General features: G+C 39.8%; 20 protein-coding genes across 45 annotated transcripts; 10 read left to right on the top strand and 10 right to left on the bottom strand.

Annotated features, from left to right (window-relative positions):
• Positions 1-40,775: 40,775 nt before the first annotated feature.
• Positions 40,776-244,511, top strand: GNAL (G protein subunit alpha L). 2 transcript variants are annotated; one of them, XM_069853805.1, is made up of 12 exons: positions 40,776-41,211; positions 116,445-116,517; positions 117,370-117,424; positions 117,611-117,730; positions 179,378-179,475; positions 225,698-225,752; positions 228,474-228,547; positions 229,443-229,501; positions 229,741-229,861; positions 231,145-231,275; positions 233,633-233,700; positions 239,308-244,511. In XM_069853805.1, the coding sequence occupies exons 1-12, from the start codon at positions 40,791-40,793 to the stop codon at positions 239,452-239,454; spliced, it is 1,422 nt and encodes a 473-aa protein (XP_069709906.1). In that variant the 5' UTR covers positions 40,776-40,790; the 3' UTR covers positions 239,455-244,511. The 2 variants fall into 2 exon arrangements, with proteins under 2 accessions (XP_069709906.1, XP_069709907.1); XM_069853806.1 differs by lacking the exon at positions 40,776-41,211 and adding an exon at positions 115,901-116,121.
• MPPE1 (metallophosphoesterase 1) lies at positions 242,608-251,745 on the bottom strand. Its single transcript, XM_069853814.1, has 9 exons — positions 251,381-251,745; positions 250,430-250,538; positions 250,012-250,115; positions 249,158-249,238; positions 246,946-247,054; positions 245,962-246,033; positions 245,728-245,850; positions 244,513-244,653; positions 242,608-243,077 (listed from the first exon to the last, which is right to left on the bottom strand). The coding sequence occupies exons 1-9, from the start codon at positions 251,653-251,655 to the stop codon at positions 242,895-242,897; spliced, it is 1,197 nt and encodes a 398-aa protein (XP_069709915.1). The 5' UTR covers positions 251,656-251,745; the 3' UTR covers positions 242,608-242,894.
• A 6,687-nt stretch (positions 251,746-258,432) lies between these two features.
• Positions 258,433-266,104, bottom strand: LOC138719011 (cancer-associated gene 1 protein-like). 3 transcript variants are annotated; one of them, XM_069853832.1, is made up of 7 exons: positions 265,976-266,104; positions 264,338-264,477; positions 263,659-263,733; positions 262,631-262,721; positions 261,974-262,160; positions 260,975-261,072; positions 258,440-258,753 (listed from the first exon to the last, which is right to left on the bottom strand). In XM_069853832.1, the coding sequence occupies exons 1-7, from the start codon at positions 266,006-266,008 to the stop codon at positions 258,625-258,627; spliced, it is 753 nt and encodes a 250-aa protein (XP_069709933.1). In that variant the 5' UTR covers positions 266,009-266,104; the 3' UTR covers positions 258,440-258,624. The 3 variants fall into 3 exon arrangements, with proteins under 3 accessions (XP_069709934.1, XP_069709933.1, XP_069709935.1); XM_069853833.1 differs by lacking the exon at positions 263,659-263,733 and having other exon boundaries at positions 258,433-258,753; XM_069853834.1 differs by lacking the exon at positions 260,975-261,072 and having other exon boundaries at positions 258,618-258,753.
• Positions 266,105-279,474: 13,370 nt separating this feature from the next.
• Positions 279,475-299,698, top strand: IMPA2 (inositol monophosphatase 2). Its single transcript, XM_069853755.1, has 8 exons — positions 279,475-279,637; positions 285,680-285,813; positions 290,260-290,364; positions 291,746-291,791; positions 294,102-294,210; positions 297,701-297,809; positions 298,112-298,263; positions 299,116-299,698. Exons 1-8 carry the CDS (start codon positions 279,524-279,526, stop codon positions 299,229-299,231), a joined length of 885 nt encoding a protein of 294 aa, XP_069709856.1. The 5' UTR covers positions 279,475-279,523; the 3' UTR covers positions 299,232-299,698.
• A 20,198-nt stretch (positions 299,699-319,896) lies between these two features.
• Positions 319,897-877,603, top strand: CIDEA (cell death inducing DFFA like effector a). Of its 3 annotated transcripts, none has more exons than XR_011337173.1 (6): positions 319,897-319,983; positions 323,465-323,621; positions 323,794-323,940; positions 325,902-326,086; positions 329,902-333,539; positions 877,588-877,603. XR_011337173.1 is itself a non-coding variant. In XM_069853835.1 (5 exons), the coding sequence occupies exons 1-5, from the start codon at positions 319,946-319,948 to the stop codon at positions 330,032-330,034; spliced, it is 660 nt and encodes a 219-aa protein (XP_069709936.1). In that variant the 5' UTR covers positions 319,897-319,945; the 3' UTR covers positions 330,035-335,502. The 3 variants fall into 3 exon arrangements, 1 of the variants encoding a protein (XP_069709936.1); XR_011337172.1 differs by lacking the exon at positions 877,588-877,603 and adding an exon at positions 335,161-335,502 and having other exon boundaries at positions 329,902-335,094; XM_069853835.1 differs by lacking the exon at positions 877,588-877,603 and having other exon boundaries at positions 329,902-335,502.
• TUBB6 (tubulin beta 6 class V) lies at positions 348,685-358,145 on the top strand. Its single transcript, XM_069853807.1, has 4 exons — positions 348,685-348,822; positions 350,252-350,360; positions 351,476-351,586; positions 356,289-358,145. Exons 1-4 carry the CDS (start codon positions 348,766-348,768, stop codon positions 357,350-357,352), a joined length of 1,341 nt encoding a protein of 446 aa, XP_069709908.1. The 5' UTR covers positions 348,685-348,765; the 3' UTR covers positions 357,353-358,145.
• AFG3L2 (AFG3 like matrix AAA peptidase subunit 2) lies at positions 363,251-389,378 on the bottom strand. 2 transcript variants are annotated; one of them, XM_069853778.1, is made up of 17 exons: positions 389,235-389,378; positions 384,190-384,289; positions 383,644-383,712; positions 382,386-382,501; positions 381,315-381,467; positions 378,977-379,051; positions 377,699-377,823; positions 375,738-376,011; positions 375,031-375,168; positions 371,332-371,485; positions 370,626-370,733; positions 370,313-370,438; positions 369,073-369,183; positions 368,375-368,490; positions 367,223-367,423; positions 365,385-365,579; positions 363,251-364,244 (listed from the first exon to the last, which is right to left on the bottom strand). In XM_069853778.1, exons 1-17 carry the CDS (start codon positions 389,355-389,357, stop codon positions 364,002-364,004), a joined length of 2,427 nt encoding a protein of 808 aa, XP_069709879.1. In that variant the 5' UTR covers positions 389,358-389,378; the 3' UTR covers positions 363,251-364,001. The 2 variants fall into 2 exon arrangements, with proteins under 2 accessions (XP_069709879.1, XP_069709881.1); XM_069853780.1 differs by having other exon boundaries at positions 377,699-377,820.
• Positions 389,947-399,267, top strand: PRELID3A (PRELI domain containing 3A). Of its 2 annotated transcripts, XM_069853839.1 has the most exons (7): positions 389,947-390,034; positions 392,208-392,376; positions 392,770-392,859; positions 393,658-393,728; positions 393,823-393,925; positions 395,673-395,761; positions 398,498-399,267. In XM_069853839.1, the coding sequence occupies exons 1-6, from the start codon at positions 390,003-390,005 to the stop codon at positions 395,724-395,726; spliced, it is 519 nt and encodes a 172-aa protein (XP_069709940.1). In that variant the 5' UTR covers positions 389,947-390,002; the 3' UTR covers positions 395,727-395,761; positions 398,498-399,267. The 2 variants fall into 2 exon arrangements, with proteins under 2 accessions (XP_069709940.1, XP_069709938.1); XM_069853837.1 differs by lacking the exon at positions 395,673-395,761 and having other exon boundaries at positions 389,948-390,034.
• SPIRE1 (spire type actin nucleation factor 1) lies at positions 405,231-538,182 on the bottom strand. Of its 2 annotated transcripts, XM_069853781.1 has the most exons (18): positions 537,873-538,182; positions 523,185-523,219; positions 478,698-478,934; positions 456,391-456,516; positions 445,719-445,802; positions 444,493-444,657; positions 437,803-437,889; positions 437,289-437,418; positions 433,306-433,347; positions 426,125-426,288; positions 421,234-421,321; positions 420,254-420,396; positions 417,486-417,659; positions 414,010-414,147; positions 412,474-412,544; positions 411,405-411,432; positions 411,180-411,316; positions 405,231-410,024 (listed from the first exon to the last, which is right to left on the bottom strand). In XM_069853781.1, exons 1-18 carry the CDS (start codon positions 538,180-538,182, stop codon positions 409,772-409,774), a joined length of 2,412 nt encoding a protein of 803 aa, XP_069709882.1. In that variant the 3' UTR covers positions 405,231-409,771. The 2 variants fall into 2 exon arrangements, with proteins under 2 accessions (XP_069709882.1, XP_069709883.1); XM_069853782.1 differs by lacking the exons at positions 417,486-417,659; positions 433,306-433,347.
• On the bottom strand, positions 541,288-559,240 carry CEP76 (centrosomal protein 76). 3 transcript variants are annotated; one of them, XM_069853795.1, is made up of 12 exons: positions 559,168-559,240; positions 556,766-556,921; positions 556,358-556,439; positions 555,745-555,969; positions 554,497-554,682; positions 552,600-552,697; positions 551,839-551,967; positions 549,885-550,076; positions 549,038-549,204; positions 546,904-547,237; positions 545,508-545,725; positions 541,288-541,624 (listed from the first exon to the last, which is right to left on the bottom strand). In XM_069853795.1, the coding sequence occupies exons 1-12, from the start codon at positions 559,228-559,230 to the stop codon at positions 541,486-541,488; spliced, it is 1,989 nt and encodes a 662-aa protein (XP_069709896.1). In that variant the 5' UTR covers positions 559,231-559,240; the 3' UTR covers positions 541,288-541,485. The 3 variants fall into 3 exon arrangements, with proteins under 3 accessions (XP_069709896.1, XP_069709897.1, XP_069709898.1); XM_069853796.1 differs by having other exon boundaries at positions 551,866-551,967; XM_069853797.1 differs by lacking the exon at positions 541,288-541,624 and having other exon boundaries at positions 545,549-545,670.
• On the top strand, positions 561,345-570,772 carry PSMG2 (proteasome assembly chaperone 2). 2 transcript variants are annotated; one of them, XM_069853831.1, is made up of 8 exons: positions 561,345-561,449; positions 563,959-564,130; positions 564,904-564,962; positions 565,925-566,043; positions 567,713-567,886; positions 569,872-569,992; positions 570,418-570,528; positions 570,618-570,772. In XM_069853831.1, the coding sequence occupies exons 1-7, from the start codon at positions 561,381-561,383 to the stop codon at positions 570,508-570,510; spliced, it is 807 nt and encodes a 268-aa protein (XP_069709932.1). In that variant the 5' UTR covers positions 561,345-561,380; the 3' UTR covers positions 570,511-570,528; positions 570,618-570,772. The 2 variants fall into 2 exon arrangements, with proteins under 2 accessions (XP_069709932.1, XP_069709931.1); XM_069853830.1 differs by having other exon boundaries at positions 570,418-570,772.
• PTPN2 (protein tyrosine phosphatase non-receptor type 2) lies at positions 575,901-609,790 on the bottom strand. Of its 2 annotated transcripts, XM_069853813.1 has the most exons (10): positions 609,597-609,790; positions 605,675-605,765; positions 597,904-598,004; positions 597,176-597,274; positions 595,883-596,020; positions 587,844-588,053; positions 586,336-586,494; positions 582,985-583,175; positions 580,784-580,885; positions 575,901-576,264 (listed from the first exon to the last, which is right to left on the bottom strand). In XM_069853813.1, exons 1-10 carry the CDS (start codon positions 609,663-609,665, stop codon positions 576,243-576,245), a joined length of 1,182 nt encoding a protein of 393 aa, XP_069709914.1. In that variant the 5' UTR covers positions 609,666-609,790; the 3' UTR covers positions 575,901-576,242. The 2 variants fall into 2 exon arrangements, with proteins under 2 accessions (XP_069709914.1, XP_069709913.1); XM_069853812.1 differs by lacking the exon at positions 575,901-576,264 and having other exon boundaries at positions 576,902-580,885.
• Positions 632,875-646,127, top strand: SEH1L (SEH1 like nucleoporin). 2 transcript variants are annotated; one of them, XM_069853809.1, is made up of 9 exons: positions 632,875-633,037; positions 635,308-635,358; positions 636,362-636,508; positions 637,792-638,003; positions 639,297-639,395; positions 640,456-640,596; positions 640,892-641,049; positions 641,710-641,860; positions 645,365-646,127. In XM_069853809.1, exons 1-9 carry the CDS (start codon positions 632,927-632,929, stop codon positions 645,552-645,554), a joined length of 1,260 nt encoding a protein of 419 aa, XP_069709910.1. In that variant the 5' UTR covers positions 632,875-632,926; the 3' UTR covers positions 645,555-646,127. The 2 variants fall into 2 exon arrangements, with proteins under 2 accessions (XP_069709910.1, XP_069709911.1); XM_069853810.1 differs by having other exon boundaries at positions 643,717-645,503.
• LRRC14B (leucine rich repeat containing 14B) lies at positions 646,262-653,430 on the bottom strand. 3 transcript variants are annotated; one of them, XR_011337171.1, is made up of 3 exons: positions 652,474-653,430; positions 646,853-650,780; positions 646,262-646,322 (listed from the first exon to the last, which is right to left on the bottom strand). XR_011337171.1 is itself a non-coding variant. In XM_069853803.1 (3 exons), the coding sequence occupies exons 1-3, from the start codon at positions 653,030-653,032 to the stop codon at positions 650,135-650,137; spliced, it is 1,080 nt and encodes a 359-aa protein (XP_069709904.1). In that variant the 5' UTR covers positions 653,033-653,099; the 3' UTR covers positions 646,796-650,134. The 3 variants fall into 3 exon arrangements, 2 of the variants coding, with proteins under 2 accessions (XP_069709904.1, XP_069709903.1); XM_069853803.1 differs by lacking the exon at positions 646,262-646,322 and having other exon boundaries at positions 646,796-650,780; positions 652,474-652,864; positions 652,990-653,099; XM_069853802.1 differs by lacking the exon at positions 646,262-646,322 and having other exon boundaries at positions 646,807-650,780.
• Positions 686,778-740,649, bottom strand: SLC9A3 (solute carrier family 9 member A3). The gene is made up of 16 exons (XM_069853777.1): positions 740,355-740,649; positions 715,785-716,087; positions 710,808-710,968; positions 708,749-708,827; positions 706,540-706,717; positions 705,467-705,687; positions 703,258-703,460; positions 701,319-701,408; positions 699,374-699,444; positions 695,483-695,612; positions 692,152-692,267; positions 691,440-691,569; positions 690,723-690,899; positions 690,103-690,178; positions 688,330-688,443; positions 686,778-687,025 (listed from the first exon to the last, which is right to left on the bottom strand). Exons 1-16 carry the CDS (start codon positions 740,548-740,550, stop codon positions 686,778-686,780), a joined length of 2,493 nt encoding a protein of 830 aa, XP_069709878.1. The 5' UTR covers positions 740,551-740,649.
• On the bottom strand, positions 815,013-874,040 carry TPPP (tubulin polymerization promoting protein). Its single transcript, XM_069853836.1, has 4 exons — positions 873,938-874,040; positions 857,807-858,121; positions 825,557-825,710; positions 815,013-815,570 (listed from the first exon to the last, which is right to left on the bottom strand). The coding sequence occupies exons 2-4, from the start codon at positions 858,115-858,117 to the stop codon at positions 815,376-815,378; spliced, it is 660 nt and encodes a 219-aa protein (XP_069709937.1). The 5' UTR covers positions 858,118-858,121; positions 873,938-874,040; the 3' UTR covers positions 815,013-815,375.
• A 40,240-nt stretch (positions 877,604-917,843) lies between the features above and the next one.
• On the bottom strand, positions 917,844-942,460 carry BRD9 (bromodomain containing 9). Of its 11 annotated transcripts, none has more exons than XM_069853783.1 (18): positions 942,316-942,460; positions 941,667-941,887; positions 939,848-939,980; positions 937,459-937,519; positions 936,418-936,562; positions 934,426-934,536; positions 933,478-933,653; positions 931,692-931,820; positions 930,685-930,817; positions 928,787-928,862; positions 927,039-927,134; positions 925,710-925,842; positions 924,891-925,002; positions 923,860-923,898; positions 923,335-923,406; positions 921,383-921,485; positions 919,529-919,696; positions 917,844-918,796 (listed from the first exon to the last, which is right to left on the bottom strand). In XM_069853783.1, the coding sequence occupies exons 1-18, from the start codon at positions 942,386-942,388 to the stop codon at positions 918,696-918,698; spliced, it is 2,082 nt and encodes a 693-aa protein (XP_069709884.1). In that variant the 5' UTR covers positions 942,389-942,460; the 3' UTR covers positions 917,844-918,695. The 11 variants fall into 11 exon arrangements, with proteins under 11 accessions (XP_069709884.1, XP_069709886.1, XP_069709887.1 ...); XM_069853785.1 differs by having other exon boundaries at positions 933,478-933,593; XM_069853786.1 differs by having other exon boundaries at positions 933,478-933,590.
• Positions 942,461-943,113: 653 nt separating this feature from the next.
• Positions 943,114-956,218, top strand: TRIP13 (thyroid hormone receptor interactor 13). The gene is made up of 13 exons (XM_069853808.1): positions 943,114-943,216; positions 944,764-944,929; positions 945,241-945,370; positions 946,587-946,642; positions 948,122-948,212; positions 949,704-949,776; positions 951,369-951,432; positions 951,684-951,770; positions 952,142-952,248; positions 953,257-953,410; positions 953,595-953,707; positions 954,898-954,967; positions 955,536-956,218. Exons 1-13 carry the CDS (start codon positions 943,125-943,127, stop codon positions 955,629-955,631), a joined length of 1,299 nt encoding a protein of 432 aa, XP_069709909.1. The 5' UTR covers positions 943,114-943,124; the 3' UTR covers positions 955,632-956,218.
• Positions 956,219-980,797: 24,579 nt separating this feature from the next.
• COL15A1 (collagen type XV alpha 1 chain) lies at positions 980,798-1,100,171 on the top strand. Its single transcript, XM_069853840.1, has 36 exons — positions 980,798-981,074; positions 981,197-981,279; positions 1,020,824-1,021,371; positions 1,022,719-1,022,793; positions 1,023,229-1,023,324; positions 1,028,520-1,028,628; positions 1,029,923-1,030,041; positions 1,037,834-1,037,900; positions 1,040,478-1,040,584; positions 1,044,441-1,044,503; positions 1,045,881-1,045,916; positions 1,046,684-1,046,836; positions 1,051,154-1,051,222; positions 1,055,082-1,055,126; positions 1,060,612-1,060,647; positions 1,060,737-1,060,820; positions 1,067,950-1,068,015; positions 1,070,220-1,070,282; positions 1,071,354-1,071,431; positions 1,071,546-1,071,581; positions 1,074,760-1,074,813; positions 1,074,894-1,074,953; positions 1,078,364-1,078,432; positions 1,078,781-1,078,822; positions 1,080,185-1,080,230; positions 1,084,302-1,084,391; positions 1,086,488-1,086,537; positions 1,088,283-1,088,393; positions 1,089,694-1,089,838; positions 1,092,526-1,092,590; positions 1,094,313-1,094,441; positions 1,094,610-1,094,669; positions 1,096,033-1,096,092; positions 1,096,948-1,097,133; positions 1,098,394-1,098,509; positions 1,098,839-1,100,171. Exons 1-36 carry the CDS (start codon positions 981,064-981,066, stop codon positions 1,099,053-1,099,055), a joined length of 3,444 nt encoding a protein of 1,147 aa, XP_069709941.1. The 5' UTR covers positions 980,798-981,063; the 3' UTR covers positions 1,099,056-1,100,171.
• Positions 1,100,172-1,118,023: 17,852 nt separating this feature from the next.
• On the top strand, positions 1,118,024-1,151,363 carry TGFBR1 (transforming growth factor beta receptor 1). Its single transcript, XM_069853804.1, has 9 exons — positions 1,118,024-1,118,125; positions 1,124,217-1,124,468; positions 1,124,862-1,125,104; positions 1,130,352-1,130,582; positions 1,136,854-1,137,021; positions 1,137,723-1,137,879; positions 1,143,885-1,144,009; positions 1,144,588-1,144,718; positions 1,147,024-1,151,363. The coding sequence occupies exons 1-9, from the start codon at positions 1,118,056-1,118,058 to the stop codon at positions 1,147,147-1,147,149; spliced, it is 1,503 nt and encodes a 500-aa protein (XP_069709905.1). The 5' UTR covers positions 1,118,024-1,118,055; the 3' UTR covers positions 1,147,150-1,151,363.
• The last annotated feature ends 2,070 nt before the right edge of the window (positions 1,151,364-1,153,433 follow it).

Raw genomic sequence — 1,153,433 nt, 5'->3', positions numbered from 1 at the left:
GATTTTCCACTACTCCAAATCTGCTAATCTGTTGTGTTTCTCAAAATTCTGTAGAAAGTTCAGGCTTTGTATTTTTATTTTCTATTCTACTTAGCAATATTCCTGACCTCAGTCTGAAGAAAAGGATGCTTACTCAATATTTGAATATTTTAGTAAATAATATCCATCTCTACTGTTGCTTGAAAAAAACATTTCTCAGCCCCAGTTTTCAAAAGTCAATGAAACCTGACTGAACATTTTGTGTATGTAAATCTGTAATAATTTTAAGATCAAAACCAGCCACAATATTTTAGAAGCATTTAAAAGGATAAGTATTAAATTGTATTTTGCCAGTAGGCAACTCTGCCATATACCCAATTTTTTTTCCAAGTAAGGATCCAAATATTTTGTAAGCTCCTACCCATAGTCACCTGTGTTTTCTGGTGGTGTGGTTTTATGATCTTTGCACACCATCATTAATAAGTGAAAAATAAACAATAGATGTCAAAAGCAGATAATAATGATTGCTTCATTTTAAATTGTAGACATTTGAGAAGTATTTGGTCTTAGCTGATAACAAACCACATCAAGCATGAAAGAACAGGCTCAGGGAATGTATCTCTCCAACACTGAAAGTTAGTCTTAACTTTTGTCACATTATGGAAGTCAGCAGTTTCCAAATTTCAGAGGGCAGGGGAACTACACTAATGCTTATAATTTCTAGCATACTTTTGCTATAGCCATATTTAATTGACCATCTTATTAACTAGACTTTTCAATATGATTCTCTGGGTCATAAAACTGTCCAAATGCATTATCAAGGCCAATGAAGCATTCTCATTTACCTTACAGTACCAGTGTGTGCCTGTTTCCTCAGTGGCCTCCTGAATCACCGTTTGAACACATCCCAAGACCTGCAGCACTGGCCATTGTACAAAGTGCTACTGCCTGTGGTGGTTTACATGGGTAAGGTCAACAGAGTAGGGCTGAGACTATCAGAGTCAGTGACTTCTCATTTTCCTGATGCACTCCGGAAATATAAACAGAAGATGCAAAACATCTGCATTCAGAAGTAAGAGTCCAGTTAAAGAATTTCATGGTGGCTGCTGCCAAAGACAATTGTCCTAAATAGATGTTTGGCCTCAGTTTTTTCTTGAAAACAGAGAAATTCAGCCCATTGCAAGAAAAGAAGAAAGAAGTCAACCTGGGCAAGAGGATTAACAGGATAATAATACTCCTATCTGCTGCTAGAATGAGTTTATGAATATTTAAGTGATAACACAGAATGTCAAAGGTAGTAGAAGACTGAGGAAAATTTCCAGATAGCTATGGTATTTAATATGTAGTGCAGGAAATTGCAACTCTTTCAGGTTTTTTTTATGGAGGTGTAAACATTTCTGCAGCTCTCATTTGGTTTGTTTTTCTGAATAAGATCAATTACCTATAGTCTTCAGTAAACAGAAAACCTATTACAAAACATAATGCTGGGTCAGCATTTTCTTGGCACTAGCAAGGCAAAGGATCAATGACAACAAGGCATGTTGGGGAAAGGTATTTTCAAAAGAAGAAAAACCCCTGGATCATGTTACAGAGCCATCCTGGAGCACTCAAAAGTATCCTTTTAGGCTAAAACTAAGTAGAAATACGCACTCCTGTTGCTAAAGGAAGGGCAGACTGCAGGATATAGAATTAGTTTAGTCAAGCCAGATCTTTTCCATGCTTTGTTTGCCACCACAGACCGAGTCATCAGCTCTTAGCCAGAGGGTTAGTTGCATCACTAGATACTTTTTCTGATCCTCGTATTATCCCTCTTAATTAGGGTACATCTCTGAGCTCAGAGACCTGGATATCTGAGCGAGTTCCTAACCAATTTTGGACAAAATGCATCAGGACTTTGGCTTCTGATTATTGATAGCTGAGCAACAACCACTTAGAATAAATAGTCAGGGACACACAATGTTTACCCAAGTAATTCAGGCATCTTCCACATGCATTTAGAGTTCAGTGAGTTGTTAGTTGTTGCAGCAAGACAGGAAATGAGAGAGTGGCCTTGAGAAAGGAAACATTTGGATATATTTTCTCAGAAAGAAGCCATATGCTGGGTTTGTTTGGCCATTTCCAGATAAAGTGGGTTGTCATGTTCTTATTCCATTCAGATACAATCATTATAGTGGATCTTACATAACACAATGGCTTATTTGGATACAGGACCATATGAAGTATAAAGTTACTATTCTTGAAAAATGCCCTTTACCCTCCCGTCTCAGTCTTCTATATGAAACAGTAGTGCTCTGTTTCTGAGTTGGCTTCAAACCACTATTGTGTTTCTCAATTATAAAATATTTTTTACAGCCTAATTGGGAGCAGTTTAATTCTCAGACTCTTAACTCCTTACTACACCAGTTTAGAGTCCAATTGACTGTAACGATTCAGAAAGAGTCTCTTTTGGAGCCTTTACAATATGTCATGTAAATTGGTGTTCAGGGACTTTAAAAAAAATCTTTATGTTATATATAACTGGAATATCATTCACACGGTAAGAGTTTCATGCACATTATGACATAATGGACTGTAGTCACTCAGAAGGAGCAGTCATAGTTTGTAGCCTCAAGGCCAATGAAATTTTTACCCTGGAAAATGGTCCATAGCCTTGTGCAGAAGCCCAATATCATATTACCAGAGGAACTTCACGATCTGAGATGCTCATTACTTGTTCACTTACCTAATTCTGTCCCCTATGCATTTATCAGTGTTTATGAGTGGCCCACTTAATCTTGTTATAATTATTAAATCATACTTATTCTTCATCTCCCTTTGAAGGCTGAACAATTACTGTCTTCGACATAGCACATATCTCTACATATTCTAAAAGCCCCCTGTTAAAGCCAGGCAATTTGTTTTTCTATTAGTTCTAAACAAAAATGATCAGAAATGAGGAGCTTTTCCTATAAATGAAATGACTAAACATTTTTATCTGTGGCTCTCCAGTAGCATAGCATGAGCTATAACTGGAAGAAAACTGTAAGAGTTTGTTTGGATTTTTTAAAACAATTTCTTAAACAATTTATTCATTATCCCCTGTACTTTCACACTTGGATGGTTTATACAAGATGTGCTATAGTTAGAATAACTTCTGCTGCATGGGCGAAACTTGTTCTGCAGAAATAATCAATACAGATAGCCTTTCTCTTGAAGGGATTATAGGACAAAAATAAAAATGGTGCCTGCAGAGTTCAGGCATTTGAACTGAATTAATCAAGACACCAAGAGGGACCAGTGGCAGGATTTGGTGGGATTCTGCTGCTCTGAGGTGGCAGGACTGGACTTCTAGGTTCCAACTCTGCCATTGCTAATCAACTGCAAGGTTACAGTGAAAAAACACCTTCATCTCTCACTCCTCTAGTTCTCCACATCCACCATCTGTGTTATCTCATTAGTCTTTTTATTCTGTGGAGCAGGGACTGTTAATATGCATTCACAGCTCCAGGTCTCTCCAGATGCTTCCAGCAGAACTTATAATATAAACCATCAATAATAAAATCAGAACATTTTGCTGGGAAATTGTCTTGGCATTTCTAGTCCTATAAAAAAAAAGAAATCTTTATAGAACGTGCCAAAAATGTGTGTCTTGAATACCTCTCAGAAATACAAAGGCGATCTTATATATGTTCTGTTGTAAGAATTTGAACACAACCCCTCTCTCTGACATGTTGATAGTAAGTCTATCAGCTACTGACTTCTCTAAGAGCAGATTTAGGTCCTATATTTCTTTTATAGTTAAAATGCTAACATCACAAGATGCTGCATGTAATTATTACAGTCATATGAGGATTCCCTGGTTCCAAGGAGGGAGGAATTGCCTGGCAGAATTTGCATATCATTTAAGATGGCAACTTTTCTTCTATCAGCTTAAAAATGTAAATAGTTTTATAAAGATCCGAAACACAAACATGCAAGCATACAAGTAAGCTTGGATGTCCTTTTGGTTTCATCTGCAGGTAAACTACATTTACATGCTGTGAGACAGACAGTGTGCAGTCATTTTCTAAAGAAAACAAGGACATGAATGTGCAGTGGTATATAGAAGCCAAGGAACTTTATGAACAATTCTGTGGCAGACTTTCCAGCCTGGCAGATTCCCTTAATGGCAGGCCAATGACACAGCGAAACCTAAAACACCTGATGAATTCTTGAAAAACTTTGTTCACACAGCATTTTCTGATTCTTCTATCCTACACACCAAAACAAGAAAAGAGGAATCAAGCAGGTGACATGACATCCACTTGCATTTAGCTTAAGGGTTCTAGAAGACATGGCATCAGTGCTGCAGGAACAATCATTCTGGTTCTAGTGTTGAAGTAGTTATAACTCCCGGTATTGTAGTCTCCTTCAATGGTATTGCAGACAGTCAGTCAAGACACATAAAGACCTGATGATGTTCTTGATCATCCTCAGCAACCTTCAGTTCAATGTGGTCACACTGAAAGAGGACACCTATATTCTTGTGGGGGCTACATTACATCAGATACGTAGCAGCTATGTTTGTTTGCTATTCTTACAGAAGACACCACATCAAAACTTACCACTTGAATTAAAAACTGGAACCAGAAAGTTAATGCAAAGCACACTCTGATCTCCTTCTGCTCCAGCAGGCGCCATTGGAGGAGCATGCAAAATATGCAGATTGATGCAATAATGAACCGATGAGTTGTACCAAAGAAGCACAATCTGATTTCTGTGGGAAAAGCATTTTCAGAAAGCCCAAAAGGGCTACCACGCACAGCAAAGGAAACATTTGAGAAATAAAGAAATACTGTTTAAGGAATTCTTTCAGAATAGACAGTCTTGAAATGAAAGTAGCTTGTTTTACAACAGAAAGGGCAGAACTCAAGAGTATATCTCTAGGTAAAATGTTAAAACTAACCTCCTACTTCATGAAAGGTAGCTTTTTCTCACAAGTTTGTGACTACCTCCTGTATGGACAATTACCTTAAAGTGTATCATATTGATCTGCAATATACTTTGGAAATGTCAATATATACTTAGTCTTGCTGCCTACAGCACATGAGGAAGTAAAATGAAAATCAGTCTCGGCTTAATGACATGTAACCATCCTGAATGAATAATGTATATATGGTCAATCCTCAATACTCAGGAGACCATCAGCCTAACTTTAATGTTTGAGATAAGCAACTATATGTTTTAGATTTATCACTTGGGTCCTAATGCTCTTGCCAAAGGACATTAATATTTAAATATTGAAAATTATCCTAGCAGCAGAAAAATGGGCAGATTTACAGTTAGGGAGGTTATCTTTGTTTAGCCTTATCACATATATGGTATTCTGGAGATTTTAGGAAAACTGCTACTCTTTTCACCTGATTCTATGGTATGGAAGACATTGGACTTCCTCTCTTTAGCCAATAAATACATGCTAAATCCAATAGTAGCTGTGATACAATCGAGGGTTCTCTATAACCCCCCCACTGAGGTCTGGTATATGTATATAACAATTGCTTTGACATGAACATGATTTTTTTAAAGTCACAAGACTTCAAAACACAGAAAAGGGGAATAATCAAAATCAAGCAATAAGGAGATGAAAAGCTGTTATAAAACATCTACTATCAAATAAGCAAAGTTTTTTATTATTCTTGAGTCATCCTGGAAACAGTTAAAAACATAACATAGCTCCTATAGATTGGATTTGTCTCAGTCTTTACTTGCTGATTAGTTAATGTGCTACTAGCTGACATATTTGGGAAGTGAATTCCCATGCTACTGTGAGAACAGGTACAGAATGAGCAGCACTGCAGTATTTATCTCCAGGTTGCCTGGCAGGCATTGATTCAGCTCTGTTCAAGCGACACTGCCACTGATGGTAAGACTGTTCAAATTGCAAATCTATTTTACATTTGGCCATACATTAATATTCTGAGTAGAGACACTGGTCTTCTTTGCTCCATTGCTCTCCAAAGACAGTACAGATATTGATTTCACATTTATAGTACTAGTGAAAATAGCTCTGAGGTATTTCTTCAGATTTGAACTTTATGATAGAATATTGTGCTCCACTACACCGTAAAGTAAAAAAAGATCTTTTTTTTATTTTGGGTTCCCAGTGTGTTGAGTATAGTTAATACATAATATACTTTCTGATAGATGACTACTCTGTTCATTAGAAGCTTAATGTAAAGAAATACTGAGCAAGAACAAAAATTTCTGATCATCTTTGGCTGCTGGCTCTTACAAATCAAGGCCTCAGAAAGTTTATAGATGGATTATTTTCTCATGAGCTCAGTAAAAAAATAAATTCAACATTAAAAGATGGCAGACTCACTTTCCCTACTGTTTTCCCAAAGGTAGTCTGAAAGGACCCATGAGAAACAAACCTCACAGCAGATACTGTTTAACAGCAGCAAGGAGAGCATCACTCCAGGCAATTGGATAATATCCCTTGAAATTTCTGAGAGATGATTAAGGTCCATGTTTATCCAAGTAACAACTGTGAAACTATACAGTAGTAAAATAGTATTCAAATTACATTAAAAATAATCATAGAATGGTTTGGATTGGAAGGGACCTTAAAGATCATCTAGTTCCAACCCACTGCTATGGACAGGCTCACCTTCCACTAGATCAAGTTACTCAAAGCCTCATCCAGCCTGGCTTTGAACACCTCAAGGGATAAGGCATCCACAACTTCTCTGGGCAACTCACCACTCTCACAGTAAAAAATTTCTTCCTGATATCTAACCTAAATCTCCCCTGTTTCAGCCTAAAGCCGTTCCCCCTCATCCTATCACTACACTCCCTGATAAGTGTCCCTCTCCAGCTTTCCTGGAGGCCTCCTCTAAGTATTAGAAAGCTGCTATAAGGCCTCTACAGAGCCTTCTTTTCTCTAGGCTACAGCCCTTCCAGCCTGTCCTCATACGGGAGGTGCTCCAGCCCTCAGATCATCTTTGTGACCCTCCTCTGGACTCACTCTGGCAGATCTGTGTTCTTTCTGTACCGAGGACTCAGGACTGGACACAATACTCTGGGTGAGGTGTCCCAATAGCAGAGTACAGGGGGAGAACCATCTCCCTCAGCCTGCTGGTCATGCTTCTTTTCACAGAATCATAGAATCACCAGATTGGAAAAGACCCACCGGATCATCGAGTCCAACCATAAACATAAAAGCACTGCCCCCTTTGTCTACCAGTATATCTACTCAAGCATAAAGCTGCACCACAGAAGTATGATGATAACAAGAACCCAATGTAGATGGCCAAATGGATCACAGAATCATTTAGGTCGGAAAAGACCTCCAGGATGATCAATTCCAAACATAAACCCAACACTGCCAAGAAATACAGGCAACAAAACCAGTGGTGGTGACCTTAAACTGTTCTTGGTTTTGTGTATTGTTTTCAGACACAGGAAGAGGATTTAGTAACATACATATTGGTACCCAGTGCTATTTAGCCACCCAAGCAGAGATGACATATGGGGCTGATGAGATATCTATAGACATCTGAAGCATCTCAGGTGGCACCACACGTCTACATTTAGAGAGCAGAATCCCATCCAATGCTTCAGAAACCAACCTAGAGCTGTTAAAAAACCTGGACTGCCTAGGACAGAGCAAAATTCCCTTGCAAACAGTGGAAGGGTCACTGCCTCCAACCATCTGGTTGCTGCTTTATGCAAGGGGAGAGAAACAGCAATATTATCAGCTGATAACAAGGTGACATTGCACAGATTTCTCTCTAATTCTACAGAGAGGGCAAATATCTATTATTTCTTTGAAATGGAACAGGCCTTCTCTTTCTGCTTATGTATGTAAAGGCAATGGGGCCAGCTACCTGCAGTAGGATTTGATACAGTCCAAGATGCAATTGGCTTTCTGGACGGCAGGCACACATTGCCAGCTCATGTTGAGCTTCTCATCCACAAACACTCCCAAGTCCTCATCCTCAGGACTACTCTCAAGCCATTCTCCTCAGTCTGTATTTGTGCTTAGGATTGCCCCAACCCAGATGCAGGACTTTGCACTTAACCTTGTTGAACTTCATGAAGTTCTCATGGGCCCATCTCTCAAGCCTGTTACGCTCCCACTGCATGATATTCCTTGCCTCCAGCATGCCAATTGGATCAGACAGTTTGATGTTATTGGCAGACTTGCTGGGGGTGTAGTCAATCCCACTGTCCATATCCTTGATGAAGATGTTAAAAAACACTGGTCCAACTACAGACCCCCAAGGGACACTTGTCACTGGTCTCCACCCAGACAATGAGTGCATCTGTCCAGGCAATTCCTTATCCATCACGTGGTTCACCCGTCAAATCTATGTCTCTCCATTTTAGAGATAAGGATGTTGTACAGAACAGTGTCAAATGTTTTGCAGAAGACAAGGTAGATGAATGACATCAGTCGCTCTTCCTTTGTCCATTTGTCCCCTATCCATTTGTCACTTATCCATTTCCCCTGCCCAAGATAAGACCACAGAGTCATTGCAATCTATTCCAACACCAATTGTCCCTGAAAAACTTCTCTGTGAATTTAATTTAAATTCCTTTGGAAGCACTCTAATGCCATTATTTGTTGTCCACACAGGTACTAATAACAATATCTTTCTTTCTGCTTTATAGATACTTTTTATGTACTGGGAGACTTTTTTTGTATCTTTCCTTGATCTTTTCTAGACTGTACAAACCCGTAGCCTTTAAACTTTCCTCTTAGACTTAAGTCTGTTTCAGTAGTGTTGATCTTTCCTGTTGGTATTCTTTTTCCAGTAAGGTCATATATCTCTGAAGAGCAGTAACTAAAACTGGATTTGTTGTAGGGCTGGGTTTGCCATCACAGAGAAGGGCAGACATTCTATTTCATATATTTATTTATACAAGGCTTTTGTTTCTGTTATGATTTTGCTGTTTTCAAAACAGTATGGTGTTGCTGACTCTCATTCATAGAATAAACCACTGAAACTTTCAGATCCTTTACTGAAAAACCGTTCCTCAAACAATCTCTTTTCAAATGAATTGAAGAGTCCTATTTAACTGATGATGCATTTGTAGTATACGATCTATCAACACTGAATCAATGAAAACTGAGATTCTCTCATATTGTAAGCTTCCTAGAATAAGTGATGGAAAGAAAAATTTGTACATTTCTCTGAACACTTGTGCATGATTAGCACTTTTGGATCCCTTATAGCTCAATCTGTCCTTGTTATTTCTAAAACTAAAAAGTAGCAACAATACAAGAGATTAGCAAAGTTACAATATTTCGCCAAAAAGCTGCCATCTTCAGTCTCTCAGAATCTTAAAAGCATTGTTAAACAGGGATAATTTCTAATCAATGAAATTAATTCGGGGGGGAAGAACAACACTAAAATCTTTTTCATGGAATATTGACATTTACCTTTTAAATACTTGTTGACGCTACATATTCTTAGACAAGAGGTTAAAAACAGTACAATAAAATCTAAGCTTAGCATTCTTCAAATTCAATAAATTCCCTATTGAAAGGCTGTTTCTTAAATAAGTTTCTGAAACTTATTTTGTAATAGAAATTTCAGATCTTTTAAGGCTCTCGCTTCCAAGTTTTTGCATACGGTTTGGGATATTTTCATAAAACAATGTTCTCTTACTCTGTATTCCTGTAGTCTTAATTCTTGTATTGTCTAAATTATGCAGAGATAAATAGAGTCATCCAGAGCTAATTTTTGGAAAAATATTTTCGATTAAATTTACCACATTGTGTTTTGGTTTATTCCATGTATAATTTCTGCAGCAAGACTTCCACAGGGAGTTATAGGAAAAATATATTACTGATGCAGCCATTATTTATTGCTTACACTCTATGTTTAACTTTCCTTTATTCTTACTTTTTACAAATAGCAAAATGAATACTGTTAACCATTGTTGTGGTTTGCCTGTCTTCAGTGTAGAGCCCATGCCGATATGCTAAGAACTTTATTTATATAAAATAGTAAGACTCATACCCCTAAATAGGCTTTAAGCCAAACATTTCAAGCATTTAGAAATTTTTGAAGCAAAACTAATCTCACTGCTATAAAACACACCCTTTACTCCATGTAAATCACACTAGCCCAAGAGATAATAACTTTCTTCATTGCTCAAAGCCCGGAAGAGGGAGGAAAAGGAATTAGCCAGGTTTATTGATGACTAAAGAAAGAAGTTTTAGAGAAAGCTTCCACTCACACTTACTCTTATTTTTAGACTTCCAAGGATAAAAATGACTCTTTTCACACAGCCCAGATCTCAATACTACAGTTAAACAAGCCTAGTTATATAGTAAAGGAACTTTTAAATAGGTTAGCTATGTTCCTAACTTTGTGAAGTCTCCTGGGTGTTCTTTTTCAAGTCTCAGGAACATAATGGTTGTGTTAATGATGCTTTCATGTAGCTTGGCTGTATTTCACTTTATTAAAGTTATATCATCCAGTTGAGGCTCAGTTCACTCTAAATCCCAAACCCAAAGCTCTACAATCAATTAAAAAAATATATATTCAGAATGAATGGGATCCAAATTACATAGTTTCTCAAAGCCAATATGTATGTAAAATGAACCTTCTCATAACCCATGCAGGGATAAGTCAAACTCAAAATTTCATTATAAAGAAAATACTTTTTTACCCTGTATGGATCAACTATTTGAGGAAATATTCCCTCTGTTCTACAGAAGGAACACTGCTGTTTCTGTGCAAAACACGAATGATTTCACCTAGGATAGTACAAGATTAGGCCAAAGAGGGAAAGACTTTATGAACCTTCAAGTCCAATACAGAACCATTTAAGTAGCTCCAAATCACAAAAGAGCAAACTGCAAAGGCAGGACCTGAAATGAGACAAAATAATTTGAGGACTTAATCCTGTTCAAGTCCAAATCAATGGAAAAACACCTTAGATGTCCTTTTTTTAATTTCCTATGAGAAGTTGTTTGTGCTGCTTATGTCTTATGAAACCCTGCTTTGTGTTTAAGTTGGCCAGTAACCAGGCTTTCGTTTTGGTGTCCCTCTGGTTGGAGACTCTGTTCCTGTTTGAGCTCCACATCATCTTCACCTCATTTTTAACAGAACCAGAGGTCTTTCTGTCTTCTCATGTGTGTTTTAAATAGTTACCATTGACTTATAGTTAGAACTTACTGGCCTTTGTTTCCTTAAAGTGCATGAGAGATGTAGAGTCTACATAAATTTTGCAGGGGTAGGTGTGGAACAAGTAAAGGAAAATTTTAACATGGAAACAGGTAAGTAGACAGGTAATATTACCAGTGAAAAACAGTCTTACCTGAAACAAAGTTATTCAATGAAAAAAATAAAATGAAAGAAAATCTGCAAAAGAAGGAGTCAACAAATTTGTAAATTAGTAAATTAGACATGAGTTTGTAATGTAATGAGGTAACAGAAAATCAGTTCAGCTGGCACTATATAAAGACTCCTCGTGATCTACACATTTACTCCTTGTCCCTCTCTCTCACTCTGGCAGATAATTTTCCGATTTAAATGGCTCTTAACTAGAAAAACAGCAAAATATTGGATGGAATTAGAGACATTCTGAAAAGGTGGTGGGATAGAATTGGTTAACATTAAAAAAAAACTAGAAAAAATCAGCTCGATTCACTAAACAAGAACAAGGAAAAGAAAAAAGATAGAATTAGATTACTTAAGCATAAATTACTAAGATGAAAAAAAGAATAACTGTCTTTAAGGAGAATAATTATAATTTATTCTGTGAGGTATAAGTAAGAATATTTGGAAATAAGGATGGAAGAAAGCTGGGGACAATGTTATTGTCAAGATACCCAAAGGCATAAAACAGTCTCCCAAAAGCAACACTGGCGTTCTGTCCCCTGAACTGCTGAATTTATCCTGGACAAAGCAATCAAAATTAAGAGAGCCTTGTAGTATCAGTGGGAAAGTAACTATAGAGGAGAGGGTTGAGACATCAACTTCTTATCCTGTCTGAGTAGCCCCAGCATGGGAAGACTGTAGGCCAGGAAAACCACATATAAGGTAGCAGAAGGCAGCACAGGTCAAAGAGAAGAGCTTTTGGAGGCATATCTAACAGGTTCCCTGCCTGATACTCTGCAAGACTGAAGCACCCATTACTAGACCAAGAACAGCAGGTAGACTGTCCCTTGTATTCTGGCCATGCACATTGTTCTCATTGGCCTAAACTGAAACTAAAATTACTATGGAACATCTTTTTCAGTAAGATTTCGAAAACACTGTGCTGCGGAGCGTATCAATGGTTAAGTAGTACCCTGCAGCTAACACTTACAGAAGTACAGCATCATTTATTTAACTTATTATTTAGTTAGATTTTTTTAAAGATTTCTGTATTTGTATACTTATCAGGTACATGCTTCTTGGAAGTTTTAAATGAAGCCCTTTTAGCTAATGGGCTTTTACATAACTTTCAATGTTCGAGTCTATATGCAGCATGTCTCCTTTTACCACAGAACTGCTGTATTTCCACGTGGCAGCCTCCATCTTCTTGACTATGCCTAGACTGCTGCTGGTTACCTCCCAAACACAAAATAAAATACTAGCTTGCACCAAGTATCCTTCCTAAAATTATATACATTATTTTTTTAAGTCACTATAACTGAACTGACTATTCAAATAGCAATCTAATATTCAGTATGAAACATTAGCAGCAAAAGCAGTGTTACATAAGCTATCAAAGTGATTTAGGTAGAGATGCTTTGTTCATCTTTTTCCATCTCCATATGCTCGCAAGTTAATGGAGAAGTTATGTGCACCATATCCTCTGGTTCAATATATCTTCCAAGTAGTTTTAATTGTGTGGGTGCCAGTCCTTGAAAGCAATTTGAAAATTTACTCCATTCCAATCTACTTTATTCCATTATATTTTAAGTACATATATGTTTCTCATGTATGAATGGTCTTATTGCACAGGTTAGGTATCAAAGACTATCACATTAATGATTAGGTCAAGCATTATTACTAGCAAGTACTTCTGTCTTTTTCTAATTGGTTTTAACTGATGAATGACAAGTCTGCTCAAAGAACTTTTATATTTTATTGTTATGATTTTTACTCAACTCTGCTGTCTTTGCAAGTGTCATTGACTATTAACAATATATATATATTATATATATATATATGTCTCTATACAGAAAGCTGTAAAGGGCAGCTAGTAATCCAATTTAAAATATTTTCTTTTCCTTTACCAGGAAGAGATGTAATCATCCAAATAATTGTATTTATATTGCCTCTAAATCTGCTATTTACGAAATAATTTTATGCTAAGGGACTTTCAGTGGGATTTCATCCATTTTAAAAGAGGCTGAATTAATTCATAGATCTGGCTTGAGTTTAGTAGTAAAAGAAACTAAGAGAATTCAGTTACAGAGTACATATCCAATTCACTGGAGAAAGTGACTGAAGGCAGAAGGAAAAATTCCAGCTCTATCTGACATTTGATGCTATTCGATTTTTGAAAATTGAAAGGAAAAGCCAGGTTGCAGTGATGCATATTTTTATGCTGTATAAATATAATTGTTCTGCAATAAAATTCTGTGGTGAATTATTTGGCTTGTTCGTGAATTCAACACCATGTTGTAAAGCTGCATTTAACAGCCTCACACCACTTTACACCACACAAGGTTCTCTCACCAATAGTAAAAAGGAATTTTTACATATTAAAAAATGACACAAGATGGGTGAAGAACAGCTTTAACTAGATAGCAAACCCAAACAATCATACGCCTTTTTAAAAAAAATAAAATCCATCCATACTTCCGTGGTATGAACCTGTCTCAGAAAGCTTCCTGACAAATAATTGAAACACACCGGAACACAAAAATATTAATAAAAAAGTTTTATTAAGGACCTGCTTGACCTGTACAACAGGCAGCTTCACAAGTAATCTTTTGCTTCTCCCTGTTAAGTTTCCATTTTTGCAGGCTATATATCTTATGATAGTGCTACAAACTATCATCCTCATAACAATCATGAATCATGTCAAGAAGGAATGCAACTATTCAAGTAAAGGCGAAAAATGAGGAAAAAAAAGGATAGATGATATTATTTCAACTGCAGGCCTGCTAGTGGGACATAAGGAGAGACAAGCAATAAAAATATGAGGGAAAAGGGAAATTAAGAAAAGAGTGAACAGCAACTGTAAAATTAGTGTGCCAACTGAACTTGGTAAGGCAGAGAAAATTTGATTCAGCATGGAGAGCTACTAAAAAATAGAAATGGTAAGAGTTAATAGCACTTGGGATGCATTTGAAACTAATTTTAGGGGAAAAGTAATGAACTGTGCTGAAAGCAAAAAATATTAATATGGGAGGACATTAAAAATGGCCGTCTTAAGCTGGCTATTTCATATTTGCGGTAATCATTCTGGCCCACAAGTATAAAATATTTATTTAAATTCACTCATAAGAAAGTTAAGATTTTGTGCAAACATAAGGCAGGACTGCAAAAAATGATAGAAAAATGATAGAAAAATACAGGTTTGAGAAAATAAGCTGTGGAAACCCAACAAAAGGTAGTACATTGTGACAACCATTTGTGTTATGGAATAAGATCCCATCACCTGGAAAAAGCTCAGTAACGGAAGATCCACTGGGTCCACTCAGTATCCAACCTCAGGATAGCTGTCAGAATACAGAAAGGCTCATCAGGAAAATTAGGGATTGCAGTTTACCAGGAAACAACTACAAAAAGAGTCTAGTTTACTTATTCCAAGAAAACAAAGACTGACATAAAAAGACAAAGGTGGTAGGAAAGATGTTAAATACAAAAGAGAAGGTATTCTGATAAATCACAATTTTGTCCAGGAAAAAGCGGATAATAAAACACCCATGAAAATATTTAAAATGAAGACTAGTATGTTCTTTTCATGAAAATACAGTAATTACTTCCTTAGAAATCTTCTGCTAGAGGAAATGAGGAAAAGCGAAAAAAAACCCCAAATTCTGTTACATCACCATCAGTCCCTGCCCTGATAATGTTCACACGTTTACCAGGAAAGGTCAGTGTTAGCATATCAATTCCTATAATTCTATTGCAGTTCCTAGGCTGAGATTTCATTACACCTAACTTTAAATCTCTGTAGCATAAATGTTTCCTTCTCAGCTAGTTGTCTAATTTCATCATCAATGGAGAGAAATATGAAAGTCTAGAACAAGATTTATCTGGTCAGTTTGAGTGTAAGATGATTGTCCTCCTCAAAACTATTATTCCTTTCTCTTGACTGCAGGGAGTTGAGGCAAGTAAATCAGGTGTTACCTAGAGCATAGAAGGATCTACGGACTGAAATGCGAGGACTTTCTGTCTTTCTCTGTATCTCACCATTCTCAGAATGCCTAAATTCAGGAAAGCTAAAGAGACAAAAGTACCTCCTTGTATGGAGCCCATTTTCCTCTTTATTAATGTATCCACTTTCACAGCTGGGAAAGAGCACATATTATTGTCATTTTGCCCATTAAGACAATATTGAACTTGGAAGTATGTTGCACCATTTCTGTGTCAGGGTGTAAGAGAAAGCTGTGAACAACTGACTGAAAGCTGATTTCCACAAATCTCAAAGCGTGTTTTTACTTGCTGCATTTCCGGAAATACTCTTTGTCACTAGAGCTAAGACTCTATCATGACCTTATCGCTAACTTTAAGGAAGCCTGAAACAAAACCTTTCCATACCAGAAACTGCTTTATCCATGATCAACTGATTTAATTTAACAGAATTCAGGACAAAACCAGCATAGTATGTTCAATATGCAAGGCACTGTTGGGAAGTGGCACTTGTTCACTACCTAAGTGAGAAAAATATTATTTTAAATATACATAGACTTTTTAGCTTGGGAGTTTTTATTTCTTGGGATTGTTCTAGGGGTTAGAATTCCCATATGGAAAATCCATTTAACCCTAAAGATTTTCCTAGGAAACATGAACTCCCAAATGCATATGTGAAGATTCCAAAAGCACATATGCAAATGTTAGCCTAAAAAGTCAAAGTAGAAGAACTAATGTGGTTGAAACTTCCTCTTCAATTAGTTTGAGACAATCCCAATAGGCTGCAGAAGATTCCACAGGCAGTGTTAAAGCAATCAGGGTTAAAGCAAACCCAGAAACTATTTAGTTTGACTGTATTTCCTAGCCAACTTAATGGTTTGGTGTCTAGTGGATATGGGTTTTTGACATGCAAGCAGAGCACTTGTGTTTGCTGAGCCAGTTTGTCAACCTCCTGTATCACATGGGTGAATTCCAGTTGGGACTGCATACTTCAGCATTGCCAATACCCACTTCTCTAGTGGCAGCGATGGATTTAATTATAATAAGTTCAAAAAGACCGGAAAGACCATGATGCATTTGAAACCATTTCAACACAGTGATGCAAAACACTGTCCCATCAGGTAGAGAGAGAGAGAAGAAATGCTCACACAACAGAGCTGCGTAGTTATGCACGCGTGCGTGCTCCAAGAACTGAACTAAGTCAATTTGCCAAAATAAAGGGTTACCGTCCTTCCTCAGGAACAACTTGGGATTTTTTAGTGCACATATATGCTTTTTGGTGATATAACTATCTTTCATTACATCTTTTACTACACTAGAGAGCCTTGATCTGGTCAATGACCCTTGGTACAATTGCCATATAAATGCCAAATAAATCCTCACATTCTGTACACTTCACAAGTAGCGTATCAGTTAGTGGCAAGGAAAGAGGAAGTCAAATTCAAAACCTGCCTGTGGGACAGCCTTTTGAATTTCTGCATGAAAAGCTACCAACATACAGCTTCACACGTGCCTTGGCAGTAAATAAATGGTCTCCTTTGGTACTTTTCAAACTGTGAGTTAATCTGAAGCTTATTTGAAGACAGTTGCAGCTCAGGAAGTGCAGAAAGAGATAAAAAGGGCTGATGATGGAATTACACCCTAAAATGCAATTTGAAGGAAAGGACCTTCTTCCTTCTCTCAGCTGCTGAGAAGGAGCTTTGTTTAGAACAAGACCACATAAACCATGATGGCTTTGCAGACATCCAGAGCTCCCAAAAAGGGAAGCAAGACTGGAAGTACAAATCCGTCAGAAAAAAATATATTCTGCATATCCTCTTCTCATGTTTCATATTACAGTTTTCAAGGTTATTATATGTCCTCATTAATGCACACACACATGTGAATGCAATGTTCCAGCCATTTGCTAAGCAGGCTTGTGTTCTACACCACCTCACATGCTATACCTATGACACTTGTAGCAGAGCTCCAGCCATAAGCACAGCACATGACACGACAAGGAAGTTCGTGTTCTTTTCTTATTCTAAAACAAATAACTAGGGTAGATTTCTTTTAATCAGCATATCATATCTTAGGTTTTGCTAACTGCAAAATATTTTGAGCATTAAACAGAAAGTAACAAGAGAGTCATGGTGATTTTCAGTGTAGCTTCTGCAGGGGAATTTCCTGGATAATTTTCTTGGATGGAACCTTAGAAATTTTATCTAGGAGTTTCTTAATGTTTTCTGCATTTGTCAAGGACTTCCTTACATGTCATAGCCTAATCGGATCAGTAGGTAAACCCAGTAACTCCTACCTGTTATCATATATTCTGACATGACTAAGGTTATATTGCACAGACTTCATAAATGCAATTTGTTCAGGAAACCTCAGAGTTACAACATAACTGCACACCACACACTCTCTCTGAAGCACTGGACTTACTGTACTCATACCGCCTGAGCAAGAACACTAAGTCTAAACTGTCACTGGAGCAGTAGATTTACTACACATCTGCAGGCCACCTGTGCTTTGCATGTACAACAACGTACAAAGAAATAATGTAAAGCTTATTTCTAAGCCCTTTAACCCAGGGTTGTGCTAATGTGGCCCACAAAATCTTGCTTGGCAAATGTTGTTTTCAACAGGTTGAGAAAGGAGGGGAAGCTTTAGATGATACTACACGTTCTCCTGAGTATAGTGTGATGTGTTGACAGAGAGCAAGAAAGAGATAGGGCCTCATTAATGTTCCTTGAATGGAATGCTTTTGTTTTTCATGAAAACTCACAATGTCAGAGAGTGTTACACAGATGAAGTTACAGAGCAAGGAAAATACAAGACTTACAAGATTTTGAAGACAAGTTCATAAGCATAGGATACCTATGCTTAAGAATTAACTTGCTCACAGCAGTTACGTCCTATCCATGAAAACAGAGATACCAGGTGTTACCTACCCTGTTCTGTCTGACTCCTCCCCACAGCTCATGGGACAAGTGTGCCTTGTGTTGCCGCTAAGAGTGAGGAGACCAGCGCATCTTCCTCCCTTTGTCAATGAGGAATGCTGCTTCCAAAAATTGAGGCTGCTGAGGTCCAAAACATGCCTTGGCTAACCCAATCACAAATCTGATACGTTTACCCATCTCAGATACCTACTATGGTGCCATCTTCTCTATTAGAGCACCTATCAACTTTATCCCTATTTCCTTTTGGCACAGTATGACAGTCCCAGGAGTTATACAACTAGTTTTATGCACTACTGCCTGGGGAGACCATACCAACCATCAACTGAACCCTCAAATCAGCTTCTATTTGTACACTGGCACATGTTAAAAGAACATTCCTTGACAGGCAGGCACAGCAGACCTTAATATTAATTCTAAATCTTCTTGCTAAAGGTAATTCCTGTATAAAAATATGCAAATTAATGGCATAAGTTTAGAAAATATTTTTATTGCTGTCTTATGTTTCTTAAAAAATCATGTCAATTATTTAGCCTTTAAAATTTAAAATCAATTCTTAAAATTCTTCTTAATTTAATGTCTTTCATCTTTTTGTTCTTTGCTAAGCATTAGGGCCATGAAGCAATTTTCCCATGAATGTTTTAAGCAAAAATAGTACCATTTAAAAAGTAAAATTTCAGCTTTACTATTTTGCTAATTAATTTCAGTTGAGGAATCAAGTCCTTTTAGAAGAGAGTATGTATATACTGCCAAAAAGTAGTTCAGGAGTTCATTAGCAGATATGTGCAGGTGTAGACCATACAATGGCTAAAATAACATTTTTAAAAGGCAACGTAAAGTGCTTTTTTATTAGACTTTCTGAGGCTTACCCAGCTTCTGAAAGTTCAAGTTTAAGGGACTGAGGAAGTGGTCTAGTCATTTTTTTGGGAAGATTACAAAAACAACTATGGCTAAATTCCTAGGGACTGTAACATGTAAAAAGCTAGACTAGACAATGCCTTCTGAGCTCACAGTTGCTGTTTATTTATTTGAAAGTCAAACCACCACTGCATCAACAAGAAAATTCTGTACATTTTTCAGTGTTTATGAGAATGACAAGTGGAAATAGAAAACAGGATTAAATGCATTACTTCCCAAGAGGCTTCTATGGAAAACTGAGAAAAGTCTTCAAAGTGTGGGCAAAATTCCTACTTCTACTGCATTATAAATTCCCACTCTACATCTATACTGTACTTGCTCTAGTAGCTGCCAGGAGGGCTCTAAAAAGTGGCAGTCCCAAAACCTTATTCCTAAGTGCTTATTTTCCCTGCTGCCAGCCTTGTTCAATCTGCTCATGGAGGGTCTTTTTTTCCTTTCCTGGAGACAACACTACGGTCCTTCAAGAAATGGTGCTGGGTTGCCTGTCTGCCTGATGTCAGTCTCCTAGCACTGTCAGACATCAGCACAAAGCCATGCAAGAAAACAGCTCACCAGGAAACCTAGAGCCCATCCAGACTGCAAGTAATCAAGCCAGAGCAAAGGACGTCTTTTTTTTTTTTACTGGAGTCTTTTCCCCTAAATGAAAACTAGCTGGATTGCTAGGAGATAGCCCAGCAGCTACTCAGTACAAACAGTCTGCAGATTAGTTTTTTTATAAATTCTGTCCTCAGTCTTAAATACACTATCAAAAGACACTGCAGACTTGACCTTACCCTATTACACACATCTTTTTTAAATGTTCCTTCCATTCAAAGAACATGTGGACACAATTTGCAAATTGTTTGAAAACTAGAAAACCCTGAGAGGCTTATGGTGTAGGTGGTATTTTATTTCCAGATATTACTGTAACTTATTTCAGGCATAACCTTAAACTTAACAGCTGTCATGTTAAAATAGAATTGTTTTAGCTCCAAGAGACAAAGACGTATTATTTGCACGAAAACTGCAAGTTACCTTGACAGTGCTGTTGAAAATAATAAAAAGAGGTAGAGTCCTGAAGCCTCTTCTCAAGCAAAATTTCCACTGGATTCCCTTACGTGTTGTGGTACAGTAATTTTATAATATATAAAAATAATTACTTGTTCTCAGTTTTCTTGAACATTATTTATTCAATTGCATTTTTAATATTAATTGAATTTTCTAGTTTTGATTTTGATCAGTTCCATATCACCCACAAACTATAATTTAGTAATTTCTGATATGACACATTTGAGGAGCTAGAATTAAATACAAAAAAAAAAACCCCAAAATTAAAACTAGAATTAAACACAATTTCATCAAAAGTATTTCAGTAATGGTACAAAAGAGAGCTGAGACTGGGCATTTACCCGTCACTGAAATGTGAATAAAACTGAGCTAGAACAGATCTTTTACAAACATTTCTACAAGGCTCTTTTAGAAACCACAATTTAATAAAACAAAACAGAAAAATATTTTCCAATTCGAACTACCTGGAACTTATTCTGCAGGAAGTAGGGTATAATTATTCAAATACATATTTGACCAGTTTACAGAGTTAACACCCAGTGCCATGAAAAGAGCCAAGGAATTGCTCATCAGTTCTGAGACCTTGGTTTTAATACATCTTCTGACACACAGCACCTCCCACAGCAGCATGCTGATCAGTGCAGAGCTGTGGCTGACTCAAAGGGGAAAGAGCCACCTTGCCACATATACCCTCCAAAAGAGCTGAGGTGACAGCTCCTTCTTTTCAAGGGAAAGAAGCAGGCAGCAACCTCTAGGATCTCACAGTGGTTTTTCTTCATCTTGGTATATTCTCATTTCTTTTTATAGTAATATCACCAAAAAAAAGAAGCTTCAAAATATATCAGGCTAACGTTCAGGTTTTCTGCTCACAGTAAATGACAAAAATCACAGCTGGTTCATTTTTCATCCTCATAATATTATACCACATAAAGGTCTCAACAGGATACCATGTTGAGAGAATGTCCAGATCTCACTGCCAACATCCCAGCTTCACAATAAAAAAAAAAATCAATCAAATAAGATCAGTTTTCCGTATCCCATGATTCCGTTCATTCCTTTCTCTTATCTTGCTTCCCTACAAGACCTTTCCGACACTGACCATTCTGTGCTCCCCCCTCCCAGGATTCCTTTCCACCAACCTCCTCCACCACCCCTACAGGCCTCTGAGGGTTCCTCTTGGAATTATTTCCCTTCGTATTCCTTATGCTCATGCACTGCCTCACTGAATTTTCACATCTCCTCTTTCAAAAGAACAACTTTCTAGCAAGTTTAATATTGGGCTTGTACCAAGAGATAGAGGAAGGCAGACTACTTCTCCCTCTTTTTCGTTTTCTTTGCCTTATGTGGGTCACTAGCACAGAGCAGGCAGCTGTAAAACTGGTCGAAGGACCGCTGAGGTTTAAAAATAATTTAATAAATAAGACTTGTTTGACCAATGAAACTTTAAGAAAACCAAAGAATTTTATTTTAAAACAGTATTCAGTGTTCCCAGTGATACAAAATGACTACCAATCTCTCTATTTTCAGAAAGCATATATGAATATATCAAATTAATCCAGAATTATATAACTGAATAAATCTTTTTCATTACATGTAGATGGTATCATAGTTTTATTGCAGAAAATAATTCCATTAACAGCTCAATCTGTGGTAGTCATCATTTTTATAGCAGTGAATTTTTTTACACATTATTCAGAATATTGTCAGACTAAAAATTCTCAAAGCTGAAGTATAAGGGTTTACTTCTATTTTAAAAATCATAATACATCATAAAACTTAATTCTACTCACTGATCAAGCTTTGTTTTAATGACATGCACCTCTTCAGAACAGCATCCTTAGATTAAGACAATAATAATTAAGTAATAAGAAAAGTGGAAAATAGTTTTTTCGATTAATTTCAGTAGATTTTGGCTAGCCCTGCCTCTTTTTGTGATTCTTGTAGTGAAGAGCAAGTATAACAAACACTGTTTTTTCTCTGCTATTTAGGGGTTTTTTTATCTGTATATATTATTATGTTTAATTTATTTTTATATTTTTACTTTCTCAGCTATTTTCTGTCAGCTTGATAGCATTATGTTCATCTGAGATCTGAGTCCATCCAAGTCATGGAAACGAAGATGTTTCTTGAGACTAGTGTGGCAGTGTTTTAACATAGTCAAATACAGTGAGTTTATGTAATGGTTCTAGTGAGCTGGTCCAAATTTCTGCTAGACATGCATAACAGCTGGGGTGGGGGTGGACGGTAAAAAAATTAAGGTGGGGGGTTTTTTTGGAATGCTAGCGATGCAGGGAGGAAAGGTTCGTATCACATTGAATCTTGAATTGAAACAGAAACTCTAAATTGTCACACAAAAAAAGTGTGATCCAAGAGCTGCTGTAAAGCTTAAAAATCTATTCGTAGGTCACTTGATATTTCTAATATAATTGTGAATTTTATAAAAGCAATGCCATTTTTAAAGAAAAAGAAATTCCCTGGGTTGGAATCAGGATCAAAAATTCATTATATACCATCTGATAGCCTCACAACATCAGGAAGGTAAACTGATGAAAAGTCACCCCTCCTGTGAAAAAGCTCTACGAGACAGCAATTCTTTGCTCTCTATGAATTCAGTGTTGCTTCTAGCGTTAGGTACGTCCTTTAGTTAGGCTGACAGGCAATAGAAAAATTCTCTTTCTAAGGCAAACGGTGCCCCCTTCTGCTATAAAGGGGTCAAGACATGTAACTTTCCAACTCGGAAGTTTCTTGGGGTGTTGGCTTATCAACACGGCAAGGTAAACAACAATCTTTTTTTTCTTACTGTGTTGCTAAGAGGTACTTGGAGTAATCTTCAGTAATTTCCCCGCTTTCTTTTAATTTCCCACTCAGAAAATTTGAAACAAAATTTTCTTCTTATAAACATGTACTCCCTTTCCTGATCAGAAATATTCTCTGTTTTAAGGATGAAATTGTACAAATAATGTATAATAATACATATATAATATACTTATATAATAACATACATATATAATATACATATATAATAATAATAACCTCCCTACCTGTCTCTAAAGTCCACTAGCAAATTACCTATTTAAAGATACTGGAGAAACAACAACGGGAAGCCACATAAGTATTATGTTAAAATTAAAAATATATATATATTCATGAAGCTTTTTGAAATATCACGGCAGTAACAGAAAGGGCTGGCTGTTTTGGAAGTGATATTTTAATACTGCATAATGATAGCTAAAGTTATCCATTTCTATTTTACAATAGAAATCTTCACATCTTGCATCTTTTGGTGTATCACATAAAAAAACACACTAGTCTCAAAGTCCACAATATCAAGTGTCATTCCACAGAAGATTGTGTATAAATATTTTAAAATAATCAAAAAAGATATTGCTGGAGTCTGAATTGTAGTATTAGTGGTGGTAGTGGTAATGGTGGTTGTAGAAGAAGTAGTAGTAGTAGTAGTAGTAGTAGTAGTAACTACTAGTATATATCAGTCAACCTGACCACATTTTTTCACTTTCTTCCTATAAATGCTGGAAAAAAAATTCACAAATTTCCTAAGAAAGGGACTTGGTCTCTTTTAACAATGGAAATAAAAAAGAAAAAAACTAAGGTTCCTCTAGATAAACTACACTGCTGAGGCAAGTAGAAGAGAGAAGATCAATGAATGAAAACCATTGGCTTTCTTCTAGGAAGTTGATGTAGTCATAAGCTGAATGTTGTTTTGTTATATTTAATAAAACTTGATCACCATACCTGTGGGGCTTTTAATTTAGCTAGCAACAGGAGGCTTCTTTAGTTCTGATCTCAATTGCTTTAATCCTTCTGTATCTCTGATAACTGCAGTAGGTGTAGTTACTGATATATTTTCATTTGTATAAGTAGGAAAACTAGGAGCAAAATGTTTTGCACCGGGAAGATCAGCCCAAATCCAGATACAGAATTATATAACATTTTATATTCAGAATACATGGGAGAAATGTGAATGTTTACAGCACCTCTAAAATCTGAACCATTCTCATATGCACTCAACATATAATGTAAAGTTGACTTGTATTCACTTTCATAATTAAAAAATCTCGTAACTCACCTAGAGTCCAACAGCAAATACTTTTCCGAAATCCACAAAGGAAAGGGTTAAATGTGCTTTTACATCATGCTACTGATACCTTCTTTCCTTTCCCTTGTCCATATTTGGGGCACTTTCAAAGATATGTAACGCTCACAGTATATTAGTATTAAAGATTTGGATGGATAAAGTTGATCCAGTGAATAAATACATGATGACTTTTATTTGGTAGTACAGTTTAATGACATCAAATTTATTTGAGAATGAAATGAAGCTTAACTTAAAATGGCTAAACAAAAAAAAACCAGTATCAGCTAATCACCTAATTCTAAATGTGGTTCTAAATTTTGTACGTGTATCTTGTAGACTGCATAGTCAGCCAGGGTAAATATTACTTTGCTAAGTCTCACTCATATAGCTTGCTTCTGCATAACTGCTATTTTTTAACATACTGTATCAGAGAGTGACAGAATGGCAATATACAGAAGATGAACATACACCACCTGAACACAGCATAGAGCACTGAATTAACAAAGCACAAGGGTTTTAAGCTCTATTCTTAGACCTAGGCATAGGTCAAAGTATCATTTACGTTACTTGTAAATAGCTATGTTGCTGAAACTACAAAGCACCATGTAAAATACGTCATCTTGAAACAGAAGCAGATCAAAATGCTGCACATGATACAATCAATGAGTTGTAAAGAATAAATGCCATGTGACAAATGGAAATTGATTCTTTCAGTCAATTAAGAAGCAACTGGGACAGTGATGTGCACACTTAACCCTGTTCTTTCATTGCAGCAACAGTGATTATTAAGATAAAGTACTATGATATGGCATATTACGTTACAATATGCTCCCTAGGTTTTGTCCTCTGACAACACTAAGTGGTGCACCATATAACCTCACGAGCTGAGGTGGACAGATCTGCACCAGTAAGCTGACAATTCAAAAAAGATGAGATAATCGATACTGGAAGGAAGCCAGGATAGAGAAATGTCCAGCACTGCGTCACCTGTATGACTGCTGGGGCAGAGCACAGAGCCCACGCCTCACAGTCAGCCGCTTAGGGTGTACAAACAGCACCTCCTGCAACAATTTAGTTTTTCTCTCTCACACAAAGCTCCCATTCTGGGTGGGATAGGGAGAGGAGGAAGCAAGACTAAAACAAGCCCCAGCAGAATTCCGGCAGCTCTTTTTTGCATAGGATCACACCCCCACACTTGGGATCCCTGCTGCTGCTCCAGGAAGACTGCAGGGTGCCTGCAGCTCTGTCAGGCAAAGTGCCAAAGCATAACAAGGAGTCATTTTTTTTTAATTTCCTCTCTAAAATAAAAATAAGCATTTTTTCTGGTACTAGCTTTCAGCAACACGTCAGCGTATACAAGGTTTGAAATCCTGCAGCTGTCCTGCTCTGCTCTCTTTGGCAGTGTATGTTAGCATGCCTTATCCTTGAATATCTGCTTGAATATGAGGAAATAAAATCCTGGATTAATGTTTTTTTCTTGCACACCATAACAACAACAAGAAATATAATGTGGTGTGAAGATGGATTAAATATTTGATTTGTTTTTATATTTAAACCAGTATTATTTCAGTTAATATGAATATATTGAATGTCAGCACTCACACTAGCTATCATTAATAATTATATTGGATCTTATTTTATATTTTAATGTATAATTTTATGATTAATAAGTTTAATTAAATCCATATTAGTTTTACTTCTTTGTGAAAGTAATAGTTTTTTTACATTTTATGGGATTTTAAGTTAAATTTTTCAAAAATGTTCATACATTAATGTCATTGTAAATACTGTATCCTGACAATGTCTAAATAGCTGAGCTAAGTTTGCTGTATACCACAAAAAAAGGCAAAAGAGGGCATTATTCATCTTTCCATTTTGCTATGTGCAAGGAATAATCAAGAATTGGGCCCAACATCTTCATAGTGTCCATAGATGCCATACACAGACATTTTTACCACAAACACACTGTATATAAAATAATATTTGTCCTTAATGGGTTTTCCACCTTTAGTTGAAATTGCCCCCAGATGCCTTGAACAAATAACAAGCTACTATTATTTCCCCTGAGGCTGATCAAAGACAGCCCAGAGAACACAGAGTATGTTTCCTGTGTCTTTTTGGAGCACAGGAATAGCCAAAAGCAATCCCACAGGTGTTACGGCTCCACTTCAAAGCTGAGGTTTCTAGTCAATCCCGCAGCGGTTGACACCCTGGAGGTTGCTGCCTGTGACCTGGCACACTCACACCCATGGCATGCTAGCACAATGAATGTGCAGAAAAAAAGACTTGGTCCTGAGAAGCAGTCAAGGGCTAAAAAGCTGCCTCACTGACCCAGGAACAGGGAGTAATGTGTTATAGCTCCCTGTGGAACACTTGTCCTCCATAACAGAAAAAGTTAGCTGCAAGGAGACCAGAAGAGGAAACCATCTTGGGTCCCCTACCTCAGCTGCTGTTGGTGGTAGAGTTTCATTTATCAGAGGTTCCATCCACAAAATTACACTTTGTGTCTAAGGAGGTATGGAAAATATTTGGGTTTTTTTTTAACAAGGTTCTCTCATCTCTCACAAGTTTAGTGTGTTTAGGTGTGCTACCCAAGGTTCCCCCAGCAATATCATCCAGTGTCACCAATACAACTGACCCACAGGGCTTAAGAAGAGACACCCCTTTCCCTGTGGAAGCCTTTAAATACAAAGTAAATGGTGCAGTTCACAAAGGTTTAAAAAAGCAAGTCTTGACAGAAATGACTGGTAACAACTGCACATCCACCTATCGCTGTCAGCTTTCTCTCCTGTAAGATCAGCTAATACTGGATGGTTCTGCCTGGTCGTTGGACCCTGTCTATCATGTACCCTCAACATCACTAGGTGGCCTTCGTGAAAAGAAATCCAGCACTAGGTGCCCCTTCTTTATTTTATGGTCCGGACCAACCCTTCCTCAATTATTCTGGTTCAGCTTACTCCTTATTACTACATTTCACCTAACCCATCGATTCAGCTTTTACTCTGAAGATGCTAAAGTTCATTTGGCCTTGTTTAAGAGTGACATTTACCAAACAGGCAGTTAGTATTATTTCCACACTTGGACAAATCTGGTACAAATTATTAAGTTCTCAGGAGGCATGATGATTGTAGTCAAACAGAAATATTCACACTTTGTTGTGAACTTCCTTTATAGACTATTTGCTGCATTTTATATAAACATGCATGAAAGGATACAGTATGACAATGCTGCTTTACACTTACATATGAACGGGATTAACATGTATTGGATTTCTGACAATAAGCAGTCACTGTAGAGTGACAGTGGGTTCTGGATGAACTGACCTCTTCCCCCTTATTTTAGAGATATTGTAATAGATCCCAAGAAACTGTTTTGCCTTTGCTTACAACTCAGTAGTGTTTCAGAAGCATCAAATGCAGAATCTCCCACGTGCTTTAAATGTGCTTGTCAAGATGAGGCTCTTGCTGAGAAATTAAGCAACCCATTAATTCACCTAAATAAACTAAATTCTAACTAACACAATTAAGAAGTGCAATATGGGATATTTATACAGTGCACAAGGGCATATTTTTGGAAAAGGCTGCGTATTTATGTTGTGCAGCATGCTACATAAGATATGCAATCAAAATGATAGAAAGGTGTGAACATGAAGGGATATTTTGTAGATGTTTTTGAAAATATCTCACAGATGGCACTTTCACTCTGTAATGTAAATTTTTGTGCATCAAATCAAATAAGGGAGAAAGACAAGGATAAAATGGTAGTTTTGAAGCAAAGGGATTCATTGCCTCAGACAGGATAATCTCCAAATAAGAACAAGTTCTGTCTCAGGATTTCAACAAGGAACATTGCACCCTTCAAAAGAAATTATTTCCCTTGCCACTCATAGCTTGAACTGGCTGGCATTGCTCTGGACTCAGTCACCATCTCAGTGCAGGAAACTGTGCGTGTATAGTCCTATCTCCTTCATTTTACAAAGGCTTTTCTCTAAGTTGGCATTATTCAGCAGAAGAAATCACTACTAACAGTATAGAAAGTGGTTACTGCCAGTTAGGATGATGCAATTTGAGACATATTTTTTTTTAAAAAAAAATCGCATATGAAATAAGTGTGATGGAAGATTCTGGCTTTGACAATCACGATTCAAATTACGTCCAATAAGCTTTACAATAGCCCGGTACAAAGCATTTTAAAGAAAAAGATTTTTTTAAGTACTGATTTTGAGCTCTCTCCTAATTCTCACCATGGAAACATATACAATATATGTATGACAGCACTGTAAGTTTCTGGTGAGTGATGTAACTTGAGACCTACACAGCCGACACTAGTTTTATGCTTCCAAATCCATCACATCTGTTCCAGCCTCCAAAACCACAGTACCTACACAACCTTCCAAGACACTTTTGCTTTCCAAATGCTATTTTCTTCCTTTGGCCCTGTGTTTTGGAGTGGACAACTGGAGCTGGATAGTCAGCTGGAGCCAGGAATCATCTGGATTCTGATAGTGTCCTCCTTCATTCAGTATGCAAAATACAACGGAGCAGCATTTCTTGATAATTAGCTTTTCTGCACTGATCTCAGATTCCTTAATGGCACAGTTATTTACAAGACAAAGTAAAGGGATAACCGGATAACAAGAAATGGACCAAGGGGGCATAGAGCTTCCCACTGCAGGGGAGGATTGGGTTCCTGGCCACCTGAGGAACCTGAACATATAGAAGTCTATGGGACCTGACGAGATGTATCCCAAAGTCCCGAGGGCATTGGCTGATGTGGTGGCCAAGCCACTCTCCATGATATTTGAAAATTCCTGGCAGTCAGAAGTCCCTGATGACTGGAAGAAGGGCAACATTGTGCCCATTTTCAGAAAGGGTAGAAAAGACGACTCTGGGAACCACAGACCTGTCAGCCTCACCTCTGTGCCTGGGAAGATCATGGACAGATTCTCCTAGAAACTATGCTAAAACACATGGAGGACAGGGAGGTGATTAATGGCAGCCAGCATGGCTTCACCAAGGACAAGTCCTGCCTGACCAACCTACTGGCTTTCTATGATGGGGTAACCTCAGCAGTCAACACAGGAAAAGCAATGGATGTGATCCATCTGAACTTCTGTAAAACCTTTGACACAGTCCCCCACAACATCCTTCTCTCTAAATTGGAGAGGCATGGATTTGATAGGTAGACTGTTCAGTGGATAAGGAATTGGTTGGAAGGTCACATTCAGAGAGTAGTGATCAACAGCTTGATGTCCAGATGGAGATCTGTGACAAGTGGTGTCCCTCAGGGGTCCGTCCTGGGGCCAGTGCTGTTTAACATACAATCATAGAATCATAGAATAACCAGGTTGGAAGAGACCCACCGGATCATCGAGTCCAACCATTCCTATCAAACACTAAACCATAGCCCTCAGCACCTCATCCACCCGTGCCTTAAACACCTCCAGGGAAGGTGATTCAACCACCTCCCTGGGCAGCCTGTTCTAGCGCCCAATGACCCTTTCTGTGAAGAATTTTTTCCTAATGTAACATCTTCATCAATGATAGAGAGAGCAAGAACAAGTGCACCGTCAGCAAGTTTGCATATTACACCAAGCTGAGTGGTGCAGTTGTCACACCAGGAGGATGGGATGTCATAGAGACAGACCTGGGCAAGCTGGAGAAGTGGACCTGTGTGAACCTCATGAAGTTCAGTAATGCCAAGCGTAAGGTCCTACACCTGGGTCTGGGCAATCTGCAGTTTCAATACAGGATGAGGGATGATGTGATTGAGAGCAGCCCTGCAGAAAAGGACTTGGAGGTGCTCATTCATGAGAAGCTTGACACAACCCAGCAATGTGCACTCATAGCCCAGAAGGCCATCTGTATCCTGGGCAGCATCAAAAGAACAGTGGCCAGCAAGTCAGAGGAGGTGATTCTGCCCCTCTATTCCTCTCTTGTGAGATCCCACCTGAAGTATTGTGTCCAGTTCTGGAATCCTCAATATAAGAAGGATACAGAACTGCTGGAATGGATCCAGAGAAGGGCCATGAAGATGATCAGAGGGCTGGAGTATCTCTGCTATGAGGACAGGCTGAGAGAGTTGTTCAGCCTGGAGAAGAGAGGGCTCCAAGAAGACCTTATTGCAGCTTTCTGGTGCCTGAAAGGGATTTACAAGAAAGCAGGGGAGGGACTTTTTACAAGAGCATGTAGTGAAAGGACAAGGGGGAAATGGCTTTAAATTGGAGGGGGGAAGATTTAGATATTAGGAGGGGATTCTTCGTGATAAGGGTAGTAAGACACTGGAAGATGTTGCCCAGGGAAGTTGTAGCTACCCCCTCCCTGGAAGTGTTGGGGCTTTGAGCAGCCTGGTCTGGTGGGAGGTGTCCCTGCCCATTGCAGCGGGGTGTGGAACTAGATGATCTTTAAGGTCCCTTTCAACCCAAACCATTCTATGATTCTATGATTCCATTATTCAATGAAGCCTGGTGGAATTATATTGGACAAAAAGTAGTAAAAGAGTAGGCCTGCCTTTCATAAAAAAAGGAGGAAAAACAGAGTGTTCCCGTGCTATTGAGTCTCTCTTCCAGATATGGAACCTTACAGAAATAGTATCAGCTGCTCTCTTCCCACAAGCATCACAAGACTCCCAAAACCATAGGGAAAGAAGGCAAAAGAGCTCTGACTACCTCCTCTAGAGGCCAGCTGGTTTTCCCAGAAGGCAGGAGAGAGAGGAACTAGAGCACTTTTCCCACATAAGCACTCCTAAAACTCTTGATGCCTTAAGTTTTCAGTTCCAAAAGAGATCAAAATTGTTGACTACAAGGATCAGGGATTGCACAACGTCTCCACCTACAAAAAGAAGTCTACCACAAATAGGAGACCCTGTTCCAGGATCTCATCTGGCCCCTACATGGTGGCACTACAGGCACTATAAAACTTGTTTGAACTTCAGATGTCAACTTGATGCTCAAGTACAGCCATGAGGAAATATCAAACAAGCTTGGCCAAAGCATGCTATCTACTCAAGTATCTGGGCAGCTTCATAAAGAGTTCCTAGAGGCAGAGAAGCCCAAGCACCCACCTCTGCCTATAGAATCCAGGTAGGACATGGTGGGTGCTTTGTTCCTTAATTGTGTTTTTAAAAGCCTGATTTTACTCTTCCTAAAGAGAAAAACAAAGTTAACAGTAATCAAAACTCAAAAACAATAAAGAAAATGGATGAGACACACAGAGAGAGGGAATACATTCCACTTGCAGTGATATATGCTATTCCTTCACTAACATCACAGAAAGTTATTAAGCATTATCAGGAGAAACTAATCATAGGCTAACGAACCTCCTAGAGTTTCTGATACCTCTATTTGTTTCCTTTTTATTGCCTTTATGGCTATCATGTTTCCAATTAAACCTGTCTAATACACCTTCCACCGCTAGCTTTGCCACCCACCACTATTAAAGAAGAGGTCTGTGATAGCACAATGTGGCTACAAGAGCCAAAATACAAAAAATAAAACCGTGACTTTGGCCCATACAAGCCAAGTACCAAGCTTTACACCCACCTTTTCCTCTCTGTACACCCTGGTTTCAGGACCTTCCTAGCCTGATAACCTGCTTAAGGTAGAACAAGTGAACAGCACTGACACTTAGGCACTCTTCATTAAGAACCAAAACATGTACATTTAAGAGAAGAATAACCAAATTCCACATTTGCATTTATATAATATTAAAGTATTCATTAAGCCCATTTAGGCAAGAATACAGGTATAGCTTTTTGCAATGTCTAGTGTAAGATCCAACCTAACTAATGCTCAATTAAATGTCTCAAGTTGGACCTGAAGTTGCTCATAACAGCCACTGGAGGGAAACGAATATACAGAAAGCACAAGTCCACTGCTGTACAGTCAGAAAGCTGTCACTGCAGTGCTTTCTAATATACTGTAAGTGAAATGATATAGAAATTACTGATACTATTAGTTAATACAGAGTGAAACTGAGGTATATAAGCCATCTTTTAAGGTATAAATACATATTTTTTAAATCATGTATTGACAGCATTTCTTATTAATCGGGATTTAAATGCTCCTCTGAAAGTGCTTGTGTGTAATTGGAGTTGGGTCATTTTCTTTGTGTTTTCTAAATATAAAGTCCCTTTGTATACTCTTAAGAATAATGTTCTGTGCATATTTTACAGCATCTCTACTACTAGCACATAAAAAATAAATATTATCTAACAGACACACAAGTTTGTGTTAATGAACTTAACCATAAGAAGGCATCCATTCAAGGGAAACCATGTTATTCAGGGACTGCAGTATTTCTGTGTTGCAGAATTATTTAATAATAAGCATGAAAATGTAATAAAAAATAAAAAACTTATCTTCAATAAAAAACCTACCAAACCTATCCATATCTCCATCACCTGGGCAGAACTTCTTTAAAATAAGAAAGATTAAAAGCTTCACTCTAGCTTGTTGTAAAGCAGCTACTAACAACTGTCACTTAAAGGATTTAATTTGTGAAAGCTAGTCTGTAAGGTTGAAAACTTCTCCATCATGAGAATCTGTAGGACTCTAATGCTGTAGGAATCTAATGCTGAAACTAGGCAATGCCAGGGAAGGTATGTTGTCCTGAGGAACAGCCAGGCATGCACAGAGAATTAACAAGACAATATGACTTATTATAGCCTATTTTTAGTAGTACTTTAACTTCAAACATATTTGTGTTCTTGAAAGCTGCCTGGTATTTCTATTCAAAGAAACAAATGAAGGGGTGAATAGCAGAAGATGAGGAAAGCAGATGATCCTCTCTGTTTACAAAATGAAGGGAAAGCTTCTTCAATGATATACATGGGCCAATTCAACTAAATTAGTAATGGGAATCCAGAAAACAGGACTAAGAAATTATCATAATACTTACAAAAATTTCTCCAGGGCTTCCACCATTGAATGAATTTCTCAGTAAAAAGAAATAATGAGTAATTTTTCTAGCTATAAAAATCCACAAGCATTTATCTCATCTTTTCTTAAAACTCCTTCCATATTTTTATCCTAAGAGAAACATCATTTCAATGTATTTTTATAAATGCTGCTCTTCATTTAATATTCTTTCCTGCTCTCTCTCCTTGATTCCTACAACAAGTACTGATTAATTATTTCCTATTTTCATTGGTTTCCTGGTGTAAGCTGTTTCAGTCCTGTTAAGTGGTTAGTCTCGTAAGGAACTGTCAATCCTAGTTTAGACTAATTTCATTTTTTGATTGAAGATTCTGATTTTAACAATTTTTTCAGTTTTCACATTGCAGAAAGGAGTTATTTAATTAACAAAATTTAATTGTCTACTCCTGCTTGTATTGTTGTGTCCTGTTTTTCTTAAGACTGCAAAATGCATATTTTGAACTACGATACCCAGAGTTCCCTTCCAAACAAGACTCTTCTATGATTCTGTTATTCAATACATTGTTTAGGTTGATTCTCATTTGAAATAGAAAGAATAACTTGTTTAGTATTAAAATGAAAGTTAAATGGTATGATGATCTCCACCGGCTCATCTCAGCTTTCTGTTCTCCTGCTTTACTTTCATTTTTGCACAGAAGCACAAACCTAAAAAGATCTTCTAAAATAAAATATGTTTTTCCAATTATTCAGAAGGTTCCAGATGTCTCTATAGCTAGCTGAAACTTATTTTACAGCTCTGCTGGCTGTTCACATACAAAGCAGAGAGCGCCCCAAACAAACAGCTTAGTCTGGAGAAGTTGTTTGTGTGAAGTAGAAGACTGCATCATGATGAATATTTATATGGCAATGAATTGAGGTTGCACAGATGAAGCACACTTCCCTGACTTAAAAGAAATGCGTTATGTGATAGATACATACATTATTCACACACAAAATAGGATCAGAATCTTTTAATAGAAGTATTCCTGAAGCCACATCCTTTCCCTCTGCCTGGATCGGGTCTGTAACAAGTAGGACCGTTCCTCATAAATAAAACTATGAGGGCTTTCTGCTCTGTAATTCAGATTAAGCAAGTTACAGCTTTTAAACTGTCACAATTTGGTCAGATTCGATCAGATTTTCTCAGAGCAAAACCCATATTCATAACACAAAAAATATCAAACTCCTTGATTTAAACATGGCTCAATAGACTTTTAAAAGAAATCTTTATGAAGATATTTAAAAGAGATCACTAGGATATTTCTAAGTTTATTATCCAAGTTACTTAAGAGGTAGCAACAAACTAAAGTCTACAGAGAAATCAACACTACCGTCTCTGACAATAGCACATTATGTTATCTGATAACACCGCCAAGCATGCCAAACCCCCAATTTGCTTTGCCTCTACCCTTCCCTGCTTTATACAGTACCACAGAAAATTACCTTATCCCATAATTTGCATTTTAAATCTCTTTCTAACTGTTTTCTTTCTGCATTCATTCAGAACCTAGTTTTCAAGCATGCTGACCTACTTCATCTTATTTTGGTATTGCAGTAATCTCCCTTAAGCTTGTCTACTCCGACATTGCTCAAAAGGTCTTCTACACACTGGTATCACTTCTCTTAAAGCAAAAAGATCTATCACAACTAATGCAAGAATGATAACCTAGTAGTCTTCTGAAACTCAACAAGATGTTTTTACATTGCAGGAGTGTGTTTCTCATGAAACTGTGAAAATGGCTGAGAAATTTTGGAAGTTAAAAGAAAAAAAACCATTCAGATCAAAACAGACCTCATCAGGTGAAATTCAGACCAAATCCCATTTTGTACAGTTTTAAGCAAAAAAAAAAAAAAAAATAGTCTATTAATGGGATGTACAAGGCAACTTTAATACAGGTAGCACAGAAAGCCTTACTTTTAATAAGCCCAAATCCTTTATTCTTTGATCTTCAGTAACAAACTAAAATCTTGCTTTAAGAGATACTAAATTGCTTACAGAATTTATATGAAAGACGCTCTTCAAAAAGAAGTCGTAAATTATTTTACTGCTATCATGCTCAGATATGACAAGGCGCAATAAATACCATGGTGATAAGTGAGAGATGGTTTGGCAAAATTAGATTTGGAAAACTGTTTCCCTACAACTATAACATTTGTAGCTGAAATCCAGTACAAGCCTCATTTTGGTTCCACTTTAAGAATCTTCAAGCAACCAGTAAAAGTGGCATATAAAATCTGTGGTGAAGGTTGGAGTTGTTCTGTGGAAACAGAGGCATCATATTTATTGTGTTGGTGTGTGTGTTACAGAAAAAGAATATAAATTATTTTTACATGACTGTCCAAGAAATGCATATATTTCACTCCTTTTTAAGAAATTGTAAAGATGCTTCTTCAGAGGAATAATATTTACAGATTTACTTACTAGAATTGCATTACTCCTTGAAGTAAGCAGAGACATCTTGTGGGCATACCTAGCTGCTGCATATGACTGGAAACCACCTCTAATTACTTATTTCTTAGGTGGAACTATACATTGAAAGCAAGAAACAAAGAACAGTTTGAAGTATTTTACTTCAAGTTCAGATCTACCTACATATATATATTCATTAACTGTCCCCAAAATTCAAAAAAGACATGGACAGACTGGAGAGGGTTCAAAGGAGGGCCACAGGGATGACCAAAAGACTGGAGAACCTGGCTCATGAGGTCAAAGAAGTTAGGTCTATTCTCCCTGGATAAAGCTCAGGAGGGACCTTCTCTCTCCCTGGAGAAGAGAAGGCTCAAGAGGGACCTCATCACAGTACACCTGTAGTTAAAAAGGTGGCTACAAAGAGGACAGAGGAGAGCCAAAAGGAGCCACATGGAGAAAACAAGGGGCCACAAGTGCAAGTTGCACCAGGAGAGGTTTCATCTCGGTATAAGAAAGACATTTTTTAGTGTGTTGTAATTTGAGGTAAATTAGAGTCAGTTCTGTGACTAAATGAGTTGCTGTAAGTAACTTCATTTCTCGAAAACTAACTGCATGTTTTTGAGACAGTGTTCTTCTCTAAAGTGATAACACAGGGCACTGGTACGCAAAAAAGCCAATGCTCATATCCAAGACCATCCTCAAGCTGGCCAAAAAGGAGCCACACCTGCGAGGAAGGGTGAATAGGGCAGGTGACCCTAAACTGACCAACAAACTATTCCATCCTATATTTGTCATACTTGATACAAAATTAAAAGATCATGAGGATTTGGCGCTCTGCTGCAATGGCTGATGTCATAGAATCATAGAATAACCTGGTTGGAAGAGACCCACCGGATCATCGAGTCCAACCATTCCTATCGAACACTAAACCATGCCCCTTAGCACCTCATCCACCCGTCCCTTAAACACCCCCAGTGAAGGTGACTCAACCACCTCCTTGGGCAGCCTGTGCCAGTGCCCAATGACCCTTTCTGTGAAGAATTTTTTCCTAATGTCCAGCCTAAACCTCCCCTGGCAGAGCTTGAGGCCATTCCCTCTTGTCCTGTCCCCTGTCACTTGGGAGAAGAGGCCAGCACCCTCCCCTCTACAACCTCCTTTCAGGTAGTTGTAGAGAGCAATGAGGTCTCCCCTCAGCCTCCTCTTCTCCAGGCTAAACAACCCCAGCTCTCTCAGCCGTTCCTCGTAAGACCTGCTCTCCAGCCCCTTCACCAGCTTCATTGCTCTTCTCTGGACTCGTTCCAGAGCCTCAACATCCTTCTTGTGGTGAGGGGCCCAGAACTGAACACAGTATTCGAGGAGCGGTCTCACCAGTGCCGAGTACAGAGGGAGAATAACCTCCCTGGACCTGCTGGTCCCGCCGTTGGTGAGGACATTGTCTGTCTGGTTGGTCCTGATCCTGGATCTGTGCATTCCTGAATGCAATTCCTCAGTCCAGCTCTCTCCTGGCTGTGGACCCATCCCCTTGTTCTGCTCTGCAGCATTTGTGGTTACGTATAGTCATCAAGGGGTGGGCTGGGGGTGCGATCTCATATATTTGTGTCTATTTTATTACTTTCTGATTATTTTCATTGTTATGATTATCATTAGCATTTCATTAAAGCTGAGTGTTAGTTTCCAACCCGTAAGTCTTTGTCCTTTCATTTTCCTCTCCTCTTTTCCGGGAGAGGAGGCAGGGGAGAAGGGATAGTGTGTGGAGGTTGGAGGCTCAACAGCATGGTTTTGACTGCCAAATTTGGCCAGGTGGGGCTAAACCATGACACAGTGAGAGCAATCATTCACTAGAACAGCCTCCCCAGTGATGTGATAATCCCCATCACTGGAGATTTTCAACATATGACTGAAAAAGGTGCTAGGTAATCTCATCTAGGCTACCTTTCCCACAAAAAGTTGGAGCATATGACCTTTTGAGGGATCCCTTTGGGGGTCCCTTCCCCATAGAACAATTCTAGGCTTTTCTATGATTCTATGCTTCTAATTTCAGTTAGCATAATGAGAATCGGAGGTAATTAGTACTGCTGAAAAACTACGCCAGTCATTAAGCTCTGATTTAGATGACTAACCTTAGAAAACATAGAACATTATTCCATTAAACACTCTCCAAAAAGTATTCAGATCAGAAAAATGTGTCATACTGACTTTCCCACTATAAATTCTTGAAAATCCCAGTCCACAGTAATCTGGATGTAGCTATGATCACTGTACCCTTGGGGAAAGAGAGAAGACAGGTTGCTTATTTTATTAGAAGTTATAAGAAAAAAATGTAAGACTACTGGTTCCTCAAGAAGCAATTTGCTCTTGAAGTGGACCAAACATACTTTGACATTTCCTTAGGTAGAGTATCTTTATCAGTGTTTGGCTGTGTGTCTTGTTTTTCATGGATGCTACCTATCCGTAGTGGTTATTACATTGGCTGTTATTTTAAAATTGTTTATAAATCATGTTATTTTTCACTGCATACTCTGCCAGGTCTCTTCTGTAACCTGAATATATCACTCATCTTCCTTATTTACTCACTGAACATATACTGTACATACCTAGGAGCACTTTATTAGGAGGAATTTTACCTAATCTGAACTAATTTGGCCAGATTATGGCATTTACTTTATCTGTAAAGCAGCTCATGATTCTGCAAATGCTGTTATACACACCGACCTCTGAGAATCACCTTTACAAAACTAAGTGTACATTGACATCTGGGCCCCAAAAATTATTTCCCAAGCATACAGCCTCTAATCCCAGGACCCCAGCCATTCAGTCCAGATTGAACATTTATATTCTACTTATTAGAATTCCTACTCCACTTCCAGTTGAAAGCTGGAATCTTTCACTCACAACCTAAGAAATGGTATATCCTTACGTTCCATAACTTCCAGACAAGACACAGCAGTGCTGTAATAGTGGTGAAACATCCTCTGATGTGATGTAACTGTTTATATGTATTGCAAGAAAGATTGCAACCAGGACACTAGATGTATTAAAATTACAGTAGAAGCAACAGCTATTTCTCAGAGCAGAGGCATCTGTCCAAATAGTTGGTAAGCATATTGAAGGGTGTAAAAGAACAACCTCTACAGTGTGCTGGATCCTGCTAATATTTTCACTGGCAAAATTTTGTTTGTGTGGTGCAATCACAAACAGTCGATGCTTTCAGTTAAGAGGCATCTATTTATTTTATACTCGGAGTTTTCTTTCAAGTGAATGTTAACACACAACTCACTCCTTGGAAAAAAAACATATTTTAGAGGACATTCACTAAATTGTTCGACATAAGTAGATCTGTCACCAAAACAATTCTGTTTCCCATATCATAGAATCATAGAATGGATCGCCTTAGAAGGGACCTTAAAGGACATCCAGTCCCACCCCCCTGCCATAGGCAGGGACAACTCCCACTAGATCAGGTTGCTCGTATCCAGGAGCTAAAAACTGTAGCAAATTTGGTCTAATTAATTTATCATAAAGAAGTATAGGAATTGTACCTCCTTTCACTCTTTCATTCAGCAGCAGATCAATAGTGGCCTCTATTAATGTAACACTGGTCACTGGAAAAAATTAGGAGACAAAAATAATGGCCAGGACCCCAGCTACTGATAGAATCATAGAATAGTATGGGTTGGAAGGGACCTTAAAGTTCATGAAGGTCATTACAGAATCCAAAGAGATTCTGCATTAATAATGAGGTTCATGAACACAGTCAATGTTAATGATGTAAGAGACTCTAAATTATGCTAAGCTCTATGACAATCATAATAGTGAACATAGACTCATAGAATCATTGAATGATTTAGGTTGGAAGGGACCTTAAAGATCACCCACTTCCAACCACGCTGCCATGGGCAGGGACCCCTTCCACTAGACCAGGCTGCTCAAAGCCTCATCTAACCTGACCTTGAACCCTCCAGGGATGGAGCATCCACAGCTTCTCTGGGGGGAAGCCTGTTCTTTGTTTCAAGATTTAGAGACACAGCGTCTCACCCAGTAGCTACCTGCCTATCCCCCCCAAATTTCCATTTTTATGACATATTAGAAAAACCGCAGAAATTTTGAAGAACATCGTGATGAATGAAACAGAGGGAGAGCCCAGTTGAGACACCTTTGGAGCAACCTGTATTTGTCCAGAACTCCTGGTGAGGAGGGCTGCTGCTATTTCAGAACCAGACGGCTTCAAGCACCAGCTTTTCCTCCTGGGCCCACCTCAGTGCACTGCTGGAGTGGTACTGTTGCCAACCTCGACTGCGAGAGCAAGCAAACCCCAACATCACCTATTATTATTTTCTCCTACCGTCGCGCCCAAAGCCTTCCTCCCACAGCACCGTTAGTCAGCACGTGGGCGAGAAGCCGTACGTGTGCGTACAAGGGCCGAAACCCGTGGTGTAAGCTGCGAGGATGGTGGGGGGCTGCTGGCACCCTCGGTGTTCCCCCTACTGCGAGGGGACCTCGGCTTCTCCCCAGTGAGGGAGAGAGGATGTCCATCAGGGGGTCAGGTCTTGGCTGCCCATCAGGAGCCATCCCCCAGAAAAAGGGGGGACAGCAGCTCCTAGGGCTCAGGGGCGGCTCGGTGGCGTTGGCAGGAGGAAGGAAACAAGGTGTAGGCAGCGAGGGGCTCCAGGGCTGCCGGCCGCACCCTCGGGGGTGGCTTCTCCCCGGGGATGCTTAGCGGGGGAGAGGATGTCCATCGGCAGGTTGGGTCTCGGCTGCCCGCCAGGAGGCATCCCCTGCAGGGCTGGGGAGGGGGGAGCAGCGGCGGGAGGCAGGAAAGGCGGCGGGCGGAGAGGGTTCCCCCGGCTGCGGGCGGGGCGGCTCCCCGGGCCGGGCGCCCCTCGCCCCTCACCCCCCGGCGGCGCAGGCAGCGGCGGCCGCGGGTGGAAAGGGGCGGCGAAGGCGGGTGTGCGCCTGTGTGGCGGCGCGCCCCCGCCCTTCCCCCGCCGCGGCCGGCGCTGCGCGGTGGGCCGGCGCCGGGGTATTTACGGGATAAGGTGGACCCGGCGGCGGCGGCGATCGGCGTTGAGAAAGCCACCGCGCGCCCCGGGGAAGCATAGACGCGAGATGGCCCGGCGGGGCCGAACGGGGCTCCGCGGCGCCCCCTCCCCGCCCGCGGGGAAGCGCTGAGGCTCCCGACCCCGCCGCGCCAGCGAGCCCGGTGCCCCGAGCCATGGGGCTGTGCTACAGCCTGCGCCCGCGGCTCTTCGGCGACGGCGCCGCCTCGGAGCCCGAAGCGCCGGCGGAGCCTCCCGCCGCCCCGCCGCCCCTCGGAGCCCCGCTCCGTCCCGCGGGCAAGCCCGGCGCCGAGGCGGACGGGCCGGCGCCGCCGCCGCCGCCGCTGCTGCAGAACGGCGGCGGGAACGGGGCGGCCCCCGAGCGGCAGCCGCTGCCCAGGGCCAGCGGCGCGGGGAAGGCGGCGGCGCGGCAGCAGGCGCAGCACCCGCCGCCCGCGCCGCAGAGACCCTGGGAGAAGCTGCGCCTGGAGGAGCGCGAGGCGGAGAAGGAGGCGCGGAAAGTCAGCAAGAGCATCGACCGGGCGCTGAAGGAGCAGAAGCGCGAGTACAAGCAGACGCACCGCCTGCTGCTGCTGGGTACGTGCCGGGGGGTGCGCGTGTGCGTGGAACCGCGGGTGCTCGCGCGTGTGCACACGTGCGTGGGTGGGTGTGTGCGCGCGTGCACGCGCGGGGGGGGGTGCGTGTGCGTGGCTGGATGTGCGCGCGTGTGTACATGTGCGCGGGTGCGTGTGCGTGGATGGGCGTGCGCGTGTCCACGTCTGTGTGCACGGACGTGCGTGTCCGTGTGCGTGGATGCGTGTGCATGGCGGGCCGCGTGTGTCCGCGTGCGGGGACGCGCGTGTGCCGGTGGGGGCTGTGTCGGGGCGGGCAGGTGCCCCGCGGGGCTCCCGGCAGCGGCCTCTCGCTGGCTTCCCCGCTTTTCCTTGGGCGCCCTCCATCCCTCCTTTGTCTCCCCGCTGCTACTCTCCCCCCTTCCCCTCCCCCGGGCTCTTTCCATCTCGGGGCTCTCCCCTTCCCCCCTCCCCAGACAGGTTCCCACCTTCTTTTTCCCTTCCTCCTCCCCCTTTCTCGTGGCCCTGGCGCTGGGTTTGTGATGGAGAAGGCGAGCGGCTCCCCGCGGGCGGGGTGTCCCCGGGGAGATGCTGCATCCATCGCCCCGCCGGGGCTGCCACCTCGGCCAGGAGCTGTCTTAGCAGAAACGTTAAACAAACAAACAAAAAAATAACCAAAAACCAACCCACATGCAGTAGAGAGGCGGAAAAATGGCCACGCGTGCGTGAGATGTGTAGTCTGTAGGTGATCCTCCTCTGCTGTGTGTAACCGGGGATGCTTAATGAGGAGCAAGGAGTGTGGGCTTGTGGCTCCGAATAGCAATAGGCTCCTTATTTAAAGAAGCAGGGAGTGGTGTGAGCGGAAAGGAGCAGGTGTAGGTGTGTATGTGCCTCACAGACATTGCCTCTGCTACAAGATGTGTTCTTCAGCTCGTGGCTCTCCGTTTTTGGTTTTTTTTTTTTGTAGGGATGACTTGTCAGCTTTTGTCCCCGCTCCTCGGAGGTGCTGCGTGCCGTCTGCTGGTGCCACTGCTCTTTCTAAGCATTAGTTAATAGTCCTCTCCGGAGGGTTTGTACCAGCTGATGCATTTACAGTATGAAAACCACAGAGGTATCTAATACAAGCATCTCATTTCCTGCAGGAAACAGAACAGTCATGCTGCAGGGCTTTGTTTTACGGTCTGAGGAGAGGGCTTATTTGGCCTCTTAGCTGCGGTTGTAAAATCTCAGTTTTTCTGTTAGTATGGAAATACTGATTTCCTTTTGCCTTGGCTTGCTTTGTATGTCTTCGTGAAGTTGGCGTGGTATGGAGTTTTGGTGGTTATCTATGTGCGTTCGAGATTTTGGGTAGTCTTACATCCTTCTTTATATAGCCATGTTTCCGTGTTATTGGAGGGAGTCCTTCATTCCTGTTGGTGGGTGAGGGGAAAACGCAAAATACAGCAGTGCACAAAAGGATAAGCAATGTTTGCCAGAACTCTAGTGCTCCGATTCTAAAAAAAACCCCAAATAATGCACTTTATTATTTCCCATAAAATACCAGCCTGTAGGATACCAGTACAGTCAGTAAAAGGAAAGAGGAGGAAGATGTAATTCCTCCTATATGGAACTGATAATATTCTTTGTAAAATGTTTTTTTCTGATACTTGTATTGTTAAGGTATTTAACTCTTTAAATTTGAAATATTATATTTTAAAAGCATTTTTTAAAAAGGTTTTTCTTCCTCTTAACCTCTAAAAGTGTGTTGTGCCCAGTATGGCCACAAGAAGTCAAAGTCGTGGCCTTCCTCTAGAGAGTAATGTAGTTTCTTGAACAAAAGGATTCTATCAAATTGATATTGTGTGTAGTCTGTAGCATGGGTGGTTGTCATAGTAAACACCTGTTCAGAAACAGTGTGACCAGCAGGTCCAGGGAGGTTATTCTCCCTCTGTACTCGGCACTGGTGAGACTGCACCTTGAATACTGTGTTCAGTTCTGGGCCCCTCACTACAAGAAGGATGTTGAGGCCCTGGAGCAAGTGCAGAGAAGAGCAACAAAGCTGGTGAAGGGGCTGGAGAACAGGCCTTATGAGGAACGGCTGAGAGAGCTGGGGTTGTTTAGCCTGGAGAAGAGGAGGCTGAGGGGAGACCTCATTGCTCTCTACAACTACCTGAAAGGACGTTGTAGAGGGGAGGGTGCTGGCCTCTTCTCCCAAGTGACAGGGGACAGGACAAGAGGGAATGGCCTCAAGCTCTGCCAGGGGAGGTTAAGGCTGGACATTAGGAAAAAAATTCTTCACGGAAAGGGTTATTGGGCACTGGCACAGGCTGCCCAGGGAGGTGGTTGATTCACCTTCCCTGGAGGTGTTTTAAGGCACGGGTGGACGAGGTGCTAAGGGGCATGGTTTAGTGTTTGATAGGAATGATTTGACTCGATGATCTGGTGGGTCTCTTCCAACCTGGTTATTCTATGATTCTGTGATGCAATTTGAAAAATAAACCATCTCCGATCCTTGGCACCGTGAAAGAAACTCAACACTGCTAAGACTCTGTGTTGAATTCTGTATAAAATCTGTGTCATAATCAGAAAACACTCCCTTGATCGCTGTATCACAGGGAGGAAACGCTGGATTATTGTTTCAGCCATGGCAGATCAGGGCCTGACATAAATGTTTGATTTGGATGTAGCGAGACCTGCAGGTGCTTTGTGCTTTGTGTTGCTGTTTGCAAAGAATTGGAAATGCTGCTCTAGAGAAGAGAAAAAGATTTAGAATGGGGGAGGGTTTATTTGTCAGACAGAATAAAGCAAAATTGCATTGCACAAGGTAATGGCTTTCAGTTTTGCACAGAGGAATAGACCTGGAATATATACAAAGGGGTTTTTTTAGAGTAAAGAATATTCTCAGCCTGACATTTTATAGCATTTCTGGTGGTAAATAATTAGATCCTTGTCCCTAAGGTCTTCCTGGCAAAGTGAACCTAAAAAGCCTACCTTTGCTAGAAAGAGGAGGGATATTTTTGTAGATCAACATGGAGGAAATGCAGAGCAGAGGGGAAATGGTGAATGCAGTGGCAGCACAGCACCATCACAGAATAAACAAAGTTGAGCAACAGCTTGGTCTGGGCTTTGTTTGTTTCTTTATTTCAAATATGAGTTTGTAAATAATAGGTTTGTTTTGGTTTGTCCTTGTCTGTCTTGTATGTGAACTGGGGCGGGTTCAGAGAATATTATCAAAATTTTAGAGGAAAATGCAGTGTTTGTTCTAAGGAGCTACCACTAGATATTGAAAGGCTATACAAATAAATGTGCTAAGAATGCTAATAATCTCATAAGAGTCTCTAAATAAGTAGTATATTAGAAGAGAAGCTTCTGTAAGTGTTTGAAAATGACCTAAAAGCACTCTAATTCTCCTTTTATTATGTCAAATTAAAACAATCAGCTTTGTGGTGAGCTGTGCATGTAAGTTACCTAAAGCCATTGAGACTTCATAGTGTTTTTTAGTGTATGCTGATAAATGGCTCCCTAAGAAGAACATGTTCTTGCCTGTCACAGCTTCCCTCTAACTAATGTCTCATGCTGCACATGATGTTTTGATGCTCCCTTCTAACCTGCATTCTGAAACACTTAATGTGTTTTGTCATAACCAATAGTTGTGAAAAGGGAGCTGTGCAGTAAGTCCTCTAGATCAGCTGTCTGCATGTGTCTCCCACATAAACAGGTATATCTGTATCAGGTGGCTCTAACTGTGATGTAAGGACTTTACTAGGGCACTGGAAAAACAGCAAATAGGCTTTGGGTTGGTTTTTGTTTTTCTTCTGCAAGAACATGAACCCACATAAAATGGAAACTTGCTTCCCACTGCAGCTGGCTGTTTCTTGTTTAACATCAGCTTTAGAAAGAGGAGAAGGGGCTGGAAATGTTGAATTTATTGTTGTGCACTGTGTTATTTGCATTTTCTTGTTTATTTCCTTTTATTTTTGTAAGTGAAAAATGTTAATTTTTTGCAGAATTCTTAGGATGCTTTTGCTAACACCGAGATGTGGATTTTTTTTTTAAGCATACGTATTTATTGCACAGGTTTGCAGGACTTGGCCAGTCTTGTAACTTTGGTGTCTGCCTTGTTTTCTGTTTGGTCGTTTTTTTCCCAGGGAACTGCAGACACTCTTTTCTACAAGAGTGTTTTAGCTGCTGATTTCCTAGAAACACTACAAACATTACAAATCATCTTATAGAAGCAATTTAAGTTTTCATTTCCAGACTTTCAGTCTCATATTTTAAACTGTTTTGTGAGTAAGTGGGATGAGGGGGGGGGATTGGGTTTAAACAAACCATTGTGGAATAATTAAGGCTTATGTACTGTTGAAGTAAGGTGGAGATAGAAATAATACTTTTTTCCTAGATAGCTGTTGTCTTCCAGTCTTCTCTGGCTCCTGTTTGTTTGTGTTTGGGTTTTTTTTTCCATTTCCCTGACTTCTGGTTGCTGTCCTAACTTTGGATGACTTTCTCAAGCAGAACTTATTCTTCTGCATTTCCCTGTTAAACTGAAACTGAAAGTGCTGGCAGTAAAAGCTTTTCTGTTCAACAGAAATTGAAAGTGATGATCTGGGGCTTGAGGGTGAGAAAATGAAAATAGTAATTTTCTTCATTTAAACTGTAAACTGCTTATGTGATATTTAAGTATTGACTTGGTAGCAAAATGTAGACATGTTTGATACTTACATACAGAAGTGTGTAAAACATGCAAAGAAACATAGCTTCCCTGAGTTCATGGAAATCAAACACCAAGATGCCTTATCAAGTTTGGGGAGTTCTTAAGCAGTAGATCCCTGAGAACTTAGAGGTGTATAGTGGCAGTAATGCTCTGGTTTTGTTTTTTTAACTAGACATGTATTGACTGTTGTCAGAATTAAAGTGTGTTGCAAGAGAGATTTCTGTTCTGGCAGTGGCTTTTAGACTAAAATTACAGTTTGTTATTTACATATGCTGCATCATGAATCACTTGTCATCCCCAAAACAATTTTAAGTTCTAATAAATCTTACTTTAAAGATTACTTTAATTTTAACTTATGCTTATTGATAAACACCTGAATTTAGTTTAGCTTAATATGCTTATACTTCACCTGTGCCTTCATGAGGCTGTGTGCTTGTGGTATTTTTCATTTACCACCAGAGATGATGCCCTCTCTCGGTCTGTAACTGAGCTGAGTGCCACCACTAGTGTTCCAGGAGGTTGCACCCTCTCATTGCATCCTGTGTATGCCTGTCTTTACAAAAAAAAAAAAAACCACCAAACCACAAACCAACTTGTTGGTACGCACTGGTAGATTTAGGATCCCTACAGCGAGGTAGTTTTGACACAGAAATAATGGATATGTATTTGGTAGGAGCAGATATTTTCAAAATTTGAAATAACGGGCTGCAAATACTGACCAATGTATTAAAGTAAATGGGTTTTATAATCCTTAATCCGTTGCATCATTCACGTGTCTTTCCAAGTGCTCTTCTGCCTTTGTTTTAACTTCTGGCATCACGTTGAAGTGCGTGCGCACTCCTTGCAGGTTAAGAAGTCTGCAGGCAGAAGTCATCAGGATGTGTTAGAATTAGTTCTTAACTTTGGAGTTTTTTTAAGTGTACTGAAAGTGATTCCTGGTTTACAACACTCGGCTTTTCTCTATTCTGTAGGTTAGCAAATAATTGCATTTAGCCCATGTTTAGCTGTTTTATCTGATTTCTGTTCTTTGATTAATTTTGCTTATTTTTTAATAAATTAATATTTAAGAAAAACACTTTTTCCATGTTACATGTAGCATTGCTGGGAGGCTGTAACTGCTGTGCAGGGATGGGTTCTGCAGCTGTTACTTGTGCAATATGAACTTTAAGTTATTAGGCAAGTTTTATGTATCAGTGTGTTTTCCACAAATGCTTATTGTAAAAGTGTCTTAAATAAGCAAGTTACGCTAATATCTTCCTCATCATTTGAAGCTTCCATTACTATTGAAACTTCTCTACTGTTGTTAAAGAATATGTACAACTTCTGGATTTGCACATTTGTTTTACCTCTCTCCATGCCTTCTTCCCCCACAATTTAGAAGAAATGCAAATAGTAGTTATATTGTGGGTTATTTTTTTTTTCCCATTTTAGCATCTTTGATGCAGTGAAACTATGCAAATTTGGGGAAATATTTACTGTTGGGTTTTTCTTCCCTGCTACGATCCTGGCTTTTTTTGAGTTTACTTTTCCAGTCAGGTGCAGTTTGATGTTAGAAAGCTGAATTACTTGGAAAGATTCTTCCTTTTCTTTTTAATCCAACAGCCCGACTGATCTGTGGGGGAAGCCTGGCCCTGCCTCTGCTTACCAAGTTTAACTTATTACTTTCACTACATGATGTGGAAATGATTCTTCACAAACTTCTGAATAATAGAGAAACAAAGTCATAGAATCATAGAATGGTTTGGATTGGAAAGGACCTTAAAGATATCTAGTTCCACCCCCCCATGCCATTGGCAGGTTCGCTTTCCACTAGACCAGGTTGCTCAAAGCGTTCATTCAGCCCGTCTTTAAACACCTCCAGTGATGGGGCATCCACAGCTTCTCTGGGCAACCTGTTCCAGTGCCTCACTACCCTCACAGGAAAAAATTTCTTCCTAATGCCTAACCTAAATGGCCCCTCTTTCAGCTTAAAATGGTGCAAGTAAAATAATAGAGCTATCCCTTACTCTCCAGTAGAAGGGATTTGAACTTCTGAGTTACGATTTTGTATTGAGGAAACCTTGACCATAGTTTTTGGTGTTTTCTTAAATTGTGTGGTTTGGATCTTCTGTAATGTCTGGAGGCTCTCCTTAAGGCAGATGCTTGATGGGCTGTTCAGATCAGTAAAACAAAGCATGGAGCAGACAGTGAGCCCGTTGGCTGGTGCCACAGTCCAAAAGAAATCTAAAACTGTCTTTCACTGAAGATGCGGATCTGTTTTTAGATATGGAAAATGTATGTCAGTAGTTATTACTTACTATGTTCTTAATAAAAAGCAACTTTTTGTCAGTGGTTAAGATCATCCAGTTATGGTTAAGATTTACAGCCTTGTGTGGTTGTTCAGCCCTGTGAGATATTTCATGGACTTGATGATCCTGGAGGTCTTTTCCAACCTAGTGATTCTGTGTTTCTGTATGATTTGTTGTGCTGCAGTCATCAACACCTTTCACTTCATGGGCAGGAGCTCTGTCTTACTGTGCTGTTACTTACAACTATCTGACACAACTGTGTTAGTTTTTGTTGGGGTTTTTTTAATGTTTTGGATGTTGTCTTTTGACTGATAATGTCATATATCAATAAAACTGAGTGTTTTGTCAGTTTGCTTTTCAAATACCCTGGAGTGCAGGGTCTGAAAGAAATGCAGCCTCATACCTGGCCTGTGCATGCTGTATTTATGCGTTTTCCAAAAGTGGATGAGCATGTTAAGTATACTGACTAGCAGTATTTCATATTATCACTGTAGCACTGTATGGCTGTATGTGAAATTCCTGTCTCATGATTTGTCTGAACATGAATACTGAATAAATTTTAAGGACTTAAAGCCTCACTGGGTAAGCTGTGTGAAGAAGGAAGGATATGCTATTTGGGTCTAGAATAGATGGAAACCATGTAAGAAAATAGTGTTTTTTCTTTCTCTGTGTTTACATGCAAAGGATAAAAAAAATCTAAGAAGAAAACCTGCCAACTAATGTCTGTAGCACAAGGGAGAACATCAATCACCTGTAGTAGATGATCTTAACTGATAAGTTCTCTTTGAAGTCAAACTTTATTGCTTCCTCAAACTGGTATTTTACATTTGTTTGTTTTAAACTTATGTTTGAAGAATTGTAAATTGCACTCATATTTCAAATAATGTTAGATTTCAAGAATAATAAATTATTCTTTCATAAAATACCATTACTGGAGTAAGTAAAATCCAGGTTGTATTTTAAATTCTATAATGTTGTCTTTATTTTACCCAAGAAATTGCATCATGTGGGAACAACATGGCAGTTATAAAGCTGTTTAAAAGTGGAATGCTTTTTTTCTGAAATACTTAAAATAAACAAAAAGAAAAATACTTGAGAAGTCTTTCACTTTTTCTATGATAGGCAATACAGTTTTGACAGGTGAAAAACATCTGTAATAAAATCCTGACAGTAAATTGACTCCTCAGTCTCTCTGGTTATTTGTTTCCAATCCCTCTTTATAATTATTTGAAAATAAGTACTTTTTGATACATGTAATATACTCTATTAGATTTGTCTTATGTGGATTAAAATGGCTAAAAGAATTCTTTTTAAATCATAAAGAACAGGCCCTATGTTAAACTGTTAAGTGTGGATGATCATGGATCCTTATTCTTCTGTACAAATGTAATTTATATTAAGCAACTTTTATTGAAAACTCTTGTGAATGTTGCTGAAGACAGTACCAACTCTGTTATGCTACAGTTCTCTTAGTTATGGCGACTTAGTCATTCTGGATTTGGAAGCAAATGCAGGATGTGCTGCATGGTGTTAGGCAGTGCATTTTTAGTAATCATCTTTATTTTCTTGAATGCCTCACAGTGGAGGGCTAAGATACAACAGAAACAAGTTGTTGTGGTTTTTTTTCTTGAGTGAGAGCACTCATTCATGTTTCACATGCTTGAATACATTTCATGTTGATGGAAGAACAGTTTTCTATTCCAAATGATACTTGCTCAGAACATGTGTCTGTGTGTACACACATGCAACCACTGAAGTTCTTGTAAAACATAGATCTCCATGAGGAGTCTAGATGAGTTAAACCAGCTTCCAAGAATGTGTGGTTGGATTGTATCTCTGTGTATCTCAAAGGCTTAAACCAGGGAAAATCTAATTGATTCTGTAACAAGGCTGGGGTTTTTTTTATCCCATGAGTCACTGGATGTTTGAATTACAGAACAGACTTATGGGGTTATCTTCTATCTGTTCTGAGCCTTCTATACTTGTCAAATACATGCTCTAGGAGAGATGAACAAAATATTAAGAGCTTCTAATGTGTACCAGCCTTTGCAAAGTCACTTTTTTTTAATATGAACTATAGACCTAAGATGCAGAAGAATATAATAATTGTATCAAGGACATGCAGAAATGAAATGCAAGTTCTTAAAAGTGCAAAGACATGATTAAAGAGGACTGGGTTTTTTTTTTAGTTAAACAAAGTCTTTTCTCCTTTCTAAACGACAAAACACTGTGGAAGCTATTTATGTCTCATAACATATCTCTCTTCCCTCAATCATTTAATCAGCCAATATGAAAAACTGAACAAAAAAAAATCCTTGATGTGCACAAGATAAGTTTTCTGCTTCAGCATGTATAAACAAGCAGGAAAACTGCATTAAGGTTCAGGTATAATTTAAGATGACTTTCAGATCCTTTTATTCATTGGGTCTACTGACTAGTGAGTATGACAATGCAGAATGGTAGGTGTTCAAACTGCTTTACTTCTGTTCCTTGAAAAGATTTCTGTGAAGGAAAACAGACAGGAACTGCAGGACAATAGTTCTGGTTCAGATTGAATAGTTGATCATCCTTTGATTTAACGTTTTGAAAGAAAAAGAGAAATCTCAAATTCTTTCGTGTGTTTTCTCACTTTTTTTTTAGGAGGGGAGAAGCATAAAAACCAGCTAACCAACAACCCACCTTTCTTTCATGTAAATTCTGATGGCTTTGTTTTGTTTGACATAACTGAACTTCAAGTTCATATTGACCTGGATTGTCCCTTTAGATGAAATAGTACTGGGCGGGGAACACAAGCTTTTGGTACTTGGAGAAAGACCAGATAACAAACTGCGTTTAAGTAACTGCTATGCATTCTTCCTTTCAGTAAATACATTTTTCTTCTTACTTTGAAGACTGTTTTGAACAGTCTTACACTTTCTGTGACTCTTCAGTGCTCTGAAGGATTTAATTTCCCTTAATGGAGGACTGATAGCAATAGATCTGCGCTTGTTGTAGTGCTTCCTGATATATTTCTTTCAGATCAGGAGCTGAAACAATACCTCTGATGTGCTCATGACTTCCCAGGTGCAAAGGCTGTTGTTCCAAATTCCATTCTTATTCTCTCTGGGTTTTTTATTCTATTCAATGTGACATCTGGATTAATGAGTTTGTTCAACAGTGTCCTTTGATCTTCATTATGTTCAAAAAATACTGTTGGGGGTAGCGGTGGTTGGGGTTTTGGTTCTTTTTTTAATGGGGAAACTACAGTAATATATAAGGAGGCAACATATTTACTCCTTCTGCCTCTTAACTCTATATATAGAGGTGAGGATGTTGTCTCAGCAGAGAGGAGGTAAAAGAACAGAAATGCCTACAGTAGGGTCTGGCTTGTGGTATGCAGAACTTGGTTCTGTCAGTGGGTTCTGGCTCCAGGTGTATGTCAGTTATGTCTTTGAACTACCAGAGGTGGAAGGAAAACTGTTTTATGGAAAAGCTGAAAGGGAGAGAATAGGCTCTTGGTTCTTTAGGTTGCTCATAATTCAATGTAGAAAGGATTACCTGAAGACTAATGTATTACAAAAACCCTTTGACGATAGTCCTCACCTAGTTAAAAAGGATTCATAGATACGTGATCTATCTGCCGGGGACTGAATAACACTTTCCAGCATATCAGGAAAAGTTAAGGTGGTGCAAGTAAAAGGTCAGACAGCCTTTCAGATGGCTGTGTTACAGAAGGGTTTGGGGAGTGGGCAGAGGTGAGATTGGACTGTTTTTTGTGCAGCTTAATCCTATGCCCTATATTATTGCTAGTGCTCTTGTTCCGGATGTTTCAGGAAAAAGAAACAGGGACTCTGATGCTCTGAAGGAGAGTGGGCGACGTTTCATGCTCAGTCTGCCGCCTAATACAGTGCTTAAGAACAAGTGTGTGTTATTACCTGGATCTGCTTTTGGGGGAAACCATTCACCTTAACACCACAACTTCTCAGGTTTTTTGTGTGTTGCTTGTATGAGCAATGGCAGAGCCTGCCAAGCTTCTCCAGCACCTGGTGTTCTAGTACATGGAGACTGGGTGCAGGGCGAAACAAATACAGAATAGTCTCAAGCTTTAACAGTATAACATCAGTACGTCCTACTATGTTGACCGCCACTGAAATGCAGCCTTTTCTTCATGACAGTATTTCTTGAAGATAAAGATGGCTGAAAGTGTATGGGAGCAAAAGTTTTCTTTTGGCTTTTTTTTCTGTTTTTTTTTTCTCTTTTTTTCCCCCCTCCTTTGACTTCCTCTTTGAAAGTGAGTTGAAAGTTTCCCTGTAATACCTCACTTCCTTTACAGGTCAAATAAGCTTATTTAAAAGTAAGAATTTCAGCCATTGTTTGTGAGGTTGTGTGTTGTGTCCCGTCCCCCCCCCCCGCCATGTATTCTGTATTCTGGTAACTCTAAGAGTAACTACAAACTTACTTGAACTGGCTGTTTACATAGAATCATAGAATAACCAGGTTAGAAGAGACGATATGCAAAGAAATGCTGAATTAATATCTATTAGTCCTCTGTCAGAAAAAAACAATTTCAAGATAACTACTGAGTACCAAATAAATATACCGAATCTTTTGAATTCAATCCTTTATCCTCTAAAACCATTCTCTCTAAAATTAGGCTGATAATGACTTTAGTAGTGGTAGATGCTTCATTGGCATGAGGTAAGCAACCAGACAATGGAGCGGATTTAAGGAATTTATGAATAAATAGACTCAAACTTCAGAAATGACCACTAAGATTTTTTTCATTCAACTATCTATGTAACCAAGAAATCATTTTATTTCACAGTAGTCTCTGTACTGTAAATTAATAATTGCTTGAATTTCAACGTGAAGATTACTTTAGTGATCTTCATATAAAGTGTCTTCTACTTGGTTGGAATTCATACTACCCTTGCTTTCTCCAGCTTGCTTGTAGCCGTAGCTTGCATAGTTATTTCATTCTGTGAAAGAAAACAGGGACAGAAAATATTCCTTGAAAGCTAAGTATGGTCTTCACTTGATGGTTTTGTCAGAACTGTTTTTCTAATACCTCAGAAGTAGGCAATGCCCCCCTTCTAGTGGTGGTTTTGTTTTTATTTATTTTCTGGAGGAAGCGTTGTTTTTATTATATTGCTTGTTTAATCAGACAAAACAGAATTACAGGAAACTTCCTGTAAGATATTCTCTTGTAAATGTTAAGAAAAGAACTGGTTAGATCACCTTGTGAAGGAAAAGGGCAAGAATCTCTGTTTAAAGAATTACTTGTGTTGACACACACACACATATCCAAGCCTTTCTGAAACTGGCCTATAAAAATCTTTGTCCTCTGCTTCTGCTGCTTCTAGGGATATGACCTTGCAGTGGCTTATTGAAGAGTATTATTCGACTGCACTGTGTTTATCGTAGAGTCTCTGTTCTCCAGCGTTATTACCTGTTTGCGCTTCTGTCTTTTGATAAGCTAGCATTATTTACAGTAGTATCTTTAATCAGTGACTAAAAAGTTTACTGGTCCTGTGAGGGTCTTACTATCAATGCTGCAACTAATTGATAAGTCACAGTTAGTTCTTGAAATCTATTAGCTGATTCCTGATTTGTTTAAAATGTGTTGTATTGATCACTTGCTGAATAACCTAAGTTGTGCATGTTCTACTTATTTATAATATCAAATGTCTTAGATTGACATAATAACTGTGTTTGTTGCCAATATCGCTCAAATATTTATTTTTAAATAAGCAAATAACTTATTACTGATTCATTTACCTCAGTGGAACATGATTATTCTCAAGCTGTGTGTAATCTAAATAATGGGATCTCATACCTGAAAAACTTTAGTTTCTAAGGCCCTCAGGTTATTTCGTAGAGTAACAGTAAATGTGATTGACATTCTTTAGGCCATTGTCTGTGGTACATTGCAGGATATGCCTGGATCCTTCCTGTAAGGAATTCTCCTGTAAATGTTATTTAAAGAACTATTTAGATCAACTCATGAAGAAAAAGGGCAAGAATCTCTGTTTGAAGAATTAGTTATGTTGACACACAGAGTGTTACTTGCCATTACTGTTTTAAGGGAAAGAGCATAACCTGACATTTCTGGATGAATATTTTCATTAAACTATGAGACTGGATATCCACGTCTTGGTCTAGCATGGTCTGAAAGAGCATGGCGCTATTATAATTTCTAGCAAAACAATTAAATTTATCAACCTGAGGAGATATTTTGGAAACAGCAGTGTTTTGCTTGGCCTGCTCTATCTCTAGAGCATAGTCTGGTTTTAGGGTGGTTCAATCTGTCCACCTCCCTCTCCTTTTCTTAAAAAAGAGACAAGCTTATTTAAATCGATACTTTCAGCAAGCTGAAAATGCTTTGTCAAGATGAAATATTAAGTCAATTGAATATTTACTGCTACTACAGAACAGAGCAGGAGGAAAAAAAATCTCATTACGTTGGTTTTTGTTTCCTCCTTTTGTTTGTTACTGGCTGTGATCTAAATGTGTCTTCTGTGCTTGGTTAGATCTTGCAGGCAGTTACTTGGACCATTTATGAACACTGTCTTTCAAATCAGCTGACTCCTGTTACTTTCTGCCTTTTCTTACTGTGGCTGGGAAATTACTGATCGTTCAGGTTTTGAAATCATCTTTACAACAAAAGAGTCCAACTCAGAATTGCAAAGCTCTTAAATCCAAGCACTTAGTAAATCCGGTGGGTCTCTTCCAACCTGGTTATTCTGTGATTCTGTGATTTTAGTTCTGCTTTTTGGAGGTTTTTTTTTTTTGTAGCAGTTAGGAAAAGTAATTAGTATCTATTACAAAAATTGCTCATTGTCAGAATTGTATGGGATACATTCTCAAAATAAACTCTTATTCTAGCCCTTTACAAACATAAAGGTGGAGTTCTTACCTTCATAATCCTCTTCTTTATTAATAGGTATTTCAGTGAAGGATAGAGTCCCTGAATACATTGGGGTAGTCTCATTCTTTAACTCATCCTAAATACACACTAACATCTATCTCGCTTTATAAAATACTTGACTGAGTCCATCGTCCTGTTATCATAGGCAGTCTTTTTTTTTTTTTTTTTTCCTTCTCAGGTGTATACATTTTTTCAGCTCACAGAATGGCTTGAAAAGCTTTCTTAACTCCCATCCATGTTGACAACGTATTTAACATTTTGAAGGATAGCCCTCTGTGGGTGTTCTGGTTACTGCTCTAGCTTGAGCCAGGTCTTCTAGCATTTTAATTAACTTGCCACACAGGGAGCTTTCCTGTGCATGAAATGTGCATTTTCTTTAAAAAGAACTTCCAAAATAGATTGGGAGTGTACACTGTGGAGGAGAAAAAATTTTTAAGTATAGAAGTGGTTGTGTTACTGATTCTGCTGTACTATGAGAAGATCTGAAGTTGTAAGTCAGTGTAATGTGCAAGTATGTAAAACACATACTTACATTGAAAATACAGCCTTGCTGTATCTGCAAGAAAGCCAGGTGTGAACTTAACTGCAGTGTCATCGATCTGGAATTTACTGTTGGAGTTGGAAGAGGAAGCTGAGACCCAGAGTCATGACAGAAAATTATTTTTGTGAAGGTCATCTTTGAATGTCTCATTTTTCAGCTTGAATATGGTATATGTATCAGAAACACTTCAAAAGTACTGAGTGGTTTTGTCTTCATCACCTTCAACTCGAGTCAAATGGTAAGCATTGAAGAAGACTTAAACACACGTGTTTTGTGTGGCATGCTCTGAATATATCAGAACATACGTTATTTTTGTTTTAGTGTTATTTTTGTCACTTTAACTGGTTCAGTCCTTTGGTACTTATTTAAGGGGTGGTGATAATTTGTTTAAAATGATGACTTTTTTTCTTTTTTTGAGGGAGCTTTTACTCAGAGACTTAAAACTGAAAATGCAGGCACTTGTTGGAAGACGACTATGGCAGCTCACTTGCCATCCATCAAGTTCCTGGAGCACATAGAGGACTCCTTCCCCATGCAAATTTTAGATGTAAAAACCAGGAATGAGGCACTGCTGTATCTGCTAATTAGAAACTTAGAAGCTCAGTATAAGTGAACAGTGTGCTGCTGCAGTTAAGAAAGCTGACAGGATGCAGGTTACATCAACAGGGGCGTAACCAGCAAAGATAAAGAAGTCCTTATCCCAGTCTACTTGGCACTTGTCAAGCCACACCAGGAACATTGTGTTCATCTTTGGTCCCCAGTATGCAAAAAAAAATGTGGGCAGACTGTGCCTCTTCTCTGGACCCTCTCCAAAGATGATCAAAGGACTGAGACTGTTTGTACCATCTTTGTAGTTTTGTGAATTGCAGGTAAACTTGAAAATAAAACTTTATTTTTGTGTTAATTTTATTTTAAAGGCAGCTTGGATTTTTTTTTTAACATGGGATGGAACTGGTGATTTATTTCAAGATCAGCTCATGAAAGATCATCTTGTCATCTAACTTCTATACAAGGCAGACAGTGATCTGGCATTTTCATATTTCATAATAGCAACCATTCTTTTCAAGTTCCTGCTGAAGTACCTGTTCATCTTCCTGGTGGTTCCTTGCTGAAGAGTTGCAACCTTCATATGGCTTAGTGGATGTTCTTTACCAGTTTTCACCTCCTGCCTATCAATGAATGGGTGTATCACAAAGTCAGCTTTTGTTTATTTTTTAGGCCCACATATTTCCAGTCATGTTCTGCCAGATGGAAGTTAAAACTTTTCTATAAGACATTCTCTCCAGTAGCGATAGGGTGTGTTTCCTTTTGGAAGTCAAAGTGATCTCAAAGAGCACTTTGAGGGAGCGAGATACACTGAATTGGCACTCATGTATCAAAACATGTTACAGCAGGTACAGTGGACAGAACATTGTGGTTTTCTATCAGAAAGACAGATGCAATATTCATAGATCATATATGTAAAGGCACGAGTCTAGGACCTTACATTTGATGGTATCTCACTGTGCAGTTCTTGCACATGGATTGTTAACTCCTTTAAATGTTTCTTGAGCTGTTCTGTGACATTGTACAAGGAAGATTGCTCTCTCGCATCAATAACTCAAATCATGGATAAACCTGTTGCTACAAAAACAGTAATTGTGAAGACCACTGTGAATAGATGTATTCTACAATTACTGCATTCAGGCTTTTTGACTCACCAGCGGTAAGTGGTCAACAATAGGCATGGAAATAGCAGCTCTGAAGATATCTGTCGCAGTTTATTGAAGCTTGGGTTTTATTTGTCTTCTGTTTTCTACCCTACCCCCTTCCAGCTTATACTGTATTTGGGACAAGATGTATAGTCTTCTCTGTTGATCGTGAAATGTTATTAGATGCTTGGGTAGTAGACAGTAGCCGTGCAATTCAATTATTCCTTCTTGTCTCAGTTTCCCAGCTTGTCCATTTTTTAGCAGCGCCTCTACTCTGGTCAAAGACATATTGAAGTAATTTGGAGATTCAAAACTAGTTCATGTACCCTTTATATTTTCTAAAAATGTTGTTCCTGGAGCCATATGACAAGGGGAGGAAGATTGATGACTCCTTAACTGAGTAAATCCTTTCCACCTTTTGGTGGAAATTATTCAAAAAGTGGTAGTATCCGAAGTTATTGAAGTCTATAACTACCTTACCCTATATTTTGTAAAGCAATAAGTCTGTCTAATCTTGTTTTCTTAGACGAGATCAGTGTTAGTTCAAGGTGCATCTGATTCCTCTTCCGCGAGCTGTTCACTTTCATCCCTTGAGCCTTACTTCAACTTTTGAGTTGCTGTATGCATCAGAAATATAGGTGAGACCACCACCTTTATTCATGTAGAAAAATAGTTGATCAAGGGAACAAACCCTGCTGCCAGTTAGAGGCTGAGCTTTGCTTTGTATAGTTTGATCTGAACCCTGTACCATCACAAGCCATGGAATTCACTGAAGGAATTATCCATTCTTTAGAGATGAACAGATTCCCATCTGTTAAACTGTATTTTGCAGTAAATCTCTTGGCCAACATGTGTTAGATGTGGTGCTAAAAAAATCACATCTATCCTTTTCAAGACACATGATTTCATTTTCATGATGCTCTATGCCTGACAGAAAAGGAGGAAGGACAGAGGTTAGGTGGTTTCTGATGTAAATGGCATATGGATTCAGTGGGTTTTCTCCTATTAATTGTTCAAGCTATGAAATAATCCTGTCAGTGTTCAATGGGTACACACTTTTCTGGGTGTGGAGCTTGACTACTACAGTTTTGTGTATATCGACTTAGCAACACTATGAATAATGTTGTTACACAGACTTAGTCTTCTACCAAAAAAATGTTGAAAGGCTTTACTTTTCCAGGGTAGAAAACACTATAACTGAATAAATTGAGAAATTCTCTCCATCCTGATAATCCATAAAATTACCAGAGCACTGTACTTCTGATTTTAAAAACTAGAATGGGATTCTCCTGTTTTGCTTTGAGAGAAGTGACTAGTTGACTACTTGATACTTTTTTGATTGTAAATTTGTAAATAGGTTTGTTTATCAAAACAGCAAGTATTGTGGTTTAATGTGTGGTGTTAATGAAGTGGTGATACTGTTCAGGTACTGGACCATAAATTGGCATGGTTGTATGATTTATGGGAATCACCAAGATGATTAGAAGAAGGCCTTCATTTTCACTTAAAGTTGGATGCATAAGTAGCGTGTAAATACGGCAGGAGCAATGGGACCTGTGTAGAATGTCATCTGTAGATTCTCAGCTTAGACCATCTCAGCTGAGAGATTTCCTGCTTGTCACTTGACTTCTCCCTGGTTTTATCACTTCAAGGCTTTCAGAGGGAACTAGGAACTCAAATGGAATAACAAACTAACTTTAACTAGACTAACTACAGAAATGTTTGCAATTGAGTATTATTCACCATGTGTTCTTCTTGATGAATTAATATGTTCATTGCATTGTATCTTGAATCCTCGTGGTGGCAGCAAATACTAAGAGAAAAGAAGCTTTTCTAGTGCAGACTACCTGTATTTTAATTGCCTTTAGAAAATAAGATATTTGTATTTATATTTTTAGCTTTTGTATCCAGGGGGCCAGCTTGAAACCAGAAAGTCAGCTTGAGCTGCAAAATATCCTCATCTGAGATTTCAGTTTTTATGAACTGCTGGGAGCCATTTAGTTCAAAGAAAGATTTCTTCTTTTCCCCACTCTAATCACCAACAGGTGAAGGTAGCATTTGTGAAGATCCTCAACTATTTAGTAAACTTACATGACACAGTTAGAGTTTCAGGTTACTCTTTGCAATGTTGCCCAAAAGCTATTTTAGAGTTGTGGGGTTTTTGTTAACCACAGCAGAGTTACCAGACTGTTGTTTGAGCTGGCACTACCATAGACATTTGTTTGTTGTGTCTGTTTTCAGTGTTTCATTGGCATGATGTGAAGATCTTCTTACATATCAATGTTATTAAAGCTTAAGCCAGTCAGGGGCAGGTAACCAGGGAAGAGTATAGGGACTCTGCCTGGTTGTGTAGGGATGGGATCAGGAAGGCCAAGGCACAGGTGGAGCTGAACTTGGCAAGGGAAGCAAATAATAGTAAGAAGAGCTTCTATAGGCATGTCAACTAGAAAAGGAAGGTTAAAGAAATTGTACCCTGACCGATGAACGTAAATGGTGGCCTTGTATCAACAGACGAGCAGAAGGCTGAGACACTCGGCGACTTCTTTGCCTCAACTGCTCTCTTCACCCCTCTCGGGTCAATGGACAACAAGATGTGGGGGGAGGGGTAGCCCCTCCCACTGTAGGGGAAGATCAGGTTTGTGACCACCTGAGGTATCTTAACATATGTAAGTCTATGGGACCTGATGAGATACATCCCAAAGTCCTGAGGGAATTGGCTGACATGGTGGCCAAACCACTCTCCATAGTATTTGAAAAGTACTGGCAGTCAGAAGTTCCTGGTGACTGGAAGAAGGGCAACATTGTGCACGTTTTAAGAAAGGGTAGAAAAGACGACCCTGTGAACTGCGGGCCTGTCAGCTTCACCTCTGTACCTGGGAAGGTCATGGAACAGATCCTTCTAGAAATTATGCTAAAACATATGGAGGACAGGGATGTGGTTTGATACAGCCAGCATGGCTTCACCAAGGGCAAGTCCTCCTGACCAGTCTATTGGCTTTCTGTGATGGGGTAATCATATCAGTGGACACAAGAAAAGCAACGGATGTAATCCATCTGGACTTCTGTAGGCCTGTGACACAGTCCCCCACAACATCCTTCTCTCTAAATTGGAGAGGCATGGATTTGAGAGGTAGACTGTTCAGTGGATAAGGAATTGGTTAGAAGGTTGCATTCAGAGAGTAGTGATCAACTGCTTGATGTCCAGAAGGAGGTCGGTGACAAGTGGTGTCCCTCAGGGGTCCATACTGGGACCAGTGCTGTTTAATATTTTCATCAATTATATAGACAAGATCAAGTGCACCTTCAGCAAGTTTCCAGGTGACACTAAGCAGCTAGGTGGTGCAGTTGTCACACCAGAAGGACGGGATGTCGTCCAGATGGACCTGGGCAAGCTGGAGAAGTGGGCCTGTGTCAATATAGGATGGTGAACAACATGATTGACAGCAGTCCTGTGGAGAAGGACTTGGGGGTACTTATTGATGAGAAGTTCATCATGAATCAGAAGTGTGTGCTCACAGCCCAGAATGCCAACTGTATCCTGGGCTGCATCGGAAGAAACATGGCCAGCAGGTTAGAGGAGGCTCTTGTGAGATCCCCTCTGAAGCATTGTGTCGAGTTTTGGAATCCCCAACAGAAAAAGGATATTCAACTGTTGGAATTAGTCCAGAGGAGGTAACCGAAGATGATCAGAGGGCTGGAGCACCTCTGCTCTGAGAACAGGCTTGAGAGAGTTGGGGTTGTTCAGCCTGGAGAAGAGACCTTATAGTGACCTTCCAGTACCTGAAGGGGGCCTACAAAAAAGCTGGGGAGGGACTTCTTATAAGGGTATGTAGTGATAGGATGAGAGGTTCTGGCTTTAAATTGGAAGGGGTAAGATTTAGGAAGACATTAGATATAAATTCTTCATGATGAGAGTGGTGAGGCACTGGCACAGGTTGCCCAGGGAAGTTGTGGATGCTCCATCCCTGCAGGTGTTTAAGGCCAGGTTGGATGAGGCCTCGGGCAGCCTGGTCTGGTGGGAGGTGTCCCTGCCCATGGCAGCGGGGTTGGAACTAGATAATCTTTAAGGTCTCCTCTAACCCAAACCATTCTATGTCATTTATAAAATACAGAGAATAAGGTGGCAAAGCAAACAGCAGTTCATATGAAAAACAAGTAAATATAGTCTATGCACATTGTGCTGGGACTGCTTCTGATATGTGAGCTTGATCTCCTTAAAACTAGTTCAGATGTCTTTTAGGTAAGGATGAAAATAGAGCCTGCCTCTGCACTTTATTCCAGTTAGAAAGCTCAAGAGGTAGAAAATGAGTGAGAGACATTTATATGAGGGTATTTCCCATGTCTCAAGAGTGGCTAAAAGGCCAACTTAATGGCTTGACCTTCCTAAGCTGCTTTGGATAAAATGCATTTGAAGAGTAATGAAAACTGAAGGGATAAACTGTTGTGCCTGTAGACATCTGGTCATTTGCGTTTGAGTTTTTACTGTAGTTGTTTGAAGTATTTTTTCATATAAATTTGAGAGGTAAGTTAGAAAACTCTGCAGAACTAGTTATAGGACCAAAGTAAATTGTTGCTGTATAAGAACTGAGGGTTTTTTTTTTTACTTTTCGTTCTGTAGAGAGTATTAAAATACTACTAGGAAAAAGATGTATGTGTTCTCCGTATTAATACTGGACTTACAAAGGACATATATCAAGCCCAATTCAACTAAACCAAAGAACATTCTAATAATAGGAGCTTGGGCTGATGCATGCAGCTTTTCATTGCAATCATGCAGGACCTAAACCAGCAATTCTGCAGAAAATCACAGTGCTAGATCTTACAGCTACAGTATCATTCAGCAGTTGGCAGATCTTGTTTCCTTTTTCATAATCCTTATTTTGCCTTTTTGCCACCGTCTTGTCCAATTAAATTTTGAAGCTTGATAAGCCTTGTTTTATATTGTTAACTGTGGTAGATTTATGAGCTTCCATTCCCCATATCACTACTTGTATTGTAAGTGTTAATGATGGGATTGCCCTTTCTTGTAAATATATAAATATAGTACAACCTACTGGCCTTTGCTGCTGAAAAAGCACTATTTGATGTGCTATTGTTATGGAACAGAATATATATAAAGTCCTCTTTCCTTCTTTGTGACTGAGGTGGGTATTCTTTTCCTTTGTTCACCCTGTTAATTACACAGTGTAAAGCAAACTTGTGGGAAGAGAACTTATATTAAATGGATTAGTATCGTTGGAAGTGGGCAAACTGTTGTGTCCATAAGTTTTTTGTGTATTTTATGGTCAGAACATCCCTTTTATTCTAAAACCTAATATATTGCAGACGCTGAACCATCTTCTAAGGAATGCAAGAGCGTGGCTGTTTTTTTCTGCATGATCAGGAAAGGGGAAATTGTTTGATTGTTTGGGATTTTAATTTTTCCTTTGCGTATGTTGTTTGTTTTGCGGAAAGTTTTGAGAAGGTAGGGTTGTCCTACCTGCAGGGCAACCTAAGTTTGCGTTCAAGAACAGATCTGGTAACAGAAGATGCCCTATGCAAAGACTGTCTGATGTGCAGTGTCCTAGACTGAAAATTCAGAGGGAAAACGGATAAGATGCAGGAATGCAGAAAAGTAATTAGTTCTTGAATTTCAGGAGAATTGAGTTCTCCATGAAGCACCTTGGTACATACACTGTAATGTGTTTCTTCTTGTGAAGAAGAGACTACTGGTTTGTAGTTGGGGGAGAAAGGGAAGGTGTACGCTTGTGAGTATTGTGCATTCATTAAAACTAGGCCAGCACCAGCATTTATCAAATAGTGGGGCTTTCAATGCATGGTTCTTGGTGTTGTATGCAAAACTGAAAGGTGCAGAAAATAAGGTGTGATTGTTGCAGTCATTTATAGGTACTTGTCTCTGTATAGTTTTCGGAAACTATATGGTTTCTGCAGACAGCTGGTGGGCAATAGCACTCCAGTCTTTTATACCAAATTACCATTTGGTATAAAATACATTACATTTAGTTATGTTGACTAGCTTACATCAAAATGTGACTTTATTGCCCTTTGATACTTCTCTATTTAAGCCTGTGCAGCATACGTAACTGCTGGTTGATGGATGACACTAATTCACAGTATTTATTACACTGATCCTGTAAGAAATAATTCCCAAGTTCAGTAGGTGTATACTGCACAAAGAGTAACTGCTCGAGAAATGAGCCGATTGCTTCATCTGTTACATATTTTACATTTAAAACATTGTGGTTTTCAAACCACAATGTTTTAGTGGTATTGGCAACACTCAAAGGCCAATATTGCTTATGGGTGGAGTCAAAAAGATTCTGTACAAAATGTTGGCGACTGAGGCTGGCAAGATTTACTTTCCAGACTTAGTAAGCAAATCTGTATTAATTGGCATACAGTATTGTCTTCCATCACTTACGCAGAATATGTTATCGAAAAGTTAAGGGCAAATCTGGTGATTCCTTGCTCTGTTACTATACAGTAAAGCAAATATGGACACTTTTTACATTATGGAATCTAGCTGTGTCCAAAAAATAAGTATTTGATTCTGTTATCCCGTTCTATAACGTGTTACTGTGGGAGGGTATCTGTTGAACTACTTTCTGCTGTTCAGCTACTGAGAGTTTTGTGGAAGATTCTTTTAAACTAAATCTTAATGCAGTGTGTTCTTCACTAAGTAGAAAATGCTTATATATATCACCATTTGACAGCATTTATAGTCTGTCTAAAGATTTGTATTACTTAGGCTAGTCCTTTGGAGAGAATGAGTTTATGAGTAAGTAAACAAAGGCTTTAGGTCTATTTTGAAATCTTTTTGCAAACACAGTCTTTTGTGTCTTTAAGATTGTTTGAAGCATAATTTAACACCTGAGTGCAAGAAATGAAAATATTTTTATTAGCTGGGAGTGGTCTCAATTCAGAATTGGAGTTAGTTTTTGTGGTGTGATACTGATAAATTCTGTTTGCATATATATGAAAGATACATATATGTACTTGTATTGGATATACTAAATAAATTACTGTTTAACAATGTAACCGAATCCTTGAAAGGCCATCTATCTGCATCATTTATGAAGGACAAAAACATGCAGAGTAATATTAAGAAATCTGTTTTAGGTTATCTGTGTCACAGTGACTGAGCTCACGTCCTTTACCCTTCCTTTTTGTTAATCATTCCCTCGTGAGCTCCAGTCATCCATTTGGTTACAGGAGGGATTGGTCATTTCTCCTTGAGTTTAAAAGCTGGATCTATAAATTGCGGTTCTTTTAACATCTATCTTGCATCCAGATTTTTGAAACTTTATTCATTGTGGAAGGAAGATGATTACTAAGCCCTGACTGAAGAGTCTTTTAAAGGCATAGCATTGTCTGTTAAAAAATAAAAAAAATCTTGGGGAATGTATTTTTAAAACTATGAACATATGTACAAGTCTACATGTCTCTTTTCTGGCTTGGAGAGGTCACAACAGCTTCCCTATACAGCCCTCTTCTTCTGTGTCAGTCTTTTAGGTTTTTTTGACAATTAACGTGCATCGTTGTGTTTTCTTTTTTATGTTATTTCAGTCTTCCTGCAGAGGAGCTGCTCAACTCCAGACTGTGCTTTCTAGTTCTTTCAGAACAGTACCTTTTGCAAATGCATGTTGCACTTTGCTGGAGGTAGAGCAGGGGTTTAATGAACTCTGTGGCTTCTTTAGCACTCCTTTACCTGTGTTTGAATAGTTTTATTTAGTAAGCCATTTGGGTGGTCTCATGAACAGACTACAGCATCAGAGCATAAGAGTCTGTAAGCTAGATCAGTAGAACCAGCCCCACAGGATGATTTCAGTAATCCATTTAAATGTACAGAGGTTTCACCTTTCAGGGGATTATATGCACTGTTCCTATAAATCTTGTGGTTTGGTGTTTTCCAGTTATGACAGTATTTCAGCAGTCTGGTAGTATTTCTCATTAATGTTGAGTCATATATTTTAATGATAGCTATTTGTTTAGCATTTCCTAGGATTCTGCACTTTCTAAAAGTGAGGTAGGGGAGCTATTATAATTTTTAATTTGATTATTATAAACCTCAGATAAGTTTGTTAGATAAACTGTACGTGTTACGAGAGTGCTATGTGTTTATTATGTAATCATGAAGCTCCTATTAGTACTTGCTATAGAAAGATATTTTTAAGGAGATGCTATCTGTAAAATGTACATTCAAATAAATATATGAAAAGCAGTGGAGGTGGGATTTGGCAAAATGTGAAACTCGATGAAGAAATGGTACCATTTTAATTTTTCTAGGTAAATTTTTTCATGAAGTGCCTCACTTTTTTTTCCCTCTTCTTTGACACCTCCACTCTCTTCCCCTCTCCCCAACATTATAACACATGCATTTCAACTTTTTTTGGATCCTTATAATTTGTGAACACTTGCACAATTCACACTTCCCACACTTGTCAATCTTCAGTAAAAACGCCTTCATAAGGTAGGTATTATACAATTTAAAACATAAAATCCCCTTTACAATCATTTGTTATAGCTGTCTTCAGCTTTATAGGGGCGGCAGCAGTGAAATATTTCACACTTACTGATTTCTCATTCTGGGGCTGTAGCAGTAACAGAATCCCTAAGACCAGATTTAGCGTGGATGGCTGGGACTGGGGGAGGTGGAGAAGAGGAAGCTGTCCAAGAAGCGCCTGGGGTTGTAGGAGACAGCAGCGTTTCTTTGCTTGGTTGATAAGGTGCTTCTGGTTTTGGTCTTGGAAGGACCCAGAATTCCCAGTGTATAAAACGATGCTAGAGGAGACTGTGAACTGAGAGCAACATAGGTAATATTAAAACCAGGAAAAACGCCAGTCTTGCCTTTTTCGCAGGGTCTTGCCAAGTATGTGCTTTGTTCCTATTTCTTCACGTAATTAGAAGGAGGTGAACCATGTCTGGAAAATTCTCTTATGCCTAAAAATGATTTTTAGAAACTTCTGGTTGGCAAACCTTGAATTCCCTGTAGTCAACAGAAAACATCTTCACTGGTGTTGGTTAAGTGAGCTTTTCTTCCTGCTACAGCCTGGGCCTTTTCTTGTGCTCACTAGAAATGTGACGCTCAATCTAATGATGTGACTAAGTGAGCTAGTCAGATGAAATCCTGCTTATTTAGGACCTTTGGGAGAATAATACGTGCTGCAGCCTGTTTGTGAACATGCAAAAGATGTGGTTCATAATGCTTTTCTTCATCAAAATCCATGCCAGTGAATGCAGGTGGTGTTACCCAATTTCTTCCCCCTGTCATACACAGCTGAGCAGGGTGTGTTTTCAGTAGGGGTAGCATTTTTAATGAGCACTGGGAATTCAGACTGTAGATCAGTTTTCCGTTTCAGACTTAATGACAGTTTAATGCATTTTCCTGAAATCTTAGTGGTGTCTTACCATAGCTGTAGGGTGGTTTGGGTTTTGGGGTTTTTTTTTGGGTTTTTTGTTGTTTTTTTTTAATACACCCCTTTCTTTTAAATATAATCCCATACCATCTTACCTCTCTTTCTCCACTAATACAGCCCACCTCAGGGATGTGAAAAGGGATTTCCTGAACCAGGATTCATTTGTCTCTGTAGGATCATCTTGCATTCACTACTGCAAGAGAACTGACGTGATGAATGTTAGTGAGCTTAAAGGCTGCAGAAGCAGGTCCATTTTATGATAGCTTAAATATTGGAAGAATGCCCTGAAATCATATTAAGTTCTGAAGTGCCCAGCACCAGAGATGTAGAACTGAAGGCTTAAGGATTGCAGCAGCCTTGGAGGAAGTAGTATGTATGGGTAGGTGTTAAGAGGATTTGTAAAAGGTCACAGGAGACCTGAGGTAGCCCACTAAACTGCAGTGAATGAGGACTGCTGAGAACCCCCTCATGAAACTAGTGCCTTAGACAGCTTGTTCAACTGCTCTACCTTCTCCTCAAAGTTCCTGAGGAGGCTCAAGGTGGGCTGTTACCAGCAAAGTTATTCCAGTGCTTTGGTAATTAATAACTCTTGGCTGTGTATTAAGTGCCTGTGGGAGAAAAAACAACAACAACAAAACCCAAACTCCACAAACAAAAAAAAAGCTGGCACTAAGTCATCTGTATCAGCATTTCATAAATGTTTTTTATGAGGTGTTTCACTGTCAGGAGGGCTGGGCATTGAAACTGCGTGAAAGAAAGGCACTGGCTGGAGACCATCTGTTGCTTGTGCTAAGCCATGTACCAGCTAGAAAACTAGCTAATGTTGCACTACACAGCATATAACACAGTTTGGAAGTACTGGTCTGTAATTAAACTTTAATGGTTTACTGAAACAAAGACTTTTTGGCCACTCAAGTATATTTCCATTCTGCTGTGAATGAGTATTATAACTTTTAATGAATTGCTGTGCATTTTCAGAATATGTGAAACTGGAGTCATGTCCTTCCATGAATTACATGAGAAAAATGTTATTGACACTGTTACTGAATTCAGGTTTTGCGAATAAGTCTAGGAATCATGACCAGTTAGCGGCATAGTGGTAAACCTTCTGTTAATGAGGGACGCTTCTTGTGTACTAATCTTTTGCCATATTTTGAAAAGGTGCCTGAAAATCTCTCTTGGAAATACAATCAATATTAAAAAGGAGGGGTTTGGTTTTTGGGAAGCACCACGTGTTTGGAGGGTGCTGTTTAAATATGTGTCAAGTACTATTTTTTTGTCAGTTTTTGAATGTAATCCTTTTTTATAGGAAAGAACATTGTTTGGTATACCTTTCTACTGTGGCAGGTCCATTTTCATACTCTTACAGGGTGTCGCTGGAAAAATAAGAATTTATTTGAAGAACAAATAATTTCAAGCTTTGTGGTCATATTTTGAATGGAAGAAATTGCCAGTAGTCCTCCAACTTAGTAGCTGGGGTTAATGTGTGTTTTCTAATGTGACAGATTTATTTTCATCAGAGCCAAAGTTCTTTCTTGCTTAGACTGTGAATTCCATAAGGGAATAGTAAGGAGTTAAGAAGGAAACATGATGAAATGTTGGTCTTTGCATCCAAAAGAGGATTTAAGTCATGAACTCCTGAACTTGTGATCCTCAATTACTTATCCTGAGTGCGGGAAATCTGTTCTACTTTAATGTTTTTATTAATGTGACTTGGAATGAACTCAAGCATTCTTTTCTCTTAAAATGTGTTTAAAGAAAATAAGTTAAAATTAAAAAATGTGAGACCTTTTAATTTTTAATCTGCTTTTTTTTAATGTATTCTGTTTCTAACAAGAAAAAAAAAGAGTTCTTGGAGCGAATTGGCTGTTGTTTTACAGGGTACTATGAACCTTGACAGCAGTATACTGAGAGCTGATGGCCAAGTATATTGGATTGTTAACTAATGAATAAAATATTTAAGTCACCTGTTATACGTGCTTCTCTTTAGAGCAGCTTGAAGGCTCAGTATAAGGCTTAGCCAGTAGTTGCATTTACCCATCGTTTCAAACCCTCCAAACACTTCACTGTTTTTTAACAGATTTCCTACAAAACGTAGGTTTTCAATTTACTTTACTTCTAATGTATTTTCTCTTTTAGGACAAAACGTGGAAAAATAGGACTCGTGTTTTATGTTCCTGAATGTATTTCTGCTAACTATTTTTGAACAACAAGGCTGTTTTCATAAGCTCTGCCAAGTTTGCCTTTATTATTTGAAACATGGGAAGTTTCTGTGAAATACAGAGGTGGAGCCTAGGAAAAGCAGGGCAGATATATTCATACAGCTGCAAATTGGTCCACACTTTAGAGAACTCATTTTTAGGTCTCAGGGTTCAGTGCTTCTTTAGTAAAATGTTAACTTGCATGAGAATTGATGAAGGCAAATGGAAATGAGTGCCAGAGCAATATACTTCAGTATCATTGCAAGTTAACTCCTGACCTAGGAATGCACCCATTTTTAAAGACTTGTTTTTCAAACGATAAATCAAGCTGTTGTAAAAGCCAAATATATTTTTGGTGTGCCATAGCTCAAGGTCTGCTTTAAGTTAAGGTTACTTAACTTGTCATTCCAAGTGCTTGTGTAATGTTTCATTAAATGTTTTAGAATTCACAAAGCATCTCACAGAGCAGCGGAAATCTCTGTAGGAAGATAAGTGAAGAGAGAAGGGGAAATGGCATTGCTGCATCCTGGGATCTGACCTGATTGGCAGTTTCATGCTATTGATTAGGTTGCCGTTAGGGTTTGCAAGGCAGACTGTTGGATTTGTTCTGTGGACTGGGAATCTCAAGGTTTTGTATCTAAGATATCAAAGAGCTCTTGAGTTTGGATTCTTTGTTTCATAATATTAATGCAGTAGATTTGCATGTATTTTAGCAAATATCACTGGTCTGAAAGCTATTTTTGTCAAATGTTGGAAATGTGTTTTAACAATTCCCAAAGATTGCTTTAGAAGAAGTTTATATAGGCTGTCATAACTCACATGTCAGTTAGCAGCTTAACATCCGTGAAGTCTTTCTTAATCATTTTTGCATGAAGAACTTAACTTTCATGAATAGAATTAAGTAAAATTGTTCTCATCTGAAAAGTCAGATGAACATAAGCATGAGAAACACCTCCCTGAGCAGCAGCACATCTCTACCAAAAGAATGCTAGTATGCTGCTGTGAACACTCAGGGCATTGATAAGCTCTTCAAAACTCATTTTCACATTCGTAAATTGAAGTTAATGACACTTTCTCACTTATTTTAAGGCAGAAACCAAATGTTAGGTCATTCATAACTCTTAATGTTCTATGTACAGAATGTGTGCTCGCTTGAAATACATAAAGCCTGTTCTTTGTGTCTTCCTCTGTAACATCGCTTTGTTTATATATTGGAATAAGCAGCCTATGGCCTGCCAGGTCTACTGGTGAATCCACTCTTGACTGCTCCTTGAATGGGGAGCTCCTTACAAGCTCTCAATATTGCTCCAGTTCTGGCAGTCTGTCCCTCAGGTATCGTCTTTTGTGGAGGATTGTTGGCATGAGCCAAGGATGACTTAGCTCTTCTCTGACATTACACACCACTGTTTTCACATGTTTTTCACAGGTGAAAGGTGATGAACATATGCAGTAATCCTGGTTTCACAGTGGAGTTCTGAGGCGTCTTAGGGTACTCACCATGTGTATGCATTTCACAAATACCATTAAATGGTTGTATGTAACACCTAATTGAGATGGACACCTGGGAACGGAATCTCTCAGCCTTTAAAAAATTCTGTTCTTTAATTATCGACTGTTTGTTGTTTGCCTGGGATAGGGTGGGTTGTTTTTTTTGGAGGGGGTGGGGGGATATATGTATTTATCTACCTTAAGGCACTTAAGACTTGTTTCCACGCTTTCTGGTAAGCACTTTGAATTTTATGTTACACTTCATGTACTAAGCACATGGTACCAGCATATTAGGGATGTGGGTGCCAAGTCCAGCACCTGGAAAACAAACAAACAAAAAAACATGGTGATATTAATGCTTGGTTTAAACTCCTTGACTAAATTCAAAAAGAAATCCTGTGAAATTAGAAGAGAGAATTTTTTATGTTCTGTTTTGTTTTTAAGAAATGCTCAATTGCTTTAACAACTTTTGCAGTTCATGAACTCGTTCACTATGGCTTTGTAAGAGAGGAGTCAAGAGTCCTAGAAATATGTATCCCTTACAGTACTTGTTTGTTCTCAGAGGAAGTCAGGTTTATGTATTAGCATAAGGAAGAATTCCTTCTGGGAAAAACAGTGCGTTGTTGTTTAATTGAAGGTTGCATCATGAAACAGATTCATGAGCGATGATGGTATGGAGGGAATTAAAGTCACACAGGTATCCTTAGTTCAGAAGACTGCTTAGCTTCTGCATATTGCTAGCTGTTATGTGTGGCCTGCTGGATGTTTTCTTCTTGATGATGGTTCCATGTTTGTTTTTAAAATAAGCTTGTGGGACATACCAGATTATTTTACATCAGCTTGATGTGAGCCATCAGCAAGGTTCTGGATCTACTGTGTATCCTGTGCACACTTGAACATTCGCACTGATGTTAGAGGTAGCATGTTATCCTCCCTCACAGGTCAGCACTTGGGGGTTCTGTGAAGATACTTTGTGTTAATTTTAGAGGGGAGCCAAATTGCAGCAATCTGGGCATCTGCTAAGGTAGATGGCAATGAGCATAGGCACTTCCACATGATTACTCCATTGTCACATCTTCCTCTGCTCCTTTTCCAGTTTAACCATGCTTCTGTCTTATTTCTCTTCCATCCTGATTTTCAGTGCAGTCATGTGAGTGTGACTGAAATGCATTCAGTTTCCACTCCTCTAACCACTTCCAGGAGTTTTTGGGAATGCCACAAATTAGTTCATTTTCACAGGACCTCTCTGAGATGACATTCAATACTCATCAAAATACTCCTCTGTCTCAGGTCCATAGTTTGTCAGATATAATTCTCTTCACTTTTTCCTTAGTCTCAATCTCCTTTCAGAACTAGTATATCTTTTTCTGTGACCAGGTTCTCAGGTGGCAGACATCACACCTAGCTAGTCTGTCCTCCACAGTTACCAGTTCTAAGTTCCCTCTACGCTCTTCAACTAGTCTGAAGTCCCAGTAACTTCTCTTTTAGCAGCCCCTGCTCCTATTCTGCATTTTGGTGGTGCTGCTTCTAACTCCACGATGCTTGAACCTTACACAGGAGACAGTGGGAGGATATCTTGCTCTAGACTTTCCTGGTCCAGATCAACGGCAACTGCAGTTTAGGGAGTAAATAACGTTTTGTAGATTGAAGTATTCCATCAGGGGGAAGCAAGCATGTACCAAGCAGGTGCAGCATTTTTCTCCTCCTTGACTTTACTTCAGAAAAAAAAGGCCTGAAAAACGGGCTGATATAGGCAGATTTTCACCCCATGCGTGTCTTTGTCTCAGCCCACAGATTTCCCTTTTCTTTCTTGATTCTTCTCTCAATCCTCCCAGGGTGGATTATCAAGTTTAGCCCTTACATGATGCTGATGTCATAATTCACTTGCTGAGCACTAAAGATTTTTCTTACAAATTACATGTTTGATAATCCATTCCATGTTTTGACATACTTAGTGCGTTCCTGTTCAGGTTCCTTCATGGATAACAGTTTAATACGGTGATTTGCAGGTGCAGTCTCCAGATCTTGACTCAAAGCATATGGATGCACAGACTTGGTTATCTGATGTTTGTGAGCTTTTTGTTTGTGTCATGGTTTAACCCCAGCTAGCAACTCAGCACCACACAGCTTCTCATTCAATCTCTACCCCATGGGATGGGGCAGAGAATTGAAAGGGTAAAGGTGAGAAAACTCATGGGTTGGGATAGAGACAGTTTAACAGGTAAAGCAAAATCCACACATGGAAGCAAAGCAAAATAAGAACTTAATTCACTACTTTCCAGCAGCAGGCAGGTGCTCAGCCATCTCAAGGAAAGCAGGGCTCTATAATTTTTACTTTTGAAGACAAACAGCGTCACTCTGAATATCATCCCTTTCTTCTTCCCCTAGCTTTATATGCCAAGCATGATGTCATATGGTATGAAACATCCTTTAGGGCAGCTGTCCCAGCTATGTCCCCTACCAAGCTTCTTGTGCAGCCCCAGCTTGCTCACTGGTGGGGTGGTCTGAAATGCAGAAAAGGCCTTCACTCTACGTAAGCATTGCTCAGCAGTAACCAAAACATCCATGTATTCTCAGCACTGATTTCAGTACAAATCCAAAACATAGCCCCATATTAGCTACTATGAAGAAAATGAACTCTATCCCAGCTAAACCCAGCAGAGGGTTTTTTCTAAGATGTCATCAAAATGTATTAAACCAGGTAAAGCAACATGTTTTCCTCTTTGTATGCATAAATTACCTGTTTTGGCTGAATTTTCCAGCAAGTTCAGTCTGACGTGACTTCACAGCTAATGTTTGGCAAAGTCACATGCAGTAGAAAGCAGGGTCTTAAAATGGAAGTTGCCTGACAATCTTATTAATAGGCAAACTTGAAAGCCCTGGTGATGATCCATCTAGAGACCTTTTTTTCTTTGAGGTGCCCAGGTGTTTTCTGCCTCAAAGGCTGGATTTTACTCTAAATCAAAATGATTCCAAAACACAAGAAAGCTATAAGGAACTGTCGCAAAACAGCTACTGCACCTTTGACTCTGAATGTGAACTTGATGCCTGTGTCCCTCAGAGTTAAAGGCTGCAAGTAAAATAATCCAGGTTTGCACTATTAACAACTTGACAAAAAGGCATTTGGATTTACTGTAAATTCAGTACCTATTAATGCACTTGTAGAGAAAGCTGAAGTTTAAGGAATATCCCCTCTCTCCTCTGGAGTGCACAATGCCATCTTACAGTTGACTGTAAAAGGAAGAGTCTTGTGGAAATATTGCCAGCCACTTTTTAGTTGTGGAAGTCTTCAGTTTGGTAAACACTCACTTCCTCCTATGAACTAATAATTTCGTAGTTAACTAAAGATAATAATTTAAACTGCTGTTTACTGTTGTAAACATTTTGGTAACAGGTGGGCTACTGACCAATGAATAGCACAACCACTTCAGTACTACCTAGATCATCCAAATGCTGTGTAAACGATGGTTTGACCTCTTGACATAGTGGCTCTTAATATCTGACTTTGATGTTAGAGAAATTGTAAGTGGGCAGGTTACAAGTAAATGCAGGATTGAAGCTGAAGGCTTCTTATCCACTTGAACAGTGCTGATTGGAATGGCCTTCCAGTTCGCTCTGAGCTTGAATTACTTTTACATTATCAAGGTTGGACAAAACACTTTAAGATGTATTAGGAAACTTCTATGAGAAAAATAACAAGACTGCGTTATGGATCTTTATCTGTGTTGACATATCCAATGAGTTTTGAAAGGCAACAAGTCTGACCATTTATCTACTTTACACTCTTTATATTTATCTGATATTAATTCAGTCTTCGTATTCCAGACTGGAGCGGATTGGGGGAACTTCTCTTTCTTTTTTAATAATTACACTCAGTGCATAATTGGAGTTCATAATTTTGTCTTTTAAGGAAGTATTCATGATTATGCAGAAGGTTTGGTTAGAGACAAAATATAACTGTCTATTATGCTGCTGTTTGCAGTTTATTGCCTTTCTCTAGGTGCCCAGCTGGTGTGTGCTGTGTGGAAGTTCATTAACACATTTCCTGCCATTGCAGGAGCCTCAGCCAGTGGCGATGCCCTTGACCTTGCTGTTCTTCCTGGAACAATTTAGTTGTGACTTTTGCTCTTTTCTAACATGCTCACATAGATCAGCATGCCACGTTTATGGCCTGTGGAGCAGAGTGTACTCTGGACTCTACTGAACTAATTGCCTATTGAATGATTGTCTGTGATTGCATGAGCTGGTTACTTCCTTCGTATCTTGCAGTCCTCTGCTCCTTGAGACAGCGTGAGCTTCTGTCTAACCTTTCAGCTTGAATTGTCCCTGCTGATCTTTTTATCTGGATTTTTGTTTTCTTTTGTGGATGTGCCTTTTTCTTCCTCTTCTTTCTGCTGCTTTTTTTCACCCGTTGTGCGTCCATGTCTTGAAAATTTACTTATTCAGAACGTTTTTGGTATGCTACTGGTTCATGCCAGTGCAAAATAAAAAAAAACAAAACAGAACCAGCACCTGATAAGAATCTGAACTTTCAATGTTGTTCTAATGTTTTAACTGAAATGGCAATAGTCCACAACATTTAAGCACAAGCAAGATGTAAATTGTCTTCTTTAACTGAGCAGTGATTTCTGTTGTGGATTGACTTGTTTCACAGAACTGCACTCAGGAGCCAATCTATAGCTGCTGCTTGAAACTTCTTAGGAACTCAGAGTTATTCCCTCTTTCTTCACATTCCTTGAAAACCTTTTTTTCTCTCCAACCAGTGATGCAGAGCACTGAAATTTTATTCAGAGGACTGAAGTCCAGAAACAGCTTAAGGTTCCAGCTTAGACATAGCATGAGACTTCTATAGCAGGGCCAGATCTTCAGATTGTGAGTATCAGAAATGGTTAGGTAGATGTGTTGTGGCTTTAAGTATTTTATGCAGAAGACTATGCATACTTGCCTTCCAACCTTTTGCCTTCAGCCATATATTAACAGGCTTTATTTATATAGCATGCTTAGAAAGCACATATTCTAAATTGCTGTCGAAGGTCCTAGCAAATTTCTAAAAAGTGGAAGCCATTAGACCTCTAGATCCACATATATGTAGTCCTCTAAATCTTAGATGCTGTGAAACAATAAATGGGTGTTCTTACTGCAAATGAATCAGTGCTGCCTTTGCATAATGCTAATACATTACTCAGAAGCATAACCTTATTCGTAGTTTTGTGGTTTTTTGCTCTTCCCTACAATGTCACCTGCTTTCAAAATGAATACTGATTCCAGGTTTAAAAAGTAATGTAATATGAACTCTACTTTCTAGTAAGGTGTAATGTATGAATTTATACAAGATAATCTAGCACTCCAGTTTTGGACTGAAATAAATTTAAAACTAAAGTGAAATCCAGAATAGGCTATATCTTTGAAACTTATTTCAGTTCAGACTGTGTTTACAGTGTTAATATCTGTCTTGAAGAGACTAGCAGACTTTGAAAGGCTTCTGTCCTTGCTTGCTGTAATTCATTTGGAAGATCATGTGGCTTTAGAGGAGATTTTTTTGTTGTTGTTCTTTTAATTTGTGCAAAAACACTAAACATGATTTTGTCTGTTTTTAAAGGAAGCTGTAATTATGTCCAAAATAACATAGTGAGGAAATATTGAGTATGTATAATAGGTTTTCAATATATTCAACATATGGTACAAAGGGAGCCTGGAAAGATTTATATAAGGACATACTAAATTAGTACGGGAACGTGCTAAAATCCTTAAAATGGATAATACTAAAAGTCCTTTCTAGTTATTTTTTCCAAACCACAATGAGTAACTTGGTGAAAAATATATTTAGCTTGAACCAAGCTCTGAAGTAAAATAAGGATGCCAGAACTCTAGAGAATGAGCTCTTAGACAAGCTTAGTAAGTGTAGGCTTCTTATTCACCATGTAACTCATCTGTTCTTACAACCCTTTAAAATTAAAATCCATAGAGTTAAAAAAATCAGAAGTATCGATGCATGCATGGCAAAATATGCAACTGTAATGTTTGGATTGTTAGAAAACAGCTGTTTGTCTGCTTTTCTGTCCAAAAAGTTACTTTCCAATGCAACAAATTTATTCTAAAAGGTAATAAATATTGCAAGTCAGTTTTAAATATTTCACAGTTTTTATTTTTAAATATAAGATTATCATAATGCCAAATATTTAAAAGCTAAGGAATCACTAATGAAAACTAGGAAGAAAGAATTTAAACTATGTTAGAGTAAGAAATCTTTGGTTTAGTTTATAAGATACTTCGCATTTGCAAGGTTAAATGAGTTTGAACTCTTTTACGACTCAATATTAAGAGGCAGGGTGATGTCATTAATTATTTTGCTACAGCATCACAATCTATGAGACTTGAGGAGCTCTTTTATTATTGTACACAAACAGTCTTCAAAATGTACTTATGTTTAGTTGTGGAGGTATTTGATAATCAGAAAATTATAGTAAACTTTCTAGAAAAGTAAGAACTTAAATATTCGATACAGATAAATATTCAGTACATATTTCCACTGAAATATGTGGAGGACTGTTGAACTGAATAGTTCAGCAAGACAAGAAACGGAAATTAGTAAAAGATTGCATAGATGTCCATCTCCAGAAAAACTACTTTAAATGTATTAAATTAACAGAACTAATTGTACCTAATTAGCAATACAATCATAAATAAAAGGTATTCACAATGCCTGAATTTAGGCTCTTTAAGTATGATATTACTATCTCCACCATAAAATAACAGCTTGTAGGAAGCAGTCAGAGTAGGTGCCTCAGAGCAGTCAGTTTTCAGCAGTATAAGTTTAGTTTTTCTGTGTCACTCTTCCCCCCATGCATTGTCCCTGGAGAAACTTGACTTTTGCCTGCTAAGAGAAGGAATGTGGGGAGAGTTGCCACATACGCTGGGTTCCAGCACTGTCCTACCAACTGGTCTGAAATTCAGACCTTTCCTCAGCCAAACTAGGTGTACAATTTCATTTTCTATTACTGTAATCAATACATATGTGGTCATTTTTCTTACATTGTGTTCCCAGACCTGTTTTAAGCAGTGCACTCTGTGTTGCAACACAAGCAAGATCACCCTCAATACTGTTGGCTCCAAAAAAAAAGAAAAGCTCTTAAGGAAATTCTTCTCTCGGTAATGCCCTTGCGTGAAGCATTCTGATGTTGGGATTTTTTTTTTCTTATCTGTTTTTTCCCATTGTAGATCCTTTGCACAGATGGCTTCAGTTTCATGCAGTGTGCAGCAACAGCTTCCATTGCGTTCTATAAACTAATAATTTTGTGTTTATATTTTGTAGAGTGCTTACTGTGCTACTTTTACCTGTATGAGGCCTCATGTTTCCTTTATCAAGAAAATTTTGCTCAGATCTGAGGCTTAAATTATCCAGATTAGTTTTTGCATTAATATTATTGATATACATTTTTTTTAATTTATTTCACTTGGTGAATCTTTAAGAATATCAGTCATTTGTGTTAGTGCCTGGAAGTTTCAAGTCAGAATTGGAGCTGTATCTTAACTTACATTATAGTAGTGTGCCCAACAAAAAAAAAATGATGGCTGTACCTGTTCTATTAATGCATCTCAAAGAAAGACACAAAACCATATTACGAAGCATATGCCTACTGTAGTAAATCCTTTAAATGTTTACTTATGTGTGTGGTGGGAGAGGTTTATTCATATTAAGCAGAGGGTTGAATACTGTTTGGGATATTCCACAAAATAAAAAAAAAAAGGCAGCGTTAGGATTTTAAGTTTAAACTGTACCTTTATGTTTTCTAAACTTATTTTATTAAAAACACTTTGGTATAGTATGGAATGGATTTGCCATCTCTTCCTTAGAGGTTTACCCAATATGGCTTACAGTAATAATGCACTTTATGTAGCTCTCCTCTAAAATAAAAAATATATTTATGAATCGGGAAAGTATCCTGTCTTCAAACATGCTGTAACTTTTTCAAATAGCTAAAAATAGATTTTGGCAGCTGGTGATCCTCTGAGGGGATCTGAATCACTCCAGGGATAATGTGAATCCCTGTTTGCGGTAGCAGGCGTTTCATCTGTCCTCTGTGTGTGTTCTGGAACTGGATGGTCAGGTGGCAATTGCTTTCTCTGCGATTGAAGGCTTTGCTGTGCAATTATGTTAGCATGCCTGATATTGCTGTCTTTCTCTAACTCCTCCTCGTGGAGAAATTATGCCTCTGGGCTAAAGGATGTATGAGGAATTTCCAGACTGAGTTTGCTTTGCTGCTGCTGCTGTCAGCAGCAATAACGATGCGTTCGTGCCTGGCTTTGACAATGTTTTCAAGCATAAAGCAGGCTCTAAGCTTCCCTTAAGGACTTCCAAACTTTTGGAAGCTTGTTCAAGCTGTTGCACAGTACCTCTAATGACACTGCCATAAACTGAAAAATCCCAGTCATTTCTGTGCCTGGGTGTATATCAACCGTGCAGTACAGCTGCAGTCAGAGCAGCAGAGGAGGAAAGGCCATGTGCATTTATTTTTGTCTAGGAAATCCCAGACTAAGATGGTAGCTGTGCATGCTCATGCAACCTCTCTCTTCCAAAGTAGAATCTGATACTCCTTAGGATCCTGTTCATCTCTCTGATCCAGGGTGCCCATTTCAGCATCCTAAACCCCATGCTTTCCTGCCTTTAACTTCTCCAAGTTTAAGCTCTAGCGCACACTCTGTCGCACACGCCCATCTAATCTTGTGCTCTCTACCTTCCTACTGTAGGTCCTGCTCTTTCTGAAGCAAAACACAGTCCTGCACTCCTCCTTCTTTCCCACTCCCCTGCCTACCATGTGCCCACTATGCTGTCCTGCAAACAGGGCCCCCAGCACAATTCCTGTGCTCGCCTGCAGCTCAGCCCCATGCCCTATAGCAGCGCCTATACCCCATGGCAGCTTCCTACCATCTGTGGAAATGCAGATCCCAGGTGGGCTTCTTAGTTCTGGCCAGGTGGCAGTGGCCACCCGCGGGCATCAGGGCAGGCAGTTCTGATTGGCCACACAACCACCGTACCTCTCGGCTCTGGTAAAAGGCCAAGCACGGGAGGTGTAGCTCAGGCTCGGTGCCCGTACTGCTGCTGCAGGGTGGATAGTGCAGCGCAGGGCATCTCCAAAGAGCCGTATCATGCACTGGGTTGATGAGATCTTATCATGACAAATTTGAATATTTGGCACTAGATGAAAAGGGACTACATTAAAGTAATGTTATTTCACCTGCTAAATTGTTTAAGTTGTGGAGAACTGTGTTTATTTGTCTTTTTCTTAGTAGAAAGTGAGGAAAGAACAGTGTCTTTGCTGTATGCACTACATCAGCTTTCTTTATACTTGCTGTTCTCATTTCCCTGTCTTTTATGACAAATATTTGGCAAATATGCATCACAAGACATCTCCGTGTCACCATGTCTTGCTCACCTGTATTTTGCCATGAAGTGATCCAGGTACTCTCAAGGAAACAGACTTAAAGAAACACATTAAAAATCCACATTTGAAATAAATCATGAAAGCCAGGTGCCAGATGTTTGCCTGGAATTAGATTAATTTTGGTGAGTGGGGAGGCCCTTATCAGGTTGGTCAGTTGAGATTGTCTTGTCTGCTCTGTGACAAGAAGCAGATGTGTTCTTCATCTTTAAAGAAAGCCAAAAAGAGAAGAGCTCTCAAACGCTTTCTGCCAACAGAATAAAATTAAATTAAGCGAACAATAGAATAATATTTTTACATGGTAAAATTATTCTCAGCGTATTCTGCAGTCTGTCACCTTCTCTGAGGAGCGGCAAACAGTATTTTTTGCCTTTCCTTCCACCACTGCCCTGTATTTTCTTTCCTCATCCCCCAAATAACAATCATGCCTCTTAAAGTTTCCAGTCCATTAGCTTCAAATGAAGAGAAGACAGTGAATGAATTTTCTGAAGATAATCTTAGGAGGAGAAATGTGCCGTGATTGAAAACCTTCAAAAAATACTCTGTCCTCAGAGTGAAAAATCCATGAGAAAAGTTTTATGTGAAGGCTGTAATATCAGAGATATTTTAAATATAATTTCTTAAATGAGAGATTTATTTTTCACAAAAGAAAATTATTCTCAAAAGTGTTCTAAAGCTCTAAGGAGCTCAGATCAAGTATTCACTTACTCAAGTCTGAAAACAGCTCTAAAATAGAGTTCAAACTCTGTATTTAAATTTAAAAATGCTAAATCAGGTAACTTCTTTTTATAGAAGATGCGAACCTCCACTTCACCTGTAGCTTAAGTTAAGCTTTGCCCTTTTTATTGCAGCGAGAGCTGCAAATGTGGTAATATGCTAATATATTAAGCCAAACCTAAAAATATTGAAAACAGAAGGTAGTTTGGCATGCCTTATACTTTACGTGGCTTGTTATATTTATTAACTATATATATAGTTTCTAAATTAGTAGAAAAATGTGGAAAATAAAGCTTAAGCAGACCTAAATTCCCTGGAGATGAAATTCCAAGGAGAGAAAGATACTCTTCAAATCTCTGTCCATAAAAATAAATCTCTGTTAAACATAGACACGTGAGTTGTGGTTTACTCATATTTCTATTCTTTCAAGTTTTGTGAGAGTCTTTGAATGTGGATTTTCCATGTTGGCACATAAGCTAGCAAAACTGATGGTCTTGTATGTTTAGGCTTGGTTTCTCCTTGCCTGGGAAGTGGAGGAGTTATAATTAGCTATTACTATTAAAATGAAATATGATTTCAGGCTATATCAACTGTGTGACTGTCTTCCTGCTATGTTGCATAAGGGACCGAAACGTAGGCAGGAGTCAGAACCTGCTGCTGTGGAGGTTGCCAGATGTTTGTCTTTTGACAGATTTTAAACAATTACAAAATTTCTACCATATCTTCAGAGCACAGCTTCCTTCCCTGCCCCCTCAGCCAGCTTTCCCTCCCTCCGCCCCTTCCCTTGGCTTTGCTTGTAGCTGTGAGTGCTCGCTGTTGCTGCAAATCAGGCACCAGTTTCTGCTGACAATGTGCATTTATTTATGTTGAAGGCGTTTTGCAATATTAGATCTACAAATGGAAGCCAGTGAAGGGTGGCAATCATGAGATGATAGGGTTTTCTGTTCTAGGTGAAGTGAAGAGGGTGGTTAGCAGGACAGTAGCATTAAATTTCCAGAGGGCAGACTTTGAACTCTTCAGAAGGCTGGTTGGCAAAGTCTCATGGGAGACAGTACTCAAGGGCAAGGGAGCCCACGAGGGCTGGGAGCTCTTCAAAAAGGAAATCCTAGCAGCTCAGGAGAAAGCCATCCCCATGTTCTGGAAAAAAAGCCAGCAGGGGAAAAATACAGCTTGGTTGAACAGAGAGAGCTTGAGTGATATCAAGAAGAAGAGAAATGTTTATGGGCTCTGGAAGAGGGGACAGGCCTCTTGGGTGGACTAGAGGAGGGAAGTGAGATTGTGTAGAGAAAAAATCAGAAGGGCTAAGGCTCAGCTAGAAATCAGGTTGGCAAAGTCTGTGAAAGATAACAAAAAATCTTTCTACAAATATATAAATAATAAAAGGAGGACTAGGGAGACCATACAGTCCCTATTGGACGCAGAAGGAACAACAGTGACAGGGGATGAGGAAAAGGCTGAGGTACTTAATGCCTTCTTTGCCTCAGTCTTTAATTGTAAAGAAAGTTGTTCCGTCTGTGTACAAACCCAGGAGCTAGAGGAGCAAAATGAGGCTCCCATGATCCAAGAGGAGGTGGTCAGAGCCTTGCTAGCCGGAGTAGACACCCACAAGTCTATGGGGCTGGATGGGATTCATCCAAAGGTATTGAAGGAGCTGGCGGATGTGCTGGCCAAACCCCTTTCCATCATCTTCCAACAGTCCTGGAAGGCTGGGGAAGTTCCACTGGACTGGAGGCTGGCTGATGTTGTGCCCATGTGCAAGAAGGGTCGCAGGGAGGACCCAGGAAACTACAGGCCTGTCAGTCTGACCTCAGTGCCAGGGAAAGTCATGGAGCAGGTGATCTTGAGTGCTGTCATGAAGCACATGCAAGAGAACCAGGTGATCAGGCCCAGTCAACAAGGGTTCGCGAAAGGCAGGTCTTGCCAAACTAACCTGATCACCTTCTATGACAAAGTGACTCGGCTGCTGGATGAGGGAAAGGCTGTGGATGTGGTCTTCCTGGACTTCAGTAAAGCCTTTGTCAGAGTTTCTCACAGCGTTCTGCTTCGGAAACTGTCAGCCTCTGGCCTGGACAGGCGCACACTCTCCTGGGTGGAAAACTGGTTGGATGGCCGGGCCCAGAGAGTGGTGGGAAATGGTGTTAACTCCAGCTGGAGGCCAGTGACAAGTGGGGTTCCCCAGGGCTCAGTGCTGGGTCCAGCCCTGTTCGATGTCTTTATCAATGACCTGGATGAAGGCATTGAGTGCACCCTTAGCAAGTTTGCAGACAACACTAAACTGGGAGGAAGTGTGGATCTGCTGGAGGGTAGGGAGGCTCTGCAAAGGGATCTGAACAGGCTGGACCGCTGGGCTGAGACCAATGGCATGAGGTTTAACAAGGCCAAGTGCTGGGTCCTGCACTTCAGGCTCAACAACCCTGTGCAGTGCTACAGACTAGGAGAAGTCTGGCTGGAGAGCTGCCTGGAGGAGAGGGACCTGGGGGTGTTGGTCGACAGCTCACTGAACATGAGCCAGCAGTGTGCCCAGGTGGCCAAGAAGGCCAATGGCATCTTGGCTTGGATCAGAAACGGCGTGACCAGCAGGTCCAGGGAGGTTATTCTCCCCCTGTACTCGGCACTGGTGAGACTGCTCCTCGAATACTGTGTTCATTTCTGGGCCCCTCACCACAAGAAGGATGTTGAGGCTCTGGAGCGAGTCCAGAGAAGAGCAACGAAGCTGGTGAAGGGGCTGGAGAACAGGCCTTATGAGGAACGGCTGAGAGAGCTGGGGTTGTTTAGCCTGGAGAAGAGGAGGCTGAGGGGAGACCTCATTGCCCTCTATAACTACCTGAAAGGAGGTTGTAGAGAGGAGGGTGCTGGCCTCTTCTGCCAAGTGACAGGGGACAGGACAAGAGGGAATGGCCTCAAGCTCCGCCAGGGGAGATTTAGGCTGGACTTTAGAAAAAAAATTCTTCACAGAAAGGGTCATTGGGCACTGGAACAGGCTGCCCAAGGAGGTGGTTGAGTCACCTTCTCTGGAGGTGTTTTAAGGCACGGGTGGACGAGGTGCTGAGGGGCATCATTTAGTGTTTGATAGGAATGGTTGGACTCGATAATCTGGTGGGTTTCTTCCAACCTGGTTATTCTGTGGTTCTATGATTTTAAAAGAACTTAACTACATCTTTTGAGAGAGTGGGAGAAATAATTTGTACATTGAATATGAGTGAAAAGGTTGTGTAACAATTTAATACAAAGTTCAGAGGTCTTGATGATGAGTTGATCTGTAGCACTTTGAATCCTATGAGATGTGAGTCAAGTTCAGCTATGTTTTTTTCAGAAATTTGCAAAACAATTTCAAATCGCTGTAGTTCTGGTGATACACAACCCAAAAAAAAGTGAAGATCAAAAGATGTAAGTGCATGACCTTACCTGAGGTTTTATATGCATTTACATTTTTTATGAATGAAATGTTTTAGGGTTTAATTAGAGCTAATATCCAGGGAAGAGGTTCTACTATTTAGCGTTACAGAGCCAGGAGGTGCTTGTATAGTACAAGACTTAATGATTACTGATTTTGTTAACAAATTTACAGTATTTTAGTAGTACAGCATTGTGTTTATATGCTGTCTTTAAATTAAAAACCAACCAAACAGGTATTCAACCAGCCTCTTTTATCTAAGCGTCACTGTTTCTTAAATCAGACCTCCATCAATTGGCAAATTTCTAATGGGATGTAGAGATGAGGATAGACTCTGTTTCTCCAGAACAGTGTTCAAATGTTTGAAATAAGAGAAGCTGTTAGATCTATTCACGGCCTTCCTCTTGTCCACCTGTTTGTTCATATTAATTGACAAGAAACTTGTGTTGTACCCTTTTCCTTGCTGCTATCATTGTATTGTATGGATACACTTTAGTCCAGATTTTGTGAAGATGAAGCAGAATTTGGAGAAAATGGTCTTTAACTTTGCCGTGAATCATACTGAAAGCAGGTGGCTTGATCACTGAAAGAAGTTAGATGACTTATGGAAAAGTTGATACACCAGTCTTCAGTTACAGGCTGAGGTCTTCCTGTCTACACAAAGGACCAAAATAAGATTGTTCTGGCATCTTTTTTGTTTTTATAATCCTTATTGTCAGTGCTCAGTTTAGCAGAGTCTGTACTTGTTATTTCAGTATAGTTTTTGTAATTAATCATCTGTGATGACCAAGACGTTTTTTGCCTTGGGAAAACAAATTAATACATTTCCTGAGAAAAATGGAAGAGTATTCACAAACTGCAAGTTACTGTTCTATATCAGACCTTCTAGGTGCACAGTTGTTCATCAGTTTAATTGTTCTGGTTTTGTCAGCCATGAATTGTAGAGATTTTCAGAAGCTCAGCTTTTGCAAAAGACCTGAAAGCGCCTTGTGGGAAGTAGTGGTGACTCCTACTTCATACTGTCTGCCTTAGACTATTTTGTTACTATACTAGCAACTTTGACTGTCAAATAAATTAGATTATTTCAGTACATTGCCCTCCGATTAAAACTTTGTATTTCTCCTATGGTACTTTTTACTTTCAACTAAGATTTCTTGTTTGTTTGTTTTTTATTGTGAGTTCTTGATCTAGTGTTTATATGCATCTTCTTTAGAAGATACTTCTATGTCTTCTAGGATCTGTTTTCAAACAAGCTTTGAAGCATGTATGAGGAATACCCCTGTGAGTTTTACCTATATGGTTTCATAATAGGTCTCCCAAAAGTTAGCGTTGAAACAAATTAGTCATTATCTACACTATCTGAAAAACTTCCTACCTGACAACATTCACTACTACCAAAACCCTGAAATTTCAACATAGGAAATCCTTTGGCTTTTAAGTTAGGCTTACTTGCAGCTGAAAACTGTCTGTGTCTTTTCTATGACCAAATACTGTACCTTGAGATCTCCTGAGAAACTCTTTCCTAGACCCTGACTCTTATTGATTGTGTACTTGTGCAACAGAAAATAGTCTTCTCAAATATGCTTCTGAAAAGCTCTCGATATACTGAGATGGCAGTGGAAGCTAATCCTTGGTATGGCAAAGCTTCTTTCATCTTCTTAACAACTATTTTGCTGCAACTATCTGTTGCCACGCAGTTGGTATTTCACTTCAAGAACATCGGTGTGTTCACTGAGAGCAGTGCTTCCTTAGGCAGAGAAACTATAAAACAAACTTAAAACTTAAAAACTATTTTCAGTTTTCCTCTCAAGTGTTGACTTTTGACAGTTATGGTACAAAAGCATAAAACCAGAACAGGTAAAGGCAGGGTATTTGGGGATCTTAAATGGGTACATATTTCTGAAGGTATATTAAAATGCTGTACTAACTACACCCATTATTTGGGGGTTTTATGTTTTGCCTTTCTCTTGGAAGCTAACCAAAGAGGTTGAGGATTTCAGGATCTATAAAAAGTCTTTTCCAATTAATTTTTAATAATTATGTTTGCTAGAGTGTAACTATTTTTTACAAGTTTTTTACCTTATTAAAATAATCAACTGTGATCACTTGAGCAAACATTCAAAGAAATGTTATATTAAATAAATTAGTAATATTTAAGTATTATTCTACTTCCTTTAAGTGAGGGCTTTTCACACTTTTAATGTTGTTAAATTAGTACACATGTGCATAGTTCCTTAGTGACTACCTAATACATTTTTGTGTTGCTTTTAATGTAAATTTTTCATTCTTTAAGATTCTTAATGCATATTTGGAGCCTTTCCACTGCAGATTCAAAGTTTTGTGTTAAATCCTCTCACTTAGATGCACTATACTGATGCCCATGGGACTCAGTTTTAGCTCATAGACCACTGAGTTATTTGGTGACTGTGGCTTTAGAAAGGCAATGCTACATGTATATGGCATAGTACCAATATCTGTGCACAGATGAGAAAGTCTTAGTTTAACAGTTCCTCTAATTTTGGTGTATAGAAAGGTTAGAATAACATACACGTTAGGATTATTATTAATCCAGAGACTGTAAACGTGGTCTCTTAGTAACCTGCCAGTAGTAGGGAAGAAGCTCAGATTGGAGCCACTTCAAAAATACGCTGGTTGCCTGAGTTGAACTCCTGTTGACATTTAAATAGGGTGTCATGTTCCACAACAGATGAGAAACAATGCTTGGCAAGAAGACCATTTCAAGAAGTGTACAGGAAAATGGTTCTACTTTCTCTTTTCCCAGTGGTGGAAGAGCTATTTTGGTGCTGGAAACTGTTCCTGTGTGAAGCATATGGGAAAAAAATAACAAAAGTACACTGAACTTGGAGAAGGAAAAAAAGGTATTTTATGAGGGGTAGCACAAAGCAACCTGAGGAACAGACTTTTACCTGGGGAAACCAGAACCTGACCAGATGGCAAGAAATAGCTTTAGAGAAGACGAGTAGCTAAAATCTTAAAAAGACTGGACTTTAGGAAAGAACTCATTTGGAGGAAGTAGGAACATTAAAAGTACTAGCTGGACTAACCATTGCTTCTGCAGGCTTGCTGGTGGTATTCCACAGCCAAGTCATCGGCAATAGTAGAAATAGCAGGAGTTAATCGTTAACTGGTTTGCCGTTTTCTGATTTTAACACACTGCTGCCAGAGCAATGAAGTATATTATGGATAATATAACAATGCAAGTAGTTGTAATATCTTTGCTGCTAGCCCAGATATAAATATAGCCATTGTATTACCTGCATGTGGGACACAGTACTTTAAAACTGTATAATTAGCCTATCACATTAAGTAATAGCTTGAGATGCAAGCTGCTGCTTTGCTGAGATTACCTTAGACGCTTGGTCAAGAAAGATTGATAATTTAAAACTTAATTTTCAAAACATATTATTTTCTCCTTGTTTTCTGAATAGATGAATAGTAAGGGTAAAGTCTTGGGCACATTGTGGTCATTAAAAGCTTTTCTATGAGTTGAGGTATAGATCAAATTTAAGCATAAGATAAATCTCAGCGAGCTAAGGGAAAGGTAGAGTATGGAGTCCATTTTCTAACTTCTTTTGACAGGAATGCTTATTCTGCTTGCTCTCACAGCTCTTCCTATGATACAAGAGAGCAGGATCGTTAGTCAGAAAAAGCTTCCTGAGAGTTATGAGAGATGAGTAAGAATTTGGTCTTCAGTGATTCAAGAATTGCTTTTCACTGGTAAAATCTATTATATAATTGTTCGTTCCGTTATGTTTTAAATGTATACAATTTCATGCCAAGGAGGGCAGGAAACCGATGTTGGGATGATAAGTCCAACCGTGATAGGATGTCTGTTGGAACAATGGCAGTGTTTACTGGGTAAGGAGGATTTCTTTTAGGAGGAATCAGTTTGATCTTGTCACAGAGTTAGGAGTATTCTAGCTACCTGAGTTCTGCTTAGTAATCGTACTGGGCTATTTTTAACAAGACTTCATAAACTTTGCCAGGAGCGGGTAGAGGATAAACCAGCAAGGCATCCAAGAGCAGGACTGTAGGTAAGGCAGTACATACGCTCTCAAAGTTGTTGAGTTATGAAAACATAACTTCTAGTTGGTCTGTAGCAAGGTGGACCTTTTTCATACTGGTGCTTTTAAAGACTGCCTGATAGGAGATTATTTCCACCATCAATGAGTATTTTTTTTCTAGTACAGCTCTAGCTTTGAGTGTTACTTAAAATGTTAATGAGCATGTTGATTTAATTTTGAATTCTTATCTTTCATTTTCTTAAGCAGTTTCTAACCTCTAAAGAAAAATTCCTCTTCAGAATGTATTTTTTGTGTTTTCTCAGCCCTGAATAAGGGGTAATGTTAGGATAAAAAGAGGGAGATCATGCAAAACAAGTTCAGCAACTTGAAATCTCTGTGTTGTGAGGATTTGCTTGGTTTGTTTTGAAAGCCAGTCCAATCAAATTAAAAGCAGACAAAACTAAATTTGGTTCAAAGTTGGCCCACCTCACATTTCAGCAGGAGCTGTGAAAGCCAAGTTTAAATTGGGACAGGAAGGGAGGGAATGTGGTCAATAGCCTTAAAGTTGAGCATTTTAAATAGGAAATCTGTTTATGCCTCCAATAGCACTTGCTGTTCTGATTTGTTTAGAACAAGCTAAAACAATTCAGAACTGTGGAGTTGCTTGAGGCTTTTCTGGCTTGGATTGAGCTAAACTTTGTCAGAAATTTAAGCTCATCTCCAAGCTTTGGCTCATCCAGTTAAGTAGTAAAAGTGATTCTGATCTTGACTTAAAACACAATCTTGCCATTACTTTCTTTGCATTTTCCTTGTATTCTGACATTGAGCAAAGCATTCATATTTCCTAGTTTTACAAATCCATTATATAACTTATTCTGTATGCTTTTCTAAGAGAAGTTTTGATGTTATCATAAATATTAAAATACTGTTTTAAGGCAAAATTAATGAGTATAACATTGGATCACAAAAAGTATGAGTCCCGGGAAGTTTTTTTGAGGGAAATACATTTAAATGGCTCACTGTTGAAATATAACCAGGTTAGGTTGGCTTACTTCTGATAGGAGCAATAGAAGAATACGTGCTTTCTCAGAGGCGTGAAGACTTAAGAAGAGTATAATTGCTAGTTGAAGTTTTTGTCTGGGATGAGCACCCTCTCCCTCCCAAAATCTGCATGGAATTCTCTATAGCAAAGTCTTCACATCACTTATTCCCTTTCTTATCACTCTGAAGCTTAAACTGTTTCTTCCTTCGTTCTTATTTCTCTCCCTTCACTGCCTCCCCACCTCCAAAATGCCAAGGTTTTCAATAGGTCAGATCTCATAGCATTCTGCTGAAGCCTTGAATCGCTAGTGACTTAAAGCATCATCTTTGCTGATTCACTAATGCTCCTAGCTGGATAGTTTATTGATTTATATAATACGCTGTATTTATACATGTACAATTTATATAATCTGTGCAATACGTTGTACTTATGTCATTCATGCAAATAGTAGGAACAGGAATTGTATTCTAATTACTGCATTTAAAAATTCAGGGGCTGCTGATGTGGAAGAAAATAACCACATCCTTTTTTCAGAGAGCAAAATTCTAAATCTGCAACAAACAAATTTGGCAGAAAGAATTACATGCATATGCAATTGGAATTGATAGGGTCCTTAATTTAGTTCATAACAAGTTGTCATTCATGCATTTACTAAATGTGGTGCTTGCAATCTAAACCAGATCTTGCATCTTTGGGGTCAGTTTGCAAATTACTGGTTAAAATTTTTTAGACAAATCTCAAGACTTGACATCTCTTTCAAATCTGGCAGCTGTAATGAGAAGTGCCACATGTTAGCAGGCATAGCCCTGGGTTTGCAGTCCAGATGTGGTGCATTCAGAGGATTTGTGATGATAGTTCATGGTCTTCCAGAGTAGGGAGTTCTATAAAGTTCAGTAAGGAACATGTGAGAGACATACACATGGCATCTTTGCACGTGCTAGCAGCAGTCTGGATGTCTTTGTGGGAGTACAGGGAATATACTGCAGCCACCCTCCAGCTCCACTGAATGGTGGGGCAAACAATTGGAGTAAGCTAGCAGAGCTGGAATTGTAATGTAATGCAGAAGATCGTGCATGTGTTATGAAAAAGATGTGATTTCATAAGTCTCTGTCAGCAGTGAAGGGGAGGTGATCGTGGTTTGTAGGCTTAATGAGACATTAGTGAAAAGTGTATTGTTAGTGGCATAAGAGTGAAGAAACTGTGCAGGAATTTTGTTGTACAGGGAAGAACACAGTACATATTTGACAGATTTAAATTTGTAGTCCCCTAGTACCGGGACTCTTGTGCCAGGATTGTTTTGAGATTTCTCGTAGATCATGAAACACACATCGATCAGGGAAAAGGTTACAAATCACATAAAAGGTCAGGGCTTTTCTAAAGAATAGCTGAATCCTTTAAACGCCCTCTCCCCACCTCAGCCACCAGCTCTCCTTCCTTTCTTGGTTTTACCAGTAATGAAGAGTATGACATGCACATTTGGGGAGCAGGATGGTGGTTTTAAAGAAACTTAAAGAGAAGCATTACTCTGATCATGCATTCAAGGTAAGGGAATGTGGAGCTGACAAGCATTCCTCCCACTAATTTCCTTCTTCTGTCAAATACCTGTATTATTTTCTTTGTCATCTGGATTCTCTGCATTTAGATCAGGATCTTTTTCTTTCTTCTCCTTTCCTTACCCCAGCAGCACTAAATTTTACTGCTGCGGAGCATCACCCTTTTATTCCCATCATCTTTCACCATACCTTCAATCCCCTTTTCTTACTAGCTCTTTTCTTCATTGTTTAATTTTCTCAGCCCTGCAAGCATTTGTTCATGTATGCAGTTGGTTTTCTTTCCAAAAGTAGTTTGACTCTTCAGGATTCTGTTATACTGTGCTAACAGTTCTTCAAAATAAAAAAAAAAAAGTCTGCAAAATGCCAATTGTACCATTTTTCTTACTGTTTTAAAAATTTCCACCAGTTATTTTGTGCAAACTGATATTGATTGAGCAGAATTCAGATACAGTGCTTAGCCTGTCACTTGCATCCGCTCTGGTGAAGCGAAAACTGAGACGCTAGAAATTCATTTGGACATATAGTTTTTGCAGATGCACTGTCTCGTGAGTATAAAGCTTGTGTCTGGGCCAACATTTAGACTCTAAACCTTGTTTTCGTTCAGCTTTTTGACTGTACAGTGAATGCCATATGCTAAGTATGGGGGAAGGTGTTGAGACAGAGAACATTTTCACGTCTGAGCCATGGTTTGATCTGTCACCTTCATCCTCCAGAAGAATAGCAACATTTAGAAGAGTTAAATTTGGGGAGGGTTAAGAAAAAGTTATCTGTATTTTAGAATTACAGATGCATTTAATTACAGATGTTTAAGTTAGGAACGTTAATGTAACCAGCTTCCTCCCCGTGCCCCAGTTCCCAATGAATGTGCCAAACTTTGGGGCAGTACAGAAAAACTCATATTTCTTTTTTTGTTTGTTTTCTGATGTGTTGGAAAAGTAGTCTCTTACATAGAAAGGCATTATGTGTTTAAATATCAAAGTAGAAGTTTGACTTTGTGGAGATACCGAGAAGGTGGGTTTTCATTTTAGGGAGTTGGCAGCTGCTAAGTGTGTAAACAAAATTTCTTAGTTCTAGGCAAGAACAATCTCTGAAATTTCTTTTTGTGTAATAGAGTTAGTGATGATTTGTTCTTTCTAGTCAAGCAATTCACCTAAAAACCTTACAGCTCATAAAAATCTGTCGTAACCATAGACGGCCTCAGGAGTGACTTGCTTGGGTGAGCTAGTCTGCTCCTCTGGAATAAGCAAGCATTCATCTCGGCAGCGTGATTTCTGGAAAGGGATAGTGTCTCACTCATCTTCTAAAATTCTTTGCATGTGTTTAGAGAGTACTGGAGCAAAGATAATCAGCAGGCAAATTATTCTTGTTTAAAAGACCTTTCACAAGTTTTGTCAAGGGTAAATTAAGGAACCAAAATGGTCTTGGGGAGAGTGGCAGAGTATTCTCAGGATATTAATGTTTTGTCTGCTTTTTCTAGTTTAACTGTGGATTTATGAGAAAGTTTTATCTCTTTATATATCTGACAGTGGGCAAAGAACATATTTTGGCTACTCAGATTGAGAAGAGGCTGAGGAACTTGGCAAGAGACCAAGCTAGGGGAATGAGCTGGAAGATTTCTGCATGTGTGTCATCAGAGAGCCTGTAATTTTGGCACAGTTACAGAAAATAGGGATTCTTTTTGGCTTTTCAGACTTGTACTAGTATAGTTGCATTAAAAAAAAGAAGACAGTTGTTTTTTTTTTTTAGTTTTCAAAAGCAGTTCAAGTACTTGTAATCACATTTTAAGCTCTCCTCACAAGAGCTGTTTGTTTTTTATAGCTGATCATGAGTTTGCTTTGAGCAGATCTCAGACTTGTCTATGCTGATCTTCATTTGAACAATTTTAATTTTTGTATGTTTGGCAAGTAGCATTTCATCTATTGTCTCACAATATCTTCACACTGCTGCTTATCCTAGTTCAACATCTCACTTGTTGTGCTTTTTCTCTGATAAATGTAATTCTGAGATCTGACCAGGTATGTGTTCCTTCAGTCTCTGTTCCCCTTGTTGCATTGCATTAAACCTCCCTCCATCTTACTGTTACTTCTGTTATATATATCTCTCATCTACCAAAGCTTCTTTGGAGTCAAACTTTTGCTTCAAATAATTAAATAGTTTTATTAAGAGATGCCTTCATACTTGTGCTATTGAGTAACACGTGAGCTAGAGCTGAAACAAGAATCGGTAAATACACAAGAGATGCCTCTTAAAATGTCAGTAGTTTAAAATTCAATACGTACACATCCATAGGTTTACAGAGAAAACTTGGAGCCTTCCTTTGATGTCAGTACTAAAGATTCTAGGCATGGTATTTGTAGAGACTTTTTTGAGAGAAGGGTTCAAAGACTATAAATGGAGAAAGAGTAGCAAAGGGGTGGTGGGAATTATTCTCTTTAAGATGTATGTATGTGGCTGCAGTGGTGACACAGTAAGGGTAATGGGGACACTTAGCAGTTGTGAATGTACTTTTAGGTAGTGAACTACGATTTTCCAGAAGTTTAAAGATATTGAGATTAAGTGGGTGACGTCTGTGTTCATGGAAATCATTGTCTTAAGGTCAGGTACCTGGTTTTATTCTCAGCAGAACATCAGCCAGCATCACTGTTTTATCTAGGTGACCATGCTAAACTATAACTATTAATAACTAAATGTTCAACATCAAGCGTCTGAAGGAAATTGCTGAGTTCTTCCTCAGAGTGTCATCTCCTGCCTGCACTATGAAAGCCTTCTTAGTTGAAAATAGTTTGAGTGTGTAAATATAGCTCCAAGATGACCAGTTACAGTCCTCACACTGTACAGTGTTCCATTCTTCAAACTTATAGCACATTTGGCATCCACCTTACACTAAAGGTGGTGCCTAAATCCCCAAAAACTAAGCAATTGTTTATGATTTTTCCCTTTCATCTGGGCAGAGAGCTTAGGGAGCAACTGTTGTTGGAAGCCAGCCTTTTTTTTTGGCATTTGAGAACCCACAACGGACAGCAGTAGTTGCTTATTGGCACCTTAGAGCAATGTGTGCTGCTCTCCAGTTCTTCACATGGCATCCAGATTTACTGTTACAACTGAAGAAGTTGCTTTTAAATGGGGGAAATTATACAAGAAAACAAAAATGTTACGTGCAGCTTGAGGTCCTGTTTTTTTTAATGTGATCTACAGCTTGGAAGACCCTTTCTTGTGTTCTGCAGAAACCACACTTCTGTGAATGGTGATGCCCGTCTTACAGACGGAGCAGGCCACATGTCCGCAACTGCCTACAGAGAGTCTCGTGTATTACAATCCCTCCTCATCAAATGACCAGGCACGTGTCTCCTCTGGCCAAAATTCAGACTCCTGAATCTTGTACTGGATATGCTTTTGGTACTGCAAAGGAAATGTATGTAACAGCTTGCTGTCCTGTCGCCAAAGGGTGCCAAACATATGGTGGGGGAACGTTTCGGAGCCCATAATGCACGTGGCAGTAGAGTCACGCTGGAGGAAGAAGGGAGAGAACTGCACAGAGGGGGCAACTGGAACAGGGCCTCCTTGGGAGAACTTCAAGGGAGCTTGCAGGGTGGCTTTCAAGGCCTTCTGATGTCTTGAACCTAGCTTTTAGAGGAGACGCTGCTTTTCTGTGCTTTACCTATGATTCAGCAACCATATTTGTCTTAATTAGTATAGCTTCACTGAAGCCTTTATTTTTAGGACTGCTTTAGAGGTGCCTAGTCTGAAGCCCCCTGTTAATTTTTATCAGAAGTAGTACTTTGAAAGATTGATTGATAACGTTCTGTTTTACAGACATGTAGCATAATTGTTTATGCCATTTTGGCAGCAGCTTAATGTGCGCTTATTTGGGGGTTTTTTTGTCTCTCTCTTGCTGCAGCTCTGGGGCTTGAAACATTGAAGAATGATACAGCTAGTGATCTGCAATAAAATTCAGGTCTTTCCTTCCTTGGAGAAATGAATTATAAATGTCCTTGTTGCCAAGCAATTGATAACTATATAAGTGGGAGAACCTCTCAGTGATATACCTTAATAGCAGAATTAATGATGTTTGAACTTAAGTCTGTTTGTTGAGACTTCATTAGCTTTTCAGCTGAAAAGGCGAGTGAGGGAAAATAAACTCCAAACACAAGTTGTGCACTGGGGCACACCAGGAGACCAGCAGCCAGCTAAGCCCCCTGTAGCACTGCTTTCTCACTATTAAACTGCTGTTGTTTCTTTCATGAGTTACATATAGTGTGGGTTCCTTTCACCTTTTAGTTTGTCTCGCCTAGATATTTTTATTGTTTTAAAATCTACATGTGTGTGTTTACATGCCCAAAAAGTGTATATGTGCATATATGTTTGTACACCATTTTTTTTCAGATTTCTGTAATGTGTTCTCATGACTGAAGATCAAGCACATGAGCTACTTTTACATGGTGATGAGTCCTTAGACAATTCCTGTTTAAGGGTTGTTTTTTGGTTTTTATTTTAATTTCAAACTGTTTTCTTCCTAAATACTGAAAGGTGACTTGACTTGGAAGTATGATAAACATTTCGCTGTGTTGATGAAGGGTAGTCCCTATATTAAACAATCTCCTGCAGCAAAACTTTTTGGTTTTGTAGAACAAGAGGATCTTAATATAATCATTAGGGTGGAATCTCACTCTGTGTGTTACAGTTCTGGATTTTATTTGCAGAAGAGCCCTCTTTTAATGAGAGTAAATTCCTAGTGCTAAGAGCCAAAAATCATGTTTTACTGTTTATTTTTTACTATTTGGCATGTCCTCAGATGATTTGTTTGTTGTGCTGGATCATCACGGGGTCTGTTAGATCATCTAATTGAAAAAAAGGGAGTTTATTGTCCTGGAACATCTCCAGAGGTTCTTTGTTCCACAGCCAAGTCCCTCCTATGCTCTAGCTCCGAGGTCATCTCTATAAGTCACATTTATTATGTTTAATTTGTTTCCCTGTTACACACTTGGAATCTAAAAATTTTTAATTAAATATGTGGCATAAGGTGTATTTTAAAAGTAACAATGTAAATATATCTTTAAGGTTGGTCACCTGGCCTTCAGCCTTAGGTTGAAGGTTACTCATTCTGTGTTTCAGCATTGTTTATGATAATTATGTCTGCTTCTAAGATATAGATTAGGTACTGAATGATAGGGGAAGTTTTTTACTTGGTATGTATTTCTGTTTGTGAAAAAAAACCCAGTATGCTTTGCTTTTTATGTTTTCACATCTGATTTTTCAGGAATAGTAGATATCTGACAACACGCTCTGTCTAATAACATTAGGCTTGCACAATACACATTTGTTTCTGTTCAGAATTTCCGAAGTTTTACAGCAGCTTTAATCAAGTTTTTCTTGAGAAGTATATTTGGGGATAGGATACATCTGTTTTTCTTTCATTCAAGATCACTCTATGATTCAAAGCCTAACCTGCCTCTTAAAAAGTGCGCTGAGGAATAGAGTTGCTTGTTAGGATTTTATGTACTGATCTATGAACGTCATTTTTTCAGGAAACAGAAGTCTTAACTTACTTGCCTCTTTTGACTGAGAGAGATTTGTATGCCCCATAAATCAGGAAGAGGAGTTTCAAAGGGCTAGTTCCTGTCTTTAGGTAATTACATATTCAATGCAATCTTCTGAAATATGTATCATCTGTGTCAAAAAGGAAACCAGACTGCTGCTGGCAGCTCTTATCTGGTCAGCATGAAAATTGGGAGGGAGGGGATTTTAAAGTTTATATTGTTCCTTCATGATGGTTATGAGTTATCATACAACTGTGTGAAATCATCCATGTGATTTCTGGCAAAACTGATGCTGCTGGCATTGAATGTCACAGTGGATGGCAAGTATTGAAGAGGCCCCAAGTACAAAAGTAGGGAGAGTAAAACTGTTTTTTTTTAAAAAATAAATTTGTCAAATAAGGCATCTATAAGAATTAGAGAATATAATCTTTCATAGGATGGTAGCTTAGTCCTGACAATTAGACTTGGAAAGCAAGTAAAGGAGATCAGGGCACAGAAAGAAAAGGGAGGTGGTATTGCTTAATGCAGTTACTTCCTATTCTAAAGATAGCTATCTAGATAAAAATGTCAGTGGTATTATGGAGTAATTGTGGACCAGGATGTATTCAGTTTGCTCCAGCTGCTTGACCTTGCCTAGCTGTTGACTGAAATAAAACAAGCCATGTTGTGATCGGTGCTTTCTCTGGGCTGCTGTTCAAAGTTAATGTGAACACCCATCGGTGTCTCTATACATTTTGTGGGCTATGATGCTGACCCCTGCATGCTGCAGATTTTTTAAGCTGAATGCAAAGCTGTTCTGTGTGCCCAGCTCTGCAGTGCCTTTCAGAACATATGTATGGTCACACTGGAATAATTCATATTTGGGCTCTACATCCCATCAGGAGCTACGGATTAAAACATGAGTGCAGCTGCTGTTGCAGCAAGCAGCCTAGTGAGGGTACCGCTTCTCCTTGCAGGTCATCTAATCACTGGGCCGTTGTTTTACAGTTCAACCAGTCTCGCTAAACTTATGCCAACTTTGAGTAGCTTGAATCCAGGTTTTCTGGCATTTTTATGTAGAAAACACAGATCCTTCTCTTTATGCCACTCCCTTTTCCCCAAAAAAGAGAATATCAAGGAGTGAGGTCCATCTTGCCCACTGAAACTGCATGACAAAACTCACGGTAATTGCAGGTGGATTCCAATAACTCAAACATATTAACAGATTCTGTGAACTTAGCATCTTAATGTTTGATAGAGTTTCCTTGCATGTTACCATAGGTCTGAGTACTCTTTAAAGGTGTGCCAGTCTTCTTGCTTGCAGGACTTTTGAGGACGTGTAATCTGCTCTATAAGTGGGTCAGCATGCGGACAACTTTTTCAGTACAGTAAGTTGGGCAAGTTGGCATCCACAGTGAGGAGCACCTCAGAAAGTAGCTGGGAGAATAAAAATAGCTAAAATGCAAAGCAAAATAGGAGTAGAGCTACATAATGGTAGCTTGGTTCTTGGCATAAGAAAATATATTTGGTCATGGAGATTGCAAAAAACACGTGCCCAAAGACTGAAAGTGGAAACTATGTCATGCATAGTCAGTTAAGAAACCTGTGCTGGAAAAATAAATAAGTCCATTGCATGAATTTTCAGAGAATTAAAATTCTGTTTCCATTATGACGAACAAGAATTTATGTGGAAGTCATATGAGAGAAACACCTAGGTGAAGTCATCCCTGGGGGTGTTCACAGCTAGGCTGGATGGGGCCTTGGGCAGCCTGGTGTAGTGGGGCATGTCCCTGCCCATGGCAGGAGGATTGAAACTGGATGATCTTTAATGTCCCTTCCAGCCCAAACTATTCTGTGATTCTAAGTCTCTGGATTGAGTTGGTGCCAGAGATCTGAAGAAAGAGTGTGGACTATGGACACTTGTGGCATTTTGTCAATACATTTTGTCAATGAATCTTAGCATGTGACTTCTGGATTTCAAACATAATGCCACCTGTAAGGAGTTGCTCAAAAGTGACTACAATTCAGGTTTTGGTGCTTACAAAGTTCTTCAAAACTCTTGAATATATTTTTAGAAAGAATACTTAAAAAAGCTTTATCTGAAAGTGCCCTGCTGTAGGCAGGTATCTGAATGCCCCATTGACTGCAATTTTCTAATTTGTCCTCTGCAACTAATTACCGTATTTTTAGTGGTTCCATCCTTACTTTAAATTGAAACCTGACTGAAAATACCCAGTGGTTAGTGATCATCTACAAATATTTTAGTTGTCTGTTTTCCAGCATTTCAGATACTAGTGTGAATGCCTTTCAGGCCCCTTTGTAAGTTAATTGCAGCACCCTACGATGATCTTTTGAAAATATCAAGCTAATCTTTATCTGAAATTGTTTGACTTGGGCATATACATTAGCTCGTTCACTTTGTTGAAGTGCCTACAAATTTTTAATATCCTCTGTCTTGGATTTTGAGGAAAGATTCAATTTAGGGATTAATTTAGGGAAAAAACGTCTTGACTACGAACAAGCAAACTTTATAGGCCTTGGATCCTAAGGCGTTTTCTGGTACATTCGTCAAGCTTCATAAAAACTCATCCAATGAAGGTGAACACTCTGTCAGCATTAGAGTGGTGGTAAATCTGTGATAAATTTGATGGATCAGTTCTCTCTCTTACTTTAAATGAAGTCTCTCGAACATTGCAAGGCTCCAGGCTCCCAGAAGAGATGGTAACCAGTACCTGGCTGCTGCTGTTTTGAAAACACTCTTTTCCATCTACAGCACGTCCCTGAGTTGCCCTCCTAGAAAGCAGGGCTGTCACTTTGGTCTGGATGAGTCATCCTGCTGTACCACCAGTGCCCAGGGCAGTAACAAGAGGTTTTCCTTCCAGATCAGCCTGAAGAGGTGTGTTCAGTTTAACTTTCTGATGAAATAATTTTAAAAGCTCTGTTTTCATCTAATCTTTTAATTTCTTAATTAAATTCAAAAGGCAATTATTATAAATATGGGCCTCTGAGAACCTCATGAGGTTCAACAGGGCCAAGTGCAAGGTCCTACACCTGGTTCAGGGCAATCCCTGATTTCAATACAGGATTGGGGATGATGTGATTGAGAGCTGCCCTGCAGAGAAGGACTTGGGGGTGCGGGTCAATGACAAGCTCAACATGAGCTAGCAATATGTGCTCACAGCCCAGAAAGCCGACTGTATCCTGGGCTGCATCAAAAGAAGCGTGGCCAACAGGGAGAGGGAGGTGATTCTGCCCCTCTATTTCTCCCTTGTGAGACCTCATCTGGAGTTGTGTGTCCAATTCTGGAATCCTCAACATAAGAAGGATGTGGAGCTGTTGGAACCGGTCCAGAGGAGGGCTACAAACATGATCAGAGGGCTGGAGCACCTTCCCTATGAGGACAGGCTGAGAGAGTTGGGCTTGTTCAGCCTGAAGAAGGGAAGGCTATGAGGTGATCTTATAGCGACCTCCCAGTACCTGAAAGGAGCCTACAAGAAAGCAGGAGAGGGAATATTCATAAATGCTTGTGGTGATAGGACAAGGGGGAACAGGTATAAATTGGAGAAGGGCAGATTTAGACTGGACATTCGGAAGAATCTCTTTACCATGAGAGTGATGAGACACTGGCACATGTTGCCAAGGGAAGCTGTGGCTGCCCCATCCCTGGAGGTGTTCAAGGCCAGGTTGGATGGGGCCTTGGGTGACCTGATCTAGTGGGATGTCCCTGCCCATGGCAGGAGGACTGGAACTAGATGATCTTTAAGGTCCCTTCCAACCCTAACTACTCTATGATTTCTGAACTCTTATACAATGTACCACCAATGCAGAGGAGAAACATGCTCTCGCACATGGGATAGGTGCACAAACAAAGGAAGGGTTTATTATTGGTGTTTTCTTTTGGGAAAGGAGGAGGTGAAAGGGTTGACAGAAAGAAAGAATAATACTAAAAGTGTAGGAAACAGCTCTAGGAGGTAAATTCATACCAAAAGACAGAAGGTTCTTGTGTGTATAAGTGTTGTCAGAAACAAACCAACGACACATCTGTTGCCTTAGACTTTTACTTACATAATTCTACATACGTGGCGAAAGGGGAGGTTGTGATCTGTGGCTTCCTTTTCACACAGAATCACAGAATAACCAGGTTGGAAGAGACCCACCGGATCATCGAGTCCAACCGTTCCTATCAAACACTAAACCATATCCCTCAGCACCTCATCCACCCGTGCCTTAAAACACCTCCAGGGAAGGTGAATCAACCACCTCCCTGGGCAACCTGTTCCAGTGCCCAATGACCCTTTCTGTAAAGAATTTTTTCCTAACATCTAGCCTAAACCTCCCCTGGCGGAGCTTGAGGCCATTCCCTCTTGTCCTGTCCCCTGTCACTTGGAAGAAGAGGCCAGCACCCTCCTCTCTACAACCTCCTTTCAGGTAGTTAGAGAGAGCAATGAGGTCACCCCTCAGCCTCCTCTTCTCCAGGCTAAACAACCCCAGCTCTCTTAGCCGCTCCTCATAAGGCCTGTTCTCCAGCCCCTTCACCAGCTTTGTTGCTCTTCTCTGGACTCGTTCCAGAGCCTCAACATCCTTCTTGTAGTGAGGGGCCCAGAACTGAACACAGTATCCGAGGAACGGTCTCACCAGTGCTGAGTACAGAGGGAGGATAACCTCCCTGGACCTGCTGGTCATGCCGTTTCTGATTTCGTTTTTGTTTTAAGGGAAAGTCAGGCTTACCTGAATGTGGTGACAGGTAAATGCTAATTTTCATATGTGTTGGCATCAGTGCACATAAAGCATTTTATTCAAATTGTACTAACTTGCTGTTGTGGTAGAATCTGGGAGCAAGGAATTATGTCAGACTCAAAAAGGTCAAGGTGCCAGCTTTTGAATAAAAACAATGTGTTGTCATGATCCCTGTATTGAAGAGATACAGGGTAGTTTACAGTTTAAGAGTTTTCCTTCTAGTGGCTCCCTATGCCTTTGGGAAACATCGCTGAAGCGGAGGTTGTTCTGTGGAATTTGGGAATGTGAGTTGTTTGCCTGTGTGGAATTTCTCATTGCCAGAGGTCGTTAGATGACTTATTGATGAAGTTGAACAGCTCTGTATTGAAAGAGCTATTCCTTTTTAAGTGAAGAAGAATGTTAAAACATATTATCTCCTTTTCCTGTTAAAAAAGAGGATTCATTAATAGAACCACTACAAGTAGTTGATCATGAGCAGAGGTGCTAAATGGCATGCCAAAAGCTCTTCTCATAGAGAAACTTGCTGGTCACCAGCTCTGTGACTTTTTTTTTCCAGTTTATTAACACATCACTGAGAATACATTAATTCTGGCGTGTTGCCGTGCAGTGCAGTTGCTCAGCTGTGTTTCCTGCTAGTAATCTTTATTTCCATTTATAGTCTGTGAAGAGAAATAGGCATTTCAAGGGAGGAATTTATTAGATAACAATATAATAATTTTTGTAATTCTTAAATTTTAAACATCTGTTTTAGAATGAGATACATTGCACCCCCTATTTGATTTATTATATTACCTCGACATCTGGTGAGAAGCTCAGCTGTAGAAATCAGCATTTAGCCAGATGAGTTGCATTATAAGATTTGGTTCTTTTCACTGCAGTTGGTTAAAATTGTTATTGATGAGTTTTGCATAATTCATAAGGCTTTAACCCTTAGTTGATGTAACATCTTGTCTTTTCTGTGCACAGTTATAGCAGATTTTCTGTGTGGCCCATATCAGTGATTTTTCCTCTTACCATTGATATATTAACCCCCGAAATGTTCAAGTGAGCAGATTCCAAGCATAGCTTGGAATATATAATAATAATATTTAAATCTGGTGTTGGGGTTTTCAAGTGCCAAGTTAAAAATAAATTAATTAAAAAACACGATAGTGTACATTTGGAATAGAGCAAGCTTTAAAAATTTATGTTATTTTGGTATTTTATATAAGTAACGTAGCATGGATTTGATTAGCTTATAAGTAATCCAAATACTTCCAGAGTATTGGTTAGTGTAAAGAATGACTTTTTAAGTTTTCAATAACAAAAAATTGGAACAGTCATCTTCTAAGGTTAGTTCTTAAAATCTGATACTGTAATTCAAAATTAAAAAAAAAAAAAAGAAAGGTCCCTTACTTTCCAGGAATGTAATAGGTGTATTTTTGTGTCTCTAAATACTTTAAATTTGTGAAGTGCAGCCTATCCCAGTGTACTCAAAAAAGACACAGAAAAGAGGGATTACTATACATACAATAAGTTCATGACATCAACATGCTGTAAATATAAACTCCAAGGTGATGTAGTGTAAGTTGTGTACTAACACTAATTCAGATTTCCATAGGCAATTGAAATTACTAACAGTCCACAGGAAGGGAAACACAGGATTTGGCACTATTAGAAGTGTTTTGCTACAGCATCGTTTTTTTTCTGATTAACTTTGGCTGTGTGCTCTCTACAAGGAGATAGCCAGCAGCTCACATTATAAATCACATAACATTTTGGAGACAGCATATGGAAAGTAACCAAGTTAAACTCGAAACTTTACGCACTTAATGGAGTGATATCTTTTTCTGCTTTCTACTTATTTTCTTACAGAGCATACAGAGAAATAACCTGGCTGTTCAGAAAGTTGTAAATAGCAGAGAAGGTAACTTGGGCTGGGGAAGCAGTATGGTAAAGGCATGAAGGGAGCCTGTGGAGATTCACAGATTAGCAGGGAGGCTATTGTTTACTGACACAATAGAAGGAACAGGCTCCAAAAGGTGTGTGGAAGCCTGCCATCTCTTTTCCCTCTGCTGGACCGGACTTACAGGGCAGAAGGAGCAGCCTGCTGTGATGAGGTGGCAGTGTGAGGAAAAGGGACCTCTTCATCCCTCAGTCCCCTCTCCCTGCTTAGGTGGTTGTGGTGTTGTGAGCTGGACCATTCTGGGTATTGCTGTTTTCTACAGTCAGGGCTCTTACGGCGTCTCAAAACCCTGATTTTTCTCTGTCTTATTTACCCATGGCTTGTTGTGTCTCAAAACACAATTATAAAGTTAGATGAAACACTTGGGGTTGTACTATCAAATACTTCTCTCTTGTCAAGGGAACTCTTTCTTCCACTTCTCTGGAAAGCAAAGGTATGCCTTTGATTTCTGTCAGGGATATCAGTGGCCCTGACCTGTGGTTCTGGATGAACCATTGTCCCCTTTGGCCCTCGCAGCATGCTTGCTGTGGTAGAAAGCTGCAGCTGTTGCGGCCCACGATGGCAAGACAAGCCACAGACAGCTTCACCTAGTCACAGGGTACCTGGTCTAATCAATCCCACTCCTCCTTGTCTGCTTCTCTGAAAGCTGCGCTTTCTTACCATCTTCATTGTTCTTCTCTATACCTCAGCCAGCTTGTGATCCTTTCTTCTGAATGGAGGTGACCAGTGTTGGTCAGGTTGTTCATGAATTCCTAGGAGTATAATGTTAACACCTTCTTCCATATGAGGAATATTTACTATGTATTTGGCCTCCATTGCGGGAGGGTGGAGAGTGTTTACCTTTTGTTTTGCTTTGTTTTGTTCTTGTGGTGTGTTGCTGTGAGGGCTCATGATCATTCTGAGGTGAAATATATCAAGAAATTAAGCTTTGAGTGGAGGACTCTGATGATCAACACATGCAGAGGAACTGCATTTGAGATGCAAATTTGAGGATTTGCTATCTTTTTCATTATTTGCTTTTGCAGCCTCAATAAAACTATTTTAAAATTAAGGACATAGAATAAGCATCTGTCACATATGTGCCTTTTACAGATGTAATTCTTGAATCTTTCAGTATGTACAGCTGTCCATTTCCAAACACACTATAAATTGTTGACTGCAGAATTTGAATGGTACAGAGAGGTTTAAACTTTGCTTAATGTAAGTCATTTAAATGTTTGGACAGAGAATCCTTGTGAGTATTCTTCCAAGCTCTGTTCTTGTATAGAATGTTATGCTGTTTTGTATTTCTGGTAAATGTTTTGCAGGGATAACCTATTAATATCTGGTTTTCCCTGCATAAGCAGACAGCATCCTAAGTTGTCTAAAGGTTAAGAACAGATTTGTCAATGAAAATTTATAGTGGTTATTTTTATTTAAATAATTTTTGCAGTTAGTGTCTGTGTAAAAGAACTATGTAAAAGAATACAATAGTCATAATATATCTACTGATCCTTTAGTGGCAGATTATGATCATATCTTTATTAGTGGTAGTAATTGTGGTGACAGTGTTGCTGACAGGTTAAGCCATTTCTTACGACAATAGCTTTTGTGCTGTTGGATCAAGATCAGAAATGCAGTTCCTGAAGATTTGCATATTATGAAGAATAGGCTGCAAAGACATGGAAGCATAATCTTGTGATTGTGCTTAGTGATGTGGGTGGCAGATTGCTATAGCTGATTCTGAACAGGAAGAGGTTGCATATGGATAGGTTTAAAGGGCTTTAAATGTTTTCATATTGCTAGGAAAATACATTGGCTAGGTGAGTGGTGCAGTAAGTTGTTAAATACTCAAAGCAGCTATAAGCTTTTTTAAACCCTCTCAGTGTTTTAAAATGTATAGTGCAGTGTCTGAACAACTGCATTAGCTGAGATTGCGGGGCTAGGCTACTTTTGCATGTGTTCTATTGCTGACCTCAAACACTATTAGGATAATTCTGCACAGCATTGCACTACATTATTTGGACATTGGCTAAGATTTAAAATTTCAAGAAGGTTACAAGGCACTAAGCTAGAATGGCTTTTCTGCCCTCTTCCCCCCCCACCAAACCCACACCCATATGTACCTGTAATAATGCAGATTGATATGGAAACACTACACTGTTGTTGATCTAGCTGAAACTTTAAAAACAGAGAAAATGTTGCCATATTTTATAAGGTTTTCTCACATTGGTCATTTTTATTCTAAAACTAGACTTCTTTCCCCCTGAAGTATGTGAGAAAATACAGATTCCTCAGTAACATATTTATTATTTTTGAGTGACTTGTTCCAAAATATCTGCAAGTTCTCTGGACTTTCAACCTTTTCCCCCTTGTCCTTCGTGCATGCACCAATATTTTTATCACATTTCATCCCAAGTTAAATGATCCTGTGAGATTTCATCCATACTCTTGATCCTTAGGATAAATTAAACAAATATTTGCTCCAAAGAGTTTAAACCATGTTGCACAAATAGCCCAGTGTATACTGGAAAAAAACTTTTGCTTTCTAGTAAAAATAGGATGAGTAAAGTCTTAAGGGTTTGAATCTCATTAACTCATTATATAAAGGTTCCATCAGAATACCACTGTAATTTTGAGAGTAGAACAAATTAATAAGAGAACAGAAGAAAAAGAGAATAAAGTAGCTTTCCCAGGAAATGGTCACACTATGTTTACAATTATTCTTCTTCTCTCCCACTTAGGTATGTGGACAGAATAGTCATCTATGTAAGTAATCTATCTGTTTAGTCTTCATATTTCGTATTTTATCTGTCCAGAGAAATAAATAAGTTAATGTCATGAAAGCATAGAAGTTTAATTGCAACATAAACCTCGATTTGGAAAGGACCGCTTGGGTCAACAAGTCATGTCTCTTCATTTACGAGCAAACATGATAGCTATTTAATCAAAAAGATCACCTGCTTTGTACACATATGCCACAAAAGTACCTACAGGAAATTTAAGATCTATACCACGAAAGACACTGCTGAAAGTGACTCACCAAGTATTTGTTACAAACAGATGTATAGGTTAAGAAAAGGTAGATAGATGAGGAGATAAACACTGTGTGGTTGGTTGTTCAGTAAGTTTTGGTATTTTATCTGGATTTGCTAGTCCAGGCTCATACAGTCAAGTCAGTGCTGTATTTCTGCAATAAATACTATTGATAAAAATCAGAGTGTAAAAATGTGTAAGGCTACACTCATCTTGGAAGTGTTGACACCAAGCTGAGTGGTGCAGTTGCCACACTGGAAGGACAGGATGTCATCCAGAGGGACCTGGACAGCCTGGAGAAGTGGGCCTGTGAAAACCACATGAGGTTCGACAAAGCCAAGTGCAAGGTCCTACAACTGGGTCAAGGCAATCCCTGATTTCAATACAGGATGGGGGATGATGTGATTGAGAGCTGCCCTGCAGAGAAGGACTTGGGGGTGCTGGTCAATGACAAGCTTAACACAAGCTGGCAACGTGCGCTCACAGCACAGAAGGCCAACTGTATCTTGGGCTGCATCAAAAGAAGCGTGGCCAACAGGGAGAGGGAGGTGATTCTGCCCCTCTATTCCTCTCTTGTGAGACCTCATCTGGAGTATTGTGTCTAGTTCAGAAATCCTTAACGTAAGAAGGATATGGAGCTGTTGGAATAAGTCCAGAAGAGGTCTACAAAGATGATCAGAGGGCTGGCGTCCTCTCTGACGACAGGCTGAGAGAGTTGTTAAGCCTGGAGAAGAGAAGGTTCCGAGGAGACCTTATAGCAACCTTCCAGTACCTGAAAGGGGCTACAGGAAAGCCTGGGAGGGACTGTTTACAAGGGCACGTAGTGATAGGACTAGGGGCAATGGCTTTAAACTGGAGAAGGGCAGATTTAGGCGAGACATAAGGAGGAATTTCTTCACTATAAGAATGGTGAGACACAGGTTGCTCAGGGAAGCTGTGGATGTCCCATCCCTGGAGGTGTTCAAGGCCAGGTTGGATGGGGCCTTGGGCAGCCTGGTCTGTTGGGAGGTGTCACTGCCCATGGCAGGGGGGACTGGAACTAGATGATCTTTAAGGTCTCTTCCAACCCAAACTATTCTATGATTCTATGATTCTGTTATTTCCTGAAGCCAATTTTTGCTGATTGTTCTTGTGTATAGTAACGTGTTGGGATTTTTAAACAGGTTTAGGAAGTGGACTTACTTGGTATGATCTTAGAGGTGATTCTAGGAATTGAGATTGTATTAATATGCACTCAGTAACTGCAGTTACAGAATTCCTTGATTTCTGTTAAGGTAGTGGTATATGCAAGGATTGTGTTTATTTGTAAAAATTTTCCATCAAAGGACACTGCTGACCATTGCTGCAGGCAGTCAGAAGAACTGGTGCTTAATTTTGAATTCACATCCCAATAGCTTAAATTTATTGTGACTTTTTTTTTTTTCCCAAATCAGGCATTTGCTGGGATTACCAGGAAAAAAAACTGAAGCGTATCTCTACGTTTATATCAAGATAGAGGGGTGATACGCACACAATTCCCGAATCAGATAATTTCTTGGTGAATGCCGAGATAGTCTAGCTCAGCAGAATGTTGACTAGTGAATAGGGGTGGAGGCAGGCATGCTGTGACTGTAAGTGTTTTGCTGAGGCGTGTGTCTCCAGTTGAAGGTGAGGTTAAGGCACACTTTACATATGTTCAGTGTCTCACAAGAATTTTATTTTTCCCCAGTTTTTCACTCCTTTCCAAATAGGGAGGTTGTGAGAGTTGATCTGAGCATTTACTATTAAATGCAAAATTCTACATGACATACCAAATCTTTTATAAACTGAAGATAAATTATTTGGCTTCACTGTTACAGCTGTGCAAGATGTTGGTCAGCATGTTGTAGAGAATCCAGGACATCTCCTACATAGGTTTTTTCGCTGTGTATTTTAAAGTAGCAACTCCAGCTATAATTCTAGCTGACTTCCTTATTTATTGATGAATTCCTTTTGAAATTAAGGTGATATTAGCATGTTTTTCCTGGCTTTATTTAAATTTATTTAATTTTGAGGTCTCTCCTAAGCAACTGATAAGAATTCATTTTCCATTGCCTTAAAAATGTGAATGCATTACTTTGTTTATTCAAGTGGGAGGGGGGGCTTGGGGAGGTGTCCCTGGAGTCACCACCCAAGTGAAACTCCCCTCAGTTGGGATACTGTGATAAAAGTGTCTCCTGCTTTGCTAACAATGTGACATATCCCATAACAGAGGCTCCCAAATTCATCAAACAAGAGTTTGTCCTTTTGCTTCTTGCAAAAGCATCCATTTCATTTAGTTTAACAGTGTTATTTTATTGTAATATGTAAGAACATTTAAACCACACAAAGTTACTTAGTCTTTTAAATATTATTAGGCCATCACTGGATTTACATTAGTTTCAATCAGCAACTTCTGCCTCTGGCAGATGGATGCATGCGTAGTGCTGCCATGTGAATCTCTCTTCATAGAAAGTGATTTCTACTCCGAAAAGACAAGTAATGAACAGGTGAAATATCCTACCAGTAAGGATCTAAGTGGAAATCTGAGCTGATGGGCATGGCCAGAGGAGAAATTCCCCTTTCCCTCTTCTTCCTTGCAGGACACTTATGAGGAATAACTAGCTTGGATAAAGAATAACTATCTTGAATGAAAGAGGATTGTCCTCTTTCTTTAACATGATCATACTGTAAATCTGCTTTTCACCTGATGCTTTTCTGTGCAGGCTTCCTAGGAGGATCTGGCTCCTTCTTGGAGCTAATCCTCCCATTTGCAACAGCCTTTTCAAGGCAAAAGGCTATCGTCCTCGTTTCTGTGGGCTGCTGCCTGCAGTTTTTGTCTGAAAAACCTTTCTTTCTCTTCAGAACCTATTACATTTATTCCAAAGCCTTCTACCACATCACTTCATCTGCTTTATCCCTTTCATTGCTGGCAGTTGCGATTTGTGGGACAGGACCAGGTGAGGTTTAAGTTGCCTTGTCAGGTGAGTTACATGGTGACAACTGCCAAGTACAGGCGTATGGCATGGGAATGGGGACAGCAAACTGGGTCAGGGAACTGGAGAGCTACTCAGAGCATTGCTGTGCCCCTCAGCATTGCCTGACCTTCTCCTACATCAAGTGAGTTTGTCCTTAACCCACAGACTTGAAGTTGATTTGGGCTCAGGTCCCCAGTCACCATGGAAATGTCTTCATGACTTTTCCTCATGTCTCTCCCATCCTGCTTCTTAAAACCAAAGACCTCCTTTGGAAATTCTTTTAATGATTTTTTCAAGGTTACGGGTATAGACACAAAAGTATAAAGGTTAGGGTTTTTTAGCATAGCATTTACTTCTCTGCAAAGCATGTGCTGTATATTATCTAGACTCTTAGTCAGTATTTTTAATACTGACTGATTTACAATTCTTTTGGTTCCTGGTTCATGTATCTTACAAAAATCCAAATGTAGCATTCCAGGAAGTGTGTACTTTTGTGTTAATATTTGACATCTGCAGGGAGGCAAACTTACCAAGAATTTATTATCAGAGAGAAATAATTATTTTTCTTGAATACCTATGCAAATACCTATTTATTTTTCTCTTTTCAAACCACTGTTTGATGATGAGGTGGAGTGAAAAACACGGGTACTAGGGAACTGCATATGCTGATGTGCAGCAATGGGCTGCATGAAAGGGAGATCTCAGTGAGGAGAATCAGCTCAGGTCTCCAGTGCCACCCACTGAGTGCAGTGCCCATACTCAAGGATGGTGACACCAAAGAGTTCAGAAACTCCTGTGAAAGCTGAGGCAGCACAAATGGCAAGCAGGAAGAGTTTCTTTTCCAGTTGCTTAGCTCCCCCCTAAGGTTTTGTTTACATCTATCTTTCCATTTGCCGTTTTTCTGAGAAGCAGAACCAAAGCTACAATAGAGGCTATGTAAAGGAAAGGTGGTTTGCAAAGAGTGTGCAGGGTTTCTGTGGAGAAACTATCTACACCTCTACCTAATGTTTGCAAGAAAAAGCTCTGCATCAATCCTGCTCTGGATTAGAGAGGTAAGAAACAACCTGATGTCTTGAGCTGCATTTGTACGAGCTTGCTGTTAATTCTCACTGGGGTTTTGTCCCTCTTTAGCCCAAACAGAATGGGAAGAAGCAAGACTGTGACTTTGTGGCAGGGGTCGCCATCCAGTATGGCTGTTTCCCTGAAATCATCTTCAGCTTGGCTGTCAATTCCCTTCCGTGCAGGAATACAAATATAGCCTCACGAAAGCAACTTGAGCTCCCCAGCATTCAGCCTGAGGCTCACAAACAATGCGACCTGATGTGGAAACTCACAAAAGAAAGGAGGACATAAAAGTATTTCTGGGTTGTGCTGCAGTGCCAGGTTTCACAACTGGCCAATATCAAGTTTGACAATGAAGCAGAAAACTAATATTAGTTTTGCATGCACATACACACTCAATGTGTAATGATATTTTTATATATGTGCATATATAAGTATATGTGTGTATACATACATTGCCTGATTTGATGGGACAGAAGCAATGTGAAATACCTCGTTTTCAGGAGGGCAAGGAGCTTGAAGAGGCGAGGCTGCCATGTTGGTTCCCTGGGAAGAACAGGAAGAATCTCCTTTTCCTTGCCTGGGATATTGTTTTATTCATATGTGCAATTTATACTGGAAGCTGGTATGGTAAAGCAGCATTGCTGCAACCTTTTATAGTGGCAGGTATTTGGAATATGCTCACAGTTTGGGTTTATTCATGTGTAGAGGAGACATATATTCATGTGATAGCTGTGATTCCTCTCTGGAAAAAAATGTCTGTGTCCAAAAGGAGTGAAAACTTCTTTTGTCTTTATTATTGCTTCTAGAATTTTCTAATTTCAAATGTGTTGGTGTAAGTGCTGTACTTAGGAAAAAGAAAAGGAGGGATTGGGAATATAATTACAGCTAAAAGTTCTTGCTGGGCACAGGTTGTTTGCGCGTGTCATTCTTGAACTGTGTGATCTTCTCTCAAGAGGAAGAGACCCAAAAGGGTCATGATGTCTTTTGAGGAGGAGAGAGGAAATAAGAATCACTTACCCTCTTTTGGAGAAAGGTAAAAGCAGGATATACCAGGATCCTGTCAAATCCTATCTATTGACACTGGTCCTTTTTGAAGCTGGGAATAAATCTGCACCAGAATTCCCAGCATTAGTATATGCAGGAAGAAAACTGCTAAGGAGAGGAAGGGAAGAAACAAGGGAGATTTAGCTCCTAGGACCAACTGACACTAGCCAGATTTGGAACCTATGTCCCAAACTGAGATAAAGTGGTCATGAGATGGTAGAATTTTCAGTTCTAGGTGAGGTGAGGAAGGAGATTAGCAGAACAGTCACCTTAAACTTCCAGAGGGCAGACTTTGGACTGTTCAAAAGATTGGTTGACAAGGTTCCATGGGACAAAGTCCTTAAGGGCAAGGGAGCCCACAAGGGCTGGGTGCTCTTCAGAAAGGAAATCCTAGCAGCTCAGGTGCAAGCCATCCCCATGTTCCGGAAAAGGAGCTGTTGGGGAAAAAAAAAATCTTGGTTGAGCAGGGAGATCTTGAGGGACATCAAAAAGAAGAAGAATGTCTATGAACTTTGGAAGAAGGAACAGGCTTCTTGGGTGGACTACAGGGAGGAAATGAGATTGTGCAGAATAAAATCAGGAGGGCTAAAGCCCAGCTAGAGCTCAGACTGGCCAAGTCAGCGAAAGATAACAAAAAATCTTTCTGTAAATACATTAACAATAAAAGGAGGACCAGGGAGAATATTCAGTCCCTATTGGATGCAAAGGGAACAACTGTGACAAAGGATGGGGACAAGGCTGAGGTACTTAAAGCCTCAGTCTTTAATAGTAAGGAAAGTTGTTCCCTCTGTGTATATACCCAGGAGCTAGAGGAGCAGAACAAAACTCCCACAATCCAAGAGGAGGCAGGTAGAGACTTGCTTGCCCAGCTAGACACACAGAAGTCTATGGGGCCATATCCATCAAAGAATGTTGAGGGAGCTGGTGGATGTGCTTGCCAAACCCCTTTCCATCATCTTCCAACAGTCCTGGAAGACTGGGGAAGTTCCACTGGACTGGAGGCTGGCTGATGTTGTGTCCATCTACAAGAAGGGTCGCAGGGAGGACCCAGGGAACTACAGGCCTGTCAGTCTGACCTCAGTGCCAGGGAAAGTCATGGAACAGGTGATCTTGAGTGCCATCATGAAGCGCATGCAAGAGAACTGGGTGATCAGGCCCAGTCAACATGGGTTCACAAAAGGCAGGTCCTGCCAAACTAACTTGATCACCTTCTATGACAAAGTGACTTGCCTACTGGACAAGGGAAAGGCTGTGGATGGTTCTTCCTGGACTTCAGAAAAGCCTTTGTCAGAGTTTCTCACAGCATTCTGCTTTGGAAACTGTCAGCCTCTGGCCTGGAGAGGTGCACACTCTCCTGGGTGGAAAACTGGTTGGATGGCCGGGCCCAGAGAGTGATGGTAAAAGGTGTTAACTCCAGCTGGAGGCCAGTGACAAGTAGTGTTCCCCAGGGCTCAGTGCCCTGTTCAATGTCTTTATCAATGACCTGGATGAAGGCATTGAGTGCACCCTTAGCAAGTTTGCAGATGACACTAAGCTGGGTGGAAGCGTGGATCTGCTGGAAGGTAGGGAGGCTCTGCAAAGGGATCTGAACAGGCTGGACCGCTGGGCTGAGACCAATGGCATGAGGTTTAACAAGGCCACATGCTGGGTCGTGCACAACAACCCTGTGCAGTGCTACAGACTAGGAGAAGTCTGTCTAGAAAGCTGCCTGGAGGAGATGGACCTGGGGGTGTTGGTTGACAGCTGCCTGAACATGAGCCAGCAGTGTGCCCAGGTGGCCAAGAAGGCCAATGGCATCTTGGCTTGGATCAGAAACGGCGTGACCAGCAGGTGCAGGGAGGTTATTCTCCCCCTGTACTCGGCACTGGTGAGACTGCTCCTCGAATCCTGTGTTCATTTCTGGGCCCCTCACCACAAGAAGGATGTTGAGGCTCTGGAGCGAGTCCAGAGAAGAGCAACGAAGCTGGTGAAGGGGCTGGAGAACAGGCCTTATGAGGAACGCCTGAGAGAGCTCGGGTTGTTTAACCTAGAGAAGAGAAGGCTGGGAGGAGACCTTACTGCTCTCTCTAACTACCTGAAAGGAGGTTGTAGAGAGGAGGCCTCTTCTGCCAAGTGACAGGGGTCAGTAGGAGAGGGAATGGCCTCAAGCTCCACCAGGGGAGATTAGGCTGGACATCAGAAAAAAAAAAATTTCACAGAAAGGGTCATTGGGCACTGGAACAGGCTGCCCAGGGAGGTGGCAGGGTTGCCTTCTATGGAGTTATTTAAAAGACGGGTGGATGAGGTGCTGAGGGATATGGTCTAGTGTTTGATAGGAATGGTTGGACTCAATGATCCTGTGGGTCTTTTCCAACTTAGTGAAACTGTGATTTACATAGGAAATAAATATGGATGCACATATCTTGTAGATCATAAATTATGGCTTCCAGCACTGAAGAACTATGAGTATCCAAACCCAGTAAGGGATTTCTAGTCAAATCTGTTCAGTTTTGAGCCCTCGTAGCAGCAGAGAGCAAATGTAGTCACTCTTCATGAAAGCCATTTATCCCGTGCCTTACAGCCTTCAGAAGCAACAGTCACCCATAAATTGTACTTCCAAACCTACCTGTGTCTCAGGAGGGTTTCCCCCCTCCAGACAGGAGAATATAAATAGGAAAAAAGAAGTCAGGCCTAAAAAATGCAGTTCAGTAACACTTAAAAATGCATGTTTCAGCCTGGGAGATGTGTCAATTTTTAATCTGTGGTGTATCAGTCCCTTCTGTCCCCCACCACCTTTGTGAGGAGGAGTCTAGATCAAGCAGTACCACTGAAACATGTAACTGGCACTTGAGTTCAGTCGTGTCTTCTGATGACTCCATGTGTCCAGCCACAGGTGGAGCAGTACCTATCTATCTTCTGAATCCTGCCCTTTTCATCACCGTATAGTGTGCACTCAAAAGTAGATAGTACCAGTCTCTTCCATCCAGCGATTCTCATCTGAGTTAGGGAGCATTAGAAAAAAAAAAATTAATCCTTCTGCTTGGAAATATAGTTTCTTTTTGCCAGATGCATATCAAGACTTTTTAGAGAAAAATTATATTTTGTTTGAGTGAAGCTGATGGCAATCTGTGTTTGATTTTAGTCAGAACCAGGATTTCACATGCATACGTAGCTATCAAAATACTACTTTTTCACTAATCTATCTTAGAAAGTCTAGGGAATAATAATATTTGGAGATAAAGGATGAAAATATTTTGGGACTTAAGAGGCATCATGTTCATCCTTTTTTGGGTGCTCTTGTGCCTCAGTGCATAGAGGATCAAGTTTGAGTAGTGTGGGTGGTTTCTATGCAGTGGAAGTTTAGGAAGAGCTAAATGCTCTACTGCTGCTGTTGCCTTTGTGCAGAGGTGCTGGTTTGCAAGGCAAGAGGAGATTTGAAGCAAGTAAGAATTTTGGTAATGTTGTCTGGTCCAATTTCGTTTCCGGACCAAAAATGGAGGTTAATCAGGCGACACACAAACTTATGGTTTCTTGTGTTTGTTGTGGTGGTGGGATTAGCGTGTATGTTACCATGTTTGGATTAAACAATGCTGTTGGCTATTGGGATAGCTTCATTTTCTCATTCAGTTTACAGCTACCTGAAAGGAGGTTGTAGTGAGGCGAGTGTAGGCATCTTCTCCCAAGTAACAAGTGGTGGAATGAGAGGAAATGGCTTCAAGTTGTGCTACTGGAGTTTTAGAATGGACATTTAGACTGGATACCTAATGCGTTGTCATGCATCAGAGCAGGTGGAGTCACCGTCCCTGAAGGTATTTAAAACATGTGTAGATGTGGTGCCTAGGGACATGGTTTAGTGGTGGACTTGGCACTGTTAGGGTTATGGTTGGACTTCATGATCTTAAAAGTCTTTCCAGCCTAAATGTGATACAGTTTGGAATATTCAAAGGAAAAAAAACCTGCCTCTGTGCCACTGTGATAACTTGTGGGAAGGGACACCGTGTTCGTTAGGTGATAATTAGGTGCTGGCTTCTTCTTCCAGGTGACAGGCGATAAGACAAGGGGGAATGGCCTCAAGCTGCGCTAGAGGAGGTTCAGACGGGATACCAGGAAAAAAATTTTCACAGAAAGGGTCATTGGGCACTGGCACAGGCTGCCCAGGGAGGTGGTTGAGTCACCATCCCTGGAGGTGTTTAAAAGGCAGGTAGACAAGGTGCTCAGGGACATAGCTTAGTGGCAGATAGGAATGGTTGGACTCAATGATCAAAAAGGTCTTTTCCAACTTAGTGATTCTGTGATTCTATTAGTGCATAGTGTTTGTGCATACGTATGCATTTTACATAGGTGTGCATACATTTGCCCATCTCACGGCACGCGCCATGCCCTCTCCACAGACCATTTCGCACCCTGGTGACACTGGCACGCTCCGTGCTCATCTCCCCGTGTCCTGTCAGAATGGCAACCATCACCTGTGGGATTTCAGACCCAAAACCTTGTTGGGATAGCTGCAGCGCCGCAGGATCCAGGTAGATTGGTCCAGCTTTTACCTTTCTCCTGTGGCTTCCCCGAGTGTGGGGCTGGCAGCTGCGCTGTTGCCTGTTCTCACAGAAAGAGGCAGTGCTGAGTTAGGAAGACAAAAATAGACCTTTACAGAGAAATATAGGGATTGTGTGAGCAGTGGGGAAGGGAGAGAGGCGAGCGGCCAGCTGCTGCTTTCCAACAGGAGCCCTTTTTTTTGTGGGTTTTTTTTGGTTTTTTCTTGGTTTTTTTTTCTCCCTCTCATTGCATGTTAGGCATTTTTGCACAGATTTCTCCCCCCTTACCCCTTCCCTGCCAGGGCACAGTTCCCACCGCCGCCGCCTGCCCTTCACATCTCTTCTGGGGAGCAACCAAACCAACTCCACGGTGATCGGAAAAGCAGCTCGAAACCATTTTATGTGAGCAAAGCTGGGGTGGGGTGGGGTGGGGGGGGAAAGAAGAAGAGAGGAGAAACCGTCTGCAGGGACGCACGGATATAAAGACTTCGTCTTCTGCCTCCCCCACCCCCATCCATCCCCCTCTCCCCCCCCCACTTTGTAAATACTAAATCTTGTAAAGCGAGGATCTGACATCCATCCTAAAGCAGCGGCGATGGGGTGTTTGGGCAACAGCAAAACGGAGGATCAGCGTATCGATGAGAAAGCACAGCGAGAAGCCAACAAAAAAATAGAGAAGCAGTTGCAGAAAGAGAGGCTGGCTTATAAAGCGACACATCGCTTGCTTCTGCTGGGTAAGGAGGAAAAAACCCACCAAAATAGAAGGGGGCAGAGGTGTGGGGGAATGGGAAGAGGAGGGCGAGGAGAATCGGGGGCATTGCCCCAGCCCGTCCGGAGAGGAGAGATGGTTTATGCGCCTTATAGGTCTGTAAAAAATGCAGGCTTGTTGTATTGAGCAATAATGCGAGGCGTCCGCAGCTCTGAGCGCCTGAGCCACATGGATGTGTGCATACAGAAACGCTGCCGGAGGTGGGAGATGCTGTCGAGTCCGAAAAAGCTACCCCAGACCGCCAGCCTGAACCATGTGTCACCATGTTCTCCCTTCTTTCTCTTTTAGGGGCTGGTGAGTCAGGAAAAAGCACTATTGTGAAACAAATGCGAATCCTACATGTCAATGGATTTAATTCAGAGTAAGAATGATTGATGCTTTGTGACTTATTTTTTGGTAAATGTTGGAAACAGGTTAACACACCATAGGCAAGGAGATTTCTCCTCTCATCCCCTGTGTTTTGGTGGCCTGACACTGTGTTTTGGGGGAGGAGGGAAAGGAAGGGGAGCGAGATAAGGAAACTACTGCTATTGTATATTTGCATTTTCTCTTTCTGGCCCCTTTACTGTATTTTACACTGTTGCTACTGCAGCGCTTGACAGGCCCCTGTGTAGCAACAACATGGCGACTACTTTTTACATAGAAGCAAATAACTAAATATTGTATCTGTCTGTAATATAAAAATACATGTCAAGTCATAATCAGGCTGACAGTGGCTGCTGTTTTTCCGGTATTAGGGTTAGTGTAAAACTGAAACTGATTTTGCATGTTTGTTAGAAATCAGTCTGTTTTCTGAGGCTGCATCATTTTCTCTCCGAAGAACTTTTTTCCAGAAATTATTATTAATCCATAGCGTTAGTTTTAGATATCTGTTGGCCTTCAGCTACGGATTGTTAATTTTGAAATTTAAAGCATGTTTACAGCATGCTGTAGAAATGAAAGAATGACTTCCAGTTTCATCAGGGGAGGCTTTGCAGATGTGGCTATGATTGATTTAAAAAAAAAAGTATCAGGGATAAATATGCATTGCTGTTCATACTGTGTGAGAAAATGTATAAGGGGGGAAAATATATTTGTTTTGCTGTTCTTTTCAGTTAGCATTTTGTATCTGAAGAGCAGATAAACAAGCGATCAGTGAAAAAAGATTACATGCAATTGACTGAACTGCTTTGGAAGAAAAAATCAAAGTGTTAATATTTCTGTTTTAATGCAGAGAAAAGAAACAGAAAATACTGGATATTCGGAAAAATGTTAAAGATGCGATTGTGGTAAGAACACACTTTATACTGTTCTTAAATGCTTGGGCATACTGGAAATGATGAGGATTGTGCTCTCCAAGATTGTGCTGAGAGAAATCCCATTTTGCTGATCAGATTGGATTATCTTCTATTGATCCTATATCCTAGACTTATCCAGATTAATGTGTTTGGTTTTTTTGTTTTATCCAATTCTAGACTATAGTTTCAGCTATGAGCACTTTAATACCCCCAGTTCCATTGGCCAACCCAGAAAACCAATTCCGAATGGACTACATCAAGAGTATAGCTCCTCTTTCTGACTTTGACTATACACAGGTAAGAATAGAGACCACTGATTTATTCTGCTTCAAGGGGGAACGCGTGGCTTCTCTTTGATGTATGAAATGTTGGTTTTTTACTTTTTGGAAGATGGTCATGGGAAGAGCCTATGCTAGTATTAGCACTTTCTTACAAGGCTGAGGCGGTTGCTCCTGGTTTAGTGGTGCAAGGTTTTGCTGTTACTGATTTATTTGCTGCTGTTTGTAAATGCTGCGTCTGCATTTAGTTCTTCTCTTCAGAATTTCTGCTATAATTATATGTATTGACACTTCATATAGGACTTTGTTGAAAGCTGGTTTCCTATGTGGAACTAAATGCAGGATGTCAGTCTGAGGGGTTACAATCAACCTGCTGAGAAGAATATAAAAGGATAGAGTGGCCCCAGTGGTGTTTTCCATACTTAGTGCACTTCAGCGTGGAAACTTGCGTAAACAGTGGTCAGGTAAAGGTGGTTTGCTTCCTTATGTGTTCATTGTAGTTGGCATGAGCAGTGGTTTACTTATATGTAAATGTTGCCATCTTTTGATACGTAATCATTAGAAAATTAAAGGGTTTTCTTTATAGAGGCTACTCTTTGCAGACAAATGAGAGATATTATGTGGATTAACTTGCATAGGCATCTTCTGTTTGATTATTTTTATTTTTTATGTTATTTATAGAAAAAAGCATAAAATGTTTTATATTTTATGCATTATATGAAAGCAAGTACATGGACATTCTGAATATTATAAGGAATTTTACTTTTAATTTGACTTAAAAATCATACCGAGGACAATTTGTTATGGATGCAGTGAGGACTAAAAAAATCTTCATTCACTGGCTAAATGACTGCAGGTTGTTCGTGCTATCAATATTACCAAAGAAGCCATTTACAGTGGAGTATCTTTAGGTTATTATAGCTTCAGGGTGGAAGAGGGAGAAGAGGAAGAGTTGTTTCTTCATTATATGACTCATATTCTCTGGTGTGTGGTTTTGCCTCTGGTAAACCTACCACTTTCAAGGTTCAAGTTAAAGAAAAAATATCAGACATCTTGTACAGTTAGAATTTAACAGAGAATGCAGATGTTAAGAAAACAACTGCAAGGTACACCCACATGTGGCATAATTGCTCAATTGGTTGATGTAAGTTAGTGAAAATTGGAAAGTCATTTTAGAAACAGAATGTGAGTTTGACATGAAATATTTGTCTTATGCAGGTATTATGCAGTTCTGAGGCATTTGTAGCTCTTGTTATCTTTTCGTTTGAGTTTGACTCTCATTTGGTTGGGTACATTAAATGGTGGCATATCTCCTTTGCAGTTCTCTATAGTACATCTGATTTTCTGAGTTTCTAAACTAAAAGAAAACTAAAGCGGACTTTCCATAGGGCTAGGTATTTGTTTATTTATTTGTTTTTTATTGTTTACAAAAATTCTTCTTTTTCACAAAAACTGATCTATCTGGTTAAATTTGACTCACTTAGTATTTTATAGGGAAACTTTCTTCTTGGAGGGGAAGAAAATAGGGCCTTGTGAACTGTGAAACAAGTAAAAATAAATTTGAAATCCCAATTTGAAGTCCATTTTGGTTTAAAAATAACAAGATGCTTTCATTTAATTAAGATTTCTGCTAATACCATCATAGTATTTGAAATAGTGTCAAATGATAGTCCTAATTTTTTAAAAAAGGTTATAACCTTTAAAAAAAGAAGAAACATCTACTGCTGGTTTAGAAGGTAATATATTTTATGTGTTGATTTCATCTATTTTCTCCTGTTCTCTTCTCTGCTCAGTTCATAGGTTTACTATTATTAAAATACATCATCTGGCTAGATACTTTTATTTTATTTTATTTTATTTTTTAAAAATTTTGTTGGTTTAGTGTTTTGTTTGTCTCCAGGATGATGCGTGAGCAAGAGAGAATGAAAAAAGAAATATGCTGTTGTGCTTTAGGGCTTGACTCTGAGTTTAACTCAATGATAACTTCAAGAAAAATTAACATTTCCAGCTGAAATAACTTTTGACCCACTTAGTAGTTGTGGATAAGGACAAATATAAAACCAAATACTTGGATAGTAATGAGTTACACATCCTTTACTAAGCATTACTGATTCTCAGATTAATAGCTGATGTGATGTATGGAATAGGGCTGGAGAAACCAATACAGAATTTAGTGGCAGGCCTTCAGGACTTCCAGTTCTACCATTCTTACTTATAAACAGCTGTAAAGGAAAAAAAGCTGACTTTGGCCACACTTAGGTGTTGCTTCTGGGGTAAATTCTGGCACATTCTAAAATGTGAGAAGGGATAGCTTTCTGCCTTTGAATAAGGGAAGAGGTAATTTTAGAATTTTTTACAATAATGGGAATGGAAACTAGCTATTAAAGACATAGCCCTTAGTGTTGCAATATGATTTACAGATGTATTATGCTTTGGATGATGTAAGCCATGTGTTGTGAAAATCCATGTATTTTAGTTGAAGGTGCATTTCAAATACATTGCATGCAAAATGTGGGAAAATGACTGTGCTGTATCATGAGCCATTAAAGACAGATCACTGATGAAATGCTAAACTTCACTGATGGCACAATGTGGCCAACACTCATGAGACACTAATTTAAATATATTTGTGACATATTGGATATGCTTGGATATGCATTCTTAAATTGCATACAAATTAACTAATATACATTTAATTGTGAAAACAGTCCTTTAAAATAAGTGGATTTGAAAATGCTGATTTCCTGTGAGTGAAATCATACTCTAATTGCAATTTATGACTGAAATTCCAAGAACTTGAGTAAAGATGGGATTCACATTTAGGCTCAGATATGTAGTTTGGGTTTTTCTTTGGCTGCTTTTTTGATTACATAGCCCTCTACAAAATGTAAGCAGACCATCTTTCTTAGCGATACAGATTTAAAACAAATGGTTTTCTCTTTGTAGCCTTTCAACATTCCTTTAGGGGTCTGTGGAGTGCCCCCCCAGTGGCTTTACTTGCTCTTAAAAAATTATTCTTTAATTTGGTTTAGTTATGCTACCTAGTTGCCTAGTTGATATAAAACAACATCAAAGGTTTCTTGGTTTCTTTTATAATTTTTATGTTGTCTTTAATTAATTTTGCTATTAGAAGACTGTACAATTTTAAAAAATATTTATTGGGTGACTGATGCAGTCTAATTCAATAAATCATAAGATTTAAGTCTAGACTTTTTACAAAGTTAATAAATGTGAATAAAACAAGCATCCACTGTGGTTTCTGTCTTGGAGTTGTGAAAGGAATCAAAATAAATTTTCATCTGATGAGTAGTTCAGGCATTATCTTAGCTCCATATTCCATGGCGGAATCAGCAGAAGGGCTTTAAAAACTGAAATGGAAGCACACATGCTGTATCGGAAAGGATTTTTATTATTTTTGGCAAAGTGTTGATTGATATTTGCTAAAGTTAACAGGAATTGACCTGTGCCATTTTTAATCCTTTATTGATGGGGATTTATTTTGTCCTTTGTGAATAAGAGTGAACATATTAAGGGCATATTATGCTGGTAGCTGTGGGAAAACATGGTGTATTATGTAAGCATGTCTTTACTCAAGTTCAGTTGTCTTTATTAAAGTATTTGAATTTTGTGGGCACTACAGAGCTGCTTGGTGCATCATACGTTTACCCTTTGTCTTCCTTAAAAATGTAGTCATATTAAGTATTTTTCATAATTTGTGTCTTGAATCAATCTCATCTGATTGGTTATGTGTAGGTAAATAAAAGCTAGTCAGTTAGCTACCACCAAACTATATAGCCAAGCGTTTGGCTGTTCAAACCACTTACCAGTGCATGGGAATCATCAGCTCAACTGAGAACATGTAAACACTTAACTCAGGTTTTGGGGAACAGGGAGAGTTTTCAAAAGGTTCATTTTCTTTGCTAAGAATGTTTTGAAGACACAAACTGTTCTATTGAACATTCATCAAACTGTGGATTGGCAAATGTAGACCCTTGTGCACATTTTAGAATGTGAGTTTTTAAAAAAATTAAGTTATGTTATGAATAAGGAAAACTCTCTAAATTAGGTCTTAAAAGTGAAATGGGAATGTTGGCATTGACAGGGAAACTGCTTTAGATTAATCTAGTCTGTGGTTTGCTCCACATTTTCAGATATTGCAGTTTGAGTTTGATTTGATGACTTTAGTTTTCCTCCATATTTTCTTCTTAAAAATCAGGACTTTGTATTCATAATGGAAAGGCACAAGAAAGAAAGAAAAATATTTTTGATCAGAATTTGAAGTTTGTAAAATTACCTTAGGCATTTCAAATATATTAAACCCAGTATTCAAATTTGAACTCGTGTTGATGCCTGGTGATGGTTGATTTTCATGATGCGTGTCTCAATGCTAGAAGTAACTGGAAATCTCGCTCAACTGAAGTGTATAGGAGGGCTGTAGAAAATCTTTATCCTGAATAAAGTCTTAAATAAAAGATTAAAAGTATGATAAATATGGTTCATCCATGGTTAAGCTTGCTTGGGTTGTGCAGTTAATGCTGTGACTTTAATATCCTATTTGACCTCAATGTGTTTTAAGTTTCACTGTGATATGGACTTGATGTAGCCCAAAGGAGCTACAAAATAGCATCTTATTACATTTTTCAATTTTCAACTAACTTGTAGTATTTCCATGTTTCTCAGGAGTGTGAAAATATACTGTGTTTTTAAGAAAATACCATAATAGAAGAGAAAATACGGTGAATATTGCTACTCTAGTGGCTTCACTTGATTTTTCTTTACATGTGGATTTTTACTTCAGGGCGTCATTAACCATTTTGGGTAGAATGAATAGTCATTATAATTACTTGTGATTGTGATAGTTAATGTGACTACAGTGTCAAGTCAAAATTAGTTTTTAAAAAATAATTAGACTTTTAAAAATTAAGTAGTTTGCCTTTTTCTGTGGTCTGAGATGCACACTGGTAGTTCTTAATTTGTTCATATTTCACAAATGCAGAAGGGGTCTGAAAGGCAGGATAGTGATTAAATTGTATAGGTCCAACTACATTACTGCTATGCTGAATTAAAACCATCTGAAAAACTAATGAAAAAGACTGGTAGAAGTGGACAGCTAAAAATGCTGCAAATATTAATGTGGCTGTGGGCAACTCTTCAGTAGTCACACAAAGGCTAAAATTGTCAAGAGGAATGGTATTGATAAGTGGTGTGTATTGGGGAGAAGTAGCAATTAGGTAACAGATGAAATTTCTTTGTTGTGATAGCGCTTCTTTTTATGTTGTACAGTAACTATTAATTAACAGCAGATACTGAAGTTGATATCTTTTTGTGTTAAGAACAGATTCTGCTGATGCCCAGCAATACCTTTGCTTCCACATGAAATACCTGTTTTCATACAGATGTAGCGTGTGTCTGGTTTTCATTAAATTGGCATACTGATTCCCTCATATTCTGATTAGTCACTGTTAAAGCAGAAAATTATAAACATTTCATGCGTGAGATCAAGAATGTACTTCAATATTACGTGTTACTTTGTTCTTACTCTTATTTTCTGTAAGCATTGTTTGCTGTTGATGAATCAGTCAATCCAGTAGAGCTTTCACAAATAATCAGTTGTTATGCTAAATGTGTAGTTTCAAAAATGCAAAACTAAAACTGGGATCATGCTACAAGCAAGTATAGGGCAATTCTGGGGAGAAAAGGAAAAGAGACACATAAAGACAAAAAAAACCCAAGCCACTGAAATTGATAATACATACTGTAACTGTAAAAGTATAAAATTCTACCATTATTTTCTTTAATTCCTTTATTTTAACTCTTTAATAAATACTCTGATTTTACTGAAAACGCAACTGGGGCTTAAAATCAAAGTTGTTTTGTGTAAAGTACAACTTTTCTGCAAGGCTCAGGATTTCTTGCTTAAAATAAATGGTTTATGTTTGGGAGGTGCTTGCTTTGGGATGAAGGAATTCCTTATGTTCAAGTATAAAAATAAAGTAAGTTTTTTGCTTTAGTAAAACACTATTCCATGTAATAAAATTGTAACAGCATATTTCTTCCTTGCCTTGTTCCAAACTCACTGAACCACAACCATTAACAGTTTAGACCGATAAGTAAATAATTAAATTTGTGTCCCAGGAAAGGAGCTCGGGGATCTACTTAGGCCCCCAACAATTAACAGTAGAAGTACACAAACTGGGAGCCATAGGAAGTCCTGTGCATAATCACAAATTATCCACAGTTAACACATACAACATATATTCAGAAACAGGTATTAAATTTTATGTTTATTTCTAGAGCTTCCTATCTCAGTATTTATAAGAACAGATTCAACTCTGAAATATACAGAAAAAGTTCACCTTTCTGGCATGTATTTGCCTTTTTTAGAATGTATTTTTGTGTAGCTTACAATGTGAAATAATTTTAATCTGAAAAGACAACTAATTGAGAAAGTGTTGCGAACAGTGCTGCTTGTGAATCTGCTGTAGTGTTACATTCAATATTATGTCGTCATCGTAACACCAAATTGAATGTTTGCTATCTTATATTGTGAATCTGATTTCTCAGATAGTGGAGTGGTATTCACACACCACAGACCTCAACTGTGAAACTAGAAAGATATTATTTATCTTCCTATATATTTATTACTGTTAACTAAAACTTAAATTGCTTCCATAGTCTCCAAAATTGTTGACATTTACTGATGTTACTTCAAGTTTTGTACCTCTGAATACAAATTATTTGGAGGTTTTCTGAAAGTCAATCCAGCATCCAGTCAAATAGTATAAATTAATAATAATGTGTCATATTCTGTCCTTTTTTGCTACAATTGTAGCTGAAAACTTTGTATACTTCTGTTGCACTTAGCAAGGATAAAAATATTTTTACATCTATATTTGGAAGACTAACAACTTGAGTTATCATTTTAAGTAGGAGTGATTGATTTTCGTCATGGAACCAGCGATGTATTACAGGATCATTTGTATGAGCTTTAGTGTGTTTTTTCATCAGATATTTTTCATTGTGTACCCTAATTTTAAATTAAGGAAGGGGGAAAGCAGTAGGTTAAAGCCTGTACTATCATTATCTTTGTACCAGCCACAGGTCTGTGAAGCACACTGATATATTTTAAACTGTGGTTGCTTTGCGGAGCTGCTATTCTGTATTTCTTCGCAACTCGTGGCTGCTGCTGAGTGATCTTCCAAAAGCGGTTCTGCTGTGTGCGGGTGGCAGCAGTCCTTCTCCGTCCCAGGCAGTAAGATTCAGAAAAACAGCTGAAGGGAATAGTATTGGTCACTGGGTTGATGCCTGATGAAAGTGTAAAAGCCTGGCTAGAATACCAAACTGATCCTGATTCCCAGTCTTCCTTCAAGGAAGAAATGGAAAGACATTCTAGAAATTTTTAGCACTTAGACTGAGCTGCAGGGAAATCTCTAGAAGATTTAATTACAAACTAGTATCCAATGTATCAAGACTTAACCTACACTTAAAAACATTTCTAAGACCTTCACTTGTTTGTTCCCTGATGTGTATATCAAACTGAATTATAATAAAAGTAAATGTAAATATATGCAAAGGGTAACCACACTTTTACTGAAGACACGCTGTCCAATTAGTCCAAGGATGATGATGTTTCAGACTTTTGCAACTGACAGTTTTCAGAAGAAGTGTATTTAATGAATTGTCATTATTCATAAACTACATTAAAACAATTTTTCCATCACAGCCAGAGAAAAGGTAAACATAGTACAGTATGTTTCACAATTGTCCTCATTATCAATTAATAATTTTAATCTCTTAAGCCAAAGATAGCAGATTGATGTACTGCTGTTGCCATTTTTGAGCACTCTGTAAAAGTAATGTGTTTACTACTCAGAGGAAATCTTTTTTTTACTTCACTGGCCATAATAAAAAAGTGCAGATCAGGGACGAATCACTGTATGCATGCATATTGTCACTGAAGCCAGGGGAGACCTATGGAACAGAGGATGTCATCTACTCAAACAATAACAGTTATTTAGAATTTCAAAGAAGTTGGTATTCATATGCCTAACAGCCAAGAGCCACGTCTCCTTTCTTCAGCATCTGATGAGATTTTAACTTCAATTTCTGAAACAGTATCGAGGGTTGCTAGCTTAGACCTTTACTGATATTTTCTGATCACCTCCATACCTATGTTTCTGCTTACAGTGGATTATTGGTTTTAATGTCTATGTAGTCAGCATCAAGGGATGGGTATTTTGTTTACAGAAGGCAGCAACCTGAGCTGAGGAATATAGAACAAGCTAAACTGTGAACAGAAGTCTGTATGTATACCTTGCATAAAATGAAGTAAGTTGACATCCAGAAAAAGTTATGAGCAATTTTTTTCCCTTGAGTATCTAAGAAGCTCTTTACGATAAATGTAAATAGGACTTTAAAGCAGATGAAAGGCAAGAGCAATATACATTTGCTAAACTGCTAAAAGTTTCCATAAAATGTTTATGGTTTTGTTTTGCCACCTATTTAATTCAGTGTGTTTCTATGTAGTTAAAGAGGTTTGAGTGTTCTAGTCAAGTTCTAGGACTTTCTCTTTAAAAGGAGCCAGAAGGAGAATGTAATTTGTACAACATGATTTTAGGTTTATATTGTCTTTTACTTTGGAAACTCTTGCAATAATTTCTTGGAACAAAGCTACCTCTGCTTGTAGGCCCACCAGCTGTCACTTGAAGCATGCAGAGTATGGTTTCTTGGTTTAAATGAGTAGATGAATTTTGGTTGGTTTAAAGTGCACTCCTGTAATTAATCCACTAGTATTTGTTTTAAAAACCTATGCTGGATGTTTTGAAAGGATATTTATCCTTAGGCAAGAAGAATATTGGAATTTTTCTCTGTTATGTCGACGTTAGAGATTAACTTTGCCTTTTAAATCTTTTAAAAGTAAACATTTTCTGACCCTTCTGCCAATTCTTCCCATTTGAGTTTTCTTATTGCTGTCAGTAGGACTTAAGCGTATTTTAATGCAAGTAATTGTCCCCCTGTTTTGAACTGCAAAATTGTTTAGCAAGATAAAACAGGCTAACGATATGCAAGCCCTCTTAGCTCTGTTAATTTGGTGAACACTTTTTGATCACGTCCACCCTCACTTCCATAGGATGTTAAGTGACAGAGCTGTGCAGATCATTCTTTTCTTAACATACACCCACATACTTTCTTTCACAGGAGCTAAATAATATCAAATTTAAGAACTGTCAGGTAGGAAAACAAGAAAAGGCAAAGAACAGTGAAGTAAAATAGGGGAAAGTGTATCCTCACTTCCCTCTGTACAGGCAGTTAACTACCTCATGCCTGCAGGCCTGCAGCTGATGGGAATAGAAGCTCGACCTGAACCTGGGTGTCAGTCAGCTCCAGAGTGCCTTTGTGAATGGCCAGTTGCCTTGAGGAGTTCACAACTACAGGGAAAAAGAAAAGATAGGGGAGAAATGCAAATGAAAAAGTCTATGCAACAAATACACAGTCACTTCTGATTTGTTATTGGGTAGAGGAAGAAGTCTGGTATCTCCACTTGCTGCTGAAACCATGTCATTAATTACTAGATTCCTAGCAGATACTGCAGAAGAGCAAGGCTTCATGGAAGGATCTGTAGCCTTAAATGCTGATGTGAGAATATTCTTTCTGGCAGGCAGGTATCCTCTAACTTTAGCTTCTCCTTCCTTCTCAGGATATTGGTGTTGCCTCTTCCTTTTGAGAAGAGCAGACTTACTTATTTAGAATAACATACTTTTAAAAGAACAGTAGAGCATTTATTTTTCCACACCCAAAATTACCATTTCTAATTGTTGTCATTAACTGCAGAATTTCTGTCTAGATTTTAACAACAGCAAACTAGACTTGCTAACTAATTAATGGCAGTGTGGACCGAAAAGAGTAATCAGTGAGGGAATACATAAGTCAGGAATCATAATTTAAAAACAATTGTATGGATTAAAAATTATGTCAGTAGGGGAAGACGGCTCTCGAAGTTTCTGAGAGCCAGCCATTTAAACTACAGAGGATTTTCACTGTATTTTGAAGAAGCATGGGATTACATTTGGTCCTTGGCCTTCATTTCTACAGAGCAGGTTTTGATTCTTCTCACTAATGAATGAAACCCTGCAGGAAGTATAATGTTTCATAAATACAGAATTTGTCCTAAACAGCTATTCTCTAGGGTCTAATATTGCAATGGCTTAAATGTATAGATATATGTGGACCTAAATGCATTGCTAATATTCTTGCATGAACAGCATTCATGCAGCTGAGCTTCCGGTTATGCAGTGATATTAATATCAAAATCTCAAATCCTTTCAATTGAAAACAAAACAAGGGGATCATTTATCCCTGTTAAATTTATATTTGGGAGGTCATTGAGCACTTTTATGGATTTTCTTGGGGGTGGGAAAAGTTGTGTAGGTTAGAGATTGGCACAAATCTTGAAATAAGCAAAATCTTTTTCGGATAAGTGACAGTTCTCTGGATGCTATTAAGCTGTGAACAGTAGGTCTTTTCAATAATCACTGTGATTCATTTTCATATTGTGATTTTTTTTTAATAATAATATCTTTAAAAGACTTGCTGAACAGTAGGCTGCACCAGCATAACTTTCTGTGCAGAAGGAAAGGTTTCATGCAGAGTCTTAGATAATTTACTTCAAATTGATTTGCGCAGCTCAATAAAACCATAAGAAAACTGTACCAGCTTGTATCATGGGTTCGTTTAGCTCCGAATCTGATCTCTGACCATGGCTGAAAGTGCAGCTGGACATAGTAACGTTTCCCACATTGATCGTCCTAGTCTCTGAGATTTATGGCAGAGGTATTTTTTGACTGGGAGTGATAATTCTGTATTTAATAATTTCAGTGGATTTTTTTTCCCAGGAATTCTTTGTATTTTATCAGGAAGTACCATTTGATTGATTTTTTCCTTTTTATTTTCTTCTTCTCCCCCCACCCCCCCCATTTTTTTTCCAAGCCTGCTACCTACTGATCTTCCCTGGTTTGTCTGTTAGAAATATTTGGGTTTTCCCACATTGCCCTCCTCATTACATATCATATCCTTCAAAATAGTTACCTTAAAGAGTCTATTTAATTTGTACTCTCACGGGACTTGTTCCATAGCTTTACTCATTCTTGTTACACTTCCGTATATCTTCCAGTCTTACTAGACCCTGTTTGTTTTGAGAGACCAGAACTGCACATAGGATTCAAGGTGTAGGCACATTGTAGATTTATACAGTAGCATTTTGCTTTCTTGCTCATTCTCTAGGTTTTTTTCTAATAATTCCTAACTTTCTTTGCTTTTTCCAGGACTCTGAGTTGATCATTTTATAGAATTATAGTAGATTATTTTATATAATCTATTTGGACGCAAATGCAGGTAAAAGGAATATGCATGAAGCAGCCTAATCTAGTGGAAGCTGCCCTCGGTGGAGGTTTGGCAATGGATGATCTTTAAGGTCCTTTCTAATCCAGATTGTTCTCTGACTCTGTGATTCTTTGAAGGTCTCTGTACCAACATTAGTAGAGCCCAAAGGGTACTATTAATGATAATTACTCTTCTCTGATGTTTTCAGTTCTGTCATACATTTTGACTAGTTTGTTAAAAAAATCCATTGCATTCTATTTTTTATTCTTTCATGTGTAATGACATGTCTTCTCATTTGCTATGCTGCCATGTATCCCTCATAAAAAAGCATTTTTAAAATTATCTACCATGACTAATATTTTCTTCTGTGCAGAAGCAGAACACATTTTATTTTTGTTCTTAAAATGGAAAAGAAATTGGTCTTCAGCCTGATTTTGGAAAGTCAGTGTTTACAGTACCACGAAAGATATTTGTGCTTTCAAATCTACTTGTTTTTCCTTAATAGTTTGCTACAGTTCATCTGGTTTATCCAAAAAAGAATACCATTGTTTGGAACCCTTCTCATTAGAGAAATAAAACATTTAAAAATACCACTTTTTTTTTTCCCTGCAGTTCCAAATGCTGTGTGTCACTGAGAGAAAATGTTTTGAACTTTTTGATCTCCCTTGGGGAAATGCTGCAAGTAGCAGAATTTTGTTATTTTTATGTCAGTTTAGGTCTTACATGATTCAGCACTTGTGGTTTGTGGGAAAAAGAGTTGTAGATTACGATTAAAGGAGCAAAAATAGTAAGGAGTGGCTACTTGAGGAGGCATCTTTTTACTGTTAAGAGATTTTCTGGATTGACTTTTCTTCATTTTTAAACCTCTGCCACTTTTCCTCATATTTTCTGTATCAGTTGTGACTAGTACACACTTCAATTCTGTTTCACTTTTTGGCTTTTTAACAGTACAAAGCATTAAGAACAAGTTGATACAGGATCTTGGTAATAGTAAATCTATACATTTAAGTCTGTCAAACTTGATTGTATCCAACAAGCCAACTAGTTACCCTTTTTGGCAGCCTCTCGGGAATAAACAGAAACCCTCTAGGGAAGGGAATGGAAGAGCATACAGGATGCAAAAAAACTGCTTATAGTGCAGGAAAAATTCTTTGTTCTAGTACTGGACCACAGACAATGAGTTAACTCATTCTGGGATACATTCATAAGGCTGCTGTACAAAAAGACATGAAGTGATTATGCCATTCTCTTTGGCACTGGTGAGTCCTCAGCTGGGGTATTGTGTCTAGTTTGGGGAACAGAACACAAATGGGGTCCAGAGGAGAGCATCGAGAGTAAGAGGAGATGAAGAAAAATAGGTATATTTACTCTTGAAAACATTCCAAGCTGAAGGGGAAAGGGAGCTGAATACAATTTTTAGTATTTAAAAATCTGTAATTACATACTCTTTTGCCTGACTTTTCAGAGGGAGGAAATGAACTTGAGGAGAAAATGCCTCTCTTCTGTGTTGTATGGTGGGCCACATGTTTGGGATATTCTGCAACAGTGAATTTAAGGATCGCAATCTTGCAAACACACTGGGTTATAACTGCCCAGTTTCAGGTACTTAAGGCAGTATTTTCAGTGTCATGGATCACCTCATGTTCAAGTAAAAAACTTCTGAAAATCTGGAAGACTTCGCAAGATATGAGGGCCTGTCAGTTGGTCTTTCACATTTGCCACAAAGGTCCTACGGGCATGTTGGTTGAAAGCCCCAGAACTTCTTTTCCAGAACTGAAGCTTCTGTAATCATGTCTTGAATTAATGTAAAGACTTCATTACTTATCCACACTTGTTATAGCCTTAGTGTGTACATGGATGTGTTAATTTCTCTTAAACAGTGCATGTTCTTAAAGGGTGCTCTTCAGATAACGTATCAGACAGAAATATAGAGTATGCAAAACTGCCTTGTGCTTCCACGTATTGATTGTTTTAAGTCAAAATCCTAGCAAGATGCACGTGATTATGTTCTTCTGGTGGAGAATTATCCACGTCTCCTAATGAGACAAGAGCTAACATTTTCTTTCCGAAAAGTAGAAAAAAAAAGGCTGGGGGAAATATAAGTCTCTTCCTGTTTTTGTACAAGGTTCTAATCCAGTCAAGAGCTAGAACATCTGATGGCTAACAGAGGGGTGAAAAATCCAGATCATAGGATTGTTAGTTGTAGGCCCTCAAGCACGTGGAAATGGAAAGAGGATTTGGAGAATAAAACTAGCTTATCTCAAATTTGTGGCATTAAAGTTCTCCAAGTGTAGGTTGGCAGGTGAGTAGCTTTGAAGTATTGGTGGCATCTCCCAGCTATCACAGTAAGGAGGTACATGTGAGAGTCCCATAGCAAGTGCCATCACTTGGCACCCTGCATGCCTGTGGGAGACGTGTTGTGCCTTGGTCTTCCTAAGACGGGCTTAAGAGGAAAGTTATGGCAAAGCTGCTTATTTTGCTAGTGAGAGGTTTAAAGAACTATGGACACAGATCTGAGGAAATCAGGTTTCATTAGTTCCCTTGCTCATGATAGCAAATTCTATAGAAAGGAGAAGCAACTCCCTTTTCATTTTCTCATTAACAATAGTACATACTTTCCTGATGGAGTGGATTTGAGGGGAAGTAATGCTGAAATGTATCTTGCAATGTTTTTAATTTAAAGGATGATCATATTGAAAGGTATATCTTCCTATTTTTTGGTTCTGTACTCATTAGGAACAGCACACTTGTTATATTATAAGTACAGCCAAATGTTATGCTAATACCATTCCTGATCCATGTGAAAATACCTAAATTTTAGGGATTTGAATCCTGGGGGGAATACAGAGCTAAAAAGTATGCAGTAAATCCAAGTTTTCATTTCCTTTTCCCCTTTCCAAAGTGGAAACAACAGAAATTTATTTGCAAATAGTAAAGTTAGGTGGTTATTTTTTTGTAAAAACATATTGCTTTGTATGCTTCCAGACACTAAGAGGGAAATTTAAAACAAAATATTTGTTAATCAGTTTTTGAAGGGCTGCTCTGTGGAATTTGAGGATGTAATCAGGAGAAAGTCCTGACTTTTGACAGTCAGCTTGACTCTTAGGGGAGTTCCAGGCATTTGCTTCTATCAGGAGAGCTCATTTGGTCAGAGCACTCTTTATTTGCTGTACTTGCAGACTGACCAAGTTGGGTCAGTGCATGCTATTTCTGGGCAGACTTTTCCAGTGTTGTTAACGGTGGGTTCTCACTGAGACCTGATGAGTGGGTTTCAAAACTGGAGGGCATTTTCCTGACCGACTGACATTGTAATTAATTTACTTTTTTGAGATGCTTATGTGCATGTGATACCTTTTTTTCTTCCAATATCAATTATTTTTCTCCACAGGCTTTATATTTTAAGCAAGTCATCAGTCTTTGAATTGCATTGCTACTGAGAATGCAAACTGTCTAGTTTCATGTGCATTTGTTCCAGCAGCCCTGCCAGGCTAAGCCTTTTCCTCCACCCCTTCCCCATCACTATCCACTCTGCTTTCCCATTTTTATTCCTGCGCTATGCCTTCATCTGTGTCCTGGTAAAACTGTTTGGGCTGACCAAATGAGGTAGAGGGGTTATTTTTAGTGCAGGTCATTTTTGTGGTTTTAACTGAGGGTGGGTAACACAAAATGGGGAAGAATAAAGCAGAGATAGGAACACAAAATGGGGAAGAATAAAGCAGAGATAGGAACAAGCGGTAGGACATAATGGGAAGGTGATGGCTATCTAAACAAGCAGACTTACTTCCTCCACCTCTATACCTAGAGTCACAGATTGTGGCCAAATCAAAAGCCACTGGAAAGAAGAACACAGTGTGTTGGTTTTTCATCTTCGTCTGATGTGAAGTCTTAACATTGCTTGGAGAGGTTAGGTGGTATAAGAACAGGTCTGTCTTTCTCACCCTTGCTCTTTTGGATAAGTAAACACAGCTACATTCACTGCTGTTATTTCTAAACTTAACTTTGTGGACTGGAGCTTTAAGGCTTAGTCTGATGTGTTTCAAAAGCAATCGACTCACATGAACTCCAGTATACAAAAGACTTCGTAGCTGTTTGAGTCTCATGTAACAAGAACTCTTCTGTCTTGGCTTTGTTACGTAACTGCAAGCCACTTCCACTCTATTACTATATTATCTGTACTGAAAATACGAGAGGTGGGTATGCAAAAATCCCATGAGAGGTCATTTGGCCACAAAAAACATGTCAGGGGAGGGTACACATAAATATATATGTTTAACTTCTGTTTATGTGTTCCCATTGTATTGGATGAGCCGGCATAATAGTGTTCCTGTGGACGCAAAGTAAGAATAGGGCATTGTTCCAGTGAATGCCATGTCACTGACAGTATATAGAATTGAAGCTATTTTGTAAAGTTTGGAAGGCCCTTGGGGGGAGGTGGGACAAGTCCACAAAACAGAAGTCAGCTGAGGGCTTACTGTAGAAACCCTGTTTGGCTTAAGTACTTGAGAAGAGGTCTTGGAATACTGTTTGGGGATGAGTGCGCTAGAAAGACCTCTGGAGTAACCCTGCAGAAGCCTTCTTAATTTAAGGTTTAAGAAGCCATTTCCAGAAGGGATTGCTTTCCAACACATCCAAATCTGCACTGTGCTGATTCATTTTTAAATAGATTAACTAAAAAGAAAAAATTAATCATAGCTGTTGTTCAGGTGAAAGTTTTTCCTTATGTGCCAGTAAGATTTCCCTGTTAGCTATTAATTAATTTTTCCAGTTGCGCCATAACAAGTGTGACAGAATACATCGCCTTTCTTGCCAGAACATGTGATGGGTTTCTTTCAGTAAGCTTGTAGAGGCTTCTACAAAAAGAGAATAATCGACCTATTTCTACCAGCCTGTCCTTGTATAAGCTGTTACCTGATCATATGAGAAAGCCTATGGCTGACTAGAGGTAAAATTGTTCTCAGTAGGAGTTCTAAAAACAGAGCCATTTTGTATATACTCAGCATTGAAACTCCTGAAATTTCACAAGCTATAAGGTGCTATCAGAGAGGCACACTTGAGTCTAATGTATATGTTTAAAAAGCCTGAGGGTCGAGTCAGAATTTAGCTAAGCTAAGTGCTGTTTAGGAGATGGATTGAGAGCAAATATGATATGCTCTGATGTTTTGTCTTCATAAAGTCCAGTGAAGCTTTTCAGTTGAACTTTTCAACTCCTGCTAAAAAATGTTAAAATACGACCTCGAGTACCTGCGCCTGTATTAGCTCAAGCATAAAATGATTTCATATCTTTTCTGATGGAGGTAAAAAGGGGAGGAAGAAATTAAAACTCCTTCTTGCATTTCAACCTGGATTTATGTAACATGAAAAAATGGAAAGAGAATACATCCATCTTCACAAAAATACAGATACAGTCTTAGCTGCGTACTTGAATAATGACTACTGTATGGAGGCAAGCTGAACACTTCTCTGCGTCTGGCAGTATTTGTAATTTGTTTTGAATGGTATTACTGCCATTTGTTACTGTAGTTTTCAGGTTCACTTCTCTATCTGAATGCTTTGTTATCACAAGGAAAATGTCCCAGTGATGTTTCCTGAGCATGTAAAGACACACAACGAAAGGAAGTTTCTTTATTTTATTACGTGAAGTAAAATATTGGCATGAGCATAATCGTCACCAGGTTTGTTAAAAAAAATAAGCATCATTAGACTAGAATAAAATTACTCTCCCTCTATGTCTAAACAGAAATTATGTAAAATATAAGTATACAAAAAATGTGTTCAAAATTGGTACAACGATACAACAATAGGAGCCAATATTGTTACTTTATTCTTCAAAATAAGTACTCAAAAAAAGAATTCACATTTAACTCAACAACAAATATTTATTTTAAGCATGTTTTGTTATGATTTTTATTTTTAAGATCAAAATAAGTTTCCAAGAAGGTTTGCAAAGTGATAGAGGGAGAAGGTGATCTAAAGCCAACCAACTTGGAATTAATGTTTGCAGCCATTGAACTGAAAATGAACAGTAAGTGAGAGAGGAAAATAAATAACTGCTTTGGCTTCCTATTCATATGAATGGATGTCAAAAAATATGTCAAGAACAAACAGAATAAAACTTAGAGCTGTACCATTAGGAACAATTTTAAGTGTTTTTTAAATGTAGACATTTTTAAAGGTACAGCATTGGTCTGTTAGAGAGTTTGTCTGCCTTTTAACTTGTGACTCTTCGCTTCATGAGCAGGGAATGTTCAAGGCATGTAATACAACTGTTTTGCATCAACTGCAAAAAAAACCCTGAGAGTATTTGTATGGGACTTAATGGATTTGCTCTGATTTACCAAGATCTTTATACCTTGTGTGTATGTGTAAAGTGTTGAACATAAAAATGGTATCAGTACAGAAAAAGTATAGTTACACCTGAGTATTGAACCTGTTGTTGAGGTGTTGTTTACTATAGTGCTTATGTTACTTACAGGGTCATTTATTGTCTGAAGGAAGAAGTAAAAAATTTCAGTATTGATATCTGTTAACCACAGGAATTATGTAGGATACACACAGTCAGCACTGCATACTTAAATAATTAATCAGAATATTTCCTTTTTTATTAGTGCTTTCCATGGTGTCAGCAAGACTTTCCTTCTCTGCTTTCTCAGCTCTCCATAGGCATCTCTCCTCCTGTCTAGGGACGTCTGCTGTGGGATGGTCGAGGTGAAGGAAAGAGGACACTGAAGAAGGTGCCCCAATATCTCCCTTGGTTTCCCTTTCTTTCCTTCCAGTCCTTGACTTGTCCTTTCCTTTCCTGGTGGGACCTGGGCAGGAGACTCCCCTAGAGGTGTCTTCTCAGCAGAAAGGCTCTTGGATATGGCTTGGCTGTTTCTGCTTCACGTCACCTGAGGAGACGTCACGAGAGGCCAAGTTATATTTTTACCTGACACAAGCTCTCTGACGTGAAGAATGAACTTTTGCCCTGCACGTGTGTGGTGCTGTCCTGTTGAATTGTTTTCTGTCTAAAGTACATATTTCTCAGTGTGGAACATTTTTTACCTAATCAAAAAACACTGAATAAATACACTTGGATAAAAGGAAGCATGTCGATAATACAAACTGTATGTCAGGTGGTATGCTTAACATCTGTATTTTAAAGCTGACTGTACAAAGAAAGAACAATAACTACTGATACTTTTGAAAATCCTTCTACACAGATTACATGGAGACAAATATCTTAGAGAACACATTCACTAAAAAGTAGATTTTTGTTAATTCTTTAAACCCTTTAAATGTAGCTTTAAACTTGTATGCACAATCTGGCAAGGTTTTTAGTGGTTTCCTTTAGGGTTGAGATTTAATTAAAGGTCAGTGTCACACACATTTCCACAACACATAGTAAAACCCTGGAATGAAATGAGCCTCACTTGAACATTTGATTAGACAAGATAATGTATTTCCCCCTGGAGTAGTTTGTTATTCAAAACAAGCTCTTTAGGGAAGGAAGTTCACATCAGTTGGTAACTGTTCCTGTGGATACCAAAGAACTTTGCACAGTACACACTACAGTAAATTGCACTGCAGCTCATTTAGGAGCTGGAAGCATGGCCATGGCCATGTAAAAGTATCAAAATGTATTTAAAAAAACCATAATAGCAAGCAAACAGCAGGCAGTGATACTAGAAAAAGAATAACAACCAAATTTACAGAGCCAGTCATCCTTTTAGTTAGCCAAGAAATTGCACTTTTCTAATAGGTGAAGTTTGAAATGCTGTTTTATACCTTGTGTGTGAAAAAGAAAACGCCAAAAGAAGTTTGCTATGAAATGATGCCTTTAAATGTAATATTGGAGCTGAATAACTTCTAGCGTTAGCTTTCTTGTATATACGGTTGTAGACTTCAATATTATTAGCTATTCTGTTCTGTGGATTAGGCATCTTTTCTTTTTTTCTATCATTGCCCTGTTCTCACTCCTTTCTTCTTCGCTCATCACGTATCTTGAAAATTTCAGTGACTGATACCAAGCGGTAGCAAGTCATGTTCGTTAGGATTCAACTAAGTTTCAACCTCTGACTATTTCTGATTATCTGTATGAAATGACTTTTGAGGGTAAGTTGGAGATGAATGTTGTATTTTGGACTCTTGAAACAAACACTCTCTAAACCAATAACTTGCTTTCATGGAATTGGACCATACCTTAAAGTTAATAAATGTTTGCTGCCATGGAAATAATTTTAAAGCATTTTACAGTATAATAGTAAGTCTGGTATATCTCTGTTGGGTACTTTGGTGTAGAAATCCAATTTAAATCTAGTTTTGACTTTGCCTTGAACTTCCATGTTGTTTATGTCTTTGATTACAGAAGTCTCTGTTAAATAGTCCAAAGGGCTATTGTGTTCTGGGCTTGTTGAAGCTGCTAACAAAGCTGTGGTTTGTGCCTTAGATTTGTTATATGGAATTATTATGATGATGATCATCATAAATTTTTTTGCATTTAGAGGAAAGGTTCTGCAAGTCGTACATAGTAGATATAATATCATTTTAATATATAATATTAAACAGTAAATATATCAGTATATGAATATCAATACAAATGAGCTAACATATCATTTTATTTCCACCCTTGGAACCCAGTACTAGTATTTGAATTACAGTTTGAGTCAATAGATAATCCCCAACTGGAAGAAGAGGTATATTTTGGCAGTTGGCACTGATCTTATGCATGATTCAGGAAATAACACAATCTTGTTTCCTCCATTCCCTCTCCTACTTTTCATACCTGAAGAAGAAATGGAGTATGCGCCTGGTGTAATGTGCTTTTAGATCTTCACCAGGAGCTGTAAGTGTTGTTCTCAGTCTTGTAAATTGTAGTTTGTTGCCTAAGTAATGGAGCTAATGCATTCTGGTTGCCTGTGGATGTATTGTAGATGCCCAGCCTACTTCTCCTGTGACAATGCATAGCCTGTTTCTCCTTCAGGTCTCCTATTGCTTGATTTTCCTCAGAGTAGTCCCCGTCCCCTTGCAGCTGGGTCAGAGGCAGTGTATGTCAGGGCATCTTTTGTGAGCTAGTTCTGATTAGTTGATGAGACCATGCATATCGGTCACCAGCTAAGCCAGCAAAACCAGGTAACTAGTTGAGATCAGGGTGAAACTTCCCTTTGATAAGGAGGTATTGAATGTCCTTCCTTCAGCCAATGACAGTCTTGTTAGACTTTGAGTCCTCCTTGAGTCCTCTGACTTTTTGTGGCATTTGGTTGGAACTAGACAATGTGTTGCATAGTTTGGTAGGAGGCATGGTTGGTTGTCAGACAAATGATATGATAAGCTTAAGTGTCCTTTCCTTAGGAAACTTAGCTAATCAGACAGCATATGTTGCCGGAGGGCTTAAACAGTTAAATAAGTCAGGCTACAACTGAAAATTAAATGTAATATTTATATTTTATGCTTATGGTCGGATTTTAGTGCTTTGCTCTTTTCAAAAATTTGTAAGATGTTTGTACTGACTAGTTTACTGTCATTTCAGTCCTTCCATGGATTTGTATAGACTTTTCTGCCAGCCTGCTTCAGTGAAGCTTAACACACCTTGATTTCTGTCCTTCTGATTGTGTACAGTGTGCAATGCATCTGCAACCAATTTTCAGAAATGTATGCAAATTCAATTTTTACATGGCAAATCTGAGGGGGAATAGTTTAGAACTACAAAAAATAGTTCTATTTTTTTAGCCCAGGAAGATAATTTTCTAGACCATAGTGTGAAAAAGGTAATTTTATATCCTGTACCTTATCCAGAGATCCTGTCTTAAAGCTGCTGTATCTTCAACATAAAGAGTGTGATTTACTGGAGAAGAGCATATGGTTTTGGGCTGGAGTTGTAGCATCACTAGTGCCAGTGAAATTCAGAGTGACTGCCTTTGTTCTAAGGTCTCATCAATATAGTAAACCACCTTTAGAATACAGTCACTAAACAAAAGAATAACTTTTAGAATGGAAAAAATACAGCTTTCTTAGCTAGTTTGAAAAATGTTTCAATTACTACATTTTAAATGGATATTCCTTTTAAGCATACATTAAAAACTGAAAGGATATAGAAAATGTAACAACTTGCATTACATTTCCAGGTTTATGACTTTAACTACGTATCATAAAGTCCACAATAAGTTGGTTCTTGAAATGTACCTCCACATAAAATGTTTAGTTGGAGCGTGTGCTGCTAGTTAGAAATGTTTGCTGTCCCTTTTTCTGTGATTCGTAAAATGAATGTAACAGGGAAAGAGGGTAGCTGTTGTGGAAAGTAGTTACTACAAAATATGGAAAACATGAGGTCTAACAGTATGTTAAAGCAAAAATAACCTTCAATAGCTGTTCTAAATTAGGCAGAGCTTAATAGCTAAACAGACATGCTTCAAGGTATTATTTGAAAAATTTTTCAGCTGAGGTGTAGTTCATCCGTTCATGTCTTTTAGTTGGAAGGCTGGCTCTTCCAAAGCCAGTGACAAAACTGTCAGTGACTTTACTGGTGTCAAGAGCCAATCAATATACCCTTAATATACCCGAGCTCCATTTTCATCCAAGAAAAGATACACTGTCATAGAACAGTTCATAGTATGAATTCATCGTCATCTTCAGCTGGCCAAAATTATTGTGGGTAGAATCGAATAGAGGGTTGCATAGCCATCAGTTTCCCACTGTCCTATTAAAAGTAGGGGAAAGTTACTGTTGCTGGAGGGGAATTTACCAAAAAAGAATTCCTGACAGTAGGAGCACTTTAAAACTTCATCCTGTGTAGAACTGACAGTTTGAACTTTTAGTATATTGAATAGTGTTTAAAAAACTTTTTTTGGTGCCTGAATTTCTACATTCGTCACTTTCTTTTTCATTTTGTAGTATTAGATCATTCTTTTGCGTGTGAAAGTAAATAGCTGTTTTACAAATAGAAGTGTAATGTGATATCGCTGAGGTTCAGTGAATTACAACAGAGCTCTGCTTTTCCTTACTGCAGATAAGACACGAGCAATGTAGTGCTTTTCTGATTACTGAACACTTAATGAATTTTGAGATGAGATTGTTCAGTTCATAGCCAGATGGTTTGAAGGTATGCTTTCTTCAAACATGGCAGCTCCTCATTAAAAGCTGCAAGTATAATTTCACTTTTCATAGCATCCTCTTAAGTTTCGTACAGGCAAACCTTCTAAAAATGCTCAGAGTAGCTAGAAAAATGAAAAGTTTTATTAAAAATATGGGAAGATCTGAAGAGAACAGCTAAGAGTCTTTGTTTATCGAGTACTGTTACTAACAACCAAAATGCCATGAATATTTGGAGTGGTTTAGTTTCTCAAGGCAAACACTGAAATTTCAGCTGAACTAAGAGGTGGGAAATGTGCTTTTTTATATTTTTGAGGCTTTTTATACAAAATACATTAGGATAAACAGATTTTAAAATGTGAAATTTAGAAGTCCTTCAGAAAAAAAGATAGAAGCAAGCAGGTGGCTTAAAAAAATTTAGTTGTCTATACTAATATCTTAATGATGTTCCTTCTAGCTCATATGGTCTTTTTTTTTCAGTCCACTGAGTGAATAATAAAAGACTTATCCCCTTCCTGTTCCCCTGTCAGAAGGGTTGGTTAAACTGTGAAGGTGACTAAATAGTTTGTAAGTATATCGTGCCATACTTTATTAACCTATGCTTAAGACTTCAGGGATTCAAATCATTGTGAAATATGTAGTATTAGGCAGGCTCAAGCAGTAGTATGATTGCAGTACGAGTAAATAGATTCCATTTTGTGAATTCATATAATTCTCCCACTGAAATGCTTTCCAAACAGTATTCCTTATTTTTATTTTGGAACTCTAATGCTGACTTTCCAGGACTCAGTTTAGTTGCTACAGTCACTGACTATTCCACTTCCTAAGAAACATGGATGTCGACAGAAGCCTTTTTCCAATCTGCACATTGTCTGGAAAATCTTACATACTACATAAAAGTTAATCTACCTACCTGAAGATTCACCTTCTTCCTGAAATATCTTGGATCTCTTCCAGTATCAGCAAAGAAAGGTTGTAGTTTGGAACTATCATATACAGGAGCGTTATTAAAAAAAATAAATGGGTGTTTAAATTTAAACCTCATTGTTACGTGTTTAGTTATTGACCCATGTATCTGTAAAACGAAGTGCATTTCTTCCTTCTGCTCTCTATTCCTCTCCGTCCCCACCAAGGGAGGTCTGGTCCTCCTGCTACTTTTCTTCCTCTTTCCTGCATCCCCATTAAAAATAGAGCTCCTTCACTTTATTGTCATTTTCCTGAGCAGTCCAGCCCCAGTGTGCTGGTCACAAGATTCACTTTCCACTCTTGCCAGCATCCCTACAGATTTCTTTGTCCTAGATAGCACTTCACCAATGAGAGACCAGATGACTTAAGGAGATTAGACAAGGGTGACCAGTTCTGAGAGAAGAACGTGGGATGTGCCTGGGCTCTCTTTGTGTGGGAATCCTCCTGGTAGGCAGAAACTCTCTTCTTCCACCATGTTATCACCTATGTGAGATTCCAAAAAATTTCTTTTAAGCAGAGATAGTCGGTTTTTGCTTCCAGCAAGTTTTCTTTTTGACTTGTATTTGGGATCCAGATAAGTGGTAGCTTTTAGTCATCTGAATGTTTTCTCAAAGAAGAGTAGGTGAGATTTTTTTTCTTGCTCCTCCTGAGGGGTGATTTTGCATTATCTCTATGGTAAATTCTCAATGGAGTTTGGTGAAAAGAAAACAAATATAGCAATGTGTCTAAGAAAGCCCACGTACAAGGACTGCTGTCAGTTAGAAAGTCCTATGGGCTTCTGAACAGGGTAGATTGGTTGTAAAGGAAATCACACCCCATGGGTATTGATCTGGTTACTCCATTGCCCCTATACCCTACAAAGGATTAGTTTAAAGATTCAGCAAGATGGTAACAAGTTCAGAACTTGGGAGTATTTTATATTATCCTTATCCTTTTGTCAGCTCAGTTATGGTAGTGAGCATCAGGCTGGGGGCGGGCAGGGAATATCTATAGATCTGACTGAAAATCATACTCCCACGATTAACTGTGAAGTGATTGCTGATATCCTAAAATAGTAATAAAGGATGATTCTTATTGAAGTATCTCAGTATTCCCTGGAGACAACAGTAGGGTTTTTTCTAGTTTGTATATGGGGAAACTGAGCCACCAGAGGTCACATAGAATAGTTGGCAAAGCCAGAAATAGAGCTGAGGCTTTTCCACTTCCAGCTTCTTGTCACTGGATACCACCAGATGGTCTCCAGATTATTCAGTAAATAAGCCTCTGCATCCTCCATAAATATTCCGCCAAAGCCAACTGGCTGTGTCTCACGCTTGCTAGTTCCCAGTCTGTGAGAGTGGCTGACTTGGCAGGTAATGCTGTAGCTGGCCCCATTGAGTAATCCTCTGTTCTACAGGTTCACTAGTTTTACCAGGCAGAACAATCTCTTCTCTACCACTGTTTTTGGCAATTCTTCTCTGCCTCCTAAAGAACATATCTCTCTGTCCCCCTCTCTCTGTGTGTGTGTAGAACTCTTCTGTGTATGCTTGAGGCAAACAATGTGATTTAAAGAGTAAAACCCTCTTCTGATAACTGCCTGCAGATGTCTGAAAAGTGTCTAGAGAAATATTTTATCTGCTTTTAAAATCTGGATGACTTAATTGTTACTGTCTGAATGCCTTGAAATTTAGAGGGTAGAAATATATGTATACGTGTACTTGTGGCTGTGTGGCTCTGTGTGTAGCATAAATACCAGATGGGAGAGGAGAATCATGACTACAAAACAAACTGTTTTCGAGTCTTTCTTAATTCACTTCTTCACTTCCTTGTTCATGGGCCTTTTGCTTCTAGCTATTCTGGTGAGAGTTTTCATGGTTCTTCAGCGTTTTGCCTATATTGTGATATGTGCCTCATATGAAGTTTCTAAACTAGCCATATGAAGTGTCTAAAGTAACCCTTATGTGTCCAGTATTCTTCTGGTGGGAAGCTTAATAGCATAAATCTAAATGCTGGCCAAGGGCAGCTTTCCTAAATTCACAGTGGTACCATAGTTGTACTGCCAGTATTTTGCAGAAACTTGGCTGCTTCCAAACTAGGTAGTTAACTACAGGGGCGGAATTCACTGCAGAAGCTGCAGGGTGGATGAACCAGATAACTAGAATGGATGTTTGACTGGTGTTCTCCAAAACTGGAGGAAGCAGTTGGTCAGCTGGAGTCAAGACTGCCTTTCACAAGGACCTTGGCATGTTCTCCAATGCTAGGCTGCCAAAACCGTCAAAGACTTCAACAAAGAGAAGTGCTGCGCCCAGCAGTTGGGACAAAACAACCTTGAGCATTTGTATGGAGAGAGGACCAGCTGGCCAAGTAGCATCTCCACCAAAAATTATCTTGGGTGTCCAGTGGACGCATTAAACATGAGTCAACAGTGTCTTGTGCATACTGGGTTGTGTTAGAGCGTTAGCCAGTCAGGAAAAGGGATTGTTCCTCTCTGCACAGCACTCAAGAGACTGTGTCTAGGGGGTGTGTCCAGTTCTGCACCGATCCAGAAATGTCAAGAAACTTGAAGTTCAAGTCCAGTGGTTCCTCCACTAACAAGATGGGGGGGGGGGGGGGGGAGGTGAAGCACATGGCATGTGAGAAGAAGCTGAAGAAAATGTTCTTGTTTAGCACAAAAACAATGGGTTATTTAGTAATAGTCATCTCCCATCTGAGGGAGGTGGGGGGGGAGTAATAGAAACAGATGGACTCATCTCAGAGGTGCGTAGTGATGAGACCAGAGGCAACAACCACGACAAGGCAAGGTCAGATTAGACATGATGAAACATTAATTCACAGTGATCAGGCATGAGCAGGTTACCCCGAAAAGCATCCTACTCCTTAGAGACTTTAACAACTCAGGTAGACAAGGAACTGAGAGTCTTGCTGTGAATACAATGTGAGCCCTGCTTTGAGCAGGAGATTCAACTGAATGACCCAGAGATCTCTTCCAACATAAATTTCTCTGTTGTTCTGTAGCTGTACTTTGCATGCCAGAGACCTGTCTCCGTGCAGGGTGGCAGGCTTTGATGCACCTGTAACCAGTGAGGTTGATCAACGTCTTTCTTGTGAAGAGAATACTGCTATAGGTAATGCATATTACAGAACCAAGAATTCTAAAGCAATAAGCAGCCTGCCTGTATTTTTTGTCCTCATCTAACCTTACAGTTTTATGCAGCTTGAACAACTCGTAGATGAAGTTTGTACTCTTGGTTTCTAAGTTTTCTTGGACTTGGCAACAGAGAAAGATCACCTTGTGAAACACCATTCATGCTATATAGATTGAACCATCAATAAAAAGCATCTAGATTAGCAGCTGAAGAAAGTTTGTAACTCGGCTGTGTGGACCTGGGCTATAAGGTCCTGTGAAGAAGTGGCATGGGTGGTGATGGTGTAAGATGGTATCAGAAAGCCAAGGTATTAATTGGAGTCAGAGTTGCTCCTCTGTTTCAGGTAGCCTAGTTGAAACAATTTTCCACTGCAAGCGCTTTTCCTCTACCCTTCCCAATATTGTGTGATTGTTGTCCACAGTCCTTCACAATCTGATGACAGCTCACCAAGAAGGAAGATGAACACTATTACGGGGATAGAACAATACATAAATTACATGTCACAGAAATTACAGGGGCTTCTTCAAAGGACAGTGAGTTTAAAGAGGTAGCATATAGAGGTAGGAGACAGAATTGGGAAATACAGCGTTAAACTGCTTGGACAATTTCCTTGTTGGCAGGATCTTTCCTGTGACCTGTCACTTCTGCTGCAGCTTTTCTAAGAATTCTCAATCTTCTCTGTTGGTTGGTGTCATCCATGGCCACTGGTTTTGTTTGTCTGTGTTTGAAGAAAGGAGCTCCACAACTCTGCTGTGAGTTCCCCCATCTCCACAGACTTTAACTGAAAACGGGAAGATAGGGCAATTTGTCTGTCTTTGTCAGCTTCAAAGTTCATTTGGTTTAGAAATAAGTCATGAGATGGAGGTCAGCTGCCTTTTCATGCAAATCAATGTCATGGTTTCAACTCAGTAATTTTGATACTGTGGAAATCGTTGCTCAGTTGTTGCAGTATGTTCTCAAGTTTCTGCCTGACCTCTGGATGCTCCAAAAAGTATATGAATGCAGAAAGGGGGGAGGAGAAGAGAAAGAAATGTTTATTGTAATCTCAACTAGGACTTTCAGTTAGTACCAGTGTTGATTGTGCAATTCTAAAATTTAAGTTTTAAAAGTCCTCAGTAATTGAGTCCATTTAAAATGTGAGGACAGTAAGGAATTTTAGGAAACCACGTCACTTGATTATTGCAGTATATTTCTTTGTAGGTGCAGAGTTGTATCACTGTGCTTTATGATTATTTTATGTACTAAACCCATAGGAACCACAAGTAAGGATTTTCTACCACTACTACAAAAACTGACTTTGGAATCTGCCAAACATGTTGGCATTGGAAAACATAGGCTCAAGGGAAAAGGGATAATGTGTTTGTGGAATGTTGTCAAGGTTGGTAGCGTTAAAATTAGACATTTTGATGCATGATACACACACTCACCTGAGAAACTGTATTGTCTCCCTGGTCTTTTGGTTGCTTTCTAGTGCGAGAATTGAAGTGTGATTTAAGAGTTATTTTGGACTTTTGGAGAAGATGATAATTCTACATGAGGGGAAAAAAATACAATTCTTATCCACTTCGAAGAATGTGGCAGAGGAAAGTGTTTACACAGGCTTATGTCACGCTCAGCTGTACACTAAAACAGCTGCTTGCTCTAATTTAAGACTAAGAACATTGACAGTGTCCACTGAAAACACTGGACCTATTGTGTTAGCAGTGCAGATAACCAGTAGCTGGCATCTAGGCTAGTGCTTTCTTTCTTTCTTTTTCTTTTTTTTCTTCTTTTTTTTTTTCTGCTTCTCTCAATGATCTTAGTTGTAGAGCTTTTTGAAAGCAATTTCCATTTTCATGCTTTCAGACAGATATGCACGTCTGCCGTGTTTGCCTTACTTTTGACTGTTCCCAAACTTTTTTGAACCCGAAGCTGTAAAAGAAGATGAGGCGGTAACCTCATTGGTTTCTTCCTACAACATCTAAAGAGGGGAAGAAAAAAAAAAAAAAAGATTCCAAATTATAACCTTCAGCTTCAAGTATCTAAGTATCCTTTGCTTTAAACACAGATTTTTTTTTGTTTTACTGAATCGCCAGTTAAAGTTAGTGTGAAGTTTTATTTCTAGAGAAAAGTTGGGAGCATAGTTGCAGGTATTTTCTTCAGCTACTGAAATCCTGTGCCTTCTTTTAAGAGGTCAAGAGTTATGCACCTTTTTGTGTCTTGTTCTGTTTGGCAGCTGAAGCCTTTACAAAATGCTGTCTTGAAGGGGAACCCTTCTTTGAAAATGCTGAGTTCACAGAACTTTTGAGTGAAGGGTGCAAAGCTCAAAGCGTTGTTTATGAATGAGGTTTTGTCAGTAAGGTCTCCTGAATCTGCTTCTTCACATAGATCTGTCACATTCATTAGTGGGCATTTGTTTCTTTTCCCTGAAGGTAGCAGTGGTAATACAAAGTTCTACACACAGTATCTTCTTTATTATTGATCTCTAAAAGGCTATCTGTCTGAGAGGATCCTTGCATACTGCATGTGAAAACAAAAGTCGAAGGGATTCCATTGACCAGACTTCAGCAAACAAGACTGCTCCATCCAAAACTTTTAACTTATCATGAGAAACTGGATTCTCATCAGACTGAAAAGCAAACCAATTTTCACATCTTTCTGTAACATTTTAAAAAATAATATTTTTTTTAACCCTCTGAGAAGTACTTTCCTTTCCTTCTGTGGGAAGGCAGCAGTGGCATGCTTCCAAATGTTGTCCAAACTGAAAGGACCAGACAACCCAAACAAGAAGTCCCACTTCCCTCATCCCTTGGAAAGGACCTCCCCTGCTTTGTGGGTCAGTGGAAAAGAACTCAACTGGAGTCAGTTTGGATCTCCAGATTTTGCCAGCCAAGGTGATCCCAGCTTCTCATTCCAACACAAAAATCACGTTTTTATTTCTGGGGAAACTCAGATAATGAAGAAAACCAATATTTTCCACTCTGGCACATGCAGAAAAGGTAAAAGAAAAACAGATAAATGACACCAAATATACTAGCATACTGGTTTTCAGTTCTCTCACAGTGTGCAGCTTTAGTTAGAGTGTGTGACTGTTCAGAGATAGAATTGAAGGACTGTAATTTAAACTGTTATTGTAGAGAAGTCTATGGGCAGGACATTGACAGGAAGATTTTTTATTGACTGTATTTGGTCATAAGCTGTCAAATCTTTAAGCCATTGTAGCATATTAAGTGTCATTTTCAAAGAGATGCAAAATCCCTGTAGCACAAGAAGCTTATCTGATGTTCTTATTTTTGCATACTGAGCTTATTGCATGAGATGCCCTCCAAGTGTACTGAGGTTTTCTGACTCCTCTAAGTTTTTTGTAATACGAGTGGTGGTTTGGGTTTTTTTATCTGTTTGGCAATGCTTTTTTCCCTGTTACTTTATTTTCCAGAAGCAGAGGTAGGTGAAAGAAGTTCCTGTTACGGAGATGATTTGTACTGCAAATGCAAACAAAATCTTTAGAAAAAATTAAGACTATAAAGTTAACAGATCCTGAAGAATATATTAATAGTTCCAAGAAAGGCCTAAAGTTACATATATTTCTACATCTTGTTCTCAAAAGTGTATTGGAAATAACAAAAGCAGAAACACTCGAACAGGCAGCCTTCAGTTCAATACCTGACTGTGAACAGTCTAATAACTACTAACTGCCCTATTTGGAAGCCTCTCAATAATTTCTCAGAGACCAGGAATACTCAGAGGTTGTATGGAGTGGATATTATTGTCCCATTTCCATTCTCTCTTTCTCCCAGTGTTACTTCCTCCAGCCCTGTCATACGTACCATGTTACAATCAAATGTTCATTTTGTTGTGGAAGCATTTTTTTCCTGGAGCCATAAAAGAAGAGCAGTGGGAATTTGAGGAAAAGTGTGGGGTTTATTCTTTTCCACATTTTTTTTTACCTCAAAAAAAGAAAACAGAAACAAAGGACTTAAATAGAATAGAAATAAAGGAACTCTTGCCTGGAAGGACATACGTTTCTCCTGAGTTGATGTGCAGAAATTGTTTTTCAGAGGCGATTTATTTCTAATCAGCTTGGTTTATTTAAAGAGGTGAAAACTGGGATCAAAGACCCCAAACTGAGAACAAAGATAATGGATAAGATGATCGTGATTCAGATTTAAGGAAGTAGTTTCTTAAATTGTCAAGTTTTTGAGCAGAATCAAACAAGGCTGTACTGTTTAGAGGGAGAAAAAAAACAGCCTAAGTAGTACGTGGTCTAGCTGCTGGTGGTTTTGCAAGAAATTAAGCTATCAGCAAAAGCCTATAAGAAATTACTAAAAACATTAAAGAAAAACATACATGTAAGGAGGAGTAGTTAGCAGTACTTCACCCTGCAGCATAGGGTCTCACTGCAGAACTGCTGCAGTCAGAGTGAACACTGGTGCACAAGTTAAAGATATTAGCTGCCTCAAACTAAAGGGCTGGAATGCAAATTCTACGAGTTTATCTTAGTATGGTCAGGATGCCTCCTGCTAGAAGCAGTAGTCTGAACTAGATGAAGAAGGAATGTAATATTTTTTTTTAGTGCTCTAGGAGAGGAAGTTCTATGCTAAAATCAAAAGTGTTGGACAATAATATTATCTAGAGACTCTAATCAGTGGAAGGAGAGGTGCCCATGAAGGCAGAGAATCAGTTCCCAGCTTTTTTGAAGGCATAGGAAAACTGTCAGCAGAATCTAAAATAAAATTCTCAAAAAAATTCCCATTGCTCTTGGGTCATATGTGCACCTCATGAGACTCTCTTACCTAGACAAAACTTAAAAGAACTGGTGATCACCTACAACTAAACATAATAGAGAAAATTTTAAAAATCTAAACCCATTATTATTTTGGCAACTGTGAAAAAGAAAAGGAATTTCTTGCCTGTGCCCGGATCATAAGGAAATATATATAAGGATCAGAGGCAACGCTTACAGAAAACTTGGAATTTTTCTGTTTGTTTACTTTTGTGTGGTTGTACTTTATTTTATGTTTACAGGACCTTTGTGTTTCAAGTCCAGAAACAGTAATCAGACTATCAGTATGAACTGTTGGGAAAAGAAACATCACCTCTAATATATGCATTTAAAAAAATCATATCCTTCCACATAGGAAATAAATGCAAGTTAAAATGTGTTCATGAGCATTTAAAGAAAAGTGGTTTTAGTGGTTTATTATGTTTATCCTTTTGATAAGCTTCCATTCACTAAGAGGAGTAAACATAGATTTTTTTTTAACTTTTTACAGACACTGAAAAATGAATATTTGTAGTGATATAAAGATACATGCAGTAAAAAAATTTGCAGCTACATGGCAGTACATTTGTACACAATAGCGCCAGAAAAAACAGGATTGTCCTATGAAGTTTCCCCTTATTTCTGTGAAATGATTACCAAGTGTATAGAAAAAAAAAAAAACAGCAACAAAACAGGAGATGTTTCCAACTTTAAATTTCAATGCTTCAGAATGGAGCAGGTCAGACAGGAGCCAGTGGATCAGAATGGATCAGACAGCATACAGAGAAAGTGCAAAGCAGACTCTTGCAGAGACCAAAACCTGTAAAATGCTCAGGGATCCTCCAGACAAAGGAGACCAGCTGGTTCTTTAAGGAAGAGGCCCTTCCAGGTTTGAACCATTTGCTGTTACTCACTGGTGCTGGCATCCGGACAGAGTATCCCTCCCTCATACATTCCTTTCTCACTAGATATATAATTATTCCTTTACATGTTGTCGCAGTTTTAAGCTCCTGACTCAGATTTCTTAAATACCATCTAAGACAACTGTGTATTCCCTTCTCAGAAACAAGGCTCAAGGATCGCCTAGAAGGAGAGACAGTTGCTCTCCACTCTGACCTCTTTTTCCCTGTGGCTTGCTGCTCTATGCTCAAGGAGACAAGAGATCCTCTTCAAGAGGAGGTTTTCTAATGATCTCTTGTGATACAAATTTCTGTTAATAAAAAATTACATCTTTTGGCACTTAGCATCTCTCCCACTAGCACCATGGAGAAAGTTGGCTCCTTCCTTGGGTCCAGAATGACACAATTGGTCCCCAGCTGCGTCAGTAAGAGTTGCTTCATTCATGCCTACTGCCACGACGTTTTCAGGCTTCGTGAAACTTGAGAACAAACTGTTAGCAAGTCAAACTTTACCTCATCTCTGCTATTATGTAATCTGGACTGTTGCAGGCACCCCCACTATAGCGATATATGATGAAAGTGGGTAAGGAGGAGTGTCCCCCATTCAGCTGTGCAAGCAGATGGTGCTGTGTTGGAAACTGCGTACTCAGCAAGAGATCTAATCGATAATCTACGTGTTGTGGACCAACCCTGCAGGGATGCAACATGCTCCTCATATGTAGTCATAAAATATGCGTACCAGTAATAGGCACAATGTTCGTGTATGTTCTTTGCAACCGTGGAAGGTGTGAGTTCTCTCAGTTGTTACTCAGGCTGGGGGGGGCAGTTCATATTGTTCTTTGAAATTCACAACAGAACAGGGGCAGAGTCTTTTGTATGCCTTATATTGCTTTTCCTTTTATCCATCAGAGGGCAAGGGAAAGAAAATAATTCAAAGAAATAGTAATTACATGAACATAACCAAAACAAGAATTTCCTGACACACTTCAGTTATACTAGGGAATTAACCAAATTTAATTGCTGGATAATCTGATTTGAAAAAAAAAATAAATCGTTACATCCTAGCACCCTTTCCTTTCCGGATTTTTCTGGCAGATACATAACAATATATATTGCGTGCATATATCATATATCTATTTGTCAAGCTTGAACTGTAGCCTTCAAAACTGTGCACCTAGGGCATGTCACAGACCCATTAGTGGTTGAGGGAGGTGCAGAGGTCATCTGGTCCAGCCTCCCTGCTTAAGCAGGGCCACCCGTAGCCAGTTTCCCAGAAGCATTTTCTGGCAGCCTCTGAATATCTCCAAGGACGGAGACTCCACAGCCTCCCTGGACTACCTGTTCCCATGCTTGGTCACCCTCACAGTAAAAAAGTGTTTCCTGATGTTCAGAGGGAAACTCTTGTGTTTCAGGCTTGTCACTGGGCACTACAGACGAGAGCCTGGCTCTGTCCTCTTTGCATCTTCCCTTTACTCATAGGAGAGAAGCTCCAGCCCCTTCATTATCTTTGCAGCCCTTTGTTGGCCTCTCCTAAGTATGTTTGTGTGTCTCCCATAATGGGAAGCCCAGAACTGGACTTGGCACTCCAGCTGAGTGATCACCTCCCTCAACCTGCTGGTAACACTCCTAATGCTGCCCATGATACATGTGGCCTCAGCTGCAAGGGCACATTGCTGACTGGTGTCATTGCGTGTATTCATTTAGAAACCTGTTGCTTTTTACTCTAAGCTTGCTTCTAAGTAAAATAATCTGTCTTGAGTGGGTTTTTTGACATTTGGAAGATGAAGTTTTGCACACTTTTCAAGATTATTAGTCTATTTTTGAGGCATCATTTCAAATTTTTCACCATTTGTCTATGTAGTTTTTTTGATCACTAAAATAGCATATGAAGTCTTTTTCAAGATACGAAACTGAACATTACATACCATTGCTTTAAAGACAGTTAAAAGGTGTTCCCTACATAGAAAAAGGAAATATTTACTTCCCTCTTTCAAGTGATACTTTCTAGACTTATAGTCTGTTCCTGAACAGGAAAGAGTAACTGGACTTGCTGAGTTTTCTTACAAAATTTTTCTTGAATTAAGTATTCATTCATATAAGAAGAGTTTTGAATACTTTGAAAGACCATTTCTAGTTGTTCTGGATTAATGCTAACATTTGGGAAAATGGGAATTTGCTTGCTTATGATTATTTTCATTGATGTTTGTTCTTTTTGTAAAGGTAGGATTGTTAGTGATATGGAACAAATTTTATCTACATAGATTCACTATGGCAGAAGCTGTGACAACATTAGGAAGTTTACATTTATTTTGAAAGACACAGTCACATGGAAAAGAACAGCAAGTATAAAACTGCATCCGTTTTTTTAATTTATATTCATTTCTCTTGTCTTCTTTAGGTTCTTATTAAGAAAATCTCTGACTATGGGTTCACAGTGTCTGTGACATTTACATGATAAAGGGGGTACAGTTGTGGCAAAAGATATTCTAGTCAAGTCTACAAACAGGAATTGGGCACGACTTAGTTGGAGTCATGAATTCTAGGAGTGTGCAGTCGTCTCTGTGGGTTGTGCAGAGGTTTTGTTAGAATTTCTCATTAGGAGGTCTGTGATCATTTGATGGAGCCCATTTCATGGGTATGAGTCTGATTCTGCTTCTTCCAGCTTCCAGATTTGAGAGTTTCACCACTCGTCTGTGTAGCATGAGGCAAACAGTGTCACTGTATGTAGAAGTTGACTAGCCAGTTTTGTCATGTATAACTTCAGAAGTGGCATGTTGTGCATGATTTGAGAGGGGGGTGCTTCACTGATTTTTCCTTCAAGTAAAGGTAGACTTCTTAGAAATTGTTATATAAGAGTCAAGGGTGTTACGCAGGTTTTCATTTTGGTTTGCATACATCTGTAACGGATTATTATTATGGTGCCAAATAAGAATAAGTCTTCAGCATTCTTTTTGATTTTGGAAGTCTGCTTTGGTGGTTTGTATAGGTACAGTAATTTTTACTGATAATTTAATGTTCCAGCAACAACTTAAATCTTAAATTTTTTCTATTTTCTTAAAAATGCTGATTTAATTTAATTAAGTAGAGGAAAAATTTGTGTTCTTTCTCATTAAAACGGAAGCTGTTCTCAATTCTCTATGTTTTCATTCTGTTGGCCGTAACAGCAATGACAGATGCAAAGCACAGGTATGGTATAATCAGCTATGAAGCTATTTCAGCAGTTATGCCACAGGATAATTGTTGCGAGGAGAACAGCCGTAGTCAAGACCACACCCAATGTGAGTTTAGATCTTGCTCCGTTTATTGCGAACCCGCCACCAACTTTTATACACCGCGTTACAGTCTACGCGTAAAGTGCTTATTGGTCTGTGTCCACTACTCACACACTGATTGGTCAGCAGTTACTACATGCTACATGCCTATTGGTAGTGATTGCCAAGCATGCTCTGTTCTTGTTCCGCCTTGCGTTCAGCTGTACTTACTACATTACCCACCTTGCCTTGCTACAAACCAACTTCCTCTAAATGTCAAGGTTATTCTGAGATTGAGGCACTGCCAAAATATCAAACCTTAAAGAGCCAGTGTCCTGATGCCCTTTCCTTCTTAACCAATCCTCTACAGATAATTACACCACGACAGTTTGCAAAAGAAAGGATGTATTTGAGCATAAACTTTTGCAAGTTTAACTTCCCTGAGAGGTGGAAGACTTAAGAAAGCCATGTTGCTTGTTTAGAAGATCCCTTCTCCCCAGAAATCCATGGTGTACTGTGGCTGAATTGTTCTGTGTGATTATTTGAAACTTATACGTGTTGTATTCATGTTGATTAAGGGAATCTGTGTTAAGGAATCTAAAGAAAACATTGTAGGATTATCAGTTACAATAATTACTGTCTTCAGTCTGTTGACTGTAGTTATATCAGTGAGAACACTACCATACGTGTACTTTTTTTTGTACTGCATCTGTCAGAACGGATGAGGAATTGGATGGGAAGCAGTTTTTAGTAATACTCTTCAGTCTTTCTGAAATAAATCAGGTCATGTGCGTGTGTATGTGTATGTATGTGTGTGTGAGAAAAACTACTGGGCTTTTCCATGGTGCTTGTCTTAATAACTTTTTGGTCTTTTCTTAATGAAAGCTGGTACCTTCTGTGTGGGTACTGAGTGTTTCTTTTAGACCTAATTGTCACTTAGACTTAGGTGTGACACTTGTACTTTGCAGGCAATGCATACTGCAACAATACTTCATAAAAAGCGGTATATGTTGCTGCAGATGAAGAAGGAGGCTTGAAACCTGAATGTGATTTTACTGCAATGGGCTCTTTTAGTAGTAAGGAAACCTTTGAAAGAAAATGTGGATCTCTGTGTACTTATGTTTGCTTTCAAAAATTCAAACATTGAAGGAACATTGTGCCATCTTGAGAGGGCAGTCGTGTGGGAAAGTGCAAGACTGTTTTCCATGTGCCATGATACATTATTAGATTTTTTTTTCTATTAACTGAACTATAATAAAAAATATTTGTATTTAGAGGGGTTTTTTTCCACTAAAAGTCTGATGGACAGATGTTATTTTTGTAATAGTGTGTTCCATATTTCTGAATAGTCTGATTTAATATATAATTTTTGAAGAAAATAAAAATTATGTAATGACAAATATTTTGGAGATGTAAGCTACACTTAGCTACTGTAAACTGGTTTAGTTAAAAAAGATTGCTGCAGCTGAAAGAATCGGTTCCTATGGTAACACTGGAATGCACGTGGTATTCAGTTACAAATTACCAGGGCCTGTGTTTATCCATGTCCATCTTCGTAGTACCACACTAATGAAAAAATAATACAGTAGTGACTTACTGTGCTGTTCACTTAAAGCACCGACCAAGTTTCAGGTAATTACTATGTATTCAACATAGATGAGACTGTAGTGTAATGTTATATCTGTGTGCCAGTCATCACTAAGTTTGAAGTGATGCTTTGAAATGACCACATCTTTTTCTGTTTGAATTAGTCCTGGCACAAGTGGTACGTTTGGTAAGCTGTGAGTATGGGGGAGGGTCATGTTTGGAAGTGTCCATTCTTGCATGCCAGCAACAGTGGCAATGCATTGCCCCTCCTGCCTAGGCAAAAAAAGGGAGCTTTCAGTGAGATCTTCAAAGCTGCAGAAGGATGAATGCCTTAATAAAATCTCAGGGCATCTTCTGACAGCTTATGAATGGCATTCCTAAGCCCACCAAAATTTACATCAGGTTTTAATCTCAAATATTTGTACAGGCCTTTGAGAATGGTCGGAAAATACTGCTGACCATATCCAGAATAAACATCTTATAATGTAAAGTAACAAAACTACGAATAAGTGGTTCTTTTGTGTATCTTGTTTTACACCAACAATAACAAGAAATATATATGTATTTTTTAATGATGCATTCTAATAATTTAAGACCTTTACAGTTTATCCTTACTGAAAAGTTACAGTATGAAAGAGAACAGTTTGGTCATTTTAAATAGGTTTTGATTGTTTACTGCAGTGGGCTGTCTTCTTCTGTGAGGTTGTGTTTTGCAGCCATTACTGATGTCATTTAAGTTGTAATACTCACCATTTGTAATACTCACCAAATACATCAACACCTTAAGAATATGCATTCTTGAAATGACGGTTTATTTATCAATAGTATTTCAAAGTTCTTAATGACTTACTGATTTAAATCCTAGATGCCTTTGGAGGGGAGGAGGGCATGCTCTAGCAGTCAAGAAACACACAGCCAATTGTTCAGTCAGAACTACAAAACTGATAAATATAATCTCCACGGTTATTACAAATACAGCTCCTCATTAATTTTTCAGTGCAGCAGTCTTCCATCTGGAAATGCTGATTCATTGAAACCATAAGTTTTTAAGAATCCTAACAAAACTGGCTAAGTGCACGGCCAGGGAGAGGTTCCAAGCCAGGGGGTCAGATCATTCATTTGGGAAATTCAGATTTCTGCTCTGTGTAGTGCTCAGTTAGAGGGTGAACTGAGATCTCACTTTTCCCAGAGGACTGGCAGGACCACCACCTTGCTGGATTTGCAGGAATTCTCTTTCTCTGTTTTGAGTAGTAAGTATAGGCTTAACTCTGATGCACGTTGAGATAAAACATACATACTGTTTTTTTAAGCACTTATCTTAAAATAATTTTTTTCTGCTGGCAAGAGAGCACACACAGCAGCAGTTTAACGTGTTGTGTCATTTTACTGTCCAAACAGAAAATGAATGGTGCCCTATAAGGAAAAATCCTCTAAATCCCTTAAAAACAGACAATCCCCACTCCCTTTAGCTAATGTTGCTAAAATGCCTGTTTCCTCAGCACAAAAAGCAATAACCAGGAAATAACAAGATATTGTGCTCTTCATCCCTTTCACTTGCTAGAAAACACTTTCACCTTCAGCTAGTTTCCTCCTAGAATCACAGCCGACACACCAGGGCCTTTGGGTTGGAAAGGGTGGGGTCTTGGCTTCTGTGCTGGATGGCTGGATGTTGATGTGTTTTGCTGATTCTTAATCATTTACATGTTGCATACTTCCATACGTGAGTCCATAGTCACAAGTATTACTGTATTCAGTCTCGTAAAAACTTGTAAAGGGTAGGGGGAAAAAAACTGACTGTTCTGGGCTTGTTTCTTACAGAGAAGTTTGAGAATTAAAGTAGGAAAAGAGTATCTGTGCAGTGATGTGGAGTAATTATGATCTATTTCTCAGGATGAGGGTATGAGTGGTGGATCTAGGGTATGCTAAGAGAGGATAATATGAACAAATATGAGCATTCCTGTTTCTGAATCTTCAGAAAAACTTAGCCCTGACTAAAACTATCCTGTAAATAAGGTCTCAAGTAAGCCTTGTGTGTGAAGCTGAATAAAAATAAAAAAGTTATGTTCCATATAAAGAATAGTTTCAAAATTCCTTGACCGTAGAAAATATTCATTCTTATAAACGGAATATCTCTTAGGAATTTTGTTGAAATAAATAAATTCCTAAATAGAGGATTCGTGTCCTTATTTGACATTAGTCCCAACTCTTCTTCAATCCTTTTGGGCAAAGCCAGAATCAGGTTATAAAAGTCAACCTTCTGTTTATCTCTGCAGTTTAATCATTTGCAGATTATGATTCTTACTGATAGCATTCATAATAATCTACTTGTGTAAGCATGTGTACATTCCACTGAATGTATTTTTCCAGTTCTCTGTGTGGTTCATTTAGGATGATTATGAATTGCAGAAATAAGTCATGGGTTGAGTAGTCTGTGAAAGTTTTACAAAATGTTTGCCTTGTTTTTATGCAAGCATATATATAGAAATCAAGATATTGTTTACATTCTTCTCATGTAGTGATGCTGCTAAATTGAGAAAAATGTAGGGTTTAACTGTATCTGCAGCTGAATTTTGATATATTTTGTATTAAAACAGTGCTGACTTCTGAAGTGGCAGGTCAAAAGGAGAAAAATAATTTGATAGTAAATAACTGTAGATTTTTTTAATTAGTATTTTAAACGTGCCGTTAAATTTGGCAGGAGGAACAAAACATAATAGATATGTTTGGGCTTTTAGGAATAGCAACACAGACTATTTTGTAAAGTCATTCTCTGTTATATCTAGTATTATAAAATCAAGAATTGTTTTTTGATTTGACTAATAATAATACAGGTTGGAAAGCAAATACAAGACTATTCCAGAACCAGTGAAGGAAGACTTCAAGTGACTCTCACCAAAAGTTACATATCGCTTGTAAGCTTGGGGTTTTTTCTTTAGCAATGCATTTTTATCTTCTCTTAATTTTTAAGACATACAGCATGCATGGGTTAGGAAGAGAAATGTTAACTTTCAGCAGAAAAAACACCTGAATCCTGATAATAGCCATTCAAGTGTATTGCTAGACTTTAATAAAAAATCTCTGCAGCAGGTTGTCAAAAGATTTTTCTCTCTTTTCTTGCTTTATTGATTAATTGGAAATAAGGAAAGAAGGATTACCCTGAATGGTTTCAGTGAAATTGGATGTTACAGTCCATTTAGTCAAAGTCTAAACATGCCTTAAAGCCCAGTCAGCAAACTGGAGGTACCTTATAATCTGTGAGCTAAACTGAAGTAAAGCTTACTCTAGAAGCTCATTGTGTAAATTTATTTCTACTTTAGCTATTGCAAATTTGCTTCCTTCCTTATCAGCAAGCGAGTTGTGACACACTCTACGAGGCTAATTGGACGTTCATGAAATTGCAGAGGAAGAAGAAAACAAGTTTTCAGTGAATGCATTCACTCCAACATAATCTGAGAAGTTTTCGCATCTCTCACTGTTCTTGTTTTCTCCTTGACACTTTGCGTTGTTAAAATCTGAAGATAAACCATCAAACCAAACTTGGACATTTCTCCTCCCTCCCCAGTTTAAATAAGTAATCCAAATATGTTCCTTTAATTATTCCTTTTCTATCATTTCATGAAATATACATCAAAACGCATTACCTTGGGGTTTGATATTGGGCTCTCAATGCCCTACAGCCATTTCAACCTATTTACAAGCCTAGTTTTATACCAGGTTTTGTTATTTGATTATTTGTCACACTGTTCTTTAAACTGTTTGCTACAGACTTTGAGTTGTGCACACTGATGTGGCTCCTGCATTAAAGTTCTTTATTGATTGAGAGGTCTTTAGGATTTCGGAAATTGAATGAAGAAAGGAAAGATTTTTGAATGTCAGAAAAAATAACTAAAAATCACTCTTCTATGTAGTACTTTGTTGCAAAAACTGTAGAAGTCACAAGACAGCACAAGTCAGAGCATTTTTATTATTGATAGAGGGTCAGCTATGATGGTTGTTAATTCTTATCAAGTGAACAAATTAGCTATTAAAGATGACCTTTTCTCCTTCGTGTTTCAAAGTTTCCTCTTAAGAATGCTTAATTTCCTATTAGGAATATTCTTTTTTTCTCCTCCTTGGATTATTTGGAGTGCTGTATTTCTCTCCAACCTCTTTCCCTTCTCCCTTTCCTACCAGATGTACAGTGGAATACATTATAATTTTTAAAAAAAGATAACAAAACAACTCCCAACTCTTCCTCAAGTTAGAGGAAGCTGCTTTTTAATAGTACATCAGGTAAAATCATGTTGAAAACTATGTCTTGCTTGTAAAGGAGACGTAGTTCCCCACATGGGAAGACCTTCAGAGGTTTTCTGCAGCTTGACTGGATGGGCAGAGTCTTTTGCTCAGGAATGTACTCTACATCTGCTCCTAGATCCTCACTATCATTGTGTATCACAGCCTTCCCATGCAAATCTGCAGGACTTCTTGCCCTGAACTGCAGCACTATGTCAGAGCCCACCTGGCGTTCCACAACATAGAATCATAGAATAACCAGGTTGGAAGAGACCCACTGGATCATCGAGTCCAACCAACATGTGGTAGCACAGTCGATTAACCCATTATAGATTTGCTTGTGTCTCTGGATGGAGAGCACATTAGTCAGCTCTTTGTCTCTCCTTGGTCCGTCTGCCTTTGGGCATCAGACAGATTGTATCAGCATCCGTAGTTCCAAGATAAGCTTGTAAAGCTACAGATGTTAATACTAGTTACTAGTATGAACTCACTTGCTAGCTGGTACAAAAGTTTCATTAAATAACTACTCATAGGCTAGATCTCATTCATGTCACAGGAGCTCTAGCAGTGTGAGAGAAATTAAATGTTCTGGACATTGAAATACATCAGTGATTTAAAACTTAAGTGCTGCTTCATTGTGGAACCTCAGCGTTGAAGTATTCCTGAGGAACATTTCAAAAACTTCTTCTTCTCTAAAGAGAGAGAATGTTGCATCTGATATAAATTGTAGTACAATCATGTTCTCCAGGCATGTTCTCAAAGAGGGCACGTGTAGATCTGAGAAGATTTTTCTCCAAAAAGTGGAGGGAGAAGAAAGAATCAGAGCTATTCAAAAACAGTCATTATAATGAGCACATTCCCATCTCAGGTTCTTCTCTCTTCTGGAGGATTCACTCAGCCAAAGTCAGATGCTTGTAAGATTCTTGCTTCTCCTTCTGCTCTCCTTGTAGGTGGCTTCTTCTCCAGAGAAGCTTCCTCCTTCCCCCACAATCTCTGCCTTATTTACTGTTTCTCTTTTTCTCTTTGTCAGGCATGCTACCCTTTTCCTCAAGTAGTGAGGAAGAAGCTTCTCTTCACAGCTTCTACCCCTTTTGTCAGGCAAAATCCCTGGTGTTAAGCAATCTTTCACTCCCTAGGATGTTTCGGTAAGAAGAAGTGATCTGTCCTTGGCAACAGCTATTTATTTTGGTCCTAGTCTCCACAGTCAAAGTGTTATCATTCTCTTTCATTAGGTTGTTGCCCATAGTTTCAGTGGTTTGTGGAATCTGGCTCAAATATATAAAGTTTAATATTAAAAATATTTTACAAACAGAACTTGTTTTCCCAAATCATCTCCAAAACCCATTATTGCTACATTTGAAACTTGCTTAGGTAGTTTGTTAGGGTTATTGCATGGAAATTTGCAGGCAAACTCACATGTGATATGTATTTTGTATTTTTTAATAATTTATATGACTATAATAGCTTTTTTAAATTTGTATGCTAGTCGTCTTGAGATAAATTCAAATGTTGAGATCCAGTAATACAGTTTGAAGACGTAACTATGGTTTGGTGATGTTCTAAGGATAGCTTTAGTATGTTCTATTCAGAATTAATTTTATTATTTCTTTTGGGCTCTCAATTACGTTACTAATTTTTCTATTCCTCGACATATATCTCTGTCTTCCAAATACCCTTGCATCTGCTTGAGAATCTTCTCGTACCCATCTGGAGAGCATGTAGCTGTGGTGGGTCACCATGTCAGTGTGAAGGTCTCTCCATATTGAAAAGCCAAACCATTTGTGTTTTGCTTGATTTGGTTTAGTGTTTGGGAAGGGGTTTTGTATTGGTTTTGAGTGGTTGTTTAGGTTTAGAGACATGCGTTTTGGAAGTAGTGTTCAGGGATTAGTTAGTCAGTGACAAGGGATGTGGCAGAAATATTCTCAGTTTATATTATACTGTTCTTGAGTTGTAAAAAATAGTATAAAATCCAGCAGTAGAGTTAAGCTGCTAATGCTGAATACACTAGGAGAGACTTGTGTAATTTCTGTCTAGAGTGTTAGCCAGTTGTTAATCCAAATCACCTCCATAAACAGGTATTTCCAGTAGTCTACTGAACTTCTGGCAACATAGTTGGCTTGTTACAGTCTGTTATGTATTTTAAATACTGAAATGGATTTGGTGTTCCAAAAAAGCATTTAAAAAAAAAATCCTGATAATGGTATAGCAAATGCATAGATTGCATGGTTCAAACCATTCAGAAAATGAAAAAGTAAGATGAAGCACTGGAACCGATTGCCCTGAAAGAACACTTAATAGTTCTCAGCTAACTGATAAAATAGTTAATAAAATGGATATCAGTGCATTGATTTTCCCTCTTTTTATCATTTCTGCAATGATCCAGATAACACTAAGACTGCTTATTTCTTTAAAATAATTTGTAAACAAAAGCTTCAAAGACAGTGAAAATAAAACTCCTGAAGAAAAGGTAAAAGCAAGCTATACAGCAAGGAATTAGACTGTATGCTGGCAAAGATACGTTGGGACTCCACTATATGCTTGCCCTGGCTCTCTGAGTGACTTTTAAAAGATATGTAATCCCAGATAAACTTAACGCTTGAAAAGTCAGTGTGATGATTTAGTATAGAGCTATGACATGCTTCAGTTTCAACTGAAATTTGTGACCTGTGCTCAAGAGTAATTTTGGAAGTTTGCACGAGTTTTTCACACTGTTTGTACTGTAAAAGCAATGGAAAGCAGTTATTTTCCATGGAATATCAGTCTAGGACTTATTATTTAAATAACTTACTACAAATAGTTTGGGGTTTTTTCATACCTCCTAAGAAATCCAAGTCATTTTGTAAAGCCGAAGAGAATAGCATCAACTGTACTATTATTTAGTGCTATGTTTGATTTATCTCTGTTAAAGGTTTCATCTGTAAATAAAGCAAAGTGTATTCTGCTTATATGCATCACATTGTGTTTTCATTGGACTTGTCAGTGCCAAGACCAAGCTTGAGCACTCCAGCCCTGCGGTGTCCCCATCTCCTACTTTTCACACCGGCCACAGCTGGTCTTCCACCCGAAGACTGAGGCAGGTGGCAAGGGTGTCTGTGGGGACCGCTGCTTCTCCTGGGGCAGTGGCCTTTGGAATCCAAGGGAGAGGCGTATGAGTGTAGAGGGAAGGCAAGCATTTCTGGGGAGGTGCTCCATCAGGTGGGCAGATGCCTCCCGGTAAAGCCAGGAGTGGCCTCTGTCATCCCCTGACTTGGGCATCCCAAACATTTCGCGTGACAGCATGGGAGGCCTGGGTTTGGCAAGAGGTGCCCGTTTTATTTTACAGGGCATTATGGAAAAATCAGTTCATCCACAAATAAAGTCTTCTAAGACTTCTAAGATGTGCTGACTCTAAATATTCTAGCTGTGGAAAAGTAGATTGGATATTGATATGCTAAGGCGTGCTAATCACAGGTGTGCTAATTTTAAAAATATGCTGTATTTCTGTTCAATTTTTATTAAGTCTGTTGAGTTGCAAAATAAGAAAGATGAGGGTAATATTTTCAGATTTCAGTGCTTTGTTTTATCTGTTTACTTAATGATTTAATAAGAGGACTTGAAGATGGATGTGAATACATCTGTGTTTTATGACATATAATCTAATGATATGGTCGTACAGCAGCTGTTTTCTGTGAGGTATGTTAGATAATCTGTACATTTTCTAACTTAGTTCCTGGAAATTTTATCTTTCACTTTCCTAAGAACATAATGAGCAGATATTGTTACAGTTGCTACATGGGAATACAGTGTGATATAGCAGTAAATTACATTTGGGAGTTGCTAATGTGGCCATAAATCTGCAAACAGAAAAGTTCCAAGCCAAGGGTTTGACTCTGCATTTTAGACTGTACCAGATTTATACTGCACTGAAGGAGAGTAATTTTATATATACAGAAAGATGTTTTAATTGCTTTTTAAGTTGCCATTGGAATTTATTGATTTAAATTAGTGATCAAATACATAAAGTTCAATAACATTTAAAAATTTATGTTTGCAAAGAGATATATTTTTGAGGACTAAATTTAACAAGGACTAATTTTTTTATATATATGCATATAGAAAACCAATATATGAATACAAAATAAATATTCCAAGATATAAGACTGAGGAGAGAGCATGATAGATGTTACCATTTCACTGAAAAGCTTGAAAGCCATTTTGGTTTAGTCACAAGAAGCACAATATATGAAAATGTAACACCAGTTGAATTTCTTACAAGGCTTTTCTCCACTTAGATCTCTTATGTTAAATTCGTATATGCTTGCCACTGTACCCGTGTTGATGGATCAAGGTAGCACAGCTATGTGTTTCTGCCACAGGAGTTTTTCCACCATAATCGTGCTTTCTTTTTGAATGATGCAGTTAAGCTGTCGGAACCTTGCTCCTATCAAATGTTTGTGTTCATGCTAGGTTTTTGCTTTTACAGTGCTGCTGTTTCACAGGTGTATATCTCTCACACACCAATCAGGTGTAATTATTCTGGCAAGACTTTGTGGTATGCAACTCATCTCTGCTTCCAAACAAAAAAAAAAGAAGTATACAGCTTTGCTGTAAAAGTTCTTGCTCTAATACAGACAACCTTCATTCTTGTGGCTGTTACCTAACAAAGATATATATTTGATTTCAAAGATTGAATTTATTTAATGATATTCCATCATGCCATTGTAGCCTTTTTCTCTATCAGCAGAATGGAACTTTTCTGTTGTTTACAGACTTTTTAGGAACTTAGTGCAGTTTTCCTTTTAGATATGTTTAGTTCATGCAGCTTAAATGAGGCTGCTTGACACTTAACATTTTTTATCAACTATATTAAGTCGATCGAGTTAGATGTCTAATCTTTGGCAACTGTTTTAGAAAGAGTCTTTATGATTTATATAATTGAAATATGGGAAATACAAAAATATTTGTTCTGGCTGCCTGTTGCTTACCAAAAAACCTAAAATGTTTCTTGAATCCTGCTAGCTAGTTTACTTCAGAAGAAGCAGATACATTTACCTTGTTTATCTTGTTGCTTGCTTCTCAAGGGAAAACTGCATTTAAGTATTCTCTTGATGATATATCTTGGAGTTTACCAGCTCGTACCATTAGAGAGATATCTAGTAATGAACCAGACAGTAATTGTGCGTTAAGGGACTGTCAGCACTGACTTGTAATTTATGAGAGTATGATAAACAGATACGATCATAGATAAATTCTTCACAATAGACAACTGTGTTTATCTACACTATTTTAAGGTTTCCTTGCACACCTACATTTTATCTTTTTATATTCTGGATCCTATAGCTATTGTTGATCAGCTGCAGCAGTATGATTGCCCTCCTGTTAGAAAAAGATATCGATTGATGTCCATGGCAGTCACCATCAACAGAAGTTTTAAGTCTGCTGTTGTGCTGAAATGCTGGTTTAAGAAGCCGGATTTTTCACTAAGTTTTTAATAATTGTTCAGGGCAGACCAGAAGTCTGTTCAGGCTGTATCGAGAGGACCATTCTTCTAGCCTTTGCACCAAGAGCAAATAACGGTACTTAATCAGGCCCATTTTGAAGGTATTGGCCTGCAGGGCTCAACAGAGTACTACACTGTTCTGAAAATAAGTTGTAATAACTGTCTGTCTTTGAGAAGAAATTGGGCAGTTCCCCCAGGTTCCTTCTGGTAGCTGTATTATCCTTGATACAGAACTAGAATTTAGGCTGCAGCCTACCTAGAAACTAAGTCAGTGCTTGAAAAGCTTATCTGTGATGTCTGAAGGTGCTGATGACTATTGGAGCCTTGCATAAGAGTTACAGTTTAAGTAATAATAAAAGCATCAGAAGTTTCAAATTAACATCAGGGTCCCGTTGCGCCAGGTGCCTGAGGATGCAAAAGCAAAATGTTCTCTACTGTTGCTGAGATTTGCTGCGGGTCTGTGGCTCCTTGCGCTCAGTGCTGAGCCATTTTGGGTGGAAGTGGTCCGTCACTGAAGGACAGGGCTAAATAGTAGACTGTGTGAGTAAAGATTAAGAAACTAGAAACTGTGCTAGTACTATGCAGTGAAGATCCAATTAATTAAAATACTTCCCTATTCTTTATCCAATTTCAAGATAGATTCCAAGAAGCTGATGAATGAGTTAGAGAATTAACTTATATTTTTATAATGATTTCTGAGCAACAAAACTAATAGTTTATGTAGGGGATGTGGGTGTCCTTTAGTTTTGAATAGAGAAATCACAAAACTCCGTATGTGGATCATTATTCTCACGTGAAAGTCACTCTACTCTTTATCCGTATTTTATTATAGTTTCTTGTAAAGAAACCTGTGTAAAAAATTAGCACTCTAACAAAACGATAATAGGCAAAAGGCTTTAGTTTCTAGTTTATGTGCAGCATAAATACAGTTTCAAAGTGTGATCCTGTAGAAAGCAAATACTGAAAGCAAAGGTTTTAAGTGAATTTTCTCATATTACAAACAGAATCTGTCATGAAGTTATCTCTATTGATAGCTTGAACATGTATATCAAATATTTGTTTAATTAAATCATATTGCATTAAAAATAAAACTTGAACTATAAAAAAGCTACAACTTGAAAACAGAAACAACTGTATATGAGGGAGGCATTTATGTTTAACCAAATGTGTCATACATCCAGCCTGACTGATGGAATTACTGGTTGGAGTTTTGAGTTCGCCAAGTCAATACCTGTTTTTGTTTTCTTTTTCTTGGAAATTAAAAAGCTTTGCCTTTTTCTACTTAAAAATTTATTGTTTGCTTTAAATGTAAATATTCTCCAGATATATGAACTATTTCACAGTGTTAAGGTTTGGGCTTAGTACAAGTAAAGAATTTCTCTTTTCAAATTTATATACATTTTCTGCTTTAACTGCATAAATCTTTGATGGAAATAAAACTCTTTTCCCTCACTAGTGGAATACATTTCAACTTGGAAAATGCTATAGATCAATAAACAATGGATCAGTGGGCATGTAGAGAGGAAGAGAAGTTTGGGGTGTATTTATTTGTTTCATTAACTAAAAGTAACTACTTGTGATTTTACTACCTTCAGTTCTTAAAAGTTTATGGTAGCTTAAAAGTTGTACAATGCACCTCCTCCTAGCATCCTTCAGGGAGATATTTAAAGAGTCAGGAATAGTCTTTATGCTTTTGCAGCCCAGCCATATCTTCTCTTTCAGTTGTTCATAGGAAGGAAGAGATCTGAAAAAAACTATCTGTTGAATTGAGTTTACCTAGAAATTTAGAGTGATTGCTGCTGTTATTGCTGAAGTTATTTCTCTGTTTCTTCCTAGAGTAGGTTGCTTGGGTTTTGTAAGAGAAGGGAAAAGAAGTCCTTGTCTGAATTGTCTTTGCATTGTTTCAAAGCCTTGCTGTCAACTTGCACATATCTATCTGAGGTTTTCTCTACAAATCCAATCAAATTAAGTTAGTTCGCACTTTTCTTCTGTGGTATATTGTCCAATAGTTCATTTTTATTCTTGTACAACCAGCCGTCATGCGTGGAGGTTGCTGGTGGCCTTGTGATGGCTCTTGACAGTCCCTATGATATGCGTAATATCCGAAGGAACCTGGGACAGACCATGCAAGGAGACTCCTTGGGGACTTGCATGGTGGTCTCACCTTAGTTGCTGCAGATTGCAGGGGGTCTAATATCAATGACTTCAAACTCACTGATTCTGCGTTTTACTTCAGTAGGCAATACTTCAGTTGGGGGCGGTTTGGTTTTAATTAGTCCAAATAAACGTGTTTCCTACCATTTCTGAGACAAGCATCAATCATTTATTTCTGCTTAAGGAGCTCTGGCAATATTTGCCTTTTAAACTGAGGGAGTTACGTGTTTTTATTATTTTACTCAAGTCAGTTATTTTATCTCGTGTCCCTGCTTCAACATGATGTATTGAGATTCATTAATAGTTCTTTGGCAGTCACACGACACTAATCATCTGTTTACAATATTGATCAACAGCTTTCATGTTAGAATGCATTTGAAGTGAGGAATACTCCTGCAACAAATAGTAAAAAAAAACTGGGAAGAAAGGAAAGAAGCTAGTTTAAGCTATGTAGTTTAGTTTCTCAAGTACCCTGGCAACATCTGCATCCCAGTCAGGTGGAGCCCCTTAACCACTTCCAGCTCTGAAATTCCGTCAGAATTTCCCATCCACAAGTTGGTCACTGTCTCTGGTTGTCTTTATTCTTAAAGACAAAGATTTCTACTCCTACAGATACAGATTTCTGTTGACTTATAGATTGTTTCAGAGTTGCAAGGATATTTGTGGGCTAATAAAAAATACTTAGGTTCTGATGCCTTGGCAGTTTTGTTTATGTACATTCTTTCTGTATTATACATAGTAGGATGTTATCTCAGTTTTTCAAAATTACATACTTTGCAGAATGGAAATTAAGAACTAAACACTAGGAATTAAAATCTTACTTTTATGAAGTCCCCAGCTAAATTTCTTCTGAATTAGTCTGAAAAGGTAGATTCCTGGGGCTCAACAGCACTAATTTCACTGGGGCTGGCACTAGGACAATGTTTAAATTATGTAAAATATGGCCAAGATTTACTATGTTACTTTTCAGAGCTTTATTAAGACACACTAGTCTTACTAAATAATAAGATGCAGTAGTACTGCATCTATAAAAGTTGTGCACACGTGCCTTCAAACAATGGGGTTCCTTTAAAGGCTATTACTTTCAAATAGTCAAAATTAATAGTTTCTATGGTTGTATCCATAGTGTTTTCCCGGAGTGGCCCTTAAGGACAACAGCCTTCAGAAAAGATGAATTAAGTTTTTCCATTGGGCTTCTTATTCATATATTTATATCTATGGTTGTGGTTGTTAATTTCCAAGAATTTCTTTGCTGAAATTCAGTTTAGGTCATTCACAGAGATATGATAAAGGCTTGTGTTTCCTTTTCCTATTATTATAAATATTTCAGAATGAATGAGTTACAGTGTTGAAGTTAGTCCAGTTTTTGCAGACAGAGGAGGACACAGCAAAGTGTCAGAGAAGAGAGATAAAGTTAAAGAATTTAGATAAAACTTATGCAGAGGAGTAGGAGTCCGAATAGATCTGGCAGCAGCAGGCTGACTTTTCCATTACTTTACGATTTAATTATGAGTTGCTTAAGTTGTGGATCCTGCCTGCTAGTCACATGATGTTGCCAGTATGTATTTCCGAATCAAATCTATAAAAGGAAATGAGAGTTCTCAGTCCTTGCAAACCACTTGTCTGGTAGGAAATCACTTACAAATAATAAAGTGTGTACTAGAGCATGAAATAGTTCCTTGATGTATGACCTTCAAAACGCCTTTAAGGAAAACAGTTGGAGCTGTAAGCAGTAGAAACTTCATACTGGAAGAATTGCAAGCTGCTTGCTTGTGTTTTTTCAGCTCACCCGAGGGTTGTCTCCACTAGGAAGCTGTAGGGGTTCCCTATGGGGAGGGGCAGGACAGCTGCCTGGGGTCAGGGGAGAGCCATGTCCTTCAGCTTTGTACTCCACCAATCTGACTCTGGTGAGTGATGAAAACCAAGGCAGAATTGTAAGAAGGGCTGAGAGCACTGCAGGAGTAACTTGCATAGAGGATTGAGTTCTCGTCATCAAAAGGTGACAAAATGCACATTTAGCTTTATATCTTCAAAGCAGCAGGCAAGAATTAACTGCATGCTTTTCACGGCTCAGTGAAATAATAATCCACTAGAGGATCTCTGCTTTTTTGTACTGATTTATGCATTGCTCATTGTGGCATGGAAAAGACAACTGCCTTACTATACAGCTAATAAAAAATATGATCTGATACAATAGTGCTCAAGATTTAAAACAATAGGGGATTGAGATCCAACCCTGCCATGTTATCACATGTAAGTTATTATTATTGGCTTGTGTTTTGTAAAAAAAAAACTCTTGTAAATATTTCCTGCTGTGAAATGCCTGAAGTTTACCAAGTTACAATACATGTCTTATAGCAATACTTCTCACTTCCATAACAGCCCCTTTGCTGGGGATTGCAGAGTGGTTTGTACATAGCCACTGACTGGATGTTACATTAATTTATAAGAAAATGGAGTATGGTGTTTGTTGCATTTTATTGCACAGAGGCCCAGCAGTTAAATGATTGTAGAACAGCAGCAGTAAAAAAACTGTTTTCTCTACTCTGAATGGACTCTGCTTGGTCTAATCTTGCCTAACGAGATTCAAATATTAACATACAGAATCTGTACACTTTTGCAGTGCTGTTATTGTTTTGAATAAACAAACAACCAGCAAGCAAACATGTCCCAGCAGGGGTGACACCCAGATTATGTCTTTTTCAGTTCCTTTTCCTGTTTGAAAGCTCAGTGCTGTACGGAGGCAGCAGAGCCTTGATCACAGGGATAAACCACCTGCTGCCAAATTTTGAAAAGTCACAACGTATTTCCATTCTTCCATTTGGCCAGTACCATGAAGTTTTGTATGTTGTTAAGTACCTGCAGATATAGCTCATGGTTTGTCATTATCTGCTATCCACAAAAAATTCTCCTTGAGGGGATTATATAACAACACTTAACTTCTAGTTTGGCAAGTGCTGCAGAAATGCAAAGGGCAGCAGTGTTGCAGGATTGTGTAACACACCTGTAATTACTTTCACAAATAATTTCAGAGGGGTTTTTTTTAAATGAAGATTGGTTTGTGCATTTAGGGAGAGGTCCTAGCATAGGCGTAACTGAAATGCCTTCAAGGAAAAGAACGTGTGTAAGCTTTGCATACTCAGCACGACACAGTTTTTAGGCACTACAGAGACTTGACTATTTTGCTTAAATTATTTCTCCTACTTCCCTTGCAGAGACCTTGATGGCCCTTGCAAAACACTAGGCAGGCACCAGTGTTCAAGGATTTGTGATGGCAGATTGGAATTTGAAATGCACAACTAGAATGGAAACTGAAAGATTGAATCAAACATTTTTGTTTTAAGTATGGCAAAAAAAAAGCTTATAGTCAAGCTCAGGAAAAAGGGCCAGTATTGAAGAAGTAGCAAAGGAAAAACATGGAACTGGTTTTTGACTTATGATGCAATTTTACCTTCAAAGCTCATCTTATCCACAGTATTGCAGAAGTATAAAATTATGGTTTTATTTTTCTTTTTACTAGTATGATCTAAAGAACTTTCTGACCTTTTTTTAGTGTTTGGCACGCCAGAGTTTAAGAACTATGTTAACCTGTTTCTCAGACTTTGTAGACAATTTCTGTGGTTTACTAAAGTGAACCTATTGATTTCTACAAAACAAAATGGCAGATGGAACATGTTTCTTGCAGGCAGAAATAGAACTGCTAAAGCAATCAGATTGATACCTTAAGTGCACACACTTCTTGGAAATATAGTGCAGAATAAGGGCTTAAAAGGAAAGTAACAAAAATAGTTCAAGAAAGGGACATAGAATGTGCTGTGCTGGTTACACTTCTGGGTTTTGAACATTGTCAACAAGCTCCACAAGGGCTGTATCCGATTGTATGAGGTTCAATAAGGCTGTGTCGGGTCCTGCACTTGGGCCACAACAGCCCTATGCGATGCTACAGGCTTGGGGTGAGTGGCTGGAAAGCTGCCCAGCAGAAAAGGACCCATGGGTGCTGGTCAACAGACAGCTGAACATGAACCAGCAGTGTGCCAAGAAGGCCAATAGGATCCTGACTTGTATCAAAAATAGTGTAAAACCTTGAATGCTATGTTCAGTTTTGGGTCCCTCACTACAAGAAGGGCATTGAGGTGCTAGAATATGCCCAGAGAAGGGCAACAAAGCTGATGAAGGGGCTAGAGAACAAGTCTTATGAGGAGCAGATAATGAAATGGGTGGTTTAGTCTGGAGAAAAGGAGACTGAGGGGAGACCTTATCACTGCCCACAACTACCTGAAAGGAGGTTCTAGCAAGGTGGGTGTTGATCTCTTCTCCTAAGTAAAAAGTGATAGGACAAGAGAAAATGGCCTGAAGTTGTACCGGGGAGGTTTAGACTAGATCTGAAGGGGTTCTTAGGCACTGGAACAGGCTGCCTAGGAAAGTAGTGGATTTACCATCCCTGAAGGTAATTAAAAGATGTGTAAATGTGGTGCTTAGAGACGCGGTTTAGTAGTGGACTTGGCAGTGTTAGATTTACAGTTGGACTTTTCCAGCCTAAACAATTCTGATTCATACGTTTTGTCTAGGTGGGGTAGCATGTGGCAGCTATATGAAAATGGTGCTTTTGTACCCTTCTAAATGCTGTTTGTTTCACCAGCTTCTTCCTTACTCTTCCCAGTTGGATAAGATTCTCCTAGGAGTTATTAATCTAATTTTGCTTTCTTGAAACATAAGATGTCCCAACACAAGTGTGTTTTGTAAAGCTGATATTTACCATCCTCTCGTGTTCACTTCTATTGGTTACAGTTAATGCAGACTGATACTGCTTCAAGGCTGTTGCCTCCAGCCTAAAAAAGGCAAAACGAGTCTAGTGAACAAGGAGAGAACTTAGATCTGGATGTGTTACAATGTGTTATTCTGTAACTCCCTCTGATAGATCTAAAGTTAGGTTTTGGAGGAGGGTTAGAGGCCGAACTGCTGCTTTGCCTCTAAGAATGAGTCACTGACTAGCAAAGTAATTGCATTGATTGTTGCACACCCACAAATTACAACAGAAAATACCTTGCAAGGGACAGAGGTTCTGCTTTTCCTAAAGGTTTCTGTATGATTAATCTACTCTTAATGGTGCTTTAGAAACATCTGAACACTTCTGTTAAGTATGGTCCATGCATCCCAGTTAACCGCTCTTACACAGTTTCAGTGTTTCTCCTGGTTTAGCACCCACTGCTTGTGTTCTAATGAAGGTTTTGACACCACTGCAGTTGGAAAAATTCAAGTCATGTATTCTGCTTTAGTTTTTGAATTATAACTCTGTTTGCCTGTCTTTGTTGTGGGCATTAAGAGTTTCAGTAGCTGCGTTTTGTATACCTACAGCAAAACAGCTCCCTTGATAGGCAGAACATTTCATAAAGGATTAAGAAGTGGAGCTGGCTGAGCCACAGGGGACATTTTTTCTCTCATAAACAAGAGGCTGATTATCAAGGGACTGCGCTTGTTTGTGGAGGAGGTAACTAAGCAGGCTTCCTTATCTCTTGGATGTCTTACCTGGTACCACAGTTTCTGCATTAAGTCCATTTAAAAATTTTTGTTCTATACCTTATAGTTGCCCTCAGTAGATGTTTGGGGATAACGAGTATTTTTAATAGTAAATGAGTTGCTACACTTGCCATAAGCAAACTAGTAATAACTGGAAGCACTGGGGCCAATTGTCACTTACTGTCCATTCTGTGATCTTTGTAACATAGGTTTACAGCCACCTCGATTAAACACTGGGTTAAAATCAAACTTTAAAGTCGGGCTCTCAAAATTAAGATTGCTTATGTTGCACCTCTATATACAAGATTATGCAAATAACTTTTTTTTATGCAAATAGTCTTTTTTTTTCTATAAGGTCCCGAGTCTTGCATTGCAGAGAAAAGCGCAGGCAATGGAAAATAAGTACTATACAAAAATTTGCAGTAAAAAGTTGTTCGTTTTACTTAACTCCCTATAGCCTACCTGACTTATTGCATAGCGCAGAAGTATTTTTTTTATTCTCATCATTCACCCTGAAGCCCCATGTGTAGCTCCCTAAAGTTTATTCACTCAGTAAGTTTGTATTATCACTTTTATTATACGTTATTTATAGTATTGCTATACATTCTTAAAACAAGAAGTGGATGATTTATTCTTCACTGCATACTAAAAAGTCTTAGCTGTTGGATTATATTATGTTGAAGTGCCATGTATATCTAATAGATAATCATATGTGAATTAAAGGCTTTGAGAGATTAAGGAACTACTATGTGTAGCAGTTTGGAGGTTCAGAGATGCTTGTGTAGGGTAAGCATGAAGTTAGACTGTAGGAATACCCAGTGTACTGTGATCGATCAGTAGCCTCCACAGGGAGAAGTGGTTTTCTTCCTTTGACCAGATTTGTAGCTCTCTAATGATTATATTGGTCTTTATGTTTAGAAATACAGAGATTTTTCTTTCTTGGTTTTTTTTTTTCCCCTTCACTCTTAGCGGTTATGATGTAGAGAAAGTTAAATTTTAAGCAGAATCCAGTCACAGCAGCAGCATTGGGAAAGTTTGTCTCCGATTGCAACCTCATAAGTCTTGAATTAATGAGAAAATTAATATCAAGACAAAACCAGAACCTAATGGATACAGGAGTGGGACTCTTACATTTCAGTTGCCCTAGTCTTAATCTGAGTATCTGAGAACTGTTAGCAAAAAGAGGCTGTAAGGGCTTGCAGGAGAGTCCTGGAACCACAAAAGTAGATTTTGCTTTATACTGTTAAATTCAAGGTTTACTTGGCTGAAATATAAACTTTCTGTAATTGACATTCTTCCGTTACTTTACATGGCTTATGCTACAAAACCTAACAGAATACCAATAACACTAATCGCATTTGTGGCATCTGTTGCAGCCAGTGTGGCGACAGCTCCCCTCATTATCCCCAGCCACCACAAACCTTTCTGGAGCATAAGGAAGCTCAGCTGAGCTTCCCTTCATCCAGTCTGATGTCCCTCTGGTCATCCCCCTGGGCATGGCATGGAGAAGGGTTTCCCCACAGCTTTCTGGGAAGTGGAGAAAGTGCTACATTAGGGTTCTTTCTCCTGGTCATCTCTCCCAGACCATGTTGCTGCCCATCCTCCCCTGTAACAGCACAGCATCCTGCTGCTTGCTGTTGCTGCCACACTCAATGTTTTGGGATGCAGGATGATGGATCAGTTTCAGCTTTGACCTCAGCTGTGGTACACAGAAAAGGATGCTTAAAAGGATACTCTTTGGATTGCGGAGTCAAACATATCACATATAGAAAACCCTGAAGGTAATTTGCGTATGCAACCTTAATTTGACTCCTCTAGGTGTTATCGTTATGGTATTGCAGTGCCTATACCAATCAGTTGTTACTCTTTCATTACATAAAACTTTTCCATAGTTGAGTGGAAGGGAACCTGGGACTGCCTATAAACTCCCTGCCCTGTACCCTCTGTGTACACCCCACTCAGCAGGGAGGCACGAACCTCTCTTCCCGTATGAGTTCTGTGCATCATTTTGCACTGCACTCATCATTGGGAGTTTAAGAGGTGCTAGGGTGGAAAATTTTACTGCATTGGGTGGTTTATGTTTTAATTGGTTAAGTACATGAGAGAAGTAGTTGTAATTGAAATTCAGAATAGAAGTAACAACTTCATTTTGCACCCACAGTGGCACAACTATGAAAACATGTAACATTTGCTACCTTAAGTGTTTGTCAGGCTACTAAAACAGGTCTAATCTGTGTTTTAGATGAGAAATTGTCTTACAATTGTCTTACAAGTCCTGAGGCTTAGGAGAAGAAGAGCATGAATTTTGGCTTAAGGGAGATCAATCCTGATTCACATTGATGTAAACAGCTGTTTTGCAGATTTACAATATATTGACAAAAGAGTTATGTGGAATAGAAAATACAGTGGAGTCTTCCACGTCCCAGTTTCTGGGAGACTGAAAGGTGACATCAAGATAGCTATTAAATGTATGCTCCATCTGAAAGGAAGACAGAAAGGAATCTTAATAGAATAAAAATTGCGTTCCTGACCTAACATGAACTTTTGTGGTTTGTAAAGCAATTAGATGAAAAGTTTGGTTTCCAAAATGCATTACAGATCTGTTCATGAAGATGTGTCATTGTTTAATCATTACTAGTATTTATTCCCAATTTAAGCAAGGTGAAAAATGAAACAAGTCCATTTTTTAGCTACTTGAAAATGTTTTGTAGGAGTTAAAAGGGGTAGAAGGTTTCTAAGGAAACCTACCAGTAAATAAGTTTAGTTCCAAAATAAGGAAAATTAGATTTCAAGAGCATGATGTAACTTCTAGTAGGACAAAGTTGATAAACTCTACTTTGAAACTGAGCTGTAGTGCATCTGCATTTGTTATCTGCATTGGTTTCTTGGAATGTTTTGTATAGGAATATATTCCCTCTTTTTTTTCAACTTAAAAATGTTACCTTAGAATAGGTGAGTAAGAATATTTCTACAAGAACTTTTTAAAATGTGGTAAAAATGCAGTGCTGTTTGCATCAATTATATCAGCTCAGGGTCCTTCTGCATCTTAGCTTATTTCAGTCTGAAAAAAAGAGGAATCATAAGCTGATTTGTGAATAATTTGTAGATGATGCTCGAATATTTATGTATAACAAAAGTTATCTGCTAGTGGAAAGGAAGCTCTTAAATGTGGGTCTGGATTTTGGGTTGTCTCAGGAAGAGAGGAAAATTTATAGATAATTTTATGTTAGTAGATATTGCAGATATGTGTTGCACCTTCATTTTGATCCCATCAAAATTTTGATATGGTATGGTCTGATGATCTCTCAAAATTCATAGGTAACCAGTGTAAATTAATGTGTGTAAAGTAAAAAGTGCCTGTAGTTTGTGACACCTTAACTTGTGAGACCTAAGACATCATTATTTACTTTTCTAATGCTCTAATTAAAATACTACATTAAAAAAAAATATTTTATTTTATGTATATTAAAAGGTACGAGTGTTCGTATGCCTCTGCCCCAAAGGAAGAGCTGGATGGAACAGCTTTGTTTTGTTTGGTTTTCATAGACATGACATGCTGTGGGGGATTTTCTGTTTGCAGGGTACATTATTTCTGATTCTCTTCAGTGTACTTAATACTTCTAGTAGATTTTGATGATTTGGATCCAGTAAAGGTCAGCCGCACGTGCTTGCAAACCCAGTACATCAGATGCCCCTAGTGATTTTCCATGCCCCTGTTTTCTTCTGTCCCGTTCGAGGTTTCTGAAAGGACCTGGCTCATCATTTTTAAGAACTTCCTAATAGCCACTTTCCAAAAGTCAGATCCTTAACAAAATCTTTGTTTGGCCATCTCAGAACATAAGTTGCTAAAGTCACAACTTACTCTTAAAACCTAATTTGTGTTGTACTGACCTAAGACAATGTTTTGTTTGTAGTTTTCCTCCACCCAGAAACATTAACTGAAAAGTTTTAGTCCGTCTTCCTTTATCAGCTGTAGCAAATCTAAATTCTCTGTCCTTTGAATTACAAGACAGGCATTGCCAAATGTGGTTGCAGCCCCAAGGAAATTGCAGCCTCAAGAGCAGGTGCTGCAGGGCAGGCTTAGCCAGAAGTCTGAACCTTCATTAGCTCATCAGTGCCTGCTTGCCAAAGATGTGACCATGGCAAAAGGAAGAGGTGTTAGGCATTGGGGTCTATAGGAATGAGTTACAGGGATTGGGGATCAGGGAGTCATCGCTAGAAGGCCAGTCAGGCAAAGAGTCTTGGTTGTAGGGGCTGAAGCTAACATGGTGACCTATATCTGCGTGTTGTCCTGTGATGGAGGGTAGGTTGAGATCCAGACATGTTTTACGTGTGTGAGCAGGATCCTCCTGCATGCTTGGCTCTGTACATGGGAGCCTTCAGCAGTTGAGGAGAAAAAGTACTGAAGAACACAGACCAGGTGAGAAAGGGGTTAAAAACAAGTGTGAAAAGTTGGATTATGGAATTTGGTGTCTTGAAATCAAGCAGGATTTTTCTGGAAGGTTTTAGTCACCTGGGAAAGAAGGATCGGGTAGGTGTGTAGGAGGCAATTTGCAGGCAAGTGTACTCCTCTGCAGCAGATTGGTACGTTTTAATGAGGTAAGTATATTTGCTTCGTTTTATAGGATTTGCTTTGTACTAGAAGTCTGGAAGGTGTTTTAAATAGACTGCTTTGAGCTATAATGGTCAGGTGGAAATATTTAAGCATGTATTGTGGAAACCTTGTATTTACAGCGTATTTGTAGGGTCTCAGAAGCTGAGCTGATAAGATTACCATTTTTACAGAAGAGATTTTTAAGAGTAAATAAAGCTCATACAGAAGATGTAAAAACAGAAGTGAAGTCACAAAGTGCTGTAGCTATTCAATTTTATTTATTTACTTATTTATTTAAATCTGCAGCAGTCTCTCAATCCATCCTACCCCACAGAAAAGGATGCTTTCATGCTGACATTCTTCTCTCCCTCTACCCTTCCCATAGGCTGGTGGCATTGAATGGGGCCACGTTTCAGATTCAGTTTCCCCTCAGAAATGAAAAGCTCAGAGGGACTTTCCAGGCAGGTGAAAACTCCTGTCTGCTGATGGTGAGGAGGGGAGGGTGGGCATGCTGTGCGCAGCACCTGTGCCTGCAGCAGTGAGCACCTGTGAGAGGGAGAGCTGAGGTTGTGCACTGCTATACATGCACGCATCGAACGGGATGGGAGAGCCGAGTTCTTTTGCCGTGGGACCATGCCTTTGTTGGACAAAGATGCTAGGAAGTGAGATGTGTTCAGCTGATGCCTTAAATATGAATCAAGCGTAAGCTCCAAGTTTGAGGAATGTTCCATTTTTTTCCTAGTATATATCATTTTGACTTCTTCCAGTTCATTCTTTTACTTGTAGTCATACTCTGTTGCATGTGTCTGCTTTCTCCTTCTACTTACTTAGTTTGATATGTTGTCCTTTCTTGAGCTTGTTTTTGCTCTCCTTCTGCTGTGGGAAGAGAGAGTTTATAATAGCTGTAACATGACTTCAAAAGGTGGATCTGCAGTGTTTTAAACAATCATTACGTAAGTCTTTAAAATAACAAAGGCAAAATAAGCATGTCTTCACAACAGTGAAAGAGTAAATTCCAAGGGCAGGATAAGCATCTGTCAGTCTCTAGTGTTGCTTCCTCTATTCTTCCATGACTTTCACACCTGCTTTAACTTTGCCTTCTCTCTGAAGTTTTAAAACCTTATTAAAGAATGGGGTTTTATATATATATACATTGAGCAAACATAGTTGAAAGAAAAAAGCATTTCTGGGGTTATTCAAGACCTCTGTAGCTATATTCAAAGCTTAACTAAATAATTTTCAGCACTAATTTGTTCTGAAAATCTTGTCTTGTGTTTTGCCTCTCCCTGAAAACTGTAACCAGCAGCTCACAGGCAGTTGCTGAGGAGCAAGTGGCACCTTCTGGGGCACCTCACAGGGCCATCATGCGAGGCTGGGAAACCCATAGGGTGTTAAAGTGAACTCACTGGGCTGCCAAACTCTTCCACTATAAACGTTGCCTTTTGTGAGAAGCTTTTAATCCTGTAAAGTTATCAGAGGAACTGGCAAACAATTTAAGAAATTTTAGAAACAATTTAAGAATTCAGATATTTGCACAATGTTTGGACAGGATTATGAACTGAATAGTGGTATTACAGCCAGTTTACACAGAGCCAAATTGAGCTGTGGAAAAGCCATTTTTAAGGTTTCACAAACTTATGACTGACCAAGTACTCTGGTGATTGAGTAGGTGTTATGAGATTGCAAAAAACTTCTATGTTTGAGTTGTGGCACTACTTTAACAATTTGTTTTGAGGGAGGAAAGACTCATTCACATAGTAAAAGATAGATCTATTTGTCTAACCATTTTTAGTTTAATTTTAGAAAGCTTTAAGTGGAAAAACTCATTTACAGTTTGGTTTACTAGTGATGATATAACATAAAATGGACTCCCAGCTTCAAAACAAACTGGAGCATGTTAGGGCCCTGCAGCAGGGGCTGGAGGAGCAGGGGATCCAGTGGGCAGGGTCGGACCTACTGCTCTGCATGCGTGTTTTGTACAATGGTCTTTTGGCTTCACCATCACCATGATTCCTCTTTGATGTAATTCTGAAACAAGCTTGTTGGCAGATATTTCTGGATTGTGGTGCTCGGGACAGCAGCTAGGAAAAGCACGTTGTGCCAGGCAGCAGCTTGGAGGAAGTGATGTTGAGCAAAAGCTTTTGAGGCTCTTGCAATCAAATAGTGTTGCATGAGAAAATACCAAGCAGTGGAAATTTGTGGTTTTCAGGAAAAATTACACAATCTTTTTAAAATTACAGTCTGGTTCTTCCTCTGGGAAGCCAGTGCTTATACGCTGAGGATCTTTTTGCATCACTTTTATGCCTTTTCCATGACAGAAGCATAAATCCAGTTAAAAATTAAGTCTGCTTCCTTCTAGGTAACATTTGTACTTACAGTAAATTTTATATATGGACTGGTATGAATTTTGAAGGTAGTGTTCATTACATATCAGGTACTGGAAGCTAGGCAGCCGTATATACAGTATGTTTTACCATAAATTTGCTAATAAGTGTTTCTTGCTTTTCTTCTTTAAAGCCAGTTAATCATTCTGGAAAAGTATAAAGCCTGAAGGCTGGGGGGAGGGAGCAACACGTGCGGACTGGGGATTGGAAAGATTGAGAAATGTTCTTTTATTTATTGCATTTCCAATTTTCAGGAATTCTTCGAACATGCGAAAAAGCTCTGGGATGACGAAGGGGTAAAGGCATGCTTTGAGAGGTCGAATGAATATCAACTCATTGACTGTGCACAGTAGTAAGTATTTGGTTTTATGGAATTAATAGCCAAGAATGTAATCATTTATAACAAGTTATTAACAAATTAGAAAGCGTATTTTTATTAGCCAGATCTGGGGAGTTTTGCAATGCAGTGGTTAACATTTCAATTCTCTTTAGAGGCTGAGCATGTATAGTGAGGATAATTTATGGTTTTATCATAGTTTGCCATTACTGTACAACTAAATATTTAACAGCTAATAAAGAGGAGCATGAAAAAATCAAATTACATAATTTTAAGTATCTTTTTTCCATTTGAAATAGATCTGTGTAAAATCATTTCAATTGAAACTATTATGTTTAAAAAATATAAGAGCGAATCTAATGAAAATGCTTTGTTTTAAATTATGAGGCCTAGGCAGCACCAAAATTGCTGTGTTTTCACAGTCCATTAAAGCTTTTGAGTTTTTTACCTAACTGGATGCATACTGTATTGCTAATATATTTGGAGGAGGGGAGAATTGGAGAATTGCAAACAGTATTGAGTTAAATATAGTGGTACATGTGATATTCTCTCCTTCATCTACATCAAGTGAAGTGATACGTGTGTGCATAACACAGTCGTAATCCTTAAACAGGTACATCTGACTGGAAATGTTCTGAAAAGAGATGTGTAGTGCATTGCAAAGTTGCAAATCATAAATACATAGTACATGATGAAAACAGATTAATCAGGAAATAGTCCATTAACATGCCAGAGCTACAAAACTCAGCTGTCCTCGGTAATAACTCAGCTCTGAATTAGACTTTGACCAAAAATATACGTTTCATGTGAGCTGCTGTTGCGAAAATGTATACTCTTACTGTTGCTATGTGATTGAGGGTTTTCAGAGAACACACTCTAGTGTGTTATGATTTGTCTAATTTGCAGTATGGTCGGCAGCCATGCCACAAGCTGGCTGTAGCACTCAGTATTTTGTTTTTCTGTCCTTTCTGCTCACGGTGCTAAGGCTGAAGCAGAGGAAGCAGGCCCTGTCGCTAAAGGACTTGTTGCGCTTCTGCCACAATGGGGAATTTCAGTGCTGCAGGTCATAGTTTCTTTGCCCTTTTTCCAGACTGCTTTTGGGAAAGAGAAGGATCCGGTAATGATTCATCAGCACATGGAAGCAAGGGAAAATTACATATGTGTAGGAAGGAATTTGTTTGACCTCTGTAGACTGAGTTTACCAAAACTTGGGCATTTGCTCACAGTCCAGAGTGGCTAGAAATGAAAGCAGTGGCTGTACACACAAAAAAAAAAAATTGGAAGTTGTCCTAAATTGTGATCTGTCGGTTCCCCTCTGCCCACCACCACCACTGTGGTACAGATCTGAGCTGTGCTTGATGCAAAGTCCAGACTGCTTATGATATTGATCAATACACTCAATTCAGACATCAGACGAAGAAAGAAGAATAATGACATGTATGTAAAATAAATTAATGTAAAACTTACTTTACTGATCAGTAAATGTTGGTGTGACTCCAGGTCCTGCTTCGGAAAATCATGCTGAAAGGACCAGGCAAAAAAAAGAAGACGCTAAATTGATGGAACTGTGCTTTCCCTTTAAAAAATAATACATAATTTCAGGCTTTGAAAAGGAGAATAATATTAAGTCCCGTATTATGCCCAAGCCAAAAACACAAATGGGGAAAAAAAATGAAGTCCACTGTCCTGATACATAAAACTAAATCCTTCTACTTTTTTTCCTAAAAGCTTAAAGGAAGATTATTGTTTCTTTTCCTGTGTATCTTACCTTCTCATCTTCTAACTGACTTGCTTTTTCTTTATTCTGAGATTATTTATTATTATAGTAGTAAACAGAACTCTTGCATAATTCTTCACCTTCAAAGCACTTTATAAAATTGTATTTGATACTTCGATATCCCTTGAGTGTTATCTGTGCTTTTCTTTTTGTGATCTACCTGAAAATATAACAGCTTAAGTGACTTATGCATGTTTACAAGCCTTCAATCTTAGACCAGAGGCTTGAAAATCAGGAATAGCTATGTCATAGGTCTGATCAAACAGTCTTTTTCCAACAGATATTAGTGATTTTAAATGGTGAAGCATAATCTTAACAGAAAGAAGACCCTAAAAATACACTCAACTTCTATCTGCCTCTCCATCATTCCTTGAAAATTAAAATGGTAGCAACAGAGTCAATGCAAGGGAGATCAAAAAGTTGCTGTGTCTTTGCTGTATGCACGTATTTATATATTGCACAACAATGGTAGTAGCTTTACCCAGAAGAGCATTTCTGTGCCAGCATTTCGTGGACCTAATTCAGAGTAGTGGGGTCAGGTCTGCTGGGTAACTGACAGACCATGTGAGACTAGATTAGAAATAAAATTCTGATATGCATGAATGTTTTCTTACATGCACATTGGAAATACTAACTGTGAGGTTGCTGTCTTTCTGGCTTAGCAGGAGCGGATGGCATTTCTCTCAGAACCTACGCGTGGTCATCTTTAATTGGTAAAGGAAAAGAAGAGTGTAATGCTGATACATGTGCTTACTGTGGAATTCTGAAACATCTGCAGTGTTTTCATTACACTAGCTTTGGGAGGAAGCACCCTACGCCATCAGTTAAATCCTAATCTTTTACTTAATGGCAAAGGAAGAACATTTTCAGTAGGTCACCATTAATTTCTCTGCTGCTTAAAAAAAGAAAACAAAGCAAAACCAAAACAAAATCCAAACGTGTTAAAATAACCCTGGACTACAAATTCCACGGCTGATTTAAAATATTGAAAAGCATTATTAGCAAATTATAAAGTTAGCAGCCCAACTTGCAGTCTGTGAAGTGAGTTACAAACACAGTGTATTTTGGAATAGTTTAATTTGGCTGCAGTACAGAGCTTCTGTATTTTTAAAACCTAACCTAATTTTCTGTATTACTGTGGGAGAAATATTTGGCTTGAAAAAGAGGTTGTAAAAAGACACAAAGGTGAATGTTTGGCTTACTTTAGGCCTGAAAGTTCCCTTTCCTTGATCTTTAATGCCCTTTTAAATTACCAGGGTACTGTTCCTTCATGGAAATGAAAATGAGGGCCTGCTTGTCAGACCATTTTTATATTCTTACATGACTTTCCGTCTATCCACAGTTCTTCTAAGTGTCATGTTAGTACATGATGTGATATTTGTAATAAATATGAACCTGTGACCAAGCCAGAGGTCAGACTACCTTCTACTTTTTTTCCTAAAAGCTTAAAGGAAGATTATTGTTTCTTTTCCTATGTATCTTACCTTCTTATCTTCTAACTTGCTTTTTCTTTATTCTGAGATTATTTATTATTACAGTAGTAAACAGAACTCTTGTGGTCTGGCAGTGGTAAATGTATCATAAGCAAATGTGAATTGTTCTTTACCACTAACTACAAAGATATTTCTTTAACTCTTCAAGGGGAAAGTATTGCATGGCTGTCAACCTTATGTTTTCCTTAATGACTTTCATATATTTCTTTGAGATTAGCATAAATATATTGTCTTCTGATCTAATATTTCTTTCAAATTTAATTTCAAATTTAATTTCGAAACACTGTTTTTAATTTGAAAAGTTGGTTGGATTTAGTTATGTCCCAATTTGGCTTATCTAACATGTTGGGTTTATGATAATAAATCTCACACCTTACTTTGATTAGCTTTAACTTACTTTGAACTACTGTGATTATGTCTATATTCACATACTTCATATTCAGCAATTTCTAAGTCTATAAGGGACTTCGAGATTGTGATTTAATGCTGTCTTGGCATTGAACTGTCTAGTGTACAAGTAATAGAACAAAATAAGTTCATTAAAAATTTCTTGGAATTCTAGGACAGTTTTCTAAAAGGAAAATGCTTTCTTATAAGATGAATGCAACTCCATTTTTTAATATTTCAGATTCTACGTACTAGTTATTGAATATCCAGATTTTATTGTATCCATGGAAGGCAACTGCAAAGCAAAATTCTGTGAATGTAGAACAGATCAAAACAAATAAAGATTCAGGCACGATGGCCATTTGAAAAGAAACCCAGAAAAATGGCTGATGAGTTGATTAGGTGGCTTTATAAAGTCCGTAAATCTATGTAAATCAACTTATTTGGCATTGAAGAGATATAAAATTTCCTTTTAACTGGTGGCTTACCACGAGGTAGAGTTACAGGCTGTAAACCCCTGTTTGGTTTTACATATGCAAGTGGGTTGACTTCACCCTCGTACTGGTGAAATGGTTTCTGCAGCCTTTCTTCGCTGCAAGCCGTACCATGTGCTAATTGGTGGCTTCTCAAGCAATCCCAGAAAAGCCACTGGAGTGACTTTTTCTTTGGAAATCTAACATACATGCCCACAGACAGCAATGAAGTTGAAAACCTTCACAGAATTATCAGTCATCATTAGGGCATATTGGCCACCCCCACTCTGGTGATGTTCATCCGTTGTTTTGGTAAATTAATAGTTGAGTTATCTTAGCTTTAATTACTCAAATGTCAGTTGTTCAGTTGACTGGGTAAAATTAATTGCAGTGATACAAGATGTGGAGATACTGAGGGAAAGGTGATCATTTAGAGCCAAAAAGTAGACAAGCAGAACTGGGCGCTTTTGAAAGGGGAGGAAAAAAATACCAAACCAGAATATCTGATGCCCTTTTTAGGTCACAAACTGTTTGCTCAAGGCATTGTTGTAAAAAAATTAGAACTACTTTTAGGCTCTTTGCAGGGAGCTAGAGTTGAATTTTGTCCCATTGCATTCACGTGAAATAACAGTGAGTGCTTGCATGGGTGGTCCTCGCTGGAAGGGTTGAACTTCCATTCAGTGAGTTCCTTGGCATAGGAAGTAAACCAAGGATTTAAGGGAGCCCTGCCTTCCACCAATACTTTATCCCAGTTTGTCTGTCGATGTTTTTTCCCTGATAAAATACACCACTTTTTAAGTGTGAAGGCCTAAACTGGTCTCTATGCAAACATTTGAGCTAATAAAACTTGATTATGCAGGTTCTCAGGAAAGCAAACACAAGGGATGTGAGCTTGGCCAAAGAAAATTGATTTTATATTTGAGCTAATATACACGGAAAAGAACACACCTGAAGTTGTTTTTCTTTGCAGGTATTCTGTCTTGGAGAGGGTTTAAGCCAGCTTCTGAGTTATCTATGTTGGTATTAGGTGTAGTAATTAAAAAAAAAAAAAAAAAGTTATTTGTGTTGTTGTCCACAGATTCAACTCCTAGTGTGAGTAAACAGATAATTTTTTTCTCAACAGCAACACTTCTTGAAGCCAAGCATATTTCTGACTTTCCCAGTGCTCTCGTACATGTAAATTCCCTTTGACAGTCTGAGGTCAAAAAAACTACTGTGGCATTATCTACTTTTGTGTAGTGTAGAACTTCAGTCCAGTGTTTTGGTATGTACATAGGCTACATGCATGATTGTAAATAAATACGAGCATTAGTGCAATTTGTATACTTTTACTTAGCGTGGCTTCAGGATTTGTTACTTAATACTGCGTCTTCTAGGGATTTTCCTAGAAGACAGCTGTAACATGCTCCAAATTGGATTCTGCTAAAGCTCTCACAGAGACAGGTCACACACGGGCTGCATCAAGGCAATGGCAGCTAAGTCTTTCCTGCCGTGCCCTCCCAACACTGGTTGTCAGTGAACCCAAGCCACCTGCAGCACTGCTGTTGTTCTCAGTATTAACCTTTTCAGTGCCAAAGCCTTTATTCTTTCCTAATTCTATCTCCTTTGAAAGTGCCGTAGTAATAAGCCCTGGTGTCTCAATACAATGATATCAAGCAGATATGTAATTCTCAGAATGTATGAGACTTCGGCTTTCTTAGCTTTGGTAGCGTAATAACAGAATTGTTATTTTTTCCTTTTTATCATTAGAGAGTAGGAAGGTGTTCTTTCTGTCATCTTAGCATTTTTGTGTGGTTTATAATTTCCACCACATTTAGGATTAAATCTAGGAATTATGCCTTGCTTTGTGTACTTGGTAAGGAGGTCTCCATCAGCATACACTGTTCGTCTCTAATTTCAGAACATTGGAACATAAAGAAAAATAATCTCTTGGACACCCTTGAGACCTGAGTTGAAATTTTGATGAAAAATTCTACAAACTACTGACTGTTTTGCAAAAACTATCACTGATAATTGGTTGTATCAATTAGTGACTGACTACTGCAGCCCAGCAAACATTTTTTATGTATCCCACATAATATGTCTTAGTCAAAGGTGATGTATGGAATTGGTGCCTTCAGTTGGATGTGTGTGCACTTGACCCTGTTCCAGGTTTCTTCACAGTAACTGCTCTATAGGGGTAATTCAGATAGTAAAGGTCACTGAAAGTCACCTGAATAACAGAGACCCTCCAAAGCTGGGTGCCTGGAGCCCCATAGCACCCCTGCTCTCTGTCACTGGAGGAAACAAGAACAGTTTCATCATTTATGTTCTCCAAGGAAGATGACTGGCAAGAGGCCTAAAGAATCTGACCTGATGTGCTCACATGTAGCTTGACAAAACTGCAACAGAGTAAGAATAAGAGACTTTTAAAGTTTATGTAGATGTATTATCTGTGAAATCGTTAGTCCAGCAATAGTCTGTATTGAAACTGACAATTAACAAAGATCAATATTCAGAGTATCTGCACCACTTAGGGAAAAATATTCACGAACTGTCAGTCTTTTGTTTAGTCCCTGGAGGAGCAGTGTGGTATCTGTGTGTTGTGGCATCATTTGAGACAAAATCCAAAATTATTTCCTTTACATCTGTTGGCTTTGTCAAACCACCTGGGAGTGCTGCAGTGTATGACACACTGCCATCCCTCTGTTTGGAAAGATTTTGATGTCCTGTTGCTCTGAAACACACTGCATGCATGCTAACAATCCCAGTGCCAGTCTTGATTCATTTTAGGACCATTATGCCCATGTGGAGAAAACAGAAACAGAGAGGGAAGACAAACAAGTGACTTTGTACAGGCATCCACCTTGGAGCATGACAAGTGCTCTGCAAAGGGATCTGAACAGGCTGGACCGCTGGGCTGAGTCCAACGGCATGAGGTTTAAGAAGGCCAAGTGCCGGGTCCTGCACTTGGGGCACAACAACCCTGTGCAGTGCTACAGACTAGGAGAAGTCTGTCTAGAAAGCTGCCTGGAGGAGAGGGACCTGGGCGTGTTGGTTGACAGTGACTGAACATGAGCCAGCAGTGTGCCCAGGTGGCCAAGAAGGCCAATGGCATCTTGGCTTGTATCAGAAACGGTGTGACCAGCAGGTCCAGGGAGGTTATTCTCCCTCTGTACTCCGCACTGGTGAGACCACTCCTTGAATACTGTGTTCAGTTCTGGGCCCCTCACCATAAGAAGGATGTTGAGGCTCTGGAGCGAGTCCAGAGAAGAGCAACAAAGCTGGTGAGGGGGCTGGAGAACAGGTCTTATGAGGAACGGCTGAGAGAGCTGAGGTTGTTTATCCTGGAGAAGAGGAGGCTGAGGGGAGACCTCATTGCTCTCTCTAACTACCTGAAAGGAGGTTGTAGAGAGGAAGGTGCTGGCCTCTTCTCCCAAGTGACAGGGGACAGGACAAGAGGGAATGGCCTCAAGCTCTGCCAGGGGAGGTTTAGGCTGGACATTAGGAAAAAATTCTTCACAGAAAGGGTCATTGGGCACTGGAACAGGCTGCCCAGGGAGGTGGTTGATTCACCTTCCCTGGAGGTGTTTAAGGGACGGGTGGATGAGGTGCTAAGGGCTATGGTTTAGTGTTTGATAGGAATGGTTGGACTGGATAATCCGGTGGGTCTCTTCCAACCTGGTTATTCTATGATTCTAAGTGCCAGTCCAGCCTCAGATTTGCGTACTGTCCAGAGTCCAGCCTCTGTTCACTGCATACTTTGAAGACACCTTGGTATAATATTTCTTTGTGTGTGCCTGAGAAAGTAAGGTGACTCATTGAAAAGGAAGGAGGCCTGTGAAATAGAGCTGCTGAAATCTTGCTTTTGTTGTGGAAAGGAAGGGAGCAGAGCGAGAGTGGGAATGAGTAGCTCTAGGAGTAGGGAGGAGGAAAGAATTTGTCTTGCATACGGATCAAAGAGTCATGGTCTATACATTTTTTGAGTCTTTTACACGCAGTATGACTGTGGATTCAGATTCATGTTTGAAACATGCTTTTTATTGGCAGACCTGAGCCAGCAAGTGTGAAACCACTCAGAATCATCCTTCATCTTTGCTATTTGTCTTAAATAAAATTTCTTTCATCATTGTGAATGGTGAAGTAAATATGGATGTACGTATGATAAAATAATGTAAACATACTGATTATAAGTTAGAGAGGATTTTTAACAAGAGTGATTCTCTTTACGCTTGCTAATGGCTTACTAAATAGAGGACAAATACTTTTTACTTAGAAGAATGAGGAAGGTATTAATTATGATCGTTTCATTCCTCATGTAACTAAATTTTTGATGGTGATATGGGAGAACTATAATATGATTTTGTTCTGTTTCAGTTCATACATAAACAACTCACTGTGATGATGAAGTTTCTCCATTTTTCTTTTTAAGATCTCTCATGCAGTATCACTTTCAAGCGTTAAAAATTCATTCAGTAAGTTAGAAGCAAATTTTGTTTGATTAATTATTAATAAGAACAGATCTTTTCCATTTACTCAATTTAAACTATAAATGTTACCAAACAGTAAGTTATTTCATTATACACAAAAAAAAAATTAAGAGAGAGAGATTATAATTATAGAGTAATTACTTTAGCCTTACTGGTGAGTTTTCTAAACAGAGGTGTTTGCCAGATAGGGTAAAAGTCATTCTGCAGTATGTAACTCTTAAATTTTTCACTGTTTACTAACTAGGAGACCAGACTCTTGAGAGGCAGAATTGTGGTTTCTTAAAATATGCAGTGGGAATTTTCTAAGAGAACATTTTCATCTGTCGCTGTGATTTTTTTGTTGTTGTTGTTGTTCCCCTTTTTGCCCTTACTTATGAAAAAAAATCATTAGACAACCAAATCTGTCTTAATTTTGGTAATCAAAATGTGACCGTGATGTTACAGAACTAATAGCTGGAATTACAGAAGTATTGAAGAAGAAGCAGCTGTAGAAACCCCCAGAATGCCTTTGTAGTCCCAGTTTGGAGGAAGTGGCAGTACGAAAATACTGTTCACAGGTACCCAGTATGGCATATGGGCATACACCCACTGCTTTTAGCCACTTCAGTTCACAAATGCTTCCCATGCCTAGAGAAGAGAATAATATTTCTCAGAAAAAAATAAGAGAGAAAATAGTCTATAAGCACAGCACCCTCAGTCTTTTAAAACTTAATATGGCCAATATTTCTTCCTATTAACTAGTTATCACTGGAGAAGCCTCTAGGCAGTCCTAGGTGGGCTGCTCAAACATAAAATTAAACCACATGTTTTCCCCCCAAACTTTGGTAGGCGTGGCGGTCTGTTTCCTGCATTTTTATAATAAGCAAAGAGGTTGAAAATAAAAGGCAGAAAAACATAAAGTATCCCTTAACAACAGTTTAAGGTAATAATAAAGTCTAAAGGCCAAGCAAAGTCTGAAGACCAGGGAAAGTTATAACAAATGCATGAAAGTACACTTTGACTCTTTTTAAGATGTTTTATTGAAAATGTCTCATTTCTTTTGAAAAATATAGCAAGGCTGACTTTATTCTATTGAGGAAAGAGTTCTTTCCTTTCTAGTCAACAACATTTTTCAGTTTTTCCTGGATGCCTGATGAATGGTTTTCTTAATGTTTTTTCCTGTCTGTTTGCACATGTGGTGTTATAGTAGGTGCAGGACATGTTAGTGTAACACAGCAACTCAGCCCCATTTGGAAATATGATCCATTAAGTGAATTAGAGGATGGCTAATAGATCTGTCAGCTGAGCATGCCTGCATTTAGTTTTCTGTTCTAGTATCCTGTATTTAATTTGGAGACATGTTTTTCCATATCCCTTCTGCAGAGGTAAACTGCAGTCTTTCTGAGGCTTTTGCAATGCTATTTACAATACACAATTAAAGGGCTTTTTGAGCCTAAGCAAAAGTCTGCTGAAGGATTATAGAATCATAGAATCATTAAGGTTGGAAAAGACCTTTAAGATAATCAGATACAACCGTCAGCCCAACACCACCATGCCTACTAAACCATGTCCCCAGGTGCCATGTTTACATGCTTTTGAACGTCTCCAGGGATGGAGACTCTACTACTTCCCTGGACAGCCTGTTCCAGTGCTTGACCACACTTTCAGAAGTTTTTTCTAATATCCCATCTGAACATCCCCTGGTGCAAGTTGAGGCCATTTTCTCTCATCCTATCACTTGTTACCTGGCAGAAGAGACCAACACCTGCCTCAAAACGACCTCCTTTCAGGTAGTCACAAGAGAGCAATAAGATCTCCCCTCAGCCTCCTCTTCTTTGGGCTGAACAACTCCACTTCCCTCAGCCACTCCTCATAAGACTTGTTCTCCAGACCAGTCACCAGCTTTGTTGCCCTCCTCTGGACACACTCCAGGACACTCAACATCACTCGTGGGATATGTGCTCTTAAAGTGTTAATATCCTTTAAAACAAAGAAAGAGCATTCTGTCACATTTTAAAAGAGGAAAAGCTGCGTCTGTTATATATCACAGCAGTGAAGATAGAAGTGAAATAGGTGCTGATAGAGCGTTGAATCAGTGAACTGAATCAGTGGGACAGTGTGACTGGTGAAAACGGGCAGAATCTGGGATGCTGAGCCAGTGGAAGGAAAGGCTTCTCTGTAGGACTGGACTTCATTGAGGGACATTTGGTTTGAATTTTGTGTATTACAAATAATATGAGGTCTTTAAAAAATATATGACCGGAGAGTAACACAATCAGTAAGCAGATTTAAAATTTGTATCAAAAGGTCTATCTAGAGAACAAATAACTGGCAATAAAGAGATCTTTAAAACCCTGTGTATTCCCTAATACCAAGTCAGAGTAAAACTAAGTATCACTTACAGTAATCCTGCTGATACAGCTTAAATCCTGAAGTCTTGATTGTGAATTATTGCTCAGTGTCAACATCTCATAACATCTTCAAAAGAAGTAAAGCTATAGATGTTGGTTATCTAGAATCTGCATGCAGGATTTATGAGTAGATTTTAGAAGGAAGTTGTAGGTCACTCTGTCAGTTCTGGTGTTATTTATATGCTTTTCTTGGTTTAAGACTCTTCCAGTGTATGCGTGGGAGAAAGAAGAAACTATGACCAAAGCCAGCTTCGTTATATTGCAGGGGATGTTAAGAGTCACTTATATTTACCCCAGCTTTTGTTGGTTGATACAGATTTAATTCAGTCTGTTCATTTACAGTTCATTGTTGAGTGTGCGCATGTTCTTGGGGGAGGAGATTAGTTGGTTAAAGAATACATCAGCCTGTTAATAAGCCTATCATTATGTAACACAAATGTATTATACACTTTTTTCTGTGGGCTTGTTTTTACTATGCTCTAGAGAAAAGTATTGCCTTAAACCTAACCTACTGTGAAACATTTGTTTACATAATATATTTCATATAATGCAACTGTATAATAACTGTAATGACTTTTATGTTTGATGCTTACAGAAGAAATAAGAGCACTTTAAAAATTAATGGCAGGCTGCATGGGATACTGTCAAATTATTTACACTTGAGGTTCAAATTTCCTTAGATGCCACATGCATTTTTTCACTTAGAGATGGTCAGCCTTTTTTTTGTCAAGTAGACAGTTTCACACCACAGAGTAATGAAGGGCTAAAAATTATATTTCTTCTTCCTGAAGGAACTACTCAGTGGCCAGACTTTGCATACATGGGCTCCTATGCACTAATACATGTACACAGCCTTGTTTATGTTAGGATCTACAAGAAGCCATGGTTTGGGTGGCAATATTTTTTCTAAATCAGTTCTGTGTCAACAGATTTCAAAAAGGAAAGGTGGTGGAATGTAGAAGTTAAGAAAATAAAATACAGTTTATTCTGTGTTGGAAAAACAAAGGCTAAGCCTCTGTGCTTGAGAAAGAAATTTTACACCTCAGACTAAATCAAAATAGAGTCATGGTATTTGTCAGATTGCTTGTAATTCCAATTGTAAGGTAAGTCAGACTGGGAGACTAAGCAGTGTAAGGGTGTCTCTTTACTTTTCATAATTAAGTTAAAGCTAATTTTATTCATTTTAATACAAGACAACAGTGATGCTGCCAGAATTTTTTAAAAGTTTATTTGACTTTAGAGAAACTGTTTCAGTTGTGTCTGTTGTAAAAGTATTCTTTCTTATTTAATTAGAAGTGTTTGTTATAATGGTGGGGGTTTACACACAGTTTAATTTGAGCCTAAATTAAGCAGTGGAAAAGAAAATATGTGTAAAATATATCAGTAGACTTCCTGTTAATGGATACACCAAGTAACTGTCTTCCAGAATAAAATTTGTGGAAGTTAACTTGTTCTAGAATTGGTTCAAAAATGAGATCTTTTCCATATTTTACTACACCACTGACAATTCCTCTATTTCTAATCAAAAAAGAGAGATGATCTGAAGCAGTTAACTGCTAGTGCAGGAAAAGGTGAATCTTGAAATCAGTTGTATGGGTTTTTTTAGAATAGCTTTCAGCTTCAGTTTCCTCTCATGAACATTGTGGGGAAGTTGGGACTATGTTTTTGTTTTTCAGATTCTTTGTCACAGCAAAGAAATTGGGCTGAATATCCAAATAACGTTTCAGTAAATTTGTCCATTCAATGCCTGCTGATGCATCTCTTGACTCCCTGCCCTCGCCTCCTTGACAGTTTTTAACTCTGTAAAAGAAGGCTTCCATACCTTTCTTCTGGCTAGAAGAATGTGTTTGGGGTTGGGCAGATCTGCATTTTCGATGTTTGCATCCTGGAACTCCAGTGGTATAGGTTTTGGATAATTATTGATAATTAAGTGTCTTTCCAACCATATTGTGAAGAAGTTTAATGATCAGCATGGGTGTAATTTCTGGGCCTCCACTTACTACTGGCACAACTACATCAGACCTGAATTTACACTACTATAGCATAGTTTGGTAAGAGCAGTGGAGTGTTAAAAAGGAATATTGCCATGAGGGTTTGTTCTATTTAGGGAACGTGGAAGGAAGTTCTGCTGATAAAGGAGCTTCTTTATCCAGAATGACTTCTATCTTCATTGAGTTTGTTGGCCTATTATCTTATACTGTCAGGGTCTTAGAAGCTTTTTCAGCAAGTTTGCTGTGTACTAGATTTTCTCCTTGAACGTACTGGAGTCTGCTTTGAGCTTTTCTTTACAGAGACAGGTGCCAATGAATGAACATTTTGCTACATTCTGCAGAACTGGCAAGCCCTAGTGTGAGGTAATCACAGTAAGCTATAGTTCATAACATCAGTATTGTTGCTATTGTTTTAAAAAAGGAAATAAAGAGGTCAGATGTAGTCACTAGTTTTCACCCAGTTTCATTTTCTGTTGTGAAGAACTACAAGTCTTTCTGGTTTGGTTTATTTATTTGCTTTAACTTATATTATGCTGTTATGTTATGCACTGGTTACTTCTATTGTGCACCTCTTTCCTCTGTAGCTTGTAGACACCTGATGTTTGAAGGGTCTCGAATCAAGGCAAGAGGTTTTTCAGAGGGAGTGCAAAGTGCACATCACTTCCTGTCAGTACCAGCCAACACAGGCAAAAGTTTAGGGTTTTGGCCTGATAATACTTCAGAAGTAATAATTAACAAATTACATTATGTAAAGCTGGCAAGGATGAGATCTCTGTTAAAGCATATTCATAGAAATGGGTTAACTTGTTTTTAAATACAAGTTCTATACCTCTGGCAGGGAACATATAGTATACAACATGTTGAGAGAATGATTATATGATGATTAAAACTGATTTTAGGAATGCTCTTACGTAAGTTGTAAACAGGTTATTTAGAGGATAATAAAAATAAGGCTTGTAGGATGGCGAAGACAATAAATCAATGTTCAGAAACATGAATACATACACGGCGACATTCCAAGCAATTAGTAAGCATGGCTAAAAGGCAGTTACAGTAAAGCAGATTAATATCATTCTTGTGACGTTATCATGTATCTAAAGGAGGAGACCACAAAATCTGAAGCATAGAAAGAAATACTTTTAAAAACAAAGAAAACAATTTCAGCAAAAAATAATCTTCTATAGACATTCTGTGAATTTCTTTAGGAAAGAATTGAAAGGCATTTCCAAAATACTTCCATCTTCTGAACCCTTCAGCCTGTGTCTGAGTGATTTCTTCATTTTGTCTAGCCTTCTTGTTCCAGAAGACGAGTATCTTCTGCATGAGTACTATAGTAGCACAATACACTTCTTTCTGGAGGAAAAATAGAAAAGGCTTTTCAAGTGAAAAGTCCCAATTTTCATTCTGCCTTTACCAAAATAGATTATATTTGGGTTTTTTTTCTGTGGATCTTGGAGCACTGGAGAGGGTGTGGAGTGTTACCTGGAGTAACAGGTGTGTTACTGTCCTCTTTGCCTGAAAATAGTGGATAAGCCCACTTTAAAACGAAAGATGGGCAAGAACAGTGCTATAATCAGTGTTCCGTGCATTTTGAAATGATTCTGCTTTCTGCTAGGAGTCGGTCATAAACCTGGTAGGGAAATAATGGCGTATGGAAAATCTTGCCAGGGTTGTGGGCGTTTACAAACCCTTACAATATCCCTATGAGAATTCAATACAGTGCACTGGCACTGTCAACTTTCATTGCAAATTGTTTCCACAAGACAGTTCACAGCATAGTGGCAGAGAAGACCCCATGGTCTTTACATACAGTACCACCTCACTTATAAAGGTATGCACACTTATAAGGAAATGGGGATTTCTTTCAGAACCGTTGTTTTCATTTTTTACTAAACCCATTCTTGCATCATGATTCTCAAGAGAAACTAATCCATCAGAACCTCCCACTAAAGTATGTGGGAAATTCCCAAATGTTGCACAGTGTGCATAAACATTGCAACTATTGCTGAACCAAATGTTACATTTTATATACATATCTGTTTTCATATAGTTTAAAAGTAGGTAGGTAACATATCTCCTTAGATGATTACAATCTTGCAGAAATAAAGTAACAAGTAGAACTTGGTTTCTAGAAACAAACTTCCTAGAACTATAATAATTTTAAATATCTAAGTGTGAAATACTCTTCGTCTTTAAAACCTATCTTTCAATCGAAAGGGGCATTTCTTCTCCAATTATATGACCCTAGCTGAAATTCTTAAATTCTGAAGTGCCCAGTTGGATGAAGCACTTCAGCTCATTTCTGAGGAATGTGAGGACTCCTTACTTATTTCTCTCTTGCTAAGAGATGGAATAATCAAATCCTAATTGTTTCTGAAAGTGAAAGGAGAAGAGGGCATTGAAATTAATCTTCTGTTTGTTATGCACTGGAGTACAATAAGGAGTGTGAAGGAAAAAAATATATGGAATTGCATTAACCTTCAGCACATTTAATAACAGTAGCAGCAGTAAAAATGCTTCCCATCAAGAAAGATTTTCAGTAACAGGGAATGTGAGAGCAGACTGTGCTGCAGGACAGGGGCAACTGGCTGTGTAGAAGAGGAGTTTCCCTTTGTTGGCAGCTGTTTCATTGTCTTTTTTGTTCCATGATGAGGCTCCAGGTTTTGCATGCTTTCCCTGGAGCTACTCACATGTTTAAACTCAAGACCTTCCTCAAAGCATCCCTCCTGGGTTAAATGTAATACAGTTGCAGGTATGCATTCAGAGCTGTGACTCACTCATCTGCATATCTTTTCTGGTGCACTGAGCTAGAATTGACCTATCAGTTACAATTTTCTGCATTGAAAATTCCATAGTTTTTTTGTATATACCATTGTGTGAGCAACAATGCATGTGTTACATGTGTGCAGGTAATACAGAATGTTTCTCCCTAGAGTCATAGCTTCCAGATCTGCTACCAATTTGAGAAGCTAAGGTGACTCTGAAAATAAGCTGCTTTCCTTCCTACCCCCTGCCTAGCTGCTGTGCTAAATGGGGCTCTGCCTCTTAGTACCTCATCTCAGCTTCCAGTCCCCTATATCACTTCTCCTATACCATTCCCTCCCTGAAGCACTAAATACTCATATCTCCTCTAAATACTCATAAATATTTCACAGGTTATTTGGGGGTGATAGCTTTCAGAGGAGTATGCTGAGATGTGATATAAAGCCAAATGTTCAGCATCGTACTGCAGTCAGATAATGCTGCAGACTTTGAACATCAGTGTACAATGGTTCAGTATCATGTATATTCCTAGAATATCACAAGCAGCAGTGTTCCTCCATTTTAAAAACAAAAATCCTTCCAGATCACTGCATGACTCTGTTCTCGTGCAAGATTGAATTAGAAGTAAATTGTCTTTGGTTTCGTAGAATGACTGTGCTCGTGTTGCATTGTGTTCTGTTCACAGAACTCAAGGCTGATTTTTGTTCTGGTGGTATAAGTTGTCTGATTATGGTAAGATAAAACAGTATGGAAGCTATTTTTTCACTAATCTTGTTTGATTGTTGTTTTTAGAGCAGGCTTCTTACTAAGCCCATTTAGTGAAAAATATGCAGGTCTGGGGATCTTTTGGATATTCTGTTTGTAATATTCTCTTCTATTTGATGAATGTGACTAAATTGAAAGCATTCCTCCTCTCCCATCCCTCTACCCCCACCTCCTGAACCTCCGCTTGCTCTCTCTTTTGGAAGTCATGGCATGTTGCTTTGTACTTTCCTTGTTGGTAGTTTGAGATACAGTTAGATGCCTTTCTAAGGATCGGTCTGAAACTGTGCGGTACAACACACAGTAATGTGAATGGCCTGTTGTCAGCACTGCTTAAAGAAGCTGTGACAAAGCACCAGTGGAGATGGAGTGGGGGAACTGGTTTACAGCTCGGAAAACTACAATGGCAGTTGTATTGGGAAATCAATGTTCTCTTGGTGTGTTGGGTTTTTTTTGTTGTTGTTGCTCAAATGTCAGTGTTTCTCAATAGCTTGCTAATATGAATAGGAGTTGGAATTCTCAATGTCCAAATCACAGAACATGTGCTTTTGTTTGAATTCTCCTCAATTTGTGAGCTGCTCACAGCAGGCTATAATCATGTGTCGTGCTGATTTTTTGTATTTGTTATGGATTATTTCAGTTTCTTATAACTTTTGTCTTCCTTATTTACATGGGGGAAGCAAAAGGGCAATCTAGATCCGGAAAAAGAGCTTAAAGATGTGGATTTACTTGAGAATGCATTACCTGGTTTTGCCTTGGGGCACTTTGTCCATGTCTTTCAGTGTACCTATCTGTGGGGAAAAAAAAAATGGTAGTGCCTTCCTTAACACCTTGTAAAAGCTGTTACTGCATTTGATATTAAAGGTTATTGTAGAGGAGTCACAGGCTTTTTTAGTACAATGCAGTCATAGGAATTGGTTTGTCTTTCTGATTGCTGGGAAGTAATTGTTAGTGCTGTTCTTTGCCAAAGATATCATTATTCTGACTACAAACTATCAGTACAGCTTCATTACTTCCTGGAAAGTGTTTGGTGTGGTACAGATACAGGTCTGATCCTTCTCAGTTCTCTTTGTACAGCACATCAAATGAACTCTGCTCCATTTTATTACAGCTTTATATAAAACCAAATTATAAGTTTGTAAAAACTGGGATATGAATACTAGTAATCAGATTTAGTGAAAGTAAAATTAATTAAGCCAAAATATTTTAGTACTACTTTATAATTTAAATTTTTTTTAAATACTATTGCGAAAATAATTACATTAGAATGAAGGACACAAGTTAAGCAACATAACTAGTTTGCCTGATCTGTGATGCACAGGTTGTTGCAAGATACCCTGAACATGAGAAGAAAGATTAGAAAATGATTGAGGAACATTCTTCCCTAAGCACCTCAACTCTTTATCCATGATGGGAAAATACACCATGTTGGAAAACAGCCAACAGTTTTGTCTTTAATGTGCGTAAGGACCACTGTGTAAACTGTGACAATTCAGACGTCATTAAGTACCATTATTCCTATCTATACTAACAGTAAACCTGCATTCGGTAGTCAATGTGTTTTTACTGTGAGCCAACTGTAGACAAAATCTGAATTGTTCATTGTGAAATATGTACACCAAAGAGCTTTTAAATGTGGTTAAGTATATGACTAATGTTAATGCTTGCAGGTCTGTTGGGGACAATGTAGATATTTCTGTAGACATTTTCCAGTAACAACTTTGAGGGTTGTTTGCTTTAGACTATGTAAAATAAACATTATACAGCCAGTCAAAGTTTTGCTCCTCTTCATGTAAAGAGCATCTTCCATGGAGCATGCTTGAGAGGAGCCAAGCTGGATGCTAAGAAAGCATCCAGGTGTGCTTAATTCAGCAAAGAACATTGTCTTCAAAAGGTTATACAATAGCTAGTTCTCTCTGCATTTCAGAAGCATCAGTGATGGTCGTGGACCAGTGAAACCACCGTATCTCTTAAAAGAGTTCATTCCGGGGCTGTTTGCTATGAATTTCCAGTGATGCAGCAGCCTAGGGAGAAAGTGACCATTCAGGGTTCTGAATTGTTAGATGCAACAATCTGTCCCTAAAATGGATAATAGTGTATAATCTGTGGTTATTGTATTTAGAACAAATACAGGAAAAGCCTCTCTTCTTGTAATAAATACAGTGCAGGTAGGCACTGTTTGAATGCAGTGTCCGTCTGTAGGAATGACTGCTGAGATCATATATGCTATTTGGTTTCCTGCTGATTAAATTATATTACCATTTCATCTGCCATCTGTCCATTTTAGGCATTCTAAGCAATCGACCCGGATGGACTGTACCTTACAGAAAGGCTTGGCTTTTTCTCTAAGGTTTTATTGAAAGAAGAGCATGAAAAGAGTCACAGCCTTAATCAGTATGGCTGCATTGAAACAAGGGCTCTGCCTAAGAGAGTTTTCCAGAAAGGCTCATTCTAGTACAGACAAGGCCTTGGGAGAAACATATTCAGTAGTCTCCCCTACCCACAAGCTGTGGTGGGGACTTGTGTTCTTAGCAGTGGAGCAGACCCCTTGCAATCTCTCTTCATGCAGCCATTGCAGCCACTCTGGCTGTTAGCCCAGTCTGCTGCAGATGGTGCAGCAAAATCTCCTTGCAGTTAGAGGAGAAAAGAGAACTTTCAGAAAGAAAGGCAAATTTCTCAAGAATTCAAAAGCCTATCATTAAGGCACCAATTATTTTCTTTGTTTTGTACTTCAGAAATAGCCTTTAAGCTGGCTCAGTTTCTGTACTTTCTTTTTCAGGTCCATTGCTTGAGCTGACCTTTTAAAAATCTCTTTTGATTTTTATAGGGGAATCCATAATGGTGTAAGAACACAAAGAGCATAGGAGTGCACTGCTGTATAATATTTCATCATCTTTATGTATTTTCTTCCAGTTACTTTGGCTGATAGTTGAAAACTGCTAGAAAAGGATCCATGTATTTTATTTGTGATGTGATAGAACTGGGAAGGAAAGGAATAAATAATGATAACAAGTCTTAACATAAACTTGTTTTCCCTGGTGAAGCTTATACTGTTTTCTCTGTCACACTGAGTAGTCCCAGTGTAAATCATGTCTGTATTTAAGGTTTACGTTTGAGCAGTTCCCAGAGTTGTCACCAGATTTTTAACCGTCCTTGCTATTTTTACTGTGGATTTTCCAGCTGATATTAGGAGGCACTGCCCATGTACTGGCTGATCTCTGCGTGTGTGGAAGCTAATCCTCCCAAACATTTCTAGAAACACAGAAGTAACTATACCAGAATAAATTCTGAGGGCTAAAAGGTATAGCCCAAATGGTAATATATTTAAGTTATGCAGTAGCTCTATATGAGGAATACTGGTTGCACGTTGCCCAGAGTTGCACCAGCCAGCATTGGTATAATTCAAAAATATGCCTTGTCGTATTTTTACTCTTACAGTATGGTACACTACACTATGCATGTAGCTTTGACTTGATTTTACTTTACTGATTACGAGATGTGAAGTTGGGAAGGAACTTCAAATATTACTATACCTCATGCAGAAAGGAAAGCCAACAGGTCTGCATGGTGCATCTGCTTTTGTAGTCTGTTTCTTGGCCACGTTTCAAGATGAAAGTCTTAGGCACTGCCAGACATTTTAGTTCTAAGGAGTGGTCCCTGATCCCCTGGCAGAACTGGGCCTTCTCACTCAATCCCAAAGTTGCAGTAAAAACTGGCATTTTATAGGTTGGGGAAACTTCAGATTACTTAAGAAACTCCTTCCCCACCCACACTGCTGCAGGAGATTAGATGACCCATAGCAGGTCTTTAAAATGGTGTGTGTAGGTAGGATGTTGGTCTTTTCTCCCAAGTAACAAGCAATAGGACAAAAGGAAATGGCTTCAAGTTGCACCAGGGGAGGTTCAAATTCTATATTAGGAAAAAAGTTTTCACCTAAAGAGTTGTCAGGCATTGGAACAGGCTGCCTAGGGAAATGGCTGAGTCACCATCCCTGGAAGTATTTGAAAGACTTGCAGATGTGGTGCTTAGGGAAATGGTTTAGTGGTGGTTTTGGCAGGGTGGGGTTAACAGGTAGACTGAATGACCTTAAAGGTCTTTCCCAACCTAAATGATTCTGTTCTTCTTTGAGATAAACTGAGCCATAGGAATGCAGCTGATAAAGCCTTTTTGTGGCCTCAAAGGAGGGAGGTGTTTGAATATATCTCTGTATTCCTTTGCTTCATCAACCCCAACTCTGCAGCAGATGACCGTATGGCCACAGGGCATTTTGTAGCTACAAGATGAATCTCACAGCAAGCAATTTCCTTCCATCAGTTTAGGACATCTGCATAATTTTTTTTTTTCCTTAAAAAACTCAATTGAAAATTTGTCTTTATGAAAAATACTGCTTCATGTGGCAGCTGGGAGGCTTTGCTTTGCTTTTTCTTAATGTAGGGCAGCCAAAAGCCATTTGTGGCTCTAAGTTGTAATATTTGAGAAAGTACAAATCAAGTCATATTGAATATAAAATACCAGAATTGTCTTTTTCTTCTGGACTTCGCAATAAATGTGTAACTTCTGGATGATGCCTCCTTCCTGACCTGAGATGGTGATGGGTGAGAAGTAACAGCCGCCCCCCTAAGGAGTTATGAAAAATACTGGCATGTGCTGTTAAACCACTTAGAAATGTAAGGCAAGACAATGAATGGGATTAGAGAAATGTGGAAATTTGTAGAACTGGTGGCAGCGGTTGACCACTTATATCCAGCAGTGGATCTTGTTCACCGGGGAAGTTGGAGGAAAGCTAGCTGTTACTACAACTTTGTTTGCTCTAAAGGAACAGGGAGCTTCAGACAGCAGTAGTGGATATTTTGATGTATATTTTTAGTGCAGCTAAGATAATGTTTCTATGAGTGTAGCTTATGTTTAAACTCTCATTTGGAGTTCTTGGTTTGTTTCATTTTCTTTGAGGGGGTTTAACCAGCACTTCCCAAGCATTCTTTCTGTCCTTACCCCAGCTTTTCTAGCTGCTGTTCTGGAGCAGCATGCTTTTGTTTTAAGATATTTGTAAACTTTTTTTAAATGCAGGGTTCTAATTGACTAGAAACATACTGTGTTCAATAATTGCTTATCAGTGTGAAGCTGGGTCTGTTTGCTTTCATGCTTTTATTTTCACAGCCTTTATTTTCACAACCTCCTGCTTTTATTTTCATTCAGCAATAAGACAACAGATGCAATTCACATTGCTTTAAATATTTCTCACCTGTTCAGGAGAAGTATACATTAGAGATTGTCTGATGTTTTTTTTATAGAATCATAGAATAACCGGGTTGGAAGAGACCCACTGGATCATCGAGTCCAATCATTCCTATCAAACACTAAACCATGCCCCTCAGCACCTCGTCCACCCATGCCTTAAACACCTCCAGGGAAGGTGACTCAACCACCTCTCTGGGCAGCCTAAGGATCTTTCATGACGTTGCACATATATTTTCTACCATGAGATGTTTAGATAATGCACCTGGCAACTTCCATCCTAATTATCATCTGGAATTAACTTTGCAAGCCTGAGAAATCTCATTTAGTTTGTTTGCACCTTGTTTGAAGGTGCACGTAAAAGCTGTGACCTATCCTGTGTAGCTATGGGTAGGTAGGAAAATGGGTTTGAAATGCTTCCTGTATTGCCAACCATTTTACTCTTCAGAAGCTGGGGAGGAAAAAGGCAATAAATAATGTAATCTGGCCATATTTAAAATGTTGACATGGTTATCCTGCACATGGTGTTAAAAACTGAGATGTCCTAAAAGAACTAAGAATGCCTTTAGAGGCTGGTATTTACAGCCGTTTTCTTTCCCTTTATCACAGTCACGGCATACTAGCTGGGAATCTGAATAAGTAGTCAGCTGAATATACACATGGCTAGGTTATCTCGTTTTTAGCTGCCTGCTTTGTTTATCAAGCACTTATGTAACATTCCAAATTATATTAAAGCACGGCTGAGCTTTGTGTTCACATGCTGTTATCCTAGCGCTGATAGGAGAGATGAACAGAGCAGGGTGTGAGATGTTTAAAGGGATGGTTGCCTCTGCTCCCTTTCCTCTCCTGAGATTAAGACTCTACTCCCCATCTCACTTTTGCTTTCTAGCAATTACAGTGCAAAGCTGCAGGACTTTATGCTTCACACTTACATCAGCAGCGTTAAGGCTGCAAAGGCAATGAGTGCCAGACTGTAAACATTGATTTGAATGCCATCAAACTGATTGGGGGTTAGGATTTTCAATACATGTTTATCATTAAAAAAGTAAACAGAATTTCATGTTTACATGCCCCCGAAACAAAAAGAGGTTTTTAAAGCTCTAGGTTGACCTCCTTGAAAATAAAAGAATTGAACAGTTAGGGTAGAAAGGAAAGTGACATTCCTGCAAGCATTAAATCATACTGTTTCTTTGCCTTCTTCCTCTCCCTCTCCATCACACACAGTTGCATACAAAACGTCTGCTGCAGAGCTGCTATTTTTCATTCTTCTCGTAGACTATACCTTCTATCTGAGTGTATATGCATACAGTGGGGGTTTGTTTGTCCTTTTTTTTCCCCGATGGCGAGATGTAAAAAAAAAAAGATTTACCTAAAAGGTGTATTGAGGTTAATAATTGTCTGTTCAATTAAAGACCTGTTAGCGGTAACACAACACAGCATTTTTTGCGTAAATAGGTTGATACAGATTCACTGTGACCATTCCTTAGTCATGTAACCCATAAGCAGCTAGCTGTAGCCAGCTTGAACTAGTTTCAGGATTTTGTTGGAGTTTTTTGGTCAATAAATCATAACCTCTCTTGAGACTTATGAAAATTCCTTCTTAGCCATGGTAGTTGCTAAGTAATGTCCCTACTTGGATAACGTTTAGATACCAATCCTTAAATTGATATCTTGCAAACAGACTGCTAAATATATGCAGGGAGCCTTTCTGGACAAAGCCAGCCAGTTTATTTGCCGGTTTTCACAAGATTAAAGCCTTGAAATCTCTCTGCTTAAGCTGCTGATTGCCATCTGAAGTTTCCTTAACTTAGAAGTTCTTATCTGAAATAAAATCTGAATCCAAATTTCTTTATCGTATTCATGACTCTCACTAAAAAAATTTAAAGAGAAACAGGTCTTCGTTTTCAGTTCTGGAAATTTTAGGCATTACTTCAGTGTTTCTGCCTTCACAGATTTAAGCTGTTAAAACAATTGTGCATTAAAACAGATACCAGACTTACGCCATCCCTGTTTCCAATTCAGTTTTCACTTGAAGCATGTTCCACTGCAGCTGGTGCCACTCCTTGACATGGTGCTACTAATGAATATCTGAAAAAATCCACTTTAGAAAATTAAAACCTCTTCTTTTGTAGAAAGAAAAATAACCACTTACCTTAATTTGCTTTGGCATTTGAATTTTAACATGCATTTTGATTTTTTCAGAGAAAGAAATATGTTGAATTTGTGTAGAGGTATACATACAAAATACTGTGTCACACAGAGGCAGATTTTGTGGCAGAGTTTGTAAAATCAGCATTTCTTGAGGAAAGTACTTATCTGGTGACTTCTATGTCACAGCAGAGACTATATAGAACATCTGAAAGCTATTTTAGCAGGCTTGTAATTTTATTGTTGTTTCTAAAATAACTAAGAAAATCCTCACAGTGCTTTCCTTAAACAAGTATGGCCACTGGTAGCCCTTTATAAATTTCTATTCTATATTCTAGACGTTTGTACATAGTGTAGGCTAACTGTTCTATGTTTTCAGTTCATTTACTATTAAACCACCTTAAAAACAGATGAAATGTATTAAGGAACATCATCTTCCTCCCTCACCACATTGACTGCCGGCTTAAATTTTAGATTTTCAGTGATGCATTTCAAGAGGCCAAGTGAGATTTACAGCACAAGCTGCAAAATCGTACGTCGCTCACCCACTAACAGGGGCCTTCTTTTCTGTGAGTTTCCATAAATTAGACGTGGAGCCAAAGCAAGCGGAAGCTATTTTTAGTGCAGCAGCAGCAGCACTGCAGAACAGAAGCTGGCGGAGCATCACGTGTGTCAGGCTGAATCAAAGGGAGTATCCCAGCAATGTGCTGTAAACAAAACAAGGGCGCTGTCAAAAAATAAGCTTCAGGTACCTAAAAAACCCGAATCATAGCCTCATGCAAGAAGTAAATGCACTGACCAACTGTGTTTCTTAGGAGATTTTCCTATTTTGCAAACACCAGAGTGTAATAAGAATTCTGCATTTCCTAGTGTCCCATTGTCTCGCTTGATGCAGTCCTTACTGTTGGGCATTTTATTTAGACCTATTATTTTTTTGTCTATATCTTTTATCAGGTGTAATTGTTGTCCAGTGATACCTAAGCATGGCAAAAGCAGGTGCAGCTGCCTGCAGAGCTACTGCATTGAGGATGACCTTGCTGTGAAAACACTGCTTTACAGCATGTGCAAGGTTGCTTTTCAGCAAGCAGAAGAGCAATATGATCTAATACTTTACTCTTACACAAGAGCTGGATTGAGATATTCAATTGTGAGTTTGAATTAAAAATTAGTATTTTTATTATTATGTTTTGTGGATTTTTTTTTCATAATATGTATCTGTGCTCAGAAACATTAACTTGAGTAAATACTGAACCTTTCAAAGATAAAGTTTTACTTACATTTGCTTTGATTTCCACGTGTCTGCATGGTTTTGAAGGCACAAATATATTTTAACTCAGTAATTTCAGGACTGTCTGTTACTTCAAATCACTTCATGAAAGCTTAGTCAGTCAAAAGCATCAGTTTGTGTTACTCAAGCAGGTGAGACACAACCTTGATGAAGGTTAAAAAAGGTGTCAATATTTTCATTTCAGTTGAGAGTTAAAAAAACAAGAACTGCTTCCCTTCTTCCTGAAAACCATCTGTTCAGGTGATGCATCCTCTGTCGGTCCTGCAGATGTATGCAGTTTAATGAACATTAGGGTTTGAATGTGTTTGGGTTTCTTCTTTCAGGACCCTGAGGAAGGGGAGAATGTTTGCTCTTCTCACAGTAAATCCAAATAGTTGTGACTTGGGAAAAAGGATGTCAGGCTAAGAAAGCTGAATAATATGATTTCCCTGCAATAGCAGCCTATGCAAAAAAGGGTTAGATGATATTAATACACAATGGGCACATAAAGACAAATGCAAACATCAATGCCAGTTGTGTCAGCACTGGCACAAAGGGACTCTTGAGTGCAGTGAGTCCCTCTAGTTAGCTCACCGCAGCTCCTCACCAGGTTTGTCCCCCAGCACAGAGGAAGAGTTGTGGAAGCCAGCACTTGGGTTTGGAAAGGACAATGATATGGGCGAGCACTTGGGAGTGTCAAACATGGTATGAGTCCTGCAGAGGTGCGGGGAAGGACGCTGTTTCTTCCTGAAATTGCAGTTTTAGACTTGAGTGTCAAAGAGGAGCTGTAACGTGGTCTGACCCACTGGCTGTACATTTTTGTTTAGCCAATATATTCTAGGCAAGTTGCAGCCAGGAAGGAAAAAAACATAGAATATGATGTTGGGAGTAGGAAAAGCAGAAGCAGTAAATTGTTGAAGATTGTTACTTGCACATCTTAATTCATTCAGCAATGTTAAAGATGTGAACTCTCACCTGTGTTTGTAAACTATTCAAACATTAGCTTTCCTTTTTTTCAGGTAAGCTTTTTGATAGTTTTTTTTTTTAGAATGTGTGTGTTCAATATTCTCCTAGTAAAAGATGGCAAAAATATTTAATATGGTTATATAGAAATTTTCACTTCATATAGGAAGAAATGAACAACACCTCTTTCTGTTGGAAAGAAATGTTTTCAAATGACTGTACCCAAATCAAGGGATTGTCCAGCTGAACTCAGAACCTGCAGTTGCTGCTTGAGTTGAGACTCTTGTTGTCCTGTTCTGCTTTACTGTAAGATATAAGAAGATTTGGCCAATAATATCTCTCAATAAGTATTTGAATGTCAGCTACTTGCTTCTCTTCTACACCCCTGCACAGGTAACACCACCACCTTATTCCAGTACCCATCATCTTTCCTGTCTCAAATACCATGGGGAAAAAAATGCCTTTAAAATGCAAACTGCAACACTTTCGCATATCTGGTTTTGGTAGGATGGCTCCTACCAGCATCTGTTGTAACTTCAGAAAATAAATAAGCTGAAAACATTTTGATTTGAAGTAACTACAAATCACCGGAAAGGACTTTGTCTTCAGCTAGATATTTTATGGTGGTTTTAGGCCTCAGAAATACAGAACTTGAAGAGCAAGAGCTAATCATGACTTTGTCGGTGCTGGTGAGCAATGGTCAGTTTTCTCTAACAGATAACTTGCTGTTTATTTTCAGCAAATCTGCTGCACTTAATGAGAAGTTAGTAATCACCTACATGTTTGTGGCTAAACTAAGTAGCCTTTGCAGTGCTGACACTGCTTACGAAGGACTGGGGAGCTGCGTATGTGTTACAACTGCCACGTTTCCTGTTCCAGCCCTGGAAGGAAACCAAAGCAGGCAGCAAGGGTGGGGAAGCTCCTGCTCACTGAACGCCGCGTCAGCCTTTCAAACACACACCTCAGTGTAATCATAATATGCAAAATAAATAAAACTATGTGCCTGCAAGGTATCGTGAAGCCTATCTGTACGTCACATCCAGGTCACAAATTACGTCTTCTACAGCTCAGCTCACAACACAGTTTTACTGAATGAAGCATTTAGGAAATAATTGTGTTGAGCTCCTAGTGATGCAAAAAAAATTGCAAGTTAAAAAGTGTAGTAGTAAATGTGAATGTGCTCTCCACAGAGAAACTTGGAACAGATGCTTCTTTACTGGGATATCATGAAGTCTAATCTTTCAGCAGGTCAGTTATGACATGGATGTAAATAAAACAATCTATAAAAAGCTTTCTTATTAACATATGGCAGTATAATTGAAAAGGAAGAAGATTTCTTGAAAATTATGCTGGGTTAACATATGACAGCTTAAATTAACTTTGGCTTATAGGACTGTCCTAATAATGTAGTAAATTAAATACAAGTAGATCAGAGCTTGCATTCTTATATATAGTTCCAGAAGCTTTTCAAGGACATTGTATTTGTAATCAGCTCAGAATAGCTGTAATTTTCTTGTTCCACAATTTCTTGTAAAGAAGCTGCTATACATGACTCTCAACTTTTCTTGATATATGTACTTCAGAAGTTTTCCCTGGATTTCTTCTTTCTGCCAACTCCTTTTCAGGCTCTTTGAAACTTTTGACGCAGGCTCCAGGTGTGATTGCCATCCATCCTGACATACCCAGTCTCACGTTATCCTAACCAGCCTGAGCACCTGAGTAGGAAGAAAAAGCTTAAATACAGCCAGGTTTCTAAAAGACTGGGCTCAGGCACTGAAATCTTGAGATAGCAGATGCACTGCTATCCATAATTGAGCTGGCTAATTTAAATTTCAGTAGATGTCTGCAGTAGTACTCTGTATGCCTGTGGATCACCAGGAAGATACTGTCTCAGTTACACTTTTCTCTTATCCATAGCTACATACCTATCCTGTGAGTGTTTTCTTTTTTTCTGAAACCTGAGTTTCGTAAGTTCTAGTTCAGCATCTCTTCTTCCTTATCCAAACTATCCTTTATTTGATATTTGTCTCTTTCTTCATTTCTAGCTGCCCGATACATCTTGCAGCATTATTCTCAACTCTTATAATTTGAAATACTGGACTCTAGTAATATCTTCTGTTTCTTAGCACAGATGTGATGTATTTAGTAACTTACACACACCTGGCTGAAATCTAAAGGTAAACTGCAAAGTGTGCTTGATTTCATTCTAGGGAAGAAGGTGAGGTTGCTGCATTGATATCACTGGCAGTTTAATCATCTCATTGCTGTGTATTTACTTAATTCCTCAGCATCTAAAACGTGGCTAGACCCCTGTTCCAGAACCAGATGCAGAGCAAAAAGAAGTCTTCCCCTATGGGATTAAATGTCAAATAAACTTTGTCACAGATACCCAACAGGAAGCAGAGAGATGCTTATTTTGTGTGTTATTTATTGAGTAAAGTGTACAGAGGTTTTCTGCTAGTATAAATTGCCTTTTCTTTGTTTGTTTCTCCTTTGCATTGTCTCAGAAATATCTAGTCTGTTATTTCAGTAGCTTTAAGTCGTATCAGCTGGTTTTCTTTTAATAGATACTGTGATGTTCATCGTTACATACCACGCACTAGAAGAATTGTGTACTCTGTATACAATGTCGTAACCAACATGCAGAAGTGGAGCCAAGGAGGTGATATTATCTGGATTATCATCAACATCAGTACAAACTGTAGCTCATTTGTATCCACGATTTCTAAGCAAAGCCTTTGCTGTCAGAAAAGTATAATGCAAAGGGTACCCTCCCGCAGCATCGTCATGCTTGTGTCATACAGCAAAACTGTTTTGCTGACGCAAGAGCTTCCTCCTTAGAGTATGGTTAGGTCTGCCTCCTGGTTTTAACCCATCAGTGATAGAGTAATTAGAACTTGCATCAAGCAACTGCATGTCTCTGGTGGATATAACAACTTATTGAAATAGAGATAAATATATATAGGTACCTACAGTGGTGTTTAGATTGTCTGAGTGGCACCTTGGCACTGGTAAGCAGCACTATGTTAATGTTTGGCAGTGACCAATTCATCTCTTTTCCTTCCAGAAGCATTTCTTATGTTCACTTTCTACTTCTTGTTAAAAGTGAAAGTCAGCTCTTTTTGCACAGATTCAGTAAACAGGGTTTTATGTCAAAAAGCAAGACAACAAGGAGGGAAAAAAACCAGCACTTTGCCTCAGTGTGCATCTTGCTGGTAGCATTGCCCATGACTGCAACGTGGCAGGAGGTCTTTTAGGATCCTTGAATCCAACTTAATATTCCTCTGCTTAAGGTTTCCGAAGAGGATCTTGCCCCATCACTTCTAATAAATTGCATCCTGAAATACGCGCCTCTCTCAGTCAGCATTTCAAGATGGCAAAAATTTATTGAGGAACAAAATTCAATCTATAAACAAGTAGAGGAATCCTGGCAATTACTAGAGAAATATCAGAATTGGTTAAAAATTGCTACTGTACCATTGTAATCTAGATGTATTTGGGTTCTAAGAAGTTATACAGCAACATCAGGAAAACAGTACTTGGGCTAATGGTGAGAGCTGGGGGCCTTTTTTGAAGGGATTGTGAGAGAAGGCATGAAGACAGAGCAATAGCATTTTAGAATAAGACTGTGTACTGTAACGACCTATTTATAACATGCAGAGAGAGAGTGCAGGTACTTGTGTTTAGTGTAATTATGCTTATGCAATCAGCTTTTTTAGGAAGATATCCATTTGACTGGTTTATTTTTGGAAATGTACTCCAGGGTGCTAAAATGTGTATCTATATATCTGTCTTTATATAATTTTTGGCTTTGGTTCTAAATCTGTTTTTTGTATCTGTCAGGAGATACCCTTCTACCTATAAACACTGTGAGGCTGATTAACGACTGATGGCAGACAAACCTACAAATATCAAGCTTTTGGCATCATAAATGAAAATGCCTTGCTTGGGGTGGGGGGAGGGGGAGCAGGGGAGAGAGATTCATTTCCTGTTTCATTTTGACAAGAGAAAACCCACAGCCTAACCAGATGGAATTTCTTTGTGCTATAAATAAGCAAACCTTTCCTTCTTTCATGGCTTCAATTTCTATATATTTCTACCTAAACTGCTCCTTCTACAATTCTCCTCATAGTGCTGGGTTGAGAGGTAGTCCTTCAGAAGCTCAGTAGATGATGTAAATAACTGAACGAAGCTCTTTAACAGTGATACAGGTGTGTATGCATGTAACTCCAAACATGCTGAGACAGTCGTGATCACCTGAATGTATATTTTGGGGAAAGTCAGAACAAAGAACATCTTGCCACCTTAAGGGTGGTTTGGTGCTAATCTAGGTAAATGGTTCTATTAACAATTGTAGAGAAAGAGTAGAGTAATTACATACAGCCAAAAAATGGTTAGTTTGGGGTTTATGTGAAATGCATTTTATTTCCTTCAAAATGTACCATCTGTATTTGATGTCATATCATAATTAATTTTCTCAGATGGGTATTGTTTTACAATATATTTTTTATTTATTCCTATTAATCCATTGGTTTCTCATTATATCTTGCATTCCATTCCTTACCTTAACAGTTGTAGGTTATGTTTTATTTTATAACATTGGTCACTTTAGTAGAATTTATGATACCATGATGCACTAGCTCCTTTGTAAAACTTTACTTACAATCCCTCATGGTATTGAATTGTATTTTCAGTGTTGTGTGGGCACGTCCTTGAGATTCAATGTCTGTATAGTATCTATGCTAAATTTTAATCATAGTCAGCATATTTCCATACTTCTAATGATAATCAGTATAGTTGTGCTTGAAGCAGTAAATACAGAGAAGTCTAGTTGGGTCACTGATGCTGTTCTGCTGTGTTGTACCTCCATGCATCTCTCTCTTCTGTCATGTTTAAATACTTGATAGAAACAAATTTTATCTTAAAAAACATTTTTAAAAAAATATAGGTGGAGTTTGGATGTAAAGGAGTGAGTTCCTATAGATTAATTAACTTCCCTGGTCCCTTATTCTCCTGAGATACTTAAGCAAGATGTGGGTGTTGTATTCCTTGGCAGAACGGAAAACATTTTAAGGTGCACTGCTGAAGAAAATCAATTATTTTGGAAAAGAAACTCTGCTTGAATAATTGAAGATACCTTATAGCGCTAGTATGGTCATTCTACTCAGAGGATAAGTTAGCATTAATGACAGAAAATTACGACCTGGGCATAGCATTAGTTTTCCCAGTTGTTTGCACAAATCGCTGTGCAGTTCTTGCTTGGTAAAGCAGTGTGTGACTTGGGGTCCCCTCAGTTCACAGGTGAGCCCCTGGGAGGGTATCAAACAGGTAGAAGGCAGTTCTCAGAGAGTGAGCTAGGTTGTGGTTTTGTTCCGGTGTCTTGGTAGGATTATGTAAATTCATCTATGTTGTATTGAGGAGAAGTATTTAAAGTATGCCATGCTAGAAGGTAAAGCTGAAGTCTGACTTGTTCTGGTGGCTTGGTGGAGGTTGCAGAAAAGCCTGTCAGTGCTGATGTATCTCTGTATGCTGATGGTCCCTGTAGTTCACATGCTGGCAAAACTGCTATTGCGTAAAGTGCTACTTACGACATTTATTATATCCTCTGTTAAGTGTGCTACTTAGAAGATAAGAGAGAGCTAACTTTCTGTACCTAAAGATGCTGGATTTTAGAAAAATCTCATTACAGGTTATTCTTAAATAGCAAAATAATTACAGTTATGGAGAACAACATGAGTGTGATCATTCTCCAGAATAAAAAGCCGCTTCTGTACCTGCAACATGCCATATAGTGTCACATGGGTTTGGACCGTAGGTCTGTCTACAGTGCTTGGAGTTAGGCTGCAGTGAGCAGACAGCAGGGTCTCCATTTGCTTTAAGGAGAGGACCTTCACTCAGGCTCTAGGCATCCAAAGTAGTGCACACATTACTGATCTTCTAAGCATATGAGCAGTCCCACTGAATTCCAGAGTCTTGTTGTATTCAATAGGATTACTTACATCCTTAAAACCGTGCTTGTGGGTGAGTCTCGGTAGAATCAAAGCTTTTCTTGTACTGAATTTCTTAGGCCCTGTATGTCTGATGTATTTAATCATTCTGACAAAAGAAATAGATAGTGCAGGAAAGTAAAAAGCTGCCTCGTAGTCAGAATATCCTGCCATTTGTGTTTATTTTATCTTCATTTGTTCCACAATTATTGAAATTCTCTCTGACCTGTACCTCCTATGAGAAAAAGACTCACCTTGAAAATGGTGTCAGTTTCGAAGAACAGCTCAGCAGCTTTTCAATGCACTTTTATTATGCTTCAGATTTTTTTGTCATCATTTCTCTCCTACTGGTGCAGGCTGTCAGCCTACATAATGACCGTGTCTTGTCTGGAAAGGCAGAGGTAGTCTGGGACATCTGCAGGGTGTCATGGTAGAGCCCATTGTATGGTTTCTCAGAGCTGAAATGGGAAGAAACATATGCAAAAGGCATAAAAACCAGTTGGAAACATCCCCGTTTCCTCACTTCTGTTATTTGGCTTTTGTCCACATAATGTTTTGACTCCAAATCTGTTCAGAGTTATGTTGCAGTGCTTGAGCAGAGCAGCCTTAGATCCGACATATAACCAGTAAACTAATATACATGTCTTAAAGATGTGTGGTTGTTTATTGCTTATGCTTCTTGATTTGTTTTCCATCTATTGTCGGGTTTTCAAGGCTTTGGGCCGAAGTTGTTGAAGAAATATGTAATAAAATACTGAAATACAAAAAACACAGTCAGAAGTGGTTCCTTTAAGTGTGAGTATAATTTTTTTTCTTTTTAAATATGAGTAGCACTGACAACCTCTCAAAACAGCATCTTGTGAAATGGGGAAAGTATCAGCACCTGCCTAATTAAAAGCATGTCTTTTGCTTTCAAAATGTCGTCACAGTTATGTTGTAAAGGTGTAATTTTTTATTTACTTAAAATTTCTGTCAATGCACCCCTCCACAAGTTGAAGTAATTTTTTTCCTGAAGAAGTCTGAACTTTGTGTGCTTTAAAGTCTAATGTATTGATAGTTACAAGACAGGCATTTGTTAAGGGCAAGAGATCAGTTTTCACGGTGCTGGTGCTAGGACTGGATTATTTGTAATCTAATTAAGAAGGTTACTAACAATTTGAGGGGATTATGAGATTAACAATTATCTGTGTGTTTATTTGATTAAAATAAATGCCTGCAGATTTGGCTGCTGTACCTGCACTCTGGTATTTGGGATCAGAAATCTCATTTAATTGGAAGTGGAAAACCAAACAACTACAAAACTTTGTGGTTTCGTTCTGTTTCTGTGATTACTTCAGTAAAATATCTGGTACCTAATTAATCTTTGCTCTGTTTGCACTGAGCTACAATGCACCTTATTATTAAAAGCCATCTGGGGGGAAAGCTTTTCAGGGTCTTTGGGGGGAGGGAGGAATGTTTTTTAGGCTACCATGCCATTAATTTAAAAATTCATTTTTGAGTTACTGGGCAGAGGTGGTAATTCTGTAGGATACTGCTTAACACGGGGCTGGGGCTTTGTCTGTAACTTTGTAGTTTGGGTGTGGTATCGCTTAGTGAAACTTCCCAGATTTATTGCTTGAAAAATATCCAATTCTGTGTGATTGAGAGTTTCAACTCATTATGGAGCTAAGTTCCCAGAGTCTAAAGCGAAAGGTCTTCCTTATTCTCCATACCCTACCTTAGATCCTCTTGGTTCTACCTCCTGAGTGAACTTACTCTCCCAGGCAATATTATGAAGAGTTTTTATACTAGAATTCGGTTTCATATGGACTTTACTGGGGGAAAAATATCAAATCCTTAGAGGTTGTCACAAAAGCAGTTCTTCGCCTGAGGAGAGGTGCCAGGCGTGCTCCTTCTCCAAGCCTTTCCCAGCATCTGAGCTGCAATGTCATGCATATGCAAGCTGATGGGAAAAAAATAATTTGATAAGGAATTTGTTGTTCTAGGGCCCCTCAAGTTTGAGGGAGGAAAGAAACAGCATAAGGATAAAAATGCAACTAATTTTCTCCCTTAAAATACAAAACCTGTACCTGCACTCAGAGCCTGACCGCAGGATGACCTGCCAGTGTTGGCTATACATCATTACATAAACGTGTTGGTGATGGATCCCTATTTAGAGAATGAGTGATTCCTGCTTTTCATTTCCACAGGTTACGTGCAAGTTGGGAATGGTATTTTTAATCTTCTCTTTAAAAGAAAAGAGACAAAAGACAACATTTTGAAATCTGACCTGACAAGTGGCTTTGGGTTTCTGACATTTATGCCTTATTTGTATATTCCTTTTCAGCCTTCTCCAGCTGCTATTGCATAAATCTTCCATGTGTTTTCCACTAACTGCATGGGTGGAGAAGACAGATTGGAAAGTTCAGCTTCCTTCTCAGTGCCTGTTTTTAGGAGCTCTAGAAGTTGTCCAGGATTTAAAATGGTCCTCGGTGAATTTTTTTGATAATCTTTTAGCAGGCTTCTGCCCTTCCTTGCAGATGCGTACATGGTACAAAGCAGCAGCTCCTACAAAGCAGTGCAGTGACCTTTCAGGTGTAAAGGCCAAAGTTGTTCTCACAGTAGGACCATCATACCCTAAGTGGTGGTGACATTGGCCAGCATCCTGCAAGGAGCTGCAACTGCCAGGCTTCCAGGTGGCTCCACACCGGCCCTGAGGCTGGCACAGGCTCTGCTGCTGTATTGCAGCACCAGCGCAGCATACCCAGTGCTGCTCAGCCCCCTCCTTCCCTCGCTTTCTGGCATCTGGCTTTAGGTGGTGTGCTGGTACTGGCGGTGAGCATTTCAGCACAGAGCCCATGGTACCAAATTCTCTTTTATACAAACCAAGACACCTTTACTCCAGCCCCCTGGAATGACAACCCCCTACACTGGGTACAGCATAGAGAGATAAAATACAGAAGCGTAATGTAATCTTCAAAGTAACTTGAACAGGATATAGTCAGGTTGTTGCTTAATTATTTTCCTCATTCCTCAAACCCAGCCCATTATATTGTTGGTTTAACAGTGCGAATGCACTGTACACTGAAAGTTGGTGGGAAGGGAAAGAAAGGTACAGAGAGTGCAGAGTTAGGAATGCTTTTCACAAAATGCCCTATTAATAGTAAACAGTGTTAACATGACTTACTGTCAAACGTACAGGTAGCAGGGTTGTAGGGCTAGTTTGGAACGTGAAGTTTTATAATCCCTGTTTAAACAGCTTGTAAGTATTAAATGGAATTAGGCCAATTATTAGCTACTTGGACATGGTCACTGTATCCTTCATTCCATTTTTGTAGTAACAATTCATTTCACTTCAGCTTCATGCCTTCCTCCAGCTACCGAAGGTAATCACTCAGCTGAGCCATAGCTGTTATGACCAATTGCTTTACTACATTCAGTGGTTAAATACATTCTATTCTAAAATGGGCTCAGTAATGGTGATTTAATGAAAACATTTCTGCAGCATCAGTTGTAAAAGTACAGGAATTTTCTTATGAGTCTAATGGTTATGTTTAGCATTTGTGTCTGCACTGCTAAAACTCTGCTTATTTCACCTGGTAATTTCTAAGGCAGCTGATCATATACAGATGTTTACCTGATATTGTTTTTCATGTAGAGCTCCAAAGTGTGTTGTGCATGGGAACAAGAAGGATAACCTGGGAATATGAAGGATGACCTGCTTGCTCTAGCTTACAAGTAGGGAAGCCCTAATAAATTCTAGTGTGTGGCATGAACAAGATTGGGAAAAGCAGACTTTGTGTCCATCCCATTGAAGGTGAAAGGTTGCAGTGTGTCTTCACTCTGCTAAAGGGAAGGCAACAAGTCTACCTCTGAATATGGTGAAGTGATTCTGCTGGGTGTTTGGGGGTAAAATGCTCTGGAACCACTGGAAGGATGTCAGTCTTCATCATCCTTTTGTCCTTTAACTCCTGAGCCATTAATTTTTGCCCTGTTGTGTAAGTTTTCTTGCCTTGAACATTAACAAGGTAGTATCCCAGTAACTGAGAATGTGATGGTGAACATCACCATGAATGTGATGTTGCACCCTGCACATCAAAGGGCTGCTCATAGAGTTTGTGCCCAGCATGTCCTTCAGACAAGGTAAAGGTATGGGAGTGCAGCATTAGAGTTGGGGCAAGGATTAAGGAGTGCAGAAGAGAAATTATCTACCACCACACCTCATAAACTACAATAAGGAAAGAGAAATTTCACCAAGTGCTCTGCAAGGTCTGCATTAACACTTCCTCTGTTCCTGCTGTGTAGGAAGCTGGTCGTCTTCCTGACTTATCTGGAGAGCAAATTTTTCAGTTTTCTTAGTTTACACTGATAACATACTTCACGTCTTACATGCAACCCTGGAAGGCTTCATCTCTGATAGGCTGCATGTTAGGAGTCCTCATATTCCTTCAAACAGTAGATATCTATAGGAACTCAGACCCTGTCTGTGTCTTGGAGCCTCAAAGACATCCCTATCAGAGTTGGTCCTGTACTCCAAATGTTAAGGCTTGGAAGTAGTGCAAGTACTCCTGTTTAACCCCAGCACTCATCAGGACTCGAGCCATGGCAGTTCTCTAGGTCATTTCAACACCTGACAAACACGTGGTAGGTGAAAACAATCCAATACACTCTCATTTTGCTCAGGTTTTTAACACACTGATCCTTTCATTTCCATGTCACAAAAAAATGCATAGATCTGAAAACAGCAATAAACATGCATGTGTGCTTTTCCTGGCCAGGAGCATTCACAGTCCTGAAGAGTTCACTTCTTCTCCTCTGGGTTTTCAGGGGGCTATACTAGCATCTTCTTTTTGAATCGTCTAGTTTGACTTTTAGATGTGAAATCTACATTCTCTTGCACTGAGCTTGGACAGGTGTCACAGGCAAACGCAAACTTCTCGTGACTTCCTTTTAAGTCTGTGGTTTGCTGCCTTTGCTTCTCCTGTTCGGGTATTTTCTGCTTTCTCTTTTATCAACCTCTACAGAAAACTCCAGTCAAACTGGTTTTTCCTTTCTGGCAATAATCACCATAAAAGACTTACTGTTCCAAACCACTTCCACCAGAGCAAGTCATCTTTTATTTTGAACTACCAGTGCTTTTTCTAACCTGGATTTGGCATTCTTCAAGGCTCACAGCACTTGGTGCAATCATTTTTGAAAACAGAACCATCAACCAGAATGTGTAAGTTGCACTGAAGTATCTTCTCCATGCCACAGGAAGTTAAACTTGCAAGTAAGGGGAAGTTGTATTTGCAGCATCCAGTGAAAATACATTTTGTTAACTTTTGACATCCTCTGCCAACCTTGTGGTATATAACTAGTGCTTGTAAACCTGAATGCATTTTACAGCTCCAGACGTGATCAAGACTTATTCCCACTTTTCTGAACATAAAAGTCCAAATTCTTTTTGAAGAATTCATGTGAAGAGGTGGAGGTGAGATTTCCTATGCACTTTAGTTACTGAGACATAAAACCAAGGTTTTGATCTATCATTCTGTCTAAAGGTGCATTCTCCAGGTTCTGATGGGATGGTTGCATTCTGCCGATGTGTGTCATCTGATGTTTCAGGTATTCTCTGCTTCCTCTAGCACCATTCTGTGTAGTTGCTGGAAGATTTTAAACAGTTATTTCATTCACACAGTGGATAAAGAGACCCTGGTCTGCCATATATCAGCTCACAAAGCCGTCAGGATCCAGATCTCTCTGGATAACGCAATATGAGCTTTCTGGTTTTAGGTCCTCTATTCAAAACTGCACTTAGACTTGCAGAATGTGCTCCATGTAGCCTTTATATTGCGGAACTCAATCTCCATCTACAGAAATGCTCCATGGATATATCAGTATTGATATAATGGTTATTTTCCTAGGACTATGCTCTCACAAGGAAGAAGAAAAGTTCACTGAAGTCAGTGGGTTCAAGCAGGTGTGAATGTGGTCAGAAGGAGGGGATGCATGTGCCAGTGAGATTTTATCAGTGCTTCTTAGTGTGTATTTTGAAGCAGCTCGGCCACTTGCAGCCCCAGGAATAAAACTTCTGATCACATGCAATTGAAAAATATTGTCCCTTTTAAAATAAATAATCTTTCCTTTTCTTTCTCACTTTGCCAGTCTTGTTCCCTCTTTTCTGAGACCCCACGTAGCAGAAGTTGCAGATGATGAGTCTCATTTCTGCTGGAGCCTGTTAACCTTTCTGTGTGAATGACAGTTTTCCAGATTTAAGTCTTAGTGTTTATGTTGAGACGAGGGTTAATGATGATCCCCATAGGCCTCTTGCTCGGAAAGCAAAAACATGTGCTAAGCCAAAAAAGTGGTTAGTTTGCTAAATTTAGAAAGAAGAAATGCATTTCCCAAAATTCACACTGCTTCTTAACAAATTTAGGGAACCAGTGGGGGCAAACAGTTATGGAACTCATACTATTTTTTTGTTCAGTTGATGTATTTTCAATTAAAAAAATAAAACGAGATTGCTGTTATTGAGTGGAAAGTGAGTACTGCTTATATATCTGAAAGATTTAATGCAGCTGATTTTTTTTGTGCATTTGTTTAGGTTAATAGCTGAACATGTGCCAAAGCCTGTGAAGCTTAGAGATGTTCTGTGGTACGTACTAAGAAAAGAGAACTTAGCAGTGGAGAAAGTGGGGTTAAGATGGATTCCTGCTCGGAAGCTTTCTTAACTGAGCCCACAGACTGGGAAAGCTCTTCCACAGATTTTAGCCATCTTTCTTTATCCTTGCCAAACGTGCTTCTGATTGCGGCCAGCTGTCTGGAAAGGGTAACCTGGTGGATGGTATACGAGCCCTCGGTTGCAACCATTCTCATCTGTCTTTTCTTTTAATGTCTTGGCCAAAGTCACCATCTGTAAATAGGGTTTAAATTAGAGTTTTCCTGCTCCTTGGAGAGCGTAGTTTGCTGGTGCCAGTAAAGTGTTTGGCGATGGCTTTGCTCTTGATGACTTTGTGATGGCCGGGGTCACGGCTGGTAGCAGTGACACAGAACAGTGAGACACTTCATGCCACCAGCAGTCAGTATGGACAACGCAGCAGCAAAGTGCCACTGCTTACGCCTCCATGGGGAATTGCAAGCAAGGGCCCCAGACCCTTCCCGGTCTCTTTACCCCTCTCCCTCCAAAGCAAGCTCAGAGCGGCTGGCGCTGCCATGGGGAAACATGGCACAGCTTCACCCAGAGCCGTGCAGCACCAGTCGCTCCTCCACGGTCCCCAGGTCGCCCGTGCTCCCCGTGTCTTCTTCTTGGGTGACAGCCCCCAGCTGCCTCCAACCCCCGGCCCTCAGACTTCACCGCCCTGCAAACGAGCCGGCTGGTTTCGGGCATGACTGTACTTTGCTCTCCTTCTTGGCCTCCCGTTTAACCATTTCATCTCCTGCCTGCAGCGGTTTCCTTGCGGTTTCTGTGGGCAGATCCCACCCTTTTTTTTTTTTTTTTTCTTGGTATCTGGGAGCCAAGCGCAGCCGAGGCCCGCGGGGAGGCCGCAGATCTCCCTTCGACCCGGGTGTCACCTGCTCGGGCTTCGCCCTGGCGGGCGGAGCGCGCCCCCTGCCGGCGGCGAGCGGCCGCCTCCCGCCCCGCCCCGCGCGGGACCGGGAAGGGGGGGAAGGATGAGGGAGGTAGTTCTGCCCCTCTGTTCCCCTCTTGTGAGACCCCACCTGGAGTGCGGTGTCCAATTCTGGAATCCTCAGCATAAGAAGGACATGGAGCTGGCGGAACGGGTTCAGAAGAGGGCTGCAAAGATGATCAGAGGGCTGGAGCGCCTTCCATACGAGGACAGGCTGAGAGAGTTGGGGCTGTTCAGCCTAGAGAAGAAAAGGCTCCAAGAAGACCTTACAGCGACCTGCCCATACCTGAAGGGGCTGCAGGAAAGCTGGGGAGGGACTGTTCATAAAAGGTTGCGGTGATAGGATTTGGAGTAGTGGGTTATAAACTGGAGAGGAGAAGATTTAGACTAGACATGAGGAGAAATTTCTTCACCGTGAGAGTGGTGAGGCCCTGGCACAGGTTGCCCAGGGAAACTGTGGCTGCCCCATCCCTGGAGGTGTCCAAGGCCAGGTTGGATGGAGCCTTGGGCAGCCTGGTCTGGTGGGAGGTGTGCCTGCCCATGGCAGGGGGTTGGAACTAGATGAACTTTAAGGTCCCTTACAACCCAAACTATTCTATGATCTCTAAGATCCTCCAGTCCAACCATCAGCCAGGCACCACCACACCTGCTAAACCATGTCCCCATGTACCACATCTGCACTTCAAGTGCCTCCAGGGATGGTGATGCCACCACTTCCCTGGGAAGTCCTGAGGAACCAGTACTCTTCACAAGTGCCCAAAATGCCTGGCAGTGGCTATCAATCAACACAAATCTTAGAAGGAGCAGCTGAAGGAATTGGGGTTGTTTAGCCTGGAGGAGAGGAGGCTGGTGAGAGACCTTGTTGCTGTCTCCAACTACCTGAAAGGAGGTTGTAATGAGGTGGGGGCTGGTCTCTTCTGCCAAGTGACAGACGATAGGACAAGGGGGAATGGCTTCAGGCTGCGCCAGGGGAGGTTCAGATTGAACATCAGGAAAAAGTTTTTCACCAAAAGGATTATCAGGCTCTGGCAGAGGCTGCCCAGGCAGGGGTTGAGTCACCATCCCTAGAGGTATTTAAAAGGCAAGTAGACAAGGTACTTAAGAACATGGTTTAGTGGCAGATAGGTACAGTTGGACTCGATCTCGGAGGTCTTTTCCAACCTGGTGATTCTATGATTCTAACCCTTTAGAAATAAATACAGTGTTTTGGTAGCATCTTCAGTGTTTGCATTTTCTCTATTACAGCCTGTGCACCAATTAATGGGTCATTCAAAATGGGAGACCAGCAGATGTGAGACGGGGCTGATCCAAAGCAGGTTTTGGTCCCACTCTGCCTCCTCCTGCCCTCTCTGATGTGCATGTTCCTCATAGGAAGGGACTGCAGAGTTGTGTGGAGGGAGAGAAGACAAAAACTCCACTACCACATGGAAGCTGTGCTTAAAATGTAGTGACTGTTTAAATTTTACAAGAAAGTCCTTAGCTGTTACGTTTTACCAATGTCTTCTAAGGGTTTTCTGCTGGTATTTTCAGCAAATGAATTGGGAAAATTAATCCTTTAGGGGTTAGAATATTACTGGGGCTGGTTTTGCGACGTCTTTCACAGTTACCAGGAAATACATCAGAATAATATGAGGTTGCTTGAAGGCCATCCCTGGATCCTAAAGTATTCTTGAAACCAGAAATGTGTATTTTCCTGTTTCAAATATTGCAGGAAGAATTAATAGGACTCTAATCCCATAGATGATAAAAAAAGATATTTTACAGAAAGAAAGCTCAAATCTTGATGTTGCACTCAATAACTGCAGGAGAAAAAATAAGAGGTATTTTTTCCATTTCTGCTCCCTGGAGACCTGGGGTGAGTGTTTTCACTTGTGACTTACTGCGATCCTGTGAGGGTGGAATTCAAAGGCTCAGTTGTGGATGATTTCATATGGTGAAATCTTATGGTGCTTCTGCTGGTTTTTGAGCCTGCTGTAGAGCTCGCAAAGCTCTACAATGGTCCATCAGAAATGTAAAGGTTTGCTGACTGACAACTTGAGGATAAAGTTGAGATTCTTCACTCTGAGAACTTAAAGCTACAGCCATAAAGATTTGCCATGCTACCTTTTTCTTTCCAAGAGGCAAGCATTTTGACATGGGTTTGATTTCTTGTTTTCCACAGCAACTTTTTGATACAAGGTCTTTGAACTGTTGGGTTGAGAAAAAAAAATGGTTGAAGTAGGGGAAGATTTATTAAAATGTAGAGTTAATTGTATTGAGCTGCAGTTTGACACTTCATCTTTGGAGGTCAAAGTACACTTTCAAATATAGCATGGGGTTTGTGTCGTTCTCAAGACATGACTTTTCTTTTAATTGTGATTTTGGTTTTGGGGTCAGAATGTCTATACAGAGCCGTTTATTGATTTACCCAGTGAGAAGGGGATTTTCGTGTATGATTGCCTCCTCTTTATTTGTTCACTTATGAATCCTTTTTTCAGAAATTCTGATATAGCTGCTGCTGCTCAAATTGCCATGGTTTTTAAAGAGAATACTCCTTATTGATAGTTCCCACATGCGCTGGCAGGCACATCTAAAACCTGTACTTTTGTGTTCACTGCTTGCATAATATAAATTTTAGAGATTGCTTGTCAAACTAAGTGTCAGCTGAGTTTCCTAGGAAACTTACTGAAGATATTTATAAAACTACAGATCAGATTAATAATAGATATAATAATGTCAGTAGCTCGTGATTGGTTTTTTTAACTTTATCAGTCCATTTTTTCTTTGCTTTAATTTGTTGGCAAACCAAAGCACTGCATTTCCAAACAGAGCAGTGAAGACTTTCCTTCCAATATCTTGCCTAATTTATTTTAGGAAAAAAATAGTAGTTTGTGCTGTTCCATGTAAGGAAACGTAAAACACCTTACTGCATTATTAAGGGGAACCTAAATGTCTTACTAATTACCGGACCAAATCCTTTATAAACAAAACTGCGACTGTGAAGTAGAAATATAAATATTATATGTTACAGTTTTATTCACAGTTGTGGTTTTTGCGCGAGTTTAAAGTTCATTGCACACGCATGCAAAATAGTCACTGCTGAATTAGCATAAATCCTGAGTATGGGTTTCTATAGAAGCTGCATAAATAGAAAACCTGTCAATGTTGTAAAAAGGCATCATTCTGTGAAAATAATTTTATCCCTGAGCTGAAAAAAAAACAGGATCTAAAAAGAGAGAACAAGTGACGCTGGTGTCCGTTTTTGTTATTTATCTGCTACTGTGTTTTCCTCACACTGTTTCTTTGAGGGGAGACATAAGCATTGCCACAGCTCGGAGGTATCTTCACACTTAAAGCACCTTAAATTGAAATTTTAGTCATGTAAATTTAAAATTTCCTGCTGTATGTATGTAAAACAATGTATATTATGACAGAACATAATTATTAGAGGCATATAGAAATTAACATTCTTTCGAAAGCAATTTAGAAAAGTGATTTCAGTTTTTCCCATTTTAATACAGTAATGAGAGTGAAGTTCACATATTTAATAATGAGGTAATACCAACTCCTTCTCTCATCTGGAATCCATTACTTGTACCTGCTGTGTACATTTGTCTGACAGAACTATTTTTTGCTACTGTGCTAATTAGCCAGGTATGGATTTTATATGAAAGATAGTCAAGAACTGAGTTTTTACTTTAAAAGTAAGAATATAGCTTTTTGTGGTTTAGTGTCTAGAAATCTCAGTGCTCTTTTAATGAAGTTGCAAAAGTAATCTTAGGAAGCCTGTCCATCACACACTGAAAATGTTAGTTTTCTGTAAAGCTACGAAATTTAGTCAAATCTTAATAGTCGTTGCATGTTTATTTATTGGATGTTAATGATATTGCAGCTTGATACAGTGGGGTGGCAGGTAAAACCTTGTAAATAATGGCATTTATTTTAATATAGGTTGCATGTGGCCAGCAACCCCACAAGCACAAAATATTATGGCTGCTATGTCAAGTGGTATTTTTTAAGCGCCTGATATTTGTCAGAGCTCACTCTCGGTTAATTGCAGTTTCACAGTTTAGGGTATTTGAAAAGAATACTTCTACTGGGAGGAGGCTGTTGGCTTCCAAATGGAAGACTACTTGGACTGATATATAGGACACCTAATTAGGAAACCTACCTGATTCCAAACCCTGCCGTAGATTATTAGTAGTGTAACTCGCGTTGCTCATTTCTCTGTTCCTTACTATAATTTATCGGCCTGGAAAATGCAAATGCTAACAAATAACCTTACGGAAGTGCTTGTTGTATTGGTGAAAGAGCTGTAAATTGGTGCTAAATACCATGTTTAATCATAAATTCTGCTGACATGACCTTGGTATTAGGGAATCAACTCCAGAAGTAATGCTTCCACAAGAAAAACACCGATCCACACTGCTCTGTGAGGTTTGTGATGGAGTTGTATTTGTGCACAAATACTCAATTCTGCCCACACTCTCAACCACAGCCCTTTCTGTGTCAGCTGTAAATGAGGAGCCTTTTCTGCCCTGACTTCTGTTGCATTTATTGATTCTGAGCTGTGCAAGCAGTTGCAATGCCCACAGCAATTTAGTAGCTTTCCCTCAGCGTCCTGCACATTTTCTGCAGGCGTTAGCCTGGTGGGAATGCCACCTTACTGCGCTTAGAGACCAGGATTTACCCCTCTGCTAACATTTTACCCTGATGAAAATTGGCTGTTTCTGGCTTCACTGGATGAAACTGTTTAGAAACTGGAAAGAAAACTTTGAAGTGGAGTTGGAAATACAGGAGTGCTGCACAAACAGCTGCATTAAGGAAAATTACTCTGTGTTTAGGAAGTGGTTCCACATGGAGGCATTTTTTATTTGGACTGGTTTTGCCTTCTGTTTTCATCTTGTGTGCTGCAAGCGTGAGGTGAGAGTTGTGTTAATGATAGGTGCACCAGTTAAAAATACATTGCTCTACTCCAGTGTCTGCATTCGCTGCAGAGGTGATGTCATTAAACTTTGCTTAATCAATATTCTCAAGGTGATGAAAACTATCTGACCCCAAGTTTCAGTCAGAATACAGCTGCTTTCTCATGGTGACTATAGCTTACTGTAAAGACTTACTTCTAGATCTTTATATAGGTTTATGGTGGGTTTTGGCAGAGGAGGAGGAGTTGTAAAAAGATGGTTTTTTCTTTAGTTTATTTAGAATGGTTTTGTTATCAGGCATCCATCATGTTGAACTAAACGGTGATTTTTTTTTAAACAATATGCTTTGCCATCACACCTTGATCATCCAGAAAGAATAACGGGATATTCTAAGTGTACATACTGCATTTTGTTTCCCCGTTATAACAATGGAGATTCAAAAAGGAAAAATAGTATAAATAAATATATATAGTGTGTTTTCTTTTCCTTTCAGTTCATATCCGTGGGAAAATGCTATGAGAATTACAAACAGGCATTTAGGGGTATATTTTTTCAACTGGTCAGTGTGTGTGACCCCTGTGTTAACAGTAGGTCATGTTGCAAGTCAAGAGTTCACTGTTTTTTTTATCTTTCCCACTGCAAAGTAGGTAGATTCCATATGCACACCCAAGTAAATCTGAGAAAAAATTGCCAGGTGGTAAATCTCAATAATGTAGCAAGATGACTCAACCAGTGGGATATTCACTGCCAAATACCAAATAACAATGAAGAAATTCAAGAAAGGCATACAGGCAGTCCAGGGGAAAATGAGCTAGCTGGGCACACACAAAATCTAAGAAATAGGTGAAAGTGAGAGAGGACCATCTGCCTATTTTAGCTATACATATAAAATCCCCTTTTTATGCCCTTAATACTGCCATTGTAACATGTTCTGGGAAAGAATTAAAGCTTGAAAAGATCTTGTAAATAATTGGAGGATGTGGTCCACCCCTTTTTTCCTGATTCCTTTTTCTCTTGCCCTTCCCTGCAGTTGTTTTTGTTTCACCTTACGCATCTCACTGAGTTTTAGTGACATAAAGAGTCAGATTGGTTAACTTCTGCCTCGTGTCAGTTCTGCTTTCCACTTCTTATGCTTTAGTTGCAGTGTTGGAGGGCAGCATGTCAATCCAAAGCTATTTGTATATATTAAGCATTTCTGCTAACATTACTGAGACATAATTAACATAACATTATGCTAGATTGGCATAATACTGCAAGAAGGCAACCCTTCACCCTATTTTCTTTTTTAAACCCCAAAATCTTTTTTAAATCTAAACAACTGCATAATGTTATGACGCATAGTTAGTCTTGGGATTTTTTAGTAGACTTCACAAAATTATAACATTAACTGCATTTGGACCGCTTGTGGATATTGCATAACGGGAAGTGTAGAAGCGCTGTATTGAAACAAAGTCTGGGTAAAAAGTTAATTGCTTGGAAAATGTAACCTCAGTCAATGCAAGTAAATAATCTGGCTCATACCTTTACCATTGGACTTGTGTTTTACTTTGCAGCCAGAGTCTAAACCAGAAAAGGTAGTAAAGAGTATTATACTAGACAGTATTTTACATGTCTAAGTGCATGTTTATTTTTCTTCTAGCTTTTTAGAAAGAATTGACAGTGTCAGCATGGATGACTACACACCCACAGATCAGGTTAGTATAACTAATGGGGTAGAGTCTGAACCAAGATGCCCGTTTGTATGAATTCTTTATGTATTTTATTTCAGTCTCAACAGCAGCTGAAGTAGGGCATGCCACATAATACCAAAATACAGTAACAAGTAACAGTTGTTAAAGAAGAGGAAGCTTTTTGGTGCTACAAGCTTGTCTTTTACTGTTATTGTACGTGGATAGGTGATTTCTGTAAAACATCCGTTATTTCTTCTTGCTTTCCATTCTGTGTCCCACAAGCAAAGTGAAGAAAACAGGAAACGTAAAAGCCTATGGTTTCCACCACCAACCTTCGCTGCACAGAAGCAGTGTTTTATTTCAGTGGTGGAGGTGGTGGAAACCCAGAGGGAGGCTTTCCATGTCCATCAGGCAGGTTCCTTCAGAGGCAGAAGCCTGCAGTGGGTCCAGTGTCCGAATGCTGGGGGGAACTCCAGCAGCAGACTTCATGGACCTCTCTCCAAACAGGCATCCAAGCACCTTCTTTCCAGCCTGTGCCCATCTCCTGTGGGCAGGATAGTTTCTAGTTAAGCCTTATTTGCAGGACAGTACACTTTTTTCCCAGGTGTCATGATACATCTTGATAGTGCTGTAATGACAAATTCATTCAGGAAAGTTAAGACTGAAGAGGTGCAGCTTTGAAGTAAGAGAGGGCTTCACTGTGGTGCATGGCTTCAGCTGTCTTCCCTGAATTCAGGCACTGTGGTTATCTCCTCGGCAAACTTATTCTGAGGTTGTTGTTTTTAGGTGCTGCCACTGTCATATTGTCCTAGCAAAGACTGTAAGCCACATCATAAACTGCAAAACCAGGTGGCAGAAGAGAATCCCTGCACTGGATAATGCAGTCTAACCACATAAAGTGTATAACAAGTGGATGCCCTTAAAAAAATATAATTGCCAAATCACATTCAGGAAGTGAAATTCAGAGAAATGAAGTGTCTTGCCAGAGATTACACAAGGAAGTATGCAAGGTAGAGTCCATTTCTTCAGACTCTCTTCAGGTCTATAACCACAAGCCATTACTCTGACCGGATCCTGAAATAAAAGGCAGTAAAAAGTAGTATGTATTGAAATGTAAGGCAAAACTTGTATGGTTGACCCAATATTGGATCAATTATTAAAGCCCTGAAGACATTTCAGACTAAAGTAGTAGCACTGGGATTTACTCCATCTAAACCCCATGGTCTGATTTTAGCATCGATACCACTCAGCTGGAGAGAGAATTCAATGAAGCAAAACCTCATTTTTGCTTTCATTATTTATATTAGTTTTGGCTTGTTTGTTCCCGGGAGGCCTTTCTCTACCTGGAGCACTCATTCATCATCTAGAATTTTTTTCTGGTATTTCCTTTGGGAAGAAATGGCCTGTGTCTCCAAAAATCAGAAGAGGCCTTTAGTATTTGGCATGCAGAAAACTTCATCTCTGAAGGAGGGATTCTCTTTTGCTTTTGACTTTTCATTCTGTTATACAGTATCAGTTGTCCTGCTGAATTAGCTGGTAAAAAAACCCACTACTTTCCTTTTTCCCTTACTTTCTTTAATTTTTTTTGTACCATCTTATAATAATGGCTGAGTCCAATAAGAAGTAAATATCAGCAAGTGACGGGAAATGACAGTAACATATAAAATAACTTAAATAAGTGGCTTTCAGCTGAGTTCACACGGCTGTCAAAACAGCCCAGGTTTCCCAGCTGCCAGAATACTTGAAGCACTAGATGTCAGGGCAGGAGGAAAAGGCAAGCTGCGCTTGGACTCTGCGCTGCTGACTGCCTCCTTCCCTCCCCACTTTCACAACTGCTGAGTGGCAAGGAGAACTGGGCTAGACTGAGCAACCCTTCCCTTTCCATAGGAAAGGAATACTCCCCAGGCAGGTGTCTACACTGAGAACAGGCTGCTCAGGGGAATTCATCCCCGTGAGGCAGCCAGCAGCTTTATCCAGCCTTTCATTTTGTTCCGTACCCACTACCTGAGCAGCAGTGCTGGATAGTCAAGGTTAAAAATGCTGGTGGAGATGATGATGGCACACAGTGAGCTAGTTGCCTGAGGTAGGCATCATAAATTGCTTTTGCCTACTTCTTTTGAGAATCTAGGTATTCATTATTTTTTTTTATTATTATTAAAAAAATGTTACTTAAGTTTTAAAGTATTACTAGTTTGAAAAATAAGAAAGAAATGCCAGATTTACATACAACCTAAATTCTGTTCCCCTCTGCTCTGTAATAGAGCTTTAATTACTTTGTCACAAGCTATTATTTCGATAGGATTCCTGTCTCGTTCAGTACAAAGAGGGCAGAATTAAGGTTGCCTGGGCAACTGTGAATCTGGAGGTTTCTAACATTCTAATACTTGACTTTACAACATGAATAGCATATTTTTCTTAGCTTTATGTAACTCAGAATCCTTTATCCACATCCCATATAAATTATATGACCATGAATAACAGGTTTCAGTGGGCAGTAAGGAGAACGTACATAGAATCTCCTGCTTTCTGAGTGCACACAAGCCAAATACAGAGATGATATTTGTGTATATCCACTGTGTCAGTATGGATAAGTACAGGTTTACCAAAAAGTCTGATTGAGCTTCTAATTAAATGGAACATTTAAGACATTTGTGGAAAATAATATTCCATGCTTTTAAAAACAAAATGAGGTTAGAAAAACAAACAAACAAACTTGCTAATCAGCTTCTGTGTTCTCATTTCCAGGATCTATTAAGATGCAGAGTGTTGACATCAGGGATTTTTGAAACAAGATTTCAAGTAGATAAAGTAAATTTCCAGTAAGTCTATTAGTAATAATTTATGATTTTCTTACTAATTTTTAACAGCTTAGTTCAAATATCTGTGGTCGTATATACTTGGTATAATAGCGTTTAGGATGTGGGGTTGTTTGGGTTTTTGGCTCTGTTTCCATAGGTCCTGGTAAAATTTACTTTGTAAAAAGATCTGATATTATCGGGTATATTAGTGCTGCTGGATTATGGGGTTGTCTGTGGCTGTTTTTACCAACTAGCTCATTGATACAGCACTGTAAAGTCATGAAAAAATACTTTCAGGAGTATGAACTCACAGAAGTTGGTGGGAATCCTACCCTGACTCAGATTCCATAAAGTGGGACAAGGAGGGTTAAATGTCTCCCTTCTTCCAGAGGACTGCGAGCTCTGAGTATCAAGTCTTACACCATGTCTCTGTTAGAACACCCCACACTGGGCTGCCTCCAGTTCTTGCCCAGAACGATGGCAGTGCTGACTGGGCAGAGCTGCCCCCTCGTCCTCCACCTTACAGAGATGTGATCTCCCCACCTTCAAAACATACTGAAGCCTCTCCTTTTTTTATAGTACAGTAGGTCCAACCTTATATGCCACATGCACTTCTGTGGGTTGGAATGGCCAACACTTGCCTTGGAAGAGTGTCTTTCTCATTTTATGGGTTGAGTAGCCTTCTCCTGGCAGAGCAAGGCAAGTGGAACTGTGCAGCTCTGTAACATGCAGCTCAGCATCAGCGGATCTCTTGACATGCAGAACACCATCAGCAGATCTCTCTTCCCTAAAGGCGTTATTTTACTGCCGCAGTCCTTGCAACTGTCAGATTTTTAAACTGAAACCTCATGCTGCATGCTTCATGTGACTTTCCTAGTGCACATAAGTGATATAACATCCTATGGCTTTTTAACAGCATGTTTGATGTAGGTGGCCAGAGAGATGAGAGAAGAAAATGGATCCAATGCTTTAATGGTAAGTAAAAATAGTCCATGCTTTTATTTTAAACTCTTTCTCTGCGATGTGAACAGTGTAGTATTCATGTACACACAGTGTGTGTCACTAATACAGGAGTCCAATGTTGCAGATAATTCTTCAGGTATTTTTGGCAGTTAGGGGAATAATGCCAGTATTACCCTGAGGAGTATGTGCTGGATTAACAGACCCATTCTTTTTTCTCTCCTTTCTTTCTTTTTTTTGTGTGCTCTGCCCAGATGTCACGGCTATAATCTTCGTTGTGGCTTGCAGCAGCTACAACATGGTAATAAGGGAAGACAATAACACAAACAGACTACGGGAATCCCTGGACCTTTTCAAAAGTATCTGGAATAATAGGTAAAACATACTTCTTTTCCCACCCACGCTTCCCAATTTAACTGTAGTTCAACTCCTTACAAATAGAACTCCCTGTACCATACGCTCAGATTGTTTATTCAGAAAATGGGTTCGATCGGGTCCTGGGGTGCCCCTGCAGCGCATACCCCTCCCCAACAGGGCCTGTGGTGCAGGGACAGTGCACACGGGATTTCACCACTGTTGCCAAAATGACGCAGAGCATGGGGACAACTTGGAAACAAGAAGCTCCCTGTGCCAGCTACCACGAGGGAAGCAGGGGAGACCCTTTCCTGGCGTCACTGTGCTGCTTGGCCGAGGCTGAGAGCATCTTCCAAATTACATTTTGTCTCCTTCTCAAATGCAGCAGCAGGCACAGCTTAGCTGTTGGCGTTGCATTCGATTCACCGGCTGGTGCTGTGCTCACTACCCATGTGGGCAGCTGCTCTCATAAGACCCATCTCTGAGAGCACACAGTTTCTCTGCCTTGCAGGATGATATTTTAGATCTAACTGTAACTGCTATTAAATTGCCATTCTGCCACAGTGCATGTAAATTGTAGATGTGTAACCAAACAGCAGTGCGAGTATATTCCTAATAGAGAATAAGTAAAAGCAACGTGCAAAACAAGGTAGTGAAAAGTTTCCCACACATACCTATCAGGATGCTCTGTACTGAGAGGTGATTGAAGGTAGAGTGAGGAAAAGTGTTAAGTGCAAGTGCCAGAGGCATGTTGTCACACTTAGCTTGGTACTAATTGAAGAAGAAGAGAGATTATTTATTTTGATTCATCAGATGTCAAACAAGCCACCTTAAAAGACAGGACATCTGTGTGGATCAACTACCAGTTGAGGCAGGGCAGCCTGAGGGAAGGCAGCTTTCCAAGCCTTTTCTTCTTTCTTCTGCAAAGCCAAACAAAGTACATGGTAATGTCTGGTTTTGGACTGTGGTACTTTAAGGAAATGTCATCGTTTTCCCAACTTGATATCAAAAGGAAAATTTAGAAAACAGTATCTGAAGACTGCTCCCTTCAGCAATGTCTACTGCAGTATATATACACATATATATATCAGTGTATTTACAGATCCTATAAATAGACCTACCAGCGCAGGTGCAACCCAATTGAAACAGTAATTCAGGTCATCTTTTTTTTCTGTTTAAGCATGTTCCACACTACTTCACTCTCTGTCCATGCAGGGATAGCCAGTAAATTTTCTGTTGAAGTGATACGATTTCCTTGATTAACTTGTCAGAGATAACACAAACGTTTGCTTTGATTTTGACAGGTGGTTACGGACCATTTCTATCATTTTGTTCTTGAATAAACAGGACATGCTGGCTGAAAAAGTCTTGGCAGGGAAATCAAAAATCGAAGATTACTTTCCTGAATATGCGCATTATACTGTACCTGAGGATGGTAAGGCTTTGCACCACACAGGGATTGGACCTGCTGGCATATCCCAGGCTGTAATACCTTTCTCTACCTCTGTTTGTCTCTCATGCACACACAAATTCACAAGCACGCACTATTCCTGAATGTGAACTATTGGTCAGGTAAGGAGTGTGACAGCTAAGAGGGGCCCCAGCACAGGCAGGGTCTGAAGAGACCCTGGCTGCTGCAGGACAGTGGGGCACCGCAGGGGGCTGGCTCCAGAGCACCTGCCTTCTCCTGTTTTGGAGCAACCCACAGTCCCAGGAAAGCAAAGCTGCTGGGCATGTCTCTCCCCTGCCAGATGCTCCTGCCTGGATCTTCCATGGTGCTAAACTTTGTTAGGGAGTTGTTAGAATTATTTTGCAGCCATTCTACATCCTCTGGACTCTAAGATGCTGCTGATCATGCTGCTGCTCTACGTTTACCCCTGACACTATAGATGAGAGTAAAAAATATGTTTCCATATTCTGATAAATTCTGTCCTTTACCACATTATATTTATAAGCATCTGATTTGTTATCTTAGATGAGGAGAAATCACACAAAGATAAATGAATAGGTTATCTCTTCGCTGTATGTTTTTTTACACTTACAGTAAATGTAGTTGTTGCATGGCCTAGATAGAAATGACTTCAGCTGCTGGTAAACAGTTGGTACTGACCAATGAGTCTTCCACTTAGGTGTCAGTCTCACCAAAGCTGCTCTATCACTCCCCTTCTCAGCTGAAAGGGGGAGAGAAACATAACTGAAGGCTTGTGGGCTGAGGTAAGGGCAGGGAGAGATTATTCAGAAATTACCAGAATGGGCAAAGCAGGCTTGGCTTGGGGAATTAAATTTAATTGATTGCCAGTCAAATCGGAGTAAGGTAATGACAAAATAGAAACAAATCTTAAAATGCTTCCCACCCACCTGCCCCTCCTTCCTAGGATCAACTTCATTCCTGATTTCCTCCACGTCCTCCACACAGGGAGGCGGGGGGATAGAGTTTGCAGTCAGTTCATCACATATTGTCTCTCTTCCCCTGGTCTGGCATAGGGTCTCTCCAGCAGGAGACAGTTCTGCATGAACTTCTCCAGCATGGGTCCACCACAGGGTCAAAGCCTCCTTCAGTCTCATCCACCTGCTCTGGCTTAGGTCTTCCATGGGCTGCAGCTGGATATCTGCTCCACCATGGACCTCCATGGACTGCAGGGGGACAGCTTGCCTCACCATGGTCCTCACCAGAAGTTGCAGGGGAATCTCTGCTCCAGCACCTGGAGCTCCTCCTGCGCCTTGTTCTTCCCTGACGTTAGTATCAGCAGAGGGCTTTTTTCTCGCGTATTCTCACTCCTCCCTCTGGCTGCAGTTGCACAGGTTCTTTTTCCCCTTCTTAACTATATTATCCCAGAGGCGCTACCAGCATCATTGATGGGCTGCACCTTGGCCAGTAGTGGAGCTGTCTTGGAGCCAGTTGGCATTGGCTCTGTCAGACATCGGGGAAGCTTCCAGCAGTTTCTCAAAAAAGCCACGTGCATTCCTTCCCCTGCTACCAAACCCTTGCCACAACAACCAAATACAGGCTCCTTGAGGGATAGTATTCTGCTGACTTGGGGCCTGGAAATAAAATACATATCATAGGATAGTTTGGATTGGAAGGGACCTTAAAGATCATCCAGTTCCAACCCCCTCTGCCATGGGCAGGGACACCTCCCACCAGACCAGGCTGCCCAAGGCCCCGTCCAACCTGGCCTTGAACACCTGTAGGGATGGGGCAGCCACAACTTCCCTGGGCAACCTGTGCCAGGGTCTCACTACTCTCATGGTGAAGAAATTCTACCTTACGTGTAGTCTAAATCTGCCCCTCTCCAGTTTATACCCATTGCATATTAAAAGATCTTTTGATGCTATTGTTTTTTTCAATGGTTAATGTTCGACTAACCATTTTGAAACCTCAATTCCTCCCTGCAAAAGCTGTATTCAAGAAATGCTGTTCTGCTGCAGAGACTGAACAGCTCAACTGCTTTTACTAGTCATATTTTCTGATCAAAGTTAAACCTAGCTCCCAATTATTTTGTATCTGTATGAGCAAACTTGTGGATGTGAGTAAGCCTCTTTATGATATAACCAATGACATTGTTGCAAAGATTTCAGCAATTTTCAGGTTCCTAAAATACATGAGAAGCATAGTCAGGTTTTAGAGTACCCTTCCATTTTAGAATTACCTATCGGGAATCTCCTGTGGGTATTTAACATTTTAATTTCTGTACTGAAGGCCTACTTCCTGCTTATTAAATCTTTTATTAGGAAAAGTAGATGATTGTTTGTTTTTCTTGTTTCTAATGTAATTTATTTTTAATTGAACAGCAACACCAGATGCAGGAGAAGACCCCAAAGTCACAAGAGCCAAGTTCTTCATCCGGGATGAGTTTTTAGTGAGTAATTTTGATCTTATGTGTGATTCTATCATAGGAAATACTGGCAGATGGTGTAGTTTATTTAGGGAAATCTGATGGGGTTTTGCAGAAAGCTAGAAGGAGAGGAAAATGTCTGGCAATTCTCTAATTTTTTCAGCTGCCCATCTTACAGTACCTTCCCCAGTGCTTGCACATTTTTATGCTCATTTTACATGAAGTCACGTGCCCTGCAAAGTGTCGCACAGCAATTTAAGTGCTAGTGCTGAAAACAGTCATGCACCTGCTTGCTTGATTCCAGGTGTGGTATGGGTGCTGGCAGCGCTCACTTTCTGCAGAAGGGGACAAGGCTAAGCACTATTTCCATGGCCAGTTAATGAGGTTTATTGAGGTTGTCTTTACCTGTAAGACATTGTTGTAAGAGGTTGTTGTCTTGAATGTTTATTTTATGTTTCAGTCCAGTCCTCGGTTAAAGAAATAGGCTTGCAAGAGGGAATGAACAAAAAATCAGATTTTATCCTTAAATAAGGTTTCTGTAGTACCAGTTAGGAGGTTTGCCTCATCCTAAGAGTGGTGTCACAGCCTAACTGAGCAATTATAGGAAAATTTCCTTGTCTGGTCACAGCTATTCTTGCAATTAAGGTTTTCTCCAAAGCTCAAGTTGAAGAGGTTTTGCAGATAAAAGAAGTTGTCGGGCACCTGGTCACAGCGTAGCGCTGCTGTCAGAAACAGGGAGCGTAATGCAGTATCACCTGCAACTTCACTCATATCGAGTCATTTCTACAGTGCAGAGCAGTAACGAGACCAGAATCAAAGCTCATTCGTCTTACCCCACTGGTAGAAACTGTATAGGGGTTTTTGAGAGAACAAATTTAATGGTTAGAATTAAGGAGTTTAAAGTCATTGTACATTTACAAGTATTGCTAGGATTTACAGCTGTTGATGCAACACGAGAGAAAGAAGCAATTAACTGTGTTCACACTTCGGGGATTTCAATTCACTACCTTAACCTTCTGGATTCCATGGAAAGATGTCAGCTTGTGCAGTGTAAACAAAAGAGTTACCAGAAAAAAACAACCCACTTCCAGCCAAATCTCTCTTGTGATAATGCTGAAATGCTGTGAAACGAGTGACAGTATCTGGTAGGGAAGGGTCCAAGAGAACCAGGTTATGGGAAACCAGGGTGAAACTCACCACCTTTGTCTATTTTCATTTGAAAAAAACCGCATCGAGGGTGAAGTCCTTAGCAGTGACTCGCTGGCGTTGCACAAAGAGCTTGCCTACAAAGTGGGTAGGCATTGTGACCACATGAAAAAACACAGGGGCTGGGGGCAGCAGAAGCATTTCAGCCAGCGCCAGCACTCACTGGCTACCTGGCAGGCCCTGGGGCTCGGGTGTGGGGCCAGAGTGGAGCCAGGACAGCTTTCCCTCTCCTTTGCCAGCACCACCACAGGCCTGGCAGAGAGCATCACCCCCATAAGCAATGCTCATGTGTCTCTCTCCTGTGTCTGTGCTTGGTTTCTCAGTGCAAAAAGTGGACGAACGTAGTCATTTGCTTTAAACTCTTGGGCTGTTTGAAATGGAAGTCTTGCAAGCGAGGTGTTCCTGCTCCCATAAATGGTCTGAACAGCTTGTGTGTGTCCCAAGTAACAGAGGCCGTGTGAGGAGCGAAGGGGACATAGGTTGAGTACAAAACAGCAACTTCCAGTTCTGTAGGATCAGGCATAAGAGGCTGAGGTTTCAGAGAGGGAGGACAAAGGAGACAGGGTAAACAAGCTCAGCATACAGGCTGGGGAAGGGTCTGATGTCCTTAGCCAGAGGCAAAAAAAAAGGTGTGTATTTTCTACTTAGGGCCTTCTTGGCTCTGCTTCATACATTTCTTTCCAAGTCTCTTCACTTCCGACCTTTTCCTTGTCCTACTCTGCTAACTTTTCAGACACAATTCGGAGAAATCTCTGGTTTTATTTATACATAAGCTTTATCGCAGTGTTTATCACAGTGGCATGTCTGCATGAGGCGTGGATACGTGTGAAAATCACCGTGGCACTGCGTCCCTTAAAACTCTGCCTGGCTGTGGGTTCTGACACTGGCAAATGTAAAGAATGTAATTAAACAAATTTTAGAAGGAAGTTGACTATAAACACATTTCCAGCAGTTATTGCTGTACAGTATTGTACGAATATTAAGAAGGCAAAATACATTGGCTCCTGATTCCAGAACTGGTGCGGGGGACCTGTGGCCTCTGGGAGCTTTGGCAGCAGGCCCAGCTGCTGAGCACTGATGGTTTTTAATGGGAGGATCAGTAGGCAAAGGCTGGCAGGATGTATCCTGTCAGAAATTCTCCTTCCTTTGGCACATCCTTTCTCCTCCAGAGCTCTTCAGAGAGGCAGCATGCTCGTGAGCTCCTTGTTCAGGCTACTCCCCAGGCCTATGTTGGTGTTTTGTACACAGGGCGCTCTGGCTGCTGATGTTTTGTTATAATACATCCCCAGCATACAGGTAGCCCATTAAAAAAAGTGGCACAGCTCTTCTGGTTTGTGCTGGTTTTTAAAAAAATCTGAATCTAGGAGATGAAGGAGCTGCTGTTGAAACACATAGACCAGACTCCCTCAAATCATACGTTTGGCTCCTTGCTGAAGACTGTCATCCTGACCACCACAATATTAAACTGGTATTAAATACTCCTGCTTTTGGTATAGCAAAGTAAATGTTCTTTCATTGCTGTCCCAGGGAATATTTTTTTCCCCCTCTGAACTGCTGTTAAGTGACATACTGCTTATTCAAAATGAGTTTTGAATAGGGGTGAAAATATTGCATTGATCTTAAAATGAGAGAACTACAGAGCTGCAGGGGGACCAAAAAAAGACCCTAACATTTTGAAAATACATCCTTTGACACACCTTACATGTAATCGGGTCTTACCAGAATATTGTGGACAGCTTACTACCATAGACAGCGGAATCAGTGCATGACAGACACTTAGTGAAAGACCACTTGTTTTACCAAAACGCAAGAAAAACGTTGAATGTTGTGTCAATAGGGTGGTGTGCTCCCTAATCCGCACAACTGGGAGGCACTGAAAGCATACGTACATTGTCCCTCACTGGTGGTGTATAACATGTAGAAAGAGGACATCAGAGTGGAAGTCTGATCCCCCTCTTGGATCCTTACAATACGTAATTGCTGTGTGCAGACCAGCCAGAGACATTAATAACCTTGTTACAGCATCCTGAGGTCATGCTGCGTGAAAGAAACGCAGTGGAAGGGATGAGGGCAGGAGGGTGGCAATCGCAACTGGAGGCTGCACACAGAGACAGAGGTCTCAGAGCAGAAGAGCCACAGATCCCTGCAACAGGCCAAGTCTGAACTCTCCTGAGGCTTGCGAGTTAAGAATGAAAAAGCAATGCAGTAGATGGAAGGCAGACTGGACCATCTGTTGGGGGACAATATTGTTTTGAAGTCCAGTTAAACAAAAAAGTTTAGTTACTGATCTCTCCTTGCTGCATTCAAGTGGTGGTTGTATACCACTGTCATCTAGAAAGATCTGATGGGGAAAAAAACATGTAAAGCAGCTATTTTATCAAAAATGGAAACACTGTTTTGTTTTACTATTTTAAAATTAGTATTGACTTGAATGTCCATGCCCACTGCTGTCCTTTCCATCTTGGATTCAGTTTCCCCCAGACAGTGCAAAGTAACAAAATTCTTCCCAAACCCTTCTGGAAGATATTACAAGCAGACAAATGCAAGCTAGATTTTAATTGAGTTTCAGCATTTTGCCACCACTGTAGTAATTTATGAAACTTTTTTCTTCTTGTTTCTTTATTGTTTAGCATATTTTGTACTTCAAATATGGCCTCAAAAACTTACCTATCAATTGAATACGTTATCGAATCACTATTTTTCATGAGGGGTGAGCCTTGAACTAGATATTGACTGTAGCTTAGTAAGAGGAAAATAATTTTTAGTATACCTATGGAACACCCTCTGTTTAATTAGTGTTGAATAGCTAATGTTACTAAAGTTACCTGCAAGAATCTGCAGTTTCTTGTTGGTGCAGTTATGTAAATCATTGTTTTTAAATGTCTATAGTTTTGCATAGCTGTAGTTGCAGTTACTTAAAAGGTCAATCCTACATGTAAAATAGATCACTGTAATAAAAATATATAACGTAGCCAGAGAGAGAGAGATAGAGAAAACTAATTTTCATTTTTTTAGACAGTATAATTTGTAATACAATGCGGAAAAGGTTTCTAAAAACTATTATCCCAAGAACTGACCTTCTGCTTTCATGACATTCCATATATATTCTTCAGGATAATGATCAAAATGGTTTTATATTTACCAGTCCTATAGTAATAAAGAACAAAATTAAGATTTTTTTTTTAATATTTTTTTAGATCCTGGGGAATTTTAACCCGATTACTGCAGGTGAAGTGATGCTGGAGCTTAAGCTGGCAACCTAAAAAGCTGTGCCGTAGCCTTGCAAAATTAGAATTCTGTGTGATCCAATGTTTACTGGATTTGTGCCTGTTTTATTACTCTATGGGAACCCAGCCACTCTGTTGAGAATTCCACCATGTTCTGGTCTCAGTAATGATACCAAGTCTCCAGTCAGGTTGATGGGTGCTCTAAGTAAAGGCAACAGCTGGGGCCTTCAGCTTCAAGAAGCAGTAGCAGTAGGGGTGCTGCTTTCTGCCACTGCTGGCTTCACAGCTGGGAGGTTTTTGGTTTTGCATTGTTGATTTAAAACAAGACTTCAAAAATTTGCAACATGATGGCACCAAAAAAAGATTAAATAATTCCTGGGAAAGCCGCCTGGCAGACTGCAGTGCTGTCAGCAAGATACATTTGCTGCACAGTGGTGTGCAAAATGATAATAGGTAGCATCAGGGGCTCTGGTGCTCAAAGGGCTATTTTACTGACCCTATAATAGTACCCATAACTTTTTTTGTACTCTTCATTTAAAATTTGTGATTCATGTAGGATCAGACCACAGACCTTCCTTCTTTATATTTATTTTAAAGGAAGCATGTAGAATCATCATAGAATCATAGAATAGGTTGGGTTGGAAACGACTTTAAAGATCATCCAGTTCCAACCTCCCCTGCCATGGGCAGGGACACTTCCCACCAGACCAGGCTGCTCAAGGCTCATCCAATCTGGCCTTGAACACCTCTAGGGATGGGGCAGCCACAGCTTCCCTGGGTAACCTGTGCCACTGCCTCACCACTCTCATGGTGAAGAAATTCCTCCTTATGTCTAGTCTAAATCTGCCCCTTGTCCTGTCACTACAAGCCTTTGTAAACTCTCTCCCCAGCTTTCCTGTAGCCCCTGCAGGTATTGGAAGGTCTCTGTAAGATCTCCTTGGAGCCTTCGCTTCTGCATGCTGAACCCCAACTCTCTCAGCATGTTCTCGTATGGGAGGTGCTCTACCCCTCTGATCATCTTCGTAGCCCTCCTCTGGACCTCTTCCAACAGCTCCATATCCTTGTTATGTTGAGGATTCCAGATAATTTCCCAGGTTTCTTGGTACTCCGTGAGTCTGTAGACCATTGAGATGTGAAACTTCCGATGGCACAGTGCCTGACCCTTTTTTTCTCCCCCTCCCCGTCACTTTTTCCACAGAGGATAAGTACAGCGAGTGGAGACGGCAGGCATTATTGCTACCCACACTTCACATGTGCAGTGGACACAGAAAATATCCGCAGAGTGTTCAACGACTGTCGAGACATCATTCAAAGGATGCATCTCCGCCAGTATGAACTCTTGTGAGGGGGATCACCGTGGAACCTGTGGTTTTAAATTCTTCGCTCCTTACTCTTTCTCTTGATACTACCCCACACAGGGTGGAAGAATATACTCTAGAAATGTCAGTCTCTTCACTTTGTTTACTTTAATTATTTAACCTTAAAGCTGATTTGAAGCAAGTTTGGGTTGTTTTTTCCTTCATGCTTTTTGGGACTAGTTTTGTGCTTTATTTTGACATGCCACTTCTTTGTCATTCCACTAAGCCCTTTGGCTACCTCTGTTCCCTTAGGTTTTGTGTTTTTTAACTGAACGTGGCCTGTTAAATTTTTTCCAGCAGGTTAACGTCAGCTCAAACTGGTATGTCAGCAGGATGACACTAAAGTCATACCTATCCCTCTGTGTGGGTTTCCTTTTTAACATGACATTGAAGAGTACTTGATGGGTGAAAAAAAAAAAAAAGATTAATGCACTTTGTATCAGGTTATTAAATACTGTTGAGGAAGTAGACACACAATGTAGCAGCACCACGATATTTATTACTCTGTCACAGTTTTTAGCATTTCGGAGTTGCAGGTCAACTGAAAAAGTGACCTCCTCTTTTAAGCCGTAACTGGCACAGGAAGTAGAGTAGATAATGAGAGGAACAGTGAAGACAAAGCAATTTTTCTGGGGTATTGGAGCCAAGAGTCTCTGCACACCTCAGGCATTTGAATTACAGCTACTTTTTGGCCTGTTGCATCTGGGCAGAAAATTTACCACCCTCACTTACGTTGTTTGTGCTGTCCACAAATGATCCTTTTAGTTCAGATCATTCTTGGACAACAGTCCTCTCCCTATATATATTTTTTTGTTTTACTGCTGGTTTATTATATTGTACAGACTGTAAAATGTAATATTATTTTGTACAACTTTATTGAAGAAAAATACTTGTAGAAGATCTTTGTGCCTTGATTATGGCTGTACCTGTAAAATGAGCTAAGATGTAAGTATGTTTTTGATTGCGCTGTACAGCTTGATGTCAACCTTACCTGCAGCAGTGACTGGAGGTAAGAACTTTATCTGTAGAGGTTAGGGGTTTTTTTCTGGTTTATATAAAAATGCTCTTTAGTATAAAATTATAAATTATGCAAATTAACCACTTACCTTTCCAAGTAAGGTATTACAGTCACCGGATGTTGCAGCGAACATGCCTTTCTCTTTTGAAGTCTCAGCTTTAAAATATTGGAATTCATTCAAGTGTCCAAATTGCAACCTGGTGTTGTTTTAATGGGAAACAAGGAGTTTCTTCTTTTTTTTTTTTTTCCTTTATATTTAGAAAATATGTTTGGTAATTCTTTGGTCATTCATAGAACTTCACAATTGCACAGACCGATTGTGAATGTGTAAAGCACCATTATATAGAGCTCTTCAATCTTTGTACCAACAGCGGCTTTCATTGTGCAAGTAAATGGCAAGAAAGAAGGAAAAAAAAAAAAAAAAGGTGTATAAACCCTTGTGTCTGGCCTAAGAGAATTACAAGATGACATTTTTATTTCTCTTTTAATAAAGAGACACATTAGAAAATTGTTTTATTTTAAATATTGTAGAATCAAAATGTGTGAATATTTCTCAAACTTGAATAATTTATGCAAATGACATTCTCAAAACAAGTTGTGGTACAGTACAATATATAAAAAAAAAGCAAGAATTGCTGTAGCAATAAGGCATGTCCTTTTTAGTAACTATAACACTGCTTTATATTTTATACATAGGTGTTTTATGTCTGTGACTATATACTTTTCCTGTGTCCAAGATAACCTGTACAAATGTCTAAAATTACAGTTGCAATAACAGAAACCTAGAGAAGTGTTAGACTACATTACTTTGTAGAGTGTTTTATCACACTTTGGACCATTTCCCCCACTTCATTTTAAAATTTAGGGAAAGATTAAGAAGAGCTAACACATTCCCCCCTGCAATGGCATATAAATCAGCAGGTTTGATTAACTTTTTACTGTGAACCTCATTATTATTCATAAACCCCAGCCAGTCATCTTTTTAAATTCAGACTACAGACAAACTAAGAACTTGTTTCTATTTGATGATAACAGTCCCACTTTAGATGCTCTAATATAACCATTTCCCCTTCCTAGGAATGCGTATGCTTTTTTATTTGTACATCCAATTCAGTGGTCAGATTATTATTTCCCAGAAAGTGAACGGCTGGGTGGAATAGGTTAATAATAAACTAAATTCCCCGAGGATTCTTTCACTTCCCATGCCAAAGAAATAGAGTGAATAGCAAAAGATCCATCTTTTCTTCAGTCCAGGAGTTTATGTTGGAGCTTCCAGCCTCTGCAGGAATGTCAGCAGGAAAACTGTTCCTGGTGTGAAATCTGTTTTTTTCTGGGGCAGGTGGGGAGAACCAGTAGGTTTGTCCCATCTTCCCTCACAGACAGCACAGGAAGGCACCGAGCTCAGACTTCACGTTCTCCCTGCTGCCATCGAGGCAGGGGCCTGTGTTTCAGCTCTGTGGTCACCTCCCCACGGAGGAGCTGGTGCCCTTCAGAATGTGACTGTACAGTAAAGTTAAAAGAACTCGGCAGCCCTACAGGAATCTAAAATAATGCCCATCCCTATCCCTGTCTGTCCGTAGACTGAGGGCCAAGGCATAGGATAATGTTACTGCAGCTGTATTTGACCTTCCTTCTTGCAGAAGATCAGCAACTGGAGGGCCCTTCACCGTGCAGATCTCTGGGGTGCAGTAGGGCCCTCATTTTTTTAAGCTCATCATAGCACATCTTTTTAGAAATAACAGCTTGAGGTGTCGCCCTAATTTATTTTTCTTTAAGCAGGTTTCAAGTGTGTATCAGCAAACTGGATCCACAGCTTCTCCCCGTTGTTGTCTGGTAGACGATAACCACAAATTGTAGTCAGCTAACACCTTAACGTGTCAGGAACTGGAAGATTTCTTGTCCCAAACCAGAGTCCCTTACATACGACATGCTAAAAAGGTTATGGAAATCCACATCTCTCAGTGCCGACGTATCTAGTTTCTGCCTGACCCTCACAAACCGAAGTATGACAGTAGAAGGGTCACGCAGCAATAAAACAGAGAAACGTTTCCAGTTTGCAGGACTGAGCCTCTGACAGGGTAAGACACTAGTGCAGATAAGTGATGAGGCTATAGGATTTGCATAATGTACAATTACACTTTTAATATACATATTTGATACAAAAATTATAGCAGGAAAAGGACTCATTTGATTGTAGAATACAGTATTTTTGTACAGCATGAAACGTTCATTTCAGTTAATTATCCTGTAGTAGTCATATCAGCTGTATAGGACTTCTATGGTATGTGTAAATGCAACCTGCCTTCAGACTAGCAATCAAATTAGGTCATTTGCTGGCATGAATATAGTCTGATGTTTGACTGTTCTCAGCTTTGGTATTTCAGTGACTGAATGCAGATGTCTGGCTCTTCATACTGCTTTATGCTTACTGATTAAACGCTGAGCAAAATAAAATGGTGGAGTGAGAAGCTGAAAATGAGCTAGTATCAGGATTACAAGCAGAGCACCTGCTGCACAGTATATAGTAAAGACTCTGCTCTCGTACGGAAGGAAGCATTTTTGGAGGGAGAAGTCAGTTGGTGTTATGCTGCCCTGGAAAAGAAACAAAGACTGTCACTTTGCTGTTACAGTGGGTTCTGCATCAGGAGCAAACACCACGACTGTCAGATCTCCAATTTCTAAATTCTGTGTTGGGTGACAAGGTTTGGGGCCAGTTTCCTAGTACCAGTGCCTTCTCCAGGGGGCTGAAGAGCTCGTACCTTGTGGTGCTGGGCACTAACTGGAATACTCACTGGGCCAACATTAGCCCAGAGGCCAATCTTTCATGTATTCCATCTAGCATAGAGAGCTGGGCTCCTCATCTGATCTGCCTTCAAGACAAGCCTAACTTTAGCTACTGTAAAATCCATCTGGAAGGAGCCTTCACAGGCTAAAGTTAGGTTTTGTGAATGTGCCCCTTCCTCCCCGCCAAGTCCTCCTTCTACCCAGTACATGCTGCAAAAAAACCCACATTCGCTAATCCAAATTCTAAACACAGACTTCAACAACAAAGAATATCATTAGGTTTTGGCTTGACTTTGCAGTTGAAATTGAAGTTTACAACAGACCGAGGCTGAGTTAATACAGTAGAGAAGATGATGCAACTTTAATTAGTCAATCTCTTGTTTTGCAGTGAAGATGCACTGTGTGGCATGTGCAGAGAGTATGTGTAGTTTGAAGGCAGCTACTCTCAGGAATACAGAATAAACAGAGCTACTTTCAACACCAACTGTTTGCTTTAAATGAATTAAAAAGTTTGGGGTTATCTGTGTATTGAGCAGCCTAAACTCAACAGCAGTAAAAATACATCCAAGATTCTCCCCCACCCCAAGTCTCAAACTACTCTGTAAACAGATTGTAGGCTTTGCTTCTTACTCCAAGCTTCTAAGAGTTCTGTTTTATTTTGGAACCGGGGAACAAAGTGATTTACCTCCAAGGATATTCTGAGCACTGGAACTGCCTGCGAGAGCATAACCAACACACTGTATAAAATGTGAAGTTGAAAGGAGGAGGGAGGCTATTGGCCTGGGACAAATGTTTTCACCGCGTGAAGCGGTCAGTGCACTAAGTTTGAAAACCGTGATCGCAACACAAGAGTTTGAGGTGGACACGGTCTTGTTTTCATAGCTGGTAAATCAACCAAGCCAAACGAGTCTTTCTACTGTTCAGTGCACAATACTGATTATTTTTACAAGTCAATAGTTTACAACGCACCCTCTTTATAAGAAAACATTAGATGCTTGTACCCAGATACTAATTAGATCTCGAACAGCATTGCTTTGTACCGCACAGAACACGTGGCTCCCACAGATGTACTTTATAAAGCGGATGCAGTGTACTGAGTGGGCTGGGTGGGTAGGCACTTTTTTTATTATTTTTTTTTGTTTTTACAGGTAGAATCAGTTTTAAAATAGAGCTGACTGCCATGTTGATTTATTTATGAAAGTTATCTGACAAAAATAAAAAAAAAACCACAATTAAAACTTACCATGATGAAACTAGGGTTGTTTCTATTCCTCCAACTGAATGACGGGACACTGATCTCTGGGATTTTCCCTGCATGCAGCACTTCACAAGCACTGTGTGTGTGCCCACTGAGAACCAAACGGGGATGAAACCACCATAACAGCTAGAAGGCAAAACGGTAAAGCACAAAATTTAAGTCAAACTAGAAAGAAATAGAGCTTTTTTTTTCCCCTTCTGACACAATGAAATTACGGGAATTCAAATATTCTCACAAAGTGTTCTGTCTAAACTTCTGTTTTCCAGTAAGACATGTTGATATTGCAAAACTAATTGTACCTATTTGGCCCTCATCTCAAAAACTGGGACTTTTGACCATACAGATGATGGAAACAAAAAAAAAGGCAATAGCATGCTGATGCCATCACAAATACACGAACCTTCATTTTAGTAAAGTAATACTGTTTTCTTGTCTGAGAGATAATGTCGTCCTGCCAATCTTGAGTGAAGACATTTATGCAGAAGGAAATAAATGCTGCCCATTGGATTTTCTGGGAATGGGATTCCCCATAAGATTATCTGCCTTCTCCCAGGTGACAGGTGATAGGATGAGAGGGAACGGCCTCAAGTTGCGCCAGGGCTGGTTCAACTTGGACATCAGGAAAAATTTCTTCACCAAAAGGTTTCTCAAGCACTGGCAGAGTCTGCCCAGGGAGGTGGTGGAGTCACCTTTGCTGGAGGTGTTTAAAAGACGGGTAGATGAAGTACTTAGGGATATGATTTAGTAGTGGAAGATACGTTTGGACTCGATGATCTCGAAGGTCCTTTCCAACCTAGTGATTCTATGATTTTGCTGTTGTTACTAATTTAGGAGAAGCTGTGCTTTCAAGGTCTTGAAAAATAGTGGCTTTTAACTAGGTTTGTCAAAAATCTACACCGTACACAAAGTGCGAAATGCAAAATGGGAGGTAACAGCCCTGCAGCAGACATACAGGCTGCTGGGATTTACAGCCTGTACCTGGGAAGCCCAGCAGAATTGAGGCCGTGATCACAATGATCCTCAGGGAAGCAGCTTTAACAAGAGGCCTCTCAAAGGCCTCATTAAAGCAGGAGCAGCTGGGCTCTGTTTGGCTCAGTTAACATCGTTTCAAAAAATTTTTAATCCATATATATAATCTACACTCTTGTGTCCCCACCCAGACACCCACCCACCAGTACTTGGATTCCTAATACATCAAACCTTTTGTGATGCTTCCTGAGACAGTACATCATAGTTTTCTTGAAATGGGATATTCTTCTCCTCTGGAGGGGCAGCATCTTCTCCACTGCATTCAGCATCGCTTTTCCGATAGAGAGGGTAATGCTGGGAGACATTCAAAGCAAGGACCAGCTGATGACAATCCAGCCTTTCTGGAACAGTAATAAATACACTAAAAACATGTCAACATCTTGCCTCACCCCACCTCCAACACACCTGTAAAAGGATGGGTTCTGAAGCTGGAACCTTTTCCACGTCACTGCATCTTCTGTCAGAATGATTCGGTTTCTGTGAATAAAAATGAATCCATACATATTGTCTTCACCTGTGAGAGCCACGGAGGTGGGGAAGGGAAATAAACAGTAGCTGGGATTTGAGGGGGTTGGGGGCTTTTGTGGTTTGTATTTTGAGACAAGCAGCGTCAGCTCAGAGTGCTCACTTTAAATACCCTCTGCTGTACAAACACTTTAGAGCCTTTACTTTGGGTGGAAGGGGAAATGCATTAATTCCTCGTTCTGTATATGCTGTAAATATGGCCGCGTTCTTTCTGAGTGCAGAAATCAACAGCAGATTTTTGCTGCACAAACAAGGCAGAAAAGATTTAAGGCAGCCCAAGAGAGACAGCAGTTAGAGTCTGGTAATTTTTCCGCTGGGAGCCAGTTTCCTGATTGACTGCCAGGTCTGTAAATCACGCTGCCTCCCTGCATTCTATGGAAAAGGGCAGAGGAATGAAATACAAGCAGCAATTGGGTTTTATGAAAAAAATACTACAATTAAAACATTACCAGGCTATCAAGACAGTGCTCCAGTAGAATCAGAAAACAAAAAGAATAGGGTAGCCCAAACGATATAAACCAGAACAACCTGCATAAATATAAGTGTAGGGATTGTTACATATCTTAAGTCAGAGGGAGGGTTACAGGACTTCTGCCAGTCCCTGGAACAGGGGAAATGACACCCTCTGTTTGCTGGCAGCACTGACAAGGAAGTGAACACTGTTAACACAGCGCAACAGTCAAGTGAAAATGATAAGAGGCAAATGAGGAGAAAAAAGATTTGCTAACAAGTTGCAATATGAATTGGAAGCAGATTTTTTTTCAGGAGACTCTTACATTCTATCCTGACTAGCGCTGCAGTATCAGGGTTCCCATTGCAGCAGCTGAGCTGCTGGGTATAATCAGATCCTTACTAAACTCTTACCTGCTGGGAGCAATTCAGTTTGTGAGAAAGCGCCACAAGCTTTGCCTCTGCGGTTCGGCAGACGGCACAGCCATCGCCCTCCATGGCTACGCTGTTCACCAGGACAAAGCTGGAAAATACCGGGGAGGGGGCAAAGAGAAGGGAAGTGGGGAGGACAGGAAAGCATTTGCTGGTCATGCACGTGTGTGGGATAAACCTTTTTTTATAAAATAAAAGCATTCTGAAGTTGGACACAGCAAAACAGAACAGCTTCTGAAATCACATGCTATTATATAAATCCTCTTGAGTATCCATCCTGTAGCCATTTCTCCTCCTGGCAGGCTGCTTTATGATCAATTGCTAATTAATTCTACACTTCATGTTTACACTACAAAATTTTTTTTATATTGGAATGGATACTTTATGCTAGTGAGGTCTTTGAGACCCAGTAAGCTGAATTCTGAAGGAAAGGAGAACTTGCTTCTCTCCCCACACACATTTTAGATATCAGAGACATCATTTTAGACATTCTGTTTCTTGAGAACACCTGAAAAGCAGGTGCAATTGACTGGCTACCCTGAATAAACTGAGTTTTGTACTTTGTGGTCTCTCACAGAGAAAACAGGATTTTATTTGTTACAGAAAAAGATTTCCCTGTAGATTTCAAATCAACTTCAAACTTCGCCACAATGTTCATACCTGTTTAGTCACTCATTCAGGACTAAAGGAAAAGATATATCCTCTGTTCAGTTCAGTATTTTACAGGCGTAAATCATAGAATCATAGAATCACCAGGTTGGAAGAGACCCACCGGATCATCAAGTCCAACCGTGCCAAATGCCTCCACTTAAGAGATATTTTGTCATGTTTTGCCTAGTAATTCCTTTTTATCAATTTAAGCTGCTTTCATACCGTAGTTTTGTTATAAAATAGTTTATCCAGGAGCCTTTCATTAATAATGCAACTAGTTTCTGTTAATGAATATGATATTAGATATGTAATCTGTTCTGCTGTGCTGTTGTATTGACATAAGGAAGACATGGAGATATTCCTTAATTATTTTTTAAACCAGCTGAAACACCCATTTTGACATGACAAGAGGGAATGGCCTCAAGCTCCGCCAGGGGAGGTTCAGGCTTGACATCAGGAAAAAAATTTTCACAGAAAGGGTCACTGGGCACTGGAACAGGCTGCCCAGGGAGGTGGTTGAGTCACCATCCCTGGAGGTGTTTAAAGGACGGGTGGATGAGGTGCTGAGGGGCATGGTTTAGTGATTGATGGGAATGGTTGGACTTGAAGATCCGGTGGGTCCTTTCCAACCTAGTGATTCTGTGACCCTGTAGAGGCCCCCGCATCTGCATGGTAAACATTAGCGATATTCAGCAATATCGCAGATATTCCTATAAAAGAGATGGCATTTCTAGACCCATCCAGGATATTTTTCAGTGTTTGCTTAATTAAAGGAATTGGTGTAAACTTGTAAGTTTTGAATCTTACACTTGTGTGAGTGATTGTGACCTGATGGCACACATGAGAAAGGCCGAGTGGCAATGGGTCTTCCCTTCGTATGTCTGAGGCTTAAGGATAAATGTCCCAAACCCACTATTGCTTTCCCTTATTACATCCCTGCATGACGTCTAAATCTAACTACCAAAAGGGCCCAATGCAGACAACTGCAGCCAGACATGCAGCTATGAGAACGAGCTCTGTAACAAGGTTTACTCTAAGCCAGCTTGTGCATTACTCCACCCTGTGGAAGAACTGTGGACAAGCAACTGCTGTGTCCCCAAATTCCTCAAAGGAGACTTAAGTTCTGCAGACTGAAGGAGTTATTAAGATTAATGAAACTCCTAATTTGTAAGCACAGAGGGGGGTTGTTTGTGTTTCTTTACTGAATCCTATTCTTCTGTTACGTTTACAGCCATGGGTCATTACCAGCTGCAAGGAAGTAAAAAGCCAAACCAGAGAATACGATGCTGACTCCACAGTACTTTTCCATTTAAAAGGAAATTGTTACAATTTACATAGCTTGAAGTACAGCCTCTGCTCCATATTAAAATACAAGTTTGCACAAAGTGTTTTGTGTTGAACTTATCATAGGCTATCTAAGTTAAGCACTCCCATGCTATTTCATCAGAAATTCCACTTCCAGTTCTCTGTTTTCACCACTTGGGTCCTGCTCACTCAGTAACCAATACTCTTAAACATTAAAAAAAAAATTACATATACTCACTTTACTCCTTTTCGAGTTATCAGCTTTCCTGAAGTGAAGTTGAAAACCTTTTCAAATCGCTTCACCTTGTAAGTAGTCATTCTGTGTCAAAAAAACCCCACAACTGAAGTAAGAAATTGGCATTGTAAATCTCGTGACAGTTGCTTTACAGTTTGTAGACCATTCAGGCAGCTTCCTGCTCCGTTAGCTACATCACAGATTCATTCAGCAGACTCACAGGGATGCTCTAACACCCCTGTCCCAGTCACACCAGTGTAAGCACAGCAGCCCTCCAGGAGTACAGCAGAGCGAGGGCACTTACTTACTTCCTGTGCTGAGATAACAGGAAAGGGAATATGCTCAGATATAAAAACTTTTCAGACAATGAGGCCAAACACAAAGAAAAGCAGCTTCAAGGCTTCTCTGCCAATGCAGAATGATCAGCTCTGAACAGCTTCACATACGCTTAGAGAAGCATAAAAGTAGAATCATAGAATGACTAGGTTGGAAAGGACCCACCGGATCATCGAGTCCAACCATTCTTATCAATCACTAAACCATGTCCCTCAGCACCTCATCCACCCGTCTTTCAAACACCTCCAGGGAAGGTGACTCAAACACCTCCCTGGGCAGCCTGTGCCAGTGCCCAAAAGTAGCCTGAAACCTGTTTTAAAACTTATATCTAGGGTGCATTTCACACAGATGGGTAACTTTTTAAGGTCTTGCTTGAAATCACAATCCCTTCTAATTCGGTTATGATCAAAAACTTTCCGTATAACCACACAAGGATACATCAAGATATAAAGCCAGTTACTGCATGCCCGCTGACGTTTCATTCTCAACATGTGTGTTCTCCATTCTCCAACAAGACTTACTCATAATGAAATCCAATGTCATGGTTCCCAACAATAACCACTAGCTCAGTAGAAACTGGATACTTAAACATTTTGCGGAATCTCCTGACATCATCTGCCCATGCCTGCATGAGAAAACAAATAGAGAATTTAATGCTGTTGGACATTGTCAAAGGGGACACTGGTATGTAATACAGAAGCACACACTGATTACACTTTATAAGTTTTAAGTGAAGGGCAAATGCGTTAATCTAGTACCGAAACTGAAGGAGAATCACAACATTTCAACTCATACCTAAAAAACATTAGAAACTTCTACCAGTAGGACAACTGTAGTAATATTAAACAAAGCCTTGCATACCTAGTCTGCATTCTCCTGTCATCCATTTCCTTCAAGAAATCCTCATTTTTTGAAAAAAGAGAGCTGTTGATGTCATACCTGAGGTGAGCTCCATTTTCCTTCATCAAAGACATCTCCCAGAATAAAAACGATATCTGGCTGCAACAACCACAAGGCAGTTTGGAAAGATCTCTCCATCTGCCATTCCCTGAAAGGAAAATACAGACCCAGGCATCACTGCCTGACTTCTGGGTCCTCAACTTTGAATGCACAAGCACAGTTTGGAAGGAATAAGCAGATGGTTTCTTTATACTGGAAATGCTACTATGAAATTGAAATTAAATACTTAGAAATCAGGTTTATGTACAGCAGGTGTGTCCTACCTGGTGGGTAATTCCACCACAATATAATCAGGACCAACTCACGCAAGAGGTAATACCAGCTTGTTTATTTTTCATTACAGTTCCATGAAGTGGCAATTAATTAAAAGAGTGAATTATTGCAAATGTTTGACTATTCCATTGTTTCTGCAACAGAAGTTTATAATGTTCATATCATGGTAGAATTAGTACTTTCTTTCAGCATACTGCTTTTTCTTCTTTTGGACTAAAAGAAACATGCGTTTGTAGGTATAGAATTCAATCATCTTTGGTTTTAAATGTGATTTTGCCTCTGATCCTACAAACTTCTATCAGTTTTCTTATTTCTGCGATTAAAGATACCAACTATTGGGACATTCAAGTTTCCTGGCTCACTTTTAAGGCATTCTATAAATAGTTACATACTGGAAATGTCTGTCTGAGCCATCGAAAATGCTCCGGCAGCTACAGCCACGCGCTACCTGGACATTTGAGACTGCGCTGCCTCAGTAGGTCCCATTCATTAACCTTTCAACACTAGTTTATCACCCAGCGCAGAGCCAGATACACAAGCCAGAGGCAGCACGCACGCTTATTATAAGTACCACAACATTGGTTTTAAACATCCATCCCATTAGCTACTACTGAAAACTCTAAAGCCAGGACAGAGTCTAAGAAAAAAATTTGTTACCTTCTTAGCCTATCCAGCCAATGTCCTTTGATTTCACCAAGAAGGTGAGTATCAGCTAAAACGATGGCCTTCAGGACTGAAGCTGAAGTCTCTTTTTCACCCACGTGAGCTCCACCTTTCACTTCTGGCCATTGACATTGAAAAATTACCACATAATAAATTAAAAATTCACAAAATATTAGTACTGAGCTGACAAAGCACACAAGTTTCAGCAGGAAACAGAGCCGCCTCTTCAAAATAAGATTCTTCACAGTGGTCGAGCTAGAATTTAGCATTGCAGTACCAGCATAAGACTCTTTTCCAATGGCTCAGTTCTCCTCTCCCACGTGAAAGTAATAAGGGCTAGTCAAAGGATCACGTTGGGATTCTTATCAGTATAAATCCCTGTGGAGAAAACACAAAATAAAATATTGATTAAGCCAACATTCCCTGGGAAAACCTACCATGTAAGGCCTACGCTGTCACCTTCTTGTTCACCCTGAAAGATACGGAAGCACATAATTGACCTAAAAAGCAAAGTTGGTCTCCTCCAGGTCCACAGCCACCCACTCCTGCCAAGACCAAGGCAACCACTTTAAAGCCAGGAAGGATGTTGGTGCAGGATGTTTATTTCAAAACCAGAGAGAAAACACTGTGAGGAAGGCTCAAAGGTAAGTAAAGGCAGAGCTTAGCCTGAACAGCAGCAAAACCAAAAATCCATTAGGATCCATATCATCCCAGCCACTCCAATGCCACCTGCAAGCACTTTCTGGCACAAGTCACAAAACCCCAGATCAATGCAATTATCACCTCTAATACGGCTCACTGTAATAATCTCCAAGAGCTGAAAGCAATTTACTACCCCAGAACAAGTTTACTGAAGCTTTCCAAGAACAGATACCTGACTTCTCACCTGACACCATTTGATTTCTAAAAAGGGGGAAACACGAAACATCTAAGCCTCAGAAACAGAAACTGCAACAGCTGGAAAGTGTGAAAAAGAGCCTATGTTGATAAGCTTATCGTATGTACTGATTTTTTTCCACCTTGGATAGCTCAGAACCCAGACAGGGAGCTTAACCCTTTAGAAACTACAGTGTTATTTTCTGCCATTGGAAAGGCTGATCCAAAACAAGTGTCTTGCCTCTGATAAACCACAATCGTAAGAGGACTCATTGATCCAGAACTGTTCTGCGTTTAGTTCTGGAGTCCTCAGCACAGGAAGGACATGGATCACTTGGAGCAAGTCCAGAGGAGGCCACAAAAATAATCAGAGGGCTGGAGCACCTCCCATATAAGGACAGGCTCAAAGAGTTGGGATTGTTCAACCTAGAGAAGAAAAGGCTCTGTGAAGACCTTAAAGGAGCCTTCCAGTACTTAAAGGGGGCCTAGAGGAAAGCTGGGGAGGGGCTCTTTACCAAGAAGTGCAGTAGTAGGAAAGAATGGAGGTTTAGCTTAGCTACTAGGAAGAAATTTTTTACTCTGAGGGTGATAAGGTTGCCCAGAAGCTGTGGCTGCCCCATCCCTGGAGGTGTTCAAGGCCAGGTTGGATGAGGCTTTGAGCAACCGGGTCTAGTGAAGGGTGTCCCTGGCAGAGGGCTAGGAACTGCACAATCTTTAAGGTCCCTCCTGACCCAAACCATTCTATGATTCTATGATTGCTGCACGTTTTCACGGGCATTTAACAGAAATTCCCAGTGTAAGGATGAAATACCCACACTTTCACAGTTCTGTTTACTCTACAGTCCTTGGCAGTAACGCTTTTCCTGTGTAAGCGCCCACAAGAAACAAATACCCCACCTTACATTCAAGTAAAATCATTCAGGTTCCATGCACAGCCTCTCAGGGTTTCAGTCTGAAAGACTCACTTTTTCAAGGTAAACAGTGGCAGCAAAAGGGACTCCAGGAGAGCTATAAAGATGTTACTTCACATGCTCATGAACAAACTTCTAGGGAAGCCCACAAAGAAGAGTCTTGTCCCTCACCCAAGAATAGGGTCACAATTTTGTTTTCTACAACAGAAAAACTCTAACACAGGACTATTGCCCAGGATGTTGGTAATTAGAGAACACAATACTCAGACAGGGATTATCAGTCAACATTCATTTGAATTGACTAAATCTGACTAGAACAGTGGATACTTGGTACCTTTGAATATTTAGACCCTAAATATTAGGAACACTAGGAAAAAATCACAGAACCACACAAGACTGGTGGATCTTTCCTAAAAATCCCGGTCTCAGTCAGATGCAGAACACAGAACAAAACTTCACCTGCTGTACTATGCTACACCCTAGCCCATTTGATGGATGTCTCATAGAAGTAAAAAATTGACACGTGACCATTATCTTATTTTTTCAACCAAAACCACTATTTGATAATCGCCACTTCTTTCCAAAGAGGAGCTTCCCATGTCACCACTATAAAGTACTTATCCAAGACAAAGAACCATTAGCCTGCATCATGTAACATCACGTAATATGCATTATTTAATGTTACCATGACTAACACTTAACGGCATGCAAATCAGTTCTATCTAAACTTAATTTAGCAGAAGAAAGCCACTGACCAGACATCACGATTTCACAATACAGGGGAACTACACATAAAGGCTGATAAACTTGTTTAATATTAATCCCATGTGCACTTTAGCTAGCAATAAAAACCTACAAGATCTTGTTTGCACGTCTCACAATAACGCAAGATTAAAGTGGAAATGTCTGTTCAACAGCTGCAGCAATAAGGACAAAAGACAGGGAAATTCTTAACTAAGTCCACAAATTTCTATGGCCTCATCCTGCACAAAATGCATCTACCCCAGAAGTTGGAAGTAGACTTTGGTAGTTGTAGATAATCTCCTCTTCAAAAAAAAAAGCAAAAATTCAAAAATTAATTTGAACAGAAAATGCCAGCAAGTTGCATTACACATCAAAAAAAGGTACTATAAACCCAAAAAGCCCCATGACTCTTCTTATTCACATCCTATCCAAAGCTCAAAACAAACAAAACCTGTCATTTTGTCATAAACATGTGTACATTCTCTAGAAGCTTTTCATTACATTATTTTTCACACATTAAATGTCTTTGGAATCTGTCCAAACAGCTACAGAGCTGCTGAAAAAAAGCCGGTGTTATGGATCAATGGAAAAAAAAATAATAAAAATCAGATCTTCAGAAGCAAAATGATCCCACCAAATGCAAAACAAAAATCCAAAACTGTCAATTAGTAGAAATAAAAAATATCTTCAAGATAAAACTGCCATCTTCAGAAGGCAGAAGTGGCAACTGACAAAAACAAAACCACAGAGCCGGTCATTTCTACACACAGTCCCTGTCCCAGCATTTCTGCTACTAGCTGTTACTATTCTGGGAGTTGTGCTGCAGATTTAGAAGATGTCAGAGGTACCTTACACCTGCAGTTTTCCTGCTAGTGAACGAAAAAAGAAAACAAGAAAACGGGGAGAGGAAGGAAAAATTAAATCAGAGAAAGTCCATGATGCAGAATGAGCTGAAAGACAACTCCCACTACCGGCTGCCAGAGCCAGAAATCCCTGCCTACCTCACTCTGCCACCCACTAGCCCATGGCTGCTCACATCCCAGCGGATTTGTTTCCTCAGCACTGTGGCTGCACATCTCTGCACACAAAACTAAAAGCAGTTTGACCAGAAACCAGGCACGCGTGGTAGGAAGCCCAACCTCACATACAGGTACCTAAGGGCTGCAGACCCACATCCTCTCACACAAGATGGCAAGGTCAAAAATCACACTGTCAGGCTGCACGCACACTGCAAGATGGAGCTGCAGTTCCACAAGACATTTCTGGTACTCTGCCTGGCACAGCTGATCATTAAGATTAGACTAGAACCTCATTTCTTAGTAGAGTTTGAGGATCTCAGCTGTGAGAAAAGATCGAAAGATTTCTCACTGTTGTTTATTGTTCTATGTAGATGGGAGTGGCTTGATGCAAGACTGGATTTTAAAAGTTTTAAAAGCTCATCATAAAAGGGACATCAATATTTTGAGCACATTAATTATTTTCAATTATTTGGGCAGGGAATATGCTCTGTAATGGAAAACTGATCTTCAGTAGCTGACAAACAGCAAAACTCTACTAGTGACAATTTTGTATTTAGTCAACATATATATTCTTTAGGGAGGGGAGAAACAGCCTTGAATTTTTCCTCATCCACATAGAATCATAGAATAACCAGGTTGGAAGAGACCCACCGGATCATCGAGTCCAACCATTCCTATCAAACACTAAACCATGCCCCTTAGCACCTTGTCCACCCGTGCCTTAAACACCTCCAGGGAAGGTGACTCAACCACCTCCCTGGGCAGCCTGTTCCAGGGCCCAATGACCCTTTCTGTGAAGAATTTTTTCCTAATGTCCAGCCTAAACCTCCCCTGGCGGAGCTTGAGGCCATTCCCTCTTGTCCTGTCCCCCATCACTTGGGAGAAGAGGCCAGCACCTTCCTCTCTACAACCTCCTTTCAGGTAGTTAGAGAGAGCAATGAGGTCTCCCCTCAGCCTCCTCTTCTCCAGGCTAAACAACCCCAGCTCTCTCAGCCGCTCCTCATAAGACCTGTTCTCCAGCCCCTTCACCAGCTTTGTTGCTCTTCTCTAGACTCGCTCCAGAGCCTCAACATCCTTCTTGTGGTGAGGGGCCCAGAACTGAACACAGGATTCGAGGAGTGGTCTCACCAGTGCCGAGTACAGTGGGAGAATAACCTCCCTGGACCTGCTGGACACACCGTTTCTGATACAAGCCAAGATGCCATTGGCCTTCTTGGCCACCTGGGCACACGGCTGGCTCATGTTCAGGCAGCTGTCAACCAACACCCCCAGGTCCCTCTCCTCCAGGCAGCTTTCTAGACAGACTTCTCCTAGTCTGTAGCACTGCACAGGGTTGTTGTGCCCCAAGAGCAGGACCCGGCCTTTGGCCTTGCTAAACCTCATGCCGTTGGACTCAGCCCAGCAGTCCAGCCCGTTCAGATCCCTTTGCAGAGCCTCCCTACCTTCCAGCAGATCAACACTTCCACCCAGCTTAGTGTCATCCGCAAACTTGCTAAGGGTGCACTCAATGCCTTCATCCAGGTCATTGATAAAGACACTGAACAGGGCTGGACCCAGCACTGAGCCCTGGGGAACCCCACTTGTCACTGGCCTCCAGCTGGATTTCATACCATTTACCACCACTCTCTGGGCCCGGCCATCCAACCAGTTTTCCACCCAGGAGAGTGTGCGCCTGTCCAGGCCAGAGGCTGACGGCTTCTCAAGCAGAGAGAACCACATGTTCTGAGAACCATTCTGCACAACATTTAAACATCAGTCTGTTGATGTGGACAATTACAGATTCATTTAATAATGTCATCACAGTTTAAACATACTAGAAGTATAATTTTATACCACAAATCTGTTGGGGGGAAAAAGTGCTCAAGTGACCAGCTCTCAAAGAAAGAAGTTTGACACTTTCCTTCTCCGGCATTAACATTCATTTTGCTTACAATCAGATGTTAGATACATTTTTATACTTAAAATACTTTCATCATACATGCTGTTCTTCCTATTTTAATCCACCAAGTTTACTGGCAACACAAACTTGCATCCCTTTTTTCTTCTTCCATCTCTGCTCAGAACATTTAAGGGGACCTACAAGAAAGCTGGGGAGGGGCTCTTTGTCAGGGAGTGCAGCGATAGGACGAGCAGTAATGGTTTTAAGCTGAAAGGTGGGAGATTTAGATGAGATATTAGGAAGAAAATGATTTTCCTGTGAGGGTGGTGAGGCACTGGAACAGCCTGCCCAGAGAAGCTGTGGCTGCCCCATCCCTGGAGGTGTTCGAGGGCAGGTTGGATGAGGCTTTGAGCAACTTGATCCAGCGGCAGGTGTCCCTGCGCACGGCAGGGGGGTTGGAACTGGCTGATCTTTAAGGTCCCTTCCAACTCAAATCATTCTACGTTTCTATGATTATCCAGCTTCAAATTACAAGTGAACCAAGAATAAAAAAGAAAGAGATACAATGGTCTATAGCCAGACCAGGAAGCAAGTACTTCTGGAGCTTTACCTTCTCTCTTACTTGGTGACTGTAACTCTAAACACCTCATATGCTTTGTGGTCAATTTATTTATCAGTTAACAACTACATAAAACTGTCCTAACATATAAATTGGGATATGAGTCTCCAATCCTACTCCTAGTCCTCTCCCTAATGAGTGTGCAAGTATTTTTTATTAAGCTAAAGAAGTTCTGTTCGATTATTACCAAGCTTAGTATTTCTAACTTTGTGATAAAGTTTTCACTCAATTCTCCCACTCAGTTCTCCATGGGACTCTCCGTGTCCCAAGGATACAGACTTACAGCTTTTAGACAAATACATTTCTATAACCTAACACACTAAACTTTTGTGAAATGCATTTACAAACAAGTTCAGGTTCAAATCTCACCAGGTTTTCCTTCTGCAAGGGAAACTTACAACTGGGAGTGGTCTCTTCTCTTTCCAAGGTCTCTCTGAGAAAATGTAAGATTTCTACCTTATGAACTGGGACTCTGCACCCATTTCCTTCCAGCACTTCAAACACCATAGCTCTTCAAACATCTCATTCTTCAATCAAATAAGTTTCTGATGAATACTTGTTTTGGTATTGCAAGCCAACTCCCTGACCAGTCTTTCTGAATGAGCTCTTTCCAAACCTAAAGCCTAAATCCTTCCTTTATCCCCAAATGTTAACTTGAGTTTTAATTACTGTGATTCAAAAAAAACCTCCAAGCAGGGATTTAGCATTTTTCTTTTAAGAAATCCCTTTGTAATAATTTAATAATAGAATTAATTGCTGTCTGCACTGGCACATCCTTAGGGCTGAAATTTATGAATACTGACAAATCTACAGATCAACTTTTGAGTTTATATAGTTTACAGACAAGGATAAACTGGAAAATTCTTCAAATTAAACTACAAAGTTTTTATCATATTCCCATAAACTCCCACAATCACTTCTACAAGGAACGTACTTTACAAGCATGAAAGAGAGGTTTTGCAACTCAGTTGAAGTTATACAGGCCACAGTTTATTTAAAAAACCACAAAAACAAAAATCAAAGGCACAAGATACATAAACATTTCAGAGCAGCTTGTCATATTGAATCATACTACTGAATCCATAGTATTATCAAAAAGTACTACTTAAGTCATGGTAGGTTTAAATATTGCAGCCAGTATAAAAAAAAAAATATGTGGGAAATCTGCTTGCCATTAAATTAGTCAGTAGTTACAAATGTACCGTAAAAGGAAGTCCATACATTACACTTATTTGTTTCAAGCACTTTTCATACTGGTTATTCAGCTTCACAGATTCCTGTACCGCATGCTTTAGATCTTCTATCTCCTCAAAAAAATCCTAGAAAAAGACAAAAATATTCACCTTCAAGTTCCTCTCAAAGATATTCTCAATAAAAGCCAGCCGGCATTTCAGTTGCTCCCAAGTTCAAAGACATTTTCTATATTTTTATTAATATATGGCTGAGTTATGCAAACACAGCTCTGGTGAGATACAGCAACTAACTTTAACGACTCTAACCTTACATAACAATTTAAAACTTTGCCCTGAAAAGGCAACGCGAGCAGAATTCATGTTAGAGCCTGACGTACAGACTAGTAATAGGCAAGACAAATTAAGAGAAGGAAGAAATACTGATTTATCAAAAGACTACTAAATGACAACCCAAAATTACAAGGGTGTACATACTGTCAAGCTCATCATGCAATAATACAGCTCTACGTGCTGAGGTCAGCCAGCAGCAGATAACATACCGCTAACTCCGAAGATCTTAAAGTTGCAAGATTATAAAAAAGGGACAACAAGCAAGGAGAGGAATGAGGAGAGTTAACCAAGGAGGATGATGCTAGCATTAGAACAAGAAAATACTAAAGAGTTTAAGATGGAAAAACAGATACCATATTTAGACCTAGAAAGACAGAAAATATTTTTAGACCTTAACTGCTTTGTAAACTGCTAGTATCACTTTAGAACTGTAAGTGCAACTACTTTTTGTTAATGATTGTCCTATTTCAGACTAAGATCTGTTATTTATACCTAGACTATGTTAAAAACTTTGATTTTCATATTCAAAAGGATAAGACTTATTACACATTAAACTTGACAGAGCTTAAAAAAAGATAACACTATCCAACAGGTTCAACTAGCTCAGATAAAAGCAATTTATGACAAATGAGGGAATGAAAAATAACAATATGTAAGGCTACACAGAACAAAAAGAGACAATCCAATAAGAAGCCATAAAAAACCAAGTCCTGTTGAACTCATTTAACGTCAGCCTATGTGGTTTCACCTTCTGAGATTGATTGTAATTATGCTAACCCAGTAAGTATAACTAAACAAGTAGTTCTTGCTATAGCTAATTCAACTAGGAGACAAGTTCAGTTTCATAGAAATAAACTTAATTTATTAAAAATATCAAAGGTCTATAGCTTAAATCTTTCATTCAGCTTGTGCAACTCAAGTCTGTTGAGCAGTTCTGATCCTTTGTAAATCACAAGTTGTTGGAAAATACAACAATAGCAAGCAAAGTGTAATCCCAAGACTTCATTTCACCAACCTTGGAAACTCCTGTCTACTAGAGTAACACCATACCTACTTACATCCATCTACATTTTACATCTTCTCCTGACTATTCTGTTGACTTTTTTTGTTGAACGAGCAGCTATATCCATCTTAAATAGCACACTGACTTAAAACTACCTAAAAAAGGGTTATTGATAAAGAGCCATAACTTTAGATTTATGTATTTCTCTTCTGAAAGATGAAGCTTTCAGCCACAAATTGTCCCTAACTCCTAAATATGGGGATCTAGAACACTAGGATACTATTTAGCTTGTGAGAGAGGAAAGCAAGGCAAGAAAACAGATTCTCAAAAAAAAAAAAAAAAAAAAAACGCCTTAGGCCAGTACATTAGACCAAGTGCTCTATAGCTACACAAGATCTCTTCACCTTTTCACACGATTTCAACAATTACCAAATCTTCACACTTTCTCTTTCTACATTTGTACAGACAATCCATCACAAAGCCTTCAAACTCCTCCTTTTTGCCCTCCCAAAGGCCCAAGTGCCGTTACAGGCATAACTTTGATGTGTTTAAGTTCAAGAGAAAACAGTTCTCCTCTCACTGACATTATGAAGCAACAGAAGTGATCATTCAAACAGATATTTTATTATCTCTGCAAATGTCTGTTGGAAGGAATTAAGACTATTGTCAGCCATTACATTTTTAATGTCATAATGACAAATAATCTCTACCAAAGGAAAACAAACTGTCCAAACACATTAAAAAAATCCACAAGAAAATCCAGCTCTTTAAAACAAACAAACAAAAAAAAAAAACTGCATTATGCCTCTTCCTTAGCCAAGAAGTATTGTAGGAAATCAATGTCTCAGAGTCATTCATTTCCATTTCTTTCTCAGAATGTCATAGATTGATTTTTTTTTTTTTACATTTTTTTGCTTGATAATAGCTTATGTTCAGCCTAAAGATAAGTTTCAGTACAGGCAGAAAAGTTTTTCAAAAATCACCTATTCTTCAACTTGTCCTAAATTAAATTACCTTGTCTAATCCAGCTAATTCACATTTTAGTGCTCTCCTTTCTGTAGACAACTTTACATTTTTTTTCTTCAGCTTTTTCATCTCCTTCAGCAATAGCTCTATATTCAAATAAAAAATATATATATACTTCAACCATTACAGTCAACCTCCCCCCTCACACAAATCACGTTACAGCTAAAGAGCTGCCCACATTTTGTGATATCAAAAAATCATGTTTCATTTTTTTAAAGTACCTTTTTCACAAAGTGACTTATTCTTAAGAACCAGCCCAGGACACTCATAGGTACTACGAAAGATGACAGGATCTGTCAATTGGACAATCTGAATCTGCTGGATTCTTCAAACGTGGGATTATTTTACTTTACCATCCAGAAAACCTACATCTGATACCTTCATCGCATTTTTCTGACTTAGAAGAGGGTCATCAGCCTTGCTGACAGCACATTTCCTGAAAATAATGCCAATGCTATATGATCCCCTCTTTTTATGCTTTGAAGTGGAATGGGATTGAACCTTAAATTGTGGATTTACTTATGTGAGGAAAAACATGCTCAAATCAGTATTGTCTGGGTTTGTCTCACATTTTAAGCCCAAAAACCAGGTTCTTTTTGTATATCAGTGTCTGAAAACTAAAGAACCGAGCATCAAACATTATCACTAAGAGATCTGCATACATACAGCTTACTGGAATGAATAAATAGTACTAAACACAGCCACGCACTCCCACCCATAACTGCCCCAACATACCAATTTCAGAAAATAAGAAGAGCAGCAAATACTTATTTGTATCACCCAAAAATGAAAGGCAGCATCCACAGATAGGACATTGATTATGAGATACCATTTTTAAACAACAGGTTTTCAAAAATGAAAATTATTTTAGATACTGCTGGTTGAAATAGAAGAAATAACCTGGAGTGTGTCTTTGGATCAGAAACGAAATGCATCCTCTGTGACTGAGCACACTGGAAAGAACACCAGAATTAACCATATCTTTACCTAAATATTCACTGCAACAGGATTCCTTCTTTTTAGACATTTCCGTGTGAGATGTTACTTCTCCCACTGGAGTTCGACTTCTTTTTCCAGAAACAGCACTAGTTTTCCAAGAAACCTTTTTACATTCCAATTGCTCAATTCTTTGCCTCTGCTCTTGAAGATTTTTCTCTAGCTCACAAACTTTAATCTGTCAAGAAACTAATTTTTTTTTTAAAATGTACAGAACAAACACAGTTCAAGTGAATACAACTGGAAACATATCCTGAACGCAAACCTAGAACTTTCAATTCCTGACTTAAAACCACATTCATCCAAAGTGTCTGAAAGGAGTAAAAAACCACAGCAAGTGAAGTTTTGCATACATCAGGAGTGTTCTAAAAAAGTCTGTTACTGAGCACACGCTCACAAGGTAGTATAAGCGCACATGTGCAAAGACAGTATATCTTTCCACACAATAAAGTACACTTAGAAGTTGACAATGTGAGTTCACTTTCAAAGGGAACTACTGACTATTTCCCATTCTCCCAATGGAGAGGCGGCGGGGGAGGGAGAGAGGAAAAAGTATATAAAGAAAAACATATACAAATATAAGAATTACTTTTCAGTCTGCCTAACAGCTATGGTTATTTGACACCATCTCCTAGAAATTCTACTTACAGTGAGATTTTTAATTGTTTCACTTTGCTCCTGGTTTGTTTTGATTTCTTTAACATAACGTTTGTGTAGATCATTATACATCTCAAGTAGTCTAAAACAGAAGAAATGCATAAATTGCAATAAAATAAGAGAGCCAACAAAATATGTGCATCCTTTACGATAAAAGTATTACATACACTCCACAGAAATCACTTGGGCTGTAGCCGTGCTGTAAGAGACTACAAGTCTCTACAGAAATACCTAAGGTGGGCATGGAGGATGTGTGACCAGCAACACAGAAGGAGAAAGCATCAGAAAAAAAACCAGCAAAGTGAGAATTAAAAGAGCGGCCTGTATCAACATCAAAGAATCCTTTTCACTCACCCAGACTGTATTTCTGTAGAGACCAGGACCCTCTTGTTTTGCTGAACCCACACCGCCACTCCCTGATTAAATCTCAGTACAAACAACTCCATGATGGAGGAGAAGACCTATACACTAGCAAGAGGAGGGTGGCAACAAGTTTGCAGTGTCACATGTATCACCTTCTCCTTGTTAGGACAACAGGAATAGCAAAAGACCTCTCCTAAAGGATACAAAGAGGTTTGTCCAGAAGCTACTTCCTTGCCACCAATTAGGAACCCACAATGAGGACTCAGCAGGCAGCATCCCCAGATCTCCATGTTGCACACAAGCAACCCTGGCCAGATCCCTTGGACATGCACATCTCATTCCTTCTGAGTGTGCAAGCGTGAGGATATGAGCAAATGAAGTCTATGACAAAAACCAGCATGAGTGGGTAAAATCAATGTAAAATAAACATACTTGGGATATTATCTTTCCCTTTGATATTATCATAGAATGTTTTTTAAGTTTAATCTAAGATTTAGTATTTCCTTTAAAAAAGCATATAAAGTTATTTTCCATTGTCTCAAAGGCTGAAAGCAGCTTCTCTAACAAAAATTCAACTGACTTAACCAAAAACAACACATTCTGCCCTACAAAGAACAATGTTTAATTCTGTCAAGAACCAGTTTCCAAGAACTCACCTGCCACTGTCACCCTCTAGATCCTTGCTGCATCCACCCTTATGCCATAAGTGGGTTTCTGTTTGAACTTGAACACTTAATTGAAACAAAGACAACAGCTTAATAAAACTAGATTTTGCTATTTTAATTGGATCAAACATAGCAACTCAAAAGGGTTATATTACTTTTCAGATTGATTTGACAATGGAGGTTTCCACGTGGTATCACAAACACACCAAAATTTAAACTTGACAACTTTTGCAAGCAGGCATTCAAAACCTAGTGAGACGCTCTTTAAAACAGCGGCACAATAATTTTTCATGTCCTAAGTAAGGTCACAGCTTCCAAATTTTCTAAGCTGTGTTGATGTAATTCAACTATTTTACTACTGTTTCTTGACAAAACAGCCTAAACCTCTACACTGCTAGACAGAGACCACACATTGGCTAAACAGGAGTATAACTTATTTTGATTAAAACTGTTTCTTTCACTACAACAATGAATTTTGTCCAAGTCGCCCCAGACTTCCTTTGCTCTTTTATGTGTTTTCAGCATTCTCCATCCCCAGCATCTTGTTTACAGGCAGCCCCTCAAAATATGCAGAACAGATAAGGCCTTGTTTAAGGCCTGAAGAATAACAAGGTACAAGTCCTAAAACATTGCACTTCTAACATAAAAAGAAATGCTTGACAATTCTTACTCTCTGCTCATGACATAGTCACGCATTAACTGCTGCAGATGCAGTTTCTGTTGGATTTGACCCAGATTCTTTTCTAGATCCTTATTTTTTATGTGTAGCTTTTTCAGCTTCTTGATTAATTGCTCATTTTCATCACTGAGCTGAAAAGAAAGAGAATTAAAAAAACAGAAAATCAAGCAACTTTTTCAGATCAAGTATTAATTGAGTTGATAACATTTCAAATTAGGGACATTAAAGATCACCCAGTTCCATGGGCAGGGACACCTGCCACTAGATCAGGCTGTTCAAGGCTCCATCCAACCTGGCCTTGAACACCTCCAGGGATGGGGCAGCCACAACTTCTCTTGGGCAGGCTGATTCTTGTGCCTCACCACCCTCACAGGAAACAACTTCTTCTTAACATCTAATCTAAATCTCTCTTCTTTTAGCTTAAAACCATTAGCCCTCATCCTATCACTGCACTCCCTGATAAACAGTCCCTCCCCATCTTTCTTGTAGCCCCCTTTAAGGACTGGAAGGCCCCTACGAGGTCTCCCAGGAGCCTTCTCTTCTCTAAGGCAGAATAACCCAACTCTCTCAGCCTGCCCCTGTATGGGAGAGCAGAGTAAAAGGGGAGAACATACTAAAAGCTTCTAATGTAACTTCAAAATTCACCAGTAAATTACAAGGCAAACAGGTACTTAAAAAAAAAAGATAAATAACAAAGGGACAAAACACAGAAGTTTCCAGTTATATTTCTAAGCTCTAAACATCAGCTCAGCTCATATTTATTTTTGTTTTAACATCACCGAGGCCAAAAGGCTAAACTACAGCCACATCAGCACAATATATTATGTGCACATTTGCTGAACCTCACCCAGCAGTCTCACCCTGATACTGATAACGCTGGCAAATAACCACGCTAAGACTCATTTTTGAGTTTTAGAAAGCAAACATCCTTTTCATGCAGGCCTGGACAGCGTGAGGGAGTGATTGCCATCCGTCATGTGCAGCCAGACAAGAGCTGGGACAGGATGCATTTCCCCACTTACGGGCGTGTGCCTAAGTTTTCCCAGAAATCTTACGCATATTCCATTACTTTCCAAGGACTGATTTTAATGTTATTATGAGCTTCACAATAGTCAAATCTCTTCCCAATCTGGACCTTCGGCTCCAGCTCAGCCTGACCTTGCCCTGGAGATAGGGAAAGGCTGCGGACAGAGGTGATCCCAGCAGAGACATCTCAGCACGGGGCACACTGAGCACAGGACAGTGCCATCTCCCAGGAATGAACAATGTCTGGGAAAACACTGTCTGAAGGAAACCATGCTCTCAAGAGAGACATTCTGTCTAGCCTTCAAAAAAATACAATTACTTAGATGAAACTTAACTCCACTTTAGTTTAAATGAAAACTATTCCACTTTTTGTAGTAGTGACTTCTTGTCACTTCACCTGCGACCCAAACACAACCAAACCCACCGCCCTAACCCGCAGGGCATTAAGCAAAACTGATGCCGTTTGAGCGATACTAGGCCAAGAGAAGGAAGACGAGTAACGAAAAAACCGTGAGCTATGAAGTCAAAGGCGAACCCGGGAGCCCGAGTGCAGTCGGGGCGGGAGGCGGCCCCGAGAGCCGGCACCGCCAAGGTCCCACTCACTTGGAGACACCTATGGACGGCGGGCAGAGCCATGAGCGCCAGGAGCCCCGGCCCCGCTCACAGCGCCGCAGGCCCGGCCCGTTTCGAACGCGGCCGCCACGGGGGCTAAAGGCGCGAGGGCCACGCGGCGAGGACCCAGCCTGGCTGCCCCACGCGCTGCCTGTCCGCAGCACCCGGCCCCCCCACGCAGGCGCCGAGGGAATGCGGTGAGAGGCCCTCGCCAGGCTGCCCCACGCACTGCCTGTCCGCAGCGCCCAGCCTCCGCGCAGGCGCCGAGAGATACGGTGCGAGGCGCCCACCGGGCTGCCCCACGCGCTGCCTGTCCGCAGCGCCCGGCCCCGACTCAGGCGCCGAGGGAGTGCGGAGCGAGGCCCCCGGCAGGCTGCCCCACGCGCTGCCTGTCCAAAATTTCCTGCATCGTTGGTTCCAGTGGAAGCTCTTTTCCAGCGAAAACTCGTCTATAATTTCATTATCCACGCTGTGCTTTGTAATTAAGTTCTTAGCAGAATACAGATAAAGCTCCTGACCTGTCATCTTCGTACTGTTGTGCTAAATCCTGTTGCCTTTCATTCCTGTCCCTTCTGATGCAAACACAATTCTTTCATTTTACCTGGTTATATTTCAATCTGATCAGTATGAAAACATAAACATACAAATTCTAATTAAGTACAGAGTAGAATTAAAATAGTTCCTTTATTTTTCCTCCTAGTTTCATGCCATGCAAAGACTCAATTGGAAATGGAGTTAATTAAAAAGTGAAGTGTTACGTTCCATTTACCATGGCTACACTGGTGTATTATTTGTACAAAATGTGACAATAGAGGTAGTTCATAGGTACTGAAACAACGTTAATCACTAACTTATTTTGGAAATACAGTCATTAGCCAAGTTACTCTTAATAGTCTCATGACTGCAAAAGCTGTTAAATACCCTGCTGCCTGGGTTTTCAGACAGCACAGCTGGAGAAAGAAATGGTTTTACAGACTTTGCTCATAACTTCACTTTTGCCTACACTTCCAGGCTTCCAGTGCTCCTTGAGGCAGCGTCTCTCTCCCAGATTGTGCCAGGACATGACAGCAGGACTCTGTGACAGCTGTGGGGCCTCTTGAACCAGCTGTGCTGTGCCTGTGAGCCTCAGCCCCGACTCAGCTCCTCTCCTTAACATCGCCATCAGTTTTATTCACGGTTTTATTTCCTGCAACTCACAGAAATGGATTGCACGTGTGAAAATTAATTGATAAGTTTTGCTGCAGTTGGTTTGTATGTTTAATTATCTCGTCTTATAAGATTTAGCTGGTTTAGGTCACAAGATAATCTGAAGAGAATCTCAAGACATGGCTGGATAATCTAAAAAAGAATGAACATTCTTTGAGGATTTAAACAGTTCTTTGTCTAAAACTGGTATATCTATCCACTGCTTTTGTAAGATGTTATGCCTTTTTTAAAAGGGCATCCAATTCAGAGCTGAATTGTAAAATAAAAATATTATTGCCTTTGCTTTGAAGACTTTGTCCTTTTCAATATTTTACCAGTGAATTAAGGTTTCTCACACACAGGATCAAGAATGCTGCTGGTTGCAGATCTGCATGGACGTGTTTGTACACCAATGCACACCAAGTTGTGTATCTCTATAAAAGCAGATTCTGCATCTTCCACTCCATCACAACAGAAGCCAAAGCACTGGCTGCTCAAGGGACATCCACCAAGAGAAGAGACAGCAGTGTGCCTGGTATTGCTCCTACCCAGCAGGTAGGAGGGTGGAGGGCGTTGCAGGCGGCATTGCACCCTCATGATAGACTGGACCTTACAGGTAACATGCCAGCAGAAGGCACTCGGCAGCCACAAGAAGATAATCCACCACAGCAAGGCTGACCCAAAGCAGTGATTACTGCCTGCTGGTCTCTGTAGCCTTTGTTATTGGCAGTTCAAAACCTTTCCTGTTTCTCTCTCATTCTGTCAGTCTCAAATGTAATTAATCTTCTGTTCTCTGCAGCTCCTCTCTTTGTATAACATGTTGCCATCTCTTTCCTTTGGTGTAAAGTGTTGCCAGATCCCTCCCCTCCCCCCCCCCCCCCCCCCCTTCTTGACAGGGTCGCACACCTGAATGCAGAGCCTGGTAATTTTTGCAAGGAATCACTCCTGCCTGCGAAGAGAGCAGGGAGATGACAGCAGCTCAGTACTGCCTAAGTGTGGGTCTACAACTTACCTAACACATGATACAAGTCACTCTGGTACCATTAGGCTGTGAGTAGGAACTGTAACTGTAATCAGATTAAGGGAGGTGGCGAACACCTCTCGCTCTAGGGCACAACCTCAGCATCTTTCCTCCTCTACTGTCAACTCAGATCAGACCCGCACCCATCTGGCCAACTCCTTGCGCTTCGCCCAGGTGTCAGTGCAAGGTAAAAGCCACTGCGCTGAGCTGAATATACATGAGGTCCACACTGTGAGGCTGTTAACAACCCGAGACTGCTTGGGAAGGAATAGTCCATGCTGTTAACTGCTGCCAGAAATCCTCTCTGTGAAGATTTCTCTACTGGTTCCATAATTGTAGAAGCAGCTGCACAGTACTGCTGATTCTCGGGGCTCCTGACAAATCCCGTTGTGCCTAAATAGCCTGGCAACAAAATTGCTACTTTAATCAGCAACTAACATTGAATAAATTAGCAACTGACAGTTCACAGTGTGAAAACCCAGAAGTCACTTCTCCATACAGCTGAATGTAACTGGCTACAGTAGCAGTGAAAATAAATAAGATTAAATTGTGAGGTATAAACCATCCAGCAACGAAATGATGCTACAGAAAAGGGGAAATCCCACTTTCAGATGGAGTAGCAATATCCTGAGATGCAATTACTCAGTTCTATTGTTTTATCCAGCACAAACAAGATCTCAGGTGAGGTCCAAAGGAGTCTAGAAAACCATATAAAAAGGACACAAAGAAGAAAATACAGCCTATTGGGAAGGAGTGAAGTAGCTGTGCTTGTTTAATCCAGAAAACTGAGACTGACAAGAATCATGTTAACTGACTTTATATTTGGTTATTGTAAAGGACGGTAATCATTGTTTCCTGTGTCTTCTAGAGGAGGATGAGCAGAAATAAAGTTACTTTCCAAAAGAGATTATTTCAGTAGGAGGACAGGAAAAATCTTCTTAATACCAAAGAATTAAAATACACATAGTCCTCCCTCACCAGAGATTTCAAGAAATGGATGAGAGAATGATCAGGCATGACTTTGGATATAGGTGTACACACAGCATACTGACATACAGCAAGGAGATGAAAAGATCATTTAGAAGTGTCATTTAGGCCAGCCTTCAATGATTCTATGTTATTAATTTAGCAGAGAACATACTCTGATATATGAGGTCCAACACAAAAAAAAACCCCAAAACCAGACTAACCCTATCATCCAGGAACCAAAAGTGGGAGAAGAGAACAAGACATGCTTATAAAATATTCTGATCTGTCACAGTGAGACAAGGCGCAGCTCAATAACTCCACTCAGTACAAGTGGAGGCATGTTCGAATATAGATGTTTTCTTGCCATCAGTTGAAAAATGTTGGTGTGCAAGAGTAACTGGCGAGTGAATATCAAGAAAACATACCAGCCCACAACACTTTGTCTGTGAAGAAGTTTTTAACTAAGAACAATACCACTGTGCTTGAGCACTTGCTCTGTTCACTAGTCCTGGCTCCCTGTGATTTCTGCCTTTTGCTCAAAGACCAAGTCAGTGCTCAAAAGAACCCTTTTTTTTCCAACAGAAGATGTGAAAGCAAAAGTAATGAAGACCCTCAACTGCCTTTCAGAAAATAATCTCTGGAATTGCTTTGAATGTTGCCAGCATCGTGTGTCAACCCAGGAGGGAACCATTTGAAGGTGATCACAGTAGATTTTCTTAATTTGTTAAATAAAAAGAGTTAGAAGCACAATCTTTTTTTTTTTGTGTTTGACCTAGTAATAGTAATTCTTGCAAAACTTTGTAAAATGACTAGTTCAGAAATAATTTTCCAAGTGACAAAGGGAAACTGTAGTACAAGACAGTGCGGTGAAGAAAGACCTGCACAGCAGAATCCAGCGTTCCCTATATAGGAATGTCTCACTGTAGACAGTACAAGTAGGATAACCACTTCTTTTTCCTCAATATTGGGAATACCAGGAGTAGGTATAGTTCCTTAATACCATAAAAGGCAGGGACAGCTGCTTGAATATCAAGGAGTAGTATTTTATAAAGACTGTGTAAGGCTTGCTAGGACTTACATTCCTATGGTATGCAGTTGTTTGAGTTTGTTTGGTTTGGTTTTTTTAAATACTATGGGTGGAACAGTAAAACAAAAGGAGGAGGAAGCACAGATGGATTAATTCAGGGCTTCTGCAGAATCTGCATGCACGGGAAGGGCAGTGCTGGGCAGCACTCAGAGAACAAACTAGACAAGTCAGAAGCACCAGAGAAAAGAAGCCCACAATGTGTCTTGGGTCATTCTTATGTGTGAAATCTGCAGACCCTGTTTCACTAGCTCTTCAACAAACACAACTAGTTTTGGGCACTCTGCTACTTTCCTGCTCACCCAGGAGTTGACAGCGATGCAGCAACTAGGCAGAGGTTTTAAGACCCTAATATTTTCAAAACTTGAAAATTGTTACCAGTAGAACATCTTCACTATTCTACAGGCTGAAAAAGGACACACAAAATAGCTGGGAAATGAGCCAAAAGAGCTAAATGGGAAGCAGGAATTCCCAATTTCTGACCTAGAAACTGAGCCATGCAGCCTGCTCTGTCCTGCTTTTCCATGGCTGGCACAGGAACTGAAGACGGATGCAGGAAGCAGAAAACAGCCAGGTTCCTCAACTATGCAGCCAGACCTGCAAGGAGTTAGTGTAAGATTCAGATTTTGTCAAACAAGTGCTGATCCAAATGATACAAAAATCCCTACTTCTATATTTAAACTCTTAGAAAAAGCTGCAGCCGAAGCTCTTATAAGTTTTATCATGCACATTATGACTGAACATTCTCAAAAGCAGTCATTGATTTTGAGTGGCCTGACTTCAAAATGAGCATCCGTTCTTCCAAGTGAAAGATATTCAATAGATCTGCAAAGATGGCCCAAGGCTGGGTAGCACTGGACAGCAGGTTTGCAGGCATCCAGGAAACAAAATATAATGTTAGTTTGTATGTATACATAAACCACGGTTTATACAAGTGATGAAAGAATTATGCATACTTGATTAGGAAATATTTTCCAGAGATACTAATGATATATGATTTTTAAAAAACTACTTTGTGGCAATAAGTGTGTGAATTGCCACTAGGATATTTACTCTCCACTCTGAACAATTACAGCAGAAACATTTCTGTATGCTACGGAACAAATGGTTCAACAAACAGCAGATTTGTTGAACATATTCTTTAGTTTTCCTTGCATTTTTGTTTCTAACTCAGCTTGGTATGAACAGAGACACATTTGATGCTGGCACACATGAACGAAAATGTCATTGATTTCAGCAGAGCTGAGCATGCTACTTACTGCCAAGCAGCAGGAATGTGACCCATGGCTCTTCTTTTCATCTACATGTGCACCAAAGTCATTGATTTGTCAGAAAACACATAAGCATGGGATTATTTGATGCAACCCTACAGTAACTCCAAGCATAGACTTTTTTCCACACAGATTAAAGGCCAGTGTGTGTCCTTTCAACCCTCAGAGACCTGCTATCCTTGTGAGAATTTCCAGGAATTAAAATTCTCCTGCGAAAATTCACATGCCTTTGTAAAAACACATAAAAATTTCACCTGTCCCATATTATCTCTCTTCTATTGCATTCGGCAGCTGTGTCAGCAACAAATCCTGAGGTCCTTTCAGGGCAGAAGATGGCAAAGCTCATGCAGCCTTTCTGCCCATTATATTCTTTGGCACAGTCAGTGCTGCCAATCTCAGAGGCAAACACCAGTTGAAGTATCATGGAATCTCAAACAAAATGGCCAACACGAGAAAAAGGCCCTTTCTCCATCTTCTTTGGAGCTTGGATCAGGAAGTAATAATCCTGTTTGTGTTCAGGAGCCTTCTCTGAAACACAAAGCAGTGATTTGGCTTTCCCAAGCCTTGGCACAACCACAGAGGACAGATAAATGCAAAAATTCGGAATTCAGTTCAAAACATGAGCAATTCCTGCATATTAAGATAAAAAAGCACCAAGACCTGATTGGATTTAAGATGACTGTTTGCAGAATCAGAAACAAGAAATCTTTTCTCATAGTATATAAGAATAAAACCGTTTAGTCAGTAATATTTATTAAACAAAATTAGGCTACAGGCATCCCTGCCACAGCACACTGACAGAAGTTCTGTATGACCTTCAGTGACAGAAACATCAGGATATAATACCAGTATGTTTTCGAGGTGGCGGTGTGTATTATTTTTAGTATTTTCAGCAGATAACATTAAAACAATACTGGCATGCATGTGGCAGAGACAGTCTGCCGCTTCTCCCTTCAAGGCCAGGGAAAAAGGCCTTTATCACATATTATTCTACACTCACAGATACAGCCTAGGAAAAAGAGTAACAGCTTGTGATTGTATTACCTTGCCCACAGAACTTCCTCCAGAGAAGAACAACATCACTCCATGGAGAATGAAGGGTACTTGCACTCCAGGAAAGCTCTCACAGCCATACCTCCTGGAAGGGAAAATTTCCAAGGGATGACAGAGGCAGTCTGAAAACTCTAGAAAACAGTGAAGGACACTATTTTAGCAGTAGACCTGACTGTCACACAAAGCCAAACATCCCAATTTCCATGTTAACCAGCCCTCATGGTAGAGGGAGACTCCTGCACTGGACGTTTGAGAATATCTTTTGGTTCGCTTGTGGGAGGAGAGAAAATGCAGATGGGGTCCAAGCAGGGTTCCCTGGACTTTCTGGACGTAGAGAAGAAAGGTGGTCAGAACATGACTCTGCATGACAGAAAGGGAACACAAGAAAGGAACATCTAATACACCACTCATAGTGGTGCATTAATCAAGCATTATGTCATTAATGAGTCGTCAGTGAGTGTTACAAAAAATGGTGCTAGTATTAGGAATTCTGTCTCTGATGAAGCAAAAGTGGGATCAGCTCAACTCTTCTAGGGAGTCTTGCAACAAGACAGAGCCTCTCCTTTCAATTTACCTTCCCTTCTTGTACACTCAAAAGGCAAACCAAAAATCTGGGCCAAATATCCTCTTTTATCAGCTATAAAAGCTCTTACTGCAACACTACAATCACACTAAACAACTATGATATTTTAATAGTTTGCACAAAGAAAAAGCTTGTCATCTGGGTTACCTCTTAAAAGCAGACCTAAGGGGATTAAACGCACAGACTTCAAACTGATGGATCAAAGAAATTTTATTGAGTTAGCTGTTTCTTTATACACCCTTTTTAGTTACATAACTGGGTGCCCACGAGGGTATCTACAGTATATTATCGGCTAAAGGTAGCTGTCCATAAAGCTGTTACTAACATATTAATGGCATGCTAAGAAACCAAGTTACGCTAAAATTAACTATGTTGATAGTTCTCTTCTGTTGTTTTTCTTTCAGTTGGTACTTGTTCCCACCGAACTAGCTCTTGTATTCCTTTCAGCTGGCCTTTGTTTATCAGAACAAGGCCTCTGTTTCAAGGCCTTGTTAGAATTGCTCGGTATCAATCAGTCGCACAGCACCCAGGCCTTCTTCTCTGTAAAATGTCTCCACACAGACCCAAACTCCATTCTTCATGGGATACTGATAAAAGCCCCAGGGGAAAGGGCTGGAGACAGTAAACAACAATTTTATATGACTAACCCAATATAATCCTATGCTGTGTAAAAAGACCATCTGCATGGATTCCCACTGAAGTGCCTTAATAACAGCACAGTGAGCCTCTGGCTGTCATGCCAAGGAAATGCTCTTTCACACTCAGGCTAATAATTCCAAACGATTACTTCCTTTTTCTTCCTCGTCTCCCTCTGTTTTTATTAAAGCTGTTAGCCACTTTCTGTCCCATTTAATCCCCTATTAAAAGATCATCCATCAAGCCCATGAAGCGACAAGGATATGCACTGGAAGACATCTATGGATTCCATGTTGATGGCCAGCTGGCTACAGAGAGGTCCCCCTCCATGTGCAAAAACTACAACCAATTTTATTGCAGCATGCATTTACTGCTGAAGAAGAGAATGGCAAGCTGTCAGCTGAGGTGTAACTAAACCGTCTTCAGCTGCAGCAACTTCCCCTCTGAGTGACCCTGCTTTTTGCACAGTGAACTGAGCAGACCACAACGGGGATCTCGAGGTGACACACAGAGCAGCCGTGCTGATGAACACAGCACAGCGGTTTAGGATGGGAAGTGAAGGCGACTGCAACCTTCATCTAAGCCACACCTATGTCAATAAGAGCTTCACAGCCTGGGGGAGAAGGAAACCCACGATTACATTCTGTTTTCTGATGTGAGGGAACAGGTTCTCCCTTCCTCTGAGCATTTGTTGTCTTAAGGAAGGAAGTCCAACCTTTAAGTGAATCTGGTTGGAGCTCAGGAGGATTCAAATAGATGGGACACTCAAGAAACACTAGTATTTCAGGTTCATCCAGGACAGGCCTATTCCAAGCGGATGAGACTAAACACATGGCGTGTGTGTAGGTTACGAAAGGCATGTGAGAGGAACCGGCTAGTGTTTAGGGTTATGAAAGATCAGCGGTTATGAAAGACCTCAGCAGTTATGAAAGATGAGCCAAGAGCTGATCCAGCAAGGCTGAGAGCAGCTTCAACCTCCTCAGAGGTGAACAGGCATTCAAAATCAGCCCGGCACTCCTGGAAGGAAGCTCACACTGCCTGGCACATCCAGACTAAGGAATGACAAAACTTCAGAACAGTAATAAAAAAACAGACATCACAACCGAGAATAATAACAATTAGAAATATTGCCATCTGTGTATAGGCCTTACAGGCAGCTGTATTTTCTTGCTAAGTATTTTGAATGGTCTTAAAATACTTGCTGCAACCACTGAGTTTCTAAGAAGTATTATTTCCTGGCTTTTGATTTCTGTTTTAAATCTTTTACCTGCATGAGCCATAGAGCTTGAACGAATCTGTTAAAAAAAAGGGTACATCAAGATGTATTTTAGCCTCTCAATTTCAGTCTTTGGTGACCATTTTGCTAATATTCTGCCATCAGGACAAAGAGAAGATTGGAGAAATTTTACTGAACCAGATGGAGTAGCTTATTTTCCAAATGACACTCAAACATCACTTAGAGAGACAACTTACTCCTGTTTCAAAAAATATTGAGAGCATTTTCCCCCCTATATAACACCATTTCCCTGTGTCAGTGATTTTCTACAGTTACCTTCAGTAAGGATATTTCTGCATTCAGCCTACTATGCTACCAATCATGCTGCCCTGTTTTTAAAACATGAGTTAAGCAGACCTTTCAAATGCCCCTGTGGCAGCCTAATCACAACAAACCTCTGGGCTATGTAGCAGACCCAAGACACGTGGGAGGAAACCATCTGCTCTGCCTTAGAATAATACCTAACCAGTTTCATTAGAAGGTATAAGCTGCTTTACTGTTGGCCAATTCAGTAACTAAAACTTCCTCTTTCAAGGAAAAATGGAGAAAACACTTTTATGCTGGTCTGAGATGCCTCCTAGAATGCGGAGCCATGGTTAGCTGTAGATTTTCTTATTTCTCAAAGTTAAAGCTGTTTTTACTTCTCACCAGTAAATGTAGATGCATCTCGACAGTAAATACATTTACTCATCTGCCCCAGCACAGAAACTCTGCAGAGAAGGTTCAGAAGCCACCCCAGGCTATGCTGAGCACAGCATCAATAAAAAGCACAAATTTCTAAAACCTGGAGGTTACTAAGATTAGGGAAGAATCTGGAGCAATTCTGTTCCATGCTGTTCCAAATTATATTACATGTTTGCAGTCTTATTGCACTTAAATGAAACTAATTTTATATGAGGACAAAGCAGATACGAGGTTGGAGGACCTAATGCCTTGGAAGCAGAATAATCAGTCAGCAGAAGGTTTGACTAATGTTTGTTGAGGATTTCTTCCAGCAAAATGTCATAATTTCATACTTTAAACAAACTTAATAACTTAATTAACATATTAGTTAATTCATCTTCTCAGGGTTTGTTAGTGCTTTTCCTGATTTAAAACAGGGACTAAAATTTTTTTGCTAAGTAGACCAATGGCATTTCTGTCTCTGTGGTATCCCCTGCCACAGTGCAGCTTAGAAATTTCAAGAATGAAGCTGAATTCTTGTGCTACAATCCGTGGAGTTTTGCCATTTATCTTAGAAGGAAAGGGTCCAAGACTTTTATTTTAAGAAGTGTCTATTATTTATGTGAACTATGTATGGCAGGAGTGTTATGTCCCTCTGATCCCAAAGTCAATCGTGTCCTACAAGATAAATAAAGAAAATAGATCTAGACTTAGGGTCTGTTAGGGCAATTAAACTTAGCCTAGTCCATAGAAAACAACAATTTTTTACTGTAAGGGTGGTGAGGCATTGGAACATGTTGCCCAGAGAAGTTGTGGATGGCCCATCCCTGGAGGTATTCAAGGCCAGGCTGGTTGAGGCTTTGAGGGAGCTGATCTAGTGGAAGGAAGGGTTGGAAACAGATGACCTTTAAGATCCCTTTCAACCCAAATCATTCTATGATTCTATGAATTTTGTGTTCACATCAGGAACAGCAAGTGGTGGTGTTATGAAATTTTCTTAATGCAAATACGGTCACCACTAAAGCATTTCTGTTCTGTTCCTAAAAAGTCACTGAAAACAAAACCTTCAACCACAGAGCAGGTGCTGAAAGACACTAACACATTTCATAGACTCGATGTGTTTAACACCTTTTTCAAAAAGCTCATGGACTCATTCTCTGGAGTCTCTCTTGTACAATTCAGCACCAAGTGTGCATCAGAACAAGTCCCTTGGAAAAGCATCACTTTGGCAGGTAAAGAGCATGTTCCCAACACTCACTTTGTCATTGGAAGAATTATAGACTGGGTGTGGTGTTGCATAATCACGTACTCTTCGCAGGCTGCCCTTTTCCTACAAGGTGGGTCTAGAATTGCACTGTTGTCTGCTACCTCTCCCCTACTCTGCTGGCTCAAATGCCTGCTAATTGGCTCATATAGTTTCTGGAACAGTGGGTTCTTAGTTCTTTTCCTCTCATCCTTGACAAATCCAAAATGACATACAAAGGCAAGTGAAAAATCTAAAGGGCAATGTTTTTGCTACCACACACTTTGATTCCCAAGTACTAACAAGCTGCTGAAATTAATGATCTATTGAACTGCCTCTCTGCTGCCAGGCCACTTTATCCACACTTTTCCCCATCATCCTTTCCCCATCATCCAGCTTTTTTCTCAAAGCCACAGAATCATAGAAGGTTCTGAGTTGTAAGGGACCCACAGGGATTATTGGGTCCTTCCACAGGACAACCCCAATGTTCACCCCATGTGTCTAAGGGTCTTGTTCAAAAGCTTATTGAACATTGTCAGGTTTGGCATCATTACTGCTTCCCTGGGGAGCCTGTTCCAGTGCTCCGCCACCCATCTAGGTGAAGAACCTTTACCTAATATACAACTTAAACCTCCCCTGGCACATCCTTCTGCTGTTCCCTTGGGTCCTATCATTGTTTGCCAGAGAGAAGAGATCAGTGCCTGTTCCTCCTCCTTCCCTTGTGACGAAGCAGTGAACTGCAATAGGGCCTCCCCTCAGCCTCCTCCAGGCTGAACAGACCAAGTGACTTTAGCCACTCCTCATATGACTTCCTCTCTAAACCCTTCACCAACTTTGTGGCCTCCTCTGGACATTCTCCAGCAGCTTTATTTCCTTTCTATATTGTGGCACCCAAGACAGCACACAGTACTCGAGCTGGGGCCACAGCATTGCAGAACAGAGGGGGATGATCACCTCCCTCGATCGGCTAACAATGCTCTGCTTGAGGCACACCCCAAGACACAGTTGGCCCTCTTGGCTGCCAGGACACATGTTCATGCTGGCTCATGTGCAACTTGTTGCCAACTAGAACCCCCAGATCCCTTTTTGCAGGGCTGCTCTCCAGCCTCTCCCTTCCCAGTCTCTATGTATATCCAGGGTTGTCACGTGCCCAGTGCAAACTCCAGCACTTGCCATTGTTAACCTCCACGCAGTTGGCAATTGCCCAGCTCTCCAAACTGTCCAGATCCCTCTGCAGGGCCAGGATGGTCAACAGGTACCCCTAGTTCTGTGTCATCCGCAAACTTTGTTATTAAACCTTCAAGTCCTGCATCCAGGTCATTTATGAAGATGCTAAAGCCCCACTTACGCTGGTGGCATCCCACACACACTCCGTGGGATCGCCCTTCACTCAGGATGCACAGACAGGCCCCTTGCTGACCAGCCACTCCCACTCAGGAATCAGAATCATAACACCATAGAATTGCTTGGTTGAAGAGACATTTGAGATCATTAAATCCAACTGGCCTTGATTCTGCTGGGCTTCCCAGGTACAGGCTGTAAATCCTGGCAGTCTTTAAGTCTGCTGCAGTGCTGTTACCTCCCCTTTTGCATTTTGTACTTTATGTATGGTGTTTTAACAGAGTTAAAAGCCACTGTTTTCCAACACCTGGAAAGCACAGCTTCTCCTGAATTAGTAACAACAGTAAATATATAGAATCACTAGGTTGGAAAGGACCTTTGAGATCATCAAGTCCAACCACACCTTCCAATACTAAACCATGGAATCATAGAATAGTTTGGGTTGGAAGAGACCTTAAAGATCATTCAATTCCAACGCCCCTGCCATGGGCAGGGTCATGTCCCACTAGATCAGGTTGCTCAAAGCCCCATCCAACCTGGCCTTGAACACCTCCAGGGATGGAGCAGCCACAGCTTCCTTGGGCAACGGTGCCAGTGCCTCATGGAGAAAAAATTCTCCCTTATGTCTAGTCTAAATCTGCCCCTCTCAGTTTATACTCATTACCCCTAGTCCTATCACTACAAGCCTTTGTGAACAGTCCCTCCCCAGCTTTCCTGTAGCCCCTTCAGGTACTGGAAGGTCGCTATAAAGTCTCCTCAGAGCCTTCTCTTCTCCAGGCTGAACAACCCCATCTCTCAGCCTGCCCTCGTGCGGGAGGCGCTCCAGCGCTCTGATCACCCTTGTAGCCCTCCTCTGGACCCGTTCCAACAGCCCCATGTCCTTCTTATGCTGAGGATAAACCGTACCCGTAAGTATTTCATCTACACGTCTTTTAAACACCTCCAGGGGCGGTGACTCCACCACATCCCAGGGCAGCTTGAGAACCCTTTCCGTCAAGGGATTGTCCCTGATGTCCCAGCTCCCCCGCCGGCACAGGTCTCCCTGTCCCCGCGGGCTCCGATGGCCCCGGCGGGCGGGGCCAAGGCCGCGGCCCTGGGGGCGGTGCCCCCGCCTCACCCCGCCCCGCGCTCCTCTCCGCTCCGGGCCACCCTCGCCCCGCCGCACCGGCCCTGCTCGCCCTCCGCACCCCGCCTCTCCCCAGCGATCCGCCCCGATGAAGCCGTGCGAGGAGGAGGAGGAGGGGGGAGCGGGGGCGGCGGCGGGCGGCGGGGACCCCTGGAAGGAGTGCGCGGAGGTGGCGGCGCAGCTGGCGCGGCGCGCCGGGCAGGTGGGAGCCCCGGGCGGGGCGGGCTGTGACAGGGACGGGAACGGGGGAAAACGGGGGGAAAATGCGCCGGGAGGTTCCAGGAAAGGCCGCGTGGGCACGGGGGTGGAGGGAGGAGGAGGAGGAGGGCGCCCAGAGGGCTCGGCACCCGCGCAGCCCCCATCAGCATCCGCGCAACCGGGCTCGGCATCCGCGCAGCTCGGCTCGGCACCCGCGCAACCGGGCTCCGTGTCGGCGGCGCGGGTCTTCCCGTGGTGGCTGCATCCCGCGTAAGGATGGGGATGTGCCGCAGGGGGAATCATATTTATTTCGTGGCTAGGAGTATTTTTATTTCATTTTTTAAAAAGTGAAAAAAAAGGTGGGGAGGTTTGTGTGAGTGGAGGTGCTTTAGTAACTTTTTCAGTTATACACCCAGCGTTTATTTTGCCACTGTGATGTTTGGAGCGTGCTGTGATGCTAAGGTTTATGTACTAGTGAGGGTTTGTGCCTATCCATAACGTTGTGTATTTACACATTACAGTACCAGCATTTGGTTTTGAGCAGTTTGTACAGAGAATAATAGTCATGTAAGAGAGGTTTTGTTTTCCTGTTATATACACCAGTGTCTACAGAGTGGCTGAAATTCACTTGGTAGGGATAAATCAGCAGTGGCTCTGTGAAGATCTGCAGTAGCTCATTTGAGACCCGTGTTTCGACACAGCAGGAGGTTAGTCATCTCAGGACACATCCTGGCCCCACTGTGAGCACAGCAGCAAAACTTCCACTGACTTTTAACCGCTAAGAAGTGGGATCAGCAGATTGTTCAGATGAGAAATGAGGTAAAACACAAACCTCAGCAGCATGGATTTCTCTTCTGCTTACATTCTGCTGTATTTTGAAACGTGTTTTGTGCCTGTACACCATGGTTTAAGGAGCCCCCTTTTCTGTCTTGAGTCCAGGACATGTAACTTTTCCATAGTTCATGTTATTAAACATATTTTCTCCCTAGAAGACAGACAGAAGTCAACTGAGTGCCAGAGGAGAGAAGACTTGTTTTAGTAATATAGAGAGTAAATGGATAATCCAAATCGAGATTATAGGTCATGCACCCAAAGACTGTCCAAATGGGAGCTTCTCCAGGATGCTCGTGGTTTCATAAGACACTCCCATGACTTGCTTGAACATCCACACCTTATTTCTCTAAGTACCAGTTTGTGAAGAGAGCTGTAACCATCTCCAGCCATTTCAATTGCCCAGAATACCACAGTTGAGCACCTTTTTGTGGAAGAAATAAGCATTCCAAAGTATTAACCCTTGCATCTTGTCATTTGCCATTGCTACCTTGCAACTGCCAGGAAATGGCTGATTCCTTGGCAAGCCAAATTTAAACCAGTCAAGGATGTAATTTAAGTAGGTCTTTGGAACGGGCATGTTTTTTATTAACTTTGTAATGTTAAGAAATATTTTTAGTTAAGAAAATCTTCAGAGAACCTTGTGGAAGAAGAGGTGCAAGTAGAGTTGTGTCTTTTATTTGTCAGTCCACTTTCAGCTACTTCCCAAAAGAAGCTAGAGATAAGGACACCAAATGCAGTGTGACATAGGTTTGATAGAATGGAATTTTTGTTGAAAATTGACTGATAAAATTGAGTTTTATTTTGGTCACCAAAACCATTTAATTCCACTGGTCAAGTGTATCTTTTTTGTTTGCCTTGCTTCCCATCCCTCAGACCTCTCCACTTTCACCTCCATCCCCTGAAATCCGCTTGCACTTTCTGTCTCCCCACTTCTGAGTCCTGCCTCCAACCCTGCATGGAATTTGTCAATTCAGCCTTTTTTTTTAAGCCTTTCATTTCTTAGGCCCATGGCATGTTAGGAAGGCTTGTAATTGTTAGAGAGTGTCTACAGGCATCTTTGCACAGAGGCAACCTGAAGAAAAGCATGCAAGTCAAGATTTTGAATTTCTAGGAGAAGTTAACCAGTAATGCAGTTTCCTGGTCTCCCCTTTTGGCTTACATAACTCTTCGGTTTATACCGTATCGTGTTTCATGAGGAAAAATAAAACGTATCTTCTTTCCAACAGATAGGCCTCCATGGTCTGGAATAGTTTCTTCTGAACTTAAAAGGCTGATAAAGAAAAGATTGCTTGAATGTGTGTCAAAAGTGATGTTGCTAGTGTAACTTCCATTCTCAGGTTAAAAACATTGCCTTTCTTGCCAGCCCTGTTACTTAGTTCCATTATTTTTACAAAATACCACAGGTTCTCATTTAATATATATGGCTATTTCGTAATGAGAGTGGCCTTGGTCTTGTAGTATCTGACATTAACCTGTGTTCAAATTATGTCTAATTTGCTTTGCAAGGCCACATATAAGTGTACTTTTTCAGACCTCTTTTCTGGGTTTTTTTCTGTGCATAAACTCCATTTGTCGTGTTCATGAAAGTACACCCGTTGGCTTAATATGACTTTTTGCTAAAGAAAAGCAGGCACAACTAGTTTCTGCATCCTTGATGCTATTGACAGGACTAAGTAATAGTTGCAGAGTTCTCTGCAATTGCAGTTGGAGAACTTCACCAAAATGGGTAGATGTTCATCAAGGTGAAAACAGGTAAAAAAATGAGACTAGAAGCTGGCATGTTGATGTCCACACAAATTACTTTTTTCTCTCTCTGTATTCCCGCCCCCCCCCCCAATAATTTTATAGGGCATAAGAGACCCAGCAAAATCCCACTAAAAAAAGGCAGAATTTCCACTGATATTCTAAAAATCCAAGGTTCCTCCCCACCCTGTGTTTACTCTTGGAGGATATTGTTAAGCTATTTTCTATGGAACATGGGCAGATTTTTTTTGCAAACCAGGCTGATATTTCATAAATTATTTGCAGATAGTTGTGCGCTGTATCTAGATATTTGATTTTATCAGTGAGCAAATAATTCAGGACGATATTGCAAGCAAGTAGATCCATCTTGAAGCTCGCAAAAGCGTGTGTACAAGCAGTATAGTGAGTTGAAATATCTAACAGGAGCACCTCACTGTAGTTGGCTCTTCTGGCAGGTATTGGGGGAGAAGGCATCTTGGCCCTCTGTCTTCTCCATTGTCCTTGGTATGAAGTAATTTCACAAAGGTGTTAGGAAAGGGAGAGTCCAGGACCGTGACTGTACTGAGCCCTTGTGGCTCCATTTCCCCTACTCTGTGGCAAGTGAAGAAGGGAGCAGGGACAACAAGGGTCTTGCTCTGTGATGTGGTCTCCATGGATGTACCAGTGTAAATGCCCCTCGCTTTGCATATGCATCCAAAAATTCCCAAGTAGTGTATTGGATAAGTTGTAGTCAATTCTTGTTAGAGAAGGGGTAGTATGGACTTAAAGGAGTAAAGTGACTCTGCTCTAAACAGCCATGCTCTCAAAAATCAGCTGCTTAGAAATTGCTGTAGAATCTATGGATGGCCTCTAACACAGTGGTAAAGCCAAATAAAATACATTTACACCCAAAATACAGCACCTTGGTTGCCGGTTTCATTGTACACTAGTGATAAGGAACAATGAGCTGTTTTCACTTTATAACCTGTATTTCCATTGGTCTTCCACTTACCTGCTGCCTGTTACCTAGCGAGAGACTTTTGTGGAGCTCCACAGGCAGCTGGGAAGACCAGGCAGTTGCAGTAGCTATCTACAAACCCTGTTGTAAAGCCTGTGGAAGAGGAGGAGCTGAGGGGTGATCTCAAAGTACTGTGAGGCACAAGGCTCTAACCAGCCCTTCATAAGAAGCAGAGAATTAGCAGGGCCTGTCCATCCCACAGCATCTCCTGGTGCTGCAGGTTTGCTAGTACAGATGTGGTTCCCATTTGTGGTGACCTCAGGATGGCATCGTGACTTCTCTCCTGCTTTCCTCTTGACACATTGGCTGCACAAGAGGTGGGGAGAAGCAGTCCATCATGGCACCAGGGAACGTGTTTCATGGTGCCTTGGCATGGGCCTGCGGAGGAGGAGATGGGTGAGAAGGCCATCAGCCACCACTTCGTTTCAGAGTTGCACCCTTGGTTATTCCCACCTCCAGAGTGACTGGAGCCTCAGGCTGGCACGTGCAGGTCAACAGAGAAACAGACAGGGTTAAAAATAGTCATGAAGACTGGAGAAAGGGTCAGAAATGAAAAATACCAAATGAAGTGCTGAGAGGTGCAAAGAACTGTACTCAAAAAGGAGAACTGAAGTGGTGGAGCATGTAATGAAAAGAACTATTTACAGAGCACATCCATAGGAGAGAGCTTTCGCCTCCGCTCCTCTTTCTGCAGCAAGGATCAGGTGTGACCTCGCTCCCCTGCTAAGCAATGGCACATACTGGCTTAAATGGCTGCAAAAATCTCCTCAATCCGCTATGTATTAAAACTGGATAGGAGTCAAGAACTTGGCACTGCTGAAGAGAAATTAAGATCTTCTCTACTGAAAGGAGTGTACTCCTCATCTATTTCACTATGTGAAGTTCTGAGGCCAGTTCTAAGTAGGGCATTTACTTACGTATAGGCAATATAAAAAGTAAATAAGAGCAATTAAAATAAAAGATGTCAACATAGCAGGGTTTTTTAGAACACACAGCTGAGATAGGTGGAGTGTTTTGGATTTTGCTTTGGACTGAAGAGGAGACCAAGGCCCTTCCTGGAACTGCACCTTTATGCTTCTGTGGTAAAACCATTAAGAAAACCATGCAGGGTGTTGAGGGGAGAAAAAGGTCAAGTGTGGTTAATATTTTGATACACAATAATGAACTTTAGCAAGATCTCAAACCCAAAAGTATTCGCCTGCCTTCACGAGCTCAGTAAACAGGTATAACTAATGTTTTACAGCTCATGAAACAGAAACATGAATCCAGATACCTTTTTCACTAAGGCAACAGCCAGCAATATCCACTTCTTTCAGAACTGTCAGCACACCCTTCAAACATAGGATTTCATACTATGAAAACCGAGAGCTGAGACTGAAAGTTAGGAGTTGCTGGTTCCCTTTCCCATGCATAATACAACAGAACTGTTTTTTTTGATCATCAGACATTACTCAATGACTTTTAAATACTTTGATCTGATCTGTGGAAAGTTGGTTAAACAATTGAAACATATGAATTTTAGAAGGAACTTGGAATACTGGTTGTGTTGGTGCTCATTTTAGTTAATATAACTCCATTCAAATAAGTAGGGCTTAATTTTTGCTTTGTTTTGATTTTCCTAATTTCAAATAGTTTATCATGTTCACTGGTTAAAAACCAAGTCAGTGCCTTTTGCATCCTGCCCCCTTATTTTTCTTTTGGATGAAGAAGTGGAAAAAACGAAAGAAAATGGGAAAATTGGAAAAAAAGCTTTTGTGGACTGTTTTGCCATATGTGCATTTGTGCTTGATGTGGTTTAGTTCAGAGTTCATAACAGTAAGACCCATGAAAAGGAGATAAAGACTTTTCCAGAAGAGAATCCAGGGTCAGATCACTGGTTCTGTATCTGGGGAAAAGTCTGAATTTTTGTTTTTGTTATATATATAGCAATTCTTTGGGAACTAGTGGGTGGTCAGCACTTGAAGTTCCAAAAACCTGTATACACAAGAAAAAAAATAAACTTTCTGTGTCTTTGTTGGCAAAAAGACAAGAAGCCAATGGGGTTTGCCTTATTGCATGTTTTTTAAAGTAAAGGGCAGTGGAATATTGGCCCTGTAAATTTTAAAAAAGGAAAAGGTGTTCCCATGAAAAATTCCTGAGCCTTGAGGTTCTTTCTTGTCTTATGTGCATTTTTTGTGATTTCCTAAATCATTATGACCACCATCATTCTTTTATTCCATTAGTTGCATCCCACTCATCTGTTGTTTTCTGAACTGTCAAGAGAGGTTCTTGCAGTGTGATTCAAAATGTTGTGTTCCCAAAGACTACTCATTATCTCAGAAGGATTTTTAGTCAGAGGAATTAGAACAGGCTCTGGTGGAATTAGGCCTACAGTTGGTTTTCGGGATTAGCTATACTTTTTCAGTAAATATATTATTTCAGTGTACACAGGATGAATGGTCAACAAATCTGATTTGTGAACTTCTGTTTCAGATTATTAGGAAAGCTCTAACAGAGGAAAAACAAGTATCTACAAAGACATCTGCAGCAGATCTCGTGACAGAAACAGATCATTTTGTGGAAAATTTAATTATTTCTGTTCTGAAAGAGAAGTTTCCCTCCCACAGGTGAGTGCCTATAGAAAGAAACGATCAATGACCTTTCTTCCTTTAAGAGCTGTGTATCTGACTGGCATTTAAAAGGGAATTTAAAAGTCTCTGTATCTCACTTACACATTGACCTGTTGCTTTTGGACCCTTTCATAGGATTCCTTTTTTCAAAAAAGTACCACTTGCTTGTACTTAGTACTTTATATTTTCTAATAGAGTTCTTTGTGTATGTATTTAATGATAATGTTTCCCCTGTAGGGAATGTATGACGGTTTCATGGTTTTCAGAATGCTGATCTGTTTTCTATTCTATAAGAATTTACAAGGATATCCGTTAAAATATTGCTGAAATTAATGATAGGAAAGGCCCCATTCTGCAGAGCTTTATTTTGCCATCACATGTAAGTGTTTGCCAGATCAGGAAATGTATCTTATTTAATCACATTTACCTTGTGTGGTATAGAATCCTAAAATCAGTGAGTATAAGAGTTGTTTATAACCATCATTATTTGATGTGTCTGCGTAAACAGGATATAAATTACTACATGAGGTGTCAACCTAAGGTTTTAAAAATAGATCAGATTATTAAATGTTCTTGAATTGTTATGGTCGATTTGAAAATAGCAACTCCTCGCACATGCACAGATTACTTGTATTAGTAGGCTGGGTTTGGTTTGATGCAGATTCTGCAATCGATTTCCACATTTGGCTTCAGTCCACAAGGATAAAATTCATCTTCCTGCAGAGCCTGTGTATCCCTTAAATACTGTATGACTTCCTTCAAACTGTGTGCATCGCTGATGGAGATAAGCCTCGCACTCTAGTGCTGTACAGAAATCAACACAGACGAAAATCTGGAGAGCTCAGCTACTAATCTGATTGTTGGTGATGCTGCTGGAAAAAAAAACACAAAAACACCACCATCATAAGAAGGAGTAGAAAGAACATTATATACTAAATATGGCTTTCTAAATACGTATTGAAGCAGTACTGTACAGCATAATGTGTGGTTCTTGGATGCAGTTTTCAAGACAGTGCCAGGCTTTATAAGCCTGTTATTTGTGTAATGGTCCTTCTACTATTGCTGACTGTGGTCTCTTCTCATCTCCACTCTTAGGCTGTTTTTTCCCTTGAGCACTGGCAGAGAACATAACATACACATTTCACATGAGATGAGAATTTTCAGACACACTCAGATTACTTAGAATGGGAACAAAAGTTATAAGGTCAACATAGGCCTAATAACTGAAAAAAACCTGTCTTTATTAAGTCTGTACAGTTAACTTCTGAGTTCATAAGCAAGTGAAGGAATTGGCATTTCTTCAAGATGGTTATTGTTTGCTGATATTGGTTATTGGTTTTGGTTGGAGTTTGTTCAGACAATGAATGTGTTTAGATTACACAAAAGATTAGATTTAACTAGACTAGGTTAAAACTCTTGCAATGAGGAGTCCACTCTAGCAATCGAGGTGTAAGACGAAGTGCAATGAAAACATTAAAAGATCACTTAAATTGTTTTCAGTCTTTCCACTAATCTGACTGTTTGAAAGCACCAATGAAGATTCCTGTTATTTCTCTTTTTCTTATATTATCTTGATTTTTATGTTCTCTGAATTGAAAAAAATGTATCCTAGGAATTAGGAAAAGTAAAAGAATCATTAGATTCATCATTAGCATCTATGCCATTTGCAGTATTGCACTGATAAGTCTTGAGATGTTGGTAATTTACTTGGAATTGAAGAGAAATATCAGGAAAACCTGCTGTAAATGTAATTCCGTTCCATGTCTGTGTCATCTTCTCCCTGTTGGCTAAGTGATATGCATTATCCTTATTTGTGCTTCGCCCGAGTCTGCATCTTTGCTCACTCTCTTTAGCACTCTGACATGGTCCAAGTGGGTCTTTTTAGAAGGATACTATTCCGGATAGATCTTTGAAGCATGGGTAGGCGCAGCCAAAACATCAGGGTCTACTGGTTGAAAAAGGCTATCGTATTATTTACCTGTGTGTTACTGTTATGGAAGTTCTCATGTTTGGTGTTAAGTGTATCCTTAATCCTACAGACATTAAAACCAGGACACAGCCACTGTGTAGGGTGATATCCGACTCTGGCTTCCCAGCTTTCTGCCCTCAGACCCCCATAAGGGAATAGGTGAGGGATAGCCCTCAGTCGAACCTCTTGCCCTTGACTGGGTATCACTCCTGCTGCAGTTTATGCTGTGCTACAGTTTCCCTGCTGTTCCAGCAATGAATTTCAGAGTGCCTTTGTGGTACGAACAGATGTCCACTTACACTGGGCTGAAATTACTGGACTCATTTTCAGTGGGAGAAAACTTTAATCCTGATTTGAAGAAAGGTCAAGAGAGCTGACAAGCTGACATATTAAATTAACTACTGCAATAACATGGCTGCCCCTCCCATTTTTCAAGCTGCTCTTAAATTTTGGTCTCCAATACTTCAGCCTGAATGTTTTGCACAGGTTGCATGTTTTTGCAAGACAGAGAGCTGTAGAGCAACACGTCTGATGTTGGCCTTGAGGGACTGTCACATTACGCAGTATTGTATAACAGCAAGGTGCTTCTTTTAACATGTTAGCCCAAATTTTATAAAATGTGCACTTAATTTATCCTACAGCCATTTTGGAAAAATTGGTTTTGGACATCAAGACTTTATCAATGGCACTGCTGTGCCCCAGCTTCACATTAGCATTTCTGTATTTGAGGCCTGCAGCATTACACCCCGCTGCAAGGAAAATGTGAAGGACAGACTTAGAATACTTAAGGCCATAGAACCTTACACAGAAATACTTTTGTCTTTAAAGAGGTTCCCGTTTTACTTTTCTTTGACTGGTAAGACAACAGCTACAGTTCAGGCTCAGGCTGGGGGAACTGGCAAAGGGTTGAAGCAGGAGCGTAATTTATGGGTGAAGACAGACGATCTGACACAAGGTGCTTCATCTGCAAGACAATGAGCTTCCTCTGCAGTTAGCAGCACAGTGAAGGGTTTGGTTTGGTTTAGGTGCTAATTACAAGATCCATAAAAGCAGAAGTCAAATGGTACTGCGCCAAGGAGAGAAAATAACGGGAATATTTAGAGCAAGGATTCTGCTAAGTGCTATGCTTGACTGAGGATGTCAAACACTTGTTCAAGTCTTTCTCGCTTCTCAGTTCCATGCTAACACTTTGTCCTTCAGCTGGTATCTTTAATGGAGATGAAAATAGTAACAAGCACTTCCTACTTCGCTCTTTGTATGAACTGGGGGCCCATAACTGCCATCAAAATAGTCCCTTCCTACTGAGGGAAAGGCAAAGCAGGCATTTGGAAAATTCAAGATGTGTACTCCTATGCTACCTGCAGTACATTTTGAGGCCATGGTTGTGAGTGTTAGTGGCATCATGCAGTGCATGTTGAGGACACAAAAGCCCATAGCTGCTACTCTAGTCCTGTTTCTGCAAGAGACGTTTTCTCTTTATTTAATCCATTTTTTCCTCTTTGTGTCCTCAAGAGAAGTTCTTTCACCTTCAGGCATTTGCAGGAACTCTGATTACCATTACCAGTTGTTTAAATGTGAAACCAGAAGCAAGATTCAGCACTAGCAGTCTGATAGAACATCTCTTGCACATACAGGACTTTATTCAAATATGTGAGAGGAGCACCTGCACAACACCTACAAAAGCGGACCCTGAGCACTTTATGGAAGGGCAGGGATAATTAAGGTCAGCAGGAAATGTCCCAGAACTGAATGTTCATTTCCCAGGGAAAAAAGAAAAAAAACAAAACCAACTATTATCTATAAAGAGAAACTGGGGCAGCGCAACAGAACAGAAGATGAGCTCAGATATCTGTGTGTGCCTTATGCATCCAAACAACGAACAAAAAAATTAATTTGTTGATTTTCTCTGGGTCGTGGGAAAAATAAAGTTGAGCTTTGTAAACCCTTTAATTTCTTGACTCAGACCACTGTAAAAAAATCAAGTAGAAGTGAGACTGGATTTTCTAAGAGTGCATTATTTCCTGCTGACTGAATTTGACTGCAAAAGAGAAGCAGCTACAGTTTGCAGTTTATATTGCTTACTGCAAGAGACAAGCCTAACCCATAAAATTACATTCTGCATAAAAAAGACATTTTTAGAGTTCCAGGGATGCCAGTTCAGATCCATTTCTGCATTCATTTTCTTGACTTTCTTAATGGTGTATTGGGAAAGTAGACATAAATTAAGTTCTTTTCTGCCACATAATGTAGTATGCTATACATTTGAGAACTCTTCTTCAAAGTTTGAATGAAAGTTACGCATTCTCAAATGAAAAAAGACTGTGTGTTTATATTTACATATATACAAAATTTTTATTTATTTATATATAGATAGATTAAGTATCTCTTCAAAAGCAGGGAATGAAGTTTGACTTTCCAAGTCACATATATAAATCAGTTTTCTGGGACATTTGTTTTATTCCATGCCAATGCAGGTTTATTGCAGAAGAGTCCACTGCTGCTGGTTCAAAATGTGTCCTCACTGACAGTCCAACCTGGATTATTGACCCTGTTGATGGAACGTGCAACTTTGTGCACAGGTAAGTGAATAGTGAAGTGGGAAATACATAAAAAAGCAAAATGTGACTTATTGGATGTAGATAAAAAAGCAAAATGTAGTTTCTCACAAATCTTCCCTTCCTCTTAAAGGTATTTTACTGTAGTAGATTTGTTCCTTCGACTCATAAGTAGGAGTCATCCATTTATCTTTTTGTACCTCACGTAGTGTATCTGAGGGAGTGTGTGTGTGTGTTGGAGAGCGCTGTATACTATTACCTAAAGGTAAGCTAAAGTTTCTGCTGATTGCTTAATGACCCAAAGCTCTTGGCTCACAGTTCATTTATATATAACTGCTCATTAACGTGCAGAGACTTGAGCTGAACTGGAGGAACAAGGCTGTGCTAGGGTGACACTTGGCCTAACGCCTAGTGTGGTTATTACATGTTCCTTTTAGTAGTGGCATATTCTCTCTTTCAAATACAAACACTTCATTTTTCCTGGGAAGTACAACTGCATATATGTGGAGTAGAATGGAAAAGTGAGTTGTCCATGCATACAGTTTTTAAGCATCTCTAATACTGCTATACAAAAAGAAAGCTAGAGATCACTACTGAAAAAATACTGAAGTTTATAAATCATCATTTGAGTGCTAGGAGTTGTAATGATGTTCGTAATACTTCTGCTTAAAATCCTTAAAATATGTTTTGCCGTATAGTTAGTAATCTAACATAACTGCAGTTCTCATTAAAAAACACCCTAACCTTTTGGTACAATTAGATAGAATCAAGGGGAGGTGAGGATTCTCATGTGCTGTTTTTTCATGCAATTAAGTTAAATTTTATCTTTCTAGCACTGTTTTTTGAACTTTTGCTTTACAGACCTTTTTAAAATACTTTTTAAGAAATTAATTTATTTCACTGTTTAAAATGCAATAATTACACTATAGTCAAAAGGACTGAAGTAAATACATGATCATAATTTTGACAAAAGAGAGGAACAGGTTTCTCGTGTTGATGTCAGCAGCGAGGTATCTTTGTTGAACTTAATTGCTATCTCAGATCCTGGAACTTGAACAAAATGTGCTCTTAAAAGTGATGACTTTTCATAACGACATTAACGATTTTATACTGGATAATTCAATTGCACTAAAGCAAAAAGAACACCAAGATCTACACTAGTTCAGTATAAAAATCGTGATATCTTCATGTGCTTTTTTTTGTCTTCTCCAATATTAAATGACATTTTTAAAGCCACTTAGAAAATTGAAAAAGTGGATAAAGGAGAGAGAGTACAAAGTCAAGAGCATTTTGACACAAGTAAAATCATGGAGCTCCATGCGGAGTTTTCTTGCCTAAGGGAGTTGTATAAGGAGTAAGTTGAGAGATTTTTCATCAACGTTAATTAATTTCTTATTTTTCACAGATTTCCAACAGTGGCAGTGAGCATTGGATTTGCTGTTAACAAAGAGGTATGAAGCATGTTCTTTAAGATGGCTACCTAAGATCTGGTTAGAAGCCTCAAAACCGCATGGGAGTTTTAAATAAAATAAAATTTAAAAAAAACCACCTGCCACTACTGAGGTCTTTCCACGCTTTTTGAATGCAGTTGATCGTACTCTACTAGTATAAAATCATAGTCCTGCAAAACTTACTTATGCAAATTGGTAATTGAAAGATAATTCTTACAAATTATTATAAATATTGTAGACTTATGTGAGGGGAAAAAAAGAGGACTTGTGTAAGCAAGGTTTTGTAAGACAAAACCATAGTGAGTTAAATATAACGCTGCCTATTCATAAGTAAAGCATATCACCTAGTGTTCTTAAGTTATTGTTGTTATTATTGCTTCTTTCCTGCTAGCAGTATCTGTGAAAGTTAACTGCTGCTGTGAGGCAATTCAGAACTGATTTCTATGAAGACTGCAAAAATTGTGGGCCTAGTTAATTTAATCTGCCTTTGTGGTTGTCTTAAAATAGTCAGGTAACTAAATTTCCCGTATGAGAGCTTGACCATAAAGGTGGAAGAAGTATCTTGCCTTCGCATGTGCCATTTTGAGTTTTCTAGCTATACTCATTCATGCTACTGCCTTTTCTGTTGCTGGTTTACAGCTCAGTGCATACAGAAGAAACAGCTATTCAAATTGCCAAGGAATGTGCCTCTCTCAGCCTAATCCTGTGATCTTAAATATATGTATAGCTGTAAGTGGAGCCAGCAAGAATTCTGTGCAATAACATCGTTTTGAGATGTGCTAGTGGCTCTTACTGATTTAAACAGAATAATGTTGTATGCTTCTCTAGTTAGACTTTTAAAACATCAAAACAACAAGAGAAACCTTCCATGTTTTCCTGAAGTTTATTCATTACCAATGGCCCTTTTGAATACTACATATTATTACCAGACAGCTTTCTCTAATATTTATGTTTTCTACATCATCATGATTTTGATGCTGCATATTTTGGGTTATGTAAACTAAACAAAGCTGAAACAAAAATAAAGAACTATGTTAAATCTCACTCAGTAAACAAATGGGAAAAAGCAGAAAAAAGTAGTTAGCTGAAAGGGAGCCAAAGTACACACAGGGGAACTGGCCTGAATGTAAGCCTTGAACAGGACTGAAGAAATTCCTGCAGATGTCTTCAGGGAAGGGGTCTATTAATAGTGTGTCCCTCAAAAAAAAACCCCTTGGTCTAGATGGGACCTCAGGGTAGGGAGCAAGGACAATCTATTCTCTTTGAATTGTCTCTGATGAGCACTGATGATTATTCACATTGAATGGAGGAGGGCAGCAGGAAAAGATTTGGAGTCTACAACATCTGAGGTGTTTTCTTGACCTTGTTACCAACTTCTTCTGTGGCTGTGGGCAAGTTACTTAATTTCTGTGTTATCTGTCCACTCCTAAATAAAGTATTGCTAATAGTACTTACCAAGGGGTCATTTTAGGAGCTGATCATTGAAGTTTGTAAATGGATTTACAGTCTTTTTGTCAAACCTATTGAAGTAATGGAAATATTAAATACCCTCTTCTCATCAGTAAATAGATACTCCCACAAAAATTCCAGTGTTGCTTATTCTCAGGCTTTCATTGAGGGTCATAATATTTGGTGTTTCTCTTGAAACACCTTTTATTGGAGTTGTGTGACTTTATGAGATTCTCACTTTTATGCGTGAACAGAAGAATTTTGCAGAGAAACATTTGAACAAGTGACTGGAGTGTACTGCTTTCATTGAAAAGGTGGGAAAATTAAATGCATCATGAAAGGTGAAATGCATATAAAAACATCCACTGTTAATAAACAGTGTGCCATGACTTCTGACTTTGGATTCCTGACTGATCATATCTGTGTTTTTGGGGTTGCAAATCTTCAGGGTCCAGCCGAAGTCAATGGGGCTACTTCTAGGTGTAACTGCTCACCAGTGGAAGTAAAGCATTCAGAATCTGGCCTTAGAGGACTTTCGTGTTTTGAATAAAAACACACAATTGAATTTGAAATCAGCTTAGCGTTTTACCCATTCCAATGTGAACACAAACAAGCAGCAAGTAAGAGTTTAGAAGATCACAGACAGATTGCATTAGCTTCTCTTTATAAACTGAATTTTATATGATCTATATTTCACTATCACAGTAATAGTAGAATTATTCCAGTTTATTAGCATCAATATAATCTTTGATTACATGTACCAATTAAGATATTGCTGATCTTTCTGCCATTAGTAGTTGTTTATATTTATGATGAGTAATTTGAGTTGCATTCATTTCTTTCCTTTTCAAAATCTTAAAGCTTGAATTTGGTGTAATTTACCACTGCACTGAAGAACGGTTATACACTGGTAGAAGAGGTCAAGGGGCATTTTGTAATGACAAAAGGCTTCAGGTATCAAAAGAGACAGGTTGGTCTAGATTTTGTTAGAACTCTAAAAGGAATATGTTAATTTTGTTTCAGAGTTGTTGCAAATCATCATTAGGATAATGAATGTCATTATCCTGATGGAAAGTATTTCACCTGCATGATAATTTTGTTGTTATGTGTTTGGTTTTTTTCTTAAAAATCACAACTTTCCTCATTTTGTTTTTTAAGTATACATCTGAATATGAACTATTTAAATAATCATAAATTATTTTGCTTCATAACCATTGTTTAAAATAAGGAAGAATGAGTAGATTCACCAGTTTCATTCTGCTATACACTGGCATAACTTTTTATGAGCAAGATGCAATGGGATTGGTGAATCAAATTCAGAGTACCATAGTGGCGTTATTCACTTATTTTCCAATAAACTTGTACGTTATAAAGTGTTTTGTGTCTGTAGGCGTACATGCTAACAGTAAAGTAAACTAAAGGATGCATGCTTCATTAGGGGTTCTTTAACAGCTTGCTTTTGTGTGTGAGGTATGTTTCAACATAGAAATAGCTAGCAACACTTAGTCAACAATGTAATGGAATTCTTTTGTGCATAAACCAAGTCATAGATCTGTCTGTTTTCCTAATAGATAACGATAATCAGATGTGTGTAGAGAAGTTTTCATTTAATCAATCAAAATACAGAGGAGAACATAACACTCAGTTGTAGACAAAAGCAGACATGTGCCAAAAATGTACGTCATTGTACACAGGAGATGGTATAAATTTCACCCCAAAAGAGTTTTAATAAACTTGAAACACAGTAAATGCAAGCAATATAACACACATATTTTGTTTTAGTGTCCCGGGCAGCCCCTGCATCAAAACTTCCCTGAAGTTTGGGAACTTTGGCTATTTACCTAAATGAATATTGAGCTGAGGTCTTGCAAGTTGGAATGGTAGAGCAGCGACCCCTGAGATTTTAATTCTTGATTTTGCCTTACAGTTTTGTCAGTGCATGAATATCTCATATTCCACAAATGCCCTTGCTGGTGAGGACTCTTAGTTAAAACTAAGGGTGCTCCCAGTTGGCTGGCTGAGCCACTCTTGAAATGGCCTTGCTCGCTTTTTCAGTCAGAGAGTTCTAGCTTCCAGTTGAGAAAGGAATGATTTTGGCACATGCCACTTTTGTCCTCCTTTGTCTGGACATCCACCCTATGTGGGTATCTAGAACATAGCAAGAAAGTGAACCTTCTGCCCTTCCAAATGCTTTGAAATTATCCTTTGTTTTGAAAGATATCATTTGGTGGTGGGCAGTTTCCCCAGTGAAGATGGATCTTCTTTAGTCTCACTTCTATTGATGTTTTAAGTTTATAAAATCACAGTTGTTCTTTCCCTGCAAGGACTGCGGCTTCAGTGAAATAAATCAACCCTGGAACAGAGAACGTGTTTCCCCGTACCCACGACTGGAAGTCAAGTAGCCTTCACCAATGCATGATGTGTTGGAGATCTAGGCTGTCATGTAACTTCATGCCTTCTGTTTTCAGGAAATGTGACTGTTGTATAACATTGAGCTACACTATATATTCGTTGTTCAGATTTAATCACTTGAAATCACAGTCAGGGTAAACGCTGTTCTTTGTCAATGCCAAATTTTGTAGAGGTCTGGTACGGGAGTCTAAGCAGTCAGATTACACTTAAATGAAGGATCCATCATTCCTTTGATCTTGAGTGATACTTTATTCTCATGCTTAGATTCAGGTCAGGCCTTATATGTGCTAATACTGTAAGTGTTTTTTTAATCTTCTGTGGTCAACAGGATTGGTCTTTACCTGATAAATCTATCCACACCACTGTTACATCTCTTCTACAAAGGCTCCTTTATTTTTCTGACCTCTATCTGAGCAAGGAGTAGTCAGTAAATTTTCTCTCGTACCGTGAATTCCTGAAATCCAATTGAGTCTTGTGATCAGTCAGCTCCTTCTCCTAAGCAGAGACCTCCCTCTTCCTTGCCTCTTCCTAGTCTCTCCATCCAATTTCTACCTGTAGCCTTGATGAAAAAGGAAGAGATCCATTTATGCATTAGGAATATATTTAATAACTCAAAGGAACAGCTGTCTTAGTCATGACCTAGCTACGACTGGTGTGGTGTGAACGGCTGGTGCATTTCAGCAATGAAGCGTGCATTAAACATTCCGCAATTATAAATTTGGTCTGTTATGCAAAAGGATCTAAGGCAGATGGCTTTCACCATCCAGAGTTTTCAGTTGTGGCTAAACAATGAATACCCTGCAGCGTGCCTGGATTGGTGTTTCTGTATTTTAATGCAGTAATGTTCCTACAGTTAAGCTTTGTGATACCAGTAACTTTTAATCTAATTACGTACCTGTTTCTCACCAACCAGTTACCGCATTGCTTGAATCCACGACGTTCCTCTGCAGTACTGAATTCATCAGTAGCCTGCTTAATTAAATGATGTCTCACTCCAGCCTAATTTGCTTTTGAAAATGTCATTGCTACTTCTGTTAAGAATTTTCAGCTTATGCAATTAGCTGTAATAACCAGGTAGACATTCCCTATCAGAATGAATGCCAAGCCTTTAACACAGAGTAGAAGGTAACACCTGACACTTGGGCACAGACTCGCTAGTAAGTAATCAACTACTAAATTTCTGAATTTTGTAATATTTTTAATGCCTCTGTGTTCAGTTGGCACAGCAGAAGCAGGGACACTTGGCATTTGATCAACCACCTCCACATACACTTGTAATACACTAGCAATATTCAGATCTCATGTGAGGACTACTTGAACACCTTGCAAGTCACTGTGAGTCTCTCATCTGACTGTACACAAGGCTGATATCCTCATCTGCTGTAGATCAGAATTGCCTTTGCTGAAGACAATACAGATATAATGTTTGTATATTATAATTAATTAAGATTCTGCTTCAGTTTGTGATAAGAAAGACAGGGGTTTTTACAGTCATAAAGTGTCTTCAGTCTTTGAAATATCAGAATGAAAGGGAGCTATTACTGGGTGATTGGTGATTTAGGTAGAAACTTTTCTTTTACTGTATTCCCTAATGTTTAAAATTTGTTAAAAAGTTAGATTAAAGTTCCCTATTCAAGAACCATCCTGTTTTCAAACATGGTTAGATTAGCATCATTAGTAGTTATTAGGTCTGGATTGTTTTTAGTTGACTGCTAATGTTAGTGAATTTGCCAAAAACTGACTGGTCAATGAAATAAAACAATGTATGGCAAGTGAGGGAATATAAGAATGCAGTCTTGGTTTTAATTTTCCTGGTTTTTTGGGTTTTTTTAAAGTGTGTTTAGATGAGACCATTTGATATGAGTAATCTAGTCTGGCTGGAATTTTTATACAAAGTTGTCACTTATCCTATGAAAGAGTTTGGGGTAAAAAAAAGGACATGAAAATTGTTTTTCTGTGAAAAGTCCATTAGTGTTTGATTTAAAAACAAATTTCCAGAACCTACTAGGAAACTGTTGAATTAATAGAAAAAACTACCTACATTACAGATATCTCGAAGGCCTTAATTTTAACAGAAATTGGTCCAAAACGTGACCCTGCAACTCTGAAGTTGTTCCTTGGTAATATTGAGAGATTGCTCAAGGCCCAAGCGCACGGGTAAGATATTTTACAGTATACATCTTGAATTTGTGTCCAGAAGTCTTTAAAAAACAAAACCCAAACAAGTATGTTGCATGTTCCCTGGAGGTGTTCAAGGCCAAGTTGAACGGCGCCTTGGGCAGCCTGGTCTGATGGGAGGTGTCCATGCCCATGGCAGGGGGGTTGGAACTGGATGATCTTTAAGGTCCCTTTCAAGCCAAAACATTCTATGATTCTATGTTTTGCCATCTCAACATGTAAGTTGAAATCCAAGGCATTTTCTGCTTTATGTTACCATGTCCCCTTCTTGCGGGTTTTAGGGTCCGTGTCATTGGGAGCTCGACCCTGGCTCTATGCCACTTGGCATCCGGTGCGGCAGATGCCTACTACCAGTTTGGGTTACACTGCTGGGACTTGGCAGCGGCAACTATCATTATCAGAGAGGCAGGCGGCACTGTGATAGACACTTCAGGTGAGTAAGATATTCTTATTTTCACTGATAAAGATGTCCCCCCCAGAGATGGGGGGACTGAGTGGCTATTTCAGGGCAACTTGTGTTACCTCAGTACAATCCTCCTGCGGCTCAATCTCTTATTTTGTAAAAAAGTCTGCACTCTCCTCTAGACTCAGGCAGGTTATTCATAACATGCTGATGTAATTCCAGCCTGGGGTTTCTTCATGTCAATGTTCATCTGAGTCAAACTGCATTTCCATGACTTTGAGTAATTCCTTTAAAGCATCAGACTTTGAAGAACTAGCCCAGGAGATTGGTAGATACACTCAGACTCCAGACAGGTTTTGGCAGAGACAGCCTTGCAAGAAGGTACGTGTCTGAACGTATATGACTAGGAGCTACTCAGAGGGAGTACAGGACAGCACGGTCTCTGGATTATTATTTTATTCACTTATATGGTACACATCTCAGAGTAATGGTTTACTGGTGACCAGTATATGGATACTGTAGAAAGATGTGGTGGCTTGAGAAGAGGGGTATGCTGCTCCAATTAATTTCTGTTCTATCCCTTCCTGTTGCTAAAAGAAGGGAATATTGTATGCATTGTTCGATACTGAACAAATCTAGACCTTTTGTGCTTCTGCTGCATGTTTTGACGGTGTGTCTAGGATTTTCTGAAATCATTTTTTGCCAGACATTTCCAGATGGTTGTTGCTGGATTAGGTTGTCCTTCCTACCACAAAAAGAGCTGCATATGAAGTTGTTTTGGTGTTTCTGAACCTATCTAATTTACAGCATTGTTTATATTTAAAAATACATCACCTTTTTTACATCACGTAAGACAGTTCTCATTAATCCTCTTGTCCTCAGGGGGACCTCTGGATCTTATGTCCTGCCGAGTGATTGCTGCGGGCACCAGGGAGATGGCTATGTTCATAGCTCAGGAAATAGAAACTATTCACTACCAACGGGATGATGAAAATTAAATACTTAAAACATGGAGTCTGCCCTTCTGAGCTATGTAACTTTGGCAAGATGAGTGGCTTAAAGGGTACGTGATTACAGCAGGATGCTTTCTCTGGAGGTTTTCTGTGTCAACTATTTTTTATAAATTTATTATAATGTGGGAAGGCATAGGGAGATTTTTAAACCTCTAAGAATCGTGTTTCCTTTTTAATATGTATCTCTTTCACCAGTATCTTTTTATAAGATAGAATATTTTACTGGTAGTAAATTAGTCTCAAATTAAGTCGTAATTTCATATCTGTGGGGCTGATATTTAGTCTTTTGTAACATGCAGCTAAAAATGGAACTTTATTTTTACAGATGCAGATCTCAGGTAAATGAGCTTTAGGACTGTAGTAAGTACAAGTAGTTAAGACGTGTGCCTATGATACCCTTGTTCTATGATACTTAAGAATGCAATAAAAATGACATTATTGTTTCCTAACTAAGTCATAGCTATATATCCGTATATATGTATATGTACATATGTCTTTCTCTGTGTGTATATATACACCTACAAATGTATATGCATGTATACACACAACGCCATATGTGTATGTGTTTATATATATATATATGGGTATTCTGGATGTTTACAGCAATTTAGAGAATGCATAGAAGAAAGCTAATATTGGAAGTTATTTTCAGGTAAAGATTATAGGCTACTTACATGATTTTGGTGGAGGCTATACAAATGGCAAAGAAGAGAGCTGATCATGGAAAATGTTTAATGATTTTACAAACTGTTCAGCTAGTTCTTGCTTTCCTTCATCCCTCTGCATGGGGATAAATCATACTGTCCTCCAGGCCTCTAAGATATTCAAACCTGGGAACACTTACTCCCATAGAGAAATTATACTTAAAACCAGGAATATTCAACTCCACTGAGTTATACACAGTATTAACTATGATACATGGTAGGACACCAGCGGAATAGAGCATAGTGTCACGGAGCTGTTGGTTTTTGAGAAACTTCGAGCAGAACAGCAGGATTTGCCCCTTACAGGCAAGTTATTTAAAATATGCACAGAAGATACACTTGCAAAAAATTATAAATCATATGCCCCTCTCGCACAAAGTTGTAATTGCACTTTTTTATCAGAGAAGCCTGTAAATTCAGTTACATACATTTCCTAAATACACAGTTGTTCTCTATCCTTGTATCTAGCATTGGTTTTAATACCACCAAGGTGATCACCTCTATCTAGATTATTTTTAAATCATGAGCACAGGGAAAATACAAGCATGTCCAGAAAAGTAGTTGAGATTAAATAGCTTCTATTTTTTGTTTAAAAAATTGTGTTAAAAGGTATCTCTTTTTTGCAAGGGTGCAAATTAAATAAGAGAATGAACCTAAAAAAAAAAAGTTGGTTAAAAATCTTAAGCTGTCTTTATACACTGCATGTGTAGACTTTGTGAACAAGTTCAGGTATTTATTATATCTGCTTAGAACATACAAACTGAAAAATACTTTTTAAAAATAACTTTACTTGTGTTACTTGCAATGAAAAATGTTTTTCACCAAATAGAACATAAAATTTTATGTGATTTCTTGATGCTTTCTACCACAAGAAATACAAAGTGTTGACTGTGTAAAGAATGTCTAAGTCTGACTAAGCATTTGAGAACTGATGGTTCTTACCAGAAGACAAATACTGTCCATCACAGTGATGAACATTTTGTCACTGCTCCCTTTTAACTCCCCCTCACTCTGTACCCTTCTGTTCAGAAATGGAGATTGTAAGCCCTCCGGGACAGGAACTGTCGTTCTTTGGCTCTGGGTTTGCACAGTGCTGATAGGATGCGATTTTGGTCCAAAACAAGGCACTGAGGTGCTATAATAATACAAATAATAAATACTAATAGGCTCACTTGTCTGTTATTCACCCTCTCCCCACTTTCTGAGCACAGTGGAGATCCAAGTGACAGATGCAGAGCTTGGTGGCACCGCTCTGATCCCAGGGTGCTTAGCCTTGGCAGCTGTGGGAGCAGCCAGGGCTTTACTCAGACTTCATGCCCGTAAGCCCCGTAAGGAAGCTTATGCTGGCAGGGGGTCAAGTGTGGTGGAAGTTCAGCCCCACTTCATCCACTCCCCCTCCTTGCCCTGTTCCCCCCAAATTGCTCTGGGAGGGAACAGTGTATGCGAAGCTGCCGCATGGCTCCAGCAACGTTTCCCAGCAGCTCAGCTTGCTCATACAAAGAAAGTCTCTGACCCAGTTAGGTCTGGTGTGCTCTGGCATCCCAGAGCTCGGCAAAGCAGGGAAATCTATGCATCGACTTCAATGGCACACCCCAGCAATTTGCAAAGCTGCGAGCCAGGCGTGGTGGGAAGGGAGAAGTGCAGAAACCCATCACAAGTTCTCATCTGTGCCTGGGACGCAGTTTTGGTTTTTATTTGGAATGTAGTTCAAATGTGCTAAACTGGCAGTGTGCGTGTGGAGCAGCAATCCTGCCTCCCCCACCTCCTCTGCTGCCCATGTGCCAGTACAAACATTACTGAACCCTTCCAGTGGACCAGATGAGTGAAGTGATCTGCCTGTAAAGTACCCCAGTAAACAAAAAAGGGATTATTGTACAGTCAGATCATTTTCCCAAGCCTTTTCAGCCCCTGGCCACCACGAGCAGCTGGTTTCAGGAACCAAAGGGGGTGCAGCTCTGCTAACAGATAGTGCCATATCGTATCAGTTCAAAGTTTTCATCAAAGTGCAGCCATAAAACTATTTGACTGAAATAAATTGTACCAGAGTTTGTCCTCCCTTCATTTATTTCTTGCTAGCCAGATGAAACTTCACTCGGCATGCATGTCCAGCAGCTCTCCGTGTGAGTGCAGGCATTCATAACGCAGTTAGTGCAGCACATTAGCCAGAAACTTAAATCCCCAAAAATGTTAAACATGTGGACTCTTCCTTACCAGCTGTTGTAAAACACTGCAAATGTTTTCTGCTACATACATTACAGAGTACATAAGTGCATCTGTAATTAGGCATTCAAGATGGATGAAGATTTTCTCCATAAAGGCTGGGCGAAGATGCCTGTACTCTGGAAAATGAGTAATTCCTCTGTAAGCAAACAGTGCTCAGCTTTCTGGAGCTATCCCTGTTTGTGTCTGCATCCTTCACTGGCTCAATGATGGAGAACATTATGTATCTCCAGGCTTGCTGGCCTGGTCTCAGATGGTGCTTACTAGTAGAATAAAAAGTGGAAATAGCTGTAAACTCCAGGAAAATGGTTGGTGGATGATTCCTTTGCAGTGTGTCTTGTTGAGCGTGTCAGATTTTACAGAACAGGTACAGACGTGTTTCATACGTGCTGAAGGACTGATACTTTCCTTATGATTACACTAGCTAATCTCGTAGTATTAAAGAAGTATTGGAGCACATGCCTCAGGGCCTGCAGACAGGATTCACCATATTTCATCCAGAATTTGGTTCCTGATGGCAATGGGTTCAATTAAAGCAATAAAAATACCACTTAGCATCAGCCATTCTGTTATCAGTACTAGGGCTGTTCTCTCAGCAAGGCTGGATCTATTCAGTGGATGCACAGGAGGTGTGCAAAGGGATCTTTGAATAATTAAATAAGACTTAAACCACTGTGTCAAATTAACACAGACTGCACCTTTTTTTCCTGGTAACTTCCTGGAGTTACCAAGAATGCTTACATTATATTTTTCTTTATACCAGTAGGGAAACTGTACACAAAAATGTGCTCATCTTCAGAACTGCATCAACAAGACTGAAAACGTAAGGAAGTCAGAATTTTGGTTCCTACAGCAGTTTCCATTTTAGTGTGTTACAGTTAAGTCTTTCATAAAACATCTCCCTAATACTAAGGAATGTGACAAATCATTCACCAACAGCAGTAAAAGGAATTTCCATTTTCTTTTAATCCATGCACCAGACATGATAATAGCGCTATAGGATACTGTGTTTTACATGCATGCTGTGTTCAAGTAGCAGAAGAACTACTTCTATTCAAAAGCAGAATAACTGTTGACACTAACTCTGGATTTCTGTAGGGCTTGCGCCTGAAATTCTGATTTTAAAATGCATTACAATAGTGATTTTGTACTTTACAGCTTGTTACATCTATACAGTGAATTTTAGAGTAAAATAAATGGGAGGATGAAGTGTGCCCTATCTTATCACAGTATGGGAAGATATGTATTTCACAATGCAGAGAAGAATTCTGTATCTTGGCATACTAGATGTTACTATTTTAGTTACAGAAAAATCATGTGCTATTTCTCCTGTATACTGCTATGAAATCCATGTATGTAGTGTACTGCCATGCAGCCTGGTAACAAGACAAACAGATCCACCTCATACAGATGGTATGAGAATTAATTAATGCTCAAAAAGCTCTTAAATTGCAGTCACTTTCATACAATAACTGAAATCTATTCAATCACACTGAATACATCAGTGCATACCCTAAAATACAGTATTTATACATTCATTCTCTGCAGCCTTTTATGCACACTACCACTGTGTGCTCCATTAATATCACAACCTAATACACTATGCTTTCTTCAGTTAGCTGCCGACTTTCAGTTTTACTAAAAGCTGTTATTATTTTAGTGAATACTCAGGATTTATATACCATAGCCATTAAAACTATTGCTTCCCAATTCACTGGAGAAAATGGATTAAAAACTGAGGTCTGAGTGTTTCTGATAACATTTACTGGGATGAATTGGGTAAATCAGTGGAGTTGCACCTGTTCGCAGGAGAAAAAAAATAGCCAAAAACCTTGTGTCACTGTCAGAACTTTCTATCTGATGACAATGAGGGAAAGCCTCCTCCAGCTCAGCGGTGCCTGGTTTGCAGTGTGGAACGTTAATTAGCTGCTGGGAGGAAACCATGGCAGTTAAGAGTCAAAAATCACTGCTAATGAATATGTGCCAATACTATTTGGAAAAAATATAATATTATTCATGTAATTCCACACAGTTTTATATTTCAGCGTTAATTGAATGGTGGAAAAATAATATTTTATTTATGTAGACATGCATATAATAGATGAAAATTCATATCAAAATTGGCTTTTCTGTATGCAAAGGCTCACAAAAATCATCTTAAAACTTCTGAGTGTTTGTATCTCCAGCCACCTGTCACAATGAAATTCAAACTGTTAATCAGTGGAAAGAAGAACATTTATTCAGACATGTTTGCTAAGGTAAAAAGACTCACAGACACATTCATTGCACAGGAAGATTATGTTAGGTATTAAAGAGGTCAGTAGGGAAGGGATAAACTTTATCACATTAAGCTGGAAACCTCTTTAAGTGTGAAAGGTCTATGTTCTTTAACAGTGCTTTTCTTCCAGCCATAAATATGCAATGGTGGTATTTGTATTCAAGGTTATTTGAAAAGGCAGAACTATATATGAAAGTGCACTGTTGCTTTATCAGTGACACAGCAGTCCTTCAAAATACTATGACACTAATGGTTACTTCCAAGACTGTTAATTGGATATATTCATGGTGGAAAAACTGGTTTATTTTATTTTGAAATTAATTCAAGCATTATTAGCCAGGCTGTCAGACAACACAGAACTACAATCAGAATTCCATGACTTTTGTTTGTGCATTGCAATAAGCAACATATTGTTCTCTGGAGAAACACAGATGTTCTCTCTTGTCAAGCATTGTTTAATGTTGGTCTTTTTGAGCAGTATGACCAGGTGATGCCAGTGAACCCAGCTTAAGAAAATGGGGGCCAGAGCCTCTAGTGGCACAAGGAGACACAACTTTGGTGATGATGTGAAGCTCCAGGCGCAGTGTGACTATCACTGTAATTCAGGAAATCTATCAATTGTCTATGTACTGAAATAACTGACATACATCAGGTGACATGCAGTCAGGATTCCGGGAGACAACCTTGGTGATTTTGAAGTGTTGTTTCAGGTGCCCAGCATGCCTCGAGGTCATGCTTAACCTTTCAAACAACAAATATTTTAATGATTCTTTTATTGTAAAGTATAGTCATTATTATACCTACATGTAGAATTTAGAAATTTAATGCTGGTTCTCTCCTGACTTGCACATCACTACTGTTGTAAAAAGTGAAAGGGATGAAACATGCTACCTTAATAGAATATTAGTATTTTGTGTTCACTTTTCAGATGTAGTAATAAATATACAATATACAAGGGCTCACCATTTTTAATAGTGTATTCCCAAAATTCAGGAGAAAAATCACTTATGTTTTACTGGAGTTTTTTTCAGATGCACTGCACCCCTGCACTATTTCATCTAGACATAAAACAGCAGTGGGAGGAGGAATTAGTCTTACAGATGCAACCTGACTTCAAAAGAGATTAAGGCCAGTTATTTACACCAGCATACCCCCAACTGACTTGCTGGTCTGTAGTAAATCTGAGCGTACATCTGGAAAAAACAAGAAGACACTAAAGTCATTATAATTCACATAGAACTTACAATAGTTCATGTAGACTTCTGTCATCTGTAGTTTTGCCTAAGACATCCTTTGGTAATTATATTGGAAGCTAAGAATAATTACCTTTAGATGTTTTATAAAGTCAAGAGATCAAGAAAGACCCTACTAATTCCTCACGTAAGCATGAGAAATTTCAGTGAATGCTCTCCAAGCACTGGTATCAGCTGAATTTAAGCTCATCTCCATCATACAGAGATTTCATTGTGAAAATGTATTTTTAAAATGCAGAACTGTCCATGATGTATTCTTGTGCATATTCTTTTGCATTGTTATTTGTTCTTTGGAAACTAGCAGTGGTTTTGTACTGTACCATATAAAAGTGTAGTTTTAAAGAATTTCTCATTGAAGAATGAAGAAATCAATGGTCACAGAAATCAACTGACCAGTATGCAAGCTACAAAAACTCTCAAATACAGGGAACTTGTCATTTTTAGGTACAAACATATATCATCAATATAACAACAGCAACAATAATAATGATAATAATAATCAAAAAAGACAGAAAGTCTGTGTTGTTCTATCTGTAAATAACTTTGAAGTTGTACACACCTCTTGATTTAAGCAAGTTCTGTGAGCGTGTGAACTTTAATCAAGCTACCTCTGTTCTTAGTTCTCTAGTTCCTGAAGATGAGACTGAGAAGTAGTAAACCCACTCAGGAGGCTGTATAGTTGAACTTCACACACGAAAAGGATCCTCAGATGAAATATTTACAAAATTACTTATAGAAGAGTAGAATAGAAGAGTAGAATTTCATTAAAATCTGTGAATGCAGGCATGTGAGTTGGACTCTATGATCCTCCTGGGCCTCTTCCAACCGAGGTCATTCTATGATTCTGTGAATTCTATATAGTTCCTTTCTTCTCCCCACTGACAGAAGCACAAAATCCACATGATTTTTTTTTTTTTAGAAAGTTCAGTGAAGGGAAATGCCAAGTCCTACATCTGGGGAGGAACAGCCCCATGCACCAGTACTGTATACTCCAGGAGCTGCCAGAATGGAAAGCAGCTTGGCTTTGGTGAACAAGTAGTTGAACATAGGCCAGCAATGTGCACTTGTCACAAAGAAGCATTATGGTGTCCTGAGCTGCACTGGGAGCAGGTTGAAAGAGGTGATCCTTCCCCTTTGCTCAGCCCTGGTGAGGCCACAGCTGGAGTGCTGTGTCCAGTTTCTGGGCTCTGCAGTACAAGGTAGAGAGGTAGGCGTACTATGGAGTAAGTCCAGTAAAAAGCCACTAAGATGATTTAGGGCTTGGATCAACTTCTGTAGGAGGAGAGGCTAAAAGAGCTGTGATTGTTTAGCCTTGAGCAAAGAAGGCTCAGGAGGACCTTATCAAAGTACATAAACACTTGGTGGGAGGGAGTAGAGAACATGCAGTTAGGCTCTTCTCATCAGTGTCCAGTAATAGAATAAGAGGCGATATGCAGAAATTGAACCACAAGAATTTTGTTCAAATGTAAGAAAAAGTTTGTTTGCTTTTTCTTTGAAGGGTGACTGAGGACTAGCACAGGTTGCTCTGAGAGGCTATGGAGTCTTCATCCTTGGAGATATTCAAAAGCCCACTGGACACAGCCCTGAGCACCCTGCTCTAGTTGATTCTGCTTTGAGCAGATGGACTGGACTAGGCGATCCCCAGAGGTGCCTTCCAACCTCAGCAATTCTGCAATTCTGTGATCTCTTCTCAGCAGCTGTTACAGGACCTTTTGACACCATCATCTCCAAGACACAAAGAAAAAAGAAAATAAGCACCATCAGCTTACAGATATCAGCAGTAAACAACAGTACTCTGGGATGCCTGGAGATCTAAACTGATAGTCATAATTTGAAAGCTTAAAAAGAGCAAACTGAACAACATGCGCTACGTAGCACCAGTCTGTAAGCAAAAGACTGGAAAACACTTCTTTGCAATTCAGTGGGACAGTACTGTGATGAGCGATAGTTCTGGAGAAGAGGAGGCTGAGGGGAGACCTCATTGCTCTCTACAACTATCTGAAAGGACGTTGTGGAGAGGAGGGAGCTGGGCTCTTCTCCCAAGTGACAGGGGACAGGACAAGAGGGAATGGACTCAAGCTCGGCCGGGGAGGTTTAGGCTGGACATTAGGAAAAAAATTTTCATGGAAAGGGTCATTGGGCACTGGAACAGGCTGCCCAGGGAGGTGGTTGAGTCACCTTCCATGAAGGTGTCTAAGGGACGGGTGGACGAGGTGCTAAGGGGCATGGTTTAGTGATTCACAGGAGTGGTTGGACTCGATGATCCTGTGGGTCTTTTCCGACTTGGTGATTCTATGATTCTCTGCCACTGCAAGGCTGTACCAAAAAGCAAGGTAAACAGGGAACCTCAGAAACCTGATGTACTTCTTTGCTCCCTCGAAGTCTTACTTTAGGTTTACATTAGATAAACAAATACCTTGAGTGAAGTAGAATACTAAAAACGAACAAAACCCCCCCATCCCCAAATAAACTGAAAATAAAGATTCAGTTACAGACAAATAATTCACTGCCAAACAGAATGTCACAGAACAGGATTGGTATGACTAGAAGATACATCAGAACTGAATTTCAGAAGAGGATGAGATTTTTTTCTGATGCTCATTAAACATCTTCAGTAGAAGTACTCTAAGTACATTTACTTCAACATACATGCTGAACTATGGAGTTGGCCAGGAATATTTAGCTGTGGCTAACATATTGTTCCTTTTTTTGCCCCCTCATTAAATACTGTACTCTCTCTACAGCCCAGTCATCCAGTATAAGCCAATTTTCTCTCAAATCTAACTCAAATTCAGTATTCTCATATGCCTATAAATGCTTTTAAATGTATATTTGCACAGGATCCTCTCATCTGTTTATGAAAGACAACTGCTTTCCACCATTAAAATAACTGAAATATTGGGAAAGAACACTGCTGTCATTTATCCAGTATGTGTTATATTGTTTATCTAATTAAATTGTAATTTTCTTTGGATAAGACATGAGGAGAGCAGTATGCAAATTTAGTTTCCAAAGAAAGACTGAAAAAAGCCAAACTGAGAAACAACAGTCACACACAGAGCTCAGGCTGCAGGGGATCCCTGAGTCAACCTTTACATTCGATAGCTGCACAGCATCCTGGGCTAGATCATGCACGTTGTTTTGATAGCTACACAAATAACTTGAAACAAGGACATATTGTTCTATATTCATGAAGCTGTTGCTGCAGCTGGATTAGCTTCAGACTCCACCTTTCTGCAGCCTTGCCAGAGAGACACTGCAGCAACCCTCAGCCTGATACTGTGAAGCACTGAGGAGCCAATCCTACTCCCACGGAAGGACATGACAAAATCCCATTTACTGCAGTAAAATAGATAAGATTTTTCCAGTGCTTCCATTAACACTGTTGTCACTCAGTGACACCATACCTTAAAAAACCTCCTTTATGTAAGTGGTAGGGATTTTTAAAAGAAAACAAAAAAATCAAACCCTCAAACAGAAATAAAATACTTGATGCATTTTCCTGAAAATCTGGTTGCATATCTAGCAGAGCTGACATGGCTACTCTTAAATGACTAGACATTTCCTCTAGCAGCATTGCCATAGTTCCCTTTAAAGAAGAGATTTAAATGTACTTATCTTTCCCCTGACAAATATCTTTCCTACTGACAAATTATAGGTCTTTATTATCTTCCTGTTGGCTTAAAAAATAGAATAGATTGCTTGAAACAGTTCCAATTCTGTGTGTACATCAAGAACTGAGCTCAATCTTAACACAGAGCCACCTGCTGACAGCCAAGTATATTCATTTTAAAACAAAATCAGAACTGGTTGGCATTCGAATCATATATTGATAATCAGAAGATAAAGGATAGAAAATATGCAACTGAATTTTAACAAACAGAACCTTTTATTCCTACCCATATTGAATTTGGACTGCTGTCTCTGTTTTCTAAAAACAACAGTTCTTGGCATTTTTTTCTGGCTCTTTATCTGTATCAAAGAGCTTTGAGGGACAGAAGTTAAAAAACAGATAATCAAAACCAAACTTAACTATGCAGTAATCCTGTTGCATCTTTAAATATTTGTAAACCAACACAGATACTATATGTGTATGTACATGGAGCGTGTCCAAAAATGGCAGTGAAGCTGGTAATGGGTCTGGAGTACAAGTCTGATGAGAAGAAGCTGAGGGAACTGAAGCTGTTTAGCTTGGAGAAAAGGAGGCTGGGAGGAGATCTTACTCTCTTTACAACTACCCAAAAAGAGGTTGTAGTGAGGTGGGTGCTGGTCTTTTCTCCCAAATAACAAGCAATAGGATGAGTGGAAATGGCCTCAAGTTGCACCAGGGGAATGTTTAGATTTGATATTAGAAAAAATTTCTTTACCACTACAGTGGTCAAGCATTGGAACAGTCTGCCCAGGGAAGTGGTGGAGTCACCATGCCTGAAGGTGTTCAAAAAATCTATGGACATGGCAGTTTGTGACATGGTTTAGTAGCCATCGTGGTGTTGGGCTGGTGGTTGGACTGGATGATCTTAGAGGTCTTTTCCAAACTTAATGATTCTATGTAATATTTGAGTGAGGTTCCTTTTGACAGTTCAGTCTGGAAGATCTAAACTGGCCTGTTTTCAGACTGGTTGTTCAGTCCGCTTTGCCTCATGCACCTGGGGACATTTCAGGTGACATCATCTGTGCTTGCCTGAGGGGCTATGACAAAATGCCTGCATTCAATCCCATTTTAAACAAACCAACCAACCAACCAGTGGTGGTGTATTAGGTGGCAGATATATGTGACAACTTAAGGCCACGTGAAAGCAGAATATTGTCTGCAATTCCTGACATCTGTGCTTATTTGTTTCTGCTCAGAGTTGTATGAAGTGAAGTGGGTGCATACACAAGATACTTAGGTATCTTCTTATTTCCTTCTTTGGAGTTGTACAGAAGCAGTCTAAGAAAATCTTATGTGCTTATTGATCTAGTAACATTTAATCCCTTTCTGGTCTTGTTTTCTTGAAATGTCAAAGGTGTGATGAGTAGACAGCTGCTGGCTGGGGCTGTCCATGGCTGTCTTGCCATCCTGCGCCACTTGACAATGCATGGCTTGTGGAGCTGTAACTTGCCCTAACTTGAGTCCTGCCCATACAGAAAACCACCCTTTCCTAGACGCTAACTTGTCTAGGCTGGCTTGCCCATAGAGTGCAGTCCCACACTGAGACGAGTCTCTGCACCCACACACTTAAAGGCACCTCTGGCTGTGCTGCCAGCTGGATGCATACTGGCCATGCTGGGCTTCCCCAATCCATTGTGGCCAGCCAGCCTGGGCAAACAACAGACTTGCTCGGCACCTCTGGTGATGCTGATGTGCTGCAATACAGCAGAGCAGTGCTTTAGAACATCACTCTATGGCTCTCCTGGAGTTCCGTGAGAGGAATTAATTTACCTGCATGCGCCTTTCTGGTTGATGCTTGCATATCCTCTGTCAAGGAACACATAGGCACTCACATACTTAATGTTTTTGCACTTCTAAGAGTATTGTGTGTTAGGACAGAGAGACTAAACATGAGTCTAAGACAGAAGGGATTAATCCTAAGTGATTATGGATCTACATGTACCCACCATAAGAAGCAAAATGGACATTTGACACCTATAGGCAGGAGACGGCGTCACAGAAGGGAATATGCTATGTAGAAAAGCCAGTCAGATAGGAGTATAGTTAATATGCGGAAACAGGGTAAGGTGCTTCAGTTAGATTTGTGGAAATAACATGAAATACAACCAATCTCTACAAGGTTGTCCCAGAACCAGCAACAAGGTTTAGACCAAAATGACAAATTGGCCTAAGAAAGCGTGCCTCAAAGTGGAAGCAAGCAGGCAGTGTCTGGCAGATCTCAGCAGGGATGGCCAAAGCCTTTACAAGACACCTGAAGCCAAGAGCCTCTGAGAATCCACTCTAAGCAGACCAAAACTCACAGATCTGCGTTCAGCCCAAATGCAGCTTCCTCATCAGGAATGAGGATGACGCAGGGCATGCAGCTCAGAAGGTAAGCAGAACACACATTTCAGCGAGATCCTGCATCCCTCCACTTTCCCTAAAAATTGAACTTCATTGGCAAAAGACTTGTAGAGTTAAAAAGGACTGACCTTTTACCTTGGATATGCTTACAGCAGTATGTTGTGTGTATCAAAGCACAGCTTGTTCTCTCCCCCGGTAGTCCCCAAGAGTGACTAGATCAGCATTCCAGCATTGGTTTCTTGTTTCTTTAAAAACAAACCAAAGAAAAACCAACTGAAAGTATTAAAAAATTATGACTAAGCCAAAGTTTAGCTGAGAATTTCTTGAGACAGAGGCCTTGCTGAGTGACCATCAAAATCAATAGGAATCTTTCCACTTACTTAAAGGGCTTTGACTGAGCCTTAAGTGAAGGGGGCAGGAGGGAAAAATCTGTGCTGATTACTCGCTAACAAAGAAGTGTTTGAAATAATCTGCTGCCATCTGTCTTTGTTTTGCTAACCCACAGCTGGGCCTGAACTGAAAATCTATCAGATGAACAGAGCATTAATTGTCACAAGAATGACCCTTTTGCTTTTCTCACCTTCCATAAAAATTACTCCAATTGACCACGTGGGAGATTTCCTTGCATAATTACAACAAACCACCATGAAATTAAGAGGCTACAGCTGCTACATACATATGGACGTATGTCATGCAAGTTATGAAAATAAGTAGATTTCTTCAGCCTCAAAGAGCTGCTATAAGGTTTCTCTTGTATTCAGAGGAGCTTAGGGGTAGAAAGGAGTTTAATTCTCTTTTAATAATAGTTTAATTGTTGCACAGCTTTCTTCAACTATACGGACGTGGAGCTGATCATAGGGATCTAATGTCATCACCGGCAGTGTTATATGGGCGTCTGTCTACCTAGGAAAGAAAAAGTAGTAACACTATAGAGATAAGAAAAGCTATGGAGGACCAGATTATTGGATCCATTCTAATGGGGGGGCAAATCCTCTTTTTAGAGTAAACACCTGTAAGCAAGAGTACAGAAGCTTAGCAACAATCTGATAAATCAGTATTCAAACAGCGTTGCAGAGGCAAGGAGGGGACAGAGCTGACCACTTGTTTAGAGGACGTGAAGTCTGTTTCTATAGGAAGAAGCAGTGTCTGCTACACAGTATGTGAGTTCAGTGACTCAGAGCCAATGGAACTTCTATCTGCACAAAACCACTTCAGCCATTTGCTCTCACTGCAAGTATATAGTAGTTTATTGGGCTCCCAACCTAGTGAAATAACTGGAAATATAAATTCTCTAGCAACTCTTACCCAGGCAATGATACCACACAGAAAATTTACAGTTCTTTCCATTTCAGGGATGGTTACTTGAGCTGTAATTTTATGTTATTCCCTCCACCAGCTGATTGAGAGTGCTTAATTTTTTTCCATCAGAGAGCACTATCCTTTACCTAGGATGAAAATCTCCTTTTAAGTGAATGTGTTTTCCTCAGACCATCACTATTTGTGATCAACCTAGGATGATCTGTAAGAAATAGGTCGTTGGATACCTGGGAATTAATTTGGGTTTAGTCCTACAAAAAACTGGGCACATACAATTGAGGCCAACAGAATGTTTCAGGGTACCTTCCTAAAGCATTCAGAAGATTTTACTGTCTCTAACTCCAAAAAAATCACTTGATAATTTCAGATTTGCAGAGGACCCAAGCAGTAGTTATAAGTTTCTCTGCATACTACACTTTACGGACAAAATGAAGGTTTGGTATACTTTACAGGAGTTCAGTGGCATTTCAGAAGAGATTAATTTGTATGACATGCATGTCCAAAGGTGACAAAACAATGATAAAAGTATTTAACCTTTATGATGTATGTGAAAGAATCTCTTGTTCTCTGCTGCATGAATGTAGATAGAACCATGTTTTTGAACATCATGAGACACAGTAGAATGACAGATACACAGACTGATGTCTGCTCTTTGGGTCCAAAGTTACCCTGCAATAAAACATTATGGGAACAGAGTCAATCTCAATCGCTCATAACAGGAGCATGGGTGAATATGGCAGTGGTTATTCCAGCTCTGGGTGTGTTTAAGAGCTCTCTTATCATGGTAGTAACATGGTCCTAGTATCTGTCAGAAAGAAAAACAGAAGTGTGACTGTGACATAAGGTTGGCAGCCCCGTATCCTCCTCAACATTTTCCACTCACTTCATTTCAGAAACTAAGCAAGACTGGGCCAGGTGCTACTTAGATGGCAGACCACTAGGAAAAAATGGTCGTTTGGAACAAAGTGATTAATAGCATGGTATCTCAAGCATCATCCAGACTTATTTACCAATGCTCACCTACTGCAGGCTCACCATAAATGAAAGGATATAGTAACTTTGTGCTCTGAAGTGTCATGATCCACACTACTTGGGTTCATCAGGCATATTACCCAACGGTTAGAGCCCAAACCAGTGAAGCCAAAGCAGAGGAGCGGGACAGGCTAGGAAACAGATACATGGGATGGAGCTGGTTGGAGAGGCACAAACAGAAATCCGAGGTCCTGAGGTGGGAGGACAAGGACTTTGGAGATGAGGTGACTAGGGGCTGGAAGCTGCAGTTGAGCAGTGGTGGAAAGTGAGTGGTGAATAGTGAGGTTCAGTCATTCAGCTCTGGGAACTATCAATCTTACAGCATAAACTCATTCCCCTCCTTCTGCAGCCCGACCCACCTAAAGGCAGCCTGAGGGGAAAACCATGGGTGTTGGGGTGCACCACACACCAACCCAATGACTAACAACTTCTATGCCTAAGGGATTATAAAAGACAGTTACACACACACAAAAATAATCCTAGTGTAAAAAAAAAAAAAAAGACCTGTTAGAGTCTGAAAACTGACTGTGGATATTTTGCAGGGATGGGTACAGAGGCATGCCAGCTTTGGTCAGAAGGCATTTGGCTCCTAAGACAGGCTTGGACTCCAAACTAGGTCTGGCAGCCACTTGACGTGGAGAGCTCCTGCCACTTAACAAGAGCCTTTTTATCCAGAGAGCCAAAGTACCTGAGCAGAATCTAAAAGCAGTAAGTCATAGCAATATTTTTCTCAGTCTGCGTTGACCTGTGGTCCCTAAAAATTTCATTGTGGAGCTGCTTTGGAAATTTCACATGCATCTAGATTACTGTGTAGCATCTATGAATCTAGTTACTGTTTGTTAATCCCTTAAAAATGACTGATAGAGCTCAGCAGTTAACCTATCACAGACTAAAACTGATTCAAATCAGAGCCTTGTCAAATCTCATACAGTTGACTTCAGTCCATCCATATCCCTCTGGAAAGCCTTACTGCCCTCAAGCAGATCAACGCTCCCACCCAACTTGCTACTGCCTGCAAACTTCCTGAGGGTGCACTCGATTTCTTCATCAAGATCATTGATACAGATATTAAACAGAACTGGCCCTAACACTGAGTCCCAGGGAACACCACTTTTAACGCCTCTTAACGCACATTTAAATAGTTATGAAAGAAAAAGTAATATTTCTTTCTGAATAATATTTTCTTTTCTTCCTGTAGAAAGCACCCCCAATCAATAATAAACTGTAAAGATGTTAGAAACAAACAAAAAAAACCAGTGATTTAGTTTTATTTGGAGCTTATAAGTTTTTAAAGTTGTGACTTTTGAAATGTAAAATAAAATACTTTAGCTAAACAAATATTAATTTTCCATTTCTCCAAGAATGACTTTAATGGGTAACATTTCTGCTTTTCATTACTGCTGTCACAATGTAGCTCTCAGTAAGTCAGCTTTGGTCTAAACACTGCCCACAAATATCTGCAATTCATTCATATAGTATTGCAAAGTAGGTAAATGAGGGCAAAGCTTGACCTTCTGATTTTAATATCCTTTCTAACTATAAAATATTTACATTTAAATGTGTGTTCAAAGAATTTCATGCCACTGAAATACTCTTGGCAGGGTACTTTTTCCCATGTATACAGCATGTGCCCATCCATCAACACTGTCTTGATCCTATAGTTAAAATAATTGAAAACCAGAGAACAAAATAAAACAAAATACCCACCCCTGAAATCTCAAAATAAAGAACATTTTTCTGGGCTAGATGGTTCACTGCACTGAAGGGTTAGTCTTTTGTCCAAACAGGGCTTTCAACATCAGAATCTTTGCCAGCCACAGAAACATTTCCAGCCAATTACAGAGGATTTTAATTAGTAGCAAAAAACGTTCCCAGTTCCTTCTACATCGTCTTGTAGAGCTGCGAGATCACCTTTAGGAGGAGCCTCAATCCCTGCTGTGTAGCTAGAAAACACCCCCTGGCTTCTGCAAAGCTGCTGGGCATTACAAAATACTGTTTCATTAACAAAGATTCTTCTGTGATATATGCTTGTCTAACTTGCTCTTAAAAACTTTCAGTGATCGTGCCGTAGTGGTTCACGCAAATATTAAGAACAACCAAATCTTTAATATGAACAGTGTGACAGAAATAATACAAAATCAGAGGCAGTGGAGATAGAAATCTGCTGAATAGTAAAGGCAGTTTAGAAGCAAATATCATTATTTTAAGAACACAGTGTAGGAAGTTGGGTGTCTATGGAAGAGATAAGAAATAATCAAATCTACTTAGAGGTAGTCACGAGAGTGGTTTTAGCAGAAATCTGGATCAGACTTAGCCCAAAATAGGAAAAGGCAGAAAGGCTGAGCAGAAACTTAGTTTCTGCAAATCCAAGGCAATCCTTGTAAACTTTTACCTTTGTTGCTAATGCTGCTGTAAATACATCTGTTCCTTTCTTGCACTCCTCTCTTAGGTCAAGGGAGACAAAGCACAGAAACACTTCGTTCTCCATTAATCTCACTCATGTAGTTTGCCAGAGCTTTGAGAAATAGAAGCAATGTCCAAATGGATCCTCGGTGTTATGATGTGTCATTTGTGCAATTTGAAAACTGGCCCAAGAAATGTCTGTGTCTAATTGATTTCACATCTTCGGTAGGTAACTGATCTCAGCACCTAACAGTCACCTTAGAGTTGAAATGTTCCTTAATGGACAACTTAATTTTCCTTTCCTACAGATTAGGTCCCTGTAGGCATAAAGAAATTAATTCCATTCCTGTTTGTGGAGTTCTCTAAAATCTTTGAAGCCTGTGATTCACCTTCTCCATCCAATCTTCCTGTTTCCCAAACTACACAACCCATACACTCTGTTTTCGGATCTCTGATCATTCCTGCTTTCCTCTGAGTTTGTTCCAACTTGTCAGCTTTTTTTCTTTGAAGTGCAGTAAGGAAAACCTGGCCTGATACTGTGTACTCACCAATGTGAAGCTGCATGCAAAACTGCTTCAAGTCCATTCTCCTCCCTGTTAAACATGCCACGTGCAGACCTTTTTTCATAGCAATATGACCCCTCTGAGGAGTGACTTAAGAAAACTTGTTTAACTTGAATTGCAGTGGACAATTAACAGGTGTGGAGTCAGTCACTGCACCTTAGCAAAGGGACAATAAGACAGTAATTTGGTAAGAGGGATTAACACAGTTGCTTATTTAACTCCACCTCTAGTGTTCACTCCCTTCAACACCACCGACGTACTTTGTCCCCTGCATGATGAATGTTTTCAATGATGACTGAAGCAAAACCTTGCCAAGTATTCTGGTGTCTTCACCTCAACCTACTGTTTGTTTTCCCTCCCTATAGAAGGGTGGCACAATTCTGCCTAATACAGCTAGTGTCTTTACACTGAATGTTATCTTGTCGCATCTGTTTTTAAAGAAATGTCATGTTTTTGCCCTGGCCTGCCAGATTTGGCTCATGCCATTATTTCATACTCTTCCTCAGTAGGTTCTTCACATCTCATCTGTATGCTGCCTTACTGATGTATAAAGACACTCCTTTACTAAGGTACCCAGCTCCACATCTGTGATTTTTACCAACCAATGGCTTTATCGCTGCTTGCTCAGAAAAAAAAAGGAGTATTAGTGCAGCTTGTGAAACTATAGGTAATACCTTCCTCTACTTACAGATCAGAACAGACTTGAAAAGGACATGGTTTTGCTCTGAAGTCAACAGCTGCATTTGTGTTAGTTATGATAACTGCCATGCAAGAAGAAGCCACTGGAGAAGCATGTCCTTGCAAAACCCAGTCCCTGCCTTAGAGCTGCAGCAGGAATGTCACCTTGGGGGGCTGCTTGGCGGTGGCTGCACTGGTTGGAAGTCTATGCAAAGACCTCTGGGAGAAGGAGGAAAGCTAAACTTCTGCAAGACCAAAATTTCCACCTCCTCTAGACATCTGTGCCTCACCATGTTCAGAAAAATCCTTGAAGTTACTGCACTTTCCATATGGTTTCTAAAGGGCACTGTCCCCTCTCTTCCTTAGGCAGAGGTAGGAAGAGACAGACCATTTGACCAAACGTCGTCTCCTTCTCCCATATGTTCTCCCTCCACAGCAGGAAAAGCTGCAGTATATACACAAGTTTTTTGACACTTGGTAAGAATTCCTTACAAATTAGACACTTTGCATAAATAACTTCAGCTGTGGCCCACAATCAACCACAAGAAACAAAACCAGGATGAAACAGTTGCTCAGAAAAGTATTTACTGTTCCCCATTTACCACTCTCTATGATGTACTGTCAGGGACAAATTGCAAAATTGTAACAAAACTGTGTCATAGAAAACAGGAAAAGAAAGGGTTAATGCATGAGAGGGGGTCCCCCCACACCTGTAAGCCCTAAGTAGCTGAGGAGGAAGAGATAAAAATCTGGGCTCAAGATCCTAATAGGAAGCTTGTTTGTCTAACCTTTGCTCTGAGGAAGGGAGCTATTCAAGAACCTGCCATCCGAGAAAAAAGTTTGCCCTGGACTAAAAGGTAGGTTGGTTTGTAATAGCTGCTAAGGGCCTCAAAGCCAAGGATTTAAGAAATCTCAGTGAGGAGCCTAGGAAATAAAGAAATGCTATGAGTGACTCTTCCTGCCCTAAACAGGCTAGTATAGGAAAAACAATCCAGGTGACTGGGTAGCTACCTATTCCTGACCCTGGGGGTGACCTGGGTGCTGGTGGGAATGGCCTCAGTGACAGGGTTTCCTGGCGCAGTTGCTGGCCTTAGGTCACCAGGCTCTTGCCCGAGAGCCAGGTTCTGAGGCTCCTGGCTCTGCTTTCTCTGTACAATAATAATTGGGAAGTTCTGAGAAACAGAACCTGGCTTCAGAGCCAAAAAAAAAATCTGTGTTTGTGCCCACAGGCATACATAAAAAGGAAGATCTGTCTTTGTACCTGCTTCATAAACAGAAGATGCTGCTACCCTGTCTGTAGGAATAACACTAAATACCTCCACTGGAGCTACTGTATACGTTAATCTAAGCTGTAAGCTTATTCACAGGCTCTAAAATCAGAAGCTGAGACACTTAATCTGTTGATTTACTCTAATGCTGAGAGGCTTCAAATGAGATTGGCTTCTGCTGTTGCTATATTAGCTGTAACTAGCTAATACGTACTGTGTCACTTGGACACATGCTGAATAAAATCCTTGTTGCTACTTTTCCAGGTAAAACAGAGTCATAGAACAGCTTGAGTTGGAAGGGTCCTTAGAGACCATCCAGTTCCAACCCTCCTGCCATGGGCATGGACATCCTGCTAGACCAGGCTGCCCAAGGCCCCATCCAACCTGGCCTTGAACGCTTCCAGGGATGGGGCAGCCACAGCTTCCCTGGGCAACCTGTGCTGGTGCCTCATGGTGAAGAAATTCCTCCTTATGTCTAGTCTAAATCTGCCCCTCTCCAGCTTACACCCATTGCCCCTCATTCTGTCACCACAGGTCTTTGTGAACAGTCCCTCCCCAGCTTTCCTGCAGCCCCTTCAGGTACTGGAATCACAGAATCACAAGGTTGGAAAGAACCCACTGGAAGGTCGCTATAAGATCTCCCTGGCGCCTTCTCTTCTCCAGGCTGAACAACCCAAACTCTCTCAGCCTGTCCTTGTACGGGAGGTGCTCCAGCCCCCTGATCACCCTTGCAGCCCTTCTCTGGACCCGCTCCAACAGCCCCATGTCCCTCCTTTATGCTGAGGATCCCAGAACTGGGCACAGTACTCCAGGTGAGGTCTCACAAAAGGGGAACAGCGCGGGACGATCCCCTCCCCCTCCCTGCTGGCCTCGCTCCCTTGGGCGCAGCCCAGCACCCGGTAGGTTTTCGGCGTTGACCCCGGGCGGGGCGGGGCCTCCTCCCGCCCCACTTAAGGCGGCGGCGCGGCGGGACGGGGCGGGCGGCGCGATGGAGGCGGCGCGGGGCTGCGTGGGCTCGCTGGCACGGTGAGGGGGAGCGGGGCAAGAGTGAAGGATTCAATCTTTTTTTGGGGAGCGAGCGGGCGTGCTGCTGCTGCTGCCGCCGCCGCCTTTCCAGCCGCGGCCGGAGTCCCGGTGGAAGCGCAAGTAGGAGCTCTTGGCCGTTTTTAAGCCCTTTCCGAGCTTCTGCCACCCCGTGACCGCGGGGACCCTCGATAGAGAATGGCAGAACGCTGGAAAGGGACCAAGTGACAGGGGACGGGACAAGGGGGAATGGCCTCAAGCTCCGCCAGGGGTGGTTCAGGCTGGACATCAGGAAAAAGCTTTTCACGGAAAGGGTCATTGGGCACTGGCACAGGCTGCCCAGGGAGGTGGTTGAGTCACCCTCCCTGAGGTGTTTAAAAGACGGGTGGACGAGGTGCTGAGGGGCATGGTTTAGTGATTGATGGGGATGGTTGGACTCTCTTATCCTGTGGCTCTTTTCCAACTTAGTGATTCTGTGATTTAGTTCAACCTTCCTTCAGGACTTGTAGTAAAGGTGTAGTTAGGACCCACTTCTACTAGGTATCACCGTGACCACAGCCCCTGGCTTCTGTTTGCGTTTCAGGTGTGCTAACAACATCTTTCAAACTGTAGCTCTGTATGCTGCTCAAATGCATCTAGTCCTAGCAGAGGTTCCGATATCTCTTGTTTTGGCAGGGAAACCAAGTCTGTGGTGTGACTGAACCCTAGGGCTCCTGACTGATTTCTGACCTCTTGGCTTTTCTCTTACTGCTGTGGTCTGTGAACTCTAACCTAAAAGCCGAACTGTGTCATATTCTGAAGCCACTCGTGTTGTGCAACTTTGATTTTCCTGAGTGAGGCTGGAGACCATTGCACCACATTGTTAGACAAACATATGAGGCACATTGCAAACAAAGATAGAGTGAAATATGTGCACAGGGCTCAGGGTGGGCTTTTAATCCCCAGATGACCCTCAGAATTAATTCATCTGTCCCGCCAGCCTTGGTGCTCTACTGCATGCTTGGGGCAGTATCGGGGAGTCTGTCTCAGGCAGGCTGTAGTTACACAGAACAAACTGGATAAGATGCTAAGAGTTTGAAAATACTTGCTCTTTCAATTATATTTTTGTTTTCCACTGACATAGGATCTTTTTGACTTTGAAGAATAATTAAACAGCAGTGGAGTTGTTTGTGTTAACGAATTGCTCAACTTTCTAATGAAGCTGACTGTACCTTAGTATGTTCTTTCCTATCATTTGTTTGTTTCTCAGCTTAGCTTGATAAGCTTTTGATAGGAGATTATTTTTGGTAACTCCAATCTAGTAGAGGAGTTCCCTGCATCAAGAATCAGTTTGTCTGGTTTCTGAGGACACCTGCAGCAAAAGGGGTTTCACTAGGAGATGTGAATGCAGACTGACCTGTTTGAGTCTGTGGCCTTTGTGTCCAGGGAAACAAAGAAAAGCCAAGCTTTCAATAATAGGCTCAGAAATGGAAGGGCTCACACTGTTATCTGGTTTTTTAAATCACGCTGGCTTTTGTTACATAGTATTTATCATTAACTGAAACCTCAGCCTGCACTTCTGCACTGGGGCCCAGGTGCACTGCTTCATTAGCAGGCTTAGTTTAAAGATAACACTGACTGGCTTTATTGAAATGTGGGTAAAATGGCGTCAATGTTAAATAACCCTCAACACCTACGTTCCGATCAAGTGGCTGATGGAGATACAAGTCCTGATTTATTAATCTGGATTGCTTTTTTTCTCTAACTTGTTACATCTGATGGGACTAGGCAGCAGTCTGTGGTGGTTGATCCCGAATCTTGATGAAACTTCTCCTCAGAGCTGCAAAATTTGGCTTGTGTAGTTTACTGTGCTAATGCCCAAGGGTGAGCCTTGTTAGCTGGAGTCCTGTCCGTGAGCTGTGTCCATAACACTTTGTTCTGTTTAAAGATATGTGTTTTGGCATTTTTCCTCGTGCTTTGTCTTTTGTGAATGAAACTGCATTCAAATAATGGGAAGGCTGGACTGGTATTTTCTGTCCTCAGCAGGGTGGAATCTTGGTGGTACTGTCATATGTGCTACTCAAGTAATTACTTTACATGCTAGTTTTCAAATGAGAGGGAAAGGGGTATAACTAGCTCTGAAAGTTTCTTGAATCCTGAGTGTTGTGCGGTTTAACATCAGAGTGACCTGTAAAGTGGAGTCACCAGCCCTTGCGTAGATGAGCAAGCTTCATATCTGAGGAAATTACTCCGATGATTCAGAATGGGAGCTGCCCATGGACCAGCAGGGTGATTGGGAGAGTATTAGTCAGTGAAGAGATTAAACACATACCCCCTGTCCCAGTACAGTTCCCTTCTGTGGTGCTTCAGTGCTACTCTGTCACCGTCTCCTCCTCCCTGATCTTGACCTTTCTCCAGGAGAAAAGTGCTTAATAGCTCTTTAATTTGAAACACTGCCTGTCTCCTGAAAACCACGCTGACTTCTCATGCTCACCAGCTTTGTTACAGGAAAGAGATTTCCACCAGCCATGTGTATATATATGTAAACTGTTGAAACCTAGGGTACTAGCATTTAGACATTGTTAATAAGAAGGTATTGGCTTGAGCTAGAATAAAACTATTGAATAACTCCTGCCTTTAAAAACATAAAAATTCCAATAATACTGAGGAGTTTTTAGGAAGGTAAACTTTGATGTACAGAAGGAAGTCAATAGCCCATAGTGCTGTAGAAGAGTTATTCAGAATGAGAGCAGGAAATAAATTAATTCATGAACTGTCTGGTCAGTCACAAAAATTACTTTGTACATTCCAAAAATATGCTTAAAGACCAGATAAGAGGTTTGGAAAAGTTAGTTATTTTTTTCTAGTCAGTGTGGACTTGCACAAAAGGTGGGACTAAGTCATTATTGATTGAGTGGCTGTATAGTATTTCATCATTTTTCTAGGAAATCCTGTATTAACACTTTGGCTACAGAATGAGACTGCCAGTTCACTCCCTCCTGCTTTATGAAGGTGTCTGAAGATAGATTTTTTTCCTACATAAAGCTGACCTTTTACACCTGTGTAGGAGAACAAAACATTGATGTATCCCTTTCCCACCCCCACGCAATTCAGTATTAGGGAGCAAAAATGTATTGTATGTTATCTTGAGTGTTTAACTTGCAGGTAAGGAGAAAAATCAAGTGGCTGAACACAAATAAGAACTGCTGCCTTTCTAATTCAGTCTTAAAACCTGTTAGCCTCACTGTAACTGTGACCTTAACATGAGCTGGGCTAGGCCACATCTGCTTGAAATGTTTTTCATTTTAGAAGTGTTTTCAAATGTTACTGGCATGAGAAGGTTCAGAGACAACATATCTGTATTTAGTTTTGAAAGCAAGCTCCATGAGTCTAATGTGACCTGTGAATTAATTGTATAGTGTACTTAAGTCACTGAACTTGACAGTCATCTTTCTCACAGTACTTGAGTATTTTTATAAATGCACTGAACTTTTATTTGTCTTAGGTCTTTGGTATCCATGGGAGCGTCTGTGGGAGCAGTAACAAAACAGACCCTGTTCCCACCTCTCATGCCTGCAGGGCGACCTTTCCGTGTGTCGAATGCTTCCCGAAGCAGCCGGAAAGGAATTGTTGCAAGCAGTCTGCAGGAGCTCATCAACAAGGTATAGCAAGCATTATCACTCTGGCAGAAACTTAGTGAAGTACAGTATCCTAGAAAGGCAACCCGCAGACTCTTGTTCTTCTGTTGGGGAAGTTTAGAAGAATGTCAGATAAGAAAGCCTTAATATTATATTATGGACCTTTTGAATGTTAAAATATACTGTGCTTTTGCAGACTTTAGATGCCTTCCTTATATCTGCCGGAATAGTTACTCTGGTTTTGGAGGAAGATGGTACGGTTGTGGACACAGAAGAATTCTTCAATTCCCTGGATGATAATACACACTTCATGGTCCTTGAAAAAGGACAGAAATGGACACAAGTAAGTGTTGACTGTCTTTCTTGCTTGAACAGAAGTGAATTGAAGAATGTCTAACTGCTAAAATTCTTGGAAGGAGGAGAAGAAAAACTCTTCCTAAAGAAGGCAAGGTATCTGCTCCTGTTGAACCTTCCTGGATGTTATATATTTTTTTTTGTCCCTTTCTTAGGCATAGAACTGCTGGCAATGATCTGCCAAGAACTGAAATGAAACATTCAACTGAAGAGAATTCTAGGGGAAATCCTCTGCTTATGGAGAGCCTCAGAAATAACTTTAATCTTGAGCCTTTTTGTAAAATCAAAGGTTATTAGGACATTGGCTGCATGAAGTTAAAAATAGAAAGTCTTTAAAAGTTAGCTTGGGGGGGGGGTGGGGGTGGCAACTGCCAGAGTTAAGTGACCTAAAACAAATTTTGCCTTGTGAATTTTCTAACCTTCACGCAGTGCCTTGAGTGAAGGTTAGAAAAAATGTCTCTTTCATCAGCTGAATGTTGTCATCAAAACCTACATGTTAGACTACATGCTTCAAGATATTTTAATAACTATTAAGATCAGATAGCTTTAGCCTTCTAATGATATAAAATCACTTGGTTGTTGCTAGAAAGCTAGCATCTGAATTCTTCTACCAGGTGCAGAGCTTGATGAGAAGCTGTAAGCAGGCCTACCGTTTTTCCATTTATACACTGATGGCTCAGTCGTGTGCCCCCATTTTCTCAGTCTCCTGTTGCAATGTGGGCAGTTTGTATGTGATTTCTCCCCAAGGCGTCTCACTGGCTTATCAACCTGCTTCATCTGGGCCATGAGCTCCAAGAGTAGAAGAGAAGTTGCAGCCAGGATATGATTCTGTCTTGCTCTTTTTTTGCTCTGCCCTATGTCCTGTCTGGCATGGCTGCAGAACAAGTTGGAATGCTGCCTGTCTTCAGAGCATGCTGAACAACAGCAGGACTGGTGCAGCTTCATAAATCATCTGGAGTGTAGCACAAGCTCTGTCACACTTTATCCAAAAATTCTGGGTGCTGAGTTGGAGGGGCAGGCAGGAATATTCTATTAAGCATACCAGCTACTTGTATATGTCCAGAACTTCTGTTGATAAGGGGACCTGTTGCTGTAGCTCAGATATTATCAGAGTAAAACAGGCATCAAATTGCTGGCTAATGATGCACCGAAATGTTTAACTTAGTCTGGATTATCATGGCACTGTCTGAGTGCTGGGGTGACAAGTACAAAAAGAACCAGTCTTACACAACTTTATTGCCTCGTTTAGCATGCACAAAAAACTTGGCAAGTGCTAAGTCATTCACCTTGAGCAGAATGTGCTGAGCAGAGTATCCCGTGTTTCCACTAGATGTCTCCATTTTCTCTATTTTCCTTTTAAACCCTAGGCCTAATCAGTAGTGGTTTCCTCTCCATGTTATTCCTTTAGTAGGAAGAGTGAAGTGCTATCAGCCAGGATTTGAAATGAGGACCTAATTTTTCACTGTTGTCATCTTTGCTGCTATTTCTGAGTTCTTATCAGTATTGTGTTCCTACCTAATGTCATCCTGGTAATTTGGTGACCTATTTCACTGTGTACTAACTGCCCTGCCTCACCTAGCAGCTGGAACATACCTGGATAATTAAATGGCAGGAACATTGTCTAGTGGCATTACCTGTGGCTTCAGTATACCCTGAGAAGAAGCTATATTATAGGAAGGAAATATTTAGGAGATGCTGTATCACTCAAGAACTTCGGTGTGTGTCTGGAATAGCTTCAGAAGCCTGGTCAGGACTTGAACAAAATTACTTAAGTTACAGACTTGCTTTTCTTTGTGCTTATGCTTTTAATTCTAGTTTAGAATTGTTTGAGAACTAGCCCAAAGGCTGGAATAATCAAGCTGCTTCTAAAGAGCTGCACTGTTAGCGATTATCTTGCTGTAGGTTCCTGGCTTACAGTATGAACTGTCTCTCTCCCTCTTTTTAAACTAGACAAGAAATGGAGTTGCCACTGTGAGACAAAAGAAGAAAAAAATGGGAGTAGCCAACATCACATTTGATCTGTATAAGCTGAACCCGAAGGATTTTATTGGCTGCTTAAACATCAAGGCGACCTTCTACGAGATCTACTCAGTTTCATATGACATCAAATGTATGGGAGCAAAAAGCATATTGCGGTAAGTATAGTCCCACTACTGATCAGGCAGTACTGGTTTTGTGAAGCGCATGCGTTTATAAACCCGGTATTTTTATTAATTCTGACCTGCTGGCCAGTATGCTGACTTTTCCTTTGTAAGGTGGATAGCTGACTTCTGTAAAGACTTATTATAGCTTTTTCTTTTATGGTGGAATCTTAAATTTTCCCCAAAGCAAAATCATATCTGCTTATATTTGCTGCAAGACTGTAGGTACATTCTCTTTGTTTTTCTGAGAAAATTGCCCCAGACTTTTCACTTGTTTAAAGAACACAGGAGGCTGGGAAAGAAGCTTTGGAATGTTTGAAAGGGCAATTTCAAGGGGATGAAATGAGAGAAGTTTGAGATCTAATGACAGAGGTCTTAACCTTGTTCAGACTTTGCAATATCTGGTTGCCAAATTTGCCACCTGAGCTACATGGAGGCAGTGGAAGAGATACGACAATGTATGCTGTCCTAGTGTAAATTTGTAATCTGTAAGACTCTGATGTCACTTTTTAAGTCAGCTGGTCTCTAAGGAAAGTAATGGAGCCTAACAAGGACTGCTGTCTCCTGCAGTGTGGTTTGTGAGTTTGGTAGAACTGGCATTTGGGAGATGCTGTCTTATGTAGGGGCAAAATGATACCTGTCCTGTCTGCTGCTTTTAACTGTGTTTGAATGTCTGTGCCTTGTCAAAATAAACTGTGTCCTCACCTGGTTGAAGAAAACTTCTCCCAAGTTCAGACACCTTCGCAGAGGTGCCATACTTTGACAGCTGTTTAAGCCGCAGCCCTGAACATCTCTACCTCACCTTCCAAATTCTTATAGAGCCACAATGGTGTAATGTTGCTGAATTCTGTTTCTTGAGGACCAGATCTGCTCTGTACAGAAAAGATGTATATGCTGTAAATGAGGTTTTCACTTCCCCTGAGCAATATGTAGTTCTTAGCTTAAGGTCTTCAAATAGCCCCTCCTGTCATGATGCAAGTATTAAGTGTTGTAATGCTAATCTTGTTCCTTGTCTTTGTCTGAGTGACCTCTCCCACTCCACTTAAGTGGTCTTGCTTAATCTTTCAGGCTACAGCTGGTGTGACTGTAGGCGAGACTCATCTTTGGTCCTGGTTGCAGTGATTATCCAGCTATATGCTATGCCCACCAGTAGTGCTGGCTTCATTAGGGTTTCCTCAGAGCAAAAGTTTAGCCTTGGACAGCTGCACTCCTCCAGTTCCTATGTTTATCAAGTCTCTTAAGCCAGAACAAACTCTAATTGCTGGCTATTTGCTATGGAGATGAGTATTAACAGTGGAACTTGAAATGCTAAGGAGAGCTTGAAGTGACAGTTCTGCCTCCCTGCCAGCAACACAGGGCAGCTGGTGAGAAAAGTGCTGCTGGCCAACAGCTGAAGTAGCTGTGGAGTGCTTCTAGGAGCAGTGTTATGTTAGAGTTGAGCTGTAAGCCAAGTGCCAGAGTCAGGGTGGGTAGATAGCCCCCTAGCAAAGAACAGGGTGACTGAAGAGAAGACCTTAGGTACTTGAGTACAATGGTAAGTTGGCCTGTTGCAACTTGCTGTTGAAACTGGAGACAGGTAATGTTAGGTTTTTGTAGTCTCTCTGTCAATGAGTTCCAAATTGGTAAGTGTCCTTTCCCCAAGTCCACCTGTGGAGTCTGAAGGGAAAGGACTTTAAAATGCTGCAGTTGTTCATTGTTGGGAGGGGCTCGAAGCTTGCCAGATCTGATTAGTGAATTTCCCGTATATAGTGTTCAACTGAAGGATCGAATGTCCAGTTCAACAAATAACTTGCTCTGTGGCCTAAGTGACAACTGCTCTCATGTGCAAGTGACACACTGCAGCTGCTCAAAAGCTTGATACCAGGTGCAGCTTCCTTTAAAACTGTAAAGCTCCTTGGACTGTACTGTCTGGTGGAGGGAAGGACATACTGAAATGGCATGTGTGAGAAGCATGAATAACGTTATAGTGTTTTTTAAAGGCTTCCCAGGCTCCATGTACAGGATATTCTACTCTTTTGAAGCATTGGATTTTGACTGTATTGCGGGGGTGGGGGGGACAAGAATTTGTAGGAAGAAGTCTTTGCTTCTGGTAAAGCTCAAAGGAGAAGTGAGTAGTAGCAGAGGGTTCACAGCTGCATGTTTTCTCAGTCAGGAATTGAGAAAATCTTCCTCCCTTTCTGCAGAAGAGGAAAGCTGTTTTGGCTTCTGCATCTTCAGAAACTGATCTGTTCCCATGTTGGGAATGATTCCAGTTCTTGTTTACCACTTCCACAATGCCTCAGCTCCATGCTTGTGAGGGTTTACTTAATTTTTGAGGATGAGACTCTTAGTACTGACGTCCCTGTTTCTTGGAGAGTGGAAGGAAGATGCAGATATAATTAAGATGGATAAATGACCTTTCAAATATGGTGATCTCTCTTCCCCTGCAGTCCTGTGGTGATCCATAGCTTATGATGTAGACCTCTGATACTTACCTGATTTTAGCTTATTGATATATACTGATTCTCGCACAGTATTATGTATTTGAATGCTGATACTTATTAAATCTTTAAAAAAAATAAAATAGCTGTGAACTGAGAATTCTTAAGGGTCACAGCTTAGACAGCATTGATTTTCCTGGCTTCACTTGTTTTGCTGTTGGGCATAAACTGTAATGTTGATGGCTCAGCTTCAGATCTAATCAAGTTTGATTTGTATCTTGGAGATACATGCAGTGTAGTGAAAGGCGTAAAGGTGAGATGCAAAGTATAGGATTCATGCTGTAGGAATGCTGCTGGATGTTAAAGGATTTTCACCAGACAGTGGGTAACTCTAGGCTTGCTTTATTCACAACTGAGTTAGGTCATAAACTCAGAGAGTGGCAAAGACCCCCACAAAACCGTCATATATTTATTTTTAACATAGCATTATAAAATAGATACTTTCTCTGAAAAGTTCTTGTTGTTTTTCCCTGTGCTCCTAGTTCCTTATTCTTCATTAACCCAAAAGTTGATAATTCGTTTCCATTGTCTTGTTTTGGTTCTCCCTCAGAAATGATGCTTCAACAGGTCACGTTCTTTCTCCTGTCATAAGTCACTTATCTGCTCTCTTGAGGTGCATCTATTCACCTTTAAATTTCAAAGAAAAACCTCAAGCTGTTCCATAACTTATACCTATATCTAGTCTATGCCTATACTCAAAAGTAGGTGACCTTTTAATTGTCAGTTATCATCAAATCTAATACCTGTGTTCTAAGTCTATTTCTAACACAAGTTGTTGATTCAGCTGGACTGGGTTTTGAACCAGCCATGGAAGGAGCTATACCTGGGACTATTGAGCAGTATTCTTGTTGTCATAAAAATTAATTTTCAAGACCTGTTCTTATTGTATTCTTAATACAATAACTTTATGTACCATAATCAACTATTAATATGTAAGTCCTAGATGGATATTTTTATCACATCTCCTCATTTCCCTTAACTTTGCCTGGGAGCCCAGTGTTATCTTCAGTAGTGCTCTAGTAGTTTGAGAGATGACTTCATAGAAGTAATTGTAGCTGTCTAACAGGATGACAGCCAACTTCAGATGCATTTTCTGGTTCTGCCAACATGTCAGTAGCTTTCTGTTAATCAATGGCCACAGAAGTACTTTTTCTGAAGAAGGTACAAAAATGTCCAGCTTCTCAGGGGTGAGAAGGAATGAGAGCGTTCTTTAAACACATCTACCTAACTCTTTCTAAAGGTGGTGTGGGTGAAGAGAAAGGGATAATATCCTAATGGTAATTTTTTTTTTGAAGCAAATTACTTTTCTCCATGTGGTTTTTCTTCTAGGAAGGTGCTTCAGCTAATGTCCCATGCAGCACAAATAACTGGACAGTTTCTTCTCTGTACTGGAACATATATGTTGCAATTGCTGGGTGAATATGATGATGATGCCACGTGTACAAGACCAAAGCGGGAGTAATGAGCACAGCTGCACTTCTGATATCGGATCCTTTTGCTTAAAGACATTGTCTTGCCCGGTTTTGATTGTAAGGGTGTTACACTAGGGGGAAGTCCACTGATGTGAACAAACATTTTTCTCCATTTGGGAATGCTTGTATGCCTTATTCATTAAGTATTTGGTGTTCACAGGCTTTTAACATGGCAAGAGGATGGGAGCTTAATGTCCAAGAATTGGGCAAAAAGAGAGGGAGCACGTTCTTGCCCCAGCAACTCAAAATGGAGAATAAGTATACTTGTAAACTTCCATGCTTTGTAACCAGTGGAATATTTCTTGCACCCATCAGAACATTGTTTATTTGGGCTTTTTTCATGGCTATCTATTTGCTTTCTAAACAGACTGGGCTGTGGGGCAGGGTGGAGGAGAAGTCTGTGGCTTTTGGGACTTAATCCTTAACAGTGCTGCTATTAGTGTCCAACTGGCATTGAGGTACAAAAGGGTGATGTGTACTTATTTATTCCTGCTAACAATGAAATTACACAATTAAACTGATTCCTGGTTCAGTGACTGACAACTACACATGAAGTCTAATTGGAGAAAATCCAACTACTAAGCAAAAGCTTAAAATTTAGCCTTACTTCTGTTAACAAGCAAAAATATTTCATTAGAACTCTATTTTTCTTGAAATCTGCAGAAAATTCAGGTTAATATAGCTTATACCAGTTGAAGAACCTGATGTATTTCTCTAATGGGTTTGATATCCAGTTCTGCCTGAAGTATGGAATAATTTGCTATAGTTTCATGAAAAGAGCTTGCAAGCAAAACCATCACTTCTGTAGGTTTTACTGTTTGGCTTCAAGATGACACTACGTCCCAGGTTGTACTACAGGACCATCTAAGATGATGGATTTTGATGCCCTTGTGGTCAGGGGAGACGAGCAGGACACTATCTAGTCTTACATAACAGACACATGCTCTAAACTGGATGTTTGTGGGTTTATAGTCTCCAAAGATGAACTGTATTAAAGGACAGAGATGTTAATCCTTAAGTACATTTGTCCATAATGTCTCCTGCAGTTCAGTGAACTGCTAGTATGACCTTCCAGCAAATTTTTCCTCAACTGTAGAAAACTGGAAAACAAGCAGGCTTCTTGTGTTAAAATAGAAACCCCCTTTGAAGGGAAAAAAACCAGTTTTGGTTGTTCATAGGTGTGGCTTTTGAGGCTTTCATTTGCTCACTTATGAAGAATTTTAGTAAGTTGTTATATTGAGCTTAAGACTGAAAGCTGTTAATGAGAGAGCACATACAGGTAAATGTCTGACCTGATGGCAGGTGCCACCTAGGAAGAGAAGCTCTGGTGACAGAGTGAACAAGTGGGGCAGGGAAAGAAAGCAGTGTGAATGAATGTGAGAAGACCAATGTGGACCCCTCTGTACCACTGCCGAGAAAGAAATCCAGCAGTTATGTGCATCAACTGCACATTCTGCTTAAAGATGAGCAGGTGACTGAAAATACCAGACATCATGGTTGGTGAGATCTATTCAGATCAGTCAGCTGGGTCTGTTCACTTCAAAAGTCACTAATATGTGAAAATATTGTTCTCTTTCATATGTAAACTTCACCTTCATGTGTTTATTTTTGCTTTCTCTTTTGGGATGTGATTTAGCTAGATGGAGCTGTATCTTTCAAATCCCTCTTGTGATGAAAAGCAGTGTAAATCCATGATTTAAAGGGACTAACACAAGTTCAGTAGATCTCTACCTGTCTCTTCAGTAATGATATTACCAATAAGTAGGTAACTACCTTGTGTTTTTGCTGATTTCTATTGTTTCCCATGTACTTCTGAGTGTTTGCTGAGGGAGTGGGGAGGTCATGCTGCTCCAGACAAGGGGAGGATGGGTTCTTTCCTAATTTCTCACAAAGAATGGCTGTAGCTTGCAGCACTGTCAGGTTTCCTTCAGAAGACAACAATAAGCTATCGTGAGAGTAATGGGAAAGATTAAGTATAAAACTTCCATTTTAATATAATCTGTGTTGTTCTTGACACCCTGTCCCACAAATGATTGTTGCCATAACTGTTGGCCAAAGCCTTTCTACCCCATCAAGAAGGAATTGCATTTAACTGATACAGTGCAAGGACTTTGTAGTTATTTCAAATTTTAAGGACCATATATTCTATTAAAACCAGCATGCTTCTTGAAAGGAAACTGTGTACTGCTCTTAAGAATATTTATGTTGCTAATGGTGGGGAGCACCAACATGATAAAACCAAAACAACTTGTGTGGTTCAATATTGTTTTGTGCAAGTTGCCTCTTCAACATCTGTAATACAAAAGCATTTGCAAGTCTGAACTATGCAGGTGTCAAATTCCAGCCTTCTATAGCCGAAGGCAGTTGTTACAGAAGTAATACTCCATAGCTTTCAATGGTATTATGTAAGAACCTGAAGTAATCTAAAACACTAACTTGGGATGAGTTTTGCAATGCTTAAAACTTGAGCTGCTGAAGGTCATATGAGCTGTGAAGTCACCATTTCAGAGCATCTCCCTCTAATTCAAATTGTGAACAGCTGAGCAAAGTAACTCAGCTTTGATATTTTCTCAAAATGGGGGAAGCTTCTTTGAAGTTGTAAATGCCTGAAATTGTTTTATTGCTTTTGAACTTTGGAATCTGGGTTTTGCCATGGGTTTAGCATTTGGGAGAGGATATTTGCTACTGCACTGACTTTGTTCCAGAGAAAGTTTTGGCTTTGGGTCAAGCTGGAGGAGTTTTTCATTCTCTGAGTTGGAACCAATTTGATTTTACTGTGTGGTACACAGTAAAAAAAATCCTCAGCAGTATCTTTCTTTCATAAAACTGCATACAAGTCATGTACAATATCTAGCAAGAGATGAAAAAAAATAAAAGCACAGACTCTTAACTGTAGGTATGTAGAGAAGAACCAACCTAGTAGCTTTTCCACTTGACATTTTTAGCTTTAATTTTTTTTTTCTATAAGCTCAATCAGCAGTTATTGTTTCAGCCAAGGCTGGTAGCAGGGACGTGTTGAAGGTGTGAAACATGTTTACTGCCTCCTTACTTGCTCTGGCCCTTTTTGCCTGTTGCTGTGCATCAGTTACTAACAATGCACCAAGTCATGCTCTCTAGTTACCAAAAAAGGAATTTTCACTGAAGTATTCAATCTTGTTGACTCAGACACTGTTCATGTTCTGCAAGCAAAACAAAATTGCTTTCCATGACTAGAGTGAAGAATCTAGTTGGTTTTTTGTGTGTGTGAGATTTACTGTTAGTTCATTTCCTTCCTTTCATAAACCCCCGAAGTTGCTGCTTTCTTGCACCTTCATATTCTTTCAGGAGAAAGAGCATTATAAGCTCTTCTATCCAGGGGGAGAGGAAAAGGCAGGGTCTGAATTCCTTAGACCACTTGGAATGTACTCTAGGAAACATCCTGAATGCCTTTCCTACAGAGAAGGGAAAGGTAAAGAAAGAAAAATAGGATTTTGAGCTGGATGTTTTTTCAGTACAGTGAGTAGAGAAGGTAGGTGTTCACAATTTAGGAAATGAGTGTTCATGATACAGGAAATGTTGGTAATTATGAATGTTAACAGTGGAGATAAGTACATGTGATCACTTGTAACTGACTAGAACTCTAAATTTCAGCACGCTTCTTCCTTGAGATAGCACTTGAACTAAAGGCACAAGCTTCTTTAATTAAAACAAATGTTTAAAACCAAAGTACACATTTGTACTTGATGCCTCAAGTTTTACTGGAGATAGTAATGTGATTAACTTACCACTTAAGTTATATATTAGTATCCTTGTGGGGTTTAGTTTATCACTGCTTTCTCTACCTTACCTTGTCATATATATATATATATAGTTAAGATAGTTATAAACATGAGGATTGCTATTTTGCTAAAAGAAAAGATAGTATTTTGCCACTTCATGGTTTAGAAGCTTAGTTTAACTTGCTATGAGCATTTGAGATGGGTGAGAAATTGTCAATGATGGCAGTATTTTCTGATGTGTAGTGCCAATTTTAAGGAACACTGTCTATGAATAAATAAAATGATAGCTTTGGATGTTATCTCTATTAATTTCCAGAAAAAACTTATTCCTGAAATAATCATGAATTTTAATTTGTCTGTTGTCTGGTACAGACAATTTCCAAATGCTTGACTGTGGCAGTGAAGTAACTGGATACTAGTATGTGGCTCTTAACCCCTTACTGCTGACTCACTTTCTGGTCTCAGAGAAACTGCCAACTGTGTTTTCTTTCATACAAAAGGAATGCCTTCCTCTAACTTATACTAAAGCTAAAAAATATGGCAAGCTACTAAGTCCAGGAGATAAAAGGCTTCAGAGATCTGTTTTTCACTAAGTGTAAGCATGGATGACCTGTTTTTATAATGCCTCATGAAAACTCCCTGCAGATGTTTACCTACAGGTGCAGTAGCACAAATTTGATTGCAGGGAAATACAAAATTTGTCTAATTTAGAGTTAACTTAGTCTTCAGGAGGAGGAGCATGTGCAGGGGATAAGTCTAGTGCACTTCTGTTTAAGTACATCATCTACTTGGCTTAAGGGACAATTTTGCAGAGCTTGTCTATTGAGCAGTTCTGATCTTGTGGGAGAACTAGGCTCTGAATTTTTTGCTGCCAAAAAGTGCAGAATAGTACTATGGTGGTTAGTGGTGGAAGGGTGCTGTGGGACTCGCCTCTTTACTTAAAGATCAGTGGCTGCCTCTGCTTTTAGCTGGCTCAAAAATGAATCTGCACTAAAGCTGAGCTCTTCAGCCACTTTGGTGCTTCTGTGAAAACATAGTTAAGAAAGGGTGCAAAAAAAAAAAAAGGCTGTACAGCAGCTGTAAGAGAGGACTGAGAAAAATGTGGGAGGAAACAGTCTTACAGACACCAAGGTCAGAAAATGGAGGAGGAGGTGCTTCAGATGCTCAAGCAGAGCTTCCCCTGCAGCTTGTGGTGATGAACAGTAAAAGAAGGTTTCCACCTGCAACCTCTGGAGGACCATGCTGGAGCAGCTAATCCCACTGCAACCTGTGCAGGACCTCATGCCACAGTAGTTGGATATACCTTGAAGGAAGCTGCAGGCCATGGAGAGCTCATGCATAACCAGGTTCCTGACAAGAGAAGAGCCCATGAAAGAGCAGATTTTCTGGCAGAAACTGTGGCCCATGGGGAGCCCACACTGGAGCATTCTGTTCCTGAAGGACTGTAATCCGTGGGAAGGGCCTGTGCTGGAGCAGAGGAAAAGTGTGAGAAAGAAGGAGCAGTTGAGAGGAACTGTTGTGGATTGCCCATAGCCCTCCTTACCCTGTTTTGCTTAGGGACAGGGAGAGGAGATAGAAGAGTGGAGAAGGAAAGACTGAAGCTGAGCTTGGGAAGTAGGGGAGGGGGAGGTGGTTTTAGTTCTTTGTTTTTCAGTATCTTTATCTAAGTTTAATCAAGAATAAAAATAAACCTACTGTGAGCTGAGTTTTTCTTTTTTTTTTTTTTCCTGTGACAGTAATTCATGAGTGATCTGTCTTTATTTCTCCCCCTGCCCTATTAAGGAGATGGAAGAAGCCAAGTTTAGCCCACCATGAGCACAAAACATTAAAAGTAAGAATAAGCAAACCCCATGCTGCCTCTGTTATAGGTTGCCAGTAAAACTGGGAAAAAATCTTCTGGAAATTTTTGAGTAGTTTTTCACAGCTCTCTTTGCAGAGACAAAAATCCATTATACACAGGGTGGGTTAATATTTTTAGTTGTCATGGTATGGACTATTTAATACCATCAATCTCAAGCATGGTTTTTTTTTCTTAAGGTTACCTGTCACTCTGAATCATTCCTAGTAGGCCCTGCTCCTAATGTATCCTTAGTTAGGAGTATTTATTAATAAACATTAATTATCACTTGAAAGAGAATATTGAAGTAGTACTGTTAGCTGTTTTATAAAACAGTTAATGAAAAGTAACATTAGAAATAATGGCATGTCTTAATAGACTCCAGAACCAGAAAAAAAGCATTCTATGCAGTTCCTGCATTAAAAAAAAATGATTTCTTATCAGTTTTCCAGAAACTTAGATCCCCAGAAAGCAACTATATTTAAGAAAAGAGTAGCTTAATGATGTGAGTAGTTAGTCTATTATAGACCCAGAGAAATCTCAGACATCTAAGAAGTCCTTTAAAGTCTTAAAATTAGGTATAATTATTTCTGACACGTTTTGTAATTATACGGTGAAGTCCATCATCCTTTATGTTAAAAGCACTTCTAATTACAAAGCATCTTCCCTTACATACGTAGGTGGTCTGGTTTGCTGCTGCTCATTATTAAGTAGCATTTCAAATGCTCTTCCCCATCTCAAAAATCAGGAAAAAATAAGAAAGAAACCAATATAGATGATCTCATTTAAGTATAAGAACCACAGAATAATTTAGGTTGGAAAAGACAGTTAAGATTATCAAGTCCAACCATTAAGCTAGCACTGCCAAGTCCACCACTACACCACCTCCTCAAGTGCTACATCTACTTGTCCTTTAAATACCTCCAGGGACGGTGAGTCCACAACTTCCCTGGGCAGTCTGTTCCAATGTTTGAATCTTTCCTAATGTCTGTTGTAAACCTCCCATGGCACAACTTGAGGCCATTCTTTCTTCCCCTTGCCACTGTTATTTGGACATGTTCAGGCTGGACATCAGAAAAAAAAATTTCACGGAAAGGGTCATTGGGCACTGGAACAGGCTGCCCAGGGAGGTGGTTGAGTCATCTTCCCTGGAGGTCTTTAAAAGACGGGTGGATGAGGTGCTGAGGGGGATGGTTTAGTGGTTGGTAGGAATGGTTGGACTCAATGATCCTGTGGGTCTTTTCCAACCTAGTGATTCTGTAAGAAGACACCAACACCCACCTCACCACAACTTCATTTCAGGCAGTCATAGAAAGCAATAAGGGCTTCCCTCAGCCTCCTTTTCTCTAGACTAAACAACATCAGTCCCCTCAGCTGCTTCTCTTAACACCTGTTCTCCAGGCCCTTCACCATCTTTGTTGCCCTTCTTTGGATGTGCTCCAGCACCTCAATGTCTTTCTTGTAGTGGGGAGCCCAAAACAAGAAGGACTATTGGTTTGTTATTGAACTAGACAAACAGTAGTTTCTGTTTTAATGCAAATGGCATTATCTCAGCAATTCCTGTATGAAATGCCCTTACTTTAGGTGCCGTCCCAGCTGCAGATTTCCTGCTTTCTTGCCCACTTAGGTAGGTTGCCTAGAAAAGCTGACTAGAACAGTTGCAGAATATTGTTCTGTTCTGCACTTAACTCTCTGAGTAATCATGGTTGCCAAATAAAAGTCACTGTCTTCCAGAATAACTGATGCATTTTCAAAACCAATTGATTATTCAACAATAAATCCTTTTTACCTGAAATCAAAAATTACTAAACTGTTGCTGCAACTAGATAGCTATTTCAGTTTCCAAGAAAAAACATTTCATCTTCAGATGGGATAATCAAGCTGGTTTTCCTCATCATTATAAGCATAATCTACGAACTACAATAAGGCCAGAATTTCATCTGGATAAGAATGTATGGACATGAATAGAATTTCACTTCTCTGACCACTAAATTCAGTAAACAATTCTCTCAACGCCTCCTAATCTTATCTGGCCCTGACATGGTACTGTATTTAGTTTTCACAGGAGATTTGATCAGTGAAAACAAAGCAGTTTTTGTCAGTAGCAACATCAGCAATTACTAAAGGCAGTAGCATTCTAATGGATAAAAGTCACTTTTAGTTTCCATGACTTCTACCTCTCCAACAGGAGATTTTGGTGGGCTTGAGTATAGGGGACTGGGATGGTTTTTGGTATCTGAATTTTTTTTATGGTGTTTGGTTTTTTTTTCCCCAGAAAATTCCAGTTGCTGATAGAGAAACTCTGGTTTTCACTTGGAAGCTCCCAGCATTTCTTGCACTGCTCTCATTTACCTTCACCTAAATCTTTTTTTGTGTCTGATGCCATTTCCTAGATGTCACCAACTTCAAGCACTCAATTCCTTCTGCTATTTTTCTGTGCCTTGCTCTGACGATCCCTTTACACACATGACCTGACATGCTGTTCATCTTGTAGCTTTCCATCACCTCTTCCAGGTTCCCTTCAGCCGCATTCCAGCAAAAGCAATACTTAATGTCTGAAGAAAACTGGGGGAGAGCAATTTAATAAGCAAATGTAAACTTCTAAAAAAGACGTGCAGCTGTATTTCTCTGTCTGTGGCTCATAGTAAGTCTTTTTGCACAGAAATGGTTGGCCTCCGTGTTTCTGTAGCATTTTTAGCATAACTGCCCTGCATACTAACCAAGCTGCTGCCATGCGATAACAAGCTTTTGCCTGCTTACAGCTGCACCTTATTCCTAACAGATCGTACAGGCAACACATTCTATAAACCTCCTATTGAATACAGAGACGGGGCACAACAATGAAATACTTTTACACAACAGAGATGTATCTTTGCAAATCTTTTATGCATGGACAACAACTGCATCCCCACACCCTTCCCTCAAAGCAATGGTATTCAATTGTGCAGTCAACATACGCTGTAATCCTCTATCGTCCTGCATTCTGATACTACGCTGTTTGAAAAACAGACTGTGAAACAGTTTATTCACCACGGGCGGGCAGTGGGTTGAGTCCTGGATGTGGGCCAAACTGACCTCTTACATTCTTAGCATTCATAAGCCTTTAAATCATGAATATGGTAATGCTGCTAATACACCGTGGGCCAAGCCAACACGCATACACCCTCAGTCTCACTGCTGCAGAATAGTTTTCTAAAAGAAAAGTGATCAGTTTTCTGTGTTTCAATGTTGTCTTCCCTTCCTAATTCCCAACCAGTAGTGCTTGTAGCACCCTGCTCAGAGAAGGATGCTTCAACTGCTTTTGTGCATTCAGTAGTGACCACATTCCTTTAGTGGTTGTACCCACCCACCCTTGACAGTGCTGTGGACTGTGCTGTTAAAAATAAGCCAGGCTTTGTCCACTCATAGCTTCTGCTGTGCTGTTTGCCCTGGGCCTGATGGACTTGCGAGGTATAGTACTTTTCTCCTTACAAATGTAACCTGAGCGAATCACTTGCGAAGCAGGCTAGAAGCTGACTTGGTTTGGACATGTGTGACAAATGAGTGGGATCTACGCTGGCGAAAGGAGGGTGGCAGCCAGGAGCCACTCACCACCTGAGAAAAAGTGTAAAAAAGAAAACTGTGACTCATCTGTGAAACCCAAGACCTGACCAGAGCCAGTTATAATTTATTCTAGCTGCAAATCTACTCTTACATAGTAAGTGTTTCTCACAGCGGGATGAATCACTTTTACTTGGAAAGCTACACATTTCATCTCAAATATACGCTTTGCTTAGTAAGTGTTAAATAACAGGCAGCCTAGACAAGACTGCAAACCTTTGTTTCTTGTCTTTTGTTGCTGAAGCAGAAGAGCACCTGCATCTTATCCCGTCCAGCTCAGTCTCCTTAAAATTCTTGAGTAAAATACCTTACAACAGAGAACAGTACAGCAGCATGTGAGGGGGGAAAGGACTGGTGTAGTTTGTATTAGACAAACTAACTTTTCATTGCTTTGTGCTCTGAAAAAAACAGAAAAAGCAATACATCTCTCAAAGTCTAGATCCTATCCATTGATTGTACTTGGAACTGATCAGCTTAATTCTAAATGATCTGGGGAAAAAAGTATGAACTGGTGAATATTTTTGTCTGTATAAAAATCTCCAAAGTAGTCAAAACTGCTACTAGTTGGACTGATTTTCATAAGAATTTCATACTGATTTGAATGAAACAATACCTGATTAAATGTAATATCCATAACTGCATAACATAGAGAATACCAGATCTAAGCCTGCAGTGAAGGTATGTAATTTAGCTGTCACCACACTCTCAAAAGACATCTTGGAGGTAGTGTGGATAGTTGAATGAAAAAAAAGCTCAGCAGAAATCAAGAGGGCAAACACAATGTCAAAACTTATTAGAAAATAAACACCAGAGCTGGAAGCATCATATACCACTGCATAAAACAGTGGCTATAATTTGAATACAGAATCACCCAGAATCACAGAATCATTAGGTTGGAAAAGACCCACAGGATCATTGAGTCCAACCATTCCCATCAGTCACTAAACCATGCCCCTCAGCACCTCATCCACACATCTTTTAAACATCTCCAGGGAAGGTGATTCAACCACCTCCCTGGGCAGCCTGTGCCAGTGTCCGATGACCCTTTCCGTGAAAAACAAGCCTGAACCTCCCCTGGTGGTGCTTGAGGCCAGCTCCCTCCTCTCCACAACCTCCTTTCAGGTAGTTGTAGAGAGCAATAAGGTCTCCCCTCAGCCTCCTCTTCTCCAGGCTAAACAGTACTGTTGATCCCATTTCATAGAGGCTTCAGGAGAGCTAAGAGACATAGAGAAGGGTGATAAGCAAGGAAATCACAGGAGTGGAATGACCCCCTCAATCACAGGAAGATTAATTAAGCTAACACTTTCAGCTTAGCAAGTGTTGGACAGACAGGGAAAGAAAGAACAAAACAAATACTAAAACCATCTTATACACACATATAATGTTCATTAGGAAACGTTAATTACTAATAGAATAGAAGAATTACAGGGCACCAAATTAAGGCATCAGCTTTACAAAAGAAAGAAGCATGTCTTCACAAAATGGAATCCAGCTGTGTGTGGCAGGTAATGCCACAGTAGACTTTGGAGGCTGAAAGTGAACGGATTAAAAAAGCAGTTACATACTTAATGGATGCTTCAAAAGGGCTATTAAATGTGATGGTCTCAATACAGTATTTGGTTCAAAAGATCCTTATCACTGACTGCCAGGATGTAGAAGGGTATTTGAAAGGAAGATTTACCATACTGTTTGCCTATCACCCACCACTGGCTACTGTCAAATACATAATTCTAGATTAGATGGATCTTCCCTCCAATCAAGACCAGCTGCTGCAACTGTACTCATCTAATCAGAATATGTTTTCCTCCTGATAATCTTTAGCATGACTTTGGTTAAAAGACCATTTTGTTCCCATTCTGACATCTCCCACACTCACTAGGATTTACAGATAAGCTCTGCATTGTCTTGGCATCTACTCAGAGCTCACTCAACTCCAATAGCAAGTCAGCAATATCTCAGGTTCATTGTCCTCTTACAGCTGTACCACTCACTCACTGTGTGATACAGATAATGGAGAGCACACATTCTAGTGAAAATTTGGTTTCACTCTATCCTTCAAACAACGCAGTTCTGCAAAATCTCCGATACACAGAGAGGCTGGAGAATTGAATGCAGATGAATTCCTGAATTAATTTTTTATTCCCATACTCTTGGTCGAAGCTGTAAGAAAACACTAACCTGAATATTGTACTGACTTTGTCAAACACACAGTGCGGTCCATATTCTGGCTCTGTTTGTTTAAGTAACTAAGTGACCTATTAAAGTGGAAGTTAAAAACAGCCACACCAAGCACACATTCCACCTGACATAACAGGCAGGTACATGCCTCCCTCTTCTCCAGCTGCTACAGCTGCTGCATACAAATCACTACAACCAACTCTGCAACAAGTCCTGGATGCATTATTTTAGTGCTGAGGCTAAGCACAGGGAGAAAAAAGGGCTGAAACAAAATACTCATTTCCAAAGGACAAAAAATGTGTTACAAATGAAAAGACTATAAGTGATGGAAAGTGCAAAGGTGACTGAACTCTAACATGTTGATATTCAGGGTTGGAGTTATAGTGGTTTTCCATTTATCTTGACAAACAGTGAGAAAATCGTGTGAAAAATGCAGGTTGTTTTGACAAGATAGTGGAATTTCTCCAGTGTTGCTTCACGCTGTCTCAGACATTTAAACCGTAAACATATTTACCCCGATCTGATGCAGTGACCTCTGCTTTAACATTACAAGGTACAGACCACATCTTGCGGGCTAAAACACAAATGCATTACCTCCATTGACAGCTACAGTTATAAAGCAGACAGGGGAGCAGCATTTAAACAACCCCCCAAGTACTATGTTTGAGCATAGGTGTCAATTCATAGAATCATAGAATCACCAGGTTGGAAAAGACCTCTTGGATCATAGAGTCCAAACATTCCTATCAAACACTAAACCATATCTCCGAGCACCTCATCTACCTGTCTTTTAAATACTTCCAGGGATGGTGACTCAACCACCTCCCTGGACAGCCTGTTCCAGTGCTCAGTGACCCTTTCCGTGAAAAATTTTTTCCTGATGTCCAGCCTGAACCTCCCCTGGCAGAGCTTGAGGCCATTCCCTCTTGTCCTGTCCCCTGTCACTTGGGAGAAGAGGCCAGCACCCTCCGCTCCACAACCTCCTTTTAGGTAGTTGTAGAGAGCAATGAGGTCTCCCCTCAGCCCCCTCTCCTCCAGGCTAAACAACCCCAGCTCTCTCAGCCGCTCCTCATAAGACTTGTTCTCCAGCCCCTTCACCAGCTTTGTTGCTCTTCTCCGGACTCGCTCCAGAGCCTCAACATCCTTCTTGTGGTGAGGGGCCCAGAAATGAACACACTATTCAGGGAGCGGTCTCACCAGTGCCGAGTACAGAGGGAGAATAACCTCCCTGGACCTGCTGGTTTCTGATACAAGCCAAGATGCCATTGGCCTTCTTGGCCACCTGGGCACACTGCTGGCTCATGTTCAGTCGGCTGTCAACCAACACCCCCAGGTCCCTCTCCTCCAGGCAGCTCTCCAGCCAGACTTCTCCTAGTCTGTAGCACTGCATAGGGTTGTTGTGCCCCAAGTGCAGGATCCGGCATTTGGCCTTGTTAAACCTCATGCCATTGGACTCAGCCCAGAGGTCCAGCCTGTGACAACACAGCTTCCACAGCAACAAGCTTAATGGAGGGGAGCAAAGCAAGCAACTTTTTGAGGTCCATATGAAATGCAGTAGCTTTTCTTGGCAAACCACGTATGCTACAAGGCATCTGTGATAAATATGTATGCTGGTGTTAGCTTTACTAGACTGTATGCTTCTGCATAGATGTCTCACTGCTTTGCTTTGCCGTTTGACTTGTTTGACCATGCTGTTGGGTTCTTGGGCTTTTTCTAGACTCTTCTGGAGCTGCAATATCACTGGAACTCACATGCCTCTATTGGATTTTGTAAAACAGCAGGTTGATTAATTGAAACAGTGGTGGTAGAGATAGATGGACGCACGCTTGCAGAGATCATGACTGCCCATGCCTTCTTTCATAAGGAAAAAAAACCCCAAAACATTACAAGACATTTTTTCCCTTTTTTTTTGAACTTATGTGATAAATTTTCAGACTAAAGAAGAGAGAAAGGAACAACATTCACCCTGGGATTTTCCTCCTAAAGGTGACTATAGTGTTAGTGGCATATACTAGCCTGCTACAAGCTGTCAGATTGAATCCACCATGTGGATTGTATTTTTTGCTTTGGCAGTTAATGTATGTGCTAACAAGCTTTATAACACTGGATGGACCTTTGTTGAGAATAGTAGCTATCAAGTTAACTGTTCTGCTATGACATGAATTTCTCTCTAGTCCTTAAAAACTCCAGTAAATAGAAATAGTCCTAGCAACAACCCTGGTATAAACACAAATGTGTTTCCTGAAAAGCAGGAAGCAGCTCAACAATCATATCATATGACCAGCTAAATACAGAAGAATTTTGCTGGGGTTTTTCCAGGGCATTAAAGCAAATTTCCATGTGACTCTGTGGGAGACGACTATTGCCTGGGCTATTACTGGAAAATCCTTCTACTCTGTAGCAGGGGCATCTTATACATTTAGTCCTGCCTTGTGAAATTCATTATCTTGTAGGTATCCATTTCTATTTTAGCCTTTGCAAGAGGAAGGAGTACGTGAGAAAGGCTGAAGTCAAGAACACTGGAGGCTCTGCAACCCCATGCGGCCCCACTAGTTTGTAGTGACCCTGAATGAATACAGGTTTTTTGAGGAAGACAATCTCCCACAGGAGCAACATGATTATTTCATCTGCTGTTGCTCTCCGATACCACTGCTAAGACTGATGGCCAAGATCCTTGTTAGTGTGTAACAGCAATAAAGAACCACATGGACTATGCGCATCATACTGGAGCACCAAAGAGCTCTCCAGTGGAAATGAACTGTTCCAGGATTTTAACAGCTAGAAATCTCAAACCAATCCAGACTTGACCAGTCAGATACTCCTTAATCCACACCCCGTCTGTCATAAAGGGTCATGCTACTCTCTAAAATGCAAGCACCGACCTCTTTTACTATTTAATATTTTGCTTCCACATCTGGGAGCAAGATACTTTGAGAATGTTAAGTCATGTAAACTGATGGTTCAAAGGGCTGTCTGGAGCATAAATTTGCAAAACTGGGCAAGTAGTTTGTAGCTGTCATGACATTTTACTAGTTTTTCAGGCTGAATATATTATTTAAGGTTTTGTTGGTTTGGATTGATTTTTGTTGGTTTTTTTTTCAACAACAGAAGTGGAGTTAAAATTGCTAAAGGAAGGAAAAAAGGAAAAACAATAAAAGGAGTAAATCTGCAAGTAAAATCTTAAGAAAGCTTTCTTCCTATTTTGTGCACAGAGAAAAAAAGCATCCTCTAAATATTAAATTAGGCTATGAAGTGCATGGGAAGAAAAAAAGACCATGAGTAAAAAGGTTAAAAGTCAATATATATTACAGATATCCAAGAGAGAGTCTACACAGCCAAATACAACAAGTAAAAATCCATTGTACAATATTTAGAGTGTATTCCTATGTTAATCTATGTATAGAATGAATCTTATGAATCAGCCAGATGAAGCACCTAGAGGGAAATCTTTATAATAGACGTTCAGGTACCTTAAATTTCGAAGAGGTGTATACTGGGGTTTCAAAATACATCCAGAAGTGATTTACAGCAGTTAACTACATAGTGGGATTTTGAAACAGTTAAGTGCCTTTAAAATCCTGGACCAAACCTAGGAAAACTTAAAGAGAATGTGTAGTCTTTGGTAGACACAGGTTGTAATGGTACCTCCACCTCCTGTTTCAGCTGAACTACTAAGTAAACACAAGAGTGGATGAAAAGGATTTGAAAGTACATTTACATTCAATGACCAACTAACGAGTATTGCTTCTTTTCAGATTACTAGAAATAAACCACGGAGAAGCTGCAGGCTGAGTCAGGTCTGACCGAATATTAGAACATATTTACATAGTTATAAAAATTGTACAAGGGAGATGTGAATCTGCTGGTTAAGCTATTGCTCACCTTCATCACGCACACAGTTCTACAGTTTTACATGTAAGTCAGTGGGTTACTTTGTACGTGTGGGAAACTGGGTGAAGTTTTGGCCTCTAAATGGTGTTTGGCTAACTGCTGCTCCCAGGACAGCAGACAAACCTTTTGAAGATGGACATAGGCTGGTACAACTTACACGGTTTTTCAAGAAGCATGCGGACTAAAGGCTCTACTACAATATGCTCTCATTGGTTCTTTTACACCCTCCCTGGCCTATGTCCATTTTTTTCTTATTATTTTTATTCTAAAAATACAATTTGATTCAGATGATCAAATGAATCTGCTGAATGAAACTGCTGGGTTAGGCGATTCAAGGCTTACCTCCACAAACACAAAAGAGCATAGAGGAGCAGTAGAAGGTGAGGGAACCCCAACAATATAGCCAGAGAAAACCAGACTCTGCCCCAGTTCCTCCCAGAGAGGGATCAGCCCATGGGTTAGGTGTGACACTCATCACCATCAGTCAGTCAGAGAGGCTTCATGGATCACTGTACAGAGAGGGAATTCTGCTTGCAGGGGTACGGTACTCTTTAGGACACAGAGGGGTCAAGCATCTTTGGGGCTGAGCATCTTGTCAAGCATTGGAACAGGCTGCCCAAAGAAGTGATTTAGTCACCATCCCCAAAGGCATTTAAAAGATGTGTAGACGTGTCGCTTAGGGAGATGGTTTAGTGGTGGACTTGGCAGTGTGGGGTTTACAGTTGAACTTGATCTTAAAGGTCTTTTCCATCCTAAACAATTCTGTGATTGTACCGGATGACTTATGAGATGTTTAGAGAAGGAATCAGAGGTGAAGAAAAGTGGAGATAAAGGCGGTTTGGTGCAGAAAAATAAAAGGATAAGGTACTAAAGTAGCTTGATTGGGTGTAAACAGGTTGCTGGTCAGTCTGCTTGTTTGGCTATGCCTTGCACCTGATCAGCTCAGTCTGGCTTGTCTTGTTAAACTGCATTTTATTTATTCTCCTATTTGCATGGTGAGAGGAGGTCTATATTTTGTGTGTGTGTGTGTGTGTGCATGGTGGTCTGAATGCCAGCAATTAGCATGTGGGCCACAAGCCATAGGGGCCTGTGTGTCTGTGATGGAGCAACTGGAGAGACCAGAGTGCATGAATATTATGTGGATCTGTATGTCAGTGTGTGGTCACTAGTAAACACCAAGCCAGGCTAGCTGTAGAGTAGGGTAAGAAGCCTGGGAGTCAAGTTTTGGAGCAGCCATAAGTCCAGGTAAGATAGCAGAGACCAGAGGATCTCTGAGGGATCTAGAGGGACCAGGGTGTTTAAGCCAGCTACCTGGGGAGACTGTGGTGGGGTCTGGTGACCAGTTACTGGTAATGTCACAACCTTGGACTAGCTACCAGACTAGCTTTTTGTTTGCATGCTTGTGCCTTTCCATGAGGCAACTGGGGTTGCAGAGGCCAGATACTGAATAGGCTGAATATCTTAAAACCAACTACAGGAAGAGGGACCCATGGTTTGTGTGTGTGTGTCTCTAGGTCTGAATACCAGCAACTAAAGTGGAGCTGTGGGCCTCTGGGAATAACATTTCCAGGTGCCAGCAACTCAGAAGACTTTGGATTCAGGGGTGAATTATGAAATAGGATGAGTGCTTAAGACTGGCTACTGCAGGGTTTCGTATTATGTAGATGTGTACAAATATAGATTTATTTTCCATTAATGGGCTTCTGTCCTGATCAGCCAAAGAGGGGAACAGGATGAGGACATTAGTGCTGTTTGTGTTTGTGTGAGTGCTGGGGTTTTTGCCTGTGTCAATTAGAATGGCCAGACACGTCTGTATGCATATGGGGGAGTGGGGTGGATGCATGTGTGTGTGTATTAGGAACACACATCTGGCCTTTCCACTAGCTGAACCTGGGAACTAACTCAATTTTAAAATGTGGCATACCAGCAGAAATGATGGCAAGTTGATGGCAAGTATGAGCCACACAACAGTACATGGGAGGATGCAGGGAAAGCCAGGGCTGGAAGGAACGTTCTATGACATAGTGATTCAAGCAAAGTCCAAGACAACCTCACTAAGCAGACTACTACACAAAACCCTTGCTCGTGGATCTCTTCCAAAAACATAGATTGCACACAGAAGGACCTTTATTTGAGTCCTTCGGCAGAGAAAAAGGCCCACAATATCGAATCCTGTGCTGATGACTGCTTGCACAGCAAACACACTGATCCTCCAGCTGCTTCATGGGTGTCAGAAAGACATTCGACTCAGCCTAGCATGGTGAGCACAGGATGCTCAGAGGTAATTTGCAAGAAGCTGCTAGCCCTGCTGGAAAACATTCATTAAAAGGCAAGGCTGGAGCCCAGCGCACACAGTCTAGCTGGCATTGGTCATGTCAAAGCAACACAAGGCTGGGCAAGAAGGTGGTGACTTCCCAGCCTACGTACAGAGTTTGGGCTATTTGGGGGTTATTTATTGATTGATGGGGGTTGTCTTAACTGTCTTCAAGCTGGAGAGGACACACAAGATTATTCTTGGCCGGGTCACCTTTGATCAAGCAGATTATGAAGTTCTCTAACTCTGGCCCCAGGGCTGCTTGCGCACAATGGCGGGGACATAAAGATGTGCACAGACAGAGGAATGCCTCCCACTAGGGCTGCGTATCAGAATATATCACAAAAGAAATGGCATCCCACAAAGAGTCACACTGGCATTAGAACAGGCAGCCAAGCTAGGCAGCTTTTCTCTGCCTGGGAAACCATGAAGAAGCTCCATAAAGGAATCATAAAGGAGGTAAGATAAAGCAGTTGTGGGAACTTGTTTCCTCTCTAGAGGAGAAAGAAAATCTTCCTTTTCATTAAAAAAAAACCCAAGCCATTCAAACTATGTCTACCCCAGACGATGCTCTGGATTACAGATACACGAGCTGTCAGGGAAGTTGCTCCACGGAGACTGCCTGAAGGTGCAAGTTTCATGCAGCCGCCTGTCACCTGCTGGCAAGACCGCTCTGGAAAAGAGCGATGGAAAGACGGTGTCAGTTGGGAAGGCACGGAGAAAGCTCACCCATGGCTTTTGGGGCCGACAGGGCAGCGGGACAGGGAGCGAAAGGAGAAGGCGAGGATGCCCGCTGGCAGGTCCTTGGAGGGTGGAGGAACCGACGCTCGCAAACACGGTTTGGGTGAGGAGCACGGCGGCGCCGGGAGCCTCCTCTGGGGCTGAGGAGCCCCTCGGGACCCTCCTTGTCACAAGCGGGTGGCATCGCCACCCACCCCTGGACCCGGCGGGGCGAGGCTGGGAGCTGCGGGGAGGCTGGTGTTTGCGGGGAGGCGGTGACCATAAGCTGCGCGGGAAGGGGGAAAAGGGGAGGAAGAGGGAGAGGGGGGGAGGGAGGGAGGCTGCGGAGCCCATAAAAGCACCGCCCGCTCGGCCGGCGCCGCGCATTGCCTGGCGGGGCGCTGGCTGGGGGGAAGCGTCGTCATGAGGGAGATCGTGCACATCCAGGCGGGACAGTGTGGGAACCAGATCGGGACCAAGGTGAGCCTGAGGGGAGACGGGGCTGCCGCTGCCTGCTCGCGGCTTTGCGGAGCCCCATAGCTCTTGCGGGGGGCTGGAGTGTGTGTGTGTCCCCCGCCTCCTCCCCAGCCGTCCGAGAGGCGCCGGGAGCGCTCGCTGCGCATCTCCCTCTCCCCGTGACCATAAAAGGCTTTGGGAAGCTCCAAAACCAAACAGGACTTTTCGAGTTTGGTTTGGTTTGGGTTTGTTATTTTTTTTAAAATTTTTTTTTAAATGAGTTCCAAGGGCTGCAGCCCCTCTGCTGTGAGGACAGGCTGGAGGAGTTGGGGTGCTCAGCCTGGAGAAGAGAAAGCTCCGGGGAGACTTTATTGCAGCCTTCCAGCACCTGAAGGTCATACAAGAAGTGGTCGCTATTGCAAAAAGCGGAATATTTTGATTAAAATTAAAGTAGAGTTAAGCTTCATCGAATTACATTCCTCTGGTAGCATGTTCTTTTTCAAACAGCGTTTCCCCAGACGCTGATTATTCTTTGGAGGCGGTAACGCCCTGTGCTCGGTGTGTCCCGCACTGGGGTGTCTCTGCTGGGATCCCCTCTGTCTGCAGCCTCCCCCATCCCCAGGGCAAGGCCAGGCTGAGCTGGAGCCGAAGCTCCCCATCAGCGACAGATTTGACTGTTGCGAAGTTCATTATAACATCAGAATCAGTCCTTGGGAAGTAACGGAAAGTGCATTAGATCTCTGGGGAAATGCATGCGTGTGCCTGTAAGTGGGAAGCACATCCCGCCCCAGCTCCCGTCTGGCTGCATATGGGGGATGACGATTGCTGCCTGACCCCGAGAGAGGATGCTTGCTTCAAAAACTCCAAAATGAGTCTCCGAGAGTTTATTTGTTGGCATTTTCGGTATCAAAGGGAGACAGGAAAGGCGGGAAGATGCTTTTTACTGTAGTGATAAGACGCGGGGGTGGCGGCTTTAAATTGAAGGGGGGAATATTTGTATTAGGCACTAGGAAGAATTTCTTCACGCTGAGGGTGCTGAGGCCCTGGCACAGGTTGCCCAGGGAAGCTGTGGCTGCCCCATCCCTGGAGGTGTCCAAGGCCAGGTTAGATGGGGCTTTGAAGAGCCTCGTCTGGTGGGAGGTGTCCCTGCCCATGGCAGGGGGGTTGGAACTGGATGATCTTTGAGGTCCCTTCCACCCCAACCCATTCTATGATTAGTTTTATGATTAAACCGCACGGACCGCGGCTGAAAAAGTAGGGAAGAGCGGCAGAAGTACAAGCAGCCCCCTCCAAACATATTCAAACGTAACAAAAACATGAAATGCCCGGCGGGGCGGGTGCGGGCGCGCCAGGAATCCGGCAGCTGCGGGCGGGCCGGGCTCCTCCCCGCCGGCCCCGCGATGCTCCGCGGGGGAGTTCCCAATCCACCGCTTCTTTTTTTTCCTCCCTTTAGTTTTGGGAAGTGATAAGCGATGAGCACGGCATTGACCCGGCCGGAGGCTATGTGGGTGACTCAGCGCTGCAGCTGGAGAGGATCAATGTCTACTACAATGAATCATCCTGTAAGTGTGGGATGGGGAGGGGTGCGAGAGAGGTGGGGGTTGGCTCTGCGGGTTCTTTCTGGGCACAGAAATCTGGGAGAGCCAGTTTGTGAGGTTGGTGAAGTCCTTATTGCATCATGCTGCTCAAGTGCCCCTCGGCTGGTCCCAGCTCTCCCCACGATACACAGAAAATACCCGCTTTCTTATCAGTTGATAACTGGGTGTTACCTCCCCAGGCAGAGGGAAATGGCACGAGGGGCTGTCCTTAGGTTCTGGAGGTTTGTTTATTATTTAGCACTGTGCTAGGCGTTTGCTCTTCTAATGTGTGAGTATTTCATCAGATGTGTCTTACCGGTTTCCCCAAATTAAACTGTTGGTTATATGAGCCTGCATCTGTGTCAATCTGTCTCCGATTTTGTGAGTGGGAGGGTTGGGGTGCAGGTAATGGAGAACTTAACAGTGATTCATTAGTAAGATGCCAGAGGTAACCAAATGCTTTAGGTCACTCCCATGTTAGAAGGTGTTAACAGTGAAAAATGAGGATAGTGAGCCCTTTGGTCTATTGACGTGAACCTGCAAATGCAAATGTTTCATTTTTGTCCAGTTCATGTTAATTCATGTTATTTACCTGAGTTTTCTTAAACAACTTCAACTGCATAGATTCTTTATTTTGTGCTCGTGATAGATGTGCTAATATACTGCTGTTTGCCACTTACACCAGGTAGCTCTGGTAAATCCTTCAAGCATAAAAGCTTGTGAGATGTGTTAGGATCACTTGAATATAAACCCTTCATTCACCCCAGAAAAGATTATCTACTTTCTTTCTTGTATGTCAACTATTTTCACTAATCAGAATCATCCTTCCCTTCTATCTGTTGATTAAAAAAAGAGCTTATAAAATGTCCTACCATCTGTAGGACCCAAAAGATGTCATGTTTGTTATTCAAGCAGAATCAATTTGTTCCTGTGGTGATGGTTTTTTTTCACCACCGTGACTTCTTGTGTAGGAAATATTTGTATAGGTACAATCTATATTAGTCTAATATGATGTGAGACGTAATGTATTTGTATATTGAGAGCTGTAACTATCTTAGCTTATTTCAGAACATTAAGGCCATGCTTGCTTTTTATTGTAGCCCAGAAATTCGTACCAAGAGCAGTCTTAGTGGACTTGGAGCCGGGAACCATGGATAGTGTCCGATCTGGTCCTTTTGGTCAGCTCTTTCGGCCTGATAATTTCATCTTTGGTATGTGGATGTCACTTTCTAAAACCCAGAACTATCCAACAAGTGTTTGATTACCAAGTGAATGGTCAAAAAGCATTAAAACACTCTATTCCACAATGATAGTATTGAGAAAACCTAACAGCTTAACAGTACAATTCCAATTATCTGTAAGTCTGCTAAAATCCTGTTAGCTGAAAAAGTTATTCTTCTGTAGTCATTCCTTCAGTTAGCAAGGTGCTGGAGGTTTTCTGTGGCATTTAGATAAAGTACACTTGCTTTCCCTATATATGAACTCCAGAGAAATGCTGAGAAAGCTTCTTTACAACAAAATGCGTGGAAATTCTTCAAAAAATGGAGGAGAGGGAAACTTCAACCACAAACCAACAAGACTACTGTTCAGCTCACATTAAGTGCTTGAGGATGAAATTGTTTATAGGCTGCATAATTCAACTTTTTCAGTAGGTCCTTACATTATATTAAACAGTGGAGGAAGACCAACTGTGATATAGAAAACACTCACATATATGCAGTTACTGGGCTATTTTCCGACATAATGAAGAGCAGCCCAAGATCATGTAGGGAGTTTCTGATTTTGCAGTGTCCTTGAAGAGAGTTGTTTGGGCTTTTCCTCTTTTACTTCGGACTTTTGTAGTACTTTGCATCTAAGCTTAGGAACGCACATTACCAGGATTCAATTTTATAGCATCTATATGAAGTACGGAAGCATTTTCAGTCTGTTTGCACTAAAGGAGAAACAGCCTGTGAAAGTTAATTGAAAACTGCAAGTCTGAAAGCTGCCATGAGGACTCTTGTCTTTTTGGTTTCCAAGTCTGCACTAGCCACAAAACACATTTCCTCCCGACAAGGCAAACTTAAGTTGCAACTTAGTTTGGTATATTGTGTTAGCATAAGGAAGGAACAATGCCAAGGACAGACAGAAAAGATAAACATTATTTGGGTGGTATAAAACAAACTTAAGTCTGGGTTGTTGCTGTTGAGATGCAGAGTAAGAAGAGGCACTTTAAGCCTTTAACTGACTGAAAACTTTTAATGCTGTCCTCATTGCTCTCCTGTACACTCCATGGTAGAGACATTGAAGGTCTTTTTCAAAAGAATTTTACGTTACAGTATGGGGAGAAAAGCTAGAGATAGGCAGCTTTACAAAGTATATTTCTGTATTCCAGTTACTTCTTTCACTTCCTTTCTCCTGTGTGGACCACACAAGCCCTCTGGAAGTGTGTTAGCCTGACCTATGGAAATGCCTGAGCTGGAGCTTTACAATTTGGCATACCACCAGTAAAACCAGAGCAAAATCAATTCAGAGTGTCTTCAACAATAGTCCTGTTCACTCTACTCCCTTCCTGCCAAGATAACAATGAACCAATAGCATGTGATCAACTTGGATCTGACAGAGGCCCCTGCCAGCATCAGGCACTGTCGTCCTAACCTGCTGAATAATGCAGAATGGCTGCCTGACTGCTGAAGTAATCTTCTGTGTCAAAAGCCAACAAAGCATTTTGTTTTCTCTTTTAAAAATCTGGCCTGGGCCCACAGAGGATTTTGTGGCAGAAGCTGGCAGTTCTGTACTTGCTGTACTGCAGGTCATTAGGGCTCATTTGGATGGAGATGTTTTCTGCCTCTAATTGTATGTACCTTCATGTGCCCCCATCTTCATAGCACGAAGCCACGAACCATCAATCAGGATTTCATTCAGGTGTATTGAGTATGCGATCATACACTCCAGATACAGGAATTTTAGTTCAGACTGGCAGGAGATTGAGATGAACACAAAAATAATCCTTGTGTTGCTTGTGTTGACAGAGTAGTGATCTAAAAGTTAGAGAAATGCAAGTAGAAAGATTTTGCAGTGAAAGATCTCCTGGCCTTCTAACAAGCATATGACTGCCCACCAGGAACTGCTGTGAACTCTGACGTGTCTCCTCTTGTTAGCCAGTTTTTCTTTGAACATTTTGTCATTGTTTCCTTGTGTACACCCTTACTAGCTTTGTGCTGTAGGATACCACCCCAATTGAAGTTTCCTGAACTGGTAGAGGCAATCCCACAATGGCTGTTAGCCCGTCAAAGGAGCTACCCTTCCTTCTCTAAATCATACTGTGTTCTGCAGCAAGGCTGTTCATACTGGGCTTCTAAGCATTAGTGTGCAGCTACTGATTTCTCTGCCCAGGTTTTGTCTTCTATTTCACGCAGTGAAGAGAGGAAAGGGGGTGAAAGAAGATTGCAGGAAATAGTTCCATCTTTAGGGATTAAAAAATAAATTTACCATTAAACAAATATCTTCTGTAGGTGTGTAGCTTAATCTGAACATGTGTGATAACCCTATAGTGTGCTGGAGAAAAGAAATAGTGGGAGATGGATCTGGAGGTACCAAGAGTGCAGATATGTTGTGGGATTGCTTTGTGAAGACTTCCTCTAGATCTTAGTAAATGCATAGTGAGAAAAGGCAGAAGTGGGCTGCATGCAATGCAGAACTTCCAGGATTGGCGTAAGATTTTTGCAGACACAGGCTTATTTTCCAACTGAAGATTTAGTCCTCATGGAATTACATCATTTTATGTGCTTCTCTAGGATTTTCAGAGGTCTGGTAGGTATTTGATAAGCGGAGGGCATGCAGCAGGACTTCACAAGGTCATGATCAAGTCTTCTGGGGGTGTGGCAGCTGATACAGAGCCATGGTATCTCCAGGCCTATTACTGCCACGTGTAAGAAATCTGGAGCTTCTAGGGCTTGTTGTATGTGTTCTTTGTGGTGGTGGTCTTACAGTTCTATAGATCCAGTGGGTCTGGAGGTATCAAATTCCCAGACATATACACACGGACAGCAGGAAATTTGAAGTGAAAATTCCAAAGACCCTAGGAGAGGTGGCTGAGTGCCAGTGCGGTGTTGCCAGGGGAGAGCAGCCCATAGTTGTGGGCTGGAGGGAATCTGTCCATGCTGATGTAGGCAGCCGCTGCTACAGTTACACTCAGCAGCTTAAATACAAAGGTGGTATTAGTGCAATAGAGACGGGCAGCATCTCGGGGTTTGTGTGATTCAAGTGAAGAGTGAGGGAGTGTAGCACGCTGGAGGGCCTGAAGGAGGACAGGTCCACCTCTGTATTAGGCATTTTTCTGCTGAACTTAGACTGCAAACTAAGCAAAAGCAACTAAAATCAGTCTCTACTCATTCTCCCCCCAAAAAACGTTTTCCACGTTTGTGGGAGTAATCTCAATTCTCCTCTTCCCTAGTTCTTTGTTCCCATTCTTCATTCTCTCCTGTTCTCTCCTTATCCCACTGCCCTCTGGAGAAGCACTATATGGTGTTTACCACAAGGGGAAAGCTGTAACTTAGAATTTGGTTTTGTTAGGGTCTTTCTGAATTCTGGAGTGATGTTTGCTTGTTAGTGTGCAGCCTGGTGTGCTGCCCTGTCTGTCATAGGGGATCTGCTCAAGCAGACCACAGGCGTTTACAAGCACATTTAATTCTGGAAGGATATTACTTTGTGCTTTGCCCAGCTGGACAGGAAGTGCAGAGCTCCCTAGGTTTAAAGAGAGAAGAATAGAGCAACATATAGAACAATGCATTAAGTAACCAAATACATCATGAGGAAACCAAGCATTTAAGCAGTGAAAATTGAGTGCATCATATTTAAACAATATTCCAGCAAGCAGTTTCCCTGATTCATATGTTTGGCACCAGCACAGCGCACTGTGAATTGAAATGAGACATGGTAATAGGAAGGAAGGGGAAGGTCTTGGAGCACAATGCAGAAGCTGACAGCCCCATACCAAAATTCTGAATCTATCGCTCTCTCTGAACACCACTTATGAGAGTACCACTGAGTTCAGCACTGCTACATATGTAGTAGTCACTGTGAGGCATGGGTGTGTTAAAATCAGCCCCCCATTGAAACCTCCTTGTTATCCAAGTAGTAACAAAATAGTGACATAGCAAAGAATCCAGACTGTCCATCTTAATAAATTGAGTGGCTCATAAAAGGAAAATGGAAGCCATGGAGAGAAAACAAGGGGTTCATCAGTAATCCATTTTTATAAGCTGCTTTGCTGATCCTGAAGAACAGTGAGTTAGTAAGGAAACCAGTCAAAGCTAAAAGGTGCTTAATAATTCCCGCATTTTTGAAATAACATTCTTGAAGCCTCTGTTAATCAGTGTTTTCATTTAGGTTAGGTAACTATCAATTAAAAACTGTAGATCTTGATATAAGAACTTAAATAGGACTTTGAAGCTGAGACTTATCCTTGAATGATGATGATGCCTCTGTCTCATGGGAGCAGTCCAAGAACCTTTCATTTAGAAATGTGTGTCTGTGATTTAGCTCTTTGTATACGTCACGCTCCTTATAAACAGAGTATTTGAATATTAAACAGTCATCTTGTGTTTATGGAATAAGCAGGATTGGGAGTGTGAAAGCTTTCAAAACAAGGAGCAACTCCAGGCCATTTGTGGTAAGTTAAATACCAAAAGACAAAAAAACCACCCAATGGCATAAATGAAAACTACCAGGGATTTGAGGTGAGAGGAGGCTATGTGAAACGTTTACCCAGACACTTCTGGAGGTATTTGTAGGTAAAACTGAAAAGCACAGGTATCCAACCCAACAGATTGATAGCAGCTTTTGTTGCCGATGTGACTCCATTTGGCATGCAAATACCAAACCTTACTAATAATTTTGTGTATTTTCTTTCCCCATTGTATGTTATTTTAGGACAAACTGGTGCAGGAAACAACTGGGCTAAAGGACACTATACAGAAGGGGCAGAGTTGGTTGACTCCGTACTTGATGTAGTAAGAAAAGAGTGTGAACACTGCGATTGCTTGCAAGGATTTCAGCTCACTCATTCCCTAGGAGGAGGGACAGGGTCTGGCATGGGAACCCTACTCATCAGCAAGATACGAGAGGAGTATCCTGACAGGATAATGAATACCTTTAGTGTCATGCCCTCTCCAAAGGTTTCTGATACAGTGGTGGAGCCTTATAATGCTACACTCTCGGTCCACCAGCTGGTTGAAAATACAGATGAAACCTACTGCATTGACAATGAAGCTTTGTATGACATTTGCTTCCGCACCCTGAAGCTCACCACTCCGACATATGGTGATTTAAACCACTTGGTTTCAGCTACAATGAGTGGGGTAACTACGTCCCTACGATTTCCAGGCCAGTTAAATGCTGACCTCAGGAAGCTGGCAGTAAACATGGTTCCTTTCCCACGCCTTCACTTTTTCATGCCAGGCTTCGCTCCTTTGACAGCCCGAGGCAGCCAACAATACCGAGCACTCACTGTTCCAGAGCTCACCCAGCAGATGTTTGATGCCAAAAATATGATGGCAGCCTGTGACCCAAGGCACGGGCGATATTTGACAGTGGCTACTGTCTTCCGTGGTCCCATGTCCATGAAGGAGGTCGATGAGCAGATGTTGGCCATCCAGAACAAGAACAGCAGTTACTTTGTGGAGTGGATCCCAAACAACGTCAAGGTGGCAGTGTGTGACATACCGCCTCGTGGCCTCAAGATGGCTTCCACATTCATTGGCAACAGTACTGCTATTCAAGAGCTCTTCAAAAGGATCTCGGAGCAGTTCTCGGCCATGTTCAGGAGAAAGGCCTTCCTCCACTGGTTCACAGGAGAAGGAATGGATGAAATGGAGTTCACAGAAGCGGAAAGCAACATGAATGATCTTGTTTCAGAGTATCAGCAGTACCAAGAAGCAACAGCAAATGATGGGGAGGAAGCGTTTGAAGATGATGAAGAAGAAATCAACGAATAAATAAATTAGGTGCACTATTTTGTGGGCCAAATTCTCAGATTAGGCTTATAAATCTTTATTTAGGCTTAAAAAAGCAAAAGAGCGTGAGCCTCAGGTGTTACAGGTGCTTTTCAGAGTCCATTGAGGTCGCTGAGAACCAAGGACATTCAGCATTTCTGGAAATCAAGCCATTTCTAATCATGAGACAAAAAGAAGGCATTCAGTTAAGTCTTTGGCCCAAGAGTCTGAACACAGAGCTTGCTCGTTTGGGATCTTTTTTTTTTTTTCCCCCCACAATTTGTCATCCCTAAAGATGTACAAGAGAAGACTTAGAATAAGCATGAAAATCTACAAAACAGAGCTGCACTGTTTTCATCCAACTATGAGCAAGAAAATCACGTGGCTTTGAAGTATTCATTCTCTACTGGGGGTACAACACTGAACTGCCATGAAAAAAATTTATTCATAATTAAAAGAAGGAAAAGGTTTTAGCTATGCTACACAGTAACTACTATCAGTGATATTTGATCCTCGTCCTCTAAAAACAAAATAAAAAAAGGATTAATATCTTCTCAAGCAAAAACGTTTTGGGTAGTCAATGCTACATAAATATCAGTGAGCTGCAGGCCAGGGGCTGAATTTATGCTCTGTGACTTCATCCCTTGCTGCTGAATAATCACAGGTTATATAGAATCAGAATAGTTCAGGTTGGAAGGGACCTTAAAGACCATCTAGTTCCAACCCCCCTGCCATGGGCAGGGACACCTCCCACCAGACCAAACTGCCCAAGGCCCCATCCAACCTGGCCTTGAACACCTCCAGGGATGGGGCAGCCACAGCTTCCCTGGGCAACCTGTGCCAGTGCCTCACCACTCTCATTGTGAAGAAATTCTTCCTTATGTCTAGGAAAATATGAAGTCTTATCAATTTGTGATGTGTTCTTTAAGGAACCTTGGGGTTTAAAGTGGTACCCCAATATCTTGCTGGTCTTCTGTCTTTCTGGTTATCACCAGTTATTGATCCTATTTCTGACTCCATTCCACCGAGCCCATAAGGCTGAAATTCTGATACTTCTTGGAACATGGTGGAGGGGGGACATAGGCTTTGTGTCAATATATCTCATTACATAGGTATACAAGTTCAACACACCTATAAGTGCTAGGAATGTCTTGTTAACAGGTTGAAATCACTGGACAAATTAAGGTTAGAGTACAAATAAAAGTAATTATGCACAATTTTCAAAAGAGTTGGGGAAATAGAAGGATGACCAACCATTTATTTTCTTACACTAAGGCTGAAACAGAAAGCTGTCTTACCCATCTGACTTGCCACCTCAACACAGTGACTGTTGGACATTAGCTCTTTGTGCATGCTTTATGTTTCTGCCCATATCAACTAAACAGCTCTTCTTCATTAGAGAGTTTCTACCAGAGAACGCTCTGTCTACATGGAGTCTCTTATTTAAGTCAGTTTCTAGGCAACAGAACAAGCAAACAAAGGAGAAATCATCCGGAAATCCAAACTTTAAATGTTTCTGAACTTTTGCTCTTTGTTTTTCTCACTTTCAGAAGCACTTTTTAAGCAAAAGTGTTGCTCAATACTTAAAAAAGACACATTACAAACATCATCTATTTCCCAAAGATCCATTGTTTCGAAGAACATGATACATTTGTTGGTTTGGGGAATGAGACAGTAGCTTATGAAGTATATGAATCTGGCAACTGTTAATCACATCACAAGCTGAAGCTGTCTGCTCAGTTTTATTCCACATAGAAACAGAACTAAACTAGTTAGAACCAAGTACAAGTTTTCCATATGAAGTGACTTGATGGGTTAAGACAAATAGTTGTTAGAACATATCAACCAAATGGCTTTGGCATCGGTGTGTAGGCAGCGCTTGGGAGGGCCTGGCGCATCATCTTAAGGGTCACGGAGGAGTCAGCAGATTGACGGGGACCACATTCCTTGCAATGGTTAGCGATGCCGCGATTTATGAATGGTGATAGAGCACCTTTAAATATACTTCTTAGAAATGTTGCGATATGTTATAGCTATGCATTTAGCATGGCGTGACACTAAGCTAAACCAAAAGATGCATTAAAGAGAAATTAACATTTTGTGCAATACAAAGGAAAAATCCATGGTTGTCACGGTTTAGCCCCAGCTCAGCCAATTTCAGCTCCCAATTTGCTCCCTTCCCCACCAGGGAAAGGGAAAAAAGGACATGAGAGGAAAAAGAACTGTGAGCTGGAAGCTAAAACTACAGCTTTAAGGAAATAATAAAGAGAATAATAAAATATATACAAATATGTGAAATTGTGCTCCCACCCCTCGATGACTGTACATCACCACAAATGCTGCAGAGCAGACACCAAGGAAAGGGTCCAAGGTTAGTAGGGAGCTGGGCTCAGGAATGCATCGATCCAGGATCAGGGGCACAGACAGACAAGGTCCTCACTTGACATCAGCCATCACAGAAGAGAGCGAGACCCTCATGTTCTCTGTTTTATACAGAGGGTGATGAGTTTGGGATGGAATGCTCTTCTTTGTTCATTTTTGGTCACCTGTCCTGACTGCCCCTCCCTGTAGATGAGACCTTTCTTCATCTTTGATTTATGACACTCCAGTAGCTCAACAATGGGCTTGGTTACTGCAGGAATAAGTATAAGCAACGGCCTTTCTGCATACTGGTGCCTTGTTTTATCACTTCTAGAGAGAGATACGGAAAAACATGCAGTTAACATTCAGAAAATAGTTACTTAGGCAAGGCTGAGCTGAAGTTAGAAAAGTGATTCTACTTTAGCTCAAACCAGGACAATAGTGAATAAAGCCATTAAACTTAGACGTTTAGTTGATGCTTTGTAAATAGAAGGCTATCAGCTCAAGAAGGAGGAGAATGTGTTGCAGGCTCCGAGCCTGCCATCATGCAGCTGTGGCACACTTTTCAATTAAAGCACTAGCATAGCTTCTGAATTAGAACAAACGGTCTTCCAGCTTGTGGAAGTGCATTGTGTTATAATACAGAATTCATGACCATCTCTCAGCCATAAATTCTGATATCACTATAAAAAAGTAGCTAATAGTTTAAAAATGCCCAGAATCTTGGAGTTCCTAAATAATTATTTCCTTGGTGAACCGGCTTGTTCTTTGTTGTTTTTCATACACTGACTCAAAATCCAGAATATTGACTCTGAACCTGTGGAATCCAAACCTGACAACGTTTGCTTTGATCCTGCTTTGACTCACAGCCATTCTTTCACATGTGTCTACTTGCAACTGTTTGATGTGAATTTCTTAATATGTGGAGGTGGTGGAAGCAAACTAATGTCCGCTTTGGAAAAGAAAGGAGATGGCTCTTTCATCTGATCTTAGAAGGAAAAAAAAAACAACCCCAAAAAAAAACCCCAAAACCAAAAAAAAAAAAAAAGCCAAAAAACCAAAATGAACCTGGGAACCTGTAGTGGGAAGATTGCCAGAGGACCAGCTTGCATGGGAACAGTAAGCAAGTTATGGGAAGCACAAATGCTTCCTGTTCCTCTTCAGGCAAGCAAGTCTAATCTCTTCCTTTCTTGACGTAAAACTGGAAGTTGTTTTAGTAACACACTTGGTGAACAATTCCTTCAGTTGCACTTCCTTTCATCATCCTTCTTTTTCCTCGGAAACTTCTCTTCTGAAATCTGCCTGCCGAATCCTACTTAGCTCTGCTCCCCTTCTTTTCACGTTCCTCACCTATGTGTTTTTTATTTTCCAACCTAGTGTCTTGCACCCTTTTTTTCTGTGCCTAACCCACTTTTATTTTCTCTCCTTTTTACTGCTCTGCTCCTGGCCAAATATTTAGAAGCAGGCTGCCAGGACAAGCCAGACCTATGAAGAGCTAGAAGTGCAGCTCCCAGTACAGCTCAGACAAAAACACCTCTGGCAAGACGAGGATGAGGGGAAAAGATGGCAATCTTGACCACTGACACCACTTGAAAACAGGGAGCAGGGAGGGTGTGCCATGGGAAGCAGGAGTGGGATCAGGGCAGAAACAGGAGTTGAACCTGATGGGTCAGCTGCTTTGCAAAATTGCTCTGCCCAAAGCCAGCAAGGAATCGGGGCAGACCCTTAAGTGTACAGACATGACAGTCCCTGCACAGGCTGCCTTAACCAAGTCACTGTAGACCCTTGATTTCTCTGCAGCCTGAGATTACTTCTTTTCTTCTCTTGCATTTGCACCTTAGGAGAAGGTGGCCACCTCCTGGGAAAAGGGTCAGGCTGGGAAGGAGGGTCTGAACCTGCTCCTTCTTCCAGCATTAGGAGGAGCAGGGAAGTCAGCAGCTCCCCCAGTGCTGTGCAAGCCCCTTCTAGTTGAAGCAGCACCGCTCAACAGGTTTGCAACAAAAATTCATCTGGCCTCATTGGCAGCCACAGCACAGACTAAACTTGATTTTCTTGATTTACGTTAAACCAGGTGAAGTCTGACTTTTATGAGTAGGAGGAAGATAACAGTCCTCTTTACCCAGCCTGCTTCTTGAAATGGCCTTTTTTCCCCCTCCATCTTTTTTGATTCCAAAATCCCAACACAGTCAAATTCTGCCACTTTTAGCACAAAATATTAAGACTTCCTGAGGTTACACTAGACAAAGCAAATTAGTGCTCTAAAATAGGGGCAAAAGGACCTGCCTCTCCTTAAATTATCACACACTTACTAATTGCATGCCACAACCAAACAAGTGAAATTAAAAATTAGACAGCCCAAACAGGGGGTAAGAGAAAATATTTCCTGGAGAATAGATAGATCTTTGACAGTCCAGTACTGCCATGGTGAAGTTAGAGTTGGGGTATTTTTGGGGGGGGTTGGGGGGTGGGGTGGTTGGCTGAGATTTGTGGCCTTTGTTTTTTTTTCAAGGAATGAGAAGAGGCAGAATTCTGGCCTTTACAACATGAAGCATATTTGGTGCTCAGCACTGGCTACAAATTGCCTGTGCCAAACAAGGCATTAATACAGAATAAATGTAACAGCCACTGATTTACCATGTGTGCAAGATTTAAATTCTTTTTTTTTCTATGAAACAAGTTTATTTTAGCAATAAATCATTCTAAACTTTGATTCCAATAATAAAGGAGCTGAAGTCTGGTTTTATTCAGGCTACTTCCCTGTGTATCACTCATGATACAATAACAAATCCAATAAATACCACTTCTGTGTGTCCCTAACAATTAAAAATGCCCCATAAATTCACTCTAAATTGCTGTATTTGCTCTGATTCCCTTGTTCCTCTTCACTGTAAAGCCACACAACATCAGAGATGGCAACAACTTAATCACAAAGGAAAAAAAAATAATCCCAAAAGAATAATTTCCATAAACAGTTTACTTCAAGCAACTCAACCAAAGAGCTTGTGTCTGATCTTTCAGAGCTAACTTTTTCCTTTGTCATCCTGCTGCTTTCCGGTATGTCATAAAACTTACAGATGGAATTAATCACTAATGATTCCTTTAAGCTGCCCTCTCTCAGTTAGAAGTCTTAAAGGATGTGTTGTCCAGCAGAGAAACTTGGTTCATTCTCCTTCCCCACTTAACCACCACTCCAACCCCCGAAAACATTTCCCTATTTTCTTCTGGGATAGTCAGTTAAATTAACAGCTGAATTCTCCAACTAATAAACCCTTAGTATGCAGCAGGCAACCAGAAGCAGATCACTCATTATACTAAGACAACTGTATTCAACTAAGCAGAGAGGTAAATAAAATAGCTTCAGGCTAAGCAAACCATTATGAAACTGTCAATCTGATTTAGCACCTTTGGATTGGTTACTGGTGTTTGTATTTGTGAGTACGATCTTGCTACCTTAATTTAACCAAACTTTAAACTTAAGAGGAAGTTTTGCATTAGTCTGAATCCTATACCAAGAAACCAACAAAAAAAAAAAAGACAAGCTTTGTTCAGAAAAGTACTGATTTTATTGACTCAAACTGTATTTACACAACACATTCGTAAGTTCAATATCTTACAGAACTCTGTAAAAAACTGACAAATAGAACTGCAGGAGCCAAATGGGACTTTCAGACTTAAAGACACTGAACCATGAGTAGCTTTTAAGATGTTTAAGTGGGTGTCCAGTTCCACTGCCAAATTACATGGCAGTTCCCTGTAGACAAACACTCTAAAATCAAAATGAAAGGGGGAGGGGAAAAGGGTCAGATGAAAGAGCAGATAGTTTTGCAAAGCTAGGGCTTTGTAAGACCAGACTTTGGGCTGAGCATTCAACATTGCATTTTGGATGATTCTTTTTTTTTGGAAACAGGTCGCATACAGGTATACTTCAGAAGAATAATCAAAACACTAATTTTTGTAAGCTTACGTACATAAAAAAAAAGGAAAGAGACCAGTGCCACAAAGTTTGTGCGTGAATCTGAACTCTTTCAAATTTTGAGAGGCTCAGTTCTGGCATTCCACTGCAGCTCAAATCCAATGTGTGTTTCTTCAGTTGACAAATGGAAGTTGATCATCTTTTACCAGGGAACTGATGGTATCACATATGTAAATTGGGAACATCATGAGAGGTCACTCTTCCACCCATCCCTAATACAGTTTGGTTGAATAAATATTTGTTTGTTTTGAAGTACAAACTAGGTGAGAGCTTGTTTCTCTTCCAGAGTGCAAGTCAACATCACCACACACTTGACAGTTAAAATGGCAGCCCTCCTGTGATCTGCCGAGCAGCCTGTTCATCTGTTGTTTCCTCTTTCTCTTTTTCACGCTCTTTGTTCCAGTCTTTAAGGCCTTCTGGTAATGAAGTATCCTCATCCAAACTTCCTGTCCCTTCAACAAATTCTTCATAAGTAGACTTTTCTGCAAATGGTCTTGGGCCAAGCAAGTCTACCATATCACTTTTATCAAGCACTTCCTTCTCCAGTAGTCGTAGGGCAACCTGGAACAGCAGTAAGTCACATCTATCACATTTATCACATATAAAATAAGTAAGTCACAAAAAAAAAAAGCAAGTCACATTCATCACATATAAAATACCTAAGTTGACTCTTTTCTTTGGAAGAGTTTAAGGTAGTTTGGGACCAAATTCAGCACTGATTAGTTTTGATAGAAAAATCAGGTATCTCAGAGTTCACTTAATGAATGATTTTTCTCCCCTGTGAGCATCTAGGTAACAAAACCACCATTTTCTAATTGCACTTTTACAGTCTGGCAAAGTGCCCTCCCTATGGGCCACTATTGCTGCTGTTGTTCAGAGCAGCAATCTTTTGCTCCTGAAGTAAGACATTAAGCTATAGATGAAGACAAGCGTTCCCTTCCTATCAGACCAGATGGTTCAACTGGGTTGCTGTTATGTTACAAGTTAACAAGCACCATAAAATGCTTGTACAATACTGTACAAATGTAGTTTGTTATATTGAGTCAGCGAGTACATTGTTGAGCACAAACCATACAAAGTGATCTTTTTTTGGGATGGTCACCTACTACATCACCATTCACTGAATCCACACAAATTGTCTTCTTGTCAGCAAACCTCTCAGATGCCTATGCTGGAAGATTATCCTTTTACTGTATCAGGCTTTCTGTCCTTGAGGAAGAGAATACGCACAAGGGGAATCTGAGCTGCAGTGAGGCAGAGCACAAGCAGTGAGGAGCCAGGAAAGGAAAATGGTAGAAAGATGATTTTTATTTAATGTTCAAAAGGAATTCAGTGAAAGGAAGTTATACATTACTTCTCTTAAAGAGATTTTTAGCCTCATGAATTGGAATTTTAGTATGACACGTTTGGGTTTAAATTTCATGCTTGTCTAGTACGTCTACTAAAGCCTTTTTTTGTAGACAGACTCTTCCCTCCAACTCTGCAAATAAATATTGACCACATAAGGGGGGAGGGATGTTAAATCACATGAAAACCTCAGAGGTGTTCCAACACAAATGGAGATTTCTATTTGCTTAAGTCTTGTGACACACACTCAAGATTACATTGAACAGTTTTTGAGCAAACTTCCTTATATATAGTCACTATTTTTCATCTATTCAGTTCAATTCAGAGTCCAGTTAAAAATATTACAACGCTCACCTTCTCCACTTCTGCTTTCTTCTCAGTCAGAAGACTTAATGTCCTTTCATAAGCAATGTTAATAAGTGACCGTACTTCCTCATCTATCAATCTGGCAGTTGCCTCACTGTAAGGTTTCTCTAACACCATGTCACCTTGACGAGGGAGGTCGAAGGAAATCTGCCCTACTTTTTCATTCATGCCAAACTGAACAATCTGAAGAAAAAAGGAAAAAAATTGAAAAAAAAAATTCTAACCAAAGAGAGAATAAGATTTTAGGCTATGTTGATGCCAAATTTGGTAAACAAAACAGAAAGGAGGAAGTAATTTCTCTCTGATCTAATCTTTTCCTTTAAAAACAACTGTCCTCTGAAAACTCAAGTCTACCTAAGCTAAACTACCACAGTTGATTTTCACTTATTCCATTTTAATTATTAAAGTCAAACACCCAAATACCACCATTTAAAGGTGGTTACTCATGATGTACATAACGCTTTGCTGTTTAATATTACAGAAAAAAAACACTTCAGCCTTCCTTATGTACTAAACCTCTTTTCCATTACCAGAAATAGCAGCACTTTTCCAATTCAAAATGCTTCTAAAGTATAGCATAACCCACTCACCCACACAGATAAGCTAGCTTAAGGATTAAAGTAGAGGGTCTTGAAGATTTTGTTGTATCATACATAAAAATCATATTCTACGCTTCATCCCAAGACACTTTTCCTACGAAGTAGAAAGCGATTCTTATCTTGCTTTACTCATTACTGAACAATTACTCCTCTTTTTGCCCAATATAGGTGTTTTAAGTTGCATTTTACTCCAGCACAGGCAGAAATAAGTTCAGGCTGCTACTGATGTATTCACTTCATGACCACTATCAATTTGATTGTTACTGAAGTGGCATTTCTCTACTTGGCCTTGCAAAACAAGTATAGGCAAGACAAAGAATATTCAGAATTCAAAAAGATCTCAGCATTAAAAACAAGAATCTTAACCTGCTTCCTTGTGAAATGTTTGGTACTTTATTTAAGCCCATAGTTCTCTCTGGAGACAATGTCTGGTAAATGTGAACAGAGGTCTATACTTAAATATTTTTTCATTTGAAATTGAACAAGAGTCACTGAAGGTCCCAAAAAATTAACATTAACAGCATTTCATTACACATTTACTTCCAGAACACACCATAGACTAGTGAGTGGGTTGTGGGGTAACTGGTGTGCAGGGGAAGAGAAGTGTACTCTAAAATGTCTCTTTTTTTCACCTTGTGAGTGTCTTATAAAATGACAGCTTTTGTGCTGATGCAGGAAATGGAATAAAGCACCTGTGTGCAGTACATGGCTATGCTCAGGTGAGTCATTACATCGATAAGACTTTAAATTACTCATCTTCTTTAGTTAATAAGGTACAAATAAAAACTAATTTCAGTAGCATTAACTGACAGCAAATACTGCTTAAATACAAAGTTTTCTGGATTTAGTTACACATGTGAATCCAAACTGGGTCTTCAAACCGGGCAGTTGTAAAAGTAGGATCAGATTATCAAATCTGAGCACTGAATTCCATTGTAAAAACATACAGTTTCCACACGTATTAGAATCCAACTGCAGCATGTATGTTCCTGCAGGCAGATGTAAGATAGTAATCTAAGCCGAATGCCTGGACCCCTGTAGTAAGACTACAATAAAATACAGAAGTCATCAGCATGTCTATACAGCAGCAGCAGAATGTTTAGTCATATAGTACTTTCTGAAACTAGATTTTTGAGGGAGACCCCCACTCAAATGGCATCCTTTCAAAATATTGGTGCTAGGCGGTAGATACGGAAAACTGTAAGAAACCCCACGCCCTGCACATACCTGAGCATATGCACTCTGGGTCACCTTCTTCAAGTCATCCTGGGCACCAGTTGTAATTCTTCCAAAGAAGATCTGCTCAGACACACGCCCTCCCAGAGTCATGCACATTCTGTCAAGTAGTTGCTCTTTGGTATAAAGATACTGTTCTTTGGGTAAATACTGAGCGTAACCCAGTCCTTTACCACGTGGGATAATAGATACCTACAATCAAAATTACCAGAATGCTAGAACGGAATAGTGTGAAAAAAACCAAAGTATTCTTTGGCTTGACTTAATTTTTAACACAACAACCTATACCATACTCACTCTCAAAGTTTAATTCAGACATTATTTCTGTTTACAGCTTTGCCTTCATTGTAATTTATCCTCAAAAGCCCTAGCTAGCTCTAAACTGCGATGACAGCTACTAGAATATCTGGAAAAGAAAGGTAAGACCTCTGTAATGTCTTTTCTGAAGATTGTATGGTATTTTTAGAATATTTCAGTGAAAATCTACAATTCTTTTGGAGTTATGTATTGGGCTTTAAATATTCTGTAACAGACATAGCATTTCTAAATCTTTAGTGTTCCGAGTAGTTGGAGGAGTTTCCATATTTACTTCCGTCCTTCCATTCAGCACTAAATTGTACAAGATGAATTTTAAGCTTCAAAGTCAGATAAGGTTAAGGACATAGCCAAGCAAAAGTAAGAAAGTTAAGGCAAGTTTGAGAGATGGGGTGCTTCTTCCTTTGACTTGCCAAGCTGTACACCCAAAAAGCAACTTAAAACTAAAATCAGCCTCTAAATGATCATTTTTATAAACACCTGCATAACCTGGTAAGATTAACTTAAACCCTTGATCTGTACCAAAAGCCTCAGAGAAAAAGCAGCTATCAAGACAGGCAGACTCATGGGAAGATTAGGTCCCTTTCACTTTCCAAGGACATTTATACTACAAACTCAGTGCAGCTAAGTCAGGAACAGTTAAGAAAACTACTATAAATGAACCAAAAATGTACTCTAAAATTTACATGCTTACACTGTCTTTTGCAAGATTGCATATTTTAACATCCTCTCAACATTGTGGGGGGAACAACACAGAGAGGATGTACGAAGATAAAAAGATGCTGTCCATGCTACTATTCAATTACTAGTCAAATCAGTTTCCTTTACCTTTAAGAGTGGGTCAGCATGTTCCAAAAACCATCCTGCAACTGCATGCCCTGCCTCATGATATGCTACTGTCTTTTTCTCCTCCGGCTGCAGTACTTGAGTTTTCTTTTCCAAACCTTTATAAAATAAATTTGATTAATGGTTTCAGACATACATTTCTCCACTGAAAGTCCCAATCTCCTTTAGAAAGATGGTGAGCAATACTTAGATGGCTGGTAAACATTCTATGGAAAGAGTTTCTAGAAAAAAAAAATCCAAACCCCAAGCTGCAATTTTTAGAAATATGCATCTTCCAGGTTTTACTGTAACCTTGGCATTTCTAGTTTCAAAGTATACTGTAACCTTTTTACTGCAACCTTGGATTTTCTAGTTTCAAACTATAAATTCTTAAGAAGATTCAGATGTTTAAATAAAACATTTGCGATTTAAAAATCAAATTGCTTCCTACCTAAGCTATTCCAGGCTAAGAGCAGTTAGAAGTATTGCTAAATCCAAACAGATATCCAGAAGAAATTCTCCCTACTCTTTTCTCCATTAGACATTAACAATACAGACAGGATCTCAAGTGTGTTGAGAGGAAAAAATATACAACCTTGAAGAACAGGAGAAAGATCCAAAGCATGGCTTTCTATATGTAAGAAAAGGAAGTCACCTGTCACATTACAATTTTTTACAAACAACTGACGCAATTCACCTACCTCCAATAACTCTTTCAATTGCTTGCTCAAAATGCTTTTGATTTATAGCATCCGAGAGATGCCTTGCAGCAATTAAAGCAGCTTCATTACAAACATTAGCAATATCAGCACCTACAAGCAGAGAAGGCAGAGATTACTGATAATTTTCAACAACTTTCTCTCAGTCTAGCATAAAGACAACCTTATCTAGAATTAATCTCTACAGATTCTCACCGAGCTTGAAAATTAAAGGTAATGCTCTCTGAAATAGTTAATTACATACAGCATAATTCTTTAAGGGATATTGAAGTACACGTATTACAGTTGTAGGCATTAGGATTTTTCTCTCAGGTAGACAGCTACCAAATGGAACTTACTACCCAATGAAGTATTTGTTTAATAAATCCTACCTTCTATAGGTTTTCTGTCTGCAACAGACTTTACTTAAGACCAATATAAATTTAGCAGAATCAGTTTCCTACATATGGGTCCAGTATAGCTCTGACCTTGATGTATCTCTAGAGGATATCCTTCAATGTTACTGGCTTCAAGCCATCCACTTCTTGTTAAGAAGAAATGGATGATTATTTGCAGTAATGCTACTGAGATAATTTAGCTTAAACATCACCACTGCAATTGCCAGAAACGTTGACAATCAGACCTCAGAAAAACAGTTTTATACAGACCACAAAAACAGTCAAGAATTCAGCTACCAGTCAACACAAATTTTAAATTGATTAAATTACAGGCCAGTAATGAAAGTTCTCACATCCATTCCTTATTGAACACCAAGTCACAATGCATTTTCCAGGGAGAAGTTTTTACACCCAGAAACAGAAAGACCATACAGAATGTGCACACAAAGTCCACAAAACCCAGGTCTTCTCCAGCAGCACTCAATGAATCCAACAAATGTATTAAAAGGAAGAACACACATGAATTGTAGCAATGAGAACTTTCTGCATTGCTCCTGCTGAAAATAAGTGTAATTTGGGATGTCGTCCTGATTGAGGCAGACAAAACTTAGAACTCTCAGACATCAGCCTGATCTAGTGGGAGGTGTCCCTGCCCGTGGCAGGGGGGTTGGAATTAGATGATCTTTAAGGTTGCTTCCAACTCAAACCATTTTATGATTCTATGAAAGAGAATTTCATGCTGTACCGGCAAATAAAAAGATCAGGTACAAGAAAACCAGTAGTAGGGAAATAAAATATCTACAGCTTATATAGTAAATGCAGAAGTGGCATTAGGAGGCACTTACCAGAAAAACCAGGCGTTAGAGATGCGAGTTTTCTTGCCAGGTTATCTTTATTTAAGATGGTGTCTAATTTCAGAGGTCTAAGGTGAACTTTGAAAATAGATGCTCTTCCTTTTATATCTGGGGGTCCTTTAAGATTAAAAAAAGTATGCCTTCACTTTTCACATAGGTATTCTATCAAATATATTAACGTATATATATTCTAATATATATTTTAGTTGAATGCATGCAAAGCAGTTAGATATATGAAGAGCTGCAGTGATCTCAGGGCTACTCTACAAACACAAAAATATACAGTGCTGCAAGTAAAACTTACCAATGTAAATCTGTCTGTCAAAGCGTCCTGGTCTCATTAGAGCAGGGTCTAAAATATCTGGCCTGTTAGTACCTGCCAGAATTACTACATTTGTGGTTGTATTAAATCCTGTTGAAGACATATAATAAAGAGAAATATGTGTAAGCATAATTTCCAAGAAAAAAATAGAACAGAAATAAAAAGACTGTCCACTTTACAGGACCGCATCACAAATGATAGTTCAAACAAATGACCTTAAAGCTGAAAATACTTCTGTTTATTAGAGCATTGTCCAGCTTTTCACAACAAGCAAAAAAATGGCCTTGGGCCTGCTTTGTGAAGTAATATATCAAATCCTACTTTATCTTCAAAACGCAATAATAGATTAACTGCTCAGGAAACTGCAGAATCAGCATGGCAAGCTGTTTGGGTTTTTTTTTTCCCCCCAAACAGACAGACTGGTCTCATACAAAGAATTGGTTTTGTCCTATTCAACTACGACAAAGGGTTATCAAATGCAGAATGACACTTCTTTTTTTTCTGAACAAATTTTAGCAAAACAGGCTGCAGCAAAATGAGTCACCATCTTCACCTTAGGAAGCAAGGAAACAAATTAAATTCATATTTAAGCTACAACCCAAATCCTGGTTAGCAGGTCTGAACAAGCATATTAATTCTTTCCCTTATCCTTATTATCATAATGTAATATTAGATGTTAAATATTTACCATCCATCTCTACTAGAAGCTGATTGAGTGTGTTCTCTTGTTCGCTTTGTCCTCCAAAGTTGCCCCTTCCTCTCTTCCTTCCTACTGCATCTATTTCATCAATGAAGAGAATGCATGGGGCATTTTTACGAGCAAGAGCAAATAAGTCTCTAACCTGAATAGGAGAACAGAATATGTATCAGCATGGCTTGTAATTGTTCAGAACTGGGAGGTGGGTCTGAGGGGAAGGAGTACATTAGTAACAGTAGCACTACAATTGAGTATGCTTATTAACAAGTTTTCCAAAGCCTCCAGCCAGCTCCCAGGGCAATGGCAAGTTACGTTGTAGCGGCCGCTCAGCAAGAATCACTCATGTCCAGGCCCAGTGACTGACAAATCCATTCTCAATGCAGAATTTAAGAACATTAAACAACTTAAAACCTTAAGAAACAACCACTTTTCCTTAGTAACAGATATATCTTCAGATAAAAGACTCCAAACCTCAGAGATTTAAAGCAGGATTTCCCTTTTAAGCTCTTCTATAACGCAATTATTTATTACAAGCAGAACTGGAAGGTCAATGGGCCTACTACCACACAGTAGTTCTTAATACCAAGAAAAGTTTTCCTGCAGCTAGAACAGGGTGATGTAGCTCCTACACTGAACTTGAGGCTTACTTACAAGTGCCTATCATTGTACTCTAATAATACGCTGTTACAAATACTGACTCTTGGCCACCCTACCTACCCATTACATGGGCTAGGAAAACTGAATTCACCTCCAAATATTTATTCAGAAAGTAAATTAACTGCTAGAAGTCTGGAAAAATGGCCAAGACATGAGCAAATAGCTGAATTTCTTTTTTTTTTTCAGACTTTCAGATTTAAAACCGATACTACCTATCAAATTCTACTGCAGTAGTAAAAACACAATGTGATTGACTTTCAGATGCAACATTACAATCTTCCTCTGCTTGCAAACATATTTGAAGGACCTCATTAAAAACAGTTCAGTAAGTTATCAGATCTACAACTGAGGAATCGAACTGGAGCAAACATGAAATGAAAAATTAGGGAAGAATTTTGCCCCAAGCGGGAATTACATACAGCTCAAAGCTTTACTACTTTGTCATGCGAGAGATGCAATTAAAGAAGGCTTCTCTGATGACAAACAATGTACAGCAGATGTGAAGAGATACACATCTTGGACAGCAAGCTCTATCACAGAAAGTCATTCTGATGCATAAACAGAATTTGAAAAAGGTGCAATGAATAAAGCATGAAGGAACGTGATAACGAAAAACTGTCAGATGCTCAAGCTGAACTATCTTTTGGTTGGAAAGAGAGATATTCAGAAATATACAACTATTTTTCAGACCAAATGGAACTAAAAATTATCATAATGCATATACACTAAAAAAATCCCAAATGAACCAAGGCTGCATAAGCAGCTTAAATTCTAGCACACCCTAATTTACAAATAATTGATTTAGCATCATTAATACCTGTCCTATTTAATAAATTCACAGGAAGTGAAACTAAAACACTATTTTATGTGGTTTTCTACAGACATCAGAAATTATCAACTGATTTTAAACCTTGATTCACAGCCAAAGCAGCAACTGTCATGTCAACAGATTTCACTCAGCAGTACAAGCTGATAATCATCTGCTTAGACCAGAAGCCAAAGCTTAAGTCACTTTGCTTTAAGGCATTTCAGGTATGTATTGACAACTAAAACCAATGTAGTTTCCAAATACCAGTACTATTTCAGGATATCATTATATTTCAGGATACTTTCCCAGAGGATACGGATCAGTTTCTTCTCTTGCTGTACTCAGAGAAGTTGTTCTACACAGCATGCTTCCTTTTGCAGGTTGCACTCACCTTGCATCCATAATCAATATCTCCATACACTCTGACTTACAAGCAGTCACTTTTTTCAGCCACCATCCTTGTTTTTTTCACCCTGTTATCCATTTCTGCATCTCCTCTCCTCCCCTCAGCACCACCTTTTGCCAATTCTCTTAGACATTTCCAGTCTTTCTTGGCATTTTCATTGAGGCCTCCATTCCCAACTAGCTTCTGCTTTTAACTTTCTGAACAGCTCCCGTTATTTTCAGTTCCAAGCTCTGTGCCTACCTCCACATGTCACCCACTCCCCTTCCCTTTTCCAAAGGCCCAAAACTACATGGCTTCACTTATCTTTTCCCACCTATGTTACTGGGAGGAGTCCAGCAAAAGACCATGAAGAGAGACATAAGCTTGCAAGAGGCACATGCATGCACAGCTGTGAGAAACTAAGGACCAGATCTTGGAGAGTTTATCTGCTAAGCTCTCACATGACTAGATATAAGAATACAGCAGTTTTTCAGGGCTTTACAGGACTTAGTCAAAATGAGTCTTCCTGTGAGTTTTCACAGGACATAAGTCTGCATGTATCTGGTAAGAGCCGTTCCCTGTTGAATTCCAAATTCAAATCAAGACCCTAAAGCATTTCCATTTCATCATAGCAGAATCACTCTTAAAACATCATTAAAAACCACGGTACACTTCCTTAGGTCTGTTCACAGACTCAACAGCAAGCAAATCTTAGTCTTCCAAAAGTGTGTAACTTTGCAGGACACTTTTTAAGGGAAGATGGTTGGAGTTAGGTGAAGGTATGACCTGTTGAAAATGCAGTATAAATTTTGGACATTACGAGGAACCTTATTCTTTTGTATTACCCACCGTGTTTGTAAAATATTATGATTAACTTGTTTACAAAATATTTGTCAGCAAATTTAAATATCCCTCCTTCATAGGCAAGAGAAGATAAGACTTAAAACAAAATGTTTGTAATGTAGCTGTAATAATAAAATAGTTAAAGAAAAATGGATATACTGGAACAGAGCTAATTCCCTTCACTTAATACGTTTTTAATGAGCTATTTTAACGCAAAAGAGCAAAAAAAGTGTTAGATAGATATATATCCTTATGTACACCACTTGATCTCCAGAAATAAATTATTAGCTCCATGACCCTCAGGCTCCTATTTCAAGGAGAAGTTCTTTTGTGTGTCCCAGACAACTATTTATATCTAAAAGTGCAACACCACAAAGACAATAAAGAGAGAGATAAATAAAATATGGGAGACATTCCCATAGCAGGGGAAACAAGCTACATATTTCTGACACAGCTAGTAAATTTACATCAGAGCAGAGCTTGGATAGTTCAGTTCAGTTTTCTTACGGTCCTGCAAAGAGGTAAACCCTTAAGGTCCCGAGGGCCTGCAACCAGATAATGAACTGCACCGGTTCCTTTTATGAAAGGTACATATATGATTCTTGGGTTTAGACAAGCACCTGGCATCACTTAACGATAGGATGAGAGGAAATAGTCTCAAGTTTCACCAGGAGAGGTTCAGATTAGATATCAGGAAAAATGACTTCACTGAGAGAGTTATCAGGCACTGGAACAGGCTGCCCAGGGATGTGATTGAGTTGCTATCCTTGGAGGTGTTTAAAAGATGGGTAGATAAGATGCTCAGGGATATGGTCTAGTAGTGGACAGGTACGGTTGGACTCAAGGATCTCAAAAGTCTTTTCCAACCATGATTCACTTGTAAGTAATCTGCAGATACGAAAGAACGTCAGCTATAATCAGACCGTTTGCCTCCCAAACTTGACAACACCCTTACAATAACCAATACCAAAACAAAAGAGGCAGGCCAAGGACTTACTCGAGCTGGACCCACGCCAACAAACATCTCTAAGAATTCTGAGCCATTGACGGTGATAAATGGTACATTAGCTTCTCCAGCTGTAGCTTTAGCTAGAAGTGTTTTCCCAGTACCTGGAGGACCTGTCAGAATTGCCCCCTGCAAGAGAAACAGGTATTTTTTTCCTCATGAAGGAAACATAACATAAGCCTATGAAATATCTTACTTAGAAGATCTACATGTCATGATGTTGAGCCCACTGGCTCTCCCACCACAGTCAAAAACGTGCAGGGAAACAAACTGAAGATTCATCTTGTTTAAACCAGCAAAAGAAAAAAAAAAGAGTTAGCTACAACATCACCACGCTGACTTTTCCTGATTTACAGAAACAGTGTTTCCTTTGACTGATAACGAAAAAAAAGGTATATCATCAGATGGGCTCCCATGACAGCACAATCAAACAACACTTTAATAGCTATATACAACACTGATGGCACAGACGCACGCTGTGTACCATTTCTGACCTATGTGAACAGATGAAGTATTCTACAAGGCAAATCTTCCAGCACCACAATTATACGGTTGCCGCTTAATGCCTACTCTTTTTTCTGACTGAGAAAAAAGAAGCTGGATAGCATTGAACATGCTAACATTCCTAGCCCAACTTAGAATACTGAGGACTACCAAAAGAATAAAATACTTTATTTGCCAAGTCATCATTGCCTTACCTTTGGAATTTTTGCTCCCAGATCCTCATATTGTTTGGGATTTTTCAGGAAGTTTACAAACTCCATTATCTCCAATTTGGCCTCCTCACAGCCAGCTACATCTTTGAATTTAACATCTATTTCATCCTTAAGGACTTTGGCTGTGGTTTCACCCACACTGAAGAGTCCCCCCATTCCACGTCCTGCTCGACCTAAGCCTGCAGGACCTCTTCTTAATGTGTACAGTAAGGAACCAATAATCAGGATTGTAGGCAGCAAACTCAGGAGGAACGATCTGTGAAGAAAAAAAAAACAAAAAACAAACAAAAAAATATTCTGAATTACAGGGGTCAAACAGGTCAAAAAGTGTCTTAAAGGAAGAATTGAATTTAAATTTTCACTGTCCATCCTCCTTCCATCATAACTCTGGGAAAATGTAAATTAATAATCTTAGAGGCTAACACGTTTCTACACTTGATGTTTAAGAAGTGACAGTTTTGGAGTTAGTTTTCTTATATTTTCCTTGTTTTTAAACCAAACACATCAAGTGATAATAAGTTTTACAGAGGGAAACTGCATTACCTAGTAAAGAGAAGTAGCTCATTTTCTATGCCCTTCAAAGGTAAATTCAAAGGACCAGCTCATGCAAATAATTAAATTATAAAAATAAGCACGGTATTGCTTTTTTTCAGCATTTTGTTTTTGCTGACTGTTGACAGAACTTCTTGTGAGCTGTTCCTTCAAGGTCTTGCCACAGAAAAATCAGTGCAGTGCTCAAGATACTGCAGTAGTGAGGACTGTGTTAGTGTTAAGATTTTTGCCCTGTACAGAGGTATGCTAGAAAGCTAGAGGGCAGGCAGTGGAAGATAATGGGCAATGAGTAATCAAAAACAAAAAATCCAAACCAGAAAAAACAAAGCAAAAACCTATAGCCATAGGGAAGCAAAACTAAGACATCAAAACAAGAAGGAAATGGAGAAAGACCTAAGGCAATAAGAGCAAGATTATATTTTGGAAAGAAATTCTGCCTGAAACTGTAGCATATACCAATATCCCAGTCTGTTGTGAAAATCCTCAGGCTGACAAGCAGCCTCTTCACATAAGCACCACATTGCCCCATCCACTCCTTTTTTCCAGGTTTGTTTAAATAAAGGCTGAATAGATTTATTTATGGACCACCTATAAGAGCATGTCCCATTAGACAGAAACAAAGAACTGAGGGAGAGAGAGTTTGTAGAAGGACAGGGAACAGAAAGCCTCTATTTGAAGTCGCAGGATGGTCCAGAGTTAAGGCTACTGTTTTTCCTGTTATCATCAAGACAAAAAGTCAGCAGCAGCAGCTTGGTAAAACATATTGCAGAAATAAACAAAACTTTCCCCTTCACTCCCAAAACCTGAAACACACACCACAGTATCAAGAATGAAAACACAAGAGAAGCAGCAAATGAGCCTTTTTGTGTTAGTGATACAAGTGACTACACCTCAAGTTGATTTCCTGCTGGTACAAAACCTATTTCACAGGCACCAGCAGGAATCATTTTCAAACTGCAGACTTGGATCAAAAAGAAATCAGTTCTTGGGATGAAAGCTTATACAACTCTAAGCCATTCAGAAAACCACATCTAGACTCTTCTAAAGCCCAGGCCAATAAAACTCAGGTACATAAGACTAATATAAAGATTACAAATCTACTATTGGAGCCATTATTCCCCACTGTGGAGGCAACAATGACATAAATCCAATGACAGTACAATTCTTCTTAACCAATTTTAAGATTAAAAGCATGATGCATATTCCAGCTCCTGCCAACAGGCAGGACAGTGAGTTTTATTGGTGTTTCACATTCAAAAATAAAGCCAAGATTATAGTTCGTCTGATAATACTGCCACATGAAGCATAAAGGTGCATGACTTACAGCTTTGCTTTTCTGCTGTAAAGATAAGCATTTTTACAAAGAGACTTTCATTAAAGCAACCTCTTACCCATCACTCTCTGTTGAATAGACTACAGGCAATCTGTTCTCCGCTTCTATTCCCAGATCTTGCTGCACAGTTTCAAGATTCCGTTCAAAAGTGTCCACACTACCAATATTAAACCAGACGTACTGCTGTAAAAAACAAGCAGAGATCACCACAAAATGCCCTGTCTTATTTCAGCTCCACTACAAGCCAGCTTCTAACACATACACAAGCAGTTCTCAGAACAGATTCAGTCCAAAGTATAGTTTTAAAGTTGCCTTGTAAAGTGTGCAACTGAAGTAAAATGCACCTAAAAAAAAAATCTTAAGGCCTACTGGCCTGAATATACTGTATCTCTTATTGCTTCTACAGAAACCATACACCCAGTAGTTTTGGAATACTTTAAATAGACTGAAATCCTGGCATTTTCTACATGAATAAGTGGAAGAAGATTTTTAGGAGGGATCTATGCAGTCAGAGTAATACAGGACACTGAACCAGCAACACAGCAGCCATACAACTTACTGTTTCATCTGAAGGCCTCAACTTTTCTGGTTAACAAAGGCAATTCTATACTTCTGGAGTCCATATGCCATATGTTACTTTCAATTTGTGTTGATTTATATTTTAAAAAAAACCTCCCCTTTTGCCCCGTGACTTGCTCCCACTTACGCTAATACCGAAGAAAAGAAAACAACACAGCAGTCCTAAGTATTAACTGATTGGGAAACTAAGGCAACTGGTGATATGTGGGCTAAAGAGTAGGTGTATAAATAACTCGCAGTGAAACCCACTGATGAAGTAATTGCTGCAGATTTCACTTTACCCTGGAGAGACTTGCAGACCTTCTTTCAAAAAATCAGTTAAAAAAACTACCACCCAGGAAGAGGTAACCTGACAAAGCTGCTCATATGTTTTTCAAATAACTGGCTAAAAGGAGTCAGGAACAAAAAAAGATCCAAAAGTATGTATGATTAAGTCTGGGATTTTCTTGAGCAGATGGAAATCAGAAATAGAGAAGCTTCAGGAACTTCTCAACACCTCCTGTTTGCATTTTTTGTATTAAGAGCATGGTGCTGGAAAGGAACTATCTGCCATAGCTTTAAGAGATCTGTGGCAAAACAACTGATAGAGTAAAGTGAAAAAACACGCAATGTAGGATCAAGTACCAGTAAGGCAGAAAACATGTTTTACATTAAGAGGTTATTAATGCTCCAGACTAAGTTTTCTGCGTCAGACTTTACCTAACAAGATTGCTTTGCTGTTTCTAACAACTCATGTACATGTATTAAAAGCGTTTACCCATTCATGAGGAGACTTTCCTGAAACAAAGATCACTCTAACAAAGCGCTTGTTCACCACTTCAAGTCTGTCCACCTGTAGGGAGAAAGAATAAAACTTGCGTTAAGTGTGTAGTGTCACTGAACTTCCATCACAGCTAAGAGCTGCACATTCCAAATATGAACACATTATTTTTTCCAGTAAGGAGAATAAAATTCACATTGTAGATCAGGATGGTTCCACAATCTACAGTTTGCCATTAGGAATGGCATGAAGAATCATGTATATAATCAGTAAGCAAGGAATACAGGCACATTAAAATTTAGATTGAAAGGATGACCTCATGCCCTATTTCAAGGAAAAAAAAACAATCCATACCTTAGCTCAAATCACAAGTACAGTGAAACAATTAAACAAGACTTAACTGTTTCAATGGTCATACGCCCAAGGCAATAGATGTCAACGCCAAACTCTTGTAGTGGCTTCCAAAACAAACCAAACTGAACAGAATGAGGGAAAACATAACCTTCCTCTTGCAAACGTTTTCCCTCATATAAAAGGCTTCCTGTGCTACCATATTAAACACAACAATGTCAATTAGATACAGAAGAATTCACTTGAGGTAACATACCATATAAACTAAAATAAAGAACTGAGCTGCAGGCTGACAGACATATACTATTAAGCAATGGTTTTTTTTTTGGACAAAAGCCTCAACAGTCTTTTAATCATAGAACCATAGAATAACCAGGTTGGAAGAGACCCATCAGATCATCGAGTCCAACCATTCCTATCAAATTTGACAGGATCTCTTCAAAAGGTAACTGAAGTTTCTTTCCATTTTTTCTTCCTCTTTCCATAAAAGAACTGGTTTAAGCATCTTTGAAGAATTTAAAGCTAGCAAAGGTTCCACAAGTTGGGCCTGAACTATACACAGGCTACTACAGTGTCTCCCTGAACTCAGTACATGTGGCCATTTCTGGCAGAATTGAAGCAAAACATAAGCTAAGAAGCCACTCTATATCTAGCCTGACTTCACGCAAAACCCCCTCTATATCTAGCCTGACTTCACACAAAACCCCCTAAACATCTTTGTTTTTAAAAGGGTGTAACATTGGTTGTGCTGATGTCTTCCTCCCATTAACTGGCCACCACTATAGCAATAAACAGCAATTTATAACTATATATTTAGCTTATCTGAATACACAGACTATATCTTACAAAGGCCCAAGAGACCTGGTTTTGTGCAACAACTCATTTTCACAGTGCTTTTCTGCAAGAAGGGTTCAGGCTTCGTTCACAGCTATACTAATCTTTTTACTGAGCTACTGTCTTACTGCTTCATGACAAATATAATCAGTAAGTTTCTCACAAGATGTACACATAACTGTCAAAAGCAGCACTGTAAGACACAGTCTAGGCAGAAGGGAAGAAGCGCACAAAGCAGCTCTGCATAGATCAGTAAGACAAAGAAAGGTAATAAACAACCTGTTTAGCACTTTTCCAAAGTCTTGGAGGGGTAGGAAGCATGCTGTTAACATAAAACCCCCGGTCTGAAACCTAGAGGAGGAAGCAAGCCAATGTTTTCCTAACCTGCAGGCAAAGCTACAAACAAGGAGGTAACAGAGCCAAGAACTACTGTCTCCAGAGATAGAAAAGGCCTGTGTAAGACACTCGATCCCCTGAACTTCAGGGCATAACCAACCTATTACTCCAAGTGTGGAAACCTGCCAACTTCGACAGAGAGACAGGACACTGATGATAAAAACTGATTGCCCCAGTAGTGCTCCAGGGAGGAAGGAGAGGAGAGAAGAGAAAAAGAGAGGAGGCTATTTTACAACAGAGTTAGCCGATTTACTGTCCTTGGAATGGATTCTCCCATTCCCTACCCTCACCTTTCTGCTTGCACTGCTGCTAAGGCACGAAACAAGCAGGAGACTTTTTTTTCAGGGGGGTGGGCTTGTCCAAATGTTTAAGGTTAAAAGCAAATTTCTTCCAAGGGCTGTCTGCGTGTCTGCTTAACCCATTTGGCCAGCTTACCTGTACAAGACCATACGCTGAGAGGCTGTGGTTAACCTGCCTCTTCAAGCTAGCATCAACACGAGCTACTCAACCAAAAAGTTCTGTCCTGAGCTGCCCATTCCCTCTCCATGCTTGAACTGACACTAAAATTCATATGGCCATCCAGAACATCAGCTCAAGAAGCTGATCAAGATGAAAGCTGATCCCCTTGTCCCTCACAAGTTACTCCTGAGCCAGTTCTCAACCCAGAGATACAGGAATACAGGCATGAGCAGGGAAGCAGAAATGAACACCTTCAACACAATGATTTTCCATTTTCATTCCCCTCACTACTCACCACTCCTTTAGAAAGGTAGTTATTGACAAAGTCTTTCCAAGTGATTTCTCTTCCAGGGACTCTGAAGAAAAAGTAATATACAACCATCGTCCAGAAAAAGGAACTTCCCACTACATACATCCGAAATTCCCTGACATCCCATGGAATGTCACCCTAGGATATGGAGAAAAAAGGATTTTAGAATCTGCAATAAAATAAGAACATAACAAGGACGTTCTAGTACTGATTTGTGGCTTCTATTCCCTGCCCTCAAGGTTACCACAGAGAATATCGGACAAAGCTGTATTTTGCTGTATGAACACACTTCAGCAGCTTCTCAGGAATCACCACATCAGTAGAAAATCTTTTAAGTGTTTTACAAATGGTAATTAAACATCTTTAATCTATGAATTACTTATATTAAAAAAAAGGTTTTCCATTTCTTATATGACCCTTTTCCTCTCCACTCTACAAGAATTCTTCCTGTCTTCCAGGACTACACCCAAGATCTACAAAAATGAAGGAGGAAAAAAAAACCCAAACACAAACTCAGGAATGGGGAAAGAATCATGCCTGCCAAGTAAAATCAGAAAAATATTCTTTATACTCTTGTAAATGCCAGATGCTATCATCTTTGTGCCACAGCTAATGACAATAAATACAAATTTCAAAAGGAGAAACGTAAGTATGTATTCCATTAAGGTCAGGACTGCCAACTGTAAACTACATTTCTTAAACGTTGTGCGGCCATCAAGTTTTACAAACTGGCAGTCTGAAACAAAACATGAAGCTTTTAAAGGCCTGAGGGTCCATTATGAGAATACTGACCACTAGCAACCATACTCCTATAGCTTAAAACTCCATAAGAGTTCCTGAACCAGGGTTAGATAGCTCTGAAGTTATCTACAAACAGTTATTTATGAAAGGCGCTGAGCGGAGAGCCACCTAGAGCCAGTTACTATCAAACACTTAGGCACAGGAGGCCTACGGAAGATTCAGGCCACCAGTATATGGCCCTAAAAAGCAAAACACAAGGTTATTTCACGGGGACAAGGCAGTTAGTGCCATAAAGAAATGTTAAAGTTTTATTACCTTCTGTAATCTGGTCCACCAGTTAGTTTCTTCCTTCTTGCCACCTTTCTTCCCACCACTGCCACCTCCTCCGCTACTAGTCCCACTAGGTTGTCGGGCGGTAGCTTGCTTTGCTTCTAAAAAAAATAAAACATAACAAAAAAATACATCTTTACATCTTATACTAATCTCCACTATTTTTACTAGTTTTAAAGTTAGAGTTGTTCTGAGAAATGAACCAGTTATGCTACAGTAATTAGAGGATGTGAGAAACTGCATTTTCTATACAAAACCAGATACCTAGGCCATTAACTAGCAGACAGACATCAATCTCTCATAGCTATCTCCTTCTCCTGTAATTCACCCCTCTGGTTATATTATGATCCTCTTAAAGCACAGTATCACAGGCTGGCATCCTTTCTTAATATTCCAGAAACAAGCACAGCACAGTAATGGGCAACTACATCCTTCCACACAGCCAATTTATAAGGTGCCTGCACAGCATAGCATGTCAACATATTCAAAAAGGCAAAACAGCACAACACTAACACACACTCTTTACAACCCCAGTTATTTCAAGAGCTTGGTAGTTTAGGCATCTAGTCACGACACTAGATTTTACCATTCAAGGCCTAGTGGAAGGAAAACTGCTATTCCTATTACCTTGTACCTATTACCTCGTATGAGACTCAGCAAGTCGCTGTCTCTCCTGTATAATGCATATTCTATGGACAACAAGTCTGATACGATGGAGTGGCTATTATTGCTAATTTAGAGATTCACTCCCCTCCTTGTAAAGAGAGGGCTCTTTTCAGCACTGTCACTATGCCGTTCTCTTCCAAGCAGCAGGCTACATGGTTAGTCCTGACTGAACAGCTGGTTCTGGATCCTCACCCAGAATGACAATTCTGCTTATTCCATACAGAAAAATGGGTATTTTAGCTGGTTCTAGGAAAAGCTAAGAAAAATATACAGAAAGAATCTCTGAATACACGACGAATGACAACTAATGGGAAACAGTAATACAAGAATTAAGGACAGATTTCTGACAGAAGTGTAAGAGAAAATAAATGCTATTCCAGAAGATATACATAATATGAAGGCAAAATAGCATTTAATAAAAGCACATCGTTTCACACTTCTAAACTAATCTGGTGCAGAAACATCTTTCCTGATCAATAAACAAAAAAACGCAACAAAACCCAAACTCACAATGTTACGCTAAAATCTAGTGAACACAGATTCCACAACTTAACTGAAATCAAGCAGGTTTTTGTACCTTTTGTTTCTCCAGCTGCATCCTTAGTTCCATTGGCTTTCTTCCCATTGGGAAAATATTTTTCAAATCCTATTAAGAAAGAGTTAAAGAGCTCGTAAGTGTGTTTTAGTTTACAATTCTGTTATCACACTTCAGGAGTCACAAGCAGAACGTATACAACAGCAAAGCAGTTAGCGATACACAGATTGGAAAACTGGTTTTGTTCTTGTCTTTTTGCTGAAAAGCTCTACTAGGTTCCCATAAATAAATCAGCTACTGTTGACCAGAAGATATTAAAGATATTAATTAACCTAAAGCTATCTTTTAAACAAGAGACAGACAAGTTTAGTTCAACAGAAAATTGTACTGCACTGCATGAAGCTGAGCAAACCACAGTCATTCTTTAATTGCTCCTTAAAATCCCATGAATCAATGTTCCATCTCAAGATTAACGGGTAGTTAGCACAAGAACTCACTTCCCCAGACAGTAAACCTAAACAGCACACAAGTGCAGTTCTCAGCAAGGAATACAGTCTGCTTCACTTCACAGATCAAAGTTATACTCACCTTTGGGAGGTTGAGAGAAAAGCCTTCTGCAAGCAGCAATTACACTTGCCAGAACAGTACTTCTGTCAGTAGTAACTCCAGTGCTAACTTCTTCACGGAGCTGAAAGATAAAAAAATAACTGTATACGAACAAGAAGGTGTCATAAAAATCATTCTAGTAGTCTTGAATTGCAACAAGTCAGATATTACTTTACAAAAGGAACTTTACCACAGACTTCACATAACTGCTCTGGAGCAGAGTGCATGGTAACAATGGAAAAGGGAAAGTCAGTCAAATGAGTAATGTCTACAGCAATGAATTTTTTATTCTATTTGTTAAGAGCAGTTTCATCTTACATACAAATACAGCATTCTTTATTAAAAGAGAAAAATCAAGCATGAAACGCTACAAACTATGAACATTAATGCTGATCCTATGTGAAACATTTTGTAATGCCAGATGAATGACACTGAAATGCAACATTTAGCGTGACTGTACAAGTATGACCCACACAGCACTGAATTATGTTTTGTTAAAGCACTGCAACTTCTCCCAAATAGCTAAGAACCTGTAACTTCTAAATATGAAAGCCCTGCTTAAATCCAAAAGAACGGAATACGGCAGACAATGCTTACATCCAGCTAAGAAACCAACACAGAAAAGGAACACCCATTCAAAAAGCAGACCTACACCCTTATGCAGGTAAGTAATCAGTTATAACACAACAAACCCAAGGCTATCACACCTTGTTCTAAAACTGTTTAGTGTTATTTGCAGTTTAAGCACAATAAAGGAAATACAAGTAATTTAAATGACTAACTCTTAAGAATTGATGGCATCATAACGGAATACTTAAAAAACACAGTACTGCAATTTTATTAGAGAGAAATCAAATCCCCTTTCGTCAAGAAGGACATCTTTTAGACAAAATCCCCTTCCTAAGCTTCTAAGGGGAAAAAAAAAATGTATTAATATCAAGATTTCCCCACCGGTTGACTTTCTTTCTACGTCTATTCCCTTCTGCCCCATAGAGGTGCTCAGTCTCCCATTCTTTTTGATTAAATTCATAGAATGCCAAGTTGGAAGGGACCTCAAGGATCCAACTTTTGAAGTGATACATAGTTTAAATGACGTGGTCCAGCACCTGTCAAGCTGAGCCTTAAAAGTGTCCAGCGTAGATAACAAGCTAAGAGTACCCTAGAAATACTGACACATCACTAACTGAATCCTAACTCTCCTGAAGTCTTCTGTCCAGGAGCTTCCCCCTCCACCCCTTATTAAATGATGAAATACATTAAGCCTATTTCAAACAGCCATCTACTTCCACCTGCTGGAACCACAAGGAATACCAAAATGTCTACAGCTTTTACTGTAGGCTGAGCTGAGAATTCTTACGCTCGTCTATCCAGCTGATATTTTGTGCCACTGTATGTCTTTGAATAAAGTCTGATACTGAAAATCCAAGAGGATATCTTACTGATCATGAAAAGCATGTACAGTGCAGAGTCCAGAGAACAACTAATCTAGAGAATAGCTACTAGGTCCAATACACTATGACTTCCAACAGATCTGTGCTCCTAGAAGAAGCCTTAGGACAAGCAGGATGCATCTGTGTGGGCAGTGAAACAAGAGCTTGCCACAGATCAACCCATTTGTAGTCCATATGCAAACAGGTAGCAAACGTGGCAGCAAGATGAAACTCAAAGACATGTCCAGCAACAGTAGCTCCTCTTCTATTGTCATTGGTCTCCTACATCACCAAAAAAATCTGAGTTATTTATCCAGCAAGCCCAGATTACTTCTTACTTGCAAAGAGGCAGGAATATTCAGAAACCTTTACTCTGACTAAAATAAAGCCACTGCTCGTATTTAAAAGAAATGTTTAAGTAAGCTAAATCCAACTGCCTGGCTCAGCGAGTCCAGCATGGGTTTATTACAGAATTAAGTTATAGTTTAATCAGGTTGGGGAAGGGGTGGGGAGAGAGAGAGAGAAGGAAGGGAGAGCAGACAGAACTTTGGGGCAGACCTGAATCCAGTTTGTTGCTGGATTGCTTCTACAGATCCTAAATTCCATGAATAAATCCACAGTCACCTGTCAAGTTAATATGAAGAGCTGAGTATTTTAAAGTTGTTTTGTGAGAAAAGGGAGCAACTGACTGCATGGCACATTCAGTAAATCACCTGACCGAGTCTGGGAACCTTGCTTTTAAACTACCGACAGATCTAGGCGAGTCAATCCAATGAAACCTGCAGTTTCCTTTCATCACAGCATTTTGCAAACACAGAAGATGTTGGAACCGCACTACACTGGTAACAACTGCTTGGGTTTGGTTTGCTTTTTTTTTTGACTCTGTAAATCACCAGCATGAAAACTGATCACATGGATCACGACACAGGACCTGTCCCTGGGCTGGCTGGCAACAGAAATGCCACAGCAAGCTTAGCTGATATAAGCACAGCTACTGCCGAAGCAGAGGGAAAGCAAACAAAGCACATTTGGACTGGATGCTCAAATACTACAGTGGCTGTTTTGGGCTATGTACCGTGAAGCCAAGTTTCTCTCAGTCAGAGATGGAAGAACTGTCAGAGTGCATAAAGCAAAAAAACCCTTATCTAAAGTTCTTTTTCCCACGCAAACCTTGTGACACCTTCCCAAAAAGAAAAAAAAAATCCAAAAGTCAAGACTATTTTTGAAAATAGAAGTTTAAGTTAAGCAAATTTAAAGTATGCAAGTCTTTCACAAATGCAATGAAAATGTTACTACACCAGAGTATAACAAAAACCTATGAACTGTAATACCAAAGAAATGCCTTCTCCACAATTCCAACATTAAATAAAATAGATAATTTTAAATAAGCAGAACTACCGACTTTACAAAAACATTGTAGCCATAATCTATTCTTTTAAAACTGAGGATAACAAAGCGAGAACAGAAAAATCCAGTTATGTAAGCAAAAGATCAAGAATCTATTAATTCAAGGAACTTACAAATTTACAGTTTAATCCATCACCAACTTCCAAATCAAAGTGAAGCCAAAAGTCTTAATTATTTATCAGTCATTAAAATATTAATTATGAGTATGTTAGAAAGAGAATAGAAAGCTGGTAAAGAAATCCAACTTCATGCAGGCTGCTTATTTTGATTTGCTAAAAGCCATTAATTTTTTTTTTAATTAAAAAAATTAAAATTCATTGTTTTGCTACTTATACACATGTCCAGATACTAGAGTGAAGACAAAGCTATCTTCATAGCTTCTGCTCTATTCCAAATAAGAACTCATTAAATTTTATTGACAGAAACAAGGATTAGCTTCCTGACAGATCAGCAGTACCTGCTGACAATATCTTATTTATTGTTCTAATTAATAAATTCAATATTAAAGCCAAACACATATTAATACTTAGGACTTAGTTACTAACATTCTTATGTACATTCATCGCACGATTATCACTATCCCAGTGATAATCTTCAAAACATAACGGTACAATTGTTCTCCACTATATGCTACAGAAAAATGAAGCAACCTGCCCAAGATGCCACTGAAAAATGCAGGACTTAAGGATCTCCCTTTTCCCAAACAGCAGACTAGGTTTGTCATTCCTCTGATACGGCAGGGTTGACAACAAGAGTAACACACAGAATAGCTGACAGTCTAAACCACTTCACTAAGAACAAACACGATTCACCAGTTAATGCTACAGCAGCAGGCTTCAATCCATACCATTATTGCACTGTGCCATCCCAGAATGCAAACAACCAACCACTTGCCTTCTCTTTTGAAGCATATAGCACTCACTGACAACCGAAGACCCCCCAAAACACACCGCTCGGCCCACAGCACAGATGCTGTGTGCAGAAAGTCACGAACCCACCTAGTGTGAACTGTGACTCTGAAACAGCAATGGAATTACCACAGAATCATAGAAGGGTTTGGGTCAGAAAGGACCTCAATGATCACCCAGCTCCAAACCCCCTGCCATGGACAGGGACACTTCCTGCTAGATCAGGGTGCACTAGGCCCCATCCAACCTGGCTTTGAACACCTCCAGGGATGGGGCACCTTCGACTTCTCTGGACAACTTGTGCCAGTGCCTCACCACCCTCACAGAAAAAAAGGTTTTCCTAATATCTAGTCTAAATTTTCTCTCTCCCCTTAAAACCATTACCCCTCATCCTATCACTGCACTCCCTTATAAAAAGCTCCTCCCCGGCTTTCCTGTAGCCCCCTTCAAGTACTGGAAGGCTGCTATAAGGTGCTCCCAGAGCCTTCTCTTCTCTAAGCTAAACAAGTGCAACTCTCTCAGCCTGTCATAATATGGGAGGTGCTCCAGCCCTCAGATCACCATCGTGTCCTCCTATGGACTTGTGTGAACAGATCCATGTCCTTCATGTGCTGAGGACTCCAGAACTGAAAGCAGTACTGCAGGTGAAGTCTTACAAGAGTTAAGGAGGCGGGGGGGGTGTGTGTGTGGAATCACCTCCCTCAACCTGCTGGTCACACTGCTTTTGATGCAGTCGAGGATACAGCTGGCTTTCTGGGCTGCAGGAACACACTGCTGGCTCACGTTGACCTTCACATCCACCAGCACCCCTAAGTCTCTCTCCTTCCGACCTGTTCTTAACCCATTCATTGCTCAGCCTATATTTCCGCTTGGGAATAACCCGACCCAGGCACAGGACATTGCACTTAATGAGGTTGACACAGGCCCACCCCTCAAGCCAGTCCAAGTCCCTGTGGATGCCATCCCGTCCCTCCAGCACCTCGACCGCATCACAAGCTAGCTTAGATGCAAGACATCACTGGAAAACCCACTGTGAGCCCGGCCACAGGGGCGAGGGACAGTGACAGCTCCCGGGTGCCACCTCATCCTCCGGGAAAGGCCGGAGAAGGCCTCCCGCAGCGCCTGAGGGTGTTCCCACGGGGCCCGGCTGCCCGCACCGCACCAGGGCGAGCACCGAGCAGGCAGGGGCCGCCCCGCCGGGAAGGCCGCGGGGCGCAGTGAGGAGCCCTCAGCCCCAGGGAGCCCCGCGGTCGCGGCTGCCGGCCCGCGCGCCGCCCCTCACCTGCGCCAGGCAAGGCCTGACCCGCAGCGGGCCCCTCCCGCACAGCAGCTGCTGCAGCAGCACCCCGGGCAGCCCCCGGCGCCGACCGCTCCCCCGCGCCAGCAGCAGGTACCGGTGCGCCATGGCCCCGCCGCCCGCCTCGGCCCCGCCCCCGGCGCCGCCGTCTGACGTCATCGCGCGCCCGAGCGCACTTCCGCTGCGGCCGGAGGAACCCGCCAAGCCCCGACCGCCCCTGAGGCCACGCCCACCGCGCAGAGGCCACGCCCCCGAGTGTCCGAACCCTCCCGAACGCACCTCCCACTCTCCCGGAAGCACCGCCCACGCAGTGGAGACCGTGCCCCCCGGCCCCTCCCGAAGGGTCCGACGAGCCCTCCCGAGGCCCCGCCCACTGCAGGGGCCCCGCCCCTTCCGGGTCCCCTCTCAATGAATCCACGCCCACCCCACTCCCGGAACCGCCGTCCGTCCAATGGGAGCCGCGCCCCTCGTGGGAGTGCACGCCCCCTTCCGCCCCGCCCATCCCGGGCCGCGCCGACTCTCAATGAAGCCCCGCCCACCCCTCCGGAGGCCCCGCGCTCCTGCGGCGCGAATGAGGCTGAGGGCGGGGAGCTCCGCTGAGCGGCGCTGGGCTGGTGACGCGACCGAGTGACGCAGAGCCGGCGGGCCGAGCTCCGCCCCCTTCGCCCGCTGGGTCTGCTCGCCGGCCGGCGTGTGGCTGTCAGCCTCCCTCCTCCCCGGCCCTGAGGAGAGAGAGAGAGAGAGAGGGCGGCCATGAAGATTTGGAGCTCCGAGCATGTCTTCGGGTAAGGGATCGAGCGGCAGGGGCGGGAGGAGCTGTGGGGAGGCATTGGGAGGGAGCAGAGGGTTTGGGGGAGCGAGGGGGAGCGGGGAGGGATTGGGGTGAAGCAGAGGGATTTCGGTGACCAGGGAGGGATTGGGGGGCTGGAGGGAGAAGGAGGGATTGGGGGCAGCAGAGAGGGTTTGGGGGGCTGAGGGGAACGGGGAGGGATTGAGGGGAACAGGGAGGGTTTAGGGGGCTGAGGGGAACGGGGAGGGATTGGAGGGGAGCATGAAGGATTGGGGAAAGCAGGGAGGGATTAGGGGGGCTGTGGGGAACAAGAGGGATTGGGGGGAGCAGGGAGGGATTGGAGGCATTAAAGGGCGGCGCCGCTCCGGGCGGGTTCGGGTTCGCCCGTGGCAAGCGGGGCCGAGCCGGGGTGAGGCGGAACGAGGGAGCGCGGAGGGAGCGGCTCCCTCCTTATCGGGGCTGCGATGGTACCGGCCTCTGGCGGCGGCAAACCCCATCGGGGGGTGGGGGTGCGTTCAGTGCTTCCCCCCTCCCTGCGCATCCCTCACCGCTTCCAGCTTCACCCCTTTCACCGACTCTCCTGCCGCTTGCGAGGACGGGGCGGTGGCAGAGCTGGTCCGACAGCCCGGCTACTTGATAATGATGCGGGCAGTAAAGCAAAAATAACTTCTATGCTATCCGAAAAAAAACCCAAACTACTGATGCACTTCATGATGTGTTCCAAGAGGTGTGGACAGAGTATCCCAACTTAGCTGCCAGGTACTCTTAGAGATGCCTAACCAGCAGCCGTTAAGTGGCAGCTGAGTAAGTTTTCATGCTGTCAGTCCTTTTCTGCATTAAACATACTTTGAATGTGATGTGGTTATCCAATTCCACTTTTGTGTAACTGAGGAGCAGTAGGAAAAGTATCAACAGGTATGGAACAAGCTGTACCAGGGAGCTGGTGTGAAGGTCACGGCAGTTCCAGTGCAGCTCTTAAAATGCCACCGATGACTGCTCTGCTACAGGTCTCTTAAAAATCTCAAAACCTGAAGAATAGCAGGGGTGATAGTTCTTAAAAAGATTTACAAAATATCGCAGATGTGTGGTTTTAAACTTAATTAATTGCATTAACTCTGAATTCATGATGTTGACATGGTGGGTAGTGGGTGTTCAGCTTTAACATCAGTCTGGTATAAAGAAACTGTAGCTTCTGATATGAAGGCAGAGGCTAGTAAAGGCTTTTTGTGTATGTGACAGCTTCTGAGTTTGAGATGAGTATCTGTCACCTGGGAAACATAAAATCAATTTTTATTTGGCATTTTCTCATCAAGATCTGTATTGGAACACCCCCATCTTCTGGTGCAATGTGTGCAGGTGTAGATAGTTCAGCTTAGGGGTTAATAAAATATTGTTGTGCCTTATCAGATCTCTGACTCTTAAAATCCCTCAAGGGCACTTCACAGAAATTTGACATTTCCAATTTGTGTGTCTTCTGCTGATTATGATGTGTAGTCACTGAATATAACAAGGAATGGTCATCCAGCTCTGCTTCTGATATAAGAATTGAAGGCTTTATTTTTCACCAATAAAGCTGAAAGGTGGCTTAAGTTAAATATAAATAGTTGAATTTTTAAAGGTACCTTTAAAGGTTATAAACCTTTCATTCCAGCTCAGTTAGTCTGAATATAGAAATCATTGCTTAGCGACAAAATTTCTGTATTGGATCGAGTCCGTGATTTCTTCTTGAGTTTATTTGGTGTGCTTGGAATTACAGAAGAGTTTATGTTACAGTGGACTGCTGGAGGTCATCGGGTCCAACCTCCTTCTCAAAGAAGGGTAACTTCCTTGTAGACAGCTACCCCGTCATTGTGAGAGTTTTGCACAGCTAATTGGAATGTCACTTGTAGCAAGCAATTTGTGACTGTTACCCCTTGCCCTCATTTCTGTTAGTCTTGGGTTAGTATTTCCTTCTTCCCTCTGGAGAAAGGATTTTTAAATTTTTTTTTTCCTGTTTGTGTATTGATGTTTTCTTACTGCCTTTCCAAGCGTCGCTGAATTCTGGAGGGACTTGTGGGAGCTATGAAGTTGTGCAGCACTTGCTGTGTTGCAAGCTGGATCTAGGATTTAGTGTTGTCTGAATACTTGCAATTAAATACAAAGTTACAAATATCATCTCCTTCTTACAGACACCCCTGGGATACAGTGATCAAAGCTGCTATGAGGAAGTACCCCAATCCAATGAATCCGTGTGTGGTAGGAGTAGACGTCCTTGACAGAAGCCTTGATAACCAGGGGAGGTTGCATAGTCACCGTCTTCTCAGCACGGAGTGGGGACTTCCGGGTATTGTAAAGGCGGTACGCTTTTGTTGTCTCAATGCTTTATTAAGGGTGGGATGCATTTTTAGGTTGTTGTCTGAATTGGAGCTGAACTGAAAGTAAAAGCTTACTTTATTGGAAATATCATATACGAATGTCACATAAGCTGTAATTAGCATCCTTAGTAGCGAGAATATGTTGTAGGCTGTATGCATCTGGTGCGTGTATGTCTATACATGCCTTCTAGACTGGCCTGCGTCATGCTATGTGATTGACACAACATACCAGAATGCAGTCTTGCCAGCAATCACAGTGTTCTGGTATCCATTAATTACTTTGTATTTATTTGGATCACTAAGAGCTTGACATCCCTGCATTTCAGTGTGTGTGAAATTTTAGTACTAAATTTTTAACTTATTTATTCACTTTCAGATTTTAGGAACGAGTAGAACTCTGACTTACATTGAGGAACATTCTGTGGTAGATCCAGTGGAAAAAAAGATGGAGCTTTGCTCAACTAATGTGAGTGGTAGCTTAAGAAGTTTCTGGTAATTAGTTCTGGAGATCAGATGTTTTGCTCATAACATTTAGATTAGAAATGTATTTGTATCTTTCATCAGGAGGCAGAAACTTCTGTGTCTTAGTTGGCTTTTTTTGTTCCCCCTCCTTCTTCCCACAAATAGGAAACTTTAAATACTTTGGGATCAAACATTTGTGATTGTCTTTAATGTGAGATTTTTTCTTGGAATGCATGTGAAATAGTTTGACTTTTAGATGGATAACTTGTTCTATGTCACGCTACCATTTACAACAAAAGTTTTAATTTGAAATGCCTTTTTTCTCAAACTGTAAAAGAAATATTATGCTATATTTTGGTATCATGGGAACTTGTAAATGTCAGATTTGGAGTTGTCTATAGGAGAGCCTTGTTTCTGTACAAGAGACATGATGTTTCCTGAGTATTAATTTTCTGTAACTCCAAGTAATGTTATGGTGGTCTTGGTCTTGAAGAGCCTCTCTGAACTGCATGCCATGAATCAGATAAGACTCAAGAGTTGGAGAAAATGTGTCGAAAGCTGTTTGTGCTTTGTACTGTGAACAGGAGCTAGGATTGGTATAATTAGACCTAAGATAGGAGAAGATGCATCACCCTTTTATAGGGCTTTTTATTGACTGCGTTCTGGGTTTTATATTCCATGTACACTGTTTTGTCTCTGACATTAAATGGAGTGCTCTGCTACTGAGTAGTGCTGTTGATAACAGAAAAGTGACAGGTGGGAAGCGAGGATTTCAGTTCTTTTTTTTTTTTTTTTCCTCAAGATTACTCTCACAAACTTGGTGTCTGTTGATGAGAGACTTGTTTACACGCCTCATCCTGAAAACCCTGAAAAGTAAGTAAAAATATCTATGTGTTTCTTTGCTTATAGGAGGTGTTACGTTAATCCAATGCAGCGTCATTATTAACTTTTCTTTATTCTCTTACAGAACTGTGCTAACTCAAGAAGCAATTATTACTGTTAAAGGCATAAGCTTGAGCAGTTATCTGGAAAGCTTAATGGCAAACACAATATCTTCTAATGCCAGAAAGGTACATCCTTATTCTGTTTGCTCCCTCTCTGTCCCCACCCCTACCCTTCTTTTTGTTGAAAGGGTAACTGTGACTCATGTGTGCTGAATACTATATTTAATTTCTCAAAACTTTGAGCACAGACTTTCAACTGATATTGTTGTAGGCCCTCAGCAAGGAGAATTTAAGTTCCCAAAGTATGAAAACAGTTTACTACTACTAAATCTGTTTTCCAACTGGAACTGCACATCAGAACAAACCTAATTCTGTCTATGGTACAATTACACAGAGCATATGCGTATTAGCAGGTTTTGTTTGTTTTCCCAGAGCACCTTTTAAAACACTAACCTCCTGTTTCCAGGAGTCAGTGCTAGTAGTGAAAATAATTTCCTTTCCAGCTTTGTAATCTGGATTTACTTAGCAGTTAGTGCTAGCATATTTTCTATACTGCTTTGTCAGTTGTTCCAGTTCCTATCCATTACTGAATAGTCGTCTTGCCTTTGGCTAGAAGTAAGGTAGTGTAAGCAGAGGCATATTCTTTGAAGAGATGAAACTGTGCTGGCTTTTGAAGGTAACACTACACCCACTCCTCTGTCTTGCACTTGTTTTTTCTGCTTGGCTTACAGCCATGGAGTTGCACTTCAGTGCAGGTAGAGCTATGGGAGTGCTTATTGTCGGGCACTTTGTCCTGTCCTTCTTCAGGGAAAGGAGGAAAGAAATTATGTTGCTGGAGAGCCATCGGCATTGCTGCCTATGGCTGCCTAATGGCTAGGCAGTGCACCTGAAATTTGAGTTTGTGCTCTGCATTGCTGGAGAGGTTGAGCACAGTGGGAATCTGGTCCAGGTAACTCCTACTATGCCGGAGCGCATGTGCTTGGTCCTTGTGAGAGATGTTGTTTGACTGAGAAAGTGTAAGCCAACTTGGTAGGAGATACTGACCAACTGGATCAGAGAGGAGAAAGCCTCCTTTTCCTCCCTTCTGTATGCTTCTCAAAAAATGAGAGGAAAACAGGTTAAAGTCAAGGGATGGGGAAGGAGCGATGGTATTCCTAGACACTGAAGAGTAACTTTAACTAGCTGAGTGCTCTCTGTGTTCTGTAAGTCTCAAATGAAATATATTTCAGGTAAACTGCAGTTCTGTTCTGATCCAGTTTCCATTTAACAATCCAAGTCCTGACAAAGCTCCAGACTTGTAGGTAGAAGACACTAGCTAGTTGGAATGGCCGGATCAACTAGACACAGTTGAAAGTGCTTGCTGAATTCCTCTCATGGCACCTCCCAAATTCGCATGTCTCTGTTGCACTCGGAGGAAGAGTGTAAATGTTTCTTGATACTTATTCAGGTGTTGCCTGTGTGACAGCTCAGTTTCTTTTAGAGAATGCTCTGCCATTTTCAAGGAATGCACTGGATCACAAGCTCTTGCAAATCCAAAAGACCTTCTTGTCCTTTGTGTTTCACTGAAGAGTCTCTTTAGAGATGTTGAATTTGGCGGGAACCAGTACTTGCTGCTACCACCCTTTCTTTGCTACCCAGTAACCTACTCTGCTTTTACTAGCTCTTCTTGCATGCTGTGCTATGCTCATGTTTTTAGCACCCCTCTTAAACTTCATTAAAGTTGCTGAAAAAATGTGTTGTTGTTCTGAAGAAACAGGAAGTAAGTATTGAGATTTTGTTCTGAGGCAGAGGTGGCAGCTGGTTCATTATTATTTTTGATTATGATCAAAAAATCATTTGCCATATGATGTAAATATTTTCTGTGTTACTCCAGGGGTGGGATGCTATTGAGTGGATAATTCAAAATTCTGAAAGCGCTCTAAGCTAGCAGTTCTCCACATCTACCGTTTGTACTAACTAGTGGTAATGCCAGCATTATTCTTGGTACAGCATTTCAGCTTTCTAGCAAATAAGTGCATGGATTGTTGTCGTGTGAATTTCATAAGTTAACCTGCATGTATGTTTTGTATACGTTGCATACAGGAATGGCAAGCATGTTCATGACACTGCAGTTGTAGGGAGTGACAGTAGGTCAGATCTCCACTGAATCAGTTAACCTGTGTTTAGCCACTGGACAACCAACCTCCTGCAGCCGTGTCTTATGCCACACAATACTGCTTATGGAAAGTGGAATGATGGCTGCAGATGACTAGGCATGGGAATAAATCCCTCCACCAAGTGTTTGATCTGGTCCTGGCTTTGGTGATTTCAGTATGTAAAACTGAAGAAATTAATAAATTGGTTAGTGACTGTAATTGGCATTATAAAAATGAAACAGAATTGTACTCTTAGGATATAAAATTGAATTCTTGAAACAGATTGCCTAACAAGGATAATCTTTTGTGTAGTGAAATTGTATTTGCTTTTCTTATGCCAAAGGAATATTGCTGCTCTTTTGTGAACTTCTGTGGAAATGTGTACAAAGCTTGAAGCTGTCAGAATGCTGGACTGTTTGTGCTTCTCATTGGTCTTGTAGTTATATTCATTTAGGTAGTGACATATCCCTACAATGATGTGACTATGAAAAAATCTGACTTCAAGGCTGAGAGAACCGAATGTACTTGCCTTGGTGATACCTCTGTGCAGTCTGTTTTCCTCCCACTAGTCAGCGTAGCCTGGCTGTGTCATTCCTGTATTGGCTTATGCTTTAACTAACAAGATTCCTTAAAAAAAAGGAAAATCGATTATGCTGCTTCTCCTACTTCAGAAAGTAGGGTTTTTTTTACACTGCTTACATTGAGATCAGTGTATGCCATATGTGTTTGCTTTTAAGTTCTCATTCCACTAAGCTTTTACGGCTGTCTTTCTGGAAAATATAAGCTACAAAGGCTCAGCATTTATCAGTCACTTAAGCATTTGGTCTGCCAAACACATCATGCTGGCTAAAATATGCAATAAAAACTAATGTAATATGCATGCTTGGTTATGAATGTGCTTGCTTAATAACTTACTATGAAATTTACTGAATACTATGAAACTTTATAGATCAATCCTCTGTCAGATTTTTTTTTTTCTGGTAACTGGGTAATTCTGCAGTACTTGGAGCCTTTGCATCTTAAGATTTGTAACTTAAATTTCTTGTGTGGAGTATTGCTGAAATCTTCCTTGCCGATATCACAAGTCTATTCTTAGCTGCAAGATACAGCGTATGCAGCTCTAAGAACATGTGCAGGCCTGTGTAGTCTCAAAATCTTAAGGAAATATCTTGGTTCTCCAGTTGAATGTTGTGGATTTTTTCTTACTTTATCTTAATTTATCAGCAGATGTATTGACTAAAAAGCTGCGACCTGGCTGTTTCATAGTCAAGCCTGTAAAGAATCTCAGTATTTTTCTACTGAGTATTTTCTACAACAAAGATGTTTGGCTTTCTGACAAGTCTTCTTTGTGCAATTTGACAAATACGGCTTGTAAGCTATTGCTGTCCTACTCAGTTCTCTGGCCTTGCGTCACCTAAGAGAGGACACTTTAACCCGACTTTTAAATATCCATTTGTGTCCTTACTGAAAGGTGATTCCGCCTCCCTCCCTGCACTTTGTTCCTTGCCAATCACTCCACTCACTAATTCACTGCTAGTTACAACTTGTTGCTACTCAGTAGCCTGCTCCGGTCTGGGTGTTTTTATCCATGCTTTGCTGGTGTTCCCAGGCCTTGCATAGGAGGTAGAGACGGTGGAAGTTATCAGCTGCTGAAACATATCCAATTTGCTGCTCAGATGGCAGGAACTCAGAAGGTTAAATCGTATACTTTTTTTCAGCAACCAATACTTCAGTTGGGAAATTTAAATAATATTTTCTTGATTATTGTTGGTCTTTTTAAGGGCATATCTTGAACTAAGTTAACTTAATTATACTAGTTCTTGAGGTAATTCTGGATAGGGTTGAATCCCCCTTTCTGAACTCTGGCTTAAAGTTGGACACTTTGTTGTAGATGATCTTTCTCAGATTAAAGACACCTGCCAGGGTAGACATAACAGTTAGTGTTCGTTCCATGAGTCCCTGTAATACAAAAAACCTGAAGAGAAACAGTCAGATCTCCACTGAACTTACCGAGAGTCCTGTGATAAATACGCTCTTATTCATAGTGAAACTTTATTTCTTGTAATAGGTTACACTTTGCAGCCTGGAACTGGGCTTTTAATATTATTCTAGAGTAAAATTTCTGGCCTCAAAAAAAATTTGAGAGTGATTGGGTTGCAGCTGCTACAGGGTCTTTCCTAAGGTAAAAGGGTTTTGACATGCTTATTTTACTGGATTTCCCAGCTCTCACTGAAGCCCTGGCTGCCAATGCCAGAAGCACTCCCATTCTGAGAACTGAATGGACGAACTTGACTGCTGAATTAGGTTTTTTGCTCAGGTGCCCTACTGGGAGTTTACACCAATACTGCATTTTCTTCTCACTTATGGATTAAGCAAATGCCTTTGTCATGAAGTTTTCATAATAAGATGCTAAGAAATTATCAATATAATCTTGTATCAAACTATGCAGGGCATGAAAACAAATTTTAAAATTAGTCTCATGTCTGACAGAGGAAAAGCTATAGAAACATGAGTGGTGGTGATGCATCTGTTTTGATACTAAATTCCAGTATTTTCCTGGCAGGGACGGGATGCCCTGGAATGGGTGATCAGCAAACTAAACACAGAATTGGAGGAGCTAAATTCAACACGTGAGGGCATGAAACCAGCCATGGCAGCAGCGTCAACAGAAAAATAAAACAAAAAATGCCAAGTAACTGACAGAAAACTTCTATTCTGCAGACTGCTTTGTCGATCTCCCTTCCACGGCTGAGCTGCAGAGGTTTTATGTATTTATAAGAATATTGGATCAGCGGAAAAGTAATCTCATCCATCATGTCCACAGCAGCTCCTGTTGCCTACTGAAGATTAAATTGAACTCCTGCAGATGCTCTTTTCATTGAAACGATTTATTTTTAACACTGGAAACAAAGCATTTAGCACATTTCAAACTGCCTAAATGTGCCTTTTATAGCAAAGATAGAGAGTACCTTATATTTGTACCATCTCGGTCTTTCATGCTCAAACTTGGAAAGAATGCATGTGTAGTATTAAGGGTTCTCCATGTGAGCTCTGTGAAGGGCTGATAGGGTTCTCCGTGTGAGCTCTGTGAAGGGCTGATAGGAACCAGAGCACTGAATTTTGTCTATTTTGCGATCTGATTGTGTCTTATGAGCATTTGAAGGGAACTACATGAGTCAGAACATGATACTGTAGCATCAGATGTCTAGAGCATCATCTGGAAAAGCTAGAACATGCGTGGTACTAACTTTTCTTACGTTGTTTAAATGTGCTGCTTGAACATAACACATGGATACTTTACCTCTTAGATGTTTGTATCCAAATGAAGATAAGGTTCCTGTTGATGTTGAAGATAAGGTTCCTGTTGATTTTAATAGTCTAAAACATTTTTTGGTGAGGAGAAGGGTGTAATTTATTTTCATATTTATTAACTTGCCCTAGTTCCTCCTCTTCCTATGAGGAGAGGATTAGTAATTCCTGGAAGGTGCTGGAAAATACTTCTCTTATTTATCTCTAAGAAGGGTACTTCTAGGCTACTTGAATGAAGAGATTGTGCTGTTCCACTGGTCCTTGCTCTTCACATCTTGTCTTAACTGAGGGAGAGACTGATGCAATAACCAGAGGAGCTGAAAAGAGAAGTCAGCAGGAAATTTGAAGTCCAAAGGGTAAGGTTTCATGAATGTGTACTTTTCATCCCCTGAATGGAGAAAAGAAGAGTACAAGGAAAACACGTGAACTCTCCTTTTTGAATGGTTTCTACTAACTGCTGAATACCAGTGTAACCAAATTTTTTCAGTACTTTTCTGTGTTGGTACAAGCTGGTTTCAGTATAATTTTAAGTAACATCTCATTATCTGAGAAAATACTCCGCTAGCTGCAGAGATTGTTTCCTATAAAGCGTGCATAAATATGTATTGGTAACAGTCCTAACCTTGTTTGTTGTTCACAGAATTTTCATATCTGCTCTAGGTGTAGTAAATGTTTCTTGGACAACCTCTGTTAGGGTATTTTAATTTTTCTTTTGTGCGCACGCAAAGGGATATGAATGTTGCAAGGATGTTTACTCGTTCAGAGGGCAAGCATGAGTTTAGGAGGCTGCTAAAGAGCATGAGTAACTTATAAAGAACTAGAAGAGTAAAATGTTGGTCACTGTTTTGATCTGGTGATTTTAAAGTGTCTGTAGCTTAAGGGAAGTTTCATCATCCGTATTCTGGTTAGTCTGAAAGTGAACATTAATTTGGCTGTAACTGTAGTCTTGGTGAATTATGATTCTAATGAATGAACTTAATTTAAATATATATATCTTTTAGTTGAAAGCGATCAAAATAGTAGCTAATATTTACATTGCTCTTTTTACATGGACCTAAATCCTTTCTTATTTTGGAGCAGAAACTTGGAGCTTAAAGGCTGGTAGCAGCTCATTTCTGGAAGACATGCTGGATAGCTTTGGTGCAGGTCAGTTGTTGTACTTCTCAGAGGAGTCATACCAATTCCTGGATAAAGAATGCAGGGGTTCAAGCTCCTGGTGACATTCTGCTAGGAAGGGGAGTGCAGCTATGGCCGAGCTCTGCAATCAAAAGGAAAAGATGAGTAAATGTATGTGCATGTGGAAACCTGTACTACAGCATTTCCATACATGCCTGCTGGAGATGATGAAAACATAACTGTCGAGGGGGTGTGGAAAAAGTCTTTGGAGAGATTCATGTATTGCTTCGGTTTGGAAGGAGAGTTGTCTAAAGCTGCTTCTTGCATCAGATTTTAAATAATTGCTTTGTGTTTTCTTAAAGCCTGCCTTGTGCATAGCACCTTCCAGCAGTAGCTGGAGTCCCAGATAAGTCACCACAGGCTCCTGTATTTTGTCTAGGGCTGAACTACTTTGCCACACCTTAGGGTGAGTGCCAGTTACGTGTCAGTTTTCTGGATTACTTCCTTTGCCCTTTGTTTCTTCCTTCCAGAAACAAATCCTCATCTGCTTGTGTTGCAGCATTTCCTTTCTTTTTCATTCCCCGTTCATCTCCACGTTCGTGCTGCTAGTTGGCTAGGTGCTTGGTTTTCCAGTCTGTCTGCTGCTCCACTTGCAATGATTCAAGGGTTTGTGCTCAGTTCTCTTCTGCTTTTTTCTAGGCTAAACAGTAGTGGGGAAGCTCTGGGTAGGAAAAAGACTAATTTCTTCCAGAGACCAGTTCCATCACCCAGCTGCTGCTTTCTGCTTCTGCTTCTTACCTTGTCTTTGGCTTAGGGGACACTCCTGCACGATCAGGCTTATTCATCTTCCAGTGGTTACTCATATTGCCACTGCGTATGAAGGCCTGTGCAGGCAGTGGTCACACTGAGACAAGGTGGGCTCCAGTGCTTAGCAGATATAGTGATTCTTCATTTCCTGTAAGCGTTCCTGAACACTTTCACTCTTCTGCTTTTTTTGCTCATCCAATTTGCAGACAGGGCTTCCCCTTCCTTAGCTCTATGCGATCTGATGGGATCTGTAGCTGTATGTGCAGCCCTGCACTGCGTAAGTTTTTGAAGCACTCCATTTCCCACTCCAGGTCTATTGCCATTATAGTCTGAGTTGACCATTGAAGCAAAAGAAGCCCAACCTTTGGAACTGCCTACCTTACACCTTCCTTAGGGAACTTCCACATCTTTTCTTTCCTAACTGGAAATGGCTAAAAATATTTTTGACATCAGTTTTAAGTTGTGCATTAACTGAGGTGGCTGTCAAGGACAGAAAGCCACACGTGGGCAAATGCAAGGCTGCTTGTGGAAGCTGGGCAGGTGTAGCATTTTGGCTTGGTGCAGAAACAGCCAGGTTCATAGAAGGAAAAGGGTTTATAAAGCAGAAATCATGTTAAATCAACACTCATTACCTTGAAGGATCTTGAAGTGCTGGGGACTGAGCAGAAGAAAACTCCACACTTGTAGTCATGCTAATTCCTGGGTTGCAAGTGCCGTTTTCAATAAGAATTCTGCACTTCGAGAGTTGAAAGTAGATTTAAAGTAGAGTGTTGGTGGGGAGGAGGTTGTTCACTGCTGTTCAGGCCACTGAAGCTTGCAGTCCAGTATTTCTTGGTCATTGGGTTGCAATTCAAGGGAAAGGGAGTGGAGTGAGGGACGTGTGTGGAGGGAGGTGGTTTGGTTTTAAGAATTTAGTGCCAGTGGATCCAGGTTGATTAGAAGTGTGGCTGCGCACCCTGCCCAGTAACTCCAGCTGCATTGCACACACCTGCTGTGGAAGGATGAAGCTGGGGATGCTGTTTGCTGATGGCAGGGGCAGCAGTGAGGGATGACGGTAGCATGGTTCCCAGAGCATGGCAAGCTGGGCACGTTAGCTCTTCACCCCAAAGGATTTTAAGATGTTGAAAATGCCAAACAATGTAAACTCCGGTTTCTGGTTGATTTCTGTATTTTGTGTGAGCACAGACAGGCTCATGTAGCAGCAAAAGGCATTGACTTAGAAACTGTGTAATCAAACGGTCTTGTGTGTCATTGGTTTTGTGTAAATGGTCTTCCCCCTCACTCCCTGTTTTGTTTTCCTGATTTTCTTTCGTGCCAGTGCGACTCCTCTCTGCTTCCCCATACTGATTACTGCTTTCCCCTCCAATCAGGGCAGCAGGCATGATGGGGGAAGGCTCATATTTGTTGGGAAAACAGACAAGCCTAGTCCAAGTTGCAGTATTCTTGAAACACTTGCTCAATGCAAGTAAAGGCACCGAACTACAGCTCTTGGATGTATCGGGAGGTGATGCAGAGCATGTATTGGGCATTGCTGTATGTGACGATGTAATAAAGTAGCAGAGTAAGATGACCAGCAACATTCCTCCGTGTGGCACTTTGCTCCACCTGAAGGTTTATGTGGTGGGTAACACCTTTCCTGTTCTTCCATCTTCCTAGACTGTAAGCCGTGAAGGGCAGGACTTTGTGTCTATGTACACTATGGTGCTATCTTAAATAAATGACATCCTCAGTTTAAAAAAAAACACTTCTGGGCGTAACTGCTGTGATATAAAACAGGCTGTTGGTTTCCAGAGAAGGCTGCAGAAAAATTATTTGTGTTAGTCTGTGCTTGGTAAGCAGCAGCACCAAGGGCCGGACTCCCTGGAGCTCACTGTGAGCCACATACCATACTGGTCAAAAGCTCTGCTGGGCTTCTCGGTGCCTGAACCGGTAACTCCATTTGGGTCTAGCGCTGCTTCGTTTTGGAATAAACCAGAAGAGAGTAATCTAATATGATTATCCTTGACTTGTAAACAAGACCCGATTTAGCTAGTAAACTGTCTTTTCGTTGCCCTAACCTGCTTGTGACTGGCCAGAATGGTGCGGGTTATGAGTCACGGCTCTGGGAAGCAGGTCCTACTTTTGCTATGAGCTGGTTCAATGAAAGGGCATTTTTGTTAAGCACAGCTCCTCTCCTCTCCATTTTTTTTGCAGCTCAGGTGACTGAGGCATGGTTCTCCTCGTTGAAAGCTACCTACACGTGAAATCATCACTCAGGGCTCCTAGTTTAGGGCCCTGATGGTACAATGCTTCCCCATTTACTCAGCTATAATTTTGTTTCTAACAAACCTACTTAAAATCTGCAGCGACTAAGGTTCAGGGCCCTCACTGACCAAACGTGCGTGGAACGTGCCCTTTCCACCCGTGCTGCCTAAGAAACGGTGCCTGCCATCTCTACAGGGAGCTGAAGAAAGCAAGAGCGAGGCAATGTCATTTTAAAGAACTTTTTATTAGTAACGCATGAACAAGAAATTGCCATTCAGAACCACATAACATGGAAACAAAGCAGAGGATAATTGTATTGCCTTTCTCTGTTTAGAGCTGATGCCCTGGGTGTACCTGAAGCTGCACAGATGGAATGTGCGCAGTGACAGCACAGAAGCAGAAGTTCAAAGGGGAAGAGTTTGTGCTTTGGTCCAAAAAGTGCATCTTCTTTTTTCCCTTTGTTAAGGAGGGGGGATCCAGCTTTAACAGACACATACACTCTTCCTATCTTCGGTTTGCTTTCTAATTCAGGGCTAATGAAACCACCAGCTCTTCCAATAGAAACGAGCCCATCTCTAACTGTGTAAGCCAAAGCTGGGCCTTGGCTTCTGTCTGCCCTGTAAGCTGCACTGTGAGAATGTAGCCTCTTTCTCTATATATATGTCGGCTTAGCTGGTGCTTATTTCCACCACACTGGAAGTCAACCTCCTGCAGAAGTTGCATCAACTCCTGCCTGTGTCTATTAATTGTAGATTTAGAGACCCCAAAAGCCAACTGAACAGTCCCACACCGCAGTGTTTGGCCTACAGCCTTGCCCTGGCTCCCCCTGTTAAGCACTGACCTAACTCTGCTTAGAGAACTGGAGGAAGGACCCACAGCTTAATGGAAATGCTACAACTGCATGGGAGGTGCCAGGAATGTATTTTTTCATACTGGGCACTCACCTTTTTGCACTTGCAGGTGTTTTTTAATCAAATGGGCTAATAATCAAGCAGGTCTTTTCCAGCTGTACAAGTAGTCTGGCACGCTGAAGACTACCTGCTTAAAAATGCTTTTCTTTATTAGCTACAACAGGGCTTATTCCAAATGGCTTCCTCTAGAACTGTCCTACAAAACCCATCTCAATGCCCTTTGCCAGCCGTGGTGGCTTCCATCCTTTTTTGAAGACACAGAGCCCAGGCTACCTGTATCCCTTGACGCTTGGTTCAGCCTGGCATCAGCACCGCAACAGCTGTGCACCCAGAGGAGAAACTGAGAATTTACTGCCTCGCAGAGTGGTGAAAATAAACAAGCAAAGCTGTCACCACATAAGATTCCCTGTGTCTGTCTGAGAACTATTTGACTCCATCTCCTGCTAAGCCCTATGAGATTCCTTGAGTGTGACTGACCACAGCAAACTTCATTCACAAATCTTTGCTTGTCCAAGTGTTGTATAGTTGCAGCAATCTGGAATTCGGTGCACCTGGAGGTGATGTGAATTGCTTTCAAGTTCCGATTGCAGACGAGGACGCTGGGGCACAGGAAGGCTCACAGCTTGTGCCGGGTCAACTGAGCAACATGAGCAGCTCTGGGATTTTTCAGCGTCACGCTGAGAACTCAAAGAGCCACGGGCTCCCTGGGCTCAGGGCTGCCGGAGCCTGTGTCCTGCTCAGCACCCACCCCGCGAGGCGGCAGCTGGCACCAGCTCTCCCAGTGGAAGGGGCTGTGGTGCTCGACTCAATCAAGCCGCTGTGAGGACAACACTCGTGAACTTAAGCTTCTGTGTCAGGAAACTGGTTCTGTGTCTCTGTGTATCACATCAGACCGAGCTAATGCCCCTCTCCAGTGGTTCTCCCGCCAGCAAATTCTGGTGAACAGTCACTTCCAGGACCCCAAAAAAATAAAACTCAATAGTAAAAATCAGACAGAAACAACAAAACAGATTTTTATAGCTGGAATCAATAGTCATAAACATTTTGAGATTGACTTTAAGATACAGATATACAAAAGAAGAAGAAATAAACCAGAACAGCTCCAAGTTATCAACATGGAAATACTATAAAAGTTTATGGTAGCAGTAACATAATCCATATTCTGTAGCACCGGAGCATACAGTCACAGCACCTTTCCCTCTGCCTGTGTGGTGTCACTGTTGCACAGATGAGACTGAGCTCCTAAGAGAGACATTCCTAAAGGATGTGCTGGAGCTGCTGGATGAGGTAAAGCATGAAGAGAGCAGCCAGGAGTCTAAAGTTGGAGCTTTTAAATTAGTTTTAACCTATACAGCGTGCAGCCAGTAACTTGGAACGTGGAAGCCAATGCTGAACATTCCTGTGGGAGAAGGGGGAGCTTGAAAGAGAAGAGAGAACAACATCATAGTTGTGATAAAGATGTTCTCTCAATTCCTGGTTTAAAAATGAAAAACAATCAGTCAAAAAATTCTCTCCAACAGGTTGCCTGCATTTCTCTCCCAAAGGTGAGGGATGGAGATTTCCCAAAGCCTGTAGTGCATGCAGGACGAGCTCCTCGGCTGCAGACCAGCAGAGCTGGAAGTAGCAGCATGTTGGCAACAGAGGGAGTTGGCTGGGCATGATCACTACGTGCTTATTGCATCACTGGGGTTACACAAGCAGTTTTATTGCTGTTCTAAGAGTACTTCAACCCTCCACGCAGCCCGGCCAGTGTTCAGCTGTTATTCAATCACTTCCATTAAAAATTCTTTGCCAAAAGAAACGCCTGACTGATCTTGCAAAACTATAAAACCATGGAAAAGAAAAGGAGAGAGAAAACCTCTACATCTGCTTCCACGTGAATGATTAACACAGATAAGGGCTGTAATGGAAAGGCATTTTTATTTTTGCCAGGTAACACCCCTCCCTGTGTAAAGGAAGTAACAAAGGGAAGAACCCCCAAAGCGCTATTGTCACAATGAACACTTGAAAGGTTTGAGAGCAAAGCCTGCTCGCTTCCTCCACCGCCACCATGAGGCAGAGCTGGCTTGAAATTCTCTACAACCGGGTTCACATACAAAACAACAAGACAAGTGGCATTTTTAACTCCTTGGGTCTCCTATGATTTATTTGAGCAGACCTTGGGCATATTAATAACGCTCAAAATAATTAAAATGTTTTAAAAATTCACAGACAGGAGCTCACCATGCCAATCCCACCTTCTTTCCAGCAGGGATTCACTCTAAAATGCCTATGGAGTGCAAACTGCATTAGGGGGCTGAAAGCATTAAATCTAATAAAGATAACAGCCAACACACATATAAATAAGACTAATTTCCTTCTTAAAATATCACGGGAAAGGCAATTCCCACTGCATGACTGATGGGAGACTTCCTAAATATTAATAAATATATTACACGTATTTACAAGCTTCTGATTTTATCCTCGTATGCTGATGGGAAGTTCAGCCCATAAGTAGGACATGCTGGGCAGCCACGGGGTACGCAGGCAAATCACTGCATGGGATTTGGGATGCTAGCGCAAGCAGCGAGATGGAAAGCTAAAAATAGCCCTCTCTGCAGAGATCCAAGCAACAGACAGAGCTCCTCCAGGCTCTGCGTGACAAACCAACCCGCTGATTTTGCGGAATGAAATGCCAGGATAATGCAGAGCAACTGTGGCAGAGAGGACGCGATGGAAAGGGGGAGGCAGCCTTCTGCATCATGTTTTCTGGTGCTTGCCATGTGTGTGTCAGTGACCCAGAGAGCTTTTTCCAGGGAAAAAGGGAGGTATCCAAGCCCTGCCCCACAGCAGCTCTGCACAAGCAACATGAAGCAGTTTGTACAACCACTGCATTGTTGTTTGGTGTTGGTGCCCTGCACAGCACAGCCTGGCCGGAGCCAAAAGCTGCTGCTGGACATCCCAGGAGGACACTTGATCCCGAGGCTCTGCTGCTTGCCCAGATCCCCCCAGACACTGCTGAGGTGGATGGGGAGTACAGCTTGCGGATGGTGCAGGTGTGCCGTGAGGGACTCATTTCCTTTTGCACACTCAGGATTTACTTAGTCCTTGATTCTGCCTGCTCCGCAGTGTCCTACATCCCTCTGAAGGGGAAAAAAAAACCAAGTGCTGCATAACCTGCACCTCAGTGGCTTGAGGATGCTGGGAAAGAGGACTGCAAGCAGAGGATCAGAGCGATTGTAACATGGGGCTGGGGTGTTTCCAAGGGAAAATGGTAAGAACAACAACAGGGGAGATGCCAAGTGAGATTTCCTGCTTTTCTTTCTGTCTAGCTTTCCTGATGTGCTGTGCAGCAAACACACAGCCTGGCTTTGGCACAGAAATGAGAAAAAGTGCTGATGTGACTGAGATCAGGTGACCTTCCCAGCAACAGCAGAGCTTTCACATCAGGCTGTCTGTGCTGCTTACCCCCTGCAATCCTACAGCCTTATCACATGCCAGTCTCCAGGTGCAAGACATTTTTCCAGAGGTACTCCAAGGAGAGGGCCATGACAGCTGACCTCGCACAGGACAGCAAAGAGGGAGCCTTGAGCCTGGCTTTTCCTGTTCATTTGTATTGGTTTAAAAACAATTAAAACCTTCAATAGGCCCTGCATACGTAAAAATTCTCATTTTCCAAGGGCTTGTTTAAAGAAAAATAAGGATGGATGAGTCCCTGGGAAGTTTTAAGGAGACTTTCACAATGTGCTTTTCAAATCAACTTAAAAGATATGATATGAGGGGCTGCTTCAAAGGCTGAAACTTAACATGGAAATCCACTTTTGAAGGGGAGAAGGGCAGCAGGAGGCAGCCTGCACTGAGACTGGAGCCCAGCTACTGCATGGGAGCCAACAGCTCCTGGAGCTCCCTGGCCTCCGCACTGGGGCTAGCAGGGCAGTCTGCCTCCTCTTGGGCTTTTCAACGCATGAGATTTAAGTGGGAGAATCTGTTTTGATTAATACACCTTTAAAATCACGCTATAGAAATCCAGTCCCAGCTACTTTGTAGCAGTTCTGAGGTATCTCTCATTAATCCGAAGTATAGAAATGTTAATAAATAGATCTGAACGTCTCTGCTATGTCACTCTATAATACACTGCTATATAGATATTAAATATGCCTCAGGGTATTAAAAAATCTATGAAAAAGTTACAGTATTTGATTTTCAAGTATTAATAACTTGGCTATATTAGCTTGGTTTTAAATACCAAAATGATCTGGCCCTAAATTATTGACTAAGTTCTGCTAATGCCTGAATTTAAAAAAAAGGATTTTGAATACAAAAAAAAAGTGCAAAAAAAAAAAGCATGAGATGTCAGTTAACGTTGTAACATTGTCGGGAAGTCTAAACGACCAGTCTAGCACTCTTTCATAGGCAAATTTAAAAAAGAGAAAGAATGAAAAAAGTTCAAAGAAAAGAAAAGAGAGAGATTGCTCCCAATCTGAGACAGCCCTGTCCCAAATTTCAGCAGAACATGATTTTTTACAGCCAAGTTATAAACCCCAGAAAAAATGGGGTTATCAGCAGATATGCTGTCAGACACACCTATAGCAGTATTTGTGTGCTCCGTTATAATACAAATCTACACCTTACCCACCGCTTTCTCTGAGTAACCACGAGAACGATTTTACAGGTATTCCATTAAAATGAGAAGCCTCCCTTATTTCCCATCCTCCCCATAAACTGTACAACTCTGCCTACCACTAAAAGCCACTGCTACCAGTAGTCATCATCATACATTCAAGATAGGAAGTAAACTACTAAAACCTGCTCACTTAGAAATACACTAAGGCTTAAAAAGTACAGCAGCTCAGGGGAATGGCCAACCACGTGGGCAAATGGCTTCGTCGCATATTTTGCCCTAGGACGCAAACACTGTAGAGTCCTGTGCTGAACCCTGATCTCAGAGCAACCAAAACAGTTCCAAGAAAGACGGTTTTGACCACGGTCATTCACACTCGGTGGCTGGTGTGCGATATGACCCTTTGCTGATTAAAGTAGGACGTGAGCATTACTAGGGTGGGAACGCCAATGTGACTTACTGTTTGCTACTCTGCTAACACTGACCCTTTGTTAGATTTGGTTCTCCATTAAACATCTGTTTTCAGCTCACCTCCTGAAAAAATGATTCAAAGCATGGTTAAAAAAAGACTGAAAGCAAGAAAAGGCTTTCTAGTTTCAACACACGCATACAAAAGAGGCAACGATTTCAAACTATTGATATTCTTCCAGTGCAAGCAGCTGACCCGTTGCGTATCATTCTGCACAGCATTCTGCGTCTCTGCGAACTGTTGGAGTAGGAAATCCTGTGACCTAATGCAAATTCAAGCCAGTCAAGTGAAACGAAGCAACAGAATGGTAATCCAGTTTCAGTGACCTTGCTCATGGACGATGACCTCATGAAGACAAAAGCAAAGAAAAAGGCACAAGGCTCAGATCTCATTGATAGTCCTTTCAGAGGGGCAGTATTCAGAGGTTCCCGGCGACGACATGTAGAAGGACTGTGTTTTCCTTTTTAACCTGGCTCGCTTGTTGGCCAGAGATAGGCTGCGCCGGCTTGAATTGATGATTTCTGAAATAAACTTCTTGCAGTCCACGCACACCTCCATTGTGCTCCAGTCCTCCATTAACTCTTTGGGAAACTCTTCATGTGACTTGTCCACAGATTTGGACCTTGAAGTCAACCTGAAAGGCAAAAGAATGGGGCCTGTCACATTATTTAGCAGCACGGCAGTGGTCCCCAAGGGAGAATTTCAGAAAACAGCACATCAGAATGGTCTACATTCAAATCTTCCTTTCTCTTGTCCCAAAAATGACACCAGGAGACCTGGAGAGGGCAGTCTGGCAAGATTGCAGGGTCACAAACTGAGGGCATGTGTACCATTTACCTTCACAGAAACAACCTTACTGATAACTACAAAGAGATGATGTATTTGGCTACACAGCATTCTAGCACTAGTGATTTATGCAGGGTGCTTACACTGTCGATGACCTCCAAAAGGAGCATTTCTTTCATTTTTAATTTCTTGGATTGGCTTTGACAACTATCTGCACATAAGATATCAAAACAATAGATAACTTGATAACATCAAATAGTGAAAACTAGAATTAGAAAAACTAGAAAAGAAAAGATAAATCTGTGTAAGACATTCCTGAATTCCCATTTAGTGAGTGATTCTAGCCTGCGGGTTTTATCTCTGTAGGGTCTATTCACACCAGAAAAAGACAAGGCAGGGATATTTTTGCAGAGGTGCTACAGAAATACAGCTGTCCCAGAGTCATATTATTTTTCATCTGTAAAGTGAAAAAGCTTTAAGACACGCTGTTACTTTTGCTGTTTCTGTAAATCAAAGCAACGAGCAGAAGAAACATGGATTTTCAGGCTGCAGAACAGTTACTACGAGCACTAGCTGGGGAGAGACTATTCACAAAGGCTTGTAGTGACTGGGTGAGGGGCAATGGGTACAAACTGGAGAGGGGCAGATTTAGACTAGACAGAAGGAAGAATTTCTTCACCATGGGAGTGCTGACGTGCTGGCACAGCTTGCCTGGGGAAGCTGTGGCTGCCCCATCCCTGGAGATGTTCAAGGCCAGGTCGGACGGGGCCTTGGGCAGCCTGGACTGGTGGGAGCTGTCCCTGCCCATGGCAGGGGGGTTGGAACTGGATGATCTTTAAGGTCCGTTCCAACCCAAACTATTCAATGGTTCTGTGGTTCTATGATTACAAATATTGGCAACTACAAAACAGATAGACAGCATCTTCTTAAAGATTGATTACTCAGTACAAAACAGCTAGGAAGCATTTCCAATGGACACAGGTGAACTAGGGTTTTTTCTCACCTGGACATGCTCCGCAGCGATCGGTGGTGACTGGTAGAGGGTTTCTCTGGTCTCATAAAGCTTTCTCCTCTTTGCAAGGTTGAAGGTCCCAGTGAGAAGATGGGGAGAGTAGAATATGGCTTTGATGGCAACCGCATCTATTGCGAATAGCAGAAGGAACATGCAGTATCATTACAAAGATTACAGCTTTTTAGCAAGGCTCTAACCCCAAGTTCACTTACTTACTTTTTTGCAACACTGTGAGCATACAGGCCTGTGTGAGAAAGCAAGAGCATCAATCACTCCATGAGGAAAAATTACATTTATATGAAGAATAAGAGATAAGTGTTCTTAGGAGTTTGAATCCTCCCCCATCGTCCCCTCAAACAAAGATTTTTATTTTTAAAGCTTCTTCAATGTAACAATTTCAATCAGAACATGGAGACAAAAGAAAGGAGAAATGCTAAATAAGAACCAGTAGTTAAAAGGGGCTACAAGAAAGCCGGGGAGGGACTGATTACAAAGGTTTCTAATGTTATGACTAGGGGCAATGGCTATAAACTGAGAGGGGCAGATTTAGACTAGATATAAGGAGGAATTTCTTCACTATGAGAGCAGTGAGGCACTGGCACAGGTTGCCTGGCGAAGCTGTGGCTGCCCCATCCCTGGAGGTGTTCAGGGCTAGGCTGGATGGGACGTTGGGAGGTGTCCCTGCCCATGGCAGTGGCGTTCAAACTGGATGATCTTTAAGGTCCCTTCCAACCCAAGCTATTCTATGATTCTATAACTACAGCTAAATTTAAAAAATAGAAACCCAAAAGGAATAGCTGTTTTTCCTCTGAAGAAGCCTCCTTTGGTAAGTCAGTCACTGATTCCACAGATCTCCAGATTTATTGTCTCACTGTTCAACTTAAAATTTTTCATTTTGCATCCAAATTATCCCTTTTCCCCCCTCTCCCACCAATACTCCACAAATAGTAAAAAAGGTAAATTGCCTTGAAATGTTTTCCCCAACAACAGAGATTACGGAACTGCTGACTGGGGAGTCTGAATAAATTCCATCTCACTACCTCATGAGCATGAAGGAACAAATGAGCGTTTCTCTCATTTTTAGCCAAGAGTTTCAGTCCAAGGAAGCAAATTTGTCATTTAGGAAGGGACTGGTTTTATATAATTTTTTTTTTCAACATTGACTGTTACAGAAATAAGAACAATCAACATTACACAGGGAAAACACTAAGGGGTTCCTAATGTATATATCACCATTTATCCCTCTGAAACAGTATTCATTTATTAACAGATATGAAATACTTACCTCTTGCAGAACTGACAAGTGTAAGACCAGGTAAAGAAAGAAAATCTTCTTGTTCGACAGCAAAAGCAGAGCTAAAAGAAGAACAGAGGAGTCCACAATGTTAGGCAAAGTCCTGCACAATAATGACTTCATCTATCAGTTGCTGTCAGTGGGATCACAGCTGCAGTTCTGGGGTCCAGGTGATACTGAAAAGAATGGTCTAGAATCATACCTTCATAGATCTAAAAATACTCCTTTAATTTTCTACTTAAATTAAATACTTTCCAACTAATTATTAAATCATGTTTACTCTTCCATCACTAATGTTTATATAATTACTACAAAAAAAGCGAAGTGAAAGTAAGAGTAGCAGCAGTGAGGAAGGGTAATTGTTATGACTGAAGAGCACAAGACTAAGTGGGCCTAAGTTCAGTCACAAATACATTTAGTCTGGAAACTGTTTCTAACTATTCAGGTCAGGCTCCGTGACACAAAGTTTTTGCCTGTGATAACATTTGATAATTTTCTTCCGATCCTACGTTCCTGAAAACTAGAGGAGATGCAGGGAATAGCTATTACAGCAATCATAATTGAGGAAAACCTGCTTTATAGTTGGATAATAAACCCTACCCATTCAGTTTATTCAAAGGAAGTAAGGATCACAGCTGAAGAACATTTCTAGGGAGGAAAGGCACTGAGCAATGAAAAGTTTTAAACTCTAACAAAAGATGACTATAAACTGGACGGCTATAAACTGGAGAGGGGCAGATTTAGACTAGACATAAGGAGAAATTTCTTCATGATGAGAGTGTTGAGGCTCTGGCACAGGTTGGCCAGGGAAGCTGTAGCTGCCCCATCCCTGGAGGTGTCCAAGGCCAGGCTGGACGGGGCCTTGGGCAGCCTGATCTAGTGGGAGGTGTCCCTGCCTATGGCAAGAGGGTTGGAACTGGATGATCTTTAAGGTCCTTTCCAACCCAAACTATTCTATGGTTCTATGATTCCAAAGACTCAGGTGAGGCTAAATAAATTTGGTTAGAAATAAAAGTGAACAATTTTAATAGTGGGGTAAACTAATTAAAGCATCAACTTATGCTGATATGTGACAGAAGCTCATTGCTAAGCTTCATATATTATTTATATGATATTATATGTAAGGTACATAAATCTATCTTTGCTTGATACCAATAATTCATATAAAAAACCTGTTTTGATTTTGTATTGCTGTTACTTTATTTTCTGGAATAGAACAATTGCAGAAGGCATGGAGACACTCTAGAAAGAAATCACTTTAGTCAATGAAGTTTAAAACATACACAGACAGATGTGCTGCGGTAACTGCAAATGCTACTGCATTTTTGTAGACAATCTAAACATCTAAGGTATTTCCATGAAAAGTTTTCATGTTTCTGCACAAAATTCAAGCCAGACGGCCCATAGGGGAATTCTGGTGGGTATTCCTTCTTTTATTCCAATACTCCGCAAGAAACAAATGTGTAAATGGGAGGCTTGTGCAATCAGCCTCCCTCAATAGGCTTCGCAGCCTCCCTCCAGCCCTACCTTTCCTTTCTTGAGAGCAGTGTAGACATCTTTATATTGCTGGTACTTTTCCAGCTCTGCCTTCACCAGCACCTGACGGATGTGCATGACCTCCTCCACCGTCAGAGCTAGACATTCCACCGGATAACAGAACTCCTCCTGAAAGCCAAAAAATCTGTATTATTTCAAAGCCAAATGGTTTCTTCCAGACTTCAACCTAGACAACCGGCCACCTGGTTAGTTACTCCAGAAACAGAGGGTTTCTCCCTTCGAACTGGAATAGTGCTGGCTCATCCATGGGCATCACATGAGTTTCAAATTGTCAGAGACTGCCCAAGTGTGACCTAAATGGTCTGATGTTCAGTCTTCACAACAAAGACAGTTTTCTTCATTTTTTTCTCCTCAAACCGCTTGACCCCTTCTCTTTTATTATAAGGCTTTGTTTCAAACCAATCAACATTTGGGTTTGCAATTTGAAAATGTAATTTGGCTGATGGCGTTACTATTACATGTATTGTTTGAAGACACACATTTTCTGAGACTTTGTGGTGCCCAGAGTGGCCAAGGGAAGTTGTTAGTAGCCCGTTCTAGCAGAAATTTTTATTCAGTGGTACCACATCTTGGTGCTTACATGATCAGAATCCCACCAAGACCACAAAAAGTTATGGCAGTTCAGGCACAGAAGTAGTCCTTTCTGGCCCAGGGAATTAACAGCAGCAATTTAAGCTTTATAAAATAATCTTCAAATACAAAGCAGGAGAACTGGTTGTCCAGTGTTGCATTATTAATGATAGAGACTCCAATAGAGACTAACAACAAAACTTCCCACTTAAAAAATCTTGTGTCTGTTCTGTATTACAGCATTTAGCAGAATATTGAGTAGAGAACTCCTGAATTTGGTACCAGAGAATAAAAAGCACCAACCCAATTTGTAATCCAGCCCGGTAGTTGATTATACATTTCCAACAGAAAGACAGAAACCTCTGTGGGAACTTGCATCGCTTTATGCTTAGCGAACCTTTTCAGTCAGCCCAGGGGGGCTACTGTGCAGTAATGACAATGACATGTAATGCTCTCTGAATAAATGAAGGAAATTGCTCCTGCAAATACAAAGACATGGCTGACAGTTTGGAGATCTCGTTTACAAATGGAAGTGATGAATCGGATTAGTAGCAAAATGCTCTGTTTCCATGTTCTCAGAGGTCTGTTCTGTCTTTCCATTAGATTAAAAAGAAAATCTTTCCACATTGCAGACCTGGCAAACATTAGCATTTAGGAACCACCACATTTTTAAAAACTGTTGTCTTACCTATCTAGAAAGGGAACACAAAGAAACTTCACTCTGTTTAAGGTACCCCACAAAAGACTAGAGTTGAGTTAACTTTGTTAGATTTGCCAGCTAAACCTTTGGGGTATAGAATCACTGGTTTTCTGGAGAGAAAAAACTACATCAAAAGCAACTGCAATTTGTTCTGAGGTGTAAAACTGCACAGCCCAAACAAAATAATTTCTGTTCCTTATGCGCAACTTTACAGCTAACCAGCAGCTCTCAGCCCTTCATTCTGGGTTCTTCCCATAGCAACTGCTTCACTATGGAGAAGGCACGGCTGAAGGCTGCGGCGAGACAGGAGAGGAAGAGGGTGGGAAAGCGGGATGCGCACAATGCCAGCAAAAAAACTCCTCAATTCTGCATCGTGGGAGACTGAGCGAAACTGTCCAAGGTGAATGAGGCTGACTGAATGCTTGTAATCAATCAGAGCTTTAAGTCCTTTAGAAATATATTTCTTACTTGAAGCTCCTCCTTCCCCCTCACGAATGCCCATTCCTTTAATTTACAGAACGATGACGTCAGGGAATATTGCTCCTTTGAAGAAAGTCTGCGGATCTGCTATAGGTGCTGAGCAGGTACTAGGGGAATAGTGTGGGCCTGTTGTACCAATCGAAAATGATTACCACTAAAGCAAATAGAAACAGCTAGCAGGCAACAGGGGAAACATAGAAAATGTTCACATGTTTAAATGCTAATGTTTTAATTCCAGAGGTTACACAAGGACAACAAAATGTTAATGCAACATTAAATGAAAGATAAATATTATGCCAATTTCAGAAAACTGCTTGATTTTTTCCTTTTCAGAACAGAAATAAGTATGCGAGAAAATCTTTTGTTTCAACACTAGCTCTAAGACATTGAAATTAATTAAAATTACGCTAAGCTCTGACTAAACTTCATTAAGGAATGATGCTTCGGAGTTATTGCTCAAACTCCGAACAATAATCTGCACCTAAGTTAGGCAGCTCTAAGTGAGAGCACTTCAGCTCTCTGCAACACTTGCATACAACAGAAGCATACAACTAAAGGCAAAATGTAGTTTGAATCGTTTTGACTTTCTGGGATTGTACTAAATACTTATTTTAACAATAAAGACAAATCAGTATTCTTATTTTTAAAAAGGGGGGAATCTTACTTAAAAATACTGTTTTGAACTGAAGTTTCCATGATCCTCGTAAGAACTGGCTTAACACTTTGACTGTGCAATCTTATTACATACACTGTAATAGCTTAAGGTGTGTATGTGCAACTCTCTTTAACTCAGCAAAAGCATGCAGTAAGAATTACATATCCATAATGTGAAATAAAGCGCTTTGTAGGTCATTCTCAGCATACACATGCCTAATAGATCCTTATGACTAATACAATTCTACCATAATATACTCCTTGTAAAACTTCTCATTAAAGGATATCACTAGGTATTCAAACGAGCTGTCCTAGTAAACTGCAATATGAATATGTGCCAGATTGGTCTCTAATTCTGCAATTCACAATTCATCAAGCACTCTGAACTCCAGTTGCTTTTGCAGACTGAAAGTTTCTAAGTCAGTTGGATGGTTAAGCTATAAACTCTCCTGCAACAGGTTTCACACTTTCGCTTACTGGTTGGGACAAGAAAAAGTAGGAAAAAAAATAAGTTATTCATATTCAATTCTATATAGGGGTAAATTAATTAGTTTTTCTTTTCAGTCGATTTGCCTTCCCTGGTACACAGCTACTGGTTATTCTGCAAGCTCTGATATGTAAGTGTGCTGAGGACTAAACCCATATGTAGGTTTTCAAGTAAAACAGATTGCAAATGCCCTTCCATTCTACATAGCGTATCGTGGTAGAAACATAAAACCTTATTGTTTTCAACACAGTCCAAGGATTACAATAGTTTTGCTGGATTTTTGCTGCAGGATCTTCATATGCTGTAACATTTAAGGTCTGTCCCCTTGATCATCTTGTGATGTTGCATTTTTAGTTTGCTGTCCTTTCAGAACTGATTTATTTTCCCCATGAGGTGATTGAAGACACACAAATATCCTACACACATTGAAATCAAAGTCAATCAGGTGCCACGTCCCAGCCTAAGCTTTAATTCTTGCCGTAGCTTAGGAAGTGCTCCCCTAGGAGGGAACATGCTGGTGCAGGTGATTTCCAAAGCCAGCAAAAAGAGGCAAACCTTTGCGGGTTTCCACCTGCTGGAAAAAGCTCTCTCACAGAGATAGTACATAGCCCCTGCCACCCCACACATGGCCGCTTCAACGGGATGAGAGCTGAGCAGAGAAGCTGTTTGCATAGTTGAAAAAAGTGGTCTGAAAGTCATCCTTGGAAATAAACTGGTTATCCTAGGAACCTGAACAATAGATAGGAAGCAGAGAAGCGAATGCTGTGTATAAATGAAACCATTAGCTTTGGTCCTCTGGGTCATGAAAAAAAAAAATAGTAATATTAATAATAATAATTTAAAAAAGCAAACAGACTACAAAGGCATCCATATGTACATCTCAGAACACTGGCTTCATCTCACTGATTAAGCACCAAGTGAGCTCACTACAGAACGCACACCACCAGGGCCGACCCCCCGCAAATCACTGAGCTGCCCTGCCTTTCCACGTAGTACTGTTCTTGTGACATATCAAAAGGACTATCCTTGGCATTTTCCCAAATTTGTTTCCCCTCCCCACCTACTTAGCTCTAACTCTGATAAGATGCCAGTTCACAAAACTGTCGTTAGTATGCAAGGCAGACCAGTTGCTTGCTAATCCTGCTAAGAGACTGCAGTAAACCCCTGCCTGTTTTCACTGGCATAGAGGGCTTTTTATTGACGACGTCTCTTTCACCTTGGAAGGAAACTGCGGTCACAGGAGCAGGTGATAAGAAATGAAACTCCATCAGTCCTGGAGGAAGGGATGAAGAAGTGTGAAGTCAAATAAAAAGTAAATAATACTCTGCACTTATTGAAGCGTTCGCTCCAGGAACAGCAATGTTACATATGCAGCATCTGGCACAGCCACAGAAAGAAGCTGGCATCTCTCCAGGGAAGGAAAGATTTGCAGTAAGGCAAAGCGTGGAACTGGGCCAGTGCCAGCATATCAAAACCTATTTACCAAAACTAAGAACAGAAGTACTGTGCAAGTTGCCTGTCACACCCTAGAGGGCACTACTGCCAAATTAAAGAATTAGCTCTCCAGGCATCAAATAAAATAGGTTCTTATTAACAGAACATCATTTTACTACTGATTTCCCTTCTTCCTCACTTCATAGCCAAAACCAAGCTAGGTGACAGTGCTCTGAAGATTAAAAACCAAACAAAAAACCGTCCAAAGCCCCCAAGCATGCAAGAAAATAGTAAAACCTTTCCCATGTGTTCCCACACTAGCCTGACTTACCTAACATCTTTTTCTCCCCTTTCCTTTAGTAATTTTATGGGGGAGTGGAATAATTGAGTTAGTTTTTCTACAATGGTTTTAGTTTATACATATCTCTCCAGGCATAGGTCAGTGAACAGACTAACAGAAGGAAAATACGTATGCGGTCAAAAGGTCCTGTTAAGAAATTCATTGACCTATTTAAAATTTTTAAGTTGTATGATACCCTCATATACACGATATGAGATCAGTTTTCTGATGCAACATATTTAGATACACTAAAACTGGGATGGACCAAATGCTGCAGTATAACATATAATGCTTTCTCCTTCCCCGCCTCCCATCAATGTGCCTGAATGACCTTGGGCCTATCAAAAAATAAAGCTTGTGCTTCCACGTATACCGACCGCAGAAGACAATGACAGGACAGTCCATTTTATATGACAGTGTCTTCAAATGCATGCTGAAGGAACCCTCCAGTTTTCTTTTGGTTTAGTATGCTCTGCTCCAAGTGCACTTTGGCAGAAGCAGTTTACTTGTGCAGTGCATTTATCAACATGCTACTACCTGACCTTCGCCTTGAACGAGAAACTACATTCTCTTTGGAAGGATGTAATAAAGAAAATTCAGCACACCCTCTGAAAAGAATAGGAGGAAGCACTTTATGTGAATATTTGGAGATTATTTTCTAATCTAATACTTTTGGGTCCTGGCCTCCATCTCTTGGGTCAACAAAAACACTCTTCAAAGCCCATTAATATCACTACACTGCAAGACGTGGTGAGTGAATATTCCCTTCCTTTCAAAACTAGGATGTATTTATTGATTTCTCTTTTCCCCAGCACTTCATGGAGCACACTTTGAAACCCTGCTGGTAGGAAAAGAGACAAGGAATATACCCTGCATGAAATTACAAAGCATTAATCAGTATGTCAGAATAAAGGAACCAGGATTTCATACCTTTGCTGTTCATGCTCCGCTCGAAAACAGCTCTCAATTAAAGCTAATTGACCAAATGTACTGTGCTTTCTTTTCAAGCAGTAATACAGGTTTTTGCCTTAGTAACTTCAACAAAGCAACACAGGCAAACTTGGATTTGAATTACTGAAAGAGCTTTCACATGTATAAACATTACTACACGTGTTCTTAAGGTGGGAAGAAAATAAACCACTCCATTCATTCAGCCATTAACCAAAATACTTCCAACAAGTAAAAAAATTCCCCTAAGCCCCCAAATAGATGCACTGCTTTGGAATTGTCTCTGTTCAAATGGAAAATCAGTAAGGTGAAGTTCGTCTGTTTTGGTAACGTTCTGAAATAAAATCACGGCAAGTGGCTTTACTCAGAGTCCTAATCAAAGTGCAAATATTTTCTGAGGCACCTGTACCTGGGATTTGGGATAAATGTGTTAGAGAGACAAAGTTCAGATCTTGATTTCAAAACATCTTTAGTAGCCAAGGGCTGTTTCTGAATTGAGTTTTCTTTGAGTCAAATTCTAATCACACTGAAGCCAAGTTTTAATTTTCATTATACTCTTAGCATGCCTCTTTTTCTCTCTCCTACCACTCACTCCACTTACAAGTGATCTGGAGCTCTGTTTTGAAGGTGGTAGGAACTGTCTCACATTGGTTGGTGTTTCCTTTTCAATGGAGTGTCTTCTCTGAGGTGGCTGCCGTCTCTCAGGTTGTGGTGTAGATGATATGGGCAAGAACTTTGGAGGCACTAAAGATTCAACCGGTATAAAAACAATTATTTCTTCCAAGACAGATAACATTGCTCAGTACTTACACCATCCACTGATTTGCTAGAATTCCCATTACTGGTGGATGAAGTTATATATCCATACTCAGAGCATCTTTGAGACAGGTATCACATTCATCACGTTTTCCAGATTGACAGAATAGGAATACTCATAAAACTAGCAAATACATGCATGCTACTGCCCAGTTACCATTGTATGTAAATTTGGTGTTTCAGAGTATTGGTTCATTCTACTTATTTCACCATCCTGCACAGAAAATACATACCCAGATTACATGTTTCATTACAAAATCATTCCAGTGAAACACTTTGAAACAAATGGAAAATACTGTAAAGTCTACAATAACTGTAGCCCTCTTCCCAATAAGTACTTATGAGAAATACGGGTGATTGCTATGGGTCTTTCAAACAAGTACTTTCACTGCCATGGGGACTGAGATGCGAGAAACATTTTAATTGGTCTTAGGTTAGAATGTGTTTCTGCAGCAACAATCCTTTTGTGATGAGCACAGCTAAACTATACCCCATTCACTTCTAACTTCCTCTACAGTTCCACATCAAATTAAAGAATGAAACCACCTTCTGTTTCACAGAGATATCCACATACAGTGTAGGTGAATGCCTTCCAATTGTGAATCGCATTTGACATATTCAGCGGGTTCTGGGGTTCAGCTTTAGAGACTTATTGCATTAACAACATTCAGCTTCAACCTTCCATAAAAATCTTGGACAAAGATCATAGAACAGAACACAACAGAAGTGTTTAAAAGCAGCCACTGGACTCTTATCAAAACTCACTCTTTCTGCTGCTGCCTTCTTGAGAGGGGTCTTCCACTTGTGAGGGGGAGATGCTGCTGCTACTCGTCGATTTGTTCACAGATTCCTCCTATGTGGCAAGAGGAAAAGAAACAGAGTCCCTCAGGGGTTGTTTTTCCTTCTCTTATTACTTCTTAGTGCAGAGAAATCACAAGTTGTCAAAGGTATTTTGCACCATTCAATCACTCAAAGCCCTAGAAGAAGTCCTGAGAAAAAAATGACTACGTAGCATTGACTAAATGGGATTTTCAACACTCGATTTTTTTAGAAAGTGGAATAAATGGTACATGGCTGGAATTTAATGTATTTAACTATTGCATGAAAGAACACAGCCAGAAGAGAAGTGCCTGAATTTTCCTCAGTGTACTCAAGGACATCTAAGGATTTGCAGCTACAGTAGACACATTAATTCAATAATAACTCAATTGTTATTGAGTTAAGTCAATAATTAACTCATAACTCAACTTTACATCTCACACTAGCAAGGATTCAGCACTTGGATTTTTCTGGTCTCCAAAGGAAGAAGAGCCACTCATACAAGTGACTCGGGTAAACAGAAAGTAATCTCATCTCCACTGCACTGTTCTCTAATCCTTAATCTTGGCGCATTTTTCCTTTCTTCTGCATTGAAAAGAAATCTCATTCATTGTAGAAGTATGTTTCATCACAACAGCCATGAGCAATTCCTGCAAGACAAATGGAAATGAAACAGGCTTTGACTAACACTTTTCAGCTATCTAAGCATTATGCCATCCAAATTATTAAATCCTCTGCTTCCACCTAAAACCTCTGTCTTCAGCCACCAAATACCAGAAAGATACAGATCATCACAGGAGCATCCCAAAGGGACAGACTTGAAGGACTGAATGTGAATGCTGTTCAGCTCTAATGTGAATGCTTTTAACCAAGGAGACTTAAATGATTTAAGCTGTCAAGACTTACCGATCAAACAAATGATCTGCTCCAAAATCCAGTAAGCAGCTGAGCTTCTCTCTCACAAATATCCTTAGTTACATGAATCGCAAGCAGGAAAACCTCCACTGGCTGAAAGATTGCCTTCTTTGGTAACAGCAAGTCGGAAAAGAAAAGCTGGCAGGATCACCTCGATGAGCACCATGCATCACAGGACAGGGGCTTTTACAAATTCCCATCAGGTGATCTGTACTGTGCGCTTAGCCCAAGGGTATGAGTTGTATTTGAGGACACTGTATGTATACTGTTCTCACGTATATGGCACAACACAGTATTCCACAAAGGGACTCAGCTCAGAATCCAAACCAATAGATTCACTTTAAGATATCAAGTGTGACCCTACAGAATAGTTGTGATGGGAAGCTTGCAGGGATTTTTAGGCAGTGCGTTTAGCTGTATCAGCAGGTTTACTTCCAAAAACCGGTACAGTTTCACCACAGAGCTAGCTCAGATAGCTTTGCACATCAGAAGTCAAATTCTTCTGAGTGGAAGTTTACTTTCTCATTGCCATAGAAAAGAACAAACTAAGAAGAAGAACTAAGCAGGCTGTCAATTAAGACAACACGTGACTGTGGTGCCGTGCTGCTCATTTTTATGAATTAAGAGCAGCCAGGGTTTCAGTAAGAGCTTTTCGAGGAGCAGAGGGGTAACAGCTGTCTCTGGAACACAGTCCCAAGCAATCCTTGCTCTCGAGAAGTCTCTTGTACTGTGGGACCCACCAAGTCCTAACCAAAACTTATAAGTGCTCCAGTTGTTGGCATCTTATGCTGTAGAGTTTTACAAAAGACTGAATCATGATTCAAGCAACAGTCTGTGCATTGAGTTTATTTACATGCTTTTCTAGGTTTGTTTTTTATTTTCTCCTTTTTCTTCCATGCTTCCTGTGTCTAAAACACAGGCACAGGGAGAAAAGAGACAAAACAAGTTGGATAACTGAAAATATCAAAAGCCTATATATTTTTTTTTAACATAAACCTGTAAAACAGGGATTAAAGAAACCTTTCACATGTCCATCTAATTTTGCAAATTGCCACTCTTCAATGGAAAGAAATAGCCATTGGCCAATCCTCACTCCACTTCTGAACTCAAGATGGGCACATGTCTTAGTCAGATGTTGCAAAACTAGGTAACATACAGCTGTCTCATCTTGCTCCCATTTTTGTGAAACAGTTCTAGTTACTTTGTCAGTAATGGATGAACACTGGCTATCCTAGTGGCCTAGGAGTCATGAAAAAAAATGGTGAAAGAAATAGAAAAAAACCCCAGAGGAGTAAAGTTTTTTTTTTCTTATTCTAAAGAATGAGAGAATGAACTTTCTGGGCCAATGGCTAAGTATAAAACATAGGAAGTATAAACAACCAAACCAGGGAGAATGGAAGCCAGAAGTATGTTAGATTTGATTTATCATCCTACTTAGTCAACAGTGGTTTGTCATTTCAAATTATTTACGTGCACAAACACATGCACAGAAAATGCTGTTACTGCCCTAAGACTTGGCAAACATGGAAGACTTCTTTGATAATGAAATCTTGTTTAGGAAGTACTGATGATCCATCACATGAATTTCTCCATATCAGTACAGTCAATGTTGACGTACAGTAGACTATCTGACGTTTTACATTTAAGGTTGGACAAACCCAACATCCAGGGCTGCGCACTTCTCCACAGGGGGCAAAACAATTAGAATTTTTCATGTACTGAGAAAGCCACAGCTTTAAAGACATTACCGTAAAACATCTGAGTATGTTACTGACATGATTATTGTCTGGAAAGCTGTAGCTTCATTAGGAAGATACCATTTTTATAACTGTATTAGTAATCGCTATTAAATTGTTACTTCTCTTAGCCACACAAACCAAAATGGCACTTCCTGCTCCCCTTCTGAAACTGTGATTCTAGTGGTGATGCAGAAAAAAGCAAGGACAGAAAGCACGAACAGTTAGTACACTATTCATCCTTCCCAGCAAATGGGCATAGAGCTGTATAAGATCTTCTCTCTGGCTGGCAACACTGAGTGTTGGGGCATAGTCTGCATCAGAGTGAAGAACGAAGGGAATGCAGGGGGAGTGGGAAATGCATCTGCATCATAGCTCATTTGGGGGTCCAAAGCTCAGCAATGCAGGTATTTACAGCCTATAATTTACTCCCAGTGAGTAACTCTAAATAGGTTAAGCCCAATTCAAGTAGGAGGCAAAGAGATGGACGAGTCATCTATAGGCAATCAGGACAACACATGCACTCTTCAGTGTGTTAAAGTAAAAGTCAGGAAAGAAGACATTTTGATGGAGTAATCTTCGCTTTTTTCAAATATTCTATGTTCCATGCCCTTTGCCAGCTCTGAAAATTTCACCCAAACTCCCTTCGGTTTGTTTATTTACACTACTTCTGTGCTCTTCCTGAGCCCAAACCAGTATTCTGCTGACCATCTTAATCGCCTTAATTGCTTCACCAGCTACTTTGGCTGACTCAAACCAGTACAGCACCTGTTCTTTGTGATGGGGTTGATTTCTTTTCCATTTGTCTTTTGCTGAATGTTCCAGAGCTTATACTATCTGACTTTGCTTGCCTACACAGTACTCCCTAGTCAATAGTCAGTCAGACATCTTATTTCCCCCCTCTGTAAGAATCACTTCACACTTCCCTTTACAGAATCTTCTTTAGTGACTTCTGTTCATCTTTCTGTGTGAGCTATCAGGACTATCAGGCTACATTAGCTTCAGGATGCACAGAGCTACAAGTTGGGAAGCTGTAAATTTGAGGCCCAACTCCCATTGACAGGTCTTAATATTACCGCATCCTGCCCTGCTTCATTCATATTAACAAACCCTCATATAGCCTCTACTGTAATTTTAAAGACTGCTGAGAGATTTCAGAATGCACATCTCTTGTGCTTTCAGAACAGATGCATCAAATTATGCACCCACACAAGTCACCCATAGGATAACCCCTAATACAAAGAGGGCCAGCCTTTCACAAATCAAGAAAATACACAAAGAGATAAATTTATCACCACATATGCTTCTTCCCAGCCTCCTATATTTCAGCTTAGGTGCCTTTGTAAGCACCCTGTCAAGAAACCCCTCCTTCCTCATTTACTAGAGAGAAAGACAGTCAGGGAAGACTGTCTTCCCCAGGCTAAAATTCGCCTCTGTGAATAAACCCTGCCCGCATATGCTTTCCAGACAGCTTAACTTTCAAAAAGGTCCAAACTCAATTAATAATACTTACTGATCCAGAAGACAAAACTCATTCTTGAGGATGTAACGTTGGTATTTCTTGATGATCACGTATAATGCAGCTTTTAAGCTAGAGAGCTTTTTGAAGCTTTTCTACTTTTTATAATATTTAAATCTTTAGCTCTCCCTTTGAGAGAGGATGGATTCAAAGCTGTTTCTTCATCTAAATGTTATTTGCTTGTCCCTGCCTGTGAAATATTTGCTTGCTCTTACTTCCCAAGCCTATATAGCAAATTAATACTGACATTTGCACCAAACTGCAACCCCTCTGGCACAGCTGATGCTCTTTACTTAACAGCTGGTACCATGAGGCTGGCCTCACATCTGAGTCCTTTAGTGATACCTCCTGCATAGGTGCCAGAAGGGTGCAACACATTTGCCTGCAATCCCAAAAGCATAATTACTACATATACACTGTGGACAGATACCAGGCATTTAGAAAAATAAGTAAATAGTGTGTTTAAGGCCAAAATTAGCATTAAAACTTTTAAAAGAATATTCTAACTTCTGAGGTCTGATCTAATATTTTTGAAGTTCCATAAGTTGACAAAGCAGTCATGGAAAATTCAGATGATAATTTGCAAAGTCACTTCTTGGCTGATCAGTTCAGCAAATTAAGGAACAAGACTCAATTCAAGAAGCAAATTGTGTACCAATTTTTTTACCTCTGAATCTGAGCTGTCAAGTTCAGCCAGCGTGGGAGCTTTAAGGAGTCTCTTGCGTTGTACTGTCACTTGTGTGGCTCCGTTCTGCTTTCCTTGTGGTGCCGGGCCACCGTTCACCACAGAGGCATCCACTAATTTCCTTGCAGTCTCTGGCGTAGATACATCTAGCAAAAGAAACAGAAAAATTGGTGTTTGGACCTTATTTTTATTTTGCCTTCTCTAATCTTACAGTCAAGGCAATACACACGAAAGGAAAAAAAATATTGTGAGAATTATGTGTGCAATTACTTTACTTTAGCGATACACTGGTCAGAGAGGTACAGGCAATGGCTTGTGGTACAGAAGCAATATGAAAGAGTGAAAGCAGTGGAAAAAGCAGCAGTGTGCAATACTAAAACCCAACCTCGGACTTTTTAAAAAACATCTTCTGTTAAACCCCCAAAAATTCTCCCTTCAACTTACAATCTGTAATAAACTATATAACAAGAATCAGGAAGATGCACAACCGTATCTGGACAAGTGAGTTTCTAGTAAATCTAAAGACAACACCACACAGAAACTAGGAGGCTTAGCATACAGCAAACCTCATTTTTCCTGTAAGGACAGAATCACACTGCATTCTGCAGTATACAGAAAAGGAATGAAAATGAGTATTCATGAACTCGGATTCATCAAAAATATGCATAATTCTTAGGCTTGCAAGGTCATTTGTATTAAAAATATGTCTGCGATGTCAAATCTTCATGTAACTTCAGAAACATGAGCCTCCAACTCTATTTTCATCTATGTGAGTTTTACAAGGATGTAACTCCACTAAGTTACTCAGGATTTCTGCCAGTGTGCAAGGAAGATGCATCCCTGATAACGTAAGCATTGGGTCTGCTGTGCTTAACCTAGCTTAGCTTAGACATTAAGATAATGACCTAGGCTTTGACAATTTAAGAGAGCTTAAGAGTTTTTTCTGATAAATCAGTTTTATCCCTGTATAACTACACAGCGCAGTATTCCAATCTGGAGAAAATTATGTCAGAGGGAGAAGGAAGAGAAGCTTTTAATCTCCCATTTGCATGCATGCCTAAGCATCTGGTCTTTCTACAAATGTGTTTTTCTACCCATGTAATCATAGGGCTCGTTCTTTAGTCTTGTAATAACAAAGTACCTCAGGGTATTTTAAAGGCTAGCGTAATGACAAGTTATTATTCTCATTTTTATACATGGTGAAAAGAGGCACAGAAGGTCAAATGACTCATACCTTAGGTTACTGGAAGGAGTACGAGAAATTGTATCACGCAGATATTCCCAGTGCCAACCATGCAAGTACTCACACATCATTTGGAGTTACTTATATAGTAGCCCTGGTACAAACAGACAGGGTCACTGCTGTTACAACACTATTTGCATTGATAAAAGCCATTCTTGCACTAGGTAAGTTAAATCTGCAGTCTAGACAAAGCCTCAATTGCAGCAGGAGGTCTGTTTTACAACATTCAGAGTAGGTATTGAAAAGGAATAAGACAAATAATTTAAATCAATATACATTTTAAAGAATTAATCAGGTTATTGTTAAATGCTGGAAACCAAGCTAAAAAGGACAGGAAATGCATTATACTTCCTCTATAAACCATACCTTCAACTGGGAGTATAAGAGAAGGGGATTATTTGGCCTATTAAAGTCACAGTGACATTCCAAGCCTATGAATCTGTGTGCTACAGTGTCATTACTGCCTTCAGTTCCTCCCTACAAAGAGTTGCAATCAAAGACTTAGACTCTTTAACCCTCAGCTCCTATCTTCAAAGGCTTTGCTAATGGGTGTCCTGACTACCATTATGGCTTATGGGGTTTCTTCCCTCCCAGATTTCTGCAAATACATCACAGGCATCCTTCACACCAAATGCATTCCTGCTCTAACAGCAGCTCAACACAAACCCACAACGAGACAGCAGGGAAACAAAATCTGAACTGCCTCACCTCCCTGCCGCCAATACTACTTCTTGAGGCCTCATAATTAGCTGGCATGCAGTTTAATAAGAAATTCAGGGTTTCCCAAATGAGCAAGAGAAAAACCTTTCATTTGTCTTTTGATTGCACAGGGTGGTTCCTAAACAGACTGTTCAATGAAGCAGCCTCAGAACCACCAACACAACAGCCAAAGGTTGTGTCCCTTCTCCCAAAAACTTCCTGGGTAGCAACTCCCCTGCCTCATGGCAGGGAGGGTGAAGAATGAGTGAAATACTGTTGGATTCACGATGGGAAGGCCACCAGCACTGCCCTCCTTCTAAAAAAATAAAACACGCAATAGGTCTGGGGAACAGAAAGAGGAGGGAACATCCAACAAACATCCCCTAGCACTAGATGATGGTGATGGAATGTATCTCCAAGGTACATCATAAATTGTTTTCTTTTTTGGATTTTGGTTTTGGGGTTTTTTTTGAGGTATTTTTGTTTTGTTTCAGGGGTTTTTTGTTGGTTTTGTCTGGTTTGGGGTTTGTTTTTTTTCTAATAAGGCCTGATTTCTTTAGGCACTAGAAATGAGAATTTCTGACCCATTTTGGAGATAAATTATGTAGCCAATCACTATTAACAAAGCCTAAACCAGTTGTTATTTAAATTCACACATGTATGAATTGTTCATACATATTGCTGAGTTGTTCATATGTTGGGTTATACGTCTTTTTGAAATACCAGAGAACTTTTAGGTAAATTGAGAAGACAATCCAACAGAGCAGTTGTTTTGAATGGCTCTTCAGTAGAAAATGTCATTTATCAGAATTCTTTCTTCTAAAGAAAAAAAACAACCAGTGAATGTTTTTTATGACTTGCAAGCATTAAAGAACATTTTTTTAAAAGTAAAATTAGAAACCCATCTAATTTATAAAATCCATTTTATCATTAGTGCTCAAGTTCAGTTTATCATTCCTGCACTACAGTACTGTATATGTAAATGGATTACCATAATTTAAGGAAAGGATCATGAAATTCTACCATCTTAGCAGATTTCAACAAAAACAACTTGTTCCAAATTTAAAGATAGAATTTGTTAGCAGATGCAGACCAAAAAAAATATTACTTTGCTTAATCTACTTCAGTGATGTACTCAGGCAACAGAAACATTACAATGTGGCAAATAATCATATGTCTTCACAAACAAGATAAAATTAATTAGGATAAACAGGTCAGGAATAACCAACAGACCAATGTTTATAATGATGAATATAACAGTAGAAACTCATTGACAGTTCCTTGAAAGAAAAACCTTCTTTTTTTTTAAATGGATAGTAGTTTCACAACCTCTAGTGTCATAGAACATCAAAATGTTTTGAAGATGATTCAAATGATATTAAAAAAAGGGTTGTGTGTGTAACAGCCTGAGGTTAAGATTTTATTAGAGAGTTAAACACACTGGGAGAGTGTAATTTCTCTTTGTTTTCAGGCAGCAAGTACAATGAACAGCACCTGTAAACTGGATGAATGTTTGGTTTCTTCTGAGTCTCTTCTAAGTTATCATTACAACCGGCAAATGAAAGAAGAGAAGGTCTTGATTTGATTACTTTATCTTTGTGTTGGCCTTCCCTGATTAGTCTTAAGAACGGAGAGACCAAAAAAAACTACCCTAGGATAATACGAAATGTGCCTTTATTTACATCTAAGATTATGTCTCTTAAGAAACAAGGAATTAAGCAGGCCACAGATTACATGCAAACCACAGCAGTTGTAACTACATACTGTCTGCCTTCCAACCAGCTCTTCTTAGCAAATAAAACCAGAAACCTGAATTTTGTTCCATGCAACAAATGTAATCAACTCTACCATTTTTACAGAGTTTAAAAAATGGCTAAAATCAATTTGCAGAATCAACACAGGTTTACCTTTTGCTAGCAATGATGACAATATACTGGAAAAGATTATATAACAAATAATGGTAACAGAGACATGCTGGTTCCTTTTAATAGACTTCAACTCTGAAGTCAAATCCAAGGACTAATAAATCAGTATACCAAACTGCCAGTCTTTGCAAGTGTATGCATCACATTTGTTATTGTCTTATCTAAATTAAGAGATTACCAGCATCTGGTGGAGTTTCTACCTCACACTGGTATGAAGCTCAGATCATGTAAAGCCAACTGTGATACACATCACTTCACAGGGCTGGGAACAACAGGAATAATCCCAGTGAAGTCTGGGTTTAAGAGCTTCAGTTTCCTTTTTAATTCTCTCTCTGCCCCCCACCCCCAGTGTACAAACTGTTTCTGAATTAACAACTTCAAAGCAGCCATGCACACAACTCGGAGGTAAGAACTTGAGTGTTGAGAGTGGGAACAACTGGTCTTTTGAGCCGCATGCAGCGCAGTGTACAGAAGTGAAGCCACTTTTAAACTATTTTTCTGTTAGAGGAAGTGGGCAATGACTGCCCTGGTCCCTAATCGATATCTGAGCACCTCTCAGATTACTCTCATCACAGCTGGCTACTGCTCGCTCCTTCTATTCTACCAGTAAGGAACAGCAGGGTACAAGGAATTCCCTCCTCTCTTCTTCAGGATGACAACAGCAGGGAGATGCTGGAGCTGGGCAGTGTGACATACGAACTACACTGGCTTGGCGCCAGCAAGAGTCTTCTCAGAATTGGTCTGCATCATCCTAGTCATTGACAGCAAGCATAATAAAAGCCCACACCAGTTCTTTAACACTTAGTAGGAAACACTTCTGGTTCTCAGTTGTTTTGTGGGTTTTTTTACGTTCATCTTTTTTTTTTATTATATTTTTCAGCAATTCCATCAAGCAGAGAGCAATGAAAGCAGTGAAAAAGCAAGTATGTGGAAACAGCGATTGCAGAATGAAAGCACAGTATAGCTTCCCCACCTCCAAAATAATGAAAAAAGCAAAGATAGCAACAACATTCAAAACTAGTGCTTATCTGCTTACTATTGACATCCTAACCCATCTAATTCATTTGTAACTTCTCATCTGGTGTCTCACATTTACCTAGCTGGAATGTTTTAATCATCCTGAATTTAGTTCTAAAGGCAATTATCAGATCACTCAGTCATGCCATATGATACTATTTGCTGACAAGCACAACTTGAAAAAACAAATCAATCACATGTGGAAGATGGACAAAGAAAACAGGAAGAGTTCTTCAGTGGTCAGTCAAAAAGAACAAATCCAAGTACAGTACAGATTGCTACGAGGCTTCTTTAAAATAAAAACATTATGGTAACGAGTTAATGGAATATGAAGGCAGATTTAAAAGAATATTATTTGGATTTAAACAAATGAGGATGTCTCAGGATTCTCAGAAATAAAAGGCAAAAGAAGAAGCAAACAGACACATGCAGAAGGACATCTGAAGATTTCCCTTTTGGTGGTCACTGGCACATTCAGTTTTATAGTTTTAAAACTGAAGGAACTTTTGGCATATCTGAAAGTAGCAACACTTTTTGAAAATGGAAGTTTCCCTGTTTATGCTGTTATCTGACCCCTTTCAGTGGAACAAAACACGATACCAAGTACAGACATAATTTTAATCCCAACAGGCAGCTGTAGTAGCTGTACAATAAGCCATCAGTATAAGGTTTCACAAAAGGGCTGCAGCTGGATTAACAGCTTGTCACCGACTCTGACAGAGCGAGTTTGTTCCTTCCTCCCATCCACCTATGCTCATCACCTGCCCTCAGCCAGCTCTCTGATCATCTGATAAGATAGTAAGTGGATTTAAATCATTAGAAGAGCAGAAAACCAACCTGTTAAAAAATCAAAAAGTATTTTTTCCTGGGTTACATGAGTTTAACCAGGTCATCTTGTGAATAAATCAGCAGGACTGGCACAGAGGAGGAGGAGGAATCACATGCTTAAAGGGGAGCTTGCAGAGGAGAGGGAGAAGGGAGAGACCCTCCTCACCTCTTGACAAGCTGTTTATTTGGCTCACCCAGAACATGAAGTCATGTTTACAGATAGGTCACTTGTGAACTTCATTCTCACATTACAGAACTGCTGTATTTTTTTATATTATGAATATTAAAAAAAAAATCTATATGGTATTTCTAGCTCACAGCATGCTAGCATTTCAGTCAGATTATGCCTTTGTATGGAGTAAATAACCACATGAGGTTAAAGGATGCATGGAGAAAGAAAGGATGAAAATGCTGTAAAATTCCTAGATGAGATGCTTCTATGGGCAACTGGAAAGAAAGGGGGAGGGTACAGCTGCTGTTGCTTCTTCACAAAATGAGAGCATAGATTTACTTGGAGACTGTTTTTCTTGGAAGTCATCTAGGGGAAATTACAGAAGAGCCAGCACAAGAGCTCTCTTCAGCAGACAAACCTTTGAGGCCAAATGTAGAGTATTTCCAACCTCTATGATGGAGTCTTTGGGTCTGAGCACCTGGAAAGTTATTGCACAATGAGGAAGGAATGAATTAATTTTCTCGCTAGGAGGCACAAACTCTCTCTGTCTCTGAATCAGAACATGTTCATACACTTACTGCACATCCTAACTAATGGCCATCCAAGCAGAACCTTTAAATTTCATATTAAATAGTTGATAAAGGATCAGCTATCAAATCCTCTTTATCAGCTCTTACCAGCAAACCTTACCAAACCTTGGCTAACCAGCGAAGGATGGTTCAGCCTTTTTTGAGTGAAGGTCTTTGATTTCACAACTCACAAAGCACTACTGTAAAGACACTCAGTAGAACGGACAGTTCCTTTCTAGATTAGTATTCGTGCATATATTTCATTAAATCTAGAAAGGTAGACAAGTTCAAAACTAGTTTTTGGATCCTTGTGAGAAATGAAGTACTGTGAAATATGGTCTAGTCAAAAAGTGACAGTAAAGACATAAAGGTCAAATTAATAAGCAAGAAAATCCGACCTGAAGATGACACTATATTCTGCAATCCTTTTTAGAGGTTGGAATTGCTCTTGGCCACCTTATTTTGGTTATTTAGTTAAACAGAAATCCAACAACAATTTCAGGTGAAATATAATTGTTTCTTATACCCAGGCATCCTTCTGTGGCAGGAAATGTAGGTATTAATATGTAATTTATCTTTTTTTTTTTTTCACTGACCATATCTTGGAAGAATCCCTTCAAGTTTCTTTCATAAATGGGACTTGAACAAACAGATGGAACAAATTACACAATAAGCACAATAATCACGTCAGGTGTTGTTGCACCTTTTACCTGACAAGTCAAAACTGTAAGACATGCTAAGTGGCCGCATTGCTGTAAAAAAAGAAACAAAAACAACAAAAAGAAAATGATTCAGCTGTTAGAAAAGCAAAGGGGTAATGCAAACTGAAGAGTAACTCTACTTGAGACATTTTGGATTCTGTTGCCTAAATCCAAAATGTGTCAGACACATTACTGCTTCACTGCAGTAAAGCCCAAAGTCTGAAAATTACAGTAGCATAAATGGGACTTGGAAACAGAGCAATTTTAACTATATTTGTATAGAATGAGATTTTTCAAATTCAATAAATTAAATATCAAAATAAGAGGTGAATATCTTAAAAACTGAATATTTTCAGTTAAAAATAAAGAGGAGGGGGAATGGAAAAGAGAGAGGAGAGAAAGAGAGGGAATGAGTTGAAAAAAATTTAAAAGTACAAAGTCACATTTCACACAAGTTTCAGTGACCTGAAATAAAGATATTTCTAATTTTTTTAAGCATAATCTCCAATGATTATAATTAAACTAATAAAGAGAGACACTCAAGCTAAGCTTGAGCAGTAGTTTCCTTGAAGAAGACAGAAAAAAAGGCCAAACATGGTGTGATTTGTGCTGATTCTTATTCTTTTTAAAAACCTTAGCCTTTAAAATGTAGCCATAATAGTATCAGCTTCTTTCTGGGCCTCTAATCATTTTATTTCTAGATCAGAAACTGCTCAGATGTTCTTAATTTCTGGAAAGATCAGTCTACGTTTCCTATTAAATAGTGTAATTCAGGGAGTAGACATTCAAAATATTTCTCAACTGAAAATAAAATTTCAAAGCAGTAACTCAAATAAGCAGGCCGAGCCCAGCAACGAGAATGTACAGGAGCACATCAAAACTGACATCAGCTTATCTGTCTTACTCTACACGTGATAAACATGCAGGTTGGTATGGAAGGGCCTGTCAGCCATACACACCATTGTGTTAAAAGATGTTTAAGAAAAAGTTGTGCTGGGACATGTTTTGCTCATGAGACTAAATCTATGTGGTGATTGCAGTAGGTAGCCTACTCAGAACCAGTCTTGGATGTCAGGTTATTTTTCCTGTAGTTCATAAATTAGACATCATCAACCACAGATAAAAGCTACAGAAATAGTATCTAAATCCCTGTCCAAACTTAGAATAAAGGCTAATAGACTTTAAAGCATAACAGTGTCTATCACTTAATGCCTAGCCCTAACTGAGGGTTGATAAAACATGAAATAAAATTTTCTCTAAGCTTCAGTAGCTCTACACTTGAGTCACAAATCCATGCTTTCAATTAAAAGGACATGTACCTCAAGGCTGTGTTTGTTTTGATAGCTTACTCTGATGACTTTATAAGGTCATTTGAAAGCTCACTCCAATTCCTGTACTTAAACCTCTCCCTGTGCGAGGGCTGCTACCAAGACTGAAGTACCATTTCCAAAGAAATTTCAGATTGAGAGCAGCCAGCCACAGGCTGGCTTTTCTTAGTGGTAGCTCAGGCTAGAGAAGATCTTACCTGTATGCATGTGTTGTGCAGAGCAGAGAGGGATACAGCCTGTGGCTGCTGGGAAACACATGCCATAGGTCCACCCATATCACACAGGAGGAACTGTAAGAGTACAGCCCCCCTTGCCCCAAAAGTCAAGTGTAGTTGTGCTCTTGACTGCTACAAACTGAAACAAGGAATAACTCTGGGACACATGCAATGTACCTTATAATTGCAAATACTTCATTTAAATGCTATTTTTTTTACTTTTTAATAGCAACAAATATTTCTGCCCAGATGGTGCAAGTGTCCTACATGGTCTTTCTAATTAGATTTATAATCCTTAAACCTCATTACCTTACACTAAATTACATTCAGTGGTCATCTAGACTATGTGGCAGAGCTATTTAATGCGATACTGAATGTCACTAACATTGCTCCATTCCCAAATCTGCACAAAGACATTTTATTCTAAAAGGAACTTATGGCATAACAATCATTTTAATGCGAGAAAGAACAAAACCTTATATTTCAATATAAGAAAAAATTATTTTCAAGGCCTTTGCTCTTTTTTCTTCTTCATGCCAGCAGCAAAGAAACACTTGAGAAATAAAACTTGCATGTATCCCCTTTTATGCCTCCAGTAACATGGCATTTAATCCAAACAATTCACTGGACTGAAGAGGAATTACCAAAACTCAAAAATTTCATTGTTTAACAAAAAGGAAGCAAGATCGCTGCAAGATAGGTATTCCTCACTGGAGGTCATGCCCTGAAATCAGCTCAGGAAATTATAACTAGTAGTATTCCAAAATTTAACATTGCTTTTGAAGTCGTTTACTAAGTAGGTTTTATGTCATTTGCATAAGTTAGAAATTGTGAAGATCTTTTTGATCAAATTTGCTGCCACTAAGAGGACAAGAAAGTTCTCAGATGGACAACATCTAAAATACTGAAATTGAATGTCTGAAAGAAAAGTAAGGAATTGTTCCACATTTTTACAAGCTTCCTACATTTGGAAAATGTCTAGGCTTATATGAGGAGCGGCTAAGAGAGCTGGGGTTGTTTAGCCTGGAGAAGAGGAGGCTGAGGGGTGACCTCATTGCTCTCTACAACTACCTGAAAGGACGTTGTAGAGAGGAGGGTGCTGGCCTCTTCTCCCAAGTGACAGGGGACAGGACAAGAGGGAATGGCCTCAAGCTCCACCAGGGGAGGTTTAGGCTGGACGTTAGGAAAAAATTCTTTACAGAAAGGGTCATTGGGCACTGGAACAGGCTGCCCAGGGAGGTGGTTGAGTCACCTTCCCTGGAGGTGTTTAAGGCACGGGTGGACGAGGTGCTGAGGGATATGGTTTAGTGTTTGATAGGAACGGTTGGACTCGATGATCCGGTGGGTCTCTTCCAATCTGGTTATTCTGTGATTCTGTGATTAGGAACATTAGCTGATGCAGCAAGTATAAACTGGCTCCAAAGCAGAAGCTGGAAGGCCCAAAGAAAGGATATTCAAAATGCCGTGTTTTCAAAAACGCACCCAAGCATTCACCAAACTCTACCAAGCACCTCAAAAACAATGCAACAAAGCAAGACTGATGAAATTGTTTTTCTCCAGAGACAATGGGTTGTCACAACATACTTGAATCTGGACCAGTGCCTTTAAGAACAGGTGGCAAGCACAAATATTTTGCAAAGAGCAGTGACAGAAAGTATGTACATGGATTATTTCACGCTTTTTCAGTCATAAAATGCCACTTTTGCTCTTCAAAACTCCAGCTAACTCAGTTTTTGTGATACAGTTAAACATTATACTCTCAAAGAAACGTATGTCACAATGTAGGACTGTATTTGTCAAGCCTTTGTCGTCCGAACCATTGAACTAATGCAAATTGGTCATAGATGGCAAGTATAGTATTTGTATAATTTCATAGTAGGCTGTTGGATATACACCGCAGAAACAAAATGCTTTGAATTATTTGCCTACTGAAAACACATACAAATATATGTTGCATAACTTAGAAAATGAAGCAAAGATTTAGATTCAGCAAACAAAATAAAAGCAGATTTTAAATGAAAATAGGGAAACTGATGATGCTAACAACAAGAAACAAAGAGAATAAAATTAATTAAAAACAGACATGTAAAGAATCCTTGCAGATACGTAAGGAATATTGCACTGGGGAGAAGCAATACTGATTCCAGTCTGAGCAAATCTAACATTAACTGTCATGTGCAATAACCAATATAATGCCATTAAATTTATCTACTACTTATATTAAAAACATGAAGGGTAACAAGCTGAACCATCCAATATCTCATTTTTTTGAAATAACTCAGCACAAAGACTGCACAGCCCTAGCAAAATCTGTAGGCTCTTTCTTCTTCTGAGGGGATGAGAACAATTTTATCTTCAGTGACTTCTGTGTGGACATCGCTAACATTGCTGTGCCTTGTGTGGGAAGTTTTCGGTGGGTGCTGCAGGTAAAAACTAGCAATTTGCTTACCCAGCCTGCTACGCCTTATCTCATCAGGTGAGACTGGACGTAACTTCCTCTCTGCCTTGATTTCCTCCAGTATCCTTTCATGAAGGCTGCGGGGCCGCGGTGGGGTTGGTTTCAGTTTTCTTGCTGAGGCCTTGGGATATAACAATAATCAGATTTACATAAAACTGTACTTCCTTGAAAGTAGATGTCACACTTCTTTAGAAATAAATGTAGAATGATGTGATATGATTTTACATGCAATCAATTGCTAAACTCACATAAATCAGAAAAAGGATTGTATTTTTCCCAATTCGTTATGATTTCCCAGAGATAAAGGGCTGCCGGTAATAACAGCTATTAATTGGTAGGGGCCAGATACTACACACCGTTATTTAAGAGATCATATTCTATATACACAAGACAGTATCTTTGAAAGCCTATGTCAGAATATGTAGTATTTACCATATTCTCTGGACACAAACATGTTTTAAAAAGCCACATTTTTGTTAGGAATGAAGCCTAGCAGATTACATACAGGATTTAATGGAGGTCGCGATCGGATGAAATCAAGGATTATTTCATGGGCACTCTTTTTTAATCGAGGTGGAATGTCACCGTTGACCTGGAAAGGAGAAAGTTAAATACATATTTCTGTGGTTTGCATTGATATTCATATATATGATGAGATCAACTGAAAAGCCATCACGAGAAATAGTCACCAGTTCACTGTATGTGCAGGATATAAAAGAAGGCAATGGAAGTTTTCCTACTATCTGAAAAATTTATCAATTTTAAGGTGGGAATAAGTGTATAGATTTACTTAAAAAATCTACCTGTCAGGTTCAGCCTTCAAGCAGCACAGTGCGCGGGCACACTGTCAGGGATGAGAGAGAATCTTATGCCATACATTATATCATAGAATGGTTTGGGTTGGAGGGGACCTCAAAGATCACCCAGTTCCAACCCCCCTGCCATGGGCAGGGACACCTCCCACTGGATCAGGTTGCTCACAGCCTCATCCAACCTGGCCTGAACATCCCAGGGATGGGGCATCCACAAACACCCTGGGCAATGTGTTCCAGTGCCTCACCACCCTCACAGGAAAAAATTCTTCCTAATATCTAATCTAAATCATCCACCTTTCAGCCTCAAACCATTGCCCCTCATCGTATCACTACAGTTCCTGATAAAGAGCCCCTTCTACATAGTAGTTGGCTATCAGCCTTGTCCCCTAGTTTCACAGAAATTCCTGTGGCGCTGTATTTCTTAGAACAGGTGTCCCAAATTTCAGCACTTTCATTTTCTTTTATAAGGGTCAGTTTGCTCATCTTTCTTTGTGAGACTCTATTTGTATAAGCTCTGTAGCTAGAAAATGTATGTAAAGACTGGTTTGTGAAATCACACGCACTTTTGCTAATCAGAAGGAATATTGCAGTCAGAAAAATGGGTTTAAATGCCCATAAGGTCACCTGAATATGATCCCTAACTGAACTTCAGTAATGCCATACAGCTTCCGTATAACCTCTGCTCCCTCAGACATGCCTTGCCATGCTGAGGCAGACTGACAGACTCTCAGAAAAGATTCATCCCCTCCCTGATAAGGAAATGGATGCAGAGTCCCTCCTGGGGTACATTTCACTGCTTTCCCAGTAACTCTTTCTGTAGGTGTCCTACCCCAGACATGGTTTAAATTCTACCTGTTCCTCATCCACTTCCTTAGCTTCCTTAGAGTGAATTTCATTCACTTGGTACAGAATTCCAAGCTGCTAACTCTGCAACATGCATCACTTTCCTAAAAGTAGTGTAGAAAATTAAAATTGAAAAGGTTTACATTAAACGGTGACTTGACATTTTATGATGCGGAGAATATTATTTTAAGTGGTGTGATTGATTCCTTCTGTTTAAAGACTGAGTGATTTTTTGAGGCCAGCAGGCTTTGCGGGATTATTAATGAATTGAGAATTCTCTCTTCCCTGGGTTACTGTTCATCAGATGTCAAAGCTGATAGCTGAAGCTGAGAGTTATTACCACCACAACAGCCATTTTGTAAACTGATAATTTCTGTTCCAGCCTTGGGGAACAACCCCCTGCATGACAACAGGAAATAAATAATACATGGCTTGAAGCCTTTCACCTCAGGGCACTCTATACCCTGACTTAATGCCACCAGGGTATAATTAGTATGAGTATTCCCTCCTATTTGACTGGAAAAGGAGAAATGTACGATTTGCTTAAGTGATTTTCCACAGGATACATGGGCAAAGCAAGTGGATGTTTCACAGCCAACAAGCCAAGAGCAGGAGGGCCAGTGGCAGAACGTACCATTCTCATACTTGGCCCCCAAACAAGATGCTGATATGACAGACACTGAAAGGGAGGCTTTTATCCACTCTGTCCATACTAGATTTATTTCTTTACTCAAACTACCTCTCTCTGTAATGAGCAATTTCATGTGCATCTTTTACTTTTAATTCACCACAATTCATGGCTCTTGACTAAAGTCTAAATCAGAGGTATTTCGCACAAATCCAGCCACATGCAGGGGAAAAAAAAATCACCAACAAAATTATCCTTTTTTTTTTTTTTCACATACCAGATGGGCACCAACTGCAAACTAGTATTTAAATAAATACCTCAAAACACTGTAAAACTACCCTAAGTCTTCATGTATGTGAAACGGCTTTTGTACAGCAGTGTGCATTAAATCTGGCAGTGTAGGGAAAGCATAACTGATGATTATAAAAATCAACCAGAAATACAGAGATCTAAACAGCTAAAGCACAAGGAATACAGAGATCTAAACAGCTAAAGCACAAGGAAATTACCATGTAATCATCTACTCACTCATACCCTGCCACCAACACATTTTCATATATAAATACGGATTTGCAGCTAAAAAGTAACTGCAAATGGCACTTCATAACCTCTGACTGAAGTCTCAGCTTTAAAAATGGTGATCCCAAACAAGATGTACATTGCATGTGACTTTCACAAAAAGCACATCACTTATCGACATTCAATTATCTCAGCCATTTATTTATCTCACTATGAAGCATGACAGCATTAAGTAGGGGAGTGGTATCTCTAAATAACAGGCAACATGAAAATATTGTTTGGTACTATCTATAAATTTTAATTTAAAACGAAATTGCATGGACAGTGAAACAGACAGTGGGCACACACTACAACACTTTCAGAACAGCTCATGGTAAGGCTCTGCTGTTAAAGTATTATAAGTAGATATATATTTGCCATCTTTCATTATGCCATCAGTGTAGTGCTTTTGTTAACATAATTGTTACATGGTGTGTATTTGACACCACACAGCAAGCTCAAGTAGCAGTGTCCAAGAATGAAGTGCTTTGGTACTCCAACTTCATAAGCCACTGTATTCACATTGCTGTTCCTGCACATGTATTTTAGATACATAAGCCTATGATACTACATGATAACCACAGTACTTATGCAGAACCACTCCTTCTTTGACCACCCCTAAAGCACAATTAGGAACTGTAAAGCTCACTGCTCTACCTAGTGTGACCCTAAACTTCTGCAGAAACATGACAGAGGCAGAAAAGCTTAAAGCAGTTGAATAAAAAAGAAGTTGAATAAAAAAGAAAAGCTTAAAGCAGTTGAATACCACTCAGTAAAACCAAGACAGACCTGTGCATGAAAGAACAGCAGGTTCTACACTGCTTAGCTGGAAAATCTGGTCAAAATACTTTTCCCTATGTCCAGCTTGAAACGTCTGAAATCTCTTTATGAAAATACTGTCCATGCACAGCTGTTCTTGCAATTAATCATAGAATCGTTTGGTTGGAAAAGACCTTCAAGATCATCAGTCTAACTATACCTGTCCACTACTAAACCGTATCCCTGAGCACCTCATATACCTGTCTTTTAAACGCCTACAGGGATGGTGACTCAACCACTTCCCTGGGCAGTGCCTGAGAACCCTTTCAGTGAAGAAATTTTTCCTGATACCTAATTTGAACCTCCTCTGGCGCAGCTTGAGGCCATTTCCTCTCGTCTTATCACTTGTTACTTTGAAGAAGAGACAAACACCCACCTTTCAGATAGTTGTAATGTAAGTATGGTAGATGCTAAATAACGTAAAGAAATAAATAATCTTTTGTTAAAAATACCCAAACAACCACGCCACAGGATTCTCAGATTATACATTCAAATTATTGGATACTTTGGCTAATAAAGGCTTCAGCCTATATGACTGAATCCCCTTTTTGCAACATGGTCATGCTAACCCCACTGCATCACATGTATTTGTGAAGAGTTGGAAGATGAAGACAAGAGCACTGTAACCTACGAAGAATTTAACTGTTAGGCAATGTAATGCTGAGGTGGATACTACATAAAAGGTATCTGACAGTAATGAATTGAGTATGTAACACTAGAGTTATCAGCTACTGTTCAATAAGCACTGCTCAAGAAATACAGCAAATGATGCATGTCTTAGAGGGAGGCAGGTGGGCAGGAAAGAGAGCTAACTGTGAATCAATATGGAGTTGAAAGCTGTAGCTTAACACATAAGCATAATAAAGGAAAATTAAGTCCGTAAGAATAATAGCATTCTCAAACGTTCACAATTTTTTACTCTTTGAGAGAGAGTGATCCATAGGAGAAAAATGCTATGAAATCTCTCTCCGGACAGGCATGCAAAGATTATAAAATGCAAGGATGAAAGTTTTCTTGCTCCCAAAACAACCACAAAAGCAAAGACTCTTGCATTGGAGGGACAGAGAGATGACAAATTCGAAATTATTTTCATATGTACTGAAATAGAAATGTCAATGTGAGTGAAACTAATTAAATGAGTTATTTACAAAAAGCCCAGAATTTCACATTTTACATCTTCAAAACATTTTGAATATTTGCAGTATGGCAGAAGACATGTGAGAACAGACAGCTCTGGTTATTGGCATCTGTTAACTCCACAATTTTGACAGTCTGAAGCACCAAAATAGTTCCTAAGTAATGCACCTAATAGGAGCATCTGTTCCTTTCCTAATTTCTACTCAGAGAATTGAGCAGTCAGGGACAGATCAAGCTACCCTCTTAAATGCATCATTATATTAATAAAAAGAACTGTAAAGACTTCATGTGTTGCATCTCATTTACTTAAAAAAAACTACTTAACCTCTTGTTATCCTGAGTAGCATATGCATTTTCACAAGCTACCAAGTCTGCCTATAAATTTAAAGCAAAAATGTTTTTTAATAAAAGTTTTGCCAAACATTGGTTTTGACAGGCATAAAGAAACATAATCCAAATTCAGATTTAGGATTCTTGTCCTTTTCTCCTCAAGAACCACAACAGTTTTCTCTGATGGGAATACATATAATCAGGTCTGACTGATGACGGTCAGCTAAAAGATGCTGGATTTATGCAATCTAACCAAACTTGTAATTCTGCGTGAATCCTTCAGACTCCACACATTGCACTCTTTTTATTGTGAATGCTATGCACAGTCTTGAAGCAGATCCTGCAGCAGAATCCAAATTACTAAATTTAAGGTTTCTAACAAAAAAGAAGCTGTTTTTCTAACAAAACGTCATAAGTAGCTGCCACACAAAGCCAGCAATTGCATCAAAGACATCACTACATGTGCTGTGCCTGTATATAATCCCAATTCATGTTTACACCCATAGGCCACTTCGGACAATCTACCTAGCAGACAAGATGGCAGGACAAAAATAGATGCTTGTAGGGATTTCGTATACAATGATAGTCTGGATGAGCAGAGAAGCAGCTGTACCTCCAAAACCTACTATATAATGAAGAAAATCTCTTCTGAAGAGACAGGAGTTTGCTCAGCAAAAGATTAATTAAAAGCTATTCTGACAAAAGAGAATCAGATGACCCAGGGGTTCCGGTTCAAACAAAACTACTATCCCGACTGCATACAGTAATCAAGGTCCTGAGGGGATTGTTCCCTTTTACAGCAGGTAGCAAGAACACTTAGCACAGTTCTCTGCATTGTTAGTGGAAAGACAGATAACAACATTACTTGGGTATGTATTTTACCCTATTGATTTAACATTCAAGCGACATCTGCTGCAGAAAATAAGTACAATCTGATAGTCTAAATCCAGATCTTGATTAGGAAAAGACTTTCAGCTCATATATAAAAGGCATTTATATTTGTAACAGAACTCATTTATTTATTCCCCATGTAGTTGTTCCAAATTTGTCCTCCTTTATTCTTTTTGTCTATTGAGCTCTAATAGAATAAACAACGCATTTTCTGTCTCTCTCATCTCCTTCCCACCCCCATCTCTGATTTTTTCTGGTGGAATCACTGCTTTCTCACTAACAAATATTGTGTGAGATTTTATCAGGAAAGCAAATGCATTTGAACACTGAATATTCTAAGACGGTGCTTCCACTGTAACTAAAAACAGGCAAAGAAGGACATCAAGACGCTGAAGCGTGTCCAGAAAAGGGCAACAAAGCTCGTGAAGGGTCTGAGGAATTATAAGGAGCGGCTGAGGAGCTGGGGTTGTTTAGACTGGAAAAAAGGAGACTGAGGAGACCTTATCACTCTCTCTGACTACCTGAAAGGAGGTTGTAGTGAGGTGGGTGTTGGTCTCTTCTCTGTGGTAGCTAGTGACAGGACAAGGGGAAATGGCCTCAAGATGCTCCAAGGGATATCTAGTTTGGATATTATGAGGAATTTCTTTACTGAAATGGTTGTCAAGCAGATGTCGTACTTGAGGACACAGTCTAATGGTGGACTTAGCATGGATGGATTGATGGTTGGACTTGATGATCTTAAAGGTCTCTTCCAACCAAAACCATTCTATGATTCTACAATTCCGTAAGTAAGTGCAAGGTATAAATATCGCCACTGACCAAACAGATATCTCTGAGAAAGGGGATTAAAATGTCCTACTGGGGATAAAGAGCCCTTTAGATCAGCTGCTCACTCATCAGGAGGAACATTTTAATATTCCACACATTATAAATGAAAATGAAATAAAGAACAGGGAGACATCAGTAACTATCAAATGGATTCTGATAAGGAATGCCTCAAGTTAATCTTACACGCACCTTTAGGCAGGAAACAAAAAAAAACAACCCATAACTATTACTATCTACATAAAATCTTAATTGCATGGCTATAAAAAAAAATAAAAGGAAAAAGAGAAGATAAAACAGGAAAAGAACAATCGAGATTTTACAAGTTCTAGTGATTGTCTTGACTTACCATGACCTTCCTTAAGGTATAGCGTTTGGATCTAATATCATCCATCAGCATTTCGTAGGGTGTGAGTTGATATTCTATGGGGAGTGGGTTGTACTGACGCTCTTGAACTTTTTTAAGTTTAACACCGTTTCGTAAATCTCTCATCACTTGTACCCAAAACCGAGCCTGAACACAAAAGAGAAATCTTATTTGATACCTTGCCCTTGAATACTGCTCAGATTAAATCAAAGTTGTTCATTCTTCTTTCAGGACATCACTAAATAAGTAGAGCTATACTATTTTTTTTTTAACACATCAACCAAAACCCATTTTATTTTATAAGCCTACTTTTAGCCCTCATAAATGTAACAGAACTGTGTTGCAACTCAGCAGGACTGCAAAGTCTCACCTCAAATGATGTGCATCTCTAAAATAATACCGAAAAAGGATTTGAAGTTGTTATATCATACATCTATAGTTCAGCTTCAAGCATCCTGCAAGCACATCAGGAAATTTTCTAGACTTATAGCTGGTACTTATGTGAATTAAAACATTGATTGAATCCAAAACTTTGTTACCCTTAGGACCAGAACTTTCTTGGAAAATTTCTCAGCAGTTGTTCTTAAAATAAAAATATTGGAATAGATTCCAAATCTTAAGTTTATCCTCTCAGTATTCAACTTGTTTTTGCTCTACCTGCAAGACTACCACACACTAATACCTCCCTCTCATTTTCTAGGCAATGAGGGAGGAAGAACAGGTGGTGGATAGAAGACTAAGAGATTGAAATCAAGTACTTTTAAGAACCTCGTAATACTCCTCTATGAGCTGGCACGAATAGCAACTAGGGAATAAAACAAGCTACTTTCTGTTAAAAGTTTCTCCTGTAACATTTTTCTTTCACCATTAGAGATACTCAGCTGGTAGCTCTGCCAAGTGCTTGGCTGCACCTCTGAAGGGCAGTCAGCACGATACTTGTCAAAACATCCAGTCTTTTTAAATTCAAAAGCTTCTCCATGAAAACAGTCTAAAGAAAAACTGTAACGCTTGGATACTTGTATTGTTTCCTGTGTCTGTAAAGGAAGGTTGAGATTCTATTTGGTTCTAACTTGTCATGAATTACTATTAATTCGTATATTAAAAAAATACACCAATTTTAACATAAACCAAACAACTTTAGGTAAGCATCATAAAGAAATACAAATTACTAGTAATTATGCTGAATCACTATTCAATTATTGTCTTACCCAGTCAGCATTTTTTAAGTCATCAAGATCTGTGCTGGATTCATCACTTGCCTCTTTGTCCATCTCTTGAATCTTCTTCAGGTTCTGCCAACAAAAAGGAGTGAATAAATCAATGGTGGCATTACTCTTGAATCAAACTGAAGCTTAATCTTTGACACCTTTTGAATTATATTGTTTGAGTATTCTGCAGACTTTAGCAATAATACTGTAAAATACTGATACTACTTGAATGTATTTCTCTCAATTGAAAAGGGGACCTTAAATGCTGGGGGGAAAAAAAAAGAACAACCTTAAGTTTTGAGTCTGAAAGTACTTCAGAAAATAGTATGCCCCAGGAAACACTATACATAGAAATTATAATATTCCTAAAATTGGGCTATCGACAGAAAAAACCCAATCACCTAGCAGGTCTGCTAAGCTACAACACAGAAACATTACTGACTTGGTAAGGATCTGATTCATCCCAAATTTACTGCTATTTATTGAATTCAAGACAGCTCACTTTTGTAGAAGATAAAATTCCCAGAAAGTTATTTGTGAAGAGAAATAAACTGTGAAAAATCCTTTAAACTGAATAGTGACAGACTTGCATAGATATGGAAATTAAGCAGTCTGTATAACATGGTTATGGATTCTGAAATCTGAGTAATAAAATCATGTGAGGGAGATAAACAGATATTTCAAAGGTAAAAAATTATATTTATGAACAAGATCAGATCATGCAAATATGGAAAAGATTGTCTGCAAGAGGGAAAAAAAAAGAGCTTTCATACTAACAAGAATATAAAGAAATATCAAAAGTTAGAAATGATAGAAGAATAGGTAAATGCAAGTGAAAGATTTAAAAGGCTGTGGCTTTACAGACTTTATCTTATACACATAAACAACTGCATATTCAAAATGCTTTTTTTTGTTTACTTCTACACCAAAATATTCTGGAATTAGCAGTACAAACAAATTATCAATACTCCATCCCACTTTTACAGTGTTTTCCAGAAAATCTTTACCAATCTTTAATCTACTCTGTTTCCTAGGTACTCAGTAATGTACACAAAACGGACAGTTAAATCCTCTCCTCACTACTTGTTTCTTTCATAAGACTAAAGCAACAGGTCAGAGGTCTGATGGATGTATTTATTTATCAAAATTCTTTTTCTCACTTCTACACACTAAAGAGCTTCCTTCAGGGGAACTGAAGAATCATCAATCTCAGTTTAGCTTTTGAGCTACCCAGAAAACTTAAAAATCTGGGTATTCTGTAAAAATCTTTTTTCCTAGCAGTAGTTTCAAAACTGACAACAGTTCAGTGGAAGAAATGGAAGCACTGAAGACTGCTTAACTTGCACATCTAACAGAGTGCAAGCATCTACCAAACCTGGTTACAGAGATTTTACGTGTAAGAAAGCCACCATGAGGTTTTGGAAAGAAAGCAGACAGGTTATTTATTGTCTTAAGTCACACACATACTTTCATATCAAAGAAGAAATAATATCATTGCCTTATAAAAACAAAATACATAATTTACAGGAAGACTCTAAAAAAACCATAAATACAGAAGCAAATATATCATGGGACAATGTGGGAATGTTTTAGCATGGCTTAGAGTATCACCACAGGATATTCAATTAGGAAAGAATGTCTTTATAGACACTTGTGTTGGTCATGTCAGCAGTCAATCTGACACTTAGAGGCAATCACCCTTTTCCAAGGGAAAAAAGGAAAAATGGAAAGAACGAGTAAGTATTTTGCTGTCCAGGGCTCTCCCTTTTCTGTGTTACACAGCAGCAGTAATAATTTCAAATACAATATCTGTGAACTGTAAATTACTTGCTTTCTTGAAAATTGCTAACATTTATTGATAAAAAGTAAAATATAAAATTATTCTGATACTTTCTCCTTTTCCTCTTTATAATCAAAAAGCTAACTTCAGTAAATGAGCTCACAGCTGTCAGATTCGCTCTTCCTGGAGATTCGCTCTTCTTACTGGAAGGTACACATTAATTTTTTAAAAATTAACATGTTCCAGCTGCTTAACCTTTACTTCAACAAAAACTGTGGCAATTACCCGTCTCACCAATATCACACAGTTTGCTGGGCTAGTTTATGCCCAAAGGCAGATGCCTTTGACTGACATAAATATTCCACTAAGCTAAAAAGATTACAACCTATTTTTCTTAGCAGCACAAAGTGTGAGGAGAAAAAAAAACCCACACCAAACCCTAAACAGCTGAAAGACCTTCCAAATTAGGCAACCATCTAATTAGTTTCTCTGGAACATAGCTAGGAGGGGAGCTCCTACCCAAAAAAGCACAGGTATAAGTGATGTCAGCTACCACACACTGGAGAATTGCGAGAGCAAAATCTGCCAGCCAAGAGATGAATCTCTCAAACTGCAGTTTTATGATACAAATGAGCTGATACAAACACAGGCTACTGCCAAAGCTGGACTCCTACTACTGCCTGTCCCGCTGCTGAGTGCTCCAGCTGCTGCCCTCATACTGGCATGCACGCCCACTTTGTAAGAGTGGTTCATTCCCCTCCCTGGTTGGATCCTCAGATCCCTAAGTGTGGATCACCATGTAGTCAGTGAAGAACATTAGAAAGGAAAGTTATTTCCATCACTACAGAAGTTAGAAAGCTTGGGAGGATTGGGGAGAAAAAGAAACAGCGGTGCTCTAAGCTTGCAGCCAGCGCTCAGGAAGGTTTTTTTAACTCTTCTGCACCTGTCAGGTGCTGCTTAGGAAGGAATAAATTCACCTGACAAATGATTATGTTTAAACCTCTAGACTAAATGAACTATTATTTCACTAAAGCACCCCCAGCCAGCATCAGTGGGCTTCAGCATCTGTTTAGATCATAAATTATGGAAACCAACACATTTACAATACAAGAGACCATTTGTCACAACTTAACTGTGACCCAAAACCTACGAGTAACCTCAGCTGCTGCAGCCACTAGTATTCCTCTTGGGACAATGATTAAGAAGAGGTATTACAGTACAACATGGCTTAAATGGGTTTCCATTTCAGAAAGCAAAAACATCTTAAAAGGGTTTTTCTCAATGATTCTGAAACCTCAGGCCCATACCACAGACCTGATTCACCTCTTACAGCCTGGGCATTCATTCAGGAAATAATGCGTAGGATATGAGTGTTTCAACAGCCTTGATTTTTTTAAAACCATTACAGCATTTGGCCATTTTGGTTTTTTAAAATACAGTCGGTGACAAAAGCTAGTAATAAAATTATCAAATGCCTTCAAATGTCTCTCTGAGCTATTAAAAGCAGGCAGTTGATTTGTTACTGCTGCGTGTCCCACATTTCAGATGCACTCTCCTGCGCTTAGTGACAGATGGGAATTTATATAAGACACTTGTCAGCACAGCGTCAAAGAACTGCTTTGACAAAATGCTCTTGAAAAGGCAACGTTTTAATGAAGATGGTATTCTCAAGCATCCGGATCTGGACTTGGTCTTTTACCAATTGCAGAATGTGATCCACTGCAGTTCCCAGTTGATATTCTTAATTAGGAATCATTCGTTCCCTGATGTAACTAATTCTTATGCTGCTATCTGCGAAACTAATAAAATATTCTTGCACCTCTAGGCTCAATTTAAAAATATATAACCTGCACACAGAGGAAAAACTGTTTTTATATATTCAGTTATCCAACTTGGGTTTAAATTGCATGGGCTTGGCCAGCAGCATTACACTAGTTCTTTGAAAAGACCCAAACTCCATTCAACATGAGCCAGCAGTGTGCCCAGGTGGCCAAGAAGGCCAATGGCATCTTGGCTTGTATCAGAAACCAGCAGGTCCAGGGAGGTTATTCTCCCTCTGTACTCTGCACTGGTGAGACCGCTCCTTGAATACTGTGTTCAGTTCTGGGCCCCTCACCACAAGAAGGATGTTGAGGCTCTGGAGCGAGTCCAGAGAAGAGCAACAAAGCTGGTGAAGGGGCTGGAGAATGGCTGAGAGAGCTGGGGTTGTTTAGCCTGGAGAAGAGGAGGCTGAGGGGTGACCTCATTGCTCTCTACAACGACCTGAAAGGAGGTTGCAGAGAGGAGGGTGATGGCCTCTTCTCCCATGTGACAGGGGACAGGACAAGAGGGAATGGCCTCAAGCTCTGCCAGGGGAGATTTAGGCTGGACATTAGGAAAAAATTTTCACAGAAAGGGTCATTGGGCACTGGCAGAGGCTACCCAGAGAGGTGGTTGATTCACCTTCCCTGGAGGTGTTTAAGGCACGGGTGGACGAGGTGCTAAGGGGCATGGTTTAGTTTTTGATAGGAATGGTTGGACTCGATGATCCAGTGGGTCTCTTCCGACCTGGTTATTCTATGATTCTATGATTCTAATTCAAATGTGGGAACAAGATTGTTGTGACCCAAATAAGGGAAACAAGGGTGTTGTAACAAGGACCAGTTAAATCAGTCCCTGAAAACCACTTGAGTGGATATCAGACAAATTTCTTCATATATAGTGGTATGGGTTGATGCACTTTGCTCTGCTCTGCGAAGGTCAATAGACACCATGCTGCTCAACACAGCTGTGTAAGAGGCAAAAAACCCCAAACCAAGTGTATGTAGCACTTACTGAGTGACAGTGCCTGCATCGCTTAATTAAAAAGAAAAAAAACCCAAAACACAAGAATTAACCAGCAGTCTTTTCCCTTATTAAACCTCCTAAATTGAGGAATCAAACAAATCACAATGGGGAGCAAGTCTGATGACAACACAGTTACAAAAGCGGAGCCACTGGAAGCCTGGAAGTGTAGGCAAAAGTGAAGTTATGAGCAAAGTTTGTGAATCAATTTCTTTCTCCAGCTGTGCTTTCTGAAAATCCAAGCAGCAGGGTACTTAACAGCTTTTACAGTCACGAGACTATTAAGAGCAACTTGGTTAATGACCATATTTCCAAAATAAGTTAGTCATTAACATTGTTTAGGTACCTATTAACTACCTCTGTTATCACTGTACAAATAATACATCAGTATAGCCATGTTAAATGGAAAGTAACACTTGATTTTTTACTTAACTCAATTTCCAATTGAGTCTTTGCATGGCATGAAATTAGGAGAAAAAAAATAAGGAACTATTTTATTTCCACTTGTGCATTTAATTAGAATTTGTATGTTTATGTTCTCATACTGATCAGATTGAAATATAACCAGGCAGGCTGGAAGAATGATGTATTTGCATCAGAAAGGACAAGAATGAAAGGCGACATGATTTAGCACAATAGTACGAAGATGACAGGTCTGTATTCTGCTAAAAACTTAATTACAAGGCATAGTGTGGATAATGAAATTATAGACGAGTTTTTGATGGAAATGGATTTTCACTACAATCAAAGATGTAGGCAATTATAAAAATATACTAAGTCTTAACTAGCTTGGAAGGAATATTAATCATGATCCTTCAAGGTGTACATCAATCTCCACAAATTTTTGGAATGTGAGTCAAACCTACTGCAGCAGATTAAAACACATCTGCCCCGCTGGACACTTATACTGCCAGCATCACCCAGTGTCTTTTAGCACCAGCCATCCCAGTTGTGGAGTTCATCACCCACAGCCCATCCACGAATGCTTAGCTCTGCTACAGGCTGGCATCACCATTCTTCTGGTACCACTCACAGAACCACAAAGGGATTGAGGCTGGAAGGGAGCTCTGGAGGTCACCTGGTCCAGCCTTCCCTGCTCAAACAGGGCCACCAGGGCCAGTTGCCCAGTACTATGTCCAGGCAGCTTCTGAATATCCCCAAGAATGGAGACTCCATAACCTCTCTGGATAAGTTGTGCCAGTGCCAGTGCTTGGTCACCCTCACAGTAAAATAATGTTAACCGATGTTCAGCAGGAACCTCCTGTGTTTCAGTTTGTGCCCACTGCCTCTGGTCCTGTCACTGAGCAGCAAAAAAAAGAGCCTGGCTCCAACCTGCTTGCATCCTCCCTTTAGGTATTTATAGACACTGATAAGATACTCTTGATCCTTCTCTTCTGCAGGCTAAACAGACCCAGCTCCCTCAGCCTCTCCTCATATGTGAGATGCTCCAGTCCCTTCATCATCTTCGTGGCCCTTCATCAGACTGTCCATGTCTCTCTTGTACTGGGGAGCCCAGGACAGGACACATCATTCCAGCTGTGGCCTCACCAATGCTGAGCAGAGGGGAAAGATCACCTCCCTCAACCTGCAGGCAGTATTTCTTCCAGTGCAGCCCAGGATACTGTAAGGCTTCTTTGCAACAAGGGCACATTGCTGGCTCACTCAGCCATTAAGTGCATGTGGAGCATTAACTCCAGTAGAAGGCAAAGCTGGGCAGTAACAGGGAGCTGAAGGAGGACTAAAGCAGGTTCACAACTGGGTGGATTCCCAGTCTCATTGAAAGCAGCTCTTTCTGCTTTCCTATGCTTGCATAGCCTCTCCCTGTGCCTCTCGGTCATACTTTACACAGTTTCTGAGCAATGTGTGTGATCTTTTCAGATACTCCACAGCAGGAACATTTGCTTTATCTCAGGGACGTCGCTTATTTGTGCCTACAATTCCTTCTATGGCTAACTGACAGCAAAGGTGATCTCAATGACTTTTGGATGATCCTGAAAAACATGAATTTTCTCTGTTACGTGAGGTTCATTTTTAGCAGATACTCCAACTGCCTTCCCCTTCAACATACCTGCATGCATTTCCTTCACCATGTTGACCATTTTTCCACACACAGAATAAAAAAAAAAAAAAGCAAAACAAAGAGAAATTGCTGCCTTTTTGTGGTATTTTCCTATTGCAACTTTAAAAGCTCACTGCTTTAGATGAGAAACAAGCTGTACTGCATTTGTCATCAGCTGTAAATGCTTAAACAGCAGGATGCAGAGTTAGGAGGCCTTGACCCATCAAAAGACCACTTCTGGATGGCAGCAGATCACACGTAGGGTGGATCTGCAGCAAGGGCACCTTTCGCAGAGCATGAACAACATGTAGATGCTACCACCTCCCCCCAAACTTGCTAGAAAAACTTTATTTTGCAAAAAGATGCAAATCAATTTCAACTCTGCTTTTGGAGCCGTTACTGCTATTCCACAGAAATATGTACTTTTACTACTGTTACTCTATTTAATTTTTTTTTACTATTGCAACAGTAGTACTGCACCTTTTTCAACTCTGGCTTGAGTTCTGTTCTGTGTATCCTCTACATCAAACATTTGATTCTCTTTAAGAATGGAAGTACCATCTCCCTGCCTGCGAGTTAGTTTTACTGCTGACCTTTCATACACAGGGAATCAGACTGGAAATAAAAACCACAGGGCATCAAGCATATGACAAAGCACCTATAACATTTAATTTGACATCCATTGAGATGACCTGAACAGCTCACTCATTGCTTCATCATTTCTGATTAATGCACTCATCCAAACATATGTCAGTAAAACCTCTTCTGAAACTACGCTCCATTTATTATATGACAGTGATGTCCACATGATAGACTGGGCAACACATGACTACTGAGTATATGTACTAGTAACAAAGCATATTACAATCCTATAGGCACATCCTTCCTGCCTCCTGACCTGTTTCTCACAAAATCCTCTAACTTTAGAAATTCTGACAAGTTTTTATACTGCCAAACTGAAAACAGCCTCACAGCAATATATTTTCTGCCTCACAGAAATATTTATTTCCCTTCTAAACCTATCCTGGGCTGTAGTATAAGTCAGATTTTGTGCGCTCCTAGCAAGTGAATTTCTGCAGATAAAAATTATCCCTCTTCCACTACAGTGAAGTTTGCAGTTTAAGTGAGAAAAAAAAAATTAACATACATGGGGTATATTTCATATGCCCAGATGTATTCCAGTGGACCTAGATGGAATCCAAGAAATTTCAAAATAATTTTCATTCACAGAAAAATTATTTTAAGGAATTTTAGAGTATTTTCCACATTTTAGTGTTTTTTATTTTATTTTGATCTCATATTCACAACTGTGTCTAGGTCTGAGGGATTCTAAAGAAAGATCTCCAAATAAAACTGTCAATTTTTGAAATAAACTAGCAGTAATACCTGACATTTTCAAGGTCATAAATACAAATTACATAGAGCAAGGTTTTTTTAAATTGTACCTGATGATATGTTTTCTTTCCCCAGTTACCTGCCAATGCAATCACCACAAATTCATGGCAACAAAATGACCTTACTGAAGTATTAAGTGTTTCTCTCCTTCATACCCAATATTCATATGACAATAATAAAAGGAAAAGAAAAATAGATGTATTGACTTGAATTATATCTAACTGTATTCATCATGAGTTAAGATTCTTCTACGTATCTGCAAGAGAGAAGAGCATACAAACAATATCACAGCTTTTACTGGCACAAACCTACTGTGATCATATGATTCCTGCCTGCCTCAAGTATAAACTATAGAGGTCATTTTAAAATGGTGTAACAGGATTTTCAGCATTCCACCTTGTATTTTTTTCAAAAGTATTTTCTTCTTTGCACACTACTATTCTCAATATTAAATACATTCCTATTTATAGCTGGATAAATGCAATAATAATAATAAACCCAAATTATTCAGATTCCAGAAACTGCTTGTAAGATAATTTCTTGTATGCATATTGAGGGACTGACCCAGATTAAAATGAAATCAAAAGATCAAAATTCTGGCCTCAGGTGCAGCAATCAAATCTTACTGCGTTTCAGTAGGGCCAAAATTCCATCTACAAGGATTACTTCCTTTGACCTACATGCGCTTTGAATCAACCCCTAATAGCCTTTGAGAGGCGAATGGTTTCTTTCATTTGGGATTAACTCACAGTATGCTCTATGGTGTGATCAGATATTGTTGGGTTTTCCATCCAATTACAAGGTGATTAAATAATTTGCAAATTCAGAACACTCCCTGCTTTTTTAATAAGTTAAAAAAATATATTGTTAAGACTTAATTTTAAATGGTTATAAACCACAATGTTTTCACTTGTCATTGACAACAGAGATGCCATATTACTGCTTACTGTGGCCAAAATGTTCAAGAACTACTGGAAACCAAAATGCCTTTCTGAGCAGAAAGATCTCCAAAGGGTCTTACCTTTGAGCTTCAACATGGACTTTACAATAGCTATTAGTTGAGTTGTTTCTAGCATCCAGTGGTCAGAACATTAAGGAGCAGTCAAAAGCCGAAATGTGAAATTAATAATGTCACGATTCAGGAGTCAAATTTATCACAGAGACACTGTATCCTGTCTGCATCAGGGGCACTGGAGGCAGATGAACGGTAACGCAGGCATTTCAGAAAACAAGTGGCTCTTTAGCCATGCTGACACTGTCAAAATTATCTGTGTATGACACTGTTTCAGTTTAAAAATTGCTTTCAGTTTGAGGAGAACTAGAGGAAAAGCAGAGGTGAAACTTGACTCTGTGCAACAGAAAAACCTCTCTGAAGGATCTACCCCTTGGACAGATGGATCTCAACAAGGAAGGAAAAATAGCATCAGTCCCCTATGCCTCTGACTGGTCCACCACTAGCATGAGGATAAAAAGGCTCTCTTATGCTGCTCTGAGGCCCATATTACCCTTTAATGAGCCAATTTGGCTCATTAACCTGACAAGGAATGACTCTTTTGTTTTTGTTTTTGTTTGTTTATGCTGTGTTTGCTTCCTAGAACCAGATGAGGGAGAACCACGGGAGCACATGTGTGTAGGTGGAACAGCTCTGCCTCTATCAGCAGCAAACTTTTCCCATCAGCCTGTAAAATCTTATCCCACTTTTTCAAGGGAACTGTGCATCTTGACTTAGAGAGGAAAAGAAAATGCTTCAGGGAAAGAAAGATTATGAAAGTGTCGTTACTCACCAAGTTGGCTCCAGTAAAGAAACTAGCTTGAAGAAGTGTATTCTCCTTTATGCCCTTCCCCTCACCCATCAGTCTTCCAAAGTAACCAACACCCACACTGTGTTAGTACAATTGTTTACGAAGCTGTTCTGCAGGCCAGATCACCGAATTGTCATTAAAAATCACCTGCCCACCATCAAAGTTATTCTTCAGCCAGACCACTGAATTGAAGAGGCCCACAGCTTGGCCTTTCAGTCAACAGTAACAGCAAAGAAGGCAGTGAACATGAGCATTGCAATCTACAGACAGAAACTTTTGACAGTCTGTCAATTTTTTTAAGTTGGCTCTACTGTAAAACCTCTGTGCCAGACAAGCAAGCCAATCATAGATGAAAGGTAAGGGAAGCTACTGACTGGGAAAAAAATACAAGCAAAAATCATCTTGGGTAATTCTCAGCCAAAGCCGAGGCATAAGAAGGAGCTGAGGAACAATAGGCAAAGTTCTGACACTTCACAGAACCTCTGAAACACCAGAGAAGTTTTTAGACTCAAAGACATTGTATACACATGTGCAGGAAAGGATGCACGCATGCAGTCTGTAAACCTCCAAGAGAAACTTCTTTTTTTACTCCCTAATAGACTAGTCACAGTTAATAACAATTTCTATGAGTCATCTGTAAATAGCTACAGGCTAAAAGAAAGGCCCAGCTGCAGAACTGATCTTCCTGAACACCACAGGTGATTTCCTCAAGCACTGGACATTCACCAGTGGCTGGGTACAGAAGTGATTTTGTAAGCCTAATTCACATAGTAATGAGCTCAAAAGCAGAAAAGACCTTCTCAGACTGCTTACCTCTTTTGCACTTTTAATTTTGGCCAAGAAAGTGTACAGTTCCATTGTTTCAGCAAACAGAGCCCGACACACAGCTTGGTAGTGGTTTGGCGCCTCTGATGGGGTTGGCAGGTGGGCAGCACACAGCTAGAGAGAAAAATAGCAATATCAAAACAATGCTGTATTGCTTTCATTAATGCTACAGAGCATGAGAGAACATGAAAGGCAATGCAATGGAATATTTAGGGCACAAAAATCCATGAGACATTTTAAGTTTAGGCAGAAATCGGGATGTATTTTCTAAACCTTCTACTACCATTTATTTTATGAGAAGAGTTTTACGTGGACTGGTTGACTCTCTCCTGGAAAACTCTGAAACTCTATGGCTTGACTTAATGATCTTAAAGGACTTTTCCAACCTAAAAACAAGATAGACGACATAATTGCAAAGGGGGAAAAGCAATCAAATTTCAGGAAAACATATTTAATTCAAACCAGCTTTAACACTGTAGCGTTGATTAGTGTTGATATGAACGTGGAAGGGAACTGTGTCCCAGCCAATTTATGAAGGGATGGAAGGTGAAGCAAGGAAAAAAGTGCAATCATCAAGCTGAAACTCTGATTTAAAGCCTCTCAAGCAGCATAAAGATTTTGAAAATCAGCAAAAGTGCAGGCTTATTGCTTCACCTCTGACATGCATGAACGTTTCCAGACACAAGCACAGCTGATGTAAGGAAACATTGATAGAAGTTTTCATATACGCTAAACCTGCAAAACTCTGAGAGCCTCCTCAGATTACTAATAATCATTCACAACAACAGTTTTGATAAATTTTTACAAGCACGATCTGGACTCCTGCAATATTCTATTCTGATTATTGTAGCCTGTAGCTGTATATATGTTTCCTTTTAGTCATAAAAAAAGAATAATGTAACAAGTTTATACTTGTGTACGTGTGTATTTTCGTTCCTACCTACACACTTTCCTTATATACAGGGAATACAAGGCAAACATTCACAAAACTGTCATTGATTTCTCCATTTCAAATTTTATACTGCTTTAAGACGATGGGCCAAAATTTTCTTACACTATTCAAATTTATTTGTGGATAATCACAAGAACATAGTTAACAGGGGAAAAAAAAACAAACCTTTTCTTGTTTTTTTTCTTCTGTTTTCTCTCCCTCCTTTTTCATTTGTTTGTTAGGGTTTTTTTTTCCTTTTTCCCTTCTCTTTGTTTCCTTTTTCACAAATGATATAATCTCTTTTGCAGGTAAAGCGAGAAGAAAGAAAATAGATGCATCTCTAATGCATGCTACAGTAGCAACGCATACCACAAAGACAGAAACTATTAAATATTGCCCTTGACTTAATGAAAAAGTCAGAATATTTAAAAGACCAAATTCTGAGTATGGTTAATTTGTGTTCCTTTCTCTCAACAACTAATCATGTTCTTACCTGCCTTACCAAGTTCTCAGTAAGCTGATTATAAATACAGATAAAAAGGGTTTCATTCTAAAATACACCACTTAACAGTAATAACTGTAAGAATAATAACACCAATTCAGAAAGGTCATAAAACGGTACAAGTCTCCATAGCTGGGAATAAAATTTTATTCTTATAGAGATTGTGCATAAGTTATTAAGAATTTTTTCCTTTATTTTGAAGCATGTTAACTAGAAACAATTTGCATCAAATATTGAGAAACTTAATGAAATGCAGCAGTGGCAAATTCAAGCAGGGGGTGGATATCACCTTGATTCTATTACTGAACACAAAGTAAAGAAAAAAAAATAATCTCCTGGTTCTTAACTTAGTTGCAAAAGCAACCACATAAAAAGTTAACCATTTGCTTGTAAACCTTACTCCACAGTTATCAGAAGGCCAGCAGCACATACTAACTTCCATATTCTGAAAAACCAGTCTCTGAGCAATCTTCTGTTATGTGACCAGATATTACATACAAAACCCTCTTGTGGTAACATTACGTCAAGTGACCTAGTACAAATTTTTGTACAAAAAAATGCAGATAGGACAAACAGATTTTTTTTCCCCTTCATCGTAATGTATTGTACTTGCATGTTGTTCAGAGCGCCTAACAGCTATAACTTCTACATAAAAAATATGGTAAAATCTAGGCAGGTGAGACAAATCAAGTATGAAATGTCACTTCTAGCTTGAGTTCAGGATATTTATCCACTTAAAACAAAATTTAAAATCACAACTATAATTTTATGGTAATAGTGTTTGACAAGTTATGTTACTGTAACACATCTCAAAAAAGACAGTCAGAATGTTTTAATAATGCAGATACAAAAGAACAGCCACCTTATGAACTCCTCCTCTTCTTACGATGTCACAGCAGTCGTGGTGCAAGAAGGATTAAGATCAAGTCTGTCGTCTTTTCCAGCCATTCAGAGTACATTGAGGAAAAGAAGCCTCTGGATGCTGCTTATTCTGACACTTGCCTTTTCATCCCTCATGAGATAATTTAAAACTACCCTCAGGGGAATATAATGAACAGTGTCCAGAGCTTAACACAAGGGCTGTTTGTTCAGTTCCTAAGAAGTCTCAGAAAGTATGGTTTGAAAACAAAATATGTAGTATCTGCAAACTGCTGAAATACCAAAAATAATATCAACTACTGAAACATCAGCTAGCTTGGTCTATGAGTATTACCATTTACAATCACTATGAAGACCTAGGATTTTTTTTAAATTATTTTTTTCCCCAAACAAGTCTATGCAAAACCCAGTTTGACCCAAAGCATTCAATCTTTGCTTCTGTCACTAAGGAGATTAGAGACTGTTTCCATCCACATTCAGGGTTCACAGAAAAAAAAGGCATTATGTAAATACCATAGACTTGCCAGCTCCTCTATCCAAATTCATCCTCAATTGACTAGGAAACAGAGTGCACCAAGCCAAACCAGTGTTAACAAAAATCACAGTTTAACCGTCCAAAGAGATTAAACAGCATTTCTTGCATCTCTTCGAATATATTTCATTGAGGGCTCTACAAAATTACAAAAAATACAGCTGACTCGCCCACTAAAATTCAGGTAGGTTTTGCAAATCCTTTGGGCTAGATATATACTGGGAACTTCATCAGAACACCTGGTCTGCTGGAATTAAGCTTCCAGAAGACAGAAAGAGTTTCCACTTGCAATCAGCTTGGGCATAGGTCCCATAAGAATAAACCACAAACAAGAAAAGCATTTCTTTTTCCCGTGGGACACAAAGACAAGCTACTGATATTATGACAAACATGCTGTTAGCCTGCAAATGCCAGGCTTGCTAAGAGTTCCGAAAGGCTTGGAGTATCAACACAGACCTAAAAGATGTTATTTTTCTTAAGCAGCAAGAGGAATTAAATTTAACCAACAAATGACGGAACATTCAAAAGCACTAGGTCTCTGCCTCATCCTTTGCAGTATGGTACTTCAACAGGTTCAAAAAATAGAACTCATCTTGAGATGCCTTCTCAAGCCAATATTGTATTCTAAAAGATCTTTATCTCCATAAACTAGACCTGGTGATTAGGCTTTTAAAATATATATAGATATATATTTATGCCTATGAATATGAACTTCAATGAGCCACCTGCTTTATCAGAAGAATCTTACCAAGACAATACCTGTGTATTTGTAAAATGGACTGTTCAGAGGAAGAAATGTCTTGACAAGAGTCTGTAAGGACTGCCTGCTAGGACCACCTTTTTGCACAGTACATGAGACTTTGCCACAGTGCAAGTTTTGAGGTGGATTTCACAACACCTGGACCCAACCCACCTGCTCCCTGCCAGTTCACAGCTGCTTTCTCCAACTTTCCAGGCCCTGTCTTCACTGCTTGTAACTGCAGTGAGCCAAGGACAAGCTGATCCTTTTGATAAATGACTTCAGGGGAATTAAGGCAAGACTGCAATAACACAAAAGGGATGGGAGCAGAGTTAGCTATTAATCCACAAAATAATCCACAGAAAATACAGAAAGCATTCCTACAAAGTTACTCTTCCCTGAGAGCTACTTGCAGGAGCTGCATAACTTTTAAAACGGATATTTTCATAGAATCATAAAATGGTTTGGTTTGGAAGGGACCTTAAAGATCATCCAGTTCCACCCCCTTGCCATGGACAGGGACACCACCCACCAGACCAGGCTGCTCAAAGCCTCATCCAACCTGAACTTGAACACCTCCAGGGATGGGGCATCCACAACTTCCCTGGGCAACCTGTTCCAGCACCTCACCACTCTCACAGGAAAAAATTACTTCCTAATATCTAATCTAAATCTCCTCTCTTTCATCTTAAAACTGCTCCCCTTCATCCTGTCTCTGCAGTTCCCCATAAAGAGCCTCTCCTCACCTTTCCTGTAAACCCCTTTGAGATACTGGTAGACTTTTATAAAGTCTCCCTGGAGACTTCTCTTCTCTAGGCTAAACAAGCCCAACTTTTAAATGACCATTTGCAAGTGCTGTATAATGTCCAAATGCTTGACATCTGGGCTCCTAATCAATTTTACACAGATCAAGGAAAAGACAGGTTTTGTGGAAGCAGAGGCAAATTGACAGTTAGCTGGTGTCAAGCACATCTATCTCATTATTTAAGTGGTTCCCAGCAATCTGGTAAGGCTTTTACCTTGTGCTGGTATTTGTTGTTTCTATCATATTTTTACGACGTTTATGTCCATGCTTTGAGGTGTACAAGAGAAGAATGGTATAGTACTCTACTTACACAAGGTCAGAATGTATTTGCTTAAGTGATTCTACCCATAAAATGGCTTAGTAAATACATTCTTTCTCTACTGATCTTCCGTTCTAATACAAAACCCCAAATGCAGCAGCAAATCTGCTGCATTGTTATTGCATTTAGCAATAACAAGTACAACTGCAAGTGGGAATTAGATGATGCAAAGACTGAAAACAGTGCTTTGCATAAGATCTTGATACTTAAACAAGTGTCCAGTTGTCTCTATCATGCAATCTTAATCATCATTAACTATCCTCTACTTTGCAAACTCTGGGGATTAAAGACATTGAGCAAATTATTTATATTTATGCTTAAATGTCAAATAGAAACAGACAAATATATGTTTGCAAATGCTCTGCCGAGTCAAAACCTAGGTCAGTGTGGAAGCAAAGTTGAAAGATTTAGGTGGGTAGCCTGTGTTTGTGAAACGCCGCAGTGCCACTTCATCTTCTGTAGCTGTTTTTAGAAATAGAAAGCAAACCTTGAGCAATTCAACAATACTTACAATGGAACTGGTGCATAGTAAAGGATTCTCCTCCACTATTAACATCTAAACAGAATATTTGCACTGACACTGTTTCTTCCAGGTACTGATTGCCTTGAGGTGCTGAGCACTGTGATTATTTTTCTTTCTTAAAAACTTGTATTTCACTGCTATTTGAAGAGTCTTAACTACTTTTCCATGCTATTAGACTGAATTTAAGCACTGATGAGAATCTTGATAAAATTTCAACAGACAGCAGCTGCAAGATTAACACCTCACTAGCTGTCTCACTCCTAAACTTGAGCTTTTTCCAATGACAGAAACAATTAAAGGTGAAGACAATTTGTATTGTTACATTTGTATGATACTATCTTCAGTGAAACAAGTCTTACAAATATTTAACACAATTACTAACACTTCTGAAAGCATTTAAAGCCTACACGGCTGTTAAGAAATGGAAATCAAACTACAGTACACACTACTGACTTTATTTCCATTTTTAAGCCAAATCCTTTATTTTTCATGTTTGGTAAACCCTATTCTTACACTTTATTAGCTTTCTAAGTACAGAATGAACACCTTGACTATTAAAATAGATTTCAAAGGACAACCTATGTTTTTGTGAGACAATGGTATTTCCACTGGGCAGTTTAATGTTAATTTATGAATGACTAATATTACATGCTATTGCAGACTTCTTGACAAAGCTGCTTTCACGTAAATTCTCATTCCTTCTTGAAAGCTATTTAACTATTTTTACCCCTCAAATACGCCTCCCGCATTCAGCTGCTTCTAGAATATCTGTTAGGTGCATTGTTACCCTGTCCTCACACAGCAGACTAACAACATCCTGCTTCCCAAAGAAGCTTGTTTCAAAAGAGCCAATTAAGTGAAAATCAATTATGCATTCTCTCTCACTATCACTGGAAGTGTGCTCCACTGTTTCTTAGTAGAATAATGGAGGAATTAATGATATAAATATGCAGTAATCTGAATCTGTTAGGTCTTGCTTTTTGACTATTCAGTGGATCATCAGTGGGATTATTCATGAGTAAGGACAAAATCCTACTATTTCTGGTTTTCCCATTCTTTTATATGAAATGGCAACCCCCAACATAAAGCAAAACTACCAGTTCCCCTGTCAGCAGGAAACATTTTAGAAAGATCTCCACTCCTCAACAAGGCATCATCTCTGTGTGCCTTTGGCAGCTCACATCTGTACCACTGACACATCTGCATTTCACACAGGAGCAGTGGCGTGAAGGATGGTATGGAGGCATCTGGCTAAGAAAACCAGCTTCAGAAGCAAAGTAGAGGCATAGATGGGGAAACAAGATAAAATTGGATAATTATAGAAGGGGAGTGGCTGTATGTATTCACAGGGCTACCTGTGTATTAGTTGAACTAACAGCCCATTAAGCTATGGACCCACCCTTTACATTATTAAACAACCGATAGAAAAGAGCTGCACCATTATAATGCCAATTTGTCTGGTTGCCTGCCACGCTTCTCAGGCCCTCCTTAGAGCTGGATGGTGCCCTTGTACTGGCACTACTACTTCTGTTCAGAAGAAAAAAGAGGAGAGCTGGTTTTATACGAAGATGCTTGGCATATGCAGCAAAGAATGTGAGCATGATAGATCTCCCTCTTCCTTCACCTCTCCCCAAGCCTTCACATAAGCATATAAAGCAGCCATTACACTCAGGGTACTGCATGAAAAAATACCAGAGCATCTCTGGAAAAACGGTAGAAAATAGTGAAATTTTCAAACAGAATAAAACAAACAAACAAACAAACAAACAAAACCAGAAAAAACCCCCAAATTTATCAAAAGGGAACAGAAAGTGGCAGGGAATGACTCTCAAATCAGAAACCAGATCTCACTGACAAACATAGAAGAAGAAAGGGAGGATAATGCAGAAGAGAGATTGCTTCTCTAGCATTTTTTCAATAATGCCCATCAATCTCGTTACTAAACAGTTCAGATGTTTGCATACTTACTAAATGAGAGACAATGTATTAATGTAAGGCAGTTTTATTCATGAGCCACTTAAAATCCAATTAAAATATAACAACTAAAATAAAAACATGCACTTTCCTTGGCAGCAATTTACAGTTCACATATACAGCTTTAAAATGCATGTGTGTGGGCAGCTTGTTTGTTTTTATGTAAAGTGCTGAAACTTCTCTTGGTAGGCGTAATAATAATTTGCTTTCATGTTTTGTCCTGAAGCATGACTTTTTATTCCTATCCAAAAAAACAGATTTCCAGCTGCATAACCAAACTAACTGCATTACTAAACATAACAAGCTTTTAAACTTCACTCCCAATGAATAAATCCAGCAACTTCTAACCAGTCTCATTTTGCTTTCATTAGATCTCAGTGTATGGAAACCTATTCCATCATGTATGTTGTACTACTTATTTTTAGTACCTTTGTCAGGGAAATCAGGCCTTGAAACTTTGATTGCATAAAAAAAGGCCTACAGAAAAAACTCTTTCTCTTCTCCTTCTAAGCAACTACACTTAATATCTTTTTATTAAAATTCATAGCCACTGAATCTACATTGCAATAGTCTTATATGCTTATCAGTTACATAAATGTTAATATGTCAAACATATGCCACTCCAAGATAGATGTGAACAAAATTATTTAACCCACAATTTATTCATTAAGTTAATCGATTAAAAATAAAATACTGACATTCCTATTCAAATATATATCCTTGCTTAGTCAGGCAGAGCAGATATCCAATAAATAAGAACTTAAAAGATGTTATTTTCTCCTCAATTCCCTCTCTTTCTAGTGGTGGTGCCCTTTTTTGTCGTGTTCCTCTATGCATGCTCCATTCCTGGAAATTACAGTATGATAATTACTAGAAATTGAATTACCTAGAGTCAATGCCTTTGACAGACGCCCTGTATATAGGTAGGATTAACCACCTGTAGGGACTGCAGATGGCATTTGTGCTGCCCTGACCACTCAGAGACTTGAGGGAAAGACAGCTTTACTGCTTTGCTTTGTCTTCACACATTTCTTGCCAACAGCAGCAACAGGAGTAAACCAACACTCTGTCAAGCGTTCAAGGCCACTTCATACATCCCAAACTGCACTGAATCTAGCTGCTTGGGCTGTAGCCATTCCGCAAGGGCTCCATCACAGCAGTTGCCTTGTAGTCCATGCTGCATGAATTCTCTCACCCTTCTGATGCTAGGAATTACTAAGTCTATTTTGTCAGTGGAAAACTGATGCCAAAGCAAAGCACAGCGAGCTGGTCAGGAAACATTTTGAATAAAGAAAATCTAAAAATTCTGGATCAAAGCCATAGCTGACCAAATCACACACAATGATACAGCACAGCCTTCCATCGTGCCCCTGTTTTGTTGGTCAATTTGCGTTCCACCTTACTAAAAAGATTTCAGTCCCCATATGAAAATTTAGATTGGACAACTATAGCAAATTATTATGCATCTTGCGGGAACCGGTGGTTTTCCTGAAATCTCGGATCCTAAACTCGTAGGAATACTTATGAAATGTAATCTTCCTTATTTCTAATTAAGAGCATGTGAAGATCCAAGTACAATCTAAAGGCTGACCTCTTGCTCCAGTCTTAAAGTACATTAGTTTTATTTTAACATCATGACGTTTTGGAGGGAATAGGAATGAGTTCTTCCTTCTAAAAAGGATGAACAACACAGACCTCAACACAAGATGAGAACTTGAAGATAGAGAGCAAGTGATCCTCTTTTGCTAATAAACTAAATTCAAAAACATTTTGTCTTCTTCCGTAGGGTATGGTTGTTCTTTCTAACAGTAAGACTGCTTATTTCAAAATAAGCTACTTTTACAAGAATCAAAGCCATGCACATTGGCTCTTGGCCAATCTCTGATGGCAAAAACAAGCAAAGTTTGCTATATTTTCAAAAGGAGCTACCTGCACTTTCAAATGCTGAGCATTCTTTTTGAAATTAATTTCTTTGCACACTCAAAAAAAATAGCATTGGAAAAGAAATACGTAGTTGAAAGGATTTGAAGAGTCTTCTCAACTTTTATTGCCTACCTTTTAATTAACACAAAATAATTTTGCACTTTAGGTATTTCAGCCACGTCAGGTAGATCTTACCATTCTTATCTAAGAAGGCGTCTTGTAAACTCAAGCATGTTCTGCAGCAAACTGAATGTTTCCTTGACAGAGTTAAGGGAAAAAAACAAACAACGAGAAAAAAAAACCCAAACAACTACACACTACAACCCAGCCACCAGCCAGCTCTTCATCAAAATCTTATCAACTGAAGACAAAAAGAGAAAATGGAAGAAGGCGAATCATAGAATCACCAGGTTGGAAAAGACCCACCTGATGATCAAGTCCAACCATTCCTATCATGTTCCCAGTTCTCCAGCCAACTGCTGTATGAATGCTCTGTTTTCAAACACAGCTCTTAAAACAATTAAACTGTACTGTGCCAACTATTCTAAGGGCCTGCACCACAGATAATTATTTACCTGTTCTCAGTTACATATCATGAAAGATATATCTCTGCAAGTCAGGCAGGAACTCCCAGCTCAGTTCTTCAACTTCAAAGCTATCTTTAAAACCCTTGGCACTTGCAGAGGCATCTACTACATGTCTGTTGAAATAGATGCTTTTTCATGATATGTTCACCGATGCCTTTCAAAGCAGAAACATAAAAGGAATTAAATCTCTGAAAGGTAATTAATACTGTAGTAACCTCAGTCTATGGAGAGTAAGGTTATCAAAGGGGTGATCGTGGTAGAGCACTCTCCTGCCTCTAGTGAAAGACCAATTGTTACTCTCGGGTAACTCTTCTGTACTGACAGTTTTCATAATAAAGTTACTTTGGAGCCCTGAAGCTCAGAGCTATTTTTCAAACAAACAAGACTTAAGAGCAAAGTATAAGTAACTAGAAATGCAAATGTATAAATCTATTTCAGACATTTCTGCCTCCGGCAAGATGAAAGCCAATATAACATCAACTCATGCAGAGGACTTGATAGAGATGGAGAAAGAGATAAATCTAAGACATTGGAAAAGCGCCTCAACTGGAGTTTGTTGACAGCTCTGAACTGAATTTAGGATGTACTATCACATCTACAGAGAGTCTGGTGCTGAACTGATGAGTGTTGAAGCTTATAGCTTGTTCTGCCAGCAAAGACAGCTGAAAACATCACTGTCCTGTCAAAAAGCCCAAACCTAAGTTTTTCTAAAAGACTTTTCACCAGCATACTTAAGTCCACATCAGAATCCCGTGAGAAAAATGACCAAGTGTAAGCTGGGGGAGGCGGGGAAGGCAAGGGAGGTTCACTTCCCTCAAACTCTGCATGACACCAGCAGGGAGCTGCCAAGAAACCACTCAGCTTGCAATGTCTTCATTAAAAGGCCTAGATAGCTGCCAAATTAACCTCAAAGAGAGGTTATCTTTATCTGTCAGAGTGGTAAAGAAAATTATTAATCATTTTATTGTGGTAGGCATGTAAGACAATAGAGGTTAGTGGTGGGTTGGCCTCGTTATCTTGCCAGTTATCTCACCTCAGCAGAACTAGTACCCAGTGGGAGATTACAAACCTCTGGAGTTTCACCTTTCCAGCATAAAGTGTCCTGAATGCAACAGAGACACTCATCTAGTTTTACCTGCTCTCTTGACCCTAGAGCCAGGGTGCAGGCAGATGGGTGCTGTGCATCCCCTGGTCACTGGGAGAGCACCTGGAAGGAGTAGGCATGTGTCCTCGTCCCCTCTCCTTCTTCAGCCACTTGTGACGAGAAGTAGGCCCAGGTAGGAAAGAAAATCCAACCCGAGGTTTTCAGAGATACACTTTTTGCAACTATTTTGCGGGGTCTTTTTTTAAAGGTTTCCCATTAGGATAGATTTCAGCACTTGTGCTAGAGGTGACACCGTGAAGCCAAGTGCCTCTGGCAGTCAGACGTGTCCCTTGGAAGTCCCCAGAGCAAAGTGCCTTGGCTATGAATGCACCACCACTGCTGGGACAAGAAGTTGCAATAAATGACCCTCGTTTGCGCACTAATACATTCAAATGTGAAAAGGACTGACACCACCCTTCTAAAACAAGCACAGTGGTTACTTTCAAAGTAAAGCAGACCATGTGCTGACCTCCAATTACACTGCCCAGAATGAAAAAACAGGACAACTGTTTAAGATGCCAAATGACATCACTTCAATTAATGAAACCTGTCTATTATCATAACTCACTTAGACACTTGTCACGTTCAAATCTGATTTAAAATTACATTAAAGGGTTTTACACAAACTGTCCTCAGCTTTCTTGATCAAGCTAGGACACAGGAATCCCTTCACTTTCTGCATAGGTTTATAAGAAATTAAATGCAAACACAAGGGCGAAATTAACTTGCTGAGTATTTTAATTTCTAAACATGAGTTTTGGCTGGAAAATATATTTTCTATTTTTTTTTTCCCTCTGAGCCATTAAAAATATTTCTGCTGTGACACAGTTCCCCTGCCCAGACATGAAAAGATGTAATAAATCATGCTAATAATTTCCTGAACTTCAGTTTTTTTAATTTGTTTGGTAATATTAGATGTTACCACAGAAGTCAAAGGTTTTTTTAAAGAATAAACCCTATCGCTCATTTTCTTCCTCCTGTGGTATCATGTTTTCATACATCACCTTATAATCTTCCCATTTTAAAAAGCAGATTCAGGACAATGATATTTTACATCTACCCATGCAAGTCTGTGTGACTATACAAAATACATATGTATGGGCTTGTTACACACAGTATGGTATAGCAGACTGATTGATATTAACTGATTAGAAGAGACCAGTTCATTAAGAGATTTGGCTTCACAAGGATTTGCTCTGTATAGGGCAAGTCTTAGTGCTCACATCAAGAAAACCTGGCGTGCTGGAAAGGATAAACAAATACAATTGCTCATTAGGACTTTCTTGTCCCAATTCCAAGCTTGCTTTGTCCTAAGAGAAAGCCAGGCAAAAGCCAGGCAAAAAAACCCCTCTTTTGGCTTCTGTCACCTGAAGTATCTTGCTCTTCCCTACCATCATGAACTCAATAACAATAAAAGAAAGGCTTGTTTTTTCTAGTGTTTAAAATCAAGTTCCTAGCTTCTTTTTCAGAGATGCAAATACATAAGTAACAGTAAAACAAAGGGGTTTGTTCTCTCGTCAGGGCAAAGCCAAAAAAATCCCTCTGTTTTCCATCCAACCAGGCTTCCAAAAAAGGTCTTCCTAGTGCCTTCTTTACAGGCTTTACACAAACCAAACTCAGAGGAGCATATGAAGCATTGACCTCGTGTGCAGCTGGTTTCCCTTAGCTCCCTTCCCTTGACAATCCCTTTGACAAATCTTCTTTATATGTTTTGGGTCTCCAAACAATAAATAGCCATCGTTGCTACTCAGCTCTGCCAGTTCACTTCACATCCCCACCCAAACTCCCTCAATTTCCATGCCTGCGGTCTTCCTATAGCATTCAGGCTAGCCTACATCTTCTCTTCAAAAAATGCTATGCCAGACTTAGTAGATTCAAGGAGTTTATCTCTTGGGCCCATACTGTTGCACAAGTTACTATGAGTTATAAGGAAGGCTCTTAGATTAAAACGTTCAAATAATTCTCCACAGCTACATGCACAAGGCTCATCTGCACAGGCTTTGGAATGGTAGGGCCCAAGTGATGCAGCAAGGCAAAGCTAAAAATAACTGAGAAATGCACTGAAGCCATCGCCGTGCTTTTCCCATTGTGTTATTTCATTAAAAATATTTAAAAATCAATCATTTAAAATACGCTCAGGGCCACACACCCTGCAGACAATGGTCTTTTGAAAGCCACCCCTTAAGGCTGCTTCAGTTACAAAACTATTTCAGGATGTCGCAACTGCATGTTTTAAACAAAAACCTACTGTAAAAACCCTTTTACTAAGAAATGCAAAACACTCCCTGCCTTCAGACCAATCTTTGGGATAAACATGATATTCTGACTTACAGATTCAGATCTTAAGAATACAGCACAATCTAATTACACTGTTTATTTCTTTGTATCAAGTGGCCTTACCTCACTTAAATATTTTTCTAGAATACAGCATGTAACAGTGTGCTAAGCAAAGGGAAGAAAAAAATAGCATTATGGGAACAGAGCAATCAAGAGCATATTAAAAATATCACATAGCTAAAATAGAGAGATAATTATTTTTGAAAATTAGTGGTACTTTTAAGTTAATTCAAACAACTTTCCTCCAAACGTTTAATTTCTTTTAATACTGCTAACTAGCACTGAAATAAATGCACCAAAAGAAATTCTGCCTCAAGCCCAAGGCTCCCTCTTGAATAATTCAAAAGCAAAAAGATCACAGTGGCTTAATTAAAGCACCCTCTTCCAGTTTCTTTACTTTTCCCAGGTTGCTGTTACAGTACAATATCCCTCTAGGAGGAACTAAGTAATTTTGTAGCATCTATGCTGCTTCCAGTTTCTTTGGTAATGCAATTGTATCATGCCTAAAGTGACTCCGAACTGGCAGTATTGACAACTGAAATACCCATAGTTTCTTACACAACTATTAGCAAGAAAAACAACTGAGCATGCTCAATCTAGTCACTTATGTCCAGGCATAAACTAGAAAAGGCAAAGCATCCATAGCCACTTTTCCTCTGCACTCAGCTCGTGAATGGGGTGGTGGGTTGTGAAGCTCTTAACACTTCACAGAAGTTTCAGGCTCCAGAATTTATACTGGACAAGCACTTGGTGACACTACTCTTGGACCTTCTGTTTTGGTCTGGAAGGGCTAACGTATCTTCACCCACCTAAACTGGCCTAATTAAGAATTTCTGCCCCACACCTGCTTGTCTCCTGCCTGTAGAGACTTACAGCTACAAGAATATCTGTATTACCCATTTCAAATAAGAGCTGCACATGCACAACATAAAAACTGCAGAAACAAGTTAATCTACTCTTTTGAATGTGGTCTGTGAGGACAGCTACCAGGAACCTCCAACACATAACACTATATGAGTGGGAAACCTGTGCTGCAGTTTTGCATGTGAGCATTAATTTAGTTGTCTACTAAAACATACATCACACACATAATGTAAATAATAAAAGCAGTATTGATAAAGTACATGGGATATTCCCTACGGGATGCTGGCATTACATGGAAATCAAAGAACACTTGTGCCTTACAGGCACAATAGAAGATGTCATGTGAATCTGTACAGAAATGGCTTGCATTATTAAGGTAGTGAAAGGAGCCAGTAGAGCTAAAAAGCTAGCTGCAGGACCACAAGCATCTAAAACTGTGAAGTCTACCTGGGTGGAAACGAGATTCTGACACAACGAACCTTTGCCAAATACTAACATAAGACAAGCTGTTGTCCTGGCTGATTTTTCTGAGCAAATCTACTGCCTTTACCAGACTGACAGTGAATCTGAAAAATCGCTCATGGCCTTCTGTGTGCTTATGAGTTTCAACACCTGGAGAGGGGAGGTGGTTGTGAGTTGGACAGACTCTCTGGCAGATCCCTTCAAGTTTGGACAGGTCAGTCTGCATTGTCCAGCTGAGCGCTGGAGTTAATCCGTGGGCAGGAAAGATATGGGTCACTTTTGTAACAGCAGCTCTGCTCTGCTCTTTTTTTCACTTTGTTACAGGTAACTACAGCAATGCCGCGTTAATTGACCGTTAACCTGATTTCCAGTCATTAGTTAGAATTTCAAATTAATCTGGTCAAATAAAATGTACCTTGAGAAAGTAAACACTCATTGATCTACTTTAGTCTCCAGGGTCAATATTCAGGGAGTGGAGAAAAGCACAGGTTCTTTGATACTTTGGATTAAACCTCGTATTCAGGTGTGTTATCTCTAACAGATTGGTTAGCAAGTTTTAGAATTTGTATTTTTAAAGGGAAAACTCTGTCATGACAAATTGTGCTTTTTATGCACTACGAGACACCACTAACACCAAAGAATCCTTCCACCTTCGCTAAAAACTGGAGCTTTATTTTTACTCATGTATAAATTATTCATAATAATTGCAGCATAAAACAGATGGGAAAAAATTCCATGCCCTACTCTGCTTCTTTTAGATGCATAAAGACCACACACAATTTTCAGGTGTATTCTAACCTCCCCATACCTAAAAATAATCTCAACACTCAATCTGCATTTCCTGTTTGTGTTGGACAGCTCCTTGGATTCCTCAGACTATTCCTTAAACCTTAGACAGGTTATACCAGTATAATTATGTGAATTATGGGTACAAGGGTTTTTAACTGGTGTAGATGTGTTACTGTGAGCCATAATGAGAACATAAAAATCACCGCAGCAAGGGTGATTTGGTTTTGTCTCCCTGCCTGGAATAAGACACTCCAACCCATCTAAGCCCACACCAATGGATGTGATGTTTCCACTCTTCTATATGAGAATAATTGAAGCAAGGGGAGAAAAAAAGCCCTTCCTTTTCATAATGGGAAGACAAAAGTCATGAGGGACAACTTCTTTGCAAATACACTTGGTGTAATGCCATTCTAAACAAAACCTCTCAAAATAAACATTGTGAACAGTACAAAATGCTTCTACTTATCTTTCACTTGCAGAGCTCTCAGTTATCATAAATACACTTGCTCTGCAGCTGGCTGTAAAATCCTTCATATCAAACCCCTATTATTCTTGTTAAATAATTTTATTTTAAAACCAAAAACATGGAGATATTGCTCATGCACTGTGAAGTCTCAAACATGCAGAGAAACACTTCTGCTTTGTTTTGCACATTCTGTCCTTGGCTCAGCTTCCTGGGCCTGCACAGCTCCAGAGCTTCAAAAACACTGATTCCTTTCATGACTCAGCACAGTTTGCTCTGCCAGTCCTTCGGTCATGCCTGTACAGACGTTTGAGGGGTCTTGCAGCAAAACAGATGGAGGAACTGGTGGAGTTGAAAAAAACCAAAATCAATCAAAAAAAAAAAACCTTGTGGGATGCCTTTACTAAATCTAGGATGTGAATCCCAGACAAAGTGACAGCACAGATAGAAACATGATGTACAGGACTTGCTGGAATAAGAGAAAAACAGCAGGTTTGTTGCACTTTTAAGATAACTCCAAGTCAGTCCAAAGAAGGGTGAAAGAATAAGAAAATGCCTGTGGATGGGTCCTATTCAGTCAAGATCTATATATTCTTTGTCAACCCAATCTCAGCAATTGTTTTTCTGGGACCTTTACAATGATGCAATCTGACGCTGTCAGAAGTCTGTGCTTAGTTGATACAAAAAAGTGTCCTCTCAGTCAGTGTGCTTTGGGAGGGTAGGAGCCCAAAAGGGAATGTTTTTAATCCCCTGAGCACAAGAGGTGAGTGCTTGTCCTCAGGACTTCGCTGCTGAACGCAGAGGTCCAACTTCTGTCAATGCAGCACAGAAAGGGTGGCCAGGGAGTATGCTAGCACAAGAGGTCTACCTGCCCAGACCAATACCCTAAAGGTCTACCTTCAGAGGCCCAAACTCCCCAGGGGCATCCACCTGGGGATGCCCTATCATAGCCGCATGTTACGGAGATGTGTTCACAAAATCATTTTGCGATATCTTTATTTCCAGCTTACAGTCCCCAGAAAATTAAACTGCAAAAAGGACTAGCCAAAGGAGAACCTGTCCTACTCAGAACTTAAGAGGCATAAAACCTAGATGGTTGTGCTTTCAGGGACCCATACAGTTGGGACGGGAGGTTCCTCAACATTACAAAAGGAGTCTCAGACACCAGGATTGTGTGGACAATTGAAAATCCACAAGAAGATGATGATTAATTTTTGGTCAAGCTAGCAAATCAAGCTCAAGTACTGTGACAACAAGAGGGAAGAGAACTGAGGTCTTCCAACTTAGTGTAATTTCATTTTTCACCCACCAACACATGGAGACACAGATTGCCTTTTTCTAAAAGAAGATCCGCCGGGATAAAGACTAACATGTGACATATGCTACAAACAAGATTCAAGAGAAGAGAGCTGTGTGATGGTTTTCACAAATGACCAGTGTTGTTGCATTCCTTTTTCATATAAAATGAACTGTAAACATCTGGGACATTGGTTACCATATCAGTAAGGTTCCAAAACCTTCACTAACTTCAGACAGAGTTACAGGATATGCTGCAAGTTGCTTGTTTTGAAATGAAGCATAAATACTGTTCTGGAAGTTCAAATCTAAAGCTAATCCAGGCTTCAACAGAATTACACTCACAGAAAGCTGCATCTTACCAATTTTATCTTCAGGGACTAGGCAAAATGATGGGCCTTTGAATTCCAGTAAAAGAGAATCTAACTGCCTGTCAGACAAATACCCAAACTTGTTTTTAACTGCATTTTCTGGTTTCTCTCTGACCGGTTCCCATACTGCACTTACATACCATCTATATGATAATAACATTATGTCCTCAGACTCAGAAGGGAGACTCCAAAATACTTAGATCTAAATGTAGATCTCATCCCACCTGTAACTGCATGAAGACAGGACATAGTCTTCTTTTCCTCTGTAACTGTACACATGCCATAGAGAGTTGATCTGCATGACCATCAGAGTACTCAAAACAAAACACAAGCCAATCAATGTCACTGCTATAGATTTCATTTCCTTCCAGACAAAAGAAAACACTAATACTTGAATTGCCAAGAGTCACCTAGACTTACAAGTTTCTCATTTCAAAGACCATGCCACTGATTAAAGGGCAGCTAAAATATCTGAAATACGTATGGGAGGGAGAGGGTGTGTCAAACAACCTCCTCTTCCATTTTGCTGACAAGTGAAGTACAAACATGAACTTTTACCAACAAAAATATTGCAAACTGTAATCTTGTTTACATTTTTTATAGTGAGATAACATCGTACTGCTCATGCTGCTCTAAAAATAGTTTTCATATAAATTAAAAGGTCAGCACAGAGATTTGCTAAGTACAAGTTTTGTTTACTATGGGACTTTTGTTTACTATGGGACTTGGATTATTAATTCATCTTTGTGAAGCAGTAGCTGCACTACAGCTAATTTTTGGCCAGTATTAACAAACGTTATTACTGAACTACCTAAAAGTGATTAGTTAGGTAAGGTCTGGGACCAGAAGCCACTACACACTGTGGGGCCATCTACCTCTACTTGTCTCTGGGACAAGAAGGTGTAGCTTGGCTACAGATAAGACTCCTGTTAAAGTTAACGTTCAGGATGAAAGACGAACATAAGTAAGAGCAAGATATTGGTTCAGGAAGACCATTGCCTCCTTACGTATCCTTGTCTAAGACTTGCCAAAAAGGTAGCACAGCCAGTGACAAAGCTGTCGTAACTTGTAGATACTACTGACAACAATTCTGCTTTGAAGAAGAGCTAAGGTACGTCCAGTAAAGGCAGTAGCCATTTGGCTACAATGACATTCAAACCTGGAAAAACTGACAGGGCTAGTTAGGATGGCAGTTCAGTCCAGCAATTACCAGCACAGGAAAAAAACCTGCTATCAGAGGGTTATGTGGCTTTATTTACATCTGGAATTAGAAGAAAGTGCTGGCCTAGAATAAAGGATAATACTGGGATTGGGTTTAAGCTTGGGGCTCAGGCCAGCAAAACTGATGAAGCATAGCTTAGAAAGCATGTCCATGAAAACTGGTGCTGGTTTAAATGATCTGATTGCAGAGATATGTGGGGTAAGGAGAAAGATAACGTCAAGATTAGGAGTGGAACTAGGGTTTGAGCATACTCTGGAAGAGGCTGATAAACTGCATCATCTCATTTCAGTATCAGGGAGGGCCACACACTGTGATAAAGGTGCCACATGACAGGACTTCACACACCCTTAGCAAGCCCAACACTACCCAGCATCCCAGGCCCACTGTGTCGATAGCCTCTGTTGACCCGAGTCTCCCCAAGCCATATAATGTGCTGTCAGCCTGATGCATTCCTAGCCCCTCAGGATTACTCTAAGTATACACTTCTGTCCTTGTGCATGTTCACAGTGAACCCGGCACACCCGAGATGTACAGATTTCCTGTACCGTATGTGCACAGTGTGTACGTCCTGCAGACATGGGCAGGGAAGAGGGCTTCAAACAAGGAAAGCTTCTGTCTGTAAACATCCAGCCCTTACTGTCTCTATTCCTCCCTCCATTTGCCACTCAGGCCACTATATCTGAAAGGCATCAAAGACTAAAAAAGTTAAGCTTCTGGCAACCAATGTCTCCTCTCTTTCTAGATGCTTTAAAAAAAACAGTGGATTAAGTCTGTGCAGCAGGTTAGTCCTGCCAAGGAAATCAAAAGCCAAATCAGCCAAATATACTAAGAAGCAGCACAAAAGCTTGTCTGTTCTTCTCCAAACAGGAGCTTTGCCAATGATGATCTTGGCAGTACTATTTAGCACTTAACCTTTTCCCAGTTTTTGGGAATAGGTGTCCAACATGTTACTCAGCATTTTCCAGGTTATGGGAGGGCTTAAGATTGACCTCGCTCATTTCACATTACAGAAAAACCTGACATATATCTTACCTATCTCTGCATTTTAATCACAAAATAGGCTCACCCATATTAGTGATTAATGGTGAAAAATTCGGTCTTAGGGGCAGGCAGGCCTTGGACCTGACAATGACATGTTCTGGAGAAAGATGAAACATATAATCACGTTTCAAGGACAAATTAATGTCCATTCTGGAAACTATACAGTCAAAAACCTTAAAAATCACACAGATCATCTCTAGATTTTCCAAGCTTGCCATTTAGAGGATGCAGGGTAAGCAAGAATGACAGTTGCTCAATTCAGTGAGCAAACCTGCTTCAGCATTCACTATAAACTGCAGAGGAGAAAGCTTCACAGTGAGTCTTGCCAAGAGGGAATTGGAATTATCGAGCCTCATGGTCACAAGACCACACACTACTGTTGTGAAACAGTCACTGGGTAAATATGGGTGTAGTTCTAACACAGTTTACCTCTGGGGTGGGAGGGGAGAAAAAGCCACATGCAAAATATGGTCTTACCCCTGAAAAGGTACAAGGTCAAGAAAAAAAGAGCCTTACAAATCTGCACTGATATCAAAACCGCAGCAGAACAATGCTGTCAATGCAGTAATGACACAGAGTAGGGAATAAAGGCAAGTCATGGAGTTAAGCCTGCAGCAAATAATTCAGGCAAATGCAATAACAGCAAAAAAGAGAATTCCAAGGGATGGAGGAGTAAAAGTTAGGATGATGTAGAAATGGTGGCTGAACTTCAGTTCACTAAGGTGAAGTTGCAAAGGCAGCACATTTCCAGAATGATAAAACATTAATAGCAGAAGACAATAAAAGTTAAAACATAAGATGCTGATTTTAAAATGTATAGATAGGCAGATAGCTCTGATTAGCAGGTATACATACTAACAAAGCAGAACCAGAAAGATGCCATTCAGCAATGTTAAGAGTTGAAATCTGACCATTTTCTTAGCCTTTTTATATTTCATGTTATATGGATCAGTGTAAATGAAGGAGTTCGGAGAAGTTCTTCAAACTTATCTTTTCTTGTTTGCAGAAATCGAGAACTTGCAAAATAATCACTTCTACAAGTCACTGCCATCAGCCCTGCATACACAAGTGTCTCTTCTGCCTCTGCGCTAAGCAAAACTTCCTCTAAGGACCTAACTTTGTCCCACCAACTCACAGCATTTTTTCCAAGCTGGTGGAAAAGAGGATATATTGCATCTGTCCTTTATGCAATGCTGTGCTGTTTGGAGCAGATCCCACGAGGGCTTAGCAGGGCGCTGCTGGACACTTCTAGGGAATGGGACTAGGGAGCGGTGGAGGGAGGAGAGAGCAATGCAACCTTTGCTCCTGCCCACAGCAAGGGCGCCGACTCAGCACAGCTGCGAGTAGCAGGGATTTGAAGGGGGGAGTATTTCATCCAGCCAGGCTCTCCCTTTCACAGGGGAGCAAAAGGCCATTTCATTCATTTCTCCCTCTGACCCTTGCTTCTCTAGGGGAGGGAGAAAATACGAAGGCATTAAGCACTTAGCATTATTTCTGATGCAAGAACGATACAAAAGCATCTCAAACAAAAGTTACTCGCATTCCAGTCTCCTAAGAGCTTCCTTCTTTACTATCAACCCACCAGAAGTGATGGGTTTTAGTGGAGTCCTTTTTCTGCATGCTGCTGTGTCCTGATGTGATATCCAGGGCACTCTTCTAGTCTCAGCTTCCACCACTACACTCTTAAGCTCTGTGACACTAAACTTCTGGTCCTTAAGTATGACTTGCATTTATGAAAAAGTAACATACAGGGTTCAATTCTCTAGTACAAGTTAGCGTACAATTTTCCCACCTGTATTAAACACGCAGATTACTTATGAGGCAAACCAATTATATAAGTTCTGTCAAAATCCACACTTATTAATACCTTTGTCTCTACTAAGAGTTTATTGGGCTCTAAAATTTGTACTGAAGACTATTCTACAGAACACAGTGGGGTAATGTATTTAATGTATTTAATTTTATTTATGTATTTATAAATTATTATATTAATGTATTTAATGTATTTAATTTTAAATGATTGTTCAGTATAGCCCAGATATCATTAAAGGACCTGTGGCAATTAAAATTCATAAGCTGTATTTCCAAATCTCACAACTCAGATCAAGAACCGCAAAAATGACGATTGTCAATGAAATACTGTATCCTGACTCGCTCCATACAAATAAGCTACGCTTATAAAAGTGCTTCTTTGCTTCAGTAGAGGAGGGTGGCAAAGGAAGAAACTGATAAGGAATAATTAAACTAAATTGCACTAAAGAAAAGGTGAATCAATTGAAACAGCCCATGAAGTATCCAAGTGTACACAAAGTAATTCAACAGATGTTACACTGGAAGGATGATAATCCAGTATATGGATGAAATCAGAACATGATATAAATGGCACCTGCAATGCTGAAATTGATCATGGACATTCTGCTGCTTACTGTCAAACATGAAATGCTACTGTACGGCATTTTTGCAAGCAAAAACTTACAGAAGACCAGTGAAATCAGAAAATTATGCAGCCAGTATACAGAAAATAACATGGAAAATAGAGTTGATTTTCTCATTGATAAAATAATGAATTCTCATGTAAGGTCATTACTATACCTTCATGACATCTTTATAGGAATGAATAGCCTCAACTTCCTCTTTGTCATCATGATCATCATCCTCCACTCCTTCATCCAGAGCATCATATCCTTCATCCCTACTCCCATCTGTTTCTGTGGTATTAGTCATGTGGTCAATAAGCTGCTCCAGTGGAGGACTTAATTCCCGCTCTTCATTGTCCTTCAAACCATAGTCCAGGGCTTTATATATAATAATCCCTAGTGATTCAATAACCTATAAAAGTAAAAAAAAAAAAGAAATTTATTAATGCCATTTACATGAAAGAACAGGTCAGTCTAGAAACACCTTTTTCTGGTGTTTGTATAACAAACTCGTCGAGGGCAATAAACATCAAAATTAAAGAGTAAAATTATCCTCTAATACCTCCACCAGTACTTCAGTGATGCAGCACAGAACATGCAAGAACAGGCCACACCACATACCTACCACCTTTTTATTTCAAAGTTTGAAATAAAAAATTATAATTTAAATACAAAGTGAGATCTTTTTTAGATTATTTTCCCTTTTCCCTCTAATATGACAAACGTCAATATAACATTACTCTAGACCTTGTAAGACTATATTACATGCATTTAATCTTTTTTTGGACAGGGTATGGGAGTAGAAATTAAAAGAAAGAGTAAACTAACATGAGAAGCCTTCCTCCTCCCACAAATTAACAACACTTGGAAACAGCCCTTCAGCTTCTGCACCTCTTCATTAACCTGAGAGGCGTCTGGACACAGCTGTGGACATCCCAATATTAACTCACTAAGCAATGGGACATCAGCCCACAAGAACTCCTTTGCCTGTGGCACACGTATTTTGATAGATTTCATTGCACTGAGGTAGTACCTTGATTTTCCATTGAATTTGAGACTTTTTTTTTTGTGCTCTGTCAAGAGCAAAGCAAACAGATGACCTCATACTTCGTATAGCAAAAAAATTGCCAAGAACATCCCAAAATGCTAAACGCACATTTTCTTCTTGCCGCTCTTTATTTTCCTTAATATTGAAGCTTCTAGCATTTTAAAGATGCAAAGAGATGACATCTCAAACTGAGCACTTTGGAAATGGTTATTCATGGAGAGGGAAGGAAAATAGGCTTGGAAGAGTAAACCACAAGCAGGTAATGTCAAAGGTAACATTGCTTCTGGGAGATCCTTGTCTGACAACAGCAGCAGGACTGGAGCTATTGCATGTAATCTCTGATCTTGTGTGTTGTGATGGCCAGCATGTCACACAAACGAGCAGACTCCAGTGTAGGAGTAGTTGGCACCAGAGCAACTTAAATAACAGGAGTATTTCTAAACATATCAAACCTTGTAATCAAATGCCATTTTCTCTCATCTGATTTCTCCTGATCAACACACTTTTTAATGCAGATTTTTGAAATTCTGTTTGGATAAACAGGAAGACACAAATGGATTTTTAAAATGTTAAATTTGATTCTAGCAGCTTACTTATTTCAGCACAGCAAAGCATCTTTGTTCTGAGAGACTGAAGGTTAGCAAAGACTTACAGTGATATCCTATTAGTTTCTCTAGACATAATGTAATGAACTAACTCTAGTTGGACAGCTTTACACTTGCATACTTCGTTCCTCTGCTGAGATTACTTTGCAGTGTAAATTCACCTTGCCAGACAGTAGATAATAAACAAACAAAAACCCCAATTCATATTAAAAAAAAAGTCTATAATTTATTTCCAGTAAGTTTGATAACTCGATTCAATATAAATAATTTTCCTATGCTATTCTCCTGAAATGTGTTTATAAATACTTGGAAAATATTCTTAACATGCAGTCAAGAAAACTGATGAGGCAAATTAATGAAGAAAAAAATTGTCTTTATTTATTTCAAAGAACAGTTTCTGACTTAGTGAGACAAAGTTTACCAGAGAAGCATCAATGCATGCTTGCTCAGTTGTCATACACTTCCCCAGACTTCTGCCATAATCTGCTTTGGAGACAGGACTGGGCACTGAACAGATCTAAGAAAAGCTATAACAGATATAACAGACCAAACTTATATTCGTAGCATATCTGGTTTGCCTCTTAGAGAAGCTATTTTGTAATAAATGACTTGTAAAACTTGCACTGTTGTTAAAAAAAAGTGAAAACGTGAAAATTTCGCAAAAGAAAAGGTATTCTATTGGTGGACATGTATGTTTCCTATAACCCGGGTACTGAGTATAAAACCAACATATACCCCTTCGGCAACTGAAAGGGAACAAAGAATGCCAAGTTAATTGCAATTTGAAGTAGAACTAAATGAAAATGAAGTATCATAACATCTTGTGCCATGCAGTGATGGCTGCTGAAGGCAGCTTCAAGATTTTGCTACACCAACATTTCAAAAAAAATAGAAGCAGGAGGTATAAAGAAAGTGCACTCTCTCTGCCTCCTTCTGTTTGGGAAGAGGATTATGGCATTCAAAAGCAGCATGGATAAAGCTGGATGACAGCTGCTGCTTTCTTTGATGTATCAGCACTGGGGCTCTTGCCGTTCAGTAATATGGTTTGTGCATTTTTATGTGTGATGAACAGATTTCATAATACATGCAAAGCTGACACAAGGCAAAAGCCTGCAGCAGCACCAATTCAGACCTATATTTCAGTCCCTCAGCTCCTTATTTAGGAGTTGTGATCAAAACTATATTTATCCAGTGTCTGTCAGTATCACAGATTCCTCTTGCTCTAAGACAAAGCAGCAAACATCTTAACTGAGAAACTTTGCTTTGACTTGCACTAAAACTGAAAGTGGCAGTACTAATGATAAATGATGCTACTTGATTCAGATGAAAAAAAAAAATCAAATTCTGCACCTTGAATTTTAGAACTCACTTGTAAATTGATTTAAATTTTGGTGAAGGGCCTGTTCTTTGTAAATCAATCAGCAGCCAAATAACTTTAAAAAAAAACCCAAGGAAGTTGATTATTATGCTTTGCACCTTCTCACCAAGTTCTTTTGAAAGTCATGGCTTCAGACCAACAAAAAAGCCAAAACCAACAACATTTCCCAAAGAGTGAACTTGTACTCTGTTGTGCTCAAATTGTTAGGGAAAGGGGAATTTTGTCTCAATGTAAGTGAGTATTCTTTTAGTTACTACTCCAGTCAGGACTCATACTATACTGTTCTTTTATAATAAGCTGTGATAAAGTTGCCGAAATGCTTTGACTTCAAACATGATGTAAAAACAATATCCTTGCACTCCATTTACACACAGAGCAAAAACAAAACCTGAACCATTCTGATTACTTTCTTACGTAAACATTGCATGGAACTTTCCATTCTGCATACCTTCCTCCAACACATTAAGGCCTGCCTTTTGGGAAGGGGTTCATTAGGGTTTTAGGTCTTTTATATGACACGAATTCTGTTCTTCCAATAACACTGCCAATTTAACATTCTCAAAACCTCTCCAAGTAGGCTTTTGTATAGGAACCAAATATGCTTGAGACTTGCAAAAGCCTCAACTGAAATTACCATGAGTACTTCACATATATTTTTCTTTATTTACTGCAGAGGAAAATCCTTTTTTCCCCTCAATGTATATATCTGACTCTTGCAGAAGCATAGATGAGAACAGGCAGAACGCACATGCCATTTCCCCCTACTCATCACACACACAATAAGGCACTGTCTGACCTTTCATCCCTTCCTAGGCTTGCCTCAATTTTTAATCAAAGCAACAAAGCCTAAGGACCGGCTTGTATGTACAGCAGTAAAGGGCTTATTTTTCAGCTCAAATGCCTCCCTGAGGTTCTCCCTTCCTCCAAAAGCCACACAGGTTCTGTATCCCTAAATTGGGATTAAAGACGCTATAAAGTACCAGCTCCTAAGGTGAGTCAACTAACTTTGAACTTCTCCACAGGGACCTCAGAGATGGCAACCAGTCACAACAATATTTGCATAACTACTGCACTGTCTGTCATGAATTTGAATAATTTTTTAATTAAAATTTTATACTACAATTATTATTTTTAAGTGCTCCCATTTCTCACCAGCAGATCTCCAACACATTTTATGAAGGAGAATCCCTCTGCCTTATGTTAGCAGTGCTGAGAGCCCAGAGCTCGAGTTAGCCAGGGCACTCCTTAGAGCAGATCTCCTCTCTGTCACCATCCCTGGTATTAGGAAGCAGTTAGTCAATCTGCAAAGACTAACCTGTCCTGCTGCTAGCTTCAAATTAGCCTGACAGGTACTCCATGCTGTGCTTCTGGAATTATAAGACAACGTATAAACACATCCATAGATACTCATGAAATCAAGAGTTATGTATCTTAAATTTTCTGTGGCATATTAGAAGACACAAGGATGCGTAAGTTTTTATAAGTTCTGTAATATAGTCCAAAAGAGGCATGTTAAAATCTTATGTAAACTCAACTGTTCCTTTCCACCAAGATGGCAGAGGGAGCAACCTATTGCTCTGGTTATCATTTCAATATGTAACTAAATAATTAGCTTGCTTCTTCAGTATCTAATTCTGGAACTGAAAAAGATCATGCTTTCAGAGAGGCTGAACAAATAATAGGGTTAGGATAAACCAAAGTACACTTTTTGGTTATTTACCTCATCCTCAGATGCCCTACATAACTCTTCAGAGTACCTCATGGACAAGTATGTCCAAATAGGTTGTTACAAGAGATGCATTGCTATCACCGCAAACCTCGGGTCTACTAGCATAGTTCTTACCACAGCATTCCCCAGGGGAAGCAGGCTAGCATTACCCAGGTTTTAATAGCTGGGGACATTGCTAAATTTAAATATGACCTTCACTAAATTAGAGCAACCTGCAGTAGACTGTCAAATGAGAAAAACTTCCAAATGTTTCCAGGTAAGTGGCAAGTAATCAGAATTTTTTCCATTTAGCAGACGAACCATTCATTTCCAAAGAACAGAGGCAAAAGATAGAGGATTGCTTAACTTCTGAGTGATGTTGGTTTGCTTCTGAAATAGCAAGATACTGCTCTCTGCAATATAATTAGCCTTGCTAATTATATTGCAGTAACAAAAGCAAGACAAAAAAATAAAAATCCAAGTATGTCAGGTCTAATCGAAAATAAACATGAAAGCAAATTATATACACCCTTTTTACAAGAATCAGTCTGTTTTAGATGCATTCAGAGTTAGGATCATTTCCCTATGGTATCCAGGGGAGAACTTTTTCAAAATGATTTTATATCCACAAGTCTTCAAATACACTAAGTAGATAGAGGGTCCTACTTACTGAATTATTTTTACTATTCAGGTATACATTAAAGAGATTCAGTGTAAGAACTCCCGATAAGAGACATAGAACAAGCCTAAAACAAACAAAAGTGAACAGTTGTTTTTTTTGGGGCGGGGGTTGTTTTGTTCCCCTCAAAGTGAGTATGTGAAAAATTAAGCAGTTAAATATTGTTGGACTCAGTTGCCTCTAATAAAGTAGCAGTAATTTAACTGTAAATTTATTAAGGCTCAAATGTAATATAACTCTCCAACTTATTCAAAGGTTCTGACAATTATAAACATGGGTTTGGTTGTTCAAGTTTCAGTATAGACATTATCTGAGGAGTACTATCATTTATTACCATATATGAAAGCAGAATTTATTCCATTGTTTCACTCTCAACTTACGTTTTATCTGCTGCATTAAGACATTGAAACAAAAACTTCATTTTTATTCTCATTTTTGTTCATACACTGTAATCCCCAAGATTAAGACAAGTTGTTACTCTATTATTAAGGTATTTATCCAGCCTGAAGGAGTTTCATCAAAGTGACGGTTGATCCCCAAAGGAAAAACAAAATTAAATACCCTGATTTAACTGTGGAGACTCCAGTAATAGCTGAGCCTCCATTAAAAGAATTCAGTGCAATAATGAAGTAACACATATGGTGAAAGTCATTTGCAATTTCTTAAATACACCTCTGTTCATATCAGTTTTAAATGTACGTCATGTTATCCTGATCCCATTTAAGTAAGTGGCAGAGCAAGCAATGACATTAAGAATTCTGAAGTCTGAATATACTTGCTGAAGCAAATAGGCGGAATGATTATGTTGTTAAATTTCCCTACCTGAAAATTGTCTTAAAATATCCTACCTGTTTAGGATTTTAAGCACAATATCTTGTCTGGGTTTTTTAAGAAGCATTTTATTATCACAGCCTATAAAGAACACTCGCATAAAAACTTCATTCAAAATCTTAGCAGCTTTGAATTAGGTACAGCAAAATCAAGTTTGTGAAAGCCCCAGTACTATGGAAATACTATTTTAAAATATAAACAGAATATATACTTTTTATCTTAAGTGAAAGACACAAAATCAGAAATTTCTGTTCTAGTTCACTTCTTATGTACACCAGTCATAAATCTGCTGTTGCTCTTCAGAGTAATGCTTCCTACACATAAGAGGTATTTTTTAAAGACAAGTTTCAATGCAGTATCAATCTGATAAATCAACAGATAGTATTATTACATCAGAATCATTTAATACTACATCTATCCAATGAAATCAATTATTATTCTTTTCAGCACACATAACCCTTCAGTATTGCTGACTTTACTAAATAAAGTCAGGTCCAAACAAAGGCTTTGTTGCCTTTTTTTTACATTATGAAATAGAATTAAACACCTATGTACACTTTTATATAGACACAGAAAGCAATCAAGTGAACTCCTCGAGTAAGCCAACAGAAGAAGCAAAGACTTCAAGTTGACTACGAAAGACATAACCAAGCCACGGAAACTCCAGTGGGTTCAAATTTTGTAAGACACAGAAACTGTTTGCCATGTCAGCCTTTTGAATAATGTTTTATCTAGATTACATTAAATTATCAGATTGACTACAGCAAAAGATTTTTGTAGTGAGAGAGAGAAGTGACCAGGTCAAGGAAAACTGGTATAAAGGACAATGAAAACAGTTCAGTAGCTCCGATCCTGAGAATTCGTGTGCAACTGGTTTAAATTTGGCTGATATTGCATATCTGCCTCTCTAAGAAAGATAATAAAATGCTTACAGTAGTATTGATTCAGTTCAGTTAATGGTAGGTAGGAAGCAATGCAAAATCAATGCCACTTCTATTCAAAATATCTACACAGGTCAACTAACCTACTCAAAAAATCAGTTTGCATTCACTTCTCTGCTTTCCCACACAGATTTCATTTAAATCACTACAGCTGCCTACTACAGGCTTGGCCCTTGTTTAATTAATCCAAAAATTAAAGTGAGTAAACACCTGCTGCAATATATGCCATTTCTTCTTCTGTGAGTCAAGAACCTTTTCACACCTATTTTCCCCAAATTTACCAACTGCAAAAGCCAAGCAAACTAAACAGTTGTACAATGAAACCAGGCTTTTAAATACAAATTCTTGATTGGTTAAAGGTTTACATTTGCATGCATGTCTTACAAGCTTTCCAGCAGTGTCTCTCAACTGACTTTGCGAAAGTTAGGCTGGTTTCACCACATTTGTCAGAGCGCTGTGTACATTTCACGCGTCTCCCAGATGATGAACTTCACAGAGACAGACAAAGCACCTGAACAAGTTCACACAGAGTTGGGAACATGACAACTCTTCTGGGTAAACCATAGCATTCCTTAAACCCATCTTTTTCCACGCCTGAAAAGATATGTCCTTCTGACTCCTAACAGACTTTTCTTGTCAGCCAAAGTGTCATAATTCCAAGATTTCATGCCTAACCTAAATGATGTCAAGAAACAAGCTCAAATGCAACCACGCAACAGGTCCTTTTTAAAGTGATGTGCCACAAAAGAAAGTTGACACACGCTCCTGCTTTCTAGTGACTGGAATATTCATTAACTATACACAAAACAATACAAATTTAATGCTGCCTGTCTTAAAGGTACTGAATATTGATGGGAAGCTAAATAACCACCAATAAGGGGTTGTCTTTTTCATCCATACTGAAGGAGAAACTTCTAAGATGTTCATAGGATGTTGGCATTTATTACACAGACCATGCACAGATACCTCCACTACCTTGCGGAAGAGCAGTCAGCCATATCCAGGCAGATACCTGTATGTGAATTCTTTCCTGAATAAACTAATGGGAATTCACACATACGGCCTCTGAACAAAAAGCTAAAAAATTCAAGACTCTTACTGAGAAGTTTTTTGTTAGTCAGATCTGCAAGAACACTGGAGCTTGACATTCAGGAGATAACTTGATCATGAAATATGTCAATTTTCACATGGACTGCCATGATAGTCCAAGGAGTTACTAACATGTCAGACAACTATTAGTTTAGGTGATGTAGGATCTCTAGCTACGTCATATAAACATAACACTGTAAGCTGGCAACGCCTCTGTGAAGCTCCTGATTTTATGAATATTCTTCCACATCCTCTTTCCCATAAGCAGCAACATTGGATACAGGCATTTGGATCACTGGCATTCAAACAAACACTCCTCTAAGCCTGAATGCCTAAGTGAACATAAAATATTTTAGTGCCAATCAAAGGGAGTTACTGCACAATTGCCTTCAAGCTCTCGCAACGGCCTCCTTGGAAGGGCTGGCATTTGTTATAATAATTCAAGAAAGCATCAGTAGGCACTGTTGACAAGTCATCCACCCATAAGAAGATATGAGCTTGACATTATTGTTTAGGTCTGAAATTCGGATGCAATCATAGCACAGAAGGCTGACTTCTCCTAAACCAAAGAGCAACAGAATGTGTGGCTGAGCCTCAATAGAAAGGTGCCATGTTCTCTTTGGGCTGCAAAACCCCACAGAATCCATTTATGAAATTACACTCAATTTTCTGTCTCCTTCATGGTTCCTTCTGCACACTGAAATCCTCTCACAGAAGAAATCCATGCCTCTATCACAGTTAAAGTTTATTGATATGTAAAACACACAGTTTATAACCTCAGGCATGACATAACCCTACCACAAGGTATTCTAGCACCTGCCATCTCCCAGTTGTCAAAGTGCTGAACTGTGACAGTTTATTATCCCCAATGGGACAGCCACATTCCTAGGCATTGTTTTATTGCCCTTTGCCAATAATGATAATATCCATTTCATTATTCTAGTAGAGTGATGATAACAAAGACTTGCTAGTCACAGTTCAGAAGTGTTATGCTGTTAAAAAAACAATATGCATTTTATGCTTGGATTATTAAAAAAAACAAAAACAAACAAACCAAAGCATTCCTAACTCTGTCTTTCTGTAGAAACCTGTATCACACAGCCAGATTTTCTACAATGCTCTCCACTTGATATTCTAGTATGGTAGAGATATTACATAATTCATTTAACTGCTTAGATAGCAGCCAAGTTACTAAATATCCAGCCATGGGTGGAGAGGTATTAATTCTAACACTTGTATCTATGTAAACTGCACAGGTACTTGGAAACAACAGAAAAAAATGGCTTAAGTTTTACCAAAAAAAAGGGTATACACATACCAATTAACTAGACTTATTGGCTCAAAACCTCCATAATATTTGAAAAGTCATGGCAATCAGGAGAAGTCCCTGGCGACTGAAAGAAGGGTAACACTGCCCTCATTTTTCAAAAGGGTAGAAAAGATGACCCTGGGAACTACCAACCTGTCAGCTTCACCTCTGTGTCTGGGAAGATCATGGAACAGATCCTCCTAGAAGCTATGCTAAAGCACATGGAGGACAGGGAGGTGATTAATGGCAGCCAGCACAGCTTCACCAGGGGCAAGTCCTGTACGACCAACATAGTGGCTTTCTGTGATGGGGTAACCGCAGCAGTGGACAAGGGTAAACTGACAGACGTGACCTATCTGGACTTCTGTAAAGCCTCTGACACGGTCCCACACAACATCCTTCTCTTTAGATTGGAGAGACATGGATTTGATGGGTGGACTATTCAGTGGATAAGAAATTGGTTGTATGGTTGTATACAAAGAGTAGCAGTCAATGGCTCAAAGTCCAGATAGAGATCTGTGACAAGTGGTGTCCCTCAGGGGTCCATCCTGGGACCAATGCTGTTTAATATCTTCATCAATTATATTGACAGCGAGACTGAATGCACCCTCAGCAAGTTCACAGAGGACACCAAGCTGAGTGGTGCAGCTGCCACACTGGAAGGAAGGGATGTCATCCAGAGGCACCTGGACAGGCTGGAGAAGTGGGTCTGTGAGAACCTCATGAGGTTCAACAAGGCAAAGTGCAAGGTCTGGGTCAGGGCAACCCCCGATTTCAGTACACAATAGGCGATGATGTGATTGAGGGCTGCCCTGTAGAGAAGGACTTGGGAGTGCTGGTTGGTGAGAAGCTTGACATGAGCCAGCAATGTGCGCTCACAGCCCAGAAGGCCAACCGTATCCTGGGCTGCATCAAAAGAAGCGTGGCCAACAGGGAGAGGGAGGTGATTCTGCCCCTCTGTTCCTCTCTTGGGAGATCTCATCTGGAGTGTTGTGTCTAGTTCTGGAATCCTCAACATAAGAAGGATATGGAACTGTTGGAACAAGTCCAGTGGAGGGCTACAAAGATGTTCAGAGGGCTGGAGCACCTCCCATATGAAGACAGGCTGAGAGAGTTGGGCTTGTTCAGCCTGGAGAAGAGAAGGCTCCCAGGAAGACCTTATAGTGACCTTTCAGTACCTGAAGGGGCTACAGGAAAGCTGGGGAGGGACTGCTTACAAAGGCTTGCAGTGATAGGACTAGGGGGAATGGGCATAAACTGGACAGGGGCAGATTTAGATTAGATGTAAAGCGGAATTTCTTCACCATGAGAGCAGTGAGGCATTGGAACAGGTTGCACAGGGAAGCTGTGGCTGCTCCATCCCTGGAGGTGTCCAAGGCCAGGTTGGATGTGGCTTTGAGGAATCTGGTCTGCTGGGGAGTGTCCCTGCCCATGGCAGCCAAGTTGGAATTAGATGATCTTTAAGGTCCCTTCCAACTCAAACGATTCTATGATTCTATAGTGAAATTCTCTGGCCTATTCAGTGCATTTTGCACTGCTTAGGAAACTTAAGAGTCTCATAGTATTAGGCCTGAAAGAGCCAATCTTGAGTTTCTGATGTAGGAAGACATTGTCAATGGAAGTGCTAAAGTCAGTTCCTGTACAAGCCATTCTCCTGTCCTCAGCTCAAGGAAAGATGCATATCAGAGTTAAAATGGTAACAAGGGGAAGGGGGAACACGAGGGCAGAGTGACCCGTCACATCCATAAGAACACTACAGGAAAGCTCTAACACAGTCCTCCACAATTCACCCCTGGATCACCACAACAAGCTCCTCCAAGCTTCCTCTCTGGGCTGCAAAGAACAGAGCTGAGCTCAGGCATACAGGGAGTACAAATCCCCTTAGAGTTCTCATGCATTCAAAATTGAAATGACGCTGCAATATTCCCCTGTCTTTCTAGCTACATTATAATCCTTTAAATGACAGAATGGGATCCCTACCTGGAAAAAGAAAATCAAGGCATTATGTTTGTACTGTGGCAAGTTTCCTGGTTTTGAAAAACATCACACTTTCTTTGTAAAATATCAACTACAATTCAGAGTTTATAATTTCTAGGTAAGCGACACAGCACCTCTAAGGCAGAATATAGTTGCCCTCATATTTTTTTTTAATACAGAACAACCAAAGAATTAAAATCCTAAATTTCTTCTCATCTTTATGGCCCCAGACTCCCCAGCAAAATACGCTTAACTGCCCCTCCTGACCATATTGTAAAACACAGGCGCTATTTCTTCCCTCCAGTGCTTGAGCCAATTTCAGGTGTAGGAAGTGTATGGGGCTGAAGGTCCCATAGGGTTTCCCTAGCTGCTCATTTCTTGTGAGACTTCATGCTGGTCATTCCCCCTCTTCTATAAGTTTTATCACCTGTAATATAAGGATACTGATCCATTTTCAAAGCTTTGGATGAGAAGCGCTGTGCAAGTCTAAAGTATATTTTTGCATGTCACGCACATAGGCTTAAACTCAGCTCGAAGTGCCTCTAATCATCCAGTTTTCCCTACGACTTTTGTTCCCTATAAATTAAGGGAAGGAAAAATGAAGAAAAGTACATGCCTGAAGCTAATGGTTAGGCATATCAGCGGATGCAATGCAACACACAAAACTGCTTTTCTTTGAGAATATAAAGCAAGAAGAGTGATTTATTTAAAACTAAGTAGCACAGGTAGCCAGAGAAAAAAGCTACTAAAATTAGCCTACCAGATTGTTTGAAACATCACAGGAAATAAATTCTGGCAGCATGATTCCTTTGTCTCATTATACCAATATAATTACACCTACCAGTCTACTCTCTAGGGAATGAATGACACGACGTTTAAGAAATAGGAAAACTGGCACATTTTTAATGATTTTGGACACTGTGGCTTTAAATTTTGATCCTTCATTTAATTAAGAATCCCTAATAGTTTTGAATATTCGTTAAGATTTTAACATTACAAACTTAATCATATCCACATATCCTTTTGCGAAAGCCTTTTGTGGTACACACAGCATGACAGTTCATATTATAGTTCAAAAAGAAACTGTGGCAATTTCTAGACTAAATAAAACACGAAAAGAAGTGTTGTTTCTTCAAACAGTTCTCTACCAAGTGAAATAATCTTCCTGGAGGGTATAAAAAATATTGATAATAATTTTTAAAAAGCAATGTAACAATCAGAGGGTCAATTACAGAAGAGACACTAAATTCTGTTGGACTTCACTAGGAACCAGTGGGTTGCTATTTTGGAATACCAAAAACATTCCTGCCTAGCCAAGAAACAAGTTACTTGAAAGAAATGTCCTTAAACTGGAAAGAGATCCATTTGATCCCATCAGAAAATCTGTTTTTCTTGTTCTTTTATTTCATAGCCCCCTAAAAGTTTAAGAAATGTAAGAATAAAAGAAAAATACCATTGTATGACAAACATAAGCCTAGATGTCTTAAATTCAATCAGCACAGTCATCAATACCTTTGAAAAGAGTTAAAAATCTTCAATCAAATCAGTTTGGAAGATCATCTACTCAACTGCCTCCAGGGAATCAAACATTCAGTATCTCAAATGCCAGTGAACAACTGAGATGTGTGAATTCTGGAGCTCACAATGACAACAGAATTCGCTTTTTTTTTTTAATTTTTGCATGGATTATTTTCCTCCTTTGTCCAGTCATACTTCATTAAGCTGACTATTCTCACACAAAAACCAAAACAAACAGCAGAATGTAAATGTTAGCTTACAGGGAGGTGAAACCTCACAAAGGAGGTGAGTCTTCTGTAAGAACTGTGACCATGAGTAAGTACGAGACAAACTGCGATGACAGCATTTCAGAGAACGCTTTAAGGAATTTTAAGGTTTTAAGGAATAACTATCACTTGCCAAAACCACCAGGGGTGGGTGTCATCCTCACCTTTGCACCTAACCTCTGCTGACATCACAGTGTTGGTGTTGCAGTGTGGTCTGCCAGATCAGAAAATTGACAGGAGAGGAAGAGGAAGAGGAACACTAACAAATCCAAAGCCCAGCTCTCCATGCTACCAGCTGTATTCTCTACGCGTGTGCATACGCACTCTCTGTGCTACCATACAGCAACTTTGGCTTTTGGCCAAAAGCAAGCACAGCACTGTAGAAACCTCAAAGCTATACTTACAGATTAAATAAAAAAAGTCTATTTTAGCTGGAAGAGCTAAAATTAGCCCTACAAGGCATGACAGCATGACTGTTTGCTATAATTATTTAATATTTTTAGATAAAGGAGTTGGTGTAAACATAATCCTTTCTCTCACAATTTTTCTATGTTTTTACTATACATTATCATCCCTAGTCTCAGTTTTACCTATGAACATTGCTTCTTATGAAATACTAGCTATGACAGTTAGAGGTGGGAGGGGGAAATGTTAGGAGGTTCAGCTTTAGTTAGGACTTGAAGTTACAGTTAAAATCTTAAAAAAGAAAAATTATTTTTAAATTATTATATAAAGATGAATCAAGTCAACAAAAAGCAAAACATAATTAAAAAGACAAAATCAAATCATATGTATTTAAAACTAAATTAGTAAGAGAAATCTAATATCATTGAAGAGACTGTGAAGTGCAGCAAAATGCTCCAAAAATAGTGGGGTTTTTTAGATTTTTAGGGTTTTTTTTTGGAATCCCATTATAAAAGACCTCTTAAAAATAAAATCTCTAAGGATTTTTTCCATTACACTTGAAGGTGTTTTTATGGAGTAATATATGACATTCCAACAAAGCTGAGGTGCAAAGGAACAAGCAGACTGGAAACACAACCTTCCCTGCTCATTGCCCTTATCTAATTAAGCTAATAAAAAGTATTCTAGCAGAAGAAATTAAGCTATTCTCTGTCCCAGAAAGCAGTCTATTTTTAGATGGTCAAACTGAAGGAATGAGTAATGTTTATAATAATTTTAAATATACCTCCTAGCTAAACATTTATTCCATGAATTGACCAACCAATAGGACCGTTTAAGTGTCTGACCTAGAAACTTGTACCAAAAAAAATTCCAGAGAAAAATAATTTTTTTCCCCTTATGCAGAAGGTGCATCTCGAACTGTGGATGACTGCTCACTAGAAAGCATGGCCTCAGGGAGAAACTTCCTCCAGTGAACAGATGCTTCAGTAGTTGCTGCTCATATGGGAACACATCACAAAATCTGTGTTAGGCAGGATGGCCAGCAGCCACCGCTGATATAGACCATAACAATTCCTGAGGAATTTTTAACTGCAGACAAGAATTAATATTCTTAGAGCATATATGATATTTGCCCAAATCTCATTTGACTACCGCTAATTTTTTACCGCTGCTTCCTCCAAATATACCTCATCTTACTATGAAAATTCCAGTTAACCCTCTATTGGTGTATTATGCTCTTCTCCAAGGTTTAAAACATTCTGGTCAAATGTTAACATTAAGCTGTTCACAACAGACCACTTGTCACTATTTTCTAAGGAACAGTAGCCCTGAAATGTAAGAGAGGATACTTGAGATGATTATCAGACCTACCAGATCTGCTATGAACATTTACCAATTTTGCAGCATTCATTACGGAGGGCTCACATTGCTGTCTCTTGCTCAGTCAAATTTTTGGGCTACAGCACTAAAAAACAGCCTGGCTTTCCTTCTTTAACATTAGTATATTTTCTTATTGTTAGTATTGTGAAACTGTGAGTAAGTATTGTCAATGTAAAGTTACCAAAGGAATGTAGTAACCACCGTAATGTAACAGATCTAAAATAGAATTTTGAGCTTTGGATATTAAAAGAGGAAATAATACAGGTACACCTATACTGCAGTTCAAAGCGGCAACTACTACCCATTCTTTACACTGTGTGAAGGAAAACATATGCAGACCAGGCAACAGATACTTTAAGAAAACAAACAAACCCCCCGAAAACATTTTAAAAAGGGTAGTTTATCAGTCATTACAAACTTCTTAAAAAAAAAACTCAAACCAAAAAACCTCTGTGTGTATGTGTGTATATATATTGCTCAGCAATCTATTTGTCTTTTTTTAGGACATCTATGTTTCTTAGTGTAGGTCCAGCTTCAGTGGGACTACAGACAATGAAGTGCGGATGAAAGAAGTTATAGTTATAAGCTGAACATTTACAATGTCCTGTGATTAACTAAGGCACTACCATTACAATCTCTCAAGCCGCTCCCTTCTGGTACAGGATTCTTTTCACCTATGCAGTACCTGGCATGCAACTTGGGGATCTCCCCTCTGCTGAAGTGCCTGCTTGCTGAGCAGAAGACTTGTAACATGGGCATGATGCAGGAAAAGGAACTGACCGAGACTTGGCCACTTCTGCAACCAGAAGGCGGCTACATCTTCTAGTGACTAAAACAAGGGGTTGGGGAAGGCCACAGGGATTCTGCATTCTCTGCACTCACCAAATCTAGTCCTTTCCATCCCAAGGTTAAATCACTTAATGCTTTTCAATCAGCAACTGGTAGAAAAAGGCTTATCAAAGAAAGCTAAACAGGGATTGCAAGTTAAATTCTCAAAATTTTTCCTTTCTCCCCTGCAAAATGAAATCGTGACATTCGTAACTTTAAAAAGGCAGGAGAAGAAGTATATGAAAAGAGCTACTAACAAGAAGTGACATGCTTGATTAAAACACATAGTGGATTCCCCACCAAAAAGAATATTCCCCACCAAAAAGTTACTCAGAGTAGAAAAGACGGCTTCTTTTTTTCTGTCCTACAGAGCCTCTCAAACACTAATAAGCATTTGCTTCATGACATTAATATTATCAAATTACTTTGTATGCTATATAATACATTTTTTTAATCTCAGCTCACAGTGGTTGATAAACTCACTCTGCTCTTACAAGATCCTCTTCTTTATACCACTGACTTTGAAATAGGTTAAAAAACCCATACAAAGAAAACCCCACATTTTTATCTACACAACCCTCACCTGACACAAACTGCTTCCTATGGGGAATACCTGTATTTGAAAGTAAATCCTCAGATAATGTGTCATCTCAGAAAACTTGCACACCTGTGGTGGTGTCACAAACAAACTGGAGTAAGGGAGGTCTTGAGGGATCAGAACCAGGGGCGGGAAAGTGTAGAGGGACTGCAGGAAACAAGATGCTTCAGAGTAACTTACACCTCATACAGCCATTCGCACATGCATGAAACTGCACTGCTGAATCTCTGTGGGAAAAAAAGGAATCAAAAAGCCAACTGAAAACTGATAACCTGTGTGAAATAAGCCTGAAAATATAGTTATTAATTGTGATTCGTGGTCCCTAAACCAAATGGCATTGGGAAGACAAGAGGACACAGTGCTCCTAGCTGCTTCATCATGCAGATCTTCACCAGAGAGACTGCTTTCAAATGAGTGTTTATTCCAAAAGAGAGATAACTTCTGAGCAGATTAGCATTTGTCCAACATCACCTTGAATAGCCTGCCAGGCTGGAGCTATGCTACAAGAGACTATAAAGGACTCTAATGAGGACTTGACTCACAAAGGACCATTGATGTACAAACCTACTTTACAAGTAGTTACTGTAGTTATTTCACAATGCCCAGCCTGTGAGATGCAATCTCAGGTGGTCTACACCTGTTCTGCAGGGCTTCGGGCTGTCAAGGTCAGATATCTTGAGCTGGTTGTAACTTGAACTCCGGTGGAGTTCAGATAAATGCAGTTAAAGAAAGAAGAGAAAGCCTCAGTGTGTCCCGAGTATCCTATTCCAACAAAGAGCAAAGGGAAACAGAAAGAAAGTTTGTGTTAGTAACACAGGCTTGGCTCTTTTTCCCTTCCCTCTCTTGTCCCCAAATCCACAGGCTTTGTTAGAAGTCTAATTTTAGTTTCAGATAACGGATATCTTTTTCACAGCTTCTCCAAGCAGAAGGAAATAAAGCTGGGGGGAGCTTCTTAAACTTTTAATTGGCAGAAGAGAATCTGTTGAGTCTCTTGCTGGTACTGTTAGCTACAGACACTAAACAGATTTTAATTTTTTAATTAGAGCCAATCAAACAGAAAAATATATGTAATCTATGCTTTTGCAGAGCGTGAACCATGCAAAGGACAGTGAACCAACCCCCTGCCTGACAATTTCATTAGTTTTATTTTAAGGGGAATACTCAGAACAGGATTCAGCAAGTATATTTCCGAAAACTGATATATGATCTTTGTTACAAAGGACAAACTTTCAAACCACATTATATTTTGAGACAGTAGGATGCTTTGTTGCGATACATGAAAATCCTGCTATGCAAGCCCAAGAGTCTCCCTGTTGTGAATGAATGGGCAACACTAATTTTGCCATTTCCCAACCCTCATATGCATGAGTTCATAGGTTTCGATGACCTATGTCAAAGCATTACTGTCAAGACACCTGCAAACTTTTAACCTTTAACCCAGAACCTAAGCACAATATGAGGCTGTCATTTTCCATATGGACTGATTTATCCATATCAGATGTTTGCTGAAGGAAACAGGTGTCCCTAATAGTATGACCAGAAACACTTCAAAAGTGTGTGGCCTCTTTTCCACTCCTCCCTGCCGTGCCCTTCAACCCAATCTTCACCTTTTTTCTCATCCTAATGTAAAAACATACAGTGTGTTAAGCTTGGGCAGCCTTTTACGGCCTAACATTTCAGTCCCCACTGACTGGGAGGCTGCCTTAAAATGTACATGGGTGACCATGGCTTTGGTCTCAGGAATGCCCGAAAACCACCAACCATTTGGTAAGAGTAGACCTTTATACATACCCACAAGATCACCTGCACATACTTGGTACAGTTGACCACTAAATTTTATCTCCCTCTTTCCCTGTAATCCTGAATTGTTGTGTAGTAGAGCAGAGTCACAGAACTCCTAGAGCTGAAATGGAGATCAGTGAAAGCTGCGCTCTCAGCACTTGAAGTGCTACAGAGCATTAAGTACTCTGAAACTCAGGTTCTAGATGTTCAGAATGGAACACCTAAGGTTAGATTATCTATACAACAAAATGAAAATGTATTATGAAAATATCCAGTTGTGAAACCTTTTGAAAAAACAGCAACTAATACAATGGTGAATCCCATGACAGAGTAAACCCTTCTTTGAAAATGTATTTGAATGTTGGAACTCTAACATAAGATGATTTTGTGAAAATCCTGTGGCAAACCTGTAAGATGATGTAAACAGGGAAAGGAAACAAACTGTTCTCGCAAAGCCACCATCAGTTATGGGCATTCTTCATTTGGAAACTCTTGAATTAACAACTTCAATAAGTATTTTTTTAAACACACGTGTGTAGCAATAGTATCATACACAGATCTTCCTTCATAATCTTTTAAAATACATCTATGTATGACCCACTATATCCATGTTTTGACATGTGCACACACACAGTATGCACACGTGTGAGTGCATATGCACACAGCTACACAGAAACACTATTTCCTACAGCAGTAAACAATTTTCCTGTCTATCCCCTGCTACGGCTTTGAAGCTAAGCTGATTAATTTAAAAGAGTTGAACCTACTCTATTTACTCTGGAAGCTTATTAGAAGCACTTTTACACCGTTAGAGGGATTTAAAGATGTAAACAAAACCAAAAAATAAGTTTGCCTTTTTCGGAAGACCATAACATGTTCAACCCTCCGCCTAGTGCCTGAATATTTCACAAAGTCGAGACCAAACCTGTACTTGAGTAGTTTTGTTTGCGTGGGAGAAGGTACTATTGAGAAGTCGGGCAGCCTTTGAGATAACACTGTCTGAGCCCATTTAGGGCTTTGAACATAAGCAGCCCAGTTCAGAGCTGCACCCAGGATGCAACTGGCTGCTGGCAGGGTGCAGGGCACAGTGCTAAGTGCTCCCACCAGTGAGCTCCACAAAGCAAAACTGGCATTTGTTCCCTTCGTATGGCCTCCTAGTCATGCAGCGGTGAGCTACAGATACCATAGTTCAGTCCTTCACATGTAGGAAGCTCTTGACTACAGGCACAGAAGCAGTCAAGGGGTTCGCAGCTCCATCAGCAAAAGGTATCAGATGTCAACAATTCACTATTTGTTAGCAGCTTGCTTTAAATTAAAACTAATGATTTAAAGAAATTGCACAAGCTTTCCTTAACTACCAACTTCTAGTACCACCTAGAAGTTTAAAGCATTAGGTCAGTTCCACAAAGCCTGTAAAAACTAGCTATCTTTTTTTAATGCTTTATTTTAGCAAGTCTTGTTTACAAATGTTTTAAAGTGTGATTACACAAATTGTAAATTCAAGCATAGCTTGAACATACAGAAGTTTCATTTATGAAATGTAACTTGCAAAGGTATTAAATTAAATTAATTGGGAAAACAACAATAATCTAAAACATAGTAATTATGTGTTAAAAATGAAACCGTCAGGGAGTTCACAGCTATCCAGAATTAGGGAGTTCATAGCTAATATAGCTCATATGAACTGTTCTTGATGCTCCTGTTTTTTCTGTTTGGTTAGGTTTTTTTAAAGGAACAGCCATCATTAACCTTTATAATCCCATCACTCTTTCAAATTAATGACGCCATACAAAGAGAGGAGCAATTATTTCTAAACATTTAACAGAGTTGAAAGATTGTTAAATCAGCTCTTAAGATCATGGATGAATATGTGAACTTACACACCTCTTCAGAGATACATGAGGAGAAAGATAAGCATTTCAGTCAATACAAACTGTACCAGAGAGCTGAAACAAGAAATCTTTGTCATGACGGAATGGCTTCTTTTTCCGGCAAATGCTTTTACTGTGTAGCTATTTATATAAAAATACTCTGCAGGATTCCATGTCAAAATAATTTCAAACATCTTTGCCAGCAATCGCTAGGAAAAATTAATCTAGGGTGATTACATATATCCTGTTCAAATCAGATCTAGTTACAATACAGTTTTGCAGGATTTTGTGATATTAGAGTGCGTGATAGTAGGAGAAAATTATTCTGGAAATATATGCAAATATTCCATCTCATAAAGAATATAATTTGAATGTTAATGTTACAAGTATACAGAATAGACAGCACCCAAGAGGATTTCCTGGTGGCTTTTAATTACCAAGTTTGTTAGTAAACACATTGACTAGCAGCATAACTAGGAATTTTGCTCTGGGCCTACAAGGGCAGAAAGGTCAACAGCTCAAAGCTCCTTTTTTACAAGCTGGAAGAAAGAAGGCATCACAAAAGGATTTCCCCCTGCTCCTTGCTTTCAAAATAACAAGGCATTGGAAAAAAGCTTGGTTAACTTTTAAGCAATACCAAGAATTATTTTGTTCAAATAAAGAAGCAACTTCACTACAGTTAAGTACCTCTACTGTTTTGTCTCTGTACTAAAAAACAGTAAATCCCAAGAGCATCTCAAACATTATCAGTTGAAAGAATTCAAAACAAAGGATGAACCAAGTATCAGAATAACTACCAGTAAAATGAATTACAAGGATCTTTTGTTTTTAAAAGCACAAAGACCTTCCTGCAGAAGTACCTTTCACTGACACATTGCTTTCCCAACATGACATACTGTTCCCATCAGCACTAACGCAAAATTATTGAAAATCTCATATGCCTCCACTTATTCTTAGATCTCATTTAAACAAAGCCTTGATGAAGCAATCCAAGAAAGTCTCCTGGAAAAAACCCACATGAGTGCTTTCAACAGATTCAGGAGTCAAGCAAATATGGGAGAGCCTGGAATACTGCACGGTTCCAAATCTTAAAAACTCTCCGCATTATGATTTCATTTTTAATCATTAAAATATCTTGTATCCTTATTATAATAAGGTTCTCATATCTTCCTAATGCCAAATTTAAAGCAGTGAGTTCCATAGACCAGGCTATCACTGTGAATAGGCTGAGTTTCCTTTCTGCTTGACTTCACAAAATTCTGGAGATGTTCCATCCCACCAGTCCATCCCCATCTTCTCTAATTAGCCCTCTAGTGTTATTTTATAGTCTCTTAAAATATTATTTGTTGAAAAATATTTGTTTAAAATCCTAATAACCAAGAATTAATAAGATGAGGAAAGTAATTCCTGGGCGAGATTATCTTTATTTCCTTTATTACAGATGGTTGCAAGAGCATTTTGCATTAGAAGAGAGGCAGATGGGTCTGGGCTTCTTCGAGTAACCCGATCTAGTGGAAAGTGTCCCTGCCAATGGCAGGGGAGTTGGAACTAGATGATTTTTAAGGCCCTTTCCAACTCAAACCATTCTAAACAAAACCAACCCCAAAACACTAGAGAAGAGAAAATGTTGAGAGCGCTAAGTACAGCCTGACAGTATGTGTAAGGTGGTCATTGAGAAGAAGACAGAGACAGACTCTTCAGTGAATTGCAGAGTATGAGAACAAGAGACAGTGATCACAAAGTGAAACAGGAGTCGTTCAGACTGGATATAGTCGGAAAAAAAATCACATGGAGGACAACTAAGTCCTGGAACAGGCTGTCCAGAGGTGTTGTGCAATCACTGTCTTTCAACATTTTCAAAATGGAATTGGACAAAAATCCTCTAGCAACCTAGTGTGAACTGAGAGTTGACCAGAGGGCCCTTCCAGCTTAATGGTTCTTACTGGAAAGTTTTAGGCAAACATTTCTCTTTAAATTTTAATGCCACAGTTGCAATGGAAAACACAGTTGGCCTAAAGTAACCATACTGATGGCCATAAACTAACCTGTTAGCAGCAGGAAATACAGAAACAAAGAATGTTATTTTAAAAGAAATACAGTCATTAATCATCATTTTTATATGATTAAAAAAAAACAAGCTGTCCCTTAAAAACCAAGTCTTACAGTCTGTCAGTATTTATTAGATTTTATCTTTTCTTAAGATGGAATCTTTCCACGGGCACGAGTATTATTATCTCTTTATGGAATAAGTGCTATTGTTCTGTATTATTTCAATGGAAATACAAAAGTCATAACATACTGACATATGGATATTTTGGAATAACACTGTTTACAAGATTGGTGCTTTGTATAGCTAAAAGACAATAAAGAATTTTCCTGGCAAACTGATTAAAAATTACCATATGATGACTCATAATTTATGCAGATAATTTAGAATTTGCTTATTTATACAGTCTTAAAACTACTGTTTACATCCATGAGATGTACCATATCATATCTGAAGGACAGCAAGTAGGAATAGATTGGACATAATGAGGAACACATCTAGGAAGATTCTGGCATATTTAGGAGAACAGTTACGTAAATACTTTAGCAAAAAGATCAATACTGACTAGCTTGATAAGGTTTTCATCATCTGAACATTAAATACTTCAACTGACTTACAGAAGTGCTGCTGTTTGACAAAGCTGACCCTGAAATATTATGTGGAGTCACCCTATAAAATTCAGGTCACCCTCTCACTAATCACGGAATTCATGAGATGTTTCCACCAGAACGGCCAAACTCTATCAGCATCACAAAAATACTATTTGTTAAAAGCAGAAAATATGCCGATATATTCTGACCTTGCCAGATGAAGGCACAATTTATGGGTTGTACTCAGAAGTCATTCACAAAAAATACCTTGATTTCCACCCCTACCGCCCAAGAAGGAGGCTTCATTACAAAGCTATAAGTCTTCAAATGACTCTCTGCTCATGGACACTCGTTATTTTGCTGTTATTGGTGCCAATTTTTCTAGCATAAAAAGGCTATATCTCCCAATTTCTTTCTAAAATATGAATAAATACTATGTTTACTTCCAGTAATATGGTATAGCATATTTTAGTTGTATCACATGAAAGTAGTAATGCAATTTATGCATCCCTTGGTCATCCAATAAAACCTGTTTTGAAAATATTTTAATGAACACAAAGACAAACCATTAAAATACACAAGTCTTGGTTTAAGACAACTGATGAGGTCTGCAGTGCAGCAGTTAAGAGTAACTGTCTAGTCATATTTGTACTAAAACATGTTCTGTCTTGAGACATCTTTCCAAGTGCACTTCAAATATTAGCTACTAGTTCTTATTATTTCACCAAAAGACTTGTGCAATTTAGCCTGTTCCTTACAGTCCCAATTCCCAAGTTGTGCAACAGAGTTTAAGGTTTTTTGCTTGTTCATTTTAAAGTGGAGTGTTTTTTTGGCCTTTAAAGTTCAAGTAAATAAAAAATAAAAATCAAACCCAAGGAACTCTAAATGGCTTGGACCTTTAAGAAGGAAATGAAAGAATTCAAACTCATGAATTTCCGAGAAAAAAACTGCTTTTCTAATGCCTGACCCAATTCTAAATGCTTGGATTTAATACTGCTACTTCACTTAATTTCAGATTTATCATTCCCATAAAAATATGACTTGTAATTTTTAACAGCTGTGGATTTTTAGGGATGCTTAGGTTATACAGCATCTATCTACATTTTGTATCAATACTATAAGTCCTAGTGAGGATAATGAAAAAGAAGGAAAAAACCCAAACTCACAGTATCCCACCATCAACATTCTTGCTTCTACAAATGGTAAGCTATTTTTAAACATTAGTCAAATCCTACCCAAAAAGGGCAGTATTACTCGTGATTATCATTATAATACTTAGCCAGTATCTAATTAACCAAGGCCAAAACACACTACAGTACAAAACCCAAGCTTAGTGCAACCTGTCTGCCAGATACATGAAGTAAATTCACAGACCTTAAGTTATTTACTTAACATAGCATAAAAGCAGAACACAAAGAGAAAAAAGCACCATTCTTCAAAAAATAATTAAATACTCAAGAAAGAGTTTTTCCATTAAACCTCTCTTGATCTTAATATTAGCTAGTTTTGCACTCTGTCGTTTCTTCAAACATAGACCAGGCAGCCTTATTGTGGCCAAAGGATTTAAAGAACCTTCTTATCAAGAAGGGAAAATAGTTACAGCACAGGTGGTGGGTCTACTGCATTACATTAAACCAAAGGCATGAAAGAGAACCACTGAGAACGCAAGAAGTAAGGATTTACATGCCTCCTCCCCCCGCCCAATATAAGCATGAATCTTCTTTCTTGGAAGGGAGGGCAAGAACAAAGAGGAGTATCACAGGAATAAACAAGAAAAACTATAGGAGTAACAAAGCAAATCAACTACTTCTCTAAGGAGAAACCATCCAATGAGTGAAAGATGATGGCATAATTTAGATAGACTTTTTTGCTAACTCCACGTGGAAAGGAGAATTATATAAGATTTTTCTAAAAGTTCTTTCTATTTACATGTTCTGTGCTTAATACAGCTTGAGGCAGCTGTAATGACCAAGACACTCATACTGAGTATGCAAGATGTCATGAGACCTAAGAAAAAGAATGTTGCTATTGTTCTGATGAGACAGCAATATCCTAAAAAAATCCTTTAAACGTTTTTCCCAAAAGGCAGATGCAAAATATTTATAGCATCACATATTCTTTTAGAAGTTTATCTGTCTTTAAAATTTTATATAAGAAGTGCATCTTGTGAGATTTCCCATTTTCACAATGTGCTAGCAGAAAAAAAAAAACAAACAAAAAAACCCTTGGAATCATAAAATGTTTTGTTTGAAAGGGTCCTTAAAGATCATCCAGTTCCAACCCCCCTACCACAGGCAGGGCAGAGACACCTTCCACGCGATCAGGTTGCTCATAGCCTCGTCCAACCTGGTCTTCAACACCTCCAGGGATGGGACACCCACAACTTCTGTGGGCAACCTGTTCCAGTTCCTCACCACCCTCATAGGAAAAAAAGTCTTAATACCTAATCTATATCTCCACTCTTTCAGGTTAAAACCATTACCCTTCATCTTATCCCTGCACTTCCTGATAAAGAGCCCCTCCTCAGCTTTCCTATAGGTCCCCTTCAAGTACTGGAAGGCTGCTATAAGGTCTTCAACCAGTCATTCATGACATGACAATTTTTTATTTACCATAAAATATGATACTAGTTTTGGGCACGCCTGTTCGGTTTGCACATTTCATAGAACCACAGAATCATAGAATAACCAGGTTGGAAGAGACCCACCAGATCACTGAGTCCAACCATTCCTATCAAAGTCCTTCTATAGCAAACTGACCTCTGTCTAATCCTCCTTTGGAAAATACATTTACATAATTGTATGAAGTTTGCATAAAGATACTGCCTCCCAAATAACGGCAGCCCACCAAAATTACATAACAGTGAAATAATACTATCTAATAATTAAATTGCACATCAAAACTTCACATTTTTTCTTGCTTATATTGGAGAACTGTTGCAACAGGCAAAGTAATAGAAAGGGAGGAAAAAAAAACCCCACACTTTGCAAGAAAAATGGCAATCAATAGTTCCCTGCCTCCCTGGTACTTTTGAGTCTAAGAAACTTGAATAATCTCTCCCGCAACATAGTAAGTTTGACTGATCGAGCATATCCTACATCAGAGAAGAGTAGTACGTAGGACTCTCCATACTGTTTTGTTACTGAAGAGAGGTTGTCAGCAGCAAGTAGAGCATCTAATTGGTGTGCTGACTTTTGAGTGCACAAAGGCTACACCCAAACTGTGCACACTATCAGAATTTCCAACAAGCTGCAACTTATGCCAGAAAATTATCTGTTTCGCTAGCCTAGTGCTGCAAGCAATCTGGTTTACAGCAGCATCACCCACGCGGAGCTGTTGGCCACCATGGTTACCTGCATTCAGAAATAGCTCGGGCAGGCTGAAACAAAGAACTAGGTATGCCCTGTGGCTACAAATATTAAATTTTGTATTTTCTGTTTGGAAACTGTGTCTGTCATAATCTCTCAGCAAAACAGACTCAGGGCCCAGACTCCTGCACAAACACTGAAACTCCTACACTGCATGGCAGTCGCTGGCCAGGAGTTAGTTATGTTTCTCATTGAGGTAACAGGCACTTATACAACCAAGGTAGTCCTTCTGTATTAGATATTACTATGAAGACAATGACATAACAGATACGTTGATTTTCATATAAAAAAATATATATATTAAACTTTCCTTGCTATTTCCTTTCTGGAAAAAACTGCATGTTGAAATCCAAAGCACTCTGCTTTATTAAGCCTTGAAGGCAGCCTGAATACATCAGTCAGTTCAAGACGTAAGAATCTCAACTATGACTATCAGTTGGGGAATTTCTACCCACTGCATGTCAATTAGGAAATGACACAGTCATGCTGAATAGAGTGGTCCTCTTGCAAAGCAGGTACAAAAAAAATAACCGCATGCCAGTTCTTACTCCAACCACTTCCCGATTCACAGCCTCAGCCATTGCAGTCAACCTGTAGATACTTCAGTCAAATAAAAAACCAAATTTCATGCAATATATGGATATTTTCTGTTCTTGTTTTTAATGAAATTTCCATATCTGTAAGATAGCAGTGCCTAATTAGAGGAACCAGAATGGCAGAAAGATGTGAAAAAAGTGGCATCAGATGATGATGGGATGCTCATATTGTAGAATTTGTTTGAGTTAACCAGTTGACTAAACAACAGATTCTTCATTTAACACATACAATTCCTTTATTCATAGAGCAGCCATGTCTCAGATAACTCCTCTCACCATCTCTGGAGGGCTTTTCTGAAACATTGACCCAGCAATTGAGAAAGGGAAGATTTTTGAAGTTTACTTTTCCTTTGCCAGTTTGCATTAATAACAGCGCATGCAAAACTGTCTAACAAATACTTCTAACTTAAGAGCTCCACCGATGTGTGAAGTATGTCATCATTCCTCTTTGGTGAGCAATGAAAATGGGCAAAGAACAATTTTCTGTGTTCAGTAGAGTCCAAAATTACCTTTGGTAAGAAAACAGGGCTGGTTTCGGCCAACACTACTGAAGTTACAAAACTGATGCTCCTTGAAAACAGCTCCCAGTTTAGATGTTGCAAGAGGAGAAAAGACATGCTATTCAGTTTGTTATGTATATTAGAAAGGACAGGCTTTTACTGTTCCTCTTTACAGGTAAGTGAAGTTATCTCTCTGCATGTACTTTCTTCTCTTCAGAGAGACAGGGGATGCCAAGCCTATTAGCTTGCTTTAAAACTGGTTTTGCAGTATTATGTGATGATGTTAACACTGCTAATGAAAGTGGGGGACACTTACAGTATTAGATGAGATTTGGTATCTATTGTATTTTTGTTGGCCAAAGAATTTAAGCCTTTTCTGACTCATGAAGTATGTAGATGTGATGATTTCTCCTCACAGAAGTTCATTTAGAACGTTTCTTTCCTAATAGAATTTGTTATGACACAATTGAAATGTTTGGTTTTGCACACAGGAATTTCTCTCAATCACAAACAGGTCCCTGACCAAACAAACAGGCACAATGACCCCAGGAATAATCTCAAATAATACTGTGACCTATTCACAATGGCCACATAAAGCAGATATTAAGGGACAGAAGATGGCAAAACAGGGAGGCCACTGTCACTCCACTGGCTGGCTGGTGGCTCTTCTACTGTTGCCCTGGTCACCATGGCATCTCCACTGGCTGGGGAGTGTATGCAAATGTAAAATGCTGCAGGAAACCTGGAATGAACTTCTCAGAGACCAGGGCATGCTGACTCCTGTCAGCAGTTAGGGCATGGTAATGCATTGGGACAAATACAGGACAATTCCTCGGGATTTAACTTCATATCTCACTGTGATTCTCTTGATGCGATGAGGCATTATGACTATGACTTTTCCAGATCATTCATAACTTTACCTTAATAACCTTTGTGTCCTGTAAACTTGTACACACATTTACGTGTTGGCTGCCACTGCTGCAGAAATAGAAAACACCTGTAGCCCCACCTCCAAGGTTCAGCATCCATGTCTGTCTGTATTTTCTGTACCTTTTTTTATGCTGTGATCAGAGAAAGGAAACATGCCTCCCTATTTCTGTATGAGTAAAGAACACGTGGGGAAGCAGCAAGAGCAACCACCTCCACAGGGAAGGCAAGTCAGGAGCAGAGGGCGGCCACAACAGAGGCAGGGGCAGTGCCCTCACTGACCAGGGATGCAGTCCCAGGTACCCAAACAGGAAAAGCAGAGCAGGTCTGATGACAGAAAGCAGGATCAACCACACCATGATCACCACAGCGGCCCACAGTCACCAAGAATGACTCCCAGTGATGAGGCAGGTCTGAGGCTTGGCCAGGCTGGTTAGGACCAGCGAAGGATGTGGCCAGACACAGAAGAGCTGCAGTGCAGCTCAAGAGACAAAACGCAAAAGCTCAGCTTAAAGAGAGAAAAGAAGGAATGCTTGCAATGATGCTTCTCATAGCTGTTTTCACAGCCACCTGATCCAAGGCTACACCCACACCACAGCAAAGCTGGCCCTGGGCAGCCCACCTCTACCAGGGCTGTGGGCACAGGGACCTGGCCTGGGGCACTGGGCTTCGGTACCAGGAAATACCGAAGCCCTAGGGGCAGAAGTGCGTATTTTTCTATTAAATGGTATGTGACAACTACCAGAAGACAGAGTGCTACTGAAAAATCAGATGTCTGAAGTTAAGATCAAGAACAATCCAGTGTTCAGACATAACATAAGATACTGAAATATACATTGACTTGGAAAGTTAGCTTGTGAGAGAGCTATCTTGAACTTTATATTTGTCTTGAGTTTTCCTGACCCATAAGACAAAATGCTAGTCATGTTCTTCAGGAAGAGAAAAATCATCCGCCTGAATGAAGAAGATTTGGTAATCTGTTTGCTACACTTGTTTCATAACTAATCATGAGACCTACTAACAAACCCATGTTGTTAACTTTTTAATTAAATAAAGTCTATTACGTTTGGGAATCTCGTGGGAAAAAAGCTTGTAATAAAGTCACTGATGGTTTTGTGTTAGAGAACAATAGCCTTTTCAAGCCAATATTGTTTATGAAACTAATACCAATTAGATCCATCAACAGTATCACATAAACAAGATTTTCTTCTAAAAGAAAGGATACCAACAACTATTGCAGGAATTACTGAAAACAAACGTGCGCAGCTTTCACGTCCACGAATCAGTCCTGGCTACCACATTACTCCAACTCCTGCACTGGCAGACTCACTGTGGGCAGCACAAGCTTCCCCAGCACACATGTGGATGTTGTAGTAGCAGGATCCTTGTCCCATTTGTACTTTGTCCTTCGTATGGCCCTCTGCCTCTCTTTAAAGAAACTAAATTAACCAACATCATGGCTCATTCCTTCCAGCCATCTGCCTTCCTATGCTCCCAGTGACACTCTGAGTCAGCTGGTTGTCTCTGCAGCCAGAGCAATGCTTCTGCCTCCTCCTTGAAAACTCCCTGCACTGCCTCTGACACCTCATCTCTGTATGTGAGGTCAATGTGGGCGTTCCAACCTATTAAAATATTTCAGGACTCTCCCTCTCCTCTCTGAACCTGGAAAACAATCAAACTTTCTTTCCATCAAATACTTGAGAGAGGATAATGCAGAAGAATAAATATGCAGATAAAGTAATCCTGACTGCGAGCATTTAAGGAGCAATAAAAAGGATGGATTTACATACATAGATTCGATCTTTTTTACGTAAATTATTTCATTACAGGAACATGAACAAACAAATCACCAAAGCAGTCCCAACAGCATATGTTTAGGCTAGTTTAACAAAATGAGCAGCTAAGAAAACATTACTAATATCTAGGAAATACATAAAAGCCTTCTCATTTTAGAATAGGATTATCTATGTAGGCATATATAGAATCACAGAATTATAGGATAGTTTGGGTTGGAAGGGACCTTAAAGATCATCTAGTTCCAACGCCCCTGCCATGGGCAGGGACACGTCCTACTAGATGAGGCTGCTCAAGGCCCCATCCAACCTGGCCTCGAACACCTCCAGGCATGGGGCAGCCACAGCTTCCCCGGGCAACCTGTGCCAGTGTCTCACCACTCTCATCATGCAGAAATTTCTCCTTAAGTCTTGTCTAAATCTGCCCCTCTCCAATTTATAGCCACTGCCCTTAGTCCTATCACTACAAGCCTTTGTAAAAAGTCCCTCCCCAGCCTTCTTGTAGCCCCTTCAAGGGCAAATGTTTTATAACACATGCTGCTTGTCGTTGAGCAGCTGTCCTATAAGAAATATAAAATAATCTCAGGTATGTAAAGTCTATACAAATAAACACTGGCAAACGTATCTAAATTTGAGATATCTGTGTGGAAAAATAAAGGATGCATACAACATAATGAGAAAGATCTCAGACACACAAAGAGCTCTTAGTTTATGTAGAAACTGTCCAGTCTCATATGTCTGGAAAACATTTCAGCAGCAGTTTTACTGCAAGTAAACAGTAATACAATCTAAACCAGAAAATTAAATATATCCAACTGTCTAATGACAATGAATGCTTAACAGTCTTTTTAAGACAATTTGATTAAATTTGAAACTGTTTTCATTATGGTAATACATGTTGGTTATTTTAAACATTACAATCCATAAGATTCATCAAGTAATGCCAAACTTTATGTAACGTTAGTTTCAGTGATCGGAAGCCTCTTCTAAAACTTGTGATCAGTCACAAGGCTCTATGACTCTTGACATTATCATTTCACTTGAAGGGAAACTGTTTTTCCCCCAGATATTTACACATTCAGAATGAGCACATATCTACTTTACTTTACTTAACAAAATACTACCAAGCCTCACTTTATTTTTAACTTGTGTAACACATGCTAATTCAATGTGATTTTACATGTGTGCAAATGAAAATATACAATTCTGCTGCCAAAAGGAAATGCCAGCATATCCACTTTGCCTTCATTCTGTCTGCTATTTCACCAGGACAAAAAAAAATATAAACACATATATACAAACATGCATGTGTGTTTTTGTTTCTAATATGTGATAAAACACAAGCTATGCAAAAAAAAGAAACCAACTCACAATGCTTTGGAAAGTTTAAAATAAGATCGTTTAGAGAAAACTGATGTAAAATCGCTGGAATGAAAACCACGTCAGTCATTCAAAAAATTCTAATACAATGTTACATGCAGAAACTAAAAACAAAAGGTTAATTACCAGAGATCAGAGCTCCTCGAGCTCTATAACCCAAAGTTTCAGTACATGGGGCACAAGAGTGTGGAAAAGTCTGTTTCTAGTTTTAACAGTATTCTGATAAGGAGCTCATGCCTTTATCTTTCATGTTGTGCTGCCACATTGATGCTCTGCTCTGAGCGCAAACCTCCATGCCCTCAGTATTTCTCATTATGCAATTCAAAGCAAGTGCTAGTAGATTAAAGACAAGATAAAGAAGGTACCCATACCCATGGATTAGGTTTTCAACTAACTACAGCCACTGTATGAATTACTTTTACTATGTTTGGGTGGCCATCTACATATGTGTTCTTCACAATGAGGGTGGTGAAACAAGGGTGTAGATTTCTCAGAGGTTATGGTATCTCCTACCTTGGATGCAATCCAAATTTGCCTGGACAACGTCCCTATCAATCCCATTTAACTTGAGGTTAGCGTTGCCTTCAGCATGCTGGTCCCTTCAAAGGTCTCTTCTAACTATATTATAATACCATTCAATTACATTGTAACTTTATCCAATTTCAAGCCTTGTCCTGGAAATTTCATGTAATTAAAGAGCAGATTGCAGAAGTCTTCATACATGCAAGAATCCAGAGTTCAGTACAGTCTTCAGCAAACAGCATTGTTACCAGAGTTTTCAGCAATGACATGCAGCTTAATGAAGTTACAGAGCTCCTGGTGGCCATGCCAAACAAGTCAGTGCTGGAAACCTTTCCAAACTAAACACTAATACAGATGGAATAAATGGACATCAACAAAGCCAGCATGACCATAGCTCGTATAAATCGATCTTGGCACAACACATTAGCTATGTCAAAAAGGATTTGAGCAGGGATGGCCACCTCCAACAGTTACTCCACAGTGGAGGCAAAAATCTGGGAGATAACATGAAGGACTTAGACCTGTGAATGTTAAAAGACAATATTTCACATTCAGACTAAGTAGTAGAGCTCATAAACCATGTGCATCCAGAAGAAAGACAAAGTAAATTGTACAGAAACAGTTGTCTCCTCATAAATAATGCTGTAGCTAAACACGAAGACCAACTTCACAGAAAGACATACCCATAAATATGTTTCCAAACGTACAAATTCAATAGTATATTGTGTTGTTCCATGTCTCGTGATACAAGAATCAGGTTTTTTAGCATCTTATGACCCAACAGTGTTCTCTGCAGGCTGGCAAAGGACAATGCTTGGTTTCTTTGATCCTAAAAATCCTGAAAGATATCCTTAAGTTGGTCACTGTAGTGGAAGAAGCTGAGAAAACTGGAGACTCCGTGTAGTAATAACACTTCTAAAATGGACAGTGGCATGAGTAATTTCTCCACCTCGGTGTCAAGAGGAAACAGTGCCATGCAGCAGGAGTCGTGGAGGTCAGATGCCAAAACATGCAATAGACAGAATGTACTAAGAGGGACCGAGCATCCATAAGAGTCAACTGTCCACTCAGGATCCTGACTCTCTGTAGCTGTAGGTGTTATCAGAGGGTACAAAGGGAGCAGCTGCTAGGCTTACAGCAGTCAGAATTTAGCAGAACTTGTGGCTGAAGACAACCGTTTGCTATGTCCATTCATATCTGTTTCTTCTGCTCAGACTTTTTTGCTCAGGATACCCTCACGAGACCTGCAGGTGAAATCCTGAGGACCCCTGTGATTTGCAGCCCCTAAGGCCATGGCAGAAGTAGGTCAAGCCAGGGACAACAGTGGAATCAGCATGGAACACCAATGAGGCAAACATGGTCTAAAGAGCCATCCATCACCCTTACAAAGGGGATTTCTGCAGATGCAGACTTTGCTCCCTGTTTGTGAGTCTTGAAGCCCCCAACAACTCTGTGCTTAGTTACTGCATCTCTTCAGAACAGCACAGATACTTAGAGTGTGGGTGGATGAAAAAATGTATGCTTTGAGGAGGTGCTTCTCAGGAGATAGACTGCTGTCTATTAGAAATTTAAAGGGAAACAGAAAAAAGACAGACTGGGATCCTTATTGACTGAGGAGCTAAAGAGCTCTGGCACTATGAGGTGATAGGCACAGTAATTAGAAGGTAATTATTTTAAGGGAGAAAAGGCTATAAAAGAGTAGAAGTGAGTCAAGATCATTCCAACAGAATGAATCATAAAAACGTACGCTCAGAAAAGAACACATCCATAATACACAGTTCCTGTTGTGCTTGGTGATTCAGAAGGATGGACATGATCTTAACTAGATCTCCTGCACATCACAGGCAGCCACGAGAGAGCAGCTTGGATGAGCACTCTAAGAATCTCTTGGTCACATGTGTCAGTGCTACACAATATTGCAAGTCCTGACTGTACACAGGAACTACTACTAAGAGACAAAGTATAATTTCTCATTCAAATTTATATACCAGTGTAAATGTAATTACATGTGTCATTGCTTTGGAGATGAAATTGAGACTGTAAAAACAACCTTTCTGAGGAAAACAATCCTCTGTTTTGTACTTTCTGTACAAGTGGTGTTAGAAGAGCTTTTTATTTCGAAGTCTAACAATTCTCAGCTTCACTGCATCAAAGCCACAGAGGTTGTAACTACCTTAACACCTGAAGCAGCTGATGTTCTTTGTTCCTATAGCCATTAATCAGGGAAAAAGCACAGCAATCAACACTTTTGGGTCTACTATTCATAAAGCTTTTCGAAAACTTTCTTTCACAGTCACTTTTGTAAAATCTGTAATAGGTCAGGTCAAACAAAAACACCAGTATCACACAAATTCAGCCACCTTTGGTGAACAGCATCTTTTAGTTACACACAACAAAAATACAAATACAATTGTCTGTTAATCTGTAAAGTTCAGGTTCCTATGTCATATCAGGAAATGCAAGACAGCGTCTATGTTTATCTGCTGCAGTGCCCACTTTCTGGTAAAATCCATCTATCTAGATATTCACACTGACATAAGATCGAAGAACAAAGATCTTCAGACATAGAGTCATATACACAAGCCGCCTTTTTCAAAAACAAAAGGATGAGCCACTGACAGGAAATTGCTTGGAACCTCATTAATCTGACATTTGGTGTTTCAATATGACATTTGAAATGCTAGAATAAGACCAAAACACTGCGTTGCACAGTAAATCCACAGTGAGGTTCAAGCTTGTTTTAATGATTATGTCTTCATTCACGATACATCTGCTGAAAAATGATAACAGTCCTCTGAAGCAGATTCTGTGAAATGAAATTCTATTTTTAGGACCACTAACTTGCTCACTTCTAACGGATTCAAATTCTCTGTGCTACCACTTATCATTAGAGTATTACCACACTGTTAAGATAAACCTTATTTCATCCACTTTTTAATGACAATACACCTAATTTGTTTCACTGCCTTTCCAAATGCAACAGTTAAGAGAGGTTTCTTTATTCTGTATTAGGTTTTGATGCTTCTTTCCCTTATTCCTGGAATAGTTTTCCCTTTTCTCCTACTCAAATATGACTCCTACTTGGAATTCCCCCAAGTTTGCTTTTTTCTTCTTTGAAACTGTTCAATTTTGATTTTTCCTCAAACATTCTACATCAGTTTTGAAATATTTCCTGTTCTGAAGTGTATACAGGAAATTTAGGGGCAGTTCGTCTTCTGTGTAGGAACAAAGCTCAGTTTACCAACTGCCACCAAGTGAGCTATAAACAGTAAAGTCTCCTTTTCCACTAGCATGGCAACATCTACATGTATAATCCTGAAAGATTAGAGATTAATTTTGAAAGAGAATGAGTTTCTACTTCTACAGAATTTTAAAGTATTTCAGAAATCTACAAAGAAAAAAAGGGATAGACTAGCCTGAAGGTAAATTCCTAGTATCTTGATGAAATGTCTGTCAGGGAAATTAGCATTTTCTTGGCAGTAATATGTTTGGCATTTTAGATAGTATTTAAAATCTGAAAGAAGATTTTTGTTTCTGTGATTAAGGTTTAAATAATCTAGATTCTATGCTGGCTCTGCCATGCAGCCAAAATGTCACACTGGGCAATTTGCCTCATGTCCTGAAACTTATTTTTTCCTTCTCTAAAATGAGAACTGCATTTATTTTCTCTCACCAAACATTCATCTTGCCTATTTTACTGTCCATATAATTAAATCACTGGGGTAACTCACTGAACCTCAAGTTCTTCACACTCTTCATTTACTGACGGTCTGGCTTTTGAACTGTGAAGTCTGCTACTATATTTGCATATATAACTCACATAACAAGACACAGAAGTCAACTGAGAGTTGCAAGAAGACAACACTCCAGGAAACTGGGACTCCAGGGACTCCAAAAGTTAAAGACCTTGACTTTTAAACAAATATTTCCCTTGCATGAGAGAATGAAGTACTTAAAATTGAAAACTAATTTTGCTATAATTCTTCTAAATAAGTGGTAAAACTCCATTACAATGGCATGGTTTTTTTCCCTTTCTCTCATTTAACTGCTCTCACCTAAGTTTTTCATATTAACTTTTTATTTAGCATCCAGTAATGACTCTGAAACATGAAAAACATCATATTCCAATACATCTTCCTAGTGCCGATGCTTTAAATGTAACAGGCATAAACACACAGCTGACTCTCTAGGAGCATGCAGCATTTAGACTATGTGAAAAAAACATCAGACTCTGCATAAAGAAAGCCAGGTTCAGCACTAGCTCTGTCTACCAGATCTGAATAAAAAGCTAAGAGCTGACAAAGGTACAGGCAAAATTTTGAAGAAAAACATATTACATTTAAGAGTTTGGTTATTAAATAAAACAATAGCAGAAGCTCTCAGGTACACTCAGTTGGACAATAAAAGGTAAAAGCATTAAGGAAAAGTAATCTTGGATGTTATGAACATATCCTGGCCAACAAAGTTCATTTAGAATATTATTTCTGTTAGTGTATAGGCAGATAAAAAAAAAAAAGGGAAAAGAACTATTTTCTGCATGGCTTACTAGTTGTAGGTTTAAACCAAACTCCAATAGCAAACAACACAGTGTTCTAAACAAGAGCAGCCCTTTGGAAAATTACAAGGTAAAAAGGTGGCAAAGGACCAGAGACCACAAATTACGCCACTGTTTTCATGCAGTTTCAACTGTATTTATTTTCTCTGTGCTCAATTAAACGAAACATTTGTGGAAGACCTAGCAATCGCATGGAGCTTTCACTCCAAAAATAAAAGTGAAATATTCAAATAGCCAAGCACAAGCAACATGCTCAGAAAAACAAATGTAGTCTGACGTGCTACAAAGTACTGATTCACTTTCAAAGGAAAGCACCGATTCACAATCACCAAATGGTGAAGGAGTTAGAAAACATAGTTTAGAAGAATACACACACGTTTTTCTCATCTATATGTTCTCTGAAACATTTGTAAGAGCTTTGCTCCAAAGCAAACAGAATAAGCAGCACAAGGAATGGCACATCTTCCTAAATGAATAGACCAGCTGGAGCAACTTTTTTTTTTTTCCCCCTAAGTTTACTTTACCTACAGTACTAAGATGATGACAGTCTGAAGGTGCAGGCCAGAGGTGAAGAGAAAAGCAACATATAACAATCCCAAACCCACAATGCAGCCAAAGTAGACTCTTTCAAACAACATGATTTGCAAGAAAGGAGTAGGTGGCATGCAGTTTGCATTAGCCAAGACAACCTAACAAAAAACCCACAACGCCTGAATTATCATCTTGGCAACAGAGAAGAGAAGGGTGCTTTCAGCAGATGGCAATTAAAGATTTGGCAAGCATCTGGAGGAAAGAAAAGAGTGAGAGTCAAAGATAATGCTAATATCACAAGTCCACATAACAGAGAAAGATAAAGACAGCATGGGAAATATATAACAAGAGAAACAGCAGAGAATTCGGGTAGCAATACAAGATCCACTGGGACTGACAGAAGAAACAAACAGAACTGCAGGAAGCTGTGAAAGAACGCATCCAGAGCAGAGAGTCAGCTCTGCAACGCTAAGAGTCATCAAAAATTGGGCAGAGGCAGTAACACACACCCACAAAAGCGGATGATTAACTTTCTGGTTAGGGTGAAACAGAAATAAAGGAAGTTAATGAATGAACTATAAAGAATTCCGAAAGAAAACAGGAGAGGGAGGCTTGGAAGTAAAGGTACAATACTGATGAAAAACAGTGACAGGAGACTTGGATAAGGATGTTTCAGGCTTAGGGATGAGTATGTGGAAGAGAAAAACCCAGTTTAACAGAATACCCCTACCTTCTTAAAGGAAGCAGGAGTTAATCCACTAAGTGTGAACAGCTTGCCTTGTCCTAGTTAATTATTTAACTTCCACTTCTTGCTGAGGGTGAAGTACTAAAAGCATTACAGGTGCTTCATAATTACTACTGGTTAATGGAAGAAAAGGACATGATGAAACACATACAAAGTTCATTCACCTCTTTGTTTTATCCATATGTTTACCCTCTGTATTGCCTTTTGGGAAATAAAAGTATTTTACTTCACATGCTACAGGACACAGCAACAGTGAACGATAATCGAAGAGTTCTGCGCTGAACATCATTTAGAGATTTCCCTCACGCTGTTATGGTGAGATCTTGGAGCTTGCTTTGTCTTCCCATGATTGACATTACAACCATGTAAGTGGTAGGCAAAATTAAACAGTTTAATATGAAAATGGTCACACTGGTAGGTCACAGGGAGCACAGAAACTTACCAGTTGCTAAAAAGTTCACTTTGGAACAAAAGCTCAAATGAGTTGCACTATGTCAAGTCAAACAAGAGAAAGTGGAAAACTAACAAAAACTTTTTGCCTCAGTGAGCCCCAAGACTGATGCAGTCTCCTCTTCGCCAAAGAAAGCACACAGCGCTGCACACTCTCACGACTCAACTGCAAATCTTGCTTTGTTTAATGTCTCAACTTCTCAGGTCAAGTGATTTAGATAAAAAGCTACAAGTTGGTGTTCATGTGAAGAAAAACATTCAGTCACAGAATTGCAGAGAAAAAAACCTGTATCTGAATATGTATTAAACAAAACCTAGAAACTAACCTATTATTCCCAATAGTTTGTTTTCTGCTGAATTCCCTGTATGCTAGAAGCAGTCTTGTTATTTTTGAAGGCTCAAAGACAATGTTACTGGGAATTTCTGGACTGGCCACCATGACTCTGCCCTGTTACTCACTGAAAACTCATATCTGACTGAAATTCCCAGTAAGCTCTTAGTGTTTTCCCTGAGTAAATTTTAGAAATCCCATGAAGGGACACCACATTTCTCCTCCCTTCTCTTGCAATAACTGAAGCTTCTGCATGTTCACAACCAGGGGACAGCAGCATTTCTTGCTCACAGCAGAGACAAGACAGCAGAAAACAGCAAGAGAAATAAAACCACACTGGCTGCTTGTTCATAAAAATTCCACACTTTCATCTGCAATAGGTCAGCTAAAGCTGCATAAAAAAAAGCCTTTTGTAAGGTTTTTTTCCAAGCATAAATTGCTGGGTGTTCTACACATGTAAAGTGGCTAAGAATTTATATGTGAAAACATGATCTACTTCATACATGAAGGGTTTAGATGAGCTGGATCGAAATTTCTAAGCACATTTAAAGCAGGGGTGTTGGAATGACTCCAAGAGCAATGTAAGTTATCACTGAAAAAAAAAAGCACAGGTTTCGTTAAACTAAGTAGGTGGGAGCACTCTGGATTCACCTCATTCATAAGTAACTTATTTCTCTTGCTTTAAATCTCTTCAGATTTTGAAAATAAACTTATTGATTTTATTAGCTTCATCTTTAAATCCTTGCCTCATTTTCTTAATGGTTAAATTTAAAACAAAATTTGCTTCCAAATTATAAGTTGGGAAATTGGTACCTAGTAACTAAACTGCTGAAGAGAAATTGTTTAGCTCCTTTGAGTTCCTGTTTTCCTTGACCGTTGACCAAATTCAAAAATTATGAACTAGCAGTGGGGTGACTTAGGTTAAAATTAGCCTAATACAATAGTGCAAGTAACAGTTGCTAAGGTAGTCAAGGGCCTTTGTGTTACAGTCAGAGAGAGCTACTAAACTCAGCCATCAAGAAATAAAAAAAAATTAGACATTAGGAGCACACACAGAGAAAAGGTCTATTTGAGCAATTTTCTCTCTTAAGGTGATATAATAATATAATAGGACCACAACATTTTACCAGGGAAAAAAATGGATATTTGTTCTTCACAGAACACCAGTAATACCCACTTAAGTCAGAGGAAGTTACTCATGTCCTGCAGTGAGAGAACTATGATATCAAAAGTAGAACATCTGGAAGGAAGAATGCAGTACAAAATGAATGCAATACTATATTCAGATACTTAACCAGCTCAAAGTGCTTCTTGCTCTCCTAAAAAAAAAAATTGTGCTTAAGTCTGATTTCCCTTGGCTTCCCAAAAATCAAACCAGCCACTGAGTCTATTCAGTACTTCAACTTCAGCGCTGCAAGTGTAAATGCTGTGTGGATTGAAGTGGTGAAGGGAAAGAATGGCTGTAAACAACAGGAAATCTTCAGAGATTCAGCTTCTTTGTATGCTTTTTGCCTGTTATTTAGCCTACATTTTATGTACTTAACTCTGTTCACCTGTAAATCTGCTGCATGCTTGCTGCACTGTGGATGTTGGACTTCTGTGTGAAGAGAGATTCAAGAATGGAAGGTTTGAGTTTGGTTTTCTCTTACATAGATCAAAAAGACAACAGTATCAGGTCAAACTTGCCACTGAAATTGAACTTACTGAACTCCAGGGGAGTATTTTGCCTCAATTTCAGAATTACTCTAGGCAAAATCCACCAAGAAATAACAGAGAGTTCCCTCCAAGCAATCATTCTAGGAACCATTATCTGGTTTCTATTCATCCCCAGAAAGCATACCCCTTGTTTGGATCATGTTTTTACCATTAATTATTTGGTACTTAGCAAAAGGCAGGAAAACACAGTATCTCTAACAAAAAATTCACAACTAGCAGACTTTGTAGAAAAACAATGTCATGCGAGCTCAGAAGCCTTTAAGGGATTTAGCAGTCCAGAAGTGTAGTTTTAAATTTTGTAGTTTAAAATTTATTTCCAAAAACAAGCAAGAAAACCAAACCAAAAGCAAAAAAAAACCTGTCACAAGACCAAGGCTGAAGTCTGCCTCTGGACTCTTCCCCAGCTGATTGAAAGGTTTACCAGTGGCATCACTGCAATGATGATTTCATCATAAATCCTGCATGACTTTAAGGTATGTGGGTTATTAAAGTCACATCATACTACACTGCAAAATTACAAAGCTTTTACAAGGAACAGTTGATTTCTCTTAAGAGACTCTGGACAGATGGCAGGATTTGACTATCACTAAATCAGCTTAGTCAAATACATTATTAGTCCTCCAGTCCAATATTCCCTGCATATTCCTAATGAAACTGCAGAATGAAAAGGGCGATGTGCCAAGCTTATAGCAAGTAAACAACAGAAATCCATTTTCCTCCAAGACCAACCTCCTCCCAATGTGCTGTAAATGCTTATAAAAATAAAATAAAAGCCCCTCTTGAAAAAGCAGCTTATTGCAAACCACAAAAGATCAAAACCTGAATTCAACCTTTTTTGTGTGTTTACTATTTAATCAAGTGTCTGTTAAGTTGTTTCTTTGTGACTATGAAGTAATTTAGGAAAACCAGGAGGTCGGACTTGCTGCCACAGAACCACCACATCATTGAAGAAGTATAATGGGCTTTCAGGTATCTAAAATAACAGGTCCCTCAAAGGCTGGACGTGCAGCTTCTCTGTAACGTAATTCCATCAGCAAGGGATGAGCGCTTCACTTATCAGAAGTGTCACATAATGCTCAAGCGCAACTTAATGCTCACAGGAAAAGATGAACGATTCTACTTTGATTGCTACAAGGCGATCCTGTGTCCCTGTTAAGTCTCCTCTTAACAGCACATGGAATCAAAAACTTTCATAGAATAACCAGATCTTTAACCAAGTACTCATGTAGAATTTTATTTTTTCAATGCATAATCAAAATGTATTTTGAAAGAAGACAAACTCAGACATATTTACTAAGAGAAAGGATGCTCAGAATCATTTTTGCCTATCCTCCTTGCAGTGACATTTTTTTCTCCCTTGTCACTGTAAAGTTAATGCTCAAAAAGTAGAATTAAGTGATTATCATTGGGCACAAGGACTGTTTGCTGCAGCAATTACCCCTCAGTCAGAATTCTACTTCTGTTTACACTCAGTGTGGCTAAAAAAAAATAATCCTAGATATTAGTATATACTAAATACATCCATTTTACATTGCTTGAATTTTGAATGGGTAACATTTTAATATAGATGTGGCATTATTTTTAATGCAAAATTATGACACATATTTTGAAACTCTAACATTCTGTGCTATAAAATACATGCTCCTGTTTTCATCAGCATGAAGAAGGCGGTTCATTTTCTTTGTGTCAATACAATAAACTAACAAGTATACTCCTATTTGTACCAAAGCCAACACAGTATACTTATAACTTATGCATTTATTTCCCTAAATAATTATCTGAAATATATAAGTTCCCAATAAAAAGGTTAAAACAATGCAATTTTAGGTCCTTAGGCAAGTACTATAATTTCCACTGTATGTTCAGATTTTTAATAATTAGATATTTATAACTGATAGCTCATGAATACAATTTGCATACAGAGCACACAGTCTCCCTAAAACATTTCTACAACTGATTCTTTTTTTCATTTGACATGAGCCTGTGACCGAATGGTGTTGAACAGTTTATTCACCATTGTTTGGGACAGACTATTTAATTCATTTCTGACCTTTGAAAAAAAAACGTGAGAGGTTGCGTATGTCTTTATATTAGCATACATACTGGTTAGCTACGCTAATGATACACAACAGGCTTGTGCTCAGCTAGGTGGGTCTTTGCAAACACACAGCAATTAAACCCTCCTACATATGAATCACTTAGCATTCACAGAATACTTTCTATGTGAGTATTAAATGTTTACAAATGAGGCTGGCATGTTTTATACAATCTTCACCACCTTGGTTGAGATAATTAAGGAGTGTTATCGTTATGTACAGAGTCACAAGCAGATGCAGATTAAGCAAGGTCTCCCCATTCCTTGCTCCCATCTTCCCATTATGGCTATGGATCTGGACTCTGAAGTTCACAAACCAGTCACATTGCCAGCTTGAAATAAATGCTGTACTGATTCAAGACAGCTTACATGTTCTGCAAAAATGATTGTCATTAGTTATTATTTTAAGAATTTTCCCAAGTATTCTAATACATTCAATCAGGCCACGCTCTTCCAGAGAGATCAAAAAAGTGAAATGGGCAGTCTTTGCTGAATCCCTAATTCTGAAAAGCACAAACATCATCAACTCCGACTCTAAAGCTGCAGCCTTAAAGGAATTTTGGAGGAAAAAAAAAAAAGCCACTGACTCCTTCAGAGCCTCCTTCAAAATGACAAAGATAAGAGTCAATATGCTAATCAGCACAGTGTGGCTTATTAGAGACAATTTAAAATGAAGCCTCTGCCTCATGGGAAATTCTAATATGGTTTACTTTCAAACTATCAAAAAATAATTATTTTTAAAAGATCAAAACCAAAAAAGCTCTTCTTCTACAGAAGATGAAGTATAACATAACCAGCTGATTCTCCCTAGATATTTTCATTTGAAACAAAAGCACTATAACTTTCCCAAAATGAAATATTTTATGTTTTGTTAGAAATATTTCAACAGAGGTTAATTATCATCTGTATTTTTAGTTCTAGGGTCTTTTATTACCTTCTGCTAAAAACCACAAAGCACCATTGTTGACAATATTTAGTGTGCAAAGCAAATGACACACTAAATTGTCGGTTATAAATAAGGTCCTAAATTTATCGCTGAGATTTTACGAACACTGAAACAAAACCAGGATGCATTTGCTTAAACTGAACACATGAAGAAACAAAATATGCCTACAATTTCTATAATATTAGTTAGGAAAGACTCCTTACACTGCATCCTGCAGAAAGAACATTTCCTTTTTTTATTGTTACTAATACTTGCAAAAATCTGTATGGCCTTAGCATTTTACCATTTGTAGTCGAATTAGCTGGCTTTTCATTTTGTCTTTAAATCAGTCATTTTCATGCACAATTTATATATATAAACCATTCAGTAACAGCCATTTGTCACCTTCATATATATTATTGATGAGAAAACAGACAATACACCAATTAAGATGCACACACTTGCCCCATCTCCAGGCTCAGCCTGAGGAACTGATGGAACTGTTGAAGTAAAAACTCAGTTTTACATTTCAAAGAAAGTTCAAAGGCAGTGAGAAAAGACTGCCCTACAAAGGACACAGGAATGATACTTATTGCTGGAAAAGTCCATTTATGCAGTAGGCTGTATTATTTACTCTGTATGACAATAAGAATTATACTCAGAGTCCACATCTTGTTCAACAAGACGTTCTACTTAGTTTTCCTTTCGGTCGTGGATTAAATCTATGAATCTGGCAAAATCATAGTTTGAACGTTCTTAAAACACTAGCCAGAGCTTAGCATCAGAGTCAAATAAAGGTCAGGATATAAATCAAGCAGATTTAACTGGATTCATGTTTCTGTTGCTACTCCAGCAAGACATATAACAATATTTCTTGAGCCTCAAAATATCACCGAGTGATAAATTAAAGGAAATGTTAACAGCATCTGAAATTGGAATGTCTTTAGATGGATGAACAACCCTGAGATCACCTGTCTTGGGTTGTCAAAAATCACATTCTATAAAAACTAAGTGTTTATTCCACAACGTACTGGTCAGTTCTAAAGAATTTAGAGAATTTATTCAACAGAAATTACCTAAAATCAAATATTCTGCTAAAATTAAGTATTTTAAAATAATATCAAACAAGATTACCTTGGCTGCATAACATATCTCTAACCTTATGTCTGAAAATCCACATCAGTTTCTTTCCTCTGTTGCTGAATGTGAGCCTAAATATCCCATGTTAAGGCACATTTATGCAGCTGCTAAATACAATACACATGTTGCAGTACAACTTTGCAATTAACTCCACACTGCACCACATTAACACTATGAGTTAATGAAAAAGAACTGAACTAAAACAGCACTAGCAGGGAACATAAAATACTTCTCTTACCTCCATTTCTGTGCAGTGCGAAGGGCCTGATTTATCTGTAATTGAAAAAAAATAGTTTTCAGATTAAGTAAAAGACAATGGACAAATAAAAAAACAAAAACGTAAATAACAACTTTTTTTGAGTAATTGCCAAATATTCTTTGCTTTACTTTAATCATACATTTCAATACTATTTTTATTATATATGCATCACAGAATTAACAAGAAGGCGGCGGCCCTGCCCTCTTTATTTGGGTCCTTCACAATACTCCCTTTTAAAAAGATGCGTCTTTAATGCCTGGCTTCATTATTTAAATGACCGTATGACTGATGCTTGGCTATGGAGGGAACATGAAAACATGTTAGCTTAAATTAGGCAGCAGAAAATAATTATTTCAAGAGAAAAACCCAACATTAATTCATAAACCAGGGAAAAGCCACTGTTTCATCTGATACTGCTGGGATATCAAAGAATTCAACAAAAACAAGACTTTCAAGCCCATTAAAAATGAAACATTACTGTAATATTTTTTAAGTCCCTCCTGTCAATTTTTGTATTTCCTTCAAGTTCAGAAACATCACTTTGGAATTTGTATAATACATAAAAATTAAATTTCTGAACTGCTTCATCAAATTGAAATCTCTGTTTTCTCAAAGACGAAACACCTTGGTATGAAAGTGCAAGTGGCTTGACAGCTAACCAAAAATAAGGCTGAAATTTCACAGCATTTTAGGAAGGTACCATTTCAGTAAAAACAGCAAGCTTATAATTTCATATTAATAATTCATATCAAAGTAGGGTGAAGTAATTCTAACAGGACGACTCTCTGCTGGAAAAATTATATTCAAGAAAGCCAAGTATTCCACAGAAACATATCCATTTCACCTAAAACTCTCATTTCAAAACACAATGATACTGAATTTTACTCTTCTTGTCTTTGCTTTTTGGCTGCATTGCACTCGCACTGCCAGTTTATACAATTTGCAGCTTGGTGCCTGATGGCACTCACCCTGGGAAATGCCTGACACAGTTCCCAGTCCCTAATGCACTCAAAAAACAGAACGGCATGCGTTCACCCGACTGTGCGTACACTGAGAGCACATGTTCCAAGTGATGGTTGCTGAACACCACCCAGCGTGGCCAAAGGATTCATTGCAATACAGAGGAAAAGCCTGCCGTTTGTAGCTGTAACTGGGAGGACTGTTTTATCGGATTGCCTGGAGAAGCCAAGGAAGGTCAACCAACTATCTAGCACAACATTTGCCCAGAGGAGTGATCATGCTGACTTCGTATTTTACATTTGAATAGCAGGCAAAACTGTCGGCACTAGGCAAGAGTCACCTTCATAGAAAAGAATATTCATTTCACATATTGAATTGGTCACCTTCCCCTTGAAACTAAAGGTTAAACACAACTTGAATGAACAAGGAACACCCGCCTAACAGAGTGAAAGTTGTTTACCTTCATCTTGAACTGCTGCCAATGCAAGCTGGATGCTTAGCACTGGTGTCAGGCTTCAAAATGAAGAACAGAAGAGTGACCAAAACCAGCAGCTTCTGCATCACGTATCATCTTTTAAAAAGGACTAGTGATTCTAGCCAGTTCACTTCAGGAGCCACATAAGAGATTTTTTTGTGCGTTTAAAATGGTAATATTCGTGTGACTCCTATAAATGGAAGAAATTTATTGAGAATGTTTTTTAGTAGTTATCAGATTTATGAATACTAGGGGCTGTTTCTGTGAAATTCAGATGACAGATGACCAATGTTATCTCCTTGACACAAAACTAATTCACAGAAATGTAGCAAAGATAGTGAAAAAAGTGTGCTGCCTCTTTTTAGAAAAAAAGCACTTTTCTTTTTAAAATTACTTCAGAAAAAAAAAAGTAGCAATATTAAACCTGTAACAATGTAATGGCATTTAGAAGGCCAAAAATGTTTTCAATCACTGAAAATTTAAAATATCTTGACTTGCATCTCCTATGGTCTAACAGAACAGGAGTCAAAAATATCTACTAGACCCTCTCGGTATTACAGACAAAGGATTTACTGCTACACCTCATAACAATCAGAGATCCTGCAAAGACCTTTTAATCAAGTCCTAACCGTGTCCTGAAATGCAAAACCAGACCAGCCCAGACAAGAACAAGTAAAGCAAAAGGCTGCGAGAGTTGCAGTTGCTCAGTCTAGAAAATAAAAAGCTCCGAGGGGACTTTATAGCAGCCTTCCAGGACTTAAAGGGGGCCTGCAGGAAAGCTGGGAAGGGGATCTTTATCAGGGAGTGCAGTGACAGGACAAGAGGAAATGCTTTTAAGCTGAAAGAGGAGAGATTTGGATTAGGTATTAAGAAGAAATTTTGTCATGTGAGAGTGGTGAGGCACTGGCACAGGTTTCCCAGAGAAGTTGTGGCTGCCCCATCCCTGGAGGTGTTGAAGGCCAGGCTGAATGAGGCTTTGAGCAATCCAGTCTGGTGGGAGGTTGGAACTGGATGACCATTAAGGTCCCGTTCGACCAAAATCATTCTATGATTCTATGAAAATTTGGATTTCTAGAAGGAATAGCAAGAAATTTATCTCACAACTCCTTCAACAGATCTTCTTTGATAAACTTCCATGAAAGCTGTTCTTCATGGAAAAGCACTCAAACTCTGGAAACTTTCCTTATTTCATATATATATTTCATATTATTATTTCATATATTTCATATATGGAACTATAACAATTTACTGTTTCTTTCAGAGCATAATTCAGCGAACATCTTAAACTGAATTATTTATTCCCATTTATACCCACATTTTGAAAAACAACAGCACTGTCATGATTCCCTGTGCTGGGAAAGGAAGGCAGAATAACAAGTAATTTAAGTCTCACACCAGCTCAAATGCACTGCAGACAGTATTCTAGACAGGTGCAAACTACTAATGGACTTAAAACATTTTAATATATACTGCATTATGGTAATTACTAACCATACCATTCCATGTGCCTCTGTGAGCCCAGCTACACACTTAGCAGATTTCCCTGAGCTGTTTGCAGTGACTTGAAGACCTCCTCCATCAGGAATTTCCTACAATTCTAAAGAGCCCAGCATTAACAGCCCTGACCCAAGAAATACACACTTGCGTCTGTCAAGACCGAAATGAATTTGCTTTTGTAGGCCCACGCAAATCATTTTGCTTATAATGGTTGGGACTAGAAATTTCTTCTTTTTAGCTGACATGACTGAAAAGACAGAACCTCTTAAATGTAGCCTAAGGGTCACACTTTCTTAATCTGCACCGGAAAGAAAACAAAAATTCCCTGTAAGAAGTCAGAGAACAATCTCTGTCTGCAAGCAGCATTAAGTGCTTATCTGGTAAACAGGCAGAGACTTACAAAATCATTTCAGTTGCTGCTTCTTAACATAGATGCAGACTCCTCCAGATTTCACAGCCATTCAACTAGATACTAATCTGTGTAGCATTTTCACCACTCTTACTGCCAAAAGAAGATTCAACAGTATCTTTCCATGACAGATTTCCAATAGTGACTAATCCATTCATTATCAGTAAATAGCATAACTTCAACTGTCAAGTTAACTTCTATTTATAAACGAGTTACAGTTTGGATTATTATATGATTTCTTACTCATAGATGACTGAAATGCAAAAAAATGAACAAGTTTTGCAAGAAAGAGAGAGACTTAAATTGGAGGTTTCCTTTATCTCTGTAAACAGTCTTCAAAGAGACATATGTGCCCCTAGAAAAACCAAGAAGAAACCCCAAACCTTCACATTCATTTTTCATTCACAAGAGTGGTCATGCCACACTCATCAAGCATTAGGGCACACTGTCTCAACCCTCAAGGCAGGAGCTTCAGGCTGCTATTTAGACCGGAAAAAATAATTCTTTTCACAAAATCTCTCAGAATGCTGTTAAAAAAGAGACTCTGCTCAATTTATCTGTAGCCTGTGCTTCACTGAAGCACAATTTCCCTGCCTTCCAAAGATTAATGGGTCACGGTTAGAAAGAATCTTCACAGACTTAAAAACAAATAGCAAGCACGCCACGTACTGCTGCCAATACTCAGAAGCACAAATTTAAGACTGAATTTTAAAAGCAAAATACATAATTCAGCATGTTAAAATGGACCGATGCAGGATATTTTTATGCAAGCATACAGGATATGCAAAACCATTTGCACTCTGCTATGTGAAAAAAACAAGCTACAGAGATGATGTTAGTGACATGACAGCCTGGTCGCTGTTTCAGCTGTAACTACCTGCTCTAAGATCCCCGTTGCTTAGAGCCTCAGAACACTTTCCTAGCATCTCAAATTCCTCTGCATGGATCCAAAAGCATTTGCTTCAAGACCACTCCTTGCAGAATTGAAATGATTAGCAATGATTTTCAGGCAAGAGCGTAGCTGATGCGCACATCAGCAACAAACCTGAAACTCACTTTGTGTTAAAGATTCTAATTAAATGCCACAGCCCACTTCTGCAGGTTTTGGGTAGTATCAAGCTGCTATTGCCATGACAGCAGAACTCAAGCTGCCTTCAGGAAAGACAGCCATTGCCCATATGTTCTAGAGGACAGTGGAAGTGGTGGACAAAGAAGGCGTACAGAGGCTAATGGAAGGAAAAGGGAGCAAGGGAGAATGCGGCACTCACTAACGCAAGATCCCAAAACTGAACAGTCTTTAGCCAGGCCCCCAAATTAATGATAAGTTGGATCTGCATTTCCTTCTCAGCTTTTCCATCTTCAAGATGCACTGTAGCTTTTCTCTGTCCTTAAGGAAATTAAGAACTACTTTTAAAAAAATATATATCAGACTGTCATTTAATCATCTGATCACAAGAACTGGAGCACTAGTTACCAAGTCTCACTAAACTGTCAATGCAAGAGTCAAAATTAGTACCAGCAAAAGGAAAGAGGAAGAATTAAGAAAGCAAAGGCAACTAAGCAACTGGGACCAGTGTTGTTTAACATTTTCATTGACGATACAGACAACAAGATTGAGTGCACCCTCAGCAAGTCTGAAGATGACATCAACCTAAGTGGTACAGTTGTCACACCAGAAGGACCTGGACAAACTGGAGAAGTGAGCCTGTGTGAACCCCATGAGATGCAACAAAGCCAAGTGCAAGGTCCTACACCTGAGCCATGGCAATCTGTGGTTTCAACCTAGGATGGGAAATGATGCGATTGAGAGCTTGTAAGAAACTTGTAAGAAAATACAAGGAAAATTCTTAGAGGATTTACTAGACCAAAGGTGCCCAGGACTCCTTCCCTGTGCCAATATTTTTTCATGTCTTCGTCTTTCTCAACTCAACCCAAATCCACTTAAGTTCCTCCTCATTTTGTACAGTCATAAGCAATCCTCTGTAAATTGCATAAAGCAAATGTAATGATGAAGAAGCCTTTGATGTCAATACCCAGTTAAATTTTGTAATAAAAGTGATTTTTAAATAATATTCTTTAATTCCAAATTAACAAATCCATTCTAACTTATTGCTACCATCTAAGATATAATTAAATGGTCATTCATTGTCTTGCCCCTCTGCATAAGGAAACCAGCTGTGGTTACTATACATTCATTCTATGTTCTACTGCTGACTCTGTTCAGCAAAGCTCTAAGTTTACCCAGGGATCACATCGATTTTTGTTATTGTAAAATAAACACTGTGCTAGATGCATATCTCCAAATGCTGCTGAGCTCTGTTTGTAGCTGACAGGCTCTTTTGCTGATGCCTTAAGAACAGATACTCTGTTCACTTTCCTCTGGCCTGTTCAGATATCAACCCATCCCTGAAAGTGTGAATATGCAGAGTTCGTGTGCCTCAGTTTTTATATTATTATTAAATTTTTAAAGTTCTGTTACTCAAATCATACTCTAATTTTTCCTGAAGCTATCCACTTATTATCCACTCAACAAGTATGTGTGCTTGTGGCAGAATTCTGGCTCCACTGAATTCACCCGTAGTTTCTGCCAGCATGTTTCATTCATCGGGAGTTTCAAGCAGATTATAGCTTTTCTAAATTGATAACACAGCACTGCTGGATCTGTTAAGAACTTTTATCAGCTGTTAATAAACTCTCTAGAGTAGATGAAAAAGTATTTCTCAATTCCTCTCTTCTCTACCTCAGCTATGTCTTTGCAGTCTTGCATTTACTCTGTACAAACTGAATTATTTCCTTTTGCTCCTCTTCCAGTGCACAGTAATAAAATTCAATAACATGCTCATAGTTGCATGTCATGCAGGCTAGCTTAAGGCTTTGTCAAGAATAGAACAATATTTGTTTTGTCTCCTTACCGGATCCAATTGTGGAACGTGATAAGTTAATTCAGAAACAGAGGGTGAACATTCTCCAGTTTCCTTTTAACAGACATTATGAAAAAGCTTCCCCACTTTTTATAAAGATACATTCTTGGCCAACATGGATCCAGGGTGTTACACAGCTCTAATCCTCGTTACCTTCACTATCACAACATACCCACTCCACCCCTGGCAGATGCAGTCATGCTCGGGTCAGACCCATTCACAGGTCTGCTGCCACGTGGGTAATTTTCACTGCCTGTCATTCTGATCACATCTTGCTCTCTGTATTGCCCTGTTAAAGGCTTGCTCACTGTCTATCACATCATGCACAGCTATTGCCTTTATTTTCAAAGCACTTCTCATGCTACCCCAGTCCTAACCATCACCTCTTGTGTGTATTGTGGGGTACGCGGTCACCTCCAGCCAGCCCCTGAAGTTGGACTCCGTTACCTGTTCCCTCTTTTCTCCAAAAAGCACCTTTGTTCTTTCTTCAGAAATATCCCTTAAAGGCATCATATTAACTTTCTACAACATCACGGCAGATATCTCAGTTTTCACTCTGTTCTTCAATCATCATTAAAATGGTAACTACAACTTCACTTTCTTTACTACAGCAACAATTTTACTGCACTAGTCAAGAAAACCTCAGCTAATGTGTTACTTTGTACAAATGTGTTACTTTGTACTTTAAGCCATTATGAATATCAGGAGCCCATAATTTCTCAAAGTTCTTTGCTCTTAAGCTTTCCTCAGGAACAAAAGCAGATTTCAGACAACACCAAAGCGGTCCTTACACTTTTACTGCCTACTTATCATTTTCAACATTTCTGCATACAAATACAGGTAACCAAGGTCACCTGTCACTGTCGGCAACTTCCATTTCTTTTGTGCAGGCATTTGGAATATGTTGGGGTTATTTTAAGCCAAAGACCTTGTTTTCTTATGTTGGGACCTTTTCTTTGCTTATTTCATCCTCCCCCACTTGAGCTGCCTACAATAGCGTTCCTAGCCATCCACCTACATTCACAGAGACGCCACATAACCTCCAGTACACAGGATGCATCAGCATAAACCATGACTAAAAGCCTTCCACTTCACTCTTATATACTGGGAACCACACCGATGGCAGAAAGCCTGGCATAAATAAGGCCTAAACTTTCTCTCTTCCACAGATGATCAGAGCAAACAAGCAGAGATAAACTCACCAAGGCTCTGTTCTCTAGTACCATTTTCTTCCTACCCTGACTTCCAACATTAATGTATCTATACAGATAAATACAGATATTTATCTATTTTAAAACTCCTGTGGGAAAAGTTGAGGCTCAATAGATCAAACCTTTCTATTTCTAAATACAAATGTTTCCGAATACCATTGAACAAAATCTGAATTCAGAGCATAATTAAGTCTTGGTTCTAGAGGTACTACTTATTTTAGCAGTATTCATAGCAACACTCACTTTGAAATTTAAACATCAAGCAAGGCTATTCCTCTACATTATCCTTCGAAAGAGTCAATAAAATCAGAAGTAAAATGTCAGTACACTCATTTTCCTCTAAAAATCCTGCATATCTTTCGTCAGCACTCTATGAGAGACTGACAGATGAGAATGCCTTGATGCACACAAGCTAAATTTACATTTATTCATCCTGTGTTTCTCCACCCTACCTTCCAACACCTGGCCACACAAAGGCAAAAGGAGGACATGAAAGCCATTAAAACTGCCAAGACAACGTAAGCTATTCCTCTCCAGCATGTCTCACCTTGAGCCCTCCAAGTCCCGTGAAAGCCACCGCGCTGTCAACTTTTCTGTGGTCTTTTTGATCCAAAGCCATAATACTCCACACATTCTGTCCTCCAGCTGAATGCCTGGTGGATTTCCAAGAGAAAAATCTGCACACTACTTGCTTCTGATAAAACCAGCTGTAACTTCCCTCCATGTTTCTCCTCTAGGGTTGGAGTACAAGGCAAAAGAAGGGCCACCAACGCTGCCCACAAAGGCACGCTCTCAGGAGGAAGAGGGAAGGCTGACAAGTTAATCGCTGGAAATCAGCATGGCTGGGTTTTCCAACTACCTGTCCTTGCCCCTTTCGAAGATCCTCAAGGCTGTTTCTCTTCAGAAGCTCAATGCAATGCCCAAAATCAGCAGCTGCCTGGAATCTGGTGCTAACAAAACACGTAGGGAAAACTCTCAGTTTGTCCAAGCCTGTTCATCCCCAAAACTGCCCCGCGGGAAGGAAGCAGCGCAGCCGGCACTCAAAGAAGTGAGAGCCCCTTATGCAGCTCACAGCAACAACCCCAACACAACAGTCTCCTGTACCCTACAGCATTCTGCTGCCACTAAATGCTGGGCAGGTAGTCCATCGATTGCCAGCTCTAGGGTAGGATTTCTACCCTCTCTATCTACCACTTCATTATTGCTTCAAGTTTATGAAAACTCTTATAAGCAGTGTTCTGCAAGGAGAGAGCTTGGGGGAGTCAAACCACATGGTTACACCAAATGTTTTAGCTTGTTCAGAAGCTATTTTTTTCATTGCATCTGGCACTTCACTGGATGCCACTGTTAGCTCATTTCATATAAATTGCAAGTAACAAAGAGATGGCTAAAACACCCATTAGGTAAAATACATTCTCCACTTTATCTCCAATTCCATCGTGGGTATTTCTAAGCAACCCACATTTCTGTGGTATTTAGATGTCAGACAGTTACAGTGATTCATCCTAAGATGACCACAGTGAGCTCTTCATTTTTGCGTATTCATGTTTATTTCTTACTCACTCCAGCTCTGGCAAAACAATAAGGTTTGCAACACACCGCAAAAACATCACTTCATGAGCGTCTCTAAGGCAAACTCCATGACACGGCTGTGTTTGCTCCTGGCTTCTCCCAAGCTCTGCTGACAGGCGTGACTGATCGCATTGTCCCTCATAATCCTGAACAATGCCCGAATGTTTGCTACCCAAAGACACCATTCTTCGGGGACTCCTTTATTCGCCCACACAGGATTCTGTTGTTTACAAAAATAGAAACTAACAGCCAGTATTTGTTCCTGTGAATTATCCAAACCTATGCACCAACCTATAGGTATATATTTTTCATGTATCACTAGAACAGAACAGCTTTGCAGCTCACAATGTTAACCTGCAGAACCCCTGGGGCTCTAACAAACCACCTGACACAGGCTTTTAAACCTAAGTTGTCTGAAATGCAAAGGGAGTAAAAAAATTAGCAGGAATCCTGCCGGATCCTCCTCTTGCCAAGGATCCAGGTAATATCAATGCTTATGTGAAAATGGACAACTGAGCGACATTTTTGTTCTTAATCTTTTTACTTCTACTTAATCAAAACCTTAAGACAAAAATGGAAAAATCTGAGAATCAGTCTCGGGCTTTGATTAAGGGCAAGGATTGAACTCTGGGGTTGTTTTTCTGCCACGGTATCAGCAAAATTCATCTTTGTTCCCTACCTCAGGGAGATTGTCTTCAATTTCTACATATTTTTACTTGGAATTTTAAGCATTGCGCGTTAACCAGGAAAATGCTTCACAAGAAACAGCTTTGGCAAAGTACCATTAGTTTCTACATAATCAGTACTTCTTTTTAAGAAAGTTTTCATTAGTATCTCAAGAGTAAAATTAGTGTGGCCGGACAGCTTCAGGGCCTGTGCTACCATGTACTGCTCCCAAGTCACAGCACCAGGGCCACAGCTCTCTTAAGCTCTCGCTGCTACTAAGAAGAATAGATGAGCCCAAGAATAAATACCTGTTCAAGAGGCTCAAGCTGAAATTGGCTCAGAAAGCTCGTTAGTCATCACCTAAGGACACCGCAGTGAACAATAAGGAAAAGAACTGGCACAGTTCAAAAGAGACCAAAGAGAAGCAAGCCTACTGTCAGCTCTAGTGAATTACCAACTTTTACTGGATCACACACAGGACAACTTCCCGTGAAACCCCCCTGCAGGTTCCACAAACCAAAGAAGGATAAAAGCCAGGACCACATTTGCTTCATGTTGTTCAAAGCTACTCCCGTGAACATACTAAATCCTTTGTGAAAACTTGAAGGCTGAGCAATGGCCTATAGTGCCACAAAGTCTATTCAACATTAGGGAAATGAGGAAGACCAGGGGCAGGGAGAGGACCCCAGGAGGAATACCAATTCCTTTCAAATCCAGAAGCTTACCAGCCTGGGGCTGATGCAAAAGTGGAATCACCGAGTATGGTCTAGGAGTGGACATCTGGCAGAAACCTCCCCTCCTCCCCTTTTCTGCTATACGCACTGGAAGGGCTGCTATCCCTGGATTAGCCGCCCCTTCCTGGGAGGTCTTCACACACAGGTTATCTTTTAGATAGATATATATACGCACACATATATAAATGCTCTCCCCCCTTTCCCTCTCTTTCTCACGTTTTCAAGAAATAAGCATACGTATGTGGTGTTAACTGATACACAACATAATACATACAATAATAAGGTAAACAAGAAAAAACGCTGAAGAGAAAAACAGTCAGGGCTGGAAGATAAAATAAAAAAAAAGGTCTCATAGATCCAAAGATCTACAATCCAAAGATTTAAATGTAGTATCAACATACACAGGTTTGCACACGTTAACTAAAAAAAATATTCTAAAAGGTTAATGTAGTGCCCAGTTTTAGCCGCTGACCTGGCATACAGCTTTAGCATAAACTAAGAATGCTGAGTGTCAATGAGAGGCCTGAACTTCACGTCCAGATATACTCCCACCTTCCTAGGGGCCATTAATATGTATCGTAAGAGGAAACAGAATAAGCCCTCAAATAGCAAGCAAAAAGCAACAAAATAAACACATACATAGTAAATAAATGTATTTCCTACAGCAAGAAACAAAAAAAACAAGAAGTCTAATACCACCCCTCAAATAGCAAGCAAAAAGCAACAAAATAAACACATACATAGTAAATAAATGTATTTCCTACAGCAAGAAACAAAAAAAACAAGAAGTCTAATACCATCTCAAAACACTCAAGGTAAAAGCAGTGCACAGTATGCAGTACAGAACTCCAACGCTCTTTTGACATGCAGATGCCTTGGTCAGGAAAATATTTTCCTGGAACTTCTGGCTGTTGGTCTGGCATTTTATTAACTCTACAATAACCCATTTTTAAAAATAATTTAAAAAGCACATCAGATTACATTTAAATAGAAGTTATTATGAGACTCATTACAATTGCGGTACAAAATTATGCCCCTTTTTCTATCGAATATATTTTGATATTTGCATTTACCATTAGCTCTGAACTGGATTATTGCAAATCTCTGCCAAAGGACTTTTCAGATAAACACTGTATTAAAAGGCTTCACTAAACTTTAAAACCAGGCATAGTATCTTGGTGTTAAAATATCTAAAGGCTGAGAGCTCAATTAATCCCATTTTGTGAATTTATCATTGCCCTCTGTTTCACATAACTTTAAAATGCTGAAACCTCTGTCTTCCTGGAGATTTCAGTGGCGTTGAACATGGATTAGATTGGTAATGGAGAAATACAGAACCTTTTAGGTTGGGAAAGACTTGCAAGGTCATCAAGTCCAACTGTAAACTTAATACTGCCAAGTTCACTTCTAAATCACAGAATCACAGAATCACAGAATAACCAGGTTGGAAGAGACCCACCGGATCATCGAGTCCAACCGTTCCTATCAAACACTAAACCATATCCCTCAGCACCTCATCCACCCGTGCCTTAAACACCACCAGGGAAGGTGAATCAACCACCTCCCTGGGCATCCTGTTCCAGGGCCCAATGACCCTTTCTGTAAAGAATTTTTTCCTAACGTCTAGCCTAAACCTCCCCTGGCAGAGCTTGAGGCCATTCCCTCTTGTCCTGTCCCCTGTCACTTGGGAGAAGAGGCCAGCACCCTCCTCTCTACAACCTCCTTTCAGGTAGTTGTAGAGAGCAATGAGGTCTCCCCTCAGCCTCCTCTTCTCCAGGCTAAACAACCCCAGCTCTCTCAGCCATTCCTCATAAGGCCTGTTCTCCAGCCCCTTCACCAGCTTTGTTGCTCTTCTCTGGACTCGCTCCAGAGCCTCAACATCCTTCTTGTGGTGAGGGGCCCAGAACTGAACACAGGATTCGAGGAGCGGTCTCACCAGTGCCAAGTACAGAGGGAGGATAACCTCCCTGGACCTGCTGGTCACGCCGTTTCTGATACAAGCCAAGATGCCATTGGCCTTCTTGGCCACCTGGGCACACTGCTGGCTCATATTCAGTCGGTTGTCAACCAACACACCCAGGTCCCTCTCCTCCAGGCAGCTTTCTAGACAGACTTCTCCTAGTCTGTAGCACTGAGTAGGGTTGTTGTGCCCCAAGTGCAGGACCCGGCATTTGGCCTTGTTAAACCTCATGCCATTGGACTCTGCCCAGCGGTCCAGCCTGTCCAGATCCCTTTGCAGAGCCTCCCTACCCTCCAGCAGATCCACACTTCCACCCAGCTTAGTGTCATCCGCAAACTTGCTAAGGGTGCACTCAATGCCTTCATCCAGATCATTGATGAAGACATTGAACAGGGCTGGACCCAGCACAGAGCCCTGGGGGGCCCCACTTGTCACTGGCCTCCAGCTGGATTTCACACCATTTACCACCACTCTCTGGGCCCGGCCATCCAACCAGTTTTCCACCCAGGAGAGTGTGCGCTTGTCCAGGCCAGAGGCTGACAGTTTCCGAAGCAGAATGCTGTGAGAAACTGTGTCAAAGGCTTCACTGAAGTCCAGGAAGACCACATCCACAGCCTTTCCCTCATCCAGCAGCCGAGTCACTTTGTCATAGAAGGCGATCAGGTTAGTCTGGCAAGACCTGCCTTTTGTGAACCCATGTTGACTGGGCCTGATCACCCCGTTCTCTTGCATGTGCTTCATGATAGCACTCAAAATAGCACAGAACAGTTTGGGTTGGAAGGGACTTTAAAGATCACCCAGTTCCGAACCCCCTGCCATGGACAGGGATACCTCCCACTAGATCAGGCTGCCCAAAGCTCCATCCAGCCTGGCCCTGAACACTAAGCCTGAGCAATCACTGATGGCAACACTCTGCTACCTCAGCTGCCTTAATTTCTATTCAGAAACCAAGTTTTACTTGCAACCAAAACCGTTCCTTCCCACATTCATAACCAGAAGCTTTGAAATGCCAAGAAACGAGAGATATTGGGCAGCCTGGTCTGGTGGGAGGTGTCCCTGCCCATGGCAGGAGGTTGGAACTGGGTAATCATTAAGGTCCCTTCCAACCCAAACTATTCTATGATTCTCTGAGCCTGGATGATCTTTAAGGTCACTTCCAGTCCAAACTATTCTATGATTCCAAGATTCTATGAGCCCTCCTTTTCCTTTCCAATGGGAAATAGCTTTTTCCTGAGTATTGGCACAAAGGCAGATGGTTGGTGTTGAGCCCTTGGTACGTGTACAGGGCTTTTTTGTTTAGCATTCCCCTAAATCGATTCCACAGGTGCCTTTTGATGCCAAACCCTCTCTGGGAGACGCCACGAGACAAGCGTTTAAGCCATGGGAGCTCCGAAAGCAGGCGCTGCGGGTGCAGGTGACGTGTTATTACGCACCAAAACATGACACGATTCTAAGGCACCGAACCCACACGCAAGGGATGCGATTCCAAGTGACTGGTTTTCACCTTTCCATGCTCCCAACCACAGTGGGTGTGGGCTCAGCTCCCGCATCCCAATTCCCACCCCCAGCATCCCAATTCCCCACACCCTGATTCCCCCCATACCAATTCCCACCCCCAGCATCCCCATTTCCACCCCCAGCATCCCCATTCTCTGCATCCCAACTCCCCATATCTCCATTCCTACTCCCGCATCCCGATTCCCCCCATCCCAACTTCCATCCCCTCGCATTCCAATTCCCTGCATCCCATTCCCTACATCCTGATTCCACCCACCCCGCATCACGACTCCCAGTCCCCGCATCCCGATTCCACCCCCTACATCCCGACTCCCTGCACCCCAACTGCCCGCATCCCTCTCCCCGCATCCCCACTCCCCGCATCCTGATTCCACCCCCGGATCCTGATTCCCTGCATCCCACTCCCTGCATCCCTCTCTCCCCATCCCACTCCCTGCATCCCCACTCCCCGCATCCTGATTCCACCCCCGGATCCCGACTCCCCGCATCATCATTCCCAGCCCCCACATCCCGACTCCCCGCATCCCCACACCCCCGCATCCCGATTCCCTGCGTCCCAACTCCCTGCATCCCTATTCCCAGCCCCTGCATCCCGACTCCTATCCCCCGCATCCCAACTGCCCACATCCCCATTCCCACCCCCGCATCCCGACTCACCGCATCCCCACTCCCACTCCCCGCATCCCCATTCCCACTCCTCGCCTCCCGCCCCGGCCCCCGCGGTGTTCCCGCCGCTGCCCTCACCTGCGGGGCCGGCGCTCCCGGGGCGGCTCTGTCCGCGCTCGGCGGTGACGGTGCCGTCGCGGCAGACGCGGAGCCGCGCGATGGCCCCGCTCGGGCCGAGGCGGTGCTGGCGCCGCAGCGAGCGGCAGCACTGGTAGCACACGGCCCACGCCTGCTCCTCGTTGATGGGCTGGTTGTACAGCCGCAGGATCTCCTCCAGCCACAGCGCCTCCGGCCGCGACCCGCCGCCCGCCGCCGCCGCCTCCTCCTCCTCCTCCGCGGCGGAGGCGCCGGGACGCTGCTCGGCGTCGCGGTCCCCGGGCAGCGCCATCCCCGGCCTCCGCGGGGCCGCCCCGCTCAGCGACCGGGCCCGACGCCGCTGCCGCTCGTGGCGCTGCCGCCCGGCCCCGCCGCGCTCGCGCTCATCGTCCCCTCCCCGCCCCGCTGGAGCCGCCGGGTCGGCAGCGCCCGCTCGGCGGGAGGAGCAGCGCCCGGGCCGCCGCCGCCCCCGGGACGCGCCTCCTAGCAACGCGACGGCCGCCGCGCCCCACCACGACCCGCCCCGCCCCGCCCGCCGCGCGCGGACACGCGGCGCCCCCTGCCGGCCGCGCGCACGCACGCACCGGGCTGGGCTGGGCTGGGCTGGGCTGGGCTGGGCTGGGCTGGGCTGGGCTGGGATCGGCTCGGCTCGGCTCGGCTCGGCTCGGCTCGGCTCGGCTCGGCTCGGCTCGGCTCGGCTCGGCTCGGCTCGGCTCGGCTCGGCTCGGCACAACTTGCCTCAGCACAGCACAGCTCAGCCTGGCATGGCTCAGCTCAGCACAGCTTGGCTCAGCTCAGTATGGCTCAGATCAACACAGCACAGCTCGGCTCAGCTCAGCTCAGCTTGTCTCGCCTCAGCTACAATTCAGCACAGCACGGCCTGACTGCACGGCTCAGCTCAACTCGGCACGGCTCTGCTTGGCACGGCTCGGTGCTCGACTCGACACAGCTTGGCACGGCTTGGCTTGGCACAGCTCATCTCGGCACAGCACGGCTCAGCACCCACGCGTGTCTGGTGCTTTAACCTCCCGTCAGCTGCCAGGCTGCCTTAGACACGGATAACGCAGGAGTCACCACACAGAAAGCCTGAGAGCAAGTGTGACGAGCGAGGGCTGGCAAGGGCCAAAAGGGAATCGCCTTCCGAACACAGTCAGGGACTGAAGTTCCTGCCCACGAAGGCACCCGGACACCAGAGGGGCACAGCCGCACCCTTGGTCCCAGCTTTGGCCCAAGCCAGGGTGAGTGCTTCACACAGAAAAATCCTTCCTGGGGTGGAGACTCAAGAGCTTAAAACTCACGTAAAAAAAAATGTTTTTACTCTGTGGTGTTCTATGATTTTAGCTCACACCTCTAAAAGGAAATTCAGGATTTCCCCATAGCACCCGCTTTATGGGACAGACAGAAGCATGGGAAGGACAAGCCGGCCTCGGGCAGCGTCCACTCCCGCGGATGCAGAGAACCACACGCTGCAAAGGCCACGCAATGCCCAGCTCTCCCGAGTCAACTCCTGTTTCTGACTGCACGCAGAACCACAGAACGGTGTGGGCTGGAAGGGACCTCTAGGTGTCATCCAGTCCAAATCCCCTGCTAAAGCAGGGTCACCTACAGGAGGTTGCACTGGAACACATTTCTGCATATCTCCAGAGGAGACTCCATGGCCTCTCCGGGGACCCTGTTCCAATGTTCCATCACTTATATCGAACATGGGTACATTTTTTCTCTTGCAGTGTCACGTATGTGTAATATACATCAATCAAATGAGACACAACTGGCATTTAAATACAGCTGTTTAATTTAGCTATATCCACCGCACTCTGTGATGCAGCCTTTCACGTTAGATTAGATCTGGGGGTGCCAGTTGACAGCCTGCTGAATATGAGCCAGAAGCTTGCCCAGGTGGCCAGCAGCCTTCAGGCTTCTATCAGAGACGGCGTGACCAGCAGGACCAAGGAAGTGACCATGCCCCCTGCACTCAGTGCCGGTCAGGCTACACCTTCAATACTGTGTTCAGTTTTGGGCCCCTCACTACAAGAAAGACATTGAGGAACTGGAGTGTGTCCAGAAGAGGGAAATGAAGCTGGTGGAGGGGCTGGAGCACAAGCAAGAAGCAGCTGAGGGAACTGGGCTGGTTTAGACAGGAGGAAGGTGAGGGGAGACCTCATTGGTCTCTACAGCTACCTGAAAGGAGGTTGTAGAGAGGTGGGTGTTGGTCTCTTCCCCCAAGTAACAAGTGACAGGATGACAGGAAATAGCCCTGTTGCACCAGAGAAGGTTTAGACTGGATATTACAAAAAAATTTTTCACTGAATGGATTGTCAAGCATTGGAACAGGCTACCCAGGGAAGTCGTGGAGGATAACACAAAAATGGATCTGGCAAGTACCTTGCATCTGGTAGCAGCAGGGCAAGTAATTACACTATGTGCTACTGAAGTCTCAAGTTAAAACCCAGGTGCTGCAGCAGGCAGTATTTAACACTTGAGGAGAAAAGATGAAACCAGCATCACACAGCCACGCTTCAGAGTACACGTACATGTAAAATGCCAGCTGGAGGTGTTGGAAGCCTCTCTAGTATTAGTTGTTTCAGGTTTTGGTTCTTTTGCTCCAGCACCAGCAGAGAGTTGGATCTTTCTTACAAATAGAACAAAAGGAGGTAGACCTGGATAATCAAAGATATGGAATGGCTTCTACAGAAGAATCAAACTGTTTCACTTTCTTCAGTCTCAAAAAGAGACGGCTAGAGCCCACAAGGTGAAAAACATGAGCAGCATGGTATGGAGAAGTTCATTAAGTCCAACTGCTTGTCAGTTTTCAAAGCCTGAAGACTAAAAGACACTGAGCAGAATCATCATCCACAGGTTTAAGACAAACAAAGTGGATAACTAAGTACATATCCGAGTGTCAGAATGAGACGAAATCATGACAGGTTAAGCAACATGGCCTGGCCACAACTTCTACCTCAGAAACCTCCTAAGCTAAGGTCAGGAAAAAGGCATCAGGTTAAACCACTTTATGTAACCCAGCGTTAACTATTCACGTGTCCAGCTATCCGAGTCTTAATTTTAAACATTAAAAAATCCATAAGTTATTCATAAATTTACAAGAGTACCTGTACCTGACTGAACTGTTCTTTAAAACTGATGGTAGGAGCTATCGCTAAGTCCAAAAGAAGCAGAAATCACTTCTGTTGTGGAACAGACACATACTTAAACTTCAGTGGTTTTGGATCTTGGTCACTCACAGAGCACACCCTGGGCCGGAAAGGAGAGGCAAAAGAGTCTCTGGCCCTGGAGAGGTAAAACAGGCTTTTTTGTAAATGAATTCTCACACCAACGCAGAACTTTAGATGAGAAACTAGTATTTCATGCACACATTTTAGTAACTTGACCCACATTCCTGTAAGTATTAAAAGTAACTTTTATTAAAAATAAATTCTCTTTATAAATACAATCATTACACAATCCTCTTCAATACACACACTGAGGTATCCAAAATCAGTGACATTTATATAGAACACAATGTTAGTTTCCAATTGCGTGATTTATATCCACACGCTATTTTGCACACTTAAAAACAGCTGAATGATGTTGTTGTCTTTCAAAGGACAGAGCGGTATTTACAAGCAAACATAATCCAAACAGCACATGCAGATTCCGGGTATGGGAACACTCGTACACGAACTGCAAGTCGCACTTGGTCTCCCCTACAGCAGATTATTTCTTCACAAAAAGGAGACCTATTTGACAAAAAGGAAAACAAGAGAAACAGATATTACTAAGCTGTTATTAAGTTTTCAATTACATATGTGTGATTATTTCAAAGGTGACTAACACTCAAATAACAATGAGTGTCATGAGTCTGTCATTACAAATAATAATATTGTTCTCTAGTGCAGGGGCTGTTGCCTTGGAGGAAAACAACACCACTACTCAACATTTTTAACAAGTGCAGATAAATTAACTCTTTGTTCTTTAACTTAATCCATGAGAAGTCTATCATGATGGAACTTGCCAATGTAAGGTAAAAGCTCTGTGCCCCATGACCTATTTGGGGGCGGTCCCGGAAGCTACTGTGTGAATGGTCCCTTGGGAGCACGGTGAAGAGGAGTATGGCAAAGAGGAGCAGGGCACGTTATTGTCACGGGGCAGTTCGAGCGGCAGTTCGAGAGGGCAGGGCAAGCAGGCAGGCCGCAGAGAGGGGCTAGAGACTAGCCAGAAGACACTGAAGACCATGGTGGCCGCCCGGCAGAAGATTAAAGCCGCACCGGGTGCGGCAGCAAGCAGGATGGATGCTGCCACCCAGACAGAGCTGCAGTGGGTGCATGCACCTACCCAGACCGTGGGCTGCAGGCAGTGCCCCACTCCCACACCAGCTCGTGCCTCTGTTACTGGCTCCACTTGTGGAAGCTGTGCTCGTGTTGGGGAACTCCTTCCTATGGTGGAGGAGCTAAGGGAGGAGGTGAAGAGGCTAAGGACCATCAGGGAGTGTGAGAGGAAGACTGACCAGTGGAGCAGTGCCCTCTCACAAACTCAGCAGGCTGCTGGAGCTGGTGTGTCTGAACACCATCCACCTGCAAACTGCAAGGTTGGGGGAACAAGAGATGGGGAATGGCAGCAAGTTCCTGCCCGACGGAGGAAACCTGCTTCCCCCGCCCAGACAACAAAACCCCAGATCCCCCTGAAGAACAAATACGAAGTGCTGCAGGTGGAATCCAACCCTGAGGATGAGGATGATGGCTCCCACAGTCTAGAATCCTTCCCTAGACTGCACTATCCTCAGAAAAACATAAAAACATCCTCCATTAAGAAGGAGAGGAGAGTTATTGTCGTAGAGGATTCCCTTATAAAAGGAATGGAGGGACCCATCTGCAGACCGGACCCGCTCCACAGAGAGGTCTGCTGCTTACCCGGGGTATCGGTGAAGGAGTTAACTAGAAAACTTCCCTCCCTGGTCCACGAGACAGACTACTATCTATCCTCTGATAGTATTCCAAACTGGTAGTGATGACACAGAGAACAGAAAGCCCAAAGCCATTAAGAGAGACTTCAGGGCTCTAGGGAGAACGATGGAGGGCTCTGGGGCTCAAGTAGTATTTAACTCCATTCCAATGCTAAATACAGAGGAGCAAGAAGTCAAAAAGAAGAAACTGATTAATGCCTGGCTCTGAGCCTGGTGGGAGGAGAGGGGCTTCAGTTTCTTTGATCATAGGGTGGCCCACACACCCCCAGGCTTTCTTACTAGGGATGGGACACATGTGTTTCCTTGGGGGGCTAAAGCCCTTGCTAAAAATCTAGCTAAGCTCATTAACTGAGCTTTAAATTAGATGTGAAGGGGGAGGGGGATGAGACCAGGCTAGACAGGAGTGAGCCTGAAAGTAGGACACCAGTGACTCGGAGATGGTGTGCTGGTGAGGACCACTAGTACAACATCACACAGCAAGTGGGGGTGATTACACCTGGTGACAGTGAGGAAGATACTGGCACTCTGGCATTAGCTACTCCAGTGTCCAGACAATTGGGAATAAACTCTACTCCCTCTATGAGGGCTGAAGGTTTGCCAGCCCAGCTGAAGTGCATTTACACCAATGCACGCAGCATGGGTAATAAGAAGGAAGAGCTGGAAGCCGTTGTAGGGCAAGGAGGCTATGATGTCGTTGCTATCACAGAAACGTGGTGGGATGACTCATAACTGGAGTGCAGCTATGGTGGGGTACAAACTCTTCAGGCGGGACAGGAAGGGTAGGAGAGGAGGCGGGGTAGCCCTCTGTGTAAGAGAGGACTTTGATACCGTCAAGCTTGATTATGGTGATGAGGAGATCGAGTGCCTGTGGGTTAAAATCAGAGGAGCCCAAAAGAAGGCAGATTTTGTGATGAGAGTCTGTTACAGACCACCCAGCCAAGAAGAAATGGCTGATGAGCTCTTCTATAAACAGCTGAAGATAGTCTCTAGAACTATGCCTCTTGTTCCCACAGGAGACTTCAATCTTCCAGACATCTGCTGGAAGTACAATACAGTAGAAAGGAAGCAGTCCTGGAAGGCTGGGGAAGTTCCACTGGACTGGAGGCTGGCTGATGTTGTGCCCATCTACAAGAAGGGTCGCAGGGAGGACCCAGGGAACTACAGGCCTGTCAGTCTGACCTCAGTGCCAGGGAAAGTCATGGAACAGGTGATCTTGAGTGCTATCACGAAGCACATGCAAGAGAACTGGGTGATCAGGCCCAGTCAACATGGGTTCACAAAAGGCAGGTCTTGCCAAACTAACCTGATCGCCTTCTATGACAAAGTGACTCGGCTGCTGGATGAGGGAAAGGCTGTGGATGTGGTCTTCCTGGACTTCAGTGAAGCCTTTGACACAGTTTCTCACAGCATTCTGCTTCGGAAATTGTCAGCCTCTGGCCTGGACAGGCGCACACTCTCCTGGGTGGAAAACTGGTTGGATGGCCGGGCCCAGAGAGTGGTGGTAAATGGTGTGAAATCCAGCTGGAGGCCAGTGACAAGTGGGGCCCCCCAGGGCTCTGTGCTGGGTCCAGCCCTGTTCATTGATAAATGTCTTCATCAATGATCTGGATGAAGGCATTGAGTGCACCCTTAGCAAGTTTGCAGATGACACTAAGCTGGGTGGAAGTGTAGATCTGCTGGAGGGTAGGGAGGCTCTGCAAAGGGATCTGAACAGGCTGGACAGCTGGGCAGAGTCCAATGGCATGAGGTTTAACAAGGCCAAATGCCGGGTCCTGCACTTGGGGCACAACAACCCTACTCAGTGCTACAGACTAGGAGAAGTCTGGCTGGAGAGCTGCATGGAGAAGAAAGACCTGGGTGTGTTAGTTGACAGTGACTGAACATGAGCCAGCAGTGTGCCCAGGTGGCCAAGAAGGCCAATGGCATCTTGTCTTGTATCAGAAACAGCGTGACCAGCAGGTCCAGGGAGGTTATTCTCCCTCTGTACTCAGCACTGGTGAGACCGCTCCTCGAATACTGTGTTCATTTCTGGGCCCCTCACCACAAGAAGGATGTTGAGGCTCTGGAGCGAGTCCAGAGAAGAGCAACAAAGCTGGTGAGGGGGCTGGAGAACAGGTCTTACAAGGAATGGCTGAGAGTGCTGGGGTTGTTTAGCCTGGAGAAGAGGAGGCTGAGGGGAGACCTCATTGCTCTCTACAACTACCTGAAAGGAGGTTGTGGAGAGGAGGGTGCTGGCCTCTTCTCCCAAGTGACAGGGGACAGGACAAGAGGGAATGGCCTCAAGCTCCACCAGGGGAGGTTCAGGCTGGACATTAGGAAACAATTTTTCACAGAAAGGGTCATTGGGCGCTGGCAAAGGCTGCCCAGGGAGGTGGTTGATTCACCTTCCCTAGAGGTGTTCAAGGGACGGGTGGATGAGGTGCTGAGGGGCATGGTTTAGTATTTGATAGGAATGGTTGGACTTGATGATCCGATGGATCTTTTCCAACCTGGGGATTCTATGATTCTATTAAACATACTACACAACTCTTATTCCAGTTCTGATTTACAGAAATTAATTTTCTTTAAATGCCATTATCACACACACACCCGCCCCCGAGCTCTAATTCATAATTCACAATTATTTGTTTTAACATAAATATCTCTACATTTAAACTTACCGAAGACAGGTGGCAAATGCTCTCCTGGCATTTCTGTACACAAAATGGATAGGAAACCCTTTAAACGTGTGACCATCAGGAACTGCTCTTCTTACAGCATCTTGAAACTCCTCATTTCCTGTGGAAATGCTTGTTGTGCGTTCCAGCTCATAGGCTGCTAATGCTGGTGACAACAGATAGGATAGATGGTCATCCCAAACAGTAGAAAGGCCAAGATCCTGAGAAGCAAGTCACAGAATGATGACAACCATGCAGAACAAACATTAGGATATTAATAAGTTTGTATACCGTATAGACTCAAAGAAATCCATGACAAATCTTTAATTTCTAGTTAATGGTCGTGAATCCACAAAGCAGTAAGATTTGCACTTGATTCGCACACCAACCAGAAGAATCAACAAAATATCAAGCATTTACCAGAAAATGAAGTTAGAGTACTAGAAGAAAACAAGACCTGCCGAGTATGATGTTTTAGCTACAGTATCACTGCATGAAATGTAAGAAGACAGCGCATAAATGCAGAGCAAAAATATGGGAAAGATCAACCAAGATTCACCTCACATTTTTCCCACGTCTCTCATGGAAAACCACTTCTGAGAGAACAATGCACAACAGCTCCCCAAAACCCACACACATGTACGTGCACCCTCCTCCTACCACCCCACAAGGGCAGAGTACAAAAATCTACCGCGTATGTATTCAACATAGCATGAGATTCATACTCTGAGAATTACTTGCCACTTCAAAGGCCGAGCATTGTGTGGGGAGATAAAAACAATCAAAAAATCCCATTAAAACCAGACATAAGCTAACAGGGATTTGATATATCATCTCCTTAGTATCTTGCACAGTAAAAGTAGTTTCTGGCACATTATGTCTTGTAAAAATCCTGATAAAGCATGAAACTAACTTCTAAAATTACCTTCTGATTTTGTAAAGCAGTCAAAGACCATGACAAGCTCAAAGCCTGCTTTTATCTGGGAAACAAAAACATTTGTAATGGATAGGCAAAGCCCACTGACAACCAGATTTGACCTCCCTAGCTTCTACAGACTACTCATAGGTAGCCTGCAGGTGCAAGGAAGCTGAAGATCACAGAATTAGAAGGAGGGGCAAAGCCAGAGTAGGGGGAAGTGCCCATGCAAGAGGTTACAGAATCACCACTGCAATTAAGTATGATGCCTAACCTAGCTTAGTACAGCCTTTCCAAATAATTTTTCTGTTATTTCACTTTTCACATACCACATTTCGGCAAAAGCTGATGGAAAACACATTGCAAAGATAGGAATAGTCGAGTAGCCTACAACTAACAAAGGGCTGTCTAGAACAAGTGCACAGTAAAAACATGCATCTTTATTACTACAACAGATCAATGACAATGCTCAAATAGTATTACCTTTCTATGTTCAGAGACCAGTATTCTCAGCTGCAATTCTATCTCATTGCTTGTTACCGCAGCATCTATTGTGGAAGCACACAGAGGAGGAAAAGCAGGAACTGAAGATGTTGATCCAGGGGAACACACGGATTTTATTGCTTCTCCACTCATGGGTTTCCATTTAGACTCATCATGCAGGTCAAACACACAGACTTCCACAGCGTCAGAGGGCTGACAGTTTCCAAAGAACTTTTGATGGTTGAAAACACAACCTATTGTGCGATAAGGATACAGTGGCTTGGGTTGTTCAATAAGGGGAGGGTCATCAGGGTTGATAGGTTTGTGGATGTACCTAATAAAAAACATACAATTTCTTATTAATACACCTTATTTCAAGGTAAGGTAAAAATATTTAGATGAGACAGATATAAACCATTTCTCCTTTTAAAAATATAAGCCAAGTTTGTCAATAGATTTTTTTTTTTGTCCCAAAATAGCATTCATTTATTTACAGAGAAGTAATTATACACATCTTGGAGGTGTAACAATGAAATAATATACTGCTCTTTTCATTACATCTAGAAAAATAGGCTGATTAATCAAGCAGATATTCAACAACAATTAACTTCTGCAACTATAACAACATTAACTACACATACAGTTTCCCCACTATTCATCACATTTGGGGACATAGCTCTCCAAATGCTAATCAGAGATATACAAACAGTGGCAAAACAGAACTGCTTATTTTCAACACTGGATACTAATCAGCACTTTTCACAAAGCCAGAAGTCTTATATTCAAATATATTGTCCCACTGTGTTTCTACCAATTCAACTTGAAGCTATACATTACAAAAATTATGTTTCCAAAAGTAATGCTTCAAAGAGCACTAGGAAGTACAACAGGACAGATCACAGTGCTGGGTATCATCAGTAAAGAGGAAGCTCTTTTCTTTGAAGTCTGAAGTGTTTCTTTTTCTTTTTTTTTTTTTTTATAAATATTGGGACCAAGTATCATTCTACATACTTAAGCAATATGACATGTAGAGTAAGAAGGGAAAGAATTTTTTACAAACAGGCTCCAGAAGCCTTGGAACACAGAACAGCTCTATATTGCTCTACTAAAATGATTTATGTGAGAGAGAACCTCAGAGAACTTGCAGAGATTTCTGCAGGGGGAAAAAGGCAATGTAACTCCAATTTCACACATGAAAGAAGAAAAAATATGTTTTCCTGTGCTGGTTTTGGCTGGAACAGTCTTCATTTTCTTCATAGTGTTGAACCAAAACAGTGTTGATAATAGAAGGATGTTTTGGCTACTGCTGAGCAGTGCTTACACAGCATCAAGGTCTTTTCTGCTTTTCACATCCACCACCAGCGAGTAGGCCAGAGGTGCACAAGAAGTTGGGAGGGGACACAGCTGGGACAGCTCACCCCAACTGACCAAAGGGATATCCCATTCCATATGGCATGGTGCTCAGCATATAAAGCTGGGGGAACAAGAAGGAAGGGCAGGCACGTTCGACATGACGGCATTTGTCTTCCCAAGTAACCATTACATGTGATGGAGCCCTGCTTTCACAGAGATGGCTCAACACTCAACAGAAGCCTGCTGATGGGAAGCAATGAATGAATTCCTTATTTCACTTTGCTTGCATGCATGGCTTTTAATTTATCTATTGAACTGGTTTTTATCCCAACCCACAAGTTTTCTCACTTCTACCCTTCTGATTCTTTCCCCCATCCTACTGTGGGGGCCGGGGGAAGAGTAGACAAGCAGCTGTGTGGGGCTTAGTTGCCACTGGGGTTAAAACCACAACAGTTCCTAAACAATCATGTCAGACTTCATCTCCTCCTTTACAAATGATGGCAGTGACAGCATCAATGGCAATCAGCTGCCATAAGACACTTGCTGTACTGTGATAAAGTTACTAAAAGTATTTCACTTTACACTGAACCAGTTATTCTCCAAACAACAGCAGTACACAGGGGAAAAAAAAAAAAAAAGACTCAAAGACTTTGGTCTTTGATTACACGAGTTTCATGACAGGGTGTAAAGATAAAAAAGAAAAATCAAAGAGCAATAACTAAAGTAGCCCATGCAAGCCTTAATATACTTTGCTCGGTCGTCCTATATCACTTTTACTCACCTATGTCCTGTTAAGCTCTCCCAAAAAGTAATTGTTCCATCAGTTCCACAAGTCATTACCCAAGTGTGAGGGACTCCTTTTGCTTTTGTTCCAACACACACAAAGGCGTCCAATCCAAACCCAAGAAGAAGACTGCACAGAAGGTTAGCATGATCCTCACAGTCACCCTAGGCAGTAAATATTAGTAAACTGGTTTAAGTATCAGGCATGGATAAAATCTTAAAGAAAGAGAACAGTGGTATTTCTCTAATCATGATTTAACAAGTCATGTTTCCCTCCTGTTTACCTAAAGCACATACCAGAAGTCAAGATTTTAAGATTTGAACTTGATAAGTTTCAGTTTTCTGTAATAGGAAAAATTGTTTAGAAATAGTAGTGTGTTCTAATAATAGACTATTCTTTTTCAAATATACAGTAAGATAAATACTGAAAAACATTTATTATTATTATAAAGATACCTTGAAGTAAACTAAAACCAGAATCTATTGACCTGTAAAGACAAAACTAACATTCTAAGTAAAAGCCAAAATGTACATAAGGCAAATACCAGAGGTAATTACACAGTATTTTCACACGTTAAGGAAATTTCATCAGTTGATAAAAGGTAATTCTATTGTATTTTTACTGTTTCGAATGTGTTGACAAAGTTCAGAAATTAAAAAAGGTAGAACAGGTAAAAAAGGTGTAACAACTGAGTGTCATGTGTAGCTACACTTCCCTTCAACCAGGAAAAAACTTTCCTTCATAAATTTATTGCTACCACAGGTAATTCACATAAATCAGTTACAGTGATGTGTAATATTCTTTCTATCTTATGGAAGCGTTGGGAATGACCATTTCCACATACCTTGTTTCTACATAGAAAAGCAAGAAGGGTGCACCACTGTTCTTGTTTGCCACTACCTCCTCCAATTACGGGAGCTCTTTCATAGCCCAGGACACTGACGAATCGTGCAGCCTGTCTAGGAGTGTCAAGCAACCGGCCTGCTCGAAGTGGTCTGATATATGAACACACTGGATGGTTTACTCCATTTTCATCCTGAATACATAAAATATCTTTATTCACCAGTCACACAAACGTTATAGAATATTCATCTTAGCTTAAACCGTCTTCTTTTTGCTACAGGATTTATTCTTCCTGAAATAAATATAACTGAAAAAACATTAAGACACAAAAATCCTTCTAGAATTAAGATACAGGACCATTAAGGCAATTCGTTTAGAGGGACTTTACTGTTAGATTTTTCCGCTGGCCCTGTTACCATTAGGATATTCTAAACTAGAAGTTCAATCACCTGGAGCAGCACAGGTTGAACTTAATTCCCTTAAACGGGTGAGAAACTGTTCATGCCCTATCCACTGCCAACTTCCACACTATCATCAAACCAAAAAATCTCAAGCAAACAAAAAAAAACCAGCCACCCACACATCCAATAAAAAAAAAACCCAAACCAAACAAAAAAAACCCTCAAACCCACACACTCCTACCCCCCGCCAAAGGATAAAGCACTCAACAGCTGATTTTAGAGTTTAAAAGGTGTTCATTTGCTTCTGAATTTGAATACATTTCAACTCTTGTCATAACACCAAAAGTCAATAAAATTTACTCACAATGATGCCACTAGATATATAAAATTCACAGGAGTATTAATACTAAGAACTTCTAATTTCTTGGAAAAATGAGAAGATAATATGACTGGAAAATGTCTGTATTATTATGCGCTGTATGGAAATTATGATTAATTAAATATGATTAAAGCTATGTCAAGCAGTTTAACACTCCTCTTTTTCTCACTGGGCTCTACTGGTACTTCTGTGTTTGTGTATTTAAAAGGGAATCAAAGCCTTTTAAATGCCTGCAGCTCCAGGAAACCCTGGTCTCCTATGTTTTACTCTAGTCCCACATTGTCCCCATTAAGGTTTTGTCATGCTTTCTCCAGCAAGGTGGTATAAGGAAAGCACCATTTATTTAAAGTTGACTGGAATCCTGTTGGAAATTATTTCACAGCTAGAAAGCAAGAAAAAACAAATGCACCAGAAAGATTCATTCTTTATGTAATATAGTTTTAGGCAGGTAATTTATGCTTCTGCATTATGCCTGCAAAATTGCCTAATAAGTATATTATCAAACAATCCTGATCATCTCACTTCTGCTCCCAGAAATGAGAAAGGCCTCTAAGGGCAGTTTTACTAACATTTGCTATGGCAGCAGGAGAATCAAGATAAGTTTTCTATTGACAGTGAACTAGCAGGTGGCCTGGTTGCTGTAGTGTTCTGAAAGCTGCCAGTTTCTGTACTGCTCTGTAGCGAAGAACTTGGTCTTCTAAACCTATCTGTAAACCCTTCCCTCTAACCTTCTTCCCAATCCTACTGTAGCTTTGTGGGTGCAGAAAGTGGAATATCATTAATTCACACATTGCTTCGTTTTCAAAATAGTACAAGTCCCATTTTTACCTCATGCCCCCAGCCAAACTCCCAGCTCTAGAATTCCCTACTTAAAAATATATATATTTTGTTTCTCTATAAACCCTGCCCTGAAAATCTTAAGCCTGGATCCCTCAGTACAGGAAGGACATGGATGTGTTCAAGCAAATGGAGAGGAGGCCACAAACATGATTAGATGGCTGGAGCACCTCCCATACAAGGACAGGCTGAGAGAGTTGGGCTTGTTCAGCCTAGAGAAGAGAATGCTCCAGGGAGAGCCATATTGTAAATACAAATTCTATATTCACATAAATTCAAAATATATCTGAAAACAAAAAGATTAAGAAAGTACTGATCTATTTATAAAATTTACAAACCTGTGCAAAAATCTTTACTAGCCTCACATTGTGTGTAGGCCTTATCTGTAGGTACTCTCTCCACCACTGTTTAGCATATACAAGAAATAATCGTTCTTTTTCTGCTGTTTTCTGACGTTCCAAAGCAAACTACAGGCAAGAAAAACAATCACACATATTAATTCCAAACAGGAAAAAACCCAACATTATCAATAAGTACATTAAGACCAAATTTGGCCTATGTAACATACAACTTAATATTTGAAGTGTGTCATGCAAATGCTGAAGAATAGTATTTTTAAATGAAAATCCAATGAACAAACCCCTCAAGTTATGTTTCTTGTTTGTAAGCTCATATATCAAGCTTGACTGAATTAGTATTCACCTTAAAAGGATCGCTCAGCTTTTGATAAGCAGATCTGGATGCACCTTCAAGTCAACATTTACTGGCTTTCCAGGAAGAATAGCTGACTTGAAATTATTATTTCAAGTGTGAAAGAGAGCAAGAAAACATATAAACTACCTAAAGAAAATTAGGTATGTTGCATCTTTCTTACTATTTTTCTTCTTAAAGTTTTGATACAACTAAAAAATATTTCAAATAATGTTCAGTATAAACAAAGTAGTTTAAAAAACCCCTGTAATTATATTTAAATTTAATGGGAAAAGAAGTAGTATTGAACATTCAAAAAACACAGCCCTCAAAATCTATGTAACTAATTCAGTACTGAGCCTCCCCACACTAATAAAAGAATAAGTCGGCCTTCCCAGAAATTACTTACTTGAGTATTAGTTACTTCTGGAGACAGCATCTTATTAAGATGTGGATACATTTCCAGTCTGATGTTTAAAACACCAACGGAAACCTTTGATTCTGAACCTTTGAACCAAAATAAATCTCAATCAGTTCTCTCAAATTCATTCTACTTCGGGCATTTCAGTCAGGCAGCAGCAAATAATTCAAGCAAGTATTTTAGCTATATAATCACCAAAAAATAAGTAAAAAAAAATATATATATATATGCAAAATAAGCATCTTTACTTAAACTTAAAACTCAAATGAGACTGTAAGAACGCATAATCTGACCAAAAAAAGCAGATATCAGGATTCCAGATAATTATCCAAGGCCCCTCTTTGCACCCAGCACCAGGATGTACAAGATGAATTCTAGAAATGTCTAGAACAGGCATTAATATAGAGCAGCAGAGTCATACGCTGTAGAAGTGCCTATTCCCACTGGTTATAGAGGTAGCTCACGTTTAAGTAGTTGGAAATGAAAAAGTAGTGAAGTTCATCTCCTCCAGGTTACAGTTTATTATGAAGGACCCAGACTGCCACACAAATAGATTTTTCAACTTTTAAAACATTAAAAAAGCCCGAATAAACCAACCACAAAACCCAATAAATGCAATGTTTGAAAGTTTAGAATTACATAAAGAACAAGAAGCACTACAAAGCAATAGAAATGTGATTATAAGCATAATATGAGCCACAGAAGCCTCGCATAGGAGTCTGTCTATTTATCTTAGATGGCAGCAGGCTTTGATGTTCTTGACGTGTTTTTACAATAACAAGGTTTAGAAAAGGAGAAAAAGCAGAGGATTTACTGGATTGGGCTTTATTACTTTGAAAAAGTTACCAATAATTAGATTTAACTCCTCCCCTCATCCATTTGAGTATTAAATGCAACATATTTGTTATGTATTTCCACGTCATTATAAATAAACAGCTCTCCGCTTGAGAGACTATACAAATCAATATTGCTTACTGAAGTTTTGCCCATAGTCAGCCTTTTCAGAGGGGAATGAAGCTAACAAGCATATTAGCAAAATACCTTACAAGATTTGTATTCGCTGTATCGAACACTGCACAAAATCACCTCATCCCACAAAAAAGCAGGCAACAGTGATAACAATCTGGATTAATTTACATAGTATATCCAATCTTCAAAATACTTTAAGGTATAATTTAATCTCTTTTGAAACTACCAAGAACTGTTCACCGTAACAGGTAGAGAAAACTGCGATAAAGAAAACTCCAATGACTCATCAGCTACCATCTAAACAAAATCCAGCACAGCTAGCATAGGAAGTCATGATTGATCGAGTCCTACATCTAATCTTTATTAACTAAATCATAATAGCCTAAAAACTTAGGTTGGAACTTCTAAAAAGTGCAGTGGGGACAAGTGATACACAAAAATACACTGCTAAGCAACTAAAACAAAGCTGTTCAACCCTTTCGTCAGAAAACATACTTCCACCTGCTAGAATAAATGGCAGCACAACAGAGAGAATTTTTTCCAGCAGTTGCTCATTTGCTATGACATGGACACAAGCTAGACTTGACTCTTCAGTGCACTGATCTGAGGCATTCCTGGGAATGAACTGATTTATTTTTGTTTCTTTAGGTTTTTTTTCTGAAGTTATCCAGATTTTGCTGAAAACGAATCGTGGTAGTTCCAAGACATGAGGCCATTATTACACAGGATCTAGAATACATATTTTTAGGTTTTTGATATCAGAAAAATCTGACCATTAATCTCCTACACATTATCTAAGGATACTTTGTAGTAATTTATGAATTGAACTAAACTTGAACTACACCATACATAATTACAATCAAGCTTAGTACACAATATTTTAAGTCATCATTACAGTCTTGTTATTTACTCTTACCTACACCCAGGAGCTCAACAGCAATATTTCTTATGCCGTTCTCTGCAGCCAAGACTGATCGCCACTCCAAGAAATAGGATGCTACTAGTGCTGTCTCACCAAACGTGTCTGTTTTGATCAGAACCATATGCACTGGATCACATATAGATAACATAGTGGTTGCATCCATCATTTTACTTCCATCACCTGCCATTATTAAACCAAATAAGATAGCAAGAATATCATCATCCCAAGTCTTCCTCAAAATTAAAAAGCACACGTTTACATTCACTGCATACGTTGCATTTTAAGAAAAAATCTCACATTCAGGACTGTAAGCAATGATCCTATCTTAAAATCAAACTCAATTTAGGACAGAGCTACAGAAAGATTACAGTTAATTCAGAGAGGAGACAAAAAGATTCCTATAGTTGAGTACTTCAATGTAACCGGTTCAACTGCACAAAACCAAAAATGGAATTAGCATTTAAGAAAATAAAGAATATTAAAGCACCATTGAGTAAAAGCAACTTAAAAATATTCTTCTAAAATGCTGGAATGTGTCAGGTCAACTTACTGTACATCGGCATGTAGGTAAAATCTCTCTCTGTAGTTAAACTTGACCCTATGATATAAAGTGCTCCATGAGCAGAACTAACAAAGCCTGGTTTTCTTTGAATTCACGGCATAGTCACTCTTTCCCTTAAGTCCAACTGCAGTAACTCTGTTTCCCAGCATTCAACAAGCTGCCTTGGATTTCTACAGGACTCAGGCAATATCCAGAGCCTTTTCATAACATACTTAGCTCCTACCATGCTCCCTGGTTACCAGCAGAACAACCATAATTCAAGCTGTGGATGACAGGTTTTTGCAAACTGGTAGGCAAACTGAACTCACACTGAATTTTCTCCTTCCCTACGATGACAAATCTATTTTTCCTTTCTTCACTTGTCAACACAAAGTTCACGCAAATCGGAGCCACCTTAGTATCTCCTACCACCTTTGAGATGATCATATTGCTGTCAATTATGGATACAGCTGGTCAAAACTTCAGGTTATTTTAGAGTGGAAAAGAAGGAAAAGAAGAAACAAGAGTAGAGAAAGATCTTCAAGTTGCATAATCTAATACGGTAATTACTTTTCTTAGGAAAACATAATAAAAAATAGGAAAGGAAGCCACTAAATAATATATAACATATTTCATCATAACTCTGAAATCACAAAAAAAAAATCCAATAGCATCAGCTTTAAACCCACCATATTCCTTACCTAGGCTATCCTTGTGTACTTCAAGTAAAAAGCCATCATGAAAATCTGGCTCGCAGGCACAGGGTACAGGTTTAGAACGGAAGCGCTGATTTCGAAAATGTAAACACAGAGTGAAGGTAGAACAGATTTGACCAGGCAGAGGCTCCGGTTCCTGAAGATGTTCCAGAAAAGCTTTTCCACCCAAAACCTGAAGGTAAAGATACCTCCGTGTTGGGTCAATGTTAGCTGCAAAGCGTAGCAATAAAAATGAAGAGACTGCAAACAGACCTTAGGAAGCATGTTAAATATCAGTTAACTAACAGGTAGACTAGGAAAAAAAAGAAACTTTTTTAAAACAAGTGCTTCGAAAAAAGTGATTGTAAAATATAAAGAAGAGATCTTAATGTAAAATAAATAAAATTCTAAAAACCAGTAAAACATGTGACAGTCATTTCTGCTGCTTATATGAATTTGCTTCCTTTAGATAAGCAGGAAAAACATCTCTTTCTCCACATTTTGGAGTCTATAAATTATTTCAGTTCATACTGCACTAGTAATTCAGAGCTCAGTAATCATGAACTTGAAATTTCTCTCAAAACTATTATCCAACTATTAAAGTAAAAAAGCAACATACTTTTTTTCAAAACTGGTGGTTCTCTGTCAACAAAATGTGTAGATGGTTTTGGAGCTGAAGTCTCTTCCTTTTCACTCACATCCTGAAATTACAATTAATACTTATTAAGGCATTAAAGAAGGCAACAGTGGTCTTATCAGTCTTCTAAAAATTAAAGAATCTGCCACTTCAACTGTGTGCTGCTCCTCAGGTATGCTCCCTTCTAGTGCTTGAGATGTAACAAAAACTCAACAAATACTTCCAATATAGTGTTATCATTAAACCAACTGTAGCTGTTCTGCTCCTAATATGTCACAAATCATTAGAACAATTACAAACCTTCAGAAGTAGCAAGTCTTCACTTTGTCAAAACACCAAGCCAAAAAGAGAAACAAGCAAAAATATTTCCACTCTTCAAAAGCTACTTACAGTTACAAATTTAAGTTCCTTCATAACATCATCGATGATCCCTTGTTGTTGTAAGGTTTTTATCAAATCTTCCGTGGATAACTCCTGATGCTCAGGTGCTAACTCTTCGCGTACAGTCTCAGCAAGAACTTCTCTGATCCTTCCATGGACATCCATCTGAAAGAAAATTCATTTTATGGTACAAATACAAGCTCTTTGTACAGCTGCTGTTATGACTAAACAGCCGCTCCAGGTATTCTACTCAGAATATAGAAGTAACTACCCCAAAAGAGGAATCGTTTCAGAATTAAACAAGCAAGTTACAGTGCCTCACCAAAGCAGCTCTGCCAGTTAAAAAAATCACGAGCATAAAAACCTCAGCATTTTCACTGCTCTTAACAGCATTCCCTGCCTTGAACTCCACTCCTTACAAACAGCCCTTCAATGCAACTCCATCAATAATAAAATAATCACTGTTTTTATGTTTTGTCTCCCGCAAAATTCAAACATAGCATAATGGATTATTGGGAGGTTTTAAAGTGAAAAAAGTACACATTTATATAGAATCATAGAATTATTTGGGTTGGAAGGGACCTTAAAGATCATCTAGTTTCAACTCCCCTGCCACAGGCAGGGACACTTCCCACTGGATCGGGTTGCTCAAAGCCTCATCCAACCTGGCCTTGAACCCCCATAGGGATGGGGCAACCACAATTTCTCTGGGCAGCCTGTTTCAGAGCCTCTCCATCCTCATAGACAAAAATGTCTCCCTAATATCTAATCTAAATCTCCCCTCGTTCAGCTTAAAACTATTTCCCCTTCACCTTAACACTGCGCTCCCTGATAAAGAGCCCCCCATCAGCTTTGCCCTGTAAGCACTAGAAGGCAGCTGTAACATCTCCCAGAAGCCTTCTCTTCTTGAGGCTAAACATATATACTTGCAAGTAAGACACAGAAGTAGGAAGTCTCCATGGCAAGCTTTCCTTGTGCTCAAGGAGGGAAGACAGAGAATTTCTGTCCTTCATCCCAGCTATGAAACTGCACATATCTGCACACCTGTTTCCCACATCAGCATGATGTAAGGACACATCGAGACAACCCCAATACTTCACAACGAGCCAGTTAAAACAATAACATTTATTTCCTCATCAGTTCAAGTTCCAGCCCAAGAAACTCACTCAAAAAGCAGCAAGCAAAAAAAATCCTCACCCTTTGGGTGCTTCCTCTGCCTCTTAGCCCCCTAGCACCTCAGGCCTCACCCTGGGACTCCTCTCTCTGCCCTCAACCTGGCACAGACACAGACTGAGAGAGCAGCAACTGACCCGGGGGCGGGAGGGCAGAAATCTCGGCTCAGTTTCTCTGTAGCCCAGAACAGAGATGAGGATGAAGAGAGGAGGTGGGAGGAGGTGACCTGGGGTAGGGGGGAAGGCTGCAAGCTGGGCTAGCCGTTTGGCAAGGGCATCCACGGCTGCTGGCCCTCCCAAAGATGCCAAAACAGTGCCCAGGAAGCGTCTGAAGTAGGAAAAACAGGGCAATGGTGCAGGCAGAGGGGAAGCATGCTGTGTGCCCTGACAGCACCTCAAGCAGGGCTGTCACCAGGGCCAGGGAGCCATACTAACCCACACACAGAGACCACTCCTCTCCCCACACACCACCCACGCCCCAACCCCTAACACATCCCCTGACACCACCCCATCTACTCCATCCTTCAACACACACACATCCCCACTCCCACTCCCACCACCCTCACACCCTCTCCCACACCCTTCCCACCCCCACCACACACATCCTCCACTACCATCCTCTCCACACCCCTACCCCATCGACCCCACACACCCTCCCCATCCCATGCACACACCCCACACACAAACACACCCCCCCTCACCCCACACACGCCCCTCATACATCCCCCACACCCACCGCTCCCACCACCACCACATACACCCCCCTCCCCTCACCACATACAGCCCCACTCCCACTATCCCCATACCCCAATATACACCCATCACACACATTCTCCGTTCCCACTCCCTACATATATCCCAAACCCCATACACCCCCCCACACACCCTCCTCAAACACACCAGACACTCCCAACCACTTCCACCCCCCCTCCATCCCACACCCATACCCCTCCATCCCACAACCCTCTCCTCCATCCCACACCCCCCTCCTCCATCCCACACACCCCCTTCACCCCCCATCCCATATCACCCCTCCTCCACCCCACACCACCCTCATCCCACACACATCCTCCATCCCATATCACCCCTCCTCCATCCCACACCCCCATGCACCCCACACCCCCTTCTTCCACCCCACACCTCCACTCCACACACCCCCTACTCCCTTTCCTCGCACCCCCCATCACACACATTCTCCACTCCCAACCCCTTCTCTCCCCCCAGCAGCAGGACCCGCACCCTGAGCAGCTGCCGCTGGATGATCTGCTTCAGTTCCGCGGCTTTCCCCGGCGCCAGCGCCATGGCCGCCCCGCCGCGGGGGGAGAGGGAGGGAGGCGCCGGGACCGCCCCGCCCGCCCCGCGAGAGGCGGCTTGGGAGCGCCAAACGGCCCGGGCGCGACAGCCAATGACAACTGGATTATTATTATCAAGCAGGTATTGCTTTAATTAGTAATACCACGCCTGACACGCAGGGAATCATTTCGCCTGATGTGGGTCCACTGAGGCTGCTTACGGGATTTTTATACTAGTTAAACGTACATATTCATATATTGGAACAGGCTGCCCACGGAGGTGGTTGATTCACCTTCCCTGGAGGTGTTTAAGGCACGGGTGGACGAGGTGCTTAGGGGCATGGTTTAGTGTTTGATAGGAATGGTTGGACTCGATGATCCGGTGGGTCTCTTCCAAGCTGGTTATTCTAGGATTCTAGGATTCTATATAGATTGCGAGAAATACTGGTTACATATTCTGGAAATATTGGTTAAACATACATAGGACTCGTCATCATAACTTATCACCCGCTCTCGAATCTACATCATAGCTTCTTTGTGTCTTCAGAATCCTCTGATGATCTTTATCTTCTCCTTGTATCCTCTTGGTGAGCTCAGTTCTGTTTCTGCTGGCAGACTGTCCTTGTTTCACAGAATCACAAGGTTGGAAAAGACCCACAGGATCGTCGAGTCCAACCATTCCTATCCACCACTAAACCATGCCCCTCAGCACCTCATCCACCTGTCCTTTAAAAACCTCCAGGGAAGGCGACTCAACCACCTCCCTGGGCAGCCTGTTCTGGTGCCCAATGACCCTTTCTGTTAAATTCTTTTTTTTTCTGATGTCCAGCCTTAACCTCAACTAGTTTCAAGTAGTAAACAAGCTAAACTCCTGTTAAAATCACATTCTTGCTTACTGCAAGCTGGCCAAGATCTGATTATTCTTAATGATTTATTCCTTCCTTCAACTTGCTGCTACATAAAGTGGAATGTTTCAATTTAAGCTGAAATATAGAATCATAGCATGGTTGGAAAGAACCTTAAAGATCATCTAGTTCCAACCCCCCTTGCCATGGGCAGGGACATCTCCCACCAGACCAGGCTGCCCAAAGCCCCATCCAACCTGGCCTTGAACACCTCCAGGGATGGGGCAGCCACAGCTTCCCTGGGCAACCTGTGCCAGGGTCTCACCACCCTGACGGTGAAGAAATCCCTCCTTATGTCTAGTCTAAATCTGCCCTCTCCAGTTTATACCTGTTCCCCCTTGTCCTATCCCTACAAGCCTTTGTTAACAGTCCCTCCCCAGCTTTCTTGCAGCCCCTGCAGGTACTGGAAGGCTGCTGTAAGTTCACCCTGGAGCCTTCTGTTCTCCAGACTGAACGACCCCAACTCTCTCAGCCTGTCCTCATAGCAGAGGTACTCCAGCCCTCTGATCATCCTTGTAGCCCTCCTCTGGACCCATTAGCCCTCCCATCATCTTCGTGGCCTCCTGTGGCCCCATTCCAACAGTTCTGTATGCTTCTTGTGTTAGGGAGTGCAGAAGTGGACACAATACTCCAGATGAGGTCTCACAAGAGTTGAACAGAGGGAGCCCTCTCCCTGCTGGCCACGCTTCTTTGGATGCAGCTCAGGACACGGCTGGCCTTTCGGCTGCGAGTGCACCTTGCCATCTTATGTTAAGTGTTCATTTGAGTAACTGTATTTTGTGGGTTATACAGAATGTCCCTCTGGGAGCATGGGGTTTAGAGCATTTTTTTTTTCAAATACTGTTTTTTCCAGACACTGTTCCACTCTTTGTTCTTTTGGAGATGACAACACCCTGTGCTCATCGTGACCCATGCTGAGCAGATGCCTCTGCTGGGATCCCCTCTGTCTGCAGCTTTCCCCATCTCCAGGGCAAGGCCAGGCTGAGCTGGAGCCAAAGCTCCTAATCAGCGAGAGATTTGACTGTTGTGAAGCTCATGATAACATTAGAATCAGGCCTTGGAAAGTAACGGAAAGCGCATCAGACCTCTGGGGAAATGTATATCCGTGTCTAAGTGGGAATCGCCTCCCCCCTCGATTTCCCGCCCTTTAGGCCGCGCGCGGCGGCCCCGCCCCCCCCCCGCGGCGGCGGCCGTTACCCGCCCACGGAGCGGCGCGAGGCGGGGAGGGGGAGCGGTTACCCGCCTCGTGGCCGCCATGTTTGTTCCGTGCGCTCATGGCGGGGGGTCCTCTGGCTCCGGGTTTAAAGGCTTCACGCTGCTCATGGTGAGTGCCAACTCCTCGCCGTCTCTGCGCGGCGCGGGAGTAGGCTCTGCCCCCTTCCATCAGGGGCGAGTTGGTCTCTCGCCTCCCTGCGCGCCGGGGTGGCGGGGGAGATCAGGCTTCGGAAAAAGGAGATCTAAAATAATACGTTTCTAGAGTCAAGGTTATTCCTTTAGAAAAGCCTCAGTGCTGTGACTGCGGGTTGGACCGGGTTAACTCAGCACAGGAAGGACATGGAGCTGTTGGAGAAGGCCCAGAGGAGGGCTACAAGGATGACCGAGGGCTGGAGCACCTCCCGTACGAGGACAGGCTGAGGGAATTGGGCTTGTTCTGCCTGGAGAAGAGAAGGCTCCAAAGAGACCTTACAGCGACTTTCCAGTACCTGCAGGGGCTGCAGGAAAGCTGAGGAGTGACTGTTCATCGGGGAGTGCAGTGGTAGGCCAAGGGGTAATGGTTTTAACCTGAAAGAGGGGCGATTTAGTTTAGACATTAGGAAGAAATTGTTTCCAGGAAGTGTGAGGCACTGGCACAGGTTGCCCAGGGAAGCTGTGGCTGTCCCATCCCTGGAGGTGTTCAGAGCCAGGTTGGATGAGCCTTGGGCAGCTCGGTCTAGTGGGAGGTGTCCCTGCCCATGGCAGTGGGGATTTGAACTGGATGATCTTTAAGGTCCCTTCTGACCCAAACCATTCTATTATTTTATATTGGGGTGATTTGCAGAGGTCCTTCCCAGAGCTGTTTCCAGCAAAGCTTAAAGCATACTTTTCCATTTCCACACATTTTTGCCTCCTCAGCCCCCCAGTTTCCGCTCTTTCCAAGATGAGCATTCTGTGCTGAGCTGTTGCTGTATGTCTGTGCTCCACGATTAAAATGCCCTGTGTCACCTTGCAAAATTTGCAGTATCTGTGGGTTGGCACTGGAATAAATGGTTATTTCTTCATTTAGATGTGAAATTTTTAAGGAAAAAATCCTCATTTATGTGATATTTAACTCTGATTAGGAAATTTTGTAATCATAGAATAGTTTGGGTTGGAAGGGACCTTAAAGATCATCTAGTTCCAACCCTGCCTGTGATGGGCAGGGACACCTCCCACTAGATCATCTTCATAGATAGTATGAAATCGATTTAAGCTAACCTGAGGTTATGTTTATTATTGTGCGGTACGAGTTCCAGTGCAGGCTGTGAAGTAGCAAACCATTATTTTTCCTATTGGTGAGTCCCTTTACTGTATTATTTAATGATCTTATCCCCTTATCCGCTTTCATGGAGCCTGGGATGACTCTGCAGGCCGCACAGGAAATAGTGCCGATCAGCTGACAGGACACAGGAAATAGATCTCTGCTGTTTTCTTTATCTGGGAGTACGAGGCTGTTGAATACCAGCCAGTTGGTCATGACTGTCTGCAAGTGCTGTTCTGCCTTCTTTCATGGGGGGCTTATCAGCATCAAATTTTATTTCCACTATTTGTGACAGCAGAAATTCGTAGACAGAGTCTGGAGAACAGCAACGAAGTTGGTGAAGGGTCTGGAGAATAGGCTTTATGAGGAGCGGCTGAGAGAGCTGGGGTTGTTTAGCCTGGAGAAGAGGAGGCTGAGGGGAGACCTCATTGCTCTCTATAACTACCTGAAGGGAGGTTGTGGAGAGGAGGGTGCTGGCCTCTTCTCCCAAGTGACAGGGGACAGGATGAGAGGGAATGGCCTCAAGCTCTGAAAAGGGAGGTTCAGGCTTGACATTAGGAAAAATTTTTCTTGGAAAGGGTCATTGGGCACTGGAACAGGCTGCCCAGGTTGGTGGCTGAGTCACCTTCTCTGGAGGTGTTTAAGGCACGGGTGGATGAGATGCTAAGGGGCGTGGTTTGGTGTCTGATAGTAATGGTTGGACTCGATAATCCGGCGGGTCTCTTCTAACTGGGTTATTCTATGATTCTGTGATTCTAAATTGTAAATCTTCTTCTGGTATTAGTATCTGTTGAAGGACACAAATTCTTGAATTTCTCTTTTGGTGTCACCAGATGAGGTCAGTATCTGCCCCGATTAGTGACAATTCACTATAGTTCCTGTGAGATGAATCCAAGATGACCCTTAGTATTTTCATCCTTAAAAAATAAACCCTGACCTGCTCTTGTGTATGGATCAGTCTGAGTTTTATAGGTTTAATATGCAATACTGACTTTACCATTAGATCTCACTTGAGGGCTGCCAGTCTCAGTTGTTTGAGTGCCTTTTATCTACTCTCTATGCAAGAGGGAGAGGGAGGTGACAAGTTTCCAAGCCTTTGATTGGGTTTACAATAAGACAGGGTTATTTGCAGAAGTGGCCAGCATGTTTTTGTGGGACAGGGCCAAAGTCTGTAGGAGAAATCTGCTAACAGTCAGTCACCTTTGTCAGAGAATGAGCAGCTACTTTTAGAAATGATGTATGACCAGAACTGAAGTATTTTAAACTTCTGCCGTTTGAAGAGCCTATTGTATTGTCCATAAACCACACCATAATTCAATAACTTCTGTTACTTCAGCCAGCAGTGTCTGTGGGAAATGTTGGTCAACTGGCAATAGATCTGGTGGTTTCCACACTCAACATGACTAAAGTTGGTTACTTCTACACTGATTGCCTGGTGCCAATGGTCGGAAATAATCCATATGCAACAGCAGAAGAAAACTCAGTGGAGCTGAGTATAAATGCTGAAGGTGGGTTTTGAATGCTGAAGATACTTGCAGGCTGCAAGGTGCAAGAATGTCACCTTTACTTTTTGTTGTTGTTACATTTTGCTTATGTGAACAGTGTTTAAAGTAAGGTCAGCAACAGCAACTCCAGTGAATTACAGATAAGAATGTATGTACACTTCACTGAGGAAACTTGTTATTTTGGATAACCAGTTGGATGTGTAGAGCCTCTAAGAAATGTTGACTCTTGACCATATTACAATGCAGCCAAAACTCTGCAATTTTAATCCAAAGCAACAGGAAGTCTGCACATAATTGCAGTAAACTGCTGGAATGCAATTTGAATTTCTGGCATAGAAAGATATTTGTCCTCCTTCCTTCCCTCCTTCCCACCTATGTTTGCCTTTTCCTTATGTAACATTTCTCCCCCTTCAAATTCTTAGGTTCTTTCCCTATATTGACCATTGCATATCATCTCTTTGTTCTCCTCTCTTAAATCATGAAAACCTCAGAATAATCTGTTATAATATTTGCTAAGCTGGATAAAGAGATTGTCTGAATGACTGTGGGAGGCAGATCTGTATATATTTCACTTCATTCAGGTCTTTGGACTTGATACCAAGTGAAGTTAAGTCCGATGAAGACAGTGGTCAAAACTACGTATTTTTAACATGATGGGTATTGTCAAGCTTTCTCATATGAATCGATAGCTGAAAGGTTTACCATCGTCAGCTTTGTAAATTGGAAATATGTGGATACTTGTAAGCTCAAATCTCCTTATTGCTTTCTTCTTGTAGTGTATTCATTACTTTCAAAGAAACTTGTAGTTCTGCAGATCAGATCACCTTTTATAAAGGTATGTATGTTTACTGATTGCTTTTACTTCCCTATTCAGTTTGAATACTTCTGTTGGTAGATGGTTTAAGTGGCCTAGATAAATATTAAGACATTTAAACAGACTAAATAAGCAAAGCCAGAAGAATGATGCCACATTATAAAACATTTCCTTAAAAAGAACGAAACACAAAACAAACTGAAAGATAGCAGAAGTTTTTTCCACTATGTGCCATAACACTTTTTGCAGTTGATACAATTTCAGCTACAAAACCTGACCTCTGCATTCACTGAGGGCTGAGGTTTAGTTTTGGTTTTTTAAAGCCTCAGAGCAACCCACCTATGTTGGTAGATTTTAGCGTAAATATGTCCATAGTTATTAACAGTCTTGAAAACAGAAAATGGTCATGGTTTTGTCAATTTCTTTCTTTATGCTTACTGCCTTCATGAATCTTCTATTGTAATAGCTTAATTTTTTACATTGGTCCAATTTAATTGTTTCATAGTATTCTATTTTAATTTGAACTACATTAATTACGTAAAAAATGAAGACTTTAGAACTACTTGGTAACTGAACAGTGGCTGTAATTTAAAATAAGCAGAATACCACACCAGCAAAAGTGTTACGCTGTAGCTTTAGCAGTTTGAAGTATGGAAAAGTACTTTGAGATCCTGCCATCCTGTCTTACTCTAAAGCTTTTTCTGTTGTTATTAATGGCACGTAAAAGAGGTGATACCGCTGTTGCTAACATGGTCTTAATGACAATTTTTATCATTATATGAGTAGTTTTGATTAAGTAAACAACCAGAGCAGTCCTCTACTTCTTAAAAATGTATCTGAAGCTGAAGATTAATATGAAGATAAATTTGCACCACTGCTATGCGTTCTGTGTAACACCTGGAATTGTTGCCCTTTGTCTTATTTTTAAGGACACAATATATCTTTCACCTTTTTTTTTTCCCCCTGTCTGTCTTTGCATAAAGAACAAGTACAGGCCATTCTGTCAAGAGCTGCTTTCTTGGGTGGAAAGCAGCAAATGTGCCAGAGTGATTCTTCTATCTAGCAGCCACGCATACCAGCGCGATGATGAGCAACTCCTTGGGTATGTTTGTGTTATTAAAAGACCTAATGAATGTTTCCGTTCTTTTGGACAAACTGACACAGAATTATAGAAGTGGGTTGGGTTGGAAGGGACTTCAAAGGTCATCTAGTTTCAACCCTGCTGCCATGGGCAGGGACATCTCCCGCCAGACCAGGCTGCTCATGGCCCCATGCAACCTGGCCTTGAACACCTCCAGGAATGGGGCAGCCACAGCTTCCCTGGGCAACCTGTTCAGTGCCTCACCACCCCCATTGTGAAGAATTTCTTCCTAATATCTAATCTAAACCTTCCCCTTCCAATTATAAGCCATTCCCCCAAGTCCTGTCACTGCATGCCCTTGTGAAAAGTCCCTCCCCAGCTTCCTTTTAGGCCCCTTCAGGTACTGGAGGCCATTATAGCTTTCTCTTCTCCAGGCTGAACAACCTCAACTGTCTTAGCCTGTCATATTTCCCTCTGCTGAGTTCTTTTTGCAGGCTTCTTTTGCCTTGCTGTATACATAGGTCATAAAATACTTAGTATACTACTAAAACCTTATGTTATACAGGATTAGTCTTTGGACTTTATTAGTTACCACTGTCAAAAGTACTGAACAAATAATAAGCTGTAAGTAAATTACACTTGGCCTCCACCGTCAGGCAACAGAGTCCCAGTTTTCTTCATTCCTTGTGGCTGCAAGTGATGTCAGGGATTAGCTGCTAACGTACAAGTCACAGATTAGATTTTTAACAGTTAATTAGAATACCAATTACTTTATTACCACTTCATTATTCTGTGTTTTGAAGGTTTTCTTTAATATGGAAAGCTGTCATTATTTATGGGAAGCTATCAATTCTTATTTGTTAGGAGGCAGCTGTGAGGTTCAGACTCTACTGTATTTTGATTAGATGTTATCCATTTAAAAAACAAGCATTACTGGATATTTGAGGACATTGTAATTGGTGATTTACCAAAAAAAAAAAAGCAAACAAACCCCAGTATTTTTGCCAAAGACCAGTTGATATCCTCACACTGTATAAATGTGGAGATTTGTGCACACCCCGGGTATAATTTCAGTGATAACTGCATACAGTTGCAGAATGGCCAGCTGACATGAAATGAAATGAGAAGGACTAATGGTTATTCAGTGTGGTCTGAGTCATAAGTTGTGGAGATTGAACGCCCTCACCTTCCCTCAGCACCACAGAACAACGCTCTTGCAGCAGATTCACTAAAGAGCGAGAGTAGTGCATTCAGAAGATGCTCGACTGAAGGCTGCATGTGTTTGTGCTATGAGCTTGTTAAAGCTTGTCTAAGTTTACTCCAACACACTTTAAATGAATCGCCTCCTATCTGAAGGATAGAAGGAAGAAAAAGCACATTTTATCTGTAAATCCTTTTAACAACCATAAGCAGTTCTATTAATGTGCTTATGTATCTGGTACTTGCCAGTTATTTGAGCCTCTAAAAAGAAGGTACCTTAGTTCTGTTTAAAGCAGAAAGTTGAGTGGTTTGTACTGGTTTGAAGCCACAAACTTCTTTTTAAGTTTAATTTGAGGAGGACGGCAGTATCGGTGCGGTTCTTCATCGCAGGTGTGAGGTCCTTAATGCTTGTAGCCTCTTTCTGTCACAAGTAATAATGATGGTGCTGTCTTTTATTGTCAGACTGAATGTATTCCTGATTTGTCTGTAGGACACCGCTGCGCTACTTGCTTACGCCTGATCTTGAGAAAGTGGTTGGAGGCCTTATGCAGGAGCTAAACTGGAAAGAAATGGAAAAAGTAGCAGCTTACCCTGGCATAAATGATAAAGAAAAAGTTCTGCATATTCCTGGAGGTGGCATCACGAAACAGTTGTTTACTGAGAGGTGAGTTGCCTAAAGATAAGTCCAGAAAGATACCAGAAGTCTTGGTTCTAGTACAAGGTAAAATTATCTTTTAAACTGCTATGTTACAGGAAAAGAAAAATCCCTCTTTTTGTAGAAGGGAATTTTATAGGAATAGAACTTCTTCCAGATCAAGCCTGTAGTCAAGAGGAAAACAGTAGGGAATTCTGTACCTTAAAATATGATAAAAGCGTAAGTAAGTGGGCTAAAGGAAAATCACAAAGCCTTTACAGTTATTGTGATTAATCTGATGTCTGATTTTGTGCAAACCACAGTTTGTAAACAGTAGAACTGCTGTACTGTGATATTTGAACTAAAATGTTCCTGTGATGCACAGTTCCACCATTAGTTTTTTAAAAAAAGTCTGAGCACTAAGAATGAGTTAAGATTTCAGGGCCAGCGAACAGTTAGATGTGGGGGGTTGTTAAAGGTGTGTGCATCAGAAGTTGTGCTGAAAGCATGTCTGAGTTTTGAATTGTGGATAGTAACTCTCGCTCATTATGGTACAACCATACTATAGCTCTGCAAAAGTTAGTAGTTTTCTGTGTCAGGTGGAATATCCACTTTGATTTTTAGCTCTTGATTTTGACACCTGTCCAAGCTGGTGCATCCAACAACAGGCAAGTTAACTAATGTCACGCTTACCTTTGTACAGACAGTATGGAAACAATATACAAATGCAAAAGAAAAGAATTTCCAGGACTTCAAGAGAAAAAAAAAAACCCTAACAAACTAAAACTGTAGTGACAATCTTCATTTCTAAATTAAAAAATGGGAATATTGTGAGTAAAGTGGCAGTATGAAGCCTGCAAAACTGCTGTTTGAAATGCATGGAAGGGTAAGGTGTGGTTGAATCAAAGCATCTGTATAATGTCCCACCACCACAAAAATGCAAACTAAGTGTGTAGAAGAGGCCTCGAATAACTCTCCCATGGCCTAGGATTACTGCCTCTCAAAGCAAAGGACAAATTCAAGTCTTAAGAAAAAGAACATGAAGTGTGAAAATGCAGTCAAGGAATCATAGAATGGTTTGGGTTGGAAGGAACCTTAAAGGTCATCCAGTTCCAACCCCCCTGCCATGGGAAGGGACACCTCCCACCAGACCAGGCTGCTCAAGGCCCCATCTAACCTGGCCGTGAACATTTCCAGGGATGGGACATCAACAGCTTTTTTGGGCAACTTGTTCCAGTGCCTCACAACCCTCAGCATAAAGAATTTCCTAATGTCTAATCTAAATCTTCCCCCTTCCAATTTAAAGCCGTTCCCACTCGTGCTGTCACTGCATGCCCTTGTAAGCAGTCCATCCCCAGCTTCTTGTCGCCACCTTCAGGTACTGGAAGGTCACTGTAAGGCCTCCCTGGAGCTTTCTGTTCCCCAGGCTGAAAAACCTCAACTCTCTCAGCCTGTCCTCATAGCAGAGGCGCTCCAGTGTTCTGGTCATCTTTGTGGCCCTCCTCTGGACTGGTTCCAGCAGTTAAACATCCTTCTTATGCTTAGGATTCCAGAACTGGACACAGTACTCCAGGTGAAGTCTCATCCAAGTGGAGTAGAAGGGGAGAATCCCTTCCCTTTCCCTGCTGGCCACACTTCTTTTGATGCAGCCCAGGATATGGTTGGCCTTCTGGGCTGCGAGCGTACCTTGCCAGCTCATGTTGAGCTTCTCATCTGCCAGCACTCCCAAGTCCTTCTCTGCAGAGCCACTCTCAATCACGTCGTCCCCCAGCCTGTATTGAAACCGCAGATTGCCCTGTCCCAGGTGTAGGACCTTGCACTTGGCCTTGTTCAACCTCATGAGGAAGTCTGGAGAGGGAAAAAAAAATCTGGCTATATATGCTTATGTTTTTATTTTTTATTTGGTTTTGTTTGTTTTAACAAGCCATATGCAGGTTGTTTTTGCTCTTAATATGTAAACAGAATTGTTCTGAATTTAGAAAAGAAATACAAATGCCTGCTTATTTTTGTTGCAGCTGCTCAAAAGGAATCCAAATGGCAGTTCTTCTGAAATTCTGCTCAGAAGGGGACAACATCCCTGATGCATTTACACTTGTTAACTACCTTAATGAATGGCTCCAGCTAATTAAAAGTGAAGTAAGTGCTCTTCAATCTCGCGTTCTTGCTTTTGTATTTTATATCCATTATTTTAATTTTTCTTCAATACAGAACATGAAGAATGTTACTCTGCTGAATTTTAGACTAGTTGAAAAGGTATTAGTTTGGTTCATTTTGGCCCTTAGTGATCAAAGACGTGCCAAATTAAAGATGAAGCTTGATTTAAAATTTCAGTGGGCATTTCCCCACCTGAAAAACCAAACCTCAGCACCAGTTCTTTTGACGAGTGTGGGGGGAAATTGCATAGAGGTTTGATGGAGTTCAATCTTCCAGTACTGGTCTCTAGAGCAACCCGCAATGATATTGACACTTGAAATGCTGTCCCTTCTTTTAATCCATGTGCCAGAGATAGAATCACATTGTTACTCCTTAAAACTTACTGAGTTATTCTTGTTTTGTTGTAGAGCAATAATTCCACAGATACTTCTTCCCAGTGGAAAATACCAAGTTCTTGGCGCTTACTTTTTGGCAATGGTCTTCCACCTGCTCTCTTCTGATCAGCTTTGGATTCTTCTGTAAGTCACGTGTGCGGTCTCAAATGTCCCACAAGAAGGTGATTACACAGTAATTGCCAAGCAACAGCAGCTTCCTTTGTTTTCTGCAGAAATTCCTTATTTAAGAAGAAACCCTTTCCCAGATGTGCGTAGCTAAAGGAATTAAGGTAACTTTCACAAATTGATCAAAGAAATACGTTTTGTACAGTTGTTTATTGAATAATGTTGGTTGGATTTTTTTCTAATAAAATATTTTTTAAAATTATTCAGTTAAGCATTATTGCTCTGGAAAAGGTTGTGGTGCACCTTCTTAATGTAGTGGGGAACTTGAAACTGATGTGCAGGCATATATTTTCTTATGAAGATAAAACCCTCCTTTTCCATGAGAAGTCAGACGTTGAAGCTGAATGTGGATTGTGACAGGTGATAGGACAAGAGGAAATAGCGTTTGATGGGAATGGTTGGACTCGATGATCCGGTGGGTCTCTTCCAACCTGATGGTTCTATGGTCGTGGTTTGGGCTTCAGCCACCCTGCCAGCTTTCAGGTATCAGTTACTAGTAAAATCCACAGCTGACCTTAAAATGAAGCTGTAGGAGATGCTGAGTTCCCCTTTCCATACACTGATGCCTCTGCATGGCCTAACTGATCATGTTTGGTTTGAGGCGGGGCTTTGCTGACATGCTAGAGAAAAAGTCAAGAATCATAGAATCACCATAGAATCATAGAATCACCAGGTTGGAAAAGACCCACTGGATCATCGAGTCCAACCATTCCTATCAAATACTAAACCACGCCCCTCAGTGCCTCATCCACCTGTCACTTAAACACCTCCAGGGACGGTGACTCAACCACCTCCCTGGGCAGCCTGTTCCAGTGCCCGATGACCCTTTCCAAGAAAAATTTTTTCCTAATGTCCAGCCTGAACCTCCCCTGGCGGAGCTTGAGGCCATTCCCTCTCATCCTGTCCCCTGTCACTTGGGAGAAGAGGCCAGCACCCTCCTCTCTACAACCTCCTTTTAGGTAGTTGTAGAGAGCAATGAGGTCTCCCTTCAGCCTCCTCTTCTCCAGGCTAAACAACCAGCTCTCTCAGCCGCTCCTCATAAGGCCTGTTCTCCAGCCTCTTCAACAGCTTTGTTGCTCTTTCCTGGACTCACTCCAGAGCCTCAACATCCTTGTGGTGGGGGGCCCACAACAGATCACAGAAGAAAGAACAGCCTCGCAGTTTGTGTACTCATTGTAGAACGTAAACTCTGTTACTTTAGAAGACTGGATGGATGTGATTAAGCAGATTGGGAACTGATGATGCCTTCTGTTTAGAATGGTGGTGTTTAAAGGGGGCAAAATATTTAATCTATGGAGCTCTGTTGAAATCACTGCGCAACCCAGTGTGATGGAGAGAGATGGCTTTTTAAATCAGCTGTACCTCCTTGACGCTTCCCTTGGATAAAACCTGTTCTTCAGAAAGAAGGGGATGAATGCCTACCCCTGCATTACATCCATGTTGGTCCTTCTGCTAGATGAGCACAGGCATGTTCCTGTATTTGTGTAGGGCTCAGGTAATTACAGCTGTAATGACTGCAAGGGAGCAGTCCTGCAGGTGTCTTTTATTACAGCATCTTGCAGGGTACTGAGCAGCGCCTGTCCCAGAGCCACAGCCTGCGTGGGGCTTATACAGAGGGCAAATGTTCTGAAACAGTAACATAGGCACCTGAGGTGCTTCCTGAGGCTTTGCCAGCTGTTGGTGTGGGGGTAAAAAGGGATTCTCAATAGGCTTGGCTTTTTAAGTTTATTAGACTGAGGGAGGTTGTGTGGTTTTGGTTTTGGTTTTTTAAATCAGGTGATTGCGTAAGCTTTATTTAGCTGGTTCTGTGTAAGTGCTTGGTTCCTTTGGGGTCATATGAACTGCTTTGTTTAGGATTCTTCATAAACATTGTTATTGTAACATCTGTGAACTTGAAATTTGGTAAATACCTCTGCCATCTGCAACCTGCTGTGCTAGATGACACTCAGCACCGCAGACGCTTTGTGGAGTCAGTGTGTGCATTGGAAAGAGTTAATTTGTACAAAGCCTTGGGGTTTAAATTACTTAAATATATAAACAGCAAGCCCAAACAGGGCCCGCTGCAGCTGTTTGCCCCAGGCGTGCAGCTTTGCTGAAGATCCAGAATACATTGTGCAGACCTATAAAATACAGAAGGGACTAAAAAAATCTTGAAAAACTGAAATCGACTTGTGTAAAATCTGAAGGGTAAAACGTTCTTTGGGCAACAAGCCGTGGTGCTTGGGCAACAAGCCGTGGTGCTTCGGCATCCACAGGAAGTCGATCGGGTAGGGAAAAAACTTGTATTAATGGGTTGTACTAATCAGGACGCAGTCTGAGGTACACGCAGTGGCGTTTCAGGAGCTACTGCTCAGAAGGAATTTAACTGCAAAACCATATTCATCAAAATCAAAGCAGCTGTGATGGTAGCTGAAATTTCAATCAGAATTAGTACAGCCTGGGACAAGGAGAGGCGGTGGAAAACTAGAGGAGGAAAACCAAGGATGCTAGAGTAACAGCAAGTGTTTGACGACCCGACTACAGCATAGAACCATTTGGAATTTTCCTTTCCTTCTTTTCCTGATTACAGATGAAGAGGTAATTTCTCATGAAAATATTCTCACAGATACTCCTGACAGTAATTTTGACTAACCCACACTTACGTTATAAGCATCTCAGACTTTCTTTTTAAACAGGAGTCTTTTAAAAACTTCTTAAAATTCAATTCTTTCAACTGTTTGTCCACAAAAGAATGCAATGAAGACCGCAACCAACCGAGATTATTTAATGCTCTGAGTGTTTCTAACTACAGATATGCTGCTTGTCCCTTATAGTTTGTGCAGTCAAGGGAAGGGCAGGTGGGTGGCCAGACCCTGTACCAAGAAGCTGCTGTGGAGAGCACAGGAACCGAGAATGAAGTCACGGTTTCGGAGGAGACGCTGCCTGACCACCTGCTCTTCCCTGGGTAGTTACAGAGCTGAAGAGGATCTGTGTGTGCGCTGACTCGCGGATACAGCATATGTGAAGGGATCGGGTAAGGCCCCCCAAGAGAAGAGAGCATCTCTGGAACATATTCTAATCTAAAAGTGCCATCATGTAGTTACTTAGCAGTAGCCAAGGTGGCTTCCCCACCCCTTTTCCCTCAAGATACTCTTCTAGAGATTCTTAGCGTTTTCATCCAAATCGTGTAATGAATTTGTGAGAAAGGCAGGCAATGGAAAACACTAAGATTTGTTGGACTTGTCTGCTCTTATCCCTTGGACCAACTGACGTTCACGTCCTCATGAGTCACGAGCAGTGTCCACTAGCAGCCTCCTTTCAGCTATTTACAAGAAGTACGAGGCATGAAATCTCATATTTGGAAGCAGTTAAAAGGTTTAAAGTTCTTACGATTTTATCACTTGGAGCTCTACCAAAATTCACCACGCTCTCTAAAGCTACGATGAACCCTGTGCTCAGACTTGCAGCCTCCTCAGCTCCTGGGGTTGCCCCATTCCTGCGTTATGCTGTAGTGTCTCCTAGAGGAGTGCACAGATCCTTGGAAAGGTGAGTTAAATTATAGTGTCCTCAAGCCAGGAATCGGCATGTATGGCAGCATTACCTTTGCTGGTTGGACTGGTGCTTTCAACCACCGAAAGACCTTGAAAAAGTTTTTCAGCCAGAGGGTGGCAGAGCCCTGGAACAGGCTCCCCAGGGAAGCAGTGATGGTGCCAAGCCTAATGCTATTAAATACCCATTTGGACAATGCCCTTAGACAGGGGGCGTGAACATTGAGGTTGTCCAATGCAGGGATAGGAGCTGGACTTGATGATCCTTATGGGTCCCTTCCAACTCTGGTCACTCTACGGTTCTATGACTTCTGCTGTCACAGGGCAGTCCTAGGTAAAACCTGTTGCCCTGACAAAGCTGTGCTGGGAAGCCCTCTCGTTATGCCCTGTGCCCGTCACCACGTTTGGTTCAGTTTAAAAGAACGAGAGCAAGGAAATGGGCATTTTTGTTCCAAGAGCTGGTCTGAAGGGTGCTCGGCCTCATGCAGCCCCCAGGGCAACACAGACCTGTGGCAGCAGCAGGGCAGAAGCAAGGTTTGTCCCTGCTAGTCGTGTATCTTGTGCTTACACGTGGGTCAGATGACACAAATAACAAAGGCATGAATTTTAGGGGGAGGTAAAAGGCACAAATGGCTGAAAGCTGTATCCAAAGCTGCAGGTGGTACAAACAGGCTCCCTTCCTGCTTTCAATAACAGGGTTTATTGCAGTGGGTTTGGGCAGAGTTTGATCTCCCATTACAAACACACACTCCGGCTCTCGCAGCTGCACTCACTGGAAAAAGGAAACTGAATCACTGGGTGATGTTTTCTCCTCCAACACAGGCTGGGAACAGCACTCGTCATCTAAACAAATGGTGATATTTAGACTGCTTCAACATGGTGTAAAGCGCATGTTTAGCTACAGTGATGGTGTTAAGTTAAACACAACTCTGAACGCACTTGTTTCCATCAATGAGCCTCAACAAGTCCTGCTCAGATTTCAGGTTGCTGCTTGTTTTAGCGAAGTTCACCGTTGTTGGCCCAGGTTTCCCCCCCTCCTTGATGCTTTTACTTTCAGCAACTACAGTTTGTACAAAAACCTGATACAAAAAAATATGCAAAGTACAAATCAGGCGTGACCCCCACCCCAACCAGTGATGCCGGTCAGTCCTAGCAAAGGGAGGCTCTTTGGTGGATTAAGGTTTATGTGAACATTCCCAAGCACAGAACTGAGATCTGCTCTGTTCGGGAAGTACAGGGCCGGAGACCCTGCCGAGCCCAACAGGGCTCCTCTAAGCAGTGCTCTGTGTTGGGAGAACGCTGACCAGAGGAGGGAGATGGGAAGGAAAATATCACGCTGGGATGGCACACTCTGAAACCCATTTAATTGCAGACACCGTTTACTTTGTGCTCATCGCACCTGGCCTTCACCAGCCATTAATTATTTATGGCCATCAGCAGTGAGACAGTACATTTCCCCATTCCCCTCCCTTTCAAGCATCGACCATGAAATCCCCGCCCCTCACACAGTGACTCCCAACATTCCATGTAGGAAACATGAGGATGAACCAAACCAACTGGTCAGATCAATAAAATAACATTCATAGTGGTGCTTTACAAAAGAAACGGGCAGGAGTCCCTCTTAGCTCAGACTACAATACTCAGCGTTAATGATAATATTTGCATCAAGCACATCGCAATCATTTTTGCCCATTTTCCAGTAACGACAGGAAATCGGGAAACCTTAAGGCAAAACATTTCTTTTTCCACAAAATAAACTCTTACAACAGTTTCTCCCTAACACAATGCGCACACAACAGCACGTTGTCCATTTAAAAAAATATTTAATGCTGCCAAAAAGTATAAAAATACAATAAGAATGGCAGTACAAAACAAAATATTTCCTAATTTATTTCTTTTACATCTTTTCTACATTAATACAGGTATTATAAAAACACAAGACGGCAAATGGTTTTGTTTTGCAAAGTAGCAATGCTGCTGGTGGTCTTCATCCCCTCGGTGCGGTTTACGCTGTAAACAGATAACTGAGGTCTTCTCAGGACTTAACAGACCTCACTCTTTGTTCCCGAAGAGGGGCTCATATCTCACTTTGCATGTCAATAATTAGCAGTTTATAGCTGCGGAATATTCACAAGTCTCGAAGGCTTAGGTGTCGGTCAGTCTCGGCCTGCGACACACAATGCAGAAGAGAGTCACCGATTCAGTACACAGCAAAGAAACAAGAAATCAGAACAGACAGTGGGTTTGCAACTCGTTATGAACAGCCTCCCATGCCTTCCCTGCAGCAACTACCGCCTACTGTTTGCCTGCGGCAAGCGCCCTTGGGAAGCTTTCCCAGGAACTATCTCCACGTTTCAGTGCGAGGCACGCACTCGCTGGAGAGCTTCGAGCGTGGGGCTTAGCTCAGCAAAGCCCTGACTCGTGTCCAAGCAGAGCTCCCCGAGCCCCAGCGGGGCGGCTGCACCTCCCGGCCCCGACACCACCTCGTGGGGCTTTGGATGCCGACCCTGGCCCAGCAGCACGGAGAGAAGTGTTCCTAGGGAAAGGTTTCTTGTAGCGAGGAAGACATCCCAACATGGGACATCCTGTTCCTAGGGGAGGTGAGGTTCTGCTCTGAAGAACACAGAAAAAGACCTTGGTACTCACAGCGCCAAATATCCACGCTACTACAAGTAAAACGCTTTTGAGTTCTGCAAACCCTGCTCTGGTTCATAAAGCGGCTTCCTTTGATCAGTTAAGACATGTTAAAAAAATCCTTCCGAGCATTTATCCTTCCAACTTAAATAACGACTCAGACAGAGATGCACTTTTGAACACATTTATTTTTCATACATAAAAATGAAAGACTGGCCTAAACCCCTGGGGGCAAACAAAAACGCCCAGAAGACTGTGTCACGTCAACTGTGCAAGTTCTGCCCTCTGCCCTAGGCCGCTCAGCCAGGCAGGAGGCCGCCTCTTTCGTCACCATTAAATTAGTTCCTTGTGCAGTCCTCAAGTAACTCAGGTTTAACTACAACATCAAGCAACAAACTAAACAATTTGGTTAACATTCATTAAGCTTAAAGCCAGACAGGCTTTTTAATTGCCTGCACGACTCACTCGCATGTACAAGCACACGTATTTGCTCCCTCTCCCTTTTGAGTATGGCAGAAACTGATGTCAGTAAACCATTTCACTCAAGGCTTAACAAAATGAGCCAAGTTTCACTTGCAACATCTTACTTCCATAGAACAGATTGGTAGTTTTTCTTTCAAATCGATATTTCTTGCTGAATTCACTTATTTTAACTTAATACATTCCAGTAAAAACACAGATAGACCATCGCTCTGAGCGGGCTGTCCCCACACCAAGAACATAAACAGAAAATCTAAGGGACCAGTTCTGAATGTACAAACCCCTTGTAACAGAGGCCCAAATGTTTGCTAGTGGTTTGTTTTTTTTAAAGAAAACATACACAACTTGTACCTCCAAGAGCCAAACACTGTTTCATTGGATTAAAGGAAGCCCACTACGCATCAGATATTTTGACCGATGTATTTCTAGAACAGAGAGGAAAACCCAACCCAGCAACACTTCAAATCAAGCGCAACAGCATTTCAGAAGCAGCACGGGACTAGCCAGCAGCCCAACAGAAACTGGGGTGGAGGGAGGCAGGAGAGGGCTCAGAAGGCACGTCCTTCAGTTTTACTCTTTCCTTAAGCATTCCCTAAACACTGCCTAAACACTGGCACCCACAGTTCCTCACTTTGGCCCCTATTTGTTCCTATTTAACATCCAAGTTGTGCAAAACTGCTGCAAGTCGAAATCCTAAAGAATAACAAAAGTACCACAAGGGCTTGGTTTGCCATAATGAGAACAAGCCTCCCCCACGGTTTTTAAGGATTACGGATAGACCAGAAAGAACAACTTTATCCAAATTATCTCCTGGAATGTACTAAGAGATCTAACTTAAGGGATTTTCCTTCCTACACCCAAACTCTCACAGACAATTCACTGTACAAAATAGCTTTGTCCAAGACTTGAATTGGTTTGTGGTCCTTACACTGTTAAATCTTGGACTCTCAAGACAGATACGATCATGGAACCAAGCAGAATGTTTACAGATCAACTGTTGAAGCTGCAAGTCCTGCTTTATAGCATCAAGAGTGCGAGGTGATGCAAGACAGCCCCCTCCTGCTGTTCCTACCCAGAAAGGGGAATGCCTGCTCTGAGCAGAGGGGACAAAAAAGCCAGAAGAGAAGACAAAATCAGGAAAGAATTAAGTGACAACTTGACAAGCCCCGGTCAGAACTTGGTGTCTATCCAATACCGGTGGCCCAGCAAATCTTTCCCATGCAAATGGACAGGCGATTCATGACTACAATTTCAGTGAAGGTTTCGCTTGTACTTTTTCCTTCGCTGCTTTTAATTATTTAGAATAAAATCTGGAATATTTCTGTTATAAAAGCAACTACAATCCATGCTTTCCCATAACCAAAATATCTTTTATAAGGCACGTACACTAACACCTACTACTAGCTAGAGCTGATTTGGAAAAACCCGCACTCCCAAACTAAAGGAAAAAAAAAAATTTTTTGCCAAGCCTCTTGTTGGCTAGAAGTGTTACTGTAGACATAAAAATTATGAAATGCCTTAAAATACGTAAGCTGCCACAGCCCTCACTATGTCATTCTGCTATTGGAGCTGCATAGTTGGTCAATGCCAGAAGACAAATTGTCTTGATCTACTGACACAGGATTTCCCAAATTCAGAACTATGTGTTCTAAGAAACTATGTTCCTTTTCCTTATCTGGGCCCTTGAGCGTCTGTTTGCTGTATAAACAGCATGGTCCAAAATAGTATTGGCTGTTGTGAAATGAGAATTTCAAAGAGTAAACTCAACTTAGCTCTGCGCAGCCAGTGTCAGGCTGTTTGGACTCCAGGCCTAGCGTGCTACTACTAAGCCTTGAACGTACTGGAAACCTTTCAAGTTAAGTCATCCTTTGGATAAGGAGCAAAGCAATTGCTTAGCTCTTTCAGCAGTAAATCCAAACAGTGCTTTACAAAAGGACTGGGGGAGAGGAGAGAAAAGAAACCCCCAAAACCTCCATATCCAACAAAAGACAATCCAGCTAGAAAAATGGAGAGAGGAAACACGACTTCTCTGAAGTCACCCCAACAAGGCAATGCTTGAATAAATAAAATCCAAGTTTCAAAGTGCAGTCCAGTACTACAAATTATTAGGCTTCAGCTTGGATGACAGTGAGCTACACACAGCCACACACGATCTCTGTACTCAGTGAGAATGTAAAAGACAAAGTGATTTGTGTTGAATCCCTATTCATAAAGTGTTACCGTCCAACTAATGGAAAGGCAGTGCTCACTAATTTGAAATTGGCTGTACCTTAGGTATTCCCAAAATGTTAGTCATTAAGTGTTTTAAGCCTCTAAACACAGCACCAGGGAAGCAGCCAAAAAGCAATCCTAGACTTTGTGAAGTTACGGAAGCGGCACTCGTACACCTGCACACACCAGGTACGGGAGAATATCAACATCTGTTTTGTATTAAAACCACCTTTGGAAATTCAACTACAGTTTCCTTCAATGTGCTTTCTACACCTATTACTGATGAATGAATTTTATTCTTTCTAGCAATTAAAATCTATAGACACAGAAAACATTATGTTTCACATTTAATGGAATGTCAGAACTTTAACAATGTTGGCCTTCAAACAGTAGCTGAAGTCTGAATACATTAATCAACTCAACAGTCTGCTTTTCGGTGGGGGCCAAGTTCTCAAAAGCCTTAAAAAAAATTCCAAGCCTTACTTAAATAATAAAAGCTACAAAAAAAAATAAATAAAGAAGGCAAATTAACAGAGTAGAAATTGGTAAGTGCTTCATCAGACCCCTAGCTGCTCATATCGTAAATTCGAGACTCAAAATATGGGGAATGGTTGCACTATTATTTTCATGCACAAATTATAATTACATATAGTTTCAAAATCAAATTCTTTTTGGTCAGAAATTTGTACAAACTGAGCTTTTAAAAGTACAGTGAACTACAAAAAGATTAAATATGCAATTATAAAATATATTTATCCTAGGTCATAAGAATATAAAATGTTTATGTTCATGTCACTATTACATTACATGTTACACACATTTAAGGATAACTTCTTTGCATTAATAACGTAAATGATACAACACTGTTTATTGCTTAGGTCAGGCATATAAATTTAAACCCAGGCAGCCTTCAGCAGCTTAAACCTCTGGCGTTCAGGGTTTGCTTAAGATCCGGTAGAACACCATCTTAAAAAGTGTATAAACAGTTGCAGCAAGTTTGTACCTGCTCAAATAAACAAAAAAACCCCAAACCATCAACTCTGTTGAGGGGCAGCAGTTAATTTTTGAAAGTACCTGCAGTGAAAAGTCCTGAGATGTTGACACGGGATCAAGTTTACATCACTTCTCTACAGTGGGTAACGGTCTGTACCCATTCCAGGTGTAAGGATTTTACTGCATAAAGTCACACCCCTAGTCATTAACTTGCAGCAAAATCAGCTGCTGGAGCAGACAGGCTTTACTGTTTACTTACAAGGAATGTTCTTGAAAAAAATTAATACATTTTCCAGCAAGAATAAGCACCAACTAAAATCAGTGTACCAAACCCAATCTTAGTGAGAATAGGTTTCCAATATAACCACCTTTTTCTTCTTCTTTCAGTCTCATTTAGTTTCTGCTTCATCTGGTGCAGCTTCTGTGTCGTGTTAGCTTTTCTATCCTCTCGCAGTCGTTTTCGGACAGTACTTAAGAAAAAAAACCCAAAATGTAAATCTTAAACTGCAGAACAGGAAAAAGGTTATTAAGATATTAAACATCTTCCCAAAACACTCCCAACAGTAAACCAACCCACCACTAGTGTATAGCAGCAGTATATAAAATCTAAACCAAACAATCTTTATTCTGTTTTAACATCCTTGATATTAACAGCTACAGGCCAGCGACATCCCATGAAGTACGTAAATGACAAAGATGTAAAGTGGTGATTAACCTACGTGTTCAGTATGAAACAGAATTAGCTTAATGACCTGAGATTTGTCTTTCAGCACCATCAGTGACCCATTCTGTGGCTCAGTTTTTTTGCATGGAGGCTGCTTTTATATGCAGTGTCAGGCACTACAGGCAAACATTCACAGCATTTAAGTGTGTGCCTCCACTGCAGCGTTCACACAAGCCTCACTAATACATTGATCATAACCTACTCATGCCTCCATGCAGATTTAACAGTGCTCATCTTAGGCTGTAAACCAAGTCTTCATCAAGGACACGGGCTAAAATAATAAGTTCTGCATTGTCACATTATCAGGGCCACCTTGTAATTCTTGTCTCCAAAGGTATCCTCAGAATCTCTAACAAAGTGTAACTTTGACACAAGAAACTACTTTCATTGTTCAAGTTCTAGCATACAAACAGCACACACACCCATGCCCCATCCTGCTTGTGAGAGACTCCTTCTCACACCTACAGAACTGCTGTCATTCTCTCTCAAAACACACGAAGACACAGAAAGAAACCCCTCAGGGCACTCAGTAAGCGATCTGTTATTTCAGAATTCCAGTCTATCTGCATTGCATTGCTGCCTCTCCTCTCAGAGCGCAGTACCTGGGGCAGACACTGCCTTCTCCTGGGCACCGCACAGCTCAACACAAACCAGTCCGGTTTCCCTGTCTCTGGCTATGAATCCACATGCTACCCTCCCGCGGGCAGGCCCTACTGACACAGGGCCTCAAGGCACAGCAATCCAGGGGGTAAAGAAAGCTGGGGAGGGACTTTTTACAAAGGCATGAAGTCATAGAATTTGGGGCAATGGGTATAAACTGGAGAGGGGCAGATTTAGACCTGACATAAGGAGAAATTTCTTCACTGTGAGGGTGGTGAGGCCCTGGCACAGGTTGCCCAGGGAAGCTGTGGCTGCCCCATCCCTGGAGGTGTCCAAGGCCAGGTTGGTTGGGGCCTTGGGCTGCCTGGTCTGGTGGGAAGTGTCCCTGCCCCTGGCAGGGGGCTTGGAACTAGATGATCTTTAAGGTCCCTTCCAACTCAATCTACTCTTTGCTCTCAGCACAGCAGCCCATGGCTGAGGCATTACTATTCATAAGGCAAAGAAACTTGAAGGACAGATTCACGTGCCACTGCTAAACTACAGAAATCTATTCGGAGTGGTAGATTTAACATGGGTAGGGGCTAACGTACAGCTTCAATTGCACAATTTAATAATCTTACAGAAAGCAGTAGGTTTGGCTTTATGCTGACAGTCAGACTTGATGATCCGGGAAATCTTTTCGAACCTTAATGATTCTAGGTGCTTTTGAAGCATGTATTAAATTTTGCTCTTTTGAAGTATGCATTTTTCCAAACAGAAGTTAGCATTCAGCTAAGCAGAAGTTACCATTTAATGGCCTTAAGCTGCATCAGGGTAAGTTTAGATTAGACATGAGGAAAAATTCCTGCACAGAAAGGGTTCTCAAGCACTGGCAGAGGCTGCCCAGGGAGGTGGTTGAGTCACCATCCCTGGAGACGTTTAAAAGGTGGGTAGGTGAGATGGTTGGGGACATGGTTTAGTAGTAGATAGGTACGGCTGGAGTTGATGATCTCTAAGGTCTCTTACAACCTAATGATTCTATGATTGTATTTAAAAATAAGTATTGAATTATTTGAGGCATTTTAAGAACTCATTTTTAAAAAAATAAATCAAACTGTCAAACACCATCTATCCTTTCCCCCTACTGAATAAAGACATTGAAGGTTTCTTATCATAAGAAAAGCATATAATAATTCAGCTTCTAAAGAGAGTATCTGTTTTCTAAATGGGTTCCTCATTTCGCTTAGGTTTCCTTGTTTTGTTTACCTTTCAATGTTTCCATCTGTGATATCTTGAACTTTAGCAGACAGATCAGTATTTATTTTCTCCATTTGATCATTGATCTCCAGGCCTATGCTGTTCCCATTGTATTTCTCTGTGGTTATTTTGGTTGGGTGTGGAGAAGACTGCTCAGAACTTGGCGCTTGGTCCTCCTTAGAGAGCTCCTTCCACCGTTTCTGGAAACAGGGACAACATATTTCAAACATTCCCCTGTTGCTGAAACTCTTTGCCTAAGACGTATTCCCACAGAAAAGTCACAGAAGTAGATTAAAGGACTGCTAGATCAAGGAAAAAAAGATAACTGCTAGATGAAGAAATAATGTTAAATGAAGATGCACCTTCTCCAACAATGATCCCGTTCAATGTTTTTGCAGGATGATGCCACTGTGAAGGTACAAGGCCACTAACTTCAGGGTTTGTACTATCCACGGTAGCTCCGCAATGAGGAAACAACTTGTCTTGTACAGTCCTTCCCTGTCCATCCCTTTCCATCTCCCTCTACTCTCCACATATTTACACTGTGCTGTTACCTTTAGTGTCCCCAAAGCAGAGTATGACCTTGTGTGCAAGAACTGCTTAAAAAGGTTTGCCAGATCTCTGTCCAAATGGGTAACTGTCCTAATGATGAACAATCTGAACAATTTCTTGCACCAGAATTTCATGCAGGGGCAAAAAAAAAAAAAAAAAGAAAAAAGAAAGGTAACAGGAAGGAAAAGACTTTTAAAGAACAATGTTTTTTTCTCACACAGATTAGCCAGCCTATGACAATATAGAATACCTTAGGGGGAAAAAAATCAGTTACTTTTAAATGTCTATGATCAGAAAGATGAACTGAAAATAGACTCTTCACAAAATGACTGTTAGATTCTCATCCATGGAATGAATTCAAGACTGCTGGTCTAAACTAAACATCAAACTCAAAAGAGTGATGTCAAGAAAACCCAGCTATTTATAAATGAGCTGCTGGCAGAATGAGCTTTAACAGTAATCCCACACCTCCACTGCAGAAGAGCTTCCAGTATAGATCTGAAATTTAGAAAGGGAGTCTTCATGTACAGAAGCCTTCACTCTCAGAGAGTTTTTTTTAAACAAACGAAAAAAAACCACCAAAAAGAAACAGCCGCTAACAAATGGAAATCCACACAGCAGCTCCATCTTACTGTCAGAGAAAAAGGCCTTCTGGATGATGTGGGTATGTCCCTAAGAGATGTGCTGGCTAAGATAAATACTGACAAAATCTGGATGTGATAAAGGAAGAACTGAAATCAGAGATAATCTTACCACTCTTGTCAAACAGAAGGTATCTCCTACCAAGGATTCTATTTTAAACATGTAACAACAATATCTCAAACAGCTGGTAGTTTTAAGTTTAAATATCTATGACAAGACTATGTGAATGGCGAGACTGGTAAAATAACGTACAACCCGGAGCTGACAGCCAAGGAGGAGTGTGTTGCTGAAGTACCTTTGCCATTTTATAACAGTACACTGAACTTGTGACACTGTCTGGAAAGAAACAAAGAAGTGATTAACTTCAATTTAAGGAAATAAAATTGTCCTTAAAATTATAACCAAAATGCCTGTGTAGAGGAGCTAAGACTTAAGGCCCATATTGCTTTTTGGAGCGAATGGACACAATGAAAAGGTGTATTAAGATGTTCAGCTGACAGAATCAGATGAATGGCAGATACACGTTTTGGATTCACAAGTTTCTGTACAAAATTATAAATGTTCTTGTTCTCTGTCTGCAAAACATCTCTACAGATCTAAGGAATTCAACTTTATGTCCTTTTAAAGGCACAAATGTGTTTTCCAAAGACCTTTAATTTCAACAGATTTTTCTGAAAGAAAGAAGGTAAGTTATACTACTATGTTGCTGAAGCAATATGAACTTATCTTTATTATGAGGGAATTTTATAGCAATGAAAACTTCAACCTTGTTCCACCTCACACACTTTATACAGTGCAGTGCCATAGTATAACTGGGAAGAAAAACTGTTTCAGCTACAGCGCCATGGAGCCCACGAATCACACGCCTCCACAGGGCTTCAAGGCAACCTAGGCAAGTGTATGATCCTTCCTTCCAGTCACACGTGGAAACCCTGTTGGTGCTAAACAAGGGGAAGAGACTCCTCAACCCCTATTCCAGTGTTGCAGCTGCAGCCATCAGCTGTATGCAAGTGAAGGTTCATGCATACCTTCTGTTTGTCTGCACAGTTTACTGACTTCAGAAATCCATGGAGATGTCAGCGATCAACATTTGGGTAATGTTGTATTAAAGAAGTGTACAATGACTTCATGCCCTCCCTATTGCTACTAGGGAGACAAATACCTCTCATACTCTAGACGGTGCAACTGTTCCATACAGGGGGATGATCTATCTCACCCTGAAAGAAGAAATACTCCTATTAAGGACAGCAAATTGACTTCCTCACATGACCCTGAGGCCTAAAGAGAAAAGCAGCAGGACAACTGCCTGCACTGCAGAAAACACTGGTTTAAAAAAGATCATCTGAACAACAACAACAAGAACAAATGAGAAGCATGCTGCATTAGGCATCCCCTTAGTACAAAGAAATAGAACACTTGAATCTGGCGAGCAGATTGTCAAAAGAGAAGAACATGACAACTACCAGAACCACAGAAGAAAGGAAATGTGTTTTAGCTTATCTGCTTCATTCATGACTTTTTAGGAATTAATAAAAAGGCCCGAGCATATGAAAGCAGCACTAAGTCTGTATTGCAGCTTCCCCTCTCAGCCATCTAGAATAGCTGTAGCTCATATTACATCTGCAAGCCACCTGATAAAATAGTGAGATTTGGCAATCTGTTTGCCCCAAAACTAATTATATTTCCTAGATTCTACTAACTGTAACACAGATTTTAAAGGCTATGAAAGAAAAAAGGGCAATTTTTCTAATAATGATGATCAGTAGCATCAGGCAATTTTATTGTTATTAAAACATATAGCAAAGATCCAAAAATCCTAAAAAGATACTTTCTATCCTTTCAAAGTGATACTGGGCATTAACTTCTGCTTTTCAGTATTGAAGATATCAAATTAACCTCTTTTTTTTTAAAAAAAAGAAAAATCTCCACATTTGTACAGCTAAGTTACTTCTGTATTCAATCTGAAAGAGGACAAATACATAGGATTAAAAGTTCAGCTGAGAGAAGGTGCTGATCAGATATCCTCCAATAAACCTTCCAGGCATCTACTGAAAAAGGCAAATTATTTAGAACCCACAAAGTCACACATTTTAAAACAGTTCAGAGCTCATTTTTAACTACTGTCAGCAGGCTACTGTTTATGTTTAAATAGAGCTAAAGATTTACCTGTATAGTTGAATCCCCCATTATAAATTTTGCTCCTTCTATTACAGCCATATATGAAAATCTTAGTTGATCAGGAGTCTGAATAAGTCCCATTCGGTATTTTCTCATATCCAGTAATACCTTCTTAATATCTACAGAAAATGGGTCTTTTTTTTCCATCTGTAGAGAAAGTTATATCAAAAGCATCATTGCTATTGATAAAGCAAGACAATATATAAAAAATAATTACACATAAAAATTAGTCATAAAATTCAATCTAAAAATTAATTTCTTCCCATTATGTTTCTATTTATTAAATAAGAAATTAACTTCTCAAATGATTAATGAACCGTTTTTACAGGAATAGAGCAAACCACGCGACAAAAGCTTATTATGAACAAATCAATGATCACGTATTAACCAAATAAATCAGTACCCTAATACCAAGTCTTCAAATTAAGACATTTAAATATGCTTGATTTTATTCAGGCATGTATTTATACTTTGAAATATGATTATGAGAATCATAACTGTAAAACAATATTTCCTACTGCTCCTGAATGAAAGACTGTGGCAGAAGCTGTCTTATTTAAAGCAGAATCCTTAATCCAAGCAATGCATAAATTTGTCCCATACTACATTCATGGGGTGTTTAACCACATATCTGCACTTCTTGCAATGTTTTGTTTGCCTAGTATTAAAGTATATTTGTGTCAAAAAACACACTTATGTTTTTCAAAATGCAGGGGGAAAAAAAAAAAAGAAAGAAAAAAAAAAAGTAAAAAAAAAAAAAAAGTTGAGAGGACTTAACCAAAGCTAACAAGTGTCCTATAATCTAAATGAAAACCTGTTTCACCTAACCCTGCGCCATACTTGCCACTGTTACCAAGCACAAACAAAGAGAAAAAGTCTACTTGGACTTTAAAATCCAACAAAAATGTAAAGGTATTTTAAATATTATTTAAGTCATGAGCAAATATAGACAATGTAGTTTACTGAGTAAGTGAAAAAACCCAAAATCTACTCATTCATGTGGTACCACAACCAACCCATCACATGCTGCAGGAAACCCAGGCGCGTGCCCAAGTTCTCATCCTAGCTCAGATACCTGTTTTTGGCAACATTAAGGAGTCTGTCAGACCTGTGAGATAGTCCACGTTTAAAGAAAAAAGGACTTACGTATTCAGTTGTTTCAATAGATAATTCACAAGCCTAATTTTAAGCTCATATTGGAAAAAAAAACACCCTCAACCATTTATAAGCACATCTTATATAAACGGAAAAGAATGCTTACTATTTACTTTCCAGGAAGCTTTTAAAACGTGCACTATAAATCAAGATGGATTTGTAAATGTATTTGAAGAGCTGTGTTTTTAAACCATCAAAATATGTGAAGGAAAGATAAAAGTATGTCATTCCAAAGTTTTCACTGGCATGTCATTCACTTAAATGCTTTTGAAGCCTTCTGACTGAAAAGCCCATATTGGGAAGGGAGGCCAAGTGTCAGGAGAAAATGACCAAACACTTACCAGAACAAGACAAGTGTCTACTAATGAAAACGTGCCGGAACGTCCTATCCCCGCACTGCAGTGAACCACTGCAGGCCCATGCTCAGGACTCAGTGAACCAGACTCTCTGACTTTGAACAGGAAGTTCAGGAATGAAGCTGGGGATTCAGGAACTCCAAAGTCTGGCCATGTAGTATAATGAAAATGAAAGATCATCCTGGACTCACCACTCTAGAAGTGAGAACAAACAAACAATACAACTAGAAAGTATTCTACTTTTGTTTAGTTAGCACACATTTCCCTGATCTAAACTGGCAGCTATTTTCTATTTTAAACTTTCCATTTAGACAAACAATCCCATAACTTGCTTCAAGTTGGTTGACAACCAACAGTGGAACCTGAAGTAGTTTTGCATCCAAGTTGGTAGTTTTGTAAATATCACCATACACATTTTTACTTCTTCTCAGACTTACAGTATTTGGTTTGCTTTACTCCCTGCTCCCAAATACTCTTCTTTTTTCTACCAGCAGCTTAATGGCTGACAGTAGTTATTAGACTGCCAGTATTACTATGACTGAAAAAAAAATACTCACTGAGAAAAAATACCCGTAGTAAACACTCTCCACTCTTGTTCAGAACAAGTTTTAATACCAAGAGTTATTGCCATCTCCTTTTTTTAACCACACTACTGAGAGGTGCAGGAAGCTTTATGGAAAGGGCCTGTAAGAACCATACAGCAGGATGCCTAGCAAGACAGAAGACTTCTGCTGGACATATTCATTCTTTGCAAGTAAGAATTTTGTATCGGAAACGGTGTGGCCAGCAGGACCAGGGAAGGGATTCTCCACCTATACTCTGCCCTGGTGAGGCCGCACCTTAAGTGCTTCATTCAGTTTTGGGCCCCTCACTGTAAGGAAGACACTGAGGTCCTGGAGCATGTCCGGAGAAGAGCAATGAAACTGGTGAAGGGGCTGGAGAACAAGTCTTATGAGGAGCAGCTGAAAAAAATAGGGTTGTTTAGCCTGGAGGAGGCTGAAGGGAGATGTTATTACTCCCTACAGCCACCTGAAAGGAGGTTGTAGAGAGGTGGTGTTGGTCTCTTCTCCCAAGTGATAGGTATTAGGACAAGAGGGAATGGTATCAAGCTGTGCCAGGGGAAGTTTACATTGGACATTAGAAAAAATTTCTTCGCAAGAAAGGGTTCTCAAGCACTGACACAGGCTGCCCAGGAAGGTGGTTGAGTCACCATCCCTGGAGGTGTTTAAAAGGTGGGCAGGTGATGTGCATGGGGACAGGATTTAGCAGTAGACAGGTACGGCTGAAGTTGATTATCTCTAAGGTCTTTTCCAACCTAATGCTTCTATGACTCTAAGAAAGGACTGCAGAACCATGCTGCTGTTTTAGAACCATGAGGTTCCTCTCCTAACATGACCAACTAAGTGCAAGAATTGGAATGACATCTGAAAAGCTGTCTTGACAAATTTAGATCATGTTTTCATGGCATTCGCTTCAGACCTGCTGTTTAATGCTACTCCTTGCCGCAGCGATGCTGAGACAACATGCAAACTGATTTAGCTCACGAACTTGACAGTTTCAGCTATTTTTATCCTCCCTCCATTTTATCTTATTTTCCATATAGATTGAAACCTACATAAACCTCCACAAAGCTGGAACACAGAAAGATTTAAAATACCAATATATTCCTGAAAAGCTATTTTTCTTTTTCAGCAACAGTAAAACACAGCTGTGGAATTCAAATAAATTGTACTGTTCTTCATTTGCTTGGCCTGTTTCAACTTCTTATGAGGGGCAGCTTAAGAAACTCCTTTGTGAAACTAAAATAATCCAGTTTACAGTTACCACAGCAACAAAAATACTCCCCCATTTTGCCTAAAACTGCAACACTGCCAGTACTTTCTCAAAACACAATAGATATTAACATGACTCAAGTCACTCCCAAAGGTACACTTATCTTCCAGGAATATTTTGTGTTTTGGCCAAGAGCTCAACAATGACAACAGAGTCTGATCCATGGTATTGAGAAAATGGGCACACAGTAAGATTTTAAAGGGGAAAAAACCCAAATCTACCAAGGCCTAGATTGTATAAATATACTGGGATTCCCCTTTCTTATTTGTCTGAGGTAAAGCATTAAAAAAGCACATTTAGATTTTCAGCTGACATGATCTTCCTGGTCTTATGTACCTAAGTGAGCTACCTCACTTAAACAACCGAAATGACCCATACACTTAAAAATCACAGAGGAGATACTTTTTTATTACAACATCTGGAAATAAAACAATTTTGAAGAAAGTAACACACTTAAGCAATTTCCTCTATGTCTAAGAAAAATAACTCATTAACTTACAAACAAAATTAAGAGAAAAACTGGAGAGACGAAATAAATGCACACAGCACATAAAGCAAAGGTTGAAGTTGCTTCTTGTGAATCTAGATGATCCTATGAAGTAGAGCTCCCTGTCAAACAGCATTCCAGGTGAAAGCTTCCCGTACACCTCAAGAAGACAAAAATGCCCTTATCAACAGAAAACAAAGGCTACCTGTAGGTTTGGGGGTTTTTTTGCCAAATCCCACAGTGTAATAAGCATGAGCATCTTCCTCCTAAAAAAATTCAGTGTGTCAAGTACATGGCCATGCGTCACCCTTCTCACACACTAATCTGAAAATAGGTAAAGGAAAGATTAAACAGTGCTGTTGTATGTTTCACCCACCTATCATCCACTGAATTCCTTTATTCTTCCTCTCTATAATGTACAAAGGCTTTATTCATACTACAGTTTTCTACCACACCAGCCAGTTTTAAAAACACCTGGTCTCTTCACCTTTCTTCACGAGTCCCATTTTAGTGCACTGGAACTAGCTGGTCTTCTTTGAACCTGCAATTTCTAATCATACGGCCAAATCCCAAATGAATATTTCAAACCTCCCACGTTTTCTCTCTTAAACAGAACGGCTCTTTCAAGTGGTGCTTGGCAGTCAAGCTGTAGAGCTGAAACACTGTCTTTGTGTGAATAACTGTACCACTCATTCTTGAAGAGCTTTCCCTGTCACTGAACCACACACTACAGCTATCACTTACGTGAAGTGATACAGGATTGTAATGAGAAAAGGTTTGGCTTGCTTAAGATTTACAGCTGTTCATGGACAGAAATACAATTTTGAAGAACAGCTAGCTTTATTTAAAGTGTTAGCAGGAAATTAGATATTCTTATAAATCCAAAAAGCTGGACTTCAAGATTCTGGCAGTAATATAAAATTTTGTATGTATTCTATACCCAGGGAACACATTTCTGCTTAACTGAAAACCAGCTTATTCTATGGTAACGACAACATATTCTTTGAAGATTTATTCCCTAAGACTACTTACCATGAAAAATTTCCTTGAATAATCCATGGGACAACATTTAAACGAACAACTTTTCATGAAAATTAGCCAAACTATTCTAGTCAAAGTTTCACAAACTACTGGGATGAGCTTTCAGTAAATAATTAACACAGCTAAAATCGATAAACTCAGAAAGTTACCACCACACTGTGCAGTTCTCCACTGATTGCCTGGCAACAATAAGAGCATAATCAAAGGATGATCAAACCACAAGCCATGCTCCAGGTTACAAGCATACATCCACACAAAGACTTGAGCAGAAATATAATATAATGCCATTAGATTAACTTCTATCCAAAAAAAGCCTTGTCATAACCTTTTTACATGAGTGCCCAATTACTCAAATCAAAAAGGTACAAGAATCTTAGAACAACTTCAGGTTTTCAGTCACCTGAGACGAGAGTATGGACATAACCAAACCACTACCACAATGCTCAAAGGAAGATGATGCCCTCAGTGTCAGGTAAAACAGATGAAGGCAGAAAAATGCTGGTCTGTCAAATTTTATACACTCCTTATAAAAACCTTCATTTCATAGTTTACAGGCTACCAAAATGATCTAACATAGGAAAGCGTAAAAACACACCTACAACCTCATAGTGGTCCTGTATTTAACACTCATGCTTTTATGTAATCAAATTAGTTGTTAATGCACTTAAAAGTGAGAAGGCATGCTGTAAAGGCAATAATCCAAGCAGTGCAATTCGAAATTTTAAATCAACTTTTACCACAACCTCTTCTATTTGTTCGTTCTAATGCTTGGCAAAACGGTTTTCAAAATGCGTATAAAAATGACAATGAGGATAATGGAGTCAAATAATCCTCACAAATATTCTGTTGGGGCTGTTCTAATAAAAAGTGCATCTCCTGTAAGTAAACAAGGTAATAGCTATGAATCTGCAAAAAACCTGACATTCAAGTGAGTCTGGGCTCTCCCGTTAGACACCAACATCTTTCCTAACACATGTTGTAATTCTGGGGTGATTGAGACCAAAATTAATCCCTTTTGCAGTTTGACAAAGTGGCATAAGGATATCCCACAAGTTTAAAAGCAAGTGTATGCCATGCTTCAGAAATGCCTTTAAACACTACAGGAATTACATACATCTGTACACAAAGATACCACTAGATCCCAGCATACCAGCTGCCATTAAGAGTGCCTGCCTCCACAAACAAAATATCTTCTCAGTACGTTTAAAGCTTTGGACATTGTAAATTAGCAGCAAAGTGAATCTTATCTTCTTCAACTACAGTAGCTCTTCTTGGTTCATCCATAGCATCAGACAGCAAGGGCCACCAAGCAGTCCTGTGTCACCTTAATCCGGATCTGACAGCAATGGCCACACACAGGTGTGGTACCAAGCTGAGAATCCATTTTGCTAATGGGTTTTTCCAAATAGTTGCTATTTGCAGAAGACTCAAGGTTCCCCTTGGGGTTTCTTAATGGTCCTTACTCTAAATGATCGCACTACCAGCATGACACCAAACCTAGTTAACTTTTTCTAGTCCTTTCTATGCCAACAATTCCTTTCTTTGCAAAGTCTCCTCTAGCTGCTTTACTCTTATTTCTAGGAACCCAATCTGAGATACATTCATCAAGGTTCCTCCAGCAATTTCAATTCCTTTCCACTGCTCCATTTCCTCACCCAGTCAGTCACCAATTTCTCTCAAGTACTGACACTCATTTGCCCTCCCACAGCTCCCCTGAACTGCCCAGTACCAATGCAGTGAAATTTTGCTTATAAGCTTTCATTATTTGTCACATTGTACCTTTCTTCAGGCTATATGGGTTGTCACATCAGGAATCAATGAAAACAAAAGTTGCTTTTTTTTTTATTCACTAAAGACTAGTATTTTACTTGTGAAAAGAAAAGCTAAAAGCAGTAACAAAGAATATAAGAACATGTATTCAACGTAAGGTGGAGCGTTTTCCAAGTTAGCTGTCAACATCTAACAATTCTCCTATAAAATTATCACAAAACTTAGCAACCTCACCCAATAAGCTTATTTCACAGATTTAACAAAATGACCCTCATAAGCACCTATCACTTCTCCAGCATACTGGGAGACTTTGCTCCAAATCACAGACTTGCAGTTGGACTTAATAATCTTAGAGGTCTTCTCCAACCTTAATGATTCTATGATTGTAATAGCTTCACACTTAATTGATCATGAATTTTTAACAATACAGTATTTTCCTTCAACCCTTATTTTCCAACAGGGGCAAGGGTTTGGGGAAGCCTTCCCAGACAGTTTCTCTTCAAGGAGAGTTCTGAACCTGAGCAATTACAGCAGAAGCCACAGTCAACTTTCAGAAGAGATGACAACTGACACCAACAAAACAATGGAGGATATACAAACGGAGGATATACAACGAATCATGTGGAAAGGCAACTTCAAATTTCTATATTCTAGAACGCAGACTGGGTGAGGCAAAAAATAAGGAAATTCTGCAATAATCATCAGCAGGACAAAGCACATCAGAAATATTTTCAAAACTTCCAGAAAGATACCAATAAACACCATCCCCTCTCTAAAGCTTTGTCAGACTTCACTAGCCGCAACAGCAAAGATATATGTTTGCCTACAAAAGACATAAAGAAATCAAAAGGCCAAATGCCTTGATCTAGTCCCAAAACCCAAGCATTCAGACACACACAGGTCCCACCTGTACTTCTAACTGCTCTTTAATAAAACAAAATAAAACCACTAACAACGAAAACAACCAAATATTCAGAGGCTCTTTCACTGGTAACATTAAACATACACTTTACTATTCATACGTATGTATTTGCTTGTGTATTACAGATACTTATTGCAGTAACACAAATTTACTTGAGTTCAGAATGGCTGCATTATAAGGACAATTCTAGTTCTCTGTTTTCAAGGAAACGCTAAAATTCTTGGTATTCAGGGTGTATTTTGTTCGTGAGTCATCTTATATTCCAGACATCAAGTGGCTAAATACCTTACCGCTTTGCCTCCACCAAAGCCCCCTCCAGAATAACTTGTATAAATATAAGCTAAGGTCATATTTCAAGTTACTGTGAATACTCATTTCCCATAAGTTTTATGGTATAATTATCACATTCTTACAGAAGGCTCTACTGAACATTCACAGTGTTATTCCAGAAACTATGCAGTTTCTCTATTTGAGTAACCGAGTATGTTATGCTTCTTGTAGCTGTTTTATACAAAAAATATTCTCTGGAGTTCATAGTTAACTAAGTACTTGTGAAACTGATTTAGATGACATACAAGGCATATGGGCCTGCATTTCCAGTGCAAAGCAAATGCAGAAATGTAAGATAGCTCCAGTTCTAAAACCCGCTAAAGCATACACTGTGCTGTTCTTCAAGGGAATTCTGCATTTTCAGCTAATGTCATGACCAAACATACACATATCATGAAAAATGCATCCTTTTAAAACAGGAAGTTTAGGATCAGCGGCCAGTGTCACCTAGACAATTCCACAAAGAAGGATTTTCAGCAGTTAGAAAGATTTGCCTTGGCTTTCCAAAAAGGGGTGCTATTCTTCCTCAGGTACAAGCATGCAAACACTGCTCCTCTTTTCTATGCCTTTGCTGTCCATAAACAAACAACTGAACAGAAATTCTCAAGTCAGTAGGACAGAATTTCTCAAAGCTCTTCTTACAGTGAACAGACCAAGGGACAACACAAGCTTTATCATGCTGATCTCACGAGGGAGATTTCTAATTAACAAATGTTATTCCAAAGCACCATTAATAGTTACTATAATCGAAATAATTTTAACCATATATATCAATGTTTAGTTGTATAAAACAACATGCAAAGGAACATCTTCAACCCTTCCTTTCCCAAATCCACTGACAAGACATCCTCGAATAAAACTTGCCATACTAGCACTTTCAATTAATATAAGGCAAGGTTTATAGGGAGAGAGAATATCTTACAAGACATAGCTGGAACAAACAGACAAGCTCTTCAATCCTGTCTTCAGCTCTGAAATAGAAGCAGCAAATTCCAACCCAAGCTCAGGCCAGGAACATTTTTTCTGAGCTTAACTCGATTAAATTGTCAAAGTGCTTAATTTTTAAGAGAAAAGGATGGTTGGTCCTGTGGAGCAAAAGGGGAGGTAAGCAAGAGGAGATATGGTTACCTATTTACAGGTGGCAATCACCCCACCCCCCAAAAACTTAGATAGCTGGACTGAATTATATGGAAAACTAAAGTTCCATTAAAAAACCCCAGCAATTATTGAGTCTGATTTCTGATATTCAAAAGAAATCATAACTTTCAACTCCTAGGTTGCTCCTTCCAGGGTATTCCTTACAGCTCCTCTTAGAATCACCACTACCGTTAATTATACTTCAGCACATTAAGGTACTGCCAAATGGAAAATATAAGTATAAAAATGCTGCAGCTGTTATCTCTTCTAATGGTTGGACTTGATGATCTTAAGAGGTCTTTTCCAACCTTAACGAGTCCAAAATTCTCTTTTAATGCAGAGATTAATTCAGGTCACACATACATCTTCAACACTACCAGAATAAAGGGCATTAAAATTTTCCAGTGTAAAAACTCAACCAAACCTGTAGTAACAATATGCTAAACAGTTTTCATTACATACTTAGCCCAGGAATAGGAGCTACACAGACTGAGAAAAGCTTACGTTGATATTTTCTAATTGCAGTAGATGTACTGTGTAATAGGATTTGACGTCTTCAGATACTAGCCTCACGCGGAAACCTGTTTCATTGAATGTCATAACTTCCTCTTCTTTTGTCGGCCAGTATTGTGCACACTTCACCTAATATATTTAAAAATAGAAAGAAGGAATAAAAAAGAAAAATCTGGTTAAGTATCCTAGTTATCTTGGGCTTTGCATGAACAGATTCTGAGACTCCATTATTCAATATCGGAGACTCAGGTACCTGCTCCCAGTTTGAGAAACTCTTCAACTCCATAATGTTTACAGCCAAGTTACTACAACCATTTCAATGGCTGTTATGCATTCCAGCTTTGTCTGTTTATGTTTATTTTCATGGAAGAGCTAGCACGTTTTGAGATATAAATTAACCCTTCTCCCTTTCCTCCCTCTAGTTCTCCACAGTGAACAGAGATCTTTACTCAGCTGTTTCAGCACCGTCTACCCCTTCATTTCTGATATGCACACCTGCACATTTACATAACCGATATAACATATCTCATTTTTCCCAAGGCTTGATGAACACTGGAAGATTCTAGTGAAACAGAACTAACAAAGCAATGCAAAACTACTACTTGTCCTTTATCCCTCTTGCCCTGCATCCATTTTTTTTTTGTAGGAAAATCTTTGAATAAGAAAATAAGTTACTTTTTAATGGACTAGTCAAATCTTTTTCACTAGCAGACTTACTCTGAAGAACTATAAACTTCAAATGACATGCATTTGTAACTAAAATTGACAGTGGTTTCAGGCACATTAGCAGGAAAACTACATCATATCAGAAGATTTGTGTATTCTGCACCTATACCACCAGTTGTAAAGAATCAAAGATAACTACATCAGTTTAACACCTGCTGGGCCACAGCTTGTCTTCACTGTTACAAACAGTTAAGATCGCTACATAACAAATAGATAACTATATTATAACTACATAACATATATTACTCCATTACTCCCACCTTCCATTTCATTCTAGAATATTTTACACAGCTTATGCTCATTTTATTTCTACCAGTGTGTCCTCCTTTTGTAGGATGTTACTTACACCTTTCTGGACGTACATTTATTAGATGCTGTTTTCACCAAAATGAATTTTGTGTCTTAGCTCCACCACTTTAATGTTATATTAAATACATGTTATGCTGTACAGCAGTGAGAAAGTCTGTTAGCTCTTTTAACACAGCAATCAAATATTGTCCAACTGTATTAAAATTACGTGGCTTACTTTATTTCAACCTTAAGCCTAAGATTACTTACTGATTCTTTTTCAACAATTCTGTTCAGCATCACAACTGCTTTGGTTCGTTGTTGCCACACCATTAGCCAAAAATGACAACACGTATTAGGAAGTGGACCCTGCATGGTAAAGCAAAAATACCAAACAAACTGGTTGTGAGACTATACAGGCAAAGAAGAGTTCGAACAGAGTTAATAGTTCACTCTGTAAAGCAAGAAAAAGCCTTCCTCTGAAAAGTTTAAGCAAATTATTAATAGAATGACAGAAATGACATGCAAAAACAGTAACCACACTGCACAGATGGTCCCAGTACTTAGAATTCTCTTGTTTAAAAAAACAAACGACAAAAAGAAAAACCCCAACACAACAGTAAGAACTTAGGAAAGGATGTTTCAATCTTGGCATCAATACTATTGTGCCATTAGAAGAAAAACTACTGCAGGGATGTTCAGAAGGTACAAGATTAAATAAGGAGTAAAAGTAGTGCTGCAATCTATTTCCAAAAGAACTGAAGGGAAGAGCAAGAAATACTTGAAAAACTTTACACACAGTAAATGATTCATACTTAAGATGCTCCCTTTCACTTTTTCTTAAAATAAAAATAACATTCACAACTAAATCAAACAGGCAGTTAACACGATATGCTCCACAGAGACAAGGAGCCATCCAAATACAAATTATGACTGTACAAATCTCCCTCCCCCAGATTCTCAACCTCTATAATAACCTAGTAATTGGTACTACTTACCTGTGTCAAAATGTAGCATCTCTGGGCTTCTTCTATGACCACTAGGCTGGCATTGATATAGTCATTCTCGGTGTTCTGTAGTTTTACACGACTATGATCATCTAAAATTCGAAGAATGTTAATTAATGATGCATCCATCTTGATGAACACTCTCTAACAGGCAAGTTTAGGCCCGACCAGCAACTAGAAATCAATTCAGCAGTATTAACCAAGTGGCAAACTACAAATATACACGGAACGCATTTCTCACATAACTTTGATAACTGCTCATCTCGTTTTCCCCTCTGCACTCCATCAGAGTAATTTTAGGCAGCTATTAGTAGAAGTTGTTCAGAAAACTGGAATATCCAGTTCTCTTTAAAAAAAAACAAACAATCACAACAACCCACCCACACAGGCCAAAAGATGCTCACAAGCCATCCCTCAGCAGCTGCATTTCCTTAATTCAACAGCATCACGATCAACAAGAGGCAGCATTCTGTCCTATCACATCAGGTCACACCATTGCAGAGTTTCCTTTAACCTCAGAATTCCAAGATTTTTGGTGAAATGAAGTTTCACAGTCAAGACAGAATCATAGAGTTAAATTCACATAGAAAAAAGAAAACTACCTACTTGCAGTAATTCAAGCCAAGCTTTGATCAATTTTATTTTCCCTGTAATTTGTTGTTTACTACTATACAAAGGAAAAATACTAAAGAAGGAGAATATGAAAAAATGTACCTATTTAACAAATCTCACAATTAAATGAAGCCTAATCTAATGATACTGTTTCAGTCCCTCACAATTGCACAGGCAAGCCAGAAGATTCTCTTGTTTATGGCAGAGGCAAGCAAAGAGCTCGATTTAAAATTCTAACATTAATGAGAATATTGGGCTGTCATTCTAAAGCACTGCAGAATAAAAAGTCACTGTGGCTGTTCTTAGAACCTTTTAGTATCTGATTTATCACCCTCTGAGAGACACTTAGGTAATCAGATTTGTTCACAGTAAGTAATCCTGCAGCCATTTATTAGAACTGTATTAAATAAACAGAATTTTTAGCTTAAAATTTGTATACAACTGCATGCCAGGAAACAGGATTCAACTGACTGCAAACCCCTAGAAGTTCAACTGTGCTGACAGATTGCTTATGAGAAAAGTAAACAAAAAATAGCAAGCTAAAATGGAATTAAGAGACTCCAACACATTTCAGGAAGAGATCAAAGAGATTCCATACAGAAACTGACAGTGCTAAGAGTGAATTCCAGTGCAATGACAGTTTTTAGTCTAAGTTTACCCGGGCTAACCCACAAAACTCATCTGAGAAGCAGGCTGATGGCATAGCTGCTGTAGAAATGGCAGTACACTTTTCTCTCTCTCATCCCCACACCAAAAGGCTAACTTCCTCTTGACAAACATTCTGGGAAATGCACAAAATTCATGAGTTTTGACATGAATGACTACCAGGTATCACATTCAACGCAGCTCTGATAGCTGAACTCAGATTAAGTCCCTATATCACAGCCAGTCTATACAGCACAAGGCTTATCTAAGAAATCTGTGAATGTGACCCCAGACAGGGAAAAAGCTGATGGGAATAAAATTACACTCACACTGAATTACACACTGAATTACACTCTCATTCTACAGACTGCTCACATGATTTTATAAATGCTTTCCATATGTTTGGAAATCTGGGAAAAGTACATTTACTATGTCTTATTCTGATTCTATACCCTCCCTCATCTATCTGCTACTGGCAGCTGACAAAGAGTCATGCTGGACTCAAGGAAATAAGTCAACAGTGAATTACTGGGGTGTTTTTTTTGAGGGACTGAGATTTTGGGTTGTTATCCTACCTCCTTTAGCTCCTAGTTTTTATATGCAGTCCCATACAAATGTTCTGAGAACATAAATATGCTGAAAACCAATTTTTAATATATAAGTATGCGAAAGCTACTGGTTTAGTCTGTGCTCATGAGCACTCCAGCTGTAAGGCAATACCGACTTGGCTTTCAGGAGTCTTAAAATAATTTACGATACATCTGTATGAAGAAGAAAATACTATCAATGCCAAGACACAGCAAAATTAAACCACGTGTGTTTTAAAGTAAAATATATCTCCTTGTATTTTTTGTCTGGCTAGGAAAGTGTTACTTTTCCTTTCCATGTAATATTTTATTTGAAATGTTTCTACTGGAGAGAAACCAAGACCTTTGTAAATATTACATGTCATCTGCCAACAGGAAAAACTTAAGATCTTGTTATAGTAAATCACACGTACTGGTACTAGTGTTCTCGGAAAGATGACGTGAGCAAGCACTGTTAACAGTTTAATCACCCAGCAGCAGCTGCTGTATTGCTGCCAGGAGGAGATAACTGCTGAGGCCCTCAGGAGGTTTCCTATTGTAATCCTTATGCACATTTTCAGGCTTATTCTTTCCCCTCTTATAAATTTTGCTTTGTAAACATTACAAATAAAACTCCTGAAGTTTTTTAAGAGCCCTTTTAATAACAAATTCTATACACAGACAGCCTCCCTCCTCCTCCTCCTCAACTAAAACAGAGGAAAATATGCTGGCATATACTCCACAGGACAAAGAAAGCCACAAGAATATATTGATCTCCCTTCTTTCAAGGGAAAGGGTTCCTAAAGGACACAATGACCTAGAAACCTCATTCAAGTTCTAGCTCTTCTGAACTGAATGAAGCAAGCCAAATTTTGTCAGCAAGTTAGCTGCAGCGTATTTCCCGTACATAAACCATTTCAAGTTACAAAGTAGTTTAGATTTATGTGAACGATAAACATACCTTAAATCTTATCCTCAAGATTTATCTTAAATGTTGCCATGCCCACAACAGCTAAAATACAGTACTCATTTTCTGAAGTGCTAATTCCCCTATTTCAACAAACTATAGAGCCCAAAAAGGAAGCAGAAACCTTAAAAAAGGTTCTCATTCTGGCTACTGCACTAACAAAATTACTCCCAGAAAGACCCTGTCTGAGATTAAAAAAACCTTTATTACCCACTTCAAATGAAAACCTGTCCCACTGATATCACTGACAACACTCCCCGTGTCTCAAATAAGACTAAGACTTTACATTACATATAAATTTGTCTAGTCCCTGCTAAAAAGAAAACTACATATCCAGTTAAAGCAGATATGAAACATTTGGCATTTTACATCATTCAGTTCTTGCAGCTGGTAAATGAAAAATTTTCATTCGAAAACAACTGATTTTCTAGAAGTGAAACCACTGTGAACTTTAAAATTATCTTTTGCCCAAGAGACATCTCTGGCTCCCCCAAAATAGAGCTTATTAACAACAAAGGAGGCTGGAATGCTACTTAGTGGATTAAAGAAAGTCATAAACAAAACATGTAGCCTTAAGCCATCCCAGTGACCCAGTCTGACCCTTTCCCACCTTCCAGCAAATCCCCTTCATTTCGCTAATCTAAATCTAATCTATCTGAGCTGCTAGATCATTCACATCACAATGCTCTACCTACTCGACCTACAGTCCTGAGTTTCAGAAGTAGTGTAAGGCAAGGCAAAGTGACTTTTCCCCACTCTCTCACTGGCTGTATGCAACGAACACCATCATCTCAATCAAGGCCCCACTCATAACTGAAATGTATTCACCCTGAAATTTATGCATAACTAGTGCATAGGATCCTTACACTTTTAAGCAGGATTGTGAAAAAAAACTTAAGGTCCAATAAAGTTTAGATCAGTGCTAAAAACTTCCCCTCTTCCCCAACCCCAAAGTAAGAAGTATCTCCAAAAGGAGCATGTTGAGTTTATTTATACTGTGTTTCTGGTAAGAAGGTGCTTTAGAGAATCATTAAATCATAAAAATCATCAACAACAGCTTCTAATACAGACAACAAGAAGTGCAGTAGGTTCATTTTGGACAGAACATCTCCCTGGTCTCAGCACACACGCTTAAAACACAGGACAGAAAGAACATTTCTGCAGTGGTCATTAATCAGCACTATGTGCAAAACCATCCACATCAGCTCCAATTCTATCCCCTGTAAAGCACAATGCTCGTCATGTCCCTCTCTGTCTGGTATGTGCTCTATGACAATTGTAAACCAGTGGCTGAAAGGTTCAACTACGGAAGGCCACAGGAAGAAATCACTACCTCAAAAGATCCTCCAACAGCAATATAATCTATCAGGATGAAAATGTTCAGATGACGATACTGGGCTACACACCACATTACAAAAAAAAGGCTAAAAGATAAAACTGCATAAACCCCTATCTACCTTCCAAAAGCAAATGGGGGGAAAAAAAACCAACCTGCCAATTTTGCTGAGGGGATTTCCTTCTTGCCTCTAAATCTGTGAACACAGAAAGTAGATCCCTAAAGGTACTTATATTCAATCTAAGACACTAGACCCCTCTGATATCAAATAAGGGTAAGATTTCAAAGGAAACTAATAAGAGAAATCTTGAAATTTCCTTAAAGTTATCAATAAAGAATAATAACTGCACTAGTTATTTTCCTCTTAACACAGTTTTCTGAGAAACGGTTTCATCTGTCAGGAAATGACTGGCTGTCAAACCAAACCTCTTTCAGATTAGGTTCCTGTTTCAATACTACTACATAGCCAAAATATTCCTCTCCTCATTCTAGACTAATACCAAACTGCTGGACTGCTATTTTTTTTGGCTAGGCAGTAACTTCTGAGGGCTTCTACTCAACCAAGCTTATACACATCATAGCTCTTAGGCCAACAAAACTGGACACTAACAAAAATATTTATGAAACTGGAGACAATGTGAAACTCATCTGTAATGGGCAAAGATGATTAGCCTTTCCTAACTAACAGAAGTCAACTTCTACCAAGAAATGTATGCAATAGATACAAATCGGTTTCAGTGTGCCTGTCCAGCATATTACGGTTGAAATGCTACAAATAAACCAAAAGCATTTTTTCCTGTGCTTGTAACTGATACCTTTTCCATACGACAGAATAATCTTTGCATTTCCTCTTGCAGACGTACCACCTCTGATATTAGACTGGCCTGGCCACTGTCTAGATTAACAAACCACTTTCTCAGGGCTAGGGAGCAACAGAACATTTTGATCAAATTATGCCGTAAGTCTTACACTGTATTACAGTAGCTAGATTTTAAGAGTAGGTAGATTTTTAAGAGCCTTTGGCCCTCAAAGAATATTAGCATTATCACCTGTTTCTTGCTTAAGGACTGTTAAACAAGAGTACAATTTACAAAGTCATGGACCGAGATGCTAACATTGTGTAAGACTGAGTCAATTTGCATTTCTGCAATGCCAGTTCCCTGCAGACATGTGCCATGATTAGATCTGTTCACCACAGTGACCAAACCACACAGCTATTACACCAGCTGCTTTGAAATTTAGGTACTGCTATCTCGGAACGTTATTTATCATATATTCCTTTCTAGGTCTCTTTCTCCTTCCAGCTCTCACCATCATTACCGAAACAATTATGAATCATACTTAAAATGAAAAGATGTAAAATTCAACGGGAACAGAACCTTCCCCTGTTCCCCACATAGAGCCTTACTTCTATTGTCCAGTTCTGTGGGCTCCCTTGGTGGCCCAGTTCAAACCTCCTTTCTTTCAGAAATGCTAAAAACAGAGACATCCTTCAAAGTTCATCACCTTAGTTCAGTCACTATGTTATAATTTGTGCTAACTAGCATGTAATGACTCTAATCCCTTCCTGAGCTCAACTACTGCTTCAGGAATAGTTTTTATCTAATTGCCTCTCTCTGCTTTTGCACAGGGCCAAGGATTAATACAATCACATAATTAGTTTTCTCCCGGCTCAAACAAGCATTTCAGACGTGAGCTTTGCCATGACCAGGGCAGAAGTTTTCGTTAGTCTTCACTACCGTAAAAGGCATGTCATGATTAAGGAAAATTTTGAGCTCCAAAAAACTGCAGGAGATGACTACAAATCACACCTCAAAGACATTATTGCAGGCATTTTTAATCCTACTTAAATAGCACAATCTATAATTATTTATTTTAGAAGCATTCTTTTTGAACAGAAAGAAAAAAACCTAAATATGTTGAAGGTATGCTGCCATCCCTTTTGCAGTAGTGCCAAGGAAATGAAAACCATGGACAGGAGAAATGGTACATGCATGAATACAACTCTGCGACGTAAGCTATATAGGATATCAGACCCAGGAATAGAACTTGGGTCTCACGGGTTCAAATCCAATTTCCTGCCTTTTCTTTTTAGAACTGCCCACCCCAATTTAGGTATGAAACAGCAAGTGAATGAAACATGATCTATTTTACCACAGGTAGGATGCTAATGCTGTGCTGTAACAAGATAGCAGACTTGGGACACATTAAGTACCTCTCCATAGATCAAAGGTCCAGCAAAAGCCCATCTCCCTTTGCTGCGTACATGGCAGAAGCCAGTAAGCTTTGACTAACTTGAGGCATGTTCTTCAGAGCAGCATATTTCTCAAACAAACAATACTGGGGAACGTCATGCAGACACAGCAAAGGGGCTCTGCACCGAACTCTTCAGTTTCATCAGAGTGCAGTATTGAGATTTAGCATTAATCCAGACCAGATCCGTTCAGTGCGAATGCACAACAAGTTAGTGTTCTGGCAGCAGCCTGACAAACAGCTTGCAGCGCTGTATCTGACCAGCATGACTCAAACCGAGACCCTTTCCATGTAATTTTGAGAAGTGCTATGCACATGTTACCACAACTTTCAACTGGAAACAAGGAGTTCTGCACTTCTCCAAATCTTACAATGGGTCTTCAGATTAGGCTCGCAAAAAAAAAGCCTCAGTATACCAGCAGCCCTTCAAAAATTCTAGATCCAGTGGCAAGAAGGCTTTCTACAAGCCTTTGGTGCTCTGAGTAACTTTGTACTAAGGAACACATAACCATTTAACCTATTCCAACCTCAATATTCTGCAGAAAAATTAAGGGTATACTAGATTTCTTTTTCCTGTTCTTTTTTTAAGGTTATTTATGACAGCCTTCTCCAGCTATAACTATGTACTGGCAGTAAATCTTTTGCCGGTATGGCTTTTTAAAACTATTCTGGATTACAGTTTTTGTTGAAAAAGAAGTCCACAACACTTGAGTAGCAAAGAAGCTGGTAAAAGCAGTTGTCTTCACTTGAGATATAAGGTCATAAGTCAGAGAGACCATTTTGTAACAGTTAGTAAAATACAAAGCACTCCGTCTACTTGCATTTAGAAATCTAAAGAACAACTTCCTGCAAACATTCTTCCAAACAGATGAAAATAAAAAAATCTCGAGTATTTTTTAAGACAACAGTAGAAATCAGGCGGTATTTGTCCGCACTATCTTATAAACGTGCAAAATCACTTAGCCCAAGAGGAAACTGCTTGTGTCAGTTGAGGCTTAACTTACTTACTGTACTCAGCAGACATTGATATGTTTTTTTTATGACGGACAAAGCAATATTAAACAATAAATTTCCTCATGAGAAAGATATCTTTAAAATATCACTTTCCAGCTCACATTTATTTCTATACTAATACCCATGATTTGCAATCATCATTCACCATTTAGCACAATGAGTCTGACCTGTAAACTTTTCTCCCTTCTGGTAAACACATTTCCCTATGTGTTATGAAAAAGATATTTATCATAGGACACATGCCTACAGATATAAACAAAATACAAACCTGACAATGACCATGATTTATTAGCTACAGTATGCAAAAGCAAAGCACATAGGTAAAGAGTCTAGAAAGCTTCCTGCAATAATTACAGAAAAGGTACTTACATGGACTAACATCTCTGTATCTGTTTCGATTTCTATTTTCTGGGTATTTTGCAACTCTGTGAGGGTAGTCGCTGGATTTATGTCGAATTTCCTTTAAAAGACAAAAAATGCAATTTACTTAGAGCCCGTAAGCTCACTAAGGTTAGTGTTCTACACATCCTATTGCAAGACTTTCAAGCTTAGTTATCAAGGTTATTAATAATTAACTTGTTTAAAACCTTTACTACACCTAGTGTTATTTTCACTCTTGGCCAGGCTGTTGTAACTTAGATTGTCCCACGCTTGGCCAGCACCACCAAACCAACAGAAACACAATTTGTTAAGCAACTGAAGTAGTAGGAACAGGAAAAAAAAATCCCTATTTACAATGCCTAGTTTACCTCAGAGCTGCATGTCAACTCCCACAGTAATAAGAGACTCAGACATATTGAGCAGCAATATGCTTCTAGTTCCTTTTCACCAACCAGCAACATAAATCTCCACAAAGGTAACTGAACTAGTTAGCAATTTTATGACTGCTGTTAATATAAGTCACAAGATTATTCTTGGTGCTTGACAATTCAATCCATATAGCTGTAGTAGTTAAACATGATCCAATATGAAGAAACAATTCTAGACTCACAAATATCACTGTGAAATCACAACCTGCTTCTTCCTGGGCATTAATACAAACTCTTCAATAACCTGCATTTGGATGATATTCAAACATACTCATTCACAAACTATTTTAAGGAGCATATACTGCTCACATACACTAAATATACAGGTTTATTATTTTTCTGCCTCCAAGTGTTCCTTTTCCACAGGGATATACCGATTTACCTTATCTAGACAACTGAAAAAACAGTTAAAGTGCTCCTGATGAGCAGCCTCTGATGAACAGACCTACCCCTTTGTATCTCTGTATTGATGCCATCTCAGGAAAACACATTGCATGATACAGAATTAACAATATTTCTTTTGAATTCTACTTTTGGTTTTAGATTATGTTGCAACATGTAATCATTACATTCCAAAAAGCATCTAAACTTTTCTTTACAACTAAGCATTCTTTGGTCTTCCATTATTACCTTTGCCTTATCAAGCTTTCTAAACAGTCCATAAATTCCCAGACAACAAACATGGCCAAAAAGGACTTCAGTGGAAATCGAACATTTGTAAGGAAGCTCCGTTTTTTAGCATCTGGTGCATGAAGATATTTAAGTGTAGCATCAACCTTTAACGAATCTAAACTACAATGGGAGTAGCAACTGTCAAGTATCAGTTGCTTTGCATATTTGCATAAAAATATCTTAATCGGTTCTTTTATTTTGATACACTGGAACTTGTCTTTTCCTCTAGCTTGTACGACTAGGAAGCTTTGGAAGCAATCACATACATGCTGAATAAATGCATCTGCCAGACATTCACAAACAAGTTCCCAGGAAAAGCAAATTTCTTATTATTCCACGGCAGGCTGCAACATTTTGTTTGAAAAACACTGGCACCCTGTGTGCACAGAAACAGACCTGCAGTTTGGTCCAGAAACATTAAGACTGCTAGAAACACTACGACATTGATGGTGACGGCTTCTAAAAAGAATTAAACCTAAGGCGGATTAACGACTAATTCTAGCAATTCTAACATCAGTTTTCCCACATACATTCCAGCTGTCAACCTGGAGAAACTTAACTAGATGCCAGTTGGAATGTAAGGCACATTACACAAGAAATTGCCTTATAAAAAAAATCAGTGTAAATCAGTATTATTTATTCAGTCATTAACTCAGATTGGACAGGAGCTCCAGAAGTCAGCATAAATCTTTCAAGCTTCAGAGGATTTTACCACAAACACTGGCAAATTTGTGGAACTGAAGGGCAAACATACAAAACTGATATCAGCAGGAAGAATAAAAACCCCTAATATACTTTTTTTTTCCCCCTTTAGAGTAACTTACACTTCTCAGGACAAATATGTACGTTTCTTATACACCACTAAAACAGGAAAATGCCTTCCTAAACAAAAACTCAGTGTAAAAACAAATAGCCAACAATTAAGAGTATTTTCAGAAGTTTGTGCTATTTAAAAACATCATTTGCTCCTTTGCCTTTATTATTTATGTAGAGCTGTATTCTCTCGACTTAGTACAAAACAAACATGTTCAGTATCCTGAAAATTCATGAGTTGGTAAAATCAACAAAACCAGAAAAACAGAATTCTAATACAAAAAAATTTATCTTTAAAAAAAATATAGAATGTAGCTGTAGTAAAATCAGGAAACTCATAAAGTTTAGGAGACAATTTTCAGTTTACTTCTCCAAATGTAACTAAATAACACTAAAACGACTTGCGAAAGCTAACTTACTCCTTCAGTCTGGATATACCAGATGTAACGTCTGTGCTTTTTTACCTCAGGAAAAAGCACTGATTGCAGAATTCTTCCCATACACTTTCACGTTGTTAATTTAGCACTGTTTATTTCTACTGTCTCTTGTTAAATTCTAACCATAGATCAGTTCCATAATACAAGGTCTGCCACAAAACCCCCTGAGAGTAACCCTACAGCTTGAGAACCAAGAGTGGGAGGGGAGAGACAGAGAGATGGTTATAGAACGTGTTCTAACCTGCCACAGTGAGACAAGCCTCAACTTTATTACTTCACTCAGTACGAGCAGACACATGCTTAAATACAGGCATTTTCTTACCCTTGGTTGGTGTGCAAGAGCAAACATTAAGTTAAAAATGCTTTGTCTGTGAAGCGTTTTTTAGCTAATAACATCACTGTGCTTGAGCACGCACCCTGTTCTACACACCTGGCTCCCTGTGACATCTGCCTCATCCCAAAGATCAAATTGGTGCTCAAAGGAACCCATTTTTTTGTCAGTAGAAGATGTGAAAGCAAAAAGGATGGTGATTCTCAACTGCCATTCAGAAAATGATCTGCAGCACTGCTTTGAATGTTGGCAGCATCACACGCAGCTGTGTGTCACATCAGAAAGGAACTACTTTGAAGGTGATTGTATTTGATTTTCTTAATTTCTTGGATTAAGAGTTACAGGCACAGTCTCAGGGCTTTTATTTTTGTGTTGGACCTTATACACGTCTAGAGAGAACGTATTTGAAATACACAAACGCACACATCAAATACATTGTTAACTTAACAGAGAAAAAAACACAAAGTCAGTAAAACGAAGTTTTGTTTTGGGTTGTTTTCCCTCACTTGCGGAAGTGCATTGTAATATATACCCTGGCTCTAGTATGATAAAGTTACCCATCAAGTCTTAATTTGCGTAAGTGACCCAAGGACCATTGTTGAAACAGTTACAGACCGGCCCTGTTTCTACAGGGAAAAAAAGGCAATGGGAACGTTTTCTCAGCCCGTTTCCCGCAGCCACCGAGAAAGCCGAGGCACCGACAAGCGACGGGTGCCGAGGAACTGGGGCGCAGCGGTGCCTTTGAGCGATGGCAAAGTCTGGAAGGGATCGGGACCATCGGAGGAGGGGGGACGGGGGAACTTTCCACCTCGCCTGGAAACCACGGGGAAACTCCTCCACCCCCCGCTCGGCCACGCGGGCCACGCCCACCCCGGCGTAGCCCCGCCCCCTCCGAGCCGCGGCGCATGCGCGCTGCCTCCCCACCCGGCGCCCGCGTCACGCCGTCCCCAGCCCCCCCCCCCCCCAAGAGCCCCGCCCAGCCTCGCGCGTGCGCGGCGCGCGCCCTCCCTCAGCCTCGCTACGCGCCTCCGAGACCCGAGTCCGCGGCCCGAGCGGCGACTTCCTCTACCCTTCTCCCCTTTTCCAGCCCCCTCCCCGCCGCCTCCTTCCCCCAGCCCAGCTTACGGCGGCGCGCTCCGCCGGCTCCCGCTAAAGAGCCGGGGCGACACCGGACCTTCTCCTCCTCTCCTCTCCCCTTCCCCGCCCCAAGAGCCTTTCCCTCCGCTCACCACGTAGCGCGCCTGCCAGTCGTTCGTCGCGTCGATCTCCTGGAACTCCTGCTCGATGATGGCGGCCATGGCGGCCGGCGAGCCCGCGGCCCCTCGCGCGGCGCCCGCCTCCCGGGGAGCCTGCCCGAGCGCCGCGCGCGCACATACGCTCGCGAGCGGGTAACGCCGGGGCCGCCGTGTGCGCCGCGCGCATGCGCGGGCCTGGCCACACCCACCGCGGAGGGGCGGGGAGCACCTGCGGTGACGTCACGAGGGGCGCCCCGGGCGTCTTCGCTGTGGCGGCGTCCGGGGCGCCGTCGGCGGGAGCCGGGGGAGAGCGGCGGGCTAGGGCTCGCTTTGCAGGGTCTAGAATGACAGCTTCCTCCATCAGGGCCGGGCAGCAATCGCCGTCCACCGTGTGCAGCCAGACAGGAGCTGGGGAGGGATGCGTTTCCCTCTTACAGGCACACGCATGCATTTTCCCAGAGGTCTGATGCACTTTCCGTTACTTTCCAAGGACCGATTCTGATGTTTTCAGGAGCTTCACATTAGTCAAACCTCTTGCTGATCCGGAGCTTCGGCCCCAGCTCAGCCTGGCCTTGCCCTGGAGATGGGGGAGGCTGCAGACAGAGGGGATCCCAGCAGAGGCATCTGCTCAGCGCGGGTCACGATGAACACAGGGCGTTACCGTGTCCAGTGAATGAACAGCGCCTGGGAAACGCTGCTGTAAACCCCCGTGCTGTCAGGGGGAGACACTGTCCAACTTCCAGAAACTTCAGCTACTCTGACGAAACTCTAGCTTAGCCTGAATCAAAATATCCCGCTTTCTGTAACACTACCTGCTTCTTGCATCACCTCAGGGTCCCCCCCCGCCGAGGCTACACCGGGAGTCCTCGTTACCCGCCCCCGAGCCCACTTAGCCCCGCCCCAATCCCTTAGCCCCGCCCCCAACAACCCGTTACCGTTAGCCCGGCCCCCTCCACATCCCGTTACCGTTAGCCCCGCCCCCAGCTGCCCCCGCCCCTCTCTCTCCCCTCGCGGGTGGCCACGCTCCCTCCGGCTCCCCTTGCTGTTGGCCACGCCCCCTCTAAATTCGTTTCTATTGGCCGCGGCGCCTCTGTCTCCTACAGGAAGGCTGGGGGCGGCTCTCTGTCAGGGAGTGCAGCGGTAGTACAGGGGTGGGGTGAGGTGTAATGGTTTTAAGCTGAAAGAGGGTAGATTTAGATTAGATATTGGGAAGAAAATTTTTCCTCTGAGGGTGGTTGGACACTGTCACAGGCTGCTTAGAGGAGTCACGGATGCTCCATCCCTGGAGCTGTTCAAGGCCGGGTTGGATGGGGCTTTGAGCAGCATGGTCTGGTGGGACGTGTCCCTGCCAATGGCAGCGGGGTTGGAACTGGATGATCCTTAAGGTCCTTTCCAACCCAAACCATTCTGTAATTCGGTGATTCTGTGATTTTTATTGGGTCTGGCTAGGATGGAGTTAATTTTCTACATAGCAGGCACTCTGCACAACACAAGAGATTTGTGTGTAGTTATGTAGGTAAGGCAAGTATTTTTGGTGCAGTCTTAAGGTTTTGATGTCCGTAATTCCTGCCAACGACTTGTTGCATTTCATGGAATCACAGAATCGTTTAGGTTGGACAAAAGACCTTTTAAGATCATTAAGATCATCGCCTTTAACCTAGCACTCTCGGTTCCATCACTAAACCATGTCCTTAAGTACCACATCTACGTGTCTTTTAAACACCTCCAGGGGTGGTGACTCAGCCACCTCCCTGGGCAGCCTGTGCCAGTGCTTAACAACCCTTTTGGTGGAGAAATTTTTCTTAATATCCAGTCTAAACCTTCCCTGGCACAACTTGAGGCCGTTTCCTCTTGTCCTATCACTGTTACTTGGTAGAAAATACCAACAGTTTCAGTTGTGAAATAACTAAATTAAGACAACATCTGTGAATTATGATTCTTATTTAGGAGTGCAGAGAAGAATCTAAGCACCCAGCCTCAAGGCAATGATTCTTTTTAATTTCAAATAGGTTTCTTTGAATTGATGTTTCAATGAACAAAACATGTTCTTTAAACTGAGAAAACTGATCCTGTACAAGCTGGGTGTAAGAATGTGAATAGATACATAGAAACTGTCTGCCAAATAAAAAAAATTAATAAAAAAAATAAACTATTGTTCTGGCTTGAGCTAAAGCAGAATTAGTTCTCTAACTTTTCAGCTAAGCCTTGTCCAAGTAATTTCATTTTCTGATGGTAAGCTACATGTTTTTCACACAGTGTCTGTCTCTAGAAGTGATAACAGGTAGGATTTATGATTATCAACAAAATTATGGGGCATTGGTGTGAAGAAAGGCCATTGTTCACTTCCGTTTCTGTGGAAGTCAAGGCCATCCGCAACTTGTTGGAATGCTGTAAATCAAAGGATTTCATCTGCAGGGAGGAGGGGACAGGACAGATGAGCCAAAACTGACCAACAGGGTATTCCATCTGTTATACTTCATACTCAGTATAAACTGAGGGATCAGAGGGCCAGGCTTTCTTATTCTATGGCTGGCATCTAATACGGACTTCATCCGTCCTTTTTCTCCCGATCCTGGATCTCTGCAGTCATGAATCCAGTTCAAGAGTCCAGCTTCCTCCTGCCACTGAGTCCAGTCTGGGACTTTTCCCTGTGCCTGCTCTGCAGCATCAGTGGTGATGTAGTCACCATGGGAGGGGGCGATTTCATGTATTTGTACATATTTTATTATTTTCTTATGAACAGTATTTTCCTTATTGTTGTTGTTGTTTCATTAAAGCTGTTCTCGTTTTACTTTCCAACCCATGAGTCTCTCTCATTTCCCTTTTCCCTTTCCCTCTGTGTGGGGAGGGGTTGGGACACAACCACTTGCATTTAGCTGCCGATCGAGCCAGGGGTTTGGGGATAAACCGTGACAACAGTTTCCTCAGTGGTCCTCAGTAGTTTTTTTTCTCCAGATATGAATGTGCTGATTGACCTGTATTTGTAGCATTTATTACAGCCTTTTTTTACCCCTTGCTGGAGCTATCTGTAGGTCGCAGATACCATGCTATCCACGAAGCCATCTAACGTGGATTGCAGCTAAATGAGGCCCAATCACTGTCCTGTCCACCCTGAGAACACAGAGTGATGCTGCCCAATGACACATTCCTTTCTCTTCACTCTAGTGCAGAGGTCAGGGAAGACTTGAAGGTTGCTGCCCGTGGAGTGGGAGAAGATGTTGTGCTTGAGTTTAAGGACAGCTCAACCCGTTAAGGAGTACCTCATGTTTATCAGCTTAGCAGGCCATTCAGACACTGGTGTTTTGAAAAGGACGCAGGAGGAGTGAAAGTTTTTATATATAAAGACAGGAACATATATTCTGCTTTTCTAATTAGGAGCTGTCATGCATATGAGAGGCTTGTGCTTGTCATTGCTTGTGATATTTGGGGATGTAGTTCATACTGCAAAAGCAACCGTGCTGTTATGAGAAGTTTTATGGTAGCAGCTATGTTTAGGAGCTGTAATGCAAACCAGACCCTACAGACAGCTCATGGAAAACTAAAAGAAGTGTTTATTAACTGTGATATACAACTGGCTTAGAAGAGCAGTAACTGGTAAACAAGGGGTTTCTGGAGAAATGTCCTTTGTTTACTTTTTGGTTATAATTTTCTGCTGCAAAGATGCTGAAAATATTGTATCAGTTCTCTGATTTTTGGGAACAGAGCCCAGGGTAGGCCCAGGACTACAGTTATAATGGTCTACGGATGAGAACTGGATACACAACGTAAACTAAATACACTCATTAGAAAGCTTTATTTCTTCCATTGTCAATAGCATATTCCAGTTCTGTATTAGCTGTGCGGCCAAATTCAGACAACTACAGAAATTCTTCAACCACTGAGACAGTGTGAGACATAAGCAAAGCAGGATAACTCAGTTGCTGGAATGTGTGGTATATTTTTAGTGTTTTCTGTCTTAGTATAAACACAAACAAGCAGTTCTTGCAATGTTTTCTTTTAAGAAGAAAAACCTGATCATTTGAGAAGCCCCCTGCTGTGCTGACAAAACAATCATCTCAGAGTAGTTGGTATTCATGCAGTTCTGCTCTCAAAATTGAGTTTGATGCCCTTGCTCACCCAAATGAAAAAGACCAATCAAATGAACTTGACGTGGTATTTGTCCAGGGACCTTGGCCAAACAATTAACTTTAGTACCAGTCCGGAATGGACTAAGTGCTTGTTCCTCCACATGTACCTTTTTTGGGCCATTCACAGGAATTACGCAAGTGTCATTTATTGGAAATGATCTGGTTTGTGCTGCTTTTTCTGAGAACTGTTTTGGATATTGGGAGATGAAGAACAAATTCTTCCCTGAACTGGTTTTATTCACACATATGCTCCATATCAAACTTAGCTGTTAAGGGAGGAAACTGTAATGTGCTTAAGCTTGCTGTGGTATGAGAGGATGAGAACCTATCTTTCCTGATTTAGGTCTTACAGTCCAAGGCTTAAAGGAGGAGAGGAACCACCCTTTCCTCATAAACTGGATGTGACTGGAAACCCAGAAAGGCTGGCCACTTTCTAGCATCTGAAGCTGAATTAAAAGGTCCAATGGTCAGAATGAAACAGGTTTCATTTATTCTGTACATTTACAGAGGAGTCTTCTTATTTCAGACTTTTGGGGACGGTATTCCTTGTTCAAGAGAACATAATTCCTGTTACTGAAAGTGGGTGCCAGTGCAAATACCTGTCCTCAGCTACACTGTTGATTTCCTCCCCCTGCCCAAACCTGCATTTTGGTGTACAACAATAGGGAAAAAACACAACTTTGAAATGTATGTAACAAAATGTAGGTCCTTGTAGCAGATCCAAAGGCCCCTAAAGTTTTGCATTCAGCTACGGAAGTCTGTCATGTCAGTCGTGGGCCCACAACAGTGGCATTCTAGTGTCCAGTGTCTGTTGAAAATGGCTATGGGATATGGTTTAGTAGTGGGCAGGTGCGGTTGGACTCAATGGTCTCAAAGTCTTTTCCAACCAAATGATTCTATGGTTCTATGAAAAGTGATGGAATTATGGAAGCTTGAAGAGAAGGACAACACAGCTGTGCCCAGACTAGATGATTGTCCAAACTGAAGTTTGGAGTTCTGGGTAGAAGAAATTCATGGCCAAGGAAGAAAAGAAAGATTAAGGTCTAGTTAGGAAGTCTGTTTTATAATCCAGAGATTTGTGCCTGTCTGTGTAGCGCTGGACTGCTATGGTGAAGATGAAAAGATTGTGCAGTGTGAAAAGGAAAAAGCAACTGGCAGAAGTGCTGTCACTAGTGAATGGACTATAGCAAGCTGGAAAGGCAGGCAGCCAGGATCTTTGGTGGGAAGAACAACTTTAGGATTATCTGTGGCTTAGTGAAACAACCCTTCCAGCAACCCAAGCCGCAAAACCTAATGCCCATGAGTCAATGCAGGGGGTGTGGGGTATGGCTACAGGAAGAGAAGAGCCAAGTGCCAAGAGAAAGATGATTCCAAGTTATTAGTTTTATTGCTTGTAGAGAGGATCTTGCTTGCTGGGGGTAGTTTGTATATTTTACTTGATTTTCTGTCCCTCTTTCCTTTTCACCCCTAGCTTCAGTAACATTTGTTAAAATCGTAGTTTGCAAGTGAGTCTTATTCAGTGAGTGTCCAGAGTGGCTTTATGTCATTCCACATTCCTGGTTAGGTATTTTTTTACCAGAAACTGCATCTATAGAAGCTGCCTATAGCTGAAATGAAAATTTCCTGTAGAAGTTTTACTGAGACTTGCATTTGTTTGAAGGTGAATGGTTTACTAGTTTTTACAATGGTTTTTCTCACAGACTGAATAGTGCTGTTCCATTCTCAAACTGTTTCTAATCTCACAGTAATTTTGAAGCATTGCTTTACATGACTGTATAATGGTTAAAGAGTTGCCTAAACTGCAGTTGCAGAAAGAGCTTTACTTTGCCTGGTGAGTCTTCAATTCACACTGTCTCATAATTTTGAAATCATGTTATTGTGATTTTCTAACTTGTCCATAGCACAGATTCTGTATTTTTGTGGCTTCCATGCTTGATTATACATACTTTCATCTACATTCAAGATTATCTTCCAAATTACGAAGCTAAGGGTGTTCTCTGAATTACAGCTGAAAAGGCTGCAATGCATGACTTGTGCCACTGTTACTTGCTAGAAGTTCTTGTAAGAAAATGTTGTTTTGGCAGAAGAAGACTTTGTACTGAGGAGTATCAGTAAATGTTTCTGTTATAAACTCATGCTCTAAATTTTATGTTCCAGGTTGTTTTGTTTTTTTATTTCCCAGCATCTGAACAAAGCAATTATGTGTATTTTCACAGATAAAAAGGTCTTCAAATTGTGTTTGCCTTTTACCGCATAGTTTTAAATAAGCTAATAAAGTCTTTTTGGCAATGTGATTTAGGATTGTAATCCAGTTTGTAATTTCTGCTTCTGCCTTAGACAACCTAAAGTGCCAATAACAGGAAAGGGGGTTCTTTTACTACCATCTGTAATATTGATTTAAAAAAATCTTACTGTTAACAACTTTATAAAAACGTAATTCTACCATGTCGTGGTAAGCCTTCAGCATATATTACAATTATTACTTCTGTATTTCCTGTGCTAGCAGAGGTAGATTTATGCAAGATTTGTGATATCTTCATCTGTTTTTAAGTTGCCGTTAATGTATCTGGTTTCATACAATTTCCCGTATAAGCCCGTCCTATTGAGATAATCAGCAGCCCTGCAGGAGCCACATTCTCTGAGTCACTGTTCCGATGGCAAGGTTCCATGAATGTGTGGCTGCTTTTATTTGTTGAGATGCCCTTTGGTACGTTACATAGAGCAAGGTGCTCACGCTTGTGTTCCTGTGTAAAAACATTGAATCTTGTAAGGACCATGGAACACTAAACAAGAATTTACATAGCTATATTGACTTGGCAAGGCAGGTTTGCAATAATAAATGCGCCTGTCTTTTTACCCTCAAAGTAAATCAGAAAGCAAAGAGGAAAATAGATTTTGCCTGTAGATGGCAAAGAGCCATGAAGAAACTTAATTTTTCTGGCAGTATGATTTCCGAACAAAAACAAATTAGTAGTGCATGAAAAATTTATCTTATTTATCTTTCCTTTTTTTTCTTCTTTGACAATGCCTCTTATAAAAAGGGCTTTGAAGCTGATCTGCTGAAGTAAGGCTTCTTGAAAAAAACCTGGTTTGCATAACAAGTATATTACTGTCTCTGAACGTATGCTGTATTTTCTTTGGTCCAGACACTTAAAACCTCTAATTCATACCCTTATGGCACATGAATTGCTGTAACTGCTAAACCAATTTGTTTGTTTTCTCAAAGAAAAGAAAAACTGAGTACACTTTGCTGAAAGAAGGATCCATAACACAAGTTTCCCAGTTGGAATGCTGTCAAGGTCTTTAACATTGTATTTTAGCCAGTGGAACAGTTCCAGCAGTTCAAGTCATGACACTACCACTTGCGGGAATTAACAACCTGGGGAGAAACAAAAGCGCTCTTGTACCAAACGTGTCCAGTATTGAAATGGGTGTATGAAATTCTCTGGATCTTTTGCATTTTAGATCTTTTTCCTACTGTCTCACTGCATGCAAAGAGATATCACTAGCCATCAAAAGATATTGTTTTCTTTTTTAAAACCCTGTGATACCATTTCTCAGACCACAGATTCTCTAGTGGCAGACAGTTGTACCCCCTAAATAGTCTGGAAGTAATTAGTCACAAAGAAAATGCTTATGGTGTCCTAGTACACAATTTTCCTTAATTTGCCAGCCTTTTATGTCACGATTGTGTGTTGTATCACTCAGAGTCAGGTTATTCTCAAGATATAAGTACAAAAAATATTATTTACTAACACAGATTTGCAGTAATGGAACAATGCTTCAAAGAGGTAAAAAAAAAAGAAGTGAGATTTTAAGATTTTATTTGTCAACAATTATCCTCCAGGGTCACTTTAGCATCTGAGCTAGCTTCTATCTCACATTCTCTTACACTAATTTGGAAGCTCTATTCACTTGAAATTGATTTTCTTTCTCCAAGACGGCTGTTTTCTTCTCCTCAGCCCTCTCTTAAGCATTGAGGAGGAAAGGTAGGATGCAGAGCAAAACCAAAGGGTTTTTTTTGTGTGTTCAAGCAAGACCACCTTAGTTTTGCACTTTGTTTTCTTGATTAAGAAAGAATATTTAGTTCAGTTTGGTTATTAGGTTCTTGAAAGTGACTATGAGGAGGGAATTAGGAGGAATGATTCCTATAAGCCCATATCTGTGCCCCCCAACTAGTTGCTACATTAACATTTCAGTCGTAATCAATGCTCCTGATTTCCCATTGCTCCTCGACACATTGGCAACACTTTATACATAACATGATCAAAACTTACAAATGCTCAATCTAATTGATTTGGGTTGAGAGAGTTGGGATTGTTCAGCCTGGAGAAGAGAAAGCTCCGAGGGGACCTTAGAGTGACCTTCCAGTACCTGAAGGGGCTACAGGAAAAATGCTGCCTTGCAGTCAGACATAAGGATGTGTATTGCTATTGCACACTGTTGCTGCATATTTGAGAGCAGATCTGGCTGTAATGGCTAATGCAGTTACACTCTTCAGTTGTATCTGCCTCAGCCTACTTTCCAAGATTGCTGGAAACTCTTGAAATGAAGTGAGAATTATCCTTACCACTTTTTATGGCATTGCACAATTTGTGACATTCCCCAGAGGAAACCAGAATGTGTGTGTGGCAGTTTCACAAATAATACTTCTGACTTCTCATTACACTGTTGCCATATTTATTCCTTATATGGTATTCACCAGCCAAAATATCTTCTCATAGAATCATAGAATCATAGAATCATAGAATAGTTAGGGTTGAAAGGGACCTTAAGGATCATCCAGTTCCAATCCCCCTGCCATGGGCAGGGTCATCCCACTAGATGAGACTGCCCAAGGCCCCATCAAACCTGGCCTTGAACACCTCCAGGGATGGGGCAGCCACAGCTTCCCCAGGCAACCTGTGCCAGTGCCCCACCATGCTCATCGTGAAAAAATTCCTCCTTGTGTCTAGTCTAAATCTGCCCCTCTCCAGTTTATACCCATTGCCCCCTAGTCCTATCACCACAAGCCTTTGTGAACAGTCTCTCAACAGCTTTCTTGTAGACCCCCTTCAGGTACTAGAAGGTTGCTCTGAGGTCTCCTCGGAGCCTTCTCTTCTCCAGGCTGAACAAGCCAAACTTTCTCAGCTTGTCCTTGTATGGAAGGTGCTCCAGCCCTTCGTAGCCCTCCTCTGGACCCGTTCCAACAGCTCCATATCCTTTTTACATTGAGGATTCCAGAACTGGACACAGTATTCCAGATGAGGTCTCACAAGAGAGGAATAGAGGGGCAGAATCCCCTCCTTTGCCCTGCTGGCTACGCTTCTTTTGATCCAGCTCAGGATATCGCTGGCCTTCTGGGCTGAGAGTGCACACTGCCAGTTCATGTTGAACTTCTCATCGACCAGCACCCCAAGTCCTTCTCTGCAGGGCAGCTCTCAATCACATCATCCCCCATCGTGTACTGAAATCAGGGCTTGCCCCAACAACATCAACTATGACCGTAAGAGTTTATGCAATAACAATTTAACATTATGTAAATCCTTTGCTGAATCTAATGATTGGTTCTTTGGGTAATCTGTTGCTCACAGCAGTTCCTGATGAAAACTTTTCCTTGTTATGACTCTGACCTAACAGTAACTCTGGGTTGAGACATGTGATGAATAAAGTGGTCGGTGATGAGTATGAAAACACTCTACAGTTTCTCATCAAAGGGAGCACATTCTTATGTCTGATTGTAAGGCAGCATTTTTCTTAGTGAGAATTTCACTGGTGGGGGAGAAGCCTTATATCAACACACAAAACATTTTCAAGATTTCCATTGAATGGGAAATAGCTTTTGTAACAAATAAAAAATGGGAATAGCTTTTGTAGTCACGTGTCTTCTAGAAATTCAAGCATGCTTCAGCTAGGATCTTGTTTGGGATTTCATTACATGTTCTTGACACAGATGTTTTAAATGCTTTGGAAACAATGAACTATTATTATTGTCAGAATAAATTCATCATTTTTGCTTTTAGAAATGTCAGAGGGAGGAGGAATGTTTAGCAGACCTCTAGGGAACCTTTCGGTGTTCTCTTTCCTGGAGTCTAAAGCCTTCCTGGACAGATAACCTTCTTTCTCCTAATGGTTGTCAAACTAGAAAATTACTCTGGCACTGTCCATTTAACATTTCCTGATATATATTGTCTGGACTATGTTCCCAGACTGTTCCTTAGTTAAATTAAAACCATCTTCTTACGTCTTGCAATGATCTAAAAGTTCTACATAACATATGGCATTCATAAATAGGTGATTCCAAATCTCTTATATAGTCTACCCATATGCCATTTGGGAATATGAAACCCAAGAGAGAGACAGTGTCTGTTCTACATAAGAAGAGATGGAAGCACCTTCTAACAGTTTGAAAACCTTGGCTATGCCCTTTTACAGTACCCTTTCAACAATATTCCTTGAAGTCTGTAAGTACAGCCACTTTTCCTAGCTGGGATTCCTGTTAGCCCCAGAGCATGTAGCAGATCGTGATTCTTTAAGCTGATACTTTTAGATACATGAGAATGGCCCCATGAATTATTCTTTCGCTGGAAGTGAGAAATATAAGGCTGGTTTTAGGATGGGCTCTGTGTTTATTAACCTACTGGCTTTCTAGATGCAGAAATATATTAACATCCTTCTGAAATAATTTTTTGAATGTGTAATCCTGTTTGGTTTGGGGAATATGTGGTTTCCCTAAAACATTAATTTCAAAAGCTCTTTAGCCTATTACAGCTAAATAGCATTTTAATGAAGCATATTTTAATGACTACGAAAGCATTGACCATGTAACAAGGGTAATGAGCAAGGTACTTCTATAGCTAATGCTAGAGTGATAATATTGTGGTGTTGTCATCTTACGAACTGTGCTGTACCACCTTGGCTGCATAGATTGTTACCAGATAAATGTTCAAATATTATACCTTAGAATAATCATTTAGTGTTCTATTTGCAAATGGAAAAAAAAAAGAATTCTTAAAGACATTTATTTCTACTTATAGACAATGCTTAAATTTCCATTTTAGCTTCAAAGTCTTTCTTTTATTTGAATAGAGAACAGCAGGGCCAGCTGCAGGTATAGGCAATGTAGGCAGGGTGGCAAAGGGGTCCCAATAAAGAGCAGCCAAGCTCTGCTTTTTCCTCCGCCAAGGCCTTTCTCCTGTGGAGAGGATGACCACAAGTTTGAGCCATTCGTGCTATGTGAACAACTGATTTCTGCTTTCTGTTGGCAAACTCTTTCAGCCTGAGTAATTTATACCTTTACGCTGTGTGTATGTATGTGTTATGCTGTATATATATGTGGTTTATACTCACTCTTGGGGTAAGTATGCACTAGCAGCAGTAGCAAACCTGATCCTTCTGACTCAGTTCTATCTCAGCCTCTTGCCTTTATGGAAGCAGCTGAGCCCTGGCAGCAGCGGAAGAGATATACAAGTGATGACTTGTTCACTGCTTGAATGGTAGGGAACATGGGCAAGGAGAAGCACAATCTCCTGAATCTTAGAGACTGGAAGGCTGTGGTCCAGTGATGGATGAAAAGGGCCTCTTAATTCTATTCCTAGTCAGCCAGAACCCCACTGAGTCTTCTCAGCCTGTCTCTGCTTTGGATCTCCCTGCACCTCCCTCTTCTGTTTCCTCCACACCCTTCTTCATGCACCTCCACCTTCCAGAATCCCGATGTTCTTTTTTTCACACAGACTCTGACCAGTACTGTTGTAAAATTCAATTTTTCCCATAAGCTGAGAAGCCTTGAGACTGCCCCAGTAACCAAGAACTTACAATCACAGAATCACACAGAATCACCGAATCACTAGGTTGGAAAAGAAACACAGGATCATCGAGTCCAACCGTTCCTATCAAACACTAAACCATGCCCCTCAGCACCTCATACACCCATTTTTTAGACACCTCCAGGGATGGTGACTCAACCACCTCCCTGGGCAGCCTGTTCCAGTGTCCAGTGACCCTTTCCATGAAAATATTTTTCTGATGTCCAGCCTGACCCTCCCCTGGTGGAGCTTGAGGCCGTTCCCTCTTGTCCTGTCCCCTGTCACTTGGGAGAAGAGGCCAGCACCCTCCTCTCTACAACCTCCTTTCAGGTAGTTATAGGGAGCAATAGGGTCTCCCCTCAGCCTCCTCTTCTCCAGGCTAAACAACCCCAGCTCTCTCAGCCCCTCCTCATAAGACTTGTTCTCCAGCCCCTTCACCAGTTTTGTTGCTCTTCTCTGGACTCGCTCCAGAGCCTTAATATCCTTCTTGTGGTGAGGGGCCCAGAAATGAACACAGGATTCGAGGAGCAGTCTCACCAGTGCCGAGTACAGAGGGAGAATAACCTCCCTGGACCTGCTGGCCACACCGTTTCTGATACAAGCCAAGATGCCATTGGCCTTCTTGGCCACCTGGGCACACTGCTGGCTCATATTCAGTCGGTTGTCAACCAACACCCCCAGGTCCTTCTCCTCCGGGCAGCTTTCTAGGCAGACTTCTCCTAGTTTTCTAGTCTATTAAGCAGATCACATCAAGTTGTATTTTCACTTCAGAAATGTAAGAAAGAAGAACCCCAAAAATGGAAAAAATAATCTGAAGGTATGCCTATGTATGGCATCATAATGTGTATCTGGCATCAAACAGCACCCTCTGAGAAACCACCCTGTGTAACACAGCCCAGCCCTTCCCTGCGTGCCCCACCACCGCTGTGGCTCTGCACTAAGATTGTCATCTCCAGAGTGTCCCCATCCCTCCCATGGGTGAGAGGCCAGAGAGGAAGGCTGTAAGATTTGCTCTTTCCCTCAGTGGCGTTGCTCTTCCCTGTTGTGAGCAGCCTGCTGAAGAAAGTGCTGGCTTGTGTGGGAGCTCACAGGGAGAACAGGGATTCCAGAAGAGAGAGAAGGATAGTCCAACACCATGCTGAAGCTTTTGATGTGTGTAGGAGCAAGCTCCAGCCTTAGGAAGGGCAGGTCATTGGGGCTGAAGAAGAATTACTGGGGTAAGATCCTTCTTTAAACACATTTCCCCAAACCCAACCACTGTTCGAATGACTAAATATTGCTGTGGTATCTGGTGACGTAGCGAAATATTTGTTTTAAGGTAGTGAAAGATTCCTGTGACCACCCACCAGTAAAGGCATTAAAGGCTTCCTTAGCTTGTGAATGAGCATAAATACCCACTCTGTAAGCAACAGCTTTAATATTGCATTTGATACTTGATCATGATTGTAGCCAGCAAAAATGGTTTTACGGTCAACTGTGTCAGCCGTTTATGTGTCTTTTCCTACTTATGCTGTTTCTTTCCATACATAAGAGTAGAAAGCCACCACTGCAAAGTTCAGGCTTTTCTGTTGCTTCTCACTGTGAAAAATATCAGGGCCAACAATTTTCCAATTTTACTCCTACAAGCTCTGTTTCTACTTCTCAGCCTGTGACTACATCTGAGCCTGTTTTGCTCGAGTGGCATTTCTTGGGCCAATCAATTGTTATTTTTCTTACTTTGTCTTCCTGTACTTCTTTTTCACATTATGTGGTGAAAAAAAAATTTTATGGAGTTAGAGGTGTCTTTTTCTCTCATCTTTCTAATAGGCCTTTTTTAGGTAAACAACAGGTTTTCGTTTCAGTTTGGGACATCCTATTGATTTTCTGCAAAAACAAATACGAACCATAACAGCTCGTAAGCGGAACTCTGATTGCAGCAGCAACAGAGCAAGGTGACATATAAAGAAAAGTTCATTCTTCTGCTTTCCTTATATGCCTATAGTTTTACTCTCGCTTTACCCACTTAAAGACTTGGAGATTTTATTTGCCCTCATTTGGCCCATGAATTCTAATTTCGTAACTAATTTCTGTCTGTCATCTGCCAGTCATGCCGGCTCAGTGAGCCTCTTCATTTAACTAACCTTTTGTAGCAATTAGTGCTGGTGTTCTTTCTTTCTTAACAGGAATTCACCTCATATCTAGAGTCACACATTACTGTGATTATGACCGCTGGCCTCTGAAACATCCACCTTTAGATTTCTAGTTTGCATGACACAGTATGCTACACATACAAGACTGCTTGCTGGCAGCATGCCTAACATCTTTCAACTCCTTCTAATCATTAAGCTTCGTTTTCTCAAAGCTAAGGAACCTACTTAATGGCTGGATTTACTAGACTTTTTTCCTGAATCTAGTTGCTCCATAATACCATTCTGTATTCCAACAGTGCCTTGATCCAGGAATCTTCAAATAATAGATATGCATTATTTTATACCCTGTGGAATATTATGGCTTACTGAGAATCCAGTGGTTAAGGAAAACATGGTACAGAAAAGTATATAAATTTCACAGGGTGAGGCAGGTCTTCCCTGTCAACAATAATATTTTTAAATGGTCATCAGGAATGGAACCTTTAACTGTGCTGTAAAATGTTGGCATGATAATCCATGACTGTCCGTAACGGATCAGCTTCTGGTGCAGATAGGACCAAAGTACATGACAGAGGTAACCATATAAGATAGACTTCCTCACCTTCTATCTTTTTCTGATATAGATGTCCTTAACACGTACAGTTCATTATTCACTTTCTTTTTGTGCAGGTCTTTGTATTTCCTAAAATCTCTCTCTATAGGCAACAGCATTTTTACTTGAATAAGGCAATCAGAAGGGAAAAAAGGAAAGCACTAAGCATTTTTTCTTTAAATCCAGGGTGTGTCAGTTATAGTAATTTTTAATGTCTCTACCAATGCTAATAGAGTTACACAGAGTTTCCAGCAGAAGTTAATTATGCTATTCAGGTTTATAAAGTCAATCTGAGAACAAAATTGGCCGAATGTGTCAAAAGTGAAAAACTAACCTTATTAAAGATGCTTTTCTTTCTTATCCTATGCTCTGGTTCAATTTAATTTAATCTACAGATAATACTGAACCCAAATGTTCAAAAATATCTATCAAGATTTTCATACTATGGTCTTTTCTGTGCATGTGAACAAGCAAATAGTAGGGTTGAAATACAACTGTCTTTTCCACACTATCAACATGAATTAGAATCATAGAATCATTAGACTGGAAAAGATCTTTGAGATCATCGAGTCCAACCATACCTGTCCACTACTAAACTATGTCCCCAAGCACCTCACCTACCTGCCTTTTAAACATGTCCAGGGATGGTGACCCAACCACCTCCCTGAGCAGCCTCTGCCAACGCTTGAGAACCATTTTTTGTGAAGAAATTTTTCCTGATGTCCAATCAAAACTTGCCCTGACGCAGCTTAAGGCAAAATTGAATGTTTTTCTTTACTGTTCAGCTCCAGCTGTAAGAGGAAGTCACCAAGGTTAGCTAATAGTTGAACCCCAATTCATGGCTTAATAACTAGAAGCTGCAAATCTCCTGGGGTTTACATGAGTTCAAGCATGCTTCCCGTTATCTTGCTACACAGCACACACTGTTCTGGTTGCCATCAGTAATAAAGGATGCTTGTGCCCTTCTGACTGTGCCCACGCTGGCTGCCCACCATCGCTGTGCAGCTTGGATCCTCCTATTGTGCACCAACTTTCCTGCCCTCCAGATACTCCAGAAACACAGCAGGGAGCTGCAGCAATTCTCAGCACTCAATGCCATGTTTCCTAGATTTGTTACACCATTCAAACGGGAAAGTCTGTGTGGGCAGTAATCTTGAATTCATTAATTTCATCTAGATTAAGCTAAAATTAAATTTTATTTCTTTATTATTTGAAGTATTTTTTCACAAGATTAAAAATAGGCAGCAGAATAACAAAGGCTTATGTTCGAATCATAGAATCATGTGTGAGAGTGTGTTTGTGGCAGTTTCACAAATAATACTTCTGACTTCTCATTACACTGTTGCTGGTGTGATATTTATTCCTTATATGGTATTTGCCAGCCAAAATATCTTCTCATAGAATCATAGAATCATAGAATCATAGAATCATAGAATCATAGAATAGTTAGGGTTGAAAGGGACCTTAAAGATCATCCAGTTCCAATCCCCCTGCCATGGACAGGGTCATCCCACTAGATGAGACTACCCAAGGCCCCATCCAACCTGGCCTTGAACACCTCCAGGGATGGGGCAGCCACAGCTTCCCTGGGCAACCTGTGCCAGTGCCTCACCACGCTCATCGTGAAGAAATTCCTCTTTATGTCTAGTCTGAATCTGCCCCTCTCCAGTTTATACCCATTCCCCGTCATCCTATTACCACAAGCCTTTATGAATAGTCCCTCTTCACCTTTCCTGTAGGCCCCTTTGAGGTACTGGAAGGTCGCTATAAGATCTCCTTGGAGCCTTCTCTTCTCCAGGCTGAACAAGCCCCACTCTCTCAGCTTGTCCTTGTATGGGAGGTGCTTCAGCCCTCTGATCACCTTTGTAGCCCTCCTCTGGACCCTTTCCAACAGTTCCATATTCTTGTTATGTTGAGGATTCCAGAACTGGACTCAGTACACCAGATGAGGTCTCACAAGAGAGGAATAGAGGTGCAGAATCACTTCCCTCGACCTGCTGGACACGCTTTTTTTTGATGCAGCCCAGGATACGGTTGGCCTTCTGGGCTGCAAGCGCACCTTGCTGGCTCATGTTGAGCTTCTCATCACCCAGCACTCCCAAGTCTTTCTCTGCAGGGCAGCTCTCAATCACATCATCCCCTATCGTGCACTGAAATCGGGGGTTGCCCTGACCCAGGTGCAGGGCCTTGCACTTGGCATTGTTGAACCTCATCAGGTTCTCACAGGCCCACTTCTCCATCCTGTCCAGGTCCCTCTGGATGACATCCCAACCTTCCACTATGGCAACTGCACCACTCAGCTTGGTGTCATCTGCAAACTTGCTGAGTGTGCACTCAATCTCACTGTCAATATCATTGATGAAGATATCAAAGAGCACGGGTCCCAGGATGGACCGCTGAGGGACACCACTTGTCACGGATCTCCATCTGGAGTTTGAGCCATTGACCGCTACTCTTTGAATGCATCCGTCCAACCAGTTTCTTATCCACTGTACCATCCACCTATCAAATCCATATCTCTCCAATTTAGAGAGAAGGATTTTGTGGGGTCCATGTCAAAGGCTTTACAGAAGTCTAGACAGATCACATCTGTCGGTTTACCCATGTCCACTGCTGCAGTTACCCTGTCATAGACAGTCACTAAGTTAGTCATACAGGATATGCCCCTGGTGAAGCCATGCTGGCTGCCATTAAATCACCTCCCTATCCTCCATGTGCTTTAGCAGAGCTTCTAAGAGGATCTGTTCCATGACTAGGAGGACTCATGTTCCATATTAGACCTAAGTGGGGAAGTAAAAGAAAAAACATTTAAACTACATATGCTATTCCCATTTTTTCCATCTGTTTCACCATACTATGTTGGCTGTCAGGTCTTCTGTAGTCCTTATACCTTATACTCATGTTACATAGCTGGAAAATCCCTCTTTTATAGCCAATTTATTTTATAGCATTTGAAGTCTTCTTGAAGAAGTCCAGAGAGATTTGATTGTATTCAACACATTTTGTCTTTCTTTCAGTCCAGGAAATAGTCTGGCTTTTTAAAAGAATTTAAATAAGCATTATTCCATTTCTCAGAAGATGCAAACGTCTCTTCGTTAGACTTCATTAAAGCCATCCACTCTACTGATTGTCTGTTTAATGACTGCATGCCTTAATAAAGGATGTATCTTGTCCCCTCATCCCTTTGCTAATTTTGATGTTTCACTAAGAAGCATTTCCTCTATTGAACCTTAGTTCCATATCAGTCTTTCCTCTAACAATAAAACACCTGATACAAATATCTACCTAGCATAAGTGTATATACCTCATTCCTGGGTAGTGACTGACACCAGACACAATGGTAAATTATCAGTCTGGGATAACACTCTCCCACATAGTTCCTGGAAGGATTTTGGATCCAGTTTCTAAATAAATCTAAACTGACCTACCTGCTTTGAATCTAGAGTCCAAGGACAGGGGTTGATTGTATTTAAATGAATAAATAATCATGTATGTGTATATGTACCAAAAAAAGATAATATACAAAAAGAAAATATACAAAAGATTTTTTGGCTTACCCAAAAATAAAACATAAGAAAAAAGGTCTAGTCTTGTTTTGACGTGTATGGTTTTTATCGTCTTGTCAAAGAAAATTAACATTTTAGATAAAACAAAAATGTGCATTTGTGTCACATTTAAATATTTATAGATTATTCAAATTAAACAGATGGATGCCAATTATTTGTGAATCTGACAATTTTGCCCTGCTCCAACTATACTGGCATTAGTGGCTGAAGAAATGAACTCAATTTAAGCAGGTGAAAAAATATGTATTCTTTAGTTGCAACATAGTCTGAATCTTGACAAGATCATTGCATTAGTAAAAAGTGCAAAAGCACGGGTTTTTGACAGCTGAATCATTGACTGGAAACAGTTCTTCTGGAAAAAAAACCCCACATTTTTTTATAAATATAATCAACGGTTTACAGTAAAAGGCACTTCCCAAAAATAGCTAACAAATCAACCATTCAGAGACACTGCCGTGCACCAAAGGACTTATGAAACAACTTTAATCTTTTTATCAGACACTGTCTCTCCAGCTATTTGGATGAACAAATAACCAAAGTTTCAAGTATTAAATGTCTAATCATGCTGAAAGAAGTTAAAAAGAAAAATCTTTCTCCTTAGCAATCCAAATGAGTGCATGATTATTATTTGTTTGATTTACTCTCACATATGAGTGTTTTCCCTCTAGCATGAAGAATGTAATACCTCTCCAATTACAGCACTGAAACTATCAGGAATGGTCAACTTTGCTTTCTTCTCCTATTGCATTACTTAAATTTTACCTATTATTTAGAAAATATTTAAATGTCAGCCTTCAAACTGATTGCATGTGATTCCAGGAGGAAAGAAAAGGGATCCATTGACCACAGTCCTACAGTCCAGAGTGAGGTTCCCTCTAAGAGAGGAACTGTGCAATACCAGTTCATCTTCAGAAACAAGACATTTTGACCCCCTTCCTTTAATTAGGTCCTTGGGGTTTTTTTTCAAACACTTCATACATTTTCTGTGTTATTTACAAACTCCAAACCAAATTCACCACTAATATAAAAAGCTAAAACTTAGATGCCTTAATCTTCTTGACAATTTGCGAATTCCTCTCTTTGACTCCATCCCACGTTCTCCATTAAGATTTAGCTCTCTAGTATTTAAAAGCATATAACGTTTCAACTATCATTGGTGAACTTAGGTAAGGATGTAAAGCCAGATGGTAATTTTTCTTCTAAATATTTCTGTGTTTTCCATTCTCTGTAATTGAGAACATTCTTATCATACTCCCTGTACTTGGGTAACAAAATGTTTTTCAGCATATTGACTTTTCCTTAGTATCATTAACACCATGAAATCCTAGCATCGGAAAGCTGTAGTGCCCTTTCAAGTCCAAGTTTGTTGTCATTTATCTCAATCTATTGTTATTAATCTACTACCATTCTTTATCCCATTTGGGTACCAGCATATCTAGTCCTACTAGGAGGTCCTACTAATGAAACATGCATTACTGTGTTAAATTCTTGCATATTAAGTATGACAGCAGCTGCTCCATCAGTTGCTGTGGAATGTAGTTCACAGTTTGTAAAAATAAACACTAAATATAAACCCCAAACTGCCAGGTTTATTCTGCAAACAGGTAATGGTTTCTTCTCAATTCTGTTAAATATTTGGACATCCCCAAACAATTTCTCTTCAACAAGTGGACAGAATTTTACTCCTTATTGCCATGACCGAACAAGGTGTAAATTTTAAATGAGCCGGTGAGAATCAGAAGTCCTTTGGAAAATGGCAAAACTAATCTCCTGTTAAAGGTGCAGGCACAAAACATGTTCTGGAAAAGGTCTGAATCTGTCTTGAATCAAGAGAATTTGAATATATCAGGTTTCAGGAAGATTTAAATCTGTTTCTTTTTCATGTGTGATTTGAAAACTTCACTATAAGTGATGTGAAGGTTTCCTAATGGCTTGACTACCAGTTGGGAACCACTATAAAGTACAGTTAAATATTTATTACTACATCACCATTTCATTACTATTTATTTTTGTCTCTAAATCTACCAACTGCATTATTATTATTTGAATTGCAGTGAACAAATTATTTTCTCTACATTTATTTTCTCTATATCTCTGTTTCTCTACTTCTCAGGTATTGTAATTAGCTTCAAAATAGCCAGTAAATAACATGGATTATAGATTAATTATTCCTTAAAGACAAGACACTGGCCCACTCTTGTGCTCAGTGATATGACAAATGAAAGGTATATAAAAAATATTAACACTGAAAGCTGCGTGATGCGGTCTGTGAGCTGACACTGTGCGATACAAACTGTAAGAAAGTGCTTCTGCTGCTGAGGAGCTCCCTGGAAGCTGGTAGATCAGTGGTGAGAGTATTCAGCCCTCAAGAGTCTCCAGATGTTTTGGTTAACTTATTTTGTACAGTCCTCTGCCTACACCCTGGTTCTTACAGGTCTATTGCTCCATCCCAGACCTCAGCCCCTTGTGAGGTGTTTCCTACCACATCCAAGTCTCTATTCTGCTTCCTCTGCATCATAGTCTGTGATGCTATCCAATATCTAGCATGTCTCAGGGCTTCCAACCTGTCTCAGGATTCCTTCACTGTTTCTATTGTGTATCACACACTTCATCCTCCCTCTAATGCTTTCCAAACTTACCCCCTCGAGGAGGAGCTCTCACGCTCTTCTGCACCACACCATTCCCAGGGCTCCCCTGACGGTACGCATTAGTATAATAAATCACACAGAAGTAAATGAAGTAAATTGTACACTGGCATTGTCGAATGTTTCCTCTGCTTGCTTCCAGATCTGCATTATTACAGTGAGCTCAATGCTTTGAGATCATTGAGTCCAAATGTACCTGTCCACTACTAAACCATATCCCTAACCACCTCATCTACTCATGTTTTAAACACCCCCAGGGATGGTGACCCAACCACCTCCCTGGGCAGCCTCTCCCAGTGCCAGAGAACCCTTTTGGTGAAGAAATTTTTCCTGATGTCCAACCTGAACGTCCTCTGATGCAATTTCGTAGAATCATAGAATCATACAATGGATCCATAGAAACATGGAATGGACCCATTCCAGCACCTCCATATCCTTCTTATGTTGAGGATTCCAGAACTGGACACAGTGCTTCAGATGAGGTCTCACAAGAGAGCAACAGAAGGGCAGAATCACCTCTATGACTTGAGGGCATTCACTCTTGTCCTGTCGCATGGGAGAGGAGTCCAACACCCACCTCTCTACAACCTCCTTTCAGGCAGTTGCAGAGAGTGATAAAGTCTCCCTCAGATTCCTTTTCTCCAGGCTAAACAACCCCAGTTCCCTCAGCCCCGTCTTGTGCTCCAGGCCCTCAACCAGCAGCACAGCTGAGGAGGCAGCAGTCATAGAATCATGGAATGGTTTGGGTTGGAAGGGACCTTAAAGATCATCCACCTCCAACCCCCCTGCCATGGGCAGGAACACCTCCCACCAAGACCAGGCTGCCCAAGGCCCCTTCCAACCTGGCCTTGAACACCTCCAGGGATGGTGCAGCCACAGCTTCCCTGGGCAGAACTGGGACAGGGCACGGTGGTGGCAGAAAGCAAATGGGGCTGAGCTCAGTGGCTGCAAAGGGCTCGGGGGCTGCCTACACCCTCTGGAGCAGGGCAGCTGCCTGCAAGGAGTGGGAACTGGACTCCGTGGCTCCAGCTCTTCTGGAGATGACACTGTCCTGTGCTCAGTGCGACCCACACTGAGATGTCTCTGCTGGGATCCCCTCTGTCTGCAGCCTTTCCCATCTCCAGGGCAAGGCCAGGCTGAGCTGGAGCCAAAGCTCCCAATCAGCAACAGACTGTTGTGAAGTTCATGATAACATTAAAATCAGTCCTTGGAACGTAACAGAATAGGGATAAAATCACTGGGAACATTAATGCACGTGTCTAAGTGGGAAACACAACCTGCCCCAGCTCCTGTCTGGCTGCACATGGTGGATGGCAATTGCTGCCCAGCCCCGATAAACGATGTTTCCTTTCTAAAGCTCCAAAACAAATCTCAGAGAGTTTATTTGTCAGCATTTTTGGCATCACCCAGCCATGCCATATCTCACCCAGTGAGCCCACACGTCCAGCCTCAGCGCACCCATGTGTGGAGCAGCCTGCCTGGGCCTGGGAGGAGAGAGAAACAGAGAGTGACAGTGTGTGTCTCTCTGTGTCTCTTGTGTGTCAGTCTGTCTGTCTGTCTGTGTGTCTGTGTGTGTGAGTCTGTAAGTCTGTGTGTCTCTGCGAATGTCTGTGTGTGTCTCTGTATGTGTGTTTGTCTCTGGGAGTCTATGTCTCTGTGCGTCTGTGAGTTTGTCTGTGTGAGTGCCTGGGTGTCTGTCTGTCTCTCTCTGTCTGTGAGTTTGTGTGTGTATCAGTGTGTGTCTGCCTGTGCCTGTGTGTCTGTCCCTGTGTGTGTCGGTGTCTGTGCCTGCGTGTTTATATGTGTGCCTATATGTGTCTGCCTGCCTGTCTGTCTGTCTGTGTGTCTGTCCCTGTGTGCCTGGGTTTACATGTGCCTATAGATGTGTGTGTCTGTGTGTCTGTCCCTGTGTGCCTGGGTTTACGTGTGCCTATAGATGTGTGTGTCTGTGTGTCTGTCCCTGTGTGCCTGGGTTTACGTGTGCCTATAGATGTGTGTGTCTGCCTGCGTGTCTGTGCCTGTGTGTTTCTGTGCCTCTATGTCTGTGTATTTACATGTGTGCCTATATATGTCTGTGTCTGTCTCTCTGTGTTTGTATGTGTCTATACGTGTTTCTGTCTCTATGTGTCTGCCTGTGAGCATCTGTGTCTGTGCCTGTGTGTTTATGTGTGTCTATACACGCGTGTCTGTGTGTCTGTCTCTGCGCCTCTGAGTTTACACGTCAGCCTATAAACGTGTGTCTGTCTGAGCGCGTCTGTCTCTCCACGCGCCCACACCCGTCCGCCCGCCCGTCTCTCGGTCCGTCCCCTCTCCCGGCGGGGGGCGGGGCAGCCCCCGGGCGCGCGCGGCGGCTCCTCCCTCCCCGCCTCCTCGCTCCCTCCCCCGCGCACGCGCCGTTGCCCCGCCGCGCCCCCTCCCTGTCCGCGTGCTGGGGGCCGCGCGCCGGCGGGCGGGAGCGCGGGGCGGTCGCTCCCCCGCGCCATGTTCGTGGCTCGGAGCATCGCGGCCGATCACCGCGACCTCATCCACGATGTCTCTTTCGACTTCCACGGGCGCCGCATGGCCACCTGCTCCAGCGACCAGAGCGTCAAAGTGAGCGGGGGAGGCGAGGAGGGGGGCGGGAAAAACAGGCCTGTGGGGAAGCGGGAACGGGGGCGCGAAACGCTCCGTCCCGACGGGTCCCGTTTGACAGAATTTCTTCGCTGTGGATGTGGTGGCCCAGGGAAGCTGTGGCTGCCTCATCCCTGGAGGTGTTTAAGGCCAGGCTGGATGGGGCCTTGGGCAGCCTGGTCTGGCGGGAGGTGTCCCTGCCCATGGCAGGGGGGGTGGAATTAGGTGATCATTTAAGTCCCTTCCAACCCATTCTATGACTCTGTATTTTATGCATAGTGAAAAGATGGGACAAAAATTCAAGAGTTACGTGGTTAAATCAAAGAAACGTAATTTGCAGAGAGCAGTTGCATCTTTCGTTAGATCAGGTAGAATCACAGAATGGTTTCAGTTGGAAGAGACTTTAAAGATCATCCAGTTCCAACCCCACTGCCATGGGCAGGGACACCTCCCACCCGACTAGGTTGCTCAAACTAGTCCAAAGAATTAGTTACTATTGCAAAACCAGTGGAATATTTGGATTTAAACTAAGGCAGAGTTAAGTTTATCTAACCTTTTTCAAAGTTAGGCAGAATGTGCCTCTGAGAGAATGTTTTCTTTCAAACAGTTTTTTCCCAGACACAGTCCATTCACTGGAGAGGATAACGTCCTGTGTTCAGTGTGTCTCTGTTGGGATCACCTCTGTCTGCAGCCTTCCCCCATCTCCCGGGCAAGGTCAGACTGAGCTGGAGCCAAAGTTCCAAATCAGCAACAGATTTGACTGTTGTGAAGCTCATAATAACATTAGAGTCGGTCCTCGGAAAGTAATGGAATATAAATAAGACCCCTGGGAAAATGCATACACATGCATTTAAGTGGGAAATGCATCCTGTCCCAGCTCTTGTCTGGCTGCACAGGGTGGATGGAGATCACTCTCTCACGTTGCCCAGGCCTGCAAAAAACTCCACAACAAGTCTTAGAGAGTTTGTCAGTAATTTCAATAGCAAAAGTCTCATCCAACCTGGCCTTGGATGCCTCCAGGGATGGGGCATCCATAGCTTCCCTGGGGAACCTTTGCCAGTGCCTCACCACCCTCATCATGAAGAATTTCTTCCTAATGTCTAATCTAAATCTTCCCCCTTCCAATAAATGGTAAATGGTTGAGAGAATCACTTTTCCATACAAAGCTATGTCAAATGTAGATCAGGCTTAAAAACAACTGAGCTGCCCCCTCTCCCTAGCCACACATTAAAAAGCAAATTAAAAGCCACCACCAAAAAAACCCATCCCCTAAAACCTAAACCATGTTGGCCTTTGGTCTGGACTGACTGTGTAAAACTTGCAGCCTAAATAGAGTGTTCTTAAAAAAGATGCCAAGAGGTAGGTAGAACTCAAAAACTGTGCTCTTTTGCAGCATAATTCCCTCCTATCATAGCGGTAATCTTTATGGCACTGTCTTCAGTTTCACTCTAACCAGAGTTTTACAGGACTTGTAAAACAGCAGTGGTGTATCTGACATAGCTCTCATTCTTGCTAGTTGGGCCCTGCAGAATAGGGGAGAAGTTATGAAATTGGGCTGTGATGGTAATAGCCAAGGTTGTACTGAAGATGTAGAAGAGCAAAAGTGACTTCCAGTGACACAGTGAATGAGTGACAGACAGGAGTGGATGCCAGCCTTGGAAGTGTCTTTGATCTGTTTACATTTGTGACTTCCTTCGCAATCTTTCAGAAAAGAAGTCATAAAGGTGTATGGGGCATTGAGAGAAAGGCCGATGAGGTGGCTTGTGTGTGGTTATAAATCAAGGCAGAAACATTAGGAACAGAAACAAGATGTTTCCCCCACTTTTTGCTCTTCTGCTTTCTCTTTGGGATAATTGCCAGGAGCCACTTCAGGATTTTTGTGACTAAATCTGAGCGCTTGCTGTAGCACAAACCCTGGTGGCTCTAGCGTGAAACTGAGCGGTGAAGTCTAGGAGCTGAGTGAATGAAGTGTTGAGAATTGTAATGATTTGCCTTGTATGAATAATTTCTCATTTTAAAAGTATACACATCATACAATAGCAAGCTTTACAGGTGTATCCCTCTCCTCCCTACCTGTAGTAGGGATATTTTCAAGGTCGAGTGAAGTGCAGCTGTGTACTGAGCCAGATAGAGTTTTCCAGGTAAAAATGTTTAGTGATCTATATATATATATTTTTAATGGGTGTGTTTTGTAGTACTGTTCAGTAAGCTCTGTATATAAATGGTATGATGGTGTTTTGATTTCTTCATAGGTCTGGGACAAAAGTGAAAATGGGGATTGGCATTGCACTGCCAGCTGGAAGGTTTGTATTTATAAATACTGTACAGTTATAATGATAATTTCTCCCCTGTTTTTGAGGAAACATAATTAGTTTTTGCTAACTTGTAGAGCAGAAATCCTTTAGGTTTGTTATAGAACCTGTATTTCTTATGGTAAAATACTTTTTCTCTGCTTTTATAAACAACTCTATTCTCTCTCACATAAAGCAGAGCCTAGCATACAGGCTTATATTATTGGTACTTATAATTATGTTGGCAGACTTTCTTATCAGTAAACATAGCAGTAACTGGTATTTAGGGAGTTGGAAAACATTACCTTCATTTTTCATTGAATATTTCCTTTTGGCATGTTGTAAGACTTAAAAAAAGAGGGGGGAGAAAAAGAAAAAGGAAGAGTTCTGGCTATCAAATGTTACAACACCTGACTTCTTTTTTTTCCAAAACCTTTCTGCAAACTGTCATATGGAGACTGTGCTTCATTGGGATAATTAGTGCATTCACCTTGTCCTTGAACTTGTATTTAATAGGACTACAGTACAATAATCCCTATAAATGGAAACACAAATGAAGCTTTTGAATTCCCCTTCTCTAAAAAAGGAAGCTTAAGGTTGATGAGGTATGAAAGAGGAATTGCATGGAAAAAGGGAGAAGACGAGTGATGCTCTGCATATTCTTTGGAGAAGTACAGGCAAGCTAGACGTTAGCATGGTAATGCCTGAAAATTTGAACCCTGTAGTTTTTGTGCGAAGGCAAAATCTTAGCTCTTAACTAGCGGTTTAAAGGAGTAATAAATAATGCCTTGAAATACACTTGTAATCACTACCTTTTTACAATTAACTAATAGCAACAAAACTTTGCAGTGCTTATAGGAATAAACAAATGCAAAAGAACGTAGGTTTCAAAGGAATAGTCTTACTGTTTCCTAGAATTTACTTCTGCTTCCACAGAAGGTCATGAAAATGTATGATTGCTTTGAACTAATGCAGTAAGTGTTTCTCCATAGCGTGTTTTGGTGTTATCTTGCAGACACATAGTGGATCTGTGTGGCGTGTGACATGGGCCCATCCTGAATTCGGACAGGTCCTGGCGTCCTGCTCTTTTGATAGAACAGCAGCTGTATGGGAAGAAATAGTGGGAGAGTCAAATGATAAACTCCGAGGCCAGAGTCACTGGGTGAGGCTTAACATATCAATCACAATTCCTATATGTTCTCATATAAACAGATTTTTCTGTGTCTTATTGATTTGTTTGCTTATCATAATGGGCTGGACCTTTAAACTGTTTAAATTCCAGAAGTAAACAGAAGACTATGAGAATTGTTCTTAATACAGAGTTGCTGGACACTTCTGGTTTTGCAACTTATTTTCTGTTCCTGAAACAGAGAAAGCTCGCTGTTTTATTACGTTAACATAAAGTTTTCCTGATTCCACTTCTGTTTTTTAACGTGCGGAATTATTCCAATACAGAGCATGTGGGGAAAATAGCAACATTCAGGCCATTAGTGTCACTCTTATTGGCTTTCCTAATAAGGCATATCCTCGCAAACAACTTGCAGACTTGAATTCCCATCTGCAGTAGAATTAAAGTTGGGGGGGGGTTCTTCTATTTCATGCTGTTCTTTTTCATCAAACAATAAATCAAGGTTTGGGGGCAGGAATAGTTTGCTGGAAAGGGGATTTTCTGGGCAGCATGTCATCAAGGGGATTTTATGTCTGAACAGATTGCTTTGCAGCTATTCTTCATGTGTAATCTTATATAACTCAGTATGTTACTCCTGCCTTTAATGTTTTATTTTGCTTTAGGTTGTTAAAATACCACAGTTTTCTACTATGTACTGAAGTTTTCTGAAAACAAAATAATTTAAAGTAATTGAAGTGTCAGGATCTTTGGCAGCCAGTGGGGTATGAAAACTGACTTCTGTGTGCAGGAGGCAGTTGTGATGTGTAGTTCCCAGCTCAAACTCATACGTTACTGGCAGGAAAGGAGACAACTTAAAAAACAAAGGTTTACAAGTTTCACCCTATGTAATTGTTCTGTCAAGTATCTGCTCTATTCACCCATTCCCTTATCAGAAATATTTGCTGTTTTGATGCTTATGTTGGAAAATGCTTCATGGTAAACTTGGACAGCATGACATTAGAAAGTGGCATTGCTAGGCATCACAGTTAATAGTGTCACCAATGTGAATGAAGAGGACAGTTTCAAACTGCCTGTGACCAATACTGCTATTGTTATTGGAACATTGATACCACTGTGAGTATATCTCTTGGTGCAATGATCTGTTGTTTGTCCCGTTGATTGGTGTATAAAGTTGTTTGGTTATTTTGGTTCTTGGTGGGATAGATGAGTGGTTCTATGGAACCACGCAGTTGGATTTTCAAGACCCTTCCTTGGGGAATAAATTTTTGATGGAAATTTCTAGCATTTCTTTCAAGAATTTCTGCCTTTCTTTGTAGGTGAAGAGGACCACTTTAGTAGACAGTAGGACATCAGTTACAGATGTGAAGTTTGCTCCGAAGCATATGGGTCTTATGTTAGCAACGTGTTCAGCAGATGGAGTTGTAAGGATTTATGAAGCTCCAGATGTGATGAATCTCAGCCAGTGGTCCCTGCAGCATGAAATCTCATGTAAGCTAAGCTGCAGTTGTATTTCTTGGAATCCTTCAAGGTATGTTATTAAAACTGTAGGTGTTGCTTTATGACTCTTTAAGCAGAAGATTCAAGGAGTTAGTCTTGCAATTTTGTGGACTAAATCCTAAAATGTGCGTGGAGAAGACTGAGTGCACATTACTCACACCTGAAAGAAAGCGTATAATTTATTTATTTTTTTTAATAAAGCAAATTTGGCAGAGCCAGAGAAGTGTTCCAAAAAGTCCTTCTCTACTTTGTGAGGAAACATTCCCAATTTAATTATTTTTAGCAAGCAACAAGCTAAAGAGTGTTCTGTATTTATCCCACAGAACTTAACTGGGATTTTCATAAGAGGAAGTGTTTATGAAGAGAGAGTTCCTGACTCTTTCTTCTGTCCTTATGAGAGATGTTGCATTAGGTAATAATTTTGATGGCTCTAACAAGGACATGTGCCCTTGCCAGTGCAACAGAGTACTAGGAACCGCAGAAGTCTTGCTAGCACAAATACAAAGCCTAAGAGCCATTCTTTTAGCTGTTCTTTTAGTTACATCCTCAGGAGCTCAGTGGTACGCTTAACCCTCTTGAACAGGGCCAAATTGGAGAGGAGTGTGATGACTGGGTTCGTCCCCACCCACCCAGAAGAATACAAACAAGCAGAGGTTCTCCTTTGCATCTCATCTTGCATCCTGCCCCAGCAATAATTGGAAGGGAAAAACTGTTCAGCGCTGAACTCTTTTGGGTTCTGTTTGTTGAGAAGCACTTTGCAGCTTTCCCTGCAGAAGTTGTGATCTATGTCCTGGTGATCCAGTTATTCCAGTCAGTAGTAGTAGTCTGCGCTGGAGGCTCAGAGTACAGGCTTCCTCTTTAGCGAATGAGATGGGGTTAAAAGTTGACTTAAAAACTGGAACTCAGCTACATTTGTCTTTTCTAATCTGTCTTCCAAAACACAAATAAAATCCCACTAAATCACTCATTAAAAATACTGCAGCAAATGCAGACTCTGCCATGAAGTGTATGGCAAATACTTGACTGCAGATGCTTACATAAAATCAGCCTGACTCTCTGACAGCACCATCTCAAATTGCCAAATAATGATTTCTCCTTGGTGGGTGTATAACATGGGCATTCAAAACAAAAGAATGGAGATTATACTGGAAACTGTGAAAGCACTTAACTCGTGCTTCCTTGTGATTATTTTGTTCCATTATGATTTTTTTTGGTAATTGTTTTGTTTCTGTTACAGATAATATGTCTGAAATGTAAAAAATGGCTTGGTGTACTTGCCATGAAATTATATGTAAGCATAACAATATTTGTTTTCACCTTTTAGCTCTCGAGCACATGCTCCAATGATAGCTGTAGGAAGCGATGACAACAGTCCAAATATATTGGCTAAGGTTCAAATTTATGAATATAATGAAAATACCAGGTATGCTAAATGACAATTTATAACACTTGTGGGATCTTAAAATAATTTTGTTTGTAATGTATGGCCTTTTATTTTATTCCTGTCATTAGATGTGGAGTGAAGTAGTAAATAATACCTTAATTCTGTCTCTGGGGTGTTGGATGGGAAAAGAGGGAGACCACAGAAGGGTGACTGGTGTTAACAGACATAATAGTGATAATTCTGTTTCATCTCGGTGCAGTAATGCCAGTGTTTGAACCCACATTTTAAAGGGATAATTGTTTCTGCTGATTTACATGCTTAATTTTGCACAAGACATTAATGGGACAGAGTAGAAATTTGAATTGCTTTGCACTGGGCACTGTTCTGCACAAGGTGACCTTGAAGTACTTTTAAAGGCACGTTTATAATGACAAAGCCCTGTGAATTGCCGATGATCTATGAACGTTCAGTTTGTGCAGTTAAGAATTCACAACCAGAAAAGGTCAGGAAGCGTACGCCCAACCACTTTCAGTTAAATGATAACAGTGAACTTGTGTTTCATTCAGACTGATTGGTGTGGGAAAGGATCCAAAGTGTTTGGTGGGTCTGGCTTCAGACAGTGCTCTCTGTGCACCAGCAATAAAGAAAAGTTGTTGTAGCTTTACCTAGTGGTAAATAAGAAAACAGAATACATGTTTTATCATGCAGGAGAGGAGGCAGATAGTGGCCTGTTTACAAGCACAGAAAAATTAGTGAGTTACTGAGAAACAAATTCACTTTAGATTTGTGAGTGGAAGAATCTTTTTGTTTTCCTCTTCCAACTGTAGGAAAAAATGTTGTTTGTACTGGAAACTCTGGTTTGTTGTATGATTTAGCGTACTGTTGTTAGTGGTTACTGTATCTGATGTATACACTTTCTGAAGGAACCATCTTATAATCATTACTTAAAATCAAACTTACGTTAAGAAATATTTTTATTTTTGCAAGTCTCATCATGCATCCTAACCCCTTTTTTACTGTTCTACTATGCCTGGTTTATATAATTTGCCTCACTGGCAATTTTGATGGTACTAAAGGTTTAATTTCTTACACTGTACAGGAAGTACGCAAAAGCAGAAGCTCTGATGACAGTCACAGATCCTGTACATGACATCGCATTTGCTCCAAATCTGGGAAGATCCTTCCACATTTTAGCTGTAGCAACCAAAGATGTACGAATTTTCACACTAAAACCTTTAAGGTGAGCTTAAAAGGAAGAAACTTCAGTGTGACATGGTGCATGCTGTATAGTCATTGTAGTGGTGTCTGCAAAGCAAATGTAACTTAACGTACGCAGGATTGTTCTTTTAGCAGCCTGATTTTTTAAATGACAAGATTGTGAGCAAGTCTGTATTTGTCTGAACACCTCTTAATACTACTTATTAACAATATTATGTAAACTCCTTGAAAGGTGTAGTCCTCTCTTTTTGTTATCACGTTCAAGTCCAGACCTTTGAAGGCTTGTGTGCAGAACTATCGCTTTTTCTCTTAAACAGGAAAGAATTGACTTCATCTGGAGGATTAACAAAATTTGAAATTCATATTGTGGCACAGTTTGATAATCACAACTCCCAGGTGTGGCGAGTGAGCTGGAATATTACAGGCACTGTGCTTGCTTCCTCTGGGGATGATGGCTGTGTTAGGCTCTGGAAGGGTAAGGTCACCCACCTGAAACACACAGGCTTTTGTAGTATCCTGAATATACTTGAAGTTTTACTCAAAAACTAATTTTGGAGCCAAAGTTCGTCTTAGGTTTGTGAACGATAGATTTTTATATTTCTATTTACATTTCAGAAATAGGACATAACTTACTGTGCTGGAACACTTGCATGATTTAGGCTGCTGTGAATAGTTGTTACCGTACCCTCAGATCATTTCACCAGACTAGAGCTGTGTAAAGTTGCCATTTTTTAGATTAGCACGGGTACTGCATTCCTGTCTGTGCTTGCTGCCAAAACTAGAAAATCTACCTTCTGTCACAACCCTCAGGCAAAATGGCTTGTTTCTGTTAAAAGTTTCCAAAGGCAGCAAAAAAACCCTACACTGGCAGGTTCCTTATCCCTTCTTATTTGTTTCTCTGTATTTAAATAAAGGAAACTCATTCTTGCTCTTGAACAAAACTGAGTTTTAAGTTGTGGATAGGCAGAGAATGTCAGACTGCTGAAGGCCAGATCCTCAGCTGTTTGGAATGTGTATATTGGTATTGAAGTTCAGTTCTAATTCACACCAGCTGCCTAGCAGCTGAAATATCATAGCTGTATCAAAACCTGAGCTTCAGAAGAGAATCTAATGTGTTTTATCTCTATATTTGCAGCTAATTACATGGACAACTGGAAGTGTACGGGTATACTGAAAGGCAATGGGAGTCCAGTGAATGGTAGTTCTCAGCAGGGGATTTTTAATGCCTCTCTAGGTTCTGCCAACACAAGTCTACAGAATTCACTAAATGGATCCTCTACCAGCAGGTAGGTTAATTAGTAGAGAAACTGAATTTCAGTAAATAGTCCCTTCACTGAATCTTCTTAATTTCACTCAGGCTTCGTATAGGTTTTACACTTTTTTTTAAGTGCTATTTCATTTATTGCATCAACACTTCTACAACATCTTCCAGTTTTGCACTGTGGCGGTGTCCATGCCAGTCTTAAAAGGAAAATGAACAAAACCGTAAGCCAGACTGAATCATTCTCTGTAAAAAAGCAATGTAAACAACTATTTTCACTTTAAGTCCTTTCACATTATTAAAAATAACTTCTCTGAAATAGTTACAAGGAGAAACTCCATCATACTGCTGTGACTGCCCTTTTGTTTTAGATGCATGTTTAAAAGTGAAGCAGAAATACCAGCAACAAATTGGTTTTCTCTGGGATAATGAAAGAGGAGGAAAACAGACTTTGTAATGTATGGTTTCAGCAATCCTATGCTACTGTTAGTTTACTTCCATTTTTGCAAGCGTAACGTTAATTGAATGAAAGTTTGGGGGTTTTTAGTCTTCATCATATGGCATTTTTACTGCAGATTAATATGCTTTCTCTGTTATGTTTTTATTCTGTAAAAATTGCTGTCTAGTTCTTGAAATTAACTGCCTCTTCTGAAAGGCATTTTAATTTGTGCACACCAAAATCCAGAAGGGCACTGAGCCCTGCATTTGTAGGGCGGAGTGTGTACAATTAGCTTTTCTGGGTGCTTCCTATGTAAGGACTAGACATGGTCAAATTCCATAGCAGCAGCTTTGAAGTTCTGTGGCCACCTGTATTGCCTTGGGATAGCCTGCATTTCCATCCACACACAGCTACTAATTTGGTGTTTTTTCAATGTAAAATACTCGTCTGTACAGTACTCTTGACAGTTTCCTTTTGGGTAGTAGCCTTCACATCTCCTCAGCAGTCAATCTCTAAGGGCAGTTCTGGCTTTCAGATCCCTGTGGAACACAGAAGGGCTTTCAATTCCCTCACGAGATAAAGTGGGAGTGCTATGGGCCGACTCTTCAGCAAGAAAGAAGGCCAGAATGATATTGGTCACCTCGTTCCAGGTGCTACTTAGAGTGTAGCAAAAAAAAATGCTGAAATGCAGTCCTGTCTTGGAAATGTGATATCCAAAGCTCTGTCTGCTTTGGTTCCTTTAGGGAGGTACAGGCACTTTTATAACTCTTGAGCGCAGGGAGTGGTTTCACAATCTCTTTATCTAACACTGTGTTACTGCCAGCAAGATTAGTCTCCCTCCTCCCTTGGTTGTTTTCCTCTGTCTGAAGCTGGTAGTAAGCCGTGGTGAAGCTGAAACTCCTGATCGTTCTTTTGTTTTTTAATAAATTTTTCTTGGCTCCAATTTGGAATTAACGTTTTGATACAGAATTAAGTCCTTGGCTGTGGAATTTCAAAACATACGGTGTCTTTTCTTAGGATTGAGCCTTACTATAAAAAAGATACACTTAACTACATGTTTTCTTTTGTAATCGCATTGGCTTGAATTGCATAAGCACAGTGGCTAACCTTTGTTTTAGTGTATTAACACATAATACAGGTTTATGCACTGACATTTGACTAAATGATATGCTACACAGAATTTATTTTGTCTGTGACTGTAGATTTTATGTCTTGGTGTCTATACATTTTAAGCACTTTAGGACAGCTAAAGCATAGGCAGATCTGGACAACTTCGTTTAAACATGATCAGCAAACTGGATTTGTAATCAAAATAGTTTCAGAACAGATGACATACATAGTAAAATAAGTCAGTAGGGCTATGTTGTTATGTTAATATAATTGTATGTCTAGATTTATGATACAATTTCCATTCTCCATTTGTATTATGTCCTTTTTAACAGAAAGCAGAGCTGATACCAAGCTAACTGGAGTAACTTTGGTGTTTTGCTGCTTGTTGCATGCACACAGGAATGGAAAACGAACTCCTTTTTCCCCTCCCCAGCGCCGTTTGATCTCTCCCAAGACACCAGCAGCCTGCTAACTACTAAATGCTATTCAAAAAGCCTTTTTAAAACACATTGTGTACATTTTTTTGTACTACCCCGCACAGTTTGATGCTGTTGGAACTCCTGATAGAAAAATACTTGGAGAGGCTTCTTATTTGGAAAAATAAACCACAAACAACAACCCTAACCCCAAAAACTCCATCCAAACATCTATTTTTTAAAGCTTGTCAAATTAAAATACGTGGCTAAAAATGAGAATTCTGGTCCTTAATTGGGATGGGAGGAGGGAAGTGACCATTAAAATTTTCATTTGAAGTCCTTTGGTAACTAATTTGTTTTGCATTTCATAGTGTTCAGCATTTGATTAGAATTCCTAAACATCACAAGTTGTAATTGCTTTGTAATATATGAAACTGTTAGTTTTAAAGGAATAAGAAAAGTGTGTTTTCATAATCGTACAGATGGGTAGCTTTTAGAAGTTTCGTATTGCTTCATTTATGCCTTCGTATGACTTCAAATAAATGTTTTGTAAGTACTGTCATACTTTCTTCATCCTAAAAGAAGTACTTTTTCTGATATGTGCTTGTACATTCCTATGGAGTAACTGCAATTCTCAAAGCATAGTATCCTAAAAAACACAGGCACTTGAGCCATACAAAGATTGAAAGCAAAATGAAGCTTATTTGGAATTGTCCTGTGATTCCATTAATCGCTGTTCCTTTGTGTAAGTCCACCGAACTGTAAACACGACTGAAAACACCTGTAGGTATCTAATATAGTTATACTAAAATGCACAAGTATTACGGGTAAGTTCTAATAAAAACAGCAGAAAAATGAAATGAAATTAAATTAAATTAAATGGCAGAATTCAGAGTCTTGCATTCACCAGGAATCTTAAATTTAGGAGCATTTTGCCCAAATTTGTAAACAGCTGTGAAGACTGTATTACATTGAACGGAGTTATCCTCTGTAAATGTATGTTATTAAATTTAAGTACTGTAAAAACTATGTTTTTAAATCTATTGTAGAAGTGCTGTGAGGTTTATCTGAATTAGATGCATATGCAGAAAATGTACTTGGAAATAATGTATATTTTGTATCACAAATGCAGCGTTAGTAAAAGCTCTGTTAACAAATCGCAGAAATTCTTGGCGAATGAAAGCCTGTTAATAGCTGTACTCCAACAACCTTTTGATTTCCAAAGCAGTCTGTTCTTTTGTAAAAAATGTTTACTAGGGTTATTATGACGGTGTTCTTTTCTGTGAATATCAGTGGAAAAGACTGTATGATTTTCCTTTAAAGAACAGTTTCCAGATTTGTCTTGCTTTGAATTACAAGCCTTAATTTCTGCTATTATGTTCTATTGGTTTTGGCATGGATATACTAAAGCTTTTTTTTTTTCCAGCATGTCTTTTCTCCCCTTTGGTTCTCCTTGTATTTACTACCTTTCTCTTGTTCTTGTTTTGTTTTTTTTTTTGTTTTGTTTTGGTTTTGGTTTTTTTTTTGTTGTTTTGGTGTTTTGTTCCTTTCTTAATTGTTTCAGGTATTTCTTTCCCCCTCTGGATTCCCCACGGGCTGGGTCAAGATGGTCCAGTCATGCCCAGCTCCTTCCTCCTCCTCCTCTGATAGAGCACTCTTGCGATGCTGACACTGCCAACCTCCAGTATCCTCACCTTCACAGACGATGTGTATCTCGGCCTCTTAATCTATTACCTGAGAATGAAGGGGTTTAATGTGTTACTTAGATAAACTTTGGAAGGGCCTTATTCTGGTGTTTGTGAATGCTTCCATTTCCAGCTGCCTTTGTATTTCTTCCCTCACACACAAAAAATTTGGGAACTTCAGGCATGATTTGCAAAACAAACTACAACATTTGGAACATGTTCTTTGTGGTTTTGTATCAAAGGAGCATTTTAATCTGTGCCCTTCAAACTATGGCAACACATGAACAGTATTGGCTACTCTGTAAATAGCTCGTGGGTGACTGCGATGTGCCTGTCCTTTTTTCTTTTTCTTTCTTTCCTTTTATTTTTGGAATCAATTTAGCGTGGTCTTGAATTTTTGGGGGTTTGTATACTGCATTGACAAATGTGAAATGTATTCTTAAAATTAAACCTGCCTTTCAGAAGCTGTCCAGTTACTAAGGGATGATATCAGATGAACTCGTAAAAGGAACAAAAGCATTGCTGTGAATACTGCAGCAAAATAGTTTGAGGTGTTTGGTTACTAAAGAATTTTCCATCTTGCTGTATAAATATTTAAATTTTGTAATTGTGGTTGACTAATAAACTTATTCTAAACTGTCAGTATGCTTTGTCTTGTAATGAGCACCTTGCTGAACAAGTTCCTGATCAAGGAGCATTTTAGACTCACGGGTCCATTCTCGTAGTGTGTGCTTCTGTGGAGTTGTATCCATTCTGGATGTGCAGTTCTGTATTACGTCTTTGTGCCACAGGGTGCGTTCTGACTTTTCTGATGGGAGCATCAAAGGTCTGCAGAGACTTGTAGAGTTCACAGAATCATTAGAGATCATCAACGCAAGCCTTACCTGTCTCCTACTAAATTATGGCCCTCCACCACCTTACCTACCTGCATATATTAATATTTAGTAGGCTAAATGTACTCTGAGACAGAAAGGTAAAGTTGCTTTGTGTGTTATGATTTCAGGAAAAAATAGTCACTGTAATTGGTAGCTGTCATCATGTACAATATGGATTTAACATATATAATTCAAAGGCAATATTTATGCACTCCTTTTTAAAAGGAGTCTTTTGTTATATGACAGGGAAGCAGTTAAATTCAGTGGCAGACAATAAACAAAACGTAGCACTCTGGAGATATTCAGTGAGATAGTTACAGCACTAATATAAATCCCTAAATTTCATACCCTGAACCTTCCTTACAAAACACAGCTAAAGCTTTATTTTGAATGGTAATACAGAAAAAGAAGAATATAGAAGGGAACTAGGAATGATTCAAGATAGTAATTAAATCCAGTTAGAAGCACAGAGCATAGGAAATCATTCCATACCTTTCTTGTTTGATTTGCTTTTTTAAGTGACCCTATTGGTTGTTTTGCCAGTTTCTTGAGCAATATTAGTGTTGTAGTAGATGTTTGGTCTTACGTGTGAAAAGCTAAAAATGAACACAGAAAAATCTTTATTCTCAAGTGTTTTAGATTGACATTGAACACACCGGTCTTCACTGCTGTCCTTTTTTACACTGAAGTCTAAACCTTCATTTTTATGTTTGAGGGAGCAGAATGAAACAAAAAGATCTAGTCTAAATTATCGGTCAGAAAACAACGCAAGTAATAGTCTCCATTAGATCTTAAAGAGCTTAAAGAAGTAACGTGTGGCCTCTGTCCCTATTTGAAATCTTATGTAACAGCAGCACAGCTTTGTAGCTGTAAAGTAGCTGGCACCTAACATTCTTCAGCAGCTCCAATGATCCAAGCATAAATATGTTCATTTTAGCATAAAACTCAACTCAGTTGGAGCAAAACCTAGATAGGAGGGAATACTTTGAAAACCCTAATTTTCATTAAACGGAATGTTGAAACAATTGACTGTTTTCTGAGGTAATGATATTATAGAAAATACAGGTATCATGTAAAAAGGACACACAAGTAGCTGATCTGCTACCCCTTTGAAAAAAAAAGTATTTATTACTATGACTTACATTTGTTTTTCTGGCATTAGTTTCATTGTGAGGTCTGAGCAGCTTTGATATATTCTTGAGAGGTGATACTTTTATGACATAAGTGACAATAAAAACAACTCTTAATTAGTTTAGCAAGTTGCTTAAGAATAAAGGGCTTGGGTGTGCTGGTGGATGAGGAGCTCAGCATGAGCTGGCAATGTGCACTATCTGCCCAGAAAGCCAACTGTATCCCGGGCTGCCTCAGAAGCAGTGTGAACGGCAAGTCAAGGGAGATGTTTCTCTGCCTCTACTCTTTTTTAAAATATTTTTGATAGACTACTTAGCAAATTCTGAATGGCAGATGACTTCCTAGCTTGCAAACATTTAATATATTGATTATCAAGGCATTCTATTTAATTTTCTCTGAAATAGAAGTAAATCACATAACATCTTAAAAAAATGAGAAAAAAGTAGAAAAAAACCCCAAAACAAATGTGTAAATGAAAAATATATATCTTAGTGAAACAAACCTCTTTAGTTGTGGAAATCTTCCTCTCTCACTCACCTCTTCCCTGATGTTTCAAACCATAGATACAACATAGATACAACAATCCAGTTCAGTGACCAAACACTCTCTCTTGCCTGGAGGATCAACTCGAGATGCTGCACAGCCAGAATCAATTTGTGAAGCTGACATCTGAGCATCCTCTGAAAGCTACTGTAGCTGAGGTGCCTGAAATGCCATTATCTTTCCCTGTAAGCAGTGAGTCTGAAGAGGTGAAATCGCTTTTTCCCTGGACTGTTTTCAAAGGCAACATGTCAGGTTTTCATTGCCTAAAAGGGTATTAAGTTTAAAATGCTTTTTCCTAAGTTCTAATTTAAATCCTTGACTAGTTCATTAAAAGGCCATTTGCGATGAGGCTGGCGCAGGTGACATTATAGAAAACAATGAGTTTTATTCTTCAAAATGTTCATTGAATATGGGAATTTGATAACAGCTTAGGTTTAAACCTCTGCTTTTTCAGCCAGATCCACTTCTAGTTGTGGAATTGTACTTCCATGGACTTACAGTATAGAGTCCAAAATAAATATATACCCGACAGCATATTATGAAATTATATTTTTAAGATTTTTGGATTTTTCTAAAATAAAAGATCATTTAGGCTTTTCTATCTAAATTCATGTTTTACAATGTAGGTGCCTCAGATCAAAGCGTAATTCTTGCTTGAAGTGTGAGCACTTGAATATTAATTTTACAACTGCCGTGGAAGTTTTGGGGATCTGCTGGAATCAAGCTTCCAATAATATTTGTGAAATTTTACAATTATTACAATTTTAAACTTTATTATTTTAATTTCATAGTTTTGTACTACTGAGTTCAGCAACTTAGCATCATTAGTTTAAATTAAGATAATTGTCAGTAATTATGATTAGCATGAAATATCCACCAGCCAGATTGCAGTTAACAGCTTAGCTATCTGTATTTTATCCCAGATATGAGTCAGTCTGCTGGCTGTTTTACCCCTTAACATTAATTCTGTTTTATCAAAATGCAGCCAATTCACTAGCTAAGATAAATGCATTCTGAGTTTAAGGTAGTATCAAAATTCAAAAGTCAGATTGCAATGTAATGAGCCTTCAAGCATTTATGTTGCATGTGCAACAACATAACCTATTCCTTTGCAGTCCCCACATTTGTGAAAAGATGTTTGAAACATTGCAGAAAAAAAATCTAACTTTTTGTAACTTGATTTTCATATTAGATATTTTATATTAATTAGCTATAGCAATTCTGCTTCAGTCATTATATTGTATATATGCAAGTAAGAATACATATGACAAAGATTCAAAGGGTTGCACACCAGAGTGATTATGCAGGCCCTTGATTTATGACATGGGATTATTTGGTTCAAAATTTCAAGTACTGTAAGTAGAATGTGAGCTACAGTGTTTTAATAAAAGGTCTTAGTGCATCAAACCACACTTCAAAGTAGTAAATATTGACAGAAGAGAACTCCTCTTAGTCACATTGGCTGAGGAACAGCACTAGTAAGTACATGCGGTGAAGCCAACTCATGGCCCACATCCCTAATGCAGCTGAAATTAAATGTTTGTTTGAAATGCCCAGAAAAGCAAATTAAAAGTAGGGACATGGAGGCTGTTATACATTCCCCACCATTGGGAATATATTGGATAAAACACAGACTAGTGAATTCAGAAAGCGAGGGGCAAAACTAAAAATTGATTTAGAGAACCATAGGTGAGGATAGGTGCACACTCTTTGGGTCTTCCTGCTGGACTTGGGAAAGGACTTCATTGCCTCTTCTGTAAGGCTACAAGTTCCACTGACAAATCCAGAGAAACTGTGTAAGAAATCAGCCAAACTTAGGCACCTATCGTTTTAATGAGAAACAAAGTTCCTATGTGTAAAATAATAAGCTGTTGGAGGTCCGCCGCTCCTTTAAGAGCAAAGTAGTGCTTCCATAAGTAGTATGCAACAGGTATAGCAGAGTTAAAATACCTCCTATGAGCAGAGGTAAACAACAAACAAACAGTAAATTCAGCTGAGAATTGGGAGAAAATTCAAGGCTAGTCAATGAAGGTGCAGTTCTAGAGAGAGTAAACTAACTTCTGATTTGACAGAGCATCTCATCACAACTATGTTACACATTTAACTCATTTTGTTAAGAGAAGTAGTGAACTTTTCTAAAGTTTCTTTGAAGGACTTGATCAAGTAAGCTCCCAGTTCATTCTTCGTCTCCTGAACAGCTGCGTCATAACTGCCGAAGAGTGGAGTTGAAGCCTTCACATCCTCCCTATTTGCTTGGAGTAAAATGAGATTAAGCTCCTCTGCGACACTTTCATACTTTTGGTGATCAAATCTGCAGAGACTGGCATCATCAATTGGGTAGGTGATGCCAACAGGGTAGCAGTCCCTTGGAACTGGGAACTCCACATTTTTCAGCATTGGCAACTCACAGAGAAAAGTGAAAAGATGTTTAAGTGCTTGTGATGACAGTGGGTTTCCAAGAAACTTAAACTCCTGTAGTTTCTGACAAGGGCTTAAACCTAAAATCAACATGTTGAGGTGAGTGTCTTGGATGTTACAGTCCTCCAAGGTAAGAATTCTGAGCACTGAAGAGAAATGGCTGAGAAACTTAAAGAATGTTGATGGATAAAGGTCAAGTATGTTGTGACCACTCAAGTCCAGGGCTTCTAAGTGATTAGCATGGAAGCTATTGGCTAAATAGACCATATCAGCATGGTTCAATGAGCAGTTAGAAACATCCAGCATCTTCAGTGGAGTTTTTAGTGGGCTGCAGAATTAAAGAGAAATAAGAGGGGTTGACATAAAACATTGAAAAGCTACATTTACAAAATTTCATAAAAATATTCACATTATGAATACAGCCATCTGCAACATTCATTATTTTTTCTAACTCCTTTTGAGAAAGAGAAGCATGTGCTAACACAACATTTTCTTCCTGAAATCAGTTCCATGAATTAGCTTCTTATTTATGAGTGTTGTTTTAATGTGGATTGATCTGGCAACATTCTATGTGCCTATTTTGTAACCAGTTATATATTGTCATATGTCTATTACTTGCTGAATTTTTAATCATTACTACCATAAAAAAACTGGTGACTGCTTCTTGTAGAAAGTTGTTATAATTCCAGAGATTTAAATAACTTCCACTAAGGAAGGATTAATTCCAAGACAAAACCCCAATCACTATTCTAATAAGACATCTGCTTTTGTTTCTAGTTTTGTTTCTACTTAATGTTTGTAAATGCCCCAGAGCTTTACACATTGTATTATTCTGGAGTTGCAAAGACATCTTATGATGATGAAGGCTGGAAGAAGTGTACCTGAGATTATATGTACAAATTCTAATTGCATATAAAATAGTTCTGACAGCTGAAAAACAAGCGATCTCTTTCATACAAACAAATTCTAAGTGAGACTTCTGCCACAGAACTCAGCTGGTTCAAGGTCAGAAGCTTGTAATTTATTTCTATCAATATACGTAGTGTGCCACCCACAACTTTTAAATGAAATTAATTCTTTGTTCAGGAGGAATATTAAGCTAAGGTCATTTTTCTTGATGAAACTTGACTCTGCCTTTTTTTTGATGCTCTAAGCATACAGTTAAACATTTTCTGTTCAAATATGAATGCTGTTCACTGACAGCTTGTTATCTTTTTGAGAATTGTCAACTCTTCCCAGGAATTAATCACAATTATTTGTATATAAACTTAATCTCGAGTACAGAAAGCCATCAGAACTCTCTTGCCTTGTGATCAATGGATACAATCAAGAATTGAAATCAAAGTCTCAAATCAAAGTCTCTTATGTCCCTGTCCATCTAAAAATACAGTACCTGTGGAATATTAGTATCATTAGTATCATTAGTATCATTAGTTGGGCACTGGAGCAGGCTGCCCAGGGAGGTGGTTGATTCACCTTCCCTGGAGGTGTTTAAGGCACGGGTGGATGAGGTGCTGAGGGATATGGTTTAATGTTAACGGTTGGACTCAATGATCTGGTGGGTCTCTTCCAACCTGGTTATTCTGTGATTCTGTGTGATTCTGTGATTCTGTGATTACTGCATGTTTTTTAGAAGATAATGATTCACTAGATATCCTGAAAAATTCTTGGAATACAACTCAGGTCTTGCGCCAAAGACTAGCCTAAGCTGACTGAGACATAAGCTCAAGAACGTGGCACATCAAAATATCTGGGTGTACACCTCTCTAATGTGAAAGCTGAAAGTATATACTCATCAGATGAGCTCTGGAAGATATTAATAAGAACTGTCAGCAATTCCAACTATATTAAATATACATTGGCTTCCAATTCCCCCCAACAAATGCTCTTTCCTAGCTTGCTGCTGCCCCTTCTCACACACATTCTGTGATACACTCACTTCCTTGATGTCCAAGGTACTCCACTGATGGCACAAAGGGCTGTTCTTTACAGCTTGGCTGAAAGCAGGATGACCAAATTACCTGAGAAGCTTCTGTATTCTTCCTGTGAGTATAGAAAATGGCACACTCAGCTCAGTCAGCTGCATCATTTCACCCATTTTTTCTCCAATGTCACTAAGCATCCGTTCATCTGCAGCTGTGAACCTTTGCACATTAAATGTTCGTGCTGGCAAAGTCAAGGATGTCAATAAAGGGAAGTGGATACTGTTGAGGAGTATTTCCAGGTGTTCCATTTCCAAGCGAACATTGTGAACTATTTCCAGTTTGCGCAACAAAGACAAATCAGTGAGCTTTATGATATAGAAGAATTTCTGCAAAGCCAGGTTGTCAAATCTGAGTGCCACACAGCAAATCTTCAGTGGACAATAGGATTTCTTCAACAGGGCCTGCACTATCAGCTCATAGTTTCGATCTGTAACAAACAATTCAATTAGCACATCAATACTGATTTCAAAGATACCTGGATCACACTGTCTTTGTTGCAGACAAAAGACAAGTTCTAAACAAAGCTTAGAGAGCAGCTGTGTCCTGGCCCACCTGCCCATTGTCTTCTTACAATGACAAAACTGAACTTCGACATCTTTCATACCGGTCAGGTCCACCACTTTCAATCTTTTCACACAGGAAGATGGATGGTTCAGCACATAGTCCCTCAGCCCTGTCAAGCAGCTTTCCAAGCACACTGAGCATGTTCGATGGCTCAGGTCTTCCTGGTAGTCCACAGTAGCTCCCAAAAGTTTTCCTATGTTAAAGTCAACAAGCGGCCAGTTCTCTACCAAGTCATGTATCACTTCCCCTTGCTCCAGTAAGTAGCTGGCTTTAAAAAGAAGAGGAAAAAGATCACGGGCAATACCACTGAGATTTTTTCTGGCAAACTCTGCATTTGACACGAATGCTTCAGCACTGATGAATTGCAGAGACTTCATTGTTGCACTGGACTCCTTGCTCTTATGAAGAGTGACTTCTGTGTTTAACTAAAGATCCTAGTTGCTTATCACCTTCTATTTTTATCTGCAGCTGCTGTTTGCTGCTAATGGAAGCCTTGGTGGGAAGGCAGAATCAGCAGTCACATGCTGATTCTCTGCTTTCTATTTTGGAACTATACTGTGATTTTGCAGTAATTAACTGAGAGATCTTTATGCAGAAAGAGTTAATTCATTTAAACAATCTTATAACAAAACTAACTCAGCTAAGTACAGACTGCTGTCCAGTAGAAACACTAAGATCAGGGCAGCACATATACATGAGAAGACTTCTGCGCCACAAAATAAAAGCACTCAGAGTTTCAACTTAAACATGTAACGTGATCTGTATTCCACTTCCTTCCATGAAAGATGATATGCTGAGGATTCACATGCTGATTTCAATGGGGAAGATTTCTCACACTTAGCATAGACATTCTCCTAAAAACTGTAGCCATAAGGAATGACTGAGGTGGTACACAATTGAGCTACACAATGTCGCTTCTATTTGCCCTCCTATCAGCAAGGAATAGTTAAATATAGTGGCTCCATTGGAAAAGACAAAAGACTCTAGAAGACCAGGACACACAGCTGTGATAAGAGACTGAAAGTTAAGTACAAGATAAGCTGAACAAGACAGAGCACAGAGGTGAAACTTTCTCATAACTTCCTAGGCAAGCACCCTATTGCTGTTTCTTAGGATGGAAAAAAAATTATGGAAAAAAAATAGTTAGATGAAAAAAACCACATTCTTTTTTCTTCCCTGTTGCTTGAGAAATCATGGTTTCATTGTGATACAGAATGGGAAAATATCCTGGCTGACTGGGGAAATTCCACTTGACTGGAGGCTGGTTGATATTATACCCGTTTATAAGAAGGGTCAGAGGGAGGATCCAGGAAACTACAGGCCTGTCAGTCAGATCTCAGTGCTGGGGAAAGCCATGGAAAAGGTGATCTTGAGTGCTATCATGAAGCACGTGCAAGATAACAGGGTGATCAGGCCCTGTCAAACGGGTTCACGAAAGGCGGGCCCTGCCAAACTAACCTGATCGCCTTCTATGACAAGTTGACTCACTTACAGGATGAGGGGAAGGCTGTGGATATGGTCTTTTTGGACTCAGTAAAGCCTTTGACACAGCTTCTCACAACATTCTGCTTAGGAAACTGTCAGCCACTGGCCTGGACAGGTGCACACTCTCCTGGGTGGAAAACTGGTTGGATGGCCGGGCCCAGAGAGTGATGGGAAATGGAGTTAAATCCAGCCAGAGGCTGGTCACAAGTGGTGTCCCCAGGGCTCAGTGCTGGGTCCAACCCTGTTCAATAACTATCAATAACGTGGATGAAGGCATCGAGTGCACCCTTAGCAAGTTTGCGGATGACACTAAGCTGGGTGGAAGTGTAGATCTGCTGGAGGGTAGGGAGGCTCTGCAAAGGGATCTGAACAGGCTGGACAGCTGGGCAGAGTCCAATGGCATGAGGTTTAACAAGGCCAAATGCCAGGTCCTGCACTTGGGGCACAACAACCCTATGCAGTGCTACAGACTAGGAGAAGACTGGCTGGAAAGCTGCCTGGAGGAGAGGGACCTGGGGGTGTTGGTTGACAGCTGACTGAATATGAGCCAGCAGTGTGCCCAGGCGGCCAAGAAGGCCAATGGCATCTTGGCTTGTATCAGAAACGGTGTGACCAGCAGGTCCAGGGAGGTTATTCTCCCTCTGTACTCTGCACTGGTGAGACCGCTCCTCGAATCCTGTGTTCATTTCTGGGCCCCTCACCACAAGAAGGATGTTGAGGCTCTGGAGAGAGTCCAGAGAAGAGCAACAAAGGTGGTGAGGGGGCTGGAGAACAGGCCTTATGAGGAGCGGCTGAGGGAGCTGGGGTTGTTTAGCCTGGAGAAGAGGAGGCTGAGGGGACACCTCATTGCTCTCTACAACTACCTGAAAGGTGGTTGTAGAGAGGAGGGTGCTGGCCTCTTCTCCCAAGTGACAGGGGACAGGACAAGGGGAAATGGCCTAAAGCTGGGGAGGTTCAGACTAGATATCAGAAATAATTTTTTCACAGAATTTTTCACATTGGGCACTGGAACGTGCTGCCCAGGGAGGTGGTTGAGTCACCATCCCTGGAGGTATTTAAAAAATGGTTAGATGAGGTGCTCAGGGACATGTTTTAGTGGCAGAAAAACCTGTCTTAACCAGCAGCAGGCAAAATGTTTTTTCTTTTAACATGGTATTTGCCTGCCAGGGAAAGCAATGTTGGATACCTCCATTACAGTGTCTTAAATACTTTTCTGGACAAATGTTGTTACAGAGAATGTGCATATCTAGAAGTTACTAAGTTATTTGTAATGTTTATATTATTGTGTTCTTTTGTAGTGGTTTTTGTTTTGTTTCATGGGGTTGCCTTATATCTAATTTGTGGGCCTTTTTGCCATACAATGGGGATTTCAATATATCTTCTGGGTTATTCTCTACTAGCTTTGATTGAGATTTGGTCACAAGACAATCCTGTGAATTTATTTCTTTTTTTTCTGTCATTTAGAAAACCCCTCAAATCAATAATGTTAAATTTTTTCTAAGTGCCTACATGTCCAATTCACATCCTCCATCCCTTCTGTTCCTCACACCATTCTCTTGTTCACCTTCCACAGATTGTCTCCCCCTTTCCTGTTCTGCACCTCTCATTTTTCCAATGTCATTTGTACAAAGGTTTCTGAGACAATCTGCCTGGCTGGCAAAGCTTACTGTGTCTCAAGATGGCCTTGTTCAAACCCAGAAAGAGTCACATCAGCTTTATTGACTTGAGCTCCATGTCATGCCCCACTTTCTTGTTGGAAATTGTCAGTATGGAAGATTAAATGCCTGCCGAGAAATGCATCAGAATCTCACAGTACCATGCTGAGCAGAAAAAGTTGCAGATGATAGTACCAAATATAACATGGAAAAAAGTATTAAATTTATTATTTCTTTTAAAACAGTTATGAAAAAGGCTTGAAGGAAGGAGTCAAACTGTCTTGTCCAGTAAATGAGCAATATTTTTCTTGTATATAAAAGCAGCTACAAATATTTATCTCAGTTTTTTTAACTCCATAAAAGTTCCTTTATTATAATAAAATTCTAGGACATTATTAGAGCAGTTTATGTTGGAACTTCTGGACCACTGGTGTATTTTATACCATGTAAGCAAGTTAAAAAACTGTGTGCATACCTTAATAACTAGTTATTTAAACCTTGAAAGACAATAAAACTATATTGGTTTCAAGCAATTTGTGCATTTTTTCTTGTCATGCATGGATCATCTCTATGTTGCTGTTTTCAACATTTGCACAATTGTATGAAATATAGTAATACCTACATCGTCATGCGCTATAATTGAACTGGAGTAGAAAAATAGAGGAAAATACTTAATATCTTGACAAATTCTATTTATCTAATCTTAAATGTTTTTTAATTATATTAGGGATGCCACTCATCTATTTGAAGGCAAAATTAAGCAGATGCAACACAAAAAGTGCTGCAGAAATAAAAATGGTGCATAGTTTGATGGTGGACAGTTTGGTGGATAAGGAATTGGCTGGACAATCGCACCCAGAGAGTAGTGGCCAACAACTGGATGGAGGTGTCTGAGAAGTGGTGTCCCTCAGGGGTCCTTATTGGGACCAGTAGTGTTTTTAATATCTTTGCCAGTTAAATAGACAGTGGGATTGAGTGCTCCCTCAGCAGATTTACAGATGATACCAAGCTGAGTGGTGCAGCTGATGTCTGGAGGATGGGATGCCATTCAGGTGGACCTGGACAAACTTAAGAGGTAGACCCATGCAGAAGTCATGAGGTTCAACAAGGCCAAGCAAAAGGTCCTGCACATAGGTAGGGGCAATTCCTAGTATCAATATAGGCTAGGGGATGAAGGGATTGAGAGTAGTCCTGCCAAGAAGGACTTGGGGGTTCTGGTGCATGAAAAGCTAGACATGAGCTGGCAATGTGCACTTGCAGCCCAGAAAGCCAACAGTACCCTGGGCTCTGTCAAAGGAAGCATGGCCTGCAGGTAGAAGGAGGTAATTCTTTTCTTCTGTGCCACTCTGGTGAGACCCCCATCTAGAGTACTGCATCCAGTTCTGGAGACCTCAGCACAAGGAAGACATGGACTTGTTGGAGCAGGTCCAGAGGAAGGGCAGAAAAAAGATCATAGGGATGGAACAACTCTCCTATGGAGAAAAGTTGAGAGAGTTGAATTTCTTCATATTGGAGAAGAGAAGGCTTTTGAGAGAACTTATAACAGCCTTCCAGTATTGAAAGGAGTCTTATAAGAAAGATGAGGACAGAGATTTTACTAGGACATGAAGAAATAGGACAAGGGGTAATAAAGGTTTTAAATGAAAAGAGTGTAAATTCAGACCAGGTATAAGGAAGAATTTTTTTATTATAAGGATGGTGAAGCTGTGAAACAGGTTGCCCAGAAGGATGGTAGATGCCCATCACTGAGAACACTGAAGGTCAGGTTGGATGGGGCTCTGAGCACCCTGATCTACTTGAAGGTGTCCCTGCTCATTGCAAGGTGGGGGTGGACTGGATGACTTTGAAAGGTTCCTTCCAACCCCAACTATTCCATGATTCTATGAAACACAATTTTAAAATTGTTTCCTTTAATTATTTTTTTTTTGTTTTGGCAAAAATGTATATTTTAGGTGAGGCTATATTCCAGTTTAGATTATATTTTTAATGCTTTACAAAAAATTAAAGCCTAAAGTGATCAACAAATTTTTCTGTCTATGCAAGTATTCCCTCTCTAAGCAAGCTACTGTCTTTGCAGAAAAACAGGTTGTGTTTGTAGACCACCCTACATGAAATATAGCTTAGAATTTTACTTGTTGTGCCCTATGGTCAGAAAGATAGAGACAGCTCATGCCTCATTCTCTGAAAACTACCACAATGGAATAGCTCATTATGACACTATCTGTCAGTAACTCAGAGATGAGAGGGGTTGCTAATGTGCATGGGAAGCAGGAGAGTTAACAAAGCAGCAGTAGAGGCTTTATTTTCTCCACAGTGACAGGCAATAACCATGTGTCCCACTCAGCCTTCCATACACTCAGAAAGTCTGGCAAGCTTCCACAGCTTGGAAAATCTGAATCCATTCAAGTACTAAGTCAGAAGTGGATTTGCATATTTTCTGTTTGATTATTGCATTGGTACAGACATCATTGCTTAAAATGAAATACTTGAAACATCCATCTGTACGTATCTAATACATGTTAATACAGAACACAGGTAAAAATGCATTGCTCTGCTTTAGGTCAGAGAATGGGTTTACTCCATGATATTACATTATTTCATATTCTTCCCATGCTGGCTATCATGTTAGCCTTGGTCTCACCCAAAATGAAAAGCTCTAGTCCCCTTTCTGCGATATGTATGAAACAGATCTATATGTTCCTAATTAAAAAAAACAAATAGCAGCTAGGAATGGCAGTATTATTCTACCTGCACATACGACTAATAAAGATAATCTGGTTCAGCATCGTGCCTTTCCATTTCCTTCTGAAATATTACTTTGAGTAGCAGTAATATTTTCTTCTACTGTGCCTACTTCCTTAAATTAATTTGCAGACCTCAACCCCTCACATTTGTATACCTGTAAATATATGCATATATGCAGTAAATGCAGTGCAGTCAGCTATTTTGTAATTCAAAAACCGATTTAACTAGGATTCTATTTCTTTCTGTCTAGCTGGACACCTACACAGAAGTGCTGGTGATGCACACCTGTATTCAATATGTCAGATGTCAATTTTCATTATAAATTCATGTCCTGACATTTTGCACTTTATTTATCCTCAGAGTCTTGCAAATATTAGTGGATCAAGCACTACAGGAATCTTGCTGCCACTGCTCCCTTGAGAAAACAGGGATTTTTATTGTAGGTTAAATAGGCCTGCACCTTACTTTAGAATTCCTGTATAAAGGAATTCAGCTTAAAAAGCTAATTGCTCTCACTGACTAGCCCTCATTTAGCAACATAGAACCTTTGACCTCCAGTTTGTGTCATCATTAAATTAGTGTTAAAATTACTGATATCTAATGTTGAACATGCAGTGTTTGTTGTGCCTAAGAATCTCTTTTTAACTAAATTATATTCAGACTCTGCCTCTTTGGGGTGCATATCCCATTGGACAGTGTTCCCTTTTGCTCTCTTTTGGAATTGTAGATGTATTAGTGTTTAATGTAGTCTTTATTTGCATAGAAATGTTATTCGAATGTCACAGAAATGCCATGTCTCGAGCTCCAGTTTCTAGGAAGAGCTGGTGTAACAGACAACAAACACTGTAGTGATGCCTTCCCAGTGACAGACTGTAACAGGTATTCAGAAGACACTATCCATTTGGCTTTTAATGCTCATGTTCTGGGTGTTCATACCTTCCTATATATTCATGTATTTTGCATCTAGACAATTTCAAAAAATCTTTAGATCTGAAGACTGTCTGAAAGAACAGAGGACATGGCTATCAAACAATTTTGTTTCAGTCAGAAGATACTGTGTCTCAAAAGCTCTGCTGAATAGCAATCAGTATTTATATAATCTATTCCTGTAATGTGACACAAGCATACCCTCTCCCCCACGTTATTAATGGCCATGGACCCTCCCATTGTCTCATTTCTAAGTTACGTATCATTACTTCAGTTTTATTCATGTTATCATTTGATTTTGTGATAAAATGTTGCTCTAATGGGAGAGTGTTGCCTTGGCAATGATTTAAAAAGATTTAGAACATACATAGCATTTAATAGTCTCTCTTGAGGGGCGTATCCCAGGCTCACCCTTTTTTATTTTAACACATTTTTTAATGTCCCATGAGCTCGTTCAACTATGGCTTGCCCTGTCAGTGAGTGAGGGATGCCCATGACATGTGTGGATCCCCATTGTTGAAAAAATGATTTGTTATATTAGAAACACATCCAGGGCCATTGTCTGTTTTTACAATTTTTGGCACCCCCAAAATAGCAATCACATATAATATTTTTTTTTTTTTTTGCATCTTTTGCTCATTCTCCTGTATGTGCAGAAGCAACAATGCAGGTAGAAAAGGTGCCAATTGACACATGTACGTATTTTAGACGTCCAAACTCGGGGATGTGTGTTACATCAGTTTGCCATATTTCAAGTGGACCTAATACATGAGGATTTATGCTGTCCAGGTAGTGTTTGGGATTGATTGACAATCAGGGCACATCTGTACAATTTGTTGAGCTTGCTCATGAGTTAACTGAAACATTTTCCTAAGGGCTGTACTACTTTGGTGATAGAAAGCATGTCATATACGTGCTTGTTGTAATGTATCTGGAATGATTTCAGGGGCTGCCAGAGCATCAGCTTGGCGATTGCCTTCAACCAAATATCGTGGTAAATTTGTATGAGAACGTACATGCATTATAAAGTAAGGTTCATGTTGATTGTCTAGCAGGTATTTCAATTTCTTTAGAAAAGCATCTAGCTGTCTGTAATACCGGTAAAATATTGTTCTCTGTTGCTCTGTGAGTGTTGTATTTTTGCAGGTTAATGTCAGTTTTGTTTGCAGTTTCTGCGTCCATAGAATCAAGGGTTGGTCAGTTGAGCCAAAGTTGCCTTCTCTCCTTATGCGATTTGCTGCATGGGGTACAATTGCTTGAAAACAAATCAGCTGAGCAATTCCAGTGCCCTTTGGTATAAAGCAAGGAGGCATATGTGTGCAAGCCTTTACTTTTACTGTTCCTGTAAAATCGGCATCAGTCAATCCCAGTAAAACAAACAATCCTTGCTGCTGGGAGGGCGCGACCCCCTAGACCCAGTGGCCTGGGTCGGTCGTGGGTGGTTTGGTGGCACAGCAGTTAGTACATTCTCTTATACAGCTTTGCAAATCTCCTTTATTGCTTCGTATCTAATCGGTTCCCAGCAAGGACTGGTGCCCTGTGCATAGATCACAGAAAAAGCTTGCAACAGTTCAAGGTCCCCGCACCGCTATGCCTCCTCCTGATATGCACCCAGCGGTCTGAGGGACAGGGTGGAGATGGATCAGGCTCCTTCTTGGGGTCTGTCGTACCGGATCAAAGGGGTTGTTGTCATCCCTGTCTGGGAGTGCAGGATCAAGCGCAGTGACTTTGTGGGGGCAGATTAGTGTAGTTGCTGACAGTCCTGCACTCGGTTCGGTATCACTGTTGTGCTCTCTGGAGCCGACACGCGCCTTTAGTGCTTCAAAAACAGTTCGCCAGGGACCAAGCAACTTACTAGCCATTTTATCTGACTGAGTCTTGCACTTGGGGCACAACAACCCTATGCAGTGCTACAGACTAGGAGAAGACTGGCTGGAAAGCTGCCTGGACCTGGGGATGTTGGTTGACAGCAACTGAATATGAGCCAGCAGTGTGCCCAGGTGCCCAAGAAGGCCAATGGCATCTTGGCTTGTATTGGAAATGGTGTGATCAGCAGGTCCAGGGAAGTTATTCTCCCTCTGTACTCGGCACTGATGGGACTGCTCCTCGAATACTGTGTTCATTTCTGGGCCTCTCACCACAAGAAGGATGTTGAGGCTCTGGAGTGAGTCCAGAGCAGAGCAACAAAACTGGTGAAGGGGCTGGAGAACAAGTCGTATGAGGAGTGGCTGAGAGAGCTGGGATTGTTTAGCCTGGAGAAGAGGAGGCTGAAGGGAGACCTCATTGCTCTCTATAACTACCTGAAAGGAGGTAGTGGAGAGGAGGGTGCTGGCCTCTTCCCCCAGGTGACAGGGGACAGGACAAGAGGGAATGGCCTCAAGCTCCACCAGGGGAGGGTCAGGCTGGACATTAGAAAAAAACAATTTCATGGAAAGGGTCACTGGACACTGGAACAGGCTGCCCAGGGAGGTGGTTGAGTCACCATCCCTGGAGGTGTTTAAAAAATGGGTGGATGAAGTCCTGTGGGGCATGGTTTAATAGTTGGTAGGAATGTTTGGACTCAATGATCCCACGGTTCTTTTCCAACCTGGTGATTCTGTGCTTCTGTGTTTTTTTATTACAATTCATCTGTCCAAAATGAGCAATTAATCTGGTGAAGGCTCTAGAGAACAAGTCCTGTGGATCCTGGAATCATGGATCTGGGGTTGTTTCTTCTGGACAAAAGGAGGTTCAGAGAAGACCTCATCACCATCTACAACTACCTGAAAGGAGGTTGTAGAGAAGTGGGTGTTGGGCTCTTTTCCCAAATAACAACAGGGACAGGAAGGGTAGGAGAGGAGGCAGGGTAACCCTCTATGTTAGAAAGTGCTTTGATACCATCGAGCTTGATTATGGTGATAACGGGACTGAATGCCTGTGGGTTAAAATCAGAGGAGCCCACAAGAAGGCAGATATTGTGATGGGAGTCTGTTATAGACCACCCAGCCAAGAAGAACCAGCTGATGAGCTCTTCTATAAACAACTGTGAGGAGTCTCAAGATCGCTACCTCCTGTCCTCGTGGGAAACTTCAGTGTTCCGGATATCTGCTGGAAGTACAATAGAGCAGAAAGGAAGCAGTCTAGGAGGTTCCTGGACTGTGTGGAAGACAACTTCCTCACACAACTGGTGAGTGACCCGACAAGGGAAGGTGCCCTCCTGGACCTGCTGTTTCTGAGCAGAGAAGGCCTTGTAGGGGATGTGATGGTTGGAGGACACCAGGGACAAAGCGATCACAACATGATAGGTTTTTCAGTTCTAGGTGAGGTGAAGAAGGGGGTTAGCAGGACGGATGCATTAAACTTCCAGAGGGCAGACTTTGGACTGTTCAGAAGTCTGGTTGGCAAAGTCCCATGGGAGACAGTCCTTAAGGGCAAGGGAGCCCACGAGGGCTGGGAGCTCTTCAAAAAGGAAATCCTAGCAGCTCAGGAGCAAGCTGTCCCCATGTTCCAGAAAAGGAGCCGGCAAGGAAAAAACAGCTTGGTTGAGCAGGGAGGTCTTGATAGATATCATCAAAAAGAAAAGGAATGTCTATGAGTTTTGGAAGAAGGGCCAGGCGTCTTGGGTGGACTACAGGGAGGAAGTGAGATCGTGCAGAGAAAAAATGAGGAGGGCTAAGGCCCAACTAGAAATCAGATTGGCCAAGTCTGTTAAAGATAATAAAAAAATCTCTCTATAAATACATTAACAATAAAAGAAGGACTAGAGAGAATATTACAGAATCACAGAATCACAGAATAACCAGGTTGGAAGAGACCCACTGGATCATCGAGTCCAACCGTTCCCATCAATATTCAGTCCCTATTGGATGCAGAAGGAACAACAGTGACAGGGGATGAGGACAAGCCGAACTACTTAATGCCTTCTTTGCCTCAGTCTTTAATTGTAAGGAAAGTTGTTCCCTCTGTGTACACACCCAGGAGGTAGAGGAGCAAAATGAGGCTCCCATGATCCAAGAGGAGGTGGTCAGAGCCTTGCCTGCCCAGCTAGCCATCCACAAGCCTATGGGGCCAGATGGGATCCACCCAAGGGTATTGAAGGAGCTGGCGGATGTGGTGGCCAAACCCCTTTCCATCATCTTCCAGCAGTCCTGGCTGACTGGGGAAGTTCCACTGGACTGGAGGCTGGCTGATGTTGTGCCCATCTACAAGAAGGGTCGCAGGGAGGACCCAGGGAACTACAGGCCTGTCAGTCTGACCTCAGTGCCAGGGAAAGTCATGGAACAGGTGATCTTGAGTGCTATCACGAAGCATGTGCAAGATAACAGGGTGATCAGGCCCAGTCAACGTGGGTTCACGAAAGGCAGGTCTTGCCAAACTAACCTGATCGCCTTCTATGACAAAGTGACTTGACTACTGGATGAGGGAAAGGCTATGGATGTGGTCTTCCTGGACTTCAGTAAAGCCTTTGACAGTTTCTCACAGCATTCTGCTTAGGAAACTGTCAGCCTCTGGCCTTGACAGGCGCACACTCTCCTGGGTGGAAAACTGGTTGGATGGCCGGGCCCAGAGAGTGGTGGGAAATGGAGTTAACTCCAGCTGGAGGCCAGTGACAAGTGGGGTTCCCCAGGACTCAGTGCTGGATCCAGCTCTGTTCAATGTCTTTATCAATGACCTGGATGAAGGCATTGAGTGCACTTCTTGCTTGTGCTCCAGCCCCTCCACCAGCTTCATTTCCCTCCTCTGGACACACTCCAGCTCCAAAATGTCCTTCTTGTAGTGATAGAAGCCTGAAGGCTATTGGCCACCTGGGCAAGCTTCTGGCTCATATTCAGCAGGTTGTCAACTGGCACCCCCAGATCTAATCTAACGTGAAAGGCTGCATCGCAGTGTGCGGTGGATATAGCTAAATTAAACAGCTGTATTTAAATGTGAGTTGTGTCTCATTTGATTGATGTATATTACACATACGTGACACTGCAAGAGAAAAAATGTACCCATGTTCAATCTAACTATAAGTGATGGAACATTGGAACAGGGTCCCCGGAGAGGCCATGGAGTCTCCTCTGGAGATATGCAGAAATGTGTTCCAGTGCAACCTCCTGTAGGTGACCCTGCTTTAGCAGGGGATTTGGACTGGATGACACCTAGAGGTCCCTTCCAGCCCCAACCATTCTGTGGTTCTGCGTGCAGTCAGAAACAGGAGTTGACTCGGGAGAGCTGGGCACACCTTTGCAGCGTGTGGTTCTCTGCATCCGCGGGAGTGGACGCTGCCCGAGGCCGGCTTGTCCTTCCCATGCTTCTGTCTGTCCCATAAAGCGGGTGCTATGGGGAAATCCTGAATTTCCTTTTAGAGGTGTGAGCTAAAATCATAGAACACCACAGAGTAAAAACTTTTTTTTTTTTTTTTACGTGAGTTTTAAGCTCTTGAGTCTCCACCCCAGGAAGGATTTTTCTGTGTGAAGCACTCACCCTGGCTTGGGCCAAAGCTGGGACCAAGGGTGCGGCTGTGCCCCTCTGGTGTCCGGGTGCCTTCGTGGGCAGGAACTTCAGTCCCCGACCGCGTTCAGAAGACGATTCCCTTTTGGCCCTTGCCAGCCCTCGCTCGTCACACTTGCTCTCAGGCTTTCTGTGTGGTGACTCCTGCGTTATCCGTGTCTAAGGCAGCCTGGCAGCTGACGGGAGGTTAAAGCACCAGACACGCGTGGGTGCTGAGCCGTGCTGTGCCGAGATGAGCTGTGCCAAGCCAAGCCGTGCCAAGCTGTGTCGAGTCGAGCACCGAGCCGTGCCGAGCAGAGCCGTGCCGAGTTGAGCTGAGCCGTGCAGTCAGGCCGTGCTGTGCTGAATTGTAGCTGAGGCGAGACAAGCTGAGCCGAGCTGAGCCGAGCTGTGCTGTGTTGATCTGAGCCATACTGAGCTGAGCCAAGCTGTGCTGAGCTGAGCCATGCCAGGCTGAGCTGTGCTGTGCTGAGGCAAGTTGTGCCGAGCCGAGCCGAGCCGAGCCGAGCCGAGCCGAGCCGAGCCGATCCCAGCCCAGCCGATCCCAGCCCAGCCCAGCCCGGTGCGTGCGTGCGCGCGGCCGGCAGGGGGCGCCGCGTGTCCGCGCGCGGCGGGCGGGGCGGGGCGGGTCGTGGTGGGGCGCGGCGGCCGTCGCGTTGCTAGGAGGCGCGTCCCGGGGGCGGCGGCGGCCCGGGCGCTGCTCCTCCCGCCGAGCGGGCGCTGCCGACCCGGCGGCTCCAGCGGGGCGGGGAGGGGACGATGAGCGCGAGCGCGGCGGGGGGTTATTTTAGTGTAACTTGTTTTTTTAGCATGCGCAGTTGTGTAGCCAATAATATGTTAGTAGTAGCTTTATGGACAGCTACCTTTAGCCAATAATACACTGTAGATAGCCTCGTGGACAGCCTGGTGTGTAACCCAAAAGGGTTTATAAAGAAACAGCCGGCTCAGTGAAAGGTCTGCGATCCAACAGATTGAAGTCCGTGTCTTAATACCCCCGTCAGTCATCAAAGAAAGAAAGTGCAGGGAGACACGAGTCAACCTTCTGTGCTGTGGCACACAAGTTGTATGAAAACAACATTACCGTTGTTCGAATGGGACATACAGAAGTAAATGCAAAATGCACACCGTTCAGAAAGCAAGCAAGAGGAATTGAAGTCCTGTGTGCAGCCACCAAGCTTTGACATCATTAGAACAACCAAGATGTGGTGGGACCACTTGCACAAGTGGAGTACTGTGCAAGTTCTTCAGAAAAGACAAGGAAGAAAGATGGGACTGGAGGGTGGGGGACATCGTCTTTTATGTGAAATGGCAGCTCATGTGTATGGAGAACTGCTTTGTGACTGGCTGAGAGCTTGTGGGTCATGATCAAAGGGGTGGCTATGGATGGGGATATGGTAATCACAGTTATTGGCCATGTAGTAGTGGAGTTCAATAACCTGAGGATAGTGAAGAAAGAACAGAAGCATACAGATTCTGGGCTTAGGCAGGTTTCAGTGTATTCAGGAAACTGGTTTGTGGATTAGAAACACTGCCAAAGGCAGCAGAGGTGGTGTTTGGGAAGCAAAACCCTATAGAAATTTGAAACTTGTAAGGTATGTCACAGGCAATAAGAGCTTGTACTATTAGCAGTAAAAGGCTGAACACAAGCAATGTAGGACTGTTGCTGAATGGGGTTCGTGTTATAGTGACTGCAAACACAGTTAAGGCTGAGCTATTCAATGCCTTCTTAGAGCTGGATTCTCAGACCTCTGTGCTTCACGAAGGTGTTCAAACTACTGGAAGTGAACAAGGATAATGTCATAATGGAACTTAAACCATGCAATATCATAGGACCCAACAAGTTGAATCCAAGACTGGTGGCAGAACTGGCTGATACCCTTGAACAGTCATTCTCAATCATCATTGAAAAGTCAGAGATCAGGAGAGGTTCCCCATGACTAGAAAATGTGGTCAATCCACGTAACTACAGATCAGTCAGCTTCACTTTGGTATATAGGAAAAATCACAAGGCAAGTACTTGTGGAGCACATTTTTAGGTGCATGAAGTAGGTGACTGGGAACAATCAGAACGGATTTTCCAAGACAAACCACAATTGACCAACCTGATTGCCTTTTAAGATAAAATGTCTAGATATTTGATAGAGGTGAAAGAAATGGTCAATTATTTCCACTTCAACAAGGCTTTCAACACTGTCACACACAATATTCTTGTACCCAGGTTAGGTCAGAGCTATGTAAATGCGAGTGGACAATGCATGGGTAAAAAACATGGGGATAGTGTTTAGTGGATTGTACTCAACCTGGAAGCTGGTAAAAGGTGGAATACCACACAAGTCTGTCCAGGAACCTGTCCTCTTTAGCGTTTTTACCAACAATGGGAGGAAACATGCTCTCATCAAGTTTGCAGATGACCTAAAATTGGGAGGAAACAGATGATATACTTTAGGGCGGTGCTGCCACACAAAACCTAGAGAGGTTGTGTGGTTGGCCAGCAGAATACCATACAGAATTCAACAAGGTCAAATGCAAAATGAGGTGCTTGGGAAGGAAGAGACTGTTGCAATGATACAGGATTTATTATTGTTTGAAGGTACAATAACCTTAATAATATAATTTCTTGGAGAAGAAAGGCAATGTGTAAGCATAGAAAATAGCATGTATTTTGGAAATGCCACTATCATTTGAAAATTTTCTTCATTATTTAAATTCTTTCAGTCAACATTTTCTTCACTGGCTCCAGAAACATCATGTCAAATGCCTCAACAGATACACAAATACTAAAAACATGATGAAAACATTTACAGCCTATGTACGTTAGAAAACTGCAAGCAAATGCTAGAAGTAACAGAAGATTAGTGGTTCTCTATTATAAGCCAGAAGTTCTTCTGTTAACGGAGTTGCATCACCGTAAGAGTTTATGCGGTAACCTACTCCAGGTACAGGACAGCTGGCAGGCCACTTTTGATTTTGAATGAGAGCCTTCTAAAAACACAAAGCTGTAAGACTAGGAGAACAGGAAATGGAGCTAAAGAAAAGTAAGGGATAGGAAAGTAGACATAGAACCTGTTGTGATATCTCTAAAGGAGTGATACATTCTCCAGCTCCCTTTGTAATTTTCTATACATATAGAAAGACCTCATTACCTTTCTTGGCATGAATGCTGCATGTGCAAAGAAAGCAAAGTAAGTGGATATGCAGCTCTGCCAAAGAGAAACAGGTTATAGAATATAGAAAAACCAAGGCATTGTATAAGACACTTTCAGCCCAAATGCTAGGAACTTAGGTATGTTACAAACTTTACTGGAAAGAGGAGCCAGATGTTTTCTCAGCCACTAATACAGAATCATTTGAGCAATATTATATTCCTAATAGCAACTTATCATTACTTTTCAAAAATAGCAAAGGACTTGTTGACAACTTGAGTTCCCTTTAATCTTTTGAGGACTCATGTGGATACTTTCATATAAAATATAGCAATTGCATTCTCTTTGCTTTGTGCTCTATCATCAAAGTTCGTGGAGAGTTGAGTAGTCTCTGCTTTGAGTAAACAAGCCCTCTCCATTTGAAGTGATTTATCACTAAGGGAGAATTCAGCCTGGTTATAAAGAGCAAAATGGAGTGAAGTGAGAGCTAGAAGAATGACCGGAAGTGTTGGCATCAAATCTTAAATGTTCACAAGTACAAGCATACTCTTCAATGTAAAACTTCTGTCATCTTACCCAAGGTTTTGTTTTCCATACAACCTGTTGTAGTAAAATGGTAAGTGTTCACAGTGCTAAATGAAACAAATACTCCTAAAGCTATCTGAGAATTATTTATTCCAAATTATGTCATCTGTGGATTGTTAACACCTCAGAACTGCCATATGCTGTACTCTGTGCTGGTGCAATGTTCCCATTTTCAGCGATCTGGCTACATAGCTCCTCAATTTCTCTATACATATTCATTATCATTAAAAGTGGGCCCATATTCTGAACTGTATCAGAAAAAGTGTAACCTTGCACGTCAAGGGAGGCGGTTCCGCTTCTCTCCTCTGCTGTCATGAGACCTCACCTGGAGTACTGCATTCTGTTCTGGAGTCCTCAACTTGGAAATGATAGATCTGTGGGAGTGAGTCCAGAGGAGGGCCATGAAGATGATTCCTGAAGGGGCCGGGGTCTGCTATCCTCACATCCAGGGTAGTGAGCTTGCCCTAAAGATCTTTAACTCCACCATTTCATGGGTACTGCGGCCAAGGCTTCCCTTGAGCTTCACATTTGCTACCAGCCCTTCCTTCAGCATTGCACCTCTTCTCATGGCTCTTCTATCACTTGGAGAAGGAAGTGATAATCAACGCATTACAGGAATAACCTGGATTGCTTATACCTCCCTCCAGCAGGTATCAGGGTGGTTGACGTTCCCTGTGAGGACCAGGGCTTGTGAATGTGAGGCTACTCTGATCTGTCTATAGAGGGCCTCATACACTCACTCTTCCCAGTCAGATGGCATGTAGCAGACCCCCATCATAATGTCAAGTGACCCTGCCCTCCCTTTAATCCTAATCCATAAACTCTCAGTCAGCTCCTCATCAACACCTAGGTGAAGCTTCATGAACTCCAGCTGGTAACTGACATAAAGGGTGACGCTCCCTCCTTTGTCTCCCCTGCCTGTCCTTCCTAAAATGTCTGCCTACATTCCAACACTCCAATCATAGGATCCATCCTTCCATCCCCCTGTGTCTCTGTGATGCCAATAAGGTCATAGCCCTGCAGGTATGTGCACATTTCTAACTCCCCCTGATTATTCCCCATGCTACATGTATTTGCATAGAGGCACTTAAATTGGGCCCCTGATGAAGGTGGCTTACTGACTAGAAATCCTTTGTGCTGCTCTTCATGTGCTCTCCTGCTAACCTGTGTTCCTTCTCCAGGTGCCGGGCATCTATTGCTGGCACTAGCATCAAACTTGTAGGAGTGGAACAGATTAAGGTTCCCTTCTTGTGGCTTTAGTTTGAAGCCCTTTTCACCAGGTTTGCAAGCCTATGACTGAAGATACTCTTCCCCTTTTCCAACAGATGGACCCTAGCAGCCCCCAGTAGACAAGTTTTCTCAAAGAGAGTCCCATATTCTAAGTAGCCAACCCTTTGGTAGCAGCTCCAGTACTGTAACCAGTTGTTGACTCACCAGATTGACTGACCCTTTCAAACTCCATCCCTTTGATCAGGAAGATTGACAAAAAAAGCTATCAGAGCTCCAGAGACCCTTACAGGGCTCTGTAATCCTTCTTGATACCCTTTGGACTGCTCTTAGCTCTATCACTGGTGCCTGCATAAAACAAGCGGCAGTGGATAGTTGTCAGTGGACTGTACAAAGCCTGGTAGCCTCTTGGTCACATCCCTAATACGAACCTCCAGTAAGCAGTACAGCACTTTAGAGAATTGGCCAGGTCGGCACATGGGTGTTTCTGTACCTCTTAGAACAGTCTCCTGCTACTGCCATCTCCCACCTTTTCTTAGTTGCTCTGGTTGCTATACAGGGAGCAGACTGGGCTGCCTTACTCAGCTCCAGCAACTCTCCTGATGTTTCATCTTCATTCTGCAGAGCTGTGAAGCAGTTCTGCAAGGATACCACAGGCTTCTGGGGCAGCCTTTTCCACCTCTGGCCACGGCACTGGCCCTTACCCTTGCAAGCTTCCTTTCATCATCATAATGGTCCCCTCTTCCTTCTGCATGTGCTGGTGGAGAAGTTATTGACTGTTTGGCCATGGGCTGTGGGTCCACTGCAGACTGCGCTTGGAGCTAGCTGCCTAATTCCTTCTCATCCTCCCTGATGCCAGCCTTCTTAGTTCAGCCACGTGCTGCAGGAGGTTCTCCACTTGAGCACACCTTTTGAAGGCAGCTCTGCCACCTGTCCCTGTCCCAGGAGAGTAGGTAGTAAGGTGAGATAAAGTCTTTTATTGGACCAGGTAAAATTTACAATGGAGTTTGTTGCTACTCTTTGAGACCTGAAAAGAGATTTGCACTTACCAACTTTCCTGATCTTTGTACCCCTTTGTATTAAGTTGACTAATTATTAAAAGCTTTTTTCCTGTTATTTTTTGGCAATAAAACCTCTAATGCTGGTTTTTTTTTTCCCCTGGCAGAAATCTCCACGGAAAATCCTATGTAGCAGACTTGGTGCATTGAGGACACATATATAGTGGAGCAGAGGTTTTAAAAGAACAATATTTTGCAAAGAAACCATAAGCATATATTATTCATTATGAAGCTAATACAAGCCAGGAAAACATTTTTACTTTCACACCGGAAAATAAATAAATTGCCATTACCTTTTAAAGGATCTTGTAACTTTTTCTTATGTGCTCTTTTTTTACTCAAGTTATCTCCTGATTTCTACAAGTCTGGTGATGCTGTGAAAAAGACAAAGTCAATAATCAAGGCCAATTTGATTATTAAGCAGGTATCCTTCGTAATAAACGGCACCGGGGTAATCTACCTAGTGTGTCCACCTATTGAGACCTGTTACATGACTTTTATACTGGTTAAACATACATATTCAAATAGATTCTGAGAAATACTGGTTAAGCAGCTACATGTTACATGTCCATTGTTTTTCTGGGAACTTAATAGCATACACACTCTTGCATGCATATCACAGTTTCTTTGTGTCTTCGGAATCCTCTGATGGTCTTTATCTCCTTCCTCATTGTGTCCTCTTGGTGAGCTCAAGTCTTCTTTGTTCCTGCTGCACGACTTGATTTGTTCCTTGTTTCAACTAGTAAACAAGCTAAACTCCTGTTACAATCACATTCCTTTGAAACGGTGATTGGGATGGAACATCAACTATAATGTGTTAGAAACAAGATAACCACTAAGGTCATAACGACCCTTATCTTCTTGTCACCCAGAGTCGTTGAGATTGACCACTCAGATATGGCCACACCTTAACGACTCTGAGCTGTTTTGATTTCATTCCCCCTGAATGTGCAATGAGGTTCCAGGAATAAAGTATGTTTGTCATTTTGGGGAAAAATTTGAATTTAAAAACAATTCTGTGTATACATACCCCAGATGGGACCCTCTCTGCCCGGCTGCAGGACCCATTTGATATCGGGACTCTCTTGGGTACCCCGGGGGATTTCTCGGGAGAGACTCCTCAGCTGGATCTCTGCAGGGACAGACAAGGACCATCAGATGAAACGGTACGCTTTAAATTTTTTTTAGGTCTTGGTTGTAAGAGGAGAATATTTGTTTTCTGTGAGGAGGTCTTGGTTGTAACAGGAATATTAACTAATATCTCGTTTCTGGTTTTTGTCGGTGTGGTCAGGAGGTCTTGGTTGTAAGAGTGATATTAACCAAAGAAACTGGAGTCCTGTTTGTAAAAGTGAATATTTGGTTTCTCTGTGGAGATCTTGATAGTAAATGAAGATCTGAGTGACTATCTGGTTTCTGTCAGTTTGATTAGGAAGTCTTGGTTGTAACAGGTGATAATAACTAAAGAAACTGGAGTTAAGTGGAAGCTTGAGTGAATATTTGGTTTCTATGTGGCAGTTTGATTTGTTCAAGTTAATGTTGCTGTGTTGTGTGTGTTATTTTTGTGGTGATGCTGTGAAAAGCCAAACTCAATTATCAATACCAATTTGATTATTAAGCAGGGATGATTTTAATAAACAATGCCAGGGCACACCTTAACGACTCTGAGCTGATTTGATTTCATTCCCCCTGGATATGCAATGAGGTTCCAGGAATAAAGTATGCTTGTAGTTTCGGGGAAAAATATGAATTTGAAAACAATTCTGTGTATAAATTTTCTGTGAAATAACTGCTTGGCAGAAGCATTCTGAGGACAAATCCTGAGTCTTCTCCAGCACTGAACAAAGTGTACCTGCCTTAATGGTTAAATTAAACTGTTAAGCGTAAGTTTCTTTATTTCACCTTCTAACTACAAGCTGGCCAAGATTTGATTGTTATTTATTCCTTCACTGGCAACACGGAAACTTTCTTGAGGACCAATGCACAACTAGACAGATGCAGAAGACCCTTGTACTGAAAAATCTCTACTTTGCGGTTTTACTGAAAAAAAAAGAGACCTGAAACACACGTTTTTCAATAAATTCTTGCTACTTACCTAACTGTTGCATTAAAAGGGTATATGGTCTGATGTGTGTCTAAGAAAATGGAAGCCTGCCTGTCAGTCAACTTGCCTGCCAGTGTCCAAAGAGGTGCTTTAGGGTGTGAGAGTCTATTTGCCTGTCAGCAGAGCAAGAGGAACTTTCACTGAACAGTCTCACAACTGTGACTTGATCAACTAGGCCTGTCAGCATCCATGGAGGACTCTCAGTGAGCAGTTTCACAAGGCTGATTGATGGGACCACTGTTTGTCAGAGCCTGTTATTCACTAATTAGATTTACAAAGCTGAAGCCGTGAAACTTTGAAACAATAAAATTAAACCACTAAAAAAATATATTTTCAATTAAAAACAATGTGACAGGTCTAACAAATTTGAGATTGCTGGTGATATATTCACTGACTGCAAAATCATGCTTGCTGGACACATGGGGAATTGATCCTCCAAAACCATGCATGCCAAGCAAGAAAATGGTGTGTCTTTTATATTACAGATCTATGCATATTCATTTAATCACCCAAAAAGGTATTACATATTCATTCCTTTTCGAAGAGTCATTAACATATCTTCACACCGTGTTCCTATTTGCAGTCAGTCCATTGGGTAGTTGTGAGGACCACCTCCTGGGGTTCAGAGATGAAGACTGGAAGTAAGGGGGGTGCAACCCAAACTTTGAATCAACAGTCCTTTTTCCGCTGGTGCTGGCAGGCAGTGTGAATTCCAGGCTTCCTTATCTTTATCTTGTGGGATGCCTGTTCCTTGCACAGTGGGTCCCCTTTTAGATAAACATTCCTCAAGGCACAAACCACTATGGGATATACAAGCTTAGATAATTGCTATAGATCAAGACACAAGCTCAAACATTTGCCACTTATCACCCAGGTAATATGCAATGTGGCTGGAGCCAAAAAACTTACCAAGGAGATATGGGGAGGAGAAAGGCATCCAGGCCCCTCAACCCATCTGGTATTTGGAGTTTCTCACCTCAAAAATTGAGGGATTCTAGTTGTCAGACTTATACTTCTGGTGTGTCTTGACAAGATGAGACTAAAGTCAAATATTGTATCCTAATTGGTTTTCACTCCAAACTAAGTAAAATATCAGATATGCATTTAAACTTCACCCAAGCACGTTGTGTAAAAACACAGGGAGAGGGGTGGGGGAGGCCACCGTTCAGACTTTGGACTGTTCAGAAGGCTGGTTGGCAAAGTCCCGTGGGAGACAGTCCTTAAGGGCAAGGGAGCCCACGACGGCTGGGAGCTCTTCAAAAAGGAAATCCTAGCAGCTCAGGAGCAAGCCATCCCCATGTTCTGGAAAAAGAGTCGGCGGGGGAAAAACCAGCTTGGTTGAACAGGGAGATCTTGTTAGATATCACAAAGAAGAGGAATGTCTATGAGCTTTGGAAGAAGGGATAGGCGTCTTGAGTGGACTACAGGAGGTAAGTGAGATCGTGCAGGGAAAAAATCAGGCGTCTATTCTTCTCAGGCTTTCTTTGTTTTTTTTTTTTCCTTCTTCAGAAATGCATTTAATTCCCTCTGGACAAATTGATGGTTGGTCTCCTATTGATACTGACAGGATTCCTCAGTCCAGCAGGATAGATGCTCTTACAATAACTTTATAATTTTTTCTGGGTATTTGGAGACTTACTTTGGCCTGTTCAAGGTTCCTGTTCTGAGTTCAGGTGTGAGGGCTACTGGAGTTGTCAGGCCCATTCAACTTCTCTGTTAAGCACTTACACCTGACAAGCTTAAAGCGAGCTTAGAGGAATATATGTCTTGGGGCTTCTGATTGGTGTGGATCTGTAGGTAGCTGCTTCCATCCCAGTAGCCAGGGTCAATGCCTCCCAGTCTAGATCCTGCCCAGAGGAATATGAATCTCCCATGTCTTCTTCAGACCTAGCTTTGTACAGCACAGTTGTTTTATCCAATGAGTATTTGCCAGTTACTCTTATTCTGTGTATATTCAGCTCAAAGAATCTTTGTAAAACTTGCCCAAACCAAAGTGACTGAGTAAAAGGCTGCTACAGTGGGCACAATATGGGCTGATTATTCTATTTATTAATGCAGAGGACAGAAAGGTAGAGAACAAGCAGCCAATAAACACATCAGAGCAAGCATCAACGGGTTACTAGGCTGAACATTAGTGCTAGCACAGTACAGCCAGCACTGATGTGCTCATTAGCCCCTGTGAGGTAGGGTGAGCTACCAGGATCCATGTGGCAAAGGAAGGTCCAGGAATGTGATTATTATAGTTTTATCCTCCAACATTTTCATTCTAATCAAAGTCTACGCCTTTATGGAATTTGGATCTATAGGAAACTCCAAAGGTGGTAAGAAATCTTAGGTTAAATATTTGGGATGCAGGCCAACAGCATCTGCATTACAAACTTCTCTGTAGCATTACCTTTCTTGGTTTTCTGTTGTAAACCTCAGAAATGGTACAAGTCTTTTTGGCTGCTTTGGCTCAGTATACACCAAGTCTAGGTTGACCAAACTCTGAAGTTAGAATTGCTAAGGGAAAAAAACTATCCAGGAAAGAAAATTTCTCACTGAAATGAGGACTAATACCTGACTCGTAGCCAATAAGGTATTACTGTTTCTATCAGGAATTAGAGCTCATGCATTATCTAAATCCCATGTACTGTTTACTCTTTAACTTGCTTGTGTCTACTGCGCTGATCAGAACTTTGTTTGTGTTTCTAAGCAATGTACGACACTGAATTTTCTCATCTTGTCTGTGCGCCAGTTGTTTTGTGACAAAACCTGTGATGTGAAACAACTGTTTCAGTGTGATGTATCTTTTGGCTCATTACTAAGAAGTCATTAAATCTGACCTATCAGAATCCTTACCAATAGCTTCCGATGCTGATTTAAAAGTTTATTTTTTCCAACAGACGTGGCTGTTCATAAGGGACATCATCCCTCTCCCCCAATGGTTTTAATGAAGCATTAGCTAATTAGCTATTGCATGGGCACACCATGATAACAGTTCTATCTGGTTTTGCCATTGCAGCTTATTTGCTAGCATATGGTGTTGTCATCTGTGTGATCTTTTTAAATCTCTTCAAATCCATAATTAGAAAATAATGTTTATTTAACTCCGCTAAATATTTAATTCCATTATGCTAGAAATACATTGAGAAGTAATTTTTTCACCCCATGCATGCATTTCACTCCTATCTATTCTAGAAAGTAATGTCAGGTATGAAACATCCTAACCATAGGTAGAAATGGAAATTTTCACTTGGATCACAGAGCTTCCAGGGAAAACTGATTAATCGAAAACAAGACAGCTTAGATTAAGTTTTCTTGGTTTGTGTGTAGGAAATCAAGCTGTCTTCAAAAAGCATTGCACAGTAAAACAAACACCCAAAAGATGACTTGAGCCTTTGCATCAAAAAAATTATATTATAATGAGATGTTATATATCATATATGTGAAGTTTAAAATACAGTATTGTTATACTGACAACATCTTCCTATACATCTTGAAAAAACACAGACCCTTATGTTCTAAGGATGGCTTATAAAGTCACTAAGAATTCCTTCATTTACTGCAGCGGGGCTAGAACGATACAGGAAGTGTTACAGTTGTTAGAGTCAGGAGATTTACAACTTCTGTTGCTGCTTTTAATGATTTGCAGTTTACAAAGAACATGAATTATCGGCAATACACTACTGTCTTTTTTAACCTTGATTTGGGAGCAGAAATACCAACTTCGCAGGATTTTTGTATGGAAAGTCTTCTCTAAATGGACTAAATAAATGATCCTCTAAATCACTTGCCCAAGCAATGTAATTCCACCAAAATGATACAATTTATTGCCAACTCCTCATTATGATATAGTATTAAAACATTTCTGTAAAGACACATTAGCAGAACAACCTGACTGTTTAAAAATATATGCAGTAGGTTGACACCTTTTGGAAAGTGCACACAAAAATCTCCAAACAAGAGCAGTCCAAAGAGTGACAATTTAAGGCACATCATTATTTTGCATACTTTGTTACACAAATCTCCAGCTAGACCATACATCTGTAAAGCATAATTTCACATATTTCAATAACTAGCTTCACAGCTCAGAGAGGCAGAATTCATCTTCAAGCAACACTTCTTTTTTCTTGATGTTGCTAGGTCAGAGTGCAGCATAATAAACATTGTTAAAAAGAACCTTATTCACAGTGCAAAAGACAGCAAATTTTTTTGCATTTAACCCTTTTTACAACAAGGTAGGCCATACCTACTTGTTCAATAAAGAGCAACAGTGGACTTCCCAACTTGTGACAGAGCACAAAAAGAGATTTAGAGACAGTTTTCAGCCATGGAAACTCAGCAAGAACTGAACTGGCTTCACCAGAGGTAAACTGATTTAACAATTGGATCATTCCATTCTAATTCATGTGGTAAAAAAGACGCTGATACATATAGCCAGATCTCAGCAGCTCTGAATCTATGTTGCTATGATGGAAATTAGTAGTGCTTGACCAATTAAAGTGTGCTGAAGAAGCAACCAAACAGCTGCACCCACAGGACACATACTGAAAAGTACAAGTTTGTAGGGGTTAAAAGAAAAAGGTGGGACAGATGATGCACTTGTTTCTAACCTTTTATTTTTTGGGGGTGTGTGTGTGTACCCTGGTAGAGATTGGGAGCAATTGCCTCAGAAAAAATAAGGAGTTATAATCCTCTCGCTAAGAGTATGTTCTCAATATAGAAATAATAAGGAGAGGGAGTTTTTACCACATTCCAAATTGAGAAACTATGCCAAACAAAACCTTTCTGTAGAGGCAATTATACTTGAAAACATGTTTCAGACACATAAAAGCTTCAAAAATTATGCAAGCTATTCCAGGGAAAGGCCTCTTCGCTATCAGAATTGTCCATTTTATCCTTCATCTGTACAACTATGGTGACACAACACATAGACAATGCCTAAAGCTTTTGAAAGCAAATGGAGAGTTAAGCCCTTGTATATAGTATCTTTCCATTTGTTCCGTTGTTAAAAATGGCATAATGTTCCTCCCTGTTTTGCGAAAACTACTACAGCCCATAGCCCTCTCAAAAGCATACAGGATCCTGCTGACTTTTCAGAGACCGCTGTATTATAAACACTGTGGTTTCTATTGATCCTCTCATTTAGCATAAAAGCATACAATAACATCAAAATCTTATAGCTTGTGATTTTCAAAATTGCATACTCTTGTTTGTGCCATTACTTATCTGGTGAAAAATCCCATCTTCTGATGACAATTCACAAATGTTTTCTTGAGGTAGACTGTACACAAATAGACTAGGAATGCTCTAACAAGCAAGCAGAAAACACAGTGTGGTTCTGAGAGCAACACAGCAATAACCTGTGTACAACAGCAGCAAGAAAATAAAGTCTTATTTCAAAGCCAACACCTGACAAGCATCTTGCCAACTTTGGTGTTGTTACTTAAGCAATATGCTGAGACTAAAGGTTAGATTTGGGCACGTCACACTTTACCTGTGCTAATACTTGGCATCAGTCATAGTCCTGTTATATATCTATGCCAATGACTGAAATAGGCAACTGCTTGTGGCTTGATATCAAGAGAACTCATACTCTGAATCTAGTCTCTAAAGGCATATATTAGGTATCTAACTAGGTTTGTATATGACAATCGTTATCACATTTCTGCAATTTACACTAGCCTAACAAGCAGTTTTAATAAGGAGGACAAAAATAGGAAAAAAATGTGGGCAAGAATTTTCACACATTGTTGCACTTGTCTCCGGTGTCTGTGTCAAATTTGACATCTGACACAGAATTGCCTAGAATACATTCAGAATTTGGGTAAGCAGAGTGAAACAACTATTAATTCCTATAGCTAAAGTAAAATTTACCAAATAAAACCTCCATTGGATCCAGTCTTGAGCAATTCAGACACCGCCCTGAAGGTGACTTAGATCACATACAAATGGTTTATGCTGATTTCAAGTAGGAATAGGTTGTACATTAGGATCACAGAAGTGGCTAAGTACTCATCTTCTGGCTATGACATCATCTTCTGCTGATGTCATAGAACCTTTGCAACTTATACCTCTGAAGTTTTCAGCTGAGATTTCAGGACTGGAATCATCCAAGGCAAAATACAGATAGGCCAGGCAACTATATGTAGCATCATACGTCCACAGAAGATCTCAGAGTTTCCACTTTTATTTAGTCTTCATCTGAATTGACTTTCACTGATGTCCTCAGTTGTTTTCAAGGTGTTGTGGTCAGATTCATATATGTAAGTGTCTAGTGCAATCTTAACTCTTATAATTTAACGGAAAACTGGGGACAAAAAAATAAAAAGAAGTTCCTAACACAAACATTTATTAATATATACATACACAGTAGCCAAACTACTTCTATACAATACTTTGAATCATCAACATCCTAAGTCATTGTGGCACTTAAACCATATGGCAAAACATAGGAAAGCATCTGAGAGACCATTATTGTGATCAGCTATTGAAAGTAATACATTAATTAACAGGATAATCTAACAGAATATTTGGAAGGTGTCTTCCAAAGCAGCAGTAAAAATGACAAATATTTACACTCCTGCCTCTGTGAGGCTATTTAAAATAAAGCAGTTTAATTATGAACATCAAATGAGTAGCTTGTGACCACACAAACTAAAATTCTGAGCTAATTCTGGATATTCTTTCATTCCAGTGCTACCGAGCAGAGGAAATGAAGGTGAAAGAAGGAAATGGCTTTCTTGGAGTTCTTGATTAAATTTCAAGAAGCCACGACCTTCTTCTCCCTGGACAGTTTTCCACTCGAGTCAATATCCCACAATTTTAGTGACAAAAATATTCAAGAGATATTTTTCTTTAGCTTGTACTTATGAAAGGCACTGATCCATTTCAATTAGAGTAGACTTAGCAGGCAACAGGATAGCCATTGGCTTCTCCTACATCAATTTCATAAATCCTAAATATTAAATTGCATTACTGAAACAGCAAGTGCAGCCTGTTTCTTTAAATGTATTTGTGGCATAATGGTAAAATAAACCACAAGGATTTAGCAGTGAAAAGATTCTTGGTTTAGCCCTCAAAAAATAATATTGATGTTTTGTAACAGTCTACATGCAAAAATAACAAGGAAGCGTATCTCCCCTTCACCATGCACCTTTTCATTATGATTGAACAATGAACTTAAAAATGCAAGTGCAGGAGAAAAGCTCCAGTGTTTCTAACATCATCTGATACCATTCTAGAGCAGATCCAATGAACCAATAGGTTGCTAATTTTACAGAAGCCCTTTGTTCAAATTATTCTCTCTTATCTTCTCCTTCCAAGTAAGTCCTGGCTCACAACTGTGTTTCCTCTTGTTCCAAAGAATGTGGAGGGACATGACAAGATGCCGGAAGAGATGCTAGTTTCTGAAGCTTAGGGTGTTGCAGAGGTTTTGGCCTATGAAAAGAACGTCGGCTTTGTACACGTCTGGCTGCAGCAGATCTGTGATTTCCTTGTATATCAAGCATCATTTTCTTCTCTTGGGGCTCTTTCACATAAGAGTCTTCAAGCTCTTCAAACATAAGTAGAGAATTCTCTTCTTGTGAATGCTCTGACTTGTAGCTAACTTCAGAACAATAACCTGAGTTTACGGTCTCTTTGTTATTTGTATCTGTACCTGCTTCCCGGAATAGATCGGGTATATTTGGGTCACAAGAAGCTATATACTCAGAGACGGTAGAAAGAGATATATTCCCACTGTTTTCCAATGAAGAATAGTTTTGTATCCAAGGCATCTGAAGATAAGATGGGAAGAAGTGGAGAGGAGTCACTGAAACACTTTGGTTTTGGTTTAATTGGTCATCTGAAGAGGAGTATTCTGTCATTGCAACATCATGGTCCGTATCACCTAGGGAGCACAATTAAATAGAAACACCTGTAATACACATTTTCTACACTAGCATGCTGGCTGTTAAGCTTTGCTTTTGGCAATTTTTATGGAAGTCTAATGAAAGTAAGTGACTTAAGATGGGTGGGGTTTTTTTGCTGATGAATTGTACCTTGTCCCAGTTTCTATCTTGGGCAATCTAAAATGAGTTTATTAAACTTCTTGTCTCTGCTGAGTACCACGCAAGACTTAGTTCAGTGTTTGTGAGCAACTGCCTGTTTCAAATATTTAGGAAATGGAGTCATCATCTGGTCATTAAGATGATCTTTACCTTGAAATATTTAGTCCTGGTGCTCAACAAGGAAATATTTTGGAAACTTTTGAAAGAAGTTATGCTTCTTCAATCAAGAGGGTAATCACCAGAAAGTTAATTTCCTATTGACCAGAGCCCATCTACAGAAACATCATATTTCCACCCTTGGTTTCCAGTTTACATTGTTTTTAAAAATATTTTAATTGAAATTTCAGTATCATCCTCCTGGTAGGAGAATTTTGTCAAGGAGATAATTCAGAGGACTATTTCAGAGAGTAACAAGGTCCAAGCTTATTAGCTTGGGAAATCTTCCCAAAACACTTCTTAAAAAACACAGCAGTCAAACTCCAATGACTCTGATATATACAAAAGACCTGCACAAGAACTTATACATACCAGTTCCTAATAATAAAGTCAATTATAAACAAGACAATAGGATGGAGGAAAAGAGCAAAGGTTAGCAAGAAAATATTCAGCAAGTCATATGCCAATATTTTAAGACAGTGTTCTTAGTTGGAAAAAAAAGATGAAAAGAATTTCAATATGGATGTCAAGGAGAAGTTTTCCTTTAGAAGGCTGCTCATTGTTCAACTTTTAATCAGGATACTAGCATTTAAAACTCAGTTCCTTAGTTAATGCAATATTGATTTTAAAACATAATTTAAAAAATAATCAAAGATACACTGGTAAGAAACCAGACCATAACAAGAACCAACCACAGATCTACATGCCACTCCAGTAAAGAAAGTTACTTGCCTCCTGTAATTACACTTGTACTAGCATGTCTTCTGCAGAGACAGAGGCCAGAATAGAAGAAAAATGGAACTTCCTTTTCTAGTACTTCTCAAAAGGTTATGAAATTGATCTCAAAAAATTACTAGCATTCACTCTTATGTTGAGGTCCGAGTCTGAACAATGTTTCATCAACTAACTATAGAAGTACTTTCAACTTACCACAGTCCTTTACTTATTGATGCACACAGGACACTAGGTCACACATTTGTGATCATGGATTCCACAAAGGTGAATTCATGATGAAATTGACTATTGCATTTCATTGCCATGTCAGTGTCCAATGTCTATTACGATGTCTGAACTGTGGCCTGACCTACCTCATTTACAGCACTGATAGTGTTGATTCTATACATGAAGGCTGCTTTTTATGGTGTGGAAAATTTCCACATAGAAAGAATTGAAGGGCTACTAGGACAATCATTTAAACCCAGAGTTAATTTAATTTTAAACCTCTAACAAACTGGGAGCAACAAGTTAATTTATGTCACCATGGAGCAAGTGGGGACGAGTACATCTGGTGACGGAAAGGATTAAACTGGCACTGAGGCATTAGTTATTCCAAGGACCAGTAAATTGGGAATGAACTCTGTTCCCTTTATGAAGGCTGAAGGTTCGCCAGCCTGGCTGAAGTGCATTTACACCAATGCATGCAGCGTGGGTAATAAGCAGAAGGATTTGGAAGTTGTTGTAGGGCAAGGAGACTATGATGTTGTTGCCATCAGAGAAACGTGGTGGGATGACTTGTGTAACTGGAATGCAGCTATGGTGGGGTACAAACACTTCAGGCAGAACAGGAAGGGTAGGAGAGTAGGAGGGGTAGCCCTCTACATTAGAGTGCTTTGATACCCTTGAACTCGATTACGGTGAGGATGGGACTGAGTGCCTGTGGGTTAAAATCAGAGGAGCCCACAGGAAAGTAGGTACTACGATGGGAGTCTGTTATAGACCACCCAGCCAAGAAGAACCAGCTGATGAGCTCTTCTATAAACAACTGGGAGGAGTCTCAAGATCGCTACCTCCTGTCCTCGTGGGAAACTTCAGTGTTCCGGATATCTGCTGGAACTACAATAGAGCAGAAAGGAAGCAGTGTAGGAGGTTCCTGGACTGTGTGGAAGACAACTTCCTCACACAACTGGTGAGTGACCCGACAAGGGAAGGTGCCCTCCTGGACCTGCTGTTTCTGAGCAGAGAAGGCCTTGTGGGGGATGTGACAGTTGGAGGATGCCTGGGACAAAGCGATCACAACATGATAGGTTTTTCAGTTCTAGGTGAGGAGAAGAGGGAGATTAACAGAACAGTCTCATTAAACTTCCAGAGGGCAGACTTAGGAATGTTCAGAAGTCTGGTTGGCAAAGTCCCATGGGAGACAGTCCTTAAGGGCAAGGGAGCCCACAAGGGCTGGGAGCTCTTCAAATAGGAAATCCTAGCAGCTCAGGAGCAAGCTGTCCCAATGTTCTGGAAAAGCAGCTGGCGGGGGAAAAAACCAGCTTGGTTGAGCAGGGAGATCTTGACAGATATGAAAAAGAAAAGGAATGTCTATGAGCTTTGGAAGAAGGGCCAGGCGTCTTGGGTGGACTACAGGGAGGAAGTGAGATCATGCAGAGAAAAAATGAGGAGGGCTAAGGCCCAACTAGAAATCAGTTTGGCAAAGTTTGTTAAAGATAATAAAAAATGTTTCTATAAATATATTATAAATAAAAGGAGGACTAGGAAGACCATACAGTCCCTATTGGATGCAGAAGGAACAACAGTGACAGGGGATGAGGACAAGCCGAACTACTTAATGCCTTCTTTGCCTCAGTCTTTAATTGTAAGGAAAGTTGTTCCCTCTGTGTACAATCCCAGGAGTTAGAGGAGCAAAATGAGGCTCCCATGATCCAAGAGGAGGTGGTCAGAGCCTTGCCTGCCCAGCTAGCCATCCACAAGTCTATGGGGCCAGATGGGATCCACCCAAGGGTATTGAAGGAGCTGGCGGATGTGGTGGCCAAACCCCTTTCCATCATCTTCCAGCAGTCCTGGCTGACTGGGGAAGTTCCACTGGACTGGAGGCTGGCTGACGTTGTGCCCATGTACAAGAAGGGTTGCAGGGAAGACCCAGGGAACTACAGGTCTGTCAGTCTGACCTCAGTGCCAGGGAAAGTCATGGAACAGGTGATCTTGAGTGCTATCACGAAGCACGTGCAAGATAACAGGGTGATCAGGCCCAGTCAACACAGGTCCACGAAAGGCAGGTCTTTCCAAACTAACCTGATCACCTTCTATGACAAAGTGACTTGACTACTGGATGAGGGAAAGGCTGTGGATGTATCTTCCTGGACTTCAGTAAAGCCTTTGACAGAGTTTCTCACAGCATTCTGCTTAGGAAACAGGCGCACACTCTCCTGGGTGGAAAACTGGTTGGATGGCCGGGCCCAGAGAGTGGTGGGAAATGGAGTTAACTCCAGCTGGAGGCCAGTGACAAGTGGGGCTCCCCAGGACTCAGTGCTGGATCCAGCTCTGTTCAATGTCTTTATCAATGACCTGGATGAAGGCATTGAGTGCACCCTTAGCAAGTTTGCAGATGACACTAAGCTGGGCGGAAGTGTGGATCTGCTGGAGGGTAGGGAGGCTCTGCAAAGGGATCTGAACAGGCTGGACCGCAGGGCTGAGACCAATGGCATGAGGTTTAACAAGGCCAAATGCCGGGTCCTGCGCTTGGAGCACAACAACCCTATGCAGTTCTACAGACTAGGAGAAGACTGGCTGGAAAGCTGCCTGGACCTGGGGATGTTGGTTGACAGCGACTGAACATGAGCCAACAGTGTGCCCAGGTGGCCAAGAAGGCCAATGGCATCTTGGCTTGTATCAGAAACGGTGTGACCAGCAGGTCCAGGGAGGTTATTCTCCCTCTGTACTCGGCACTGGTGAGACTGCTCCTTGAATACCGTGTTCAGTTCTGGGCCCCTCACCACAAGAAGGATGTTGAGGCTCTGGAGCGAGTCCAGAGAAGAGCGACGAAACTCGTGAAGGGGCTGGAGAGCAGGCCTTATGAGGAACGGCTGAGAGAGCTGGGGTTGTTTAGCCTTGAGAAGAGGGGGCTGAGGGGAGACCTTATTGCTCTCTATAACTACCTGAAAGGAGGTTGTAGAGAGGAGGGAGCTGGCCTCTTCTCCCAAGTGACAGGGGACAGGACAAGAACGGCCGCAAGCTCTGAAAGGGGAGGTTCAGGCTTGACATCAGGAAAAATTTTTCACAGAAAGGGTCATCGAGCACTGGAACAGGCTGCCCAGGGAGGTGGTGGAGTCACCTTCCCTGGAGATGTTTAAAAGATGGGTGGATGAGGTACTGAGGTGCATGGTTTAGTGATTGATAAGAATGGTTGGACTCAATGATCCAGTGTGTCCTTTCCAACCTAGTGATTCTATGATTCTATGATTCTATGAATTACTGCATCAGAAAGCTAAGCTTTTTTCTGGTTTCAAAATAAGATATGGATTAAAATAAACTCACAGTTGAAGGATAAAGCTCTAATCAAAACAGGAATTCTGCTTCTCCAACATCTGGCTGTTGTGTTATTCTCTGCGTGTGCAAGGGAACATTGATGCCTACTAACATGCCTCATTTTTCAACCCTTTCTTACGTAATTTAGTTTTCTAGTACTTGTATTGTAGCAGTGGGACTATTATCCCTTCCTGGATACTAAATAAATAACTTGGACAAATGTTCAGAACTGACTTAAGGCAACAGAGTCAAAAATCATATTCTCAGCATGCTGACAATGAAGGGCCCAGCCTCCTTGCCAGCCCAGCCTCGTTGCTCCTCTTGTACACCTGAAAGCAATAGAATGCAAAGGGTTCCATGAATCATCTGACTTCTTATGACCAATCCATATCCTTTGACATGAGCAACTGGATTGTCTTTCTGGGGCTTTGGACTGTTCTGCTTACATCTGCAGACAGTAGTGACAATGTTACTCAAATGACCAGTCACTATTTAAGGGGGCTGGAGTTGGAATGACCCGATTCATATTAGGAAATTCAGGTACAAATTTTATTGTTTAGAACTGACTAACCAAGAAACCTGGAGCCTCTTGAAAATGGCTACACGGTATTCTGGTAAATACTATTTAAATACTAAATACTATTTTCTTGGCATTTAAAGTAGTCAAGCCAAAACAAAGAGCAGGACTCGTATCTGCTGTAGAAATAATAAGGCATTGGACACCAAATAGTTGGACATCTCTTCTGCAGAAGGAAAACAGAAAGATGTGTTGTTATACAAGCTGGAGGAAAACAGAACGTCTTTAATCGTATGAAGAAATCAGAAAGGAAGTAAATGGTCTGCGAGAAGAAAAATCAGAAAAGTAAGTTTGTCAGTAGTCAAGGGTTGATAGAAAGGATGATTAAAAACAAAAGGTGGTAATATCTTTTAAAATATTACATATGTGTAGATTCTGGAAGAAAAGATCTGGGTCGGTCCTCTGGGCTGTCTGCTAGCAGGAAGGAATCTATTGATTTATTGCTGAGCCGGAATGGAGCAAGCCGTCTGAAGTTGTTTGGAGAATATGGGATCTGTACTCGGGCCCTCTGTGATGGTACCACGGTATCTTCAGAAGATAACCATGGTGAGAACTTCATGTAGATGCTTTGACCATCATCAGCTGAAAATACTGGGTTATCAATTCCTAAAAAAGTTAATGAGCAACAAATACAATTAATCAAAGTAATTTCTTGGTAATACAGCAAGATGCCTTGTAAAAGAAGAATGGCTACAGTAGGGATAAAATACGCCAACACACATCAGTATAGATGTGCTAGGCCAATACACAGACCACTACATACACATTTGTTGCTTTTTCTACCTTGCTAGTCATTTTGGATCCTATTAAAGAGAAAAATTGTATATTATATCCAATATGCAGTTATGTTTGGGATATCTGGAGACAAAAATTAAAATCAATTAAAGAAAAAACCAGTCAGCAAATTTTAAGCAAAAAACCAGCACAATATAAAACAATGGCAGAAATTTCATATAAAATCCATAAAAAATCCCTAAAGATGGAAAAAAATGCAAAAGCATAAACTGCACAACTCCATAAAGGAATGAGATATATGTGAGGGAAATAAAAACAGAATGATCAAAAGTGAGTTACAGGAGCCTTTCAACATAGACAGCAAGTTTGTAGTATTTGAACAGAAAAAAAAAAATTAAAAATTAGTCTGGATCTACATCTTGCCATTCACTTATTTCTGGATGACATATATTTATATATTTCCAAACATGGAATTTATCATGGAACGGGAAAAGGCTGTATCAGCATGTCTGCCAAAAGGGTGCAGATACAAGTATTTTTTTTCACTGTATGCACCATGTTATATAGGAAATACATAGTGGCATGCTGAAAATTCAAACACAAAACTGCTAAAGAGAAATGATGAATTTTAAAACTTTATACATTTTATATAATTTTTGCTTTATATAGTGATATACTTTTAATCTGGTATTCTGGAGCCTTTGAGGGCTGGAAATCAAGTCCAATGAATGTTCCAAGAATGCTGCAAATCTGCCCTTTTCAGTGGCTTCTGTGAGCCTGTAAGGATTTGAGAAAGTTGTGAATTTAAGAGGAGAAATTCTGCCTGAAAGAAGCAGCATGAAGTTTATGACAACAGAGTGCTTAAAGTGCATAGAAAAATAGTATTGACTGGCCTTGTGAAGTAGGACAACTTTAAAAAGACATTTTCTGTTGCTAGAAATACTTAGTGGTTTTAAGGTCTGATTTGGTCAGTCATGATCACAAGTTCTATCAGCAGCAAACTTGACGTTCTCCATACTGCCTTGTTATCTGTTAAGATTAATATTAAGCAAATATATTTTCTAATAGAACACATCAAATCAAAGGAAAACAAACTAGGCTAAACCACCAGCATTTCTGGCATTTTTTTTAACATTTTAGGAAAAAAACCTTCTGTAGGTAATTAATTTTTTTACCAGTAGGAGTATCTGTGAAATTTTGCTTCGTCACATTAGCCAGGAAATCAACTCCTTTGCCCAGATGCAAAGTTTCATAATCATTATATTCTTCTGATTCAGAAAACTCAAAATCTGGAAAAAAGGGAAGTCCAATCTGATTAGAAATTTGTATCAGTTCTGATAGGAAATGCTATTTCATGCTGTTTTGATGCTGGCATATTAATCAAAGATATATCTTTACCTAGGATTTTGATAAGGGAAAAAATTAACCAACAGTTGTAGCAGTGAAATGCAAATCAGAACGTATGCAGAGTTTGCATCTCAGATACTAATTGCAATACAGGCTTTTGGCTTGCAGTGTTATCTAGTGCTATGGTAGAGAGAAACTTCACAGTCTCACTAAGCTTTTGGCTAACAGAATTGTCTGCTCTTCTGGGACTGAAACAAACCAACCTATAACATGGTACCACTGCTGCTGCTGTGTTTTGATTCTTAGATGCTCACATGTTGACAAATGTCCTCTCATTACGATGACCAGTCACTGCATGTTCATCATTTGACAGAGGTCAGCATTAGTATCCTAACCAATTTCAAACCTGGTGAGGTCATTTCTACTTCTACTGCAGTTGAACTAGTTTTACAACAGCTGCTAAACTGCTTGATAAGACTGTCCTCCAATGAAGCTTCTTTTAAATAGAGGATGACATCTATACACAGTGTTATTTAACAAGACAGCATTGAATGACCGACTTATAAGTACTCAGGTCTTCCAATGCAAAAAATATTCTAGAATATTATACTTATTCATCCAGTCTGCATTGCCACTGTCAGTGAAATAAAAATAATGCTCAGATAATGATTCAAAGAACATACATATAGGAAAATAGCTTTGCTTGCAGCTACTGAGAAAAGATGAATCCCTCTCTACTCCAGTTCTGTTTGAGATCAAGAGGTTGCACGCATAGTGAGGAAACAACCCAAATCGGAGTTAGTTCAGTGGCTTTTAAACCACATTCAAATTCTAAGTGACATATTATTTTATAATGACATAACAAACATATTAGCATGCATGACATCTTGCTATGACTGACATCAATACCAAAAGATGGCTTAAACATGAAATGAAAGAATTTGGGCCTTTACATGCAAAACCAACTTTTACTAGGGATGCTCCTTAGGCCAGCTAGTTTCAGATTACACCTTCAAGGCTGACCTGTGATTTGTGCACGAAGGGTGAATCAGTGCTGAAACTGGCCTCTGAATTGGTATTCCTTTCAAAGCTACACCCTCCTTGAGTTCTAATATTCATGCTTAGCATCAACTCTGATTCAGACCCTTCTAAACAAATGGACCTTATCTGAAATCAAACCATCATCTCAACTACTGAATTTTATATGGCATAGTGTCATGAGCAGCCATGTCCTGCTGTGATGAAAAAGAAAAATGTTGACAAAAATTTGCTCTGTGCAGCTTATCCAAAAGGAAGCTGAAAATTCATTTGTGTTGGAGCCACTGCATTGTTTCATTTTCAAAATTTAAATACGAAATTTTAAAAGTGTGAGGCCACCTGAAATTTGGTTTGTCAACTGGCTGCTTAGAAAAATTATTTCTACATCACCAAGATACTGCATTTAAGCATGGACCACATCCCCACTATGAGTTATGAATTGTGACTACAAGTTCCATTTTAATAGCAATTTCACTATTGCATATTACAAAATTTTTCAATGCCTTACTGACTATGTAGCTGACAAAATGCAGTTAATGAAACTGGTCTAAGAGTGTTTTTACCTTTTTCCTTCAAAGTAAAATCTTGTACTGGATTTTCAGAAGGTATTTTTCCATTTGGTATTACACTGCTGTTTCGCTGAAAGAAAAAAGAAAATGTAACAAAAATCCTTTGAAATCACGAGTTCAAGCAGCATAACCCTGAAATCTGTTGTAATCTTTGCTTGAGACTCAATATGAACATTATTAGTTTCCCCCTACACTTGTACTCACTACAGGAAAAGAAAGGAACTTTGGCTCCTTGTGGGCTAGATGCTCCCTTAGTTTCATGCAAATTTTGTGAAATGCTTTATGCTACAGTGCTACCCCGTTACATCTACCCTACGATATCTCCCCACAGTTCTGCAGCTTGGCTCAAGGTCTGGATTTTTTTAGTGTTCAAAAATAGCTCACCCAGAAGAAGAGTCCAAAGCACAGACAGAAGCAGCATGGGAGAAGATGCCCCTTGTGTTATCTCCTAGTTTAATCTCTTTTTCCTTAGTGAAGTTTAAGTTTTAATTAGTTTAAGTTCCTCTTACTTCATGGAATTCTATAAGACAGACATAGGACCCTTCAGAGTCCTCTCTGCCTTCTCAGTTTATATAATAGGCAGCTACATATGGGTCCTTGTGCAAGTATTTTACCCTTTTTTGTCCCCGGTCTCGCTTGTGGATTTTATTGAGCTTCTTGGAATGGTTTATTCCTAGTTTGGTACTCTTGAATGATTCTAAGCGCTTCCTCATTGTCCTATGGAAAATCTCCTTGTCTTGTTTCTCATCTTCATTCTGCATGATCTCATGTCGACTGTACAGATGTTTGTGCTGTGGCCAGGAAGGGGAGAAAATATTTTATTTAGAAATACAGCTGGAAGCCCACAATCAATGCATTCAATCAGTGTCATGCAAATATAAACAACTCCATAAAAAAGTATAAACCAAAGACTAGTGTGAAGGCATTAATGAAACTCCTATTATTTTTCTCCACCATGAAACATGTATAAGTCCAGGAGTATAATTAACACAACACAACACAACATAACATAACATAACAATATCATCTTATATCATGTCCAGTAAGACTGACTGTCATTTAAAGTAACCCTCTCCCTATTAGTGTCTGAATCACACTGATTAATCCATCTAATCCTGCTTTGGAACCTATACTGGACCCAGTTCTGCCTTCCACTGGCCCTACTGAAATCAAAAGCACTAGTTTTGTTAAAGAGGCATGTTCATAATAATACAAATGTGTATATTTTGCAGATAAATTCTTTCTTTTTGAGTTTTGCTCCCAAGTTTTGGTCCCTAGTGTCTTCTAATTTCAGACTAAAAAACAGTCCGATGCTAGCCTTCAGCTCTCACCTCCTGCCTGGGTTTATACAGGTACTGTTGTAGGGTATGATGCGCAACTGTGTCTTCTGTGTCCCGTATACTTTTCCTTCTTTGCTCTAAAGCTTGCATGTCAAGGCAAACTGGTCCAGCTTTTTCTCTCCTGAATATACAATACATAAAAGATACAAACAGCAGTTTTATAAATCAGTTAAAAAAATCAGAAAAAAAACCCCAGGAACATGGGGAACTAGAGGGAGAAATTAAAATGAAGTTTCAAAGAAAAGAGAAAGGTCAAAATCATCTAAATGAAAATGAGTGAGCAGATTCCTAATAGGAAATGGGAAAATATTACTGGGTTTTTTGTATTTCAGTGGGTTTAACATTAATTTCTCAGTTTACATGACACATGGCTTGTTCCGTAAAAGAATCATGAAAGAGTTCATGAAGGAGCAATTTTTTTTCTTTGCCTCTCTCCTGACTTTTTCTGGAGCAGACACAGAAATGACACCTAGACTCTCTATAGCAGTTCATGAACAAAAGGCACATGAAACAACTGTAATGTGAATGTCTGCTTCATCTTACCACCACTTACTACAAAAATTTGTGTGTAAAATGTAACAATGTACCCATTTTATGTGGGAGAACAGCTAAACTGAAGTTCAAAAAAACAGTGAATTAAAATGTATAACTGTTTCAATTTCCTCACATATAACCCCCTTCCCAGTCAGTTCACCTTACTTACAGTAAGTAAGAGACAGAGCTTTCCATGGTATTTGGTTGTGGGGTGCTGAAATCCACATTTACCATGTTCTCCGTACTTGGAGAACGTATAAATGCCAAGGAACCTCTACGTTCTCCCTGCCCAAAAGAAGAAACAAGATATATTACAGCCATAAACACCTAGGACAAAATATGTAACGGAAAATGCGAATAATTTGTGAGGCTGCTGTATGCAAATAGCACAAGAAGCAGAGGGGGGAACTTGCATTTGGATAACAAATACAAACCATTTTCTGGTTTTATGGTTGCTTTACATCAAGTAATGTCATCCTAATGAGCAAAGCTAGGAGAAAAACTATTACACTTTTGTAAATTGATTTTGAGGAGGTGGGTGATTTCTTAGGCCTTAATCTGTTTCCAAATTATATCCTTGCACATTTGCAGTCTAACTCTTCTCTCCACAGACCTTTCAGGGTCCTTTTCATGGACCTTTTACTTTGTACCAGATTTCAAAACAAATACATAGCAGATATCTATGCAGATTTTTATGATTCAATACATCATGACAATATTAGCAGGGTTTTTTTTAAAGATACAAATTAAGTTTTCTGTTCTCTACCAGACTGGAAGGAGCAAATATTAACCGGTGGTAGAAGTCTACAGGACTATTTGAAAGAGGTTATGGCATGAAGAGATGAGATACTGAAGTGGTGAGATTTACTTTCAGTTCTAAAACTGGTGTCATGGAGCTGAGCTGCTGGAAAAGCTCAGATTTATGTCTTCACAGTTTTCCCCACTGCTTGTGTAATCTCTTGTTTAGGTGAAAGTAGTTGTTAAGTGATAATCATGATTACACAGGCTGAAATAATCTATAGTTTTGAATCACAGCAGAAAGTAATAACATACCTAGTCTCTACATTTTAAACTGTAATAAAGACTACACCAAAAAAAACCATCTCCCTTGCAGAATATTGAAAGGGATTTCATCTACATTTCTCCAACTTTAACTGCATTGCATCCCATTTTCATACACATAGAGCAAATCAAACAAATATTTCCTTTTACTTTGGTAGCCCACATACATCTTACAGAAATACATATTGGATCAGATCACTGGCATTAAGAAGTATACTCTGGCCTCTCTGGGCAGAGAACTTGAGAGAAAGAAAAGGTAATTCTGGGTCAGCATCATCCTGTCCATTTTCTTAAGTGCATCTGACTCTCTTTTCAAATCAAATTTAGTATTTTATACGTGCATCATACCATGTATCAATGGAGGAATTTTATCCAGAAGTTATGAACTATTTTCATTTTACCTGGCTTCAAATCTCCCCTCTCAGCTGTAAGGAATTTATTTAGGTTCAGACTGAACTCTCTCAAGCTCCTATTTATTGTACAGATGCAGCATAACAGCAAAGATAAAAAAAGAAAAATTTGCAAAATAGTTTTTAAACTCCTGAGTTTCTTCCAAGAGAGAAGAGAGTGAGTAGCTGGGGAAGTAGATCTTTACTCCTCCTGAAGAAATAGCTTCAATTTCAACGTCAGCTTGTAATTCACAGATATTTAGCTCAAAGATATATTTCAGAAGTCAAGGAAATGTTGTTAAATCATGGTATCACTACAGCAAATATTAATGTGAGGAAGGTGTAATGACTTTAGGATTCAGCACTCATGACTCATCAGGCATTGACACAACTAATTTGCATGGGAAGAAACCATACAAATCTTTGGTAGAATCTGAAGAACTTTTAATTTCGTTGTCTATTATTATCAGATCAGTAGACATCTGCCAACAGAATTTGTCTGCAAGGCACAATATACACAAATAGTACTTAGACTAGGGTAGCAAAAGTCAGTTTCCAGTGTTATGAACTGCAAAAATACAAAATGAAAAAGGTACCTCTCCTAAAAATTAACACCTAATTTAACCTGACATTACTATATGGTGTTCAAGACATTAGTAAGTAAAGATTCTAAGGCTAAACCTGCATGGCTTAGTGATCTAGAGAGTTCTTTGCATCTGTTAAAGAGAAAAAAATAATGGAATGAATCCACTGAACAGATACAGCAGTGAATCTGAACATGAGTCTCATGCTCATCAACATCAAAGTCACTATCTAACTTTCTTCCTCTCAGGTGTGACCCAGAAAGCACTACGAGAAAGAAAAATATTTCTTGGGCTCAAACAATCTGAAAACTGAATGGATAATTTACAACATCTAAAAAGGAAGTACTTGCTTATCTTGTGAGCCACTCCCAATTTTCCACACTAATGTAATTTCTGAATTTCATCTTATTTTCTGAATGCAATCTTGGAAATTCCATATTTCACTGGAGGAAGTCTGCCTGGCTGTAGCTCATTTTCAAAAATAGAAAAAAGATTAGCAGTAGTACCAGTCATAATAATAGCTTTTATTTTAAGTAAAGAAATTAACTGATATATCTCCTATCTGTGAATGGATAGTCACTTCTGTTTAGGTATTACATTTAAAATTAACCTCTGCATTGTATGAATACTGCACATTTGTATAACTTGATCTAAGGTTGCCAGTTTCATATTGAAGAAGAAGAGTAATTCTTACAATTACCTGCTAACATTGCTCAAGCCTGGAATTCACATTCCTGCAGACGGCCAGTAACTTTCTTCCATTCTGTGACTTTAAAATTTCTCCTGTTGCAAGTCTTAAGTTTCTCTAATGTCACAGTTCTGTGATTGTGTTTGATATCTGTAGTATATCAATTTAATCCTAATTTTTGGAGTGAGAGTGTTAAGATTCTATTGAGTTAAGGTTACCCTTGCCTTTTTTTATTGGTATTACTGTGACCTGGGAAAGTGAGATTATATTATATTATAATAATTATATAATATTATATTATCAATAATATTACATTATATTATAAGTGCAGTACTACTGTCATATTTCCACACAATTAGAAAGTGAGCTTCTTCAGGTAAGATCTGTCATCACACAAACCCAGTGTTCTACAGTTGCCAGATTCTGTTGACACATTTAGAGAGACAAGTTTGCCTGATCTGTATCAAATTACAGTATCTTTTCACGTGACGAATATAGAAAAAAAGTTATTCAGTAAAATCTAACAGAAAAGTACATTGACATAAGTACAATATATTCATACTTGGGGATCAGGAATAATACAACTACAGTCACTCAGACAGGTGACACTGAGATTCAAAACACATTTAGGTTAAAAAAACCAAAACAGCAGAAATGAAAATAGTTTTCTTTTAGATGTCTCCTGCAACATATCAACTTTAGGTTCTATTATAAACTTAAACCACCCCCCATAAATCCAAACAGTGTTACAATACATCAAGAAGTGTTCACAATTACCTCAGCCACATAGCTAATTGCATCCTTCAAGTTGAGTTCATGGAAAACATTAAGGATCTGGTCTCTTGATTTCTGAGCTGACCTTCTCATCAGTACTTTACTGAGGAATTTCCTATCAAAATTGGACCACCTGATAATTTAAACAAACCATGTTAGTGGCAATAAGCAATTTTAGTTTCACTGCATACTTAGTTTAGCATAAATATTTTTGTGAGCTAAGCACTTTAAAAAAATGGTAAACATTATTATGAGAGGGGTTTCTGTTTAGAAGCTTTTCAATTAGCATTTGAAGAAAGTTAAGGGAAAGCCTGCTACAGAGTTATGCAACTGTCACAAAGCATTTAATAGGTTCACTTACCAAAAACTACTACAACAGTAAGTGCGCTGTGATTACAGTATCTCATTTCAGAATCACTAGGACATTTTAGACTCTGGGTGATTGTGCTACCTTATTTTTTCACTTCTGATTATGCATTCTTATATTTAATAGCTTTATTCTAAAAGTTTAATTGTCTTTCCTCCATTTGAAGGGCATCTGCTTTTTGCCAGCTGTATTGTAGGACAGTCAGCCTAGAAAACAGGTTCACAACCACAGTGCCTTTCCAAAAGCACTTAAAGAGGGCCTTATTCATGCAATTGATGTACTCTGGGGGATAGAAGTGATGTGTACTTTCTGTAATTTACACTTCCAGGCTTGTCTGATAGTAGGATATCTGCCATTTCGTATTTAGGCTCCAGAAGATAAAGGCTGCTTCACTTTCATATATCTTCCTCTCTAAAAGGCATCAGGTGACTTTGGAGACTACTATTCAAAATTATTCTATCCATCTTGCCAAATGCCTATTTTGAGTTGTCATGGTTTAGCCTACCCCCATTTGGCAGCTAAAATGTGAGCAGTTGTGGTCCCATTTTCCTCCCCTTGATGCCATCCAGGAAAAAGACTTGCAGTTGGAAATCGAAACTAAAACAGGTTTAATGAAATAATAATGATAATAAAAAATACTATTAATAAGAAAAAAACCCCAATGCCAAATATACAAGATTGCCCCTCCCCCCATGATGACATGTCACCACAAGTGCCTAAGAGCAGGCACAGAAAAAAGTCCCAGGCTAGGAGGGAGACAGACTCAAGGACTGGATTCAGGAATGCACAGTTCTGGGATCAGGGACAAAAAGATGCACGAGATCCTCACTAGATGTCGGCCATCAGAGAGTGATTCTTGTGATACCACAGTTTTATCCTGAGTGTGATGTACATGGCATAGAATAATATGTTGGTCAATTTGGGGTCAACTGTCCTGTTCACCCCGCCCTGCAGATCCGACTCCTTTTCATTTATTTGACTTACAGCATTCTATCAGCTTGAGAATGGCCTTGGTTTCTATAGGAATAAGCATACCCAGTGGCTTTTCTGCATACTAATGCCACATATTATCACTTCTAGAGAGAAACAGTGTCTGAAAAAAACATGCATTTAAATGAAGTTAATCAGATGAGACTTACCAAAAGTCAAAAATCTGACTGCTTGAGCTCAAACCAGAACATGAGTTTATGACTTCTTATTCAGGTTGTTGAAACCTTTTTGTCATTAAGCATTATTTATAGAATTGATGACTATTCTTCTTCTCTAGCCACAATATCTGGAAAGGAGTCTTAAATTCAGGCTGCCATTTCTGGGCACATCACTTAGGTTGCTAGGGGCTGCCATTTCTTTGAGGAAGCAGTAATTTCATATTCACAGAGTACAACAGAAGCAGACTTAAGGTAATCCCATTCAAAATTCAAGTCACCAAGCCGTCCACTCAGCCATGAATCTAGATTAAACTACCATGTCTCTTGTTACTCAGGGAGATTACATTCTGACATCCAAGAAATCAAACTTTAATCTGCCACTTCAATAACATTTAGCTCCATCTTCAAGACAGTATTTCAAAACTGGGGACGTAGTCCCCTGCATTACAGTCCACTGAAATTCATTCCCTAAAAGTAAACTGAAAACATAGGCCAAAAGAAAGAGTATGTTCTGTTTGGGATGTTTCATTAAAGTTCTTCACTGGTTAAATAGAGTGTCCCTATAACTGGGATAGTCTGTTCCAGTGCCTGATGATGTTTTGGCGAAGAAATTTTTCCTAATACACAGTCTAAAACTCCCCTGGCACAACTTGAGGCCATTTCCTCTCATCCTGTCACTTGTTACTTGGGAGAAGAGACCAACAACCACCTTGCTACAACCTCCTCTCAGGGCATTGTAGACAGTGATAAGGTCTCCCCTAAGCCCTCTTTTCTCTAGGCTTAACAACCCCAGTTCCCCCATCTGCCTCTCATAAGGCTTGTTCTCCAGCCCCTTCACCAGCTTCATTCTCCTTCCCTGGAAACACTCCAGCACCTCAATGTCCTTGTAGTAAGGGGCCCAAAAACTGAACACAGTATTCAAGGCGTGGCCTCACCAGTGATGAGTACATGGGCACAATCACTTCCTTGGTCCTACTGACCACACTGTTTCTGATACAGGCCAGGACACCACTGACCTTCTTGGCCACCTGGGCACACTGCTGGCTCATGTTCATGCTGGCTGTCAACCAACAACCTCGGGTCCTTCTCCTCCAGGCGGCTTTCCAGCCACTCTTTCACAAGCTTGTAGTGCTGCATGGGGTTGTTCTCTCCCAAGTGCAGGACCTAGGACTAAGCTTTGTTGAACCTCATCACGTTGGTCTCAGCCCATTGATCCAGCCTGTTCAGATCCCTTTGTACAGCCTCCCTACCCTCAAGCAGATCAACACTTCTGCCCAGCTTAGTGTCATCCACAAACTTACTAAGAGTACACTTAATCACTTCATCCAGAACACTGATAAAGCTATTAAACAGAACTAGATACAACACTGAGTCCTGGGGACACCAGTTGTGACCAGCCTCCAACTGGATTTAACTCCATTTACCATGACTCTCTGAATGCAGCCAGCCAGACAGTTTTTTTATCCAGCAGAGGGTACGCCTCAGATACCATCCAGCTACAGTTTAGGAGTTGTATAGTTATATGAGAACAATACTAAATCTAAGCTAATATACTCAGCTTCTCCAAAAGGGCTAGAGGACTGCTCTGCAGAAAACTAACAGAACCGTACGGCTTTCGGGTTGGAACTGACATGTTGACATTAGCAAGTCAGAACTGTGAATCTCTGCAGGTCTGAGATGACCTAACTGCAGGGAGAGAAGAACCGCCTGACCTTAAACAATACTCTTTAAAGATGTCCAGGTTTAATATCCTTTTTTAACATTTATTCATCTAGGTCATGGAAGTCTGCCCATCACAATGATAATGTGTAATTTAAAGAAAATGGTGTCTGTATCTTTCAGGTGAGTAATTTTGCTTCTTTTAGATCTATCAACTATAAACAGAGGAGGATGGAAATGATGGCTTAAACTGTATGAGTTATTTCAAAGCACTCAGCACTCTCTGCCATCACTTTCAGAGGTGTTGAACACATCCTTTGCAGAAAAAGAATAAACAACTAGCAAAGTTGTAGTTGAGTTTTTAGTGTGTCCACACACAAATAATGTTCATGAAATGGAGTATTACAGAGGAGGACCAACATTAACTTTTTAGGTTAAATCTTGTGCAAATGGCCAGTTCCCAAATCTTGAGAGAAGCTGATCTCTGGAGGTAAACTGAAACATTTGCAAAGGCCTAATCTGAACTGTGGAAGAAAAACTGTTGAAGGGGATAAAAATAAACTACTTTCACATTTTCTACAGTTCCAGTATTTTCAGCTTATAACCTTTCCAACTACATTTGAAATCCTTGCTGTCCTTAAATTCACAGGGTTAAAAAGTCATAATTTACAGATAAGATTTCCTAGCAAGTATTTCAACTTCAAATTAGTCACTACTTACTTGTCTCTCAGGTAATTATGTCCTATTTGTCCAGAAATGTCTTCTATAGCAGAAAGAATGTGGTCAAAGGCCTAGGAGAGTGAAAGCAGAATTAGTATCTTTTCAGAAATAAAAGGCATAATTATAAAATAGCTCCATTTATGTCAGGCTAGTCCAGGTGACTATGCAAAATAGCTTTTTTGCTGCTAGCCAAACTTCTCCCCATTTACAGAAATACTAACTACTGTATAGTTTTCATCAAAGGTCCTGAAGTTTCTAACTAGTTCGTTACAAATTCACTAACTATTCTGGAATTACAAGGGTCTCAGCAAGAAGGTACTTAAGTACACTTTTAACATGCAATTCTCTTTATTGACTCATTTTACCACCTCCATACATCAGCCATTATTAGTATCGGTAATTAATCGGTTGAAAAATTTCCCTAGTGTCCTTTCTAGACTTTTCAGGAATCTATACTTCACTCAGGGTAGAATTAGGCACATTCTCCTAATATCTATGGCAAAATCCTGTACTGGGTACATTAGATGGCTGATAGAAATCCTCAGGTTTGTAACCCAATTCAGATCAAGGCAGGTAGAATTTCGTCCTGTTCTATATATAGTTGTTAACATTTCACTCTGAACATTACAGTGATTGCTGTACAATATGCAGCAAGCTAGGTTTAGAAGAACATGGGTGACATGGGTTATTCCTGAATATAATATTAATTACTGCCTTAGGAAATAGCTGATATAGAAGTGAAGAAATTGATACTATAAATGAGTTATCTCCCTCCCGCTCCCTGAGAACAGACAGTGGTCTCTCTCTCTGAAAGCTGCAATTTATACACTTCTAGGAGCACTGTGTCTCCTCAGGCAGTATCTTCTAGAATATTCTAGGAAGTAGGACAACTTTACAATGTGTCAGAATTGACATTACTGCTCAGCCTGCACTACTGACATGTAAAGTTGTACCCCATAAACACAGATAAACTGGGAAAGAATCTTGATATTCAAATATTAAAATATTTGAACAGAGAGTGAAATTTGAATTGCTGGATAATAAATGCATTACGTATTTATTTGGTAGTCTGTTAAAGAATTCCTCAGAAAGAAACTCTGTCCATCACTAAGTTATTAATTCACTTCAGGTAACCAGCATGAGAATCAACAAGATTAGAAGCTCACACAAGAATATGCTAAAATGCCCAATGCGAGATAGACATGTAAATCTGAAAAGTTTATGAATTCAAGAAGGCCATTAAAGATGTTGTAGCCTTCTGTCCTTTAACCTGTACTTGTGCCAAAAATGTGTGTTTTCTCTTACTGAATAAAAACTTCATAATGTTGTGTGAAAGTGAATTGGAAAAGATCATATTTGAAAATCTTTCAAAAATTTAAAAAAAATGCAGGCACACAGAGAATTCATGCAAAATTAAAACTATTACCACTAATCAGGAATTGCAGTATATAATTAACATCTGCACTGGGCAGCAGTATACTCTTTTATGTAATATACAACCTAGAAAGCCTGCTTTCATGTGTTTTCCATGAGTAAGCAATATTTAAGAAGGAAAAATAAACCTATAAGCAAAGAATATTTAAGAAGGAAAAATCAACTTACTTCCACAAGCTCTGCCCTAGCAATCTTCAATCAAATGTCCTCCTCTTTTAGATGAAGAGAGAGAAGTACATCCCAGCCATTCTGTTTCCCAGTACTGTCAGCCCCATTGAATTCTCAAGTGAAAGACCAGAACCTCCAGTTGCGTATCTCCCCACAGGACTTAACCCAAAGACAAATTACAGCTTAAAGACAACTTTTGAAATGTTTGAAGGATTTTGCACTTGAAATTTGATTATCTCATCTCCTCCCTTCCACAAAGAAATTTTCTCTGATATTTTTTTTTCTCTTAAGGCACACTGCAATAATCCAAAAGATACCACAATTTTGTTTAAAAATATCTTACTCTGCCATGAAGTTTCTCATTCAGTTTTGGCTCTCTGAGTTCAGTTTTCTTCACTTTCAGCCACTGTACCAAAGGCTTGATAGTCAGTCCCTATGGATTGAAATATGGCAATAAATACTTAGGAATTACCCTAGACTTTACTTCAGCTGGTCATTCTTAAAAAGAAAGAGGGCATTTTGTCTGTGTTATATGGTGGTTCTCATAATTTCTCAGTTATCTCTGTACCCTTTAGAAGATAAAATGATGCAATACCCTCAGCCACTGGCCTGGACAGGCGCACACTCTCCTGGGTGGAAAACTGGTTGGACGGCCAGGCACTGAGTCATGGTAAACGGAGTTAATTCCACTGGAAGCCAGTCACAAGTGGCGTCCGCCATGGCTCAGTGCTGTGTTCAACCCTGTTCAATGTCTTTATCAATGACCTGGATGAAGGCATTGAGTGCACCCTTAGCAAGTTTGCAAATGACAATAAGCTGGGTGGAAGCGTGGATCTGCTGGAGGGTAGGGAGATTCTCCAAAGGGATCTGAACAGGCTGGACTGCTGGGCTGAGACCAATGGCATGAGGTTTAACAAGGCCAAATGCCGGGTCCTGCACTTGGGGCACAACAACCCTATGCAGTGCTACAGACTAGGAGAAGACTGGCTGGAAAGCTGCCTGGACGTGGGGGTGTTGGTTGACAGCGACTGAACATGAGCCAACAGTGTGCCCAGGTGGCCAAGAAGGCCAATGGCATCTTGGCTTGTATCAGAAACGGCGTGACCAGCAGGTCCAGGGAGGTCATTCTCCCTCTGTACTCGGCACTGGTGAGACCGCTCCTCGAATACTGTGTACAGTTCTGGGCCCCTCACCACAAGAAGGATGTTGAGGCTCTGGAGCGAATCCAGGGAAGAGCAACAAAGCTGGTGAAGGGACTGGAGAACAGGTCTTATGAGGAGCGGCTGGGGGACTGGGGTTGTTTAGCCTGGAGAAGAAGAGGCTGAGGGGAGACCTCATTGCTCTCCAGAGATACCTGAAAGGAGATTGTAGAGAGGAGGGTTGTGGCCTATTCTCCCAAGTGACATCTGACAGGACTAGGGGGGAATGACCTTAAGCTACAACAGGGGAGTTGCAAGCTTGATATCAGGAAAAAAATTTTCACAGAAAGGTTCATTGGGCACTGGAAGAGGCGGCCCAGGGAAGTAGTTGAGTCTCCATCCCTGGAGGTGTTTAGAAGATGAGTGGAAGAGGTGCTCAGGGACATGGTTTAGTGGCAGATAGGAATGGTTGGACTCAATAATCTAACAGGTCTTTTCCAACCTGGTGATTCTATGAACAGACCAGTGGAAAACATATTTTCTATAATAAAAATATGGTAATGGAAGTGTTAAATGTTTCATATACTGTTGAATAAAGTATTTTCTGTGCATATCAGGCGTTTTGTGACCACAATTAAATCTTTTAGAATAAATTTGAGAAAAAAATTCCAACTTGGTACATACTGACATATCTCAATCAAAATTAACATTGTTTTTTTTAATCCAGGAAGTGCAATTTTGTTTGGAGGCTAAACACTCTCTTGTCCCACTGCTTACTGTTATACTTCAAAACAAGGACTCAGGCTCCGGTAGATCAGCTTAATGGCTCTGTTTGCCCATAAAAGGGACCATTGCCTACAGTTATTCACATGAGGTGAAGGATGTTTAATCAGATATTAACTTGAGAGCTATTAATACCAAGCAGCTAAGACTGAATATTATTTAGCACAGAGGAAATTGTCTTTTGTCCCTTGTGATGCCATATGAAAACATAAAATAGGATCTTTGTAACTAAAATTACAAATTCAATCATGCTTTCAGTTCAGTGAAACAATATGCAACCTTCATCTGGGAACTGTTTTAAGCATTTGATATTTCTGAGGCACACCTCCTTGCAAGTAGCACGCTTATGAAGTTAATTACCTGGAAAATTACAGTAAAAAACACAACAACTATAGTTGTGCTGACAAACAGCCGTTTCTCTTCCACTTTATGGTCATCCAGAAGTGCAACCAGCGCAAAAGCAACCGCTCCACGTAGTCCACCATATGACATCACCACCTGGTCTATTATCTCCAACTGGACCATTCTGTAGTGGTTAAGAATCCATGTCTGTATAACTACACCTATAAAAAACCAAATGCCAGCATGTCTAGAAATACCCTTATGAAATGTCAATATCCCAGCCATGTAACAGAAACAGTACCATCAATCTGCTTTCATAACAATCTCTCTACACCATCTACTTCTCCCTCTGTATTGCTACACTGCTAAGGAGGGCACGTAGGCCCATTTGATATCTTCCCCTTTACGTTCAGCCAGAGGAATTGTATAAAATTTCTTCTGTGAGCCAGCAGCTCTTCTGAGAGTGCCATCCTCTGGCATAGGCACTAAAGGTCAAATTCTGCTATATACAGACCTTTGATATTCACAGTTGAGAAAACCAGAATTTCTAGCACTAGTCAGTCGTATGCACAGGGTCTTTTAACAGAAAGATAAATAGGTTGAAACAGCGTTAGGAAGCAAGTGTGCTATGCTTCGCACTACAAATGACTTATGTCACTGTCTTATGGAAAGTTGTGAGAATGCTGTCTTCAGGTATACAGGTGAGATGATGTCTTCATGACCTAAAGCTCAAGAAATCACAATTATAGTTGTGCAGAGCTCACCAGAGTGCACACTGTACAGAAGGAAAATAGCTTCACCACTCCTGACAGTAGCACAGCATGTGTGTCCCACTGCAGCAGACCAGGAGCGTTAGCCAGTGTAAAAGATAATGCTCTTTTTAGAGAACTTCGACCTTGTGCTAAGGGAAGAACATCTTGTGTATCTCACTGTAAGAAATGCCTTTCATGGAGGGAACCCTGAAAATTAATTCATGCCACCAATCTGACTTGTCTGAGGGTATGAGAGCTACAATTACATAAGGCCCAATATCATCAAGTCTTTAGTAATTTATCAATGCCTAAGTTCAATTACTTTAATGGATGCATATTGTTATTGATGACTATTTACTTAGTTATATATTAGGGCTTATTATAGTTACTTAGTTAATATTTAGTTATTGATCACACTTTACAGTATTGTTAACCACTCATTCCAGGAATACAACAAGTTACAAAGTCAGGATACTGAAAACTTGTCCCAACACCTCACACACATCGGTGGTTACTGAGTGGTTGCTAAATAAACAACGGTAACATACTATTTAGAAAGGAGGAGATGGAACTAGGCCCTTCATTCAGCCCAGGAATCTTTAGACAGGATAAGAATACAGAGTACAGGAAAACTGCCAGCTAGATAGGTGCATTATCTTTTATTTGAATTTAATTCAAGGCAAACAGGCAAATCAACCCATTTAACTTATTTCTAGATATCCATACACCAAATCACTATGTATGTTACTCTCTAGAAGTACTTCATTCTATGGCTTTTTTGCAATTTTAGCTCCTTTCCTATTTCACAAAACAATGATTAAGTAGTAGAACTGCACAGTTGGGCAAATTGTCACTGGTATTTCGAAATGTTTGCAAACTGATACAAACCCAGTAAATTGACAGTAGGTAATCCCTGCCTGCCACAGTCTTATTTACTCAGTTTTCCACCAGTCCCTAGGAATTATTTCTTAACCAGAGAACCTACAGTGTAATTCTGTATGGTCTTACATCACTATGCGCCCCAAACCTGAAGCCAACCATAAAACTAGCTTAAGACAATCTCTTTATTGCCAAATTGAAAGAGCTGAAGGAAAGATATGCCTGACAGGACTCACGTTTTGTAAGGCTGTAAGTTAAAGAACAGAGTCCGTTTCACTCGGAGCTTTTGCCAATACCATGAGCTGGGTCAACAAAGGCTAGTCACTGGGTAATTCCTGTTAACCAGTGGGCTAGTCATATCCCCAAACATCCTCAGAAGTGAAATCCTACTGTATTTACAGGTTATGATGAAGCTTACTGTAAAGATCTATGCTCCTAACCCAAAATCAACCAGAAATTCAACTAAAATAAATGGAATGTTTTAAAAGGAATAAGTCTAGAACTCTTTCTGATTTTAGGGTTGATGTTTCTTTTGGCAAAAGAATACATGATTGCATCAACAACACAATGCAAGGACAGGAATATCATTCCCTTACCAATAACTCTATATACTGAGATGAAGACCAGAGTCAACAGAATAAAAGCTGTATTCCAAGTCCAGATGTCTGGATTTACAGCTGAAATCCCTAGGAACATGAAGATAATAGTTTCTGCTCCGCTGGCCATCATTTTCATGGTATATCTTACAGTTGTAGAAGATTGTTCAGATATGTTAGCCTTGACATACTTCTGACAGCAGATGCCACAGAAAGTTATCCTAGGAGGAAAAAAAAGAAAAAAGAAGCAATTGTTCAGAAAATATTTGTGGTAACATTTAAAATTATTTCCATCTGTCTATCAGATAGTGAAAAAACACAGACCATTAATTCCTAAGAATGATACACTTAGGAGCCATTGTGGAGTCTAATCTAGGTAAAAAATCGTATCTCAAACATTCATCTTGAGGTGACTCCAAGAGGTCTGAAGACAGCATTTCATTAGACTGTAACAGGCCTTAATTCTCTTCAGATTACTATACTGCTTTAACCTAATGATCTGTTTGCAGTATGATTTTCAGATCTTGAATACACTCACAGTAGCATGTACGAACAACAAGCAAAATTGAGAAGAAAGATATGCCAGGAAACAATGCATACTAAAAGAAGAAAGGCCGCAGAGGTACTGAAGCCAAAATAGGCAAGATTTAGACAAGCCTTAATAGCTCAGACAAGACAGTAAGAGCAGCAAATAATTAACATTTACATAATGCCTTAGAAAAATGTTTGAATTACAGATTATAGGGAAAGACATCAATACAAATAGACAGCTATTAGTTAGTGAAATATTATCAATCACAAAGTGGAAAGAGTCAAGTCCCTATTTTTCACAGGAAGTTCTCTTGGCACAGCAGATACTGGAAAACTTGGTTTCCTTTTCAAGGCTGAATGACAGTATTTGTAAATCATAATCTACTGCAGTGTGAGGATAGTATAACCTTCACTAGAATACTCAGCATAAGCTTCATGAGTGTCAAATTCTGTAGCTGTCATTTATGTCTGTCTTTTCAAGGATTTTAAAAACCATATTCCCTTCTCAACCCCTTCACAGGCAGTAATAAAAAGAGACTTACGCAAGGATAGAGGAAAGAGAAAGCATGTCTGCTGTGAGGTAGGACAGGTAGGAAATGATAAACACAAATCCAGGCTCAATGATTCTCACGTGCTTGGTGAAACGACTGACCAATGAGAGCAGGAAAGCAAAGAAAATGCCAACCAGTGTCCCACCGAGGCTCACTACAAAGAATGACACTGAAAAACAAAACAAACACTACTTAAACAGTAGAAATATAATAGTTAGAACTAGTATTCATCAGATCTATGGCCAGCAAATAAGAGAAAATTTTGGAAGATCTGTCAAAAATTATTTCTGAAATGCAACAACATTAATTGCTTTTAGGCACTTGGTATGTGAATGCCGCATTCTCTAGAAAATACAAGGTTATTTTCTGCTAAACATCGTCATTTCAGGCTTATTCAAAACCTACATTTCTTTGTACAGTTTTTATCCCACATTCTGTAAACAAATGCTTTTCCAAAATCATATTATAAAATATGTCAAACCCATGGTAAAACCCGACTGAACATGAGCCAGCAGTGTGCCCAGGTGGCCAAGAAGGCCAATGGCATCTTGGCTTGTATCAGGAACGGCGTGACCAGCAGGTCCAGGGAGGTTATTCTCCCTCTGTACTCGGCACTGGTGAGACCGCTCCTCGAATCCTGTGTTCATTTCTGGGCCCCTCACCACAAGAAGGATGTTGAGGCTCTGGAGCGAGTCCAGGGAAGAGCAACAAAGCTGGTGAAGGGGCTGGAGAACAGGCCTTATGAGGAGCGGCTGAGAGAGCTGGGGTTGTTTATCCTGGAGAAGAGGAGGCTGAGGGGAGATTTCTTAGACACATAACATCTCTTACTGACAAACTTTACTCAATGGCAATCAGTGATAAGGAGTGAGAATGCCCATTTGCAATCATGACTTTCCTGGAACGCAGGGTGCAGATAGGCTGAAACTAAGGACGCATTATGAAACAGAAAGAAAATATGTGTAGTTGTTAATTTTGATGGCCTTAACAAATGGATTCCACACCTGTTGAGTCTCTCAAAAGAAAACAGTCTGATAAAGTTTTCCAAATATTTAGGAATATTATTTATTTTCTAAATGTATGTATTTTTTAAGACATTTGTCTATGCCACAGAAGTGTTAAATTATGAGTGACAACGAAAATGGCTGAAAAATAACAGTTAAGGACAGCATAATAATAATATATAGTTTAAAAGTCTGCACAGGAGGTCCAACACAGAAAAACAAAGACTGTGCCTGTAATCATTTTACTTAACAAATTAAGGAAATCAATTGCAATCACTTTCAAAATAGTTCTCTTCTGATTTGACACACAGCTGCATATGATGCTGCCAATGTTCAAAGCAATTCTGCAATCTTTTTCATAGAATCACAGAATCGTAGTTTAGATTGGAAAGGACTTTAAAGATCATCTAGCTCCAACCCCTATGCCATCGGCTTGGATGCCTTCCACTAGATCAGGTTGCTCAAAGACTCATCCAACCTGGCCTTGAACACCTCCAGGGACAAGGCACCCATGGCTCTCTGGACAACCTGTGCCAGCACCTCACCAGCTTCACAGTAAAAAAATTCTTCCTAATATCTAATCTAAATCTACTCTTTCAGTTTGAAACCATTACCCTTCATCCTATCACCACACTCCCTGTAAAGAAAAGTCCCTCCTCAGCTTTCCTGTAGGTCCCCTTTCAGTACTCGAAGGCTGCACTAACATCTACATGGAGCCTTCTCTTCTCTACACAGGCGAGGTCTCAGCAGAGCAGAATAGAGGGAGAGAATCACCTCCCTCGACCAGGTGGTCACACTTCTTCTGATGCAGGCCAGGAAATGATTTGCTTTCTTGGCTGCAAGTGCACACTGCCAGCTCATGCTGAGCTTCTCATCTACCAGCACCTCCAAGTCCTTCTCTTTGGGGCTTCTCTCCATGCACTCTCCACCCAGCCTATAATTGTGTTTGGGTTTGCTCTGACCTAGGGGCAGGACCCTGCACTTGACCTTGTTGAATCTCATGAGGTTCATACCTCCGTCATTTCTGCTTTTACATCTTCTACCAAATAAAAAACAGGTTCTGTTGAGCACAAACTTGATCTTTGGGAAGAAGAAGAAAATGCAGGGAGTTTGCTTCACAAAGCAGGTTAGTCTTGAATTTTTTGTGTTGGTCCTTGTATATACATCAATGATGTGATACAGAATTCAATTCTACGCACCTATGCCTTTCACACATTCAGTTCCCGTCACATTCTCTGGACCTATTGTAACAAAAGATTCAAACACATTGTACAGCACCTGAAAAGAAAAGTAGACTAACTTAGTATTAGATCCTGAATTAAGCCTATTAAAATAATTTCATTGTTGGACCTCACTATTATGAATTCTGAATTTATGTATGACCTGAAAGTTCTGTATGGATGGAGGTTTTGCAGAGGTTTTAATTTTTCAAAATGGAAAATGTGCAGCAGAGCAAAAAGTTTTTTTTAAAAACAACATTCCATGCCTTATTTCAATATGACTTCTGTCTATAAGAAGCATTATTACAACTAGATGTGTTTTCTAAAGCACTTCTCACTCTCAAATCCACGTATCTGGCAGATTTATTTAATTGCCTGTATAAGACAAGTGAGATACTCAACAATAAGATGCTAATAGTAAGATATTGGATCGGTTGAACATACATAAAAGAAGTTAAAGGTAGAAGAGAATAAGCTATCATAGTTGTACTAAAGCTTTTAAAATAATGGACACACAATGATAATGCTGAAAGTAAAGAATTCGTCTAATACCTTACCCATACCCTGCCTAAGGAGGTTTGTATGAGCATCCTTCTTGACACCTGCCTGTCTAATCTATTCTTAATTCCTCCAGGGATAGAGGAAAACTTCACTATGGCTTTCTCGGCTTTCCTTGCTGCAGTTAAATTTGTTAATTCTCATCATATTTACCCTACTCATGGCATGTAGGTTACTTTGTTCTGTAAAAATAGCGTTCTATATATTTACATTAAAGAATGCTGCATCACCCTTCTGTCCTCCAGTCTTTTCTTCTTCCAGGTAAGAACTCCGGTTGTTTCAAACTTTCTCATAGGCTGTGCTTGCTGACTGTTGATCATGCTTACTCTTCTCTTCTACATGTTCTTTGAGAAATAACCAGACTTCCTCTTATTTGTAAAGTGTTTGTATTCACATCAAAATAACAAAACCTCTTTTCCTTCTGAAAACCAGTGATGTCGATACTTGAGTTCATCAAAGTTTCTACTAATACCTCCAAAGTACTAATGAGACTGATATTCAAAGGCAATTAGGTTTCTCTGGAGGCCCCAAATGGCATTTTCAAACTCACATGAACAGTCAGGCTGCTGCAAATGACCTTGCAGTGCCTTGCTGCCTTGGTTGCACAAAATTAAAGTGACTGAGGCTGGTGGACACGTCTTACCCTCCTTTGGAGATATACAGAACCAGGAACAGGTGATGATCCAAGAAGTGAACTGAAGTTCTATAGCAACTCAGTTGCACATCATCTTTCTGCCATAATCTGACCCCTGCCCACTAGCACTGTACAACTAAATTATTGACTGTTTTACTCTGAGAAAAATCTTGTGTGAAAAGAAAAGTTTTTCTGATCAAAATAAAATCATTAGTAGACATTCAGGATTGTTTTGTATCTATTGAAGTCTATTAAGTTTCCCTGTTCTTTCTAAATGAAGGAAAACAGAAATTAATGTTACCAAAAACACCTAACCCAAACTGGAAACTTTATAAAATGGCCCACAATTTTTCCTGCATTGGCTCTTTGTTATATATCTGTTTGATAATCACCTGATCAAAGTAGAAGACAGGGAACAGGCATAAGCGCTTCCGTGAATATTCTCTCTCTCATTGTCTATATAGCTGAGATATGTATATCAATTATGGGCATAATGGAAATATGCAGAAAAGAGTATGTGCATTAAAAAAACAACAACAGGGAAAGGCTTAAAATGCCTGGAACTTATTTCAGTAAGTCATGAGAGCCCTAAATGAAGCAAAGGCAAATAAAACAGACAACTGAAGCTTCATGTTTTTATGCTCATCTAACTCATAACTTTTAGGTGACTTACATGTTCCAAACGGCTTACAGAGTTTGTAAGCAAGACAGAAAACACCATAAGATATGCTACACTAGCCCACAAGCAGATACGCACAGATTATACTGTATTTCATTTAAGGGTAAATGCACTTCAGAAGAAGCTCTGTAGAGGTCGGGTGTCTTCAGGAAACATAGCTTGCTTACCACAGTTACAGCATCATTCAGAAGTGATTCTCCAAAAACAATGATGAATAGCACTTCATTGACATGGACTTCTTCAAACACTGCCAGAACAGCTACAGGATCCACAGCAGCAATTAAGCTGCCAAACAGGAGGAAGTCTAGCAGCCCAGCTCTCAGTTGGCCTTCAAAAACAAAGCAAACAAAGCATAACTAGAGTGAGCCTTGTATTATCTACAGAAATGTCATACGGTGGTATTACAGATAATGCAAAATCCTTGAAAATAGGGGTCCCAAGGCACTGAAACCACTTAACAAGTTCTTCATTGTGTCACATTGTATCCCGCAAGGCTTTTTTGGATCCAATATTTAATCAAAGTTGATTCTGGGAGCAGTACAGTCCTTTTCTTATGGCTTGGCTCTTGTATTTGTGTGTGGTATGCTTTATCTGACTTGTGTTAATTAACTCGGGATAACTGAGAACTGACAAGCCAGTAAGAGGAATATACCAGTACTCTTGAAGTAAATGTTCCGATATACTTCATGCCATGGGCCAAGTCTGACTCTTGGTTGCTAAGTACTGCTACAGAGAAGCTTAACTCCACTTGGTGAAGTTAAATACCACTTGTGGCCTACTTATTCAAGTAGATATTCATTGATAGACGCAATTAAGCCACTTGTTACCTAATTATGATTCATGTTAAACCACTGTTAAATGGTCTGCAAATGAACCATAAAAACAGACGAATGACTAAAATGTACCTCAATATATTTGTGTCATAGCTCCTTAGGAATTTTGGCAAGGATTTCAAAATTTTTGCAACTACAACAGTCTAGTGACAAAGTAGCACAGTATTTATTTGTAATTTTTAATCTTCTTTTAGTTATTAAGGTTATTTTGTTCAGTTATGCAAATAAGACTGAGACAAGCATCACTATAATTTCAAAAGTAACAGAAAAGGGAGAGCCACAAAGATCACTTTGCTCAGCTTCCTAAAAGCCTTCCAAAATTTGCCGTCTTCATGGAATCAAGAGTGGTAGCCCAGTAATTTTTTTCTAGGCAACAGATTTTTGAAATAGTAGAGAACAGGAAAATTCCCTTTATGAGGAAGAAAGTTTCATTAAGAGGAGATGAAGCCCCAAATGGTATGAGAAAGAGCAAAGAAGGAATATGTAGAGAGTTCATTCAGTTCAATAGAGTGCAGAGGCCCAAACCCTGAATTACTAGATAGATGTATCAGAAGTGATTTCTATTGATGATGGAGAAAACCATTTGATATTAAATAATTCAGAAGCATGAGTCAGACAATGACATTCAGCAGATCTAGCCAAATGATCAGTACTGCCTATAAGGTACTTCCAGAACCTATCGACTCCTCTAGGAAGAACTCTTATAAGGTAAATTTTCAAATCCAGAATGCTTAGTGCTTGGAAGGCAACTGAAACAGAAACTAGATTCAAAATATTTTTGATGCAAAATGGCATAGGCATATTTACTCAAGAGAAGGACACTTACATGGGCAGCCAGAGACAGGAGTAAACAGCACCCTGCTGTACTCGTGTATGGCAAATAATCTGGGGGAGCTGTAGAAGTACTTATTCACTTCGCTGCTGTCCGCCAGTCGCAGTATCTGCAACATTTTCCATACAGTGTATAAGGACCTTGGTATGGTCCTAAAACCAGAAGTTCATAGCTTGCACAGACTGCTTTGGATTTTTGAAAGGAGAGAGAAATAGTCTTGCTCACTCTTGGACATATTGGGCTGTGAATGAAGACTGAATCTATCCATTTTAGTGTGAGAGACAGGTTGAAGCAGTGAGCTGAAGACCATGCCAAAATTTCTCAGAACAGTCTTGAACCTGAATCTAAGTTATGGTTCCATCAAACGTTGTCCTTCTCTGCCGTGCTTAAGGAAGGAATAAGCCAAATGACAGTTGCTATCAGATGTCAGAGTACAATAGAATGCAAGCTTTTAAAATAAGTTGGCTTATCCTTTTTATATGTCACCAATTACGATCATTGGTACATTATTTGAAGACTTGCAAAGCTAGTGAGCTTGTGGAAAGGTTAAGACACATCTGTAATTACTACAAAACAGTGTCAAGAGGCATGGGGTTTTTAATTCAGACTGTCATCTAGTTCTTCAGCAGCTGGTGAACAATTAGATGCAATCAGCCAGTAAGATTTATGATTAGATATGTCTTCCTATTCTGTGAAAGCAGACTAGCATGGCTATTAGTTACTAATAAAGATGTTGATCTTTTAATGTTTCTTCTGAAGAAGGATTTCTTCATTATTATCAATTTATCTCTTTTTCTTCTGCAAATTAGAGTATCTATAAGGATATCTAATTCAAACAAAGAGCTGGGTTTATGTTTATTTATGTAGGAAATCTATGTAATCCATTGAATTGTGCAGCCTTATATTGAAGGGCAGTACTAAAGGCCCATTTAATAATGAAGTTTTAAGTAATCTGTTTTTATTTCATCTTAGTTTGTCGTGGATATACATTTCTACATTTTACGATATTTTTGACTCCAATTGTAGAAAAAGCGGGGTAGAAACAAACATATGCCACAGAACTTCAACCAGAGGTTACTATAAACTCTTCTAAAAATTGAGTAACTCATCCTTCTCCTCTCTTCAGGAAGTAAGTAACAACAGTGACGCTCTTCAAAAAGTATGCTGCTCAAATTCTTGCTGATGTTTTGGAGGTCAACACAACTTATTTAGTGGATTAATAAGTGTGTGTCATGTAGATATTTTGCAGTCCTACTTAGCTTTGCTGAAGAATGACATAGTTTGAATCACAGACAGGCTTCTCTTGTCCTTTCCATAGCTGAAATCAAGACTCTAGTAGGAGATAATATGTCTTGGTGGTAAAAACAGTTCACCACACACCCACAGTACACCAGTTAATGCTCATTCTAAACATTTAAATTTAGCAGGCATGTTTATTTTTTGCCTTTTACCGGTTGCTTGTTAACATCTGTACTTTTAGCTTGTAGAGCTTTAGCTGTGACCCAGATAGGGGCTGATTGTCCTGTTTAACTATATATTCAGAATTCTAGTATATACCGTCACTGAAAGATTTGCATAATGATGAAGCAGAACACGTAGCCATTAAATCCAGCTCGCACTGGAGAGTTGTTCACAAATTGGGAGAACGAGAGATAAATGCATTTTTCACTTTAAAGAAAATGTTTTGGAAAACACATGATGATTCTGTTTCACATGTCAAAGAGGTCAGTGCTCTTCCTTCAATGATTTTTATTGACATATTTTTGAAAGAAACTCTCATTCATTATAGTACCCAGAAAAGAATGTTCAAATATCTTTTCATTATTTTTTGTAGTTGTTCTTAGAAGCTTGGATATTTAAAGAAATCTTTATTGAATCTGTTGTAATAGAAATATCCCGTTGTCATCTTTTTTGTTCCTGAACTATAATTGTGAAATTATGGATGCAATATATTGTGCCTATAGGCTGAAAGCACATAAAATGTCTTACCTACCTATAAAAGTCAATACTGTCTGCATCTGAACTGTCACCTCTGCATCTTCTAAAGAAGAATTATCAAATGTGAAATATATTAAGGTAAATACCTAAAATGTAAGCTAAATCTATCATAGATGTGTCTTATTACAAATAAGTCACCTAAGTTAACTAGGAGTTACCTAAGACGATTGTCATATGAACAATGTTCATATGTAGGCCACATAGTATGTGGCCTAGTTCTTCCAGACTATTTTCTCTTAAACTGGTTTGAAGAGATATCCTAGTCTTATGCTCAGTTTCAAGGAACTCAGCCCCAAATTCTGCTGCTTCCCTGTGCTGGAGAATAGGAGCGTGTTTTGAGGCTGGAAAACTCTACTATGTTAACTTCAGTAATAGTTAGTCAATTTCTTCATCACAAAAATGTCCTCTGCAATATCTGCAACTTCTGAACAATTAAGGCACTCTTCTTAGCTGGATGGAAAAGGAATTCCATTGCAATGCTCTGAGTCCATTTCACACTGCTGTGGTTATAGAACAGCCCTATGACTAGCTGTTGAGCCGCTCATACCACACAATATAACCCCGCAGTCTTGGCACCACTCACTCAGTCTGGGATCTCAATACTGGTTGCCAAGAACAGAGAGGCACAGGCACAGTTAACACTCTACCTGTACTGGTCAGCTACACTCAGATGAGCCCACTAAGTGCTTTCTAGAAATCACTAACCTAAGACAATTTTGCCATAGAAGAATTCTTGAGCTTCTTCACTACACACACTAAAAAAAGCATAGATATGATGCCTGTTTCAAAACACATGCAATCCATGTGAATTATTGTTCTTCAGGTGATAGTACATAGCTTCTGTGCATGCCACACCTGCTGGGGGAAGAATTGTTCTGTGCCTCTTCTAGCATCTCCATACCCTTGTATGTAGTATGATTAGGATAGAGTGCATCTTACGTGACACTTGGCTCTGTAAGTATTCAGTTACAATTTCCAGACTCAGAAAATAAAATAGAGAAGCGTCATGCCAGACATATCCACTTGGCATGCATTGCTTACTTAATACTAAAGCTGACTGAAGGAAGACAGCTCTAGTGATTGATGGGAATTGTTGGACTTGATGATCTAGTGGGTCCTTTCCAACCTAGTGATTCTATGATTCTATGATTTGAAGGTTTTTATCACTGCAGAAAGAAACAAACCCTCCAGAATTTATTTTTGTGCAGATGTCCATTAGCAGGAAGAATTCTGAGCTTTATTCTGAGAGTGTATGCACACATTTAGAGGAGGGAAATATAAGAGACAGGTTGAAGCTCATTTTGTGCTTGCTTCAGAGGAGATTTCTCAGATAATTCTTAGGTTTGGTAAAAAATGTTACAAATTGCTCCCTTTAAGTTGGATTTTTCTGACGAAAATAATTCTTAAACTGTAAAATATCACCCATCTAACTGCTGGCATGCAGTAGCATTCACAATTGCACCTTCACAGGTGAAACTTACCCATTATTCCTGTCTTATAGACACCATAGAGAGATAAACCGGTTGTGGCAGCATTCCATATTGTCCCAATGACAGCGTACAAAAGGATGGAACCAAGATTTCCAAAGAACAATCTATTTGGCATAAAATATCCAGCATCTAAAACAATGGGAGGCAGCAGATAGAAGAAAAATACAGTTGGTGTAAGGGCAAATGAGGCAAAATGATTTGATGCCCATACGATGCCACCAAGGAGGAGACCAAGAACAATCAGCAGAGCACTCTCTGGAACGACTCGAGTGACTTTGTGGGACAAGTGGAAGACTGCAAGGAAAGAGGAAAACAGTTCGTTAGAATTGGAATGGAGAAACAAATTGAACAACAACAACAGCTGTTAGCTGGCAATTTTGACTTCACACAAACTTCCTGCTTTCATTGATATTAGACCCAAAAGCATGCATGGAATGCATAGGTTATAGACAGTGTCAGAACCGAGCCACTTATAAAATTAGTGGATTTTTCCCAGCATATTTTACTTTTTATGATACTAGTATGCCATTACATTTATTTCCTTTACAGAATTATTTTCTACATACAAGATCCACTTATGGAAATACAGTATTATTTGCAAAGCAATAAGTGCAAGACCGAAAAGAAATGGTAGAAGTGCTGGAAATGTATGACTTTATGGTTTATATCCATTTCTAAAATACAAGTGACCTCCCAACATTTGCCTTTAAAAATGATCAGTATACTAGCAGGTTTACTGGCGGATGGGAGAAGAGTGCTGAAAGGAGAACTAGTTTCAAGAAAACTCTTATTAAATGTATGAGGAATATTACATGACAATGTAGCCTGCAGCAGCAGAATGGAAATGATATCATGGAAGATCCCTTTGGGGCCTTTTCCTCAAACTTTCCCTAGTAAAGATTTCAACTAATTTAGAGGGTTTCTCGAGGAACAGGTGCTTTAGTGGCACCTCCTTCACAAATAGATACATTCGTGGGAAACGGTTCTGCAACAGGCTACTTTCTTCAGTGCAACAGTGTCATAAACTTCTGTATCTTACAGTAGTATGTCAAATCTATTCATAAATGTGAACAGTATTATGTACCTATTATAGAAAAACATGTAATGGTATGGTGTGGTGTGGTAAGACTAGCCGTTAATTAGAGGGAAAAAAAACTAAAGAGTGCCATGAGTGAATCTAAAGACACAGAAAGATGGCAAGGCTGAGAAATAAAAATTAGACCATTCAAGATGACAGAAACACAAATAAGAATGCAAATATACATAGTAACATATGTTTATAGTGCACTTGTTAGGTATCAGCTAAAAGCAAACAAAAGTAGAGAGAATAATAGAGAGAATAGAGAGTATAATAATAGAGAGTATAATAGAGAGAAATCAAGTTGCTTGGGATTTCTCCGAGTTCTTCCTTCAGTTTATCTTAAATATTGATGTGTCCCACGTGGTCTGAACCCTGATGTTTTTGCATACTGACCCAATACATGGGATTTTAATTATATAGCCTTGCGTTGAAAATGCGAGTTTCATTTTAGGAAGAGAATTCCACTAAATCCCACCACCACCGAGTTTCTCCTGGTTTGGGCGTCAGCCTAGAACTGTGTTGAAGATTTTACAATGCTACTGCAAGTTAGCTAAAAACTAGTTTGGACAAGAAGGCATCATGTAGAATTCTGATCTTTTAAGGTATAACAGAAAAATCTTTCTCATGACTATGCAGAGATCTTAGACCAGGTTACTTTACTAAAAGGCTATTGTTCTTCCTCCCAGCCAAGTATCTGTCTAGTCAAACATTTACTAGTTACCTTTTAGAGACTTTTAAGGGCCCCATTCCTGAACTGCCTGTCTTCATCTTGGCTGCATCTACACAAGCAATGTTAGAAGTATGACCCATCATTACAGTAGCCCCACAAAAAGACGACTCCTTCTAGTTGTATAACCTCCGTGTCATCATTAGAATAGAAAACACTAAAGGAAAACTGACAACAGCCTGCTTACACCATAAGTAAGCATGAATGTAGGAGCGTTTGTAAAAAAGACTTGAAAACAAAGCCATGTTACTACACAACTTCAGAGCGGGATTAATACAATAGCAATAACATAGAAAAGCAAATTGCATCCAGGGAAGTTGGTTAAACCATACTAGTTTTTGATATATCACCTGTATCATGTAATCAATAGCTGAATAACACTTCACAGAAATAAACACCATGGTTCTTCCCAGTTAGTTGCCACTCTTTGTAACAAAATCCCTTGGGCTTGCATAAGAAGAAGAAAAAAAAAAAGGAGAGGAAATTAAATAGAGAAAACAAACTAGCTACTATTTCATGTGTATAAATTATAGCATTTAACTTCTCAAAAGTTTCTCCTACTGGTCCTTCTTGATACCTTAAACTCCCAGTCAGTGAATTATCAACTAATTTATCACCTCACAGAGTAGGGATTATCGCCTTATCCTGGAAAATGAATGTTGCTGAGCTAGTCTTACTAACCCTAAGTCTGTTTTTCCTACTCTTATGTTTGCAGATAAGCCATGACTGCAAGAAGTTTAAGTTAAAAATTTAAAATAAACCTGTGAAGACTTTTCTGAACTACACATTTGGAAGAAACTCAATGTTCAGCTGAAAATTCATACTCTGTATAATTCCCACCTTTACAATCAAAACCAGTTTCTCCCAGTGAGTGCTGGGAAGTCAACCTGATTTTGGTTATAACACTGTTTCCTCCTGGAAGTCGCAAGTTCCCAGTCTATCAGCTATATCATATCTGCTTGTGTTCCTTTAATCAGTCAATTAGAGTTATCTGTACTAGATTTTAGTACTATCGGCAACAAATTCCTCTACTCTGTTAGTTTAGGAATGCAGCCTGTGGACAGGAAAGTTATTGCATGAAACGGGGCTCTGGAGAGTTCTTTTCTCCTTTTTGCTTTTGGCCCAAGCAAAATACGAACAATGGACTGCAGCTATTTTAAGGTTACTGCCTAACTAACTGTGCAGGCAGACAGTATGCAATATGATTAACAAAATGTACTGTCTATAAATACAGAAATACATAAAAGGAAAATACCACAAATAATTTAGTTTAATGAAATAGCTTTAGACTAAGATGTAATTGGAACTTAGATCGATATGAATTCATATTTGCACTTAATGACTTTTTTTCTTCTGGCTGTGTGCATAAAATATTTTCAATGAACATTGTGCATTATGAGTAGTCACTGCATTTACAGAAATTGATAGACTGATTAATTCCAAATTCACTTATAATTTTTTTTAACAATTCACAATCCAAAGTTATGTCTCTAATATGTTCTAAGTGTGTTATACAGACATAATAACAGTACATTCATTTCATAAAGTTCACCTTTACTTGCTTAGGAGAGAACCAGAAATGGTCCCACAAAATGAATTTTGTCCCCATGACAAAGTTGAAGTATTGCAAGTTTTAATTACATCTAAATGTAATTAACACCTAGCATGACTAGGCACTTCACCTGACTGAAATGCAGAAGGAATTTAGCCTGTTACTATTGTGAAAGAAATTACAAATACCAGAAAGGACAGTATGCAGTACTGCTCAGACAAATTACTCTGTGAGGGACCCAGAGAGGAAATTAAGTCTACTTTCACTGCTGTTAATGATGAAAAGTACAAAAGAGCAAATAAAGAAAAACTGTAGCCAGTCTGTAGCATAAAAGAAATAACAGTGCGCAGGGTGATCCTGTGATCTAAAAATTTTGACATTTATCATTTAAATTCATCTACATGCGTCTAGGTACAGTATCAGTGAAAAAGTTAAAACATATCTCTTCCCCCCAGTATGTGCCAAACCAGTCTTGAAAGTAGATTGGAATGGCTAGTGAGTAAATGGAGTCTGAATTCAAGCTGAGCATTGCTGATTTAGAAGCTTTCTACAAAGTTAATAAACAATTACATAGCATAAACTTCCTGTGAATTTTTTTTTCCTGACACTTCCTTTGAGATCCAAGGAAAGGGACTATGATATTTAAGGTATCTGATGAGAAAGACGAAAAAAATTAGCAATCTTTGATATGATGGCTGGAACCAGTTTGACTCAAAAAAAAAAAATACTTTAAGAAGTAAGTTATTTCATATCACCTTTTAAAAACACAGTAACTTAGATGCAATCCTTCAGTGGAATTTAAAGCTTTCAGTGAACTATATGTTGCTTTCCAAGGCCACCTGAGACTGCTTTACAAGAAGTGATTCAACAGAATAACCTATTCTCATTAACTAATGAAATGAAGACAGAAGGGGCTGGTTAAATAGCAACAATAATAAATAAAATAATAATAAAGGAGAAAAAATGTACACTTCATGGTCAAGTCACATAATATTTATAGACATAATTTTTTTTTTAAATAGAATTTTCTAATATGTCTTTCCAAATTATCTCTAACAATATCTGTTTTTAATGAATACCGATTTTTGCTTATCGGCAGAAATATTTCAATTACTTAGTTGCAGAATTTTGTGCCTTTTTTCCAGCTGAAATGAACAATTCAAGATAGATTTGCCACTTTTTGAAAATACAATGCTGCAAAACCAAAAATCTGAAACTACTTATTTAATATACTGTTATATTTCAGGATTTATACGATGATTTTAAGACTATCTCAAATGACTAATCAAACTTTCATTAACTTTGTTAGTGTAAATCCAAAACTCTGAAAACACTGAAATATTTTTCAGATAATACCACTGTCCCAGATAATCACAAAACCTACTGCATGTGCACAGCATGAAACGTCATCCAGAAAAATCAAGAATTGACTTACAACAAAGCCAGTAATTATCTGCTGAAGTTTCTTTTCCATGTATCTTCAGAAAAAAAAATCAAGAGAATCACAAAATAGTTTAGATTATTAAAATATTTTCAGCCTCTTTTTTTTTTTAGACCTGTAATTTCCATTGTTCCAATGAAAGCATAGAAATAAATTTGCAAACATTTCTCAGCTTCCTCTACCACTGCTAGTAATAGGTTTGGTATACTATATGCATTTTTGCTAGTGGGTCAAACAAATATGCACTGATAATACACTATTATTCTATTTTTCATTTATCACTTTTTATTTTCGCTTATAATTATGGTTAATCAAGCCATGAGTGCTTTTAATTTGAACTCCAAGACTACAGTCTTTGTAACTGTTGACAACCCTTGCCATTGACCAAAGTAAGAGAAAAATGCTATAACTTTTTCTTCCTAATTCTTTAAATTTGCTTTACAGAGATGCAAACAATAATATCTCCAGAAGAGTATATAACCAGGTTCCTGTAAAGGCACAATGTAGAAGCTACTTAAGAGACGGCATGAATAAATTCCACAAAAGAATATGCTGCCCAAAGGGAAATTTTTCTTCTAAATATCTTTCAGCGGTTGGACTCCTACTGGGAGGCACAAAATTTTCATTTCTTATATTAGCTATCTGTTCACGTCCTCCTTAGTATTACAGAGGGGGCATTCTATTTAAAAAAATGTTCAGTTCTACCCTTCTTGCAGGGTTTTTTTTCAGTAGCATTTTCTGCAGATCTATGTTGTTACTTAAAAAAATCATTAATCTGAAATATATTCTAATAGAACACACGGAAAAAAATCTGTTTTACCTTGCCTGTAAAACAATTCAAAGTATAATCAAATACCAGTTTGTGAACTAAATAGATCAAGTGTAGCTGAGCAGTAATGCAGTCCAAAAGCCTCTGCAAAGTCCCTGTCCACTCCTATTATGTTGGTCACCTGACTAGGCAATGGCTACACTGTCTAAAACATAATATGAAGCACCTATTTTCCAGGAAGGATAGTTTTGTTTCCACCATCCCTAAAAGGCATGCATCCCTGTCCACTCTCTTGCCTCACATCTTCGTGCATTCGCTGCAGCCAGCTAGATCAGACTAACCAACTGTATCTTCCATACCAAGAAAGAAGCAGCAGTGCTTTGGAGACTTGTGACATGGCCTGTGCAAGCCCCTGGGCAGAGACTGAAGCATTCACGGTGTAGGAACTGTGTGTAGATGTCGGGTACAGAAAGAACTGTGTGTTTTCTATCCTTTGCCCCCTGTTTCTTTTTTATCTGCAAACTCCTTTCAAAGGTTATTTTAGATTCTTTGTGTTTCACAATTTTTTTCTCTTTAAGCTGTATGTGTAGATCAGATACCCTGATCTCCCCACTGTCTAAAAAGAAGCTGAACAATCACTGTTTTAAAACTATTAATTCTTGGTTTACTAACAGTCTCATACAAATGTCTGATCTTTATTGGCTGCCTGTAGCATTCACTGTGTCCCTCTCATGATAACAGCGATGTATGTCAGTTGCATTCCGCGTATCACCTAGCTTCTTAAACAATACAAACTCCTTGAGAAACATCACTGTTGCAATTGTTTAGAACATTACTTAACAATAATGACTAATAATGTTTATCTTTTTTCTTTTTTTTTTTAAGGAAGACAAGCTCTCTTCCACTCTTCAGTCACCTTGACTTCTGTCTTATACGCAGCTTTCTTTATACTTCTACAGCTTTCAATTTCAAATTTCTCCAGAGATTTTGCTGCTTGTCCTCAAGTATTTGGTGTTAATCACTATTTCCTGTATTTGTTCAAGAGCACACTCTACTGACAAGTCCACTTTCTACTTAACCCACTTCTCTATTAAGAGAAAGTTTTTGATCCAATTCCCTGTTTCTAAAGGTTTCCTGTATTTATGTTTCTCTTATCTTTTTTTATGGCTCCTTTTGCTTCTTAACAGTCCAGTACACCTACTAGTTCTTTAACAAACTTCCTGTGCGTGATTTCTTTATACTCATGTGTCTTTCATTTTCTGCACTGTCCTTTTAACTCTTATTATTTTTATATGACATGTCAGTTTTGCATCCCTTTCCACTGACCTCTGTTCCACTGGACCTCTTTTTTAAGATCTCTTTTATGACTTGGCTACAAAAGTTTTCTACCCCTGCCACATTACCAAACACAATAATTCTTGCCTGCGTAGTCTTAGGCCTACTTTCCAACCAATTGTACTTGCTTATGTAGCCTGCACAGAGCATATTATAAGTTTAATAATGACTGTAAGAACTAGAACTATTTGGTCATGTTACCAGGTCCTCTATTATCACATCACAATATTTCATGACTCTCATTACAGAGATTTTTATTCCGGCTTCACCTATGTTAAGGCACACCACCAGCCCTTATCGCAAATTTAGTCTTCTGATTTCTAGCATGAAGTTTTTCACAGCTATTAATATCCATTTTCATTTCTGATAGTAATATCAGTTTTCTTAAATAGTTCTGATTCCCTAATGTTAAATTTCCTATTATATAAGCACAGAGAGAAACAAATTCTCTTTTTGTTGCTTGTCTTCGGTTTGTTAAACTAACCCACTTATTTTCAGTCTTCAGCTCTATTTCCATCCGAGTTCACCTTTGCAGACTCAGAGTCATGAGAAGTATAGACGGCATTCTGCATGAGTCACAGCAGAAGCAGGTCCAACGGCATTAATAATTTGCTATCACAATCTATATTTCAGCTACATGCTGGATTCGTTATCCCACTGGTGACTCACAGTCATCCTGTATCTACTTCATGCAGACGTGTAGCTTTCTTCTTCTCATGCACAGCCTGGTGTAGAAATTCTTGTTAGTGGTCTCTGAGTGAAACTGCCCTTAGTAGTATTGTGTTTCATTCCTTCTCCTACTCCTTAAATTATATGTTTTTTTTAGTAAAATAGGTAGATCTACATGAATACTGATAATGCCTAGGGGAAAGTGTCACCAGAAACCTTCAGAAAGATACTTCACCTCTATATGCAATTTTAATTTAAAAAAAAAAAAAAAAAAAGAAAAAAGAAAAAAGAAAAAAACGCGAAACCTACACAAACAAAACAAAATGAAAAAACCACCCAAACCCTGCATAACACTAGTCAAAAAACTAAACTCCAGTGACTTCCACAAATAACCTTGTTACAGTTTCACACTTTATCTTGCCCTTTTCTTACCCATCTGGTAGCTATTTTACCCCCTGTATTATTAGCTGATAAATTTAGGCCTAAAGCAAGGGCAAAAAAGGTATCTTCCATTGTGTTTAAGAGTGGTTCAGTTGAAGCAAGTATTCCAAACATTACTGAACTGTTCTTCTTGCCTTTCCAGGAAGTGTTTGAGCAGGCTTAACATGGCTGAAGCTGATCGTTATTGCTTGTATTTGCTTTTCCAAACTTTATCAACAAAGTGCACTCAGGGTTTTTTTTCCTGGTCTGGAAATTGATCACATATTTTATAGCCCTTTAGATTCCGTTCTACGAAACTTGCAACAATGGTATTCTGCAAGTCTTGCACCCTTAGCAAGTTTGCAGACAACACTAAGCTGGGTGGAAGTGTCGATCTGCTGGAGGGTCGGGAGGCTCTGCAAAGGGATCTGAACAGGCTGGACCGCGGGGCTGAGACCAATGGCATGAGGTTTAACAAGGCCAAATGCCGGGTCCTGCACTTGGGGCACAACAACCCTAAGCAGTGCTACAGACTAGGAGAAGTCTGGCTAGAAAGCTGCCTGGAGGAGAGGGACCTGGGGATGTTGGTTGACAGCGACTGAACATGAGCCAGCAGTGTGCCCAGGCGGCCAAGAAGGCCAATGGCATCTTGGCTTGTATCAGAAACAGCGTGACCAGCAGGTCCAGGGAGGTCATTCTCCCTCTGTACTCGGCACTGGTGAGACCACTCCTCGAATACTGTGTTCAGTTCTGGACCCCTCACCACAAGAAGGATGTTGAGGCTCTGGAGCGAGTCCAGAGAAGAGCAACAAAGCTGGTGAAGGGGCTGGAGAACAAGTCTTATGAGGAGTGGCTGAAGGAGCTGGGGTTGTTTAGCCTGGAGAAGAGGAGGCTGAGGGGAGACCTCATTGCTCTCTATAACTACCTGAAAGGAGGTTGTAGAGAGGAGGGAGCTGGCCTCTTCTCCCAAGTGACAGGGGACAGGATGAGAGGGAATGGCCTCAAGCTCTGCCAGTGGAGATTTAGGCTGGACATTAGGAAAAAATTCTTCACAGAAAGGGTCATTTGGCACTGGAACAGGCTGCCCAGGGGGGTGGTTGAGTCACCTTCCCTGGAGGTGTTTAAGGCACGGGTGGACGAGGTGCTAAGGGGCATGGTTTAGTGATTGATAGGAATGGTTGGACTCTGGTGGGTCTCTTCCAACCTGGTTATTCTATGATTCTATAAGTCTTATGAATTGATTGTGCTGTTTTGAATTTTTTATATACAGGTGGTACAAAATCCTTAATAAAAAAAAAGCTTTTACTATTTTCTTCTTAACAATATTACTTCATTAATCAGTATCTTATGCTTTTACCAAATCTAGAAAAACTGAAAGTTCTATTGAAAAAACCTCAGAGAGATTTTATATCTCGGGTGGTTTACATCTGAAGAAACTCAGAGATAAGTGTATTCTTTAATAGGCAGTTAAAAGCCATTTTTGGTATAGGTCCTTGGCTACTGTCTTAAAATATACTACATGAGCATGACTATTACTACTATTCATACATAATATATTTTTCCTAAGCAAGGCAAAACGTCCTTCATACTTATCTTGTTTAAATCAACTATTTCAAGTTTGGTTTTATCCAGATCAAGAAATCTTTCTTTATTTGTCACATATGTAATGATCACCATTTCCAAGGTGTGCAGCATTGTAATGAGCTCATTAAACACGAAATTTTAGGTCACTGTTCTTTGTAGGTGAACAATTAACAAAATATGGTAGCAATTAAAAATGCAGCCAACACACAGGTCAAGGTTCCCAGCTGATAGGTCATAACATAAAAAGACAGCCTCAAGTCAAATTCAAAGTAGTGTGTGAGTAAGCAACTATTACATCTATATAAGCCTGATTATGCACTTAGAACATAATGAAGCTTAAACAGTCAGGTTGAGTTTATCATAATTGCACCAAATAGTTCTTTTTTGAAGGAGTAGTCCCACTGCAGTGCATGTGTGGTAGCATTTGGCACTTATGGAACTGAACAGCAGTTAAAGAAAAATGGGAACAATCAAAAATAATGTTTCAAAATGAGAAACATTAGAAACACCTTGAGGGATATAAAACAGGACAGCAAAAGTACCAAAAACCTATTGCCTATGCGAAGTATTAGATTTAATTTTGAAAGATAATCTTCTTTCTCAAGTTAATATTCCTTGCAGACTAAACTCAGTTAAGGATTACTGTGAGTTTCTCTAACTTTTCTAATTACAGTTATTACTGACCCTTTAACATGTAAGCAGAATTAGTGGCAATTTCCTAATCTCCAAAGTAGTTTTATCTAAAATTATTATGTGAGGTTGAAAAAATCTGGCTGATTTTACAATATAAATTAAAAAAGCATTTTGAGGCATGAAAACAAGGTAGAATTTACTTTCTATTAGTGGTATGCCTTGCAACTGCTCCAGCTTTAAAAACATCTTCAAAAACTCACTGAAGTTTATTGAGATAGCAAAAGTTATTTTTAATTTTTAAAATACTAAACTATCTTCCGATAACTCAGTTAAATAAAGAAATGCCAAGAAATGCCAAGTTAACTCAATTCACACTATGAACTTCAGAATTTTTTTTTCCTTTTGACCTCACTTTAATATGATAAATGAATCAAAACACATGTCTCGTTATGAGAATGTTTTGGCTTTCGCTCCTGCAGACGAAGAACTGCAAAGAAACGAATACTAGTAATATATGGAAACAGTTGTTCTGGTGCCATGAGAAGTTGTATGAAGAATTATCGAAGTCTGAACACAAAACAGAACCAGTTGCTCTTCTTGGTGCAGGTCCAGTGTACAACAAGGAAAAAGATAAAGAAGAAATAATACCTAATAGCAGGCTGAAACTCTGAACATTTCCTTATACTTTAGGGACTTTCTGTTCCTCCCCAGTACTGCTTCTTGGAGGGCACAGAAAGGATTCCTGCCTGTTACAAAGGGCAAAATGGACATAATTAATGCCTAAGGGCTAGGGAGAATAGCCTTCATAGAAGGCTGCTCCAAGTCATGGGGTAGGAAAGCACTTTTTCAAAGCCCTGTTAGACTGCCTTGCTTCCTGCTACCTACATTCACCCTGCCAAGATTTTAATTATTACAACTGAAATCGCACCAGATTTTAGTGGAAGCATTCCTGATTACAACATAAATACGCATTAAATAACATTAAATAAGCATTAGGGTATTCAAATTTAGTAGTGATGTCCATTGAAAAAGAAAAGATACCACAAATGTCAAGGAGCTCCTGCTTAAAACTGAAAACAAACTTAAAAACCCATACTTGGCTAGTTTCCACTAAAAGAATGCTAACCAGGCACCTTGCGAAGCTTCAAAATTTTGCCAGGGTCTTGTGTGGTAGGAGATGTTCCAGCAGGTAGATAAGTGTTTGATGATGGATTGCAACTCTTGTACGTAATTTCAGAAACTCAGGTATGTTGTTTACACATGCTAGGAATTTGGTAATTTCAGATTTTCTAGATGAGATTAATTTTTTTCCAACAAGTTTGAAACACTTAAGAGAAACATTTTCTACTGCCATAAGGTGTCCAGAATGACAACAGATAAAGGACAGAGGCTTTTCCTAAGATTTTTACAGGGCTGTAGGAGGTTTTTGGATTCCAAAGATTTGTCACTAGATGGAGAAGCAAGTAGGAACCTTTTCCTCTAAGAAAGTCAAATGAAGTCACTTGTCAATCACCTGTTTCTCCATATACAATTCCCTTTGTGGAGTATACTTAATAAGAGAATTGATCTTTTAATGTCATCAGCACTAGTCAGAGAGATGATAAAGAACTGAGCAAGGCAGTGTGTGGGAAAGAAACAGGCAAGGATTCTCACGTTAAAATACTTGCACACTACCTTGCATGTTTGTTCCACAGAACTTTAAGGAAGCATAATTTTCACCAACCAAACCTCAGAGTTTCTGGCATTGGAAGTAGAGTGCAGATGATGTTACATCCTTCCTCACTGAACGCACTCATTCCTGCCCATAAAGGAAGTAATTTTGCTCAGAAATCCAGGCACTTCACATGGATCTAAGACCAAAGTGGAGCCTAATTTATTTCCTCGAATTCTTTCTTGAAAATGGCTCTGAGATACTGCTGTCATTCAATGAGCTTTTGATTTTTGTCCTCACAGCTTTTCTGATTAAGTAATATGTTAACTCTCATTCCTTCATTATCTCATTTGAGATAACAGCAGGAAAAACAGTAAGTGGTGTCCTTGGTGTTTTGAAATACAGTTAGGAACACGATGATGAGACAGCTATTTTTCAATTTATGGATTTGTATTTTGTAGTGCATACGCAGGAAAAATTAGAAAGATTAGCATGCAGAAGGAGGTTCACAAGGAGATTTGTTAAAGCCAATTGTCCACAGTGAAGAAAGAAAAAGGAGGGGAAAACTGGCTAAAGCTGTATTTAAAGTAGCTCACAACTAAACCCTTTTAGTTACTGAAGATGACTGCTTGCTTGTTTAAAAAAAAAAAAAAAAAAAAAAAAGGAGGGTAGAAACCAGACACAAATTTTCCTAACTAAAAAACATCCCAGAATGTCACACACACAGACTAAATATGATACACAGTACAAAGTTATATCAACATACAATTCTTTGCTCTGTATAGAAAAATGTCCGCTATATAGTCCTTCTTTCTGACATTGGATAATTTTTTTTGCATATATTCTTAAAAACATCTGTGCAAAGATTAATTTTTTGAGAGCAGCAAGCATTCAGTATGAATCAAATGCCCCATCCCTGGAGGTTTTTAAGGCCAGGTTGGATGGGGCCTTGGGTAACCTGATATAGTAGGATGTCCCTGCCTATGGCAGCGGGGTTGATCTAGATCAACTTTAAGGGCCCTTCCAACCCATCTATTCTATGAATCAATAAACGTTACACCTGATACTTGCACAGTAGTACCTCTTTTTTTCTTCTACCATCACATTTATGTGAACTAAACTTCAGTAGAATCATAGAATATGTTGAGTTGGAAGGGACTTTGATAGCCATCTAGTCCAACGGCAGGGACATCTTCAACTAGACAACGTTATTCAGAGCCCTGTTTTCAGGAATGAGGCATCTATCACCTCTCTAGGCAACCTGTTTCAGTTTCATCACACTCATTGTAAAAAATTTCTTCCTTTTATCTAGTCTGAATCTCTTTTTTTACCCCTTGTCCTATCATAACAAGCCCTGCTAAAAATTTGTACATATCTTATATATATATAAGGCCCTTTTAAGTACAGAAAGTCTGCAGTCATGTCTCCCCAAAGACTTCTCTTCTTCAGACTGGACAAACTCACCTCTCTCAGCCTTTCCTCATAGGAGAGATGTTCCAACCCTCTGATCATTTTTGTGACCCTCCTCTAGACTCACTACTACAGGTCCACATCTTTCCTGTGCTGAGGACTCCAGAGATGGAGGTGGGGTCTTGCAAGAGCTGAGCAGAGGGGGAGAATCACCTCCCTCGACCTGCTGGCCACACTTCATTTAACACAGCCCAGGGTACAGGTGGCTTTCTGGGCTGCAAGTGGACATTACTGGCCCATGTCCAGTAAAAGGAGTTAAATTATTTACACACAGATAAATCATAAGCGAGAGAAAGCTTATAACTAAAAGAAAATTGTATATGTTAACTTAATTCCAAAAGGATTAGTGTAGCATCTTCATATGCATAAAAATGCCAGGATAGGTTCTGGTAAAAAAAATACAGGAATGAAAAAGCATCAACTTGACAGAAAGATCTAGCTGAACCAACACGGCTTTATATCAATTACAAAATAAAAAATTCAAGTAAGTTAGTCCTGCTTTTGTCAACAGACTTCAACAACAGCCAAGTTTTACCTTAATTTTCCTTGTATCTCTGGACTCTCTGCTTTCTGCCGTGTTCACTAGCATCTAAGTAACCTTATGATATACAGGATATATTTTACTATTTTCATTTCAATTATGAGCGTTTAGTTTGTCAGCAACTGAGTCTGCTGGGTGACGTGCTTCCACCATACTCTTAACTGACAAGCAGTTCCCAAAGCATGGGGCTCTTTACCAGGTTTTCTGCAGTCCCAAATACAAATGCTGTGTTTTAGGCATAAACGCCACTGTTGGCTGTAGTATGACTTCATCATAAAACATTTATCAGATGAGGGCGTATAGACAAGAGTCTACTGCCTTCCAGCACACTGGGGTCTTCCATCATGTGACAGAGAACGCATGCTACACCGTGCAGTAAGAAGAAAAAAATAGGTATAGACCATTCATCTTTACTTTGAGGTAGATCTTTCCTGACAAAAGAGCTTCAATACCCATATACAAGTGGAGTTTCCACCTATAGTGGCAGGTTTGTCTTGGACTGGTCTTTACTTCTAAATCACAATAAACAGAAGGAAACTTCATACTTCCTCCTGTTGTGTTTTTACAACCTCATCCTTTCAAACACCAACTAAGTGAACATGCCTTGAAAACTATGGGGTTTAGTAAGGTCAACTATGCTGTTTTCCTTAGGAAAGGTTGAAGAATTAAGATGCTTTCCTGAGCGTACAGAAAGAGTTATCTTCGTCTCAAAGCAAAAAGCCTTATTTTTTCACTTAATTACCACCTTCTTCAGTGTTAGTATTCAAGACATGAAAACAAGATGTACTTTAGTCTACTTAAATGCTAGGGAACATAAGGCTGCAAATAAGTTTCATGTATTATATACTAATGAACTGCTATTCCCCGTAACTCCCATCATAAATGTGACCATCCTTTTTTCAGACTCATGTGAAATGTAGTAACCTTATCTTCAGATCACAGAATACCTGAAAATTGACTGAATTAACTTGAGCAAGGGGGAGGGGGAATGTGAATTACAAAGCATTTAATTTTCACCTACTTTAATGCTGCCATCTATTACACTGTGAAGAAAAAAGTGTGGTTTATGAACTTGCTATGTTCTTTATTTCTGATTAAAAATCGTGGTCTTCTAAATATTATTAAGAATGAAGTAACAAAAACAGCCTTCTCTTTCCAGACAATTTATTGATCATGCAATTTAAGTTTTCATGACTACAGCATATAAGTTTCAGGGTCTGTTATTGATGCTAAACAGCCACCTAGATAAGTGGCCTGAGTGAGCTACCACATTCCTTGCTTTACAACCTATCTTTCATTCTTTACTTGAATCGTTAAGACTTGGTTGCATGAAAAACTGTGGAACACAAAAACAATAGGAAAAGAAAAAGTAAAACCTAAAATAGAAAGGCCCTTCGAACTCTGCAGCTGTGGATAGCTGCATAACACAGGTTTTTTTTAAACCTGTTGCTGATCTGTACGTGCTTATACCTAACAATGCAGCAACTGCCAGATATGTAATCCACCTTTTAAAAGCCCAGAAAAAATGAAGATTTATAGCATTACTGGGAGCAGGCAGAAAGATGGCTCCTTGATTAGAGGGAACACATACCCTAACACTGAAGAGAATAAAGTGATGTGCACTATTCATCTTGTCTAGGAAATGCCTTGTTAATGGGAAAAACTAAACATTGCTATGCATGTTCTTTTTCACTTCTAAAAGGTAACGTCCTCCAGGATATGCTATGCTCCATAGGACAACATGTAGAGCCACTGGATGGGTCTCCCTAAGGACAGATTGCCCAAGACAAAAAGCTATCCACTTGAAGCTCTATGAAGCAAAGCCTAAAAAAAAAAAATCTTATTTTGCTAATTTGTAGTAAGATATTATTGATAGAATCTGTCAGGCAGAATATTGATAGAATCCTTCAGGCAGTAGTTGACAAAATGACAAAATCCTTTCAGTGAATGGAAAATATGTTAACAGAAAACCTCTGGTGATGACAAAATATTTATCTTCTTTATCATTAAAAATGGAAATTAGGAAAATAAGACATTTAATTAATACATTTATTTCTTATATAATGTAATTTTTTTCCACATGATTCAATGACATCATTTTTATGCAACATATGTAATAGCACTCTTGTCTGTAGCTTCCATCTCACCCTTTCTCTCACAGTTCTTTCTGTCCTACTTGTTTTCACCATTGATCAATATATTGATCATCAAAAAACTGCTCACTTTTTAAAAACACAAACAACCTTACTCAGCTTGTTACACTAGAAAGATTGGGCATGCAACTTAAATCATTTTTTTCTACAAAAAAAAGATAGTATCTTTTCAACATGGCATCTATGGTAGCAAGTATTAAAGAAACATGAGAATAAATACAGTATTTATGCAATATTTCTACTTAGAAAAAGAATATACTCTTCTCTACTAATGATTTTCCATGGCAACTAATATAAACAGATACCTGAGCTTAAAATATCTTTATCTACACTCCAGTAACATACCTTGATAAAACACAGTTCAACAGTCAAAATGTTTTCCTATCCAGAGTCAGAGCTTGCACATTCCTTTGTGAAGTGAAATGAAGATAGGAAAAAAATGAGTATCATGTAAGTAAATGATAGGAAACCACCATGGCTATAACTATCATGGACTCAGAAACGTCATGGTTCTTCCTACAGGAGCGGAAAGAACTATAATAATGGACTATCCAGTTTTGTCCGAGAGGTTTTTGTTGGTTGGCTAGCTTGGATTTTTATATTTGGGTTTTGAGGGGATTTTTTTAGGGGAAGTGTGTTCTTTTTTAGGGGTACAAAGGCATTTTTCTTTAGAAAAATCCCATTAGAAATGAGGAAACTCGGGTAGGATTCTGAAGTAGCATTGCTGCAATTCAGGTATATGGAAGACTCAGAAGTAATATCTACCTAGTACAGAGGAGGACTGCAGAAGTATGCTTTCTGGCATACAGCTGTGGGCAGAAGAGAGATTTGTAGGAAGCAGATCTATCATTCTGTTCTGCAGGAAGCAGGGAACCCTACAACCACTACCTCCAAGTTTACACATTCCTGCTGAATCAGCTAGCTACTGCTTGAGCTTGATACTATCTCTCTTAATAGATTTCACAGCACATTCCCATCAAGTAGAATCATAGAATCACCAGGTTGGAAGAGACCCACCGGATCGAGTCCAACCATTCCTATCAAATACTAAACCATGTCCCTCAGCGCCTCGTCCACCCATGCCTTAAACACCTCCAGGGAAGGTGAATCAACCACCTCCCTGGGCAGCCTGTGCCAGCGCCCAATGACCCTTTCTGTGAAAAAATTTTTCCTAATGTTCAGCCTAAACCTCCCCTGGCGGAGCTTGAGGCCATTCCCTCTTGTCCTGTAATACTATTCATTATCAGTTCATCCTGAAGAGTGTTTTGTCTAAAAAAAGAGATGGAACATACCATGTATCAGCTACGAGAATGCAGAACAGTGGGTGACCTAAGAGTCAAAGCCATTTGTATCAGAAAATTGAAGCCACTCTGATCAGAAAGCACTCAGGTTAGAGAAGAGCTGAATTTTGTGCTGGTGCCCTGTCGTTCCTTTCTTTAATATATGGCATGTCTATTGTGGCCACAATATGCCCTCTATGTATTCTCCCCCATCTTGAATATTAGCATGCAGTTAATGGAAGTATACAGATTCCACCAAAACGGCTTGGGTTGCTTTCTTTGACCAGGTAGAATGTGGATAAAGCTCCATCTATGTATGAGCACTGCTAATCCAAGCACCAATATCTTAAGGTCTAACTGATGAAACAACTAATTCTGGAAACCATTCCCAGGCACATAAAGGACAAGAAATTCCTCAGGAGTAGTTAGCATGGCTTTAAAAAGAGGAAGTCATGCTTGACCCGCCTGATTAACTTACATAATTAAATTACAGGTCTAGTAGATGAGCAGCCAGTGTCTACCGCACCTCCAAGTAAGACTTTTGACACTGTCTTCCTTAAGAGCCTCACAGCCCCTCAAAGCTGTTGCTGCAGGGTCTGGATGACAGCCCCTCAAAGCTGTTGCTGCAGGGTCTGGATGAGCAGACAGTGAGATAGAGTGACAGCTAGTTGAATGGTCAGGCCTTAGTAGTGGTGATCAGTGGTACAAAGTCTGTTTGGAGGTCGGTGACAAGTGATCCCAGAGGTTTGTACTGGGTCCAGTGCTGTTCAACATTTTCATTAATTATCTGGATGATGATTTGGCAGAGTTTTTTGACGACACAAAGTTGGGAGGAGTGACTGATAGGCCAGAGGCTCATGCTGCCATACAGAGAGGCCCTTTCAGGCTGAAGAAATGGACTGACAGGAACTTTGGAAGATCAGCAAGGAGAAGTTTAAAGTTCCACAACTGGCAAGGATCAACATCATGTGCCAGAGATCTGTGGGGGGCCACCTAGCTAACAACTAGCTTTGCAGAAAATGACCTGAGGGTCATGGTGGACACCAAATTGAGCATGAGTCAGCCTTGTACCCTTGTAGCAATGAATTCTACTGGTATCCTGGGCTGCATTAGGCAAAGGAGTACTCCTTCCCCTTTAATCAGCACTGATGAGACCACCCCTGGAGTGCTCTGTCCAGTTCTGGGCTCCTCTGTATCACAAAGGCATTGACATACTACAGAGAATCCAGCATGATGATTGAGGGACAGGGGCATCTCACTTAGGAGGAAAGACTGAGAAAGCTGGCACTGTTTAGCCTAGTGAATAGAAGGTTCAACAGGGATGTCATCTGCATGTATAAGTACCTGACAGGGTGCAAAGAGGACAGACCTAGGCTCTTTTCAGTGGAGCCCAGTGAACATCAGGAAACACTTTCTCACTGTGAGGGTGGCTGAGCATGGCTACAGGTGGCCCATAAGGATTGTGGAGTCTACTCAAAAGCTGTCTGGACATGATCTTTGGCAAGCAGCTGTAGGTCACCCTGGTTGAGGAGAGAGGTTGGACCCTTCCAACCTTAACCATTCAGCAACTCTATGATTGCATAATTCCGTGAACTCTGTGAAAGACCCAGTGTCCAGCAAAATGTCAAACTGATGCCTGTGTTACAAAACACTAATCATGTATTCCTGTGTTCTTTCTCCCTAGCCATCAGATTCAGACACAGTTACGTCTTAGGAGCAGTATATCACTGACTTTAGCCTTAAACACTGTCACTTATCACTGATTGACCCAATTTGAAAGATTACTTTTCCCCAGTTCACTGCTATACCAAGGTCATCCCCAGAACTAAACAGGATGAGATAGCTGAGCACCATAGCTGTTTCATTGGAAAATCTGGCAACTTAATTCAAATGAAGTCCTATAGCAGCTTAAAGTCTAGACTATGGATCAGAACATAAGAGCAATCATTCCCTCTGACCACCAGTACTATAACCACTTAAACCACTAAATAATATTTACTAAATGAATTTTCTAGCCATACGTCTAAGCTGTCAAGGCCTGAAAATCTACATCCAGATGTTCATTGAGGACTCCATACTATAACTATACTTAATGTATGATCACATAACTGTATAACACAACTCCGGTATAACTGTTAGTACTGATGTACTTACACTAACATAGAACCTTCTTATAATAAACCCATGTAATTTAGTCCCTGGAATACTAATATACCACCAAATCAATGTAGCAATATTAATTTTAACAAAGGAGTTAGAAAGTTTTAACTATGACAAAATAGTTGACAGAAAATCAGTTTTATGTTTAGACATCAGTTTACAATCTATTTGCACAGGGAGATTTTTATTATGAAATCTTAATGGTTCAAGACCTTTACAGCTTCTGAACATTTAATATTTGACTCAAATCCCAACTTGTGAAATTAAAGCAATACATAAAGCTCCCAATATCCACTTTTTTTACTTTAAAAAAAATGTAACTGAAGCAGAGAAAACTTTTTTTGAAATCGGTATACAATCTATTTGGAAATTTTCTTTCTTCTTTTCTTTGACTACTGGTATTTTAACATTAGTTGTTGACAAAAACCCTAATCCCTTTTTTTATTCAATAGATGAACCAGAAGAACTCACCCAGGCACTTATTAGTGAATTCAGAATGACTTCTTCCAGTTATTGGAAGGAGAAAATTCTCCAGATTCATCTACTTTAAAACCCTGCTTTTGTATAAGCCTTTCAAAATATCTTCCAGTTTTCTGCTTCCATGAATAAATATTAAACATTCGTGCTTCAATTAAAGTCTTTCCACTTGAGGTCTTGCGTTCCATCTCAGTCAGTTCTTCCTTGTCAGCCTGTTTCAGTATTTATGACTTTACAGTGCTTTACTTAGCAGCCAACTGGGCATCAAGTCACTCCTTTTGTAGAGGTGAGTACTCTGTAAGCTGTTTTACAAAAAGGGATCAAAATATCAGAACACAGCCAACCAGCCATGCTCTGCAGTTTACCACGTTTGTTTTAACGGTCTGTAACTTACAGAACTTCACAAAGCCTGTGCACACCTGAAAGAGTTTGCTGCTGGCACTTATTACTGACAGGCCCGTGGTCTGCTGCATTATCATGAGAGATTTACAGTCACTTCGTGGGCTTGTAGATCACTCTTAAGTGGCCTTAGCACTGAAGTCGGTAAATCAATGGTTTTAACAATCCCAAGACCAGAGTGTTAAAAGGATTCCTTTGTTCTACAGAGAACGCCAAGCACTTTGCACACAGGTGCCTGTAAGTAATTGATGGCAGAGATCCTTTCTCAGGTATGCATGCCTGAACTGTATTCAATTCAGGGCCATTCTCAAAATGCTATTGTTTTCCTATATAATTCACACAAGTTGCCATTGCACATTAGCTATTCATCAGGGGGTGTAATTTGAATCTTGTCCAATTATACTGCCCTGATATCTTCTTCCCTACTATAAATAATTAAGCCTTGAGACTTGCAAAACTTGAAGGGGGAAGGGAGAGAGGAGAGATGTGTGTTTCAGGGAGATAGGAAGGACAGACAAGAAAAGGATAAGTTACAAGATTAAAGTGGAAAGAAAATGCTGTAAATTTGCGCAACTGTAGTTAATTTACTGACGGTGGTCTTAAAGTTATTCTAGATGAATGCTAAGTATTCTTCTTGCAGAAATGTCTGATTAGATACCTGCAGCTAGAATGTTAAGTACTGTAAAAACTCTGACTTTATTACTTAAAAGTCAGAGTTTTTACAGTACTTAACATTCCTAGCCTGCAGGTATTCTAATCAGCATTTTGCAAGACGAAATACAGCATCTTACTAACTTAAGACACCTCAGTCATATAACACAGTTGCCAGCACAAATTTACAGCATTTCTGTAAGATAGGAAATATCCTTAGAAGATAGACAATAAAACAGCATATCCAGGAATGAAATGCATATGCCTCCTTTGTAAGTATGCCAATTTGTTCCAGCTTCTCCCAAGTTCACAATTAAAGTTTTTTTTTTTTATTATTATCTTGCTCAGGATATGGGGAAAATAGCCAAATCCAGACTTCTGAATTCTACGACTTCCACTCCTTGCTAATGAAAGCAGCTTTTAACAAGCACTATAATGATAACAAGGCTGGTAGTTTTAAGCGTTGCAGGGTCCAGAGGTATCCTCACCTTTTTAGTGTTTGACTCCATTTTCAGTTAAGTATTTCCAATAAAGTTCTGCTAAACATCCTTCAACATTTCTTCCTAAAGATGCTATTTACTGACAAACTGCCCACTCGAGCTATTCCCACATTTTTTTGCTGTTATTAGAACAATGCCCTAAATAATTTTCTCTAAGTAACTGACAATTTTACTAGTGCTAAAATGCCAGGAAGAGGACTTCGGGACCTGGGCCTTTGTTTCAAAGAAAATATTTCCCCAGGAGTCTAAATCAGATGGGTTGTTAGACCTGCATTTCACAGTTCTTTCCCTAGCCCATCCCTAGCATGCTTAAAATTCTCCACAGCAATTGTTTGTGTTAATAAAATATTCTGAAGAGCTCCTTTCTCAGAAAAGTTTTGAGACAATACAAAGAGGGCTAGGTGTGCAGAAACTAGAGCATTTATAGGAACCCATGGCTCGGTAAGTTTAGAGATACAGTGTGGTTTACAGTCCATGTCCTCCTGGGGTTTCAAAAGCTGTCTGACACGGTTATCCTTCAGAGATATCACTAGGCCAGCCTTCTCCTAAGTGTTTTTTCATTGTTATTGAATCACCTCTTACTTATCCAAAGTATTGGGGCATTCCTGAAAACAAATTTACTAGATGCCCTGGATTCAAATTTCACTTCCACTTTGAAATTTTCAATATAAAAACCTTAAGAATTTGTATGCAACTACACAGTAAAAGCTATACATTTCATCATGTATTTGGGGTGCTTATGAGATTTCACATACATTAATTTATGATGCAGAATATCTTGGCAGCACCTGTTTACATTCTGAATGCACACAACATGAACATCAAGTTCCAGAAGACCCACAAGAATCAAATACACATTTCTCCAAGCCATTTAACATAATGAACTTTAAGGAAAAAAAGAAAAAGAAAAAACAAACCAAAGCATGACAAAGAACAAACCAACCAACCGAAAAAAAACCCAAACCACCAAACCCCTAAGGTTATTTTAATGCAAGTATTCTTACACACTTTTCATCCCCAGCTACCAACTACAAGTCCCAGAACACCTTTGACCCAATTGCCTATCATCCACCAGTACAATATCTCTCCCAGCCTCTGCAGACATGAAGAAGCGGGTTTGCACGTAGAAGAACATCTCCTCCCCTGTTGAAATACCTACAGCAAACCCAGCATTTTAACTCATGTAAAGCATTTAACCTTTTCCCTCTTTCAGGTAGTAAAGTAAGAGACACAAAAGTAGATGTTCTGTATTTTCTTCCTCAGTTATTTTCCTGTCTGCTTTTTGAATGTATGAAACTTTTTTGATCTAGCATAGCATTTTCGCCATTCAAAATAGTCTGATAAGGCTTCTGGAAAGTAGACCAGAAATCTGACACAGCAAGGCACAAAGGCTGGCAAGATGTTTTTTTTTAATTCCCTTTCTCACTGATTCAAATGAACACCTTCATGCTGTCTTAATTAGCTGTTGAACAGTGAGTGTACGTGTCTGCCTTTCTGTATTTTATTTGTAACTGATGGGGAAAGCAGGAGCATTCATAGGCTCTCTGTGGAATACAGTATTTGTCTTCAGACTTGTCTTCTTCAGAGACAATATCTGGAGTGGTATGGGACTGCAACTACTAGTGTGAAGACAGAAAGGCACAAAGCTTGAGAGCTTTAGAAGAAAAAAAAAAGGGATGGAGCTGATGATGGATACTACTGACTTCTAAGTGACAGGCTCTTAGCAGTTGTAAAAGAAGTGCAAAGTATTTTAAAAAAGGAACCAGCAACATTCGCTCCACAACTCCGAGGACAATTAGCGCTTTATCAAGAGTTTATATTGAGGACTACTTCATAAAACCCACCAATAAAAGTCAATTAAAACAAAACTGGATTTTTGTGTAATCTAGGTAATGCAGCAGCAATCTGAACACAAACTGTTTTCAAGATGTAGTCCAACAGTGATTCAGGTAAAGAAATTTAGTTATATCTGTGGTGAAGTAAGTGATACCAAGAAATTCTTAACAATATCACTTATATATTACTTACATCTCATTTTTTAAATGTTTCATTTGCATTTTCCACCCAACTCTTCCTGCATTTAACTTATGTGCTGGACAGAATATCCCTAAGTACATCTTTTTACATTGTTCATTCTCTGTAATATGCAAACCCCATGAAATGTGATTTTGGTATCCCAAATTATTATTAACAGTACAAATACAGAAAAAATATTAGTAGGATTTTCAGCTGATCATACCTTCTGAGTTGAGACTGATTTTAGAGACGATTTATTGGAAATTGAAAATGACATTTTTTAATGTCAGCCAAACTGGAGGTCTGGCTTTAGATTCAAAGGTAAATAAAAAATAATAGCATCAAGCAAATAACGTACATTCCTATTAAACAACGGCACTTCTAGTTCAGCAAAGAAAGTATCGGTATAAGATTGCTTATGGAAAAGTCACAAAATTCAGAACACAAGGCAGAGCATTCGTATAAATCTGCTTAAACTACGCTGAAGTTAAACTAAGTCCTTGTTTTTCATTGTTTCCAATTTCTCGAAGAAAATTCTGTGTACTCTCAAGTTCGTAATTTTTCAGCTGCATCAGGTAGTCTGATAATACCTATTACCTTTCGCTATAAACTAGCTCCTTCAGTAATTCAGCAATACAGTTCATATGTGTAGTTTACGGTGTTTATTTTTTACTTTATATAGCTACCAATCATAATCGATAGGTTTTGTATAAGCAACAAGGTCCAATTTCTGTTTCACTTCTGTAAAAATGTTTTTCTCGCGACCAACAGTAATTCAACGTTTCAAGAGGTCGCAAGTATTTGAAAGTCAGAAGCAGAAGCTAGTTTTATGCACGTAAAATCAACTATGTAACCCACCGGGGCATGTGAAAAATTACACTGCTAAGCAGCGTGCAGAGCAGTACTTAGAAATCAGGACAGACTGCAGTAACCCCCCTGAAAACGGGTCAGTGGATTCATAATAATCTTCCTTCACTGACGTTAGATGGGAGAAGGGGAAGGAGAGAGGGAAAGGGAGATCTATTATACATAGATATTAATACATAACTCACCGATTTTGGCCAAGCTGGCCACAAGTATCCAGAGTGTGATGACATAAGGGTCCTTGACATGATCCCATTTAAAAGAGACGATGGCAAAGCTCTGAGGGTGGCTGCTATTTGGAGAGCTTCCCGAGCTCCTCTGTCCCAGCACCGCTGGCAGAGCCATCAGCCCCAGGAGAAACCCCACTCCGGATACCCGTCGCATCTCCAAGCCACACAACAAAATCCGCCTTTCCGTTCCCGGAGAAATCCCGCCTCTCCGGAGGGCTCTGGGGGCAAGGTCCTTGTCCCCCGGCAGAGACTCGACCGCGGACCCTCGGGAGCCGGCGCGGAGGGTCCCGTCCCGCCGCCGTCGGGGCTGCGCCGGGCGGCTCAGGCGCCGCTTTGCGCAGGGCAGCCAGGGACGGGTCGGGGGCGCCGAGCAGAGGCAGATGCTTCGAGCCGGGGTCCTTCTGCTCGCCCGCACCTGCCTTTATCAGGCTGCTCCCGAAGGTCGGAGGCGGAGCTTCCCGCGGCTCCGTGCGGGTGCCCGCGCTGAGCAGGGGGTGGCGGCGCGGGGCAGGGTCTCTCCGCCGTCCCGGCTCGGCTCTGGGCACACGGCGCTCGGCAAGAAGTGGCCCTGAGCAGCTGGCGGTAGGGGCCAAGGTGTGTTTAGGAAAGTACGTTCTCCTGCGGGCATATCCGAGGTGAAGCCGGGGATCGGTACTCAGCTCGGAGCCGGAGAAGCTCCACAACCTCCCTTTGGGTGCTCCGGAGGTGCAGCCCCGTGGGTCACCCTCGCTCCCTCACGCCCTCCATCCTAGCCGCATGCCCCAGAAGAAACGCGCTCTCCTCGTTTTTTCAGCTTCAAATTGCGCTAGGATGCAGCTCACCGAGTATGCGGCAGAGTCTTCAAAGCAGCCTCCTGCCCTCCGGAGAGCTGCTTTTCCCACGGTTCTCCGGGAAAACGCGCCAGGAAGGCAGGGTTTGCCTTTCCACTTAGATCTGCTTGTATCTGTTTGTTCAGATGTGCTGTATTAAAAACTACCTGGCTTCTTTTCCTGTTATTTTTTTTTTAATAGTTACAACGTGAAAGCATTTCTAAATTCTCACTTCCCCCAAATCCTTCTTTCTCCCTGATAACATTGGCCTAATATCCTGGAAGGTCCATATTGAATGTTGTAGGCAGATGTGCCCATGATAGTCATCACCTTGCAGCAAAAAGGCAGCAAAGCAGGGTGTTCCCAGAAAATAAAGCCGTGCCCACCTTGCCACACACTTCAGAAGCTTTCAAACAATCCAGCTGGCCGCTCTGCAGCTCACTGTTTCTGTGACTTTTTGTGGAAAAAATGCTACATTTTTGTTTTACTTATATAACAGCTGGTTTTGTCAAAAGTTCAAAAGTGAGCCTGATAAAGCTCCCTAAAATGTTTGGAAAATTTTAAAAATATTTCATTTTAATTACTTGGGAGAAAAGCTAAGTACTTTTTCAAAGTCTGAGTGACATGCACAGACACTATAAATCAATTACGTGGCTAATTAAAACAATACATTTGCGTGGAATGTCATTGTTTAAGAGTGTCTATCATTATCACATAATCTCATTTAGCTAAGGAACTCAGGGAGGGAAGTTCTCTGGAGTTAATGCACCGAAGATTCAGTTGTTATCTCAGAGCAAGTGCAGGGCTTGAGCTGGGCGCTCTTTCAAACAGGGCAACATCCTGGTGGAGGAGGGGGGTTGCCATGATTCTTCATTGCTTATGGAAAAAGAAATCATGTAGGAATTTTTTAAAACCGGGAGCCAATCTGAAGGTGGAACTGACAACTCTTAGGAAGCATTACAGAGCGCAAAATGCTTTCTTTACATTTAGGAAATATTGTAGAAAAGGACCTCAAGAATATTTCAAGTATCTAACTAGTGAAATCCTACCCATATTATTATTATCTTTTTCGGGATGTGACTTGGGCACTCAAATGTCCTTAGGATTTGCTTCTGTTTTTTTAAGGCTGTACAAATGGCTCTGCCCAATCCGATAACATTTTTGTGCATTGCCATTACAGAGAGAGAATTGCAGCTGGAAGTAAGTAGCTGCTGATCATCTGTGTAACCTATTGCTGAGCGCTATTGATAGTTGTAGTTCCTAGCTGTTAATGTCTCTTCTTTTGGCCGATATTAGGAGAACAATGGACAGTTGTCCACGCTGTTTCTGTTATCACAACTTTTTCCAAGTACCACCATATCACAGCTAAAGAATTCAGCTGCAGCTGATGAAGGGGCAGCACAACTGCCACAGGGTCCCATCTTATCTATATGATTCTTCCCAAATCTAGTTGCTCAAACTGATAACTGGGTTAGAACTAAAAATTACTATTGAAAATGTTGAAGCTAACCGTGTCATTCGGAAAAATGGAATCAAGAATTCATGCAACTGTGCTAAAAATATGAGAAAGTCCTCTCCAGTGGATCTTATTTACAGAAGTGCAGAGGATTACACTTCACTGGGAGGAGCTGCAGCCAAGATCACTTATCCGACTGCCCCTAGGAAACGTTCTACTTATGACAATGGTGATAACAGTAACCAAGTTACATGACAATTCCGAGTTTGCTGGTGGAGGTAAACCAGTATTAGCAAACAAACTATGTTTGAAGTACCATCTTAGTACAGGCAAGCTAATGTTAATATACTCCTTAGCTGAAGGTATAATGCCCAGCAACCTACCTGAAAGGGATATTGTGAGAAGTTTAGAATTTGTAAATACTTTTTAAGGCCTTGGTTCCACTGCTTCAAAAGTATATAACTTTGCTTGTAACAAAAATCTTCTCAAAACAAGGTTTACAACATTTAAAATGCCAGCACTGTGTTTTTGTTTAACAATAACAAATCAATGATTCAAGGTGTATCTGTGACAATTGTCCTATCATCTGACTGTTTATGGGATTTTTTAAAGGAGGCTGGATATCTAATGACTGTACATATCAGGAAATTCTTATGCGATTCATTAATATGTTAGAATTACACAGACGGGACAGGAAGGAACTGGTGATCATAAATCTCCTGTAGGTACATGAATACATGATAAACCAACAGACCACTGGATACACATGAACTCATGTACAGAATATATAGTTGTACAAGAATATGTTTTTATTTATTTATTAATGGATTCTATTTTCTTGAAGGCTCTCTATGGAAGCCCTTATGTAGTTTCCTATGACCTTATTCTGTATCAGTAACAAAAAGCATTATCTTGAGTACTATGTTTGCAATAAAGATATATCACACAACAGCTGATATCACAGAATCACAGAATCACAGAATAACCAGGTTGGAAGAGACCCACCGGATCACCGAGTCCAACCGTTCCTACCAAACACTAAACCATATCCCTCAGCACCTCGTCCACCCGTGCCTTAAACACCTCCAGGGAAGGTGACTCAACCACCTCCCTGGGCAGCCTGTTCCAGTGCCCAATGAATCAGGAAATGATATTTCCTGAGTCTCCAAAAAGATCACACATGGAAGATTTCTACTTACTGTAAATAATGGCTTTATGACCTCAGTGGCTTGTTGCTTCTGGAAATATTTTGTAAATAATTGCTCAAAGAAAGGATTAGTAGTATCTTATACATCCTTCACATGATATGTGTCCTGTAAAGATTACTTCTTGGGTTCATTTAAAAATCTGAGGTGAAAGAAAATTTCAGTTTAACACCCTCAAAGAAATAAACTGAAATATTTATATTCCTTTTCTCTAGAAAGAACACACAGTATTTCAGTTGTACTTACTTAGATGTAAGAGTTCCTGTTAACTTATTAGCATTTACAACAAATGAGTTTAAGATGAGATAAAATTCCTGTGGAACCCAGAACCTTCATAAAGGAAAACAAATAAATCTAAGTAGCAAAGAATATGCAAATGAGCTGTGAAAAATCTTCCGATGCAACATAAATCATCACAAATCACTTATCATTCCTGTCTTTCCTCAGGGAAATGTACTTTTTAAAATATTAACGTCTATTAAATACATAAGTAGGTTACGGTAGGATTTTGAATGGAATATATTTCCAGTGTATATTTTTATGCCATAATTCCTACTGTATACACAGATAAATAGAATGATAATTGTTGTGAGTGACATTATACAGATATAACTGTATGATTTGGTGAAAATTAATGTGGTTTATATGCAAATGAATGGAGAATTACAAATTTATAGTTAGTACAACAGCTGATATTTTGCTAACTTCTAAGTTACATGAGTGCAACTGTGTCATTTTACGCTGTAAGGAGTTGGACAAATATTGCTGAACTGGATAATATTGCAGAGCATTACATTACAGCATGATGAATATGAACCTCTGAAACTGCTTTGGGAAGCAATGTTTAATTCAAGCTATTCACATTACTGCCAGTTTAAGTGAACAAAATGAAGACCAGGGTAAGGATGAATGAATCTAAGATGTAGATGAAAATGTATTTGGCTGGGAAGTAAGATGGCAGAGGAAATTAGGTGCATTTTTCACTACTCATTTCAAGACATGACTGAATTTAAGGTTTCTAAGCGGAGGGGATTTTTACCAAATATCTCAATTTCAGCCTCCTATCTTTTTGAAGATGGCAGACATTTCAAGCAGATTGTGACATTTTTCTATTTTGTTGTTGCTGCTATTATTGTTTCTAATGAATCCCTATATTTATATTAAATTAGAAGGTAATCTAGTAGTATTTTGGAGGGTACAAGTGGCAAACTTTAACCCAATCTATGTCCTCAGTTAAGAATGGCCAGTCCATGAAGGATTATGTCCATGTGAGCTCTTAGTGTAGTGAGTAGTGAAAAGGGCATGGGACAGGGAAAAAAGCTGTTACATGGCACCAGATATTTAATAGATTTTTATCATAGTATGTTCAGGATAAAAATGTACTTTTATAAAATGCCATATGTACTATAAGTTCTCCTTCTTTAAGTTCCAATTTCAATGAAAAATAGTCTATTGTCATTAGGACTCTTCTGGGCTTCCTTCTAGTCAAAGGTAACTGCAAAGTTTTTAATGTCTGACAGCCTGCATCTTACACACTTTTCTCCTTGTACTGTTCCATTTCCGCGTTTTTGACATGCCGTTCCTAGTCTCTGTACTCCTGGTCTCTGCCTTCCTTGCTTTTCATGTATGCCTTCTGTCAATACTCACCAAAATCCCAAATACACTCAAAATGCTCTTTGTATATGATGTTTCATCCCAATACCTAAACTCCTACACAAGTCTCTCTCTGTCCCTTCAAGCTTACCTTTGTCGTTTTCACCACATATCCTTCTTCCAGGTACTCACACCAGCCTGAGCAACACAAATGCATATACTAGACTCAAGACACAAGTCCCTACTCATTTTCCTAATCGTAAGGGAGATTGTATTTGCATGCATTTAAAAATCAATTGTAATTTTTCTCTATGTTAGAAAGGCTAGGGGAAAGACTGTGTCAGAAGCCATAACTACAGGTTTGAGGATGGGTAAAAAGAAAGGAAACTGAAGTGAATCTTTCTGAACTGTTTCCATGTACAGGTATTCAGCTTTCTGTAGTTTAACCTGAGAGGGAAAGAAAAACAAAGACCTGATTTTTTTAGGGGTAAAACAAATTATACAAATAACAAATGTAGCTAAATAGAATGGTTTCAATTTCTAGCATGATAATTTCACATTTATTTCTTGGTTTTGTATCTAGGCTCAAGGGCTTCTTGATGTTAGTTTTTGGCTGACCTACTGAGAGGGAATCTTTCCTTCTTCAGATTCTCTGTATACTATGCCTCTCTGAAATCCACGGTTCATGTTTCCCCTGCCTAGCTTAACATGTTCACACTTAAAAGTCAGGTGGTTTCACCTACAGAAGTCAGTATGTAATCCCTAGAACTCTTCTTTTGCTAGGCACATAGTACTTGTTCAAAAACATCTCTGATGTCTGCAGGTGGAGTCTCCCCTCACCACCCAAATTGAAGAAGAGTGTCTCGTGTTCTCCTTGCCCTTTATGAAGTACAGACTGAGGTCTGCATAGCAGGCAGCAGCCCCTGTAAGGTAGCGATTCACACTTGCTTCTATTGGTAGGCCACAAGGTAGACGTGGATGGTTTATCCAACATGTGAAAAGTCAGCAGCCGGAGTAAATTTATTACTTATTGCAGTCCAAAGCTTATTCTAGCATAGAAAGTGACTCTGAAGTCTGCGGGGGCTTGAGGGCCTGAGGACCTTTGGAGACAGAACTTCCTAGAGCTTCTTGGATCTGATGGTTGTTTAAAGTTGCTGCTACTTTTAGAATGCCTCCTAATGTCAAAATGACCCATCCAAGCCTCTGCTCTGTAATTACACATAAAGGACTTCTCCTCTGAAATATCTTTGAAGGTAGTTGAGATTTTCTGAGAGCAAAGTTTTGCTTTTTTTTTTTTTCTTCTTTTCTTCATCTGAATTGTGATAAAGAAAACAGTGAACCTTGGCTGATGTACAACAATTACCATGTAAAAATTAGCAGTTTCTTTGAACTTAAGTCAGGTAAACCTAAGAATCAAATCAATTACACTACAAACAAATTGTGCCAACACAGTTTATGGCTTGAAATACTTATTGTGGCAACTTGATCAACAAAAAATCTTTATATTACAGTCAGTTTTTGTTGATGCATATTTAAAAACTTCCAGATATCTAAGAATGATCCATTAGAGATGGGGATATGTTGGACAATTCCAATTTATTAAAGTAAAAACATTTAACTAGAACATACCAAGTTTTATGATTTTTTTTTAGGAAGTTTTCACATGATCAGAAGGGTATTCCTGGTCAAAGACACAGAAGAAGGAAAAACTTCAGAGCCAATAATTATATAAATAATCTGCCTAATTAAATGCAAAGATGTGATCTTGAGTCTTATATATTTCAGGTGAATGCCCTGATACTGATCATGACTTGGAAGAAATTAAGATGGTCCTGTTTTTTTTGTTCTGCACTGAAGCAAAACCAAATTATCACAAACCATTGCACTAACTCTGTTAGAAGCCGCAATCAAATTAAAGAAGTTCAGATGCAGTATTTCATATGTCAATTTAAAAGGAACGCAGTACATATTTCGTTGTCAATTGGGCATTAGTAGAGTGGAATGGGAAGAGATCATCCAGGGGTTTTTGAAGTAGAGGGCTCTCTGCTTTGGATTGAAGGAATTTGAACTGAATTGCTGCTTATCTCACTGAAGTTCTAAAGGCCACAGTGTGCAGCATATACGTGCCATGCACTTCCACATTACCAAAATAGCAACCATAAACCAATTGACTAAAGCCAGTAAATGAATGTGTAAACAGGAAGAGGGATATTTTCTAAACATGCAAATTAATTTGACATGATCATATTTAATAATTAACTACATTAATCTACTTTGATAAATTTCTGGCATCTGGCAGGCTTGATCAGAGTTATTGTTACTGAATTTTCAAGAATTCATTTTTAGAATCAAATATTATATTGAAAAAAGTTTTTATCGTTATAACTTTAAAGGGACAAAGAAAGAAACTCATTAGAGCATTACTCTCATGAAACTGTACAAGTAAAATTATGCAGTAGATCTAAGTTTTCTCAGACCTCATTGCTCTCTACAAGTACCTGAAAGGAAGTTGTGGAGAGGAGGGTGCTGGCCTCCTCTCCCAGTTCCCTCAGTGGCTCCTTGTAAGACTTGTTCTCCAGCCCCTTCACCAGCTCTTCTTTTGATGAAGAAATTTTTCTTGATGTCTAATCTGAACCTCCCCTTGTGCAACTTGAGGCCATTTCCTCTCACTTTATCACAAGTTACTTGGTAGAAGAAAACAAACACCCACCTCACTACAACCTCCTTTCAGGGCATTTTAGACAGTGATAAGGTCTCCTCTCAGATTCCTTTTCTCCAGGTTAAAATGTTCAGATACGTGAGAAAATTTGGAATTGGCTTTGAGAATAGTCATCAAGCTTTGTTTTGCATTGTTGGTGAACTGAACGTGCAGTTTCAAATGACATGGTGAGCTTCGCTAACATCTCAGCATTGAGGAGCAGAAATTTTGAGAACTCATCTAATGTTAAGGGACTAGAGCATGTAATCTACAACGAAAAACTGGGACTGGAGAAGGCTCAAGGAAAATCTCGTGTATGTATAAAATACCTGAAGGGAGGGTTCAAAGAGGACAAACCTAGGCTCTTTTCAGTGGTGCCTAGTGACTGTACATGAAGCAATGGGCACAAACTAAAACATGAGCTGTTCCCTCTGAACATCAGGAACACTTTTTCACTGTGAGGATAGCCAAGCATTGGCACAGCTTGCCTGCAAGGATTGTGAAGTCTCTGTCCTTGAAGATATTCAAAAGCCTGGACGTGGTCCTAAGCAATCAGCTGTAGGTCATTCTGTTGAGCAGGGGAGTTGGACCAGATGACCTCAAGAGGTCTCTTCCAACCTCAACCATTCTGTGCTTGTGATCACACCATAAGAATGAGAGGGCTGCCCAGCTTGTATCTCTTTCTGCTTCTTCACTGATGCAGCTTGCAACTTACCTTGTGCCGACTTTGGCAGTCAACAGAACCGTCCCTGAATGTCATTCTCATAGCTCAGGAGAAAAATACCAGAATACTTTTCTAGTTAGTAAGCTGAACTAGTCCACTGAAGGTCTGATAAGCTCCGCAAACTGGGCAATGGAAGAGATCAGGGCCACCTCTCCCAGGGCAAAGAATAACAAGTAGATACAAGTGAAAGCATAAAAATCTTCCTTTTGGCAGTGGAGAACAGTTTACTTGAATTTAAATATAAGCAAATAACTTGTGATGCTTTTACCTTTGCTAATCTTCCATCTTTTCTATCATCTTTATGAAATAAACATGGGTCTTTTTCTAATATTAAAAAATAATATTAAAAAATGTAGGGTTGCTATTTAATTTGTTGAAAACTTAGTTTTCTTGAATTGGAGCTGTGTACTATTGATTTTTTGTCAAAAAGTGCTCCTCTTGGGCCTGTATTTGATAATGAATCATAAGCAACAGGCCTGCTACAAATATAAAAAAATTAAAAATAAATAAGGAAATAAAATTTTGCCAAGATAGCTCACAAATTATGAACGTATTCCCCAGAGTTTTCCCTGTGAGAGTGTTTTTTTATGATGATTTGGGAAATCAACGTCATACTTGAGCATCAACAAAATTCTGCTTTTCCCTGTGTCCCTTACCTCATAAACACCTTGTTTCACCTTTTCTTTCTGTGACCTCTATAGTTTTTAGGTGCTTAGCAAAACAAACATCAAACATTATTGTAGGATTCAAAGACATTTAAAAACATACTGATTCTCATACTAATATGAATACAGATTATAAAACAGCGCATATTTAAACTTTTCATTTTTAATTCTGCTTTTTACTAACAAGTCGATTAAATTTTACTGTGAAGAGAGGAATCACTGAGAAGTACAGATAATACTTTCCGTATTGAGATTCAGTAACATAATTTTTACTACCCTTTCTGAAAATATTTTAAACTGTGATCTCAACATTCCACACGCTTTGCTTTTTTCTGCTCTTAAACAAACTGAAAACTTCCTTAATCTACTTTTATATGTCCATTTTTACTTTCTTTTGTAATATCACCTAATATTTTTTTTGAGAGAGAAAGAGAATGCTTCAACAGTGCAAAATTACGTATCTGAAGGGACCCACACTAGCTACAAGTTATTACTTCTCTAGTTCCTTGTATCCCAACTGTGACTGTCTATACATTGTGTCGGGCAATCAAGTCCTATTTTTTCCTAAATCAGTTTGCATCATCACCTTGCATCAACATGTTCTGTGCTAGCTGACCCTTCAACAACTGCCTTTATGTCAGATGAGGGGTGAAAATATTAAAGGCCATGCTGAAGTAACAAGTGCCTTATAAAGCAGGCAATTAAGTAAGCATACCAGACACAGGCTATATAGTCCACTATAAACTTGCATCCAGTACAGGTGTGAATACAAGCTACATAATTACAGTTTTCATTCTTCAATTAAAACAGAGATCTTCTTTAACCTCAAGTATGACAAATGTATGACTCAAAGGAAAGAATTTGGCTTTCTGGCACTACTTTCAGAGCTCTCAAATTGCTAAGAAAGGATAATGTCACAAGGTCCATATTGTGTCACTTTGAGAGAGTCATTATGTGTGCATTAAAAAGGAGATAGCAACATGTTAACTGTGTGAGATAAATATATGTGTTGTATACCAAATTATCTGTGTTAATTAATTAATTTGAATCTAAGTTCCGCAGAAGGGTACTGCATCCTTCAATATTAGAGACTTATCACCAGAGTTAAGGATGAATTAAATTGCTTGTCATGTCATCTCCTTATTTATACTGGTATTTATAATCTTTAGATAAGATGGAATGTTCCTGATTAACTATGGTGATACATATACAAGAAATATTGGTAAATATCTCTCTTTCTCACTTTTCTCTTAAACAAATGCCTTTTCTTTCTCTCCTGTAATAAATTATGGAAACTTATATTTTGCTCTCTTTATATGTAAATAATATAGTTTATGATATTAACATGAGACACTATTAATAAAACCATATTTTCTTTTCTGTTATATCAATGACAGCATGCTTATAATGTCTGTAGGCTGTGGGGAAGAGGTAAGAGGAAGAGGCCCAGAAGTGTTTTAGTGGAAGTAAGTCACGGAAATTATTTTGGTTTTCTCTAGACTCTAATCTCTGGAGAAAGAAGTTGTCAAACCCACTTAGCTACTTTCAAGGCATCTTCAAAACCTGCAGGTTGCTCTGAATTGTAATAGGAATTGGAAACTAAAATTCAAACAAAACTCCATCAATAAATACACAATTTCTTTCCAGGAAAAATGCCGGAGGCATGCTTTTCCTGTTTTTGAACTCCTTATTAGGCATCAGGTATTTACCACTGTCAGAGAACTATGTGACTGGTTTGAATCAGGTGACATTTCTTATATTCTTATTATCATACCATACTTACCTCTAGCAGTGGTGCTCATCAGTAACATTTAACATGAAACTTAATGACCTAGAAAATAATCTAACAAAGAAAAATTAAACTAAAGAGTGTAAGTTTCTCCTTATAGGGGAGATTTCTGAAGGGATAGCAATTTTCCGAAATAGAATCCAGCAATGTATGAGCGATGCAGTTTAAAAAAAAAAAAATTGACAGTCATCAGCACGGCTTGAGTTTACATAATAATTGGAATAATTAAGCTCCATATAAGCAAGACACATTTTCATAAAATAAGTAAACATTTAAGCCTGGAGAGTTCTTAAAAATGAAAATACAGGATTTAGATTTACAGAATAGAGCATTCAGTGATTTTATTATTTGCTTGAAGTAATGTGGCACCCGTGAGCAATGACTGACTTCGTTGTTTTTCCCACCTCAAATATCTAGAACTGTAATAGTGGACTGATTTTTTTCTCTTCATGAGTTTTGAATTTATCATCTCACAATTTCACAGAGTATTTCCTTGTTCCTGTTACATGATAGGAAGAACAAAATGTCCTGCCTTAGTTCTTGGGTTATTTTACCACGTACAATTACCATATATCTTCTTACTCACTTTCCTCTTAAATCGTATAATTCTTTCAACTCTTTTTTAAAATGTAAGGCTTTTTCCCATGCTTCCCAGCTTCTTCAATGTTGCCTCATTGTGAACTATCACTTCAGTGTTTCAGATTAGTATACAGGCTAATTTAACTTTACATTATATACCTCACTGAAGTTAGGATTATATTCACTTCAGCATTCTGTACTCAATCAAAAGACACAGCCTGTCCTGAGGGAAACTCAGGACATTCCAAAATAAAAACTAATTAACTTCTGGAGGTGTCTGTTCATTGTCTGTTCATGCTTTGCATATTGGAAGTAGGGTTAATAGGGTCTACTTTCATAATTTAATCATCTCAATAGTACTGTTACGATTAAGCGAGAGGAATATGGACTGAAGTTACAGAGAGTGAACAAAATATTCTAAATAATATTGTAATTTCAGCTTGTGTAATTTTCTGACTTTTCATGTCTTTTTCTCCCTCCCCCCCCTTTTCTTATTCTAAGCTGTTTATTACTGCTATGTGCTAGCCAGGGTTGTTTCTTTAGGTGGGGGGTGGGGGAGTGAGTTGACAAGAATGATGTACGTACAATCTGTCCTGAAGATTATAGGATTTATTTAGAATTTTATGAGTGGTAGTTCAGATCCCTCCCTCACCAGTGAAATACTTTATTTTAAACAACACTGACTTTCATCACTGCTTACTTAGTTCCTCTGAATTCGTCATAGTTTCATCTTTCCCTGACTAGTTTCTGCAACATAATATCACTTGCATATTTTTAAGTGTATTAAATTGGAAGCTATTGCAATTTAAGTTTAAATACATTTGAAATTAAAGCATCTTTAACCAGAGAGTGGTATGCACTTTTACTTCTCTTAGGGAGGGTCTTAGGGAGGGAAATTAAGGCTTGATTTCTACTGATTCAAAATTTTTTAATTAATTGCTACCAAGTAAGTGATATCAGCTAAAAACTTGTTTTTAGAAGCAGTATTTGCAAAGGTTAAAAATCTCTTTGCAATTTCACAGTTATATAAAAATTACTCTTATTTCTTTTGAACTCATGAAAGTATGATCTTATTTTAGATCAAATAAGATATTGCTTTAGTTTTGCAAACTGAACTATAAACCTCAGTAAACTCTGATCTTGGCAATGTAACAAATGCAACAACAACAAAGCCACTTCTCCATGTTGTTCTTCCTTCAGACTATGAGTAACTTCCCATATGTCAAACACAAAGCTTAATATAATCTCAGTCATTCTTTTCCCTCTTGGGGTTCTTTGTAAATGGTATTGCTTTAGGAAATCAAATACGGTGACCACAGACAAATACTCTACCACAGACAGAACAGAGGAGTGGAGAATATGCACTTAACAAAAAGGTCTGTTTACTTGTAGGATTTTTTTTGCCTCCTGCATTTAGAATTCACGTTGTTACCTGGAATATTTAAAATGTTCTAGCAGAAACCACAAGATTCCTTTCAAAAGAAAAATTACCACAGACCTTGACTTTACTGCTATGTCTTTTTTTTCCCCAGAAAAATTGCTTTATTGTAGTTGATTTTGTATTGAAAATATATGTATATTCCAGTGTGGTCATTAAAATACTTTCTATACAAAACATGTTTTTGAACCAGATTGGTATTTCATAGCAGAAAAGAAAATGGTCAGTCTGGACCTGGGATCCTGAGAAGGCAGACAGCACTATTTTTACTTGTGGAATTAGGTAATCTTTGCCTGGGGTCATAAGGGTATCTAGAAATAAGTTTTTTTAATTTTTTTATTGCCATTGAATATGCTTGAGGAATGGCTTTTCTGCACACCTTCATAGCATTTACTATGCCCTGAATTCAAAATCAAAAGTGCTGCTTTTTTTCTTAGCCTGACTGCTGTTAGTGCCTGGTAAAATTTGTGAAATTAAGCTACAGCAAACACACTAGTGGCTTGTATTTTTATTTTCTTGTGGCTTCTGAAGGGATGTACTTCAAGCAGGGTAATTTTTTTTTTTTTTTTCGGATTCAGGGGCTACATAACTAGGATTGAATCAAAAATAGCCCTGGTTTAGGTGAAATCACAATAAAAGATCACACAAAACTTTTAAAATGGAAAACACAGTAATTTCAGATAAACCTGCAATACTTCACTGTAGAAAAAAAGACCATAAAAATTTGTTTTTCCAGTTACTTGGCCTCAGTTTTCTGCATATGATATAACAAACACAGAGTGATAATTACTGTTTAAAACAAATCATTTAAGACTGAATTATTCAAAATCAGTACTTCAGGCAATTTAATATTTTCACCACTCACCAATTTTTTTCAAGTAAAATATTTCCTAGTAATCAGTTCAGTCCTCTTGCAATTATAGTTATTGCATTTGCTTTAAAAATATTGTATTTAGATACAAATAACAAAGATGGAAATAGTCATCATATGCAAAGTAATCACTGTCTTTACTCTCTGAGTTGATTTATTGTTAGTGCTGAAATAAATTGCCCTAAGAAAGAATTTGAAAGCAGAACTAATTGTTTTCTATTTTTTTTCCTGCCATAAGCATGGCTTTTCAGCACTGATCTATCAATAAGGTAGATTCTAATACAAAGTAATACTTAACCACAACCTAGGTTCATTTCTGTTTTCATTAGTTTGTTTGTAAACACTGGTGACTAGGATAAATCAGTCTGATACTGATTGCTCTGTACTGCATTCATATTTGGCAGACATAATTTCTTAGGAATCAAAGTGTTTCAGCATTTTTCCACTGGACATAGTAGAAAATAATGTTTTGCTATTATTAATTGTAATGCACAGGACCATAAATGAAATTAACCTAATCAATAGGAACCAAAATATTTGGAATACAATCTTGCTTTGTATTAATTCAGAATGTTAATCCCCTAACACACATCCCATAATTCTTCCAATTTACAATAGATCTCTATCAAGTACAACTTGTTCTTCTGGTATAGTAACATAAGAAGAAAAAAGTGAGCTAACGTTTAGCATATCAGAGACTGAGTTAATTCCAAAATGTTGGTGTCTAGACTATGTCTACTAAAACAGCCTGTGCTGAAGGAGGCCTGAAGTACAAGGAGTTGTCAAGTTCATGCTGCAGCAACCTTTGTGGGAAACAACACCTGTCCTCAGGCTAGACCCAGTCTTCAGGCTGCTCAGAAGCCACAAACCCATGAAATTTATACTAACATTTCACAGTCCCCAGTATGGAAAGGGAGATTAGACTCCCAGGCCTTCCAGAGGCAAACGAACTAACTGACTAACTAACTAACTAACTAACTAACTAACTAACTAACTAACTAACTAACTAACTAACTAACTGTTGATGTTCTGGGTCAAGAGACCAATATTTTCGGACAAATTTTTATTTCACTGAAACGTTTGTTACTAACTGTAGTGTGAAGAGGATGCCTCAGGGCGTGAGAAATGTCTGTGAGATTTCCCTGAGAAATCCCAGGAAATGTCCTCTGTGGCAGCAGGTTTCTCTGCCACTGTGGAATAGAGAACAATTCATGTTCCTCTCTACTAAGGATACCGGTGTAAGCTTATTCTTCTTTTGCATCTTCTCAAACACTGACCAACCATAGGGCATCACTGAATGGTGACTGTCTCTTTGAGATATGGATGTAGAAATGTCAATAAAATAACTACACAGTATGTATAGTTAGAGCTTGCAAGTGATCCTAAGGTCTTGCTGGCATTTTTGGTTTTGTCAATGTGGATATATGTGAGTGACTGGAATTATTCTTACCTTCTCACTTCCCAAGTTTGTCTTCAACTTTTCCTGTAAAGGTGTAACCACAGGGCGCTCATTTACAGAATGTCTAGTAATAAGAGAAGACATGATTGAGGGCAAATCCTAGACCCTGTTTTTAATTATTAAATGAAGCCACAGTATAAGCAGTGTAAGTAATAAAGAAAATCGGAAATACTGGAGGTGAAAAACAGGGTCATGGTGAGCACAGGGCAACAGAAGACCACAGTGAGACTCTGGATGGGTTATTTCTATGTGGAACAGCGAGGAAATGCCTTGAAATAGAAACACATATGTGTGGTAAATTGGGTCAAGGGCCATGTTTCTAGTGAACAATTCGTGTCTTGATGCCTCTTCATAGTTTTATCTTACTGGGAATCAGTGCTCTTCTTTCTCAGATCTATACTGATTTTTATATCTGGAATGAATCTCTTGTCTCACAGTAGGTCAGTGATAGTAGATTCTCTACTGGTAGGGGCTGAAGCTAAGATTAGAGGCAGGCACAACAGGAAGAAATGTTTTTCTGCTGTTCCTTCCCTTTCAGTGTAAGGTTTGTGCTAGTGGTGTCCAGTTATTACAGTTCTACAGCTGAAGGAGCACATAACATTATCAAACTTTCGTGAAGGAGAGAAATAACCAAAATTCTCTATTTTTGGCAGATTTTTTACTGTTTTTACTTTACTTTTTTTTACTTTTACTTTTTTTTTACATAAATACTTCTAGTATTCTACTGCAAGGAAAGTCTGCTTCAAAAGTCAATACATAAATCTTTGATTCTTCTTTATTTATACTCATTTTAATTTACTGTAAAATATTATCTTGTGTTATCTTACACAAAAAGGGGTCTTATAGCATAAACAATACTAAGTACAGATACATGCTAGTCATTGTTCACATATTCATTTCAGTCTATTGGCTTTTCATTTTAAAACCAGCTTAAATTTCTGGAGGCAAAGCCTATAGTATGTTTTTGCTTTTCCAGAGGCAAACTCTGTTAGTTCTGAAACTCTACTGCCTTCCGACTCATCAGAGGGTATAGTCAAGTCAGAATTCTGAATTATTCCAACCTAGTGATTGTATGATTCTATGAAGAAATCGCTGCCACTGAAGAAATGGAGGTACATACATGGTTTGTTACTGTAGAAATGAAAGAACAGTAAGAACCACGCACTTAAGCCCTTTTCACTGGCAAAGTTTCCCCACTTTTGCTTTAACCCAATCAGACCTCAAGTTACCACAATCTAAGTCAATGTATCTTTTAACACAACTTTAGATAGATGTTATGGGAATATTCTGAATTGAGGTTAAGGCGGCCAAGGTGCAGCTGGAGCTGAACTTGGCAAGGGAAGTGAAGACTAGCAAGAAGGGCTTCTACAGGTACATCAATCAGAAGAGGAAGGTTAAGGAGAACATATCCCCACTGATGGTTGAAAATGGTGTATCATCAGACGAGGAGAAGGCTGAGGTATGTAACAACTTTTTTGCCTCAGTCTTCAATGACAGCTGCTCTCCTTGACCCTCCTCGATCATGGGACAACAAGGTGGTGACCAGAGGGGTAAAACCCCTCCCAGTGTAGGGGAGGATCAGATTCATGACCACCTGAGGAACCTGAACATATATAAGTCTATGGGACCTGATGAGATGCATCCTGGATTCCTGAGGCAATTAGCTGATGTGGTTGCCAAGCCACTCTCCATGATATCTGAAAAGTCATGGCAGTCCAGAGAAGTCCCTGGTGACTGGAAGAAGAGTAACATTGTGCCCATTTTTAAAAAGGGTAGAAAAGATGACCTTGGGAACTACCACTCTGTCAGCCTCACCTCTGTATCTGGGAAGATCATGGAATAGATCCTCCTAGAAGCTCTGCTAAAGCACATGGAGGATGTGGAAGTGATTAATGGCAGCCAGCACAGCTTCACCAGGGGCAAGTCCTGCCTGACCAACCTAATGGCTTTCTGTGATGGAGTAACAGTGGACATGGGTAAACCAACTGATGTAATCTATCTGGACTTCTGTAAAGCCTTTGACGTGGTAACCCACAACATCCTTCTCTCTAAATGGAAAGATATGGATTTGATGGGTGGACTGTTTGGTGGATAAGAAACTGGTTGGATGGTCGTATTCAGAGAGTAGTGGTCAAGGGCTCAAAGTCTAGATGGAGATCCATGACATGTGGTGTCCCCCAGGCATCTGTACGGGGACCAATGCCGTTTAATATCTTCATTAATGATACTGACAGGGTGATTGAGTGCACCCTCAGCAAGTTTGCAGATGACACCAAGCTGAGTGATGCGGTTGCCACACTGGAAGGATGGCGTGTAATCTAGAGGGACCTGGACAGGGTGGAGAAGTGGGCCTGTGAGAACCTCATGAGGTTCAACAACACCAAGTGCAAGGTCCTACACCTGTGTTGGGTCAATCCATGGTTTCAATACAGGATTGGGGAAGATGTGGTTGAGAGCAGTTCTGCAGAGAAGGACTTGGGGGTGCTGGTTGATGAGAAGCTTGACATGAGCTGGCAACGCGTGCTCACAGCCCAGAAGTCCAAACATATACTGGGCTGCATGAAAAGAAGTGTGGCTAGCAGGTCGAGGGAGGTGATTCTACCCTTCTATTCTGCTCTTGTGAGACCTCATCTGGAGTATTGTGTCCAGTTCTGGATTCCTCAACATAAGAAGGACATGGAGCTGTTGGAATGGATCCAGAAGAAGGCTACAAAGATGATCAGAGGGCTGGAGCATCTCCCGTACAAAGACAGGCTGAGAAAGTTGGGGTCGTTCAGCCTGGAGAAGAGAAAGCTCCAAGGAGATCTTAATAGCAACCTTCCAGTACCTGAAGGGGGCTTACAAGAAAGCCAGCGAGGGACTGTTTACAAAGGCTTGTAGTGATAGGACTAGGGACAATGGGTATAAACTGGAGAGGAGCAGATTTAGACTAGACATAAGGAAGAATTTCTTCACTATGAGAGTGGTGAGGCACTGGAACAGATAGGAACTAGATGATCTTTAAGGTCCTTTCCAGCCCAAGCTATTCTATGATTCTGCTTGGACTGAGATTTTGATTGAAATAACTTTAAATGAGGTAATTTGGCTCCAGTAAGCCTATATGACTTAAAGCACATTGAAATAGACATAAAGAGGAATTTCTTCATGATGAGAGTGGTTGGGCACTGGCCTAGGTTGCCCAGAGAAGTTGTGGATGCCCCATCCCTGGAATTGTTCAAAGCCAAGTTGGATGGGGCCTTGGGCAGCCTGATTTAGTGAGCTATTCTATGATTCTAGGACCCAAACTATTCTATGATTCTAGGATTCTATGATCTCAGTGTTAATGTACTCTCAAACCTTTACTTGAAAATAATAGTGTAAAAATGTCTTGGCATATGAGGGCATAGTGGGACAATCTGTAGAGAGAAGTAGTTTCTCAGACTGTAGAACTATTACACAGGAATACCAACAATTGCTTTTCCTATACATTTGCAAAAAGAAAATGGGAAAAAGTTACTGTTAGGCAGGCAGGACATACATCTGCTTGCTTTGGAACATCACATAACAGTCAGCTCAGTTTCAGGCTCTGGTTTCTGAGTCTGCTTGTGTCACTTGGAAAAATCTACCAATGTTCTGCATCCCACTGGGTTCAGTTTCTCACCCTGAGTCTTGACCTTGCACTGCTCAAGGGCTGCTGCTGCCACTTTCTGTCTTCCAAGGCCAAATAAACAAGATCAGCTAATGTCATTCAGAATTTTCAGTGTCTCTCTGCATTGTGCTCTTCAATACATCTGCTTCCAGCAACGTTTGGTGCAGACAGCAGAACTGCACTCTGTGGTACAAGTGGAGAGTCTATTCCATCAGGCCCTGAGCTGTCTTTTGCCTCTGTTGCCCATATGTTTTACTCCTGTGTACCACTTATTAACACGCAAGTAGGAACTCCTTGTACAGAACATAAATGTTTGTCTTTATACTATGCTTAGGAGGAAAACTAATTCAGTGCATTATTTCTACAGAAACAAAAATAGACAGTAACCTGACAAAACAAATAACTACATTTCTTAAAATTCATACCCAGGTCCCTGAATAAAGATTTGCAGATGTATTCTCTTAGTATGTGGTCAGTAATTTACCTTAGGAGGCCATCAAACCACATAACGTCTTCAGTGTTAAACCACATTGAATTGTTATGAAAGCTTTTAAAGAGTGGGTCACTTTAAAAAAAAATGCTCACACTTCATAGAGTCTTCCTTGTGACAGAATTATTAAATGACAATTAACAGTTTCTTTTTGTGTGGGCCTCCATTGGCATTTTAGCAAATCCACACATAACAAGTGCAAGGTGTACTTACTTGTCATTCAGTCTCACTGTTTTATATATGTTGACAGATTTCCTATAAAGAGCATTTGCCAAATGAGAGTACTTAGTTGTTTAATAATTATTTTGACATCAAAGTGAGACGGGCCAGAAAAAAAATGAGGATATTGCCAAACATAGCCAATACAAAAGAACAGGAAATTTGTCTCCAGTTGCTGTAATATCCATGCTGTGCATTATTTAACCCATTAGGATATTAAGCCATTGGGAGCATGTCAGTCTTCTTGCATTATAACCTATCAATGTGCATAATAGTTTAACACTTCATTACTTTCTTTATTTCAAGACACAGAAATATTGATATTTTTGATGAACCAGTGGTTCTATTGACATAGCGTATCATTAACTAGGGAGGGCAAAGGGCCATTTCATGACCTTTGGCCCTTACCTGAGAATCTAAATAAACTAACTAAAGCTATATGCATGTGTGGAGCCTTAATAACCACTTTCAGGAAGCTCTGGGCTACTCTCAGTATCTATTTGTATCCTGTAAGTTCCTTAATTATTATACTAGAAGATAAGAGGTTACCTGAAATTCTCTCTAGCCTACTTCCTCAAGAAAAAAAATTAAAATGTGTCCCAATGTAATAATAATAAGAGCCTGGTGGAGATATGCAAACTGAAAATATATAGTGTATTCCATCAGGTGTTGGCCTTCACGCTACTCAACCCAGTGACTGTCAACTCAGGACATCAAGCAAATTGCTGGTGATAATGGAGAAAATAAGATATAAGACTTCCTAATGACTGCCCCATGCCTTCCTGTAGACTTGAAATACAGAATCAGCAGGTTGAAATGAATGCTGAAGAAAGTGAGAAGCCTATATATGCCTCCTAGTTTAAGGCAGATATATTTTGCACTGTAAAATTCATATAATGTAGAAATGCATTACAGAAGCCTTGGCAAACAAGTATTATTCACTGAATATTCTAAGTAATCAATAGTAGAATATATTCACATAATTTTAGATCTTTATTTTGCTAGCTATAGAGTCAATCAAACACTCCTAAAAGCATCTACCATGTATGTGGTGCAGTAAGCGACAGCACCGTGTACTACTACATGCGCATTAGAAGACAAGATCAAATCTGAGAGAATATTGGAAAAGTCTAGATAGAAATATATATTTAGCCTTCACAACCACATACATATAGGGAGCAGAGCAGGACTAAAAGGCCATCATCCGAATCATGAATGCTTTAATGAATATACAATCTCTTAGAGAATGTCATCTTACCTGAGGGCTTTCTGCAGCCCATTCTACTCACTATCATTTTGCATTGGTTATCTACCTCACTGAGATTCAAAGCTTAGCCCAACACTGAAAATGCAGTGAAACTAAATGTTGTCTGCATCCTTATGAAACGAGAGCCCCAGAATGCTTAACATTTCACCCACAACCAAGTACAATTACGCTACACTGATTCAGGACTATCTGAAAACTGGTCAGCCTTTGCCTAGTACCACTGCAACAGAGGCCAGGGCTTTTGATGATACACTCTCCCCCACTTAGTATCTTGTCTGTCTGCATACAGCTAAGGCTAGAATTAAAAGCCTGAATCCACTTCTGAAAGGTAGACTATACCTTTGGTCACAGCCCTAAGCAAAGGTTGGTGTTTAACCATTATGGGAGTGGGAGCACAGGAGGCACTGTGACCCAGAGACACACCTCAGGGGCAAAACATATACACCGTTTCCTCATTGCTTCAAGGGGGTAATAATTTACTACTCAGTCAGCAGAGCTGGCCATCATCTTAGGGCCTATCTGATGTAAGGCTTAGACTGTTTCTCCTCTGTGTTTTCTGTGTGGCTCCATGCTCTGAGGTGGTTGTGGATGTTGACATGGTAGGTAGCCTGCACAGAGATAGGAAAGAAAGTGTGTATGAGAGCGTCTTTATTCCTCTATTTGTTTGTAAATACCTAGTCCAGATAAGTCACCAGCAAACTGAATCTCTGAATTTATTTAGAAATTCTGACCTCCACAAGACCTGGCACTTTCCTTTTGGTTTTTGGTTCATCTTTTGTATATGAATTAGATTCACTGCTTCTTTAGAATTCATTTTTTACCTGTTTGTAGGAAAAGGAATAGAAGGCAGTATTTACTGGTAGAAAAGGATACCGAGCAAGGAAAGCATTCTTATTCTGCTTAATTATTTCATATAAATAACCTTAAAAGTAAGACTTCATATGTTGAACTTCATTTTAATTATATATAAAAATAGCTAAAATAGTTTGTAAAATCCTAGGAAAAGTAGCAAAGAAAAGTTATGTAAGGTTGCACACTCCACTAGAACATATTAAATAGTTTGAATCCCAAAAGTCTTGCTTTAACTAAGTTTTTTTTTCCAATCTTAGTTTGGCATAGCATCTAGCAATTTGTTTTCCCTGTGGTTTTTTGTTTGTTTGCTTCCTTGCTTGGTTTTCACTTTGGAAGTAATCAACACATAAAAATTATTCTCAACAAAGAATGCAATGAAGAAAAAAATTGCTTCAGTTTTACCAAAAATGCAGTGTATGTATTTACATTCCTGTGTTATCAAACCTGACTACTTTGCCTTCAATGTATTTTTTTTCAATTTGCTGTAGCCCACATGCATTGCTGTCTTCAGTGTAAAGGATTAAATTTATTTGAAAGAGTGAAAGCAGAACTACTTTTTCTATATTTTGTTCCAGGATCAGATTGGATAAAGTTTTAGAGCAATAAGCCTTGCAGATAGACAACTATTTCCTATTTCATTGAAGAAAAAGCTGACTTCAAGCTACTCCTTATCATATTTTTGCTGACTGACACAGTCAAACTAAGCTAAAGAACTGGTTTCTAAGGCCTGTTCCTATTACAGCAATTTTTGTTGGAACCCAACATGTGCCTCTAGTTTTACTTTCTCACTCTCCTGAACTACCCTCTACACAAAGTCTGGGCTCGACTCCTTTACGAACTTGCAGAATATGTTCCTGGGGAGAATTTGGCCCAAAGAAAATGGGATCCAAAATTCTCATTGCTTCTAGACTTCATCCCAGCACAGATTATATTTAAGGAACATATTTAAACTCCAACTAGTTTCTAAAATTTCTGAATACTAATCTTGCCCCATCTAGATATAGTTCCCTCCAAGATGCAAGATGTTGACTTGTTATTACAATTGTACATAAGGATTTAGGCCTTCCTTGTTCTTTTCACTAATCTTTTTCATTCTTTTTTCTTGGCTTACACAGTCCTGTAATGCTGGAAAAAAAACCCTGCAGCTGAGTGAGCAGGATGTTATTTCATTTAATTTTCTTACTACAAGCATGTAAATCCTTTCACCATATCAGACTCAGTGTGTGACAAGAATTAAAATATATAATATAAAGTTTGCCTGATCTGATAGCACACAATGGACTGATAGCCTTAAAAACATGATTCTTCCATTAGGTAAATCATCATATGACTCTTCAACCTCCAAAAAGACCGCATTTCCTTTATTGATTGGCCATCTTGAGATGAGCAGACATCAAAATCCAACTTATTATTCTACTGCTTTAATGCTTCTCTCTTATAGAGGTGTATAAGGAAAAACGTATTGTCAGGCAATTTGTCTACTTGAGGTTTTTTAAATTTAGATAGTATACACTTCTCAATAATACGTAAAATTCAATATTGAGTGTTCTGAATTGACAGAATTTAGTGCTATGGGAAAGTATATATAGACACGATTATAGAGTATAAGATGATTTTGACTAGAAGAGGTTAGGACAGAGGGAGAAAAAAGCTGAATAGAATTATAAATATCAGTTTGCATTTTATACTGAACAACTGAACATATGTATTAGGTTGCCTGCAGCAAATAGCATATTGTATGATTGACAGTTGTCACAATGCAGGGAAGCTTGTTGCTTCCATGAACACCTTGAGAAGCAATTGGATGGCAAACTAAAGCAGTAATGAAGGAAACAATATCTTGCAGGCAAGAGAGCTTTGCCTAATCTAAGATAGTGAGAATCTGGGCTCACACAGAAAAAGAAATCAAACTAAGACAGGTGCATCTCTAACATCTAAGTTTTTTAGAGATAAGATGACTTTAAAAAATTCTTTGCTGAATTTCTATTTCTGACTTTCCAGCCATGTTGTCCCTAAAGTAATTAACCCAGAAGCTTGGGAATGTGACCTGTAATTCCACTGATGGAAATGGGTGCTCTATATAGTCCCATCTGTCTGCCTGTCCTATAAGGAAACAATTACTTCAGTTCTCAGCAGAACATGCTCAGTCTCAAATAGGTCTGTCCAGCACATTTCACGTAAATTTATACCGCTCTGTAACACCTGTCTCCATACGCTAGTAATTCTTCTAAAGTAAGGCTAAGTTTCCCAGTGTTGTTCTTGGCTAATCGGTCACCGTCTTTTTGGATCTCTCAAATGCACAGGACAACATACTTATTAAATTATATTAAACTTTATTTTTTTAGCTCATTAGGAAAGAAAACTAACATGACAAACAAGGGTTCTATTTCCTTTGTACAGACTAGTCTAACACATTAATTCAATAGTTCATCACTGAATTAATGAGGTTTCTAACTCACAAGTGCTCTAATTCATAACTTGCAGCTCATAACTTGTAACCCTTGCACTGGTAAGAGCATAGTTACGTAGCTGATAATGAGAATGCTCATCCTTTCTCTTCTGTCATGGTGTGGGTATGACTTGTATCATATAAAGAAACATAAAATCCTCAGTAGTGTAGCTGCTGTTGGAGACACCTGAAAAACTCTTTTGGGTAAGCTGAGGTATCTATACCTTCCTAGGAAGTCTGGTCTATTTCCATCTGGTTTTAGTATGTTCTGAAGAAACTGCCAGACAATTGCGAATGCAAGGATTATAGCTGCAGAAAACCATAAGCTGCAGGTGATAGTGGCTGCATAATGACCTTTAGACATTTCTGGCCACTGTATCCTGTCTACGTGTTGCCCTTACTTGGAAGTACTGGTGCTGCTCCTAGCATAGGACAGGCCTTAGCATGAGCTGAATTGGTTAAAATCTGAGCAGGAGCTGAGTGAACAGTGACACTCAGACAGAATTTTTGGATTGTTATTCTGCTGGCAATGGTAGTGCTACTTAAAGAAAGGTCTATATGCTTCTCTGCTTCAGACCCACAAATGATTTTTGAACAACAAAATTAAAAAAAAAAGAAAAAGTTCTGGAAACCATTTTTAGAAATAAAACTATATGTAACCTAATGAATCATTTAATTCATACCTTTTTTCAGTAGCAATTGGTATTGGTGAATAGAATACTTACATGGTTGTATGTATTAGCTAAAGATGATGATAATATAAGATTTTGACCAATTGTCTTGCTCGCACTGTGAGATTATCCAAGCTAAACACACACATGTTTTTGCTTGGTTAGTGAATTGAGTCAACTTACCCTTTGATCAAAGGAGTACTGGCAAAAGCTGAGGAGAGGGAACTACACAACTGAGAGCAAGGAGACAGTGGTCTCAACTGTAATGTGACAACAGTTTACTTTTCTTTTACAACAAATGCCCATAGCATGCAAGTTATTTTGTAACGTATTTCATGTAATCCAGGACTATATTAGTAATTTTTTCCTAAAAAAAAAAGCCAGGAAAAAGTCTTGACATTTTCTGTGTTCATTAAGAGCCTAAATGAGGAAAATGGGAGAGAAAAATGTTTTATCATTAGTGGGGGATCACTGTCAAAACAAACATTCACTATCAAGAAACAGTTAAACAGAACCACCAGAGCACCCATTTTGTCCATTGGCATTTTAAATAAATTCACATAAAATGCATCATTTAGAAAGATATTCCGTAAGTGTGCCTCTTGAAGCATTGATAATAAAATTTTCATAAGGAAGCAAATGGGCTAAAACATATCTGCTGCCTTCCATCAGGTGACTTCTTAAATCTAAAGTATCTGTAAGGGCTTGAGGTCACAGTCAACTCTTGATATCTCTCAAGTGCTATATATAGTCTGAGGATAGCATAACTACCCTACTGTTTTCAGGGCAAAGAGCAGAGAACAGACTTGTGCTGAACATTAAGGAGACAGCAAGTTGTACTCTTAATTTTATTAAGGTGGGCTCTGCCTTTTCCATGGCTGTGATAGCTGACTCGGTGTTGTTTGTATGGCAAAAGAATAATTACTAATTTATCAGTAGTGAAAAAAGAAGTGTATTTCTTTTCAGATGCTTTCCAGGAAATATTTAAACCTAACTCTGAAATAACAAGCAGACTTGGATTAGTTAGGAAAGTTTTATCCTATATCTCTCTGTGAAATATGCTCTACAAAACAAACTCAAATAGATCAGTGCTGCAGTATAGAATACCTCTGTGAAGAACAGAGCACAGACTTATCACAGAATCACAAAATCACTAGGTTGCAAAAGACCCACTGGATCATCGAGTCCAACCATTCCTATCAAACACTAAACCATGCTTCTCAGCACCTCATCCACCCAACTTTTAAATACCTCCCTGGGCAGCCTTTTCCAATGTCCAGTGACCATCTCCGTGAAAATTTTTTTGCTGATGTCAAGCCTGAAACTCCCCTGGTGGAGCTTGAGGCCATTTCCTCTTGTCCTGTCCCCTGTCACTTGGGAGAAGAGGCTGGCTCCCTCCTCTCTACAACCTCCTTTCAGGTAGTTGTAGAGAGCAATAAGGTCTCTCCTCAGCCTCGTTTTCCCAAGGCTAAACAACCTCAACTCCCTCAGCTGCTCCTTGTAAGACTTTTTCTCCAGCCCCTTCACCAGCTTCATCACTCTTCTCTGGACAGGCTCCAGGACCTCAATGTCTTTCTTGTGGTGAGGGGCCACAAGAAACACAGGGAACACAGTATTCAAGGTGCAGTCTCACCAGTGCTGAGTACAGGGGCAGAATAACCTCCCTGGACCTGCTGGTCATGCCATTTCTGATACAAGCCAAGATGCCATTGGCCTTCTTGGCCACCTGGGCACACTGCTGGCTCATGCTCAGTCGCTGTCAACCAACACATGCAGGCCCTTATCCTCCAGGCAGCTTTCTAGACAGACTTCTCCTAGTCTGTAGGGTTGTTGTGCTCCAAGTGCAGGACCCGGCATTTGGCCTTGTTAAACCTCATGCCATTGGTCTCAGCCCAGTGGTCCAGCCTGTTCAGATCCCTTTGCAGAGCCTCCCTACCCTCCAGCAGATCCACACTTCCACCCAGCTTAGTATCATCCACAAACTTGCTAAGGGTGCACTCAATGCCTTCATCCAGGTCACTGATAAAGACATTGAACAGGGCTGGACCCAGCACTGAGCCTTGGGGAACCCCACTTGTCACTGGCCTCCAGCTGGATTTAACTCCATTTCCCACCACTCTCTGGGCCCGGCCATCCAATGAGTTTTCCACCCAGGAGAGTGTGCGCCTGTCCAGGCCAGAGGCTGACAGTTTCCTAAGCAGAGTGCTGTGAGAAACTGTGTCAAAGGCTTTACTGAAGTCCAAGAAAACTACATCCACAGCCTTTCCCTCATCCAGTAAGTGGGTCACTTTGTCATAGAAGGTGATCAGGTTAGTCTGGCAAGACCTGCCTTTCATGAACCCATGTTAACTGGGTCTGATCACCCGGTTCTCTTGCATGTGCTTCATGATAGCACTCAAGATCACCTGTTCCATGAATTTCCCTGGCACCGAGGTCAGACTGACAGGCCTGTAGTTTCCTGGATCCTCCCTCTGACCCTTCTTGTAAATGGGTATAGCATGAGCGAGCCTCCAGTCCAGTGGCACTTCCCCAGTCAGCCAGGACTGCTGGAAGATGATAAAAAGGGGCTTGGCAAGCACGTTCACAAGCTTCCTCAATACTCTCAGGCAGATCCCATCCGGCTCCATTCACATTTGTGAATGTTTAATTGGCCAAGGGTGTCTCTAATCCCCTCCTCTTGGATCATGGGAGCCTCATTCTGCTCCTCTAACCCCTGGGTGTGTACAAGGAGGGAACAACTTTCCTTACTATTAAAGACTGAGGCAAAGAAGGCATTAAGTACCTCAGCCTTGTCTTCATCCATTGTCACAGTTGTTCCCTTTGCATTCAATAGAAACTGAATATTTTCCCTGATCCTCCTTTTACTATTGATGCATTTGTAGAAGGATTTTTTTAATATCTTGCACCGAATTGGCCAGTCTGAGCTCTAGTTGGGCTTTAGTTCTCCTGATTTTTCCTCTGCATGATCCCACTTCCTCCCTGTAGTCCACCCAAGGCGCCTATCCCTTCTCCCAAAGCTCATAGACATTCCTCTTCTTTTTGATTTCCACCCAGATCTCTCTGCTCAACCAAGCTGTTTTTTCCCCCGCTAGCTCATTTTCCAGCACATGGGGATGCCACTGGCCTTCTTGAACACCTGGCCACGCTGCAGGTTCATATTCAGCCAGCTGTCGTCCAACACCCCCAGGTCCTTTTCCACCAGGCAGCTTTGCAGCCACTCATACCCAAGCCTGTAGTGGTGCATGGAGTTGTTGTGTCCCAAATGCAGGACCCAACACTCGGTTTTGTTGAACCTCATATTGTTGGTTGCAGCTCATTGATCCAGACTATCCAGATCCCTCTGTAGAGCCCTCCCACCCTCAAGCAGGTCAACGTTTCCACCCAGCTTATTGTCATCTGCAAACTTACTGCGGGTACATTCAATTCCTCTGTCCAGATCGTTGATAAAGATATTAAACAGAACTGGCCCCAATACTGAGCCCTCTGGAACACCACTTGTGACTGGCATCCAACTGGATTTAACTGCATTTACCTTGACTCTTTGGTCCAGGCCATCCAGCCAGTTTTTTCCTAGCAAAGACTGTCTGTCTTACTTAGACCCCCTAGGGTTTTACAAGGTGAGAAGCCAAACAATACCCTTACTTAGATCTTCCGTGGAATTTTTTAATGTAACATGGAATGAGGTCTTAGTCATTATCACTTGAAAATCAAGATACAATTAGATAAAGTAGATTGCCTAAACACACTGACTAGCCCCAAATTTGAGCTGAGACGAGACCAATCTTACTTCTTGTCCCAGTCATTACTTATGAAACTACAGGCCCTAAGGAGGGATGACTGCAACAGAGGTATTTGTGTGGTAAGGCAGTTATGTGCTGTCAGTACACAAGCATGTCCCTGTCATTTAACTTAAAGCTGAACACATGACAGGACATAGGACACATGATAGGATACCATGCGACCAGATGCAAGGATTGAAATCACATCCCTCTGTCATTACTACGTACCTTGGGAAAGCCTGCTAAGGTGTTTTGGTAAGGTTATATCAGCTGAAAAGCATGTCTGAAAAAGGAAATTGATTTTACCTTTACTAAAAAGATGCAACACTTCAGCCAGCTTGAAAAACTAGATGACTTTAAGTATCAAAGTAGAGTTACTCTGTGACACAGCTGAGAAAAGCTAAACTATCTGTTATGTGACCTAGTGACAGCAGAACTGTGGGACCTCTAACAATTCCGAAAGATAAAAAGCATTAAAAGAAAATCTGCCATTGTTCTCATTTTGCATTAAGTAAACACAAAAATGTCTGTAAACACAGAGAAAGATTTTCCTGCAAGTTAGGTGGAGTATTCAGTGCTTGTGTTTGAATCAAATTGAGCCAAAGATGCAAAAATTCTAGGGATGTTTAAACTCTCATACAAAGGGATGTTTCTGTGTCTTTATGTGCACACAAGAGTAAAATCGTAAGTATTTCCTATCTCTTAATTATCACAGAGTTTGCACAATAGCAGTTTCCTGTTACTGATATTTAAGTACATTCTTTTACTACATATTAAACTCTGCAGCAGGGACAGCCTTGCTTTTACTGTCTGAATCATGGAATGTGTTACCATTGTCTTACTAGACATGAGCAGATTATATCCTGATACTAGAATGTACGGATATATAAATTTTAATGCTTTAAGCAACAAATACTGTAGCCTCAAGATTGTGTCCTGTAAAAATTTGTACAGAAACCCTCAGAAAAGATTGTAAATCAGCAGAAGCTAGTCTATGCATACTCATCAATGATGAAACATAGTCAAGAGAAAGTTTTAAAATGCATTCTTTTTTAAGCTAGGTAAACAAACATGTTAAAATTGAACTAATTTGCATATTTTGGGTGCCTTTTCATAGAATCATAGAATCTATAGGTTGGAAAAGACCTCTGAGATCAAGTCCAACTGTATCTGTCCACTACTAAATCATATCCTCAAGCACTTCATCTACTGTCTTTTAATCACCTCCCTGGGCAGCCTCTGCCAGTGCTTGATGAACCTCTCAGTGAAGAAGTTTTTCCTAATGTCCAATCTGAACCTCCCCTGGTGCAGCTTGTGGCCATTCCCTCTTGTCCTATCACTTATCACTTGGGTGGACAGACCAACACCCACCATGCTATAACGTCCTTTCAGGTAGTTGTAGAGAGTGATAAGGTCCCCCCCCATCAGTCTCCTCTTCTTCATATTGAACAACCCCAATTCCCACAGGCACTCCTTGTAACTTGTTCTCCATCCCCTTCACCAGTTTAGTTGCTCTTCTCCGGACGCACTCCAGAAGATCAATATCTTTCTTGTAGTGAGTGGCCCAAAACTGAACACAGAATTCAAAGGGTGGCCTCACCAATGCTGAGTACAAGGGTACAATCACTTCCCTGGACCAGTTGGCCATGCTGTTTCTGATAGAGGTCAAGATGTTGTTGGCCTTCTTGGCCACCGGGGCACACTGCTGGCTCATGTTCAGTCAGCTGTCAACCGACACCCCAGGTCCTTCTCTGCCATGCAACTTTCCAGTCACACTTCCCCAGGCCTGTAGCGCTGCATGAGGTTGTTGTGTCCCAAGTGCAGGGGTCTGCACTTGGCCTGGTTAAAACTCATTTGGCTGGCCTCAGCGCATTGATCCAACCTGTTCAGATCCCTTTGCAGAGCCTCCTTACCCTCAAGAAGATTGACACTTCTGCCCATCTTAGTGTCATCCATGAACTTACTAAGGGTACATTCACTCCCCTCATCCTGATAAAGATATTGAATAGAACTGGACCCAGAACCAAGCCCTAGGGAGCACCACTTGTGACCAGCCTCAAACTGGATTTAACTCCATTTACTATGACTCTTTGGGCCTGACCACCCAGCCAATTTTTTACCTAGCAGAGGGTCCAGGCCAGTGGAAGCCAGTTTTTCAAGTAGAATACTGTGAGAAACAGCGTCAAAGGCTTCACTGAAGCCCATGTACACTACATCCACAGCTTTTCCCTCATCCATCACCTCATCCATGGTCACCTTGTCATAGAAGGCAATCAGGTTCATTTGGCAGGGCCTCCCTTTCATAAACACATGCTGAGTGGGCCTGATCACCTGGTTTTCTTGCATGTGCTGTGTGATAAGACTCAAAGTGTTCCATGACCTTCCCTGGCACCGAGGTCAGACTGACAGGCTTGCAATTCCCTGTATCCTCTCTCCATCCCTTCTTGTAAATAGGTGTAATACCTGCCAGCCTCCCATCAAGTGGAACTTCCTCTGTCAGTCAGGACTTCTGGACTTCTGGTAGATGATGCAAAGGGGTTTGGCAAGCATGTCTGGTAGCTCCCTTAATACCCTTGGCTGGATTCTATCTGACCCCATAGACTTGTGAATGTCTAATTGTCCAAGCAGATCTTTAACCATTTCCTCATGGATCTTGGGAGCTTTGTTCTGCTCTCCCTCCCTGTCTTCTGGCTTATGAGGCTGGGTACCCAGAGAACATCTTACCTTACTATGGAAGACTGAGGCAAACAAGGCGTTAAGTACCTCAGTGTTATCCTCATCCTGTTTCACTAACGTCCCCCCTGCATCCAGTAAAGGATGGAGATTCTCCTTGGCCCTCCTTTTGTTGTTGATATATTTGTAGAAATATTTTTTTGTTACCTTTTACAGAATTGGCCAACCTAAGTTCTGATTTTCTCTCTACATGATCTCACTTCACCCCTGTAGTCCTCTCAAGATCCCTGCTCCTTCTTCCATAGCTCATACTTTCCTCTTCTGAGATCCACCCAGATCTCTCTGCTCAGCCAGCCTGGCTTTCTCCCCCCACCAGGATTTCCTTCTTAAAGAGCCTTCCTGGGCTCGTTTGCCCGTAAGGACTGTCTTCCATAGAGCTTTATCAACCACCCTTCTGAACAGTCCAAAGTCTGCCCTCTGGAAGTCCAAGGTGGCAGTTCTGCTGACCCCCCTCCTTTTAGTATATGGGAATGAGAACTTACTGAAATACAGGCTCTTTAGGAAGGATAGGCATAGGAAACCAGGAGGGGGTGTTGCCCTCTATGTCAGTGACCAGCTGGGGTGTATTGACCTCCACCTGGGTATGGATGAGGAGCCGACTGTGAGCCTCTGGGTCAGGATTAAAGGAAATGTAGGGAATTAAAGGGACAGGAGACGTTACAGTGGGGGCCTGCCACATGCCACCAAACCAGGTAGAGCAAGCAGATGATGCCCTCTATAGACAGATAGTCACAGCCTCGCTTTCACAAGCCCTGGTCCTCATGGGGGACTTCAACCACCCTGATATCTGCTGGAGGGATAACACAGTAGTGTCCAAGCAATCCAGGAGGTTCCTGGAATGTGCTGATGACAATGTCCGTTTCCAAGTGATAGAAAAGCCAATAAGGAGAAGTGCTATGCTGGACCTTGACATTAGGGTCAATAAATTGGAGAGATGTGGGTTTGATGGATGGACCACTCGGTGGATGAGGAAGTGGCTGTATGGTCACACTCAAAGAATTGTGGTCAACAGCTCAGTGTCCAAGTGGAGACCAATTACAAGTGATGTTCCTCAGGGCTCAGTACTGGGACTAGTGTTATTTGTCTTTTGTAGACATGGACAGTGTGATTAAGGACACACTCAGCAAGTTTGCTGATGACACCTAACTGTGTGGTGCAGGTGACACACTGGAAGGAAGGGATGCCATCCAGAGGGACCTTGACAGGCTTAAGAGGTGGGGCCACGCAAACCTCATGAAGTTCAACAAGGCCAAGTGCAAGGTCCTGCACCTGGGTTGAGGCAATTCCAAGCACAATTGCAGGCTGGGTGGAAAATGGATTGAGAGTAGCCCTGAGGACAAGGTGGTGTGGGTGCTAGTGAAAAGCTCAAGATGACCCAGCAATGTGCACTTGCAGCCCACAAAGCTAACTGTATCCTGGCCTGCATCAGAGGAATTGCAACCAGCAAGTCAAGGGAGTTGATTCTGCTCCTCCACTCCACTCTTGTGAGACCTCAGGTGGAGTACTGTGTTCAATACTAGAGTCCTCAGCACAGGAAGGGCATGGTCAGAGGGCTAGAACACCTCCCATATAAACACAAGCTGAGAGAATTGGGTTTGTTTAGCCTAGAGGAGAGAAGGCTCTGGGGAGACCTTCCAGTACTTAAGAGGAGACTACAAGAAAGCTAGGGAGAGGCTTTTTATCAGGGAGTGTAGTGATAAGACAAAGGCTAATGTTTTTAAGTGGAAAGAGGACGTATTTAGATTAGATATAAGGAAGAAATTTTTTCCTGTGAGAGTGATAAGGCATTGTAACAGGTTGCCCAGAGAAGACATGCCCCACATCCCTGGAGGTGTTCAAGACCAGGTTGGATGAGGCTCTGAGCAACCGGACCTAGTGGAAGGTGTCCCTGCCCATGGCAGGGAGGTTGGAACTAGACAATTTTTAAGGTCCTTTCCAACCCAAACCGTTCTATAATTCTATGATTTTTTGAGAAGACACCATAGTAGGGAAGAACCGTATTTAGTAAGGATGGCTTATACTAAACTTACCAGATTCTCCCACTCCCCAAGCCTTATGCCTTCCGTTTGCAGCTGACTGATAAATTACCAACATGATGTTGGATAAATGGATAAATCTCCATTTACCATGTTTCATTGGGGGTGAAATGTTTCCGTTAGGATCCCAAGTTTCTGCTAGGATAGATGCCTGGGTTGTAGGATCTCTTTTGTTCAGAGATAACGAAATCAAGAAGTACTGATTTAAAAGCAGATATTTTATGCAGAGAAATGCTCAAAAGGCTTTGCCTCGTGTTGAAGGATGGAAAAATAAAGGCCAAACCCTCAAAATTTCTCATGAGAAAAACTGATACTAGGTTTGCTCAGTCTTGTTTAGCTTGTATAATTTGGAATTACGATCTTATAAACTCTAACTTATAAATCTATAAACTCTAATGTACTTGTAATGTTTATTGCACAGTAATGAATATGTCAGATCTACATTTAAAGAAAAACCCTAGTTTATTGATCAAGCAAAATTCCTTGGCTGCTTCTTGATTTCAAAAACTAAGTGAACTACTCAACTAGTTCAACATTTTTTTCCCTTAAATAAAATTACATTTTGTTCTATTGGTTAAAAAATCCCACAAATTTTCCTTACTTCTGAAAGGATATAAATTGGTGACTTTTTTTCATACCTAAGAAGTATTCTTTTCAGGAGTCAGCATTTGCTGAAAGCTGCATCAGTTGTTTCTTTGCTAATAAAAGACCATTCCCATGCAGTTATGTTAGCTGATTAGTTAAGTAATTGTTTTACTGAGGCAAAAGTTCCTTTATCCCACCTGTCACTTCACTAAATCTACAACTGTGGTCAGCCAAGCTGTTTTCACTTGTATAATGCCTGCTGAATCTGCATTCAAACTGGATGGCACAGTCCTGGAAGTCAGTGTTGATCTATGAAATATTCCAAGTGAATTCTTTGTGGTCAAGAAAAGAAGATGAGATTAGATAGTCTCCAGTTCCATTTGCAAAGACAATAGGAACAAGACAGCTGCTCTGGCACAGAAATTATAATTTACCTGTCTCAATCACAAGCATCTTCAGAGTTCTTGACAATGAAGGAGGATCGGTACCATCTTAACTACTTTCCATACTGCCCTGCATGTGCCTGACTTTTTTTTTAAAGAACTGTGTAGCAGTACGTGGATAGTGGACTGAAAATGGCATGATTTACACATATGTGTGTTCAATACTGATTGCTTCCATGTGCTGAAAACACTACAGCAAGGAGCAGGAGACAATATTGGGAATGTAGACAAGCTCACATTGGATCTAGATAAAATGTATGAATAGCAAAATGCTGCTCAGTCAGCTCATTTTGACCAAAAAGAGTGTGCATACAAACAACTCTGTAAACAGATTTTAGAGGCTGCAAGTAGGAACAAGACCTAACTGGCTCCTAGCAGCCAACTACTCCTTCTTGGTAGTAGTAACCTGCTTGCTTATCTCAGCAGCTAAGGGATTTGCACAAAATTAATGATTTTATATGCCTAGAGAAACACTATAATCTCCAAGACAAGCAGTGCACTACAATAAAGTTTGCATGTATTCTAAATACTCTTGCCAGGAAATCAAGATGTGAATGCACATGTGATAAACACTCCCATAGACTGAGAAAGGACAGTCTGTTGTGGGAATGAGTAAATTCTCTGTGTCTACTGAAGTTTATGTTCTCTTCGTGTTCCAGTCTCTTGACAACATCAGGACCAGACATACCCAATTGTATAGAATTTGTGTAAACAGACTGCTCTGGAAGCCAAAGCCATGTCTTTTTAGTCTCGCAGCAACTTGAAAGATAGAATGTTCACTGGAAATATGTCATTGACAGTGCAATATTCATACAGATTGCAAGCTGCACTGTACTTACAATTGATTGAGTTTTAATTGAGCAGGGTCAAAGCAAATCATTTTGACATCTTGGGCAGCTGTCATGTCTTGCCTGGGAGCACTTTTGCATTCCATAGACCTGTTTTGAGAAGGGAACAAGTCTGAGGTGAGGCTGGCCACAAACTTTCTACTAGCTCTCTTCCCAGCTCAGAGAAGCAAATCTTCAGCACTGTGCCTGAAACAGTACGACTGATCCATCTTTGCTGGGCGTGTGGAAGTTAACTGCATTAGAACAGGGAAGCTATTCAACTTGCCCAAAACTGGGCTTTGTCTTTACAATTGTTGTCTCTATGTGGAAATGACCTATTACAGGATGTTGATCATTAGTAACCCACCTTGACTTTGTGATACTTACCAGGATGGATGGAGCAGGACGCTGTTGATATATCTGTGACCAGTGGCACTAGATTCCACTCATTTTTTACGTGTGATTTGGTACGATTGTACAAACTTATTGTGTGCACTTCCATTTCCTAGTGGGCCTGACCAATCACATTTATGTCTTAACTTCAATCAACCTTGAAGCTTCTCTGCCATTAGCAGAATTTCTCTTCTAATGGTCTTGTTACTGTCTTGGTTTCATAACCCTATTTCTTTTTCAAAGTGAAGTCAGGTAGTCTGGAGAAAATTGTGATGAAAATAATTGTTGACTGTAACCAAAGCCAAGAATAACTTTTGAATCAGGTTTACCATCAAAGGAATGCAGTGGCTTTGGGCTTAGTGACATACTACTCACTAGTGGACCAAAAGACATGCAGGACATGGCAGCAGAATGATAGGATCTCAAATCCACATTCTTAGAACTCCCTGCTTAGTCTGCCCTGTAGCTGCAGATATTACCTCCCATACATGAGAACAATGTCAAGACAGAAAAGCATGTGACAGTGGTTATTTTACTGTCATATTAATTAATTTGGCATATAAGTAGCTCAAGCAGATGTCATGATAGGGATGTGATTCTATCCAAGATTAGTACAACAACCCAAGCTGTATCTTTTATCTATATTGATGGTTTAAAATCGTTTTACATAGCTGGCATTCTCTAAGAAGGCTTGATTGTTTAAATGTTTGTGTTTTTTACTCTATAACTGAAAGTTCATTAACGGACAAAACTGTTTCTTCACAGTATGTCAGTATTAGGTCTGTGTATAAAGAGTTCACCTATGGTATTGAGATAGATAGAAAAGACCAAGCCATAATACAGTGGCACATCTAAAAGACTGAAAGACAGACAAAGATTCCAGATAAAAAATTTTTTTTTAATCTCTTCTTGATGTGTTTTGCAGAAGCTGAGGAAATCAAGTAAGAGAGAGTCTTTCGCAAGGGAGTAGGAGAAAAGCAAGCTTGGTAAGTCTGAAAGGAGTACTCAGTGGAACGCCACAGATTCAAAAAACAAGTAATGTATCGAACTCATACAATAATACTAATTTCGGCTTTTTATCAGTATACATTTTTTTTCACAGAGGACATGTCTTAGAAATGCTACGTTGTCTTCTTGGCTTAGTGTACTGGTATCAGAGTTCAGTTAAGTGTTATCCCATTTAGTGTTATTTTTGCTGTACATTCATGCATATGCAGTAATACAGTTCCTGTAATAAGTTTGAATTGTCTTTGTTATTTCTGAGTCTTTGAATATGTCATGGTGATGTAAAAGGGGGAACCATGACCCAAAACAATGAGAAGAAAAAGTCTTTTATTCAACACATAGCAATGCCAACAATTTTATACTATTCTTACAAAAATCTGAGCCTTGGCTTTCATGACAGGCTACCTTGCTACATATTTTAAGAAAATTGTTTGCTTTTGCAACATCATTCACTATCCTTTCCCTCCTCTCACTCTTTCTTTTTCATGGCATTAGAGCTACAAGAAAGAAGAAATACTTAGGTTCCTCATGTGTATTGCTACTCCTCAGGTGTGTTATGAAACATCACAGTAAAAACTGGTTGCCCTGCTGACCTGGAGAAATTAATGACCACTGACCAGCTGCTATTCCTATGAATATTGTGAAGCCACATAAAGACAGTGTATTAGGGAAAAGCTTAGAGTTATGTATACTCTTTCATTCTGTCCAAGATACAGAATCGTAGAATCATAGGATCATAAAATCATAGAATGCTTTGGGTTGGAAGGGACCTTTACAGGTTATCTAGTTCAATGCCCCCTGCAGAAGCAGGGATATCTTTAACTAGATCACTTTCCAGCATCTCTCTTCTCTGTACATCTTTCTTTGAAACTGTCAATTCAGGAAATTAAGAGTCAACTAGGTGGAAGTGAAGAGATGAAGCAGCATGATGGGGGGGCACAGAATAGGGCACTTTCTTTTGGTATGTACATACAGAAATAGGGAAGCAGTAATAAGTGGTGTGTAAGACAGCTGAATAGCAGTCAAGGTGCAGGCGAGGTGGAAGGAAAGGTGCTTAATCCATGAAACAGAGAAAGGCTGGAAAAATGCGTCACTAAGCTATTTAAACCTCCCTGCCCACCTATGCTGAAGTTATATCCCACTGTATCAATTTCCGTTTGCTGGGTTTGGCCTATGCACCGGTTTTGTTGTCTGCTTGTGCTTCAGGCTGATTATTCAGTGTTTTTCAGGGTCTTCTAGTTCTCCATGTCTCTATCAGGGTTTGTGTATCTGTCATATTCATATTTGTGTTACTAAGAATGCCATACTCTATCTAGCAAGATGCCATCAAACTTTTCATAAAAATAGCAGACCATGGTAATTCTCATCCAAAATCTACTTATTTAGTAAAACTAGAATTCATTCCATGTATTCCTTCATCTGCATAATGGTTGTTGTTTGTATAACGGCAGATCAGTTAAAGTAATGCAGATCATTCTGGTGATAAAAAGTCTCTGCTCCAAGCTTCTCAGCATATGATACTGGTCAATATCACATATGGCAGATTAATCACCAAGAGCTGTGAACTCCTTATAAATTAGGCATGACTATGTGAAAGTATTCAGATTTACGTTTAAACAGCACAATAATCATACTCTACTATGACTCCAGAACAGAAGAGGCAACATAGATGAACAGAAAAGCAGGCAGGTGTTGACAGTCTTTTAACATGACATGTTTCACATTGTAAACTTGCAATGTTAAAGTAAAATGCCAATCATAGAAGCACAATTTAATGCCAGATAATTTACAATAAGATATGCTAATCTAGATGTAAGACATTGTAAGATAAGCCTACTCAAGATAACCTACAACAGATACCAAATGCAGACAAACCCCAATGATCTCAGAACTAGGCATGCTCTGATATATATTTGTCCTTAATCCTTATTAGCCCTATAGTAGTTTTATTAGTTTTATACTATCCCATAATTCTGAGCAAACCAACAGACTTAAAAGGAAACTATTCAGAAAGGATTTCATGTTATATGGAAAACAGGTGACACATTTACACATAATTGTGTCAGTTATGTTGAGTGCCTATATATTAACATATTTGAGTTTTACTACTTTATGTTTATATAGTGTGCTATGAATGGTATTAATTTATCAGCCAATAAGCATCTACTGCCATCTATTGAAGAAATTATTAAAACACAGAAATCACATTATACTGCTAGCAAGTATTTTCTGGAAATAAATGCTCAGTATTTTATCACATATGAAAACTGTTACAAGAATATTATCAGGGGCTGTTAGCTTAGATATAGGTAGATTACAGGTAAGGAAGTATTAATTAAACAAATATGCTCAGGTCTATTTCAGAGCTGTTGTCAAAACTTGTGTCTAAGATACCAAGTAATTGTAATCAATTTCACGCCCGTACTGCATAGCTACACTGACTGCTGCTGTGCTGCCTGTCATCTCTGTTCTCCCACTTGACCTGTGCCAGCTCTTTACAACAGCATCTGGTGCAGATGTCCTTTAACATAATACAGTTCTGGTTTGTGCCGTATACTATTCCCACTGAAATTTGTTCCCAGGGCAACAAGAAGTAACACTAAGAAATAACAATAAACAAGAAATTTACAGCAGTTGAGCTCAGAAATTGTTTTTCCTACTAATACAGACTGAGGGTATGGACAAGTTGATGAGGTACCAAATCATAGCCAGTGAACACTAACCAGCTCAGCTGTGGTAACTGAATATCTGTGTGCTATCAGCCTCCTCTAAAATACATCATGAGAGAAAATGTTTTCTCAAATCCTACTCTAAGACTTGTTGAAAGTCAGGAAAGTAAGATTAAGCTCTCTTAATTTTAGAGATAACATTAATATTCCACTCCAGAGTTCTAGATGACATGAAAAGAATGAAAACACTTGGTAGAAGTAGGTAATTTAAATATATCTCTGTCAGAAAATGTAATGCTTGCTTTCAGTGAAGAGCATTTGGGATGATTATATGCTCTTAAGACACAGAAGAACTATTTGGTTAATTTTAGCCAATCTTGTATGGGAACATTCTACAGAGAACAAGGCCTGGATGCTGTGAGATCAATACTGACCAACTCTAACAAGGCCTTGAAACAGAGAGCCAAAAGATAAACAGGGGCCAGTTGGGAGGAATGCAGCAGCTAGTTCAGTGGGAACGAGTACCAGCTGAAAGAAAAACAATTAAAGAGAACTATCAACATTGTTAATTTTAGTATAACTTGGTTTCTTAGCATGTGCAGTAGTTTAGCCAATAATATGTTAGTAATAGCCTTATGGACAGCTACCTTTAACCAATAATACACTGTAGATACCCTCGTGGGCACCCAGTTGTGTAACCGAAAAGGGTTTATAAAGAAACAGCTAAGCTCAATAAAGTGAACACTCGCTGATCATATTGATCTCTGCGTTTGATTCCATGATGCTCCTGTCAACAATCTTGTATCCCTGTGAAGTATGGAAGCTAGGAAGCACAGGAGATCCTCAACTTCTTTAAACTGATAGATTAGTTCTTGCTTGTTAACTTATTTCCTAACGAAACATAACTTTAATTCTTTATAAGAAAGTAAATGAAAGAGTATTAAGGTGCTTTAATGATGAGTACCTATTAGTCTCGGGTATTAGTAATGATGGTAACAGTGAGGTTAATATGATGTCTAATTGGCTTGTATTGTGAGCATAAGAATGAGTTCTCACATGGAAGATGAGACAGTCACAAATGACTAGATCTGTGTTTGCTGCTAAGTAGGTACAGTCAGTCATGCAGACTAGAATGAGAAAACTTGCATGAAGAAACAGAAAACAAGCAAGTTTCTCCACATGAAGCATTTTAGCTAAACTCCGTGCAGAAATTTTAAAGTCGCTTGGCAGACACCTATGACGAGCACTTACTGGTATTCACCTTTGTTTTCCCACGTGCTCCACACTGCAGGATACCTGTAAAGCCTTATCACTGAGAATTAAGAAATGAAAGAACAGATGCAACTTTTCTTTTTAAATTACACAGTTATTGAAAAAAAAAAATTGTGGTTATTGAGCCTAGGTTCCTAACTTTGCAACAGATAACCTTTGCCACAAGGAGCATGCAATCCAAGCATTTCTGTGGTAAGTCTAGGGTGACATTTGTCTCTAACAAGCTATTTCGTAATTTCAGTAAAAAGTACTTTTCCTTTTCATCCTATCTTAAAACAATATGGCACAGAAAGTATCATGACCTGCTTTAGTCTGTATGACTAGCCTTAATTAGTCCACAGCTTCCCTCAAATCACTTGAAAAAAGGGAGCCAAAACTATGGCATACTGCTGGTTTGGATGACAAACTCTGTTAAGCTTTTATCTAGTAGAACTGTTAAGAAAAAAATGTGTTTAAATACTCCAGTTATCGCACTGCCTATTAGTTATTTACACTTCACTCTTGATAATATATTCATTCCTTTAATCAATTCTAATTGAGGCTGAGAGAGCTGGGGTTGTTTAGCCTGGAGAAGAGGAGGCTGAGGGGAGACCTTATTGCTTTCTACAACTATCTAAAAGGAGGTTGTAGAGAGGAGGGTGCTGGACTCTTCTGCCAAGTGACAGGGGACAGAACAAGACGAAATGGCCTCAAGCTCCACCAGGGGAGGTTTAGGCTGGACATTAGGAAAAAATTTTTCACAGAAAGGGTCATTGGGCACTGGAACAGGCTACCCAGGGAGGTGGTTGATTCACCTTCCCTGGAGGTGTTTGAGGCACGGGTGGACAAGGCACTGAGGGGCATGGTTTAGTGTTTGATAGGAATGGTTGGACTTGATGATCTGGTGGGTCTTTTCCAACCTGGTTATTCTATGATTCTATGATCTTGTGTGCAGTGTGATCTGTGCTGAACAGATGTCTCTTCTGTAACCCCCTTGTTATAATCACTCTGGAAACTAAAATTCTGAGAGTTTAAAATATCTCTTTTATTGTAGAATAAAGTCAGCGGAGCAAGGTATACAGCACTGAGTGCGTGGCTGAGGCAGGGCTGCATCTAGCCAGCAGCTGTGCCAGGGGAGGTTCGGGTTAGACACGAGGGAAATCTGTTCACCATAAGGGTTCTTAGGCACTGGCACAGCTGCTCAGGGAGGCAGTTTAGTCACCATCCCTGGAGGTGATTAAAAGTCAGGGAGATTAAGTGATCAGGGATGGTTTAGTATTCGACATGTACGGTTGGACTTGATGATCTCAAAGGCCTTCTCCAGCCTAGTGATTCTATGATTCTATGAAATCTTGGGTGGAGTGGAAGCAGCGACTGCACCCGCCCTTGGACTGTGCGGGGCGGTAGGGGAGAGAGAAAGTAGAAAGAAGAAAGGTAAGAACGGATGTGGGGGAGGAAGAAGAGGAGGAGAAGGAAGAAGGATAAGAAGAGGGAAGAGAGGAAGAAGAGGATGAAGAAGAAGGGGAAGAGGAAGAAGAGGAGGAAGGTGAAGAAGAAGGAAAAGAAGGAGGAAGTAGAGGAGAAGGCGGAAGAAGAATAAGAAGAAGGGGAAGAGGAAGAAGAGGAGGAAGATGAAGAAGAAGGAAAAGAAGGAGGAAGTAGAGGAGGAGGCAGAAGAAGAATAAGAAGAAGGGAGAGAGGAAGAAGAGGATGAGGACGAAGAAGAAGGAAAAAAATGACTTTTTAGTGATTTAGGTCAAAAGAGCATTCAACTCCAATTTGGGTTGTTTTGTGCCATATAAAACTATGTTCTGCCCAGACTTAAGTCATAAGCAGTGTTATGTGTATTGCCTGTACAAGCAGCTAGTGACTGCTGCCATCAAGCAGAAGAAGATGGCAGATACTGTTCTGTTGGTCTAGTAGCCAGGAAAAAGCCAGCCACAGCATAACAAGAACCTGTTGTCTGATTTTTAACTCCTGTGTACACTATACACTGGTATAGCTGTAATTTGCTGATTGGTTGAGTAATGAGCCGGAGTCTCTTGTCATCTTACATTTTAGGTAGTAGTTTATTTTGTGTAAATCTCTACAAAAACAGAATGTGTTAGTCACTGCTCAGATCTATGTAGAGGTACTACCAGAGAGAGACAGCCTCTTAAATATGAGATTTCTTAATATGTTTAAGGTTAATTAATAAATAGTGGTATATAAGGGTGTCTTGTCTTCATTTTCATCTTCCCTCACTCCTCTTCTTTCTCTTTTTCTCACTTTCAGTGCTATATCTTCCTACTTTGCACCATCTCTGGCATTTATCAGCTCATGCAAAATACCGGTTCATCTTGCTAAGCTAGCAAATAGCTGTTGCGTAATTCTGGTTTTGTTGTCATTATTCAATGAAAGTTGATTAAATCACTGCCAGAGTCAATGTAGAATAAAGCCTCAGAAGGACATAGGTGAAAGGAAGGTGGATGTGGGAGGAGCAGGATTTAAAGTTTCTTAACCTTAGGGTGTGGGGGACAAACCCCCCCACATTGTTAAGTATGCCAGAAAGCCTGGAATTCCTGCATAGAATTTCCCATTATTTCCCTTCCCTTTTTCATCTGTTCCCAGGTGATAATGAAGCACCAGCAACCATTATCCTTTCTGTTTTGGCTAGCTGACATTTCCAACCCTTTTCCTTTACTAGTAGGTTGTGGATGCTGAGAGATTAAAAGGAAAAAACATACAAAGGGTTGTCTTTTCCTCTTGTCTAATGCTTTTAGATAAAGAAGTTGTTAACCTAACTGTCACATAATTGTGTAATGCTAAATTCAAGCTAAAATGCAATTTATTAGCTTTTGGGCAGCCAATGTGTTGACTTAAATAGGAATCATCTAGACAGGCCCAGAAGAATTGTAAGCAGATCTGGACAGGTTTCTGAGCTTTTTAAGCTTTTCATTTCTATGCGATTGAGAGGAGAGGATTTTTCCCTTTCTTGGACAAAAATCTGTGGCTGATATTTGACAGTGTATTGTCTGACAAATGTAGTTTTCTCATTCATGGCTTTTTTTTTTTTCCTAAATCTGTTTGAAATTACTGACATTCTCAATTTGGATCTGAAGGGAAGTAGAAACATGGCTTGTGTTCAGTACTAGTCCCAATAAGAACTAGCTTAATTTAAACATGCCATTGACATAGTTCAGTGTTCAAATAAGTTCTATTTCATTGTTTTTTGAACTTTGAGTAACATGAAATGCAAAGTGTTTTTATAATTTAATGCCTGGTAACCTAAAGTTTTTTAAAAGGATGTAAGGCTCAGACACCCCAGCATACTTGGGAATAGCATTCCTACACATGGAAACTAAGCCCATTAAGTTTATAACTTCTTGTCAGAAAATGTTGCAAGTTGAGTTAAATAATGGGAGTGGCAAATACACAGAGAGCATAGAAGTTCCCAATTTAGAAATACATACTTTGTTTCTTGTGTCCTGGACAGATCTTACCCATAACGCCTTCTGCACTGTATCAAGACCCATTTCTTACAGAAATAATGTCATAGAGTCTAGCAAAGTTACCAACACTGCCAAAGAACACACAATCTATTTTCTCTTTGAAAAATAAAATTTAAATTGAAAAAATAAGAAAATACTGCGGCCTCATAAGACAAATCCAAATAGTTGTTTGTTGTCAAAACTCTCATACATATAGAAACTGAGGTTTTATTGTTATTGTTCCATAGCTTCATTCCTAATGCAGATTCTGCACAGGTCTGTGTAGTTGAGGTGTGTTCTTCCTGTACACAAGAGGATAGTGATATAATTTGCATAATATGTTCCTGCTATAAATAATTGTTTTCAACGCAAAATTGGAAGCATAGAGGTTATTTTGTCCTCAAGAGTGGATATGCAGTGTTTTGAGCTGGTGTTGGCTTTATATTAAGTGACATTTGAGCCCATCAAGATCATGGAGCAGACCCTCCTGGAAACTCTGATGAGGTATATGAAAAATAAAGACTTGAACGGTAACAGCCAGCATGGTTTCACTGAGGGTAAATTGCGCCTGACAAGGCTGATGGCCGTCTACAATGGGGCTACAGAGTTGCTGGATAACGAAAGCGAAACTGACATTATCAACCTGAACTTGGGCAAAGCATTCAACACTGCCCCACACAACATTCTGGTCTCTAAACTGGAGAAACACAAATTTCACAGATAGACCATTCAGTGGATAAGGACTTGACTGGATGGTTGCGCTCCAAGAGCTGTGATCAATGGCTCAGTGTCCAAGTGGAGACTGATGATGAGTGGTATTCCACAGGAGTCAGTGTTGGGACCAGTGTTAACATCTTTGTTGCAGACATAGGCAGTGACATTGAGAACACCCTTGGCAAGTTTGGTGAGAAGTTCTTTAAGAGAGAGCAGTTACGTTCTAGTAAGAGAGACCCTTGCAGGGAAAAGGGGAGTGAGCTCTATTAGTGTGGTCATAAGCTTGCCCACTGAAGTATTATTGATCTGATGGAGATATTTCCTGTTAATTCTACCTTGTATAATATGACCTTTGCATGCAGGAAGGTGGAAAAAATAGGCTATCTTAGATCTATCTGTTTTATGAAATCTTCAGGGGAAAAAACCTCAAAATCTTGGTACATAAAGTTGTGGGTAAGGGGAAGTAAGTTCTGCATCTGGGTTAACATGTGAGCTAGGTTTCTAATTTGTATAATTTTACTTTCAAGTGATGAAGGCAACTGCTGCTTAGACAGTAGTTTGAGACATTATTTTAAGACACACATGCGTGTTTAGTACTTGCAGTAAATTTATTTTTGGTTTTGAAATTTAAAATTACATTTCCTTGGTATCTACAAAATCAATGTCCTAAACGGTAAAGAACAAGAAGTCTGAGATTGGACCCACCTCTGAAGTATGGAAGGAACAAGGTAATAAATATGTGAGATTGTATTGCCATTAGCTGTTTGCTACCCCTAGCTGTTTTGGTACCAGACATTTAATGGAAAAAACGCAAACCTTTCCTATTATGGGCTTATAGAAATACCTTTCCTTTGGTTATAGATGAAAAGGTCTTAAATGTCCGAACTTCTTCCTGGGATATTCACCTTTGTTCTGTTGTCAGCCTGGCATTTGCTCAGAATTGGGAGCATTTCAGGTTACAGCTGAGGTACATTGTGCTGTCATTGGAATAATCTTGCCTTGCATTATTAGTCTGGCCTTGTCTACACCTTTCTTATTGCTTTCCTTCATGCTTTGGTTTTATTTTTTTAAGTGTAGTCATAAAACTTCTTCCCACTGCTAATGATAGCTACAATGATATTTACAAAGCTGGGCTCTGCTGAACTGATGACATTTGTCAAAGCTTTTGCAAGTTTAGCCTGTAACTTAAAGCACAATTAAAGCAGCCTCACACTACCTGCTATGCCAAAACTAAACCCAAAAATGGATACTTCTTTCAAGTACTTCTTTCCAGATGAACCTTTCTTTTGCTTGTCAAATATGTATAGGGTTTTTTGTTATTGCTTGAAGGTCGGCACCTTCATTATATTTGGGACAGAATTGTTTCTACTACCAGCATTTTCTTCAACATTTTAGATACTGGACTGACATTTCCATTGCTGATAAATGAAGTACAATTGTATGGAAAAGGAGACTAGTGCAGGAAGTTCTTCACAGCTGCCATAGCATGGTCATCTTCTATACCTGTTTTAACAACTAACGAAAAATTCAAGATGATTGAGTGGTGTATTTTAACATTCTCACAATTTTTCCTGACACTTGGAGTCATAGAATGGCTTGGGTTGGAAGGACTTCAAAAATCATGTAGTTCCAAACCCTTCCCTCCAGTGTGTCAACCACACCACGCAGTTTAATGTCATCAGAAAACTTGCTGAGAGTGTCCTCAATCACACTGTCCATGTCTCCAACAAATATGGTAACACTGGTCTCAACACCAACCCCTGACAAATGTCACTTGTTCCTGATCTTCACTTGGACCTTCAGCTGTTGACCATAACTTGTAGCACAGGAGACAAAGGACTTCCCACCCTCCTCCCACCATCAGGTAGATGGAGGAGGCCGTGGAGATGGGGGAGGATGGAAAAAATTTACTGCTCCTGGTGTCAGGTGAACCTTTTCTCAGCCTGCTTCACCCTCGCAGGTGCCTACACACAACAGGTATGAGGCCCTGGAACTGGATGGGTATAAAGCTGATGATGTGGGTGTAGGTATTTCTGGGATGGAGGGGACATCTAAGTGGTCAACCCCCTGCATATAAAGGCAACCCTTATATAAAGGCAAGAAGAAGTGTAGTTGTGACAATATGCTGACTGTACCCAACCCACAGGGTGCTGCTGCCTCCCTGGGGCCAGGGTAAGAGGTGTCACCAGAAAACTCCCTAATCTTTGTAATACCCTCAGATTATTGTCCCCTAGCGGTTTTTCATGTAGGCAACAAAGAGATAGCAAGGAGAAATCCTAAAGCAATCAAAAGGGATTTCTGAGCCTGGGGACAGTTGGCTAAAGGATCAGGTCACAGGTGGTATTTTTTTCAATCCTTTCATTAATGGGGAAGAATATAGAATTAAGCAGGCAAACCCAGCCTGTCAACACGTGGCTCAGAGGTTGGTGTCATCAGCAGAACTTTGGATTTTTCGACCACGGGGTGGTCTATTCATCACCAAGTCTGCTGGCGTCTTATGGCATGCACCTCTCACAGAAGGGGAAGCATGTTTTTGCTGAAGATCTGGCAAGGCTGATTGATAGGGCTTTAAACTAGATTTGAAGGGGGAAAGGGGCGATAGCAGGTCAGTCGGTGACAAGCAATGAGAAGGCACACCAAAGTCTGAGGAGTTGCATCCTAGTGAGATTCAGTCTGCTCCACGAGGAGATGGGCACAGTGAGCCACGCTTGAAATGTTTTTATACAAATGTACACAGCATGAGGAATAAGCAGGAGGAACTGGACCCTTGGCCCAGTCCCAAAGATACGAGAGTATTGGTATTAGTGAAACTGGATGGGCTGAGTCCTGTGATTGGTGTGCCATGACAGATGGTTACAGGCTTTTCAGGAAGGATAGACAGAGCAGACATTGTATGTAGCAGAAGGGCTGGAATGCATGAGGCTTGCAGTTGGTGGTGGCATAGTTGAGAGCCTCTAGGTAAGGATTAAGGGACAGACAATTAAAACAGATGTTGTCATGGGAGTCTGCTATAGGCCACTCCACCAGGATGATGACACTGATGAGTTATTCTTTAAGGGATGCCTTCAAATCATCTGCCCTTGTCCTCATGGGGGCCTTCAGTTTGCTGGATATTGACTGGGAATACCACACAGGTGGTACAAACATGTCCAGAAGATTCCTATACTATCTGGATGATAACTTTGTGGTACAGGTGCTTGAGGGAACCGACCAGGAAAACTGCCTTCCTTGATTTGTTGCTAGTTAACAGAGAGAGTCGCATGAGTGAAGTGATGATTTGAGGCTGCCTTAGCCACAGCAACCATGAAGCAGTCAAATTTAACATCTGTGGTAACAGAAGGAAAACTGACAAGACCTCAACTCTAGATATGAGGAAAGCAGAAGTGAGGTTGTTCAGGGAGCTGCTTATTAAGTTTCCCTGGGAAAAAGGTTTTGAAGATGCTGGGTTCCATTGGTGCTGGTCATTTTCTAAGTAAGACTTCCTCAGAGCACAGGACCAGGCAGTTCCAAAATGCCAGATATCAAGCAGGTGAGGCAGAGTGCCAGCCTAGCTGAGCAGGGTTCCCCTACTGGACCTGAGGCAGGTGACATGGAAGGACTACAGAGATGCTGTTCGCCACTGTGGGGCAGAAATTCATGTGGACAAAGCTCAGTTAGAGTTGAAACTGGCCAGCACTGTGAAGCACAATAAAAAGGGCTTTTAAAAATAGCTTAGTAACAAAAGGCAGGACAGAAATAACATTAGTGCATTACTTGATGAGCATAGACACCTCACAAATAGGAATATAGACAAAGCAGAGGTATTTAATGTTTTTCTTGCCTCTGTCTTCAATACTGATGATGAGCTTGGGGCCTCTCAGAGCCCTGGGCTAGAGGATAAACTCCCAATCAACCCTCAACTTTTGTGGGATTTGCTGTTCCAGCAGGATTTCTGTAAGTCAATGGGGCCTGATAGGATATATCCAAGGGTACTTAAAGGGTTGTCTGATGTCATTGTGAGACCCTCTCAATGATCTTTCAATGCTCTTGGGAATCTGGAGAGGTACCAGTAGACTGAAGGCTGGCAAATGCTGTCCCAGTCTTCAGGAAGAGCAGCAGGGAGGATCCTAGTAACTACAAGCCTGTCAGTCCAACTTCAGTGTCTGGTGAGATTATGGAAAATAGTATTCTGGGAGCTACTAAAAAAACACCTGAAAGACAGCAGAGTCACTGGTCCCAGAAAGCACAGGTTTATAAAGGGAAGGTTCTGCCTGGCAAATTTAATTTCCTTCTATGACAAGATTATCCACTTAGCTGACCAAGGAAAAGTAGTAACATAATCTTTCTGGATTTCAGCAAGGCTTTGATACAGTTTCACACAGTATCCTCTGTGGAGACGTTTTACAGAGAAGAAGGTCTTGATGCTTTGGATAGTAGTAGTAGTAGTAGTGGTAGTAGTAGTGGTAGTAGTAGTGGTAGTAGTAGTAGTAGTAGTTCCAGAACTGCCTGTTCTTATCAGAATTAGGTGAGCAGCCGAGATAGTACCCATACAGAAATGGGTGTGAATATGTCAGCAGAAGAGAAGTCAGTGTTGAAGATGTTTAAGCATATTTTAAAGAGACGGGGGGTGCGCATAGAAGGAAAGGCCTTAGAACTTTTATTGACTTGGTTAAAGAATAAGGGAATGCCCCCAGAAAGCCCTCAAGCATTTGATTTAAAGATATGGAAGGATACAGGTGATTTGTTATTTGATCATGCATTGCGAGAGGACGCAACCGCAAGCCGAGTTTTAACAACATGGCGTATTATTATAGAAACTTTGGGAGACATCCATGCAGATCATAAAACAGGCGAGGCAATAAGAAAACATTTATGAAAAGATCGTGTAGTAGAAGACTCTGATGCTGGGGATGGTTCTGAAGGGGAACAGCCTAATCAGTCAGTGGCTGTACAGACCGCTGATAATGCACAATCCTCTTCGGAGATAGAGACAGTGATGTCTAGTGTCAGCAGCAAAATAAAGAAAAAGAAAAGATTACGGAAAAAAGTTAACAAGAGTGCTTGGCGAGAATCTAAACGAGACTATAACAGCAGTAGCTCTGAGGAGCAGGAGACCAAACCAAAAGGGCTGGTAGCAGGACTGGGATATGATCCCCGTGAGCATTGGAAAAAGGTACAGACTGACAGTTTAAAGGATGGAGAAAATCTTGGCCTAATTTTGCCCATTATTTACTGCCCGAATCAACCACCAGAATATCATCCATTTGACTGGCAGGTGGTGAAAGTGTTAAGAAAAACAGTAACAGAGAATGGCTTGAATGCCCCATATACACAACCATTGCTGGAGAATGTTTTCATGGGAATGGCTGTGGTTCCCTATGATATTAGACAAATAGCCACTCTGATTCTAACAAAAACGCAGAAAGTATTGTGGCTAGATAGATGGCGTGAATATGCGGACAACAAAACGATAGAAAACCTGGGAAGACAGCCTGACGGTCCTCGGTATGGGATTGGAAGTGATCACTATTTGGGCAAGGGACAGTTTGGGGATCCTCAGGTTCAATTGCGACTCCTACCAGAAGTCTTATGGGAAACAGCGGCAATGGCATTGCGGGCGTTTGCGACAATCCTGGAAATAGGAAAGCCAGTCATTTCATTTGCAGCAATCCAGCAGGGGGCATCGGAGCCTTACATAACTTTTATTGACAGTCTGAGAGATGCCATTGAAAAGCAAATAGAATATCCTGAGGTCAGGAAATCATTATTAAAACTAGCAGAATGCCAATCCAGATTGTAAAAAGGTGCTGGTGGCACTGCCGCGAGCCTCAGCTTTTATAGAGATTGTAGAGGTGGCAAATAGAGTGAGCACGATAAGAAATCAAGCCATGGTGGCAATGGCCATTTCGACTATGGTGGGTCATAATCAAAAATGTTATAACCATGGACAACCTGGACATAAAAGCTATCAGTGTAATCATGGAACTAAGCCAAAGTGACCAAGTATTTGCCCCCGATGTTGCAAAGGTTGCCACCTCACAAATCAGTGCAGATCACTATTTGACAAAGCAGGTTGCCCATTAAGCACGCAGAGAAACGGCAGAGAGAGCGCGACAGAGGGCTGTGCAATGACACAAATGTCCCTGAATGTGAATTCCGCTCCCCTCCGAGTGACAACAACAACCAGGATGTTTGGAGCAGCTCTCAGCAAAGACTTGTGGAAGTGCCGGAGTGGATGTCATATCTGCAGAAGATAAAACACTTTTTGATTCTAAGGTAGTAAGGATTTTAACTACTGCATATGGCCCATTGGGTTTTGGACTTAGTGCATTCTTACTAGGACGTTCAAGCATTACCTTGGAAGGCTTATTTGTTTTACCAGGTGTAATTGATGCTGACTATTGTAGACCAATTCAGGCAGTGAGATGGATTCCATTTCCTCCTGTCTCCATACAAAAGGGTACTTGCTTTGCACAATTAATACCATTTGTCATTCAGGTCCCTCACACTTTAAAACCAAAAATGGGGAAAGGAGGATTCGGATTAACAGGTCAGGAAAAACAGCTATTGTGGGCAATGAAAATTCAAAATCAGAAACCAAAAATTTCAGTACGAATGGTCTTGCGAGATCCAATAACCATGACCAAAACAGGAGATGGAAAAGAAATAGAGATGTTGGTTGACACCAGAGCTGATGTCATGGTGATAGCAAAATCACATAGGCCTTCTGATTGGCCTCTATCAGCATCAGATGGAACACGGACAGGAGTCAGAGGCTTTGCAGGTGAAACAAGGATGAGCCTAAAGACTGTAACTTTTGTATTGCCCGATGGCGGACGCTGTTCCACCAGACCTTATGTGGTGGCAATCTCCATGAACCTCACAGGGAGGGATTTGTTATCACAATTGAAATGTGTCATCAGTACGCCAACAAAGGCCCCTTTTCAATAATGGCCACTGGTCAGTGACAGACGCTCAGGGTAAAGTGGAAAATGGATAAACCAGTTTGGGTAGATCAGTGGCCGCTATCAAAAGAAAAGGTCGCAATCTTACAACAGTTAATTTTAGAGCAATTGGAACTTGGACATATTTAAGAATCTGTTAGTCCACGGAATACACCAGTGTTCGTGATCCCAAAGAAATCAGGCAAGTGGAAACTATTACATGACTTGTGAAAGATCAACGAGGTAATGGAAGATATGGGAGCATTACAGCCAGGACTACCATTACCGACGATGATACCGAGACACTGGAACATTTTGATCATAGATCTCAAAGGCTGTTTTTTTACCATACCTATTTGCCCAGAGGACAGTGACAAGTTTGCCTTTTCAGTGCCAGAATAAACAAGCGCCTATGAAAAGATATCAATGGGTAGTATTACCACAAGGCATGAAGAACTCACCAACAATTTGTCAACAGTATGTGGCCAAGTCACTGGAACCTTTTCGACACAGCATCTGCATTTGATAGTCCCTCGTTATATGGATGACATTTTGATAGCAGGACAAGATCAGTTTGAACAATGTCAAACAGAGCTTATAAGTGGTTTACAACAATTAGGGTTATCCATAGCCCCAGAGAAGGTGCAGGCCCAACCACCATGGAAGCATTTGCGTTGGAAGTTACTTGACCAAACTGTTGTACCACAAAAATTGACAGTACAGGTTGACGTCAAAACACTAAACGATGTGCAAAAGATGTTGGAAAATATCAATTTCTGGACCTTGTACTTGGCCTTGTTGAACCTCTGTTATTTCTGTTTTCACATCTTCTACCAACAAAAAATGGGTTCCTTTGAGCATCAGATTTGGGAAGAGGAAGAAATCATGGGAAATTTGCTTCACAAAGTGTTGTGGAATGGTGTATTGCCTTGATGTTTACTCACTGTTCACTCTTGCACACCGACATTTTCTGACAGAGGGTAAGAAAACATCTGTATTTGAACACGTGTCTACTCGTACTGAGTGAAGCATTTGAGTTAAGCCTTGTCTCACTGCAACAGGTTAGTTCTACAACTTTGTCTCTCCCCTCCCACTCTTGGTTCCTGAGCTATAGGGTTAGTCTTGGATTTTTTGTGTTGGACCTTTTATGTACATCAGTGATGTGATACAGAATTCAATCCTACACACCTGTGCCTTTGACATATTCAGTCCCCACCACATTCTCTGGACCTATTGTAACAGAAGATTCAAACATATTGTACAGTACCTGAAAAGAAAAGTAGACTAACTTAGTATTAGATCCTGAATTAAGCCTATTAAAATAATTTCATTATTGAGCCCCACCATTATGAATTCTAAAATTATGTATGACTTAAAAATTCCATGTGGAGGGAGATTTTGCAGAGGTTTTAATTTTTCAAAATGGAAAACGTGCAGCACAGCAAAAAGGAAAAAAGTTTTTTTTAAAAAAAGCTACATTCTGTGCCTTATTTCAATATGATTTCTGTCTATAAGAAGCATTGTTACAACTAGATGTGTTTTCTAAAGCACTTCTCACTCTCAAATCCACGTATCTGGCAGATTTGTTTAATCGCCTGTATAAGACAAGTGAGATACTCAACAACAAATGCTAATAGTAAGGTATTGGATCAGTTGAACATACATGAAAGAACTTGAACATAGAAGAGAATAAGCTATCATAGTTGTACTAAAGCTTTTAAAATAATTGACTCACAATGGTAATGCTGAAAGTAAAGAATTCATCTTATACCTTACCCATACCCTGCCTAAGGACGTTTGTATGAGCATCCTTCTTGACACCTGCCTGTCTAATCTATTCTTAATTCCTCCAGGGATGGAGGAAAACTTCACTATGGCTTTCTCGGCTTTCCTTGCTGCAGTTAAATTTGTTAATTCTCATCATATTTACCCTACTCATGGCATGTAGGTTACTTTGTTCTGTAAAAATAGCATTCTATATATTTACATTAATGAATGCTGCATCATCCTTCTGTCCTCCAGTCTTTTCTTTTTCCAGGTAAGAACTCCGGTTGTTTCAAACTTTCTCATAGGCTGTGCTTGCTGACTGTTGATTATGCTTACTCTTCTCTTCTAGATGTTCTTTGAGAAATAACCAGACTTCCTCTTATTTGTAAAGTGTTTGTATTCACATCAAAATAACAAAACCTCTTTTCCTTCTGAAAACCAGTGATGTCGATGCTTGAGTTCATCAATGTTTCTAGTAATACCTCCAAATTTTCAAACTCACATGAACAGTCAGGCTGCTGCAAATGACCTTGCAGTGCCTTGCTGCCTTGGTTGCACAAAATTAAAGTGACTGAGGCTGGTGGACACGTCTTACCCTCCTTTGGAGATATACAGAACCAGGAACAGGTGATGATCCAAGAAGTGAACTGAAGCTCTATAGCAACTCAGTTGCACATCATCTTTCTGCCATAATCTGGCCCCTGCCCACTAGCACTGTACAACTAAATTATTGACTGTTTTACTCTGAGAAAAATCTTGTGTGAAAAGAAAAGGTGTTCTGATCAAAATAAAATCATTAGTAGACATTTAGGATTGTTTTGTATCTGTTGAAGTCTATTAAGTTTCCCTGTTCTTTCTAAATGAAGGAAAACAGAAATTAATGTTACCAAAAACACCTAACCCAAACTGGAAACTTTAAAAAATGGCCCACAATTTTTCCTGCATTGGCTCTTTGTTATATACCTGTTTGATAACCACCTGATCAAAGCAGAAGACAGGGAACAGGCATAAGCGCTTCAGTGATATTCTCTCTCTCATTGTTTATATAGCTGAGATATGTATATCAATTATGGGCATAATGGAAATATGCAGAAAAGAGTATGTGCATTAAAAAACCAACAACAGGGAAAGGCTTAAAATGCCTGGAACTTGTTTCAGTAAGTCATGAGAGCCCTAAATGAAGCAAAGGCAAACAAAACACACAACTGAAACTTCATTCTAAATGTTTTTATGCTCATCTAACTCGTGAGTGTATACTTTTAGGTGATTTACATGTTCCAAACGGCTTACAGAGTTTGTAAGCAAGACAGAGAACACCAAAAGATATGCTACACTAGCCCATGAGTAGAGACACACAGATTATAGAGTACTTAATATAAGGGGAAAATCCTTAGTAGGACTAAAGATTTGCCTAAAAAAAGACCCAAATCTAGAACTTTAAGATGAAACTGGAGCTTATGATAAAATTTCTCTGCAGGCTAACTTTACAACCCATCCAGGCAGCAATTTTAGGACATAAATTCTTTTGCTTTCTTTGTTCAAGGTGTTGATTGCCATGGTGCAAATTATTTTCTATATATATTTCTATGTCTGTTTGTTGTTGTTTTCTACTTCATTAATTATTCAGTGACCATCAGTATATCTCTAATGAAATGGAAAACAAATTCAGTGTTCAAGTAGAAGGAAGAGGGGGAACGAGACCAGGCTAGTCGGGAGTGAGCCTGGAAGTGGAACTCCAGTGCTTGAGAGTTGGTGTGCTGGCAAGGAGCGCCAGTATGTCACCACAGAGCAAGTGGGAGTGAGTACATCTGGTGATGGTAAGGATGAAACTGGCACTAAGAGGTTAGTTATTCCAAGGACCAGTCAATTGGGAATGAACACTATTCCCATTACGAGGGCTGAATGTTCGCCAGCTCAGCTGAAGTGCATTTACACCAATGCACACAGCATGGGCAATAAGCAGGAGGAGCTGGAAGCTGTTGTAGGGCAAGGAGGCTACGATGTTGTTGCCATCATGGAAATGTGGTGGGATGACTCATATAACTGGAGTGCAGCTATGGTGGGGTACAAACTCTTCAGGCGGGACAGGAAGGGTAGGAGAGGATGTGGGGTAACCCTCTATGTTAGAGAGTGCTTTGATACCCTTGAGCTCGATTACGGTGAGGATGGGAATGAGTGCCCATGGTTTAAAATCAGAGGAGCCCACAAGAAGGTAGATATTGTGATGGGAGTCGTTATAGACCACCCAGCCAAGAAGAACCAGCTGATGAGCTCTTCTATAAACAGCTGGGGGTAGTCTCAAGATCGCTACCTCTTGTCCTCGTGGGAGACTTCAGTCTTCTGGATATCCTGGAAGTACAATACAGCAGAAAGGAAGCAGTCTAGGAGGTTCCTGGAGTGCATGGAAGACAACTTCCTTACACAACTGGTGAGTGACCCGACAAGGGAAGGCGCCCTCCTGGACCTGCTGTTTGTGAACAGAGAAGGCCTTGTCGGGGACGTGACAGTTGGAGGACACCTGGGACAAAGCGATCATGAGATGGTAGTGTTTTCAGTTCTACATGAACTTCCAAAGGGCAGACTTAGGACTATTCAGAAGGCTGGTTGGCAAAGTCCCATGGGAGACAGTCCTTAAGGGCAAGAGAGCCCATGAGGGCTGGGAGCTCTTCAAAAAAGGAAATTCTGGCAGCTCAGGAGCAAGCTGTCCCAATGTTCCAGAAAAGAAGTCGGCAAGGGAAAAAACAGCTTGGTTGAGCAGGGAGGTCTTGAGGGACATCAAAAAGAAGAGGAATGTCTATGAGCTTTGGAAGAAGGGACAGGTGTCTTGGGTGGACTACAGGAGGGAAATGAGATCGTGCAGGGAAAAAATCAGGAGGGCTAAGGCCCAACTAGAAATCAGGTTGGCCAAGTCTGTGAAAGGTAATAAAAAATCTCTCTATAAATACATTAACAATAAAAGGAGGACTAGAGAGAATATTCAGTCCCTATTGGATGCAGAAGGAACAACTGTGACAGGGGATGAGGACAAAGATGAGGTACTTAATGCCTTCATTTCCTCAGTCTTTAATAGTAAGGAAAGTTGTTCTCTCTACGTACATCCCCATGAGCTAGAGGAGCAAAACAAGGCTCCCATGATCCAAGAGGAGGTTGTTAGAGACTTGCTTGCCCAGATAGACACCTACAAGTCTATGGGGCCAGATGGGATCCACCCAAGTGTATTAAAGGAGCTGGCGGATGTGGTGGCCAAACCCCTTTCCATCATCTTCCAGCAGTCCTGGCTGACTGGGGAAGTTCCACTGGACTGGAGGCTGGCTGATGTTGTGCCCATCTACAAGAAGGGCCACAGGGAGGATCCAGGGAACTACGGGCCTGTCAGTCTGACCTCAGTGCCAGGGAAAGTCATGGAACAGGTGATCTTGAGTGCTATCATGATCCAGGTGATCAGGTCCAGTCAACACGGGTTCACGAAAGGCAGGTCTTGCCAAACTAACCTGATCGCCTCCTATGACAAAGTGACTTGGCTACTTCATGAGAGAAAGGCTGTGGATGTGGTCTTCTTGGACTTCATAAAGCCTTTGTCAGAGTTTCTCACAGCATTCTGCTTAGGAAACTGTCAGCCTCTGGCCTGGACAGGCGCACACTCTCCTGGGTAGAAAACTGGTTGGCTGGCCGGGCCCAGAGAGTGGTGGGAAATGGAGTTAACTCCAGCTGGAGGCCAGTGACAAGTGGGTTCCCCAAGGCTCAGTGCTGGGTCCAGCCCTGTTCAATGTCTTTATCAATGACCTGGATGAAGGCATTGAGTGTTCCCTTAGCAAGTTTGCGGATGACACTAAGCTGGGTGGATCTGTTGGAGGGTAGGGAGGCTCTGCAAAGGGATTTGAACAGGCTGGACAGCAGGGCTGAGACCAATGGGATGAGGTTTAACAAGGCCAAATGCCGGGTCCTGCACTTGGGGCACAACAACCCTATGCAGTGCTACAGACTAGGAGAAATCTGGCTGGAAAGCTGCCTGGAGGAGGACCTGGGGTGCTACAGTTACTAAATCTACAAGAAATAATTGCCTTTTCATCCAGGTAGGTTTACATCACTAAATTCTGCCACAATCCTGAGTCAGGCAACTATTGTCATTGTAATTCATGGAAGTCACTGACAGACTGTGGCTGTGGCAAAGTTTTGCAAATTTACAGGTGAAGCAGGACCTGTTTTCTGTAATGTGAAACAATCCCAAAGCGGGTCAATAGAAAGATTCTGCAAAAACTCATCAAGTGAATTACCTTCTCTTTTACATTTACAAAGCTACTTAGAACAAAACCAGCAACATAGCCTCAAAATTAATGACCTGATGTCAGAATTGAGCAGTTCTAGCTGAAAGAGTTAGCTTATAAAATGTGCCATAGGTTATATTTGCGTTCAATTGGATGCATTTATAAAGCTTCAGGACTTTTGCACTTTTCACAACACATGAAGTTCAATATTTTTACACTATGTCCTTTTGGCATAATTTCAAGGACCTAGAGCTAGCTGTGAACATTGGTTCTTGAAGAACATTCAATTCAGTTAAGTGTGTTTGGTGGTTTTTTTAGACAAATAAATATCCCTACTATTGATCCTGCAAGTAAGTTGTAGTTCATGCTTTGTGAAAATGAAGATTTCTTTATAAGTCAAGAGTAAAAATAGAGGCAGGAGAAAATAAATATCTTTATGATAACCCAAGATGAAATTAACTGTGTTGAGGTTAAACAGTTTGTGATTTCTGTTCAGTCAAATACATAAGTTACAGTTTACACATGGTATTTTAGAATAGAGATAGAAATGCTTTTTCTATTGGCTGTTTTAACAGTACTAACACCTGAACACTCTGAGCTGATTAAGAGACTAAAATATCAAGAGTAATGTTGTCATATTCTGCATTAAAAAACATTTTGCTGCCTTCTCTTGTTCTTAAATCAGTGAGCTGTAAAAGTAAGTCTTCTGGACTTCCGACCTAGGTAGACTGGTGGTAGTCAATTAGATAAGTGAAAATATGGGTATGCTGACAGGAAACTCTACTTTGTGGGGTGAAGGTAACAATATTTTTAATTGTTTTATAATGAATTGTTTATATTTAATATAATTATTTGCATGCAATACTACATAACACACTGACTTTTTTGACAACAAACGTGTGCAATAAGTTAGCATCTTCACATCTATATGCAAATATGGTGTAATATAGTACTCTTCAAGTATGTGATATATGGTGTGCATATTGTTCTAGTCAAGCCTGTGACTCAAAGTCAGAAGACTGTTTATCTAACTGCCTGGTTAGAAGACATTATATAGATTTCATTCCATAGGACCTTGAAGCATTTTACCAACTAAGCAAAATAGTTTTCAGATGCATCACTTCATTAATGACAATATTTTTATCAAATGGCAGCTGCTCATTCTAACAGTGTAGCTGCAGTAAGTAACCAGCTTTAGAACAGAAAGTGAACTTGACTGGCAATACAATGTTATTGCAGTTTGAAGATAAGGATGTGTACTGGAATTTAATGAAAATATTCTGCAACTGTATAGTTATATTGTTAATGGAAAATTATCAAGTATTTAGTTATGATCAAGAAAAATGTTACAGAATATTTTGGCATGAAGTTCCAAGAATTTCTTTGAGATTCATTCAGTAAATGTATGTTTGAATATTGTAGAAAATTGTCTATTATTTTTAGAACTTCAAAATCATCAACAGGAAACAAATGAAAATATTAGCTTGAAGGAATGGGTTCAACACTATTATAAACTTGGGAGTCACAGGTACACTTTATGTCCATGAAAGACACAAGTAACAAGTGTATTTTTTTCCTTTATTTATGTTCGTCCAGTATTGTGGCATAGTGGTGACTTACGTTCCAATTCTGTTCAGTACGTTGAAGCTGTATGTCACACTACCTCTCTCTGTGTGTATTCACCTTGCTCACAAGCCCCCTTCAGTCTTAGAATTATTAAGGAACATAGTTGTTTGCTCTGGCTAAAATTGGGCCTCATGTTGTGAAAACCAATTTATTCTCTCTCACATTAAGTAGATAGATTAGAATGATTAGAGACAGAAGGAATTTCATATGAAAAATTGCAAATATTTAGGTAAAAGAGTGGGGCAAAGAGGCTTTGGGAAGAAAGAGAACGGGTTTTTAGTGAAGGACAGACTGTTGACTTTAAAAAGTACAATAACACACAGTCAGGGTTCCAATAATGTGCTATCAGTGCTGTCACCAACACTGTTCTCTGCTCTACTCCTTAAATACTAGATAACATGCCGGGAAGCATGGGTGGGATTCTGGGGAAGAGCACTCTGCCTCAGAAGCTGGCACTGAACTCTCAGGCAGGCTTTTAGACACAACAGCTGTTAGAAGGGGGCAGCAGGCTGTTTGTATTTTGGGACTGTGGCTGAGGACCCAGAGATGGACCAGCACTTGGCATCTAGGTTTTAAAAATAAGGATATCCAACAGGTGATTAATCAGTTAGATTTTTTTCGAAGTGTTGGCTTTGAAACAGAAAGTTTGCTTCTTCCATAACTTTCTCATAACCCTGCCACAACTTAGGTCACTGAGTTCATTGCAGGCTCTTCGTGGCTAGCTGTGATCTTACTTGGCATCTGTCTCTTCAGGGATTCTGCTGTTGCTGTGCCTATAGTAGAACAGCTCTGCGCAGGTGGGTCAGATAAGAAGAGGGAACAGGGAGGGCTGAGGCTTCCTGTTCTGCTTTATAGCCTCTGCCTTAGGCCAAAAGTGTGGAATATAAGCTGTAAAAATCAGAAAAGATAACAGCCTAGTTTACTGTAGCTTTGTTTCTGGATTTAAACCTGTGTAAAGTGAGTATTTAAAGGCCTGTAGTTCTGTGATAAAACAAATCTAAAGAAATGAGATTTTTCTGTGGAAGCTGGGTATTTCCATATTCATGTGAAGTGACATTTAGAGGGTTTTCCTAGCAGAGATTTCTGTCAAGGAGATTGTACATCAACTGTTTTGCAAAATAAACAAGCATCAATTCTTGTTGTATTTTATATTTCTGCTGGAAATAGATTCTCCTATTTTATCCATCAGATGATGGTCAACAGGCCAAATGAAACTGGACTGTGTGCTACAACAATATAGCTAATCAGGCACTGTGCACGCCTGTCAACAACATGAAATGTATGTACTTATTGAGGTGTGAATGATCTAGACCTATGCGTTTATTTTGAAAGCTGTGGTTAGAGGGGATAGTAGCATATTGCTCAGTAGTACATTCTACAGCAGAGGGAAGCTGTGCATAAACCTCTCCTCCTCCTGCTGCCCTGCCTCATGTTTTTGTTTACAAGTAGCAGCTGAGGGTATTGAGGCTACCACTATGGATAGAAGCCGAGTCTTGCAGTAGGGACAGAGGCCAGGACAGCCTGAGTAGGTGGGCTGCCAAGCAACAGGCAGAGAGGAGGTGTCTGATGCTGCTGATTGCCTTGTTGAAGACAGGAAGGAGCATGAATGTAGTTCAAAATAGTCAGAAAAGGATAAAGTCAGTTTTTCAGGTTTTAGAAGAAAGCTGATTTATTTAAAACATTTTTTTTAAGTACTCTTGATAGAAATACATAAAAAGTATCGAGAACCTGGTAGTGTCTTCATGGAAAACTTCCATTGACATTTTGTAACAGCTCTCATAGGACTGAGCAACCCTTTTGATAAAGTGAATACCATTTTTCCAGTTGCCAGCACATCCGTCTTTGTAATTTAAAAAGAACCCAAACCCCTTAACCCTATACTTGTTTACACATTTTCTTTTTCACAGATACATTCAGCAGTAGATGCTAATTTACAAATTCTTGTGTTGCAGGAGTTCTGCCTTTTCAGAAAAACTCATGTTTTTATGTCAGAGACAAGCTCTCATGCCTCTTAAGGCTTTCTAGCCTTTGAACAGCTTTTTGCCAATTCAAACCAGTAACAGACACTTTGTCACAAGTTTATAAATACTTATTGAAACATCTCATTTTATTCTGTCAAAAGGTTAACTTCAGGCTCTTTCTACTAAATGAATAGGTCGCAGGCTACTTCTTCTGTGCCTTCTCTAATTTCACTGTGACTAGCTTTTGCTGCTCTCCTTTTCTCTGAAGTTTCTGGTACTTTGTCTATTTTTGTTTTGTTTGTTGTCCTCCTACCTGTTATTTACTCCATTCAAACTAATCTCAACTTTCTGTAAGTACCAGTTCAGGAGTAAAATACAATAGGAGTTAAGCACAATAGGAATAAAGCAACTGTCTCAGTTTCACCAGGAGCGAAAACATGATGATTGAATGAACTTAAAGAACATCACAGCTTAATATTGTAAAAGCTTTGGATGAGTCTTTAGCAAAGCTCCTGAGAATGCATCTAACCTGCTCTGTCATTGGTGGTAATTACACAGAATCTACTTTAAGCCAGGTCAATATTTGCCTTTTAGTTTCTAGGTTAGCTAAAAACCCCACCTAAAAGCTAAGTCAGTTGACCCATCCAGACATTAGGCCTACTTGAACACTTCAGTAACGTAGCTTCTGCAAATCCTACAGGAATCTGTCTCAAAACTGTGGGTCTAGGGCAAAAACCTCATACAAAGCCATAGAGTTCTTCTTCATCTGTGCAGTATTCAATACTGCAAAATACTAATCTGACATCACCAATGGCACTTTCCGTCTCACCTCTTAAAGACCGTTATGCCTATTCTTCTTTAGCCACTTGTGAAACTAGAAGGAACTGTAGGCTTATCTTCACTGCAATGGCTTAAAGTCAGCATCTCCTGCAGAAGTACAAAAATTTCTTCAACTTTTAATTCTAATGCTGATGTAAGATGGCTATGGGCTTTGACCTACTGAGATCTGTGATGTATAGCATTTAAAAGGCTATAGCATTTTCATAAGTACTCTGCAGATCTGAAGCAAATTTATGTCTGAAGTTCAAGCTCTTTCACTATTGCTTCCTTTATAGGGAGGAGCAAAACAAATAGCAAAAAATTCTGCAGGCAGCTGTGTCACTAATCCACATGGCCTAACAATTTCTGCCGCACCAGAAAAGATTGCAGTTTAGTATATCCAGTACTTAATACTTTTCTAAAAGAAAAGCAATTCTGCTGCTGCCCATTAAACTCAACAGAGGGGATATTACCTGCATTACAAAGATTACTGGCAATAATTCAGAGAGTGGTGGTTACAGAAGAAGCAGCAGCAAAAGCATATGACCTACTTTAGCAACACGGAAGAGTTCAAGCTGTCACATGGAATCAGAAGCTCTTCACATTCCAAATCTAGATGTAAAAATATCAGAGGAATTTTTTTTCCCCTAGGACAAGATCTATATCATAAGCGCAACAAAGGGGGACTCTTTTGAGGACTATATCTAATATATTAGTTCCCCACACCATGGATCAGAAAATGTAAGACAACATCATTCTTTGTGCTACTAGTCGATTTAGCTCTGGCTTAGTTTTTGGTTTGTTACTGAATGGTGTTTTAGTAACCCACTATGCTGAAGGCAACTTATAAAAATGAAGCCAGCACCACCAACAAAACCCAAACTAGTACCCACTCTGTCTCTGACTGACCAGTATGAAGACCAGCTAGTAGGAAAAGTGCATATATTAAATGTAGTTCCCTCCAGATAATCTATCCTGGATTCCTCTTTTACCCTGCTGCTGGCACCTGGACATGTTCATCTCTGAGAACCACAGCTGCTGGTGTCATTTCCCCCTACCCTCTCCTTATATATAGCAGCACACACTGGGGATCCCATGAGTAACTGGGCTTAGATGTGCAGGCAGCTCAGTAACTGGGCCCTGGATTTTATCCATCTCCAGTTGCCACCTGCATAGAGACACATACCTTCAGATCTTGTGGTCTCCCCAGTAGCTGTCCTGAGCTGCCTGGTTCCTCCAGAATGCTCTTCCAGTTGCCTTAGAGACATAAATGTATCTGGCCCAGTCTTACGGCTGCTTTGGTAACTGATGCTGAAGCCTCTTCACCTACTTGCTGACTAGGTTCAGCCTGATACTTGCTAGCAGTCACACAGTGCTATAGGTCCCCTCACTGGATCAATCCAGTTGCTGGCACCACATGGACCACTGGCTATTGTGACATATTGTCTGACTCCAGTTGCTGGCAATTAGACCTCCACATATACGTATGTACACAGAATTCTGAATCCTCTCACCAAAAAAATTAGTTAGAAATGAAATTTAATAAGACAGGACAGTTGGCAATGATGAGGTCCATGGCATTGCCAAACTGTACAGACCAGTGACCAGCCCCTTATCCCTCTATTTTCCTGTGCTTATTCCCCCCAGAACACCCACATCCTTGCCTTTGTTTCCTTCTGTATATATCCCATAATGCACAATTCCTAAATGCTTATGCCTGCACAGGCCTGTAGGTAGTAACCTGCCGTGATCTGTAAGGTGCTCTGGAGAGCCATTTACTTATCTCAGTATGTTCCACACCTGGACAAGCGAGACTGAGGGCTCTTCTGTGACAGCTCCAGGAATACCTGTGACAGGGCCCCCTTCTCTCTCACTGAGTTATTTGGGTTCCCCCAGCTGCCATCATGCCTTTATGCTCCTTCGTGTTTGTGGGGACAAGTTTTTTAATCACAGAACAAATGATAGAGTTTCTGGACAATGACTGGCTACAGTCACAGACTATATGAAATTTGAACCCTACCTAATTTGAAACCTTGGAAACTGCCTGTCTTTTTTCTGGCAGTACTTTACTTTAGCAGCAGGTGAACAGTAAATGAAAGACGAAGATTTTCTTTCTCAGTTTATGATAAACTGTCATTTTGCCAGTTTACTGTCACTGTAGCTCACTGCTCTCCCTTTTGAAGACCAAATTAAACATCAATTACAGCTACCAGAACAATCCTACCTGCACTTAATTGTTTTTAGTATTCAAGTGCTGTCCAACAGGCAGTATGTGTCAGTGTTTCAAAAGACCATTTTACAACAGACAAAAAAATGGGCAAAATAATGTCGGTAAAATGGAAGTATTTGTAAAATTTGACCAGAACACTACCCTTTATTTTTGAGTGCTCTCCTACAGCATGGCAGCCAATTTCTGTTCTGCATGCAAAATTCTCCTGGTATTCCCGTGTTCACAGAACTCAAGTGAAAATGGGCCTTAAACCTGTATTTTATTTGCTATCGTATAATCTAATATCATGGATTGTTACAGAAACAAATTTCTTGTTGCCACAGCAATGACATAATAGTGGTAAAAGTTTTTTGTTATCATTGCAATGACAGTGTAAAACTCATGCTCTGGTTGACTAGCTTACCTGCCTCAAAGATGTAGGAAATGCTTACGCTGGATGGAAACAAGATCTATATGATTCATTCCAGCAGCCCCAGTTGGCTATTCTTTCCCACTAACCCTGCCACTGCTTATATTCCTACATTAATTCCGGAAAAGCCCTGCAGCCCTTGAGTCCTTAAGTGACCCATGGATGGTTATGTAATCAAATATTGAGTTCACAGTCTTGGAAATAAAGTGATGTAGACCTGGAATGAACTTCCGGTAGGAACATGAACCAGAGCAGTAAATTTCAATGAGCCTATGTTAGTTTACATTATTTATAAAGTAGTGCAGTGAGTTAGGAAGGTGAGAAAATGAAAACAAGGCAGGAGACTGAACTGATGCTGATGCGAGTGGTCAGTTCTGAAAACTAGGAACAGAAAGCTGGCAAGGGTTAGATAGCACTCTGTCAGTCCTATCTCAATAGAACTATGTCTACATGTACAATCTGTGTGTAGTTATTGCAACAGTAGCTACACGTAGAGAAAAGCTACCCAAATAATTGTATTCCTACAGTAAAGAGAACATATCCTGGCAGATGTTTTTTTAATACTTTAAAGTTATGATGTGTGAGTCGTGTGCAGGGGTGAGTAGGCATTTCTAAAGGCTCTACAGGAAAACAATAAAAAATCCTTGACTCTTTTGAAAATACAGAATTTAGTGTCTTATAGTGCTCTTCTGCCCTATGAGAATACCTCCCTTTCCTCAAGGACTATATGAAAGGAAAAAATCTTGGTTTTTTTTTCCTTTAGTAATCCCTAAAGGTTCTGCTTCATTAGGCTTTTTATAGTTTGAGCACTCACACATGCTCAGAGATAAAAGGGGCTTCATCTGGCAGTCCTACTACAAACAGTATATGGTCTCTATGCAGGAAGAAAAGCTACCTCAGGACAAAACTGTAGATTTCACTTAAAAGGCATTTTTACAGGCAGCTGTTTAGTGTGTGAGCACAAAGAACACCACTTCTAGTTCAAGAACAAGTGGAGAAAGGGCAGTGTAGCTGTAAGAAGTTGAGTTATATTTCCTTGTTCTGGCTAATCCAGTACTCCTACTCTTATTTCTAAATCAGCACTGTGCCTGGGTTATTATCACATTATTCATTACATTAGTGTGATCCTCTGAGTTTAATTAAATAACTTCAGTCTTCTGTTTCTTGAAAAGTCGTGGTATTATTACTACTGGGAAGCTGAAGAATACTGTTATTTATGAATGGAAGTCTGTATTTGATTTTGAATGCAACATCCTTAAAAAAATGTTGTGTGTAGCAAGTGACATTTCTTGCCAGTAAAACATTCTCAATAGCACTTAGAGAAAGTGGAGAAGTAGCTTAGGCTTTTGAGACTAACGACCAATCTACGTTAAGTAGACAGTTATGAAGAAATTGTTTTACCCCTGACAGATCTCATTTGGTGGATCACTATCATCATGGCTACTCAAGGATCATACTATAGTATAGTTCTCAAAACGTTAATGGTCAGCTTTACTTAGTAAAACTAGGAAAACAGATAATAAGGAATGAATAAATTCTGCTCAGAACCAGATAGCTGGGTGTTCAGAGAATATTTTGATGTAATTTAAACATTCATTAGTTACTTAACATCTGAACTGTAAAATAACTGTTGGTAACAAAGTTTATCAGTAAATAACATTTAATTGAAGAAATCCACAAATCAATGTAGTAACACATTTATTGATCACTTTACCAACTAAAGATACAATTTTATACAGTCGGTCAACAGCAGTAACATACTTTGAGAAGCTATGCTTTAAAAATGCTGTTTGCAATATGGATTTTACTACAACTTTTCAAGACAAGCTTTTACAGTGCTAATCAAACAACTGCTGTACTTGTACTTTTTCCCTAAAACATCAATAATACAGGCAAACTAGCTTTTCCATTGTTAATGTGGGTTTAGAATTTAACCAGACAACTTTAAAAGGTCTAAAACATCTACAAGATCATTACTTTAACATTCACACTGATAAAGTGATACATTTAATACTTTCTAGCATTAATAAACAGTGTAAAAATATATTGCATATATATATATATAAATTTGTTTCCTTTTCCTGAAAAACCCTAGTACAAACTAGTAGCATATGATCCCCCCTTCAAGTTTCTTTTACTTATTTTAAAGATTGAATAGTAGTAGTTTTAAATGAACAGAAACAAACATGGAAATAGAGAATCACTGTTGTGCTCCCCCATAACAGTCTGTCATGGTTACTAAGCACATTAACCCCTTGGTAATAATAGTTCCATTTTGCCAACACCAGTTAGAATTTTGGCACCGACTGCAGTGGGGATAAGATTTTTGCCCAGTGTTCTTTGCACTGGATGGTGTCTGGCCCCCTTCATCAAGCGGTTAGGATATATCATCCTTTGCTTAGGGTATGTTTATCTATTATAGTTAAGATTAAGAAATGCTATGCTTAAGTTGTTCATTTGTAATAATGAAAAAATGCATTCAGTGCTAAATTAGTGAGAAAAAAAGTAAACTTGTAAGGTTAAATGACCATGTAAAATTTTTACTGTGTTGAAAATTTCACAGTGAACACAGTAGGCTAGTACAGCTGAATTTTAATGTTTGCAACGCCTGCAATTATAAACACTGCAGGCAATTATTAGCACACAGAAGCTTCCAGGTTTTCTGGACCAAGATGAAAGACTAATGAAAATAAGAGTAAGAAACAGTAAGATTCACTGAAGGTTTTCACCATGCTGTACGGTGCTCCAAGGAAGACTATATCAAGACCTATCTCCACATCACAACTATTTAACAATTAAACTATTAGTGTTCTAGTTAATTAAAGGAAAAACAGTTTCACCTCTACACTTTATAGTCAGGTCCTGACAGCACAGACATCCAGATTTGTGCAAATAAAGAATCAAAACATCTACACCAAATTAGCAATGGATGTTGGAACAGCATGGACAGATAAATGAGCTTCCAAGGGAATAAAGAATGATATAGATGAAGAATCACAGAATCAATAAAGAAAAGGTTCGTGACTGAAGAAAATCAACCTCAAACATTCAAAAACTATACTTCTGTATAAATATATATTTCTCCTGTAATATTTAAATCTGTGAAACATAAAATCTTTTTAAGAATAAACTTCAATATACTAATCCAACATTGACCATTTCTCTGCTTTACAGAATACAAAGACAAAATACTTTGTATTACAAGCATTAGACAAAAATTTTTCCCTGCTGCAATAGTTTGCCACAGCTGACAGAGTCTGAACCCAGCACAAAGATAAACACAAACACACTTTTGTTGCATCCTATATCTTGTTTTTGTCTATGATTCTGCCATTTCATACACTACAGTGCTAACAAAAGTAGTTTGCTAATAGTGTTTTATATGGGAAATTTGTAGGTTATCTGACCTTACACAGAGCCCTTCTAAAGAGCTAGTTTGTATTTAGCATGAATATTACAGACATACAGCAGTTCAGTTGCATTAATACAACACCATTTAACAGAGCCCAGGCTGCAGTATTTCACATTATTTACTTTGCTTAAAAATAGCATTTGAGCAAATGCAAGCATACAGAAACTCATCTGATGTAAACTGAAGCTTACAATAATTCACCATTATGGGGATATATATGAGGATATAGATTGCCATCCTTTTTCTTATTTTGTCAATCATGCATAACGTATGTCCTGATCAAAATGTAAAGATGGATGGAGTACAAGTCTATTTTTAGTTACATTTTTAATTAGCTTGAATGTAACTTTATTCATGTTTGTGATCTGTTCTGAAAAACGTGCAAACTAACAAAAATCTTGAATAAATATAACTGAAGGTAAGGGCAAATTATCATGAGCATTTCTTTAAGACCTTTACAAATACTTAAAACTCACTTTGTACAGTGCCGTAAGTTTTACTGTAACTCTCAAAAAGAGATCCTGTGTAACTATATTTGAAAATTAATTCATCGGCTGTTTACCTGCAATGGAATATAGTAAGTCCTTACCACTTTTCTAAATCAGTTTAGTCAGCTGGGCTTTTCAGTGGCAATTTCCAAATGTAAGGTATTAAAAGAAAAAAAGTCTCTTCTGTAGTCTTGCACTCATGTGGATGTATACCCCAAAATAGCACATGTCTGCATGAACATGTGTGTAATTACAAAAGATAATTTATTTAAAAACAAATTGTTTCAGACTACCAATAGTAATGCAAATGTCTGTCAAGAACACCCAGCAAAGACGGTGTTGTCATTGTGTCCCCCTACCTCCCCTTTTATTTATTATCAGGTTTGCTCTTGCCAAAGTTTACATAAGAGTGGACGATCAATTAGTTTGAATGAAACAAGCCAATTCAAATGTTTTCTGGCAACAAAGTGAAGAGTTATATATTAAACCTGTTTTGCAATCCACCTCCTCCACATGAATTTTGAAGCAATACAGTTAAGGTAATATGCTGAAAGACATGAAAAAACCCCAACTATATTACGGTTATTTCTCCCTGCAAAATCAAAGTACTCAGTCAATTAAGATATGGAGGTTCTGTCTGCAATATTCTTTAGCTGGGACATCTTTCAAAATATTGGTTTTGAGTTTAATGAGCAAGTACAAATGCAACTAAAGGTCTCTCACTAGTTTTAGGATTCTGAAGACTTAAAAAGTCCATCACTTCCAACTTACATTAGGCAAGCCAAATAGGCACCTAGGTGCACAAAAAAATTAAATGAACATCTAAATGCTATTTTGTGGGCAAACACTCCAAATACAGGAGTATATATGGATCAAGTTGAAGCACTCCAGACTGCTGTTGAGAATTTTGCTAAAGTTTGAGATCTGTCATTATGCTTCAGGTATTTAATTTTCCGGAGGTCTATGCAAGACTCAAGTCCATAGTACTTACTAGCTGACGATGAACTACTGCGTGTATACATAGTGAGTGTTACCTTGCTTCACAAAGGAAAATACAGGGCTGATGGAAGGCATAATTTTAAACTGCCTCTTAAGAGCATTTTGAGGAAATCTTGCTTTTACCCTGACTCTCTTTCCTACTTCCTCACTAGGGAGAAATTCTTCTTGTCACATCAAGTCTATATCAGAATCACTGATTTCCCCCAGAAACAGGAACAGGGTAGATGCGTGAAATCATAAAACCCTCTTTAGATCTTTACTTTCATTCTATGGAGGGAGAATGGTAGCATCATCAACTGGCCAAGCTGAACAGCACTGCCTGCCAGCCTAGAGTTTGGCCCCAGTAAGATTTAATATTTGAATCAATATCTATATGGTTTAATTTCTGGATCCAAAGAGTACGTGTATGCACACAAAAACCTGTACAAGTCTAGTGTATTACATTACTTATTACCAACTAATATATACAAGCCAAGTACATAATATTCACACTACAAACAACGTACACAAAGGTGTAGTTATTTTGGCACATAAGCAAGGCTAACAGTCAGTTAAGAGGACATGTACTAGTTGAACACATTACATTTGCTCTATCATTAAGGTAAAAGGCTTGTTTCTTGTCCAGCATAAACAGTGAATTCTCATTCATGGATAACAGGCACATGCCACCAGAATATATGGATCACTGAAAAGCGGGGTTATGTTTTGAGCATCATACATGCAGGCACGAAGAATTAGAATTTATTAACGATGACAAGCCTTAAGGAAAAACAATATCAATTAGAAGTTTAAAGTTTTGGTGTTGGAGAAAGATACATAAGGATTTTCTCTATGGATGGCTGGGATACCTATAATTTGCAAGCCAAATTCATAGCAGTCATTTCCCTTTTAGTTCTGGCTAATTTCAGCTGCCATAAAAAATATTGAGTCACTAGAGGAAAATAATGAGTGACTAAAATGCTAATTAATGAACAAGGCTTTCTATAATGCCAAAAGGTTGCCAGAGGAATTTTTAATTTAGGTGAGCTCTGTAAATGGGAAATATACTTCAATCCAAAATATCTTTGAAGGACAATCTCTGTGCTGATGAAAAATACATGTTGTGACATGTGAGTACTTTTAAAAATCTCCTTTATCCTTCCCTAAAGTGAAAAAGATATAAGAAATATTGTAGGTGGCTAGATCTTGTCTGCTATCCAATGTACAACAATTCCTTTCGGATTCCAAATATTTTATTACAACTAATGATCATAACAAACAATTGTTCACATAGGACTGTTGAAACAATGTATGCTTTCTAATGTCTGCTTCTCAGTACCACTATTCTGATAGCTTTGATAGCAGGACAATAACTTTTGTTTCTGGTATTTCCATATGGATAAGATTGCTGCAAAACACTCAGGAAGCAACTAAAGCACATGGAGTGACTACAGGGAATTAGTAAGCAAGCACTAAAAAGAAAAATCCAATTGACTTACGCATACTGAATTTTAATACTACCTTATTTTTACAAAATTTCTTGTAAGGACTATTCTTCTGCCTCAGTGAGGATTTGTATTTCTTGTCCTCAACCTTGCAAACGCTTTGATGGTCAGGTTAAGCCTCAGTGGAGATACAGGTATAAGACTGCATACTGCCATAGTATTTAAAGGCTTAATATTAAGTGAACAGTGTAATTTAAGTTTGTTCTTTAAGGCAGTTATTGCTACAAGCTACCTGTACTTTCTGATCACTTTTCTTTGGCAGCATATTCAGCAGTAATAAAAGCAAAGATAATAAGGAACAAGGAGTTTCAATAGAAGATGTGGCATAGTACAAGATGCTGAAAATCAGACTGCAAGGTTAGATTGAATGATTTGAGATGCCCCAAAAAAAGTAATGAGTGTAAACCTTACTAGGTATCCATGCTCTTATTTCATATGCGTCTTTACTTCAGATGTTACAGTAAAGTATGGTACACAGGAACAGCACATACTCTACAGTGCTTCAAGGGCTGAAAATGGGGCTCCTCCTGCACCTCCCGAGCTCTCTCTTCTCCTCATCTCTGAGGTACCAGCTATACTTGCTCTCCTGAGGTTTAAGGGAATGGCAGATGAATAAATAAATGTCCTTTGTCTCATTCCCAAGCAGACCTAGAACTCAGAGCTAACATTCAAGACAGTGTGTAAGCTTTTCATTTCCTACAGATATTAATGGATAAGTAAGAGCTTAAGTAGGTTATTGAACCCCTAAATACACAGTTGCATATGGTACTTTTATTCATAGCCCTTGTGTTCCATACCAAGTGTAGGAAAAGGAAAAAATCCTTCCAGCCACAAGTCCTTTAGTCACCATTATATCAGAATGACTTATTTTCATGTCTCTGTTTGATTTTTAAAGCTATCCAACTGTAGATGCGAAGAAACATGTGTTCCTCAAAATAAAATACTGCTATCTGAAGCATATCCTCAGGTCCCGATGCAAAACTTGCTACATCATCGCAAGTATTTCAAAGAACTTTGCATCAGGTCCATACAGAATGCTTTAGTTTATGGCAGCAGGGATTTTACACTGTACAAGTAATGCAAAGTAAACTCTGGCAGAACCCCAGCTACTTCTATCAGTTTCTTCTAAGCAAACAGAATAGCTCAATTTCTATTTAGTGTTAGTTTGGGTTCATCTGCATTCTCAATTCCTTTGCATGCCTTCCATCTTATGAGCTTGCTGGTCTTTCTCACTCTGTGAACTAGCAGTTTTTAAACTAATTTAAACCTAATTTTACGTTGAAAACATCCTAACCAACCACAAATCCTGTGTAACAAAAATCTGACATTACTGACACTCAGTATTTGGGTACTTAAGAAAGCCTGTCAATTGTGTAGCTCAGGTTAAGTATCACCTAATGTGCCAGACAAGGCAGCTAGCTAGCAACCAAGAGTGAGGTCAACAGTATGCTGAAACTTCACTCTTCATTTGGGCTGGATACAGATCTTTTCAGTTACAAGCAAGTTAAGAGTCAAATTTCAAAGTCACTGGGAAGAACAGGGACACTGGTTTTGCCTGTAAGTTCAGTTAAGGATTTATCAAGGGTTAGAGGCTTAGCCTTTTTACTCATAAAAAATAAGACTTTTCTGGAGCCACTTTCATGTGCACAGGTACCAGTGACATAGATGAAGGTTCTCTATATTTAGACAGTCTGCTACTGTGCTGGAATAATTTGGCCATTATTGGTATTACAGTGCTTTATTTTCTGGCTCAGAGTGTGATAGGTCACCAGTGCAACACAGGAGTGGATAATCCTTCATTCCATGGAAATTTTTACTCAAGAACAATAGGTAAATCTTGGAAAGGCTTCACAAAGCTGGATACTTCTCATCCTCAGCATCCTTACATACCTCAAAAATCTTCCCAGGTAACCAGAGCCAACCACAGGAAAAGCCATTTAAATCTTTACAACAACACATGCTGAGTTTTGGCAAACTTTCCTCACTCTTCAAAACAAAACCCCAAATAAATTATAAACAAACAAAAAAATCTCCAGGTTCACCAGGAAGTCCTTGCCTTTGTTTGCTATTGCTGTTTTGGTTTTAGGCTGATGTATGAGCTCAAAGGGTCATTGGAGGCAAAGTTGCAAGAAAGGTAACTATTCAATGTCAGAAAAACAAAACTTGAACAGTTTAAGGGCTGAAAACCAGTGCTGTTCCTGGACATTGGACAAATACAGGCTGTTGACCTGCATGGCACATGACAGCACACACTGCTCACTAAACTTTATGTATTCTGGGATACTGACACAGGTGCGGGGAACAATAGATTTAATAAGCTTTATTCAGAGTCAAACATGAAAATCAGTGCACGAGCTTTTCTTGAAAGAAAGCAAAGCATAACTGCTAGCAGCTGGTTTTGAAAACTGAAAATACTAAATTTCATAATTTTAGAGAAGCAGTATAATATGTTAGGGTATTTGTTCAACTCTTGTAGAAAATTGGATCAGTCTTTTCTCTCCTTTTAAAAAAATATTAAAAATTATTTATTTTTATTCCTATTAAGCTGGTTTAGCATTCTAGGCCCAGGGTAGGTCACACTCAGTTGCCTGTACCTTAAGCCTGCAGAACTGGTTCTCCTTCTATAGCAGAGTAAAGCCATTCCCATCAATACTATCACTACCAAGTTAGGTAGCAAAAGTGAACAGAGAATCAAATCTCTTGGCTTCAAAGAATCTAAGATAAAATGTAGCCCAGTTACAATAGTATAGTTTTGGGGACAAATTACATGGGTATTGATTGTAAATGTCTTTATTCCAAGGGTCGTAAATGGATATCCTAATCACATGGATATTAATTGTAAATGTCCTTATTCCAGGGGTCCATAAAATTTTCCTTACATAGCTTTAGGGGCATATGTGCAAATGTATGTGCATAATAATATTCACTTAACAGCAATCAAATTGGCAGTGTTTAGTCATAATCAGTATTTTAAAGCATTATTAGCTTAATGCCCCCTTCATTTCAAACGAGGCAGTGCAAACTCGGAAACAAACTGCAAAAAGCTTCAATAGGCTTTCTTAGTCATGTCTTATTCCTCACCTCTCAGGTTAGTACAACAGCTCCATCCAAATCCAGCCAGTCAGAACCATGTTACAGTACACACAGCAACAAGCACAAAGTATAGACAGGAGGAAAGTAAGGGCTGGTATTTTTCACCACTTTCTGCTGACATAAAACACTTTAGAACCTACATTGTCCTAGAAATAGCTTTCTTCAGTTTTTCATCAGTGGCATATAGCATTTACAGGCTACCACCTTGTATATTACAACCATTTACTCCCCAATAGTATATTGTTGAATGCTTTAAAGAAAGTGCTAGATCCCACATAAGACGTTTTAAAAAAGCCCCAAAACAGTAGTCAAATCAAACTGCATAAATAATGGGACATTCCTCAGATAAACTGCTATGAAAGACCCTCTTTTCAAGAGGTTTTCTTTGACATCTTCAGGGTAACTGGACATTCTGGAATGTTTGAGATCTCTTGCTTGAATTGACAAAATGTGGTATGACTGCTCTTGACTCTGGGTTTTTTTTGTTGTCTAAAGCTCAACAAAATTACATATTTTTCATACTGATTTATTTATTTTTGCCAATATACACATGAGGAATGTAATGAAGTGGCGTTGTGCTGCAAGTAGCTCAGCAGATGTTGAAATCAGTTCCAGTTCCTGAAAACAACTTCTTGACAACATAGTCTTAGCATTCACAATAACCAAAACATATGGGATTCATCTACATATTTTCTTTCTCCCTCTCTTTCTCCCACTGTGCTGTAAACCCTCAGCCTTACTTGCTTCCTTGTACTTTATGATCATATGTGCCTGCATGCTTATAGCCAGATACATATCCTGAAGCATCCACCAGATCTTCTCGGCCAGCTTTGCCTTTTCCTTTCCCACTGGGATCAAATCTCTCTTTGTGAGAACCTGTGAATTTTGATGTATCTGTAAGGCGTGATACAGTTGGAGATGAAATAGCTTTCTATTAGAAGAAAGAAAAGAAATAAAAAAAAATCACATCAGAATTCAATTATTCTTAATGCAGATATTTGTACACTCTACCAACATTTAATTATTTGCTACTGATGGAGATTATGTAAATATTTAATCACTTCTAGCAAAAGTATACAAAAAATGTTTGTTTCTTGTCATTACATACAATGATAACAATCATATACCCAAGGACAAAGTAGTGCAAGTTACATCAAAAACTTTTATAAGAGACTTTAAAGATGAGATACTTCTGATTATAATAATACTTCTGGTACTTCTAATAATCAAGTTCTAAGTACCAAAGATAGGAAGAAGTCCTAGGAAACACCATGTTCACAATCCACTAGGTCAACATCCAAGCATAAAAGTCTGGCTCCACCAATACAGAAAAAGCAAACCAATACAGCTAGAATTCATTGCTTCGACAAATTTATTCTAAACTCTAGGATTCATATGAGAAGTAACAAACTAGGAGGACAAAAGTTATTTTCAATGTTAGCAAGTCAGCAACTTACGGAATGGCACTGAGCAAAGACTTCCCTCTACATTGCTTCCACTGAGTTATATAAGGCTACTTAAAAAAAATCAAAGTTTTTCTGTTACTGAGACAAAGAAAATTTGACTACGCAAAGAGAAGGAAAAAGATATCTCACAGAACAATATAGGAGCATGCTAACCTGCTGTGTGTTTGGATTGGGAGCTGTCTCCTTGATCCTTAAGTTTACATTTTAAAATCAAAAGAGAAAAGACGTGAATGGAGAAGGAAAAACACAAAAGATTTTTGCATAGTAGTGGAAATGGAGCTAAGATGAACAAAGACTGACAAAATTTGGGTGTCTATGTGTTCCATCCTGTCAGGTTGCATTTTAGAGACAGAAATGACACGGGCTTCACTCCAGTGAAGTAAATGCTCTGGAAAACTTATCTTTTATCAAAAACCTCATTTCCCCTCTACCCATCCTAAGCTCAAATAAGTTTTCATTAATGAGACCTAACAAACAGGCTTCTGAAGTGACAATTAGTTCTTCCATAGGATGACATACGTTGAATATCTTTTAATGCAGAGACTTGGAAAAGATGCTTTAATATATACCAAGTGGAACAGGATGCTTGGATTCAGTCAGTCTGGGGATGAACGAAACTTGTACACCGTGGGAGCCACACTCCACCGCCACCATTTAAGTAAATGCTGTTTTGAGGGAATTTGTCCACATACGTAACTACTTAATGCTAAGACTAACATGAAAACATTCTTTCATAATTCATTCTTCATCTGCTAGAGCCAAGTGTGTTCCCAGTGCAAAAGCAATACAGCAAATGGATGAAATACAAAATAATAGCACCCCTTTGGCATATCTCACAAAAAAAAGAAATCACACTTATTTAGCAGACAACTTGGGACAGTAACTTAAAAGTTCACATTTTCATACCTATTAACTGAAAGTTGATACACGTATGTGCAAGGAGAAAAATAGCAACATTCTAAGTAAAGGTAAATTAACATCAGATTAAAAAAAAATACCATCTTTTTGTCCTGAAAGACAGTTAAAACAAACCCTTAAGCCCCAGCACAAACATGACAAATACAGAGCAAGAATGATAGTGATCCCATATCCTGTGTTCTTTCAGCCTAGGACAGATCAGAAGGTTTCCTGCATCACAGGAGTCACAACATGCAAAATGAACATAAAGGCAGTATCTGCAAAGCAAACATTCTTTCTCAAAATTGTTTTTAAACTAAGAAGTGCAGGCTTTTCCTAAATTGCATGTGAAGCCACTAACACATCCCTTCCCACATGTGACAGAATTGTAAAAATGACAATCCCTGTGAGTTTCCTGCTAGCACATTTTCTATCAAATGGGAGGCTCATTTTGTTTCCAACAGTACAAAATTCAAGCAATTTTAATTCTGTGTACAATATCCTCTCACTTCCCTGATCCATATATGAAGAGATAATGAGATGCCACCATAAAGCTAGGCAGAGCACCCTATCTCACCTTTTTCTTCTCCTTTTATGTTTCTTATGATTACAAAGAAAATACTACTTCCTCTCTAAGGTTGTGTGAACACTACACTGAAGGGTCAGGTCCAATCTAAGCATCCTGCTAAGGTACCTTCTTTCAAAAAAAGCCTTTGTAAACATGAAGTAGAATACACAAGGACTTCATGTTTGTCTTGGGCTCCTCAATCAGAACAGCCAGTGGCACTACGTATCATAGACTTATAGAAGGGTTGAGATTTGAAGAGACCTCTGGATGTCATCTGCTTCAAATCCCCACCCCTTTGCCTAGTCCAGACGACTTTTGAATATCTCCAAGTATGGAGAGACAACCACATCCCTGGGCAACACGTGTCAGTGCTCAGCCACCCTCATTGCGAGAAAGTGTTTCCAGATATTCAGAGGGAACCTCCTGTGTTTTAGCTTTTGCCCACTGCATTTTGCCCTGTCGCTGATCACTACTGATAAAAAGCCTAGCTCTGTCCTCTTTGCACCCTCCCTTAAGGCATTTAATATACACAGATGAGATTCTCCTTGAACCTTCTCTTCTCCAGGCTAAACAGTCTCAGCTCTCTCAGCCTTTCCTCATAGGAGAGATTCTCTAGTCCATTAATCCAGATGTGACCTTATCATGGCTGAGCAGAGGGCAAAGAGCACCTCCTTCGGCCTGCTTAGCAACACTTCACCTAATGAGGCCCATGATACCAGTAGCCTTCTTCCATGTGCCAAGTGCACATGGTTGGCTCCTGTTCAGCTTTGTGTCTACCAGGATCTTCAGGTTCATATCTGCCAAGCTAGTTTCCAACAGGGTGGCCCCCAGGATATATCTGGTGTATGGGGTTGTTCCTCACCAGGTGCAGGAACACACTTCTCTTTGCTGAACTTCCCAAGGTTCCTGTAGGTCCATTTCTCCAGTCTGTCGAGGTGCCTCTTGACGACAGAATCTGGATGACCTATCAGCCACACCTCCAAAATTTCACAGAATCATAGAACAACCAGGTTGGAAGAGACCCACCGGATCATCGAGTCCAACCATTCCTATCAAACACTAAACCATGCCCCTTAGCACCTCATCCACCCGTGCCTTAAACACCTCCAGGGAAGGTGACTCAACCACCTCCCTGGGCAGCCTGTTCCAGCGCCCAATGACCCTTTCCAAGAAAAATTTTTTCCTAATGTCCAGCCTAAACCTCCCCTGGCGGAGCTTGAGGCCATTCCCTCTTGTCCTGTCCCCTGTCACTTGGGAGAAGAGGCCAGCACCCTCCTCTCTACAACCTCCTTTCAGGTAGTTGTAGAAAGCAATAAGGTCTCTCCTCAGCCTCCTCTTCTCCAGGCTAAACAACCCCAGCTCTCTCAGCCGTTCCTCACAAGACCTGCTCTCCAGCCCCCTCACCAGCTTTGTTGCTCTTCTCTGGACTTGCTCCAGAGCCTCAACATCCTTCTTGTGGTGAGGGGCCCAGAACTGAACACAGTATTCAAGGAGCAGTCTCACCAGTGCAGAGTACAGAGGGAGAATAACCTCCCTGGACCTGCTGGTCACGCCATTTCTGATACAAGCCAAGATGCCATTGGCCTTCTTGGCCACCTGGGCACACTGCTGGCTCATGTTCAGTCAGCTGTCAACCAAAACCCCCAGGTCCCTCTCCTCCAGGAAGTTTTCTAGACAGACTTCTCCTAGTCTGTAGCACTGCACAGGGTTGTTGTGCCCCAAGTGCAGGACCCAGCATTTGGCCTTGTTAAACCTCATGCCATTGGACTCAGCCCAGCGGTCCAGGGTGTTCAGATGCCTTTGCAGAGCCTCCCTACCCTCCAGCAGATCGACACTTCCACGCAGCTTAGTGTCGTCTGCAAACTTGCTAATGGAACACTCGATGCCTTCATCCAGGTCATTGATAAAGACATCGAACAGGGCTGGACCCAGCACTGAGCCCTGGGGAACCCCACTTGTCACTGGCCTCCAGCTGGATTTCACACCATTTACCACCACTCTCTGGGCCTGGCCATCCAACCAGTTTTCCACCCAGGAGAGTGTGCGCCTGTCCAGGCCAGAGGCTGACAGTTTCCTAAGCAGAATGCTGTGAGAAACTGTGTCAAAGGCTTTACTGAAGTCCAGGAAGACCACATCCACATTCGTGTTAACAGAAAACTTGCTGAGGTTATACTCTGCCTCATTGTGCAGACCACTAATGAAGATGATAAACAGGACTAGACTGAGCATGCTCTCTCCAAGGTATATTGCTAGTTACTGGTCTTGAACTAGACATTGCACCACTGACCACCACCCTCAGAGCCCAGCCATACAGCCAGTTTTCAATATACCTCCCTGTCTGTAAATCCCATCCCTACAGCAAGAGCATGAGAGGCTAAGAGTCTTTTATGGGAGACCATGTCAAAGGACTTACTGAAGTCCAGGTAGACACCATCCACTGCTCTTCCCGCATCTACGATGTCAGTCATTTCACTGTAGATATTCATTAAGTTGGTTAAGCATGACTTCCCCTTGGTGAAGCCATGCTGACTACTCTTGATAACTTTCTTGTCCTTCATGTGCCTAGAAATTATTTCTAGGATTATCTGTCACCTTCAGTATCCTAAGGCGACAAGTTTATTCATAAAGATTCTTTTATGAGCTGATGACTTAACTTTTAGGGAACTGCCTTTAGGAATCAAATGTGCACTCAACTGGTTTTTATCAAAATACAGTTTCTTTTCATGAAGAAATATTGGGAAGAAATATTGTGAACAGCACAAAGAGCTTGATGAGAACAATTTCCATCTTAGTCACTCTCCCTTCTATTTCATAATGAATCACAGACAAATGATTCTGTCTTGTCCTATAGCAATTCTGCTTAAAAGTACTGTTTACTTTCTAGTGTATGTTATATGATCTCTCTAGTTACGTCTTTCTAAAGGTTAATAAGTTCCTTGGATCCAACCTCCTCCCCTCCCTTCCATGAGTCCACAGAAGCCTTCATTTTCCTTCTTTTATTTGCACACAGAATAACAGAACTGTTAAGGTTGGAAGAGACCTCTAAGATCATCAAGTCCAACCACCAGCCCAATAACACCGTACTTATAAGCCAAGTCACAAAGTGCCATGTCTACAAGTTTTTTGAACGTTCTTTCAGGTAGTGATAAGGTCTCCTTCCTCAGCCTCCAGGCTAAACAACCACAGTGTTCCCTCAGAGGCTCCTCAGAAGACTTGTTCTCCAGCCCCTTCACCAGCTTTGCTGCCTTTCTTTGGACACACTCCAGCACCTCAATGTCTTTCTTGTACTGAGGGGCCCAAAACTTAACACAGGATTCGAGGTGTGGTGCCACTGGCATCAAGTACAGAGGCACAATCATTTCCCTACTCCTGATGGCATTTTTTTATACAAGCCAAGATGCTGTTGGCCTTTTTGGCTACCTGAGCACACTGCTGGTTCATGTTCAGCTGGCTGTCCACAGCACTCTCAGTCCCTTTTCCTTCAGGCAGCTTTCCAGCCTCACCTCCCCAAGCCTGTAGTGCTGCAAGAGGTTGTTGTGGCCCAAGTGCAGGACTTGACACTTGGCCTTGCTTAATCTCACGCAACTGACCTTGGGCCTGTCCACATCCCTCTGCAGAGCCTTCCTGCCCTCAAGCAGATCAACACTCCCGTCCAGTTTGGTGTCTTCTGCAAACTTACTGAGGGTGCACTTGATCCCCTTGTCCCTATCACTGATAACAATATTAAACAGAACCAGCCCCAACACCGAGACCTGGGAAACATCACTTGTGACTGGTCACCAGCTAGATTTAAATCCATTCACCACTGCTCTCTGGGTTCACCCATCCAGGCAGCTTATGAGTGCCCGGCTTTAAGGGGCAGATCGGTTACTGCATCCTTAGCACTTTACAAGCGATCCTTTCTTTTCCTTCTCTGTAGTATTAGCCCCATACTCCAGCTCCCAAGCATTTCAAGAATCCAAACAGCTACAAATCATAGTATCTAGGAGCCTGATTAACACAAGCCTTCCACAAAGCCAAAAACAATATTCCAACACTTCTCCAAAAACGTTTTATAGTTCATTTTTTTGGTGGTGGAGAACTAATGGATAAGTTTTGCTGCAGCTGGTTTGTATGTTTAATTATCTCATCATATAAATCTGTCTTGTAAGAGGGAGCTGTTCTAAGTCAAGAGATAACCTGTCTTAGGGCTGCAGGAATTTATTAATATGCTTAATTGCCTTGTAAGATGCAGCTGTTGTAGGTCAGGAAATAACCTGAAGGGAGACTCCAGACATGGTTGGATAATCTTAAAGAAGAATGAACATTAATTGAGGATTTATATGGTTCTTTGTCTAAAACTAGCATACATGCCCACTGCTTTTGTAAGATGTCATGCCTTTGTTTTTAGAAGGGTATCCGATTCAGCACTGAATTGTAAAATAAAAATATTATTGTCTTTGCTTCAAAGACTTTGTCCTTTTCAATAATTTACCAGTGACTAGGTGTTTCTCACAGTGGTGAAAATGAAACATAATAGGGAAGACAGTACAGACTCATGGGTTTTTAAACTGAGGTGTCGGTGAATCTTTCTTCCACATAATGTTACAACCATTTTTTAATGAGACTTGTTCAGGTTCAGTTGTAAAATTGTCTGCAGGAAGATGAAAAACTGCATCAACTGCAGCGTGCTTCCATTTACCAGCATTACATCCTAAGTAGACCATATCTCAATTATTTTAATAATATTAATAATATAATGTATATACATACACACACATTTTGTTCCTATAAAATTTCTCCTCCAGCTTCAGAGTAGCAAGTTAATTTCTATTGTCCATACAGGAACGTAAGTAGACACACCTATTTTTTTCCTATTATTTGAGATGGGCCCCAAGTCCTGCTGCATTTACAGATGGGTTAGAGCCTCCCTTGTCAAGCTTGTCACCTAGACACATCAGCTCTGCCATTCATGACCTTCCCTCTTACGGATATGTTAACCTTCCATACCCAGTTTAACAGTATCCTCAGCAGATGAGCAAGCCTAGTTTGCAAAGACACTCTTGTTCCACTTTGTTAGATTTATTCCATCTCTGCTCAGTAGCCCTCATTCCTTTGGTCACAGAAACCAAAACCCAGTCTGCATCATAAGCCATACAGCCAGGCACAGTCCACTTCTGTGCAAGTTTTCCTTCCTAAGGATTAGGAAGGCAAGACCAGAGGTCCACGCCCTTCACCCTGCCTGCTAGACTTCTGTAGTCTCTCTTGATATGTTTCAGGTTACCTCTGGAGCAGTACTGTTGCTACTCACAAGGAAGAGAAGGAAAGGGTCCACGTTAAAAGTCTGGACAATCTTGGCAGTGCATCTTCAACAATCCCAGATCCTGGTGTATCTCAACAACAGAACTCCTAAGATATCAGATGTGATCATCCACAAGAGCAATCTCCAGTAACTATATCTGACTGGTACCCACTGCTCCCATCATGGAACAGGGAAGCGTAACATTCGCAAATGAGATATTCTGGATGGCAAAAGTTGCGATCCTCTGGTTGCCAGGCACGCCTCCTATGTCTGTTCATTCAACTCTTACTCGGATTTTGACTAACATACAGCTCATGTTAAGGCTTCATATATGCTGAGAGCAGCACCATTAGGTGAAAGCAAGAGCAACATGTAGGCAGGATACGATGGACAAGAAGAGGCAAAGATCATTACGCAACCATTATCACCTGCAGTTTCCAGTCTCCTGTAGCCAAAATTCTTCCATATTCGCAGCCTCTTCAGAATCCACAAAATTATGGGAATTGTACATACCAAACCCCCAGACTGAGAGGTATAAATACGTCAGCTTACCCAAAAAGTTTTTGAAGCTGATTCAAAACATGACAGATTGCTAAGCCTTTTGCACCTCCTGATATGATATAAGGGATATTCATACCATGACAGATGAGAAAAAGGAGAGCACCCTCACAGTGGGCTACAGTAGCATGACATCCCCTCTGTGACTCCCTCTTTGTCATTATTATTCTGAGGACTGAGTGACTGAGTCATACTTTACAAAGTCAGAATCTAGATAATGATTATTTATTGCACAGGGATTATTAAGAATATGACCTGATCTACAGAAGGTCTGGATGTATACTTATAACCACAAGCCTCACATCATCATGCTTTCAACTTCCTCCCTAATATATTTAGATTAACGTGTCAGCAGGTACACTAAAGTTTTCTGGCTGAAACCGGAACCAAATCTACACGATCTATAGCAGAGCTATAAAGAGCAAGGGACAGGCTCCTACATGCCTTGACCGAGTTATTCTAAAACAGTTTAAGAAAGGCTCATACAAACTATCAAATCACATAGAAAGCAGTCCAATTTAAAATTTCCAGGACACAGACTTCTTAAAGTAGACAAAGCATTAGAATGCACGTATATAGATTTCGTATCTGCATTCCCAGGTTGGTGACAAGGGACTAGCCATATATTTATTTTGATGCCTTTAATACTGAAGTGTTTGGGTCATTTATACCACCCCAGAACTAAATTAACTTGGTAAAACAAACACGAAATTTGGCATTTTTTACTCCCAGCCTGCAGTCTCCTTCCCTTTAAGTTCCACCTCCTGCTCCTTACTCTGCCAGCAAGCAGGAGAGAATGTTGTGATTCCCCTCGCTCTCCCAGTATTTCTTTACTTCCCCAGCTCTCTCCAGGACTGCACATACAATAGAAGTACTGCCAGGCCTCTCACTGCTGGCTCATATTCCCCGTCCATTCCTCTTTCTCAGCTGCAGACACATTCATACAGGCCTGCAACACCTACCTGACACTACCCTGCATCTGCAAAGCCCTCTCAACACCCTGTCATCCATGCAGAAAGAGGTTGTTCCCTCATTAGCAGCTACTGATCGTTTCAATATCAGACTGCTTAAATACCAAAAATGGAATCAAAAGTGAGCACCAGAAGAATGCACACAATTAAGAGGGTAATTACATTACTATTACTCTGGATAGATGAACAAGTGATGAGAACTCACTAAAATGAGTGAAGGTTAAAAAGAAAGGTTCATTATTTTAAGTCTGTACCAAAACTATCACTTGTTTCTAATGAGAGTACAAGAGTAATAAATTAAGTTTTGTAAAAATATGACAAATTGTACAATTCAAAACAGGTCTCCACTGGACATTTCCGTGTTCGGTTGTGTAGAACCAATTTCTGGAAAGATTATTTACAATTAGATTTTCATTCACAGTTCTACAGTCAAAATTCAGGAGGATTACAGATTTTAAGCAGATGAACTAAATTGACAGGACTATTCAAGTTGATGGTAAACACTCCAATATCTCCTAAAATACAGGGCAAATGTTTGCCTAACCTGAGCATTTGAAAGGACAACCAAACTTATGTACGCCGGTCTTTATGACTTCCTTTTTGTATATAAAGTTTAATGCCAATATTTTAGAAAGCAAATGAAGAAAACAAAAGAATATAGTTCTGACAGACTTGAACAAACAAAAAACAAAGACCAGACCACATGGTAATTATTCACAGATTTCCAGTGTTCTGGGATTCAAATGGTATATTAGAACTATTTTAAGATTGTCTTTGCTTTAGTCTTCTTGGTATTTCACACAACATCTTAGAACTGTTCAGTAAGGTTCTAAATTTAATTCCCTTTTCATCTCTTTGATTCGGGTACAACATTCTTCACAAATGTTTCTACATTCTAAGCACGTACAAAAGCTCTCCTTGAATTTTCCTGACCGTGCTGCTAAGTAGCACTGCAATTCCTGGTAGAAGCAATGACAGTATCACACAAGAATACACAGTAGTGCAATACTCAGCTGTTGCATAATCTTTGCTCCCACTCATCAGCTGCTGCCTTCAGGCCCACAAAACCACGCTGCTTGGATTTGTGGATTGTACAAGGACGCAAGTGATTATAACAGTACTACAGCAGAAAAAAAGGACAGCAAGAACAATCCATCAATTAGATCAGTAACATACCGTTACTCCAGATATAATTGGGGCTTTTCCTTCAATTAGTTTATATATTTCTTGAACTGCTTCATCATCACTCTTGTCTTTAAATCGCTTCTTGGAGAGTTCTTGAAGAGCTTCCTTAAACTGCTCAAAAGTGATAGTTCTGGAAGACTTCCCCCTATTGAAACACAAACAGAAATTGAAAGAAATTACAAGAGAGCACAAGGAGCATTCAAATAATAGCAGAATGATTTCAGTTTACCACTGACAACAGAAAACTGCAACAGAACAGGAAGACCCATGCAGCCCATTTATTGTGCCAAATAAAACATATTCCAGGAACACCAATTTATTTTTAGGTATACCAGTAGGATAGTGCTTAAGAAACTTCCCTCGATGAATGCTCAGAAATAAAGAGGAAATAAAGGTACAGCACCTGCTGTCAGCAATGTCTGCAGCTCAGGTAATGAAATCTAATTTCATTTGGTGAATCACTTGTAAAGCCTGCATGCATAAAAGACAAGAACTGAAGCATCTTAGCTGAGTTTCATTATTTAATATTTTTGATTGCTCATTGAATAACTGGTTATGACATACTATTCACAAGTTCTTACAAGTAAACTAAGAATAACACTGTTGTGTAAAGAAAACTATTGAAAAGTGCTTAAAAACTTGAAATTTATCCTCTGCTAAAACCCGGCAAATTTTAAAGTAGTGCATTTGAATTAACCAACTGTTTTCCTTCTTAGGTCATCACCTTCAGAAAACATTCACAGTTTCATGGAAAACAATATAGCAGTCTGATAAACTCATAACCCCCGAAAAAATTCAAATCTGAAGAGTTATTGTTTTCACTAATAAGAAACTATTATTTTCACACTAGTAAATTTCTTGCTTAGGTCTACTTTTAGTGGAGAAGATTTGGCTTTAGCAGTGTACAGTGCAAAATCTGACAAGTAGAGTGGGAAATTCGCACAACGTGGGAAATACAAACGTATTTTTAGTGTTCCTCATTTTAAAATTCAGGTACCTCAGTTTTGTTTGCCTTGTAAGCATTTCTCTTCATGCCAATTTAGACAGCACTTCAAGCAAATCAGAAAAAAACCCAAACCCACAAACAAACATTCAAACAACAGAACAAAACAACAAAACCAATCCACCACATAACCCAGATTGGTCCTTTCAACAGTGACAACTGTTTATACAAGAATAAATTATACACATAAGGACATTAAAAGTGTGTATTGGCAACAGAAATCTCAGGCTACAAACACTACACATAAAAATCTCATTTTAATTCAAGCACCACAAAGAGCCACTGCCAAGAGCCATTCATCCATCTATCCTGATTTATCTTTAATATTTGTCAAGACACTTTCAGAGGATGCCTCCACTAATGAAAGGGGGAAGTGAGGTTTCTCAATTTTAGACACTAACAGGAAATGACACATACTTCAATTACTTAAACACAAAATGAAATTTTACATCCCAGGTTCCGGAAAAAAGGAGAAATTAGTTATTCACAACAAAGTGCAACACCTTTACTTACTATTCATTACTAGTTTCCTTTACTTTCAACACAGCCCAACACGTAGCAAATCCCTACATCCCTCACATTCCCTATGTGTATAAATAAAATTTATCTGGTTTGGGGCTGTTGTTTGCTTTTTTTTTTACCAAATTTTGCAACTACTTGTCTGCTTTAGGTGAAGCTGGAGTATCTCACAGAATTAGCTAGTAAAAGAACATCACGACAATGAAAATGAAGAATATACTCCAGTACTTCATTAATCAGAAATATACACAAAATAAAGTGCAATTAACTACTTGGAATTTGTTCAGGGTTCGCATTAATAGAATTAACATCTCATTAATAGAATTAACATGTTAACAGAATTAACATGTCCAAGACCTCTTAACTAGCTCAATAGGTCAGGACTTCATTTTGGTTTGCCTCTCATTTAGAAAGAGATGCACTGGTAATCACTGCAAAGCTTTAGCATAATGTCGTACTAATACTAGGCCCTTGTTCACTACACAGAAGTCTAACATATGGAGATTTCAAATAGAATTTTCTGTAGCACACAGGCTACCTGGAAGTCTCCAATCAGGACTGCTACAGTTTAGCTTGGATCATCAGTCAAGAACATTACAATGCGAAACAGAATGTCCCCCTTCAGTAAAAACTTGGAACTCAAGTTGACTCCTTTTATTTTCATTAACACATGCAGTGTGGTGAAACACTGATAACAGGTTGCCCAGGGAGGCTGTAGATGCTCCATCACTGGGAACATTAAAGGTCAAGTTGGATGGGGCTCAGAGCAACCTCACCTAGTTGAACATGCCTCTGCTCACTACAAGGTTGGAAGTTGAACAGATGACCCTTACAGGTCCCTTCCAACCCAAACTATTCTATGAAAAATGATAATAACGTGAACACTGCATGACACACAAAGCAGTTGTACTCTCTCCTTATTTCCACCAGTTTTAATGGCCTCTTCACGTTCCAGAAGCCCCTTGCCGAGACCAGCTTTTCAGAGATTATGAAGTTAAACTAAAAAATAAAGCACAACTAAAAAAATCCCAAACAAATCAGTTTGTTTCTATTAAATAACTGCTACAGAGAATCATTTCTGTATATTTGTAATTTGTTTTTAGAAGCTTATTATAAATATCTCATTTTTGTGGACATAAATGAACAAATATATTTGTTTCAATTTCCCAGTGTTACAAGTTCAAACAATTTGTCTACAATTAAGTATTCCAAGGGCAATTTCTCAGCTATTAACACTGTTCTCTTAGGTTTAGCACTCCAGAGAGTTAATAGAGGCCTATAAAGAAGATAGAATACTGTATATTAAAAATGGAAAAGGAAAAAACAAGGAAAAAAAAATCTAAAAAATGAATTGAAGTAATGTATGAACAGATACAGAAACACAGCACAATCAGACACTGGAAAAGCAAATTAAACTACCTGACCAGAAAACGATACAAACTGGAATATGATAACAATAGAGGGGAAGGGGATATCATAAGATTTCATAACGTTGGCCATCATAATGAAAGAATAAAACATATAGGAGTGACAATAATTCTTCTAAATTCCATGTAATTTATTAAGACATAAAGAAACTTTTATGTTTAGGAAGGATGCATTCTAGTAAGCTCTGCTTTTTACAACGGAGTTTACTCCAGCTGGAGGCCAGTGACAAGTGGGGTTCCACAGGGCTCAGTGCTGGGTCCAGCCCTGTTCAATGTCTTTATCAATGACCTGGATGAAGGCATCAAGTGCACCCTTAGCAAGTTTGTGGATGATACTAAGCTGGGTGGAAGTGTCGATCTGCTGGAGAGTAGGGAGGCTCTGCAAAGGCATCTGAACAGGCTGGACCGCTGGGCTGAGTCCAACGGCATGAGGTTTAACAAGGCCAAATGCCGGGTCCTGCACTTGGGGCACAACAACCCTGTGCAGTGCTACAGACTAGGAGAAGTCTGTCTAGAAAACTGCCTGGAGGAGAGGGACCTGGGGGTTTTGGTTGACAGCTGACTGAACATGAGCCAGCAGTGTGCCCAGGTGGCCAAGAAGGCCAATGGCATCTTGGCTTGTATCAGAAATGGCGTGACCAGCAGGTCCAGGGAGGTTATTCTCCCTCTGTACTCGGCACTGGTGAGACCGCTCCTTGAATACTGTGTTCAGTTCTGGGCCCCTCACCACAAGATGGATGTTGAGGCTCTGGAGCGAGTCCAGAGAAGAGCAACAAAGCTGGGGAAGGGGCTGGAGAACAAGTCTTATGAGGAGCGGCTGAGAGAGCTGGGGTTGTTTAGCCTGGAGGAGGAGGCTGAGGGGAGACCTTATTGCTCTCTACAACTACCTGAAGGGAGGTTTTAGAGAGGAGGGAGGTGGCCTCTTCTCCCAAGTGACAGGGGACAGGACAAGAGGTAATGGCCTCAAGCTCCGCCAGGGGAGGTTCAGGCTCAACATAAGGAAAAAATTCTTCACTGAAAGGGTCATTAGGCAATAGAACGGTCTGCCCAGGGAGGTGGTTGACTCGCCTTCCCTGGAGGTGTTTAAGGTGTGGGTGGATGAGGTACTGAGGGACATGGTTTAGAGATTCGTGGGAATGGTTGGAATCGATGATCCGGTGGGTCTCTTCCAACCTGGTGATTCTATGATAATAAAGAGAAAAGCTCTAATGCATCATCCTTTGTTGGAGGAAACATTTTATTCATGGTATACTCATGCAAGTTGCTTGTATCTATGTCTACCTTTTGGGAACAGACTGAACATAGAATAATTTTAAAAAGCTCCCCATTACTTCCCCTTCCTGGATGGGTCTCCCTACACGTTACCACTACCAATGGGGAGATTCTGAATTAAAGCTCGAATTCCTCAGTTCGCTCTTGGGAGCCCAAGTTCACATATATATGTAAAAGCAGCAGTTCTGAGCCTGGGCTTCCGTGAACATAAAGTGTAAAATATCAAACATGAGCCGAACAGCAATAGCAACTGCAATAGCAAGTGATGCAGTTTTCTTTGCAAATATTACTACTAGCAGTGCCTTGTGTTCACAAGATGAGAACAATACAGTGTGAAAAAGTACTGCTGCAAATTAATACTTCTATGCTATTTGGACTTGAATACTATTTGGATTAACAGTTGTCTAAAATTTTAGCTAAAAAGAAAATCTATATAAATACTCAGCATACCAAATAAACAAAATCCTTGGCAATACTAGAATTCTTCATCTCCACAGTCCTATTACAGTTCAGTGTTAATACAGAAGGTTCCATCTTAATTATTTTCTGCCTTTATCTCTGATCTACCAAAAAGTCATCTGACATTCCCACTGCACAAGGTCATTCTTCCTTTCAATTTTCTTAAACTGAAGATGGGAAAGAAGATGTAAAAACACTAAGAGAAGCTTCTATTCTTGTTAGCATGCCAGAGTGGATTACAGCAGGATACAGTAACCAGTACTGTTTGGATATGGAAGTTGTCATCTACCCAAAAAAGTCTACAGAGCATATAAAGTCTCACAACAAGAGTATAAGTATAGGTGGGAGGCCAACAAACGTTTTTGCATAAACTCTTGTACAAGCAGTTTTGTTTGTAAAGGTTTATTTAATCTAAACTCACTGCGCGTTGGGTGTCTCAGTCTACTGAGCAGTCAAGTAGATCTCAGCAGTGTTACCTCTTGTAAATCATAACAAACAGGATTTTGGGTACTCCCTATAATTATTCCCTTACCAAAGCAGTCTCATCCACTCAGAAGACAAAACGAAAGATTGTGCTGGTAATGGAATGCCCAAGTAGCTTATTTGCCAGTTTCTGATTTACTGGCACAATAAGTTTAATCCCACAATTTCTTATTTGCCACTGCAATACACATAACTGCTAACCAAATAATAAGAAACACTCCTGAATCAGCAGAATTAATAATTAAAATTATTCAAATTAATCATGTACAGGTATCATGATAACATTGAGAACAGAACAGAAGTTAGAGCTGCTACCCCAAACCCTAACAAAGGCTTTTTACTTAATGACATTCAGACCACACTTTGAACACCAGCTGTTTATCTCAAAAAAAGCAAAATGAGAAGGGTTTCTTCTAACACAGGGTTTGTGTATTTGAGGTTTTTCTCAAGTTAAAAGAGAAATGATAAATGGATCTTGCTGAACTTTTCCAGATTTTTTTACTTTTTTTTTCCAGGAACAACACGCCATACTATAGTAACAACTCACTAGTGGTGAAACTCCTTAATTTTCATACAAACAGATTTTTCTAATTTTACACTTCACAGTAGTAACTTCATGATGTGGCATTTCCCAAAGCGCTCACTCCTGTTACTTTAATAGAACTGGCATTTATTCTTTTCTTACTATTTCTGATAACACACCAATACTTCTCAATAGTTTATAAATGTAAAGCACACTATTAACAATGGTTAGTGGCATTTGTACTGTATATGTTTGACAGCAAAAAGGTATAATGGAACAGATCTTCCTAGAGGACATGCTAAAGCACATGGAGGTGATTAATGGCAGCCAGCATGGCTTCACCAGGGGCAAATCCTGTATGACCAACCTAGTGGCTTTCTATGATGGGTAACCACAGCAGTAGACATGGGAAAACCAACGGACGTAACCTACCTGGACTTCTGTAAAGCCTTTGACACGGTCCCCCACAATATCCTCCTCTCTAAACTGAAGAGATGTGGATTTGATGGGTGGACTGTTCAGCGGGTAACAAACTGGTAGGATGGTAGTATTTAGTAAGCAGTGGTCAATGGCTCAAAGTCCAGATGGAAATTCATGACAAGTGGCTGGGATCAGTGCTGTTTAATATCTTCATCAGTGATACAGACAGCAAGATTGAGTGCACCCTCAGCAAGTTTGCAGATGACACCAAGCCAAGTGGTGTAGTTGCCGCACCAGCAGGACAGCATGTCACCCAGAGGGACCTGGACAGGCTGGAGAAATGGGCCTGTGTGAATCTCATGAGGTTCAACACAGCCAAGTGCAAGGTCCTACACCTGGGTGAGGCCAATTCCCGATTTCAGTACAGGATGGGGGATAATGTGATTTTAGAGAAGCCCTGTGGAGAAGGAACTGGGGGCGCTGGTTGATGAGAAGCTTGATGTGAGCTGGCAATGCACACTTGCAGCCCAGAAGGCCAACAATATCCTGGGCTGCATTAAAAGAAGCATGGCCAGCAGGTCAAGGGAGGTGATTCTGCCTTTCTATTCCTCTCTTGTGAAACCTCATCTGGAGTATTGTGTCCAAGTCTGGAATCATGAACACAAGTAGGATATGGAATTGTTGGAAATGGGTCCAGAGGAGGGCTACAAAGATGATCACAGGGCTGGAGCACCTCCCATACAAGGACAGGCTGAGAGAGTTGGCATTGTTCAGCCTGGGGAAGAGAAGGCTCCAAGGAGATCTTACAGCGACCTTCCAGTACCTGAAAGGGGCCTACAAGAAAGCTGGGGAGGGACTGTTCACAAAGGCATGTAGTGATAGGACAAGGGGGGATGGCTATAACTTGGAGGGGGGCAGATTTAGACTACATGTAAGTAGGAAATTTTTCACTATGAAAGTGGTGAGGCACTGTAACAGGTTGCCCAGAGAAGTTACAGATGCCCCGTCCCTGGAGGTGTTCAAGGCCAGGTTGGATGGGGCCTTGATAAGCCTGGTCTGGTGGGAGGTGTCCCTGCCCATGAAAGAGGGGTTCAAACCAGATCATCTTTAAGGTCTCTTACAACTCAAACCATTCTATGATTCTACGATCCTAGGAAAAGGATATACACCTTTGAGTGCATGGCTATTTACCAAAGCGGATTCTCTTGAGGGAGAGATTAGGACTGACAATCATCCAGATGACCTTCACAATTACTGTATAAATATAACTTTCAGCATCTTGGCCAAGTTAGACATAAGGAGTTGGACTGTGCGATATCTTAAGCCATTCAATGACAAGGCAATGCCACGATCAGTTTTCTCGTCATTCCAGGACAGTATCTGTTTTGGCTGTGCTAATGCTCAGAGAAAGCAACTTACCCCTTTTGATGAGACCAGCAAACCAAGAACAGGACATGGCATTTGATAAGAGGAAAGAAAAATGAAATCTCCACAGCAGAAATCAAATAGCCACATAAACCAGTGTTATTTTTATTAACAAGACTCAGAATGGAAAAGCCCTCAGTCTCTCACTAAGGACTAGATATTCTGTATGTGACACTTCTTAACCACATTCAGACAAAATTCAAACACAACTAGAAAAGGCCAAAGAACAATGCCGTTATTCAATAGGATTTAACTCATTAAGTCTCTAGATATTAGAGCTTAAATTATGCTTTCATTAAGAACTGAGTTAAACCTTGAAAGTAAAACATTACACAAGGAATAGAATAACCGAATCCATGTCATTATTATGAAACAACAGTGAGGATCCAAGCTTCTTTCTAGAAACATACCATCCAAAAACATTTCTCCTCTCAGTTTTTCCTTAAAATTATGAAAAACAAACAAACAAAATAAACTTATGAGCTGCTAACGTTCTTAGAATTTCTTTCTTGTCTTCTTCCTGGGATTTTGTGATGTTTCAGCAACAAGCCTAGCTCTGTATCTTCACAATGTCTAATATTACGAGGGGGTTTTAATTCCCAGGATCTTTACAGCTACCAAAATGGCTATTTCACCTACATTGGGCCGACCCACATCAGAGCAGGCATGAAATGAACAATGCAAGATGGTAGCAAGACAAAGGATGGGTACTACAGAGACATGGTTTTAAATCTCAAGTAAAACTAAAAGTGTAATTTGAACACCTTATTGCTTGTTCCTACAGAAAAAGATGTCTGGAACACACTGTTCCTGTGAGGTCTCTGACAAAACTCCCTTCCTAATTCAGAAGTTACACTGCTCAGTTTAAGGAAAAAAGTCACTGACTGAAGATGAGTATACAGAAGGGAAAAGAACAGAAAAAGCAACCTTTAATTCACATACAGCATATTCACTCTATTATCTAGGCACTACAGCTGTTTCTTAATTACCATCCTGCCAAGACTCAGCAACTTTATTCCTAAATCGGGGCTAAGATATTTAGAAAGCACTAGCTGATAGCTGAAATACCCAGCTCCCCTTCAGCTCCAGGAGATTCCCCCTAACCATCCAAGTAAATATTTCCAGTTACAGACTGGTTGTGGATTTTCTTGAGAGAAAAGTATATTACCATGTAATACTACACATGAGAAGTGTCTTTGCATAGCTTTATCTGAAACATAATTTAAGCGCTAAGCAACAGGGCTTGATGTATTGGGAAATTGCGATAGCAGCTCATTGCTTCCAAAGATGCCACTATGGAAGCCAGAGTAGTCTCATCTAATCCAAGGTGGGACTTCCCTTTAGAGTTTGATAACACAGAATTGAAAAACAACAGATTTTTATCAGACCGCCCCAATACGAAAACATAATCGTCAGATGGTTTTACAAAATCAACATTCCAGTTTTTCAAAGGATTTCACATGGCTGGAATTCTTTCTGTGTTAAATTATGTATGAACTTGAAAGTAGTTTGTGAACTCGGACAGCTCAATAATAATGAACTCTACTGAACAATCAGATAGGTAAGCAAAAAAGCATGTGCACGTGGGAGGGGTTGTTTCAGCGATCCTGAAGACAGAGAGAAAACATGTATGTATGCAAATCTGCTAACGTTTTTTGCTGGCAATATGAGAATGCAGCAGCATTAAGAACAGACAGCTGCTGTTAACTGAGAGCATGAACTCAGTCTCTGGGAATCACTGACCACAGATGAAGACAGTAAGGTGTGAAATCAGAAAAACTAACTGTAATGGCATTCCATATCCAGAGGTCACGTGCAGAGAAACCCACAAGAGATCTGTTTGTCACAACCAATGGCTATGGACCAAATGATAACCTTCAAGAATGGAGAATTCAGACTGCAGGTATATACACAGCAGAAATATCATAATTTCTCTTCCAAGCAAAATAAGATACATAATTTACCTAATAAAGAAATGGCACATCACCTCGTCTTGAAGATTACCTCCCCACATGAAAGGCAAAATTGGATGGTCTCAGGAAAGCTCTAAATATGGAGGCAGCCTTCAATCTTCCCATTCTATGGGTGTTCCTTGCATGGGAGATTTAAAACTGTGTTAAAACTCCAACACTCACAACAATGTCATGCTCTCCATACCCCTCTTATCTTCATGTCTTCTGAAACAGCAGTTAAGAGACTTAAAAATAGTAATGCAATTGTTTGCATTGCCAGCAGTCATTCCCATTTTATAAAACAAAAACCAAGACAAAAAACCAGGCAGACTGGTGGCCAAAACAGTCTCTCAAGCAGTTTACAATGGAAGCAGGAGAATATTTGAAGATACACACCTGAAGAGAACTTTGCCATTTAAAAGAGGCAAACAGCAAACTGTTTTTCATGTGCAAAGTATTCCTCCTAATCTTTGCCCACAAGTTAAAAAATCAGACAGAAAAAAAATATGGAAGTATTTAAGATGCATACTACTGACATTTCAACACTTCAAATCATGTTTTTTCTTTGGGTACAGCATCATTCAATCAGCTACAAACTTGCAGAAATATTAAGTTACTTGAACTAGGAACAAAGTTAGTTAGCTCAGTCAAAACTAAAATCATGTAACGTTTGCAAAAAGTATTTTCCTATCAATTGGGAAAAAACAGGGGGAGGAATAGGAGATAGGAAACAAAACAGGGTATCTGTGAGCCCAAGCTAACTCTTGCTGATATGAAAAACTAGGAATTAAGCTGAACTTAAACAAGTTTTATAAGAATTGTTTTTAAAATATTCTGTCTTCCATTTTTAAAATTTTCTTCACAGGAAAAAACAAACTCAAAGGCAAAGGTATTCCAGATACCAAGTCCAAGTTTTCAGGAATATCTCTACATTTGCTCTTATTCTTATTTGGTAGACATCATGCTTTCAATTTCAGACTGTATACAAGTAATCTAGAACAATATGCAAGTAAAGGAAGGTTTTAAGTAACCAAGAGTTTTAGTTGGTAAACACAGAATTTTTGAAGACCATCTATGCAAAACTGTAACCTACTCAGAAGTCACGTTGAAAATTAATTCTCTAAAGTGGAGTGTGCTCAAGACAAACCCTATGTCACGAGCATTTTTGCTCAGTTCATCTTTCACAATAGTTTTATTATGTCCTTACCACAGTGAATGAATAGGGGAACACCAAACACGTTGAATTCTTCTCATGGCACATAATAAAATGCTTTCAAGTTAACCTGAAACTGAAGCATAGTGAAAAACAGCTCAACAAAACCAAATAGGTCAATATTTTTCAGAAAACTGGTGTTGCAATCAGGTGATAAGAAACAAAAAATCCCAGTAAATCAAAACCCTAATAGCCATAAATGAAGGCTGCTTCCATTCAGACCAAAGAATAAATACAAGAAATTTTTCATGTCAATAGCATCCTTATTTAAGCACAGTACTTTAATTTTTTTTGTATGGATCCAAAGAAGCTAATTTGGCTTTGATTGTCTGACTTCATGCATATCCTACATTCTTGGAAAAAGCTCTGTTGCAACACTATCATAAAGCAATGATGCACATTATTATGGAAGTTACTTCTCTCTGCTCACTCAAGCACCACTGTCATGTCCAGAAAAATCTTTAGTGTTCTTTTGCAGAACAGGTACTGAAATAATGTCCATGAGAATCTACAGACTGATGAGCAGTTTTTAACTACTGAAAAGAGCTAGACCTCTCGTATAGAAGCTGAAAAGACTCGTGTTCTGCTAACACTTGTAGCAGGTCTCAAAAAATATTGTTCATGTGTGCCACAGAGGAAGACATGAACTGAGAGGTAAATACTTACTTTTCTGTTATCCATGCCTTCTAGTCAAGTACGAGTTCAGGGGTGTTTCCTTCCTTATTAATTTCTACTGTAGCAAATTTCTCTTCCCCACAGAAAGAGAGCTAGGGCTAGAGGTAGCTGTCAACACAGTTGGAAGTCTGTAGGCTAAATTACACAGCAGCAAAAGCTATATACACTTACAAGTGGGAAAGGTGGCGTCTCATTTCCTCTACAGATCCACAAGTCTGAAGGCAATTCCATATGCATACTATTGCAAATAAAGAGAATATTCTTTAATAAGTTATGCTGCTACACCTTTACCATTTTTCCCTACCATATTCTTTGGAGATACGCATCTTTGCACAGCTTAGGGTAAAAACACCTAATGCATCTGCCTGCCTACTTATTTTGTATACCTCAAGAACCATGTCTATGTACTTCCCATCCCAACACAGAGGTGCAGTAACTGACAAGACAACCCATTAATTTGAATGAAGTACCACTACATCCTAACAAGGAACATCTGCAGGAAGTGCAATATACCTTGCAAGCGGTTAAGTGCAAGCCCTTGATCTTCTGAGACCTAAATCATTCAAAGCAGGCAAAGCAGAGATCGAAGAGAAAAAAAACAGAATGTCTGCCAACTACAGAATCCTACCCATTTCCTGGTAAAAATACTAAGGCTAGAGTTAAAAACCCTAAGATAACTCTAACACAGAAAATCTGCCAATCAAGTAGTTACAATAAAGCTACATCCAGCTTCAGAAATAAGCCATTTCGATTCTAAGGTAGTCCTCCTTGGGATGAGAGAGATTAATCGTCTCTGTGTCCAAAGAGGGACATATTTTACTAACAGAAGTCTCGGTTCTACCACAGAATCTGCAGAACAGTGCATGCCAATGGTGTTTTGGCACTTTGTGAGAGCTATAAACAGTGACCAAATGGGAATCTTATCTCCTCCCCTGGATTAAAGGTTTCTTTATCAGTCTTGACAGTGCTGACTCATGTGCATCTGAAACCAATCCCAAAGAAATGCAGAAAATTATGACAGTTAACACCAATACAGAGATTCTATCATTTACATCACACTTCTCTCAATTCAAAGCACTGGCTGTATTTAAAAGATCCAAAAGTTTACAATAAACGGATGTTTACCCACACAGTTTACTATCTTGTATACATCATCACCACAAATCAAAATGACAAGGAACAATTTGGAAGCCTCCAAGATGTTGGAACAAACTGTGAAAGAAGAAAGGAGACCATGAAAGAACAAGCGTACATTCTGCAGATCTGTGCCTGATTTAGATCAACAGCTACTGAAGGAAACTATTGAGCCAGTGCTGGGAAAGATTCCGATGATTTTGGAGATATCTGACATAACTTCAGTGACTGAATTAAGGAAGCAGCTAGAGTTACTGAACTACTAGGGGAAATTTCTGCCAAATTTAGCCTGTCTCTGACATCTGCTGCAAAATCTATCAGGGTGCAGGACCCTGCTGCATTCCAGGATGAAATTGAAGCTGTCCTTAGGTAAGTCCAGTAGAACAACATCGCTGTGATCAGATACTACTAGACAGCTAATAGCATTTAAGAAGCTCAAAATACCTTAGAAGCTCTTCCTTGCAGAAAAAAACCTAACAAGCCATGCCAAACATCAGAGACCTCTTGAAAAGGAATACGAAGTCCATTTTCATGCATCCCTTTTAATTCAATTTATGCAATGATGTTTGCATCAACCGAACATATTCCAAATAAATGAGTATATAAGAATCTGGTATGTAAGCCAGTCTTTTGACGTATGCGTTGGAATAAGAGCACAGAATTCTAATACTAACTGCACCATTAACTGGCCACAATTTAGAAAACTTACCCTCCTGTAGCAAATACTGTGGGAAATTATATTAATACAACGAATATCTTTCTTGTACAAAAATACCGTATTGTCAGCAAATGACAGTTTGGAGCAATAATTGACTTCTCTGCTTCAGCTGGTGAAAAAAAAAAAGCTTGTAAAAAACCCAATATGTCAGCTTCAGAATTGAGATAGTAATTCAGGAAAAAATACGTGAAGCCTTATTTTCTTAATGTAGATAGCTAAATATCACTAATGTAAGAATGTAATAACGTTACTGAGCTATGAAAATCTACCTGACGAGGCTCACTTCTCATCAGACCTCTCTCCCACCGATTACCACATTTTTCAAGCATCTTGATAACTTCCTGCAAGAGAAGGTTTTCTCAAGCAGCAGCTCAAAATGCTATCAAAGAATTCATCATTTCCAGGACTCTAGAATTGTAGACTTGTTTCCTGTTGGCAAAACCGCGTAAAGCATTATTTTTATTAACAAATTTTAAAATAAATCTCTAAGCTGAAATATACTGCTTTTAAGTTGATGGTTAAAACAGCAATTATTTTTGCAACAACCAAAAAAAAAAATCTTCTAAATGAGGGCCACTGATGAATTTCCATGGACCTAATTCAACATCTGGTCCCTCACATCGCACTAGCACTGCCTGTAGCGTAGAATGCTGTTGATAAGCAAGTCAAGTATATCTTGACAAGTATATATATACACACAAGTATATATATACACACACACACGCACATACTGTTAAGCTACGTACTACATAGCATATACATGCCAGCCTGTGTAGGTCTACTGTGGAAAGCCTCCATAATAAGCAATGGACAAACGTCTTTGCAGGGTTGTATGCTGGTCATTTTTATCACAAACCCTCTAATTAGGCATGTTTATACATGTAGTTAATTTAAAACTAGCTTAATTACTTGATGCATATATTTATAGGTGAGCTAACTTCTCAGAGTAAGGACAGCAACACTAGGAGGAGCTCAACAGCAACTGGTTCAGGCCAATGCTCTGCCTCAGTTAATAAACAAAGTCTAATAGGGTAGAAAATAACCAAAGCAAGCTTTATGTCCACCCCTCTAGAAGCATCAGAAAAAATCCTCCCACTCTTCAAAGCTCTAAAAATCGTCACAGATTTTCGAAGGGAGCTCAATGAAAATGACAAGCAGAAATGTTGGCCAGAATTCTTCTGAGTACATGCTAATCAGGCACCCTCTGTGCTTATTTTCTTAAACAGCAGCGTATGAATTATCTCACTAACGGTGTCAACGGGTTAGTCAATACTGTAACTCCTTTAAAAATGACCATTTATGTTAGAGAAGCTGTGCAGTTCAAACAATTACTTCTTCCAAGATTAAGAGATTACACTTGCAACAAGCATATATAGGAATCCAATCAACACTTGGCATAAGTTATTTGGGTAACTGTCTCCAGAAATTACATCTTTATCTCAAGGCTTTGACAAATGGAGTTGACACGCATCCAAAAAGTGCAAATGTCACAGTAGATAACACCAGGTCAGTGTCCCTAACAGTAAAGAAAACCAGTTCTCCATGGGCAGCAAATCTGGTGGCTCTTATGTACCTTTACTGTTTACCTCAGGTGACTGTCACTTCACTATCCATCCAGACTGTGCCTTTCATAGATTAGTATTTAAAGATGTAGAACTAGAACTTAAGGAAGACAATGACTGAGTGACACAGTGTAGCATCTAAAATGGGAATGAAAGGAACAATCTCCCAAGCATGCATGAGATACACAGAACGCTGGACTAAAACAGAGAAAGCATTATTGAAACCAGACAAACTGCTCAAATTGGCCAACGTTAATTGAAGGTGCAGTCAGTTGGCTTTGCAAGTAAAACTCAAAACCGGACTGTTAAATCAGCAAGCAGAGTTCATCTTATCAGTGCAGAAGGAGGAATACCAAACAGTTGCCTTAATTGATTAGTCTATATCCTTTCTATGGCTTTCTTCATCTGCCTAGGGGAGATCCAATAGGCCACAGTCTATTGTCTTGACAAAAAAAGAAGATGAAGCTAGTTCTGTGCATTTCAGTTCAACAGCAGCACAATGTAAAGCTCTCCCATTACTCCCACCTGAGATGAAGTGATGAAAGTAAATCAACCTGTCTGGAACCACAGTCCCAACTTTTCTGTAAAAGTAAAGAAATAATTCCTATTCCTTTTTACTATAAAGCTTAGAAAACCAATCACACTACTTATGCTTTCTTGATAAAGGATGAGTTACTACATGGAAAATGTATTGGTCCTTTCAAGGAATTAATAAACTGGATACTCTTCACTGTTAATTTTAAACCAGTACCAGGACTTACTAGGAGAAAAAAACCCAACTTTTTGCATTCACACCAGTCATTATCTTTATTAGCATAAAACAATGTCCCTAACTCAAATCACAGCCAGCTCATCATCATTTTCAACCAACACTTATTTCCGATATAAAGCTTCAAAGGCATCAAAACTCTTTATTTTTGGACACAGCCATCAGCAACCACATGGGGTATATATTTTCTTTCATCACATGTACCCCTTTCAGTACCTTCTATTGTTTTCTTGTATTTCAAACCTATCTCCTAAACTACAAAGTATTTTAGATATAAATGCAAGACCCTATAAATGCCAAATTACTTCCTTTTTCTTCCTTGGTGTTCATGTAAGAGCCTAGACAAACTCACCTGCTCATTTCTTCTGCTAAAAAAGCAAACACAAAAAAATCCCGCTTAAAACCTTCTCCCTAGAAACTTTCATGTAGATCTGTGAACACTAGTCAATGTATGCTGCTTGCAGACCTGCAAAACTTTCCATTAACACAATGCCAAATAATGATAGTATGACACATGTTATTTTCCCCAAAAGAGCGCACTAATCTCCACTTGTAATACAAAGTGCCCCACGTATCTGTTCCCATACAATATGCACCACAGGAAGAAAATTGAAATGGCTTAAATTTGGAAGAAAGGTTATTATCTGTTTCAAATTGAGACAGAGGAAGACTGAGCATAAGGAGTATCATAGTACGGTTCCTTATGTTCCCCTAGGGCCACAAACTAGCCTGGCATGCAGCAGTAGTAGCAGCTATACACAGGAAAGTTATTGAAGAAGATGGTAAACAGTGCAGTCACCATTTTTCATCTATCCTATACCAAAGGGCCTCGTTCATGCACAACTGAACACACAACACCTTTTTGTGAAATACAGACTGCACATGATGATGAGTCTGAGCTGCCTACCCCTTCCTCTACGATCCTCCCATCAGCAGCCTCTTGTATTACTCCTACTCTGCTCTCCTCTGGGTTGGATAAACTTTCCATTCTAAGCACTATCAGTTCCATTCAGAAGCTTAACAAATATCTCTCCACAGAGTAACAAACACCTCAAATATCTTGAAGCAGGTAACTCCGTGGTTAACTGGTATGAAAATTATGGCTATTATCTGGAGATCTTGTACAGCTGAGTGAGATTCCAACAATAAGCACAGACATCTCTTGTTTTCTCATACTGAACTGAACTACTATCACATTACAGTTATCACTGTATATCTGTTGTTAGCTGAAAGAACAACTTATCCTTGTACACACTTTGTACACACTTTTATGATGACATAAAAGCTATCAGTTGCACCTTTTACATAGGATAAAAAAACAGTCACTGAAAACACAACTGCTTCTCTCTTTAGCATTTTTTTAAACAGAGTTTGCAACTGAAGGGCACAGAATAGAGACTCGAGACATCTGGGCAATGAAGCAAGTGCTGTCACGTGTCATGATAGTCACAGCCTGGTGCCAAAGATCATCACTGTTCTGCAGCTGCTGGTGCCCATGACCACAAATGGCACTAAGTGGTACAATGCTCTGCAGTATCAGCACAGAAAAATAGATTAATAGGTCTACAATACTAATTCCTTCTCACCAGATGATGGTGGCTTATCTTTTTCTTTACAGACTTGTACTTTTATGTCTGCTGAAGGAGCACTCCAGAAAGCTTTTTGCTTTTCTAAGCATCCCATGAAGCATGCACCACAATCATGACAACAGGGTAACAGCCTAAGACTCAAAGACTCCCCACACATTCAGGACTCTTCCTTTCAGAACCAAGTTGTGGCAAAGAATGAAGACAACTCAGTGCTGCTAAGGTCGTGTTCTTCTTTTTCTGTCATCACCAACCTTTTTATGAAGCATGCATTTTAAAATACCAAACTAATTCGAAGAAAGCTGGAGCATTCACCAGGCACAATGGAAGAGGTTGGTTAACCTGCTAAGTGCAGCAACACACAGTTGTAGTTGCGTTGGTTCCATTTCTGCGGTTACCACAGTCCCTAGCAAGCTCATTAGGCTGCGCACTGTGCAGCTTTGCACAAAACACGACACCACTCCCAGGAAGGATCTCCAGAGCCAATTGCTGGGAAGCAAAGACAGCTAGAAAAGCTACTGGACTTCAGGAATAATAAAGACCTCAACTGCAATGCTTTTTACAATGAACTCCTGTCTCCACTAAAACAACTTGTCTGAAGATCTTGTCAATCGCTTGCCATTGCTGACAAGGATGCCGTCTTGATTTAAAGTCAACTTAAATGAAGTTCCTCAGCTTAAGCAGAAACTTACTGGCTTGTTGCAAAACATTGCAGTAAGGTTTTCTGGGCTTTTTTGCCTTAATTATGAATGACCAGATAGCACAGAAACACTCCCTTCCTGCCTTGGGTATTGCATCTTTTTAGTGTATCAAGGGGAGTATTGGAGGAAATAATAACAAAATGGCAGACTGAGAACATTACTGCCCACCACTCCAACTTCAAAAAAAAAATAAATTTCTCAACTCATATGTTAAATTAAAATCTATGATATTAACACTCTGATGGGACAGCTGCAAAAATTGCTGCTGGCTATTCACGATACAATGCTGCTCTTCAAAACAGCAGAAGAGCAGCAGTCTGCTGGGTGTTCTTCCACTGCCAAAAAATGCTAATGATGGTCAGCAGGTAAGGTGCTAATATTGCTCCTTACCAGAAGGGCATACATTTTAGCCAGGGTCTTCCTGGCTACACTCTATCAGCCGTAATCATCCTTCCTCAGTTCCTCACTGAAAATGAATGCCTTTCTGTATTTGCTCTTGAAGTATCTAACAGTGTTTCTTCCTAGAAAAGGTTGCATAAGAGATTTGTTTATATAATTGAAATGTTCTGGGAACCTTCAGAATCAGCACCAACACTAGCAATCTTAGCAAGCTTTATAAAATTATTGATTTGCTGGTAACATGCAAAACCTTTGTAAAGAATGAGAAGCTAAAACTGACTATGAAATGAGGGTGTGTGTGTGGAGATCTCAAAGGGATTTTTTTTTTCCTCTTTTGGGGATTATAACAAGGCTCCAAACCAAAATATTTTTTTTTCAAACAAAATACGGAAATACATGCACAGACATTAAAAAAACCCTGCAGAAAGTCAGGAACAGGGATCAAGCTTCAAAGAGAAGTTTGGATCAGTCTTGTTTGAGTTGAGCGCAAGCACAGACACACACAAATGGAAGTGACAAGTGGCTCCACTTCAATAAAGCCACAACATAGTAAGTAACACCTTTTTAATTAATCAGGGTGATGACTTTCAAAGGAGTAGTTTCCAGTAACACCACTTGGGCGTTTTCATACTGCAAGTCCTAACACTATACACAGCACTTAAAACTACTCACCAGCTACTAGTCCAGATAGAGACAGACCAAAACACATTAAGAACATGCCTTGCATGTGACATCACTTCAAGGAACCATTTCAAATTAATAACTTAAACCTAGCTGGCCCAGATCTAATTCCATCAAGATAAGACCATGTAGTGCCCAGACATAACAGGCAAATCGGTTGCTGCATCCTTAGCACTTTACAAGCGACCCTTTCTTTTCCTCCTCTGTAGTATTAGCCCCACATTCCAGCTCCCAAGCATTTCAAGACTCCAAGTAACCACAAATCATAGCATGTAGGAGCCTGATTAAAACAAGCCTTCCACAAAGTCAAAACCAATATGCCAACACTTCTCCAAAGAGGAGTCTTATAGTACATTTCTATTGGTGGTGAAAATGAAACATAAGAGGGAAAACAGTACAGACTTATGGGTTTTTAAACTGGGGTGTTAGTGAACCTTTCTTCAACTTAATGTTGCAATAATTTTTTAATGAGACTTGTTATGATTCAGTTGTAAAATTGTCCTCTTGAACTTCTATATAACGTGAAGAACACAAGAACTGGGGCCTCCTAAGTCAACCCACTGGCTTTTTTTTCTTAAATAAAAAAAAAAGGAAGTTGAAGGAAGATGAAAACCTGTGTCAAATGCAGCATGGTTCCATTTACCAGCATTACATCCTAAGCAGACCAATCTTAATTCTTTTAGCAGCTTTATACACATAGGCAGATTATATATATAGGCTAGCCTATGGCAAGTGGTGGGAGGACAGACAATGGTTTGAGGGATGGAGTGCTGGTATGGGCCCTCCACCTGCTGTCTGGGGCATGCTGGGGATGCCATAGCATAGTTGAAGTCCTGTGGAGATGAATGGGAGGCTCCTGAGGTAGTAGGTGCCAGGAAAGAAACTTCCGCAAAACACCTTAAAGGAAATAAACAGTCTTCCATAAGAAGGCAATGTGGCCAACAGCCCAGGTGAGGTGCCTCTATACAAACATAGGAAGCTTGGACAACAACCAAGAGGAGCTGGAAGCTATCATGCTACTAGAAAGCTACAAAATGGTTGCCATCACTGAAACTTGGTGGGACAAATCCCATGGCTGGAGTGCGGCTATTGATGGCCACAGGCTGTTCAGAAGGGAGAGACCGGGAAGAAGGGGTGGAGGCATTGCCCTCCATATCAGGAAAGGGATAGAATGTGAAGCGCCGTCACTGAAGAGTAGCCATGAACAGGTTGAAAGCTTGTGGGTGGCAATAAAAGACCGAGGAACCAACAGGAACCTGGTGGTTGGTGTATACTACAGCCTACCTGATCAAGGAGAGCCAATTGATGAAGCCTTCTTCCTCCAGCTACAGGAGGCTTTACGCTTGCAAGCTCTCATCCTTCTCAAGGACTTCAACCACCCTGACGTGCTGGAAAAGTAGCACAGCAAGCTGTAGGCAATCCAGGAGACTCCTGGAGTACACTGAAGATAATTTCTTAATCCAGCTAACAGAGACCCCCACCTGAGGGGATGCAATACTGGACCTGATGATCACCAATACAAATGAGCTCATCAGTTACATTAGGAGTGGAGGCAGCATGGGTTGCGGTGATCATGCACTGGTGGAGTTCAAGGTCCTGAGCAAGGGCCAAGCAAGGAGTATAATCAGGACCCTAAATTTCAGGAAAGCAGACTCCCAGCTCTTCAAGGAGTTAGTCAGCAGGACTCCTTGGGCCACAGTCCTTGAGAACACCTTTCTCTCTAAACTGGAGAGATACGGATTTGATGGGTGGACTGTTTAGTGGATAAGAAATTGGTTGGATGGTCCTATTCAGAGACTAGTGGTCAATGCCACACTGGAAAGACTGGTTGTCATCCAGAGGGACCTGGACAGGCTGGAGAAGTGGGCCTGTGAGAAACTCATGAGGTTCAACATGGTCAAGTGCAAGGTCCTACACACGTGTTGGTGCAATCCCTAACTTCATTACAGAATGGGGAATGATGCAAATGAGAGCAGCCCAGTAGAGAAGAATTTGGGGGTGCTGATTGATGAGAAGCTTGACATGACCTGGCAATGCACACCTGAAGCCCAGAAGGCTAACCATATTCTGGGCTGCATTAAAAGAAGCATGGCCAGCAGGTCAAGGGAGGCGATTCTGCCTCTCTATTCCTCTCTTGTGAGACGTCATCTGGAGTATTATGTCCAGTTCAGGAATTCTCAACATAAGAAGGATATGGAAATGTTGGAATGGGTCCAGAGGAGGGCTACAAAGATGATCAGAGGGCTGGAGCGCTCCCATATGAGGACAGGCTGAGAGAGTTGGCATTGTTCAGCCTGAAGAAGAGAGAGCTCTGAAGAGATCTTATAGCAACCTTCCAAAACCTGAAGGGGCCTGACAAGAAAGCTGGGGAGGGACTGTTCTCAAAGGCTTGTAGTGATAGGACAAGGGGGAATGGGTATAAATTAGAGAGGAGCAGACTTAGACTAGACAGAAGGAAGAATTGTTGCACTATGAGAGTTGTGCAGCACTGGAACAGGCTGCCCAGGGAAGCTGTGGATGCCCCCTCCCTGGAAGTGTTCAAGGACAGGCTGGATGGGGCCTTGGGCAGCCTGATCTAGTGGGATGTGTCCCTGCCCATTGCAGGGGGGTTGGAACTAGATAAATCTTTAAGGTCTCTTCCAACCCAAACTATTCTATGATTCTAATTACCACATTTATGGTACTTTAAGCTTTACAAGATGGATGATTTCTAGCTCATGTCCTTATTTTAGGACTCAAACACTGTATATATGTATACACACATGCTTTGTTCCTATAAAAATTCTGCTCCCATTTCATAGCAGCAAGTTAATTTCTATTGTCTCTACTGGAATGTGAGGAAACTTACCTGCTTTTTCCTGCCACAGCATATGGTATCTACCATAACTAGCCCCCTTGGTGGCCCTGCACTGGGCTTGTTCCAGTGTATCAATCTCCTTTCACAGGGGAGCCCCAGACTGGGCAGAGCACTCCAGATACACTCTCACAAGTGCCAAACAGAAGGGATGGATCACTTCCTCAGACCTGCTGGCTATACATTTACTCATGTAGCCCAGGATCTGGCTACCATTTCTTGCTCCCATGACTTGCGTTCAACTTGTAGTCCATAATAACCTTTAGAGCTGCTTCCTAGACTGTTGGTCCGATATCTAGCCCACACTTCACTAATCGGGTGATGATGTGACTGGGGCTAAGGCCTTGCCAAAATCACGGTATACTACATCCCTTTGCAAACAGTGCCAGGCATTTCATCACAGAAAAAAATGAGGTCGATCAGGCATGACTTGCCCTTGGCAAATCCACACTGGTTGCTCCAAATCACCTTCTTGCCCATTGTGTGTTGGGAAAGAACTTGCAAGAGGATTTGCTTCACAGCCTCCACAGAGACTGAGGTCACGCTGACTGGCCTGTAGTTACCTGGATCCTTCTTGCCCTTCTTGAGGATGCGTGCTATGTTTGCCTTTTTCCAGTTACTGGGAACCTCCATACCTTTGCCTTTTGAAGATAATAGAGACCAGCTTTTACAATGACGTTGCCTAGCTCCTTCAGCATCCTTGGACACATCCTACCTGGTCTTACTGACTTGTGTACGTCTAATTGGCTCAAGAGATTCTTAACTCTGTCTTCCTTTTCAGTGGGTACTGCTTCATACACACAGACTCTGCTTGCAGGCTCAGAGACCTGGAAATCCCTGAAGACAAGTTCTAGCAGTTGAAGGAAAAAAAAAAAAAGGCATTGAGTATTTCTACCTTTTCCATGTCCCTTATCACTAGGTCCCCTGCCATTTTGTAACTAACATGAATTTCACATAAATGAAAACCAGGCAATCTTAAACTGACAGTGTAGGGGTGAGCAGACAGGCAAAAAGCCTTCTAGAAACTCACAAGAACTATCCCATACCTCAGCCCTACTTTTACTCTAAATCAGTAGAAGTCCTTGTAGCCCACAAGCATCATACGCCAGAAAGTGTAGCAAATACCAAACAAGCTGCTATATAGTACTCTGTAAGGCATCATGCAGCATTCTGCCTCAGCTCAGAAATGAACCACCCACCACTGTTATCTATAGGTTTTCACGTGACGCCACAAAAATTTGTCAGGATGCATCATTAGGGGTACAGAACTTATCCATTTCACATGCACAAAACAAGCCTGCACAAAAGCAAGTGAATCTAAATTAATCTTTCTTCTCATTAGTGATCACTGTTTTTTACTTTTAGAATTTATGCTCTTGGCAGAGAGGGAAAATATTTGCTTTATTTTTTTTTAATAAAAAGCCTTTCAAGGATAACATGCAAGAGGCAACATTACATTTGGCCTCTTGGACAAACTGGATCTTAATTTCAATTAAAATAAAGTACAGATGATGTGGTAAAGAACATTTTCTGTTGTAACCTACCTAAATTATATCTATAATTGCACTACTTCACAATTTGCCTGGGTAAGATTTATTAGCACAGATTGTGCTCTGTATACTATTCTATAACCACTTAAAACTTATTTCCTAATGCAGACATAATAAATACACAAATTAACTGTTATGCCTTCTTTATGCATAAAGTAGGATTACACAAATCAGGTTCTATATCACTATTAAAAGAATCTCTCCAGCAGGGAAGTAAAACACAACTTATAGCTATGTGCCAATTCATACCTATTTACTGTTTAAAAAATTTGAGAGGATACATTAAAATCCCCATTAAATTAAAGTTACTTCAGAGAAACCTTATGGAGAGATATTTGTTTTGAATGAGTACAGATGTCAAAGTAAAAGCAAACATTATCTGTTTTCTTCCACAGTCTTGTAGCAATGGTGAACTACTCCTGAATTAAGAGCCAGCTGGTCTCAGGTGGGAGCACTCCTGCAGAGATCTGACTGATCCAGACTGTGGGAACTAGGCTAAACAGCTGACTGTGCAAGATGTACTAAGGATAGAGTATGGGTGGGACTGCTCAAAAGTCAGGACATGATATAGTGTGTTGTGAAGATTCTCCATGGGAACAAAACCTTCCTTTCTCAGAAAGATGGAGGAGAGTTTTCTGGCCTTTAGAACACTCAGCTTCCTCAGCAACAAGAAAACATGTCAAAGCAACATGAGAAACTATTAATGGAATCTGTGAAGACAATTATGCTTTCACTTTATCTTTTACCAAAAATATTTTAGAGGGCAGGCAGTAAGGTATATTTACAAAACTTCTGTAGATTAACTAGTCTTCAATAACAATCCAGTATAGAACCACAAAAGTTTGTTTAAAATTTAACACATAGTAACATCAAAACAAATACATGTTTCCATGGAGACAACTACCTAAATAAAAGCTCACAATGGATCCAAAGCATGACGTCACCCAGGCCTGACTACAACCATAGTAACATGCCACTGTAAACAGAAATATTATTATTTTTCTATCTAATAATGTCATAGAATTAGCAGGTTTATGGCAGTGCTTAAACCATATTCTTGTATTGCTGAATGGTAACACTTCTAAAATAAGGACAGAAGTATTTATATCGAGGCTATCACTATTACTGTATTAACTACATAAAACAAGTGGAGTATGTGTATGGTATAGCTAACATATCAAATTTCCCAGAGCAGTTGTTGACTCCAGTAAACAAAGAAATTTCAGTTCCTAAGGCAACATACCACAATGTTAATCAGAGATCAGTAACATCTATTCTTCTTGTATATTCTGCTCTCCTTAATATAAAACTCTGAAGTTCAAGACTGTTGTGTCTCACTGTCTTGCTGGATTAAGAGGAATGCAGTCAAATGTTGCTTTTCATACCAAATGCAGACCACTTAGGTGCCCTTCTCCTGTGTCACAAATGAGCTTGCGTTATCTAAGGCAACAAAATTCACTAAATCCATCCTTGCACTCTGTTAGCACAATACAGGACACAGCCTACAAACTTCTGCAGCCCTTCAAGACTAATATAAAAACAGTCTGTTAATTTCCAAGAAGGAAGGCAACTGTTTCAGCTACTAAAAAGATACCCATGGAATTCCCATTCTCATGAAAATGATCCATTTTCAAAATGCTTCTGCATCTTTGCAGTGTGTTTCTATATTCAGTACATCAAGGTTGCATTATCACTTTTAATTTGCAACACAGAAAAGAAAAGAGTCTAAATAAGGTTGAGGTAGTTTGCAAAAGATAAAAGCTTGGAATCATCTAATATTACTAAGACATTTATACTAAACCCCTACATTTTAGCTAAAGCCTGAGCTATAGGGGAATTGAAGTTGTTACCATCACTAAACTGGTGAAATACTATTTTTGGTCCTGTCATGAAAATTTCACATACAGTAGTTTATGAAAACTTCCTTTTTCATAGTATGTGGTTGTGACTTATCCTTGTCTTTAAGTATGGCAGTGAATTTAGGAACCAGTGAAAAGAAATTACTTCCTACAAGCATTTTCAGAATTTTGGGTTTTTTTTGAACAACAGTTAACATTTTTTTCACAAAACAGGTTGCTTTATTTTTGCCATTTAAAGAAAAAGGCTATCCTGATAGCAATTAGCAAAAGATATTTTTCCTGAACTTAAAGCAAGGCGCTATCTTCGAAGTGAAAATTTACCCAGTAACCATAGCATTACTACTGTATTCTGTCCAATGAACATACAAAGAAGAAAGTCCAACATCTCAAGTTTTGACTGTGTAACTATAAAATATGGTAAGGTAAGCTTACTACATAATTACATTTACAGTTACACACTTTTGTTGGTTTTGCTGCATTTTTAATAATTTCATCCCATAAGCTATTGTAAAACTTTGTCATTCACTCCACAGAATTTCTTTTGCTTTTCTAGGTGCAACACACATCAAAAGATAACAATATTGTATAAGATGTCTTTATTCTACGTTTTCATAACCTAAAAAAGAAATTTACTTTTCTGCTTATTATAGAGATGGCAGTCTATCCCAACTGTATCAATGCAATCCAAATATTTGGTATAACTGTAGGTAGTAGTTCTCTGATCTCTACGGATGCATCTTATTCATACACATGGTTACTCTCACAAGTGGGCTCTGGCTTTTCATTTCAAGTAATTCCACTGCAAAATTCATTGCTTCTTAGTTTCTTGTATTTTCTGAGCTGACAATAGAAAACTTTAATATAGAAAAGTGACAAAAAAGGCAAAAAAGACATCTATTATGTCCATTTTTAAATGCACAAAACTTCATTTTACAAACCTCCAAATTGGAAGAATTTGTGACACCCTTAAGAACCTACAAATCACTGCTAAACAGAAATATGGGGGGGAAAGAATCACCCAACTGACATCTTTTCATAGCAAACAATGCAACTCTAGCAATTACTGTAGTTCTAGTACTGTGCATTTTTTGCACTAGACCATTCTTCCTTATCTTAAAGTATATATAAATGTTGTGCTTGCATGAAGGCCTTCAGTGGACCTTTTATGCAAGACAAATAGACAAATGACACTTCAGACTCACCAGACATTCTCACGCAGAAGGAAAACACCACTCTACACTGATATCCTTGTTTGTGACAATGGTACATTAGAACTTCCTCAACCTTTATAACAACATATATTTAACCCTAAATGAACTAATCTCTGAAAGACGGACACAAATCCAGCTTTGAAGAAGTACCACAAATTATTCAAAACTTCTCAAAGTTTTGTTCACCTTATTTGACAGGGGGGTGTTGAGTCTGAAATGCTCATTATTTCTCAGGATTGAACTCATAAAATCTCTCCTGCAGCAGTCAGTGAATAAACCACTATTTTGCAACAGGCCCTAGGTAAACATGTCTGCTACTAATTTCCCTGTTACTTTATCCTGACTGCCAGCAACCTGTAATTCCTATCTACTTTGCCAGTATCTGTAGTGCAACAATAAATGAAGCCTGGAAAACCTGGCAAGATGACAAACACGGGCTGTATACACAGACATGGCAATTCATAAATCGAAAAATACTTAAGATTAATTCTTTTCTAGTGTTTGAACAACATATGCCATTGTCATAAAATATAAGTATAGCTGGCTAGAAAACAAACCCTGCTAAACACGGTACAGTAGCTTCCCAGCAATAGACCCAACAACCACAATACTAGATGGCAATTGTAGTTGGGTACAATATCTCTTACCACCTTTGGGTGTGTTCCCTGGCCACACTACAACTGCCAAGATCTACCAGCCCCATCTCACTGAGCCACTATGGATGACTATAGAAATCCCAGGCCAAAGATCATCTTGTTAGAGGCAGTCTAGCTGATCAGCCTAAAAACTACAGTGAAGTACAGAGCATTCTGATATCCATAAGCATAACTCTTATTGAGGCATGGAAGCAGTACTCTGCACTTTCTGGGGAGTCAAGAGATTCCTTTATAGCATTTAATGTTTTTTATTCAACACAGATAGGGGAAAAACATCAGTTGACAAAAAACCTTAATGCTCTTCTGGGAAAAAACTTTTTGTAAAATGGAAATAAAAGCTTATTTTGCGAGTATGCTTCTTTTGGTGCATCACCATTTCTACTGTCATCCTTTAGCAGGATTAAACGTAAAGCAAAAAAGAAAGCAACGAAAAGTCTGAACATGCTTGAGAAATCCTGTATACTCAGCTCATGCACATGGCTCCTAAGTTACAGGGCATTACTAAAACCTGAGTAATTACAGTCATTAGATCTTCCCTTGTATGTGAAATAAACTTGACCTAGACTAGAACGAACTGGTCTCAAGAACAATAATTAAAAAAAAACCCAAAACAACCCAACATTAAGAAAATGTGGAAGTATACCTACCAAAAGCATACACATGAGAAAATAGACCTTCCCAATAAAGGCAGTAAATCTCAGCTGTTGTAAGCTTCCCCATCTACCATTTAAACAATATTCTTTTAAAATTTTACTCTTAAATTAAAAAATATGAAAATACATGTTTTACGTACATGTGCGGGTGAGAAAAGAGCAAGCAATTAATGAACAATTAAGATCAAAAAGCTTTTACATTTGATGCAGTCATCTTCTAAACTATTAAATACTAGATCGAGAAAGGAAAGGAAGTTGTGCTTCTTCCAAGAAAAATGACAACACTTCACAGCAGTTACAGGAGAAAGGTCTGAGGAACTGCTGAACAGACACCTCTATACAAAGGCAGAAACAAAAGCCCTTGAGCTGAGCTGAGACTGCTGAAGAACTGCAACGGCATATGCTGACATTTCCCTTCAGCTTTAGGTCCCCGTTACCTCATAATGCAAGCACTAAAACTGATACTTCTTTATATCTGGTGTTGCGTAATTGTTTATGCTGTATCATGGGGCTGTCCTATCACTAACTGTCCAGATACCGACGTGAGAAAGTAGTGCTAAGATTTATTATTTTCTGTGATAATAGATACAGAGGAATTTAAGTCAATGAAAGCTAAAGAAAACTTGAAAATAAATGCCAGCACTGTTTATCACAGGTCAAGAAAAAACAACTGTACAGCCTAAACATCTATTTCAAATAGGCTAGTTCACCAATAGTACAACTAACTCTAGCCACACAACTTCCAAAAAACACAAGTAGGGACTTAAAGAGAAAGTGGACCGATAGAATTAGAGTTAGGGGAATGCACAGATAGTGTTAAGACAAAAGACAGACAGAAATCAAATAAATAATGTCATTCTAACTGTGCATGTTACACTAGACAACCTTTCTCAAGATCAAGCACCTTTTCTCTGTCTTTCTAAGCTTTGACGGACTCTAAAGGGTCAGTGCCTGTAGCAAGTTTTCTCAGATACCCTTGCAAGCAACTGAGTTTGAGTGTACTCCCCAGCATTACACCATAGTAGTTGAGAGCACAAGCCAAATAAACGTTCCCACAAGCCGCAAGTTAAATTAAGGGACCTTCTTCAAAGCATGTCCATTGACACAATGATGTGTAAGAGTTTTTACACAGTTACTGTTGTAATACAAAGCAGAAAAGACAAAGCTATTGGATCAGATATCATGGGGAGGGGAAAGATGAAAATGATCCTATTCTACACATAAGTCAAGTATAAAAAAAAAAAATGTTTCATACATAATATGCCAGAACAGTTGAATGCCTTCCCTTGATTTGATGGATTTCTACATCGAGCCTGCCTAGGTTCTCAATCTGGGCAGAAAGTTTCACTAGAGCTCCAATCTGCTCACAAGAATAAGCTAGGACCATTGAGATAATCCTAACTGGTTAATCAGTTGTGAGTCTGCATCACAAATTCACTGTCAGTTTGGCATGGCTCCGCACTTTAAAACTGAGTAGGTGCTGTGCTGGACATCAGGACTTGTTGTTAGAATAATGGCTTTTAGTACATATTCCACCTGAGCCTCAGTCCGTTGAGACAGAGTTTTGGCAAAGTGTAGAACTACAACCTCAGGAAACATTCACATCATTTACTGTAGTACAAAACCCATATTTCTTGGATCAGCGTGCACTTGTCCTGATTACATCATACCTATTTGTACAGCATACCTGTGATATCAAAGTCAGTTTAATCATAGAATCACCACGTTAGAAAAGACCCATCAGATCGGGTCACAGAATCACAGAATCACAGAATAACCAGGTTGGAAGAGACCCACCGGATCACCGAGTCCAACCGTTCCTACCAAACACTAAACCATATCCCTCAGCACCTCGTCCACCCGTGCCTTAAACACCTCCAGGGAAGGTGACTCAACCACCTCCCTGGGCAGCCTGTTCCAGTGCCCAATGACCCTTTCTGTAAAGAATTTTTTCCTAACGTCTAGCCTAAACCTCCCCTGTCGGAGCTTGAGGCCATTCCCTCTTGTCCTGTCCCCTGTCACTTGGGAGAAGAGGCCAGCACCCTCCTCTCTACAACGTCCTTTCAGGTAGTTGTAGAGAGCAATGAGGTCACCCCTCAGCCTCCTCTTCTCCAGGCTAAACAACCCCAGCTCTCTCAGCCGCTCCTCATAAGGCCTGTTCTCCAGCCCTTTCACCAGCTTTGTTGCTCTTCTCTGTACTCTCTCCAGAGCCTCAACATCCTTCTTGTGGTGAGGGGCCCAGAACTGAACACAGTATTCGAGGAGCGGTCTCACCAGTGCCGAGTACAGAGGGAGGATAACCTCCCTGGACCTGCTGGTCACGCCGTTTCTGATACAAGCCAAGATGCCATTGGCCTTCTTGGCCACCTGGGCACACTGCTGGCTCATATTCAGTCGGCTGTCAACCAACACCCCCAGGTCCCTCTCCTCCAGGCAGCTTTCTAGACAGACTTCTCCCAGTCTGTAGCACTGCATAGGGTTGTTGTGCCCCAAGTGCAGGACCCGGCATTTGGCCTTGTTAAACCTCATGCCATTGGACTCTGCCCAGCGGTCCAGCCTGTTCAGATCCCTTTGCAGAGCCTCCCGACCCTCCAGCAGATCGACACTTCCACCCAGCTTAGTGTCATCCGCAAACTTGCTAAGGGTGCATTCGATGCCTTCATCCAGGTCATTGATGAAGACATTGAACAGGGCTGGACCCAGCACTGAGCCCTGGGGAACCCCACTTGTCACTGGCCTCCAGCTGGATTTCACACCATTTACCACCACTCTCTGGGCCCGGCCATCCAACCAGTTTTCCACCCAGGAGAGTGTGCGCCTGTCCAGCCCAGAGGCTGACAGTTTCTCAAGCAGAACGCTGTGAGAAACTGTGTCAAAGGCTTTGCTGAAGTCCAGGAAGACCACATCCACAGCCTTTCCCTCATCCAGTAGCCGGGTCACTTTGTCATAGAAGGCGATCAGGTTAGTCTGGCAAGACCTGCCTTTTGTGAACCCATGTTGACTGGGCCTGATCACCCGGTTCTCTTGCATGTGCTTCATGATAGCACTCAAGATCACCTGTTCCATGACTTTCCCTGGCACTGAGGTCAGACTGACAGGCCTGTAGTTTCCTGGGTCCTCCCTGCGGCCCTTTTTGTAGATGGGCACAACATCAGCCAGCCTCCAGTCCAGTGGGACTTCCCCAGTCGACCATTCCTATCAAATACTAAACCATGCGCCTCAGCACCTCGTCCACCCGTCCCTTAAACACCTCCAGGGAAGGTGATTCAACCACCAACCTAGGCAGCCTGTTCCAGTGCCAAATGACCCTTTCCGTGAAAAATTTTTTCCTAATGTTCAGCCTGAACTTCCCCTGGCGGAGCTTGAGGCCATTCCCTCTCATCCTGTCCCCTGTCATTTGGGAAAAGAGGCCAGCACCCTCCTCTCTACAACCTCCTTTCAGGTAGTTATAGGGAGCAATAAGGTCTCCCCTCAGCCTCCTCTTCTCCAGGCTAAACAACCCCAGCTCTCTCAGCCACTCCTCATAAGGCCTGTTCTCCAGTCCCTTCACCAGCTTTGTTGCTCTTCCCTGGACTCGCTCCAGAGCCTCAACATCCATCTTGTGGTGAGGGGCCCAGAACTGAACACAGTATTCAAGGAGCGGTCTCACCAGTGCCGAGTACAGAGGGAGAATAACCTCCCTGGACCTGCTGGCCACACCGTTTCTGATACAAGCCAAGATGCCATTGGCCTTCTTGGCCACCTGGGCACACTGCTGGCTCATGTTCAGTCAGCTGTCAACCAAAACCCCCAGGTCCTTCTCCTCCAGGCAACTCTCCAGCCAGACTTCTCCTAGTCTGTAGCACTGCTTAGGGTTGTTGTGCCCCAAGTGCAGGACCCGGCATTTGGCCTTGTTAAACCTCATGCCATTGGACTCAGCCCAGTGGTCCAGCCTGTTCAGATGCCTTTGCAGAGCCTCCCTACCCTCCAGCAGATCGACACTTCCACCCAGCTTAGTATCATCCGCAAACTTGCTAAGGGTGCACTCGATGCCTTCATCCAGATCATTGATAAAGACATTGAACAGGGCTGGACCCAGCACTGAGCCTTGGGGAACCCCACTTGTCACTGGCCTCCAGCTGGAGTTAACTCCATTTACCACCACTCTCTGGGCCTGGCCAGCCAACCAGTTTTCCACCCAGGAGTGTGTGCGCCTGTCCAGTCCAGAGGCTGACAGTTTCTCAAGTAGAATGCTGTGAGAAACTGTGTCAAAGGCTTTACTGAAGTCCAGGAAGACCACATCCACAGCCTTTCTCTCATCCAGTAGTCAAGTCACTTTATCATAGAAGGCGATCAGTTTTGTTTTAATATAGCAGGACAGAAGCTGAAAGCTGTATCTTCAGATAACACAGCACAGTTTCATAAAAGAACAAGAAAGAGATTGATTTTGAGGCACTTTATGCCTTTCTCAACACATGTAAGCAACAGTACATAATTTTGGAGGGTAACTACAAAACTTGTTGGAGAGACAAGGAAATCATGGCAGAAATTAACTTACTTGATTTTACTGAAGACAATGTCAACATCTGTGATTGTCACATTCTTCCCATCTATCACATGACAGTCCTTACATAACTTTGACCAGTTCTTCCCATGCATTTCTTTTCCCGTGGCTCTTGTATCACCATGTATAGCAAATTTTCTAAAGGTCTCTTCCAGAGCACTTATTTCTCCTGCCATAGCACCCTCATGGGAGCTGTTTGAATCGTAGGATAACCTTTTTGTTGCTCGGTCCTTTGCTGGATCTGAAGGAGACTTGGGAGGAGTCTTATTCACAGGTTTGGTCGACTTTGCCTTATTGTCAGCCATTGTGCTACAAAGAAGAGGAGGGTAAATTCATTATATTAATTTGTACTAGTTTACCTTCTGTTAATCTACAGGGTACTGTCCACATCAATGTATGAAGAGAAGTGGTCTCTAAAATTAGCAAGAACTCAGTGCTCTCCACATTAAACAACAGCCTGTACATATAACTATGTAATCTTCTGGCCATCTAGAAAAAGAAATTCTAGCATATTAAAGAAAAAGTCTTTCCAAAAACAGGGCACAAACCCAATTTCACTATTACATCAGCCAATACGAGAACACTTAGTATTTGTTTTGTTTTAAATGGCAATCCCTGTGGTCATTCTACTGATTTGAACAAAAGTATGCCTTTTACACTGTAGGCATTACTATCTGTTTTTATTTCTGAAGGAAAAACAAACAGCCCTTTATTTTCTGGATTGTGGCCTTTTTTTAATGAGAAATGAAATATTTTGAAAGTGCAACAAAAATACTAATGTTATAAGCCTTATGTTATATAACGTAAGGGCAAACAAGTAAGGAAGCCTCAAAAATGCTCAGACAAATCTCTCCTGTGAAGAAAACCATTAGTTTTTCAAGTTTATGCCCAAAGAACTGTATCTGTGGAATTCATTTGGAAGAAACACAACCATGATGCAGGAGCACTGAGAAGGAATGTCATTACTACAGAGAACAACTTTCAAATTACCCCATGTTCATGTAGTATAGGTTTGCCTTTTAAAAGAAACCTTACATCGACCAACAGAATATAGTTATTTTCAAGTGTCCATAAAAAGAAAAAAAATCCTCATGTCCCACAGACTTGACTTCTGCCCATCCACTCTTAACTTGGCAGAACTAAGAGGTACCAAAAAGGCTAAGGATAGGGTGCACTGCAGTCTTGCTCAGACTAACACCTGTGGTGCTGGTACAGATTTTAAGCCATAAGGTGGCGCTTCAGGTATCAGAAGTTTGGTAAATACTGCACAAGGGCTAGAAAGCCCACCATACTTACCTTAGCCGTTCTACTAAAGTCACAGTTGTACGCGGTATGCAAAATTGGTATGTATTACTAGTAAAGGTCAAACAAACAAACGCTTCAGCAATGGAAACAATTCTAAAATTCTACGTCTTCTCTCTGTCACTTCAACAACCAAGGCATACCCTTTCCGGCACACTGCAACTGAACTAACCATAACTACCTGCTGTACAGCAGTTATTGTTAAGCTTCATGATTAGTAACAACCTTTAAAAAAAAACTATAGTAAAGGACCTTTGTCCTTTACACCTGAGCAAATGCAAGCAGGCCAAAGCACTATTGTGTGTATTAAAATCATTCAAGTACACACTTAAAAACCTTGCTACATTTAAAGACTGGAGATCCTTCTATTTTGTCTACATTGTCAGCACAAGTTTTGGCCAGCAAATCAAAACACTAAATTAAAGCTAAACCAATGGCAATTTACCAACTGTAGCCTGAGAGTTATATGCCCACCTTTGAAATAAAAAGAGCAGGGGGAGATGTTTCAAAATTAAGAAGTTAAATGTAACCAATTCCCATTTCTTTTCCTTTGCTCCCTGCAAGCTCTCCAAGGAACCGCAATTTTACCTCAATAAAGTGTTTTGAAAGTGCCCTAATACTGGAACTGCAAAACAGTCGGCACCCACAGTAAATCATAAGCCACTATAGGTATTACAGATACATATATTTTCACCAAAATAGTGTCTAGATCAGTCTAAACTGCCTGATTCATCAGGCTATACACATTCTTTTGTTACCAGAACAATGGTGAAAGAACATAAGGAGACAACAAAAACACTGCTGACACAATCTATGCAAGAGAATTACATCAAAAAATCAGACCATGAATATCCATGATCTATCTCTGTCTTTGAGGAAGCCTGACTTCCAAAAGCAGAAGTCTCTTCCAAGCTTGCACCATTTCAAATCCACTGCAACTAAAACTAGAACCAGAAATTTTCCAAGCTAACATTAACTGGCTAAGAAGAGAAAAGAAGAGAGAGTGAGCACTCATCAGAAAAAAAGTAAAGTCTGTATTTTAATGTCTGTATAGGATATTAAAAATTAAAGTTACCTTCATAAGCAAGTAACGAGAAAAGGTGGAGACCTGCTAATATTAAGGTATGTTCAGCTCATATAAATTAGCAATTCTGTCAGGAAGCTATACTCAGTGTAAATATCCTTGAAAGATACAACCGCACAGTTGTATAAGCAAAAAAAACTACGTGCCACACTGTCTCATCTGAAATTAGAAAAAATAACCACTTGTCTACATTTTCAAGTATGCCCTGAACAAAATCTTCGTTTAGTCAGTGTCAGTGCCTTGATGGTAAACTTTGCCTAATCCCCTGTCCCTCATAACCACAACTCAACTTGGCACAGCTTATCAGAAATGTCTTTTAAAGGCAACCAGTAATTTCAAATCACAAGCCAAACCCATATCTGAAAGCGTTCTGCTTCTTGGAATTGTGGGATTTTTAAAATGACTGCATTATTTTCTGTCCCTACTACTGTCTTACAACTATCATATCAAAGAGAGTGTATCTATTGAAAATAATTTTTACTTAATTTCAATTTCTAATAAATTAACAGTTATAAACTTGGTATGGGAAAAATGCTTAAAGGAACATATTGGCCTTGAGAAAGAGAGTTCACTTCTAGATATACTTCTCTCAGACACTCATTTATTAGGAGCTTTGTACTGGGTTGTTGTTCTGCTCTGAGCTAAAAGTAGAATCAATTCTCTAGTTTTTCAGCTAAGCCTTATCTACGTAACTTCATTTTCTGAAAGTTAACGGTATGTTTTTCAGACAGTGTTTCCCTCTAGAAGCGATAACACGAGGCATTGGTATGCAGAAAGGCTTTGTTTATATTTATTCCTATAGAAACTAAGGTCATCCTCAAGCTGATCATAGGTGAAAGGGGCAAAAAAGGGCCACACCTGTAGGGAGGAGGAGACAGGACAGGTAACCCAAAACTGACCAATATGGTATTCCATTCTACCTATGTCATATTCACAATAAAACTCAGGGATTACAAGGGTTAAGCTCTGTCTTCTTTGATAGCTGATACCTGTCCTTTTGCCCCTGATCCCAGATCCATGCATTCCTGAATCCAGTTCCTGAGTCCAGTTCCCATCTGCCACTGAATCCAGCCCAGGACCTTTCCCTACACCTGCTTTTCTGTGTTAGTGGTGACATACAGTCATCAGAGGGGTCAATTTTGTGTATTTGTATATATTTTATTATCTTATTAATATTAACTTCCCTTTTTATTATGTCATTAAAGCTCTTTTAGTTTTATTTTCCAACCCATAAATATATCTTTCATTTTCCTTCCCTCAGGGAACTGGGGTGGAGTGGGGATTGGGCTCACAATTGTTTGTGTTTAGCTGCTGACCCGGCTGGGGAGCACTAAACCGCACCAGGTGTCTTAAGTAGTTCTGGGCCAGGGGGAAACAGGAACATGATGAACTCTATAAGAAAGGCTTCAGTTTTGAATGGAAATCTGGTATGCGAAGCAGACTGATTTGAAAGAAATCCTCACCATGTGAAGAAGGTTAAGGATAGATTAAAACTAGGGCTTTCCTGTGGTCGCCAAACATTGCTATGGATACTCCTTTTCTTGTTGAATTATAATTAAATTTTACTTGTCAAAATCCCATGCAATAGTAGGAAATCTACTAAAAAGCAGCTACCTGGTGAAAATACTGATCTAGCTTCAACTTAAAAATTTGGTTTGTTTCTTTACACTACAAACACCATACTCTGAAGAGAAATACATGCATTGATATACTACTATAGGAAGGTAAAGTATTGCACAACATAGGATACGAAATAAGTTTTTAATGGGGTCAGCTCCTTTAAGTCTTTTTAGTGACTAAAGATGAAGAAGGAGTTCGTGCTGTGTTGAAGAAATGACCTCACAAATAGAAATATGGAATAACCTCTTTGCCAAAACCTCAAGATCACATGCAGTTTTTATGAATCTTCCTTTTTTTTTTAACCTGTTTTTTTTTTAACCAGGTTTTTTTTTAACCTGGACAAAGGTATCAGGAGGTCTTTGGTAGCTTCTGCTGAAGTAAAGACTAGCAGTAATCTGGGGAGGGGCCACAGCAGAGTGATAGGTGGAAGTAACAAAATAAAGTGACTGCTCTAAAATAACAGTTGTAAAATTGGGTAAAACAAAATTAAGCCACTGTTCAAGTCACATGTGCTGTTCAGATGCCAACAATTGGCATCTAAAAAGAATTGCCTTTTATCACCATCCAAGAAGTCCAATATGCACACAGATACTACCACATTTCCAAAGCCGGAAGAGGGAAGGAAGGAGCAACTAACCACCAATCTCATCCTCTCCAAATACAGCTGGCTCCAACCTAGCAGGTCCACATCACCAAAAGCGGCCAAACAAGACATTAAGAAAGAGGTATAAGCAGATGCTAGAGTTCAGAAGGTGTTCTGAAAGAACAAATGTCCCCAAAAAATGGAGTTCAAGAAATTCACAGAATATTTAGACAACTAGGTGTTATGAACTGCTATAGTCTATATCATGTAATACTCCTTCAGTATCATGAAACAACAGTTATTGCCCCTTCTGTCACTCTGCAGTAAGTAAATAATAAAGCACATTATACAGATATAGATTAAGATAGGGATCAAACTAACTGAGGTCATGACTAACTCATGCTAAGATAGACTGAACGTGCAGATCTGTGTTCTCAGCACATGCCTAACCCATTAGAATGAGTTATCTCATCAAGTTTCCATCCAGCCAGAAACTACAATACATACCCATCTGCAGGCAGACAGCAGAAAGAACTCCCGTAGATAAAGTCACATATTAATCTGTATTATGAAGCCTGATACAAAAAAACCCCACAAGAATAACCCTACAGCTTGGGAACCAAGAGTGGGAAGGGAGAGACAGAGACAGTTACAGAATATGTTCTGATCTGTCACAGTGAGACAAGGCTCAACTCAATCACTTCACTCAGTGCGAGTGGACGTGTGTTCAGATACAGACACTTTCGTACCCTTGGTGGAAAAATGTTGGTGTGCAAGAGTGAAAAGTGAGTACACATCAAGTTTCTTGTGAAATTGAAGAAATCCATGATAAAAACTTTTCAATTATTGTCTGAGGCTTACAGTGCAGAGATCCCAAAGATCAAGTCAGTGCTCAAAGGAAACCATTTTTTATTGGTGGAAGATGTGAAAGCAAAAATGACAGATCCTCAACAGCCTTTCAGTAAATGATCTGTGGAATTGCTTTGAATGTTGGCAGCATCATATGCAGCTGTGTGCCAACTCAGCATGGAACTGTTTTGAAGGTGGTCGTAGTTGATTTTCTTAATTTGTTAAATAAGAGTTACAGGCACAGTCTCACAGTCTTCTGTTTCAGACTTTGTATTCCAAAAATGAGAAGATGAGCAGTTAATATTCCTGAGAATTACAATTGCCAATTCTCTACAGCTGCATGAATACCTAGAAATAAGCCAAAAAGTTCCGTACTGACTAACAGTAAGGTTTACTGAAAGATTTATATTAATTTATTTATTGCAGTTATTTGCATTCTCTCCAGCTGTCAACATATTGCATGAATTCTGATGCAGCTTTGATTTAGATTTGTGGTAATTGCTTATAGAAGTAATCTATCTCTAGTCACCAACAAGCAAAACCTGAAGACTTACTAAAACTCAAGAGTATTTTTACCAACAGTTTCAGCAGCTTACGCAACTCTATGGAACATGCACATATCCTACATGGTCAGAATTCATTGCAGCACCTTCTCTGCCCCATCCCTGAGAACTAACTCATGGCTAATATGCTCAGGAAGGGCAGACAGCTTAGTATGTGGAACAGAAGTTAGTCAGCATTGCTGCCATGTCACAGAGAAGGAACCCAAAGCAGGGGGATGAAAAAACACATCTGCTCTACTGCCAGAGTTCAGAACATAATGAGGACCCCGGGACCAGTACTCTACGCTGCTTTAATTATGAGGCCACATAAAGCAGGTATATGATTGCATGGTGAAGAGCCAATTTTCCCTGACTCTATGGAGGAAATATATATATATTATCTCACTAGCTGCAAATGTGTTAACCCAATTTACAATCTCCATACCAGAAAAAATACATTAAAAAAATCAACAAGAAACTGTCAAAAATGTAAATGCCTAGCTTTTTAGGCTACACCATGTACTTTCTCATCTGCTTTGTCTGGTTTGCCTCTAGCATGCTAGGAATATTCTGTCCCAAACTAAATAGAATTTACTTTCATTTGTAGCAAGTATTACAAAACCAGTTCTTAATGGAAGTCTTCTTACAGCATTAACTGCCATGGAAATGAATAAGAGTGTATTTGTCTAAAATAGCACAAAAGACTAGAACATTCCAGTACATACTTACTACAGCCTCAGATACAATCCTGCTAACAGAAAAGGTAGTTAATTGTAAAACCAATTGTTTTTTTTAGAATATTTCACAACCAAGATCCGGCTAAAAGGAGGTCAAGAGTCCTGTTAACTAAGGAAAACTTTCAGTTCAAACTTTTTAATGGCAGAAAGCATTCAAGCATCAAGCAGACCTATGCTCAGGAGACTGCTGAGTGATGAACTTAGAGAAAAGGTTCAACAGCACAACTAAAATACAGTAATAGTATTACTAACACCTATTCTTTCAGGTAATGCTTGTCTTTGCATATAACAACCTTATTAATCACATACAACTCGCTCCATTGCAACTTGCAAAACAACTTCGTAAAATCCCAAAGCTATATTTACACTGAACATCAGGGTCATCCTCTAACTAAAATCCAAAGTTTCCAGTTCACATTCCATATCTGAAGTTCAAAGACAGGAACTTGGATAAAATAGCCCTAAAACAGAATATCTGCTCAGGTTCTTGATCTTAACCCTGATCCCTCCCTAAGTTCTTAACTCCTTCCACCATACGGCCCAGACAACTGAGCTGCAAAATCTACAAATTGAGTCCTTGACTTCCTTCTGTTCTGCAATACCTTTTGCTGTTGTTTTTATACAAAAAAAAAAAAAAATATATATTTATATACAAAAAAATTAATATATTTATAACATTATATGCTCCGCTTACAGTCACACCTCAGAGCTTTGGCCATAAGGTAGAGTGGAGATAGTACCCTAGCTGTACCCTAAATATTTACTAAGATATAATCCAAAACAGAGATTCCTCAGTCAGTCTTTCAGCAATCTCCTTGCCACCCAGGAATTCTGTTGTATATTTTGTCTCCATCATCTGTTAAGTGAGAACAGCAAGTAGGTAATCCACAGTGCAAACACTAGACTTATACACAAAGATACTGTTCTACCACATGCAAAATGTCAGCAGCAAGTTAAAAAGTGTAAGTATGCAGGCTTTCCAACACCCTTGCTCTTTGAAAAAGGTATTCAAACCAATAACTTCTCTAGCTCATGAGCAAATTTCATCCAACTGACCTTCCTTGCAACTTCACCTCCCAAAGCAGAAAACAAAACATTAATCCACAAAGGCATCTATACATTTACGTATACATTTATATATTCAGTGAGATAGCTTTTCATGCACGTGATCACACAAGACATTTGAATGAATGCTCAAGAAAATAGCAGCCAGGAACTAGAAAGCAGGGGAAGAGAGACACGGTGGACGCCTTGCAATGCAGTTAACACTGCCCACAAATTGAGATAAGTGTGGTATTAAAGATTTGAATAATTACATGTTGTTAACATTAACATTGCTACTTCTGCTTTAACCTGACAATAAGCTTCCTAATTCTGTGCCACTCTCTTATAAATGCATAAGCATCTCCACACCTACATTCTCAGCTCCTCAGGCTAACCAAACTACCAGCCTTCCTAAAGACACCTCTTATATGGTCTTAAACTTGAAAGGTCACTGGTTTTAGAAAAGGGGCATACTACATAGAACTCTGCCCACAGGCACACAACCTAGTAGTTTTATGTTAATCGTTTCCTCTTTCTATCTTCCATTCTCCTGCTAATCCTTCCATCCCATCAATTTTTGGTAAGCATGCAAGTGCTTAAGGTCTAATTTTTATCAGAATTTGCTTCTGTACTGATGGTAAAGCTTATCCACTGCATGACAAATAGTTGCCACCTAAAATTTCTTAAGATCTTCCAGCCAATCCAAGTAAAAAAGAAAATTACCTTTCAATAAGCATGAGAGGTGCTATTTTTATGAGTGAATTGGATTTATAACATTACCAAATTGTTCAAGGCACTTGAATTTGTCTGACTGGGTCTGTTTTATTTTAGTACCTGACCTATCTTCCCTGTGTTTTAAAAATTTTACAGAATTGCAGTTAAAGGGAATTCTCATTTATTTTCTCTCTGTAACTATTTATGCCAAATAAAACCAGCAGAGACAAAGTACAGCAGATGGAATCTTTTCCCCACATTTTTGCATAAACATTCAAGCTGCGGGAAGGGATAAACAGCTGGAGAAATGCAACATCCTCCTAATAAAATGCAATGCTTTACACAACAATCAAAGCTTCCTTTAAGCTTCTTCCACAGCTATCAGTAGGAACCAGAGTTAAGGATTTCTCTTCGAGTCCTCTTCTAGGCATATTTCTCCACATGTGATGCTCAAGTGAATGAGAACTACGCATTTTACCTAACATGTACAGAAGGAAAATGAGCAGAGAACAAGAAAGACCAAGCAAGGCTAATATAGCTCTATCTACACTTAAACCCATCTTGACTTAAAGAAAACGTAAACTTTTCACGGGCTTTATGATGAACTGCATTGCACTGCTGAACCTCAAGTTCTTTTAAAAATATACGTGCATCTAGCATTACAGATAAGGGGAAGGCTAGCTAGATCGTATATTGAGACCTTCAGCAGGACACACATTGAGTAACAACAAAGGTGGTTACTGCAGTCATCCTGTGCTTCTAGTTAGCAAAACAGTATTTCAGGCTACAATGAAGTTATATATACTATTAAAGGAATGACCTCAGAAAACACATTATCAAGCAGAGAGATTATTTTGACTGCTGAAAAATGGCTGTTACCCCTCTTCGTGGCTTAGACCCAGCCGAGCTGGATTGGTAGCCAAAAGCAAGCAGTTGTTGTCCCAGTTCTCTCCCATCACACACGTCCCAGAGTGGGAAAGTGAAATGAAAGAAAAAGACAGCTTTAATGAAACAATAATAATAATGAAAACACTATTATTCATATATACAAATATATATTAAACTGCTCCTTTCCTCGGTGGCTATATCAACACAGATACTGCACAGCAGGCACAGAGAAAAGGTCCCAGGCTGGACTCAGCAGCAGGAGGGAGCTGGACTCAGCAACACAGGGAACGGATGAGGGGCAAAAAGTCAGACACAGTTCTCACTGGACATCAGCTACCAAAGAAGTGAGCTTGATCCTCATGATCCCTCAGTTTTATCTCAAGTATGAAGTATATGGGATGGGATACCATGTTGGTCATCTGTCCTGTCTGCTCCTCCCTACAGGTGTGTCCCTTTTTCACCTCTTTCACCTATGACATTCCTCCAGACTAGAATGTACTTGGTTTCTTCAGGAACAAGTATAAGCAATGGCCTTTCTGCATACCAATGCACCGAACTTTCTGAAAAACATACAGTTAACTTTCAGAAAACGAAGTTACTTGGATGAGGCTTAGCTGAAAAGTCAGAAAACTGGTCCTACCAGAACCAGAACGCCATTCTATTTCTAAGAACTATTGCTGCTACCCACCTACATAGTTATTACTACAATATCACTTACATTCAAAACTAAGTTTAGTTCTTAGTAAAGTACGTTTCTCCATTCCAAAGAACTACTTCATAAAATACCACCTCTTTATAAATGCATAAATGAAGCATCTATACACAGACACCCATACCTTTAACAGCAATAGTTCTATTAGAATTGTTTCTTCTAAAAGACACATGTTCACCTGATAACACTTAAAACCACACAAAAACTATTTAACTAAACTCTTAACTAGCTTTACAATATACTGTAATACCACCATGTCACTTACAAAAGGTTTCAATTACAAAGGCAAAAGCATAAATACAGGCATCTACTACACATTTATGTACTGATGAAGTTTCATCGTGCTTTCTCCCCACCCTCCATTACATGACTATCCCATTTGAGGTTACACTAATACTCATCCTGAGCTCTGCTGTGCTGTTATTGTTGGTAGATTAAGAAATAATCTGGACACAATTATTCTGCAATTTTACATGCAGGCAAGGACACAAGCCAGTGCCTAGAACAGCCTTCACAGAAGTGCATAAGGCACCGATTAAAACATGACAAAAGAGGAGCCTCAACTCCTCTTTTTTCATGGTGTATCAAAAAAATACTTGGGAATCTCAGAACCAAGAAGACTGGAAGATAATAGCTGCTCTCTGCAGTAGTTAGTCATACAATTAATTTTCAGCTCCAAATAACATTCTGGGTCTATCATCACTTTAGCATTAGTTGAGTACAGTTTTCCTGACTTGTAATATTACAACTGCAGAGCTCACTTACCCTCCTTTCCTCATACACTAATCACTGCATCCTCACACCATCCCTGCCCAAACCAGACTTACTAGCCTAAACTTCCATAGAACCCTTTCAAAATATTTCTGCAAAAGCCCTGAGTCATGAAGATCCACTCCATGAATGGAGATCAGAGATTGTACTGCATGGAGGTCGCTTCAAAAAATCAATAGGACAAGCGGCTTTGCATACCAGCTACAGGTAAAAATACCAAGAGAAGCGAGTGGATGCTATTGACAGGGATAGAACTCAGATCAAAGATAAACTGAGTTAACAGAGACTTACAGGCCTTGAAGACACTGTAAAATTTAACAGTTACAAGGCATTACCTCTACTCAAAGAGCTGGAGATAGTGTATGAGCTACAAAATGAGACAAGATGTTTTACTATGAGAAACTTAAAAGAATTTCACCAATGTAATTTGTCAATTGATTAAAGTTACTTGAAGGTACCAAATACTTTTGCAGAGAAACTGCATCACATACTAAGTGGCTATTTACTGTCAAAGATATTAAAAAAAAAAAAAACCAGCTGAAAATTCAGGCTATGCCAATGCAAATTATAAATAAGACTTCCTTAGAGACAGACAATCAGCCACTGGAAATACTGAAGGTAACCAAGAATAGTTGCAAATACTTCACATCCTGACATCTGCGCATTAGACTTCATTTAATACAGAAGACATGCCTTGTCTAGTGACTCTGAAATACAGGGTTTTATCAAATATATGTTATTGATCTCAGATAATTAACTGAAAATAACTAAAGCATGAATGAGATTAGATTGTCTAAAGATCATTTATGTTCTTAAATTCTGCTGCTTCATTTTTTTCTGAACAATGAAGAAACCCCCTAAACTTTAAGTACAGATTTTCTTCTACTACCCACAACTCAGCACAAAATAGGAAGGGAATACTTCCCTTGCCGAATCATCAATAAATTCTTTCACATCTATACATGTTCAGGTACTGATTTTTCCAATAGTGAAATCTGATGAGACAGGCAGATATAGATATGTTTTAAACTTATGTATAAGCAGAGCCATCATCAATGAGAGAATGCTTTTGTGAGCAAGACCTCTTAGCATTTGGATTTCCACTGCAAGAACTTCCTTAGCACTTATCCAAAAGAACACCATTCCTATGCATTTAAAAACTTGTTTGAACTAGGGCTGCATCCCTCGGATTCAGGCAATAACTGTTACGTCCTTTATTTTTATTTTTTTCAAAGTTTCTCTGTGCTTATTTTGCCAAATGCTCCAATATTTCAACACTGACATACAGCACATTCTTGAGATTAGCCAAACTCATCAAGAACTAACTTTATAAGATTATTTAAGACAGTTGTACAGATTCATTTTTGTCTTTTCATCTACCACATAATGCACTGAAGTTTTGGTCTGTATACTCTTGGTTTTATAACCAGGACAAGGTAAGTTCATATCACACACTCAGTATGCTACGAGGCAGGGGAAAGGTGAGGAGAAAAAGAGGGAAACTTAACTAGCAAGAGTAGAAGCCTAGGCTTCTCCACATCTGCCTTAGAGTACAAACACAGTTAAAGGGTCCTTCTTAGTAGGAGTAAGCTGAATTGATGAACCACTGCATGTAACAACTGAAAAAAGAGAAAAACTTCCCATCTGTTTTGATGGACATACTACTATGAGCTGAGAAAAATGACCAGAACAAAAAATCAGTCTGTTCTGCTCCATTAGCACTTGAGAGAAACAGCCAGTCAGAAAAGTGTCCTGAAACCTGAACAGGCCACATAAGCCTGTCCTGCACTACACGTGTAGAGCCTGAGTAGTTAAATATCATATTCATATTGGGATATCTTACCACTAATACCTTCTCAAGGTACAGCTGCTTTCACTAGTACAAAGTATTCCAATAATCAGACTACAGTGCAATGGGAAATTCTTGCAGTACTTCTATGTATAGGCAATTTAGGATGGGCAGGGTGATACATTCACTAAGAAATTTCTTTCTGCTGAAGGTGTATTTGTTACTACATATTTTTTGCATGCTTGGGCACATGAGGGAGATGAGACAATCAAAGCTAAAGTAGCTTATAGAAAACATTGAGGAAAAGACAAATTAACGTGACTTTTCCTGTATGATGCTTTTAATTTGAAATAAAAACTCCATTTTGAAATTTTAAAACTTTACCTTAAATCTAAAGAATAGTAAAAATTAAGTTGCCTGATGATAAAATGCTTCATATTACGTCGACACAGATTTTATTTTATTTCAACTTTGAGCATTTAGTCCATTAGAGTACATTTAAAAAATCCCATAAACCCAAGCCATTATTTACATGTCCGAAGAGTGGTCTTTGATACCAGAGATTCTCTCAGAGAACTGTGCAAGCCTTACATCAAGTTCTACTACAATTCTTTTTCTCTAACATATGAGAAAGAGACAATACCTAGCTGGATAATGCACACACATGTACTAGCGTATTCTCCGTAACAACAGCTGCATTCCCTTTTTTGGGCCACTTAGCATCTCATTCTGTATTTTGGACCATAAAATTTTTGGGACCAGGCCCAAGTTTTCGTTCCATGGTTATAGTGCACCTAACACATTAGTTAAGGTCCCTGACCACAGCCAGCTCCCAGATACTATGGCAATACAACAGTAAGCAAAATACTTCTTTTCAACTATCTGGCAGAGACAACAAAAGTACTCAAGTCCACAGTAATCATGCCAGTATGGCAGAGAAACACTAGAGATTAAAATGATATACCTGTCTTTAAATTCAGTTAGACACGGCATAACAATGGTTTTGAAGAGTCCATTTCATCTAGGCAAGGGCTGCAAGTACTACGCATGTACAGATACAAAGGACAGGACATCACTGAAGGACTACACCATGGGGAAGAATGTTTTTCTTCATACAGTGATACAGGCTTGTGAAGAGAGTCACATTCTCACATAAAGGACTTACATAATCAAAGTATGCAGAGTAAGAAAAATGTCTGCTACTATTTTAATTTGCATCTTAGCTTATCATCTGAGAGAAAGTGATCAAGATTAAGCATTATATTGTTTATTCTCTAATGCATTCTGAGATATATTAAGTAAAATCAATTGCCTCTACTTATAATCAGAATACACCAATCTTAACATAAAATGACAGAACTGCCTGGACCTGCCTGCTTCCCTCTGTAAAAGAGCCTTTTTTCTTTTCTTTAACATTAAACTCAATGCACAAGAAGCAAAAATACCTTCTATGATACAGATGCCTTTAGAAAGTAACTGGAATGAATATATCTACAGTAAGATTATTAATAGTTATTTTAATATTAATAATTATTAATAAGATATATTAATGAATATATATACAATTAAGATTAAAATACATTATTTCCACACACCTGCATTTTAAATTGGGCACAGAAACAACAACATGCTGGATGCATATTTCCACCCATAAAGATTTTTCCTTACATTTACAAGAGTCAAGTGCAAGTACTGCAGGAGACTCCTACACGAACTTTATCAGCAATTTGATCCTTGCATAGCATGCTGTCTAAGTATTAAATTGTACTACAGTTTAACATTGGTGCCCTAGTTTCAGCTGGGATAAAAGTTAATTGTCTTCCTAGTAGTTGGCATAATACTGTGTTTTGGCTTTAGTACGAAAATAAAGTTGATAACATACCTATGTTTTCAGTTGTTGCTAAGTAATGCTTAACTAAGTCAAGGACTTTTCAACTTTGCATGCTCTACTGGTGAGCAGGTGTACAAGCTGGGAGGGAACATAACCGCAACAGCAGATCCAAACTGACCATAGGGATATTCCATCCCACATGACGTCGTGCTCAGTATATAAGTGGCGGGGAAGAGTTGGGCGGGGTAGAACAGCTGCTCGGGTATAGGCTGGGCATCAGTCGTTTGAGGAGTAGTGAGCAATGGCACAGTGCATCAATTGTTTTGTATACCCTTTAATCATTGTTACGAGTATTATTTTCTCTCCCATTCCTGTCCTATTAAACTGGTTTTATCTCAACTCACAAATTCTACTGTTTCCCCTTGCTGCCCCCCTTGATTTCGTTGCCAGGGGCCACTTGTTTGGCTGCCTGCCAGGTTAAATCCCAACAACTGGACATACACTTCAGTAGTTACAGATGATGGACTGTGTAAGGGCACGTGACTGTGACCCAGAGATATAGAAGCATTCAAAACAGTATTTTATTTTGTTTTTGAGAAGAACGGGGTTGGAGTTGCAATAGGGCCTATAAAAACCATAATTTGAAAAAGAAGTGGTTCATCACTAAAGGATTAAAAAAACGGCCGAGACAAACAAACCTTACTCTTTCACTATCATGCTTTTTCACTATAAGCTTGCCAAGCTCCTAAAGCACGACAACTAATGACAGTACTTGACAAAACAGCGTGAAGCCTCAGTAAAAATCAGTCCCGTATCACGTGCTCCTTTTCTTTTTTAAATAAACATAAGCAGTTATGCAATCCTCTGTAAAACCTGAAAGAATTCTCCCCCTAACCCTGGCCATGCGTGCCCTGCAAAACACGCACAGGGAAGCCCCTTGCCCGCAGTATCGGGCTTCGAAGCTCCCAGCGCCCGAGGCCCCCGCTCCTCCCCGCTCCGCACCTGCCGGCGAGGCGCCTCACCCAGACACCAGCACCGTTACCCCGGCTACTTACAACCGCCACTGATCTGGGCTGCGAGGTGTATCTCTCTGAAAACTAGGCAGCCGCGCTCGCAGGTTAATTCACGGGGTTTTTTTCGTCCTGTTTTTTTTTCTTCCTCCCTAGAACCTGCGCGCGTCACGCTGCGGCGCCCGGTCTCCCGCGCCTGATGCCGGTTTTATGGAAGATCCCACCCAGGCGCGGGTCTCAAAGCCTCTTCAGCTAACGCTTAGGCATTAAAAAACAAACCAAAAAAACCCAAACCGCCCCCCCCCAAAAAAAAAAAACACCCAGACAAACCCAAGAAGAAAACAGTCTTTACTCATCCATATTCATTAAGGGGGCCGCGCGCCGCGGATCCCCCGTAGGCAGCGCCGAGCCGCCCCCCACCCGCGGCGCCCCTCCCGAGGGCCGCTCTCCCGCCGGTGCTCTCGGGGGGACGGCGAGGGGTTAATCCTGCGGGGAAGCCGCCGCCGCAGCCCCCGCCGCGTTACATAAGGGCAGCGCGCCCGCCCCCTCCCCTGCTCCCTCGGCAGCCGGAGCAGGCGCCGCGGCAGCGCCGCCGGCTCCCAGAGCGGAGCAGCTCGTCCCGCCCGCCCCGGCAGAGCTGTCCCCTCACCGGCGGCTCTCGGGTCCCGACCTGCCCCTCGCCCGGCTCCGGCACTGTCGGGCGCCCGTGCCCGTGCCCAGCCGGCGCAGCGGCTCCGCAGGCCCCGCCTTCTGCGCCCGGGCACCGCCGCCCGGCCCCGCCCGCCGCTCGCCCCCATAGGCCGGGCGGGGCGGCCGCTCCCGCCCCCCGCAGCCCGGGGCGGTGAGTTACCGCAGGGGCAGACGGAGCCTTCGCTGCCTTAAATGGCTGCTGGCGAGTGGCGGTGCCTCCGTCTGCTCCTCCCTGTTTGCTGCCCGGCAAACCTGGCCTTGAACACCTCCAGGAATGGGGCATCCTCAGCTTCCCTGGGCAACCTGTGCCAGGGCCTCACCACCCGTGAGGAGTGAAGAGCGTGAAGAGTCTCTTCCTAACTTCTAGTCTAAATTTCGCCCCCGATTTAAAGCCGTTGCCCCTTGTCCTATCACTATGTGTCGTTATAAAAAGTCCCTCCCTAGGGGACTCCCCTCTGCCATTTGCTTAGGTCTGGCACAGTGGAGAGGTGCAGCCGCTAACCCCATCTGGAGCCACCTCATCGGAAATCTTAGAGCAGTGAGAGAGTTCAAGAGTCAGCAGAAATGTGATGACATCCTCATTCGTGAATTTATAACCAGACTCCAATGATCCAGCAGAGGTTGGTGGACCATGACTTAATAGCTGCTGTGCTAGAATGAAGTTAAAACGATATACCTGCAGGAGTGAGGGAGAAATGCAAAAAATCTAGTTAATGTGCAGAAGAATCTCAATTTTTCAAAAGCAGGATAGATATGTCACTATTTTTTAAAAATACTCTTATGCCTATACATGCCTTAAGATACACAAACCAAGATAATGTATTTTTTCCTTCACTATACAGGCACAGGAAATACAACCTTTATGAAGTCTGAGCTGGCATGAGGCTCAACAAGAGTCCCTGCTGTACAGCTGAGAAGCAGATAAGGACAGGTTTAAGTCAGAGCCTAGTTTTGAAGGGAATAGTGAATGCAGTATAGATTAACGTGAAAGAAAGTATGTTAAATAGCCCAGTAAAGACTGTTGTCCTACTGTTTAATGTGGGGCTGGTCATGTATTATTTTCAATTATTTCCCCCATCCCACACTGTTTAGAGTATGGTTTTCTGTTTCTCTAATACTATTTTATTTCACAAACCATGCCATCAATCTTAGAAAATATGCAGAACCAGAACTACCCAAATTTGATTCTGTGATAAAATTCAGGAAAAAAAATCACAATTCATCCAACCTGTTCCAGTGTTTCACCACCCTCATAATAACAAATTTCTTCCTTATATCTAGTCTGAGTCTACTCTCTTTTACTTTAAAACCATTACCCCTTGTCTTAAAACTACATGCCCTAATAAAAACTCCAACCTCATCTTTCCAGTAAGGTCCTCTTTAAGTACTGAAATGCTGCAATATCTCCCCAGAGACTTCTCCAGGATAAACCCATGGGAGAGCAGTAATTGGTAGTAGTCCAACAGCTGTAGGAGGCTAGGAAGTTTCCTATTAATGTCCTTAAGCTGGGCCCCAGGGAAGCAGCAGAGCTCCCCAAGAAGATGGTCTGCCTAGCATATTAGACCCTCTCTTCCCTTCAGAAGGGATTTGCCTACAACTATAATTCATCTTTTCTTCCTCATGTTGGTGATCATGATAGAGGGGGTAGGCCTTTCTGTCCTTGTACATGGACCATCAGCCACATCATCCATTGACTGAGCTTCCAAGTCCAGAGGATCATACCTGTTGTAGAGAGGAACCTAGGAAGGTGAGGTGGGCAAGCAGCAGATTTGTGTGCTGCCTCTGTGTAGACTTGCCTCCATTCAATCCTTTAAGTTATTGCTTTCTGCCTGGTGAAGGGAAGATACAGGATCCCCTTGATTGTTTTGCTTTTCTTGTGGATGTTCCTGTTTCTGTCTCAGGGAGGGCAGAGTACGAGATCCCTGATCTCCCCCCATGCAGTGCTCTGGACATATGAGCCCCCAAGTCCTGCAATCACACTCCAGATGTTGGTGCACACACACTATGGATCTGCTGGTACTTGTATCCCTGGTCTCCTCTGCTGCTGAACCCCAGACATATGAACCCTCAAGTTCTGCAACTCCGTTCCAATTGCTGATTCAGACCTTCACACTCAAAAATGCGCTCACTGTGGATCTCTGAATAGCTAGGGTCATACACACAATCCATACAGTAACTGATTGTGTATCACAGGTCTCCCCAGTAACTGACAACTGGGCACGCTAGTCTCTAGACCCCACAGTTCCACTCCAGCTGCTGATACAGCAAACAGCAGCACATAAACACACACACTGTGGATCCCTCCAATAACTGGGCACACACTACCCAGTAGCTTTACACATACAGACCATCCAGCCTGGATCCTTGTTCTCCCCAGCTGCCTCCCACACAGAAGCACAAACACATGGAGTCTCTCAGTTGACCTTCAGATCTTGCCAGCCTCTCCACCAGCTGGCATAGACCTCCTGGTCATTTTGGAAGCCAGCTTTTTCAGTTGCCTCATTCACAGAAACACACCTTGTTCCCAGGCCTCTTAACCTCCCTTCCACCAGATTTGGCTTGATATTTATACCTGCACTTGGTCCAGTTTAACTGGTCAGTATAACCCCTGACCAGTACTGCAGTTGTTAGCACTTATTTTTATTCAGTTCAGTCTCTCCAGTTGATGACACTGTAGATATGCAGGCACTATATTCATAGATATTCATTCTATATTCATAGATATGCAGGCCTATATTCATAGTCTGACTCCATCTGCTGGCATTTAGATACTCATATGATCACATCCACACTGAACAGAGTCTTGTCATCCAGGAAAACAGTTAGAAATGGAATTTAAGAACAAAGCATACAGCAGGTGATGACCAGGTGAAAGGTGTGGCCAGACAAGCATACTGACCAGCAACCTACTTACACATGAGCAGCCCCTTTTGTCCTCTATCTATCCACATTTGTTCCTCTCCAAGCCACCACGATCCCTCTCTTTCTCTGATTTTGGTTTATCCTCTAAACTTGTGGTGAGAAATCTTGTGCAATTCCAAGATTCCCTCAATGTCAGAGGAGGTTCAGACTTGATATTAGGAAACATTTCTTTACCAAGAACATGTTCAAACCCTGGAACAAGCTTTCTAAAGAGACAATTGATAACCCATACCTGTCAGTGTTTAAGAAGCATTTGAACAACACCCTTGATAACATGCTTTTGGTTAGCTCTGTAGTGGTCTAGACATTTGGACTACATGATTGTTATAGGTGCCTTCCAATTCTCCTTTCCCCTATCCTCTTCTTTCCCCTGTCTCTCTCCTCTTCTCCTCTTTTCCTATTCCCATGCATCCCATAATCTGTCCTATACCCCTGGGCAGCAGCCCCCTACTTCAGCCTGTAAGTTGCTCTGGAGAACCTTTCCAGACATCAGTTCTCTTGTGACAGTCCTGAGGGGCACTGGGGATAAGGATCTGTTTCTCTGAGTTCCCCATAGGGCTGGAGGTTCCCTCCTTGCCATTATTGCTCTGTGCTACATGTAGTTTGTGGAAATGAGCTTTTTATCAGATAATCTAAACCCACTTCATTTCTGGTTACACTTCGAAGACCTCCAGTCCTCAAATAGAGATCAAATAGAGAGGGACTTAGATGTTTGATTTAGCAGTTCAATTTAGCAGTTTATCTTAACTAAATCTATACATTTAGTTTTTAGTCCTGAATGCATGCTGTTGAAAATGTGCCATGTTTTGGTAAAGAGGAGTGATTCACAAAAAGAAATCAAAGGTTCCTCAGGGCAAGCATGTTCTGCCAACCTAATCCTTTCTGGCCTCCATTCCATCCTTCATTTCGCATTCTGCCACGTATCTCACCCTCCAGGGGCTAAGGTGGGGCTGAGGGAAAAGGTTAGTTTCCTTATTTTGTTCTTCAACTGAGGTTTGTTGTTCCAGACACTTGTCTTTTACACCTCCCAGACTAATTTCTGTAAAAATGTAGTATAAAATCACAAAATAAATTTTAAGGCTATCTGTATTTGGTTTAGGTGGCAACATTTTGGTAGCAGAGGGAGCTACAGTGGTAGCTTCTGTGAGAAGCTGCCAGAAGCTGTCCCCATGTCAGACAGAACCAAGGCGGACTCACACACTAGTGATGGCATATTTACAAAGAGGTAAAAGATGCTGCACAACAGTAGCAGCAGCCAGGAGAGAGAAGTGAGAATATGCAGGACAAACAATGGTTCGAACACCCAGATTGGTGAAGAAGGACGGGGAGGAGGTGCTTCAGACACCAGAGCTGATTCCCCTGCAGCCTGTGGTGAAGACCATGGTGAGGCAGGATATCTCTCTTGCAGCCCATGGAGGTTAATGGTGGAGCAGATATCCACCACATGACCATGGAGGACCCCACACTGGAGCAAGTAGATGCCTAAAGGAGGCTGTGACTCTGTGAATAGCCCTTGCTGGAATAGGCTTCTGGCAGGACCTGCAGCCCCATGGAGAGGAGCGCATACTGGAGCAGGTTTTTCTGTCAGGACCCATGACCCCATCAAGGGCCCAGCCCTGGAGCAGTATGTCCTGCACCCTGTGGAAAAGACCCATGCTGGATCAGTTAATGAAGAACTGCAGCCTGTGGAAAGGACCCATGCTGAAGAAGTTTATGAAGGACTGGATCATGTGGGAGGGACTCCGTGCTGGAGCAGGGGAAGAATGTGAGGAGGAAGGAATGGCAGGCTCAAAGTGATATCAATTGAGCGCAACTCCCACTCCCCATCCCTTTGTGCCACTAGTGGGTAGAGAAGCTGGGAGTGAAGCTGAGCCTGGGAAGAAGGGAGGGATGAAGGGAAGGATTTTTGAGGCTTGTCCTTATGTCTCACTGCCCTATTCTGTTTCATTGGTAGGAAATTTATTTCCCGAAGTCAAGTATGTTTTGCCTGTGACAGTAATTGCTGAGTGATCTCCCTGTCCTTATCTTGATCCATCAGCATTTTGTCATGTCTCCTGTTGAGGAAGGGGAGTGATAGAGTGGCTTGGTGGGCACGTGGCAACTACCCGAAGTCAACCCACTATGTTATAGTACTGCTTTAATAAAGCAATGTAACTTTTGATTCATTTTAATCCTGTGTGCAAATTAAATAATTCCATATTTTACAATGGCACACTGGGCAGTTCCACCGTGTTTATTTTAATTTTTAACTCGAGAATGCTATAATGGAATGCTATGTTCACCTTGGACATTTATTTAAAAAATAAAATAATGTGAATGCCAACATGCATTTGTTTAGTGGATTTCTACAGCACTCAGTGCACTTACTTTATATGATACAATGCTCAAACCAGAACATTCAATTACACTGTTACAATGAATTCCCTAGTACTCTCAGAAGCCTTCTCTCATCCCTCCACAATGAATGCTTTTTCTTGGTCAAGAAAATAATCTCTTCAGTTTCACATTAATAAGATAGTAGTGCTCTGCCACAGAACAGGGCCTTGCAACAAATCCTGCGGGTTGTCCCACTCTCCTCTGGAAGTCCATTCCCTCACAAGAAAAAAAGACCCTTGACCCTGACTTTGAGGTCTACTATTTTATTTAAGATTAGCTCCAAGGGGTTAGTACAACTCTGTTTGTAGGCTGTAGCTGTGGCTGAAAGTTGCTATCATCTCTTCCAGGCACAGGCCACTGGGTAATCTCACATGCGACCTGTCTTGATGATTTGTCATTGTGACCTAACATTTTAAGTTCTCCTTTGGTCTTCTAAATAAACCTTTGAAAATATGATCGATCAAATATCATTCTCTCTGGCTCACTCTTTTTAGACATTTTGAAGCCACTGCTGCAGGAGTACATTTCCGTGGAACCCAGGAATGGAGTGGACTGCAGGCACTGACCATACCCTGAGTCTCACAGGGACTTTCAGAATGCAAAATTCCTACGTGCTGCAGTTTAAAGATGAACTTTCTTGCCTCTGGGCTGATAGCATCAGAAAGTAGAAAAACTGGCCCTACAGTTTCCCTTTTCAGAACTTCACAATAAGAACCACACAATCAGATTTCATGTTGAACTCCAGGGTATTACTGGTTCAAATTAACATTATGAGACATGCACAAATATTAAAACCAAAATTCTACGTGTTTTCCTACTTCATTCTCTCCATCAGCTAACATGCCAGTTCTTCTTTCAATTCAAGACAAAGAAGTTGACACAGACTGTTTTCAGGTTGCTGTGCTTACTGACTACCCATATAATTTTTATAATGTTTATCCTCATATGAATCCTGTTCAAAGTTTTTGTTATTTTAATTCTATCCTGCTTAGGCAGCTCTCTTGCTAATACGTTAAGCCAGTTCCATCAGAGTTGGAACTTCATGGCTAACATTAGTTCCCAGACCATGAGAGAAGAGATGCAACATTGACAAAATGATAGATTACATAAATACTGGGTATTCAGTGATTCAGCAGTGACATGGTACCTCGAGCTAGGACTATGAAACAGGAAAATATACCACCAATATCACATCATTATTGTAAATGTTACTTTAGTTCGTTTGTAATTTACAAATGTAATAAGCTGTGATACAAACATGATAGTCAAAATATTTGTGTGAACCAAAGAGTATTAATTTGGTTGAAACTACCATCAAAATGATGGGATAATTTTTAAATGCCAGGTAGTCCATTTAGAAAAATAGGTTATTTTCTGTTGTTGTTTCTTTCTTTAAACCCATTCTTGGAAGAGTTATAGAAACTAATAATCAATCAACTCTACTCCAGTCTGTTGAAAATTAAGTACTGTTTTCCAAGTTATACAAATGGTCATAAATATATTGTCATTTGTATAAGTATGTGCAACATACATGTTTTCAATGTGTTACACAAAGTCAATTTACGTACAGCTATGTGTATCAGTCATTTAAAGGAGGGCAAGACTAGCTACCTGCTGGACCTCCACTAGCAGTACAAATACATTTTTTATGTATAGAATTGCAAGGATTTAATTGTATAAATAATATGGTACAATATATAAACAAACATAAAAGGCCCTTCTCACATGCACAAATTTTGACTTAGGATATTCTGTTTTTTCAATGTGCTGTCCTGTAACTTTTTATAGGATCTAATCAATTTATGTTTTTGGAATCAGTGCTGCACATCAATTTTTGCTGAATACAAGTTAACAATAAAAGAATGCAAACATAGAAGCCAGAGTTCAGGATGCGTGCACGTATTAATGAAATATCTTGATTGCACTAGCTGTACAGAACACAGTCCTGCAAATGCATGACCATAACAGAATTCTTTATTTATTTTTATTTTCCAAACCTCCCATCAAAAAACAATGTTAATGAAAAGTTGAACTCGAATCAGAGCACTCAAAAGCTATAAAGTTAAAACCAACCTATCTCATTCGCTCTTCTCTGTTGCACACAGACTCTTCTTGGGAGTACCTTATCACGTGCTCTTTCTTTCAGATGAAATTGAAACAAAGCAACCTACACTTAATAGTTTAATTTAACCAGTAAGGCAGTTCTCATTATCTTAGTCATTAATCTTTTTTTTTAACACATTGCAGTTGACATTGCATCTCACCATTTACAGATCACCATTTCAAAATGCTATTCTAACTCATATTATATTATCTTCCCCAATCCCTTAACAAAAAGTAAGAAGGAACAAAGTAGTAGAATGCAGAACAGCTCTAGAAAAGGATAAAACTTATGCAGTAGATCCAATAACTTGCATCAAGATTTAAGAGATCTGGATTCCAGTAGTGTATTTTGTACAGGCTTTCCATGGAGCAGCAAGCAACATACCCAATCTACCTCTGCAACTGTTTTACAGACATAAATTGGGGATAATAAATTTCACAGTAACGATATCTGAGAGGCACAGAGATATTGTAGTACAAAGCCACCTCTTAAAAGGAAAAGGAAAAAAAGTCTTTATTAGGGAAGCATTCAGTGATGTGAAGGTTGTGACAAGAGGTCTTTCTTAAAAAAAAAAGAGCTTTTTAAGGCAGGTTCATCATACACACTGTATATCTTAGCTCTGTATGAAGTGGCTTTGTACTGAAAGTGGCTTAAAGCCACTGACTTTGTAGTTAAAGATGGCCCACGGCATTTGAACTCTTTAATAAAATGAACAAAAAGTAAAGTAGTTGCTGCAGCCTTATCAGTTTTTTTAACTTCTTTTTCCCTCAGTTAACTGTTGAGAAACATTTTGTTGTTCCTTTTTGGTAGTTTATTTGATTTATCACGTATAGTCCCAACTTCACTCTGTTTTTGTTAGATCAATGTTTACTCGGAGCCCTAAAATACTCTGAGGAGGAGATATAAATCACTTTTATTTTTGACAGGAGGGGAAATGGCCAGGAAGTGAAACTCAGAATTGCAGAGAGGGTAAGCATCAGTGAAGTCTGATACCAAAGTTTGAGCTTTTACGGTTAAGACAATAAAAAAGCCCTGATGGAAATGGCCACATCAACCTATTTCCTTAGTGCAAGACTTTTTCAGCACTGTTTTGCCTCTGGTGACCTATATTTTCAAATGCTTCAGGGAGAGGTGGAGAAGTCAAAATGAAAGATAAAGACTTTATCAAGACTGCCTACAGAACAGAAGGAGCCCTTCAGGCACTCGCAGCAATTAGCTGCTAAGATCTGAGAAGCTAAGTGCTTTTTTGTTTAGTTTAGCTTAAATTATTTTGTGTCATCAAGTATGAAAACACAGTGAAGTGTGTCTTAAACTCACCAATTTGTTCATCTCAAATGTCACTGACTGCCCCAGCACTAAATACCACAACTATTTTCTTTGTGTAAAAGTAAGAATTCTTTCATTGTGACATTGGATAACAGACTGCTATTCACAAGTGCTCAGTGATAAGTAGATTTGTGTTTAAAAAAAAACTAATTATTTTTATCCAAGAAGCTACTACATGTCATCTTTTTTCTTGGTTAGAGACAAAAATGTAAGTCTATTCAGCAGTCTTAGTTGTGATACTTTCTTTTTCTAGTGGTCTTAAGACAAATAGAGCTTTGTCAGAGCTCATGCCATCATTGTGAGTATAAGCTGGTACTACACGCAGACTTCTTGTAATTCAACCCAAAATCAACATGTGAAGTTCTAGCCACACTAAAAGTTTTACCACTAACATAAAAGCAGTTATTACTTCATTTACAATTCCCTACCATCTCATGTACTGTTATAAAATGTATAAAATATATAAAAAATATTTATAAAATAAAGCCATAGAAAATTCAGTTTAAAAACAACAAATAAAACCAAACCAGAATGTGTTCTGTACTGATTAGAGATTATGTTGTTCAACGTGACAAAGAACAAAGGGAGAAATATAATAAAGATTCTCAAATTCTGTTTTATTTGATTTAGGGCTAATGTCATATTTTGCCACTTAGTACTTATTTCTTATGAAATGGTGATTTATAAAAGGTGAGATGGAATGTCAACTGCAATGTGTTAAAACAAGATTAACGACTAAGATAACGATAGCGACCCTTATCTTCTTGTCACCCAGAGTCCTGGAGATTAACCACTCAGATATGGATACACCTTAACTACTCTGGGTGAGATTGATTTCATCCCCCCTTGGATATGCAATGAGGTTCCAGGAATAAGGTGTGCTTGTCACTTCGTGGAAAAAATATGAATATGAGAACACCTCTGTGTATATAATGTTCTCTGAAATCACTGTTGGGTTGCCCTAGGAGTGTAAACTCCTGCAATGAACCAGAGCAGATAGGTATAAGGATTAAAAAAAATAATCAGGCATTTAACTGAGGTTTAATCAGGCATAAATTGCTAGAGGATGTTCAAATGTCCTTGCTCTTCCTCTCTGTTTCTTTTGTTTGTTTGTTTTTAACGCATTTTTTTGGTGTGTGCACATGGAGCAACCTTTCAAGTCATGTATGACAAGTAACAAGGCTACACTCTCTGCTTTACCAGACCCGTGATACGATATGTGGAATATTTCAAAGTGGAATATTTCAATTTAAGCTAAAGTACAGTTATGTTTTTTCTAAGCAGTTGTGGTTTTTGAAAGTTAGACAGAATATCCCTCTGACAGCAGGTTTTCCTTCCCCTTGCTGACAGGTATCACGAGTACAAAACCAGCCCTTTCCTGGACCAGTCTCAGATCACATTTAGGTGCTCATGGTTAAATGATCACTAAAATCACATCAGTTGAGTTACTCAGAGCAAACAGTACATAGTTTGTAAGCTTTGTGCTTTGATGTTAAATATGTGTCCTATTTGGGAGAAGAACAATAACTAGTACTGTGCACCACAGAGATGCAGAGGGATAATACTTGATGTTCCAGGAGAAAAAAAAAAACAACCAACACCCTCCATCCGCCCCCAATTAGTACTAGATTATAAAACAAAAAAAAAGTTTCAACAATGGAAATTTGGTTGATATGCTCCCACACTCTTATTACAACAGCAGAACTTCTAGTGTGAAAATCTGTTTGGTAGAGAGATGTGAGAATAACTGGAATCAGGGAGGCAACTTATTTGGGTTTCTAAGGATACTGAAGTCCATACAGCAGTTGACTGCAGTGTACTGAAATAGGTGAGTTAACAGCTACCACCTCAACTGAGCTATATAGCTCAGTTTCAAAAGCTCTGTCTGAATTTTCATATTCACCTGTAAGCCAACAATTCACAAATAATTCCCTTAAAATAATATTACTTCATTGATTTACCACAAGTAGAAAATATTTTTTAAAAGCTCTATTGGTCTACCAATTGGGTAAAGCAGAAAATTGCTAAGCAAAAAACCCAAAATGAAATATAAGCGTTAAAAAAAGGCATCACGCATTATAGAGAGAAACCTTTGTGAAAAATATTTGACAATGTCTTACAACGTACAACACAGACTACTTTTTTTCCCAATAAAGTAAGTCAGCAGTAAAGCCACTAAATTTTGCACTGGCATTCTTTAGATAGATCGAGAAGCACCTAAAAAAAATTCAGATTGCATAATGACTGTCTCAGAACACTTCCATCAGTTACAGATGTTCAGGATATTTTTTTTTATAATCATAGAATCACCAGGTTGGAAGAGACCCACCGGATCATCGAGTCCAACCATTCCCATCAAACACTAACCCATGTCCCTCAGCACCTCATCCACCCATCCCTTAAACCCCTCCAGGGAAGGTGACTCAACCCCCTCCCTGGGCAGCCTCTGTCACTGCCCAATGACCCTTTCCCTGAAAGTTTTTTTCCTGATGTCCACCCTGAACCTCCCCTGGCAGAGCTTGAGGCCATTCCCTCTCATCCTGTCCCCTGTCCCTTGCGAGAAGAGCCCAGCTCCCTCCTCTCCACAACCTCCTCTCAGGGAGTTGCAGAGAGCAAAGAGGTCTCCCCTCAGCCTCCTCTTCTCCAGGCTAAACACCCCCAGCTCTTTCAGCTGCTTTTCTTCTTCTCCAGCCCCTTCACCACCTTCATTGCTCTTCTCTGGACTCGCTCCAGAGCCTCAACATCCTTCTTGTGGGGAGGGCCCAGAACTGACCCCAGGATTCGAGGAGCAGTCTCACCAGTGCCGAGTCCAGAGGGAGAGGAACCTCCCTGGCCCTGCTGGCCACGCCGTGTCTGATCCAAGCCAAGATGCCATTGGCCTTCTTGGCCACCTGGGCCCCTGCTGGCTCCTGTTCAAGCAACACCCCCAGGTCCTTCTCCTCCAGGCAGCTTTCCAGCCAGTCTTCTCCTAGTCTGGAGCTGCACAGGGTTGTTGTGCCCCAAGTGCAGGACGCGGCATTTAGCCTTGTTAAACCTCATCCCATTGGCCTCAGCCCAGCGGTCCAGCCTGTTCAGATCCCTTTGCAGAGCCTCCCTTTCCTCCAACAGATCCACGCTTCTACCCAGCTACAATGTCTTTTCCCAGTGTCTACATACCATAATAAATCAGAGCAGTGTGTTTCATGGACACGAGTCTGATAATCCGCTCTTGTGCTGCTTCTGATGGCAAGAAGTAAAGATAGGGTACACTGCCTGATGTAGCTCCATATTTGTATTTAGTGGATTTTAATTTAAAAGAGATCTAATTTCACAGCTAGGGGGTTTTTGTCTAGTAAAACTTTTCAGAGGCTAAACTCATTATCTTGTACTTTTTTGAGTTGATAGGAAGAAAAGCACTGAGTGAAAGAGACTGAATTTCACATTATACTTCCTGAAGCAGCGTATGACCATAATACAATTGCAGAGAAACTAAAACATCAGGATTTGTATGAGGCAAGCACAAATGGGAATATGTAAATGTGCAAGCAAAGACATAAAACAAACTGCTGGTAACATCTAGATCAGCTGGTGTATTGATCTGGACTGGGATACTGCTGTATGTGGAGAAGCTGGTAATCCACATAGCAGCTTGTATGAGCAGGCGTAGGTCTGTGCTGCACTGTGTTGCACCTCCAGCATGGCCTTTGGGCTGTGTCACATTGCATGTGTTCTGCCAGCTAATTGCAGTAGAGGAGCCTGCAGGCAGCTCCCACTCAGCACCAGCCTCTGTGCCACCTACCCATCCTTGGCAGTATCTAAACAGTGCTGCAAGAAGTTCTCACATCAACAACCTTTAGGAGCAGAGTTGTTTTCTTGTAAGAAAATTATTTATTATCTTGAGGGACGAAAAAGGAGGAACTTCTCTCCACAGATGGGATATGCGCAGTGTATTGTGGCAAAATCCATCCAGAATCCATCTGATGATGCACACATGTGCTGCTCGACATCTGAAGGGACAAAAGGTTTTCTTGCTATCTATATTCCTCTTTTTAGCCTGTCTTATTAAAACAGCTTTTTTATTAAACCAGTTCTTAGGTCTTTCTTAAGAAGCTGCAGAAAGAGCCTTCCACCATATCTCTCACCTCACCCCCATACCAGACCCTGGTGCTAAACAGCAGGTCAGCACAATCTCAGTACATATAAACACAGTTCACCAAAATATCTGGAAAAACAAAGGGCAGGCTATTTCAGAGAAGCATCATAAAATCATAGAATGGGTAGTGAAGGACCTTAAAGATCATCCTGTTCCAACCTCCCCGCAGTGGGCAGGGACACCTCCTACCAGACCATGGCCCCACCCAGCCTGGCCTTGAACACCTCCAGGGGTGGGGCAGCCACAGCTTCCCTGGGCAACCTGTGCCAGTTCCTCACCACCTTCACTGTGAAGAGTTTCCTCCTAATGTCTAATCTAAATCTTTCCCCTTCCAATTTAAAGCCATTCTCCCTCATCGTATCACTGCATACCCTTGTAAAGAGTCCCGCCCTGGATTTCTTGTACACTCCCTTTTCACGTACTGAGAGGTCACTGCAAGGTTCCCCTCCAGGCTGAACAACCCCAAATCTCTCAGCCTCTCCTCATAGCTCCATCCTTCTGATCATCTTCATAGCCCTCCTCTGGACCCATTCCAACATTTCCATATCCTTCTTATGTTGGGCATTCCAGAACTGGACACAATACTCTAGATAGGTTCTCATGAGAGCGGAGTAGGGGCGGGGAGAATCACCTCTCTCGACCTCCTGGCCATGCTTCTTTGGATGCAGCCCAGGATACGGTTGGCCTTCTGGGCTGCAAGTACACATTGCTGTCTTGTGTCAGTCGTCTCATAAATCAACACTCACAAGTCCTACTCCGCATTGAAATCACGGATTGCCCTGAAGGCAGAAGCATAATTAGTAAATTAAGGAATGACTCTCAGAGAAAGGACATGATGGAAAAGCAAAAGATGGCAATCACTGTGAACTTTTAAGGTAAAAAAGGTACCCAGAGAATCAAGATGTGGTTACTGATGATGAGTAATCCAGAATGTGTGATGAGGACTTAGTAACCCATGTTCCTTGTCCTCTCATCGGAAGTAAGAGTGGCCAGACCAATTGGATACAAACATTTTGGTGCCTCTATGTAAGTATGTATGAAAGAATAGGTCTGATAGAATGGGTGATGTAAGAAAGTAAGCATAAGTGAGATGAGCTTTAAAATAAAAATCACCAACCCTTCCTGTATGATCTTGCATAGAGTTTTCTTACATTAAATGCCACATCAATTGGCCCTGCAGAGAACTTCACTAATTTAGATGCAACAGTCTATTATAATAGTCGATCGGATCATGCTCCCTGGAAGAAACTGCTGCTGTGACCATGTGTCCCCAAGGAACTGTTACTGCTCATCCATGTGGTGATAAACAGGCATATGATATAGGGGAGAGGTTAGAAAGAACTTAAAGAAGGGCTTAGCTCACTGGAATTCTCACTGTCTGCTAGTAAAGGCCTTGAAGACCCTGGGTGTTGATAAGGAAGGAGCTCGTTTGCAGACATTCACTGATAAGGGAAATCTGGAATGTGAGCAACAGCAGAAAGCCCGGCTGCGTCCCGCTCTGTGGTTCTGGAGCTCGACCAGGATGAGACTGCATCTGCGGACAGATTGAGTTCAGGGATGATTCATGAGGAAGATGAAGGCTACTTCATCCCTGAGACCCCAGGCCACGACCACCAGGAGACACTGCGCCTGCACCAGTATGGGAGAAGCTTCTCGAATCTAATTATAATAGGAAGCAAGGAAATGTCATGAATATGTAATAGGCGTTTATGAATAGGCATGTCTTTACACTATAACTACCTGCTTCTTAGACCATACTGTGTGCGAGTTAGGAGGATTACCCCCTCGCACCTGCCAGCGAATAAACACATACCTACTTTATAACCCTTAATTGAGTTATAGAGTGTGAGTCCGCAAAACAATTTGGTGACCCAGATGAGACATCCCTCTCTATCTGGCTGCAGGACCAGTGGGGAGCGGGACATTCTAGGTGGCACCAGATTATTTTTCCGGAGAAACTCCCATACCTTTCTGGTCGCTGCAGGGAGAGAGACGACTCATCAGTGGGCGGACAAGGTATGTGACTTAGGGATACGGATATCTACAGGGGGGAGGCAGGGGATGAGCCTGTAAGCCGTGTATGGGACACCACCTGTGAAGACGAGGAGCTAGATTACTCACCCCTGGGAATTGGAATTGTTGGGCCCAAGGGGAAATAGTATAGCTTGCCAAGGATGTGGAATGAGGTGAGCTGGGGGGTTTCTATAGCTTGCCAAGACCTCGTAAGACGTCAGAAGGCTTAGTAATGTGAGCTGGGCAAGTTCTTCCTGCTGGGATAGCTGGAGAACTTTTTGGGGATAGCTATCATTGCATTCGTTTGTTGGAAGTATTTTGTCCTGGTACCGTGTGTATTTTAACATCGCTAAGAGCTCATTTTAAGTTCAACACATGGGACTTCAAGGGGACAATAAACAGGATTGGAGTAATAACTGTTGCATGTACTTATTTTAAGTGTTGTATGTGCCCAGTACTGTGTGTGGTTTGAATATCCATGACATCGGAAGTTGTGTATCCAATTTGACTGGTCGTGACTAACACTGTGTGAGTTGGGCTGGCTCTGAAATGAATGGCTGTGTGTTTGAGATGCAGCATCGCTGCAAAGTGAATGAGGAATTCTGATCGTTGTGTGTTGTTCTGTGCTTCATGAATTGTTTAATGTATGGTAGAGTACTGGAGCTTGGCAGGAATTTAAAACTTTAAATACTAGTAAGGAGAAAAACGAGCATGCCAGGTTGGGCTTGAGCTGCCGACCCTTACGGTAACAGTTGCACCACCAAGGAGTTTCAAGTACTATGCAGGTAAACTTAGGCAGGACAGCTTGCTCACTCTGAAAAGAGAGGGGCGCAGCCAGAGACAAAGCACTTGAAGCGTCAAACGTTTATGGAACTTACAAATTAGTTTTGATTAATCTTAGAAATACACCTCCGGGACCTTTCAATCTCAAATGTCCACTAAGCTGGCAAACAGGTAGATTCACCTGGGATCTGGGAATGAGAGGCTGCAGAAAAGTAAAATTTTAAAATATCTAGCAAAAAGGAAAAGAGCGCAAAAAACAAAGAAAAAAACCAGATTTGCGACTGTGTTTGTGTGGGTGGCCCCCCTTTCTCTTCCCTCCCTTCCTGAATGTGAAGTTTGTTTTTCCTTTCAGCTTCATTGCTGCGTCTGCGGGAGTTAACCATGTTATCTCTGTAGGAAGGTACTGAGTTATGAGCAATTCTATTAGAATAAGAATAATAAGCAACCAGCTATTATAGGGATTCCTAAACAGGTTTTATTAAAAGATGGGAGAAATGATCCTTAAAATCTAAAGAATGCCAACTATTGATTTATCCAAAATTTGCTGTGTGATTATTTCTGTGGACAGTTTAATTGTGTATAATTGGGGAACAATACATTGAAGTTTAGTATGTGTGTGTGTATATTATGTTTATCAGTAATGTAAGAAAGGTTGAATACCTGTCTAATTGGCAAGGATAAAAATTAGTAGGATTTAACAGAAAGTACGATCAGTAGCGGAAAAGAAAGTTTGGTCCCAGAAATCTGGGAGAAAAAAAAGAGCCCTCTGGATTGTGTATTAACACATTGGAAGGATATTGTTTGGAACTGGGAGCACTGAAAACAAAAAGCCCCTTATTAAATATTGTAATCAATGGTGGCTGCTTTACAAATCAGATGATGGGGCAAAGTGTCCACTTAATGAGACAAAAGATTATAACACCATCTTACAATTGATATTGTTTTGCCATCCAGAGTGACAAAGGGACTGTGGAACTGTGCCCCCACAGGACCCTCTAGCACTTGTCCTTGAGCGAGAAAATAACAAGGAATCTAGAGGTAGAGTGAGACTGTGTTGTTCAGCATGAAGCATCAGACAAAAGTGCACAAAGTTAAACAAAACTTTCCAGGCACCAGAACAGGATCTAACTGATCTGTTTGATGTTGAGTCTCTAACTGATCTAACTGATGTTGAGGCTCTGGAGTGAGTCCAGAGAAGAGCGATGAAGCTGGTGAAGGGACTGGAGAACAGGCCTTATGAGGAATGGCTGAGAGAGCTGGGGTTGTTTAGCCTTGAGAAGAGGAGGCTGAGGGGAGACCTTATTGCTCTCTATAACTACCTGAAAGGAGGTTGTAGAGAGGAAGGTGCTGGCCTCTTCTCCCAGGTGATAGGGGACAAGATGAGAGGGAATGGCCTCAAGCTCCATCAGGGGAGGTTTAGACTGGACATTAGGAAAAAAATTTTCACGGAAAGAGTCATTTGGCACTGGAACAGACTGCCCAGGGAGGTGGTTGAGTCACCTTCCCTGGAGGTGTTTAAGGGACGGGTGGATGAGGTGCTGAAGGACATGGTTGATAGGAATGGTTGGACTCAATGATCCAGTGGGTCTTTTCCAACCTGGTGATTCTATGATTCTATGTTTAAGCCTCCCCTTCAATCACAGGAACAAGATGCCGACTTGGAAAGGACCCCTACTCCCCCGGATAGCCCTGTATCCTCCTGCATCAGAAAAAGTCTGCTACAATGGTCCTATGGGCACCTCTCCTGGAGGCAGCAGGACCTGATGGAGGGCCAATGCTAATCCAGATACTTTTTCCACCGCTGATTTAGAAGCATGGAATGGGTCGCCTGAGACTACCAGACTGATCTGGTAAGTGTAGTCAAACATTTTCAGTTTATTATAAGACAGCACAACCCCGTGGGGGCGATCTACAATTATTATTGGAGTGTTTGACAGAGAAAGGGAAACGATTAAACAGTTAGTCTTAAAGACTGTGGGGGATTTGACTGAAGATTATTATAAATGAGAAGGGGTGGACATTAAAGATTATTTCCCTCTTCAAGGCCCAGAGTGGGATGGGAACAGGAATGCACATAAAGAAAGGTTGCAAGCATATCAGGGGTGGATTCAGGAAGGGATGGAGAGAGCCATTCCCAAGACAATAAATTGGTCAGTATTATAAGCAGTTAAGCAAGGTCCTTCTGAGTCACCATCTGAATTCCTGGATTGATTAAGGGACGCAATGCGCTACAGCACACCGCTGGTTCCTGGGTCGGAGGTAGAAATACAACTACTAGTTTCTTTGTTCTTTGATTCTGCAGAACAGTGGTGATTTCTTTTCTTTTCCCTTCTCTCTCTTTCTCTCTGTCTCCCTCCCGTTACCCTATGGTATGCGTGTCGAATCAGATCCGAGTGACCTGGGCTGCATTCAGGGCTCAGATTGTGATCTGAACAGGTTATGATTTGTTTCTGTAACTTTGGGAAGTCGCACCCCATGTCTCGGTTGTGTACCCGAGTATTTTTGTCCGTTTATGTTTGCTGAAGCCAGAATAAATATTGCTTTCGATTTTTGCCCTGGGAGTGACCTTGTTGGTCTCTGTATCTCCGCATAGATAAACGAGTTCCCCTCCCCCCTCCCCCCCAAGTGAGGCCTGGATGCAAGCTCGTGGGTCCAGGGTGTGACGTTTTTGGTGCAATGAGAAGGGGTTTTCTGTTTGCAGTGGCAAAAGGGGGAAGAAAATTGTGATTTCTGTCATGGTTATGATGTCTCCCTGGGATATGCCCTCTTTCTATTGCTCTCACTTGTCTTTAGCTCTGTTGGTGATGCTTGGAGCCCTGGCAGCAGCAGTGTGGGTGGCTGCTCAGAAAGGGAAGTTGGAGAGACTTAAAACTGAGAGAGAAGTGGAAGCACTGAAAACAGTGAATGAGGCATTGGAGAGAGAGCTGGAGGCAGAGCGGGCAGCTCTGCTGAGAGCACGAAAGGCGCTGGTTGGTTTGAAAAGGGCAAAGGAGATTTTTTGAGATAGCTTAGAGGATGCTTATGCACATGAGGAGAGGGTGACATTACAGCTGCTCCGTGGGCGTTGGGCCAGTAAGGAAACTGGTTTTCCCAGTTTGGAGCATGAGGCTCACGTTTTCGGGAGGAGGGGGTGGTGAAATTGTGTCCTACTCCCGATTCTGATTCCAAACTCCAACCCTTGATTATTATTAATGAGAGGATGGCAGAACCTGATCTTGCTCTTTATGCAGATTCTAATTTCAAACTTCAGCCCCTAATTATTATTGATAAAGGGGAGAAGTCTGAAACCTCTGCTGTAACAAAAGAAAATGAATGTGCCCTAATGGAACTGGCTGAATTGCAGGAGCTCACCCAGTTGCAGGACCATGAGGAAGTACCATGATTTGTGATTCAAACAGTACTTTGCTGGGTTGGAGGAAATGGGCTTTTGGAGCAGGATGATGCGATTACGATCCCTGCTTCTGGGACTGGCCACCTCACTGGAAGCATACAAAAGGCAATTTTCTTGCAGTTGATGTGTGACTTGATGGTAATGTTAGCAAACCCAGGCAAAATTACTCCCTTCATAAGAGATGTGCCTGACTCCTTGAGGCTTCTCAAAGTGTCACCAAGTCAGTTAGGAAAGGGGGTTCCCTGATACTTAATGCCTGGCCTGTCCCTATTTGACATGCATTGGTTGGCAAAGAAGCAATAGCCCACGGACAAAAGCTGCCTCCCCCCCCCCAAAGAAAATGTCTGCAGTCCCTTTAACAAAGGGAACAGCTGCCACTGTCCACAGCACATGAATCTGGGACATGACTACCCCTTCCTTCTCTCTTCCTCGGCCTTATTCTCCTTATCCTCTCTCCTTCTTATAGGTGTCACCACTATAGACAGCATGGACCTTCCACCTGCTGGACTGTCCAGGCCTGACTGATGGGGGTCAGATGGGCCCTATAAAAGAACTCGCAAGGAACCATGCAAGGTTCTCACTCCTGCGCTCTCTCTCATGCTCTCTCTTGCAACCATCACTTTCATCAGACAATGTGGCCTGGAAGAAGCTGCTGCTGTGACCACGTGTTCCCAAGGAACTGCCACTGCCCATTGATGTGGTGATTTCTTTCCTTTTCTCTTCTCTCTCTCTCTCTGTCTCCCTCCCATTACCTTACGGTGTGCATGTTGGATTGGATCAGAGTGACCTTGGTTGTGTACAGGAATCAGATTGTGATCTGAACATGTTTGGAGTTGTTTCTGTAACACTGGGAAGTCGCAGCCCCATGTCTCGGTTGTGCACCTGAGTATTTTTGTCTGTTTGTGTATGCTGAAGCCATAATAAACAATGTTTCTGATTTTCACCCTGGGAGTGACCTTGTTGGCCTCTGTATCACCACACAGATAAATGCCACCCCCAAGTCAGGCCTGGACATGAGCGTGTGACTTGTGGGTCCAGGGCATGACACCATGTCATTTCAGTGATGAGTATCTCTTAAAGGATGTCAGCCTCCCTAGATATAGTAATCTGTACCTGAACTTCCTGAACATTTCTGTACACTATGGATATGGAATCACACCATTTCATAGAATAATGGAATGGTTTGAATTGGAAGGGACCTTAAAGATCATCTAATTTCAACACCCCTGCCAGGAGCAGGGACATCTCCCACCAGACCAGGCTTATCAAGGCCCCATCCAACCTGGCCTTGAACACTTCCAGGGAGGGGGCATCCACAACTTCTCTGGGCAACCTGTTCCAGTGCCTCACCACCCTTATTGAGAAGAATTTACTCCTTTTGTCTAGTCTAAATCTGCCCCACTCCAATTTATAGCCATTGCCTCACATGCTATCACTACATGCCTTTGTAAAAAGTCTCTCCCCAGCTTTTTTGTAGGCCCCCTTCAGGTATTGGAAGGCCACTATAAGATCTTCTTGGAGCCTTCTCTTCTCCAGGCTGAACAAACCCAACTCTCTCAGCCTGTCTTCATATGAGAGGTGATCCAACCCTCCGATCATCTTTGTAGCCCTCCTTTGGACCCATTTCTGACAGTTCCATACTTTTCCTATGCTGAGGATTCCAGAACTGGACACAGTACTGCATCTGAGGTCTCACAAGAGAGGAACAGAGGGACTGAATTACCTCCCTCGACCTGCTGGCCATGCTTCTCTTGATGCAGCCCAGGATACAGTTGGCTTCTGGGCTGCGAGTGCACATTGACTGCTCACATCAAACTTCTCATCAACCAGCGCCCCCAAGTCCTTTTCCACAGGGCTTCTGTCAACACATCATCCCCCATCCTGTACTGAAACTGGGCATTGCCCTGACCCAGCTGTAGGACCTTGCACTTGGCCTTGTTGAACCTCATAAGGTTCTCATGGGCCCACTTCTTCAGCTTGCCCAGATCCCTCTGGATGACACCAAGTCCTTACAGTGTGGCAACTGCACCACTCAGCTTGGTGTCTTCTCCAAACTTGCTGAGGTTGCATTGTATCTTGCTGTCTATAGCACTGATGAAGACATTAAACAGCACTGGTCCCATTACAGAACCCTGAAGGAGGACACCACTTGTCATGGATCTCCATCTGGACATTGAGCCATTGACCACTAGTCTCTGAATAGGACCATCCAATCAATTTCTTGTCCACTGAACAGTCCACCCATCAAATCCACATCTCTCTAGTTTAGAGAGAAGGATGTTGTCTGGGACTATGTCAAAGGCTTTACCAAAGTCCAGATAGATTACATCCAATGGTTTTCCAGTCTGGTCATGCCATGACTTTTCAAATATCATGGAAAGTGGCTTGTCAACCACATCTGCCAATTCCCTCAGGACTCTGGGATGCATCTCATCAGGTCCCATAGACTTATATATATTCAGGTTCCTCAAGTGGTCACGAACCTGATCCTCCCCTACAGTGGGAGCAGCTTTACCTCACTGGTTCCTGTCTTATTGTCCACTGACCTCCAGATCTTTTTCTGCTTTCCAGCTGTGTGATGCCCACCCTCAGGACCTGTCCGTTTAGCCAGTTTTCAATCCACCTCACTGTCTGCTCATCCACTCCCTACAGCAACAGCTTGTCTATTAGGCTTTTATGGAAGAGAGACTTACTGACAGTAGACAGCTTCCAGTGCTCGAGTACTTCCTACAGTTTATCAGGATTAGAGTGGTAGATTAAGTAGTCTCCGACAGATTTTGCACAGAGAATAATTCAAGTTACTGGAATTTTTTTTGAAACATCTATTAAGTAGGCATGATGACACAGAATGAATGTAGAGCCAGAAAGCTTTGTTTAAAATTTTCTATTTTAAAAAAAAAACATAGATAGTTTCCAGGGGCTATTTTTTAGGACCTATCAACCAGTGAGAACACTTGCTTTCTTGCAGATTTCCCTTCCTCCTCCTCGAACACTCCTGCCTCGGTCACCACACAATCGCAGCACCAAAGATTACAGGATTATGGTGACAGCAGCTTACTTCACTTTTGTGGCCCTTCATTGTCCTAGGAGTTTGGTTCTGACCCCTGAATCAAGAAAGGAGTCCATACGCGTATAATCCATGGCACTGCAGAACTGCATTCTACCTCCGGAATCTCCAGTTCTTCCCAGGTTTCATTGCTCTTCTACTGGTTTCCACTCTATATTCAAGTCATTTAAAGTTCCCTGTCATGTAATATCAAGGTGCCAATGAAGAGAGGAGAAAGAACTGAAATGTCTCTATATGCTAGCAATTGGTACATCAGGATTCCAAGCCATTCAAAAGAGGCCAGTTCAGCCCCTGCCACCCATTAATATCTTCCAGTAAGAAGTTTCAAGCTTTGGCAAGTCTCCTGAACATGCAAGAAACAGATATCTCATCATTGGGAAATGTCTTCGAGCACGAGCAAAACGTATTAATCTAGTATCTGGAAACTTCCACTTCTTTTACTTTTCCCCAAACAGTAAAGTACTGATGAATGCAGTCTTCCAAAGGATAAAAGCTACAAAATGTGTAACATTGGCAAGTGATCCTATCTCCTTTAAGCTGTAGAAGACCCAAACTGTTTTGCTAGGTTTCCCCTATGAAGCATTTTTATTAGTACCTGAAACATGACTCATACAAGATATCAGTCCAAATCATTTAGAACTTACATGCTATTGAAAACTTAGTTTTGTTATGAAAAACATTGTGCAATTTATTGTTGCTCTTTATTACAGTTAAGGTGTGTCTAACTTCTTCACAGACACAAAATGGAATAGGAAATACAGCCCATTTCTTCTGGGCACAGGCCTCGATGAGGGAAAAGTCAGAATGTGGTCAAAATAATTTCCTAATTAGCAATACAAGCTTAGCTAATTCTCCTCTTTTGATTTCCTTCACTGTTCACATACGTGCAGTACATCATGTTTTTCTTGATACCACATAAATACAGGTTCTTCCACTGGATATTTGCAGTGAACATAGGACAAACTGAGGGTGGTCTGTCTCATTGTTTCCATCCCAATTCACTCCTGTGAGGCAAAGATCCTATACAGGAAATTAAAAATCTTCACCCAGCAAAGCCTAGACTGTAACTTCTTACAAACAAAGAATACCAAGCAAATAAAGATACAATTTTTAAAAGGCTGAAGAACTGAAGAGACATTTAGAGGCTAAATTTCAATATTTGAAAAATAATGTTATATTACAGTCTATTTGTAGCAAACAAAAGGAGATATTTTCTGGTGATCCTGGCAATCGGGTAAGGAAGTAGTTGCTTTGCATCTGTCTAGCACAGAACTGTTGGTGCAGTTACAGTTAGTGCGACTCTTTCTTCCTTGTGTAAGCCACTCTGAATTAGATGATCAAAAGCTTTTGGGTGATTTTGCCACAGGAGAACTTCATATGTATATCCTGCATTTCTCTGTCCACCCAGTTAACCATTACTGAATAAAACCAAACACAATGGCCAAATGCTATAGAAAAATTCCCAGATTTAGATCAGGCAGGTCTGAACATATAGAACAGCACAGCTTTGTACACTCTCCAGGAAATTCAGAGCTTGGAAGAAACTCTGAATTATTGCATCTTCCCTTTCTCTAGTTTTGTATGGCTATCCTTCAAATTCCACAGCACACAATTAGAAATTAAAACTGGTACAAAGCTTTAAGTTTTGGCATTCTTCATCTAGTTCTTTTGATTAGGCATTATAGCCGTTGTTAAAATAGTCTAATTTTCTGCAAGACTAAATGCTAAAAGTATAGTAAGTTGGACTAAGGGAAGATTTAAAATCATAATAATTCTATTTAAATTATCATTAATTTTAAAGAGTTAAAATTAGAATTTATTCTGCTTGGTTTTTTTTTTCATTAAATACCAAACATGACTATTATAAATAGTGGCAGCAAAAACCCACTGTCTCTAGAACACATTGCAGAATATCAAAATCTGTACCTAGAAAATGGACCTTAAAATCTAAAAAGAACTAATGCACAAATGATAAGAACTGCCACTAATTACCAAACTGAATTCTTAAGAATATAGATTTCATATCATATACTGAAGCTGATAGGAACAGGTAGGAAAGTGAAAAACGTTAAAAATAAATTTGATCAGATTCCTTGCTCTTTTACATATTAACAAACATTTTGAAAATTGAAAAAGTCTTCCGAGCAATGGTAGAAGAAATTCAGTTTCACTGCTGGCTCATTTTGCAATGTATACTAGTCCAGGGGCTTCAATGCTTTGCATGTTATGTACTAACTTCTCCCAGAAGTCAATTGAGAAGTCTGTTAAAAAATGTTTCCTATAATAGAAATTGTGTTTTCCTTGAGAAACATTGTAGGGTGCATCCAGATCAATTACAGAATAACTTAGGCTGTAAAGGACTTCTTGAGGGTGAAACCAGGTCTAAACTCAGTACTTAGTGTTCTATTCAATCAAGTTCTCTGCTACCTCTAAGACTGACTTCCCTGTGGAACTTCTTGCAAGGCTTATCTACTCTCTCACTAATTTCTCTGAGAAACCATTCAGTTTGGAAGGCTGTCTGAACAGCTTTATACTCAGAACCTGGAATGCCAAAGTGCACATTCCTAGTTCCTACAACTTAGACAAACCTAACCACAAACACAGGAAGTCAAAATGTTCTTAAAGCTTTGTGTTCAGACTTGGAATCCACAAGATAGATTACTGAAATAAAAAAAAGAAAAAAATCACTTTTATAATGTTGACTATAATTACAACTAGTACTTTATCAAACAATGAAAAACTTTAAAAGGTAGTCAGGATGAAATTTTACTTATGGAGAACAGTGATCAAAAGACATCACTAATGTCTACAACATTCCCTGCTGCCAGGAGTACATCTGCCCGTTCCAGTGAACAGGACTAGATGGGAAATCCCAAACAATTCTTGCATGATACCATCTACAGTGTCTTCACAGTTCTGCTTGAACAAGGAATGTAAATATCTTATAAGTCATTTCAAATTTACTTCTCTTTTAAATATATATATATATATAAAAACTATAGTAAGAGGAACATGAGTCCAGAACCCACCTGGTGTTTATGAGCAAATTCACTCTCTCATCTCATCTACTACTGAATTTGATTCCTGCTATAGCGGGTCAGTCACTCCACCACCTCCCACCAGTTCCCTGCTTTGGATTGAATGAGAAAACTGTAGAGTATTAAACAGTGCCAGAACTTTGATATGAGCTTCAGAGGGAAATCAAAACTGCAATGAGCACATCAAGGCCATGTGGTCCTAGAAGATCCAGCCTGAAATGAGAATAGAAAATGTCATGGACATTAGCATTTCTTGAAGAATTTTTTAGCTTCATGTGAGAATACAGAATGGCTAAGAGCTCCATTCTTGAAAATACTCTTTCCCAATGCAATATTACCTGCCTTTAGAAAAATCTGTTACTTTCTCCTAGTAGATTATGTTTAGCTAACCAAATAAAAGGTTAAAATACACAGTCAAAGCTTAGCAATATTGATGAAAGCTGTTTTATACAAGAATCAGCAAAATTCAAATAATCATCTGAATATTTCTCAGAGAAGCTTGATTTCCATAGCTTTTTCACTTTTAAAGTCCCAAGAAGTCAGTTTATAGATATTGTGTTAATAGGTGCTGCATTATTTGAAGAGCAATTAAATAATTTCTAACACAGTTTCTCAGTTGTTCATCTACAATAAAATTATTCACAAGCTAAGCTTATAAATAAAGTAAAATGAAGTTTTAGGTGAGAACAGACTGGGTTACTTGCCTGGCCTAGAAAAAGCACCAAAATGCACTTCAAATTGGTAAAGGAATCTTCTCTTTACATGTGTTTATACTAAACTAGAAAAAAAAAAAAATCCATGGTCCCACTCATAACAAGTGTAAAGGCCAGAGGCCCTCAGCGGCCTGACAAGCAGGCAAATCCCCTCTCTCAGAGGAACGCTGTGATCGATCCTTTGTTGTTTTCCCTTGATCCAACTTAGAGGTAATTCAAAGCACATTATGTCATACTGTAAAGCTGCTGTTCCAACAATCTGTTTGGCTGCCAGTCTGTGACAGCTTGAGTCCTTCCCAAAGGCAACAAAGCAGAGAATATAATCTGCTTCACCATGCCTCCAGCATACTAATGTTCAGTAATAAAATAAACACACAAATACATGTTTATTACTTCCCCACAGAACTCATTTTAAGCTAACACACTGAAAATAAAACCCACAAACCCACAAAGAAAACAGTGACTGCAAAAAAAAGGCCACACTCCTTTCCCACATAACAATTTGAAGGTGGTTAACAGAGCTCAACAGATTTCTCTCCGTTTCCAAGAAAAAGAACACACAGTATTACACGGATTCATGACAGTCCTGCGATGTGAGCATTGTTTTAAGTAAAGAGGGAATAGGGAAGGGAAGAAAAATCTCATTGTGGCAAAAAAAAAAGAAAGTGAATGTGCTTTTGCACACAGATATTGCTTTAGTTAAGCCACTTAATGGCTTCAGAAGCTTGTTCATGATTTATACAGTTCCTTATAAAGCATCCCTTTTTCAGTGGATACCAATAATGAAGTGATTCTTACAGAAGTCTGCATGTTCTTCCCAACCAGTCCAAGAAGGATAGCCATGCATGTGTCCTTAAAAAAAAAAGCAGCAGGTGGGGGGGTAGGAGAAAACAAATTTCCATTTTCAGGCTTGCCAAATTTTTACCTCAAGAAAACAGTAAGGTAATGTAATAAGTTCACTTTTCAACATGGTATAAATTCTCACCTTGTTTAGTAGGATAAATGCTGGTATGAAATAAGTCCCACTTCTTCCCTTTTACAGATAGTTAAAGCTTTGGAAATCATTTGAAGAAAGATACGTTGCTTTTTTGCATGCAAATTTAGAGCTGTGAATTTGTTCCAAGATGAAGTACACAGATCCCATTTCATCATTTTCTTGCTAGCTGTTAGGAAAAATATCTGACAAGCTTCCCTTAGCAGAAGCCCTGGAACAGGTTGCCAGAGAGGTTTGATACCTCCAGCCCTGGAAGTTTTTGAGACTTAGCTGGGCAAAGCTGCAGCTGACCAAGGTTGCTGAACTAGCTAACCTCCAGAGATCCAGTATTTCCATGATGTTTTGTACACAGAGAAAAAAATGTTAGAAGTAACAGTAAAACAAAGAGCAAAATTACAGTACAGGCATGGGAAGAGAAAATCCGACTGACAAACAAGGGAATTTCACAGAACTCTCATGCTGGCATCCATAAGTCTCCAGAAACAGATGTGGATTCTCTTGCACCTAGGGTTTAGTTAGTTTGAAAAACAAATTCCTGATAAGACTAAGAACTGGTAATGTCAGGTATTTTTAGCCATATCTGTACAGACAGGAGCTCTTTTGGAGTTGAACTTGGTAACTTAACACATGCGTTACATATTACACAGGGCTGCTGGTAAGGAATTGGACAATTTTAAGGTGAAGGATTTTAAGGAAACTATAGGAACTTAAATGTTCTGTACTCTTCTTGCATAACTGCTTGGTTTCTGATGATGGTTCTTTCAAATCTCTACTTTTTTAGAAGACTATTATGAAAAGAGTCACGAATATTGGAACATTAGGAGTGGTTATAGCATCTCTCTTGTAGAATATTCAGTTTACCCTTTGATTAATTCATGTCAAACCAGATAATGGTTCTCCTGGACTAACATTCTGCCTCATTAGTACTGGTTATTTACGTTTTAAATTTACCTTCATATTGCAATATGGTTGTAATTCACATACATCTAAGTAAATATTTGTTCATTTACAGATATTTTATGTTTATCTAAAACAAGAGAATGATAAATTACTGGTAGCAGTGGAATTTGGACTCTGTACCTGTCCATCAAACAGCTTTGCTTTTGAGGGGACAATGCTGTTTGGTCTTTCATATGCAGGTCCCATTATGACTCTAGCCTGTACTTCTTGCAATTCTTGCTTTTAAATGGTTTAGTTGTCTAAGCAAATGGATTGTATAAATGAATAAGGATCAATGGTGCTCTCTAACTGATACATGTTCAATATGACAGATTCACAACTGCAAACATTAACAGTTTTGTACTAACTGCCCTTTATAATGACTGTACAGAGCAGTTTAGCTACCTTAACTCAAGTGAAGAAAGTCCCTTCCTGAAAGTAGAGCTGGTAACTAGTTGCATCTTAATTTTTTATTCGTGCCTTCATACTTGGACACGAGCAGAAGAAGAGAAAGCACAGCCTAGGAAACATAACAACCTTAACTGATTCTTAACAGGCATTTCTAAAGCACTTAATACTCACATAGAAACAAGGATAACCCTGAGATTGCTTTATCACATACCAGGAACTTGGGGTCAATATCTCTCCTCCCAGAACACAGGAACCATGGTAAGGTAACTGAATGGTGTTGGTCAAAATCTCCTTTTTAAGACAGTAACAAGAAGGCTAATTTATTGATGAAAATTCTTTATCTTAATGCCAATGCATTAATGCAGTGAAAAATTGAAAAACGCACTAAAATATTGTTAGTCAAAATATCCTGTCTAGCTTATTTTAAGATACCTATTGCTTGTATACTTCTCAGTTTTATAAAAGCTTCAGCTTCGCACTTCAAAATTTCAACTACTTTGCAGGTCACTGCACTGAACAATTTTAACAAGCTAGCAGATTTACAGCCCAGACTTAAGAGCTGAGTTTAGAGCCCTGTGAGCTCTTCTGGTCCTGACTGCTGGAAGAAAAAGAAAGAACAGCATGTCAAGTGTAACTAAGCACTAATGAGGTCAGGAGAGGATTGATTCAGATCATGAACCATAAAGGTTTACCATTGAAGACTGGGGATCGTTATTACCAAGCAGAGAAAAATAAAAGACAAAAGAGCATTTTAGTAAATTGTGAACACTAACAAACTTTTGCCATCTCCTCAACTTTCTGCTTTCTTTTCCTCCAGCTATTTGTGTTAGTGTGTTACCTTCTTCCATTTTGTTGTTGTTTTGTTTTAGACTTGTTTCAAGCAGAGACCATAGGGATTTTTCAAGAAAAAAACTCTTGCTTGCTTTTTTATGCAGCTCCTAGAAAACATGTTGACACTGGCTAATCAGTACCAAAGAAATATTTGAATTAACTGAGAAGGGGCTTCTACAGCCTACAAGCACAGACGAAGGGCAATGAGATCTATGATCTGATTGTCCAGTGACTATATGGTTAAATGGTTGTTTCTTTCAATGCAAGAAGCAAGCAGAAAGCCTTGTTCCAAAGAGGAAAACCTTCCATTTCCTACAAAAAAAATTGTGCCTACAAGCAGCAAGTTATCAAATGGAAGGACATTTCACTTAAATAGTCAGTAAAATTCATGCAAGCAAGGCAAGTTCTCATGTTCACTCCTCCAATTCACAGGTTTAACAGTTTGCTAATGAAATTCAGCATCCTGATCGTTACATGGGCTTCATAACATTTTTTCCTCCTAGTATTAATTTTCTGAGCCAGTTCTAATCAGCTAAGTGGTGAGGATATAGTCTTTAACTCATTGTCAAGAAAAGCAGAGATATGCAAGCCGTAACCATGCAACAAGGTTATACTCTGTGATATCATGCACCCTAGCAACAGGGATCTACAAACAGCAGCTGGAAAACACATTCTCCATAGTATTTTACTGAATTATTGTTTTTACACCAAGACTACTGCATTCATCTACAGGGATTTTTCTCCTTCTCTCCCCCAAGTAAACACATTTCATTACAAAGCTGAAAGGACAAGTATTTCATATATAGACAAACAATTTGGACTTGGACAGTTGCTCTGTAACAATGCAACAGAACATAAGGCCTTATCTATGTTGGATAAGGGATGATGTCAGCAGTAGCTCTGTTAACAAAGAGGTCAGTAATGACTAGTAAACATAACTGAAATGATTGAGTAAGGGAAGGGTAAGCCATTAGGGGTTGGTACAGAAGAGAAGCTAATGCTTTTACAGGGCCTTAAAAAAAGTTCCGCATTGCTTTGTATTGGGAACACACAAAACAGGAACAGAGAGCTAATTGGAGTCTTTTTTACCATCATAGAGAAATCTTTATTCTCTTTACATACATTCCATAGCAATACACTTCCAGACACTGCTGAACCCAGCCACCCAGCAGAAAAGATGTTCAGACTGGTATCTTGCATGTACAAATATCCGCAGCCATATTTTGTGAGTGGCAATATGCATCTATACAAGAGAAAATTAACATTTCCACTGAGCCAGTGAAGAAGACCAACTATATAGAAACACGTCATGATCTCAATAGGTCACAATACAGTGAAACAGCTAATTAAAAAAGAAAAAAAATGCACAAGTAATTTTTTCTTTATTCTCTGATCTTCCTTGGACAATTCTTAAAATAAAACCCAAATTGTTGGCTAACTGATTTTGCTTAATGCTCTTGATAAATCCTTTTTCTATGAAAAACTCTAAAATCTATTACATTGCGTTAGTCGTGTAATAATGGTGTAAATATCTAAATGCACATCTAAATAGATAAGAAATTATTTAAGCTCCTTGAACAGCTTGAAATGAGAAAAGGTAATTTTACTGTTAGCAACCTGCGGACAAATTCTTTATGCATTGCCAATGCACAAAGCATGCAAGTGACTTCTGCACTCTTTGTCCCACAAAATAGCATTTAACTAGGATTATTCAAGACTTGCAGATCCTTGCAGATCTTACTAGCTTTAGAAAGGCAGTTGAACATCAAGGAACAAAATGTAAAATAAAGACCCTGTGAGCTATCCTGTCACTACCTTATTCTTAGTTTGATATCTCCATATTTTTCTCACTGAAAAAACCCATTGCTAAAGCCAGTGCCCCTGAATCAACAGGTTTTTTTCCAAGTCTGTGGCAAAAGTGACCAATGAGGGGTAAAGAGTTGTAGAACCCACTAGAAATTTGAATGTTACAAGATTATTTCAAGCAAACAGTTGGCCAGTCAAAGGAGGTCAATGACCACTAACAGCTCATGATATTTTAGGAACACTAACACAGCAAACTGTGTTTGGTGGTGGTATGGCTGCTGACAACAGCCTTTAATATTGGGACTGAGGTGCAAATACATTCCCTTACTCGCATAGCAGTTATTTCCCAAGTTATAGATGATGGAATGGATCACACATAGGTCCCCATTAAAAACAAGCAAACAAAACTGTCTGCCTCTAGTCCCCCCACTTTTTCATCAGCACAGTAAGAAGGTCTTCGTTCTTATTCCTATTAAAGCATCAAAGAGCCACATTGCCACCCTCTCTGTTTTGCATAAGGTTTTAATGAAGCTCATGTTAGACTAAAATGGCTCTCCTGGTGCTTAAATTGAAGCAAAGGAAGCCAGTATGTATCCACATATAGAAAGCTGAACTCCTTGGTTCCATCACCATATAGAGTAGAAAAAGTAGAGGGGGAAAAAAGGCAGACTGATCTACAAGATACTCTCTAAGGAGCCTGATGCCTCCATAAGAATTTTGGTTTTACAAGTTTCTGATACTTTAATAAATATTCATCTGAAGTAGTTTAGGCTTACTCTGATTAAACTCTTCATTTATGCTCTCAAGACTGTGAATTAGAAATCAGCTAAGCTTATGTTTCTTGTTCATCAGCTGAACAGGAAGTAGCAGCTATATTTAAGGTTTAGCGAAGTGGATGAGTTGCTTCCTACTATTCAAATTGTTAATTAAGGAAACACATTGGCTCTTACCTCTTAGATGTATCAATGACCAAAGTATACTTTCACTTTAGCGTGAGCTAAAATACATTCATTTTAGGGGTGTGTGCACTAGCACACCCACAGTGTATCACAATACCCTCCAGACAAAGCTGGACAAAGAAAGACAGTTCTTACCTTTCGCAGCAACACAGGTTGCTTTTTGACCTGCTACCTTCTCCTAGCATGCCAAACTCCACCATCTCATGTTCGCTGCAGCCAAAGCTGACCCCACCTTATAAATGAGGAAGAACTGGTTGGGGATGTGGAAGTATCAGGTCCAGCAGAGCATCGTGTCTTGCAAGCCTCTCAATCACCTGTGTCAGGGAATTGTTGTCAATACACTCCAGAAATCTAGATTGCTTGTGCCCTTCTGTATTATCCTTCTAACTCACTATAAGTGATGAAAATAAACTTAGTGCAATGTTTTAATTTTCAGACCCCAAACTATTCCTTGTAATCACAAAAAACACTGAGATACTTTTTGAATGTACAGATAGAATTTTTGCTGTTTAGCTACCACAAATACACCTTAGCAATTAATGTGTTACGCAAGGATGTATTACATACAAGTGCATCTCTCCTGTAGAACTTGTGTCTCTGCCTCATATTGCCTGGTCCAAAGATCTAACTGTGGCAGCTTCTTTTTTTTTTTTTTTTTGAGGTAGCAATAATAAACTTGTACTGAAAAGTAAATTCCAAAGAAAACAACGTTACACACACAGCACAAAGGAATCACATCAACACAGATATTCAAGCTTGGCAAAATCCTTAACATATTTAGTACAAATCCACCAATCAGAAATGTAGCAGAGTTTAACATGGCTTTCAAATCTTTATTCTAAAAGTAGCTGGGATGTGCTAATTCTATCCCTTCCTCCTCACAATGTTAAACTATTTTCAATTTTTTTTTAAAGTGAAGAAGTGAAATAGCAAACAAATTTCTGCCTGCCAAAACTAGCAAAAGAATTCCTGCACACAATAAGATCTGCATGCCATCTTGGTGGAGGCAAAGGACATGACAGCAAAGACACAAGGGTTATTGGTGTGTTAGAAACCTTGGAAGCACCTGAGAACTGTCACACAGGATCTAGGGCTTCTTCTTCAAAAAAGGTTAGTCCAACCAAAGTTCACCTATACCGATGCACAAACATGGACAAACAGCAGGAGCTGGAAGTCCTTGTACAACAGGGAGACTGTGAGATGGTTTCCATCATGGAAACATGGTGGGGTGACTTACACAACTGGAGTGCTGCAATGGATGGATATAAACTCTTCAGAAGGGATAGGCAGTGAAGGAGAGGGAGTGGGGTAGTTTTCTGTGTTAGGAAGTGCTTAATGATGGTGATGAAAGGCTGAAATGTTTACAGGTAACAATCAGGGGAAAGCTCAGTAAGGCAGATAGCATGGTGAGAACCTGTAACGTCTGTTACATCCCAACCAGGATGAGGAAGCAGATGAAATATTCTGTGAGCACCTGGGAAAAGTCTCATGATCACTCGCCCTTGTCCTTGTGGGGGACTTCAATATACCAGATGTCTGCTGGAAATGCAATACAGTGGAGAGGAAATAGTCCAGGAATTTACTGGAGTGTGTGGCAGAAAACATCCTGACACAGCTGATGAGTCAGCCAACTAGAGAAGGTGCCCTGCTGGACCTTGTTCATCATCAGAGCAGGACTTGTGGGTGTTGTGGTGGCTGGAGGCTGTCTTGGGCACAGTGATCATGAAATGATAGGGGGTTTGATTCTTGGAGAAGTGAGGAGGAGTATCAGCAGAACAGCCACCTTGGACATCTGGAGGGCAGACTTTGGCCGGTTTAGGAGCCTGGTTGACAGTGTCCCCTGGGAGGCAGCCCTGAAGGGCGAGGAAGTCGAGGAAGACTGGACATTCTCCAAGAAGGAAATCTGAAAGGTGCAGGAACAGGTCATCTCCATGTGTCGCCATCCTAGCTGAACAGAGAGCTTTGGCTGGAACTCAGAGAAAAAAAGATTTTTCCGTAAGTTAAAAAAGCATTAATGGAAATCATAGAATTATAATTATAGAATTATATACCTATTTTATTTAAAAAAAAAAAAGACAAACCCAAAACACCAAGAAAAGAAGCAAAAAAACTCTTTAAAATGGAGACTTATTGCAATATATTTGCATTATTCCTTGTCTGATGTACCTAGGTGTATTAGAAATACTGACACCAGATCCACTTTCATACACATCTCTACAGGGTTTCAGGTAACAGCATGGTGATCTGCTAACTTAGACTGCTAGAAAATTATGTCTACAGTGTTACATTTTGGCACAAGTATCAGCAAGCATTTCTGTGTTCATCACAGCTACTATATTATAACCTTATCAATTCAATCCTTTCTTAAATCAAGTTACAGGTCTGTCCTGAAATACAGTAGGAATACTACTGAAAAGCATCATAAGTCACTCTAAGACAGTTGGTTTAGTAATCAACAATGTTCTAGCTCCTGTACACCAGAATGGGCTTGTTCTGAAGCCTTTCCTAGCATTTCTGGCAGCAAAGTAGCACGCAAGAACAGAATGCTAGAGATAGATTACCTTTGATGTTATCTCAGTTGCTAAGCTACGCTTGAGTCAGTTAACAATTCAAAGGCCAGTATAAAAATTATATTTTATTAATATTTGTCAAGCCCTAAGACAAAAGAAATAGAAGACCTCAGGGTGCAAATAATTCAAAACAGAAGCTACACATTACTGGTTAAAAAAAGCCTGTGCACACAAATAAGGCTGTTAATTCATTCACTGTTACGACCCAGAGGATTTTAACTGTTTTGAAAGAAGCAGTGAAATTTTAACCCTCCAAAAATTAAGTAATAATTTCGTTCATTGGGAATGATATTATTAGCTTTCTGTGTGTCTTCAGTCAGAAGCAGCTTAACCTGTATTGCATGAGTTCAATGGGACAGGTTTATTTATCATTGTTTAATGACCAGAAGATAAGAAAATAAAACTATTGGACCTCTGCCTCTGGAGGTGGCAGAAAAAGAATAGCAAAGTGGAAAAGAACAACGAAACCTCTGAAATATTACAAGCTTTGGATGGTTCTCAAAACACAAAATAACTCCTTTGTTAGCACTTCATTTAGTATATAATGGTATTAAAATGTATTAATTGGAAGATAACACCACTACTTCCAAAAGACAGAACTTATTCCTGGCTGATAAGAAAAGTGCAGTGTTTGTTGTCCAGAGATTTAAAAATGCAGCCCTATTTATATCCACTTAAGGGTGTGGGTATTTAACTTCAGAGCCATTTACAGGGATTAACCAAAATGACAAAACAAACAGGTGACCTAGAAATGGAACCAGCTTTCTCTAGCACTGCGTAGTTCCAAGTCAGTTTGTCTAGATGTACAATATGCAATAAAAACCATACTACCCAAATGGCAGAGGTCCAAACATGTCAAAGGAAATACAGAAATCCAGAAGATCTCAAACAAATTTGAAGAACTGCCATTTCACTTCCAAGTGTCAAAATGGAGGGAGTTGGTTTTAGCTTTATTACATGCATTCAACACTCAGCTTACCTAAACTTAGAAGTTTGAACTTCATATTTCTTCTGCAACCATGCTAAAGATAAGACTTGTAGATATTTAAAAAAGATATACTTGAAGATTTGCACACCTCCAGGAGCACTATTATTATTATTACTTCAAATATATTTTCATCCACCTTACTGAAAATAAGACAGTGCAAGAAAAATGCTCAACTAATGAAGGCGGCACATCATAAAAAAATACCTGTTCAATATATTTCATACTGCGGTAAGTAAAGCCCACTACCTTTCTCGTCAGAATACATACAGAACTAGGGCAGGATGACTGTGAACTCCTGAAATTCAAACCCAGCGTGGGTTGTGCTGGTCCGTGTTTTCTCACAAGGTAAACAGGCAACCATGCCAGATTAGAAATCCCAAGCCTACTCCAGTTTGCAGGCCTAGAAGGGAAAAGAGAAGGTTTTGAATGCAGAACTTACTTGAAGATAAACAATTCAATCAGACTGATTTTCTCATGTTTCCTAGACAGTTATGTAGACTCTACTTTTCAGAACAATTAATGTGAAAACCCAATGATGGTTTAACATCATTCTAAATTTTTGATGGGAACGGTTGGACTCGATGATCCGGTGGGTCTCTTCCAACCTGGTTATTCTGTGATTCTGTGATTCTGTAAATCAAAGAAAAATCAAACTCGCTCTTGCCTAACTTAAAGATGTTTACAGATAGACTAGAAACAAACTGGAAGTACAGTAAAAGCTGGCCTTTATGTGGAAGGGAAGCAAAAATTTCTAAGCTGATTTCTTGATAATCTACTGAAAAAGGACTGATGGTATTGTTTGATTTGTAAGAAAAAAGGTTTGTAAGAAAAGCACCTCTAAACATTTAAAAGCAGAATACCTTGTTTCTGCTTATGAGTAATATAGTAAAAACTTTCTCTAATAAAATATATGGGGTTTTAAATGTATAATGACAGTATACATCTGAAAGATGATCATAAATTCTTACTACAGACAAGCCACCAAAAAAGAAAAGCAGAAAACCCCATCTTTTCCCCTCCAAACCCAAAACTTATTTGTTTCCTTAATCTAGCAATTTACACGTTGACTTGGGAGAGATAATACTGCTTCTGAATGACATGTTTATGTTTGTTTCCGACGGGAACAGGATTCTGAAGTTTTTCTTAACACATTTTGCACTGTTAGGTCAACTGTAGGAGTAGCAAAGTGAGAAAGTGAGAAATAGACCAGTGATTTGTGTTAAAACAAGGCATCAGACAATCACTCAAAGAAAAACAAACTGATCAAACATGTAACAGCTTCATATATCACTTAAAATGTTTGGTTTATTGTTAAGGACATAAGCATCAGTATCATAAGGGAAGAGGAAAAACATCAGCTAGCACAGCTTATCTTCCTCCTGGACAAGTTACAGCCATATTCATTTTGTACCATTCCCTTTCTATTGGCAAGAGTGTATTTTCAAAATTATGAAGAGATAAAATTTTGGTTTGAGATTTTTTTATACTTACTGACTGAAAGCTACATTAAAAATCTAAAGAATAGTATTAGGAACTAATTAAACCCCCATTACAACATTTTTTCTTTCACCTCCTTGTAGCCTGCTCCTTTGAATCAAATCCAAATGTGACAAGGTCAGCAATGTGACAATCTGCAGTCTAAAAAGAATCTCAAGCTCCATTGCAGAATTACATCCTAAGACAAGCATTTATAATGAAATTATCTCTAATATCCAAAAGTATATTAATTGCCTTCCTCAGAGCTGGATGTTACAGTGTTATCTTTACAGTTCTTACAAGTCACTGTTAGCTGATGCTGAGAAGACAGAGAATGTATTATCATTAAATTGTTATTGCAGAAGCCCAGGAAAAAAATTACACATGAAAGTTGTTCAACTTTTGGTTCATGATTCACCCCATTCTTTGCAGAGCTGTTCCCTCTCAGCTTGTTATATCATCTTCCCACTATTTTCTTGGCTGTTTTGCTACCGTCACCTGAGGAACTTTTTTCCCCACAAGTTGCGGCGTGACATCCACTTTCTGTGAAGCTTATTAGTTTGCTGTGAAGCTATTAGTTTGTTGTTCTTGTGCTGAAGGACACGACGGCTGGGCTGGTTATTGCCAGAGCCCCCAAAATTTGAGTGCCAACCCCATTCTGGTTATTTGCAGAGGTGTTCAAGACTCATGCAAAGAGCTACCAGGAATAAGTTGATTAGTGTGCACTGGTCAGCCTGTCAGTCGCCTCCTATCTCTAAAAATTAACCTACACTCACCTGCCTAGAAGAACACTAACAAAACAAAAAAAATACTACCCATCCACCTGGACAATTGTTCAAAAAAGAGATCTATCTGTGCTAGGTTTAAACTAGACATCATTTTTTATCCTGTTTAAAAACTTGAGTTTTACATTCAGAAGAGATATTACATAGTTTTGTTTTGTAACCATAACAGCAATTACCAATATTTTGAAGAGAATGACTGCTCATTGACACAACAAAAGGACTATAGGAAAGGTGTGTTTTCTTCAGCAGTCCAGGAAATGTCATTGTGTGACCAATGCAATTGTTTAGGCAAAGTTAATCTTCATGAGAAAAAGAATAGCAGCTAAGCTGGTGCAAGAACTCTAATTCAGAAAGGAACAAGGCAGAGATACAGCAGTTTTAGATTTTGCCTATTCAAATATTTGTTAAAAGAGGCAAAAATTTAAGAAAAAAAAGGAAAATTCTGAATATTTCTTGTATTTAAACCCTTCTATCAGCTAGAACATAAAAACACTTTACCAAATAGGTGACAAATGCCTGTTTTGGCTGCATTTTATTTTATATTTTTATTAGTGTTAGACTAAAAAGTTTTTTCACAATCTATAGCTTTGGTATGTAACAATTATATTTTGAAAGTGGCACAAAACTCAGGCTTCATAATAGTTAGCAGGATTCTTCAAGTCTTCCTAGCTTAGGCCTATTTCCTCCTCGAGATAGAGACAGAGAAATGGGAAGACCTCTTAAAGGACAACTATTCAATGCCATCTTGTTCAAGAATTCCTGAACAAGAAATGCAGCACATTACTAAGTTTACAGATCCACATCTTCCTTTCCTAGATATCTCCTGCATTGTGAATGCAACTCCACTTTTACTGACACATTATGCCTCACAGTCAAGTCCTTTACATCCATCTTAATTTGTAGATTTTTATGACATTTTCAGTACAAAGCAGGTATTAATGTATAATGAATTTAGTTTTTTTCACTCAAACTTACATAAAGCATAGGTTATGTGACACATGGTATTGCAACTGTGGCTCCTCTCCACATAAAGACTAATCAAATGTTTGAGGAGCATGACATTATTAAAGCACAAGTCCTCAGCTGATAATACAGAACACGTACATGATTGAAAAAACAGAACTGCAGGCACATCAAAACTTCAGTAATTACTCAGATATAAAAACATAGCATCTTGTTTCTTCCAGTGTGGGTTAAATTTTCCTTTTCATAAGAAAAAGAAGGAACATAATTAATAGGCTATTTTCTTAAATACATTCCAAAAAACCTTAGGCACAAGACCTACAGCTGTGCTGACTACTTAGCTTCTGTTCCAACAAGAATTATGGTGCTATTGTAAGAGTGCTTCATTGACACCATAGCACTTCCTAGCAACAGTCTGTTTTGTACATAAAACGTGGATTAAATACTGCCTATCAGTGTTTTCTTTCTCATTATGCTGTTCAACCTTCCTTCCTCTCCCACATAAAAGGAAAAATCTTATTTGGACACAATGCAGAACTTAAGGCTCTGTAAGGCACTGAATTACCAAAGAACAAGTAATCAAATTACAAGGTTTCAAGCTATCCAAGGTGAACCCTCCAAAAATGAAGTTAGTGTTCATTCATAAATCCATTGCAGATTCACTGATTTTTTAATCCTGCAATGGATAAAGAGTTGGACATTCTGCTTTTCATGTTCTCTTCCTGCAAAGCAGTATCCAGTCTTACCATTCAAATTCTTTGTGAGCCAAAACAGTAAGTATAAGGAAGTTTTCATTGTCCTTTATTTCCAGTAAAAAGGCCCTAATAACAATGTCAGCATACTTGGACTGTCATATGTTACTCCTGCAAAGCAGCACTGAATGCATTCCAAACACACAATGGCAGCCCCGAATAACGGGTTCTTGGTAGGATATGGCTGATGGCTGTGAGTAAAGAAACCTAGACCATGATGGGCAGTCATGCAGATGTATGCAATTTTGCTTTGTGTATCTGTTTCTTACATTAAATACGTGGAGGAGGAACTTCACCCTGCTCTGGCTTCTTGTAGATTCTTGGTGAGCAAGACAACCCTCAACCTGCAATCAAGTGATGGGACAAGAGCTGCTTAGAACTCATTTTGTTCCTGCACTGCTAGCTGGGCTATAGAGTAGGTAGTGAGAGTGTGCACAGAGAAGAAAACTTTTTTTATTTCATGTAAAGATACACTTTCTTCCTAGCATATTATTTTTCCAGTACCTGAAAGACTCATGATTAAAAGAAGCAAAAACCCCACAGCCTGTATTAGTTAAAAGACTAGCATATCTCTGTAAGAGGGCACTTTCTGTGATTAAGATATCTCTCATTCCTTTTGATCAGTCTGAGAAAAAAACTTCAGCTACAATGTGTTGTCTCCTGGCCTCTGAAGAACAGCGGTTCTTCTCCCTGTCCCACCCCATGCCTCTTTTTTTTCCAGGCACCACCTGGAAACAAAACTATTATTAATTATAATATTTACCTCCAGTTACATACACCCACAAACAAAGGGAACCAACATAAACCCAATTAATACACATAAACCCAGTTCTACAATTTCTCTGGGAATAACTCTCACCCAATTGGAGATGCATAGCCCTAACTTGTAGCATAATTAGTGAGGTTGGTGAGTTTTTTTTCCTCCTCTCCCCTTATATGGGCAGAGATTGGTATTTATAATGAAACATCTCAAGTAGGATGGCAGAAGATTAGAAAAAAATGGAGAAAACAGAATATTTCCATTCATGTGGCAGTAACTGGATGCAAGACTTCAAATCCTACTGTAGCCAGGTAGATAAAAGCAGCAAAGCAACAAACTCAAAAAGAAGTGGTGGGGCAAAGACCAACTATTCACTCTGGAATGCAGGGGTGGAGGAACCAGGTTATTTCTGCTGGTCAGCTGTTCAGGTCTTGTCTGCATTAATCTCTTGTCATTGCTCTCTGGCAAATAAATTGCTAAGAACTATAATTAAATTGCTAAGAACTATAATACATGCCTTTCAGAAACATTCTTGTGCTTTCTCTTTTTTTTTTTTTCCTCCTATTAAGGAGCAAAGGAGGCACATTATAGAGTTTTTATTTATTTATTCCTGATATTCTCATATAAATTCTGTCCCTACACTTGTGAATCTCAGACAGCAGAGGAAAGCTACTTCTTGCTCAATGCCTGCTTACAAAGATGTTTGCAAACGTGTGCAATACCTTCTCATTTTCCTTTTGCTGCTACTGAAGATGTCTGTGCTAAAGCTTACTATGATGATAGGTATCCAAAAAGAATCAGTTGTTTAGACAATTCTCCATTTTAACTGACGTTTCCGTCTGGTGGAAGGACAGAACTAAGCTGATTTCTCTTACCATTGCTCACACGTTTACTTCAATACAATTTTTAATACAGTTATGAGGGGAAAAACAAATTGCAAATCAGTCTTCAGTGTTTCCTTAAAATCCTTTGGTGTATTTAACAAATGCATTTAATTATCTCAATTTGTTTAGAAACTCTGAGTTCGTTATAAAAACATGCTGGGAAGTTCAACTCTATTTCAATGGCAGCATCAGAAATATGAATTCAAACCAATGGTAGCTTGCATAAGGTTTGTTGACATTTGGTGCCACCTAGCTAGATTTTATGCATGCCAGATTTAAATATGTTGCTACAAAAATATAGTTCTTTTCCAAATGAGCTAAAGATGAAATGTCTACCAGATAAACTTAAACTCCTGCCAGATAAACTCCTGCCCCTTTCTAGTGTATCTAGGATTACAGTAAAATAAAAAGGTAGGTATGTGTTAAATAGAACTGCAGTACTAACCAAAGGTTTTCAAATCCTTCATGTTTATATAGGACCATAAGACTACAGGCCATTTGTGATTATTTCAAATCTTCTCAATGTATTTTAATATGAACTTACAACTTGCATAGACAAGAGCAAGCGAGACGGCTTAAGAATTTTTTTCCCCTTCAAATAAGTCGCAACAGGACTGCTAGAATCGCTTCCCAAAGCTTTTCTTGACATAAACAGAATCATTTTGAAAATGCAACAGCATACCTCTGGTACAAGGATAGGTCCATACACAAACAGCCATAAGGAGTAGGAGGAAGAGATTCTGTTTCAGCTTGAGCATCCATAAAAATGCACTATTACAAACAAGACGAACTGAAAGAAGTTGCTTCAACCACTTATTCTAAAACTTCAGCAATCTCTTTTTTTATTAACCAGAGATTGCAAACTCAGAGTCCACGCTTTCTATATAGGAGAATGAGATTTCTCAAAGAAAAATGACAGCTTTTCTTAAGACATTTTAAAAGTGCACCCAGTCATGCATATCAGTACATTCAGCAAACAGATTATAAGTGAATAACTGCCATTTCTGGGAAGACATCATAGCATGCAACCAAAAATTTGCTTCTGGAAAGAAGAGTTGTCTTAAAAGCCTTTTTATCCTGGAGAATGTAGGCAGTAGGCCTATTAAAAGGCTTGTCTAGCAATCTTAGGACTGCAGTTAGGAATTGCTATGCATAACTGACATTGCTTAAGGGTCAGATAGACTGAAGAAATAAGCAAACATTTCCCAGACTCAAAGTGCTTTCTGGTAAAGATATAGAGTATACAGCCTTTTCTAAATCTAACCCCTGGAGCCCATAAAGGCTGATATACAGTGATTTTATTATGTGTATCAAAATGAAGAGGTTTATTTTATTTTGTTTACTTAAAATATTTTCCTCAGGTGTTATTGCAAATCAGTAATTAATTTTAAAATACCTAACAGAAACATGAAGATGTGATCAAAATAATCTGTTTGTAAGCCGGTCCTCTTGGTTTTAAAAGATGCTGCTTGTGACTTCATATGCCCCTCAATTCTTGTCTTGCTGTAACATTTTTTCACAAGCCAAGCCTAGAATCAACCAAATCCTTTAAGGCTGCACAAGTTACTTCTAGTCCAGTAACAGCACAGGTTTGACATTTCCTTGGGATGGGTGTGGTGTCTGAACAGTAACTTAAATGTAAATATTAAACCTGAACCTCCAGTACTAGACAAAATACATTTCATTTGACCCTCCAAAAACATCCCAGAAGTTGTTTTATAGCAAACCTTTGATCCAAGGTAAAAAAATCCTTCCTGACAGAATTACACGTGCACTTTGAAATACGTTTACCACATACTCAAAAGTAATCATCATCCCTCAGTACTTCATGTGATAATATCTTTGCTCTACCATGACCTCTACCAGTCCTCCTACTGCCCATTCTAGCTGTGCCATCCCAACTTTTCTCGACCAAATAAAGAACATACTCTGTAATAATTCAATCAATCAAAGAGCTTGCAGGCCAACGATTAAAAATACACTCCACCATTTAAAGCTGTAAGAGAAAAATACCACTATTAGTCAGCCAAGTTCCCCAGTGACCCAAATTTTTTAACCCAGGATGAATCACAAAACCAAGATACTTATGTCAAAGGTTAACATAGGTGAGAATGCTTATCTGATTTATCTAAGTATCTTATCAAAATCCATGTTTCTGTTCAGTACTAAGACAAGACACAAGAATGATGTACTGGCAGCATGTGGGCTATACTATAGATTTTCATTCTGAGAGGCGCGAAGTGCCAGATGCTCCACAACTGAGACAGTTCATCATTATAAAGGCTTTGCAACCAGTCTTTACCAGAGAGTACTGATTTCAAGAGCTCCTGTTTCCTGGTTCTCACTCATGGGCCACTCTTGTTTTGCAAAGTGGGGGGAAGTAAAAACAAAAAAAAATGCTTGAAGCTCAGAAGCTTTTGATCCAGTTCAGGCGGAAGTCCCACAAATGGCTTGTGGCAACAGCAAAGGTAATGAGTGTACACAGGGGAAAAGGCAGACACCAGCAGAACAGCTGACTGAACATACCAGCACATGCAATAGCCAAACAGAAAACACATCCCTAAGAAGAGGGGTGGGGAAGGGGCTGGGAAGAGGTATCTCAGAGGGGTGGGAAACAATCCAGACCACAAATATCTAGTTTGAATGAACAGATCTTCCCATCCAGACTTCATCATGACTATGATATCAGATTTCAGTTATCTGATTGACTTCCTTGTTGGTTCCTAGAAATTCAGTTAATTTTGTTTACAGCTACACATGGCACAATAAAAATTATCTTTTGAAGCAGCACAAAAATTCATACCAAAACCTCCTAGTATTTCAGATTTAGTAAAGGAAGCAATTTTTTTTGTCAAGAACATAGTATTTGCAAACATCAAAAGTAGTTTTGTATTTTTATTAATATTTACAAAATATTGCAAATTCATAACATCTGTCAAGCTTGCACGTGTCAATAGTACAAAATTGCCAAGTTACATCAGTACAGAATTACAAAAGTTTATTTTAAAATTACTGAAAAGCACAACTTATCCAGTATTTTTTCCATCCAAGTAAATAAACATATCAAATTCAAAAATATAAGCACTGTATTTTCTTTGCATTTCAAGACATGATGGATCACAATAGCATTAATGTTTTTTAGATTCAGGGTAGAATTCTTGTAGTGAGCGTTTCAATGCTACTACAAAGTATTGTTACTTTCAGATTAGATACTCTCTAGAGTGATTTAAAAAAGATTTTAAAAAAATGGGGAAACAGAAACATCTTCTAGAGATTATTAGAAGATGGGAAGCATCACATTCACAGTTCATGCAGTTCTGTCATTGTTGAAATAGAATATTACTCCTTGAATATGTTCAAGTAAAGACCTGAACAGAACTGGTAGGTAATTCTACTAGAAACATTTAATAACTGTTACCATGATACTGGGAAAATCATCACTTTTTAGCTTCTATAAAATACAGACTTTTCTAACATATTATTTGTTTTTTCTCTGTCAAGATTCACACACCAGTAGACAATGACCTTCACCAAACAAATCAAAAGCAGGTTTTGGTACATTGCTAACGACATGATGTACTAACTATTTTTTGTTGTTGTTTAATCCAGCATATATGATAATATTATACAGGAATCCTCATAGAAAAGAGGACAAAATGGAGGTTTCTGCCATGGACAAAAACTTTATAAAAACATAATATAATTAAAATACAAAATATATAGTACATATCAGATTAGTTAGTAGTGGCATTTGAGGTTTCTGGAGACTGAAGAAATTCATAAGGATCATGAACCATGTCTTGCTGTTCTCCAACACTCAGATGAGAAGGGCTTCCTGTACGATATAGAAAAAAAATCAAACCTTTAAAACTACAGAAAAATAATGGGGAGATAATTATATATATAAACAACATGGCTATTTCACGTGTTCCTTTCAGACTTGTAAAGCAAGTCAGACATTTAATGATATTTAAACAACAGATTTTGAAAAGGAAATTGCAAGATTGTTCAGTAATACAGATCTTTTTGAAAAAAAGCAGTCACTTTTCTTACTCCGAATTGAAGAAATGATAGAAAATGTAATTGAGTATCATCCAACCAACATCTCCTACCTTTTCAGAAATGACATTGAATTGTTAAGTGGTATATTACCCTATCATCCTCTCTTATCACTGAATTATACAGTTGACGATGGAAGGCTATTGTAGAATCCCACCTGTTACTTGCAGCCAAAGTAAAATGAACAGTACCTACTACTTAATTAAGAGCATAACACAAGTGCATATAGAGATTTGCCAGTCAGTATCAATTTACTTCACAATTACTTCAATAATGCCTAATAAAAAAATTAGGTAACTGCAATTAGTGTCCTTAATTCCACAGGTCAAAAGCATGTCCTCTTAGTTGCCTTCGGCATGCATATTTAAAAATTAAAACACGATCTTGTAGTCAGCACACTGTTTTATCAGAGTACCTTCATACAAAATTATGTAAATTAAAATGTAAGTTTTAACCAGTTTCAATTAGAGCAGAAGTACTGTAAATTCTCTAACACAGGTAACTTTACCAAGATGATGTTGGTCTCTTTCAGATGTATTGGAGAGGGAACTCAGATTGGATGATGGCCGGGATCCTACTCTGTCAGCCTGAGCTTCATGAAGGTCCTGCAGCAGCTTAGTTGTTTCATCCAGATGTAAATGGTTATCATCATGATCAAGCTCCTTCTTAACTTTCCCTAAGGGCCATCAATTACTATAATTAGCACATGCAGATCAACTCATGAATTATAAGTCACTATAAAAAATTCTAAAATAAATTAACACAATATTAAACAAGCAACCTCAATCTTGCATTTTTCTTTGCACTTCTAAAAGGTAACAGGTGCAGATTTACTTTGTTTCAAGAAATCCATGCTGAAATGCATTTGGCAATATTTGGTGACGAAGGACACTGCTATGGGAAATGGCTGAAAATTAACTTACTCCCAGCATTTAAGAAGCTTTTAACAGCTTTGTCTTCCTCATCTATTACACTATAGACATGAAATAATGCATTTAGTTTGCAGCAAAGGAGAGGAAGTTAGTGGAAAGACTACCTAAATATCTAGCCTAAAATACAGTTAAACTAGAAGCTGTAATTTATGGAAGTGAAAAAATCCCCACCACAGGTTTTCAGAACAGTGTCTTCTCCAGCTGTGCTGATTTTACAGTAAGCCAAATACAAGTGAAATTGGAAAGAATTGGAAGTATGTGCCAACACTGTTCTTTAAAGTTGAGGGAAACTTTTTAAAGTCTTCAGATAAACAGGAAAATAAACTCCCTTCTCTTTGGATGTCTTTAATACAGACCTCGTTAACTTTGCAAGAATTATGAAAGAAATAATGACATAAGCTCTCTTCAGAAGCTAAGCAATCTAGAAGTACAACTGTTCACAGAAAGATCAAAGAAAAAATATACAAGGAGCTTTCAGTGGGGCAAGAGATTCATAGTAAGACTGGTATGTCTAAATATTAAATATAAATATAATTATAAATTAATATAAACCAGGTATTTATTAATTTTTAACTAAACTGCAATAAAATTGGTATGCGACACCATAATCAGAGCCTACCATCACTTTTCAAAGAATACTGCACCTATGGGAGCATACGGTAGAGATCTTTTTTTTTCCTTTGAGCATTCAATTACCTTGGTTATATTTTATAATAGATACTTTGGCATCTTTCACATTCTGAATCAAAAGTATTTCAATCAAACCATAAACAGGTTTTTTTTTTGTGATGACAATTTTGAAGACATTCGACCAGCTCAGCAGCCTGCAGGAATGGGAACATTACTTCTTGTAGTATTTCAAGGATATCTACCAAAGACATGTATGTGAAACAACATCCCAATACTTTTATACAGCTGTCTTATTTTAAGCTAAAATCTTTCCAACACTTAAAGCTTTTTCTGATTTTTGTTTTGGCATGTTCCAAGTGGTGACATGATTGAGCTTAACGTACTTACCTACTTCCCAAATTATTTAAAAATGACAGGATATGAAGCAGTAACATTTCTAAGCCAAAGCTCCACGCTGATTCTTAAAAGTTGTTATCATGAACACATAAAAACCAAGCAAAGGTATCAAAATTGTGAGGTAAAAATACTTTGGTTTCTTCAGCGTTATAGGAAAAGTTAGCTTGGCTAGCACGATTGTCTCAAGGGAAAAACAGACCAAGGTTTAACTTAGGTTGTACCAGCCCTAGACTTTTATCTATGTCAAAAGGAGACTTTTTAGAACACTTTTCTATTCTTAGCACTACTTCTATAATTAGCAATACTTTTAGAACACTTTTCTACTCTTAGCAAATCCAGCTGTTATTTTGCCTAAATGCTACAATTAAACTATAATTGTATGGCTTGTATGATTAAGTACTTACCTAATGAACTTAACATAGAAATATCAAGAGATACATCTGAGTATGGTTTCATAGAAAGAAAGTCCAATTCAGAAGTGTTACTGTCTCCAGCAGATTCTCCAATCTTTTAAAATACAAGAAACAAAGACTAGCAATAGTGACAAGTTGTCATAATAACTTTACAATGTTTAAGGTAAATGCATGAATCCATGAAGTACGCACCACAGTATCTGGGACTGGAGTACTGATATAAGCTGCTGAAGAGCGCTACTGCTTTGCCAATTTGTGGAGTGGAGAGTACTGGCCACATAAAAGCCCATGTGTGCAGTGAGGATAAGTGGACAAGAATAACCTAGCCATTATGTCTCTGCACTTGTTGCCTATCAGGATGACCAAACTGGCCCCTTGTCACCCCTTCCTGCATATCAAAACAAGTACGTACATATAGCAGAGTGACATGTCACAGCCATAGAACAAGGAATCAAAAGTGATCCTGAAAGCAGAAGTATTAATAAGATCTATGAATTGAAACCAATATATGTTGTATCTAGGTGGCTTATGGATGTGGGAACTGTGGAGTTTGTGTGTTGGAAATGGCCTGGTGTCTAACACTAGAGTTTCCTGAATCTCTTTGGTGGGCTGCACTGGCAGGGGGGCTGAAGCAACCTGCCTTGTCCCTTATCAGCCGGCCCCACTGACAAGAGGTGAAGAAGATAAGGAGCTGGGCTGACTGGAGGAGAGGGTCATAATTGGAGGAGCTCAGCTGGCCTGAGACCCCCACAAATGTCAAACATCACTTCAAGGATCCAGCCCCTACGAAGTTTCTGCAAAAACTTCACCTTCGGCAACCTCATGGAAACATCTATAAAGACTTTGTTACTGGACTCCAGACAGGTTGTACAGTCCCTCACAATCCCTTACAGGATATTAATATTGGTCTAGACTTAAGCTTATACCCTTGACTTAGAATTGTAACATTATAGGTAATAAACTAACCGTCTAAGTATAGTTCTGAGTCCTACTCTGTCTCCGTTGGGGTCTGACAAGTATCCATAACTATCTTGACTAACCTGCAACACACAGGCAGCTCTAACATGCTTCCAGGACAGACGAATCATATGAACGGTAAGGGATCTGCAAGGTAGTCTAAATTTCTATCATTTAATAACTCGGGACTGTTGAAACCAACATTGGTTCCTCTTGGACTCAAACACATGCTCAAGTCATCTATGTCCCGTGGTAGAAACCTGGCAGGGGGAAGAATCATCAATATCCCCCCACCACGAATCACTCCCAGACCCCCTTTTCCCTCATCTTCTCAATGTAACACTAGGTTTACTGAAATATTTTAGCACATGACTAACAAAACTAGTAAGGTGTGCATCCTTATACACAGTATCAGATGGAGCTGGGCTTGCATACATTTGGATAACAAAATACAGCCTGCACTACAACAATTTCATTTTTTCCATATGTATTGCAATACTGCTGTGTAATGGCAAAAAGTAAGACATCAAAGTAAAAGTCACTAGGCATCAAAATACATAATAATATAATTCTCTGAGGTTGCCTATTCCAGATGGGGGCATAAAACATGCATGTAAATACAAAACCAGGTATTATCGTGAAACATAAAAAAGCAACGTATTCTAATGAATTAACTTAACCAGTCGCCTTCTAGAGGAATATAAACCTCTCCACAGAACATGAGGAATATTTAGAAAACTATAAATTTGATTAATTGCTATAATGTAATCCATACAATTTTTATGTGAAACAGAAGAAGAAACAAAGCCACTAATTAAACCGGACTGAGCGCCAGAAAATCCATTTTAAGCACTGAGAAGCCTATTCTATATTTTGTAATTATAATCTTCTACCTCAGAACATGCACATCCTTCGACTGAAATAAAATGAATGCCTCTACACGCTTTTGTTTGTTTGTTTGTTTTCAGACACACAAACCATTTTACCATAATCTGTTTGGAAGAATCCGGACAGGTATTACGCAACTTGTGTTCTTCTTTTATGAGAACTGGCAGAACCTGAAGAACCAAATAATATTTTAGACCTTAGCATTTCAGAGTTTATACTTGTTTCCTAAGAATACTCTTAGTTTGTAGCTTGCGTAATTTACTGTTTTTCCATGATCAGATCCTAGGCCACCACAGAACATTATCATGTTTTGTGATGTTTGCATTGAATCCTTACAAAAAACCAAAGATAATAGGTGATCATATAGATTCACATAAACAATTTAGAACTAACCAAGACAGCCACTTAGCACAGCCTCTTTAAGACAAAATTTAACAGCCTCTTATTCTTTTCTGTATTCTGCACAGAATAGGTGCACATTAAATAAAAATAGGAATTTGAATATTGGAAGCACAGAGAACATCACTATCTCTATTTTAAATACGAAGACACTTTTTCCATTTAAAAAATTCCAACAAACAAACAAACACCAAACCCAAACTCTGATCACCAGCATTACTTACTTTAACTTCATCCAGTGGTTTTACTGGGATGTTTCGCCTCTGGAAAGAAAGAATACCAACAATTACTTTTATTCAACATAATACAATTCATAGTACAATTTCATGTATATTCAAAATTCACACACAAAACGAGGCTAGTGATAGCTAACTTTTTCATATATCTGTAACACAATTACAGTGGAAAAGCTACTGTTCTGAAATATTTTAGTATTATGTATTTTAACTAATCTTTGAGTCTCCTTACACTACTACTCCTGCCCATGAATTTTATATTCAAGAGCATTACCTTAGTCATTACTTCAGTAACTTCTGATTCCAAGTAATTTGAGGTTGCACTCTCAGAGATATTCATTCTTACTAAAATACAGTGGCACAAAAAACTGAAGTATAAAATGCTATCACTGAAAACACATCTAATTCAACAAATCTGTACGTATCCACATTTGTTGCAACTGAACAGCATTTCCAAATGAAAACAGCCACTGACCATTTGAAAGGCATTCACAAATTCTCATTTGGAACAACATCCATAGAACAAGGTAGGAGAATGAGAAAGCTAAGTTCAATATGTTGTATACACACATTTCTAGATGTAGAAGAATATTCAAAATATTATTTGTGAACTTCTGATTTTTTTTTTTTTAACTAATCCATTACATTTCTTCCTGTTTCATATACAAGACTTTTCCCGCTAAGGACTGGAAAAAGTACCCAGAAAATTCTGAAGAAAATTCCTCAGCTGGTTGGTCCCTTCTTCCTCCCGCAACATTGCACCTCCTGCTTCTTTGTTTCTGCAGCCACATACTGAACTACATTGTAAAATTGATCTATGTGGAAACAAGAATAAAACTACTTCTCTGCTGATTGCTTCAGTTTCTAATTTGGGTCACTGCATGGCTGCAAGAGCAGCTAAGCCTGCGCTGCTTAATCTGACAATGGAAGACAAAGCATCTCATATAGTATTAAAAACCAGAAATGGTTTCATTCTTATTTTGATGAACTTGTGACATTTCTGTGCATCAAGGACACACCTGTTTTAGCTGATAAATAGTTTTTGAGTGATCTCCACTAGTAATCTGGTCCAGAAGATCATCTACTATTTTCTTGCTGTAATTTCCAGCGTCCTTCACAAATTCCTGTAAGCTAGTAGGAATGGAGATATAAGCATTACAGAAAATGTTTACTTTTATAAATAATATTTCAACTTATGTTTTTCCCCAACTACACTGTATTACATCTCCATTTTCCTTGTTCTTTTACTCTTCTACGCTTCTTCAGAGAAGCAATTGAGGTTTTTTTCTTCTCCCTGCCCCCTTTCTTAAACAGAAGTAAATATATCTGCAAACTTGTTTTCAACAGCTACCAGCAAATATTCACTTAAACTATCACGGGTAGTAGGTTTAAAAAAACCATGTTATTAATTCCTTCCCTCCAAGATTAAAAATTTAAAGAAAAGTCTGCCTTGAAAAACATCACTGTTTTAAAGTAACTAAAATCTATTACTTGCACATCTAAACCTACTTACTGGTGGGTTTAAAGCAAATGCTAAATTTTTAACAAATCTGTAACATCCTGTGGCCAAAGACCCTAATAACAAGATCCATAGTAGTCTTACAATAAAATAGGGTAACTTAAAAGTGCAAATGGAAAACAAAAAAACCCCAAATCCAAACAAAAAAAAACCCCTCACCAACTCAGATGAAAGCCAGCTTCAAGTTCTATAGTGAGTTATCCTTAAAATAAGTTCCTGAAAAAAATACGATTTGGAGGCTCCTAGTTGACATTTAGTCCAAATTGCTTTTCATAAAATTGCTATGAGAAGTTACGTCTCCTAATAAGGTAGCGCTTACCTTAAGGCACACTGTATCCCAGTTTCATCACCATATGCGGAGTACAAGAGTTCCATTTCATCTGATTTCAAATCATGAAATAGAGAGTTGTTTTGCATGGAAGGAGCTGTAGTAGCACTTGTTAGAAATGTTACTTGACAGGGAGAAGAAAGAGATAAAAAATCATTAACAAGTGTAAAAGATCATTTGGTGGAAAAAAAGCCAAACCTGTTTCCTGAAAGATTTACAGAAAGCACGGTGAATTTTTTACTCCAACTGAAATCCAGAGTAATATATCTCAAGTGCAGAGGATAGGGACATCACACGACCAATATTATCAAGTGAAGCCGTTTTATTGAGATTTTGCATTACATTTATACCCCTCTTCAGGAGGGGCGAGCCGTGGTGTTACAAGCTGATTTGTCAGTTCTCCTTTAGCAGTAAACAATCATTGTTTACCTACAGTATTGTGCTTCCCCATGAGAAACGGCTATGTGAGCACTCTGGTCTACAAAATAACAAGTCAAGGACTACCCGTGAAAAATAACAAGTCAAGGACTACTGAGGAAAGCCTCCCGTGAGAAGTGAGAGGAGTACAAGGCAGAGCAGCTTTCTGATAATACAGAGAGAAACCTTAAAGGCAACGTGTCCTCTACAGTGACTAATTCTTTTACAAGGCTAACTTTATTCAGGTGCAGAAGCTGGGTTGTGCACGTCTAAATATCCGTGCCCATTTTGATCTAAAAACTCCTCAACACTCAAGGACGCTTCCAAGCTCCAGAATCAGTGCAACTATTTTCATCTTACGAAAGCACTTATACTACTGGAAAATAAAGAACTAAGTTAACCACCCCACTCTCACAAAAAGAGATACACCTCATTTATATTTCTGCTTTTTGCTTGTGTCTACTTCACTGCTACATGCCAGTTGGTTTCTGAAGAGCAGGCTAAAAACTATTAAAAATGTCAATGATACTAGAAAAAAAAATCCAGTTTGTGAAATCCTTGTCACATGATAAAAAATGCAAAATATTAAAAGGTTTTTTCTCAACTCCAAGTGCAGTTCCCAGGAAAAATTACTTCCTCCAGAGAAAATGGAGTACCATTACTGAAAAGCTTCTAGTGTTCCAATAGCACTAAGGCAAAATATTAATCCATAAACTCCTAATAAAGATATGTTTAATTAGCAAAAAAGTAAATTTAATTAGAACTGCCTTCTGCTATAAATGGAATAATTATAAACAGGTGAACTTTCATTTGGAGACAGGTATGATCTGAAATTATTTTCTGTCAAGAAATTGCTCAAACACACAATTAACACAAAACTAAAACAAGTTCTTTGGCATTTACCTTTATTTCTTCGTTCATCTTTAAAGCCCAGTGTAGTGAAGCCAGGTAATAATTTGCTTGACAGTGAACTCAGATCCACTGGGTGAGTCTCTTCCTCTAATAATTTTATTTAAAAGAAGATTAAATGTCTTTAGAAAAGCATTTAATATTTAACATTTACTTATGATGAATATTTAGATTTTGTTATTCTAAAAAATGGCAGTTACCATAAAAGCTAAATGTCTTTCACGTGTACATTTTTATTAAGAATAGGTAGTATGATTCAGGTTCTTAATTTAAATTTCAAATATATGCTGTAAATATGTTTCTGTCTCTTACTCACAAAATCAATGGCTTAGTTATTTCACTTTTAAAGTATACAGTGGCATCTGAAATTCTTTTACTAGGTGATTCACAAACATTTGAGATCCAGATATTAGAAGTGATAAAGGCAATTTCTTATGTTGACTAGATGGTAGTTTGTCTATAGAAACCCAGACACCACGTAAAGAAAATTTTAAAGATAATTATGACTATAGCAATATTTCTTTATTATAAAGTTCTGAGACCTGCTTCCCAATAACATTTAGGACACTTCCAGTTATCTTACATCTCTCTAGCTGTTATGGAATCTAATGGCAATTATGCTCAATTACGGAACAACCAAAAGCAAATTTATCCCTAGAATCTTGCAAGGATTAAAAAAAAAAAAAAAATTCAGATTATTAGCTGAAAATTCAGTGTCATAGTATTAACTATACAATCAAAAAAGATTCTGGAGCACAGAAGCATCAGGAAGCAGTACAGTACTTTACAGCACACAGTGAAAGCCTGCTTTCCCCCCACTGCCATCACTGTCTAAATTTTGAATGGCATGATTGCAGAGGTATTGAATCACATTCTTTTTTTTCTTCCCAGGAATAACTATGGGCATGATGGCAGCTAAAATGCTCAATTTCATTCCAGAAAAATCTACTACCAAATGAAAAGGAATTCAGACAGTAACAGAGTTACAGGTTTGTATCTCCCAGTCAAAAAAAGCAACAGAAATGAGACTAGTCAGAAAGGTTTGTGCACTCATCAACGCAACATTAGGCAAGCTATAAATGAATTCACCTCAAAATGTGAAGAGAACAAAGTGTTAAATCAATGTGACACATAGCAGTATAAAGACTATGACATTTCACTCATTAAAAACTTCCAGAACTTCTGTATTTTGAGTTTAAAACGAAAACAAGTTGAAAGCATAAGACAATACAAATAACGTATAGCAGTAACACAAACAAAAACACACAAAAAAGAAAGGAACTAAAGAAAAACGATTAAGCAAAACCTAATCATCTTAAAACTGACATTTAGCTGATAATTTAAATTAGGAAATTAAAAAAGGTAAAGGATTATTCTTATTTACATCTGTGTATTGCAGAATTACATAAGATTACAGCACTTTCATTCACCTTTCTTCTATTAGATTTTAACACTACACAGTACTGGCAGCAAAAGCCTGTCTTCCAAGTTTGATATAAAGTTGTAGCACTGTATAAGTGCTTATAAATAGCTATTATTTTACCTAAGAAGGTAGCACTAGAGCATCTCAAGAGTGAAAATTTGAAAGGCAAAGAGAAACATCTTATATTGCATAATTGTTGGGGAAGGTAGTTTGGGGAATAATTTTTTTTTTAAATCATCTATACTATGCAGGATCTGTATGTACATACAGGTAAGACTTCAAAATCAGAAACATTTGCTTGAAAGATTGTGTCATTTACCTTCCGCTTCTGGATCAGATGAATTTACTACACTAAATAATAAAGTTCCATCTCCATTTTTTTTCAGATAACCAATCTGTAAATAGAACCACAAAGAGACAGAAGTAATCATTCAAAACATTGAAACAATCATTCAATCATTTCAAGACAGTCCAAACTCAAAGGAGTTGCCTTACTTACATAGAAAACTATAAAAAGCATTTTTAGCATGGATTTCCTTTTTAATACAGAGACTCTTCAGTCCCAACTATTTATCAGTGCTTAGCAAATGCTTCAGCACAGAAGACTTAGAAGTTTGTATGTCATATATAGAACTCTTTAATCACCTTTTCCAATTCAGATCTGGTTTGCATCCAAGACAAAACCAATTCCATTGTAATTAGTATGGAGACAGGCTTTCTGACTAAAAGAAAACATTTTCTTTTCAGAAGCAGAAATGTAACCCTCATCCATAATCTACCTCACTGTCTCTTTTCAAATCTAGAGTGAACTGCTTGTTTTCATATCTCACCCACAACTTACTCTAGGTACTTTTATGAACATACTATGAAATTCTTAAAGACAAATAAGCACTGCGACAGATGTATTGCAGCACAGAAACACAATGCTAAGAAGACATTTGCATTGGGTTGTCTAGACTATCAACAACCTAGACAATTAAGAGCTGCACACTGAGAACAGCTCTTCCTGCAAAACTAACTGCATCAGCATGAAAGGCCTTTTCAGCAAAGCTAGCAACTAGCCAAAGACTGGCTTTAAAGGGTATTTTAAAAGCCAATCTTACTCTGGAGGTTTCAAATACACTCCAATCATAGCAAGTCTTCTAACTACCCAAAGAAACAGAAATATACTGAAGAAGCTAAACCTTCTCCAGTGCGAGAAGCTTTACTTCCTAATCCAGTTGAGCTTAAGGTCACTGCATAATGAAGGCCACTTTCCAAGAAACAGACATTGAAGTTTGAAGATACAACCAAAACCACTAACGCTTCAAATCATGTGTATCTTCTGCAACAGTTGTTAAAAAAATAGGTGGAAAATGCTGGATGCAGCAAGATCCTGATTATTTTTTTGACTGCATTTGTCACTAGAGAATATGACAGAATGAGAAATGAGGACAAAGTAATTAGTAATAAGACTCCACATAACAGGGTAAATGTATCTCAACAGGCCCATAGCACTCACTGCAATATAGCATGAGGTAATGAAGAAATGCACCATTATCACATAGGTAAGAAAAACACAGCCCATAAACAGATCATGCTGAAAAAACTGCGCTAACAATACCACTGAGCTTTGCCTTGAAACAGTGACAAAATCTTGTTCATGATCAAACCTGTGATTAGCACTGTTCAAAAGTCGAACATGGACAAACAATTGCTACCTTCTCTTAGTCTCTAAAAGATGACAGCATTTGTACTCACACAACGCGCTATAGCTGAAAGCATTACTTATGGGTACAAGAAGTTCTGAACTTCTTACTGAAAACAGAAATTTAACACTTAAAATTCCTGAATTTCTTAGGTTGGGGAGGAAGTCCTAATAACCCTTAGATTTATGCCAAAGTGTGCTTTTTCTGAGGTTGCAACAGTTGAGTGTGACACTAAACTTTGCAATTACAGAAGCCAGAATCAAGACGGAGCAATATTTCACTGTTTTCTGCGAGTTTGGAAAGATGTTCAACATGCAATACAACTAGAGATTCATTTAGGACACCCTACAATTGGCTTCAGTAGGAATTAAATGACAGATAATAGTCATATTCATATTCCACACAGAGCATACATCCTAGATGTTACAGTCTCAGAAAACACAATACTAAAGGTTGTTTCCCCGAGATGAAACAAAACATTCAACAGTCAGACACAAAACAAAACCGTGAACTTTGTTGAGCAGTAGACCTTGCTGTTGGGTAGATATCGATTGATCCTATCCCGAGCTTCATCTGCTGCATGTTCCACTAGTGCCAGGACATGCTCTTCAGCAGTGCTATCTGTCAGGCTGCATGCATTTCCCTCGGGTTCAAATATGCAACTAAGAAAGAGAAGAGGAGTAGCTGTAGAAATTAAAAGCTAAAACAAAACAAACGGCTGAAATCTGGGTTTGCTAAACAGAACAATCAGTCCCACTCCTCACCCAGTGACAAGTCTAGTTAGTATTAAGTGCAATTATAATAATATTACAAAACTGAAGGTGTTGCAGCAGAAGCTACGAACTACCAAACCTCAAAAATCTAACTGTTTCTGTACCTTGATGAAAATAAAGGAAGTATTACAAAACAGAGATTGGGAGTAGAATTGCATTAATACAAGGTGAATGGTGCATGCGCCCTTAGTCTCCAAAATGCACAAATATGCTATCTTCAAAACTTTCAAATAGAAAGATGCAAGGAAAAAAATAACATGACTGTGTAACTTTCATGTGACAAGAAAACTCAACAGCCTGCATTTATGAGGATTATGTCATTTAGTTGCATGTAGAACTAGGCCACTACTCCCAGTCCAACAGGGGGTCCTTTAATTCCTATGTTTGTTAATACTGGCAATCAGTATTCCTAATCAGTATCAATCATGCAATTCCGTCTCATTGAAATTAGAGAATTTAATATTTATCTTTCATTAGATCTCGTTTAATTAGAGCACCAAAACAATGAAACATAACAAAGAAGCGCTCCTAAGATGGAACAGGACATATCTTAGCTATTATATAAAATCAGAAAGGTACTACTATAAGGGGAAGTGTAAACATACCATAGGATATGGCAGATTATATTATATTATATTATATTATATTATATTATATTATATTATATTATATTATATTATATTATATTATATTATTAAAATAAACTTTGTACATCAAAATCTTTCAGGGCATTACATGGACATTAGACACTACGGCCAAACACCTTAGGTACTGGGTAGAGCATCTCCTCACATCAAATCCATTTCTCTCTCCTGGAGTATCTTCTTCCATTTGCTTAGCTAAGAATTTCTCTCTATATAGAGATTCAGATCCAATACACAAGAAAGTTTTGCTATTAAAGACAATACAAAGATCACAGGATCATACTATTATGAGACAAATGCGTTATACGATTTTTGTTTCATTGAGGGTGTACACAGCAGGAAACTGCTCAACAACTGGCACTTTCTATCACACTTTACAGAATATTTAATGGACAAGAATTTAGAGAGAATATTCAGAAGGTTGCAACATCCTATCCAAAATTTTCAAAAACTACTTAGCTATTAGGTCAGTTATTTTTAGCTATCTAAACTGTATATAAGATACACATTAAAGATAGACATTAAAGACAGAGCAGGTATATATATTCCTTAGCAGTCTCAGTTTCTTGCTCTGTTAGCTACCTGCATTTGAAGATACACAAACAAAGCTACTCCTGTAATGGAGTTTATGTAAGATTTAAAATCTATTATCCTGGGCACCACACAAACCAACCTCAATATACCTTTTAAAAACAACCAACCATACAAAACTGAAATGACCTCCCTCCAAATCTCATTTGCAGAAAATACATTCAATTAATTCCTATACACAACCCATTAAACAAAGAACAAATTATACTTGGATAATTCTCCATGATACAGCAACAGACATGTTTCTGACATTAGAATAGTTCCAGCCAAAAAAATTACTAAATTTAAGATTATTTTTGAATGTTGCAGTCTCATATTTCCACAAAACATTAAAATAGTGCATCATCCATCAGACATTAAGCAGGATTACAAAAATGCTTAAGTGTAACAAAACCTGCCTGGCTGACAAGAGCTCTAAAGTTCACTTTTAACATGAATTATAGAACATGAACGTGAAATAACAAGCTACATTTCACTTCTATTTACTTTGGATGTTTAAGAAAGAAGCCTGCAGAACATATTCACATGATCAGATTATTTAAGACATATCTAGTAATGCTCTACCTGCTACAGGTTTATTTTCATAAGATCCCAGTTGATATAATGCTCTACAATTTAAACTCAACATCTATCCTAGCATGTCTATGTAAGAAAACCAAACAACAAAATTTGCTCATAAATAACAATTTCTGCTAAAACCTTCTCATAAAATGTTACAGAAAAGAAAACCCCTTTAATTTGACTAATTAGATGTTAGCTACAAATGCACTACTTTGTGACACGGAGCGCGCCTATCAGCTGGAAGACAGTTATGTATTTTACAAAGAAGCTTAGGGAGATTTCATCAGAAAGATGTTATCATCTGCTCCAGAAATAACCACTTTTGCATCCTGCCTGACAAGACTAAAGTTAAACAAAATCATTCACTGATCTGGGGCCACTTTGCCCACACAGAAAGATCCCAGAAAGGGGGAGGATACAAAAGGTATTTGTGGCTATGTTAAAAATGAAAGAACATTTCAAACCACTATGAGAAGAAACCACTTATTTAGTATGGATACAGAGAAGGATGAAAATATTTATATGTACATTGACTGTAAGTGTTTACATTCTTTGAACTGTTTGTTTCAGGCTAGGAATCACCAGGTAACTCAACTAGTTCTACAAATAAACAAATAAATAAATACAATTGTCCATTAATCCCATGGACTACAATGAGAAAGGCTGCAAGGAATTTATTCCTCTATTCTTTGCTTCTGCCTAATATTACAAAAGCTAGAACAATCTAGTAAGCATCCCCTTTAAAACGTTTACCTAATAACTTCTTTATTTTGCTTTCTGGATTTCTTGGTAGTCTCTGCTTGTACAGGAACAACTTCAGGGACAGGTTCCTCAACTGCTGTATCTTCATCACCCAAAAGAGCTGCCTGCTGAGAAAAATCCATGTCCTGCATAAACGACATGCTGCGCTTCAAAGCTAACAGCCGTTCCTAGAATCAGAAAGGACAGAGCGGCAGGGACTTAACCTTTCCCTCATAGCCAAGATGCTATGATAATGGGATGGGATGGGAATGGCCATGGCCTTAATGCCTCGTTTCCAATGGCGATGCAACATGATTTGGTCATGGTAGCATGGCATCAGAATTTCTGCAGCCCAACTATCAAGAGAGAAACAAACAAACAAACAAACAAAACTGCATATGTGAAGACAATTGCCTATTTTGCATAAAACTTACCATAACTGAAACACATGCGTGTGCACACACATGCACACACACAGAGCAGCTCACCAAAATTGACTTCATTTTACAACTCAGCAACTGTATTTGAGTAAAAACTGTGTTTTGCACACATGCATCTGTGAAACGCCTGAAGCCTTTCCTACACTCACCTCATCCAAGGCTTAAAAGCTTTCTTGTTTATGCAGAAATAAAACTTAACTAAGATCTCATTTTCAAGGTTTCAGTCAGAAGCAATATTTTATGGTTTGGTTTTAAATATGTGGATCTTAATTGCTCCCACTGAGGCCAGTGGAAAATGCTCCTATAGACTTCAGCGGAGCAGATAACGCGGAGAAATAAGGGTCTGGTTCTAAAAAGACTGCTATCAAGCCTTTAAATGTAGCACCACTAGTAGGTACTGCTATAATTAATCACAGATGGATGAAATACCATTTATCATTGTTATTAATTATGTTCCTTTTAAGTATGATTAAAAAAAACCCAAAGAGTTTCTGCTTTTTGTTTTTAATAAGTCTCTTACTTTGCTCATCATCTTAAAGCCTGTGTGCAGTATCTTCTTGGCTAGCTTGTAGTAAACAGTATCTGGTCTGTTGTAAGTCATTGCATTATCACACATCAGTTTAAAATCTGCCTGTAAAATACAAAACAAAAGAAATGTTAAAATTCTGAACTCCACTGTAAAAAGACTGGGAGATACCATTCCATCATGGCAGCCCTGCGAAGAACACAGTAATATTACAGCAGCAGACACTTGGAGCTGAACGCAAGCCAAAAGGCAACATAAAATTGCAAAGATTTGAGTCCTTTATCCTTCTTAAGAAGCTCACTTTAGTTTGGAATTGGCTTTTTGGTTATAAAAAAAATCCTTTTCTCTCAATGTCAAATGTAACATTTCTTCCTTATGCAAACAGGACAAACAAAAGAAATGCAGGAGGACTGAGGCACCAGGGTAAGTACTTTCTGGTGTTTTTCCAACATTTTAAAACAGACTTGAGAAGTACAATGACATCAGAAAGATACAAAGTGTCTTATATATAATTATATTTCTAATTTGACCTCTTCTCTGGTCCCCTGCACTTGAACTAAAACAAAACCAAAAATCTCTCCTCCTCTACTATGCTGTAGTGGTCCTGTGGATTCTGCTCTTAGGCTTGTGACTAGCCTCAGCTAGTTACAATAGCTCCAACAGAGCAGGCCTTGTTTTAGAGGTCAAAATCTTGTAAACCTATTATCTGTATTACACAGAATTACAAAGGCATGAGCATAATCAAGTACACTCATATATTGAGAAAGGGCGTCCAAACTCTTTGTCACTGTAAGATGGACTGACTTCTAGTAATCTTTTATTGTTCCTCAGAGTATCAGCATAAATCAAGTCCTTCAGGAAAAAAGAATCTGTCAGTCTCCAGTTGGACCCAATGATCTTAAAGGTCTTTCCCAATCTGAATGGTTGCGTAATTCTAAACAATACTGTGATTTTCATTTTTTTTAGGTTGTAACACACCAATCTCAACATTGCAACCTTGCCTGTAACTGTAGTCACAGAGCTCCCATTCAAACTTCCTTTGCGAATCGCTGAATAAGACAAACCAGCAAGCCAACCGAATTTAGTGGCCTGAAGGCACTGCTGACAGCAATGCTATTATGAATCCTTCTTTACTATAAATTTCTATACTTTTTTTTGAAAAATATGACATACATAACAAAACAACAATCTTTGTCAAAGCATCTATAGAAAATATAAGCCGTTCTTTGCTCACCTTGCTGGACCTTTCAAAAGAAGAAATTAACCCTGAGGAGCAAGCCAATGCTCTCTGCCAAGTCTATTGTTCTATCAACACCACTCTAGAAAACAATACTGAAGGTAGCTAATAGAACTTCATGAACCATGTAATGAAAACTCCTTTCCTTCCAGGCGCTGGCAAGACCATGAAAAGATTTCTTACTGCACTGTCTGTAAAACCACAAAGCATCCAGTAAAGTATTACAGTATTAGCAATACACAAAATAGCTAAGGCAAGCTGCCAATAAACTTGCCATGTAAGTTTCTGCCAAAGACCATTCCAAACAAAGTTATACGGAAACCAGGATAATTAAAGATAAGAAACATGTAGTAGCTACTGAACCTTATACAAAATGCTTCAGTATATCCACAGTTCTCTTGCAGACATGTCAGAATTGCAAAATTGCCCTTTAATCACTGTAACATGGTCTAGATTAAAAAAAAAAAAGTTCTTCAACCACTTAAGTGTTTGTGACAGTCCTACTCATGTTTATGTCTAGCAGAACTTTAGAGCACATTCTCGGTTTCCACAGTAATGTGTAGCAGATTGTCATAGTATCTGATAAATACAGAGCTTCCACGGTGAAAAACAAGCAAGAAACTAATTCTAACACACAGAATATGCAAAAGTGCTTGGTTCTAAAAGAATGCACATTAAAATAATTAATGTAAGAAAGTCTTCTAGAGTTAAGAATGAGTTCTGAAATAACCGATTCTCTGTCAATTCACCTTGAATTCAGTGACTGATTTGTATTCATTTGCTGCAATTTTTTCCTTCATCGTACCAAAATCCATGGGGTGCTTTATTATCATGGAATATCCTGGAGCAATGGCATCCGTGACTGGAAAAGCAAAAAACCCATGAGGATCTTTCCTAAAAATAAAAACAATAAATTCAGATTTAAATCAGCAAACAGAATGATGATTGTTTTAATACCACATTAATGGTACAAAAAGAAAAAACACTAAAAGTACTCTCGTAAAACAGTAGCATATTTGAAAAACTGCTTGACACAGAAAAGAATTTTGATTACAGATATGTAGTCTTTTTGAAAGAGATTGAGCTAGTTCTTGAATTAGTTAATTATTTCTTTTACGCTTTCTGTGTCTCAATTTACATTCCAAACAGATCTTCTGTCTTCACTGAGTAATAGCCTCTTCAATTCTTCTGGTTCATGAGGTCCTCTAAAAATATCTACAGTGTTCAATATTTTTGAATTAGTTCCAAATTCAGCTAATTATTATGCAATGAAAAAGGAAAATGAAATATTTTGTTTGTTGTTTGGCTGGTTTTTGAAAAAAACCCATGAGGTAAAATGTTAACATCTCATGGAAAACAATAAAATAAAAAGCCTCTCTAAATGAAGAGGTAAGTTATAAACTTGCTTTGGTATCTGACATAGGACACAAAACAAAACAAAAATTTCATAAGCACAGATCAAGTCTTTAAAATATTAAAATTCACAACTGTTTTTTATTCCTAAACTAATAATAATTATCATATATATTTACACTGGCAATGTATCCTCTGCCCAAAACACTTCCTTGTCAAAAGCTAGAACTGCATAGCTGGTAATGATCTTCCCTGATGATTAGCTGAGTTTAAAAAGTACCAGGTCTGACATGGTTGCAAAGGTTACCAAACATGCTACAGCTAGTCTCTAGGCAATACTTTCAAACATAAAATAAGGGTAAGCACTTGTGAAGTTAACACATATAGATATACATTAGACATTGTTAACACAGCTGTAGGTACAATATGCTTAATACCTTTGAAGCTGGCGAAGGAAGTGTTCTAGTAATTGCTGGATCGGTGTGCTCTCATTTTCAGCTGCAGTTTGAGACAAACACAGATATGTGTAATGAAACAGAAAATAGGTACATTTATTTATTTAAAAATATAAATAACAGAGAAAATCTTAAATACCAGTACAGCTTGTACTGATCTGAAGGTCAACCAGAAATGGATTTCAAAGCACAAGCACATCATATTTCTAAACATACACGTTTTTTCCTTTCTTACTACTTACTGAGTTTTAATCAAATAAAAAACAAGTAGACGCTAAATCAGGTGTTATACTGTCTCACAGTTCTAAGAAAACATATTAGTAAGGTGAAAGTAAGGTGTTACATACTTTTACAGGAAAAGAGAAGCAAAATTTGGTTGCTCAACTACCACATTTCGGAAATCCACATTCTTACACCATGCAACTTTAATGGTTTCTATAACACAACACCCAACAAGTTTCTCTGAGTCTTTTCAAGAGTGACAAATAGATGCAGATTTGCTGGCAAGAGTGGTACTGATTACGATTTCACTTCCTGTACAGGTTAAACAATAAACACTACACATTAATTACCTATTCCATGTACATAATTCAGAGAGACTGGCTTTAATGTGATGTTCGAAAAACTAAAGAAGCATGCTGCAACCTAGAATTAAAATCTCCAACTCATCATGACAATGGAGAGATATTTCCCTTCTTAACCAGAACAGGTAAGGTAATTTATAGGCCTTAGAACAACATTTTCTAAGCGGATGAAAATAGAAGCCTTGTCAATACGGATCTTTTTTTTTTTCTTCACGGCTCTGGACTACCCAAAGACATGAAACTTTGACTAGAAAATTTTGGTAACCCTATCAGGTTACCTTGACAGTTGACAGACACCATTCCTCAGTTCAATGTGTAGTCATAATGAGAAAATGCCTCAATAAATTTGATGAGTCAATGGGCAGTTTTCCGAAGACACGACTCACAATATTCCTAAAGACCCAACTTTTTGCTACTAAATTCCATTTCCAGGCATATACGTACTGAGATAATGATTTATTTGAAAACTCTTCTAAGTAAAAACTGACACTGAACAAAGTTGAGTTTTAACTATTAAGCAATGGCTACAAGTAGAAAAAGCTAGGCAAAATCTGAAAGGGTTAAACATGCAGAAGCTACCACACACAATCGGTAAGTATTTTGGCTGGCAATGAGAATTAAAGAGTGGTAAACGAAAACTGGAAGGACTATGGTCTTTAAACATCCTATCACAACTTACTGCCATACTTTTGATGAAAACAGAGATATTAAAACTCCACATGGGTTACAAAAAAAGACCATAACAACAGCTAAGCAGCATCCACAAGATTTTTTTCCCTTGAACTGAGAAATACCTTAGTCTCAGGTATTCTGACCATTGTTGTATAAATGCTGAGGAAATGCTAAGGAGAAGGAATTAGTGGAACACTACACAAAATACTACTGTTAGACTCGCTTTATTCTGCCAAGTAACAGAGGCCAGAGACAGATGTTCTTCTCAAGTTCAGTAACATGAAAACAAACCACTAGAACCCGTATAGAGGAATACGGACCTTTCAGATAATCATAGAATCATAGAATAACCAGGTTGGAAGAGACCCACCAGATCATCAAGTCCACCCATTCCTATCAAACACTAAGCCATGCACCTTAGCATCTCGTCCACCCGTGCCATAAACACACCTCCAGGGAAGGTGACTCCACCACCAACCTGGGCAGCCTCTGCCAGTGCCCAGTGACCCTTTCTGTGAAAAATGTTTTCCTAATGTCCAGCCTAAATCTCCCCTGGCGGAGCTTGAGGCCATTCCCTCTTGTCCTGTCCCCTGTAACTTGGGAGAAGAGGCCAGCACCCTCCTCTCTACAACCTCCTTTCAGGTAGTTGTAGAGAGCTATGAGGTCTCCCCTCAGCCTCCTCTTCTCCAGGTTAAACAACCCCAGCTCTCTCAGCTGTACCTCATAAGGCCTGTTCTCCAGTCCCTTCACCAGCTTTGTTGCTCTTCCCTGGACTCGCTCCAGAGCCTCAACATCCTTCTTGTGGTGAGGGGCCCAGAAGTGAACACAGTATTCAAGGAGCGGTCTCACCAGTGCCGAGTACAGAGGGAGAACAACATCCCTGAACCTGCTGGTCACGCCGTTTCTGATACAAGCCAAGATGCCATTGGCCTTCTTGGCCACCTGCACACACTGCTGGCTCATAAGAGGAAGTTCTGAATGTTGGAAAAAACCAAAGTCTCTAGATTTTGGCAAATCCTCATGGAAATTTTACATTTTTTATACCTTTGACAAAAGCCTTGTTGTGCATGCTTTTAAAAAAGCATCCAAGATGATTTTTTTTTCACACTACTCACCTGGCTGAGTTCTGCATGCTCTGACAGGACGATCTGGAGGAGGTTCAACCTCCACTTTTTTCCCAGGATCAAAGTCATCAGTTTCTCCTTCAGTGTCACACTGTTCTTTCTCCCTTTTCCTCTTCTTCTCTTCCTAGCACAACAAGAATTAGACAGATTGCAGAAGAACACACTTGGAATGTACAATCCCACACACCAAAAGGTAAGAAGCAGTGATTTTTCATTTGGAATACTCGATCTATACCTGAGTCATAATATGGTGCAAACAATAGTGCATACATTTTTCCTGTTACTTTTTCAATTTCCTTCCCTGAATAAAACTGGTCAACTTTTGCTTCTTGTTTTGAATATACTATTGTTCTAATAATTAGTTACTCTATTTTTACCAAAAAGAACGTTTAACTTTGAACCTATTTGTAAGTAAAATCGCACAATAAGCTACAGCAGAGAGTAAAGGAAGTAAATTTACTATTTAGTAAAGATCAGTCCTTAGCTCTGATTTGATCGACATGATGTTGTTGTTTGGTGCTCTGAACAGGAATCATTAAAGTATATATAATAATCATTATAATTTAGGAACCCTACGAAGTATCACAAGAAATGCTCTGTAACAGCAGTGGCAATTAACGATCTCTTCCTGAGCTTCAATGCAAAGGCCCAAGTCATTCTCATAAAATTACAGACATTACTCATGTTCACACAGAAAAGCATAATTTCATTAACTTCATTTAGACTAACAATCTATCTGTTAGCTTCTTTTGCATGCACTGCTAATGAAGTGCCGAGGGAAAAAATCTAAACAATCTCACACCATTTAGGAAAAGAACAACAAATAATTTGAAGCCAATCTTGTACTAAAGACAGTTGTTTTGTTAAATTTCAAGTCCCAGTTGTAGTCTTAACTGAAATACTGTAAAATGTTTGTCCAACAAAAATATTCCACTATCTGCCCTGTATTCAATAGCTTCTGAATGATCCTACAAGATATTTCACTTTTAAGTAACACAAGCCTAACAATACCCCAATTCGAAATGAGAGATGTCAGCCATACACACATTCAAAGTAGTACCAAAACCTGACACATGAGAACAGTAAAACTACATGACAGAAAAGAATTAAAAACAGAATGGTCAGAGAATCATTTGTATGCAAAAAAACCCCACTATTAAAATTAAACTGTACCATTAACTGCAGCATCACTGCATTCTTGCTGATTTGAATCTAACTCCTAAAGGTTCAGCACAGACAAATAAGGTGACCACATCATTTGCTGCTACTAATAAAGCCACAAAGGCTAGCACATAAATTATTCCAAAGAAGAGCCAACAAGACTACTGTACAACAGTACTCAACAGACCAGATTTTAGAAAGCGGTTTTGAGTAAACATAGCAATTCCAATGTCTGATAACTTGGCATATCTCAGGAACAGAAATGTAATCTAGATCGATTTGAAAAGGTGAACATATCCTCCTCAAAGGGTAGGAAAACATGTTTCTGACCTGGCTGAAATACAAAACATCCAACTCAAAATCCTACATATTTGTACTTAGAGACAAAGCAAACAGACAAGATAAACAATTACAAATCACAAGCCTTTACATTGTTAAAAATCCATCACAGGTATATCTTGCTTAAGCAGGAGAAATACACCAACACATATACAAGTTTTTTTCATGTTTGTTTTTTCATCTTCTTGCAGCAGTGATTATGAAAAAAAAAAAAGAAAAAAGATGTTCTAGTGCTCTGCACCAGTTTTTAGGTCTCATAAGCAAGCATGAAGAAAACCAGTATGTCTGAACTCTAAAAGTCAGAGCTTACCTTTCTCTTTCTTCGTTCTTCATCATCTAGATGTTTTTCCTTTTCCTTCTCAGACTTTTTTTTCTTTTTCTTCTTCTTTTCTTTATGTCGTTCTCGTTCATGATCTGATCTGTCATCATAGTAACTCGAATCATGCCCCGACCCAGAAAGTTCAGTCACTTCACTTCCTCCAACTTTAAGGACCAGCTTTAGAGGTTTTTCCAAAGGCTTGTCCACATAATCTAAATTAAAAAAAAAAAAAAGCAAAACATTTCATAAACGCACGTGGAGATGACAGCAAACAGCAGCTACCGGCGCTTCTCCTAGAAACACCGCTTACAAGGATGTGCTGCGGGCTGAAAAGTCACACAATATATCCGGAGAGAAAAATAATTAAGACTGAGAAATTCAAGCTCAGGAACAGCCGTTCCGCACATCATGAATTTCCACAACCTGCGAGACCTAAGGAATCGACTCCTGAAGCTTTCCCTGAAAACACTACGAGGTCCTTACGAAGCGCGCAGTGAAGCCAAGCGCCGCTCGAGAGGCGGCCGCTCGGCCCCAAGCCCCGCGCTCGCCCCCACCCCCCAGGCAGCCGGCGGCGCCCGCGGAGGGAGCCCGGGGCCGGCAGCGGATCTCCGCCCCCCACAGCGCCGCCTCTAGCTCTTACCGCCGTACGCGGTGGCGGAGGCCGAGCGCCATTCCGCCTTCTCCGCTTTGTGTTTCTTGTGCTTCTTCCCCATGGCGGAGCCGCCCCGCCGCCCGCGGGCCGCCCCGCCGGAAGCGCCGGGCTGGGGGCGGCGCTCGCGCCGCGCGGAGGAAGATCCGGGTCGGGGGCCGCGGCGCCACTGCCCGCGCGTTTCGAAGCGACGGGGCCGGCGCGCGGAGCTCCTCACGCTCGAGCCAGGCCGGGTTCGCTCTGCGCGGCGCTCAGGTGCGAGGGAGGGGCCGTGCTCCCGCCTCCCGAGGGCAAGGGCAGAGGCAGAGAAGGAGAGAGAGAGGAAGAGGGGAAGAGAGAGAGAGATAGAGATAGAGAAAGAGGGGAAGAGAGAGAGAGAAAGAGGGGAAGAGAGAGAGAGAAAGAGGGGAAGAGAGAAAGAGGGGAAGAGAGAGAGAGAAAGAGAAAGAGGGGAAGAGAGAGAAAGAGAAAGAGGGGAAGAGAGAGAGAGAGAAAGAGAAAGAGGGGAAGAGAGAGAGAGAAAGAGAGAGTGGGGAGAGAGAGATGGAGAGAGAGCTGGGGGGAAGAGAGAAAGAGCGGGGGAGAGAGGGAGGTAGAGGGGAAGGGAGAGAGAGGGAGGGGGGAGAGAGAGGAGGGAAGAGGGCGAGGGGGACAGGGGAAGGGTAGAAGAAAGGAAGTGCTAGTCCCCGTGGTGGGTGGGCAGGGGCACATGAACAAGGCTTGGGCAGCTCCGGTGCCATGTAATGGTCGCTGAGAGCCTGCTTCTCTTTGGTGTTGCTTTACCCCTAGGAAAGAGAAGGATGGATGAAGCTGCTGGGGATTTGAAGCAAGCACTCCCAAATGTGTGTGACAACATTCAAATACACGTGGAAGTTCATCAGAAATCGAGCAGGTCTTTCTGATCAGAACTTTACTTGCTGGAACTTGTCTGTTGCTTTTTGTCCTTGTGCTCTGTGCCTACAAGAGTGCACGACACTCTGTTCTGCGTACTTTATGCTTTCCTATGAGTTTCCACACAGGTATTCCTTTGAAAGGTTGAACAATCCCATTTCTCTTAGCTTATCCTTGTGCATCATGTGATCCAGTCTCATAATCAAATTGGTGGCCATATCCTTGTCATCTCTTGTACAGCAGAGCTCAAAACTGTGCAGCGTACTCCAGATGAGGTCTCACAAATGGCCGGTAGACAGAATCACTTTTACCTAACATCTGCATGCTTGCCAGCACAGACTAGAATAAGGTTGTCACTGTTTGTAGGAGGGGCACACTGCTGACTTGTTGCCAACTTGTCTACCAGTAGCCTTGAGTCCTTCCTTTTCTGCAAAGCTGCTTTTCATCTATTTGGCCTCAGTTCTGTACTGTTGTCTGGTCAGTAGATACGCAGGAGGTTCCTGTCAAACTATATAGCCAACCTGCAGAGGTCCTTCTGAGTGGCAGCCCTCTTCCTAGTATACTGACAGCTCTCCTTGCTTTGGTGTTATCTAAGAACTTGCTGCAGTTGCTTTGTATCCTGTTCAGGGTATAAATGGAGATGTAAAAGCAGTGTCGGTCTCAGTATTTACACTGTCACCCTACCTTTACCCACCCTGCTTACTGGCAGCTCTGCTTAGGGTTTGCACAACCCTTTGACTGGGCAGTCCAGCCAACTTCTTATCCATTTGTCCAGGCTTTATGTTGCCAATTTGTCTATCCGGATACTATGGGAGAGTGTTTCCAAGGTGTTGCTAAAGTCAAGGTGTAAAACATCCACTTCTCTCTTTTTCTCAGACTTAAAAGACAAGGAACTGGGAATTCTTACTGGGAATGCATTACTGAAATTGCAAAATTAAGTTAAAGCCTTTCTGAACTCTTAAAATAGTATTATTTTTCCTGTAGATCTCGTCTACTGGCATTCGCCTTATAGAATGTCTCCATCCTGAGGTATCAGCTGCCCTCAGACATGAAAGCATTATAGAGCTTCCAAGCTAAGTGTACCAAGTCTAGCCTAGTAGCTTGGCCATGAGTTAGCCTGTTTTTCCTAGTGAAGTGCAGCAAGTTTGCATAACTGATGTCCATTCTTGAAATCTTCTAGCTGTGTCATTTGATGTCCTCTGATATGACTGCAAACAGAGTAAATAGTATTCTTTGGCTTGTGTATTTTGATGCACAAATTAAAAACAAGTACCGACCTTGTTGCTTTTGCAAGCAAACTCAATTTGATAAGGGTTTTTTCTGCATAATGTTATGGGGCAGTTGAGTGGGTTGTGGGTTGTTTTGTGTGAATTGGTCTTTTAGGGGTGGTTCCTTTGGGGGATTTTTTGAGTTGTTTTTTTGGGGGGGTGGTGGTTGTGAGACAGAACTGTTTTTCATGGAGGCTTAGTGTATGAAATAAAGCACTCTGATATTAGTTCATACTACCTTCAATGCCATAAATAATGCTTACTCTTTCTTTCTTTTTAGTGCGGCCAAGAAAGAAGATATAAGGATGAGTGTCTTAAAGCTGTTAAACAGACATAACATTGTTTTTGGTGATTATAAGTGGACAGAGTTTGATGATGGTTTCCTTAACAGCAATGTGCGATCTGTATCAATTGTGGATACGGAGCTGAAATTGAAGGACAGACAGGTACTTACAGTCATGAGCTCTGTTCATATGCTAGTGAACTACCTGTAGGTAGACTAGTGATTGTCTAAGGACATAAGCAAGACAAGGTCTGTAGGATGATGTCTTATCATACTGTCTTACCATATTTGGCCTGGTATATCAAGGAAAAGATGGCTGAGTTTCTGGGCCTACGCCCCTTAGTAGTAAGGTCTGAAACAGAAATAGTAGTCTTCAAAGCTGAATTGCCAGCTGAGAACTGTAATATTCTTATGCTATTATTAGCTTTGTATGAGAAATATGATGTATTAAAAGCCTTTTAATGTCCATTCTAGCCTATTGACTTGACCAAAAGCAGTCTTTCTCTTCATATTTTTCATCTGAATGAAGAAGGACCAAGTTCTGAAAACCTTGAAGAAGAGAATGAGGATATCATTGCAGCTAACCACTGGGTGCTACCAGCAGGTACATGTGATATTTCTGGAAGGTCTAGAGCAATTACAATGAAAGAAAATCTTAGAAAGGCTAAAAATATTCATAGGGCTACCCGCTAAAGGTATTATTTGTGTATGTTGTTTAACTTAATCATTTGCCAATGAATCCAATATATTTGGACTTTGACTGAACCACTGCAGGTGATTCCACAAAACATCATTTATTTCTGCAATATGTGTGCATAGGTGGAAATAACTGGTCTTGAATAATGTATAGTCATAAGCAGAGGCATGTAAGTTTTTAAGCCTACAAGCTGCATTCCAAATTTTTTTTTTTTGGAGACTCATCAGTTTAAACATTGATTTTCCAGAGCCCATTGCTGATTTCCAATCCTCAAGACAATGCTGCTCTTACATTTGAAACAAACAAATCAACTAAAGAGATTTAGAGTCCTCAAAGTGTCTTCTCTTCTAAAAAGAAGAATAGGGCTTTACTTTGCAATCGAGTTTGACCTGCCTGTTAGTATCTTGTACTTAGGAAAGTTAAATTCTGCAGCTGGAAGGAAAAGTACACATGTGAGCTTAAGCTCAAAGATACGGTGATTCTGAGATGTTTCTTTGTGAAAAGCTTAACTATCCATTACATCTCTAGTCCAGAAGAATTCAATCTGATACTTTGACATTCCTGTATTATTGCGATTTTTAATTGTTCAGTCTTTTTTTGCTTTTCTTTGCTGAAAGCAAGAAACTAACTGCTAGAAATGATTGATAATCAAGTTGCAAGTTTAGGTTTTTATACCTTATTCATCTATGAGCTTTTTTTTCCATCCTCTACATGTTGATGTTAAAAAAAAAAAAAAAAAGGCGAATGATCACCTTGGGCTTAGAATCTTCCTCCCACTCCAACTTTTCTGAGCTCTCTATCTTGGGGAAATGCAAGTCCATCCCCACTTGAGAGTGGAAAGAATGCAATTTTTCCTTTCATGTTGAGAAACTGATTTCTAATCACAATTATTTGAGGAAATGGAAGCTGTGAAACTGCTGAATTTATCTGTTAGAAAGTAGCGTTTGCATTTTGAAAAGAATAATTCATGATTTTTTCAATATATTTTGACTGCTCTCCTATATCTATTTTTAATCCTTAATTTTAGTCAAAAATAGTTTGAAAACTGAATTGTGCTGCAGATAGATTACAAATTCCCAGACTAATTTATCCTAAACATGTATATAACACATTGCTTTCACAGCTGAATTCCATGGCCTTTGGGAAAGTCTTATATATGACAGTGAAGTAAAATCACACGTAAGTTGAAAATGAATAACAACTTAAATCAAAAATGTCTGTGTAATTTTTAATAGTTACATACTTCTCTAATGTACGCTTAGCAGAAGAAGGCAAAGCTGACATTTTGAGATTAAACATTGTATCTCAAACGTATATCAGGAAGTACTACTATGAAGTCAGCTTTGCAAAAAATCTCAGCTTTGCTGTGAAATTATTCAGTGATGCTTATGCCATAAATTATAAAAAAATTCTTCTCATGCATTCGCTTATATTACAGAAATCAGAAGTTCAATAGCTAGAGATGTTGTATTGGTAGGCATTTAAAACTTCTCAGAAGATTATCACTTTTGTTTTAAACATATTCATCAGCCTGCAATGAGGGTAGAAATTCACTTTATTAAAATACTGCACATTGTTTTAAGGCTCCTTAATCGGAAAAAAGAAAGTTGGTGGAGGAAAAAAAAAAAGAAACAATTTCAAAAAGGCTTAAAAAAATGTAAGCAGCATGCTTTGAAATCAGTTCTCTATTTCTCATTATCACCATCCCAAAAGATCTGTTGTGTCTTTGATGGGGTCATGGAGTGTTAATGATAAAACAATTTTAGTGGCTTGCTATTGCTAAAAGAGAAGCGTGTTGCACACTGAATTATTTTATGGGAGTGAGTGTGCTCCTATTTGAATGCTGGTAAGACATTCAGAAGAAACAAAATGCTTCCATGTGGTCACTTTATAATTTGAAGATTCTACGCATTCATCAAATGCAGTTATGATAACTGCAAGAGCTTATAGAACTGTAATACTGTAATCTGAATTTTAGTAATTGTAATGTGGGTGAAAGCCACTAGTGATTCAATTCAGTTGCTTTTATGACAGCACTCACAAAGATGTTTATTGCACTTGTTAAAAAAACATGCACCTACCTGAAGTTTTTGAACACAAATAACTAATTCACTAGATTGTTTATCATACAATATTCTCACTTAAGTCTTTATAACAATATGTAGTAAAGCAAAACATTCCAGTGATTGTACTTCTTCATTTACAAGGTAAACATCAACACATCGGCATTTGTCTAATTTACAGAACAGTTTTCTAAACAGTCTGTGAAATGACTATTTAATTAGGCTTACTGATGTACTAAATAACAGCAAGTTGATTACTATAGACTGTAAGCGTATGTTGGCAGAAAGAAGTGGAAGCTTTTAATGACTAAACCTAGAACTGCTTTACTTCCATGAAAGTAATTATGATGAACATTCATTCTTAAAATCATGGAACTGGCTGGGTACTGTTGGGTTCTACAGACTCTGAAATGGTCCTTGTGAATTTTCAAAGTAGTACAGTCAATGTCTATATAATATTGAAAAACATGCTGGATGTTGCAACTTTTTGTTGTTGTTGTTAAGAGTACACAGTAGACATAATTAGGAGATTCTATTTGTAGTTGTACTTGCTGATATGTCTCTAATTGTGTCTCTTTTTCTTCTTTTCTATTAGTTACTTGATTATGTGACAACAACATTACTATTTTCTGACAAAAATGTTGATGACAACCTGATATCATGGAACAGAGTTGTTTTGCTACATGGTAAAATTAATATGTCTTAAACCAAGTAAATTCTTTGGCCATCTGTTTATACTTTTCTTCTAGAAAAACTTGTATTGCACTTCTGTGTAGTGAAATTAGATGACCCAAAAGCAGCAGAGAGGTATTCTCTCTAAAACAAATTTAGATGAAATGTAATGTTAAAATTAAATCAATGTTCAGATGTGCTATGTTTTGTAGGAATTTAAATTCTAAAATTTATAATGCAGTGACAATAGTTGGGTTTTCTTAATTTTCATTTTTAAGTGATACTAATGGTGTTTTTTATAAAGTGCAAAAATATACATTAGGAGCCATATATTAGTTGGAGCTGTATTGCAGTATAAAAAAAAATGTTAGTTACGGCCTTATAAAAACATCTGAGGAAACTGTGAAATCCGTGTTGTGTTATTAGCGTTGTGTGTTCTGTGGCCAACTATGGAAGCAGTAGTCTCACTAATGTAGTTGTGACTATTTCAGTGAAGCTATAATCTTCAGTCAGTCCTACCTTACTGTGAAGGCTATACCATAAGCAATATTACCATCAGCTGAATCCATTTTCTTGCAAAATATAGCTTGGTATTGATCAATTACAATTTTGCCATCAGGACTGGTATTCAAAAATCAAAGATCATAGTGGAAATGTTTGTTAAGAGTGTTGATTATACATAAGTTAACTATTTTATCAGTTCAGAAGCTGCAGGACATTTTTGTTTGCAAAACTATTTATTTCAGACTGTTAACAATGTATTTATGATAACTATATTTAATTTTAGTAATAAGCTAATTATTGTCATCACAAAGAAGTTAATACTGGGATATCTAAAATTGTGCAAAATACATTTCTGCTATAATGATAATAATTCTGGCTTTGAATGCAAGTATTGTCATTTGGTTGATGTTGTCAGTTTTTGTTTAGCACTAACACATCATCTTTCATTCATACTATGTTTACTTATGCTTATACTTGTCTCTTTGGAGAAAATCTGCATGGCTTTTCCATAGAGTGTCAAGATAGATCCAAAGGTTTGTTCCAGGGCATACTTCCTAAGATGCTCTTGGTTGCCCAAGGTAGAGGTTTCTGGGAAGACAAAGAGCTGGCCAGACTGGACATGATGTGTTTCTGGTTTCCATGTTAAAAAAGTATGTTCCAAGAAGACATAAGTTTAAGAATAGCAGTGATTTTTGAGAATGCTAATGAGCGTAAGCCCTGCTAGGTTGATATACTCTGTTTCTGTGACTGTTGAGTATTTTAACTTTACAAACAATTACACTAACTATACTAATAATTGGAAATTATATAAATTCAAAGCTCAGCTCCAGGACTGTAGTGGAATAAGCAATCTTCTCACAATACGCCAGTGTTCACAGTCAGTCTGCTGTGCTTTTATTCTACAATTATTGCTGTATTGAAATAGAATAGTTAAAAATATGTTACGTCATTAACAATCTGATGCAGATTCTGTGTAATGTATGGATTTGATTTCAAACTAGGTCCTCCTGGAACTGGGAAAACCTCTCTCTGTAAAGCGTTGGCTCAGAAGCTGACAATTCGACTGTCGTACAGGTGATCATTTTTGGAATTTTTTCACTTTAATTTGCTACTGTTCTTTTTCAGTAGCCTGAAGATATTTAATATTTGACTTCAAGTAAATGGTGCCAAGTGTTAATGTTCTTTTAAACTTCTTTAAAGTGATAATATTTCTTTTATAGGGTGTCTGGCTATCAATAAAATTGGTCTGATAAAGAGACTGGATACAATATTCTAATACATTTTAAAATATGTAATTATTTGTGCACAGATAGGCAAAACAAATTCCAGTGGCGATATAGTAATTTGTGCTCAAATCATACATAGTTGAATATTAAAGGATGAAGGATCACAGAGTATTAAGCCTGCTATTTGTATCTTCATGTTTAAGAAAGCCTTTTTTTTTAAAAAGTAGTGATTTTGTAACCAATTTGTTTTGTACTTGGATTGTCTGAGTGCTACAGTCTGCAGAGGTCAGTCTGTGTATCAGACAAGTAATAAGATTTGACCTTAAACTTCATAGCAACTTAACAAATTTATACATGAAAAAAGTTATATAAAATAGCAGGTGTAGTATAAATGATGTGTCATTAGTGGAGTGGTCTGATCTAGCCCAAGCTGAATTTATTATGAACATGGGCTGCATAATATGTGATTGACATATTTTGTCTTAAGGATACCTGTGCAGAGCTAAGTAAATAAGATTTGTGCTTATATATATGTTCTTGCTATACTGCACAAAATCTTACATGAACAGAAAAAATGAGGCCAATAGCATGGTGACTGTTACTTAAACTATTTAGATAGACCTGTTCTGATGAAGGAATTCTGATAGCAATTTAATATAAAGAATTCTAGTGAGACGTGTATTCTGGACTGCATCTAAAGCAGGTCAAGGGAGGTGATTCAGCCTCTCTATTGCTCCCTTGTGAGACCTCACCTGGAGTATTGTGTCCAGTTTTGGAATCCTCAACATAAGAAGGATATGGAAATGTTGGAACGGGTCCAGAGGAGGGCTACAAAGATGATGACTGGAGCACATCCCGTATGAGGACAGGCTGAGAGAGTTGGGGTTGTTCAGCCTGGAGAAGAGAAGGCTCTGAGGAGATTTTATAGCAACCTTCCAATATCTGAAGGGGGCCTACAAGAAAGCTGGGGAGGGGCTGTTAACAAAGACTTGTAGTGATAGTATAGGGACAATGGCTATAAACTGGAAAGGGGCAGATTTAGACTAGACATAAGGAAGAATTTCTTCACTATGAAAGCGGTGAGGCACTGGAACAGGTTTCCCAGGGAAGTTGTGGCTGCCCCATCCCTGGAGGTGTTCAGTGCCAGGTTGGATGATGCCTTGGGCAGCCTGATGTAGTGGGATGTGTCCCTGCCTATGGCTGGGGGGTTGCAACTAGATAATCTTTAAGGTTCCTTCCAACCCAAAGTGTACTATGATTCTATGTTCCTGGAAGTGACAAACTCAAAACAGGTATTATGTTTTGAAAATAAGAAATGTAAAGTATTAATTCACGGAATTCCAGGGTTGAAATGGAGGGAATGGGCATTATGGAAGTTAATGATATGACTGACTTTTATTTACAATACAGTTTATACTTCTTTCTCCTTTCATACTTTAGGTATAGGTATGGACAGTTAATTGAGATAAACAGCCATAGCCTTTTCTCTAAATGGTTTTCTGAGGTATGTATTGATGTAGCTAATTAAGTAGACTTTGCGGTTTAAAAATTACACTGTTTCTTGTTGAGCTTGTTTCATAAAGTAAGTGTGCACTAAAAATCACCCAGGATAAATAATGCATTTGAAAATCTTGAATAGAAGCTACATTAGAAAGTTAGTTTAATAAACAGATGTTTCTGTCTTTAGATATAGTAAGGCTTGGAAAGTTGTGTGCTAAGGAAACAGCTAATCATATGCGTATTGTGTCTTTCTAGAGTGGCAAGCTTGTAACCAAAATGTTCCAGAAGATTCGAGAGTTGATTGATGACAAAGATGCTCTTGTATTTGTACTGATTGATGAGGTATGATTCTAGTAGCCTTGGTGAACATAAAGTTTAGCAGAAAGTAAATTGATGGGAGGGAACTGTGATAATGGTCATTCTTTGCCTCAGTTTTTCATAGTAAGGTGAAATCTTCCCTGGATACTCAACCTCGTATGCCAGTAGACAGAGAGGAAGAGCAGAACAAGGCTCCCTTGATCCAACAGGAAATTGTTAGAGACCTGCTAGGCAAATTAGATATTCATAAGTTTATGGGGCTGGATGGGATTGACCTGAGGGTATTAAGGGAGCTGACAGAGGTGCTTGCCAGCACTCCAAACTTTTTGGGGGGCAAAGGTTGGTGTGTGATGATATTTTTTGCTTGATTGGTTGGTTGGTTTTGGTTTTTGTAGGTGGAAAGCCTCACAGCAGCCCGCAGTGCTTTCAAGGCAGGCACAGAGCCTTCAGATGCTATTCGTGTGGTGAATGCTGTACTGACGCAAATAGATCGGATTAAAAGGTAAATTCATGTTATTGCAAGAGCAAAAATAACTGGCAAATTCAGGATTCCTGCTAAATTTGAATTCCTACTTGGACTACTAAACCAAATTGGTTAGTGAACTACTCTTGGTTAATGATGCTAATTGTGAAAAGAAGTAGGAGTAATCCAACAAAATACTAGGCATGTAACTGAGTGAACAATCAAATCTACAGATAAAGCTGGGGAGGGATACAGGACAGATAGCCATGATATGTGCTTGGAGAGGTGAGAATAAGATCAAAGAATTAATTCATACTTTGCAGCTTCTGGAAGTCAATCTAAAGCAAACTTGCACAACACATGGCTTAGAAGCATCTGTTAATGGTGTTTGTTGTACTTCGTGTGCTGAATTTAGTGCAGCGCACTGTCTTGTTTAATTCCTGCCACTTCCCTTCCCTTTCTGGGCATACATGGCTCTGTTCACAGAAAGAAAGGTGCCCTAGAACCTGCCTGTCTTGTGGCTAATTAAAGGTAAGTAGCTTATTCATACATACAAGTTCACAGGATTCATCTGAAAGTAGCTATAGTTAAGAGTATTCTTAGAGCCAGGAGATGTTATTTTTCTTTTAAGTTCACTCTAATATCTGTGGTTAGAATGTGTTGCATTGCCAGTTAAACCAAATTGAAATGGAAAACAAGCAGATTAAATGTTCAAATTAACGAATCTTCTTTTCATCGTTTTTTTTTTGTGGCAGAAACTACACCAGTAGATAGCTCTAGATACTTAATGTGTGACGCTTCTAAAATAGGGTTACAGAAACTGGACACTTGAGAAACAGCTGAAGAAAGAGACCGTGCATTGAAATAGATTGGTGATAACTGGCCAAGAGCTTTAGATCATATAGTATAATTGCTGGCTGACAAAAGTGATGTTACTGTTTATTGCATGAATTCTCTTGGGTCGTAAAAAAGAAGATATCAATTTGTCAGTCACAAAAAGAGGTAATTCTTGTACATGTGACCTAAAAATCTGCTTTTATCTTAAAGGTGTCCCAATGTAGTTATCCTGACTACTTCAAATATTACTGAGAAAATTGACATGGCCTTTGTAGACAGGGCTGACATAAAGCAATACATTGGACCTCCATCCACTGCAGCAATATTTAGGATATATCTTTCTTGCTTGGAAGAACTGATGAAGGTAATATCTTGAAAGCCTGACTGTAAAATATTCTATTTTAATAAATTTGACATTTTAATCATACTTCCTAAATAATAAAAATACACAAACTTCATTCCTTCTCTGTACTTTAACTCTTATTGTAGAATTTAATTTTAAATATATTTAAGTTCTTCATACAACAGTGTATAACTCTACTTTCTAGTGTCAAATAATATATCCTCGACAGCAGCTCCTGACACTCAGAGAATTAGAGATGATAGGCTTCATAGAAAATAACGTGTCAAGGTTAAGCCTTATACTGAAAGAAATCTCAAGGTAAGATCTTGAAATTCTACATTTTATATACATGTGGGTGTATAATGAGTTGTGGAATGATGTATAAAAGTAATCAAATTTTGTAACATCTCAGTAATGAAACATCTCAATTTTTTTTCTGTTAGGGTTAATGCAGAACCTTTCAGGGGACATATGTGGAAGTGATCAGGATTTGTCAACATTTCTTAGTCTCAGATCTGGGTTGGCTTAGTACTGCTTCTGGTTTCTGCCCTGCCTTTTGAAGGTCTCTTGACAAATTGCTGGCTGGATTAGTGAGATGCCTTAGGTTTCAATGGATATTGTGAATTGTAACACATTTCAGCATTGACCTTAGTTCCTGCTAAGAAAGTGTCTTGGAATGCCTTGCAATCTACTAAGTCAGTTTTTAGCATCGAGATATTATATAAGTGGACAGAAGCAAAGGGGAAAGGAGTGAAGTGTAAATGGAGAGTGTGATGATTTGCTGAGTATGCCAGTAGAGCAAATAGTCTTTCACTGCAGCATAGAAACAATAAAAATTATATTCACAGTATCAAGCAGTATTTTTTCAAAGTGCGATTCCCTATGGAACTAAATAAAATAACATTCATAAAGTCAGGAAAGCGTGTTTTCCTTCTGTTCCTGAAGCATGCAGTCTTAACCAATGAGGAGTGGTGTAAAAGCAATAAGGTTTTTTTTCAGGCGTAGAGGTTTGGATTTTACATATACAGACTGGTGCTTGGAAGAGATGGAAACATATATCAAGTAGGTGAGGTAAAGGAAGCTGTGTGTAAGTGGTGGGAAGAAGGAGAGAAGCAGTAGCTATGAGGTCCAGCCTTCAAAACACATTTTTCAGGTCTTCCCAAGTGTGGGTGGAAGGTCATGTCTGCACCATACCCTTTCAGTGTAGATGTTCCCCAAAATAAATGAGATACGGCACGGTGATGGGAAGGGCGTGCTCTAAGGTTTGACTGGCAAATGTCAATATGCTATTCCTGTATTCTTGCCTGCTGCTCTGTGCTGCACAGCCTCCCATAGGCTGAAATTGTCTGCTCAGTTCCCCCTTCTGTTAAAAGTGCTTCAAATGACCTGCTGAATTGTGATTTGAGGGGTTTTAGAGCAACATATGGGAGAAAGTCAGAAAACTAAAGATCCTCTTTTAAGAGTGGATATGTAGCATTTTAGCAGTGCTTGTCTCTGTTTTACTACAGAAAAAGTGAAGGTCTTAGTGGCCGGGTCCTGAGAAAACTACCTTTTCTAGCACATGCACTTTATATCCAAGTAAGTTTATTATATTCAAGTAAGTTTATCCTATTCGATGTATTCTGGTTTGGTTTTGAGATAGCTGGGAAGACATTTAGATGCTCTGAGTTAAAAGACCTACACTGCCATTGTAATCTAAATTGCACTGTTTCTGCAGCTTTGTAGACTGAAATAATCTTGTGCTGCCTGTAATCTAAAATGAGATTGAAGAAGATGGAATGGATTGATATGTTCAACAGCATTCTACTTAATAAAATATTGTGACAGAACACTGGTATTGGTTCTCTAATAATTTCCTGTTGAAACATGACTCTCTGCCAGTTTATAAATAAAACTAATTGGCTGAAAACTTTTTGGTGCAAATACACAGTAATAGTGATTGACTCGAGAATTTGTATAGCTTGACTTTGATTTTACTGTGCTAGCTGGTTTAAAATAAACCTTCAGTTTTATGCTTTGTAGCATTTTGAAAATTTTGTAACTTGGAAGTCAAGTATTTCTATTTTAAATACTGTGGTTTGTACATAAAATATTATGTATGCCTATTGCTGTAGTATGTCTAACAAAATGTTCTCATTATTTGCAGTCCCCCAGTGTTACAATGGCAACATTTCTTCAGGCTCTTTCACTTGCAGTAGACAAACAGTTTGAAGAAAGAAACAAACTTGCAGACCCTGTGTGATATTCAACTGTTTATAGTTGTCTGTATTGTTAACACTGAAAAATAAATATTTTTCATACACACTGTGCAACTTCTATTCATGCATAAAATAAATTGTCAATACCTTGAAAAAAGATGTTATTGCTTCTGAAATAACAAGCATGATCCTGGGAAGGATTCAAAGTGCTCAGTGATGGTCCAGACCTTTTTATACTGACATCTCTTGATCTTGAAATTTAATATCAAGTATTACTTTTTATAATTACACAGATTCAAAAGCTTAAGATAGGTCTTTTGATCAGATACTTCTGTATTTATAATTATTTTATGTGTAGTCATCTGAAAGACTGAAGTGTCAGGGGAGTTACCAGATTAGAAATTTAATTTTTCTTAAATGAAAATGAAACAGTTTAAGGTGATAATATACAGTTAATGCATGCCTCCTAGGTGTTGGTATTGGAAATAGCTTAATGAAAGTGCATTTTGTTACTTTCTTGTTTGTATCTTTGAAATCAGTTATACTGTATATTTACGAGATGAAAGATTTTGTCATTAACTATTTTTATTGATGAACACTATAAACTGCATTAAAAATTTTACAGAACTTGTCAAGCATTAGTAAATTTTTATTATACATACATACAGTTATGTAAAGAGAGCCTCTTTGTTAAGCCTCTCTAAGTATCTGTTTATTATGCTACTTTTAAAAGTGGCTTATTAAATATTATTCCTCCCCCCAAAAAATATTAAATATTACACCCCCTAAAAAAGGCAGATGGGAGAAGATGGTACCAAATTCAGTCATTTTCAACTATGTATGTACTCTATTATTCCCACAATCATTGCATTGGAAATACTGATGCATGCAGGAAACTTAACAGAAGCCAGGTACAGGACAACCACTGAAAGGCAAAATTTTATGCCAATTCTAGTCCATGATGGATTTGTGGCTTTTAAAGTAAAGAGATTTAGAGACTTAAAATGAGTATTCATTCAATTACAGGTGTATATTATGTGTGCCTGTCTTAATGATCTTTGTAGTAGATATTGGAGTATTCCCATGGTAATGCAAAAGCATGGAATTATCTTTTGGTCTTTATTTGAGATTCTTTAAGAACTGTAGTGACTCCACAAATTTCAAGAACTTCTGTATGTTTCTGTGAGAATTAATTGATAAGTTTTGGTGCAGCTGGTTTGTAAGTTTAATTATCTTGTCATATAAATCTGTCTTGTAAGATGTAGCTATTTTACACTAAGAGATGACCTGTCCTAGAGCTGTGAGAATTCATTAATATGCTTAGTTGTCTTTGTAAGATGCAGCTGTTGTAGGAGATAACCTGAAGGGAGTCTCTGGACATGGCTGGATAATCCAAAAAAACGATGAGGACTCTGAAGATTTATATGGTTCTTTGTCTAAAACTAGTACATATAGCCACCGCTTTTGTGAGATGTTATGCCTTTTTTAGAAGGGCATCCAATTCAGTGCTGAATTGTAAAATAAAAATGGTATTGCCTTTGCTTCGAAGACTTTGTCCTTTTCAATATTTTACCAGTGAATGAGTGTTTCTCACAATTTGGGGTCTTACCCGGGATAAGTAATCCTGTCTCTGCGGGACTGGACAGTGGGAGTGGAGAGGCGCACCCTGCTGATTTTAGCAGTCTCCGATCTACTGTCCTGCCCCATGAGGAGCAGCGAACCTTATCTGGGTGGAGGACTCTCGAAGCAAAGAAGGGGAGAGGGAAATTTAATTAATTTATGGATATGAATTGTGCGCAGCAGCGGAGTAATCTTGTATGTGGGACCCAAGTAAGAAAAATGACTGTTAAGAACTATCTGGGCAGCTGGTAGAGCAGGACTGAAAGTGTGTGTGAGTGAGATGCAGGGGTCCCTGTGAAGCGATTGTGGAGTCCTAACCATGGTTCCGTATCTCCACGAGGAGACTGGACCAGTGAAGAGACAAAAGTAAAAGGGTTCCAGGTGAATGGTGACCCACAGGAAGGGAAGTATAAAAGGAAACAGGCTCAGTAAGTGAGGTTCAAAACGGAGAGAGGAATCTGAGGATCCCTTTTCAAGCACTCCACCCGACAGTCCTTTAGGGGTGATGCTCAGCGAATGGGGGCAAGGTGGCACCCAGGGAAAATACATGACAGATTCTAAAGGTATTCTTTAACTGAATTTTGTTTAGGGCTAGCTAGGAGATGTCTTGTGCAATACTGGTATACTGGGTACTGGAACCAAGAATATACCTTTGGATTTGCAGTGCCATAGGGACTCTGAGTATAATTCAAAGAGCCTTACTGATGGAAACCACACGATTTCTTGGGTTCTGGTGGCAGGGGTTAAAGTTCCCACTGTCTTTGTTTTGGTAACAGGGGTTAAAGTTCCCACCATCTTGGCTTTGGTATGGGGGTTCTGAGTCCCCATTAATAATTGTTATAAGAGTTGTGTGCTGTTTTGGTTTTGAACTCGGAAAGTATAATAAGAAATGGTTGGACTCAATGATCCGGTGGGTCTCTTCCAACCTGGTTATTCTATGATTCTATGATTCTATGAAATCAAATATTGATAACCGATTTTAACTTTGGTATAGAATCACAGAATCACCAGGTTGGAAAAGACCCACCGGATCATTGAGTCCAACATTCCTATCATCACTAAACCATGTCCCTGAGCAGCTCATCCACCCATCCCTTAAACACCTCCAGGGAAGGTGACTCAACCACCTCCCTGGGCAGCCTGTTCCAGTGCCCAGTGACCCTTTCCATGAAAAATTTTTTCCTAATGTCCAGCCTAAATCTCCCTTGGCGGAGCTTGAGGCCATGCCCTCTCGTCCTGTCCCCTGTCACTTGGGAGAAGAGGCCAGCCCCTTCCTCTCCACAACCTCCTTTCAGGCAGTTGTACAGAGCAATGAGGTCTCCCTTCAGCCTCCTCCAGGCTAAACCACCCCAGCTCTCTCAGCCGTTCCTCATAAGGCCTGTTCTCCAGCCCCCTCACCAGCTTCATCGGTCATATATACTTAATAACTGTGTATGTGTGTACCTGAGACATAACACTGCTATGAAGCCATTGTGGTTTTTAACTAAAGTTGATGGGAGGAAATGAACATGACACGCGGAATCAAGACTCTATAACTTATGAGGTTATAAATAGGTATGTTTATTCAGCACTGAGACACACAGGAGAATTCTCAAAAAAAAGGTGCATGCCCATTGTGGTAACTTGTCTTGGCTTTATATAGTAAAGTGTTACATATTCATAAAACTAAAAAAAACTCCTATACATATTCATAACCTTTCCCCACTTCCTATTATAAGGAGTTTGAGAAGAGCCGCCTTCCTGTTTGTGCCTGTGCAGTGTCTTCTCAGGGATAAAGCCGATTGTCTTCACTTCCTTTAACTTCAATCTGCATGCATGTTCTCCGGATATTTGCCATTCTTGTCAGTGTTGTTTTCCACTCTTATCACAGTTCCAGATTACTTGTCTTGCTTATCAGAAATCACCTAGCAACAGACCCCCTTCCTACATAAAGGCTTATAGAAATATGTTGCTTTAGCTAAACAACTGTCATCCTGTATATTCTTTAAGTGGGAGCAGCTTCTATTCTGCTGTTCATTAAGTGTCAGTTGCTTCAGCTAAATGATTACTCTTCTGTTTACCCTTAAATGTTAGTCCTTTCTTTGCGCCTATCTCGAGCTGACTAATTGCTAAAAAGCTAAACAATTGTTATCCTGTTCATCAATTATTAATTCACCTAGCCCCGTATCAAATCAAGTGAGTGTAAGTTTTGTCTTACAATTTTTGTGACTTTGTTGTTAATCTAATAGCTGTTGCACAGACAGCGTGTGAAGAACAGAAACTGGTAAATTATGTCAAGAAGTTTGGCTAAAGACTGTGGCCACAAATATTTTTAATCTCGAGCAACGTAAAAAAACCTTTTTTTTTGGATTTGCTCATTTTTAGAAGGGCATCCAATTCAGCGCTGAATTGTACAATAAAAATATTGCCTTTGCTTCGAAGACTTAGTCCTTTCAAGATTTTATCAGTGAATGAGTGTTTCTCACATTTCTTTCAGGGTATATGTATATCCTCTGCTTTGAAAGCAGATGTAAAGCCGACTGTGCTTCTTTGCCTTAAACTTTTTGTCCGAAGGCTGGCCATTTGTGTGTTTGTTTTGTGGTACCAGCAACGAATAGTGGAGGTGGACCCTCCTGAACGACATGTGGCAGGGCCACCCCAACACGTGATGATGGGGGTCAGAAGGGCCTTATAAAAGAACTCTCAAGAAACCACGCAGCTCGGCTCTCACTCCTGCGCTCTGTCGCCCGCTCTCTCTGTCTTGACCATCACTTCGATCGGCCCAGCCTGGACCATGCGGCTGGGAAGAAGCTGCTGCTGTGACCGCATGTTCCCGAGGAACCGCTGCTGCCCACTGATGTGGTACTTTCTTTCCTTCTCTTTCTATTCCTTTCTCTCTGTCTCTCCCGTTACCTTAAGGTGTGCATGTTGGATCAGATCTGACCTGGGTTGCATTCAGTGATCAGATGGTGCTCTGAATTGGATGGGATTTGTTTCTGTAACTTGGGGAAGTTGGACCTCCATGTCTTGGCTGTGCACCCAAGTATTTTGGTCCGTTTATGTTTGCCAGAGCCAGAATAAATATTGCTTTTGATTTTCTAGACTGAACTGTTTCTATGTTTTTGTATTTTGTATGTTTTTGTATTTTCTGTTTTTGTATTTTGTATTGGGCACTGGAACAGTGGGTCTCTTCCAACCTGGTGATTCTATGTTGTGTCTAACTGCCACCAACTCTGAAGTACACACATTTTCTACATAACAGAAACAGATGGTCATACCCACCCCTATGGTACCTATTTAGCCTTTTTTTTTGCAAACAAGGTAGCAATTCTATTTTAATGAAGATGGACGAAGAATGGCTTGTGCTCTCCTCACATTGTCATGGATTTCCAGGGCAGACAAAGAGTCCTCAGAGTAACCTTCTTCCCTAGTCACTGCAAATCTGTCACATGCTCAAGTGCAGTAACCATGGCGGTTCTGTTTTGCGGGAGACTGAGAGACCACACATTGATCCTCTGTTTTCTTTCAGCGTGGAATTAATAGTTATATGAAGGAAATAGTCCTCTTTTCCAGGTACAGGGTTTTTTATTTTCAAACGTAACTATAAATGAAAACAGCTGTCTTTTAGAACAAAAAAATTCATGCTTTGTTAACAGGTTGCTTCTAATTCTGCTCAAAGCCACTAGGTGGCAAGCATGAATCCTTGATTTTTAGCAAGTCCTGTGACAGTGGGAATGCAAAATGAAAGTTTAAAAAGCCCTTACTTTGCTGCAGTGAAATTCTTTCCTCAAAATGTAATGTTAGCTGTAATGTAATGTAACGCTGTAGAATTTCTCTGCTTAGCCTTACAGAGAGATATTCTGTGATATAAAATGTTTTGCCTTGAAAAGGAAACTATTGCAGAATTTGATCCAAAGATGAAAACCAGTGAGTTTTCCATCTATGGCAGAAGTTACTTTGTAATATGGTTTAGCCATCACATCCATTGGGTGGTGGGTTTAGAAAAACATCTAGGTTATAGCTCACTATAAGTATAAATGATGAAACTTCGAGCCTGGTGAAAGCAAAGATTTTCAGCATAGCACATTACAGTGGACAGAATAAGTAATCCCAAAATAGTGAAGTAAAACTTTTTCTTTCACTTACAAAAAGCAAATGTAGACCCTTGGCCAAGCTCAGCACTGCTTATTTTATGACATATTATTTTCGAAACTGGAGGAAAGGAGATTGAAGAGAGAAAGCTTTTGTTGCTCAGTTTATCCTGTGGAAATTAAAGAAAAACAGTGATTTTTGTGAAATTAATCTTGAAGGTTTAATAACTCTAAAACTTTGGACCTCTAGAAAATACACAATTAATTCCAAATGATCCTGCTTGAAGCAAAGCCCAAAAAGCATGAGTAACCAGAAAAGGTGTTATGAGAATAGGGTCTGGTGTCAAAATTGCTGTTAGTGTGGGACAAATAACAAGCTGGCACTCAGCCTGCTCACGCGCTGGCCGTGCAAGGGGCAGGTGATGCTGCTAACCATTTTCCAGTCCCCAACAGGAGGATAAAAGGAGCTGGGCTGGACAGGTTGGGTGGAGAAGGAATATGTGCACGTCTTTGAACTAGGGGATGTCCTGGAAGGTACAGTACCTAGCAACTCTGACCATCTAAGCACCATGCTCCATCTCTTCTCCTGCTTGATGTTAGACACCAATTCATGAGTTGGTAAGCTGATAAGTTTTTATGTAGCCAGATGTAATAGGTTAAGGTATTATAGTGTATTTGAACAATAAAGCATATTTGATTTAACAGTGATTTAGAGGTCCTGTCTTTGCACAATGGTATCTATAGATGAACCTAATACGGCACACAGACACTAAGGTTATTTTCCAAGTATTGACTTAATTGTATTGGTTGCTTTTGGTTTCTTCAATTGCTGTACATCACTTCTAATAGAGAATGGCAGTACATCAGAAGCTGTACAACAGCATAAGAAGGTGCAGAAAAAGAAGTATGGACAAGTGAATATTTATTTGTAAAAATAAATACTGAAGTAATTTGTATGAATAAATACTGAGATTGCTGATACAAACCAGGAATTTTCCCATAAAGGCGAAGATAACCCATTTACTGGGGTAAAAAATTCATTTGCACAAGCATGTATATAAATACACATACGTGTATGTGTATTTATACACATGTATATACGTGTATATGTATATATTGATAGATGTATATACGTGTGTATATATGTATATATGTATTTCTGATTGTGTTAATCATACTCTGCAAATTAGAAGAATGACTGAATGTACAATATTGTTTGATGCCAGACCATACGGCTTTTAGAAAAAAAATCACTGGACAATTATAAAAAAACCAACAACCAACTACAATTATTACCCTTTCTCAATAAAAGCATTTTGAAACTTGACACAGAAAACAGTCTGACAGCAAGTCTGGAATCTTAAGAGGAATAATAATATTACTTTGTGAATTTTGTGTGGGAGGTTTAAGATTTGTTCTGCTTTCCTCTTCACTCTCTGAAATATAGAACAACTATTGGAAGGGTGCCATGGGAACTAGAACAGAATTTGCTTTTCTGGAAGCTCTTTTCTCTGCATTAACCTGCTGCCAATTACTGTTCTAACATTAAATTCTTATTTGTACATTGCATATTAAATACAATGTAGAGCCACTCTCCCAAAACTGAGCAGTAAGTTATGAGAAGTTTTCATACAGCTAAATCACTGAACCTTTGGGAAGTATAATCTTGCTTTAAATGGCATAAAAGATTCATGTCAACTGATGGCTCCATTGACAAAGAAACGAGGAGTCAGGTGCAGTTATTCTTTAGTTTTGATACCAGAAATCTGAATTTCATTATCCACATCAGGGGTTACTCCTTTTTGAAGAAACTAACTAGGAACAGGTTTCTCATAAAAAGAAAAGGTGAGTAATCAGAAGCAGAATTGGTAAACTTGTCCTAGAAGCATTAACTTTCTGCTAATGCTTTGTTTAGAGAAATGAGAAGAGCAACAATCTTTGATATGGGAAGAAAAAAAAAAACCAACACAGACAAAACCAACACTCACTCACCCAAGCTGTGTTTCCTATCTTTTTCTAGGTAGCTAACTTTGGCAGGCTTCAGAACCCAGGGAGATTCCTGCTGTCCTAGCCTGCAAATGCAAACCTGCTGCAGCTCCATGTCCTGAAATCCAGCCAGTAGTGAGACTGAGCATGTATGCACAATAGGACTATTAACACAGCTGATCCCACAAATCATGACAGTGTATGGCTTGAAGTTCGTTAGTTTTCACACACATAGTCAAGCACATCCACAGAGAAAATGGCTGGGAATGGGATTCAGTAAGTCAGGACAGAATATGGTGAAGTCTCAGTCAGGCAAGTGTAATGAACAGCCACCTGTTTACACACAACTGACCTCTTATCCACTTTTCCCTCTATTTTTTGCCACGCTTGTTCCGCCCTAATCCATCTTGGCCCCTGCCTTTCCTCACCTTTGATCCTTCCCTTTAAACATCCCATAATAAATTTCACATGATCCCAAGATTCTCTTCCCTCTGTGTCCAACAACCCCTATATCCTAGCCCTATAAAACTTTGGACAAAAACCTCCACAAGACATTTTGGGGGTTACTGGGTTTCACTCATGGGTGAAGGTACATGAGGGAAGTATTGGTCCTAACTCCAACCTGTGTGGACTAGAAAATAGCACTCCTAGACAACTAATCTCTTGCTATAGAGCCATCAGCACACATCTTGTCAGCGTTCAGAAGTAACCTGCCTATGTGGAGGTATTACTGTGTAGAGAGCAAGAGAACAAACAGGCAAGTAGGCAGAACCACAGTTGTGGTCTTTCTGGAAGTTGCTCACATGGCACAGTTAGGGAATTTATGAGAACTCCTGGTTTAGTGAATTCTCTTCCTTGTGAGACGCAGCTAGTTTTCAACTGCATCATGCCAGCAAATCACTTAGTCTCTGGATATAGGAGTTTCTCCATTTGAAACAAAGATGATCCTCAAGAATCCTGTGTAGTCCCAGACACTTCATGAAATCAAAAAGGCACATTTATGCTTCCATGTGAACCCAGAGAGAGCTGAGAGTAAGGGAAGAGCCAAAAGCAGAGTTAGGCAGTGGGGCAGACTTCTATAAAGGAAACCTCTCCCCTTAGTTTTCAAAACAATTACACCTGTCTTCCTTAGAGCAGTCGTACTAAGAAACAACATATCCTTGCTTTTGACATTTGTACTGAACCAGACCTACATGCTACCTTACACTAGCAATTTTCAGCCTGTTGGCTCTTGGGAAAACCAGAGAACAGAATATAGTGCTTCCTCCTGGAACAAACACTGCCTGCCAGTGCATGGAGGAACCCATGGACTGCAGTTCCACTTAGGTATCTGTTCCAGACCAGACCATTTTGCAATGGACCAAGCTTCCTGATGTCCCTGGGTCCTGGCAACAGCAGAAGCAGGACTGCTCAGAGAAGATGGATGAGTAGGGGTGGCGGGGTATCACACCACAGGCACTGGTGCTAATTAGGATGCAATCCCACAGAATTTGAACATAGCAGGCCGCGTAGGGTGCTGCGGATGGGGCCTATTGGGGGTCCTTGACAGGTCAACGTAACCCATCAGATCCAGCAGGAGAAGGGACCAGAAGCAGGACTGAGGAAGAGAGTACAATGCACATGCAAGGAGGCTGACAAGCTACATACAGCAAGGGTCCAAAAAGCTGAACCAAGAGCCAGGACTTCAAACAGGCACTTCTAGAGCACGGCTCAGACACAGAGTAACACCCCAGGCCAGGGCTTTGGCAGTTCTCCTGAGGCTGTGGGCAGAGGCCCCTCCTGAGGCAGCTGGGTGCACTCAGACCTCTGACAACTGGCTGGTGGCACGTGCTTCTTAAAGCTACATGCCACCTTACATGTGCTTTATGGTGGTGTTTCTACACTTCGAAATAAAATAGAACTTGGATGAACATAGGACTGCCTGCAAACCTGCTTTGCAGCTGTTGTAATAGTTTAAATACTTGGACAATTGTCTAATCTTCTCCACATGCTTGACTGGATTTAGGAGCCTTGGGAAGGCAATTAGTCATATTCATAAATAGGACATGAGCCAGATTTAACTCCTCTGAAGGTGCCTGTGGAATTCGCTCTGTGGAAAAGACAGTTCTTTAACCTGTGAATATGATTTTTTTCTTGCATTTCTTAGCTTTGTCATTCTATTATTTCAATCAGCACTGTTCTTTACTTACATTCAATAGTGGTAATAACATAATACGTAGTGTGTATGGATGCTTTGTTATTTTTCCTCTTTTTAATCATCCACGTCTCTTAACTGGAAGGCTGGAGTGCTCAGCAAGCATTTACTGAAGTGATTAACTAAGTTGCCTTTTATAATATTTGGAGATGTATTTTTTCTAGTTACTGAAATGAAATGCTTCTGTAGATCCACAGGAAGAGCTAATCTATATGAATCACTTTTATTTACCTCACATGCCTGTGATTTTATCACTGCATTTCTTGCTTGAATGACTCTGGATCTATTTTTCTAGTCACAAACACCTGTATGAACAAATATTTAATTAATACATAGTATACACAGATGTGAGTGCATATGTATAATTAATTAATATGACCAGCTTATTTTATCTCTTAATATATTAATATCATATAATATATGGTTATTGTAATAAATGAAATTTTCTATTATACGTTGGTGCATTGACTGTCTGTAATTTATACATGTGTAACACATTGTACTGAGCAAGGAAATAAAATCTGCTCTACTGTGCACTGTTACCATATTTAGTACAGCTGCACATCTGGCATTTATGCAAAGGAGCCAGTATGTACATCTGTCATTTTGGAAAGTTAATTCCCATACCCTTAATATTCATATCAACAAAATGTGAGGCATTAGCTCTATTGAAATAAACTTTTTGTTGCAAGCAAGCCACTCTCATGCACTGTACCTTTGTGTAAGCTTAGTGAGAAGTGCTGTTAATAGGAGTACATCCATCTGCTGTAACATATTTGGTTTCTCTCTTTATCATAGACTACGCACAGTGACAGTGAGCTGTGAAGGTGCAGCTGTCAAATAAATGTCTTTCAAAATAAAAAAAAACACATTAGTTTGGAACAACTTTTAATTTGACTAAACAACGTGGGATTTATGCTAAGGCTTTAAAGGTAAAAATAGCTGAGGATAAATGACAATATTCTTAAACAGTCAGCCTGAATGAGGGTGCTCATTACCTTTTTGATAAGAAGACCTGTTTTCTGGGGAGGTGAAGTATGACATTTAGAAAACTTTCTCAGACTTTCCACGTCTTCTGTCCTGTGTACAGACAGACACATTCCTGAGATATAATAGATACTAAATATTTTTTTTTGTTAAAAAACAGTTAGTCAAATCATCACTTTGCAAAAATACTTTTTTTATAAGCATTTTTTTTCAAGTACACAGAAATGTTTTTACACGAAGCTTTTTAGTTTCAGCATGGTTCTAGTTTAAGATGTAGCTGAAAAACATCAAAGAACAGCTAGCATAGTGGACTGAGATGTCTGAGGTTTAAGTCCCCGATTTTAGGGCCTACTCTAGACACCAAGGTATCAGCCATCTGTAGCAAACAGTAAATATTCCCTTGGTAGGAGAGAATATACATTTGGATTCCAATGATTAATTACTTGTACATTTTCTATATCATGACTAAAATTACTAATTTTTTTTCAGGTTTAGTATTTGGAAGATACTCGCAGGAGAGTATACTCACATATTTTTTTATATATATATATATACACATACTCATGGGCAAGTATATTAAAGTTTTTATTTTATATAAGATGAAATTTTCCAGTTTTTTCCTATCACTATTTGCTTTTCATGAAGTGCTCTCAGTCATGGTACATTTTCAGGATCTAAAATTTCACCTACAAGGATGGCTTTCTAGATGCTGTGGTGCAACAGTTTCATAAAATGTAAGGAAATGCTTAGGAATCTGAATTCGTCTTAACTGCAGAAGAAAAATACCAATACTGTACTGACAGTAGTTTCTCTATACTTGAGAGGATCATGCATCCCTCTCTGGTCCTGTTAGTGTTGAAGGCCAAAGAATGTAGGAACATATAAATTTTGGGATGATAAACAAGACTTATTCTAGACAAACATTCACATTAGTTCCACATGTTTGTAAAAAATGTTTTTACTAAAATACTAAACATCATTATGTAGGCACTCTTAAACCTATTTGAGTCTGGTTTATATTCAACAGTTGAATGGACTTGCAACTGAATCCACCACAACAATTCTTGTAAAATATTTTCATTTGAGTGGCTGCAGGCAGTGTTTACACTATTTTCGAACTATGTATTGGTTGCATGAACCCTGTATCAAACATTGTCTGCAAAGGAAGTTGTATTCCTAGCATGGCCATGCACTTAATCTCACGTACTGCATCTCCATATTCTGCATTCAAAGTATGCTCCACCTGTTTTCCTGCTTCATGCAAGTATTTCAGCCAGGAATCATGCTGTATTAACAGCCAAATTTTAATAGAGCCAGTGAAAATCTGTAAGCTTTCAGATGGCACAGAAAGGAATCAGATCAGTAGTAGTGAAAAAATGGAGGCAGACAAAAGATGCAGCAGTCTATGAAGCAGGTTCCTCACTCTGCTTCTGGATGTCCTAGATCCTGTGGGAACATTTGGAATCTTCAGACAACTTCTAGGAGCTCTTCTTCTTCAGGCTGCCTGCTAGAATCTAGAGATATTTGCTGATAACAAACTCCGGCCATTTCTAACCACTTCTATGAATTTTTCCTCCTGAAATGTGGTTTGGTCTGACTGCAAGTTCTAGAGGGCAGCTCCCAGAAGCAGTAGTTTCTGCAGCAGCTTGTACAGAGGAGGACTGTCCAGTGAAGATGGTGAGTGTCCAGCAGTGGTGGAGGTGTGCCACAGGATGTAGGATCCAGCACCACATGCAGCTTGTGTCCAGGTTTGAGTTCTGATACATCAGTATCCTCAACCCAGACAGAGCTCCAGAGAAAAGTGTAAACCCTCCAGATCTGGGGCTTCAGGGAGCATTCCTGTGGCTTTTCTCTGGAGCTGGGGCAGGCAGAGTCAGTGTCCTTCCCTGCAGGAGGTGTGCATTGGTTGAGAAGCTGTGATGTCAAGTTAAAGAGCTGCATGAGGAGGTTCACAGATTGTGCTGCTTCCGGGAGGCTCCTTTCTGATTTTGTGATGGATTGATTGATTGCCAATAGTGCAGGGTGAGAGACATGAAACATCTTGAGATGGACCCCCTTCTACTCTGTTTTCTTGTTCTCAAGTGTCTATACATAAATGAGCACAGCCTGGGAAACAAGCAGGAGGAACTAGAGCTCCAGGTGTGGTCACAGAATTACAGTATCATTGGAATAACTGAGACATTGTGGGATGTTCACAGGGCTGAAATGGTGCAGTGAATTAACACAAGGTAATCATGAAAGACAGCCTGGAAAGACAGTGAGAATGGTCATATACGTGAAGGAGCTCAGATTAACAGAGTGCTTCCATTAGACACATGACAGTCTGACTGAGAGCTTGTGAGTCAGGACAAGAGGAGAGGGTAACATAATGGTGGGATTTTGTTATACACCAAATGATTGGTGAAGATTAGTGCCAGTGATAATTTCTTGATGAGGAATGAGCCAAAACAACCTACTATAAAACTCAACAAGGACAAATATATAGTCCTGCACCTGGAAAGGAAGGACCTTCTGCAAGGCTGGGGACAGACTGCTTAGGGGTAGCTCTGCTGTTAAGAGTCTAAGAGTTCTGGTGGACAGCAAACTGAACATGAACCAGCAGTGTGCCCAAGCAGCAAAGGACGATCGCATCCTGGGCTGTTCCTGTATTGACAGGGACACTGGCTTCAAGCTAGAAGGTCTAGGTAAGCACTTAATAGATCAGATGTAGAATACTGTATGTGGTTTTGGGCCCTGTGTTACAAAAAAGATACCTATAAACTGGAATGAATTCATCAGATTGCCAACAGGGCCAATGGCTAACAACAACAACAAGGGCTGGAGTGCTTGCCCTACAAGGAGAGGCTGAAAGAACTGGTCATCTTCAGCCTGGTGAAGAGAAAACTTCCTGGGAGGCCTAACGGCAGCTTTCCAACATATAGACAGGGATCATCAAGAACATGGAACGAGGCTCTTCATAGTGGTGCATGGTTGGAAGATGTGTGACAATGGGCATTAAGATGAAAAAAGAGAGGTTCCCGCTGGATTTAAGGAGAAACATTTACACCATGGGGACAGTCAAACATTGGAATAAGTTGCGCAGAAAATCCATGCATCTATGGCAGCTTCATGACCAGAATGAATAAAGTCCTGAATAATGTGGTCTAGCTGACACTTCTTTGAGTAGGAAGATGGATTAGATCACAGAAACACAGAATCCTTTAGGCTGGAAAAGACCATTAAGATCATTGAGTCCAACCGTAAACTTAATACTACGAACTTCACCACTAAAACATGTCCCTAAGCACTGTGTTTCCACCTCTTTTAAATATCTCCAGGAATGGTGACTCAACCACTTCCCTCAGCAGCTTGTTCTAATTCCTGACAACCTTTTCAGTGAAGAAATTTTTCTTAATATCCAGCCTAAGACTCCCCTGGCACAAATTGAGGCCATTTCTTCTCATCTTATCATTTGTTACTTGGGAAAAGAGACAAATATCTGCCTCACCAAAACCTCCTTTCAGGTAGCTGTAAAGAGCGTTATGATTTCCTCTCAGCCTTTTCTTCTCCAGCCTAAACAGCTCCAGTTCCCTCAGTCATTCCTTGTAAGACTTGTTCTCTAGAACCTTCACCAGCTTTGTTATTGTTCTTTGTACATGCTTCAGCACCTCAGTGTCTCTCTTGTAATGAGGGGCCCAAAACTGAACACAGTATTCGAGATGCAGCCTAACCAACACTGAGTAAAGGACGATGATCACTTCCCTGGTCTGGCTAGCCATATTATTTCTGTCCCATAGTTTTCAGATTCTTTCTCTGAAAGTGCTGACAAAGCCATAGGAAACTTCTGTCTGTCACTTGAAGTTCTCAGAGAAAGGAAAAATGTCTGCGTGACAACATGGTATTAAAGTGTAAGGTAACCAGATTTATGCTAGCATAAAGCTAATTAGATGTTAAAAAAGCAGGGTGAAATGTTAACAGATTTTACCTGAAAATATTTTACCTTATCTCAAAAATATTGATGAAACCATAGTTTCTTGGATGATGCCAGGTGAGTCAAAATAGCTCTAAATAAGGAATATGGAGTGGAAAAGTATCTTACCCTCCAAGAACAAAGAAAACTTTCTTTTTCCATGCTACTATACAAGTCTGTACTTCTCAGAACCATGCTGTCTGCATATGGGGTGACACTTTCGTCTTTGACTTGTCTTTTTACTTTGATTTCATGTTCATTTGTATTGCCAGTTATAATTTACCGTTCTTGCAATACTTAGACTATTTATACATGTATTTCTTAAAGTCACATTTCCTGAAGTCATACAACATACATACACCTTCCTTCTGTCCTCAGACAGAAGAAATACGCCTTCTATCCACACCTTTTCTGATATCCACGTGCCAATGAATTATGACTTAGGCAATTTCAGTGATGCTTGATGGAGAAGCACAGATTTTCAAAGCTGTTGCTCTGAGTTTTGCGAGAATTGGATGAGAGAGTCCTGAATTCATGCCTATATGAAGGGAAAGGCAGAACTTCCACTCTTCAGGCAATCCAACATGCAGAGATCGTCTGGGCAAGTGATGCATGCTGATACGTTAGCACACTCAGAACCCAGTTTAGCCCAATTAATAACCTCTCCAAGAAAATTACCTGAGAAGGTAAAAGTGACCGCAGAGGTAAGCAGAGTGCGGAGTCTTGACAGGCAGAGGTAATCCAACAACAAAATCAGGGGGAACAGAGCACCTTGACCAGAGTTACTCCCAGGACAGATCAGGATAGTGTTGCAAGCCTGCTACTGGGATATGAAACCCATCAACATGAATCAATAAGAGAAGCTCTCGGGACCACCTGACAGGAACGGAAGAGGTTGCTGCCTATGGGACTCATTATGTGGTGCAAGGCAGAAGAATCTTGAGATTGCTTAGGAGATGAACTAAAGGTGGAGAAAGGTGGAGGAATCACAATAGTTTGGGGAGGAACAAGCATGGAAAAAGCATGTTTTTCTGGCTATGCCTTGTTTCTGTTGAGTTCACTGTCGATTTCTGACCATTTCCTGGTTTAAGGGACTCTATTAAGTGTGGATGTCTGTGTATGGAGGTTTAACTGGCATTCACTGTGTTGCAAAAGAGTCTGTACTGCTCTGAATACCTTGATAGTAATCAGGAAAGGACTAATATTTGTTTATATTAAATAGAATAGGAGAATTCAAACTAATTAAAGATCAAAGGACCCATAATCTGATGTAGGAACATCTTGCACATCTGGACCAAAGAAGGACATACTAAGTCAGGTCTTGTCATCATGATTGCTAATGTGGCAGAGAAACACAGGGTAAAACTGTCTTTGGATGCACTATCTTATTATATGCTCATATACATACAAAACCACACCTCCAAGTAAAAAGCTACCCACCACCAGGAGCAGACCCCCTACTGAATATGCATAGCAGAAAACTTGTATAATGCAAACATGTGTAATTTGATTACAATGATATGTAAATCACTAACTAATAATTTATAAAGGGAGGTAATTGGCATGTATTCACTTTATAACTTTTTAAATAAATTGAGTGCAGAGGCTCTGGTTGATAATACTTTATTTGTAGAATGTGGATGAGCACCCAGCCTTGCACAACAGTGAAATAAAATCAGTGTCTCAACTTGGTGTGTTAAATTGGCTGTTTGCAATGCTGGATGACAAATCCGACTCTTCGGACAACAGCTGGGGTGGGGACCATAAATCTGAGTTGGACACTGGAGAGACCAGAAGGTGTGTAGGTTGGCTACTGGAGGGAGCAGGAGGCTCATGCCAATTACCAAAGACACGATAGGATCTGGGGTTTGATAGCTGATAGGGACATAGATCTGGACCAGCTGTCAGAAAGAAGTGATATTATGTGTGTGTCTGTATGTGTTACACAACTGAAAGACCAAAGGATCAGTGGAACAGCACCTGGATAGGCTGCCTGTTTAAGGCCAGTTAGCGGATGGATCGATAGTTACTGTGTGAGTATGTGAGTACCAGCAACTGGAATGGGACTGTGAACCTCTGGTGTGCTCCATTGTGCTGCTATCTTTGTGCTCCATCGTGTTATCTTTATATCTCCATTGTGCTGCAATGACCTGGGGCTAGATTATCAGACACCCCCTGACCACAGCTCGACCATCTGCTGCCTGAATCGTGTATCAGAATGGCTCACCACATATTGTGACCAGCATGGAAAATACTGACCAAAGCCAATTGTCTCACAATCCTACAAAGACTGATCAAAACTGAGACCCTTTGAGCTCTCTGACACTGCAACAGGCTGTGACCCAGCATCTCCCCCTGAGATTGGGTGCCTCTCAGGGTAGATTTCACAAGGACTGCAAGATTGTCTGTGGTTGATTTTGTGAGGACTCAATAAATCCCTGAGAAAATGTATTTCAGGAAAGGAAGTTCATCTAACACAGCTGCCAAGGATGAGGTAAATGAACATCTGCATTGGATTATAATGCTGTAGGAAAGCTAAAACGAGCCTGTGCTAAAAGAACCCACTGTTAATCTTACTTGTTTATTTCATTTCTCCTTTGTTTAGATTTTCTTGTAGCCAAGGAAACATCATTTTCTTGATTAGTACAACTACCATCCAGACGTGCAAAGTGCTTGTGGAATCCCATTTTCATATGTAGTAGCATCAGGGTTAGTAACAACAACAAAATAGAACACAAACTTCAGGTATTTTTGAGAAATCACCTCTGTAAACACAAACTTCTGCTCTGCAGCAGTAGCTCCTATAGCCAGGAACTGACTCATTCAGTGCTCTCTCTCCTGCAGTCTGTAGCACTTCTAAAGTAAAACAGAAAATTCCTGAGTAACGGAGCAGAATAGCATATAGCCTTGATCTGTGGAAAGACTTCATAAGTCTGCCTAGGGTCTCTATTAATTGTATATTGACCACACTTTACTACATGTAGTTTGTTTTTTTTTTTTTGCTTTTTGCAAGTTCACCTGCGTGCCAAAAATCCAACCAATTTTTTTTTTAATTTGCTGGTGTATTACCAGCTACCAAAGTTGTACCAAAGTAAATCCTTAACTACTCTCTTAAGATTCTTTTAGCCTGGGCAACTTCCATGACACAATCATTGCCATTACAGGTGTAACTGGTTGATACATACTGCTTAGTTTTTTTGGCAATACTCAAGAAGAAGTAGAACAGGGATGTGTGGAACTGAGGATAGAAGTCTGGAAGACTAGGATTTTGTTACACTAGCACATGTGATTGTTAAGTAAGTCTTCTGGGTTTTAGCAGTGGTGCACACACACCATCACATGAAGCGCTACACATGGAGATAAGCAGGCTTCTGTCTTTCCTGTTCTTACTGCTGCCCTTCCCAGCCCTGTGGTTATCAGTGCATTGCTTGTGTTATCAACACCAGAACAGAATGAAGCAATGCATTCTGCATGGGGCTGTGCAGAAATGTTGCAGAGTAGATCTGATGCAGATGAGATAGGCTTGCGCAAATGCTAGAGGGAATGAGCCCTGATGGTATCGGGGCATAGAGGATAGGTGACTTATAGCCTAATACTGGCCAGCAGTGTGGAATGAACACTCAGGACTTGGAAGTTGCCACTGAGGATGGCATAAGGAACATTGATGTGGGTATTGGGGTTGGCCCTGTGACCTGTGTTCAATGAAAAGAAAAAAGCTTGAGCAGTCCAGGTATCTGGCAGGGTCGTAGCCATAGAAGTCCCAGGACCCAGGCCTCATGTTGTGTAGCTGGATGTGTTACATTCCTGCAGACAATCTAACTGGTGATAGTCAGCAGAGATTTGAGGCACAAATAACATCTACTACTTACTTTCTTTTTTTTTTCCTGGAAATACTAGTTCATATAATAAGAATCACCTCTAGTTTTATATCTTGTCTTGATCTGTGTGAATTCTTCTAGCAGTGTTGAACGATCCTGGCTGATGTGTCAGAAGGCATGTGTTTATTTAAGCTGTGGAGCGGAGGGAGGAAGAGGGTTTCTTTTTTGTTTGGCATATTCTTTTTCTAAAACATTATTGTGTGTGTTTGTGTGCTGAAATACTCCTATGAAGAAAAACAAAGAAAAAAAAGTCAGACTTGTACCATGTGAATCATGTTGTTGCTCAAAGCTTGTTTTGCCCACATCTTATTTTTAAGATGTATAACTATTTTAAATTCTGGAAAAAAAAGAATCAAGCATGTGGGTAATGTGTTTTTTTCTGTCTTGTAATAGTGGGTGGTAGGTATCCTTTAACAGCCACAGGCAGCATAAACACACTTTCTGTCCTGTTGGCATTGCATGTTTCCCTTTCACAGTACTTAAATACATGGCTTGTGTTTCCCCTGCTCCCTTAATTAGCAGGCTCACTACCTGTGTGTGAGTTTCATTTTTAACTTCTGCTACCTTATCCTAAACAAGCATTCCTGAGGTCTCACCCAAAAGCTGATCATGAGAAGAAAAAATCAAAATTGGTAATGGGAGAATAGGCAATATGGAAAAGAGAACTTACTGTATTTTCAGAAGAGATTGAGAATGGTTCACAAAATTGCGTGGAAGTAGTCTGCCACCTGGAAAGCAGTTCCAAAAATACAATAATGAAGCAGAAACAAACATACTTAGACAAGACTGAAGAATGTGGTTGTCTGCTAAAATGTGATACCAGACTGAGGTCGTCATGTACTGTTCTTATTTTTAAAGTTCTTTGACAGATCATAATCTCAAAAAAAATATTCTCTAAGCAACAATTTCAATTCTGTAAACAGAAAAGTGAAACTTAAGACATAAATATTGGTATTTTTATTTAAAGTAGTTTCTGCTTTGAAAGTTTTTATTTATTTCTGTTTCTTTAGTTTTAAGAATAGATGATATGGTGTTTTTTTTTAAATAAGTGGCCAACAGACTGTTTTAAAGATAATTTGAAAATGCTTTCGTTTTTCTCTGCTTTGAGGTATAATTAGTTCTTCTAATCAATACAAATATCTTCCAATTTTAACACATTTGGATATCTTAATTTTCTCTAAGTAATGCAATGGCAGCTCAGCCACTGGTTAAAGGTGATTTGAAAAAGAAATGGAAATCTATTTCAGAGATTTTTGTGACACCGCTGCTCTGTGTTTGCAAATAAAACTACCCCTGTGTAACATGGAGTTCTGTTCACTTTGGAAGAGAAGTTTGGTGTTCATCAGGAATTCGATCAGCCTGCTAGCAAATGTAGCCATCATACAGAGTTCATCATTTACAGTGACTGGGACATTTTTCCACTGACAGCTGGTGAAAACTGTTGCTGTTAAACTTCATGAGATCAAGAATTCTGTTCTTCCACCTGTTATCTGAACATTTCATTTAAAACATGATGGCTTTTTTTCTAGATAAATTTAAATTTTACTTTATATCTTCTTTTCATGTTTTTATTTCCTTATTTACATGCAAAGGCTGGAGGTGACCCTGCTCAAGCCTTGTTTTACTGATTTTGAGTTTCCTTTCCGACACACCACTCCATGCTCTTTGCTCAATCAACCCTATCCATCTCCTTCACAACAAGGCTGCTGGTAACTCTGTGCCTCCACTGTCATTCCTAGTCTAAATCCCTTCTTCCCAGGTCTACCATCCTGGTGGCAAAGATACCTTTTCCCTGCTTATTGAGGTGGAGCCCATCTCTCCAAGAATTTTTGGATATATTTTTTAGGATTTAAGACATGTGTTGCCTCTTTACCAAAAAACGAGATTCTGACTATGATAGGGAAAGATAAGTTGCTGTGTGCCCATGATATAAATACTAGGTCTCATCCTGAACATTATGTAAATATAAATGGGTATTTAGGGCAAGCATGTTGGGTAGAGTCCTCATACTCTAGGCATCTGAAGATTTTCAGCTTTTATCTAAGCAAAGTATTTGTACTCCTTTTATCTGTGTATGTGGATTTTCAGTCCTGTCGATATTATCATGATGATTTACAAAGTAGAATTTTGAGACAATAATGATTAAAGATTTAAGATTTGGCATTTGTGATTAAAGTGATTAAAGATTTGGCATTTGCATCACCTTGTGTTTGGCTTACAAAGTAGGATTTTACTTTTCTGAAAACCTCTACTTCATATAAACCAGTGGGACAGGAGTTTTTCTCCAAGGTAAGGGAGCATGCTTTTTACAAGTTTATCTCAAAGCAGTGTAGAAAGCAGTCAGTGAGGTCACTCCTTGGGTCAAGCTCTATAAATATTTTAAAAAGGTAAATACTTGAGTCACGTTAGCATGCACAGAATGGGGAGAGGGATTCTGGTGAAGCCTTTTACTTTCTGTAACCAGTGGTAGGCCGTGTGTGTGTTGCTTTGTAAAAGAAAATGCTTCTTCAGCTCAGCTGAACACGGAGACAGACAGTGAAAGTACTGCATATGATTCTTCGCCTCTTTGAGCTTACTTTGTTCCCTACTATAGGCTTGTGTTCAGGTCAATAAATGTATACTCTTATTCTTTTGTAAGCAGATATTAAACCCAGCATTTATATGCTTCTTTTTTTCCCAAGGGTACCCTGTTGATGGAGGAAAAAGCAGAAAAAGAGAGTATTGAGGCACGTGTTCTGCTTGCGAAAATGTATTATCAAAATACTGTGAAAGTAGCTGTGTAGCAGCATTTAGCTGATGATACTCAAAATCAAAATATTATTCAGAGTTACTGGTCCAATTGATACAACTTGTAGCAATCCATCACTTATACAATGGACTCCGACTGCTTGATAGAGGCTTTTTCAGAAAGCCAAGGCACAAGAAGTGATATCTGCGCATAAATAATTGGTCAATAGAAAGGCAAAAAGGTGAGGAATGTACAGTCAGCCCTTGTAGAAGAGAAATGTAACTGCTGTAATTCTACACAGATTTTTACTGTCTGCCTTATTCAGTGAAGTCAAGCTGTTATGTGACTGTGGTGCAGTTAAGTTTGCTGGTGATATGAGGGTTAATTTTAAGAATGGGGGCAGATTGTAAAGACTTAAAAATGGGTCATCTAAGAATGAATGACTGGAGAATAAAATGGTAGATGAAATTAATTTCTACCATTTGATTTAAATGATTGAGAATGGGAGGAGAAATTCTCATAAAACTACCTCTTAGGTATAAATTGTTGAGCTTACGAGAGTTCCATGGAAACATCATCTTGTCTGCAGTCAAGAAAATACTCCAGTTGCATTCCTCATCTGGAAAAATACAGAAAATGTTGCTGTGTCCCTAGAGAAATCTTGGGGTTATTTGCATTGTGTGCAGCTACAATTTCCCCAAATCCACCAAAGATCAAAATTGATGTACTAGAACACAGAAACTATGAGAAAGGCTTAAAACATAACTGGAGGTTGCAGTACCAGAAACAACCCAGTAAATTCACACTCAGTACAGAAAGCAGACTAGTGGAAAGAATACATAAAAGAGGCTTCTGAAATCACAAACATCAAGGATAAAACTGAATGGATGGTGAACCCTATTTAATGCTAGAATTTGGAGGCACTGAAGAACACCAGCAGGACCCAAATCAAAACCAAAGAAGCAGAGGCTTCTTTATGAAGGGTGTAACTGAGCAGTGGACCTCCTTACCAGACAATATTTTGAAAGCCTAATATTTATATATGCTCAGGAAAAGCCTAAGCAAAAGAGAAATCTTTTATACTTTCCTAGCATGGTTCTTAACTCATTCAGGCTGTGGTGCATACTGTTTCTCTAACACTAATCTTGCACAAGGATGCTCTTATAATTCTTAAGTCCTATTGTTATAGAGGCTTGAAATGTGCATCTACGAAATCTGTGTTGCGGTCAGGAGGGAAAAACAAACTTCTTAACACAGAGATGATCAGAAATACAACACACTACCAGACTCACTAAGTGAACGAGTAAGAACTGCGACAGCAGGTTTGTAGCCTGCCATTTGAAATTTTAGGGAATGCGATTAGTCGACAGAGCTGAGGAAAGTAAATAGAACTTCCACATGGAAAATTGAGATTTTTAACCAGCAGGGAGACTCCAGATTAGCTGAAGATAGCTGAAGATAGTACTGAAGGAAACCATTTGTGTTCTGGTTCGAAGGAGTCCTGCTGTGTTTGAAAAGGAAGAGACAAAGAACAAGGTTAGAAGTGAGTGGATGTTTACAAATGTCACTGCCCTTCTGGGGAACAGGATAGGCATAGATAGACAGCAGATACAGAGAACCTGTTAATATTCTGTAATCTTAGGACTAAAAGTGAACATTAGAAACTCAAGCAATCTCAAGGCCCTGTAGGAGTGGGGATCATAAACTGTATTTAGAGATTCCTGCACTACTGTCCATTTAAAACTCTTGGAATGCAGAGGTCAAAAACATGCTTTGTCTTGTTTTTCTTTATCCTGTAGTGCTAAAATATTCAGCACTGTTCAGATATCCATGTTAAAATTTTCAGCAGAAACTAAAGGCTCTCTAAGCAGCATTTAATGTAGATCATCTGCATGAACACTATATTACCTGTGGGACAAGAAGAAGTGTTACTTCCTATTTTCCTATGGGTTTTCTAAACTCACAGGAAAAATCCATTGAACTGTCCGCAATACAATAAATGTTATTTTCAATGAAAATCTTTGCAGTTTATACTGTAATAAAACCCCTTAATAAATAGTCATCTAAATGTTATTAATCTGGAGTCTGATCATACATTTGTCTTTTAAATATGTTAGTCTACTGTTAGGCCTCAAGGCAGATGTATGTTCTGGCAATATGTACCAGACAAATACTATACTGCAGTAGGAAACATTATGCAGGTAAGCTAGAATTACTGTTGAAAGAAGGGATTGAGTTAAAAAATAGTTTGACAAGACTAATAATGGCTCTTGGTAGCTATTTCTAAATGTTATCTGCAAGAAATGGAAAAGTGAGCCAGGCTTGTAAATGCATACATGTTTTAAGAACGCTTAAAAAAGTAGTATTTTCTCCTGCAATAACTAGTGTCCTAGATAGCGACATAAATGCTTTTGGTGTATGAATTACACAAATGTGGCAAACACTGTTTCTATAAGCAACATTTCTGGTGATAATGAAGAAACTTTAGGAAGAGAGAAAGAAAAGAGATGACAGCCTCATTTAGAAGAAGTACTGTATCAGCCCTGATATAGTACTATTAAAGGGGAAAAGGTGGTCCTCTGAAGAAGATAAAGCAGTGCCTGTTTATAGTTAAAAACATGATGAAAAGATAGTTTGATAGCTTGCTTTCTTATTATTAAGCAAATAATGCTAGTCTGTGCATAGCAAATAATGCTAGCCTGTGGCTCAGCTGAAAATATACGATGACCTGATCTGTCACGTTTTCTAATCTAAAAGGGTAGTCTGTGGCAGATTCAAGATTCTAGTTTTAAAGCCTTAGTATTTCCTTATTTAATTAAAAACCAAACCAAAACATGAACAAAGAACTCCCCACCAAAAAAGTCAGCAAAGCAAAACCCCCAAACTCAAGCATTTTGTTCATGGTGCAATGAAATCCTTCTTAATTTTCTTCATTACTTGGGTTTGCCTTTTAATTACTGCAAAAAACTTTACTCCTGTCTGCCCCCTGCACCACATCCCAGGTACATCTATTTTTAGTTTTAAATCTCCTGAAGTGATATTCAGCCCCTTCCAGCCTATACTGACAAAGAGCCCACTGATCTCTTTCCACAAGCAATGCTTTGCAGGCTACCTTCTGTCCCAGTAAAAAAGTGACAACTGCAGTCTTTTTTAAAAGTCTCATGAATTAAATATTTTCTGACTAATCTCAAATGTATTCTTCAAAAATTTCTTCCTTGAGCAAGAGTCGGCTTTGATGAGAAAGCCTGGAAAAAGGGCTTTTCATGAAGTTAGGAGGGAGGGGTGAAATAACACTTTTCATGGAAACTATTAGAAATGCTTAGCTATAGAATCTCTATAGCAGACATACATGTACAGCTGCTGAGGTAGCACACAGGCAGGGTGTAAATCTTTGTAAACAGGCTATTAGACTTAGAGGATTTGTTGCTGGAAAGGGTGCAGTCCAAAATGTCCCTGTAGGCCACAGAATCTACGAGACAGCACAGCTCCCAGGTGTATGCTGCAATTTTTCTGTGACTGTTCTGTCCTGCTCATATCTTAAAACTTGCTTCAGTTTAAGTTAGGTTAAAATGGCCAGAGAAATGTCCTGTTCCATACACGAATGCATATCCTTGGCTATATAATGCTGGAAGGAAGGATGTTGGAGGTCAGGTTTAGTTGGAGAAGTAAGTGGAAGTAGTGAGTGGGTGGGTGGGGGGGTGAGGGGAAAGGGGAAGCAGGAGAAACTATGCCATCTGTCAGGGTACACAGCAGTTCAAGACAAGACTGGATAATAACAATGGTGGAGACGATGTGCAGCAGTAAGGGGTGTCCATCAATAAAGTAGGAAGATTTTGGCAATGGTCTGACAGGAAAGTCTACACGGAGTCAGATTTCAGAGCTAGAGCCCTGAATTGCAGTGAGTCACGCAGAGAGCCTGAGAGCTGCCTTTGTTCCACTTGTGTCTGAACGTTGGAGGAGAAACAGCAAGCTCCAGTTTTTATTAACTTCTTATTTTCATAAGCATAAAACTCATGTGTACTGACGTTTTCCTCATTTGAGGTCTTTCAGCTGACATTCAAAAAATGCTCTCATGGTAAGAACTCTCACTTCTAAATTTTACTTTTTCTTTTTCTTCCCGTTGTGTTTCTGTATTACACTCTGGTCTCATTCCTTCCCACCCTGCACCCCATTTTTTTTTTTGCACACTTGCTCCAGGCATGCCTGGTGGTCCTGGAACTTGCTGCTACTGCACTTTGGCTTGTCAATCCATGCTGGTCCAGCAGCTCAGATCATAGAAGGTAAGACATTTGCAAATCGTGTCTATAAGTTGAGAGTAAGGGTTAATTTTAGGATACACTTTCCATATAAGGAAAGAGACTCTACATTTCAGATCTTACTTTTCTCTGCTGCTTACTGTCCTTCGTTTCATATAGGGAAGCTGTGGCAAGTTAGGTGCTTAAATTACCATTCATTCTGGAAAAGGGAAAGTAAATACGTTGGTTATCTTAGCTGTAAGGTAACCTGCCTTTCTCAATATTTCTTCAGAGGATAATAATCAACAGAAAGTACTTGAAAGAAGTGGAGAATACTGAATGAACTTGGGTGTATCAAGTCAGAGAAAGGTAGCAGAAAGCAATTAGTATAGATGTATGTGTCGCTCTGGAGATAACAGGAATGCAACAGGCATGGTGTGAGTGCAAAGACACGGATCTGATGCTTGTTCCAGTGCATAGAGATTCCTTATGGGTAGTGTTTAGGCAAATTGTAATTTTCAGATCTCTTGAGTTAAATGTTTAGTTTCATCAGTTTTATGGACTTGCAGTGAAAAGTCTTTATGTAATTGCAGATCATATGTTCTTGTAACAGAGCCAAATCCCTCCGCTTCTCTGGAAGACATAGCCTCAAATTTAACTCAGTAGGGAGAATATTGATTTAAAAGTTTACATTTAATTTTGGGCAAACTGCAAAGGCTTCACATATTACTTCTCTATTATGAACCATGATAATTATTTCAAAAAGTTTTTTTTACTGTCTTATTAAAAGTAGTCAGAATTTGTTACATAAGTGACCCCTAGATAACTATGTGATTGAAGGGAAATAGATACTGCATGTGGGGACTTCAACGTTACTCAGACTGCTATTTTCCTTTTTATCTGACACTGCCACAGAATAGATGGTGCATCTAAAAGCCGAAGCCTTAGGTAGCTGTTTCAGTAGGAGAAAAAGAATCAGTTATCACTTACAAATGCTGTAAGTGCAGATGAAAAATGTGTAGTGCTGTATTGAAGACAATAACAAGTAAGGAAACAAACATGAACTAGCTATTAGAACGAGGAAAATGTTAATGTATGGCTGGATAGTGATAAAAATACAATGTATTGCATGTACATTGGAGATAAATCTGTTGCATCATGGCAGTGCAGTAAGTGACATCTAGACAGAGCTCACAAATTTTGGTACACAAAAGTTAATAAGCAGAAGCTCGTTAAAAGTACAAGTTCATTAAAACTTCAGTGATAAAAAGAACAAATATTTGTTTGACACACAATTTCTTTTTTTGGTGGACCTATGGCAGTTTCTATTACCTGAAGCTTTTGCTCTTTAAATATCCTACTATATGAAAGTCAGATCTGAGCTCAAAACTAGGAAAGAAAACCCCTATTGATACAGGACAGTTTCTTCCTGTGCAAAACCTTATTACTGCTGAAAGAACTTCTAAACTTGCCATGAATGAAGATCGAATAGTTATGCAAGTGTCCTTAGATCTCTGGAGATTTGGAGACTGCTCTAGTAACGTGTTCCTGTGTGATGGTCCTAGCCTAACATTCTTCCCTACTCTTTTGCCTGTTAATGCAGAAGTTCCTGTTCCCAAATGTTTGCTAATTTTTTTTAATTTACATGTGATTTTTAGATGCCTAACATAATAGGGATCTTATGCTTTCTATTCCACAATATCCGACTATGTTATAAGCAGTGTTTCCCTGATGCTTGGTTTAAATGTTTCCTTCTCCTGAAATCAGCTATTGAGTGGTACAAATAGGAATAATCTTGCCTTCTTTCTGGTGCTACAAATATGCAAACAATATAAATTCTCCCTGTAACTACTAAAGAGGAAAGAGGTATATATGTCAAAACTTTTAATCTAACTATTGGAGAAACAACTTCTTTTGTCCTTTTAGTGATAGAGTGCACATAAAGAAATTGTGTATTTAAGATGAATATGTTTGGAGGCGGGGGAGATGAATTGATCTTCTGGTATTCAGGCTTTTATCCAGTGTGCATTTTGCCACTGCATTTTTTAAGATTACTGCTTTCCAGGATTCTCCAGCCAATTGAATATCACTGCACTGCTTTTCTGATGGCTAACCTCTCCTCGGTCTCCCAGAGTAAATACTTATATCTCTAAATTCTTTTTTCTCTTTAAGAGACATTGTGAATGAGTAATCGTGGTTATAGAGGAATAGCATAGGTGCCTTCTTCTATACCACTGTACAGCCTATATGCAAAAGCAAAAAAATACAGAATCACAGAATCAGAGAATCACTAGGTTGGAAGAGACCCACTGGATCATCGAGTCCAACCATTCCTATCAATCACTAAACCATGCCCCTCAGCACCCCATCCACCCATGCCTTAAACACCTCCAGGGAAGGTGACTCAACCACCTCCCTGGGCAGCCTGTTCCAGTGCCCAGTGATCCTTTCCATGAAAAATTTTTTCCTAATGTCCAGCCTAAATCTCCCCTGGCGGAGCTTGAGGCCATGCCCTCTCGTCCTGTTCCCTGTCACTTGGGAGAAGAGGCCAGCTCCTTCCTCTCCACAACCTCCTTTCAGGCAGTTGTACAGAGCAATGCGGTCTCCCTTCAGCCTCCTCTTCTCCAGGTTAAACAACCCCAGCTCTCTCAGCCACTCCTCATAAGGCCTGTTCTCCACCCCTTCACCAGCTTTGTTGCTCTTCTCTGGACTCGCTCCAGAGCCTCAACATCCTTCTTGTGGTGAGGGGCCCAGAAATGAACACAGGATTCGAGGAGCGGTCTCACCAGTGCAGAGTACAGAGGGAGAATAACCTCCCTGGACCTGCTGGTCACACCGTTTCTGATACAAGCCAAGATGCCATTGGCCTTCTTGGCCACCTGGGGACACTGCTGGCTCATGTTCAGTTGGCTGTCAACCAACACCCCCAGATCCTTCTCCTCTGGGCATCTTTCTAGCCAGACTTCTCCAAGTCTGTAGCAATGCTTAGGGTTGTTGTGCCCCAAGCGCAGGACCCGGCATTTGGCCTTGTTAAACCTCATGCCATTGGTCTCAGCCCTGCGGTCCAGCCTGTTCAAATCCCTTTGCAGAGCCTCCCGACCCTCCATCAGAGGTGTCATCCAGCTTGGTGTCATCCAGCTTAGTGTCATCCGCAAACTTGCTAAGGGTGCACTCAGTGCCTTCATCCAGGTCATTGATAAAGACACTGAACAGGGCTGGACCCAGCACTGAGCCCTGGGGAACACCACTTGTCACTGGCTTCCAGCTGGAGTTAACTCCATTTCCCACCACTCTCTGGGCCCGGCCATCCAACCAGTTTTCCACGCAGGAGAATGTGCGCCTGTCCAGGTCAGAGGCTGACAGTTTCTCAAGCAGAATGCTGTGAGAAACTGTCTCAAAGGCTTTACTGAAGTCCAGGAAGACCACATCCACAGCCTTTTCCTCATCCAGCAGTTGAGTCACTTAGTCATAGAAGGCAGGTTAGTTTGGCAAGACCTGCCTTTTGTGAATCTGTGTTGACTGGACCTGATCACCCGATTCTCTTGCATGTGCTTCATGATAGCACTCAAGATCACCTGCTCCATGACTTTCCCTGCCACTGAGGTCAGGCTGACAGGCCTGTAGTTCCCTGGATCCTCCCTGTGGCCCTTCTTGTAGATGGGCACAACATCAGTCAGACTCCAATCAAGTGGGACTTCCCCAGTCTTCCAGGACTGCTGGAAGACGAGGGAAAGGGGTTTGGCAAGCACCTCTGCCAGCTCCTTCAATACTCTTTGGTGAATCCCATGTGGCCCCATAGGCTTGTGGGTGTCTAGCTGGGCAAGCAAGTCTCTAACCCCCTCCTCTTAGATCATGGGAGCCTCATTCTGCTCCTCTAACCCCTGGGTGTGTACAAAGAGGGAACAACTTTCCTTACTATTAAAGAGTAAGGCAAAGAAGGCATTAAGTACCTCAGCCTTTTCCTCATCCCCTGTCACTGTTGTTCCTTCCATGTCCAATAGGGAATGAATATTCTCCCTAGTCCTCCTTTTATTGTTAATGTTATTTATAGAAAGATTTTTTGTTATCTTTCACAGACTTGGCCAACCTGATTTCTAGTTGGGCCTTAGCCCTCCTGATTTTTTCTCTGCATGATCTCACTTCCTCCCTGTAGTCCACCCAAGACGCCTGTCCCTTCTCCCAAAGCTCATAGACATTCCTCTTCTTTTTGATGTCTCTCAAGATCTCCCTACTCAACCAACCTGTTTTTTCCCCTGCTGGCTCCTTTTCTGGAACACGGGGATGGCTTTCTCCTGAGCTGCTAGGATTTCCTTTCTGAAGAGCTCCCAGCCCTCATGGGCTCCCTTGCCCTTAAGGACTGTCTCCCCTGGGACTTTGTCAACCAGCCTTCTGAACAGTCCTAAGTCTGCCCTTTGGAAGTTTAATGTGAATGTTCTGCTAATCCCCCTCTTCATCTAACCTAGAACTGTAAAACCTATCATCTCGTGGTCACTTTGTCCCAGACGTCCTTCAACCGCTACATCCCCCACAAGGCCTTCTCTGCTCACAAACAGTAGGTCCAGGAGGGCAATTTCCCTTGTCAGCTCACTCACCAGTTGTGTGAGGAAGTTGTCTTCCACACACTCCAGGAACCTCCTAGACTGCTTCCTTTCTGCTGTATTGTACTTCCAAGAGATATCCAGAAGACTGAAGTCTCCCATGCGGACAGCATGTAGTGATCTTGAGACTCCTCCCAGTTGTTTATAGAAGAGCTCATCAGCTGCTTCGCCTTGGCTGAATATGTTGAGATGGTTTTGAGTTGGTTAAATAATGACAAGAAAATTTCTCATGGATTAAATTACTCACTGAGGAATGGGGAGGAGTAACGGTTTTCACAAACCTGAAGACAAAGCAGTGACCCTGACAGTTTAAAGGAGAAAAAGTTTGTCATCTTTGCTTTCACCAATCAGTCAACATCCTCAATGAGGTCTGGTGATCTTGCTTATTGGTATGCTATTAGATAACTATAGCCCTGTTTTCCTATTTTCCCCAATTTGGGGAGCACCAGACTGCAGAGGGGGGTGGAAGGTGCCTCAGCAATCCCCTCACACCCAGAAGAGGGGTTAAGCTCTGCCATGTCTTTGTGAGAGACATTAGAAAGATTAGTTAGAAAATGTTGATCAGTTTCCTGGTGGTAAAAGTGTCTTGTTCTTCTTGAGGAAATCATGTGATCACGGACAGCTCCTATAGAGAAGAAAGAAACAAAATGAAAGGATATTGGTAAGCATAGGAGGAGGGGAATTCAGATGGCAGTCTTTTAAATTGTTTGAGAAATTTGGGGGTTTAGTTTAATTTTTTAGTGAACTTGTATGATGTTGGGACTTCTGTTTTAGTAGAAATGTTGTTTTCATTTCTAAGTCCTAGAATGTCTGATTACTCCTTTCATTGTAAAATAGGACAGAGTATTTCACAGAATTATAGAATCATGGAATCACTAGGTTGGAAAAGACATTTGAGACCATGAAGTCCAACCATACCTGTCCACTACTAAATCATATTCCTAAGCAAAAGCCTTATATTTAAAATAATGAATTACTAATTTACAGTACCAGCTGAAACACCTTCTTGATCAAAATTACATATTTTTGGCTTGTTAAAATGTAGTTTGATACATCTTATGTAATTTGTATATCAAGCTATGTGTTGTGACAGAATGTAAAAAAGAATTGAAACATTTCATTCAGAATTTTAGAATTCTGTTGCATGTTCTGCAGATTGATGGGATTTGGTTGCTGTTTCAGGAAAACTCTTAAGAAACACTTAGGTCTTGCTTTGGAGTTAGACTGAACAGGAATTCTGGGATCTCAGCAGTTCCTGTGAGTTAGAATTCTGAGTTTTTACTTTGATGGAAGATTTTAGTGCCTTTCACTGCAACTAGTATTGCACAAGTACTTAAAGGTAAGGAATAATATGCCTTCTTCTGTTCACCAGTACAGTGTCATTTGAACTATGGAGACCTTTCGCAGTTTTTTTCCTTTCATTAAAATTATGCAGATATAGTTAGCTATTCTACTTAGTTTTGTGTGGCAAGGTTAAAGATGTGTTGATATCTTAATAAATTACTTCATCACTTCTCCTTTGCTTTTTTTTCCTTGTTGCTTTGCATTTTCAACCATAACTTAAAATAGGGAATAGAAGGTGCTCAGAACACAGTCCTGAACATGCTGATACCCAGATTGTGTAGAGAACTGAAGTTATAAAACCTGAATGTTAACCGTGTGGAATTCTGAATGATAGAGTTCCCCCCTATGACTTGCTCTAGCCTCTTGCAGAAGTCATATTTATCTTCCAGGCAGTTATCAGTGTTTTTTAACTTCTTGGCATTCTTTTGCATTCTAACTTCTTGCATGTCTTTAAGAAAATATTAAAAAAAATGTTTGAATGTATGTTCTTCTGGTGTTTGTATTATGTTTATGTGCCCTAAAAGGAGCTTTACAGATTTCTCATTGACATCTGGGTTTTATTATTAGCCACGCTGAACAGCACTTTCTTGCCCTAAGTAACATACTCAGCAATAGTTTACATAAAGTAAATACTTGTCTCTTTCCTTGGCTCTCTGTACACAGAATGGCTGCCGTTAGGCTGTTGACATAAACTTTGCACTCATGACCTGCTGAGTTTAATGGAGGAATCCTGAATGATTGGCTTTCATTGGCTGTTGATCAACTGGTGTGATTCATAAAGGCAGCTAGCCTGTGTTCCTCTTCACAATGAACCAACATGATAAGTGTAACTAAATATATATACACATGTAAAATCTTGTTTCTATCAAGTAATTACTGTATATGCTTTGAGTGTTAAATGTGTAGAATCATGCTGATGTATGTGGTGGTAGGGATGGCTCAGTGTGTTCTTCCCCAAGGCAGAACACAAGTACAGTAATGATGGTCTGTATGGAGCAGAGTATTTCATAAAGATAACTTAGATGGCACTATATCCTCTTGTACCAGACTGAGCATTTGGACAGCATCATTTGCACTTGAGTCTAAATTGAACAAGTCCCTGTGCATCTTTCAGAGGCATGTTCAGGCTGTTGCCAGGTGTTGTAAATGCTTTTAATGTGGAACTGAGTCTGATTTCATAGTTGATAAAATGCCTTAATGTAGTTAATTTACTATAGAAAATCAGCTGGGTTCATTTAGGGTCATCTGTACAAGTAGCTGAAGAGACTGATAACATCAGCAGAACAAACCTGATTTAGTAAATTTGTTCCATTTTGTCACTTTTCTAAATGGATTAGTTTTCTGTGTAGCACTTTCTACATGCTAATTCTCTTGGACAACTAACTACGTGTTTGCTAAGATATTCTACCACAACAGAAGATAGACTTGGCCTTCGCTGGAGGCCTCAGAATGTGAAACTGGCTGGGGTGGATATAGCATTATAATGTCTGTATTTATTTCCTCTCTGAATGTCCTTGTCATGCTGGAAGCCTGAAATATGCAGTGGTTTCCACAATTTGAACAGAACTTAAAATCTCGGTTGTGCCTGTATATACCACTAAATAGTGTTTGAAGGGCTTGCTCTGCTGATTGAGGCCATACTGAAAACTTCCTTTTTACGTTGTTTTATCTCAGCTGTAGACAACGCAACAGAAATAATGTCTTGTAAGAAGGCCTAACGTTCTCCTGAGTGTTTAAATACATATATTTCTGTTTGGTCACTGCCATGCCTATTCATAGATTTCCCACAGCTTTGTACTATTCCTCATTTTTCAATTTGTATTCTATGCAGCAACTGCAGGTAGTTCTGGTAGTACCTGCTAACACGCATGAGTTCATTAAAATGTTTCAACTATGATTTGTTTCTCACAGGTTGAGGACAATGCCTGATCCTAATGATCTAGTGTTGGGTTCTGAACCATTGCTCCTTGCTGTAGAAATGAATAGTTGACCGGAGAGAATGAGAAACAGTGCTTTTAATGCCTATGAGTTACCACAATACAGTGATTTAGGCTGTGTCCATAAGAACAGCCTTTGCTTCATTGATACAATCAGGTTAACACAGACACAAGCAGAGATTTCAGCTGTAAGCTGCCATTTCAGTAAATGATAAGAAGGGAAGATTTGATTTAATTATTTATGCCTGGGATATTCAAAGTGTTCCAAAGAATTTATTTCTTATTCTAACATGTTAATTTCCAAATCAAACACTTGTTTTGGATGCTGCCCTGCCTTTGGCTGTGATATCTTCCTCTTTCCTTTGGTGTGGAAGGTGTGCATTGGTTTAAGTATCTCTCATAGTGGGGTTTAACATTTGATGAAATTCACACATTAGCTTTGCAAGCTTATGGAGAGCCTTGGCTAGAAAGAGTAAACTGCGCATTTTGGTGACATCTAATGACTTCATTTCAGACACCACTAATGTTATTTATTTATTTCAGAGAGAATGTGTATTTACCACCACTATTTCTAAGCCACCAGACAATCTTTCCCATTTTGCCAACTCATTGAATTACAGCAGGCTTAAACCCCAACATAATTAGCCAGCAATTTGACTGTGGTGAACTCTGTCCATGTAACCCTCTCAGCTCCCGCTCCCAAACATGGAAAGTCATACACATTGCAGAGAGTAGAGTGCAGGTAGAATAATACTGAAGAATGAATAAAATGAGCAAACCCTAATTATAATGTATTTGCATATGAGAAACATTAAAGAACAGATGTATTATTTGGGATACCTTGTGGTGAGAAAACCTTGGAGAAAGTAGCAGATGAAGCTGAATGTGTCCTGCCAAAAAATTGCAGTATTTTGAATGAATATGTGTCTTGCAGTTCAGTCTGAGAAGAAGCAGTTTTTCTGAAAGGTTCTGAGAAGAACCAGGGTTTTCTGGTGGCATTGAAGTGTGCTTCATCCCAGACATTCAACTGATGGAGATCTGAAGCTGATAATAATGATTTAGTGATGAGATTTTAATTTGAACTGCATGGTCATTCATGTCTTTTGCTTCATCTTCAGTACAGAAGGTAGAACATTAATATATTTGGCCAGTTCATTATATGCCTGAAAATCTCTAGAGTCTTCTGACTTTGGATCTACCTCCACTGCTACTACTGAATCCACTTTTTGCATATATCAGTACCTACTGTAGTAACTTACAACTGTTAGGTAGCACCAACTTGTAGTCATATTTGTGGCATTTTCCACTTGATTTTTCAACAAAGTGCCATCGAAACGTCAGAGCCTATCTGTTACATGCATTCAGTTTCTGTTTAGGAAGTACTGTTTTATCGGACTGTATATTATAGAGTTCTGCTTAGGTAAACTGTTTACCTAGAAAACACTACATGATTTTTACAGTCTACAAGCTAAGAGATGCTAATTATGATCTAGGGAACATCAGTGGAAGAAGACCATCTGAAGCTCAAAATTACCTTCGAAGAATACAGAACTATCTCACTAAAACAAATCAAAAATGTCTTATAGTGGAAATAACTACCTGACAGCAAAATTACCTGAACGTCTTGGGGTAGATGAAGTTCCATAATTAAAAGTGATTCCTGCAAAAAATTTTAAGATTTTTTAAGTCATGAGCCTCATGGGAAAAAACAGGAATAAAGAAAGAGCAGATTTGTTTAGGATGGGAGAGGAGCTATGTATCTTTTCTAGACGTGTTATTCTCTCTTCTTTGATGATACCAAAGAGGCTGAACAAATGGCAATATGTATCAAGTCCTTTTTTCCCCACCATTGTATGTACACACTGCATCATAGTATGTTTGTTGTCTTAATTTGGTATCTAACGACTGTCATACTTAAGCATACATTGCATTGTACATTGTCTCTTGGAATATGTTCATTTAGAGTTGTTGGTGCTTGTCCCTATGTTCCTTTCTGCCCCACAGAAAACTTCGGCTCAGTACTGTTATGTTTTATCAGAAGGTATATCTTCAAAAGGCAAAGGGCTGTAGTGGACAATCAAAACAAAGGTATTAGTAGCTTGTTTAATTATTAGGCAGCAATGTGTATATGGTTGTCTACAAAGATATGTAGACTACCTATAAGAATAAAATAAGTAGTGGTGAAGAAAATGAGGTGAAAATTATGCAAAATCTAAGGCTTTTCTAGGAATCCTCTCATTTTTTGTTTTTTTAACATCAAAGTATCCATTGATCAGGCTCAATAAACCTCCTTACTAGTCCATTGGCTGCATCACAGAGTGAGGTGTGAGGAAACAGTGTCTCTCCACAGTATGGATCTTTATTTTTGCCGACTTTGGTTAACTACATACTAACTTTACACATTGCATCACTTCTATGACTGTGAGGCTTTTTAATTCTCAGAGGGCCAAAGTGTTAGCTTTTCTTAGTCTTCAGCTTTCCACAAGCTGTTCCAGTTCCATCTGTTCCAACACTTTGCCAAACCTACATAGCTCTTGAATTGGTAGGACTAACCACTCATCTACAATGAATACTCCAGAGTAGTACTGGCATTTTGTGGTGCTTGTGAGTGTGTGTATGTATGAATAACCCTTTCCTGCTGTTCACTTTAAAAAAAGAGGCAAAGATTTCCTCCTTTTCAGACTAGCTGTGAATGTGGTTTTATGTATGTAATTTCATTTTCTTTTTATTATGTCTCTAGTTTTCTTTCAGATGTAATTACAGGAAAGGTATTTGACACATGCAAGTTTTCTTAGCTGAAATAAACTATCTCTTGATCTAAATAACCTATCAATTATTGTAGTGAAATCATATTAATTAATTAACCACCTATCTGAAGTGGTTTGAAATCTTAATTATAGTTCTATAATATATGATATATTAGTGTATAATTGCATTGGGTTTTTTTAACAAACAATTCTTGACTGAACTCAAAATACTGCTAAGATGGCCTTATATTGTAATCAAGGCCTTGGTTCTACATGTGTATTTCTTGCCTTTTTTTTTTTTTCTGGAACAGTGATAGTGAAATGTAGCTCCATCACGAAATGGAAATCTGACAAATAAGTGTCTTATGGCAATCTCCTGGCCCAGAGACGTGATAAATGGGAGTAGGGGTGTGGTGTTCAGTAGAAATCTAAACATGCTTAAATTATAAGGGATCCATTGTAAGCTGAAAAATAAATAAATTACTAGTGACTTAAGTATTGTAGCTCCTTTTTACAGCTCTTACGGAATTTCAAAGCATAGAACAGAATTGTAGCAAAGCTGTAACTGTTTTGCCCACACTAACTTTGAATTGTCCAACAAGAAGGTTTTCGTAATTTCTCTTCAAATACTTATTTCTTTTCAGAAAGTTAGCTGTTTCCATATCTATTAGTGTTGATTTTTCTTTCTGAAAAAAAGACATAACCAGTGGAAACGTCTGGTACTTCAGGTAGGAGTTAATGCAGACACCCCTGATTATTTACAGTATGAATATTAAATGAATGCTTACTTAGCAGCTCTATGGGATACTGATATTTGTATCGTAGATACCCTGTTTCAGATATATTGTTGCCATACATGTTGTAGAATTGCCATAAAGACAGTTTGGAAGAAATAAGTGTCTCATTTAGCTTTTATACAGTCAGCAGAAAAAAAAACTTTATTACTTAATGTATTACTTGGTACAACCATCTGAAGGAACTACGGAGAAAGATACATTATCTACATGAATATTTTGTCTTGCAAACTATTCTGTGTATAATTACAATACCGCAGACATATACTGAAATGTTTTGGAATAGTAACTAAGTATTTGACTATCCCTGTGTGATGTGTTTATAACTTTGACATAATGAACATACATATATTTATTATAATATATTTTTATACATTTATTTATATTTTTATTTGAAAATATTTTCCCCTTGTCTGACTGTTTAGCTCTGCTGTGTTTTCTCTTCCTTGTGGATGAATCATTAAACGCAGATCAGTGCAACAATGCAGACCAAAATCCATGATGGAAAAGTCACATAGGACAGTCTATTAGAATGACACCATCATCCAAGTGATTGGTATGTAGTATTTATTTCCTTATCAAGGAAACAGTCAACTATGTGTCTCAAGCTCCTTTTGGCATTCCAGAAGGAGCAGACTTTTCATTCAGAAACGAGAAGAGGTGGAGAGTCATTCAGCAGTCCTCTCAGCATCCTCATGCATCCGCACAAGGATCAGGGAGGATCTCAGTCCTAATTGCTGTGACTGTCCTAAGTTCAAGTGAATCACTTTAACAGGCCCCAGATGATTCTATATATACTCTACAATGGTCATGACACAAGGAGGTCTCAACAGCCAGATTGCTTTTAAGTTGTAGGAAAAGCCTAAAGATTGATGGTCACCTTCATGTTATTTGGGGATTTCCCAAAAACTTTGGAAACTTAAAGCATTCTCCACCTGAAGACAAAACTTTTACTAAGCAGCTAGAGCAGGCTGGACTACATAGTATGTGCACCTGACATCCTCTTCCTCTCCTTACTGGTACATTGCCACTTTGTCAGCTGCTCTTTTTCAATATTCTATTACTGTTGACTTGTAAACCTTAAGTTTCTCTTGTAAACTACTTGAGCTACCTCTGTCTCAACAAGTTTCCACTCCTGGAAAAAGTGATGATATGGGCCCCGTCAGTACTATGTGGATAGTTACAGAGCTGATAGAGTCAGACTCTTCTCAGAGGTCAAAGCAGAGCAACAGAATAAGTAACTGTCAAAAATTGCAACACAGGAAATATTGATTGAGAAGTGGAAAAAAAATTCTTCACCTTTACAGCAGTTAAGTTCTGGAAGAAGTTATTGAGAGAGGTTGTAGGATTTACATCCTAGCAGGTATCTTTAACATGACTAGACAGAGCTCTAAGCAAACTGATTTTTTAGGTTAGCCCTGTATTGAGCAGTAGATTGGACTAGATGACCTTTAGTGTGCCCTATTTCTTTCAGTGGTTTAAAATAAGATACTTAACACCTTTGTGAGTGTCATTCTCAGTGACTTGCCCATGATCACAGAAAAGGGCAGTTAAAGACTGGAAGAGTGAGTATAGGTGATGCTATAAGATCGGGATCATGCTTGTCTGTCTTAATCCACTGCTATGAGAGGCTTGTTATAACAAATGAGGGAGCTGATAGGCTACTAACACTAATTCAGCTGCCAGTAACAATAAACTCAGTATTTGTATGGAATCAAATACCCTTTTTCCTCTTTACATATTTCTCTAAAGATGGGTCAAATAATGTACACCCTTCCTTTTCCATTTTCTGTTTTCCCTTTCATCTTTCCCCTTCTCTGTTCTTCCTTCTCCCTTCTCCTCTTCCTCCTTCCATTACCTTTCCATTTCCCTTTCTTCTTTTGTTTTGAGGTTCTGTAAAATGCTTTTGGGAAAAAAAAGCAAACAATAAACCAAAATTAAAATCAAGCGAACAAAATCCAAACCAAACCAACCCCCAACTTGGAGCAGAACACAGGAATATGTTACTGTAACCCTATGACTTCTCACCTTTCCTCATGATCTTGATGATCATGAGGCTGACTAAACAATGCTCTTGGCCTCCCTTCTTAGGAACTGGAGGACAGAGGTGGAGGAATTTTGAGATGTTAAATGCTTGTTCGTTCTCTGTCCTTTCAGGGGCTCATGGTCATGCATACGATAACAATGTCAAACTCTGTGGTCCATCCTTCCCTGCAGCTGTTGCACCCTGCCTCAGAATGACCCTGTTGCAGTGACTGTAGCATTAAACCACTCACAGGAAGGCAAGTCTTTGGACATATGCTTATTATAATGTCAGATCCACAAGCTCATGTCAAGTCCATCAGTCTGCCCCAGAAGGATTTAGTAATCCATTCATTTGTTGTCTGTTAATCTGTACCATTGTTTCATCACGGATCATATTTGCTGCTCAGCAGCATGATGCTGAATAATCCTGATACATGAAAATTATCCTCCTCTTTCCATTGTAGCAGAGAAGTAGAAAGGACAGTACCTTAAGAATGCGGAACTGGAGCCATCTCTTTTCAAAAGAATGATTATATTAATCTAACAACATAATTCATGTTTCTGTAGGTACAAGAAAATTTTTATACCAAATGTTTTTAGCTTTTCTGCCTAGTGTCTGTTATTTTGGAAGAGCCGGAAGATCTCTGAGAGACAGAATAGCATGTGTTTCTTGAGAATCTCTTGCCGTGGGAGGCAAAAAAATGGCTTTTGAAGTTTTTTTACTGTGTCTGACAATACCCAGTAGCCTTCTAACTTCAAAACCTGAAGTATTTCAGAGATCAGTTTTGTCTGTGTTTATGATGTCCTTATTTCATGCCAAGGGACTGACAAAGTCCGTTGTAATAGAAATTTATTAAACTAGTTCAGGAATTGCATACTGTAATGTCCAGATTGTTCAGAGAGAAATTGTTATTTATAACTGCTTGCAGCCTGCTTTTTCTCCACATTAAGGCATTTTATGCTACAACTAGCTGTTTAAATATATAGTTCTGTGTATGTAAAACATTGACAATTTACTTTTAATCCTGGATCTTTCAAAAGAAGCTACTTGCTGCTTTCTGAACACAGGATTGGTACTGGCTTCTTTTCTACCTGATTATTTTGAATTCCATCCAGGTGAATGCAGTTTTGCAGTACTTGAGTGTAATGCTTCTCAAGAAAGGTCAATTGCAACGCATTGAGTAAGATACAGTACATTTTATTTTCTTAGACATTTCTCTAACACCTCTAACTGCTGTCTATAAACCAAGACATTTGTGAGAGGGGGATGCTCCATGTACCCCAAATGAAGGCATACAAGTGTTATACAGAGAGTAGCAGCTGATCTACTAACATTAGTGAATGAAAACTGTTTCTGGATACCTGACAACTTTTAATAATTTTTGGTTGCAGCAGATGGTCTCCAGTTACTCACTAAAGGAAATTAACTTTTTTTTGTGCTAATAGTGGTAGTTCTCCCACTCTCCTTCATCAACACTTATGTGGATTAACTGAATGCTAACATGAATGGAAAGGACTCTAGTTTTAAATTCTGCAAGGAATACAGTTCTTGTTCCTCCAGGCACAAGCTGACCGGTGAAAAGATGTGAGGATTTTGCAAGATTTGAAGGATTTAGGTTTCCCTGTGAGCAGTCTATTCTATAATTGCTCATTTTGGATTTTGTTATGTGTTTTGGATACCAGCCATCCCAGAAGATTGAAGCAAACAGATGTGAGACAGGAAACGGGTGTCTTCTTTGCTAAAAGCATATGACTCATGGTGTACAGAAAATAGCTGCTGCATGCTGAGGCTGTGCTAATGTTTTTATTTACCTGTTTTCTTTCTGTTGTGGAGCAAATTTGGTCTAATTATCATTAGATATTGAAATTACTCCAAAGCCAAGGCAAACTTGCTCTGATTAAATATAAAGCTTTTTAGCTTGTACTTTTGCCTTCCTTAAAAAGGCTTATGTTTGCCTTGTTTACAAGTTCCATTCTGGAAAGATGGCAGAAGCAAGAGTGAGCTGAAGAAACAACTTTCTGTAGATTTAGCCATTACTCTAGACAAAAGTCAGCATTTTAATTCCTTTGGCAGTTCCGGCACACTCTTAAAAATAAAAACAATTTTGTGGGGGTTAATGTAAAGTGAAACTTTGACATTTTCCCAACATTACCCCACTACCCTCACTCAATTTTGAAATGTTACTGAGCCTTGGAAACCTGTTCTAACATCTCCCAATTCAGTTGTGGTTCCTGAGAGTCAAACTCCCAGCTCTGAGGCAGTCACAAGATGCAGAGAGCTCAGAGGGGCTACCAGCCATAGAAGTCCTCCCCATGATGTGAGAAGCATTTTATTTGAGTCTTCTGGGAATGCTGGCTCAAAGGTGAGGAAAGGTTGGAAACGTTCAGTAGGCACTGGGGTGAAGCAGGCACATTTGTGTCAAGAAACTGTTTGAAAGATGGCTTCACTTCACAGAAATTGGAGGTTGTCCAACATAGTTCTGAATGCCTTATAAAAATCGGTATGAATTCCACAGATGAATATGCATTTCCTGCTGTACTGAACACAAAATTTTTGACACATACGACATCTTTAACAAGGCTAGGAACCTAATAAGAACTGTTAATATTGAAGGGACTTTTACAGAATCTCTAAACCCCAGAAATACATTTTCAATGGCCTTTTATGGAGAGATTGTGAATTTGGTGCAATATTTTGTTTTCAGAAGTCCTGATAAAAGTTTGGGCCTTGAGGAAGAAAGGAGAAAAAACTGTCTTAAACTACAAACTTTATAAATATTGAAGGGGAATTTGATTTGACCACTCTCAAGTTTTTCTGTTTCTACTACCTGCAGTCAAAATCTGTCTCATGAAATTTGCCAGGTAACTGATTCCTTGTGTTTAGGCAATAATAACCTTAAAGTTAATTAGAAGTCTGTGAGATGTCTCTCTGTCTTTCTTCTAGCTGACTTATATAGGAAGTGTGAAATCCTCTGTAGTGGGAGGGGGTTTATCCCCTTGGTCACCATCTTGCCACTCCATGACCCAGGAGGGGTGAGGAGAGCAGTTATCAGTGAAGACTGAGGCAAAAAAGTTGTTAAGTACCTCAGCCTTCTCCTTGTCTGTTGGTACATGGTCACCATTCCCAACCATTAGTGGGGGTACATTCTCTTTAACCTTCCTCTTTTGATTGACGTACGTATAGAAGCCCTCCTTGTTAGTCTTCACTTCCCTTGCCGAGTTCAGCTCCACCTACGCCTTGACCTTCCCGACTTCCTCCCTACACAACCGGTCAGTGTCCCTATACACTTCCCAAGTTACCTGTCCTTGCTTGCACTGCCTGTGTAGTTCCCTCTTGCTCTTCAGTTTAACCAGCAGGTCTCAACTCAGTCATGCAATGGAATGCTTTGAATTGGAAGGAACCTTAAAGATCATCTAATTCCAACCCCAGCTTCTGATCTCAGCTTCCTGGGATTGTGCCTACAAAAATTAATAGGATGGAAAATGCTCAGCAAGCAAAGCTGAACAAATGCTTAAATGTTTGTAGTATTAATATTTACCATGAAATTAACGGCAGGGAATTTCATAGCACTCCAGGGGCCTGAGACATCTTCCATGTTTGTTTTGTACTTCAGTTCCTACTCATCCTGCTTTCCTATCCTTTGCTGCTTAAATCTCCCTCTCACCCTCATGTACTTTCCTACAGATAAATTTTTAAAGTGTCTTCTTCAAAAGAGATGGTGTCTACCACTCTACCACTCTTCCAAGATTTTTTTAAAGGATTTTACTTCCTTAGGAAATCACTAGAACCATTTCTTGACTTCAAGTGCATGCATAAAAATTTGTGCAATGTGGTCTTGAAGTTCTTAGAGCAGACTTGTTACCTCCTAGTAACTTTTAAAATGCCAATAACATTCACAGCAATGCATCAGTGAGCAATGACAGTTACAAAACATGATTGTCCACATATAAAGCAAAATCATGAAAATGCAGGTTGGAAAGAAAAGAACTATGAAGATCATCTATTCCATCTTCCCACTCAAAGAGATCATCATTACTACATCAAATCACCTTTGATGTTGTTGGGTTAGCCTTGAACTTCCTAGATGTGATGCACTTCTTTGGAGATAAATGTTTTCGCACTTCTGACTGGGTGGACATTGCTTATAGTCTGGCAATCGAAAGCAAAACACAATGCTTCCTGGGAAGATGATCCTGCAAGCAGCACTGGCAACATTATACTCTTCTGTGTACACTGTTACTTAGTTCAGCCCTGAATCCTGACCAGATTCCAGTCACTGGAGTCTGTAGCTAGAAGGGTTTGTGCTGTGTGGTCAAGGAAGAAGCAAGAGCTCTACCTACTTTTATAATACTGCCTTCAGTAGTTGAAGAGAAAGGAATGTAACATAAACTTATATTTTTATATACATAAATTAACTATTTTAAGGGTCTACTTTTAAAATTATGTTTTAATTGTACATTCCTACATTATGTACTTATTCCACTGGCAATAGAAAACAGTTTGTTGTGAAATACATGTCTGGAGAGTATATTAAATAAGCATAGAATTCTGACTGCTCTTGTTTCTAAATATGGTTTGCAAAATCTATGCTTAAAAAATATGAGAGTTATTAAATGTTATTCTAAAATAAATAGTTTTACTTCTCATGGCCTCTCCTAACCCTTAGCGTTCTGGGGACAAATTAAGTGGAGCTGCACAAAAAAAAAAAGTTAAAACATGGCAGTGGTTGATTTTTTTAAAGATCTGCACCTAGAAAAATGTCTTTCACAAACAGTGAATCCAGACAGCTGTAATTCAAACAGTAACTCCATTGATCAATGCATGGAATGAAAGAAATTCTTATGGAATGTGGGAAAATGTAGAAAGAGAAAGGTCCATGTATAGAAAACAGTCCAGTAGTGTGTGCTTTGAAAAAATACCTTTTATTTTGTAATAGTGTTTTAGCTGTGATGCTGAAAGAGGCATTAAGGATAAAGATGATACATTTAGCAGATGATACTTTGATGAACTTTATTTTGAGTGCTAAAAATCGTTTAGAAGCTAAGCAATGAATTCCCATTCATTTTCACCTTTAAAATCGAGACTTATAAGGAAATTTTAAAACTGCTGTCAAGAACATAGCTATAATATATATATGATGAAATTACAAAGACATGAAGAAAAAAGTGGAGAAGGATCATGTTTAGGCATACAGTTAGTCTGCTTCCTCTCTCAGCTTGGAATCATCTTGGAAATTAAGTAGAAAAATGAGCCGAGTATTCAAATGTAGTTTCAATTTACCTGTCCCTAGCTCTACATTTCCACAAGATGAAACTAGATTTGTTCCATAAAGCATTGTTTCTTTTCTGCAGTGGAGGATGTTTAGTTCACTGAAGAGAGCGAACTCTGAATACATTCCTAGTGCATCAATATCGAAATAATGGAGTTATATGTGTAATGTATAAATTCTCTGTGGACCTGATTAGCTTTCATAGTTTTCAACAGAAAAAAATTTAAATAAAAGACTGATAATCTGCCAGCCAAGTAGAACAATTTCAGTAGTCAGTACTCAGTCCTCCAATTGGGGTGAAGGATTTATAATTCCACATAGAAGTAGGTGAATTAAACATAATTATGATATTGACCAAACAGGCTGTGTATTAATATCAAAATATGGTTTGGAAATAAAGATAAATAAATACGCATACCAGGCACTACCTTTTTTTTCTTACTGTGCTCCTACACAGGAAACACTGATATATGTTTTAAAAGTCAGAGTGTGAGCAGGTGGATGATCTCCTTAGCCTGGTGGCAGAGCTGTGAGTGGAAGTAGAGAGGCTAAGGAGCATCAGGGAATCTGGGCAAGAGATAGAGTGATGGAACCACACCCTGAACTCCCAGATACAAGAGCAGAAACAGCCACTGGAAAAAGCTCCTGATGAAAGGGATCTGATGTCCTCCCCATATTTGGATGTAGGCAGGGGCTTAAAGGGATGTAGTGAGTGGAAGCAAGTCCATCAACGGGGCAGAAAATGAAGCCCTTCCTTGCCCACGCCTCCCCAGCTGCCTCTGCACAACAGATACAAGACTCTAGATATGGAAGACAGACCGGAAGAAAATGTGGGTGATGACTGGTCTACATCAGAGCAAAGACCGAGACCATAGAATCATAGAATAATCAGGTTGGAAGAGACCCACCAGATCATCGAGTCCAACCATTCCTATCAAACACTAAACCATGCCCCTTAGCACCTCATCCACCCATGCCTTAAACACCTCCAGGGAAGGTGACTCAACCACCTCCCTGGGCAGCCTCTGCCAGTGCCCAATGACCCTTTCTGTGAAGAATTTTTTCCTAATGTCCAGCCTAAACCTCCCGTGGTGGAGCTTGAGGCCATTCCCTCTCATCCTGTCCCCTGTCACTTGGGAGAAGAGGCCAGCACCCTCCTCTCCACAACCTCCTTTCAGGTAGTTGGAGAGAGCAATGAGGCCTCCCCTCAGCCTCCTCTTCTCAAGGCTAAACAACCCCAGCTACTCCTCATAAGACTTGTTCTCCAGCCCCCTCACCAGCTTTGTTGCTCTTCTCTGGACTCGCTCCAGAGCCTCAACATCCTTCTTGTGGTGAGGGGCCCAGAAATGAACACAGTATTTGAGGGGCGGTCTCACCAGTGCCGAGTACAGAGGGAGAATAATCTCCCTGGACCTGCTGGTCACACCGTTTCTGATACAAGCCAAGATGCCATTGGCCTTCTTGGTCACCTGGGCACACTGCTGGCTCATGTTCAGATGGCTGTGAATCAATATCCTCAGGTCCTTCTCCTCCAGGCAGCTTTCTAGCCACTCTTCCCCTATCCTGTAGCACTGCACAGGGTTGTTGTGTCCCAGAATTTGGCCTTGTTAAACCTCATGCCATTGGTCTCACCCCAGCGGTCCAGCCTGTTCAGATCCCTTTGCAGAGCCTCCCTAAACCAGAACCACTCCCCACCCCCTGTATTTACTACAACAGCCATGAGGAAGAAAAGGTGAGTCATAATTGTAGGAAACTCCCTGCTGAGGGGAACAGAGGGTCCAATATGTTGAGTAGACCCTACTCACAGGGAAATCTGCTGCCTCCCAGGTGCCCATGTAAGGGATATTGCTAGGAAACTTCCCAGTCTGGTTAAGGCCCTTAGACTACTACCCATTACTGCTGCTCCATGTGGGAGATAATGAAGCAGCAATACATAGTCCAAGGTTGATTAAAATAGATTTTAGGGCCTTGGGACGTCTAGTGAGGGATTTTTTCCCTCCCTCCTTCCAGTTATGGGTGGCGACAGTGTAAGTATCAGACAGTCCAGTCTGTTAACAGATGGCTCTGTGGCTGTGCTCACTGTAATAGCTTTGGGGTTTCTGACAAGTGATGGCCTACAAGGCAGCAAGTTTACAGGTATCAGATGGGAACCACCTTTCTCAAAGAGGGAGGAGGGTCTTGCTTCGGAGCTTGCAGGGCTCATTGACTAGATCTGAAGTGGGAGAGGGATAATATCAAGCTTGCCTAGGACAAGTGGTGGGAGGACACGCAATGGTTGGAGGGATGGGGTGCTGGTATGGGCCCTCCACCTGCTGACCCGGGGCATGCTGGGGATGCCATGGCACAGCTGAAGTCCAGTGGAGATGAATGTGAGGCTCCTGAGGTAGTAGGTGCCGGGAAGGAAACTTCTACAAAGCAACTAAAAGGAAATAAAGAATCTTCCACTAAGAAGGCAATGTGGCCAACAGCCCAGATGAAATACCTCTATACAAACTGGAGAAGGACTATTTACAAAGGTTTGTAGTGATAGGACTAGGGGGAATGGCTATAAATTGGAGAGCAGATCTTATAGCGACCTTCCAGTACCTGAAGGAGGCCTACAAGATGGGGAGGCACTTTGTAAAAAGGGCTAGGGGGAATGGCTATAAATTGGAGAGGAGCAGATTTAGACTAGACATATGGAGGATTTTCTTCACTATGAGAGTGGTGAGACACTGGAACAGGTTTCCCAGGGAAGTTGTGGATGCCCCATCCTTGGAAATGTTCAAGGCCAGGTTGGATGGGGCCTTGAGCAGCCTGATCTTGTGGGAAATGTCCCTATCCATGGCAGGGGGGGTGGAATTAGATGATCTTTAACGTCCCTTCCAACCCAAAATGTTCTATAATTCTATGATTCCATGATTCTATGTTACTTTTTCAGTTGTCTGTGGAGGACATGCTTTTTTTTCACTTTTTTTTTGGTGTATTATTCCTCTGTGTTATGTCCACTGTTTTTTTTCTTCAAGAGAGTAAACCACAGCTGTTTCTACTCAAAGTGTCCCATATCTCATTGTTGCTATTTGAGTGCAGTAACCATGCTGGAGAATTAGTCTTGTATTTTCATTCTGTCCTACTATTGGACTAAGTACAAATACAAGGGCTTGTTAAAGACTTGTCTTAATGGAAATAAATGAACAATAAATATCCAATCTTTAGTCTGAGATAGCTGTAGCTGCCACATAGGCAAAGCCGGATCAAGCAGCATAAGGCCTTGCTATTGGCAAACACTTCACTGACTGCTTCAAAACTGGACTGAACAGCACTTGTTCAGGAAAAATAAATCTGTTACTACATACTGCTTTAATGTTTATGGGAATTCCAGGGAGGTTTCATAGTTTGAATGATTTGTCTCACTTGTGCATTTTGGATCATGTAGTCCCACAAGGAAAATTTTTATCATTATAAAGTCATAACTGGATAATTTAAATTTAAAGAAAGTTGTGCACGCATATGTACGCAAGTATCTCAGCAGCAGAGTACATACTTCTAGGCTTTTGGTGCATCGTCCTGCTGTCATGAATAACTCCCTGAGCAGTCTGGCAGTTTGATAGCAAGAGTTACTCAGTCCTCAGTTTTAAGGCTACTTCTCCTTAGTGACATCAAAGTCAATCAGTGACTCTCTTCGCTATGACAAATATTTTGACATTAAGGCATAAGAAAAAAATGGGAAAAATAAATACTTTAAAATCTATTCATTGATACTTTCTGATAGAAATAGATCACTTTTAACGCATATCAGTATGTGGCCTACCTTGACCCCTTTTCACCTTTTTTGTCTCTCAAGAATTTAACTTCCTCTCCTGTAAAGTGTTGTGTTTGGATACTTTCTTTCCCTTTGTTTTTCAAGACACTTGCATGGTTGTTACCATCAGTTCTAAATAGACGTAAAGGGTGAAGGAACTTTAAAGTTAAGCTTGTTCATCTGTTGTAACCCTGTCTTTTGGTCACAGAAGCACAGGATGTTCTAGGTTAGAAGGAATCGCTGGAGGTCAACTGATACAACTCCTGTGTTCAGCTAGGGCCACCTATAGCCTGTTGCACAGGGTCACGTCCAGACATTTTTTTAATATCTTCAAGGATGGAGACTCCACATTCACCTGAGTAAGCCGTGCAAGTGCTTGGTCACCCTCACAGTGGAAAAATATCTCCTCATGCACAGAGAAAACATTTCAGTTTGTGTTCCATTTTGTGCTCCTTGCCCCTTTTCTGGTCCCTGGGAACCGTTGAAAAGAGCCTGGATCCATCTCCTTTGCTCTCTACCTTCCAGTATTTATATACATTAATAAGAATATAATAATAAGGTCCTATGACTCAGGCCATTGACACCCCTTTGAGAAAGTTGCTTCTACTAACTTCAGAAATATGTGGTTTCAAAGCACCCACACTCTCTTTTCTCCAGCCAGATTTCCTGCAGAAAACACGTATGTATAGATTAAAGTATGTATTTATGTAAAGAAGATCTTTCTGGTTCTTTCTTACTTAATCTTCCTTTGCTTTCAAAGAAGCCTTTGCCACAATAGGAAGTCTTTGACACTATGGCCAAACAAATGGACGAAGTTACCACTTTCTCAAAAAGTGCTTGTGCAGGCAAGGAAGAGGAAGGGCAATGGTGAAAATGCCAACCCTTTTTTGGCCGCATCTATCATGTTGCCATTCAAATACAGCACTGTTTCATAAATAGATTGGTTGTTATTAACAGGGTGCTGTCATGAACTGCATTACTAAGCAGCTATTACTTTTAGTAATTAATACCTTTTACTATTAAACATCAAAAATTACAAAGCAAGACAGGAGTGAAAAAACAGTGGCAGTATTGTTGGTATTTCTTTTGAACAGTTTTTCCTCTGAGTCAGAATGTACATCTTTCTGCTGGAACCCTTTCAGACAGGCATGCATCCCTCCACTGGGACACAAATCTAGATTTCTACTTACTTTTTTTCAAAAAATGGTCATTATTTTCTTGCTTATCAGAGTTGACTAAGTCACTTCAGGTCACCGCGGATGTTCACATACCAGATATGAAAGTGTAGCCAAATACATTAACATTTATGTGACTTTGGCTATGAGGTCATGCAAGAAAACCACATAATTTCAGTTGCAGAAAGATATATCCTGTCAGATCCAAGATAAATGTCCTGCCTGTTGAATCCAAAGTTATGTAGTTGCATTCTGCAAGTTCAAATAATTTTGAGATTTTTTTTTTACTTTAAAATAACATAAACTCCACCTACAAAAGACCCTACAGGCTTTATCAGTTAGTTCCTTGGTGTTATTCCAACGCAAGCGACAGAGCTGCCAGATAGACCACTGGGAACTGACCTGGCTCACAAGGAAGTTAATCTTTATGGAAAAGTTCTTTAAGAGGTTGTGGGGAAATGGACATTTTCCATCTCTGCATTGTAAAAGTCAATGTTCTGGTTATACCTTCTACTTTCAGCTGCAATAATAATGTAAAATTGCACTTCATGTTTCTATGGGACATACTTAGCACTTAAACAAGAGGATATGATTAAACAACAGGGTGATGAAATAACTGATGAATAAAGCTTTGATTTTACCATCAACCATGTGTTTCTACATTTGCAGAATCTCAGTTACGGTAAGCTTCTATATTAAGTAAAACTGTCATAGCTGTACTGAAAGCAACAAAACTACCATAGTTCACTCCATCTGAAAATTAGTTACACTCCTTGTTTTTCTAACAACTACAGAGCTATGGGGAGCCAAGAAACCAAATTAAAAACAAACTCTCCTCCTCAATTTTCATGTTTAGCATATTACAATATGGTTCTGCTGTTACTTGAATGTTCCTCATTGCATTTTGTGAACAGAGCAGCATGTAAAAAGACCAAAGCTCACTGAGTGCCATTGTAACTCCTTTTCGGGGATGAACATGAACATATTGATTTTTTAGTCAGCAGGGCTTTTATGACCTGCTGGATGACAATGAAAAATCAGCGAAGCTACCCACTGTGATGTTTTACAGTGTCCATGGGACCTGATGACATGCATCTACAGGTCCTGAGGGAACTGGTGGATGAAGTTTCTAAGCCACTATCCACCGTATTTGAGAAGTCGTGGCAGTCCAGAGAAGTCCCCACTGACTGGAAAAAAGCAGAATATAACTCCCGTTTTTAAAAAAGGAAGACCTGGGGAACTACAGGCCAGTCAGTTTCACCTTTGTGCCTGGCAAAGTCATAGAGCAGCACCTCCTGGAAACGCTGCTGAGGCAAATGGAAGATAAGGAGGTGATTGTTGACAGCCCACATGACTTCACTAAGGACAAATTGTCCCTGACTAAACTGATGGCCTTCTGTAGTGGAGGTGCAGTGTTAGTGGATAAGCGGAGAGCAACTGAAACCATCTCCCCGGGCTTGTGCAAAGCATTTGACACTGTCTCACAAAATATCCTTGTCTCTAAATCCATGTTTCGGATTTGTTTGAGGGCAACCTTAGCGAGTTTACTGATGACACCAAGCTGTTTGGCACGGTTGATGCACTAGAGGTAAGGGATGCCATTCAGAGGTACCTTGACATGCTGGAGAAGTGGGCCTGTGCTGACCTCATGAAATTCAACAAGGCCAAGTGCAAGGTCCTGCATCTGGGTTGGGGTTGCTTGATAGGAATGGTTGGACTCAGTGATTCGGTGGGTCTCTTCCAACCTGGTGATTCTATGATTCTGTGGTCTTTAAGGTGACTTCTAACCCAAACCATCCTGTGATTCTATGATGTAGGGAGATACACGCACACTGATTTCTAAGCAGACCATGTTTATCTATTGAACCATTAAATTTGAAGAAGGACTGACTTAAACAACTTCAGATTTTTCCACTTGCTTTTCTTTTGTTAAACATATTTTATGGTACCTGTTTTTTTCTTAAGTTACATTTTTCCAAGGATGAGTTGTGATTTGACTGTGGAGTTTCCCATAAATGGATTTATCAAGATAAATTGCTCTAGCAAAACTATATCCAGATGCATCAGGCTCTAGGTTTCTCAAATGGAGGTGAAGCTGAAAATGTGACCTTAATTGAAGCTATATCCTCCCTTCACATTCACATGTTGTATGCATTGTAAGCATGCATACACATGTGCAAGGAGAATAATCTGATCAGCTATGGAATATACTTATTTCTCAGACACTTTGACAAGAAGAATAGGTTATCTCTGTTGATTCCAGAGCAGTCATGCTAACTGGTGTATGCTAAGAAAAGTGTACATGTGTATTACTATCAAATTACGAGGACAGTTTGTAAAACAAAGTTGAAAAACACCCATATAAGCTTAATATTATTTTCAAAGAATGATAAGAGAGAGGGAATATCTAGATCCAGTGCACTTTACATTTTCTTGGTAACTTTGCAAATGGAAGTAGGGAACAGGAGAGGGGAGGTAGAGGTATGGAAGATTACTGTGACATTTTTGTTGACGAGAATGACAACACATGCAGAAGAGACTGAAGACTTTGATGCCTGTTGGTCTCAGACAAACTCACTACTGTTCACAGGTCTGGCAGTAGTTTGCACAGCATATGCCACAGAAAACGGCTAAGCTGTGGTATGTTCTCAGGGAATAGGGCTGCAGCGTTACCTATAATATTTTTCAAAAAGCCTAAGGTTTGAAAAATACCTCCTGAAGCTAGATTTCAGTGCATTTGACGGTACATATTTGTCCAGTGCTTTTGGCAAGAAGCTGCTATGGAAAGTCAGAGCAAAGGCTAGGTCATATTTGACTGTATATGACATGGTAGAGGAGGAAAATTGTTATATCTCATGGTGGAAGAAAAAGAAGGTGGGAGCAGATAACCTAAAGTTTCTGGAGACCTCACTGCTCAGAACTTTGAAAACCTAGCTTTCAGCCTGTATGGTGCTATAATTTCCACTACCTGAACACTTCTGTTGAAGTCCTGACACATCAAAGTGCATGTTTAGCTCAGACCTAATTCAAACTTTTTACAATGTAGTTGCGCTATTACTAGAATACATTTGTACTTATCAGTACTGGAATTAATGAAATCAGTGTCTTACAACAGAAATGAGGGTTCAGACAGTGAAAGAGCAAAACCTATATAAAAGCCAAAAAATGCCAACAACATTGTGGTTTACTGTTTTTATTATGTGGGTTTCCTTTTTTGACTTACTGAATATTCAGTTCAAATGAGCATTAACAAAAATGCAACAAATTCAAAGGACATTATTTTTTCATCTGCTTGTCACAATAATAGTAGCCTTGAGAAAGTAACCTTTGAAATTTAAGCCAAGAGTACAACTTTTTTTTTGTACGCTAACTTTTTAAAAGCAGAAAGCCAACATGCTAACACAGTTTAAATGGATTTCTCTATATAGGATATAGATGAAAATCAACTTTATTCTTCAAGTTTGGGATAGCATGCAACTGAGACTTATTAGGAAAGACTTTCAACTGTATATCAAGCATCAAGCTTTCAGAATAATTGTTATACTTTTATCTTTTTGCCTTTTTTCGGCTCTTGTATCAAACATTTGAGTGAACTAAGAATGTAATATTCAGCAAAAATAAGACTTCTGCTGTTCTCTGCATATTCTGGAGGAAAATAACTTATTTTTGGCCATGTACACATAAACCAAAATATATTCTTCGCATGGGGAAAAAAAAATAACCTTCATTTGGTCCTATTACTTTAAATCCTGAACAAAATCTAGCAGAAAATTCAGTTATTCTAGACATAAGTTACTGATTAATCCACATTGCATGCAAGCAGTTAAGATCTGTTCTTGAGGTCAATAAGTTGCAGAGACAAAATAATTAGTTCAATAATTAAGCATGAGAGTAGAGCTGTTAAAGTGAATGTTAGCAATTTGGAGAAGGTATTATGTACTGTTTCACTTTGAGTGAGTGATCTTGCTGTTAATTATTATCTACCTGATAATCTAGCCTATCTGATTTAGTCACCAGACACTGATTAACGTTGTCATAGCTAAATAACTCAAGCTCTGACATACATATAACTTGTTATTTACATGCTATAGTCTGATTAAAATATTAAACTAAACTGATGAAATATCTGATCCACGCAGCTCTTCCAAGGCTGTCATACTGCTCCTGTCATATTTCCCTGGAAAAAAACATATGGGAAATGTGGATTTGAATCAGAGAAAAAGTTTGTCTCTGCCTTCTCGAGCTTCTTAAGCTACTGTGTGGTACTGCACTTTGAGTCATGTGATAGGGGCAGATAAGGCCTGAGTGAGAGGGGGGATGAACCAGCTAACCCAGCTCCACTGGGCATAAGGAAAGACTTACAGTCTTCAGCTATATCACATAGTGCATTTCACCAGACATTCACTTTCTTCATGGAGCCCTTTGGAAAAAAATCAGCAGTTTATTAACGTTTGATGGTGTTATTTCAGTTAAAAGTGTAGGGTTAAAATATGAAATATTTGTTTATCAAGTCATGTAACAAAACACTTGCTTAGTTTACTGTTGCATAGGATCACGTGTGAGGTCCACAGTGGGAAATCTGTGGTTTATAGGCACTAAAAGCAGTTACTCCACTGAGCTGAAGAAAGACCCTGTTGTATTCATGTCCAAGAGAAGAGTGATAGGCAGGTATTACAGTGATGCATTAAGTTTAACCTGGTTTCACAAGGAAATGAAGCATATATAATTGCAGCATGTGTCTGTGCAATAGTTTCTCAGCCTGCTTTGAGTGTGAGCTTGTATGCACCAAATTTGACAAAGATGCAGATGCCTGATGGCCCTTAAGTCTCCTAGAATTCAAACAGAGTAAGGGTCAGAAATGCTATTCACATATTTACTAGGATAGGGACTGTTTTGAGAACGAACAAATTTGCATAAGAAATCTTAGGTGTTGGTAAAACTTTAGTGAGTGCTTACTGTTTCCTGACAACAGAATCTAATCGCAAGAAAAAATTCTAGTCAAAATGAGGTTTCATCAGTTCTGCTGCTCAAAACAATTTCTTATTCAAGTGGTCAGTTGACTTCTCCTTCCAGGGGAATAAAGACAGAAGTGGCCAGCCAGCTCCAACACACAACATGTTATAGTGGATAGCTCCCCTCCTACAAAAGCCAAGAGACTCCTGTAGAGAGTTTTTTCCAAGCTTTAGACAAGTGTCAGGAGAACATTAAACTAAATTTGGGGTTGCTTCTGTAATTGTGATCTGGTTTTAGGGGGAAATTGATCCAAGAAATCTGTCCTGAGATGAAAAGTAACCCTTGAACAGTACACCTATTTCTGTCCCAGCTTTCTTAGCCTTTTATGTTTCAATATGAAAGCTATGGCAGCTGAAGTTGGTCAGCATTTAGAAAGTTAATGTCAGAATAGAGAAAAAATATGATGTAATCAACAAAGCAGTTCGAGTTTTGTGGCAGAATTGTATCTAAAACAGCTTTTGGTTGATCTGGTCCTACTGGTTCCTGGCTGAATCTGCCACAGCAGTGGAATGTGCTTTTGGAAACCATATTTTTCTGATTGTGAAAGCTTTGTCTGGCCCTAGGTTGCCATTAATAGTGTGCTGTGGGATGTGGTCATTTATATTAATGAGTCAATTTAAAACAAGAAGGTCTTTCACTTAGGACTTCAGCTAGAACTTTGTGTACCAGAAATGACATTTTAAAGATATTTTCTTTAATCCATTCACTGGGGAAATGAAAAAACCCCACATGCATAATAAAAGCATATGTGATTTACACTGAAATATAGAAGTAGTGTAATGCAAGTCTTGGGAAATGAAATTCTTGGGAAAAGGAACAAAAGAAGTACAATTACATTGGTTAAAGGTTTTTTTCTACATTTTTACCGATGTATTCATACTCTAAAAGCATTTAACTCTATGAAATATTAACATCCAATACAAGACATATTTTTGATTTTACTGTTGCCACATAATCTACCTCACAATCATTTTTCAACTTCTCTGAATCCTAGCCCTTTACAATGTCAAATCTATTAGTTAACAAATCCAATAGTGTAGAGAATATATGAGAATATACTTGGAATGGTAAAGAGCAAGAGTAAATATCAGGTATATAAACTGAAGAACATTTATGAATGGGATGCTCCTGGAAGAAACAAAAATACTCTTAAGGACTTGAAAGTAAAACTTTAATTACAAAGTATCAATTTCTGTTGTTTAATAGAAAATAATGGATAGCTTAATTACCTGAGAGAGGAATATAGTCCACCAGGTCTCAAAGTGCTATGTAAGATTCAAGGATGCATAAAAACATGCTTTATTTTTCATTATCTTGATAGGTTTATAGCCCTTAATCTCAACAACAATAAAAAAAACCCCAAATCCCAGTTATTGCAATATTTTTATTTTTCTGTTTTGATCTATCCTGACCTGGAACTCAGTGATTTTCTAGTCTCAGGTTAGTGGAAGGTCTCACAAAGCTTTACTTAAAGCTCTAATGATATCCTGCATTAGCCTCCATCACTCAGAAACCATGCCAGACTGTAGAAGCTACACAATTGTATCAGCTATTTGTTTCTTTCATGTCCTACTCAAAGACTCCCTGCAGGCAGCTTTTCCAGCTATATTTGGCATAATGCTTGCCCTTGGAGATTCTTGCATAGATTTGAGGCCCTGCTCACAAGATTAATTTGCACATGGCATACAAATATGGCGTGAAGACAAGCCTTGTCAGTCTGATGCTGTGATGGAATTGTTGTCGTGGAAGTTGTACAAGCAGGGAGCATGACTTCTGCCTTCTTACAGCAGCAGTGACTATGAAAGTGATAGTCTGGAGTAGGGTATTCTGACAGGAGAGAGAATCTAGGATCATTCACAATATCAGATGAAAAGCAGAAAGGCATGCTAAGTTACACACAGGAAATACAGGGAGACGGTAGTGTTTCAGATCATTTGATTGAGCTAAGAGATATGGTGTGGTAGGTGTGAGGATGGAAGAAGCATCTCTGGGTGAAGATTTCTAATTTTCATATAGCAAATTGTAACCCGAAACTCTTCTCTGCTCATATACTTCTCACACCCCTGCTCCAAGGACAGAACTTTGTATTGGAAATGGAGGCTAGCAGAGACAACAGGAGCAACTACAGGAGCTGCTGATTAAGTGTTCTGTATCCTGTACCCTGGCTTCCCATTAAACCTCTTTATATGTGATGAGAATTTATATCCAGGTCAGTGTGCCAGACTATGTCAGTGTCCTTAAATAGGAATCAGTTTTTCCACATTTGGGTAGAGTCTCTGCTGGCACGTACAACGGTTAAATCTAGGAAACTGTCAGACACCTCTCCCAGTACTTTAGAAGCGAACTGTCTTTGTCATCTTAATAATACACATTTTGGCAATGACGGTGTGTGTCATGGCCTTGCAAGTATTTCTTCTCTTAAAATTCAAGATAAAAAAAGAGAGAGGGGAAAAAGAAAACAAGAACAGCAATATTTTTTTCCCAATGAAAATACACAGCAATTTTAGGTTTTTTGTCTGATTTCCAAGGTTATTGTGAAAGAAGAAAGGCAAGGTGATAATTCACAACTGTTTTGATATGAACGCAATGGAAATTAAAACATATGCAGCCTAGATGTTGTAAAAGAACACACACAGCAGACACTGATGATTCATAGGCAATGTTCTTCTTTCCTAAACCGAAGCTCCAATCTGATATATGAAGTGCTGTTTTGCTGTCTAGTGGTGAAATGCAAAATCTCCTGTTATCTTGCAATCATTAAAGGCTACCTGTCCCTCTAGGGAAATGATATTGCCCATATCATATTTTATATGTACACACCACACATAAATTTCATTCCATAAAGCCAGTGTCCAACCTTGCGACAGATGCATACTATTGGACAGCTGCAATATTTAACGCAGACACTTTAATTCTTATACAGGTTAACTTTGTTCAGTTACATTTAGAAGACTGGATGTCCATGAAGCCTGCTCTTTCCTTCTCATATACACATCTGCCCTACCTTGAACAAGGCTGGATGCAATAGCAGCTCTGTTATTGCTGTCATTCTGAGTGCAAGAACTGTACAAAACCCATTTCAATGCCAACATGGTCCCAGGAAAATAGCTGAATTTCTCTATTTCCAAAGAAATGGCGAAGTTGCTCAAATTTATTATTTTATATAAGGTTTTGTTCTACTGCCTTGTGCTGAATACCTTTTCAGATGAGCTCCTCACATGAGTGAGTTCCTTATTCCAAGCCTCATCCCTTCTGAGTCTCCCATCACCATTCAGCTGTTCAAGTTCTGCTACTTTCTATTTCCCCCCAGGACTCAGTTCCCTTCCTTCTAGTCTATTTCCATATTCTTCCTGACACAGACACCAGCATAGCACCTCGCACCTTTGTTCAGCTCTTCCAGCTAATCATTCTTTTCTCCTTCTCTTCTGCTATTGCTGCTCTATTAATGGCCTCTAGAATGTCCTTTAACTCAGTGAAGCCTGGTCATGCAGCCCTTATCTTTAAAACATCCCTGTCACCTTCCAGAGATGAACCATTCCTCCAATAACCAGGTGTTCAGAGAAAGAAGGCACTACTCTTCTATCTCATGTGCATGGAGAATTTTGTATAATTTTCTACAGATAACCTGATCAGGTCAAATCTAGCAATTTGATTCAACATTCAACAGAGAAGGATCCTTATTCTGATCTATTGAGTGCCAGCACTGGACTCAAAGAAACATGAATTGCATTGTACTGCAATGACAGAAGTTAGTTTTACATTGTGCTGCTGTGATTGCAAATGCCGCTAACTACCAGAGGAACCACAACTCAGATATTTGGAGGTTTTTAGTGTGTTCTCTTTCAGAAGAAGATCTGAGTAGCCCTTTCACAAAGCTCTGATAGCTTTAGGGTTCTGTTTCAATATTCTGCTAGCTAATGATCCACACATTTTTAGAGAGAATAAATATTACCAACATAGTGCAGGACCAAAGCTCATATCCATTGAAACTGATGAGGACATTCCTACTGTCTTCAAGATGAGAGACAGGTCTCAGGAATATCTGGCTTTTTTAAGGGACAGTGTTTAAAGAAAGAACTCCTCAGCACTGGGGAAATGGTTGCAGTAATGTGCTATCCATGTTTTAAGAAGTAATCTCCGCTAAGGAACATCTATTTCCCTTTGATAAATTATATATCCTAGCAGAGCAGAATTAAATGCACTTCTTGAAATTTAAATGAAAAACATTATTTGGTAATATGCTAACAATTAATAACTGTGAGACAAACGCACAAGACCTTATCCTGGAAATTTGCTTGCCCCACTGAAATCTTCATAAATGTAAATAATGATCTGATTCTATGCCTATATTCTGCACCAGCTAGTGAAAACATTTAAGACTCAGCATGAATCAGTATAAAGAAATTTCTGCACATTCCTTTGCTTTCATCTGTCATGTACGGACAGTTGTTTTCACGGATGTAAACAATTACCTAATATAAAAATCTTCAGCAGATGGCATCTGAAGGCTTCTGTTTTGTAAAGGTCCAAGTAAGCTTGCTGTGCACTGCAAATGACATCTTGTTCACTGCTGTTTGCCAAGATCAGAACTGTGCACGCACAAAGGAACCAAGTGATCTTGCTGCATAGTATCTCCCTCAACCATGCACAGAAATGGAAAATTGGTAGGTGAATTTATCATAAACAAGTAGATATTAACATGAAATGTATCTGTCCAGAGCTCAATAATTATGCAGGGTACAGGTTGTCAACAACAGTCTCTGCTTTGCAGCAATTCTTTAGATACTGAAAGAACAAAATGAGTGCTTGCTAGTTCAAAAGGAGAAATCTCCACATCTCCAAACTCACCCTGATGCTACAGTGCAACAAGCACTCTGGTATGCTGACAAGCAGTTTTATTTTGTCTGGAATAAAGTTCCATGGTATATCTGCTATCTGACCTGGCTATTCAGCTGAACAGTGGTAGTACTACTTTTGTTAAAAGTAACTACTACAAGTTACACACAGGGATCACCCACAATGCACTCCTGCCAACTCTCCGGCCACAAATGTCATCTAAATGCAATCAGGCAATGGAGAAAAGGAAGTTTTGTTCCTTGTCCAATGTATTCCTCAAAGGCTGGAGGAAGGCAGATTGATTCAGTCAGAAAGTTCATGCACTCCACCAGCTGAAAGCATCAAGTCAGTTAAGAATATAAAAATTAGAGACGAAGTACTTGAAATGGTAACTCTTGATGTTCCAGCCAAGCTGAAAAAGTTTGTGGACTCCTGTTGCTAAAGTGATTGATAAACCTTCCTGAAGTATTGAGAGTGGGTAAAGAATCAATAGTCCCAAATACTGGAATTAGGCTTAGGTTAAAAAAGATCAATCAAATTTCGAAAGACTCAGTTTTTAGACTTCCACTTTTCCTAATATTTCAAAATAGAATCAAGAAATTACATATTCTTCATCTGGCATAATCTGACAGAGTAGATAGAAGTAATCAACACTGTATCCTGAGTATTTATTTTACTGCACCATTATGATAGTCAAGAAGTCTACTTTTCATCAAAGAAATGTTGTTTAGAAGGAACCTCTGGAGGTCTTCTGATGCCACCCCCTCTTCAAAGAAGGGTTACCACCAGCACTAAGATTATGGATTTGCCTAGTCAAGTCCTGAAAACCTCCAGGTTCCATGTAGAATCGGCCAACTAGAATATATTTTATGTTAACCAGGAATAAAAGGTGCATGGAAGAAATTTAAGGCTTGGCAGTGTGTGTCTGTCTGAGGAACTCACTAAGCGTGTACAGGTGTCACAGGACTCTGTCTACTGAAAGGAAGCATAGAGGACTCCTGTCCATGCTAAAGAACCATCACTCCTTGGTTGCTTCAATACTGGTGTGGTTTTCACAGTCACATATAGGCTTACACAAGTGCCTACACAGTTGTCCATTGTTGTAAAATTAGGTGGGTCACTGTGATTTTTTGAACTTAAATATGGCCTGGGCCATAAGGTTGCCCTGGATCATGCAGAAGACAATGCATCGTTTTCAGCCTATTGACTGCTTAGCTGCTCAGTTAGCTTTGCCACACCACTGTAGTTTAATTGCTAAATATTTGCCACTTTAGCTCCCCATCTGTTCCAAAGGAAACATGAACATTAACTAATATCTATGCTATGTTTGTTATTCTATACTACCACGGCTGAAAGAAACAGATGTGTTTTAAACACATGTTTTTGCCATTAAAGGAGAATAGTTCATAGAGTAAAATCATAGAATCATTAGGTTGGAAAAGACCTTAGAAACTTCAACTGTACCTGTCTACTTTTAAATCCCATCCCCAGGTAACTCATCTACCCATTCTTTAAACACTTCCAGGGATGGTGACTCAACCACCTCCCTGGGCAGCTGTTCCAGTACTTGATAACCCTTTCTGTGAAGAAATTTTTCCTACTATCCAATCTAAACTTCCTCTGATGGAGCCTGACACCATTCCGTCTTGTCCTATCACCTATCACTTGAGAGAAGAGACCAACACTCACCTCTCTGCAATCTCCTTCTAGGTAATCATAGAAAGCAATAAGGTCTCCCCTCAGCCTCTTCTTCTCCAAAAAAAAAATTAAAATTAAAAGACCTTGGTTTTATATACAAAGGCCATGTTCACAAAAATGTGTATGGAAGATCTTCTGGGCAATCAGCTAACAAAACAACAAGAAAATAGTCTAGATCAGAAGAACTGAAAAAATGTCTAGATCAGAAAACAAATGTTTTTATTGATTAGCTTGAAGGCATTGTAATGAAATATTTTTTCCAAACAATTTAGAAAAAAGGAAGATCGTTTTATGCAATACATATGCATATATAATTAACAGCATTTAAGTACTTGAACTACATACATTTCTATCCAGCAGAGGGCAGAATGATGATGATATAAAAGTGAGAGCTTGAAGAAATTTTTGGAAAGCAGTTTGCACAAAAGAGTGTCTAGCTTGATATTGTGTCAGTAAGTACTGCAGATCCTATTGACTGCAGCCTTACTTTTCAGTGTGCAATCTTGCTAAAAAGAGCTTCTGAGGTTTCCTTAGGCATTTAGAAGAAAATTCTCCAGCCTTTAATAACATTACAGTCTATCCATATTTTCCAACAGTGTATCAATGGCAGCTAGAAATGTATTGAAGCTGGGTAAGTAGAGCAAATAGCTGTTTTCCATAGAGTGACATCAGCCTTTTTTGTTTCATGTATTACATCTGGGACTGTGTTAAAATATTTCCCTTATCTTCCCCTTTTAAATAGAGCAGGATTAAATTTTATTATAGTAAAACTGCATAAACGGACATTAAAATACAAGTTATGCTTCAAACAGCAGTACCAGTGAGTTCACTTATTCTTATGTCTGCAGTACCATTATGGGCTTCTCTGGCTTTGTTAGACTGTACTCTGAGATCCTGTCTTCCCAGGGATTTAACCTGTTTGTCTTGGGTTTGGTGTCCCTGCATAGCAAATTTGCACAAAAAAAAGTGTGCAGAAGTCCCTTTTTATTACGAAGTAACCTGTTTGATTCATGTAGGGTGGACACACAGTGGACACAGTCTACCTGGTTTTCTCCAAGGCTTTTCATATAGTTTCCCAAACCCTCCTCCTAGACAGATGGCTGCATTCTAATCCAGAGCAGTGGTCTGTGCAGTGGATGGGGAGTTGGTGAACAGGCCATACCCCAATATCGGTGGTAAACAGCTCCTTTTCAAAATGGAACCTGTCACAAGTGGAGTGCCTCAGGGATTTTGTCAGGCTTAAGGGAGGTCTTATAGTTGTGTTCCAGTGTTTAAAGGGTGGCTACAAAGAAGGTGGAGACTCGCTTTTTACAAAGAATCACATCGAAAAGATGAAGGGCAATGGGTACAAGTGACTCCCGGGAAGACTGCAATTGGACACAAGAGGACAATTTTTCACAATGAGAACATTCAGCCATTGGAATAATCTCCCTAGGGAAGTGATGGAAGTGTCCCCAACACTGGACATTTAATATTCATCTGGACAGGGTGTTGAGCCATCTTGTCTAGATCACAAGGTTGGACCAGATGGGCCTTGAAGTCCCTTCCAACCTGATATTCTATGATCAACGGTAGCTAGGAACGTGTTCTCTTCTGTTTCATGTAGCACATCTAGGGCAGTGTCCTTATCCTTCCCTTTGCAGTACGTGATCAAATTTTATTTTGTAGATGTGGAAATACTTCTCTGCTTTATGTTATTGCTATAAATATGTCTTGTTAACTTGCAAAAAAAATACACTTTGGTGGCAGGAAAGAAGCCATTTTCTCACTGCAGCTTACAACTGCAACCAGTATAAAATGATGCTCTATTATATTTACGTTTCTTTGAATGCAGAGTAGAGAAAAAATAGGCTGTGTGCTGTTCCACTGAGGCAGAGACGGTTTATTTAACCTGCTGAAAAGGATGCTAACACCCTAGATTTACGATTATTTGGACTGGAAGAAGACAGAGAAGCAAGGTCAGCTTGGCTTAGGCTTACAGACACAGACGTTCCTGACATTGACTGCTCTGAGCTGGGTCTTCCTTGAAAGCCTTTGTAGAATATTGCTTATATTCCACTGCCTTAAAAGAGCATGAGAAGCAGTTGCTAGCAAGGCTCACGCAGCAGCAAACACGAGTAACACGAGACATTATTTCACACGAAGCAAAGCCATCCACCATGCAAGAAATGGGCTTTTAAAAGCATGGGGCAAGATTATGGACAGCAACTCTGATAAAAAGTGTCTGAAAAGAAACAAGGGTAAACGCTAAGTGAATTTAATTTATACATTAAAAAGAAGTAATAATTTCATTCAAAAGCCAGCACCCATCCCAGTCCTGTCCCCACATCTCTGGAGGCATCCAAGCCCTCCCTTGGCTGAGTTAAAAACAGCTACTGTGATTTTAGCTATAGCATGGTTGACTGCTTACATCTAGCAGACAGCATCTGCTTGAGCATGTTATTCTGACTCTTCTATGTACCTGTGAAGGCTCACTAGCCTGGAGCAGAATTTTGCTAAACGCGGCAGCAGACTTATAGCAAAAAACATGATGGATGAAATAATTGTGACAAACCCTAAAATATCTGCTGAACAAATATTACTGATAAGAATTAAGAGGCTGAGGCCAAATATGACAGTCCTTTATGTGCAACTTCAGTTTTTGCATTCATGTAGTTGAGGGAGTCCAGCTCAGGTCCAAAGAGTGGGGGTAAATGGAGTTAATTACAGCTGGAGGCCAGTTACAAGTGGTGTCCCTAGGGATCAGTGCTGGGTCCAGCCCTGTTCAGTGTCTTTATCAATGACCTGGATGAAGGCATTGAGTGCACCCTTAGCAGGTTTGCGGATGTTACTAAGCTGGGTGGAAGTGTGGATCTGCTGGAGGGTAGGGTGGCTCTGCAAAGGGATCTGAATAGGCTGGACTGCTGGGCAGAGACCAATGGCATGAGGTTTAACAGGGCCAAATGCCGGGTCCTGCACTTGGGACACAACAACCCTGTGCAGTGCTACAGACTAGGGGATGATTGGCTAGAAAGGTGCCTGGAGGAGAAGGACCTGGGGGTGTTGGTTGACAGCTGACTGAACATGAGCCAGCAGTGGCCCAGGTGGCCAAGAAGGCCAATGGCATCTTGGCTTGTATCAGAAATGGTGTGACCAGCAGGTCCAGGGAGGTTATTCTCCCTCTGTACTCGGCACTGGTGAGACCGCTCCTCAAATACTGTGTTCATTTCTGGGCCCCTCACCACAAGAAGGATGTTGAGGCTCTGGAGCGAGTCCAGAGAAGAGCAATAAAGCTGGTGAAAGGGCTGGAGAACAAGTCTTATAAGGAGCGGCTGAGGGAGCTGGGGTTGTTTATCCTTGAGAAGAGGAGGCTGAGGGGAGACCTTATTGCTCTCTATAACTACCTGAAAGGAGGTGGTAGAGAGGAGGGAGCTGGCCTCTTCTCCCAAGTGACAGAGGACAGGACAAGAAGGAATGGCCTCAAGCTGCACCAGAGGAGGTTCAGACTGGATATCAGAAAGAAATTTTCCATAGAAAGCATCATCAGGCACTGGAACAATCTGCCAAGGGAGGTGGTTGAGTCATCATCCCTGGAGGTATTTAAAGGATGGGTAGATCAGGTGCTCAGGGGCATGGTTTAGTGGCAGATAGGAATGGTTGGACTCGATGATCCAAGAGGTCTTTTCCAACCCAGTGATTCTATGATTCTGTGATTCTATGATTAAAATTTGCGTCTGCATGTTTCGCAGAGATACTTAATTCTGTGTGTTTGCTGAAGCAAATATACTCCCATTCCAAAACTGAATTTTGATTGCTGCAGAGTATTGGATATGTATACAGTGCAACTAGGGAGATAAATCTGAGTATAAGGGCAGAAATAAAATCAATTTTCTGTTTTAGAAGCAGATAATTGATTTTGGGCTAAAACAAATCTGCTGTGATTTTCATCCTGGTTTTGTGAAGTGTCATGCTGCTTGTAGAGAACTCTTGCTGTTTTATTAGTTTGTGAAGATAAAGGATCTCAGTTTGTTGTTGCTCAGTCTTCACTGAATTCACTCTGCAAGCACATTCAGCAATTTTCTTTGTATTTTATGGACTGCTGAAGTAAAAAATATGTTGCAGGAAATACTTGTTGCTACCCAATTTCAAAAATGTTTACGTGTGCTTTTCTTTAGCATATGAATAAGCTCAGTTAGTCATAGAAAAAAGAATGACACGTGGATTTATATAGATGTGTTTAAGCACTAACTGAACTGAGGCCTAAGGTATTAGAAGCCTGTTACTGGTATAACACTGCATTACAGCTTTTAAGGCCTTTCTTAAATAATGTAAATTAAATGGGTTGTGCATCTCAGGAATAAATAACATGTTTTTTTCTTGCATATTTTACAGAACAAGGCTCAAAAGGACATCTTGACCTCACAGAGTTAATAGGAGTTCCTCTTCCTCCTTCTGTCTACTTTGTCACTGGCTATGGAGGGTTTCCAGCTTACAGCCTTGGTCCAGATGCTAACATAGGTCGATTGACAAGTGCTATAATACCCTCAGCTTTCTATAAAGATTTTGCTATTGTAGCTACAGTGAAACCAAACAGTGATCATGGAGGAGTGCTATTTGCAATAACAGATGCCTTCCAGGAAACTATTTACCTGGGAATGAGACTTTCATCAGTTGACGACAACAGCCAGAGAATAATTATGTATTACACAGAGCCTGGTTCCCGTGTCTCTCGAGAAGCTGCTTCATTTAAAGTGCCAGTAATGACTAACAAGTGGAACAGGTTTACAGCGACTATTCAGGGAAATGTTGTTGCTTTGTTCATGGACTGTGAAGAATATCAAAGAGTTCAGTTTCAAAGGTCAGCTCAAGCCTTGGTATTTGAATCTGGCTCTGGGATATTTATTGGTAACGCAGGAGCTACAGGACTGCAAAAGTTCACAGTAAGTACTATCTGATAAATTCACATGCCTCAGTGAACATGCATGTTGTCTTTACTTGTAATGAATATGGGAATTTTGTCAGAGTATAAAGGGATGCAATGAGGAAGGTTAAAGCCCACTTGGAATTCAATCTGGCAAGGGATGTCTAGGACAACAAGAATGGTTTCTTCGAGTTCATCAGTAGCAAAAGGAAGACTAGGCAAAATGTGGACCCACTGCTAAATGAAGTGTGTGCCCTGGTGATGGAGGATACAGAGAAGGTAGCGTTACTGAATCCCTTCTTTGCTTTAGTCTTTATTACTAAGGCTGGCATTCAGGAATCCCAGATCCTAGAGGAAAGAGAGAAAGTCTGGAGAAAAGATGACTGTCCTTTAGTTGAGGAGGACCCAATTAGAGATCATTTAGGCATACTGGATATCCACAAGTCCGTGGGCTCCAACGGGATGCATCTATGAGTGGTGAGAGAGCTGGCAGACATTATATTGCTAAGTTGCTTTCCATTATCTTTCATAAATAATGGAGAACAGGAAAGGTGCCTGAGGACTGGGGGACAGCCAATGTCACTTCAGTCTTCAAAAAGGGGAAGAAGGAGGACCTGGGAAACTACAGGCCAGTTGGCTTCACCTCCATTCCTGGAAAGGTGATCAAACACCTCATTCTGGATGTCATCTCCAAGCATCTGGAGGAAAAGAAGGTTATTCGGAATGGTAAACATGGATTCACGAATCATGCTTGACTGATCTGATAGCCTTCTATGATGGCATAACTGGCTGGGTAGATGAGGGGAGAGCAGTGGATACAGTCTACCTTGTCTTCAGGAAATGTTTGTTATCAGAAATTCCATCTCCTTTCTTTCCACTTCAAAAAGTTTTAAGCTGGTTTCTCACTGACCCACTTTATCACTTACTGGTATTTCCTTCCCACCTTTTGTCTCCATTTTTAGTGGTTTTCACATGCCATTTTTGGAGCTGCAATGCTCTTCTTAACTAGAAAAAGTAGACAGTGCTTTACAGGCTCCAGGATATAATGTAGGACTAGATCCTTCAGTTGGGCACTAACAATACGGTGTGGGAATTGTATTGTCATTGGGACATGATAATCATTGCATTCTGGCAGCTTTAATTTTTTCTACATTTTTCAAGAATATAGACATAATACATAAGAACATATTTACATTTTTAAGCTGGGTTTGCTATCATAAAATTTTATGCTCCAGATAATTTTACAAGCAAATCAGAACAAAGTCTGGAGTTTTTGTTGAATTGTTTGATTCCTAACCCTCCCCCCCCAACCCCTTCACACATGCTATGTATTATTTCCTTGAACTGTTTTTGTTTTTTCATGTAGGGCTCAATTCAGCATCTGACAATCAAATCTGACCCAAGGGCTACTGAAGATCATTGTGAAGATGATGACCCTTATGTAAGTATTCTTATAAACACTTCTTCATCCTCAGAGCCTCAGAGATTTCAAAGTAATTTACAATTAGACATTTTTCAGAAGACTAAACACAGTATTTCTTCTTGGGAATATAATACCACACTTAAAATTTTCTGTTGTGGGGAATCTCTGGTTTTGACTACACAGCCTCTAAAACTGTGATTTTTCAAAAAGCATTGTTTTCCTTTGTTTAAAACACTTTGAAAATGAACTATGACTTTGACTTTTCTGAAGGGTCATTTTCTTTAAATGTTATATGTACCGAAATAAGTTTGCATCATATTGACAGCCTTCGTCAACTGAAAAAAAAAAAAAAAAGGCTTTTCTGCATTGAAGTACCCATTTCCTTGGAGGTCATACTTTTTTTCCTCCCTGGCTTTTATGAACTTGCTATCATGATTGGGTATTCCACCACAGGCTTCAGGAGACATCAGTGGCAATGGCAGCATTCAAGAACCTGAAGGTATTTCTGAAACACAAGAAGTCCTTGCACCTTCTCTTCTTCCCATAAGGGTAAATTACAGTTATTTGCTTTACATTTCTGTTTTAATATTACGTTTTTAGATAAAGGTCTGGATTTTGTCACTAGTTTTTCATATGAGGCAACTTTCAAAGGCACCTATGAAAACAACATGCACCCATCCACAAGAATGACTGCACTGCTCCAGATTTTAGATATTCAGTGCTACAGACTAGGAGAAGTCTGGCTAGAAAGCTGCCTGGAGGAGAGGGACCTGAGGGTGTTGGTTGACAGCCGACTGAACATGAGCCAGCAGTGTGCCCAGGTGGCCAGGAAGGCCAATGGCATCTTGGCTTGTATCAGAAACGGTGTGACCAGCAGGTCCAGGGAGGTTATTCTCCCTCTGTACTCGGCACTGGTGAGACCGCTCCTCAAATACTGTGTTCATTTCTGGGCCCCTCACCACAAGAAGGATGTTGAGGCTCTGGAGTGAGTCCAGAGAAGAGCAATAAAGCTGGTGAAAGGGCTGGAGAACAAGTCTTATAAGGAGCGGCTGAGGGAGCTGGGGTTGTTTATCCTTGAGAAGAGGAGGCTGAGGGGAGACCTTATTGCTCTCTATAACTACCTGAAAGGAGGTTGTAGAGAGGAGGGTGCTGGCCTCTTCTCCCAAGTGACAGGGGACAGGACAAGAGGGAATGGCCTCAAGCTCCGCCAGGGGAGATTTAGGCTGGACATTAGGAAAAAATTTTTCACAGAAAGGGTCACTGGGCACTGGAACAGGCTGCCCAGGGAGGTGGTTGATAGGAATGGTTGGACTCGATGATCCAGTGGGTCTCTTCCAACCTGGTTATTCTATGATTCTATGATATTCCTATCACATGGGGTTCCTCTTTGCTTTTTGTGCCTGGCTGATATGTTCCAGTCCATTCTTCACAATTAAGCTTTCCATGCAACTTATATCAAGCACTCTTCTTTTATCAAAGTTCTCACTGTTTCCTTTACAGCAAGCCAGTGAGGTTGTGTAAAATTACAGAAAACATGTTCACATTTCCCTGATCTAGCACATACTTCAACTCTCTTATTTTTGAATCCTTCCGAATTTGTGGGTGAATGCTGTTTGATTGTGGTGTTCTGTTGCCATTCACTTAGTGAGTGTGTTTCCTACTCTTTTCTTACATAAACCTCTGCTGAGTTTCTCAAAAATATTCTTTTGGGGGAATTTTAACTCTTATATGGTCAACATGAATGAAAAGTACCTTTTTTTCCTGCTATGATTTAAAATTCTCTGAGCACTTTTTTACAACTTAATTGCGTATTGACCTGGCTTCATGCTCCTGGCATGTTTGAAGAGATTTATTATTAGTTTTTATGTCTTTTAAATATGATTACTTAAAATTGTTCTGGCCTGCCTTGTGCTTTTCACAGAATCACAGACTGTCTGGTGGAAAACTGGTTGGATGGCCGGGCCCAGAGAGTGGTGGTAAATGGTGTGAAATCCAGCTGGAGGCCAGTGACAAGTGGGGTTCCCCAGGGCTCAGTGCTGGGTCCAGCCCTGTTCAATGTCTTCATCAATGACCTGGATGAAGGCATCGAGTGCACCCTTAGCAAGTTTGCGGACGACACTAAGCTGGGTGGAAGTGTCGATCTGCTGGAGGGTCGGGAGGCTCTGCAAAGGGATCTGAACAGGCTGGACCGCTGGGCAGAGTCCAATGGCATGAGGTTTAACAAGGCCAAATGCCGGGTCCTGCACTTGGGACACAACAACCCTATGCAGTGCTACAGACTGGGAGAAGTCTGTCTAGAAAGCTGCCTGGAGGAGAGGGACCTGGGGGTGTTGGTTGACAACCGACTGAATATGAGCCAGCAGTGTGCCCAGGTGGCCAAGAAGGCCAATGGCATCTTGGCTTGTATCAGAAACGGCGTGACCAGCAGGTCCAGGGATGTTATTCTCCCTCTGTACTCGGCACTGGTGAGACCGCTCCTCGAATACTGTGTTCATTTCTGGGCCCCTCACAACAAGAAGGATGTTGAGGCTCTGGAGAGAGTCCAGAGAAGAGCAATAAAGCTGGTGAAAGGGCTGGAGAACAGGTCTTATGAGGAGCGGCTGAGAGAGCTGGGGTTGTTTAGCCTGGAGAAGAGGAGGTTGAGGGGAGACCTCATTGCTCTCTACAACTACCTGAAAGGACGTTGTAGAGAGGAGGGTGCTGGCCTCTTCTCCCAAGTGACAGGGGACAGGACAAGAGGGAATGGCCTCAAGCTCCGCCAGGGGAGGTTTAGGCTAGACGTTAGGAAAAAATTCTTTACAGAAAGGGTCATTGGGCACTGGAACAGGCTGCCCAGGGAGGTGGTTGAGTCACCTTCCCTGGAGGTGTTTAAGGCACGGGTGGACGAGGTGCTGAGGGATATGGTTTAGTGTTTGCTAGGAACGGTTGGACTCGGTGATCCGGTGGGTCTCTTCCAACCTGGTTATTCTGTGATTCTGTGATTCTGTGACAGGGACCTCTAAAGACTGTCCTGTTCAACTCCCTTCTCAAAGCAGTCAAGTACGGCAGGTTGCTCTGTGCCAGTGGACTTTGGATTTCCTCAAGAATGGAGATTCCAGTGCCTTTCTGTTCCAATTTTTTTTTCTGATGTAGAACTAGAATTCCTTGTATTTTGATGTGTATCCATTGTCTGTTTTCCCTTTACTGGCTACCACTGAGAGAGGTATGGCTCTGTCTTTACTGCCTCCCGTTTTGTATATGTTAAGATTGCTCTGAGCCTTCTCTTCTTAAAACAGTCCTTGCTCTCTTGTCTTCCTGTCATAGTTCAAAATCCCAGTTCCTTAATTATCTACATAGTCCTTTGAACAACTTTGTCCAATATGTCCATGTACTGGTGAGGCCAGACCTGGATACAGCATTTAAGATGGGGAAAGTCTTTCCCTTATCACCAGAGGACAGAAAATCTGGAGGAAACAATATTTGTGAGTTTCCCAAGAAGCATTCTCTTCTGAAGGAAAGTTTTGAGATGGGCAGGACAGCAAGAGAATATGCTGGATCTAGTTTTATGCACAGACAGGAATAAATCTTTGAGAGTTCTGAGTTCAGTCCCCTGCAGGAGCTAAATTGTAACTGGTTGTCCTCTCTGTAGTGCCCCATTCATTGGGAGCTGCAGATGGGAAAACAAAGGTACTAGGTGCTTCTCAGAGCTTCACTGACTTCTGAGAGCCGTACAAATGCTGCTCTGTATATTTATATGAGTATACTAATATAGCCGTGTAAGGAAGACTGCTGTGGGCAGTCTGCATTCAGTGGCACGCTGTTCTGTTTTCTGTGGGGCAGGAGAAGACAGCAATATGCCAATCTGTAATCTCCTAATACATTTCCCCATTGCCTGTGTGCGTAGGGAGTACCTGTGGACAAGTAGACGATATCCACCTTACCATTTTTTTACTAGACACAGTTTTCCAACTCCATTGGCTGATGTTGATCACGAATTTTGTATATGGTTATTAGATACTACTTTATTCCACAGATATGTCTTCACATCTAAACTGACTAGGAGTATTTCAAGAAATTATGTTCAAGTTTTTTTCCAAGCACTTCACTAAATTACAAATGTACTTTTAAAACTGTCCTAATTCTTCAGGCAGGTAATCACAATCTATCAAGTTTATAATCTTATGAGTGTAGTGTGAGGCTTGGAGTTATGGGGTTTTTTTCTACTATCTTCAAGTAAATATCTCTATTTTTCCTACTGTTTTCTAGTACAGAGAGTTAAATTTGAGGTATTTACCAATACATGGAGAGGGATCCATTTCATAGGTGTTTTTCTTTATTTCTCAAAACGAAGCATTTAAATATCTGTCCAACTGTTGCTATATTTGTCTTCCCAGTGAGAAATAAACACCAGGAATGCATTATAGACATTACAGTTGAGCATGTTCTGAATTGTGCAAATGATTTTCTACTGTTCATCTGACATATTTGTTATTCTGTATAAGAAGGAAGTCACTAGACATTGCATTCAAAGGGAAAAGTTGTTCCTCTTTTCTCAGAGTAGCCAAGACCCACTTTAATTAATTGATTGATTTTTAATTAATTTTTAATTAATTTTTAAAACACTATTTTTAGTGTGGTTCAGAAAAACAGGCTGCATAGAAAGGTTTATTGGTCTCTAAAGATTAGTTGAAATATTTCTACACAGAATGTCAAGAACAAGGTATACAGTTATAAGAGAAATAAGAGCAGAGGAAATATGCATTTGTTTCTTTCTTAAATGCAGTAAATAAAACTGAAGTAAAATGAAAGCACTTCTGTCTGCTGTAATGTGATCAGATCAAGCCCACTGTGGAAAACATTTCCTTTTCCCTTCAAATGGAGATCCTGAGCCTATTTTAGTATTTTATTTCTTAATAAAAAGAGATATCTTGAAGTTTTTCCTTAATTATAGAAATACAAACGAAAAGGTTATAAATTATAAACATGCCAAGGAAGTTACCTATCTTCCTTTTGCTGACAACTCAGGAACTATTTCAGCAAGCCGTATTATGCCATTTTGCACATGTTAACCTGGTTCAAGACCAGGGTGCTTGGCCCATTACGTCTACTCCAGTTTTGCATGAAATAGTCTCTTACTATACTGAGCTGGTACTTTTCCACATCTATAATTCCAGCAGGGAGTTGGCTTCTGCATGCAGCTGGTATCTGGTTATCTACATGGCCACCTCTTGCCTATCCAGAGCCAGCATAGGGAATGGCAGGTACCAGCCAGCTCTAGAGAGACTTGAAGCAGTAACTTTACATTCCTTGTATTTTTCTCCTTCTCTATGGGTTTGTCAACTGTACATCACTTGGTCTGGTGGACTGGAGTTCAAAAGCATTGGGCCAGTTTTTCTCAAGAGCCTGACCAAATCAGTATGACATCTACCGATAAGCAGAAATTAGATATGCACTGTGGAGAGGAAAAAATACATAGAAGTTGAAATAAATTAAAAGCTTGTAAATGAAATAGGGTGTATATATTGACCATGGATAAATTTCAGGTTTCATGACAGCAGTGACAGTTAATATTTCTAAGGGAAGCATGAGAGTAGGGACACATACTGGCAAGATAATAGGTGGGAAAGATCTGGATTTCTGGTTTGCTTCTTAAATGTACTGGTTCTGATTAATAACGCTTTGAGGAAGATGAATTACTGATTCATGCTTTAAAATATGTCATAAGCCTTTTCTCTAAACAATTATTTGGATATTGGGTTTTTTAGCCTAAAGATATGTTGGCTGAGCCAGTAGAAGCCCCCCCAACTATGTTGTCTTATTTGGAAGAAAACAATTTCTCTGGAAATCACAGATCAGAAGAAACCTCTGAAGCAGGTAAACTTACACAACAAGGCACTATCTCTATTTGGTTTTTTTAGGGGGGGGAGGGGGGATGGAAGGGGAAGGGGTATTTACATTTCTGAGGTCCAAGTCTGTCATTTCCCTCTGTATAAAAGGCTTCTATCATATTTTGGGTGCTGCCAGCAATGGAAAATCCTATGGTTTTGGACATTCTATGTGTTAGAAAAGAACTGGCACATCAAACATTTGGTCTTTGAAACTACAATCTGTTAGACTGCAATTTGTTGATTCCAACAAAAGTAAGTAGTAGCAAGCACAGCCACAGTTCACACGTTTCTCACTTTTCACACTGTATAGGTGCTTATCTCAGTCGTTGTTAAACATAAAGAGAATAGATTTACCCTTCTATAGCGTAGAAGTTTCAGTCACAGAATTAAAATGAAAAAATAAAAAATCAAAATTGGATAAAACATAAAAGCTGACCCGAGGAGCTGCTGCTGTGATTACTCTGCAACTCTCCGGAAAAGTGCAAGTGTCAGGCAAAGGGATTGAAAGGAGAAAAATCCTCTTCATTCTGCTTGGGCCAGTTAGAAGTGTGGCACTTCTTGAGATATACCTCTGCAAATAGTGCTACTGGCTCTAAAGCCATGTGGTACCTTTAGAAAGGAATTTAAGACAAGTATTTAATTTTATGACCTTCTGTTACAGTGAGGCACAGCCTTTCATGTAAAACTGAATACCACCACTGAATAAGTAACTGTGTCCTACTTGTGTTCCTTCCAAAGGAAGTGAATCTGTCTAGTGCGTCTGTGAGGTGTTTTGGATGCAAGTGTAGGCAGCAAAGTAATAAGAGCAGAGCATAATGCACTAATCAAGGGCTCCACTAGCAAAGCAGTTTCAGTGCATTCCCAGAAAACAAAAAAAAACCCTAGTTATCTTAATAAGGCCAAAGACAATGTTCCTGTTTAAATTTCAGATGTACTTCTGATAGTACTTGCTGCATACAGCTTTTATTTTTTGTTATATAAATGAAAAATAGGCATCTATCAGACTAGAGGTTAAGGCAAAGAAGAGGATGCAATACAGTCTTTATCCTTAAAATAAATATTTGTTTTATAATTCTATTCTCTTTTTTCTCCTTTTGCTTTCCTTTTAAAAAATTCAGAATTATAGAATGACTAATACTCATATTTAGGATGTATTTTGTCAGAATCTAAATAATTTTTTTCATACATCTTGAAGGATCTGTTTTATGCTCTGATAAATACCTCTGGGTGGGTTTTATTTGGTTCTGTCTCTTATTAATAGAAGTGATGATTTAATTTAGGTTCAGCTGTCATGGAATCTGGGCAAAACAACACTGAGTCTGCCCCTGCCACACAGAAAATCTTAAGAGAAGAAGATGGCTCTGATGCTAGTGTTTTGCCAGGAACAAGCAGAGAAGAGGTCTGTAGAATGGATTTGTTATAGGTCTTTTTTTTTGTCCCAAGAGCATGAAAACATATGAACTCTGGGTGCCTTCTAGGTGCCTTTATCAATTTCATCTTTGCAGCATTCCAAAAAGCAAGTATTTTAAGTTCTTGAATGTCCTCTCAGGCATCAGACTAAAAAGCACTGACACTATGCAGAAATTTGGATCTGTAGCCATTGAGGTGGGCTTGAGATTTTTGACTAACAAAATTAATTTGCTCTTGTAGTTTTGTGTTTTATTCATTTTATTTAAGAAAGTGAGAAACAAACAAAATAACCATCATAAATCTTCACCATAAAAGCCCACAATTTTTATTCCCTAAAAGCATGCATCTTGGTCATAGAGTAAATGCCTTGCAGGAGAATGTACTGCTTTCTTCTAAGAAGTGTGGTATACAGAGATTCTAAATTGCACCCTTTGAGTGCTCGCCAAGTGCTTCTGTGTAAAGTACCAAGTGCAAAGAAACACTTCGTTACCACAGTGTTTCATTATCAGGTGATCCAAACAGAAGACTAACACTAAAATTCAAACTCCAGAGGAATCCGTGTCTAATATGTGTATCTCTGGCTTTCTTTAGTTGCCCACAGACTAATCTGAAAATTTGTATTTTATGCATATTATCTCTTTACAAACCAGATCTGACCTGAATTACCGTCAAAGAGGTTGATCCTATATTCCTTATCTTGAGAAAGGAACGACTGCATGGATTGAACTGGAAAAGTGCAGCTCCTAGTTTTTTCTTTAAGAAATTAGCCTACATTGCCTCTTAAAAGCTGCATACGTTAACAACCAAAGATGAAAAATCTATTCTAAAAGTAACCAGCAGCTTTCCTGGCATTCACAATAAAAAGTTGGTTTGACTAGTAGAATAGTAAGACTGAACAACCTTTCCACTCCTAGATTGCCTTTTAAAGGAAGGAACAAAGTTGAGGCAAGTCAGAAAAATTGTTCAGGGTCCTTATATTCTCATGTCCATATCAGAGTAGTTACATGAATAAATGCTGTTTACAGCCATGCCTAGCTTCTCTATAGATTCTTAAAATCCTGGTCAGGTTATCTCGTTGAAAGCATCCAAGTAAGAATTCCTTTCAGGATCCCCCCCGATGGAAAAAGAGATTCTAGAAAGCGTATGTGCCACCATCTAGTGAGTTGTACGCAAGTGAACAGAGGAAACTCTGACAAAGATGGACTGTAATTTGCTTGGCAATTCAACTCTGTCAAGACCAGGAATAACTATAAATTACATGCAAAGCATTGAGATTAAAATTAAAATTATGTATGTCTCTCATTTGGAATCCTGTGAGTTGAAGAACTCCAGCTACTCAAATACTTGCCCTAATTGTTGACATATATCAGGATGAAATATTTTTCTTTTGGGCTATTTTTCTTAAATAAAAATCCAGTCTTGATTTAAGTAGCATGGCGCAAAATGCTTAAATTTATTATGACAACAAGCTTTGCCCTTATTCATCTTTCCCATTTTTTTCTTGAACTTATTCCAATTTCCATATGCTTTTCATTACATAGATATCCAAGGTGGTTATAAAATACACTAATAAATGCTCTCTTAGGAAATAAAAACAATAATGAATTGTTGCTGCATTGAAAACTGATCTTTGTGCATATGTACAGTGGCTGTATCTTCTACAGAAGTTTACCATTGTACAAGATTTCCATTATACCAGCTATGAAATTTGTAGTCTGAGTAATGTAGATGACACTGGTTAGACACAGCATTATTTTTTTCAATGTTGTATAAAACTCAGACAAATATCCCTCAAGAGAATTTGCTAAAGTCCGATCAACAGTGTTACGTTATCAAGCACACATAATAAAGAAAATTATGTTTGTCAAACGAACTCATGCTGGTTTAACATTCTATGTGTTCACACTTTGGGAATGGAATGGAATGGAATGGAATGGAATGGAATGGAATAGAATAGAATAGAATAGAATAGAATAGAATAGAATAGAATAGAATAGAATAGAATAGAATAGAATAGTTTCAGCTAGAAGGGTCCTACCTCTAATTCAACTGCCTGATCAATTCAAGGCTTACCAAGTTAAAGCATGTTACTAGGGGCATCGTCCAAATGCGTTTTAAACAGTGACAGTCTTGGGACGTCGACTACCTGTCTACGAAGCTTGTTCCAGAGTTTGAGCACACTCTCAGTAAAGCAATGTACCCTAATTCTGTACCTAGTTCTGGGCCTCTCACCACAACAAGGATGCTGAGGCTCTGGAACGAGTCCAGAGAAAAGCAACAAAGCTGGTGAAGGGGCTGGAGAGCAGGTCTTACGAGGAGTGGCTGAGAGAGCTGGGGTTGTTTAGCCTGGAGAAGAGGAGGTTGAGGGGAGACCGCATTGCACTCTACAACTACCTGAAAGGACGTTGTAGAGAGGAGGGTGCTGGCCTCTTCTCCCAAGTGACAGGGGACAGGACAAGAGGGAATGGCCTCAAGCTCCGCCAGGGGAGATTTAGGCTGGACATTAGGAAAAAATTTTTCACAGAAAGGGTCATTGGGCGCTGGAACAGGCTGCCCAGGGAGGTGGTTGATTCACCTTCCCTGGAGGTGTTTAAAGCATGGGTGGACGAGGTGCTAAGGGGCATGGTTTAGTGTTTGATAGGAATGGTTGGACTCAATGATCCGGTGGATCTCTTCCAACCTGGTTATTCTATGATTCTATGATTCTATGATTCTAATGTAGTCTAAACTTCCCCTGGCTTTGAGCCATCCGTACATGGTCTGTTACTGGATACCAGGGAGAAGAGATCAGCACAACCTCCTCCACTTCTCCTCCTCAGGAATCTGTAGAGAGCAATGAGATCTACAGAGCAATGACGTTGCCCCTCAGCCTCCTTCTTCCTGGACAAGCCCAAAGTCCTTAGCCACTCCTCATAGGACTCCCAACACCTTTGACAGATGATCAAGAGGTAACATCCGCTAGCTCCTTCAGTACTCTAGCAACCTTTATCAACAATCATATTATCTCACTCAGGTTATGATCTTACCCACAGCTTAGTTGACTAAGTTCTTTTATAACACTTTTCCAAATGGGGAAAAAAACCTCTAACGAGATCCAATGAAAAAAAATCTCTGATCTTTGGGAACTTTCTTATTGACAAAATCTAGAAAGACCTTTTAAAAAATCAGGTACCAGATCCTTTGCTGAAAGCTTTTATCCTGCTAACTTGAAAATGCTCCAACTCTTACATCCATCTTAGTTTCATTAGCTACTAAAGAAGCACAATATATTTCATTGCTGCTATAAAATGTGAATAAATCCTAGTGCTTATTTCAAAATACAATAAAAAAAAGACTTAAATGTTCCATCCTGATTTTAATTTAAATATTAATTAGTGTCTGAACTTCACTACTGAAAATATTTATTTCACTCCTGGTGTATCTCAATTTATCTTTTTATTATTCTTAGTTTCCCTTGACAAAATACTGATGCTTAGCAATTTTTTTGCTTTCATTTGTTGTCATTTTTTACTGTTTGCTATCAGTTTCTTCATTTAATCTTCTATCACTTTTTTTTTTTTTAACAATCTGGGTATGTAACCCTCTTTTTATTAGAGCTGTGAATCTTCGCAGAGTTGACTAAAACATTCCTAAACATCTCTAAAAATAGAAAGAGTTACAAAACTTTCATAATTCTCTTCCAGACAGTCTGAGTTTGAGAAACTGGTCTTTTTCAAACATACGTTATTGATTTAAACTGTGCAGATTTGTGCAGATATGAAATTAGACTGTGGTCATTTGCATCTAGGTAACAAGCCAATTTTTTCCAGCTCAGTGAACAATTGATAGTACTTGCATGAATGATCTCTGTTATGGATTGCCTTTGCTGGATTAAGTATATTTTTCGTATGATGCCTTACAGGTTTCTAACTGCATTGAACAAAGCAGGGGTTACAGGAGGAAGGGAAGAGAGAGAGGAAAAGAGAGAAAAGGAGGAAAAGAAATGCAACACATTTTTCATATTTCACATTTTAATTACTTAGGGCCAGAAAGGTCAGAAACAAGAGAACGGGCCTACAGAATCTCCAGGAAGGCCAGGAGTAGATGATGTGCAGAAAAAAAATCAGGTACCTCTTCAGTCTCTGGGGAAGCATGATTGGCCTGAGTATTTTATAAAGTGTAATAGTAATTCATCACACATGCATGAAGAGCTGAAACTCCACAGCCTCACACACTGTCATCAGTTATACTTCTACAAGATGGGGTTTTAGCCCCACCAGATCAGCTGGGAAGCATCTTATCTGCTTTGCATGTGTGTCAATGGCTATACAAGGGCCTGATGAGAGATGATCATCAAAAAGCACAAGGCAAACAAACGATGCACCAACATATCAACATTCTTAGACTGGTAATTGCACAAAATCTTTAGACAGCCCTTCCACCCTTTCCGAACATGCTCGAGCTACTGAACTTCAGAACTCACATGCCTCCTTCAGTGGCTTCTGTATATTCAGGATGTTTCACACTTGTTTCAAACAGAGGTGCAAAAAATAAAACACACTGTGACACAGTATTTGTTACAGTTCTGGTTTTCTATTTTGTCACAGCCCTACACATCAAGCTATAGTTGTTTTTCTCTTTTGTTGCTTCTTTGTTACAATGTTTTATTTACCTTTCTAACAAAGATGTTTCATTCCAGGGCATTACTAGTAAAAAGAGGTTACCCATAACCACTCTTTTTACATATTTTGGTTAACGGGAGGAAAAAAAATCTAACTTGTTTTGCCAGAGACTCAGTTACGCTGAATCGTAAGCAGCAAACTGCTTTCTCTATATGTTCTTTTTGGCATGCAGCTCTAGTACTGTAGCTGACTTCCTCAGATTGCTAAGAGAGGATGACTCAGTTTTCTAAGATAAATTTATGATTCCCCAGCTGCAAAGTAAGAGGCATGGCATATGATAAGCTGCTGTACAAGGAGTCCAGTTTTGGTGAGGCTGGCTTTTTTTTCAGAGAGGAACTTCAGAAGGAGGATATACTTAGACCCAGATCTCTTCTAGGGCAAAACAAAGTGCTTTATTGAGCCTCATAGACATACTTCCATATTACCTGATCCTAACCTCTGCTGCTATTAGTTTTCCAGATGTATCTCTCACCCCTCAAGTCTTGTGCAGTGATTCATCTGCACCTTCTAATTCACCCTTCCTGCTTTGCTTTCTGTGCATTCCTCTATTTTACTCCCTCTTCTATCACATTTGCTGTCATCTTGCTGTATTATTCCCTCCTCCCTCTCCAGATGACTCTCATCCATACGTCACTTCACCACGAGCCGCTGATACAACCTCCATGGTGAAACAATGCCCAGCAATGCACACAAGAACAACCCCCTAGCTGTCCTATTCTGTAAGTATCTCAGCTGCTGCTGTGTATCTGTCCTCTGTTGATGCTTTACTACCTGTCTTCTTTGTTTCATTCCTTGCTATCTGTTGCTGCCACTTTGTGCATCTTTTGTCTAAGACCTTCTCACTCAGAAGCTGCCACCGTTCCCATGCCTGCTCCTCCTTTTCTATACTGCCATGCACCGCTGCTGTGACCTTCCTGTCCTTTCCTGCCCCCCGCAGGTGAATGAGCCTAAAACGGAGCTGATACGATTTAAGATATTAAAAACCAATTCAGTAGCCATTCATGGGATGCATTATTGAGCTCCTGCATGACTATTGCCTGCATACATTGTAATGTTCATAGAAATGTAGATTGTTTTGAAAATATTTAGCCTAAACCCAGGTTATGTGTCATTCGGGTGTTTATAGACAAAAGGTTTAAATTTTGTGTATTAACAGAATTCTGACTAATTTCAAGCAGGATATTTTTAAAGAAAATTCTATGAAACTAAATAATGGAGAAATGTCTTATAGAAAATTCTCCAAATGTAATTCAAATACCTCAAAAGCAACTGCTTTTTCCTTTTAAATAAACTCTTATAAAAATCCTATTTTTTATAAAATAAAATATATCTATTATAAAATATATCTATAATAAAATATCCATCTATAATATGTCCATTATATCATAGACATTTTGTTATATCTTGTGAAATGGACCATTGTCCAGTATTTTTTATACTCTTTTGTCCATGTACAGCTGGATTCCAATCTTCCATATACTTATGCAACTTTACAACTAGACTGATGGTGATGGGACTTCACTCAGCAATAAAATCAGTATGCCCTAGATTTATACTGGCCATGCGTTTGCCACTTTTCTATAAACTTGTTATCAGTTATTCTATAGGAAAAATAATAACAGGAGAAAAAAAAATCTTTCAGTCTTACAGACACATCTTTCAACTCAGTATAGCTCTAAAACTTGACAAGTAGATTTCATAAACACAGGTGTCTAGATTCCCTAAATGCCATTAGGGCAAACAGAATTTATTTACCTTCTGAATTTTTGCTAGTGTCCTAACTGAATTCATAAATAGCATTACTTTATAAAAGCACTGACTTCAAAGCTGGTGGGAGTTCTTTCTAGCCTATGATCAAGCCTCTGTAAGAATAGCATTTCTGTAGCATAAAAGTAGGGTAGCAGTGATATGAAGGGTTGCACTATTTAAACTCCACTGATGCTGCATTCAAGAGACCAGCAAGGCAGATCCAGATCACTGGGAGAAGGTGCTTCAGTCCAACAGCTCTTCTCACCCAAAGGCATCTTCTCTGTATGTAGCAGTGAACACCAGGTCCTGCACCACCTTTACACTTTATTGTCTGTGATATTGAGTTTCAAGGGATTTTATTCTGGACTGAAGTGAAAGAAGTACCAGCGAAGCCAAGGAATGCACCCCCGACTCCTGGGCTTTTGAAACATTAGCTTTGGTTCTATAATAACTGATTCAGGTACTAGTTCTCTGTGTACTTCATGCTGTAGTTTGCCAAGCATACACATCTATGAAACTCATCAAGAATGTGCTATCTGTAGCTAGTTTACTTCTATATGAGTGGATGTTGCTTAATTTTAAATGTGATGGGACTCACACATGTAGAAAAGTCATATTTCAACTGCCAAGTTTGTTGCACATCTAGGTTTATTCCTTTTAATTTTTAAAAACAAGAGTTCTATAAAACTTCCATAGCAAGTCCTATAATTTAAAAAAAAACGGATAACTGGACTTAATTTCACTTTAGTATATATACCATGTAGAAAAATCATGGCAAATTTTCCATGAAAAGTACTTTTTCTTTTCTTTAGAGGTTTAAAAATTTCCTTGATAGTATGCAAACTGGCTGTAGTTTGCACTATAAGTTCCATAATTTAGGAAAGTTTGAAACTGAAGAAGCTTGAATCTATGAAATTGTCTTTTAGATTAATACAATAAGATTGAAATAATAAAACAAAACTGTTTTTCTAACAAATTATTTTAGAAAACGCTTTTGTGTATTAATTTCCGTTTATAAAACATCAGAATCAGCTTTTGACCTTAGAGGCACATTCTAAGACAGAGTGGCTGTTGTTAAGTATGCATTTTAGGATATTCCTAATGTTGAAAAGCTTCTTTCCAAAGATAAAATTTGTCTGAGATATTGCTTCAGCTCCAGTTCACAGAAATAGTCTAATAGCTATATGATATAAAATAATATGGTATGAAATACCAGAAATATGACTGAAATGTTTTCTGTTATAATTAATTTCAACAATAATTCTGCCACATGGTTATTGACTATAATTATATTTGCAGTAACAGGCAAGTGATATTTTAATTTGTCAGCTTTAGGAGTAATATTTTAAAGTGGAATTCTCCTAATTTCAGAGTAGACTGGACCCTGAAGAATCGGGTTCTGGAGATATTGATGGAGAGACTGAGATTTTAAGAGTAAGTATATATTGATGTTTATTTCTCATTAGCATAATAAAGAACTTTGCTTTACTCATCCAGATAGTGGAAGGTCCACCTTACAACCAAATTTTGTACACATTTAATTCATAGCATTCAGAAATGCTTTGTAAGGTTTCATTTCAACATCTGAAAAGGCCTAAGTGTATGTGAGTGGGGAAGAAGTGTGAGAAGGGAGAGGACAACAAAGAAATAACGGCAAGAGGACTTTTTAAAATGAGAGAATTTTCAGAATCAGATTCTGAAAAGACGGTAAAGAGAAAAGAGAGATTGGAATGATACAGTTCTTTGCTTTTTTAAATTTGTAGTACACTGTTCTGAAAAATAAGTATATTTGTATGAAATGCATTACGCTGCAACTTCCAGTGTTGATCCAACTTCATGGTCATTTGAACTTCCCTGTATCCTTGCCTTTGTGAAGAATTGTGACACTGTAACATGAAGGCTATCTAGCAGAGGGAGATGATTGTGTGAAAGTTAACAAGATTTTGATGCACGTGTTCCTGAGTGAGATTCTCTGGGCTATGTAACATGGGAAACCAGACTTACGTCATTGGGAAAGAGTATTCATGCCAGATAAACTGGAGTCTTGGGCAATTAATGCATACTTGTTCATTAGTTAAACTGAGACAGTCAGAGCAGCGCTGCCTTGGATGTTCATATCATCCTTCCCCTGGAGGTATCTATCTCAGCTTCAGAAAGAGGTTATATGACTTGTGGATATACTAAACTACTTAATTTTGCAGAAAATATTCAGGAAAGTCAGCATCAATTTTGGCTAATTTCAGTAGGCTGTGCTGTAAAATGTGGCTGACTCACAACCTTTCAGCTGTGCTTGGGATCAGCAAGCTCCAGGAGCACAGCAGAACAGGTGGGATGATGAGTAGCAGTTTAACATTTCAGCTTTCAGCTTATTCTGTCACTCTTAGCATTTTGTGTCAATGGCCTCAAGCAAGCTTTGTTTTAGGGATTGAATTGGTGCATTGGTCTTGTGCTTTCCCTTCACAGAGGCTGGATATATTTTGAGAAACTGTACTCTGATGAGCATGGCTCTGAATTAAAAATGGGATATCTGGCTTGCTTTTCTTGCTCTTCTTCTGAGCTTTTGAGTGGCAAAGGAAATTTTGGAATGGGGATTTTTTTTTTACTTATGTTTTTTGCTGGTTTACTTTTTTTTTTTGCAGAGAAGAGACTGTCTTGCTAACTTTCTTATACATCCCGCACAGAACATGGTGTCTCTTGGAGGGAATAATAACATCAAGTAACTAGAAATTGCTGCCAGATCTGGAATTATTTTTTATGCTTTGCTCTGCTCTTGAGCCACTGCTTAACAAGTTATCTCTAGAGAATTTTACCATGCTCCTGTGTAAAATCCAAGTAGCCATCTATAAGTATGCATTGCAGTTGCAGATAATATGGTTTTCCATCCACAGAACCTGTCAGATGTATAATCAATTAGGCAAAATATTACAGTTAGGGACAAATTTTAGGAAAATAAGAAGTGGCTAAAGATGAACAGATATGAATGAGAAGGTTTTTGCAGATCCATTTTTATGCCGTCTTTGGGATGAAATATTCCCCCCCCTTCCATTTGAAGCTGTTTCATTCATAGCTTTTTGCAGCTTTCTGAGGAATGAACTCCCTGGATGCCAGTCTTCTATGACTCCAGACAATATACTGAGGCCTCTCTTTTGCCACACATTTAGTGATATTTTTCATTCTCTCAGACTGATTCCTCCTGTAAGACTTTTTTTCTGTTTCTTCTTTCCTCCGAAGTGCTGAATACCCTACTCCCAAGCCTTTTCAGGAGGCAATTGCCATGTACAGAAAATTAGTTACCTTGCCTGATTTAGGAGACTGGTATCCTTATGTGCCCTACATAGTTAATGAGACAGGTGAGTGCTTGGAATGGCTCCCTGCAGAAGGCTCAGTTGAATATATTGAAAAATCCAAGATGCACATCTTCCTAGCAGACTCCTGTGGATGACCCTAATGACCCAAAATTTCGAACTGTCCGTGTTAGCCTGCTAAAGATTAATAACAAGGGTTGACTTGCACATGAGACGGGATATTTGCAAACATATTATTACTCCTAAAGTAACGTATTTCATTTATTTTATTAAATTTGAATAGACCTGCTCATGTCCATGCAGGATAGATCTTTGGAGCAGAGGCCATTTTTACAGTACTGATCAGTGATCTCTTGATTTCATGCTGGTTATTTTTCATGAATTTAGATCAATAATTGGAATATTTCTAAGGTCTTTACTGGGTTACAGAGAGCTGATACAGAATTTCCTGCTTTTTAATTTCCTGCTTGCTGCTGCATGACATGGGATGGCACAATTCAGACAGCAAGAATGTCGGCCTGACCTTATGTAAAAAGCGTATAAAATCAATTCTTAATAAAGCAGGAGGATGGTAACCCAAGCTGAGAGTTTTATTAAGTTAAACATCTGTGTGAGCTATGTTTTCCTGTTTCATGTATGTACAAATGAACCTGAATAGGACCATTTCTAACAATGTTGCTGATTTATCCAGGGTCTTCCTGGGCCACTAGGCCCTCCAGGACTGCCTGGTCTTCCGGGAAAGCCAGCACCTGATTCAGGTGTAGGATCTCCTGGGTCACCAGGGGAAGATAGAGCTTCTGGTGAACCAGGCCCTGAAGTGAGTATCCATTTATGCATGAACAATAGTATGTCCTACAGCACTAAGTTCTAAGCATTGAAATCTGTATAATTCTTAGTAATATTGCAGAATATTTTTAATTGAAGAGCTTGGATGTTATGCATATTTAACAAAATAAATACAATAATAAATGTCTACTTAATCAATGCAGATTACTCCACAGCTGGATGTACATTTGGCAGATACTTGTGAATCTGGCCCAGGATAAATAAAAAGTAAGAATGCATTTACTGAAATGAATAAGGCTGAGAATTACATTCAGGAAAATAAAATATGCTAAATCATTTACTTAATCTGCAGGGAATTCTTAGCATAAATTCAATTTTCCTCTTTCCTTATTTTTCTTCAGATGGGTAGGAACAGTTTTTCCTGTGGACATGTGAAAAACTATAGTTCTACTATAAAAAAGGTTACTACAAGTTGAAATGTTACATATTTGTTAATAAATCCCCGGTAAAGTGGTTTTTTTCACTGAAGAAAACTTTTTTTCCTAGCATTGATCAGCTCTGTGAATGCTGTCTGGAATTGTATTTACTAATATCACTCCCTTATTATCTGTTAAGCCTCTGCCAGCAGCAGGTGTTCTCAGGACTAGATTTTATCTATACATTCATGTTGCCATCAGAGTGGGACTCTGTCGTTGTATCTGACAAGGTGTAATTAGCATAGAATAAAGAAGAGTATTGGTGACACACGTTAAAGAGGAGATCTTACTGCATCTCAGCTATGCTGGGATTTTTTGAGGATAAACAAACCAGGAGTTAATACAAAACCTAAAAAGATGGGTATGGTACATTTTAAGTGTCTGGTCATCAAGTTGGAAGGCTGCATCCTTTGAATAGAAAGAAATTAAGAGTATGGAAATCTTTAAATTGGGATCTAATCAGCACGTGCATGAAAAATAAATTAAAAAATGAAATGAAAATGCAAGGAAAACCAAAAGCTGAGGATTCATGTAGCATGTACGGAAACACTGAAAATAGCCAGACTTGCATATACATCTCACTTAGAGCTAAAAGGAGGTACTTCCATCCAGTATTTCAGGCCCCAATCCTGAAAGCTATTGGCTTTCTGTCAGGAGCTGGGTCTCATACGCTCAGGCTACAAGGAAGTATAAACATCACAAATTTTTGTTCATCCAAACTTTAGGCCCCTACAAGGAGGAGTGTCCATGGAATGCAGATCAGAAATCATGGTGATTTTTGGACTTCAAAATTTCAGAGTATTTCTTCTTTGAATAAATTTTATCTCTCTGAACTTCACTAAATTAAAGCTGTGATAAACAGAGTACAGAAAGTGTAGCTGTACATGGACTATCTCTGGAGCAAGTCCAGAGAAGAGCAACAAAGCTGGTGAAGGGGCTGGAGAACAAGTCTTATAAGGAGCGGCTGAGAGAGCTGGGGTTGTTTAGCCTGGAGAAGAGGAGGCTGAGGGGAGATCTCATTGCTCTCTATAACTACCTGAAAGGAGGTTGTAGAGAGGAGGGTGCCGGCCTCTTCTCCCAAGTGACAGGGGACAGGACAAGAGGGAATGGCCTCAAGCTCTGCCAGGGGAGGTTTAGGCTGGACATTAGGAAAAAATTCTTCACAGAAAGGGTCATTGGGCACTGGAACAGGCTGCCCAGGGAGGTGGTTGATTCACCTTCCCTGGAGGTGTTTAAGGCACGGGTGGATGAGGTGCTCAGGGACATGGTTTAGTGTTTGATAGGAATGGTTGGACTCGATGATCCGGTGGGTCTCTTCCAATGTGGTTATTCTACGATTCTATGATTTTTCTGAGCTACACACAGTTTCAGCATTTGCTGCACTTAGGTGTTTTGGCTGTGTGTTATGAATCTGCTTGGTTATTAACTGAAATGTCCTTTTATTTTATGGGTTTACATGTGATTGATAAGGCAGATAGTTAGAGCTATGGCCTGCAATAAGAGGTTTCACAAAGGTGAAATAACCTGGTCCCACAGAAGTAGGCTTAAAAAGCAGTATTTTTCATCCAGGCTTTTAACTAGTGTGTTTCAACAGGTATAGTCTGGATCCTTAGAAATAATATTTTAAAAAGTTCAAAGAAAACAGAGAAAGATGTATTGATTCATATTCTGTTTTGAAGATGAATGTGTTCCATGTTGTGCAGTCTAGGATTTCACGGGCTATAATATAGTTAACGACTTGTAGTCAGTTATTTTCTCATGCAACAGAAATCATCACTGCCTACTTTCAGGATAATTCCTGGGAAACAAATAAATTAAAAATGCAGAATTTAAATATTAGCCAGTCTACTAATGTACATTTTCAGAAGAATCAGACCATGACAAGTCTGCAGGCTGCTGAAGGACATGCTGCTGAAGACTCCAGCTATTAACAGCACAAAAGCATGCATTCCCATACTTTCATATGACCTAAGAAACTGTAAGCCTGCTCTCCAAAGATTTGCATATATTTGCATGCTGGATAAATTAAGTGAGATCTCTTCACAGCAGAATTTTTTTTTTATGAGATTCCTCATTCAGTAACATTCAGTAACTGTATAAGTAAGGGTCTTCAGTTGTAAGTCCTAATTTCTGAAGACTAGCCAAATACTTGAAGTTGTTTGCAGGCTTGCTAAATTAAGAACTTTGCAATGCAGCATCTCTTCTCATGAGAAAGATATCTCAGAAATGTTTGGGTAAAGGCTGCCTTTTGTTACAGGAAACACTGCTTCACTAACTCCACATTTCATCTGATACTGGTGTGATTTTGATCTGATTAAATATATATTTTCTTGTGGAGACATTTTATAGGGAAGAAGGACTTGATACTGTGGGCCTTGTTGACATCGAACACTTTCTAAATGTGACGTGAAGTTAAATTGCCTTGTGGGGTTGTATAAGGATATGTTCTATGGTTATTTTTTTAAAAAATAGCTCACAAATGCATGAATACACCCTGAAGTGAATAACAAATCTTCAAGTGTTGCTTGCTAGCTACTTAAGAGAGACTATTCAAAAAGTGTAAAGAAATTAAGCAATTTTAGAGCAATGATACTTAAAATTGCAAGTTTAGTATAGGGGAAATAGTCACTGAGATTTGAGCAACAACTTTTTTTAGCCGAGCTTCTTTTCTAAATCGCCTCTCTCTATGTAACCATGGCAAAACATAATAAGAAATTGTTTGAAACATACTGAAAATATTTTTTAACGTTAAAAAGAATTTATTATTCTGTCACACAAAGTGTATCTAAAGGGAAAAAATAGGGGTGAAAAGTAAGCTGAGCAGGGAAAATGAGGTCTTTGTAACCATTCTGAAAAAGAATGTTTTTTATCTCCTTCTGCAACCATTTATATCCTTCCCCAAAACAGATTAATAAATAAATGGATAAAAGATTAACAGAGATCATAATGCACGTCAACAAATGTAACCAAAGGCTTTCAGAGCCCAATTTTGAAAACATACGGCATGCAAATATGTATGTAGCTGTCCCCTTTCTTGCAGGTATAGTTACTGAGGGCCTGACTTCAATACCTGTACTGATTGACAGGTTGAACCTACAGGGATAGTTTTTCCCAGTCTGGTTACTCACTCAAGTGCATGCTCAGTCATGGATATAACATACGAAATTGAGTGGAGAATTAAATATAACTTTTTCAAGGTAAAATTAAAGTGGAACATCACAGAGAAGACTTGGGCCACTTTCTGACTTTGTCAATACCAGCATTTTCTTAGCTAGCTCTCATCTGGCACTAAGATTGCCAAAAGCGTGGATCAAGGAAGTGCATATGGATTTCAGTTGATCTTACTTAGATGTGTCTGCTTGGAAGAGATTTCTCAAGAGGTACCTGCTTTAGATCTACTATCATCTACAGGGTCCTCAAGGTCCTCCTGGTCTTGACGGAGCGGTTGGCCCACCAGGGCAGAAAGGAGAAAAGGTAAGTTAAACAGCTGTCTTTCTCCTACCTCAGTGGAAAATTTGTCAGTTCTAGGCTGTAAAATTCACACATAGTTGTCCCTACAACATAGTGTTGGCTGGCCTCAATATTTTTTTAATTGAATCCAGCTGCTAACGGCTTATTAGAACACATTTTAAAAGGCATATTCAGAAATCCAGAATTCCCTGTTGGGTACAGTCTCATTTTCTGCAGCATTCAACATTCAAAATACAATATGAGCTACTGTGCTGCCATTTGCCAGTAAAAAGCCAGTCATGACTGGCCTCCTGCAGGTGAGTCTGGAAGAGGAAAGAAAGAACTCCAGCTAGTCCAGACTGGCACACACTGATGGCATGTTTCCTACAGAAAGCTCTCTCCATGATGCATGTGTATACATATCAAGTTTCATATATTTCTGCAGCAGCCCATATTTGTCTCAACCGCTGCACTGTTGCTACCTCCAGCTATGACATCCCACCCCTACAATTCCTGCAGTTCCAACCTCCACTCATCCCTTGATGAGATATTTCAGCATCCTAACCAGGCAACACAAGATTACTCTTAGTCTTCCATTGACTTGCTGCAATGTTTGGCTTCTTGCATGGAGAAAGAACCTTGAAGTAAATTGCCAAGTGTCCATCGAACGTATACACACTGTAAGGGAAATACAAAGGCAAGTCCTAAATAGCCAGAATATTGACAGTTATTTCTTCTTTTGGAAGAAAATATTGTTATCCTTTCGCTCCTGATGCATACTTATTCTTTTCAGACCTTACTCAAGTAATATTTCTGTTGAATGAGTAAGGACAGGAGCTTGCCTGTAAGATTCAGTGCAATTTGGTAGAAAAGTATTTGCATAGTGCGATTTTCTGTCTATTCCATGTACTAAAAGTGAAAAAAACAGTAAGTAAAGTGTAGAAATGCTACATTTCTGCAGAAGAGCCATAAAATCATAGTAATCTTCGCATCCCTTGTTTGGAACAGTGCCCTGGACAAGTTGTGTGGAATCAGTTTCTGCTTCTGTTAAATCCCATGAGAGTTTTGACGTTTAAGTTCAGCAGCATGAGGATGTGACCCACGATACTCAATTGTGTGTGGTCCAGACCTTTAAAATCCACAGCAATAAAAGAAATACAAGATTGCATCCTGTCTGCATACTCCATGAGAGCTACTAATTTGTAATTATAACTCCTAAATTACAGATTGTTTTCTTTCTAACTAAGAGGTTTAATATTTCATGTAAAGGACATTATGATCTCAAATTAAACAACGCAGAAAACAATGGGTATTTTCATTAAACAAAAATATCATAAATTACTTTTTATTGCCTGTCTAATCCTCTTACTGTTGGTAATTAGGATTGATTTTCTTTTACAGGGTGATCAAGGTCTTCCTGGTCCTGTTGGCCCAAAGGTAGAAAAGAACTCAGTGTCTCTATAGGGTAACAGCACCTCTCTGATACAGCACATTGCTGAAAAGGGCTGAGAAATCTGAAAAATTATGACTGTGGAACCTAATGAAGTCATGCAACTTGGCTTCTCAGTTGGTTGAATTATTGCCAGGAGGTCAGGAGGTCATGGGAGATTATTCTTCCCTCTACTCAGCTCTCGTAAGCCCCCAGCTGAGTACTGTGTTCAGCTCTGGGGTCCTCAGCAGAAGGAAGACATGGACCTGCGTGAGCAAGTCCACAGAAGGGCCATGTTTTGGAGGGTGAAACACCTCCCATATGAGGACAGGCTTAAAGAGCTGGGGTTGTTTAACCTAGGGAAGAGGCTCTAGGGAGACCTTATTGTGGCCTTCCAGTATTGACAGGGGGCTACAGGAAAGATGGGGACAGGCTTCTTATCAGGGCCCATAGTGATCAGATAAGGGGTAACAGTTTTAAACTGAGTAGATTTACATTAGGTATTAGGAGAAAATTCTGTATTGTGAGGGCAGTGAGATACTGGATCAGGTTGCCCAGAGAAGTCGTGGATGCCACACCCATGGAAGTGTCCAAGGCCAGGTTGAATGGGGCTTTGAGCAACCTGATTCAATGGAAGGCATTCCTGCTTATGGCAGGGGGCATGGGACTGAATGATCTTTAAGGTCCTTTCCACCCCAAACCATTCTGTGATTCTACTTAACTTGCATCCCCTTATATGTGTTCAGCATGCCAATAGACTGACTCCTTATTTTAGGGTGATACTGGAATCACTGGATCAAGAGGCCCCAAAGGAGAAGCTGGTGCTGTTGGGTCACCTGGGAAACCTGGACCACCAGGACCTCCTGGGCCCGTTGGACTCCCTGGACCTCCTGGATGCCCAGGACTAAGCTACAGTTCAGGATTTGAGGTATTTTGCTGTTGTGGGGTTTGTTGTAGCTATGGAACTTCTTCCTTCAGAGGACGGACAATGCAATCACCTGTATTTTTCACAGCAATCTAAGGCTGAACTAATGACAGATAGAGGCATTTGCTCTAGACTGAAATTTGTCTAGGAGCAGCCCTACAGTTCTTTGTCGTTTGACTATATAATTGGCCATGCCTAGAACATAGAAGTAACAGATTTCTTTGGACAATTTTTATGAAGCTTTTTAGTAGTATGAAAGAAGAAAGTAGTAAGAAAGTAGAAGTAGTTTCTAGAGACTAGATTTTTTTTAGTAGTAACAGTGTACAAACGTTATTTATTATATGCTTATATTATTGATAATATAATATACTTAAATACTGTACTACAAAGAAAAATTCTTCAGCACTTTTTTTCATGTAAATAATTTAAATCAATGACCTACATATATACAGAGACTTGACAGTATTCATTAAAATCAAACTTCACGTCCCTCTTAAGCTGTGACTTTTCCCATGCTGTCATTCTTTAGGCCACAAGTTTAGTTTAGGCATATCACTTCCATAACAAGTAAATACAGAGACGGCTGTTGGACATTTCTGACCTTGTGGTTTGTTCTACTCAGTAGAAAAATGTTCTATTAAAAAAAATTTGCAGATGCTACTCTTTCTGTTTCTGAAAATAATACCTTCACATCTTTAAAATACGAGATCTGGCCAGCTCAAGCTGAGTTTTCTATGTCATTTGAGAACTTATCATAAAGATAATATTTTTGGAACAAAAAGAGGCTTTGCAGTGCAGATAGGCAAAGGGAGCACACTCAAGTTCAAGTTCAAGTTCAAGTTCAAGTTCAAGAGCTAGAGCTGCTGCTTTAATATCGTGGAGAAGAGAAGTGAACAAATTGCCTGCATCAATGTTCAGTAAAGAGATGCTTAAAAGATACCATTTACACACACACCTTTCTCCTATTATCTATCCTACTCCACCTGGGCTTCTCTTTTCTTTACTCTAGAGACTTCTTGAGTACTCCAAGTACAGAGATGACCTCTAATGCTTATTGAGAGACACTTCCTAATTCTTCATGTCTGACTAAATAATATTGTGCTATATACACTACTGGTTAATAATCTCACTGATGCCAGTGGATTTCGATGCATGAAAAAATCTCTCCAGCAGTTCACAAGTTCTTAGTTACCAGCAGTGCAACCATTAGCAAGGAACAGCACAAAGTTTAAGTGTGAAAATACTGTGTTAACTATACTTTATACTTTAAACAGTATAAACCTATGCTTTATACTGTGTTAACTATACTTTATAGTGTGCACACTATAAAGGCAGGTATAAAGTCTCCCCTGAATAAATATGTACTTGTCTCAGAATGAGATCAGGACTACTGGAAAGCCAGATCTTCATCCCCAATCTGAGTTTTAGGCCAGGATGATGGTTTCTCTGTCATCTTCTGCGACCCCTGAGAAACCACTGCCAAGACATTCTCTATTTTTCCCCATGCACACAATATAGGTAGAAGCTAACTTTGCTTTATTATGCCACCAGAGTCCCTCGAAGTACCAGGCAGGTACTTAGGATCAAGCTCTGCCACTTCTGAGACTTAGTCTCAGAGGAGAAAAGTTAGCAGATGAGCAGGAGGGAGTGAAAAATTAAAGCCCCCATTTCTTTGGATACAAACACAGAAGGATCCCAGCTTTAACTGCAGCAATTGTATCTTGACTGGCTTCATCTAAAACTTCATTTAGCCCAAAGAGAATTAGCATGATTGTGTTTTCTCTGAGAGGAATATTACTGTTAACACACTTGCTAGTTCTAGTTGATCTTTTGGATGCCCACCCCTGCCATCTGTTAAGGCAGCACCATGATCTGCCAGTTTGTTAGAATGACACTACCATTTGGTTAGCAGTCTGTTTGTTTCTGTGAAGCTATTTCTGCAAAACATTCCTGCTAGCACTTGTTAGCAGCTGTGATCAGCTATGTGCAAAAACCAAATGGCATGGGGTTTCCTGGCACTTACACTTGCCAAAAGAACAGTTTGAGCTGCAGAAGGGGCCTGGTAAACCCATTAAAAACATGCAGATGTCAAAAGCAATGGTGTGCATTACATAGAGCAGGCATCAAGCACTCTCTTAAAGTTAAAAATATTTTGGCACAGTGGGGGCAAGGGAAAGAAGGACCCAGAAACACAGCTTGTGGTTTACCCTAAGTAGTGAGAGTTGGGTTAAACAGGCCAAACAGAATATCAGTAGATTTTCTGCTGATATCTGACACAATGATGGCTGATGGAGGAACAAAACAAAACTCTTAATAACATTCAGTCTCAGGTGAAGTTGCATGAAAGGACTTGAGCCAAACTGTTTACTCAATGTATCCCACCATGGTCCCTGAAAGGAAGGACCTGATTCCAGCTCTACACTCCTTCTGCTTCTCTTATTCTTGCTCTTGTGGAGAAGGGCAAAAGAATGAAATGTTGCTTTCACTGGAGTCAGAGCAGTTGATGTTTTTGATAACTTTGGGATTAAGCTGGCATCTTAGCATAGCAGCTTAAACTGATCCAATTGGTCTTCCACCCTTTCCCTTACATCATCTCCAGAGAGCATCACATCTATGGTAATCTGAGCCATTTCAAGTCACTAACTAGCAAAAAGCTAATTAGGCAAGAAGCATAGCTCCTTTAAAGATTATAAGGTGATACAAGAGCTCATTGCACTAAGACACAGAGATTCTGCTTTGTTCCTTCTCCTCCTTGCATCTGCAGCCATTCCTGGCATACGCCTGCCCTTCACATGCACTGACACCCAGGGTTCCATCAATCCTTCCACAAGACAATTTAATTTACTAATTTTAGAGAACCATTCCACCCCCAAAAGCTTATGTATTTTCTGCCATTTTAGTGATTTGAAGTGGCTCAAAGAAATGTGAGAGGATTCAACACATGGCACAAATTTTGAAAACAAAGGCTGTCTGGCTGTAAGGAAGGAAGTGGAGTAAATAAAGACTAAGATTTTCCCTTTTCAGAAAAATGAAACACCTAAACCAGCACTGCTGCATTTAAAACTTCTTCTAAAAGCAAGTGAATGGTTTCCTACGTGTATGGTTCATGCAGATGGTTTGAAGCACAGTCAGACAAGTTCTAAACTAGGCATAAGGCAAAGGACAGGAACGTGTAGCTGAGATGGTGCAGGGAGGGTTAAGCAGGTAATTATGGCAGCTTGCAACTCAACTTTATTTCTTCGGCTGCTATGTGACCAACAGTTTCTGGTTCTGCCATGGGTTTGGAATGTTGCAGTTGTGTTTTCTGTGCAGGGTCCTTTAAAACACCTAGAAAATCTCCACCAGAAATGTGGATGCTGCTTTCAAGGTCTTCCATTTCACAGAGATGTTTCTGAATGCAGAGGAGGGCCATGACAATGGTCAGTGGGCTGGAACACTTGATCTATGAGGGAAAACTTAGGGAACTGAGCTTGCTTAAGCATTTCAGCAGCCTTCTGATACCTAAAAGACCAGGATCTTTACAGTGGGGCACACAGTGATGAGCAACAACAACCATAAATTGAAACAGGGGTGGTTCTGACTTGATAGAAGTAAAATATTTTTCACCTTGATGACAGCCAAGAGTTGAAATAGGTGCTTGGAGAAGCTATGGAAACTCCATTTCTGGAGGGCTGCAAGACCTGAGTTGACAAAGCCATAAGCAACCTGATTTGAATTCACTGTTGATGATGCTTTCAGGAGGAGGTTGAACAAGACAGCCTCTGAGATCCCCTCCAGCATAATTAATTCTGCAATTTAGTGATAGAAAATTCTTTTTTCTGCTAAGCTTCATTTCAGTAAGCTGTATTTTTGTAGGAGTTCAAAATTTGACTGTCGAGAATTAGTAAAGACCTTCATTTTTGAATAATGATTACTCCTCTAAGACTGCCTGTAGTTCTCCCTGCCTTAAATCAGTTATGTAACCCTTACTAGTCATTACAGTATTTTAGTAGCCAGGTAGCAGGTAAAACAAAAAATACTGCTTCAGCATTCTGAAATATAGTGCATATTCAAAACTGAGATGCTGCCTCGCTTCTACCCAGCCTGAAGTGCTGGAGAAATGGTGTCAAATTGGCAAGACTGTAAGGGCTAGAGTATTCTGTAAGGAAGATCAACATGCCGTTATTGCATTTCAGTGGAGCCTGTCTGCAGAACTTCGTGCATATTTGTGTTTAGTATCTTATGAGGTTTTTACAGGACTCTGGAAAACAGAGTAGTTAGAAAAAAAGCAGCGGAGAAGATAAGTTCTTAAATTCTGTAGCATTTTTTCTCTCCCATTAGGATGCAGAAGGATCAGGTAGCATTGGCCTGTTAATTGAGTCCAGAATTCCAGGATCAAGAGAGCCAAAGGTAAGTGGATATTTTGGGGGAGGGGAATGTTTTTTATTGTTGGCATTTTTTTTTAGAAACAAAAATGTCGTCCTCTCTGCTTTTTGGAAATGCATAGCCTCAGACAGCACAGTCACTCGCAGTCACTGCACTTCACTGGATTCAGTTGATCTGGAATGACATTAAAATAACTGTGTACTCCTAAGATCTGAATGGTATTTCTCTGACACATGGAACTGATTGTTTTTAGATTCTGCTACGGTATATTTTTGAGAGATTAAAGGATGAAATGGGGGAGGGGGGTTATGTTATCTAGCTCTCTATTTCTTTTTTACTCTAATAAATGCCCTTCTTGCAAATGAAGTTGAATAGCATATGGTAATGAAACTGAAATATTACAGTTTGCCAATCATAGAATCATAGAATCACAAAATGGTTTGGGCTGGAAGGGACCTTAAAGGTCATCTAGTTCCAACCCCCATGCAATGGGCAGGGGCACCTCCCACCAGACCAGGCTGGTCAAGGCCCCCATCCAACCTGGCCTTGAACGCTTCCAGGAAGGGGGCATCTACAACTTCCCTGGGCAACCTGGGCCAGTGCCTCACCACCCTCATAGTGAAGAATTTCTTCCTCATGTCTAATATAAATCTTCCCCCTTCCAATTTAAAGCCATTCCCCTCATCCTATCACTACATGCCCTTGTAAAAAGTCCTTCCCCAGCTTTCTTGTACACCCCCTTCAGGTACTGAAAGGTCCCTATAAGATCTCCTCAGAGCCTTCTCTTCTCCAGGCTGTACAACCCCAACTCTCTCAGCCGGACCTCATAGCTGAGGTACTCCAGCCTTCTGATCATCTTCCTAGCCCTCCTCTGGACCCATTCCAACAGCTCTATATCCTTCCTGTGTTGAGGATTTCAGAACTGGACACAATTCTACAGATGGGGTGTCACAAGAGTGGAATGGAGGGGCGGAATCACCTCCCTCGACCTACTGGCCATGCTTCTTTAGATGCAGCCCAGGATACCGTTGATCTTCTGGGGTGCAAGTACACGTGGCCAGCTTCTCATCCATCAGCACCTCCAAGTCCTTCCCCACTGGGCTGCTCTCAATCACATCATCCCCCACTGTGTACTGAAATCAGGGATTGCCCTGACTCAGGAGTAGGACCTTGCACTTGGCCTTGTTGAACCTCATGAAGTTCGGACAGGCCCATATCTCCAGTTTTTCCTGGTCCCTTTAGATGACATCCTGTCCTTCTGGTGTGACAACTGCACCACTCAGTGTGATGTTATCTGCAAACCTGCTGAGGATGTACTCAATCTTGCTGTCTATATCATCAATGAAAATATGAAATAGCACCAGTCCCAGTACAGACTCCTGACAGACACCACTTGCCATGGATCTCCATCTGGACATCGAGCTGTTGACCATGATCAAATGTGCATAATCTGAAATACCACTTAAATGTAAAAAAATGTTCCCAGTAGTGTGGAAGCTATGTCCCAGAAGAAGGGACTTATTTTTTTTCCATCTTTGCATCTCAAGAGATTTTTGCTAATGTGGATCACTTTCAAACACCAAGTATGGAATATGGGAATATAATGCATTAGTACTACTGGATTATTTGGATTTATCTTCATTCTTAGCAATAGCATTAAAGCTGCAGCCTATAATGTCTTCCCCAAAGCAGGCAATTATTGAGCTTTCCTCCTCCCAAAGCAGCCTGCATTGTTCTAGTTTGGTCTTTGGAAGCCCTGCCCCTGTGCTCACTCCAAAAGAAATATTCAAACCTTCACAGCATAGCTGTGAAAGAATGTGAGAGAATGAGTCTTGTTGCTCAAGTATGGAGGAAGTGCTGATTATTATGACATTAGGTTATGGTAGATGCCAGATTGAATACAAGGCAACAGTGCACTATCACTGCAAATATGCAAACTCTTTACTGGAATACACCAGAAAGAGTATTGGCAACACATATAGAGTTGTTATTATTATAGCCCTTTACTCAAAGCTAGTGAGGCTGCACTGAAATACGGAATATCTGGGGTTTTGTACCCAGCTTCAAGAAGGGTGTGGAGAAGACAGAGACAGTCCAGCAGAGAGCTAGACAGGTAGCAAGGAGCATTCAGTGTATGACCAGTGGGGAGAGACTGGCAGCTCAAATGGTTTAGTCTGGCAATAAGGAGACAAAGGCATGATCTAACAGCTGCTTACAAATCTTTGAGGGAAAGTTGCAAATGTGAGGAAGTAGAACTGTTCCTTGTAGAACCAGGTAGTGCAACAAGGGGCAGTGGTCACTATTGGCAGCTTGAGGTATCCAGGCTAAACCCTTAGGAATAATCTCTTCACTAGGAGGTTAGTGCAGACTAGGGGCCAGAGAAGTTGTGAAAGCTCTATTCTTGGAAGAGGGGTTTTGCTGGACAGGGCCATCCTGCGTAAGGAGGATGACTGGATTAGATGGCCTCCAGAGGCTCTGTGCAACCCTGTTTCTGTGATTCCATGAATCATCAGAAATGAACAGAACACTGGAGACAGGTGTGAGTTTTAGAAGCTCTTTACTGTGCTAGTTTGAGGTGCTAGTAATTGTGAGTCACTGAAGTTATAGCTGACTCAGTTTAATATCTTTCCCTAGATACTAAAAAAATAGCCACAAAAAATATAGTTACAAAAATAAGAATAGAATTTGTTAGCTGAGACAAGCTAGTGTCCAAAATGAGGTGTCCAAAACCAGTTCCAAGGCTGCCCATTTTGACCTGCCTAAATGACAGCCTTACATTTAGTTTTGTTTTTATAACAAACATTGTTTCCAAGTCACTCAGCTATAAGTATTGAAAAAAAAAAGTCTTATTGCAGCTGAACAAAACCCTGGAATTTTGTTTTCCTGTTGCTGCTTAGTCACTCCACAAAGTTTGAATCAGTAAAAAAGCACATAAGAACTTTCCTGTGATCATGAAATTTGTGATACATTCTCACTGGTAATGCATTAAAATATTATGAACTTCTTACACCCTGTAACAACTCCAGAGGTACCTGATTGTGTTTGAGAGAAAAAAGAGTATCTGCTTCTCAGACAACTGTAACTCAAAGCAGCTGCTAGGAAATAAATTACAATTATTTGCATTATGTTTGTATCTGTCATTTTTTTTATTAATCTTCTATGAGAAAATAGTAGTTATGTTTTGAAGTAGAAGTAAAAATTCTTTTGTCTATAGGCTCAGCTATCTTTTCCAGGGTTTTCACAGATCAGTGTCAAGTTTTGTTGGTGTTTCATTCATTTGAATCTTACCTCCATATTCCAGAAAAATTTGTTGAATTCTTTTCTTTCGTCTCAGCTTTCTAAAATGATCAATAATGAACTGTTGTCCATTTTACCATCAAAGAGTCACAATTGTACTTTAAAACTGATGTCACCATATAAAGACAAGAGAGGAATTTTCATTCCCAAATGTTTGTTTCAAGCTACTTTTACACTAGCATGACAATGCCATGTTGCCTTTTGAACAGGTAGCATATCTTAATTTTAGTCAAGGAGGCAAATTAAAAAAATTGCAAGCAATTAAAAGCAATCTTTTGCAACAAATATATTTGGACAATTTTATTTCTAATATTTTCTAAAAATATGTATAGCATGCAGTGACAAAATCAAAGTTGTCTTTACAAGACAAAATATCTTTAGCTCTTTGCATGATAATATAGACAAAGGCACTATTTTTTAGAACAACAAATCTAAAGCAGTGCTTACATTTTATACCTCTCTGTTGATACTGCTGGTCTCCAACATTGTTTTTGTAACAGGTGTAGTTATGTATTAGCTTTTCCCTAAGGATATTTAGTATGAAATGCTACATCTATTTAACAGTAAATTCAGTGTCATTTTGTAGGGTTCTGCAGGAAGACATGGACAGCGTGGGACTTTAGGACCAAAGGTACAATATATAAAAAGGAACACCTGAAAGCTGAATTATTGTTTTGTGGCATTTAGTTTTTACTTCTATATTTCCAGCATTTGCCTTGACAAAACAGCTTTTGATTAACATTCATATACTAAGTATTTAACAAATTTATACTGGGTATCCACCCAGAATGTGTATTAATAAAATTATTTCATGTCCACACCAGAATAGTGGATGAATATCATTTGGGTCATTCCATTTCAAGGTACTTGTTGTAACATGGCATTTTTGTTTAATTTTTTTAGGACACCGGGCAGTTTCCTTTTGTCACTCATTTATATATCATTCTGGTTTCCAAGAGGTTCCATGTATGCTGTAGAAAGATAAAGCTGCAGGAAGAGACCTTCTGGCATGGTCCCAGAAAATGATAGGAAAACATTCTGTAAGGTGCTGGAGGCAAGAAGAGAGATGTCATGACTTCTTCGCTTTGGTTTTGATCTGAGCTCAGTCATGACTGAATTCTCCACTTTGATGCTCCTAGTGGTTAAGCAACCCACAAGGAGAAAATAGAGAGATGAAAAAACAGAGGCAAAAGGTCAGATTTGCAGAATGGGGCTTTAGACAAGAAGAGGCTTTTTACATTCCTATGTAAAGCTAAAGAACTGGTCAGGTTAATAGTATGGCATGACATCGTTTTTTCAGCACTTTAAATATGGTGTTAAATTCAAAGTCTTCATTGCCCTGGGAAATGACAGCATCATTGAGGGAGCTGGAAATGTGAAACAGTATGTTGGAGCCCCCATTCCCTCCTCCTGAAATTTACACCTGAACACACACAGCACACACCACTGACTACTCTGAAAGCACATTGCCAGCAATACTGCATGCATCTGTTTTACAGAACAATTGCAATCAAAAAGTTTATGGAGCTCAGATTGTAGGACTAATAAAAGTTCCACCATTGGGTCTTATTCCTCTTAATGCTGGAGGAAAATCTTTCATATGAGTGAAAAAATCAAGTATTTGCAGGGGGAAAGAGGCAGCATTGGTCCACCAGGTTCAAAGGTGGGTTTTTCATTTGACTTCAGGTGTTTTTTCCTCTTAGTTTCCTTTCTTCTTTTGATGCTGTTGGGAGATAATGAACATTTCTTGCTCTGTCAGCATATTAAAGACCAGGTGTGCACACCCAGTCTGCTGTGCATCACAGAGGCCATTGTTAGCGCCTACTTCTGTACTAGAACCTGTCCATCATCCAGCAGCCAGGCTCCTTCTAACCCACACCTGACCACTTGGGAGGTACAAGATTGTAGACATGGTGGTTGGAAAGATCTCTAAGGGTCACCTAGTCCAATATCACTCTTTAAATGGTGTTATCACCAACAGTATATCATATCAGAAATGGATTTGTCTCACTGAGCTATTAAATGCCTCCAGGGAAGTTCCAGAAACTCTGAATATCTTGTTCTGCTGCTTCACTTTCCTCTTTGGAAAGACAGTTTCCCTAACGTGCAGCCTGTACCACCTAAGCTGTAAATTTGTCCTAGTTGTCTAAATTACCCTGTGCACTAGTGTGCAACCTAGACCTGCTGCTCTGGATCAGTGCAGCTTCTAGAGATGAAACCCCAAATGGGGCAGGGAAACTAGCCAGTTCACACTGCTTTGCACAATGTTGAGGCTGAAATGAATGGAGGTGGAGTCCATTCCTTCCTCTCTTATCCTCTCTATCATTATTCCTGTCTGTTCTGGTTTGGACTCCTCTTGGATCCCACCCAAAGCTTCTCCTTGTACTCGTGCTGGTTTTTGCCAGCCCCTGGCTGACTTTCGTGCCTTTTGCAGGCATAAGCCAGCAGAGGGCGGTGCTGGTCCTCAAAGAAAATTTAAAACGAAACTAAACATAAAAGGCTTCTCTTTCACCTGGGGCAGCGCTGAAGTCAAGAGTTGCTCTAGGAAACAGGATAAAAACAATTTTGATACTACCCTTCTGCTTCCTATATATTTACAAGAGTATTATCATAGTCTTCTAGCAGCATCTGATTGTTTATTTTTTAAAAAACCCAACAATGTAGCAGGACTGTGCTTGCCGTAAGTTCCATCTGCTGTACATATTTTGAGTGTTACCATTTCACAGAGGTATTTATCAGCATGATAAAGCTGATGCATTGATGCATGGGACAGTTGTTTAACTCTTCTTAATCTGTTTGAGACTATAGATTATTTTCTTAATTATTATGTATAAAAGTGCTTTGTTCTGTCATCCCTGTTCTAGTAATTATTATTGTTAATGTGACAGACGTATTTGAAACACATGCATATATTGTAAGTGGAGTGTCTACAGCGCTATTTAAAAATAATCATTCTGTCTCTTCAATCCTCTAATTGAAAAAAGATCTTAGTTCTCTTATAATTGACCAGTGAGCTACATTCTCAAAATATGGGGTCAATTAGAAACAAGGATGTCTCTGGATATAGTATTTACAGTAAAACATCTTACCTATCCTGAATATTTTCTTCCAAAATGAATTTCATTAGGAAAATCAATTAGTGAAATTATTCAGTGTTTGTAATCATAGAAAGCTGATTTGCAGGTATCAACATGCCTGAAATGAAAACATTCTGGTTTAGACATGCTGCTGGTCCAAGGTTATTTCCTCTGCCCAATTACCTTTGCTGCAGATAGATACACAGAAATTTAGATAGATACAGGGACTGAAAACATGCAAGCCCCAAGTACCATTTTTACTAGTAATTTAATGCCTAAATATCAGTAGTTGACTAGGAGCCTAAATGCCATAATTATTCAGAAACACCTTTATGACGCACTTGTCTATAAAGCAAAAATTAGAATGCTTCAGAAATTATCTTAATAAACAGTATTCATTGCTGAGCCACATGTTTTGCTGATCAAGAAAAAATAGAAATAACAATGAGAAAAACCTTTCTTAATGAAATGTACACCTTGTATCTTTTATACCGCTGGTTCTGTAGAAAGTCATAAGAAGGGAGAGGATTTTGCATCCTGTGAACTGTTAATTTTAATTTCTTTGCTCTCACCGGAAATGCAGTAGAGAAGACCATTTTACTTTGGACACTTTGAAAATCTGTTGCTCTTTAAGACACTCCTGTAGAGTATTAGATCATTCTCAGTGTGTCACTTCTATCCATCCCAGTATCCTGGCTCCAGCAATGTCAAAGCATGTGCAGTTTGAACAAATGTTTAAATGCAATTTGACCTTACAAAAGGACAAGTTTTATACCATGGTTTTCCTGAGACCTCCTAGAATCCAACAATTTGTGACTGAGGGAATTTCTCAGCTAGAAATGCTGTCTGAATCACAGCTAGATCTCTTCAAGTAAACTTGATGTCTGTCTTGAAACTCTGCAAACTTCTACAGTTTACAAATCCTTGGGACAAGATTCTTTGTCAACGTAACAACACACCCATGAACCTCTTCCAGGTATTTTCATTCGATGCATACTATTTCTTTTGTTAGAAGTGAGTCCTTGATGACTCTTTACTTTTAAAAGCCTTTACAATACTCTTCATCCACCTCATTTGTCTGTTTTCCAGGATAAAGAGTCATAGCTCACACCATCTTGCCTCACATAGAAACCATTCTGTACCTTCCATTACTCCCATGGAGCTTCTCTGAAGTTTTTGTAGTTTCAGTCTATCCTTTTCAAGATGGGAAATGTGAATGAACCAGTGCACAGAATTCAAACTATGACCACAATATGAGTATATATATATAGTGGCATAGCAATGTTCTGTGTTCTTGTTTTCCTATTCTTTTATTGTAATTTATTGTATTCAGTTAATCTTTCTGACAGCTGCTAAACTGATCATTTAATGGAATTATCTATGATTTTCGTGGTACTATCTATGTAAAAGCCAAAACCAAAAACAAAACACCTCCCTCCCCAAAAAACCCAACCAAACAAAAAAGACCAACTGAACAAGCAAACAGGAAAAAAAAAACCCACCCAACTATTAAAACAAAACATGACTAATCTGGGTAATCTGTAACTTGGATGAATCATTAGTCTGCTTTGTGTCATTTCCTTTGCTCTTTCATATGACACAGAGAAAAACAAATACCAAAAATGTAGTTCACTGTTTATCTAGTCCTTTAAGGATTCAGAGTATTGTTTTATCCGTTTTTCTGTGGGTGAACTTCATAATCATTAATGAGTGATATTTCTGGTTTTCACATCATAACTGATCAGATTCTTAGCAGTAATATACAGTCCTACATTAAAGCAGAGCAGGGGCTACCAAAGTTTATGCCCCGCATACCAACCTCTGTCTGCATCCACAGTCTCTCCCTCCTCTTTCTCCAGCCAGGGAGTCTTGAGGGGAAACAACAGAATTCACCATTTTGCTAAGCAAGGTGGGAGCAGTGGGGAAGAATGAATGAAGCTGTGTTAAAAATCCCCAAACAACCTACTCTGAAAAGGGAGGAAACAGCAGGAGCAGACAGCAAAGATGGCTAATGTGAATGTCCATTCAGAACCACACTTTGTCCCTCCCAAGAGCGTTTGACTCCTGCTTGTATGAAACCAAATACAATTTAGAGAAAATAACAGTGTATTTGTATGGCAGGGAATGCCAGGTTCAAATGGAAAACCAGGCTTTCCTGGCACTGCTGGACATCCTGGAGATGTGGTGAGCAGGGCTATCATAATCTGTGATCACTTAACAGTACTTGCTAGTAGCAAGTGAAGATCCGGGCCTGGGTTTGTCCGGCTTAACCTGGAGCAGTTACCTCAGACACTAAATACAGGAGCAGAGTGTCCCTTGCCCCTGCCTCCATTGCCAGTCAAAAGTAATACAGATCTCAGGAGGCTAGTTCCAATTTTTGATGCTCCTTTTACACTTAATTATTCAGAAATCAGCTCTACTTTTAATTAGAGGAAAGCCAACAGGCTCATAGGTGACGTTAATGTATTTCTCACATTTAAAAGCCTCAAGGATTACAGAGATCTTTAGATGGGAAGTCCTACATCTCGACACTTGCCACCTTCTTTTCACTCATGCCAGACGAGCTGTCTGTGTTCCCTGAACAGTAAATTGTACCGAGGGGCTGCCCTAATTTAGAAATAACCTGCCTGAAAAATGGCTGTTTAGTTCACCTGTGTTCCTCTGCCCAATCTACTGGGCAATCCTGGACATGACTGAGGGGGTTAACGCTGAAAAGGAAGGAGCAGCCAAGCATGTCTGATTTCAGTGCAGTAAAAAACAGGGTTGTTGTGTTAATACTCAGTTAATGAAATGTTGTGTGTCCATTTGCTCTTGGTCATCTGTGAACTCTCTCAGATGTGCTGGGAGAGTTCTAAACTTTTAGACATTAAATCTCAGAGGGTCTAAGTTGAAACTAGCTGGCCCTGTCTGTGGTTTGAGAGCACTGAGGATCAATAATTTTGTACTGTTGGGCTTTTTTGTGAAGCTAGAGAACACAGTTTTCCTTTTAAAAAGTTTTCCTTTTAAGTTACTTATGCTCACTTTTTTTATCACATGCAGGGTCCCAAAGGGGAGAAAGGTGACGCAGGACCTCAGGTGAGATTGTGTGAATTGCATCCTTTCTGAGAATCTATGTGAAATGCAGTATTTTGTAAAATTTTCTACCTGTAATGCTTTTGAAATAGGGTGAACCAGGAAAAGACGGAAACAGTATTGTGGGACCACCTGGACCACCAGGACCACCAGGACCAATCATAGCAATACCTGAGGTAAGCGTGTTTGTCAAGCATTGAAGTCTCTAACTCAGCTTACAGAGAAGAGGGCACAAGGGGTTAGCAAACTGCCAATTCTGCTATCAATATTCAGGTCATAAGTCTACTCCTCAAAACAAAAAAAAGTCTCTGTATCACGTGGATTTGTTTTGAAAAGATGGAATAGTATATTGCAAACCCATATGGAAACCTATTTCCTTATCAAAATACCTCGGAGTTTAAGAAGTAAGCTCTCTTACAGTAAAAGTGCAATGCATAATACATGTGGCGTTATGTACATTTGTAGCAAACTGGTGTTCTGGGCTAGGACAGTAAGAGCCATCTATGATATAATTCAAATCCTCAATAGTGTTAAGCAGTCATTTGAGACTTGACATGCTGGATTTTGATACAGTTGATAAATGTGTGTGAGTGTAAGTATATGTCACTATATATGACATTGAGTTTCTATTTACCTCACAAATTTTGTAGAACAGGACCTTTGCATATCATACATTTGCTGAGATAGAGGATTAGCTTATCCAAATACATATTGTTGACTAAGTCTCATCTCGTGTAGTTAGCTTCAGATATGGAAAGACCTACTGCAAGTAGGCCTGTCAATTGTAGTTGGAATTACAGAACTAAAATAAATACCAGTATCAGCTGTTGCAATGTGGACACTGGTTTGATGTAGGTGGAGCAGCAGAGGTCAATCTAAGTGAACCACAGGGCAGTTAGAGAGATCAATCTCCAGGCCAGAGTCTATTAGTTCATTCATTTAACCACTGAATAGCCAAAGACAACAACACTTCTTGGGCTATGTGCAAGGGACTGATCTATCAGGGTTGGAAATAAGTTTTCTTACAATAGGCTCTGTGGCTACAACTAAATAGATTTTATGCTGCTTGATCAAAACAAATTAAAGAACTGGTACAGTTTCAGTGTTGTTGAAATATTAAGATCTGACATGATTAACTGGCTCAGACCCAAGCCTCATCAGTATCTGGCCAATTGCACTTTGACTGAACTACACTGAAAAGTGGACCTTGGTTTCCTCCTCATGTAACCTGGTCCCTACATGAACTGAGGGGATTTGATTCCATCAGGAGCCACTTCTGACACTGTGAAAAGACATGGTAAGATAAACCTGAGGTCTGCAGTGGAACTTAGCCATTTCCAGGCTTCTGTAGTGCCTACCAACACTGTGCATCTCAGAGGCTTTCTGCCTCCTCTGTTTCCTCCTGCTGTTGATCAGGAAGTTTGCTCTGAGCTGCTGTGTGAAAAATAATGTCCCTTAGTTTGCTGCTGTTTGATATTCCAAAATACCAAAATCAATATTTCTCATCCTATATTGACCATTTCACTCTTCTGGAGCATAATCTCTAATACTCAGTGCATTTTCATGCACTGATAAACATGATAAACATGTATAAACATGATAAACATGAAATCATGATAAACAGTAGACATATTAATTGCTATGGTTTTATCACTTCAATTTAGTTGGAGACAGCACAGAAATAACTTTTATTAGAGAAATTTTACTGGATTTAAATTTAAAACTTTTAAACAATTATCTATTGCTGCCGTTATTCATCCATAGCTTAGGTACAAGAACTGAATGAAAGGCCTGGAGAAAGGCTAAAGTTGGGAGTGTACAGCAAATGTAAAAAAGATTTTGCATTTCCTGTGTTCTTTTTGTAATTCTAATGAGGGCATATTCATGCCATTTGGATACAAAGATGAAGGTTTATTTAGAAGTGAACCCAGACAATGACACTAAAAACTACTGTTTCTTCATCTTTGTAACAGTGAAGAAAACATGAAAAACAAGTGTCCTTATTTTGCAGTCAGCACTTTCTGAACTGATTTGATGTGTTGAAAAGTTATGTTGCTGTATTGTTGTTATTAAAGCTGCTTGGACAATCAAGAAATAAGATAAATAGCAATGTACCTGGAGCAGTATGTGAAGAGTGCAATCTTTTTGGAGGGGGATAAAGCCAGGCTAGACAGGAGTAAGCCTGGAAATGGCACTCCAGTGCCTGAGAGATGGTCTACTGGCAAGGGCCTCTAGTATATCAGCCCAGAGCAAATGGGGGTGAGTACATCTTGTGATGGAAAAGATGTAATTTGCACTGATGGGTTATATAATCCAAGAACCAGTCATTTGGGAATGAACACTATTCCTTTTACGAGAGCTGAAGAATTAACAGCCCAATTGAAGTGCATCTACACCAATGCACACAGCATGGGCAATAAACAGGAGGAATTGGAAGCTACTGTAGGGCAAGGAGACTATGACCTAGTTGTCATCACAGAACCATGGTGGGACGACTCACATAACTGGGGTGCTGCTATGGCAGGGTATAAACTCTTCAGGTGGGACAGGAATGGTAGGAGAGGTGGTGGGGTAGCCCTCTATGTTAGGGAGTGCTTTGATAACATTGAGCTTGATTATGGTGATGACAGGATTGAATATCTGTGGGTAAAAATCAGAGGAGCCCACAGGAAGGCAGGTGTTGTGATGGGAGTCTGTTATAGACCACCTAGCCAAGAAGAAGAAGCTGATGAGCTCTTCTACAAACAACTGGGAGAAGTCTCAAGATCGCTCGCTCTTGTCATTGTGAGAGACTTTAATCTACCAGATGTCTGCTGGAAGTACAATACAGCAGAGAGGAAGCAGTCTAGGAGGTTCCTGGAGTGTGTGGAAGACAACTTCCTCACACAACTGAGCCGACAAGGGAAGCTGCCATCCTGGACCTGATATTTGTGAACAGAGAAGGCCTTGTAGGGGAGGAGATGGTTGGAGGATGCCTGGGGCAAAGAGATTATGAGATGGCAGAATTCTCAGTTCTAGGTGAAGTGAGGAGAGGGGTTAGCAGAACAGCCACCTTAAACTTCCAGAGGGCAGACTTCAGACTGTTCAGAAGGCTGGTTGATAAAATCCCATTGGAGACAGTCCCTAAGGGCAAGGGAGCCCAAGAGGGCTGGGAGCTCTTCAAAAAGGAAATTCTGGCAGCTCAGGAGCAAGCTGTCCCCATGTGCCGGAAAATGAGCTGACAGGGAAAAAAAACAACTTGGTTGAGCAGGGAGATCTGGAGGGACATTAAAAAGAAGAGGAATGTCTATGAGCTTTGGAAGAAGGGACAGGCGTCTTGGGTGGACTACAGGGAGGAAGTGAGATCATGCAGAGGAAAAATCAGGAGGGCTAAAGCCTAACTAGAGCTCAGACTGGCCAATTCTGTGAAAGATAATAAAAAATCTTTCTATAAATACATCAATAGTAAAAGAAGGACCAGGGACAATATTCCATCTTTATTGGATGCAAAAGGAACATCTGTGACAAAGGATGAGGACGAGGCTGAGGTACTTAATGCCATCTTTGCCTCAGTCTTTAATATTAAGGAAAGTTGTTCCATGTGCATACATCCCCAGGAGCTAGAGGAGTAGAACAAAGCTCCCATGATTGAAAAGGAAGTGGTTAGAGACTTGCTTGCCCAGCTGGACACTCACAAGTCTATGGGGCCAGATGGGATCCACCCAAGAGTACTGAGGGAGCTGGCAGACATGCTTGCCAAACCCCTTTCCATCATCTTCCAGCAGTGCTGGCTGACTGGGGAAGTTCCACTGGACTGGAGGCTGGCTGATGTTGTGCCCATCTACAAGAAGGGTCGGAGGGAGGATCCAGGGAACTACAGGCCTGTCAGTCTGACCTCAGTGGCAGGGAAAGTCATGGAACAGGTGACCTTGAGTGCTATCATGAAGCACATGCAAGAGAACCGGGTGATCAGGCCCAGTCAACGCAGGTTCATGAAAGGCAGGTCCTGCCAAACTAACCTGATCGCCTTCTATGACAAGGTGACCTGTCTACTGGATGAGGAAATGCTGTGGTTGTGGTCTTCCTGGACTTCAGTAAAGCCTTTGACAGAGTTTCTCACAGCATTCTGCTTAGGAAACTGTCAGCCACTGGCCTGGACAGGCGCACACTCTCCTGGGTGGAAAACTGGTTGAATGGCTGGGCCTGAAGAGTTGTGGTAAATGGAGTTAATTCCAGCTGGAGGCCAGTTACAAGTGGTGTCCCTAGAGCTCAGTGCTGGGACCAATCCTGTTCAATGTCTTTATCAATGACCTGGATGAAGGCATTGAGTGCACCCTTAGTAAGTTGGAAGATGACACTAAGCTGGGAGGAAGTTTCAATCTGCTGGAGGGTAGGGAGGCTCTGCAAAGGGATCTGAACAGGCTGGACAACTGGGGTGAGACCAATGGCATGAGATTCAACAAAGCCAAATGCTGGGACACAACAACCCTGTGCAGTGCTACAGGATAGGGGAAGAGTGGCTAGAAAGCTGCCTGGAGGAGAAGGACCTGAGGATATTGATTCACAGCCATCTGAACATGAGCCAGCAGTGTGCCCAGGTGGCCAAGAAGGCCAATGGCATCTTGGCTTGGATCAGAAATGGCGTGACCAGCAGGTCCAGGGAGGTTATTCTCCCTCTGTACTCGGCACTGGTGAGACCGCTCCTCAAATACTGTGTTCATTTCTGGGCCCCTCACCACAAGAAGGATGTTGAGGCTCTGGAGCGAGTCCAGAGAAGAGCAACAAAGCTGGTGAAGGGGCTGGAGAACAAGTCTTACGAGGAGCGGCTGAGAGAGCTGGGGTTGTTTAGCCTGGAGAAGAGGGGGCTGAGGGGAGACCTTATTGCTCTCTACAACTACCTGAAAGGAGGTTGTAGAGAGGAGGGATCTGGCCTCTTCTCCCAGGTAACAGGGAACAAGATAAGGGGGAATGGCCTCAAGCTGCACCAGGGAGGTTCAGGCTGGATGTCAGGAAAAAAAATTTCACAGAAAGGGTCATCAGGCACTGGAATAAGCTGCCCATGGAGGTAGTTGAGTCATGGTCCCTGGAGGTATTTAAAAGACGGGTAGACGAGGTGTTCAGAGACATAGTTTTGTGGCAGATTGTAATCGTTGAACTCGATAATCCAAGAGGTCTTTTCCAACCTAGTGATTCTGTGATTCTGTGATTCTTTTGCTCTGATCATCACTCCTGTACCCTCTGTTTTCATATCTTCTTCAGTACAGTGTATAATTTTCTGACTTCCACCCACAATTTCCATTTGCAGCTAAAATCTGTTTATAAAATTTACAAAGTGTGTGATCCCAAGCTCAGCAAAGCCTTTGGGATTCTTTCCACTGACTTCAATTAAACCCAAGAAGAATGAGTACTAAGTAATTCCACATTGGAAAAAAACCCATTGTGAACTGATTTCCTAGATTTCTTCCACCAGTTTTAGATAAAGCAGATTATTTGCAGCAGGGGGACTCTTTTATTACTGTAATTAAAGCAATAGCCTATGTCCTGTTCCCATTCTGGGCCATGTAGGGCTGTGAATACAGTAGAACCAATGGCATTGTGCTACCCCTGGAAGAATGCAGCAAAGAGCTCATACAGGCTGGGAGATGGAGTGTTTTCTGCAGGACTTAAATCCAAAACAAGGCTAAACTGTTGCACAATAAATGGGACTGTTGGTGCTGAAGAAATTGTACAAATGATAAAACCTGAGTAGGATCTCTTTTCACCTACAATGTTTATATGGAGCAAGAATTGTGGAGCATATTGTCTGTCCTGAATTGTAGCATATGACCATATGATACAGTATTGGGAACATCTATTTAAACCAGAAAGGCAGCTTTCTGAAATCAAAGTGAAAGCCTAATCATAACATCAGGACAAGACTCTGATCGGGAGCAGCCAACATGCATTTACCAATGGTAATTCCTTACTGACTAAAATGATTGTTTGTCTGTGGACAAGGGATTGGCACTGGATGTGTTACACCCTTGCTTTAGCAACACTTCTGATTGCGGTGTCCCATAATATTACTATCACCAAACCGATGACCTATAAAGTAGGTAAGTGGATGATAAAATCGGAGAAAAATTGGCTTAACTGATGGGCTCAGAGAGCTGTGATTGACATTCATGTGACTGCCTCTGGAGTATCATGACCAGCCGTGAGATACCCAGTACAAGAAAGACATTGACATAATGGAGCAAGCTCAGTGCAGGGCTGCCAAGATTGTCAGGGGACAAAAGCACTGAGAGACCTGTGTCTACTCAGCCTGGAGGGTAGAAGGCTAAGGAGAGAATTTGTTGCTGTTTATAACTATTTGGAGATGATGGAGACATCCTCTTCTTAGAGGCGTATGACAATACTATAGCAGACACAAGCTGGTACGTGGAAAATTCCAACTGGAAGCAAGCAAAAAATTTTACTCTGCCAATGTGCAAATACTGGAACCATTTGCTTGGAACAATTGTGGCATTTCCATCCTTAGAGGTGCTCAAGACTTAACTGGAAAAGTTCCTGAGTGACCTTATCCAATTACACCTGCATTGAGGAGGGGATTGGACCATATTATACCCAAGGATTATGTCCCTGTCCAGCTTAATTATTCTGATTCTCTGATCAAATTATGCAGAAGTGCCTGAGGTAATGCTGAACTCACTAATTTCAAGATAGGAAGCAGTATAACAGCATTGCTACTGTTCAGGCTTCTTGAGACTCAGAGCTGGTGAGCTTAGATGCAGCTCCATATCCAAGTGACTATACTGTTTTGAGGATCTAAGCTGATTTTGTGGATTTCAGGCACAGTAGCATGATCAGAGATGACTTAAGAATCACTGCATGGCAGTGCAGGGTGTGGTGCAGACCTGTCCATAGTATAATTATAACTTCAACTCTCCAACAGGATGAGTGTGGTCAGACAGACTCACCATCGTAGAATGCCAGTGACATATTGGAATACAAAACCTTCATTCTGATCTTTTTTTACTAAGCAGAAATTCAGGCTGCAACATTTGGTGTCATAGTTTTAAAATAAAAAATGAAAAGTCATTTAATTAAAGATTTGAAACAACTCTGAGATCCTTACATAAAAAGTATAAAACAAATGCTGTTTTGCTGTTCAAGATGTATATCAAGAATTAAAAGTATAGAGCCTTCTCTGTGGCCTTATTTCTGGGTTTCTCCCCAGAGATATAAAGAGATGCTTTAACTGCTTATACATTTCTAAAAATATACATGTGCCCTAGAGAATCCATTTGGTATTTGAAATGACCTGTTCCTTAACAATTTTTTTAGCTACTACTCAATGATACAGATGGAACTTTTAACTTTACTGCAATTAAAGGACTGCTGGGGCCTCCAGTGAGTATACACCACTCTATTAAATCTTCAGATTTGCTCTGTCTTCACTATCTCTTTTTAATTATCAGCTACTCCTGAGTTTCCTATGCTTTAGAATTGTGTTCCTGCTAACTTTAGCACTAAGCTCTGTGAAAGTACTTCAAGGCAGAACTGAATTCTATATGTGAATTAATTGATTGTGCATATTTGTATGAAAGAAAGGAATTGGCTTAACTTTAATCTCAACTATATAATCAGAATGGTAGATATGTGGAACTGATGCAAAAATAAGCACGAAGATTTACATAACATTTCTTCAATTGCTTTTATTCTATTCTTGTTTTACAAGCCATAAAATTTTGCTTAGTTCTGCTTGAGACTGCAGCTAGAAATGCTAGGCTCCTCTGTGAGTTTAGTCTCAGAGCAGCATGAATGAAACGCTCTCACTTGCGGATGAAAGACTGGAAATTTCATGAGAAAACAAGCAGTGTGAAATTTCAAGTCTGTTTTGCAGCTGGGAGTATAGCTGCAAAAGAATTCAGTCACATTTTTGAAATTATGAATGTACCAAGTAATGATTTGAAATTCCCAGGATTTATTCCAAAAGAAATCTACCTTTTCCAGACTGTGGAGTCTATTCTAACTCGCCTGAAAGTCTACAATATATTGCAGTCAACAAAACTGTAGTGCCTCCAGACAAAGAAACTTACTTCACAGCTCTTTTCGTTTGTGAACTGTTGTTTCTGTATTTTATTCTCTTTTTTGGGACCACAGTTCTCTCCCTCACATCCAATCGCTAATGAAACAAGGAAGAACATAACGTTCATACCTGGCAGCAGTATTTCACTCTACACAGACATAGTTTGAAAAAATATATCATTAATACTACTGTCCTAAAACAAATATTTACTAAATCTGTCAGTGGACTAGGAAGAAGAGCATTAGCTCCAGTAACAGCTTTTAACCTTTAGCTCTTAGCCTAGCATGCCTCTTTTCCACTTGTAACATGGTAGGATGACATCATTTGATTGTGGCTAACCAGCTGTGCTTAAGGTAGAACAGCATTCATGGAAGAGTATTTTGATGTGTTTCCTAAAGCCCTGATTATCCTAAACCCTGGACATAGTACGATGGCAGGATACGATCGGCCCGTTTCTATGACCTCTGTTACTGCAGATAGTTGCCACTCAAGCCTTACATGGCAACTTCTCAAAACAACACAGATGAGTGGGATTGTGAGCCCAGCAGAAATGCATTGGTTTGTTATAGCTGTTAGAGTTACAGTCCCAACAGAAAGAAGTAGGACTTGCAGTGCAATTGTGATTGTAAAGGCCTTTGAACTTCAGTCCCTGAGCTCACCCTAGTCAGGAAAGAGACATGGTCTCATCGTGGCTTGAGTTATACACGTCCCAGCGATCTGAACCAGAACTGTCTCTGCAGATATTACAGGGGTCAATCTTAAATATGTCCAGTACAAATCCAGGGCCACGTTTTTATTCACAGCCTATTAAACTCTGTATTTTGCAGCCACAGACAATCAGCAAAACAGCAAAGGTGGGAGGGCTACTGTGATCTCTGTGCTGGACTCTGGAAAAGATTCAAAGGAGACTGAATTATGGTTGCATGCCTTTCTTATGTGGAAAATGTCACCTTTCCTGTATCTCTGTCCCTTCATTTTTGGAAAGTAAATGCTAGTGTCCCAGAGAAAGTTAGGAGCATAGGGTGTTGTGGCATGTTCACAACTTTACCATTGGCAGAATGAAATTCTTAATCCAGTTTCAGATCAGTTAATATTCCCAAACTATGCAACGTGTGGAAAATGCAGACTCTGTTTTGCAAGTCTGTAGTATGCGTTTATAAGGGTATGGGAGATTTGCATTTTGCAGGGGCCAGATTGCAAGACAGGTCTACCAGGATTTCCTGTAAGTATTATTTTCCTTGGATTTAAATAAGTATTTTTTCAATGTAGTATAATATTTAAACAATATACAATAAATATTGTACATATTTTGTACAATATCTAATACATTTTCATATGCAAGACTGTAGGTCTTTATGGAATCAACAGTTATAGTAGAAATTAGCTCTGCTGGAAATGAAGTATACTGTGATATATACATTGTGTATTTCTACTTATCTCAGAACCAGTGTTGTAGTTTAAATCTAAATGAATTTATTAAAAATTACCATCTAAGGAAATGAGTTACGTACTTGTTTTTGCTTAGGGCCCTCAGGGACCAAAGGGTGACACTGGTTTACCTGGATCACAAGGGCCCAAAGGACAACAGGTAAGAGAAAATGTATGGGGAAAAGTACGTGCTGCAAAATGTGTTAGACGACAAATACTTAGTGACATTAAAAATGTGGTTATTCTAATTTTACTACAGATTGGGATGTTAAAAAGTTTGTGTGAGAAATTTACTAGGTGGGATTTGAAATAGTGTTAAACAAAATATCTTGATATAAATTACTGAGAACTAATGTTTCTACCCTAGTGTTGAAATTCTGCAAGTCTTAGGGAGACTCCAAAGACTCCAAGAATTTAGGAACCAGCAAGAGGAACTGAGCTATAGCACTTCCTACTCCGTGAACGTGCGATAACCTGGACTATCATTTTAATTAGCAGTACTTGAAGCTTCAAACCAGATTTTTTCCATTAAAGATCTGGGGAAAGCTATTGTACTAAGCTGCCTGAGCTAGGAAAAGCAGAGTTACAGCTGAAATACCCAGACTGGGAATTATGCATAGGCACTGGAGAATGATAATTCATGGTTGTGGTGCCGTTATTCAATTGAATTGCCCCTTGAAAAGAATTGGAATGCAGAGGGTTGTAATTTCAATGCTGGAAACTGGCCTTCATTAAAGGTAACAGGGGTGCATCATGCTAAGCATATAAAGAGAACAATTCATGCTTTCCTGATGGTAAAATCAGGACACTTAATGTTCTATCAAAATTTAACTCCAGCAGGATTTTCTAACAAGGGTCTAAGCTGATGGTACAGAAGAAGACATCAATAGTCCCTCTGCCTTTGTCAGAGATCTCTTGTAAACACAGCATGTTTCACATAGTTACTCTCTTGAGAGTGATTAAGAGTCTTTTTTTTAAAAAATAGTTACTTATTCAGCTCAGGGAGATTTACAGGAGCAGAATACTTTAATGTGCTGTATAATGTTTTAAGAAAGAACAACTGTTTTCTCCCCCAGAATCAAGTTTCAACCTACTCACATAGATATTGTTTTACGTTTGATACCACAGCATGAAAAACCTGTCAAGCTTCAAACAACAGTAATGCTGCTTTGATTTCTAATTCATTGAGAACTCGTTTGTAAACACTATAAAATAACTTTGATTATTGCAGGGTGAGAAGGGAGAACCAGGAGCTTTCATTGCTGCTGATGGATCTTTAACTGAATTGTTAGGAAGAAAAGGAGAGAAGGTGAGCTAATACTGTGTTGTGATCCCCCAGAATGTTCGGTGGCCTTGTTATCAGCCACCTCTGCTGGATACTGCAGTTCTCCTGGTCATTGTCCTGTGTGTCTGTTCTCAACAGGGTGAAGCTGGAGTGGTGGGACCAGTGGGACCAATGGTAAGACATTCCCAGAGACGTGTGAATTCCTTTTTTTTATTTTGCTCTGGTTTTACAGATAATAGTAAATGTAAAGGTAGTTTGGTTTAGCTCCTTCTGAATTGGGATGATAAGGAGTATTCATGCTTCAGAATGAACAATATCCTTCAGGAATTTATGTGGTTGTTACATGCATGGTGGTGTAAACTACTGACTTGATTGAGAATTTAAATTTTGGTAGCACAAATGTATCCGTTACAATCTAAACAGACAGTGAAATATCATCAAAGCTAGAAACTTAAATATCTTTTCACTCTAAGTGAACTTGGTTTGTTTAGCCCTAAAGAGAAAAGACTGAGCAGAGCTCTAATTGCTCCCTGCTGCTGCCTGAAAGGGAACAGAACAAAAGGGAACAGAACAGAAAAAGTTAGGTGCTTCTCAGAGGCACATAGGAAAAAGATAACTGCCAATGATCACAAGTTCTAGCAAGAGAAATTCCAATAAGATATAAAAAAAAAAAAATCAGAGTAAAAGAAATAGGTGCTCAGAGAGATAGTGGATTGTGGAACAAGGTGCTAAGTGGCATGACCTAACTTGAAACTTTGTCTTGCTTTGTGAGAAGAGGTTGGACTAGATGATCTCTAAAGGTCCATTTCAATCTAAATTCTTCCCTATTTCTATAATTTACATTAAAACAACATCAGGCTCAGTTTCCGTCAGCGTCAAAAAATTGCAGCTGTTATAGATTTTGAGGAAGCTGTAAATCAGGCAGTAGAGTCAGGTCGCTTATTGATAGCAGAGACTTTCTTTCAGTACTTCGCCTTGTATTTTTGACTGGACACAAAATGTTGTATCAAAGCGTAAGAAACTAGAAACTTTCTTAATTACTGCATATTACAGCACCTTGAGGGGGGCTATCCTAATTTACCAGAAGGAGAGTTCCTTTTCTCCTTCTTCTATGACTGCAAGATTAGTTTACTCATTCAACTTAACATAGTATCATAGAATAATTTAGAATGAGAGTGAACATTAGGGATCATTTAGTCTGTACCACTGCCTAAAGTAGGTCTATTTAGTTCAGGGACTTGCCCAGTCAAGTCTTCATGATCTCTTAGGACAGAGAATCCATAGCCTTTCTGGACAGCACATTCCAGTATTTGACAGCCTCCAGGTTAAAAGAAGATTTTCCTTATATTTATATGGAATGTCTCATGTTCTAGCTTGTGTTGGTTACCTTTCACCCTATCACTGTGCACCCTTCAGGTTATGTCCTTTTTCTATCAGCCCCAAAGTCTGTGTTTACATCTCCTTTTGTACTGCCACAAGATGCTTCACAGAGTTCAGCTATTCAGAGGGAAATCTTGCCAGCACTGTTGTGAATGATTGCACTGCAAGAGAATTTGGTGCACAGAACATCTCTCAAGATCAGCCAGTTCCTCTTCTTAGCAGAGAGAAGAACTGTAATTTGAACATCACTGCTAGCGGGGTGTTGTCCCACAGAAAAAAAACCTTCATAGTCAGTAGGAGTCCTGTGCAACAAAAATATACAGACTTCACAGTGCTGGGCCAGACCCTCTGTGGCATTACTATCAAGGTTTTCATGACAGTTCTGTTTCACCTTGCACAAAATATGACTCTTGCCCAAGAATAACTTTGAGGTAGCTGGGGACTCTGATCATTCCTCTGTGCTGTTAGAGCACAATGGACTCCCATATATTTCCAGAATTCAAAAAAAAAAAACCCTCCCTACTCATTGCTGCCCTCCATTTTAAGACTTCGTCTGGACAGAAGAGAGTATAACAGGAGCTTGGCCCACAACAAGACAGAAGTAGTGGTTTGACCAATGTGAGCTAGAGATAGTCAGAAGGTTAACAATAAAAGCAAAAGAGACAGAGTGAATCCAACATCCTGCCACTGGGGCAATGAGAATCTTCTACCTGCTCAAATATGGTGTTCATTATCAGTGAAGCAGATTGCTGCAAATTACTGAATAGGAGCCCTTAGTAATAACCACAACATCAGTCTGCCCAAATTGACTCTCTGCTTTGTACTATTTCCCTTTTCTGGTAAGCAGCATCCCGTGGCTTCCTCACTTCCTTCTTTCACTTCTAGCTGTTACTGCTGTCTTCTGCCTCAGGGAGTAGCTAGCATCTGACAGGGGCTGGCTGGCACTTTGACACAGGAAACAGTGGTTCCAGTATGGCTCTAGCAGTTCCAGTATTATCAGCTCTCACATTATTGACATTTATTATTTAACAAGCCAGTTAAAGCATGAGATCCAGATACTCTTTATTTAAACTAACAAAAAAGTCTGGTTTTAATCATCTTCATTGCTCATTAAAGCTCAGATTTGCATAATCTTTAAAGGCTCAAATGCCAGAAAGTGAAATAGAATATCCCACAACATTTTGGGGTTCTTTTTCTCAAATCCCGTGATTGGATATGGTGGCATAGAAGGATGGGTTGAATTATTTTGAAAGGTTAGGGACACAATATTGAGGTTCACATTTGTCAGAGTCCATCAGCAGTCTATTGCCTGCTTTAGACCCAGGCATTAGCTTTGATCATATGGGCAGAAATTACTTTCAAACAGGAACCAAAATAGAAATTCAGTAAAGGTCCTACCATGTTCCAACAGTTTCAGCTGCCACTAGTGATTACAATGATGATGTTATGAGTCACTATATTCACATCAGCCTTTTCTAGATTTCATCTCTAAACAGTCTTCAGTTTTGGCATGATAAAAATGACAATTATTCTATGAATTTCAACTTGATGCTAAGGTAAATTATATCATCCTCATCATCATCTAAATTTTCCATGAATGTACATCACCTTTCAGTGAAATGATATTGCATAAAGGCAAGGACAAATACTTGCTACTGATTGATACCATTAATTTTCCTTTGATACGTGGTGCCTCATTTTTCAATCGCACATCCTACAAATGACTGAGAATTCAGACTTATTCCACATAACAAGTCTTTTCCAAGCCAGAGCTGACTGTTACATGCAGGCCTCAGCTTCTCAGATCACTCAGTAGAGCAAGTAGAGAAGATATTCTGTGCATTCTCCGCAGACAATCACACACGGATTTTTAACTCAAATATAAAACTATGCCTCTTATTCTAAATAATCAAATATATGTCAAAGATATGTTCCATATATTCTGTACAATCACTTTTTTTTTTTCCCCCAGGGACCAATAGGACCTACTGGACCTAAAGGAGAACTTGGTTTTCCAGGACGTCCAGTATGTATCATGCTCTCAAGTGTAGTAAAGATAGAGAAGCTTGCTTCTGACACATACTACACTATTTCTATTTATTTCAGGGCCGCCCAGGACTGAATGGATTGAGAGGTGTGAAAGGTGATCGAGGAGAAGCAATTAATGTAAGTTCTTATGTATGACAATTAGTTGAAAAAAAAATCCTATTAAACACTTAAGTCAAGTCTAAATTGTATGAATTCCTTTAAAGTTATGACAGGACTGAAAACCTGAAATAATCTAGAAATAATTATGTCTTTCTGCTACTTTTCCTATCTAGTAATAATCATTGAAAAGTCATCTTCTGGGTCCATCTGGACAGTTCTTGAAGATACACATAGGTGTATCAGCTCCCATGTGTAGCAGTTAAGTGTGTGATTCACTGTTAGCATAGCTAGTTCAAATAGCAAATTATCTGGGATTGGCAGTTCTTTCTACATATTAAAGAATTCCTGATCCAGGCCATCAGTATGACCCCTTCTGGTGTGAAGATACTTACATAGAATCTTAGCTACCTAGCACAGGCACAAACAGCACTTGAGCATATCGTTGTGAAGTGACGTCTACTAACAAGAAGATACTTGTTAATGGCTACTACCTGCTTTAATTGCCATATACATGTATTCAGAATAATGACCACTGCATAGATAATAGCATATCCATGCTCACCTACAACCTGTAATTATGGAACGAGACAATCTTTGCTAGAAAAACTGGTACCCATACCACAACAGCAACTAATAATATTTCATCTGCACAGAGATATGCTAGGGAAAAAATATACAAGGATATTCTACTGTGCTAACATAGCAATCATAAGGTAGAGATCAGCTAGGCATCAGAAGAGGTGATCTGATCATTGTATTTCAGTAGGGCAAATTTTGTAAATGAGTTCTGTTGTATAAGCCCTCTGGTTCTACTTTTTTAAAAAGAAAAAAACATATGGCACACAAACTGCAAAGTTTTATGTTGTCTATCTGGACAGTAAATATAAGTGACGTGCTTTATCCAACCAACAGGAAGACTGAGAATTAGTAAGTATCTAAGTATCTGAAAAAAAATTTGGACCGGTGGACCCTCTGCTGGGTTAAAAACTAGCTCGATGGACAGGCCCAAAGAGTCATGGTAAATGGAATTAAATCCAACTGGATCAATGGGCTGAGGCCAATGGGATGAGGTTCAACAAGTGATGAGTTCTGCACTTGGGACACAACAACCCTACAGGCTTGGGGAAGAGCAGCTGGAAACTGCCTGGAGGAGGAGGGCCTGGGGGTGTTGGTTGACAGACAGCTGCATGTGAGCCAGTGGTGGTCCGGGTAGCCAAGAAGGCCAATGGCATCTTGGCTTGCATCAGAAACACCGTGGCCAGCAGGACCTCACTATAAGACATTGAAGTGCTGGAGCATGTCTGGAGAAGGGCAACAGAGCTGGTGAAGGAGCTGGGACACAAGCCTTATGAGGAGCAGGTGAGGGAACTGGGGTTGTTTAGCCTAGAGAAAAGAGGGAGGGGAGACCTTATCACTGTCTACAACTACCTGAATGGAGGTTGTAGCAAGGTAGGAGTTGGGCTCTTCTCCCAAATAACTAGTGGTAGGATGACAGGCAATAGCCCCAAGTTGCACCAGGAGAGGTTTAGATTGGATATTAGGAAAAATTTCTTCACCAAAAGGGTTCTCAGGCACTGGAATAGGTTGCTTAGGGAGGTGGTTGAGTCATCATCCCTGGAGGTATTTAAAAGCTGGGTAGTTGAAGTACTCAGGGGTATGGTTTAGTGGTAGTCAGGTATGGTTGGACTTGATGATTTCAAAGGTCTTTTCCAACCTAGTGATTCTATGATTCAATGATCCTCACAGAAAGAAAATATTGGGTACGAAGGGTTGCTTACACCTCTAGAGAAGGATTTAAATAGAAATTTAGTTGATGGAATGTAAAACCAGACAAATTCTAATTGGAAGAAAATGACAGAAAAGATTACTAACCACCAACAGAAACTATTGAAGTAGATTTTCCATTCCTCCACATCTTCAAACAGTGTCAATGTTCATTTTCTTTATAGTCTACCTTAACCAAACAAAAACTATTAAAGCAAGCACAACTAGATGAGGTAGATCAGGCTGGGAGATAAAAGCAAATAAGCAAACAAAACAGGCTACATGTTCCAGTTATCCTTCCTCAGGATATCTCAGGGAAGATAAAGTTTAATAGATCTGTAATTACTGATGAAATGACATGTGTCACCACACCAAAGCCTGCATTAATGTGGAGTAAAAGATAGACATTGTGTGGTGCTGGGTTTTTAAATGGCACAGTATAATGTTGGCATATTTTTCATGAGGGGCAGTCATGCATCCAGTCTAGAAGGGTTACTTGAATCTTCTAATTAGCATGTAGTTATCTGACTGGACATTGAAAATATAGGAATTGCAACAGTCTTTAGAATCTCAGACCAGTCTCAGATACCTAATTTTCCTTGGCTGAGAGATCAACTGCCTTTAATTTAATTTCAATTTTTAGTGCTTTGGGATTTCTGGTTTGGGGTTTGTTTGGCTTTTTTTCCCCTGGAAACAACAGTCTTACACCATTTTGTGCTCCAGAGTGTTTTAGGTTAAATATTAAAATTCACCTGACAGGTTGATCCCTGTAACTAAATGCTCAGTCTCCCCTCAAGCCATTTAACACAAAACCTCTTGGTTAAATGAGCCTATAGCGCATATAAAAACATCTGTGTCACAACCCAGTCCCACGCGTGCACACGCTCGTTTCTGGCCCTAACAGGGGGAAAGTGGATTCGTTTGTCTGTGTGGCGATCCCAAGGCCAATAAGGTCACTTCCAGAGCGAATATCAAAAGCAGTATTTATTTCTGGCTCCGCCAAGCATAAACACACCAAGATGCCAGGGCGCATAGCAAAGACACGGGGAGGGGGGGTGCAACCATCCAAAGTTACAGAAATGAATCCCCAAAACCAACCCAGGTCCCTCGGATCTGGTCCAACAACCACACCATGAGGTAACGGGAGGGAGTCAGAGAAAAAGAGAGAGAGGGGTGGGGAAGGAAAGAAATCACCACATCAACGGCAGCAGCAGATCTTGGGAACATGTGGTGACAGCAGCAGCTTTTTCCAGGCCGCGTGGTCCAGGCTGGTTTGATCGAAGTGCGTGAGTGAGCATGGAGGTGAGAGCGAGACTGCCCTCCCTGGTTCCTTGAGAGTCCTTTTATAAGGGCCATAGGATCCCCATCTGCACGTGTCTTTTTGGCGGGCCCAGCCGGTCTCGTGGGTCCAGGAAGGGTGGGAGTAGGGAGTGGGGGCAGCAGTCATGGCTGCATCCCCTCACCCCACCGAAGCCAGTTCTGGGTCCCCAGGCAAGGGAGAGCTGTGCCTGCTCCTGCACTGCCCTTTTGCTGAACCCGGTCCTACAGACAAGCTGGTGCCACAAAGGTGTAGTCCTCAGACAAAATGTTTAAGGCAAAGAGATAAACATAGTCTGACTTTACAATCTGTCTAATATCTTTCTTCTTTCACTTCCTCTTACCAGGGCCTTCCTGGCTTACCTGGGCCCCCAGGGCCCCCTGGACCTCCAGGACGTGTAGTTTTTATCAAAGGAGTAAGTACAGCTGGAATTCAGTTGCTGGTCTGTCTCTGTAGAAGACGTGTTCCTCTAGAAATGGTTTGCAAAGGGAAGCATCAAGACTTGTTTCAGGCGACACAGTCTGCAGTGAGTGACCTTGCTTATGTGCACAGGAAAAAAAAATCTCTTAATTGGAACCAATGTCACATGAGAGTTTTGTCCTCCACACACAGAATGGGGCCTGCTGACTGCCCTGTGAGAACTCCCAGGCAACAAGCTGGGCTCTCTGCTTTGTCTTGTCATGTCTATTGCATCTATTTAGTGTATTATCCGCTGTATCATACCTACATTCATTAAAATAATTTCCCTTCCTGTTTTCAATAGACAGTTTTCCCAGTTCCTCCCAGACCCCATTGCAAAATGCCAGTAAGTCACACACAAAATCTGCTCTTATCAGAATGCATGCCCATGACAGTACGTAACCAATGTATATATGTAACGACGGTAGCTTTGCAGCTTTTCTCCCCATACCTTCTGCTTTGCACCACAGATTTGTTTTAGCTAGTCTCTAAGATAACAGATTTTCAAGTGTTTAGATACCCAAAATTAGCCATGTATAAATTACATAACAGAACTAGAAACACTAGAATGTTTTGGTTTAGGTTTGATTGCTTTGACTACTTGGTTGTTCTAACACTCTGTAATGCCTTTCAAAGCCTACATTTCCATCATTTAAGAGTTTCTTTGGGGAGCTGAATTTTTATACATACATATACACACATTTTCCAGAGGTATATATAAATAATGTCTCCATGTCAATCTCTAAAGGTGCCTTCCAACCTCAGTTCTCCTATGATCCTCTGTAAAATGATTCAAACAACACAAGGCTATTTTAGCTGAATTTCAGAGTGTGTAAACACTCCTTCATACATGTAAGTATGTTAAATAGAGTTGTTCTACAGTTGTGAATAATCTCCTGTCTGAGTTTATAGATGTCTGCTGTACACGGTAACATAAATGAATATAAATAAAGAAATACAGTTTAAAGCTCATGAGTTTTCCTTATATGAACTGAACTTCCAAAGTTGATGGAACTATCCATGTAAGACTTCTAAGAACTAATACTACAGGATCAGCCAGACACAGCACCTTCAATTTTTTCTATATGCTATTTTCAGTTTTTTCCTTACACTTAGATTCATATAAATAGTCATAACTAGTACATTTCCAAGCACTGTGCCACATTTTAATACCTACTCTGTCCCTGTTTTGAAGACAAGCAGTAGAGGAAAGTAGCATGCCCAATGTTTCAGGTGGCTGGTGTCAAAACAGGATGGACTGCCTCCCAATTGTTATCTCAGTGTATGTGGAGCATAGGTCATGGCATAGCCATGAACTGATGAAAGATTTACAAACACAGTCTGTTATCTTACAGTTAAAAATCAAATCCTGCTTTCAAGTGCAGTGATGTAAATTCAGAACTGTTCTTGGAAAAAGAGTTTTCTGATGCTTCATTGGCATGACTGAGGGCAGGATTTGCTGACGCTGATGCTTCTAAAATGCATATTGTTACCCTCTTGCTGAAAGCATGTTGCATGTTAAAGAGAGCACAATCCTGAAAAAAAGCTTGTTCAGCTACCACCCGACCTTTGACAAACTGGAGATAAGCCCAGAGTGTTGTTTATTCTGACAGCATGCAAACTTCCCAGGCTTTTCAGTCACATCAAGTAAAGCACCTCCATTGGTTAATATGTATAGATATTTTTTAACTGATTTCTTTGCCTATAGATAAGTTCACCTTACCATGGAAATCAAGAAGCTCTTGAAGTCCATGGTGAGTACTTATTTTCTTGTACTCAGGTATAAATAAGCATTTTCTGTTGGTTTTTTCTTTATTATTGTGAAACTGGGTTGGGGGCAGTGGGGGGAAGTCTCAACAGCTAGGGCAAAGGAAAAATGAGCCTCAGTCTGCATTTTGAAGACTAAGATTTATAAATTGAGCAGTGCAACACCATTTCTGCATGACTTAGTTGTAGAGGTCCTCATTTAGAGGGGAGGTGTCACACACTGGCTGTGCCAAATCATTACTGTCTGATCTGGTAATGCTGCTAAAATGTAAATTCTAATGTCCGCCCTATACTACATCCCACCAAGCAACCAGGTGGTCTCATTCCTCCAGTGTTTGACTGATGGTGTCAAAACCACTTCCCTTCTTTGAGTGACTGATATCAGAAAACTTGATCTTGTAATCAGAGCTCACATCCTTTTGCTTTAAAGAAAGTTATCATAGGCAGGCTGCTGGAGTCATGGAGAATGTTGCCGGAAGAAAGAAAAGAGATATTAACAATTCCTTCTGTGAGGGTGGGTGAATTTTCTGGTGAGACATAAGAAATATTTTCCATCCTAGGAAAGTGAAGCCGGTTGAAAAGAAAGTGACTTCTCAGGTTTGGGAGTAGCCAGGACAAAAAAGCTGGCAGGCAGACAAAGAAGGAAGCAACATTAATGGGGAAAGGGGATAAGAAATTCCACGTGAGGATCCTGGGCAAAGTATCACAAGGCCAGAGAAGCTTTGTTAGCTTTCACTTCTTTTAATGGAAAGAGGTTTCAGGAGAATAGAGAGACAAACTTGTGGAGTACAATGATACCATGAGCTTTCTTTCTGAATCCTTACTGCTGACCTCTGGCAAATGAAAGCCTAAGTCTTGTGCTTGGCAAACTGTCCACATTTCTTCAGGGCTATATCCACAGAATTCAGACCATACATAGGCTGCCCATTGCTGCTCATAAGTTCAAATACTCCAAATTGTTTGTCTCCCCCTGTACATATGGATTCCAAAAGATCTCTATGTCCCTGTTTTTGTTTTTAAAAAAGAATCCATTATCTAACAGAATAAAAGCCCAGAGAGAGCCCAAAGTTCTTGATTCAGGGCATTTCCCTTAGTTCTGAGAGTTGATTCCAAGCTGATAAAAGACATTTCTGCTCTTCTTAGACTTTCAGCCTTGGTAAAAGCTTGAAAGTAAGGTTTTTGGCTATGAAAATTTTGTTTAAAACATGTCAGTTTAAATCAATTAATCATTATAGTTTCTTTTCTCTAAATACATACTAATTCTCAACTCAGCCAGAAAATACTAAATGGTCTCCAAGTGCATCCCTTCTTCATTTGGATTAAGGAGGAAAAATCAGCATTTATATACAGTTTTCATCCCATTTTAACACTATCATAATGTCTTGATAATTCCATTCTTGAGCTAGTAGTCCACCAGACAAACACAAAAATGGGCACTTACTGTGCACACCAGGTATTAAAATTAACAGAAGCCTACAGCTATGGTTCAGTGCTTTTGTCCTTCCTCAAAGACATTCTCCAAGGTTGGATTCAGTTACATGCACAGGGAAACAGGTAGAAATTCTGTGCCAAAAGGATGGTGAATGCTGATTGAAATAGTGCTACCTTGACCAAATTTTGTGGGAATATTTCCAAGGTTAGCAGAAAGTTCCATGACAGTTTTGCCCCTTAAGGGCTGGTTTGAGCTGAAAAAGAGGTTGAGACATTAAAAGAAAGTCCCAGAGCATCCATAGGGAGCATTTAGCAGTTTTCTTACAATCTAGCAGTACATAATGGAGAAGGTCTTCTCAAGATCACAGAGGAAATAAAAGTCGAAGTCTTCCTCTTTTTATTTAGCTTCTTAAAATAAAAATTTATTCCTGCCTGTTTATTATACTTCCTGAGTAATTTTGTGAGAAAAAGCAGTAATGCAGCCTCTTAATATAGAGCCTGAACATGTTACCTAGTTCCTGGGAATTAAATCAATCTCCTCATCACTGTGCAAAAGGTGTCTGGAGGATTTACAGTTTGATCAGATAAATCAGGGCCTGCATGGCAAAAACAATGCATGCAAAACATTGAATAATGCAACAAGAGTATATATTATGTCAACTCCAAATGATGGAGCTTGGGACTGTTTCTGGAGGAAGAGATGGCTCTCTGGGGACCAGTTCTCCGGAGTGGTCCAGAGAGTAGGTAGTGGGCTAATATCAGAGACTGGAACAGCAATGACTGAGACACTAGGTAAGAAACAGGCCACCTTGATCCAAATGGAAAAAGAAAAAAGAAAAGAAAAGAAAAGAAAAGAAAAGAAAAGAAAAGAAAAGAAAAGAAAAGAAAAGAAAAGAAAAGAAAAGAAAAGAAAAGAAAAGAAAAGAAAAGAAAAGAAAAGAAAAGAAAAGAAAAGAAAAGAAAAGAAAAGAAAAGAAAAGAAAAGAAAAGAAAAGAAAAGAAAAGAAAAGAAAAGAAAAGAAAAGAAAAGAAAAGAAAAGAAGTGCAAGTGGTCAGGGTAAGGAGCAATAGTGGACATACTGACTGTAAAAGATGGTATCTTGAAGAAGAAAAAGCCAGAGCTTGCTTGTATAAGCTCTGTATTGGTCTCAATATTTCAAAATAACCTAAAATGACTAGACTGGAAATCTGCCTAGAAGGTAACTCTGAAGATGTCACAGTTGGGCAGTTAGAGTTCAGCTGACAGCTAGGAAAACTGTCTAACTGAACACCTTGAGAGACTGTGTGACTGGCCTCAGTGCAACACAAAATGAGGCCCCACTGTTCTGTTAATAGGCATTTGGACACAGGCTCACAGCTGGAGACTGAGTCACCAGACACATTGTGGAGAGACCAATGGGACTATGACCAGCTTTCACCTCTGGAAGACAAAAAAAAGGGTGGAGAGAACTGACTGGAAACTTTCATTATAGCATGGGCCTCATTCTTCTGTATTTGGTCTGTATTCGTAGCCATCATATGCAGCTAGAAGAAGGAAAAAGTTTGTAACTATTTTTGAAACTAGGACTTTCTTACAGATAAAATCTTTATTTTTTTCTTACCAATAAGTCACATTTATAAGTGGCAGCAGGTCATGGAGCATGGACAGGGTACCCAAGCAAGAAATTGTTTCTGTGCTTGCCCCAGTGAAATTCACAAATGTGATCAGATCAGGTTAGAAAACAACCTGTGTTCTTCATCACAACTGATCACAAGGGCTGAAGATATGATGGTCAGGGAACTGTTAAAAATTGCTTCAAAAGATACATCTGGTATCTACTTGCCATTGTATTATACTTCAGCATCCTTCTTGTTCACAACTCAGAATAAGACCCCCTCACCTGACACTTGAAAAGGCATTTCTACCTGAAGGAAGTGGCTATAAAATGTTACTGTGGTAAAATGACATTATTTTATATTACTTTTGCACAGATATTAGCTATTATTCAAGCACAACAAAGAAAGAAATCAGACCTTAGTCGTCTAAATACTCAGGGGTCATTTTACCCAGGCATTTTATAGGGTAAAGTTACCAGGAAAGTCTAATACTATCTGGAAAAATAGAAAGTTTATCCAGATATATTTAAGTGCAATTCTACCCTCATCTCACCTGGATGGAAAATTATACAATTATCGCTTATGTGACATGAATGATCAATAAATGACAACATCATTTTACATTCATGTTTGCAGATATTATCATTTATTGGTTTGTTTTGGAGTCTCGAGATAGTAGATGTGGTATCGAATGCAGAGCCATAACTGAAGAACTGTTTCTACACTTGCTACAGTGAAATTCACAAATGTTGTGAGAACAGGTTTGTTCAGAGAGTCTTAGGTTAGGTGATTGTGGAAGGAAGAGTGAAAAATTGACTTGTCTTGCACATGATGGGGCTGATAAGAGTGGACAATCAGGACAATTCAATGTTCATGAGGAGAATGAGACAAGCATACAGGGACTGGAGCCACATGCTTCACATATACGGAGAAGTCTGCTCCTACTTTCAGTGGTTTGATTGTCTCTGCTGTCTCTGCTATGGTCTCTGCTGTCTGAAAGTTCTCATGAATTTGTGATTCTTTTATGGCAGGTGCTAAAGCAAACAGAGATTCCTGGGGGCTGCCTCATTCAGCAAACTTAAAAGGAGAAAAGGGAGACAGAGGTGCTCCAGGACCACCAGGTATACTAAATCTGATGTGTCATTGACATCCTGTAAAGGAATACATGGCTAACTTAAAAAGCAATTCAACAAAGTGCTTTGATACTTACCTCCTTACCTGCCTAAAGACTTACACCTAGGCTCCTTGCTGAATTGACATACAGAACAACAAAGCCCATGTTATCAAAAATCATAGAATCATAGAATAGTTTAGGTTGGAAGGGACCTTAAAGATCATCTAGTTCCAACCCCCCTGCCATGGGCAAGGAGAATGTCTTCTGAAAAAAAAGGACCTGTACTGCACTTTTTTCAGTATTATGAATGTTTTAAGTACAAGAATAGATATTTAACTGACTGACCAGAGATTTTTTTTAAATCTTAGAAGGACATCATATCCACCTCCTGAGACATCATTTTGTTGTCAAACTTTTTGAGTAAATTAGGCTAAAATCCAGTGCTTCCCGTTTCAGGGTAACATACCTCTGCATTCTGAGTTCGAGGCAATTTTCTGTTGGTGGCAGTCCCACTTCAAGCAGGAAGTAGAGCTAGATGATCTCCATTTCAAGGAATGCTTTAATTGCAATGATCATGAAAAGTCTGTGTGAGCTAAAGACACAAATTCACTGATAGTAGGAGCTGTTAGTCTGTTTCAGCAACATCTGGAAACAAAATGAAATGAGAATGTTTGGTCTACCTGCAGAAGCCCCACAATGAAGTATGTTTCCCTCTGACTAGTGATAAGATCCTAAAGATCCTGCCGAATATTGCTACCAGACCTCCACTGAATGCCTGTAGAAGAGGACTCTGCATGTTGAGAACCATGCCAGGCAAGCTTCTCTGGCTGTGTATACTAGTAAACTAAACAGATCCATGACATAGAGGACAATTGTTCTGCAGTTTAATTGTTCCCGTGTTTCCTGGCCTGGATTCAGCCTACAATGAATAACACTTGTTGGTAAAAATAGGATGGTCTGGAAGATAGCTTAAGCCAGTGTTTAATGCACCAGTCTCTCATGCTTTGGGAGTGAGCAGGACAGTTTAACTGCATGGGTGGATGCTGTACCGCTGTACCACTTTACCTCAGGGCTGAGGAACTGATCTAATACAGTTTACCTACCAGCATGGGCAGATCTTACCAGTTCCCTAACACAGATTTTTGACTTCCACTTTGAGTGGTGACCTCCCCATTCCTCCCTTCCTTCCATACCTTGCTTACAGCTTGTCATCTTCTGGTCATCCTACAAAGACCTCAGATAATGCCCAATGTAGAGATTAATAATAAGCAACATCTGAGAAGGACACCTATTGTTCCATTCCACGTCTGTTCCCCATATCCTCACACAGATCAAACAAATAACTGCAGCAAGCTATGTTTGGTAGAGTTGGAATAAAATCTAAATAGCTTCCATAGTCGTATTACATTTCTATCAGATATATCTATACATCTATACAGATGTATACAATGTCTGATTGATTTAATTGTATCTGAGATATGGCTGGCTGAGGGTTGGACCCAAAGATCTCAGAAAGTTGTTCAGAACACATTTGAAGAAAATGCCTTGAATTGTTATAGTCTTTTTTTCCAAGTGTATACCTAACAGAATATTTTAAGGCTTTTTAGACTTTTTTGTGCTGGATTGACAGTTTTAGCTGACCACCACTGGCAAACAACACAACACAGGTTTTATAAGGATTACACAGGTTTTATAAGGATTAATAATAGTATTGGGTTTTGTTGCAGAAAAGTGTCAAGGAACATAATTCTATGATTACCTTGGTTTCCATCAAAGGGGTTAATTTGGATGCTTTTCTTTCACATTTTGCCCAACTGCCATTTTTATAGAAAAATGGAAAATTTTCAATTTTGAGCCTTCTTTGCTTTTTTAGTGAATCACAATGATGTTCAGAAGTTATTAAGGTGTAAGAGACAAGATAGGGCAAGTTAGCCTTGCTTTGCTAGGAAACCAAACTAAAAATATCTGTTAGATTTAAAGGTTAATGTTATTATTGTAACTAACTTTCCTTTAAACGCCTAGACTAGTAATATCTAAAGCAGTGCTTTTAAAAAAAAATTACAGATAATTATTGTACTTCATTATATTTTCTTCATTTTTCAGGTCCACCTCTGCCTCCATCACATTTCAGCCAATTTATTAACAGCATAAAGGTAATTATATCCCATTCGTGTCCGAGTTCTGTTAAACTTTTTTTAGTGTACTTTACTATAAATTAATCATGAAACAGTATAGCATGTGAAATATTCAAAACAGTTAAGAATATAAGCAATTACAAATCATATACATTTCTTAAACTCCAGCTCTATAGACAGTTTTTTTACAAGTATGGAGATAGTAGATGTCAGTGGTATATAAAGAATACTTTGGAAAAAAACTGTACTCAGTGGTATTAAAGTGAGTCATAATTCACTGTTACCTAACATAACTTACAAGCCATAATGAATGTTTTTGTTTCCATGCCAGCTCAGGTAAGAGCAATCCATTACATGAAGGGCTTCTAGAAAAATTTAGCAACAATTAACACATGGAGGGATGGGGAAATCACTGCTATGTAATATTATTTATCTTTTAAGCACACTGAATAAAACAAGTTAAAGTGATAGAAAGTAATTTTTCTAGGATCTCTTACAAAAAAGTGTACCTGTACCTTGATGTGTTTGATCTCTCTCTGTTCCATTATCCTCCTGACTGTTCACGTGATAAAAATTAATACAAATGCAGTATTATTTTAAATGTTTTTAAGTGAACGAGGCTTTTTATCAGCACAAGATTTGAAAAAAATGAACCAAACTATGATTCAATAATGCACCAAAAGCAATGTACTGTCAATTTTCTTGAAGGGCTCACTCCCAGTGCCATCTGGTTTTCGGATTTTGTTTCTGATTTGCTGAGTGCACCTAAGTTATTCCTATGACATAAAGTGCCTCATGCATGCATGGCAGAGCTGATATGATCCTATAGAGTAGTGCCTGTAGCTACAAAGAACTCCTTTTTCATCTAGTCTTTCACCTCTGCAAAATGGCATGCCATATAGAAAGCTTTATAGTCCTATTTACTAGAAAACTAAAAAGAAGTCAGAGAAGGAGCTATGCATAGCCATCTCTTCTGGCTTTCTGCAGCTACCTGCCATTCTTGCTTTGCCATTTGCCTCTTCTGTTCACCAGTTTATTTCCCAGAAAGGTGACACAAAACAGAACAAAAAAAAAAGCTGAAGGAAAATATCAGCAGACAAAGGAAAAGAAATAATGGGAGGAGGAACCTACAATTGTGGTGGGTCATTTTGCACAGATAGATAATGGCCTAGTATCTGAATGCTGCTTCTTACTTATCACTCTGTTCCCCAAACTAACTGATACTCAATAATGAAGGACAGGAGAGGAAATGCAGTTCAAAGTGTCTACAATTTCGGGTAGTGACTCTTCCATTATCCTGGTGCACACCCTACCCTTCTCTCTCATCCTATGCACAGGAATCTTCACTTTGCCACATACTTTTAATTATCTGTCCCTTCCAAGTCAATCTTTTTCTCCTTGATAAAGGAGAAAAGCAGAAAGCCAGGCTTTTGTCCTTCCTCTGACTGTTTCTTTGCATCCAGCTACAGCATAGAACAAAGTTTTGCCAGGTAGAATAACAGGAAACAGCAACAGAGGCATTTTCTCTGCCTCCACCTAACCCTGCCTCCCATAGCCCCTGCCCTGAGAAAGTCTTGCAGCCTTAGCAGAGAAAATGTTCCTTTTTAATTGCATGTCACTGAAGAAGGAAATGGTGTTGAAAAAAATTTAAGCAGATGCTTTTTCTTTGTTAAGCTTAGAGATTTCATGAAACTTTAAAAGATCATTGCATAGAGTTCTGATCTCACTTCAGCTCAAAGTTTTAAAATGTGTTCTCTTTAAAGGGTGAAAAAGGAGACAATGGAATCACAGGTGTAAAAGGAGAAAAAGGAGAACCAAATGGAGGGTTTTTTCTGACAGGACCTCCTGGACCACCTGGAAGACCAGGATTAGTTGTAAGTCACGCAAGTTGTAGAATAGAAATATTTGTGCATAACCATTGTTTCAATTTAGAAGGCACTTAAAGGAGACAAACATCAAGGTGATGGTAAGAATGAGGTAAAAACTCATATGCTAACCATCAGGTGAATATGAGACAGTTGCGTTACGCGTAAACACAAACACCTCACTGTTGCACACAGAATGAATTTGCTATGAAAAACTGATGTAATGTTATACTCGGCTGACTAATGCAACTACATCTGTATGTAGATTCATGCTATTAATAGCATTACAAATCAAGGCAATATATATTACTTGTGATGCCACAGTTATATCCCCGTGAAGGCCAAGGTAGGCTACATAAAGTTAGACAGTAGTTGACTTGAAAGCTATTTGCCATCTAAATAATTAATCTTATTTTCCATCCCAGTAATCAAAAAAATGAATGAAAAGTCCAGTGTGTACCCAAATGGATAATTCCTATAAAATTCAGCCACTGTAGAATCTCTACCTAGTTGTTTAATCTTCCAGTAATCGCCAACACAGCTGCTTTGGAAGTTTATCCCTGTGATCTGGCAACAAATGTGTGCATTGCATTACTCTGTCACCATGTTCCATGCCAAGGAGCATGAATGGGTGGGTCACAGCTAAGGACAAAGTGCTAGGTTAGCAAACCCACCTTCAAAAGTGCCCCGGCACTATTTCATGTTGCTGAGAACCATCTCCCTGTTTAGAAACTGGTACACTGGTAAGGAGTTGCAGGCCAGTTTGAGCAAAGGGAGCACAAATCCTCCTCATTCAGACTGAGAACACACTGCTAAACAAAAAATGTAGAAAATTGAAGCCTTTTTTAATCTGGAAGACTGGCAGCTGGAGAGCTTAAGAGTTATGAGCTGACATTTGATTACAGGAGCAAGAAGACGATATTTGTCATGAGGCATACACCCTGCATAGACAAATTTTGTTTTAAAGCTTTCCACTGTGTACCTTCAGACAAATACTTTTCTCATAAACACATCAAAGTGAGTAGTCTTTCATGAGCAGAGTTGAGATCCAGAACTTCGAGAGTACTGTTGACATCAGCTACTCAGGTACAGGTGTAATAACTTTCAGAAAGCTTTCTGAAACTTAAATCCTTTAATTTAATTTAGTATGTGGTCAATTTTTTCCATTAATATCCATGCCTTCTTGAAGAAAATTATGTACAGACTCATGTCTAAACAGTGGTGTGGTGGCAGGCCTTCGATGCCACCAGTGAAGGGTCAGCAGCAGTGAAACAGATATGTTCAAAGAAATACTTTTTATCACTGGTAGGGACCAAAAGGAGATTCAGTTGTTGGACCCAGAGGACCTCCAGGGTTACCTGGCCTACCTGGCTTACCAGGTTATGGAAAAATTGGACCTCCTGGTCCACCTGGACCACCGGGCCCACCAGGACCACCTGCAATATATGGCTCAGGTGAGAGGGTATGCTTTTTCTTTTCACTGTATATGTGAGTGCATAGACATGCAACCACACTGGCACTTCCTTTACGTACCTGTTCTGTCATCTGCCTACCCGCTCTGCACACCTGAATCAGGTTGCTCCCCTCTCTCCTCCTGCCCTCTGCTGATTTCTCCTTGGACGTGAGTTGGAGCTGGGAACACAAAAGGGGCAATCTTTCTGCAAAGAGTTTCCACTGACTCATGTCATGGGAGCATTATTGCATGAGAAATCTTACTAAGGCTGTGGCTGGGAGAAAGTCTACAGAATGTAGAAAAGGCTGCCTTGAGAGCTTTGTGAAATCTATCAAACCGGGCAGCTGGCAAAATTTGGGAACATGTTAATGTGGGCCAAGATGCACTTCTTGCGATCAACTGAGTTAAATCCAGTTGTCAGCCAGTCACAAGTTGTATTCCCCAGGGCTCAGTACTGGGGACATTTCTGTTTAATATCTTTATCAATGATCTGGATGAGCTGATCGAGTGCACCTTCAGTAAGTTTGCAGGTGAGACCAAATTGTGTAGGAGCATTAATCTGCCTGAGAGTAGAAAGGGTCTACAGAGCAATATAGACAGGCTGGATCAGTGGGCTGAGGCCAATGGGATGAAGTTCAACAAGGCCAAGTGCTGAGTCCTGCACTTGGGACACAACAACCCCGTGCAGCGCTACAGGCCTGGGGAAGAGTGGCTGGAAAGCTGCCTGGCAGAAAACAACCTGGGAGTGCTGTCTGGCAGCCGGTTGAACATGAGCCAGCAGTGGGCCCAGATGGCCAGAAGGCCAGCAGCATCCTGGCTTGTGTCAGAAATAGAGTGACCAGCAAGAGTAAGGAAGTGATTGCGCCCCTGCACTTGGCACTGGTGAGGCTGCATCTTGAATCCTGTGTTTAGTTTTGGGCCCCTCACTACAAGAAAGACGTTGAGGTGCTGGAGTGTGTCCAGAGAAGAGCAATGAAACTGGTAAAGGGGCTGAAGAACAAGTGTTATGAGAAGAGGCTGAGGGAACTGGGGTTGTTTAGCCTGGATAAAAGAGGGCTGAGGGGAGACCTTATTGCTGTCTACAGTCACCTTAAAGGAGATTGAAGTGAAGTGTGTGTTGGTCTCTTCTCCCAAGTAACAAGTGACAGTCTGAGAGGAAATGGCCTGAGGTTGTGCCAGAGAAGGTTTGGGCTGGGTATTAGGAAAAGTTTCTTCACAGAAAGGGTGGTCAAGCACTAGAAAGGGCTGCCCAGAAAAGTAGTCGAATCACCATCCATGGAGGTATTTAAAAGATGTGTAGATTCTCATTCCTTCTCTCTCTGGGAACTGTGACCAGCACGGGAATCCAGCCAGGAAAATCTAGAGCGAAGTGTTCTTAATCTCAGCTGAAGATGGCATACTAACAGAAATCCTGACTAGAGAGGCTATATAATGCAGATCTGTACTGCCTAAAATTTGGGCAGGTCTAGCTAATACAGTTCTCCATTTCTGAGAACTAATGATCAGTCTGTTTGCCTGCAAAACCTGTTCCTCCAGTATGCTAGTTTAGGGAGCAGATCCCTCCCTCTCCAGTTTGTTCTCTCCAGGTATCGCTTGAACCTAGTCAGATTAATACAGCTGCCCAGGGACAAGGTGAGACTACTAATCTGTCATCCAGTAAACATTATTAATTGTCTATCAGAAGCATTAATCCTCTAAAGAAGAAATCCTTAATGCATTCAATGCTGGTACATAAGCTCTACCTGAATTAACCTCTGATCATCTTAATATGGACAGATCCTCAGCATCCATAAAGTCCTTCAGGCCTTTAGCCGTGTAATTTATATTAAGCACTTCTGAATCTTAGCTAAGAGATGCAGTAAGACAAAACAAAGTATTATTAATACTCCATTCCTATACTTTTGCTTATCCTCTCTTTTTCAGTACAGAAAGAGTTTCTACTTATGATTAAGACAAGATTTGCCAAATCTCAGCTACAGAGCCCTGCTGGGACACAGCATGATGCTCAGCAGAGTCCATGTGTAAAAGCTCTTTCTTCTAAACAGCTACAAAATTCCATTATCATGATATGCATATGCACAAGATGCTTGTTTTCAGTCTTCCATATCTTTTCTTATTTCTTTCCTTATAAGAAGGGAGTTTTAACTCCAGAAAACAGGCATTTTCAGCTCAAGGTGAAGAAAACCTGCTTTAGAGTAGACACAAGTACTAGGTACTCGATGCTGTAGACTGCAGTCTTATAAATTGATGTCCATACCACTGGGAAATTCTTTGTTGCTTTGAAACAGAAGATGACCTCACACTTGTGAACTTTTTATCTAAGGAAAAGTTCATTTTTGTTTACTTCTAGAGCAACAGATATAATGACTCCCTCAACTACTATACAGGCAGGAACTAAAAGTTCTGCCTCGTTTGCAGAGTGTCTCAATAGATTGCAAACTGTTGACCTTAAGCTCCCAAATAACAGAGAAAAGACTAAGTTTTAGCATTGCTTTTTTAAAAAAATCCTTAAATGCATTTTTGGAAATTGGTTTGAACAGAACTATGCGGAACTTGACTCTGTAAGGCCTATGGCTATTTAAAGTTCCCACTGCTCCTACACCACCATTAAGTTCTTTCTTTATGTCATTGTCTTCTCTCAAAAAAAGATGACCTTCAACATGTATTGTTATGACTGTTTTATTATAGCAGCTGCAATGCCGGGGTCACCAGGTCCTCCTGGAGAGACAGGGTTACCTACAAGCAGGAATCTGGTAAGAGAGCAAAATAAGTAACCATGCCATTGAAACTTTCCTTCATATCTTTTGGTGGTCATTGGTAGCACTGAGAAATGAGGGAAAGCTCCATCCTGTGTTTTCATTTATTAGAATGTTTTCTGAACCTCGTAATTCTTCAGCAGATAATTCTGGGAAAAATGATGAAGTCTGTCCATTGCCTTCTTAGTAACAGCCTATTCAAACAAATGCAAAGACTGATGGCATGCTAAAGTAACAGAAAGGTGCATATTCCATGTTCAAAGCAGTGTCTCTGAAAGACTATGGCAACTTAATGTGCTGAGGTACTAGAATAACTACTGAATACCTAGTTTCCATGAAAAAAACCTCTCTACATGGCTAGATTAAAACCCAGTAATATAGGTCACTTGATTCTGAGAAGAAAACTGTAGATTTCCCCAGCAAACCTAAAACATATTCTGCCAGAGAATACAAATAAATTTAACTTTTTCCTTTTCTTACTGCTTGAATCAAATAAGAATTTTATTCCAGCTATTTGTGCACTAAAAAGTGCCAGCTAAGACTTGTGTGTTCTTAATTTCTAAATTAAATACTCATATTTTCTGAAAAAAAAAATATTCAAGGTAGCAGAGGGGATTCATAGAAATTTTTTTTCCTTTTTCACATACTCACATTGTGATAGGAAAATAAATTTGCTGGATATCTTTGGCAGTCATTTGAGAATACACTAGTAAAGAAGCAGACTTTCAGATCATTTGTATAGTCTCTCTCTAGTTTTCTAGTTTTCTTAATGCCTTCTCACCATAGTGCACACCTCTGCTAGTTGCCTTTTTTTATTGAAATTCAGGACCTGGCAGTGATTACAGATCAGGGGAGAAACAGATGTTCAAAGACTGATGCCCCGAGATGCAAGGCTGTAGTTACAAGATGGGAGGTACAGTCTTAGATAGGACATCCAGGTCCACTTAGGTCAAAACCAATATTAAAAATAAAAAGTAAATGTATGGTATGGGCTGCATTATTCATTGACCATTAATATGCCTTCTGACACTGAAGAAAGGAGAAAAAATTACACTCAAGTGTCAAGAAATGACATTCTCAAGAAATTTGCCCCTGATTTTATACTACCTGCAATTATCAAACAGACTATGGAAGTGACGTTAAAGTGGACTGTGTTCTTCAGGTGACAAAGGGAGATGTAATAGTGCAGTGGCCATATCTGGCAGACAACAGTATAAGTTTCTTGATGATCTATAAAAAGAAATTTACAAATCCTTGCTGTGTAAACTAACGGCATCTGGAAACATAACGAAAGGAACAGAAGAAAACACCCGTGAAGAAAGGAGATGACTACAACACTAGGACAAATATAACAGATGCGAGCGTATCTAGAACTTTGCATGATATTTGTAAGCCTTATCAAATCTCTTCTAAACTCTACCATTTTGATCTAGTGTAATAAACTGCAGAGTTGCCATGACCTTCACTTTGTGAAAAATTACCTGTAGGTGTAGTTCTACTGCAAGCCACAGAACTATGATTCTGGTATGCCAAAGCAGCAAGATATTCACGTTACTGAAGCTTTTTTCATGTGAAATTATACAAAACTGACTTTGTGAGTATTTCCTTTTGGAAGAAGCCTTGACATTTATGTGCTTAAATAAGACTTCAATTTAACAATTTAACTCACAAAATGTTTTGTGTGTCTGATGGAACATTCTGCACTTTCCTATTTGACAGGTTACAACATTCCAAAACATTGAGGGTATGTTGGAAAAAGTTCATTATGTAGCAGAAGGTACACTAAACTATCTGAGTGAAACTAGTGAGGTTTTTATCCGTGTTCGAAATGGATGGAGAAAATTGCAGGTAATTTTACACTATGTCCTAATCCTTTCTAACTCCTTCACTCATAATGGAGTTGTTGTAGATACTTCTTAGAGGAGTGGAGAAGTATGAGTGCAAAGATTCCTTTCTTTTAGTTCAGAAGCTCCTGGTGATACAGTTTTGTTTGCTTTTTCTTCATGGTTCTTCCAGCTTGGTGAGCTAATTCCTATTCCTGCTGACAGCCTTCCTCCTCCATCTATATCAAGCCATGTAAGTACAAAGTATTGGATTGTGAAAAACTGAGTCTAAATGTACAAAAACAGGTGATGCACTTGGCAGAAGTTGCAGGCAGATCCTTGCACAACATGATTTTCTACTGAGACTTGTCAGTTCAAAACAGACATCCTGCATAGTAGTAGGATGCAGTCATAAGCTTGAAAATCAGTTCACACTGGTCAGTCATCTGTTTCTATCATCTTCTGAGACTCCAAACACTGCAGAGACAAAACAGCATCTACAAAAAGCAGAAAAAAAGCAGCTTGACTACAGAAAAGAAAAAAAAGTTATTCTATTTGGTAACGCCAAACGTCAGTCATATCAAGTCGTGGTCCCTTTCAAGGAAACTCAGAAAAACAGCTTTCTCAGAAGAGGAGCCTATTTCTGAAAAGCAAGTTTTCTTTAAAAGAATAAAGTTCTTTATCCAGGGCACGTCATCATCACCTGCATATAGCTTATCCGGCAGTGTGCTGAGGATCTATTCTGTAGCCTCAATCATTAATTTGCAACTGACCCCATTCTGAAGTTATTGTTCCAATCTGCATGTGAATACTCTGCCTGTTCCAAAAAATTGCAGGAGGATGACAGTCAAGAAGTGGCAAAATGGGTAGAGAACAGTCAGACAGGTTAATTCATCTGACTGCTGAGATAATGAATATGCAAGAGAGTGCTAGGAAGGAGCAGCAAGAAGGAAGATAGCTAGAAGGAAAATTTTTAAAATTTAGAGTAGAGCAGAGAGAATTGCACTTAGCACACTGGGAAAATGTCTAGGCCTTCACTTCATAAGAAGTTGTCTGCAGCCTGCAGTTGACACCACGAGAGTTTCCCAAGCGGTACAGTCAGTAGTGTGTTACTTGTACTTACCATAATCTTTGCTGTTTCTGAAACGACTCTGAAGATAATTGACCTCCTGATCTTTATGTGCCAGTTCCTTAGGAGAAGGAGTTACTGAGGCCTTGAGCACCCACTATGTTTTCTGTTTGCACATATTTCTTAGCCTTTCATTTTTAATTTTCCAGAACTGGACTTATGCTCATGCAAGTTGCTTCCATGCAGGACTCCAGGTGCGATCTGATACAGACATTAGTGCTGGCTGAGCACCATGGAATGGGTACACTCAGGTCTAGGAAAGCAACTCAAGCAAGGACAGCTTTCAAACACATATTTATGTGACACATTAGATTAACAATATGTAGATAAAATATTCTGGCTACTTGATTTGGGTTTATTTGTTCAGAGGCAGGACAGTTTCAGATTATTCAGTGTTAAATTCTTTGTTTAAAAAATTATTGAGTGTCTAAAATCCTGATCTGAGTAACATGTTTAACGTATCTGTTTGCATATGTTAAAACAACAGGGATTTCAGCCTCTTCCAGCACTGAGTCCAATAGCAAATGTGAACAATGGAAAACCAGCAGTAAGTATGAGATCTGTATTGCAACTGCATAAAAGTGGTTTGAAACATGACATTTTGCATCTTGAGGGAGACTTGTGATATTTCCTCTTCAAGATCACAGGTTTTACTTTAGAAATTTGCAAATACACTTTTTTAACTGGTTTGGACATCTCAGAGACAATTTTAAATTGCTTATTCCAGACCTGTTTTCATCACCGTAGCTGCTTTCCCATCTCAAAGGAAAAAAAAAATAGTTAAGAATACCTCTTAACTTAGTGCTTGATTATACCTACAACACACAGTAGTTTTTAAATTAATAATAGTGATACAAAATAACAAAATACAACCAACCAAACAACAACAAAATAGCAACCAACCAACCAAACAACAACAAAATAGCAACCAACCAACCAAACAACAACAAAATAACACCAAACCTGAGCATGTGGATTTATTCTTACATATGTACTGTTTGACTTAAGCATACTGCTTATTGTATTTGAAAACAGTGACTTTTAAAATAGTATATAGTCATTTCCTATTACTTGTTCTTATGCTTGTAGGATTTGCAGTTTTGTTTGTATGATAACTCCAAGACTTCTGCATGAAAATATTAGCTGCTTTTAAAAGAATTTTAATTTTTAAGAGTATCGAATCTTCTCAGTTTCCTTAATGTTCAAAGATGAAGAGGTATTTCTGCTATGGGTGTCAAACAAATGATATGTGATGGCAGCAAATCACTTTTATACCTGATCTGGAAAGTACTAGTTCTTGTGCTGGCAGGAGAAGGCAGGGGTTTAGTTTGTTTCCAATGTATGTCTTACCAGTATTATAAATATTTTAAAAAACAGTAACTTTTCTTCTTTTTTTCTCCAGCTGCGTCTGGTAGCTTTAAACTTGCCGTTTTCTGGTGACATGCGAGCAGATTTTCAGTGTTTTCAACAGGCCCAACTAGCAGGTTTGAAGTCTACCTACAGAGCCTTCCTCTCATCACATTTGCAAGATCTGGCCACAATTGTCAGAAAGACAGACCGATATCATTTACCAGTAGTCAATCTTAAGGTAAAAATGAGTGCTTAGTACTTACTATGTTAGGATAGGCTAAATATGCCCCAAAATCTTTTAAAACGGGAAAGCAGAAAGTTTCAACTAAAACTGCATTTTATAAAGAAGCAACTTTGCTTCATATTAAATGTCAGATTCAAGACAAAATAAAGTACTGATAAAGTAGAAAGTTACAGGCTGTCTCACATTTCCTTTGCATTTTCAAGGGCTGCTTTTTTCAATATCCTAGGGCTGATGGTAGAAATAAAGCTATGTGAACAGTCTACTTCAGGCAGGCTGCTGTAAAAGAAACAGTATGATATTCAGCTTTCCGGATATTATATTATATTATATTATATTATATTATATTATATTATATTATATTATATTATATTATATTATATTATATTATATTATATTATATTATATTATATTATATTATATTATATTATATTATATTATATTATATTATATTATATTATATTATATTATATTATATTATATTGTATTGTATTGTATTGTATTGTATTATATTATATTAATGTTCTACCTTCTACTTTGATCACAGTTAGAATGCCTATTTTTCTTGTTTCTAAAGACAAAAGCAAATTCTGTGCTTAGTAGTGATGCTGGATTTACCCAAATGAAACAGAGAAACGTCTAGAGCATGAGTCATTTTGTGCTCTCACATAAACAGATACACTCTAAAGCTGAGGAAAACAAACCATGTCTCTGTAGCATTGGTTGACTTCCAGAACAAATGGCCAAAGAAATCTACAGGAATAACACGTTATCTTTGGAACTTGCTGAATGGATGCTACTCTGAAATGCATGCAAACACAGAGTCTTGGAGACAATTTTGAAAGGATAATACACTTGCAACAATTTTCACAAAACTGTCACTTCCACAGAAGTTCCAATACAAATTATCTCTATATTTTCACTACTGCTACAATAGTTATAAGCAATTTTTCAAACAACCCTTAGGAGGAAAGGGGCAGTGGAAATAGAGATGATCAAGCTAAATATGTGGAGTGACGATAGAATAGAGATGCAATTGTGAGGCAAAGGCATGGGTCAGAGAGCTGTTAGCTTAGAGATGACAGATGAGACAAGTTTGTGCAGGAGCATCATGCAGAAACTGATGTGAAAGCTGAAATCATAAGTGTTCTTAAATGCAGAAAAGATTTCAGATGTATAGATAGGTCTGTAAGAGTCAGGTATGACATGGATATTGGATCTGGTTTGTTTATAAAAGTAATTTTGAAATTTTAACAGGGAGAAATGCTTTTCAATAACTGGGAATCTATATTTAATGGAAATGGTGGGCAATTCAACATTCATGTTCCAATTTACTCCTTTGATGGGAGGAATGTCATGACCGATCCATCTTGGTGAGTATACATTGCCATTTATAAGTTTTACGTGGCATTTATTTTAACCAGGTAGTACAAGGGGCAATATCTTGGGCTGCTAGAAATATGGTAAAAAATTCTTCCTTTCTTTATCTATCTTTCTTTTCCTTTTTTGATAGACTATGAAAGAGATATCAGGTTATGTTCACGTTTTCTTCCTCTACTTTGTATCTTAATTTTTCCCTACCTACTGTTTGCTTCCAGCAGAAGGAAAGCAGAAATATAGGTCACAACACATACAGGTGTGCCATTTAATAAAGCAAAAAAGAGACTTTTTCAGGAAATGATTTCTTAACATTACCTTTCAGGCCTCAAAAAGTAGTATGGCATGGTTCAACTGCAAATGGGATCCGACTGGTTAGCAACTACTGCGAAGCCTGGCACACAGCTGATATGGGAGCTATGGGACAAGCATCACCACTGAAGACGGGGAAACTTCTTGATCAGAATGTATATAGCTGTAGTAATCAGTTTATTGTTCTCTGTATTGAAAACAGTTTCGTGTCTGACCCCCAAGGAAAATAATTCACCTGTTCACACAGAAATATTCCATCTGATGACAGAGAAAGCTGACACTGAAATTTCATTTGCAGCAATGTAAATATTTTAATTTTTGTAATTGCACATTCCAGGGGAAAAAATAGCCAAAGAAAACATACACAAACCACATTCCAGTTACGTGGAACATCCAGTGCACATACAGCTGACTTAAAGCCCTTCTTTCCACTTAAACTCCACATGGTTCAATTTACCAACAATTATGTCACAGCCCCTTGTCTTGCTGGCTGAGCTGAAGATCACTTAAGGGCACGAGTCAAGTGTGGTCTATGAGGAATATGTAGTAGCCCATCTCATAATCAGTATGGCTCAGCAAGGCTGCTGCTTTTTCACAGCTGAGAAGCTACATGCTCTATGCTCCTCTTTTCACTTGCATAGATTTTGAATATCCAAGACATTATTCATATCTATATCTGTATATATCCACATACTGTCCCTGAGCAAGCAATGGGCAGCTTTTACAACTTACACTAACGGAATTTACAACACAAAGGCTTTAAGAACAAAGGTGCTAACCTCCTTTGAGTTTCAGTGGAAGCAAAGTACCTGACTCCTGTAAGCTTGTACAGATTGCAGCCTCGTACTTAAACGTAAATTGACTAGCTTCCACATTTCACTTGAGCTTCTTTCTTTGCTCCTTCTAGACTTAGGACTTTACAAAGGAAGAGTAAACTTCACCTAGACAAAATATAGTCCTTATTTTTGGTGCTATTGTTACCAGGAAGCCCAGAGCAATGCTAATAGAAAACATCCGGTTTTACTGGTAGAACTGTGCAAAGAAAATGCAGACAAATGAACCATCTGACCTTTATTTATTTCATTGCACATTAGAGGAAGTAATTTCCTGTTCTGGCAGACTGCTGAATGAAAGATGTCTGTCACCGTCTCTTTAAAATATGTTCTAGGCATTTTTATCCCACTAAGTTATATGTAGAGTGATTTTCCTTTTTTGTGAATTTACCCTTCTGGCAGTCATATAATTAAAGAATCTTTAATATAAAATAACAGCAGCAATTATAGGAATTATGAATAAATGCTAATGTTCTTTGCAAACAGTATAACCATTGCATCTGACGTCCTTTGCCTGTATATTAGTAGACTGCATACTTTAAACAACATATTTACTTATGTTTTAACAGGTTATTTTAGCAGTTATGGAGTTGAACTTCACATTATTTCAACATTTAATCTGTGTTGGAAATGCATGTTCATTTGCTGACAAACAGACTATTAAATTACTAGATAGCTACCTTTAAAAGACAAAAGCAAATCACACACACTATACTAAACTGATATAATTATGTAACATAATATTGTGAAATCCAGCTTTATTTTTCCTGTTTACTACAAAAGTTTATTTCCCAGGGTCAGCTGAATCATATCAACCTTTTTTCTTGGAAAAGTCATATTACAACATGGTAATGAGGCAAAAGCAGTTTATATTGCATTTAAAATGTGCAACAATTCACTGCACTCATTTATGGTCCGTTTCCCTAAAATGCTGAGCATCCTTGTGAAATAACAAGTTCTTTCAGCTCACACTGAAAGAGTTATATATGTATAGCAGGGTTTCTCTCTGAGTCACAGAAGTTTCAAGGGGAGGGAAACAAAGCTCTTTTACATGCTTCCAGCAGGAACCATCTATCTTTAATCCTTTAATTTTTGGCAGATTCTCAGATCAGCCAAGTCATGGCCAGTGGGGTTTACCCATGCAACCAGTCATCATCCATCTATTACCAACAGTTCTCAAACTTCCACTCCTGAGATAAAGCCAACAGTCAGAGAGTTGGGCTATTGCTTTGCCTAGAACTGCAGTGACAGGGTGGGGGCAAGGAGAACAGCACCGCTTAGAAAAGCTGTGTGAAGGAGTAGGGGAGAAGACTAAAAAACATGCCACTTTTAGGAGATATTGAACTAGAATTTAAGTTGGACTCACCAAAAATGCACCTAGAATTCTCTTTGTGCCAATCCTTTCATGGGGCTAACCCCTCTCTGAGTACTGAATAGCTGCTAAAGATTAGCAGAGAACTGAAATGGTTACGCACCATCAATGAGATGTCAAAGAACTCTCAATAGTTTCTTCCCACCCCTAACAGTATCTACAGGTTACAGAAATTTGTTACATACGCTTCAACTTAATACAGAGCATGAATAATGAATCATGCATCATCTGGGCTGCTGCGGCACGGAGTTCACATGCTGTGCTCACACATGAGCAAGGGAGCTAGTACACCAGAGAATGGCACAGAAGCGGTTTCCCTTGGAAAAAACTTTTTGTCCTTTCAACAAGACCCAGTGAGGCTCCCTAGTATAACTGGAAAGAAACAGTAATATTCATGAAGGATATGACAGAGAAAAAAATAGCCAAGTACTTAAAAATAAATTAGCTTTCCCTATCAAAGCAGAACACTTCCTTCACTATGATCCCAATACAAATGCCAGGTGCACTGGAGGAAGAGCATGTGCTAATTCAGGTAAGGAATTGTGTATAAAGTAAATGAATTACCAAAACAAGCATCAGAGCAAGGCAGAAAAGAGTAACTGCACTAGAAATCAATGCATCAGTCTGAGTGAATGAAATCAGAGTGCCAGTCAAATAAGATTCTTCTGTCTTTAAGAGGAAAACATCCATTTATTTTGAAGTTTTGATGCATTTTAAAATAAGTTAATACTCTGTAAAATAAGTTTATAGAGTGTAAATACAGAGGAGTTTCTTCCTTGAAATAATTACACTTTAATTTTAATTAAGCTGCTGCTTAAACTGAACAAAAAAAAACAAAAAAAAAAAGGAATATTGAATTGTTACTGGAGAAACACATTTATTTAACATAGATACATTAGGGATGGTGCAAAATGCAGGGATACATAGTTCTTCCTAAGTTAAAAAAATTTTTTGTAATGAAGGTAAATTGTCACATGAAGTAAAAATTGACTTTGAATATACCATTCCAGATCAGACTGTGTTAGAATCAGACAACAGTTTTCAGCAGACACACCATTTTTTACTGCTATGTTTTACTAGTTTGTATCTATCTTCAGTCCACAGAAAGTAACAGGAGACATTATCATTGATCAGTAATGTCCTGTGCTACCTGGATGAACAACAGTGAGGTGAGGGGTTTCTCCTCTCACTGCTATTATAGGCAGGCCAAACCTGTGAGTTTCTGCAGTACAACATATATACCTCAAGGACAGACAATTAATAGAACTAGATGCAGTCAAAGACTGTCCAGCCTTGCTTCTGAGCTGTGCATTCATGTGAAAGAAGAAAGAATAAGTTGCTATATGTCCTGCTTTAAGGATCCCACAGTTGCTCTTCTTTTGCATTGAGTTTCAGATATTCCTTCTGAAGAAACACTTGCAATCCTTCTTTTCACTCCAGTCTCCTGTCCAGAGAAGAGAACTTGTTTTTAGATTTTAAAGGAACTAGATGATAGGACTAGATGCAATCTCAGTTTGGTGCTCAAGTACTGGAGTTACTGGTATGTAAGTTAGAGCCTACACTCTAACAATACCTTCCTGCTGTCTGTCCTTAATGCTTCAACAATAACTGACCAGAGATACAAATATTTCTAGATGACCATCTACTTAAAGTACTTGTAGTACTTTGCTAATTAACAAGAAACTAGCCTCCCTTTTTTAACTTGTCATAGAGCCATTTGTCATTGCATCTTAAAAGGACTATTTCACACCTCTGTTCCGCTGTTACTGGTCGGTGTAAACTTTTTACTTAGCAGATTCTCTTCCACTGTATCCATAACAGAAAAAACAAAAACAAAAACAAAAAACTGTTCTACTCCTAGATACGCCTATGTATAATCTGGAGGTGCACCCAGGGTGGATGGCTCAGCTCCAGCAGCATTAGACTTAGCCTGGGAGCAGAGAGAAAGAGAAGTCAGAAGACATCTTCATCCTGAATGAGCAGGAAATGGAGTGGCCAGCAGGTCCAGGGAGCTTATTCTGTCCTTGTACTCGGCACTGGTGAGGCCAGTCCTTGAATACTGTGTTCAGTTCTGGACCCCTCACCACAAGAAGGATGTTGAGGCTCTGGAGTGAGTCCAGAGAAGAGCAACGAAGCTGGTGAAGGGGCTGGAGAACAGGCCTTATGAGGAGCAGCTGAGGGAGCTGGGGTTGTTTAGCCTGGAGAAGAGGAAGCTGAGGGGAGACCTTATTGCTCTCTATAACTACCTGAAAGGACGTTGTGGAGAGGAGGGAGCTGGCCTCTTCTCTCAAGTGATAGGGGACAGGACAAGAGGGAATGGCCTCAAGCTGCGCCTGAGGAGGTTCAGGCTTGACATCAGAAAAAAATTTTTCACGGAAAGGGTCATTGGGCACTGGAACAGGCTGCCCAGGGAGGTGGTTGAGTCACCATCTCTGGAGGTGTCTAAAAGATGAGTAGACGAGGTGCTGAGGGACATGGTTTAGCGGCAGATAGGAATGGTTGGACTTGATGATCCAAGAGGTCTTTTCCAACCTGGTGATTCTATGATTCTGTGATTCTATGATTACACACCGATGTTGATCAGGGGTTACATCATAGCCTGCTTTCCCCAGGTAGTCTCAAGGTACTAGTGACACTTCAGCAGAATAGGAGGTGATGGAACTCTCTGATCCTATAAGGGCCTAAGATCACCTACAAATTCAAATTCAACCCAGGATGGTCATGACAATGCCTCTGCAGGAAAGGTATGCTTTGTATGCTGTGCTTGAAGTATGTTCATAAGAACAGCAGTGTGAGACTGCCTAATAGCCGTGTTTGTCTCCTGGTGGTAACAATGCCACCTTACAGTCCTTTAGTTTGGCCATCCTTGGTTCCAGACATATTTACCAAGATCCTAGGCACAGTAACGGCTTGTTGCTGGAAAAACATTGTGTCCCTACTGAGTTAGAGAATGAGTTAGTGTTAACATCAAAAAAAAAAAGGTTTATTGGTGTTTAGCTTTGCTACAGAATGTATTTTAGCTTTGCTACAGAATGTATTTTAACTTTGCAGGCCCCAAGGTCCCAACTGAGGCTAAATCTATACTAGAAAATTATCAGGATCAAGGTAGAGGCATTAGCAGGAATAGTTTGACTGTTTAATTGCTGAACTATGCCCTGGCACTGTTCTGGTCAGTGCCACCTCTTTAAAGGATTTTCATCAGACAGTGGGTAACTCTAGGCTTGCTTTATTCACAACTCAGAGTCCGGCTATCAACTCAGTGAATGGCAAAAGCCCCCACAAAATCATCAGATATTTATACATTTTAACATAAGCATTATAAAATAGATATTTATTTTTTAAAGTTCTTGGTGGTTTTCCATGTGCTCCTAGTTCTTCATTATTCATTAACTCAAAAGTCCACACAAGTCCATAACTCATCTCCGCTGTCTCATTTCAGTTCTCCTTCTGAAGTGATGCTTCAACAGGTCACGTTCCTCCTCCAGTCATATCTTCTTTCTAGAAACACATCTATCCACCTTTAAACTTCAAAGAAAAACCTCAAGCTGTTCAGTCAGCTTATACCTATACCTAGTCTATGCCTATATTCAAAAATAAGTTGACCTTTTAATCATCAGTTATCATCAAATACAATACCTACGTTCTAAGTCTGATATTTCTTGTCTGTTGATTCATCTGGACCGGGGCTATACATGGGTCAATTGAACAGTATTCTTGTAGCTGTCATAAAGATCATTTTCCAACACCTGTTCTTATTATATTCCTGATACAATACTGAATTTATCACAATAACTATCAGTAATATCTAAGTCCTACATGGATATATTTATCATATTTTCTCATTTCCCTTAACACACCTCCAACATTTCAGTCAGTGCCTTGGGGTATGTTTTGCAGGACAGCATGTGCCAACAGCTACTGCTGCGGTTAGTTTGAAGGAGCCATCCTGCTTTGGAACAGAAAGGCTTAATTATACCAACTCAATGCTTAACAACTGTATTTGGTCTCAGGGCTAACAAGAGTCCTCAGCTAACTGAAAGCCTGTAGGGAGAATGCAGGACACGCACCAACACATCTTTATGGCTTTTTGCCAGGCTTAATATACAATCCTCCTGCAAACATCCATTTATATAATCCGTATTTCCAGATTAATTCAGGGAACATTGCCTTACACAAATGCTTTCATACTGTATACAGATATATTGTGCCATCCCTTTATCCTCTCCTTGTTCAACAGTGATGAGAACCTTGGTTGGGGCATGGAGTGGCTGTTCACGCAGCTGGGAAGTTTCAAATCTGTGAGAAATAAAAGGCCCTGGTATGATCATCCTGTATAACTGACAACTAGTTCCATGATGCCTTATATCAGCAAACAGGGCAACACAAATGTTTGTCCATGTCTTTACTCCAGTACCTGGCAGATCAGGCATCACATTCATGTGTTTACAATCTACCTGTTTGGAGTACTGAACAGCTTCCAGCTTCCACTACTTTGCAAAGTCTCTGTCATTCAAATCATCAAATTCATGATCCAGTGTTCATTCATGTGACATGAATTTCCTATCAGCCACTGGTAAATATCCACAGGCAACTATGCTTCCATTGACACTCTGGGCAACTGAAAAGCAAGAATCTCTTTCTGTAGCCCATGATCAAGAATCCACAGATACTGAAATATTGATAGCTCCAACAGGAAGGACCCAGAGTACCACTCAAAATATCTTTAGTCCTCCAAGCAAGTCTGTGACCATGAACCCCTTGGGCATTAAACTTAGATTTCCCTCAAAGGCGATGGGTTAAAAGGTAACAACTTCCAGGTATGCTTTTGCAGAAAAGCTCTGATTCTACATAGAAACTTAACTGCGTGGAGAGAGTGAAGAAGTTTAGGCAGACCTTAGTGCCCCACTCACAAGAATTTCTGTTAATTTTTAAGTGAATATCTCTCTGCATAATGTGCAGAGAGCTTAAACACTCAGTAGTAAAAATCTGCAGTGATATGACTTGAGCTGCCTTTGTCTACAAGTTAATTCTAAACTACTGAAGCCTATTTTAATGGAAGACAGGTGTTATGATAAGAAGTAGAGCAGCAACTTCTTGCCATCCAAAATTACAGCCTGCCCCAAAGTTCACGTGCAAGAGAAGCCCAAATTAAAATACAGAAGGTGAATGTGGTAACAAGCCACCTATTCCACTACTTCTGGGAGAACTAGTCAATGTCTTTTGTTATTACCAGTAGTGCCCAGTAACAGCTGTGACTCTCCCATCCAAGACACCTCAGAACCACGCAGAGCAGTTAGCACAGAACAGCGTAGAAGAGGACAGGAGCCTGCTGAGACCTTTGCAGGTTTTGGTAGCAATGATCAAACATACATTGCATTCTAGAGTCAAGTGGTTTATGGTGGTTCCCTTTTCACAACACTTCTTCCTCATTTTGCTCGGAGGAAAACAATGTCCAGAGAACAAACTAGGACTATTCATCAAGGGTAAGGCTGTCTGAAAAACCCCAGCTTCTTGTGCTACAAATGCTGCCATGACTAAGGCATGGCGTGGCCAAAGAGGAAAGATGATTTCATGTTTCTGGCAACAGAACTGTGCCAAAGGAACTGGATCCTGCTCCCAATTCACTTGTGGAAGAAAATCTTCATAGAAACTGATCCATTTTAGGATAGGTTAAGAATAGATCAATATGGAATTCCATGGGACTTAAAGTTTGCCTACGTCAGTTCAACCAGATGCAAACAATTTAGGGCTCCACAAAGAATCATAGAATCATTTGGATGGAAAAAATCTTTGAGATCATCAGCTCCAACTAAACCTGTCTACTACTAAATCATGTCCCCAAGCACATCTACCCACCACATTCTACATTATCCCTTGTGCCCATTCTCATTATCATGAAGCCCCACAGACAAATCATGCAAAGTAAAAGATACTTGTTCCTTGCTGACTTGGCTCTTGATTTGGCTCCTGTGGGATTAGATATGGGCAAATGTCAGCAGCAGGGAGGGCAGAATCACATAGTCACAGGTGCAGAGAAGAGTAGCGCTTGCTTATATTGTCAAGGTACTGCACTCTAAGGTACAGGCCACCTACTGGGCTGTGAAAATGAAACACGTTCTTGAAGAGCTGATCGCTAAGAGGGCTCTGCCCATTTTGTGCACTGAATAAGGCAAGGATATCATAAATATGATCACACATTTTAAAAACATACTAAAATGTGTAAATCCAAGTGGAAACTGGGCATCAGTAACCCCAGTTCTGGAACTTTTGAGTACTTTTGAGAACTTTTCACAGAATTGGACACTTTTTGTATCGTAGGAGTTTTGTGTATGTATAATTTATGACATTTATTGTGCACCTAAACATAACTCCTTTTATCTCATCTCCAGGATAATCCTACAAATTATAGGAAGCTTTTCTTCTCAGCCAAGCCAACAGAACAAACTAATTCTGGTGTGTTTGTAGGGCAATCCATTTTTGAGAGTTGATTCAATCAGAAACTAAAGCGATACTAAATAAACCCCACTGCGGTGTGTGGATAGTCTTCAAAATGTAATACACAGTTCCTTGATCTTCAGCAAAGTTCTAAGAAACACTATATCCTGGAAAAAAAAAAAAAAGCATTCAACTTCTCAAGAAAATCTGTTCTGATAACTAACAGCACAATAGACTGGACTTCATCTACTGCTAAAAAAGAAGTGACGTTCGCTATAAAATCGAACTGCAACAGAATGATACTCAGAGATTCTCTAATTCCAATGTTTTGTCGGAGTAGATATTGAACATTTATTGAGCTCTTAATTTTCTAATTTTTTAAACTTCTTGGTATCTTCTGCTTCCATTAGGTGCCTTTCCTTTCAGCGTTAATAGGCTAAGACACCAGTCCTATACTGAGGTCCAGTTCAGCAGATCTGAGTTCCTCGCAAGTGCACAGAGAAACTGTATGATGTATTAGCATGGGTTTAAAAAAAAAAACACCAATCAACAAAACCAAAAATGAACAAATTTTTTTTTCATCTTCCTTCCTGCATGGTCACTTAAATTTGAAGCTAACCAGCTGAGAGAGGCTGGTGTTTTGTATGCTGCCCCCAAGAAAGCAGCACACAGTTAATTTTGCTGGAGGAATGCAGAGCTATTTGTGAAGTCGGACAACACTAGGTGTCCAGAATATAGGATCAACTCTAGTAGCAAAAAGGCCTGGTTATAGCTAGGGCTGCTGCGTGGCTTCACTAGTTGGACAGCCAGCAACCAGACATCAGTGCTCAGGGTTCTGCTCACAGCCCAGCTTAACGTGGCACAACACAACTTCACTATTCTGCCAAACACCAAAGAGGATCTGCGAACTGCTCACTAATACCAGTAGAAACAAACAATGGAGAATAAGACTAGAGTTCAACATCTCTTGGGTCCTAATTTAAATGACAAATCAAAAAGCCTTTTCCATGTCAAACAGATTAGAAATATTTTACCAGATGTAGGCAAGCAAATCTAAGAGTGCCAGAAAACCTGTATGACGCTTGCTAGGTCTGTGACCATGCTGTGCTGTTACAGTGCTGAATTTTAAAAATGAACACAGAAATTACTCATGACTTCAGGAGAAATTTGGAGCTTTCTTAGTAGAGAAAATTGGAGCTCTGAGTCAACTGTTACATTTATCTACTAGGAGATTCTGAAAGGTTTTTGGACAACATTCCCACAATATTAAACACTAGCAAAAAAAAATGATTAATTGACAGCCGTCATCTATGAGGATCTCTCATCAAAAATGCTTTTTTCTCCCTGACTTGAGCTTATTTATTTAATGAAGTGTTTTCATGGACGCTTGGGGAGAGTGTTACATCAGTAAATTCCCAATTGGTGTTTTCACTGGCAGGGAAAATAGGTATGAAGGACATGATATAAATTGCTTATTTTTTTAGATTTTGGAATTCAAAATCTTAAGTCTGATTAAAAAAAAATCATTAAAAAACTTAAACTCTGTATCAATAGAAGGTCATTCCTGATTGCGACTTCTCATTTTTTCTCACTTTATATTAGCAACTGGCATCCTTCCAAAGCCTCCTAGTTATTCTTTCATATTCTTTAAAAGCAGGATAGTTAAGCTTTTGAAAGTGATATTGTCGCAAATGTAGTAATATCTTACACAATGTTCCAGTCAGAACTGAAGTTACATCAAGATGAAAGACAGAATGGTTCAGTACTTTGTTAACCATCAAAGATAAGAACCAATTCACATATTTTTTTTAGAAAGACAGGGCTCACATCAAGTAATTAGATATCACCAGACATTCACAGGAATGCACTGAATATGCACAGAATAATGTGGTCATGAGCACCACATACATACATACACAAGAGTATTTCTTCATCTGAAGACACGGGAACTAAACATTTGCTTAGTCTGATTATTTGGATCTCAATAATCAGTGATCAACAACCACATTTAGAAAATAAAGACCCAACCTGGAAAAGTGCCTGAAGATAGAACAGAAAGCAAGAGAAGGAACAAAACATTCCAGACTGAGTAAGAACATTGGGTTTCTTGTGTGAGGATATTTCAGTTGCTACTGTCTGAAGAAAAAATAAAAATCCTGCTTTAAAATTTTGTTTACTAAGCCTACAATTTAAAAATAAATCCTTTGAAGTGGTTTATGGTGTGGATGGAATAATTTTTTTCAATATACAAGACAATCTTGACATCCCTAGCGTTTCCTAAAAGAATTTGAGGTTTGAGAGACTCCACCATCTCATAGTTTCTCACTACTTTTTCATCCTTACTCTGCTCTTGAAGCCTTACGCTTCTGGCTAGTTGTATTTTAGTACCAGCATTCTTACTACATTCTTAAGTTCTCAAAAGAGGCATTTTCCTCAGTAATCTAGTATCCAGTCTAATAAGACTTCTTTGATAGAAGTCAAGCTTTGTCATTAAACTTAAGGGACATAGCTGATGAAAAATTACCTCCATAGAGAAACAGAAGGAGTAAGTTCTTATTGTTTGCCACCAGCAAATGTTGTTCAGGAGAATTCCAATACAAGCTCAGAAATGAAAACAGGATTAACTATTAACTTTTTATAGGTCCAGTGACCAAAGTCTTCCCTGTTAATAATGCCACTTACAAATGGATAAATAAACAAAGACTTAAACAATCTTAAATTATATATTCTTGGAAAGAAGTTAGAAACTTATCTGCCCAGGGACTGGTAAAGAACAAAGTTCCACAATTGTTTTCCACCATCTCTCTTTTCACTGAATAACTTCTCATCTTATTGAGAGAGATCTTTCGCCTATTTTTCTCATTTTTAATTTTTATTCCTGAGCAGATACAAACTCCATTTCCTGATTTAAAGAACAAACCCTTTTTCAGAACACACTGCAGAAAATGTCCATACAATTTTTGTGGAATGCTCAAAGCACAGCACCTTTAGAGTGAACTCTAGCTATTGCTTGCAAAGGAATAAGTGAAAACTGGCAGAAAACTCTGCCAAGAGAGACCATAGACACCGGATTTTCAAACAACCAGGCAGAACCTGAACTGTCATAGAAAGTCTGGCATTATCACTTCAGGTAACATCCAGTCACAAGCACTGAAGAATGACAGTGAATGGAGAATATGTAGCAAGTTTAGAAAAGCTGCAGCAAAACAGGCAATTCCTATAGCACGCTATAGAAGAAACTCTCTGTCATTCCCAGTTTGCAGGGTTAATAAATCAGGGTTAGGAAATAATCATTATTGAAGATGTGCAATTTTTTCTCTTTTTTTTTTTATTGTGGGTTCACACTTAACTGACTATTATTTTTAAATATTATTTTAGTGACAGCGAAAGTATTATTAAAAAACCTGATTTCTGTTTTAAGGATGACTGATACTTAATTCAAGCTGGAATCTAGATCATCAGATCTAATGCTTTGGGGTTTTAGCAGCTTATCACCATGATATCCACTTTCTGCTTTAAGAAATGTATTGTCTGTAATGAGCCCTAATTCCGTGGAAGAATCCAGGTCTGTCAAACCTGCAGGATGCCCACCTGTATCTGTTCAAAGAGACACAACAGGAAAACCTCATGATCTGTGCATTGCTAGAGAGATATTACCTTTGGGTTGGTTACACACGCTGCTCCCTCCCCACATAGATCTAAACTGAGTCCAGTGTCAGATCTGGTTTAAATGTAGCAGGAAACTGAGCTTTCTTGAAAAGCAGAATGTCATAAATTATTGCTTGCATCATTAACTTGGTGTGCATCATTAACTTAACTTTACCAAGCAGGTAAAAGCTGTACTCCCATAGGAAAAAAAAAGTATCCTTTCTTAATTAGAGCCAAGCTACTTTAATGCATCTATCCTTCACTGTAGTCATAGGTGAGATATTTATGCAATTTCAGGGTTGCTACAGCAAAAGGCCTTCAAATAGATAATGATATACAGTCTAAAGTGATTTCCAGACCCTGTTGATGTCCACTTCTTTGCTTCAGGCAACCCCTCCCTAAGCTAGTTCTTCTTCACCACTTCTGTGTTTAGCAGCATGTCTTGGACTATATGCTTCTTCCCTGCTTTCAGCATAAATTAGACCTCTCTTAATGAGACTTACAATCAATATCGCTCTCTTTGAATACATTCATACCTGATTTCAAATGAAGATAGATATCATCTGTGTAAGAAACATCTGATGGACTCTACAAGCTGGAATGAAACACCGAGTTTGATAAGTTCAACAGCAGTAGTATAAAACTGTCATCACTGAGATCTGCTTAACTGCCAAGTAAGAACTTAGAGCACTACAATGTAAACCTACTAGCTGCATAATGAGTGTTAGCTGGAGGGATCAAGCCACTGCATCTGATGCAGTATTTTGCTGTGCTGCCCAGTTCGTAACCCTGAGATATGGATCTGGTTTGTTTCACAAATACTGAATTAAAATTGAAAAGGGTTTCGTATGTCTTAAGTTTTAACTAGCCTTCTGTTAACAGAGATGATTACCTGGGTTTTGAATAACTCAGATCTCACTGTATGTAGTTTTGGAGGCACTGATGAGGCAAATCAGGCAATATTTATAAAGGTTATAAAATGAGTAATTCTGATTACTTTATAAAACACTGACTTCCAAAACATATTTTCTTTTGCTTGTCTCTGATTTAGCAAGATCACAGGTCTCTGATAAACTTTCTGGTTTGTGTCCTTATAGAAACTGCACACTAATAAGCACTTCGATCCTTTCTCTCCTTGTTTGAATAAAACTGCTTTGGAAAACTGATGACTGGAGGGATGGGGTGATAGATGTTTGCTTGTTTTGGGGGGTGTGTGTGAAAATAATTTATTCTGTTGTTTGGGTGAATGTTACATATTCAATATTTTAACTCTTGTCAAGTTCCTGGTTAATATATTTTTTAAAAATTATGATGCACTGAATAGTTCTTAAAAAACACACAAAATGTAGCTAATTACTACAGAGAGAAAACTATAAAAACTGCAGATGAATTCTTGGAACATCTTTATTTCCTCCTGCTCTACCACTAATTGTGCATATTTTCTTGCTGAGATAAAGATTCATTAGAAGTCCTTATTACCCTGACACAGTGTCTCTTATACTGAAAGACTAATAAAGCTTTTAATGGTCAGCATTAATAGTATCGTGTACCACACGTCCATACATTTTTACTTTAAAAACAAAAAAAAATTATTTATTAGTACCCATTTTGGTAGCAAAATAAGCTGATAATGCAAGAACATTCATATCCTTGATCTTAGTCAAAGGCAAATCTAGAGAACAATTCATTTTGTATCATCTTTTATCATCTCACCATAAGTGGAGTCATGGAAAATCATTACTTTATAAACAAATGAGGCTTGGCAAAAAGTTTTTCTTGCCTATTCTTCTAAATAAACTTCCATTAACTACATTATTTCCATTCTCAGTAAGCACTGTGAAAACAAAGATGGATTAAAGTATGACAGAAACGTTCTGAAGGATTCCCTCACATGAAATGAAGAACAATGTTTAATACATTCAGTAAAAATGTCATAAAGATATAATAGTGAGGAGTTGCTTTCTATCGAACTTGAGGAATTGGTACACTGAAGTATTTTTCATGTTATCGTGGCAGTAAAAGGACAAGCAATTACTGTCATTTTGAAAAATCCAAAATTGCAGAAAAGTTATTTTATTCCTAAATAAAATATCATTTTACAGAGAGGCATATATTGGAAACTATTTGCTGACTCCGCCATGGTCTAGCTTAACCACATTTGACTAACTAGCATATTTAAGGATGAATGCAACTAGGTGCAGTCATAAAAAAGATCTCCTCATTATCTTTGGACTGGAATTCAATTGTTTGCAGACACAGGGAAAAAAATATTATTTAAATCTTCTCAGGTTATCTTTTTATTTTTTATTTTTTATCTACCTTCTCCATCTAGGATAGTAAAAAAAGACAGATTTTATTTATTATCAAACAGAATATGTATTGTGCACTACTGTGCAACTCAACAAGTAAATTCAAGTCCCTTTCTCATAACCCTCCTGAAGGTAGTCATATGCAGATCAGCAAACCCCTCCCCTCTGCGTTAAAAGCAGTTATGAAGTTTATATGAAGGAACAGGAATACCAAAACACTGGAAGAGGAAAACTTACTGCAGAAGTAATAGTGGGAAAAAGTTGATGGAAAAACACAGGGATGAATTGTACAGTAACTAGGGGGAGCTAATGGGAGAAGGTGCAGGCACTGACCTTCTTGTCAGTGACCTTCCAACAAGAACAAGATCTAATTGCCTGCCATTGTACTTTTAACATCAGAAGTCTGTATTGTAATCAGAAGTTCTTAGACCCTACCTTAATCAGAAGCTGCAGTTGTAAAAATTTGGAAACACAGAACAGAAGCATGTCAAGAAAAGTCCACCATGACTCCTAGGTCCTTCTCCACAGAGCTGCTTTCCTGCTGGTCAACTCCCAGTCTGTACTGATGCAGGGGGTTGTTTCTCCTGAGATGCAGAAGCCTAAGCTTGCCTTTGTTGAACTTAATGAAGTTCCTCCCTGCCCAACTTTCCAGCCTGTCCAGGTGAATGGAATGGCAGCACAACCTTCTGATGTATCAGCCACTCGTCCCAGTTTTGTATCCTCAGCAAACTTGCTGGTGCGCTCTGTCCCCTCCTCCCGGTCAATGATGAATAAGATGAACAAGACCGGGCACAGTACTAATCCCTGGGGAACACTGCTAGCTATAGGCTTCCAGCTTGCCTGGCAAGATCATGGAGCAGATCCTCCTGGAAACTCTGCTGAGGCACATTGAAAATAAGGAGGTGACTGGTGACAGTCAGAATGGATTCAGTAATGGCAAATCATGCCTGACAAGATCAGTGGCCTACTATGACAGGGCTACAGCAATGGTGGATGAGGGAAGAGTAACTTACATCATCTACCTGGACTTGTGCGAAGCATTTGAAGGCCAAAAAGAATGTACCCCCACTGATGGTTGGGAATGGTGACCATGTATCAACAGACAAGGAGAAGGCTGAGGTACTTAACAACTTTTTGCCTCAGTCTTCACCGATAACTGCTCTCCTTACCCCTCCTGGGTCATGGGACAGCAAGATGGTGACTAGGGTGCTAAACCCCCTCCCACTGTAGAGGAGGATCAGGTTCATGACCACCTGAAGAACCGGAACATTTATAAGTCTGTGGGACCTGATGAGATGCATCCCAGAACCCTGAGGGAATTGACAGATGTGGTTGCCAAGCCACTCTCCATGATATCTGAAAACTCACGGCAATCAGGAGAAGTCCCTGGTGACTAGAAGAAAGGTAACATTGTGCCCATTTTTATAAACAGCAGAAAAGACGACCCTGAGAACTACCACTCTGTCAGCCTCACCTCTGTGCCTGGGAAGATCACGGAACAGATCCTCCTAGAATAAATGCTAAAGCACATGAAGGACATGGAGGTGATTAGTGGCAGCCAGCACGGCTTCACCAGGGGCAAATCTTGTATGACCAACTTAGTGGCTTTCTGTGATGGGGTGACCGCAGCAGTGGACACGGATAAAATGACAGATGTAGTCTACCTAGACTTCTGTAAAGCCTTTGATACGGTCTCCCACAACATCCTTCTCTCTAAATTGGAGAGATATGGATTTGATGGGTAGACGGCATGGTGTGTAAGAAACTGGTTGGATGGTCGTATTCAGAGAGTAGTGGTCAATGGCACGAAGTCCAGATGGAGATCAGTGACTAGTGGTGTCCCTCAGGGGTCCATACTGGGACCAGTGCTGTTTGATATCTTCATCAATGATACTGACAGAGAGATTGAGTGCACCCTCAGCAAGTCTGCAGACAACAACAAGCTGAGTGGTGTAGTTGCCACACCGGAAGGACGGGATGTCATGCAGAGGGACATGGACAGGCTGGAGAAGTGGGCCTGGGAGAACCTCATGAGGTTCAATATGGTCAAGTGCAAGGTCCTTCACCTGGGTCAGGGCAATCCCTGTTTTCAGTACATGATGGGGGATGACGTGATTAAGAGCTGCCCTGCAGAAAAAGACTTGGGGGTGCTGGTTGATGAGAAGCTCAACATGAGCCAGCAATGTGTGCTCGCAGCCCAAAAGGCCAACCATATCCTGGGCTGCATCAAAAGAAGTGTGGCCAGCAGGTCGAGGGAAGTGATACTGTCCCTCTCTTCCTCTCTTCTGAGACCTCATCTGGAGTACTGTGTCCAGTTCTGAAATCCTCAACATAAGAAGGATATGGAGCTGTTGGAATGGGTCCAGAGAGGGCTAGAAAGATGATCCAAGGGCTGGAGCACGTTCCATATGAGAACAGGCTGAGAGAGTTGGGTTTGCTCAGCCTGGAGAAAAGAAGGCTTCAAGGTGATCTTATAGCGACCTTCCAGTACCTGAAAGGGGCCTACAAGAAAGCTGGAGAGGGATTATTCATAAAGGCTTGTGGTGATAGGATGAGGGGGAACGGGTATAAACTGGAGAAAGGCAGATTTAGATTAGACATTAGGAAGAATTTCTTCACCATGAGAGTGGTGAGACACTGGAACAGGTTACCAAGGGAAGTTGTTGATGCCCCATCCCTCACTTTAAACTGTTATTATCATGATTCTTATCCAGGTGAAAAGTACTGTGGGAGTAACAAGGCTTTTTATAAAGGCTGTGTTGACTAAATAACTGCAAGTAAAAAGGAGACATGAGATCATTGTTACATGTAAATTAATGTGGCACTGAGGAGTGTGGCGGTTGCTGTCCTGAACACTACAAACTGGGAAGTCACCATCTGGCAGAGACACTATATGAAGCCTGAAAGACTGACTGCAAGTAACAACTACAAGAGCACCTGTGACCTATGTGACTTGTCCTACAGTTGGAGAGTCACACAGAAAGAAAACCAAAACAGAAGTAGTGTAAAAGCATATGCTGAACCTGAGGGATGTGGAACTGATTCAGGACCTGGACACAACAGCCAGTTAGTTAATAGAACCAGGACTGGGGGATGAGGCAGGGCTGAGGTGGGGGAGTGGCCGGTTCCCAGAGCAAGCAGGTAGCTGCTGGGCAAGTGGTCAGCTGATCCCAAGAGTGCAGAAGAGAGCCTTTCCTCCTTCCCTGCCACTCAAGCAAGAGCTAATAAAACTGCTGATTAAAGTAACAATCTCAAACATGGCAATTTTCTTCACAGGGTGGATCCTAGTTGCCACAGGTTGTAAGATTAAGTAGAACCTCAGACAGCTGTTTAGACTGTGCAAGGACGTTTCTGATTCCCAGTTAACTACTCCAGCCAGGTGCAGTGAATGCACAGACTGAAACAAGACAGGAGCTGCCCATGGGGACAGCATTGCTCATTCCTTGCACAGGACTAAAACTCGCAGGCTATATTCTTTTTGTGCTGCAGGAAGACAAATCCCTTGCTTATCAACCACAAGGCCAGCTGTAAGACTAGCAGCACATAGACCAGGTTGTCTGTTAACAGTGAATAAGCTGCCAGTATCTGTGTGTTCCATCTACAAATCATCCGACAGCCCAGAGAGAGAAGCACTGCAGTAAACAATGGAAGGGCTATGCACACCTCTCCCAGTCCACCTCCCATCCACACAGTATCCAAAGAGAAGCAATTCCTCAGCTAATGTGGCCTTCCCTCTTGTAGTTACTATTACAAAATAGTATTTACTATTACAAAAAGTGAAATATTTTTATTTAAGCCAAAGTACAGATAAGTTTCATCTAAACATTTGTGGGTTTTTAAAGTTAGACAGAACGTCCCTCTGATAAACAGGTTTTCTTTAAAATGGTGTTTTTCCAGACACTTTTCATTCTTTGAAGATGCCAGTGTCTTGTGTGCAGTGTGATCTGTGCTGAACAGATGTCTCTGCTTCTGTAATCCCCTCTGTTTGGAGTTTTTGTCTTCTCTCTAACGCAAGGTCAGGCTCCAAAGCTCCAAATTAGCAAGAGTTTTGACTGTAGCAAAGTTTCATTAATAATATTGCAATTAGGCCTTGGAAAGTAATAGAAATGCGTAAGATTTCTGGGAGAATTTATCCCGTAAGTGTAAGCGGGGAATCCATCCTGTCCCCAGCTCTCGCCGCGGGACACACGATAGACGGAGATCGCTTCTCGTGTTGCCCAGCCAGGATAACGGGCGCTCGCTTTCCGAAACTCCAAAACGAGTCTTGAAGAGTTTGCGGCATTGTCGGTACCACATTAAACTCCCTGAGCACCCCCAGCTCCGCCCGCACCTCCCTCCGAAGGCGCCGCCTCCCGGCTGGAAACCACACACCCCACCCACCCGCGCGGGGCCGACCCCTCCCGCCTATCACCGCCCGGCCCCGCCAGCTCCCGCCAATCACCGCCCGGCCCCTCCCCTCCCGGCGCCTGTTGTTGTCGGGGCCTCGGCAGCTGCTGGGGCGGAGTCGCCAGCCGGGCGGTTCCGCTACGCAGGCGCGGGCTGGGGCGGTGCCGGCGGCGCGAGTGGCTTCCCTGGCGGAGGGAGGCGCGGGGCGGCGCCCCCCGCCTTGGCTGCGCGGGGTCGGGACCGGACCATGGCGGCCCGGCGGCGCTGGGCCTTGCTGTGCGCGGTGGCGGCCGCGCTGCTGCCCCGCGGGGCGGTCGGTGAGTGCCGCGCGCGCCCGGGGGGCGCGGGTCCCGCGGGCCTTTTCGGAACATGGCGGCGGGGCGGGGCCGGGGGCCGCGCGCCCCTTTGTTGGCCGAGCGGCGGCTCCGGGGGCTGCCGGGCTGCCCGCTCCGCCCCGGCGCACGGTGCCACCCGCGGGCCGGCGGGCGCGGTACCGGGAACGCGGGCCGATCAACTTTCCGAGACTCGTTTCGGAAGGCGAGCGCCCGTTATCCGGGCTGCACGGCACGAGGTGTGATCTCCCCGAGGCGGGAGCTGGGGACAGAGCGGATTCCCCGCTTACGCGCGTGGGATACGTTCTAGGAATCTTAGGCGTGTTCTGTTACTTTCCAAGGGCTGATTTTAATGAAACTTAACAAAGTCAAAACTCTTGCTAGTTTGGAGCTCGCTCCAGCTCTCTGCCTGACCTTGCCTTAGAGGTAGGAAGGAACATCCAAGCAGAGGGGATTACAGAAGAGACGTCTGTTCAGCACAGATCACACTGCACACAAGACGTTCTCGTCTTCAAAGAATAAATAGTAAAAGGGAAGACTGTGCTTGAAAGTAGGCAGGGGCGTTCTCTCTAAATTTCTGTATAAGTTTTCCCAGAACTGTTATGCTTATTCTTGTATCAAATACGTGTTGAATGTTCCACATTAGTGAAGGTAAAAAACTGCCTGCACTCCCACGTCAGATGCTTCGGCTCGGTTACGTGCCGCATTGAGGAGTGCTGGCAGCATCTGTTTTGAAAGGTAGTGTCGTGGTGGTTTGGGTGACCGACCTCTCACCTCCAGTCAGGCAGCCGACCTGTGTGCTCTGTGTGGGAGAAGAAAGGGCTTTGATTATTGTACAGTAAAATGGTTTAGTTCCTCCAGTCTTCTGTACTTCGTGCTCTCTTGTGAAAGGTGTGGTTTCAGAGCTGTGCTGTTATAGAACTAATGCATTCAACAGGAGTTCTTAGCATTTTTGCTTTTTTTTTTTTAAATGAAAAACACTTTTGTTCTTCATTTAGGTATACAGATGTTACAGACATCCTGGTCTAATTGGTTTAGGTTTCACTTTCACCTGTAATAAGTTAGATGATGAAATACATACAATACAGATACAGAAAACCTGCATTTTGTAATCAGCCCACTTCCTAAATTCTTCTGTAGGTGCATTGTATATTGCTTTGGGTTTAAAAGAGGAAGTGGAATAGAAGCTTGACTTCCTTCTTAGTTATAGTTAAAAGTTTAAGATATCACTTGGTCTGGGTTTTTACCATGTTTTTTTACCATAATTCAGTCTAAGATGATAGCTGTGCTATAAAGAAAGTATTACTTAAAGAAAACAGAACTTTGCTATGCTAACATGGGTTCCTCACCCATTCTTATTAAAGAAGATGGAGAATATTTGATGTGGAAATGAAGTATGCTGAAGTTACCCATGGTGGTTCTTGTGTTCTTCGAATGGTGTGGCAGACTTTAAATTAAAGCTTTCTTTTGTAACACGTCCAGTTTAGATGTTGAAGGCATTTTTACCTTGATTTGAGCTTTGAACATTTTCATTTTCAGTGCCTCTAATCAATCAACTTTTTTTTTCCCCTTAATCTCAGTCATGAAATTAAGGTCTAAAAGCTTTATGTGAAAACTAGGCAATAGACTTCCATGCAGAATCTTAAGGGTGAAAGTGGTGGTGTGCTACCTTTTGTTAAGAAAAAAAAAAAAAAGTAAATGTTCTCTATCCAAGGGAATAGATTGTTGATCCATAACTCATAGACAGGTCCTTGGTTAAGGAATTAATTTCAATATTGTGGTCTTAAATTGACCTTTGTGCAAGGTATGATTTGGGTGCTGCTACTTAGTATTCTTGCTGTGGATTGACAAGTTAGGCATTTTCTGATGCTTCTTATGTTCTACGACATGCTGGTGTTGTTGCATGAATGAATCATTTTGTGATACGGTTTATGTGGAGATCAAACGTGTAGTGAATCACAGCAGCTAGCTGAACAGTAGAACAGCCCTAACTTGTAAGACAATCTGAACTGTAGCTTTGCTCTTTTTTTTGCTGTGTGAGCTATGTTCTTTGATCTCTGAAAAATTCTGGGGAGTCCCTTCTTGGAAACTGTTGCATTCACACATTTGCCTCTACTCACAAGTAGAGATGGAAATCTGATTTGTATGCTGAAATTTATTTGAGGATACAAAGGGAGATCTTTATTCTTTCCATTTTCATAGCTGGGCATTTAATTTTAAGTTTCTTTTGTTTTTCTAAAGCATGCTCTTCTGTGAAAGATACTTGAAACAAATATTTAATGTTACATTGCTTGGGCAACAGCATGGGCGTGTGAGTAGCTTTATGGATAAGATGGAAAAAAAAATAGTGTCATTTAGCACCTGCACTACAGGGATATAGTATTGCATTTTTTGAAGCTGCAGTTTTTCACAAGGCTTTTTAATATTACTTGAAAGTTGAGGATAGTGCCTTAATAAACTAGTTCATCTGTTTTCGTGAGTGCATAGCTGTGGTTGCCAAAACCCTCTGTGAGGTGCTGTGATTAAAAAATATGTACCCATGTCCCAGATGTTGTAAGGCCTAAGAAGTTTTGTATCTTGAGCCAGAAGAGTCTGGTCATGAGTCGGGTAAATTGTATATTGGGGAGGCTGCCTTTTTTTTTTTGCATCTAGCATATTTTACTGGATAGGTAAAGAACTATAGCCCTCTTGCTCTTCTCCCTGAAATCTGTTACTGTCCTAGACATCATAGCCTTGCTCCTTTATCCCATAAAATTCTATGTCTTGTGACTAAAAGTCCTGCATAATGCTGCTGTTGGGGGCGTGGGACTATTTGTCACTTTTAAATGTTTAAAACAAAGATACATGATTAAATAGTAAAAATTATAACAATATGAAATTGTTAATTGCTCGTAATGAGATGTGGGTTTGTTTCTTGTTTTGTTTTTTAGAGCACCTCACAAGTTTTAACTGCCGTTAAAAATTCTTTGGCTGAAGATGGTGTCCTATGCTAAACTGTCTGAAATAGGGTTTTCTGGGAGTTTTAAGCAATTATAAAAGTAAAGGCTTTCTGCACTTTTCTTACTTCAGAAAGACAACAGATAAAAAAGACTGTTTTGATAGGTACCTAATGGTACAGACTTCTAGAAGTTAAGTGGATAAGGTGTACTTAACTCTGTTCACATTTTGTATGTATGTCACACCCTGAGGTAGATGGAGTAGGACCCAGAATTGTATTTAAACATTTAGTTTATTACCTATAATGTTACAATTCGAAGTCAAGAGTATAAGCTTAAGTCTAGGCTGATATTAGCATCCTATAAGGTTTTGAAAAGTACTATATGACCAGTATGGAGTTCAGTGATAGAGCCTTTAGATGTTTCCTTGAAGCTGCTGCAAGTGAAGTTGCTGCAAACGCCCTAGTGCTCGCGGATTGTTGACGACATCGATGAGGGATCTCAGACCAGCTGAGAGGGAGCTCCGATTTGTGCTTGCTCCTCTCATTCTCTTATAGTCCATTCTGGAGCAATAACATTTGGGGTGCCTATCGGCCCAATCTCCTCTACCTTTTGTCGGTGGTTCCGATGGTAGGGGGAAAGTGGATTGCAGTGCAACCCCCACCTGCGTGTAGTAATCCAGAGAACTCCAGGGTCGTAGATCAGGACTCTATTATAGTTCCTCATACTGAAGATCTAGACTACATGATCTGTAATCGTCTATAGCATGCAATTCTGCTATTTTCAAACCAAATGAAAATAATGCCATTTTTTCACAATAACTATGGGTATTTTAGGAAGTGACAAATCAGATGCTGCTGCCTACCTAATGTCAATACTCTGTAAGTTACTTGATGGCTTCAGTTTTGCATTTTAAGTCTTACCAAGCTGTGTAGTTCCACTGTCTCATTTATGTTGCCAGCTTACTTTACCCTCCCTGTGGTCTTTCCAGGCTGCATGGAAGAGAGGCTTTTTAAGGGGAATACGAAACTGTCAAACTGACTCAAGCCTGAGAAATTACCCAAGTAGTTGTGTTTGATGTGATGTTACTGTATTATTAAATCAGATTGAAATGTGAGGAAGTATACTGTTGATAACTTCTGTGGTTTGGTATGTGTCATAATGCACCCACACATGCTTTCAGAACTGCATTGTCTCACTGTTTTCTGTTATGGCAGTCAGTCACGTAAAGCAAGAGTGATTACATAGGAAGATCATGGTGCTGTGAGAAAATGCAACAGAGAAGACACTAAATTACTATGGTGACTCAGTTTCTGTTCTTGGTCTGTCTGTATAATCTTCGGTGCATTTGTTTAGCTTTCTGTACTTTCATTTTCCCAGCCTCATATCATTTAAACAGACATCATGACCTTTCATTAGTTGGTAGTGGAGCTTAATATGTTAGTGGTTCCATCAAAATGCTGTTTTAATATGTTACTCAAAAAAAACCCAAAACAACAAACATGGAAAACTTGGACTAAGACTTGAGTGAAAACTTGGTTTTCTCCTCTGAGTTTAATAGTTTTGAAGGAGCTTTTTTGTGATAGTAGTTTGAAGGGCATTATCAACCCATTCTAGAAATATATGTACTTATTTAGGTGAACTTGGAGACCTATCTGGTGCTTCTGTCTGAGTTTTTAAAATTACTGTAATAATTCTCTGCCAAGAATATGGACTAATTGGAGTTGAAGTAAAAACTTGTATCTCCGAGAGGAAAATAATATGATATTTTTTTCTTTGAGGTCAGTTATAAGTGAAAACACTTTCTTAGAGGAATGAAGACATTTTACTGCTGTTAGTCACTGACATCTCATCCAACTGATACTAAATCTCATCTACAATGTGTTCATATAGTCATAGTCTTTAAGACCATGTCCACTAGAGAGCAGCAAATCGCTGTGTTCCTAGAAGCTTTGGCTATTCAGCTGATTTGGCATTGTTATCTGATTGTAAAGGAGCAGGAGAGTGTAGCTCCAAAAGGAAGTAGCGATACATTTGTGCTGTAGAAACCATGCAGTTGTGTGTAATAGTGTATGGTGTCTTAGCAGGAGACCAGAAGATGGTGGCAACTAACTGAAACAAAAGTATAAATTGTATCAACTTCAAAGATGAGGAAGATGAGTAAGTGTAACAAGGCCAACCCAAACCTCATTTGTGCTTCAGGTTACTTGGCCTCTGAAGCAAGGTAAATATATAGAATCATAGAATAGTTGGGGTTGGAAGGGACCTTAAAGATCATCTAGTTCCAACCCCCCTGCCATGGGCAGGGCCATCCCCCTAGATCAGGCTGCCCCTATGTCTTATGAGCTGTTGTACTGTAGGCATTCACATACATGCAGTTACAATCAGCCAAGAATCTTATTTAAATAGGAGAACTAGTTATGTTAAACATCAGTCTGTCATTCCCACTTCTCACCCCATGCCCCCCTCCTTTACTTATGCAGTTAGTAGTTTTAGTAAACCAGGAACTTAAGTAAGGCAATGTTTTCCTGTAGCTCTATTAATAACAAGTCAAAACCATATTCTGCTTGATAGAAGAGTATATTCTCCAGTCATTCAGGGGTTTTAATGATGATGAAGCCTTTATGTGCCTTTCCACGGTGCAAAATTGAAGCCATCAAGTAACTTATAGAGTATTGACATTAGGTAGGCAGCAGCATCTGATTTGTCACTTACTAAAATACCCATAGTTATTGTGAAAAAATGGCATTATTTTCGCTGGGTTTGAAAATAGCAGAATTGCATGCTATAGACGATTACAGATCATATAGTCTAGGTCTTTAGTATGAGGAACTATAATAGAGTTTCTTCACTTGGAAGAACATCTAGGATTGTAGCTTTTCTTTTCTAATACATAATTGTATAAGGAGAGATTACTTCAGCTTTCAATTTGACTTTTTAATCTACTCATTTCCTAATTTTTTCCTGTGCCACTGAAAACTCTTGTAGAGTTGTTGTTTAGTGTTACAGCTCTGTCTTTATGAGACCAAAAAGGTCATAGGCCTTCTAGTGTTTTCAACTTTTATGCCCTGAGTCATTCAGGTTGTTTCTCAACTCAGAATATGTGCCAATCCTAACATTAATGTTTTCTCTCAATGCAGGATTACAGTGTTACTGCCATCTATGTACAAAGGACAACTTCACCTGTGTGACAGATGGGCTTTGTTTTACCTCAGTAACACGAACTGCAGACAAAGTCATACACAATAGTATGTGTATAGCAGAAATTGATCTGATTCCCCGGGACAGGCCGTTTGTTTGTGCCCCCTCCTCCAGAGATGGAGTCATTACTGTGCCTCATTGCTGTGACAGAGACCACTGCAATAAAATAGAACTTCCAATTCCAACACCAGGTAAGGGGTTTTGGTGTATTTGACTCTAATTTGTTAAACAGAAAATTCTGTAAGAGGGGACATTTTCAGTTTTGAAGTTTTAGGTGAATTTGAAGGCCTAACATACACCTTTGATTCTGCAAATAAAATTTCAAGATGTTTGGAACAAGGAGTTTCATCTTCTGGATAGGGATGTTAGAGCCAGTTTTAAAGACTTACATGCAAGTTAAATGGACACTGAAAGTAAGCATGTAGTTGCTTTTATAATACTTACTTTGATTCTTGAAAAAGCTACTGTGCAAAAGTTTTAACAAAGATGTTGAAATAATTTGAAGGTCAATGTGAAATACAATAAATTTAATTGCATAAAAAGAATTAAATAGTTGTACCATTTTCTTTTGTTTTTACTGTCAGGCCCTACCCCAGGAAGACCATCTTCTAATCTAGGACCTGTGGAACTGGCTGCTGTCATTGCTGGACCCATCTGCTTTGTCTGTATTTCCCTAATGTTGATTCTGTATCTTTGTCATAATCGTACTGTAATTCATCATCGTGTGCCAAGTGAAGAAGATCCCTCACTGGATCGTCCCTTTATATCAGAAGGAACTACCTTGAAGGATTTAATTTATGATATGACAACTTCAGGCTCTGGGTCAGGTAATGTCACACTACTAGTAGTAATTACTCTGAGCTTAAGAGCCTTGTAAGACATCAAATTTTTTTAATATTGTCAAGTCTGCACTGCAGAAATTACTAGAAAAGTTACTTTGATGTAGATTGATCCAGTATCAGTGAAGAGTCAGTATATGGAAATAAGAAATAAACATATTGAGTTGCTTCTACCACTCCTCCTCATTCTGAGAGTACAGACTGATATGCAGGGAATATCAGTCAACTATTGTAAATGTTTCTTATATTAGTAGGTTTCTGTGATTTACGTTTTGTTCTGCACAGCGTATCTAAATTACCATCTTCTGTGGTTTTGAGATGATTTAACTGTTTTTTCCTTTAGCTTTAAATTGAAAATTCATTTCTATCTATAGCTATTGGTATATAACTAATATTATGAACTGTAAGTTCTGTCCTTACAAAAGACATTTTTTCAGTTGCAAATAGGTGGTTTTATGTGTATAGAACAGATGCAGCATGCTGTCTACATCTGAAGAGTTTCTATTCCTTGATTTCAGGAGTTTCTCTTGTAGTTCTGATTTTAACAGGTGTTGCTCTGGGAAGATGAGGCAAGTAGTCTGTTCACTATGTATAGTCTTTGCTATCATAATCCTGATGTAAGTGCTTAAAGGATTGTGGTGATCTGTCACAGAAAGATGGTTTAATAGGTATTGATAGGAGATGATGTGCCTGATTAATTTATACAGTGATTTATCTCTGGTCTATATTAAGGAACAAGACATCAGATTGTGTACTGCAACCTCTTCTTAGCCTTCTACTATATAAAAAGTTCAATAAATTAACACTGAAAACTATTCGTACTGCCTTCAAATATATGTGCTGAAACCTTCCTTGCCTCTGCATGGAAGGAGTACTTGATTCTCAACTACTGAATTCTTCAATTTCCCAGAACTAGAAAAAGTTGTAACAGCAAAACCCAAGTATCTAGATTGTATTTCTTTCCGAAGGGCAGTAACTGGTAAAACTGCTTAGAATCCATTGATCAAGTAAAATCAGTGTTATTTGGTGAGTGTGTTAGAACATAGGTCAAAATAAGTCATCTTTAGTCATGTGTTCACTGAGGAAGGTAAGGTAGCTCTGAGTGTGTAGGCAGTTTCAATTGAGAAAGCTTTTGTGTGTCCAAATAAGATTGGACTGTGATAGGGTAAGTTGCTCTCTGGGTAGACCTGAGCCTTTAGTAGTTTGTGTTTATCTCAACTTTCTCATTTACAGTCATTTCCAAATCAAGTAGTGAAAGTGATTAATAGAATTTCCAATATATTGGGCTAGAACTTGATAAATGCAAATGTTGGATTTATTCCTCCAGATACGTTCTTTGCAGGAGGGGTATACAGAAGAGGCTTAGTAAGAAAATATAAAGGAGTCAGATTTATGTTTCTTGGTATGCAAGAAGGTATGATATAGAATTGTTACACTATTAGGAGCATAGAACTCTGCAGGTAGAGACTTCCTAAAGAAGGCTGAAAAGAAACTTTTTTTTAAAAAAAAAAAGTTAAACCTTAAAAGAGTTGCTAGTTATAGTGCTGTTGGCGTGAGAAGTTGCAAGAAACACATTGGAAATGTACAGAACAGACACTGATGACCTAAACTAAGTGTTCTCATCAAATTCATGCTAAGGGATCAAAAGAACTTGTAGTCAAATAGAAAGGATTCTACTGTTTTTGTGATATTCTCTGAAGAGAAGCATGTAAAATAAAAGTGAGCAAAGCTCTAAAAATTAGTTTCCTCCTTGTATCAAAAGGGAGTAGGATTAATTTCCTGCAGTGATGGATAGTAAGTTGCTATTATTCAGTCTCTCTTCTGTTAGTGTTGCTGTCTTGTTCCATGATGAGCAAGACCTGAAACAATTAGATGCTTGGTGAAACTTCTAAAATAGATCATTCAGCTGAAGCTTCAGCTTTTAAGAGAAGTTCAATTCTCTTGAAGCTGAGAATGATTTTTTTTTTTTTTAAGATCATGGTGTGAATCTCTAAATATGAACTACATATTGTATAGACATACTGAGATGCCCAGCTGCTACTCTCCAATTCACAAACAACAAACTAACTTAGTTGCAAGGAAATAGGAAGAATTGTGTAAAATGGAGACAATGTAGGGGAGCTTTGGTTATTATTATTAGGTGACTTCAAGGAGGCACTCGGTGTTTACAAATCCAAAGGGTCACAAAAATCAATGTAACGTTGTTGGTTAAAATGAGTGAGGACGGGCTGAAAGAGTTGAGGTTGTTCAGCCTGTGGAAGAGAAGGCTCCAAGGAGACCTTTATAGCAACCTTGCAATACCTGAAGGGGGCTTCCAAGAAAGCTGGGGAGGGACTGTTTACAAAGTCTTGTAGCAACAGTGCTGGGGCAATACGTATAAACTGGAGAGGGGCAGATTTAGACTAGACATAAGGAAGAATTTCTTCACTATAAGTGTGGTGGGGCACTGGAAGAGGTTGCCCAGGGAAGTTGTGGGTGCCCCATCCCTGGAGGTATTAAAGGCCAGGTTGGATGGGGCCTTGGGCAGCTTGATCTTGTGGGATGTGTCCCTGCCCAGGGTAGTTGGAACTAGGTAATTTTTAAGGTTCCTTTCAACCCTAACTAGTCTATGGTTATAAAACTCCTTTACTATTTTTCTATGGTCCATAGAAGCCTGAAGAGAATGAGATCTTTCACAATTCACACGACTGTGTTTTTATTACTCTTCAGAAGAGGTCTTCTGGGCAGAGATTTATGAAAAAATACAGATAAGAACAAAGTTTCAGTAGCTGCTGCTGTTGGCTACATTTAGTGCTTTAGGACTTAATTCCTTAATTTCTGAATTATCCAAATCAAAACTTATTCATTGGATAGCCATTGGTCCAAACTAACCAGAGTACAGTTAAGATATGGAGTAGAATCATAGTATGGATTTGGTTGTAAGGGACCTTAAAGATCATCTAGATCTGCCACCTCTGTCATGGACAGGGACATCTTCCACCAGATCACGTTGCATAACATCATCCAACCTGGCCTTGAACACCTCCAGAGACAAATCTTTGGTTAAACTCTCAGAAGTCTTGAGGATACTTTGTATAATGTGTGAAGATCATGATGAAGGCTTCAGGGATAAATTGAATGACTGTGGCAGAGTACAATTTGCCAAATGTTGTGAGCTGCTGTTGAATTAGAGATAGTCTTGAATTATCTTGTCATCCTATTTAGCAAAACTTGACTATTTTCTTTCTTCAGGCACAGTTAAATGAAGGTGTACTCCAAGAGCTTGAAGTACAGTTGTGCCCAATGTCTATGTCGGAGGCTATCTCCAGTGAGCTACTTCCCAGGCAGCCTCGTTCACAGTAAATAGTTGCTCAAGTTCCTGGTGATACCGTGCTGTGTTTACCAAGCAGAGGAAACTGCTGAGTTGAAACAGAAAATCTGTAGGGAATTCTCGTGGATGTAAGATAAATCAGAAGACTGGGAGCCATATTTATTTCAGCAGCATACTAAGAGAAAGTACAGCTGCAAAAACTAGAAGCAAGTTGAATCTTGTAAATATTTTAAAAATAAATATAGGAATAAGGTGGGTGGATCACAGGTAGCAAGGGTTTTATTTTACTGTGATGTGTTAACATGATGATTGGTGGTCTGTAATGTGAAATTGAAATGCGTCATGTTTGGAGATTGAGAGTTCAGTATCTGTTTAGAGGTTATCTGGTATCATTGGGTAACTTTTTTTAAACAAGAAAGGTTATATATAAATAGTACAGCAAGTTGAGAACTGTGCATCTGAAACCAAAAGCACACAAGCTGTTTCCTAGAACAGCTGTAGAAAAAAGAAAATATTAGGCATATTACCCATTTCAGGTATACAAAATCAACTTGTATTTGACATTTGTCTGGATTTCGCAGCAGTACATAAGTACGAAGAAGGAACCTTTCTCTGCCCAACAAAATCAAATTTTATATTTCTAGGGGTGAGTTTGGTTGTGTGGTTATTGCAGTCTGGCCTTTTCTGTATTTCAAAGGTGTGTCCATAAAGAACGCAAGTTAAACTTCACAGATGAGCCCCTGCACTTTGGGCACACAGCACAACTGACCTGAGGACAACTATTGGAGCAAAAATTTTAACTTTCTTAGTAGGAATTATTGTCTCTTGCTGCTATAGTATGCGTTTTTTCCCCTTTCCTTTCTTCACGTAGATATATTGTCAACACAGGTCATACCTAGAATTCCTTTAGGTTTGGAAACCTAAACACTTTAAAACACTGCTGTATTTTAATTTTTACTCCTCAGACTGAGACACAAGAGTGGCAGTGCATGTGTCCTTCTAGTGCTGTAATTCACAAAGACTATCCAGGGATCAAGAAGAACTAGTTGAGGTATTAGTTGGGATTTATTTTTTTATAACTTAAGGAAATAAGTATGTTCTCCTATCAGCTATTGAAACAGTCATTATGGAGTAATAGATGTCTTTGTAAAGTGTACGATTTTAATCCTATAACAAAAGAGCTTTTTGCGAGCAGATAACCTGGCTGGTGCCTTCATCCAGCGGTGTAGTATGACTTGAGAATTCTGTGATGAACCTTGCAATTACAACAGGAAAGATTTAAAATAAGCATCCCCACCCTGGTTGGGGGATGGCAGTGTTTCTTCGTGGTTGTATAAATTACAGAAGGACATTATGAGGTGCTGTGAGTTGAAAGCATGTAAGTATTCCAAAGCTATAAAACCTTCAAGAGGTAAGCATTTTTCTCAAGTATAATTATAGTGAAGTGCACAGGAATAGCCCAGAAAATGGCAAGCTTGCTTTACAAGGACATTTTCATATTTTATAGTGGCTTGAGGATACTAACAGGCTACTGTTGTACTTGGGCATGAATATGAACATCTGACAGTCAGTGTTGCTGATAAGCCGTGATTGCTTCATGGTTTGTTCCTTTTTTTTATTTAAATAACACTTTATGGATCAACAGCTGTCAAAATTCTAAACTGAGAGGAAGTTTGTACCTTCTTTTTAACAACTGTATAGGCAGTTTGTAGGATAATATCTTTAAATACTTGTATTGCTGGCGTTTAAGGTTGAAGGCTGTATCTTACCTACATGCACACATTCACAACAAGCTGTTAAAATCTTGAGAGTTTATTTGCATTCTAAGAGAAATATCTTAATGGGACATGGATCTTTTATTTCATACTTGTGAGTGCTCATTTTGTTAGCAATGTTTTAAGGTTAATGTTAAATCTTCTTTTTAGGTTTACCTTTACTTGTGCAAAGAACAATTGCAAGAACTATAGTACTTCAGGAAAGCATTGGTAAAGGTCGCTTTGGAGAAGTCTGGCGAGGAAAGTGGAGAGGAGAAGAAGTTGCTGTGAAGATCTTCTCTTCAAGAGAGGAACGCTCATGGTTTCGCGAAGCAGAAATTTATCAAACAGTTATGCTACGGCATGAAAACATCCTTGGATTTATAGCTGCAGACAACAAAGGTTGGTACTATGAATTCGTTTTGCTATTTGTGTACCTGGTCAAAAGAGGTTGTAAGTGGAAGGCAAAATAAGGTTGCAAGCATCCAATTAAGAGTAGCAAAAAATGAGTTTTTTTACTACAGCATCTTGAGCCTTGGCATTTTCATAGCTTTAATGAAGGGGAAAAGTACATTTTCCTTTTTCTGGAAAACAAGACTTGATATTTAAATATTTTTTTAAAATTGAATATTTAAAGATGTGTGATTTCTATAAGCAAGTTAAATACTAGCTAAGTTTGGTATCAAAAGGAGATGCCTTGCCTTATCAGCCACACATATGCTGAATAACTATTTCCCTAGTGGCCTGATAAGATAGTTGTATGGCACCCAAAAAGATAATTTTTAATCCTGTTGTCCTAATATAAAGTAGGAGGTAAAGATTTTGGTTTTAAGTCTGAGATATGAGAAGTTATTAATTCATAACTCCAGTTTGAAAAGAAATTGAAAAAAGAGAATTAATTATTTATTCCTAGTATTAAAAAAAATGTACCTGTTTCCTGAAGAGGAACAGTATAACTAGTTTTTCGAACTTAATTTTTTGTGGTGTCATTCAGGTGAAAGTTTCTTGGGTTTTCCTGTAGTCCAATTTAAGACATGGAAATTTGGCAAAGCCAAGATAACTATGTTAATTTCTTATGTTAAGGGGAGTTAAAATGTTATGCTGTTTCATTCAGTTAATTTAATCTGAAAATAGATGTTTTACCACAAATGGTCTTTAACTCTTCTGTGAAGAAAGCATTAACAGAAAATTATTGCCTTAAGGAGATGTTAAGTGTCCACACATATCCTAGATTATTGAAGTGCTCTTTATTTTGTGGGAAATTTCCAAATGGTTTTAGTGTGGTTGAAGTATACACGTAAACAGGGTTCTCTTTAATTATCAGTAGATTAATTTCAAGTTTCTACATCCATATAAAACTATAGAATTGGAACAGAACACAAGAGGTTGTGCAGAACATGTCCCTTCTCAAGAAAAGGGTTACCTATAGCTAATTTGTTCCTAACAGACATTTGGAGGATAACAAACTGCACAAGAGCTTGCAGATCTGCAGCATACCAGGCAACCTCTTCCTGCAGCATGTTATGTTTACCATTAGGAACTGTCCTACTTTCATGCCTAAAGTTGTATTGGATATTGATAGCACTGATGAGATCTTGAGTTTGTTCTGGTGGGTGCTTAGTGGAGTATCTGGAGCATGGGTTTAGAACTATCTTCAATGCAACTGATATACTATAAATGAGAATCCATCTCTGCAGAAGCCTTGGGTACTATGTCTCACTTAAAAGTATAAAGGATGTATTGCGATACCTTGGCCATAACTATTAACAAAATCTGTCTGTGGTTAAGCATACCAGTGTCCCATTTTGCCCCATATTTGACTCCTGTGTAGAGGAGGGTATGAGGAAGGTTTCCTAAATGAGCGAGTTCCTAAAATAATTTCCTGATTGCTGGCTCAGGCTCTGGATGCAATAGGATGAAATTCCATTTGACTTTGTCATCTTTAGGTTCTTTGTAATATAAAGTGATATGAACCTGTTTCTATTGTTAATATGATGTACGTAAAGACAAAATCCATAGCTGATAGGTCATGCAGTTATTTGAGCCTTTAAGGCTTTAGAGCAAAGCTCTTCTGTTTTCTTGAGAACTAGTTGGTAGTTGGTTTGTGAAAAATGAATAAATGTGTTTTGCAAATGCTGCTATTCTTGACTGTTTTCTAACAGTATTGCTGTCTGAGCATGTGTGGAAAGCTTGGTTGTTATCTTTAACTTGCCAGTGCAGAATTTTCAGTAGAACCTTCTGCGCCCTCTCAGTGAGGGAGTATGTACACACCATTCTCTCTGGGTTAAGCATTCACAAGTCCTGAATATGGAAGGAGCTTAATAGTTGGGCTCTTGTTTAGCATACTTCATGCCACCTGTACCTGATTAAATGAGAAAACATAAAGGAGGTAGTTCTTCTGGCTTAGCAGCTGTGCTGTCATGTTCCTCTGAAAGGAGCAAGTGTATCCCAGCACAGCCTAAAACTACCTGTTAACAGTCTTTCACTGCGGATGCTGGTGCTAACTGATAAATGCTTATTAGGTACCTGATGCAAGATGAAGTACTGGTTTACAGCTGTAATAGCTGTGAAGGATTTGCATCCATTTCTCCATAGGGCATACTGCTGAATGCATTCAGAAGTTACTACAGCCTAGCTGGAATGTACAAGGAATGTAAGAATCTGACTGTATGTCTGAGGCTTTGCAAGAATGACTACAAATATATAGCAGTACAAGAAATTACTTGTGCAATCCTAAGTCAGGGCTTGCTGAAAGTTTCAGTGATAATGGAGAACAATTCCCAGGAGTAGGTTCTCATGTATCGGTCATGCTGAGGACTTGTATCTCATGGTTTGTGGTCTAAATGTGGGCCACTGTCATGCTACAAATCTTGCTACTGGTAAAAACATTAATTGGGTCTCCTCTTACTGCAACTGTGTATTTCTCAACTGCTGGGAGCATCTACCTGGCCAGAGGCTATGTATCTACACTATTCTACTAGCAGAAGAGTGGTGACAGCCACCTGTTTACAGAACTAAAGGTTTCCCTGGATTGGCTGTCTGTAACTGTCTGTAGTCATGTTACAAGTAGGATGAAAGCATGCAGTACAGTAGAGTTCAGGTAACTTTATGCACTAAAATTGTTTTGCCTATCCGTTCCATCCCCATAACTGAAAGGAGCACTTGCCTAGACGAAAGCTTTTTGTTCGGTCAGGCTACCTTATGTGGTAAATAGATCACCAAGAATGCTGTTAGGCAGTATTTTGCAGAGGAATAAGCAGAATTCGTTCCTCTTGAGAAAAGTAATAGCTGAGCCATTTATTCTTTTTGGAACTCTGGCTTTAGTCTGAGAAGAAGGAATTTGACTGGAAGGTCTTGCTGAACTGCACAGCTTGAGCTTTTCATCAGTTTAATCAGATGACTGTCTCAATGTGATTGAGTCAAGCTATTTCACTAACAAAGTCTTCTAGCCAGTCAAGTGTTCTTCCCTTCCCCATCATCTCCCTGAATATCTAATTTTTAAGTGTTTTCTCTTAGAAATCTAGTTATAGATCCCATTTGTATCTGATCTTTTCATTGCTTTTTCCTCTTTTTTTTCTGTTATTATCTGCATACCAAAAAAGGTTAATGTATCCCATTCTGTTCTTTGAAACACTCTACTAAGTGATGCTAGAGAACACATGCAATTAGACAGTTTCTGTAACTTCATATTTAAATTTTCGTAATGTTCTTGAACGTTGTGAAATTGCTTGAGGTTCTTCGTCATGGTAGTGTGTATATAAACTCTAAATGAGGTTACCTTGTCATGGCAGGCTGTGCTACTCTACGTAATTACTTTTTGTTATCTGATAATGGAAATCCTGTTGTTGAAAGCTTCATGCCAGATGCTATTTACTGTGGAAGCTAAAAATACTCAGGGTCAGTTAATTATTACTTGGTAATAATTATTACTTGGTAATAATTAAATAGTCTCATACTCTTGACAGTAGTTCAGTTTGTCATAATGTGTGCTCAGATTGCTAAATAAATGTGAATCAAATCAAGTATAGAAGAGAAAAGAAAATTTAGTAGGTCCTGTCTAATAGCTGGATGTAGTACTTGTTGCTGCATTTCAGCTTGTCTTTAATATTATTCATGTGAGCTTGGATGTAATTCTATTCCTTCTTAAAATCTAGTTGGAGGGCCATGTATGACATACAATTGGAAAAAATGTTAACTCCTTTCAGAATGGATAGTAAGTCCAGCTTTGTATTTTCTCCTTTGGAAGGATGGTAAAACCAAATTGAATGTGAAGACTTGAGGGTAATTAGAAAGATGAAACTGTAGTAGAAGGGTCTATAATCAGCAGCATATTCTCTTCCTAGGTGTGTGCCTAGAGTTACAATGGGGGGGGGGGAAAATATGAGAAGGCACAATAATCTTGACTCAAAGCAATGATAATTCTTCAGGAATTTGATATCTTTAAAAGATCTATTGAAGCACAAGGTGTGGTAGATTGCTTAGAACAGATTATTGATTTCCCTACTTATTGTTATCTAGTTTAGACACCTGCTATTGTATCTCATTCTTAAGAAACACGACATGAAATCAAATACAGAATCGAGCAATGAGTGTATGTAGTGTTGATGTACAGGAGAGGATTATTTCAGGCAATATAGGTTCATAACTGATGAAGCAGTAGAATAAAACTGAATTATTAGAATATTCTGAACTGATTAAGTTCTACGGCTTTTTGGAGCTCTTTTGACTATATACATCTGAGACCAGCTTTTATATGCCTGTGAACGCATATCTGTTTCTAATGGTTCTTTAAAACTGTTTCAGTGAAGCTAATACCGTTGGATTGATTTTGCAGACACCATAATTCTCCTTAGAAAAAGTCACGTTTAATAATGTGCTGAGTTCTGTGAGTTCACGCTTGGATATGCAAAGTAGCAAAAGAAGCAGCAGTCCCAACTATAAAATAATCAGATTTTTTTTAAAAAAAATATTTTTAATTTCCTTTTTACTTTTTTTAAAAAAGCTTAGGAGTCACTTCTGTGGTCATAATAAGCTTCCCCCTGCAACAGCAGCTAAGTCATTTACAGGTTAGAGCATGTGACTGCTTTTGTTTGCCTGTTTAAATTGAAAACATGGTTAAGACTGTTCTGTGACTGTAGTAAGACAGAATTCTTTCTATTATGAGAATTGTTCGAATGTAGACTAACATTTCCCTTCTCTGAAGCATTTGGTGGCTTTTTAGTTACTTATTTTAATGGCATCACTGGCCTCCCTGGAAACACTGAAGTAGAAGGGATGCTAGAAGGTTTTCCCACCCCTACTCAAGTGCTTATTTAAAGATTAGCAGAAGTTCTTCTATAAAGGTAGTTTCTGTGAGTGTGTAAATCAGGCATTTTGTGCCCCTGACTGGGACAAGTGTGTTGTTTGAGGAGAGTGAAGGAAAGGGGGAAGGAAATGTAAGAACCTCCTATTTGGAAACTAAAGATTTTTCAGTATACTTATAATAGTAACTAACTTCTGAATTTACTTCTTCCTGTTTTTCGTATTTAGTTCTTTAGTATGCATTTTGATAATTCTTAGGGGCTACCAGAATAATGAGATCTTTTTGGTTTGTGCTGACATTTCCTCACTTGCTCTTCGAGACTAGTGGCTGTATAATTCAGGATAGAGGACCAACTGAAATCTTTTATGGGATAATTAGTCTTTTAAAGAGATTAAAGACTTCTACAAAAGTATTAGCTATAAAAACACATCTTGGATCTGCCGCAGGAGATTTAATTTTATAACAATTGAAAAACCTATTTGGTGGCAGGATTTTTCTTTTCTGGGTGTATTTCTACTTCCTAGGTAAAAAAAAACATTTCTGCCTCCCTCATTATTTGAATTCCTTTAATAGTCTTCTCTGTGGCTTGAACTTCAAGGTATTTTGCGTGCACTAGCTTAATAACGTGAACAATTTAGTTCTCATGTCATCTTTATTCCTTGAGATATCTGCAAATGTATTGTGGCCTGTCTTGTTCTTAATAGTTCAGTGAAAAATCATACAGCAAACTGGTTTTCTCATCAGTCTTTTTCATTCTCTTTACCCTTGTGCCTCTGGAAGCCTTGATTTTTTTAATCTAGAGGTCACCAGAGGTGGGATTTTATTTTGGTTTTGAAGCAACACGTCCAACTTCTGCTTGCAAACTTCTGCTCCAGGAGGAAATATCCACCAGCTGCTGGAAATTGTCTCCCAGGCTGAGGCCAGATGGGTTACAGGAAGTCTGAAGAAGTTACAGGGCAAAGCTTGAAGGACGCTTTTTTTTTTTTTCTATATGGGTAGCATGGACAACATTGTACTGCAATGATAGTGACAGTATTAGTTTTGTTATGTGTTCAGTGCTGCTCCCCCCACCCTGCCAGGCAGAAAAGTTTGAGAGAGGCAGGGTGAGTAGTTCACCTCATAGTGGCATCAGCTTTCTATGGTTTGGCTTTTGAGTTTTAAATGAAAGAATACTCACTAAGCTGTTTGGAAAGTCTTGCAGTCCCAGCCCTTACAGAGACATTTAAATGTTACAGGGATAGAAGTAAAGATTTAAGTCTAATTGGCTGAGGTTACCTGCAAAACATAGTTTGTACTTTGTAGGCTTTGGCACATATGTTGTTTGGTTGTCTCCTTTGTATGTGTGGTATTCATGCCAGTGTTATTTTGCAGATAATGGTACCTGGACTCAGCTGTGGTTGGTGTCAGACTATCATGAGCATGGATCGCTCTTTGATTACCTGAACAGGTATACAGTAACAGTGGAAGGAATGATAAAATTAGCTTTGTCCACTGCCAGTGGTCTTGCTCATCTTCACATGGAAATTGTTGGCACACAAGGTAATCTTACAGCTCTTTAGCAGGTCACGTGGATAATACTGGATTTTTTTAAAATATGTTCATTGCTCTTTCTGCTATAGTCCTTTTCCTGGTTAGAACATTCAGCCATTTCAGGGTGTAGTTGCTTTGCACACTGCTACTTATTTATGTAATGAGAAGGCAGCTGAACTGAGCACAGACACTCAAATTAATCCTTTGTGGAACAGAGTGAATGGAAAAATGGCTGGTTTGGGGTGTGTGGTAATTTCTGAACTAATAGAACTTCTTAATTTGGAAGGGTTTTTTTACTTCTCTTTTTCTGGTATATCAGGTTTTGTGATGTAACAATCCTTCCTACAAAACACCTATTAAAAGGCACTAAATATGGTGCCTGTAGAATTGTCTTAACTTTGTTTTGACATAGCACTATAGGTTTCTTTCCAGAGATATTGGAAACTTTTGTGACACACAGTATGTGTATACAATGAATATTTGCAGGAAGAGGGAAAGGAGCAGTGGAGTGGAGTAATACAGTAGATATTTAAGACACTTTTCTGCACAGCCAGTCCACAATGAATCATTTCAGGAGTTACCTGGAAGCAGCAGAACTGAAAGGAATTCTGTAATTTTAAACAAAATCTGCACGAGGCTTAGAATAGCAGTAACCATGTTTTCTAAAGACTTGTTCTTTCTTTTTTTTTTTTTTTTGTTTTCCCTTACAGGCAAGCCAGCAATTGCCCACAGAGATTTGAAATCAAAAAATATCTTGGTAAAAAAGAACGGAACGTGCTGCATTGCAGACCTAGGACTGGCAGTTAGGCATGATTCAGCTACAGACACAATTGATATTGCCCCAAATCACAGAGTGGGAACAAAGAGGTAAAATCATTAACATGTGCCGGGTGGCTTTATAATAAAATGCTATTGTTTTCTTATGTCGCATATAGAAAGACTTCTGTGGCTACAAATACAAGCAGCAGGAAATTATAAATAAAGGCAGATAGAGCTCCTCAGCACTTCCTTGCCAGCTGGTGATTTGTTAGACAGTAGGTGCTTAAAAAGCATGTTGGAACTTAGCATCTATTACTAGCATATGTAAAATACCAAAAAGTTGTAAAATGTTGTCGGGCACACCTGTATATTTAAAAAGTTAGGAGAGTTAATGACAGCTTTACAGACTTCACTGCTCTGTCTTTATTCTTTTTGCCTTGTGTTGCATGGAAACGTTGCTTGCAGTCCAGTCTGGAGTATAAGACAGGATATCAACAGTGAAAGTAAAGCTGGTTTTTTTTCAGTGTGAAGCCTATGTGGTAGAGCATACAAGGTCCAGAGTCTTGGATGTAGGCTTTCCTGGGATCGTGTTTTTGAAAGGGAATATAAGAACTCTAAAACAGTGGCCATCTTTGTCATCTGATGCATGAATAGACTTATCAATGGATAAGTCAGTATACTCCCTCTCTTTTAAATCTGAACTCTGCTATTTGGAATTATGGATTATCTTGTTCTCAGAAGAACTGAGCCTTTTAACTCCATGAACACAAGTGTAGTTAAACTTATCTGGTGTAGTTTAATTTATCCTTGCTATACTTTCAGACAATAATAACTGGAAGCTGTTCTGAAGAGAAGATTATTTTTCTTTACTGATCTGTGTAGCTATACAGCATACAGAGATAGCAACACTAGCAGTGAATCACAGCAACAAAGTTGTGATGTGAGCATCTTTGTCCTTTTGATGCTTGTAGGTCAGGTGGTATGTCAAACTGAAGTCTGAAAACCTTTCAGAGAATTGTATGGTAGTCCAGTGGTTCAGGGCTGTACATAATTAACTTCACCATATGCCCTAGGAGTGCTGGAGAAAATTCTGTGATGTTGCCTGGTCTCCAATCCATATATGAAAAGTATTTTTTATCTGTTTATCTAGTGAATAATGCTGTAGGGGAGGAGGGGGGTTGGGATTTGTCTTTTACAAAGAACTAGGATGCCCCTTTAACTGTGGTTTTTTGGAAGAAAAAAACTTTTTCTAGGGCTCAATGAACAAAAGCTTTTTGAACATGTGCTGAAATTTTATTTCACTGACAACTGTTTTGCTGGAATTACTTTTTTGTCTCCCTTGCTACTAGTCTTTTGTCAACTTCAATAACACCACGAAAATGGTCAGAAGAGATTTATTTTCTGAACCTACTATTACATTAGAAAGAACTCGGTATTATTCCTTCTCCAAGTCTCCAGTAATCATTAGTAGTAAAACATACCACTTTGCCATGACAAATTCCAAACTTAGCTGCGTGCGAGGGGCATAGTTTGAATTTATTTTCTGCTACACTTACATACAAAATAAAAATGATGTGCAAATCAGTTACTTTCTTTAGAGTAGTCTTCAGAGAAAGAAAGCATGCTTTCAGCTGTGTCTGTAGATCCCACTTAGAAGATGTCTTCTTGCATAGGCAATATTAAGTTGCTTGTTCATCTGCCTTATGCTTCTTCACAAGGGCAAAGCTGTAACAACTCTTGCTGCAGTAGACAGCAGCAGGACTAAGTGCTTTCCACATTAAAGACTTTAATCACTTCTACATCTCTGAAAACTGTTCATTTTCATAAAAGACTTGGTCCCCACTTCCTCCCTCTTATGTGTTCTTAGATAAGTAACTCTGTACCTCTGGAAAATATTTCATCATAAAGTTCATATTTTACCTGCTCACTGACAATATTAACACCTGTTGACTGCTACTGCTGGTACTTCTTCTGTGTGTGGAAGCTCTGTATGCAAGTTCAAGGAGATGCGACTAAGTTGATATTTTTCTAATGACTGTTGTATAAACATCTATGGTGTAGGGAGTTAGCAAGACTCACTCTTAGGTGGGTGTTTAGACTGGTGATCCTTCTCTGTGACTGAATCTTTATTTCTTTTCTGTTAAGAGGCTTAGTTTTACCTGAGGGTGTGAAGTTTGTGCTTTCACAGCTCAGCCTGCAGCATAAAGCAGGGAATGTGAGCTTTTTTATTTTTGAGAAGTGTGGCCCAGCTGTTACTTTTGGTAGTTGAAATAGGCTGTGTTTAAAAGAAAACTGGCTCCTTATCATGCATGCTTTTCTGCAGTTCACCTAAACTTGTATTAGCAGAATTCTAACTGTGCTTGTGAAGAATAGGCTCGGTGAAGGGAGATGTTGCTCAACATGTTGTGCATGGGTCCTGTTTGACATCAAGCTCTCTATATGTTGCACAAGACATTTAGGCTACTAATACAGAGCCTTTTGCCCAAAAGGGGTGGGGAAAGAGGTCATCGGGCAACTCAGGTTTGGCGAGGTTGTGCTCAATGTAATTTGTAAACTTCTTTGTAGACTTATCCTTTCATTCTTGGAAGGTACTGAGCTGCAGACTTTATTCAGGTGGTCAAAGTTAGCCTGTGTAGAATATTTTGCTCCAGAACTTAATTCTTTAAAGGTACTGTTTCTGACAAGCAGTGCATTTCCAGTATTGAAGTTGATAAGGAGTTGCATGTTTCTCTCCCTTCTGTCTGATAGCCGTAATACGGCTAATGTGCTAACCGCGCTAGATGACCTACTTGCCTTTCACCTCTCTTGTTCCAGCAATAATCTCTCAGACTTTTTGAGCAGTCAGTCACCATTCTGAGTTATGGAAGCCAAAGCCAATCTAAATGCATTGATGGAGGATCATGGTAAGAGGTCAATTTGCCAATAAATTCAATGGAAGTCCCTTTGGGGGGAGGAGTTTTTTCTTTCGAGGGTATGAATTCAGCTCCATTGCCACATTCAAGCCCCTAATGGTCTTTCCTGTTAAAATCATTGTCCTCAGGATGATTTACAGAAACTGAGATAATCTCTTTTACTGCTTGTATACGTGATTCTGGCTGACAGTCTTACAACATGGCTGGGGTTTTAGGTTTGGTGTTTTTCCACTCGTTTCATCCCTGTGTGATCTTAAGATATATCAAATAGTCTTTCTTCTAGACCCAAAGCTAATCACTATACCGTCAAGTGTATGAAGTAGCCTAAGAAGATTATCCAGTAATGCAGAATCCTTGTAGAGCCCTAAAACATCCACCACAGTCTTGTATTCTTAATTTAAAAGTCTTTGATATGAGTGGCCCAGAATAATTTGAGTGTTGTCTGTGTCAAACATTGACATATGTAAGTTTAACTTAAGACTCTCCTTCTATTCAATAAATGCTTTCAAGGTAAACCATACATTCCTCTTTAGACAGTTGTCTTCTGCCTCTGCTGGCTTATCACTTGTGGGAAATTCCTAAGTACTGTACAGGCATACAAGAACTCTTGTGTAGGCCGCCCTTGTTGAAATTCTGGATTACCGGTTGCATTTTTGTTCCTTTGTTGATAGCACTTGCTTACTTGTATGTATGCTGCTTCTGTAAGACAGTAGCACTGTGAGAGTTCTGAGAGGTCTGATACTCCTGAAATTTAAGTAGTGTGTCTTGTATTCTGCTTACTATTGGTAGTACTAGGCAAAGAAAATCCTGCTGTTACGTTGATTATATGAAGCTGCACATCAGCCTCTGTGGCTATTCTAGAGGTTAGGGTATTGCCTGACACTGTACTCCCCTCCAGTAATCTATGCATGTTGCTCTTTTACCAGTTAATTATGCTCTCCAAAGCCCTGGTGTCATTGTTTGCCTACTTCATTAATGCATCAGCTTGATATTGATGGGGCAGTGATGAGGAGAAACACACTGAACTCTAGGTATTACATATTGGATTTAGCTATCAGAGCTAAACCAGATTGAGAGCGCAATACTGCTACTGATGTTGACCGATACAGCAAATTCTATTTATTCTTTGCTGCAGTCAGTGGGGATACTGCTGTCAGTTACTCCCACAATGTGGTTTGTGGTGATGTTTTGCTTGACATTCTCATACTAGGCCTAGTCACGAAACAAGGTAACAATCTCTTGGGTGCCCTGACCAGTTGAAAGTCTATCACAGGTTTTTCTAATGCAGGAAATACTGATAAAGTAAGCTTTTTTTGTGACCACAGTTATTCATGTGCAACCCAAATAAGATTTACTATTAAAAAAAAAAATAGCTTGGTGTTATTTGTGATGGGACTGAGACTGTATGGTGAAGAACCAGTTACTGCAGTGGTAGGGAGCCTTTGTTCCCAAGAAGTCCTTACCAGTGTTGCTTTTTTAACCCTTCATGTCTGTTCCCTCTTTGGTCTTGCCTGGGGGCTGTTTTAAGTGGCTGCTCAGTCTTGGCAGATTTCAGGAACTGGGCCTTCCTCTTGCCTGGCCTCTGGAGCCCAGCCTTATATGTCCAAAGGCCTGTCCATCCCAAACTCATGCATATGGCTGCTGCCACTTTCTTTACTTGTTATTCAATCAGTGTTGAGGCTGGATATGTACAGACATACAATGATAACAGGGGTGATTATACGGTTTCCTATGCACCATGTGCCATCTTCCAACACCCACATAAAAAACTGTCAGAACACCTATAAAATGTAACTATAGGTAAGCCAGGTCGTCTTCCTTTGTTAATGAAAACACATGCACACCCTTCTCTAGTCTCACATGCCCATGCCCCTGTTTGAATTCCTCAACTATCTGCACAACTCTGTCTGTCTAATGCCCTCTTCCGTGGTCCATGCGTCTTCTCACCAGCTGGGCTGGGATAATGCGCAGCAGCAAACAGATGCCTGTAGTTGTATGCACACCTGCATGCATGGATTCCCTTGAATAACAGTGCAGGCCCCTTCCCCTGTTAAACATCCCTGCCTGGGCCACCAGATATGCTGGCTAGACTCATTTGAAGTTTGCTAGGGAATTACTCATGCACACTTGCCATGCACATAAGGTTTGCGGGGAGATAAAAGCCATCTGGCAGGCAGGCATGTAGACGTTATGACCTATAATTCCTATTCCAGTTGCTGGTGCTGAGAGGCCCTGCTTCTCTTATCCCTGTTCTCCCCTGTAGCTGGTACCTCTAAGCATGTGATTGTGAAACCTGTGACCCACAGTCCTACTTCAGTGCCTGAAACAGACACCCTCATTTGCTCCAGTTGCTGGCCCAGAACTCATCCACACTGGTTCCCCCTGCCCCTAGTAGTTCCAGATACGTGCTCCTAAGACCTGTGGACACATTTTTCTAGGATCCACAGTTCACCTTCCAGCTGGTGATGCAGAGACCGTCCATTTCTCCATTTGCTGGCACCCCAGGCCCAAAGGAAACTTTGTTCCTGGTCTCACTCCCATTCCTAGCCCTGAATTCACTCATGCCTGCCTCCGCTTGCTGGCATGTAGCCCTTAGAGCATGTGCTCTAAGGGTTGAAAGTGAGACAGCATAGACATACAGTTAGGATTTAATAAGAAGATAGGATACGCTGGAGCAAGCAGGCATGGTGCTTGATCAGACAAGCATAGTGACAGGCAACTGGTTGTGCAACTGGCCCCTTTGGTATCTTATCTATAGCCATGCTTTTCCTCCCAGTTACCCTTCTAAAAATTCCTTGATAAGCATTGCGTAGCCCCACAGGTTTCCCTGGAATATCCGCAGGCCACGTGTTCCTCTTGTTTCCCATTTACTAGCAGTTACAACATTCGGACCTGATCTCTCTAAAGCTATGCCTGGAGACTTCTGGTCTCTGTCTCTGTTATCTTCCCTCTCAGATTTATGCCTCTGTTTATTGTTTTATGTTTTACTTATTCCTTTGCTTGCTCATCTCTGTATAGTTATTGTCCCCCATTGCACTGAAAGGTCTTTGAATGGATAACCTTAACGAAGCAGAATTTTACTGTCTTCTTTTCCACATAAAGATTTAAATGTGATTTTGAGCTGAGCAGTAGCACTGAGCTTTCTCTCCAGTAAGTATTTATGAAATTAAATATTTTCTTAATTTTCTTTATTTCAAATAGGTACATGGCACCTGAAGTTCTGGATGATTCCATAAATATGAAACATTTTGAGTCATTCAAACGAGCAGACATCTATGCAATGGGATTAGTGTTTTGGGAAATAGCTCGGCGATGTTCAATTGGTGGTATGTGACAATCTTTCCAAAATTGGGCTTACTAAGGAGTTATAAGTTAGTTACAGAACCTGAGTAAGTTTGAGTAAACAGTGTGCTCTAAAAATGGTGCAAGATTATAGCCATTATGTTTCAGACTTTCTAACTGTTGATCCTATAAATGATGACTGATTTATGCAATCTCTTTGTAATTTATGAACCATACCTGCTGAAGAAATAGGAAAGATCCTGGTCTATAATAGTTATTTTTCTAAAACCTTTATATAGAAGGGAGAATAGCATGAAGTTAAATGTCCTTGAGAGCAAGTGGCAAACACCACAAGAAAGGGCTAGCTGTCTTTAGTGTAGCATGTGAAGGATTTGCCTTAGCTTCTATCTTTTCCAGATATATAAATTTCAAAATTAAAAGTTCTTCAAGGGTAACAAAAACGTTCCTAAGGTATGGTTAAGGATCCTTTTTATTTATTTATTTGTCAGTCACTATAATGTAATTTTTAAAAAGAAAGTTATAGATATCAAGAACATTGTGAAAAGTGAAGCCGGTGTAATTTACTGTTAGCTCAAATAAAGCTATTTTTAACCTGTTGCAGGAATCCATGAAGATTACCAGTTGCCATACTATGACCTTGTTCCTTCAGATCCTTCTGTGGAAGAGATGAGGAAAGTTGTGTGTGACCAGAAGTTAAGGCCCAATATTCCAAACAGATGGCAGAGCTGTGAGGTATTAACCAGCCTTGCTAAAGCTGCTTTAATAGGCACTAAAGCTTTTATTGATTTCAGTGGCTTAAAAATTATGCTTGTTGTTGAAGGGAGAAGAGTTGCTTCTAGGAAGACTTAATTACTCTGATCATTTTGACGTTATTGAATGTTATTGATCCTTGGTTATGCGTTAATATTTAATGTAATTTCATAAAAATTGATAGCTAACCCTGTGTGAAGGATTCTAGGATCCTGTGAAGCATAGGTGGCACTAAAGTAAATTAAACCTAGTCTGAATTATACAGGAAGCATCACTGCAAATAAATTTTGTGAGAGTTGTACTGCATCTGGCTGGGATTGAGTTAACTTTCTTCATAGTAGCCTGTGTGGTACTAGTGTTTTGGATGTGTGACCAAAACAGTTTTGTACATGCTGATAGTTCAGCTATTGCTGAACAGTGCTAACACAACTTCAAGGTTCTCTCCATTTCTCTCTCTGCCTCCTTTACTGTGAAGTAGGCTGGGAGTGGGCAAGAGGGATGAGAGATGATGAAAGGGAATGTAGCTGGGACAGCTGACCCACGTTGATCAGAGGGATATTCCATACCATGCAGTGTTATGCTCAGTAATGAAACTGGGGGGAAGGGCAAGTTTTCCAGGACTGGCTCAAGGACTGATGGTGGCTAACAATTGGGTTTGTATCACTTGGTTTTCTTTGTTTTGGCTTGGTTTTCACCCTTTGTTTGTTGAGCTGTCCTTATCTCAACCCACAAGTTTTGTGACTTTTGCCTTCCTGATTCTCTCCCCATCTCACCGAGGGGGAGTGAGCAAGTGGCTGTGTGGGGGCTGAGCTGCATGCTAGGTTTAACTCACAACAGGGGTACTGGTGATACATGAGCTAATCAGGTCTGTGCCAGTTGTTTTGTAACTATGCTGGTTATCTCTTTCAAGCAGTGGACTTGCTGGTTTCAGCTCAGTACTTTGCCAGCACAGCAGTCCAGCTTGTTGGGACACCAATGGTATCTTCAACAGTGCTTGTGCTGCCTCATGAGAACGCTCGCTTGGAACTAACTCAGTCAGGGGCCTTTGCCCTATCATCGTATAGAAAAAGAATGTCTTATAGACTGGCCAAAATACTGGCCTTAGTACTTTTTGTGTCTCAGAATTTGTACTGTATGTACTTACTGAAAGATAGACAATGTTATTAGGAAGCAAAGACTCGAGTAAGCAAAAGACTTAGAACTGAAGATCGTGTGTGCGTAGAGCAACCACTCCTGACCATGCCTCTGTAGAAGTGCTGATGCAATTCTGGAGTGAGTTCATTATGCTGGTAGCCACTCATGGGCAGTAGTAAGCTCTTACCTTTCCAGCCAACTTTGTTCATATTGCTTGTTCTAGGAACCTAACTAGAGATACAACAAATGCTTTCTGATTCAGAGTTTATTAGGAGAACAGCTGCATTAGGCTACAGTAGAAGCCTGACGTACTTTAGATGGAAGGGAGAGCTGGGTTGTGGCATGTGTGAAATGAATACATGGGTGAAATGGGTGAAGGTCCAAGATAAGAGATTGAGTGAGAGAACACAGACAGAAGAGAGGTGATGATACGCACTGCCAGACTGTGGAGTAATTTTTTAAATGCTGCCATTCCAATGTTGCAAACTTAATTAGCAGCTCAGTGTAAGAGTGTAAAATCTTGGATGTAGAGCTGTTACTTTTTTCATCTCCCATTTTTATGTTATTTGGGGTTTTACTTGTGTAGTAGCACTCAGAGTTCAAAGAATGGCTGTTTGAAAACTAGCGAGACTCAAAAAATACTGAGTCATTACAGAGCTTCAATTTGAGAAAGACAGCTGATAAGCTTCTGAATTGTTATATGTTGAACTAACTCCTTAAAAAGCAATTTATGACTGAGGGAAGCGATTGAGTACATTCCCAGCTACGCAACTGAGTACATTCCCAGCTACACAGCACTTCTGTGTTAATACAGAGTACCTCTGTTTTCAGCTGGAGGTACAATAAAGAAGAGTATATTTTTGTGTAATGTGAAAATTCAGAAAACATTTACAGACAGGCTACTAATTCTTACTAAAAATATTTTTGCATCAGCTGAAATTCTGCTGAAAAATACTAGTTCTTCTATATAGTGTTTTGAAGAATTTTATTTTATGTGAAGTAAGAATTTGAGATTTTTTTATACAACAGTCTTTAATGCACTAGTAGTACTAGTAATAGACTCTTCCTGCATTTCTGAAGTCTAAGGTAGAACAGAGGTTATATCAGCTACATTTGAACAGCAGTACATTTAATTACTTCTCTTTCTTTGCAGGCATTACGAGTAATGGCAAAAATTATGCGGGAATGCTGGTATGCCAATGGAGCTGCTAGGCTAACAGCTTTGCGTATTAAGAAAACATTATCACAACTTAGTCAACAGGAGGGGATAAAGATGTAATCCTGGATTTTCTAATGAAGAACACTGTAAAAATCCGTATCTGCACCAGAGTGGCGTGTTAAGAAGGTTAATTGTTCTACCTCATTGGGTGAACAGAAGGACATTGCTGCCTTTCAGTACTTCATAGGAACGTCACTTCTTAGCATTTTTGTGGACATGCTAAACAGTTGTATTGGGTCCTTTCTGTGCACTATGAACCTCTTTCCCAGGTTACTTACAAACATTGTGTAGTCTACTTTTATTAACCTTTAAATCTTTGTTTGAAAAGTTGATGGCCTGTCTTAACTTGTAGTTAACTGTGCTTAAAAGAAAAAAAAAAGGTCACTTTGAAAATGGAGCTGATTCACGATATTATAGAATCATAGAATCATTGTTCTAGAGTGCATTGATGGCTCTGTAAGAAACTTTATTCCTGGCTGGTACATTGACTCTTCTGAACCACTGTCACAGTTCTTTCAGATTGTTAGTGTACTGTTGGAGTAAACTTTGCTAGCTATTAAGGTAGTATACTTTTTGGACTCTTACCTTAATTTAAAACTTGACCTCATTCAGTTGTGGGAACATAATTTATGCAACTATACTTTATAGATGATTACTGGGGTTTTTTTTCCACTTTTTCAGAACATTACATTGCCTTCAGGATAGATTGTATTATACCAATAAGTGCCGCTTTTGAGTCTTTTAATGCAGAACAGTAGTAGGAGTCTACAAAGCCTATGGTACTTTTGGTTTCAGAAATAAAAGTTAAAAGTCGACTGTTCCTTTGCCTAACTAAGATCTACTTTAGACTCATTTCAGCAAGTACATAGTTTGTGGAATACCTTAAATGTTACCAAAATTTGACTCTTTAAACCACTGTACAAGTTTTAAATAGTGTAAGCTATTCACTGTCTTCTTTTGTAATTGTCAAGTCATGAGTCATAATTATATATAAGACTTATGAAGTGGTACTTCTAAAATGCTTGAAGAATGTATCTACTTCAGAAACGTAGCAAGAGTAGTAAGATGTTCTTAATGGAGATCTTGCTCCACTAAATCAAATACGAAAAGCACATTTTCTGTGCGGTTCTGCAGAGTCTTAAGACTTGAAGAACAGTATTTGCAATTAAATAAGGATTAAGTGCACCTATAATTAAGGAGAAGTTATTTGAGTTTTCATACTAGAAAGTTCAAAGCTGCTTATAAATTTTATGTGCATATATTTTGTGTGTGCCTCATACGCAGAAAGTGGTGAGCTGCAGGTCTTTGGATACAAATATCAGGGGATTCCAGCAATCCTCTTCATTGTTACAAGAACAAAGCTTATGGTGGCTGTGCTGTCATAAGAAAAGAGAAGAATGTACATGGCTTTAGTAAAGATAGGCTCAAGATTTTAAGGATATCACAAGATTTTTGCAAACTTGCTAATAAATTATTTGCTTCCTGCCTGAATATACAACTTCCAGACAGTACTGGAGGAATTAATATGGAAAATCCTCTTTTAAAAATTGCTGTTAACATTAATACCCAAAGCATTCAGTAAGATTTTGATATGTAAATGTGCCTGGTAGTTAATATGCCACCTAACCGCCTACTCTCCAGAACACACCATTATCCATCTTATTGGGCAACCTTAACTGCTTCCTTTTTGTTCTTCAGCAAACAGTCCACTGAGTTTTCCACAACACTAGTAGCATTGGCAGAGTGGTTTCTAAGAAGAGCCTAACCCAGATTGTCTTGTGTGGTCTGAAACGTGGTAGTTAATGCAGCAAGATGGATGGGTCCCAGTACAAATAGGCTATATGGGTGACATTAAGACTTAGCCAAGCTAAGCTTTAGCACATCAGTAACTCTTGCGTGTTTACAAATTCTTGGTGCTTGCTTAGAGACAGCTTTAAGTGATGTGGGAATTACAGACCTTCAGAAGTTGAACTGAAAATAATGAAATGCGTTATTCAACCACCTTTATAGATGAGTTTATTCCTACTAAAAGATGGCATCCAGGAGAAGAGGAAAAAAATAAGAGAAGTTCTTAGAAAACAGTTGGGTTTAAACACACGTACAGTTGTCATACATTTTTTGGCATTATCTGACTAGTTAGGTTTATGTTTCATGCCTCTATCAGTCAAAGCTGAATCAAAAAATTACTTCATGTAGGTATTTTAAATAAACTATGCCTTTTTTGCAAATGGACAGTTGTGCACCAGTTTTTCAATTATGACTGTTCTAAAATGATTGACTATAACTAAACTTCCAAGTCTTACATACTTGGCAGGCCTTGTTAAGAAGTTCTATGTACCTAGACAAATATTTAAAGAAAACAGATCAACATGAAAATAGAATCTACTCTATCTCCATACTAATTTCAAAGGCCTCCTATGTAAACAATGTTAAGTGTGTTAAATTTTGAGTTTTTCATAGATGTACCTGGATCTTTACCTCAGATCCATATGGGTAGTTCATACTTTAGAATCATCATGCTACTGGCACACTTCAGATCTTTACTATATAGTAATCTTGATGGTAACATGAGAAAGCTTCCAATATAATTTATCAAATAATTTGATTAGTGGCTTTTTTTAGCACATGCAAAAGCTCATCACCATAATGTTTCGATTTGTAAAATATAAGGAGCAGTTCTCTTGCATTTGAAAGAGAGTCTGTGGCAGCTGAACAGCATTATGGCATGCAGATGGTTTAGTCAGCTGTACAGTGGTTTGTTGCACCTGTCTTGTCTCAACCACCTTTATTCTCCTGAATTGCTAGCAACTATTCTTGCATTGCTCTAGTTTTTCACTTTGTAATAAAAGCTTGCGAAAAGAAAGCACTGGAAGGATGCTTGATACAGTGTGTGACATTAGGAAAGTTATTTTGGGACAATCTTATTCATATTGGAATGCAGAAAATTCTGAATAGAGCTATATATCCTCAGTTCTGACATCACAACTTCAAGCTTTGTTCTTCTCTCCATTATATAAATTTAACACCTTTTAGAAAGGCTGTGTCTGTATATATTATGTAACTTTAAGTGTTACCTGTGTAAGATCATATCTTTTATATATGGACACAGGTACACATAAGTATTTTTTAAATTAAGATTGTAATATCACCAGATCTGCTCTTGGAAATCCAGGGGGACCAAAATATTTTAGCATTCAAAATATTAATTTTGTATCATTTCAAGTATATACCAAAACAGTTTCTGATGAATACTGATGCAAATGTTTACTGTAAATAGTACATTCTACATTCACTTAAGTTTTTTTTTTATTAGCATTGAACCCTCAGTTTGGTTTACAGATGTGAGACAGGTGGGATGCGGACATAGAAAATAAGGACCCTTAAAAATGGTCTGATGCTGAAAACCCCAAAATGTTGGTTATGGAATGCTGGAATTCTTCAGGGACTTTCTAACCTTAAAAGCTGGAACTCTGGGATATTTCTCAAGCTGAATTTCGAAGTGTGACACTATCACACTCCAATGGTTCCACTTGTAATCCTAAGAAAGACTTTGTATATAGAGTATAGACTTTGGGATTGACTGTTTGGGGACATGAAGGTGTCAAACAAAATAAGAGGCTATTTTAATATTTTTTATTTTTTCAGTAATGGTTCTGAGTGTGATTGCCATGAATTCACATTTTAGTTAGTTCCTTGTTTATATTGTGCCATTAAAACAATTGCAAGGTGTTAATCATTTTATATTTAAAAAAAAAAAACCAACAACCCACAACTTCACCCTATCAATTTCCTTAAATCCAAATTACCTCTTAAAAGACCAAGGTACATTTACCTCATATGTATATAATGTTTAATATTTTTCAGAACATTGTCCCAGTTTGCAGTTACCTGTATTTCTAGAAACATGTATTACTAAATTTACAACTTCAGCGGTACTAATTGTATTATCTGGTGCCCCAAAACACTTCCACTTTGTGTCTTTATTGTATTAGTAAATTTGCTGCTTTGTCACTGTAGCACCTGACATTACATAGCTGTGTGGATACTGCCTTGTAAATTATAATTTTGGATGATTTGAGAATTCTGTACAGACAAGTGTCACTTTTTTTAGACCTTACAAAACTGCCCATACATTTCTAAAAATATGTATTCTATTTGTAGAGTATACATTAAGTGGGTTGTAAATAGGACAGTAGAAGAGTGGATGCTTATGTTAAGTGCTAACACTACAGTAGAGAAATTAAAGCAGTGAAAATAAATAATTTTTTTCAAAATGCCTGAGTTGTCTTTCAGAGGGAGAAGTTGCAGGTAGTAGGTATGGGTTTAGGGGGTGATGTTCTTATCTGGCAAAATGTGGGTTTATGGTTAGTTCCTTTCTGCAGAAGGAATAAAAATCATAAAATCACAGAATAGTTCGGGTTGGAAGGGACCTTAGTGATCATCTAGTTACAACACTCCTGCTGTGGGCAGGGACACCTCCCACCAGACTAGGCTGCCCAAGGCCCCATCTAACCTGGCCTTGAACACTTTCAGGCATAGGGCAACCACAATTTCCCTGGGCAACCTGATCCAGAGCCTCAGCACTCTCATTGTGAAGAATTTCCTCCTTACGTGTAGCCTAAATCTGCCCCTCTCCAGTTTAAAGCTATTCCCCCTTGTCCTGTCACTACAAGTCTTTGTAAAAAATCCCTCCCCAGCTTTCTTGTAGGTCCCATTCAGCTACTGGAAAGTTGCTATAAGGTCTCTTCTGAGCCTTCTCTTCCCCAGGCTGAACAACCCCAACTCTCTCATCCTGTCATCATACGGCAGGTGCTCCAGCCCTCAGATCATCTCTGTGTCCTCATCTGGACCCGTTCCAATAGTTCTATATCCTTGTTATGTTAAGGATTTCAGAACCAGACACTACTCCAGGTGAGGTCTCACAAAAGCGAAACAGAGGGGCGGAATCACCTCCCTTGACTTGCTGGCCACACTTCTTTTGATGAAGCTCAGGATATGGTTGGCTTGGGCTGTGAGTGCACCTTGCCACCTCACGTCAAGTTTCTCATCAACCAGCATCCCCAAGTCCTCCTCCACAGGGTTGCTCTCAATCACATCATCCCCCATGGTGTACTGAAATCAAGGATTGCCCCGACGCAGGTGTAGAACCTTGCACTTGGCCTTGTTGAACTTCATGCAGTTCTCACAGGCCCACTTCTCCAGCTTGTCCAGGTCCCTCTGGATGACATCCCGTCCTTCCGGCATGGCAACTACACCACTCAGTTTGTTGTCATCTGCAAATTTGCTGAGGGTGCACTCAATCTCGCTGTCAGTATCATTGATGAACATATCAAACAGCTCTGGTCCCAGTATGGGACCCTGAGGGACACCACTGCTGCTGTGGTTACCCCATCATAGAAAGCCACTAGGTCAGTCACATTGGACTTGCCCCTGGTGAAGCCATGCTGGCTGCCTCTAATCACCACCATGTCCTTCATGTGCCTTAGCATTGCTTCTAGGAGGATCTGTTCCGTGATCTTCCCAGACACAGAGGTGAGGCTGACAGGTTGGTAGTTCTCAGGGTCGCCTTTTCTACCGTTTTTAAAAATGGGGACAATGTTACCCTTCTTCCAGTAGCCAGGGACTTCTCCTGATTGCCATCAGTTTTCAAATATCATGGAGAGTGGCTTGGCAACCACACCTGCCAATTCCCTCAGGACTCTGGGGTGCATCTCATCAAGTCCCGTAGACCTATAAATGTTCAGGTATAATTTTTGTTGAAGCAAAAAATTGTTCAGTACCTCAGCCTTCCCCTCATCTGTTGATACGAGGTCACCATTTTGAACCATCAGTGCGGGTATGTTCTCTTTAACCTTCCTTTTCTGATCAACATACCTATAGAAGCCCTTCTTATTAGTCTTCACTTCCCTTGCCAAGTTCCACTCCAGCTGTGCGTTGGCCTTCCTGACCTCATCCCTACAAAACTGGGCAGTGTCCCTATACATGTACCAGGTTCCCTGTCCCTGTTTGCACTACCTGTGCAGTGTCCTCTTGCTCTTCAGTTCGACCAGCAGGTCTTAACTCAGCCACACCGGTCTCTTCCCTTTCCTGCCTGAATTCCTATGCCTGGGGACTGAGTGCTCTGGTGCTTTATGGAAAGCATCCTTAAATATTTGTCAGCTCTGTACTGCTCCCTTGTCCCCAGGGAATGTGTCCCAGGGGGTCCTACTGACTGACTCCTTGAAGAGCTGGAAGTCTGCTTTTCTGAAATTTAGAGTCCTGACTATACTCCTCACTTGCCCCTTATCCCTCAGGACATTGAACTCCACCATCGCATGTATTGGTGATCATCAGGTCCAGTATTG

The sequence above is a fragment of the Phaenicophaeus curvirostris genome, chromosome 3 (genome assembly GCF_032191515.1).
Source record: "Phaenicophaeus curvirostris isolate KB17595 chromosome 3, BPBGC_Pcur_1.0, whole genome shotgun sequence".
In the NCBI taxonomy this organism is placed as follows: domain Eukaryota; kingdom Metazoa; phylum Chordata; class Aves; order Cuculiformes; family Cuculidae; genus Phaenicophaeus; species Phaenicophaeus curvirostris.
The sequence above is the reverse complement of the archived record's forward strand: the minus strand, read 5'-3'. Positions and strand labels throughout refer to the sequence as shown.

Bases quoted from the DNA above. Each gene is read 5' to 3' on its own strand.
- BRD9 (XM_069853783.1), bottom strand. From the start codon at position 942,388: ATGGGGAAGAAGCACAAGAAACACAAAGCGGAGAAGGCGGAATGGCGC. The intron at 923,899-924,890 runs GTGTGTCCTTGA...CTTTCTTTCCAG, and splicing joins CTATTTATCAGCTAAAACAG to AGGCGAAACATCCCAGTAAA. The intron at 921,486-923,334 runs GTAAAATGGTTT...GTATTTTAAAAG, and splicing joins ATTCTTCCAAACAGATTATG to ATTGGAGAATCTGCTGGAGA.
- COL15A1 (XM_069853840.1), top strand. The intron at 1,055,127-1,060,611 runs GTACAATATATA...TATCACATGCAG, and splicing joins GTGGGACTTTAGGACCAAAG to GGTCCCAAAGGGGAGAAAGG. The intron at 1,094,670-1,096,032 runs GTAAGTACAAAG...TTAAAACAACAG, and splicing joins CTCCATCTATATCAAGCCAT to GGATTTCAGCCTCTTCCAGC.
- SPIRE1 (XM_069853781.1), bottom strand. From the start codon at position 538,182: ATGGCGCTGCCCGGGGACCGCGACGCCGAGCAGCGTCCCGGCGCCTCC. The intron at 433,348-437,288 runs GTAAGCAAATTG...CTTTTTTTACAG, and splicing joins GATAAGGCGTAGCAGGCTGG to CAATGCGGCCACTTAGCATG. The intron at 417,660-420,253 runs GTAAGTGGAGTG...TCTATTGTTCAG, and splicing joins AACAGAGCTCCAGATCACTT to GTTCCTAGGATAACCAGTTT.
- PTPN2 (XM_069853812.1), bottom strand. From the start codon at position 609,665: ATGGCCGCCATCATCGAGCAGGAGTTCCAGGAGATCGACGCGACGAAC. The intron at 597,275-597,903 runs GTAAGTAGTACC...TTTACCATGCAG, and splicing joins GATGCTACATTTTGACACAG to GGTCCACTTCCTAATACGTG. The intron at 580,886-582,984 runs GTAAACAAAACA...TTTTTTCTTAAG, and splicing joins ACAGATGGAAACATTGAAAG to TACTGTCCGAAAACGACTGC.
- LOC138719011 (XM_069853832.1), bottom strand. From the start codon at position 266,008: ATGGCTCTGCCCGCCGTCCATAGGTGTCTCCAA. The intron at 263,734-264,337 runs GTAAGAATTGTC...GTTTCAATTAAG, and splicing joins GACTATGTCATGAGCAGAGA to TGTTCAAGTTCAAACAGAAA. The intron at 262,161-262,630 runs GTAAGTAGAATT...GTTTCTTGACAG, and splicing joins AAACAATTAAAAATCTCACT to ATTAAAGTTTGTGAGCTAGA.
- TPPP (XM_069853836.1), bottom strand. From the start codon at position 858,117: ATGGCTGACAATAAGGCAAAGTCGACCAAACCTGTGAATAAGACTCCT. The intron at 825,711-857,806 runs GTAAGTTAATTT...GTGTTTCAATAG, and splicing joins ATTGTCTTCAGTAAAATCAA to GGGGAAGTCTTCCAGAACTA. The intron at 815,571-825,556 runs GTATGTTACTGA...TTCTTCTAATAG, and splicing joins CAATTATATCTGGAGTAACG to AAAGCTATTTCATCTCCAAC.
- AFG3L2 (XM_069853778.1), bottom strand. From the start codon at position 389,357: ATGGCGCACCGGTACCTGCTGCTGGCGCGGGGGAGCGGTCGGCGCCGG. The intron at 368,491-369,072 runs GTAGGTGAATTG...TATTTTATAAAG, and splicing joins AATTGAAAGAGTTATTGGAG to GTTTGGAAAAGAAAACTCAA. The intron at 365,580-367,222 runs GTATGTGCAGGG...TTTTTTCTTCAG, and splicing joins CCCAGAGTGCATATGCTCAG to ATTGTTCAGTTTGGCATGAA.
- PSMG2 (XM_069853831.1), top strand. From the start codon at position 561,381: ATGTTTGTTCCGTGCGCTCATGGCGGGGGGTCCTCTGGCTCCGGGTTT. The intron at 561,450-563,958 runs GTGAGTGCCAAC...CTGTTACTTCAG, and splicing joins AAGGCTTCACGCTGCTCATG to CCAGCAGTGTCTGTGGGAAA. The intron at 567,887-569,871 runs GTGAGTTGCCTA...TTTTTGTTGCAG, and splicing joins AAACAGTTGTTTACTGAGAG to CTGCTCAAAAGGAATCCAAA.
- LRRC14B (XM_069853802.1), bottom strand. From the start codon at position 653,378: ATGAAGTCTCTGCAATTCATCAGTGCTGAAGCATTCGTGTCAAATGCA. The intron at 650,781-652,473 runs GTAATTTGGTCA...TTAATTCTGCAG, and splicing joins AGAATACAGAAGCTTCTCAG to CCCACTAAAAACTCCACTGA.
- TRIP13 (XM_069853808.1), top strand. From the start codon at position 943,125: ATGGATGAAGCTGCTGGGGATTTGAAGCAAGCACTCCCAAATGTGTGT. The intron at 944,930-945,240 runs GTACTTACAGTC...TGTCCATTCTAG, and splicing joins TGAAATTGAAGGACAGACAG to CCTATTGACTTGACCAAAAG. The intron at 951,433-951,683 runs GTATGTATTGAT...GTGTCTTTCTAG, and splicing joins TCTCTAAATGGTTTTCTGAG to AGTGGCAAGCTTGTAACCAA.
- IMPA2 (XM_069853755.1), top strand. From the start codon at position 279,524: ATGAAGCCGTGCGAGGAGGAGGAGGAGGGGGGAGCGGGGGCGGCGGCG. The intron at 279,638-285,679 runs GTGGGAGCCCCG...CTTCTGTTTCAG, and splicing joins TGGCGCGGCGCGCCGGGCAG to ATTATTAGGAAAGCTCTAAC. The intron at 285,814-290,259 runs GTGAGTGCCTAT...ATGCCAATGCAG, and splicing joins GAGAAGTTTCCCTCCCACAG to GTTTATTGCAGAAGAGTCCA.
- SLC9A3 (XM_069853777.1), bottom strand. From the start codon at position 740,550: ATGCGACGGGTATCCGGAGTGGGGTTTCTCCTGGGGCTGATGGCTCTG. The intron at 695,613-699,373 runs GTAAGTAGTGAC...TTAAATTATCAG, and splicing joins CATAATTACCTGAGAGACAA to GTGGTCCAATTTTGATAGGA. The intron at 687,026-688,329 runs GTAAAAAAATTA...TAACTTTTTTAG, and splicing joins TTTCACAGATACTCCTACTG to GAATTGATAACCCAGTATTT.
- CIDEA (XM_069853835.1), top strand. From the start codon at position 319,946: ATGGAGGCGGCGCGGGGCTGCGTGGGCTCGCTGGCACG. The intron at 319,984-323,464 runs GTGAGGGGGAGC...TATTTGTCTTAG, and splicing joins TGCGTGGGCTCGCTGGCACG to GTCTTTGGTATCCATGGGAG. The intron at 323,941-325,901 runs GTAAGTGTTGAC...TTTTTAAACTAG, and splicing joins AAGGACAGAAATGGACACAA to ACAAGAAATGGAGTTGCCAC.
- TUBB6 (XM_069853807.1), top strand. From the start codon at position 348,766: ATGAGGGAGATCGTGCACATCCAGGCGGGACAGTGTGGGAACCAGATC. The intron at 348,823-350,251 runs GTGAGCCTGAGG...TCCTCCCTTTAG, and splicing joins GGAACCAGATCGGGACCAAG to TTTTGGGAAGTGATAAGCGA. The intron at 351,587-356,288 runs GTATGTGGATGT...ATGTTATTTTAG, and splicing joins GCCTGATAATTTCATCTTTG to GACAAACTGGTGCAGGAAAC.
- GNAL (XM_069853805.1), top strand. From the start codon at position 40,791: ATGGGGCTGTGCTACAGCCTGCGCCCGCGGCTCTTCGGCGACGGCGCC. The intron at 229,502-229,740 runs GTAAGTAAAAAT...TGCTCTGCCCAG, and splicing joins ATGGATCCAATGCTTTAATG to ATGTCACGGCTATAATCTTC. The intron at 231,276-233,632 runs GTAAGGCTTTGC...TTAATTGAACAG, and splicing joins TTATACTGTACCTGAGGATG to CAACACCAGATGCAGGAGAA.
- TGFBR1 (XM_069853804.1), top strand. From the start codon at position 1,118,056: ATGGCGGCCCGGCGGCGCTGGGCCTTGCTGTGCGCGGTGGCGGCCGCG. The intron at 1,118,126-1,124,216 runs GTGAGTGCCGCG...CTCTCAATGCAG, and splicing joins GCTGCCCCGCGGGGCGGTCG to GATTACAGTGTTACTGCCAT. The intron at 1,130,583-1,136,853 runs GTTGGTACTATG...GTTATTTTGCAG, and splicing joins TATAGCTGCAGACAACAAAG to ATAATGGTACCTGGACTCAG.
- SEH1L (XM_069853809.1), top strand. From the start codon at position 632,927: ATGTTCGTGGCTCGGAGCATCGCGGCCGATCACCGCGACCTCATCCAC. The intron at 635,359-636,361 runs GTTTGTATTTAT...GTTATCTTGCAG, and splicing joins ATTGCACTGCCAGCTGGAAG to ACACATAGTGGATCTGTGTG. The intron at 641,861-645,364 runs GTAGGTTAATTA...TAATTGTTTCAG, and splicing joins AATGGATCCTCTACCAGCAG to GTATTTCTTTCCCCCTCTGG.
- PRELID3A (XM_069853837.1), top strand. From the start codon at position 390,003: ATGAAGATTTGGAGCTCCGAGCATGTCTTCGG. The intron at 392,377-392,769 runs GTACGCTTTTGT...ATTCACTTTCAG, and splicing joins TTCCGGGTATTGTAAAGGCG to ATTTTAGGAACGAGTAGAAC. The intron at 393,729-393,822 runs GTAAGTAAAAAT...ATTCTCTTACAG, and splicing joins CATCCTGAAAACCCTGAAAA to AACTGTGCTAACTCAAGAAG.
- MPPE1 (XM_069853814.1), bottom strand. From the start codon at position 251,655: ATGCTAAATTCTAGCTCGACCACTGTGAAGAATCTTATTTTGAAGAGG. The intron at 250,116-250,429 runs GTATGACATCAA...TTTCTCATGCAG, and splicing joins GAAAATGGAGCTCACCTCAG to GCATGGGCAGATGATGTCAG. The intron at 244,654-245,727 runs GTTTGATGTATT...TTTGCCTTCTAG, and splicing joins CTCAGGAAGCATCACAAAAG to CTGTTATGGTGGTTTCATCC.
- CEP76 (XM_069853795.1), bottom strand. From the start codon at position 559,230: ATGGCGCTGGCGCCGGGGAAAGCCGCGGAACTGAAGCAGATCATCCAG. The intron at 555,970-556,357 runs GTATGTTGCTTT...TACGCTTTGCAG, and splicing joins ACCACCAGTTTTGAAAAAAA to CTAACATTGACCCAACACGG. The intron at 547,238-549,037 runs GTGAGTAAAAGT...GTTTTTTATTAG, and splicing joins GAGAGCTTAACAGGACATAG to GTACATCCACAAACCTATCA.